We start from the raw sequence: 1,037,616 nt of genomic DNA, 5'->3' as shown, positions 1-1,037,616 counted from the left end.
AGGAAATTATTGCAATAGTGAGGAAAGATATCAGCCCCAACGATGTGGAATCTGTATGGGTAGAGCTGAGAAACACTAAGGGACAAAAAACATTATGGGGGTTGTATATAGAGCCCCAAACTGTAGTGGTGATGTTGGGAATGGCATCAAACAGGAAGTTAGAGACGCATGCAATAAAGGAACCTCTGTAATTATGGAAGACTTTAATATGCATATAGATTGGGCAAATCAAATTAGTAACAATACCGTAGAGGAGGAATTCCTGGATTGTATACGGGATGGTTTTCTGGACCAATACGTTGAGGAACCAATGAGAGAACAGGCCATCCTAGACTGGGCATTGTGTAATGAGAAAGGAATAATTGGCAATTTAATTGTGCGAGGCCCTTTGGGGATGAGTGACCATAATATGATAGAATTCTTCATCAAGATGGAGAGTGACTTGGTTCATTCTGAGAAGAGTGACCTGAATCTTAATAAAGGAAACTATGATGGTATGAGGCACGAGTTGGCTATGATGGATTGGGAAACATTACTTAAAGGGATGACGGTGGATAGGCAATGGCAAACATTCAAAGAGCGCATGGGTGAATTGCAACAATTGTTTATTCCTGTCTGGTGTAAAAATAAAACAGGAAAGGTGGCCAAACCATGACTTACAAGGGAAATTAGCGATAGTATTAGATGCAAGGAAGAGGCATACAAATTGGCCAGAAAAAACAACAGACCTGAGGATTGGGAGCAGTTTAGAATTCAGCAAAGGAGGACCAAGGGATTGATTAAGAAGGGGAAAATAGAGTACAAGAGTAAGCTTGCGGGGAACATAAAAACTGACTGTAAAAGTTTCTATAGGTATATGAAGACAAAAAGATTGGTGAAGACAAATATAGGTCCCTTACAGTCAGAAACAGGGGAATTTATAATTGGGAACAAAGAAATGGCTGACCAACTAAATACATAGAAGTTCTGGTGAAGGGTCATATGGACTCAAAACGTCAACTGTATTCCTCTCCGCAGATGCTGTCAGATCTGCTGAGATTTTCCAGGTATTTTTGTTTTTGTTCTGTTTTTCAACTAAATACATACGTTGGTTCTGTCTTCACAAAGGAGGACACTAATAACAATGTTGGGGAACACAGAGTCCAGTGAGAGGGAGGAACTGAAATAAATCAGTATTAGTAGGGAAATGGTGTTGGGGAAATTGATGGGATTGAAGGCCGATAAATCCCCGGGGCCTGATAATCTAAGGAAGTCGCCCTAAAAATAGTGGATGCATTGGTGGTCATCTTCCAAGATTCTATAGACTCCGGAACAGTTCCTACAGATTGGAGGGTAGCTAATGTAACCCCACTATTTAAAAAGGGAGGCAGAGAGAAAACAGGGAATTATAGACCAGTCAGCCTGACGTTGGTAACGGGGAAAACTCTAGAGTCCATTATAAAAGATTTAATAGCTGAGCACGTGGAAAACAGTGGTAAAAATCGGACGGAGTCAGCATGGATTTATGAAAGGGAAATCATGCTTGACCAATCTACTGGAATTTTTCAAGGATGTAACTAGTAGAGTTGATGAGGGGGAAGGCAGTGGATGTGGTTTATTTGGACTTTCAGAAAGCTTTTGACAAATTCCCACATAAGAGATTGGCGTGTAAAATTAAAGAGCATGGGAATGGGGGTAGTGTATTGAGATGGATAGAAAACTGGTTGGCAGACAGGAAACAAAGAGTAGGAATTAACGGTTCTTTTTCCGAATGGCAGGCAGTGACTAGTGGGGTACCACAGGGATCGGTGCTGGGAGCCCAGTTATTCACAATATATATTAATGATTTAGATGAGGGAATTAAATGTAATATCTCCAAATTTGCAGATGACACAAAGCTGGGTGGGAGGGTGAGCTGTGAGGAGGATACAGAGATGTTTCAGTGTGATTTGGACAAGCTGAGTGAGTGGGCAAATGCATGGCAGATGCAGTATCATGTGGATAAATGTAAGGTTATCCACTTTGATAGCAAAAACAGGAAGGCAGTTTATTATCTGAATAGCTATAAATTGAGAGGGGAATGTGTAACAAGACCTGGGTGTCCTTGTACACCAGTCGCTGAAGGTAAGTGTGCAGGAGCAGCAGGCGGTAAAGAAGGCAAATGGTATGTTGGTTTTCATAGCCACAGGATTCAAATACAGGAACAGGGATGTCTTGCTGCAATTGTACAGGGCCTTGAAGAGACCATACCTGGAATATTGTGTGCAGTTTTGGTCTCCTTATCTGAGGAAGGATGAACTTGCTATAGAGGGAGTGCAGCAAAGGTTTACCCGACTGATTCCTGGGATGGCGGGACTGACATATGAGGACAGATTGAGTCGATTAGGATTATATTCTCTGGAGTTCAGAAGAATGAGGGGGGAATCTCATAGAAACCTATAAAATTCTAACAGGACTAGACAGGTTAGATGCAGGAAGGATGTTCCCGATGATGGGGGAGTCCAGAACCAGGGGTCACAGTCTGAGGATATGGGGTAGACCATTTAGGACTGAGAAGAGGAGAAATGGTGAGCCTGTGGAATTTGTTACCACAGAAAGTAGTTGAGACCAAAACATTGTATGTTTTCAAGAAGGAGTTAGATATAGCTCTTGGGGCGAAAGTGGTCAAAGGGTATGGGGAGAAAGCGGGAGCAGGCTGTTGAGTTGGATGATCAACCATGATCATAATGAATGGTGGAGCAGGCTTGAGAGGCCGAATGGCCTACTCCTGCGCCTAGTTTCTAAGTTTCTATGTTAACAGACTGCTTACTATCTGTCTTCCTTAACAGCCAGCATTTGCCCATCTTGTCTGTAGCCTGAAGCTGTTTGCTGCTTGTCTTAACTCTTAACTCTTTCGGAGTCAACCAAATAAACTAAATTAACAAAATGAGGGACAAAATAAACACAGCCCCTCCATTAGAGAAAGTGAACAACCAGACAAAATTTAAAGGAAACTTACAAACATCAAATCAAAATGTGACTAAAGGGGTCAATAAGGCATTCCAATCCCCGCGGTGCCGGCAGACACCACGTGCTCCCTCTCCAGGGACACCCAGCTGCGAACGTAGCCGTGGAAGAGGGGCAGACAGTTGGGCCGGTTGAACCCCTCGATCGCCCATTGCCTGGACCTGTTATGGCCAACTCGGCCAGGCCCAAGAGCAAGTTTACAAGGGCGTCCTCTTCCCTCCCGGCCCCCCTCCGCACCGGGTGCCCATAGATCAGGAGCGTGGGACTGAAGTGCAAATGAAACATCAATATAAGGTTCTGTAAATAACTGAAAAGGGAGTGCAGCCTACAACACCCTATGCATACGTGGTCCACAGACTCCACAAGACTGCAAAAGAGGCAGGTGTCTTGGGAGTCCATGAACCGACATACAGTTGTATGGGACTGCCGCATGCAACACCCTCCACCCCATGTCCCCGATGGAAAGTGGGAAGACACCCTCATAAAGGACCCCCCACTGGGGATCTCTGCCACCAGACGGCCACAAGGCACATCAGGGCGTGTCCGGGCAGCGGGCAAGGGCAAGAAAGTGAAGGGTGTGCAGCAGCAGCTCGTACAGGAAACCCCTCCGTGCCATGCAAAAGGACACGGAGGGTATTTTCATGAGGCGACTTGAGTTGCAGGGCACCGGCTCCCAAGAGCGGGTTCAGGGCTTGGGGCCAATGTGGAATCCTGTCTGAATAGGGGTACGCTGGGGCGGAAGATCACCACGCTCCTGCGCCACCTCGCAGCCCAGAATGACAGCAGGATCGAGCACGACCGTCCTAAGTTCATGAATGGCATTGGCCGCGAGCTGAACGTCCACCTATGCTTAATGTGCCAACTCCAGTGGGAGTATCCAACCCACTCCTCCACTACCCAGCACGTCCCCGATCCTGGTCACCCAGCAGCCACAGCCCTCCTCTCCGCCAGCCACCAAAAGTGGTGGAGAGGTAGATTCCTGAGCAGTGGCTCTCTGACGATAGCCGCTACTCCTGACGGGGGAGAGCTGCATCACGAGGCGACCATGTTCCAGACTTTGATCAGTCCTGGTAAAAGACGGGCAATGCTGCAAGGAGCCACCGAGGCCTCTCTGCTCTATATACAGGAGCTGCACATCATAATTCAGGCTGTGCACCTGACGGAAGAAATACGTCACCAGGGCACACCCTGGAGGAGGCTCAACGTAAAGGTATCGCTGCAGGGTCTGAAGGCGGAAAGTCGCCACCTGTGTGCGTAGGCACACTAGCGCCTGACCGCCCTCCCTAAGCGGGAGACTCAGAACCTCAGCAGCGACCCTGTGCAATCTTTTGTCCCAGGAGAAGTCGACTAACATTTTCTGGATTTTTGTGACAAAGTCCGGGGGCGGGGTCAAAGTGACCAGCCGATACCACAACAAGGCGGCGATCAGCTGGTTTATGACCAGGACTCGACCCCGGTAAGACCGCACTCGGAGCAGTCCTGTCCTGCACCGCAGGCGAGCGGTGACTTTCGTCTCCAGCTCCTGCCCGTTCACCGGCCAGGATTCCTCAGCAGGGCAGAGATGGACCCCCAGGTATAGGAGGCTGGTCCTGCTCCAGGTGAAAGGCCTGAGCTCCTCGGGTAGGGGATCCATCTGCCGCTGACCGACCAGGAGCCCAGAACACTTGTCCCAGTTGATCCCAGCAGAGGACGCAGCAGAGTAAACCTCCTGGCACTCGCACATCCTCTGCAGGTCAGCCGGGTCACTAAACATAAGGAGCACGTCATCGGCGTAAGCCGAAAGGACCACCCCGATGCCCGGCCCGCGCAGAACCAATCTCGACAACCTCCTCCCTTGTGGGCGCAGGAAAGGCTTCACGCAAATAGAATACAACTGGTCAGACAGGGGGCAGCCCTGACGCACTCCCCTCCCAAGTGAAGGGGTGCCGTCAGGGACCCGTTAACCTTCACTAGCCTCTCTGCGACAGCGTACAGAAGCTGGATCCGGGCGACGAAATGTGTCCTGAACCCGAATGCTCACAGGGTCCCAAATAAATATTTGTGATCCCCCCTGTCGAAAGCCTTCTCTGGTGAAGAGACAGGAAGGCGCTCGACAGACCAGTCCTCTGGGAAAAATGGATAATGTCCCAGACCAGATGGATATTATCGAAGATGGTACAGCACTGGACAGTGTAGGACTGGTCAGGGAGGATCATGTGGTCCAGCACGGTGCCAAGGCGAGAAGACATGGCCCTGACAAAGATCTTATAATCCGTGTTGAGGAGGGAGACCAGGCGCCAGTTTTTAAGGAGGCAGAGATCCCCCTTCTTCGGCAGCAGGGCAATAACTGCCCTGCGCCACGAAAGGGGCATCTCCCCGGTCGCGATACTTTCCCCCAGGACCCCCGCGAAGTCGCTCCCCAGGTCATCCCAGAACTCCCTGAAGAACTCCACGGTCAGCCTGTCTACTCCTGGGGATTTGCCCCTGGAGAAACCATCGAGGGCGCCGGTCATCTCCCCCAGACTTATAGGGGAGTCAAGCTTTCCGGCGCCCCCCGGGCCGACCTGCGGCAGGTCCTCCCACAAAACTCTGCAAGCGTCCTCGCTGGACGGATCCGGAGAGAACAGGGCAGTGTAAGAATGCTTGCTACCTGTCTTGCTTAACAGCCTGCTTGCTGCCTGTCCTGCCTACAGCCTGCTTGCTACCTCTCCAGCCTAACATCCCACTTGCTGCCTGTCTAGCCTAATAACTCACTTGCTGCCTGTTTTAACTACAACCTGCTTGCTCCCAGTCTTACCTACAGCCTGCTTGCTGCCTATCTTACCTAACCGCCTGCTTGCTGGCCAGCTTGAATACTGCCTGCTTGCTGCCGGTCTTGCCAACTGACTCCTTGATGCCCATTTTGCCAACAGGCTGCATGCTGCCTGCCTTGCCTACTGACTCCTTGCTGCCTGCCTTGCCTACAGCCTGCTTGCTGCCTGTTTTGCCCACAAGCTGCTTGCTGCCAGTCTCATCTGCAGGATGAAGCTGCTTGCTGTTTGTCTTGCCAGACTGCTCATTGCCCACTTGCCGACAGACTGCTTGCTGCTCACCTTGCTTAACAGTCTGCTTGCTGCACCTCTTGCCTATAGAATGCTTGTTGTCCCCATTGGCTGCAGCCTGTTTGCTTCCCGTCTTGCCTACAACCTCTTGCTGCCTGCCTTTCCTAACAGCCTGCTTGCCACCTTTCTAGCCTAATAACCCACTTGTTGCCTGTTTAGCCTAATAACCCACTTGCTGCCTGTCTTAAATACAGACTGCTTCCTGCCAACTTGCCAACAGCCTGCTTGTTGCCTGCCTTGACAGACTGCTTTATGCCCACTTGCCTACAGGCTGCTTGCAGCCTGTCTTACCTACAGACTGTTTGGTGCCCGCCTTGAATATAGACTGCTTGCTGCCTGTTTTGCGTACAGCCTGCTTGCTGCCCATCTTGTCTACAGGCTGCATGCTGCATGTCTTTCCTACAGTCTGCTTGCTGCCCATCTTGCCAACAAGCTGCTTGCTGCCCACCTTGCCTACAGAGTGCTTGCTGCCCTCCTTAACTACAGCCTGCTTGCTGCCTGTTTTGCCCACAACCTGCTAGTTGCCTGTCTTGCTTAACAGCCTGCTTGCTGCCTGTCTTGTCTGCGGCCTGAAACTGCTTGCTGCTTGTCTCGCCTATAGCCTACTTGCTGCCTGCCTTTCCCACAATGTTCTTGCTGCCCGCCTTGCTTAACAGTCTGCTTGCTGCCCATCTTGCTTAACAGTCTGGTTGCTGCCTGTCTTGCTTACAGCCGGTCTTGCCTACAGCCTGCTTGCTACCTGTCTTGCCTACAACCTGCTTGCTGCCCATCTTGCCTACAACCTGCTTGCTGCCTGTCTTGCTTACAGACTGCCTGCTGCCTGCCTTGCCTAGAGCCTGCTTGCTGCCTGTCTTGCTTAACAGCCTGCTTGCTCCCTATCTTCTTTGTAGCCTAAATCTGCTTCCTGCCCATCTTGCCTAGAGACTGCTTGCTGCCCGTCATGCTTAACAGTCTGCTTGCTTACAGATCATCTTGCCTACAGCCTTCCGCCTGCCCGCTTGCCTGCAGCATGTTTGCTGTCTGTCTTGATTAAGTCTGCTTGCTGCCCATCTTGCTTAACAGTCTGCTTGCTGTCTGTCTTGCTTACAGCCCATCTTGCCTACAGCCTGCTTGCTGCCTGTCTTGCTTAACAGTCTGCTTGCTGCCTGTCTTGTTTACAGCCCATCTTACTTAACAGTCTGCTTCCTGCCCATCCTGCCTACAGCCTGCTTGCTGCCTGCCTTGCCTGCATCGTGCTTGCGTGCTGTCTTGCTTAACAGTCTGCTTGCTGTCTGTCTTGTCTGCAGCGTGCTTCCCTCCTGTCTTGCTTAACAGTCTGCATGCCGCCTATCATGCTTACAGACTGCATAGTGCCTACCTTGCTAAACAGTCTGCTTGCTGCTCGCCTTGCCTACAGCCTGCTCACTGCTCGCGTTGCCTACAGCTTGCTTGCTGCCCGCCTTGCCTAAAGCCTTCTTTCTGCCCACCTTGCTTATAGGCTGCTTGCTGCTTGTTTTGCCTAACAGCGTGCTTGCTACTTTTCTAGCCTAACATTCCACTTGCTTCCTGTCTAGCCTACAACCTGCTTGCAGCCTGTCTTACCTACAGCCTGCTTGCTGCTTGTCTTACCTACAGACTGCTTGGTGCCCGCCTTGATTACAGACTGCTTGCTGCCCGTCTTACGTACAGCCTGCTCGCTGCCCGTCTTGTCTATAGGCTGCTTGCTGCCCGTCTTGCCTACAGGCTGCATGCTGCCTGCCTTATCTACAGCCTGCTTGCTGCCTGTTTTGCCCACAACCTGCTAGTTGCCTGTCTTGCTTAACAGCCTGCTTGCTAACTGCTTTGCCTAGATCCTGCTTGCTGCCCGTCTTCTCTACAGCCTACTTGCTACCTGTCTTGCTTACATACCGCGTGGTGCCCACCTTGCCTAGAGCCTGCTTGCTTAACAGCCTGCTTGCTTCCTGTCTTGACTGCAGCCTAAAGCTGCTTCCTGCCCATCTTGCCTACAGCTAGCTTGCTGTCTGTCTTGCCCTACTGCCTGCTTGCTGCCTGGCTTGCCCTACAGCCTGCCTGCTGCCTGTCTTGCCCTACAGCCTGCCTGCTGTCTGTCTTGCCCTACAGCCTGCTTGCTGTCTGTCTTGCTTAACATGGATGCCCGTCTTGCCAGCAGGCTGCTCGCTGCCTATCTTAATAGGCTGCTTACTGCCTGTCTTGGCTACAGCCTAGCCTGCATGCTGCCCACGTTGCCTACAGCCTACTTGCTGCCTGTCTTGTCTACAGCCTCTTGCTGCATATCTTGCCAATAGACTGCTTGTTGTCTGCCTTGCCAACAGGCTGCATGCTGCCTGCCTTGCCTGCTTGCTGTCTCTCTTGCCTCCAGCCTGCTTGCTGCTTGGCTTGCCTACAGCCTGCTAGCTGCCCACCTTGTCTATAGCTTGCTTTCTGCCCGCCTCGCCTACAGCTTGCTTGCTGCCTGTTTTAACTATAGCCTGCTTGCTGCCTGCTTTGACTACAACCTGCTGGCTGCCTGTCTTGCTTAATAGCGTGCTTACTGCCCGTCCTGTCTGCAGCCTGAAGCTGCTTGCTGCTGTCTTGCCTATAGCCTGCTTGCTGTCTGTCTTGCTTAACAGTTTGCTTGCTGCCTGCCTTGCCTGCAGCGTGCTTGCTGCCTGTCTTGCTTACCAACCAGCTTGCTGCCCGCCTTGCTTAACAGTCTGCTTGCTGCCCACTTTGCCTACAGCCTGCTTGCGGCCCGTCTTCCCATCAGCCTGCATGCTACCTATCTTGCTAATAGACTGCTTGTTGTCTGCCTTGCCAACAAACTGCTTGATGCCTGTCTTGCCAACAGGCTGCATGCTGCCTGCCTTGCCTACAGCCTGCTTGCTGCCCGTTTTGCTTACAGCCTGCTTGCTGCCTATCTTAATAGGCTGCTTGCTGTCTGTAGCCTGCTTGCTGTCTCTCTTGCCTACAGCCTGCTTGCTGCCTGCCTTGTCTACAGCTTGCTTTCTGCCAGCCTTGCCTACAGCTTGCTTGCTGCCTGTTTTAACTACAGCCTGCATGCTGCCTGCTTTACCCACAACCGGCTGGCTGCCTGTCTTAACAGCCTGCTTACTGCCCGTCCTGTATGCAGCCTGAAGCTGCTTGCTGCTTGTCTTGCCTATAGCCTGCTTGCTGTCTATCTTGCTTAACAGTTTGCTTGCTGCCTGTCTTGCCTACAGCCTGCTTGCTGCCTGTCTTGCTTACCAACCAGCTTGCTGCCCGACTTGCTTAACAGTCTGCTTGCTGCCCACTTTGCCTACAGCCTGCTTTGCCAACAGCCTGCTTGCTGCCCGTCTTCCCATCAGCCTGCATGCTACCTATCTTGCTAATAGACTGCTTGTTGTCTGCCTTGCCAGCAAACTGCTTGATGCCTGTCTTGTCAACAGGCTGCATGCTGCCTGGCTTGCCTACAACCTGCTTGCTGCCTGTTTTGCTTACGGCCTGCTTGCTGCCTGGCTTGCCTACAGCCTGCTTGCTGCCTGGCTTGCCTACAGCCTGCTTGCTGCCTGGTTTGCCTACAGCCTGCTTGCTTCCTGGCTTGCCTACAGCCTGCTTGCTGCCTATCTTGCTTAACATCCTTCTTGATGCCCGTCTTGCCAGCAGGCTGCTCGCTGCCTATCTTAATAGGCTGCTTACTGCCTGTCTTGCCTACAGCCTAGCCTGCTTGCTGCCTACATTGCCTACAGCCTGCCTGCTGCCCGTCTTGTCTACAGCCTGCTTGCTGCCCGTTTTGCTTACAGCCTGCTTGCTGCCTATCTTGCCAATAGACTGCTTGTTGTCTGTCTTGCCAACAGAATGCTTGATGCCTGTCTTGCCAACAGGCTGCATGCTGCCTGCCTTGCCTGCAGCCTGCTTGCTGCTTATCTTAATAGGCTGCTTGCTGCCTGTAGCCTGCTTGCTGCTTGTCTTGCCTACAGACTGCTTGCTGCCTGTTTTAACCACAGCCTGCTTGCTGCCTGCTTTGCCCACAACCTGCTGGCTGCCTGTCTTGCTTAATAGCCTGCTTACTGCCTGTCCTGTCTGCAGCCTGAAGCTGCTTGCTGCTGTCTTGCCTATAGCCTGCTTTCTGTCTGCCTTGCTTAACAGTTTGCTTGCTGCCTGCCTTGCCTGCAGCGTGCTTGCTGCCTGTCTTGCTTACCAACCAGCTTGCTGCCCACCTTGCTTAACAGCCTGCTTGCTGCCCATCTTCCCAACAGCCTGCATGCTACCTATCTTGCTAATAGACTGCTTGTTGTCTGCCTTGCCAACAAACTGTTTGATGCCTGTCTTGCCAACAGGCTGCATGCTGCCTGTCTTGCCCTACAGCCTGATTGCTGCCCATTTTGCTTAAAGCCTGCTTGCTGCCTATCTTACTAGGCTGCTTACTGTCTGTAGCCTGCTTGCTGTCTCTCTTGCCTACAGCCTGCTTGCTGCTTGGTTTGCCTACAGCCTGCTTGCTGCCCGCCTTGTCTATCGCTTGCTTTCTGCCCGCCTTGCCTACAGCTTGCTTGCTGCCTGTTTTAACTACAGCCTGCTTGCTGCCTGCTTTCCCACAACCTGCTGGCTGCCTGTCTTAACAGCCTGCTTACTGCCCGTCCTGTCTGCAGCCTGAAGCTGCTTGCTGCTTGTCTTGCCTCTAGCCTGCTTGCTGTCCGTCTTGCTTAACAGTTTGCTTGCTGCCTGCCTTGCCTGCAGCGTGCTTGCTGCTTGTCTTGCCTACAGCCTGCTTGCTGCCTGCCTAGCCTGCAGCCTGCTTGCTGCCTGCCTTGCTTACCAACCAGCTTGCTGCCCGCCTTGCTTAACAGTCTGCTTGCTGCCTGACTTGCCTACAGCCTGCTTGCTACCTATTTTAACTACAGCCTGCTTGCTACCCGTCCTGTCTGCAGCCTGAAGCTGCTTGCTGCTGTCTTGCCTATAGCCTGCTTGCTGTCTGTCTTGCTTAACAGTTTGCTTGCTGCCTGCCTTGCCTGCAGCGTGCTTGCTGCCTGTCTTGCTGCCTGTCTTACCTACATCCTGCTCCCTGTCTGTCTTATCTATTGGCCGCACGCTGCATGTCTTGCATAACAGCCTGACTGCCTTGTCTACATCCTGCTTGTTGCCTGTCTTGCCTACAACCTGTTTGCTGCCTGACCTGCTTAACAACCTGCTGGCTGCCTGCCATGCTTAACAGTCTACTTGCTGCCCAACCTACCAACAGCCTGACTGCTGCCTGTGTTGTCTACAGCCTGCTTGATGCCCACCTTGCCTACAGACTGCTTGCTGCCCGTCTTGCCTACAGCCTGCTTGCTGCCTGGCTTGCCTACAGCCTGCTTGCTGTCTGTCTTGCTTAACATCCTGCTGGATGCCCGTCTTGCCAGCAGGCTGCTCACTGCCTATCTTAATAGGCTGATTACTGCCTGTCTTGCCTACAGCCTAGCCTGCTTGCTGCCCACGTTGCCTACAGCCTGCTTGCTGCCTGCCTTGCCAGCAGCGTGCTTGCTGGCTGTCTTGCTTAACAGTCTGCTTGCTTCCTGTCTTGCTTACTTACTGCTTGCTATCCATCTTGCTTGACAGTCTGCTTGCTCTCCGTCCTGCCTATAGCTGGCTTGCTGCCCATGTTGCCTACAGCCTGCTTGCTGCGCACCTTGCCTGCAGCGTGCTTACTACCTGTCTTGCTTAACAGTCTGCATGCTGCCTGTCTTGCTTACAAACTGCATAGTGCCCGCCTTGCTAAACAGTCTGCTTGCTGCCCATGTTGCCTACAGCCTGCTTGCTGCCCGTCTTGCTTAACAGTCCGCTTGCTGCCCGTCTCGCCTCCAGTCTGCTTGCTACCCGCCTTGCCTACCCCCTGCTTGCTGCCCGTCTTCTCTACAGGCTACTTGCTACCTGTCTTGCTTACATACCGCGTGGTGCCCACCTTGCCGAGAGCCTGCTTGCTTAACAGCCTGCTTGCTTCCTGTCTTGTCTGCAGCCTAAAGCTGCTTCCTGCCCATCTTGCCTACAGCTAGCTTGCTGTCTGTCTTGCCCTACTGCCTGCTTGCTGCCTGGCTTGCCTACTGCCTGCCTGCTGCCTGGCTTGCCTACAGCCTGCCTGCTGCCTGTCTTGCCCTACAGCCTGCCTGCTGTCTGTCTTGCCCTACAGCCTGCTTGCTGTCTGTCTTGCTTAACATGGATGCCCGTCTTGCCAGCAGGCTGCTCGCTGCCTATCTTAATAGACTGCTTACTGCCTGTCTTGCCTACAGCCTAGCCTGCTTGCTGCCCATGTTGCCTACAGCCTGCTTGCTGCCTGTCTTGTCTACAGCCTCTTGCTGCCTATCTTGCCAATAGACTGCTTGTTGTCTGCCTTGCCAACAGGCTGCATGCTGCCTGCCTTGCCTGCTTGCTGTCTCTCTTGCCTCCAGCCTGCCTGCTAGCTGCTCACCTTGTCTATAGCTTGCTTTCTGCCTGCCTCGCCTACAGCCTGCTTGCTGCCTGTTTTAACTACAGCCTGCTTGCTGCTCACCTTGTCTACAGCTTGTTTTCTGCCCGCCTCGCCTACAGCTTGCTCGCTGCCTGTTTTAACTATAGCCTGCTTGCTGCCTGCTTTGACTACAACCTGCTGGCTGCCTGTCTTGCTTAATAGCTTGCTTACTGCCCGTCCTGTCTGCAGCCTGAAGCTGCTTGCTGCTGTCTTGCCTATAGCCTGCTTGCTGTCTGTCTTGCTTAACAGTTTGCTTGCTGCCTGCCTTGCCTGCAGCGTGCTTGCTGCCTGTCTTGCTTACCAACCAGCTTGCTGCCCGCCTTGCTTAACAGTCTGCTTGCTGCCCACTTTGCCAACAGCCTGCTTGCTGCCCGCTTTGCCAACAGCCTGCTTGCTGCCCATCTTCCCAACAGCCTGCATGCTGCCTATCTTGCTAATAGACTGTTTGTTGTCTGCCTTGCCAACAAACTGCTTGATGCCTGTCTTGCCAACAGGCTGCATGCTGCCTGCCTTGCCTACAGCCTGCTTGCTGCCCATTTTGCTTACAGCCTGCTTGCTGCCTATCTTAATAGGCTGCTTGCTGTCTGTAGCCTGCTTGCTGTCTCTCTTGCCTACAGCCTGCTTGCTGCCCGCCTTGTCTATAGCTTGCTTTCTGCCAGCCTTGCCTACAGCTTGCTTGCTGCCTGTTTTAACTACAGCCTGCATGCTGCCTGCTTTACCCACAACCGGCTGGCTGCCTGTCTTAACAGCCTGCTTACTGCCCGTCCTGTCTGCAGCCTGAAGCTGCTTGCTGCTGTCTTGCCTACAGCCTGCTTGCTGCCGCCTTGCCTACAGCCTGCTTGCTGCCGCCTTGCCTACAGCCTGCTTGCTGCTGTCTTGCCTACAGCCTGCTTGCTGCCACCTTACCTACAGCCTGCTTGTTGCCACCTTACCTACAGCCTGCTTGCTGCCACCTTATCTACAGCCTGCTTGCTGCCACCTTGCCTACAGCCTGCTTGCTGCCTGTCTTGCCAAAAGCCTGCATGCTGCCTGTCTTGCCAAAAGCCTGCTTGCTGCCATCTTACCTACAGCCTGCTTCCTGGCTGTCTTCCCTACAGCTTGCTTAATGCCCATCTTGCCTACAGCCTGCTTGCTGGCTGGTTTGCCTCAAAACCTGCTTGCTGCCTGTCTTGCTCAACAGTCTGCTTGCTGCCTGTCTTAATAGGTTGCTTGCTGCCTGTCTTACCTACAGCCTGCTTTGCCTACTGCCTGTTGCTGTCTGTCTTGCTTAACACCCTGTTTGCTGCCTGTCTTGATTAAGAGCCTCTTTGCTGACTGTTTTACCTACAGCCTGCTTGCTGCCTGTCTCACCTGCAGCCTGCTTGCTACCTGCTGCCTGTCTTGCTGGAAAGTGTGAGGTTATGCACTTGGGGAGGGCCAGCAAGACAAGCGATTACGCTACAAATGGTAGGGCCCCAAAAAGTACTGAAGATCAGAGGGACCTTGGTGTATATATCCACAGATCTCTGAAGGTGGCAGGGCAGGTAGATAAGATAAGAAGGCATATGGGATGCTTGCCTTTATGATCCAAGGCATAGCATACAAGAGCAGGGAGGTTATGCTGGAACTATATAAAACACTTGTTAGGCCACAGCTGGAGTACAGCGTGCAGTCCTGGTCACCCCACTATAGGAAGGATGTGATTGCACTGGAGAGGGTGCAGAGGAAATTTACCAGGATGTTGCCTGGGCTGGAGGGTCTGAACTATAGGAAAGATTAGAGAGGCTGGGGTTGTTTTCCTCGGAACAGCAAGGTTGAGAGGGCACCTGATAGAGGTGTATAAGATTGAGGGGCATAGGGTGGATGGGAAAGCACTTTTTCCATTAGTAGAGGGGTTAATAACCAGGGGGCAAAGATTTAAGCTAAGAGGTAAAAATCTAAGAGGGCAGTTGAGGAGAAATTTTTTCACCCAGAGGGTGCTGGGAGTCTGGAACTCACTACTTGAAAGGGTGGTTGAGTCAGAAACTCTTGTAACATTTAAGAAGTATTTAGATATTCACTTGTGTTGTCATAGCCTCCAGGGCTATGGGCCAGACACTGGAAAATGGGATTAGTGTAATCAGATCTTTGTTGACTGGCAAGGACACGATGGGCCAAATGGCCTCCTTCTGTGCTGTAAATACCTGTGAGGTTTACATTGAAAATGTGAAATTGTTCACTTTGGCAGGGTATTACCTCAAAGGGAAATGGCTGCAGAATTCCGAAGTGCAGAGGGATCTAGGTGTTGGGCTGCAAGTGTAACAAAAAGTTAGTATGCAGCTAGTTTACAGCTAGTAATTAATAAGGCTACTGGAATGCTATCCTTTATCATGAGATGAATTGAACAAGTAAGTATGTTATGCTTCAGTTATGCAGGGCATTGGTGAGACAGCACCTCAATTATTATGTGCAGTTTTAGTCTCCTTATTTAAGGAAGGATGTAAATGCATTGGAGGCAGTTCAAAGGGGGTTTACTTCAAAGGAGTGGGTTGTCTTATGAGGAAAGGTTGGACAGACTGGGCTTGTTTCCACTGGAGTTTAGAAGAGTGAGGGACGATTTGATTGAAGTGTACAAGATCCTGAACGGCCTTGACAAGGGGAATGTTAAAAGGATGTTTCCTCTTGTGGGTGAGTCCAGAACTAGGGGGCACTGTTTTAAAATTAGGGATCACCCTTTTAGGAAAGAGATGAGGGTTGTGCGACTTTGGAACTCTCTGCCTCAGGAGACAGTGGAAGCGGGGTTACTGAATATTTTTAAGGCAGAGGTAGATCGATTCACTTGCCCACAAAGAATCTATGGTTATCAGGGATAGATGAGAATGTAAAATTCACAAACAGAATGTAGAAACACAAACAGATCAGCCATGATCTTATTGAATGGCAGAGCAGGCTCAATGGGCAGAATGGCCTACTTCTGCTCCTATTTCCTATGTTTGTACGCTTGCTGTCTGTCTTGTTTACAGCCTGCTTGCTGCCAGTCCTGCTTTCAGCCTGCTAGCTGCTTGACCTGCAACCTGTCCTGTTTATTCACCCAGTGCTGGGCAAGGCACTCACCATGTGGAAAGCCTGAAAAGGGAATCCTTTCGGGGTAGCTTGCTTGGGGGTAGTCCCTAATTCAAAGGGACTCATTGCCTGATCAAGGGACACAGCATCAGGAGGGCAGAGGGACGAATGAGATCCACCTAACTTGCAGCTGATCCCCCAATGCCATCTTGTGATTCCCCTTTCACTACTCACCTGTAGCAGGCTGACAAGGATGCCCATCACAGTTCAAATTCCATTCCAAATCAATGCCAACTCATGCTCCCACCCACCCTATAGCCCCTCATACCCTCCATGCATCTTAATGCCAAATCAGCCAGTACCTACCATTGGAAGACTTCAGGGGCCATGTGGAGATTAAATGAAATAATGTTCTAAAAATCTAAGAGGACTCTTCCTTTACATACTTGGCAGTGAAAAAAAACTCCAATTCATAAAGCCCATTCAAAGCTTTCTAAATCTCATGGTTACTTTCTTATAAGAACAAACTTCTATTTAAATCCCACATCAAAAACAGCTAATCCTTTAACAAGCTCTTTAAACTGCCAAACAAACTAAATGCAGAACCCCCTGCTGGAATAAATTCACTTTGAAACTCAGCCAAGCTTTCATAATGAAATAATGATAGGTCTGGGGGAAACATTAACAAAGAGCTACATTGAAACTGCAAAAACAGATGCTACACCAGCTGTCCTGTCAATCAGTGCAAACTAGCAGAGTGTTTTTTTAACAACCATTGAGAGGTGCAGCCAGTTTTTTTCTAACAGTTTAAAATGCAGGCCATTTTAAAAAAACTTCAGAACATGACATTTCAACAGACCTCATCTATCCTTCAAGAGCATTTGGTCCAATATTTGGGACTCCCACACTTCAGGTTTAGGCTTTTGCAAGAGCCAAAATGGGGTCTATCTGAACTCAGCACTAACTTCAAATGGCCCTGCTGAGTTTGGGATTCCCTCTTGTGTGAATCACGCCCTGTCCCCTTGTCCTACCGGGAAATAAAAGGGGTTTGCCAGAAATGTGGGTGGGACTTCTGCATCTAAGTCCCATCCACAATTTTAAGAGGTCCACAGAGTTTTCCCCAATTCTGCAAAAATCCAGGCCTCACTACCCACTTTTTTGGAAGCACTCACATTTTGAAAGGAAAAAGAAAGTCCCAACTGCTGACTTTTTTGAAAATTGTTGATTTTTAAAGATTGTTCATGCTTCACGCAAAGACAGCACTGCCCCAGAGGGTTGTGGATGCTCCTTCATTGAATGCATTTAAAATTGGGATTGGCAGATATTTGGTCTCTCAGGGAATCAAGGAATACAGGGAATGGACAGAAAAATGATTATACTGATTGATAGAACAGGCCATGTCATATGTTCCAATCCTGCTCCTATTTCTTATTGTGTTCTTGGGTCCCTTGGTGATCCTGAGCCTCAGGCGGGTGCATTACCTGCAACAGCCACCACCTCACTGCTGGCACTTCCAAGTAATGAAGACCTTCCGGCATCTGATTGACTGGCAGCTCTCAGTAGACTGGGCTTCCATCCCCACAGAAGGCCTGTTGTGTCCCAGTAATTTGCATTTAATGCGGCAGGCCTTAAAGAAGTGATTTGAGACTCTCACCGACTCTCCACCCGCCGGGCAGAGACCCCAATCATCTACATTAAGTTTCGCCCATAATTTTTGTGAAGAGCTCTGATTTATTAGAGATTAAATATTCCCCACATTTATAAATCAGCTTTTAATCTACATTGGTTTATGTTTGAGAAAAATAGCAGTTCATGATTTTTGTACCAAATCACAATTGTTAAGAATTTGTTGATTTATGAGACAGTGGAGTTAGCATGTCTCCAACAACACCTACTCTATTTACATAGTACCTGTAAAGAATAAAGCATTATTTTGGGCTTCACAGGGGCATTATAAAGCAAAATTGGACACCAAACCACTTAAGTTATTCGGACAGGTAACCAAAAGCTTTGACTAGAGGTGACCTTTAAGCAGTATCACAAAGGAGGAAAAGAGAGGCACAGATTCAGAGAGATTTAGAGAGAAAATTAGGGCCCAGGCAGCTGAAGGCACAGCCACAAATGGTGGCCCAATTAAAATTGGGGATACAGGTCCAATGTCCAAAATTCAACATCTTCGGGACTGAGACCATACCTGATTTTGGATTTTCCCGGATTTTGGGTTACTCAAATTCAGATTGGGAGGCAGCCACATTTTCTGTTGTTACATAGTGCAGGACTGAGACCTGATCTAGAATTGTTAAAACACATCTTCGGAGGTTCACTGCTGCACACCAGAGTCTCACACCAACTCCTGTGAACCCTTAGATAAAAACAAAAAACTGTGGATGCTAGAAATCCAAAACAATTCCTTGTCCAGTCCCTTCCCACCTACATCCATGATTCCTTTGACACCTTATGTCACATCAACAATTTCCAGTTCCCTGGCCCCAACCGCTTCCTCTTCACCATGGACGTCCAATCCCTCTACACCTCCATCCCCCACCAGGATGGTCTGAAGGCCCTTAGCATCTTCCTCGAACAGAGGCCCGAACAATCCCCATCCACCACTACTCTCCTCCGTCTGGCTGAACTTGTTCTCACACTGAACAATTTCTCCATTAACTCCTCTCACTTCCTCCAAGTAAAAGGTGTAGCTATGGGTACCCACATGGGCCCCAGCTATCCCTGTCTCTTTATGGGGTATGTAGAACATTCCTTGTTCCAGTCCTACTCCGGCCCACTCCCACAACTCTTACTCTGGTACATCGATGATTACTTCGGTGCTGCTTCATGCTCTCGTCGGGACTTGGAAAAATGTATTAATTTTGCTTCCAATATCCACCCCTCCATCATTTTCACATCGTCCATCTCTGACACTTCCCTTCCCTTCCTTGAGCTCTCTGTCTCAATCTCTGGTGATAGACCGTCCACCAATATCCATTACAAGCCTACCGACTCCCACAGCTACCTCGACTACAGTTCCTCACACCCCGCTTCCTGTAAGGACTCCATCCCATTCTCTCAGTTCCTTCGCCTGCGTCGCATCTGTTCCGATGATGCTACCTTCAAAAACAGTTCCTCTGACATGTCCTCCTTCTTCCTTATCTGAGGTTTTCCACCTAAGTAGTTGACAGGGCCTTCAACTGTGTCCGGCCCATCTCCCACGCATCCGCCCTCATGCCTTCTCCTCTCTCCCAGAAACATGATAGGGTCCCCCTTGTCCTCACTTATCACCCCACCAGCCTCCAAATTCAAAGGATCATCCTCCGCCATTTCCACCATTTCCAGCATGGTCCCACCACCAAACACATCCTCCCTTCACCCTCCCCCTGGTGACTTTCCACAGGGATCATTCCCTCCGTGACACCCTGGTCCACTCCTCCATCACCTCCTACTCCTCAACCCCCTCCTACAGCGCCTCCCCTGCGAATGCAAGATATGCAACACCTGCCCCTTCACTTCCTCTCTCCTCACCGTCCAAGGGCCCAAACACTCCTTTCAAGTGAAGCAGCATTTCACTTGCACTACCCTCAACTTAGTCTACTACATTCATTGCTCCCAATGTGGTTTCCTCTAAATTGGAGAGACCAAACGCAGACTGGGTGCAGAACACCTTCGGTCTGTCCGCAAGAATGACCCAAACCTCCCTGTCGCTTGCCATTTTAACACTCCACCCTGTTCTCTTGCCCACATGTCTGTCCTTGGCTTGCTGCATTGTTCCAGTGAAACCCAACGCAAACTGGAGGAACAGCACCTCATCTTCCGACTAAGCACTGTACAGCCTTCCGGACTGAATATTGAGTTCAACAATTTTAGATCTTGAGCTCCCTCCTCCATCCCCACCCCCTTTCCGTTTCTTCCCCCTCCTTTTTGTTTTTCCAATAATTTATATAGATTTTTCTTTTCCCACCTATTTCCATTATTTTTAAATGTATTCCACCCATCATTTACCTATACCTTTTATGCCCTTTCAGTCTTATTTCATCCCACCCCCACTAGAGCTATCTGTACCTTGCTTGTCCTGCTATCCACTCTTAATTAGCACATTCTTTTAGATACCACCTTCAACACCTCTTTGTTCTTTTTTCTGTGACATCTTTTGGTTATCTCCTCCTATCACTGCTTGCTTGTCCAAACAATCCCACCCCCACCTCTTCTCCACCCCCCACCCCCCCCCACCCCACCCCCCCCCCCCCCCCCCCCCCCCCCCCCCACCACCCCCCCTCCCCCCCAACTTAAACCAGCTTATATTTCACCCCTCTCCTATTTTTACTTAGTTCTGTTGAAGGGTCATGAGGACTCGAAACATCAACTGTACTCTTCTCCGCCGATGCTGCCAGACCTGCTGAGTTTTTCCAGGTATTTCTGTTTCTGTTTTTGTCCTGTGAACCCTTCACTGGGATTTCGTGAAAATAGATACAGGTAGATCCCAATTTTCGTTGGAAGGAATTAATGGGTATGTATTGCAGTTACATCACTCTGACACTAACCACAAACTCCCCTGGGCTGCGGACCCTTATGGAGAGAATCGCTGCCTCAATCACATCAGTGGAACTGGCAGCTTAGCATCTGGAGAATAGGGAGAGCCGGGAGGAGGCAGATCTTAAAGCGCTGCAATGGGCTCAAGTCCTGTATGTGCAAAACCCTCACTGATTCCGTCCACTGGGCTCAGCCCAAGAATGGCCACTTCATTCTTGCCCTTCGTCTGCTCGGGGATTGATGCCCAGATCCCCCAAGAGAATTCAGACAATTCCAGTTCTCAGTGAACTGGATTTTGGATAATGTACCTCTACAAGTCCAGGATTTGAAGAGTGCAGATACCTCGGAAGGATGTGGGCTGGAGGAGAGATAGGGAGGGACGAGGCCACAGAGGAACTTGAAAACAAGGATATGAATTTTAAAATCAAATCATTACTTAACTGGGAAGCAATGTAGGTCAGCAAGCACAAGGGTTAAAGGTGAACATGTTTTGCTGCGAGAAAGGGATAGATGCTCATTACCAGCAAACTAGACTAATGCTGCCTTGAAATAGGAACAGAAAATGCTGGCTATACTCAGCAGATTAGGTAGCATCTGCAGTCACCTAATTAGCTGACAACTCTCAGTGGACGAGACTTCTGCCTCCTGTGGCCTCTAAGTGACACTTTGTTCCATGAGCCTTCCCAAAAAGAGGCAAGTTGACAGGTAAGACCCTCATCGCCACCATTAAATACAGCACTGTGTGTCTCACAACAGCAGCCAGAAACTGGGCAGAAGGTTTAAACAAATTTGGCAGGGGTGGTTGGGGGGGTGGTGGTGTGGGAACCAGGATGTAGCATTAGAAATTAGAAATCAGGTGCACAAAGGAAAGGCAGCATCAGAGTAAGTGGGACCAGACTAAAAGTAAATATAGTGAAAAAGAATATAGTAAATTACTGAAGGAAAATACTGCAGGTGCTGGAAATTTCTACAGATGCTGCCTGACCTGCTGAGTATTTCCAGTATTTTCTGTTTTTATTAAGGTAAGCTTTAATTCAAGATTACAGTGCGTGTTTACAAACACACAAACCACCTTAAATAAGATTGGTGAGCTGCAGGTGCAAGTAGACACATATGGGAATCTGTTGTAGTGACAACGGAAACCTATATTAACAAAGGGGAGGAAAGAAAGGAGGAATAATGGCAATATTGATTAAGTGGGATATTACAGTGCTGGAGCGACAGGATGACCTGGAAGGTTCAAGGACAGAATCCAATTGGTTCGAGTTAAAGAACAGAGGTATCATGACATTGCAGGGTGTAGTCTATAGGCCACCAACAATTGGAAAATGTAAAGTGAAGCAAATTTGCAAGGAAAATACAGAGACATGTAAGAGTTATACAGTGGAGGCAATGGGGGATTTTAATTATCCTAACGTAGACTGAGAGAATAATAATGTAAAGGGCAGAGAGGGAGAAGAGTTTCTGAAGTGTGTTCAGGAGAATTTTCATCATCAGAATGCTTCCAGTCCAATAACAAAGGGGGCATTGCTGGATCTGGTTCTAGAAATGAGGTAGACCAAGTGGATCAAGTGTCAAAAGGGGAATGTTTAAGGAAAAGTGATCAGAGTATAAGACTAGCTATGAAAAAAGGACAAGGAGCAATCTGGAATAAAAGTACCTAATTGGAAGAGAGCCAATGTCAGTAGGTTGAGAATGGACCTATTCCAGGTAAACTGGGAGCAAAGAGTGCGCTGGCTTTAAATTGGAGATGGATTGGTACAGTCAGGTACATTCCACAACAGGGAGAGGAAGGACAAACTATGCCAAAACTATGACCTGGATGACTTGACTCCTTTTTTTAGAGTCAACCAAATAAACTAAATTAACAAAATGAGGGATAAAGTAAACACAACCCCTAAATTAGGGTCAGCTGTAAAACCAAAGACAAAATTTAAAGGAAAGTTACAAACATCAAATCAAAATGTGATTAAGGGAATCGATAAAGCACCCCAGTCCCCACAGTGCTCACCGGACACGGAAGGCCTCAACAGTGCCAGCAGACACCGCGTGCTCCCTTTCCAGGGACACTCGGACGTGAATGTAGCCGCGGAAGAGGGACAAACAGTCGGGTCAGATGACCCCCTCGATCGCCCGCTGCCTGGACCTGTTAATGGCCAACTTGGCCAGGCCCAGGAGCAGGTTCACGAGGAGGTCCTCCTCCTTCCCGACCCCCTTCCGCACCGGGTGTCCATAGATCAGGAGCGTGGGACTGAAGTGCAAACAAAACATTAATAAAAGGTTCTTTAAATAACTGAAAAGGGAGTGCAGCCTACCACACCCTATATAAGCATGGTCCACAGACTCCACAAGACCTCAAAAAGGGCAGGTGTCTTGGAAGTCCATGAACCAACATATCCTACGGTTGTATGGGACTGCTGCATGCAACACCCTCCACCTCAGGTCCCTGATGAACATTTCTGCAGAGGGCCCCCCAATGGGGACCTCCACCGCCGGACGGCCACAAGGCACATCAGGGCGTGTCCGGGCAGCGGGTGAGGGCAAGGAAGTGAAGGGTGTGCAGCCTCAGCAGCGGCCTTTTGTCCCAGGAGAAGTTGATGAGCATTCTCTGGATTTTTGTGACAAAGTCCGGCGGAGGGGTCAAAGTGATCAGCTGGTACCAGAGCATGGTGGCAATCCGCTGGTTTATGACCAGCACTCAACCCCAGTAAGACAGCACTCGGAGCAGTCCTGTCCAGCACCGCAGGCACGTGCCTGGATGACTTAAGGTGAAGCAGAAAAAAAAAGGCTCATGATAAATGTCAGAATGATTATACAATTGAGAGCCAGACTGAATATAAAATGTTCAGAAGGGAAATGAAAAAGAAAATAAGAGAGACAAAGAGGGAGTTTAAGAAGAGACTGATTGCTAATGCAGAAGGGAATCCAAAACTCTTCTTCAGATATATAAGTAGGAAAAGGGGCCAATTATGGATCAAAAATGGGATCTGTGCACAGGGGCAGAGGGCACGGCTGAAGTGCTAAATGAGTACATGGCATTGGTCAGAAGATGATGCTGCAAGGTTCTAACAATAGAGGAGGTGGTTCAGATATTACATGGGCTAAAATTTGACAAAGAAGAGATATTAGAAAGGCCGGAAATACTTGAAGTTGATAAGACACCGGGACAGAGTCAGATGCATTCATGGATACTGAGGGAAGTAAGGGTGAAAATTGTGGAGGCTGTGCCCAAAATCTACCAAACCTTTTTAGATATTGGGTTAGTGCCAAAGAATTGGAGAATTGTAAATATTATTGTGCCCTTGTTCAAAAAGAGTGCCAGGGTAAATCAAGCAATTACAGGCCTGTCAGTTTAACCTCAGTGGTGGGAAAGCTTTCAGAAATAATAATCTGGGATAAAATTAAAAGTCATTTAAATAACTTACATAAATTGGGAAAAGGCAAATAGTGTTTAATCAACTTTATTAAATTTTTCGATGAGGTAACAGAAGGATGGATGAGGATAATGTGGTTGATGTGGTATAGATTTCCAAAAGGCATTTAGTAAAGTGCCACATAATGGGCTTGCCAGCAAAGTTAAACCCCATTGAATAAATGGGACAGTAGCAGTATGGATACGAAGTTGGCTGAGTGACTGGAAACAGAAAGTAGTGGTTAATGGTTGGTTTTTCAGATTGAAGGAAGATATACACTGGGGTTCCCCAGGGTTTGGTACAAGGATTACTGTTTTTCTTGATTTATATTATTGGGTTTGTAACACGGAGTTTCAAAATTTGCAGATAACACAAAATTTGGGAGCATTGTGAACTGTGAGGAGGATAGTGATAGACTTCAAGAGGACAAGTCTGTTCCCTGTCTATTGACTCCAACCCTCTCCCTGACAGTAGTCTGAGATTAAGTCAGTCTGTTCACAATCTTGGTGTCAGATTTGATCCTGAGATGAACAACCAACATCATATTCGTGCTATGACTAATACTGCCTATTTCCACGTCCGTAACATTGCCCAACTTCACCCCTCTCTCAGTTCATCTGCTGCTAAATCCGCATTCATGTGCCGCAGGGATCAATGCTGGGGTCTCAACTATTTACAATCTACATCAGTGATCTGGATGAAGGGACCAAATGTATGGTAGCTAAATTTGGCAGATGGAGTGTAATGTAGGAAAATGTCAACTTGTCCACTTTGCAGGAAGAATGGAAAAGCAGTACACTATTTAAACAGAGAGAGATTGCAGAACTCTGAGGTACAGACAGAACTGGGTATTCTGGTACATGAATCACAAAAAGTTAGTCTGTAGGTGCAGCAAGTGATTTGGAAGGCAAATGGAATGTTGGTATTTATCGCAGGCGGAATGGAATATAAAAGTAGGGAAGTTTTACTGCAGTTGTACAGGGCCTTGGTGAGACTGCATCTGGAGTACCATGTACAGCTTTGGCCTACTTATTTGAAAAAAATATAATTGCATTAGAAGCATTTCAGAGAAGGTCCACTCGACTCATTCCTGGGATGAAAGGCTTATCCAAAAAGAAAGGTTGAACAGGTTAGGCCTACACTCATTGGAGTTTAGAAGAATGAGAGGTGATCTTATTGAAACATATAAGATCCTGAGAAGACTTGATAGGGTGGATACTGAGAGGATGTTTCCACATGTAGGGGAGATGAGAACTAGGGGACACAGTTTAAGACTGACATGAGGAGAATTTTTTTCTCTCAGGGGATTATGAGTGTGTGGAATTCTCCTCCCCAGAGAGCAGTGGAGTGGGTCGTTGAATTTATTCAAAGCAGAATTAGACAGATTTTTGATAGACAAGAACTCAAAGATTACAGTGGGAAGTCAGGGAAGTGGATCTGAGACCACAACCAGATCAGCTATGACTTTACTGAATGGTTGTGCAGGCTCAAAGGGCCAAATGGCCTACTCCTGTGGCTAGGTCCTATGTTTCTAACCTCTAGAATCAATTATTCCAACACACTCCTAGCTGGTCTGACACATTCTACTGTCATAAACTTGAGGTCATCGAAAACTCTGCTGCTCATGACTTAAGTGGTACCAAGTTTAGTTCTAATCTACGTTGGCTTCCAGTCAAGCAATGTCTTGATTTTAAAGTTCTCATCCTTGTTTTCATACCACTCCATGGCTTCACTCCCCCCTCTCTGTAATCCCTTCAAGCCCTACAACCCTCGAAGATGTCTGTACACTTCTAATTCTGGTCTCTTGTGCATCCACAATTTAAATTGCTACACCATTGGTGGCCATGCTTTCAGGTGCCTATGTCCTAAGCTCTTGAATACCCTCCCTAAACCTTTCTGCCTCCCTATCTCACATTCCTTCTTTAAGAGACCTTAAAACCTACCTCTTTGACCAAACCTGACCTCATTACAGCCTTGATTCAAGCATGGGCACAAGAGCTGAATTCCCAAAGTGAAGTGAGAGTTACTGCCCTTGACACCAAGACAGCATTTGACTGATTTTGGCATCAAGGAGCCCTAGCAAAACTGGAGTCAACAGGAATCAGAGGGAAAACTCTCCACTAGTTGGAGTCATACCTAACACAAAGGAAGATGACTGTGATTGTTGGAGGTCCATCATCTCTGTTCCAGCACATCACTGCAGGAGTTCCTCATGGTAGTGTCCTCAGCCCAACCATCTTCAGTTGCTTCATAAATGACCTTTCTTTAATCATAAGGTCAGAAGTGGGGATGCTATATAAATACTGTGGCTACAAGAGCAGGTCAGAGGCTAGGAATCCTGTGGCAAGTAACTCACTCCTGCTTCCCCAAATCCTGTCCACCACCTGCAAGGCACAAGTCAGAGTGTGATGGAAAACTCCCCACTTGCCTGGATGAGTGCAGCTCCCACAACACTCAAGAAGCTGGACACCATCCAGGACAAAGCAGCCCACTTGATGGCACCCCATCCACAAACATTCACTCTCTCCACCACCAATGCACAGTAACAGCAGTGTATACCATCTACAAGATGCACTGCAGCAACTCACCAAGGCTCTTTAGACAGCACCTTCCAAACCCACAACCACTACCTCCTAGAAAGACAAGGGCTGCAGATAGATAGGAACACCACCACCTGGAAGATCCCCTCCAAGCCATTTACCATCCTGACTAGGAAATATATCGTCGTTCCTTCATGTCGTTCGATCAAAATCCTGGAACTCCCTCCATAACAGCACCATGGGTGTACCTACACCACATGGACTGCAGTGGTTCAAGAAGACAGCTCACCACCACCTTCTCAAGGGCAATTAGGGATGGGGAATAAATGCTGGCCTAGCCAGCAAGCCAACATGCCCACATCCCATGAATGAATAAAACAAAACCATTTGTTCATCTGACCTAACCTCGCCTTATGTGGCTCGGTGTCATACTATATTTTATAATTCCCCTGTGAAATGGCTTATGAAGTTTCATTAAAGTTACTTTTGCTGTTGGACATAGGCTGGTAGAATGGGCGGACAGATGATAAGAATGTGGAGAGGCAATATGAAATAAAGGATATAATTCTAAAGAGGTTGCAAGAACTGAGTGACCTGTGCATAAATTCTTGCAGGAAGCAGGGCAGGTTGAGAAATTAGATAAAAAGGCATACGGGATCCTGGGCTCTATGAATATAGGTATAGAGTACAAAAGAAAGGGAGTTATGATGAGCCTTTATAAATCACTAGGTTTGATCTCAGTTGGAGAATTGTGTCCAATTCTGGGCACCGCACTTTAAGGAGGATGTTACAGGAAAGATCGACGAGAATGATTCCAGGGATGAAGGGCTTCATTTGCATGGGTAAATTGGAGCAGCTGTGATTGCTCTTCTTAGAGAAAAGAAGATTGAGAAGAGATTTGAAAGAGGTGTTCAAACTCATGGGGAGTCTAAACAGGGTGCATGGAGAAAATTGTTGCCATAGGCAGAAGGATCGGGAACCAGAGAACACAGGTTTAAGAAGACTGATAGAAGAACCAAAGGCGACATGAAGAAAAATGTCTTTATGCAGCGATTGGTTAGAATGTGGAATGCATTGTCTGAGAGGGCAGTGGAGGCAAACAGAAGATGGATATTTGCAGGACATAGTGTTGAGAATGCAGAATGAAGCTGTGAGTTTGTAGCACATGTACTGAGGTAAGGGAAGGGGTCCGAGTAATATGCAGACACTGTGCTCAGGCATCACAATGGATGTCATTTGAGACACTGACCAGGGCAATATCAGTCTTGTAGGCAGGGATTTGAAGAGCAAGTGGTAGGAGAGCTGAGTATGGAGCTGTGTGCTGACAAAATATTCAGGGCTTTAGAAAATAAAGGAAGGTTAGATGTGGTTGTTGAAGAGGTGACAACAGCTTTGAAGAATTGGGAGTTTGTACATAAGGTGCGAGAGCTGTTGACTACAGAGTTAGACGCTGAGCCAAGTGTAGGCTGTTGTGGCTGAAGTACTTCAATAGGGCCTCTTAATCTGGGCTATCCTGTAGGTATGGAAAGAGCAGGTTGATCTCATGTCTTTGGGATGGGGATCTATCTGTAACATCATCGTACAATGATTCAACCCTGACATCAAACCCAGGCACATCAAAGTGGTTCTGACTTGGACTCTCAGAAACTATTTTTAATGCCCAATTGTACACAAACCCACGCTCTCTCTCAACCCAAAGATGACTTTATGCACATGACAATATAGCATTATCTTCTACTGCTGGTAAACTCATTGCAAATGGTAAAAGATGCCCCTACTCTCTTGATTTCTCCATCGTCAGTCTGGTAAATCATACAATTCAGGTTTTATTAGGCAATGAGGTAATACATTTCAACACTAACCACAACCTGCTAACGGACCCAAAAGGTGAAGTCCCAGGTTTCAATCTTCCATGGAAAATCTGGAGAACCCCCCACTGCTTGAGGATGGGCCAGGGAAGATGTGGCCACCTGCTCCACAAGTGGAATATGAAGAACCGCTCAAATTGTGATAGTTGCCATCCAAGTCAGACCATCGCCCACATACTGAACTCATGCCTTGAGAGATCCATTCCTGATGACATCAAAACCATTCACACTGCCTCAGCTGAAGCTGTTAAATGAATTGTTAACCTCAACATTGAACTGCTTCCCCAGGCATATGAATAAAAAAAAGTTCTAGTAAAAAAATGTGATTTCTTACTAGTGATTTAAACCATTTTCAAAATAATAATTGCTTCATAACTTTTTATAACTTTTGTAACTTGGAACACACATAAAAAAATGGTATCATCATATGTGAGTTTTGATATTCATAGAATGTTTAAAGCTTGTCGACTATCCAGTGAACCCTGATAAAGGAGCCCAATTACACCTCTTGCTACTTCCTCAGCATCAATCACAAATAAAGTCATCAATCATCACTTCCCTATACTGCTTTCCATCTACATCCACCTTCCCCTTCCTAATCTTATTTCCTTCTCTATCTGCCCTGGAACTCAAACACTCAATTTCATTAACAACTGCACTTTCAAAATCCCAACCGTCCAGCCTTTGATCCTCCATTCACCACAACATTTCTGCAGCTACTGATTTACTCAACTATGCCTTCACCTCTACCTTTGATGTCCTAGTCCACATTAAAACAATTACCTTCTCTCAGCCTTCCCCCGATACATCCCTCACCTCCATATCAGATTTGAACTGATGTAGCAGCCATTGTTAACTGCCAGAAACTGGCTGGACCACATAAGGCATAACTGAATCCTGCTCTCAACTGCTATAACAGTTCATTGTTCCAAGATCATCCTTGAATGCAAAGATAGCCCCATCTTTTCTGCAAACCGCTATCTTAAACCCCACTCCCTATCTCCTCACCTCCAACAAGTGTGAGGAGCTCATATAGATTCAGACAATCCAATCAGTTGCCTCTGCTGCCTCCCTCCCTTCCCCTAGCCACTGGGCCAAACCTTCCCTGAAGTTCCATGCTGTCTTAGCCCTGAATTGCACACGTCTCTCCTCATGCCCTCCAATGATTCATTTTACCCATGAGAAAGTAGACGTCTGTGTCTTGGATCTCTCCAGCTCAGAGCTAGAGTGCAAATTGGAGAAACTCTGACACATAGGAGAAGGGGAGAAGTATCTGTACAATTTGCTCCAGATCTTGGTCATATCTCATAGGGTTCAGAAAAGGGTTGAATGGGGTTCAGACCAATAATGTACAGTGCAACTGGAGCGCAGCAAGATAGAGAATGAGGATCGACAGAAGCTGATCCTATTCAATAGGTACAATGTACTTGCCACCTATGAGAATAAAGATAAAGGTTGTCAGAAGAACAGCCAGAATGCTGAACACCATGAAACTCAAAAGAGGAAGCAAGAGGAGGGGAATCCTAACATGGTAGTTTTCAGGGATGCAATAATTACCAGGATGGATAGAATCCATGGTGAGCAGGATCAAGAGTCCTACATGGTATGTTGCCTACCTGGTGCCAGGGCAAGTGACATCTCGAATCAGCTAGAAAGGATATTGGAGAGGAGGAAGATCCCGTCATTGTGATCCACCATTGGGACCAACAACATAAGGAGGAATAGGTAAGAGTTCCTGTCTGGAGAGTACCAGGAACTAAATTAAATAATGGACCTCAAGGGTTATAATCTCTGGATTTCCACCCCCCCCCCCTCCCAAATATGCACAAATTAGTGTGGAGATAAATAGATTAGGGAGGTGAAAATGTGGCTAAAGGAGTGGTGTGGGATTGAGTGGTTCCACTTCACACGCTGACACCAGTTCTGAGGCAGGATACATACTGTTGGGATGGACTTTCCCTGAACTGGACTGGGATCAGGGTCTTTGCGGGAAGGATAAAGAGGGTGGTCATGAGGATTTTAAACAAGTAAATGGGAGTGCAGGGGTTCGGTTCATGTTGAAAAGGAAGAAACGCAAAACAGCTACAAGGCTGACTTTGAGACGATGAGAGAAACCGTCCACTGTAAACTGGGTGACGCTGTGAATGGAAAACTGAAGACCAGTAGGAATTGTTCAAAAATCTAATTTGATACAGGAGCAGCTTAAACTCCCTAAAGGACAAGAATTCTACTTGTCAAAAAAAAACAGCTATGGACAACTAAAGAAGTAAAAGGCAACATAAAACTATATGAAAGAACATATTCAAATGCAAAACAAACCAAGCACAGATCATAGGGAATGGGAAAGATATAAGGAGCAATAAAAGATGCCAAAAGTTAAAAAAGGGAGTATGAAAAGAAAACAAACAAGGGATATCAAATCAACACAAAGCAATTTTACTTGTATTTGGAAATTGAGTGAGCTCAAGAGAGACATGGGCCCTTGAAAACGGAATGGTGATATGCGTAAAAATTAGGAAATGACAGACATGCTGGTTATTGTAAAGACTAACACAGTAATTAGAGGAGGAAGTCAGCATGCCAGAAATCCCAGGGAAAGTAATACTGAATCAGGGATGGGGACTCATCAGGATTAACGTTACCGAAACAACAGGAATGAAGAAATTAATAGCACTGAAGGGTGGCCAATCCCCAGGACCAAATCGCTTCCATCCTCAGATTTTAAAGGAAATAGGTGAGAACATTCTAACAATAATCTTCCAAGATTCTCTTGAGTTGGAAACCCGTTCCTTTGGATTGGAGGAATGCTCATGTTGCTCTGCTATTTAAGAAAGATGAAAGAGGGAAACAAGAGAATGCGAGAATGCTTCTCCTGGAAGCACAGTCTCAGAATAAGGGGTCTGTCATTTAAGGTTGTAATGAAGAGGAATTTCTTCACTCAAAGGGTTGTGGATCTTTGGAATTCTCTACCCTATAGGATTGTGGATGTGGAAATAAAAGCAAAATACTGTAGATGCTGGAAATCTGAAAGGGAAGCAAATCAGCAGAGGCATTAGTGGAGTACAGAAAGTGCAGGGTGGAGCTTAAGAAAGCAATTAGGACAGCAAAGAGGGAATATGAGAAAACTCTGGCTGGTAAAAGTAGGGAAATCCCAAAATATTCTTTAAGTATATCAATGGGAAGAGGATAACCAGGGAAAGAGTAGGGCCCAGTAGGGACCAAGGGGGCAATTTATGGGTGGAGCCAGAGGACATCATCAGAGTGTTGAATGAATACTTCACATCCATCTTCACCCAAGAGAATGAGAATGAAAGTATCAAACTCAGGGAGAGAGACTGTGAGGTTCTTAAGCAAATTGATATAGGGAGTGACAAGGTATTAGAGGTAAAAACAAAAAAACTGCGGATGCTGGAAATCCAAAACAAAAACAGAATTACCTGGAAAAACTCAGCAGGTCTGGCAGCATCGGCGGAGAAGAAAAGAGTTGACGTTTCGTCAACTCTTTTCTTCTCCGCCGATGCTGCCAGACCTGCTGAGTTTTTCCAGGTAATTCTGTTTTTGTTTAGGTATTAGAGGTGTTGGCAGGCTTAAAGGTGGACAAATCTCCAGGTCCGGATGATTTGTGTCCCAGGCTGCTGAGGGAGGCAAGGGAGGAGATCGCAGGGGCTTTGACCTGAATTTTTAAATCCTCTCTGGCCTCGGGGGAGGTGCCAGAGGACTGGGAACAGCTAATGTAGTTCCGCGATTTAAGAAGGGTTGTAGAGATAAGCCAGGGAACTACAGGCCAGTCTCACGTCAGTGGTAGGGAAACTATTGGAGAAAATTCTGAAGGAGAGAATCAATCTCCACTTGGAGAGGCAAGGTTTGATCAGGGATAGTCAGCATGGCTTTGTCAGAGGGAGGTCAAACCTAACAAATTTGATTGAATTTTTTGAGGAGGTGACCAGGTGTGTAGATGAGGGTAGTGCAGTTGATGTAGTTTGTATGGATTTCAGCAAAGCGTTTGACAAGGTCCCACATGGAAGACTTATAAAGAAGGCAAATGCACATGGGATACAGGGTAATTTGATAAGGTGCATTCAAAACTGGCTTAGTTGCAGGAGGCAAAAGGTGATGACAGAAGTTAGTGACTGGAAGCCAGTGTCCAGTGGTGTACCACAGGGATCTGTGCTGGGTCCCCTGTTATTTGTCATTTATATAAACCACATAGATAACTATGTGGGGGGTAGGATTAGTAAGTTTGCGGATGACACAAAGATTGGTCAGGTGGTTAACAGTGAGGTTGAGTGTCTTGGGCTACATCTTAGGAAGATGTAGACGGAATGGTCAAATGGGCAGATAAGTGGCAGATGGAATTTAACCCTGAAAAGTGTGAGGTGATACACTTTGGAAGGAGTAATTTGACAAGGAAGTATTCAATGAACGACATGGCACTAGGAAGTTCTGAGGAACAAAGGGACCTTGGTGTTGTGTCCATAGATCTCTGAAGGCTGAGGGGCACGTTAGTGGGGTGGTGAAAAAGGCATATGGGACACTTGCCTTTATCAATCGAGGCATAGATTACAAAAGTAGGGAGGTCATGTTGGAGTTGTATAGAACCTTGGTGAGGCCACAGCTGGAGTACTGTGTGCAGTTCTGGACACCACATTATAGGAAGTTTGTGATCGCACTGGAGGGGGTGCAGAGGAGATTCACCAGGATGTTGCCTGGGATGAAACATTTATGTTATGAAGAGAGGTTGGATAGACTTGGGTTGTTTTCGTTGGAGCAGAGAAGACTGAGGAGCGACCTGACCAAGGTGTACAAGATTATGAGAGGCATGGACAGGGTGGATAGGGAGCACCTATTCCCCTTAGTTCAAAGGTCAGTCACAAGGGCACATAAGTTCAAGGGGAGGGGCAGGAGGTTTAGGGGGGATGTGAGGAAAAACCTTTTTACCCTGAGGGTGGTGATGGTCTGGAATGCGCTGCCTGGGAGGGTGGTGGAGGCGGGTTGCCTCACATCCTTTAAAAGTTATTTGGATGAACATTTGGCACGTCATAACATTGAAGGCTATGGGCCAAGTGCTGGTAAATGGGATTAGGTATGTAGGTCAGGTGTTTCTCAGGTGTCGGTGCAAACTCGATGGGCCGTAGGGCCTCTTCTGCACTGTATGATTCTGTGATTCTGTGAGTATTCGTGGTACAGAGTCACCAATGCCTTGTATAACTGAAGCATAACATCCTTACTTTTGCCTTCAATTCCTCTCAAAATAAAGGATATCATTCCATTAGCCTTCTTAATTATTTGCTGTACCTGCGTTCTAACTTTTTGTGACTCATGTACCAGAACACCTAGATCCTTCTGCACCTCAGAATTATGCAGTCATTCTCCATTTAAGTAATACTCTGCTTTTTTGTTCTTCCTGCCAAAGTGAACAACTTCACATTTTCCCATAGTAAACTCCATTTGCCAGATCTTTGCCCACTCACTCTTCCTATCTATAATCCATCTGCAACCTCAGGTCCTCTTCATAACATACTTTCCTACCTATCTTTGTGTCATCTGCAAATTTAGCTACCATGTCTGCACTCTCCTCATCTGTCACTGATGGAAATCGTAAAAAGTTGAGGCCCCAGTACATACCCCAGTGGGACTCCACTCATCACATTCTGCCAATCCGAAAAAGACCCATTTATGCATGCTCTCTGCTTTCTGCCAGCCAGTCAATCTTCTATCCATCCTAATAGAGAATACTACTCCTAATATGTTACCCCTACATCATGCGTTTTTATATTCTGTGATAATCTTTGATGTGGCATCTTATCAAATGCCTTCTGGAAATCTAAGTACAGTATGTCTACAGGCTCCCCTTTATCCACTGTGTATGTTACTCTTTCAAAAAACTCTAATAAATTGGTTAAACATGATTTTCCTTTCGCAAAACCATGCTGACAGGAATGATTGCCTTGAGCTCTTCTAATTGCTGTTACCTCCTTTATGATCGATTCTAATAACTTTTCCACATCAGACGTCAAGCTAACTTGGCCTAAATTTTCCTGCCTCCCTCCCTTCTTGAATAAATGGGTTATATTTGCTACTTTCCAAACTGATGGAACCTTTCCAGCATATAGCAAATTTTGGAAAATTAACACCAGCACATTAACTACCTCATTAGCTACCTCTTTTAAGACCCTTGGATGTAGTTCATCAGGACCCAGAGACTTGCCAGCCCACGGCTCTATCAATTTACTCAGAGAATAATGTGTGAAGGTGGAATGGAGATAGAGGATAAATCATAATCCTATTGCATGGCACAACAGGCTCGCAGAGCAGAATGGCCTACTCCTGCTCCTATTTTTTTCATGATTAACAGCCTTCAATGAGGGATTTTATCAAATACCTCTGGAGATTCATACAAATTACACCCATAGACATGTCAAATTCCTTAATCACCTCTTCAAAACACTCAATCAAGCTCGTTAGGTATAACCTGCCCTTTCCAAATGCCTGCTAATGCTCTATGATCAGCTAGCAATTTTCAAGGTATTCAGTCCCCCTACCCTTAATTATAGACTATAACAATTCCCTGACAACTGATATCTGCTTGGTAGTAGAGAACGTATGTATTACTGAAAAAAAGATATGCTAACTAAGCTTTTCATCTTGCACTCATTGGAGCAAGAACAAACATTCTTGTTTAGATCACCAAAACTCAAAGGCAGCAATGATTTATACTGCATGAGAAAAAGCAAGTTGACTCTGATTGGTCTAGGTGCTGTGACGGAGAATGCATTGAGAATATTGTTTCCCCCCACCCACCATGCTATTAATTTCAGAAGACACAATGCCTGGACATGTTCCTTTTGCCTACAAATGATAGGTCTCTGGGTAGCTTCTAGCAAGCATAAGTGAGCCACCTTGCGAGCCTGACTGATGATCTTAAATTAGCTGTTGTCATAATTCTTATCACACTCGGGATTGTTCAGCAAGTGCTGCCTAATCATGGAATCACATCTAACATTAGACGTTATGTTCTGAGTTTTGCAAGCACCAGCTGGTTGAGGTTTTTTAATTCATTCACGAGATGTGGGCATCACAAGCTAGGCCACCATTTATTGCCCATCCCTAATTTCCCATAAGAAGGTGGTAGTGAACTGCTTTCTTGAGCTGCTGCAGTCCACATGGTATAGGTACACCCACAGTGCTGTTAGGAAGAGAGTTTGGAGGGGAACTTGCAGGTGGTGGTGTTCCCATGCATTTGCTGCTCTTGTCCATCCAGATGGTAGAAGTCACGGGTTTGGAAGGTGCTGTCGAGGGAAATGGTCAGTACAGTCCATACTCTGTGACCAGCCAAAAGGACATGCTGTTTGATACGATCCACTGTTGCTGGGATCAGCCTACTTACCTGGAATTAGCACTGAGATTCATATACCACGTTACTCATTTGTGTGGTAGGCAGAATGTATTTCTGGCTTGACAGCAGCATCTTGTTAGTGGAGAATCCCGCTCGTGTTGCTCCTGCATTGGGTAATTTGAGACAAACTGCGCATTTTTCAGGTCCAAAAGTGGCGACCTTAGGCCCATTTATATGTGTGAAACATAGTGAGCGATGATCTGATCAGGGTAGCATTAACCTGCAGAATAGCTTTGATGTGCCTTATCTTGGCATCAAGCTTGCACAGTGAGCCAATGGCTTGGGTCCTATTTACGGGATTGATAAGGCCAATCTTATAGCATGTGAAGCTGTAGGAATCCTGCGACTTTCGGACCTGAGAAGTGCCCACTCTATCTCAAATTAACCTTAGGTATCTAACATAAGTGGTAGCAACATGAGTTACATAGAAAAGTTACAGTGCAGAAAGAGGCCATTCAGCCCATCTTGTCTACACCAGCCAAAAAGAAAAAAGAAACTAGCCGTATTTTCTGTAACGGAGTTAAGACTTCACACTATATTTTTATGAAATACACATATTATATATCATCATGGTTACTTCCCAATTTTTTAAAAACTGGACAAAGACTTTAAAAAAGCTGAAGCCATGTCTGCCTGCAACCCTGACCAAAAGGAACCTCTGGCACATCATCATCCCTGAAGAGATGATAATGATCTCTTGTGGCTGTAGAGATCAAACTCAAAGGGAATTCTACAAGGCCATCTACATTGCAGAAGCCAACAGAGACTATGAGTCTGCTAGGACAAAGGACCCTACAACCTCCTTTCAAACTCTTAATAGTTGAAAAATTAACAATCTGAAGAATTCAGACAAAGGAATAAAGACACTACCACCACCTCACCCACACCGCCCCCCCCTACCTTTAGCTGGGAGAACCAGTTATACTGTTTCACTGTACTGCCAGTCTGCCATTGTCCATCTAGCAAGCCGCAACTCAGAAAAAGGGCTCTGTCCAGGTCTGAATACCTGTCCCCCACATCTACACTGTTTCTACTGGAATTTATGTACCAGCACCTACAAGACTGATTCATCTCTGCCTGCCTATGTCATCATGGAAGTCATCTCTACTGGAAAAGTGAATTTTGCAGCATTAGTTTTCTTCCTGCTGACCTCTGTGAACAAATGCACCATTGGATTTTGATTCTGGGCTTATGTGAAACAATAATTTCTTGCGCTGTGGTCTTTGCCCTGTTAATCTCTCTTTCTCTATCTCTCTTTTATTGGAAGAATGCACCGGGGGTTACTTAGCAACACCCCACTCCTGTGTTTTGAGTGTGTGCAAATGAACTAAGCCCCTGAATTTATCCTTTCTCAAGTTTGCTGTGGAGTTATTTTTAGAGATCAGATCACACCAAAACCAAGGGTTGGGAAATACGCCACCGCTTATAACGAGGGAAATCAAAATCTAAACACCTTTCTGATCCTAAAAGGATGTTGCTGTCAAACCAAAAAGACATTCTGCTTACTACACAAATGAGTAATAGTGTGTGAAACTGTAGGAATCCCAACGTGTATACTGACTAGTGAAGGTAGGCTTCAGAGAAACAGTGGTACAGAACCCATTAGCAGATTTCTCAACTAGCACCCTGCTCCATTTCAAAGATGAATTTGAACATTTTCGTAGATTTCCATGAGAAAAACATTTTCGATGAAATGACCCCAGCCCCCTGCTCCTTGCATATTTCCGACATATAGAGGGACTCATCCTCCTCATGGCTTACTTTCCCATCTAACTTTATATCATCCGCAAACTTGGATGCATTACATTCAGTCCCTCAACTAAGTCATTAATATAGATTATAAATGGCTGAGGCCCAAATACTGACCTTTGTAGTACCCCACTAGTCACAACATACCAAATTGAAAATGACCTGTTTATTCCTACTCTCTGTTCACCAATTTTCAATTCATGTGAATATATTACCCACTGTCTCATGAACTCTAATTTTGTATATTAACCTCTTGTGTGGCACCTTATCAAATGCTTTTTGAAAATCCAAGTACGTGTACTGGCTTCCCCTTAACCACCGCAGAGATTGGTACAATCTCAAAAAAACTTCAAAATTTGTCAAACACTATTTTGCTTTCATAAATCCATGGGGGTCCTCCTTAATCATATTAAGCATTCTCTAAATGCTTTTTTACATGTCCCCAATAGTAGATTCTAGTATTTTCCCTACAATTGGTATCAAGCTGACTGTTCTATGGTTTCCTGTTTTCTTTCTCACTCTTTTCTTGAATAATGGAGTTGCATTTGCTAATTTCCAATCCATGGCGATTGTTTAACATCTATGGGATTCTCAAAGATCCAAAGCATATGCTATCCCTGAAAGTATTAAAACCTTATGATGTAAACCATCAGGTCCAAGGGATCTCAACTTTAAGTCTCATTAATTTCTTCTGCACTATTTCTTTAAAAAGAAAGACAGACTTAGATTTATATCATTTATAGCATTTTTCACGACCACCGGATATTTTAAAGCACTTTATAGCCAATTAAGTGCTTCTTGAATTGTAGTCACTGTTGTAATGTAGGAAACACAGCAGCCAGTTTGCACACAGGAAACTCCACAAACAGCAATATGATAATGAACAGATAATTTATTTTTATGATGCCAACTGAGGGATAAATATTGGCCAGGATACCGAAGATAACTCCCCTGCTCTCCTCAAAATAGTGCCATGGGATCTTTTGCATCCACCTGAGCAGTCAGTTGGGCTTTGGTTTAATGTCTCATCCAAAATATGACACCTCTAATAATGCAATGCTTCCTCAGTGCTGCACTGAAGTGTCAGCCTTGATTTTTGTGCTCAAGCTCTAGAAAGGGACTTCAACTTGTAACATTGTGATTCAGAGGTAAGAGTGGTGCCAACTGCGCCACAGTTGACAGTTTACTGTTCATATCATATCCCTAGGTCCTTGATTCCCCAATATTTCCAGAATGTTTTTGTGCCTTCTACTGTCAAGACAGATACAAAGTATTTGTTTAATGTCTCTGCTATTTCCTTATTCATCATTATTATTTCTCCTGTTTCTACCTGTAGCGAACCCATGTTTACTTACACTAATCGCTTCTGTTTACATATCTATTTATCCATCTATCTTTACAATATGCTTTAATTACTCTTGCTAGTTTACCCTCATATTCAATGAGGAGTGCAGGAGAGGATGTCAGGGGCAGCACCTGGCATACCTAAAATGAGGCGTCAACCTTGGTGAAGCTACAACACAGGATTATATGAATGTCAAACAGCGGAAGCAGCATGCAATAGGCAGAGCCAAAGCAATCCCACAGCCAATAGATGAGATCAAAGTGGAACAAAGATTGTACCACTTTGGCATCTTTCCACTGAGGCGGGTCTGGAAAGCCAGGAAATTTCCCAACTCAAGCTACCTGCTCAGATTGAAAAGACCAAATTCTTGAGGATTTAAAATAAGGCTGGATGATCTCACTGAGCTTGAGCTAGAGAGAGAATCTCTGGGAAAATCCTCAACTTTGAAGGAAATTCTGGGGTTAAAAGTTACCAGACTGGGAAAGGAAAAGAATAGAAATAAACCCTCAAGAGTCAGTAATCACTTTGGACTGGTTCCGGGAGAATTGAATGTCTACTTAAGGGCCAGTGTATAGTCATGGAATAGGATTTAAAAATGGACTGGGTGTTAAAAGTTCTGTAGTTTAAAGTATTAAGTTGCCTACTGAAATACTGCTTTTAGTTTGTTTGCTACAGTAGAAGTATTAAATGTGAAATCTTGTCATGTCACCTTTTCAGCTATGTACTGGAAGTTCAAATTGCTTTTTAAAAGTCATCAATCTCTGCGGGGATCATAACAATACTCCCTGTGCAGCATCTTGGGATGTTTAACTATGTTACTGCCTGGCCCAATTATGTCACAATGTCATCAATAGCAGAACGCATTGTGTGCACAAATGTGCAAGTAATGCCAAGCTGACCTCAGCAAATCCACTGTGCCTCAGGACATTGCCCAGGGTTACATGAACAATGCACATTCAAAAACTTAAATTCTTGCAGTCAACAGTAAAGATGAGAAGGAGAATGAGCTCTGTCTTCTTGCAGGGGTACTGCAAAGGAGGATTGCCCTGTCATTGAACACAGGAGTACTGTCAGGAATCCATGGACAGAGGTGAACAAACAAGACAATACAGTTTACCACATCTGTAGCTCATGGGGTTAGATAAGAAAGAAAGTTTATGAATTCAGGGAAGTTGCCAAGGCAACATTATACACATGGCCCATTTTTACTAAAGGATCATACAATGAAGAACAATAAGAGTTCATTCTCTATTCAGCTTCATTGAGGCAATATGCAAAGCAGTCTGGTAAACTCTGAGCTACTTGAGACACACAAATATCCATAATTGCTGCAGAACCCATTTTGTTAACAGACAAACACGCTTCAAATGTTACACACAAATCTTGCAAGTTAGAGCCATCACATCTTTTGACAATGTCTTCTTCTCAGGCAGTCCCTCGGGGTCGAGGATGATTTGCTTCCACACTGAAAACAAGTTCTCAGGTGACTGAAGAGTCCAATGCGTGACCTACATTCCCTGTCACAGTTGGGGCAGACGGTGGTAGGGGGAATGGGTGGGTGGGGTGCCCGGGTTGCCACGCACTCCTTTCACTGTTGATGCTTAGCTTCAGCTAACCCTTGGTGATGTGACTCAAGGTATTCAGCTCCTTCCTGGATGCTTTCCCTCCAATTCGAGCAGTCTTGGACCAGGGATTCCCGGATGTTGGTGGGGATGTTGTACTTTTTCAAGGAGGCTTTGAGGGTGTCCTTGAAGCATTTCCTCTGCCCTCCTGGGGGTCGCTTGCCGTGTTGGAGCTCTGAGTAGAGCATTTGTTTCAGGAGTCTCGTGTCAGGCTTGCAGACGATGTGGCCCGCCCAGCGGAGCTGATCGAGTGTGGTCAATGCTTCAATGCTGGGGATGTTGGCCTGAGCGAGAACACTGACGTTGGTGTGCCTATCCTGTCAATGGATTTGCAAGATCTTGTGGAGGCAGCGCTGGTGGTACTTCTCCAGAGTTTTGAGGTGCCTGCTGTACATAGTCCACGTCTCTGAGGGGAGAGGAAGGGGGCAGGGTATCACTACTGCGCTGTAGACCATGAGCTTGATGGCAGGTTTTAGGTCCTGGTCTTCAAACACTGTCTTCCTCAGGCTGTGCTAGCACACTGAATGTGATGTTGAACCTCGTCGCTGATGTCTGCCAACCTTGACAACAGTCTTCTAAGGTATGGAAAGTGGTCCACATTGTCCAAGGCCTCATTGTGGATTTTGCTAACTTCGGTTTGGGGAGGGGGGGGGGGGGGGAGGTGGCAGTGCAGTGTGGAGGGGGAAGGTTGGTAGAGGACCTTTGTCTTAAGGATGTTTAGTATAAGGCCCATGCTCTCGTACACCTCAGTCAAGGTGTTGACGATGGCTTGGAGCTCGGCCTTTGAGAGTGCACAGACACAAGGATTGTTTACATACTGTAGTACAACGACAGAGGATGGGACAACCTTGGATCTGGCCTGCAGGAGGTGTCCTGTAGTTTAGCTCCACTCCAGTGGGGAGCTTGCTGAGGGTGAGATGGAACATTGGGACAAGGAAGATCGACAAGAGTGTCGGTGCGATGACACAACCTTGCTTGATCCTGGCCAGAACATGGATTGGGTCTGTGGTGGATCCATTGGTCATGTTCACAGCTTCCATGTCATCATGGCGCAGGCGGAGGATGATGACAAACTTTTGTGGACAGCCGAAACAGATGACAATGGTCTACTATCCTTCGTGGCTGACAGTGTCGAAGACTTTTGCGAAGTCAAAGAAGGTCATGTACAAGGGTTGGTGTTTTTCTCTGCATTTCTCTTGCAGTTGCTGCATGGTGAAGATCATGTCCATTGTGCCCCTTGGTGGATGGAATCCACATCGAGACTCTGGGAGGAGCTCTTCAGCCACAGGGAGAAGGCCATTGAGGAGAATTCTTGCTCTCCTGTGGCCGACAGCACAGCTCCCCTGTGGCCGATAGTTACCACAGTCAGACTTGCCACCTTTCTTGAAGATGGTCACGATTACGGCATCCGAGATCTTCTGACATACCCTCCTCCTTCCAGATAAGGGAGATGAGGCCATGTATTTGCACCAATATTGCTTCTCCACCGTGCTTTAGTGTTTTGGTGGGGATTCCACCTACTCCTGATGCATTGTTGCTCTTAGCTGTCGAATGGCCTTTTCTACCTCGTGCTGGGTTGGGGTTGTGCTGAAATGGTGGCGGGCAGCATGCTGCGGGATGGAGTCAAGGACACTCGTGCTGAAGACAGAGTCTCTGTTAAGAGGATCTTCAAAGTGCTCCTTCCAGCGGACACTGACTACCTCCCTGTCCTTGATGAGCACCTCTCCGTTCTTGGCCAACAGTGGAATGGGGCCTTGGGTGCTTGGGCCATGGGTGATTTTGACTGCGCTAAAGAAACCTCGCATGTCATGGATGTCAGCTCACTGTTGGATCTCCTGCACTTTCTCCACCCACCATCTGTTCTTTAGGTCGCGGGTTTTTTGTTGGATCTCAGCCTGTAGAGCCGCTTGCTTGCTCTCGAGTTGGCTAGGTTCAGAAATGCCTTGTACTTGCAGTTTATCAGCTCCCGGATTTCCTGGTCATTTTCACTGAACCAGTCTTGGTGTTTCCTGGTCAAGTGACCAAGCGTCTCTTCACAAGTGCTGATGATGGAGGCCTTGAGGGCAGACCAGACGCTGTGGACACTCTGCGTCTCTGGGTGACTGGGAGTCGCCAGGTTGGCAGTGTGGTGCTGACTGAATAGGACCCTCTTATCAGGGTCCTTTAGTGCCTCAGTGTTGATTTTCTTGCGGCATTATTTCCAGTGCTGTCGCTGTTTTGGGGCTATGTTGATGTTGATGACAGAGCGAATTAGATGGTGGTCTGTCCAGCAATCGCTGGCTCCTGACATGGCACAGGTGTTACGCATATCCTTGCAGTCCCTCACTCGGACAATGACAGACACACAAATACTGCATGCTCATGGTTTCACACAAGGGCTTGGGGATAATCGGGTCAACTGAAATGCCTTTGTCTGAAAATGGTGTTGGGTCACTTTCCACCCTGTTTACACTGACAATTCAGCCACTGCTGCTTTGGGCATAGCCTGAGAAGACTGGCTAAAGCACCAACTTGAATCTGATGGGAGATTCCCCTGTATTTTCAAATCAGAGCTGTTCAATCACCTCCCTCCCTCAGCTCTGTCCCCATGCAGGAACTAGTTGATTTACTGCCACCCATAACTGGCAATCTGAATCACAGCGCCTGCAGCTCAGCAACTCATTTTTTCAAATTTGTTCTCAGGATGTGGCATCTTTTATTGCCCATCTTAGTTGCCCTTTAGTGAGCAGTGACTGTTTGCCTTCTTGAACTGCTGCAGTCCGTATGCTGAAAGTTTTATTCTTGAGTGGCTGGCAGAGTCATTTCACGGGGCCATTAACCACACTGGTGTGGGACTGAAGTCATGTGCAGGGCAGACATGTTTAGAGTGGCATGTTTCACAGGGGACCAGATGGAATTCTATAATTCAACAGCTTCATGTTTACGTCAATGGAGATCAGTTTCTTACATGCAGGTTTTTCTCAAAGCTGCCATGGTGGAATTTAAATTCAAATCCTCTGGATTACTAACTCTGCAGAAGAACTGCATTCTACCACAATCTGTAACCTCATGGCCAGGCATATCCCTCACTCTACTATTACCATCAAGCTAGGGGACCATTAATGAGGAACGCGGGAGAACATTCCAGAAACAGCACCAGGCATACCAAGAAATGAGGTGTCAACCTGGTGAAGCTACAACACAGGACAACTTGCTTGCCAAACAGTGAAAGCAGCAAGCAATAATCAGACTAAGCGATCCCACAACCAGAAGATCAGATATAAGCTCTGCAGTCCTGCCACATCCATTAACTGGAGGAGAAGATTCCATAAATATTTCCATTCTCAATGATGGGGGGGTGGGATGGCGGGGGCAGCACATCAGTGCAATGTCTGTGGAGGAAGTGTTTCCAACCAATTTCAATCAGAAGTGCCGAGTGGATGATCCATCTCAGCCTCCTCCTGAGGTTCCCAGCATCACAGATGCCAGTCTTCATCCAATTTGATTCACTCCACATGATATCAAGAAATGGCTGAGTGCTCTGCATACAGCAAAGGCTATGGATGTCAACAATATCTCAGCTGTGGTACAGGTAAATTGTTTCAAATGCAGCTATTTGAAAACCAGCAATGTCCAAAAGCCAGATATTTTTTTAAAGTTGCCATGCATGAATTTTAATTATTATTAGTCAAGTAAAATAGCCTAGGCTTGTTGTGCTGGTGCTGCATTGGCACGCCAGCTTTGCAAAGCCATATCTTTCCCCCAGTCTGAGTGGTCTGAACCACCCTTGACCCGACCTGAAAACCAGCAAGATTCGAAATCAGCACAAAGGAAGATGGTTGTGTTGCTGGAGACCCATCATTTCTGTCCCAGGATATCACTGCAGGAATTCCTTAGGGCAGTGTCCTAGGCCCAAACATCTTCATCTGCTCCAAAAAGGTTAGAAATCGGGACATTTGCTGGTGATTGCACAGTGCTTGGTAACATTCACAAGTCCTCAGATGCTGAAGCAGTCTTTTTTTTATTCATTTATGGAACGTGAGTGTCACTGGCTGGACCAGCATTCATTAAGAGTCAACCACATTGCTGCAGGTTTGGAGTCACATGTGGCCAGACCAAGTAAGGACAGCAGATTTTCTTCCCTAAAGGGCATTAGTGAACTCAATGGGGTTTTACAACAATCGACAGTGGTTTCATGGTCATTATTAGACTTTTAAGTCCAGATTTTTTAGTTGAAATTTGAACTCGGGTCTCTGAAGTACTAGTCCAGTGACAATACCACTACACCAGTGTCTTCCCCTTGAAGCAAGACCTGAACAATGTTCCGGCTGCTAAGTGGCAAATATTTGCATCACACAAGTGCCAGGCAATGACCATCTCCCACAAAAGAATTTAAGCATCTCCCCTTGACAATCCATGGGATTATCATAGCTGAATTCCCCACCATCAACATTCTGAAGGTCACCATCTCTTTTCGGCAAAGATCATGGAGCAAAATTTTGCCCATCTTGTTTGTAACTGATTTTCAGCAGCCATGTCTTCTGGCTGAGTAGCATTCTTCTAATGGTTGGACCTGCACCTCCACCCCCACTTGCTCCATGCTACTATTTCTGCTTAGAGCAAAATTGTCCCAGGGGTAATGCGATGACATGATCTCTGGTACTTTGACAGGTTTATGTTGCAATGTTCTCCTCTCCCCTGATTTATCTTAACATACGGGGCAAGAAATTAATTGTTTAAACCTTTTTCTTGAGTGCTACAAGTGCACACGGAACTCCAAAATGGCTTCTGCCGTAGTGAAGACATTAGTGCAGATGGGCATCGTAATGTTGAGGGTATTAGCACTTGTGAAGCGAATGCCTGCTGGAAGAAATCGGAGCAGCCAGATCATGATGCCAATCAGAGTGTGACACTGATGTTGTACCATTTAGGAACTCAATTGTTTGGCTAATACCCTCTCTCAATCTCACAAAGATGAACATGGATTCAGCAGCAAGGAGGATCTTCTAGCAGCATAATTTAATTATTTACAAGTTAATTGCTGGTTGAATTCTTCTGGCTGTTACTTCGATCTGCAAGTGTTTGCTCCTCTTTAGTTGTTTAAAATTGCAAAAGTCTACTTGAAGGTTTTTGCACAAACAGTTGCTTCCAGATGAACACAGAAGCAAGTGTACCCCTTGGAATACAGTATGATCAGGAGAATGCACAGAGATCACAGAGGGCAAGACAAGCTGCTGAAAGGGGAAAGGGAAGAAAGGTTCTCAGCAGGAGGCCTTATCAAACAAGTGTGTTCAAGGAGCAATTCTCCTACGTGACCCTCACTGAGGAGCAACGTATGAGACACCTGCGCTTCATTAAGAACATCTTTACTGCAATTTGCCACCCGCTGCACCATATATCATATTGCCAGAGGCTATAAAGGGTAAAATGGTGATAAACTTTTATGCATCTGGCTCCTTCCAGGCTGGAATTGGAAATATTTCCAATATCTCAGTTTGTAATTCACTGTCAGGTAAGTGAGATCACTGAGACATAATTCAGAGAGAAATAGCTACGTTCCATTCTCTCTTGCCAGGAAAAAGCAGAAGCAAGCATAGAGGTTCACTAGGAATGCAGTCTCTCCATAGTGCAGGGGGCCAATGACTGCGCAAACATCACTTTCTGGGGGCTGCATGTCAAATCTGCCATACAAGAAAGAGATTTAAACAGAGCAGGAACTAAGAGCCAGATCGAGGATGTAAACAGAGCTGGAGGCGATGGACAATAAGAGTTAAATAAAAACATTTCAGTTAACCTCACTAAAGTGACATCATCAAATAAAAAGCAATTGATTGGTAATTAGCTAAGAACATAAGATATAGGAACAAGATGGACCATACAAGAAGTTGAACCTGCTCTGCATTTCGATATGATCATGGCTGACCTGCCTCAACTCCATTTTCCTGCCTGCTCACCACATTCCTTGATGTCCCGAGACACCAAAAATCTGTCCGTCTCAGCCTTAAAGATATTCAATTTTGTAGAATACAATCATTTGGATCTGAAATTCGTGTCTTTAACTTAAGTAAAGGCAATTAAAAGAGTACAAAGAAAGAAATGGCTAAAGTGGAATGGGAAAATAGATTAAACAATAAGACAATAGAGAAGCAGTGACAGACATTTAAGGATATTTCATAACTCTCCTGCTCGTATTTCTTATGATCTTATGAGGAGGAAGAGGAAAGGAGAAGGCAACATGGACCTCCCATTTCGAGAGAACTGCAACCCTAACTCACCCTTCACCAGCCTTCCTTTCTCTCTGTCACTGACCATCACAGCGTTTACTTGGCTACAAAGCAAAAATAAGCAGAAATTATGTTATATTAGTAAGCAAACTTCAGCGAATCAATCTTCTGCATTCTCTGTGCTGTTGCCTATCCTGCTGCTCCTATGCAGTGTTACCCCAGTGGTTGCAGCATGGATGGTGGAAGGCTTCTGACTTTCAGTCAGGCAGACCACAGGTGGCCTCAAGACTAAAGAGTCCTTCAGACTGTACCATATTGGCATGAGGTGTAGCAGACTGGGCTGGCTGGCTGGCAGATATCAGCAAGGGCACTGCTCAAGCGGTAAGATGGAGGACCAATGCTGTCTTCCTGAGAGAGGGCAGCAGATTCATGCTTCGTGAAACCACTGCCATTTCTCTGGGCAGTGCTTCAACAATCCTAGTAATCTGGAGAAATATAATTATATTGCGGTGACACTCTGCAAGCCCCTTGAACATTAATCCACAGCCATGATGCCAACATCCTAAGCTCACAAAGCAGCAAACTAGCACTGCATTAGAATAGTCTGAGCTTCTACTACAGCACTCAGACACTGGGTGTGCTGCAATGGAAGCTGCACAAGTTCCAGTCTCTCCCACAAGGGGAAACATGCTTTCAGCATCCACCCTGTCAAGTCCCTTTGCAGACTCCCTATGTCCTCCTCACAACTTACTTTCCTACCTATCTTTGCGTCATCGGCAAATTTAGCGACTAAACATTTGGTCCCTTTATCCAAGTCATTGATATAGGTTGTAAATAGTTGAGGCACCAGCACCGATCCTTGAGGAACTCTACTGGTAGCAGCTTGGAAAACGACCCATTTACCTTTATTCTCTGCTTCCTGTTAGTCAACCATTCCTCTATCCATGATAATTTGTTACCCTCCCCACCACCCCACCACAACAAGCTCTTATCTTGTGTGGCATCTTGTCAAACAGCTTTTGGAAATCCAGGTACACCACGTCTACAGGTCTTCATCCACATTATTAGAATTCTTTGAAGAAGTAGCAAGTAAATTAGTCAAACATGAAACAAAAACAGAAAATGCTGGAAAAACTCAACAGGTCTGACAGCATCTGTAGAGAGAGAAACAGAGTTGATGTTTCAAGTCTGTATGACCCTTCTTCAGAGCTATAGTCCAACATGATTTCCCTTTCATAAAACCATGTTGACTCTACCTAATTGCATTAAGATTTTAAGTACCCTGCTATAACCTCCTCAATAACAGATTCTAACATTTTCCTTATGACTCCTTCTGTGCCATAAATTTTTCTAAATTTTCTAAATATCTGGAAAGGAGGAATATGCAGAGCTGTGGGGAGCGGGTGGGGGAGAGCCAGTGTGTGAATTGTTCCTTAAAGAGAGCCAGCACAGACATGATGGGCCAAATGGCTGCCTTCTGTGCTGCACTGATTCTATGATACATGTTAAGCAAAGTGGGCAGTAGTTTCCTGCTTTCTGTCTCCCGCCTTTCTTGAATATTGCTATTTTCCAATCTGATGAGACCTAATCAGAATCAAGGGAATTTTAGAAAATTAAAACCAATGCATCTACTACCTCAGCAGCCACTTCTTTTAAGATCCTAGGATGAAGTCCATCAGGTCCTGGTGACTTGTCAGCTTTTAGTTCTAATAGTTTACTCAATGTCCTTTCCCTGGTGATTGTAATTACTTTAAGTGTCTCGCTCCCTTTTATCTCTTGATTTATATATGTCTTCTACAGTGAAGGCAGACACAAAATATCTGTTCAATGCTTCCACCATTTCCTTATTTCCCATTTTACTTCCTAGACACACTCTCTAGAGAATCCACACTAACTTAAATTATTCTTTTCCTTTTTAAATACTTGTATAAACTCTTACTATCTGTTTTTATATTTCCAGCTAGCCTTCCTCATACTCTGATTTCTCCCTCCTTAATTTTTTAGCCATTTTTGCTGATTTTTAAATACTGTCCAATCTTTTAACCTACCACTAATCTTCATGGAATGTGTGCTTTTTCTTTCAATTTGATGCTTCTTTTGACAACCAAAGGATCAAATCCAAGCTCTGCAGTCCTGCCACATCCAGTCGTGAATGGTGGTGGACAATTAAACAACTCACTGGAGGAGGCAGCTCGACAAATATCCCCACCCTCAATGATGGAGGAGCCCAGCATATCTGCACAAAAGGTAAGGCTGAAGCATTTGCTACAATCTTCAACCAAAGTGCCGAGTGGATGATCCATCTCGGGTCCCTCCGGAGGTCCCCAGCATCACAGATGCCAGTTTTCAGCCAATTTGATTCACTCCACGTGATATCAAGAAACAGCTGAAGGCACTGGATACTGCAATAGCTATGGGTCCTGACAGTATTCCAGCAAAAGTACTGAATATTTGTGCTCCGAACTTGCCGTGCCCCTAGCCAAGCTGTTCTAGTACAGCTACAACACTGACATCAACCCGGCTGTGTGGAAAATTGCCCAGGTTATGTCCTGTACACAAAAAGCAGGACAAATTCAACACGGCCAGTTACCGCCCCATCAGTCTACTCTCGATCATCAGTAAAGCGATGGAAAGGGGTCATCAACAATGCTAACAAGTAGCACTTGCTTACCAACAAGCTGCTCACTGGCGCCGAGTTTCGGTTCCGCCTGGACCACTCAGCTCCTGACCTCATTACAGCCTTGGTTCAAACATGGACAAAAGAGCTGAACTCCAGAGGTGAGGTGAGAATGACTGCCCTTGACATCAAGGCAGCATTTGACCGATTGTGCCATCAGGGAGTCCTAACAAAACTGGAGTCAATGGGAATCAGGGAGAAAACGCTCCACTGGTTGGAGTCATACCAAGCACAAAGGAAGATTTTGTGGTTGTTGAAGGTCAATGATCTCAGCTCCAGGACATCGCTGCAGGAGTTCCTCAGGGTAGCATCCTTGGCCAACCATCTTCAGCTGCTTCACCAATGACCATCATTCCATCATAAAGACAGAAGTGGGGGTGTTCACTGATGACTGTCCAATGTTCACCGCCATTCACAACTCCTCAGATACTGAAGCCAGTCCATGTTGAAATGCAGCAAGATCTGGACAATATCCAGGCTTGGGCTGACAAGTGACAAGTAACATTCAAGCTACACAGTGCCAGGCATTGACCATCTCCAACAAGAGGGAATCTAACCATCATACCCCTTGACATTCAATGGCATTACCATCACTGAATTGCCTACTATCAACATCCTGGGGTTTCCATTGATCTGAAACTGAACTGGACTAGCCATATAAACACTATGGCTACAAGAGCAGGTCAGAGGTTAGGAACTTGTGACGAGTAACTCATCTCCTGACTCTCCAACACCTGTTCATCATCTACAAGGCAAAAGTCAGGAGTGTGATGGAATACTTAGCCTGGATGAGTATAACTCCCACAACACTCAAGAAGCTTGACACCATCCAGGACAAAGCAGCCGCCTTGATTGGCACCACATTCACTCCCTCCACCACTGACATACAGTAGCAGCAGTGTGTACCATCTACAAGATGCACTGCAAGAATTCACCAAAGCTTCTTTAGACAGCACCTTCCAAACCCACGACCACTAGCATCTAGAAGGACAAGGGCAGCAGATAAGATGGGAACACCACCACCTGCAAGTTCCCTCCAAGTCACTCACCATTCTGACTTGGAAATATATTGCCGTTCCTTCATTGTTGCTGGGTCAAAATCCTGGAACTCCCTTCCAAACAGCACTGTGGGTGTACCTATACCACATGTACTGCAGTGATTCAAAAGGCAGCTCACCACCATCTTCTCAAGGGCAACTAGAGATGGGCAATAAATGCTCATCCGAGAATGAATTAAAAATAACTTCCTTAGTTAGACACAGATGGTGCATTTGTCTCCGAGAATCTTTCTTTCTCACTGGAATGTATCTGTGTTGAACATTACTAAATATCTCCCTAAATGTCTGCCACTGTATTTCTACTGACCTACCCCTTAACCTATTCTTAAGTAGCTCTGTCTTCATGGTCTTGTATTTTATTTAATTTAAATTTATAACACTAGTCTTAGACCCACTATTCTCTTCCTCAAACTGCATGCAAAATTCAGTCATGTTATGATCATTGCTACCTAAAGGCTCCTCTACAATGTGATCATTCATTAATCCTGGCACATTGCACATTACCAGGTCTAGAGTAGCCTGCTCTCTGGTTGGCTCTAGAATGTGCTGCTCTGTAAAACCCCCAAAACAAGCTTTCTGGTTGGTTTCCCAAGCAGCAATCATTTTTTCATGTATACCCATCAGTATCCTTCAGTTTGCTGCCTTATCTGAGTCCTTTGCAGCAAAATACATGAGCAACCTCCCTCTCTGGTGAGCTGGTACCTGCACTATCCTTGCTGCCTGCCCTAGCAGCAGGCAACTAATGCAAAGTGCCTCACCACATGCAGATTCTGCCACTGTGCTATCCTCTAAATTGTACACACAGTTAGTGGCTGAGTGTGTGAAATCAAGTGATGTTGCGTCTTCATCATCACTGGCTCCTTGTGGTTTCTTCACTATCTCATCTGTTTGCACTTCCTAAGTATCTAAAAGGAGAAAGGCACAAGGATAAGATTGTGCTGCAGGGATGAGGGGTGGAATGCAAGAGAAGCATGTTTACACCATCTGCAGTTTGTAAATTGTAAAGTATGTAGAATGAGGAACAGGTAAGATGTGAGGAAGATTAGGATTAGGATACCATCATTTTCAATGGGTTTCTGTAATCCTTGCCAGCCCCACAACCCAGATATCTGCACTCCTCAAATTCTGGCCTCTTAAGCATCCCTGATTTTAATCACTCCACCATGGATTCAATTGCCTAGGCTCCAAGCTGTGGAATTTCCTCCTTAAACCTCTTTATTTCACTTTCCTCCTTTAAGGCATTTCTTAAAATCTACCTTTTTGAACAAGTTTTTGGTCATCTGTCCTAATATCTCAAGTGACTCAGTGTTGTATTTTGTTCTATACTGCTCTGGTGGTGTCTTGGAAAGTTTTATTAAGTGAAAAACACCACATAAATATAAGTTGTTATAGTTTCAGCCCCACAACTGGCTATGGCTCTGCAATGCCTGTCTCAATGATAGCTTTCACTGTCGTTTACCTGTGGCTTAGGAATTGTAGGCATGCATGTCCCCTTTCAGTTAGTTCTTGCAGACTCCAAGTTGTGCACCATCTTATCCTACAAGAGGCAAGGAAATGTGTCAGTGAGTCTCCCGCAACGTGGCTGTCAATGCTGGCAATGAGTGCAAGCTGTGAGATGTACGTATGAGGCTTACAATAATGCTAAGTGTGTGAGAGTAGGGTGAATCTACCAATGTAAATGTATGAGTCCTGATTGATAGAGATTGTTGATCAATAAATGATTGGGGTGTGGTGAATTGAGCAATGCCTGAGGCTAGTAGTGTAGTTAATGGGGTATGATATTTGAAGATGCATTCTCTAACTTTAACCACTCCTGTGAAGTTATTGAACTTGAGGTACTGCATCCAGGTTCTCAGGGCTTAACTTTCAAGGGCTTTTGAGTGTGTATACATATGTACATATGAATTAAGGGCAGGAGTAAGCCACTCCTGCTCCGCCACTCAATGAAATCACGGCTAATCTGATTGTAACCTCAACTCCACATTCCCACCTACCCCTGATAACTTTTCACCTCCTTGTTAATCAAGAATCTATTTAGCTCTGCTTTAAAAGTATTCAAAGTATCTGCTTCCAATGCCTTTTCAAGAAGAGAGTTTCAAAGACTCTCAGCCCTCAGAAAAAATATGGTCTCATCTCTGTTTTAAATGGGCGACCCTTTATTTTTACATAGAGACCCCTAGTTCTAGATTCACCAACAAGAGGAAACATCCTCTCCACATCCACCCTGTCAAGACCCATCAGGATTTTTTATGTTTCAATTAAGCCGCCTCTTACTCTTCTAAACTCCAATGGAAACAAGCCCAGTCTGCCCAATCTTTCCTCATAAGACAATCCACCCATTCCAGATATTAGTCTGGTAAACCTTCTCAGAACTGCTTCCAATGCATTTACATCCTTTCTTAAATGAGGTGACCAATACTGTACACAGTACCCCAGATGTGGTCTCACCAATGCCCTGTATAACTGAAGCATAACCTCCCTACTTTTGTATTCAATTCTCCTCGTAATACATGATAACATTCTATTAGCTTTCCTCGTTACTTGCCATATTTGCATGTAATTCATGCAATAGGGCACCTAGATCCATCTGCTTCTCAGAGTTCTGCAATCTCTCATCATGTAAATTATATGCTTCTTTTTTTATTTTTTTCTGCCAAAATGGACAATTTCAGAATTTCCCACATTATACTCCATTTGCCAGGTTTTTGCTCACTCACTTAACCTATCAATATCCCTTTGTAGCCTCCTTATGCCTCTTCACATCTTACTTTCCTCTCAATCTTTGTGCCGTCAGCAAATTTAGTAACAATACCTATGGTCCCTTCATCCAAGTCATTTATGTAAATTGTAAAATGTTGAGGCCCCAGCAGTGATCCCTGTGGCATACCAATTGTTACATCCTGCCAACCAGAAAAAGGCCCATTTATGCCTAATAATTCCTGTTAGCTAGCCAGTCTTCTATCCATGCCAGTGTTACCCCCTATACCATGAGCTTCTATTTTCCACAATAACCTTTGATGTGGCACCTTATCAAATGCCTTCTGGAGGACCTCCTTGGGTACAGGTTTTTCTCCTGCTTTCTGCTGTCTCCAGTTCAGCATTCAAAGTCTTGAAGCCTGCTCTCTTGTCAAGGTTTCACAGGACAAAGTCACTTTCTGCACAACTGTCAGAACCTGCTCCAGCCACAATGTACCTCTCATTAATGGCTGCAGGCTAGATTTAAGCAGCGGAGGATAACTTTAGGTGGTGCTAGCCACTCTCAATATTTTCCCCTGTTGATGTGACCAGCTGATTAACAACACAGTTAGTGTTGGCTGGAATAAAAACAGGTTAGAAGAGAAATATACAAAAGGGTTTTCCTCTTTGAATGCCATTACAATTCAAAAAGAGCTGAATTTTGAAGCCAACTCTAATTTTTAGAAAAAGTCAATACCAGTTGCTCATGACTGCAATGTTATAATTTCTAGTATGTATTAAATATATATTATATACACACATAGATGTAAATGTAAAGGAACTTCTATCCCCTTATCAAACATCCTTACTGAGGGGCAAAGTGATGAAGGTTAAAGAAGAGGTGAGCAACAAGTAACAAAGGGAGGATATAGGTATTAAATGGATGATTCAAAGGGGAAGTGTTGTTAAATGGAGTGGGGGCACAGAGGTTGGAGAGATAGGGGTGTGATTGGGGGAAGGGGTTGGGGCGAAGCACAAGTGGTTATTGAATGGATGTCACCAAGGGACACATATTGCCTGCAGCCTCCACCCTAAATGCAGCCCATTGCTGTTGGTGGCTCCTTTCGTCATCTTCCAACCCACCATGTCCCATCTAAAAGAGGGACAGATGAGGACGGAGAGAGGAAGAATTAAGGAGCAAAACGACAAGAAGGTGATAGAGAATAAAGTGTCATCACAAAGGCATTTGTAACACCATGGAACAGCAGGCATGTACTTCAATTTTAAAAATTAGGTGTCAAACCTTAAGCAATTGATTGCTCAGGAGCTCCACATTTTGCAATACACCCACCCAGATATCGGATGATATCCTTTTGCCATTTTCTGGCAGAACTCCTGGGAGCAACAGCACTGACAGGAAGCCAATGATCAGTTGAAGTGTATTTCCCACTGTGATATCAGTGATTCAATGGAAAATCATGGCCATGGCCTTAAGGCCACAGGCCAGATTAGGCACTGAAAATTCACAGTCATATTCAGGATTTGAGATGATTCTCAAGTAATTGAGACCACCTAGAATTGCATAGAGTATACAGCACAAAATGGCTCATTCAGCCTGACCAGTCAGTGCAGTATTTATACTCCATACACGCCTCCTCTTATTCCACTCACCTCATCTCAACTTTTCAGCTATCTTTCCATTCCCTTTTCTCTCATGTACTTTTCTGTTTTTTTTTTTGAAGCACCACTACAGACCGAACTGGCCCTGTCCTAAATGACATAGCTGCTAAACTGGATCTGTGGCAGGTGCTGAGCGAACCAACAAGAGGGAAAAACATACTTGATCTCATCCTCACCAACCTGCCTGGCACAGATGCACCTGTCCATGACAGTATCAGTAGGAGTGACCATCTCACAGTCTTTGTGGAAAGGAAGTCTCGTCTTCATATTGAGGATACCCTCGTGATATGTGGAACTACCACCATGCTAAGTTGGATAGGTTTCAAACAGATCTAGCAACTCAAGACTAGGCATCCATGAGGCGCTGTGGACCAATAGCAGCAGCAGAACTGAACTCAACCACAATCTATAACCTCATGGCCTGGCATATCCCCCACTCTACCATTACCATCAAGCCAGGGGATCAACACTGGTTCAATGAAGAGTGCGGGAGGGCATGCCAGGTGCGGCACCAGGCATAACTAAAAATGAGGTGTCAACCTGGCGAAGACACAACACAGTACTACTTACATGCCAAACAGCAGAAGCAGTATGCAATAGACAAGGCTAAGCGATTCCACAACCAATGGAACAGATTTAAGCACTGCAGTCCTGCCACATCCAGCTGTGAATGGTAGTGGACAATTAAACAACTCACTGGAGGAGGAGGCTCCACAAATATCTCCATCTTCAATTGGAGCCCAGCACATTAGTGCAAAAGATAAGGCTGAAGAATTTGCATAAATCTTCAACCAGGAGTGTTGAGTGGATGATCCAACTCAGCCTCCCCCAGAGGCCCCAGCATCACAGATGCCAGTCTTTAGCCAATTTGACTCAATCCATGTGATGTCAAGAAACGGCTGAAGGCACTGGATACTGCAAAGGCTATGGGCCCTGACAATATTCCAGCAGTAGCACTGAAGACTTGTGCTCCAGAGCTTGCCACACCCCTAGCTAATCTGTTCCAGTACAGCTACAACCCGGATATCTACCCAAGAATGTGGAAAATTGCCCAAGCACATTCTGTGCACAAAAAACAGGACAAATCCAATCCAGCCAATTACCTCCCCATTAGTTTACTCTCGGTCATCAGTAAAGCAATGGAAGGGGTCATCAGCAGTGCTATCAAGTGGCACTTGCTTAGCAATAACCTGCTTACTGATGCTTAGTTTGGGTTCTGCCAGGGCCACTCAACTCCTGACCTCATTACAGCCTTGGTTCAAACATGGACAAAAGAGCTCAACTCCAGTGGTGAGGTGAGAGTAACTGTCCTTGACATCAAGGCAGCATTTGACTGAGTGTGGCATTGAGGAGCACTAGCAAAGTAGGAATCAATGGAATCAGGGGGAAAACACTCCATTGCTTGGAGTCATACCTAGCACAAAGGAAGATGGTTGTGTTCATTGGAGGTCAATCATCTCAGCTCCAGGGCATCACTGCAGGAGTTCCTCAGGGTAGTGTCCTAGGCCCAATCATCTTCAGCTGCTTCATCAATGATCTTCCTTCCAAAATAAGGTCAGAAGTGGGGAGGTCCGCTGATGATTGCACAATGTTCAGCACCATTCGCAACTCATCAGATACTGAAGCAGTCCATGTCCAAATGTAGCAAGACCTGGACAATATTCAGGCTTGGGCTGATAAGTGACAAGTAACGTTCACGTTACACACGTGCCAGTCAATGACCATCTCCAACAAGAGAGAATCTAACCATCGCCCCCTGACATTCAATGACATTACCATCACTGAATCCCCTCACTATCAACATTGTGGGGATCGCCATTAACCAGAAAAGAATTGGGCCAGCCAAATAAATACTGTGGCTACAAGGGCAGGTCAGAGACTAAGAATCCTGTGGTGAGTAACTCGCCTCCTGACTCCTCAAAGCCTGTCCAACATCTACAAGGCACAAGTATGATGGAATATTCTCCACTTGCCTGGATGAGTGTAGCTCCAATAACACTCAAGAAGCCTGACACCATCCAAGAAAAAGCAGACCACTTGATTGGCACCCCTTCCACAAACATTCACTCCCTCCACAACCGACGCATAGTAGCAGAGTGTGTACCAAATACAAGGTGCACTGCAGGAATTCATCAAGGCTCCTTAGACAGCACCTTCCTAACCACAACTACCAACATCTAGGCAGATAGATAGGAACACCACCATCTGGAAGTTTCTCTCCAAGCCACTCACCATCCTGACTAGGAATTATATCACTATTCCTTAACTGTCACTGAGTCAAAATCCTAGAAATCTTAATTGACTTTTCTCCAGCGCTTCTGTGCCCTTTTTAAGGTATGGAGACCACAGCTTTATTATATTCAACCTGAGCAGGATTTTATACCAGTTTAACGTTAATTCAGTACTATTGAATTTTATACTCCTCAAAATGAATCCCAGTGCTCTGTTAACATTTTTAATTGCTTTGCCCAAATATAATTGAGTAATTTGTTCATCGGTATCCCAAGATTCCTTATCCCTTCTGTCTCATGTAGAAGCTGAGGTAACTGAGCGAAGACTTTGAGTTTGATAAGAGGAGGAGTTCATTGAAGGGGTTGGGGGGAAGGTTGTGTTTGTTTCCTTTTTCTACCATTCTCACTCTGTAGGAATTGGTTCTTGCTCTACTACAGGGGAAGGAGCCAGCTGTTTGGTGAGTACCTGGTATGTGGGTAAGTTGTATTCTACCCTTAAGGTTTAAAATGGTACACAAATTGGTGGTAAAGTTAATAAAATATATAAAAAAGCAACATAAATAAGTGATTAATATAATTAAGTAATTATTTAAAACACATTAATGATGGCAGGGCAGGTGATGTATCAAGGCTGCAACATTTGGGAGCTCCTGGGTAACAGAGTCATTGAGCTGGAGGCTGAGCTGCAGACTCTGCGACACATCAGGGAGGGGGAAAGTTACCTGGATGCTTTGTACCAGGAGGCAGTCACACCACTTAGGATAGGGTCTTCTGATTTAGTCAGTGGCCAGGGACAGGAGGGTATGACTGCGAGTGAGGCAGGTATGAGGACCCAGGGGACAGGAGCGTGAACCTCTGCAATCCTCCAACAGGATTGAGGTTCTCTCAGCTTGTTTAGATGAGAGTGGGGGCTGCAGGGCGGATAAGCTAACTGACCAAGGCACCATAGTACAGGAAGCATTTCAAATGAGGGGAGCAAAAAAGGAATGTAGTGGTTGTAGGGATAGTATAATGAGGAGGATTGACACTGTTCTCTGCAGCAAAGAGCTAGAGTCTAGACGGCTTTGTTGCCTGCTTGGTGCCACGGTTCAGGACATCTGCTCAGGGCTGGAGAGGAGCTTGCAGTGGGAGGGGGAGGATCGAATTGTCGTGGTCCATGTTCATTGGAAGAACGAGGAAAGAGGTTCTGTGTAGAGAGGATGAGGAGCAAGGCAATAAATTGAAAAGCAGAATCTCAAAGTTACCTGATCCACATGCAAATTGGGTGCATAAAATTAGGGGGATGAAGACGTGGCTCAAAGAATGATGTGGGAGAATTGGGTTCTGGTTTGCGGGGCACTGGCATCAGTTCTGGGGAAAGTGGGGGGCTGCACCGTTGGGACAGTTCACACCTAAACTGGGCTGGGAAGAGTGCACTCGCAAATTGCATAACTCGGGAAGCAGAGAGCGCTTTAAACTCAATAGTGGGGGCAAGGGATCAAATGTGGTAAGACGTGTTATCTCAAAGAGTAGAGACAAGGTAAGAGAGGAAAATGGTAATATGGGAAATGAGGGTCAGAGAATGGCAGGAAGGGACAGAGAGAAAAAAATCTAAGAATGCACAAAGAATCAAGACTAGATGTCACAAAGATAACAAAAAGACTGCATGTAGCATTCATAACAAAGTAAACAAACTGATAGTGCACATCGAAGTAAATAAATAAATCTGATAGCCATTACGGAACCCTGGATGCAAATGACAAGATTGGATCCTGAATATTGAGGGGTATATGACCTTCAAGAAGAATAGAAACCTAAAGGAGAAGGGGTAGTACTGTTAATCAAGGATGGAATTTGTGCAAGAGTTAGAGATGACCTTGTTTCAGGAGATCGGGATGTAGAATCGGTTTGGGTGGAGGTGAGGAATAGTAGGGGAAAGAAGTTACTAGTGGGAGTGGTCTAAAATAAGGGCAACTATGTGGGCATGAAAGCTGAGCTAGCTGAAGTGAACTGGGATACTAAGTTAGGGGACAGATCAATAGAGAAGCAGCAGCAGACATTTAAGGGGATATTTCAGAATACTCAGAATAAGTATATACCTACTATAAGAAAACATTCTAAAGGGAGGACCCACCATGCTTGGTTAACTAAAGTAGTTAGGGAAAGCAACAAACTTAAAGAAAAAGCATACAACTGCAAAGCTGAGTGCCAGGTCATGATGATTGGTCAGAGTATAAAGAACGGCAGAGAATGACTAAAATAGAGTATGAGAGGAAGCTAGCTAGAAATGTAAAAATGGCTAGCAAGATTTTCTACAGGTCCTTAAAAAGGAAAAGAGTAGGTAAAGTGAGTGTTGGTCCTCTAGAGAGTGAGAATGGGGAGTCAATAGTAGATAATAAGGAAATGGCAGGTGAAACAAACAAATATTTTGCTTCTGTCTTTGCTATAGAGGATACAAAAAAAAATTCCAGTAATAGCTGTAAATCAGGAAGTGGCAGGGAGAGGTGACTTGGTGAAATTATAATCACTAGGGAAGCGGTCCTGAGCAAACTGATGGAGCTCTAGGCTGATAGGTCTCCGGGTCCTGATGGACTTCATCCTAGGGTAGTAGATGCGCTGGTGTTAATTTTCCAAAATTCCCTAGATTCTGGAAAGATTCCATCAGATTGAAAAAGAGCAAATATAACTCCCTATTCAAGAAGGGAGGGAGGCAGAAAACAGGAAACTATAGGCCAGTTAGCTTGACATCTGTCATGGGGAAGGTGTTAAAGGTTATAACTGGGCACATAAAACCTCAAGGTAATCGGGAAGAATCAGCATGGTTTTGTGAAAGGGAAATCATGTTTAACCAATTTATTAGAGTCCTCTAAAGGAGTAACATGTGCTGTGGATAAAGGGGAGCCTGTAGGCATGCTGTACTTGGATTTCCACAAGGCATTTAAGAAGATGCCACATTAAAGGTTCTTGCGGAAAATAAAAGCTCATAGTGTATAGAGTAACAAATCAGCATGGATAGAAAATTGGCTAGCTGGCAGAAAACAAAGAAGTGCGTCTTTTTCTGATTGGCAGGGTATGACCCACAGGGGTCTGTGCTGGGGCCTCAACTTTTTACAATTTACTCCAACAATTTAGATGAAGGGAGCAAAGGCATGGTAGCTAAATTTACAGACGACACAAAGATAATTATGAAAGTATGTTGTGATGAAGACATAAGGAGTTTGCAGGTGGATATAGATAGTCCGTAAATGGGCAAAAGCAGGCAAAAATCTGGCAGGCGGAGTATAATGTGGGAAAATGTGAAGTTGTTCACTTTGGCAGGAAGAATAAAAAAGCAAGAGCTTGAATGGAGAAGACTGCAGAATTCCGAGGTGCAGAGGGATCTAAGTGTTCTCATGCGAGTCACAAAAAGTTAGTATGCAGGTACAGCAGATAATTAAGAAAGCTAATGGAATTAGGAGTCACCCTTATAGGTCAGAGATGAGGAGAATCTTTTTTCTCAGAGGATTGTGCAACTTTGGAACCCTCAGCCTTAGAATGACGATGGAGGTGGGGTCACTGAATATTTTTAAGGCAGAGTTAGCTAGCTTCTTGTTAGGCAAAGGTTATCGGGGTAGATGGGAATGTGAAACTCGAAACACAAACAGATCAGCCATAATCTTTTTGAATGGTGGACCAGGGTCAAGGGGCTGGGCGGCCGACTTCTGCTCCTATTTCGTATCTTCATACATTTATATAAGTATGTTTACTTCCTAAAGTGTGGGTTATGGTTCTATTTTCCTAAAGGATAGGTGATCTTTCTATTTTTCTGAAGTGTGGGTGATTTTTCTATTTTTCCTACCAAACTGTATCACCTCACATTCATCTACGTTAAATTTCATTTGTCACTTAGCCACCTAGTCTGCAAGTTTTCTATTGTCTTCTATTGTGATGTTGCATTCTTTCCCAGTACCAGCTACACTATCATCCCTCCCCGTGAGTCACCCTCCCCCAAGCCCCTCTACCCCCTCAATCTGACCTTACCCCCCCCAATCCAGACCCCACCCTTAGCCCTCCCTTACTATTCCAGCCTCTCTTTCCCTTCAGTTACCCATCAACGCCAGTCCTCCCTTCCCCCTTAGTCAGACCTTCCACCCACCCACACCAACCCAGATCCCTTCTCCCCTCCATTCCCCATCTTGTTCCGAAGGCCAAATCATTAACATAAAGCATGAATAAGAATGGTCCCAGCACTGATTCTTGTGAAAAACCACATTCTCCCTTCCTCCAATATAAATAGCAACTTAGCATTGCAGAATCTGTGCTGAAAATCTTTTTTACTCTATTTTCAGTCCCTCCATGCTCACTATACCATTTTAATATAGATTCCAGTAACTACCCTATCACGTTTAAATGACTACATCATAATTCCCAGGTAACTGAAGTTCCAAACTTTGTGTGAGTTGGGGGCTGAAGATGTATTCCAAAATGAAAGTTGGAGATCCACAACTTATTTTCATCGTCGTTACAGCTACAGCTGTGTCTGTTATCTTGGAAGGAGAATACAAAAAATCCCTAAATCACATTCCCTCACACAAAACTGACTAGTTATTCTAATAACAGTCATCTAGTGCAAGGTGAAGTTAGCATTAGAGTGAGATAGGTTGATGCATTCTATTACATACTATTAGTAGTAGGAGGGAACAAAGGGTGGAATTGTACCAGATATGCAGCAAGTGCAGTATCAGCAGAAAAAAGGGTGTTTTATCCGTCTATGCAATGGCAACTTTTCATGTCGTACCATCACATTCCTGGCGGTTCCGCCTCATTAATTATATATTCGCGGGGAACACAGCATTTTACTGGCAGGGGTGCTCAGATTTGCCCTCCATACTCTGACCTCAGTGCTTCCTCGCTCCAAGCATCATGTTTAAAGTGCACCAGAGCGCAGCCTACTTCATGTCATCAGACCAGGACTGCTCCAGGCAAAGATGGCCCCGAAAGTAAAGAAGGCAGCAGCCCCCAAATTTAGTGATGCCTCTCTGGGGTGCCTGCTGGACACAGTGGGAGGTCACCGCAATTTTCCTCTACCCCTGCTCTGGCCGCAGGTGGTCCACCAGTGTCACCAACCCGGCCTGGGTGGCAGCTGCAGCAGTGGTGAGCGCCACTGAGGAACAGAGGACGTCAGCCATACAGTGCAGGAAGAGGATGAATGATCTCCGTTCTGCCAGGGTACATCAACTACCCCCATCACTCTCAACTCTCATGCTCACAAACCCATCTCACAACTCAAGGGAAATCACTACTAACTCTCACACACACACATACACACTCTTACATCTCCATCAGGTTCATATCCTCTGGAGCTTGCGTCCTCATCCCATCCATATCCACTCACCAGACAAACGGTCAACGCAGTGCCATGCATCCTGCTCACGTTCTAACCATCTGTTTTCATGCAGGAGAAGCTGGCTCACAACAGCACGGAGAGGTCCCAGAGCAGGGGTGGAGTGGCTCACGTTAGGTCCCTCACTCACTTTGAGGAGTGAGCTATCACGCTGACTGCTGAGGGCATGGACCGTGCCTGTGGCGATGGTAAGGTCAGTGGCGAACACCCACGTGAGGATCCTGCACCACATCATCCCCTTCTCAACACAACTGTGAATGATCTCTCTCTTGCTTTTGACTCGGCTACCATGGACTAATTATCTCTACAGGTTTAGCAGCATCTGTTGAGAGAGAAACAGAGTTAACGTTTCGAGTCTGTATGACCCTTCTTCAGAGCTTCTTCTGAAGAGTCATTATTCCACCAAGGTTTAGAGGGAGATTATTGGAGGGCCTTCATCAAGAGCACACAAGTGTAGTCCGTATGAAAAGAGTAGCAAGAAGCTAATTTTGGTATCCAAAGGTAGATAGAGAAATTGAAAAGTTTGATGTAAAGTTGTGGTGTGTCTCAGAATGAGAAACGATCCAAACAAGTTCCTTTCATTCTATAGTCAAACAAAGAAAACCATGGGAATGAGTACCAGTCAATAGCTATAGCAAGTGAATAATTGTTGTGTTTATGCCCGCTACCACAAGTGCCAAAACTATTGAGGTTTTGAGAAACTGGTTTGCAATTTATGGATAGCCAGAAGTGTTGGTGTCAGGTAATGGTTCACAGTTTACATCAGAAGACTTTGAAATATTTGAGTAAAAATGGAGTGGAACACTCTCCAATACCACCATATCGCCCAGCAACAAATAGTGCTGCAGAAAGAAGTATACAGATCATGAAGAGATAATTGCAGAAGTATTTGCTAATCCATCTTCAGCTGCTTCATCAATGACCTTCCTTCCATCATAAGGTCAGAAGTGGTGATGTTCGCTGATTATTGCCAAATGTTCAGCACCATTCACGATTCCTCAGATACTGAAGCAGTCCATGCCCATACTCAGCAAGACCTGGACAATATTCAGCCTTGGGCTGACAAGTAACATTCTCACCACAAGTACTGGGCAATGACTATCTCCAACAAGAGAGGATCTAACCATCACGCCTTGACATTCAATGGCATTACCATCACTGAATCCCCCAGTATCAACATCCTGGGTGTTACCATTGACCAGAAACTAAACTGGACCAGCCATATTAATACTGTGGCCACAAGAGCAGGTCAGAAGTTAGGGATTCCGCAGTGAGTAACTTACCTTCTGACTCCCCAAAGCCTGTACACCATCTATAAGCTGGAACTCATGGAACATTCTCCACTTGCCTGGATGAGTGCACATCCTACAACACTCAAGAAGCTCAACACCATCCAGGCCAAAGCAGTCCACTCCATCCACCACCTTAAACATTCCCTCCCTCTACCACCGATGGACAGTGGCAACAGTGTGTACCATCTATAAGATGCACAGCAGGAATTCACCAAGTCATCTTAGATAGCGCCTTAGATAGCACCTTCAAAACCCATGACCACTACCACCTAGAAGGACAAAGGCAGCAGACACATGGGAACACCACCACCTGGAAGTTCCCTTCCAAGCCACTCACCATCCTGACTTGGAAATATATCGCCATTCCTTCACTGTCGCTGGGTCAAAATCCTGGAACTCCCTCCCTAACAGCACTGTGGGTGTACCTACACCACATGGACTGCAGCGGTTCAAGGTGGCGGCTCACCACCACCTTCTCAAGGGCAATTAGGGATGGTCAATAAATGCCAGTCCAGCCAGCGACATCCACATCCCGTGAAAGAATAAAAAATATAAAAACAAGGCAAAGTACAGATGAGTCATGATACATGAAACATGAGTTCAGTGCTGGTTTGAAGGTCATGGCAAAAAAAAACAATGATATAAGATCAGCTATGTGATTGGAGTTGTTATAAAGAGACTAGGTGCGTTCACATATCAAAGAAGACTGGACAGAGACTCCATCAGTTTCATGTAGATCATTTGTTTGAAAGAGGGAATCTGATAAAGGGAGAGCATGAAAAACCTCCTATAGTCCAATTTCCTCTTCCAGCCCAAAATAAAAGTCAGAAAGTGAAAGTCACAAATAAATTGAAAGTTTGCTGATATTACTGAATCCACCGGTACAGCAAAATGAGTCAGTGGCCGGGATTTTCTGTGCCCACTGGCATCTGGCATGTTTGGTGGCGAGTGGACAATATGGCACAAAGGCCAAAAATTGGTTTCATGACGTCGTCAAACCAGTTTGTGATCGTCCGCTCAGCCTGTCAATGGCGGGCCACATTCCCAGCTATCGGATGTCAGGAACCTCATTGTAATACATCAGCATATCATTAGAAGGCCAGTCCGCCAGACTCATCCCCCTCCCCTGCTGTTTCGTCTGCCCATGTTGGTCGGAAAACATACTGGTGCAGAACACGTTTTGACAAGTGTGACATGCAAAAGTCCAGACTTACTGCCAGGGCCTTGCTCACATCGTGGACATCTGAGAAGCAGAAGATGTTGCACCCAATAGCAATGCGATCCTGGAGGAATGTCCATGGCATGCTGGGTGCATTCTCATGGACCTGGCTCATGGAAGTTGGAGAGTCACTGTTAATGCTCACAACAGATGATGGTCGAGGGAGTGGGAGAGGAAGGTCTAGGATCAGCTGGGAGAGGGAGAGCCGTCTCTTCTGGAGGGAGTCCATGGGGATAAAGGAGTGGAGAGGGGAGGGGGTCTGGGGGAAGGAGGAGTCCAAGGAGCTGAGGGAGTCCAGGGGAGGGTGGGGGTGTGGGGGGGGGGCGGCGGCATGGGAGGGTGGAGTGCAGAAAGTGGAGGAGGAAGGAGTCAGGAAGGGGGGAGGAGTAAGGCTGAAGCAAGAAGTGAGGCTGGAGGAAGGAGTTGGAAGGGGGAAGGACTATGGGTGGCAGAAGAAGTATGGATGTCTGAATGAGTCAGGAATGGCAAGGGACTAAATGGGGTGTGGGCGTAGGGGGGTTTGTGGCTCCAATTGGAGGGTTGGGGGGTTAGGCGGGGCAGCTCCAGTGGGGTTGGGGGTTAAAGAGGTGGTTCCAGGGGGTAGGAATTCCCAAGGAATGAATGGGTCTAGGGGGTTGGGGGGAATGTGCAGTTGAATGTGCAAGGGAGGGATCTGATAAGTCATGGCTGCCTCCTGGGGAGTGAACTGAGGGTGGGCATGGTACGAGGGAATGGTGAGAATGACCAAGGGCAGGGTGATGCGATAGGGTGGGAGGGTGAGGGTTGACGCTAGCGGTAGAGGGACAGCTAGGGTGGTTGGTGGGAACTCAAAGGTAGACATGGACCCTGGGGTGGGAAGGTGGTGGTTGGGGAGGTGAATGTGGATGGGGGTGGGATTTCGGGAAGGAAAGGAATGTGCACATTCCCCAAGACAACACCGAAGGAAAAGGGTTGTGGCTGGTATGTCATGGAGGGCTGATGGAAGGTGATGCTGGGCGTTCAACTATGATGGGGGATAGGAAATGAGTAACTGGAGGAGGCGAAAAGATGGGAGACCATACAAAAAAACCGAGTCCAGATCGTGCTGTCCAAATCAAAAGTGAAACAGCAGTCGTGTTGGGCGAGATCAGGTGCTGGATGAGACTGAGATCAGTGGGTGGGTGGAGATGCAGGTCAGCTCAGATGGACAACTGAAAGCGAACCCCAGCATTGAAAATGCTCAGGACAGTGAGGTGAGTATGATACGTGACGGATCTGCGTGCTTGGGAAAGTGCTTGCACAAGGCTCTGAAATGCTCTGCTATATACTTCCTCCAGAATCACTCGTTGGCCAGCTGCTCCCTCTGTGGTGTCAGAGGACAAGGTTGAGGGGGTCACAAGCAAAGGGGACTCAGAGGGAGAAAATAGCTTCTGAAATTCCTGAGTGGATGACCCAGGAGTGTTCAACTGCTGCTCCTCCTCCTCTTGGGTACCCCAGGGCCCCAGCCTGACTCCTTGAGGGGAAAGAGCACTTGGAGGGACATTGAGGTGCCCCATTTCCCTCTCATGTTGCAACTGCAGGAACTCACCCATGGCTCCTGTGATGCAGTACAGGTCTGCACACACCTCTGTGTTCTGCTGGACCAGGGTCTCCATGAAATCTGCCTCCTCCCCATGGAGACCTTCATACATGCACATGTGGGCAGCACTTCATCAGAGAGCAGGTTGACCCATTTCTCTAACTCGTGTGCCACTTTGCTGAGGGCTTCCAACAGCTCCATGTGATGTTCCCCTGCCTTCTGACCCTCCAGGATGAGTTGCAAGGCCAAACCTAGAGGTTCGTCACCTGACTTGGACCTCACAGATGCCTCTTCCCCAGTGATCCTCCAAGTGCCAGGAAGCTCGCACAAACCTGTCTACTGCTGCTGCAAAAAGACATGTCTGTGCGGTGACTACCAGACTGTGAACCTGAGCCTGCTGTAGATCTAGATCCCACCGAGGTGTGTGTCTGCACTGGTGGAGGGTGTGGGTAAGCGCTGTGATGGGTCTTCCAGGCTGCTTACTTCCAGCTCTTCAATGGAGGACGAGTCCTCTTGGCTGGAGGTGAGGACGTGGGTGGAGCTGAGGGACTGGCTGGCTGAGGGTGTCAGTCGCTTGGCAGAGCTCCCTGTGAGCCAAAGTAGAGATAATTAGTACATGTCAAAAGCAGGAGGGCATTCACAGTTGCATTGAGAGAGGGATGATGTGGTGCAGGGTCCTCACCTGAGTGTTTGCTGCCGACCTCACCAGCACTGCAGGCACGGTCCACATCCTCACCAGTCAGCACGATAGCACACTCCTCAAAGTGAGCGGCCTAATGTGGGCCACTCCACCCCCCTTGGTCTGGGGCCTCTTCCTGCTGATGTGAACAGGCTTCTCCTGGATGGCAGCAGATAGAGAGTGTGTGAGCAGGACATATATAGCACTGCATGGAATGTTTTGTGTGGTGAGCAGAGCTATGGACAGGATGAGGATGAGCGCTCCAGAGGATATGAGCCTGATGGAGATGTGAGGGTGTGTGAGAGTCAGTGGTGTTGCCAATATAAGTGTGAAATCCGTGTGGATGTGTGCTGGGTTTGTGAGTGTGCGAGTTGAAAATCATGAGAAGAATGACTTACCTTGACGGATTGGATGAGACCATTCATCCTGTAGCGGCACCGGGTGGCTGTTCTCTTTTACGGGGCATTGGTGCTGACCACTGCTACCACCGCCTCCCATGCTGGATTAGTGATGTTGCTGTGCAACCTGTGGCCTGAGCAGGGGTAGAGGACATCACGGCGAGCCTCCAAAAGGCACTTGAGGGAGGTGTCATTGAACCTGGGGGCTTCAGTCCTTTTGCCTTTCAGGGCCATGTCTTCCAGCCACATGGGCTAGAAGCACAGAGAGATGTGCACACGGGTGGACTTTAAGTAGGGTGCCCGGCATGATGAAGCAACGAGGTGATGACGAATCAGAGCTCTCCAGCCAGCCATGGAAAGAGCGTGTTTCCCGGGGAGTGCATAATTAATGTGGTGGGTTTGGGATGATACAGCATGAGAAGCTGCCATTGCAGCCAGTGGATAAAATGTCGCCTTCCCCATCCAGTACCACACTTAGTGCAAATCTGGGATGCTTCTGCCCAGGGTCTTTGATCAAGACAAATCAATCAATGCCACAGTCCTAGCCATTAAGTGGAATTAGTATTGAAAGTCAGAGTTCAGGATTGATACAGTTGGAGGTGTTGAGAGAGCAGAGTGAAACTAAAGGAAATGGAAGGAGACAGAAAGAGAAGGAAGCCAGATAGGTTAATTGAAAGTGTGTGGGACGAAGAAAGGAGAAAGCTCTTTTCATTATTTCTCGTCAATTTATGATTTTTAAAAAATCTGTACTGTTGCTAAGAACAAACATTTTTTACATGTAGATTACTCTGCTGATATCAGTCCTATTTGTGTTTTAGTTGTGGTTATAGTACAAACAAGTATGCAGCATAACCTGTTACATTTCAGGTATTGTTGGTATCGACTTAGTCAAATTGTATTCTGGGAAATCATGTTCACATACTATTTTAAATTTGAATATGGGAGTTGTCTTTTTCAGTGGGGCGGGGGTGTGGTATATTGTAAGACTGCCCTCTCTGTTCTGTTGGGAAGATATAAAATAAAGGCAGTTCAGTTACGACAGGCTGCAGTTGGATATGTGCTAACTTTAATTAGTGCAATACACAACACAGCAATCATCCTGATTCTATGTGGCAGCTGTCAAACATTTTCTAGGCTAGAGGAGTAAGAAAGATCTTCATCACTAAATATGGATGGAAGTTTGAAACTGAACAGTGACACCACACACATGGTCAATAAGAGAAAAACTGAGGGGCCAGGGGTGGGGTAAGATCCCGTCTCCTGGAGGGGAGGGGGGGAGGTGAGCTCCTCTCTGTCTCCCTCCTAGGGGTGAGTTCCTGTCTGCCTCTAACTTTAAGGTTCCCATCCCCCTCTCTCCTTGGGGGTAAAGTTGCCTGTCTATCTATCCAGACTCGAAACGTTAACTCTATCTTTCTCTCCACAATGCTGTCAGACCTGCTGAGTTTTTCCAGCGGTTTTGATTTTTGTTTCAGATTTCCAGCACTAATTTGCTTTTATCTATATAGCTTTCTGTCTCCAAACAGGGGTAAGTTCATCTCTCTCCCCAGGAGTAAGAAACACTCTCACTCAAATCCAGGGGTTAGGTCTCCTGTCCCTGGAGGTAAGATGCCCTAACTCCTTTCTCTCTCCCCAGGGGTAAATCCCCTCTTACTCTCACCCTGGGGGTAAATCCCCTCTCCCTCTCCACAGGAGTAAATTCCCACTCTCTCTATACTTGGGGGTAAATACCCCACTTTCTCCCCCTGAGGGTAAGCCCCTCCCTCTCCCTATACTCAGGGGTAAATCCCCGCTTGCTGTCTTGCACCCCAAGCCTAAATCCCCTCTCTCTGGGGGTAAAACTCATCCCCATAGCTCTCTCCCTGGGGATTACACCATCTCTCTCCCCCTGGGGGTGAATCTCCTCACTCTCCATGGGGTAAATTGCCTCCTCACTCACTCTCCCCCTGGGAGATATTGCCCCTCTCTCCCCAGTGGTAAATCCCCAATTTCTCTCTCTCTCTCTCTACCCCCCACCCCCGGGGGTAAATTCCCTCCATCTCTATCACACCTTCTCCCCGCCCCTGGGGTAAATCCCCTCTCTCTCTTCCCGGGGGTAAAACCATCACCTTCTCCGGGGGAAATACTGTCTCCTCCCGTGATAATTCCCTTATCTCTCTCGAGCAGAAGAAAATCCCCTGTCTTTCTTGCACTCTGTCCCATCCCCTAAGGGTAAATCCCTCCTCTCTCTCCCCAGGGTTATATCCTCTCCCTCTCTCTCCCTGGGGCTAAGCCTCTCTCTTTCTCTCTCTCTCGGTCTCTAACATCCCCCCCAACACCGCCCCCCCACCAAGGGTAAATCTCTCTCTCTCTCTCTCGCGCTGTAAATAACCCTCTCTCTCTCGCCCTGGGAGTAAATGACCCCCTCTCTCGCCCCAAGAGTAAATGACCCCCTCTCTCCCCCCGGGTGTAAATGCCCCCCCTTCCCTATCACCAGGGATAAACACCGCCCCCCCTCCCTCTCACTGGGGGCAAACGCCACCCCACCTCATTTCTCTCAGGAGTAAACCCCCTTTCCCAGGGCTAAATCCCATCTCTCAGTAATGCTCAGGGGTAAGTCCCCTCTCTGTCTCTATCGCGCTCTGTCCCACTTCCCGGGGGTAAATCCCCTCTCTCACCCAAAGGGTAAATACCCCACCTTTCTCTCCCCAGGGGTAAATCCACCCCCCCCCCCCACCCCCACCGCCCTCTCTCTCTCTATCTCTACCCAGGGCTAAATCCCCTGTCTCTCTCATCCCTGGAGTAAATCAGACTCTCTCTCTCCCCAGGGGTAAATCCCCCCTATCTCTCTCCGTGGGTAAAACACCCCTCCCTCCCAAGGGGAAAATGCCCCCTCTCACCTGCAGGTAAATGCCCCCTCACCCTGCGGGTAAATGCTCCCTCATTCTGGGGGTAAAAGCCCCCTCTCCCTCACACTGCAGGTAAGTGCCCCCTCTCCCTCACCCTGGGGGTAAATGCCCACTCACCCTAGGGGTTAATGCCCCCTCTCTCTCTCCCTGGGGTAAATGCGCCATCTCTCTCTCTCTGTGGGGTAAATGCTCCCTCTCTCACCCGGAGTCAAATGCCCCCTCTCTCAGCTGGAGGCAAATGCCCCCTCTCTCACTCTCTTTTTCCTGGGGGCAAATGCCGCTCTCTCTCCCCCCCCAAGGGTAAATATCCCCTCCCTCCCACTGTGGAGCAAATGCACCCCCCCCCCCCCTTCCTGGGGGGAAATGCTCCCCTCTATTCCTGGGGTTAAAGGCCCCTGTCCCCCACCCTGGGGTATATGAGCCCCCCTCCCCCCGTCGGTATATGCCCCCCCCTCTACTTGCATGTAAATGACCCCCCTCTAGCCGGGGGTAAATCCACTGTCGCCCTCTCCCGGGGGTAAATACCTTACTCACTCGCTGAGGTAAATCTCCCCAACCTTCCTCTCTCCCAGGGGTAAATCCTCCCTCTCTCTCCAAGGGCTCAATCCCTTCCCTCTCTCTCTCCTTCCCCGGAGGTAAAACTCGTCTCCATCTCATGGGGGTAAATCCCTTATCTCTCTCTCCCTCCCAGAAGTAAATCTCCCCCTCTCTCTTTCCCTGGGCTAAATCCCATCTCACTATCGCTTTGGGGGTAAATCCCCTCCCTTTATCTCTCATGTTCTATCCCACTCCCACCGCCCCAGGGTGAAAACTCCATCCTGGGGGGTGGGGGGGGGTGGTGGGGGGTAAATCGTCCCCCCTCTCTGTCTCTCTCACCCTGGTGGTATGCCCCCCTCTCTCTCTACCTAGGGGTAATGACCACTCTCTCTCTCCCTTGGGGTAATTGCCCCCCTCTCTCTCTCCCCTGGGGGTAAATGCCGTACCCTCTCCCCTCGGGGGAGGGGATGGGGGTTTCTGCCCCCCCATTCTCTCCACCTCCGGAGGTGACTGCCTTGCTCCATCTCCCCACCGAGGGGTGACTGCCTGCCCTCGCTCTCCCCTCACCCACCTTGGGGTTGACTGCCACCCTTCGCTCGCCCCCCCCAGGAGTGACTGCCGCCCTTGCTCGCCCCTCCAGGGGAGACTGCGCTGAGCTCTCTCCCCCATTGGGTGACTGCATCGCTCTCCACTCCCCCCCCCCCACCCACCACAGGGGTAAATGTCCCCCTCTCCACCGGGGGTAAACATCCCCCCCTCTCTTTCCTGCCGCTAGAGGTAAATCCCCCCCGCTTGGTCTCCGGCCCCGGGGGTAAATACCCCACGGTTGCTCTCCGGTCCACGGAGGTAAATCCCAACCGCCTTGCTCTCCCCCCCACCCCCCATTCTCCCGCTCCAGGGGTAAATCTACCCCCTTGCTCTCTCACCCCCCCCAGGGGCAAATCTCTCCCCTCGGGGTAAATCCCTCCACTCCCTCTTCCCAGGTGCAAATGTCTCCACTCTCTCCAGGGTTGAAACTCTCCTCTCCCTCTCCCCCAGGAATAAATCCCTCCTCTCCCTCTCCCACAGTGGTAATTTCCTCCTCCCCCACCACAGGTAAATCCCTCCTCACTCTCCCACCCCCCCAGGGGTAAATCCCTCCTTTCTCTCCCACCCCCCCAGAGGTAAATCCCACCTCTCTCTGCCACTCCAGGGGTAAATCCCTCTTCTCTCCCTCCCCCCAGGGGAAAATCCCTCCTCTCTCCCTCCCCCCAGGGGGAAATCCCTCCTCTCCCCGCCCCCACCAGGGGTAAGTCCCTCCACTCCCTTTCCCCAGGGCTAAATCCCTCTCTCTTCCGCCTCCAGGGATAAATCTGTCCTCTCTCACCTACCCTCCAGGGGTAAATTCCTCCTCTTTCTCCCACCCCCCAGGGGTAAAACCCTCCACTCCCTCTCCCCAGCGGTAAATCCCTCCTCACTCTCCCAGTCCCAGGGGTAAATCCCTCCTCTCTTCCTCCCCCGGGAGAAATCCGTCCTCTCTCTCCCTCCACCCCCAGTGGTAAGTGCCTCCACTCCCTCTCCTCAGAGTTAAATCCCTCTTGTCTCCCCCCCACCAGGGGTAAATCCCTTCCCTCCTTCTCCACGAGGGGTATATCCCTCCTCTCGCTCCCACCCCGCCAGGGGTAAATCCCTCCACTCTCTCACACTCCCCAGAGGTAAATCCCTCCTCTCCCTCCCACCCCCCCAGGGGTAAATGCCTCCACTCTCTCCCACCCCTCAGAGGTAAATCCCTCCTCTCTCTCCCACCCCCCCCAGGGGTAAATTCCTCCTCACTCTCTCCCCCCAGGGGTAAATCACTCCTCTCTCTCCCACCCTCCAGGGTTAAATCCCTCCTCTCTCTCCTGCCCCCAGGGGTAAATCCCTCCTCTCTCTACCCCCCCCAGGGGGAAATCCCTCCTCTCTCCCTCCCCCCAGGGGGAAATTCCTCCTCTCTCCCCCCTCTCCAGGGGTAAATCTCTCCACTCCCTTTCCCCAGGGGTAAATCCCTGCACTCTCCCCACCAGAGGCAAATCCCTCCCCTCCCTCTCCACCAGGGGTAAATCCCTCCTCTCTCTCCCACCCTAGGGGGAAATTTATCCTCTCTCCCTCCCCCCCAGGGGTAAATCCCTCCTTTCTCCTTCCCCCCAGGGTAAATACCCACAGCCTTAGGGTAAATACTCACATCCTTAGGGTAAATCCTCACAGCCTCAGGGTAAATCCTCACATCCTCAGGGTAAATACTCACAACCTTAGCATAAATACCCACAGCCTCAGGGTAAATACTCACATACTCAGGGTAACTACTCACATCCTCAGGGTAAATACTCACAACCTTAGGATAAATACCCACAGCCTCAGGGTAAATATTCACATACTCAGGGTAAATACTCACAGCCTCAGGGTAAATTCTCATAGCCTTAAGGTAAATACTTGTTGCCTCAGGGTAAATACTCACAGCTTTAGGCTAAATACTCACAGCTTTAGGGTAAATACTCACAGCTTTAGGGTAAATAATCACAGCCTCAGGGTAAATACTCACAGCCTCAGGGTAAATAGTCACAGCCTCAGGGTAACTACCCACAGCCTCAGGGTAAATACTCATATCCTCAGGGTAAATACTCACAGTCTTAGGGTAAATACTCACAGTCTCAGGGTAAATACTCACAGCTTTAGGCTAAATACTCACAGCTTCAGGGTAACTACCTACAGCCTCAGGGTAACTACCAACAGCCTCAGGGTAAATACTCATATCCTCAGGGTAAATACTCACAGTCTTAGGATAAATACTCACAGCCTCAGGGTAACTACCCACAGCCTCAGGGTAACTACCCACAGCCTCAGGGTAACTATCCACAGCCTCAGGGTATCGATAGGTTTAATGGTGATAGCTGTAATGTTGATATGTGTAATGTCGAAAGGTGTAACGTCGATAGATGTAATATGATATGTGTATTATCGATAGGTGTAATGTTGATAGGTTTATTGTCGATAGATGTAATATGATAAGTGTATTATTGATAGGTGTAATGTCGATAAGTTTAACGTCAAAAGCTGTAATGTCAATAGGTGTAATGTGAATAGGTGTAATATCGATAGGTGTATTATTGTTGGGTGTCATGTCAATGGGTGTAATGTTGATAGCTCTATTATCGATAGGTGTAACGTTGATAGGTGTAATGTCGGTAGCTGTATTGCCGATATGTGTAATGTCAATAGCGGTAACGTCGATAGGTGTAATATGATAGGTGTAATGTCAAACGGTGCAATGTTGATAGGTGTAATGTCGATTGTCGTAATGTCGATAGGTGCATTATCGATAGGTGTAATGTCGATGGGTGTAATGTTGATAGCTCAATTATCGGTAGGTGTAATGTCAATGAGTGTAATGTTGATTGCTCCATTATTGATAGGTGTAATGTCAAAAGGTGTAATGTCGATAGGTGTAATGTCAATGGGCGTAATTTTGAAAGGTGTAATGTTGATAGGTGTAATGTCGATAGATGTAATGTCGATAGGTGTATTGCCGATATGTATGGTGTCCATAGGTGTAATGTAGATAAGTGTAATGTCAGTAGATCTAATCTCGATAGCTGTATTGTAGTTAGGGGTAATGTCAATAGGTGTAAGGTCGATGATAGGTTTAATGTCGATAGGTGTAATGTTGATAGGTGTATTATCGATAGCTGTATTAGCGATAGGTGTAATGTCAATAGTAATAAAAACAAAAAAACTGCGGATGCTGGAAATCCAAAACAAAAACAAAAACAGAATTACCTGGAAAAACCCAGCAGGTCTGGCAGCATCGGCAGAGAAGAAGAGTTGACGTTTCGAGTCCTCATGACCCTTAGACAGAACTTGAGTTCGAGTCCAAGAAAGAGTTGAAATATAAGCTGGTTTAAGGTGTGTGTGTGGGGGGCGGACAGAGAAAGAGAGAGAGAGGTGGAGTAGGGGTGTGGTTGTAGGGACAAACAAGCAGTGATAGAAGCAGATCATCAAAAGATGTCAACAACAATAGTACAAAAGAACACATAGGTGTTAAAGTTAAAGTTGGTGATATTATCTAAACGAATGCGCTAATTAAGAATGGATGGTAGGGCACTCAAGGTATAGCTTTTTTTTTTGCTTTATAATGGAAATAGGTGGGAAAAGGAAAATCTATATAATTTATTGGAAAAAAAAAGGAAGGGGGAAACAGAAAGGGGGTGGGGATGGGGGAGGGAGCTCACGACCTAAAGTAGTTGAATTCAATATTCAGTCCGGATGGCTGTAAAATGCCTAGTCGGAAGATGAGGTGTTGTTCCTCCAGTTTGCGTTGGGCTTCACTGGAACAATGCAGCAAGCCAAGGACAGACATGTGGGCAAGAGAAAAACAGAATTACCTGGAAAAACCCAGCAGGTCTGGCAGCATCGGCGGAGAAGAAAAGAGTTGACGTTTCGAGTCCTCATGACCCTTCGGCAGAACTTGAGTTCGAGTCCAGGAAAGAGCTGAAATATAAGCTGGTTTAAGGTGTGTGTGTGGGGGGCGGAGAGATAGAGAGACAGAGAGGTGGAGGGGGTTGGTGTGGTTGTAGGGACAAACAAGCAGTGATAGAAGCAGATCATCAAAAGATGTCAACGACAATAGTACAATAGAACACATAGGTGTTAAAGTTAAAGTTGGTGATATTATCTAAACGAATGTGCTAATTAAGAATGGATGGTAGGGCACTCAAGGTAGCGACAGGGAGGTTTGGGTCATTCTTGCGGACAGACCGCAGGTGGGCAAGAGAGCAGGGTGGAGCGTTAAAATGGCAAGCGACAGGGAGGTTTGGGTCATTCTTGCGGACAGACCGCAGGTGTTCTGCAAAGCGGTCACCCAGTTTACGTTTGGTCTCTCCAATGTAGAGGAGACCACATTGGGAGCAACGAATGCAGTAGACTAAGTTGGGGGAAATGCAAGTGAAATGCTTCTTCACTTGAAAGGAGTGTTTGGGTCCTTGGACGGTGAGGAGAGAGGAAGTGAAGGGGCAGGTGTTGCATCTTTTGCGTGTGCATGGGGTGGTGCCATAGGAGGGGGTTGAGGAGTAGGGGGTGATGGAGGAGTGGACCAGGGTGTCCCGGAGGGAGCGATCCCTACGGAATGCCGATAGTGGGGGTGAAGGGAAGATGTGTTTGGTGGTGGCATCATGCTGGAGTTGGTGGAAATGGCGGAGGATGATCCTTTGAATGCGGAGGCTGGTGGGGTGATAAGTGAGGACAAGGGGGACCCTATCATGTTTCTGGGAGGGAGGAGAAGGCGTGAGGGCGGATGTGCGGGAGATGGGCCGGACACGGTTGAGGGCCCTGTCAACGACTGTGGGTGGAAAACCTCGGTTAAGGAAGAAGGAGGACATGTCAGAGGAACTGCTTTTGAAGGTAGTATCATCGGAACAGATGCGACGGTGGCGAAGGAACTGAGAGAATGGGATGGAGTCCTTACAGGAAGTGGGGTGTGAGGAGTTGTAGTCGAGATAGCTGTGGGAGTCGGTGGGTTTGTAATGGATATTGGTGGACAGTCGATCACCAGAGATTGAGACAGAGAGGTCAAGGAAAGGAAGGGAAGTGTCAGAGATGGACCACGTGAAAATGATGGAGGGGTGGAGATTGGAAGCAAAATTAATACATTTTTCCAAGTCCCGACAAGAGCATGAAGCGGCACCGAAGTAATCATCGATGTACCGGAGAAAGAGTTGTGGAAGGGGGCCGGAGTAGGACTGGAACAAGGAATGTTCCACATACCCCATAAAGAGACAGGCATAGCCGGGGCTCATGCGGGTACCCATAGCCACACCTTTTATTTGGAGGAAGTGAGAGGAGTTGAAGGAGAAATTGTTCAGTGTGAGAACAAGTTCAGCCTGACGGAGGAGAGTAGTGGTGGATGGGGATTGTTCGGGCCTCTGTTCGAGGAAGAAGCTAAGGGCCCTCAGACCATCCTGGTGGGGGATGGAGGTGTAGAGGGATTGGACGTCCATGGTGAAGAGGAAGCAGTTGGGGCCAGGGAACTGGAAATTGTTGATGTGACGTAAGGTGTCAGAGGAATCACGGATGTAGGTGGGAAGGGACTGGACAAGGGGAGAGAGAAGGGAGTCAAGATAATGAGCAATGAGTTGTGGGGCAGGAGCAAGCTGAGACGATCGGTCTACTGGGGCAGTTCTGTTTGTGGATTTTGGGTAGGAGATAGAAGCGGGCCCTCCGAGGTTGGGCGACTATCAGGTTGGAAGCTGTGGGAGGGAGATCCCCAGAGGAGATGAGGTCAGTGACAGTCCTGGAAACAATGGCTTGATGTTCAGTGGTGGGGTCATGGTCCAGGGAGAGGTAGGAGGAAGTGTCTGCGAGTTGACCTGGACCATGACCCCACCACTGAACATCAAGCCATTGTTTCCAGGACTGTCACTGACCGATCGTCTCAGCTTGCTCCTGCCCCACAACTCATTGCTCGTTATCTTGACTCCCTTCTCTCTCCCCTTGTCCAGTCCCTTCCCACCTACATCCGTGATTCCTCTGACACCTTACGTCACATCAACAATTTCCAGTTCCCTGGCCCCAACTGCTTCCTCTTCACCATGGACGTCCAATCCCTCTACACCTCCATCCCCCACCAGGATGGTCCGAGGGCCCTTAGCTTCTTCCTCGAACAGAGGCCCGAACAATCCCCATCCACCATTACTCTCCTCCGTCTGGCTGAACTTGTTCTCACGCTGAACAATTTCTCCTTCAACTCCTCTCACTTCCTCCAAATAAAAGGTGTGGCTATGGGTACCCGCATGGGCCCCAGTTATGCCTGTCTCCTTATGGGGTATGTGGAACATTCCTTATTCCAGTCCTACTCCGGCCCCCTTCCACAACTCTTTCTCCGGTACATCGATGATTACTTCGGTGCCGCTTCATGCTCTCGTCGGGACTTGGAAAAATTTATTAATTTTGCTTCCAATCTCCACCCCTCCATCATTTTCACGTGGTCCATCTCTGACACTTCCCTTTCTTTCCTTGACCTCTCTGTCTCAATCTCTGGTGATAGACTGTCCACCAATATCGATTACAAACCCACCGACTCCCACAGCTATCTCGACTACAGCTCCTCACACCCCGCTTCCTGTAAGGACTCCATCCCATTCTCTCAGTTCCTTCGCCTCCGTCGCATCTGTTCCGATGATGCTACCTTCAAAAACAGTTCCCCGGACATGTCCTCCTTCTTCCTTAACCGAGGTTTTCCACCCATGATCGTTGACAGGGCCCTCAACCGTGTCCGGCCCATCTCCCGTGCATCCGCCCTCACGCCTTCTCCTCCCTCACAGAAACATGATAGGGTCCCCCTTGTCCTCACTTATCACCCCACCAGCCTCCGCATTCAAAGGATCATCCTCTGCCATTTCCGCCAACTCCAGCATGATGCCACCACCAAACACATCTTCCCTTCACCCCCACTATCGGCATTCCGTAGGGATCGCTCCCTCCGGGACACCCTGGTCCACTCCTCCATCACCCCCTACTCCTCAACCCCCTCCTATGGCACCACCCCATGCACACGCAAAAGATGCAACACCTGCCCCTTCACTTCCTCTCTCCTCACCGTCCAAGGACCCAAACACTCCTTTCAAGTGAAGCAGCATTCGCTGCATTCGTTGCTCCCAATGTGGTCTCCTCTACATTGGAGAGACCAAACGTAAACTGGGTGACCGCTTTGCAGAACACCTGCGGTCTGTCCGCAAGAATGACCCAAACCTCCCTGTCACTTGCCATTTTAACACTCCACCCTGCTCTCTTGCCCACATGTCTGTCCTTGGCTTGTTGCATTGTTCCAGTGAAGCCCAACGCAAACTGGAGGAACAACACCTCATCTTCCGACTAGGCACTTTACAGCCATCCGGACTGAATATTGAATTCAATTACTTTAGGTCGTGAGCTCCCTCCCCCATCCCCACCCCCTTTCTGTTTCCCCCTTCCTTTTTTTTCCAATAAATTATATAGATTTTCCTTTTCCCACCTATTTCCATTATAAAGGAAAAAAAAAAAATTTTTTAACATCTTTTACGCTCTCCCCACCCCCACTAGAGCTATACCTTGAGTGCCCTACCATCCATTCTTAATTAGCACATTCGTTTAGATAATATCACCAACTTTAACACCTATGTGTTCTTTTGTACTATTGTTGTTGACATCTTTTGATGATCTGCTTCTATCACTGTTTGTTTGTCCCTACAAACACACCCCCACTCACTTCTCTCTCTCTCTCTCTCTGCCCCCCACACACACACCTTAAACCAGCTTATATTTCAACTCTTTCTTGGACTCGAACTCAAGTTCTGTTGAAGGGTCATGAGGACTCGAAACGTCAACTCTCTTCTTCTCCGCCGATGCTGCCAGACCTGCTGAGTTTTTCCAGGTAATTCTGTTTTTGTTTTTGTAATGTCAATAGCTGTAATTTCAACAGCTGTATTATCAATAGCTGTAACGCCATTAGGTGTAATGCCGATAGATGTAATGTCAATAGCTGAATAGTGTTTAAAAAGCCACTGTCTAGGGTGACACACGAAGAATAATCAGTTGGACAAGATATGCAAATACCTACGGATGAATCGCGCAGCAAGAATCAACACAGTTAAGTGAGGAGGGAAACATTCATAAAATATTGAGTTTTAAACATATACAACGTTAGTTCATGTTTCAGAACAGCTAGATGCATTAACAGCTATTTCAAATAATGCTATGTTCATAAAAGATTTTTTTTTCCATTTGCCCAATTTTATTTTGGAACAAATCATACATCATTGTTAACATATGTAGTAACATCATCCCTTTAATGACAATAAGGTTTGCAGAAGCTTCAGCATTGTCACTGATATGAAATATAGCCAGGCTGATGTTTTACTGACTCATTAGGAACCTGTTTAATTTAAAAGTAATTCCAATTTTCTCTTTGGCCAGTCTATTCTGGCTGGGGATCCATGAGTCAGGAGCCAGTTGCAGAAGCGTTCAGGGCTCACTTTCTGTGACTCACTGGTTTTTTATTGTTTTGTATTTTTGATAGCTAATTTTCAAACTAAAATTGATTATTGGTGAATTTTAGGCACACTTCATTGGACATATTGGGAAAAATACCAAAAGATAGGGACTTGTAGGTGAAGTGATTTTCAAAATTATATCAAACACATTTATATTTTAAAAATTCTTATCTGAATAACCAAGTTACACAGAATTGATCAGCTGATAAAATAATGTCACAGCCAGTCTCCAGTCTCAGTAGCATATGCAATAAGTGGGAATGATTTACATTTCAGTTTATCTTTTTATTGATGGGCTTTCTAGTTGGACTGTATGGCTGTTGCTACAATGATGGCTGCGCCTTTCCCGCTGCCATCCTCAGCAATTATAAACGTCACGTCACACTTTGGAGCAAGGTCCTTCACTGTGTCTTGCAAGATTGTGGAAAAACTGAAAGAGAAATGGATTATTTTAAGGTAAATATGAAAAATTTTCTCTGGGAAAGGGAGGTGTGAGGTACATTTGAAACTCTCGTGTGAACTATTTGAATGAAGTCAGGACTAACAACTTTCCGAAACAAAAACAGAATTACCTGGAAAAACTCAGCAGGTCTGGCAGCATCGGCGGAGAAGAAAAGAGTTGACGTTTCGAGAACTGGGAGGGGTGTGGTTGTAGGGACAAGCAAGCAGTGATAGGAGCAGATAATCATAAGGTGTCACAGACAAAGGAACAAAGAGGTGTTGAAGGTGGTCATATTATCTAAACGAATGAGCTAATTAAGAATGGATGGCAGGACACTCAAGGTACAGCTCTAGTGGGGGTCGGGTGGAGAGACTAGCAGGGCATAAAAGATTTAAAAATAATGGAAATAGGTGGGAAAAGAAAAATCTATTTAATTATTGGAAAAAACAAAAGGAAGGGGGAAGAAATGGAAAGGGGGTGAGGGTGGAGGAGGGAGTTCAAGATCTAAAGTCATTAAATTCAATATTCAGTCTGGAAGGCTGTAAAGTGCCTAGTCAGAAGATGAGGTGTTGTTCCTCCAGTTTGCGTTGGGCTTCACTGGAACAATGCAGCAAGCCAAGGACAGACATGTGGGCAAGAGAGCAGGGTGGAGTGTTAAAATGGCAAGCGACAGGGAGGTTTGGGTCATTCTTGCAGACAGACCGCAGGTGTTCTGCAAAGCGGTCACCCAGTTTACGTTTGGTCTCTCCAATGTAGAGGAGACCACATTGGGAGCAACGAATGCAGTAGACTAAGTTGGAGGAAATGCAAGTGAAATGCTGCTTCACTTGAAAGGAGTGTTTGGGCCCTTGGACAGTGAGGAGAGAGGAAGTGAAGGTGCAGGTGTTGCATTTTTTGCGTGGGCATGGGGAGGTGCCATAGGAGGGGGTTGAGGAGTAGGGGGTGATGGAAGAGTGGACCAGGGTGTCCCGGAGGGAACGATCCCTACAGAATGCCGCCGGGAGGGTGAAGGGAAGATATGTTTGGTAGTGGCATCATGCTGGAGTTGGCGGAAATGGCAGAGGATGATCCTTCAAATGCAGAGGCTGGTGAGGTAGTAAGTGAGGACAAGGGGGACCCTATCATGTTTCTGGGAGGGAGGAGAAGGCGTAAGGGCGTATGTGCGGGAGATGGGCCAGACACGGTTGAGAGCCCAACGACCGTGGGTGGAAAACCTCGGTTAAGGAAGAAGGAGGACGTGTCAGAGGAACTGTTTTTGAAGGTAGCATCATCAGAACAGATGCGACGGAAGTGAAGGAACTGAGAGAATGGGATGGAGTCCTTACAGGAAGCGGGGTGTGAGGAGCTGTAGTCAAAGTAGCTGTGGGAGTCGGTGGGTTTGTAATGGATATTGGTGGACAGTCTATCACCAGAAATTGAGACAGAGAGGTCAAGGAAGGGAAGGGAAGTGTCAGAGATGGACCATGTGAAAATGATGGAGGGGTGGAAATTGGAAGCAAAATTAATACATTTTTCCAAGTCCCGACGAGAGCCTGAAGCAGCACCGAAGTAATCATCGATGTACCGGAGAAAGAGTTGTGGGAGGGGGCCGGAGTAGGACTGGAACAAGGAATGTTCCACATACCCTATAAAGAGACAGGCATAGCTGGGGCCCATGTGGGTACCCATAGAACTGTAGGCGTGACATTAGTCATCTCAATTTCTCTGCTACTATCACCCATTGTAACCTGTCTCTCGCTGAACTTAATGCACTCCGTTCTCTCAGGTCCAACCCCAACATTGTTATCAAACCTGCTGACAAGGCTAGTGTTGTTGTTGTCGGGCGCACTGACCTCTACCTCGCGGAGGCTGAGCGTCAACTTGCAGACATTGCGTCCTACCTCTCTTTGGACCATGACCCCACCACTGAACATCAAGCCATTGTTTCCAGGACTGTCACTGACCTCATCTCCTTTGGAAATCTTCCTCCCACAGCTTCCAATCTGATAGTCGCCCAACCTCGGACGGCCCGCTTCTACCTCCTACCCAAAATCCACAAACAAGACTGTGCCGGCAGACCGATCGTGTCAGCCTGTTCTGCCCCACGGAATTATTTTCTCGTTATCTTGACTCCCTTCTCCCTCCCCTTGTCCAGTCTCTTCCCACCTACATCCGTGATTCCTCTGACACCTTACGTCACATCAACAATTTCCAGTTCCCTGGCCTCAACCGCTTCCTCTTCACCATGGACGTCCAATCCCTCTACACCTCCATCCCCCACCAGGATGGTCTGAGGGCCCTTAGCTTCTTCCTCGAACAGAGGCCCGAACAATCCCCATCCACCACTACTCCCCTCCGTCTGGCTGAACTTATTCTCACACTGAACAATTTCTCCTTTAACTCCTCTCACTTCCTCCAAATAAAAGGTGTGGCTATGGGTACCCACATGGGCCCCAGCTATGCCTGTCTCTTTATGGGGTATGTGGAACATTCTTTGTTCCAGTCCTACTCCGGCCCCCTCCCACAACTCTTTCTCCGGTACATCGATAATTACTTCAGTGCTGCTTCATGCTCTCGTCAGGACTTGGAAAAATGTATTAATTTTGCTTCCAATCTCCACCCCTCCATCATTTTCACATGGTCCATCTCTGACACTTCCCTTCCCTTCCTTGACCTCTCTGTCTCAATTTCTGGTGATAGACTGTCCACCAATATCCATTACCAGCCTACCGACTCCCACAGCTACCTCGACTACAGCTCCCCACACCCCACTTCCTGTAAGGACTCCATCTCAATATCTCAGTTCCTTCACCTCTGTTGCATCTGTTCTGATGATGCTACCTTCAAAAACAGTTCCTCTGACACGTCCTCCTTCCTTAACCGAGGTTTTCCACCCATGGTCGTTGACAGGGCCCTCAACCGTGTCCGACCCATCTCCCGCGCAACCGCCCTCACGCCTTCTCCTCCCTCCCAGAAACATGATAGGGTCCCCCTTGTCCTCACTTAACACCCCATCACCTCCGCATTCAAAGGATCATCCTCCGCCATTTCCGCCAACTTCAGCATGATGCCACCACCAAACACATCTTCCCTTCACCCCCCTGTCAGCATTCCGTAGGGATCATTCCCTCCGGGACACCCTGGTCCACTCCTCCATCACCCCCTACTCTCAACCCCCACCTATGGCACCTCCCCATGCTCACGCAAAAGGTGCAACACCTGCCCCTTCACTTCCTTTCTCCTCACCGTCCAAGGGCCCAAACACTCCTTTCAAATGAAGCAGCATTTCACTTGCATTTCCCCCAACTTAGTCTACTGCATTCGTTGCTCCAATGCGGTTTCATCTACATTGGAGAGACCAAATGTAAACTGGGTGACCGCTTTGCAGAACACCTGCGGTCTGTCCGCAAGAAAGACCCAAACCTCCCTGTTGCTTGCCATTTTAACACTCCACCCTGCTCTCTTGCCCACGTCTGTCCTTGGCTTGCTGCATTGTTCCAGCAAAGCCCAACGCAAACTGGAGGAACAACACCTCATCTTCCGACTAGGCACTTTACAGCTTTCCGGACTGAATATTGAATTCAACAACTTTAGATCTTGAACTCCCTCCTCCATCCCCACCCCCTTTTCATTTCTTCCCCCTTCCTTTTGTTTTTTCCAATAATTTATATAGATTTTTCTTTTCCTACCTATTTCCATTATTTTTAAATCTTTTATGCCCTGCTAGTTTTTCCACCCCACCCCCACTAGAGCTGTACCTTGAGTGCTCTGCCATCCATTCTTATTTGGCACATTCATTTAGATAATATCACCACCTTCAACACCTCTTTGTTCCTTTGTCTGTGACATCTTTTGATTATCTGCTCCTATCACTGCTTGTCCCTACAACCACACCCCTCCCCCCACTTCTCTCCCCCCACTTCTCTCCCCGCCCACCCTAAACCAGTTTATATTTCACCCCTCTCCTAATATTCACTCAGTTCTGTTGAAAGGTCACAAGGACTCAAAACGTCAACTCTTTTCTTCTCTGCCGATGCTGCCAGACCTGCTGAGTTTTTCCAGGTAATTCTGTTTTTATTTTGGATTTCCAGCATTCGCAGTTTTTTGTTTTTAACAACTTTCCAAAACTGATACAGTACAGGACAGTGCCAATTCCTGTGTTAAAGTAACGTGTTCTTAAATATTCTATGTTAATGCTACCAGTGTTTTATGCTGTACCAAGCCACATAAAAATCACTGCTAGAATGGACTATTTCTCCATTTAGCTCACTCAGCAATTAAATATTTCTTAATGCAAACAAATAAAATGCCTGTTTTACTCTGATTACAAATCAGCTAATAAAATACCATCTCAAATTTCAACCATTTCAAATTTGTACAAACAAAATGTTGAGTACATCATTATGACTAAACACATATTTTATCTGGCTGCCTGTTTAACAAAACCATCAAGTAACCAGCCCATGTAGACCCCATCTTAATTATAGAATAAATCTCCTCCTATGCTGTCCCATCATAGGGGGAGTACAGAGTGGGTTACAGAGTACAGAGTAAGACTCCTTCGAATAGTGCCCCCCACCTCAGCCTCAGGCGCTTAGTGGCCAGCAGTATACTTGTACCTTTGTGCAGTTTTAAGGCTAGGGACTTCTGGGTGCACTAGTCCTGTTGCTGTAACCTCTTGTCTGTTGTCCCAGGGCTTTCAAAAAAGGGAGAGAAGAGACGAGAAAAGAGTAGAGAGGAATAAAAAGGAAAGAGCAGCACTTGGCAGGAGCCTGTGTGTAGAGTTTTTTAATATGGAGAGGCTGTGGCACCTGCAGCTACCACACATGGAGGCTTGGCAGGGGACACCTTGAAGCTGTAACCCAGGAGATCTGGGACGACAGCTGAGTCAGCTCCTGCTGCAGCCTTTATCCGCCATCCCAGCTGTCGAGAATCAGGAACTCTTCTGCCTGATCCACCACTGAGGACTTAGATTCTTCTGGATTATGTTTGGTCTGGAGCCTCCCTCCAGGCCTGTTTGTCATTGGTGACCCGACCAGGAATGCTAGTCTCCAGACAGCATAGTAGTGGCCCACACAAACCCCTCCACCACAAAGTAACAATCCATAGGCATTTTTAGGATCCCCTCTGCTCACCGCACATGGGAAAGGACTTGAAAAAGTCCTCTAAAAATAATCTGTCTTACCCATTCCTGGTTGGACAACCACATCAAGCAGGATCCCTCTTCTGCAATTGAGAAAACTGAGAATCTCAGAAAAGGTCACAAACAGACTCTTTCCTTTGTAGCTGGAATTTTCACTCCCTCATTGACAGCAGCAAAACTCTGCGCCCCCAAATACAAATCTCCATCATCACGAGGGAACATGCAAATCTCAAGATCAGCATTGCTTCCCTCAGTGAGACGGGGTGGGTGGGGCATTGCTGCCCTCAGTGAGACGGGGTGGGTGGGGCATTGCTGCCCTCAGTGAGACGGGGTGGGTGGGGCATTGCTGCCCTCAGTGAGACGGGGTGGGTGGGGCATTGCTGCCCTCAGTGAGACGGGGTGGGTGGGGCATTGCTGCCCTCAGTGAGACGGGGTGGGTGGGGCATTGCTGCCCTCAGTGAGACGGGGTGGGTGGGGCATTGCTGCCCTCAGTGAGACGGGGTGGGTGGGGCATTGCTGCCCTCAGTGAGACGGGGTGGGTGGGGCATTGCTGCCCTCAGTGAGACGGGGTGGGTGGGGCATTGCTGCCCTCAGTGAGACGGGGTGGGTGGGGCATTGCTGCCCTCAGTGAGACGGGGTGGGTGGGGCATTGCTGCCCTCAGTGAGACGGGGTGTCTTGGGGAAGATTTGTGAAGGAGCTGCGTGATGGTTACTCCAACTATAAAGGCAGGAGTGCACCGGAGAAGTGAGTCCATGGAGTAAGCTTTGCCGTCCTGAACCACCTTGTCTACCAGCTGCTGGGGCAACCGCTGGGGCTAAGCAAATTGTTTATTGTCCTTCAACTTTGCCTCTAACATGGATTTGTATTAACTGCATATGCCAAGTCTCTGGATTCCGAGGACTATGCGGAAATTGATAACACCTTGTGCATTGTCCCAAAAGATGACACACACCTTTCCTACTCCGAGATCTCAGTGTGTTGGATGTGATTACTCAGCCTGGAGAGGGGGAGAACACCTGAACTCCAGTAGCATCTTATTTTTGAGTAACTGTGATGAGAAGGAGCTGCTAATTACCAGCACTGTGTTTCACCAATACGACACATACAAGACCACTTGGCACTATCCCCATTCCCAACTATGGCATCATATAGATTACCTCATTGTCTGTGCCTGAGACTGAAGAGACATCTACAGCACAAGAGCAATGTATGGCACTGGTGACTGCTGGACCGATCACCATCTAGTCAGATCAACCACCCAGTCTCAGCACAGGCAGGCAGGCTGCTTATGGGAGATTCATCACAAACTCCTTCCAGGAAAAGACTATCCATGAAGCCTTCCAGCAAGCCCTCCAGCCCCAGCCTGCCAACCCTCCTGAAGCCGGTGCCTCTGGTGCAGCCGCCTGGAATAGCCTCGAGTATCATCCTTTCAGCCTGGGTTTCAGCAGTCACTGCCACCAGGACTGGTTCAATGACTGTAGCACTGCAGATGTCTTCCACCTATGGCAAAGTGACCCCAGAAACAGTCCCATAAAATCCTCCTGCTGACAATCCAAGGCTTAAACCCAGAGAGTGATCCAAGAAGTCAATAACAATTGATGGCAGTAGAAAGCCAGGGAGATCCAGCTCTATGCCAACAAATATGACTTCAGAATTTTATACCAGGCAACAATCTGTGCCAATCCAGCCCCAAACTAGTCCTGGCTGCTGACAGATCCACCCTGCTCACAGACCGTGACTCCATCAGGACTGGACAAAGAGAGCATTACAAAGCTCTTCTCAACCACAATTCAATGCCCTTTGACACTGTTCTTGAATTCGTACACTAGCACCCAGTGGGCAAGTCTCTCGCCAAACCTCTATCCCTGCACAAAATTCACTGAGCCTTTGCACAAAGCAAAAACAGCAAAGCTGCTGGCCCAAATGGTATCCCAGCTGAGGTGTATATGCACTCAGCTCTGCAGAGCCCATATTTACTTTTCTAGCAAATCTGGCATGAATTGAGGCTCCCAGAACACCTAAGGGATGTCAAAATTCTCTCAATCTTCAAGAAGGGAAACAGGGCTGAATGGGACAATTACCGAGGCATAGCTCTATCCTCTACTGGCAGGTTAGATCTTTGTTAGAGTATAATCAGATCACCTGCTGCCACTTGCAGAAGCATTCTGCCAGAGATTGAATGTGGTTCAAGGCATGATGGATCTGATCTTTACCATTCAGCAGATCCAGGAGAAAAGTTGCAACTGAAAACAAACTCTGTACATAGTCTTCATCGATCTGGGGAAGGACTTTGACTCAGTTAATCAGGAAGTTCTCTGGAAGATCCTGAGCCTCATCAGCTGTCTGTGGAAATACATTGAGGCTGTGTAATTTCTCCATGACTAAATGACAGCCAGCATTCCCTGCAATAGACTGGTGGCTGATGTATTAAGCAAGATGCATACCCACCCTTTTCTCCATCTTCCTAGCAGCCATTCCCAAAGTGGCCAAGGACGCTATCCACCCTAGGTTCCAAACTGAGAACAGCTTCAACAGGAAGCTTTTCAATCTCCTAAAACTGAAAGCAAAGGCCAAAGTCTCACACATGACCGTAACATACCTCTGGTATGGGGATGATTGTGTTATCCTGGTGCACACAGATAAAGGACATACGTGGCATGTTCAAAGAAATGTATCAAGCCCTGGAACTGCACTGAATGTCCATAAGACAAAACAAAAGCAAAAATAAAAATACCTGGAAAAACTCAGCAGGTCTGACAGCATCTGCGGAGAGGAACACAGTTAACGTTTCAAGTCCATATGACTCTTCATCAGAACTAAGGAAAAATAGATGAGAGATTAAATATAAGCTGGTTTGGGGGTGGGGTGGGGGGGTGGGCGGCGGGGTGGGGGTTGGTGGGACAGGTAGAGCTGGATAGAGGGCCAGTGATAGTTGGAGATAACCAAAAGATGTCATAGACAAAAGGACAAAGAGGTGTTGAAGGTGGTGATATTAGCTAAGAAATGTTCTAATAGGTGACATTTAGGGTAGAAAGCAGGACAAGCAAGGTACAGATGGCCCTAGTGGGAGTTGGGTGGGGGGAAGGGATCGAAATAGGCTAAAAGGTAGAGATAAAACATTGGATGGAAATACATTTAAAAATAACGGAAATAGGTGGGAAAAGAAAATTATATATAAATTATTGGAAAAAGGGGGATCGGAAAGGGGGTGGGGAAGGAGGAGAGAGTTCATGATCTAAAGTTGGTTAACTCAATATCCAGTCTGGAAGGCTATAAAGTGCCTAGTCGGAAGATGAGGTGCTGTTCCTCCAGTTTGCGTTGAGTTTCACTGGAATATTGCAGCAGGCCAAGGATGGACATGTGGGCATGAGAGCAGGTGGTGTGTTGAAATGGCAAGCGACAGGGAGGTCTGGGTCATGCTTGCTGACAGACTGAAGGTATTCCGCAAAGCGGTCACCCAGTTTGCGTTTGGTCTCTCCAATGTAGAGCAGACTGCATTGGGAGCAGCGAATGCAGTAGACTAAATTGAGGGAAGTGCAAGTGAAATGCTGCTTCACCTGAAAGGAGTGTTTGGGCCCTTGGATGGTGAGGAGGGGAGAAGTAAAGGGGCAGGTGTTGCACCTTCTGCGGTTGTGTGGGAAGGTGCCGTGGGAGGGGGTTGAGGTGTAGGGGGTGATGGAGGAGTGGACCAGGGTGTCCCGGAGGGAACGATCCCTGCGGAATGCCGATAAGACAAAACTGGGGCTCACACAAAACCTGCCCAGCATCACAGCCTCCATCTGATAGCAGTCACCCTCTTCTACTATCTCAGTAGCCACTTGTCCCAGTCAGCAGCCATAGACTTGGAGATCTTGCACAGGATCCAGTGTGCCAGCTCTTCCTTTGGGTAGCTGCTCAGACAAGCTGATACATTTTGATACATGTGATTTGATACGTTTTGGTAGAGAAACATGGAGAAACAATACAATATAAAGGGTACAATTCTAAAGGGGGTACAGAGACCTGGGTATGTAAGTGCATACATCATTGAAGGTGGCAGGAAAGGTGGAGAGAGCAGTTAATAAAGCAAACAGTGTCCTGGGCTTTATTAATAGGGGCATAGAGTACAAGAGCAAGGAGGTTATGTTGAAGTTGTATGAGACATTATTCAGTCTCAGCTGGAGTACTGCATCCAGTTCTGGATGCCACATTTTAGGAAGAATGTGAAGGCATTGGGGAGCGTGCAGAAAAGATTCACAAGAATGGTTCCAGGGAGGAGAAACTTCAGTTATAAAGATAGATTGGAGAAGTTAGGAATGTTCTCCTGGGAGAGGAGAAGGTTGAGAGGAGATTTGATAGAGGTGTTCAAAAACTATGAGGGGGCTGGACAGAGTAGACAGGGAGAAACTTCCAATAGGTGGAAGGTTTGAAAATGAAAGGGAACAAATTTAAGGTGATTGGTAAATGAAGCAAATGTAATAGGAGGAAAAAAATTCTCACACAGTGAGTGGTTGGGATCTGGAATGCACTGTCATGAAAATGTAATAATTTTCATAATATTATTGTGATTTATTGTAAGGGTAGGTTAATAGTGGGGTTTGGATTAGTTTCTCTGTGTAGATTGAATTAGATTCAGCTAGTCTGGAGCTTTTGATTGATCAAAAGGGAAGCTATGTTTGAAATGCTAAATACATAAACATGGCTGAAGTTTTAGAATGTGAGGTGTGAGGAAGATTTGCATTTTTAGATAAACCAGAGTAGTTTGAATTTTGAAGAGATGATAAGGCGTTACACCTAGCCACAAGAGACTAAGCCAAACAGTGTGTTTATTTTTCCCAAAGTTTACTGATAATATGAGTACAATGAAAGATTTATATTATGAGAAAAGTAAAGTTGCAAAGACATATTGGAACAATGGAATTTACATTAAAAAGGGACAAACATATAAAGGAGATGAGGTTATGTGTAAGAAGAAGGCATTCTACGATCTAACAAGTGTGAAAAGCCTCCAGCCTCTAGGTATCAGGTTGCTGTCTATAGGAGCCGAAGATAAGAAAACTCACTGTGAATATCACTGTCCATGGTACTGTGTGCTTTCCCTGGGTCTGTTTAATCCTATTTTATTTTACTGTTGCTTTAACGGAGGTGTAATTTGGAGTCAGATTAACTAGGTGATTTAGGAGTTATTATAGTAGTAATTTGTAGAGCTATGTATGTGCTTAAAACATTTTCTTCTATTAATAAATGTTTAACTTAGTTTCGTAAAAAACCTCTAAGACTCAGTGGACTTATTACTTCTGAATTCAAGGCACACATCTCACATAAAGACTCAAACTGCAAAATAGTTGTGGCAGCTATTTCAAGTTTCCCTCTGGGATTTGAGCAGCTCAGCATTTACCATCTGCTGTGTCATAACAACTGCCTGAGAGTGTGGTGGAGGCCTGTTCAATCGAGGCTTTCTAGAAGGAATTAGATGATTATTTGAAAAAGAAACATTCTGCAGGGTTAGGGGGAGAAGGAGGAGAACGGCACCAAGTGAATTGTTCATTCAGAGAGCCAGTGTAGACACAATGGGCTGAATAGCCTCCTCCTGCATTATAACAATTCTGTGATTCTGAGTTATCGTTAACCATCACCTGTGGATGGACACAAAGCTCGCAGTCTACAGGGCAGTCTTCCTTCCGACACTCCTCAATGGCTGCGAAACCTTGATGGTGGAATACCGACACCTGAGAAAGCCCCAGACACCCCATCAGCGATGCCCGTGGAAGACCCATGCGTCGCCAGAATGGATTGTTGTACAAACATGATTATCCTCCAGGAAGCAGGCATCCTGAGCATAGAGGCGACCATTCTCATGCAGCAATTCCACTAGACAGGCCAATGCATCAGAATGCCAAGCTCTCACCTTCCGAAGTGTGCTCTCTACTCCCAGCTCATGATGTTTCGAAGATCACAGGGCAGAAACGTTTCGAAGATACCCCGAAAACTTCCTTGAAGAAGACTGGCTTTGATCTCAACAACTGGGAAGAGGGTGCACTGGGCCACCCACGATGGCAAGTCCTGCTTCATTAATGTGTAGCTGGGTGAAGGCTGAAGACATGAGACCAATAAGAAAGCTCAGAAAGATGCACAACCCCTCATCAACCACAGACTGACTAATGACTGACTGCCAATGTGGAATGTGGATTTGGGACTTTTTTAATGCTGCTTCTCTCTTAGTCTTTTACTTTCCCTTTTCAACCTCCTTTCCTTTGCACTGACTTCAGCCCTATCTTTTACAGCTTTTCTCTCTTTCTCTGCCCCTTTCATTTTCTCTGTCTTTCCCTCTCTTTACTCTAGGACTCCATGGCAAGCATCCTCTTAACTCTGAGGGACCACCTGTAAGCAGCAGTCCCCCACAACAAACCTTAAACTCTAGTCTCAAGAAGTATTCCTTCTGTGCTAGGGTCCTCACTATAGAGGATACAAGTAAAATCCTGAAAATAGCTGTAAGTCAGGAAATGGAAGGGGCTCAGGAAAATCACAATCATCAGAGAAGTGGTACTGAGCAAATTGTTGGAGCTGTGGGCTGACAAATCGTTAGGTCCTGATGGACTTCATTCTACGGTCTTAGACGAAGTGGCTAGTGAGATTGTCAATGCATTGGTTTTAATTTTCCAAAACTCCATGGATTTGGAAAAGGATCCATTAATTGGAAAATAGCAAATATAACTCCTTTATTCAAAAAGAAGGGGTAACATATTGGCATAGATAGAAGATTGACTAGCGAACAGGAAACAAAGGACAGCCACAAATGAGTCTTTTTCAGGTTGGTGGGATGTAACAAGTGGTGTGCCACTGGGATCAGTGCTAGGGCCTCAACTTTTTACAAGTTATATAAATGACTTAGATGAAGGGACTGAAAGTATGGTTGCTAAATTTGCTGACGACACAAAGATAGGTAGGAAATTAAGTTGTGAAGAGGATGTAAGGAGGCTACAAAGTGACATAGGTTAAGACAATGGGCAAAGATCTGGCAAGTGGAGTATAATGTGGGCAAAATGGCATTTTGGCAGGAAGAATAAAAAAGAAGCATATTATACAAATGGTGAGAGATTGCAGAGCTCTGAGATTCAGAGGTATCTGGGTGTCCTAGTGCATGAATCGCAAATGGTTAGTATGCAGTATAGCAAGTAAATTAGGAAAGCAAACAGTATGATATTGTTATTGTCAGGGGAATTGAATACAAAAGTAGGGAGGTTATGCTTCAATTATGCCAGGCATTGGTGAGATCACATCTGGAATACTGTGTACAGTGTTGGTCTCCTTATTTAAGGAAAGATGTAAATGCATTAGAAGCAGTTCAGAAAAGGTTTACTAGATTAATAGCAGGAATGGGTGGGTTATCTTATGAGGAAAGGTTGGATAGGTTAGGTTTGTGTCCACTGTATTTTGGAAGAGTAAGAGGCGACTTGACTGAAATCTTTAAGATACCGAGGGGTCTTGACAGAGTGGATGTGGAGAGGATACGAACATACGAACAGGGAGCAGGAGTAGACCATTCAGCCCCTTGATCCTGCTCCACCATTTAATAAGATCATGGCTGATCTGATAATAACCTCAAATACTCCCAATAACTTATCACCCCCTTGCTTACCAAAAATCTATCTACCTCTGCCTTAAAAATATTCAAGGACTCTTCTTCCACCGCTTTTTCAGGAAGAGAGTTCCAAAGATTCACGACCCTCTGAGAGAAAAAAAATTGCCTCATCTCCATTTTAAAGCGGCCCCTTATTTTTAAACCCCTAGTTCTAGATTCTCCCACAAAAGAAAACATCCTCTCCACATCCACCCCGTCAAGACCCCTCATGGTCTTGTGTGTTTCAATCAAATTGCCTCTTACTCTTCTAAACTCCAACAGATATAAGCCCAGCCTGTCCAACCTTTGCTCATAAGACAACCCACCCATTCCTGATATTAGTCTGGCAAACCTTCTCTGAACTGCTTCCAATGCATCCTCCCTTAATTAAGGTAACCAATACTGTACACAGTACTCCAGATGTGGTCTCACTAGTGCCCTGCACAACTGAAGTATAACCTCCCTTCTTTTTGTATTCAATTCCCCTCACAATAAACAATATCATTCTGTTTGCTTTCCTAATTACTTGCTGTATCTGCATATTAGCCTTTTGAGATTCATGCACAATGACACCCAGATCCCTCTGAATCTCAGAGCTCTGCAATGTCTCACCATTTAAATAATAAGCTTCTTTTTTATTCTTCCTGCCAAAATGAACAATTTCACACTTTCTACATTTTACTCCATTTGCCAGATCTTTGCCCACTCACTTAACCTAGACTCCATTTTGTAGCCTCTTTATGTCCTCTTCACAACTTACTTTCCTACCTATCTTTGTGTCATCAGAAATTTGGCAACCATCCCTTCGATCCCTTCATCCAAGTCATGCATATAAATTATAAACAGTTCAGGTCCCAGGACTGATCCCTGTGGCACAGCACTCATTACATCTTGCCAACCAGACAAAGACCCATTTATGCCCACTCTCTGTTCCCTGTTAGCTAGCCAATCTTCTATCCATGCCAATATGTTACCCGCTACATCATGAGCTTTTATTTTCCACAATAACCTTTGATATGGCACTTTATTAAATGCCTTCCAAAAATTTAACTATAGTACATCCACCGGTTCCCCTTTATCCACAGCACATATGACTCCTTCAATGAACTCCAATAAATTGGTTAAACATGATTTCCCTTTCACAAAACCATATTGACTCTGGTTGAATACCTTAAATTTATCCAAGTGCCCTGCTAAAATGTCTTTAATAGTTGTTTCGAACATTTTCCCTATGACAGGTGTTAAGCTAACTGGCCTGTAGTTTCCTGCTTTCAGTCTCTCTCCACCTTTGAATAATTAAGTTACATTTGCTATCTTCCAAACTAATAGGACCTTCCCCGAACCTAAGGAGTTTCAGGAAAGTAAAACCAAAGCATCAACTATCTCACCAGCCACTTCTTTTAAGACCCTAGGATGAAGTCCATCAGGACTGGTCACTTGTCAGCCCGCAGCTCCAACAATTTACTCAGTACCACTTCTCTGGTGACTGTAATTTTTCTGAGTTTCTCCCTTCCTTGCATTTCCTAATTTATAGTTACTTCTGAGATGTTACTTGTATCCTCTATAGTCAAGGCTGATGGAAATATTTGTTCAGTTCCTCTTGTGGGAGAATCTAGAACTAGGGGTCACTGTTTAAAAGTAAGGGTTAGCTCATTTAAGACAGAGATGCGGAGATATGTTTTCTTTCAGAGGGTCGTGAGTCTTTGGAACTCTCTTACTCGCAAGGCAATGGAAACAGAGTCTTTGAACACTTTTAAGGCGGAGCTGTATAGATTCTTGATAAACAAGGGGTGAAAGGTTATCGGGAGTAAGCAGGAATGTGGAGCAGAGGTTACAATCAGATCAGCCATGATTTTATTGAATGGCAGAGCAGGCTCGAGGGACTAAGTGGACTTCTCCTGTTCCTAATTCGTATGTTCATATGTATGTATTTCTCATCAAATCCCTGAAAAAGACTACCAATTTGTGGTTACTTTTGTACTGTAAATCCACAGTTCTGAAAGTTTTATACTCATAGAAGCCAGAAACAACAACAAGAACTTGCTTTAATATAGCATCCTTAAAGTAGTAAAACATCTCAGGGTACTTCAGAGCGGTGTTATTTGAACCATACAAGGATTGATATTAGGATAGGTAATCAAAAACCTGCTGAATGCAATAGGTTTTAAGGAGTGTCTTAAAGTAGAAATGAGAGATAGAGAGTCAGAGAAGTTTAGTGAGGCAATTCCAGAGCTTGGGGCCCAAGTGGCTGAAGGCACAGCCACCAATAGTGGATCGAGCGATTCAAATCCTACAAGTTCTGGCTCTACTCTTTAGACTATCCGACCTAGGCCTAAACCCCCCCAAACAGCAGGGAATAGTTTCTCTCCATCTAACCCATAATATCTTTAAAACTCTCATCAAGTCAAGCCTTAACCTCTGAAATTCCAGAGAACATAACCCTCATAATTTAAGTGTAGGAGTCCACGTATCATTCTGGTAAATCTAGTTTTATGATGTCTCTTATCTCTTTAGTTGTCCATGGCTGTTATTTGGCAATTAGAGCTTTTGTTCCTTAAAGGGTTCAACCTGATTCTGTGTCACATGAACTTTGTTTTGAACATCTCCCAATGTTCTTCTGTTATTCTATCCATTAACAGATTCACCCAGTTTACTGTAAACAATCCTTGCTCATTGCATTCAAGTCAGTGCCTAAACCTAGAACATTCATAGTTATTTTGTGTTTCCCCCGTTCAAACACTGCATTAATATCGGTTGGTATTATGATGACTAATGGATAAATGTTCATGCATCATTAGGTTGTTAACTAAGACATTGGGCTGGGTTTAATGTTTGAGTTGAGGTTCACATCTGCCGGCTGGAAAACCAGTGAGAATCCTGCATCGAACATTTGCGGGAGGCCCAATACAATTTTGTGAGAATTGGGCACTTAACTGGGCAACATAAGGCCTCCCATTGAATTAAGCCCTTTGCAGGATGGAAATTCTGCCCTGGAGAACTGCAGCTCTCTAGCACTGACAGCACCACTGGGAGCAGTGGTCACTGCTGGCAATGCACTGACGCCTTCACTAGGGATGAAGGGAAAATACGAACTTGTTCATTTTGGCAGGAAGAATGGAAAAGCAGCATATTATTTAAATTGAGAGAGATTGCAGAATTCTGAGGTGCAGAGGGATCTGGGTGTCCTGGCACATGAGTGGTTAGGAAGGCAAAATGGAATGTTGTTGTCCATTTCAAGGGGAATGGAATATTAAAGTAAGAAAGTTTTATTACAGCTGTACAGGGCATTGGTGAGGCCAGATCTGGAATACTATGTGCAGTTTTGGTTTCCTTATTTAAAGGATATAATTGCATTAGAAGCAGTTCAGAGAAGGTTAACTTGACTGATTCTTGGGATGAGGGGGCTATCTTATGAGGACAGGTTGAGCCTGTATTCATTGGAGTTTAGAAGAGTGAGAGGTGATCTTATGGAAACATAGATCCTGAGGGGATTTGGCAAGGTGGATGCTGAAAGGGTTTTCCCCCTTATGGAGGAAACTAGAACTAGGGGGAACAGTTTAATAATAAGGGGTCGCCCAGTTAAGATGGAGATGAGGAAAAATCCTTTTCTCTCAGAGGGCTGTTGAATATTTTTAAGACTGAGTTAGATAGATTCTTGATTGACAAGGGAATCAGGGTAAAGTGGGTAGACAGAAAAGTGGAGTTGAGGCCACAATCAGATCAGCCATGATCTTATCAAATGGCGGAGCAGGCTCGAGGGGCCAAATGGCCAACTCAGCTTCTAATTTGTATGCTAGCATTGCTGATGGATCGCTGGAGTGAGGTTAGTGGGGTGGGAAGAAGATACCAGGGAGGGGAGGCACTGGCAAGGGAGGTGGGGAAGGCATTAACAGCAAGAGCAGGGGCTGCCTTCCTGCAGGCCCCCCTTCCCGATGCTGGGCCCATCGATTGGGTACAGAGTGCTGAGTATGAGGTGGGCACAGGCAGGTTTGTTGGACAGTTGTCCCACACAGTGAGTTCCCTTCTGGCCACTGGTCGAATTCCAGCGGCAGTGGGATAAGGGCCAAAAATGGTCCCTAAGTGACTACCTCAGGGTGGCAGTTGGCCTTTGGCTCTGCACTCTTTCCGACCAGAACCTGTTTTGGGGAAGTTTTGAAGGTGGTGGGGTCTCCACTGCGCACCTACCTGCCTGATCAAACAACTCCAAACTCACCACCGGCCCATTAAAATTCTGCCCATTAACTAACTCATTTTCTATTACTCTTTCTCTTAGGCTGTCCCATAGGATTGAGGATGACTGGCTTCCAGATGGCTTCGATGGGCTCGGAGATCGCTGGTTAGTCCAACTCGTGATCTGCAGACTCTGCCATATGTGAGGCAGATGGTGCTTGGAGGGTCGGTTGATGGGTTGTTTGGAGGTTTCTGCATCCTCTCCAAAGCCTCAACTTCACCTCTGCACATTCCTGTTGAAGCCTTTCATTGTGTTCAGTGCATTTCTGAATGTACCTTCTCCATTTTGGTCAGTTTCAACCCAGGGACTCCCATGAGGCAGTGGGATGTTTGCTTTCTTCAGGGATGCTTTGAGGACATCCCTAAAGTGTTTCCACTGCCCTCCTGGGAGTCTCTGGCCACAACTGATTTCTGAGTAGAGCAATTGCTTCAGGAGCCTGGTGTCAGGCATATGAACGACATATCCTGCCCATTGGAGCTGATTTTGAGTGATCAGTGCCTTAATGCTGGGCGAGTTGCCTTGGAAGAGGATGCTGCTCCTGGACCACCTTCCTTGCCACTGGGTTTGGAGAATCTTGTGAAGGCACCACCTTTGGGACTTTCTTTGAGGTGCCTGCTGTGGCTTTTCCAAGTCTGTGAAGCATATAGGAGTGCAGGGATCACTACTGCCAGCAAAGCAGGACCTTAGTTTCAGGTTTGAGGTCCTGCTCTTCTTTTCCTTAGTCAGTTGAAGGCTAAGCTGCCACACTGGAGATGATCATGAATTTCACTGTCTATGTCTGCCTTCATCGAAAGGAGGCTTCCAAGATATGGAAAATAGTCCACACTTTCCAGGAGAGAGAGCTTGGTGAAATTACAATCACTAGGGAAGTGGTACTGAGCAAACTGATGGAGCTCTGGGCTGACAGGTCTCCGGGTCCTGATGGACCTCATCCGAGGGTCTTAAAAGAGGTGGCAAATGTGTCAGTGTTAATTTTCCAAAATTCCTTAGTTTCTGGAAAGGTTCCATCAGACTGGAAAGTAGAAAATATAACCTCTCTATTCAAGAAGGGAGGGAGGCATAAAGCAGGAAACTATGGGTCAGTTCATTTGACATCTGTCGTAGGGAAGGTGTTTGAGTCAATCATTAAAGAGGTTATAGTAGGGCACTTAGAAAAACTCAAGGTAATCAGGAAGAGTCAGCATAGTTTTGTGAAAGGGAAATCATGTTTAATCATTTTATTAGAACCCTTTGAAGGAGTAATGTGTGCTGTAAATAAAGGAGAGCATGTAGATGTGCTGTATTTGGATTTCCAGAAGGCATTTGATACAGTGCCACATCAAAGGTTATTGTAGAAAATAAAAGCTTATAGTGTAGGGGGTAACATATTAGCATGTAAAGAAGATTGGCTGGCTGGCAGAAAACAGAGCGTATGCATAAATGGGTTTTTGTCTGATTGGCAGGATGTGACAAGTGTAGTTCATAAGGGGTCTGTTCTGGGGCCTCAACTTTTTACAATTTACATCAATGACTTAGACGAGGGGAGCGATGGTATGGTAGCTAAATTTGCAGGCGACACGAAGATAGGTAGGAAAATATGTTGTGAAGAAGATGTAATAAGTTTGCAGACGGATATAGATAGGTTGAGTGGGTGGGAAATAATCTGGCAGATGTAGTATAATGTGGGAAAATGTTGGCAGGAAGAATAAAAAAAGAGTATTACTTAAATGGAGAATGACTTCAGAATTCTGAGGTGCAGAGGTTTCTAGTGCATGAGTCACAGGAAGTTAGTATGCAGGTACAGGAAGTAATTAAGAAGGCTAATGGAATGCTATCCTTTATTACGAGAGGAATTGAACATAGATGTAAGGATGTTATGCTTCAGTTATACAAGGCATTTGTGAGGCCTCAAATGCTGTGTGGTCTCCTTATTTAAGGAAGGCAGTAAATGTGTTGGAGGCAGTTCGGAGGTGATTCACTAGATTGATACCTGGAATGAACGGGTTGTCTTATCAGAATAGATTGATCAGGATGGGCTTGTTTCTACTGGAATTTAGAAGAGTGAGGGGTGACTTGATTGAAGTATATAAGATCCTGAATGATCTTGACAAGTTAGATGTCGAAAGGATGTTTCCTCTTGTGGGTGAGTCCAGAACTGGGGAACACTGTTTAAAATTAGTTGCCCTTTTAGGACAGAGATGGGGAGAATTTTTTCCCCTCAGAACATTGTGCGACTTTGGAATTCTCTGCCTCAAAAGGTGGTGGAGGCGGGGTCATTGAGCAGGGCAGAGATAGATTGACTCTCTTGCCTAACAAGAATCTAAGGTGGGTTGAAGGAAATGTGGAATTCGAAACACCTGGCTGATTTCTGGGATGGCATAATTGTCGTATAAGGAAAGATTGGTTCAACTAGTCCTGCATTCACTGCAGTTCAGAAGAATGAGAGGGGATCTCATTGAAACATATAAAACTCTGATGGCTGGACAGACTGGATGTCAGGATGATGGTTCCTCTGGCTGGGGGGTCTAGGACAAGCGGTCAAAGTCTCAGCATACTGGGTAGGCCATTAAGGACTGAGATGAGGAGAAACTTCTTCACTCAGAGGGTGGTGAACCTGTGGAATTCTCAATCACAGGAAGCTGTGAAGGCCAAGTCACTGAATATATTTAAGAAAGAAATAGATAGATTTCTGGACTCTAAAGGCATCAAGGAGTATGGGGAGAGTCCAGGAGTAAGGTGTTGAGATAGAGGATCAGCCATGATCATATTGAATGGCGGAGCAGGCTCGAAGAGCTGAATGGCCTACTCCTGCTCCTAGTTTCTATGTTCATATGAAATGTACAAGGTTCTGATGTACAAGGTAGACCCTGAGATATTGTTTCCCCTGGCTGGGAAATCGAAAACACAGGGGCGCAGTCTCAGGATTAGGAGCTAATCATCTAGGATTGAGATGAGGAGAAATTTCTTCACTCAAAGGGTTGTGAATGTTTGGAATTCTCTATCCTGGAGGGGTGTGGATGCTCAATCGTTGAATAAGTTTAAGGCTGATTTTTGGCACAATCAAGATATATGAGGAACGGACGGGATCGTGGAGTTAAGGCTGGTGAGAAGCTATGATCACATTGGAAGGCAGAACAGTGTCGCATTGCCATTTGGTGTTCCTATTTCCTATATTCTTATGACACTGACCCAGACTGTTTGCAGCTTTGGTGTGATATTTGACCCCAAGATTAGCTTCTGACCACAGGTTTGCACCACCATTAAGACTGCGTATTTTCACCTCCATAACACTGGCCAACTTCAACCTTGCCTCAGCTTATCTGCTGCTGGAACCTTCACTCATGTCTTGATTACCTCTAGACTTGACTATTCCAACATATTCCTGGCCGATCTCCCAATTCTCCCCTCCTTGAGGTCACCCAAAACTCTGCTACCTATGTCCTAACTTGAGCCAAATCCTATTCAGCCATGCTCCTTGACCTATGCTGGCCCATTTTCACACCTTTAAGATTCTCATCTTTCCTTTCAAATCCATCCATGACCTCATCCCTCCCTATTTCTATAATGTCCTCCAAGCCCCCAACCCTCCAAGATATCTGTATTTCTCTAATTCTGGCCTCTTGATCACCCCTGCTTTTAATCACTTCTCCATTGGTGGTTGTGCCTTCAGTTGCCTGGGCCCTAACCTCTGCAATATCCTTTTTAATCCTCAGTGCCTCTCTACCTCACTTTCCTCCTTTAGGACATTACTTTAAACCTACATCTGTGACCAAGCTTTTGATCATCTTCTTTAATATCGCTTTGTGTTGCCTCAGTGTCATATTTTGTTTTATTTATGCCTCTGAAGCACCTTGTATTACACCAGAGGCACTATATAAATACAGTTATTGTTGTTCTGCATCAAATTCACACACTCAGAAGTCCCAATATAAACTCACTGTTTACACTGCATTGTTTATGACCACTCTGTGCTTCAGCTGATACTTTAAACTCTTTTTTTCTGTTCATTTTCTGCTGGTGTGATATTGCATAGCTGCTTAATTTGCAAAGTGTTGCACAAAAGATTTTCCAACACAGTCAGTTGATATTGCAGCTTTGGAACACTTTAAAACACTTACTGTGGGTGAAGCTTGTAGAGTGTTCCATCGACACCGACAGTAATCTCCAGGTGATCCAACCCCCGGTTCTCCCTTATTTTGTCAACAACAGCAGCCATTCCTGCACCGCAGAGCTGGGCTGCTCTCTTGGAAACAACACCACACACCTCCTTAACAATGATACTGTCGTCACAAGTACTGTCCAGGCCAAGGTGATGAAGGATTGCACGGACTTGGAGCAGAGCCAGGCGGTCACTGTGTTCAGATAATATAAAAAAAAGTTATTGGCTGCTTAACAACAATAACTCTGACTTAAAGTGTAATTCATTGACTTTGAAGCACTGAGGATTCGAAAGGTGCTATTTACATCCACCATATCAATGTGCTTAATGAATAAAAATGAACATTGCTACAAAGCATCAAGGAGCATCATATAATTTTTATACTGCTACCTTTTCTTACCTCTCTATCTGGGACAAATATTTGGTTTCAAAAATGTCTTTGGTTGTTAGAGTGTGTGAGACAATGCCTCTGAACAAAAACCCTTGCTTTGTGAAGTTAATCAGTATGGTGCGCACAATCTCACCCAGATACATTCCGCTGATCATTTTCTCATATCTGTTAAATAAGAGAGAGTGTAAGGCAGGACCTTGTCTGGCCAAAATGAAACATTTCAGAATTCAGTACTCTAAACTTAATCTTTGGTAAAGTACTTGGTGAAATTTACCCAGGCTTTTGCCCACAAAACAATGATTATGTAAACATTTATTTTTTGAACGTTTCAATGAGATCACCTCTCATTCTTCTAAACTCCAGAGAGTCTAAGCCCAATTTTCTTAGGCTCTCATCATAGGGTCAACCCCCTCATCCCAGGCACCAATTTAGTGAACATTTGCTGTACCACCTCCAATGCAAGTATATCTTTTCTTAGGTATGGAGAGCAAAACTGCACACAGTATTCCAGGTGTGGTCTTACCAAAGCTCTGTATGATTGTAGCAAGACTTCTTTATTCCTGTACTCCAATCCCCTTGCAATAAAGGCCAACATGCCATGTACCTTCTGAAGTGCAAGTTTAAAATTCAAAAATCCTCCAAATCAACACCTACCACAATCTGTGCATCCTACCCTTATGTTCCCTTTCATGCAGTACTCCGATCTATTGGATTGATTGGGTTTCTCTAAGGGCCTTCCATATTTTCCCACCTCCTCTAACTGAAAAACTGCTTGAAGTGTCCAAGCAGTTTGCCAATGGAATATAAATGATTTGAAAGTTTGACACCTACCACACATGGGTGGTAACTCACTGCCATCCAGATAAAAGCAAAATATTGCAGATGCTGGAAATCTGAAATAAAAACAGAAAATACTGGAAAAATCTCAGCAGGTCTGGCAGCATCTGTGGAGAGAGAAACAGAGTTAATGTTTCGAGTCTGTGGAGTCAGCCAGCCTCTGTGTCAGCCAGCTCTTGTCCAATGGGAGCAGAGCCATATGTGTAATGGGATTCTTCCTCATACAGAGTTACAGGGCTGGAATTTTTGGTCTCCAGTCAGGACCCCAGCATCATAATGGCTTCTGGGTCTTGACCTCACACTGATGTGAAAATATGCAGGCTTTCCAAATTCAAATCACTTTATTGGTCATGAGTCACGTTCGCCTAATTAGCGACAGCAGATACGGGAAGGAGGTAGGATCAAGACGACTTGAAGGGCCAGTGGCAGTAATTGCTGAGGCAGCCATTCATCAATAAAATAGAGGCACAAGCAGAGCAGAGAGCAGTGGGCAGGGTGAGCCCACTCTTCCTGGATGATCCACGGTAGGCCCTGATGGACACAGTGGCAGGGGCATTTTCTTCCCTGCTAGCAGAACAGGAGGCTCCCAAGATACATCAGGAAGGTATGGCTGGAGGTGGCACACAAGATCAGCAGAAGAGGAGTGGTGAGGAGGACCTGGGTGCAGTGCAGGAAATAGTGAGATGCCAAGGTCAACAGACACCAAAGTGCCAGGGAGAGGGGTAGCCTGGCTGCACTTACCTTAGACTGAGAGGGAATGCCTGAGCAGAGGACAGACACAGCCCATGGTTTTCACACTGTTCAAAGAGCAGTCAAGTCACGCCCTGTGACAGAGGCTGCCCCATGGCATTGCAGGAGCAGCAGCCTTTGAGATTTTGCCCCTGACCCACTGGCACGACCACAATGAGAATGACCCCCAGACAGGCATGAGCGAGCAGCCAGCTTCCACCTCACCTCTGTCACAGGGTAAGCACTCTGTAGGAATGGTCAGCTGCAGAGGTCACCAAGTTGGTGAAATCATTTGCTGGGTCACTCAGGTATTTGGCATGTGAGAAGATATTTACTGCAAAACCCTTAAAAAACTTGGAAAGGTTTTGCACTTGGGCTGCCTTGTTATACCAGCAAAACCCAGGGGAATAGGAAGTGGAGGCTGACAGACCAATGGGGTGTGCTGACGGAGATTGTGCCTGGGTCAAAAGTTAGAGCTCTCCTTACCCCAGGCTGAATAGAGGAGGCTCAAAGGGAATTGGCTAAGCAAGGAGAGAGTATGAGAAGAGACCAGCACCTAACATAAAAGGGAATGCCAAAAGTCTTCTACAGGGATAGAAATAGTAAAAGGGTGGTAAGAGAAGGCTTGAGGCTGTTGGGGACCAAAAAAGTGATTAACGCATGGAGGGGAAATGGCAGAGGTATTAAAGAAATACTTTAACAAGGAAGAAAATGCCACTGAAGACATAGCGAAAGGGGGGCAGTTGAGACGCCTGAATGGTTTAAAATTGATAAGGAGGAGTTATCGAATAGACTGGCTGCACTTAAATTTAATTAATGATCAGAACTGAATGAAATGCATCTAACGATACTGAGGGAAGTAAGAGTGGAAATTGCAGACATAATTTTCCAGTCCTCCTTAGACTCAGGGGTGGTGCCAGAGGACTGGAGAATTGCAAATGTTACACACTTGTTCAAAAAGAGGGTGTAATGCCCAGCAACTAGAGGCCAGTCAGTTTAGCCTCAGTGATATATATTAACTTACTTTTGTTTTCCAATATTTAATGAATTGAAGTCCACCAATTTGTCAAAGGTAGTTCTAATGTTATCTAAGCACCCGTTATCACCAAACGCTCCCCACTCAGTGTTGATACACATCCTCTTCTCATTTCCTCTTACTGTTTCAATGTTCTTCATTTCTTCCATATAGCAGAGGTTGGTGCCAGTTCCTGTTTTACAAAAAGTAAACCAAAGAAGAATTTCATAACATGGATTCGAAAAGTTCTCTTTCTTTCCCTTTGCCACATCCCCATCTGCTGAAGATGCTGAATTTAGGATATGGTACTCGAGATCTCAGCAGCTCAAGAGCTTGTTCTCCAGAGTGAGCCTAGACCAATGTTGTTCACAACATTAGTCACTGGGAAACAATGTAATCAGAATCACGCTTGTAACTGAGTCACTGATTTCAATTGGACAATATTAAGAACACAAGAAATAAGAGCAGAAGTGGACCACACAGCCCGTTCGGCCTGCTCTGCCTTGCAATACAATCATGGCTGATCTTCAACTGCAACCTCATTTCCCCACCCACTCCCCAAATCCTTCAATTCCCTGAGAGACCAAAAATCTGTATATCCCAGCCTTAAAGATGGAGCATCCACAACCCTCTGGGGTAGAGAATACAAAGATTCACAACCCATTGAGAGAAGGAATTTCTCCTCATCTCAGACCTAAATAATCAGTCCCTTATCCTGAGACTGTGCCCCCATGTTCAAGCTTCTCCAGCCAAGAAAACAACCTTTCAGTGTCTATGCTGTCAAATCTTAAAACAAAAACTGCAATAAATGTAAGAACCCTTTTACCTCTGCCTGAACTCAAAACATAAAAACAAACAAAACTGTTTAAAAAATTAGAAACTGTCACTTATCACAAACTCATAATAGAAATTAAAATTCTTTGATAAGTTGGAAATTGTTTAAAAATAAAACCTCAAGAAAGCTCACCATAACACTGTGAGCATGCTGCCCAGAGTTACTTGAGCTGGTGACCTCAGAAAGGGGGGATGACCTCAGCACTCTCTCTCCTCACCAGTTCCACTCTTTGAACTCTGTGCCTCACTCTTTGCTCTGGTACAGGAAGTCCCAGCTGCAACAGCAAAAAAACGCAAAGCCACTCTGTTAATCATGGTCAGCGCTGCCCTCCATGGTATCGCTGCTGACTGGAAGATTTGGGCCAATAGTATCATGGCTGATCTTCCACCACAACTCAAAATTCCTACACTATCCCCATATTCCCTTAACATTCCCTTAATTCCCTTAGTATCGAAAAATCTATTGACATCTGTCTCAAAAATACTCAATCACTGAACAACCACAGCTCTCTGAGATAGAGATTTCCAAAGCTTCAAAACCATTCCATGTGAAAAAAATGTCTTCCCCTCTCGGTCCTAAATGTCTGTCCCTTATTCTGAGGCTGTGACCCCGTGTTCTAGATTTCCCATCCAGGGGGACCATTTTATTCAGCATCTACCCTCTCAAGCTCCTTAAACATTTCAATGTTTATTTTAGATCACCTCTCAATCTTCAAAGCTCCAGGGAATATAGGCCTAGTCCACTCAATTTCTCTTCCTAGTGCAATCAACTCATCCTAGGAATCAGCCTAGTGAAATAAAAACAGTGTTTTAAATACTCAGCAGGTCTGGCAGCATTTGTGGAGAGAGAAACAGAGTTAATGTTTCAAGTTGAATATGACTCTCCTTCAGAACATATTGGACTCGAAATATTAACTCTCTTTCTCTCTCCACAGGTGCTGAGTATTTCCAGTACTTTCTGTTTTTATTTCAGGTTTTCAGCATTTGCAGTATTTTGCTTTTATATTAGTTTAGTGAACTTTTCTTGCACTTCCTCCAGGGGAAATCTTCCAAAGGAATCCAAAATTGCACACACCAATTTGTTGCGGCCTCCCCAATACACTGTATAGTTGTGGTAAGACTTCTTTACTCATGTGCTCCGATTGCTTTGCAAAAAAAATGTACCACCCATTTGCCTTCCCAATTGCTTGCTCTACCTGCATGTTAACTTTCTGTAATTCATATACAAGGATGGAAACATTTTCTAGGCTTGCGCCATTTAAAACATATTCAGGTGTGAATTTTCACTCCCAAATCGGGAGCGCACAGTTGGGATAATTCCCAACTCTGCAAACCCATCCAGGAAAAAGTGTCCTAGAAGGTTGGATTTTCAGTCTGGCTGGGGGTGGGGGCTGTGATGAAAATGAAAATTGTGGAACCCCGGAAAGAGGTTAGAGGCAGCCGGGTACAGAAGCGGCCTGTGTGAAAGGCTGGTCTCGGTGTTCCGGCACTATGTCGAGGCTATGAAAATAAACAATCAAACCAAAAACAGCCCTCACTCCTCACCTCCCCATGCCCTATCCATACCAACCCATGCCACATCATACCCCCAACCCACCCTCCCCTCATACCTTCCATACCAACCTGTCTCTCTCTACCTATACCTCATGGCCTTTATAGTCCTAATGTTAAACTCATGCCCCCATCTTTGTGCTTATACCCTCCATGCCAAATCACCCAGTAACCACCATGGTGAGATCTCAGGAGCCATGTTGAGATTCAAGAGAGTTCTTAAATGTCTATCGATTAATTCACTATTTCAAACAAAGAAACACTCTCATTGCTAAAATCCATACAGTACATTTAAATTCGTTTAATCCTTTATGAAAACAAAGGTTAGAGCTAAGGAACAAAAGGAACATTGCTCGGTGTAGTCTGTGGAGCGCCAACTAGTGGGAAGGAGATAGAAGAACAAATCTGCAGGGAAATTGCAGAGAGATGCAAACATTATAGAGTAGTTATAATGGAGGACTTTAATTCCTAAATATAGACTGGGACAGTGGTAGTGTAAAGGGTGGAGATGGGAAATTGTTCCTAGATTGTGTTCAGGAGAAATTTCTACAGCAACATGTGGCCAATCTAACAAGAAAAGATGCACTGTTGGAGCTGGTTCTTGGAAATGAAGTGGGCCAACTAGATCAAGTGTCAGTGGGGGAACACTTAGGAGGCATTGATCATTGTATTGTACGTTTTAGGATGATGATAGAAAAGAATGATAGGCAATCCAAGGTAAGAATAATTAACTGGACGAGAGCTGACTTCAATGGGGCAAGAATAGAGCTGGGCCAGATAGACTGGAATGAAGGATTGACAGGAAAAAACTGTAGCTGAACAATGCGCTACCTTCGAAAGAGAATTGGTTCAGGCACAGTCAAGGCATTTTCCATGGAAAGGGAAAGATAGGGCAAACAAATCCACAGCTCCCTGGAAAAAAGAGATAAAAATTAGGATAAAGAAGAAAAAGTATGCTTATGAGAGGTGGCAGATGGAAAATACAACTGAGAACCAAGAGGTATACAGAAGGTTCAAAGGGGAGGTGAAAAATGCATATTAGAGAAGCAAAGAGGGATTATGAGAAAATACTGGGAGCCAACATAAAGGAGAATCCTAAAGTCTTCTATAGGCATATAAATAGTAAAGGGGTGGTAAAAGGAGGAATAGGGTCAATTAGGGACCTAAAAGGGAATTTATACATGGACAAAGAAGCCTGGCTGAGGTATTAAATGAACACTTTGCATCCATCTTTACCAAGGAGGTAGAAGCTACCTAGGTCATGGTAACAGATGAGGAAACTCTATCACTAGAAGGGTTCAAAATTGATAAGGAAGAAGTGTTGAATAGACTGTCAGTACTTAAAGTTGACAAGGCACTGGGATTGGATGAGATGCATCCAAGGAATTGAAGGAAGTGAGAGTAGAAAGCAACGGCACTGGCCATAATTTCTCAGTCTTCCCTCAACTCAGGGTGGATGCCAGAGGACTGGAGAATTACAAACAAAGTTCAAAAAAGGTTGTAAGGATAAACCCAGGAATTACAGACCTGTCAGTTTAACTTAAATGGTGGGCAAGCTTCTAGAAATAATTATTTGGGATAGAATTAGTAGTCACATGGAAAAATATGGGTTGAAAAGGAAGAGCCAGTATGGATTTCTAAAGGGGAAATCATGTTTAACTAATTTGCTGGAGTTTTTTGAAGAGGTAACAGAAAAGTTTGTTGAGGGTAATGCTGTTGATGTGCTATACAGGGACTTTCAAAAGGCATTTGACACAGTGCCACACAACAAACGTGTGAGAAAAGTTATTGCTCATGGAATAAAAGGGACAGTAGCAATGTGGATACAAAATTGGCTGAAAAATGGGAAGCAGAGAGTAATGGTCAAAGGATATTTTTTGGGATGGATGAAGGTTTGTAGTGCAGTTCCCCAGAGGTCAGTATTGGGACCCTTGCTGTTCCTGATATATATATTAATGAACTAGATCTTGGTGTGTAGGGGACAATTTCAAACTTTGCGCATGATACCGAAGCTTGGGAGTGTTGTAAACTGTGAGGAGGACAGTGTAGAACTTCAAAAGAACACTGACAAGTTCTTGCAGTGGACAGATAGGTGGCAGATGAAGTTCAATGAAGTGGAGAAATGTGAGGTGATGCATTTTGGTAGGAAGAACATAGGCAGACAATATAAAATAAGGGATGAAATTTTGAAGGGGGTGCAGGAGCAGAAAAACCTGGGTGTATATGTCCATAGATCATTGAAGGTGGCAGGACAGGAGGAGAGCAGTTAATAAAACATATAGTATCCTGGGCTTTATTAATAGCAGCATAGAGTACAAGAGCAAGGAGGTTACGCTGAATTTATATCAGACACTCGATAGACCTCAGCTGGAATATTGTATACAGTTCTCGATGCCACAGAAGGATGTGAACACGTTGGAGAGAGTGCAGAAGAGGTTTACAAGAATAGTTCCAGGGATGAGAAACTTCAGTTATGAAGATAGGTTGGAGAGGTTGGGACTGTTCTCCTCAGAGAGAAAGCGGCCAAGAGGAGATTTGATAGAGATGTTCAAAATTATGAGGAGGCTGGACAGAGTAGATAGGGAGAAATGGTTCCTGCTCATAAAAGGATCAAGAACAAGAGGGCATAGATTTAAAGTGATTTGAAAAAGCAGCAAATGTGATGTGATGTTTCACACAACCTGCCTCCACTACACTTCTGGTTTGGAAGACACTGCCTGGAAGTTCAGCGGAGGCAGGTTCAATCGAGGCATTCAAGGGGCCATTAGATGATTATTTGAATAGAAATAATGTGCAAGGGTATGGGGAAAAGGCAGGGCAATGGCACTAGGTCATAATGCTCATTTGGAGAGCCAGTGCAGACACGATGGACTGAATGGCCTCCTGTTTCATTAAAATTCTGTGTTTCTCTTAGATTCTGTAATGTGTGGGTCAAAGAAACTATAAGTAGAGTGTTTCTTAAAAGATAGGAACTTCTACACTCCATCTGGACCATGTGACTTTTCCATTTTGAGGGTTGCCAACGTTTAAGTCCCTCCTTTTTATTGATTTCTATGCTATCCAGTATCACTCCTGCCTCCTCATTCACTGCAACATCCTCTTCTATAGTGAAGACAGATGCAAAGTTCTCATTTAGTAGCTCAGCCAATCCCTCTGCCTCCCCAAGGACCTTTTTGGTCCTTCATTGGTCCCTTCACTTGACTATTGTTTTACTATTTATGTGTTCATGGAAGACTTTACATTCTCTTTTATGTTTATTTCTTTTATCTCTAACCTTTAGCCATCTGTGTATTCATTGACCTGTGAAATATTTCAACTACAGCTTTCCATCCGCGTTGGATTACATAAGATTACATTGGATATGTGGAGGTTACGATCCCAGCTGAGGTTAACAATGGACAAGCCTGATCCCAGCTTGATAGATCCTGACTTTTGTTTGTTTAGATATGTGGAGAGAGGCTACTGAACAGAGTCAGCCAATGGACCTTTAACAAGAACATAAAACATTCATTCAACAAGAAGAGGCGAGCTATATTATAATACGCCTTCACCCACAACTATACCTTTACAGATAGATACAAATTTGTAAGGATAACACAAGTTACAAAAGCTATCTTAGACTCTAGTGTTCATAGTAAGTACACAGTAAGTAAGGTGACCTGTGGTCAAACACACCCGGCTCTGAAAGCAAATGACAGATGTCACCCCAAACAGATACTATGAATCCCTCCTCAAACCTCCCCAGATGCTTGTCACACCATGAGCCGATCCGTCTCATCGCACTGTCTTTCACACAAGGGTTTCCAATCTCCGGTCTCCAAGAACTCACTTTGGAATCTTCTCCCAAACTGACGCTTTCTCTCAGATACCTTCCATAAGGGTTCACCTCTAGAGTTTCAAATTCTCCTCCTGATGTTCCTCTCCCCTGGGTCACCATATGTATTCAAGCTGTCTTCCACACACTCTCTCACTGACTCAGCTGTCAACAGTACCACTGCTTCACATGCCCATAGCAAAGAGTTACAAACCTGCAGTTGCCTCTTTGGATCTTCTTACCTCTTGCAAGCTGTTCTTGCTTTCAATATGCGTTCTGCAGTTTTTGTCCCTTTAAATCTGAAGTTTGGAGCCTTTCCTCTGTCCCTCACTCTTAACTGCACTTAACATGACCTTTTCCAGGTTCCTGTCCTTCCTTTGACTTTCTCCTGTTCCACTTCCCTGGATTTTGGACTGGCTGTCTATCCCCTTTGCTCCAGTCTTTCCTGACAGCTACTTTCAAAACCAATGAACTCAAACATCTTCCACAATCAAACCGCAGTAGGTGCGGATGCGGGCATGTTCTTCATTGGTGGATCTGTTGGAGCCAGATTGTACTGGCTGGTAGGAGCCTGGTAGTGGTATGAGATTAGGCCTTCAGCTCAGTGATGAAGGTGACATTGTGTTTGGTCAAAAGTCCCATGATGGCCCTTGAAAGTGCATCTGCTGTCATCTGATTCTGTCCCTGGACATAGATGATCTCAAAAGGTGAATCTCATGAGGCATGGGTGAAACTGCTGGATCCAAAGAGGCATCTTTGTGATCTCCTTTTTGTTTAACAAGGAGACGAGTGGTTTATGGTCTGTCTCGATTATGACCTTGAGGCAGATGTAATCTGAAAACTTCTCACAGGCCCATGTGACTGCCAGAGCTTCCTTCTTGATGACATTGTACCTGGGTTCCATGTCTGAGTCCTCTAGAAGTGTAGTAGAGGGGTCACCGACTGATATCCAATTGCTCTTGAAAGACAACTGTCCCGAGGCCTGTGGACGAAGCATTAGCAGCTACGATGGTGGGCAAGGCCTGGCAGGGCAGGGCTGGGTCAATATGGACCAGAATGTTGGCAGAGAGCAGTGTTTCCTTCATATGAGTGAACACATGCTCTTGCTGCAAATACCGCGCTTGGTCTTTCTTCAGCAGGTGTCTCAATGGTTCCATAACTTGTGCCAAGTGAGGTAAAAACTTTGCCAGCTGGTTTACCATCCCTAGGAGGCGCTGGAGGTTGGGGATGAAGGAAGGGCGGCGGGAAGTTGTTGATTGCCATGGTTTTGTGTGTGTCTGCTGTGACACCTTTGTGACTGACCATGTGGTAAACTCATGTTTATTGTTCAGCATCAGTCCTGCCTCTTACAGCTGCTCCAAGACTGCTGTGAGCCTTACGTTGTGCCCTTCCACCATGATTCCATGAGCCAAGACATTGCTAGTGGGGCAAATGACTCCCTGAAGACCCTGCAGGATATCTGACATTGTGTATTGAAATATCTCTGGTGCATTATATTCCAAAAGGGCAGGAGGTTGAAGCAAAACCTGCCAAAGCTGGTAATAAATGTAATTAGGAGCCACGAGTCCTCATGTAGGGGGCTGCCAGAAACCGGTGATAGTGCTTAGTTTAGAAAACAGGTTTCCGGACCGGGACCAGCCCCAATCACCATGTTCCATGCAGGTTGCTTGACTGGGGAAATGACTCCCATGTTGACCATGTCAGCCAGCTGTTGCTGTACTTTCTCCATGAGGGGGTGAAGGACCTTTCATAGAGTGGAGAGGTACGCTGGCTTGGTGTCACTCCTGAGTGTGATCCTGTAGGCATTTGCAGGCGGCTCAGTATCATGAAGATCTTTGAAAACTCTTGTCTGTATTTGGAGGCACACACTTGCCAGTTGACTTCAGCAGCCTGAGTCAGATGTTGTGGTTTAATACAGAGAAGTTCTGATTGTGGATCAATTTGTTCTCGTACTGCAGAGTCAACTGTATGGTGCCTTTTACTGGAAGAAGGCATTCTCCTGCTGCATGAAGTGGACTGACTATTGTTTGAAGTTGGAGGTCTTTTAACCATGGTTCCTTGTCTGGCAGGACTATCATGCTGGCTCCTGAATCTAATTTAAAATTTGTTAGGTGAGCATTTACCTGGATATCAGCATTCCAAATGCAGAGCTGCATTCTTTGATCTCACCCCAGAAGCATGGCTGTGTGTCTTCTGGGTTTTCAATCTTGACCTCGTGAATGACCTTTGGGATGTGATTGCAGCGCTGGGGATTTGACTGGCATTGTTTACCAGAGTGTCCCCGCATTGGTCCGTACTCGCAGGATACTGATCTCTCCTGTGACAGTGCTTCACACTGCAGGGCTGGAAGGTCGCTCTGCTGGGCGGCTCAGGAATTGCTTTCCCTGACTTGGATTTTCCCTGTGTCTTTGTGATCTCATCAGCTGGATTGAGGGTTGGTTTCCACCCCATGTTATATTCTCTCCCCTTAGCTCAGACAATCTAACTAGCTGGATTGCCTTGTCTAGGGTAAGATAGCTTCTAGCTTGCAGGTCTGCTGAATGTTTACTGATGTATGTCCCATAAAAATACTTCCTTCCAGGGACTCCGATTGTGTGACTGGTCTGGGCAAGAAGTGGAGCTGGAAGTGTGTAATTGTGGTCCATTTTCACAATTCATAAAAAATGTCAATCCAGCTTTACGAGATTACAGGCTTCCAAGATGGTGTTGCCGTTCACTGCTGAATAATGGATCTTCCCGTGTTTGCTAGTTTTTGACAGGTTGCAATGGCTGTGTGTGTTGGCCAGCTGCTGAGTTCATTCAATCAGCGATAAAGCATTGTAAGTCAAGACGTGTAGGAAAGAGTTGTACACTAGCTGTTTAGGAAGTCAGGTAGTCAAGAGGTACCTGTAGTAGATGAAATTAATTATTAATTTAATTTTTTCCTTTGCTGAACTCAGGAGCCACGTGCTGAGACTGAGTCAGGGATTGGGATTAGCGACACGTTTCTAACTGAATGAATGAAAAGGGGCTGGCTGGCCTGGAATTTGAAAGCTGTTCTCTCCCCCTTGCAGGCTGTGTGAGCTCTGCTTGCTGAAGCTGGACATCCAAGGGAGATTCAATGGAGTCTTTTGCTGGAGTAAATGATCAATCTTTTCACTTCCAGGCTCTTCTCTCTCTCGAGCTTTCTCTTTCTGGTGAATTTTCTTCGTGTCTGCCACTTTAGTTGGGAGTTTGTTTTTAAGTTCAGAATCCATCGAAGATGACCTTTTTCTTAGTTTTTCTGCATTCTTGTGAGGATCAGGGTTTTCGATCTGCCACCATGAAGAATGCTGCCTTGGACACCATGAACTAGGCATCATTGCCTTGAGTATATTAACAGCAAGTCTTTATTAACTACTTGTAACTATAAATAGAAATACAGTAGAGGGTACAGGTATGGAGCTGGCTCCATCCTAGTCTTTACACATCTCGGTCCATCTATAGACTGATCTTGGCATTGGGTCATATGCCTTCTTACATCACTGAGGGCAGTACTGTACTCAGTCCCACATTAACCCTGTATGTACCAGACCCTGCTACGACAACCGCCACAATTTGCTATCATCCAAATATTTAGAAATTATGATTCCAGAGCCGAAATGGTTAATGGAACTGGTGAACAGCAGTAGTTCCAGCAGTAGTTCCAACATGAACACTTGTGGAACACCAACCCCTGCCTGCTGCCACTCCAATCACACATTCCAAGATTCACCCGATCTGTAAACATTCAGATGGAAACCCACCGAATCCCGAAGTCAATCACTCCGTGACTCACCCTGATTGATCACCCCGCAAGCCCCAGGAACCCTGATCACTCACTCTGAACTCTATCAATCATCCCCTTCGAGAACAATTCCCTGAACATTCACTCTGAGACCAGCTCAATTCCCTGATCAATCAGTCACTCACTCTGAGCCATGTTCAATTCCCCGATCACTCACTCTGAGCCATGTTCAATTCCCCGATCACTCACTCTGAGCCATGTTCAATTCCCCGATCACTCACTCTGAGCCATGTTCAATTCCCCGATCACTCACTCTGAGCCATGTTCAATTCCCCGATCACTCACTCTGAGCCATGTTCAATTCCCCGATCACTCACTCTGAGCCATGTTCAATTCCCCGATCACTCACTCTGAGCCATGTTCAATTCCCCGATCACTCACTCTGAGCCATGTTCAATTCCCCGATCACTCACTCTGAGCCATGTTCAATTCCCCGATCACTCACTCTGAGCCATGTTCAATTCCCCGATCACTCACTCTGAGCCATGTTCAATTCCCCGATCACTCACTCTGAGCCATGTTCAATTCCCCGATCACTCACTCTGAGCCATGTTCAATTCCCCGATCACTCACTCTGAGCCATGTTCAATTCCCCGATCACTCACTCTGAGCCATGTTCAATTCCCCGATCACTCACTCTGAGCCATGTTCAATTCCCCGATCACTCACTCTGAGCCATGTTCAATTCCCCGATCACTCACTCTGAGCCATGTTCAATTCCCCGATCACTCACTCTGAGCCATGTTCAATTCCCCGATCACTCACTCTGAGCCATGTTCAATTCCCCGATCACTCACTCTGAGCCATGTTCAATTCCCCGATCACTCACTCTGAGCCATGTTCAATTCCCGATCACTCACTCTGAGCCATGTTCAATTCCCCGATCACTCACTCTGAGCCATGTTCAATTCCCGATCACTCACTCTGAGCCATGTTCAATTCCCCGATCACTCACTCTGAGCCATGTTCAATTCCCCGATCACTCACTCTGAGCCATGTTCAATTCCCCGATCACTCACTATGAGCCATGTTCAATTCCCCGATCACTCACTCTGAGCCATGTTCAATTCCCCGATCACTCACTCTTGAGACCTGTTCAATTCCATAATCCAACCTTCGGAGACCTGTTCAATTCCATAATCCAACCTTCGGAGACCTGTTCAATTCCATAATCCAACCTTCGGAGACCTGTTCAATTCCATAATCCAACCTTCGGAGACCTGTTCAATTCCATAATCCAACCTTCGGAGACCTGTTCAATTCCATAATCCAACCTTCGGAGACATGTTCAATTCCATAATCCAACCTTCGGAGACCTGTTCGATTCCCTGATCACTCACTCTGAGACCTGTTCAATTCCATAATCCAACCTTCGGAGACCTGTTCAATTCCATAATCCAACCTTCGGAGACCTGTTCAATTCCATAATCCAACCTTCGGAGACCTGTTCAATTCCATAATCCAACCTTCGGAGACCTGTTCAATTCCATAATCCAACCTTCGGAGACCTGTTCAATTCCATAATCCAACCTTCGGAGACCTGTTCAATTCCATAATCCAACCTTCGGAGACATGTTCAATTCCATAATCCAACCTTCGGAGACCTGTTCGATTCCCTGATCACTCACTCTGAGAGCTGTTCAATTCCATAATCCAACCTTCGGAGACCTGTTCAATTCCATAATCCAACCTTTGGAGACCTGTTCGATTCCCTGATCACACTGCGAGACCTGTTCGATTCCCTGATCACTCACTGCGAGACCTGTTCGATTCCCTGATCACTCACTGCGAGACCCGTTCGATTCCCTGATCACTCACTGCGAGACCCGTTCGATTCCCTGATCACTCACTCTTGAGACCTGTTCAATTCCCCGATCACTCACTCTTGAGACCTGTTCGATTCCATAATCCAACCTTCGGAGAGCTGTTCGATTCCCTGATCACTCACTCTGAGAGCTGTTCGATTCCCTGATCACTCACTCTGAGAGCTGTTCGATTCCCTGATCACTCACTCTGAGAGCTGTTCGATTCCCTGATCACTCACTCTGAGAGCTGTTCGATTCCCTGATCACTCACTCTGAGAGCTGTTCGATTCCCTGATCACTCACTCTGAGAGCTGTTCGATTCCCTGATCACTCACTCTGAGAGCTGTTCGATTCCCTGATCACTCACTCTGAGAGCTGTTCGATTCCCTGATCACTCACTCTGAGAGCTGTTCGATTCCCTGATCACTCACTCTGAGAGCTGTTCGATTCCCTGATCACTCACTCTGAGAGCTGTTCGATTCCCTGATCACTCACTCTGAGAGCTGTTCGATTCCCTGATCACTCACTCTGAGAGCTGTTCGATTCCCTGATCACTCACTGCGAGAGCTGTTCGATTCCCTGATCACTCACTCTGAGAGCTGTTCGATTCCCTGATCACTCACTGCGAGAGCTGTTCGATTCCCTGATCACTCACTCTGAGAGCTGTTCGATTCCCTGATCACTCACTGCGAGAGCTGTTCGATTCCCTGATCACTCACTGCGAGAGCTGTTCGATTCCCTGATCACTCACTGCGAGAGCTGTTCGATTCCCTGATCACTCACTGCGAGAGCTGTTCGATTCCCTGATCACTCACTGCGAGAGCTGTTCGATTCCCTGATCACTCACTGCGAGAGCTGTTCGATTCCCTGATCACTCACTGCGAGAGCTGTTCGATTCCCTGATCACTCACTGCGAGAGCTGTTCGATTCCCTGATCACTCACTGCGAGAGCTGTTCGATTCCCTGATCACTCACTGCGAGACCTGTTCGATTCCCTGATCACTCACTGCGAGACCTGTTCGATTCCCTGATCACTCACTGCGAGACCTGTTCGATTCCCTGATCACTCACTGCGAGACCTGTTCGATTCCCTGATCACTCACTGCGAGACCTGTTCGATTCCCTGATCACTCACTGCGAGACCTGTTCGATTCCCTGATCACTCACTGCGAGACCTGTTCGATTCCCTGATCACTCACTGCGAGACCTGTTCGATTCCCTGATCACTCACTGCGAGACCTGTTCGATTCCCTGATCACTCACTGCGAGACCTGTTCGATTCCCTGATCACTCACTGCGAGACCTGTTCGATTCCCTGATCACTCACTGCGAGACCTGTTCGATTCCCTGATCACTCACTGCGAGACCTGTTCGATTCCCTGATCACTCACTGCGAGACCTGTTCGATTCCCTGATCACTCACTGCGAGACCTGTTCGATTCCCTGATCACTCACTGCGAGACCTGTTCGATTCCCTGATCACTCACTGCGAGACCTGTTCGATTCCCTGATCACTCACTGCGAGACCTGTTCGATTCCCTGATCACTCACTGCGAGACCTGTTCGATTCCCTGATCACTCACTGCGAGACCTGTTCGATTCCCTGATCACTCACTGCGAGACCTGTTCGATTCCCTGATCACTCACTGCGAGACCTGTTCGATTCCCTGATCACTCACTGCGAGACCTGTTCGATTCCCTGATCACTCACTGCGAGACCTGTTCGATTCCCTGATCACTCACTGCGAGACCTGTTCGATTCCCTGATCACTCACTGCGAGACCTGTTCGATTCCCTGATCACTCACTGCGAGACCTGTTCGATTCCCTGATCACTCACTGCGAGACCTGTTCGATTCCCTGATCACTCACTGCGAGACCTGTTCGATTCCCTGATCACTCACTGCGAGACCTGTTCGATTCCCTGATCACTCACTGCGAGACCTGTTCGATTCCCTGATCACTCACTGCGAGACCTGTTCGATTCCCTGATCACTCACTGCGAGACCTGTTCGATTCCCTGATCACTCACTGCGAGACCTGTTCGATTCCCTGATCACTCACTGCGAGACCTGTTCGATTCCCTGATCACTCACTGCGAGACCTGTTCGATTCCCTGATCACTCACTGCGAGACCTGTTCGATTCCCTGATCACTCACTGCGAGACCTGTTCGATTCCCTGATCACTCACTGCGAGACCTGTTCGATTCCCTGATCACTCACTGCGAGACCTGTTCGATTCCCTGATCACTCACTGCGAGACCTGTTCGATTCCCTGATCACTCACTGCGAGACCTGTTCGATTCCCTGATCACTCACTGCGAGACCTGTTCGATTCCCTGATCACTCACTGCGAGACCTGTTCGATTCCCTGATCACTCACTGCGAGACCTGTTCGATTCCCTGATCACTCACTGCGAGACCTGTTCGATTCCCTGATCACTCACTGCGAGACCTGTTCGATTCCCTGATCACTCACTGCGAGACCTGTTCGATTCCCTGATCACTCACTGCGAGACCTGTTCGATTCCCTGATCACTCACTGCGAGAGCTGTTCGATTCCCTGATCACTCACTGCGAGAGCTGTTCGATTCCCTGATCACTCACTGCGAGAGCTGTTCGATTCCCTGATCACTCACTGCGAGAGCTGTTCGATTCCCTGATCACTCACTGCGAGAGCTGTTCGATTCCCTGATCACTCACTGCGAGAGCTGTTCGATTCCCTGATCACTCACTGCGAGACCTGTTCGATTCCCTGATCACTCACTGCGAGAGCTGTTCGATTCCCTGATCACTCACTGCGAGAGCTGTTCGATTCCCTGATCACTCACTGCGAGAGCTGTTCGATTCCCTGATCACTCACTGCGAGAGCTGTTCGATTCCCTGATCACTCACTGCGAGAGCTGTTCGATTCCCTGATCACTCACTGCGAGAGCTGTTCGATTCCCTGATCACTCACTGCGAGAGCTGTTTCGATTCCCTGATCACTCACTGCGAGAGCTGTTCGATTCCCTGATCACTCACTGCGAGAGCTGTTCGATTCCCTGATCACTCACTGCGAGAGCTGTTCGATTCCCTGATCACTCACTGCGAGAGCTGTTCGATTCCCTGATCACTCACTGCGAGAGCGTTCGATCCCCTGATCACTCACTGCGAGAGCTGTTCGATTCCCTGATCACTCACTGCGAGAGCTGTTCGATTCCCTGATCACTCACTGCGAGAGCTGTTCGATTCCCTGATCACTCACTGCGAGAGCTGTTCGATTCCCTGATCACTCACTGCGAGAGCTGTTCGATTCCCTGATCACTCACTGCGAGAGCTGTTCGATTCCCTGATCACTCACTGCGAGAGCTGTTCGATTCCCTGATCACTCACTGCGAGAGCTGTTCGATTCCCTGATCACTCACTGCGAGAGCTGTTCGATTCCCTGATCACTCACTGCGAGAGCTGTTCGATTCCCTGATCACTCACTGCGAGAGCTGTTCGATTCCCTGATCACTCACTGCGAGAGCTGTTCGATTCCCTGATCACTCACTGCGAGAGCTGTTCGATTCCCTGATCACTCACTGCGAGAGCTGTTCGATTCCCTGATCACTCACTGCGAGAGCTGTTCGATTCCTGATCACTCACTGCGAGAGCTGTTCGATTCCCTGATCACTCACTGCGAGAGCTGTTCGATTCCCTGATCACTCACTGCGAGAGCTGTTCGATTCCCTGATCACTCACTGCGAGAGCTGTTCGATTCCCTGATCACTCACTGCGAGAGCTGTTCGATTCCCTGATCACTCACTGCGAGAGCTGTTCGATTCCCTGATCACTCACTGCGAGAGCTGTTCGATTCCCTGATCACTCACTGCGAGAGCTGTTCGATTCCCTGATCACTCACTGCGAGAGCTGTTCGATTCCCTGATCACTCACTGCGAGAGCTGTTCGATTCCCTGATCACTCACTGCGAGAGCTGTTCGATTCCCTGATCACTCACTGCGAGAGCTGTTCGATTCCCTGATCACTCACTGCGAGAGCTGTTCGATTCCCTGATCACTCACTGCGAGAGCTGTTCGATTCCCTGATCACTCACTGCGAGAGCTGTTCGATTCCCTGATCACTCACTGCGAGAGCTGTTCGATTCCCTGATCACTCACTGCGAGAGCTGTTCGATTCCCTGATCACTCACTGCGAGAGCTGTTCGATTCCCTGATCACTCACTGCGAGAGCTGTTCGATTCCCTGATCACTCACTGCGAGAGCTGTTCGATTCCCTGATCACTCACTGCGAGAGCTGTTCGATTCCCTGATCACTCACTGCGAGAGCTGTTCGATTCCCTGATCACTCACTGCGAGAGCTGTTCGATTCCCTGATCACTCACTGCGAGAGCTGTTCGATTCCCTGATCACTCACTGCGAGAGCTGTTCGATTCCCTGATCACTCACTGCGAGAGCTGTTCGATTCCCTGATCACTCACTGCGAGAGCTGTTCGATTCCCTGATCACTCACTGCGAGAGCTGTTCGATTCCCTGATCACTCACTGCGAGAGCTGTTCGATTCCCTGATCACTCACTGCGAGAGCTGTTCGATTCCCTGATCACTCACTGCGAGAGCTGTTCGATTCCCTGATCACTCACTGCGAGAGCTGTTCGATTCCCTGATCACTCACTGCGAGAGCTGTTCGATTCCCTGATCACTCACTGCGAGAGCTGTTCGATTCCCTGATCACTCACTGCGAGAGCTGTTCGATTCCCTGATCACTCACTGCGAGAGCTGTTCGATTCCCTGATCACTCACTGCGAGAGCTGTTCGATTCCCTGATCACTCACTGCGAGAGCTGTTCGATTCCCTGATCACTCACTGCGAGAGCTGTTCGATTCCCTGATCACTCACTGCGAGAGCTGTTCGATTCCCTGATCACTCACTGCGAGAGCTGTTCGATTCCCTGATCACTCACTGCGAGAGCTGTTCGATTCCCTGATCACTCACTGCGAGAGCTGTTCGATTCCCTGATCACTCACTGCGAGAGCTGTTCGATTCCCTGATCACTCACTGCGAGAGCTGTTCAGATTCCCTGAACACTCACTGCGAGAGCTGTTCGATTCCCTGAACACTCAACTGCGAGTGAGCAGTTCGAATCCCTGGATCACACACTGCGAGAGCTGTTCGATTTCCCCTGAGCACACACTGCGAATAGGCTGTTCGATTCCCGGGGGGTTTTTTTTTTGTTGGTTTGATCACTCACTGCTGCGAGAGCTGTTCGATTCCCTGATCCCTCACTGCGATAGCAGTATACGATTCCCTGATCACTCACTGCGAGAGCTGTCGATTCCTCCCTGATCACTCACTGCGAGAGCTGTCGATTCCCCTGATCACTCACTGCGAGAGTCTGGTTCGAATTCCCTGATCACTCACTGGCGAGAGCTTTACATTCCCAATCACACACTGCGAGAGCGTTCGATTTCCCTGAACACACACTGCGAGAAGCAGATTCGATTCCCAGATCACTCACGGCGAGAGCTGTTTTCGTTTCCTCTGATTCACTCACGCGAAGAGCTGTTCGATTCCCTGATCACTCACTGCGAGAGCTGTTCGATTCCCGAAGCACTCCCTGCGAGAGCTGTTCGATTCCCTGATCACTCACAGCGAGAGCTGATCGATTCCCTGATCACTCACAGCGAGAGCTGTTCGATTCCCTGATCACTCACTGCGAGAGCTGTTCGATTCCCTGATCACTCACTGCGAGAGCTGTTCGATTCCCTGATCACTCACTGCGAGAGCTGTTCGATTCCCTGATCACTCACTGCGAGAGCTGTTCGATTCCCTGATCACTCACTGCGAGAGCTGTTCGATTCCCTGATCACTCACTGCGAGAGCTGTTCGATTCCCTGATCACTCACTGCGAGAGCTGTTCGATTCCCTGATCACTCACTGCGAGAGCTGTTCGATTCCCTGATCACTCACTGCGAGAGCTGTTCGATTCCCTGATCACTCACTGCGAGAGCTGTTCGATTCCCTGATCACTCACTGCGAGAGCTGTTCGATTCCCTGATCACTCACTGCGAGAGCTGTTCGATTCCCTGATCACTCACTGCGAGAGCTGTTCGATTCCCTGATCACTCACTGCGAGAGCTGTTCGATTCCCTGATCACTCACTGCGAGAGCTGTTCGATTCCCTGATCACTCACTGCGAGAGCTGTTCGATTCCCTGATCACTCACTGCGAGAGCTGTTCGATTCCCTGATCACTCACTGCGAGAGCTGTTCGATTCCCTGATCACTCACTGCGAGAGCTGTTCGATTCCCTGATCACTCACTGCGAGAGCTGTTCGATTCCCTGATCACTCACTGCGAGAGCTGTTCGATTCCCTGATCACTCACTGCGAGAGCTGTTCGATTCCCTGATCACTCACTGCGAGAGCTGTTCGATTCCCTGATCACTCACTGCGAGAGCTGTTCGATTCCCTGATCACTCACTTGCGAGAGCTGTTCGATTCCCTGATCACTCACTGCGAGAGCTGTTCGATTCCCTGATCACTCACTGCGAGAGCTGTTCGATTCCTGATCACTCACTGCGAGAGCTGTTCGATTCCCTGATCACTTCACTGCGAGAGCTGTTCGATTCCCTGATCACTCACTGCGAGAGCTGTTCGATTCCCTGATCAGCTCACTGCGAGAGCTGTTCGATTCCCTGATCACTCACTGCGAGAGCTGTTCGATTCCCTGATCACTCACTGCGAGAGCTGTTCGATTCCCTGATCACTCACTGCGAGAGCTGTTCGATTCCCTGATCACTCACTGCGAGAGCTGTTCGATTCCCTGATCACTCACTGCGAGAGCTGTTCGATTCCCTGATCACTCACTGCGAGAGCTGTTCGATTCCCTGATCACTCACTGCGAGAGCTGTTCGATTCCCTGATCACTCACTGCGAGAGCTGTTCGATTCCCTGATCACTCACTGCGAGAGCTGTTCGATTCCCTGATCACTCACTGCGAGAGCTGTTCGATTCCCTGATCACTCACTGCGAGAGCTGTTCGATTCCCTGATCACTCACTGCGAGAGCTGTTCGATTCCCTGATCACTCACTGCGAGAGCTGTTCGATTCCCTGATCACTCACTGCGAGAGCTGTTCGATTCCCTGATCACTCACTGCGAGAGCTGTTCGATTCCCTGATCACTCACTGCGAGAGCTGTTCGATTCCCTGATCACTCACTGCGAGAGCTGTTCGATTCCCTGATCACTCACTGCGAGAGCTGTTCGATTCCCTGATCACTCACTGCGAGAGCTGTTCGATTCCCTGATCACTCACTGCGAGAGCTGTTCGATTCCCTGATCACTCACTGCGAGAGCTGTTCGATTCCCTGATCACTCACTGCGAGAGCTGTTCGATTCCCTGATCACTCACTGCGAGAGCTGTTCGATTCCCTGATCACTCACTGCGAGAGCTGTTCGATTCCCTGATCACTCACTGCGAGAGCTGTTCGATTCCCTGATCACTCACTGCGAGAGCTGTTCGATTCCCTGATCACTCACTGCGAGAGCTGTTCGATTCCCTGATCACTCACTGCGAGAGCTGTTCGATTCCCTGATCACTCACTGCGAGAGCTGTTCGATTCCCTGATCACTCACTGCGAGAGCTGTTCGATTCCCTGATCACTCACTGCGAGAGCTGTTCGATTCCCTGATCACTCACTGCGAGAGCTGTTCGATTCCCTGATCACTCACTGCGAGAGCTGTTCGATTCCCTGATCACTCACTGCGAGAGCTGTTCGATTCCCTGATCACTCACTGCGAGAGCTGTTCGATTCCCTGATCACTCACTGCGAGAGCTGTTCGATTCCCTGATCACTCACTGCGAGAGCTGTTCGATTCCCTGATCACTCACTGCGAGAGCTGTTCGATTCCCTGATCACTCACTGCGAGAGCTGTTCGATTCCCTGATCACTCACTGCGAGAGCTGTTCGATTCCCTGATCACTCACTGCGAGAGCTGTTCGATTCCCTGATCACTCACTGCGAGAGCTGTTCGATTCCCTGATCACTCACTGCGAGAGCTGTTCGATTCCCTGATCACTCACTGCGAGAGCTGTTCGATTCCCTGATCACTCACTGCGAGAGCTGTTCGATTCCCTGATCACTCACTGCGAGAGCTGTTCGATTCCCTGATCACTCACTGCGAGAGCTGTTCGATTCCCTGATCACTCACTGCGAGAGCTGTTCGATTCCCTGATCACTCACTGCGAGAGCTGTTCGATTCCCTGATCACTCACTGCGAGAGCTGTTCGATTCCCTGATCACTCACTGCGAGAGCTGTTCGATTCCCTGATCACTCACTGCGAGAGCTGTTCGATTCCCTGATCACTCACTGCGAGAGCTGTTCGATTCCCTGATCACTCACTGCGAGAGCTGTTCGATTCCCTGATCACTCACTGCGAGAGCTGTTCGATTCCCTGATCACTCACTGCGAGAGCTGTTCGATTCCCTGATCACTCACTGCGAGAGCTGTTCGATTCCCTGATCACTCACTGCGAGAGCTGTTCGATTCCCTGATCACTCACTGCGAGAGCTGTTCGATTCCCTGATCACTCACTGCGAGAGCTGTTCGATTCCCTGATCACTCACTGCGAGAGCTGTTCGATTCCCTGATCACTCACTGCGAGAGCTGTTCGATTCCCTGATCACTCACTGCGAGAGCTGTTCGATTCCCTGATCACTCACTGCGAGAGCTGTTCGATTCCCTGATCACTCACTGCGAGAGCTGTTCGATTCCCTGATCACTCACTGCGAGAGCTGTTCGATTCCCTGATCACTCACTGCGAGAGCTGTTCGATTCCCTGATCACTCACTGCGAGAGCTGTTCGATTCCCTGATCACTCACTGCGAGAGCTGTTCGATTCCCTGATCACTCACTGCGAGAGCTGTTCGATTCCCTGATCACTCACTGCGAGAGCTGTTCGATTCCCTGATCACTCACTGCGAGAGCTGTTCGATTCCCTGATCACTCACTGCGAGAGCTGTTCGATTCCCTGATCACTCACTGCGAGAGCTGTTCGATTCCCTGATCACTCACTGCGAGAGCTGTTCGATTCCCTGATCACTCACTGCGAGAGCTGTTCGATTCCCTGATCACTCACTGCGAGAGCTGTTCGATTCCCTGATCACTCACTGCGAGAGCTGTTCGATTCCCTGATCACTCACTGCGAGAGCTGTTCGATTCCCTGATCACTCACTGCGAGAGCTGTTCGATTCCCTGATCACTCACTGCGAGAGCTGTTCGATTCCCTGATCACTCACTGCGAGAGCTGTTCGATTCCCTGATCACTCACTGCGAGAGCTGTTCGATTCCCTGATCACTCACTGCGAGAGCTGTTCGATTCCCTGATCACTCACTGCGAGAGCTGTTCGATTCCCTGATCACTCACTGCGAGAGCTGTTCGATTCCCTGATCACTCACTGCGAGAGCTGTTCGATTCCCTGATCACTCACTGCGAGAGCTGTTCGATTCCCTGATCACTCACTGCGAGAGCTGTTCGATTCCCTGATCACTCACTGCGAGAGCTGTTCGATTCCCTGATCACTCACTGCGAGAGCTGTTCGATTCCCTGATCACTCACTGCGAGAGCTGTTCGATTCCCTGATCACTCACTGCGAGAGCTGTTCGATTCCCTGATCACTCACTGCGAGAGCTGTTCGATTCCCTGATCACTCACTGCGAGAGCTGTTCGATTCCCTGATCACTCACTGCGAGAGCTGTTCGATTCCCTGATCACTCACTGCGAGAGCTGTTCGATTCCCTGATCACTCACTGCGAGAGCTGTTCGATTCCCTGATCACTCACTGCGAGAGCTGTTCGATTCCCTGATCACTCACTGCGAGAGCTGTTCGATTCCCTGATCACTCACTGCGAGAGCTGTTCGATTCCCTGATCACTCACTGCGAGAGCTGTTCGATTCCCTGATCACTCACTGCGAGAGCTGTTCGATTCCCTGATCACTCACTGCGAGAGCTGTTCGATTCCCTGATCACTCACTGCGAGAGCTGTTCGATTCCCTGATCACTCACTGCGAGAGCTGTTCGATTCCCTGATCACTCACTGCGAGAGCTGTTCGATTCCCTGATCACTCACTTGAGACCTGTTCGATTCCATGATCACTCACTGCGAGAAGCCTGTTCGATTCCCTGATCACTCACTGCTGAGAGCCTGTTTCGATTTCCCTGATCACTCTCGCGAGAGCCTGTTCGATTCCCTGATCACTCACTGCGAGACCTGGTCGATTCCCTGATCACTCACTCTGAGAGCGTGGTCGATTCCCTGATCACTCACTCTGAGAGCTGTTCGATTCCCTGATCACTCACTCTGAAGCGGTTCGATTCCCTGATCACTCACTTCTAGAGCGTTTCGATTCCATGATCACTCACTCTGAGAGCTGTTCGATTCCCTGATCACTCACTCTGAGAGCCGTTCGATTCCCTGATCACTCACTGCGAGACCCGTTCGATTCCCTGATCACTCACTGCGAGACCCGTTCGATTCCCTGATCACTCACTGCGAGACCCGTTCGATTCCCTGATCACTCACTGCGAGACCCGTTCGATTCCCTGATCACTCACTGCGAGAGCTGTTCGATTCCCTGATCACTCACTGCGAGAGCTGTTCGATTCCCTGATCACTCACTGCGAGAGCTGTTCGATTCCCTGATCACTCACTGCGAGAGCTGTTCGATTCCCTGATCACTCACTGCGAGAGCTGTTCGATTCCCTGATCACTCACTGCGAGAGCTGTTCGATTCCCTGATCACTCACTGCGAGAGCTGTTCGATTCCCTGATCACTCACTGCGAGAGCTGTTCGATTCCCTGATCACTCACTCTGAGAGCTGTTCGATTCCCTGATCACTCACTGCGAGAGCTGTTCGATTCCCTGATCACTCACTGCGAGACCTGTTCGATTCCCTGATCACTCACTGCGAGAGCTGTTCGATTCCCTGATCACTCACTGCGAGACCTGTTCGATTCCCTGATCACTCACTGCGAGAGCTGTTCGATTCCCTGATCACTCACTGCGAGAGCTGTTCGATTCCCTGATCACTCACTGCGAGAGCTGTTCGATTCCCTGATCACTCACTGCGAGAGCTGTTCGATTCCCTGATCACTCACTGCGAGAGCTGTTCGATTCCCTGATCACTCACTGCGAGAGCTGTTCGATTCCCTGATCACTCACTGCGAGAGCTGTTCGATTCCCTGATCACTCACTGCGAGAGCTGTTCGATTCCCTGATCACTCACTGCGAGAGCTGTTCGATTCCCTGATCACTCACTGCGAGAGCTGTTCGATTCCCTGATCACTCACTGCGAGAGCTGTTCGATTCCCTGATCACTCACTGCGAGAGCTGTTCGATTCCCTGATCACTCACTGCGAGAGCTGTTCGATTCCCTGATCACTCACTGCGAGAGCTGTTCGATTCCCTGATCACTCACTGCGAGAGCTGTTCGATTCCCTGATCACTCACTGCGAGAGCTGTTCGATTCCCTGATCACTCACTGCGAGAGCTGTTCGATTCCCTGATCACTCACTGCGAGAGCTGTTCGATTCCCTGATCACTCACTGCGAGAGCTGTTCGATTCCCTGATCACTCACTGCGAGAGCTGTTCGATTCCCTGATCACTCACTGCGAGAGCTGTTCGATTCCCTGATCACTCACTGCGAGAGCTGTTCGATTCCCTGATCACTCACTGCGAGAGCTGTTCGATTCCCTGATCACTCACTGCGAGAGCTGTTCGATTCCCTGATCACTCACTGCGAGAGCTGTTCGATTCCCTGATCACTCACTGCGAGAGCTGTTCGATTCCCTGATCACTCACTGCGAGAGCTGTTCGATTCCCTGATCACTCACTGCGAGAGCTGTTCGATTCCCTGATCACTCACTGCGAGAGCTGTTCGATTCCCTGATCACTCACTGCGAGAGCTGTTCGATTCCCCTGATCACTCACTGCTGACCTGTTCGATTCCCTGATCACTCACTGCGAGACCTGTTCGATTCCCTGATCACTCACTGCGAGACCTTTCGATTCCCTGATCACTCACTGCGAGACCTGTTCGATTCCCTGATCACTCACTGCGAGAACCTGTTCGATTCCCTGATCACTCACTGCGAGACCTGTTCGATTCCCTGATCACTCACTGCGAGACCTGTTCGATTCCCTGATCACTCACTGCGAGACCTGTTCGATTCCGATCACTCACTGCGAGACCTGTTCGATTCCCTGATCACTCACTGCGAGACCTGTTCGATTCCCTGATCACTCACTGCGAGACCTGTTCGATTCCCTGATCACTCACTGCGAGAGCTGTTCGATTCCCTGATCACTCACTGCGAGAGCTGTTCGATTCCCTGATCACTCACTGCGAGAGCTGTTCGATTCCCTGATCACTCACTGCGAGAGCTGTTCGATTCCCTGATCACTCACTGCGAGAGCTGTTCGATTCCCTGATCACTCACTGCGAGAGCTGTTCGATTCCCTGATCACTCACTGCGAGAGCTGTTCGATTCCCTGATCACTCACTGCGAGAGCTGTTCGATTCCCTGATCACTCACTGCGAGAGCTGTTCGATTCCCTGATCACTCACTGCGAGAGCTGTTCGATTCCCTGATCACTCACTGCGAGAGCCTGTTCGATTCCCTGATCACTCACTGCGAGAGCTGTTCGATTCCCTGATCACTCACTGCGAGAGCTGTTCGATTCCCTGATCACTCACTGCGAGAGCTGTTCGATTCCCTGATCACTCACTGCGAGAGCTGTTCGATTCCCTGATCACTCACTGCGAGAGCTGTTCGATTCCCTGATCACTCACTGCGAGAGCTGTTCGATTCCCTGATCACTCACTGCGAGAGCTGTTCGATTCCTGATCACTCACTGCGAGAGCTGTTCGATTCCCTGATCACTCACTGCGAGAGCTGTTCGATTCCCTGATCACTCACTGCGAGAGCTGTTCGATTCCCTGATCACTCACTGCGAGAGCTGTTCGATTCCCTGATCACTCACTGCGAGAGCTGTTCGATTCCCTGATCACTCACTGCGAGAGCTGTTCGATTCCCTGATCACTCACTGCGAGAGCTGTTCGATTCCCTGATCACTCACTGCGAGAGCTGTTCGATTCCCTGATCACTCACTGCGAGAGCTGTTCGATTCCCTGATCACTCACTGCGAGAGCTGTTCGATTCCCTGATCACTCACTGCGAGAGCTGTTCGATTCCCTGATCACTCACTGCGAGAGCTGTTCGATTCCCTGATCACTCACTGCGAGAGCTGTTCGATTCCCTGATCACTCACTGCGAGAGCTGTTCGATTCCCTGATCACTCACTGCGAGAGCTGTTCGATTCCCTGATCACTCACTGCGAGAGCTGTTCGATTCCCTGATCACTCACTGCGAGAGCTGTTCGATTCCCTGATCACTCACTGCGAGAGCTGTTCGATTCCCTGATCACTCACTGCGAGAGCTGTTCGATTCCCTGATCACTCACTGCGAGAGCTGTTCGATTCCCTGATCACTCACTGCGAGAGCTGTTCGATTCCCTGATCACTCACTGCGAGAGCTGTTCGATTCCCTGATCACTCACTGCGAGAGCTGTTCGATTCCCTGATCACTCACTGCGAGAGCTGTTCGATTCCCTGATCACTCACTGCGAGAGCTGTTCGATTCCCTGATCACTCACTGCGAGAGCTGTTCGATTCCCTGATCACTCACTGCGAGAGCTGTTCGATTCCCTGATCACTCACTGCGAGAGCTGTTCGATTCCCTGATCACTCACTGCGAGAGCTGTTCGATTCCCTGATCACTCACTGCGAGAGCTGTTCGATTCCCTGATCACTCACTGCGAGAGCTGTTCGATTCCCTGATCACTCACTGCGAGAGCTGTTCGATTCCCTGATCACTCACTGCGAGAGCTGTTCGATTCCCTGATCACTCACTGCGAGAGCTGTTCGATTCCCTGATCACTCACTGCGAGAGCTGTTCGATTCCCTGATCACTCACTGCGAGAGCTGTTCGATTCCCTGATCACTCACTGCGAGAGCTGTTCGATTCCCTGATCACTCACTGCGAGAGCCTGTTCGATTCCCTGATCACTCACTGCGAGAGCTGTTCGATTCCCTGATCACTCACTGCGAGAGCTGTTCGATTCCCTGATCACTCACTGCGAGAGCTGTTCGATTCCCTGATCACTCACTGCGAGAGCTGTTCGATTCCCTGATCACTCACTGCGAGAGCTGTTCGATTCCCTGATCACTCACTGCGAGAGCTGTTCGATTCCCTGATCACTCACTGCGAGAGCTGTTCGATTCCCTGATCACTCACTGCGAGAGCTGTTCGATTCCCTGATCACTCACTGCGAGAGCTGTTCGATTCCCTGATCACTCACTGCGAGAGCTGTTCGATTCCCTGATCACTCACTGCGAGAGCTGTTCGATTCCCTGATCACTCACTGCGAGAGCTGTTCGATTCCCTGATCACTCACTGCGAGAGCTGTTCGATTCCCTGATCACTCACTGCGAGAGCTGTTCGATTCCCTGATCACTCACTGCGAGAGCTGTTCGATTCCCTGATCACTCACTGCGAGAGCTGTTCGATTCCCTGATCACTCACTGCGAGAGCTGTTCGATTCCCTGATCACTCACTGCGAGAGCTGTTCGATTCCCTGATCACTCACTGCGAGAGCTGTTCGATTCCCTGATCACTCACTGCGAGAGCTGTTCGATTCCCTGATCACTCACTGCGAGAGCTGTTCGATTCCCTGATCACTCACTGCGAGAGCTGTTCGATTCCCTGATCACTCACTGCGAGAGCTGTTCGATTCCCTGATCACTCACTGCGAGAGCTGTTCGATTCCCTGATCACTCACTGCGAGAGCTGTTCGATTCCCTGATCACTCACTGCGAGAGCTGTTCGATTCCCTGATCACTCACTGCGAGAGCTGTTCGATTCCCTGATCACTCACTGCGAGAGCTGTTCGATTCCCTGATCACTCACTGCGAGAGCTGTTCGATTCCCTGATCACTCACTGCGAGAGCTGTTCGATTCCCTGATCACTCACTGCGAGAGCTGTTCGATTCCCTGATCACTCACTGCGAGAGCTGTTCGATTCCCTGATCACTCACTGCGAGAGCTGTTCGATTCCCTGATCACTCACTGCGAGAGCTGTTCGATTCCCTGATCACTCACTGCGAGAGCTGTTCGATTCCCTGATCACTCACTGCGAGAGCTGTTCGATTCCCTGATCACTCACTGCGAGAGCTGTTCGATTCCCTGATCACTCACTGCGAGAGCTGTTCGATTCCCTGATCACTCACTGCGAGAGCTGTTCGATTCCCTGATCACTCACTGCGAGAGCTGTTCGATTCCCTGATCACTCACTGCGAGAGCTGTTCGATTCCCTGATCACTCACTGCGAGAGCTGTTCGATTCCCTGATCACTCACTGCGAGAGCTGTTCGATTCCCTGATCACTCACTGCGAGAGCTGTTCGATTCCCTGATCACTCACTGCGAGAGCTGTTCGATTCCCTGATCACTCACTGCGAGAGCTGTTCGATTCCCTGATCACTCACTGCGAGAGCTGTTCGATTCCCTGATCACTCACTGCGAGAGCTGTTCGATTCCCTGATCACTCACTGCGAGAGCTGTTCGATTCCCTGATCACTCACTGCGAGAGCTGTTCGATTCCCTGATCACTCACTGCGAGAGCTGTTCGATTCCCTGATCACTCACTGCGAGAGCTGTTCGATTCCCTGATCACTCACTGCGAGAGCTGTTCGATTCCCTGATCACTCACTGCGAGAGCTGTTCGATTCCCTGATCACTCACTGCGAGAGCTGTTCGATTCCCTGATCACTCACTGCGAGAGCTGTTCGATTCCCTGATCACTCACTGCGAGAGCTGTTCGATTCCCTGATCACTCACTGCGAGAGCTGTTCGATTCCCTGATCACTCACTGCGAGAGCTGTTCGATTCCCTGATCACTCACTGCGAGAGCTGTTCGATTCCCTGATCACTCACTGCGAGAGCTGTTCGATTCCCTGATCACTCACTGCGAGAGCTGTTCGATTCCCTGATCACTCACTGCGAGAGCTGTTCGATTCCCTGATCACTCACTGCGAGAGCTGTTCGATTCCCTGATCACTCACTGCGAGAGCTGTTCGATTCCCTGATCACTCACTGCGAGAGCTGTTCGATTCCCTGATCACTCACTGCGAGAGCTGTTCGATTCCCTGATCACTCACTGCGAGAGCTGTTCGATTCCCTGATCACTCACTGCGAGAGCTGTTCGATTCCCTGATCACTCACTGCGAGAGCTGTTCGATTCCCTGATCACTCACTGCGAGAGCTGTTCGATTCCCTGATCACTCACTGCGAGAGCTGTTCGATTCCCTGATCACTCACTGCGAGAGCTGTTCGATTCCCTGATCACTCACTGCGAGAGCTGTTCGATTCCTGATCACTCACTCGCGAGAGCTGTTCGATTCCCTGATCACTCACTGCGAGAGCTGTTCGATTCCCTGATCACTCACCTGCGAGAGCTGTTCGATTCCCTGATCACTCACTGCGAGAGCTGTTCGAGTTCCCTGATCCACTCACTGCGAGAGCTGTTCGATTCCCTGATCACTCACTGCGAGAGCTGTTCGATTCCCTGATCACTCACTGCGAGAGCTGTTCGATCTCTGATCACTCACTGGCGAGAGCTGTTCGAGTTCCTGATCACTCACTGCGAGAGCTGTTCGATTCCCGATCACTCACTGCGAGAGCTGTTCGATTTCCCTGATCACTCACTGCGAGAGCTGTTCGATTCCCTGATCTACTCACTGCGAGAGCTGTTCGATTCCCTGATCACTCACTGCGAGAGCTTTCGATTCCCTGATCACTCACTGCGAGAGCTGTTCGATTCCCTATCACTCACTGCGAGAGCTGTTCGATTCCCTGATCACTCACTGCGAGAGCTGTTCGATTCCCTGATCACTCACTGCGAGAGCTGTTCGATTCCTGATCACTCACTGGCGAGACCTGTTCGATTCCCCTGATCACTCACTGCGAGACTGTTCGATTCCCTGATCACTCACTGCGAGACCTGTTCGATTCCCTGATCACTCACTGCGAGACCTGTTCGATTCCCTGATCACTCACTGCGAGACCTGTCGATTCCTGATCACTCACTGCGAGACCTGTTCGATCCCTGATCACTCACTGCGAGACCTGTTCGATTCCCTGATCACTCACTGCGAGACCTGTTCGATTCCCTGATCACTCACTGCGAGACCTGTTCGATTCCCTGATCACTCACTGCGAGACCTGTTCGATTCCCTGATCACTCACTGCGAGACCTGTTCGATTCCCTGATCACTCACTGCGAGACCTGTTCGATTCCCTGATCACTCACTGCGAGACCTGTTCGATTCCCTGATCACTCACTGCGAGACCTGTTCGATTCCCTGATCACTCACTGCGAGACCTGTTCGATTCCCTGATCACTCACTGCGAGACCTGTTCGATTCCCTGATCACTCACTGCGAGACCTGTTCGATTCCCTGATCACTCACTGCGAGACCTGTTCGATTCCCTGATCACTCACTGCGAGACCTGTTCGATTCCCTGATCACTCACTGCGAGACCTGTTCGATTCCCTGATCACTCACTGCGAGACCTGTTCGATTCCCTGATCACTCACTGCGAGACCTGTTCGATTCCCTGATCACTCACTGCGAGACCTGTTCGATTCCCTGATCACTCACTGCGAGAGCCTGTTCGATTCCCTGATCACTCACTGCGAGAGCTGTTCGATTCCCTGATCACTCACTGCGAGAGCTGTTCGATTCCCTGATCACTCACTGCGAGAGCTGTTCGATTCCCTGATCACTCACTGCGAGAGCTGTTCGATTCCCTGATCACTCACTGCGAGAGCTGTTCGATTCCCTGATCACTCACTGCGAGAGCTGTTCGATTCCCTGATCACTCACTGCGAGAGCTGTTCGATTCCCTGATCACTCACTGCGAGAGCTGTTCGATTCCCTGATCACTCACTGCGAGAGCTGTTCGATTCCCTGATCACTCACTGCGAGAGCTGTTCGATTCCTGATCACTCACTGCGAGAGCTGTTCGATTCCCTGATCACTCACTGCGAGAGCTGTTCGATTCCCTGATCACTCACTGCGAGAGCTGTTCGATTCCCTGATCACTCACTGCGAGAGCTGTTCGATTCCCTGATCACTCACTGCGAGAGCTGTTCGATTCCCTGATCACTCACTGCGAGAGCTGTTCGATTCCCTGATCACTCACTGCGAGAGCTGTTCGATTCCCTGATCACTCACTGCGAGAGCTGTTCGATTCCCTGATCACTCACTGCGAGAGCTGTTCGATTCCCTGATCACTCACTGCGAGAGCTTGTTCGATTCCCTGATCACTCACTGCGAGAGCTGTTCGATTCCCTGATCACTCACTGCGAGAGCTGTTCGATTCCCTGATCACTCACTGCGAGAGCTGTTCGATTCCCTGATCACTCACTGCGAGAGCTGTTCGATTCCCTGATCACTCACTGCGAGAGCTGTTCGATTCCCTGATCACTCACTGCGAGAGCTGTTCGATTCCCTGATCACTCACTGCGAGAGCTGTTCGATTCCCTGATCACTCACTGCGAGAGCTGTTCGATTCCCTGATCACTCACTGCGAGAGCTGTTCGATTCCCTGATCACTCACTGCGAGAGCTGTTCGATTCCCTGATCACTCACTGCGAGAGCTGTTCGTTTCCCTGATCACTCACTGCGAGAGCTGTTCGATTCCCTGATCACTCACTGCGAGAGCTGTTCGATTCCCTGATCACTCACTGCGAGAGCTGTTCGATTCCCTGATCACTCACTGCGAGAGCTGTTCGATTCCCTGATCACTCACTGCGAGAGCTGTTCGATTCCCTGATCACTCACTGCGAGAGCTGTTCGATTCCCTGATCACTCACTGCGAGAGCTGTTCGATTCCTGATCACTCACTGCGAGAGCTGTTCGATTCCCTGATCACTCACTGCGAGAGCTGTTCGATTCCCTGATCACTCACTGCGAGAGCTGTTCGATTCCCTGATCACTCACTGCGAGAGCTGTTCGATTCCCTGATCACTCACTGCGAGAGCTGTTCGATTCCCTGATCACTCACTGCGAGAGCTGTTCGATTCCCTGATCACTCACTGCGAGAGCTGTTCGATTCCCTGATCACTCACTGCGAGAGCTGTTCGATTCCCTGATCACTCACTGCGAGAGCTGTTCGATTCCCTGATCACTCACTGCGAGAGCTGTTCGATTCCCTGATCACTCACTGCGAGAGCTGTTCGATTCCCTGATCACTCACTGCGAGAGCTGTTCGATTCCCTGATCACTCACTGCGAGAGCTGTTCGATTCCCTGATCACTCACTGCGAGAGCTGTTCGATTCCCTGATCACTCACTGCGAGAGCCTGTTCGATTCCCTGATCACTCACTGCGAGACCTGTTCGATTCCCTGATCACTCACTGCGAGACCTGTTCGATTCCCTGATCACTCACTGCGAGACCTGTTCGATTCCCTGATCACTCACTGCGAGACCTGTTCGATTCCCTGATCACTCACTGCGAGACCTGTTCGATTCCCTGATCACTCACTGCGAGACCTGTTCGATTCCCTGATCACTCACTGCGAGACGCTGTTCGATTCCCTGATCACTCACTGCGAGAGCTGTTCGATTCCCTGATCACTCACTGCGAGAGCCTGTTCGATTCCCTGATCACTCACTGCGAGAGCCTGTTCGATTCCCTGATCACTCACTGCGAGACCTGTTCGATTCCCTGATCACTCACTGCGAGAGCCTGTTCGATTCCCTGATCACTCACTGCGAGAGCTGTTCGATTCCCTGATCACTCACTGCGAGAGCCTGTTCGATTCCCTGATCACTCACTGCGAGACCTGTTCGATTCCCTGATCACTCACTGCGAGACCTGTTCGATTCCCTGATCACTCACTGCGAGAGCCTGTTCGATTCCCTGATCACTCACTGCGAGAGCCTGTTCGATTCCCTGATCACTCACTGCGAGACCTGTTCGATTCCCTGATCACTCACTGCGAGACCTGTTCGATTCCCTGATCACTCACTGCGAGAGCTGTTCGATTCCCTGATCACTCACTGCGAGAGCTGTTCGATTCCCTGATCACTCACTGCGAGAGCTGTTCGATTCCCTGATCACTCACTGCGAGAGCTGTTCGATTCCCTGATCACTCACTGCGAGAGCTGTTCGATTCCCTGATCACTCACTGCGAGAGCTGTTCGATTCCCTGATCACTCACTGCGAGAGCTGTTCGATTCCCTGATCACTCACTGCGAGACTGTTCGATTCCCTGATCACTCACTGCGAGACCTGTTCGATTCCCTGATCACTCACTGCGAGACCTGTTCGATTCCCTGATCACTCACTGCGAGACCTGTTCGATTCCCTGATCACTCACTGCGAGACTGTTCGATTCCCTGATCACTCACTGCGAGACCTGTTCGATTCCCTGATCACTCACTGCGAGACCTGTTCGATTCCCTGATCACTCACTGCGAGACCTGTTCGATTCCCTGATCACTCACTGCGAGACCTGTTCGATTCCCTGATCACTCACTGCGAGACCTGTTCGATTCCCTGATCACTCACTGCGAGACCTGTTCGATTCCCTGATCACTCACTGCGAGACCTGTTCGATTCCCTGATCACTCACTGCGAGACCTGTTCGATTCCCTGATCACTCACTGCGAGTCCTGTTCGATTCCCTGATCACTCACTGCGAGACCTGTTCGATTCCCTGATCACTCACTGCGAGACCTGTTCGATTCCCTGATCACTCACTGCGAGACCTGTTCGATTCCCTGATCACTCACTGCGAGACCTGTTCGATTCCCTGATCACTCACTGCGAGACCTGTTCGATTCCCTGATCACTCACTGCGAGACCTGTTCGATTCCCTGATCACTCACTGCGAGACCTGTTCGATTCCCTGATCACTCACTGCGAGACCTGTTCGATTCCCTGATCACTCACTGCGAGACCTGTTCGATTCCCTGATCACTCACTGCGAGACCTGTTCGATTCCCTGATCACTCACTGCGAGACCTGTTCGATTCCCTGATCACTCACTGCGAGACCTGTTCGATTCCCTGATCACTCACTGCGAGACCTGTTCGATTCCCTGATCACTCACTGCGAGACCTGTTCGATTCCCTGATCACTCACTGCGAGACCTGTTCGATTCCCTGATCACTCACTGCGAGACCTGTTCGATTCCCTGATCACTCACTGCGAGACCTGTTCGATTCCCTGATCACTCACTGCGAGACCTGTTCGATTCCCTGATCACTCACTGCGAGACCTGTTCGATTCCCTGATCACTCACTGCGAGACCTGTTCGATTCCCTGATCACTCACTGCGAGACCTGTTCGATTCCCTGATCACTCACTGCGAGACCTGTTCGATTCCCTGATCACTCACTGCGAGACCTGTTCGATTCCCTGATCACTCACTGCGAGACCTGTTCGATTCCCTGATCACTCACTGCGAGACCTGTTCGATTCCCTGATCACTCACTGCGAGACCTGTTCGATTCCCTGATCACTCACTGCGAGACCTGTTCGATTCCCTGATCACTCACTGCGAGACCTGTTCAATTCCCTGATCACTCACTGCGAGACCTGTTCAATTCCCTGATCACTCACTGCGAGACCTGTTCAATTCCCTGATCACTCACTGCGAGACATGTTCAATTCCCTGATCACTCACTGCGAGACATGTTCAATTCCCTGATCACTCACTGCGAGACATGTTCAATTCCCTGATCACTCACTGCGAGACATGTTCAATTCCCTGATCACTCACTGCGAGACATGTTCAATTCCCTGATCACACGCTGCAAGACTCACCGATCCCCAATTCCCCCCATTTTCCAATCTGACCCCACCAGTGAACATTAGCTCCTTAGGCTGAGGCCTGTGCCGCAGAATCACCATCTCAATAGTTTTGTGAAGAGGACTATAGCAGCTGAAGGTCATGCAGTTGGCAATGCAAGGTTTAATGCGCTGGGATAAGTCCCATACTGGAACAATAACAAAAAGAAGTCAACCAAATCATACCTGCAATCATTCCAATTTCACAGTTAGAGTTCTCGTACGCACAAGACATCATTGCTCCCACTGTGTCATTCAGAATTGCTACGATATCCAAATGCACTTCCTAGAAGCAGCACAGGAAATATCAACAGTTTTAGGAATCACTGCATTTTCAGCTCAGTAACACTAGTGTTCATTATTACTCACTCCATTTCTTTGAATAGCTTCTTTCAGTAGAGCGACAACATCCTCTCCTTCCACACCACTGGCCTTGAAGCCCTTGGTCCAGTTAACGAGAATGCCCTAAAAATCACAATATATTCATTTACCAAAACAACTGTGGATATATAGGAATAAAATAAACTTGTCTGGGTCAAATAAGAATAATGTTGCACCACTTTAGAATACAGGAACGTTATGTTCTGGAGCAGCACCAGAGATCATTAAAAATCCCACCAGACTGGCACTGCTCAGATGTCAAAAAGCCACTTGATTGGTTGTGAGAGGCATCCTTGGTTGCTGAGGAAAGCAAGAGGGCCAAAAATTGAAAAAAGGTCTGGGTACAATCTTCCTTTAATATAGGGGTGATGCCAGTAGACTAGAGGAATCCAAATATTATATCTTGTTCAAAAAGATGGGGAGAGGGTTACACCTCATCAGCCTAATGTTATTATTCAAGCAACAATAACACTGGACAAAACTGTTTGACACTTTTGGAAAAACATGGGCTAAGAAATGAAAGCCAGTGTGAATATTTGTAAAGGTAAATCATGCTTGACTGAGTAGGTTGCGTTTTTAGATGAAAAAATGGAGAGGGTTGATCAGGATATTGAGAGTTGATGATGTCCTTATGGACAACTTTCAAAAGGTGTTTCACAGAGTATCACATAATAGACTTGCTAAGAAAATTAAAGATCATAAAATTAAAGAGGCAGTGATAGTGGCAGTGTTCATATGAAATTGGCTAAGGGGCAGAAAGCAGTCATGATGACTGAAATGTGTAATACATATGATATCCCCCAGGGGTCAGTGTTGGACCATTTCTCTTTCTGATATATGTTAATGTCCAGGACATTGGTTCATGCGGTGAAGATGAGACACAATTCAGGAACGTAATTAAGTGATGAGGATGGTAATAGACTCCAGGAGGACATAGACAGACTGTTGAAATGGACAAATAGATGATAGAAGACATTTAACACAAGAGAATTGTGAAGTCATTGATTTTGGTATTAAGATTGAGAAAAGGGAAGAAACAAAGCAGGAACAGAAAAAGATGAGCATGAACATACACAAACCTTAAAGGTGGCAGGACAAGTTGAGGAGACTTTAAAAAGGGTTTTATATATAGAGGCACACAGTAGAAAAGCAAGGAATTATGCTTAATTTTGTAAAACTTTGATTAGAGTCCATCGGATTTTGTGTTCAATTGTAGACACCTGGGAGGACTTCAAGGCATCGAGAGGTGCAAACGACATTCACTAGGATGGAGGAGGATTTCAGCTATGTTGAGACATTGGAAAATATTCTCCTTATCAGATACGGTTCAAAAGAGATTTGACAGAGGTTCAGCATCATCAATGGTTATGATAGAATAAACGAGGGGAATCTGTTCCCTATGGCAGAAGGATCATTAACCAGAGCTCACAAATTGAAGGTGATCAGCAAGAGAAGCTGCAGGGATATGAGGGAAAAGAAATGATCTGGCACATTTCTCTCGTCTGGAGTGTAGGGCCTGGAACCCTGTGGAAAGAGGTTCAGGAACAACTTTCAAAAGCAAATGGGATAGACAACTTTCACAGTGGGCTGTCCCCTCTTGATCGGACTGCTGAGCAATAACTCCCTAGTACATTACTTGCTAAATTTTAACATGAGTGGTAACAGTTTCCATAGAGAAGATGGCAGGCTGGTATTACTAGCTAGCTAGAGGGTGAAGTAACAAGTATCTGAGCTATGCAGGGGATTGACTGAGGTTACGGGGTGCCCACCCCAGGAATCGGGTTGACAGACAAAGACTCAGCTTACTTGGCTTCTCGGAAGAAGAGATGCTTCCTGAGGCTTAGATTGTAATGGCACTTTGTTGCAGATCTGTGCTCTGCTGAATTTGGTTGTGAAAGTCTCTGCTGCAACTTCTTCCAGGCTGCTACTGGAGAGGTAGTGAGAAAGCAGTAATCTACTGCACATAAACACATAGGCAGGTGGATTGATTACCAAGGCTAGGAGTTATTTCAACTTCCCCTGTGTCGATCCCTGAAAAACCATTGGCCTGTACTAATGGGAAAGGAATCATCAGCCATGTCTCCCATAGATGAACTTAATAGTGAAACCAATGAGAGGCACCTGGAAGAAGTTGCTGCGAAAAAGCATTCACTGAATAGACTTCCTAAATTTTAAAGCAATACAATAAAATGACAAAGCAGTTCAGCTGAAGAAATAGAAATGAATGAAAAGGTAAAATTCAGAAAGGTGTGATTGATTGGGAAACTACATTAAAAGATATGGTGGTAGACCGGAAATGGTTAGCATTTCAAGTTTGGATATCTGATTTGCAATAAATATACATTCCTTTAGGATACTGCTATGGACAGGAGAGACATTCACTGAACTTCCTCTCCCTGTCCATCCATAAGCAGAGGTGTTTTGAATTATTTTTTAAATAGGCTGTGGTGTGTTTTCCCCAAACCCTTAGTTTGTGTGATCCAACCTTATAGGTAATACACAACAAACTTTCATTATGATTAACTCAAAGGGTTAGCTTGTTTCTCTTTCAAACCCATAGGAAAGGGGGATAGAAATAGGGACTTTTTGGAAATATGGATAATAACAATAAAAGAAACACAGAAATAAATATTAGTTCATGTGATTTCCAACATCTGACAAAAGCCAAATTCCAGAGGATGTTTCCTTCATGGTGGAGTTCAGTGCTGATGAGTTCCTGGTTGGAGACAGCAACATGAAAATCCTTGAAACGAATGTTGATATAGCACAATTTATGTGCTTAGATCACTTGGTAGCCAATGATCAGAGACTTTAAAAATCAAACAGGCTTCGAGGAGCTGAGAGATGGTGGCCAACCGCTTTGTCAGCTTGGAGATCTGCTGGTGTTTTTCTGGTTGTTGTTAAATCAGCAGACTGAGCTGTGAGGTTAGAAATATAATATTAAAACACTCTAAAAAGCTAGAAGTGTGGGGTCATGTGACGTGGTCCATTAATGAGTTAATTGTAGCCTTGCAAGCAGTTTCTGTGTTTCTGGCCAAAATCCATTGTTTCCCTTAGGAGTGAAATGGCAGCTGTTAAAACTTCTTCAGGTACAATGACTTTTGATGTCTCTATCTTTGTCATCATCTTGGCTGGGGGAGTTAGCTAGTCTTCAGTGGATCAACTTTGTCACCTGCTATCCATCCTTGAGGGCAAGGGGGGGGATCTGAAAAGGATGTCCATCTGGGAGTGGGAGTGCCTTAGTATGTAGATTTCATGGCTGCTTCCCAGGAACTGTGCATAAATCTGGAATGGTAGAAGCTCTTCCTGTTGATGAAGGCAGCCTGGTCTGTGGGAGTGTTGATGGCCACATGTGTGCGGTTGATGACAGCCTGTGTCTGGAGGAGTTCAGCGATGACCCTGAACCCAAAGGTTCTGTCAGCTTGCCTGCCCCTATTGTTACAAATGTACATATACTGGCCAGCCCTTCTGAAGATGACATTGGTGGCCACCTTGATGTAGCGATGAGTCGCAAACTTGGAGATTCCTCATAAGTGTCCAGTGGATCCCTGGAATAAGTTCAGTGCCATAGTGACCTTCAGTGCCATTGGCAATGGGTGGCCACCATTCCCATGGGGCTCAGCTCTTTCTCCAGCATGGGGCACAGGTGAGTGATATCTCTCTGGGGAGGTACAGTCTTTGATGACACTGCTTTACCGACATCTGGAGGTAGTTGATCCAGAGTCTTTAGATCCCCTGTTGTGAGTAATTTCCTCTCTGTGCAGGAAGCTGTTTGCATGTCCTTCTGCCCTTTCTCCTCCACTCCCTCAAGGCAGGCGTTAATTCTGTCCCTCTGGTTATTGCTGTCCCACTGTCCATTGTTGCAGCTCTCTCCCTCTCTGCTGCGTTTTCTACTGGAAGAGCTGAGAGCTGAGTGAATGAGGTCCAAAGCCTGTGAATTCACTCAGTGTCCAGGGCCTCCTTCCATCCACACAAGTGCCAGCATTGATATTCCACTCTGGCCATGCCCCTGACAGCTCCAGCACCTTTCCTGCTCCCCTCTGTGTCTGCCAGTGCCCACATTGTTCCACCCTCTCTGCCAGAGTTTGCTACGATTCCTGAAGGCTGTCGTCTGTAGCCAGCACCCGCCTGCCACCTGCTCCTTATACCTGGCGAGGTGCTGATTGTAGTGGTTTGTGTGCAGACTGGACAAATCTGAACACTCTTGGAAAATCAAAGTTTGTTGCCATTTCAAATTTTGTGGTGGTGAAACATCATCCTGTCACCATTCGCAATATCTGGACATGGTATAAACCTCTCATTCCGACATCTTCCTCCCCAATTTTGTAGCTCTTTCTGCCTTGCGGCCCATCTCCAAACGGCCAGGAAAATTCAACCTATGTAACTTCATTGCTTCTGCCAGCAAGACAAAGTATTCCAGAAATAATCTGTTGACGACACTTTCTATCATTTTACTAATGATCAAGAGTAGACTGATGGAGCAGTAATTGGCTGGGTTGGATTTGTCCTGCTTTTTGTATACAGGACATCCCTGGGCAATTTCCCACATAGCCGGGTAGATGCCAGTGTTATGGCTGTACTGGAACAGCTTGGTTAGGGACGAGGCAAGTTGTGGAGCATGTTACTAAAACATGGGTTCAAGCTGCTCAAAGCCACACTTGAGACTGATCTTAGAAATTTTGTTTTCACATAAAGTCACCAAAAAGTTGGAATGAGCTGTAAAGTTAGACATCCTGCAACATCCCTCCCCAGAGACTGTGAATGAGGGATGTAGGAATGGCTGAATGGGATTTCTCATCTTTCATGATTTTCTGATGGTCATTCCATAGTTCAATGCTAGATTAATAACACAGCACCATCTCTTTTTTACAACTGCAGGGGATAAATCACCGACAACATTGTATGAACTTACCTGATCCAATTGCTTTTGTACACAGGGAAAAGAAAATGTGAAGCCTAAGGGCAGCCGTGTGCCTCTTATTCCCATATACTCCAGAAAGTCAAGGATGCATTCCACAATATGGTCAAACAGCTGCAATCAAGACATGTCATACATTATGTTACAACTTCATCTTTTTCCCCCCCCCCGCCACCTTTAGTCTTTTCCCCTCCCGTTCAAAGGCAGAGATTTATAGACAACATAGTTCCACAGGTGGCAGTCATCCTTCTGTGTCCTTGCCAACTGCCCAATCTTCTTGTATGACCTTGACATCACGAGCGCATTTGTACAGGGACAAAACCTTTCCATAGAGAATTATCCTGTCTTTACGTGACATTCCCTGGCCCATAGTGTCAGGCAGAGCATTTCTCCTTCTGCCATTGCACTCTGGTCAGTCGTGTCATAATTAGGGCCATCTCAGCTGGGTTAGCTAACTAAATGTGAACAAGCATCTGTGTGCTTTATATAGCTCAATACTACATTACATTGAGGACTCTTTATTCTTTCATGAGAATCTTTGCTAAATACAGTGAAAAGCTAAGGCTCCAGAACAGATTCCTGTCACTAGTCTCATCCAGCTAATGTGAGTACATACCCAATCTCCCCACTCTTTAGCACTATTCTCTAACCAGTTCCCTACCCGTGTCAATACATTGCTCTCAATTCATCATGCTCACTTTTTTCAACTTCATCTTATATGGAATCTTATTGGATGCTGCCTGGAATTGATGCCCCTTGTTTCCCATCAAAAATTCAACTAAGTTCATTAGACATGAGCCACCCTTTCCAAATCCATGCTGACTTTCCTTGATCAGCTCAGATTTGTCCAAGTTCTCATTCGCCCAGGGCGGAATCTTATGTCTTCCCCCATGGCGGGTTCGGTGGTGGAAACGGTGTTTAACCAGATGGGAGGTTGGTGGGTGGGGACTGCCAGCTTCCCAGATTAAGTCCATGGCGTTGCCCCACTGCCACTTGAGGCCCTTCAGTGTGTAATTAATGCACACTTAATGCCTCATCCCATTTGGTAACAACCATTAGTAATGGCCCAGTGGAGGGCAGGGGTGGGTTGCCATGTGTTTGGGGTTGCTTGTGGGTTCCCAAGGGGGCTGTCTTTCAAAGGCACCCAATGCCCTTGCTGCCAACTTCCCTTATCTGCCTCCTCCGTGACCCCCAGCCCATGAGAACCCTCCCTCCTGCCATCACTCACCTTTGACCTGGGATCCAAAGTTACCTGTTCGTCCCAAGCCCACTCCACTCACCATGTCATGTTTGAATCTACTCATATACTGGTGATTATGCAGAGGAACACACTCACCTCTTCACCTGTCCCTTGCATAATTTCCAAAGGAATGGGAAACATTTTGTGGTACATTCGAACGGATCGCCTAACTCCAGCATGCAACACAACAAGCAGGACACGGAGGTTAGTGCCACCCAAATCAACAGCGATGAACTTGCCACTTTCTGGAAGAGAAATTTGCCTTACGTTGTTACTGGCAGACAAAATGCTTTCAAATCAGACATGTGATTCTGAAATGCATGGTCAATGTTATACGTAATTATCCTGCCATTGTTCAGTGTCAAAAGCTTAATTTTAAAAATCCATTTACAGGATGTGGGTGTCACTGGTTGGGCCAGCATTTATTGCCTATCCCTAGTTGCCCTTGAGAAGGTAGTGGTGAGCTGCCTTCTTGAACTGCTGAGGTCCCTGTGGTGTAGGTACACACACAGTGCTGTTAGGGAGGGAGTTCCCGGATTTTGACCCAGCGACAGTGAAGGAACAACGATATATTTCCAAGTCAGGGTTGTTATGATCCTGGCTGATGTTACTACCAGACAACTCAGGTCTCAGGGTGGAACCCGACTTGATAGACCCTGACTTTTATATTTTGTTTAGATATTTGGAGAGTGGCTACTGAACAGAGTCACAGGAGTCAGCTGATGAACTTTAAACAAAAGAATAAAACATTTATTAAACAAGAAAAGATGAACTATATTATAATACTCTTTCACTCCCAACTACACCTTTACAAATATATACAGATTTGTAAGGATAACACAAGTTACAAAAGCTACCTTATACTCTAATGTTCATAGTAAGTACACAGACCATGTAAACCATAGAACCATAGAACACTACAGCACAGAAAACAGGCCATTCGGCCCTTCTAGTCTGTGTTGAAATATTATTCCGCTAATCCCATTGACCTGCACCTTGTCCATAACCCTCCAGACCTCTTCGATCCATGTATCTGTCCAATTTATTCTTAAAACTTAAGAGTGAGCCTGCATTTACCACGTCAGATGGCAGCTCGTTCCACACTCTCACCACTCTCTGAGTGAAGAAGTTCCCCCTAATGTTCCTCCTAAACCTTTCTCCTTTCACCCTAAAGCCATGTCTTCTCGTGTTTACTTCTCCTAATCTAAGTGGAAAGAGCCTACTTGCATTTACTCTGTCTATACCCCTCATTATTTTGTAAACTTCTATCAAATCTCCTCTCATTCTTCTACGCTCCAAGGAATAAAGTCCTAACCTGTTTAATCTTTCCCTGTAACTCAACTCCTTAAGACCTGGCAACGTCCTAGTAAATCTTCTCTGCACTCTCTCAATCTTAAAGATATCCTTCCTGTAGTTAGGCGAACAGAACTGCACACAATACTCCAAAGTTGGCCTCACCAATGTCTTATACAACCTCACCAAAACATCCCAACTCCTATACTCAATACTTTGATTTATGAAGGCCAGTGTGCCAAAAGCTTTCTTTACAACCATGTCTACCTGTGATGCCACTTTCAGGGAATTATGTATCTGAACTCCCAGATCCCTTTGTTCCTCCGCACTCCTCAGTGCCCTACCATTTACTGTGTATGTCCTACCTTGGTTTGTCCTTCAAAAATGCAACACCTCACACTTTTCTGCATTAAATTCCATCTGCCATTTTCTGGCCTATTTTTTCAGTTGGTCCAGATCCCTCTACAAGCTTTGAAAGCCTTCCTCGCTGTCCATAACGCCTCCAATCTTAGTGTCATCAGCAAACTTGCTGATCCAATTTACCACATTATCATCCAAATCATTGATATAGACAACAAACAACAATGGTCCCAGCACAGATCCCTGAGGCACACCACTAGTCACAGACCTCCAGTCTGAGAAGCAATCATCCACTACCACTCTCTGTCTTCTCCCACACAGCCAATTTCGAATCCAGTTTACAACCTCTCCATGGATACCAAGTGTCTGAACCTTCTGAACTAACCTCCCATGTGGGACCTTGTCAAAGGCCTTACTAAAGTCCATGTAGACAATATCCACAGCCTTTCCTTCATCTACTTTCTTGGTAACCTCCTCGAAAAACTCTACAAGGTTCGTCAAACACAACCTACCATGCACAAAGTCATGCTGACTATCCTTAATCAGCCCTTGGCTGTCCAAATAATTGTATATCCGATCTCTCAGAACACCTTCCAATAATTTACCTGCTCCTGAAGTCAGGCTCACTGGCCTGTAATTACCTGGTTTATTTTTGGAGCCTTTTTTAAACAACAGAACAACATGAGCTACCCTCCAATCCGTCGGCATCTCACCCATGGCTAAGGACATTTTAAATATTTCTGCCAGGGCCCTTGCAATTTCTACACTAGTCTCCCTCAAGGTCAACCAATAGGCAACCTGTGGTCAGACACACCGCACTCTGAAACCAAGGGACAGATGACACCTCAACCAGATGCTATGGATCTCTCCTCCACTCCACCAGATGCTTGTCACACTGTGAGCCAACCAGCCACACTGCACTCCATCCTTCACACGAGGGTTTCCAACCTCCACTCCAAGAACTTGCCTTGGAATCTTTTCCCAAACCAAGACTTTCTCTCAGTTACCTTCCCCAAAGGTTCACCTCTAGGGTCTCAAACTCTCCTTCCGATGTTCCTCTCCCTGGATCGCCATGTACATTCAAGCTTTCTTCCACACAGTCTCTCTCTCAGACTCAGCTGTGGCGACAGAACGCCATTTCTTCACATTCCCATAGTAAAGAGCTTAAGACTTTTAGCTGTCTCCTTGGATCTTCTGGCTTCTTGCAAGCCTGTTTTGCTTTAAGTCTGCATCGTGCAGCTTTCTCCCTTTAAGTTTGGAGCCTTCTTCTCTGCCCCTAACTTTCATTTCCACGGGACAGGATCTTCTTCCAAATTCCTGACCTTGTCCTTTAACTTAACTTAAAGGGCTTCTTGGGGCCTTTCTCTTTTCCCTTTCAGACCTGTCCCCTGCCGTTCCCTTTCCCAGTGGACTGCTGACAACTTGGTATCTCCCTTGAGATCCAGAACTCACTTGATATTCACTGTTACTTTAACTTTAGAGCAACTCATCCAATATTCCTCAGCAATCTGCTAGTATATCAGCTAGAGAGAGATAAAACTACTTCCTCCACCTTACAGCATAATCATAAGCTGAACTCAAACTGCTTTCAGTTTCTCTATGTCTGTGTGTGGGCCTCCTGTTGTTAGGCAACAGCCCAGTTTTTTCTACCTTGTGTTTGTTTTAACACCCTTTCAAGAGTCATAAAACCTATTTAAAATGCTGGCATCTTTTAAAGTGAAACTAAAACTCAAATTTCCCCCTTTCTTAACACACCAATACAGAAATACAAATGAAATTTAAACTTAAAAGTATACCCTTAACTAACTCAAATACACATATAACTTAAGTAAAACTATTTCTAGTTCCTAACAGGATGGTAAGCAGCTTTGAGGGAACTTACAGGTGGTGATGTCCCATGTATCTGCTGCCCTTATCCTTCTAGACAGTAGTGGTTGTGGTTTGGAGGGTGCTGTCTACGGGGTCTTGGTGAGTTCCTGCAGTGCATCTTGTAGGTAGTCCACACTGCTGCTACTGTGCATCAGTGGTGGAGGGAGTGAGTGTTTGTGAATGGGATGCCAGTCAAGTGGGCTACTTTGTCCTGGCTGGTGTCAAGCTTCTTGAGTGTTGTTGGAGCTGCACTCATCCAGGCAAGTAAAGAATATTTCTTCACATTCCTGACTTGTGCCTTGTAGCTGGTGGACAGGTTTGGGGAGTCAGGAGGTGAGTTACTTGCCACAGGATTCCTAGCCTCTCAACTGCTCTTGTAGCCACAGTATTTATATGGCTCGTCCAGTTCAGTTTCTAGTCAATGGTAGCCCTCAGGATGTTGATAGTGGGGGATTCAGGGATAATAATGCCATTGAACGTCAATAGGTGATGGATAGATTCTCTCTTTTTCGAGATGGTCATGTGTTTTTGCGAATAATGTACCAACTAAAAACTAAAATTGTAGGGCAGGTGCAGTGTTCTAACAGTGTGATTAGCAGTGCGGCTGGCAGTGTGATGGGCAGTGTGCTGAGAGTGAGATTGGCGGTTTGGTTACAGTGTGATTTGCAGTGTGGTGACAATGTGATTGGCAGTGTGGTGACAGTGAGATTAACAGTTTGATGACTGTGTAATTGGCAGTGTGGTGACAGTGTAATTGGCAGTGTGGTGTCAGTGTGATTGGCAGAGGTGAAAGTGTAATTGGCAGTGTGGTGACAGTGTAATTGGCAGTGTGGTGACAGTGTTATTGGCAGAGGTGAAAGTGTAATTGGCAGTGTGGTGTCAGTGTGATTGGCAGAGGTGAAAGTGTAATTGGAAGTGTGGTGTCAGTGTGATTGGCAGTGTGGTGATAGTGTTATTGGCAGTGAGGTGACAGTGTGATTGTCATTGTGGTGACAGTGAGATTGGCCGGTTGGTGACAGTGTGATTGGCAGTTGGGTGTCAGTGTGGTTGGCAGTGTGGTGAGAGTGAGATTGGCAGTGTGGTGAAAGCCTGAGTGGCAGTGTGGGGACAGTGTAATTGACAGTGTGGCGGCAAGGTGATTGGCAGTGTGGTGACAGTGTGATGACAATGTGATTGGCAGTGTGGTGTTAGTGTAATTAGTGGTGTGGTGACAGTGTGATTGGCAGTGTGGTGACTGTGTGATTGGCAGTGTGGTGACTGTGAGATTGGCAGTGTGATGACAGTCTCATTGGCAGTGTGGTGACTGTGAGACTGGCAGTGTGATGACAGTCTCATTGGCAGTGTGGTGACTGTGAGATTGGCAGTGTGGTGACAGTTTGTTTGGCAGTGTGGCGACAGTGTGATTGGTTGCGTTGTGTCAGTGCAATTCGCAGTGTGGTGACTGTGAAATTGGCAGTGTGGTGACAGTGAGATTGGCAGCGTGGTGACAGTGTGCTTGACAGTGTGGTGACAGTGAGATTGCCAGTTTGGGTACAGTGTAATTGGCAGTGTGGTGACAGTGTGATTGGCAGTGTGCTGACTGTGAGATAGGCTGTGAGGTGACAGTGCGAATGGCAGTGTGGCGACAGTATGGTGAGAGTGAGGTAGGCTGTTTGCTGACAATGTGGTTGGCAATGTGGTGACAGTGTAATTGGATGTGCGGTGGCAGTGTGGGGAAAGTGAGATTGGCAGTTTGATGACAGTGTAATTGGCACTGCGGTGACAGTGTGGTTCGCAGCGTGGTGACAGTGTGATTGGCAGATTGTTGACTGTGTGATTGACAGTTTGGTGACTGTGGTTGGCAGTTGGTGACAGTGTAGCTGGAAGTGTGGTGATAGTGTAATTGGCAGTGTGATGAGAGTGTGATTGGCAGTTTGGTGACGGTGTGACTGGCAGTTTGATGACAGTGTAATTGGCAGTGTGGTGAAAGTCTTATTGGCAGTGTGGGGACAGTGTAATAGCCAGTATGGTGTCAGTGTAATTGGCAGTGTGGTGACTGTGAGGTTGGCAGTGTGGGGACAGTGTGATTGGCAGTGTGGTGTAAGTGTGATTGGCAGTGTGGTGACTGTGTGATTGGCAGTGTGGTGACTGTGAGACTGGCAGTGTGATGACAGTCTCATTGGCAGTGTGGTGACTGTGTGATTGGCAGTGTGGTGACTGTGAGACTGGCAGTGTGATGACAGTCTCATTGGCAGTGTGGTGACTGTGAGATTGGAAGTGTGGTCACTGTGAGATAGGCAGTTTGGTATCAGTGTGATTGGCAGTGTGGTGACAGTGAGATTGGCAGTGTGGTGTCTGTTTGATTGTCAGTTTAGTGATAGTATGGTGACAGTGTGTTTGGCATTGTGGTGAGAGTGAGATTGGCAGTGTGGTGTCAGTTTGATTGGCAATTTGGTGAAAGTGTGGTGACAATGTGTTTGGCAGTGTGGAGAGAGTGAGATTGGCAGTTTGGTGACAGTATGATTGGCAGTGTGGAGACAGTGTGATTTGCAGTGCGGTTACAGCGTTATTGGCAATGGGCTGAGAGTGAGATTGGCAGTTTGGTGATAGTATGATTGGCAGTGTGGTGACTGTGTGATTGGCAGTGTGGTGACTGTGAGATTGGCAGTGTGATGACAGTCTCATTGGCAGTGTGGTGACTGTGAGACTGGCAGTGTGATGACAGTCTCATTGGCAGTGTGGTGACTGTGAGATTGGCAGTGTGGTGACAGTTTGTTTGGCAGTGTGGCGACAGTGTGATTGATTGCGTTGTGTCAGTGCAATTCGCAGTATGGTGACTGTGAAATTGGCAGTGTGGTGACAGTGAGATTGGCAGCGTGGTGACAGTGTGCTTGACAGTGTGGTGACAGTGAGATTGCCAGTTTGGGTACAGTGTAATTGGCAGTGTGGTGACAGTGTGATTGGCAGTGTGCTGACTGTGAGATAGGCTGTGAGGTGACAGTGCGAATGGCAGTGTGGCGACAGTATGGTGAGAGTGAGGTAGGCTGTTTGCTGACAATGTGGTTGGCAATGTGGTGACAGTGTAATTGGATGTGCGGTGGCAGTGTGGGGAAAGTGAGATTGGCAGTTTGATGACAGTGTAATTGGCACTGCGGTGACAGTGTGGTTCGCAGTGTGGTGACAGTGTGATTGGCAGATTGTTGACTGTGTGATTGACAGTTTGGTGACTGTGGTTGGCAGTTGGTGACAGTGTAGCTGGAAGTGTGGTGATAGTGTAATTGGCAGTGTGGTGACAGTGTGATTGGCAGTGTGGTGAGAGTGAGATTGGCAGTTTGGGGACAGTGATTGGCAGTATGGAAACAGTGAGATTGGCTGTGTGGTGACAACGTGATTGGCAGTGTGCAGTTACTCTGATTGGCAGTTTGGTGACAGTGTAATTGGCAGTGTGGTGAAAGTCTTATTGGCAGTGTGGGGACAGTGTAATAGCCAGTATGGTGTCAGTGTAATTGGCAGGGTGGAGACTGTGAGATTGGCAGTGTGGTGGTTGTGAGATTGGCAATGTGGTGACTGTGAGGTTGGCAGTGTGGGGACAGTGTGATTGGCAGTGTGGTGTAAGTGTGATTGGCAGTGTGGTGACTGTGTGATTGCCAGTGTTGTGACTGTGAAACTGGCAGTGTGTTGACAGTGTGATTGACTGCGTGCTGACTGTGAGATAGGCTGTGAGGTGACAGTGCGATTGGCAGTGTGGTGACAGTGTGGAGAAAGTGAGATTGGCAGTTTGGCTACAGTGTGGTGACAGTGTAATTTTCAGTGCAGTGACAGTGTGTGTGGCAGTGTGGTGACAGTATGATTGGCACTGTGCTGTCAGTGTGATTGGCAGTGTGGTCTCAGTATAATTGGCAGTGTGGTTACTGTGAGTTTGGAAGTGATGTTGCTGTGAGTTTGGCAGTGTGGTGACAGTGAGATTGGCAGTTCGGTGTCAGTGTCATTGACAGTGTGGTGACAGTGATATTAGCAGTGTGCTGTCAGTGTGGTTGGCAGTGTGGTGTCAGTGAGATTCGCAGTGTGGTGTCTGTGTGATTGGTAGTGTGCTGAGAGTGAGATTGGCAGTGTGCAGACAGTGAGATTGGCAGTGTGGTGTCACTGTGATTGGCACTTTGGTGAAAGTGTGATTGGCAGTGTGGTGTCAGTGTGCTGGGCAGTGTGGTGTCAGTTAGATTGGCTAATTGGTGTCTGTGTGATTGGCAATGTGGGGACAGTGAGATTGGCAGTTTGGTGAAAGTGTGATTGGCAGTGTGGTGTCAGTGTTATTGGCACTGTGGTGTCAGTGAGTTGGCAGTGTGGTGTCTGTGTGATTGGCAGTGTGATGACAGTGAGATTGGCAGGGTGGTGTCAGTGTTATTGGCAGCGTGGTGTCAGTGAGGTTGGCAGTGTGGTGTCTGTGTGATTGGCAGTGTGCTGACAGTGAGATTGGCAGTGTGGTGTCAGTGTTATTGGCAGTGTGCTGACAGTGAGATTGGCAGGGTGGTGTCAGTGTTATTGGCAGCGTGGTGGCAGTGAGGTTGGCAGTGTGGTGTCTGTGTGATTGCCAGTGTGCTGACAGTGAGATTCGCAGGGTGGTGACAGTGTGATTGGCAGTGTGGTGAGAGTGTGATTAGCTGTGCGGGTAGAGTGAGATTGCCAGTGTGGTTACAGTGAGATTGGTGGTGTGGTGACAGTGAGATTGGCAGTTTTGTGGCAGTGTGATTGGTAGTTTGACGTCAGTAAGATTGGCAGTGTGGTGAGAATGAGATCGGCACTGTGGTGTCGGTCAAATTGGCAGTGTGGTGACGGTGTGTTTGGCAGTGTGGTGAGAATGAGATTGGCTGTTTGGTGACAGTATGATTGGCAGTGTGGAGACAGTGTGATTGGCATTGTGGTGGCAGTGTCACTGGCAATGTGGTGAGAGTGAGATTGGCAGATTGGTGACAGTGTGATTCGCAGTGTGATAAGAGTGAGATTGGCAGTGTGGTGACATGAGATTGGCAGAGTGGTGTCAGTGTGATTGGCATTATGGTGTCAGTGTGGTTACAGTGTGATTGGCAGTTTGGGTACAGTGTGATTGGCAGTGCGGTGCCAGAGTAATTGGCAGTGTGGTCTGAGTATAATTGGCAGGGTGGGGAAAGTGAGTTTGGCAGTGTGGTGATTGTGAGATTGACAGTGTGGTGAGAGTGTGATTGGCTGTGTGGGTACAGTGAGATTGCCAGTGTGGTGTCAGTGTGATTGGCAGTGTGGTGTCAGTGTGGTGACAGTGTGACTGGCAGTATGGTTACAGTGTGATTGGCAGTGCAGTGCCAGTGCAATTGGCAGTATGGTGAGGGTGAAATTGGCAGTGTGGTCTGAGTATAATTGGCAGTGTGGTGAAAGTGTGATTAGCAGTGTGGTGGCAATGTGATTGGCAATGTGGTGACAGTGAGATTGGCAGTTTGGTGACAGTGTGATTTGCAGAGTGGTGTCAGTGTTATTGGCAGTGGTGTCAGTGATGTTGGCAGTGTGGTGTCTGTGTGATTGGCAGTGTGCTGACAGTGAGATTGGCAGTGTGGTGTCAGTGTTATTGGCAGTGTGGTGTCAGTGAGGTTGGCAGTGTGGTGACTGTGTGATTGGCAGTGTGGTGTCAGTGTTATTGGCAGTGTGGTGTCAGTGAGATTGGCAGTGTGGTGTCTGTGTGATTGGCAGTGTGCTGACAGTGAGATTGGCAGTGTGGTGTCAGTGTTATTGGCAGTGTGGTGTCAGTGAGATTGGCAGTGTGGTGACTGTGTGATTGGCAGTGTGCTCACAGTGAGATTGGCAGGGTGGTGACAGTGTGATAGGCAGTGTGGTGTCAGTGTGATTGGCAATTTGGTATCAGTGTGGTCTCAGCATAATTGGCAGTGTGGCGAAAGTGAGTTTGGCTGTGTGGTGACTTTGTGATTGGTAGTGTGGTGACTGTGAGTTTGGAAGCATGGTGACAGTGAGATAGGCAGTTTGGTGTAGCGTGATTGGCAGTGTGGTGCCAGTGTAATTGGCTGTGTGGCGACCTTGTAATTGGCAGTGTGGTCTCAGTATAATTGGCAGTGTGGCGAAAGTCATTTTGGCAGTGTGGTGTCAGTTAGATTGGCAGTTTGGTGTAGTGTGATTGGCAGTGTGCTGATAGTGAGATTGGCAGTGTGGTGTCAGTTAGATTGGCAGTTTGGTGTAGTATGATTGGCAGTGTGCTGATAGTGAGATTGGCATTGTGGTGTCAGTTAGATTGGCAGTTTGGTGAAAGTGTGATTGGCAGTGTGGTGTCAGTGTTATTGGCAGTGTGGTGTCAGTGAGGTTGGCAGTGTGGTGTCTGTGTGATTGGCAGTGTGATGACAGTGAGATTGGCAGGGTGGTGTCAGTGTTATTGGCAGCGTGGTGGCAGTGAGGTTGGCAGTGTGGTGTCTGTGTGATTGCCAGTGTGCTGACAGTGAGATTCGCAGGGTGGTGACAGTGTGATTGGCAGTGTGGTGAGAGTGTGATTAGCTGTGCGGGTAGAGTGAGATTGCCAGTGTGGTTACAGTGAGATTGGTGGTGTGGTGACAGTGAGATTGGCAGTTTTGTGGCAGTGTGATTGGTAGTTTGACGTCAGTAAGATTGGCAGTGTGGTGAGAATGAGATCGGCACTGTGGTGTCGGTCAAATTGGCAGTGTGGTGACGGTGTGTTTGGCAGTGTGGTGAGAATGAGATTGGCTGTTTGGTGACAGTATGATTGGCAGTGTGAAGACAGTGTGATTGGCATTGTGGTGGCAGTGTCACTGGCAATGTGGTGAGAGTGAGATTGGCAGTGTGGTGTCAGTGAGGTTGGCAGTGTGGTGACTGTGTGATTGGCAGTGTGGTGACTGTGTGATTGGCAGTGTGCTCACAGTGAGATTGGCAGGGTGGTGACAGTGTGATAGGCAGCGTGGTGTCAGTGTGATTGGCAATTTGGTATCAGTGTGGTCTCAGCATAATTGGCAGTGTGGCGAAAGTGAGTTTGGCTGTGTGGTGACTTTGTGATTGGTAGTGTGGTGACTGTGAGTTTGGAAGCATGGTGACAGTGAGATAGGCAGTTTGGTGTAGCGTGATTGGCAGTGTGGTGCCAGTGTAATTGGCTGTGTGGTGACCTTGTAATTGGCAGTGTGGTCTCAGTATAATTGGCAGTGTGGCGAAAGTCATTTTGGCAGTGTGGTGACAGTGAGATAGGCAGTTTGGTGTAGTGTGATTGGCAGTGTGCTGATAGTGAGATTGGCATTGTGGTGTCAGTTAGATTGGCTAATTGCTGTCTGTATGATTGGCAATGTGGTGACAGTGAGATTGGCAGTTTGGTGAAAGTGTGATTGGCAGTGTGGTGTCAGTGTTATTGGCAGCGTGGTGGCAGTGAGGTTGGCAGTGTGGTGTCTGTGTGATTGCCAGTGTGCTGACAGTGAGATTCGCAGGGTGGTGACAGTGTGATTGGCAGTGTGGTGAGAGTGTGATTAGCTGTGCGGGTAGAGTGAGATTGCCAGTGTGGTTACAGTGAGATTGGTGGTGTGGTGACAGTGAGATTGGCAGTTTTGTGGCAGTGTGATTGGTAGTTTGACGTCAGTAAGATTGGCAGTGTGGTGAGAATGAGATCGGCACTGTGGTGTCGGTCAAATTGGCAGTGTGGTGACGGTGTGTTTGGCAGTGTGGTGAGAATGAGATTGGCTGTTTGGTGACAGTATGATTGGCAGTGTGGAGACAGTGTGATTGGCATTGTGGTGGCAGTGTCACTGGCAATGTGGTGAGAGTGAGATTGGCAGATTGGTGACAGTGTGATTCGCAGTGTGATAAGAGTGAGATTGGCAGTGTGGTGACATGAGATTGGCAGAGTGGTGTCAGTGTGATTGGCATTATGGTGTCAGTGTGGTTACAGTGTGATTGGCAGTTTGGGTACAGTGTGATTGGCAGTGCGGTGCCAGAGTAATTGGCAGTGTGGTCTGAGTATAATTGGCAGGGTGGGGAAAGTGAGTTTGGCAGTGTGGTGATTGTGAGATTGACAGTGTGGTGAGAGTGTGATTGGCTGTGTGGGTACAGTGAGATTGCCAGTGTGGTGTCAGTGTGATTGGCAGTGTGGTGTCAGTGTGGTGACAGTGTGACTGGCAGTATGGTTACAGTGTGATTGGCAGTGCAGTGCCAGTGCAATTGGCAGTATGGTGAGGGTGAAATTGGCAGTGTGGTCTGAGTATAATTGGCAGTGTGGTGAAAGTGTGATTAGCAGTGTGGTGGCAATGTGATTGGCAATGTGGTGACAGTGAGATTGGCAGTTTGGTGACAGTGTGATTTGCAGAGTGGTGTCAGTGTTATTGGCAGTGGTGTCAGTGATGTTGGCAGTGTGGTGTCTGTGTGATTGGCAGTGTGCTGACAGTGAGATTGGCAGTGTGGTGTCAGTGTTATTGGCAGTGTGGTGTCAGTGAGGTTGGCAGTGTGGTGACTGTGTGATTGGCAGTGTGGTGTCAGTGTTATTGGCAGTGTGGTGTCAGTGAGATTGGCAGTGTGGTGTCTGTGTGATTGGCAGTGTGCTGACAGTGAGATTGGCAGTGTGGTGTCAGTGTTATTGGCAGTGTGGTGTCAGTGAGATTGGCAGTGTGGTGACTGTGTGATTGGCAGTGTGCTCACAGTGAGATTGGCAGGGTGGTGACAGTGTGATAGGCAGTGTGGTGTCAGTGTGATTGGCAATTTGGTATCAGTGTGGTCTCAGCATAATTGGCAGTGTGGCGAAAGTGAGTTTGGCTGTGTGGTGACTTTGTGATTGGTAGTGTGGTGACTGTGAGTTTGGAAGCATGGTGACAGTGAGATAGGCAGTTTGGTGTAGCGTGATTGGCAGTGTGGTGCCAGTGTAATTGGCTGTGTGGCGACCTTGTAATTGGCAGTGTGGTCTCAGTATAATTGGCAGTGTGGCGAAAGTCATTTTGGCAGTGTGGTGTCAGTTAGATTGGCAGTTTGGTGTAGTGTGATTGGCAGTGTGCTGATAGTGAGATTGGCAGTGTGGTGTCAGTTAGATTGGCAGTTTGGTGTAGTATGATTGGCAGTGTGCTGATAGTGAGATTGGCATTGTGGTGTCAGTTAGATTGGCAGTTTGGTGAAAGTGTGATTGGCAGTGTGGTGTCAGTGTTATTGGCAGTGTGGTGTCAGTGAGGTTGGCAGTGTGGTGTCTGTGTGATTGGCAGTGTGATGACAGTGAGATTGGCAGGGTGGTGTCAGTGTTATTGGCAGCGTGGTGGCAGTGAGGTTGGCAGTGTGGTGTCTGTGTGATTGCCAGTGTGCTGACAGTGAGATTCGCAGGGTGGTGACAGTGTGATTGGCAGTGTGGTGAGAGTGTGATTAGCTGTGCGGGTAGAGTGAGATTGCCAGTGTGGTTACAGTGAGATTGGTGGTGTGGTGACAGTGAGATTGGCAGTTTTGTGGCAGTGTGATTGGTAGTTTGACGTCAGTAAGATTGGCAGTGTGGTGAGAATGAGATCGGCACTGTGGTGTCGGTCAAATTGGCAGTGTGGTGACGGTGTGTTTGGCAGTGTGGTGAGAATGAGATTGGCTGTTTGGTGACAGTATGATTGGCAGTGTGAAGACAGTGTGATTGGCATTGTGGTGGCAGTGTCACTGGCAATGTGGTGAGAGTGAGATTGGCAGTGTGGTGTCAGTGAGGTTGGCAGTGTGGTGACTGTGTGATTGGCAGTGTGGTGACTGTGTGATTGGCAGTGTGCTCACAGTGAGATTGGCAGGGTGGTGACAGTGTGATAGGCAGCGTGGTGTCAGTGTGATTGGCAATTTGGTATCAGTGTGGTCTCAGCATAATTGGCAGTGTGGCGAAAGTGAGTTTGGCTGTGTGGTGACTTTGTGATTGGTAGTGTGGTGACTGTGAGTTTGGAAGCATGGTGACAGTGAGATAGGCAGTTTGGTGTAGCGTGATTGGCAGTGTGGTGCCAGTGTAATTGGCTGTGTGGTGACCTTGTAATTGGCAGTGTGGTCTCAGTATAATTGGCAGTGTGGCGAAAGTCATTTTGGCAGTGTGGTGACAGTGAGATAGGCAGTTTGGTGTAGTGTGATTGGCAGTGTGCTGATAGTGAGATTGGCATTGTGGTGTCAGTTAGATTGGCTAATTGCTGTCTGTATGATTGGCAATGTGGTGACAGTGAGATTGGCAGTTTGGTGAAAGTGTGATTGGCAGTGTGGTGTCAGTGTTATTGGCAGCGTGGTGGCAGTGAGGTTGGCAGTGTGGTGTCTGTGTGATTGCCAGTGTGCTGACAGTGAGATTCGCAGGGTGGTGACAGTGTGATTGGCAGTGTGGTGAGAGTGTGATTAGCTGTGCGGGTAGAGTGAGATTGCCAGTGTGGTTACAGTGAGATTGGTGGTGTGGTGACAGTGAGATTGGCAGTTTTGTGGCAGTGTGATTGGTAGTTTGACGTCAGTAAGATTGGCAGTGTGGTGAGAATGAGATCGGCACTGTGGTGTCGGTCAAATTGGCAGTGTGGTGACGGTGTGTTTGGCAGTGTGGTGAGAATGAGATTGGCTGTTTGGTGACAGTATGATTGGCAGTGTGGAGACAGTGTGATTGGCATTGTGGTGGCAGTGTCACTGGCAATGTGGTGAGAGTGAGATTGGCAGATTGGTGACAGTGTGATTCGCAGTGTGATAAGAGTGAGATTGGCAGTGTGGTGACATGAGATTGGCAGAGTGGTGTCAGTGTGATTGGCATTATGGTGTCAGTGTGGTTACAGTGTGATTGGCAGTTTGGGTACAGTGTGATTGGCAGTGCGGTGCCAGAGTAATTGGCAGTGTGGTCTGAGTATAATTGGCAGGGTGGGGAAAGTGAGTTTGGCAGTGTGGTGATTGTGAGATTGACAGTGTGGTGAGAGTGTGATTGGCTGTGTGGGTACAGTGAGATTGCCAGTGTGGTGTCAGTGTGATTGGCAGTGTGGTGTCAGTGTGGTGACAGTGTGACTGGCAGTATGGTTACAGTGTGATTGGCAGTGCAGTGCCAGTGCAATTGGCAGTATGGTGAGGGTGAAATTGGCAGTGTGGTCTGAGTATAATTGGCAGTGTGGTGAAAGTGTGATTAGCAGTGTGGTGGCAATGTGATTGGCAATGTGGTGACAGTGAGATTGGCAGTTTGGTGACAGTGTGATTGGCAGAGTGGTGTCAGTGTTATTGGCAGTGGTGTCAGTGATGTTGGCAGTGTGGTGTCTGTGTGATTGGCAGTGTGCTGACAGTGAGATTGGCAGTGTGCTGACAGTGAGATTGGCAGTGTGGTGTCAGTGTTATTGGCAGTGTGGTGTCAGTGAGGTTGGCAGTGTGGTGACTGTGTGATTGGCAGTGTGCTCACAGTGAGATTGGCAGGGTGGTGACAGTGTGATAGGCAGTGTGGTGTCAGTGTGATTGGCAATTTGGTGAAAGTGTGATTGGCAGGGTGGTGTCAGTGTTATTGGCAGCGTGGTGGCAGTGAGGTTGGCAGTGTGGTGTCTGTGTGATTGGCAGTGTGATGACAGTGAGATTGGCAGGGTGGTGTCAGTGTTATTGGCAGTGTGGTGGCAGTGAGGTTGGCAGTGTGGTGTCTGTGTGATTGCCAGTGTGCTGACAGTGAGATTCGCAGGGTGGTGACAGTGTGATTGGCAGTGTGGTGAGAGTGTGATTAGCTGTGCGGGTAGAGTGAGATTGCCAGTGTGGTTACAGTGAGATTGGTGGTGTGGTGACAGTGAGATTGGCAGTTTTGTGGCAGTGTGATTGGTAGTTTGACGTCAGTAAGATTGGCAGTGTGGTGAGAATGAGATCGGCACTGTGGTGTCGGTCAAATTGGCAGTGTGGTGACGGTGTGTTTGGCAGTGTGGTGAGAATGAGATTGGCTGTTTGGTGACAGTATGATTGGCAGTGTGGAGACAGTGTGATTGGCATTGTGGTGGCAGTGTCACTGGCAATGTGGTGAGAGTGAGATTGGCAGTTTAGTGACAGTGTGATTCGCAGTGTGATAAGAGTGAGACTGGCAGCGTGGTGACATGAGATTGGAAGTGTGGTGTCAGTTTGATTGGCAGTTTGGTGACAGTCTGGTGACAGTGTGTTCCGCAGTGTGGTCTCAGCATAATTGGCAGTGTGGCGAAAGTGAGTTTGGCTGTGTGGTGACTGTGTGATTGGCAGTGTGGTGACTGAGAGTTTGTAAGTGTGGTGACAGTGAGATAGGCTCTTTGCTGTCATGCGATTGGCAGTGCGGTGCCAGTGTAATTGGCAGTGTGGTGAGGGTATGATTGGCCGTGTGGTCTGAGTATAATTGGCAGTGTGGCAAAAGTGAGTTTGGCAGTGTGATGACTGTGAGATTGACAGTGTGGTGAGAGTGTGATTGGCTGTGTGGGTACAGTGAGATTGCCAGTGTGGTGTCAGTGTGGTTACAGTGTGATTGGCAGTTTGGGTACAGGGTGATTGGCAGTGCGGTGCCAGAGTAATTGGCAGTGTGGTCTGAGTATAATTGGCAGGGTGGGGAAAGTGAGTTTGGCAGTGTGGTGACTGTGAGATTGAGAGTGTGGTGAGAGTGTGATTGGCTGTGTGGGTACACCGAGATTGCCAGTGTGGTGTCAGTGTGATTGGCAGTGTGGTGTCAGTGTGGTGACAGTGTGACTGGCAGTATGGTTACAGTGTGATTGGCAATGCAGTGCCAGTGCAATTGGCAGTATGGTGAGGGTGCAATTGGCAGTGTGGTCTGAGTATAATTGGCAGTGTGTTGAAAGTGTGATTAGCAGTGTGGTGGCAATGTGATTGGCAGTGTGGGAACAGTGAGATTAGCAGTGTGGTGGCAATGTGATTGGCAGCGTGGTGAGAGTGTGATTGGCTGTGTGGGTACAGTGAGTATGCCAGTGTGGTGTCAATGTGATTGGCAGTTTGGTGAATGGGAGATTGGCCGTGTGGTGACAGTGTGATTGGCAGTGTGGGGACAGTGTGATTGACAGTGTGGTGAAAGTGTGATTAGCAGTGTGGTGGCAATGTGATTGGCAGCGTGGTGAGATTGTGATTGGCTGTGTGGGTACAGTGAGTATGTCAGTGTGGTGTCAATGTGATTGCCAGTGTGGGGACAGTGAGATTGGCAGTGTGGTGACAGTCAGATTGGCAGTGTGATGACAATGTGATTGGTAGTGTTTTGTCAGTGTGATTGGCAGTGTGGTCCCAGTATAATCGGCAGTGTGGTGACGGTGAGATTGGCAGTGTGGTGTCAGTGTGATTGGCAGTTTGGTGACTGTGAGTTAGGCAGTTTGGTGACAGTGTGATTGGCTGTGTGGTGTCTGTATGATTGGCACTGTAGTGACAGTGTGATTGGCAGTTTGGTGACAGAGTAATGGGCAATGAGGTGTCAGTGTGATTGGCAGTGTGCCAGCATTGAGATTGGCAGTGTGGGTACAGTGTAATTGAGAGTATGGTGACTTTGAAATTGGCCATGTGGGGAGAGTGAAATTGGCTGTTTGATGACTGTGTGATTGGCAGTGTGGTGTCAGTTAGATTGGCAGTTTGGTGTCTGTGTGATTCGCAATGTGGTGTCAGTTTGATTGGCAATGTGGTGACTTTGAGATTGGCAGTGTGGTGACGGTGAGATTGGCAGTGTGGTGTCAGTGTGATTGGCAGTTTGGTGACTGTGAGTTAGGCAGTTTGGTGACAGTGTGATTGGCTGTGTGATGTCTGTATGATTGGCACTGTAGTGACAGTGTGATTGGCAGTTCGGTGCCAGTGTAATTGGCAGTGTGGTGACGGTGTAATTGGCAGTGTGGTCTGAGTATAATTGGCAGTGTGGTGAAAGTGAGCTTGGCAGTGTGGTGACTGTGAGATTGGCAGTGTGGTGAGAGTGTGATTGGTGTGTGAGTACAGTGAGATTGGCAGTGTGGTGTCAGTGTGGTGACAGTGTGATTGGCAGTATGGTTACAGTGTAATTGGCAGTGCAGTGCCAGTGTAATTGGCAGTGTAATGAGGGTGTAATTGGCAGTGTGCTCTGAGTATAATTGGCAGTGTGGCGAAAATGAGTTTGGCAGTGTGGTGACAGTCAGATTGGCAGTGTGATGACAATGTGATTGGTAGTGTTTTGTCAGTGTGATTGGCAGTGTGGTCCCAGTATAATCGGCAGTGTGGTGACGGTGAGATTGGCAGTGTGGTGAAGGTGAGATTGGCAGTTTGGTGACTGTGAGTTAGGCAGTTTGGTGACAGTGTGATTGGCTGTGTGGTGTCTGTATGATTGGCAGTGTGGTGACAGTGTGATTGACAGTGTGGGGACAGTGAAATTGGCAATGTGGCAACAGTGTGATTGGCATTGTGCTGTAGTGTGTTACGCAGTGTGGTGACAATGAGATTGGCAATCTGGTCTCAGTATGATTGGCAGTTTGGCAAAAGTGTAACTGGCAGTGTGCTGTAGTGTGATTGGCAGTGTGGTGGCAGTATGATTGGCACTGTAGTGACAGTGTGATTGGCAGTTTGGTGACAGAGTTATTGGCAATGAGGTGTCAGTGTGATTGGCAGTGTGCCAGCATTGAGATTGGCAGTGTGGGTACAGTGTAATTGAGAGTATGGTGACTTTGAAATTGGCCGTGTGGGGAGAGTGAAATTGGCTGTTTGATGACTGTGTGATTGGCAGTGTGGTGTCAGTTAGATTGGCAGTTTGGTGTCTGTGTGATTCGCAATGTGGTGTCAGTGTGATTGACAATGTGGTAACTTTGAGATTGGCAGTGTGGTGACTGAGAGTTTGGAAGTGTGGTGACAGTGAGATAGGCAGTTTGGTGTCAGTGTAATTGGCAGTGTGGTGACGGTGTAATTGGCAGTGTGGTCTGAGTATAATTGGCAGTGTGGCGAAAGTGAGTTTGGCAGTGTGGTGACAGTGAGATTGGCAGTTTGGTGTCAGTGTAATTGGCAGTTTGGTGTCAGTGAGATTGACAGCATGGTGTCAGTGTGATTGGCAGAGTGGGGACACTGTGATTGGCAGCGTGGGGACAGTGTTGTTGGCAGTGTGGTGTCATTGTGATTCTCAGTGTGGTGTCAGTGTAATTGGTAGTGTATTGACAATGAGATTGGCAGAATGGTAACAGCAATTTGGCAGTGTGGTGAAGGTGAGATTGGCAGATGGTGACAGTGAGATTGGCAGTTTGGTGACAGTGTGATTGGCAGTGTGGTTTCAGGGTCATTGGCAGTGTGGTGACAGTGTAATTGGCAGTGTGATTGGCAGCTAAGTGACAGTGTGATTGGCAGTGTGGTGCCAGTGTCATTTACAGTGTGTTGACGGTGTGATTAGCATTTTGGTGTCAGGGAGATTGACAGCGTGGTGTCAGTGTGATTGGCAATGTAGGAACAGTGTGATTGGCAGTGTGGGGACAGTGAGATTGGTAGTGTGGTGACAGTATGATTGGCAGTGTGGAGACAGTGTGATTGGCAGTGTAGTGGCAGTGTCACTGGCAATGTGGTGAGAGTGAGATTGGCAGTTTAGTGACAGTGTGACTCGCAGTGTGATAAGAGTGAGACTGGCAGCGTGGTGACATGAGATTGGCAGTGTGGTGTCAGTTTGATTGGCAGTTTGGTGACAGTCTGGTGACAGTGTGTTTCGCAGTGTGGTCTCAGCATAATTGGCAGTGTGGCGAAAGTGAGTTTGGCTGTGTGGTGACTGTGTGATTGGCAGTGTGGTGACTGAGAGTTTGTAAGTGTGGTGACAGTGAGATAGGCTCTTTGCTGTCATGCGATTGGCAGTGCGGTGCCAGTGTAATTGGCAGTGTGGTGAGGGTATGATTGGCCGTGTGGTCTGAGTATAATTGGCAGTGTGGCAAAAGTGAGTTTGGCAGTGTGATGACTGTGAGATTGACAGTGTGGTGAGAGTGTGATTGGCTGTGTGGGTACAGTGAGATTGCCAGTGTGGTGTCAGTGTGGTTACAGTGTGATTGGCAGTTTGGGTACAGGGTGATTGGCAGTGCGGTGCCAGAGTAATTGGCAGTGTGGTCTGAGTATAATTGGCAGGGTGGGGAAAGTGAGTTTGGCAGTGTGGTGACTGTGAGATTGACAGTGTGGTGAGAGTGTGATTGGCTGTGTGGGTACAGTGAGTATGCCAGTGTGGTGTCAATGTGATTGGCAGTTTGGTGAATGGGAGATTGGCCGTGTGGTGACACTGTGATTGGCAGTGTGGGGACAGTGAGATTGGCAGTGTGGTGACTGTGTGATTGGCAGTGTGGTGACTTTGAGATTGGCAGTGTGGTGACTGAGAGTTTGGAAGTGTGGTGACAGTGAGATAGGCAGTTCGGTGCCAGTGTAATTGGCAGTGTGGTGATGGTGTAATTGGCAGTGTGGTCTGAGTATAATTGGCAGTGTGGTGAAAGTGAGCTTGGCAGTGTGGTGACTGTGAGATTGGCAGTGTGGTGTCAGTGAGATTGGCAGTGTGGTGAGAGTGTGATTGGTGTGTGAGTACAGTGAGATTGGCAGTGTGGTGTCAGTGTGGTGACAGTGTGATTGGCAGTATGGTTACAGTGTAATTGGCAGTGCAGTGCCAGTGTAATTGGCAGTGTAATGAGGGTGTAATTGGCAGTGTGCTCTGAGTATAATTGGCAGTGTGGCGAAAATGAGTTTGGCAGTGTGGTGACAGTGAGATTGGCAGTGTGGTGTCAGTGTAATTGGCAGTTTGGTGTCAGTGAGATTGACAGCATGGTGTCAGTGAGATTGGCAGTTTGGTGTCAGTGTAATTGGCAGTTTGGTGTCAGTGAGATTGACAGAGTGGGGACACTGTGATTGGCAGTGTGGGGACAGTGAGATTGGCAGTGTGGGGACAGTGTTGTTGGCAGTGTGGTGTCATTGTGATTCTCAGTGTGGTGTCAGTGTAATTGGTAGTGTATTGACAATGAGATTGGCAGAATGGTAACAGCAATTTGGCAGTGTGGTGAAGGTGAGATTGGCAGTTTGGTGACAGTGAGATTGGCAGTTTGGTGATAGTGGGATTGGCAGTGTGGTTTCAGGGTCATTGGCAGTGTGGTGACAGTGTAATTGGCAGTCTGATTGGCAGCTAAGTGACAGTGTGATTGGCAGTGTGGCGACAGTGTCATTTACAGTGTGTTGACGGTGTGATTAGCATTTTGGTGTCAGTGAGATTGACAGCGTGGTGTCAGTGTGATTGGCAATGTAGGAACAGTGTGATTGGCAGTATGGGGACAGTGAGATTGGTAGTGTGGTGACAGTATGATTGGCAGTGTGGCGAAAGTGTGATTGGCAGTGTAGTGACAATGAGATTGGCAGAGTGGTAACAGCAAATTGGCAGTGTGGTAGAGCTGAGATTGGCAATTTGGTGACTGTGAGGTTTGCAGTTTGGTATCAGTGAGATTGACAGCGTGGTGTCAGTGTGATTGGCAGTGTGGGGACAGTGAGATTGGCAATTTGGTGAGAGTATGATTGGCAGTGTGGCGACAGTTTGATTGGCAGTGTGGTGACTGTCTGATCTTCAGTGTGGTGTAATTGTGATTCTCAGTGTGGTTTCAGTGTAATTGGCAGTGTAGTGACAATGAGATTGGCAGAGTGGTAACAGCAAATTGGCAGTGTGGTGAAGGTGAGATTGGCAATTTGGTGACTGTGAGGTTTGCAGTTTGGTATCAGTGTGATTGGCAGTTTGGTGTCTGTGTAATTGGCAGCATGGCGAAAGTGAGTCTGGCAGTGTGGTGACTGTATGATTGGCAGTGTGGTTGCTGTGAGTTTGCAAGTGTGGAGACAGTGAGATTGGGATTGTGGTGTCAGTGTGTTAGGCAGTGTAGTGGCAAGGAGATGGGGAGTTTGGTGTCAGTGTTATTGGCAGGGTAGTGCCAGTGAGATTGAAAGTTTGGTGTCTGTGTGATTGGCAATGTGGTGACAGTGAGATTGGCAGTTTGGTGTCAGTGTGATTGGCAATGTGGTGACTTTGAGATTGGCAGTGTGGTGACTGTGTGATTGGCAGTGTGGTGACTGTGTGATTGGCAGTGTGGTGTCAGTTAGATTGGCAGTTTGGTGTCTGTGTGATTCGCAATGTGGTGTCAGTGTGATTGGCAATGTGGTGACTTTGAGATTGGCAGTGTGGTGACTGAGAGTTTGGAAGTGTGGTGACAGTGAGATAGGCAGTGTGGTGTCAGTGTGATTGGCAGTTCGGTGCCAATGTAATTGGCAGTGTGGTGACGGTGTAATTGGCAGTGTGGTCTGAGTATAATTGGCAGTGTGGTGAAAGTGAGTTTGGCAGTGTGGTGTTAGTGAGATTGGCAGTGTGGTGACAGTGTGATTGGCAGTGTGGTGACAGTGTGATTGGTAGTGTGGTGTCAGTGTGATTGGCAGTGTGGTGACAGTGTGATTGGCAGTGTGGTGTCAGTTTGATTGGCAGTGTGGTGACAGTGTGATTGGCAGTGTGGTGACTGTGAGTTAGGCAGTTTGGTGACAGTGTGATTGGCTGTGTGGTGTCTGTATGATTGGCACTGTAGTGACAGTGTGATTGGCAGTTTGGTGACAGAGTAATGGGCAATGAGGTGTCAGTGTGATTGGCAGTGTGCCAGCATTGAGATTGGCAGTGTGGGTACAGTGTAATTGAGAGTATGGTGATTTTGAAATTGGCCATGTGGGGAGAGTGAAATTGGCTGTTTGATGACTGTGTGATTGGCAGTGTGGTGTCAGTTAGATTGGCAGTTTGGTGTCTGTGTGATTCGCAATGTGGTGTCAGTGTGATTGGCAATGTGGTGACTTTGAGATTGGCAGTGTGGTGACTGAGAGTTTGGAAGTGTGGTGACAGTGAGATAGGCAGTTTGTTGTCAGTGTGATTGGCAGTTCGGTGCCAATGTAATTGGCAGTGTGGTGACGGTGTAATTGGCAGTGTGGTCTGAGTATAATTGGCAGTGTGGTGAAAGTGAGTTTGGCAGTGTGGTGTTAGTGAGATTGGCAGTGTGGTGACAGTGTGATTGGCAGTGTGGTGACAGTGTGATTGGCAGTGTGGTGTCAGTGTGATTGGCAGTGTGGTGACAGTGTGATTGGCAGTGTGGTGACAGTGTGATTGGCAGTGTGGTGTCAGTTAGATTGGCAGTGTGGAGTCTGTGTGATTGGCAATGTGGTGTCAGTGTGATTGGCAGTGAGGTGTCAGTGTGATTGGCAGTGTGGTGACAGTGTGATTGGCAGTGTGGTGTCAGTGTGATTGGCAGTGTGGTGTCAGTTAGATTGGCAGTGTGGTGTCTGTGTGATTGGCAATGTGGTGTCAGTGTGATTGGCAATGTGGTGACAGTGAGATTGGCAGGGTGGTTACAGTGTGATTGGCAGTGTGGTGAGACTGTGATTAGCTGTGTGGCTACAGTGAGATTGCCAGTGTGGTGTCAGTGTTATTGGCAGTGTGGGGACAGTGTGATTGGCAGTGTGGGGACAGTAAGATTGGCAGTGTGGTGTCTGTGTGATTGGCAATGTGGTGTCAGTGTGATTGGCAATGTGGTGACAGTGAGATTGGCAGGGTGGTTACAGTGTGATTGGCAGTGTGGTGAGACTGTGATTAGCTGTGTGGCTACAGTGAGATTGCCAGTGTGGTGTCAGTGTTATTGGCAGTGTGGGGACAGTGTGATTGGCAGTGTGGTGACTCTGTGATTTTCAGTGTGGTGTCATTTTGATTATCAGTGTGGTGTCAATATAATTGGCAGTGTAGTTACAATGAGATTGGCAGCATGGTAACAGCAAATTGGCAGTGTGGTGAAGGTGAGATTGGCAGTATGGTGACTGTGAGGTTTGCAAATTGGTATCAGTGTGATTGGCAGTTTGGACTCAGTATAATTGGCAGTGTGATGAAAGTGAGTTTGGCGGTGTGGTGACTGAAGGATTGGCAGTGTGGTTGCTGTGAGTTTGGCAGTGTGGTGACAGTGAGATTGGCAGTGTGGTGTCAGTGTGATTAGCAGTGTGGTGATAGTGTGATTGGCATTGTGGTGTCAGTGTGATTAGCAGTGTGGGGACAGTGAGATTGGCATTGTGGTGTCAGTGTTATTGGCAGTGTGGTGGCAGTGCGTTTGGCAGTGTGGTGTGAGTGTGATTGGCAGTGTGGGGACAGTGAGATTGGCATTGTGGTGTCAGTGTTATTGGCAGTGTGGTGTGAGTGTGATTGGCAGTGTGGTGACAGTGAGATAGGCAGTTTGGTGTCAGTGTGATTGGCAGTGTGGTGACAGTGAGATAGGCAGTTTGGTGTCAGTGCGTTTGGCAGTGTGGTGTGAGTGTGATTGGCAGTGTGGTGTTAGTGAGATTGGCAGTTTGGTGTCAGTGTGATTGGCAATGTGGTGACTTTGAGATTGGCAGTGTGGTGACTGAGAGTTTGGAAGTGTGGTGACAGTGAGATAGGCAGTTTGGTGTCAGTGTGATTGGCAGTTCGGTGCCAGTGTAATTGGCAGTGTGGTGACGGTGTAATTGGCAGTGTGGTCTGAGTATAATTGGCAGTGTGGCGAAAGTGAGTTTGGCAGTGTGGTGACAGTGAGATTGGCAGTGTGGTGACTGTGAGATTGGCAGTGTGGTGAGAGTGTGATTGGTGTGTGAGTACAGTGAGATTGCCAGTGTGGTGTCAGTGTGATTGGCAGTGTGGTGTCAGGGTGGTGACAGTGTGATTGGCAGTGTTGTTACAGTGTGATTGGCAGTGCAGTGCCAGTGTAATTGGCAGTGTAATGAGGGTGTAATTGGCAGTGTGCTCTGAGTATAATTGACAGTGTGGCGAAAATGAGTTTGGCAGTGTGCTGACAGTGAGATTGGCAGTGTGGTGTCAGTGAGATTGGCAGTTTGGTTTCTGTGTGATTGGCAATTGGGTGTCAGTGTAATTGGCAGTTTGGTGTCAGTGAGATTGACAGCATGGTGTCAGTGTGATTGGCAGAGTGGGGACACTGTGATTGGCAGCGTGGGGACAGTGAGATTGGCAGTGTGGGGACAGTGTGATTGGCAGTGTGGTGTCATTGTGATTTTCAGTGTGGTGTCAGTGTAATTGGTAGTGTATTGACAATGAGATTGGCAGAGTGGTAACAGCAATTTGGCAGTGTGATGAAGGTGAGATTGGCAGTTTGGTGACAGTGAGATTGGCAGTTTGGTGACAGTGTGATTGGCAGTGTGGTGTCAGGGTCATTGGCAGTGTGGTGACATTGTAATTGGCAGTGTGATTGGCAGCTAAGTGACAGTGTGATTGGCAGTGTGGTGCCAGTGTCACTTACAGTGTGTTGACGGTGTGCTTAGCAGTTTGGTGTCAGTGGGATTGACAGCGTGGTGTCAGTGTGATTGGCAATGTAGGAACAGTGTGATTGGCAGTGTGGGGACACTGTGATTGGCAGTGTGGGGACAGTGAGATTGGCAGTGTGGCGACAGTGTGATTGGCAGCGTGGTGACTGTCTGATCTTCAGTGTGGTGTAATTGTGATTCTCAGTGTGGTTTCAGTGTAATTGGCAGTGTAGTGACAATGAGATTGGCAGAGTGGTAACAGCAAATTGGCAGTATGGTGAAGGTGAGATTGGCAATTGGGTGACTGTGAGGTTTGCAGTTTGGTATCAGTGTGATTGGCAGTTTGGTGTCTGCGTAATTGGCAGCGTGGCGAAAGTGAGTTTGGCGGTGTGGTGACTGTATGATTGGCAGTGTGTTTGCTGTGAGTTTGCAAGTGTGGTGACAGTGAGATTGGGATTGTGGTGTCAGTGTGTTAGGCAGTGTGGTGACTCTGAGATTGGCAGTGTGGTGTCTGTGTGCTAGGCAGTGTGGTGAGACTGTGATCAGCTGTGTGGCTATAGTGAGATTGCCAGTGTGGTGTCAGTGTTATTGGCAGTGTGGGGACAGTGAGATTGGCAGTTTGGTGTCAGTGTGATTGGCAGTGTGGTGGCAGTGCGTTTGGCAGTGTGGTGTGAGTGTGATTGGCAGTGTGATTTCAGTGATATTGGCAGTTTGGTGACTGTGTGATTGGCAGTGTGGTGTTAGTGAGATTGGCAGTTTGGTGTCAGTGTGATTGGCAGTGTGGTGACGGTGTAATTGGCAGTGTGGTCTGAGTATAATTGGCAGTGTGGCGAAAGTGAGTTTGGCAGTGTGGTGACTGTGAGATTGGCAGTGTGGTGAGAGTGTGATTGGTGTGTGAGTACAGTGAGATTGCCAGTGTGGTGTCAGTGTGATTGGCAGTGTGGTGTCAGGGTGGTGACAGTGTGATTGGCAGTATGGTTACAGTGTGATTGGCAGTGCAGTGCCAGTGTAATTGGCAGTGTAATGAGGGTGTAATTGGCAGTGTGCTCTGAGTATAATTGACAGTGTGGCGAAAGTGAGTTTGGCAGTGTGCTGACAGTGAGATTGGCAGTGTGGTGTCAGTGAGATTGGCAGTTTGGTTTCTGTGTGATTGGCAATTTGGTGTCAGTGTAATTGGCAGTTTGGTGTCAGTGAGATTGACAGCCTGGTGTCAGTGTGATTGGCAGAGTGGGGACACTGTGATTGGCAGTGTGGGGACAGTGAGATTGGCAACGTGGGGACAGTGTGATTGGCAGTGTGGTGTCATTGTGATTCTCAGTGTGGTGTCAGTGTAATTGGTAGTGTATTGACAATGAGATTGGCAGAGTGGTAACAGCAATTTGGCAGTGTGATGAAGGTGAGATTGGCAGTTTGGTGACAGTGAGATTGGCAGTTTGGTGACAGTGTGATTGGCAGTGTGGTGTCAGGGTCATTGGCAGTGTGGTGACAGTGTAATTGGCAGTGTGATTGGCAGCTAAGTGACAGTGTGATTGGCAGTGTGGTGCCAGTGTCATTTACAGTGTGTTGACGGTGTGCTTAGCAGTTAGATGTCAGTGAGATTGACAGCGTGGTGTCAGTGTGATTGGCAATGTAGGAACAGTGTGATTGGCAGTGTGGGGACAGTGAGATTGGCAATTTGGTGAGAGTATGATTGGCAGTGTGGCGACAGTTTGATTGGCAGCTTGGTGACTGTCTGATCTTCAGTGTGGTGTAATTGTGATTCTCAGTGTGGTTTCAGTGTAATTGGCAGTGTAGTGACAATGAGATTGGCAGAGTGGTAACAGCAAATTGGCAGTGTGGTGAAGGTGAGATTGGCAATTTGGTGACTGTGAGGTTTGCAGTTTGGTATCAGTGTGATTGGCAGTTTGGTGTCAGTGTAATTGGCAGCGTGGCGAAAGTGAGTTTGGCAGTTTGGTGACTTTGAGATTGGCAGTGTGGTTGCTGAGAGTTTGGAAGTGTGGTGACAGTGAGATTGGGATTGTGGTGTCAGTGTTATTGGCAGGGTAGTGCCAGTGAGATTGAAAGTTTGGTGTCTGTGTGATTGGCAGTGTGGTGGCAATGTGAGTGGCAGCGTGGTGAGAGGTTGATTGGCTGTGTGGGTACAGTGAGTATGTCAGTGTGGTGTCAATGTGATTGGAAGTGTGGGGACAGTGTGATTGGCTGTGTGGGCACAGTGAGATTGGCAGTGTGGTGTCAGTGTGATTGGCAGTGTGGTGTCAGTGAGATTGGCAGTGTGATGACAATGTGATTGGTAATCTGCTGTCAGTGTGATTGGCAGTGTGGGGACAGTGAGATTAGCAGTGTTGTGGCAATGTGATTGGCAGCGTGGTGAGAGTGTGATTGGCTGTGTGGGTACAGTGAGATTGGCAGTGTGGTGTCAATGTGATTGGCAGTGTGGTGACTGTGAGATAGGCAGTGTGGTGACAGTGTGATTGGCAGTGTGGGGACAGTGAAATTGGCAATGTGGCAACGGTGTGATTGGCAGTGTGGTGTAGTGTGTTTGGCAGTGTGGTGACAGTGAGATTGGCAGTCTGGTCTTAGTGTGATTGGCAGTTTGGCGAATGTGTGATTGGCAGTGTGCTGTCAGTGTGATTGGCAGTGCCGTGACAGTGTGAATGGCATTTTGGTGACAGTGAGATTGGCTGTGTGGGGACAGTGAGATTGGCAGTACAGTGGCAGTGTGCTTGGCAGTGTGATGTCAGTGAGATTGGCTGTGTGGTGACCGTGAGAACGGCAGTGTAGTGTCAATGAGATTGGCAGTGTGGTGTCAATGAGATTGGTGGTGTGGTGACAGTGAGATTGGCAATGTTGCGAAAGTGAGATCAGCAGTGTGGCGACAGTGTGATTGACAGTGTGGTGTCAGTTTAATTGGCAGTGTGGTGAAAGTGTGATTAGCAGTGTGGTGGCAATGTGATTGGCAGCGTGGTGAGAGTGTGATTGGCTGTGTGGTGTCAGTTTAATTGGCAGTGTGGTGAAAGTATGATTAGCAGTGTGGTGGCAATGTGATTGGCAGCGTGGTGAGAGTGTGATTGGCTGTGTGGCGACAGTGAGATTGGCAGTTTGGTGCCAGTGAGATTGACAGCGTGGTGTCAGTGTGATTGGCAGAGTGGGGACACTGTGATTGGCAGTGTGGGGACAGTGTGATTGACAGTGTGGGGACACTGTGATTGGCAGTGTGGGGACTGTGTGATTGGCAATGTGGCGACCGTGTGATTGGCAGCGTGGTGACTGTGTGATCTTCAGTGTGGTGTCTTTGTGATTCTCAGTGTGGTTTCAGTGTAATTGGCAGTGTAGTGACAATGAGATTGGCAGAGTGGTAACAGCAAATTGACAATGCGGTGAAGGTGAGATTGGCAATTTGGTGACTGTGAGGTTTGCAGTTTGGTATCAGTGTGATTGGCAGTTTGGTGTCAGTGTAATTGGCAGTGTGGCAAAAGTGAGATTGGCAGTGTGGTGTCAGTGTGATTGGCAGTGTGGTGTCAGTGTGATTGGCAGTGTGATGACAATGTAATTGGCAGTGTGCTGTCAGTGTGATTGGCAGTGTGAAAACAGTGAGATTAGCAGTGTGGTGGCAATGTGATTGGCAGCGTGGTGAGAGTGTGATTGGCTGTGTGGGTACAGTGAGTATGTCAGTGTGGTGTCAATGTGAATGGCAGTGTGGGGACAGTGAGATTGGCAGTGTGGTGACAGTGAGATTGGCAGTGTGGTGACAGTGAGAATGGCAGCTTGGTGTCAGTATGATTGGGAGTGTGGTGACAGTGAGATTGGCAGTGTTGTGTCAGTGTGATTGGCAGTGTGGTGTCAGTTTGATTGGCAGTGTGGAGACAGTGAGATTGGCAGTGTTTTCTCTGTGTGATTGGCAGTGTGGCAACTGTGAGTTTGGCAGTGTGGAGACAGTGAGATTGGCAGTGTGGCAATAGCGTGACTGGCAGTGTGGTTTCATCATGATTCTTAGTGTGGTGACAGTGTAATTGGCAGTGATGGTGTCAGTGAGAATGCCAGTGTGGTGACAATGAGATTGGCGGTTTGGTGTCAGTGAGATTGGCAATGCTGTGACAGTGACATTGGCAGTGTGGTGACAGTATGTTTGGCAATGTGGTGTCAGTGTGATTGGCAGTGTGGTGACTGTGAGATTGGCAGTTGGTGACTGTGTGATTGGCAGTGTGTTGACAGCGTGATGGACAGTGTGGTGTCAGTGTAACTGAAAGTGTGGTGACAGTGTAACTGACAGTGTGGTGACTGTGAGATTGGCAGTGTTGTGACAATGTGATTGGTAGTGTGGTGACAATGAGATTGTCTGTGTGGTAACAGTATAATTGGCAGTGTGACAAAGGTAAAATTGGCAGTGTGTTAACAGTGTGATTGGCAGTGTGGTGTCAGTGTGATTGGCAGTGTGGTTTCAGTATGACTGGCAGCTTGGCTAAAGTGCAATTGGCAGTGTGGTGAAAGTGTTATTGGCAGTGTGGGGACAGTGAGATTGGCAATGTGCTGACAGTATGATTGGCAGTGTGGTGATGGTGAGATTGGCAGTGTGGTGACAGTGAGATTGGCAGCTTGGTGTCAGTGTGATTGGCAGTGTAGTCTCAGTGTGATTGGCAGTGTGGTGACAGTTAGATTAGCAGTGTTTTGTCTTTGTAATTGGCAGTGTTTTGTCTGTGTAATTGGCAGTTTGGTGACTGTGAGATCGGCAGTGTGGTGGCAGTGTGGTGACAGTTAGATTGGCAGTGTTTTGTCTGTGTAATTGGCAGTTTGGTGACTGTGAGATCGGCAGTGTGGTGACAGTGTGATTGGCAGTGTGGGGACAGTGAAATTGGCAATGTGGCAACTATGTGATTGGCATTGTGCTGTAGTGTGTTTGGCAGTGTGGTGACAGTGAAATTGGCAATCTGGTCTCAGTATGATTGGCAGTTTGGCAAAAGTGTGATTGGTAGTGTGATGACACTGTGATTGGTAGTGTGCTGTCAGTGTGATTGGCAGTGTGGGGACAGTGAGATTAGCAGAGTGGTGACAGTGTGATTGGCAGCATGGTGAGAGTGTGATTGGCTGTATGGGTAGAGTGAGTATGTCAGTTTGGTGTCAATGTGAATGGCAGTGTGGTAACAGTGTGATTGGCAGTGTGGTGTCAGTGTGATTGGCAGTGTGGTGTCAGTGTGTTTGGCATTGTGGTTTCAGTATGACTGGCTGTTTGGCGAAAGTGCAATTGGCACTGTGGTGAAAGTGTTATTGGCAGTGTGGTGACAGTGTGATGGGCAGTGTGGTGTCAGTTAGATTGGCAGTGTGGTGTCAGTGTAATTGGCAGTGTGGTGAAAGTGTGATTAGCAGTGTGGTGGCAATGTGATTGGCAGTGTGATGAGCGTGTGATTGGCTGTGTGTGTACATTGAGTATGTCAGTGTGGTGTCAGTGTGATTGGCAGTGTGGTGTCTGTTAGATTGGCAGTTTTTTCTCTTTGTGATTGGCAGTTTGGTGATTGTGAGATAGGCAGTGTGGTGACGGTGAGATTGGCAGTGTGGTGTCAGTGTGATTGGCAGTGTGGTGATAGTGTGATTGTCAGTGTGGTGAGAGTAAGATTGGCAGTGTGGTCTCAGTTTGATTAGCAGTGTGACGGGCAGTGTGGTGTCATTAAGATTCTTAGTGTGGTGACAGTGTAATTGGCAGTGATGGTGTTGGTGTGATTGGCAGTGATGGTGTTGGTGTGATTGGCAGTGTGGTGTCAGTGAGGTTGCCAGTGTGGTGACAGTGTGTTTGACAGTGTGGTGTCAGTGTGATTGGCAGTGTGGTGACAATGAGATTGGCTGCGTGGTAACAGTATAATTGGCAGTGTGACATAGGTAAAATTGGCAGTGTGTTAACAGTGTGATTGGCAGTGTGGTGTCAGTGTGATTGGCAGTGTGGTGTCAGTGTGATTGGCTGTGTGGTGTCAGAGTGATTGGCAGTTTGGCGAAAGTGCAATTGGCAGTGTGGTGAAAGTGTTTTTGGCAGTGTGGGGACAGTGACATTGGCAGTGTGGTCTCAGTATGACTGGCAGTTTGGCGAAAGTGCGATTGGCAGTGTGGTGAAAGTGTTATTGGCAGTGTGGGGTCAGTGAGATTGGCGGTGTGGTGACAGCATGATTGGCAGTGTGGTGACAGTGAGATTGGCAGCTTGGTGTCAGTGTGTTTGGAAGTGGTGACAGTGAGATTGGCAGTGTGGTGACAGTGAGATTGGCAGCTTGGTGTCAGTGTGATTGGCAGTGTAGTCTCAGTGTGATTGGCAGTGTGGTGACAGTTAGATTAGCAGTGTTTTGTCTTTGTAATTGGCAGTGTTTTGTCTGTGTAATTGGCAGTTTGGTGACTGTGAGATCGGCAGTGTGGTGGCAGTGTGGTGACAGTTAGATTGGCAGTGTTTTGTCTGTGTAATTGGCAGTTTGGTGACTGTGAGATCGGCAGTGTGGTGACAGTGTGATTGGCAGTGTGGGGACAGTGAAATTGGCAATGTGGCAACTATGTGATTGGCATTGTGCTGTAGTGTGTTTGGCAGTGTGGTGACAGTGAAATTGGCAATCTGGTCTCAGTATGATTGGCAGTTTGGCAAAAGTGTGATTGGTAGTGTGATGACAATGTGATTGGTAGTGTGCTGTCAGTGTGATTGGCAGTGTGGGGACAGTGAGATTAGCAGAGTGGTGACAGTGTGATTGGCAGCATGGTGAGAGTGTGATTGGCTGTATGGGTAGAGTGAGTATGTCAGTTTGGTGTCAATGTGAATGGCAGTGTGGTAACAGTGTGATTGGCAGTGTGGTGTCAGTGTGATTGGCAGTGTGGTGTCAGTGTGTTTGGCATTGTGGTTTCAGTATGACTGGCTGTTTGGCGAAAGTGCAATTGGCACTGTGGTGAAAGTGTTATTGGCAGTGTGGTGACAGTGTGATGGGCAGTGTGGTGTCAGTTAGATTGGCAGTGTGGTGTCAGTGTAATTGGCAGTGTGGTGAAAGTGTGATTAGCAGTGTGGTGGCAATGTGATTGGCAGTGTGATGAGCGTGTGATTGGCTGTGTGTGTACATTGAGTATGTCAGTGTGGTGTCAGTGTGATTGGCAGTGTGGTGTCTGTTAGATTGGCAGTTTTTTCTCTTTGTGATTGGCAGTTTGGTGATTGTGAGATAGGCAGTGTGGTGACGGTGAGATTGGCAGTGTGGTGTCAGTGTGATTGGCAGTGTGGTGATAGTGTGATTGTCAGTGTGGTGAGAGTAAGATTGGCAGTGTGGTCTCAGTTTGATTAGCAGTGTGACGGGCAGTGTGGTGTCATTAAGATTCTTAGTGTGGTGACAGTGTAATTGGCAGTGATGGTGTTGGTGTGATTGGCAGTGATGGTGTTGGTGTGATTGGCAGTGTGGTGTCAGTGAGGTTGCCAGTGTGGTGACAGTGTGTTTGACAGTGTGGTGTCAGTGTGATTGGCAGTGTGGTGACAATGAGATTGGCTGCGTGGTAACAGTATAATTGGCAGTGTGACATAGGTAAAATTGGCAGTGTGTTAACAGTGTGATTGGCAGTGTGGTGTCAGTGTGATTGGCAGTGTGGTGTCAGTGTGATTGGCTGTGTGGTGTCAGAGTGATTGGCAGTTTGGCGAAAGTGCAATTGGCAGTGTGGTGAAAGTGTTTTTGGCAGTGTGGGGACAGTGACATTGGCAGTGTGGTCTCAGTATGACTGGCAGTTTGGCGAAAGTGCGATTGGCAGTGTGGTGAAAGTGTTATTGGCAGTGTGGGGTCAGTGAGATTGGCGGTGTGGTGACAGCATGATTGGCAGTGTGGTGACAGTGAGATTGGCAGCTTGGTGTCAGTGTGTTTGGAAGTGGTGACAGTGAGATTGGCAGTGTGGTGACAGTGAGATTGACAGTGTGGGCACAGTGAGATTGGCAGTGTAGTGTTAGTGTGATTGGCAGTGTGGTGTCAGTTAGATTGGCAGTGTGGAGACAGTGAGATTGGCAGTGTGGCAATAGCGTGACTGGCAGTGTGGTTTCATTATGATTCTTAGTGTGGTGACAGTGTAATTGGTAGTGATGGTGTCAGTGTGATTGGCAGTGTGGTGTCAGTGAGATTGCCAGTGTGGTGACAGTGAGATTGGCAGTTTGGTGTCAATGAGATTGGCAATGTTGTGACAGTGACATTGGCAGTGTGGTGTCAGTGTGATTGGCAGTGTGGTGACTGTCAGATTGGCAGTGTGTTGACAGCGTGATGGACAGTGTGGTGTAATTGAAAGTGTGGTGACAGTGTAACTGACAGTTTGGTGACTGTGAGATTGGCAGTGTTGTGACAATGTGATTGGTAGTGTAGTGACAATGAGATTGGCTGTGTGGTAACAGTATAATTGGCAGTGTGACGAAGGTAAAATTGGCAGTGTGGTAACAGTGTGATTGGCAGTGTGGTGTCAGTGTGTTTGGCAGTGTGGTTTCAGTATGACTGGCAGTTTGGCGAAAGTGCAATTGGCACTGTGGTGAAAGTGTTATTGGCAGTGTGGTGACAGTGTGATTGGCAGTGTGGTGTCAGTGTGAATGGCAGTGTGATGACAGTGTGATTGGCAGTGTGGTGACAGTGAGATTGACAGTGTGGTGTCAGTGTGATTGGCAGTGTGGTGACAGTTAGATTGGCAGTGTTTTGTCTGTGTAATTGGCAGTTTGGTGACTGTGAGATCGGCAGTGTGGTGATAGTGTGATTGGCAGTGTGGGGACAGTGAAATTGGCAATGTGGCAATAGTGTGATTGGCATTGTGCTGTAGTGTGTTTGGCAGTGTGGTGACAGTGAGATTGGCAATCTGGTCTCAGTATGATTGGCAGTTTGGCGAAAGTGTGATTGGCAGTGTGCTGTCAGTGTGATTGGCAGTGCGGTGACAGTGTGAATGGCAGTTTGGTGACAGTGAGATTGGCTGTGTGGGGACAGTGAGATTGGCAGTATGGTGGCAGTGTGTTTGGCAGTGTGATGTCAGTGAGATTGGCTGTGTGGTTACCGTGAGAATGGCAGTGTGGTATCAATGAGATTGGCAGTGTGGTGACAGTGAGATTGCCAATGTTGTGACAGTGAGATCAGCAGTGTGGTGATAGTGAGATTGGCAGTGTGGCGACAGTCTGATTGACTGTGTGGTGTCACTGTAATTGGCAGTGTGGTGAAAGTGTGATTAGCAGTGTGATAGCAATGTGATTGACAGTGTGGTGAGAGTGTGATTGGCTGTGTGGGTACAGTGAGATTGGCAGTGTGGTGTCAGTGTGATTGGCAGTGTGGTGTCAGTGAGATAGGCAGTGTGGTGACAGTGTGATTGGCAGTGTGGGGACAGTGAAATTGGCAATGTGGCAACGGTGTGATTGGCAGTGTGGTGTAGTGTGTTTGGCAGTGTGGTGACAGTGAGATTGGCAGTCTGGTCTCAGTGTGATTGGCAGTTTGGCGAATGTGTGATTGGCAGTGTGCTGTCAGTGTGATTGGCAGTGCGGTGACAGTGTGAATGGCATTTTGGTGACAGTGAGATTGGCTGTGTGAGGACAGTGAGATTGGCAGTACAGTGGCAGTGTGCTTGGCAGTGTGATGTCAGTGAGATTGGCTGTGTGGTGACCGTGAGAACGGCAGTGTAGTGTCAATGAGATTGGCAGTGTAGTGTCAATGAGATTGGCAGTGTGGTTTCAATGTGATTGGCAGAGTGGTGAGAGTGTGATTGGCTGTGTGGCGACAGTGAGATTGGCAGTTTGGTGTCAGTGAGATTGACAGCATGGTGTCAGTGTGATTGGCAGAGTGGGGACTCTGTGATTGGCAGTGTAGGGACAGTGAGATTGGCAGTGTGGGGACACTGTGATTGGCAGTGTGGGGACAGTGAGATTGGCAGTGTGGGGACACTGTGATTGGCAGTGTGGGGACAGTGAGATTGGCAGTGTGGGGACACTGTGATTGGCAGTGTGGGGACTGTGTGATTGGCAATGTGGCGACAGTGTGATTGGCAGCGTGGTGACTGTGTGATCTTCAGTGTGGTGTCTTTGTGATTCTCAGTGTGGTTTCAGTGTAATTGGCAGTGTAGTGACAATGAGATTGGCAGAGTGGTAACAGCAAATTGGCAATGCGGTGAAGGTGAGATTGGCAATTTGGTGACTGTGAGGTTTGCAGTTTGGTATCAGTGTGATTGGCAGTTTGGACTCAGTATAATTGGCAGTGTGGCAAAAGTGAGTTTGGCAGTGTGGTGTCAGTGAGATTGGCAGTGTGGTGACAGTGAGAATGGCAGCTTGGTGTCAGTGTGATTGGGAGTGTGGTGACAGTGAGATTGGCAGTGTTGTGTCAGTGTGATTGGCAGTGTGGTGTCAGTTTGATTGGCAGTGTGGAGACAGTGAGATTGGCAGTGTTTTCTCTGTGTGATTGGCAGTGTGGCAACAGTGAGTTTGGCAGTGTGGAGACAGTGAGATTGGCAGTGTGGCAATAGCGTGACTGGCAGTGTGGTTTCATTATGATTCTTAGTGTGGTGACAGTGTAATTGGCAGTGATGGTGTCAGTGTGATTGGCAGTGTGGTGTCAGTGAGATTGCCAGTGTGGTGACAATGAGAGTGGCAGTTTGGTGTCAGTGAGATTGGCAATGTTGTGACAGTGACATTGGCAGTGAGGTGACAGTGTGTTTGGCAGTGTGGTGTCAGTGTGATTGGCAGTGTGGTGACTGTGAGATTGGCAGTTGGTGACTGTGTGATTGGCAGTGTGTTGCCAGCGTGATGGACAGTGTGGTGTCAGTGTAACTGAAAGTGTGGTGACAGTGTAACTGACAGTGTGGTGACTGTGAGATTGGCAGTGTTGTGACAATGTGATTGGTAGTGTGGTGACAATGAGATTGGCTGTGTGGGAACAGTATAATTGGCAGTGTGACAAAGGTAAAATTGGCAGTGTGGTAACAGTGTGATTGGCAGTGTGGTGTCAGTGTGATTGGCAGTGTGGTTTCAGTATGACTGGCAGTTTGGCGAAAGTGCAATTGGCAGTGTGGTGAAAGTGTTATTGGCAGTGTGGGGACAGTGAGATTGGCGGTGTGGTGACAGTGTGATTGGCAGTGTGAGGACAGTGAGATTGGCAATGTGGTGACAGTGTGATTGGCAGTGTGGTGATGGTGAGATTGGCAGTGTGGTGACAGTGAGATTGGCAGGTTGGTGTCAGTGTGATTGGCAGTGTAGTCTCAGTGTGATTGGCAGTGTGGTGACAGTTAGATTAGCAGTGTTTTGTCTTTGTAATTGGCAGTGTTTTGTCTGTGTAATTGGCAGTTTGGTGACTGTGAGATTGGCAGTGTGGTGACAGTGTGATTGGCAGTGTGGGGACAGTGAAATTGGCAATGTGGCAACAGTGTGATTGGCATTGTGCTGTAGTGTGTTTGGCAGTGTGGTGACAGTGAGATTGGCAATCTGGTCTCAGTATGATTCGCAGTTTGGCGAAAGTCTGATTGGCAGTGTGCTGTCAGTGTGATTGGCAGTGCGGTGACAGTGTGAATGGCAGTTTGGTGACAGTGAGATTGGCTGTGTGGGGACAGTGAGATTGGCAGTATGGTGGCAGTGTGATTGGCAGTGTGATGTTAGTGAGATTGGCTGTGTGGTGACCGTGAGAACGGCAGTTTGGTGTTAATGAGATTGGCAGTGTGGTGACAGTGAGATTGCCAATGTTGTGACAGTGAGATCAGCAGTTTGGTGATAGTGAGATTGGCAGTGTGGCGACAGTCTGATTGACTGTGTGGTGTCACTGTAATTGGCAGTGTGGTGAAAGTGTGATTAGCAGTGTGATAGCAATGTGATTGACAGTGTGGTGAGAGTGTGATTGGCTGTGTGGGTAGAGTGAGATTGGCAGTGTGGTGTCAGTGAGATTGGCAGTGTGATGACAATGTGATTGGTAGTGTGCTGTCAGTGTGATTGGCAGTGTGGGGACAGTGAGATTATCTGTGTGGTGACCGTGTGATTGGCTGTGTGGGTACAGTGAGTATGTCAGTGTGGTGTCAATGTGAATGGCAGTGTGGTGACAGTGTGATTGGAAGCTTGGTGACAGTGTAATTGGCAATGAGGTTTCAGTATGAGTGGCAGTGTGCCAACATTGAGATTGGCAGTGTGGGTACAGTGTAATTGAGAGTATGGTGACTGTGAAATTGGCCGTCTGGGGAGAGTGAAATTGGCTATTTGATGACTGTGTGATTGGCAGTGTGGTGTCAGTTAGATTGGCGGTGTGGTGTCTATGTGATTGGCAGAGTAGTAACTCTGAGATTGGCAGTGTGGTGACAGTGTGATTGATAGTGTGGTGTCAGTGTAATTGGCAGTGTGGTGTCTGTGTGATTGGCAGTGTGGTGACTGAGATTGGCATTGTGATTGACAGTGTGGTGTAATTTATATTGGCAGTGTGGTGTCAAAGAGATTGGAAGTTTGGTGTCTGTGTGATTGGCAATGTGGTGACAGTGAGATTGGCAGTTTGGTGACAGTGTGATTCGCAGTGTGGTGGCAGTGTCATTGGCAGTGTGGTGCGAGTGTAATTGGAAGCGTGGTCTGAGTATATTTGACAGTGTGGCGAAAGTGAGTTTGGCAGTTAGGTGACTGTGGGATTGGCAGTGTGGTGAGAGGGTGATTGGCTGTGTGAGTACAGTGAGATTGCCATTGTGGTGTCAGTGTGATTGGCAGTGTGGTGTCAGTATGGTGACAGTGTGATTGGCAGTATGGTTACAGTGTGATTGGCAGTGCAGTGCCAGTGAAATTGGTCGTGGGATGAGGGTGTAATTGGCAGTGTGCTCTGAGTATAATTGGCAGTGTGGCGATAATGCGTTTGGCAGTGTGGTGTCAGTGAGATTGGCAGTGTGGTGTCAGTGAGATTGGCAGTTTGGTTTCTATGTGATTGGCAATTTGGTGTCAGTATGATTGGCAATGTGGTCTCATTGTAATTGGCAATGTGGCGAAAGTGAGTTTGGTAGTGTGGTGACTGTGTAATTGGCAGTGTGGTTGCTGTGACTTCAGAGGTGTAGTGACAGTGAGATTGGCATTGTGGTGTCAGTGAGATTGGCAGTTTGGTGACAGTGTGTTTGGCAGTGTGGTGAGAGTGAGATTGGCAATTTGGTGACAGTATGATTGAGAGTGTGGTGACAGTATGATTGGCAGTGTGGTGTCTGTGTGATTGGCAATGTGGTGAGAGTGAGATTGGCAGTTTGGTGACAGTATGATTGGCAATGTGGTGACAGTGTGATTGGCAGTGTGGTGGGAGTGTCACTGGCAATATGGTGAGATTGAGATTGGCAGTTTGGTGACAGTGTGATTCGCAGTGTGATAGGAATGAGATTGGCAGCGTGGTGACATGAGATTGGCAGTGTGTGTCAGTTTGATTGGCAGTTTGGTGACAGTCTGGTGACAGTGTGTTTGGCAATGTGGTGAGAGTGAGATTGGCAGTTTGGTGACAGTGTGATTGGCCGTGTGGTGCAGTGTGATTGGCAGTGTGGTGATAGTAACATTGGCAATGTGGTGAGAGGGCTATTGGCAGTGTGGTGACAGTGTATTTGGCAGTGTGATTGGCAGCTAAGTGACAGTGTGATTGGCAGTGTGGTGCCAGTGTCGTTTACAGTGTGTTGACGGTGTGATTAGCTGTTTGGCGTCACTGACAGCGTGGTGACAGTGTGATTGGCAGTGGGGCGACAGTGTGATTGGCAGCGTGGTGACTGTCTGATCTTCAGTGTGTGTCATTGTGATTCTCAGTGTGGTTTCAGTGTAGTTGGCAGTGTAGTGACAATGAGATTGGCTGCGTGGTAACAGTATAATTGGCAGTGTGACGAAGGTAAAATTGGCAGTGTGGTAACAGTGTGATTGGCAGTGTGGTGTCAGAGTGATTGGCAGTGTGGTTTCAGTATGACTGGCAGTTTGGCGAAAGTGCAATTGGCAGTGTGGTGAAAGTGTTATTGGCTGTGTTTTGTCTGTGTAATTGGCAGTTTGGTGACTGTGAGATTGGCAGTGTGGTGACAATGAGATTGGCAGCTTGGTATCAGTGTGATTGGCAGTGTGGTGACAGTGAGATTGGCAGTGTGGTGTCAGTGTGATTGGCAGTGTGGTGTCAGTTAGATTGGCAGTGTTTTGTCTGTGTAATTGGCACTTTGGTGACTGTGAGATTGGCAGTGTGGTGACAGTGTGATTGGCAGTGTGGGGACAGTGAAATTGGAATGTGGTGACAGTGTGATTGGCATTGTGCTGTAGTGTGTTTGGCAGTGTGGTGACAGTGAGATTGGCAGTCTGGTCTCAGTATGATTGGCAGTTTGGCGAAAGTGTGATTGGCAGTGTACTGTCAGTGTGATTGGCAGTGTGGCAATAGCGTGACTGGCAGTGTGGTGTCATTATGATTCTTAGTGTGGTGACAGTGTAATTGGCAGTGATGGTGTCGGTGTGATTGGCAGTGTGGTTTCAGTGAGATTGCCAGTGTGGTGACAGTGAGATTGGCAGTTTGGTGTCAGTGAGATTGGCAATGTTGTGACAGTGACATTGGCAGTGAGGTGACAGTGTGTTTGGCCGTGAGGTGACAGTGTGTTTGGCAGTGTGGTGACTGTGAGATTGGCAGTTGGTGACTGTGAGATTGGCAGTGAGTTGACAGCGTGATGGACAGTGTGGTGTCAGTGTAATTCAAAGTGTGGTGACAGTGTAACTGACAGTGTGGTGACTGTGAGATTGGCAGTGTTGTGACAATGTGATTGGTAGTGTGGTGACAATGAGATTGGCTGCGTGGTAACAGTATAATTGGCAGTGTGACGAAGGTAAAATTGGCAGTGTGGTAACAGTGTGATTGGCAGTGTGGTGTCAGTGTGATTGGCAGTGTGGTCTCAGCATGACTGGCAGTTTGGCGAAAGTGCGATTGGCACTGTGGTGAAAGTGTGATTGGCAGTGTCGTCTCAGCATGACTGGCAGTTTGGCGAAAGTGATATTGGCAGTGTGGTAACAGTGTGATTGGCAGTGTGGTGTCAGTGTGATTGGCAGTGTGGTTTCAGTATGACTGGCAGTTTGGCAAAAGTGCGATTGGCAGTGTGGTGAAAGTGTGATTGGCAGCATGGTGAGAGTGTGATTGGCTGTGTGGGGATAGTGAGATTGGCAGTTTGGTGTCAGTCCGATTGACAGCATGGTGTCAGTGTGATTGCCAGTGTGGGGACAGTGAGATTGGCAGTGTGGGGACAGTGTGATTGGCAATGTGGTGACAGTAAGATCTTCAGTGTGGTGTCATTGTGATTCTCATTGTGGTGTCAGTGTAATTGGCAGTGTATTGACAATGAGATTGGCAGAGCGGTAACAGCAATTTGACAGTGTGGTAAAGGTGAGATTGGCAGTTTGGTGACTGTGAGGTTTGCAGTTTGGTATCTGTGTGATTGGCAGTTTGGTGTCAGTATGATTGGCAGTGTGGTCTCAGTGTAATTGGCAGTGTGTCGAAAGTGAGTTTGGTAGTGTGGTGACTGTGTAATTGGCAGTGTGGTTGCTGTGACTTTAGAGGTGTGGTGACAGTGAGAGTGCAAGTTTGGTGTCTGTGTGATTGGCAGTGTGTTTGGCAGTGTGGTGAGGGTGAGATTGGCAGTTTGATGACAGTGTGATTGGCTGTGTGGAGACAGTGTGATTGGCATTGTGGTGGGAGTGTCACTAGCAATGTGATGAGAGTGAGATTGGCAGTTTGCAGACAGTGTGATTGGCAGTGTGGTGTCAGTTAGACTGGCAGTGTTTTGTCTGGGTAATTGGCAGTTTGGTGACTGTGAGATCGGCAGGGTGGTGACAGTGTGATTGGCAGTGTGGAGACAGTGTGATTGGCATTGTGGTGGGAGTGTCACTGGCAATGTGGTGAGAGTGAGATTGGCAGTTTGGTGACAGTGTGATTGGCATTGTGGTGGGAGTGTCACTGGCAATGTGGAGACAGTGAGATTGGCAGTGTGGCGATAGCGTGACTGGCAGTGTGGTGTCATTATGATTCTTAGTGTGTTGACAGTGTAATTGGCAGTGATGGTGTCGGTGTGAATGGCAGAGTGATGTCAATGAGATTGCCAGTGTGGTGACAGTGAGATTGGCAGTTTGGTGACAATGAGATTGGCAATGATGTGACAGTGACTTTGGCATTGTGGTAACAGTGTGGTTGGCAGTGTGGTGACTATGAGATTGGCGGTTGGCGACTGCGTGATTGGCCGTGTGTTGACAGCGTGATGGACAGTGTGGTGTCAGTGCAATTGAAAGTGTGGTGATAGTGTAACTGACAGTGTGGTGTCTGTGAGATTGGCAGTGTTGTGACAATGTGATTGGTAGTGTGGTGACAATGAGATTGGCTGCATGGTAACAGTATAATTGGCAGTGTGACGAAGGTAAAATTGGCAGTGTGGTGTCAGTGTGATTGTCAGTGTGGTGTCAGTGTGATTGGCAGTGTGGTGTCAGTGTGATTGGCATTGTGATTTCAGTATGACTGGCAGTTTGGCGAGCGTGTGAATGGCAGTGTGGTGAAAGTGTTATTGGCAGTGTGGGGACAGTGAGATTGGCAGTGTGGTGACAGTGCGTTGGCAGTGTGGTGATGGTGAGATTGGCAGTGTGGTGACAGTGTGATTGACTGTGTGGTGTCACTGTAATTGGCAGTGTGGTAAAAGTGTGATTAGCAGTGTGGTGGCATTGTGATTAGCAGCGTGGTGAGAGTGTGATTGGCTGTGTGGGTACAGTGAGATTGGCGGTGTGGTGACAGTGTGATTGGCAGTGTGGTGATGGTGAGATTGGCAGTGTGGTGACAGTTAGATTGGCAGCTTGGTGTCAGTGTGATTGGCAGTGTGGTCTCAGTGTGATTGGCAATCTGGTCTCACTATGATTGGTAGTTTGGCGAAAGTGTGATTGGCAGTGTGCTGTCAGTGTGATTGGCAGTGCGGTGAAAGTGTGAATGGCAGTTTGGTGACAGTGAGATTGGCTGTGTGGGGACAGTGAGATTGGCAGTGTGGTGACAGTGTGATTGGCAGTGTGGTGATGGTGAGATTGGCAGTGTGGTGTCAGTGTGATTGACAGTGTGGTGTCAGTGTGATTGGCAGTGTGGTGACAGTTAGATTGGCAGTGTTTTTTCTGTGTAATTGGCAGTTTGGTGACTGTGAGATCGGCAGTGTGGTGACAGTGTGATTGGCAGTGTGGGGACAGTGAAATTGGCAATGTGGCAACAGTGTGGTTGGCATTGTGCTGTAGTGTGTTTGGCAAGTGTGGTGACAGTGATATTGGCAATCTGGTCTCAGTATGATTGGCAGTTTGCCGAAAGAGTGATTGGCAGTGTGCTGTCAGTGTGATTGGCAGTGTGGTGACCTTGGGAATGACAGTTTGGTGACAGTGAGATTGGCTGTGTGGGGACTGTGAGAACGGCAGTGCGGTGTCAAGGAGATCAGCAGTGTGGTGATACTGAGATTGGCAGTGTGGTGACTTTGAGATTGGCAGTGTGGTGATAGTGTGATTGACTGCGTGGTGTCACTGTAATTGGCAGTGTGGTGAAAGTGTGATTAGCAGTGTGGTGGCAATGTGATTGGCGGCGTGGTGAGAGTGTGATTGGCTGTGTGGGTACAGTGAAATTGGCAGTGTGGTGTCAGTGTGATTGGCAGTGTGGTGTCAGTGAGATTGGCAGTATGATGACAATGTGATCGGTAGTCTGCTATCAGTGTGATTAGCAATGTGGTGACAGTGTGATTGGCAGCATGGTGAGAGTGTGATTGGCTGTGTGGGTACAGTGAGTATGTCCATGTGGTGTCAATGTGAATGGCAGTGTGGGGACAGTGAGATTGGCAGTGTGGTGACAGTGAGTTTGGCAGTGTGATGTCAGTGTGATTGGCAGTGTGGTGAAAGTGTGATTGGCAGTGCGGTGACGGTGCGATTGGCAGTGTGGTGTCAGTTAGATTGGCAGTGTGGTGTCAGTGTAATTGGCAGTGTGGTGAAAGTGTGATTAGCAGTGTGGTGTCAGTGTGATTGGCAGTGTGGTGACAGTGAGATTGGCAGTGTGATGTCAGTGTGATTGGCAATGTGGTGTCAGTTAGATTGGCAGTTTTTTCTCTGTGTGATTGGCAGTTTGGTGACTGTGAGATTGGCAGTGTGGTGACGGTGAGATTGGCAGTGTGGTGTCAGTGTGATTGGCAGTGTGGCGATAGTGAGATTGACAGTGTGGTGACAGTAACATTGGCAGTGTGGTCTCAGTTTGATTGGCAGTGTGGCAACAGTGAGATTGGCAGTGTTGTGGCAATGTGATTGGCAGTGTGGTGATGGTGAGATTGGCAGTGTGGTGACAGTGAGATTGGCAGCTTGGTGTCAGTGTGATTGGCAGTGTGGTGACAGTGAGATTGGCAGTGTGGTGTCAGTGTGATTGGCATTGTGGTGACAGTTAGACTGGCAGTGTTTTGTCTGTGTAATTGGCAGTTTGGTGACTGTGAGATCGGCAGTGTGGTGACAGTGTGATTGGCAGTGTGGGGACAGTGAAATTGGCAATGTGGCAACGGTGTGATTGGCATTTTGCTGTAGTGTGTTTGGCAGTCTGGTGACAGTGAGATTGGCAATGTGGTCTCAGTATGATTGGCAGTTTGGCGAAAGTGTGATTGGCAGTGCGCTGTCAGTGTGATTGGCAGTGTGGGGACAGTGAGATTAGCAGGGTGGTGACAGTGCGATTGGCAGCATGGTGAGAGTGTGATTGGCAGTGTGGGGACAGTGAGATTGGCAATGTTGTGACAGTGAGATCAGCAGAGTGGTGATAGTGAGATTGGCAGTGTGGCGACAGTGTGATTGACTGTGTGATGTCACTGTAATTGGCAGTGTGGTGAAAGCGTGATTAGCAGTGTGGTGGCAATGTGATTGGCAGCATAGTGAGAGTGTGATTGGCTGTGTGGGTACAGTGAGATTGGCAGTGTGGTGTCTGTGTGATTGGCAGTGTGGTGTCAGTGAGATTGGCAGTGTGATGACAATGTGATTGGTAATATGCTATCAGTGTGATTGGCAGTGTGGCGACAGTGAGATTAGCAGTGTGGTGACAGTGTGATTGGCAGCGTGGTGAGAGTGTGATTGGCAGTGTGTGTACATTGAGTATGTCAGTGTGGTGTCAGTGTGATTGGCAGTGTGGTGACAGTGAGATTGGCAGTGTGATGTCAGTGTGATTGGCAGTGTGGTGTCAGTGTGATTGGCAGTGTGGTGTCAGTGTGATTGGCAGTGTGGTGATAGTGAGATTGTCAGTTTGGTGAGAGTAACATTGGCAGTGTGGTCTCAGTTTGATTGGCAGTGTGGCAACAGTGAGATTGGCAGTGTGGCAATAGCGTGACTGGCAGTGTGGTGTCATTATGATTCTTAGTATGGTGACGGTGTAATTGGCAGTGATGATGTCGGTTTGACTGGCAGTGTGGTGTCAGTGAGATTGAATGTGTGGTGACAGTGCAACTAACAGTGTGGTGACTGTGAGATTGGCAGTGTTGTGACAGTGACATTGGCAGTGTGGTGAGAGTGTGTTTGGCAGTGTGGTGTCAGTGTGATTGGCAGTGTGGTTACTGTGAGATTGGCAGTTGGTGACTGTGAGATTGGCAGTGTGTTGACAGTGCGATGGACAGTGTGGCGTCAGTGTAATTGAAAGTGTGGTGACAGTGTAACTGACAGTGTGGTGACTGTGAGATTGGCAGTGTTGTGACAATGTGATTGGTAGTGTGGTGACAATGAGATTGGCTGCGTGGTAACAGTATAATTGGCAGTGTGACGAAGGTAAAATTGGCAGTGTGGTAACAGTGTGATTGGCAGTGTGGTGTCAGTGTGATTGGCAGTGTGGTCTCAGTATGACTGGCAGTTTTGCGAAAGTGCGATTGGCAGTGTGGTGAAAGTGTAATTGGCAGTGTGGTGATGGTGAAATTGGCGGAGTGGTGACAGTGAGATTGGCAGCTTGGTGTCAGTGTGATTGGCAGTGGTGACAGTGAGATTGGCAGTGTGATGTCAGTGTGATTGGCAGTGTGGTGATGGTGAGATTGGCAGTTTGGGGACAGTGAGATTGGCAGTGTGGTGACAGTGTGATTGGCAGTGTGGTGATGGTGAGATTGGCAGTGTGGTGACAAAGAGATTGGCAGTGTGGTGTCAGTGTGATTGGCAGCTTGGTGTCAGTGCGATTGGCAGTGTGGTGTCAGTGTGATTGGCAACATGGTGTCATTTAGATTGGCACTTTGGTGACAGTGAGATCGGCAGTGTTGTTGCAGTGTAATTGGCAGTGTGGGGACAGTGAATTTGGCAATCTGGGTCTCAGTATGATTGGCAGTTTGACGAAAGTGTGATTGCCAGTGTGGTGTCAGTGTGATTGGCAGTGTGCTGTCAGTGTGATTTGCAGTGCGGTGACAGTGTGAATGGCAGTTTGTTGACAGTGAGATTGGCTGTGTGGGGACAGTGTGATTGGCAGTGTGATGTCAGTGAGATTGGCTGTGTGGTGACCGTGAGACTGGCAGTGTGGTGTCAATGAGATTGGCAGTGTGTTGACAGTGAGATTGGCAATGTTGTGACAGTGAGATCAGCAGTGTGGTGATAGTGAGATTGGCAGTGTGCTGACAGTGTAATTGCCAACGTGGTGAATGTGAGATTGACAGTGTGGTGATGGTGTGATTGGCAGTGTGGTGGCAGTGAGATTGGCAGTGTGGCGTCAGTGTAATTGGCAGTGTGGTGACGTGAAATTAGCACTGTGGTGAAAGCGCGATTGGCAGTGTCGTGACAGTGTAATTGACAGTGTCTTGTCACTGGAAATGACAGTGTGGTGTCATTGCGATTGGCAGTGTGGTGAGTGCGTAATTGACAGTGTGGTGAGAGTGTAGTTGACAATGTGGTGATGGTGAGATTGGCAGTGTAGTAACGGTGAGATTGGCAGTGTGGTGATAGTGTGTTGGTCAGTGTGGTGACAGTGTGGTGAGATTGGCAGGGTGGTGACGGTGAGATTGGCAGTGTGTCTCAGTTTGATTGGCAGTGTGGCAACAGTGTGTTTGGCAGTGTGCTGACAGTGTGTTTGGCAGTGTGGTGTCAGTGTGATTGGCAGCGTGGTGACTGTGAGATTGGCAGCTGGTGACTGTGAGATTGGCAGTGAATTGACAGCGTGATGGACAGTGTGGTGTCAGTGTGATTGGCATTGTGGTGACAGTTAGACTGGCAGTGTTTTGTCTGTGTAATTGGCAGTTTGGTGACTGTGAGATCGGCAGTGTGGTGACAGTGTGATTGGCAGTGTGGGGACAGTGAAATTGGCAATGTGGCAACAGTGTGATTGGCATTTTGCTGTAGTGTGTTTGGCAGTCTGGTGACAGTGAGATTGGCAATGTGGTCTCAGTATGATTGGCAGTTTGGCGAAAGTGTGATTGGCAGTGCGCTGTCAGTGTGATTGGCAGTGCGGTGACAGTGAGATTAGCAGGGTGGTGACAGTGCAATTGGCAGCGTGGTGAGAGTGTGATTGGCAGTGTGGGGACAGTGAGATTGGCAATGTTGTGACAGTGAGATCAGCAGAGTGGTGATAGTGAGATTGGTAGTGTGGCGACAGTGTGATTGACTGTGTGATGTCACTGTAATTGGCAGTGTGGTGAAAGCGTGATTAGCAGTGTGGTGGCAATGTGATTGGCAGCGTGGTGAGATTGTGATTGGTTGTGTGGGTACAGTGAGATTGGCAGTGTGGTGTCTGTGTGATTGGCAGTGTGGTGTCAGTGAGATTGGCAGTGTGATGACAATGTGATTGGTAATATGCTATCAGTGTGATTGGCAGTGTGGCGACAGTGAGATTAGCAGTGTGGTGACAGTGTGATTGGCAGCGTGGTGAGAGTGTGATTGGCAGTGTGTGTACACTGAGTATGTCAGTCAGGTGTCAGTGTGATTGGCAGTGTGGTGACAGTGAGATTAGCAGTGTGATGTCAGCGTGATTGGCAATGTGGTGTCAGTTAGTTTGGTAGTTTTTTCTCTGTGTGATTGGCAGTTTGGTGATTGTGAGATAGGCAGTGTGATGACAGTGTGATTGGCAGTGTGGTGACAGTGAGATTGGCAGTGTGGTGTCAGTGTGATTGGCAGTGTGGTGATAGTAAGTTTGTCAGTTTGGTGAGAGTAACATTGGCAGTGTGGTCTCAGTTTGATTGGCAGTGTGGCAACAGTGAGATTGGCAGTGTGGCAATAGCGTGACTGGCAGTGTGGTGTCATTATGATTCTTAGTATGGTGACGGTGTAATTGGCAGTGATGATGTCGGTTTGACTGGCAGTGTGGTGTCAGTGAGATTGAATGTGTGGTGACAGTGCAACTGACAGTGTGGTGACTGTGAGATTGGCAGTGTTGTGACAACGTGATTGGTAGTGTGGTGACAATGAGATTGGCTGTGTGGTAACAGTATAATTGGCAGTGTGATGAAGGTAAAATTGGCAGTGTGGTAACAGTGTGATTGGCAGTGTGGTGTCAGTGTGATTGGCAGTGTGGTCTCAGTATGACTGGCAGTTTTGCGAAAGTGCGATTGGCAGGGTGGTGAAAGTGTAATTGGCAGTGTGGTGATGGTGAAATTGGCGGAGTGGTGACAGTGAGATTGGCAGCTTGGTGTCAGTGTGATTGGCAGTGGTGACAGTGAGATTGGTAGTGTGATGTCAGTGTGATTGGCAGTGTGGTGATGGTGAGATTGGCAGTTTGGGGACAGTGAGATTGGCAGTGTGGTGACAGTGTGATTGGCAGTGTGGTGATGGTGAGATTGGCAGTGTGGTGACAAAGAGATTGGCAGTGTGGTGTCAGTGTGATTGGCAGCTTGGTGTCAGTGCGATTGGCAGTGTCGTGTCAGTGTGATTGGCAACATGGTGTCATTTAGATTGGCACTTTGGTGACAGTGAGATCGGCAGTGTTGTTGCAGTGTAATTGGCAGTGTGGGGACAGTGAATTTGGCAATCAGGGTCTCAGTATGATTGGCAGTTTGACGAAAGTGTGATTGCCAGTGTGGTGTCAGTGTGATTGGCAGTGTGCTGTCAGTGTGATTTGCAGTGCGGTGACAGTGTGAATGGCAGTTTGTTGACAGTGAGATTGGCTGTGTGGGGACAGTGTGATTGGCAGTGTGATGTCAGTGAGATTGGCTGTGTGGTGACCGTGAGACTGGCAGTGTGGTGTCAATGAGATTGGCAGTGTGTTGACAGTGAGATTGGCAATGTTGTGACAGTGAGATCAGCAGTGTGGTGATAGTGAGATTGGCAGTGTGCTGACAGTGTAATTGCCAACGTGGTGAATGTGAGATTGACAGTGTGGTGATGGTGTGATTGGCAGTGTGGTGGCAGTGAGATTGGCAGTGTGGCGTCAGTGTAATTGGCAGTGTGGTGACTTGAAATTAGCACTGTGGTGAAAGCGCGATTGGCAGTGTCGTGACAGTGTAATTGACAGTGTCTTGTCACTGGAAATGACAGTGTGGTGTCATTGCGATTGGCAGTGTGGTGAGTGCGTAATTGACAGTGTGGTGAGAGTGTAGTTGACAATGTGGTGATGGTGAGATTGGCAGTGTAGTAACGGTGAGATTGGCAGTGTGGTGATAGTGAGATTGGCAGTTTAGTGTCAGTGAGATTGGCAATGTTGTGACAGTGACATTGGCAGTGAGGTGACAGTGTGTTTGGCAGTGGTGTCAGTGTGATTGGCAGTGTGCTGACTGTGAGATTGGCAGTTGGTGACTGTGTGATTGGCAGTGTGTTGACAGCGTGATGGACAGTGTGGTGTCAGTGTAATTGAAAGTGTGGTGACAGTGTAACTGACAGTGTGGTGACTGTGAGATTGGCAGTGTTGTGACAATGTGATTGGTAGTGTGGTGACAATGAGATTGGCTGCGTGGTAACAGTATAATTGGCAGTGTGATGAAGGTAAAATTGGCAGTGTGGTAACAGTGTGATTGGCAGTGTGGTGTCAGTGTGATTGGCAGTGTGGTTTCAGTAAGACTGGCAGTTTGGCAAAAGAGCGATTGGCAGTGTGGTGAAAGTGTTATTGGCAGTGTGGGGACAGTGAGATTGGCGGTGTGGTGATGGTGAGATTGGTAGTGTTGTGACAGTGAGATTGGCAGCTTGGTGTCAGTGTGATTGGCAGTGTGGTGACAGTGTGATTGGCAGTGTGGTGTCAGTGTGATTGGCAGTGTGGTGACAGTGAGATTGGCAGTGTTTTGTCTGTGTAATTGGCAGTTTGGTGACTGTGAGATTGGTAGTGTGGTGACAGTGTAATTGGCAGTGATGGTGTCAGTGTGATTGGCAGTGCGGTGTCAGTGAGATTGCCAGTGTGGTGACAGTGAGATTGGCAGTTTAGTGTCAGTGAGATTGGCAATGTTGTGACAGTGACATTGGCAGTGAGGTGACAGTGTGTTTGGCAGTGGTGTCAGTGTGATTTGCAGTGTGCTGACTGTGAGATTGGCAGTTGGTGACTGTGTGATTGGCAGTGTATTGAGAGCGTGATGGACAGTGTGGTGTCAGTGTAATTGAAAGTGTGGTGACAGTGTAACTGACAGTGTGGTGACTGTGAGATTGGCAGTGTTGTGACAATGTGATTGGTAGTGTGGTGACAATGAGATTGGCTGTGTGGTAACAGTATGATTGGCAGTGTGATGAAGGTAAAATTGGCAGTGTGGTAACAGTTTGATTGGCAGTGTGGTGTCAGTGTGATTGGCAGTGTGGTTTCAGTATGACTGGCAGTTTGGCAAAAGAGCGATTGGCAGTGTGGTGAAAGTGTTATTGGCAGTGTGGGAACAGTGAGATTGGCGGTGCAGTGATGGTGAGATTGGTAGTGTTGTGACAGTGAGATTGGCAGCTTGGTGTCAGTGTGATTGGCAGTGTGGTGACAGTGTGATTGGCAGTGTGGTATCAGTGTGATTGGCAGTGTGGTGACAGTGAGATTGGCCGTGTTTTGTCTGTGTAATTGGCACTTTGGTGACTGTGAGATTGGTAGTGTGGTGACAGTGTGATTGGCAGTGTGGGGACAGTGAAATTGGCAATGTGGCAACAGTGTGATTGGCATTTTGCTGTAGTGTGTTTGGCAGTGTGCTGACAGTGAGATTGGCAATCTGGTCTCAGTATGATTGGCAGTTTGGCAAAAGTGTGATTGGCAGTGCGCTGTCAGTGTGATTGGAGTGCGGTGACAATGTGAATGGCAGTTTGGTGACAGTGAGATTGGCTGTGTGGGGACAGTGAGATTGGCAGTATGGTGGCAGTGTGATTGGCAGTGTGATGTTAGTGAGATTGGCTGTGTGGTGAGCTTGAGAATGGCAGTGTGGTGTCAATGAGATTGGCCGTGTGGTGACAGTGAGATTGCCAATGTTGTGACAGTAAGATCAGCAGTGTGGTGATAGTGAGATTGGCAGTGTGGCGACAGTGTGATTGACTGTGTGGTGTCACTGTAATTGGCAGTGTGGTGAAAGTGTGATTAGCAGTGTGGTGGCAATGTGTTTGGCAGCGTGGTGAAAGTGTGATTGGCTGTGTGGTGACCATGAGACTGGCAGTGTGATGTCAGTGAGATTGGCTGTGTGGTGACCGTGAGACTGGCAGTGTGGTGTCAATGAGATTGGCAGTGTGTTGACAGTGAGATTGGCAATGTTGTGACAGTGAGATCAGCAGTGTGGTGAATGTGAGATTGACAGTGTGGTGATGGTGTGATTGGCAGTGTGGTGGCAGTGAGATTGGCAGGGTGGCGTCAGTGTAATTGGCAGTGTGGTGACGTGAAATTAGCACTGTGGTGAAAGTGCGATTGGCAGTGTCGTGACAGTGTAATTGACAGTGTCTTGTCACTGGAAATGACAGTGTGGTGTCACTGCGATTGGCAGCGTGGTGAGTGCATAATTGACAGTGTGGTGAGAGTGTGGTTGACAATGTGGTGATGGTGAGATTGGCAGTGTAGTAACGGTGAGATTGGCAGTGTGGTGATAGTGTGTTGGTCAGTGTGGTGACAGTGTGGTGAGATTGGCAGGGTGGTGACGGTGAGATTGGCAGTGTGGTGTCAATGTGATTGGCAGAGTGGTGATAGTGAGATTGGCAGTGTGGTGAGAGTAAGATTGGCAGTGTGTCTCAGTTTGATTGGCAGTGTGGCAACAGTGTGTTTGGCAGTGTGCTGACAGTGTGATTGGCAGCGTGGTGACTGTGAGATTGGCAGCTGGTGACTGTGAGATTGGCAGTGTGTTGACAGCGCGATGGACAGTGTGGTGTCAGTGTAATTGAAAGTGTGGTGACAGTGTAACTGACAGTGTGGTGACTGTGAGATTGGCAGCTTGGTGTCAGTGTGATTGGCAGTGTGGTGACAGTGAGATTGGTAGTGTGGTGTCAGTGTGATTGGCAGTGTGGTGACTGTTAGATTGGCAGTGTTTTGTCTGTGTAATTGGCACTTTGGTGACTGTGAGATCGGCAGTGTGGTGACAATGTGATTGGCAGTGTTGGGACAGTGAAATTGGCAATGTGGCAACAGTGTGATTGGCATTGTGCTGTAGTGTGTTTGGCAGTGTGGTGACAGTGAGATTGGCAGTCTTGTCGCAGTATGAGTGTCGGTTTGTCGAAAGTGTGATTGGCAGTGTGCTGTCAGAGTGATTGGCAGTGCGGTATCAGTTAGATTGGCAGTGTTTTCTCTCTGTGATTGGCGGTGTGAGAACAGTGAGTTTGGCAGTGTGGGGACAGTGAGATTGGCAGTGTGGCAACAGTGTGATTGGCATTTTGCTGTAGTGTGTTTGGCAGTGTGCTGACAGTGAGATTGGCAATGTGGTCTCAGTATGATTGGCAGTTTGGCGAAAGTGTGATTGGCAGTGCGCTGTCAGTGTGATTGGCATTGCGGTGACAGTGTGAATGGCAGTTTGGTGACAGTGAGATTGACTGTGTGGGGACAGTGTGATTGGCAGTGTGATGTTAGTGAGATTGGCTGTGTGGTGAGCTTGAGAACGGCAGTGTAGTGTCAATGAGATTGGCAGTGTGGTGACAGTGAGATTGCCAATGTTGTGACAGTGAGATCAGCAGTGTGGTGATAGTGTGATTGACTGTGTGGTGTCACTGTAATTGGCAGTGTGGTGAAAGTGTGATTAGCAGTGTGGTGGCAATGTGTTTGGCAGCGTGGTGAGAGTGTGATTGGCTGTGTTGGTACAGTGAGATTGGCAGTGTGGTGTCAGTGTGATTGGCAGTGTGGGGACAGTGAGATTAGCAGGGTGGTGACAGTGTGATTGGCAGCGTGGTGAGAGTGTGATTGGCAGTGTGGGTACAGTGAGTATGTCAGTGTGGTGTCAATGTGATTGGCAGTGTGGGGACTGTGAGATTGTCACTGTGGGGACAGTGAGATTGGCAGTGTGATGAGAGTGTGATTGGCTGTGTGTGTACATTGAGTATGTCAGTGTGGTGTCAATGTGAATGGCAGTGTGGGGACTGTGAGATTGTCACTGTGGGGACAGTGAGATTGGCAGTGTGGTGAGAGTGTGATTGGCTGTGTGTGTACATTGAGTATGTCAGTGTGGTGTCAGTGTGATTGGCAGTGTGGTGACAGTGTGATTGGCAGTGTTGTGTCAGTTAGTTTGGTAGTTTTTTCTCTGTGTGATTGGCAGTGTGGTGACTGTGAGATAGGCAGTGCGATGACGGTGAGATTGGCAGTGTGGTGTCAGTGTGATTGGCAGTGTGATGTCAGTGAGATTGGCAGTGTGGCAATAGCGTGACTGGCAGTGTGGTGTCATTATGATTCTTAGTATGGTGACAGTGTATTTGGCAGTGATGATGTCGGTTTGACTGGCTGTGTGGTGTCAGTGAGATTGAATGTGTGGTGACAGTGCAACTGACAGTGTGGTGACTGTGAGATTGGCAGTGTTGTGACAGTGACATTGGCAGTGTGGTGTCAGTGTGATTGGCAGTGTGGTTACTGTGAGATTGGCAGTTGGTGACTGTGAGATTGGCAGTGTTGTGACAACGTGATTGGTAGTGTGGTGACAATGAGATTGGCTGCGTGATAACAGTATAATTGGCAGTGTGACGAAGGTGAAATTGGCAGTGTGGTAACAGTGTGATTAGCAGTGTGGTGTCAGTGTGATTGGCAGTGTGGTCTCAGTATGACTGGCAGTTTTGCCAAAGTGCGATTGGCAGTGTGGTGATGGTGAAATTGGCGGTGTGGTGACAGTGAGATTGGCAGCTTGGTGTCAGTGTGATTGGCAGTGGTGACAGTGAGATTGGCAGTGTGATGTCAGTGTGATTGGCAGTGTGATGATTGTGAGATTGGCAGTTTGGGACAGTGAGATTGGCAGTGTGGTGACAGTGTGAATGGCAGTGTGGTGATGGCGAGATTGGCAGTGTGGTGACAAAGAGATTGGCAGTGTGGTGTCAGTGTGATTGGCAGCTTGGTGTCAGTGCGATTGGCTGTGTGGTGTCAGTGTGATTGGCAGTGTGGTGACGTGAAATTAGCACTGTGGTGAAAGTGCGATTGGCAGTGTCGTGACAGTGTAATTGACAGTTTCTTGTCACTGGAAATGACAGTGTGGTTTCATTGCGATTGGCAGTGTGGTGAGTGCGTAATTGACAGTGTGGTGAGAGTGTAATTGACAATGTGGTGATGGTGAGATTGGCAGTGTAGTAACGGTGAGATTGGCAGTGTGGTGATAGTGTGTTGGTCAGTGTGGTGACAGTGTGGTGAGATTGGCAGGGTGGTGACGGTGAGATTGGCAGTGTGGTGAGAGTAAGATTGGCAGTGTGTCTCAGTTTGATTGGCAGTGTGGCAACAGTGTGTTTGGCAGTGTGCTGACAGTGTGTTTGGCAGTGTGGTGTCAGTGTGATTGGCAGCGTGGTGACCGTGAGATTGGCAGCTGGTGACTGTGAGATTGGCAGTGTATTGACAGCGCGATGGACAGTGTGGTGTCAGTGTAATTGAAAGCGTGGTGACGGTGTAACTGACAGTGAGGTGACTGTGAGATTGGCAGTGTTGTGGCAATGTGATTGGTAGTTTGGTGACAATGAGATTGGCTGCTTGGTAACAGTATAATTGGCAGTGTGACAAAGGTAAAATTGGCAGTGTGGTAACAGTCTGATTGGCAGTGTGGTGTCAGATTGATTGGCAGTGTGGTTTCAGTGTGACTGGCAGTTTGGCGAAAGTGCGATTGGCAGTGTGGTGAAAGTGTTATTGGCAGTGTGGGGACAGTGAGATTGTTGGTGTGGTGACAGTGTGATTGGCAGTGTGGTGATGGTGAGATTGGCAGTGTGGTGACAGTGAGATTGGCAGCTTGGTGTCAGTGTGATTGGCAGTGTGGTGACAGTGAGATTGGTAGTGTGGTGTCAGTGTGATTGGCAGTGTGGTGACAGTTAGATTGGCAGTGTTTTGTCTGTGTAATTGGCACTTTGGTGACTGTGAGATCGGCAGTGTGGTGACAGTGCGATTGGCAGTGTGGGGACAGTGAAATTGACAATGTGGCAACAGTGTGATTGGCATTGTGCTGTAGTGTGTTTGGCAGTGTGGTGACAGTGAGATTGGTAGTGTGCTGTCAGTGTGATTGGCAGTGCGGTGACAGTGTGATTGGCAGTGTGATGTCAGTTAGATTGGCAGTGTTTTCTCTGTGTGATTGGCAGTGTGGTGTCAGTTAGATTGGCAGTGTTTTCTCTGTGTGATTGGCAGTGTGGCAACAGTGAGTTGGCAGTGTGGAGACAGTGATATTGGCAGTGTGGCAATAGCGTGACTGGCAGTGTGGTGTCATTATGATTCTTAGTGTGGTGACAGTGTAATTGGCAGTGATGGTGTCGGTGTGATTGGCAGTGTGGTGTCAGTGAGATTGCCAGTGTGGTGACAGTGAGATTGGCAGTTTGGTGTCAGTGAGATTGGCAATGTTGTGACAGTGACATTGGCAGTGAGGTGACAGTGTGTTTGGCAGTGGTGTCAGTGTGATTGGCAGTGTGCTGACTGTGAGATTGGCAGTTGGTGACTGTGTGATTGGCAGTGTGTTGAGAGCGTGATGGACACTGTGGTGTCAGTGTAATTGAAAGTGTGGTGACAGTGTAACTGACAGTGTGGTGACTGTGAGATTGGCAGTGTTGTGACAATGTGATTGGTAGTGTGGTGACAATGAGATTGGCCGTGTGGTAACAGTATGATTGGCAGTGTGATGAAGGTAAAATTGGCAGTGTGTTAACAGTGTGATTGGCAGTGTGGTGTCAGTGTGATTGGCAGTGTGGTTTCAGTATGACTGGCAGTTTGGCGAAAGTGCGATTGGCAGTGTGGTGAAAGTGTTATTGGCAGTGTGGGGACAGTGAGATTGGCAGTGTGGTGACAGTGTGATTGGCAGAGTGGTGTCAGTGTGATTGGCAGTGTGGTGACAGTGAGATTGGCAGTGTTTTGTCTGTGTAATTGGCAGTTTGGTGACTGTGAGATTGGTAGTGTGGTGACAGTGTGATTGGCAGTGTTTTGTCTGTGTAATTGGCAGTTTGGTGTCTGAGTAATTGGCAGTGTGGTGACAGTGTGATTGGCAGTGTGGTGACAGTGTGATTGGCAGTGTGGGGACAGTGAAATTGGCAATGTGGCAACAGTGTGATTGGCATTTTGCTGTAGTGTGTTTGGCAGTCTGGTGACAGTGAGATTGGCAATCTGGTCTCAGTATGATTAGCAGTTTGGCGAAAGTATGATTGGCAGTGCGCTTTCAGTGTGATTGGCAGTGCGGTGACAGTGTGAATGGCAGTTTGATGACAGTGAGATTGGCTGTGTGGGGACAGTGAGATTGGCAGTATGCTGGCAGTGTGATTGGCAGTGTGAGGCCAGTGAGATTGGCTGTGTGGTGAGCTTGAGAACGGCAGTGTAGTGTCAATGAGATTGGCAGTGTGGTGACAGTGAGATTGCCAATGTTGTGACAGTGAGATCAGCAGTGTGGCGACAGTGTGATTGACTGTGTGGTGTCACTGTAATTGTCAGTGTGGTGAAAGTGTGATTAGCAGTGTGGTGGCAATGTGATTGACAGTGTGGTGAGAGTGTGATTGGCTGTATGGGTACAGTGAGATTAGCAGGGTGGTGACAGTGTGATTGGCAGCGTGGTGAGAGTGTGATTGGCAGTGTGGGTACAGTGAGTATGTCAGTGTGGTGTCAATGTGAATGGCAGTGTGGGGACTGTGAGATTGTCACTGTGGGGACAGTGAGATTGGCAGTGTGGTGATGGTGTGATTGGCAGTGTGATGTCAGTGTGATTGGCACTTTGGTGAAAGTGTGATTGGCAATGTGGTGTCACTGTGATGGGCAGTGTGGTGTCAGTTAGATTAGCAGTGTGGTGACAGTGTGATTGGCAGCGTGGTGAGAGTGTGATTGGCAGTGTGTGTACATTGAGTATGTCAGTGTGGTGTCAGTGTGATTGGCAGTGTGGGGACAGTGAGATTGGCAGTGTGATGTCAGTGTGATTGGCAATGTGGTGTCAGTTAGTTTGGTAGTTTTTTCTCTGTTTGATTGGCAGTTTGGTGACTGTGAGATAGGCAGTGTGGTGTCAGTGTGATTGGCAGTGTGATGTCAGTGAGATAGGCAGTGTGGTGACAGTGAGATTGGCAGTGTGGTAACAGTATAATTGGCAGTGTAGTGATAGTGAGGTTGTCAGTTTGGTGAGAGTAACATTGGCAGTGTGGTGACAGTGTGATTGGCAGTGTGGTGAGAGTGTGATTGGCTGTGTGTGTACATTGAGTATGTCAGTGTGGTGACAGTGAGATTGGCAGTGTGGTGTCAGTGTGATTGGCAGTGTGGTGATAGTGAGGTTGTCAGTTTGGTGAGAGTAACATTGGCAGTGTGGTGACAGTGTGATTGGCAGTGTGGTTACTGTGAGATTGGCAGTTGGTGACAGTGAGATTGGCAGTGTGTTGACAGCGTGATGGACAGTGTGGTGTCAGTGTAATTGAAAGTGTGGCATCAGTGTAATTGGCAGTGTGGTGAAAGTGCGATTGGTAGTGTCGTGACAGTGTAATTGACAGTGTCTTGTCACTGGAAATGACAGTGTCGTGTCACTGCGATTGGCAGTGTGGTGAGTACGTAATTGACAGTGTGGTGAGAGTGTAATTGACAATGTGGTGATGGTGAGATTGGCAGTGTAGTAACGGTGAGATTGGCAGTGTGGTGATAGTGTGTTGGTCAGTGTGGTGACAGTGTGGTGAGTTTGGCAGGGTGGTCACGGTGAGATTGGCAGTGTGGTGTCAGTGTGATTGGCAGAGTGGTGATAGTGAGATTGGCAGTGTGGTGAGAGTAAGATTGGCAGTGTGTCTCAGTTTGATTGACAATGTGACAACAGTGTGTTTGGCAGTGTGCTGACAGTGTGTTTGGCAGTGTGGTGTCAGTGTGATTGGCAGTGTGGCAACAGTGTGTTTGGCAGTGTGCTGACAGTGTGTTTGGCAGTGTGGTGTCAGTGTGATTGGCATTGTGGCAACAGTGTGTTTGGCAGTGTGTTTGGCAGTGTGGTGTCAGTGTGACTGGCAGCATGGTGACTGTGAGATTGGCAGCTGGTGACTGTGAGATTGGCAGTGAATTGACAGCGTGATGGACAGTGTGGTGTCAGTGTAAGTGAAAGTGTGGTGACTGTGTAACTGACAGTGTGGTGACTGTGAGATTGGCAGTGTTGTGGCAAAGTGATTGGTAATTTGGTGACAATGAGATTGGCTGAGTGTGGTGACAGTGTGACTGGCAGTGTGGTGTCAGAGTGATTGGCAGTGTGGTTTCAGTGTGAGTGGCAGTTTGGTAAAGTGCGATTGGCAGTGTGGTGAAAGTTTTATTGGCAGTGTGGGGACAGTGAGATTGGCGGTGTGGTCACAGTGTGATTGGCAGTGTGGTGATGGTGAGATTGGCAGTGTGGTGACAGTGAGATTGGCAGTATCGTGTCAGTGTCATTGGCAGTGTGGTGACAGTGAGATTGGTAGTGTGGGGACAGTGAGATTGGCGGTGTGGTGACAGTGTGATTGGCAGTGTGGTGATGGTGAGATTGGCAGTGTGGTGAAAGTGAGATTGGCAGCTTGGTGTCAGTGTGATTGGCAGTGTGGGGACAGTGAAATTGGCAATGTGGCAACAGTGTGATTGGCATTGTGGTGGGAGTGTCACTGGCAATGTGGTGAGAGAGAGATTGGCAGTTTGGTGACAGTGTGATTGGCAGTGTGGAGACAGTGTGATTGGCATTGTGGTGGGAGTGTCACTGGCAATGTGGTGAGAGTGAGATTGGCAGTTTGGTGACAGTGTGATTCGCAGTGTGATAGGAGTGAGATTAGCAGCATGGTGACATGAGATTGGCAGTGTGTATCAGTTTGATTGGCAGTTTGGTGACAGTCTGGTGACAGTGTGTTTAGCAATGTGGTGAGAGTGAGATTGGCAGTTTGGTGCAGTGTGATTGGCAGTGTGGTGATAGTGATATTGGCAATGTGGTGAGAGGGATATTGGCAGTGTGGTGACAGTGTAATTGGCAGTGTGATTGGCAGCTAAGTGACAGTGTGATTGGAGTTTGGTGTCAGTGTAATTGGCAGCGTGGCGAAAGTGAGTTTGGCAGTGTGGTGACAGTGAGATTGGGATTGTGGTGTCAGTGTGTTAGGCAGTGTTGTGGCAAGGAAATGGGGTGTGTGGTGTCAGTGTTATTGGCAGGTTAGTGCCAGTGAGATTGAAAGTTTGGTGTCTGTGTGATTGGCAATGTGGTGACAGTGAGATTGGCAGTTTGGTGACAGTGTGATTGGCAGTGTGGTGTCAATGTGATTGGCTGTGTGGGTACAGTGAGTATGTCAGTGTGGTATCAATGTGATTGGCAGTGTGGGGACAGTGAGATTGGCAGTGTGATGTCAGTGTGATTGGCAGTGTGGGGACAGTGAGATTGGCAGTGTGGTGTCAGTGTGATTGGCAGTGTGGTGATAGTGAGATTGTCAGTTTGGTGAGAGTAACATTGGCAGTGTGGTCTCAGTTTGATTGGCAGTGTGGCAACAGTGAGATTGGCAGTGTGGCAATAGCGTGACTGGCAGTGTGGTGTCATTATGATTCTTAGTATGGTGACGGTGTAATTGGCAGTGATGATGTCGGTTTGACTGGCAGTGTGGTGTCAGTGAGATTGAATGTGTGGTGACAGTGTAACTGACAGTGTGGTGACTGTGAGATTGGCAGTGTTGTGACAGTGACATTGGCAGTGTGGTGAGAGTGTCTTTGGCAGTGTGGTGTCAGTGTGATTGGCAGTGTGGTTACTGTGAGATTGGCAGTTGGTGACAGTGAGATTGGCAGTGTGTTGACAGTGTGATGGACAGTGTGGTGTCAGTGTAATTGAAAGTGTGGTGACAGTGTGTTTGGCAGTGTGGTGTCAGTGTGATTGGCAGTGTGGTTACTGTGAGATTGGCAGTTGGTGACTGTGAGATTGGCAGTGTTGTGACAACGTGATTGGTAGTGTGGTGACAATGAGATTGGCTGCGTGGTAACAGTATAATTTACAGTGTGACGAAGGTAAAATTGGCAGTGTGGTAACAGTGTGATTGGCAGTGTGGTGTCAGTGTGATTGGCAGTGTGGTCTCAGTATGACTGGCAGTTTTGCGAAAGTGCGATTGGCAGTGTGGTGATGGTGAAATTGGCAGTGTGGTGACAGTGAGATTGGCAGCTTGGTGTCAGTGTGATTGGCAGTGGTGACAGTGACATTGGCAGCTTGGTGTCAGTGTGATTGGCAGTGGTGACAGTGAGATTGGCAGTGTGATGTCAGTGTGATTGGCAGTGTGGTGATGGTGAGATTGGCAGTTTGGGGACAGTGAGATTGGCAGTGTGGTGATGGTGTGATTGGCAGTGTGGTGATGGTGAGATTGGCAGTGTGGTGACAAAGAGATTGGCAGTGTGGTGTCAGTGTGATTGGCAGCTTGGTGTCAGTGCAATTGGCTGTGTGGTGTCAGTGTGATTGGCAATATGGTGTCATTTAGATTGGGAGTTTGGTGACAGTGATATCGGCAGTGTTGTGACAGTGTAATTGGCAGTGTGGGGACAGTGAAATTGGCAATCTGGGTCTCAGTATGATTGGCAGTTTGACGAAGGTGTGATTGCCAGTGTGGTGTCAGTGTGATTGCCAGTGTGCTGTCAGTGTGATTTGCAGTGCGGTGACAGTGTGAATGGCAGTTTGTTGACAGTGAGATTGGCTGTGTGGGGACAGTGAGATTGGCAGTATGGTGGCAGTGTGATTGGCAGTGTGATGTCAGTGAGATTGGCTGTGTGGTGACCGTGAGACTGGCAGTGTGGTGTCAATGAGATTGGCAGTGTGTTGACAGTGAGATTGGCAATGTTGTGACAGTGAGATCAGCAGTGTGGTGATAGTGAGATTGGCAGTGTGCTGACAGTGTAATTGCCAGTGTGGTGAATGTGAGATTGACAGTGTGGTGATGGTGTGATTGGCAGTGTGGTGGCAGTGAGATTGGCAGTGTGGCGTCAGTGCAATTGGCAGTGTGGTGACATGAAATTAGCACTGTGGTGAAAGTGCGATTGGCAGTGTCGTGACAGTGTAATTGACAGTGTGTTGTCACTGGAAATGACAGTGTGGTGTCATTGCGATTGGCGGTGTGGTGAGTGTGTAATTGACAGGGTGGTGAGAGTGTAATTAACAATGTGGTGACGGTGAGATTGGCAGTGTCGTAACGGTGAGATTGGCAGTGTGGTGATAGTGTATAGGTCAGTGTGGTGACAGTGTGGTGAGATTGGCAGGGTGGTGACGGTGAGATTGGCAGTGTGGTGTCAGTGTGATTGGCAGTGTGGTGATAGTGAGATTGGCAATGTTGTGACAGTGACATTGGCAGTGAGGTGACAGTGTGTTTGGCAGTGGTGTCAGTATGATTGGCAGTGTGCTGACTGTGAGATTGGCAGTTGGTGACTGTGTGATTGGCAGTGTGTTGAGAGCGTTATGGACAGTGTGGTGTCAGTGTAATTGAAAGTGTGGTGACAGTGTAACTGACAGTGTGGTGTCTGTGAGATGTGGCAGTGTGATGAAGGTAAAATTGGCAGTGTGGTAACAGTGTGATTGGCAGTGTGGTGTCAGAGTGATTGGCAGTGTGGTTTCAGTATGACTGGCAGTTTGGCGAAAGTGCGATTGGCAGTGTGGTGAAAGTGTTATTGGCAGTGTGGGGACAGTGAGATTAGCAGGGTGGTGACAGTGCGATTGGCAGCATGGTGAGAGTGTGATTGGCTGTGTGGGTACAGTGAGCATGTCCGTGTGGTGTCAATGTGAATGGCAGTGTGGGGACAGTGAGATTGGCAGTGTGGTGATGGTGAGATTGGCAGTGTGATGTCAGTGTGATTGGCAGTGTGGTGAAAATGTGATTGGCAGTGTGGTGACAGTGAGATTGGCAGTGTGGTGTCAGTGTGACTGGCAGTGTGGTGATAGTGTATTTGTCAGTTTAATGAGAGTAAGATTGTCAGTGTGGTCTCAGTTTGATTGACACTGTGGCAACACTGAGATTGGCAGTGTGGCAATAGCGTGACTGGCAGTGTGGTGTCATTATGATTCTTAGTGTGGTGACAGTGTAATTGGCAGTGATGGTGTCGGTGTGATTGTCAGTGTGGTGTCAGTGAGATTGCCAGTGTGGTGACAGTGAGATTGGCAGTTTGGTGTCAGTGAGATTGGCAATGTTGTGACAGTGACATTGGCAGTGTGGTGAGAGTGTGTTTGGCAGTGTGGTGTCAGTGTGATTGGCAGTGTGGTTACTTTGAGATTGGCAGTTGGTGACTGTGAGATTGGCAGTGTGTTGACAGCGTGATGGACAGTGTGGTGTCAGTGTAATTGAAAGTGTGGTGACAGTGTAACTGACAGTGTGGTGTCAGTGTGATTGGCAGTGTGGTCTCAGTATGACAGGAAGTTTGCCGAATGTGCGATTGGCAGTGTGGTGAAAGTGTGATTGGCAGTGTGGGGACAGTGAGATTGGCGGTGTGTTGACAGTGTGATTGGCAGCGTGGTGAGAGTGTGATTGGCTGTGTGGGTACAGTGAGCATGTCCGTGTGGTGTCAATGTGAATGGCAGTGTGGGGACAGTGAGATTGGCAGTGTGGTGATGGTGAGATTGGCAGTGTGATGTCAGTGTGAATGGCAGTGTGGTGAAAGTGTGATTGGCAGTGTGGTGTCAGTGAGATGGGCAGTGTGGTGTCAGTGAGATTGGCAGTGTGATGTCAGTGTGAATGGCAGTGTGGTGAAAGTGTGATTGGCAGTGTGTTGTCAGTGTGATGGGCAGTGTGGTGTCAGTGAGATTGGCAGTGTGGTGTCAGTGAGATTGGCAGTGTGATGACAATGTGATTGGTAATCTGCTGTCAGTGTGATTGGCAGTGTGGGGACAGTGAGATTAGCAGTGTGGTGGCAATGTGATTGGCAGCGTGGTGAGAGTGTGATTTGCTGTGTGGGTACAGTGAGATTGGCAGTGTGGTGTCAGTGTGATTGGCAGTGTGGTGTCAGTGAGATTGGCTGTGTGGTAACAGTATAATTGGCAGTGTGATGAAGGTAAAATTAGCAGTGTGGTGACAGTGTGATTGGCAGCGTGGTGAGAGTATGATTGGCTGTGTGGGTACAGTGAGCATGTCCGTGTGGTGTCAATGTGATTGGCAGTGTTGTGACAATGTGATTGGTAGTGTGGTGACAATGAGATTGGCTGTGTGGTAACAGTATAATTGGCAGTGTGATGAAGGTAAAATTGGCAGTGTGGTAACAGTGTGATTGGCAGTGTGGTAATAGTGAGATTGGCAGTGTGGTGTCTGTGTAATTGGCAGTTTGGTGACTGTGAGATTGGTAATGTGGTGACTGTGTGATTGGCAGTGTGGGGACAGTGAAATTGGCAATGTGGCAACAGTGTGATTAGCATTTTGCTATAGTGTGTTTGGCAGTGTGGTGACAGTGAGATTGGCAATCTGGTCTCAGTATGATTGGCAGTTTGGCGAAAGTGTGATTGGCAGTGTGCTGTCAGTGTGATTGGCAGTGCGGTGACAGTGTGAATGGCAGTTTGGTGACAGTGAGATTGGCTGTGTGCTGACAGTGAGATTGTCAGTATGGTGGCAGTGTGATTGGCAGTGTGATGTCAGTGAGATTGGCTGTGTGGTGAGCATGAGAACGGCAGTGTAGTGTCAATGAGATTGGCAGTGTGGTGACAGTGAGATTGGCAAACTGGTCTCAGTATGATTGGCAGTTTGGCGAAAGTGTGATTGGCAGTGTGCTGTCAGTATGATTGGCAGTGTGGTGACAGTGTGAATGGCAGTTTGGTGACAGTGAGATTGGCTGTGTGGGGACCGTGAGAATGGCAGTGTGGTGTCAAAGAGATTGGCAGTGTGGTGACAGTGAGATTGGCAATGTTGTGACAGTGAGATCAGTAGTGTGGTGATAGCGAGATTGGCAGTGTGGAGACTCTGAGATTGGCAGTGTGGCGACAGTGTGATTGACTGTGTGGTGTTACTGCAATTGGCAGTGTGGTGAAAGTGTGATTAGCAGTGTGGTGGCAATGTGATTGGCAGCGTGGTGAGAGTGTAATTTGCTGTGTGGGTACAGTGAGATTGGCAGTGTGGTGTCAGTGTGATTGGCAGTGTGGTGTCAGTGAGATTGGCAGTGTGGTGTCAGTGAGATTGGCAGTGTGATGACAATGTGATTGGTAATCTGCTGTCAGTGTGATTGGTAGTGTGGGGACAGTGAGATTAGCAGTGTGGTGACAGTGAGATTGGCAGTGTGGTGTCAGTGTGATTGGCAGTGTGGTGTCAGTGAGATTGGCATTGTGATGACAATGTGATTGGTAGTCTGCTGTCAGTGTGATTGGCAGTGTGGGGACAGTGAGATTAGCAGTGTGGTGACAGTGTGATTGGCAGCGTGGTGAGAGTGTGATTGGCTGTGTGGGTACAGTGAGCATGTCCGGGTGGTGTCAATGTGAATGGCAGTGTGGGGACAGTGAGATTGGCAGTGTGGTGATGGTGAGATAGGCAGTGTGACGTCAGTGTGATTGGCAGTGTGGTGAAAGTGTGATTGGCAGTGTGGTGAAAGTGTGATTGGCAGTGTGGTGTCAGTGTGATGGGCAGTGTGGTGTCAGTTAGATTGGCAGTGTGGTGTCAGTGTAATTGGTAGTGTGGTGAAAGTGTGATTAGCAGTGTTGTGGCAATGTGATTGGCAGTGTGGTGAGAGTGTGATTGGCTGTGTGTGTACATTGAGTATATCAGTGTGGTGTCAGTGAGATTGGCAGTGTGGTGACAGTGAGATTGGCAGTGTGATGTCAGCGTGATTGGCAGTGTGGTGTCAGTTAGATTGGCAGTTTATTCTCTGTGTGATTGGCAGTTTGGTGACTGTGAGATAGGCAGTGTGGTGATGGTGAGATTGGCAGTGTGGTGTCAGTGTGATTGGCAGTGTGGTGATAGTGTAACTGACAGTGTGGTGTCAGTGTGATTGGCAGTGTGGTCTCAGTATGACTGGCAGTTTGGCAAAAGTGCGATTGGCAGTGTGGTGAAAGTGTGATTGGCAGTGTGGGGACAGTGAGATTGGCGGTGTGGTGACAGTGTGATTGGCTGTGTGGTGTCAGTTCAATTGGCAGTGTTTTCTCTGTGTGATTGGCAGAGTGGCAACAGTGAGTTTGGCAGTGTGGAGACAGTGAGATTGGCAGTGTGGCAATAGCATGACTGGCAGTGTGTTGTCATTATGATTCTAAGTATGGTGACAGTGTAATTGGCAGTGATGGTGTCGGTGCGATTGGCAGGGTGGTGTCAGTGATATTGCCAGTGTGGTGACAGTGAGATTGGCAGTTTGGTGTCAATGAGATTGGCAATGTTGTGACAATGACATTGGCAGTGAGGTGACAGTGTGTTTGGCAGTGTGGTGTCAGTGTGATTGGCATTGTGGTGATTGTGAGATTGGCAGGTGGTGACTGTGTGATTGGCAGTGTGTTGACAGCGTGATGGACAGTGTGGTGTCAGTGCAATTGAAAGTGTGGTGACAGTGTAACTGACAGTGTGGTGACTGTGAGATTGGCAGTGTTGTGACAATGTGATTGGTAGTGTGGTGACAATGAGATTGGCTGTGTGGTAACAGTATAATTGGCAGTGTGATGAAGGTAAAATTGGCAGTGTGGTAACAGTGTGATTGGCAGTGTGGTGTCAGTGTGATTGGCAGTGTGGTTTCAGTATGATTGGCAGTTTGGCGAAAGTGTGATTGGCAGTGTGGTGATGGTGAGATTGGCAGTGTGGTGACAGTGAGATTGGTGGTGTGGTGACAGTGTGACTGGTAGTGTGGTGATGGTGAGATTGGCAGTGTGATGATTGTGAGATTGGCAGTGTGGTGTCTGTGTAATTGGCAGTTTGGTGACTGTGAGATTGGTAGTGTGGTGACAGTGTGATTGGCAGTGTGGGCACAGTGAAATTGGCAATGTGGCAACAGTGTGATTAGCATTTTGCTATAGTGTGTTTGGCAGTGTGGTGACAGTGAGATTGGCAATCTGGTCTCAGTGTTATTGGCAGTTTGGCGAAAGTGTGATTGGCAGTGTGCTGTCAGTGTGATTGGCAGTGCAGTGACAGTGTGAATGGCAGTTTGGTGACAGTGAGATTGGCTGTGTGGGGACAGTGAGATTGTCAGTATGGTGGCAGTGTGATTGGCAGTGTGATGTCAGTGAGTTTGGCTGTGTGGTGAGCATGAGAACGGCAGTGTAGTGTCAATGAGATTGGCAGTGTGGTGACAGTGAGATTGGCAATCTGGTCTCAGTATGATTGGCAGTTTGGCGAAAGTGTGTTTGGCAGTGTACTGTCAGTATGATTGGCAGTGCGGTGACAGTGTGAATGGCAGTTTGGTGACAGTGAGATTGGCTGTGTGGGGACCGTGAGAATGGCAGTGTGGTGTCAAAGAGATTGGCAGTGTGGTGACAGTGAGATTGGCAATGTTGTGACAGTGAGATCAGTAGTGTGGTGATAGCGAGATTGGCAGTGTGGAGTCTCTGAGATTGGCAGTGTGGCGACAATGTGATTGACTGTGTGGTGTTACTGCAATTGGCAGTGTGGTGAAAGTGTGATTAGCAGTGTGGTGGCAATGTGATTGGCAGCGTGGTGAGAGTGTGAGTTGCTGTGTGGGTACAGTGAGATTGGCATTGTGATGACAATGTGATTGGTAGTCTGCTGTCAGTGTGATTGGCAGTGTGGGGACAGTGAGATTAGCAGTGTGGTGACAATGTGATTGGCAGCGTGGTGAGAGTGTGATTGGCTGTGTGGGTACAGTGAGAATGTCCGTGTGGTGTCAATGTGATTGGCAGTGTAGGGACAGTGAGATTGGCAGTGTGGTGATGGTGAGATAGGCAGTGTGATGTCAGTGAGATTGGCAGTGTGATGTCAGTGTGATTGGCAGTGTGGTGAAAGTGTGATTGGCAGTGTGGTGTCAGTGTGATGGGCAGTGTGGTGTCAGTTAGATTGGCAGTGTGGTGTCAGTGTAATTGGTAGTGTGGTGAAAGTGTGATTAGCAGTGTTGTGGCAATGTGATTGGCAGTGTGGTGAGAGTGTGATTGGCTGTGTGTGTACATTGAGTATGTCAGTGTGGTGTCAGTGTGATTGGCAGTGTGGTGACAGTGAGATCGGCAGTGTGATGTCAGTGTGATTGGCAGTGTGGTGTCAGTTAGATTGGCAGTTTATTCTCTGTGTGATTGGCAGTTTGGTGACTGTGAGATAGGCAGTGTGGTGATGGTGAGATTGGCAGTGTGGTGTCAGTGTGATTGGCAGTGTGGTGATAGTGAGATTGTCAGTGTGGTGAGAGTAAGATTGGCAGTGTGGTCTCAGTTTGATTGACACTGCGGCATCACTGAGATTGGCAGTGTGGCAATAGCGTGACTGGCAGTGTGGTGTCATTATGATTCTTAGCATTCTGACAGTGTAATTGGCAGTGATGGCGTCGGTGTGATTGTCAGTGTGGTGTCAGTGAGATTGCCAGTGTGGTGACAGTGAGATTGGCAGTTTGGTGTCAGTGAGATTGGCAATGTTGTGACAGTGACATTGGCAGTGTGGTGACAGTGTGTTTGGCAGTGTGGTGTCAGTTTGATTGGCAGTGTGGTTACTTTGAGATTGGCAGTTGGTGACTGTGAGATTGGCAGTGTGTTGACAGCATGATGGACAGTGTGGTGTCAATGTAATTGAAAGTGTGGTGACAGTGTAACTGACAGTGTGGTGACTGTGAGATTGGCAGTGTGGGGACAGTGAGATTGGCGGTGTGGTGACAGTGTGATTGGCTCTGTGGTGATGGTGAGATTGGCAGTGTGGTGAGAGTGAAATTGGCAGCTTGGTGTGTGTGATTGGCAGTAGTGACAGTGAGATTGGCAGTGTTGTGTCAGTGTGATTGGCAGTGTGGTGTCAGTTCAATTGGCAGTGTTTTCTCTGTGTGATTGGCAGAGTGGCAACAGTGAGTTTGGCAGTGTGGAGACAGTGAGATTGGCAGTGTGGCAATAGCATGACTGGCAGTGTGTTGTCATTATGATTCTAAGTATGGTGACAGTGTAATTGGCAGTGATAGTGTCGGTGCGATTGGCAGTGTGGTGTCAGTGATATTGCCAGTGTGGTGACAGTGAGATTGGCAGTTTGGTGTCAATGAGATTGGCAATGTTGTGACAATGACATTGGCAGTGAGGTGACAGTGTGTTTGGCAGTGTGGTGTCAGTGTGATTGGCAGTGTGGTGACTGTGAGATTGGCAGGTGGTGACTGTGTGATTGGCAGTGTGTTGACAGCGTGATGGACAGTGTGGCGTCAGTGCAATTGAAAGTGTGGTGACGGTGTAACTGACAGTGTGGTGACTGTGAGATTGGCAGTGTTGTGACAATGTGATTGGTAGTGTGGTGACAATGAGATTGGCTGTGTGGTAACAGTATAATTGGCAGTGTGATGAAGGGGAAATTGGCAATGTGGTAACAGTGTGATTGGCAGTGTGGTGTCAGTGTGATTGGCAGTGTGTTTTCAGTATGATTGGCAGTTTGGCAAAAGTGTGATTGGCAGTGTGGTGATGGTGAGATTGGCAGTGTGGTGACAGTGAGGTTGGCGTTGTGGTGACAGTGTGACTGGTAGTGTGGTGATGGTGAGATTGGCAGTGTGATGATTGTGAGATTGGCAGTGTGGTGTCTGTGTAATTGGCAGTTTGGTGACTGTGAGATTGGTAGTGTGGTGACAGTGTGATTGGCAGTGTGGGCACAGTGAAATTGGCAATGTGGCAACAGTGTGATTAGCATTTTGATATAGTGTGTATGGCAGTGTGGTGACAGTGAGATTGGCAATCTGGTCTCAGTATGATTGGCAGTTTGGCGAAAGTGTGATTGGCAGTGTGCTGTCAGTGTGATTGGCAGTGCGGTGACAGTGTAAATGGCAGTTTGGTGACAGTGAGATTGGCTGTGTGGGGACAGTGAGATTGTCAGTATGGTGGCAGTGTGATTGGCAGTGTGATGTCAGTGACATTGGCTGTGTGGTGACCATGAGAATGGCAGTGTGGTGACAGTGAGATTGGCAATCTGGTCTCAGTATGATTGGCAGTGTGGCGTAAGTGTGATTGGCAGTGTGCTGTCAGTGTGATTGGCAGTGCAGTGACAGTGTGAATGGCAGTTTGGTGACAGTGAGATTGGCTGTGTGGGGACCGTGAGAATGGCAGTGTGGTGTCAAAGAGATTGGCAGTGTGGTGACAGTGAGATTGGCAATGTTGTGACAGTGAGATCAGTAGTGTGGTGATAGTGAGATTGGCAGTGTGGTGACTCTGAGATTAGCAGTGTAGCGACAGTGTGATTGACTGTGTTGTTACTGCAATTGGCAGTGTGGTGAAAGTGTGATTAGCAGTGTGGTGGCAATGTGATTGGCAGCGTGGTGAGAGTGTGATTTGCTGTGTGGGTACAGTGAGATTGGCAGTGTGGTGTCAGTGAGATTGGCAGTGTGGTGTCAGTGAGATTGGCAGTGTGATGACAATGTGATTGGTAATCTGCTGTCGGTGTGATTGGCAGTGTGGGGACAGTGAGATTAGCAGTGTGGTGGCAATGTGATTGGCAGCGTGGTGAGAGTGTGATTTGCTGTGTGGGTACAGTGAGATTGGCAGTGTGGTGTCAGTGTGATTGGCAGTGTAGTGTCAGTGAGATTGGCAGTGTGATGACAATGTGATTGGTAGTCTGCTGTCAGTGTGATTGGCAGTGTGGGGACAGTGAGATTAGCAGTGTGGTGACAGTGTGATTGGCAGCGTGGTGAGAGTGTGATTGGCTGTGTGGCTACAGTGAGCATGTCCGTGTGGTGTCAATGTGATTGGCAGTGTGGGGACAGTGAGATTGGCAGTGTGGTGAAAGTGTGATTGGCAGTGTGGTGAAAGTGTGATTGGCAGTGTGGTGAAAGTGTGATTGGCAGTGTGGTGTCAGTGTGATGGGCAGTGTGGTGTCAGTTAGATTGGCAGTGTGGTGTCAGTGTAATTGGTAGTGTGGTGAAAGTATGATTAGCAGTGTTGTGGCAATGTGATTGGCAGTGTGGTGAGAGTGTGATTGGCTGTGTGTGTACATTGATTATGTCATGTGGTGTCAGTGTGATTGGCAGTGTGGTGACAGTGAGATTGGCAGTGTGATGTCAGCGTGATTGGCAGTGTGGTGTCAGTTAGATTGGCAGTTTATTCTCTGTGTGATTGGCAGTTTGGTGACTGTGAGATAGGCAGTGTGGTGAGAGTAAGATTGGCAGTGTGGTCTCAGTTTGATTGACACTGTTGCCACACTGAGATTGGCAGTGTGGCAATAGCGTGACTGGCAGTGTGGTGTCATTATGATTCTTAGTGTGGTGACAGTGTAATTGGCAGTGATGGTGTCGGTGTGATTGTCTGTGTGGTGTCAGTGAGATTGCCAGTGTTGGGACAGTGAGATTGGCAGTTTGGTGTCAGTGAGATTGGCAATGTTGTGACAGTGACATTGGCAGTGTGGTGACAGTGTGTTTGGCAGTGTGGTGTCAGTGTGATTGGCAGTGTGCTGACTGTGAGATTGGCAGTTGGTGACTGTGTGATTGGCAGTGTGTTGACAGCGTGATGGACAGTGTGGTGTCAGTGCAATTGAAAGTGTGGTGACAGTGTAACTGACAGTGCGGTGACTGTGTGATTGGCAGTGTGTTGACAGCGTGATGGACAGTGTGGTGTCAGTGTAATTGAAAGTGTGGTGACAGTGTAACTGACAGTGTGCTGATTGTGAGATTGGCAGTGTTGTGACAATGTGATTGGTAGTGTGGTGACAATGAGATTGGCTGCGTGGTAACAGTATAATTGGCAGTGTGATGAAGGTAAAATTGGTAGTGTGGTAACCGTGTGATTGGCAGTGTGGTGTCAAAGTGATTGGCAGTGTGGTTTCAGTATGACTAGCAGTTTGGCGAAAGTGCGATTGGCCGTGTGGTGAATGTGTGATTGGCAGTGTGGGGACAGTGAGATTGGCGGTGTGGTGACAGTGTGATTGGCTGTGTGGTGATGGTGAGATTGGCAGTGTGGTGACAGTGACATTGGCAGCTTGGTGTCAGTGTGATTGGCAGACGTGACAGTGAGATTGGCAGTGAGTTGACAGCGTGATGGACAGTGTGGTGTCAGTGTAATTGAAAGTGTGGTGACAGTATAACTGACAGTGTGGTGATTGTGAGATTGGCAGTGTAGTGACAATGTGATTGGTAGTGTGGTGACAATGAGATTGGCTGTGTGGTAACAGTATAATTGACAGTGTGATGAAGGTAAAATTGGCAGTGTGGTAACAGTGTGATTGGCAGTGTGGTGTCAGTGTGATTGGCAGTGTGGTTTCAGTATGACTGGCAGTTTGGCGAAAGTGCGATTGGCAGTGTGGTGAATGTATTATTGGCAGTGTGGGGACAGTGAGATTGGCGGTGTGGTGACAGTGTGATTGGCAGTGTGGTGATGGTGAGTTTGGCAATGTGGTGACAGTGAGATTGGCAGTGTGGGGACAGTGAGATTGGCGGTGTGGTGATGGTGAGATTGGCAGTGTGGTGAAAGTGAGATTGGCAGCTTGGTGTCAGTGTGATTGGCAGTGTAGTGACTGTGAGATTGGCAATGTAGTGTCTGTGTGATTGGCAGTTTGGTGACTGTGAGATTGGTAGTGTGGTGACAGTGTGATTGGCAGTGTGGGGACAGTGAAATTGGCAATGTGGCAACGGTGTGATTAGTATTGTGCTGTAGTGTGTTTGGCAGTGTGATGACAGTGAGATTGGCAATCTGGTCTCAGTATGATTGGCAGAGTGGCGACAGTGTGATTGGCAGTGTGGTGACAGTGTGAATGGCAGTTTGGTGACAGTGAGATTGGCTGTGTGGGGACAGTGAGATTGGCAGTGTGGTGTCAGTGAGATCAGCAGTGTGGTGATAGTGAGATTGTGTGGTGTCACTTTAATTGGCAGTGTGGTGAAAGTGTGATTAGCAGTGTAGTGGCAAGGTGATTAGTAGTGTGGTGAGAGTGTGATTGGCTGTGTGGGTACAGTGAGATTGGCAGTGTGGTGTCAGTGTGATTGGCAGTGTGCTGTCAGTGTAATTGAAATTGTGGTGCCAGTGTAACTGACAGTGTGGTGTCAGTGTGATTGGCAGTGTGGTCACAGTATGACGGGCAGTTTGACGAAAGTACGATTGGCAGTGTGGTGAAAGTGTGATTGGCAGTGTAGGGACAGTGAGATTGGCGGTGTGGTGACAGTGTGATTGGCTGTGTGGTGATGGTGAGATTGGCAGTGTGGTGACAGTGAAATTGGCAGCTTGGTGTCAGTGTGATTGGCAGTAGTGAGAGTGAGATTGGCAGTGTTGTGACAGTGAGATTGGCAGTGTGGTGTCAGTTCAATTGGCAGTGTTTTCTCTGTGTGATTGGCAGTGTGGCAACAGTGAGTTTGGCAGTGTGGTGACAGTGAGATTGGCAGTGTGGCAATAGCGTGACTGGCAGTGTGTTGTCATTATAATTCTTAGTATGGTGACAGTGTAATTGGCAGTGATAGTGTCGGTGCGATTGGCAGTGTGGTGTCAGTGATATTGCCAGTGTGGTGACAGTGAGATTGGCAGTTTGGTGTCAATGAGATTGGCAATGTTGTGACAATGACATTGGCAGTGAGGTGACAGTGTGTTTGGCAGTGTGGTGTCAGTGTGATTGGCAGTGTGGTGACTGTGAGATTGGCAGTTGGTGACTGTGTTATTGGCAGTGTGTGGACAGCATGATGGACAGTGTGGTGTCAGTGCAATTGAAAGTGTGGTGACAGTAAAACTGACAGTGTGGTGACTGTGAGATTGGCAGAGTTGTGACAATGTGATTGGTAGTGTGGTGACAATGAGATTGGCTGTGTGGTAACAGTATAATTGGCAGTGTGATGAAGGTAAAATTGGCAGTGTGGTAACAGTGTGATTGGCAGTGTGGTGTCAGTGTGATTGGCAGTGTGGTTTCAGTAAGATTGGCAGTTTGGGGACAGTGAGATTGGCGGTGTGGTGACAGTGTGATTGGCAGTGTGGTGATGGTGAGTTTGGCAGTATGGTGACAGTGAGATTGGCAGTGTGGTGACAGTGTGACTGGTAGTGTGGTGATGGTGAGATTGGCAGTGTGGTGAAACTGAGATTGGCAGCTTGGTGTCATTGTGATTGGTAGTGTGGTGACAGTGTGATTGGCAGTGTGGGGACAGTGAAATTGGCAATGTGGCAACAGTGTGATTAGCATTTTGCTCTAGTGTGTTTGGCAGTGTGGTGACAGTGAGATTGGCAAACTGGTCTCATTATGATTGGCAGATTGGCGAAAGTGTGATTGGCAGTGTGCTGTCAGTGTGATTGGCAGTGCGCTGTCAGTGGGATTGGCAGTGTGGTGACAGTGTGAATGTCAGTTTGGTAACAGTGAGATTGGCTGTGTGGGGACAGTGAGATTGGCAGTGTGGTGTCAGTGAGATCAGCAGTGTGGTGATAGAGAGATTGGCAGTGTGGCGACAGTGTGATTGACTGTGTGGTGTCACTGTAATTGGCAGTGTAGTGAAAGTGTCATTAGCACTGTAGTGGCAATGTGATTAGCAGCGTGGTGAGAGTGTGATTGGCTGTGTGGGTACAGTGAGATTGGCAGTGTGGTATCAGTGTGATTGGCAGTGTGCTGTCAGTGTACTTGAAAGTGTGGTGACAGTGTAACTGACAGTGTGGTGTCAGTGTGATTGGCAGTGTGGTCTCAGTATGACTGGCAGTTTGGCAAAAGTGCGATTGGCAGTTTGGTGAAAGTGTGATTGGCTGTGTGGGGACAGTGAGATTGGCGGTGTAGTGACAGTGTGATTGGCTGTGTGGTGATGGTGAGATTGGCAGTGTGGTGACAGTGACATTGGCAGCTTGGTGTCAGTGTGATTGGCAGACGTGACAGTGAGATTGGCAGTGTGTTGACAGCGTGATGGACAGTGTGGTGTCAGTGTAATTGAAAGTGTGGTGACAGTGTAACTGACAGTGTGGTGACTGTGAGATTGGCAGTGTTGTGATAATGTGATTGGTAGTGTGGTGACAATGAGATTGGCTGTGTGGTAACAGTATAATTGGCAGTGTGATGAAGGTAAAATTGGCAATGTGGTAATAGTGTGATTGGCAGTGTGGTGTCAGTGTGATTGGCAGTGTGGTCTCAGTATGACTGGCAGTTTGGCGAAAGTGCGATTGGCAGTGTGGTGAAAGTGTGATTGGCAGTGTGGGGACAGTGAGATTGGCGGTGTGGTGACAGTGTGATTGGCTGTGTGGTGATGGTGAGATTGGCAGTGTGGTGACAGTGAAATTGGCAGCTTGGTGTCAGTGTGATTGGCAGTAGTGACAGTGAGATTGGCAGTGTGGTGACAGTGAGATTGGCAGTGTTGTGTCAGTGTGATTGGCAGTGTGGTGTCATTATGATTCTTAGTATGTGACAGTGTAATTGGCAGTGATAGTGTCGGTGCGATTGGCAGTGTGGTGTCAGTGATATTGCCAGTGTGGTGACAGTGAGATTGGCAGTTTGGTGTCAATGAGATTGGCAATGTTGTGACAATGACATTGGCAGTGAGGTGACAGTGGGTTTGGCAGTGTGGTGTCAGTGTGATTGGCAGTGTGGTGACTGTGAGATTGGCAGTTGGTGACTGTGTGATTGGCAGTGTGTTGACAGCGTGATGGACAGTGTGGTGTCAGTGCAAATGAAAGTGTGGTGACAGTGAAACTGAAAGTGTGGTGACTGTGAGATTGGCAGTGTTGTGACAATGTGATTGGTAGTGTGGTGACAATGAGATTGGCTGTGTGGTAACAGTATATTTGGCAGTGTGATGAAGGTAAAATTGGCAGTGTGGTAACAGTGTGATTGGCAGTGTGGTGTCAGTGTGATTGGCAGTGTGGTTTCAGTATGACTGGCAGTTTGGCGAAAGAGCGATTGGCAGTGTTGTGAAAGTGTTATTGGCAGTGTGGGGACAGTGAGATTGGCGGTGTGGTGACAGTGTGATTGGCAGTGTGGTGATGGTGTGATTGGTAGTGTGGTGATGGTGAGATTGGCAGTGTGGTGACAGTGTGATTGGCAGCGTGGGGACAGTGAAATTGGCAATGTGGCAACAGTGTGATTAGCATTTTGCTATAGTGTGTTTGGCAATGTGGTGACAGTGAGATTGGCAATCTGTTCTCAGTATGATTGGCAGTTTGGCGAAAGTGTGATTCGCAGTGTGCTGTCAGTGTGATTGGCAGTGCGGTGACAGTGTGAATGGCAGTGTGGTGACAGTGAGATTGGCAGTGTGGTGACAGTGTGATTGGTAGTGTGGTGTCAGTGTGATTGGCAGTGTGGTGACAGTGTAATTGGCAGTTTGGTGACTGTGAGATTGGTAGTGTGGTGACAGTGTGATTGGCAGTGTGGGGACAGTGAAATTGGCAATGTGGCAACAGTGTGATGAACATTTTGCTATAGTGTGTTTGGCAGTGTGGTGACAGTGTGATTGGCAGTGCGGTGACAGTGTGAATGGCAGTTTGGTGACAGTGTGATTAGCAGTGTAGTGGCAATGTGATTAGCAGCATGGTGAGAGTTTGATTGGCTGTGTGGGTACAGTGAGATTAGCAGTGTGGTGTCAGTGTGATTGGCAGTGTGGTGTCAGTGAGATTGGCAGTGTGATGACAATGTGATTGGTACTATGCTGTCAGTGTGATTGGCAGTGTGGGGACAGTGAGATTAGCAGTGTGGGGACAGTGTGTTTGGCAACGTGGTGAGAGTGTGATTGGCTGTGTGGGTACAGTGAGTATGTCAGTGTGGTGTCAATGTGAATGGCAGTGTGGGGACAGTGAGATTGGCAGTGTGGTGACAGTGAGATTGGCAGTGTGATGTCAGTGTGATTGGCACTTTGGTGAAAGTGTGATTGGCAATGTGGTGTCAGTGTGATGGGCAGTGTGGTGTCAGTTAGATTGGCAGAGTGGTGTCAGTGTGATTGGCAGTGTGGTGATGGTGAGATTGGCAGTGTGGTGACAGTGAAATTGGCAGCTTGGTGTCAGTGTGATTGGCAATGGTGACAGTGAGATTGGCAGTGTGGTGTCAGTGAGATTGGCAGTGTTGTGTCAGTGTGATTGGCCGTGTGGTGTCAGTTAGATTGGCAGTGTTTTCTCTGTCTGATTGGCGGTGTGAGAACAGTGAGTTTGGCAGTGTGGAGACAGTGAGATTGGCAGTGTGGCAATAGCGTGACTGGCAGTCTGGTGTCATTATGATTCTCAGTGTGGTGATAGTGTAATTGGCAGTGATGGTGTCGGTGTGATTGGCAGTGTGGTGTCAGTGAGATTGCCAGTGTGGTGACAGTGAGATTGGCAGTTTGATGTCAATGAGATTGGCAATGTTGTGACAGTGACAATGGCAGTGAGGTGACAGTGTGTTTGGCAGTGTGGTGTCAGTGTGATTGGCAGTGTGGTGACTGTGAGACTGGCAGTTGGTGACAGTGTGATTGGCAGTGTGGTGATTGTGAGATTGGCAGTTGGTGACTGTGTGATTGGCAGTGTGGTGACAGCGTGATGGACAGTGTGGTGTCAGTGTAATTGAAAGTGTGGTGACAGTGAGATTGGCAGTGTGGTGTCAGTGTGATTGGCAGTGTGGTGACAGTTAGATTGGCAGTGTTTTCTCTGTGTAATTGGCAGTTTGGTGACAGTGTGATTGGCAGTGTGGGGACAGTAAAATTGGCAATGTGGCAACAGTGTGATTGACAGTTTGGTGAAAGTGTGATTGGCAGTGTGCTGTCAGTGTGATTGGCAATGCGGTGACAGTGTGAATGGCAGTGTGGTGACAGTGAGATTGGCTGTGTGGTGACAGTGAGATTGGCAGTATGGTGGCAGTGTGAATGGCAGTGTGATGTCAGTGAGATTGGCTGTGTGGTGACCGTGAGAACCGTAGTGTAGTGTCAATGAGATTGGCAGTGTGGTGACAGTGAGATTGGCAGTGTTGTGACAGTGAGATCAGCAGTGTGGTGATAGTGAGATTGGCAGTGTGTCGACAGTGTAATTGACTGTGTGGTGTCACTGTAATTGTCAGTGTGGTGAAAGTGTGATTAGCAGCGTGGTGAGAGTGTGATTGGCTGTGTGGGTACAGTGAGATTGGCAGTGTGGTGTCAGTGTGATTGGCAGTGTGCTGTCAGTGTAATTGAAAGTGTGGTGAGCGTGTAACTGACAGTGTGGTGTCAGTGTGATTGGAAGTGTGGTCTCAGTATGACTGGCAGTTTGGCGAATGTGCGATTGGCAGTGTGGTGACAGTGTGATTGGCAGTGTGGGGACAGTGAGATTGGTGGTGTGGTGACAGTGTAATTGGCTGTGTGGTGATGGTGAGATTGGCAGTGTGGTGACAGTGAAATTGGCGGCTTGGTGTCAGTGTGATTGGCAGTAGTGACAGTGAGATTGGCAGTGTGGTGACAGTGAGATTGGCAGTGTTGTGTCAGTGTGATTGGCAGTGTGGTGTCATTATGATTCTTAGTATGGTGACAGTGTAATTGGCAGTGATAGTGTCGGTGAGATTGGCAGTGTGGTGTCAGTGATATTGCCAGTGTGGTGACAGTGAGATTGGCAGTTTGGTGTCAATGAGATTGGCAATGTTGTGACAATGACATTGGCAGTGAGGTGACAGTGTGTTTGGCAGTGTGGTGTCAGTGTGATTGGCAGTGTGGTGACTGTGAGATTGGCAGTTGGTGACTGTGTGATTGGCAGTGTGTTGACAGCGTGATGGACAGTGTGGTGTCAGTGCAAATGAAAGTGTGGTGACAGTGTAACTGACAGTGTGGTGACTGTGAGATTGGCAGTGTTGTGACAATGTGATTGGTAGTGTGGTGACAATGAGATTGGCTGTGTGGTAACAGTATATTTGGCAGTGTGATGAAGGTAAAATTGGCAGTGTGTTAACAGTGTGATTGGCAGTGTGGTGTCAGTGTGATTGGCAGTGTGGTTTCAGTATGACTGGCAGTTTGGCGAAAGAGTGATTGGCAGTGTGGTGAAAGTGTTATTGGCAGTGTGGGGACAGTGAGATTGGCGGTGTGGTGACAGTGTGATTGGCAGTGTGGTGATGGTGTGATTGGTAGTGTGGTGACGGTGAGATTGGCGGTGTGGTGACAGTGTGATTGGCAGTGTGGTGATGGTGAGATTGGCAGTGCGGTGACAGTGAGATTGGCAGTGTGGTGACGGTGAGATTGGTGGTGTGGTGACAGTGCGATTGGCAGTGTGGTGATGGTGAGATTGGCAGTGCGGTGACAGTGAGATTGGCAGTGTGGTGTCTGAATAATTGGCAGTTTGGTGACTGTGAGATTGGTAGTGTGGTGACATGTGATTGGCAGTGCGGTGACAGTGTGAATGGCAGTGTGGTGACAGTGAGATTGGCTGTGTGGGGACAGTGAAATTGGCAGTATGGTGGCAGTGTGATTGGCAGTGTGATGTCAGTGAGATTGGCTGTGTGGCCGTGAGAACCGTAGTGTAGTGTCAATGAGATTGGCAGTGTGTCGAAAGTGTAATTGACTGTGTGGTGTCACTGTAATTGTCAGTGTGGTGAAAGTGTGATTAGCAGTGTAGTGGCAATGTGATTAGCAGCGTGGTGAGAGTGTGATTGGCTGTGTGGGTACAGTGACATTGGCAGTGTGGTGTCAGTGTGATTGGCAGTGTGCTGTCAGTGTAATTGAAAGTGTGGTGACCGTGTAACTGACAGTGTGGTGTCAGTGTGATTGGCAGTGTGGTCTCAGTATGACTGGCAGTTTGGCGAAAGTGCGATTGGCAGTGTGGTGAAAGTGTGATTGGCAGTGTGGGGACAGTGAGATTGGTGGTGTGGTGACAGTGTAATTGGCTGTGTGGTGATGGTGAGATTGGCAGTGTGGTGACAGTGAAATTGGCGGCTTGGTGTCAGTGTGATTGGCAGTAGTGACAGTGAGATTGGCAGTGAGGTGACAGTGAGATTGGCAGTGTTGTGTCAGTGTGATTGGCAGTGTGGTGTCATTATGATTCTTAGTATGGTGACAGTGTAATTGGCAGTGATAGTGTCGGTGAGATTGGCAGTGTGGTGTCAGTGATATTGCCAGTGTGGTGACAGTGAGATTGGCAGTTTGGTGTCAATGAGATTGGCAATGTTGTGACAATGACATTGGCAGTGAGGTGACAGTGTGTTTGGCAGTGTGGTGTCAGTGTGATTGGCAGTGTGGTGACTGTGAGATTGGCAGTTGGTGACTGTGTGATTGGCATTGTGTTGACAGCGTGATGGACAGTGTGGTGTCAGTGTAATTGGCAGTGTGGTGTCAGTGTGATTGGCAGTGTGGTGACTGTGAGATTGGCAGTTGGTGACTGTGTGATTGGCATTGTGTTGACAGCGTGATGGACAGTGTGGTGTCAGTGCAAATGAAAGTGTGGTGACAGTGAAACTGAAAGTGTGGTGACTGTGAGATTGGCAGTGTTGTGACAATGTGATTGGTAGTGTGGTGACAATGAGATTGGCTGTGTGGTAACAGTATATTTGGCAGTGTGATGAAGGTAAAATTGGCAGTGTGTTAACAGTGTGATTGGCAGTGTGGTGTCAGTGTGATTGGCAGTGTGGTTTCAGTATGACTGGCAGTTTGGCGAAAGAGTGATTGGCAGTGTGGTGAAAGTGTTATTGGCAGTGTGGGGACAGTGAGATTGGCGGTGTGGTGACAGTGTGATTGGCAGTGTGGTGATGGTGTGATTGGTAGTGTGGTGACGGTGAGATTGGCGGTGTGGTGACAGTGTGATTGGCAGTGTGGTGATGGTGAGATTGGCAGTGCGGTGACAGTGAGATTGGCAGTGTGGTGTCTGAGTAATTGGCAGTTTGGTGACTGTGAGATTGGTAATGTGGTGACATGTGATTGGCAGTGTGGGGACAGTGAAATTGGCAATGTGGCAACAGTGTGATTAGCATTTTGCTATAGTGTGTTTGGCAGTGTGGTGACAGTGAGATTGGCAATCTGGTCTCAGTATGATTGGCAGTTTGGCGAAAGTGTGATTGGCAATGTGCTGTCAGTGTGATTGGCAGTGCGGTGACAGTGTGAATGGCAGTGTGGTGACAGTGAGATTGGCAGTATGGTGGCAGTGTGATTGGCAGTGTGATGTCAGTGAGATTGGCTGTGTGGTGACCGTGAGAACCGTAGTGTAGTGTCAATGAGATTGGCAGTGTGGTGACAGTGAGATTGGCAATGTTGTGACAGTGAGATCAGCAGTGTGGTGATAGTGAGATTGGCAGTGTGTCGACAGTGTGATTGACTGTGTGGTGTCACTGTAATTGTCAGTGTGGTGAAAGTGTGATTAGCAGCGTGGTGAGAGTGTGATTGGCTGTGTGGGTACAGTGAGATTGGCAGTGTGGTGTCAGTGTGATTGGCAGTGTGCTGTCAGTGTAATTGAAAGTGTGGTGACAGTGTAACTGACAGTGTGGTGTCAGTGTGATTAGAAGTGTGGTCTCAGTATGACTGGCAGTTTGGCGAATGTGCGATTGGCAGTGTGGTGAAAGTGTGATTGGCAGTGTGGGGACAGTGAGATTGGTGGTGTGGTGACAGTGTAATTGGCTGTGTGGTGATGGTGAGATTGGCAGTGTGGTGACAGTGAAATTGGCGGCTTGGTGTCAGTGTGATTGGCAGTAGTGACAGTGAGATTGGCAGTGTGGTGACAGTGAGATTGGCAGTGTTGTGTCAGTGTGATTGGCAGTGTGGTGTCATTATGATTCTTAGTATGGTGACAGTGTAATTGGCAGTGATAGTGTCGGTGAGATTGGCAGTGTGGTGTCAGTGATATTGCCAGTGTGGTGACAGTGAGATTGGCAGTTTGGTGTCAATGAGATTGGCAATGTTGTGACAATGACATTGGCAGTGAGGTGACAGTGTGTTTGGCAGTGTGGTGTCAGTGTGATTGGCAGTGTGGTGACTGTGAGATTGGCAGTTGGTGACTGTGTGATTGGCAGTGTGTTGACAGCGTGATGGACAGTGTGGTGTCAGTGCAAATGAAAGTGTGGTGACAGTGAAACTGAAAGTGTGGTGACAGTGAGATTGGCAGTGTTGTGACAATGTGATTGGTAGTGTGGTGACAATGAGATTGGCTGTGTGGTAACAGTATAATTGGCAGTGTGATGAAGGTAAAATTGGCAGTGTGTTAACAGTGTGATTGGCAGTGTGGTGTCAGTGTGATTGGCAGTGTGGTTTCAGTATGACTGGCAGTTTGGCAAAAGAGTGATTGGCAGTGTGGTGAAAGTGTTATTGGCAGTGTGGGGACAGTGAGATTGGCGGTGTGGTGACAGTGTTATTGGCAGTGTGGGGACAGTGAGATTGGCGGTGTGGTGACAGTGTGATTGGCAGTGTGAGGACAGTGAGATTGGCGGTGTGGTGACAGTGTGATTGGCAGTGTGGTGATGGTGTGATTGGTAGTGTGGTGACGGTGAGATTGGCGGTGTGGTGACAGTGCGATTGGCAGTGTGGTGATGGTGAGATTGGCAGTGCGGTGACAGTGAGATTGGCAGTGTGGTGTCTGAGTAATTGGCAGTTTGGTGACTGTGAGATTGGTAGTGTGGTGACATGTGATTGGCAGTGTGGGGACAGTGAAATTGGCAATGTGGCAACAGTGTGATTAGCATTTTGATATAGTGTGTATGGCAGTGTGGTGACAGTGAGATTGGCAATCTGGTCTCAGTATGATTGGCAGTTTGGCGAAAGTGTGATTGGCAATGTGCTGTCAGTGTGATTGGCAGTGCGGTGACAGTGTGAATGGCATTTTGGTGACAGTGAGATTGGCTGTGTGATGACAGCGTGATGGACAGTGTGGTGTCAGTGTAATTGAAAGTGTGGTGACAGTGAGATTGGCAGTGTGGTGACAGTTAGATTGGCAGTGTTTTCTCTGTGTAATTGGCAGTTTGGTGACAGTGTGATTGGCAGTGTGGGGACAGTAAAATTGGCAATGTGGCAACAGTGTGATTGACAGTTTGGCGAAAGTGTGATTGGCAGTGTGCTGTCAGTGTGATTGGCAGTGTTGTGTCAGTGTGATTGGCAGTGTGGTGTCATTATGATTCTTAGTATGGTGACACTGAAATTGGCGGTGTGGGGACAGTGAAATTGGTAGTATGGTGGCAGTGTGATTGGCAGTGTGATGTCAGTGAGATTGGCTGTGTGGTGACCGTGAGAACCGCAGTGTAGTGTCAATGAGATTGGCAATGTTGTGACAGTGAGATCAGCAGTGTGGTGATAGTGAGATTGGCAGTGTGTCGACAGTGTGATTGACTGTGTGGTGTCACTGTAATTGGCAGTGCGGTGAAAGTGTGATTAGCAGTGTAGTGGCAATGTGATTAGCAGCGTGGTGAGAGTGTGATTGGCTGTGTGGGTACAGTGAGATTGGCAGTGTGGTGTCAGTGTGATTGGCAGTGAGCTGTCAGTGTAATTGAAAGTGTGGTGACAGTGTAACTGACAGTGTGGTGTCAGTGTGATTGGAAGTGTGGTCTCAGTATAACTGGCAGATTGTCGAAAGCGCGATTGGCGGTGTGGTGAAAGTGTGATTGGCAGTGTGGGTCAGTGAGATTGGCGGTGTGGTAACAGTGTAATTGGCTGTGTGGTGATGGTGAGATTGGCAGTGTGGTGACAGTGAAATTGGCGGCTTGGTGTCAGTGTGATTGGCAGTAGTGACAGTGAGATTGGCAGTGTGGTGACAGTGAGATTGGCAGTGTTGTGTCAGTGTGATTGGCAGTGCGGTGTCAGTTCAATTGGCAGTGTTTTCTCTGTGTGATTGGCAGTGTGGCAACAGTGAGTTTGGCAGTGTGGAGACAGTGAGATTGGCAGTGTGGCAATAGCGTGACTGGCAGTGTGTTGTCATTATGATTCTTAGTGTGGTGACAGTGTAATTGGCAGTGATAGTGTCGGTGCGATTGGCAGTGTGGTGTCAGTGATATTGCCAGTGTGGTGACTGTGAGATTGGCAGTTGGTGACTGTGTGATTGGCAGTGTGCTGACAGCGTGATGGACAGTGTGGTGTCAGTGCAATTAAAAGTGTGGTGACAGTGTAACTGACAGTGTGGTGACTGTGAGATTGGCAGTGTTGTGACAATGTGATTGGTAGTGTGGTGGCAATGAGATTGGCTGTGTGGTAACAGTATAATTGGCAGTGTGATGAAGGTAAAATTGGCAGTGTGGTAAAAGCGTGATTGGCAGTGTGGTGTCAGTGTGATTGGCATTGTGGTGTCAGTGAGATTGGCAGTGTGGTTTCAGTATGACTGGCAGTTTGGCGAAAGAGCAATTGGCAGTGTGGTGGCAGTGAGATTGGTGGTGTGGTGACAGTGTGATTGGTAGTGTGGTGACAGTGAGATTGGCAGTGTGGTGTCTGTGTAATTGGCAGTTTGGTGACTGTGAGATTGGTAGTGTGGTGACAATGTGATTGGCAGCGTGGTGAGAGTGTGATTGGCTGTGTGGGTACAGTGAGTATGTCAGTGTGGTGACATGTGATTGGCAGTGTGGGGACAGTGAAATTGGCAATGTGGCAGCAGTGTGATTGGCATTGAGCTGTAGTGTGTTTGGCAGTGTGGTGACAGTGAGATTGGCAATCTGGTCTCAGTATGATTGGCAGTTTGGCGAAAGTGTGATTGGCAGTGTGCTGTCAGTGTGATTGGCAGTGCGGTGACAGTGTGAATGGCAGTGTGGTGACAGTGAGATTGGCAGTGTGGTGACAGTGAGATTGGCAGTATGGTGTCTGTGTAATTGGCAGTTTGGTGACAGTGAGTTTGGCAATGTGGCAACAGTGTGATTAATATTTTGCTATAGTGTGTTTGGCAGTGTGGTGACAGTGAGATTGGCAATCTGGTCTCAGTATGATTAGCAGTTTGGCGAAAGTGTGATTGGCAGTGTGCTGTCAGTGTGAATGGCAGTGTGGTGACAGTGTGAATGGCAGTTTGGTGACAGTGAGATTGGCTGTGTGCTGACAGTGTGAATGGCAGTTTGGTGACAGTGAGATTGGCTGTGTGGGGACAGTGTGAATGGCAGTTTGGTGACAGTGAGATTGGCTGTGTGGGGACAGTGATATTGGCAGTATGGTGGCAGTGTGATTGGCAGCGTGATGTCAGTGAGATCGGCTGTGTGGTGTCAGTGTGGTGACAGTTAGATTGGCAAAGTTTTGTCTGTGTAATTGGCAGTTTGGTGACTGTGAGATAGGCAGTGTGCTGACAGTGTGGTGGCAGTGTGATTGGCAGTGTGATCTCAGTGAGATTGGCTGTGTGGTGACCGTGAGAACGGCACTGTGGTGTCAATGAGATTGGCAGTGTGGTGACGGTGAGGGTGGCAATGTTGTGACAGTGAGATCAGCAGTGTGGTGATAGTGAGATTGGACAGTGTGACGACAGTGTGATTGACAGTGTGGTGTCACTGTAATTGGCATTGTGGTGAAAGTGTGATTAGCAGTGTGGTGGCAAAGTGATTGGCAGCATGGTGAGAGTGTTATTGGCTGTGTGGTTACAGTGAGATTGGCAGTGTGGTGTCAGTGTGATTGGCAGTGTGGTGTCAGTGAGATTGGCAGTGTGATGACAATGTGATCGGTAGTGTGCTGTCAGTGTGATTGGCAGTGTGGGGACAGTGAGATTAGCAGTGTGATCACAGTGTGATTGGCAGCGTGGTGAGAGTGTGATTGGCAGTGTGGGTACAGTGAGTACGTCAGTGTGGTATCAATGTGAATGGCAGTGTGGGGACAGTGAGATTGGCTGTGTGGGGATAGTGAGATTAGCTGTGTGGTGACAGTGAGATTGGCAGTGTAGTGTCTGTGTAATTGGCAGTTTGGTGACTGTGTGATTGGCAGTGTGGGGACAGTGAAAATGGCAATGTGGCAGCAGTGTGATTGGCATTTTGCTGTAGTGTGTTTGGCAGTGTGGTGACAGTGAGATTGGCAATCGGGTCTCAGTATGATTGGCAGTTTGGCGAAAATGTGATTGGCAGTGTGCTGTCAGTGTGATTGGCAGTGCGGTGACAGTGTGAATGACAGTGTGGTGACAGTGAGATTGGCTGTGTGGGGACAGTGAGATTGGCAGTGTGCTGTCAGTGTGATTGGCAGTGTGGTGTCAGTGAGATTGGCAGTGTGATCACAGTGTGATTGGCAGCGTGGTGAGAGTGTGATTGGCTGTTTGGGTACAGTGAGTATGTCAGTGTGGTGTCAATGTGAATGGCAGTGTGGGGACTGTGAGATTGGCAGTGTGGTGACAGTGAGATTGGCAGCGTAGTGTCTGTGTAATTGGCAGTTTGGTGACTGTGAGATCGGCAGTGTGGTGAAAGTGTGATTGGCAGTGTGGGGACAGTGAAAATGGCAATGTGGCAGCAGTGTGATTGGCATTTTGCTGTAGTGTGATTGGCAGTGTGCTGTCAGTGTGATTGGCAGTGCGGTGACAGTGTGAATGGCAGTTTGGTGACAGTGAGATTGGCTGTGTGGGGACAGTGAGATTGTCAGGATGGTGGCAGTGTGATTGGCAGTGTGGTGTCAGTGAGATTGGCTGTGTGGTGACAGTGAGGTTGGCAATGTTGTGACAGTGAGATCAGCAGTGCGGTGATGGTGAGATTGGCAGTGTGGCGACAGTTTGATTGATTATGTGGTGTTACTGTAATTGGCAGTGTGGTGAAAGTGTGATTAGCAGTGTGGTGGCAATGTGATTGGCAGTGTGGTGTCAGTGTGATTGGCAGTGTGGTGTCAGTGAGATTGGCAGGGTGATGACAATGTGATTGGTAGTGTGCTGTCACTGTGATTGGCAGTGTGGGGACAGTGAGATTAGCAGTGTGATGACAGTGTGATTGGCAGCGTGATGAGAGTGTGATTGGCTGTGTGGGTACAGTGAGTATGTCAGTGTGGTGTCAATGTGAATGGCAGTGTGGGGACAGTGAGATTGGCTGTGTGGTGACAGTGAGATTGGCAGTGTGATGTCAGTGTGATTGGCACTTTTGTTAAAGTGTGATTGGCAATGTGGTGTCAGTGTGATGGGCAGTGTGGTGTGAGTGTAATTGAAAGTGTGGTGACAGTTTAACTGACATTGTGGTGATCGTGAGATTGGCACTGTGGTGACAGTGAGATTGGCAGTGTAGTGTCAGTGTGATTGGCAATTTGTTGTCACTGCATTTGACAGTGTGGTGTCATTGCAATTGACAGTGTGGTGTCATTGTGATTGACAGTGTGGTGTCATTGTATTTGGCAGTGTGGTGAGAGTGAGATTGGCAATCTGGTCTAAGTATGATTGGCAGTTTGGTGAAAGTGTGATTGGCAGTGTGCTGTCAGAGTGATTGGCAGTGCGGTGACAGTGTGATTGGCAGTGTGATGTCAGCGAGCTTGGCTGTGTGGTGACCATGAGAATGGCAGTGTGGTGTCAGTGAGATTGGCAGTGTAGTGATAGTGAGATTGGCAATGCTGTAACAGTGAGATCGGCAGTGTGGTGATAGTGAGTTTGGCAGTGTGGTGACAGTGTAATTGGCAGTGTGGTGTCAGTTAGATTGGCAGTGTGGTGTCAGTGTAATTGGCAGTGTGGTGAAAGTGTGATTAGCAGTGTGGTGGCAATGTGATTGGCAGTGTGATGTCATCGACCTTGGCTGTGTGGTGACCGTGAGAACGGCAGTGTGGTGTCAGTGAGATTGGCAGTGTGGTGTCAGTGAGATTGGCAGTGTAGTGATAGTGAGATTGGCAATGCTGTAACAGTGAGATCGGCAGTGTGGTGATAGTGAGTTTGGCAGTGTGGTGTCAGTTAGATTGGCAGTGTGGTGTCAGTGTAATTGGCAGTGTGGTGAAAGTGTGATTAGCAGTGTGGTGGCAATGTGATTGGCAGTGTGGTGAGAGTGTGATTGTCTGTGTGTGTACATTGAGTATGTCCGTGTGGCGTCAGTGTGATTGGCAGTGTGGTGACCGCGAGATTTGCATTGTGATGTCAGTGTGATTGGCAGTGTGGTGTCAGTTAGTTTGGCAGTTTTTTCTCTGTGTGATTGGCAGTTTGGTGACTGTGAGATTGGCAGTGTGGTGATAGTGAGATTGTCAGTATGGTGAGAGTAAGATTGACAGTGTGGTCTCAGTTTGATTGGCAGTGTGGCAACAGTGAGATTGGCAGTGTGGCAACAGTGAGATTGGCAGTGTGGCAACAGTGAGATTGGCAGTGTGGCAATAGCGTGACTGGCAGTGTGGTGTCATTATGATTCTTAGTGTGGTGACAGTGTAATTGGCAGTGATGGTGTCGTTGCGATTGGCAGTGTGGTGTCAGTGAGATTGAAAGTGTGGTGAAAGTGTAACTGACAGTGTGGTGACTGTGAGATTGCCAGTGTGGTGACAGTGAGATTGGCAGTTTGGTGTCATTGAGATTGGCAATGTTGTGACAGTGACATTTGCAGTGTGGTGACAGTGTGTTTGGCAGTGTGGTGTCGGTGTAATTGGCAATGTGGTTACTGTGAGATTGGCAGTTGGTGACTGTGTGATTTGCAGTGTGTTGACAGCGTGATGGACAGTGTGGTGTCAGTGTAATTTACAGTGTGGTGACAGTGTAACTGACAGTGTGGTGACTGTGAGATTGGCAGTGTTGTGACAATGTGATTGGTAGTGTGGTGACAATGAGATTGGCTGCGTGGTAACAGTATAATTGGCAGTGTGACGAAGGTAAATTTGGCAGTGTGTTAACAGTGTAATTGGCCGTGTGGTGATGGTGAGATTGGCAGTGTGGTGACAGTGTAATTGGCAGTGTGGGGACATTGAAATTGGCAGTGTGGTGTCAGTGTGTTTGGCAGTGTGGTGACAGTGACATTGACAGTGTGGTGTCAGTGTGATTGGCAGTTTGTGGTCACTGCATTTGACAGTGTGGTGTCATTGCAATTGACAGTGTGGTGTCATTGCATTTGGCAGTGTGGTGAGAGTGAGATTGGCAATCTGGTCTCAGTATGATTGGCAGTTTGGCGAAAGTGTGATTGGCAGTGTGCTGTCAGAGTGATTGGCAGTCTGGTGACAGTGTGATTGGCAGTGTGATGTCAGTGAGCTTGGCTGTGTGGTGACCATGAGAATGGCAGTGTGGTGTCAGTGAGATTGGCAGTGTGGTGATAGTGAGATTGGCAATGCTGTAACAGTGAGATCGGCAGTGTGGTGATAGTGAGTTTGGCAGTGTGATGACAGTGTAATTGGCAGTGTGGTGAATGTGAGATTGACAGTGTGGTGAAGGTGTGATTGGCAGCGTAGCGATATTGACATTAGCACTGTGGTGAAAGTCCAATTGGCAGTGTCATGACAGTGTAATTGACAGTGTGTTGTCACTGCAATTGACAGTGTGGTGTCATTGTGATTGGCAGCGTGGTGAGAGTGTAATTTACAGTGTGGTGACAGTGTAATTGACAGTGTGGTGACGGTGAGATTGGCAGTGTGGTGAGGGTAAGATTGGCAGTGTGGTCTCAGTTTGATTGGCAGTGTGGCAATAGCGTGAGTGGCAGTGTGATGTCATTATGATTCGTAGTGCAGTGACATTGTGATTAGCAGTGTGGTGACAGTGAGATTGGCAGTGATGGTGTCAGTGAGATTGGCAGTTTGGTGTCAGTGAGATTGGCAATGTTGTGACAGTGACATTGGCAGTGTGGTGACAACGTGTTTGGCAGTGTGGTGTCAGTGCAATTGGCAGTGTGGTGACTGTGAGATTGGCAGTGTGGTGACTGTGTGATTGGCAGTGTGGGGACAGTGAGATTAGCAATGTGGTGGCAATATGATTGGCAGCGTGGTGAGAGTGTGATTGGCTGTGTGGGTACAGTCATTATGTCAGTGTGGTATCAATGTGAATGGCAGTGTGGGGACAGTGAGATTGGCAGTGTAGTGTCTGTGTAATTGGCAGTTTGGTGACTGTGTGATTGGCAGTGTGGGGACAGTGAAAATGGCAATGTGGCAGCAGTGTGATTGGCATTTTGCTGTAGTGTGTTTGGCAGTGTGGTGACAGTGAGATTGGCAATTGGGTCTCAGTATGATTGGCAGTTTGGCGAAAATGTGATTGGCAGTGTGGTGACAGTATGAATGGCAGTTTGGTGACAGTGAGATTGGCTGTGTGGGGACAGTGAGATTGGCAGTTTGGTGGCAGTGTGATTGGCAGTGTGGTGTCAGTGAGATTGGCAGTGTGATGACAATGTGATCGGTAGTGTGCTGTCAGTGTGATTGGCGGTGTGGGGACAGTGAGATTAGCAGTGTGATCACAGTGTGATTGGCAACGTGGTGAGAGTGTGATTGGCTGTTTGGGTACAGTGAGTATGTCAGTGTGGTGTCAATGTGAATGGCAGTGTGGGGACAGTGAGATTGGCAGCGTAGTGTCTGTGTAATTGGCAGTTTGGTGACTGTGAGATTGGTAGTGTGGTGACAGTGTGATTGGCAGTGTGGGGACAGTGAAAATGGCAATGTGGCAGCAGTGTGATTGGCATTTTGCTGTAGTGTGTTTGGCAGTGTGGTGACAGTGAGATTGGCAATCTGGTCTCAGTATGATTGGCAGTTTGGCGAAAATGTGATTGGCAGTGTGCTGTCAGTGTGATTGGCAGTGCGGTGACAGTGTGAATGGCAGTTTGGTGACAGTGAGATTGGCTGTGTGGGGACAGTGAGATTGTCAGGATGGTGGCAGTGTGATTGGCAGTGTGGTGTCAGTGAGATTGGCTGTGTGGTGACAGTGAGGTTGGCAATGTTGTGACAGTGAGATCAGCAGTGCGGTGATAGTGAGATTGGCAGTGTGGCGACAGTTTGATTGACTATGTGGTGTTACTGTAATTGGCAGTGTGGTGAAAGTGTGATTAGCAGTGTGGTGGCAATGTGATTGGCAGCGTGGTGAGAGTGTTATTGGCTGTGTGGTTACAGTGAGATTGGCTGTGTGGTGTCAGTGTGATTGGCAGTGTGGTGTCAGTGAGATTGGCAGTGTGATGACAATGTGATTGGTAGTCTGCTGTCACTGTGATTGGCAGTGTGGGGACAGTGAGATTAGCAGTGTGATGACAGTGTGATTGGCAGTGTGATGAGCGTGTGATTGGCTGTGTGGGTACAGTGAGTATGTCAGTGTGGTGTCAATGTGAATGGCAGTGTGGGGACAGTGAGATTGGCTGTGTGGTGACAGTGAGATTGGCAGTGTGATGTCAGTGTGATTGACACTTTTGTTAAAGTGTGATTGGCAATGTGGTGTCAGTGTGATGGGCAGTGCAGTGACAGTGTGAATGGCAGTTTGGTGACAGTGAGATTGGCTGTGTGGGGACAGTGAGATTGTCAGTACGGTGGCAGTGTGATTGGCAGTGTGGTGTCAGTGAGATTGGCTGTGTGGTGACAGTGATGTTGGCAATGTTGTGACAGTGAGATCAGCAGTGCGGTGATGGTGAGATTGGCAGTGTGGCGACAGTGTGATTGACTGTGTGGTGTCAGTGTAATTGGCAGTGTGGTGAAAGTGTGATTATCAGTGTGGTGGCAATGTGATTGGCAGCGTGGGGAGAGTGTTACTGGCTATGTGGTTAAAGTGAGATTGGCAGTGTGGTGTCAGTGTGATTGGCAGTGTGGGGACAGTGAGATTAGCAGTGTGATGACAGTGTGATTGGCAGCGTGATGAGAGTGTGATTGGCTGTGTGGGTACAGTGAGTACGTCAGTGTGGTGTCAATGTGAATGGCAGTGTGGGGACAGTGAGATTGGTTGTGTGGTGACAGTGAGATTGGCAGTGTGATGTCAGTGTGATTGGCACTTTTGTTAAAGTGTGATTGGCAATGTGGTGTCAGTGTGATGGGCAGTGCGGTGTGAGTGTAATTGAAAGTGTGGTGACAGTTTAACTGACATTGTGGTGATAGTGAGATTGGCACTGTGGTGACAGTGAGATTGGCAGTGTAGTGTCAGTGTGATTGGCAATTTGTTGTCACTGCATTTGACAGTGTGGTGTCATTGCAATTGACAGTGTGGTGTCATTGTATTTGGCAGTGTGGTGAGAGTGAGATTGGCAATCTGGTCTCAGTATGATTGGCAGTTTGGCGAAAGTGTGATTGGCAGTGTGCTGTCAGTGTGATTGGCAGTGCGGTGACAGTGTGATTGGCAGTGTGATGTCATCGACCTTGGCTGTGTGGTGACCGTGAGAACGGCAGTGTGGTGTCAGTGAGATTGGCAGTGTGGTGTCAGTGAGATTGGCAGTGTAGTGATAGTGAGATTGGCAATGCTGTAACAGTGAGATCGGCAGTGTGGTGATAGTGAGTTTGGCAGTGTGGTGTCAGTTAGATTGGCAGTGTGGTGTCAGTGTAATTGGCAGTGTGGTGAAAGTGTGATTAGCAGTGTGGTGGCAATGTGATTGGCAGTGTGGTGAGAGTGTGATTGTCTGTGTGTGTACATTGAGTATGTCCGTGTGGCGTCAGTGTGATTGGCAGTGTGGTGACCGCGAGATTTGCATTGTGATGTCAGTGTGATTGGCAGTGTGGTGTCAGTTAGTTTGGCAGTTTTTTCTCTGTGTGATTGGCAGTTTGGTGACTGTGAGATTGGCAGTGTGGTGATAGTGAGATTGTCAGTATGGTGAGAGTAAGATTGACAGTGTGGTCTCAGTTTGATTGGCAGTGTGGCAACAGTGAGATTGGCAGTGTGGCAACAGTGAGATTGGCAGTGTGGCAACAGTGAGATTGGCAGTGTGGCAATAGCGTGACTGGCAGTGTGGTGTCATTATGATTCTTAGTGTGGTGACAGTGTAATTGGCAGTGATGGTGTCGTTGCGATTGGCAGTGTGGTGTCAGTGAGATTGAAAGTGTGGTGAAAGTGTAACTGACAGTGTGGTGACTGTGAGATTGCCAGTGTGGTGACAGTGAGATTGGCAGTTTGGTGTCATTGAGATTGGCAATGTTGTGACAGTGACATTTGCAGTGTGGTGACAGTGTGTTTGGCAGTGTGGTGTCGGTGTGATTTTCAATGTGGTTACTGTGAGATTGGCAGTTGGTGACTGTGTGATTTGCAGTGTGTGGACAGCGTGATGGACAGTGTGTTGTCAGTGTAATTTACAGTGTGGTGACAGTGTAACTGACAGTGTGGTGACTGTGAGATTGGCAGTGTTGTGACAATGTGATTGGTAGTGTGGTGACAATGAGATTGGCTGCGTGGTAACAGTATAATTGGCAGTGTGACGAAGGTAAATTTGGCAGTGTGGTAACAGTGTAATTGGCTGTGTGGTGATGGTGAGATTGGCAGTGTGGTGACAGTGTAATTGGCAGTGTGGGGACATTGAAATTGGCAGTGTGGTGACAGTGAGATTGGCAGCTTGGTGTCAGTGTGTTTGGCAGTGTGGTGACAGTGAGATTGACAGTGTGGTGTCAGTGTGATTGGCAGTTTGTGGTCACTGCATTTGACAGTGTGGTGTCATTGCAATTGACAGTGTGGTGTCATTGCATTTGGCAGTGTGGTGAGAGTGAGATTGGCAATCTGGTCTCAGTATGATTGGCAGTTTGGCGAAAGTGTGATTGGCAGTGTGCTGTCAGAGTGATTGGCAGTCTGGTGACAGTGTGATTGGCAGTGTGATGTCAGTGAGCTTGGCTGTGTGGTGACCGTGAGAATGGCAGTGTGGTGTCAGTGAGATTGGCAGTGTGGTGATAGTGAGATTGGCAATGCTGTAACAGTGAGATCGGCAGTGTGGTGATAGTGAGTTTGGCAGTGTGATGACAGTGTAATTGGCAGTGTGGTGAATGTGAGATTGACAGTGTGGTGAAGGTGTGATTGGCAGCGTAGCGATATTGACATTAGCACTGTGGTGAAAGTCCAATTGGCAGTGTCATGACAGTGTAATTGACAGTGTGTTGTCACTGCAATTGACAGTGTGGTGTCATTGTGATTGACAGTGTGGTGTCATTGTGATTGGCAGCGTGGTGAGAGTGTAATTTACAGTGTGGTGACAGTGTAATTGACAGTGTGGTGACGGTGAGATTGGCAGTGTGGTGAGGGTAAGATTGGCAGTGTGGTCTCAGTTTGATTGGCAGTGTGGCAATAGCGTGACTGGCAGTGTGATGTCATTATGATTCGTAGTGCAGTGACATTGTGATTAGCAGTGTGGTGACAGTGAGATTGGCAGTGATGGTGTCGGTGTGATTGGCAGTGTGGTGACAGTGAGATTGGCAGTGATGGTGTCAGTGAGATTGGCAGTTTGGTGTCAGTGAGATTGGCAATGTTGTGACAGTGACATTGGCAGTGTGGTGACAACGTGTTTGGCAGTGTGGTGTCAGTGCAATTGGCAGTGTGGTGACTGTGAGATTGGCAGTGTGGTGACTGTGTGATTGGCAGTGTGGGGACAGTGAGATTAGCAATGTGGTGGCAATATGATTGGCAGCGTGGTGAGAGTGTGATTGGCTGTGTGGGTACAGTCATTATGTCAGTGTGGTGTCAATGTGATTGGCAGTGTGGGGACAGTGAGATTGGCAGTGTGTTGACAGTGAGATTGGCAGCTTGGTGACAGTGTGATTGGCAGTGTGGTGACAGTGAGTTTGGCAGTGTGGAGACAGTGAGATTGGCAGTGTGGCAATAGCGTGACTGGCAGTGTGGTGTCATTATGATTCGTAGTATGGTGACAGTGTGATTAGCAGTGTGGTGACAGTGAGATTGGCAGTGATGGCGTCAGTGAGATTATCAGTATGGTGACAGCGAAATTGGCAGTGTGATGTCAGTGAGGTTGGCATTGTGGCAATAGCGTGACTGGCAGTGTGGTGTCATTATGATTCAAAGTGTGGTGACAGTGTGATTGGCAGTGTGGTGACAGCGAGATTGGCAGTGATGGTGTCGGTGTGATTGGTAGTGTGATGTCAGTGAGATACCCAGTATGGTGACAGTGAGATTGGCAGTTTGGTGTCAATGAGATTGGCAATGTTGAGACAGTGACATTGGCAGTGTGGTGAGAGAGTGATTGGCAATGTGGTGACACATTGTTGTGTTGTGACAACATGGTTGGTAGTGTGGTGACAATGAGATTGGCTGCGTGGTAACAATATAATTGGCAGTGTGACGAAGGTAAAATTGGTAGTGTGGTAACAGTGTCATTGTCAGTGTGGGGACAGTGAGATTGGTGGTGTGGTGATAGTGTGATTGGCAGTGTGGTGATGGTGAGATTGGCAGTGTGGTGGTGGTGAGATTGGCAGTGTGGTGTCAGCATGATTGGCGGTGTGGTGACAGTGTGATTGGCAGTGTGGTGATGGTGAGATTGGCAGTGTGGTTTCAGCATGATTGGCGGTGTGGTGACAGTGTGATTGGCAGTGTGGTGGTGGTGAGAACGGCAGTGTGGTGTCAGTGAGATTGGCAGTGTGGCAATAGCGTGAGTGGCAGTGTGATGTCATTATGATTCGTAGTGCAGTGACATTGTGATTAGCAGTGTGGTGACAGTGAGATTGGCAGTGATGGCGTCAGTGAGATTGGCAGTGATGGTGTCGGTGTGATTGGTAGTGTGATGTCAGTGAGATTGCCAGTATGGTGACAGTGAGATTGGCAGTTTGGTGTCAGTGAGATTGGCAATGTTGAGACAGTGACAGTGGCAGTGTGGTGTCAGTGAGATTGGCAATGTGGTGAAAGTATGATTGGCAATGTGGGGACAGTGTAATTGGCAGTGTGGTGGCTGTGAGATTAGCAGTGTGGTGGCAATGTGATTGGCAGTGTGGGGACAGTGAGATTGGCAGTGTGGTGGCAATGTGATTGGCAGTGTGGTTTCAGTTAGATTGGCAGTGTTTTCTCTGAGTGATTGGCAGTTTGGTGACTGTGAGATTGGCAGTGTGGTGACGGTGAGATTGGCAGTGTGGTGTCAGTGTGATTGGCAGTGTGGTGACAGTGTGATTGGCAGTGTGGTGATAGTGTGATGGTCAGTGTGGTGAGAGTAAGATTGACAGTGTGGTCTCAGTTTGATTAGCAGTCTGGCAACAGTGAGTTTGGCAGTGTGGAGACAGTGAGATTGGCAGTGTGGCAATAGCGTGACTGGCAGTGTGGTGTCATTATGATTCGTAGTATGGTGACAGTGTGATTAGCAGTGTGGTCACAGTGAGATTGGCAGTGATGGCGTCAGTGAGATTATCAGTATGGTGACAGCGAAATTGGCAGTGTGATGTCAGTGAGGTTGGCATTGTGGCAATAGCGTGACTGGCAGTGTGGTGTCATTATGATTCAAAGTGTGGTGACAGTGTGATTAGCAGTGTGGTGTCAGCGAGATTGGCAGTGATGGTGTCGGTGTGATTGGTAGTGTGATGTCAGTGAGATACCCAGTATGGTGACAGTGAGATTGGCAGTTTGGTGTCAATGAGATTGGCAATGTTGAGACAGTGACATTGGCAGTGTGGTGAGAGTGTGATTGGCAATATGGTAAAAGTATGATTGGCAATGTGGGGACAGTGTAATTGGCAGTGTGCTGACTGTGAGATTGGCAGTTGGTGACTGTGTGATTGGCAGTGTGCTGTCAGTGTGATTGGCAGTGTGGGGACAGTGAGATTAGCAGTGTGGTGGCAATGTGATTGGCAGCAAGGTGAGAGTTTGATTGGCCTTGTGGTGACAGTGAGATTGGCAGTGTGGATACATTGAGTATGTCAGTGTGGTGTCAATGTGATTGGCAGTGATGGTGTCAGTGAGATTACCAGTATGGTGACAGCGGGATTGACAGTGTGATGTCAGTGAGGTTGGCAGTGTGGCAATAGCGTGACTGGCAGTGTGGTGTCATTATGCTTCTTAGTGTGGTGACAGAGTGATTGGCAGTGATGGTGTCGGTGTGACTGGCAGTTTGGTGTCCGTGAGATTGGCAAAGTTGTGACAGTGACATTGGCAGTCTGGTGACAGTGAGATTGGCAGTGTGGTGTCAGTGTGATTGGCAATGTGGGGACAGTGAGATTAGCAATGTGGTGGCAATGTGATTGGCAGAGTGTGGGTACAGTGAGTATGTCAGTGTGGTGTCAATGTGATTGGCAGTGTGGGGACAGTGAGATTGGCAGTGTGTTGACAGTGAGATTGGCAGCTTGGTGACAGTGACATTGGCAGTGTGGTGACAACGTGTTTGGCAGTGTGGTGTCAGTACAATTGGCAGTGTGGTGACTGTGAGAACGGCAGTGTGGTGTCACTGAGATTGGCAGTGTGGTGATAGTGAGATTGGCAATCCTGTAACAGGGAGATCGGCAGTGTGGTGTCAGTGAGATTGGCAGTGTGGTGTCAGAGAGATTGGCAGTGTGGTGATAGTGAGATTGGCAATGCTGTAACAGTGAGATCGGCAGTATGATGATAATGAGTTTGGCAGTGTGGTGACAGTGTAACTGACAGTGAGATTGGCAGTGTTGTGACACTGTGATTGGTAGTGTGGTGACAATGAGATTGGCTGCGTGGTAACAGTATAATTGACAGTGTGATGAAGATAAATTTGGCAGTGTGTTAACAGTGTAATTGGCAGTGTGGTGACATTGAAATTGGCAGTGTGGTAACAGTGAGATTGGAAGCTTGGTCTCAGTGTGATTGGCTGTGTGGGGACAGTGAGATTGGCAGTGCGGTGAGTGTGAATGGCAGTGTGGTGACAGTGAGATTGGTAGTGTGGGGACAGTGAGATTGGCAGTATGGTGGCAGTGTGATTGGCAGTGTGATGTCATTGCGATTGACAGTGTGGTGTCATTGCATTTGGCAGTGTGGTGATAGTGAGATTGGCAATCTGGTCTCAGTATGATTGGCAGTGTGGCGAAAGTGTGATTGGCAGTGGGCTGTCAGTGTGATTGGCAATGCGGTGAAAGTGTGATTGGCAGTGTGATATCAGTGAGCTTGGCTGTGTGGAGACCGTGAGAACGGCAGTGTGGTGTCATTATGATTCGAAGTGTGGTGACAGTGTGATTAGCAGTGTGGTGACAGCGAGATTGGCAGTGATGGTGTCGGTGTGATTGGTAGTGTGATGTCAGTGAGATACCCAGTATGGTGACAGTGAGATTGGCAGTTTGGTGTCAGTGAGATTGGCAATGTTGAGACAGTGACATTGGCAGTGTGGTGACAGTGTGATTGGCAATGTGGTAAAAGTATGATTGGCAATGTGGGGACAGTGTAATTGGCAGTGTGCTGACTGTGAGATTGGCAGTTGGTGACTGTGTGATTGGCAGTGTGCTGTCAGTGTGATTGGCAGTGTGGGGACAGTGAGATTAGCAGTGTGGTGGCAATGTGATTGGCAGCAAGGTGAGAGTTTGATTGGCCTTGTGGTGACAGTGAGATTGGCAGTGTGGATACAGTGAGTATGTCAGTGTGGTGTCAATGTGATTGGCAGTGATGGTGTCAGTGAGATTACCAGTATGGTGACAGCGGGATTGACAGTGTGATGTCAGTGAGGTTGGCAGTGTGGCAATAGCGTGACTGGCAGTGTGGTGTCATTATGCTTCTTAGTGTGGTGACAGAGTGATTGGCAGTGATGGTGTCGGTGTGACTGGCAGTTTGGTGTCCGTGAGATTGGCAAAGTTGTGACAGTGACATTGGCAGTCTGGTGACAGTGAGATTGGCAGTGTGGTGTCAGTGTGATTGGCAATGTGGGGACAGTGAGATTAGCAATGTGGTGGCAATGTGATTGGCAGAGTGTGGGTACAGTGAGTATGTCAGTGTGGTGTCAATGTGATTGGCAGTGTGGTGACATTGAAATTGGCAGTGTGGTGACAGTGAGATTGGCAGCTTGGTGACAGTGACATTGGCAGTGTGGTGACAACGTGTTTGGCAGTGTGGTGTCAGTAGAATTGGCAGTGTGGTGACTGTGAGAACGGCAGTGTGGTGTCACTGAGATTGGCAGTGTGGTGATAGTGAGATTGGCAATCCTGTAACAGGGAGATCGGCAGTGTGGTGTCAGTGAGATTGGCAGTGTGGTGTCAGAGAGATTGGCAGTGTGGTGATAGTGAGATTGGCAATGCTGTAACAGTGAGATCGGCAGTATGATGATAATGAGTTTGGCAGTGTGGTGACAGTGTAACTGACAGTGAGATTGGCAGTGTTGTGACACTGTGATTGGTAGTGTGGTGACAATGAGATTGGCTGCGTGGTAACAGTATAATTGACAGTGTGATGAAGGTAAATTTGGCAGTGTGTTAACAGTGTAATTGGCAGTGTGGTGACATTGAAATTGGCAGTGTGGTGACAGTGAGATTGGAAGCTTGGTCTCAGTGTGATTGGCTGTGTGGGGACAGTGAGATTGGCAGTGCGGTGAGTGTGAATGGCAGTGTGGTGACAGTGAGATTGGTAGTGTGGGGACAGTGAGATTGGCAGTATGGTGGCAGTGTGATTGGCATTGTGATGTCATTGCGATTGACAGTGTGGTGTCATTGCATTTGGCAGTGTGGTGATAGTGAGATTGGCAATCTGGTCTCAGTATGATTGGCAGTGTGGCGAAAGTGTGATTGGCAGTGGGCTGTCAGTGTGATTGGCAATGCGGTGAAAGTGTGATTGGCAGTGTGATATCAGTGAGCTTGGCTGTGTGGAGACCGTGAGAACGGCAGTGTGGTGTCATTATGATTCGAAGTGTGGTGACAGTGTGATTAGCAGTGTGGTGACAGCGAGATTGGCAGTGATGGTGTCGGTGTGATTGGTAGTGTGATGTCAGTGAGATACCCAGTATGGTGACAGTGAGATTGGCAGTTTGGTGTCAATGAGATTGGCAATGTTGAGACAGTGACATTGGCAGTGTGGTGAGAGTGTGATTGGCAATATGGTAAAAGTATGATTGGCAACGTGGGGACAGTGTAATTGGCAGTGTGCTGTCAGTGTGATTGGCAGTTGGTGACTGTGTGATTGGCAGTGTGCTATCAGTGTGATTGGCAGTGTGGGGACAGTGAGATTAGCAGTGTGGTGGCAATGTGATTGGCAGCGTGGTGAGAGGTTGATTGGCTGTGTGGGTACAGTGAGTATGTCAGTGTGGTGTCAATGTGATTGGCAGTGTGGGGACAGTGAGATTGGCAGTGTGGTGACAGTGAGATTGGCAGTGTGGATACAGTGAGTATGTCAGTGTTGTGTCAATGTGATTGGCAGTGTGCTGACTGTGAGATTGGCAGTTGGTGACTGTGAGATTGGCAGTGTGTTGACAGCGTGATCGACAGTGTGGTGTCAGTGTAATTGAAAGTGTGGTGACAGTGTAACTGACAGTGCGGTGACTGTGTGATTGGCAGTGTGGTAATGGTGAGATTGGCAGTGATGGTGATAGTGAGATTGTCAGTGTGGTGAGAGTAAGATTGGCAGTGTGGTCTCAGTTTGATTGGCAGTGTGGCAACAGTGAGTTTGGTCATGTGGAGACATTGAGATTGGCAGTGTGGCAAGAGCGTGACTGGCAGTGTGGTGTCATTATGACTCGTAGTGCGGTGACTGTGTGATTGACAGTGATGGGGTCGGTGTGATTGCCAGGGTGGTGTCAGTATAATTGGCAGTGTGGTGTCAGTGTGATTGGCAGTGTGGTGACTGTGAGATTGGCAGTGTGGTGACTGTGAGATTGGCAGTGTGTTGACAATGTGATGGACAGTGTGGCGTCAGTGTAATTGAAAGTGTGGTGACCGTATAACTGAGAGTGTGGTGACTGTGAGATTGGCAGTGTGTTGACAGCGCGATGGACAGTGTGGCGTCAGTGTAATTGAAAGTGTGGTGACAGTGTAACTGACAGTGTGGTGACTGTGAGATTGGCAGTGTTGTGACAATGTGATTGGTAGTGTGCTGACAATGATATTGGCTGCATGGTAACAGTATAATTGGCAGTGTGACGAAGGTAAAATTGGCAGTGTGGTAACAGTGTGATTGGCAGTGCGGTGTCAGAGTGATTGGCAGTGTGGTCTCAGCATGACTGGCTGTTTGGCGAAAGTGATATTGGCAGTTTGATGAAAGCGTGATTGGCAGTGTGGGGACAGTGAGTTTGGCGGTGTGGAGACTGTGTGATTGGCAGTGTGAGGACATTGAAATTGGCAGTGTGGTGATGGTGAGATTGGCAGTGTGGTGACAGTGAGATTGGCTGCTTGGTGTCAGTTAGATTGGCAGTGTTTTGTCTTTGTGATTGGCAGTTTGGTGACTGTGAGATAGGCAATGTGGTGACAGTGTGATTGGCAGTGTGGGGACAGTGAAATTGGCAGTGTGCTGTAGTGTGTTTGGCAGTGTGTTGATATTGAGATTGGCAATCTGGTCTCAGAATGATTGGCAATTTGGCGAAAGGGTGATTGGCACTGTGGTGAATGTGAGATTGAGAGTGCGGTGACAGTGTGATTGGCAGTGTGGTGACAGTGAGATTGGCAGGGTGGCGTCAGTATAATTGGCTGTGTGGTGACGTGAAATTAGCGCTGTGGTGAAAGTGCGATTGGCAGTGTCGTGACAGTGTAATTGACAATGTGTTGTCACTGCAATTGACAGTGTGATGTAATTGCGATTGACAGTGTTGTGTCATTGCGATTGGCAGTGTGATGAGAGTGTAATTGACAGTGTGGTGACAGTGTAATTGCCAGTGTGGTTACTGTGAGATTGGCAGTTGGTGACAGTGTGATTGGCAGTGTGTTGACAGCGTGATGGACAGTGTGGTGTCAGTGTAATTCAAAGTGTGGTGACAGTGTAACTGATAGTGTGGTGACTGTGAGATTGGCAGTGTTGTGACAATGTGATTGGTAGTGTGGTGACAATGAGATTGGCTGCGTGGTAACAGCAAAATTGGCAGTGTTTCGAAGGTAAAATTGGCAGTGTGTTAACAGTGTGATTGGCAGTGTGGTGTCAGTGTGATTGGCAGTGTAGTGACAGTGTGATTGGCAGTGTGGGGACATTGAAATTGGCAGTGTGGTGATGGTGAGATTGGCAATGTGGTGACAGTGAGATTGGCAGCTTGGTGTCAGTGTGATTGGCAGTGTGGTGATGGTGAGATTGGAAATGTGGTGACAGTGAGATTGGCAGCTTGGTGTCAGTGTGATTGGCAGTGTGGTGACAGTGAGATTGGCAGTGTGGTGTCAGTGTGATTGGCAGTTTGTGGTCACTGCATTTCACAGTGTGGTGTCACTGCGATTGACAGTGTGGTGTCATTACATTTGGCAGTGTGGTGACAGTGAGATTGGCAATCTGGTCTCAGTATGATTGGCAGTTTGGCGAAAGTGTGATTGGCAGTGTGCTGTCAGAGTGATTGGCAGTGCGGTGACAGTGTGATTGGCAGTGTGATGTCAGTGAGCTTGGCTGTGTGGTGACTGTGGGAATGGCAGTGTGGTGTCATTGAGATCGGCAGTGTGGTGATAGTGTAATTGGCAGTGTGGTGACGGTGTGATTGGCAGTGTGGTGATAGTGAGATTATCAATGCTGTAACAGTGAGATCAGCAGTGTGGTGATAGTGAGATTGGCAGTGTGGTGACAGTGTAATTGGCAGTGTGGTGAATGTGAGATTGACAGTGTGGTCATGGTGTGATTGGCAGCATGGTGATATTGACATTAGCACTGTGGTGAAAGTCCGATTGACAGTGTAATTGACAGTGTTGTCACTGCAATTGACAGTGTGGTGTCATTGTGATTGACAGTGTGGTGTCATTGTGATTGGCAGTGTGGTGAGAGTGTAATTTACAGTGTGGTGACAGTGTAATTGGCAGTGTGGTGACGGTGAGATTGGCAGTGTGGTGATGGTGAGATTGGCAGTGTGGTGATAGTGTGATGATCAGTGTGGTGAGGGTAAGATTGGCAGTGTGGTCTCAGTTTGATTGGCAGTGTGGCAATAGCGTGAGTGGCAGTGTGATGTCATTATGATTCGTAGTGCAGTGACATTGTGATTAGCAGTGTGGTGACAGTGAGATTGGCAGTGATGGTGTCAGTGAGATTGGCAGTTTGGTGTCAGTGAGATTGGCAATGTTGGGACAGTGAGATTAGCAATATGGTGGCAATGTGAGTGGCAGCGTGGTGAGAGTGTGATTGGCTGTGTGGGTACAGTGAGTATGTCAGTGTGGTGTTAATGTGATTGGCAGTGTGGGGACAGTGTGATTGGCAGTGTGTTGACAGTGAGATTGGCAGCTTGGTGACAGTGTGATTGGCAGTGTGGTGACAGTGAGATTGGCAGTGATGGTGTCAGTGAGATTGGCAGTTTGGTGTCAGTGAGATTGGCAATGTTGGGACAGTGAGATTAGCAATATGGTGGCAATGTGAGTGGCAGCGTGGTGAGAGTGTGATTGGCTGTGTGGGTACAGTGAGTATGTCAGTGTGGTGTTAATGTGATTGGCAGTGTGGGGACAGTGTGATTGGCAGTGTGTTGACAGTGAGATTGGCAGCTTGGTGACAGTGTGATTGGCAGTGTGGTGACAGTGAGATTGGCAGTGATGGTGTCAGTGAGATTGGCAGTTTGGTGTCAGTGAGATTGGCAATGTTGGGACAGTGAGATTAGCAATATGGTGGCAATGTGAGTGGCAGCGTGGTGAGAGTGTGATTGGCTGTGTGGGGACAGTGAGATTGGCAGTGTGTTGACAGTGAGATTGGCAGCTTGGTGACAGTGACATTGGTAGTGTGGTGACAACGTGTTTGGCAGTGTGGTGTCAGTGCAATTGGCAGTGTTGTGACTGTGAAAATGGCAGTGTGGTGTCAGTGAGATTGGCAGCGTGGTGATAGTGAGATTGGCAATCCTGTAACAGTGAGATCGGCAGTGTGGTGTCAGTGAGATTGGCAGTGTGGTGTCAGTGAGATTGGCAGTGTGGTGATAGTGAGATTGGCAATGCTGTAACAGTGAGATCGGCAGTGTGGTGTCAGTGAGATTGGCAGTGTGGTGTCAGTGAGATTGGCAGTGTGGTGATAGTGAGATTGGCAATGCTGTAACAGTGAGATCGGCAGTGTGGTGACAGTGAGTTTGGCAGTGTGGTGTCAGTGTGATTGGCAGTGTGGTTACTGTGAGATTGGCAGTTGGTGACTGTGAGATTGGCAGTGTGTTGACAGCGTGATGGACAGTGTGGTGTCAGTGTAATTGAAAGTGTGGTGACAGTGTAACTGACAGTGTGGTGATTGTGAGATTGGCAGTGTTATGACAATGCGATTGGTAGTGTGGTGACAATGAGATTGGCTGCGTGGTAACAGTATAATTGGCAGTGTGACGAAGGTAAATTTGGCAGTGTGTTAACAGTGTAATTGGCAGTGTGGTGATGGTGAGATTGGCAGTGTGGTGACAGTGTAATTGGCAGTGTGGGGACATTGAAATTGGCAGTGTGGTGACAGTGAGATTGGCAGCTTGGTGTCAGTGTGATTGGCACTGTGGTGACAGTGAGATTGGCAGTGTGGTGTCAGTGTGATTGGCAGTTTGTGGTCACTGCATTTGACAGTGTGATGTCACTGCGATTGACAGTGTGGTGTCATTGCATTTGGCAGTGTGGTGAGAGTGAGATTGGCAATCTGGTCTCAGTATGATTGGCAGTTTGGTGAAAGTGTGATTGGCAGTGTGCTGTCAGAGTGATTGGCAAGGCGATGTCAGTGTGATTGGCAGTGTGGTGTCAGTGAGATTGGCAGTGTGGTGATAGTGAGATTGGCAATGCTGTAACAGTGAGATCGGCAGTGTGGTGATAGTGAGTTTGGCAGTGTGATGACAGTGTAATTGGCAGTGTGGTGAATGTGAGATTGACAGTGTGGTGATGGTGTGATTGGCAGCGTGGTGATATTGACATTATCACTGTGGTGAAAGACCAATTGGCAGTGCAATGACAGGGTAATTGACAGTGTGTAGTCACTGTAATTGACAGTGTGGTGTCATTGTGATTGACAGTGTGGTGTCATTGTGATTGGCAGTGTGGTGAGAGTGTAATTTACAGTGTGGTGACAGTGTAATTGACAGTGTGGTGACGGTGAGATTGGCAGTGTGGTGATGGTGAGATTGGCAGTGTGGTGATAGTGTGATGGTCAGTGTGGTGAGGGTAAGATTGGCAGTGTGGTCTCAGTTTGATTGGCAGTGTGGCAATAGCGTGAGTGGCAGTGTGATGTCATTATGATTCGTAGTGCAGTGACATTGTGATTAGCAGTGTGGTGACATGAGATTGGCAGTGATGGCGTCAGTGAGATTGGCAGTTTGGTGTCAGTGAGATTAGCAATGTGGTGGCAATGTGATTGGCAGAGTGGGGACAGTGAGATTGGCAGTGTGTTGACAGTGATATTGGCAGTTTGGTGACAGTGATATTGGCAGTGTGGTGACAACGTGTTTGGCAGTGTGGTGTCAGTGCAATTGGCAGTGTGGTGACTGTGAGATTGGCAGTGTGGTGACTGTGTGATTGGCAGTGTGGGGACAGTGAGATTAGCAATGTGGTGGCAATGTGATTGGCAGCGTGGTGAGAGTGTGATTGGCTGTGTGGGTACAGTGAGTGTGTCATTGTGGTGTCAATGTGATTGGCAGTGTGGTGACAGTGAGATTGGCAGTGTGGTGTCAGTGTGACTGGCAGTGTGGTGATAGTGTATTTGTCAGTTTAATGAGAGTAAGATTGACAGTGTGGTCTCAGTTTGTTTGGCAGTGTGGCAACAGTGAGTTTGGCAGTGTGGAGACAGTGAGATTGGCAGTGTGACATTAGCATGACTGGCAGTCTGGTGTCATTATGACTCGTAGTGTGGTGTCAGTGTAATTGGCAGTAATGGTGTCGGTGTGATTTGCAGTTGGTGACTGTGAGATTGGCAGTGTGTTGACAGTGTGATGGACAGTGTGGTGACTGTGAGATTGGCAGTGTTGTGACAACGTGGTTGGTAGTGTGGTGACAATGAGATTGCCTGTGTGGTAACAGTATAGTTGGCAGTGTGACGAAGGTAAAATTGGCAGGGTGGTAACAGTGTGATTGTCAGTGTGGGGACAGTGTGATTGTCAGTGTGGGGACAGTGAGATTGGCGGTGTGGTGACAGTGTGATTGGCAGTGTGGTGATGGTGAGATTGGCAGTGTGGTGTCAGCATGATTGGCAGTGTGGTGACAGTGACATTAGCAGTGTGGTGGTGGTGAGATTGGCAGTGTAGTGTCAGTGAGATTGGCAGTGTGGTGACTGTGAGATAGGCAGTGTGGTGACAGTGTGATTGGCAGTGTGGTGACAGTGTGAATGGCAGTTTGCTGACAGTGAGAATGGCTGTGTGGGGACAGTGAGATTGGCAGTATGGTGGCAGTGTGATTGGCAGTGTGGTGTCAGTGAGATTGACAGTGTGGTGTCATTGCATTTGGCAGTGTGGTGATAGTGAGATTGGCAATCTGGTCTCAGTATGATTGGCAGTGTGGCGAAAGTGTGATTGGCAGTGGGCTGTCAGTGTGATTGGCAGTGCGGTGACAGTGTGATTGGCAGTGTGATATCAGTGAACTTGGCTGTGTGGTGACCGTGAGAACGGCAGTGTGGTGTCAGTGAGATTGGCAGTGTGGTGTCAGTGAGATTAACAGTGTGGTGATGGTGAGATTAGCACTGTGGTGAAAGTCTGATTGGCAGTGTGGTGAGAGTGTAATTGACAGTGTGGTGACAGTGTAATTGACAGTGTGGTGACGGTGAAATTGGCAGTGTGGTCACGGTGAGATTGGCAGTGTGGTCTCAGTTTGATTGGCCGTGTGGCAATAGCATGACTGGCAGTGTGGTGTCATTATGATTCGAAGTGTGGTGACAGTGTGATTAGCAGTGTGGTGTCAGTGAGATTAGCAGTGATGGTGTCGGTGTGATTGGTAGTGTGATGTCAGTGAGATTGCCAGTATGGTGACAGTGAGATTGGCAGTTTGGTGTCAGTGAGATTGGCAATGTTGAGACAGTGACATTGGCAGTGTGGTGTCAGTGAGATTGGCAATGTGGTGAAAGTATGATTGGCAATGTGGGGACAGTGTAATTGGCAGTGTGGTGTCAGTTAGATTGGCAGTGTTTTCTCTGAGTGATTGGCAGTTTGGTGACTGTGAGATAGGCAGTGTGGTGATAGTGTGATTGTCAGTGTGGTGAGAGTAAGATTGACAGTGTGATCTCAGTTTGATTAGCAGTCTGGCAACAATGAGTTTGGCATGTGGAGACAGTGAGATTGGCAGTGTGGCAATAGCGTGACTGGCAGTGTGGTGTCATTATGATTCGTAGTATGGTGACAGTGTGATTAGCAGTGTGGTGACAGTGAGATTGGCAGTGATGGCGTCAGTGAGATTATCAGTATGGTGACAGCGAAATTGGCAGTGTGATGTCAGTGAGGTTGGCATTGTGGCAATAGCGTGACTGGCAGTGTGGTGTCATTATGATTCAAAGTGTGGTGACAGTGTGATTAGCAGTGTGGTGACAGTGAGATTGGCAGTGATTGTGTCGGTGTGATTGGTAGTGTGATGTCAGTGAGATACCCGGTATGGTGACAGTGAGATTGGCAGTTTGGTGTCAGTGAGATTGGCAATGTTGAGACAGTGACATTGGCAGTGTGGTGAGAGTGTGATTGGCAATGTGGTGAAAGTATGATTGGCAATGTGGGGACAGTGTAATTGGCAGTGTGCTGACTGTGAGATTGGCAGTTGGTGACTGTGTGATTGGCAGTGTGCTATCAGTGTGATTGGCAGTGTGGGGACAGTGAGATTAGCAGTGTGGTGGCAATGTGATTGGCAGCATGGTGAGAGTGTGATTGGCCTTGTGGTGACAGTGAGATTGGCAGTGTGGATATAGTGAGTATGTCAGTGTGGTGTCAATGTGATTGGCAGTGATGGTGTCAGTGAGATTACCAGTATGGTGACAGCGGGATTGACAGTGTGATGTCAGTGAGGTTGGCAGTGTGGCAATAGCATGACTGGCAGTGTGGTGTCATTATGCTTCTTAGTGTGGTGACAGAGTGATTGGCAGTGATGGTGTCGGTGTGATTGGCAGTTTGGTGTCCGTGAGATTGGCAATGTTGTGACAGTGACATTGGCAGTCTGGTGACAGTGTGTTTGGCAGTGTGGTGTCAGTGTAATTGACAGTGTGGTGACTGTGAGATTGGCAGTGTGTTGACAGCGTGATGGACAGTGTGGTGTCAGTGTAATTGAAAGTGAGGTGACAGTGTAACTGACAGTGTGGTGACTCTGAGATTTGCAGTGTTGTGACAGTGAGATTGGCAGTGTGACGTCTGTGTGATTGGCAGCTTGGGGACCGTGAGACTGGCAGTGTGGTGACAGTGAGATTGACAGCTTAATGTCAGTGTGATTGGAAGTGTGGTGACAGTGAGATTGGCATGTTGGTGACAGTGAGATTGGCAGTGTGGTGTCAGTGTGACTGGCAGTGTGGTGAAAGTGTGATTGTCAGTAGGATGAGAGTAAAATTGACAGTGTGGTCTCAGTTTGATTGGCAGTGTGGCAACAGTGCGTTTGGCAGTGTGGAGACAGTGAGATTGGCAGTGTGGCAATAGCGTGACCGGCAGTGTGGTGTCATTATGACTCATAATGTGGTGTCTGTGTAATTGGCAGTGATGGTGTCGGTGTGATTGGCAGTTGGTGACTGTGAGATTGGCAGTGTGTTGACAGTGTGATGGACAGTGTGGTGTCACTGTAATTGAAAGCGTGGTGACAGTGTAACTGACAGTGTGGTGACTGTGAGATTGGCAGTGTTGTGACAATGTGATTGGTAGTGTGGTGACAATGAGATTGGCTGTGTGGTAACAGTATAATTGGCAGTGTGATGAAGGTAAAATTGGCAGTGTGGTAACAGTGTGATTGTCAGTGGGGGGATAGTGAGATTGGCAGTGTGGTGACAGTGTGATTGTCAGTGTGCGAACAGTGAGATTGGCAGTGTGGTGACAGTGTGGTGATGGTGAGATTGGCAGTGTGGTGGTAGTGAGATTGGCAGTGTGGTGTCAGCGTGATTGTTAGTGTGGTGACAGTGAGATTAGCAGTGTATTGTCTGTGTGATTGGCAGTTTGGTGACTGTGAGATAGGCAGTGTGGTGACAGTGTGATTGGCAGTGTGGGGACGGTGAGATTGGCAATCTGGTCTCAGTATGATTGGCAGTTTGGCGAAAGTGTGATTGGCAGTGCGGTGAAAGTGTGAATGGCAGTTTGCTGACAGTGAGAATGGCTGTGTGGGGACAGTGAGATTAGCAGTGTGGTGTCAATGAGATTGGCAGTGTGGTGACAGTGAGATTGGCAATGTTGTGACAGTGAGATCAGCAGTGTGGTGATAGTGAGATTGACAGTGTGCTGTCAGTGTAATTGGCAGTGTGGTGAATGTGAGATTCACAGTGTGGTGACGGTGTGATTGGCAGTTTGGTGTCAGTATAATTGACAGTGTGGTGTCTGTGTAATTGGCAGTGTGGTGACTGTGAGATTGGCAGTGTGTTGACCGTGTGATGGACAGTGTGGTGTCAGTGTAATTGAAAGTGTGGTGACAGTGTAACTGACAGTGCGGTGACTGTGTGATTGGCAGTGTGGTAACGGTGAGATTGGCAGTGATGGTGATAGTGTGATTGTCAGTGTGGTGAGAGTAAGATTGGCAGTGTGGTCTCAGTTTGATTGGCAGTGTGGCAACAGTGAGTTTGGTCATGTGGAGACATTGAGATTGGCAGTGTGGCAAGAGCGTGACTGGCAGTGTGGTGTCATTATGACTCGTAGTGCGGTGACTGTGTGATTGGCAGTGATGGGGTCGGTGTGATTGCCAGGGTGGTGTCAGTATAATTGGCAGTGTGGTGTCACTGTAATTGGCAGTGTGCTGACTGTGAGATTGGCAGTGTGGTGACTGTGAGATTTGCAGTGTGTTGACAATGTGATGGACAGTGTGGTGTCAGTGTAATTGAAAGTGTGGTGACCGTATAACTGACAGTGTGGTGACTGTGAGATTGGCAGTGTGTTGACAGCGTGATGGACAGTGTGGTGTCAGTGTAATTGAAAGTGTGGTGACAGTGTAACTGACAGTGTGGTGACTGTGAGATTGGCAGTGTGTTGACAGCGCGATGGACAGTGTGGCGTCAGTGTAATTGAAAGTGTGGTGACAGTGTAACTGACAGTGTGGTGACTGTGAGATTCGCAGTGTTGTGACAATGTGATTGGTAGTGTGGTGACAATGAGATTGGCTGCATGGTAACAGTATAATTGGCAGTGTGACGAAGGTAAAATTGGCAGTGAGGTAACAGTGTGATTGGCAGTGCGGTGTCAGAGTGATTGGCAGTGTGGTCTCAGCATGACTGGCAGTTTGGCGAAAGTGATATTGGCAGTTTGGTGAAAGTGTGATTGGCAGTGTGGGGACAGTGAGATTGGCGGTGTGGTGACAGTGTGATTGGCAGTGTGGTGTCATTATGACTCGTAGTGTGGTGTCAGTGTAATTGGCAGTGATGGTGTCGGTGTGATTTGCAGTTGGTGACTGTGAGATTGGCAGTGTGTTGACAGTGTGATGGACAGTGTTGGGACTGTGAGATTGGCAGTGTTGTGACAACGTGGTTGGTAGTGTGGTGACAATGAGATTGCCTGTGTGGTAACAGTATAGTTGGCAGTGTGACGAAGGTAAAATTGGCAGGGTGGTAACAGTGTGATTGTCAGTGTGGGGACAGTGAGATTGGCGGTGTGGTGACTGTGAGATTGCTGACAGTGAGAATGGCTGTGTGGGGACAGTGAGATTGGCAGTATGGTGGCAGTGTGATTGGCAGTGTGGTGTCATTGCGATTGACAGTGTGGTGTCATTGCATTTGGCAGTGTGGTGATAGTGAGATTGGCAATCTGGTCTCAGTATGATTGGCAGTTTGGCGAAAGTGTGATTGGCAGTGGGCTGTCAGTGTGATTGGCAGTGCGGTGGCAGTGTGATTGGCAGTGTGATATCAGTGAGCTTGGCTGTGTAGTGACCGTGAGAACGGCAGTGTGGTGTCAGTGAGATTGGCAGTGTGGTGTCAGTGAGATTAACATTGTGGTGACGGTGAGATTAGCACTGTGGTGAAAGTCTGATTGGCAGTGTGGTGAGAGTGTAATTGACAGTGTGGTGACAGTGTAATTGACAGTGTGGTGACGGTGAGATTGGCAGTGTGGTCACGGTGAGATTGGCAGTGTGGTCTCAGTTTGATTGGCCGTGTGGCAATAGCATGACTGGCAGTGTGGTGTCATTATGATTCGAAGTGTGGTGACAGTGTGATTAGCAGTGTGGTGTCAGTGAGATTGGCAGTGATGGTGTTGGTGTGATTGGTAATGTGATGTCAGTGAGATTGCCAGTATGGTGACAGTGAGATTGGCAGTTTGGTGTCAGTGAGATTGGCAACGTTGAGACAGTGACATTGGCAGTGTGGTGTCAGTGAGATTGGCAATGTGGTGAAAGTATGATTGGCAATGTGGGGACAGTGTAATTGGCAGTATGGTGACTTTGAGATTAGCAGTGTGGTGGCAATGTGATTGGCAGTGTGGGAAGAGTGAGATTGGCAGTGTGGTGTCATTGTGATTGGCAGTGTGGTGTCAGTTAGATTGGCAGTGTTTTCTCTGAGTGATTGGCAGTTTGGTGACTGTGAGATAGGCAGTGTGGTGACAGTGAGATTGGCAGTGTGGTGTCAGTGTGATTGGCAGTGTGGTGATAGTGTGATTGTCAGTGTGGTGAGAGTAAAATTGACAGTGTGGTCTCAGTTTGATTAGCAGTCTGGCAACAGTGAGTTTGGCAGTGTGGAGACAGTGAGACTGGCAGTGTGGCAATAGCGTGACTGGCAGTCTGGTGTCATTATGATTCGTAGTATGGTGACAGTGTGATTAGCAGTGTGGTGACAGTGAGATTGGCAGTGATGGTGTCAGTGAGATTATCAGTATGGTGACAGCAAAATTGGCAGTGTGATGTCAGTGAGGTTGGCATTGTGGCAATAGCGTGACTGGCAGTGTGGTGTCATTATGATTCAAAGTGTGGTGACAGTGTGATTAGCAGTGTGGCGACAGCGAGATTGGCAGTGATGGTGTCGGTGTGATTGGTAGTGTGATGTCAGTGAGATACCCGGTATGGTGACAGTGACATTGGCAGTTTGGTGTCAATGAGATTGGCAATGTTGAGACAGTGACATAGGCAGTGTGGTGACAGTATGATTGGCAATGTGGTGAAAGTATGATTGGCAATGTGGGGACAGTGTAATTGGCAGTGTGCTGACTGTGAGATTGGCAGTTGGTGACTGTGTGATTGGCAGTGTGCTGTCAGTGTGATTGGCAGTGTGGGGACAGTGAGATTAGCAGTGTGGTGGCAATGTGATTGGCAGCATGGTGAGAGTGTGATTGGCCTTGTGGTGACAGTGAGATTGGCAGTGTGGATACAGTGAGTGTGTCAGTGTGGTGTCAATGTGATTGGCAGTGATGGTGTCAGTGAGTTTACCAGTATGGTGACAGCGGGATTGACAGTGTGGAGACATTGAGATTGGCAGTGTGGCAATAGCGTGATTGGCAGTGTGGTGTCATTATGACTCGTAGTGCGGTGACTGTGCGATTGGCAGTGATGGTGTCGGTGTGATTGCCAGGGTGGTGTCAGTATAATTGGCAGTGTGGTGTCAGTATAATTGGCAGTGTGGTGACTGTGAGATTGGCAGTGATGGCGTCAGTGAGATTATCAGTATGGTGACAGCGAAATTGGCAGTGTGATGTCAGTGAGGTTGGCATTGTGGCAATAGCGTGACTGGCAGTGTGGTGTCATTATGATTCAAAGTGTGGTGACAGTGTGATTAGCAATGTGGTGACAGCGAGATTGGCAGTGATTGTGTCGGTGTGATTGGTAGTGTGATGTCAGTGAGATACCCAGTATGGTGACAGTGAGATTGGCAGTTTGGTGTCAATGAGATTGGCAATGTTGAGACAGTGACATTGGCAGTGTGGTGACAGTGTGATTGGCAATGTGGTGAAAGTATGATTGGCAATGTGGGGACAGTGTAATTGGCAGTGTGCTGACTGTGAGATTGGCAGTTGGTGACTGTGTGATTGGCAGTGTGCTGTCAGTGTGATTGGCAGTGTGGGGACAGTGAGATTAGCAGTGTGGTGGCAATGTGATTGGCAGCATGGTGAGAGTGTGATTGGCCTTGTGGTGACAGTGAGATTGGCAGTGTGGATACAGTGAGTATGTCAGTGTGGTGTCAATGTGATTGGCAGTGATGGTGTCAGTGAGATTACCAGTATGGTGACAGCGGGATTGACAGTGTGATGTCAGTGAGGTTGGCAGTGTGGCAATAGCGTGACTGGCAGTGTGGTGTCATTATGATTCTTAGTGTGGTGACAGAGTGATTGGCAGTGATGGTGTCGGTGTGATTGGCAGTTTGGTGTCCATGAGATTGGCAATGTTGTGACAGTGACATTGGCAGTCTGGTGACAGTGTGTTTGGCAGTGTGGTGTCAGTGTGATTGGCAGTGTGGTCTCAGTATGACTGGCAGGTTGGCGAAAGTGAGATTGGCAGTGTGGTGACAGTGTGATTGGCAGTGTGGGGACATTGAAATTGGCAGTGTGCTGATGGTGAGATTGGCAATGTGGTGACAGTGAGATTGGCAGTGTGGTGACAACGTGTTTGGCAGTGTGGTGTCAGTGCAATTGGCAGTGTGGTGACTGTGAGATTGGCAGTGTGGTGACTGTGTGATTGGCAGTGTCTGGACAGTGAGATTAGCAATGTGGTGGCAATGTGATTGGCAGCGTGGTGAGAGTGTGATTGGCTGTGTGGGTGCAGTGAGATTGGCAGTGTTTTGACAGTGAGATTGGCAGCTTGGTGACAGTGTGATTGGCAGTGTGGTGACAGTGAGATTGGCAGTGTGACGTCTGTGTGATTGGCAGTTTGGTGACTGTGAGATAGGCAGTGTGGTGACAGTAAGATTGGCAGTGTGGTGTCAGTGTGACTGGCAGTGTGGTGATAGTGTGATTGTCAGTGTAATGAAAGTAAGATTGACAGCGTGGTCTCAATTTGCTTGGCAGTGTGGCAACAGTGATTTTGGCAGTGTGACAATAGCATGACTGGCAGTGTGGTGTCATTATGACTCGTACTGTGGTGTCAGTGTAATTGGCAGCGATGGTGTCGATTTGATTGGCAGTTGGTGACTGTGAGATTGGCAGTGTGTTGACAGCGTGATGGACAGTGTGGTGTCAGTGTAATTGAAAGTGTGGTGACAGTGTAACTGACAGTGTGGTGACTGCGAGATTGGCAGTGTTGTGAAAACGTGGTTGGTAGTGTGGTGACAATGAGATTGGCTGCGTGGTAACAGTATAACTGGCAGTGTGACGAAGGTAAAATTGGCAGTGTGGTGTCAGTATGATTGTCAGTGTGGGGACAGTGAGATTGGCGGTGTGGTGACAGTGAGATTGGCAATGTGATGTCAGTGAGATTGGCAGTGTGTTGTCTGTGTGATTGGCAGTTTGGTGACTGTGAGATCAGCAGTGTGGTGACTGTGAGATAGGCAGTGTTGTGACAGTGTGATTGGCAGTGCGGTGACAGTGTGAATGGCAGTTTGCTGACAGTGAGAATGGCTGTGTGGGGACAGTGAGAATGACAGTATGGTGGCAGTGTGATTGGCAGTGTTGTGTTATTGCGATTGACAGTGTGGTGTCATTGCATTTGGCAGTGTGGTGATAGTGAGTTTGGCAATCTGGTCTCAGTATGATTGGCAGTGTGGCGAAGGTGTGATTGGCAGTGGGCTGTCAGTGTGATTGGCAGTGCGGTGACAGTGTGATTGGCAGTGTGATGTCAGTGAGCTTGGCTGTGTGGTGACCGTGAGAACGGCAGTGTGGTGTCAGTGAGATTGGCAGTGTGGTGTCAGTGAGATTGGCAGTGTGGTGATAGTGAGATTGGCAGTGTGGTGAATGCGAGATTAACAGTGTGGTGATGGTGAGATTAGCACTGTGGTGAAAGTCTGATTGGCAGTGTTGTAACAGGGTAATTGACAGTGTCTTGTCACTGCAATTGACAGTGTGGTGTCATTGTGATTGACAGTGTGGTGAGAGTGTAATTGACAGTGTGGTGACAGTGTAATTGACAGTGTGGTGACGGTGAGATTGGCAGTGTGGTCACGGTGAGATTGGCAGTATGGTGATAGTGTGATGGTCAGTGTGGTGAGAGTAAGATTGGCAGTGTGGTCTCAGTTTCATTGGCAGTGTGGCAATAGCATGACTGGCAGTGTGGTGTCATTATGATTCAAAGTGTGGTGACAGTGTGATTAGCAGTGTGGTGACAGTGAGATTAGCAGTGATGGTGTCGGTGTGATTGGTAGTGTGTTGTCAATGAGATTGCCAGTATGGTGACAGTGAGATTGGCAGTTTGGTGTCAGTGAGATTGGCAATGTTGTGACAGTGACATTGGCAGTGTGGTTACAGTGTGATTGGCAATGTGGTGACAGTGAGATTGGCAGTGTGGTGACAATGTGTTTGGCAGTGTGGTTACAGTGTGATTGGCAGTGTGGTTACAGTGAGATTGGCAGTGCGGTGAAAGTCTGATTGGCAAGGTGGAGACATTGTAATTGGCAGTGTGGTGACAATGTGTTTGGCAGTGTGGTACCAGTGTAATTGCCAGTGTGGTTACTGTGAGATTGGCAGTTGGTGACAGTGTGATTGGCAGTGTGTTGACAGCGTGATGGACAATGTGGTGTCAGTGTAATTGAAAGTGTGGTGACAGTGTAACTGACAGTGTGGTGACTGTGAGATTGGCAGTGTTGTGACAATGTGATTGGTAGTGTGGTGACAATGAGATTGGCTGCGTGGTAACAGCAAAATTGGCAGTGTTTCGAAGGTAAAATTGGCAGTGTGTTAACAGTGTGATTGGCAGTGTGGTGTCAGTGTTATTGGCAGTGTGGTCTCAGTATGACTGGCAGGTTGGCGAAAGTGAGATTGGCAGTGTGGGGACAGTGTGATTGGCAGTGTGGGGACAGTGAGATTGGCAGTGTGGTGTCATTGTGATTGGCAGTGTGGTGAGAGTGTAATTTACAGTGTGGTGACAGCGTAATTGACAGTGTGGTGACGGTGCGATTGGCAGTGTGGTGATGGTGAGATTGGCAGTGTGGTGATAGTGTGCTGGTCAGTGTGGTGAGGGTAAGATTGCCAGTGTGGTCTCAGTTTGATTGGCAGTGTGGCAATAGCGTGAGTGGCAGTGTGATGTCATTATGATTCGTAGTGCAGTGACATTGTGATTAGCAGTGTGGTGACAGTGAGATTGGCAGTGATGGTGTCAGTGAGATTGGCAGTTTGGTGTCAGTGAGATTAGCAATGTGGGGACAGTGAGATTAGCAATGTGGTGGCAATGTGATTGGCAGCGTGGTGAGAGTGTGATTGGCAAGGTGGGGACAGTGTAATTGGCAGTGTGGTGACAACGTGTTTGGCAGTGTGGTATCAGTGTAATTGCCAGTGTGGTTACTGTGAGATTGGCAGTTGGTGACAGTGTGATTGGCAGTGTGTTGACAGCGTGATGGACAGTGTGGTGTCAGTGTAATTCAAAGTGTGGTGACAGTGTAACTGATAGTGTGGTGACTGTGAGATTGGCAGTGTTGTGACAATGTGATTGGTAGTGTGGTGACAATGAGATTGGCTGCGTGGTAACAGCAAAATTGGCAATGTTTCGAAGGTAAAATTGGCAGTGTGTTAACAGTGTGATTGGCAGTGTGGTGTCAGTGTGATTGGCAGTGTGGTCTCAGTATGACTGGCAGGTTGGCAAAAGTGAGATTGGCAGTTTGGTGAAAGTGTGATTGGCAGTGTGGGGACAGTGAGATTGGCAGTGTGGTGTCAGTGTGATTGGCAGTGTGGGGACATTGAAATTGGCAGTGTGGTGATGGTGAGATTGGCAATGTGGTGACAGTGAGATTGGCAGCTTGGTGTCAGTGTGATTGGCAGTGTGGTGACAGTGAGATTGGCAGTGTGTTGTCAGTGTGATTGGTGGTGTTTTGTCTGTGTGATTGGCAGTTTGGTGACTGTGAGATAGGCATTGTGCTGACAGTGTGATTGGCAGTGTGGGGACAGTGAAATTGGCAATATGGCAACAGTGTGATTGGCATTGTGCTGTAGTGTGATTGGCAGTGTGGTGTCAGTGTGATTGGCAGTGTGGTCTCAGTATGACTGGCAGGTTGGCAAAAGTGAGATTGGCAGTTTGGTGAAAGTGTGATTGGCAGTGTGGGGACAGTGAGATTGGCAGTGTGGTGACAGTGTGATTGGCAGTGCGGGGACATTGAAATTGGCAGTGTGGTGATGGTGAGATTGGCAATGTGGTGACAGTGAGATTGGCAGCTTGGTGCCAGTGTGATTGGCAGTGTGGTGACAGTGAGATTGGCAGTGTGTTGTCAGTGTGATTGGTAGTGTTTTGTCTGTGTGATTGGCAGTTTGGTGACTGTGAGATAGGCATTGTGCTGACAGTGTGATTGGCAGTGTGGGGACAGTGAAATTGGCAATATGGCAACAGTGTGATTGGCATTGTGCTGTAGTGTGTTTGGCAGTGTGGTGACAGTGAGATTGGCAATCTGGTCTCAGTATGATTGGTAGATTGGCAAAAGTCTGATTGGCAGTGTGCTGTCAGTGTGATTGGCAGTGTGCTGTCAGTGTGATTGGCAGTGCGGTGACAGTGTGCATGGCCGTTTGGTGACAGTGAGATTGGCTGTGTGGGGACAGTGAGATTGGCAGTATGGTGGCAGTGTGATTGGCAATGCTGTAACAATGAGATCGGCAGTGTGGTGATAGTGAGATTGGCAGTGTGTTGTCACTGCAATTGACAGTGTGATGTCACTGTGATTGACAGTGTGGTGTCATTGCATTTGGCAGTGTGGTGAGAGTGAGATTGGCAATCTGGTCTCAGTATGATTGGCAGTTTGGCGAAAGTGTGATTGGCAGTGTGCTGTCAGAGTGATTGGCAGTGCGGTGACAGTGTGATTGGCAGTGTGATGTCAGTGAGCTTGGCTGTGTGGTGACCGTGAGAATGGCAGTGTGGTGTCAGTGAGATTGGCAATGTGGTGATAGTGATATTGACAGTGTGGTGACGGTGTGATTGGCAGCGTGGTGACAGTGACATTAGCACTGTGGTGAAAGTCCGATTGGCAGTGAAATGACAGTGTAATTGACAGTGTGTTGTCATTGTGATTGACAGTGTGGTGTCATTGTGATTGGCAGTGTGGTGAGAGTGTAATTTACAGTGTGGTGACAGCGTAATTGACAGTGTGGTGACGGTGAGATTGGCAGTGTGGTGATAGTGAGATTGGCAGTGTGGTGATAGTGTAATGGTCAGTGTGGTGAGGGTAAGATTGGCAGTGTGGTCTCAGTTTGATTGGCAGTGTGGCAATAGCGTGAGTGGCAGTGTGATGTCATTATGATTCGTAGTGCAGTGACATTGTGATTGTCAGTGTGGTGACAGTGAGATTGGCAGTGATGGTGTCAGTGAGATTGGCAGTTTGGTGTCAGTGAGATTGGCAATGTGGGGACAGTGAGATTAGCAATGTGGTGGCAATGTGATTGGCAGCATGGTGAGAGTGTGATTGGCTGTTTGGGTACAGTGAGTATTTCAGTGTGGTGTCAATGTGAATGGCAGTGTGGGGACAGTGAGATTGGCAGTGTGGTGACAGTGAGATTGGCAGTGTGGTGACAACGTGTGTGGCAGTGTGGTGACAACGTGTTTGGCAGTGTGGGGACAGTGAGATTAGCAATGTGGTGGCAATGTGATTGGCAGTGTGGAGAGAGTGTGATTGGCTGTGTGGGTACAGTGAGTATTTCAGTGTGATGTCAATGTGATTGGCAGTGTGGGGACAGTGAGATTGCAGTGTGTTGACAGTGAGATTGGCAGCTTGGTGACAGTGTGATTGGCAGTTTGGGGACAGTGAGATTGCAGTGTGTTGACAGTGAGATTGGCAGCTTGGTGACAGTGTGATTGGCAGTGTGGTGACAGTGTGATTGGCAGTGTGATGTCTGTGTGATTGGCAGTTTGGTGACTGTGAGATAGACAGAGTGGTGACAGTGAGATTGGCAGTGTAGTGTCGGTGTGATTGGCAGTTGGTGACTGTGAGATTGGCAGTTGGTGACTGTGTGATTGGCAGTGTGTTGACAGCGTGATGGACAGTGTGGTGTCAGTGTAATTGAAAGTGTGGTGACAGTGTAACTGACAGTGTGGTGACTGTGAGATTGGCAGTGTTGTGACAACGTGGTTGGTAGTGTGGTGACAATGAGATTGGCTGCGTGGTAACAGTATAATTGGCAGTGTGACGAAGATAAAATTGGCAGTGTGGTGTCAGTATGATTGTCAGTGTGGGGACAGTGAGACTAGTGGTGTGCTGACAGTGTGATTGGCAGTTTGGTGGTGGTGAGATTGGCAATGTGATGACAATGTGATTGGTAGTGTGGTGTCAGTGTGATTGGCAGTGTGGGGACAGTGAGATTGGCAGTGTGATGTCAGTGAGATTGGCAGTGTATTGTCTGTGTGATTGGCAGTTTGGTGACTGTGAGATCGGCAGTGTGGTGACTGTGAGATAGGCAGTGTGGTGACAGTGTGATTGGGAGTGTGGTGACAGTGTGAATGGCAGTTTGCTGACAGTGAGAATGGCTCTGTGGGGACAGTGAGATTGGCAGTATGGTGGCAGTGTGATTGACAGTGTGGTGTCATTGCGATTGACAGTGTGGTGTCATTGCATTTGGCAGTGTGGTGATAGTGAGATTGGCAATCTGGTCTCAGTATGATTGGCAGTGTGGCGAAAGTGTGATTGGCAGTGTGCTGTCAGTGTGATTGGCAGTGCGGTGACAGTGTGATTGGCAGTGTGATGTCAGTGAGCTTAGCTGTGTGGTGACCGTGAGAACGGCAGTGTGGTGTCAGTAAGATTGGCAGTGTGGTGTCAGTGAGATTGGCAGTGTGGTGACAGTGACATTGGCAGCTTGGTGTCAGTGTGATTGGCAGACGTGACAGTGAGATTGGCAGTGTGTTGACAGCGTGATGGACAGTGTGGTGTCAGTGTAATTGAAAGTGTGGTGACAGTGTAACTGACAGTGTGGTGACTGTGAGATTGGCAGTGTTGTGACAACGTGGTTGGTAGTGTGGTGACAATGAGATTGGCTGCGTGGTAACAGTATAATTGGCAGTGTGACGAAGATAAAATTGGCAGTGTGGTGTCAGTATGATTGTCAGTGTGGGGACAGTGAGACTAGTGGTGTGCTGACAGTGTGATTGGCAGTTTGGTGGTGGTGAGATTGGCAATGTGATGACAATGTGATTGGTAGTGTGGTGTCAGTGTGATTGGCAGTGTGGGGACAGTGAGATTGGCAGTGTGATGTCAGTGAGATTGGCAGTGTATTGTCTGTGTGATTGGCAGTTTGGTGACTGTGAGATCGGCAGTGTGGTGACTGTGAGATAGGCAGTGTGGTGACAGTGTGATTGGGAGTGTGGTGACAGTGTGAATGGCAGTTTGCTGACAGTGAGAATGGCTCTGTGGGGACAGTGAGATTGGCAGTATGGTGGCAGTGTGATTGACAGTGTGGTGTCATTGCGATTGACAGTGTGGTGTCATTGCATTTGGCAGTGTGGTGATAGTGAGATTGGCAATCTGGTCTCAGTATGATTGGCAGTGTGGCGAAAGTGTGATTGGCAGTGTGCTGTCAGTGTGATTGGCAGTGCGGTGACAGTGTGATTGGCAGTGTGATGTCAGTGAGCTTAGCTGTGTGGTGACCGTGAGAACGGCAGTGTGGTGTCAGTAAGATTGGCAGTGTGGTGTCAGTGAGATTGGCAGTGTGGTGATAGTGACATTGGCAATGCTGTAACAGTGAGATTGGCAGTGTGGTGATAGTGTAATTGGCAGTGTGGTGAATGTGAGATTAACAGTGTGGTGACGGTGAGATTAGCACTGTGGTGAAAGTCTGATTGGCAGTGTCGTGAAAATGTAATTGACAGTATCTTGTCACTGCAATTGACAGTGTGGTGTCATTGTGATTGACAGTGTGGTGAGAGTGTAATTGACAGTGTGGTGACAGTGTAATTGACAGTGTGGTGACGGTGAGATTGGCAGTGTGGTGATAGTGTGATGGTCAGTGTGGTGAGAGTAAGATTGGCAGTGTGGTCTCAGTTTGATTGGCAGTGTGGCAATAGCATGACTGGCAGTGTGGTGTCATTATGATTCAAAGTGTGGTGACAGTGTGATTAGCAGTGTGGTGACGGTGAGATTGGCAGTGTGGTGTCAGTGTGATTGGCAGTGTGGTGATAGTGTGATTGTCAGTGTGTTGAGAGTAAGATTGACAGTGTGGTCTCAGTTTGATTGGCATTGTGGCAACGGTGAGTTTGGCAGTGTGGAGACAGTGAGATTGGCAGAGTGGCAATAGCGCGACTGGCAGTGTGGTGTCATTATGATTCGTAGTATGGTGACAGTGTGATTAGCAGTATGGTGACAGTGAGATTGGCAGTGATGGTGCCAGTGAGATTACCAGTATGGTGACAGCGAAATTGGAAGTGTGATGTCAGTGAGGTTGGCATTGTGGCAATAGCGTGACTGGCAGTGTGGTGTCATTATGATTCAAAGTGTGGTGACAGTGTGATTAGCAGCGTGGTGACAGTGACATTGGCAGTGATGGTGTCGGTGTGATTGGTAGTGTGATGTCAGTGAGATACCCAGTATAGTGACAGTGAGATTGGCAGTTTGGTGTTAGTGAGATTGGCAATGTTGAGACAGTGACATTGGCAGTGTGGTGAGAGTGTGATTGGCACTGTGGTGAAAGTATGATTGGCAATGTGGGGACAGTGTAATTGGCAGTGTGCTGACTGTGAGATTGGCAGTTGGTGACTGTGTGACTGGCAGTGTGCGGACAGTGAGATTAGCAGTGTGGTGGCAATGTGATTGGCCGCATGGTGAGAGTGTGACTGGCAGTGTGGTGTCAGTGAGATTACCAGTATAGTGACAGCGAGATTGGTCCTGTGATGTCAGTGAGGTTGGCAGTGTGGCAATAGCGTGACTGGCAGTGTGGTGTCATTATGATTCTTAGTGTGGTGACAGTGTGATTGGCAGTGATGGTGTCGGTGTCATTGGCAATTTGGTGTCAGTGAGATTGCCAGTGTGGTGACAGTGAGATTGGCAGTTCGGTGTCCGTGAGATTGGCAATGTTGTGACAGTGACATTGGCAGTCTGGTGACAGTGTGTTTGGCAGTGTGGTGTCAGTGTAATTGACAGTGTGGTGACTGTGAGATTGGTAGTTTGGTGACAGTGAGATTGGCAGTGTGGTCTCAGTTTGATTGGCAGTTTGGCAAAAGTGAGATTGGCAGTGTGGTGTCAGTGTGAGTGGCACTGTGGTGACAGTGTGAATGGCAGTGTGGTGGCTGTGTGATTGGCAGTGTGGTGATAGTGAGATTGGGAGTGTGGTGACTCTGAGATTAGCAGTGTGGCGACAGTGTAATTGGCATTGTGGTGAAAGTGTGATTAGCAGTGTGGTGGCAATGTGCTTGACAGCGTGGTGAGAGTGTGATTGGCTGTGTGGGTACATAGAGTATGCCAGTGTGGTGTCAATGTGATTAGCAGTGTGGTGACAGTGAGATTGGCAGTGTGATGATAGTGTGATGGTCAGTGTGGTGAGAGTAAGATTGGCAGAGTGGTCTCAGTTTGATTGGCAGTGTGGCAATAGCGTGACTGGCAGTGTGGTGTCATTAAGATTCATGGTGTGGTGACAGTGAGATTGGCAGTGATGGTGTCGGTGTGATTGGTAGTGTGGTGTCAGTGAGATTGCCAGTATGGTGACAGTGAGATTGGCAGTTTGGTGTCAGTGAGTTTGGCAATGTTGTGACAGTGACATTGGCAGTGTGGTGACAGTGTGTTTGGCAGTGTGGTGAAAGTCCGATTGTCAATGTGGTGACAGTGTAATTGGCAGAGTGCTGAAAACGTGTTTGGCAGTGTGGTGTCAATGTAATTGGCAGTGTGGTGACTGTGTGATTGGCAGTGTGGGAACAGTGAGATTGGCAGTGTGGTGACTGTGTGATTGGCAGTGTGGGAACAGTGAGATTGGCAGTGTGGTGACAATGTGATTGGCAGCGTGGTGAGAGTGTGATTGGCTGTGTGGGTACAGTGAGTATGTCAGTGTTGTGTCAATGTGATTGGCAGTGTGGGGACAGTGAGATTGGCAGTGTGGTGACAGTGAGATTGGCAGCATGGTGTCAGTGTGATTGGCAGTGTGGTGAAAGTGTGATTGGCAGTGTGGTGATATGTGATTGTCAGTGTGGTGAGAGTAAGGTTGGCTGTGTTGTCTCAGTTTCATTGGCAGTGTGGCAACAGTGAGTTTGGCAGTGTGGAGACAATGAGATTGGCAGTGTGGTGTCAGTGAGATTGGCAATATTGTGCCAGTGACATTGGCAGTGTGGTGACAGTGAGAATGGCAGTGTGGGGACAGTAAAATTGGCCATGTGGTGACAGTGTGATTGGCAGTGTGGTCTCAGTTTGATTGACAGTTTGGCAAAAGTTAGATTGGCAGTGTGGTGTCAGTGAGAGTGGCACTGTGGTGACAGTGTGATTGGCAGTGTGGGGACAGTAAAATTGACCATGTGGTGACAGTATGATTGGCAGTGTGGTGTCTGTGTGATTGGCAGTGTGGTGATAGTGAGATTGGCAGTGTGGTGACTCTGAGATTAGCAGTGTGGCAATGGTGTAATTGGCATTGTGGTGAAAGTGTGATTAGCAGTGTGGTGACAATGTGATTGACAGCGTGGTGAGAGTGTGATTGGCTGTGTGAGTACATTGAGTATGCCAGTGTGGTGACAGTGAGATTGGCAGTGTGATGACAGTGAGATTGGCAGTGTGATGACAATTTGATTGGTAGTGTGCTGTCAGTGTGATTGGCAGTGTGGTCTCAGTATAATTGCCAGCGTGGTGTCAGTGTGATTGGCAGTGTGGTGACAGTGAGATTGGCAGCTTGGTGTCAGTGTGATTGGCTGTGTGGTGTCAGTTAGATTGGCTTTGTGTTGTCTGTGTGATTGGCAGTTTGGTGACTGTGAGATAGGCAGTGTGGTGAGAGTGTGATTGGCAGTGTGGGGACAGTGTGAGTGACAGTGTGGTGAAAGTGTGATTGGCAGTGTGGTGACAATGTGATTGGCAGCATAGTGAGAGTGTGATTGGCTGTGTGGGGACAGTGAGATTGACAGTGTGGTGGCAGTGTAATTGGCAGTGTGGTGAAAGTGTGATAAGCAGTGTGGTGACAGTGTGATTGGCAGTGTGGTGACTGTGTGATTGGCAGTGTGGTGGCAATGTGATTGGCAGTGTGGTGAAAGTGTGATTAGCAGTGTGGTGGCAATGTGATTGGCAGCGTGGTGAGAGTGTGATTGGCTGTGTGGGTACATTGAGTATGCCAGTGTGGTGTCAATGTGATTGGCAGTGTGATGACAATGTGATTGGTAGTGTGGTGTCAGTGTGATTGGCAGTGTGGTGACAGTGAGATTGGCAGCTTGGTGTCAGTGTGATTGGCAATGTGGTGACAGTGAGATTGGCAGCATGGTGTCAGTTAGATTGGCAGTGTGTTGTCTGTGTGATTGGCAGTTTGGTGACTGTGAGATAGGCAGTGTGGGGGCAGTGTGATTGGCAGTATGGGGACAGTGTGATTGACAGTGTGGTGTCAGTGTAATTGGCAGTGTGGTGAAAGTGTGATTAGCAGTGTGGTGGCAATGTGATTGGCAGCGTGGTGAGATTGTGATTGGCTGTGTGGGTACAGTGAGTATGTCAGTGTGGTGTCAATGTGATTAGCAGTGTGGGGACAGTGAGATTGGCAGTGTGATGACAATGTGATTGGTCGTGTGCTGTCAGTGTGATTGGCAGTGTGGTCTCAGTATAACTGGCAGTGTGTTGTCTGTGTGATTGGCAGTGTGTTGTCAGTTAGATTGACAGTGTGTTGTCTGTGTGAATAGCAGTGTGGTGTCATTTAGATTGGCAGTGTATTGTCTGTGTGATTGGCAGTTTGGTGACTGTGAGATAGGCAGTGTGGTGACAGTGTGATTGGCAGTGTGGTTTCAGTTAGATTGACAGTGTGTTGTCTGTGTGATTGGCAGTTTGGTGACTGTGAGATATGCAGTGTGGTGACAGTGTGATTGGCAGTGTGGTTTCAGTTAGATCGACAGTGTGTTGTCTGTGTGATTGGCAGTGTGGTGACGGTGAGATTGGCAGTGTGGTGACAGTGAAATTAGCAATGTGGCAACAGTGTGATTGGCATTGTGCTATAGTGTGTTTGGCAGTTTGGTGTCAGTGAGATTGGCAATGTTGTGACAGTGACATTGGCAGTGTGGTGCCAGTGTGATTGGCAGTGTGGTGAAAGTCTGATTGGTAATGTGGTGTCAGTGTAATTGGCAGTGTGGTGACTGTGAGATTGGCAATTGGTGACTGTGTGATTGGCAGTCTGTTGACAGCGTGATGGACAGTGTGGTGTCAGTGTAGCTGAAAGTGTGGTGACAGTGAGATTGGCAGTGTTGTGACAGTGTAACTGACTGTGAGATTGGCAGTGTTGTGACAGTGTGATTGGTAGTGTGGTGACAATGAGATTGGCTACGTGGTATCAGTATAATTGGCAGTGTGACGAAGGTAAAATTGGCAGTGTAGTGTCAGTGAGATTGGCAGTGTTGTGACAGTGTGATTGGTAGTGTGGTGACAATGAGATTGGCTACGTGGTATCAGTATAATTGGCAGTGTGACGAAGGTAAAATTGGCAGTGTACTGTCAGTGAGATTGGCAGTGTTGTGACAGTGTGATTGGCAGTGTGGTGTCAGAGTGATTGGCAGTGTGGTAACAGTGTGATTGGCAGTGTGGTCTCAGTTTGACTGGCAGTTGGGTGAAAGTGAGATTAGCAGTGTGGCGAAAGTGTGATTGGCAGTGTGGGGACAGTGAAATTGGCCATGTGATGACAGTGTGATTGGCAGTGTGGTGACAGTGTGATTGGCAGTGTGGTGTCAGTTTGATTGGCAGTGTGGTGTCTGTGTGATTGGCAGTGTGGTGACAGTGTGATTGGCAGCGTGGTGAGAGTGTGATTGGCTGTGTGGGTACATTGAGTATGCCAGTATGGTGTCAATGTGATTGGCAGTGTGGGGACAGTGAGATTGGCAGTGTGATGACAATGTGATTAGTAGTGTGCTGTCAGTGTGATTGGCAGTAACTGGCAGCTTGGTGAGAGTGTGATTGGCAATGTGGTGTCGGTTAGATTGGCAATGTGTTGTCTGTGTGATTGGCAGTTTGGTGACTGTGAGATAGGCAGTGTGGTGATAGTATGATTGTCAGTGTGGTGTCAGTGTGATTGGCAGTGTGGTGATAGTGTGATTGTCAGTGTGGTGAGAGTAAGATTGACAGTGTGGTCTCAGTTTGATTGGCATTGTGGCAACGGTGAGTTTGGCAGTGTGGAGACAGTGAGATTGGCAGTGTGGCAATAGCGCGACTGGCAGTCTGGTGTCATTATGATTCGTAGTATGGTGACAGTGTGATTAGCAGTGTGGTGACAGTGAGATTGGCAGTGATGGTGTCGGTGTGATTGGTAGTGTGATGTCAGTGAGATACCCAGTATAGTGACAGTGAGATTGGCAGTTTGGTGTCAGTGAGATTGGCAATGTTGAGACAGTGACAGTGGCAGTGTGGTGAGAGTGTGATTGGCAATGTGGTGAAAGTATGATTGGCAATGTGGGGACAGTGTAATTGGCAGTGTGATGACTGTGAGATTGGCAGTTGGTGACTGTGTGATTGGCAGTGTGCTGTCAGTGTGATTGGCAGTGTGCGGACAGTGAGATTAGCAGTGTGGTGGCAATGTGATTGGCAGCATGGTGAGAGTGTGATTGGCCTTGTGGTGACAGTGAAATTGGCAGTGTGGGTACAGTGAGTATGTCAGTGTGGTGTCAATGTGATTGGCAGTGATGGTGTCAGTGAGATTACCAGTATGGTGACAGCGAGATTGGTCCTGTGATGTCAGTGAGGTTGGAAGTGTGGCAATAGCGTGACTGGCAGTGTGGTGTCATTATGATTCTTAGTGTGGTGACAGTGTAATTGGCAGTGATGGTGTCGGTGTGATTGGCAATTTGGTGTCAGTGAGATTGCCAGTGTGCTGACAATGAGATTGGCAGTTCGGTGTCCGGGAGATTGGCAATGTTGTGACAGTGACATTGGCAGTCTGGTGACAGTGTGTTTGGCACTGTGGTGTCAGTGTAATTGACAGTGTGGTGACTGTGAGATTGGTAGTTTGGTGACAGTGAGATTGGCTGTGTGGAGACAATGAGATTGGCAGTATGGTGGCAGTGTGAAGTCAGTGAGATCGGCAGTGTGGTTGATAGTGAGATTGGCGGTGTGGTGATGTGAGACTAGCACTGTGGTGAAAGAGTGATTGGCAGTGTCATGACAGTGTAATTGACAGTGTAGTGATAGTGTGATTGTCAGTGTGGTGAGAGTAAGGTTAGCAGTGTGGTCTCAGTTTGATTGGCAGTGTGGCAACTGTGAGTTTGGCAGTGTGGAGACAGTGAGATTGGCAGTTTGGTGTCAGTGAGATTGGCAATGTTGTGACAGTGACATTGGCAGTGTGGTGACAGTGAGAATGGCAGTGTGGGGACAGTAAAATTGGCCATGTGGTGACAGTGTGATTGGCAGTGTGGTGACAGTGTGAATGGCAGTGTGGTCTCAGTTTGATTGGCAGTGTGGTGTCTGTGTGATTGGCAGTGTGGTGATAGTGAGATTGACAGTGTGGCGACAGTGTAATTGGCATTGTGGTGAAAGTGTGATTAGCAGTGTGGTGGCAATGTGATTGGCAGCGTGGTGAGAGTGTGATTGGCTGTGTGGGTACATTGAGTATGCCAGTGTGGTGTCAAAGTGATTAGCAGTGTGGTGACAGTGAGATTGGCAGTGTGATGACAATGTGATTGGTAGTGTGCTGTCAGTGTGATTGGCAGTGTGGTCTCAGTATAATTGGCAGTGTGCTGTCAGTGTTATTGGCAGTGTGGTGACAGTGAGATTGGCAGCTTGGTGTCAGTGTGATTGGCTGTGTGGTGTCAGTTAGATTGGCTTTGTGTTGTCTGTGTGATTGGCAGTTTGGTGACTGTGAGATAGGCAGTGTGGTGACAGTGTGATTGGCAGTGTGGGGACAGTGTGATTGACAGTGTGATGTCAGTGTAATTGGCAGTGTGGTGAAAGTGTGATTGGCAGTGTGGTGGCAATGTGATTGGCAGCATAGTGAGAGTGTGATTGGCTGTGTGGGGACAGTGAGATTGGCAGTGTGGGGACAGTGTGATTGATAGTGTGGTGACAGTGTGAATGGCAGTTTGGTGACAGTGTGATTGGCTGTGTGGTGAAAGTCTGATTGGCAATGTGGTGACAGTGTAATTGGCAGAGTGCTGAAAACGTGTTTGGCAGTGTGGTGTCAGTGTAATTGCCAGTTCGGTGACTGTGATTGGCAGTGTGGGAACAGTGAGATTAGCAGTGTGGTGGCAATGTGATTGGCAGCGTGGTGAGAGTGTGATTGGCTGTGTGGGTACAGTGAGTATGTCAGTGTGGTGTCAATGTGATTGGCAGTGTGGGGACAGTGAGATTGGCAGTGTGGTGACAGTGAGATTGGCAGCATGGTGAGAGTGTGATTGGCTGTGTGGGTACAGTGAGTATGTCAGTGTGGTGTCAATGTGATTGGCAGTGTGGTGACAGTGAGATTGGCAGCATGGTGTCAGTGTGATTGGCAGTGTGGTGAAAGTGTGATTGGCAGTGTGGTAATAGTGTGATTGTCAGTGTGGTGAGAGTAAAGTTGGCAGTGTTATCTCAGTTTCATTGGCAGTGTGGCAACAGTGAGTTTGGCAGTGTGGCAACAGTGAGTTTGGCAGTGTGGAGACAGTGAGTTTGGCAGTGTGGTGACAGTGAGAATGGCAGTGTGGGGACAGTAAAATTGGCCATGTGGTGACAGTGTGATTGGCAGTGTAGTGACAGTGTGATTGGCACTGTGGTGACAGTGAGAATGGCAGTGTGGGGACAGTAAAATTGGCCATGTGGTGACAGTGTGATTGGCAGTGTGGTCTCAGTTTGATTGGCAGTTTGGCAAAAGTTAGATTGGCAGTGTGGTGTCAGTGTGAGTGGCACTGTGGTGACAGTGTGAATGGCAGTGTGGTGACAGTGTGATTGGCAGTGTGGGGACAGTAAAATTGGCCATGTGGTGACAGTATGATTGGCAGTGTGGTCTCAGTTTGATTGGCAGTTTGGCAAAAGTTAGATTGGCAGTGTGGTGTCAGTGTGAGTGGCACTGTGGTGACAGTGTGAATGGCAGTGTGGTGACAGTGTGATTGGCAGTGTGGGGACAGTAAAATTGGCCATGTGGTGTCAGTTAATTGGCAGTGTGGTGGCTGTGTGATTGGCAGTGTGGTGATAGTGAGATTGGCAGTGTGGTGACTCTGAGATTAGCAGTGTGGCGACAGTGTAATTGGCATTGTGGTGAAAGTGTGATTGGCAGTGTGGTGGCAATGTGATTGGCGGTGTGGGTACATTGAGTATGCCAGTGTGGTGACAGTGAGATTGGCAGTGTGATGACAATGTGATTGGTAGTGTGCTGTCAGTGTGATTGGCAGTGTGGCGACAGTGAGATTGGCAGCTTGGTGTCAGTGTGATTGGCTGTGTGGTGTCAGTTAGATTGGCTTTGTGTTGTCTGTGTGATTGGCAGTTTGGTGACTGTGAGATAGGCAGTGTGGTGACAGTGTGATTGGCAGTGTGGGGACAGTGTGATTGACAGTGTGGTGTCAGTGTAATTGGCAGTGTGGTGAAAGTGTGATTGGCAGTGTGGTGGCAATGTGATTGGCAGCGTGGTGAGAGTGTGATTGGCTGTGTGGGGACAGTGAGATTGGCAGTGTGGGGACAGTGTGATTGACAGTGTGGTGGCAGTGTAATTGGCAGTGTGGTGAAAGTGTGATAAGCAGTGTGGTGACAGTGTGATTGGCAGTGTGGTGACTGTGTGATTGGCAGTGGGGTGGCAATGTCATTGGCAGCGTGGTGAGAGTATGATTGGCTGTGTGGGTACATTGAGTATGCCAGTGTGGTGTCAATGTGATTGGCAGTGTGATGACAATGTGATTGGTAGTGTGCTTGCAGTGTGATTGGCAGTGTGATCTCAGTATAATTGGCAGTGTGGTGTCAGTGTGATTAGCAGTGTGGTGACAGTGAGATTGGCAGCTTGATGTCAGTGTGATTGGTAGTGTGGTGTCAGTTAGATTGGCAGTGTGTTGTCTGTGTGATTGGCAGTTTGGTGACTGTGAGATAGGCAGTGTGGGGGCAGTGTGATTGGCAGTATGGGTCAGTGTGATTGACAGTGTTGTGTTAGTTTAATTGGCAGTGTGGTGAAAGTGTGATTAGCAGTGTGGTGGCAATGTGACTGGCAGCGTGGTGAGATTGTGATTGGCTGTGTGGGTACAGTGAGTATGTCAGTGTGGTGTCAATGTGATTGGCAGTGTGGGAACAGTGAGATTAGCAGTGTGGTGGCAATGTGACTGGCAGCATGGTGAGATTGTGATTGGCTGTGTGGGTACAGTGAGTATGTCAGTGTGGTGTCAATGTGATTGGCAGTGTGGGGACAGTGAGATTGGCAGTGTGGTGGCAATGTGATTGGTCGTGTGCTGTCAGTGTGATTGGCAGTGTGGTGACAGTATAATTGGCAGTGTGTTGTCTGTGTGATTGGCATTGTGGTGTCAGTTAGATTGACAGTGTGTTGTCTGTGTGAATAGCAGTGTGGTGTCATTTAGATTGGCAGTGTATTGTCTGTGTGATTGGCAGTTTGGTGACTGTGAGATAGGCAGTGTGGTGACAGTGTGATTGGCAGTGTGGTTTCAGTTAGATTGACAGTGTGTTGTCTGTGTGATTGGCAGTTTGGTGACTGTGAGATAGGCAGTGTGATTGGCAGTGTGGTTTCAGTTAGATCGACAGTGTGTTGTCTGTGTGATTGGCAGTGTGGTGACGGTGAGATTGGCAGTGTGGTGACAGTGAAATTGGCAATGTGGCAACAGTGTGATTGGCATTGTGCTATAGTGTGTTTGGCAGTTTGGTGTCAGTGTAATTGGCAGTGTGGTGACTGTGAGATTGGCAATTGGTGACTGTGTGATTGGCTGTGTGGGTACATTGAGTATGCCAGTGTGGTGTCAATGTGATTGGCAGTGTGCTTGCAGTGTGATTGGCAGTGTGATCTCAGTATAATTGGCAGTGTGGTGTCAGTGTGATTGGCAGTGTGGTGACAGTGAGATTGGCAGCTTGATGTCAGTGTGATTGGTAGTGTGGTGTCAGTTAGATTGGCAGTGTGTTGTCTGTGTGATTGGCAGTTTGGTGACTGTGAGATAGGCAGTGTGGGGGCAGTGTGATTGGCAGTATGGGTCAGTGTGATTGACAGTGTTGTGTCAGTTTAATTGGCAGTGTGGTGAAAGTTTGATTAGCAGTGTGGTGGCAATGTGATTGGCAGCGTGGTGAGATTGTGATTGGCTGTGTGGGTACAGTGAGTATGCCAGTGTGGTTTCAGTGTGATTGGCAGTGTGGGGAGACTGAGGTTGGCAGTGTGATGACAATATGATTGGTCGTGTGCTGTCAGTGTGAAGAGCAGTGTGGTGTCATTTAGATTGGCAGTGTATTGTCTGTGTGATTGGCAGTTTGGTGACTGTGAGATAGGCAGTGTGGTGACAGTGTGATTGGCAGTGTGGTTTCAGTTAGATTGACAGTGTGTTGTCTGTGTGATTGGCAGTTTGGTGACTGTGAGATAGGCAGTGTGATTGGCAGTGTGGTTTCAGTTAGATCGACAGTGTGTTGTCTGTGTGATTGGCAGTGTGGTGACGGTGAGATTGGCAGTGTGGTGACAGTGAAATTGGCAATGTGGCAACAGTGTGATTGGCAGTGTGGTGACTGTGAGATTGGCAATTGGTGACTGTGAGATTGGCAATTGGTGACTGTGTGATTGGCAGTCTGTTGACAGCGTGATGGACAGTGTGGTGTCAGTGTAGCTGAAAGTGTGGTGGCAGTGAGATTGGCAGTGTTGTGACAGTGTTACTGACTGTGAGATTGGCAGTGTTGTGACAATGTGATTGGTAGTGTGGTGACAATGAGATTGGCTGCATGGTAACAGTATAATTGGCAGTGTGATGAAGGTAAAATTGGCAGTGTGGTAACAGTGTGATTGGCAGTTGGTGACAGTGTGATTGGCAGTTGGTGACAGTGTGATTGGCGTTGTGGTGACAGTGAAATTGGCAATGTGGCAACAGTGTGAGTGGCATTGTGCTATAGTGTGTTTGGCAGTTTGGTGTCAGTGACATTGGCAATGTTGTGACAGTGACATTGGCAGTGTGGTGACATTGTGATTGGCAGTGTGGTGACAATGTGATTGGTCGTGTGCTGTCAGTGTGATTGGCAGTGTGGTCTCAGTATAATTGGCACTGTGTTGTCTGTGTGATTGGCAGTGTGGTGTCAGTTAGATTGACAGTGTGTTGTCTGTGTGATTAGCAGTGTGGTGTCAGTTAGATTGGCAGTGTTTTGTCTGTGTGATTTGCAGTTTGGTGACTGAGATAGGCAGTGTGGTGACAGTGTGATTGGCAGTGTGGTGTCAGTTAGATTGACAGTGTGTTGTCTGTGTAATTGGCAGTGTGATGACTGTGAGATTGGCAATTGGTGACTGTGTGATTGGTAATGTTGTGACAATGTGATTGGTAGTGTGGTGACAATGAGATTGGCTGCGTGGTATCAGTATAATTGGCAGTGTGATGGAGGTAAAATTGGCAGTGTGGTCTCAGTTTGACTGGCAGTTGGGCGAAAGTGAGATTGGCAGTGTGGTGACAGAGTGATTGGCAGTGTGGGGACAGTGTGATTGACAGTGTGGTGTCAGTGTAATTGGCAGTGTGGTGAAAGTCTGATTAGCAGTGTGGTGGCAATGTGACTGGCAGCGTGGTGAGATTGTGATTGGCTGTGTGGGTACAGTGAGTATGTCAGTGTGGTGTCAATGTGATTGGCAGTGTGGGAACAGTGAGATTAGCAGTGTGGTGGCAATGTGACTGGCAGCGTGGTGAGATTGTGATTGGCTGTGTGGGTACAGTGAGTATGTCAGTGTGGTGTCAATGTGATTGGCAGTGTGGGGACAGTGAGATTGGCAGTGTGGTGGCAATGTGATTGGTCGTGTGCTGTCAGTGTGATTGGCAGTGTGGTGACAGTATAATTGGCAGTGTGTTGTCTGTGTGATTGGCAGTGTGGTGTCAGTTAGATTGACAGTGTTTTATCTGTGTGATTAGCAGTGTGGTGACAGTGAGATTGGCAGTTTGGTGACAGTGTGATTGGCAGTGTGGTGACCGTGAAATTGGCAATGTGGCAACAGTGTGATTGGCATTGTGCTATAGTGTGTTTGGCAGTTTGGTGTCAGTGAGATTGGCAATGTTGTGACAGTGACATTGGCAGTGTGGTGACAGTGTGATTGGCAGTGTGGTGAAAGTCTGATTGGCAGTGTGGTGACTGTGAGATTGGCAATTGGTGACTGTGTGATTGGCAGTCTGTTGACAGCGTGATGGACAGTGTGTGTCAGTGTAACTGAAAGCATGGCGACAGTGTAACTGACAGTGTGGTGACTGTGAGATCGGCAGTGTTGTGACAGTGTGATTGGTAGTGTGGAGACAATGAGACTGGCTGCGTGGTATCAGTATAATTGGCAGTGTGACGAAGGTAAAATTGGCAGTGTAGTGTCAGTGAGATTGGCAGTGTGGTGTCAGTGTGATTGACAGTGTGGTCTCAGTATGACTGGCAGTTTGGCGAAAGTGAGATTGACAGTGTGGGGAAAGTGTGATTGGCAGTGTGGGGACAGTGAGATTGGCAGTGTGGTGGCAGTGTGAGTGGCAGTGTGGTGACAGTGAGAATGGCCATGTGGTGACAGTGTGCTTGGCAGTGTGGTGACAGTGTAATTGGCAGTGTGGTGACAGTGAGATTGGCAATGTTGTGACAGTGTGATTGGCAGTGTGGTGTCAGTTAGATTGACAGTGTGTTGTCTGTGTGATTGGCATTGTGGTGACGGTGAGATTGACAGTGTGGTGACAGTGTGATTGGCAGTGTGGGGACAGTGAAATTGGCAGTGTGGCAACAGTGTGATTGGCATTGTGCTATAGTGTGTTTGGCAGTTTGGTGTCAGTGAGGTTGGCAATGTTGTGACAGTGACATTGGCAGTGTGGTGCCAGTGTGATTGGCAGTGTGGTGAAAGTCTGATTGGCAATGTGGGGACAGTGTAATTGGCAGTGTGGTGACAACGTGTTTGGCAGTGTGGTGTCAGTGTAATTGGCAGTGTGATGACTGTGAGATTGGCAATTGGTGACTGTGTGATTGGTAGTGTTGTGACAGTGTGATTGGTAGTGTGGTGACAATGAGATTGGCTACATGGTATCAGTATAATTGGCAGTGTGATGGAGGTAAAATTGGCAGTGTGGTCTCAGTTTGACTGGCAGTTGGGCGAAAGTGAGATTGGCAGTGTGGTGACAGAGTGATTGGCAGTGTGGGGACAGTGAAATTGGCCATGTGGTGACAGTGTGATTGGCAGTGTGGGGACAGTGTGATTGACAGTGTGGTGTCAGTGTAATTGGCAGTGTGGTGAAAGTGTGATTAGCAGTGTGGTGGCAATGTGACTGGCAGCGTGGTGAGATTGTGATTGGCTGTGTGGGTACAGTGAGTATGTCAGTGTGGTGTCAATGTGATTGGCAGTGTGGGGACAGTGAGATTGGCAGTGTGATGACAATGTGATTGGTCGTGTGCAGTCAGTGTGATTGGCAGTGTGGTGACAGTATAATTGGCAGGGTGTTGTCTGTGTGATTGGCAGTGTGTTGTCAGTTAGATTGACAGTGTGTTGTCTGTGTGATTGGCAGTGTGGTGTCAGTTAGATTGACAGTGTTTTATCTGTGTGATTGGCAGTGTGGTGACAGTGAGATTGGCAGTTTGGTGACAGTGTGATTGGCAGTGTGGTGACCGTGAAATTGGCAATGTGGCAACAGTGTGATTGGCATTGTGCTATAGTGTGTTTGGCAGTTTGGTGTCAGTGAGATTGGCAATGTTGTGACAGTGACATTGGCAGTGTGGTGACAGTGTGTTTGGCAATGTGGGGACAGTGTAATTGGCAGTGTGGTGACTGTGAGATTGGCAATTGGTGACTGTGTGATTGGCAGTGTGTTGACAGCGTGATGGACAGTGTGTGTCAGTGTAACTGAAAGCATGGTGACAGTGTAACTGACAGTGTGGTGACTGTGAGATCGGCAGTGTTGTGACAGTGTGATTGGTAGTGTGGAGACAATGAGATTGGCTGCGTGGTATCAGTATAATTGGCAGTGTGACGAAGGTAAAATTGGCAGTGTAGTGTCAGTGAGATTGGCAGTGTGGTGTCAGTGTGATTGACAGTGTGGTCTCAGTATGACTGGCAGTTTGGCGAAAGTGAGATTGACAGTGTGGGGAAAGTGTGATTGGCAGTGTGGGGACAGTGAGATTGGCAGTGTGGTGGCAGTGTGAGTGGCAGTGTGGTGACAGTGAGAATGGCCATGTGGTGACAGTGTGCTTGGCAGTGTGGTGACAGTGTGATTGGCAGTGTGGTGACAGTGTGATTGGCAGTGTGGTGACAGTGAGATTGGCAATGTGGTGTCAGTGTAATTGGCAATGTGGTGACAGTGTGATTGGCAGTGTGGTGACAGTGAGATTGGCAGTGTGGTGACAGTGTAATTGGCAGTGTGGTGACAGTGAGATTGGCAATGTGGTGACAGTGTGATTGGCAGTGTGGTGTCAGTTAGATTGACAGTGTGTTGTCTGTGTGATTGGCATTGTGGTGACGGTGAGATTGGCAGTGTGGTGACAGTGTGATTGGCAGTGTGGGGACAGTGAAATTGGCAATGTGGCAACAGTGTGATTGGCATTGTGCTATAGTGTGTTTGGCAGTTTGGTGTCAGTGAGGTTGGCAATGTTGTGACAGTGACATTGGCAGTGTGGTGCCAGTGTGATTGGCAGTGTGGTGAAAGTCTGATTGGCAATGTGGGGACAGTGTAATTGGCAGTGTGGTGACAACGTGTTTGGCAGTGTGGTGTCAGTGTAATTGGCAGTGTGATGACTGTGAGATTGGCAATTGGTGACTGTGTGATTGGTAGTGTGGTGACAATGAGATTGGTAGTGTGGTGACAATGAGATTGGCTACGTGGTAACAGTATAATTGGCAGTGTGATGGAGGTAAAATTGGCAGTGTGGTCTCAGTTTGACTGGCAGTTGGGCGAAAGTGAGATTGGCAGTGTGGTGACAGAGTGATTGGCAGTGTGGGGACAGTGAAATTGGCCATGTGGTGACAGTGTGATTGGCAGTGTGGGGACAGTGTGATTGACAGTGTGGTGTCAGTGTAATTGGCAGTGTGGGGACAGTGAGATTAGCAATGTGGTGGCAATGTGACTGGCAGCGTGGTGAGATTGTGATTGGCTGTGTGGGTACAGTGAGTATGTCAGTGTGGTGTCAATGTGATTGGCAGTGTGGGGACAGTGAGATTGGCAGTGTGATGACAATGTGATTGGTCGTGTGCTGTCAGTGTGATTGGCAGTGTGGTGACAGTATAATTGGCAGTGTGTTGTCTGTGTGATTGGCAGTGTGTTGTCAGTTAGATTGACAGTGTGTTGTCTGTGTGATTGGCAGTGTGGTGTCAGTTAGATTGACAGTGTTTTATCTGTGTGATTGGCAGTGTGGTGACAGTGAGATTGGCAGTTTGGTGACAGTGTGATTGGCAGTGTGGTGACTGTGAAATTGGCAATGTGGCAACAGTGTGAGTGGCATTGTGCTATAGTGTGTTTGGCAGTTTGGTGTCAGTGAGATTGGCAATGTTGTGACAGTGACATTGGCAGTGTGGTGACAGTGTGATTGGCAGTGTGGTGAAAGTCTGATTGGCAGTGTGGTGACTGTGAGATTGGCAATTGGTGACTGTGTGATTGGCAGTGTGCTGACAGCGTGATGGACAGTGTGTGTCAGTGTAACTGAAAGCATGGTGACAGTGTAACTGACAGTGTGGTGACTGTGATATCGGCAGTGTTGTGACAGTGTGATTGGTAGTGTGGAGACAATGAGATTGGCTGCGTGGTATCAGTATAATTGGCAGTGTGACGAAGGTAAAATTGGCAGTGTGGTAACAGTGTGATTGGCAGTGTGGTGTCAGTGTGATTGACAGTGTGGTCTCAGTATGACTGGCAGTTTGGCGAAAGTGAGATTGACAGTGTGGGGAAAGTGTGATTGGCAGTGTGGGGACAGTGAGATTGGCAGTGTGGTGGCAGTGTGAGTGGCAGTGTGGTGACAGTGAGAATGGCCATGTGGTGACAGTGTGCTTGGCAGTGTGGTGACAGTGTAATTGGCAGTGTGGTGACAGTGAGATTGGCAATGTGGTGACAGTGTGATTGGCAGTGTGGTGACAGTGAGATTGGCAATGTGGTGTCAGTGAGATTGGCAGTGTGGTGTCAGTGTGATTGACAGTGTGGTCTCATTATGACCTGCAGTTTGGCGAAAGTGAGATTGACAGTGTGGGGACAGTGAGATTGGCAGTGTGGTGGCAGTGTGAGTGGCAGTGTGGTGACAGTGAGAATGGCCATGTGGTGACAGTGTGATTGACAGTGTGGTGACAGTGTAATTGGCAGTGTGGTGACAGTGAGAATGGCCATGTGGTGAAAGTGTGATTGGCAGTGTGGTGACAGTGAGAATGGCCATGTGGTGACAGTGTGATTGGCAGTGTGGTGACAGTGTGATTGGCAGTGTGGTGACAGTGTAATTGGCAGTGTGGTGACAGTGAGATTGGCAATGTGGTGACAGTGAGATTGACAGGGTGGTGACACTGTAATTGGCAGTGTGGTGAAAGTGTTATCGGTAGCGGGGGGACAGTGTAATTGGCAGTGTGATGACTATGTGATTGGCATTGTGGTGACTGTAAGATAGGCGGTGTGATGACAGTGTGATTGGCAGTGTGTTGACAGCATGATTGGCAGTGTGGCATCAGTTTAATTGGCAGTGTGGTGACTGTGTGATTGGTGGCGTGATGATAGTGTGATTGGCAGTGTGGTGACAGTGTGATGGAAAGTGTGGTGTTAGTGTAATTGCAATTGTGGTGTCATTGCGATTGGCAGTGTGGTCAGAGTACAATTGGCAGTGCAGCGACAGTGTAATTGAAAGTGTGGTGACAGTGTAACTGACAGTGTGGTGACTGTGAGATTGTCAGTGTTGTGACAGTGTGATTGTCAGTGTGCTGTCAGTGTAACTGGCAGTGTGGTGACAATGAGATTGGCTGCATGGTAACATTATAATTGGCAGTGTGATTTAAACAGTAAGTTAGAGGGTATATTTGCATTGCATTGAATAAACCATTCAAAGACTGGGGCTGAAATCTTGCACCGAGCTAAAAGACACCAAGCAATATGTTTATATTACTAATAAAATTGGTACTATGAAAGGGGTTTTATTGTTAGAAGAGGCGGAATTCAAAGAGCCTGGAGATACAATGAGAATTTGCATTCAAAGGGAAGGCTAGGTATGTACAGAAAAAAGCTGTGTGTGTGAGTCAGAGGCATGTGAGTTCTAAACCGCCAGTAAACCCTACAACTATTTGCAAAGGAATCAAATTGCAATGGACTTCATTTTGAATTTTTAAGATAAAATGTGCTTTGCCCGGTGTCTGTTTAAAGTCCATGGGTTATTGTTTCCTTGGTGAGTGTTTACCTGGTAATGATTAATTTGGGATTTGTTTAAAAGTTATCATATTAATCTGTAGACATGTGCATGTGTTAATTCCTTGTTAAGTTAATAAATGTTTAATTTAATTTATCTAAAAAGCCTCTTGGTGGGATTCATTTCTGAATTCAGAGCAATGTCTCAAACATAACCAATTGAAAATATAGGTTATTACAGTTGTTTAAAGTTTCCCTCTGGGATTTTAAATAACATAGCTTTTAACAATTGTTGTGTCATAACAATTGGGGGCTCTTGGTTGGATGATATTTGTAATTCCTTGGTTGGTTTGGAATTGGTGACAAATACGAGAAGCACTTTGAATTCAGGAGTTGGTGAGGATTTTTAGAAGTGGTAAGATTGCAAAATGGCTTTGGCAATTGCAAAGACTTGTCTGTGAGTAGAAGATATAACTCTGATTGTGTTGCAAAAAATAACCAAGAATAAGCTACCAGAGTTGGCAGATAAGTTAAAATTGAGGTTACCTGCAAGGGCTAGGAAATCAGCTATAATTGAAAGCGTAGCACAGCATCTACAGTTGGAAGTGATACCTGACACTAATGAGTCACAGCTGGAGGTAGTGAGACTGCAGTTTGAACTGAAGAAGCTTAAATTTGAACAAGCAAAGGAACGGAAAGAGAAATGATATATAAAAGGGAGCAGGCAGAAAAGTAGGAGAAAGAAAGGAAGCTGAGCTGGAATTTCACAAAAGAGAGAGAAAGAGAATACCTGCTTAAAAGGCTGGAAGTTTAAAAAGAGATCTCGGATTCTGAGGAGAGTTCTGACAACGAAAAAACCTTTAACCTAAAACCCAGTGGGGAAATGTTTAGATTTGTACAAGCTCCTCCAATGTTTGAGGAAAAAGATATTGAAGCATTCTTTATTTCATTTGAGAAGATAGCTAAATAGCTGAAATGGCCACAGGAGTACTAGACACTTTTATTACAGTCTAAGTTGCTGGGTAGAGCGCATGAGCTATATGCTTCACTGTCTGAAGAGGTATCAGTGAATTATGACGTGGTGAAAAAGGACATTTTGAGTACATATGTGTTGGTTCCTGAAGCGTCCAGGCAGAAATTTAGGAATATGAAAAAACAGCCTGGGTAAACTTATATTGAGTTTGAGAGAGTAAAACAAAGTAATTTTGACTAGTGGATGCGGGCATTAAAAATAGAGACAACATATGCAGCTCTTAGGAAAGTAATTCTTTTAAAATAATTTAAAGACTCAATCCCTTCAGTAGTGAGAACTCATGTGGAGGAACAGAGAGTTCAAACTGTAAGACAAGCAGCAGAGATAGCTGATGATTGAGTTAGTTCATAGAGCTAAATTTTTTTCGTCATCCTTTCAACTAGAAAGTGGGAAGGTGAAAGGAAGGTAGGTAGTCAGGGAAGAGAAGGAGTGGCTGGGATTCCCAGGAAGTTTCTTCTCAAAATAAAAAGGAAGATGCTGAGGGTAGGAGTGACTTTAAAAATTGATGTGTTTTCATTTTAATAAAGTGGGGCACACAAATTCAGTGTGTTGGGAATTGCTGGGGAAATCTGTTGGAATTATTGGGGTACAGAAAACTTCCGGAAGTAAAAGTAATGTGGGTTCCGAGGTACAGGCACAGGGAAAACCAATAGTTTATGTACAGGTAAAACAGGGAGAATCAGTGAAAGGTAAAGAAGTGGGAATATGTTCACAATTTACTCAAGAGAATTCTAGGGACCAGGTTGCAGAAATGTTTAAAGACTTGGGCTGGAATTTTCCAGGAATTGCACTAAGTGCAGTAGTGGGTGAGTAAAATGGAGCCCTACCTGCCAAAGAAAATGGCGAGTTTTCACACCGTATCATCCTGAGCCCACCTCGTTATTTATTCACTCCTGTGAAACACACTGTTTCCATGGTGAGTGGGCTCTCATTTGCCCACCTGCCATCACCCAGCTGTTGCATTACGCCGGTCACCATCTTTAAAAGGCAGCCGCCAGCAAAGCGCTCATCGCCACCAGATCACCACCGCTGCCCAGGAGACATGGCCAACAAAGGGAAAAGACTGCAGCCCCCCGCTTCAACGACGGGCCCCTCAGGCGACTGCTGGATGTCATGGAGGCCATCGGGATGTGCTCTACACCCACTCTGGCCGCAGGATCGGTAACAATGTCACCAACCCAGCTTGGGAGGCAGTGGCAGCAGGGGTGAGCGCAAATGCCCTGCTGAAGAGGACAGCCACCCAATGCACTCTTTTCATCACTCTCAGCTCACACACTCACAAACCCATCACACATCCACAGGGCCCTCACTCACTGCCAATGCAAGGGACACCACCACTCACTCTTTCACACACACCATCATTGTCCTCATCCCGTCCATGGGCCCATTCACCACTCACACAGGCCAGGCATACTTATCATCTGGCCCAGCAGACATCCTGATACACGGTCCCCATTTCTATCCATGCAGGACAAACTGGCACACAACAGGAGGGAAAGGTCACAGACAGGTCACAGCCTCAGGATCACAATCTGGTGAGCACATTGCACTGTCTGATAAACGGCAGGTGGAGGCAGAGACTTTCCAGGTCCCCGGCACTCGGAGGACTGCTAGAGGCCAGACCATTGCTGAGTCTGAGACAGATGACGAGCCTCTGGACTTGGTCATGTTTCAGCTGCTGGACCAACAAAGGCAAGCTCGGGAACATCAGGAAGGGATGTCCGCTGCACTCCTCAGATTGCAAGGCATGATGGAGGAGTCCGTCTGTCTTCAGACTGAGGTGATAGTGCTGGCGTTGCAATGCACCGAGGTCAACACTGGCAGGATGGGGGCCGCCTTGGAGACCTTGGTCCAGGACGTCACTCCTGCACTACTGCGCGGGCTTTACTCCATCGCTGATGCCATAGTTGGCCTTCAACAGTGTGTATGCAAGAGGGGTGCTGGCTGCTCGATCTCACTCCAGCTACCTTTCTGCTCACGGAGTCAGCCAGGGACCCTCGGGCACCCATAGGGAGGAGGATCAGTAGATGCACGCTCCGAGGCCATCCACCCAGGTAACCTGGGAGTGACTGGCCCATCCAAATCCCCTCTTCCTGTGACCTCAGCAGTTCCAGCTTCACAGGCCGAGGAGGGTGCCACTGCCATACAGCAGAACCCTGAAAGTAGGCCAGGGCCCTCCAGGTCTCAGCCCTCCAGAGGACACCTGCCAAAGTCATCACAGACAGTATACCACAGTCAGCGGGCTGCCTTCACCTCCGCTGTGCATGTCCAGGGAGCACCAAGACATAGCAGGGTTAGGAAAGTTAAGTAAAAGTAGTTGAACAGCCTGGGCACAGGTGTTGATCACTTGTACATACTGTTCACTATTGTCAACAAACTCCTAACAATAAAAGCAAAAAGCTGCGGATGCTGGAAATCCAAAACAAAAATAAAAATACGTGGAAAAACTCAGTAGGTCTGACAGCATCTGCGGAGAGGAACACACTTAACATTTTGAATCCGCATGACTTTTCAACAGAACTAAGGGAAAATAGAAAATAGGTGAAATATAAGCTGGTTTAAGGTGGGGTGGGACAAGTAGAGCTGGATAGAGGGCCAGTGATAGGAGATAGCCAAAAGATGTCATAGACAACAATGTCCTAACAATGTCTCCCTGCCTATGGCTCCTTGTTCTGATGAGCTGTGTTTGGGTCACTCAGATATGAAATCTTTCTACACAAGATAAAGGCAGGTGTCTCAGTCCAGGGCCTCTTCCCTATGCTCTGTGCAGCCATCAAAGTGATGGCCCATCCTCACACTCCCTGGAAACATTACTGATGTCTGCACCTCGGTGGTACTGGTCATTGCTGCCAGAATGTAATGAGCAGGCGCCACAATGTTCCCTCATACTCTCTGTGTGCTCTCAGCACCTTTAGGGTGGGGCTGGCCCTCATCACACCAGCATCTGCGACCAGTGATGCTGTTCACCAGCTCCTGAAGGGCTGAGGTGCTGAAGGTGGACACAGCATCAGTTGTGTCTAAATTTTCATGGCCACATCTCTATGATATGACCCTGATCATGGAGCACAAGCGAACTGCCCTCAACCAGACAGGAGTTAGACATTCTCAGAGGCTATGTGAAGATCTATGGAGTGTCCTCAACCTATAAGACCATAAGACGTAGGAGCAGAAGTAGGCCATTTGGTCCGTTGAGTCTGCTCCACCATTCAATGAGATCATGGCTGATCTGATAATCTCAACTCCACTTTCCTACCTTTTCCCTTTAACCTTTGATTCCCTTACTGATGAAAAATCTGTCTATCTCAGCCTTGAATATACTTAATGACCCAGTCTCTACAGCCCTCTGCAGTAAAGAATTCCACAGATTGACTACCCTCTGAGAGAAGAAATTCCTCCTCATCTCTGTCTTAAATGGGTGATCCCTTACTCTAAGATTATGCCCTCTGGTCCTAGACCCTTCAACAAGGGGAAACAACCTCTCAGCATCTACCCTGTCAATCCCCCTAAGAATCTTATATGTTTCAATAAGGTCGCCTCTCATTCTTCTAAACTCCAGTGAGTACAGGCCCAACCTACTCAACCTCTCCTCATAAGAAAATCCCTCCATCACCGGGATCAATCTAGTGAACCTTCTCTGGACTGCCTCCAATGCCAATATATCTTTCCTTAGATAAGGGGACTGAAACTGTTCACAGTATTCTAGGTGTGGTCCAACGAGTGCCTTGCATAGTTTTAGCAAGACTTCCCTATTTTTATACTCCATTCCCTTTGAAATTTTGGCCAATATTCCATTTGCCTTCCCTAATAGCTGTTGAATTTGTATGCTAGCTTTTTGGGATTCATGCATGAGGACCCCCAAATTCCTCTGTGCTGCAGCTTTCTTCAGTCTTTCTCCATCTAAGTAATATTCAGCATCTCTATTCTTCCTGCCAATGTGCATAACCTCACATTTTCCCATGTTATATTCCAACTGCCAAGTTTTTGCCCTCTCATTTAACCTGTCTATATCCCTCTGCAGACTCTCTGTGTCATCCTCACTGCTTGCCTACCCACCTATTTTTGTGTCATCCGCAAACTTGGCGATATCCAAGTCATTAATATATATTGTAAATAATTGTGGCCTCAGCACTGATCCCTGTGGCACTCCACTAGTTACAGGTTGCCATCCTGAAAATGCCCCCCTTATCGTAACTCTCTGTCTTCTATTAGTTAGCCCATCCTCTATCCATGTTAATATACTACCACACAACACCATGGGCTCTTATGTTATTAAGCAGCCTTATGTGTGGTACCTTATCGAATGCTTTTTGGAAATCGAAAGATATTACATTTACAGGTTCCCCTTTATCTACCCTGCTTGTTACCTCCTCAAAGAATTCTAATAAATGTGTCAGGCATGATTCCCCCTTCATGAAGCCATGCTGACTCTGCTTGATTATATTATGTATTTCTAAATGCTCTGCTATTACACCTTTTATAATAGACTCTAAAATTTTCCCAATGACAGATGTTAAGGTAACTGGCCTATAGTTACCTGCTTTTTGTCTCCCTCCCTTTTTGAATAATACATTGGCAGTTTTCCAATCTTCTGGAAGTTTTCCAGAATCTAAGGATTCTTGGAAGATTACTACCAGTGCATCCACTATCTCTGTAGCTACTTCCTTTACTATCCTAGGATGCAACCCATCAGGTCCAGGTGACTTATTGGCCTTTAGCCCCATTAGTTAGAATCATAGAGCCATAGAACCATAGAAAGTTTAAGCACAGAAGGAGGCCACTCGGCCCATCTTGTCCATGCCAGCCCGAGGACACCCAGGTGCCCTTTCTAATCCCACCTTCCTGCATCCGGCCCATATCCCTGCAATTTATAGCACTTAAGGTGCAGATCCAGGTACTTGCTAAAAGAGTTTAGAGTTTCTGCCTCTACCACCAACTTTGGCAGCGAATTCCAGACACCAACTACCCTCTGTAAAAAAGTTCTTCTTCATGTCCCCCCTACACCTTCTGCCACTTATTTTGATTCTAGAATTCTCCACCTAGTACTTTTTCTCTAGTGATCTTTATTGTGTTTATTTCCTCTCCCCTTTTTGCCCCATGATTATTTAGTATTTTTGGAATGCTATTAGTGTTTTCTACCATGAAGACTGATGCAAAGTATTTATTCAACTCCTCTGCCAGTTCCTGATTCCCCATTATTATTTCCCCAGCCTCATTCTCTAAAGGGCCTATGTTCACTTTGGCCTCTCTCTTCCATTTTATATATTTAAAGAAGCTCTTACTGTCTGTTTTTACATTACTTGCAAGTTTACCCTCAAAGTTTATTTTCTCCCTCTTTATTTTTTTTTGGTCATCTTCTGTTGGTTTTTAAAACTTTCCCAATTCTTTGTCTTACCATTTATCTTTCCAACATTGTATGTTTTTTCTTTTACTTTGGTACGATCTTTAACTTCCTTGGTTAACCATGGTTGGTTTATCCATTTCCTACAATCTTTCTTCCTCATTGGGATATATCCTTGTTGTGAGTCATGAACTATTTTCTTAAACATCTGCCATTGTCCATCAACCGTCTTTTCTGCTAAACTTCTTTCCCAGTTCACTCCAGCCAATTCTGACCTCATTCCATTATAATTACCCTTATTTAAGTTTAGCACAGTTGTTTCCGAACTAAGTTTCTCACTCTCAGACTGAATGCTAAATTCCACCATGTTATGGTCACTGTTTCCTAGGGGATCTTTTACCCTAAGATCATTTATTAAATCTGCCTCATTACACATTACCAGATCCAAAATAGCTTGATCCCTGGTTGGATTCACAATATATTGTTCTAAGAAACTGTCCCAAATTCACTCTATGAATTCTTGCTCGTGGTTACCTGTGCCAATTTGATTTTCCCAATCTACATGAAGATTGAAGTCACCCATGATTAATGTACTGCCTTATTCAAATGCACTCATTATCTCCTGATTTATTCTCTGTCCTACAGAACAGCTAATGTAAAGGGCCTATAGACTACTCCCATCACTACTTCCCCTTGTTATTTCTTATCTCCACCCATTTGGATTCTACAGCTTCCGATCCAAGATCCTTTCTTGCTATCGTACTTATTCCGTCTCGTACTAACAAAGCTACCCCACCACCCTTTCCTTCCTGCCTGTCCTTTCTAAAACTCACATACCAATGAATATTTAGTTCCCAGCTTTGATCTTCCTGTAAACACGTCTCTGTAATGGTTAACCTCTATTTGTGCTGTTAATTTATTTATTTTGTTCTGAATACTACATGCATTTAAGTAAAGAGCCATTAATTTTGCCTTTTTACCATTTCTTTTCCCCCTTTGACCCTATCTGCTGCTGTTTTTTTAAGTTTATACACCCTGACCCTTCCTGTCACACTCTGGGTATCATTACCTAAATAGCTGTCCTGCAACGCTGCAGGACATTTGCAATGTCCTTTTGTTTTGTAAGCCTACATATCCCCTTTCCAGAACCCTCCCCCACTCCTCCTGTGACCAAGTGACTAGTAGGGCCTCCACTGCATCTCCATGACAAGAGCATTCTGACAGAGGGCATTGGCGCTACCATAAGCCAGACTGGAGTCAAACATTCAGGTTGCGATGTGAGGATCTACGTGGACACCTCACTGCATGTTGTCATCATCCTCCACAAATCTGGCAGCTATGTGGGCCTCCCAAGCTCACCTGCCTTGTCTGGCCAGTGCGGGAGTCTCATCCCCATCATCATCATCACCGAGGACCCCCTCACCCTCATCCCCATTGGCATCCTCCTCATCCGAGGAGTCCTCCAGCTCCTCACCCAATTGCAGCGCCAGGTTGTATAGAGCGCAGTAGATGATGACGATGCGTGACACCGTCTGCCGTCTGTATTGCAGGGCTCCACCAGACTGGTCCAGGCACCGGAACCTCATCTTCAGCAACCTAATGGTCTGCTCCACCAAGTTGCGAGTTGCAGCATGAGCCTCATTATAGCATTGCTCTGCTGCAGTTTGAGGCCGCCGCATGGGTGTCATCAGCCACGGTCTCTGCAGGTAGCCCTTGTCCCCAAGGAGCCGGCCCTGCAGCCTCTGTGGAACCTAGAAGACTGCAGGGATCTGCGAGTGATTCAGGATGTTTGTATCGTGCACACTCCCTGGAAACCGTGCGCATACCTGCAGGATGTGTTTCTGGTGGTTGCATACCAGCTGCACATTCAGTGAGTGGAAGCCCTTGTGGTTGATGAAGTCCACCAAGTGTATCGACGGGGATCTTAGCACCACATGAGTGCAGTCAATCGCACCCTGCACATGTGGGAATGCCGAGATCAGGGTGAATCCAATGGCCCTTGCATCCTGGCTGTCTCGGTCCCGGGCAAAATGCACTAAGTTGTGTGCCATGGAGAAAGTGGCATCCATGACCTCATGGATGCATTTGTGGGTGACGGATTGTGAAATCCCACTGAGGATACCTGTGGAGCCCTGAAAGGAGCCACTGGCATAGAAATTGAGCACCGCAGTCACTTTCACAGCCACTGGCAGTGGATTCCCGCCATGTCCCCTTGGTACCAAATCCTGCAGTAAGTGGCAGATGTGAGCCACCAGGTCCCAGACATGCTCAGTTATCGATGACACTGGTTCTCAGTCATCTGCAGAAATGGCAGACGGTGTCTATAGACCCTGGGTATCGCTAGGCCCCGACCAGACACAGCTCTGTCGCTCCTGGGCAGTGTGTGCAGGAGCCTCTGCTGTCTCTTCTTCATGAGGTTGCTGCTCCTGCTTTTGCACGGCCAGGAGCCTCAGTCGCTCTCTCCTCCATCTTCTACGGTCCCTGTAAGCCATCAGGCATACAGCTAGGTCACCAGGATCCATGATCTTGATATGGTCCTTCTGCAGCGTGAGAGAGAGAGAGTCGTGGTGATCATGACTGTACTTTGCACCTTTCCTGGCCCTGTGTGACCGTCCCTTAATGTTTCCTGGAGAGTGCTGGTCACCCTCGGATAGCCAGAGATGAGTGCGCTGCATGGCTGCCCTGTTAACCTGCGCCATGGTGGACACTGGTCCAAAACGGGATGCTGAGATTGCAAGGGGCTGTGAGCACCTCCAGCAGTGACTATTACATGCCCAGCATTGGCGAGGAGATTGTACAACGTGTGCAGTCCAACTGCTCCACGGTCCAATAAAGTGGTGGCAGACTCGAAGTCTGTGCTGGGGGTCAGGGGGTGATGTAGGGAAGCGCTTGATGGCCCTTTGGTGCCTCCGTGTTGCTTGCATGGGTGGGCAGGAGAGGAGCCCGACCCCAATCATATCACTGTGGCTGCACCTGATCTGTCTGAGTTGCAGAGGCGTGGCCAGTTTATACAGGCGTCCCTAACGTGTGGCCACTTCCCTCGCTTACCCTAATGTCTACTCGAGTGCCTGTGTGCGGGATGGAGCACCAAGGCAGTATTTGACACCCCCTCCTTCCCAAAAGCAATGGTCACCTCCAAGGCTGGCCAGCAGTTGCCCCGGACACCCCCCTACCTTCAGCAGTCACTTCTGGGGCCTGGCATAAGTTGTCCCTGCCCCCAGGCATGCCTGAGGCCTGTAAACAACAGGGGAGCTGTGGAGAAAGCTGCTGCTCACTCACCTCAGTTCCCCCAAAGTGAAGATCGCCAAGTGTACATTGCCTGCGTGCTGTTGCCTGCATGCTTTCCCACCGACATGGACGGACGATATGGTTCCAAAAGCCTGGCAGGATGGCCTTTTAATTATATGCTAATGTATTACAATTGGCTCCCCGTCAACTGATGGCGAGAAATGCAGCCCGCTGTCGACAGGCAGAATGGACGATTGCGACCTGCCTTCACGCCATCATGAAGCGGCTTCCATTATATTTTCTGCACACACCACCTATCACACCCACCGCCGGCAGGCTCAGAAAATTCCACCCATTGTGTGTGAAGGGAAAGTCTTTCCATGTGTACAGGGTGGAGTTTGTAAAGGTGTTAAAATTTTAAGAGACACAGGGCCTAGTCAATCTTTAATGTTATGGGGTAGTGATAGTTGCTGTTCAGAGGGAGTTTTCCAGGAGCAGGTGATACTAAGTGGGGTTCATGGTGATGCTAAACCTAAAGCAAATGGAGACAGGTGAAGTTATTGTTGGAGTAGTGGAAAAATTGCCCATTGAAGGGTTCAATTTATTCTAGGTAATGATGTAGCTGGATCACAAATATGGGTGATGCCTATGGTAGTTGAGCAGCCTGTAGAAATGTTTTCAACAAGGTGTTACAGAGGGAGCATCCTGGATTGTTTCCAGAATGTGTGACAACAGGTACACAGGTTGAAACAAGAAAAACAAGATGGGCAGGCAGTTCAAAGGCAAAAAGAAGGTTTTGAAATCCAATTAGCTGGCACTGTGTTTGATAACATTGTTCAGCAAGAAAGACTACAGGATAATTCAACTGAAGTGTTTAACTCAAGGAGGTTAGTGGTGTTACAGAAAAATGATTTGCAACTAAAGCAGTTTTATCAAAAACCCTATTCAGAAACAGAAGCAAGGTGTATTCCAGAATGTTATTACTTTAAGGGAGATATTTTAATGAGAAAATGGAGGCCGGATCATGTCTCAGCAAATGAAAGCTGGGAGAGAGGTTCATCAGATTGTTATCCCATTAGGGTATGGAAATGAGATTCTGAGGATTGCTCCTAAAATTCCAAATGGGGGGACATTTAGGAATTAGGAAAACACAGGAAAAGATACAGAGGTATTTTTATTAGCCTGGATTGCATAGGGATGTAGTCAAATTCTGTAGACCCTGTCATACATGTCAAGTAATAGGAATGCTACAAGCAGTGATTAAACCGGCGCCTTTAATCCCAACATCAGCATTTGAAGAACCTTTTACTAGTGTCATGATTGATTGTGTAGGACCCCTCTCTAAGACTAAAAGTAAAAATCAGTGCTTACTGACAATAATGGACATGTCTATTTGGTTTCCTGAAGCGCTACCTTTAAGAAATATTACAGCTAAGAAGATTGTGGAGGAGTTAATTAAACCTTTTACAAGATATGGTTTACCTAAGGAAATACAATTAGATCAGGCGTCAAATTTCATTTCACAGCTGTTTAAGGAAGTAATGAACAGTTTGGGGATATAACAGTTTAAGTCAACAGTTTATCATCCGGAGTCACAAGGAGCTTTGGAAAGATGGCATCAAACTTTAAAAACTATGATGAGAGCGTACTGTCAGGGTCATCCACAGGCCTGGGATACAGGAATTCCATTCTTGTTATTTGCTATTAGAGACACTCTTAATGCATTGACCGGATTTAGTCCTTTTGAACTAGTTAATGGTCATGAAGTAAGGGGACCATTGAAATTGATTCATGAGAAATCGGTGGGTCAAATTTCAGAAACTACTCTCCTGGATTACGTATCAAATTTCAGGGAAAGATTGAACAGGCCATGTGAGTTGGCTAGGGAACATTTAAAGATATCACAGCAAGTTATGAAAGTGAAGGCAGATACTTTCTCTCCAGAAACAAAACTGCAAGCTTTAACTTTCTTAAGCTAAAGCCTGCAGTTTTGTTTCTGGAGAGAAGGTACTAGTTCTGTTACCAGTACAATTTATTAAGTGCAAGGTTTAGTGGGCCTTACAGGATTGAAAAGAAATTGAGTGAAATAAGTTACTTAATAAATATTCCAGATAGAAGAAAGGAGCAGAGGGTGTGTCATGTAAATATGCATTAAAAGTACATTGACAGGGAAGAGGCACAAAAAGAGGTGTTAATGATGGTGGATGATGAGAAAGAGGTAGAAGTGCAGGACTCTGAAATTGATTTTCCTCGAATCAAGTTGGATAATGAAGGGGCGCTTGAAAATTTAAATGAAATATTGAGTTACTTTCCAAGTAAGTGACAAAGTGATTTGAAAAAGCTGTTGCAGTCACGCAAATCTATTTGTGGGAATAAATCTAGCTATACACGATGTCTCTATACAGGTTTCATGTCTCTATACAGGTTTCATCTTTAATAAGGTAACATCCTTATAGATTAAATCTGGCAAAGTTAGCACAAGTACAAAAATAAATTGATTTCATGCTTCAAAATGATATCATTGAGTCTAGTTGCAGTAACTGGATAAAAGCAAAATGCTCTGGATGCTGGAAAAGAAGAGTCTGAAGGAGAGTCATACCAACCCGAAACATTAACTCTGTCTTTCTCTCCACAGATGCTGTCAGACCTGCTGAGTTTTTCCAGCAGTTTTTGTTTTTGTTGCAGTAACTGGAGTTCACCTCTTGTGTTGGTACCGAGACCGAATGGAACACGAAGCCTGTGTGTGGACTATCAAAAGGTAAATGCAGAGACAAAAGCGGATTTATATCCTATACCACAGTTGGAAGATTGCATTGAGAAAGTGGGACAATTGAGATTTATCACAAAGATTGACTTGCTAAAAGGATATTGGCAGGTACAATTATTGGAGAGGGCAAAGGAGATATCAGCTTTCGTAACGCCAAATATCGATTTAAAGTTATGCCATTTGGTATGAAGGATGCACCTGCAACATTTCAAAGACGGACAAACAAAGTAATTGCAGAACTAAGCAATTGTGTTGTTTATAGTGATGATGTAATGGTTTTCAGTCCTATGCAAGAGGAGCATTTACAATATCTGGAAGAATTATTTAATCGATTACAAGAAGCTAATTTGGCGATGAACTTGGCTAAAAGTGAATTTGCAAAAGCACAAGTTATGTATCTAGGCCATACTATTGGACATGGTAAGGTGGCTCTGAGAGATGAGAAAGTCAAGGCTATTGTGGATTTCCCAGTGCCTACAACAAAACCAGAAGTCTTGAGATTTCTGGGCATGAGTGGGTTTTTACCTGAAATTTGTACCAAATTTTAGCAGTGTAGTTGCTCCATTGACTGAACAATTAAAAAAGAACAAGAAGTTTCAATGGACACAGAAGTGTCAGAAGTCAATAGATAGTTTGAAAACTGTATTAACTACAACACCAGTTTTGGCAGTACCCAATTATGCCAAGCAATTCAAGTTGGCCGTTGACGCAATTGGTATAAGCAATTGTTGATATAAGCATTGGGGCTGTACAGTTACAAGATGACACTGGAATTGAAAAATCGATTAGGGTATTTTTCACAGAAGTTGAATGTACAACAGAGAAGATATCCAATGATCGAAAAAGAAACTTTGAGTTTGGTGATAGCGTTGCAGTATTTTGAGATTTATGTGGCCAACAATTCATCAGAAACCACTGTTTATACAGACCATAATCCTTCGAAGTTTTGGACAAATTTTGTGACAAAAGGGCAAGACTTTTAAGATGGAGCCTATTGTTACAACCATTTAATCTACGGATTATACATATTGCTGGGAGAGAAGATCTGTTCGCAGATGCATTATCAAGAGTTTGAAGCTTAAAGGAAAATTGGACATTTTAAAAACGTGGGCGCTGAACTAGTGATTTCTGTTGATACCAAGGACTTGTGTATATATATTATGTTAATTTATGCATCTGGTAATGTAATAGTGTAATAAGTATAGGAGATAGTGTGAGATGGGTTCTTAAAATGAAGCCGTCTTTTAGAATTATGAAGGTTCATTTTTTGATAGGGAGGGGGATGTCATGAAAATATTAATGTACATAATGTTATTGGAGATTATTTTAAATTGGGCTTGTAGTAGGGTCTGTGTCTGCGGGTGTGAGTGTGTGTGTTTCAATTGGATTAAAGCCAGCTAGCCTGGGTGCTTTGATGTATCGTGGTTTTGAGATGTCAATGGGTGAACAGTAAGTGAAAAGGTAAGATTGTGGTACCATGGAATTTGTTACACCCATGAGGTGGATTGGTGGGGGTGCTGGGGAGCAGATGCAGTCTTAATCTAATGCCTCATTCAAAAGTCTGCATTTGTAATATTGCAGCACCATCTCGGTACAGCAACAACTTGGTATGGCACCGACTCGGTATGGCTCCATCTCGGTACGGCACCGACTCGGTACAGCACCAACTCGGTACGGCACCACCTCGGTACGGCACCATCTCGGTATGGCACCGACTCGGTACGGCACCATCTCGGTACGGCACCAACTCGGTATGGCACCATCTCAGTATGGTACCGACTCGGTATGGCACCATCTCGGTACGGCACCGACTTGGTACGGCACAGTCTCGGTACGGTGGTAGGGCACCGCCTCATAACTGCACCCTTTCGGTACGGCATTGTCTCGTAACTGCACCCTTTCGATACGGCACTGACTCGGTATGGCACCGCCTCGTAACTGCACCCTTTTGGTACGGCACCATCTCGGTACGGCACCACCTCGTAACTGCACCCTTTTGGTACAGCACTGACTCGGTATGGCACCATCTCGGTACCGCACCAACTCGGTATGGCACCGACTCGGTACGGCACCGACTCGGTACAGCACCATCTCGGTATGGCATCGACTCGGTACGGCACCATCTCGGTACGGCACCGACTCGGTATGGCACTATCTCAGTACAGCACCGACTCGGTACAGCACCGTATCGGTACAGTGGTACGGCACCGCCTTGTAACTGCACCCTTTCGGTACGGCATTGTCTTGTAACTGCACCCTTTCGGCATGGAACCGACGCGGTACAGCACTGTCTCGGTAGAGTGGTACGGCACCATCTCGTAACTGCACCCTTTCGGTACGGCATTGTCTCGTAACTGCACCCTTTCGGTACGGCACCGACTCGGTACGGCACCATCTCAGTACGGCACCGACTCAGTACGGCACCAGCTCGGTATGGCACCATCTCGGTACGACACCGACTCGGTACGGCACCATCTCGGTACGGCACCAACTCGGTACGGCACCGACTCGGTACGGTGGTACGGCACCGCCTCATAACAGCACCCTTTCGGTACGGCATTGTCTCAGTACGGTGATACGGCACCATCTTGTAACGGCACCATCTCGGTACAGCACCAGCTTGGTATGGCACCGTCTTGGTACAACACCATCTCGGTCGCCACCGTCTACGTACAGCACCGTCTCAATGCGGCACCATCTAGGTACAGCACTGCATGGTCAGCCTGTATTATGTACTGAAATTTGTTGAGTGGAGCTTGAAGCCACTCACCCCTGAATCAGGGATGGGATTCCTACCCACTGAGGTAATTGAGGTTACCAAGCTTCCTTAACCGAGGTTTTCCACCCACGGTCGTTGACAGGGCCCTCAACCGTGTCCAGCCCATCTCCCGCGCATCCGCCCTCACGCCTTCTCCTCCCTCCCAGAAACATGATAGGGTCCCCCTTGTCATCACTTATCACCCCACCAGCCTCCGCATTCAAAGGATCATCCTCCGCCATTTCCGCCAACTCCAGCATGATACCACCACCAAACACATCTTCCCTTCACCCCCCTACCAGCATTCCATAGGGATTGCTCCCTCTGGGACACTCTGGTCCACTCCTCCATCACCCCCTACTCCTCAACCCCCTCCTATGGCACCACCCCATGCCCACGCAAAAGATGCAACACCTGCCCCTTCACTTCCTCTCTCCTCACCATCCAAGGGCCCAAACACTCCTTTCAAGTGAAGCAGCATTTCACTTGCATTTCCCCCAACTCAGTCTACTGCATTCGTTGCTCCCAATGTGATCTCCTCGACACTGGAGAGACCAAACGTAAACTGGGCGACCACTTTGCAGAACACCTGCAGTCTGTCCGCAAGAATGACCCAAACCTCCCTGTCGCTTGCCATTTTAACACTCCACCCTGCTCTCTTGCCCACATGTCTGTCCTTGGCTTGCTGCATTGTTCCAGTGAAGCCCAACGCAAACCGGAGGAACAACACCTCATCTTCCGACTAGGCACTTTACAGCCTTCCGGACTGAATATTGAATTCAACAACTTTAGGTCTTGAGCTCCCTCCTCCATCCCCACCCCTTTTCTGTTTCCCCCTTCCTTTTGTTTTTTTTTCCAATAAATTATATAGATTTTTCTTTTCCCACCTATTTGAATTATTTTTAAATATTTTTAAATCTTTTATGCTCTCCCCACCCCCACTAGAGCTATACCTTGAGTGCCCTACCATCCATTCTTAATTAGCACATTCGTTTAGATAATATCACCAACTTTAACACCTATGTGTTCTTTTGTTCTATTGTTGGTGACATCTTTTGATGATCTGCTTCTATCACTGCTTGTTTGTCCTTACAACCACACCAACCCCCTCCACTTCTCTCTCTCTCTCTCTATCTCTCCGCCCCCCCCACACAACTTAAACCAGCTTATATTTCAACTCTTTCTTGGACTCAAACTCAAGTTCTGTTGAAGGGTCATGAGGACTCGAAACATCAACTCTTTTCTTCTCCGCTGATGCTGCCAGACCTGCTGAGATTTTCCAGGTAATTCTGTTTTTGTTTTGGATTTCCAGCATCCGCAGTTTTTTTGTTTTTATTCCTACCCACTGAGTTCAGTTAACATGGAGATCATCAGCACAAATACCTGTACACCTAACTGTGTGGCCACACTGTTTCGTTGTCTTACTCCTGTAGCCCTGGAGGTTAAAATTAGATTTGGTAATTAAAAGTCCTTTGGATTTACCTGTTCCTTTTGGGAATTTATGAACGAAGGTGGGAAGCATTTTTACTGTGGCAGTGCTATGAGTCTCTTTTTTTAGTCCACGTTCCATCTCATATCTCATGTTTTTCATGATGTCCAGCAGTTGATCTCGGCTGAGTTTGAATGGTGCCAGGATCTTGTTGACATATTTACGCTGATGAACTAGCCTCTGGGCTACGGCTGTCACCATGGCTGCACCTTTCCCTGTGCCATGTTCGGATAGAACAAATCGCACTTCACACTCTGGGAGCAGGTTTCGAACCAGCTTGTGAAAGCTTTTTGCATACCTGTCAGAATATCAGAGTGTTATATCCCAATGTTAAACACGGTCTGAGTCTTAAAGTTTTACTCAGGGGTTTGTAATAAAGTACATTTACTTCTCAATAATTCATACATTCCATTCACTCTATGCCCTGGAATTGAGAATAATGTATCTTCAATATCAATTGTACAGTTCTGGTCGCCACATTATAGGAAGGATGTGATTGCACTGGAGGGGGCGCAGAGGAGATTCACCAGGGTGTTGCCTGGGATGAAACATTTAAGTTATGAAGAGAGGTTGGATAGACTTGGGTTGGTTTTGTTGGAGCAGAGAAGGCTGAGAGGCGACCTGATCGAGGTGTACAAGATTATGAGGGGCATGGACAGGGTGGATAGGGAGCAGCTGTTCCCCTTAGTTGAAGGGTCAGTCACGAGGGTACACAAGTTCGATGTGAGGGGTAGGAGGTTTAGGGGGGATGTGAGGAGAAACGTTTTTACCCAGAGGGTGGTGACGGTCTGGAATGCGCTGCCTGGGAGGGTGGTGGAGGCGGGTTGCGTCACATCCTTTAAAAAGTACCTGGATGTGCACTTGGCACATCATAACATTCAAGCCTATGGGCCTAGTGCTGGTAAATGGGATTAGGTAGGTAGGTCAGGTGTTTCTCACGTGTCGGTGCAGACTCGATGGGCCGAAGGGCCTCTATGCACTGTGATTCTATGATCCAAGGCCCTGCAAATCAGGTACAATTCATCTGGGTAAGGAGAGGATGAGAGTTGACTGCATCATCCACACAGGAAAGAAGAACAATTGTTGAGCTACTGAGCATGAGCGAGGGCACATATGTGAGATCGTGAGTAAGGTCACATCTGGGTGATTGTGAGCGGGAGTGTATCTGTGTGAGCGGGTGTGTATCAGTGACAGTGTGAGCAGCGGTGTATCTGTGTGAGCGGGGGTGTACCTGTGATAGTGTGAACAGGGGTGTATCTGTGTGAGTGTGAGCGGGGCTGTATCAGTGAGAGTGTGAGCGGGGGTGTATCTGTGAGGCTGTGAGCGGGGGTCTATCAGTGTGAGTGTGAGCAGGGGCATATCTGTGAGAGTGTGAGCGGGGGTGTATCTGTGTGAGTGTGAGCAGGGGTGTATCTGTGTAAGTGTGAGCGGGGGTATATCTGTGACAGTGAGAGTGGCGGTGTATCTGTGAGGATGTGAGCAGGGGTGTATCTGTGTGAGTGTGAGCGGGGGTGCAACCGTGTGAGAGTGAGCAGGGGCATATCTGTAAGAGTGTGAGCAGGGGTGTATCTGTGAGAGTGCGAGTGGTGGTGTATCGGTGAGGGTGTGAGCAGGGGTGTATCTGTGTGAGTGTGAGCGGGGGTGGATCTGTGTGAGTATGAGCAGGGGCGTATCTGTGAGAGTGTGAGCAGGGGTGTATTTGTGTGTGTGAGCGGGGCTGCAATTGTGAGAGTGTGAGCGGGGGTGTATCTGTGAGGGTGTGAGTGGGGGTGTATCTGTGAGGGTGTGAGCGGGGGTGTATCTGTGAGGGTGTGACCGGGGGCGTATCTGTGTGAGTGTGAGCGGGGGTGTATCTGTGAGGGTGTGAGCGGGGGTGAATCTGTGTGAGTGTGAGCAGGGGTGTATCTGTGAGAGTGTGAGCGGGGGTGTATCTGTGTGTATGAGCGGGGCGGTATTTGTGAGAGTGTGAGCGGGGGTGTATCTGTGTGAGCAGGGGCGGATCTGTGAGACTGTGAGCAGCGGTGTATCTGTGAGGGTGTGAGCGGCGGTGTATCTGTGTGAGTGTGAGCAGTGGTGTACCTGTGAGAGTGTGAGTGGGGGCGTATCTGTGAGAGTGTGAGCAGGGGCATATCTGTGAGACTGTGAACGGGGGCGTATCTGTGAGAGTGTGAGCGGGGGCGTATCTGTGAGAGTGCGAGCAGGGGCATATCTGTGAGAGTGTGAGCGGTGGCGTAACTATGTGAGCGGGGGTGTATTCTGAGAGAGTGATTGGGGATGGCTCTGTGACAGCATGAGTGGGGGAGTATCTGTGAGAGTGTGAGCGGGGGCGTATCTGTGACAGTGTGAGTGGGGGTGTATCTGTGTGAGCGGGGTTGTATATGTGTGAGTGTGAGCAGGGGCGTATCTGTGAGAGTGTGAGTGTGAGGTGTATCTGTGAGAGTGTGAGCAGCGGTGTATCTGTGAGAGTGTGAATGGGAGTGTATCTGTGAGAGTGTGAGCGGGGGTGTATCTGTGAGAGTGTGAGCAGGGGTGTATCTGTGAGAGTGTGAGCGGGGGTGTATCTGTGTGAGCGGGGGTGTATCTGTGTGAGTGTAGGCAGGAGTGTATCTGTGAGAGTGTGAGCAGGGGTGTATCTGTGAGGGTGTGATTGCGGGTGCATCTGTGTGAGCAGGGGCGTATCTGTGAGAGTGTGAGCAGGGGTGTATCTGTGAGAGTGTGAGCAGCGGTGTATCTGTGAGGGTGTGAGCGGGGGTGTATCTGTGTGAGTGTGAGCAGTGGTGTACCTGTGAGAGTGTGAGCGGGGGCGTATCTGTGAGAGTGTGAGCGGTGGTGTATCTGTGAGGGTGTGAGTGGGGGTGTTTCTGTGTGAGTGTGAGCGGGGGTGTATCTGTGAGAGTGTGAGTGGGGGTATATCTGTGAGGGTGTGAGCGGGGGTGGATGTGTCTGAGTGTGAGCAGGGGTGTATCTGTGAGAGTGTGAATGGGAGTGTATCTGTGAGAGTGTGAGCGAGGGTGTATCTGTGAGAGTGTGAGCAGGGGTGTATCTGTGAGAGTGTGAGCGGGGGTGTATCTGTGTGAGTGTGAGCAGGGGTGTATCTGTGAGAGTGTAAGTGGGGGTGTTTCTGTGAGAGTGTGAGCAAGGGTGTACCTGTGAGAGTGTGAGCGGGGGTGTATCTGTGTGAGCGGGGGTGTATCTGCGTGAGTGTGGACAGGGGTGTATCTGTGAGAGTGTGAGCAGGGGTGTATCTGTGAAAGTGTGAGCGGGGACGTATTTCTGTGAGTGTGAGCAGGGGTGTATCTGTGTGAGTGTGACCGGGGGTGTGTCTCTGAGGCTGTGAGAAGGGGTGTATCAGTGAGGGTGTGATTGGGGGTGTATCTGTGTGAGCAGGGGCGTATCTGTGAGAGTGTGAGCAGGGGTGTATCTGTGAGAGTGTGAGCAGGGGTGTATCTGTGAGGGTGTGAGTGGGGGTGTATCTGTGTGAGTGTGAGCAGTGGTGTACCTGTGAGAGTGTGAGCGGGGGCGTATCTGTGAGAGTTTGAGCGGGGGCGTATCTGTGTGAGTGAGAGTGGGGGCGTATCTGTGAGACTGTGAGCGGGGGCGTATCTGTGAGAGTGTGAGCGGGGGTGTATCTGTGAGTGTGTGAGCGGGGATGTATCTGTGTGAGTGTCAGCGGGGCAGTGTATCTGTGTGAGTGTGAGCAGGGGCGTATCTGTGAGAGTGTGAGCAGGGGCGTATCTGTGTGAGTGAGAGTGGGGGCGTATCTGTGAGACTGTGAGCGGGGGCGTATCTGTGAGAGTGTGAGCAGGGGTGTATCTGTGAGTGTGTGAGCGGGGATGTATCTGTGTGAGTGTGAGCGGGGCAGTGTATCTGTGTGAGTGTGAGCAGGGGCGTATCTGTGAGAGTGTGAGCAGGGGCGTATCTATGTGAGTGAGAGTGGGGGCGTATCTGTGAGACTGTGAGCGGGGGCGTATCTGTGAGAGTGTGATCAGGGGTGTATCTGTGAGTGTGTGAGCGGGGATGTATCTGTGTGAGTGTGAGCGGGGGTGTATCTGTGTGAGTGTGAGCAGGGGTGTATCTGTGTAAGTGTGAGCGGGGGTGTATCTGTGACAGTGAGAGTGGCGGTGTATCTGTGAGGATGTGAGCAGGGGTGTATCTGTGTGAGTGTGAGCGGGGGTGCAACCGTGTGAGAGTGAGCAGGGGCATATCTGTAAGAGTGTGAGCAGGGGTGTATCTGTGAGAGTGCGAGTGGTGGTGTATCGGTGAGGGTGTGAGCAGGGGTGTATCTGTGTGAGTGTGAGCGGGGGTGGATCTGTGTGAGTATGAGCAGGGGCGTATCTGTGAGAGTGTGAGCGGGGGTGTATTTGTGTGTGTGAGCGGGGCTGCAATTGTGAGAGTGTGAGCGGGGGTGTATCTGTGAGGGTGTGAGTGGGGGTGTATCTGTGAGGCTGTGAGTGGGGGTGTATCTGTGAGGGTGTGACCGGGGGCGTATCTGTGTGAGTGTGAGCGGGGGTGTATCTGTGAGGGTGTGAGCGGGGGTGAATCTGTGTGAGTGTGAGCAGGGGTGTATCTGTGAGAGTGTGAGCGGGGGTGTATCTGTGTGTATGAGCGGGGCGGTATTTGTGAGAGTGTGAGCGGGGGTGTATCTGTGTGAGCAGGGGCGGATCTGTGAGACTGTGAGCAGCGGTGTATCTGTGAGGGTGTGAGCGGCGGTGTATCTGTGTGAGTGTGAGCAGTGGTGTACCTGTGAGAGTGTGAGTGGGGGCGTATCTGTGAGAGTGTGAGCAGGGGCATATCTGTGAGACTGTGAACGGGGGCGTATCTGTGAGAGTGTGAGCGGGGGCGTATCTGTGAGAGTGCGAGCAGGGGCATATCTGTGAGAGTGTGAGCGGTGGAGTAACTATGTGAGCGGGGGTGTATTCTGAGAGAGTGATTGGGGATGGCTCTGTGACAGCATGAGTGGGGGAGTATCTGTGAGAGTGTGAGCGGGGGCGTATCTGTGACAGTGTGAGTGGGGGTGTATCTGTGTGAGCGGGGTTGTATATGTGTGAGTGTGAGCAGGGGCGTATCTGTGAGAGTGTGAGTGTGAGGTGTATCTGTGAGAGTGTGAGCAGCGGTGTATCTGTGAGAGTGTGAATGGGAGTGTATCTGTGAGAGTGTGAGCGGGGGTGTATCTGTGAGAGTGTGAGCAGGGGTGTATCTGTGAGAGTGTGAGCGGGGGTGTATCTGTGTGAGCGGGGGTGTATCTGTGTGAGTGTAGGCAGGAGTGTATCTGTGAGAGTGTGAGCAGGGGTGTATCTGTGAGGGTGTGATTGCGGGTGCATCTGTGTGAGCAGGGGTGTATCTGTGAGAGTGTGAGCAGGGGTGTATCTGTGAGAGTGTGAGCAGCGGTGTATCTGTGAGGGTGTGAGCGGGGGTGTATCTGTGTGAGTGTGAGCAGTGGTGTACCTGTGAGAGTGTGAGCGGGGGTGTATCTGTGAGAGTGTGAGTGGGGGTATATCTGTGAGGGTGTGAGCGGGGGTGGATGTGTCTGAGTGTGAGCAGGGGTGTATCTGTGAGAGTGTGAATGGGAGTGTATCTGTGAGAGTGTGAGCGAGGGTGTATCTGTGAGAGTGTGAGCAGGGGTGTATCTGTGAGAGTGTGAGCGGGGGTGTATCTGTGTGAGCGGGGGTGTATCTGTGTGAGTGTAGGCAGGAGTGTATCTGTGAGAGTGTGAGCAGGGGTGTATCTGTGAGGGTGTGAGCGGGGGTGTATCTGTGTGAGCGTGAGCAGTGGTGTACCTGTGAGAGTGTGAGCGGGGGCATATCTGTGAGAGTGTGAGCGGTGGTGTATCTGTGAGGGTGTTAGAGGTGGTGTATCTGTGTGAGTGTGAGCAGGGGTGTATCTGTGAGAGTGTGAGTGGGGGTGTATCTGTGAGGGTGTGAGCGGGGGTGTATGTGTCTGAGTGTGAGCAGGGGTGTATCTGTGAGAGTGTGAGCGGGGGTGTATCTGTGAGGGTGTGAGCGGGGGTGTATCTGTGAGAGTGTGTGTGGGGGTGTATCTGTGTGAGCAGGGGCGTATCTGTGAGAGTGCGAGCAGGGGTCTATCTGTCAGAGTGTGTGTGGGGGTGTATCTGTGTGAGCGGGGGTGTATCTGTGTGAGTGGGGGTGTATCTGTGTGAGCGGGGGTGTATCTGTGTGAGTGTATGCAGGGGTGTATCTGTGAGAGTGTGAGCAGGGGCGTATCTGTGAGAGTGCGAGCAGGGGTGTATCTGTGAGAGTGTGAGCAGGGGTGTATCTGCGAGAGTGTGAGCAAGGATGTATCTGTGTGAGTGTGAGCGGGGTTGTATCTGTGACGCTGTGAGCAGGGGTGTATCTGTGAGAGTGTGAGCGGGGGTGTATCTGTGTGAGTGTGAGCAGGGGTGTATCTGTGAGAGTGTAAGGGGGGGTGTTTCTGTGAGAGTGTGAGCAAGGGTGTACCTGTGAGAGTGTGAGCGGGGGTGTATCTGTGTGAGCGGGGGTGTATCTGCGTGAGTGTGGACAGGGGTGTATCTGTGAGAGTGTGAGCAGGGGTGTATCTGTGAAAGTGTGAGCGGGGACGTATTTCTGTGAGTGTGAGCAGGGGTGTATCTGTGTGAGTGTGACCGGGGGTGTATCTCTGAGGCTGTGAGAAGGGGTGTATCTGTGAGGGTGTGATTGGGGGTGTATCTGTGTGAGCAGGGGCGTATCTGTGAGAGTGTGAGCAGGGGTGTATCTGTGAGAGTGTGAGCAGGGGTGTATCTGTGAGGGTGTGAGTGGGGGTGTATCTGTGTGAGTGTGAGCAGTGGTGTACCTGTGAGAGTGTGAGCGGGGGCTTATCTGTGAGAGTTTGAGCGGGGGCGTATCAGTGAGAGTGTGAGCGGGGGTGTAACTGTGTGAGTGTGAGCAGGGGAGTGTATCTGTGTGAGTGTGAGCAGGGGCGTATCTGTGAGAGTGTGAGCGGGAACGTATCTGTGACAGCGTGAGTGGGTGTGTATCTGTGTGAGCAGGGGTGTATCTGTGTGAGTGTGAGCAGGGGTGTATCTGTGAGAGTGTGAGCAGGGGCGTATCTGTGTGAGTGAGAGTGGGGGCGTATCTGTGAGACTGTGAGCGGGGGCGTATCTGTGAGAGTGTGAGCAGGGGTGTATCTGTGAGTGTGTGAGCGGGGATGTATCTGTGTGAGTGTGAGCGGGGCAGTGTATCTGTGTGAGTGTGAGCAGGGGCGTATCTGTGAGAGTGTGCGCAGGGGCGTATCTGTGTGAGTGAGAGTGGGGGCGTATCTGTGAGACTGTGAGCGGGGGCGTATCTGTGAGAGTATGAGCAGGGGTGTATCTGTGAGTGTGTGAGCGGGGATGTATCTGTGTGAGTGTGAGCGGAGCAGTGTATCTGTGTGAGTGTGAGCAGGGGCGTATCTGTGAGAGTGTGAGCAGGGGCGTATCTATGTGAGTGAGAGTGGGGGCGTATCTGTGAGACTGTGAGCGGGGGCGTATCTGTGAGAGTGTGATCAGGGGTGTATCTGTGAGTGTGTGAGCGGGGATGTATCTGCGTGAGTGTGAGTGGGGCAGTGTATCTGTGTGAGTGTGAGCAGGGGCGTATCTGTGAGAGTGTGAGCAGGGACGTATCTGTGACAGTGTGAGTGGGGGTGTATCTGTGTGAGCAGGGGTGTATCTGTGTGAGTGAGAGTGGGGGCGTATCTGTGAGACTGTGAACGGGGGCGGATCAGTGAGAGTGTGAGCGGGGGCGTACCTATGTGAGCGGAGGTGAACTCTGAGAGTGTGATTGGGGATGGCACTGTGAGAGCCTGAGTGGGGGAGTATCTGTGAGAGTGTGAGTGGGGGCGTATCTGTGAGAGTGTGAGCAGGGGTGTATCTGTGAGTGTGTGAGCGGGGGTGTATCTGTGTGAGTGGGGGTGTATCTGTGTGAGCAGGGGTGTATCTGTGAGAGTGTGAGCGGGGGTGTATCTGTGTGAGTGTGAGCAGTGGTGTACCTGTGAGAGTGTGAGCGGGGGCATATCTGTGAGAGTGTGAGCGGTGGTGTATCTGTGAGGGTGTTAGAGGGCGTGTATCTGTGTGAGTGTGAGCAGGGGTGTATCTGTGAGAGTGTGAGTGGGGGTGTATCTGTGAGGGTGTAAGCGGGGGTGTATGTGTCTGAGTGTGAGCAGGGGTGTATCTGTGAGAGTGTGAGCGGGGGTGTATCTGTGAGGGTGTGAGCGGGGGTGTATCTGTGAGAGTGTGTGTGGGGGTGTATCTGTGTGAGCAGGGGCGTATCTGTGAGAGTGCGAGCAGGGGTATATCTGTCAGAGTGTGTGTGGGGGTGTATCTGTGTGAGCGGAGGTGTATCTGTGTGAGTGTGGGCAGGGGTGTATCTGTGAGATTGTGAGCAGGGGTGTATCTGTGATGGTGTGACAGGGGGCGTATCTGTGTGAGCAGGGGCGTATCTGTGAGAGTGCGAGCAGGGGTGTATCTGTGAGAGTGTGAGCAGGGGTGTACCTGCGAGAGTGTGAGCAAGGATGTAGCTGTGTGAGTGTGAGCGGGGGTGTATCTGTGACGCTGTGAGCAGGGGTGTATCTGTGAGAGTGTGAGCGGGGGTGTATCTGTGTGAGTGTGAGCAGGGGTGTATCTGTGAGAGTGTAAGTGGGGGTGTTTCTGTGAGAGTGGGAGCAAGGGTGTACCTGTGAGAGTGTGAGCGGCGGTGTATCTGTGTGAGCGGGGGTGTATCTGCGTGAGTGTGGACAGGGGTGTATCTGTGAGAGTGTGAGCAGGGGTGTATCGGTGAAAGTGTGAGCGGGGACGTATTTCTGTGAGTGTGACCGGGGGTGTATCTCTGAGGCTGTGAGCAGGGGTGTATCTGTGAGGGTGTGATTGGGGGTGTATCTGTGTGAGCAGGGGCGTATCTGTGAGAGTGTGAGCAGTGGCGTACCTGTGAGATTGTGAGCGGGGGCGTATCTGTGAGATTTTGAGCGGGGGCGTATCAGTGAGAGTGTGAGCGGGGGTGTAACTGTGTGAGTGTGAGCAGGGGAGTGTATCTGTGTGAGTGTGAGCAGGGGCATATCTGTGAGAGTGTGAGCGGGAACGTATCTGTGACAGTGTGAGTGGGGGTGTATCTGTGTGAGCAGGGGTGTATCTGTGTGAGTGTGAGCAGGGGTGTATCTGTGAGAGTGTGAGCAGGGGCGTATCTGTGTGAGTGAGAGTGGGGGCGTATCTGTGAGACTGTGAGAGGGGGCGTATCTGTGAGAGTGTGAGCAGGGGTGTATCTGTGAGTGTGTGAGCGGGAATGTATCTGTGTGAGTGTGAGCGGGGGCGTATCTGTGAGACTGTGAGCGGGGGCGTATCTGTGAGAGTGTGAGCAGGGGTGTATCTGTGAGTGTGTGAGCGGGGATGTATCTGTGTGAGTGTGAGCGGGGCAGTGTATCTGTGTGAGTGTGAGCAGGGGCGTATCTGTGAGAGTGTGAGCAGGGACGTATCTGTGACAGTGTGAGTGGGGGTGTGTCTGTGTGAGCAGGGGTGTATCTGTGTGAGTGAGAGTGGGGATGTATCTGTTAGACTGTGAGCGGGGGCGGATCAGTGAGAGTGTGAGCGGGGGCGTACCTATGTGAGCGGAGGTGAACTCTGATAGTGTGATTGGGGATGGCACTGTGAGAGCATGAGTGGGGGAGTATCTGTGAGAGTGTGAGCGGGGGCGTATCTGTGACAGTTTGAGTGGGGGTGTGTCCGTGTGAGCGGGGTTGCATATGTGTGAGTGTGAGCAGGGGTGTATCTGTGAGAGTGTGAGGGGGTCGTATTTCTGTGAGAGTGTGAGCAGGGGTGTATCTGTGAGTGTGTGAGCGGGGATGTATCTGTGTGAGTGTGAGCGGGGGTGTATCTGTGTGAGTGTGAGCAGGGGTGTATCTGTGTAAGTGTGAGCGGGGGTGTATCTGTGACAGTGAGAGTGGCGGTGTATCTGTGAGGATGTGAGCAGGGGTGTATCTGTGTGAGTGTGAGCGGGGGTGCAACCGTGTGAGAGTGAGCAGGGGCATATCTGTAAGAGTGTGAGCAGGGGTGTATCTGTGAGAGTGCGAGTGGTGGTGTATCGGTGAGGGTGTGAGCAGGGGTGTATCTGTGTGAGTGTGAGCGGGGGTGGATCTGTGTGAGTATGAGCAGGGGCGTATCTGTGAGAGTGTGAGCGGGGGTGTATTTGTGTGTGTGAGCGGGGCTGCAATTGTGAGAGTGTGAGCGGGGGTGTATCTGTGAGGGTGTGAGTGGGGGTGTATCTGTGAGGCTGTGAGTGGGGGTGTATCTGTGAGGGTGTGACCGGGGGCGTATCTGTGTGAGTGTGAGCGGGGGTGTATCTGTGAGGGTGTGAGCGGGGGTGAATCTGTGTGAGTGTGAGCAGGGGTGTATCTGTGAGAGTGTGAGCGGGGGTGTATCTGTGTGTATGAGCGGGGCGGTATTTGTGAGAGTGTGAGCGGGGGTGTATCTGTGTGAGCAGGGGCGGATCTGTGAGACTGTGAGCAGCGGTGTATCTGTGAGGGTGTGAGCGGCGGTGTATCTGTGTGAGTGTGAGCAGTGGTGTACCTGTGAGAGTGTGAGCGGGGGCGTATCTGTGAGAGTGCGAGCAGGGGCATATCTGTGAGAGTGTGAGCGGTGGCGTAACTATGTGAGCGGGGGTGTATTCTGAGAGAGTGATTGGGGATGGCTCTGTGACAGCATGAGTGGGGGAGTATCTGTGAGAGTGTGAGCGGGGGCGTATCTGTGACAGTGTGAGTGGGGGTGTATCTGTGTGAGCGGGGTTGTATATGTGTGAGTGTGAGCAGGGGCGTATCTGTGAGAGTGTGAGTGTGAGGTGTATCTGTGAGAGTGTGAGCAGCGGTGTATCTGTGAGAGTGTGAATGGGAGTGTATCTGTGAGAGTGTGAGCGGGGGTGTATCTGTGAGAGTGTGAGCAGGGGTGTATCTGTGAGAGTGTGAGCGGGGGTGTATCTGTGTGAGCGGGGGTGTATCTGTGTGAGTGTAGGCAGGAGTGTATCTGTGAGAGTGTGAGCAGGGGTGTATCTGTGAGGGTGTGATTGCGGGTGCATCTGTGTGAGCAGGGGTTTATCTGTGAGAGTGTGAGCAGGGGTGTATCTGTGAGAGTGTGAGCAGCGGTGTATCTGTGAGGGTGTGAGCGGGGGTGTATCTGTGTGAGTGTGAGCAGTGGTGTACCTGTGAGAGTGTGAGCGGGGGTGTATCTGTGAGAGTGTGAGTGGGGGTATATCTGTGAGGGTGTGAGCGGGGGTGGATGTGTCTGAGTGTGAGCAGGGGTGTATCTGTGAGAGTGTGAATGGGAGTGTATCTGTGAGAGTGTGAGCGAGGGTGTATCTGTGAGAGTGTGAGCAGGGGTGTATCTGTGAGAGTGTGAGCGGGGGTGTATCTGTGTGAGCGGGGGTGTATCTGTGTGAGTGTAGGCAGGGGTGTATCTGTGAGAGTGTGAGCAGGGGTGTATCTGTGAGGGTGTGAGCGGGGGTGTATCTGTGTGAGCGTGAGCAGTGGTGTACCTGTGAGAGTGTGAGCGGGGGCATATCTGTGAGAGTGTGAGCGGTGGTGTATCTGTGAGGGTGTTAGAGGTGGTGTATCTGTGTGAGTGTGAGCGGGGGTGTATCTGTGAGAGTGTGAGTGGGGGTGTATCTGTGAGGGTGTGAGCGGGGGTGTATGTGTCTGAGTGTGAGCAGGGGTGTATCTGTGAGAGTGTGAGCGGGGGTGTATCTGTGAGGGTGTGAGCGGGGGTGTATCTGTGAGAGTGTGTGTGGGGGTGTATCTGTGTGAGCAGGGGCGTATCTGTGAGAGTGCGAGCAGGGGTCTATCTGTCAGAGTGTGTGTGGGGGTGTATCTGTGTGAGCGGGGGTGTATCTGTGTGAGTGGGGGTGTATCTGTGTGAGCGGGGGTGTATCTGTGTGAGTGTAGGCAGGGGTGTATCTGTGAGAGTGTGAGCAGGGGCGTATCTGTGAGAGTGCGAGCAGGGGTGTATCTGTGAGAGTGTGAGCAGGGGTGTATCTGCGAGAGTGTGAGCAAGGATGTATCTGTGTGAGTGTGAGCGGGGTTGTATCTGTGACGCTGTGAGCAGGGGTGTATCTGTGAGAGTGTGAGCGGGGGTGTATCTGTGTGAGTGTGAGCAGGGGTGTATCTGTGAGAGTGTAAGTGGGGGTGTTTCTGTGAGAGTGTGAGCAAGGGTGTACCTGTGAGAGTGTGAGCGGGGGTGTATCTGTGTGAGCGGGGGTGTATCTGCGTGAGTGTGGACAGGGGTGTATCTGTGAGAGTGTGAGCAGGGGTGTATCTGTGAAAGTGTGAGCGGGGACGTATTTCTGTGAGTGTGAGCAGGGGTGTATCTGTGTGAGTGTGACCGGGGGTGTATCTCTGAGGCTGTGAGAAGGGGTGTATCTGTGAGGGTGTGATTGGGGGTGTATCTGTGTGAGCAGGGGCGTATCTGTGAGAGTGTGAGCAGGGGTGTATCTGTGAGAGTGTGAGCAGGGGTGTATCTGTGAGGGTGTGAGTGGGGGTGTATCTGTGTGAGTGTGAGCAGTGGTGTACCTGTGAGAGTGTGAGCGGGGGCTTATCTGTGAGAGTTTGAGCGGGGGCGTATCAGTGAGAGTGTGAGCGGGGGTGTAACTGTGTGAGTGTGAGCAGGGGAGTGTATCTGTGTGAGTGTGAGCAGGGGCGTATCTGTGAGAGTGTGAGCGGGAACGTATCTGTGACAGCGTGAGTGGGTGTGTATCTGTGTGAGCAGGGGTGTATCTGTGTGAGTGTGAGCAGGGGTGTATCTGTGAGAGTGTGAGCAGGGGCGTATCTGTGTGAGTGAGAGTGGGGGCGTATCTGTGAGACTGTGAGCGGGGGCGTATCTGTGAGAGTGTGAGCAGGGGTGTATCTGTGAGTGTGTGAGCGGGGATGTATCTGTGTGAGTGTGAGCGGGGCAGTGTATCTGTGTGAGTGTGAGCAGGGGCGTATCTGTGAGAGTGTGCGCAGGGGCGTATCTGTGTGAGTGAGAGTGGGGGCGTATCTGTGAGACTGTGAGCGGGGGCGTATCTGTGAGAGTATGAGCAGGGGTGTATCTGTGAGTGTGTGAGCGGGGATGTATCTGTGTGAGTGTGAGCGGAGCAGTGTATCTGTGTGAGTGTGAGCAGGGGCGTATCTGTGAGAGTGTGAGCAGGGGCGTATCTATGTGAGTGAGAGTGGGGGCGTATCTGTGAGACTGTGAGCGGGGGCGTATCTGTGAGAGTGTGATCAGGGGTGTATCTGTGAGTGTGTGAGCGGGGATGTATCTGCGTGAGTGTGAGTGGGGCAGTGTATCTGTGTGAGTGTGAGCAGGGGCGTATCTGTGAGAGTGTGAGCAGGGACGTATCTGTGACAGTGTGAGTGGGGGTGTATCTGTGTGAGCAGGGGTGTATCTGTGTGAGTGAGAGTGGGGGCGTATCTGTGAGACTGTGAACGGGGGCGGATCAGTGAGAGTGTGAGCGGGGGCGTACCTATGTGAGCGGAGGTGAACTCTGAGAGTGTGATTGGGGATGGCACTGTGAGAGCCTGAGTGGGGGAGTATCTGTGAGAGTGTGAGCGGGGGCGTATCTGTGAGAGTGTGAGCAGGGGTGTATCTGTGAGTGTGTGAGCGGGGGTGTATCTGTGTGAGTGGGGGTGTATCTGTGTGAGCAGGGGTGTATCTGTGAGAGTGTGAGCGGGGGTGTATCTGTGTGAGTGTGAGCAGTGGTGTACCTGTGAGAGTGTGAGCGGGGGCATATCTGTGAGGGTGTAAGCGGGGGTGTATGTGTCTGAGTGTGAGCAGGGGTGTATCTGTGAGAGTGTGAGCGGGGGTGTATCTGTGAGGGTGTGAGCGGGGGTGTATCTGTGAGAGTGTGTGTGGGGGTGTATCTGTGTGAGCAGGGGCGTATCTGTGAGAGTGCGAGCAGGGGTATATCTGTCAGAGTGTGTGTGGGGGTGTATCTGTGTGAGCGGAGGTGTATCTGTGTGAGTGTGGGCAGGGGTGTATCTGTGAGATTGTGAGCAGGGGTGTATCTGTGATGGTGTGACAGGGGGCGTATCTGTGTGAGCAGGGGCGTATCTGTGAGAGTGCGAGCAGGGGTGTATCTGTGAGAGTGTGAGCAGGGGTGTATCTGCGAGAGTGTGAGCAAGGATGTATCTGTGTGAGTGTGAGCGGGGGTGTATCTGTGACGCTGTGAGCAGGGGTGTATCTGTGAGAGTGTGAGCGGGGGTGTATCTGTGTGAGTGTGAGCAGGGGTGTATCTGTGAGAGTGTAAGTGGGGGTGTTTCTGTGAGAGTGGGAGCAAGGGTGTACCTGTGAGAGTGTGAGCGGCGGTGTATCTGTGTGAGCGGGGGTGTATCTGCGTGAGTGTGGACAGGGGTGTATCTGTGAGAGTGTGAGCAGGGGTGTATCGGTGACAGTGTGAGCGGGGACGTATTTCTGTGAGTGTGAGCGGGGGTGTATCTCTGAGTCTGTGAGCAGGGGTGTATCTGTGAGGGTGTGATTGGGGGTGTATCTGTGTGAGCAGGGGCGTATCTGTGAGAGTGTGAGCAGTGGCGTACCTGTGAGATTGTGAGCGGGGGCGTATCTGTGAGATTTTGAGCGGGGGCGTATCAGTGAGAGTGTGAGCGGGGGTGTAACTGTGTGAGTGTGAGCAGGGGAGTGTATCTGTGTGAGTGTGAGCAGGGGCATATCTGTGAGAGTGTGAGCGGGAACGTATCTGTGACAGTGTGAGTGGGGGTGTATCTGTGTGAGCAGGGGTGTATCTGTGTGAGTGTGAGCAGGGGTGTATCTGTGAGAGTGTGAGCAGGGGCGTATCTGTGTGAGTGAGAGTGGGGGCGTATCTGTGAGACTGTGAGCGGGGGCGTATCTGTGAGAGTGTGAGCAGGGGTGTATCTGTGAGTGTGTGAGCGGGAATGTATCTGTGTGAGTGTGAGCGGGGGCGTATCTGTGAGACTGTGAGCGGGGGCGTATCTGTGAGAGTGTGAGCAGGGGTGTATCTGTGAGTGTGTGAGCGGGGATGTATCTGTGTGAGTGTGAGCGGGGCAGTGTATCTGTGTGAGTGTGAGCAGGGGCGTATCTGTGAGAGTGTGAGCAGGGACGTATCTGTGACAGTGTGAGTGGGGGTGTATCTGTGTGAGCAGGGGTGTATCTGTGTGAGTGAGAGTGGGGATGTATCTGTTAGACTGTGAGCGGGGGCGGATCAGTGAGAGTGTGAGCGGGGGCGTACCTATGTGAGCGGAGGTGAACTCTGATAGTGTGATTGGGGATGGCACTGTGAGAGCATGAGTGGGGGAGTATCTGTGAGAGTGTGAGCGGGGGCGTATCTGTGACAGTTTGAGTGGGGGTGTGTCCGTGTGAGCGGGGTTGCATATGTGTGAGTGTGAGCAGGGGTGTATCTGTGAGAGTGTGAGGGGGTCGTATTTCTGTGAGAGTGTGAGCAGGGGTGTATCTGTGAGAGTGTGAGCAGGGGTGTATCTGTGAGAGTGTGAGCAGGGGTGTATCTGTGAGGGTGTGAGCAGGGGTGTATCTGTGTGAGCAGGGGCGTATCTGTGAGAGTGTGAAAGGGGTGTATCTGAGAGAGTGTGAGCAGGGGGTGTAGCTGTGTGAGTGTGAGCAGTGGTGTACCTGTGAGAGTGTGAGTGGGGGTGTATCTGTGTGAGCAGGGTTGTATCTGTGTGAGTGTGAGCAGGACTGTATCTGTGAGAGTGTGAGCAGGGGCGTATCTGTGTGAGTGAGAGCGGGGGCGTATCTGTGAGAGTGTGAGCGGGGGCGGAGAGGTGAGAGTGTGAGCGGAGTCGTATTTCTGTGAGTGTGAGCAGGGGCGTATCTGTGAGTGTGTGAGCAGGGGCATATCTGGGAGAGTGTGAACGGGGGCGTATCTGTGAGAGTGTGAGCGGGTGCGTATCTGTGAGAGTGTGAGTGGGGGCGTATCAGTGAGAGTGTGAGCAGGCGCGTATCTGTGAGAGTGTGAGCGGTGGCATACCTATGTGAGCGGGGGTGAATTCTGAGAGTGTGATTTGGAATGGCTCTGTGAGAGCATGAGTAGGGGAGTATCTGTGAGAGTGTGAGTGGTGGTGTATCTGTGAGAGTGTGAGTGGGGGTGTATCTGTGTGAGCGGGGTTGTATAGGTGCGAATGTGAGCAGGGGTGTATCTGTGAGAGTGTGAGCAGGAGTGTATCTTTGAGGGTGTAAGCAGGGGTCAATTTCTGTGAGAGTCTGAGCAGGGGTGTATCTGTGAGAGTGTGAGCAGGGGCGAATTTCTGTAAGAGTGAGCAGGGGTGTATCTGTGTGAGTGTGAGCGGGGTGTATCTGTGAGGGCTGTGAACAGGGGTGTATCTGTGAGAGTGTGAACGGGGGTGTATCTGTGTGAGTGTGAGCAGGGCTGTATCTCTGAGAGTGTGAGCAGAGGTGTATCTGTGAGAGTGTGAGCGGGGGTATATCTGTGAGAGTGTGAGCAGGGGTGTATCTGTGAGAGTGTGAGCGGGCGTGTATCTGTGTGAGCCGGGATGTATCTGTGTGAGTATGGAGAGGGGTGTATCTGTGAGAGTGTGAGCAGGGGTGTATCTGTGAGGATGTGATTGGGGGTGTATCTGTGTGAGCATGGGCGTATCTGTGAGAGTGTGAGCAGGGGTGTATCTGTGAGAGTGTGAGCAGCGGTGTATCTGTGAGGGTGGGAGCGGGGGTGTATCTGTGTGAGTGTGAGCAGTGGTCTACCTGTGAGAGTGTGAGCGGGGGCATATCTGTGAGAGTGTTAGCGGGGGCGTTTCTGTGAGATTTGAGCGGGTCCGTATCTGTGAGAGTGTGAGCAGGGGTGTATCTGTCAGCGACTGGGCGGGGGTGTATCTGTGTGATTGTGAGCAGGGGCATATCTGTGAGAGTGTGAGCGGGGGCGTATCTGTGACAGTGTGAGTGGGGGTGTATCAGTGTGAGCAGGGGTGTATCTGTGTGAGCGCGAGCAGGGGTGTATCTATGAGAGTGTGAGCAGGGGTGTATCTGTGAGAGTGTGAGCAGGGGTTTATCGGAGAAAATGTGAGCGGGGGTGCAACTGTGTGAGTGGGGGTGTATCTGTGTGAGCAGGGGTGTATCTGTGAGAGTGTGAGCAGGTGTGTATCTGTGAGAGTGTGAGCAGTGGAGTATCTGTGAGAGTGTGAGCAGGGGTGTATCTGTGAGAGTGTGAGCAGGGGTGTATCTGTGAGAGAGTGAGCAGGTGTGTATCTGTGTGAGTGGGGGTGTATCTGTGTGAGCGGGGGTGTATCTGTGAGAGTGTGAGCGGGGGTGTATCTGTGTGACTGTGAGCGGGGTAGTATCTGTGAGAGTGTGAGCAGGGGTGTATCTGTGTAAGTGTGAGCGGGGGTGTATCTGTGTGACTGTGAGCGGGGGAGTATCTGTGAGAGTGTGAGCAGGGGTGTATCTGTGAGAGTGTGAGCAGTTGTGTATCTGTGAGAGCCTGAGCGGGTGTGTATCTGTGTGAGCGGGGGTGTAACTGTGAGAGTGCGAGCGGGGGCGTATTTCTGTGAGGGTGTGAGCAGGGGTGTATCTGTGAGAGTGTGTGCGGGGACGTATTTCTGTGAGTGTGAGCAGGGGTGTATCTGTGTGAGTGTGAGCAGGGGTGTATCTCTGAGGCTGTGAGCAGGGGTATATCTGTGAGAGTGTGAGCGGGGGTGTATCTGTGTGAGTGTGAGCAGGGGAGTATCTGTGAGAGTGTGAGCGGGGGTGTATCTGTGTGAGCGGGGATGTATCTGTGTGAGTGTGGACAGGGGTGTATCTGTGAGAGAGTGAGCAGGGGCGTATCTGTGAGAGTGTGAGAAAGGGTGTATCTGTGAGAATGTGAGAAGGGGTGTATCTGTGAGGGTGTGAGCGGGGGTGTATCTGTGTGAGTGTGAGCAGTGGTCTATCTGTGAGAGTGTGAGCGGGGGCATATCTGTGAGAGTGTTAGCCGGGGTGTATCTGTGAGAGTATGAGCGGGGGCATATCTGTGAGAGTGTGAGCAGGGGTGTATCTGTGAGAGTGTGAGCTGGGGTTTATCTGCGAGAGTGTGAGCGGGGGTGTATCTGTGTGAGTGGTGCTGTATCTGTGAGAGTGTTAGCAGGGGAGTATCTGTGACAGTGTGAGTGGGGGTGTATCTGTGTGAGCGGGGTTGTATATGTGTGAGTGTGAGCAGGCGTGTATCTGTGAGAGTGTGAGCGGGGGCGTATTTCTGTGAGAGTGTGTGCAGGGATGTATCTGTGAGAGTGTGAGCAGGGGTGTATCTGTGAGAGTGTGAGCGGGGGTGTATCTGTGTGAGTGTGAGCAGGGGCGTATCTGTGAGAGTGTGAGCGGGGACGTATCTGTGACAGTGTGAGTGGAGGTGTATCTGTGTGAGCAGGGGTGTATCTGTGTGAGTGTGAGCAGGGGTGTATCTGTGAGTGTGTGAGCAGGGGCATATCTGGGAGAATGTGAACGGGGGCGTATCTGTGAGAGTGTGAGCGGGTGCGTATCTGTGAGAGTGTGAGTGGGGGCGTATCTGTGAGAGTGTGAGCGGTGGCGTACCTATGTGAGCGGGGGTGACTTCTGAGAGTGTGATTGGGGATGGCTCTGTGAGAGCATGAGTGGGGGAGTATCTGTGAGAGTGTGAGCGGTGGTGTATCTGTGAGAGTGTGAGCGGGGGCGTATCTGTGACAGTGTGAGTGGGGGTCTATCTGTGTGAGCGGGGTTGTATATGTGTGAGTGTGAGCAGGGGTGTATCTGTGAGAGTGTGAGCAGGGGTGTATCTGTGAGAGTGTGAGCAGGGGTGTATCTGTGAGAGTGTGAGCGGGGGTGTATCTCTGTGAGCAGGGATGTATCTGTGTGAGTGTGGACAGGGGTGTATCTGTGAGAGTGTGAGCAGGGGTGTATCTGTGAGGGTGTGAGCGGGGCTGAATCTGTGTGAGTGTGAGCAGTCGTCTACCTGTGAGAGTGTGAGTGGGGGCATATCTGTGAGAGTGTTAGCGGGGGCGTATCTGTGAGAGTTTGAGCGGGGGCGTATCTGTGAGAGTGTGAGCAGGGGTGTATCTGTGAGTGCCTGAGAGGGGGTGTATCTGTGTGATTGTGAGCAGGGGCATATCTGTGAGACTGTGAGCGGGGGCGTATCTGTGACACTGTGAGTGGGGGTGTATCTGTGTGAGCAGGGTTGTATCTGTGTGAGCGTGAGCTGGGGTGTATCTATGAGAGTGTGAGCAGGGGCGTATCTGTGGGAGTGTGAGTGGGGGTGTATCTTTGAGGGTGTGAGCGGGGGTGTATCTGTGTGAGCAGGGGTGTATCTGTGAGAGTGTGAGCAGGGGTGTATCTGGGAGAGTGTGAACAGGGATTTATCGGCCAAAATGTGAGCGGGGGTGTATCTGTGTGAGCGGGGGTGTATCTGTGAGAGGGTGAGCGGGGGTGTATCTGTGAGAGTGTGAGCGGGGGAGTATCTGTGAGAGTGTGATCAGGGATGTATCTGTGAGAGTGTGAGCAGGGGTTTATCTGTGAGAGAGTGAGCAGGGGTGTATCTGAGTGAGTGGGGGTGTATCTGTGTGAGCGGGGGTGTATCTGTGAGAGTGTGAGCGGGGGAGTATCTGTGAGAATGTGAGCAGGGGTGTATCAGCGTGAGTGCGAGCAGGGGTGTATCTGTGTGACTGTGAGCGAGGGAGTATCTGTGAGAGTGTGAGCAGGGGTGTATCTGTGAGAGTGTGAGCAGTTGTGTATCTGTGAGAGTGTGAGCGGGGGTGTATCTGTGTGAGCGGGGCAGTATCTGTGAGAGTGTGAGCGGGGACGTATTACTGTGAGTGTGAGCAGGGGTGTATCTGTGTGAGTGTCAGCGGGGGTGTATCTCTGAGGCTGTGAGCAAGTGTATATCTGTGAGAGTGTGAGCGGGGGTCTATCTGTGTGTGTGTGAGCGGGGGTGTATCTGTGAGAGTGTGAGCGGGGGTGTATCTGTGAGAGTGTGAGCCGGGGTGTATCTGTGAGAGTGTCAGCGGGGGTGATTCGGTGTGAGTGTGAGCAGGGGTGTATCTGTGAGAGTGTGAGCGGGGGTGTATCTGTGAGGGTGTGAGCGGGGTGTACCTATGTGAGTGTGCGCAGGGGTGTATCTGAGAGAGTGTGAGAGGGGGTGTATCTGTGAGGGTGTGAGCGGGGGTGTATGTGTGTGAGTTTGAGCAGGAATGTATCTGTGAGAGTGTGAGCGGGGGTGTATCTGTGTGAGCGGGGATGTACCTGTGAGAGTGTGAGCAGGGGTGTATCTGTGAGGGTCTGATTGGGGGTGTATCTGAGTGAGCAGGGGCGTATCTGTGAGAGTGTGAGCAGGGGTGTATCTGTGAGAGTGTGAGCAAGGGTGTATCTGTGAGGGTGTGAGCGGGGGTGTATCTGTGAGGGTGTGTGTGGAGGTGTATCTGTGTGAGCAGGGGCGTATCCGTGAGAGTGCGAGCAGGGCTATATCTGTCAGAGTGTGTGTGGGGGTGTATCAGTGTGAGCGGGGGTGTATCTATGTGAGTGTGGGCAGGGGTGTATCTGTGAGAGTGTAAGCAGGGGTGTATCTGTGATGGTGTGACAGGCGGCGTATCTGTGTGAGCAGGGGCGTATCTGTGAGAGTGCGAGCAGTGTTGTATCTGTGAGAGTGTGAGCAGGGGTGTATCTGTGAGGCTGTTAGCAGGGGTGTATCTGGGAGAGTGTGAGCAGGGGTGTATCTGTGAGAGTGTGAGCGGGGGTGTATCTGTGAGAGTGTGAGCAGGGGTGTATCTGTGAGAGTGTGAGCGGGGGTGTATCTGTGTGAGTGGGGATGTATCTGTGTGAGTGTGGACAGGGGTGTATCTATGAGAGTGTGAGCAGGGGTGTATCTGTGAGGGTGTGAGCGGGGTGTACCTATGTGAGTGTGCGCAGGGGTGTATCTGAGAGAGTGTGAGAGGGGGTGTATCTGTGAGGGTGTGAGCGGGGGTGTATGTGTGTGAGTTTGAGCAGGAATGTATCTGTGAGAGTGTGAGCGGGGGTGTATCTGTGTGAGCGGGGATGTACCTGTGAGAGTGTGAGCAGGGGTGTATCTGTGAGGGTCTGATTGGGGGTGTATCTGAGTGAGCAGGGGCGTATCTGTGAGAGTGTGAGCAGGGGTGTATCTGTGAGAGTGTGAGCAAGGGTGTATCTGTGAGGGTGTGAGCGGGGGTGTATCTGTGAGGGTGTGTGTGGAGGTGTATCTGTGTGAGCAGGGGCGTATCCGTGAGAGTGCGAGCAGGGCTATATCTGTCAGTGTGTGGGGGTGTATCAGTGTGAGCGGGGGTGTATCTGTGTGAGTGTGGGCAGGGGTGTATCTGTGAGAGTGTAAGCAGGGGTGTATCTGTGATGGTGTGACAGGCGGCGTATCTGTGTGAGCAGGGGCGTATCTGTGAGAGTGCGAGCAGTGTTGTATCTGTGAGAGTGTGAGCAGGGGTGTATCTGTGAGGCTGTTAGCAGGGGTGTATCTGGGAGAGTGTGAGCAGGGGTGTATCTGTGAGAGTGTGAGCGGGGGTGTATCTGTGAGAGTGTGAGCAGGGGTGTATCTGTGAGAGTGTGAGCGGGGGTGTATCTGTGTGAGCGGGGATGTATCTGTGTGAGTGTGGACAGGGGTGTATCTATGAGAGTGTGAGCAGGGGTGTATCTGTGAGGGTGTGATTGGGGGTGTATCTGTGTGAGCAGGGGTGTATCTGTGAGAGTGTGAGTAGGGGTGTATCTGTGAGAGTGTGAGCAGGGGTGTATCTGTGAGGGTGTGAGCGGGGGTGTATCTGTGTGAGTTTGAGCAGTGATCTACCTGTGAGAGTGTGAGCGGGGGCATATCTGTGAGAGTGTTAGCGGGGGCGTATCTGTGAGGGTTTGAGCGGGGTCGTATCTGTGAGAGTGTGAGCAGGGGTGTATCTGTCAGTGTCTGGGCGGGGGTGTATCTGTGTGATTGTGAGCAGGGGCATATCTGTGAGAGTGTGAGCTGGGCGTATCTGTGACAGTGTGAGTGGGGGTGTATCTGTGTGAGCAGGGGTGTATCTGTGTGAGCGCGAGCAGGGGTGTATCTATGAGAGTGTGAGCAGGGGCGTATCTGTGTGAGTGTGAGTGGGGGTGTATCTGTGAGAGTGTGAGCAGGGGTTTATCGGAGAAAATGTGAGCGGGGGTGCATCTGTGTGAGCAGGGGTGTATCTGTGTGAGCAGGGGTGTATCTGTGAGAGTGTGAGCAGGGGTTTATCGGCGAAAATGTGAGCGGTGTGTATCTGTGTGAGTGGAAGTGTATCTGTGTGAGCGGGGGTGTATCTGTGAGAGTGTGAGCGGGGGTGTATCTGTGAGAGTGTGAGCGGTGGAGTATCTGTGAGAGTGTGTGCAGGGGTGTATCTGTGAGAGTGTGAGCAGGGGCGTATCTGTGTGAGTGAGAGTGGGGGCGTATCTGTTAGACTGTGAGCGGGGGCGGATCAGTGAGAGTGTGAGCGGGGGCGTACCTATGTGAGCGGAGGTGAATTCTGAGAGTGTGATTGGGGATGGCACTGTGAGAGCATGAGTGGGGGAGTATCTGTGAGAGTGTGAGCGGTGGTGTATCAGTGAGAGTGTGAGCGGGGGCGTATCAGTGACAGTTTGAGTGGGGGAGTATCTGTGTGAGCGGCGTTGCATATGTGTGAGTGTGAGCAGGGGTGAATCTGTGAGAGTGTGAGCAGGGGTGTATCTGTGAGAGTGTGAGGGGGTCGTATTTCTGTGAGAGTGTGAGCAGGGGTGTATCTGTGAGAGTGAGCAGGGGTGTATCTGTGAGAGTGTGAGCAGGGCTGTATCTGTGAGGGTGTGAGCGGGGGTGTATCTGTGTGAGCAGGGGCGTATCTGTGAGAGTGTGAGAAGGGGTGTATCTGAGAGAGTGTGAGCAGGGGTGTATCTGTGAGGGTGTGAGCGGGGGTGTAGCTATGTGAGTGTGAGCAGTGGTGTACCTGTGAGAGGGTGAGCGGGGGCGTATCTGTGAGAGTTTGAGCGGGGGTGTATCTGTGAGAGTGTGAGCAGGGGCGTATCTGTGAGAGTGTGAGCGGGGACGTATCTGTGACAGTGTGAGTGGGGGTGTATCTGTGTGAGCAGGGGTGTATCTGTGTGAGTGTGAGCAGGACTGTATCTGTGAGAGTGTGAGCAGGGGCGTATCTGTGTGAGTGAGAGCGGGGGCGTATCTGTGAGAGTGTGAGCGGGGACGTATCTGTGACAGTGTGAGTGGGGGTGTATCTGTGTGAGCAGGGGTGTATCTGTGTGAGTGTGAGCAGGACTGTATCTGTGAGAGTGTGTGCAGGGGCGTATCTGTGTGAGTGAGAGCGGGGGCGTATCTGTGAGAGTGTGAGCGGGGGCGGAGAGGTGAGAGTGTGAGCGGGGGCGTATTTCTGTGAGTGTGAGCAAGGGCGTATTTGACAGTGTGTGAGCAGGGGCATATCTGCGAGAGTGTGAGCGGGGGTGTATCTGTGAGAGTGTGAGTGGGGGTGTATATGTGAGCGTGTGAGTGGGGGTGTATCTATATGAGTGTGAGCAGGGGTGTATCTGTGAGAGTGTAAGTGGGGGTGTACCTGTGAGGGTGTGAGCGGGGGTGTATGTGTGTGAGTTTGAGCAGGGGTGTATCTGTGAGAGTGTGAGCGGGCGTCTATCTGTGTGAGCGGGGATGTATCTGTGTGAGTGTCGACAGGGGTGTATCTGTGAGAGAGTGAGCAGGGGTGTATCTGTGAGGGTGTGATTGGGGGTGTAACTGAGTGAGCAGGGGCGTATCTGTGAGAGTGTGGGCAGGGCTGTATCTGTGAGAGTGTGAGCAGGGGTGTATCTGTGATGGTGTGACAGGGGGCGTATCTGTGTGAGCAGGGGCGTATCTATGAGAGTGCGAGCAGGGTTGTATCTGTGAGAGTGTGAGCAGGGCTGTATCTGCGAGAGTGTGAGCAGGGATGTATCTGTGTGAGTGTGAGTGGGGGTGTATCTGTGAGGCTGTTAGCAGGGGTGTGTCTGTGAGAGTGTGAGCGGGGCTGTATCTGTGTGAGTGTGAGCAGGGGTGTATCTGTGAGAGTGTAAGTGGGGGTGTATCTGTGAGAGTGTGAGCAGGGGTGTACCTGTGAGAGTGTGAGCGGGGGTGTATCTGTGTGAGCGGGGGTGTATCTGCGTGAGTGTGGACAGGGGTGTATCTGTGAGAGTGTGAACAGGGGTGTATCTGTGAGGGTGTGACTGGGGGTGTATCAGTGTGAGCAGGGGCGTATCTGTGAGAGTGTGAGCAGGGGTGTATCTGTGAAAGTGTGAGCAGGGGTGTATCTGTGAGGGTGTGAGTGGGGCTGTACCTGTGTGAGTGAGAGCAGTGGTGTACCTGTGAGAGTGTGAGCGGGGGCGTATCTGTGAGAGTTTTTGCGGGGGCGTATCTGTGAGAGTGGGAGCAGGGGTGTATCTGTGAGTGTGTGAGCGGGGATGTATCTGTGTGAGTGTGAGCGGGGGAGTGTATCTGTGTGAGTGTGAGCAGGGGCGTATCTGTGAGAGTGTGAGCGGGGACGTATCTGTGGCAGTGTGAGTGGGGGTGTATCTGTGTGAGCAGGGGTGTATCTGTGAGAGTGTGAGCAGGGGCTTATCTGTGAGAGCATGAGTGGGGGAGTATCTGTGAGAGTGTGAGCGGTGGTGTATCTGTGAGAGTGTGAGCGGGGGCTTATCTGTGACAGTTTGAGTGGGGGAGTATCTGTGTGAGCGGGGTTGCATATGTGTGAGTGTGAGCAGGGGTGAATCTGTGAGAGTGTGAGCAGGGGTGTATCTGTGAGAGTGTGAGGGGGTCGTATTTCTGTGAGAGTGTGAGCAGGGGTGTATCTGTGAGAGTGAGCAGGGGTGTATCTGTGAGAGTGTGAGCAGGGGTGTATCTGTGAGGGTGTGAGCGGGGGTATATCTGTGTGAGCAGGGGCGTATCTGTGAGAGTGTGAGAAGCGGTGTATCTGAGAGAGTGTGAGCAGGGGTGAATCTGTGAGGGTGTGAGCGGGGGTGTATCTGTGTGAGCAGGGGCGTATCTGTGTGAGTGTGAGAAGGGGTGTATCTGAGAGAGTGTGAGCAGGGGTGTATCTGTGAGGGTGTGAGCGGGGGTGTAGCTGTGTGAGTGTGAGCAGTGGTGTACCTGTGAGAGGGTGAGCGGGGGCGTATCTGTGAGAGTTTGAGCAGGGGTGTATCTGTGAGTGTGTGAGCGGGTGTGTATCTGTGTGAGTGTGAGCAGGGGCGTATCCGTGAGAGAGTGAGCCGGGACGTATCTGTGACAGTGTGAGTGGGGGTGTATCTGTGCGAGCAGGGGTGTAACTGTGTGAGTGTGAGCAGGACTGTATCTGTGAGAGTGTGAGCAGGGACGTATCTGTGTGAGTGAGAGCGGGAGCGATCTGTGAGAGTGTGAGCGGGGGCGGAGAGGTGAGAGTGTGAGCGGGGGCGTATTTCTGTGAGTGTGAGCAGGGGCGTATCTGTGAGTGTGTGAGCAGGGGCATATCTGGGAGAGTGTGAACGGGCGCGTATCAGTGAGAGTGTGAGCGGGTGCGTATCTGTGAGAGCGTGAGTGGGGGCGTATCAGTGAGAGTGTGAGCAGGCGCGTATCTGTGAGAGTGTGAGCGGTGGCGTGCCTATGTGACCGGGGGTGAATTCTGAGAGTGTGATTTGGAATGGATCTGTGAGAGCATGAGTGGGGGAGTATCTGTGAGAGTGTGAGCAGTGGTTTATCTGTGTGAGCGGGGTTGTATATGTGTGACTGTGAGCAGGGGTGTATCTGTGAAAGTGTGAGCAGGGGTGTATCTTTGAGAGTGTGAGCAGGGGTGTATTTCTGTGAGAGTGAGCAGGGGTGTATCTGGGTGAGTGTGAGCGGGGTGTATATGTGTGACTGTGAGCAGGGGTGTATCTGTGAAAGTGTGAGCAGGGGTGTATCTGTGAGAGTGTGAGCAGGGGCGAATTTCTGTGAGAGTGAGCAGGGGTGTATCTGGGTGAGTGTGAGCGGGGTGTATCTGTGAGGCTGTGAACAGGGGTGTATCTGTGAGCGTGTGAGCGGGGGTGTATCTGTGTGAGTGTGAGCAGGGGTGTATCTGTGAGAGTGTGAGCAGGGGTGTATCTGTGAGAGTGTGAGCGGGGATGTATCTGTGAGAGTGTGAGCAGGGGTGTATCTGTGAGAGTGTGAGCGGGGGTGTATCTGTGTGAGCAGGGATGTATCTGTGTGAGTGTGGACAGGGGTGTATCTGTGAGAGAGTGAGCAGGGGTGTATCTGTGAGGGTGTGATTGGGGGTGTAACTAAGTGAGCAGGGGCGTATCTGTGAGAGTGTGAGCAGGGGAGTATCTGTGAGTGTGTGAGCAGGGGCGTATCTGTGAGAGTGTGAGCAGGGGTGTATCTGAGAGAGTGTGAGCAGGGATGTATCTGTGAGGGTGTGAGCGGGGTTGTATCTGTGTGAGTGTGAGCAGTGATGTACCTGTGAGAATGTGAGTGGGGGCGTATCTGTGAGAGTTTGAGCGGGTGCGTAACTGTGAGAGTGTGAGCAGGGGTGTATCTGTAAGTGTGTGAGCGGGGGTGTATCTGTGTGAGTGTGAGCGGGGGAGTGTATCTGTGTGAGTGTGAGCAGGGGCGTATCTGTGAGAGTGTGAGCGGGGACGTATCTGTGACAGTGTGAATGGGGGTGTATCTGTGTGAGCAGGGGTGTATCTGTGTGAGTGTGAGCAGGGGTGTATCTGTGAGAGTGTGAGCAGGGGCATATCTGTGTGAGTGAGAGCGGGGGCGTATCTGTGAGAGTGTGAGCGGGGGCGGATCTGTGAGAGTGTGAGCGGGCGCGTATTTCTGTGAGTGTGATCAGGGTCGTATCTGTGAGTGTGTGAGCACGGGCATATCTGGGAGAGTGTGAACGGGGGCGTATCTGTGAGTGTGTGAGCGGGTGCGTATCTGTGAGAGTGTGAGTGGGGGCGTATCTGTGAGAGTGTGAGCGGTGGTGTACCTATGTGAGCGGGGGTGAATTCTGAGAGTGTGATTGGGGATGGCTCTGTGAGAGCATAAGTGACGGAGTATCTGTGAGAGGGTGAGCGGTGGTGTATCTGTGAGAGTGTGAGCGGGGGTGCATCTGTGACAGTGTGAGTGGGGGTGTATCTGTGTGAGCGGGGTTGTATATGTGTGTGTGCGCGCAGGGGTGTATCTGAGAGAGTGTGAGCAGGGGTGTATCCGTGAGAGTGTGAGCGGGTGCGAATTTCTGTGAGTGTGAGCAGTTGTGTATCTGTGAGAGTGTGAGCGGGGGTGTATCTGTGAGAGTGTGAGAAGGGGTGTATCTGAGAGAGTGTGAGCAGGGGTGAATCTGTGAGGGTGTGAGCGGGGGTGTATCTGTGTGAGCAGGGGCGTATCTGTGAGAGTGTGAGAAGGGGTGTATCTGAGAGAGTGTGAGCAGGGGTGTATCTGTGAGGGTGTGAGCGGGGGTGTAGCTGTGTGAGTGTGAGCAGTGGTGTACCTGTGAGAGGGTGAGCGGGGGCGTATCTGTGAGAGTTTGAGCAGGGGTGTATCTGTGAGTGTGTGAGCGGGTGTGTATCTGTGTGAGTGTGAGCAGGGGCGTATCCGTGAGAGAGTGAGCCGGGACGTATCTGTGACCGTGTGAGTGGGGGTGTATCTGTGCGAGCAGGGGTGTAACTGTGTGAGTGTGAGCAGGACTGTATCTGTGAGAGTGTGAGCAGGGACGTATCTGTGTGAGTGAGAGCGGGGGCGATCTGTGAGAGTGTGAGCGGGGGCGGAGAGGTGAGAGTGTGAGCGGGGGCGTATTTCTGTGAGTGTGAGCAGGGGCGTATCTGTGAGTGTGTGAGCAGGGGCATATCTGGGAGAGTGTGAACGGGCGCGTATCAGTGAGAGTGTGAGCGGGTGCGTATCTGTGAGAGCGTGAGTGGGGGCGTATCAGTGAGAGTGTGAGCAGGCGCGTATCTGTGAGAGTGTGAGCGGTGGCGTGCCTATGTGACCGGGGGTGAATTCTGAGAGTGTGATTTGGAATGGATCTGTGAGAGCATGAGTGGGGGAGTATCTGTGAGAGTGTGAGCAGTGGTTTATCTGTGTGAGCGGGGTTGTATATGTGTGACTGTGAGCAGGGGTGTATCTGTGAAAGTGTGAGCAGGGGTGTATCTTTGAGAGTGTGAGCAGGGGTGTATTTCTGTGAGAGTGTGAGCAGGGGTGTATCTGTGAGAGTGTGAGCAGGGGCGAATTTCTGTGAGAGTGAGCAGGGGTGTATCTGGGTGAGTGTGAGCGGGGTGTATCTGTGAGGCTGTGAACAGGGGTGTATCTGTGAGCGTGTGAGCGGGGGTGTATCTGTGTGAGTGTGAGCAGGGGTGTATCTGTGAGAGTGTGAGCAGGGGTGTATCTGTGAGAGTGTGAGCGGGGATGTATCTGTGAGAGTGTGAGCAGGGGTGTATCTGTGAGAGTGTGAGCGGGGGTGTATCTGTGTGAGCAGGGATGTATCTGTGTGAGTGTGGACAGGGGTGTATCTGTGAGAGAGTGAGCAGGGGTGTATCTGTGAGGGTGTGATTGGGGGTGTAACTAAGTGAGCAGGGGCGTATCTGTGAGAGTGTGAGCAGGGGAGTATCTGTGAGTGTGTGAGCAGGGGCGTATCTGTGAGAGTGTGAGCAGGGGTGTATCTGAGAGAGTGTGAGCAGGGATGTATCTGTGAGGGTGTGAGCGGGGTTGTATCTGTGTGAGTGTGAGCAGTGATGTACCTGTGAGAATGTGAGTGGGGGCGTATCTGTGAGAGTGTGAGCAGGGGTGTATCTGTAAGTGTGTGAGCGGGGGTGTATCTGTGTGAGTGTGAGCGGGGGAGTGTATCTGTGTGAGTGTGAGCAGGGGCGTATCTGTGAGAGTGTGAGCGGGGACGTATCTGTGACAGTGTGAATGGGGGTGTATCTGTGTGAGCAGGGGTGTATCTGTGTGAGTGTGAGCAGGGGTGTATCTGTGAGAGTGTGAGCAGGGGCATATCTGTGTGAGTGAGAGCGGGGGCGTATCTGTGAGAGTGTGAGCGGGGGCGGATCTGTGAGAGTGTGAGCGGGCGCGTATTTCTGTGAGTGTGATCAGGGTCGTATCTGTGAGTGTGTGAGCAGGGGCATATCTGGGAGAGTGTGAACGGGGGCGTATCTGTGAGTGTGTGAGCGGGTGCGTATCTGTGAGAGTGTGAGTGGGGGCGTATCTGTGAGAGTGTGAGCGGTGGTGTACCTATGTGAGCGGGGGTGAATTCTGAGAGTGTGATTGGGGATGGCTCTGTGAGAGCATAAGTGACGGAGTATCTGTGAGAGGGTGAGCGGTGGTGTATCTGTGAGAGTGTGAGCGGGGGTGCATCTGTGACAGTGTGAGTGGGGGTGTATCTGTGTGAGCGGGGTTGTATATGTGTGTGTGCGCGCAGGGGTGTATCTGAGAGAGTGTGAGCAGGGGTGTATCCGTGAGAGTGTGAGCGGGTGTGAATTTCTGTGAGTGTGAGCAGTTGTGTATCTGTGAGAGTGTGAGCGGGGGTGTATCTGTGAGAGTGTGAGCAGTTGTGTATCTGTGAGAGTGTGAGCGGGGGTGTATCTGTGTGAGCGGGGGTGTATCTGTGAGAGTGTCTGCGGGGACTTATTTCTGTGAGTGTGAGCAGGGGTGTATCTGTGTGAGTGTCAGCGGGGGTGTATCTCTGAGGCTATGAGCATGGGTATATCTGTGAGAGTGTGAGCGGGGGTGTATCTGTGTGAGTGTGAGCAGGGGTGTATCTGTGAGAGTGTGAGCGGGGGTGTATCTGTGAGAATGTGAGCGGGGGTGTATCTGTGAGAGTGTGAGCTGGGGTGTATCTGTGAGAGTGTGAGCGGGGGTGTATCGGAGTGAGTGTGAGCAGGGGTGTATCTGTGAGAGTGCGAGCAGGGGTGTATCTGTGAGAGTGGGAGCGGGGGCGTATTTCTGTGAGAGTGTGAGCAGGGGTGTATCTGTGAGAGTGTGAGCAGGGGTGTATCTGTGAGGGTGTGAGCGGGGGTGTATCTGTGAGGGTATGAGCGGGGGTGTATCTTTGTGAGCAGGGGCGTATCTGTGAGAGTGTGAGCAGGGGTCTATCTGAGAGAGTGTGAGCAGGGATGTATCTGTGAGGGTGTGAGCGGGGTTGTATCTGTGTGAGTGTGAGCAGTGGTGTACCTGTGAGAATGTGAGCGGGGGCGTATCTGTGAGAGTTTGAGCGGGTGCGTAACTGTGAGAGTGTGAGCAGGGGTGTATCTGTGAGAGTGTGAGCAGGGGCATATCTGTGTGAGTGAGAGCGGGGGCGTATCTGTGAGAGTGTGAGCGGGGGCGGATCTGTGAGAGTGTGAGCGGGCGCGTATTTCTGTGAGTGTGATCAGGGTCGTATCTGTGAGTGTGTGAGCAGGGGCATATCTGGGAGAGTGTGAACGGGGGCGTATCTGTGAGTGTGTGAGCGGGTGCGTATCTGTGAGAGTGTGAGTGGGGGCGTATCTGTGAGAGTGTGAGCGGTGGTGTACCTATGTGAGCGGGGGTGAATTCTGAGAGTGTGATTGGGGATGGCTCTGTGAGAGCATAAGTGACGGAGTATCTGTGAGAGGGTGAGCGGTGGTGTATCTGTGAGAGTGTGAGCGGGGGTGCATCTGTGACAGTGTGAGTGGGGGTGTATCTGTGTGAGCGGGGTTGTATATGTGTGTGTGCGCGCAGGGGTGTATCTGAGAGAGTGTGAGCAGGGGTGTATCCGTGAGAGTGTGAGCGGGTGCGAATTTCTGTGAGTGTGAGCAGTTGTGTATCTGTGAGAGTGTGAGCGGGGGTGTATCTGTGAGAGTGTGAGCAGTTGTGTATCTGTGAGAGTGTGAGCGGGGGTGTATCTGTGTGAGCGGGGGTGTATCTGTGAGAGTGTCTGCGGGGACTTATTTCTGTGAGTGTGAGCAGGGGTGTATCTGTGTGAGTGTCAGCGGGGGTGTATCTCTGAGGCTATGAGCATGGGTATATCTGTGAGAGTGTGAGCGGGGGTGTATCTGTGTGAGTGTGAGCAGGGGTGTATCTGTGAGAGTGTGAGCGGGGGTGTATCTGTGAGAATGTGAGCGGGGGTGTATCTGTGAGAGTGTGAGCTGGGGTGTATCTGTGAGAGTGTGAGCGGGGGTGTATCTGAGTGAGTGTGAGCAGGGGTGTATCTGTGAGAGTGCGAGCAGGGGTGTATCTGTGAGAGTGGGAGCGGGGGCGTATTTCTGTGAGAGTGTGAGCAGGGGTGTATCTGTGAGAGTGTGAGCAGGGGTGTATCTGTGAGGGTGTGAGCGGGGGTGTATCTGTGAGGGTATGAGCGGGGGTGTATCTTTGTGAGCAGGGGCGTATCTGTGAGAGTGTGAGCAGGGGTCTATCTGAGAGAGTGTGAGCAGGGATGTATCTGTGAGGGTGTGAGCGGGGTTGTATCTGTGTGAGTGTGAGCAGTGGTGTACCTGTGAGAATGTGAGCGGGGGCGTATCTGTGAGAGTTTGAGCGGGTGCGTAACTGTGAGAGTGTGAGCAGGGGTGTATCTGTAAGTGCGTGAGCGGGGGTGTATCTGTGTGAGTGTGAGCGGGGGAGTGTATCTGTGTGAGTGTGAGCAGGGGCGTATCTGTGAGAGTGTGAGCGGGGACGTATCTGTGTGAGTGAGAGCGGGGGCGTATCTGTGAGAGTGTGAGCGGGGGCGGATCTGTGAGAGTGTGAGCGGGCGCGTATTTCTGTGAGTGTGAGCAGGGGCGTATCTGTGAGTGTTTGAGCAGGGGCATATCTGGGAGAGTGTGAACGGGGGCGTACCTGTGAGTGTGTGAGCGGGTGCGTATCTGTGAGAGTGTGAGTGGGGGCGTATCTGTGAGAGTGTGAGCGGTGGCGTACCTATGTGAGCGGGGGTGACTTCTGAGAGTGTGATTGGGGATGGCTCTGTGAGAGCCTAAGTGGGGGAGTATCTGTGATAGGGTGAGCGGTGGTGTATCTGTGAGAGTGTGAGCGGGGGCGTATCTGTGACAGTGTGAGTGGGGGTGTATCTGTGTGAGCGGGGTTGTATATGTGTGTGTGCGCGCAGGGGTGTATCTGTGAGAGTGTGAGCAAGGGTGTATCCGTGAGAGTGTGAGCGGGTGAGAATTTCTGTGACTGTGAGCACGGGTGTATCTGTGTGAGTGTGAGCGGGGTGTATCTGTGAGGCCGTGAGCAGGGGTGTATCTGTGAGAGTGTGAGCGGGGGTGTATCTGTGTGAGCAGGGGCGTATCTGTGAGAGTGTGAGCAGGGGTGTATCTGTAAGAGTGTGAGCAGGGGTGGATCTGTGAGACTGTGAGCAGAGGGGTATCTGTGAGTGTGTGAGAGAGGGTGTATCTGTGTGAGCAGGGGCGTATTTCTGAGAGTGTGAGCAGGGGTGTATCTGAGATAGTGTGAGCAGGGGTGTATCTGTGAGGGTGTGAGCGGGGGTGTATCAGTGTGAGTGTGAGTAGTGGTGTACCTGTGAGAAGGTGAGCGGGGGCGTATCTGTGAGAGTTTGAGCGGGAGCGTAACTGTGAGAGTGTGAGCAGGGGTGTATCTATGAGTGTGTGAGCGGGGGTGTATCTGTGTGAGTGTGAGCGGGGGAGTGTATCTGTGTGATTGTGAGCAGGGGCGTATCTGTGAGAGTGTGAGCGGGGACGTATCTGTGACAGTGTGTGTGGGGGTGTATCTGTGTGAGCCAGGGTGTATCTGTGTGAGTGTGAGCAGGGATGTATCTGTGAGAGTGTGAGCAGGGGCGTATCTGTGTGAGTGAGAGCGGGGGCGTATCTGTGAGAGTGTGAGCGGGGGCCTATTTCTGTGAGTGTGAGCAGGGGCGTATCTGAGAGTGTGTGAGCAGGGGCATATCTGGGAGAGTGTGAACGGGGACGTATCTGTGAGAGTGTGAGCGGCTGCGTATCTGTGAGAGTGTGAGTGGGGGCGTATCTGTGAGAGTGTGAGCGGTGGCGTACCTATGTGAGCGGGGGTGACTTCTGAGAGTGTGATTGGGGATGGCTCTGTGAGAGCATGGGTGGGGGAGTATCTGTGAGAGTGTGAGCGGTGGTGTATCTGTGAGAGTGTGAGCGGGGGCGTATCTGTGACAGTGTGAGTGGGGGTGTATCTGTGTGAGCGGGGTTGTATATGTGTGAGTGTGAGCAGGGGTGTATCTGTGAGAGTGTGAGCAGGGGTGTATCTGTGAGAGTGTGAGCAGGGGTGTATCTGTGAGAGTGTGAGTGGGGGCGTATTTCTGTGAGAGTGTGAGCAGGGGTGTATCCGTCAAAGTGTGAGCGAGTGCGAATTTCTGTGAGTGTGAGCAGGGGTGTATCTGTGTGAGTGTGATCGGGGTGTATCTGTGAGGCTGTGAGCAGGGGTGTATCTGTGAGAGTGTGAGCGGGGGTGTATCTGTGTGAGTGTGAGCAGGGGTGTATCTCTGAGAGTGTGAGTGGGGGTGTATCTCTGAGAGTGTGAGCGCGGGGGTATCTGTGTGAGAGTGGACAGGGGTGTATCTGTGAGAGTGTGAGCAGGTGTGTATCTGTGAGGGTGTGATTGGGGGTGTATCTGTGTGAACAGGTGCGTATCTGTGAGGGTGTGAGCAGGGGTCTATCTGTGAGAGTGTGAGCAGGGGTGTATCTGTGAGGGTGTGAGCAGGGCTGTATCTGTGAGAGTGTGAGCAGTGGTCTACCTGTGAGAGTGTGAGCGGGGGCATATCTGTTAGAGTGTTAGCGGGGGCGAATCTGTGAGAGTTTGAGCGGCGGCGTATCTGTGAGTGTGTGAGCGGGTGTGTATTTGTGTGATTGTGAGCAGGGGCGTATCTGTGAGAGTGTGAGCGGGGGCCTATCTGTGACAGTGTGAGTGGGGGTGTATCTGTGTGAGCAGGGGTGTATCTGTGTGAGCGTGAGCAGGGGTGTATCTATGAGAGTGTGAGCAGGGGCGTATCTGTGTGAGTGTGAGTGGGGGTGTATCTGTGAGGGTGTGAGCGGGAGTGTATCTGTGTGAGCAGGGGTGTATCTGTGAGAGTGTGAGCAGGGGTTTATCTATGAGAGTGTGAGCAGGTGTTTATTGGCGAGAATGTGAGCGGGGATGAATCTGTGTGAGTGGGGGTGTATCTGTGTGAGCGGGAGTGTATCTGTGAGAGTGTGAGCGGGGGAGTATCTGTGAGAGTGTGAGCAGGGTGTATCTGTGAGAGAGTGAGTAGGGGTGTATCTGTGTGAGTGGGCGTGTATCTGTGTGAGCGGGGCTGTATCTGTGAGAGTGTGAGCGGGGGAGTATCTGTGAGAGTGTGAGCAGAGGTGTATCTGTGTGAGTGTGAGCGGGAGTGCATCTGTGTGACTGTGAGCGGGAGACTATCTGTGAGAGTGTGAGCAGGGGTGTATCTGTGAGAGTGTGAGCAGGGGTGTATCTGTGAGGGTGTGAGCGGGGGTGTATCTGTGTGAGTGTGAGCAGTGGTCTACCTGTGAGAGTGTGAGTGGGGGCGTATCTGTGAGAGTGGGAGCAGGGGCGTATCTGTGAGATTGTGAGCGGGGGTGTATCTGTGAGAGTGTGAGCAGGGGTGTATCTGTGAGAGTGTGAGTGGGGGGTATCTGCGAGAGTGTGAGCGGGGCTGCATCTGTGTGAGCGGTGCTGTATGTGTGAGAGTGTGAGCGGGGGCGTATTTGTGACAGTGTGAGTGGGGGTGTATCTGTGTGAGCGGGGTTGTATATGTGTGAGTGTGAGCAGGGGTGTATCTGTGAGAGTGTGAGCAGGGGTGTATCTGTGAGAGTGGGAGTGGGGGCGTATTTCTGTGAGAGTGTGAGCAGGGGTGTATCTGTGAGGGTGTGAGCGGGGGTGTATCTGTGTGAGCAGGGGCGTATCTGTGAGAGTGTGAGCAGGGGTGTATCTGAGAGAGTGTGAGCAGGGATGTATCTGTGAGGGTGTGAGCGGGGTTGTATCTGTGTGAGTGTGAGCAGTGGTGTACCTGTGAGAATGTGAGCGGGGGCGTATCTGTGAGAGTTTGAGCGGGTGCGTAACTGTGAGAGTGTGAGCAGGGGTGTATCTGTAAGTGTGTGAGCGGGGGTGTATCTGTGTGAGTGTGAGCGGGGGAGTGTATCTGTGTGAGTGTGAGCAGGGGCGTATCTGTGAGAGTGTGAGCGGGGACGTATCTGTGACAGTGTGAGTGGGGGTGTATCTGTGTGAGCAGGGGTGTATCTGTGTGAGTGTGAGCAGGGGTGTATCTGTGAGAGTGTGAGCAGGGGCATATTTGTGTGAGTGAGAGCGGGGGCGAATCTGTGAGAGTGTGAGCGGGGGCGGATCTGTGAGAGGGTGAGCGGGCGTGTATTTCTGTGAGTGTGAGCAGGGGCGTATCTGGGAGAGTGTGAACGGGGGCGTATCTGTGAGTGTGTGAGCGGGTGCGTATCTGTGAGAGTGTGAGTGGGGGCGTATCTGTGAGAGTGTGAGCGGTGGCGTACCTATGTGAGCGGGGGTGACTTCTGAGAGTGTGATTGGGGATGGCTCTGTGAGAGCATAAGTGGGGGAGTATCTGTGAGAGGGTGAGCGGTGGTGTATCTGTGAGAGTGTGAGCGGGGGCGTATCTGTGACAGTGTGAGTGGGGGTGTATCTGTGTGAGCGGGGTTGTATATGTGTGTGTGCGCGCAGGGGTGTATCTGTGAGAGTGTGAGCAGGGGTGTATCCGTGAGAGTGTGAGCAGGTGCGAATTTCTGTGAGTGTGAGCAGGGGTGTATCTGTGTGAGTGTGAGCGGGGTGTATCTGTGAGGCTGTGAGCAGGGGTGTATCTGTGAGAGTGTGAGCGAGGGTGTATCTGTGTGAGTGTGAGCAGGGGTGAATCTCTGAGAGTGTGAGTGGGGGCGTATCTCTGAGCTTGTGAGCGGGGGGGTATCTTTGAGAGTGTGAGCAGCGGTATATCTGTGAGAGTGTGAGCGCGGGAGTATCTGTGTGAGCGGGGATGTATCTGTGTGAGTGTGGACAGGGGTGTATCAGTCAGAGTGTGAGCAGGGGTGTATCTGTGAGGGTGTGATTGGGGGTGTATCTATGTGAGCAGGGGCGTATCTGTGAGGGTGTGAGCAGGGGTGTATCTGTGAGGGTGTGAGAGGGGGTGTATCTGTGTGAGCAGGGGCTTATCTGTGAGAGTGTGAGCGGGGGAGTATATCTGTGAGAGTGTAAGCAGGGGTGTATCTGTGAGAGTGTGAGCAGGGGTGGATCTGTGAGAGTGTGAGAAGGGGGGTATCTGTGAGAGTGTGAGAGAGGGTGTATCTGTGTGAGCAGGGGCATATTTCTGAGAGTGTGAGCAGGGATGTATCTGTGAGGGTGTGAGTGGGGGTGTATCAGTGTGAGTGTGAGCAGTGGGGTACCTGTGAGAAGGTGAGCGGGGGCGTATCTGTGAGAGTTTGAGCGGGTGCGTAACTGTGAGAGTGTGAGCAGGGGTGTAGCTGCGAGAGTGTGACCGGGAGTGTATCTGTGTGAGCGGTGGCGTATCTGTGAGAGTGTGAGCGGGGGTTTATCTGTGTGAGTTTGAGCAGGGGTGTATCTGTGAGAGTGTGAGCAGGGGTGTATCTGTGAGAGTGTGTGCGGGGGTGTATCTGTGTGAGTGGGGGTGTATCTGTGTGAGCGGGGGTGTATCTGTGAGAGTGTGAGCGGGAGAGTATCTGTGTGAGTGTGAGCAGGGGTGTATCTGTGTGAGCAGGGGCGTATCTGTGAGAGTGCGAGCAGGAGTGTATCTGTGAGAGTGTGAGTGGGGGTGTATCTGTGTGAGTGGGGGTGTATCTGTGTGAGTGTGGGCGGGGGTGCATCTGTGAGAGTGTGAGCAGGGGTGTATCTGTGAGGGTGTGATTGGGGGCATATCTGTGTGAGCAGGGGCGTATCTGTGAGAGTGTGAGCGGGGGCGTATTTGTGAGAGTGTGAGCGGGGGCGAATCTGTGAGAGTGTGAGCAGGGGTGTATCTGTGAGTGTGTGAGCGGGGGTGTATCTGGGTGAGTGTTAGCCGGGGCGTGTGTCTGTGTGAGTGTGAGCAGGGGCGTATCTGTGAGAGTGTGAGCGAGGGCATATCTGTGTGATTATGAGCGGGGGAGTGTATTTGTGTGAGTGTGAGCAGGGGTGTATCTGTGAGAGTGTGATCAGGGGCATATCTGTGAGAGTGTGAACGGGGGCGTATCTGTGAGAGTGTGAGTGGGGGGGGTATCTGTGAGAGTGTGAGTTGGGGCGTATCTGTGAGGGTGTGAGTGGGGGTGTATCTGTGAGAGTGTGAGCAGGGGCGTATCTGTGAGAGTGTGAGCAGGGGCGTATCTGTGAGAGTGTGAGCGGTGGCGTACCTATGTGAGCGGGGGTGTATTCTGAGAGTGTGATTGGGGATGGCTCTGTGAGAGCATGAGTGGGGGAGTGTCTGTGAGACTGTGAGCGGTGGTGTATCTGTGAGAGTGTGAGCGGGGGTGTATCTGAGACAGTGTGAGTGGGGGTGTATCTGTGTGAGCGGGGGTGTATCAGTGTGAGTGTGAGCAGTGGTGTACCTGTGAGAGGGTGAGCAGGGGCGTATCTGTGAGTGTGTCAGCGGGGGTGTATCTGTGTGAGTGTGTGCGGGGGAGTGTATCTGTGAGAGTGTGAGCAGGGGCGTATCTGTGAGAGTGTGAGCGGTGACGTATCTGTGACAGTGTGAGTGGGGGCGTATCTGTGACAGTGTGAGTGGGGGTGTATCTGTGTGAGCAGGTGTGTATCTGTGTGAGCTTGAGTAGGTGTGTATCTATGAGAGTGTGAGCAGGGGCGTATCTGTGTGAGTGTGAGTGAGGGTGTATCTGTGAGGGTGTGAGCGGGGGTGTATCTGTGTGAGCAGGGGTGCATCTGTGAGAGTGAGAGCAGGGGTGTATCTGTGAGAGTGTGAGCAGGGGTTTATCGGCGAAAATGTGAGCAGGGGTGTATCTGTGTGAGTGGAGGTATATTGTGTGAGTGGGTGTGTATCTGTGAGAGTGTGAGTGGGGGCGTATCTGTGAGAGTGTGAGCGGGGGAGTACCTGTGAGAATGTGAGCAGGGGTGTATTTGTGAGAGTGTGAGCAGGGGTGTATCTGTGAGAGTGTGAGCAGGGGTGTATCTGTGTGAGTGGGGGTGTATCTGTGTGAGCGGGGGTGTATCTGTGAGAGTGTGAGCGGGGGAGTATCTGTGAGAGTGTGAGCAGAGGTGTATCTGTGTGAGTGTGAGCGGGGGTGTATCTGTGTGCGCGGGGATGTATCTGTGAGAGTGTGAGCGGGGGCGTATTTCTGTGAGGGTGTTAGCAGGGGTGTATCTGTGAGAGTGTGAGCGGGGGTGTATCTCCGAGGCTGTGAGCAGGGGTGTATCAGTGAAAGTGTGAGCAGGGGTGTATCTGTGAGTGTGTGAGCGGGGTAGTACATGTGAGAATGTGAGCAGGGGTGTATCATGAGAGTGTGAGCAGGGGTGTATCTGTGAGAGTATGAGCAGGGGTGTATCTGTGTGAGTGGGGGTTTATCTGTGTGAGCGGGGGTGTATCTGTGAGAGTGTGAGCGGGGGAGTATCTGTGAGAGTGTGAGCAGGGGTGTATCTGTGAGAGTGTGAGCGGGGGTGTATCTGTGTGAGCGGGGGTGCATCTGTGAGAGTGTGAGCGGGGGTGTATTTCTGTAAGGGTGTTAGCAGGGGTGTATCTGTGAGAGTGTGAGCGGGGACGTATTTCTGTGAGTGTGAGCAGTGGTGTATCTGTGTGAGTGTGAGCGGGGGTGTATATCTGAAGCAGTGAGAAGGGGTGTATCTGTGAGAGTATGAGCGGGGGTGTATCTGTGTGAGTGTGAGCAGGGGTGTATCTGTGAGAGTGTGAGCAGGGGTGTATCTGTGAGAGTGTAAGTGAGGGTGTATCTGTGTGAGTGGGGGTGTATCTGTGTGAGTGTGGGCAGGGGTGTATCTGTGAGAGTGTGAGCAGGGGTGTATCTGTGAGAGTGTGATTGGGGGTGTATCTGTGTGAGCAGGGGCGTATCTGTGAGTGTGCGAGCAGGGGTGTATCTGTGAGAGTGTAAGTGGGGGTGTATCTGTGTGAGCGGGGGTGTATCTGTGTGAGTGTGGGCAGGGGTGTATCTGGGAGAGTGTGAGCAGGGGTGTATCTGTGAGGGTGTGATTGAGGTTGTATCTGTGTCAGCAGGGGCGTATCTGTAAGAGTGTGAGCAGGGGCGTATCTGTGAGAGTGTGAGCAGGGGCGTATCTGTGAGAGTGTGAGCGGTGGCGTACCTATGTGAGCGGGGGTGTATTCTGAGAGTGTAACTGGGGATGGCTCTGTGAGTGCATGAGTGGGGGAGTATCTGTGAGAGTGTGAGCGGTGGTGTATCTGTGAGAGTGTGAGCGGGGCCGTATCTGAGACAATGTGAGTGGGGGTGTATCTGTGTGAGCGGGGGTGTATCTGTGAGATTGCGTGCATGGGTGTATCTGTGAGAGTGTGAGCAGGGGTGAATCTGTGAGAGTGTGAGCAGGGGTGTATCTGCGAGAGTGTGACCGGGAGTGTATCTGTGTGAGCGGTGGCGTATCTGTGAGAGTGTGAGCGGGGGTTTATCTGTGTGAGTTTGAGCAGGGGTGTATCTGTGAGAGTGTGAGCAGGGGTGTATCTGTGAGAGTGTGAGCGGGGGTGTATCTGTGTGAGTGGGGGTGTATCTGTGTGAGCGGGGGTGTATCTGTGAGAGTGTGAGCGGGAGAGTATCTGTGTGAGTGTGAGCAGGGGTGTATCTGTGAGAGTGTGAGCAGGGTTGTATCTGTGAGGGTGTGAGCGGGGGTGTATCTGTGATGGTGTGAGTGAGGGTGTATATGTGTGAGCAGGGGCGTATCTGTGAGAGTGCGAGCAGGAGTGTATCTGTGAGAGTGTGAGTGGGGGTGTATCTGTGTGAGTGGGGGTGTATCTGTGTGAGTGTGGGCGGGGGTGCATCTGTGAGAGTGTGAGCAGGGGTGTATCTGTGAGGGTGTGATTGGGGGCATATCTGTGTGAGCAGGGGCGTATCTGTGAGAGTGTGAGCGGGGGCGTATTTGTGAGAGTGTGAGCGGGGGCGAATCTGTGAGAGTATGAGCAGGGGTGTATCTGTGAGTGTGTGAGCGGGGGTGTATCTGGGTGAGTGTTAGCCGGGGAGTGTGTCTGTGTGAGTGTGAGCAGGGGCGTATCTGTGAGAGTGTGAGCGAGGGCATATCTGTGTGATTATGAGCGGGGGAGTGTATTTGTGTGAGTGTGAGCAGGGGTGTATCTGTGAGAATGTGATCAGGGGCATATCTGTGAGAGTGTGAACGGGGGCGTATCTGTGAGAGTGTGAGCGGGGGGGGTATCTGTGAGAGTGTGAGTTGGGGCGTATCTGTGAGGGTGTGAGTGGGGGTGTATCTGTGAGAGTGTGAGCAGGGGCGTATCTGTGAGAGTGTGAGCAGGGGCGTATCTGTGAGAGTGTGAGCGGTGGCGTACCTATGTGAGCGGGGGTGTATTCTGAGAGTGTGATTGGGGATGGCTCTGTGAGAGCATGAGTGGGGGAGTATCTGTGAGACTGTGAGCGGTGGTGTATCTGTGAGAGTGTGAGCGGGGGTGTATCTGAGACAGTGTGAGTGGGGGTGTATCTGTGTGAGCGGGGGTGTATCTGTGTGAGTGTGAGCAGTGGTGTACCTGTGAGAGGGTGAGCAGGGGCGTATCTGTGAGAGTTTGAGCGGGGGCGTATCTGTGAGAGTGTGAGCAGGGGTGTATCTGTGAGTGTGTCAGCGGGGGTGTATCTGTGTGAGTGTGAGCGGGGGAGTGTATCTGTGTGAGTGTGAGCAGGGGCGTATCTGTGAGAGTGTGAGCGGTGACGTATCTGTGACAGTGTGAGTGGGGGCGTATCTGTGACAGTGTGAGTGGGGGTGTATCTGTGTGAGCAGGTGTGTATCTGTGTGAGTGTGAGTGAGTGTGTATCTGTGAGGGTGTGAGCGGGGGTGTATCTGTGTGAGCAGGGGTGCATCTGTGAGAGTGAGAGCAGGGGTGTATCTGTGAGAGTGTGAGCAGGGGCGTATCTGTGTGAGTGTGAGTGAGTGTGTATCTGTGAGGGTGTGAGTGGGGGTGTATCTGTGTGAGCAGGGGTGCATCTGTGAGAGTGAGAGCAGGGGTGTATCTGTGAGAGTGTGAGCAGGGGTTTATTGGCGAGAATGTGAGCAGGGGTGTATCTGTGTGAGTGGAGGTATATTGTGTGAGCGGGGGTGTATCTGTGAGAATGTGAGCGGGGGAGTACCTGTGAGAGTGTGAGCAGAGGTTTATCTGTGTGAGTGTGAGCGGGGGTGTATCTGTGTGCGCGGGGATGTATCTGTGAGAGTGTGAGTGGGGGCGTATTTCTGTGAGGGTGTTAGCAGGGGTGTATCTGTGAGAGTGTGAGCGGGGGTGTATCTCCGAGGCTGTGAGCAGGGTTGTATCAGTGAAAATGTGAGCAGGGGTGTATCATGAGAGTGTGAGCAGGGGTGTATCTGTGAGAGTATGAGCAGGGGTGTATCTGTGTGAGTGGGGGTTTATCTGTGTGAGCGGGGGTGTATCTGTGAGAGTGTGAGCAGGGGTGTATCTGTGAGAGTGTGAGCGGGGGTGTATCTGTGTGAGCTGGGGTGTATCTGTGAGAGTGTGAGCGGGGGCGTATTTCTGTGAGGGTGTTAGCAGGGGTGTATCTGTGAGAGTGTGAGCGGGGACGTATTTCTGTGAGTGTGAACAGTGGTGTATCTGTGTGAGTGTGAGCGGGGGTGTATCTCTGAAGCAGTGAGAAGGGGTGTATCTGTGAGAGTGTGAGCGGGGGGGTATCTGTGTGAGTGTGAGCAGGGGTGTATCTGTGAGAGTGTGAGCAGGGGTGTATCTGTGAGAGTGTAAGTGAGGGTGTATCTGTGTGAGTGGGGGTGTATCTGGGTGAGTGTGGGCAGGGGTGTATCTGTGAGAGTGTGAGCAGGGGTGTATCTGTGAGAGTGTGATTGGGGGTGTATCTGTGTGAGCAGGGGCGTATCTGTGAGTGTGCGAGCAGGGGTGTATCTGTGTGAGCGGGGGTGTATCTGTGTGAGTATGGGCAGGGGTGTATCTGGGAGAATGTGAGCAGGGGTGTATCTGTGAGGGTGTGATTGAGGTTGTATCTGTGTCAGCAGGGGCGTATCTGTGAGAGTGTGAGCAGGGGTGTATCTTTGAGAGTGTGAGCAGTGGTGTATCTTTGAGGTTGTGAGCGGGGCAGTATCTGTGAGAGTGTGAGCAGGGCTGTATCTGTGAGAGTGTGAGCAGTTGGGTATCTGTGAGAGTGTGAGCGGGGGTGTATCTTTGTGAGCGGGGGCGTATTTCTGTGAGGGTGTTAGCAGGTGTGTATCTGTGAGAGTGTGTGCGGGGACGTATTTCTGTGAGTGTGATCAGAGGTGTATCTGTGAGAGTGTGAGCGGGGGTGTATCTGTGAGGGTGTGAGCGGGGGCGTATCTGTGTGAGCGTGAGGAGGTGTGTATATAGCAGAGTGCGAGCAGGGGCGTATCTGTGTGAGTGTGAGCAGGGGTGTATATGTGAGAGTGTGAGCAGGAGTTAATCGGCGCGAATGTGAGCGGGGGTGTATCTGTGTGAGTGGGGGTGTATCTATGTGAGCGGGGGTGTATCTGTGAGAGTATGAGCGGGGATGTATCTGTGAGAGTGTGAGCAGGGGTGTATCTGTGAGAGTGTGAGCAGGGGTGTATCTGTGTGAGTGGGGGTGTATCTGTGTGAGCGGGGGTGTATCTGAGAGAGTGTGAGCGGGGCAGTATCTGTGAGATTGTGAGCAGGGGTGTATCTGTGTGATTGTGAGCAGGGGAGTATCAATAAGAGTGTGAGCAGTTGTGTATCTGTGAGAGTGTGAGTAGTTGTGTATCTGTGTGAGTGTGAGCGTTGGTGTATCTGTAAGAGTTTGAGCAGGGGCGTATGTGTGACAGTGTGAGTGGGGGTGTATCTGTGTGAGCAGGTGTCTAACTGTGTGAGTGTGAGCAGGGGTGTATCTGTGAGAGTGTGAGCGGGGGTGTATCTGTGTGATCGGGGGTGTATGTGTGAGAGTGTGAGCGGGGGCGTATTTCTGTGAGGGTGTTAGCAGGGGTGTATCTGTGAGAGTGTGGGCAGGGGTGTAGCTGTGAGAGTGTGAGCAGGGGTGTATCTGTGTGATTGTGAGCAGGGGAGTATCAATAAGAGTGTGAGCAGTTGTGTATCTGTGAGAGTGTGAGTAGTTGTGTATCTGTGTGAGTGTGAGCGTTGGTGTATCTGTAAGAGTTTGAGCAGGGGCGTATGTGTGACAGTGTGAGTGGGGGTGTATCTGTGTGAGCAGGTGTCTAACTGTGTGAGTGTGAGCAGGGGTGTATCTGTGAGAGTGTGAGCAGGGGCGTATCTGTGTGAGTGTGAGCGGGAGCGTATCTGTGAGAGAGTGAGCAGGGGCGTTTCTGTGAGTGTGTGAGCAGAGGCATGTTTCTGTGAGTGTGAGCAGGGCCATATCTGTGAGAGTGTGAGCAGGGGCGTATCTGTGAGAGTGTGAGCAGGGGCATATCTGTGAGAGTGTGAACGGGGGCGTATCTGTGAGAGTGTAAGCGGGGGAGTATCTGTGAGAGTGTGAGTTGGGGCGTATCTGTGAGGGTGTGAGTGGGGGTGTATCTGTGAGAGTGTGAGCAGGGGCGTATCTGTGAGAGTGTGAGCAGGGGCGTATCTGTGAGAGTGTGAGCAGTGGCGTACCTATGTGAGCGGGGGTGTATTCTGAGAGTGTGACTGGGGATGGCTCTGTGAGTGCATGAGTGGGGGAGTATCTGTGAGAGTGTGAGCGGTGGTGTATCTGTGAGAGTGTGAGCGGGGGCGTATCTGAGACAGTATGAGTGGGGGTGTATCTGTGTGAGCGGGGGTGTATCTGTGAGATTGCGTGCATGGGTGTATCTGTGAGAGTGTGAGCAGGGGTGAATCTGTGAGAGTGTGAGCAGGGGTGTACCTGCGAGAGTGTGACCGGGAGTGTATCTGTGTGAGGGGTGGCGTATCTGTGAGAGTGTGAGCGGGGGTTTATCTGTGTGAGTGTGAGCAGGGGTGTATCTGTGAGAGTGTGAGCAGGGGTGTATCTGTGATCTGTGAGGGTGTGAGCGGGGGTGTATCTGTGATGGTGTGAGTGGGGGTGTATATGTGTGAGCAGGGGCGTATCTGTGAGAGTGCGAGCAGGAGTGTATCTGTGAGAGTGTGAGTGGGGGTGTATCTGTGTGAGTGGGGGTGTATCTGTGTGAGTGTGGGCGGGGGTGCATCTGTGAGAGTGTGAGCAGGGGTGTATCTGTGAGAGTGTGATTGGGGGCATATCTGTGTGAGCAGGGGCGTATCTGTGAGAGTGTGAGCGGGGGCGTATTTGTGAGAGTGTGAGCGGGGGCGTATCTGTGAGAGTATGAGCAGGGGTGTATCTGTGAGTGTGTGAGCGGGGGTGTATCTGGGTGAGTGTTAGCCGGGGAGTGTGTCTGTGTGAGTGTGAGCAGGGGCGTATCTGTGAGAGTGTGAGCGGGGGCATATCTGTGTGATTGTGAGCGGTGGAGTGTATCTGTGTGAGTGTGAGCAGGGGTGTATCTGTGAGAGTGTGATCAGGGGCATATCTGTGAGAGTGTGAACGGGGGCGTATCTGTGAGAGTGTGAGCGGGGGGGTATCTGTGAGAGTGTGAGTTGGGGCGTATCTGTGAGGGTGTGAGTGGGGGTGTATCTGTGAGAGTGTGAGCAGGGACGTATCTGTGAGAGTGTGAGCAGGGGCGTATCTGTGAGAGTGTGAGCGATGGCGTACCTATGTGAGCGGGGGTGTATTCTGAGAGTGTGATTGGGGATGGCTCTGTGAGAGCATGAGTGGGGGAGTATCTGTGAGACTGTGAGCGGTGGTGTATATGTGAGAGTGTGAGCGGGGGTGTATCTGAGACAGTGTGAGTGGGGGTGTATCTGTGTGAGCGGGGGTGTATCTGTGTGAGTGTGAGCAGTGGAGTACCTGTGAGAGGGTGAGCAGGGGCGTATCTGTGAGAGTTTGAGCGGGGGCGTATCTGTGAGAGTGTGAGCAGGGGTGTATCTGTGAGTGTGTCAGCGGGGGTGTATCTGTGTGAGCGTGAGGAGGTGTGTATATAGCAGAGTGCGAGCAGGGGCGTATCTGTGTGATTGTGACTGGGGGTGTATCTGTGAGGGTGTGAGCGGGGGTGTATAAGTGTGAGCAGGGGTGTATCTGTGAGAGTGTGAGCAGGGGTGTATATGTGAGAGTGTGAGCAGGAGTTAATCGGCGCGAATGTGAGCGGGGGTGTATCTGTGTGAGTGGGGGTGTATCTATGTGAGCGGGGGTGTATCTGTGAGAGTATGAGCGGGGATGTATCTGTGAGAGTGTGAGCAGGGGTGTATCTGTGAGAGTGTGAGCAGGGGTGTATCTGTGTGAGTGGGGGTGTATCTGTGTGAGCGGGGGTGTATCTGAGAGAGTGTGAGCGGGGCAGTATCTGTGAGATTGTGAGCAGGGGTGTATCTGTGTGATTGTGAGCAGGGGAGTATCAATAAGAGTGTGAGCAGTTGTGTATCTGTGAGAGTGTGAGTAGTTGTGTATCTGTGAGAGTGTGAGCGGGGGTGTATCTGTGTGAGCGGGGGTGTATGTGTGAGAGTGTGAGCGGGGGCGTATTTCTGTGAGGGTGTTAGCAGGGGTCTATCTGTGAGAGTGTGAGCGGGGACGTATTTCTGTGAGTGTGAGCAGGGGTGTATCTGTGTGAGTGTGACCGGGGGTGTATCTCTGAGGCTGTGAGCAGGGGTGTATCTGTGAGAGTGTGAGCGGGGGTGTATCTGTGTGAGTGTGAGAAGGGATGTATCTGTGAGAGTGTGAGCGGGGGTGTATCTGTGAGGGTGTGAGTTGGGGTGTATCTGTGTGGGTGTGAGCGGGGGTGTATCTATGTGAGTATGAGCAGGGGTGTATCTGTGAGAGTGTAAGTGGGGGTGTATCTGTGAGTATGTGAGCGGGGGTGTATGTGTGTGAGTGTGAGCAGGGGTGTATCTGTGAGAGTGTTAGCAGGGGTGTATCTGTGAGGTTGTGAGCGGGGGCGTATCTGTGTGAGTGTGAGCGGGGGTGTATCTGTGAGGGTGTGTGCGGTGGTGTATCTGTGAGCAGGGGCGTATCTGTGTGAGTGCGAGCAGGGGTGTATCTGTGAGAGTGTGAGTGGGGGTGTATCTGTGTGAGTGGGGGTGTATCTGTGTGAGTGTGGGCAGGGGTGTATCTGTGAGAGTGTGAGCAGAAGTGTATCTGTGAGGGTGTGATTGGGGGTGTATCTGGGTGAGCAGGGGCGTATCTGTGAGAGTGTGAGCAGGGGTGTATCTGTGAGAGTGTGAGAAGTGGTGTATCTGTGAGGGTGTGAGCTGTGGTGTATCTGTGAGGGTGTGAGCTGTGGTGTATCTGTGAGGGTGTGAGCGGGGGTGTATCTGTGAGAGTGTGAGCAGAGGCGTATCTGTGAGAGTGTGAGCGGGGGCATATATGTGTGAGTGTGAGCGAGGGAGTGTATCTGTGTGAGTGTGAGCGTTGGTGTATCTGTAAGAGTTTGAGCAGGGGCGTATGTGTGACAGTGTGAGTGGGGGTGTATCTGTGTGAGCAGGTGTCTAACTGTGTGAGTGTGAGCAGGGGTGTATCTGTGAGAGTGTGAGCAGGGGCATATCTGTGTGAGTGTGAGCGGGAGCGTATCTGTGAGAGAGTGAGCAGGGGCGTTTCTGTGAGTGTGTGAGCAGAGGCATGTTTCTGTGAGTGTGAGCAGGGCCATATCTGTGAGAGTGTGAGCAGGGGCGTATCTGTGAGAGTGTGAGCAGGGGCATATCTGTGAGAGTGTGAACGGGGGCGTATCTGTGAGAGTGTAAGCGGGGGAGTATCTGTGAGAGTGTGAGTTGGGGCGTATCTGTGAGGGTGTGAGTGGGGGTGTATCTGTGAGAGTGTGAGCAGGGGCGTATCTGTGAGAGTGTGAGCAGGGGCGTATCTGTGAGAGTGTGAGCGGTGGCGTACCTATGTGAGCGGGGGTGTATTCTGAGAGTGTGACTGGGGATGGCTCTGTGAGTGCATGAGTGGGGGAGTATCTGTGAGAGTGTGAGCGGTGGTGTATCTGTGAGAGTGTGAGCGGGGGCGTATCTGAGACAGTATGAGTGGGGGTGTATCTGTGTGAGCGGGGGTGTATCTGTGAGATTGCGTGCATGGGTGTATCTGTGAGAGTGTGAGCAGGGGTGACTCTGTGAGAGTGTGAGCAGGGGTGTACCTGCGAGAGTGTGACCGGGAGTGTATCTGTGTGAGGGGTGGCGTATCTGTGAGAGTGTGAGCGGGGGTTTATCTGTGTGAGTGTGAGCAGGGGTGTATCTGTGAGAGTGTGAGCGGGGGTGTATCTGTGTGAGTGGGGTTGTATCTGTGTGAGCGGGGGTGTATCTGTGAGAGTGTGAGCGGGAGAGTATCTGTGTGAGTGTGAGCAGGGGTGTATCTGTGAGAGTGTGAGCAGGGTTGTATCTGTGAGGGTGTGAGCGGGGGTGTATCTGTGATGGTGTGAGTGGGGGTGTATATGTGTGAGCAGGGGCGTATCTGTGAGAGTGCGAGCAGGAGTGTATCTGTGAGAGTGTGAGTGGGGGTGTATCTGTGTGAGTGGGGGTGTATCTGTGTGAGTGTGGGCGGGGGTGCATCTGTGAGAGTGTGAGCAGGGGTGTATCTGTGAGGGTGTGATTGGGGGCATATCTGTGTGAGCAGGGGCGTATCTGTGAGAGTGTGAGCGGGGGCGTATTTGTGAGAGTGTGAGCGGGGGCGTATCTGTGAGAGTATGAGCAGGGGTGTATCTGTGAGTGTGTGAGCGGGGGTGTATCTGGGTGAGTGTTAGCCGGGGAGTGTGTCTGTGTGAGTGTGAGCAGGGGCGTATCTGTGAGAGTGTGAGCGGGGGCATATCTGTGTGATTGTGAGCGGGGGAGTGTATCTGTGTGAGTGTGAGCAGGGGTGTATCTGTGAGAGTGTGATCAGGGGCATATCTGTGAGAGTGTGAACGGGGGCGTATCTGTGAGAGTGTGAGCGGGGGGGTATCTGTGAGAGTGTGAGTTGGGGCGTATCTGTGAGGGTGTGAGTGGGGGTGTATCTGTGAGAGTGTGAGCAGGGACGTATCTGTGAGAGTGTGAGCAGGGGCGTATCTGTGAGAGTGTGAGCGATGGCGTACCTATGTGAGCGGGGGTGTATTCTGAGAGTGTGATTGGGGATGGCTCTGTGAGAGCATGAGTGGGGGAGTATCTGTGAGACTGTGAGCGGTGGTGTATCTGTGAGAGTGTGAGCGGGGGTGTATCTGAGACAGTGTGAGTGGGGGTGTATCTGTGTGAGCGGGGGTGTATCTGTGTGAGTGTGAGCAGTGGAGTACCTGTGAGAGGGTGAGCAGGGGCGTATCTGTGAGAGTTTGAGCGGGGACGTATCTGTGAGAGTGTGAGCAGGGGTGTATCTGTGAGTGTGTCAGCGGGGGTGTATCTGTGTGACTGTGAGCGGGGGAGTGTATCTGTGTGAGTGTGAGCAGGGGCGTATCTGTGAGAGTGTGAGCGGTGACGTATCTGTGACAGTGTGAGTGGGGGCGTATCTGTGACAGTGTGAGTGGGGGTGTATCTGTGTGAGCAGGTGTGTATCTGTGTGAGCTTGAGCAGGTGTGTATCTATGAGAGAGTGAGCAGGGGCGTATCTGTGTGAGTGTGAGTGAGGGTGTATCTGTGAGGGTGTGAGCGGGGGTGTATCTGTGTGAGCAGGGGTGTATCTGTGAGAGTGAGAGCAGGGGCGTATCAGTGAGAGAGTGAGCAGGGGTTTATCCGCGAGAATGTGAGCAGGGGTGTATCTGTGTGAGTGGAGGTATATTGTGTGAGTGGGTGTGTATCTGTGAGAGTGTGAGCGGGGGCGTATCTGTGAGAGTGTGAGCGGGGGAGTACCTGTGAGAATGTGAGCAGGGGTGTATTTGTGAGAGTGTGAGCAGGGGTGTATCTGTGAGAGTGTGAGCAGGGGTGTATCTGTGTGAGTGTGAGCGGGGGTGTATCTGTGTGCACGGGGATGTATCTGTGAGAGTGTGAGCGGGGGCGTATTTCTGTGAGGGTGTTAGCAGGGGTGTATCAGTGAGAGTGTGAGCGGGGAAGTATTTCTGTGAGTGTGAGCAGAGGTGTATCTGTGTGAGTGTGAGCGGGGGTGTATCTCCGAGGCTGTGAGCAGGGTAAAATCAGTGAAAGTGTGAGCAGGGGTGTATCTGTGAGTGTGTGAGCAGGGTAGTACATGTGAGAATGTGAGCAGGGGTGTATCATGAGGGTGTGAGCAGGGGTGTATCTGTGAGAGTATGAGCAGGGGTGTATCTGTGTGAGTGTGTGTTTATCTGTGTGAGCGGGGGTGTATCTGTGAGAGTGTGAGCGGGGGAGTATCTGTGAGAGTGTGAGCAGGGGTGTATCTGTGAGAGTGTGAGCGGGGGCGTATTTCTGTGAGGGTGTTAGCAGGGGTGTATCTGTGAGAGTGTGAGCGGGGACGTATTTCTGTGAGTGTGAGCAGAGGTGTATCTGTGTGAGTGTGAGCGTGGGTGTATCTCTGAAGCTGTGACAAGGGGTGTATCTGTGAGAGTGTGAGCGGGGGTGTATCTGTGTGAGTGTGAGCAGGGGTGTATCTGTGAGAGAGTGAGCGGGGGTGTATCTGTGAGAGTGTGAGCAGGGGTGTATCTGTGAGAGTGTGAGCCGGGGTGTATCTGTGAGAGTGTGAGCGGGGGTGTATCTGTGTGAGTGTGAGCAGGGGTGCATCTGCGAGAGTGTGAGCGGGGGTGTATCTGTGAGGGTGTGAGTGGGGGTGTATCTGTGAGGGTGTGAGCGGTGGTTTATCTCTGAGGGTGTGAGCAGGGCCATGTCTGTGTGAGTGTGAGCGGGGGCGTATCTGTGAGAGTGTGAGCGGGGGCATATATGTGTGAGTGTGAGCGAGGGAGTGTATCTGTGTGAGTGTGAGCGTTGGTGTATCTGTAAGAGTGTGAGCAGGGGCGTATGTGTGACAGTGTGAGTGGGGTGTATCTGTGTGAGCAGGTGTCTAACTGTGTGATTGTGAGCAGGGGTGTATCTGTGAGAGTGTGAGCAGGGGCGTATCTGTGAGAGTGTGAGCGGGAACGTATCTGTGAGAGAGTGAGCAGGGGCGTTTCTGTGAGTGTGTGAGCAGAGGCATGTTTCTGTGAGTGTGAGCAGGGCCATATCTGTGAGAGTGTGAGCAGGGGCGTATCTGTGAGAGTGTGAGCAGGGGCATATCTGTGAGAGTGTGAACGGGGGCGTATCTGTGAGAGTGTAAGCGGTGGGGTATCTGTGAGAGTGTGAGTTGGGGCGCATCTGTGAGCGTGTGAGTGGGGGTGTATCTGTGAGAGTGTGAGCAGGGGCGTATCTGTGAGAGTGTGAGCGGTGGCGTACCTATGTGAGCGGGGGTGTATTCTGAGAGTGTGACTGGGGATGGCTCTGTGAGTGCATGAGTGGGGGAGTATCTGTGAGAGTGTGAGCGGTGGTGTATCTGTGAGAGTGTGAGCGGGGGCGCATCTGAGACAATGTGAGTGGGGGTGTATCTGTGTGAGCGGGGGTGTATCTGTGAGATTGCGTGCATGGGTGTATCTGTGAGAGTGTGAGCAGGGGTGAATCTGTGAGAGTGTGAGCAGGGGTGTATCTGCGAGAGTGTGACCGGGAGTGTATCTGTGTGAGCGGTGGCGTATCTGTGAGAGTGTGAGCGGGGGTTTATCTGTGTGAGTTTGAGCAGGGGTGTATCTGTGAGAGTGTGAGCAGGGGTGTATCTGTGTGAGTGGGGTTGTATCTGTGTGAGCGGGGGTGTATCTGTGAGAGTGTGAGCGGGAGAGTATCTGTGTGAGTGTGAGCAGGGGTGTATCTGTGAGAGTGTGAGCAGGAGAGTATCTGTGTGAGTGTGAGCAGGGGTGTATCTGTGAGAGTGTGAGCAGGGTTGTATCTGTGAGGGTGTGAGCGGGGGTGTATCTGTGATGGTGTGAGTGGGGGTGTATATGTGTGAGCAGGGGCGTATCTGTGAGAGTGCGAGCAGGAGTGTATCTGTGAGAGTGTGAGTGGGTGTGTATCTGTGTGAGTGGGGGTGTATCTGTGTGAGTGTGGGCGGGGGTGCATCTGTGAGAGTGTGAGCAGGGGTGTATCTGTGAGGGTGTGATTGGGGGCATATCTGTGTGAGCAGGGGCGTATCTGTGAGAGTGTGAGCTGGGGCGTATTTGTGAGAGTGTGAGCGGGGGCGAATCTGTGAGAGTGTGAGCAGGGGTGTATCTGTGAGTGTGTGAGTGGGGGTGTATCTGGGTGAGTGTTAGCCGGGGAGTGTGTCTGTGTGAGTGTGAGCAGGGGCGTATCTGTGAGAGTGTGAGCGGGGGCATATCTGTGTGATTATGAGCGGGGGAGTGTATTTGTGTGAGTGTGAGCAGGGTTGTATCTGTGAGAGTGTGAACGGGGGCGTATCTGTGAGAGTGTGAGCGGGGGGGGGTATCTGTGAGAGTGTGAGTTGGGGCGTATCTGTGAGGGTGTGAGTGGGGGTGTATCTGTGAGAGTGTGAGCAGGGGCGTATCTGTGAGAGTGTGAGCAGGGGCGTATCTGTGAGAGTGTGAGCGGTGGCGTACCTATGTGAGCGGGGGTGTATTCTGAGAGTGTGATTGGGGATGGCTCTGTGAGAGCATGAGTGGGGGAGTATCTGTGAGACTGTGAGCGGTGGTGTATCTGTGAGAGTGTGAGCGGGGGTGTATCTGAGACAGTGTGAGTGGGGGTGTATCTGTGTGAGCGGGGGTGTATCTGTGTGAGTGTGAGCAGTGGTGTACCTGTGAGAGGGTGAGCAGGGGCGTATCTGTGAGAGTTTGAGCGGGGGCCTATCTGTGAGAGTGTGAGCAGGGGTGTATCTGTGAATGTGTCAGGGGGGTGTATCTGTGTGAGTGTGAGCAGGGGCGTATCTGTGAGAGTGTGAGCGGTGACGTATCTGTGACAGTGTGAGTGGGGGCGTATCTGTGACAGTGTGAGTGGGGGTGTATCTGTGTGAGCAGGTGTGTATCTGTGTGAGCTTGAGTAGGTGTGTATCTATGAGAGTGTGAGCAGGGGAGTATCTGTGTGAGTGTGAGTGAGGGTGTATCTGTGAGGGTGTGAGCGGGGGTGTATCTGTGTGAGCAGGGGTGCATCTGTGAGAGTGAGAGCAGGGGTGTATCTGTGAGAGTGTGAGCAGGGGTTTATCAGCGAGAATGTGAGCAGGGGTGTATCTGTGTGAGTGGAGGTATATTGTGTGAGTGGGTGTGTATCTGTGAGAGTGTGAGCGGGGCGTATCTGTGAGAGTGTGAGCGGGGGAGTACCTGTGAGAATGTGAGCAGGGGTGTATTTGTGAGAGTGTGAGCAGGGGTGTATCTGTGAGAGTGTGAGCAGGGGTGCATCTGTGTGAGTGGGGGTGTATCTGTGTGAGCGGGGGTGTATCTGTGAGAGTGTGAGCGGGGGAGTATCTGTGAGAGTGTGAGCAGAGGTGTATCTGTGTGAGTGTGAGCGGGGGTGTATCTGTGTGCGCAGGGATGTATCTGTGAGAGTGTGAGCGGGGGCGTATTTCTGTGAGGGTGTTAGCAGGGGTGTATCTGTGAGAGTGTGAGCGGGGGTGTATCTCCGAGGCTGTGAGCAGGGGTGTATCAGTGAAAGTGTGAGCAGGGGTGTATCTGTGAGTGTGTGAGCGGGGTAGTACATGTGAGAATGTGAGCAGGGGTGTATCAGGAGAGTGTGAGCAGGGGTGTATCTGTGAGAGTATGAGCAGGGATGTATCTGTGTGAGTGGGGGTTTATCTGTGTGAGCGGGGGTGTATCTGTGAGAGTGTGAGCGGGGGAGTATCTGTGAGAGTGTGAGCAGGGGTGTATCTGTGAGAGTGTGAGCGGGGGTGTATCTGTGTGAGCGGGGGTGTATCTGTGAGAGTGTGAGCGGGGGCGTATTTCTGTGAGGGTGTTAGCAGGGGTGTATCTGTGAGAGTGTGAGCGGGGACGTATTTCTGTGAGTGTGAGCAGTGGTGTATCTGTGTGAGTGTGAACGTGGGTTGTATCTCTGAAGCAGTGAGAAGGGGTGTATCTCTGAGAGTGTGAGCGGGGGTGTATTTGTGTGAGTGTGAGCAGGGGTGTATCTGTGAGAGTGTGAGCAGGGGTGTATCTGTGAGAGTGTGAGCGGGGGTGTATCTGTGAGAGTGTGAGCCGGGGTGTATCTGTGAGAGTGTGAGCGGGGGTGTATCTGTGTGAGTGTGAGCAGGGGTGCATCTGTGAGAGTGTGAGCGGGGGTGTATCTGTGAGGGTGTGAGTGGGGGTGTATCTGTGAGGGTGTGAGCGGTGGTTTATCTCTGAGGTTGTGAGCAGGGCCATGTCTGTGTGAGTGTGAGCGGGAGTGTATCTGTGAGGGTGTGAGCGGGGGTGTATCTGTGTGATTGTGAGCGGGGGAGTATCTGTGAGGGTGTGAGCGGGGGTGTATGCTTGTGAGTGTGAGCAGGGGTGTAGCTGTGAGAGCGTGAGCGGTGGTGTATCTGTGAGGGTGTGAGCAGGGGCGTATCTGTGTGAGTGTGAGCGGGGGTGTATCTGTGAGGGTGTGAGCGGGGGTGTATATGTGTGAGTGTGAGCAGGGGCGTATCTGTGAGAATGTGCGCGGAGGTGTATCTGTGAGGGTGTGAGCGGGGGTGTATCTGTGATGGTGTGTGTGGGGGTGTATCTGTGTGAGCAGGGGGGTATCTGTGAGAGTGCGAGCAGGGGTGTATCTGTGAGAGTGTAAGTGAGGGTGTATCTGTGTGAGTGGGGGTGTATCTGTGTGAGTGTGGGCAGGGGTGTATCTGTGAGAGTGTGAGCAGGGGTGTATCTGTGAGAGTGTGATTGGGGGTGTATCTGTGTGAGCAGGGGCGTATCTGTGAGTGTGCGAGCAGGGGTGTATCTGTGAGAGTGTAAGTGGGGGTGAATCTGTGTGAGCGGGGGTGTATCTGTGTGAGTGTGGGCAGGGGTGTATCTGGGAGAGTGTGAGCAGGGGTGTATCTGTGAGGGTGTGATTGAGGTTGTATCTGTGTCAGCAGGGGCGTATCTGTGAGAGTGTGAGCAGGGGTGTATCTGTGAGAGTGTGAGCGGGGGCATATCTGTGTGATTGTGAGCGGGGGAGTGTATCTGTGTGAGTGTGAGCAGGGGTGTATCTGTGAGAGTGTGATCAGGGGCATATCTGTGAGAGTGTGAACGGGGGCATATCTGTGAGAGTGTGAGCGGGGGGGTATAAGTGTGAGCAGGGGTGTATCTGTGAGAGTGTGAGCAGGGGTGTATATGTGAGAGTGTGAGCAGGAGTTAATCGGCGCGAATGTGAGCGGGGGTGTATCTGTGTGAGTGGGGGTGTATCTATGTGAGCGGGGGTGTATCTGTGAGAGTATGAGCGGGGATGTATCTGTGAGAGTGTGAGCAGGGGTGTATCTGTGAGAGTGTGAGCAGGGGTGTATCTGTGTGAGTGGGGGTGTATCTGTGTGAGCGGGGGTGTATCTGAGAGAGTGTGAGCGGGGCAGTATCTGTGAGATTGTGAGCAGGGGTGTATCTGTGTGATTGTGAGCAGGGGAGTATCAATAAGAGTGTGAGCAGTTGTGTATCTGTGAGAGTGTGAGTAGTTGTGTATCTGTGAGAGTGTGAGCGGGGGTGTATCTGTGTGAGCGGGGGTGTATGTGTGAGAGTGTGAGCGGGGGCATATTTCTGTGAGGGTGTTAGCAGGGGTCTATCTGTGAGAGTGTGAGCGGGGACGTATTTCTGTGAGTGTGAGCAGGGGTGTATCTGTGTGAGTGTGACCGGGGGTGTATCTCTGAGGCTGTGAGCAGGGGTGTATCTGTGAGAGTGTGAGCGGGGGTGTATGTGTGTGAGTGTGAGAAGGGATGTATCTGTGAGAGTGTGAGCGGGGGTGTATCTGTGAGGGTGTGAGTTGGGGTGTATCTGTGTGGGTGTGAGCGGGGGTGTATCTATGTGAGTATGAGCAGGGGTGTATCTGTGAGAGTGTAAGTGGGGGTGTATCTGTGAGTATGTGAGCGGGGGTGTATGTGTGTGAGTGTGAGCAGGGGTGTATCTGTGAGAGTGTTAGCAGGGGTGTATCTGTGAGGGTGTGTGCGGGGGTGTATCTGTGAGCAGGGGCGTATCTGTGTGAGTGCGAGCAGGGGTGTATCTGTGAGAGTGTGAGTGGGGGTGTATCTGTGTGAGTGGGGGTGTATCTGTGTGAGTGTGGGCAGGGGTGCATCTGTGAGAGTGTGAGCAGAAGTGTATCTGTGAGGGTGTGATTGGGGGTGTATCTGGGTGAGCAGGGGCGTATCTGTGAGAGTGTGAGCAGGGGTGTATCTGTGAGAGTGTGAGAAGTGGTGTATCTGTGAGGGTGTGAGCTGTGGTGTATCTGTGAGGGTGTGAGCTGTGGTGTATCTGTGAGGGTGTGAGCGGGGGTGTATCTGTGAGAGTGTGAGCAGGGGCGTATCTGTGAGAGTGTGAGCGGGGGCATATATGTGTGAGTGTGAGCGAGGGAGTGTATCTGTGTGAGTGTGAGCGTTGGTGTATCTGTAAGAGTTTGAGCAGGGGCGTATGTGTGACAGTGTGAGTGGGGGTGTATCTGTGTGAGCAGGTGTCTAACTGTGTGAGTGTGAGCAGGGGTGTATCTGTGAGAGTGTGAGCAGGGGCGTATCTGTGTGAGTGTGAGCGGGAACGTATCTGTGAGAGAGTGAGCAGGGGCGTTTCTGTGAGTGTGTGAGCAGAGGCATGTTTCTGTGAGTGTGAGCAGGGCCATATCTGTGAGAGTGTGAGCAGGGGCGTATCTGTGAGAGTGTGAGCAGGGGCATATCTGTGAGAGTGTGAACGGGGGCGTATCTGTGAGAGTGTAAGCGGGGGAGTATCTGTGAGAGTGTGAGTTGGGGCGTATCTGTGAGGGTGTGAGTGGGGGTGTATCTGTGAGAGTGTGAGCAGGGGCGTATCTGTGAGAGTGTGAGCAGGGGCGTATCTGTGAGAGTGTGAGCGGTGGCGTACCTATGTGAGCGGGGGTGTATTCTGAGAGTGTGACTGGGGATGGCTCTGTGAGTGCATGAGTGGGGGAGTATCTGTGAGAGTGTGAGCGGTGGTGTATCTGTGAGAGTGTGAGCGGGGGCGTATCTGAGACAGTATGAGTGGGGGTGTATCTGTGTGAGCGGGGGTGTATCTGTGAGATTGCGTGCATGGGTGTATCTGTGAGAGTGTGAGCAGGGGTGAATCTGTGAGAGTGTGAGCAGGGGTGTACCTGCGAGAGTGTGACCGGGAGTGTATCTGTGTGAGGGGTGGCGTATCTGTGAGAGTGTGAGCGGGGGTTTATCTGTGTGAGTGTGAGCAGGGGTGTATCTGTGAGAGTGTGAGCAGGGGTGTATCTGTGAGAGTGTGAGCGGGGGTGTATCTGTGTGAGTGGGGTTGTATCTGTGTGAGCGGGGGTGTATCTGTGAGAGTGTGAGCGGGAGAGTATCTGTGTGAGTGTGAGCAGGGGTGTATCTGTGAGAGTGTGAGCAGGGTTGTATCTGTGAGGGTGTGAGCGGGGGTGTATCTGTGATGGTGTGAGTGGGGGTGTATATGTGTGAGCAGGGGCGTATCTGTGAGAGTGCGAGCAGGAGTGTATCTGTGAGAGTGTGAGTGGGGGTGTATCTGTGTGAGTGGGGGTGTATCTGTGTGAGTGTGGGCGGGGGTGCATCTGTGAGAGTGTGAGCAGGGGTGTATCTGTGAGGGTGTGATTGGGGGCATATCTGTGTGAGCAGGGGCGTATGTGTGAGAGTGTGAGCGGGGGCGTATTTGTGAGTGTGTGAGCGGGGGCGTATCTGTGAGAGTATGAGCAGGGGTGTATCTGTGAGTGTGTGAGCGGGGGTGTATCTGGGTGAGTGTTAGCCGGGGAGTGTGTCTGTGTGAGTGTGAGCAGGGGCGTATCTGTGAGAGTGTGAGCGGGGGCATATCTGTGTGATTGTGAGCGGGGGAGTGTATCTGTGTGAGTGTGAGCAGGGGTGTATCTGTGAGAGTGTGATCAGGGGCATATCTGTGAGAGTGTGAACGGGGGCGTATCTGTGAGAGTGTGAGCGGGGGGGTATCTGTGAGAGTGTGAGTTGGGGCGTATCTGTGAGGGTGTGAGTGGGGGTGTATCTGTGAGAGTGTGAGCAGGGACGTATCTGTGAGAGTGTGAGCAGGGGCGTATCTGTGAGAGTGTGAGCGATGGCGTACCTATGTGAGCGGGGGTGTATTCAGAGAGTGTGATTGGGGATGGCTCTGTGAGAGCATGAGTGGGGGAGTATCTGTGAGACTGTGAGCGGTGGTGTATCTGTGAGAGTGTGAGCGGGGGTGTATCTGAGACAGTGTGAGTGGGGGTGTATCTGTGTGAGCGGGGGTGTATCTGTGTGAGTGTGAGCAGTGGAGTACCTGTGAGAGGGTGAGCAGGGGCGTATCTGTGAGAGTTTGAGCGGGGGCGTATCTGTGAGAGTGTGAGCAGGGGTGTATCTGTGAGTGTGTCAGCGGGGGTGTATCTGTGTGACTGTGAGCGGGGGAGTGTATCTGTGTGAGTGTGAGCAGGGGCGTATCTGTGAGAGTGTGAGCGGTGACGTATCTGTGACAGTGTGAGTGGGGGCGTATCTGTGACAGTGTGAGTGGGGGTGTATCTGTGTGAGCAGGTGTGTATCTGTGTGAGCTTGAGCAGGTGTGTATCTATGAGAGTGTGAGCAGGGGCGTATCTGTGTGAGTGTGAGTGAGGGTGTATCTGTGAGGGTGTGAGCGGGGGTGTATCTGTGTGAGCAGGGGTGTATCTGTGAGAGTGAGAGCAGGGGCGTATCAGTGAGAGAGTGAGCAGGGGTTTATCGGCGAGAATGTGAGCAGGGGTGTATCTGTGTGAGTGGAGGTATATTGTGTGAGCGGGTGTGTATCTGTGAGAGTGTGAGCGGGGGCGTATCTGTGAGAGTGTGAGCGGGGGGGTACCTGTGAGAATGTGAGCAGGGGTGTATTTGTGAGAGTGTGAGCAGGGGTGTATCTGTGAGAGTGTGAGCAGGGGTGTATCTGTGTGAGTGGGCGTGTATCTGTGAGAGTGTGAGCGGGGGAGTATCTGTGAGAGTGTGAGCAGAGGTGTATCTGTGTGAGTGTGAGCGGGGGTGTATCTGTATGCACGGGGATGTATCTGTGAGAGTGTGAGCGGGGGCGTATTTCTGTGAGGGTGTTAGCAGGGGTGTATCAGTGAGAGGGTGAGCAGGGGCGTATCTGTGAGAGTTTGAGCGGGGGCCTATCTGTGAGAGTGTGAGCAGGGGTGTATCTGTGAGTGTGTCAGGGGGGTGTATCTGTGTGAGTGTGAGCAGGGGCGTATCTGTGAGAGTGTGAGCGATGGCGTACCTATGTGAGCGGGGGTGTATTCTGAGAGTGTGATTGGGGATGGCTCTGTGAGAGCATGAGTGGGGGAGTATCTGTGAGACTGTGAGCGGTGGTGTATCTGTGAGAGTGTGAGCGGGGGTGTATCTGAGACAGTGTGAGTGCGGGTGTATCTGTGTGAGCGGGGGTGTATCTGTGTGAGTGTGAGCAGTGGAGTACCTGTGAGAGGGTGAGCAGGGGCGTATCTGTGAGAGTTTGAGCGGGGGCGTATCTGTGAGAGTGTGAGCAGGGGTGTATCTGTGATTGTGTCAGCGGGGGTGTATCTGTGTGACTGTGAGCGGGGGAGTGTATCTGTGTGAGTGTGAGCAGGGGCGTATCTGTGAGAGTGTGAGCGGTGACGTATCTGTGACAGTGTGAGTGGGGGCGTATCTGTGACAGTGTGAGTGGGGGTGTATCTGTGTGAGCAGGTGTGTATCTGTGTGAGCTTGAGCAGGTGTGTATCTATGAGAGTGTGAGCAGGGGTGTATCTGTGTGAGTGTGAGTGAGGGTGTATCTGTGAGGGTGTGAGCGGGGGTGTATCTGTGTGAGCAGGGGTGTATCTGTGAGAGTGAGAGCAGGGGCTTATCAGTGAGAGAGTGAGCAGGGGTTTATCGGCGAGAATGTGAGCAGGGGTGTATCTGTGTGAGTGGAGGTATATTGTGTGAGCGGGTGTGTATCTGTGAGAGTGTGAGCGGGGGCGTATCTGTGAGAGTGTGAGCGGGGGAGTACCTGTGAGAATGTGAGCAGGGGTGTATTTGTGAGAGTGTGAGCAGGGGTGTATCTGTGAGAGTGTGAGCAGGGGTGTATCTGTGTGAGTGGGGGTGTATCTGTGAGAGTGTGAGCGGGGGAGTATCTGTGAGAGTGTGAGCAGAGGTGTATCTGTGTGAGTGTGAGCGGGGGTGTATCTGTGTGCACGGGGATGTATCTGTGAGAGTGTGAGCGGGGGCGTATTTCTGTGAGGGTGTTAGCAGGGGTGTATCAGTGAGAGTGTGAGCGGGGAAGTATTTCTGTGAGTGTGAGCAGAGGTGTATCTGTGTGAGTGTGAGCGGGGGTGTATCTCCGAGGCTGTGAGCAGGGTAAAATCAGTGAAAGTGTGAGCAGGGGTGTATCTGTGAGTGTGTGAGCAGGGTAGTACATGTGAGAATGTGAGCAGGGGTGTATCATGAGGGTGTGAGCAGGGGTGTATCTGTGAGAGTATGAGCAGGGGTGTATCTGTGTGAGTGTGTGTTTATCTGTGTGAGCGGGGGTGTATCTGTGAGAGTGTGAGCGGGGGAGTATCTGTGAGAGTGTGAGCAGGGGTGTATCTGTGAGAGTGTGAGTGGGGGCGTATTTCTGTGAGGGTGTTAGCAGGGGTGTATCTGTGAGAGTGTGAGCGGGGACGTATTTCTGTGAGTGTGAGCAGAGGTGTATCTGTGTGAGTGTGAGCGTGGGTGTATCTCTGAAGCTGTGAGAAGGGGTGTATCTGTGAGAGTGTGAGCGGGGGTGTATCTGTGTGAGTGTGAGCAGGGGTGTATCTGTGAGAGAGTGAGCGGGGGTGTATCTGTGAGAGTGTGAGCAGGGGTGTATCTGTGAGAGTGTGAGCCGGGGTGTATCTGTGAGAGTGTGAGCGGGGGTGTATCTGTGTGAGTGTGAGCAGGGGTGCATCTGCGAGATTGTGAGCGGGGGTGTATCTGTGAGGGTGTGAGTGGGGGTGTATCTGTGAGGGTGTGAGCGGTGGTTTATCTCTGAGGGTGTGAGCAGGGCCATGTCTGTGTGAGTGTGATCGGGGGCGTATCTGTGAGAGTGTGAGCGGGGGCATATATGTGTGAGTGTGAGCGAGGGAGTGTATCTGTGTGAGTGTGAGCGTTGGTGTATCTGTAAGAGTGTGAGCAGGGGCGTATGTGTGACAGTGTGAGTGGGGTGTATCTGTGTGAGCAGGTGTCTAACTGTGTGAGTGTGAGCAGGGGTGTATCTGTGAGAGTGTGAGCGGGGGTGTATCTGTGTGAGTGTGAGCAGGGGTGCATCTGCGAGAGTGTGAGCGGGGGTGTATCTGTGAGGGTGTGAGTGGGGGTGTATCTGTGAGGGTGTGAGCGGTGGTTTATCTCTGAGGGTGTGAGCAGGGCCATGTCTGTGTGAGTGTGAGCGGGGGCGTATCTGTGAGAGTGTGAGCGGGGGCATATATGTGTGAGTGTGAGCGAGGGAGTGTATCTGTGTGAGTGTGAGCGTTGGTGTATCTGTAAGAGTGTGAGCAGGGGCGTATGTGTGACAGTGTGAGTGGGGTGTATCTGTGTGAGCAGGTGTCTAACTGTGTGAGTGTGAGCAGGGGTGTATCTGTGAGAGTGTGAGCAGGGGCGTATCTGTGTGAGTGTGAGCGGGAACGTATCTGTGAGAGAGTGAGCAGGGGCGTTTCTGTGAGTGTGTGAGCAGAGGCATGTTTCTGTGAGTGTGAGCAGGGCCATATCTGTGAGAGTGTGAGCAGGGGCGTATCTGTGAGAGTGTGAGCAGGGGCATATCTGTGAGAGTGTGAACGGGGGCGTATCTGTGAGAGTGTAAGCGGTGGGGTATCTGTGAGAGTGTGAGTTGGGGCGCATCTGTGAGGGTGTGAGTGGGGGTGTATCTGTGAGAGTGTGAGCAGGGGCGTATCTGTGAGAGTGTGAGCGGTGGCGTACCTATGTGAGCGGGGGTGTATTCTGAGAGTGTGACTGGGGATGGCTCTGTGAGTGCATGAGTGGGGGAGTATCTGTGAGAGTGTGAGCGGGGGCGCATCTGAGACAATGTGAGTGGGGGTGTATCTGTGTGAGCGGGGGTGTATCTGTGAGATTGCGTGCATGGGTGTATCTGTGAGAGTGTGAGCAGGGGTGAATCTGTGAGAGTGTGAGCAGGGGTGTATCTGCGAGACTGTGACCGGGAGTGTATCTGTGTGAGCGGTGGCGTATCTGTGAGAGTGTGAGCGGGGGTTTATCTGTGTGAGTTTGAGCAGGGGTGTATCTGTGAGAGTGTGAGCAGGGGTGTATCTGTGTGAGTGGGGTTGTATCTGTGTGAGTGTGGGCGGGGGTGCATCTGTGAGAGTGTGAGCAGTGGTGTATCTGTGAGGGTGTGATTGGGGGCATATCTGTGTGAGCAGGGGCATATCTGTGAGAGTGTGAGCGGGGGCGTATTTGTGAGAGTGTGAGCGGGGGCGTATCTGTGAGAGTATGAGCAGGGGTGTATCTGTGAGTGTGTGAGCGGGGGTGTATCTGGGTGAGTGTTAGCCGGGGAGTGTGTCTGTGTGAGTGTGAGCAGGGGCGTATCTGTGAGAGTGTGAGCGGGGGCATATCTGTGTGATTGTGAGCGGGGGAGTGTATCTGTGTGAGTGTGAGCAGGGGTGTATCTGTGAGAGTGTGATCAGGGGCATATCTGTGAGAGTGTGAACGGGGGCGTATCTGTGAGAGTGTGAGCGGGGGGGTATCTGTGAGAGTGTGAGTTGGGGCGTATCTGTGAGGGTGTGAGTGGGGGTGTATCTGTGAGAGTGTGAGCAGGGACGTATCTGTGAGAGTGTGAGCAGGGGCGTATCTGTGAGAGTGTGAGCGATGGCGTACCTATGTGAGCGGGGGTGTATTCTGAGAGTGTGATTGGGGATGGCTCTGTGAGAGCATGAGTGGGGGAGTATCTGTGAGACTGTGAGCGGTGGTGTATCTGTGAGAGTGTGAGCGGGGGTGTATCTGAGACACTGTGAGTGCGGGTGTATCTGTGTGAGCGGGGGTGTATCTGTGTGAGTGTGAGCAGTGGAGTACCTGTGAGAGGGTGAGCAGGGGCGTATCTGTGAGAGTTTGAGCGGGGGCGTATCTGTGAGAGTGTGAGCAGGGGTGTATCTGTGAGTGTGTCAGCGGGGGTGTATCTGTGTGACTGTGAGCGGGGGAGTGTATCTGTGTGAGTGTGAGCAGGGGCGTATCTGTGAGAGTGTGAGCGGTGACGTATCTGTGACAGTGTGAGTGGGGGCGTATCTGTGACAGTGTGAGTGGGGGTGTATCTGTGTGAGCAGGTGTGTATCTGTGTGAGCTTGAGCAGGTGTGTATCTATGAGAGTGTGAGCAGGGGCGTATCTGTGTGAGTGTGAGTGAGGGTGTATCTGTGAGGGTGTGAGCGGGGGTGTATCTGTGTGAGCAGGGGTGTATCTGTGAGAGTGAGAGCAGGGGCGTATCAGTGAGAGAGTGAGCAGGGGTTTATCGGCGAGAATGTGAGCAGGGGTGTATCTGTGTGAGTGGAGGTATATTGTGTGAGCGGGTGTGTATCTGTGAGAGTGTGAGCGGGGGCGTATCTGTGAGAGTGTGAGCGGGGGAGTACCTGTGAGAATGTGAGCAGGGGTGTATTTGTGAGAGTGTGAGCAGGGGTGTATCTGTGAGAGTGTGAGCAGGGGTGTATCTGTGTGAGTGTGAGCGGGGGTGTATCTGTGTGCACGGGGATGTATCTGTGAGAGTGTGAGCGGGGGCGTATTTCTGTGAGGGTGTTAGCAGGGGTGTATCAGTGAGAGTGTGAGCAGGGAAGTATTTCTGTGAGTGTGAGCAGAGGTGTATCTGTGTGAGTGTGAGCGGGGGTGTATCTCCGAGGCTGTGAGCAGGGTAAAATCAGTGAAAGTGTGAGCAGGGGTGTATCTGTGAGTGTGTGAGCAGGGTAGTACATGTGAGAATGTGAGCAGGGGTGTATCATGAGGGTGTGAGCAGGGGTGTATCTGTGAGAGTATGAGCAGGGGTGTATCTGTGTGAGTGTGTGTTTATCTGTGTGAGCGGGGGTGTATCTGTGAGAGTGTGAGCGGGGGAGTATCTGTGAGAGTGTGAGCAGGGGTGTATCTGTGAGAGTGTGAGCGGGGGCGTATTTCTGTGAGGGTGTTAGCAGGGGTGTATCTGTGAGAGTGTGAGCGGGGACGTATTTCTGTGAGTGTGAGCAGAGGTGTATCTGTGTGAGTGTGAGCGTGGGTGTATCTCTGAAGCTGTGAGAAGGGGTGTATCTGTGAGAGTGTGAGCGGGGGTGTATCTGTGTGAGTGTGAGCAGGGGTGTATCTGTGAGAGAGTGAGCGGGGGTGTATCTGTGAGAGTGTGAGCAGGGGTGTATCTGTGAGAGTGTGAGCCGGGGTGTATCTGTGAGAGTGTGAGCGGGGGTGTATCTGTGTGAGTGTGAGCAGGGGTGCATCTGCGAGAGTGTGAGCGGGGGTGTATCTGTGAGGGTGTGAGTGGGGGTGTATCTGTGAGGGTGTGAGCGGTGGTTTATCTCTGAGGGTGTGAGCAGGGCCATGTCTGTGTGAGTGTGAGCGGGGGCGTATCTGTGAGAGTGTGAGCGGGGGCATATATGTGTGAGTGTGAGCGAGGGAGTGTATCTGTGTGAGTGTGAGCGTTGGTGTATCTGTAAGAGTGTGAGCAGGGGCGTATGTGTGACAGTGTGAGTGGGGTGTATCTGTGTGAGCAGGTGTCTAACTGTGTGATTGTGAGCAGGGGTGTATCTGTGAGAGTGTGAGCAGGGGCGTATCTGTGTGAGTGTGAGCGGGAACGTATCTGTGAGAGAGTGAGCAGGGGCGTTTCTGTGAGTGTGTGAGCAGAGGCATGTTTCTGTGAGTGTGAGCAGGGCCATATCTGTGAGAGTGTGAGCAGGGGCGTATCTGTGAGAGTGTGAGCAGGGGCATATCTGTGAGAGTGTGAACGGGGGCGTATCTGTGAGAGTGTAAGCGGTGGGGTATCTGTGAGAGTGTGAGTTGGGGCGCATCTGTGAGCGTGTGAGTGGGGGTGTATCTGTGAGAGTGTGAGCAGGGGCGTATCTGTGAGAGTGTGAGCGGTGGCGTGCCTATGTGAGCGGGGGTGTATTCTGAGAGTGTGACTGGGGATGGCTCTGTGAGTGCATGAGTGGGGGAGTATCTGTGAGAGTGTGAGCGGTGGTGTATCTGTGAGAGTGTGAGCGGGGGCGCATCTGAGACAATGTGAGTGGGGGTGTATCTGTGTGAGCGGGGGTGTATCTGTGAGATTGCGTGCATGGGTGTATCTGTGAGAGTGTGAGCAGGGGTGAATCTGTGAGAGTGTGAGCAGGGGTGTATCTGCGAGAGTGTGACCGGGAGTGTATCTGTGTGAGCGGTGGCGTATCTGTGAGAGTGTGAGCGGGGGTTTATCTGTGTGAGTTTGAGCAGGGGTGTATCTGTGAGAGTGTGAGCAGGGGTGTATCTGTGTGAGTGGGGTTGTATCTGTGTGAGCGGGGGTGTATCTGTGAGAGTGTGAGTGGGAGAGTATCTGTGTGAGTGTGAGCAGGGGTGTATCTGTGAGAGTGTGAGCAGGAGAGTATCTGTGTGAGTGTGAGCAGGGGTGTATCTGTGAGAGTGTGAGCAGGGTTGTATCTGTGAGGGTGTGAGCGGGGGTGTATCTGTGATGGTGTGAGTGGGGGTGTATATGTGTGAGCAGGGGCGTATCTGTGAGAGTGCGAGCAGGAGTGTATCTGTGAGAGTGTGAGTGGGTGTGTATCTGTGTGAGTGGGGGTGTATCTGTGTGAGTGTGGGCGGGGGTGCATCTGTGAGAGTGTGAGCAGGGGTGTATCTGTGAGGGTGTGATTGGTGGCATATCTGTGTGAGCAGGGGCGTATCTGTGAGAGTGTGAGCTGGGGCGTATTTGTGAGAGTGTGAGCGGGGGCGAATCTGTGAGAGTGTGAGCAGGGGTGTATCTGTGAGTGTGTGAGTGGGGGTGTATCTGGGTGAGTGTTAGCCGGGGAGTGTGTCTGTGTGAGTGTGAGCAGGGGCGTATCTGTGAGAGTGTGAGCGGGGGCATATCTGTGTGATTATGAGCGGGGGAGTGTATTTGTGTGAGTGTGAGCAGGGGTGTATCTGTGAGAGTGTGAACGGAGGCGTATCTGTGAGAGTGTGAGCGGGGGGGCGTATCTGTGAGAGTGTGAGTTGGGGCGTATCTGTGAGGGTGTGAGTGGGGGTGTATCTGTGAGAGTGTGAGCAGGGGCGTATCTGTGAGAGTGTGAGCAGGGGCGTATCTGTGAGAGTGTGAGCGGTGGCGTACCTATGTGAGCGGGGGTGTATTCTGAGAGTGTGATTGGGGATGGCTCTGTGAGAGCATGAGTGGGGGAGTATCTGTGAGACTGTGAGCGGTGGTGTATCTGTGAGAGTGTGAGCGGGGGTGTATCTGAGACAGTGTGAGTGGGGGTGTATCTGTGTGAGCGGGGGTGTATCTGTGTGCGTGTGAGCAGTGGTGTACCTGTGAGAGGGTGAGCAGGGGCGTATCTGTGAGAGTTTGAGCGGGGGCCTATCTGTGAGAGTGTGAGCAGGGGTGTATCTGTGAGTGTGTCAGCGGGGGTGTATCTGTGTGAGTGTGAGCAGGGGCGTATCTGTGAGAGTGTGAGCGGTGACGTATCTGTGACAGTGTGAGTGGGGGCGTATCTGTGACAGTGTGAGTGGGGGTGTATCTGTGTGAGCAGGTGTATCTGTGTGAGCTTGAGTAGGTGTGTATCTATGAGAGTGTGAGCAGGGGAGTATCTGTGTGAGTGTGAGTGAGGGTGTATCTGTGAGGGTGTGAGCGGGGGTGTATCTGTGTGAGCAGGGGTGCATCTGTGAGAGTGAGAGCAGGGGTGTATCTGTGAGAGTGTGAGCAGGGGTTTATCAGCGAGAATGTGAGCAGGGGTGTATCTGTGTGAGTGGAGGTATATTGTGTGAGTGGGTGTGTATCTGTGAGAGTGTGAGCGGGGCGTATCTGTGAGAGTGTGAGCGGGGGAGTACCTGTGAGAATGTGAGCATGGGTGTATTTGTGAGAGTGTGAGCAGGGGTGTATCTGTGAGAGTGTGAGCAGAGGTGTATCTGTGTGAGTGGGGGTGTATCTGTGTGAGCGGGGGTGTATCTGTGAGAGTGTGAGCGGGGGAGTATCTGTGAGAGTGTGAGCAGGGGCGTATCTGTGAGAGTGTGAGCAGGGGCGTATCTGTGAGAGTGTGAGCGGTGGCGTACCTATGTGAGCGGGGGTGTATTCTGAGAGTGTGATTGGGGATGGCTCTGTGAGAGCATGAGTGGGGGAGTATCTGTGAGACTGTGAGCGGTGGTGTATCTGTGAGAGTGTGAGCGGGGGTGTATCTGAGACAGTGTGAGTGGGGGTGTATCTGTGTGAGCGGGGGTGTATCTGTGTGCGTGTGAGCAGTGGTGTACCTGTGAGAGGGTGAGCAGGGGCGTATCTGTGAGAGTTTGAGCGGGGGCCTATCTGTGAGAGTGTGAGCAGGGGTGTATCTGTGAGTGTGTCAGCGGGGGTGTATCTGTGTGAGTGTGAGCAGGGGCGTATCTGTGAGAGTGTGAGCGGTGACGTATCTGTGACAGTGTGAGTGGGGGCGTATCTGTGACAGTGTGAGTGGGGGTGTATCTGTGTGAGCAGGTGTATCTGTGTGAGCTTGAGTAGGTGTGTATCTATGAGAGTGTGAGCAGGGGAGTATCTGTGTGAGTGTGAGTGAGGGTGTATCTGTGAGGGTGTGAGCGGGGGTGTATCTGTGTGAGCAGGGGTGCATCTGTGAGAGTGAGAGCAGGGGTGTATCTGTGAGAGTGTGAGCAGGGGTTTATCAGCGAGAATGTGAGCAGGGGTGTATCTGTGTGAGTGGAGGTATATTGTGTGAGTGGGTGTGTATCTGTGAGAGTGTGAGCGGGGCGTATCTGTGAGAGTGTGAGCGGGGGAGTACCTGTGAGAATGTGAGCAGGGGTGTATTTGTGAGAGTGTGAGCAGGGGTGTATCTGTGAGAGTGTGAGCAGAGGTGTATCTGTGTGAGTGGGGGTGTATCTGTGTGAGCGGGGGTGTATCTGTGAGAGTGTGAGCGGGGGAGTATCTGTGAGAGTGTGAGCAGAGGTGTATCTGTGTGAGTGTGAGCGGGGGTGTATCTGTGTGCGCGGGGATGTATCTGTGAGAGTGTGAGCGGGGGCGTATTTCTGTGAGGGTGTTAGCAGGGGTGTATCTGTGAGAGTGTGAGCGGGGATGTATCTCCGAGGCTGTGAGCAGGGGTGTATCAGTGAAAGTGTGAGCAGGGGTGTATCTGTGAGTGTGTGAGCGGGGTAGTACATGTGAGAATGTGAGCAGGGGTGTATCATGAGAGTGTGAGCAGGGGTGTATCTGTGAGTGTGTGAGCGGGGTAGTACATGTGAGAATGTGAGCAGGGGTGTATCATGAGAGTGTGAGCAGGGGTGTATCTGTGAGAGTATGAGCAGGGATGTATCTGTGTGAGTGGGGGTTTATCTGTGTGAGCGGGGGTGTATCTGTGAGAGTGTGAGCGGGGGAGTATCTGTGAGAGTGTGAGCAGGGGTGTATCTGTGAGAGTGTGAGCGGGGGTGTATCTGTGTGAGCGGGGGTGTATCTGTGAGAGTGTGAGCGGGGGCGTATTTCTGTGAGGGTGTTAGCAGGGGTGTATCTGTGAGAGTGTGAGCGGGGACGTATTTCTGTGAGTGTGAGCAGTGGTGTATCTGTGTGAGTGTGAACGTGGGTTGTATCTCTGAAGCAGTGAGAAGGGGTGTATCTCTGAGAGTGTGAGCGGGGGTGTATTTGTGTGAGTGTGAGCAGGGGTGTATCTGTGAGAGTGTGAGCAGGGGTGTATCTGTGAGAGTGTGAGCGGGGGTGTATCTGTGAGAGTGTGAGCCGGCGTGTATCTGTGAGAGTGTGAGCGGGGGTGTATCTGTGTGAGTGTGAGCAGGGGTGCATCTGTGAGAGTGTGAGCGGGGGTGTATCTGTGAGGGTGTGAGTGGGGGTGTATCTGTGAGGGTGTGAGCGGTGGTTTATCTCTGAGGTTGTGAGCAGGGCCATGTCTGTGTGAGTGTGAGCGGGAGTGTATCTGTGAGGGTGTGAGCGGGGGTGTATCTGTGTGATTGTGAGCGGGGGAGTATCTGTGAGGGTGTGAGCGGGGGTGTATGCTTGTGAGTGTGAGCAGGGGTGTAGCTGTGAGAGCGTGAGCGGTGGTGTATCTGTGAGGGTGTGAGCAGGGGCGTATCTGTGTGAGTTTGAGCGGGGGTGTATCTGTGAGGGTGTGAGCGGGGGTGTATCTGTGTGAGTGTGAGCAGGGGCGTATCTGTGAGAATGTGCGCGGAGGTGTATCTGTGAGGGTGTGAGCGGGGGTGTATCTGTGATGGTGTGTGTGGGGGTGTATCTGTGTGAGCAGGGGCGTATCTGTGAGAGTGCGAGCAGGGGTGTATCTGTGAGAGTGTAAGTGAGGGTGTATCTGTGTGAGTGGGGGTGTATCTGTGTGAGTGTGGGCAGGGGTGTATCTGTGAGAGTGTGAGCAGGGGTGTATCTGTGAGAGTGTGATTGGGGATGTATCTGTGTGAGCAGGGGCGTATCTGTGAGTGTGCGAGCAGGGGTGTATCTGTGAGAGTGTAAGTGGGGGTGTATCTGTGTGAGCAGGGGTGTATCTGTGTGAGTGTGGGCAGGGGTGTATCTGGGAGAGTGTGAGCAGGGGTGTATCTGTGAGGGTGTGATTGAGGTTGTATCTGTGTCAGCAGGGGCGTATCTGTGAGAGTGTGAGCAGGGGTGTATCTGTGAGAGTGTGAGCAGTGGTGTATCTTTGAGGTTGTGAGCGGGGCAGTATCTGTGAGAGTGTGAGCAGGGCTGTATCTGTGAGAGTGTGAGCAGTTGGGTATCTGTGAGAGTGTGAGCGGGGGTGTATCTGTGTGAGCGTGGGCGTATTTCTGTGAGGGTGTTAGCAGGGGTGTATCTGTGAGAGTGTGTGCGGGGACGTATTTCTGTGAGTGTGAGCAGAGGTGTATCTGTGAGAGTGTGAGCGGGGACGTATTTCTGTGAGTGTGAGCAGAGGTGTATCTGTGTGAGTGTGAGCGTGGGTGTATCTCTGAAGCTGTGAGAAGGGGTGTATCTGTGAGAGTGTGAGCGGGGGTGTATCTGTGTGAGTGTGAGCAGGGGTGTATCTGTGAGAGTGTGAGCCGGGGTGTATCTGTGAGAGTGTGAGCGGGGGTGTATCTGTGTGAGTGTGAGCAGGGGTGCATCTGCGAGAGTGTGAGCGGGGGTGTATCTGTGAGGGTGTGAGTGGGGGTGTATCTGTGAGGGTGTGAGCGGTGGTTTATCTCTGAGGGTGTGAGCAGGCCCATGTCTGTGTGAGTGTGAGCGGGGGCGTATCTGTGAGAGTGTGAGCGGGGGCATATATGTGTGAGTGTGAGCGAGGGAGTGTATCTGTGTGAGTGTGAGCGTTGGTGTATCTGTAAGAGTGTGAGCAGGGGCGTATGTGTGACAGTGTGAGTGGGGGTGTATCTGTGTGAGCAGGTGTCTAACTGTGTGAGTGTGAGCAGGGGTGTATCTGTGAGAGTGTGAGCAGGGGCGTATCTGTGTGAGTGTGAGCGGGAACGTATCTGTGAGAGAGTAAGCAGGGGCGTTTCTGTGAGTGTGTGAGCAGAGGCATGTTTCTGTGAGTGTGAGCAGGGCCATATCTGTGAGAGTGTGAGCAGGGGCGTATCTGTGAGAGTGTGAGCAGGGGCATATCTGTGAGAGTGTGAACGGGGGCGTATCTGTGAGAGTGTAAGCGGGGGGGTATCTGTGAGAGTGTGAGTTGGGGCGCATCTGTGAGGGTGTGAGTGGGGGTGTATCTGTGAGAGTGTGAGCAGGGGCGTATCTGTGAGAGTGTGAGCGGTGGCGTACCTATGTGAGCGGGGGTGTATTCTGAGAGTGTGACTGGGGATGGCTCTGTGAGTGCATGAGTGGGGGAGTATCTGTGAGAGTGTGAGCGGTGGTGTATCTGTGAGAGTGTGAGCGGGGGCGTATCTGAGACAATGTGAGTGGGGGTGTATCTGTGTGAGCGGGGGTGTATCTGTGAGATTGCGTGCATGGGTGTATCTGTGAGAGTGTGAGCAGGGGTGAATCTGTGAGAGTGTGAGCAGGGGTGTATCTGCGAGAGTGTGACCGGGAGTGTATCTGTGTGAGCGGTGGCATATCTGTGAGAGTGTGAGCGGGGGTTTATCTGTGTGAGTTTGAGCAGGGGTGTATCTGTGAGAGTGTGAGCAGGGGTGTATCTGTGAGAGTGTGAGCGGGGGTGTATCTGTGTGAGTGTGAGCGGGAGAGTATCTGTGTGAGTGTGAGCAGGGGTGTATCTGTGAGAGTGTGAGCAGGGTTGTATCTGTGAGGGTGTGAGCGGGGGTGTATCTGTGATGGTGTGAGTGGGGGTGTATATGTGTGAGCAGGGGCGTATCTGTGAGAGTGCGAGCAGGAGTGTATCTGTGAGAGTGTGAGTGGGTGTGTATCTGTGTGAGTGGGGGTGTATCTGTGTGAGTGTGGGCGGGGGTGCATCTGTGAGAGTGTGAGCAGGGGTGTATCTGTGAGGGTGTGATTGGGGGCATATCTGTGTGAGCAGGGGCGTATCTGTGAGAGTGTGAGCTGGGGCGTATTTGTGAGAGTGTGAGCGGGGGCGAATCTGTGAGAGTGTGAGCAGGGGTGTATCTGTGAGTGTGTGAGCGGGGGTGTATCTGGGTGAGTGTTAGCCGGGGAGTGTGTCTGTGTGAGTGTGAGCAGGGGCGTATCTGTGAGAGTGTGAACGGGGGTGTATCTGTGAGAGTGTGAGCGGGGGGGCGTATCTGTGAGAGTGTGAGTTGGGGCGTATCTGTGAGGGTGTGAGTGGGGGTGTATCTGTGAGAGTGTGAGCAGGGGCGTATCTGTGAGAGTGTGAGCAGGGGCGTATCTGTGAGAGTGTGAGCGGTGGCGTACCTATGTGAGCGGGGGTGTATTCTGAGAGTGTGATTGGGGATGGCTCTGTGAGAGCATGAGTGGGGGAGTATCTGTGAGACTGTGAGCGGTGGTGTATCTGTGAGAGTGTGAGCGGGGGTGTATCTGAGACAGTGTGAGTGGGGGTGTATCTGTGTGAGCGGGGGTGTATCTGTGTGAGTGTGAGCAGTGGTGTACCTGTGAGAGGGTGAGCCGGGGCGTATCTGTGAGAGTTTGAGCGGGGGCCTATCTGTGAGAGTGTGAGCAGGGGTGTATCTGTGAGTGTGTCAGCGGGGGTGTATCTGTGTGAGTGTGAGCAGGGGCGTATCTGTGAGAGTGTGAGCTGTGACGTATCTGTGACAGTGTGAGTGGGGGCGTATCTGTGACAGTGTGAGTGGGGGTGTATCTGTGTGAGCAGGTGTGTATCTGTGTGAGCTTGAGTAGGTGTGTATCTATGAGAGTGTGAGCAGGGGAGTATCTGTGTGAGTGTGAGTGAGGGTGTATCTGTGAGGGTGTGAGCGGGGGTGTATCTGTGTGAGCAGGGGTGCATCTGTGAGAGTGAGAGCAGGGGTGTATCTGTGAGAGTGTGAGCAGGGGTTTATCGGCGAAAATGTGAGCAGGGGTGTATCTGTGTGAGTGGAGGTATATTGTGTGAGTGGGTGTGTATCTGTGAGAGTGTGAGCGGGGGCGTATCTGTGAGAGTGTGAGCGGGGGAGTACCTGTGAGAATGTGAGCAGGGGTGTATTTGTGAGATTGTGAGCAGGGGTGTATCTGTGAGAGTGTGAGCAGGGGTGTATCTGTGTGAGTGGGGGTGTATCTGTGTGAGCGGGGGTGTATCTGTGAGAGTGTGAGCGGGGGAGTATCTGTGAGAGTGTGAGCAGAGGTGTATCTGTGTGAGTGTGAGCGGGGGTGTATCTGTGTGCCCGGGGATGTATCTGTGAGAGTGTGAGCGGGGGCGTATTTCTGTGAGGGTGTTAGCAGGGGTGTATCTGTGAGAGTGTGAGCGGGGGTGTATCTCCGAGGCTGTGAGCAGGGATGTATCAGTGAAAGTGTGAGCAGGGGTGTATCTGTGAGTGTGTGAGCGGGGTAGTACATGTGAGAATGTGAGCAGGGGTGTATCAGGAGAGTGTGAGCAGGGGTGTATCTGTGAGAGTATGAGCAGGGATGTATCTGTGTGAGTGGGGCTTTATCTGTGTGAGCGGGGGTGTATCTGTGAGAGTGTGAGCGGGGGAGTATCTGTGAGAGTGTGAGCAGGGGTGTATCTGTGAGACTGTGAGCGGGGGTGTATCTGTGTGAGCGGGGGTGTATCTGTGAGAGTGTGAGCGGGGTCGTATTTCTGTGAGGGTGTTAGCAGGGGTGTATCTGTGAGAGTGTGAGCGGGGACGTATTTCTGTGAGTGTGAGCAGTGGTGTATCTGTGTGAGTGTGAGCGGGGTTGTATCTCTGAAGCAGTGAGAAGGGGTGTATCTGTGAGAGTGTGAGCGGGGGTGTATCTGTGTGAGTGTGAGCAGGGGTGTATCTGTGAGAGTGTGAGCAGGGGTGTATCTGTGAGAGTGTGAGCGGGGCCATGTCTGTGTGAGTGTGAGCGGGAGTGTATCTGTGAGGGTATGAGCGGGGGTGTATCTGTGTGATTGTGAGCGGGAGAGTATCTGTGAGGGTGTGAGCGGGGGTGTATGCTTGTGAGTGTGAGCAGGGGTGTAGCTGTGAGAGCGTGAGCGGTGGTGTATCTGTGAAGGGGGTGAGCAGGGGCGTATCTGTGTGAGTGTGAGCGGGGGTGTATCTGTGAGGGTGTGAGCGGGGGTGTATCTGTGTGAGTGTGAGCAGGGGCGTATCTGTGAGAATGTGAGCGGAGGTGTATCTGTGAGAGTGTGAGCGGGGGTGTATCTGTGAGGGTGTGAGCGGGGGCGTATCTGTGTGAGCGTGAGGAGGTGTGTATATAGCAGAGTGCGAGCAGGGGCCTATCTGTGTGAGTGTGACTGGGGGTGTATCTGTGAGGGTGTGAGCGGGGGTGTATAAGTGTGAGCAGGGGTGTATCTGTGAGAGTGTGAGCAGGGGTGTATATGTGAGAGTGTGAGCAGGAGTTAATCGGCGCGAATGTGAGCGGGGGTGTATCTGTGTGAGTGGGGGTGTATCTATGTGAGCGGGGGTGTATCTGTGAGAGTATGAGCGGGGATGTATCTGTGAGAGTGTGAGCAGGGGTGTATCTGTGAGAGTGTGAGCAGGGGTGTATCTGTGTGAGTGGGGGTGTATCTGTGTGAGCGGGTGTGTATCTGAGAGAGTGTGAGCGGGGCAGTATCTGTGAGATTGTGAGCAGGGGTGTATCTGTGTGATTGTGAGCAGGGGAGTATCAATGAGAGTGTGAGCAGTTGTGTATCTGTGAGAGTGTGAGTAGTTGTGTATCTGTGAGAGTGTGAGCGGGGGTGTATCTGTGTGAGCGGGGGTGTATGTGTGAGAGTGTGAGCGGGGGTGTATCTGTGTGAGCGGGGGTGTATCTGTGAGAGTGTGAGCGGGGTCGTATTTCTGTGAGGGTGTTAGCAGGGGTGTATCTGTGAGAGTGTGAGCGGGGACGTATTTCTGTGAGTGTGAGCAGTGGTGTATCTGTGTGAGTGTGAGCGGGGTTGTATCTCTGAAGCAGTGAGAAGGGGTGTATCTGTGAGATTGTGAGCCGGGGTGTATCTGTGTGAGTGTGAGCAGGGGTGTATCTGTGAGAGTGTGAGCAGGGGTGTATCTGTGAGAGTGTGAGCGGGGCCATGTCTGTGTGAGTGTGAGCGGGAGTGTATCTGTGAGGGTATGAGCGGGGGTGTATCTGTGTGATTGTGAGCGGGAGAGTATCTGTGAGGGTGTGAGCGGGGGTGTATGCTTGTGAGTGTGAGCAGGGGTGTAGCTGTGAGAGCGTGAGCGGTGGTGTATCTGTGAAGGGGGTGAGCAGGGGCGTATCTGTGTGAGTGTGAGCGGGGGTGTATCTGTGAGGGTGTGAGCGGGGGTGTATCTGTGTGAGTGTGAGCAGGGGCGTATCTGTGAGAATGTGAGCGGAGGTGTATCTGTGAGAGTGTGAGCGGGGGTGTATCTGTGAGGGTGTGAGCGGGGGCGTATCTGTGTGAGCGTGAGGAGGTGTGTATATAGCAGAGTGCGAGCAGGGGCCTATCTGTGTGAGTGTGACTGGGGGTGTATCTGTGAGGGTGTGAGCGGGGGTGTATAAGTGTGAGCAGGGGTGTATCTGTGAGAGTGTGAGCAGGGGTGTATATGTGAGAGTGTGAGCAGGAGTTAATCGGCGCGAATGTGAGCGGGTGTGTATCTGTGTGAGTGGGGGTGTATCTATGTGAGCGGGGGTGTATCTGTGAGAGTATGAGCGGGGATGTATCTGTGAGAGTGTGAGCAGGGGTGTATCTGTGAGAGTGTGAGCAGGGGTGTATCTGTGTGAGTGGGGGTGTATCTGTGTGAGCGGGTGTGTATCTGAGAGAGTGTGAGCGGGGCAGTATCTGTGAGATTGTGAGCAGGGGTGTATCTGTGTGATTGTGAGCAGGGGAGTATCAATGAGAGTGTGAGCAGTTGTGTATCTGTGAGAGTGTGAGTAGTTGTGTATCTGTGAGAGTGTGAGCGGGGGTGTATCTGTGTGAGCGGGGGTGTATGTGTGAGAGTGTGAGCGGGGGCGTATTTCTGTGAGGGTGTGAGCAGGGGTCTATCTGTGAGAGTGTGAGCGGGGACGTATTTCTGTGAGTGTGAGCAGGGGTGTATCTGTGTGAGTGTGACCGGGGGTGTATCTCTGAGGCTGTGAGCTGGGGTGTATCTGTGAGAGTGTGAGCGGGGGTGTATCTGTGAGAGTGTGAGGCGGGGTGTATCTGTGAGAGTGTGAGCGGGGGTGTATCTGTGTGAGTGTGAGAAGGGATGTATCTGTGAGAGTGTGAGCGGGGGTGTATCTGTGAGGGTGTGAGTTGGGGTGTATCTGTGTGGGTGTGAGCGGGGGTGTATCTATGTGAGTATGAGCAGGGGTGTATCTGTGAGAGTGTAAGTGGGGGTGTATCTGTGAGTATGTGAGCGGGGGTGTATGTGTGTGAGTGTGAGCAGGGGTGTATCTGTGAGAGTGTTAGCAGGGGTGTATCTGTGAGGTTGTGAGCGGGGGCATATCTGTGTGAGTGTGAGCGGGGGTGTATCTGTGAGGGTGTGTGCGGGGGTGTATCTGTGTGAGTGTGAGCAAAGGTGTATCTGTGAGAGTGTGAGCGGGGGTGTATCTGTGAGGGGGTGAGCGGGGTGTATCTGTGAGCGGGGGCGTATCTGTGTGAGTGCGAGCAGGGGTGTATCTGTGAGAGTGTGAGTGGGGGTGTATCTGTGTGAGTGGGGGTGTATCTGTGTGAGTGTGGGCAGGGGTGTATCTGTGAGAGTGTGAGCAGAAGTGTATCTGTGAGGGTGTGATTGGGGGTGTATCTGGGTGAGCAGGGGCGTATCTGTGAGAGTGTGAGCAGGGGTGTATCTGTGAGAGTGTGAGAAGTGGTGTATCTGTGAGGGTGTGAGCTGTGGTGTATCTGTGAGGGTGTGAGCGGGGGAGTATCTGTGAGAGTGTGAGCAGTGGTGTATCTGTGAGAGTGTGAGCAGTGGTGTATCTGTGAGGGTGTGAGCAGGGGTGTATCTGTGTGAGCAGGGGTGTATCTGTGTGAGCGTGAGGAGGGGTGTATATAGGAGAGTGCGAGCAGGGGCGTATCTGTGTGAGTGTGAGTGGGGGTGTATCTGTGAGGGTGTGAGTGTGGGTGTATCTGTGAGAGTGTGAGCAGGGGTGTATCTGTGAGGGTGTGATTGGGGGTTTATCTGTGTGAGCAGGTGCGTATCTGTGAGATTGTGAGCAGGGGGTATCTGTGAGAGTGTGAGCAGGGGTGTATCTGTGAGGGTGTGAGCGGGGGTGTATCTGAGTGATTGTGAGCAGTGGTCTACCAGTGAGAGTGTGAGCGGGGGCATATCTGTGAGAGTGTTAGCGGGGGCGTATCTGTGAGAGTTTGAGTGGGGGCGTATTTCTGTGAGGGTGTGAGCAGGGGTGTATCAGAGAGAGTGTGAGCAGGGGTTTATCGGCGAGAATGTGAGCAGGGGTGTATCTGGGTGAGCAGGGGCGTATCTGTGAGAGTGTGAGCAGGGGTGTATCTGTGTGAGTGTGACCGGGGGTGCATCTCTGAGGCTGTGAGCAGGGGTTTATCTGTGAGAGTGTGAGCGGGAGTGTATCTGTGAGAGTGTGAGGCGGGGTGTATCTGTGAGAGTGTGAGCGGGGGTGTATCTGTGTGAGTGTGAGAAGGGTTGTATCTATGAGAGTGTGAGCGGGGGTGTATCTGTGAGGGTGTGAGTTGGGGTGTACCTGTGTGAGTGTGAGAAGGGATATATCTGTGAGAGTGTGAGTGGGGGTGTATCTGTGAGTGTGTCAGTGGGGGTGCATCTGTGTGAGTGTGCGCGGGGGAGTGTATCTGTGTGAGTGTGAGCAGGGGCGTATCTGTGAGAGTGTGAGCGGTGATGTATCTGTGACAGTGTGAGTGGGGGCGTATCTGTGACAGTGTGAGTGGGGGTGTATCTGTGTGAGCAGGTGTGTATCTGTGTGAGCTTGAGTAGGTGTGTATCTATGAGAGTGTGAGCAGGGGCGTATCTGTGTGAGTGTGAGTGAGGGTGTATCTGTGAGGGTGTGAGCGGGGGTGTATCTGTGTGAGCAGGGGTGTATCTGTGAGAGTGAGAGCAGGGGTGTATCAGAGAGAGTGTGAGCAGGGGTTTATCGGCGAGAATGTGAGCAGGGGTGTATCTGTGTGAGTGGAGGTATATTGTGTGAGTGGGTGTGTATCTGTGAGAGTGTGAGCGGGGGCGTATCTGTGAGAGTGTGAGCGGGGGAGTACCTGTGAGAATGTGAGCAGGGGTGTATTTGTGAGAGTGTGAGCAGGGGTGTATCTGTGAGAGTGTGAGCAGGGGTGTATCTGTGTGAGTGGGGGTGTATCTGTGTGAGCGGGGGTGTATCTGTGAGAGTGTGAGCGGGGGAGTATCTGTGAGAGTGTGAGCAGAGGTGTATCTGTGTGAGAGTGAGCGGGGGTGTATCTGTGTGCGCGGGGGTGTATCTGTGAGAGTGTGAGCGGGGGCGTATTACTGTGAGGGTGTTAGCAGGGGTGTATCTGTGAGAGTGTGAGCGGGGACGTATTTCTGTGAGTGTGAGCAGAGTTGTATCTGTGTGAGTGTCAGCGGAGGTGTATCTCCGAGGCTGTGAGCAGGGGTGTATCAGTGAAAGTGTGAGCAGGGGTGTATCTGTGAGTGTGTGAGCGGGGTAGTACATGTGAGAATGTGAGCAGGGGTGTATCATGAGAGTGTGAGCAGGGGTGCATCTGTGAGAGTGTGAGCGGGGGTGTATCTGTGAGGGTGTGAGTGGGGGTGTATCTGTGTGAGCGTGGGCGTATTTCTGTGAGGGTGTTAGCAGGGGTGTATCTGTGAGAGTGTGTGCGGGGACGTATTTCTGTGAGTGTGAGCAGAGGTGTATCTGTGAGAGTGTGAGCGGGGGTGTATCTGTGAGGGTGTGAGCGGGGGTGTATCTGTGTGAGTGTGAGCAGGGGCGTATCTGTGAGAATGTGAGCGGAGGTGTATCTGTGAGAGTGTGAGCGGGGGTGTATCTGTGAGGGTGTGAGCGGGGGCGTATCTGTGTGAGCGTGAGGAGGTGTGTATATAGCAGAGTGCGAGCAGGGGCCTATCTGTGTGAGTGTGACTGGGGGTGTATCTGTGAGGGTGTGAGCGGGGGTGTATAAGTGTGAGCAGGGGTGTATCTGTGAGAGTGTGAGCAGGGGTGTATATGTGAGAGTGTGAGCAGGGGTTAATCGGCGCGAATGTGAGCGGGGGTGTATCTGTGTGAGTGGGGGTGTATCTATGTGAGCGGGGGTGTATCTGTGAGAGTATGAGCGGGGATGTATCTGTGAGAGTGTGAGCAGGGGTGTATCTGTGAGAGTGTGAGCAGGGGTGTATCTGTGTGAGTGGGGGTGTATCTGTGTGAGCGGGTGTGTATCTGAGAGAGTGTGAGCGGGGCAGTATCTGTGAGATTGTGAGCAGGGGTGTATCTGTGTGATTGTGAGCAGGGGAGTATCAATGAGAGTGTGAGCAGTTGTGTATCTGTGAGAGTGTGAGTAGTTGTGTATCTGTGAGAGTGTGAGCGGGGGTGTATCTGTGTGAGCGGGGGTGTCTGTGTGAGAGTGTGAGCGGGGGCGTATTTCTGTGAGGGTGTGAGCAGGGGTCTATCTGTGAGAGTGTGAGCGGGGACGTATTTCTGTGAGTGTGAGCAGGGGTGTATCTGTGTGAGTGTGACCGGGGGTGTATCTCTGAGGCTGTGAGCTGGGGTGTATCTGTGAGAGTGTGAGCGGGGGTGTATCTGTGAGAGTGTGAGGCGGGGTGTATCTGTGAGAGTGTGAGCGGGGGTGTATCTGTGTGAGTGTGAGAAGGGATGTATCTGTGAGAGTGTGAGCGGGGGTGTATCTGTGAGGGTGTGAGTTGGGGTGTATCTGTGTGGGTGTGAGCGGGGGTGTATCTATGTGAGTATGAGCAGGGGTGTATCTGTGAGAGTGTAAGTGGGGGTGTATCTGTGAGTATGTGAGCGGGGGTGTATGTGTGTGAGTGTGAGCAGGGGTGTATCTGTGAGAGTGTTAGCAGGGGTGTATCTGTGAGGTTGTGAGCGGGGGCATATCTGTGTGAGTGTGAGCGGGGGTGTATCTGTGAGGGTGTGTGCGGGGGTGTATCTGTGTGAGTGTGAGCAAAGGTGTATCTGTGAGAGTGTGAGCGGGGGTGTATCTGTGAGGGGGTGAGCGGGGTGTATCTGTGAGCGGGGGCGTATCTGTGTGAGTGCGAGCAGGGGTGTATCTGTGAGAGTGTGAGTGGGGGTGTATCTGTGTGAGTGGGGGTGTATCTGTGTGAGTGTGGGCAGGGGTGTATCTGTGAGAGTGTGAGCAGAAGTGTATCTGTGAGGGTGTGATTGGGGGTGTATCTGGGTGAGCAGGGGCGTATCTGTGAGAGTGTGAGCAGGGGTGTATCTGTGAGAGTGTGAGAAGTGGTGTATCTGTGAGGGTGTGAGCTGTGGTGTATCTGTGAGGGTGTGAGCGGGGGAGTATCTGTGAGAGTGTGAGCAGTGGTGTATCTGTGAGAGTGTGAGCAGTGGTGTATCTGTGAGGGTGTGAGCAGGGGTGTATCTGTGTGAGCAGGGGTGTATCTGTGTGAGCTTGAGGAGGGGTGTATATAGGAGAGTGCGAGCAGGGGCGTATCTGTGTGAGTGTGAGTGGGGGTGTATCTGTGAGGGTGTGAGTGTGGGTGTATCTGTGAGAGTGTGAGCAGGGGTGTATCTGTGAGGGTGTGATTGGGGGTTTATCTGTGTGAGCAGGTGCGTATCTGTGAGATTGTGAGCATGGGGTATCTGTGAGAGTGTGAGCAGGGGTGTATCTGTGAGGGTGTGAGCGGGGGTGTATCTGAGTGATTGTGAGCAGTGGTCTACCAGTGAGAGTGTGAGCGGGGGCATATCTGTGAGAGTGTTAGCGGGGGCGTATCTGTGAGAGTTTGAGTGGGGGCGTATTTCTGTGAGGGTGTGAGCAGGGGTGTATCAGAGAGAGTGTGAGCAGGGGTTTATCGGCGAGAATGTGAGCAGGGGTGTATCTGGGTGAGCAGGGGCGTATCTGTGAGAGTGTGAGCAGGGGTGTATCTGTGTGAGTGTGACCGGGGGTGCATCTCTGAGGCTGTGAGCAGGGGTTTATCTGTGAGAGTGTGAGCGGGAGTGTATCTGTGAGAGTGTGAGGCGGGGTGTATCTGTGAGAGTGTGAGCGGGGGTGTATCTGTGTGAGTGTGAGAAGGGGTGTATCTATGAGAGTGTGAGCGGGGGTGTATCTGTGAGGGTGTGAGTTGGGGTGTATCTGTGTGAGTGTGAGAAGGGATATATCTGTGAGAGTGTGAGTGGGGGTGTATCTGTGAGTGTGTCAGTGGGGGTGCATCTGTGTGAGTGTGCGCGGGGGAGTGTATCTGTGTGAGTGTGAGCAGGGGCGTATCTGTGAGAGTGTGAGCGGTGATGTATCTGTGACAGTGTGAGTGGGGGCGTATCTGTGACAGTGTGAGTGGGGGTGTATCTGTGTGAGCAGGTGTGTATCTGTGTGAGCTTGAGTAGGTGTGTATCTATGAGAGCGTGAGCAGGGGCGTATCTGTGTGAGTGTGAGTGGGGGTGTATCTGTGAGGGTGTGAGCGGGGGTGTATCTGTGTGAGCAGGGGTGTATCTGTGAGAGTGAGAGCAGGGGTGTATCAGAGAGAGTGTGAGCAGGGGTTTATCGGCGAGAATGTGAGCAGGGGTGTATCTGTGTGAGTGGAGGTATATTGTGTGAGTGGGTGTGTATCTGTGAGAGTGTGAGCGGGGGCGTATCTGTGAGAGTGTGAGCGGGTGAGTACCTGTGAGAATGTGAGCAGGGGTGTATTTGTGAGAGTGTGAGCAGGGGTGTATCTGTGAGAGTGTGAGCAGGGGTGTATCTGTGTGAGTGGGGGTGTATCTGTGTGAGCGGGGGTGTATCTGTGAGAGTGTGAGCGGGGGAGTATCTGTGAGAGTGTGAGCAGAGGTGTATCTGTGTGAGAGTGAGCGGGGGTGTATCTGTGTGCGCGGGGGTGTATCTGTGAGAGTGTGAGCGGGGGCGTATTACTGTGAGGGTGTTAGCAGGGGTGTATCTGTGAGAGTGTGAGCGGGGACGTATTTCTGTGAGTGTGAGCAGAGTTGTATCTGTGTGAGTGTCAGCGGATGTGTATCTCCGAGGCTGTGAGCAGGGGTGTATCAGTGAAAGTGTGAGCAGGGGTGTATCTGTGAGTGTGTGAGCGGGGTAGTACATGTGAGAATGTGAGCAGGGGTGTATCATGAGAGTGTGAGCAGGGGTGTATCTGTGAGAGTATGAGCAGGGGTGTATCTGTGTGAGTGGGGGTGTATCTGTGTGAGCGGGAGTGTATCTGTGAGAGTGTGAGCGGGGGAGTATCTGTGAGAGTGTGAGCAGGGGTGTATCTGTGAGAGTGTAAGTGGGGGTGTATCTGTGTGAGTGGGGATGTATCTGTGTGAGTGTGGGCAGGGGTGTATCTGTGAGAGTGTGAGCAGTGGTGTATCTGTGAGAGTGTGATTGGGGGTGTATCTGTGTGAGCAGGGGCTTATCTGTGACAGTGTGAGCAGGGCTGTATCTGTGAGAGTGTGAGCAGTGGTGTATCTTTGACGGTGTGAGCGGGGGTGTATCTGTGTGAGTGTGAGCAGTGGTGTACCTGTGAGAGTGTCAGCGGTGGCGTATCTGTGAGACTGTGAGCGGGGGAGTATTTGTGAGAGTGTGAGTGGGGACGTATCTGTGAGAGTGTGAGCAGGGGTGTATCTGTGAGTGTGTGAGCGGGGGTGTATCTGTGTGAGCGGGGGTGTATCTGTGAGAGTGTGAGCGGGGGCGTATTTCTGTGAGGGTGTTAGCAGGGGTGTATCTGTGAGAGTGTGGGCAGGGGTGTATCTGTGAGTGTGTGAGCGGGGGTGTATCTGTGTGAGCGGGGGTGTATCTGTGAGAGTGTGAGCGGGGGCGTATTTCTGTGAGGGTGTTAGCAGGGGTGTATCTGTGAGAGTGTGGGCAGGGGTGTATCTGTGAGAGTGTGAGCAGGGGTGTATCTGTGAGAGTGTGAGTGGAGGTGTATCTGTGAGGGTGTGAGCGGGGGTGTATCTGTGAGGGTGTGAGCGGGGGTGTATGTGTGTGAGTGAGAGCAGGGGGGTATCTGTGAGAGTGTGAGTGGGGGTGTATCTGAGAGGTTGTGAGCGGGGGTGTATGTGTGTGAGTGTGAGGTGTGTATCTGTGAGAGTGTGAGCGGGGGAGTATCTGTGAGGGTGTGAGCAGGGGTGTATCTTTTGAGTGTGAGCGGGGGTGTATCTGTGAGGGAATGAGCAGGGGTGTATCTGTGATGGTGTGAGTGGGGGTGTATCAGTGTGAGCGGGGGGGGTATCTGTGAGAGTGTGAGTGGGGGCGTATCTGTGAGGGTGTGTGTGGGGGTGTATCTGTGAGGGTGTGAGCGGTAGTTTATCTCTGAGGGTGTGAGCAGGGCCATGTCTGTGTGAGTGAGACCGGGGGTGTATCTGTGAGGGTGTGAGCGGGAGTGTATCTGTGTGATTGTGAGCGGGGGAGTATCTGTGAGGGTGTGAGCGGGGGTGTATGCATGTGAGTGTGAGCAGGGGTGTATCTGTGAGAGCGTGAGCGGTGGTGTATCTGTGAGGGTGTGAGCAGGGGCGTATCTGTGTGAGTGTGAGCCGGGGTGTATCTGTGAGGGTGTGAGCGGGGGTGTATCAGTGTGAGTGTGAGCAGGGGCGTATCTGTGAGAGTGTGAGCGGAGGTGTATCTATGAGGGTGTGAGCGGGGGTGTATCTGTGATGGTGTGAGTGGGGGTGTATCTGTGTGAGCAGGGGCGTATCTGTGAGAGTGCGAGCAGGGGTGTATCTGTGAGAGTGTAAGTGAGGGTGTATCTGTGTGAGTGGGGGCGTATCTGTGTGAGTGTGAGCGGGGGAGTATCTGTGAGAGTGTGAGCAGGGGTGTATCTGTGAGAGTGTAAGTGAGGGTGTATCTGTGTGAGTGGGGGTGTATCTGTGTGAGTGTGGGCAGGGGTGTATCTGTAAGAGTGTGAGCAGTGGTGTATCTGTGAGAGTGTGGCTGGGGGTGTATCTGTGTGAGCAGGGGCGTATCTGTGAGAGTGCGAGCAGGGGTGTATCTGTGAGAGTGTAAGTGGGGGTGTATCTGTGTGAGTGGGGGTGTATCTGTGTGAGTGTGGGCAGTGGTGTATCTGGGAGAGTGTGAGCAGGGGTGTATCTGTGAGGGTGTGATTGAGGGTGTATCTGTGTAAGCAGGGGCGTATCTGTGAGAGTGTGAGCAGGGGTGTATCTGTGAGAGTGTGAGCAGTGGTGTATCTTTGAGGGTGTGAGGGGGGGTGTATCTGTGAGGGTGAGAGCGGGGGCGTATCTGTGTGAGGGTGAGCGGGGGTGTATCTGTGAGGGTGTGAGCGGGGGTGTGTCTGTGTGAGTGTGAGCAGGGGAGTATCTGTGAGAGTGTGAGCGGGGGTGTATCTGTGAGGTGGTGAGCGGGGGTGTATCAGTGATGGTGTGAGTGGGGGTGTATCTGTGTGCGCAGGGGCGTATCTGTGAGAGTGCGAGCAGGGGTTTATCTGTGAGAGTGTAAGTGGGGGTGTATCTGTGTGAGTGGGGGTGTATCTGTGTGAGTGTGGGCAGGGGTGTATCTGTGAGAGTGTGAGCAGTGGTGTATCTGTGAGAGTGTGATTGGGGGTGTATCTGTGTGAGCAGGGGCTTATCTGTGACAGTGTGAGCAGGGCTGTATCTGTGAGAGTGTGAGCAGTGGTGTATCTTTGAGGGTGTGAGCGGGGGTGTATCTGTGTGAGTGTGAGCAGTGGTGTACCTGTGAGAGTGTCAGCGGTGGCGTATCTGTGAGACTGTGAGCGGGGGAGTATTTGTGAGAGTGTGAGCGGGGACGTATCTGTGAGAGTGTGAGCAGGGGTGTATCTGTGAGTGTGTGAGCGGGGGTGTATCTGTGTGAGCGGGGGTGTATCTGTGAGAGTGTGAGCGGGGGCGTATTTCTGTGAGGGTGTTAGCAGGGGTGTATCTGTGAGAGTGTGGGCAGGGGTGTATCTGTGAGTGTGTGAGCGGGGGTGTATCTGTGTGAGCGGGGGTATATCTGTGAGAGTGTGAGCGGGGGCGTATTTCTGTGAGGGTGTTAGCAGGGGTGTATCTGTGAGAGTGTGGGCAGGGGTGTATCTGTGAGAGTGTGAGCAGGGGTGTATCTGTGAGAGTGTGAGTGGAGGTGTATCTGTGAGGGTGTGAGCGGGGGTGTATCTGTGAGGGTGTGAGCGGGGGTGTATGTGTGTGAGTGAGAGCAGGGGGGTATCTGTGAGAGTGTGAGTGGGGGTGTATCTGAGAGGTTGTGAGCGGGGGTGTATGTGGGTGAGTGTGAGGTGTGTAGCTGTGAGAGTGTGAGCGGGGGAGTATCTGTGAGAGTGTGAGCGGGGGTGTATCTTTGAGAGTGTGAGCGGGGGTGTATCTTTGAGAGTGTGGGCCGGGGTGTATCTGTGAGAGTGGGAGCGGGGGTGTATCTGTGTGAGTGTGAGCAGGGGTGCATCTGTGAGAGTGTGAGCGGGGGTGTATCAGTGAGGGTGTGAGTGGGGGTGTATCTTTGAGGGTGTGAGCGTTAGTTTATCTCTGAGGGTGTGAGCAGGGCCATGTCTGTGTGAGTGAGAGCGGGGGTGTATCTGTGAGGGTGTGAGCGGGGGTGTATCTGTGTGATTGTGAGCGGGGGAGTATCTGTGAGGGTGTGAGCGGGGGTGTATGCATGTGAGTGTGAGCAGGGGTGTATCTGTGAGAGCGTGAGCGGTGGTGTATCTGTGAGGGTGTGAGCAGGGGCGTATCTGTGTGAGTGTGAGCCGGGGTGTATCTGTGAGGGTGTGAGCGGGGGTGTATCAGTGTGAGTGTGAGCAGGGGCGTATCTGTGATAGTGTGAGCGGAGGTGTATCTATGAGGGTGTGAGCGGGGGTGTATGTGTGATGGTGTGAGTGGGGGTGTATCTGTGTGAGCAGGGGCGTATCTGTGAGAGTGCGAGCAGGGGTGTATCTGTGAGAGTGTAAGTGAGGGTGTATCTGTGTGAGTGGGGGCGTATCTGTGTGAGTGTGAGCGGGGGAGTATCTGTGAGAGTGTGAGCAGGGGTGTATCTGTGAGAGTGTAAGTGAGGGTGTATCTGTGTGAGTGGGGGTGTATCTGTGTGAGTGTGGGCAGGGGTGTATCTGTAAGAGTGTGAGCAGTGGTGTATCTGTGAGAGTGTGGCTGGGGGTGTATCTGTGTGAGCAGGGGCGTATCTGTGAGAGTGCGAGCAGGGGTGTATCTGTGAGAGTGTAAGTGGGGGTGTATCTGTGTGAGTGGGGGTGTATCTGTGTGAGTGTGGGCAGTGGTGTATCTGGGAGAGTGTGAGCAGGGGTGTATCTGTGAGGGTGTGATTGAGGGTGTATCTGTGTAAGCAGGGGTGTATCTGTGAGAGTGTGAGCAGGGGTGTATCTGTGATGGTGTGAGTGGGGGTGTATCAGTGTGAGCGGGGGGGTATCTGTGAGAGTGTGAGTGGGGGCGTATCTGTGAGGGTGTGTGTGGGGGTGTATCTGTGAGGGTGTGAGCGGTAGTTTTTCTCTGAGGGTGTGAGCAGGGCCATGTCTGTGTGAGTGAGAGCGGGGGTGTATCTGTGAGGGTGTGAGCGGGGGTGTATCTGTGTGATTGTGAGCGGGGGAGTATCTGTGAGGGTGTGAGCGGGGGTGTATGCATGTGAGTGTGAGCAGGGGTGTATCTGTGAGAGCGTGAGCGGTGGTGTATCTGTGAGGGTGTGAGCAGGGGCGTATCTGTGTGAGTGTGAGCCGGGGTGTATCTGTGAGGGTGTGAGCGGGGGTGTATCAGTGTGAGTGTGAGCAGGGGCGTATCTGTGAGAGTGTGAGCGGAGGTGTATCTATGAGGGTGTGAGCGGGGGTGTATCTGTGATGGTGTGAGTGGGGGTGTATCTGTGTGAGCAGGGGCGTATCTGTGAGAGTGCGAGCAGGGGTGTATCTGTGAGAGTGTAAGTGAGGGTGTATCTGTGTGAGTGGGGGCGTATCTGTGTGAGTGTGAGCGGGGGAGTATCTGTGAGAGTGTGAGCAGGGGTGTATCTGTGAGAGTGTAAGTGAGGGTGTATCTGTGTGAGTGGGGGTGTATCTGTGTGAGTGTGGGCAGGGGTGTATCTGTAAGAGTGTGAGCAGTGGTGTATCTGTGAGAGTGTGGCTGGGGGTGTATCTGTGTGAGCAGGGGCGTATCTGTGAGAGTGCGAGCAGGGGTGTATCTGTGAGAGTGTAAGTGGGGGTGTATCTGTGTGAGTGGGGGTGTATCTGTGTGAGTGTGGGCAGTGGTGTATCTGGGAGAGTGTGAGCAGGGGTGTATCTGTGAGGGTGTGATTGAGGGTGTATCTGTGTAAGCAGGGGTGTATCTGTGAGAGTGTGAGCAGGGGTGTATCTGTGATGGTGTGAGTGGGGGTGTATCAGTGTGAGCGGGGGGGTATCTGTGAGAGTGTGAGTGGGGGCGTATCTGTGAGGGTGTGTGTGGGGGTGTATCTGTGAGGGTGTGAGCGGTAGTTTTTCTCTGAGGGTGTGAGCAGGGCCATGTCTGTGTGAGTGAGAGCGGGGGTGTATCTGTGAGGGTGTGAGCGGGGGTGTATCTGTGTGATTGTGAGCGGGGGAGTATCTGTGAGGGTGTGAGCGGGGGTGTATGCATGTGAGTGTGAGCAGGGGTGTATCTGTGAGAGCGTGAGCGGTGGTGTATCTGTGAGGGTGTGAGCAGGGGCGTATCTGTGTGAGTGTGAGCCGGGGTGTATCTGTGAGGGTGTGAGCAGGGGTGTATCAGTGTGAGTGTGAGCAGGGGCGTATCTGTGAGAGTGTGAGCGGAGGTGTATCTATGAGGGTGTGAGCGGGGGTGTATCTGTGATGGTGTGAGTGGGGGTGTATCTGTGTGAGCAGGGGCGTATCTGTGAGAGTGCGAGCAGGGGTGTATCTGTGAGAGTGTAAGTGAGGGTGTATCTGTGTGAGCGGGGGCGTATCTGTGTGAGTGTGAGCGGGGGAGTATCTGTGAGAGTGTGAGCAGGGGTGTATCTGTGAGAGTGTAAGTGAGGGTGTATCTGTGTGAGTGGGGGTGTATCTGTGTGAGTGTGGGCAGGGGTGTATCTGTAAGAGTGTGAGCAGTGGTGTATCTGTGAGAGTGTGGCTGGGGGTGTATCTGTGTGAGCAGGGGCGTATCTGTGAGAGTGCGAGCAGGGGTGTATCTGTGAGAGTGTAAGTGGGGGTGTATCTGTGTGAGTGGGGGTGTATCTGTGTGAGTGTGGGCAGTGGTGTATCTGGGAGAGTGTGAGCAGGGGTGTATCTGTGAGGGTGTGATTGAGGGTGTATCTGTGTAAGCAGGGGCGTATCTGTGAGAGTGTGAGCAGGGGTGTATCTGTGAGAGTGTGAGCAGTGGTGTATCTTTGAGGGTGTGAGGGGGGGTGTATCTGTGAGGGTGAGAGCGGGGGCGTATCTGTGTGAGGGTGAGCGGGGGTGTATCTGTGAGGGTGTGAGCGGGGGTGTGTCTGTGTGAGTGTGAGCAGGGGAGTATCTGTGAGAGTGTGAGCGGGGGTGTATCTGTGAGGGGGTGAGCGGGGGTGTATCTGTGATGGTGTGAGTGGGGGTGTATCTGTGTGCGCAGGGGCGTATCTGTGAGAGTGCGAGCAGGGGTTTATCTGTGAGAGTGTAAGTGGGGGTGTATCTGTGTGAGTGGGCGTGTATCTGTGTGAGTGTGGGCAGGGGTGTATCTGTGAGAGTGTGAGCAGTGGTGTATCTGTGAGAGTGTGATTGGGGGTGTATCTGTGTGAGCAGGGGCTTATCTGTGACAGTGTGAGCAGGGCTGTATCTGTGAGAGTGTGAGCAGTGGTGTATCTTTGAGGGTGTGAGCGGGGGTGTATCTGTGTGAGTGTGAGCAGTGGTGTACCTGTGAGAGTGTCAGCGGTGGCGTATCTGTGAGACTGTGAGCGGGGGAGTATTTGTGAGAGTGTGTGCGGGGACGTATCTGTGAGAGTGTGAGCAGGGGTGTATCTGTGAGTGTGTGAGCGGGGGTGTATCTGTGTGAGCGGGGGTGTATCTGTGAGAGTGTGAGCGGGGGCGTATTTCTGTGAGGGTGTTAGCAGGGGTGTATCTGTGAGAGTGTGGGCAGGGGTGTATCTGTGAGTGTGTGAGCGGGGGTGTATCTGTGTGAGCGGGGGTGTATCTGTGAGAGTGTGAGCGGGGGCGTATTTCTGTGAGGGTGTTAGCAGGGGTGTATCTGTGAGAGTGTGGGCAGGGGTGTATCTGTGAGAGTGTGAGCAGGGGTGTATCTGTGAGAGTGTGAGTGGAGGTGTATCTGTGAGGGTGTGAGCGGGGGTGTATCTGTGAGGGTGTGAGCGGGGGTGTATGTGTGTGAGTGAGAGCAGGGGGGTATCTGTGAGAGTGTGAGTGGGGGTGTATCTGAGAGGTTGTGAGCGGGGGTGTATGTGTGTGAGTGTGAGGTGTGTAGCTGTGAGAGTGTGAGCGGGGGAGTATCTGTGAGGGTGTGAGCAGGGGTGTATCTTTTGAGTGTGAGCGGGGGTGTATCTGTGAGGGAATGAGCAGGGGTGTATCTGTGATGGTGTGAGTGGGGGTGTATCAGTGTGAGCGGGGGGGTATCTGTGAGAGTGTGAGTGGGGGCGTATCTGTGAGGGTGTGTGTGGGGGTGTATCTGTGAGGGTGTGAGCGGCGGTGTATCTGTGAGAGTGTGAGCGGGGGTGTATCTGTGTGAGCGGGGGTGTATCTGTGAGAGTGTGAGAGGGGGCGTATTTCTGTGAGGGTGTTAGCAGGGGTGTATCTGTGAAAGTGTGAGCGGGGACGTATTTCTGTGAGTGTGAGCAGAGGTGTATCTGTGTGAGTGTGAGCGGGGGTGTGTCTCTGAGGCTGTGAGAAGGGGTGTATCTCTGAGAGTGTGAGCGGGGGTGTATCTGTGTGAGTGTGAGCAGGGGAGTATCTGTGAGAGTGTGAGCGGGGGTGTATCTGTGAGAGTGTGAGCGGGGGTGTATCTTTGAGAGTGTGGGCCGGGGTGTATCTGTGAGAGTGTGAGCAGGGGAGTATCTGTGTGAGTGTGAGCAGGGGTGCATCTGTGAGAGTGTGAGCGGGGGTGTATCAGTGAGGGTGTGAGTGGGGGTGTATCTGTGAGGGTGTGAGCGGTAGTTTTTCTCTGAGGGTGTGAGCAGGGCCATGTCTGTGTGAGTGAGAGCGGGGGTGTATCTGTGAGGGTGTGAACGGGGGTGTATCTGTGTGATTGTGAGCGGGGGAGTATCTGTGAGGGTGTGAGCGGGGGTGTATGCATGTGAGTGTGAGCAGGGGTGTATCTGTGAGAGCGTGAGCGGTGGTGTATCTGTGAGGGTGTGAGCAGGGGCGTATCTGTGTGAGTGTGAGCCGGGGTGTATCTGTGAGGGTGTGAGCGGGGGTGTATCAGTGTGAGTGTGAGCAGGGGCGTATCTGTGAGAGTGTGAGCGGAGGTGTATCTATGAGGGTGTGAGCGGGGGTGTATCTGTGATGGTGTGAGTGGGGGTGTATCTGTGTGAGCAGGGGCGTATCTGTGAGAGTGCGAGCAGGGGTGTATCTGTGAGAGTGTAAGTGAGGGTGTATCTGTGTGAGTGGGGGCGTATCTGTGTGAGTGTGAGCGGGGGAGTATCTGTGAGAGTGTGAGCAGGGGTGTATATGTGAGAGTGTAAGTGAGGGTGTATCTGTGTGAGTGGGGGTGTATCTGTGTGAGTGTGGGCAGGGGTGTATCTGTAAGAGTGTGAGCAGTGGTGTATCTGTGAGAGTGTGGCTGGGGGTGTATCTGTGTGAGCAGGGGCGTATCTGTGAGAGTGCGAGCAGGGGTGTATCTGTGAGAGTGTAAGTGGGGGTGTATCTGTGTGAATGGGGGTGTATCTGTGTGAGTGTGGGCAGTGGTGTATCTGGGAGAGTGTGAGCAGGGGTGTATCTGTGAGGGTGTGATTGAGGGTGTATCTGTGTAAGCAGGGGCGTATCTGTGAGAGTGTGAGCAGGGGTGTATCTGTGAGAGTGTGAGCAGTGGTGTATCTTTGAGGGTGTGAGGGGGGGTGTATCTGTGAGGGTGAGAGCGGGGGCGTATCTGTGTGAGGGTGAGCGGGGGTGTATCTGTGAGGGTGTGAGCGGGGGTGTGTCTGTGTGAGTGTGAGCAGGGGAGTATCTGTGAGAGTGTGAGCGGGGGTGTATCTGTGAGGGGGTGAGCGGGGGTGTATCTGTGATGGTGTGAGTGGGGGTGTATCTGTGTGCGCAGGGGTGTATCTGTGAGAGTTCGAGCAGGGGTTTATCTGTGAGAGTGTAAGTGGGGGTGTATCTGTGTGAGTGGGGGTGTATCTGTGTGAGTGTGGGCAGGGGTGTATCTGTGAGAGTGTGAGCAGTGGTGTATCTGTGAGAGTGTGATTGGGGGTGTATCTGTGTGAGCAGGGTCTTATCTGTGACAGTGTGAGCAGGGCTGTATCTGTGAGAGTGTGAGCAGTGGTGTATCTTTGACGGTGTGAGCGGGGGTGTATCTGTGTGAGTGTGAGCAGTGGTGTACCTGTGAGAGTGTCAGCGGTGTCGTATCTGTGAGACTGTGAGCGGGGGAGTATTTGTGAGAGTGTGAGCGGGGACGTATCTGTGAGAGTGTGAGCAGGGGTGTATCTGTGAGTGTGTGAGCGGGGGTGTATCTGTGTGAGCGGGGGTGTATCTGTGAGAGTGTGAGCGGGGGCGTATTTCTGTGAGGGTGTTAGCAGGGGTGTATCTGTGAGAGTGTGGGCAGGGGTGTATCTGTGAGTGTGTAAGCGGGGGTGTATCTGTGTGAGCGGGGGTGTATCTGTGAGAGTGTGAGCGGGGGCGTATTTCTGTGAGGGTGTTAGCAGGGGTGTATCTGTGAGAGTGTGGGCAGGGGTGTATCTGTGAGAGTGTGAGCAGGGGTGTATCTGTGAGAGTGTGAGTGGAGGTGTATCTGTGAGGGTGTGAGCGGGGGTGTATCTGTGAGGGTGTGAGCGGGGGTGTATGTGTGTGAGTGAGAGCAGGGGGGTATCTGTGAGAGTGTGAGTGGGGGTGTATCTGAGAGGTTGTGAGCGGGGGTGTATGTGTGTGAGTGTGAGGTGTGTATCTGTGAGAGTGTGAGCGGGGGAGTATCTGTGAGGGTGTGAGCAGGGCTGTATCTTTTGAGTGTGAGCGGGGGTGTATCTGTGAGGGAATGAGCAGGGGTGTATCTGTGATGGTGTGAGTGGGGGTGTATCAGTGTGAGCGGGGGGGTATCTGTGAGAGTGTGAGTGGGGGCGTATCTGTGAGGGTGTGTGTGGGGGTGTATCTGTGAGGGTGTGAGCGGTAGTTTATCTCTGAGGGTGTGAGCAGGGCCATGTCTGTGTGAGTGAGACCGGGGGTGTATCTGTGAGGGTGTGAGCGGGGGTGTATCTGTGTGATTGTGAGCGGGGGAGTATCTGTGAGGGTGTGAGCGGGGGTGTATGCATGTGAGTGTGAGCAGGGGTGTATCTGTGAGAGCGTGAGCGGTGGTGTATCTGTGAGGGTGTGAGCAGGGGCGTATCTGTGTGAGTGCGAGCCGGGGTGTATCTGTGAGGGTGTGAGCGGGGGTGTATCAGTGTGAGTGTGAGCAGGGGCGTATCTGTGAGAGTGTGAGCGGAGGTGTATCTATGAGGGTGTGAGCGGGGGTGTATCTGTGATGGTGTGAGTGGGGGTGTATCTGTGTGAGCAGGGGCGTATCTGTGAGAGTGCGAGCAGGGGTGTATCTGTGAGAGTGTAAGTGAGGGTGTATCTGTGTGAGTGGGGGCGTATCTGTGTGAGTGTGAGCGGGGGAGTATCTGTGAGAGTGTGAGCAGGGGTGTATCTGTGAGAGTGTAAGTGAGGGTGTATCTGTGTGAGTGGGGGTGTATCTGTGTGAGTGTGGGCAGGGGTGTATCTGTAAGAGTGTGAGCAGTGGTGTATCTGTGAGAGTGTGGCTGGGGGTGTATCTGTGTGAGCAGGGGCGTATCTGTGAGAGTGCGAGCAGGGGTGTATCTGTGAGAGTGTAAGTGGGGGTGTATCTGTGTGAATGGGGGTGTATCTGTGTGAGTGTGGGCAGTGGTGTATCTGGGAGAGTGTGAGCAGGGGTGTATCTGTGAGGGTGTGATTGATGGTGTATCTGTGTAAGCAGGGGCGTATCTGTGAGAGTGTGAGCAGGGGTGTATCTGTGAGAGTGTGAGCAGTGGTGTATCTTTGAGGGTGTGAGGGGGGGTGTATCTGTGAGGGTGAGAGCGGGGGCGTATCTGTGTGAGGGTGAGCGGGGGTGTATCTGTGAGGGTGTGAGCGGGGGTGTGTCTGTGTGAGTGTGAGTAGGGGAGTATCTGTGAGAGTGTGAGCGGGGGTGTATCTGTGAGGGGGTGAGCGGGGGTGTATCTGTGATGGTGTGAGTGGGGGTGTATCTGTGTGCGCAGGGGCGTATCTGTGAGAGTGCGAGCAGAGGTTTATCTGTGAGAGTGTAAGTGGGGGTGTATCTGTGTGAGTGGGGGTGTATCTGTGTGAGTGTGGGCAGGGGTGTATCTGTGAGAGTGTGAGCAGTGGTGTATCTGTGAGAGTGTGATTGGGGGTGTATCTGTGTGAGCAGGGGCTTATCTGTGACAGTGTGAGCAGGGCTGTATCTGTGAGAGTGTGAGCAGTGGTGTATCTTTGAGGGTGTGAGCGGGGGTGTATCTGTGTGAGTGTGAGCAGTGGTGTACCTGTGAGAGTGTCAGCGGTGGCGTATCTGTGAGACTGTGAGCGGGGGAGTATTTGTGAGAGTGTGAGCGGGGACGTATCTGTGAGAGTGTGAGCAGGGGTGTATCTGTGAGTGTGTGAGCGGGGGTGTATCTGTGTGAGCGGGGGTGTATCTGTGAGAGTGTGAGCGGGGGCGTATTTCTGTGAGGGTGTTAGCAGGGGTGTATCTGTGAGAGTGTGGGCAGGGGTGTATCTGTGAGTGTGTGAGCGGGGGTGTATCTGTGTGAGCGGGGGTGTATCTGTGAGAGTGTGAGCGGGGGCGTATTTCTGTGAGGGTGTTAGCAGGGGTGTATCTGTGAGAGTGTGGGCAGGGGTGTATCTGTGAGAGTGTGAGCAGGGGTGTATCTGTGAGAGTGTGAGTGGGGGTGTATCTGAGAGGTTGTGAGCGGGGGTGTATGTGTGTGAGTGTGAGGTGTGTATCTGTGAGAGTGTGAGCGGGGGAGTATCTGTGAGGGTGTGAGCAGGGGTGTATCTTTTGAGTGTGAGCGGGGGTGTATCTGTGAGGGAATGAGCAGGGGTGTATCTGTGATGGTGTGAGTGGGGGTGTATCAGTGTGAGCGGGGGGGTATCTGTGAGAGTGTGAGTGGGGGCGTATCTGTGAGGGTGTGTGTGGGGGTGTATCTGTGAGGGTGTGAGCGGTAGTTTATCTCTGAGGGTGTGAGCAGGGCCATGTCTGTGTGAGTGAGACCGGGGGTGTATCTGTGAGGGTGTGAGCGGGAGTGTATCTGTGTGATTGTGAGCGGGGGAGTATCTGTGAGGGTGTGAGCGGGGGTGTATGCATGTGAGTGTGAGCAGGGGTGTATCTGTGAGAGCGTGAGCGGTGGTGTATCTGTGAGGGTGTGAGCAGGGGCGTATCTGTGTGAGTGTGAGCCGGGGTGTATCTGTGAGGGTGTGAGCGGGGGTGTATCAGTGTGAGTGTGAGCAGGGGCGTATCTGTGAGAGTGTGAGCGGAGGTGTATCTATGAGGGTGTGAGCGGGGGTGTATCTGTGATGGTGTGAGTGGGGGTGTATCTGTGTGAGCAGGGGCGTATATGTGAGAGTGCGAGCAGGGGTGTATCTGTGAGAGTGTAAGTGAGGGTGTATCTGTGTGAGTGGGGGCGTATCTGTGTGAGTGTGAGCGGGGGAGTATCTGTGAGAGTGTGAGCAGGGGTGTATCTGTGAGAGTGTAAGTGAGGGTGTATCTGTGTGAGTGGGGGTGTATCTGTGTGAGTGTGGGCAGGGGTGTATCTGTAAGAGTGTGAGCAGTGGTGTATCTGTGAGAGTGTGGCTGGGGGTGTATCTGTGTGAGCAGGGGCGTATCTGTGAGAGTGCGAGCAGGGGTGTATCTGTGAGAGTGTAAGTGGGGGTGTATCTGTGTGAGTGGGGGTGTATCTGTGTGAGTGTGGGCAGTGGTGTATCTGGGAGAGTGTGAGCAGGGGTGTATCTGTGAGGGTGTGATTGAGGGTGTATCTGTGTAAGCAGGGGCGTATCTGTGAGAGTGTGAGCAGGGGTGTATCTGTGAGAGTGTGAGCAGTGGTGTATCTTTGAGGGTGTGAGGGGGGGTGTATCTGTGAGGGTGAGAGCGGGGGCGTATCTGTGTGAGGGTGAGCGGGGGTGTATCTGTGAGGGTGTGAGCGGGGGTGTGTCTGTGTGAGTGTGAGCAGGGGAGTATCTGTGAGAGTGTGAGCGGGGGTGTATCTGTGAGGGGGTGAGCGGGGGTGTATCTGTGATGGTGTGAGTGGGGGTGTATCTGTGTGCGCAGGGGCGTATCTGTGAGAGTGCGAGCAGGGGTTTATCTGTGAGAGTGTAAGTGGGGGTGTATCTGTGTGAGTGGGGGTGTATCTGTGTGAGTGTGGGCAGGGGTGTATCTGTGAGAGTGTGAGCAGTGGTGTATCTGTGAGAGTGTGATTGGGGGTGTATCTGTGTGAGCAGGGGCTTATCTGTGACAGTGTGAGCAGGGCTGTATCTGTGAGAGTGTGAGCAGTGGTGTATCTTTGAGGGTGTGAGCGGGGGTGTATCTGTGTGAGTGTGAGCAGTGGTGTACCTGTGAGAGTGTCAGCGGTGGCGTATCTGTGAGACTGTGAGCGGGGGAGTATTTGTGAGAGTGTGAGCGGGGACGTATCTGTGAGAGTGTGAGCAGGGGTGTATCTGTGAGTGTGTGAGCGGGGGCGTATCTGTGTGAGCGGGGGTGTATCTGTGAGAGTGTGAGCGGGGGCGTATTTCTGTGAGGGTGTTAGCAGGGGTGTATCTGTGAGAGTGTGGGCAGGGATGTATCTGTGAGTGTGTGAGCGGGGGTGTATCTGTGTGAGCGGGGGTGTATCTGTGAGAGTGTGAGCGGGGGCGTATTTCTGTGAGGGTGTTAGCAGGGGTGTATCTGTGAGAGTGTGGGCAGGGGTGTATCTGTGAGAGTGTGAGCAGGGGTGTATCTGTGAGAGTGTGAGTGGAGGTGTATCTGTGAGGGTGTGAGCGGGGGTGTATCTGTGAGGGTGTGAGCGGGGGTGTATGTGTGTGAGTGAGAGCAGGGGGGTATCTGTGAGAGTGTGAGTGGGGGTGTATCTGAGAGGTTGTGAGCGGGGGTGTATGTGTGTGAGTGTGAGGTGTGTATCTGTGAGAGTGTGAGCGGGGGAGTATCTGTGAGGGTGTGAGCAGGGGTGTATCATTTGAGTGTGAGCGGGGGTGTATCTGTGAGGGAATGAGCAGGGGTGTATCTGTGATGGTGTGAGTGGGGGTGTATCAGTGTGAGCGGGGGGGTATCTGTGAGAGTGTGAGTGGGGGCGTATCTGTGAGGGTGTGTGTGGGGGTGTATCTGTGAGGGTGTGAGCGGCGGTGTATCTGTGAGAGTGTGAGCGGGGGTGTATCTGTGTGAGCGGGGGTGTATCTGTGAGAGTGTGAGAGGGGGCGTATTTCTGTGAGGGTGTTAGCAGGGGTGTATCTGTGAAAGTGTGAGCGGGGACGTATTTCTGTGAGTGTGAGCAGAGGTGTATCTGTGTGAGTGTGAGCGGGGGTGTATCTCTGAGGCTGTGAGAAGGGGTGTATCTCTGAGAGTGTGAGCGGGGGTGTATCTGTGTGAGTGTGAGCAGGGGAGTATCTGTGAGAGTGTGAGCGGGGGTGTATCTGTGAGAGTGTGAGCGGGGGTGTATCTTTGAGAGTGTGGGCCGGGGTGTATCTGTGAGAGTGGGAGCGGGGGTGTATCTGTGTGAGTGTGAGCAGGGGTGCATCTGTGAGAGTGTGAGTGGGGGTGTATCAGTGAGGGTGTGAGTGGGGGTGTATCTGTGAGGGTGTGAGCGTTAGTTTATCTCTGAGGGTGTGAGCAGGGCCATGTCTGTGTGAGTGAGAGCGGGGGTGTATCTGTGAGGGTGTGAGCGGGGGTGTATCTGTGTGATTGTGAGCGGGGGAGTATCTGTGAGGGTGTGAGCGGGGGTGTATGCATGTGAGTGTGAGCAGGGGTGTATCTGTGAGAGCGTGAGCGGTGGTGTATCTGTGAGGGTGTGAGCAGGGGCGTATCTGTGTGAGTGTGAGCCGGGGTGTATCTGTGAGGGTGTGAGCGGGGGTGTATCAGTGTGAGTGTGAGCAGGGGCGTATCTGTGAGAGTGTGAGCGGAGGTGTATCTATGAGGGTGTGAGCGGGGGTGTATGTGTGATGGTGTGAGTGGGGGTGTATCTGTGTGAGCAGGGGCGTATCTGTGAGAGTGCGAGCAGGGGTGTATCTGTGAGAGTGTAAGTGAGGGTGTATCTGTGTGAGTGGGGGCGTATCTGTGTGAGTGTGAGCGGGGGAGTATCTGTGAGAGTGTGAGCAGGGGTGTATCTGTGAGAGTGTAAGTGAGGGTGTATCTGTGTGAGTGGGGGTGTATCTGTGTGAGTGTGGGCAGGGGTGTATCTGTAAGAGTGTGAGCAGTGGTGTATCTGTGAGAGTGTGGCTGGGGGTGTATCTGTGTGAGCAGGGGCGTATCTGTGAGAGTGCGAGAAGGGGTGTATCTGTGAGAGTGTAAGTGGGGGTGTATCTGTGTGAGTGGGGGTGTATCTGTGTGAGTGTGGGCAGTGGTGTATCTGGGAGAGTGTGAGCAGGGGTGTATCTGTGAGGGTGTGATTGAGGGTGTATCTGTGTAAGCAGGGGTGTATCTGTGAGAGTGTGAGCAGGGGTGTATCTGTGATGGTGTGAGTGGGGGTGTATCAGTGTGAGCGGGGGGGTATCTGTGAGAGTGTGAGTGGGGGCGTATCTGTGAGGGTGTGTGTGGGGGTGTATCTGTGAGGGTGTGAGCGGTAGTTTATCTCTGAGGGTGTGAGCAGGGCCATGTCTGTGTGAGTGAGAGCGGGGGTGTATCTGTGAGGGTGTGAGCGGGGGTGTATCTGTGTGATTGTGAGCGGGGGAGTATCTGGGAGGGTGTGAGCGGGGGTGTATGCATGTGAGTGTGAGCAGGGGTGTATCTGTGAGAGCGTGAGCGGTGGTGTATCTGTGAGGGTGTGAGCAGGGGCGTATCTGTGTGAGTGTGAGCCGGGGTGTATCTGTGAGGGTGTGAGCGGGGGTGTATCAGTGTGAGTGTGAGCAGGGGCGTATCTGTGAGAGTGTGAGCGGAGGTGTATCTATGAGGGTGTGAGCGGGGGTGTATCTGTGATGGTGTGAGTGGGGGTGTATCTGTGTGAGCAGGGGCGTATCTGTGAGAGTGCGAGCAGGGGTGTATCTGTGAGAGTGTAAGTGAGGGTGTATCTGTGTGAGTGGGGGCGTATCTGTGTGAGTGTGAGCGGGGGAGTATCTGTGAGAGTGTGAGCAGAGGTGTATCTGTGAGAGTGTAAGTGAGGGTGTATCTGTGTGAGTGGGGGTGTATCTGTGTGAGTGTGGGCAGGGGTGTATCTGTAAGAGTGTGAGCAGTGGTGTATCTGTGAGAGTGTGGCTGGGGGTGTATCTGTGTGAGCAGGGGCGTATCTGTGAGAGTGCGAGCAGGTGTGTATCTGTGAGAGTGTAAGTGGGGGTGTATCTGTGTGAGTGGGGGTGTATCTGTGTGAGTGTGGGCAGTGGTGTATCTGGGAGAGTGTGAGCAGGGGTGTATCTGTGAGGGTGTGATTGAGGGTGTATCTGTGTAAGCAGGGGCGTATCTGTGAGAGTGTGAGCAGGGGTGTATCTGTGAGAGTGTGAGCAGTGGTGTATCTTTGAGGGTGTGAGGGGGGGTGTATCTGTGAGGGTGAGAGCGGGGGCGTATCTGTGTGAGGGTGAGTGGGGGTGTATCTGTGAGGGTGTGAGCGGGGGTGTGTCTGTGTGAGTGTGAGCAGGGGAGTATCTGTGAGAGTGTGAGCAGGGGTGTATCTGTGAGGGGGTGAGCGGGGGTGTATCTGTGATGGTGTGAGTGGGGGTGTATCTGTGTGCGCAGGGGCGTATCTGTGAGAGTGCGAGCAGGGGTTTATCTGTGAGAGTGTAAGTGGGGGTGTATCTGTGTGAGTGGGGGTGTATCTGTGTGAGTGTGGGCAGGGGTGTATCTGTGAGAGTGTGAGCAGTGGTGTATCTGTGAGAGTGTGATTGGGGGTGTATCTGTGTGAGCAGGGGCTTATCTGTGACAGTGTGAGCAGGGCTGTATCTGTGAGAGTGTGAGCAGTGGTGTATCTTTGAGGGTGTGAGCGGGGGTGTATCTGTGTGAGTGTGAGCAGTGGTGTACCTGTGAGAGTGTCAGCGGTGGCGTATCTGTGAGACTGTGAGCGGGGGAGTATTTGTGAGAGTGTGAGCGGGGACGTATCTGTGAGAGTGTGAGCAGGGGTGTATCTGTGAGTGTGTGAGCGGGGGTGTATCTGTGTGAGCGGGGGTGTATCTGTGAGAGTGTGAGCGGGGGCGTATTTCTGTGAGGGTGTTAGCAGGGGTGTATCTGTGAGAGTGTGGGCAGGGGTGTATCTGTGAGTGTGTGAGCGGGGGTGTATCTGTGTGAGCGGGGGTGTATCTGTGAGAGTGTGAGCGGGGGCGTATTTCTGTGAGGGTGTTAGCAGGGGTGTATCTGTGAGAGTGTGGGCAGGGGTGTATCTGTGAGAGTGTGAGCAGGGGTGTATCTGTGAGAGTGTGAGTGGAGGTGTATCTGTGAGGGTGTGAGCGGGGGTGTATCTGTGAGGGTGTGAGCGGGGGTGTATGTGTGTGAGTGAGAGCAGGGGGGTATCTGTGAGAGTGTGAGTGGGGGTGTATCTGAGAGGTTGTGAGCGGGGGTGTATGTGTGTGAGTGTGAGGTGTGTAGCTGTGAGAGTGTGAGCGGGGGAGTATCTGTGAGGGTGTGAGCAGGGGTGTATCTTTTGAGTGTGAGCGGGGGTGTATCTGTGAGGGAATGAGCAGGGGTGTATCTGTGATGGTGTGAGTGGGGGTGTATCAGTGTGAGCGGGGGGGTATCTGTGAGAGTGTGAGTGGGGGCGTATCTGTGAGGGTGTGTGTGGGGGTGTATCTGTGAGGGTGTGAGCGGCGGTGTATCTGTGAGAGTGTGAGCGGGGGTGTATCTGTGTGAGCGGGGGTGTATCTGTGAGAGTGTGAGAGGGGGCGTATTTCTGTGAGGGTGTTAGCAGGGGTGTATCTGTGAAAGTGTGAGCGGGGACGTATTTCTGTGAGTGTGAGCAGAGGTGTATCTGTGTGAGTGTGAGCGGGGGTGTGTCTCTGAGGCTGTGAGAAGGGGTGTATCTCTGAGAGTGTGAGCGGGGGTGTATCTGTGTGAGTGTGAGCAGGGGAGTATCTGTGAGAGTGTGAGCGGGGGTGTATCTGTGAGAGTGTGAGCGGGGGTGTATCTTTGAGAGTGTGGGCCGGGGTGTATCTGTGAGAGTGTGAGCAGGGGAGTATCTGTGTGAGTGTGAGCAGGGGTGCATCTGTGAGAGTGTGAGCGGGGGTGTATCAGTGAGGGTGTGAGAGGGGGTGTATCTGTGAGGGTGTGAGCGGTAGTTTTTCTCTGAGGGTGTGAGCAGGGCCATGTCTGTGTGAGTGAGAGCGGGGGTGTATCTGTGAGGGTGTGAACGGGGGTGTATCTGTGTGATTGTGAGCGGGGGAGTATCTGTGAGGGTGTGAGCGGGGGTGTATGCATGTGAGTGTGAGCAGGGGTGTATCTGTGAGAGCGTGAGCGGTGGTGTATCTGTGAGGGTGTGAGCAGGGGCGTATCTGTGTGAGTGTGAGCCGGGGTGTATCTGTGAGGGTGTGAGCGGGGGTGTATCTGTGTGAGTGTGAGCAGGGGCGTATCTGTGAGAGTGTGAGCGGAGGTGTATCTATGAGGGTGTGAGCGGGGGTGTATCTGTGATGGTGTGAGTGGGGGTGTATCTGTGTGAGCAGGGGCGTATCTGTGAGAGTGCGAGCAGGGGTGTATCTGTGAGAGTGTAAGTGAGGGTGTATCTGTGTGAGTGGGGGCGTATCTGTGTGAGTGTGAGCGGGGGAGTATCTGTGAGAGTGTGAGCAGGGGTGTATCTGTGAGAGTGTAAGTGAGGGTGTATCTGTGTGAGTGGGGGTGTATCTGTGTGAGTGTGGGCAGGGGTGTATCTGTAAGAGTGTGAGCAGTGGTGTATCTGTGAGAGTGTGGCTGGGGGTGTATCTGTGTGAGCAGGGGCGTATCTGTGAGAGTGCGAGCAGGGGTGTATCTGTGAGAGTGTAAGTGGGGGTGTATCTGTGTGAGTGGGGGTGTATCTGTGTGAGTGTGGGCAGTGGTGTATCTGGGAGGAGTGTGAGCAGGGGTGTATCTGTGAGGGTGTGATTGAGGGTGTATCTGTGTAAGCAGGGGCGTATCTGTGAGAGTGTGAGCAGGGGTGTATCTGTGAGAGTGTGAGCAGTGGTGTATCTTTGAGGGTGTGAGGGGGGGTGTATCTGTGAGGGTGAGAGCGGGGGCGTATCTGTGTGAGGGTGAGCGGGGGTGTATCTGTGAGGGTGTGAGCGGGGGTGTGTCTGTGTGAGTGTGAGCAGGGGAGTATCTGTGAGAGTGTGAGCGGGGGTGTATCTGTGAGGGGGTGAGCGGGGGTGTATCTGTGATGGTGTGAGTGGGGGTGTATCTGTGTGCGCAGGGGCGTATCTGTGAGAGTGCGAGCAGGGGTTTATCTGTGAGAGTGTAAGTGGGGGTGTATCTGTGTGAGTGGGGGTGTATCTGTGTGAGTGTGGGCAGGGGTGTATCTGTGAGAGTGTGAGCAGTGGTGTATCTGTGAGAGTGTGATTGGGGGTGTATCTGTGTGAGCAGGGGCTTATCTGTGACAGTGTGAGCAGGGCTGTATCTGTGAGAGTGTGAGCAGTGGTGTATCTTTGAGGGTGTGAGCGGGGGTGTATCTGTGTGAGTGTGAGCAGTGGTGTACCTGTGAGAGTGTCAGCGGTGGCGTATCTGTGAGACTGTGAGCGGGGGAGTATTTGTGAGAGTGTGAGCGGGGACGTATCTGTGAGAGTGTGAGCAGGGGTGTATCTGTGAGTGTGTGAGCGGGGGTGTATCTGTGTGAGCGGGGGTGTATCTGTGAGAGTGTGAGCGGGGGCGTATTTCTGTGAGGGTGTTAGCAGGGGTGTATCTGTGAGAGTGTGGGCAGGGGTGTATCTGTGAGTGTGTGAGCGGGGGTGTATCTGTGTGAGCGGGGGTGTATCTGTGAGAGTGTGAGCGGGGGCGTATTTCTGTGAGGGTGTTAGCAGGGGTGTATCTGTGAGAGTGTGGGCAGGGGTGTATCTGTGAGAGTGTGAGCAGGGGTGTATCTGTGAGAGTGTGAGTGGAGGTGTATCTGTGAGGGTGTGAGCGGGGGTGTATCTGTGAGGGTGTGAGCGGGGGTGTATGTGTGTGAGTGAGAGCAGGGGTGTATCTGTGAGAGTGTGAGTGGGGGTGTATCTGAGAGGTTGTGAGCGGGGGTGTATGTGTGTGAGTGTGAGGTGTGTATCTGTGAGAGTGTGAGCGGGGGAGTATCTGTGAGGGTGTGAGCAGGGCTGTATCTTTTGAGTGTGAGCGGGGGTGTATCTGTGAGGGAATGAGCAGGGGTGTATCTGTGATGGTGTGAGTGGGGGTGTATCAGTGTGAGCGGGGGGGTATCTGTGAGAGTGTGAGTGGGGCGTATCTGTGAGGGTGTGTGTGGGGGTGTATCTGTGAGGGTGTGAGCGGTAGTTTATCTCTGAGGGTGTGAGCAGGGCCATGTCTGTGTGAGTGAGACCGGGGGTGTATCTGTGAGGGTGTGAGCGGGGGTGTATCTGTGTGATTGTGAGCGGGGGAGTATCTGTGAGGGTGTGAGCGGGGGTGTATGCATGTGAGTGTGAGCAGGGGTGTATCTGTGAGAGCGTGAGCGGTGGTGTATCTGTGAGGGTGTGAGCAGGGGCGTATCTGTGTGAGTGTGAGCCGGGGTGTATCTGTGAGGGTGTGAGCGGGGGTGTATCAGTGTGAGTGTGAGCAGGGGCGTATCTGTGAGAGTGTGAGCGGAGGTGTATCTATGAGGGTGTGAGCGGGGGTGTATCTGTGATGGTGTGAGTGGGGGTGTATCTGTGTGAGCAGGGGCGTATCTGTGAGAGTGCGAGCAGGGGTGTATCTGTGAGAGTGTAAGTGAGGGTGTATCTGTGTGAGTGGGGGCGTATCTGTGTGAGTGTGAGCGGGGGAGTATCTGTGAGAGTGTGAGCAGGGGTGTATCTGTGAGAGTGTAAGTGAGGGTGTATCTGTGTGAGTGGGGGTGTATCTGTGTGAGTGTGGGCAGGGGTGTATCTGTAAGAGTGTGAGCAGTGGTGTATCTGTGAGAGTGTGGCTGGGGGTGTATCTGTGTGAGCAGGGGCGTATCTGTGAGAGTGCGAGCAGGGGTGTATCTGTGAGAGTGTAAGTGGGGGTGTATCTGTGTGAATGGGGGTGTATCTGTGTGAGTGTGGGCAGTGGTGTATCTGGGAGAGTGTGAGCAGGGGTGTATCTGTGAGGGTGTGATTGATGGTGTATCTGTGTAAGCAGGGGCGTATCTGTGAGAGTGTGAGCAGGGGTGTATCTGTGAGAGTGTGAGCAGTGGTGTATCTTTGAGGGTGTGAGGGGGGGTGTATCTGTGAGGGTGAGAGCGGGGGCGTATCTGTGTGAGGGTGAGCGGGGGTGTATCTGTGAGGGTGTGAGCGGGGGTGTGTCTGTGTGAGTGTGAGTAGGGGAGTATCTGTGAGAGTGTGAGCGGGGGTGTATCTGTGAGGGGGTGAGCGGGGGTGTATCTGTGATGGTGTGAGTGGGGGTGTATCTGTGTGCGCAGGGGCGTATCTGTGAGAGTGCGAGCAGAGGTTTATCTGTGAGAGTGTAAGTGGGGGTGTATCTGTGTGAGTGGGGGTGTATCTGTGTGAGTGTGGGCAGGGGTGTATCTGTGAGAGTGTGAGCAGTGGTGTATCTGTGAGAGTGTGATTGGGGGTGTATCTGTGTGAGCAGGGGCTTATCTGTGACAGTGTGAGCAGGGCTGTATCTGTGAGAGTGTGAGCAGTGGTGTATCTTTGAGGGTGTGAGCGGGGGTGTATCTGTGTGAGTGTGAGCAGTGGTGTACCTGTGAGAGTGTCAGCGGTGGCGTATCTGTGAGACTGTGAGCGGGGGAGTATTTGTGAGAGTGTGAGCGGGGACGTATCTGTGAGAGTGTGAGCAGGGGTGTATCTGTGAGTGTGTGAGCGGGGGTGTATCTGTGTGAGCGGGGGTGTATCTGTGAGAGTGTGAGCGGGGGCGTATTTCTGTGAGGGTGTTAGCAGGGGTGTATCTGTGAGAGTGTGGGCAGGGGTGTATCTGTGAGTGTGTGAGCGGGGGTGTATCTGTGTGAGCGGGGGTGTATCTGTGAGAGTGTGAGCGGGGGCGTATTTCTGTGAGGGTGTTAGCAGGGGTGTATCTGTGAGAGTGTGGGCAGGGGTGTATCTGTGAGAGTGTGAGCAGGGGTGTATCTGTGAGAGTGTGAGTGGAGGTGTATCTGTGAGGATGTGAGCGGGGGTGTATCTGTGAGGGTGTGAGCGGGGGTGTATGTGTGTGAGTGAGAGCAGGGGGGTATCTGTGAGAGTGTGAGTGGGGGTGTATCTGAGAGGTTGTGAGCGGGGGTGTATGTGTGTGAGTGTGAGGTGTGTATCTGTGAGAGTGTGAGCGGGGGAGTATCTGTGAGGGTGTGAGCAGGGGTGTATCATTTGAGTGTGAGCGGGGGTGTATCTGTGAGGGAATGAGCAGGGGTGTATCTGTGATGGTGTGAGTGGGGGTGTATCAGTGTGAGCGGGGGGGTATCTGTGAGAGTGTGAGTGGGGGCGTATCTGTGAGGGTGTGTGTGGGGGTGTATCTGTGAGGGTGTGAGCGGCGGTGTATCTGTGTGAGTGTGAGCAGGGGTGTATCTGTGAGAGTGTAAGTGAGGGTGTATCTGTGTGAGCAGGGGTGTATCTGTGAGAGTGTGAGCAGGGGTGTATCTGTGTGAGTGGGGGTGTATCTGTGTGAGCGGGGGTGTATCTGTGAGAGTGTGAGCGGGGGAGTATCTGTGAGAGTGTGAGCAGAGGTGTATCTGTTTGAGTGTGAGCGGGGGTGTATCTGTGTGCGCGGGGGTGTATCTGTGAGAGTGTGAGCGGGGGCGTATTTCTGTGAGGGTGTTAGCAGGGGTGTATCTGTGAGAGTGTGAGCGGGGACGTATTTCTGTGAGTGTGAGCAGAGGTGCATCTGTGTGAGTGTGAGTGGAGGTGTATCTCCGAGGCTGTGAGCAGGGGTGTATCAGTGAAAGTGTGAGCAGTGGTGTATCTGTGAGTATGTGAGCGGGGTAGTACATGTGAGAATGTGAGCAGGGGTGTATCATGAGAGTGTGAGCAGGGGTGTATCTGTGAGAGTATGAGCAGGGGTGTATCTGTGTGAGTGGGGGTGTATCTGTGTGAGCGGGGGTGTATCTGTGAGAGTGTGAGCAGGGGAGTATCTGTGAGAGTGTGAGCAGGGGTGTATCTGTGAGAGTGTGAGCGGGGGTGTATCTGTGTGAGCGGGGGTGTATCTGTGAGAGTGTGAGCGGGGGCGTATTTCTGTGAGGGTGTTAGCAGGGGTGTATCTGTGAAAGTGTGAGCGGGGACGTATTTCTGTGAGTGTGAGCAGAGGTGTATCTGTGTGAGTGTGAGCGGGGGTGTATCTCTGAGGCTGTGAGAAGGGGTGTATCTCTGAGAGTGTGAGCGGGGGTGTATCTGTGTGAGTGTGAGCAGGGGAGTATCTGTGAGAGTGTGAGCGGGGGTGTATCTGTGAGAGTGTGAGCGGGGGTGTATCTTTGAGAGTGTGGGCCGGGGTGTATCTGTGAGAGTGGGAGCGGGGGTGTATCTGTGTGAGTGTGAGCAGGGGTGCATCTGTGAGAGTGTGAGCGGGGGTGTATCAGTGAGGGTGTGAGTGGGGGTGTATCTGTGAGGGTGTGAGCGGTAGTTTATCTCTGAGGGTGTGAGCAGGGCCATGTCTGTGTGAGTGAGAGCGGGGGTGTATCTGTGAGGGTGTGAGCGGGGGTGTATCTGTGTGATTGTGAGCGGGGGAGTATCTGTGAGGGTGTGAGCGGGGATGTATGCATGTGAGTGTGAGCAAGGGTGTATCTGTGAGAGCGTGAGCGGTGGTGTATCTGTGAGGGTGTGAGCAGGGGCGTATCTGTGTGAGTGTGAGCCGGGGTGTATCTGTGAGGGTGTGAGCGGGGGTGTATCAGTGTGAGTGTGAGCAGGGGCGTATCTGTGAGAGTGTGAGCGGAGGTGTATCTATGAGGGTGTGAGCAGGGGTGTATCTGTGATGGTGTGAGTGGGGGTGTATCTGTGTGAGCAGGGGCGTATCTGTGAGAGTGCGAGCAGGGGTGTATCTGTGAGAGTGTGAGCAGTGGTGTATCTTTGAGGGTGTGAGGGGGGGTGTATCTGTGAGGGTGAGAGCGGGGGCGTATCTGTGTGAGGGTGAGCGGGGGTGTATCTGTGAGGGTGTGAGCGGGGGTGTGTCTGTGTGAGTGTGAGTAGGGGAGTATCTGTGAGAGTGTGAGCGGGGGTGTATCTGTGAGGGGGTGAGCGGGGGTGTATCTGTGATGGTGTGAGTGGGGGTGTATCTGTGTGCGCAGGGGCGTATCTGTGAGAGTGCGAGCAGAGGTTTATCTGTGAGAGTGTAAGTGGGGGTGTATCTGTGTGAGTGGGGGTGTATCTGTGTGAGCGGGGGTGTGTCTGTGAGAGTGTGAGCAGTGGTGTATCTGTGAGAGTGTGATTGGGGGTGTATCTGTGTGAGCAGGGGCTTATCTGTGACAGTGTGAGCAGGGCTGTATCTGTGAGAGTGTGAGCAGTGGTGTATCTTTGAGGGTGTGAGCGGGGGTGTATCTGTGTGAGTGTGAGCAGTGGTGTACCTGTGAGAGTGTCAGCGGTGGCGTATCTGTGAGACTGTGAGCGGGGGAGTATTTGTGAGAGTGTGAGCGGGGACGTATCTGTGAGAGTGTGAGCAGGGGTGTATCTGTGAGTGTGTGAGCGGGGGTGTATCTGTGTGAGCGGGGGTGTATCTGTGAGAGTGTGAGCGGGGGCGTATTTCTGTGAGGGTGTTAGCAGGGGTGTATCTGTGAGAGTGTGGGCAGGGGTGTATCTGTGAGTGTGTGAGCGGGGGTGTATCTGTGTGAGCGGGGGTGTATCTGTGAGAGTGTGAGCGGGGGCGTATTTCTGTGAGGGTGTTAGCAGGGGTGTATCTGTGAGAGTGTGGGCAGGGGTGTATCTGTGAGAGTGTGAGCAGGGGTGTATCTGTGAGAGTGTGAGTGGAGGTGTATCTGTGAGGATGTGAGCGGGGGTGTATCTGTGAGGGTGTGAGCGGGGGTGTATGTGTGTGAGTGAGAGCAGGGGGGTATCTGTGAGAGTGTGAGTGGGGGTGTATCTGAGAGGTTGTGAGCGGGGGTGTATGTGTGTGAGTGTGAGGTGTGTATCTGTGAGAGTGTGAGCGGGGGAGTATCTGTGAGGGTGTGAGCAGGGGTGTATCATTTGAGTGTGAGCGGGGGTGTATCTGTGAGGGAATGAGCAGGGGTGTATCTGTGATGGTGTGAGTGGGGGTGTATCAGTGTGAGCGGGGGGGTATCTGTGAGAGTGTGAGTGGGGGCGTATCTGTGAGGGTGTGTGTGGGGGTGTATCTGTGAGGGTGTGAGCGGCGGTGTATCTGTGTGAGTGTGAGCAGGGGTGTATCTGTGAGAGTGTAAGTGAGGGTGTATCTGTGTGAGCAGGGGTGTATCTGTGAGAGTGTGAGCAGGGGTGTATCTGTGTGAGTGGGGGTGTATCTGTGTGAGCGGGGGTGTATCTGTGAGAGTGTGAGCGGGGGAGTATCTGTGAGAGTGTGAGCAGAGGTGTATCTGTTTGAGTGTGAGCGGGGGTGTATCTGTGTGCGCGGGGGTGTATCTGTGAGAGTGTGAGCGGGGGCGTATTTCTGTGAGGGTGTTAGCAGGGGTGTATCTGTGAGAGTGTGAGCGGGGACGTATTTCTGTGAGTGTGAGCAGAGGTGCATCTGTGTGAGTGTGAGTGGAGGTGTATCTCCGAGGCTGTGAGCAGGGGTGTATCAGTGAAAGTGTGAGCAGTGGTGTATCTGTGAGTATGTGAGCGGGGGTAGTACATGTGAGAATGTGAGCAGGGGTGTATCATGAGAGTGTGAGCAGGGGTGTATCTGTGAGAGTATGAGCAGGGGTGTATCTGTGTGAGTGGGGGTGTATCTGTGTGAGCGGGGGTGTATCTGTGAGAGTGTGAGCAGGGGAGTATCTGTGAGAGTGTGAGCAGGGGTGTATCTGTGAGAGTGTGAGCGGGGGTGTATCTGTGTGAGCGGGGGTGTATCTGTGAGAGTGTGAGCGGGGGCGTATTTCTGTGAGGGTGTTAGCAGGGGTGTATCTGTGAAAGTGTGAGCGGGGACGTATTTCTGTGAGTGTGAGCAGAGGTGTATCTGTGTGAGTGTGAGCGGGGGTGTATCTCTGAGGCTGTGAGAAGGGGTGTATCTCTGAGAGTGTGAGCGGGGGTGTATCTGTGTGAGTGTGAGCAGGGGAGTATCTGTGAGAGTGTGAGCGGGGGTGTATCTGTGAGAGTGTGAGCGGGGGTGTATCTTTGAGAGTGTGGGCCGGGGTGTATCTGTGAGAGTGGGAGCGGGGGTGTATCTGTGTGAGTGTGAGCAGGGGTGCATCTGTGAGAGTGTGAGCGGGGGTGTATCAGTGAGGGTGTGAGTGGGGGTGTATCTGTGAGGGTGTGAGCGGTAGTTTATCTCTGAGGGTGTGAGCAGGGCCATGTCTGTGTGAGTGAGAGCGGGGGTGTATCTGTGAGGGTGTGAGCGGGGGTGTATCTGTGTGATTGTGAGCGGGGGAGTATCTGTGAGGGTGTGAGCGGGGATGTATGCATGTGAGTGTGAGCAAGGGTGTATCTGTGAGAGCGTGAGCGGTGGTGTATCTGTGAGGGTGTGAGCAGGGGCGTATCTGTGTGAGTGTGAGCCGGGGTGTATCTGTGAGGGTGTGAGCGGGGGTGTATCAGTGTGAGTGTGAGCAGGGGCGTATCTGTGAGAGTGTGAGCGGAGGTGTATCTATGAGGGTGTGAGCAGGGGTGTATCTGTGATGGTGTGAGTGGGGGTGTATCTGTGTGAGCAGGGGCGTATCTGTGAGAGTGCGAGCAGGGGTGTATCTGTGAGAGTGTAAGTGAGGGTGTATCTGTGTGAGTGGGGGCGTATCTGTGTGAGTGTGAGCGGGGGAGTATCTGTGAGAGTGTGAGCAGGGGTGTATCTGTGAGAGTGTAAGTGAGGGTGTATCTGTGTGAGTGGGGGTGTATCTGTGTGAGTGTGGGCAGGGGTGTATCTGTAAGAGTGTGAGCAGTGGTGTATCTGTGAGAGTGTGGCTGGGGGTGTATCTGTGTGAGCAGGGGCGTATCTGTGAGAGTGCGAGCAGGGGTGTATCTGTGAGAGTGTAAGTGGGGGTGTATCTGTGTGAATGGGGGTGTATCTGTGTGAGTGTGGGCAGTGGTGTATCTGGGAGAGTGTGAGCAGGGGTGTATCTGTGAGGGTGTGATTGATGGTGTATCTGTGTAAGCAGGGGCGTATCTGTGAGAGTGTGAGCAGGGGTGTATCTGTGAGAGTGTGAGCAGTGGTGTATCTTTGAGGGTGTGAGGGGGGGTGTATCTGTGAGGGTGAGAGCGGGGGCGTATCTGTGTGAGGGTGAGCGGGGGTGTATCTGTGAGGGTGTGAGCGGGGGTGTGTCTGTGTGAGTGTGAGTAGGGGAGTATCTGTGAGAGTGTGAGCGGGGGTGTATCTGTGAGGGGGTGAGCGGGGGTGTATCTGTGATGGTGTGAGTGGGGGTGTATCTGTGTGCGCAGGGGCGTATCTGTGAGAGTGCGAGCAGAGGTTTATCTGTGAGAGTGTAAGTGGGGGTGTATCTGTGTGAGTGGGGGTGTATCTGTGTGAGTGTGGGCAGGGGTGTATCTGTGAGAGTGTGAGCAGTGGTGTATCTGTGAGAGTGTGATTGGGGGTGTATCTGTGTGAGCAGGGGCTTATCTGTGACAGTGTGAGCAGGGCTGTATCTGTGAGAGTGTGAGCAGTGGTGTATCTTTGAGGGTGTGAGCGGGGGTGTATCTGTGTGAGTGTGAGCAGTGGTGTACCTGTGAGAGTGTCAGCGGTGGCGTATCTGTGAGACTGTGAGCGGGGGAGTATTTGTGAGAGTGTGAGCGGGGACGTATCTGTGAGAGTGTGAGCAGGGGTGTATCTGTGAGTGTGTGAGCGGGGGTGTATCTGTGTGAGCGGGGGTGTATCTGTGAGAGTGTGAGCGGGGGCGTATTTCTGTGAGGGTGTTAGCAGGGGTGTATCTGTGAGAGTGTGGGCAGGGGTGTATCTGTGAGTGTGTGAGCGGGGGTGTATCTGTGTGAGCGGGGGTGTATCTGTGAGAGTGTGAGCGGGGGCGTATTTCTGTGAGGGTGTTAGCAGGGGTGTATCTGTGAGAGTGTGGGCAGGGGTGTATCTGTGAGAGTGTGAGCAGGGGTGTATCTGTGAGAGTGTGAGTGGAGGTGTATCTGTGAGGATGTGAGCGGGGGTGTATCTGTGAGGGTGTGAGCGGGGGTGTATGTGTGTGAGTGAGAGCAGGGGGGTATCTGTGAGAGTGTGAGTGGGGGTGTATCTGAGAGGTTGTGAGCGGGGGTGTATGTGTGTGAGTGTGAGGTGTGTATCTGTGAGAGTGTGAGCGGGGGAGTATCTGTGAGGGTGTGAGCAGGGGTGTATCATTTGAGTGTGAGCGGGGGTGTATCTGTGAGGGAATGAGCAGGGGTGTATCTGTGATGGTGTGAGTGGGGGTGTATCAGTGTGAGCGGGGGGGGTATCTGTGAGAGTGTGAGTGGGGGCGTATCTGTGAGGGTGTGTGTGGGGGTGTATCTGTGAGGGTGTGAGCGGCGGTGTATCTGTGTGAGTGTGAGCAGGGGTGTATCTGTGAGAGTGTAAGTGAGGGTGTATCTGTGTGAGCAGGGGTGTATCTGTGAGAGTGTGAGCAGGGGTGTATCTGTGTGAGTGGGGGTGTATCTGTGTGAGCGGGGGTGTATCTGTGAGAGTGTGAGCGGGGGAGTATCTGTGAGAGTGTGAGCAGAGGTGTATCTGTTTGAGTGTGAGCGGGGGTGTATCTGTGTGCGCGGGGGTGTATCTGTGAGAGTGTGAGCGGGGGCGTATTTCTGTGAGGGTGTTAGCAGGGGTGTATCTGTGAGAGTGTGAGCGGGGACGTATTTCTGTGAGTGTGAGCAGAGGTGCATCTGTGTGAGTGTGAGTGGAGGTGTATCTCCGAGGCTGTGAGCAGGGGTGTATCAGTGAAAGTGTGAGCAGTGGTGTATCTGTGAGTATGTGAGCGGGGTAGTACATGTGAGAATGTGAGCAGGGGTGTATCATGAGAGTGTGAGCAGGGGTGTATCTGTGAGAGTATGAGCAGGGGTGTATCTGTGTGAGTGGGGGTGTATCTGTGTGAGCGGGGGTGTATCTGTGAGAGTGTGAGCAGGGGAGTATCTGTGAGAGTGTGAGCAGGGGTGTATCTGTGAGAGTGTGAGCGGGGGTGTATCTGTGTGAGCGGGGGTGTATCTGTGAGAGTGTGAGCGGGGGCGTATTTCTGTGAGGGTGTTAGCAGGGGTGTATCTGTGAAAGTGTGAGCGGGGACGTATTTCTGTGAGTGTGAGCAGAGGTGTATCTGTGTGAGTGTGAGCGGGGGTGTATCTCTGAGGCTGTGAGAAGGGGTGTATCTCTGAGAGTGTGAGCGGGGGTGTATCTGTGTGAGTGTGAGCAGGGGAGTATCTGTGAGAGTGTGAGCGGGGGTGTATCTGTGAGAGTGTGAGCGGGGGTGTATCTTTGAGAGTGTGGGCCGGGGTGTATCTGTGAGAGTGGGAGCGGGGGTGTATCTGTGTGAGTGTGAGCAGGGGTGCATCTGTGAGAGTGTGAGCGGGGGTGTATCAGTGAGGGTGTGAGTGGGGGTGTATCTGTGAGGGTGTGAGCGGTAGTTTATCTCTGAGGGTGTGAGCAGGGCCATGTCTGTGTGAGTGAGAGCGGGGGTGTATCTGTGAGGGTGTGAGCGGGGGTGTATCTGTGTGATTGTGAGCGGGGGAGTATCTGTGAGGGTGTGAGCGGGGATGTATGCATGTGAGTGTGAGCAAGGGTGTATCTGTGAGAGCGTGAGCGGTGGTGTATCTGTGAGGGTGTGAGCAGGGGCGTATCTGTGTGAGTGTGAGCCGGGGTGTATCTGTGAGGGTGTGAGCGGGGGTGTATCAGTGTGAGTGTGAGCAGGGGCGTATCTGTGAGAGTGTGAGCGGAGGTGTATCTATGAGGGTGTGAGCAGGGGGTGTATCTGTGATGGTGTGAGTGGGGGTGTATCTGTGTGAGCAGGGGCGTATCTGTGAGAGTGCGAGCAGGGGTGTATCTGTGAGAGTGTAAGTGAGGGTGTATCTGTGTGAGTGGGGGCGTATCTGTGTGAGTGTGAGCGGGGGAGTATCTGTGAGAGTGTGAGCAGGGGTGTATCTGTGAGAGTGTAAGTGAGGGTGTATCTGTGTGAGTGGGGGTGTATCTGTGTGAGTGTGGGCAGGGGTGTATCTGTAAGAGTGTGAGCAGTGGTGTATCTGTGAGAGTGTGGCTGGGGGTGTATCTGTGTGAGCAGGGGCGTATCTGTGAGAGTGCGAGCAGGGGTGTATCTGTGAGAGTGTAAGTGGGGGTGTATCTGTGTGAGTGGGGGTGTATCTGTGTGAGTGTGGGCAGTGGTGTATCTGGGAGAGTGTGAGCAGGGGTGTATCTGTGAGGGTGTGATTGAGGGTGTATCTGTGTAAGCAGGGGCGTATCTGTGAGAGTGTGAGCAGGGGTGTATCTGTGAGAGTGTGAGCAGTGGTGTATCTTTGAGGGTGTGAGGGGGGGTGTATCTGTGAGGGTGAGAGCGGGGGCGTATCTGTGTGAGGGTGAGCGGGGGTGTATCTGTGAGGGTGTGAGCGGGGGTGTGTCTGTGTGAGTGTGAGCAGGGGAGTATCTGTGAGAGTGTGAGCGGGGGTGTATCTGTGAGGGGGTGAGCGGGGGTGTATCTGTGATGGTGTGAGTGGGGGTGTATCTGTGTGCGCAGGGGCGTATCTGTGAGAGTGCGAGCAGGGGTTTATCTGTGAGAGTGTAAGTGGGGGTGTATCTGTGTGAGTGGGGGTGTATCTGTGTGAGTGTGGGCAGGGGTGTATCTGTGAGAGTGTGAGCAGTGGTGTACCTGTGAGAGTGTCAGCGGTGGCGTATCTGTGAGACTGTGAGCGGGGGAGTATTTGTGAGAGTGTGAGCGGGGACGTATCTGTGAGAGTGTGAGCAGGGGTGTATCTGTGAGTGTGTGAGCGGGGGTGTATCTGTGTGAGCGGGGGTGTATCTGTGAGAGTGTGAGCGGGGGCGTATTTCTGTGAGGGTGTTAGCAGGGGTGTATCTGTGAGAGTGTGGGCAGGGGTGTATCTGTGAGTGTGTGAGCGGGGGTGTATCTGTGTGAGCGGGGGTGTATCTGTGAGAGTGTGAACGGGGGCGTATTTCTGTGAGGGTGTTAGCAGGGGTGTATCTGTGAGAGTGTGGGCAGGGGTGTATCTGTGAGAGTGTGAGCAGGGGTGTATCTGTGAGAGTGTGAGTGGAGGTGTATCTGTGAGGGTGTGAGCGGGGGTGTATCTGTGAGGGTGTGAGCGGGGGTGTATGTGTGTGAGTGAGAGCAGGGGGGTATCTGTGAGAGTGTGAGTGGGGGTGTATCTGAGAGGTTGTGAGCGGGGGTGTATGTGTGTGAGTGTGAGGTGTGTAGCTGTGAGAGTGTGAGCGGGGGAGTATCTGTGAGGGTGTGAGCAGGGGTGTATCTTTTGAGTGTGAGCGGGGGTGTATCTGTGAGGGAATGAGCAGGGGTGTATCTGTGATGGTGTGAGTGGGGGTGTATCAGTGTGAGCGGGGGGGTATCTGTGAGAGTGTGAGTGGGGGCGTATCTGTGAGGGTGTGTGTGGGGGTGTATCTGTGAGGGTGTGAGCGGCGGTGCATCTGTGTGAGTGTGAGCAGGGGTGTATCTGTGAGAGTGTAAGTGAGGGTGTATCTGTGTGAGCAGGGGTGTATCTGTGAGAGTGTGAGCAGGGGTGTATCTGTGAGAGTGTGAGCAGGGGTGTATCTGTGTGAGTGGGGGTGTATCTGTGTGAGCGGGGGTGTATCTGTGAGAGTGTGAGCCGGGGCGTATTTCTGTGAGGGTGTTAGCAGGGGTGTATCTGTGAGAGTGTGAGCGGGGACGTATTTCTGTGAGTGTGAGCAGAGGTGCATCTGTGTGAGTGTGAGCGGAGGTGTATCTCCGAGGCTGTGAGCAGGGGTGTATCAGTGAAAGTGTGAGCAGTGGTGTATCTGTGAGTATGTGAGCGGGGTAGTACATGTGAGAATGTGAGCAGGGGTGTATCATGAGAGTGTGAGCAGGGGTGTATCTGTGAGAGTATGAGCAGGGGTGTATCTGTGTGAGTGGGGGTGTATCTGTGTGAGCGGGGGTGTATCTGTGAGAGTGTGAGCAGGGGAGTATCTGTGAGAGTGTGAGCAGGGGTGTATCTGTGAGAGTGTGAGCGGGGGTGTATCTGTGTGAGCGGGGGTGTATCTGTGAGAGTGTGAGCGGGTCGTATTTCTGTGAGGGTGTTAGCAGGGGTGTATCTGTGAAAGTGTGAGCGGGGACGTATTTCTGTGAGTGTGAGCAGAGGTGTATCTGTGTGAGTGTGAGCGGGGGTGTATCTCTGAGGCTGTGAGAAGGGGTGTATCTCTGAGAGTGTGAGCGGGGGTGTATCTGTGTGAGTGTGAGCAGGGGAGTATCTGTGAGAGTGTGAGGCGGGGTGTATCTGTGAGAATGTGAGCGGGGGTGTATCTGTGTGAGTGTGAGAAGGGATGTATCTGTGAGAGTGTGAGCGGGGGTGTATCTGTGAGGGTGTGAGTTGGGGTGTATCTGTGTGGGTGTGAGCGGGGGTGTATCTATGTGAGTATGAGCAGGGGTGTATCTGTGAGAGTGTAAGTGGGGGTGTGTCTGTGAGTATGTGAGCGGGGGTGTATGTGTGTGAGTGTGAGCAGGGGTGTATCTGTGAGAGTGTTAGCAGGGGTGTATCTGTGAGGTTGTGAGCGGGGGCATATCTGTGTGAGTGTGAGCGGGGGTGTATCTGTGAGGGTGTGTGCGGGGGTCTATCTGTGTGAGTGTGAGCAAAGGTGTATCTGTGAGAGTGTGAGCGGGGGTGTATCTGTGTGAGTGTGAGCAGGGGTGCATCTGTGAGAGTGTGAGCGGGGGTGTATCAGTGAGGGTGTGAGTGGGGGTGTATCTGTGAGGGTGTGAGCGGTAGTTTATCTCTGAGGGTGTGAGCAGGGCCATGTCTGTGTGAGTGAGAGCGGGGGTGTATCTGTGAGGGTGTGAGCGGGGGTGTATCTGTGTGATTGTGAGCGGGGGAGTATCTGTGAGGGTGTGAGCGGGGGATGTATGCATGTGAGTGTGAGCAAGGGTGTATCTGTGAGAGCGTGAGCGGTGGTGTATCTGTGAGGGTGTGAGCAGGGGCGTATCTGTGTGAGTGTGAGCCGGGGTGTATCTGTGAGGGTGTGAGCGGGGGTGTATCAGTGTGAGTGTGAGCAGGGGCGTATCTGTGAGAGTGTGAGCGGAGGTGTATCTATGAGGGTGTGAGCAGGGGTGTATCTGTGATGGTGTGAGTGGGGGTGTATCTGTGTGAGCAGGGGCGTATCTGTGAGAGTGCGAGCAGGGGTGTATCTGTGAGAGTGTAAGTGAGGGTGTATCTGTGTGAGTGGGGGGTATCTGTGTGAGTGTGAGCGGGGGAGTATCTGTGAGAGTGTGAGCAGGGGTGTATCTGTGAGAGTGTAAGTGAGGGTGTATCTGTGTGAGTGGGGGTGTATCTGTGTGAGTGTGGGCAGGGGTGTATCTGTAAGAGTGTGAGCAGTGGTGTATCTGTGAGAGTGTGGCTGGGGTGTATCTGTGTGAGCAGGGGCGTATCTGTGAGAGTGCGAGCAGGGGTGTATCTGTGAGAGTAAGAGCGGGGTGTATCTGTGTGAGTGGGGGTGTATCTGTGTGAGTGTGGCAGTGGTGTATCTGGGAGAGTGTGAGCAGGGGTGTATCTGTGAGGGTGTGATTGAGGGTGTATCTGTGTAAGCAGGGGCGTATCTGTGAGAGTGTGAGCAGGGGTGTATCTGTGAGAGTGTGAGCAGTGGTGTATCTTTGAGGGTGTGAGGGGGTGTGTATCTGTGAGGGTGAGAGCGGGGGCGTATCTGTGTGAGGGTGAGCGGGGGTGTATCTGTGAGGGTGTGAGCGGGGGTGTGTCTGTGTGAGTGTGAGCAGGGGAGTATCTGTGAGAGTGTGAGCGGGGGTGTATCTGTGAGGGGGTGAGCGGGGGTGTATCTGTGATGGTGTGAGTGGGGGTGTATCTGTGTGCGCAGGGGCGTATCTGTGAGAGTGCGAGCAGGGGTTTATCTGTGAGAGTGTAAGTGGGGGTGTATCTGTGTGAGTGGGGGTGTATCTGTGTGAGTGTGGGCAGGGGTGTATCTGTGAGAGTGTGAGCAGTGGTGTATCTGTGAGAGTGTGATTGGGGGTGTATCTGTGTGAGCAGGGGCTTATCTGTGACAGTGTGAGCAGGGCTGTATCTGTGAGAGTGTGAGCAGTGGTGTATCTTTGAGGGTGTGAGCGGGGGTGTATCTGTGTGAGTGTGAGCAGTGGTGTACCTGTGAGAGTGTCAGCGGTGGCGTAGCTGTGAGACTGTGAGCGGGGGAGTATTTGTGAGAGTGTGAGCGGGGACGTATCTGTGAGAGTGTGAGCAGGGGTGTATCTGTGAGTGTGTGAGCGGGGGTGTATCTGTGTGAGCGGGGTGTATCTGTGAGAGTGTGAGCGGGGGCGTATTTCTGTGAGGGTGTTAGCAGGGGTGTATCTGTGAGAGTGTGGGCAGGGGTGTATCTGTGAGTGTGTGAGCGGGGGTGTATCTGTGTGAGCGGGGGTGTATCTGTGAGAGTGTGAGCGGGGGCGTATTTCTGTGAGGGTGTTAGCAGGGGTGTATCTGTGAGAGTGTGGGCAGGGGTGTATCTGTGAGAGTGTGAGCAGGGGTGTATCTGTGAGAGTGTGAGTGGAGGTGTATCTGTGAGGATGTGAGCGGGGGTGTATCTGTGAGGGTGTGAGCGGGGGTGTATGTGTGTGAGTGAGAGCAGGGGGGTATCTGTGAGAGTGTGAGTGGGGGTGTATCTGAGAGGTTGTGAGCGGGGGTGTATGTGTGTGAGTGTGAGGTGTGTATCTGTGAGAGTGTGAGCGGGGGAGTATCTGTGAGGGTGTGAGCAGGGGTGTATCTTTTGAGTATGAGCGGAGGTGTATCTGTGAGGGAATGAGCGGGGGTGTATCTGTGATGGTGTGAGTGGGGGTGTATCAGTGTGAGCGGGGGGGTATCTGTGAGAGTGTGAGTGGGGGCGTATCTGTGAGGGTGTGTGTGGGGGTGTATCTGTGAGGGTGTGAGCGGCGGTGTATCTGTGTGAGTGTGAGCGGGGGTGTATCTGTGAGAGTGTGCGCGGGGGTTTATCTGAGGGTGTGCGGGTGTATCTGTGTGAGCGGGGGTGTATCTGCGAGAGTGTGAGCGGGGGAGTATCTGTGAGAGTGTGAGCAGGGGTGTATCTGTGAGAGTGTGAGCAGTTGTGTTTCTGTGAGAGTGTGAGCGGGGGTGTATCTGTGAGAGTGTGAGCGGGGGCATATTTCTGTGAGGGTGTTAGCAGGGGTGTATCTGTGAGAGTGTGAGCGGGGACGTAGTTCTGTGAGTGTGAGCAGAGGTGTATCTGTGTGAGTGTGAGTGGGGGTGTATCTCCGAGGCTGTGAGCAGCGGTGTATCAGTGAGAGTGTGAGCAGGGGTGTATCTGTGAGTGTGTGAGCGGGGTAGTACATGTGAGAATGTGAGCCGGGGTGTATCATGAGAGTGTGAGCAGGGGTGTATCTGTGAGAGTATGAGCAGGGGTGTATCTGTGAGAGTGTGAGCGGGGGTGTATCTGTGAGAGTGTGAGCGGGGGAGTATCTGTGAGAGTGTGAGCAGGGGTGTATCTGTGAGAGTGTGAGCGGGGGTGTATCTGTGTGAGCGGGGGTGTATCGGTGAGCGTGTGAGCGGGGGCGTATTTCTGTGAGGTTGTTAGCAGGGGTGTATCTGTGAGAGTGTGAGCGGGGACGTATTTCTGTGAGTGTGAGCAGAGGTGTATCTGTGTGAGTGTGAGCGGGTGTGTATCGCTGAGGCTGTGAGAAGGGGTGTATCTGTGAGAGTGTGAGCGGGAGTGTATCTGTGTGAGTGTGAGCAGGGGTGTATCTGTGAGAGTGGGAGCGGGGGTGTATCTGTGAGAGTGTGAGCGGGGGTGTATCTGTGAGATGTGAGCGGGTGTATATCTGTAGAGAGTGTAAGCCGGGGTGTATCTGTGAGAGTGTGAGCGGGGGTGTATCTGTGTGAGTGTGAGCAGTCGTGTATCTGTGAGGGTGTGAGCAGGGGCGTATCTGAGTGAGTGTGAGCGGGGGTGTATCTGTGAGGGTGTGAGCGGGGGTGTATCTGTGTGATTGTGAGCGGGGGAGTATCTATGAGGGTGTGAGCGGGGGTGTATGCGTGTGAGTGTGAGCAGGAGTGTATCTGTGAGAGCGTGAGCGGTGGTGTATCTGTGAGGGTGTGAGCAGGGGCGTATCTGTGTGAGTGTGAGCGGGGGTGTATCTGTGAGGGTGTGAGCGGGGGTGTATCTGTGAGAGTGTAAGTGAGGGTGTATCTGTGTGAGTGGGGGTGTATCTGAGTGAGTGTGGGCAGGGGTGTATCTGTGAGAGTGTGAGCAGGGGTGTATCTGTGAGAGTGTGATTGGGGGTGTATCTGTGTGAGCAGGGGCGTATCTGTGAGAGTGCAAGCAGGGGTGTATCTGTGAGAGTGTAAGTGGGGGTGTATCTGTGTGAGTGGGGGTGTATCTGTGTGAGTGTGGGCAGGGGTGTATCTGTGAGAGTGTGAGCAGGGGTGTATCTGTGAGAGTGTGATTGGGGGTGTATCTGTGTGAGCAGGGGCGTATCTGTGAGAGTGCAAGCAGGGGTGTATCTGTGAGAGTGTAAGTGGGGGTGTATCTGTGTGAGTGGGGGTGTATCTGTGTGAGTGTGGGCAGGGGTGTATCTGGGAGAGTGTGAGCAGGGGTGTATCTGTGAGGGTGTGATTGAGGGTGTATCTGTGTAAGCAGGGGCGTATCTGTGAGAGTGTGAGCAGGGGTGTATCTGTGAGAGTGTGAGCAGTGGTGTATCTTTGAGGGTGTGAGTGGGGGAGTATCTGTGAGAGTGTGAGCAGGGGTGTATCTGTGAGAGTGTGAGCAGTTGTGTATCTGTGAGAGTGTGAGCGGGGGTGTATCTGTGTGAGCGGGGGTGTATTTCTGTGAGGGTGTTAGCAGGGGTGTATCTGTGAGAGTGTGAGCGGGGGTGTATCTGTGAGGGTGTGAGCGGGGGCGTATTTCTGTGAGGGTGTTAGCAGGGGTGTATCTGTGAGAGTGTGTGCGGGGACGTATTTCTGTGAGTGTGAGCAGAGATGTATCTGTGAGAGTGTGGGCCGGGGTGTATCTGTGAGAGTGTGAGCGGGGGTGTATCAGTGAGGGTGTGAGTGGGGGTGTATCTGTGAGGGTGTGAGAGGTGGTTTATCTCTGAGGGTGTGAGCAGGGCCATGTCTGTGTGAGTGAGAGCGGGGGTGTATCTGTGAGGGTGTGAGCGGGGGTGTATCTGTGTGATTGAGAGCGGGGAAGTATCTGTGAGGGTGTGAGCGGGGGTGTATGCATGTGAGTGTGAGCAGGGGTGTATCTGTGAGAGCGTGAGCGGTGGTGTATCTGTGAGGGTGTGAGCAGGGGCGTATCTGTGTGAGTGTGAGCCGGGGTGTATCTGTGAGGGTGTGAGCGGGGGTGTATCAGTGTGAGTGTGAGCAGGGGCGTATCTGTGAGAGTGTGAGCGGAGGTGTATCTGTGAGGGTGTGAGCGGGGGTGTATCTGTGATGGTGTGAGTGGGGGTGTATCTGTGTGAGCAGGGGCGTATCTGTGAGAGTGCGAGCAGGGGTGTATCTGTGAGAGTGTAAGTGAGGGTGTATCTGTGTGAGTGGGGGTGTATCTGTGTGAGTGTGAGCGGGGCAGTATCTGTGAGAGTGTGAGCAGGGGTGTATCTGTGAGAGTGTAAGTGAGGGTGTATCTGTGTGAGTGGGGGTGTATCTGTGTGAGTGTGGGCAGGGGTGTATCTGTAAGAGTGTGAGCAGTGGTGTATCTGTGAGAGTGTGACTGGGGGTGTATCTGTGTGAGCAGGGGCGTATCTGTGAGAGTGCGAGCAGGGGTGTATCTGTGAGAGTGTAAGTGGGGGTGTATCTGTGTGAGTGGGGGTGTATCTGTGTGAGTGTGGGCAGGGGTGTATCTGGGAGAGTGTGAGCAGGGGTGTATCTGTGAGGGTGTGAGTGAGGGTGTATCTGTGTAAGCAGGGGCGTATCTGTGAGAGTGTGAGCAGGGGTGTATCTGTGAGAGTGTGAGCAGTGGTGTATCTTTGAGGGTGTGAGCGGGGGTGTATCTGTGAGGGTGAGAGCGGGGGCGTATCTGTGTGAGGGTGAGCGGGGGTGTATCTGTGAGGGTGTGAGCGGGGGTGTGTCTGTGTGAGTGTGAGCAGGGGAGTATCTGTGAGAGTGTGAGCGGGGGTGTATCTGTGAGGGGGTGAGCGGGGGTGTAACTGTGATGGTGTGAGTGGGGGTGTATCTGTGTGCGCAGGGGCGTATCTGTGAGAGTGCGAGCAGAGGTTTATCTGTGAGAGTGTAAGTGGGGGTGTATCTGTGTGAGTGGGGGTGTATCTGTGTGAGTGTGGGCAGGGGTGTATCTGTGAGACTGTGAGCAGTGGTGTATCTGTGAGAGTGTGAGCAGTGGTGTATCTTTGAGGGTGTGAGCGGGGGTGTATCTGTGTGAGTGCGAGCAGTGGTGTACCTGTGAGAGTGTCAGCGGTGGCGTATCTGTGAGACTGTGAGCGGGGGAGTATTTGTGAGAGTGTGAGCGAGGACGTATCTGTGAGAGTGTGAGCAGGGGTGTATCTGTGAGTGTGTGAGCAGGGGTGTATCTGTGTGAGCGGGGGTGTATCTGTGAGAGTGTGAGCGGGGGCGTATTTCTGTGAGGGTGTTAGCAGGGGTGTATCTGTGAGAGTGTGGGCAGGGGTGTATCTGTGAGAGTGTGAGCAGGGGTGTATCTGTGAGAGTGTGAGTGGAGGTGTATCTGTGAGGATGTTACCGGGGGTGTATCTGTGAGGGTGTGAGCGGGGGTGTATGTGTGTGAGTGAGAGCAGGGGGGTATCTGTGAGAGTGTGAGTGGTGGTGTATCTGAGAGGTTGTGAGCGGGGGTGTATGTGTGTGAGTGTGAGGTGTGTATCTGTGAGAGTGTGAGCGGGGGAGTATCTGTGAGGGTGTGAGCAGGGGTGTATCTTTTGAGTGTGAGCGGGGGTGTATCTGTGAGGGAATGAGCGGGGGTGTATCTGTGATGGTGTGAGTGGGGGTGTATCAGTGTGAGCGGGGGGGTATCTGTGAGAGTGTGAGTGGGGGCGTATCTGTGAGGGTGTGTGTGGGGGTGTATCTGTGAGGGTGTGAGCGGCGGTGTATCTGTGTGAGTGTGAGCAGGGGTGTATCTGTGAGAGTGTGAGCGGGGGTTTATCTGAGGGTGTGGGGGGGTATCTGTGTGAGCGGGGGTGTATCTGCGAGAGTGTGAGCGGGGGAGTATCTGTGAGAGTGTGAGCAGGGGTGTATCTGTGAGAATGTGAGCAGTTGTGTTTCTGTGAGAGTGTGAGCGGGGGTGTATCTGTGTGAGCGGGGGTGTATCTGTGAGAGTGTGAGCGGGGGCGTATTTCTGTGAGGGTGTTAGCAGGGGTGTATCTGTGAGAGTGTGAGCGGGGACGTAGTTCTGTGAGTGTGAGCAGAGGTGTATCTGTGTGAGTGTGAGCGGGGCTGTATCTCCGAGGCTGTGAGCAGCGGTGTATCAGTGAGAGTGTGAGCAGGGGTGTATCTGTGAGTGTGTGAGCGGGTTAGTACATGTGAGAATGTGAGCCGGGGTGTATCATGAGAGTGTGAGCAGGGGTGTATCTGTGAGAGTATGAGCAGGGGTGTATCTGTGAGAGTGTGAGCGGGGGTGTATCTGTGAGAGTGTGAGCGGGGGAGTATCTGTGAGAGTGTGAGCAGGGGTGTATCTGTGAGAGTGTGAGCGGGGGTGTATCTGTGTGAGCGGGGGTGTATCGGTGAGCGTGTGAGCGGGGGCGTATTTCTGTGAGGTTGTTAGCAGGGGTGTATCTGTGAGACTGTGAGCGGGGACGTATTTCTGTGAGTGTGAGCAGAGGTGTATCTGTGTGAGTGTGAGCGGGGATGTATCTCTGAGGCTGTGAGAAGGGGTGTATCTGTGAGAGTGTGAGCGGGGGTGTATCTGTGTGAGTGTGAGCAGGGGTGTATCTGTGAGAGTGTGAGCGGGGGTGTATCTGTGAGAGTGTGAGCGGGGGTATATCTGTAGAGATTGTAAGCCGGGGTGTATCTGTGAGAGTGTGAGCGGGGGTGTATCTGTGTTAGTGTGAGCAGGGGTGCATCTGTGAGAGTGTGAGCGGGGGTGTATCTGTGAGGGTGTGAGTGGGGGTGTATCTGTGACGGTGTGAGCAGTGGTGTATCTGTGAGGGTGTGAGCAGGGGCGTATCTGAGTGAGTGTGAGCGGGAGTGTATCTGTGAGGGTGTGTGCGGGGGTGTATCTGTGTGATTGTGAGCGGGGGAGTATCTGTGAGGGTGTGAGCGGGGGTGTATGCGTGTGAGTGTGAGCAGGAGTGTATCTGTGAGAGCGTGAGCGCTGGTGTATCTGTGAGGGTGTGAGCAGGGGCGTATCTGTGTGAGTGTGAGCGGGGGTGTATCTGTGAGGGTGTGAGCGGGGGTGTATCAGTGTGAGAGTGAGCAGGGGCGTATCTGTGAGAGTGTGAGCGGAGGTGTATCTGTGAGGGTGTGAGCGGGGATGTATCTGTGATGGTGTGAGTGCGGGTGTATCTGTGTGAGCAGGGGCGTATCTGTGAGAGTGCGAGCAGGGGTGTATCTGTGAGAGTGTAAGTGAGGGTGTATCTGTGTGAGTGGGGGTGTATCTGTGTGAGTGTGGGCAGGGGTGTATCTGTGAGAGTGTGAGCAGGGGTGTATCTGTGAGAGTGTGATTGGGGGTGTATCTGTGTGAGCAGGGGCGTATCTGTGAGAGTGCAAGCAGGGGTGTATCTGTGAGGGTGTGATTGAGGGTGTATCTGTGTAAGCAGGGGCGTATCTGTGAGAGTGTGAGCAGGGGTGTATCTGTGAGAGTGTGAGCAGTGGTGTATCTTTGAGGGTGTGAGTGGGGGAGTATCTGTGAGAGAGTGAGCAGGGGTGTATCTGTGAGAGTGTGAGCAGTTGTGTATCTGTGAGAGTGTGAGCGGGGGTGTATCTGTGTGAGCGGGGGTGTAACTGTGAGAGTGTGAGCGGGGGCGTATTTCTGTGAGTGTGAGCAGAGGTGTATCTGTGAGAGTGTGAGCGGGGGTGTATCTGTGAGGGTGTGAGCGGGGGCGTATCTGTGTGAGTGTGAGCGGGGGCGTATTTCTGTGAGGGTGTTAGCAGGGGTGTATCTGTGAGAGTGTGTGCGGGGACGTATTTCTGTGAGTGTGAGCAGAGGTGTATCTGTGAGAGTGTGGGCCGGGGTGTATCTGTGAGAGTGGGAGCGGGGGTGTATCTGTGTGAGTGTGGGCAGGGGTGTATCTGGGAGAGTGTGAGCAGGGGTGTATCTGTGAGGGTGTGATTGAGGGTGTATCTGTGTAAGCAGAGGCGTATCTGTGAGAGTGTGAGCGGGGGTGTATCTGTGAGAGTGTGGGCAGGGGTGCATCTGTGAGAGTGTGAGCGGGGGTGTATCAGTGAGGGTGTGAGTGGGGGTGTATCTGTGAGGGTGTGAGCGGTGGTTTATCTCTGAGGGTGTGAGCAGGGTAATGTCTGTGTGAGTGAGAGCGGGGGTGTATCTGTGTGATTGAGAGCGGGGGAGTATCTGTGAGGGTGTGAGCGGGGGTGTATGCATGTGAGTGTGAGCAGGGGTGTATCTATGAGAGCGTGAGCGGTGGTGTATCTGTGAGGGTGTGAGCAGGGGCGTATCTGTGTGAGTGTGAGCCGGGGTGTATCTGTGAGGGTGTGAGCGGGGGTGTATCAGTGTGAGTGTGAGCAGGGGCGTATCTGTGAGCGTGTGAGCGGAGGTGTATCTGTGAGGGTGTGAGCGGGGGTGTATCTGTGATGGTGTGAGTGCGGGTGTATCTGTGTGAGCAGGGGCGTATCTGTGAGAGTGCGAGCAGGGGTGTATCTCTGAGAGTGTAAGTGAGGGTGTATCTGTGTGAGTGGGGTTGTATCTGTGTGAGTGTGAGCGGGGCAGAATCTGTGAGAGTGTGAGCAGGGGTGTATCTGTGAGAGTGTAAGTGAGGGTGTATCTGTGTGAGTGGGGGTGTATCTGTGTGAGTGTGGGCAGGGGTGTATCTGTAAGAGTGTGAGCAGTGGTGTATCTGTGAGAGTGTGACTGGGGGTGTATCTGTGTGAGCAGGGGCGTATCTGTGAGAGTGCGAGCAGGGGTGTATCTGTGAGAGTGTAAGTGGGGGTGTATCTGTGTGAGTGGGGGTGTACCTGTGTGAGTGTGGGCAGGGGTGTATCTGGGAGAGTGTGAGCAGGGGTGTATCTGTGAGAGTGTGAGCAGTGGTGTATCTTTGAGGGTGTGAGCGGGGGTGTATCTGTGAGGGTGAGAGCGGGGGCGTATCTGTGTGAGGGTGAGCGGGGGTGTATCTGTGAGGGTGTGAGCGGGGGTGTGTCTGTGTGAGTGTGAGCAGGGGAGTATCTGTGCGAGTGTGAGCGGGGGTGTATCTGTGAGGGGGTGAGCGGGGGTGTATCTGTGATGGTGTGAGTGGGGGTGTATCTGTGTGCGCAGGGGCGTATCTGTGAGAGTGCGAGCAGGGGTTTATCTGTGCGAGTGTAAGTGGGGGTGTATCTGTGTGAGTGGGGGTGTATCTGTGTGAGTGTGGGCAGGGGTGTATCTGTGAGAGTGTGAGCAGTGGTGTATCTGTGAGAGTGTGATTGGGGGTGTATCTGTGTGAGCAGGGGCTTATCTGTGACAGTGTGAGCAGGGCTGTATCTGTGAGAGTGTGAGCAGTGGTGTATCTTTGAGGGTGTGAGCGGGGGTGTATCTGTGTGAGTGTGAGCAGTGGTGTACCTGTGAGAGTGTCAGCGGTGGCGTATCTGTGAGACTGTGAGCGGGGGAGTATTTGTGAGAGTGTGAGCGGGGACGTATCTGTGAGAGTGTGAGCAGGGGTGTATCTGTGAGTGTGTGAGCGGGGGTGTATCTGTGTGAGCGGGGGCAGGGGTGTATCTGTGAGAGTGTGAGCAGGGGTGTTTCTGTGAGAGTGTGAGTGGAGGTGTATCTGTGAGGGTGTGAGCGGGGGTGTATCTGTGAGGGTGTGAGCGGGGGTGTATGTGTGTGAGTGAGAGCAGGGGTGTATCTGTGAGAGTGTGAGTGGGGGTGTATCTGAGAGGCTGTGAGCGGGGGTGTATGTGTGTGAGTGTGAGGTGTGTATCTGTGAGAGTGTGAGCGGGGGAGTATCTGTGAGGGTGTGAGCAGGGGTGTATCTTTTGAGTATGAGCGGAGGTGTATCTGTGAGGGAATGAGCGGGGGTGTATCTGTGATGGTGTGAGTGGGGGTGTATCAGTGTGAGCGGGGGGGTATCTGTGAGAGTGTGAGTGGGGGCGTATCTGTGAGGGTGTGTGTGGGGGTGTATCTGTGAGGGTGTGAGCGGCGGTGTATCTGTGTGAGTGTGAGCAGGGGTGTATCTGTGAGAGTGTGAGCGGGGGTTTATCTGAGGGTGTGGGGGTGTATCTGTGTGAGCGGGGGTGTATCTGCGAGAGTGTGAGCGGGGGAGTATCTGTGAGAGTGTGAGCAGGGGTGTATCTGTGAGAGTGTGAGCAGTTGTGTTTCTGTGAGAGTGTGAGCGGGGGTGTATCTGTGTGAGCGGGGGTGTATCTGTGAGAGTGTGAGCGGGGGCATATTTCTGTGAGGGTGTTAGCAGGGGTGTATCTGTGAGAGTGTGAGCGGGGACGTAGTTCTGTGAGTGTGAGCAGAGGTGTATCTGTGTGAGTGTGAGTGGGGGTGTATCTCCGAGGCTGTGAGCAGCGGTGTATCAGTGAGAGTGTGAGCAGGGGTGTATCTGTGAGTGTGTGAGCGGGGTAGTACATGTGAGAATGTGAGCCGGGGTGTATCATGAGAGTGTGAGCAGGGGTGTATCTGTGAGAGTATGAGCAGGGGTGTATCTGTGAGAGTGTGAGCGGGGGTGTATCTGTGAGAGTGTGAGCGGGGGAGTATCTGTGAGAGTGTGAGCAGGGGTGTATCTGTGAGAGTGTGAGCGGGGGTGTATCTGTGTGAGCGGGGGTGTATTGGTGAGCGTGTGAGCGGGGGCGTATTTCTGTGAGGTTGTTAGCAGGGGTGTATCTGTGAGAGTGTGAGCGGGGACGTATTTCTGCAAGTGTGAGCAGAGGTGTATCTGTGTGAGTGTGAGCGGGGGTGTATCTCTGAGGCTGTGAGAAGGGGTGTATCTGTGAGAGTGTGAGCGGGGGTGTATCTGTGTGAGTGTGAGCAGGGGTGTATCTGTGAGAGTGTGAGCGGGGGTGTATCTGTGAGAGTGTGAGCGGGGGTATATCTGTAGAGAGTGTAAGCCGGGGTGTATCTGTGAGAGTGTGAGCGGGGGTGTATCTGTGTGAGTGTGAGCAGTGGTGTATCTGTGAGGGTGTGAGCAGTGGTGTATCTTTGAGGGTGTGAGTGGGGGAGTATCTGTGAGAGTGTGAGCAGGGGTGTATCTGTGAGAGTGTGAGCAGTTGTGTATCTGTGAGAGTGTGAGCGGGGGTGTATCTGTGTGAGCAGGGGTGTATTTCTGTGAGGGTGTTAGCAGGGGTGTATCTGTGAGAGTGTGAGCGGGGGTGTATCTGTGAGGGTGTGAGCGGGGGCGTATCTGTGTGAGTGTGAGCGGGTGCGTATTTCTGTGAGGGTGTTAGCAGGGGTGTATCTGTGAGAGTGTGTGCGGGGACGTATTTCTGTGAGTGTGAGCAGAGGTGTATCTGTGAGAGTGTGGGCCGGGGTGTATCTGTGAGGGTGTGAGCGGTGGTTTATCTCTGAGGGTGTGAGCAGGGCCATGTCTGTGTAAGTGAGAGCGGGGGTGAATCTGTGAGGGTGTGAGCGGGGGTGTATCTGTGTGATTGAGAGCGGGGAAGTATCTGTGAGGGTGTGAGCGGGGGTGTATGCATGTGAGTGTGAGCAGGGGTGTATCTGTGAGAGCATGAGCGGTGGTGTATCTGTGAGGGTGTGAGCAGGGGCGTATCTGTGTGAGTGTGAGCCGGGGTGTATCTGTGAGGGTGTGAGCGGGGGTGTATCAGTGTGAGTGTGAGCAGGGGCGTATCTGTGAGAGTGTGAGCGGAGGTGTATCTGTGAGGGTGTGAGCGGGGGTGTATCTGTGATGGTGTGAGTGGGGGTGTATCTGTGTGAGCAGGGGTGTATCTGTGAGAGTGTAAGTGAGGGTGTATCTGTGTGAGTGGGGGTGTATCTGTGTGAGTGTGAGCGGGGCAGTATCTGTGAGAGTGTGAGCAGGGGTGTATCTGTGAGAGTGTAAGTGAGGGTGTATCTGTGTGAGTGGGGGTGTATCTGTGTGAGTGTGGGCAGGGGTGTATCTGTAAGAGTGTGAGCAGTGGTGTATCTGTGAGAGTGTGACTGGGGGTGTATCTGTGTGAGCAGGGGCGTATCTGTGAGAGTGCGAGCAGGGGTGTATCTGTGAGAGTGTAAGTGGGGGTGTATCTGTGTGAGTGGGGGTGTATCTGTGTGAGTGTGGGCAGGGGTGTACCTGGGAGAGTGTGAGCAGGGGTGTATCTGTGAGGGTGTGATTGAGGGTGTATCTGTGTAAGCAGGGGCGTATCTGTGAGAGTGTGAGCAGGGGTGTATCTGTGAGAGTGTGAGCAGTGGTGTATCTTTGAGGGTGTGAGCGGGGGTGTATCTGTGAGGGTGAGAGCGGGGGCGTATCTGTGTGAGGGTGAGCGGGGGTGTATCTGTGAGGGTGTGAGCGGGGGTGTGTCTGTGTGAGTGTGAGCAGGGGAGTATCTGTGAGAGTGTGAGCGGGGGTGTATCTGTGAGGGGGTGAGCGGGGGTGTAACTGTGATGGTGTGAGTGGGGGTGTATCTGTGTGCGCAGGGGCGTATCTGTGAGAGTGCGAGCAGAGGTTTATCTGTGAGAGTGTAAGTGGGGGTGTATCTGTGTGAGTGGGGGTGTATCTGTGTGAGTGTGGGCAGGGGCGTATCTGTGAGACTGTGAGCAGTGGTGTATCTGTGAGAGTGTGAGCAGTGGTGTATCTTTGAGGGTGTGAGCGGGGGTGTATCTGTGTGAGTGCGAGCAGTGGTGTACCTGTGAGAGTGTCAGCGGTGGCGTATCTGTGAGACTGTGAGCGGGGGAGTATTTGTGAGAGTGTGAGCGGGGACGTATCTGTGAGAGTGTGAGCAGGGGTGTATCTGTGAGTGTGTGAGCGGGGGTGTATCTGTGTGAGCGGGGGTGTATCTGTGAGAGTGTGAGCGGGGGCGTATTTCTGTGAGGATGTTAGCAGGGGTGTATCTGTGAGAGTGTGGGCAGGGGTGTATCTGTGAGAGTGTGAGCAGGGGTGTATCTGTGAGAGTGTGAGTGGAGGTGTATCTGTGAGGATGTGAGCGGGGGTGTATCTGTGAGGGTGTGAGCGGGGGTGTATGTGTGTGAGTGAGAGCAGGGGGGTATCTGTGAGAGTGTGAGTGGGGGTGTATCTGAGAGGTTGTGAGCGGGGGTGTATGTGTGTGAGTGTGAGGTGTGTATCTGTGAGAGTGTGAGCGGGGGAGTATCTGTGAGGGTGTGAGCAGGGGTGTATCTTTTGAGTGTGAGCGGGGGTGTATCTGTGAGGGAATGAGCGGGGGTGTATCTGTGATGGTGTGAGTGGGGGTGTATCAGTGTGAGCGGGGGGGTATCTGTGAGAGTGTGAGTGGGGGCGTATCTGTGAGGGTGTGTGTGGGGGTGTATCTGTGAGGGTGTGAGCGGCGGTGTATCTGTGTGAGTGTGAGCAGGGGTGTATCTGTGAGAGTGTGAGCGGGGGTTTATCTGAGGGTGTGGGGGTGTATCTGTGTGAGCGGGGGTGTATCTGCGAGAGTGTGAGCGGGGGAGTATCTGTGAGAGTGTGAGCAGGGGTGTATCTGTGAGAGTGTGAGCAGTTGTGTTTCTGTGAGAGTGTGAGCGGGGGTGTATCTGTGTGAGCGGGGGTGTATCTGTGAGAGTGTGAGCGGGGGCGTATTTCTGTGAGGGTGTTAGCAGGGGTGTATCTGTGAGAGTGTGAGCGGGGACGTAGTTCTGTGAGTGTGAGCAGAGGTGTATCTGTGTGAGTCTGAGCGGGGGTGTATCTCCGAGGCTGTGAGCAGCGGTGTATCAGTGAGAGTGTGAGCAGGGGTGTATCTGTGAGTGTGTGAGCGGGGTAGTACATGTGAGAATGTGAGCCGGGGTGTATCATGAGAGTGTGAGCAGGGGTGTATCTGTGAGAGTATGAGCAGGGGTGTATCTGTGAGAGTGTGAGCGGGGGTGTATCTGTGAGAGTGTGAGCGGGGGAGTATCTGTGAGAGTGTGAGCAGGGGTGTATCTGTGAGAGTGTGAGCGGGGGTGTATCTGTGTGAGCGGGGGTGTATCGGTGAGCGTGTGAGCGGGGGCGTATTTCTGTGAGGTTGTTAGCAGGGGTGTATCTGTGAGACTGTGAGCGGGGACGTATTTCTGTGAGTGTGAGCAGAGGTGTATCTGTGTGAGTGTGAGCGGGGGTGTATCTCTGAGGCTGTGAGAAGGGGTGTATCTGTGAGAGTGTGAGCGGGGGTGTATCTGTGTGAGTGTGAGCAGGGGTGTATCTGTGAGAGTGTGAGCGGGGGTGTATCTGTGAGAGTGTGAGCGGGGGTATATCTGTAGAGAGAGTAAGCCGGGGTGTATCTGTGAGAGTGTGAGCGGGGGTGTATCTGTGTGAGTGTGAGCAGGGGTGCATCTGTGAGAGTGTGAGCGGGGGTGTATCTGTGAGGGTGTGAGTGGGGGTGTATCTGTGAGGGTGTGAGCGGGGATGTATCTGTGATGGTGTGAGTGCGGGTGTATCTGTGTGAGTGGGGGTGTATCTGTGTGAGTGTGGGCAGGGGTGTATCTGTGAGAGTGTGAGCAGGGGTGTATCTGTGAGAGTGTGATTGGGGGTGTATCTGTGTGAGCAGGGCCGTATCTGTGAGAGTGTGAGCAGGGGTGTATCTGTGAGAGTGTGAGCAGTGGTGTATCTTTGAGGGTGTGAGCGGGGGTGTATCTGTGTAAGCAGGGGCGTATCTGTGAGAGTGTGAGCAGGGGTGTATCTGTGAGAGTGTGAGCAGTGGTGTATCTTTGAGGGTGTGAGTGGGGGAGTATCTGTGAGAGTGTGAGCAGGGGTGTATCTGTGAGAGTGTGAGCAGTTGTGTATCTGTGAGAGTGTGAGCGGGGGTGTATCTGTGTGAGCGGGGGTGTATTTCTGTGAGGGTGTTAGCAGGGGTGTATCTGTGAGAGTGTGTGCGGGAACGTATTTCTGTGAGTGTGAGCAGAGGTGTATCTGTGAGAGTGTGAGCGGGGGTGTATCTGTGAGGGTGTGAGCGGGGGCGTATCTGTGTGAGTGTGAGCGGGGGCGTATTTCTGTGAGGGTGTTAGCAGGGGTGTATCTGTGAGAGTGTGTGCGGGGACGTATTTCTGTGAGTGTGAGCAGAGGTGTATCTGTGAGAGTGTGGGCCGGGGTGTATCTGTGAGAGTGGGAGCGGGGGTGTATCTGTGTGAGTGTGAGCAGGGGTGTATCAGTGAGGGTGTGAGTGGGGGTGTATCTGTGAGGGTGTGAGCGGTGGTTTATCTCTGAGGGTGTGAGCAAGGCCATGTCTGTGTGAGTGAGAGCGGGGGTTTATCTGTGTGATTGAGAGCGGGGGAGTATCTGTGAGGGTGTGAGCGGGGGTGTATGCATGTGAGTGTGAGCAGGGGTGTATCTGTGAGAGCGTGAGCGGTGGTGTATCTGTGAGGGTGTGAGCAGGGGCGTATCTGTGTGAGTGTGAGCCGGGGTGTATCTGTGAGGGTGTGAGCGGGGGTGTATCAGTGTGAGTGTGAGCAGGGGCGTATCTGTGAGAGTGTGAGCGGAGGTGTATCTGTGAGGGTGTGAGCGGGGGTGTATCTGTGATGGTGTGAGTGGGGGTGTATCTGTGTGAGCAGGGGCGTATCTGTGAGAGTGCGAGCAGGGGTGTATCTGTGAGAGTGTAAGTGAGGGTGTATCTGTGTGAGAGGGGGTGTATCTGTGTGAGTGTGAGCGGGGCAGAATCTGTGAGAGTGTGAGCAGGGGTGTATCTGTGAGAGTGTAAGTGAGGGTGTATCTGTGTGAGTGGGGGTGTATCTGTGTGAGTGTGGGCAGGGGTGTATCTGTAAGAGTGTGAGCAGTGGTGTATCTGTGAGAGTGTGACTGGGGGTGTATCTGTGTGAGCAGGGGCGTATCTGTGAGAGTGCGAGCAGGGGTGTATCTGTGAGAGTGTAAGTGGGGGTGTATCTGTGTGAGTTGGGGTGTATCTGTGTGAGTGTGGGCAGGGGTGTATCTGGGAGAGTGTGAGCAGGGGTGTATCTGTGAGAGTGTGAGCAGTGGTGTATCTTTGAGGGTGTGAGCGGGGGTGTATCTGTGAGGGTGAGAGCGGGGGCGTATCTGTGTGAGGGTGAGCGGGGGTGTATCTGTGAGGGTGTGAGCGGGGGTGTGTCTGTGTGAGTGTGAGCAGGGGAGTATCTGTGAGAGTGTGAGCGGGGGTGTATCTGTGAGGGGGTGAGCGGGGGTGTATCTGTGATGGTGTGAGTGGGGGTGTATCTGTGTGCGCAGGGGCGTATCTGTGAGAGTGCGAGCAGGGGTTTATCTGTGCGAGTGTAAGTGGGGGTGTATCTGTGTGAGTGGGGGTGTATCTGTGTGAGTGTGGGCAGGGGTGTATCTATGAGAGTGTGAGCAGTGGTGTATCTGTGAGAGTGTGATTGGGGGTGTATCTGTGTGAGCAGGGGCTTATCTGTGACAGTGTGAGCAGGGCTGTATCTGTGAGAGTGTGAGCAGTGGTTTATCTTTGACGGTGTGAGCGGGGGTGTATCTGTGTGAGTGTGAGCAGTGGTGTACCTGTGAGAGTGTCAGCGGTGGCGTATCTGTGAGACTGTGAGCGGGGGAGTATTTGTGAGAGTGTGAGCGGGGACGTATCTGTGAGAGTGTGAGCAGGGGTGTATCTGTGAGTGTGTGAGCGGGGGTGTATCTGTGTGAGCGGGGGTGTATCTGTGAGAGTGTGAGCGGGGGCGTATTTCTGTGAGGGTGTTAGCAGGGGTGTATCTGTGAGAGTGTGGGCAGGGGTGCATCTGTGAGAGTGTGAGCAGGGGTGTTTCTGTGAGAGTGTGAGTGGAGGTGTATCTGTGAGGGTGTGAGCGGGTGTGTATCTGTGAGGGTGTGAGCGGGGGTGTATGTGTGTGAGTGAGAGCAGGGGGGTATCTGTGAGAGTGTGAGTGGGGGTGTATCTGAGAGGCTGTGAGCGGGGGTGTATGTGTGTGAGTGTGAGGTGTGTATCTGTGAGAGTGTGAGCGGGGGAGTATCTGTGAGGGTGTGAGCAGGGGTGTATCTTTTGAGTATGAGCGGAGGTGTATCTGTGAGGGAATGAGCGGGGGTGTATCTGTGATGGTGTGAGTGGGGGTGTATCAGTGTGAGCGGGGGGGTATCTGTGAGAGTGTGAGTGGGGGCGTATCTGTGAGGGTGTGTGTGGGGGTGTATCTGTGAGGGTGTGAGCGGCGGTGTATCTGTGTGAGTGTGAGCAGGGGTGTATCTGTGAGAGTGTGAGCGGGGTTTTATCTGAGGGTGTGGGGGTGTATCTGTGTGAGCGGGGGTGTATCTGCGAGAGTGTGAGCGGGGGAGTATCTGTGAGAGTGTGAGCAGGGGTGTATCTGTGAGAGTGTGAGCAGTTGTGTTTCTGTGAGAGTGTGAGCGGGGGTGTATCTGTGTGAGCGGGGGTGTATCTGTGAGAGTGTGAGCGGGGGCATATTTCTGTGAGGGTGTTAGCAGGGGTGTATCTGTGAGAGTGTGAGCGGGGACGTAGTTCTGTGAGTGTGAGCAGAGGTGTATCTGTGTGAGTGTGAGTGGGGGTGTATCTCCGAGGCTGTGAGCAGCGGTGTATCAGTGAGAGTGTGAGCAGGGGTGTATCTGTGAGTGTGTGAGCGGGGTAGTACATGTGAGAATGTGAGCCGGGGTGTATCATGAGAGTGTGAGCAGGGGTGTATCTGTGAGAGTGTGAGCGGGGGTGTATCTGTGAGAGTGTGAGCGGGGGAATATCTGTGAGAGTGTGAGCAGCGGTGTATCAGTGAGAGTGTGAGCAGGGGTGTATCTGTGAGTGTGTGAGCGGGGTAGTACATGTGAGAATGTGAGCCGGGGTGTATCATGAGAGTGTGAGCAGGGGTGTATCTGTGAGAGTGTGAGCGGGGGTGTATCTGTGAGAGTGTGAGCGGGGGAGTATCTGTGAGAGTGTGAGCAGGGGTGTATCTGTGAGAGTGTGAGCGGGGGTGTATCTGTGTGAGCGGGGGTGTATCGGTGAGCGTGTGAGCGGGGGCGTATTTCTGTGAGGTTGTTAGCAGGGGTGTATCTGTGAGACTGTGAGCGGGGACGTATTTCTGTGAGTGTGAGCAGAGGTGTATCTGTGTGAGTGTGAGCGGGGGTGTATCTGTGAGAGTGCGAGCAGGGGTGTATCTGTGAGAGTGTAAGTGAGGGTGTATCTGTGTGAGTGGGGGTGTATCTGTGTGAGTGTGGGCAGGGGTGTATCTGTGAGAGTGTGAGCAGGGGTGTATCTGTGAGAGTGTGATTGGGGGTGTATCTGTGTGAGCAGGGTCGTATCTGTGAGAGTGCAAGCAGGGGTGTATCTGTGAGAGTGTAAGTGGGGGTGTATCTGTGTTATTGGGGGTGTATCTGTGTGAGTGTGGGCAGGGGTGTATCTGGGAGAGTGTGAGCAGGGGTGTATCTGTGAGGGTGTGATTGAGGGTGTATCTGTGTAAGCAGGGGCGTATCTGTGAGAGTGTGAGCAGGGGTGTATCTGTGAGAGTGTGAGCAGTGGTGTATCTTTGAGGGTGTGAGTGGGGGAGTATCTGTGAGAGTGTGAGCAGGGGTGTATCTGTGAGAGTGTGAGCAGTTGTGTATCTGTGAGAGTGTGAGCGGGGGTGTATCTGTGTGAGCGGGGGTGTATTTCTGTGAGGGTGTTAGCAGGGGTGTATCTGTGAGAGTGTGAGCGGGGGTGTATCTGTGAGGGTGTGAGCGGGGGCGTATCTGTGTGAGTGTGAGCGGGGGCGTATTTCTGTGAGGGTGTTAGCAGGGGTGTATCTGTGAGAGTGTGTGCGGGGACGTATTTCTGTGAGTGTGAGCAGAGGTGTATCTGTGAGAGTGTGGGCCGGGGTGTATCTGTGAGAGTGTGAGCGGGGGTGTATCAGTGAGGGTGTGAGTGGGGGTGTATCTGTGAGGGTGTGAGCGGTGGTTTATCTCTGAGGGTGTGAGCAGGGCCATGTCTGTGTGAGTGAGAGCGGGGGTGTATCTGTGAGGGAGTGAGCGGGGGTGTATCTGTGTGATTGAGAGCGGGGAAGTATCTGTGAGGGTGTGAGCGGGGGTGTATGCATGTGAGTGTGAGCAGGGGTGTATCTGTGAGAGCGTGAGCGGTGGTGTATCTGTGAGGGTGTGAGCAGGGGCGTATCTGTGTGAGTGTGAGCCGGGGTGTATCTGTGAGGGTGTGAGCGGGGGTGTATCAGTGTGAGTGTGAGCAGGGGCGTATCTGTGAGAGTGTGAGCGGAGGTGTATCTGTGAGGGTGTGAGCGGGGGTGTATCTGTGATGGTGTGAGTGGGGGTGTATCTGTGTGAGCAGGGGCGTATCTGTGAGAGTGCGAGCAGGGGTGTATCTGTGAGAGTGTAAGTGAGGGTGTATCTGTGTGAGTGGGGGTGTATCTGTGTGAGTGTGAGCGGGGCAGTATCTGTGAGAGTGTGAGCAGGGGTGTATCTGTGAGAGTGTAAGTGAGGGTGTATCTGTGTGAGTGGGGGTGTATCTGTGTGAGTGTGGGCAGGGGTGTATCTGTAAGAGTGTGAGCAGTGGTGTATCTTTGAGGGTGTGAGCGGGGGTGTATCTGTGAGGGTGAGAGCGGGGGCGTATCTGTGTGAGGGTGAGCGGGGGTGTATCTGTGAGGGTGTGAGCGGGGGTGTGTCTGTGTGAGTGTGAGCAGGGGAGTATCTGTGAGAGTGTGAGCGGGGGTGTATCTGTGAGGGGGTGAGCGGGGGTGTAACTGTGATGGTGTGAGTGGGGGTGTATCTGTGTGCGCAGGGGCGTATCTGTGAGAGTGCGAGCAGAGGTTTATCTGTGAGAGTGTAAGTGGGGGTGTATCTGTGTGAGTGGGGGTGTATCTGTGTGAGTGTGGGCAGGGGTGTATCTGTGAGACTGTGAGCAGTGGTGTATCTGTGAGAGTGTGAGCAGTGGTGTATCTTTGAGGGTGTGAGCGGGGGTGTATCTGTGTGAGTGCGAGCAGTGGTGTACCTGTGAGAGTGTCAGCGGTGGCGTATCTGTGAGACTGTGAGCGGGGGAGTATTTGTGAGAGTGTGAGCGGGGACGTATCTGTGAGAGTGTGAGCAGGGGTGTATCTGTGAGTGTGTGAGCGGGGGTGTATCTGTGTGAGCGGGGGTGTATCTGTGAGAGTGTGAGCGGGGGCGTATTTCTGTGAGGGTGTTAGCAGGGGTGTATCTGTGAGAGTGTGGGCAGGGATGTATCTGTGAGAGTGTGAGCAGGGGTGTATCTGTGAGAGTGTGAGTGGAGGTGTATCTGTGAGGATGTGAGCGGGGGTGTATCTGTGAGGGTGTGAGCGGGGGTGTATGTGTGTGAGTGAGAGCAGGGGGGTATCTGTGAGAGTGTGAGTGGGGGTGTATCTGAGAGGTTGTGAGCGGGGGTGTATGTGTGTGAGTGTGAGGTGTGTATCTGTGAGAGTGTGAGCGGGGGAGTATCTGTGAGGGTGTGAGCATGGGTGTATCTTTTGAGTGTGAGCGGGGGTGTATCTGTGAGGGAATGAGCGGGGGTGTATCTGTGATGGTGTGAGTGGGGGTGTATCAGTGTGAGCGGGGGTGTATCTGCGAGAGTGTGAGCGGGGGAGTATCTGTGAGAGTGTGAGCAGGGGTGTATCTGTGAGAATGTGAGCAGTTGTGTTTCTGTGAGAGTGTGAGCGGGGGTGTATCTGTGTGAGCGGGGGTGTATCTGTGAGAGTGTGAGCGGGGGCGTATTTCTGTGAGGGTGTTAGCAGGGGTGTATCTGTGAGAGTGTGAGCGGGGACGTAGTTCTGTGAGTGTGAGCAGAGGTGTATCTGTGTGAGTGTGAGCGGGAGTGTATCTCCGAGGCTGTGAGCAGCGGTGTATCAGTGAGAGTGTGAGCAGGGGAGTATCTGTGAGTGTGTGAGCGGGGTAGTACATGTGAGAATGTGAGCCGGGGTGTATCATGAGAGTGTGAGCAGGGGTGTATCTGTGAGAGTATGAGCAGGGGTGTATCTGTGAGAGTGTGAGCGGGGGTGTATCTGTGAGAGTGTGAGCGGGGGAGTATCTGTGAGAGTGTGAGCAGGGGTGTATCTGTGAGAGTGTGAGCAGGAGTGTATCTGTGACAGCGTGAGCGGTGGTGTATCTGTGAGGGTGTGAGCAGGGGCGTATCTGTGTGAGTGTGAGCGGGGGTGTATCTGTGAGGGTGTGAGCGGGGGTGTATCTGTGTGAGAGTGAGCAGGGGCCTATCTGTGAGAGTGTGAGCGGAGGTGTATCTGTGAGGGTGTGAGCGGGGATGTATCTGTGATGGTGTGAGTGCGGGTGTATCTGTGTGAGCAGGGGCGTATCTGTGAGAGTGCGAGCAGGGGTGTATCTGTGAGAGTGTAAGTGAGGGTGTATCTGTGTGAGTGGGGGTGTATCTGTGTGAGTGTGGGCAGGGGTGTCTCTGTGAGAGTGTGAGCAGGGGTGTATCTGTGAGAGTGTGATTGGGGGTGTATCTGTGTGAGCAGGGGCGTATCTGTGAGAGTGCAAGCAGGGGTGTATCTGTGAGAGTGTAAGTGGGGGTGTATCTGTGTTATTGGGGGTGTATCTGTGTGATGTGGGCAGGGGTGTATCTGGGAGAGTGTGAGCAGGGGTGTATCTGTGAGGGTGTGATTGAGGGTGTATCTGTGTAAGCAGGGGCGTATCTGTGAGAGTGTGAGCAGGGGTGTATCTGTGAGAGTGTGAGCAGTGGTGTATCTTTGAGGGTGTGAGTGGGGGAGTATCTGTGAGAGTGTGAGCAGGGGTGTATCTGTGAGAGTGTGAGCAGTTGTGTATCTGTGAGAGTGTGAGCGGGGGTGTATCTGTGTGAGCGGGGGTGTATTTCTGTGAGGGTGTTAGCAGGGGTGTATCTGTGAGAGTGTGAGCGGGGGTGTATCTGTGAGGGTGTGAGCGGGGGCGTATCTGTGTGAGTGTGAGCGGGGGCGTATTTCTGTGAGGGTGTTAGCAGGGGTGTATCTGTGAGAGTGTGTGCGGGGACGTATTTCTGTGAGTGTGAGCAGAGGTGTATCTGTGAGAGTGTGGGCCGGGGTGTATCTGTGAGAGTGTGAGCGGGGGTGTATCAGTGAGGGTGTGAGTGGCGGTGTATCTGTGAGGGTGTGAGCGGTGGTTTATCTCTGAGGGTGTGAGCAGGGCCATGTCTGTGTGAGTGAGAGCGGGGGTGTATCTGTGAGGGTGTGAGCGGGGGTGTATCTGTGTGATTGAGAGCGGGGAAGTATCTGTGAGGGTGTGAGCGGGGGTGTATGCATGTGAGTGTGAGCAGGGGTGTATCTGTGAGAGCGTGAGCGGTGGTGTATCTGTGAGGGTGTGAGCAGGGGCATATCTGTGTGAGTGTGAGCCGGGGTGTATCTGTGAGGGTGTGAGCGGGGGTGTATCAGTGTGAGTGTGAGCAGGGGCGTATCTGTGAGAGTGTGAGCGGAGCTGTATCTGTGAGGGTGTGAGCGGGGGTGTATCTGTGATGGTGTGAGTGGGGGTGTATCTGTGTGAGCAGGGGCGTATCTGTGAGAGTGCGAGCAGGGGTGTATCTGTGAGAGTGTAAGTGAGGGTGTATCTGTGTGAGTGGGGGTGTATCTGTGTGAGTGTGAGCGGGGCAGTATCTGTGAGAGTGTGAGCAGGGGTGTATCTGTGAGAGTGTAAGTGAGGGTGTATCTGTGTGAGTGGGGGTGTATCTGTGTGAGTGTGGGCAGGGGTGTATCTGTAAGAGTGTGAGCAGTGGTGTATCTGTGAGAGTGTGACTGGGGGTGTATCTGTGTGAGCAGGGGCGTATCTGTGAGAGTGCGAGCAGGGGTGTATCTGTGAGAGTGTAAGTGGGGGTGTATCTGTGTGAGTGGGGGTGTATCTGTGTGAGTGTGGGCAGGGGTGTATCTGGGAGAGTGTGAGCAGGGGTGTATCTGTGAGGGTGTGATTGAGGGTGTATCTGTGTAAGCAGGGGCGTATCTGTGAGAGTGTGAGCAGGGGTGTATCTGTGAGAGTGTGAGCAGTGGTGTATCTTTGAGGGTGTGAGCGGGGGTGTATCTGTGAGGGTGAGAGCGGGGGCGTATCTGTGTGAGGGTGAGCGGGGGTGTATCTGTGAGGGTGTGAGCGGGGGTGTGTCTGTGTGATTGTGAGCAGGGGAGTATCTGTGAGAGTGTGAGCGGGGGTGTATCTGTGAGGGGGTGAGCGGGGGTGTAACTGTGATGGTGTGAGTGGGGGTGTATCTGTGTGCGCAGGGGCGTATCTGTGAGAGTGCGAGCAGAGGTTTATCTGTGAGAGCGTAAGTGGGGGTGTATCTGTGTGAGTGGGGGTGTATCTGTGTGAGTGTGGGCAGGGGTGTATCTGTGAGACTGTGAGCAGTGGTGTATCTGTGAGAGTGTGAGCAGTTGTGTATCTTTGAGGGTGTGAGCGAGGGTGTATCTGTGTGAGTGCGAGCAGTGGTGTACCTGTGAGAGTGTCAGCGGTGGAGTATCTGTGAGACTGTGAGCGGGGGAGTATTTGTGAGAGTGTGAGCGGGGACGTATCTGTGAGAGTGTGAGCAGTGGTGTATCTGTGAGAGTGTGATTGGGGGTGTATCTGTGTGAGCAGGGGCTTATCTGTGACAGTGTGAGCAGGGCTGTATCTGTGAGAGTGTGAGCAGTGGTGTATCTTTGAGGGTGTGAGCGGGGGTGTATCTGTGTGAGTGCGAGCAGTGGTGTACCTGTGAGAGTGTCAGCGGTGGCGTATCTGTGAGACTGTGAGCGGGGGAGTATTTGTGAGAGTGTGAGCAGGGGTGTATCTGTGAGTGTGTGAGCGGGGGTGTATCTGTGTGAGTGTGAGGTGTGTATCTGTGAGAGTGTGAGCGGGGGAGTATCTGTGAGGGTGTGAGCAGGGGTGTATCTTTTGAGTGTGAGCGGGGGTGTATCTGTGAGGGAATGAGCGGGGGTGTATCTGTGATGGTGTGAGTGGGGGTGTATCAGTGTGAGCGGGGGGGTATCTGTGAGAGTGTGAGTGGGGGCGTATCTGTGAGGGTGTGTTGGGGGTGTATCTGTGAGGGTGTGAGCGGCGGTTTATCTGTGTGAGTGTGAGCAGGGGTGTATCTGTGAGAGTGTGAGCGGGAGTTTATCTGAGGGTGTGGGGGTGTATCTGTGTGAGCGGGGGTGTATCTGCGAGAGTGTGAGCGGGGGAGTATCTGTGAGAGTGTGAGCAGGGGTGTATCTGTGAGAGTGTGAGCAGTTGTGTTTCTGTGAGAGTGTGAGCGGGGGTGTATCTGTGTGAGCGGGGGCGTATTTCTGCGAGGGTGTTAGCAGGGTTGTATCTGTGAGAGTGTGAGCGGGGACGTAGTTCTGTGAGTGTGAGCAGAGGTGAATCTGTGTGAGTGTGAGCGGGGGTGTATCTCCGAGGCTCTGAGCAGCGGTGTATCAGTGAGAGTGTGAGCAGGGGTGTATCTGTGAGTGGGGTAGTACATGTGAGAATGTGAGCCGGGGTGTATCATGAGAGTGTGAGCAGGGGTGTATCTGTGAGAGTGTGAGCGGGGGAGTATCTGTGAGAGTGTGAGCAGGGGTGTATCTGTGAGAGTGTGAGCGGGGGTGTATCTGTGTGAGCGGGGGTGTATCGGTGAGAGTGTGAGCGGGGGCGTATTTCTGTGAGGGTGTTAGCAGGGGTGTATCTGTGAGAGTGTGAGCGGGGACATATTTCTGTGAGTGTGAGCAGAGGTGTATCAGTGTGAGTGTGAGCGGGGGCGTATTTCTTTGAGGGTGTAAGCAGGGGTGTATCTGTGAGAGTGTGGGCAGGGGTGTATCTGTGAGAGTGTGAGCAGGGGCGTTTCTGTGAGAGTGTGAGTGGAGGTGTATCTGTGAGGGTGTGAGCGGGGGTGTATCGGTGAGGGTGTGAGCGGGGGTGTATGTGTGTGAGTGAGAGCAGGGGGGTATCTGTGAGAGTGTGAGTGGGGGTGTATCTGAGAGGTTGTGAGCGGGGGTGTATGTGTGTGAGTGTGAGGTGTGTATCTGTGAGAGTGTGAGCGGGGGAGTATCTGTGAGGGTGTGAGCAGGGGTGTATCTTTGAGGGTGTGAGCGGGGGTGTATCTGTGTGAGTGTGAGCAGTGGTGTACCTGTGAGAGTGTCAGCGGTGGCGTATCTGTGAGACTGTGAGCGGGGGAGTATTTGTGAGAGTGTGAGCGGGGACGTATCTGTGAGAGTGTGAGCAGGGGTGTATCTGTGAGTGTGTGAGTGGGGGTGTATCTGTGTGAGCGGGGGTGTATCTGTGAGAGTGTGAGCGGGGGCGTATTTCTGTGAGGGTGTTAGCAGGGGTGTATCTGTGAGAGTGTGGGCAGGGGTGTATCTGTGAGAGTGTGAGCAGGGGTGTTTCTGTGAGAGTGTGAGTGGAGGTGTATCTGTGAGGGTGTGAGCGGGGGTGTATCTGTGAGGGTGTGAGCGGGGGTGTATGTGTGTGAGTGAGAGCAGGGGGGTATCTGTGAGAGTGTGAGTGGGGGTGTATCTGAGAGGCTGTGAGCGGGGGTGTATGTGTGTGAGTGTGAGGTGTGTATCTGTGAGAATGTGAGCGGGGGAGTATCTGTGAGGGTGTGAGCAGGGGTGTATCTTTTGAGTGTGAGCGGGGGTGTATCTGTGAGGGAATGAGCGGGGGTGTATCTGTGATGGTGTGAGTGGGGGTGTATCAGTGTGAGCGGAGGGGTATCTGTGAGAGTGTGAGTGGGGGCGTATCTGTAAGGGTGTGTGTGGGGGTGTATCTGTGAGGGTGTGAGCGGCGGTGTATCTGTGTGAGTGTGAGCAGGGGTGTATCTGTGAGAGGGTGAGCGTGGGTTTATCTGAGGGTGTGGGGGTGTATCTGTGTGAGCAGGGGTGTATCTGCGAGAGTGTGAGCGGGGGAGTATCTGTGAGAGTGTGAGCAGGGGTGTATCTGTGAGAGTGTGAGCAGTTGTGTTTCTGTGAGAGTGTGAGCGGGGGTGTATCTGTGTGAGCGGGGGTGTATCTGTGAGAGTGTGAGCTGGGGCGTATTTCTGTGAGGGTGTTAGCAGGGGTGTATCTGTGAGAGTGCGAGCAGGGGTGTATCTGTGAGAGTGTAAGTGAGGGTGTATCTGTGTGAGTGGGGGTGTATCTGTGTGAGTGTGGGCAGGAGTGTATCTGTAAGAGTGTGAGCAGTGGTGTATCTGTGAGATTGTGACTGGGGGTGTATCTGTGTGAGCAGGGGCGTATCTGTGAGAGTGCGAGCAGGGGTGTATCTGTGAGAGTGTAAGTGGGGGTGTATCTGTGTGAGTGGGGGTGTATCTGTGTGAGTGTGGGCAGGGGTGTATCTGGGAGAGTGTGAGCAGGGGTGTATCTGTGAGGGTGTGATTGAGGGTGTATCTGTGTAAGCAGGGGCGTATCTGTGAGAGTGTGAGCAGGGGTGTATCTGTGAGAGTGTGAGCAGTGGTGTATCTTTGAGGGTGTGAGCGGGGGTGTATCTGTGAGGGTGAGAGCGGGGGCGTATCTGTGTGAGGGTGAGCGGGGGTGTATCTGTGAGGGTGTGAGCGGGGGTGTGTCTGTGTGAGTGTGAGCAGGGGAGTATCTGTGAGAGTGTGAGCGGGGGTGTATCTGTGATGGTGTGAGCGGGGGTGTATCTGTGATGGTGTGAGTGGGGGTGTATCTGTGTGCGCAGGGGCGTATCTGTGAGAGTGCGAGCAGGGGTTTATCTGTGAGATGTAAGTGGGGGTGTATCTGTGTGAGTGGGGGTGTATCTGTGTGAGTGTGGGCAGGGGTGTATCTGTGAGAGTGTGAGCAGTGGTGTATCTGTGAGAGTGTGATTGGAGGTGTATCTGATTGAGCAGGGGCTTATCTGTGACAGTGTGAGCAGGGCTGTATCTGTGAGAGTGTGAGCAGTGGTGTATCTTTGAGGGTGTGAGCGGGGGTGTATCTGTGTGAGTGCGAGCAGTGGTGTACCTGTGAGAGTGTCAGCGGTGGCGTATCTGTGAGACTGTGAGCGGGGGAGTATTTGTGAGAGTGTGAGCAGGGGTGTATCTGTGAGTGTGTGAGCGGGGGTGTATCTGTGTGAGCGGGGGTGTATCTGTGAGAGTGTGAGCGGGGGCATATTTCTGTGAGGGTGTTAGCAGGGGTGTATCTGTGAGAGTGTGGGCAGGGGTGTATCTGTGAGAGTGTGAGCAGGGGTGTATCTGTGAGAGTGTGAGTGGAGGTGTATCTGTGAGCGTGTGAGCGGGGGTGTATCTGTGAGGGTGTGAGCGGGGGTGTATGTGTGTGAGTGAGAGCAGGGGGGTATCTGTGAGAGTGTGAGTGGGGGTGTATCTGAAAGGTTGTGAGCGGGGGTGTATGTGTGTGAGTGTGAGGTGTGTATCTGTGAGAGTGTGAGCGGGGGAGTATCTGTGAGGGTGTGAGCAGGGGTGTATCTTTTGAGTGTGAGCGGGGGTGTATCTGTGAGGGAATGAGCGGGGGTGTATCTGTGATGGTGTGAGTGGGGGTGTATCAGTGTGAGCGGGGGGGTATCTGTGAGAGTGTGAGTGGGGGCGTATCTGTGAGGGTGTGTGTGGGGGTGTATCTGTGAGGGTGTGAGCGGCGGTTTATCTGTGTGAGTGTGAGCAGGGGTGTATCTGTGAGAGTGTGAGCGGGGGTTTATATGAGGGTGTGGGGGTGTATCTGTGTGAGCGGGGGTGTATCTGCGAGAGTGTGAGCGGGGGAGTATCTGTGAGAGTGTGAGCAGGGGTGTATCTGTGTGAGCGGGGGTGTATCGGTGAGAGTGTGAGCGGGGGCGTATTTCTGCGAGGGTGTTAGCAGGGTTGTATCTGTGAGAGTGTGAGCGGGGACGTAGTTCTGTGAGTGTGAGCAGAGGTGAATCTGTGTGAGTGTGAGCGGGGGTGTATCTCCGAGTCTCTGAGCAGCGGTGTATCAGTGAGAGTGTGAGCAGGGGTGTATCTGTGAGTGGGGTAGTACATGTGAGAATGTGAGCCGGGGTGTATCATGAGAGTGTGAGCAGGGGTGTATCTGTGAGAGTGTGAGCGGGGGAGTATCTGTGAGAGTGTGAGCAGGGGTGTATCTGTGTGAGTGTGAGCGGGGGTGTATCTGTGTGAGCGGGGGTGTATCGGTGAGAGTGTGAGCGGGGGCGTATTTCTGTGAGGGTGTTAGCAGGCGTGTATCTGTGAGAGTGTGAGCGGGGACATATTTCTGTGAGTGTGAGCAGAGGTGTATCTGTGTGAGTGTGAGCGGGGGCGTATTTCTGTGAGGGTGTTAGCAGGGGTGTATCTGTGAGAGTGTGGGCAGGGGTGTATCTGTGAGAGTGTGAGCAGGGGCGTTTCTGTGAGAGTGTGAGTGGAGGTGTATCTGTGAGGGTGTGAGCGGGGGTGTATCTGTGAGGGTGTGAGCGGGGGTTTATGTGTGTGAGTGAGAGCAGGGGGGTATCTGTGAGAGTGTGAGTGGGGGTGTATCTGAGAGGCTGTGAGCGGGGGTGTATGTGTGTGAGTGTGAGGTGTGTATCTGTGAGAGTGTGAGCGGGGGAGTATCTGTGAGGGTGTGAGCAGGGGTGTATCTTTTGAGTGTGAGCGGGGGTGTATCTGTGAGGGAATGAGCGGGGGTGTATCTGTGATGGTGTGAGTAGGGGTGTATCAGTGTGAGCGGGGGGGTATCTGTGAGAGTGTGAGTGGGGGCGTATCTGTGAGGGTGTGTGTGGGGGTGTATCTGTGAGGGTGTGAGCGGCGGTGTATCTGTGTGAGTGTGAACAGGGGTGTATCTGTGAGAGTGTGAGCGGGGGTTTATCTGAGGGTGTGGGGGTGTATCTGTGTGAGCGGGGGTGTATCTGCAAGAGTGTGAGCGGGGGAGTATCTGTGAGAGTGTGAGCAGGGGTGTATCTGTGAGAGTGTGAGCAGTTGTGTTTCTGTGAGAGTGTGAGCGGGGGTGTATCTGTGTGAGCGGGGGTGTATCTGTGAGAGTGTGAGCGGGGGCGTATTTCTGTGAGGGTGTTAGCAGGGGTGTATCTGTGAGAGTGCGAGCAGGGGTGTATCTGTGAGAGTGTAAGTGAGGGTGTATCTGTGTGAGTGGGGGTGTATCTGTGTGAGTGTGAGCGGGGCAGTATCTGTGAGAGTGTGAGCAGGGGTGTATCTGTGAGAGTGTAAGTGAGGGTGTATCTGTGTGAGTGGGGGTGTATCTGTGTGAGTGTGGGCAGGGGTGTATCTGTAAGAGTGTGAGCAGTGGTGTATCTGTGAGAGTGTGACTGGGGGTGTATCTGTGTGAGCAGGGGCGTATCTGTGAGAGTGCGAGCAGGGGTGTATCTGTGAGAGTGTAAGTGGGGGTGTATCTGTGTGAGTGGGGGTGTATCTGTGTGAGTGTGGGCAGGGGTGTATCTGTGAGAGTGTGAGCAGGGGTGTATCTGTGAGTGTGTGAGCGGGGGTGTATCTGTGTGAGCGGGGGTGTATCTGTGAGAGTGTGAGCGGGGGCGTATTTCTGTGAGGGTGTTAGCAGGGGTGTATCTGTGAGAGTGTGGGCAGGGGTGTATCTGTGAGAGTGTGAGCAGGGGTGTTTCTGTGAGAGTGTGAGTGGAGGTGTATCTGTGAGGGTGTGAGCGGGGGTGTATCTGTGAGGGTGTGAGCAGGGGTGTATGTGTCTGAGTGAGAGCAGGGGGGTATCTGTGAGAGTGTGAGTGGGGGTGTATCTGAGAGGCTGTGAGCGGGGGTGTATGTGTGTGAGTGTGAGGTGTGTATCTGTGAGAATGTGAGCGGGGGAGTATCTGTGAGGGTGTGAGCAGGGGTGTATCTTTTGAGTGTGAGCGGGGGTGTATCTGTGAGGGAATGAGCGGGGGTGTATCTGTGATGGTGTGAGTGGGGGTGTATCAGTGTGAGCGGGGGGGTATCTGTGAGAGTGTGAGTGGGGGCGTATCTGTGAGGGTGTGTGTGGGGGTGTATCTGTGAGGGTGTGAGCGGCGGTGTATCTGTTTGAGTGTGAGCAGGGGTGTATCTGTGAGAGGGTGAGCGGGGGTTTATCTGAGGGTGTGGGGGTGTATCTGTGTGAGCGGGGGTGTATCTGCGAGAGTGTGAGCGGGGGAGTATCTGTGAGAGTGTGAGCAGGGGTGTATCTGTGAGAGTGTGAGCAGTTGTGTTTCTGTGAGAGTGTGAGCGGGGGTGTATCTGTGTGAGCGGGGGTGTATCTGTGAGAGTGTGAGCTGGGGCGTATTTCTGTGAGGGTGTTAGCAGGGGTGTATCTGTGAGAGTGCGAGCAGGGGTGTATCTGTGAGAGTGTAAGTGAGGGTGTATCTGTGTGAGTGGGGGTGTATCTGTGTGAGTGTGAGCGGGGCAGTATCTGTGAGAGTGTGAGCAGGGGTGTATCTGTGAGAGTGTAAGTGAGGCTGTATCTGTGTGAGTGGGGGTGTATCTGTGTGAGTGTGGGCAGGGGTGTATCTGTAAGAGTGTGAGCAGTGGTGTATCTGTGAGAGTGTGACTGGGGGTGTATCTGTGTGAGCAGGGGCGTATCTGTGAGAGTGCGAGCAGGGGTGTATCTGTGAGAGTGTAAGTGGGGGTGTATCTGTGTGAGTGGGGGTGTATCTGTGTGAGTGTGGGCAGGGGTGTATCTGGGAGAGTGTGAGCAGGGGTGTATCTGTGAGGGTGTGATTGAGGGTGTATCTGTGTAAGCAGGGGCGTATCTGTGAGAGTGTGAGCAGGGGTGTATCTGTGAGAGTGTGAGCAGTGGTGTATCTTTGAGGGTGTGAGCGGGGGTGTATCTGTGAGGGTGAGAGCGGGGGCGTATCTGTGTGAGGGTGAGCGGGGGTGTATCTGTGAGGGTGTGAGCGGGGGTGTGTCTGTGTGAGTGTGAGCAGGGGAGTATCTGTGAGAGTGTGAGCGGGGGTGTATCTGTGATGGTGTGAGTGGGGGTGTATCTGTGTGCGCAGGGGCGTATCTGTGAGAGTGCGAGCAGGGGTTTATCTGTGAGATGTAAGTGGGGGTGTATCTGTGTGAGTGGGGGTGTATCTGTGTGAGTGTGGGCAGGGGTGTATCTGTGAGAGTGTGAGCAGTGGTGTATCTGTGAGAGTGTGATTGGGGGTGTATCTGTGTGAGCAGGGGCTTATCTGTGACAGTGTGAGCAGGGCTGTATCTGTGAGAGTGTGAGCAGTGGTGTATCTTTGAGGGTGTGAGCGGGGGTGTATCTGTGAGGGTGAGAGCGGGGGCGTATCTGTGTGAGGGTGAGCAGGGGTGTATCTGTGAGGGTGTGAGCGGGGGTGTGTCTGTGTGAGTGTGAGCAGGGGAGTATCTGTGAGAGTGTGAGCGGGGGTGTATCTGTGAGGGGGTGTGCGGGGGTGTATCTGTGATGGTGTGAGTGGGGGTGTATCTGTGTGCGCAGGGGCGTATCTGTGAGAGTGCGAGCAGGGGTTTATCTGTGAGATGTAAGTGGGGGTGCATCTGTGTGAGTGGGGGTGTATCTGTGTGAGTGTGGGCAGGGGTGTATCTGTGAGAGTGTGAGCAGTGGTGTATCTGTGAGAGTGTGATTGGGGGTGTATCTGTGTGAGCAGGGGCTTATCTGTGACAGTGTGAGCAGGGCTGTATCTGTGAGAGTGTGAGCAGTGGTGTATCTTTGAGGGTGTGAGCGGGGGTCTATCTGTGTGAGTGCGAGCAGTGGTGTACCTGTGAGAGTGTCAGCGGTGGCGTATCTGTGAGACTGTGAGCGGGGGAGTATTTGTGAGAGTGTGAGCAGGGGTGTATCTGTGAGTGTGTGAGCGGGGGTGTATCTGTGTGAGCGGGGGTGTATCTGTGAGAGTGTGAGCGGGGGCGTATTTCTGTGAGGGTGTTAGCAGGGGTGTATCTGTGAGAGTGTGGGCAGGGGTGTATCTGTGAGAGTGTGAGCAGGGGTGTATCTGTGAGAGTGTGAGTGGAGGTGTATCTGTGAGCGTGTGAGTGGGGGTGTATCTGTGAGGGTGTGAGCGGGGGTGTATGTGTGTGAGTGAGAGCAGGGGGGTATCTGTGAGAGTGTGAGTGGGGGTGTATCTGAAAGGTTGTGAGCGGGGGTGTATGTGTGTGAGTGTGAGGTGTGTATCTGTGAGAGTGTGAGCGGGGGAGTATCTGTGAGGGTGTGAGCAGGGGTGTATCTTTTGAGTGTGAGCGGGGGTGTATCTGTGAGGGAATGAGCGGGGGTGTATCTGTGATGGTGTGAGTGGGGGTGTATCAGTGTGAGCGGGGGGGTATCTGTGAGAGTGTGAGTGGGGGCGTATCTGTGAGGGTGTGTGTGGGGGTGTATCTGTGAGGGTGTGAGCGGCGGTTTATCTGTGTGAGTGTGAGCAGGGGTGTATCTGTGAGAGTGTGAGCGGGGGTTTATCTGAGGGTGTGGGGGTGTATCTGTGTGAGCGGGGGTGTATCTGCGAGAGTGTGAGCGGGGGAGTATCTGTGAGAGTGTGAGCAGGGGTGTATCTGTGAGAGTGTGAGCAGTTGTGTTTCTGTGAGAGTGTGAGCGGGGGTGTATCTGTGTGAGCGGGGGTGTATCTGTGAGAGTGTGAGCGGGGGCGTATTTCTGCGAGGGTGTTAGCAGGGTTGTATCTGTGAGAGTGTGAGCGGGGACGTAGTTCTGTGAGTGTGAGCAGAGGTGAATCTGTGTGAGTGTGAGCGGGGGTGTATCTCCGAGGCTCTGAGCAGCGGTGTATCAGTGAGAGTGTGAGCAGGGTGTATCTGTGAGTGGGGTAGTACATGTGAGAATGTGAGCCGGGGTGTATCATGAGAGTGTGAGCAGGGGTGTATCTGTGAGAGTGTGAGCGGGGGAGTATCTGTGAGAGTGTGAGCAGGGGTGTATCTGTGAGAGTGTGAGCGGGGGTGTATCTGTGTGAGCGGGGGTGTATCGGTGAGAGTGTGAGCGGGGGCGTATTTCTGTGAGGGTGTTAGCAGGGGTGTATCTGTGAGAGTGTGAGCGGGGACATATTTCTGTGAGTGTGAGCAGAGGTGTATCTGTGTGAGTGTGAGCAGGGGCGTATTTCTGTGAGGGTGTTAGCAGGGGTGTATCTGTGAGAGTGTGGGCAGGGGTGTATCTGTGAGAGTGTGAGCAGGGGCGTTTCTGTGAGAGTGTGAGTGGAGGTGTATCTGTGAGGGTGTGAGCGGGGGTGTATCTGTGAGGGTGTGAGCGGGGGTGTATGTGTGTGAGTGAGAGCAGGGGGGTATCTGTGAGAGTGTGAGTGGGGGTGTATCTGAGAGGCTGTGAGCGGGGGTGTATGTGTGTGAGTGTGAGGTGTGTATCTGTGAGAGTGTGAGCGGGGGAGTATCTGTGAGGGTGTGAGCAGGGGTGTATCTTTTGAGTGTGAGCGGGGGTGTATCTGTGACGGAATGAGCGGGGGTGTATCTGTGATGGTGTCAGTGGGGGTGTATCAGTGTGAGCGGGGGGGTATCTGTGAGAGTGTGAGTGGGGGCGTATCTGTGAGGGTGTGTGTGGGGGTGTATCTGTGAGGGTGTGAGCGGCGGTGTATCTGTGTGAGTGTGAACAGGGGTGTATCTGTGAGAGTGTGAGCGGGGGTTTATCTGAGGGTGTGGGGGTGTATCTGTGTGAGCGGGGGTGTATCTGCGAGAGTGTGAGCGGGGGAGTATCTGTGAGAGTGTGAGCAGGGGTGTATCTGTGAGAGTGTGAGCAGTTGTGTTTCTGTGAGAGTGTGAGCGGGGGTGTATCTGTGTGAGCGGGGGTGTATCTGTGAGAGTGTGAGCGGGGGCGTATTTCTGTGAGGGTGTTAGCAGGGGTGTATCTGTGAGAGTGCGAGCAGGGGTGTATCTGTGAGAGTGTAAGTGAGGGTGTATCTGTGTGAGTGGGGGTGTATCTGTGTGAGTGTGAGCGGGGCAGTATCTGTGAGAGTGTGAGCAGGGGTGTATCTGTGAGAGTGTAAGTGAGGGTGTATCTGTGTGAGTGGGGGTGTATCTGTGTGAGTGTGGGCAGGGGTGTATCTGTAAGAGTGTGAGCAGTGGTGTATCTGTGAGAGTGTGACTGGGGGTGTATCTGTGTGAGCAGGGGTGTATCTGTGAGGGTGTGATTGAGGGTGTATCTGTGTAAGCAGGGGCGTATCTGTGAGAGTGTGAGCAGGGGTGTATCTGTGAGAGTGTGAGCAGTGGTGTATCTTTGAGGGTGTGAGCGGGGGTGTATCTGTGAGGGTGAGAGCGGGGGCGTATCTGTGTGAGGGTGAGCGGGGATGTATCTGTGAGGGTGTGAGCGGGGGTGTGTCTGTGTGAGTGTGAGCAGGGGAGTATCTGTGAGAGTGTGAGCGGGGGTGTATCTGTGAGGGGGTGAGCGGGGGTGTATCTGTGATGGTGTGAGTGGGGGTGTATCTGTGTGCGCAGAGGCGTATCTGTGAGAGTGCGAGCAGGGGTTTATCTGTGAGAGTGTAAGTGGGGGTGTATCTGTGTGAGTGGGGGTGTATCTGTGTGAGTGTGGGCAGGGGTGTATCTGTGAGAGTGTGAGCAGTGGTGTATCTGTGAGAGTGTGATTGGGGGTGTATCTGTGTGAGCAGGGGCTTATCTGTGACAGTGTGAGCAGGGCTGTATCTGTGAGAGTGTGAGCAGTGGTGTATCTTTGAGGGTGTGAGCGGGGGTGTATCTGTGTGAGTGTGAGCAGTGGTGTACCTGTGAGAGTGTCAGCGGTGGCGTATCTGTGAGACTGTGAGCGGGGGAGTATTTGTGAGAGTGTGAGCGGGGACGTATCTGTGAGAGTGTGAGCAGGGGTGTATCTGTGAGTGTGTGAGCGGGGGTGTATCTGTGTGAGCGGGGGTGTATCTGTGAGAGTGTGAGCGGGGGCGTATTTCTGTGAGGGGGTTAGCAGGGGTGTATCTGTGAGAGTGTGGGCAAGGGTGTATCTGTGAGAGTGTGAGCAGGGGTGTTTCTGTGAGAGTGTGAGTGGAGGTGTATCTGTGAGGGTGTGAGCGGGGGTGTATCTGTGAGGGTGTGAGCGGGGGTGTATGTGTGTGAGTGAGAGCAGGAGGGTATCTGTGAGAGTGTGAGTGGGGGTGTATCTGAGAGGCTGTGAGCGGGGGTGTATGTGTGTGAGTGTGAGGTGTGTATCTGTGAGAATGTGAGCGGGGGAGTATCTGTGAGGGTGTGAGCAGGGGTGTATCTTTTGAGTGTGAGCGGGGGTGTATCTGTGAGGGAATGAGCGGGGGTGTATCTGTGATGGTGTGAGTGGGGGTGTATCAGTGTGAGCGGGGGGTATCTGTGAGAGTGTGAGTGGGGGCGTATCTGTGAGGGTGTGTGTGGGGGTGTATCTGTGAGGGTGTGAGCGGCGGTGTATCTGTGTGAGTGTGAGCAGGGGTGTATCTGTGAGAGGGTGAGCGGGGGTTTATCTGAGGGTGTGGGGGTGTATCTGTGTGAGCGGGGGTGTATCTGCGAGAGTGTGAGCGGGGGAGTATCTGTGAGAGTGTGAGCGGGGGTGTATCTGTGAGAGTGTGAGCTGGGGCGTATTTCTGTGAGGGTGTTAGCAGGGGTGTATCTGTGAGAGTGCGAGCAGGGGTGTATCTGTGAGAGTGTAAGTGAGGGTGTATCTGTGTGAGTGGGGGTGTATCTGTGTGAGTGTGAGCGGGGCAGTATCTGTGAGAGTGTGAGCAGGGGTGTATCTGTGAGAGTGTAAGTGAGGCTGTATCTGTGTGAGTGGGGGTGTATCTGTGTGAGTGTGGGCAGGGGTGTATCTGTAAGAGTGTGAGCAGTGGTGTATCTGTGAGAGTGTGACTGGGGGTGTATCTGTGTGAGCAGGGGCGTATCTGTGAGAGTGCAAGCAGGGGTGTATCTGTGAGAGTGTAAGTGGGGGTGTATCTGTGTGAGTGGGGGTGTATCTGTGTGAGTGTGGGCAGGGGTGTATCTGGGAGAGTGTGAGCAGGGGTGTATCTGTGAGGGTGTGATTGAGGGTGTATCTGTGTAAGCAGGGGCGTATCTGTGAGAGTGTGAGCAGGGGTGTATCTGTGAGAGTGTGAGCAGTGGTGTATCTTTGAGGGTGAGAGCGGGGGCGTATCTGTGTGAGGGTGAGCGGGGGTGTATCTGTGAGGGTGTGAGCGGGGGTGTGTCTGTGTGAGTGTGAGCAGGGGAGTATCTGTGAGAGAGTGAGCGGGGGTGTATCTGTGATGGTGTGAGTGGGGGTGTATCTGTGTGCGCAGGGGCGTATCTGTGAGAGTGCGAGCAGGGGTTTATCTGTGAGATGTAAGTGGGGGTGCATCTGTGTGAGTGGGGGTGTATCTGTGTGAGTGTGGGCAGGGGTGTATCTGTGAGAGTGTGAGCAGTGGTGTATCTGTGAGAGTGTGATTGGGGGTGTATCTGTGTGAGCAGGGGCTTATCTGTGACAGTGTGAGCAGGGCTGTATCTGTGAGAGTGTGAGCAGTGGTGTATCTTTGAGGGTGTGAGCGGGGGTGTATCTGTGTGAGTGCGAGCAGTGGTGTACCTGTGAGAGTGTCAGCGGTGGCATATCTGTGAGACTGTGAGCGGGGGAGTATTTGTGAGAGTGTGAGCAGGGGTGTATCTGTGAGTGTGTGAGCGGGGGTGTATCTGTGTGAGCGGGGGTGTATCTGTGAGAGTGTGAGCGGGGGCGTATTTCTGTGAGGGTGTTAGCAGGGGTGTATCTGTGAGAGTGTGGGCAGGGGTGTATCTGTGAGAGTGTGAGCAGGGGTGTATCTGTGAGAGTGTGAGTGATGTGTATCTGTGAGGGTGTGAGCGGGGGTGTATCTGTGAGGGTGTGAGCGGGGGTGTATGTGTGTGAGTGAGAGCAGGGGGGTATCTTGAGAGTGTGAGTGGGGGTGTATCTGAGAGGTTGTGAGCGGGGGTGTATGTGTGTGAGTGTGAGGTGTGTATCTGTGAGAGTGTGAGCGGGGGAGTATCTGTGAGGGTGTGAGCAGGGGTGTATCTTTTGAGTGTGAGCGGAGGTGTATCTGTGAGGGAATGAGCGGGGGTGTATCTGTGATGGTGTGAGTGGGGGTGTATCAGTGTGAGCGGGGGGGTATCTGTGAGAGTGTGAGTGGGGGCGTATCTGTGAGGGTGTGTGTGGGGGTGTATCTGTGAGGGTGTGAGCGGCGGTGTATCTGTGTGAGTGTGAGCAGGGCTGTATCTGTGAGAGTGTGAGCGGGGGTTTATCTGAGGGTGTGGGGGTGTATCTGTGTGAGCGGGGGTGTATCTGCGAGAGTGTGAGCGGGGGAGTATCTGTGAGAGTGTGAGCAGGGGTGTATCTGTGAGAGTGTGAGCAGTTGTGTTTCTGTGAGAGTGTGAGCGGGGGTGTATCTGTGTGAGCGGGGGTGTATCTGTGAGAGTGTGAGCGGGGGCATATTTCTGCGAGGGTGTTAGCAGGGTTGTATCTGTGAGAGTGTGAGCGGGGACGTAGTTCTGTGAGTGTGAGCAGAGGTGTATCTGTGTGAGTGTGAGCGGGGGTGTATCTCCGAGGCTGTGAGCAGCGGTGTATCAGTGAGAGTGTGAGCAGGGGTGTATCTGTGAGTGGGGTAGTACATGTGAGAATGTGAGCCGGGGTGTATCATGAGAGTGTGAGCAGGGGTGTATCTGTGAGAGTATGAGCAGGGGTGTATCTGTGAGAGTGTGAGCGGGGGTGTATCTGTGAGAGTGTGAGCGGGGGAGTATCTGTGAGAGTGTGAGCAGGGGTGTATCTGTGAGAGTGTGAGCGGGGGTGTATCTGTGTGAGCGGGGGTGTATCGGTGAGCGTGTGAGCGGGGGCGTATTTCTGTGAGGGTGTTAGCAGGGGTGTATCTGTGAGAGTGTGAGCGGGGACGTATTTCTGTGAGTGTGAGCAGAGGTGTATCTGTGTGAGTGTAAGCGGGGGTGTATCTCTGAGGCTGTGAGAAGGGGTGTATCTGTGAGAGTGTGAGCGGGGGTGTATCTGTGTGAGTGTGAGCAGGGGTGTATCTGTGAGAGTGTGAGCGGGGGTGTATCTGTGAGAGTGTGAGCGGGGGTGTATCTGTAGAGAGTGTGAGCCGGGGTGTATCTGTGAGAGTGTGAGCGGGGGTGTATCTGTGAGGGTGTGAGCGGGGGTGTATCTGTGTGAGAGTGAGCAGGGGAGTATCTGTGAGAGTGTGAGCGGAGGTGTATCTGTGAGGGTGTGAGCGGGGATGTATCTGTGATGGTGTGAGTGCGGGTGTATCTGTGTGAGCAGGGGCGTATCTGTGAGAGTGCGAGCAGGGGTGTATCTGTGAGAGTGTAAGTGAGGGTGTATCTGTGTGAGTGGGGGTTTATCTGTGTGAGTGTGGGCAGGGGTGTATCTGTGAGAGTGTGAGCAGGGGTGTATCTGTGAGAGTGTGATTGGGGGTGTATCTGTGTGAGCAGGGGCGTATCTGTGAGAGTGCACGCAGGGGTGTATCTGTGAGAGTGTAAGTGGGGGTGTATCTGTGTGAGCGGGGGTGTATCTGTGAGAGTGTGAGCGGGGGCGTATTTCTGTGAGGGTGTTAGCAGGGGTGTATCTGTGAGAGTGTGGGCAGGGGTGTATCTGTGAGAGTGTGAGCAGGGGTGTATCTGTGAGAGTGTGAGTGATGTGTATCTGTGAGGGTGTGAGCGGGGGTGTATCTGTGAGGGTGTGAGCGGGGGTGTATTTGTGTGAGTGAGAGCAGGGGGGTATCTGTGAGAGTGTGAGTGGGGGTGTATCTGAGAGGTTGTGAGCGGGGGTGTATGTGTGTGAGTGTGAGGTGTGTATCTGTGAGAGTGTGAGCGGGGGAGTATCTGTGAGGGTGTGAGCAGGGGTGTATCTTTTGAGTGTGAGCGGGGGTGTATCTGTGAGGGAATGAGCGGGGGTGTATCTGTGATGGTGTGAGTGGGGGTGTATCAGTGTGAGCGGGGGGGTATCTGTGAGAGTGTGAGTGGGGGCGTATCTGTGAGGGTGTGTGTGGGGGTGTATCTGTGAGGGTGTGAGCGGCGGTGTATCTGTGTGAGTGTGAGCAGGGCTGTATCTGTGAGAGTGTGAGCGGGGGTTTATCTGAGGGTGTGGGGGTGTATCTGTGTGAGCGGGGGTGTATCTGCAAGAGTGTGAGCGGGGGAGTATCTGTGAGAGTGTGAGCAGGGGTGTATCTGTGAGAGTGTGAGCAGTTGTGTTTCTGTGAGAGTGTGAGCGGGGGTGTATCTGTGTGAGCGGGGGTGTATCTGTGAGAGTGTGAGCGGGGGCATATTTCTGCGAGGGTGTTAGCAGGGTTGTATCTGTGAGAGTGTGAGCGGGGACGTAGTTCTGTGAGTGTGAGCAGAGGTGTATCTGTGAGAGTGTGATTGGGGGTGTATCTGTGTGAGCAGGGGCGTATCTGTGAGAGTGCACGCAGGGGTGTATCTGTGAGAGTGTAAGTGGGGGTGTATCTGTGTGAGTGGGGGTGTATCTGTGTGAGTGTGGGCAGGGGTGTATCTGGGAGAGTGTGAGCAGGGGTGTATCTGTGAGGGTGTGATTGAGGTTGTATCTGTGTAAGCAGGGGCGTATCTGTGAGAGTGTGAGCAGGGGTGTATCTGTGAGAGTGTGAGCAGTGGTGTATCTTTGAGGGTATGACTGGGGGAGTATCTGTGAGAGTGTGAGCAGGGGTGTATCTGTGAGAGTGTGAGCAGTTGTGTATCTGTGAGAGTGTAAGCGGGGGTGTATCTGTGTGAGCGGGGGTGTAATTCTGTGAGGGTGTTAGCAGGGGTGTATCTGTGAGAGTGTGTGCAGGGACGTATTTCTGTGAGTGTGAGCAGAGGTGTATCTGTGAGAGTGTGAGCGGGGGTGTATCTGTGAGGGTGTGAGCGGGGGCGTATCTGTGTGAGTGTGAGCGGGGGCGTATTTCTGTGAGGGTGTTAGCAGGGGTGTATCTGTGAGAGTGTGTGCGGGGACGTATTTCTGTGAGTGTGAGCAGAGGTGTATCTGTGAGCGTGTGAGCGGGGGTGTATCTGTGAGGGTGTGAGCGGGGGTGTATCTGTGACAGTGTGAGCAGAGGAGTATTTCTGTGAGTGTGAGCAGGGCCGTATCTGTGAGCGTGTGAGCAGGGGCGTATCTGTGAGAGGGAGAGCTGGGGCATATCTGTGACAGTGTGAGCTGCGGCGCATCTGTGAGAGTGTGAGCTGTGGCGTACCTATGTGAGCGGGGGTGTATTCTGAGAGCGTGTTTGGGGATGGCTCTGTGAGAGCATGTGTGGGGGAGTATCTGTGAGAGTGTGAGCGGTGGTGTATCTGTGAGAGTGTGAGCAGGGGTGTATCTGCGAGAGTGTGAGCGGGGGTGTATCTGTGTGAGCGGGGGTGCATCTGTGAGAGTGTGAGCGGGGGCGTATTTCTGTGAGGATTTTAGCAGGGGTGTATCTGTGAGAGTGTGAGCGGGGACGTATTTCTGTGAGTGTGAGCAGAGGTGTATCATGAGAGTGTGAGCAGGGGTGTATCTGTGAGAGTATGAGCAGGGGTGTATCTGTGTGAGTGGGGGTGTATCTGTTTGAGCGGGGGTGTATCTGTGAGAGTGTGAGCGGGGGAGTATCTGTGAGAGTGTGAGCGGGGGTGTATCTCCGAGGCTATGAGCAGCGGTGTATCAGTGAGAGTGTGAGCAGGGGTGTATCTGTGAGTGTGTGAGCGGGGTAGTACATGTGAGAATGTGAGCAGGGGTGTATCATGAGAGTGTGAGCAGGGGTGTATCTGTGACAGTATGAGCAGGGGTGTATCTGTGTGAGTGGGGTTGTATCTGTTTGAGCGGGGGTGTATCTGTGAGAGTGTGAGCGGGGGAGTATCTGTGAGAGTGTGAGCAGGGGTGTATCTGTGAGAGTGTGAGCGGGGGTGTATCTGTGAGAGTGTGAGCAGGGGTGTATCTGTGAGAGTGTGAGTGGAGGTGTATCTGTGAGGGTGTGAGAGGGGTTGTATGTGTGTGATTGTGAGCAGGGGTGTATCTGTGAGAGTGTGAGTGGGGGTGTATCTGTAAGAGTGTGAGCGGGGAGTATTTGTGAGAGTGCGAGCGGGGGCGTATCTGTGAGAGTGTGAGCAGGGGTGTATCTGTCAGTGTGTGAGCCAGGGTGTATATGTGAGAGTGTGAGCAGGGGTGTATCTGTGTGAGTGTGAGCGGGGGTTTATCTGTGTGAGTGTGAGCAGGGGTGTATCTGTGAGAGTGTGAGCAGGGGTGTATCTGTGAGAGTGTGAGCGGGGGAGTATTTGTGAGAGTGCGAGCGGGGGCGTATCTGTGAGAGTGTGAGCAGGGGTGTATCTGTCAGTGTGTGAGCCGGGTTTTATCTGTGAGAGTGTGAGCAGGGGTGTATCTGTGTGAGTGTGAGTGGGGGTTTATCTGTGTGAGTGTGAGCAGGGGTGTATCTGTGAGAGTGTGAGCGGGGGTTTATCTGTGTGAGTGTGAGCAGGGGTGTATCTGTGAGATTGTGAGCAGGGGTTTATCTGTGAGAGTGTGAGCGGGGGAGTATCTGTGAGAGTGTGAGCGGGGGTGTATCAGTGTGAGCGGGGGTGTATCTGTGAGAGTGTGAGCGGGGGCGTATTTCTGTGAGGGTGTTAGCAGGGGTGTATCTGTGAGAGTGTGAGCGGGGAGGTATTTCTGTGAGTGTGAGCAGAGGTGTATCTGTGTGAGTGTGAGCGGGGGTGTATCTGTGAGAGTGTGAGCGGTGGTGAATCTGTGTGAGTGTTAGCGGGGGCGCATCTGTGAGTGTTTAAGCGGGGGCGTATCTGTGAGGGTGTGAGCAGGAGTGTATCTGTGACAGTGTGAGTGGGGGTGTATCTGTGTAAGCAGGGGTGTATCTGTGTGAGCGTGAGCAGGGGTGTATCTGTGTGATTGTGAGCAGGGGCGTATCTGTGAGAGTGTGAGCAGGGGTGTATCTGTGACAGTGTGAGTGGGTGTGTATCTGTGTAAGCAGTGGTGTATCTGTGTGAGCGTGAGCAGGGGTGTATCTGTGAGAGAGTGAGCAGGGGTGTATCTGTGAGAGTGTGAGCAGAGGCATATCTGTGAGAGTGTGAATGGGGGCGTATCTGTAAGAGTGTGACCGGGGGGGTATCAGTGAGAGTGTGAGTGGGGGCGTATCTGTGAGGGTGTGAGTGGGGGTGTATCTGTAAGAGTGTGAGCAGGGGCATATCTGTGAGAGTGTGAGCAGGGGCGTATCTGTGAGAGTGTGAGCGGTGGCGTACCTATGTGAGCGGGGGTGTATTCAGAGAGTGTGATTGGGGATGGCTCTGTGAGAGCATAAGTGGGGGAGAATCTGTGAGAGTGTGAGCGGTGGTGTATCTGTGAGAGTGTGAGCGGGGGCGTATCTGAGACAGTGTTAGTGGGGGTGGATCTGTGTGAGCGGGGGTGTATCTGTGTGATTGTGAGCAGGGGTGTATCTGTGAGAGTGTAAGTGAGGGTGTATCTGTGTGAGTGGGGGTGTACCTGTGTGAGTGTGGGCAGGGGTGTATCTGTGAGAGTGTGAACAGGGGTGTATCTGTGAGAGTGTGATTGGGGGTGTATCTGTGTGAGCAGGGGCGTATCTGTGAGAGTGCGAGCAGGGGTGTATCTGTGAGAGTGTAAGTGGGGGTGTATCTGTGTGAGTGGGGGTGTATCCGTGTGAGTGTGGGCAGGGGTGTATCTGGGAGAGTGTGAGCAGGGGTGTATCTGTGAGGGTGTGAGCGGGGAGTATTGGTGAGAGTGCGAGCGGGGGCGTATCTGTGAGAGTGTGAGCAGAGGTGTATCTGTCAGTGTGTGAGCCGGCGTGTATCTGTGAGAGTGTGAGCAGGGGTGTATCTGTGAGAGTGTGAGCAGTTGTGTATCTGTGAGAGTGTGAGCGGGGGTGTATCAGTGTGAGCGGGGGTGTATCTGTGAGAGTGTGAGCGGGGGCGTATTTCTGTGAGGGAGTTAGCAGGGGTGTATCTGTGAGAGTGTGAGCGGGGAGGTATTTCTGTGAGTGTGAGCAGAGGTGTATCTGTGTGAGTGTGAGCGGGGGTGTATCTGTGAGAGTGTGAGCAGTGGTGAATCTGTGTGAGTGTTAGCGGGGGCGCATCTGTGAGTGTTTGAGCGGGGGCGTATCTGTGAGGGTGTGAGCAGGAGTGTATCTGTGACAGTGTGAGTGGGGGTGTATCTGTGTAAGCAGGGGTGTATCTGTGTGAGCGTGAGCAGGGGTGTATCTGTGAGAGTGTGAGCAGGGGTGTATCTGTGACAGTGTGAGTGGGTGTGTATCTGTGTAAGCAGGGGTGTATTTCTGTGGGGGTGTTAGCAGGGGTGTATCTGTGAGAGTGTGTGCGGGGACGTATTTCTGTGAGTGTGAGCAGAGGTGTATCTGAGAGTGTGAGCAGTTGTGTATCTGTGAGAGTGTGAGTGGGAGTGTATCTGTGTGAGCGGGGGCGTATTTCTGTGGGGGTGTTAGCAGGGGTGACTGTGACAGTGTGTGCGGGGACGTATTTCTGTGAGTGTGAGCAGAGGTGTATCTGTGAGAGTGTGAGCGGGGGTGTATCTGTGAGGGGGTGAGCGGGCGCATATCTGTGTGAGTGTGAGCGGGGGTGTATCTGTGAGGTTGTGAGCGGGGGTGTATCTGTGAGGGTGAGAGCGGGGGCGTATCTGTGTGAGTGTGAGCGGGGGTGTATCTGTGAGGGTGTGAGCGGGGGTGCATCTGTGTGAGCAGGGGCGTATCTGTGAGTGTGCGAGCAGGGGTGTATCTGTGAGAGTGTGAGTGGGGGTGTATCTGTGTGAGTGGGGGTGTATCTGTGTGAGTGTGGACAGGGGTGTATCTGTGAGAGTGTGAGCAGTGGTGTATCTGTGAGGGTGTGATTGGGGGTGTATCTGTGTGAGCAGGGGCGTATCTGTGAGAGTGTGAGCAGGGCTGTATCAGTGAGACTGTGAGCAGTGGTGTATCTGTGAGGGTGTGAGCGGGGGTGTATCTGTGTGAGTGTGAGCAGGGGTGTATCTGTGAGAGTGTGAGCGGGGGTGTATCTGTGTGTGTGGGGGTGTATCTGTGTGAGCGGGGGTGTATCTGTGAGTGTGTGAGCAGGGGTGTATCTGTGAGAGTGTGGGCAGGGGTGTATCAGTGAGAGTGTGAGCAGGGGAGTATCTGTGAGAGTGTGAGTGGAGGTGTATCTGTGAGAGTGTGAGCGGGGGTGTATGTGTGTGAGTGTGAGCAGGGGCGTATCTGTGAGAGTGTGAGTGGGGGTGTATCTGTGAGAGTGTGAGCGGGGAGTATTTGTGAGAGTGTGAGCGGGGGCGTATCTGTGAGAGTGTGAGCAGGGGTGTATCTGAGTGTGTGAGCCGGGGTGTATCTGTGAGAGTGTGAGCAGGGGTGTATCTGTGAGAGGGTGAGCGGGGGTTTATCTGTGTGAGTGTGAGCAGGGGTGTATCTGTGAGAGTGCGAGCAGGGGTGTATCAGTGAGAGTGTAAGTGGGGGTGTATCTGTGTGAGTGGGGGTGTATCTGTGTGAGTGTGGGCAGGGGTGTATATGTGAGATTGTGAGCAGGGGTGTATCTGTGAGAGTGTGAGCGGGGGAGTATCTGTGAGAGTGTGAGCGGGGGTGTATCTCCGAGGCTATGAGCAGCGGTGTATCAGTGAGAGTGTGAGCAGGGGTGTATCTGTGAGTGTGTGAGCGGGGTAGTACATGTGAGAATGTGAGCAGGGGTGTATCATGAGAGTGTGAGCAGGGGTGTATCTGTGACAGTATGAGCAGGGGTGTATCTGTGTGAGTGGGGTTGTATCTGTTTGAGCGGGGGTGTATCTGTGAGAGTGTGAGCGGGGGAGTATCTGTGAGAGTGTGAGCAGGGGTGTATCTGTGAGAGTGTGAGCGGGGGTGTATCTGTGAGAGTGTGAGCAGGGGTGTATCTGTGAGAGTGTGAGTGGAGGTGTATCTGTGAGGGTGTGAGAGGGGTTGTATGTGTGTGATTGTGAGCAGGGGTGTATCTGTGAGAGTGTGAGTGGGGGTGTATCTGTAAGAGTGTGAGCGGGGAGTATTTGTGAGAGTGCGAGCGGGGGGCGTATCTGTGAGAGTGTGAGCAGGGGTGTATCTGTCAGTGTGTGAGCCAGGGTGTATATGTGAGAGTGTGAGCAGGGGTGTATCTGTGTGAGTGTGAGCGGGGGTTTATCTGTGTGAGTGTGAGCAGGGGTGTATCTGTGAGAGTGTGAGCAGGGGTGTATCTGTGAGAGTGTGAGCGGGGGAGTATTTGTGAGAGTGCGAGCGGGGGCGTATCTGTGAGAGTGTGAGCAGGGGTGTATCTGTCAGTGTGTGAGCCGGGTTTTATCTGTGAGAGTGTGAGCAGGGGTGTATCTGTGTGAGTGTGAGTGGGGGTTTATCTGTGTGAGTGTGAGCAGGGGTGTATCTGTGAGAGTGTGAGCGGGGGTTTATCTGTGTGAGTGTGAGCAGGGGTGTATCTGTGAGATTGTGAGCAGGGGTTTATCTGTGAGAGTGTGAGCGGGGGAGTATCTGTGAGAGTGTGAGCGGGGGTGTATCAGTGTGAGCGGGGGTGTATCTGTGAGAGTGTGAGCGGGGGCGTATTTCTGTGAGGGTGTTAGCAGGGGTGTATCTGTGAGAGTGTGAGCGGGGAGGTATTTCTGTGAGTGTGAGCAGAGGTGTATCTGTGTGAGTGTGAGCGGGGGTGTATCTGTGAGAGTGTGAGCGGTGGTGAATCTGTGTGAGTGTTAGCGGGGGCGCATCTGTGAGTGTTTAAGCGGGGGCGTATCTGTGAGGGTGTGAGCAGGAGTGTATCTGTGACAGTGTGAGTGGGGGTGTATCTGTGTAAGCAGGGGTGTATCTGTGTGAGCGTGAGCAGGGGTGTATCTGTGTGATTGTGAGCAGGGGCGTATCTGTGAGAGTGTGAGCAGGGGTGTATCTGTGACAGTGTGAGTGGGTGTGTATCTGTGTAAGCAGTGGTGTATCTGTGTGAGCGTGAGCAGGGGTGTATCTGTGAGAGAGTGAGCAGGGGTGTATCTGTGAGAGTGTGAGCAGAGGCATATCTGTGAGAGTGTGAATGGGGGCGTATCTGTAAGAGTGTGACCGGGGGGGGTATCAGTGAGAGTGTGAGTGGGGGCGTATCTGTGAGGGTGTGAGTGGGGGTGTATCTGTAAGAGTGTGAGCAGGGGCATATCTGTGAGAGTGTGAGCAGGGGCGTATCTGTGAGAGTGTGAGCGGTGGCGTACCTATGTGAGCGGGGGTGTATTCAGAGAGTGTGATTGGGGATGGCTCTGTGAGAGCATAAGTGGGGGAGAATCTGTGAGAGTGTGAGCGGTGGTGTATCTGTGAGAGTGTGAGCGGGGGCGTATCTGAGACAGTGTTAGTGGGGGTGGATCTGTGTGAGCGGGGGTGTATCTGTGTGATTGTGAGCAGGGGTGTATCTGTGAGAGTGTAAGTGAGGGTGTATCTGTGTGAGTGGGGGTGTACCTGTGTGAGTGTGGGCAGGGGTGTATCTGTGAGAGTGTGAACAGGGGTGTATCTGTGAGAGTGTGATTGGGGGTGTATCTGTGTGAGCAGGGGCGTATCTGTGAGAGTGCGAGCAGGGGTGTATCTGTGAGAGTGTAAGTGGGGGTGTATCTGTGTGAGTGGGGGTGTATCCGTGTGAGTGTGGGCAGGGGTGTATCTGGGAGAGTGTGAGCAGGGGTGTATCTGTGAGGGTGTGAGCGGGGAGTATTGGTGAGAGTGCGAGCGGGGGCGTATCTGTGAGAGTGTGAGCAGAGGTGTATCTGTCAGTGTGTGAGCCGGCGTGTATCTGTGAGAGTGTGAGCAGGGGTGTATCTGTGAGAGTGTGAGCAGTTGTGTATCTGTGAGAGTGTGAGCGGGGGTGTATCAGTGTGAGCGGGGGTGTATCTGTGAGAGTGTGAGCGGGGGCGTATTTCTGTGAGGGAGTTAGCAGGGGTGTATCTGTGAGAGTGTGAGCGGGGAGGTATTTCTGTGAGTGTGAGCAGAGGTGTATCTGTGTGAGTGTGAGCGGGGGTGTATCTGTGAGAGTGTGAGCAGTGGTGAATCTGTGTGAGTGTTAGCGGGGGCGCATCTGTGAGTGTTTGAGCGGGGGCGTATCTGTGAGGGTGTGAGCAGGAGTGTATCTGTGACAGTGTGAGTGGGGGTGTATCTGTGTAAGCAGGGGTGTATCTGTGTGAGCGTGAGCAGGGGTGTATCTGTGAGAGTGTGAGCAGGGGTGTATCTGTGACAGTGTGAGTGGGTGTGTATCTGTGTAAGCAGGGGTGTATTTCTGTGGGGGTGTTAGCAGGGGTGTATCTGTGAGAGTGTGTGCGGGGACGTATTTCTGTGAGTGTGAGCAGAGGTGTATCTGAGAGTGTGAGCAGTTGTGTATCTGTGAGAGTGTGAGTGGGAGTGTATCTGTGTGAGCGGGGGCGTATTTCTGTGGGGGTGTTAGCAGGGGTGACTGTGACAGTGTGTGCGGGGACGTATTTCTGTGAGTGTGAGCAGAGGTGTATCTGTGAGAGTGTGAGCGGGGGTGTATCTGTGAGGGGGTGAGCGGGCGCATATCTGTGTGAGTGTGAGCGGGGGTGTATCTGTGAGGTTGTGAGCGGGGGTGTATCTGTGAGGGTGAGAGCGGGGGCGTATCTGTGTGAGTGTGAGCGGGGGTGTATCTGTGAGGGTGTGAGCGGGGGTGCATCTGTGTGAGCAGGGGCGTATCTGTGAGTGTGCGAGCAGGGGTGTATCTGTGAGAGTGTGAGTGGGGGTGTATCTGTGTGAGTGGGGGTGTATCTGTGTGAGTGTGGACAGGGGTGTATCTGTGAGAGTGTGAGCAGTGGTGTATCTGTGAGGGTGTGATTGGGGGTGTATCTGTGTGAGCAGGGGCGTATCTGTGAGAGTGTGAGCAGGGCTGTATCAGTGAGACTGTGAGCAGTGGTGTATCTGTGAGGGTGTGAGCGGGGGTGTATCTGTGTGAGTGTGAGCAGGGGTGTATCTGTGAGAGTGTGAGCGGGGGTGTATCTGTGTGTGTGGGGGTGTATCTGTGTGAGCGGGGGTGTATCTGTGAGTGTGTGAGCAGGGGTGTATCTGTGAGAGTGTGGGCAGGGGTGTATCAGTGAGAGTGTGAGCAGGGGAGTATCTGTGAGAGTGTGAGTGGAGGTGTATCTGTGAGAGTGTGAGCGGGGGTGTATGTGTGTGAGTGTGAGCAGGGGCGTATCTGTGAGAGTGTGAGTGGGGGTGTATCTGTGAGAGTGTGAGCGGGGAGTATTTGTGAGAGTGTGAGCGGGGGCGTATCTGTGAGAGTGTGAGCAGGGGTGTATCTGAGTGTGTGAGCCGGGGTGTATCTGTGAGAGTGTGAGCAGGGGTGTATCTGTGAGAGGGTGAGCGGGGGTTTATCTGTGTGAGTGTGAGCAGGGGTGTATCTGTGAGAGTGCGAGCAGGGGTGTATCAGTGAGAGTGTAAGTGGGGGTGTATCTGTGTGAGTGGGGGTGTATCTGTGTGAGTGTGGGCAGGGGTGTATATGTGAGATTGTGAGCAGGGGTGTATCTGTGAGAGTGTGATTGGGGGTGTATCTGTGTGAGCAGGGGCTTATGTGTGACAATGTGAGCAGGTGTGTATCTGTGAGAGTGTGAGCAGTGGTGTATCTTTGTGTGTGTGAGCGGGGGTGTATCTGTGTGAGTGTGAGCAGTGGTGTACCTGTGAGAGTGTCAGCGGTGCCGTATCTGTGAGAGTGTGAGCGGGGGAGTATTTGTGAGAGTGTGAGCGGGGGCGTATCTGTGAGTGTGTGAGCGGGGGTGTATCTGTGTGAGTGTGAGCCAGGGAGTGTATCTGTGTGAGTGTGAGCAGGGGAGTGTATCTGTGTGAGTGTGAGCGGTGGTGTATCTGTGAGAGTGTGAGCAGAGGAGTATTTCTGTGAGTGTGAGCAGGGCCGTATCTCTGAGAGTGTGAGCAGGGGCGTATCTGTGAGAGTGTGAGCTGGGGCATATCTGTGAGTCTGTGAGGGTGTGATTGGGGGTGTATCTGTGAGAGTGTGACCACGGGCGTATCTGTGACATTGTGAGCAGGGGCGTATCTGTGAGAGTGTGAGCTGTGGCATACCTATGTGAGCGGGGGTGTATTCTGAGAGCGTGATTGGGGATGGCTCTGTGAGAGCATGTGTGGGGGAGTATCTGTGAGAGTGTGAGCGGTGGTGTATCTGTGAGAGTGTGAGCGGGGGCGTATCTGAGACAGTGTGAGTGGGGGTGAATCTGTGTGATGGTGAGCATGGGTGTATCTGTGTGAGTGTGGGCAGGGGTGTATCTGTGAGAGTGTGAGCGGGGGCGTATTTCTGTGAGGGTGTGAGCAGGGGTGTATCTGTGAGAGTGTGGGCAGGGGTGTATCTGTGAGAGTGAGAGCAGGGGTGTATCTGTGAGAGTGTGAGTGGAGGTGTATCTGTGAGGGTGTTAGCGGGGGTGTATGTGTGTGAGTGTGAGCAGGGGCTTATCTGTGAGAGTGTGAGTGGGGGTGCATCTGTGAGAGTGTGAGCGGGGAGTATTTGTGAGAGTGTGAGCGGGGGCGTATCTGTGAGAGTGTGAGCAGTTGTGTATCTGTGAGAGTGTGAGCGGGGGTGTATCTGTGTGAGCAGGGGTGTATCTTTGTAATTGTGAGCATGGGAGTATCTGTGAGAGTGTGAGCAGGGGTGTATCTGTGAGAGTGTGAGCGGGGGAGTATCTGTGAGAGTGTGAGCAGGGGTGTTTCTGTGAGAGTGTAAGTGAGGGTGTATCTTTGTGAGTGGGGGTGTATCTGTGTGAGTGTGGGCAGGGGTGTATCTGTGAGAGTGTGAACAGGGGTGTATCTGTGAGAGTGTGATTGGGGGTGTATCTGTGTGAGCAGGGGCGTATCTGTGAGAGATCGAGCAGGGGTGTATCTGTGAGAGTGTAAGTGGTGGTGTATCTGTGTGAGTGGGGGTGTATCTGTGTGAGTGTGGGCAGGGGAGTATCTGTGAGAGTGTGAGCAGGCGTGTATCTGTGAGAGTGTGAGTGGAGGTGTATCTGTGAGGGTGTGAGCGGGGGTGTATGTGTGTGAGTGAGAGCAGGGGTGTATCTGTGAGAGTGTGAGTGGGGGTGTATCTGAGAGGGTGTGAGCGGGGGTGTATGTGTGTGAGTGTGAGGTGTGTATCTGTGAGAGTGTGAGCGGGGGAGTATCTGTGAGGGTGTGAGCAGGGGTGTATCTTTTGAGTGTGAGCGGGGGTATATCTGTGAGGGGATGAGCGGGGGTGTATCTGTGATGGTGTGACTGGGGGTGTATCTGTGTGAGCAGGGGTGTATCTGTGAGAATGTAAGTGGTGGTGTATCTGTGTGAGTGGGGGTGTATCTGTGTGAGTGTGGGCAGGGGAGTATCTGTGAGAGTGTGAGCAGGCGTGTATCTGTGAGAGTGTGAGTGGAGGTGTATCTGTGAGGGTGTGAGCGGGTGTGTATGTGTGTGAGTGAGAGCAGGGGCGTATCTGTGAGAGTGTGAGCAGGGGTGTATCAGTGAGACTGTGAGCAGTGGTGTATCTGTGAGGGTGTGAGCGGGGGTGTATCTGTGTGAGTGTGAGCAGGGGTGTATCTGTGAGAGTGTGTGCGGGGGTGTATCTGTGTGTGTGGGGGTGTATCTGTGTGAGCAGGGGTGTATCTGTGAGAGTGTGAGCAGGGGTGTAGCTGTAAGAGTGTGAGCAGTTGTGTAACTGTGAGAGTGTGAGCAGCGGTGTATCTGTGAGTGTGAGCAGGGGTGTATCTGTGAGTGTGTGAGCCGGGGTGTATCTGTGAGAGTGCGAGCAGGGGTGTATCTGTGAGTGTGTGAGCCGGGGTGTATCTTTGGAGTGTGAGCGGGGGTGTATCTGTGAGAGTGTGAGCAGGGGGAGTATATGTGAGAGTGTGAGCAGGGGTGTATCTGTGAGAGTGTGAGCAGTTGTGTATCTGTGAGAGTGTGAGCAGGGGTGTATCTGTGAGAGTGGAGGTGTATCTGTGAGGGTGTGAGCGGGGGTGTATGTTTGTGAGTGAAAGCAGGGGTGTATCTGTGAGAGTGTGAGTGGGGGTGTATCTGAGAGGTTGTGAGCGGGGGTGTATGTGTGTGAGTGTGAGGTGTGTATCTGTGAGAGTGTGAGCGGGGGAGTATCTATGAGGGTGTGAGCAGGGGTGTATCTTTTGAGTGTGAGCAGGGGTGTATCTGTGAGGGGATGAGCGGGGGTGTATCTGTGTGAGTGGGGGTGTATCTGTGTGAGCAGGGGTGTATCTGTGAGAGTGTGAGCGGGGGTGTATCTGTGTGAGCGGGGGTGTATCTGTGAGAGTGTGAGCGGGGGCGTATTTCTGTGAGGGTGAGAGCAGGGGTGTATCTGTGAGAGTGTGGGCAGGGGTGTATCTGTGAGAGTGTGAGCGGGGGCGTATCTGTGAGAGTGTGAGCAGGGGTGTATCTGTGAGTGTGTGAGCAGGGGTGTATCTGTGAGAGTGTGAGCAGAGGTGTATCTGTGAGAGTGTGAGCGGGGGTTTATCTGTGTGAGAGTGAGCAGGGGTGTATCTGTGAGAGTGTGAGCAGGGGTGTATCTATGAGAGTGTGAGCGGGGGTGTATCTGTGTGTGTGGGGGTGTATCTGTGTGAGCGGGGGTGTGTCTGTGAGAGTGTGAGCGGGGGAGTATCTGTGAGAGTGTGAGCAGGGGTGTATCTGTGAGAGTGTGAGCAGTTGTGTATCTGTGAGAGTGTGAGCAGGGGTGTATCTGTGAGAGTGTAAGTGAGGGTGTATCTTTGTGAGTGGGGGTGTATCTGTGTGAGTGTGGGCAGGGGTGTATCTGTGAGAGTGTGAACAGGGGTGTATCTGTGAGAGTGTGATTGGGGGTGTATCTGTGTGAGCAGGGGCGTATCTGTGAGAGAGCGAGCAGGGGTGTATCTGTGAGAGTGTAAGTGGTGGTGTATCTGTGTGAGTGGGGGTGTATCTGTGTGAGTGTGGGCAGGGGAGTATCTGTGAGAGTGTGGGCAGGGGTGTATCTGTGAGAGTGTGAGTGGAGGTGTATCTGTGAGGGTGTGAGCGGGGGTGTATGTGTGTGAGTGAAAGCAGGGGTGTATCTGTGAGAGTGTGAGTGGGGGTGTATCTGAGAGGTTGTGAGCGGGGGTGTATGTGTGTGAGTGTGAGGTGTGTATCTGTGAGAGTGTGAGCGGGGGAGTATCTATGAGGGTGTGAGCAGGGGTGTATCTTTTGAGTGTGAGCAGGGGTGTATCTGTGAGGGGATGAGCGGGGGTGTATCAGCGTGAGTGGGGGTGTATCTGTGTGAGCAGGGGTGTATCTGTGAGAGTGTGAGTGGGGGTGTATCTGTGTGAGTGGGGGTGTATCTGTGTGAGTGTGGGCAGGGGTGTATCTGTGAGAGTGTGAGCGGGGGCGTATTTCTGTGAGGGTGTGAGCAGGGGTGTATCTGTGAGAGTGTGGGCAGGGGTGTATCTGTGAGAGTGAGAGCAGGGGTGTATCTGTGAGAGTGTGAGTGGAGGTGTATCTGTGAGGGTGTTAGCGGGGGTGTATGTGTGTGAGTGTGAGCAGGGGCTTATCTGTGAGAGTGTGAGTGGGGGTGCATCTGTGAGAGTGTGAGCGGGGAGTATTTGTGAGAGTGTGAGCGGGGGCGTATCTGTGAGAGTGTGAGCAGTTGTGTATCTGTGAGAGTGTGAGCGGGGGTGTATCTGTGTGAGCAGGGGTGTATCTTTGTAATTGTGAGCATGGGAGTATCTGTGAGAGTGTGAGCAGGGGTGTATCTGTGAGAGTGTGAGCGGGGGAGTATCTGTGAGAGTGTGAGCAGGGGTGTTTCTGTGAGAGTGTAAGTGAGGGTGTATCTTTGTGAGTGGGGGTGTATCTGTGTGAGTGTGGGCAGGGGTGTATCTGTGAGAGTGTGAACAGGGGTGTATCTGTGAGAGTGTGATTGGGGGTGTATCTGTGTGAGCAGGGGCGTATCTGTGAGAGATCGAGCAGGGGTGTATCTGTGAGAGTGTAAGTGGTGGTGTATCTGTGTGAGTGGGGGTGTATCTGTGTGAGTGTGGGCAGGGGAGTATCTGTGAGAGTGTGAGCAGGCGTGTATCTGTGAGAGTGTGAGTGGAGGTGTATCTGTGAGGGTGTGAGCGGGGGTGTATGTGTGTGAGTGAGAGCAGGGATGTATCTGTGAGAGTGTGAGTGGGGGTGTATCTGAGAGGGTGTGAGCGGGGGTGTATGTGTGTGAGTGTGAGGTGTGTATCTGTGAGAGTGTGAGCGGGGGAGTATCTGTGAGGGTGTGAGCAGGGGTGTATCTTTTGAGTGTGAGCGGGGGTGTATCTGTGAGGGGATGAGCGGGGGTGTATCTGTGATGGTGTGACTGGGGGTGTATCTGTGTGAGCAGGGGTGTATCTGTGAGAATGTAAGTGGTGGTGTATCTGTGTGAGTGGGGGTGTATCTGTGTGAGTGTGGGCAGGGGAGTATCTGTGAGAGTGTGAGCAGGCGTGTATCTGTGAGAGTGTGAGTGGAGGTGTATCTGTGAGGGTGTGAGCGGGGGTGTATGTGTGTGAGTGAGAGCAGGGGCGTATCTGTGAGAGTGTGAGCAGGGGTGTATCAGTGAGACTGTGAGCAGTGGTGTATCTGTGAGGGTGTGAGCGGGGGTGTATCTGTGTGAGTGTGAGCAGGGGTGTATCTGTGAGAGTGTGTGCGGGGGTGTATCTGTGTGTGTGGGGGTGTATCTGTGTGAGCAGGGGTGTATCTGTGAGAGTGTGAGCAGGGGTGTAGCTGTAAGAGTGTGAGCAGTTGTGTAACTGTGAGAGTGTGAGCAGCGGTGTATCTGTGAGTGTGAGCAGCGGTGTATCTGTGAGTGTGTGAGCCGGGGTGTATCTGTGAGAGTGCGAGCAGGGGTGTATCTGTGAGTGTGTGAGCCGGGGTGTATCTTTGGAGTGTGAGCGGGGGTGTATCTGTGAGAGTGTGAGCAGGGGGAGTATATGTGAGAGTGTGAGCAGGGGTGTATCTGTGAGAGTGTGAGCAGTTGTGTATCTGTGAGAGTGTGAGCAGGGGTGTATCTGTGAGAGTGGAGGTGTATCTGTGAGGGTGTGAGCGGGGGTGTATGTTTGTGAGTGAAAGCAGGGGTGTATCTGTGAGAGTGTGAGTGGGGGTGTATCTGAGAGGTTGTGAGCGGGGGTGTATGTGTGTGAGTGTGAGGTGTGTATCTGTGAGAGTGTGAGCGGGGGAGTATCTATGAGGGTGTGAGCAGGGGTGTATCTTTTGAGTGTGAGCAGGGGTGTATCTGTGAGGGGATGAGCGGGGGTGTATCTGTGTGAGTGGGGGTGTATCTGTGTGAGCAGGGGTGTATCTGTGAGAGTGTGAGCGGGGGTGTATCTGTGTGAGCGGGGGTGTATCTGTGAGAGTGTGAGCGGGGGCGTATTTCTGTGAGGGTGAGAGCAGGGGTGTATCTGTGAGAGTGTGGGCAGGGGTGTATCTGTGAGAGTGTGAGCGGGGGGCGTATCTGTGAGAGTGTGAGCAGGGGTGTATCTGTGAGTGTGTGAGCAGGGGTGTATCTGTGAGAGTGTGAGCAGAGGTGTATCTGTGAGAGTGTGAGCGGGGGTTTATCTGTGTGAGAGTGAGCAGGGGTGTATCTGTGAGAGTGTGAGCAGGGGTGTATCTATGAGAGTGTGAGCGGGGGTGTATCTGTGTGTGTGGGGGTGTATCTGTGTGAGCGGGGGTGTGTCTGTGAGAGTGTGAGCGGGGGAGTATCTGTGAGAGTGTGAGCAGGGGTGTATCTGTGAGAGTGTGAGCAGTTGTGTATCTGTGAGTGTGTGAGCCGGGGTGTATCTTTGGAGTGTGAGCGGGGGTGTATCTGTGAGAGTGTGAGCAGGGGGAGTATATGTGAGAGTGTGAGCAGGGGTGTATCTGTGAGAGTGTGAGCAGTTGTGTATCTGTGAGAGTGTGAGCAGGGGTGTATCTGTGAGAGTGGAGGTGTATCTGTGAGGGTGTGAGCGGGGGTGTATGTTTGTGAGTGAAAGCAGGGGTGTATCTGTGAGAGTGTGAGTGGGGGTGTATCTGAGAGGTTGTGAGCGGGGGTGTATGTGTGTGAGTGTGAGGTGTGTATCTGTGAGAGTGTGAGCGGGGGAGTATCTATGAGGGTGTGAGCAGGGGTGTATCTTTTGAGTGTGAGCAGGGGTGTATCTGTGAGGGGATGAGCGGGGGTGTATCTGTGTGAGTGGGGGTGTATCTGTGTGAGCAGGGGTGTATCTGTGAGAGTGTGAGCGGGGGTGTATCTGTGTGAGCGGGGGTGTATCTGTGAGAGTGTGAGCGGGGGCGTATTTCTGTGAGGGTGAGAGCAGGGGTGTATCTGTGAGAGTGTGGGCAGGGGTGTATCTGTGAGAGTGTGAGCGGGGGCGTATCTGTGAGAGTGTGAGCAGGGGTGTATCTGTGAGTGTGTGAGCAGGGGTGTATCTGTGAGAGTGTGAGCAGAGGTGTATCTGTGAGAGTGTGAGCGGGGGTTTATCTGTGTGAGAGTGAGCAGGGGTGTATCTGTGAGAGTGTGAGCAGGGGTGTATCTATGAGAGTGTGAGCGGGGGTGTATCTGTGTGTGTGGGGGTGTATCTGTGTGAGCGGGGGTGTGTCTGTGAGAGTGTGAGCGGGGGAGTATCTGTGAGAGTGTGAGCAGGGGTGTATCTGTGAGAGTGTGAGCAGTTGTGTATCTGTGAGAGTGTGAGCAGGGGTGTATCTGTGAGAGTGTAAGTGAGGGTGTATCTTTGTGAGTGGGGGTGTATCTGTGTGAGTGTGGGCAGGGGTGTATCTGTGAGAGTGTGAACAGGGGTGTATCTGTGAGAGTGTGATTGGGGGTGTATCTGTGTGAGCAGGGGCGTATCTGTGAGAGAGCGAGCAGGGGTGTATCTGTGAGACTGTAAGTGGTGGTGTATCTGTGTGAGTGGGGGTGTATCTGTGTGAGTGTGGGCAGGGGAGTATCTGTGAGAGTGTGGGCAGGGGTGTATCTGTGAGAGTGTGAGTGGAGGTGTATCTGTGAGGGTGTGAGCGGGGGTGTATGTGTGTGAGTGAAAGCAGGGGTGTATCTGTGAGAGTGTGAGTGGGGGTGTATCTGAGAGGTTGTGAGCGGGGGTGTATGTGTGTGAGTGTGAGGTGTGTATCTGTGAGAGTGTGAGCGGGGGAGTATCTATGAGGGTGTGAGCAGGGGTGTATCTTTTGAGTGTGAGCAGGGGTGTATCTGTGAGGGGATGAGCGGGGGTGTATCTGCGTGAGTGGGGGTGTATCTGTGTGAGCAGGGGTGTATCTGTGAGAGTGTGAGTGGGGGTGTATCTGTGTGAGTGGGGGTGTATCTGTGTGAGTGTGGGCAGGGGTGTATCTGTGAGAGTGTGAGCGGGGGCGTATTTCTGTGAGGGTGTGAGCAGGGGTGTATCTGTGAGAGTGTGGGCAGGGGTGTATCTGTGAGAGTGAGAGCAGGGGTGTATCTGTGAGAGTGTGAGTGGAGGTGTATCTGTGAGGGTGTTAGCGGGGGTGTATGTGTGTGAGTGTGAGCAGGGGCTTATCTGTGAGAGTGTGAGTGGGGGTGCATCTGTGAGAGTGTGAGCGGGGAGTATTTGTGAGAGTGTGAGCGGGGGCGTATCTGTGAGAGTGTGAGCAGTTGTGTATCTGTGAGAGTGTGAGCGGGGGTGTATCTGTGTGAGCAGGGGTGTATCTTTGTAATTGTGAGCATGGGAGTATCTGTGAGAGTGTGAGCAGGGGTGTATCTGTGAGAGTGTGAGCGGGGGAGTATCTGTGAGAGTGTGAGCAGGGGTGTTTCTGTGAGAGTGTAAGTGAGGGTGTATCTTTGTGAGTGGGGGTGTATCTGTGTGAGTGTGGGCAGGGGTGTATCTGTGAGAGTGTGAACAGGGGTGTATCTGTGAGAGTGTGATTGGGGGTGTATCTGTGTGAGCAGGGGCGTATCTGTGAGAGATCGAGCAGGGGTGTATCTGTGAGAGTGTAAGTGGTGGTGTATCTGTGTGAGTGGGGGTGTATCTGTGTGAGTGTGGGCAGGGGAGTATCTGTGAGAGTGTGAGCAGGCGTGTATCTGTGAGAGTGTGAGTGGAGGTGTATCTGTGAGGGTGTGAGCGGGGGTGTATGTGTGTGAGTGAGAGCAGGGGTGTATCTGTGAGAGTGTGAGTGGGGGTGTATCTGAGAGGGTGTGAGCGGGGGTGTATGTGTGTGAGTGTGAGGTGTGTATCTGTGAGAGTGTGAGCGGGGGAGTATCTGTGAGGGTGTGAGCAGGGGTGTATCTTTTGAGTGTGAGCGGGGGTGTATCTGTGAGGGGATGAGCGGGGGTGTATCTGTGATGGTGTGACTGGGGGTGTATCTGTGTGAGCAGGGGTGTATCTGTGAGAATGTAAGTGGTGGTGTATCTGTGTGAGTGGGGGTGTATCTGTGTGAGTGTGGGCAGGGGAGTATCTGTGAGAGTGTGAGCAGGCGTGTATCTGTGAGAGTGTGAGTGGAGGTGTATCTGTGAGGGTGTGAGCGGGGGTGTATGTGTGTGAGTGAGAGCAGGGGCGTATCTGTGAGAGTGTGAGCAGGGGTGTATCAGTGAGACTGTGAGCAGTGGTGTATCTGTGAGGGTGTGAGCGGGGGTGTATCTGTGTGAGTGTGAGCAGGGGTGTATCTGTGAGAGTGTGTGCGGGGGTGTATCTGTGTGTGTGGGGGTGTATCTGTGTGAGCAGGGGTGTATCTGTGAGAGTGTGAGCAGGGGTGTAGCTGTAAGAGTGTGAGCAGTTGTGTAACTGTGAGAGTGTGAGCAGCGGTGTATCTGTGAGTGTGAGCAGGGGTGTATCTGTGAGTGTGTGAGCCGGGGTGTATCTGTGTGAGCGGAGGTGTATCTATGAGAGTGTGAGCGGGGGCGTATTTCTGTGAGGGTGTTAGCAGGGGTGTATCTGTGAGAGTGTGGGCAGGGGTGTATCTGTGAGAGTGTGAGCAGGGGTGTATCTGTGAGAGTGTGAGTGGAGGTGTATCTGTGAGGGTGTGAGCGGGGGTGTATGTTTGTGAGTGAAAGCAGGGGTGTATCTGTGAGAGTGTGAGTGGGGGTGTATCTGAGAGGTTGTGAGCGGGGGTGTATGTGTGTGAGTGTGAGGTGTGTATCTGTGAGAGTGTGAGAGGGGGAGTATCTATGAGGGTGTGAGCAGGGGTGTATCTTTTGAGTGTGAGCAGGGGTGTATCTGTGAGGGGATGAGCGGGGGTGTATCTGTGTGAGTGGGGGTGTATCTGTGTGAGCAGGGGTGTATCTGTGAGAGTGTGAGTGGGGGTGTATCTGTGTGAGTGGGGGTGTATCTGTGTGAGTGTGGGCAGGGGTGTATCTGTAAGAGTGTGAGCAGGGGTGTATCTGTGAGGGTGTGATTGGGGGTGTTTCTGTGTGAGCAGGGGTGTATCTGTGAGAGTGTGAGCGGGGGTGTATCTGTGTGTGTGGAGGTGTATCTGTGTGAGCGGGGGTGTATCTGTGAGAGTGTGAGTGGGGGAGTATCTGTGAGAGTGTGAGCAGGGGTGTATCTGTGAGAGTGAAGGCAGTTGTGTATCTGTGAGAGTGTGAGCGGGGGTGTATCTGTGTGAGCGGGGGTGTATCTGTGAGAGTGTGAGCGGGGGCGTATTTCTGTGAGGGTGAGAGCAGGGGTGTATCTGTGAGAGTGTGGGCAGGGGTGTATCTGTGAGAGTGTGAGCGGGGGCGTATCTGTGAGAGTGTGAGCAGGGGTGTATCTGTGAGTGTGTGAGCAGGGGTGTATCTGTGAGAGTGTGAGCAGAGGTGTATCTGTGAGAGTGTGAGCGGGGGTTTATCTGTGTGAGTGTGAGCAGGGGTGTATCTGTGAGAGTGTGAGCAGGGGTGTATCTATGAGAGTGTGAGCGGGGGTGTATCTGTGTGTGTGGGGGTGTATCTGTGTGAGCGGGGGTGTGTCTGTGAGAGTGTGAGCGGGGGAGTATCTGTGAGAGTGTGAGCAGGGGTGTATCTGTGAGAGTGTGAGCAGTTGTGTATCTGTGAGAGTGTGAGCAGGGGTGTATCTGTGAGAGTGTAAGTGAGGGTGTATCTTTGTGAGTGGGGGTGTATCTGTGTGAGTGTGGGCAGGGGTGTATCTGTGAGAGTGTGAACAGGGGTGTATCTGTGAGAGTGTGATTGGGGGTGTATCTGTGTGAGCAGGGGCGTATCTGTGAGAGAGCGAGCAGGGGTGTATCTGTGAGAGTGTAAGTGGTGGTGTATCTGTGTGAGTGGGGGTGTATCTGTGTGAGTGTGGGCAGGGGAGTATCTGTGAGAGTGTGAGCAGGCGTGTATCTGTGAGATTGTGAGTGGAGGTGTATCTGTGAGGGTGTGAGCGGGGGTGTATGTGTGTGAGTGAGAGCAGGGGTGTATCTGTGAGAGTGTGAGTGGGGGTGTATCTGAGAGGGTGTGAGCGGGGGTGTATGTGTGTGAGTGTGAGGTGTGTATCTGTGAGAGTGTGAGCGGGGGTGTATCTTTTGAGTGTGAGCGGGGGTGTATCTGTGTGTGTGGAGGTGTATCTGTGTGAGCAGGGGTGTATCTGTGAGAGTGTGAGCAGGGGTGTAGCTGTAAGAGTGTGAGCAGTTGTGTATCTGTGAGAGTGTGAGCGGGGGTGTATCTGTTTGAGCGGGGGTGTATCTGTGAGAGTGTGAGCGGGGGCGTATTTCTGTGAGGGTGTGAGCAGGGGTGTATCTGTGAGAGTGTGGGCAGGGGTGTATCTGTGAGAGCGTGAGCAGGGGCGTATCTGTGAGAGTGTGAGTGGGGGTATATCTGTGAGAGTGTGAGCGGGGAGTATTTGTGAGAGTGTGAGCAGTTGTGTATCTGTGAGAGTGTGAGCGGGGGTGTATCTGTGTGAGCAGGGGTGTATCTTTGTAATTGTGAGCATGGGTGTATCTGTGAGAGTATGAGCAGGGGTGTATCTGTGAGAGTGTGAGCGGAGGAGTATCTGTGAGAGTGTGAGCAGGGGTGTATCTGTGAGAGTGTGAGCGGGGGAGTATCTGTGAGGGTGTGAGCAGGGATGTATCTTTTGAGTGTGAGCGGGGGTGTATCTGTGAGGGGATGAGCGGGGGTGTATGTGTGATGGTGTGACTGGGGGTGTATCTGTGTGAGCAGGGGTGTATCTGTGAGAATGTGAGTGGGCGTGTATCTGTGTGAGTGGGGGTGTATCTGTGTGAGTGTGGGCACGGGTGTATCTGTGAGAGTGTGAGCAGGGGTGTATCTGTGAGGGTGTGATTGGGGGGGTATCTGTGTGAGCAGGGGCGTATCTGTGAGAGTGTGAGCAGGGGTGTATCAGTGAGACTGTGAGCAGTGGTGTATCTGTGAGGGTGTGAGCGGGGGTGTATCTGTGTGAGTGTGAGCAGGGGTGTATCTGTGAGAGTGTGAGGGGGGGTGTATCTGTGTGTGTGGGGGTGTATCTGTGTGAGCAGGGGTGTATCTGTGAGGATGTGAGCAGGGGTGTAGCTGTGAGAGTGTGAGCAGTTGTGTATCTGTGAGAATGTGAGCGGGGGTGTATCTGTGTGAGCGGGGGTGTATCTGTGAGAGTGTGAGCGGGGGCGTATTTCTGTGAGGGTGTGAGCAGGGGTGTATCTGTGAGAGTGTGGGCAGGGGTGTATCTGTGAGAGTGTGAGCGGGGAGTATTTGTGAGTGTGTGAGCGGGGGCGTATCTGTGAGAGTGTGAGCAGGGGTGTATCTGTGAGTGTGTGAGCAGGGGTGTATCTGTGAGAGTGTGAGCAGGGGTGTATCTGTGAGAGTGTGAGCGGGGGTTTATCTGTGTGAGTGTGAGCAGGGGTGTATCTGTGAGAGTGTGAGCAGGGGTGTATCTGTGAGAGTGTGAGCGGGGGTGTATCTGTGTGTGTGGGGGCGTATCTTTGTGAGCGGGGGTGTATCTGTGAGAGTGTGAGCGGGGGAGTATCTGTGAGAGTGTGAGCAGGGGTGTATCTGTGAGAGTGTGAGCAGTTGTGTATCTGTGAGAGTGTGAGCGGGGGTGTATGTGTGTGAGCGGGGGTGTATCTGTGAGTGTGTGAGCGGGGGCGTATTTCTGTGAGGGTGTTAGCAGGGGTGTATCTGTGAGAGTGTGGGCAGGGGTGTAGCTGTGAGAGTGTGAGCAGGGGTGTATCTGTGAGGGTGTGAGCGGGGGTGTATATGTGTGAGTGTGAGCAGGGGTGTATCTGTGAGAGTGTGACTGGTGGTGTATGTGTGAGAGTGTGAGCGGGGAATATTTGTGAGAGTGTGAGCGGGGGCGTATCTGTGATAGTGTGAGCAGGGGTGTATCTGTGAGTGTGGGAGCCGGGGTGTATCTGTGAGAGTGTGAGCAGGGGTGTATCTGTGAGAGTGTGAGCGGGGGTTTATCTTTGTGAGTGTGAGCAGGGGTGTATCTGTGAGAGTGTGAGCAGGGGTGTATCTGTGAGAGTGTGAGCGGGGGTGTATCTGTGTGTGTGGGGCTGTATCTGTCTGAGAGGGGGTGTATCAGTGAGATTGTGAGCGGGGGAGTATCTGTGAGAGTGTGAGCAGGGGTGTATCTGTGAGAGTGTGAGCAGTTGTGTATCTGTGCGAGTGTGAGCGGGGGTGTATCTGTGTGAGCGGGGGTGTATCTGTGAGAGTGTGAGCGGGGGCGTATGTCTGTGAGGGTTTTAGCAGGGGTGTATCTGTGAGAGTGTGGGCAGGGGTGCAGCTGTGAGAGTGTGAGTGGAGGTGTATCTGTGAGGGTGTGAGCGGGGGTGTATGTGTGTGAGTGTGAGCAGGGGTGTATTTGTGAGAGTGTGAGCGGGGGCGTATCTGTGAGAGTGTGAGCAGTTGTGTATCTGTGAGAGTGTGAGCGGGGTGTATCTGTGTGAGCAGGGGTGTATCTGTGTAATTGTGAGCATGGGTGTATCTGTGAGAGTGTGAGCAGGGGTGTATCTGTGAGAGTGTGAGCGGGGGAGTATCTGTGAGAGTGTGAGCGGGGGAGTATCTGTGAGAGTGTGAGCAGGGGTGTATCTGTGAGAGTGTAAGTGAGGGTGTATCTGTGTGAGTGGGGGTGTATCTGTGTGAATGTGGGCAGGGGTGTATCTGTGAGAGTGTGAACAGGGGTGTATCTGTGAGAGTGTGATTGGGGGTGTATCTGTGTGAGCAGGGGCGTATCTGTGAGAGTGCGAGCAGGGGTGTATCTGTGAGAGTGTAAGTGGTGGTGTATCTGTGTGAGTGGGGGTGTACCTGTGTGAGTGTGGGCAGGGTTTGTATCTGTGAAGTTGTGAGCGGGGGTGTATCTGTGAGGGTGTGAGCGGTGGTGTATCTGTGTGAGTGTGAGCAGGGCTGTATCTGTGAGAGTGTGAGTGGGGGTGTATCTGTGTGAGCAGGGGCGTATCTGTGAGAGTGCGAGCAGGGGTGTATCTGTGAGAGTGTAAGTGGTGGTGTATCTGTGTGAGTGGGGGTGTATCTGTGTGAGTGTGGGCAGGGGTGTATATGTGAGATTGTGAGCAGGGGTGTATCTGTGAGAGTGTGATTGGGGGTGTATCTGTGTGAGCAGGGGCTTATCTGTGACAGTGTGAGCAGGGGTGTATCTGTGAGAGTGTGAGCGGGGGAGTATCTGTGAGAGTGTGAGCAGGGGTGTATCTGTGAGAGTGTGAGCAGTTGTGTATCTGTGAGAGTGTGAGCGGGGGTGTATCTGTGTGAGCGGGGGTGTATCTGTGAGAGTGTGAGCGGGGGCGTATTTCTGTGAGGGTGTTAGCAGGGGTGTATCTGTGAGAGTGTGGGCAGGGGTGTATCTGTGAGAGTGTGAGCAGGGGTGTATCTGTGAGAGTGTGAGTGGAGGTGTATCTGTGAGGGTGTGAGCGGGGGTGTATGTGTGTGAGTGAGAGCAGGGGTGTATCTGTGAGAGTGTGAGTGGGGGTGTATCTGAGAGGTTGTGAGCGGGGGTGTATGTGTGTGAGTGTGAGGTGTGTATCTGTGAGAGTGTGAGCGGGCGAGTATCTGTGAGGGTGTGAGCAGGGGTGTATCTTTAGAGTGTGAGTGGGGGTGTACCTGTGACGGGATGAGCGGGGGTGTATCTGTGATGGTGTGAGTGGGGGTGTATCTGTGTGAGCAGGGGCGTATCTGTGAGAGTGCGAGCTGGGGTGTATCTGAGAGTGTGAGTGGGGGTGTATCTGTGTGAGTAGGGGTGTATCTGTGTGAGTGTGGGCAGGGGTGTATCTGGGAGAGTGTGAGCAGGGGTGTATCTGTGAGGGTGTGATTGAGGGTGTATCTGTGTAAGCAGGGGCGTATCTGTGAGAGTGTGAGCAGGGGTGTATCTGTGAGAGTGTGAGCAGTGGTGTATCTTTGAGGGTGTGAGCGGGGGAGTATCTGTGAGAGTGTGAGCAGTGGTGTATCTGTGAGGGTGTGATTGGGGGTGTATCTGTGTGAGCAGGGGTGTATCTGTGAGAGTGTGAGCAGGGGCGTATCTGTGTGAGTGTGAGCGGGAGCGTATCTGTGAGAGTGTGAGCAGGGGCAATTCTGTGAGTGTGTGAGCAGAGGCGTATTTCTGTGAGTGTGAGCAGGGCCGTATCTGTGAGAGTGTGAGCAGGGGCGTATCTGTGAGACTGTGAGCAGGGGCATATCTGTGAGAGTGTGAACAGGGGCGTATCTGTGAGAGTGTGATCGGGGGGATATCTGTGAGAGTGTGAGTGGGGGAGTATCTGTTAGGGTGTGAGTGGGGGTCTATCTGTGAGAGTGTGAGCATGGGCGTATCTGTGAGAGTGTGAGCAGGGGCGTATCTGTGAGAGTGTGAGCGGTGGCGTACCTATGTGAGCGTGGGTGTATTCTGAGAGTTTGATTGGGGATGGCTCTGTGAGAGCATTAGTTCGGGAGTATCGATGAGAGTTTGAGCGGTGGTGTATCTGTGAGGCTGTGAGCGGGGGTGTATCAGTGTGAGGGTGAGTGGGGGTGTATCTGTGAGGGTGTGAGTGGTGGTGTATCTGTGAGAGTGTGAGCGGGGTCGTATCAGAGACAGTGTGAGCAGTGATGTATCTGTGTGAGTGTGAGCAGGAGCGTATCTGTGAGAGTGTGAGCGGGGGCATATCTGTGTGAGTGTGAGCTGGGGAGTGTATCTGTGTGAGTGTGAGCGGTGGTGTATCTGTGACAGTGTGAGCAGAGGAGTATTTCTGTGAGTGTGAGCAGGGCCGTATCTCTGAGAGTGTGTGCAGGGGCGTACCTGTGAGAGTGTGAGCTGGGGCATATCTGTGAGTCTGTGAGGGTGTGATTGGGGGTGTATCTGTGAGAGTGTGAGCAGGGGCGTATCTGTGACAGTGTGAGCAGGGGCGTATCTGTGAGAGTGTGAGCGGTGGCGTACCTATGTGAGCGGGGGTGTATTCTGAGAGCGTGATTGGGGATGGATCTGTGAGAGCATGTGTGGGGGAGTATCTGTGAGAGTGTGAGCGGTGGTGTATCTGTGAGATTGTGAGCGGGGTCGTATCTGAGACAGTGTGAGTGGGGGTGTATCTGTGAGGGTGTGAGCGGGGGTGTATCTATGTGAGTGTGAGCAGGAGTGTATCTGTGAGAGTGTGAGTGGGGGTGTATCTGTGAGGGTGTGAGTGGGGGTGTATGTGTGTGAGTGTGAGCAGGGGTGTATCTGTGAGAGTGTGAGCGGGGTAGTATCTGTGAGGGTGTGAGCGGGGGCGTATCTGTGTGAGCGTGAGCGGGGGTGTATCTGTGAGGGTGTGAGCGGGGGTGTATCTGTGTGAGTGTGAGCAGGGGTGTATCTGTGAGGGGGTGAGCGGGGGTGTATCTGTGATGGTGTGAGCGGGGGTGAATCTGTGTGAGCAGGGGCGTATCTGTGAGAGTGCGAGCAGGCGTGTATCTGTGAGAGTGTGAGTGGAGGTGTATCTGTGAGGGTGTGAGCGGGGGTGTATGTGTGTAAGTGTGAGCAGGGGTGTATCTGTGAGAGTGTGAGTGGGGGTGTATCTGTGAGGGTGTGAGCGAAGGGTGTATGTGTGTGAGTATGAGGTGTGTATCTGTGAGAGTGTGAGCGGGGGATTATATGTGAGGGTGTGAGCGGGGGTGTATCTTTTGAGTGTGAGCGGGGGTGTATCTGTGAGGGGGTGAGCGGGGGTGAATCTGTGATGGTGTGAGTGGGGGTGTATCTGTGTGAGCAGGGGCGTATCTGTGAGAGTGCGAGCAGGGGTGTATCTGTGAGAGTGTGAGTGGGGGTGTATCTGTGTGAGTGGGGGTGTATCTGTGTGAGTGTGGGCAGGGGTGTATCTGTGAGAGTGTGAGCAGGGGTGTATCTGTGAGGGTGTGATTGGGGGTGTATCTGTGTGAGCAGAGGCATATCTGTGAGAGTGTGAGCAGGGGTGTATCTGTGAGAGTGTGAGCAGTGGTGTATCTGTGAGGGTGTGAGCGGTGGCGTATCTGTGAGAGTGTGAGCGGGGAGTATTTGTGAGAGTGTGAGCGGGGGCTTTTCTGTGAGAGTGTGAGCAGGGGTGTATCTGTGAGTGTGTGAGCCGGGGTGTATCTGTGAGAGTGTGAGCAGGGGTGTATCTGTGAGAGTGTGAGCGGGGGTTTATCTGTGTAAGTGTGAGCAGGGGTGTATCTGTGAGAGTGTGAGCAGGGGTGTATCTGTGAGAGTGTGAGCGGGGGTGTATCTGTGTGTGTGGGGGTGTATCTGTGTGAGCGGGCATGTATCTGTGAGAGTGTGAGCGGGGGAGTATCTGTGAGAGTGTGAGCAGGGGTGTATCTGTGAGAGTGTGAGCAGTTCTGTATCTGTGAGAGTGTGAGCGGGGGTGTATCTGTGTGAGAGGGGGGTTAATCTGTGAGAGTGTGAGCGGGGGTGTATCTGTGTGTGTGGGGGTGTATATGTGTGAGCGGGGGTGTATCTGTGATAGTGTGAGCGGGGGAGTATCTGTGAGAGTGTGAGCAGGGGTGTATCTGTGAGAGTGTGAGCAGTTGTGTATCTGTGAGAGTGTGAACGGGGTGTATCTGTGTGAGCAGGGGTGTATCTGTGAGGGTGTGAGCGGGGGTGTATGTGTGTGAGTGTGAGCAGGGGCGTATCTGTGAGAGTGTGAGTGGGGGTGTATCTGAGAGGGTGTGAGCGGGGGTGTATGTGTGTGAGTGTGAGGTGTGTATCTGTGAGAGTGTGAGCGGGGAAGTATCTGTGAGGGTGTGAGCAGGGGTGTATCTTTTGAGTGTGAGCGGGGGTGTATCTGTGAGGGGATGAGCAGGGGTGTATCTGAGATGGTGTGAGTGGGGGTGTATCTGTGTGAGCAGGGGCGTATCTGTGAGAGTGCGAGCAGGGGTGTATCTGTGAGAGTGTGAGTGGGGGTGTATCTGTGTGAGTGGGGGTGTATCAGTGTGAGTGTGGGCAGGGGTGTATCTGTGAGGGTGTGAGCGGGGGTGTATCTGTGAGAGTGTGAGCAGGGGTGTATCTGTGAGAGTGTGAGCGGGGGAGTATCTGTGAGAGTGTGAGCTGGGGTGTATCTGTGAGAGTGTGAGCGTGGCTGTATCTGTGTGAGTGGGGGTGTATCTGTGTGAGCGGGGGTGTATCTGTGTGAGTGTGAGCAGGGGTGTATCTGTGAGAGTGTGAGCGGGGGTGTATCTGAGTGTGTGGGGGTGTATCTGTGTGAGCGGGGGTGTATCTGTGAGAGTGTGAGCGGGGGAGTATCTGTGAGAGTGTGAGCAGGGGTGTATCTGTGAGAGTGTGAGCGGGGGTGTATCTGTGTGAGCGGGGGTGTATCTGTGAGAGTGTGAGCAGGGGTGTATCGGAGAGTGTGAGCGGGGGAGTATCTGTGAGAGTGTGAGCAGGGGCGTATCTGTGAGAGTGTGAGCGGGGGTGTATCTGTGTGAGTGGGGGTGTATCTGTGTGAGCGGGGGTGTATCTGTGAGAGTGTGAGCGGGGCAGTATCTGTGAGAGTGTGAGCAGGGGTGTATATGCGTGAGTGTGAGCGGGGGTGTATCAGTGAGAGTGTTAGCGGGGGTGTATCTGTGAGAGTGTGAGCAGTGGTGTATCTGTGAGCGTGTGAACAGGGGTGTATCTTTGAGAGTGTGAGCGGGTGTGTATCTGTGTGAGCAGGGGGGTATCTGTGAGAGTATGAGTGGGAGCGTATCTGTGAGGGTGTGTGTGGGGGTGTATCTGTGAGGGTGTGAGCGGGGGTGTATCTGTGTGAGTGTGAGCAGGGGTGTATCTGTGAGAGTGTGAGCGGGGGTGTATCTGAGTGTGTGGGGGTGTATCTATGTGAGCGGGGGTGTATGTGAGAGTGTGAGCGGGGGAGTATCTGTGAGAGTGTGAGCAGGGGCGTATCTGTGAGAGTGTGAGCGGTGGCGTACCTATGTGAGCGGGGGTGTATTCTGAGAGCGTGATTGGGGATGGCTCTGTGAGAGCATGTGTGGGGGAGTATCTGTGAGAGTGTGAGCGGTGGTGTATCTGTGAGATTGTGAGCGGGGTCGTATCTGAGACAGTGTGAGTGGGGGTGTATCTGTGAGGGTGTGAGCGGGGGTGTATCTGTGTGAGCAGGGGCGTATCTGTGAGAGTGCGAGCAGGGGTGTATCTGTGAGAGTGTGAGTGGAGGTGTATCTGTGAGGGTGTGAGCGGGGGTGTATGTGTGTAAGTGTGAGCAGGGGTGTATCTGTGAGAGTGTGAGTGGGGGTGTATCTGTGAGGGTGTGAGCGGGGGTGTATGTGTGTGAGTATGAGGTGTGTATCTGTGAGAGTGTGAGCGGGGGATTATATGTGAGGGTGTGAGCGGGGGTGTATCTTTTGAGTGTGAGCGGGGGTGTATCTGTGAGGGGGTGAGCGGGGGTGAATCTGTGATGGTGTGAGTGGGGGTGTATCTGTGTGAGCAGGGGCGTATCTGTGAGAGTGCGAGCAGGGGTGTATCTGTGAGAGTGTGAGTGGGGGTGTATCTGTGTGAGTGGGGGTGTATCTGTGTGAGTGTGGGCAGGGGTGTATCTGTGAGAGTGTGAGCAGGGGTGTATCTGTGAGGGTGTGATTGGGGGTGTATCTGTGTGAGCAGAGGCATATCTGTGAGAGTGTGAGCAGGGGTGTATCTGTGAGAGTGTGAGCAGTGGTGTATCTGTGAGGGTGTGAGCGGTGGCGTATCTGTGAGAGTGTGAGCGGGGAGTATTTGTGAGAGTGTGAGCGGGGGCTTTTCTGTGAGAGTGTGAGCAGGGGTGTATCTGTGAGTGTGTGAGCCGGGGTGTATCTGTGAGAGTGTGAGCAGGGGTGTATCTGTGAGAGTGTGAGCGGGGGTTTATCTGTGTAAGTGTGAGCAGGGGTGTATCTGTGAGAGTGTGAGCAGGGGTGTATCTGTGAGAGTGTGAGCGGGGGTGTATCTGTGTGTGTGGGGGTGTATCTGTGTGAGCGGGCATGTATCTGTGAGAGTGTGAGCGGGGGAGTATCTGTGAGAGTGTGAGCAGGGGTGTATCTGTGAGAGTGTGAGCAGTTCTGTATCTGTGAGAGTGTGAGCGGGGGTGTATCTGTGTGAGAGGGGGGTGTGTATGTGTGAGCGGGGCTGTATCTGTGATAGTGTGAGCGGGGGAGTATCTGTGAGAGTGTGAGCAGGGGTGTATCTGTGAGAGTGTCAGCAGTTGTGTATCTGTGAGAGTGTGAACGGGGTGTATCTGTGTGAGCAGGGGTGTATCTGTGAGGGTGTGAGCGGGGGTGTATGTGTGTGAGTGTGAGCAGGGGTGTATCTGTGAGAGTGTGAGTGGGGGTGTATCTGAGAGGGTGTGAACGGGGGTGTATGTGTGTGAGTGTGAGGTGTGTATCTGTGAGAGTGTGAGCGGGGAAGTATCTGTGAGGGTGTGAGCAGGGGTGTATCTTTTGAGTGTGAGCGGGGGTGTATCTGTGAGGGGATGAGCAGGGGTGTATCTGTGATGGTGTGATTGGGGGTGTATCTGTGTGAGCAGGGGCGTATCTGTGAGAGTGCGAGCAGGGGTGTATCTGTGAGAGTGTGAGTGGGGGTGTATCTGAGTGAGCGGGGGTGTATCTGTGAGAGTGTGAGCAGGGGTCTATCTGTGAGAGTGTGAGCGGGGGAGTATCTGTGAGAGTGTGAGCTGGGGTGTATCTGTGAGAGTGTGAGCGTGGCTGTATCTGTGTGAGTGGGGGTGTATCTGTGTGAGCGGGGGTGTATCTGTGTGAGTGTGAGCAGGGGTGTATCTGTGAGAGTGTGAGCGGGGGTGTATCTGAGTGTGTGGGGGTGTATCTGTGTGAGCGGGGGTGTATCTGTGAGAGTGTGAGCGGGGGAGTATCTGTGAGAGTGTGAGCAGGGGTGTATCTGTGAGAGTGTGAGCGGGGGTGTATCTGTGTGAGCGGAGGTGTATCTGTGAGAGTGTGAGCAGGGGTGTATCGGAGAGTGTGAGCGGGGGAGTATCTGTGAGAGTGTGAGCAGGGGCGTATCTGTGAGAGTGTGAGCGGGGGTGTATCTGTGTGAGTGGGGGTGTATCTGTGTGAGCGGGGGTGTATCTGTGAGAGGGTGAGCGGGGCAGTATCTGTGAGAGTGTGAGCAGGGGTGTATATGTGTGAGTGTGAGCGGGGGTGTATCTGTGAGAGTGTGAGCGGGGGTGTATCTGTGAGAGTGTGAGCAGTGGTGTATCTGTGAGCGTGTGAGCGGGGGAGTATCTGTGAGAGTGTGAGCAGGGGTGTATCTGTGTGAGCGGGGGTGTATCTGTGTGAGCGGGGGTGTATCTGTGAGAGTGTGAGCAGGGGTGTATCTGTGAGAGTGTGAGCGGGGGAGTATCTGTGAGAGTGTGAGCAGGGGCGTATCTGTGAGAGTGTGAGCCGGGGTGTATCTGTGTGAGTGGGGGTGTATCTGTGTGAGCGGGGGTGTATCTGTGAGAGTGTGAGCGGGGCAGTATCTGTGAGAGTGTGAGCAGGGGTGTATATGTGTGAGTGTGAGCGGGGGTGTATCAGTGAGAGTGTGAGCGGGGGTGTATCTGTGAGAGTGTGAGCAGTGGTGTATCTGTGAGCGTGTGAACAGGGGTGTATCTTTGAGAGTGTGAGCGGGTGTGTATCTGTGTGAGCAGGGGGGTATCTGTGAGAGTATGAGTGGGAGCGTATCTGTGAGGGTGTGTGTGGGGGTGTATCTGTGAGGGTGTGAGCGGGGGTGTATCTGTGAGAGTGTGAGCGGGGGAGTATCTGTGAGGGTGTGAGCGGGGGCGTATCTGTGTGAGCGTGAGCGGGGGTGTATCTGTGAGGGTGTGAGAGGGGGTGTATCTGTGTGAGTGTGAGCAGGGGTGTATCTGTGAGGGGGTGAGCGGGGGTGTATCTGTGATGGTGTGAGCGGGGGTGAATCTGTGTGAGCAGGGGCGTATCTGTGAGAGTGCGAGCAGGGGTGTATCTGTGAGAGTGTGAGTGGAGGTGTATCTGTGAGGGTATGAGCGGGGGTGTATGTGTGTGAGTGTGAGCAGGGGTGTATCTGTGAGAGTGTGAGTGGGGGTGTATCTGTGAGGGTGTGTGCGGGGGTGTATGAGTGTGAGTGTGAGGTGTGTATCTGTGAGAGTGTGAGCGGGGGATTATATGTGAGGGTGTGAGCGGGGGTGTATCTTTTGAGTGTGAGCGGGGGTGTATCTGTGAGGGGGTGAGCGGGGGTGAATCTGTGATGGTGTGAGTGAGGGTGTATCTGTGTGAGCAGGGGCGTATCTGTGAGTGTGCGAGCAGGTGTGTATCTGTGAGAGTGTGAGTGGGGGTGTATCTGTGTGAGTGTGAGCCGGGGTGTATCTGTGAGAGTGTGAGCAGGGGTGTATCTGTGAGAGTGTGAGCGGGGGTTTATCTGTGTAAGTGTGAGCAGGGGTGTATCTGTGAGAGTGTGAGCAGGGGTGTATCTGTGAGAGTGTGAGCGGGGGTGTATCTGTGTGTGTGGGGGTGTATCTGTGTGAGCGGGCGTGTATCTGTGAGAGTGAGAGCGGGGGAGTATCTGTGAGAGTGTGAGCAGGGGTGTATCTGTGAGAGTGTGAGCAGTTCTGTATCTGTGAGAGTGTGAGCGGGGGTGTATCTGTGTGAGAGGGGGGTTAATCTGTGAGAGTGTGAGCGGGGGTGTATCTGTGTGTGTGGGGGTGTATATGTGTGAGCGGGGGTGTATCTGTGATAGTGTGAGCGGGGGAGTATCTGTGAGAGTGTGAGCAGGTGTGTATCTGTGAGAGTGTGAGCAGTTGTGTATCTGTGAGAGTGCGAGCAGGGGTGTATCTGTGAGAGTGTGAGCGGGGGCGTATTTCTGTGAGGGTGTTAGCAGGGGTGTATCTGTGAGAGTGTGGGCAGGGGTGTATCGGTGAGAGTGTGAGCAGGGGTGTATCTGTGAGAGTGTGAGTGGAGGTGTATCTGTGAGGGTGTGAGCGGGGGTGTATGTGTGTGAGTGTGAGCAGGGGCGTATCTGTGAGAGTGTGAGTGGGGGTGTATCTGAGAGGGTGTGAGCGGGGGTGTATGTGTGTGAGTGTGAGGTGTGTATCTGTGAGAGTGTGAGCGGGGAAGTATCTGTGAGGGTGTGAGTAGGGGTGTATCTTTTGAGTGTGAGCGGGGGTGTATCTGTGAGGGGATGAGCAGGGGAGTATCTGTGATGGTGTGAGTGGGGGTGTATCAGTGAGAGTGTGAGCAGTGGTGTATCTGTGAGCGTGTGAGCGGGGGAGTATCTGTGAGAGTGTGAGCAGTGGTGTATCTGTGTGAGCGGGGGTGTATCTGTGTGAGCGGGGGTGTATCTGTGAGAGTGTGAGCAGGGGTGTATCTGTGAGAGTGTGAGCGGGGGAGTATCTGTGAGAGTGTGAGCAGGGGCGTATCTGTGAGAGTGTGAGCGGGGGTGTATCTGTGTGAGTGGGGGTGTATCTGTGTGAGCGGGGGTGTATCTGTGAGAGTGTGAGTGGAGGTGTATCTGTGAGGGTGTGAGCGGGGGTGTATGTGTGTGAGTGTGAGCAGGGGCGTATCTGTGAGAGTGTGAGTGGGGGTGTATCTGAGAGGGTGTGAGCGGGGGTGTGTGTGTGTGAGTGTGAGGTGTGTATCTGTGAGAGTGTGAGCGGGGAAGTATCTGTGAGGGTGTGAGCAGGGGTGTATCTTTTGAGTGTGAGCGGGGGTGTATCTGTGAGGGGATGAGCAGTGGTGTATCTGTGTGAGCGGGGGTGTATCTGTGAGAGTGTGAGCGGGGGTGTATCTGTGAGAGTGTGAGCAGTGGTGTATCTGTGAGCGTGTGAGCGGGGGAGTATCTGTGAGAGTGTGAGCAGTGGTGTATCTGTGTGAGCGGGGGTGTATCTGTGTGAGCGGGGGTGTATCTGTGAGAGTGTGAGCAGGGGTGTATCTGTGAGAGTGTGAGCGGGGGAGTATCTGTGAGAGTGTGAGCAGGGGCGTATCTGTGAGAGTGTGAGCGGGGGTGTATCTGTGTGAGTGGGGGTGTATCTGTGTGAGCGGGGGTGTATCTGTGAGAGTGTGAGCGGGGCAGTATCTGTGAGAGTGTGAGCAGGGGTGTATATGTGTGAGTGTGAGCGGGGGTGTATCAGTGAGAGTGTGAGCGGGGGTGTATCTGTGAGAGTGTGAGCAGTGGTGTATCTGTGAGCATGTGAACAGGGTTGTATCTTTGAGAGTGTGAGCGGGTGTGTATCTGTGTGAGCAGGGGGGTATCTGTGAGAGTATGAGTGGGAGCGTATCTGTGAGGGTGTGTGTGGGGGTGTATCTGTGAGGGTGTGAGCGGGGGTGTATCTGTGTGAGTGTGAGCAGGGGTGTATCTGTGAGAGTGTGAGCGGGGGTGTATCTGAGTGTGTGGGGGTGTATCTATGTGAGCAGGGGCGTATCTGTGAGAGTGTGAGCGGTGGTGTACCTATGTGAGCGGGGGTGTATTCTGAGAGCGTGATTGGGGATGGCTCTGTGAGAGCATGTGTAGGGGAGTATCTGTGAGAGTGTGAGCGGTGGTGTATCTGTGAGAGTGTGAGCGGGGGTTTATCTGTGTGTGCGGGGGTGTATCTGTGAGAGTGTGAGCAGGGGTGTACCTGCGAGAGTGTGAGCAGGGGTGTATCTGTGTGAGTGGGGGTGTATCTGTGTGATTGTGAGCAGGGGCGTATCTGTGAGAGTGTGAGCAGGGGTGTATCTGTGAGAGTGTGAGCAGGGGTGTATCTGAGAGAGTGTGAGCGTGGGGGTGTCTCTGTGTGAGAGGAGGGGTATCTGTGTGAGCGGGGGTGTATCTGTGTGAGTGTGAGCGGTGGAGTATCTGTGAGAGTATGAGCAGGGGTGTATCTGTGAGAGTGTGAACGGGGGTGTATCTGTGTGAGTGGGGGTGTATCCGTGTGAGCAGGGGTTTATCTGTGCGAGTGTGAGCGGGGGTGTCTCGGTGTGAGTGTGAGCGGGTTAGTATCTGTGAGAGTTTGAGCAGGGTTGTATCTGCGAGTGTGTGAGCAGGGGTGTATCTGTGAGAGTGTGAGCGGGGGTGTAACTGTGTGAGCGGGGGTGTATCTGTGAGAGTGTGAGCCGGGGCGTATCTGGAAGTGTGAGCGGAGGCGTATGTATGTCAGTATGAGTGGGGGCGTATCTGTGAGACTGTGAGCGGGGGTGTATCTGTGTGAATGTGAGCCGGGAAGTGTATCTGTGTGAGTGTGAGCAGGGGCGTATCTGTGAGAGTGTGAGCGGGGGCGTATCAGTGATAGTGTGAGTGGGGGTGTATCTGTGCGAGCAGGTGTGTATCTGTGTGAGTGTGAGCAGGGGTGTATCTGTGAGAGTGTGAGCAGGGGCATATCTGTGTGAGTGTGAGCGGGAGCGTATCTGTGAGAGTGTGAGCAGGGGCATTTCTGTGAGTGTGTGAGCAGAGGCGTATTTCTGTGAGTGTGAGCAGGGCCGTATCTGTGAGACTGTGAGCAGGGGCGTATCTGTGAGAGTGTGAGCAGGGGCATATCTGTGAGAGTGTGAACGGGGGCGTATCTGTGAGAGTGTGATCGGGGGGGTTTCTGTGAGAGTGCGAGTGGGGGCGCATCTGTGAGGGTGTGAGTGGGGGTGTATCTGTGAAAGTGTGAGCAGGGGCGTATCTGTGAGAGTGTGAGCACGGGTGTATCTGTGAGAGTGTGAGCAGGGGTGTATCTGTGAGAGGGTGAGGAGGGGTGTATCTGCGAGAGTGTGAGTGGGGGTGTATCTGTGAGTGTGCGAGCGGGGGTGTATCTGTGAGAGTGTGAGCAGGGGCGTATCTGTGAGTGTGTGAGCAGGGGCATATCTGTGAGATTGTGAATGGGGGCCTATCTGTGAGAGTGTGATCGGGGGGGTTTCTGTGAGAGTGTGAGTGGGGGCGCATCTGTGAGTGTGTGAGTGGGGGTGTATCTGTGAGAGTGTGAGCATGGGCGTATCTGTGAGTGTGTGAGCGGTGCGTACCTATGTGAGCGGGGGTGTATTCTGTGAGTGTGATTGGGGATGGCTCTGTGAGAGCATGAGTGGGGGAGTATCTGTGAGAGTTTGAGCGGGGGTGTATCTGTGAGGGTGTAAGCGGGGGTGTATCTGTGTGAGTGTGAGTGGGGGTATATCTGTGAGGGTGTGAGCGGGGGCGTATCTGTGAGAGTGTGAGCAGGGGTGTAACTGTGAGAGTGTGAGGAGGGGTGTATCTGCGAGAGAGTGAGTGGGGGTGTATCTGTGTGAGCGGGAGTGTATCTGTGAAAGTGTGAGCGGATGTTTATCTGTGTGAGTGTGAGCAGGGGTGTACCTGTGAGAGTGTGAGCAGGGGTGTATCTGTGAGAGTGTGAACGGGGGTTTATCTGTGTGAGTGGGGGTGTATCTGTGTTAGCGGGGGTGTATCTGTGAGAGTGTGAGCGGGGGAGTATCTGAGAGAGTGTGAGCAGGGGTGTATCTGGGTGAGTGTGAGCGGGGGTGTATCTGTGAGTGTGTGAGCGGGGAGTATCTGTAAGAGTGTGAGCAGTGGTGTATCTGTGAGAGTGTGAGCAGGGGTATATCTGTGAGAGTGTGAGCGGGGGTTTATCTGTGTGTGCGGGGGTGTATCTGTGAGAGTGTGAGCAGGGGTGTACCTGTGAGAGTGTGAGCTGGGGTGTATCTGCGAGAGTGTTAGCAGGGGTGTATCTGTGTGAGTGGGGGTGTATCTGTGTGATTGTGAGCAGGGGCGTATCTGTGAGAGTGTGAGCAGGGGTGTATCTGTGAGAGTGTGAGCAGGGGTGTATCTGCGAGAGTGTGAGCGGGGGTGTATCTGTGAGAGTGTGAGTAGGGGCATTTCTGTGAGTGTGTGAGCAGAGGCGTATTTCTGTGAGTGTGAGCAGGGCCGTATCTGTGAGAGTGTGAGCAGGGGCGTATCTGTGAGAGTGTGAGCAGGGGCATATCTGTGAGAGTGTGAACGGGGGCGTATCTGTGAGACTGTGATCGGGGGGGTTTCTGTGAGAGTGCGAGTGGGGGCGCATCTGTGAGGGTGTGAGTGGGGGTGTATCTGTGAAAGTGTGAGCAGGGGCGTATCTGTGAGAGTGTGAGCACGGGTGTATCTGTGAGAGTGTGAGCAGGGGTGTATCTGTGAGAGTGTGAGGAGGGGTGTATCTGCGAGAGTGTGAGTGGGGGTGTATCTGTGTGAGCGGGAGTGTATCAGTGAAAGTGTGAGCGGGGGTTTATCTGTGTGAGTGTGAGCAGGGGTGTACCTGTGAGAGTGTGAGCAGGGGTGTATCTGTGAGAGTGTGAGCGGGGGTTTATCTGTGTGAGTGGGGGTGTATCTGTGTGAGCGGGGCTGTATCTGTGAGAGTGTGAGCGGGGGAGTATCTGTGAGAGTGTGAGCAGGGGTGTATCTGGGTGAGTCTGAGCGGGGGTGTATCTGTGAGTGTGTGAGCGGGGAGTATCTGTAAGACTGTGAGCAGTGGTGTATCTGTGAGAGTGTGAGCAGGGGTGTATCTGTGAGAGTGTGAGCGGGGGTTTATCTGTGTGTGCGGGGGTGTATCTCTAAGAGTGTGAGCAGGGGTGTACCTGTGAGAGTGTGAGCTGGGGTGTATCTGCGAGAGTGATAGCAGGGGTGTATCTGTGTGAGTGGGGGTGTATCTGTGTGATTGTGAGCGGGGGCGTATCTGTGAGAGTGTGAGCAGGGGTGTATCTGTGAGAGTGTGAGCGGGGGTGTATCTCTGTGAGAGGAGGGGTATCTGTGTGAGCGGGGGTGTATCTGTGTGAGTGTGAGCGGGGGAGTATCTGTGAGAGTATGAGCAGGGGTGTATCTGTGAGAGTGTGAACGGGGGTGTATCTGTGTGAGTGGGGGTGTATCCGTGTGAGCGGGGGTGTATCTGTGAGAGTGTGAGCGGGTGAGTATCTGTGAGAGTGTGAGCAGGGGTTTATCTGTGCGAGTGTGAGCGGGGGTGTCTCGGTGTGAGTGTGAGCGGGGGAGTATCTGTGAGAGTTTGAGCAGGGTTGTATCTGCGAGTGTGTGAGCAGGGGTGTATCTGTGAGAGTGTGAGCGGGGGTGTATATGTGAGGGTGTGAGTGGGGGTGTATCTGTGAAGGTGTGAGCGGGGGTGTATCTGTGTGAGTGTGAGCGGGGGTGTATCTGTGAGAGTGTGAGCGGGGGCGTATCTGTGAGTGTCAGCGGAGGCGTATGTATGTCAGTATGAGTGGGGGCGTATCTGTGAGGCTGTGAGCGGGGGTGTATCTGTGTGAATGTGAGCCGGGAAGTGTATCTGTGTGAGTGTGAGCAGGGGCGTATCTGTGAGAGTGTGAGCGGGGGTGTATCTGTGAGAGTGTGAGCGGGGGTGTATCTGTGTGAGCGGGGGTGTATCTGTGAGAGTGTGAGCAGGGGTGTACCTGTGAGAGTGTGAGCTGGGGTGTATCTGTGTGAGTAGGGGTGTATCTGTGTCATTGTGAGCAGGGGTGTATCTGTGAGAGTGTGAGCAGGGGTGTATCTGTGAGGGTGTGAGCGGGGGCGTATCTGTGAGAGTGTGAGCAGGGGTGTAACTGTGAGAGTGTGAGGAGGGGTGTATCTGCGAGAGAGTGAGTGAGGGTGTATCTGTGTGAGCGGGAGTGTATCTGTGAAAGTGTGAGCGGATGTTTATCTGTGTGAGTGTGAGCAGGGGTGTACCTGTGAGAGTGTGAGCAGGGGTGTATCTGTGAAAGTGTGAGCGGGGGTTTATCTGTGTGAGTGGGGGTGTATCTGTGTTAGCGGGGGTGTATCTGTGAGAGTGTGAGCGGGGGAGTATCTGAGAGAGTGTGAGCAGGGGTGTATCTGGGTGAGTGTGAGCGGGGGTGTATCTGTGAGTGTGTGAGCGGGGAGTATCTGTAAGAGTGTGAGCAGTGGTGTATCTGTGAGAGTGTGAGCAGGGGTATATCTGTGAGAGTGTGAGCGGGGGTTTATCTGTGTGTGCGGGGGTGTATCTGTGAGAGTGTGAGCAGGGGTGTACCTGTGAGAGTGTGAGCTGGGGTGTATCTGCGAGAGTGTGAGCAGGGGTGTATCTGTGTGAGTGGGGGTGTATCTGTGTGATTGTGAGCAGGGGCGTATCTGTGAGAGTGTGAGCAGGGGTGTATCTGTGAGAGTGTGAGCAGGGGTGTATCTGCGAGAGTGTGAGCGGGGGTGTATCTGTGAGAGTGTGAGTAGGGGCATTTCTGTGAGTGTGTGAGCAGAGGCGTATTTCTGTGAGTGTGAGCAGGGCCGTATCTGTGAGAGTGTGAGCAGGGGCGTATCTGTGAGAGTGTGAGCAGGGGCATATCTGTGAGAGTGTGAACGGGGGCGTATCTGTGAGACTGTAATCGGGGGGGTTTCTGTGAGAGTGCGAGTGGGGGCGCATCTGTGAGGGTGTGAGTGGGGGTGTATCTGTGAAAGTGTGAGCAGGGGCGTATCTGTGAGAGTGTGAGCACGGGTGTATCTGTGAGAGTGTGAGCAGGGGTGTATCTGTGAGAGTGTGAGGAGGGGTGTATCTGCGAGAGTGTGAGTGGGGGTGTATCTGTGTGAGCGGGAGTGTATCAGTGAAAGTGTGAGCGGGGGTTTATCTGTGTGAGTGTGAGCAGGGGTGTACCTGTGAGAGTGTGAGCAGGGGTGTATCTGTGAGAGTGTGAGCGGGGGTTTATCTGTGTGAGTGGGGGTGTATCTGTGTGAGCGGGGCTGTATCTGTGAGAGTGTGAGCGGGGGAGTATCTGTGAGAGTGTGAGCAGGGGTGTATCTGGGTGAGTCTGAGCGGGGGTGTATCTGTGAGTGTGTGAGCGGGGAGTATCTGTAAGACTGTGAGCAGTGGTGTATTTGTGGGAGTGTGAGCAGGGGTGTATCTGTGAGAGTGTGAGCGGGGGTTTATCTGTGTGTGCGGGGGTGTATCTCTAAGAGTGTGAGCAGGGGTGTACCTGTGAGAGTGTGAGCTGGGGTGTATCTGCGAGAGTGATAGCAGGGGTGTATCTGTGTGAGTGGGGGTGTATCTGTGTGATTGTGAGCGGGGGCGTATCTGTGAGAGTGTGAGCAGGGGTGTATCTGTGAGAGTGTGAGCGGGGGTGTATCTCTGTGAGAGGAGGGGTATCTGTGTGAGCGGGGGTGTATCTGTGTGAGTGTGAGCGGGGGAGTATCTGTGAGAGTATGAGCAGGGGTGTATCTGTGTGAGCAGGGGTGTATCTGTGTGAGTGTGAGCGGGGGAGTATCTGTGAGAGTATGAGCGGGGGTGTATCTGTGAGAGTGTGAGCGGGTGAGTATCTGTGAGAGTGTGAGCAGGGGTTTATCTGTGCGAGTGTGAGCGGGGGTGTCTCGGTGTGAGTGTGAGCGGGGGAGTATCTGTGAGAGTTTGAGCAGGGTTGTATCTGCGAGTGTGTGAGCAGGGGTGTATCTGTGAGAGTGTGAGCGGGGGTGTAACTGTGTGAGCGGGGGTGTATCTGTGAGAGTGTGAGCGGGGGCGTATCTGTGAGTGTCAGCGGAGGCGTATGTATGTCAGTATGAGTGGGGGCGTATCTGTGAGGCTGTGAGCGGGGGTGTATCTGTGTGAATGTGAGCCGGGAAGTGTATCTGTGTGAGTGTGAGCAGGGGCGTATCTGTGAGAGTGTGAGCGGGGGTGTATCTGTGAGAGTGTGAGCGGGGGTGTATCTGTGTGAGCGGGGGTGTATCTGTGAGAGTGTGAGCAGGGGTGTACCTGTGAGAGTGTGAGCTGGGGTGTATCTGTGTGAGTAGGGGTGTATCTGTGTCATTGTGAGCAGGGGTGTATCTGTGAGAGTGTGAGCAGGGGAGTATCTGGGAGAGTGTGAGCAGGGGTGTATCTGCGAGAGTGTGAGCGGGGGTGTATCTGTGTGAGCGGGGGTGTATCTGTGAGAGTGTGAGTGGGGGTGTATCTGTGTGAGTGTGAGCGGGGGAGTATCTGTGAGAGTATGAGCAGGGGTGTATCTGTGAGAGTGTGAACGGGGGTGTATCTGTGTGAGTGGGGGTGTATCCGTGTGAGCGGGGGTGTATCTGTGAGAGTGTGAGTGGGTGAGTATCTGTGAGAGTGTGAGCAGGGGTTTATCTGTGTGAGTGTGAGCGGGGGTGTCTCGGTGTGAGTGTGAGCGGGGGAGTATCTGTGAGAGTTTGAGCAGAGTTGTATCTGCGAGAGTGTGAGCAGGGGTGTATCTGTGAGAGTGTGAGCGGGGGTGTAACTGTGTGAGCAGGGGTGTATCTGTGAGAGTGTGAACGGGGGCGTATCTGTGAGTGTGAGCGGAGGCGTATGTATGTCAGTATGAGCGGGGGCGTATCTGTGAGAGTGTGAGCAGGGGCGTATCTGTGAGAGTGTGAGCACGGGTGTATCTGTGAGAGTGTGAGCAGGGGTGTATCTGTGAGAGGGTGAGGAGGGGTGTATCAGTGAGTGTGCGAGCGGGGGTGTATCTGTGAGAGTGTGAGCAGGGGCGTATCTGTGAGTGTGTGAGCAGGGTCATATCTGTGAGATTGTGAATGGGGGCGTATCTGTGAGAGTGTGATCGGGGGGGTTTCTGTGAGAGTGTGAGTGGTGGCGCATCTGTGAGTGTGTGAGTGGGGGTGTATCTGTGAGAGTGTGAGCATGGGCGTATCTGTGAGAGTGTGAGCAGGGGCGTATCTGTGAGAGTGTGAGCGGTGCGTACCTATGTGAGCGGAGGTGTATTCTGAGAGTGTGATTGGGGATGGCTCTGTGAGAGCATGAGTGGGGGAGTATCTGTGAGAGTTTGAGCGGGGGTGTATCTGTGAGGGTGTAAGCGGGGGTGTATCTGTGTGAGTGTGAGTGGGGGTATATCTGTGAGGGTGTGAGCGGGGGCGTATGTGTGAGAGTGTGAGCAGGGGTGTATCTGTGAGAGTGTGAGGAGGGGTGTATCTGTGAGAGTGTGAGTGGTGGCGCATCTGTGAGTGTGTGAGTGGGGGTGTATCTGTGAGAGTGTGAGCATGGGCGTATCTGTGAGAGTATGAGCAGGGGTGTATCTGTGAGAGTGTGAGCGGGGGTTTATCTGTGTGAGTGGGGGTGTATCTGTGTGAGCGGGGGTGTATATGTGAGAGTGTGAGCGGGGGAGTATCTGTGAGAGTGTGAGCAGGTGTGTATCTGGGTGAGTGTGAGCGGGGGTGTATCTGTGTGTGTGTGAGTGGGGAGTATCTGTAAGAGTGTGAGCAGTGGTATATCTGTGGGAGTGTGAGCAGGGGTGTATCTGTGAGAGTGTGAGCGGGGGTGTATCTGTGTGAGCGGGGGTGTATCTGTGAGAGTGTGAGCAGGGGTGTACCTGTGAGAGTGTGAGCTGGGGTGTATCTGCGAGAGTGTGAGCAGGGGTGTATCTGTGTGAGTGGGGGTGTATCTGTGTGATTGTGAGCAGGGGCGTATCTGTGGGAGTGTGAGCAGGGGTGTATCTGTGAGAGTGTGAGCAGGGGCGTATCTGTGAGAGTGTGAGCAGGGGCGTATCTGTGAGAGTGTGAGCGGAGGCGTATTTCTGTGAGTGTGAGCAGAGGCGTATCTGTGAGAGTGTGAGCAGGGGCATATCTGAGAGACCGTGAACGGGGGCTTATCTGTGAGAGTGTGAGCGGGGGCGTACCTGTGAGAGTGTGAGTGGGGGCGTATCTGTGAGAGTGTGAGCAGGGGCATATCTGTGAGAGTGTGAGCGGTGGCGTACCTGTGTGAGTGGGGGTGTATTCTGAGAGTGTGATTGGGGATGGTTCTGTGAGAGCATGAGTGGGGGAGATTCTGTGAGAATGTGAGTGGTGGTGTATCTGTGAGAGTGTGAGCGGGGGTGTATCTGTGTGAGTGTGAGCCGGGGAGTGTATCTGTGTGAGTGTGAGCAGGGGTGTATCTGTGAGAGTGTGAGCAGGGGCATATCTGTGTGAGTCTGAGTGGGAGCGTATCTGTGAGAGTGTGAGCAGGGGCGTATCTGTGAGTGTGTGAGCAGGGGCATATCTGTGAGAGTGTGAATGGGGGCGTATCTGTGAGAGTGTTAGCAGGGGCATATCTGTGAGAGTGTGAACGGGGGCGTATCTGTGAGCGTGTGAGCAGGGGGGTATTTGTGAGAGTGTGAGTGGGGGCGTACCTGTGAGGGTGTGAGTGGGGGTGTATCTGTGAGAGTGTGAGCTGGGGCGTATCTGTGAGAGTGTGAGCAGGGGCGTACCTGTGAGAGTGTGAGCGGTGGCGTACCTATGTGAGCGGGGGTGTATTCTGAGAGTGTGATTGTGGATGGCTCTGTAAGAGCATGAGTGTGGGAGTACATGTGAGAGTGTGAGCAGGGGTGTATCTGTGTGAGTGGGGGTGTATCTGTGTGATTGTGAGCAGGGGCGTATCTGTGAGAGTGTGAGCAGGGGTGTATCTGGGAGAGTGTGAGCAGGGGCGTATCTGCGAGAGCGTGAGCGGGGGTGTATCTGTGTGAGTGGGGGTGTATCTGTGTGAGCGGGGGTGTATCTGTGAGATTGTGAGCGGGGGTGTATCTGTGTGAGTGTGAGCGGGGGAGTATCTGTGAGTGTATGAGCAGGGGTGTATCTGTGAGAGTGTGACCGGGGGTGTATCTGTGTGAGTGGGGGTGTATCCGTGTGAGCGGGGGTGTATCTGTGAGAGTGTGAGCGGGTGAGTATCTGTGAGAGTGTGAGCAGGGGTTTATCTGTGCGAGTGTGAGCGGGGGTGTCTCGGTGTGAGTGTGAGCGGGGGAGTATCTGTGAGAGTTTGAGCAGGGTTGTATCTGCGAGAGTGTGAGCAGGGGTGTATCTGTGAGAGTGTGAGCGGGGGTGTAACTGTGTGAGCGGGGGTGTATCTGTGAGAGTGTGAGCGGGGGTGTATCTGTGAGTGTGAGCGGAGGCGTATGTATGTCAGTATGAGTGGGGGCGTATCTGTGAGAGTGTGAGCAGGGGTGTATCTGTGAGAGTGTGAGCGGGGGCGTATCTGTGAGAGTGTGAGCAGGGGCGTATCTGTGAGAGTGTGAGCGGGGGCGTATCTGTAAGAGTGTGAGCGGTGATGTATCCGTGAGAGTGTGAGCAGGGGCGTATCTGTGAGAGTGTGAGCACGGGTGTATCTGTGAGAGTGTGAGTGGGGGTTTATCTGTGAGACTCTGAGCAGGGGCGTATCTGTGAGAGTGAGAGCACGGGTGTATCTGTGAGAGTGTGAGCGGGGGCGTATCTAGGAGAGTGTGAGCGGGGGCGTATCTGTGAGAGTGTGAGCGGGGGCGTATCTGTGAGAGTGTGAGCGGGGGCATATCTGTGAGAGTGTGAGCAGGGGCGTATCTGTGAGAGTATGAGCGGGGGTGTATCTGTGAGAGTGTGAGCGGTGGCGTATCTGTGAGAGAGTGAGCGGGGGTGTATCTGTGTGAGTGTGAGCAGTGGTGTACCTGTGAGAGTGTGAGCAGTGGCGTATCTGTGAGAGTGTGAGCGGGGGCGTATCTGTGAGAGTGTGAGCGGGGGCGTATCTGTGAGAGTGTGAGCGGGGGCGCATCTGTGAGAGTGTGAGCAGGGGTGTATCTGTGAGTGTGTGAGCGGGGGAGTGTATCTGTGTGAGTGTGAGTGGTGGTGTATCTGTGAGAGTGTGAGCGGGGGCCTATCTGTGACAGTGTGAGTGGGAATGTATCTGTGTGAGCAGGTGTGTATCTGTGTGAGTGTGAGCTGGGGTGTATCTGTGAGAGTGTGAGCAGGGGCGTATCTGTGAGTGTGTGAGCAGGGGCGTATCTGTGAGAGTGTGAGCGGAGGCGTATTTCTGTGAGTGTGAGCAGAGGCGTATCTGTGAGAGTGTGAGCAGGGGCATATCTGAGAGACCGTGAACGGGGGCTTATCTGTGAGAGTGTGAGCGGGGGCGTACCTGTGAGAGTGTGAGTGGGGGTGTATCTGTGAGAGTGTGAGCAGGGGCATATCTGTGAGAGTGTGAGCGGTGGCGTACCTGTGTGAGTGGGGGTGTATTCTGAGAGTGTGATTGGGGATGGTTCTGTGAGAGCATGAGTGGGGGAGATTCTGTGAGAATGTGAGTGGTGGTGTATCTGTGAGAGTGTGAGCGGGGTAGTATCTGTGTGAGCGGGGGCGTATCTGTGAGAGTGTGAGCGGGGGTGTATCTGTGTGAGTGTGAGCCGGGGAGTGTATCTGTGTGAGTGTGAGCAGGGGTGTATCTGTGAGAGTGTGAGCAGGGGCATATCTGTGTGAGTCTGAGTGGGAGCGTATCTGTGAGAGTGTGAGCAGGGGCGTATCTGTGAGTGTGTGAGCAGGGGCATATCTGTGAGAGTGTGAATGGGGGCGTATCTGTGAGAGTGTTAGCAGGGGCATATCTGTGAGAGTGTGAACGGGGGCGTATCTGTGAGCGTGTGAGCGGGGGGGTATTTGTGAGAGTGTGAGTGGGGGCGTACCTGTGAGGGTGTGAGTGGGGGTGTATCTGTGAGAGTGTGAGCTGGGGCGTATCTGTGAGAGTGTGAGCAGGGGCGTATCTGTGAGAGTGTGAGCGGTGGCGTACCTATGTGAGCGGGGGTGTATTCTGAGAGTGTGATTGTGGATGGCTCTGTAAGAGCATGAGTGTGGGAGTACATGTGAGAGTGTGAGCGGTGGTGTATCTGTGAGAGTGTGAGCGGGGGCGTATCTGAGACAGTTTGAGTGGGGGTGTATCTGTGTGAGCGGGGGTGTATCTGTGTGATTGTGAGCATGGGCATATCTGTGAGAGTGTCAGCAGGGGTGTATCTGTGAGAGTGTGAGCAGGGGTGTATCTGTGAGAGTGTGAGCGGGGGTGTATCTGTGTGAGTGGGGGTGTATGTGTGTGAGCGGGGGTGTATTTGTGAGAGTGTGAGCAGGGGTGTTTCTGTGAGAGAGTGAGCAGGGGTGTATCTGTGAGAGTGTGAGTGGGGGCGTATCTGTGAGAGTGTGAGCAGGGGCGTGTCTGTGAGAGTGTGAGCGGTGGCGCACCAATGTGAGCGGGGGTGTATTCTGAGAGTGTGATTGGGGATGGTTCTGTGAGAGCATGAGTGGGGGTTTATCTGTGAGAGTGTGAGCGGGGGTGTATCTGTGAGAGTGTGAGCTGGGGTGTATCTGCGAGTGTGTGAGCAGGGGTGTATCTGTGTGAGTGGGGGTGTATCTGTGTGATTGTGAGCAGGGGCGTATCTGTGAGAGTGTGAGCAGGGGTGTATCTGGGAGAGTGTGAGCAGGGGCGTATCTGCGAGAGCGTGAGCGGGGGTGTATCTGTGTGAGTGGGGGTGTATCTGTGTGAGCGGGGGTGTATCTGTGAGATTGTGAGCGGGGGTGTATCTGTGTGAGTGTGAGCGGGGGAGTATCTGTGAGTGTATGAGCAGGGGTGTATCTGTGAGAGTGTGAACGGGGGTGTATCTGTGTGAGTGGGGGTGTATCCGTGTGAGCGGGGGTGTATCTGTGAGAGTGTGAGCGGGTGAGTATCTGTGAGAGTGTGAGCAGGGGTTTATCTGTGCGAGTGTGAGCGGGGGTGTCTCGGTGTGAGTGTGAGCGGGGGAGTATCTGTGAGAGTTTGAGCAGGGTTGTATCTGCGAGAGTGTGAGCAGGGGTGTATCTGTGAGAGTGTGAGCGGGGGTGTAACTGTGTGAGCGGGGGGTGTATCTGTGAGAGTGTGAGCGGGGGTGTATCTGTGAGTGTGAGCGAAGGCGTATGTATGTCAGTATGAGTGGGGGCGTATCTGTGAGAGTGTGAGCAGGGGTGTATCTGTGAGAGTGTGAGCGGGGGCGTATCTGTGAGAGTGTGAGCAGGGGCGTATCTGTGACAGTGTGAGTGGGGGCGTATCTGTAAGAGAGTGTGAGCGGTGGTGTATCTGTGAGAGTGTGAGCGGGGCGTATCTGTGAGAGTGTGAGCACGGGTGTATCTGTGAGAGTGTGAGTGGGGGTTTATCTGTGAGACTCTGAGCAGGGGCGTATCTGTGAGAGTGAGAGGGGGTGTATCTGTGAGGGTGTGAGTGGGGGTTTATCTGTGAGAGTGTGAGCGGGGGTGTATCTGTGAGAGTGTGAGCTGGGTGTATCTGCGAGTGTGTGAGCAGGGTGTATCTGTGTGAGTGGGGGTGTATCTGTGTGATTGTGAGCAGGGGCGTATCTGTGAGAGTGTGAGCAGGGGTGTATCTGGGAGAGTGTGAGCAGGGGCGTATCTGCGAGAGCGTGAGCGGGGGTGTATCTGTGTGAGTGGGGGTGTATCTGTGTGAGCGGGGGTGTATCTGTGAGATTGTGAGCGGGGGTGTATCTGTGTGAGTGTGAGCGGGGGAGTATCTGTGAGTGTATGAGCAGGGGTGTATCTGTGAGAGTGTGAACGGGGGTGTATCTGTGTGAGTGGGGGTGTATCCGTGTGAGCGGGGGTGTATCTGTGAGAGTGTGAGCGGGGGAGTATCTGTGAGAGTGTGAGCAGGGGTTTATCTGTGCGAGTGTGAGCGGGGGTGTCTCGGTGTGAGTGTGAGCGGGGGAGTATCTGTGAGAGTTTGAGCAGGGTTGTATCTGCGAGAGTGTGAGCAGGGGTGTATCTGTGAGAGTGTGAGCGGGGGTGTAACTGTGTGAGCGGGGGTGTATCTGTGAGAGTGTGAGCGGGGGTGTATCTGTGAGTGTGAGCGAAGGCGTATGTATGTCAGTATGAGTGGGGGCGTATCTGTGAGAGTGTGAGCAGGGGTGTATCTGTGAGAGTGTGAGCGGGGGCGTATCTGTGAGAGTGTGAGCAGGGGCGTATCTGTGACAGTGTGAGTGGGGGCGTATCTGTAAGAGTGTGAGCGGTGATGTATCCGTGAGAGTGTGAGCAGGGGCGTATCTGTGAGAGTGTGAGCACGGGTGTATCTGTGAGAGTGTGAGTGGGGGTTTATCTGTGAGACTCTGAGCAGGGGCGTATCTGTGAGAGTGAGAGCACGGGTGTATCTGTGAGAGTGTGAGCGGGGGCGTATCTGTGAGAGTGTGAGCGGGGGCGTATCTGTGAGAGTGTGAGCAGGGGCGTATCTGTGGGAGTATGAGCGGGGGTGTATCTGTGAGAGTGTGAGCGGTGGCGTATCTGTGAGAGAGTGAGCGGGGGTGTATCTGTGTGAGTGTGAGCAGTGGTGTACCTGTGAGAGTGTGAGCAGTGGCGTATCTGTTAGAGTGTGAGCGGGGACGTATCTGTGAGAGTGTGAGCGGGGGCGCATCTGTGAGAGTGTGAGCAGGGGTGTATGTGTGAGTGTGTGAGCGGGGGAGTGTATCTGTGTGAGTGTGAGTGGTGGTGTATCTGTGAGAGTGTGAGCGGGGGCCTATCTGTGACAGTGTGAGTGGGAGTATATCTGTGTGAGCAGGTGTGTATCTGTGTGAGTGTGCGCTGGGGTGTATCTGTGAGAGTGTGAGCAGGGGCGTATCTGTGAGAGTGTGAGCAGGGGCGTATCTGTGAGAGTGTGAGCAGAGGCGTATTTCTGTGAGTGTGAGCAGAGGCGTATCTGTGAGAGTGTGAGCAGGGTCATATCTGTGAGAGTGTGAACGGGGGCTTATCTGTGAGAGTGTGAGCTGGGGCGTACCTGTGAGAGTGAGTGGGGGCGTATCTGTGAGAGTGTGAGCAGGGGTTTATCTGTGCGAGTGTGAGCGGGGGTGTCTCGGTGTGAGTGTGAGCGGGTGAGTATCTGTGAGAGTTTGAGCAGAGTTGTATCTGCGAGAGTGTGAGCAGGGGTGTATCTGTGAGAGTGTGAGCGGGAGCGTATCTGTAAGAGTGTGAGCGGTGGTGTATCCGTGAGAGTGTGAGCAGGGGCGCATCTGTGAGAGTGTGAGCACGGGTGTATCTGTGAGAGTGTGAGCGGGGGTTTATCTGTGAGAGTGTGAGCAGGGGCGTATCTCTGAGAGTGAGAGCACGGGTGTATCTGTGAGAGTGTGAGCGGGGGCGTATCTGTGAGAGTGTGAGCGGGGGCGTATCTGTGAGAGTGTGAGCGGGGGCGTATCTGTGAGAGTTTGAGCGGGGGCATATCTGTGAGAGTGTGAGCAGGGGCGTATCTGTGAGAGTGTGAGCGGGGGTGTATCTGTGAGAATGTGAGCGGTGGCGTATCTGTGAGAGAGTGAGGGGGGGTGTATCTGTGTGAGTGTGAGCAGTGGTGGACCTGTGAGAGTGTGAGCAGTGGCGTATCTGTGAGAGTGTGAGCGGGGGCGTATCTGTGAGAGTGTGAGCGGGGGAATGTGTCTGTGTGTGTGTGAGTGGTGGTGTATCTGTGAGAGTGTGAGCGGGGGCCTATCTGTGACAGTGTGAGTGGGAATGTATCTGTGTGAGCAGGTGTGTATCTGTGTGAGTGTGAGCTGGGGTGTATCTGTGAGAGTGTGAGCAGGGGCGTATCTGTGAGAGTGTGAGCAGGGGCGTATCTGTGAGAGTGTGAGCGGAGGCGTATTTCTGTGAGTGTGAGCAGAGGCGTATCTGTGAGAGTGTGAGCAGGGGCATATCTGTGAGACCGTGAACGGGGGCTTATCTGTGAGAGTGTGAGCGGGGGCGTACCTGTGAGAGTGTGAGTGGGGGCGTATCTGTGAGAGTGTGAGCAGGGGCATATCTGTGAGAGTGTGAGCGGTGGCGTACCTGTGTGAGTGGGGGTGTATTCTGAGAGTGTGATTGGGGATGGTTCTGTGAGAGCATGAGTGGGGGAGATTCTGTGAGAATGTGAGTGGTGGTGTATCTGTGAGAGTGTGAGCGGGGGTGTATCTGTGTGAGCGGGGGCATATCTGTGAGAGTGTGAGCAGGGGTGTATCTGTGAGTGTGTGAGCGGGGGTGTATCTGTGTGAGTGTGAGCCGGGGAGTGTATCTGTGTGAGTGTGAGCAGAGGTGTATCTGTGAGCGTGTGAGCAGGGGCATATCTGTGTGAGTGTGAGTGGGAGCGTATCTGTGAGAGTGTGAGCAGGGGCGTATCTGTGAGTGTGTGAGCAGGGGCATATCTGTGAGAGTGTGAATGGGGGCGTATCTGTGAGAGTGTTAGCAGGGGCATATCTGTGAGAGTGTGAACGGGGGCGTATCTGTGAGCGTGTGAGCGGGGGGGTATTTGTGAGAGTGTGAGTGGGGGCGTACCTGTGAGGGTGTGAGTGGGGGTGTATCTGTGAGAGTGTGAGCTGGGGCGTATCTGTGAGAGTGTGAGCAGGAGCGTATCTGTGAGAGTGTGAGCGGTGGCGTACCTATGTGAGCGGGGGTGTATTCTGAGAGTGTGATTGTGGATGGCTCTGTAGGAGCATGAGTGTGGGAGTACATGTGAGAGTGTGAGCGGTGGTGTATCTGTGAGAGTGTGAGCGGGGGCGTATCTGAGACAGTTTGAGTGGGGGTGTATCTGTGTGAGCGGGGGTGTATCTGTGTGATTGTGAGCATGGGCATATCTGTGAGAGTGTCAGCAGGGGTGTATCTGTGAGAGTGTGAGCAGGGGTGTCTCTGTGAGAGTGTGAGCGGGGGTGTATCTGTGTGAGTGGGGGTGTATGTGTGTGAGCGGGGGTGTATTTGTGAGAGTGTGAGCCGGGGTGTTTCTGTGTGAGTGTGAACGGGGGTTTATCTGTGTGAGTGTGAGCGGTGGAGTATCTGTGAGAGAGTGAGCAGGGGTGTATCTGTGAGAGTGTGAGTGGGGGCGTATCTGTGAGAGTGTGAGCAGGGGCGTGTCTGTGAGAGTGTGAGCGGTGGCGCACCAATGTGAGCGGGGGTGTATTCTGAGAGTGTGATTGGGGATGGTTCTGTGAGAGCATGAGTGGGGCTTTATCTGTGAGAGTGTGAGCGGGGGTGTATCTGTGACAGTGTAAGTGGGGGTGTATCTGTGTGATCGGGTGTGTAATTGTGTGATTGTGAGCAGGGGCGTATCTGTGAGAGTGTGAGCAGGGTTCTATCTGCAAAAATGTGAGCGGGGGTGTATCTGTGTGAGTGGGGGTGTATCTGAGTGAATGGGGCTGTATCAGTGAGAGTGTGAGCGGAGGTGTATCTGTGTGAGTGTGAGCGGGGGAATATCTGTGAGAGTGTCAGCAGGGGTGTATCTGTGAGAGTGTGAGCAGGGGTGTATCTGTGTGAGTGGGGGTGTATGTGTGTGAGCAGGGGTGTATCTGTGAGAGTGTGAGCAGGTGTGTATCTGTGTGAGTGTGAGCGGGGGTGTATCTGTGTGAGTGTGAGTGGTGGAGTATCTGTGAGAGTGTGAGCAGGGGTGTATCTGTGAGAGTGTGAGCAGGGGTGTATCTGTGAGAGTGTGAGCGGGGGTGTATCTATGTGAGCGGGGGTGTATCTGTGAGAGTGTGAGCGGGGGCGCATCTGTGAGTGTGAGCGGAGGCGTATGTATGTCAGTATGAGTGGGTGCGTATCTGTGAGAGTGTGAGCGGGGGTGTATCTGTGAGAGTGTGAGCAGGGGCGTATCTGTGAGAGTGTGAGCAGGTGCGTATCTGTGAGAGTGTGAGCGGGGGCGTATCTGTGAGAATGTGAGCGGGGGCGTATCTGTGAGAGTGTGAGCAGGGGCGTATCTGTGAGAGTGTGAGCGGGGGCGTATCTGTGATAGTGTGAGCGGGGGCGTATCTGTGAGAGAGTGAGCAGGAGCGGATTTGTGAGAGTGTGAGCGGGGGTGTATCTGTGAGAGAGTGAGCGGGGGCGTATCTGTGAGACTGTGAGCAGGGGCATATCTGTGAGAGTGTGAGCAGTGGCGTATCTGTGAGAATGTGAGCGGTGGCGTACCTATGTGAGTGGGGGTGTATTCTGAGAGTGTGATTGGGGGGGCTCTGTGAGAGCATGAGCAGGGGAGTATCTGTGAGAGTGTGAGCGGGGGTGTATCTGTAACAGTGTGAGTGGGGGAGTATCTGTGTGAGTGTGAGCGGGGGTGTATCTGTGACAGTGTGAGTGGGGGAGTATCTGTGAGAGTGTGAGCAGGGGCATGTCTGTGAGAGTGTGAGCGGTGGGGTACCTATGTGAGCGGGGGTGTATCTGTGACAGTGTAAGTGGGGGTGTATCTGTGTGATCGGGGGTGTAATTGTGTAATTGTGAGCAGGGGCGTATCTGTGAGAGTGAGAGCAGGGGTGTATCTGTGAGAGAGTGAGCAGGGTTCTATCTGCGAGAGTGTGAGCGGGGGTGTATCTGTGTGAGTGGGGGTGTATCTGAGTGAGCGGGGGTATATCAGTGAGAGTGTGAGCGGAGGTGTATCTGTGTGAGTGTGAGCGGGGGAGTATCTGTGAGAGTGTCAGCAGGGGTGTATCTGTGACAGTGTGAGCAGGGGTGTATCTGTGAGAGTGTGAGCGGGGGTGTATCTGTGTGAGTGGGGGTGTATGTGTGTGAGCGGGGGTGTATCTGTGAGAGTGTGAGCAGGCGTGTATCTGTGTGATTGTGAGCGGAGCTGTATCTGTGTGAGTGTGAGTGGTAGAGTATCTGTGAGAGTGTGAGCAGGGGTGTATCTGTGAGAGTGTGAGCAGGGGTGTATCTGTGAGAGTGTGAGCGGGGGTGTATCTAAGTGAGCGGGGGTGTATCTGTGAGAGTGTGAGCGGGGGCGTATCCGTGAGTGTGAGCGGAGGCGTATGTATGTCAGTATGAGTGGGTGCGTATCTGTGAGAGTGTGAGCAGGGGCGTATCTGTGACAGTGTGAGCAGCAGTGTATCTGTGAGAGCGTGAGCGGGGGCGTATCTGTGAGAGTGTGAGCGGGGACGTATCTGTGAGAGTGTGAGCGGGGGCGTATCTGTGAGAGTGTGAGCAGGTGCGTATCTGTGAGAGTGTGAGCGGGGGTTTATCTGTGAGTGTGAGCAGGAGCGTGTCTGTGAGAGCATGAGCGGGGTCATATCTATGTAAGTGTGAGTGGGGATGCATCTCTGAGAGTGTGTGCGGGAGTGTATCTGTGACAGTGTGAGCAGGTGCGTATCTGTGACAGTGTGAGCGAATGTGTGTGAGTGTGAGCGGTGCCACATCTGTGAGTGCACGCATGGGGATGTATCTTTGAGAGCGTGAGCTGGGGCGTATCTATGTGATTGTGAGCGGGGGTGTATCTGTGTGAGCGGGGCAGTATTTGCGTGAGTGTGAATGGGGGGGCGTATCTGTGTGTGTGTGAGCAGGGGTGTAACTGTTAGAGTGTGTGCCGGGGGCGCATCTGTGACAGTGTGAGCAGCGGTGTATCCGTGTGAGTGTGTGCGGGGGTACCTGCAACAGTGTGAGCGGGGGCGTATGTGTGTGGGTGTGAGCAGGGACAGATCTGAGAGAGTGTGAGTGGGGGCATATCAATGTGAGTGGGAGCAGGGGTGCATTTGTGAGAGTGAGAGCGGGGGTGTATCTGTGAGAGTGTGAGTGGGAGTGTATCTGTCTGAGTGCGAGAGTGGGCGCTTATGTGAGAGCACGAGCGGGGGTGTATCTGTCTGAGTGTGAGCGGGGGTGTATCTGTGAGAGCGTGAGCGGAGGCGTATTACTGTGAGTGCGAGCAGGGGTGTATCTGTGAGAGAGTGAGTGGGAGCGTATATCTGAGAGTAGGAGCAGGGGTGTATCTGTGAGGCTGTGAGCAGGGGTGTATCTGTGAGTGTGTGAGCGGGGGTGTATCTGTGTGAGTGTGAGCAGGGGTGTATCTGAGAGACTGTGAGCGGGGGTGTATCTGTGAGAGTGTGAGCGGGGGTGTATCTGTGAGAGTGTGAGCGGGGGTGTATCTGTGAGGGTGTGAGCGGGGCTGTATCTGTGTGAGTGTGACTGGGGGTGTATCTGTGAGAGTGTGAGCGGGGGTGTATCTGTGTGAGTGTGTGCGGGGGGTATCTGCAACAGTGTGAGCGGGGGCATATGTGTGTGGGTGTGAGCAGGGACAGATCTGAGAGAGTGTGAGTGGGGGCATATCAATGTGAGTGGGGGCATATCAATGTGAGTGTGAGCGGGGGTGCATTTGTGAGAGTGTGAGCGGGGGTGTATCTGTGAGGGTGTGAGCGGGGGTGTATCTGTGTGAGTGTGACTGGGGGTGTATCTGTGAGAGTGTGAGCGGGGGTGTATCTGTGTGAGTGTGAGCCGGGGTGTATCTGTGAGAGTGTGAGCGGAGGTGTATCTGTGAGGGTGTGTGCCGGGCTGTATCTGTGAGGGAGTGAGTGGGGGTGTATCTGTGTGAGCAGGAGCGTATCTGTGAGAGTGTCAGCGGGGGAGTATCTGTGAGACTGTGAGCAGGGGTGTATCTGTGAGAGTGTGAGCAAGGGTGTATCTGTGAGAGTGTGAGCAGCGGTGTATCTGTGTGAGTGTGAGAGGGGAAAAGTATCTGTGTGAGTGTGAGAGGGGAAAAGTATCTGTGTGAGTGTGAGCAGGGGCGTATCTGTGAGAGAGTGAGCAGGGGCGTTTCTGTGTGAATGTGAGCGGGGGTGTATCTGTGAGAATGTGAGCAGGGGCGTAATTGTGACAGTGTGAGCGGGGGTGAATTTGTGTGAGTGTGAGCGGTGCCACATCTGTGAGTGCGTGCATGGGGGTGTATCTTTGAGAGCGTGAGCTGGGGCGTATCTATGTGAGTGTGAGTGGGGGTGTATCTGTGTGAGCGGGGCAGTATTTGCGTGAGTGTGAGTGGCGGGCCGTATCTGTGTGTGTGTGAGCAGGGGTGTACCTGTGAGAGTGTGAGCGCGGGGCGCATCTGTGACAGTGTGAGCAGCGGTGTATCTGTGTGAGTGTGTGCGGGGGGTATCTGCAACAGTGTGAGCGGGGGTGTATCTGTGTGAGCGGGGTAGTATTTGCGTGAGTGTGAGCGGGTGCTACGTATCTGTGAGAGTGAGTGGGGGCGTATCTGTGAGAGCGTGAGTGGGTGTGTATCTGTGTGAGTGTGAGCAGTGGCATAGCTGTGAGAGTGTGACCGTGGGAGTATCTGTGTGAGTGTGAGAGGGGGTGTATCTGTGTGAGTGTGAGCGGGGATGCATCTATGTGAGTGTGAGCGGGTGTGTATCTGTGAGTGTGAGCAGGTGCGTGTCTGTGACAGCATGAGCGGGGTCATACCTATGTAAGTGAGAGTGGGGATGCATCTCTGAGAGTGTGTGCGGGAGTGTATCTGTGACAGTGTGAGCAGGGGCGTATCTGTGACAGTGTGAGCGAATGTGTGTGAGTGTGAGCGGTGCCACATCTGTGAGCGCATGCATGTGGATGTATCTTTGAGAGCGTGAGCTGGGGCGTATCTATGTGAGTGTGAGTGGGGGTGTATCTGTGTGAGCGGGGCAGTATTTGCGTGAGTGTGAGTGGCGGGCCGTATCTGTGTGTGTCTGAGCAGGGGTGTACCTGTGAGAGTGTGAGCGCGGGGCGCATCTGTGACAGTGTGAGCAGCGGTGTATCTGTGTGAGTGTGTGCGGGGGGTATCTGCAACAGTGTGAGCGGGGGCATATGTGTGTGGGTGTGAGCAGGGACAGATCTGAGAGAGTGTGAGTGGGGGCATATCAATGTGAGTGGGGGCATATCGATATGAGTGTGAGCGGGGGTGCATTTGTGAGAGTGTGAGCGGGGGTGTATCTGTGAGAGTGTGAGTGGGGGTGTATCTGTCTGAGTGTGAGCGGGGGCGCATATGTGAGAGCACGAGCGGGGGTGTATCTGTGAGAGTGTGAGGAGGGGTGTATCGATGAGAGTGTGAGCTGGGGCGTATTTCTGTGAGTGCGAGCAGGGGTGTATCTGTGAGAGTGTGAGCGGGGGCGTATTTCTGTGAGTATGAGCAGGGGTGTATCTGTGAGGCTGTGAGCAGGGGTGTATCTGTGAGAGTGTGAGCGGGGGTGTATCTGTGTGAGTGTGAGCAGGGGTGTATCTGTGAGAGTTTGAGTAGGGGTGTATCTGTGTGAGTGTGAGCAGGGGTGTATCTGTGAGTGTGTGAGCGGGGGTGTATCAGTGAGAGTGTGAGCGGGGGTGTATCTGTGTGAGTGTGAGCAGGGTTGTATCTGTGAGAGTGTGAGCGGGGGTGTATCTGTGAGGGTGTGAGCGGGGCTGTATCTGTGTGAGTATGAGTGGGGGTGTATCTGTGAGGGTGTGAGCGGGGGAGTATCTCTGTGAGTGTGAGCAGGGGTGTATCTGTGAGAGTGTGAGCAGGGGTGTATATGTGAGGGTGTGAGCGGGGGTGTATCTGTGAGGGAGTGAGTGGGGGTGTATCTATGTGAGTGTGATCAGGGTTGTATCTGTAAGAGTGTGAGCGGGGGTGTATCTGTGAGGGTGTGAGCGGGGGTGTATCTGTGTGAGTGTGAGTGGGGTTGTATCTGTGAGGGTGTGAGCGGGGGTGTATCTGTGTGAGTGTGAGCAGGGGCGTATCTGTGAGAGAGTGAGCGGGGGCGTTTCTGTGTGAGTGTGAGCGGTGGGGTATCAGTGAGAATGTGAGCGGGGGTGTAATTGTGACAGTGTGGGCGGGGGTGAATTTGTGTGAGTGTGAGCGGTGCCACATCTGTGAGTGCGTGCATGGGGGTGTATCTTTGAGAGCGTGAGCTGAGGCGTATCTATGTGAGTGTGAGCGGGGGAGTATCTGTGTGAGCGGGGGAGTATTTGCGTGAGTGTGAGCGGGGGGGGGTTTATCTGTGAGAGTGTGAGTGGGTCCGTATCTGTGAGAGCGTGAGTGGGAGTGTATCTGTGTGAGTGTGAGCGGTGGCATAGCTGTGAGAGTGTGACCGTGAGAGTATCTGTGTGAGTGTGAGTGGGGGTGTATCTGTGTGAGTGTGAGTGGGGATGCATCTATGTGAGTGTGTGCGGGTGTGTATCTGTGAGTGTGAGCAGGTGCGTGTCTGTGACAGCATGAGCGGGGTCATATCTATGTAAGTGTGAGTGGGGATGCATCTCTGAGATTGTGTGCGGGAGTGTAACTGTGACAGTGTGAGCAGGGGCGTATCTGTGACAGTGTGAGCGAATGTGTGTGAGTGTGAGCGGTGCCACATCTGTGAGTGCATGCATGTGGATGTATCTTTGAGAGCGTGAGCTGGGGCGTATCTATGTGAGTGTGAGCGGGGGTGTATCTGTGTGAACGGGGGAGTATTTGCATGAGTGTGAGCGGGGGTGTATCTGTGAGAGTGTGAGCGGGGGTGTATATGTGAGGGTGTGAGTGGGGGTGTATCTGTGAAGGTGTGAGCGGGGGTGTATCTGTGTGAGTGTGAGCCGGGGTGTATCTGTGAGAGTGTGAGCGGGGGCGTATTTCTGTGAGTGCGAGCAGGGGTGTATCTGTGAGAGTGTGAGCGGGGGCGTATTTCTGTGAGTATGAGCATGGGTGAATCGGTGTGAGTGTGAGTGGGGGTGTATTTGTGAGGCTATGAGCAGGGAGTATCTGTGAGAGTGTGAGCGGGGGTGTATCTGGGTGAGTGTGAGCAGGGGTGTATCTGAGAGAGTGTGAGAGGGGGTGTATCTTTGAGAGTGTGAGCGGGGGTGTATCTGTGAGAGTGTGAGCAGGGTGTATCTGTGTGAGTGTGATCAGGGGTGTATCTGTGAGAGTGTGAGCGGGGGTTTATCTGTGAGGGTGTGAGCGGGCGTGTATCTGTGTGAGTGTGAGCAGGGGTGTATCTGTGAGAATGTGAGCGGGGGTGTACCTGCGAGGGTGTGAGCTGGGGTGTATCTGTGTGAGTGTGAGCAGGGGTGTATCTGTGTGAGTGTGAGCAGGGTTGTATCTGTGAGAGTGTGAGCGGGGGTGTATCTGTGAGGGTGTGAGCGGGGAGTATCTGTGAGAGTGTGGGTGGGGGGGAGTATCTGTGTGAGTGTGAGCGGGGGAGTATCTGTGTGAGCGGGGGTGTATCTGTGTGAGCGGGGGTGTATCTGTGAGAGTGTGAGCAGGGGCGTATCTGTGAGAGTGTGGGCGGGGGGTTACCTGTGAGAGTGTGAGCGGGGGAGCATATCTGTTTGAGTGTGAGCGGTTGTATAGCTGTGAGAGTGTGACCGTGGGAGTATCTGTGTGAGTGTGAGTGGGGGTGTATCTGTGTGAGTGTGAGTGGGGACGCATCTATGTGAGCGTGAGCGGTTGTGTATCTGTGAATGTGAGCGGGTGCGTGTCTGTGAGAGCATGAGTGGGGTCATATCTATGTAAGTGTGAGTGGGGATGCATATCTGAGAGTGTGTGCGGGAGTGTATCTGTGACAGTGTGAGCAGGGGCGTATCTGTGACAGTGTGAGCGAATGTGTGTGAGTGTGAGCGGTGCCACATCTGTGAGTGCATGCATGGGGATGTATCTTTGAGAGCGTGAGCTGGGGCGTATCTATGTGAGTGTGAGTGGGGATGTATCTGTGTGAGCGGGGCAGTATTTGCATGAGTGTGAGTGGGGGGGCCGTATCTGTGTGTGTGTGAGCAGGGGTGTACCTGTGACAGTGTGAGCGGGGGGCGCATCTGTGACAGTGTGAGCAGCGGTGTATCTGTGTGAGTGTGTGCGGGGGGGTAACTGCAACAGTGTGAGCGGGGGCGTATGTGTGTGGGTGTGAGCAGGGACAGATCTGAGAGAGTGTGAGTGGGGGCATATCAATGTGAATGGGGGCATATCAATGTGAGTGTGAGCGGGGGTGCATTTGTGAGAGTGTGAGCGGGGGTGTATCTGTGAGAGTGTGAGTGGGGGTGTATCTGTCTGAGTGTGAGCGGGGGCGCATATGTGAGAGCACGAGCGGGGGTGTATCTGAGTGAGTGTGAGCGGGGGTGTATCTGTGAGAGTGTGAGCGGGGGTGTATCTGTGAGAGTGTGAGCAGGGGTGTATCTGTGTGAGTGTGAGCGGGGGTGTATCTGTGAGGGTGTGAGCAGGGGTGTATCTGTGAGGGTGTGAGCGGGGGTGTATCTTTGAGGGTGTGAGTGGGGGTGTATCTGTGTGAGCAGGGGCGTATCTGTGAGAGTGTGAGCAGGGGTGTATCTGTGAGAGTGTGAGCAGGGGTGTATCTGTGTGAGTGTGAGTGGGGGTGTATCTGTGAGGGTGTGAGCGGGGGTGTAATCGTGTGAGTGTGAGCCGGGGTGTATCTGTGAGAGTGTGAGCGGGGGTGTATCTGTGAGGGTGTGAGTGAGGGTGTAGCTGTGAGGGTGTGAGCGGGGGTGTATCTGTGTGAGTGTGAGCCAGGGTGTATCTGTGAGAGTGTGAGCGGGGGTGTATCTGTGAGGGAGTGAGTGGGGGTGTATCTGTGTGAGCAGGAGCGTATCTGTGAGAGTGTCAGCGGGGGCGTATCTGTGAGAGTGTGAGCAGGGGTGTATCTGTGAGAGTGTGAGCAGGGGTGTATCTGTGAGAGTGTGAGCGAGGCTGTATCTGTGAGAGTGTGTGCAATGGTGTACCTGTGTGAGTGTGAGCGGGGAAATGTATCTTGTGAGTGTTAGCAGGGGTGTATCTGTGAGAGAGTGAGCGGGGGCATTTCTGTGTGAGTGTGAGCGGGGGTGTATCTGTGAGAATGTGAGCGGCGGCGTAATTGTGACAGTGTGAGCGGGGGTGAAATTGTGTGAGTGTGAGCGGTGCCACATCTGTGAGTGCGTGCATAGGGGTGTATCTTTGAGAGCGTGAGCTGGGGCAAATCTATGTGAGTATGAGGGAGGTGTATCTTTGTGAGCAGGGGAGTATTTGCGTGAGTGTGAGCAGGGGGAGCGTATCTGTGAGAGTGTGAGCAGGGGTGTATCTGTGAGAGTGTGAGCGGGGGTGTATCTGTGTGAGCGGGGGGTGTATCTGTGTGAGCGGGGGTGTACTGTGAGAGTGTGAGCGGGGGCGTATCTGTGAGAGTGTGAGTGGGGGCGTATCTGTGAGAGTGTGAGCGGGGGCGTATGTATGTCAGTATGAGTGGGGGAGTATGTGTGAGAGCATGATCAGGGCCATATCTGTGAGAGTGTGAGCGGGGGCGTATCTGTGAGAGTGTGAGCAGGGGCATATCTGTGAGAGTGTGAGCGGTGGCGTACCTATGTGAGCGGGGGTGTATTCTGAGAGTGTGATTGGGGATGGCTCTGTGAGACCATGAGAGGGGGAGTATCTGTGAGAGTGTGAGCAGGCGTTTATCTCTGTGAGTGTGAGCGGGGGTGTATCTGTGTGAGTGTGAGCGGGGGCATATCTATATGAGTGTGGGTGGGGGGGAGTATCTGTGTGAGTGTGAGCGGGGGAGTATCTGTGTGAGTGTGGGCTGGGGGGGTATCTGTGAGAGTGTGAGCGGGGGAGTATCTGTGAGAGTGTGAGCGGGGGTGTTTCTGTGAGAGTGTGAGCGGGGCCGTATCTGTGAGAGTGTGAGCGGGGGTGTTTCTGTGAGAGTGTGAGCGGGGGTGAATTTTTGTGAGTGTGAGCGGTGCCACATATGTGAGTGCTTGCATGGGGGTGTATCTTTCAGAGCGTGAGCTGGGGCGTATCTATGTGAGTGTAGGTGGGGGTGTATCTGTGTGAGCGGGGGATTATTTGCGTGAGTGTGAGCAGGGGGGCGTATCTGTGAGTGTGTGAGTGGGGGTGTATCTGTGAGGGTGTGATCGGTGGTGTATCTCTGTGAGTGTGAGCAGGGGTGTATCTGTGAGAGTGTGAGCAGGGGTGTATCTGTGAGAGTGTGAGCAGGGGTGTATCTGTGAGAGTGTAAGCGGGGGCGTATCTGTGAAAGTGTGAGCAGTGGTGTATCTGTGAGAGTGTGAGCAGGGGTGTATCTGTGAGAGTGTGAGCGGGTGTGTATCTGTGTGTGTGTGAGTGGGAAAGTGTATCGTGTGAGTGTGAGCAGGGGCGTATCTGTGAGAGTGTGAGCGGGGGTGTATCTGTGAGAGTGTGAGCGGGGGCGTATCTGTGACAGTGTGAGTGAGGGTGTATTTGTGTGAGTGTGAGCAGGGTTGTATCTGTGAGAGTGTGAGCAGGGGTGTATCTGTGAGAGTGTGAGCAGGGGTGTATCTGTGAGAGTGTGAGCAGGGGTGTATCTGTGAGAGTGTGAGCAGGGGTGTATCTGTGAGAGTGTGAGTGGGGGTGTATCTTTGAGAGTGTGAGCGGGGGTGTATCTGTGTGAGCGGGGGTGTATCTGTGAGAGTGTGAGCGGGGGCGTATCTGTGAGAGTGTGAGTGGGGGCGTATCTGTGAGAGTGTGAGCAGGGGCGTATCTGTGAGAGTGTGAGTGGGGGCGTATGTATGTCAGTATGAGTGGGGGAGTATCTGTGAGAGTGTGAGCGGTGGCGTACCTATGTGAGCGGGGGTGTATTCTGAGAGTGTGATTGGGGATGGCTCTGTGAGAGCATGAGCGGGGGAGTATCTGTGAGAGTGTGAGCGGCGGTGTATCTGGGAGGGTGTGAGCGGGGGTGTATCTGTGAGGGAGTGAGTGGGGGAGTATCTGTGTGAGCAGGAGCATATCTGTGAGAGTGTCAAAGGGGGCGTATCTGTGAGAGTGTGAGCAGGGGTGTATCTGTGAGAGTGTGAGCAGGGGTGTATCTGTGATAGTGTGAGCGAGGGTGTATCTGTGAGAGTGTGAGCAGGGGTGTATCTGTGTGAGTGTGAGCGGGGAAATGTATCTGTGTGAGTGTGAGCAGAGGCGTATCTGTGAGAGAGTGAGCGGGGGCATTTCTGTGTGAGTGTGAGCAGCGGTGTATCTGTGAGAATGTGAGCGGGGGCGTAATTGTGACAGTGTGAGCGGGGGTGAATTTGTGTGAGTGTGAGCGGTGCCACATCTGTGAGTGCGTGCATAGGGGTGTATGTTTGAGAGCGTGAGCTGGGGCGTGTCTATGTGAGTATGAGGGGGGTGTATCTGTGTGAGCGGGGGAGTATTTGCATGAGTGTGAGCGGGGGGAGCGTATCTGTGAGAGTGTGAGTGGGGGCGTATCTGTGAGAGCGTGAGTGGGAGTGTATCTGTGTGAGTGTGAGAGGTGGCATAGCTGTGACAGTGTGACCGTGGGAGTATCTGTGTGAGTGGGGGTGTATCTGTGTGAGTGTGAGCGGGGACGCATCTATGTGAGTGTGAGCGGGTGTTTATCTGTGAGTGTGAGCGGGTGCGTGTCTGTGAGAGCATGAGCGGGGTCATATCTATGTAAGTGTGAGTGGGGATGCATCTCTGAGAGTGTGTGCGGGAGTGTATCTGTGACAGTGTGAGCAGGGGCATATCTGTGACAGTGTGAGCGAATGTGTGTGAGTGTGAGCGGTGCCACATCTGTGAGTGCATGCATGGGGATGTATCTTTGAGAGCGTGAGCTGGGACGTATCTATTTGATTGTGAGTGGGGATGTATCTGTGTGAGCGGGGCAGTATTTGCGTGAGTGTGAGTGGGGGGGCGTTTCTGTGTGTGTGTGAGCAGGGGTGTACCTGTGAGAGTGTGAGCGGGGGGCGTATCTGTGACAGTGTGAGCAGCGGTATATCTGTGTGAGTGTGTGCGGGGCTATCTGCAACAGTGTGAGCGGGGGCTTATGTGTGTGGGTGTGAGCAGGGACAGATCTGAGAGAGTGTGAGTGGGGGCATATCAATTTGAGTGGTGGCATATCAATGTGAGTGTGAGCGGGGGTGCATTTGTGAGAGTGTGAGCAGGGGCGTATCTGTGAGAGAGTGAGCGGGGGCATTTCTGTGTGAGTGTGAGCAGTGGTGTATCTGTGAGAATGTGAGCGGGGGCGTAATTGTGACAGTGTGAGCGGGGGTGAATTTGTGTGAGTGTGAGCGGTGCCACATCTGTGAGTGCGTGCATAGGGGTGTATCTTTGAGAGCGTGAGCTGGGGCGTGTCTATGTGAGTATGAGGGGGGTGTATCTGTGTGAGCGGGGGAGTATTTGCATGAGTGTGAGCAGGGGGAGCGTATCTGTGAGAGTGTGAGTGGGGGCGTATCTGTGAGAGCGTGAGTGGGAGTGTATCTGTGTGAGTGTGAGCGGTGGCATAGCTGTGAGAGTGTGACCGTGGGAGTATCTGTGTGAGTGGGGGTGTATCTGTGTGAGTGTGAGCGGGGACGCATCTATGTGAGTTTGAGCGGGTGTTTATCTGTGAGTGTGAGCGGGTGCGTGTCTGTGAGAGCATGAGCGGGGTCATATCTATGTAAGTGTGAGTGGGGATGCATCTCTGAGAGTGTGTGCGGGAGTGTATCTGTGACAGTGTGAGCAGGGGCGTATCTGTGACAGTGTGAGCGAATGTGTGTGAGTGTGAGCGGTGCCACATCTGTGAGTGCATGCATGGGGATGTATCTTTGAGACCCTGAGCTGGGACGTATCTATGTGATTGTGACTGGGGGTGTATCTGTGTGAGCGGGGCAGTATTTGCGTGAGTGTGAGTGGGGGGGCGTTTCTGTGTGTGTGTGAGCAGGGGTGTACCTGTGAGAGTGTGAGCGGGGGGCGTATCTGTGACAGTGTGAGCAGCGGTGTATCTGTGTGAGTGTGTGCGGGGCTATCTGCAACAGTGTGAGCGGGGGCTTATGTGTGTGGGTGTGAGCAGGGACAGATCTGAGAGAGTGTGAGTGGGGGCATATCAATGTGAGTGGTGGCATATCAATGTGAGTGTGAGCGGGGGTGCATTTGTGAGAGTGTGAGCAGGGGTGTATCTGTCAGAGTGTGAGTGGGAGTGTATCTGTCTGAGTGTGAGCAGAGGTACATATGTGAGAGCACGAGCGGGGTTGTATCTGTGTGAGTGTGAGCGGGGGTGTATCTGTGAGAGTGTGAGTGGGAGCGTATTTCTGTGAGTATGAGCAGGGGTGCATCTGTGAGGATGTGAGCAGGGGTGTATCTGTGAGAGTGTGAGCGGGGGTGTATCTGAGAGAGTGTGAGCAGGGGTGTATCTGTGAGAGTGTGAGCGGGGGGTATCTGTGTGAGTGTGAGCAGGGTTGAATCTGAGAGAGTGTGAGCGGGGGTGTATCTGTGAGGGTGTGACGGGGGTGTATCTGTGTGAGTGTGAGTGGGGGTGTATCTGTGAGGGTGTGAGCGGGAGTGTATCTGTGAGAGTGTGAGCGGGGGTGTATCTGAGAGAGTGTGAGCAGGGGTGTATCTGTGAGAGTGTGAGCGGGGGGATATCTGTGTGAGTGTGAGCAGGGATGTATCTGTGAGAGTGTGAGCGGGGGAGTATCTCTGTGAGTGTGAGCAGGGGTGTATCTGTGAGATTGTGAGCGGGGGTGTATCTGTGAGGGTGTGAGCGGGGGTGTATCTGTGAGGGAGTGAGTGGGGGTTTATCTGTGTGAGTGTGAGCAGGGGTGTATCTGTGAGAGTGTGAGCAGGGGTGTATCTGTGAGAGTGTGAGCAGGGGTGTATCTGTGAGAGTGTGAGTGGGGGTGTATCTGTGTGAGCGGGGTTGTATCTGTGTGAGCGGGGGTGTATCTGTGAGAGTGTGAGTGGGGGCGTATCTGTGAGAGTGTGAGCGGGGGCGTAGCTGTGAGTGTGAGCAGGGGTGTATCTGTGAGTGTGAGCGGGGGTGTATCTGTGAGTGTGAGCAGGTGCGTGTCTGTGAGAGCATGAGCGGGGTCATATCTATGTAAGTGAGAGTGGGGATGCATCTCTGAGTGTGTGCGGGAGTGTATCTGTGACAGTCTGAGCAGGGGCGTATCTGTGACAGTGTGAGCAAATGTGTGTGAGTGTGAGCGGTGCCTCATCTGTGAGTGCATGCATGGGGATGTATCTTTGAGAGCGTGAGCTGGGCCGTATCTATGTGAGTTTGAGTGGGGTTGTATCTGTGTGAGAGGGGCAGTATTTGCGTGAGTGTGAGTGGGGGGCCGTATCTGTGTGTGTGTGAGCAGGGGTGTACCTGTGAAAGTGTGAGCGGGGGGGCGCATCTGTGACAGTGTGAGCAGCGGTGTATCTGTGTGAGTGTGAGCGGGGTTGTATCTGTGAGAGTGTGAGTAGGGGCGTACTTCTGTGAGTGTGAGCGGGGGTGTATCTGTGAGTGTGTGAGCGGGGATGTATCTGTGAGAGTGTGAGCAGGGGTGTATCTGTGTGAGTGTGAGCAGGGTTGTATCTGTGAGAGTGTGAGCGGGGGTGTATCTGTGAGAGTGTGAGCGGGGGTGTATCTGTGTGAGTGTGAGCGGGGGTGTATCTGTGAGGGTGTGAGCAGGGGTGTATCTGTGTGAGTGTGAGCAGGGGTGTATCTGTGAGAATGTGAGCGGGGGTGTATCTGGGAGGGTGTGAGCGGGGGTGTATCTGTGAGGGAGTGAGTGGGGGTGTACCTGTGTGAGCAGGAGCGTATCTGTGAGAGTGTCAGCGGGGGCGTATCTGTGAGAGTGTGAGCAGGGGTGTATCTGTGAGAGTGTGAGCAGGGGTGTATCTGTGAGAGTGTGAGCGAGAGTGTATCTGTGAGAGTGTGAGCAGGGGTGTATCTGTGTGAGTGTGAGAGGGGAAGTGTATCTCTGTGAGTGTGAGCAGGGGCGTATCTGTGAGAGAGTGAGCGGGGGCGTTTCTGTGTGAGTGTGAGCGGGTGTGTATCTGTGAGAATGTGAGCGGGGGCGTAATTGTGACAGTGTGAGCGGGGGTGAATTTGTGTGAGTGTGAGTGGTGCCACATCTGTGAGTGCGTGCATGGGGGTGTATCTTTGAGAGCGTGAGCTGGGGCATATCTATGTGAGTGTGAGCGGGGGTGTATCTGTGTGAGCGGGGTAGCATTTGCGTGAGTGTGAGCGGGGGGCGCGTATCTGTGAGAGTGTGAGTGGGAGCGTATTTCTGTGAGTGAGAGCAGGGGTGTATCTGTGAGATTGTGAGTGGGAGCGTATTTCTCTGAGTATGAGCAGAGGTATATCTGTGAGGCTGTGAGCAGGTGTGTATCTGTGAGAGTGTGAGAGGGGGTGTATCTGTGTGAGTGTGAGCAGGGGTGTATCTGAGAGAGTGTGAGCGGGGGTGTATCTGTGAGTGTGTGAGCGGGGGTGTATCAGTGAGAGGGTGAGTGGGGGTGTATCTATGTGAGTGTGAGCAGGGTTGTATCTGTGAGAGTGTGAGCGGGGGTGTATCTGTGAGGGTGTGAGCGGGGGAGTATCTCTGTGAGTGTGAGCAGGGGTGTATCTGTGAGATTGTGAGCGGGGGTGTATCTGTGAGGGTGTGAGCGGGGGTGTATCTGTGAGGGAGTGAGTGGGGGTTTATCTGTGTGAGTGTGAGCAGGGGTGTATCTGTGAGAGTGTGAGCAGGGGTGTATCTGTGAGAGTGTGAGCAGGGGTGTATCTGTGAGAGTGTGAGTGGGGGTGTATCTGTGTGAGCGGGGTTGTATCTGTGTGAGCGGGGGTGTATCTGTGAGAGTGTGAGTGGGGGCGTATCTGTGAGAGTGTGAGCGGGAGCGTAGCTGTGAGTGTGAGCAGGGGTGTATCTGTGAGAGTGTGAGCGGGGGTGTATCTGTGTGAGCGGGGTTGTATCTGTGTGAGCAGGGGTGTATCTGTGAGTGTGAGCGGGGGTGTATCTGTGAGTGTGAGCAGGTGCGTGTCTGTGAGAGCATGAGCGGGGTCATATCTATGTAAGTGAGAGTAGGGATGCATCTCTGAGTGTGTGCGGGAGTGTATCTGTGACAGTCTGAGCAGGGGCGTATCTGTGACAGTGTGAGCAAATGTGTGTGAGTGTGAGCGGTGCCTCATCTGTGAGTGCATGCATGGGGATGTATCTTTGAGAGCGTGAGCTGGGCCGTATCTATGTGAGTTTGAGTGGGGTTGTATCTGTGTGAGAGGGGCAGTATTTGCGTGAGTGTGAGTCGGGGGCCGTATCTGTGTGTGTGTGAGCAGGGGTGTACCTGTGAAAGTGTGAGCGGGGGGGCGCATCTGTGACAGTGTGAGCAGCTGTGTATCTGTGTGAGTGTGAGCGGGGGTGTATCTATGAGAGTGTGAGCAGGGGCGTACTTCTGTGAGTGTGAGCGGGGGTGTATCTGTGAGTGTGTGAGCGGGGATGTATCTGTGTGAGTGTGAGCGGGGGTGTATCTGTGTGAGTGTGAGCAGGGTTGTATCTGTGAGAGTGTGAGCGGGGGTGTATCTGTGAGAGTGTGAGCGGGGGTGTATCTGTGTGAGTGTGAGCGGGGGTGTATCTGTGAGGGTGTGAGCAGGGGTGTATCTGTGTGAGTGTGAGCAGGGGTGTATCTGTGAGAATGTGAGCGGGGGTGTATCTGGGAGGGTGTGAGCGGGGGTGTATCTGTGAGGGAGTGAGTGGGGGTGTACCTGTGTGAGCAGGAGCGTATCTGTGAGAGTGTCAGCGGGGGCGTATCTGTGAGAGTGTGAGCAGGGTTGTATCTGTGAGAGTGTGAGCAGGGGTGTATCTGTGAGAGTGTGAGCGAGAGTGTATCTGTGAGAGTGTGAGCAGGGGTGTATCTGTGTGAGTGTGAGAGGGGAAGTGTATCTCTGTGAGTGTGAGCAGGGGCGTATCTGTGAGAGAGTGAGCGGGGGCGTTTCTGTGTGAGTGAGCGGGGTGTATCTGTGAGAATGTGAGCGGGGGCGTAATTGTGACAGTGTGAGCGGGGGTGAATTTGTGTGAGTGTGAGTGGTGCCACATCTGTGAGTGCGTGCATGGGGGTGTATCTTTGAGAGCGTGAGCTGGGGCATATCTATGTGAGTGTGAGCGGGGGTGTATCTGTGTGAGCGGGGGAGCATTTGCGTGAGTGTGAGCGGGGGGCGCGTATCTGTGAGAGTGTGAGTGAGAGCGTATTTCTGTGAGTGCGAGCGGGGGTGTATCTGTGAGATTGTGAGTGGGAGCGTATTTCTCTGAGTATGAGCAGAGGTATATCTGTGAGGCTGTGAGCAGGTGTGTATCTGTGAGAGTGTGAGAGGGGGTGTATCTGTGTGAGTGTGAGCAGGGGTGTATCTGAGAGAGTGTGAGCGGGGGTGTATCTGTGAGTGTGTGAGCGGGGGTGTATCAGTGAGAGTGTGAGTGGGGGTGTATCTGTGTGAGTGTGAGCAGGGTTGTATCTGTGAGAGTGTGAGCGGGGGTGTATCTGTGAGGGTGTGAGCAGGGGAGTATCTCTGTGAGTGTGAGCAGGGGTGTATCTGTGAGATTGTGAGCGGGGGTGTATCTGTGAGGGTGTGAGCGGGGGTGTATCTGTGAGGGAGTGAGTGGGGGTTTATCTGTGTGAGTGTGAGCAGGGTTGTATCTGTGAGAGTGTGAGCGGGGGTGTATCTGTGAGGGTGTGAGCGGGGGTGTATCTGTGTGAGTGTGAGTGGGGGAGTATCTGTGAAGGTGTGAGCGGGGGTGTATCTGTGTGAGTGTGAGCCGGGGTGTATATGTGAGAGTGTGAGCGGGGGCGTATTTCTGTCAGTGCGAGCAGGGGTGTATCTGTGAGAGTGTGAGCGGGGGCGTATTTCTGTGAGTATGAGCATGGGTGTATCTGTGTGAGTGTGAGTGGGGGTGTATCTGTGAGGCTGTGAGCAGGGAGTATCTGTGAGAGTGTGAGCGGGGGTGTATCTGTGAGAGTGTGAGCAGGGGTGTATCTGTGACAGTGTGAGCGAATGTGTGTGAGTGTGAGCGGTGCCACATCTGTGAGTGCACGCATGGGGATGTATCTTTGAGAGCGTGAGCTGGGGCGTATCTATGTGAGTGTGAGTGGGGGTGTATCTGTGTGAGCGGGGCAGTATTTGTGTGAGTGTGAGTGGGGGGGCGTATCTGTGTGTGTGTGAGCAGGGGTGTACCTGTGAGAGTGTGAGCGGGGGGCGTATCTGTGACAGTTTGAGCACCGGTGTATCTGTGTGAGTGTGTGCGGGGGGTATCTGCAACAGTGTGAGCGGGAGCGTATGTGTGTGGGTGTGAGCAGGGACAGATCTGAGAGAGTGTGAGTGGAGGCATATCAATGTGAGTGGGGGCATATCAATGTGAGTGTGAGCGGGGGTGCATTTGTGAGAGTGTGAGCGGGGGTGTATCTGTGAGAGTGTGAGTGGGAGTGTATCTGTCTGAGTGTGAGCGGGGGCGCATATGTGAGAGCACGAGCGGGGGTGTATCTGAGTGAGTGTGAGCGGGGGTGTATCTGTGAGAGTGTGAGCGGGGACGTATTTCTGTGAGTGCGAGCAGGGGTGTATCAGTGTGAGTGTGAGTGGGGGTGTATCTGTGAGGCTGTGAGCAGGGGTCTAACAGTGAGAGTGTGAGCGGGGGTGTATCTGTGAGAGTGTAAGCAGGGGTGTATCTGTGTGAGTGTGAGCAGTAGTGTATCTGTGAGAGTGTGAGCGGGGGTGTCTCTGTGAGGGTGTGAGTGGGGGTGTATCTGTATGAGTGTGAGCAGGGGTGTATCTGTGAGAATGTGAGCAGGGTGTACCTGTGAGGGTGTGAGCAGGGGTGTATCTGTGTGAGTGTGTGCAGGGGTGTATCTGTGAGGGTGTGAGTGGGGGTGTATCTGTGAGGGTGTGAGTGGGGGTGTATCTGTGAGCGTGTGAGTGGGGGTGTATCTGTGTGAGCAGGGGCATATCTGTGAGAGTGTGAGGCAGGGGTGAATCTGTGAGAGTGTGAGTGTGAGTGTATCTGTGTGAGCGGGGGTGTATCTGTGTGAGTGTGAGCAGGGGTGAATCTGTGAGAGTGTGAGCGGGGGTGTATCTGTGAGGGAGTGAGTGGAGGTGTATCTGTGTGAGTAGGGGCGTATCTGTGAGAGTGTGAGCAGGGGTGTATCTGTGAGAGTGTGAGCAGGGGTGTATCCGTGAGAGTGTCAGCGGGTCCGTATCTGTGAGAGTGTGAGCAGGGGTGTATCTATGAGATTGTCAGCATGCGGTGTATCTGTGAGAGTGTGAGCAGGGGTGTATCTGTGAGAGTGTGAGCAGGGGTGTATCTGTGAGAGTGTGAGCAGGGGTGTATCTGTGAGAGTGTGAGTGGGGGTGTATCTGTGTGAGCGGGGGTGTACCTGTGTGAGCGGGGGTGTCTCTGTGAGAGTGTGAGTGGGGGCGTATCTGTGAGAGTGTGAGCGGGGGCGTAGCTGTGAGAGTGTGAGCAGGGGTGTATCTGTGAGAGTGTGAGCGGGGGTGTATCTGTGTGAGCGGGGGTGTATCTGTGTGAGCGGGGGTGTATCTGTGAGAGTTTGAGAGGGGGCGTATCTGTGAGAGTGTGAGCGGGGGCGTATCTGTGAGAGTGTGAGCGGGGGCGTATGTATGTCAGTATGAGTGGGGGAGTATCTGTGAGAGTATGAGCAGGGGCATATCTGTGAGAGTGTGAGCGGGGGCGTATCTGTGAGAGTGTGAGCGGGGGCGTATCTGTGAGAGTGTGAGCGGGGGTGTATCTGTGAGAGTGTGAACAGGGGCGTATCTGTGAGAGTGTGAGCAGGGGCGTATCTGTGAGAGTGTGAGCGGGGGTGTATCTGTGAGAGTGTGAGCAGGGGCGTATCTGTGAGAGTGAGAGAGGTGGCATACCTATGTGAGCAGGGGTGTATTCTGAGTGTGTGATTGGGGATGGCTCTGTGAGAGCATGAGAGGGGGAGTATCTGTGAGAGTGTGAGCGGGCGTGTATCTCTGTGAGTGTGAGCGGGGGTGTATCTGTGTGAGTGTGAGTGGGGGCATATCTATGTGATTGTGGGCGGGGGGGAGTATCTGTGTGAGTGTGAGCGGGGGAGTATCTGTGTGAGTGTGGGCGGGGGGGGTATCTGTGAGAGTGTGAGCGGGGGTGTTTCTGTGAGAGTGTGAGCGGGGTTGTATCTGTGAGAGTGTGAGCGGGGGTGAATTTGTGTGTGTGAGCGGTGCCACATCTGTGAGTGCGTGCGTGGGGGTGTATCTTTGAGAGCGTGAGGTGGGGCGTATCTATGTGAGTGTAAGTGGGGGTGTATCTGTGTGAGCGGGGGATTATTTGCGTGAGTGTGAGCAGGGGGGCGTATCTGTGAGAGTGTGAGTGGGGGTGTATCTGTGAGAGTGTGAGTGAGAGTGTATCTGTGTGATTGTGAGTGGGAGCATATCTGTTTGAGTGTGAGCGGTGGTATAGCTGTGAGAGTGCGACCGTGGGAGTATCTGTGTGAGTGTGAGTGGGGGTGTATCTGTGTGAGTGTGAGCGGGGACGCATCTATGTGAGTGTGAGCGGTTGTGTATCTGTGAATGTGAGCGGGTGCGTGTCTGTGAGAGCATGAGTGGGGTCATATCTATGTAAGTGTGAGTGGGGATGCATATCTGAGAGTGTGTGCGGGAGTGTATCTGGGACAGTGTGAGCAGGGGCGTATCTGTGACAGTGTGAGCGAATGTGTGTGAGTGTGAGCGGTGCCACATCTGTGAGTGCATGCATGGGGATGTATCTTTGAGAGCGTGAGCTGGGGCGTATCTATGTGAGTGTGAGTGGGGGTGTATCTGTGTGAGCGGGGCAGTATTTGCGTGAGTGTGAGTGGGGGACCGTATCTGTGTGTGCGTGAGCAGGGGTGTACCTGTGACAGTGTGAGCAGCGGTGTATCTGTGTGAGTGTGTGCGGGGGGTATCTGCAACAGTGTGAGCGGGGGCGTATGTGTGTGGGTGTGAGCAGGGACAGATCTGAGAGAGTGTGAGTGGGGGCATATCAATGTGAGTGGTGGCATATCAATGTGAGTGTGAGCGGGGGTGCATTTGTGAGAGTGTGGGCAGGGGTGTATCTGTGAGAGTGTGAGTGGGGGTGTATCTGTCTGAGTGTGAGCGGGGGCGCATATGTGAGAGCACGAGCGGGGGTGTATCTGTGAGGTTGCGAGCAGGGGGTGTATCTGTGTGAGTTTGAGCCGGGGTGTAACTGTGTGAGTGTAAGTGGGGCTGTATCTGTGTGAGTATGAGTGGGGGTGTATCTGTGTGAGTGTGAGTGGGTTTTTTTGTGTGATTGTGTGCGGGGACGTATCTGTGAGAGTGTGAGCGGGGGTGTATCTGTGAGAGTGTCAGCAGGGTGCATTTGTGTGAGCGTGAGCGGGGGCATATCTGTGAGACTGTGAGTGGGGGTGTATCTGTGAGTGTGTGAGCAAGGGCGTATCTATGTGAGTGTGAGCAGGGATGTATCTGTGTGAGCGTGAACAGTGGTGTATCTGTGTGTGTGAGCGGGGGCATATCTATGAGAGTGTGAGCGGGGATGTATCTGTGACAGTGTGAGTGGGGGTGTATCTGTGAGTGCATGAGCAGGTGCGTATCTATGTGAGTGTGAGCAGGGGTGTATCTGTGTGAGTGTGAGCAGTGGTGTATCTGTGTGAGTGGGCGGGGGCATATCTGTGCGACTGTGAGCGGAGATGTATCTGTGAGAGCGTGAGCGGTCTGGCATTGATGTAAGTGTGGGTGGCGCTGTATCAGTCAGAGTGTGAGTGGGTTGCATTTGTGTGTGTGTGAGCGAGGGCATATCTATGTGAGTGTGAGTGGGGGTGTGTCTGTGTGAGTGGGGATGTATCTGTGAAAGCGTGAGTAGCAGCGTATCTATGTGAGTGTGAGCGGGGCATAACTATGTGAGTGTGAGCGGGGGTGTATCTGTGAGTGCGAGCAGGGGTTTATTTGTGTGATTGTGTGCGGTGTTGTATCTATGAGAGTGTGAGCGGGGACATATCTACGTGAGTGTGGGCTGGTGCACATATGTGTGAGTGGTGATGGGGGCATATCTGTGAGAGTTTGTGCAGAAGTGTATTTGTGTGAGCCTGAGCAGGGGCATATCTGTGAGAGTATGAGCGGGGGCATATCTATGTGAGTGTGAGCGGGTGTGTGTCTGTGTGAGTGGGAATGTATCTGTGAGAGCGTGAGTAGCGGCGTATCTGTGAGTGTGTGAGTGGTGGTGTATCTGTGTGAGTGAGTGGGGGTGGATCTGTGTGAGTGGGGGTGTGTCTGTGAGAGTGTGAATGGGGGTTTATTTGTGTGATTGTGCATGGGAGTGTATCTCTGAGAGTGTCAGCGGGATACATTTGTGTGAGTGTGAGCGGGGGTGTATCTGTATGACTGAGTGGGGGTGTATCTGTGAGAGCATGAGTGGGGGTGTATCTGTTAGAGCGTGAGTTGGGGTGTATCTATGCGAGTATTAGTGGGGGTGCATCTGTGTGAGTGTGAGCGGCGGTGTATCTGTGTGTGTGTGGGCAGGGGCGTGACTGTGAGAGTGTGAGTGGGTGTGTATCTGTGAGAGTGTGAGCAGGGGTGTATCTGTGTGAGTGTGAGCAGGGGTGTATCTGTGAGAGCGTGAGCGAGGGGGGCATTGATGTGAGTGTGAGCAGGGTTGTATCAGTCAGAGTGTGAGCGGGGTGCATTTGAGTGAGTACGAGAGGGGGCGTATCTGTGTGAGTGTGAGCAGGAGTGGATCTGTGTAAGTGGGGGTGTGTTTGTGAGAGTGTGAGCGGGGGTTTATTTGTGTGAATGTTTGTGGGGGTACATCTGTGTGATTGTGAGCAGGAGTGGAACTGTGTAAGTGGGGGTGTGTTTGTGAGAGTGTGAGTGGGGGTTTATTTGTGTGAATGTTTGTGGTGGTACATCAGTGAGAGTGTCAGCGGCGGCATGTCGGTGAGACTGTGAGTGCGTGTGTATCTGTGAGAGCGTGAGTGTGGGTGTATCTGTGAGAGTGTTAGCGGGGGTGTATTTGTGAGAGTATGAGCGGGGGAGTATCTGTGAGGTTGTGAGCACGGGGTGTAACTGTGCGAGTGTGAGCAGGGGTGGATCTGTGTGAGCGGGTGTGTGTCTGTGAGAATGTGAGGGGAAGTTTTTTTGTGTGATTGTGTGCAGGAACGTATCTGTGTGTGTGAGCGGGGGTGTATCTGTGAGAGTGTGAGCGGATGTGTATCTGTGAGAGTGTGAGTGGGGGTGTATCTGTGAGTGTGTGAGCAGGGCTATATCTGTGTGAGTGTGAGCGGGCGTGTATCTGTGTGAGTGTGAGCAGTGGTGTATCTGAATGAGTGGGCGGGGGCATATCTGTGAGAGTGTGAGCGGGGATGTATCTGTGAGAGCGTGAGCAGTCTGGCATTGATGTGATTGTGAGTGGCAGTGTATCAGTCAAAGTGTGAGTGTGTTGCATTTGTGTGTGTGTGAGCGAGGGCATATTTATGTGAGTGTGAGTGGGGGTGTGTCTGTGTGAGTGGGGATGTATCCTTGCGAGTGTGAGTGGGGGTGTGTCTGTGTGAGTGTGAGCGGGGGTTTATATGTGTGATTGTGTGTGGGGATATATCTATGTGAGTGTGGGCTGGTGCGCATATGCGTGAGTGGTGGCAGGGGCATATCTGTGAGAGTGTTGGTGGGGTTGTATCTATGAGAGTGTGAGCAGTGGTGGCTCTGTAAGAGTGTGAGCGGGGGAGTATCGGTGTGAGTATGAGCGGGAGCGTAACTGTGAGAGTTTGAGCTGGAGTGCATCTGAATAAGACTTAGCGGGAGTATATCTGTATGAGTGTGAGAGGAAGCATATCTATGTGAGTGTGAGTGGTGGCATATCTATGTGAGTGTGAGCGGGGGTGTGTCTGTGTGAGTGGGAATGTATCTGTGAGAGCGTGAGCAGCGGCGTATCTGTGTGAGTGTGAGTGGGGGCGTATCTGTGTGAGTGTGAGCGGAGGTGTATCTGTGAGACTGTGAGTGGGGGTGTATTTGTGTGAGTGTGAGCGGGGGCGTATCTATGTGAGTGTTAACAGGGGTGTATCTGTGTGAGTGTGAGTGGGTGTGTATCTGTGTGTGTGTGGGCAGGGACGTGACTGTGAGAGCGTGAGCGGGGGTGTACCTGTGAGAGTGTGAGCAGGGGTGCATCTATGTGAGAGTGGGCGGGGGTGTATCTGTGTGAGTGTGAGCAGGAATGTATCTGTGAGAGTGTGAGCAGGGGTGTATCTGTGTGAGTGTGAGTGAGGGGGGCATTGATGAGAGTGTGAGTGGGGTTGTATCAGTCAGATAGTGAGCGGGGTGCATTTGTGTGAGTGTGAGCAGGAGCATATCTATGTGAGTGTGAGCAGGAGTGGATCTGTGTAAGTGGGGGTGTGACTGTGAGAGTGTGAGTGGGGGTTTATTTGTGTGATTGTGTGTGGGGGTACATATGTGTGAGTGTGATTGGGGGCATATCTGTGACATTGAGAGCAGGAGTGTATATGTGTGAGACTGTGAGCGGGAGTGTATCTGTGAGTGTGTGAGTGGGAGCGTATCTATGTGAGTGAGAGCAGGGGTGTATCTGTGAGTGTGAGCACAGGTGTATCTGTGAGAGTGTGAGCAGGAGCGTATCTATGTGAGTGGGGGTGTCTGTGTGAGAGGGGGCGTATCTGTGTGAGTGTGAGCGGCAGCGTAAGTGTGAAAGTGTGGGGTGTATCTGTGTGAGTGTTAGCGGGCGTGTATCTGTGTGAGTGTGAGCAAGATTGTAACTATAAGTGTGTGAGCGGGGGAGTATCTGTGAGGATGTGAGCGGTGGTGTATCTGTGTGAGTTTGAGCGGGGGTGTATCTGTGTGAGCGTGAGCATGTGTGTATCTATGTGAGTGTGAAAGGGGGTGTATCTGTGTGTGTGTGGGCAGGGACGTACCTGTGAGAGTGTGAGCGGGGGCGTATCTGTGTGTGTCTGGGCAGGGACGTACCTGTGAGAGTGTGAGCGGGGGCGTATATGTGAGGGTGTGAGCAGTGGCGTATCTGTGAAAGTGAGCTGGGGTGTATCTGTGAGAGTGTGAGTGGCGTGTATATGTGTGAGAGTGAGCGGGGATGTATCAGTGTGAGTGTGGGCTGGGGTATATCTGTGAGAGTGTGAGCGGGGTGTATCTGTGTGAGTGTGAGCGGGGGCATATCTGTGACAGTGTGAGCGGGGGTGTATCAGTCAGAGAGTGACCGGGGTGCATTTGTGTGAGTGTGAGCGGGGGTGTATCTGTGTGAGTGTGAGCGGGGGTGTATCTGTGTGAGTGTGAGCGGCGGTGTATCTGTGAGAGTGTGAGCGGGGGCGTATGTGTGTGAGAGTGAGTGGCGGTGTATCTGTGTGAGAGTGAGCAGGGGTGTATCTGTGAGATTGTGAGTGGGTGTGTATCTGTGTGAGTGTTAGCGGGCGTGTATCTGTGTGAGTGTGAGTGGCGGTGTATCTGTGTGTGTGTGGGCAGGGGCGTGACTGCGAGAGTATGAGCAGGATTGTATCTGTGTGAATGTGAGCGGGTGAGTATATCTGTGAGTGTGAGCGGCAGTGTATCTGTGTATGTGTGGGCGGGGGCTTATCTGTGAGAGTGTGAGCGGGGGTGTATCTGTGAGAGTGTGAGTGGGGGTGTATCTGTGTGAGTGTGAGTGGGGGTGTATCTGTGTGAGTGTGAGTGGGGGAGTGTATCTGTGTGACTGTGAGCGGGGGTGTATCTGTGTGAGTGTGAGCGGGGGAGTGTATCTGTGTGAGTGTGACTGGCGGTGTATCTGTGTGTGTGGGTGGGGGCTTATCTGTGAGAGTGTGAGCGGGGGCGTATCTGTGAGAGTGAGTGGAGGTGTATCTGTGTGAGAGTGATCAGGGGTGTATCTGTGAGATTGTGAGTGGGGATGTATCTGTGTGAGTGTTAGCGGGCGTGTATCTTTGTGAGTGTGAGCGAGAGTGTAACTATAAGTGTGTGAGCAGGGGAGTGGCGGTGTATCTGCGTGTGTGTGGGCAGGGGCGTGACTGTGAGAGTGTGAGCAGGTGTGTATCTGTGAGAGTGTGAGTGGGGGTGTATCTGTGTGTGTGTGGGCGGGTGCTTATCTGTGAGAGTGTGAGCGGGGGCGTATCTGTGAGATTGTGAGTGGGCATGTATCTGTGTGAGTGTTAGCAGAGGTGTCTGTGTGAGTGTGATTGCTGTGTATCTGCGTGTGTGTGGGCAGGGGCATGACTGTGTGAGTGTGAGCGGGGGTGTATCTGTGAAAGTGTGAGCGGGGGTGTATCTGTGTGAGTGTGAGCGGGGGTGTATCTGTGAGATTGTGAGCGAGGGCGTATCTGTGAGGGTGAGTGGCGGTGTATCTGTGTGAGAGTGAGCAGGGGTGTATCTGTGAGATTGTGAGTGGGCGTGTATCTGTGTGAGTGTGAGTGGCGGTGTATCTGTGTGAGTGTGAGCAGGGGTGTATCTGTGAGATTGTGAGTGGGGGTGTATCTGTGTGAGTGTTAGCGGGCGTGTATCTGTGTGAGTGTGAGTGGCGGTGTATCTGTGTGTGCGGGCAGGGGCATGACAGCGAGAGTATGAGCAGGAGTGTATCTGTGAGAGTGTGAGCGGGGGTGTATCTGTGTGAGTGTGAGCGGCGGTGTATCTGTGTGTGTGGGCGGGGGCGTGCCTGTGAGAATGTGAACGGGGATGTATCTGTGAGAGTGTGAGCGGGGGCGTATCTGTGTGAGTGTGAGCGGCGGTGTATCTGTGTGTGTGTGAGCGGGGGTGTATCTGTGTGAGTGTGAGCGGCGGTGTATCTGTGAGCGGTGGTGTATCTGTGTGTGTGTGGGCAGGGGCGTGACTGTGAGTGTGTGAGCGGGGATGTATCTGTAAGAGCGTGAGTGAGGGGGGCATTGATGAGAGTGTGAGTGGGGTGTATCAGTCAGGGAGTGACCGGGGTGCATTTGTGTGAGTGGCGGTGTATCTGTTTGAGTGTGAGTGGCAGTGTATCTGTGTATGTGCGGGCAGGGGCGTGACTGTGAGAGTGTGAGCAGGAGTGTATCTGTGAGAGTGTGAGCGGAGGTGTATCTGTGTGAGTGTGAGTGGCGGTGTATCTGTGTGTGTGGGTGGGGATGTATCTGTGAGAGCGTGAGTGAGGGGGCATTGATGAGAGTGTGAGCGGGGGTGTATCAGTCAGAGCGTGACTGGGGTGCATCTATGTGAGTGTGAGAGGGGTTGTATCTGTGTGAGTGTGAGCGGTGGTGTATCTATGTGTGAGCGGGCGGGGGCATATCTGTGAGTGTGTGGCTGGGGGCGTATCTGTGAGGGCGAGTGGCAGTGTATCTGTGAGAGTGTGAGCAGGGCTGATTTTGTGAGAGCGGGGGTTATTGATGTGAATTGGGGGGTATCTGTCAGAGTGTGAGTGGGGTGCATTTGTGTGAGTGTGAGCGGGGGTGTATCTGTCTGAGAGTGAGCGGGGGGTGTATCTGAAAGAGTGTGAGCGGGAGTGTATCTATGAGAGCGAGAGTGAGGGGGGCATTGATGTGAGTGTGAGTGGGGGTGTATCAGTCAGAGAGTGAGTGGAGTGCATTTGTGTGAGTGTGAGTGGGGGCGTATCTCTGTGGGTGTGAGTGGGAGTGGATCTGTATGAGTGGGGGTGTGTCTGTGAGAGTGTCAGTGGGGTGCATTTGTGTGAGCGTGAGCGGGGGAATATGTGTGAGACTGTGAATGGGGGTGTAACTGTCATGAGTGAGCAGGGGCGTATCTGTGAGAGCGTGAACGCGGGTGTATCTGTGTGAGTGTGAGCAGGGGTGTAGCAGTGTGGGTGTGAGTGTGAACAGTGGTGTACCTCTGTGTGTGTGGGCAGAGGTGTGTCTGTAAGAGTGTGTGAGGGGGCATTTGTGAGGGTGTGAGCAGTGGCATGTCTGTGAGAGTGTGAGCGCGGGCGTATCTGTGAGAGTGTGAGCAGGGGCATATCCATGTAAGTGTGAGCGGGTGTGTATCTGTGGGAGCGTGAATGGGGGCGTATCTGTGAGAGCATGAGAAGGGACGTATCTATGAGAGTGTGAGCGGGGGTGTATCTATGAGAGTGTAAGCGGGGGTGTATCTGTGAGAGTGTGAGCAGGGGTGGCTCTGTGAGAGTGTGAGTGGGGGCGTATCTATGTGAGTGTGAGTAGTTCTGCATCTGTGTGAGTGTGAGCGGGGGCGTGCCTGTGAGAGCATGAGCGGGGTCGTATCGGTGTGAGTGTGAGCAGGGGTGTATCTGTGAGAGCATGAGCAGGGGCATATCTATGTGAGTGTGTGCGAGGACGTATCTGTGAGAGCGTGAGTGAGGCATATCTATGTGAGTGGGGGTGTCTGTGTGAGCGGGGGTGCATCTCTGTGAGTGTGAGTGGGAGCGTAACTGTGAGAGTTTGAGCTGGGGTGTATCTGTATAAGACTGAGCGGGAGTGTATCTATGTGAGTGTGAGTGGGGACATATCTATGTGAGTGTGAGCGAGGGGGTGTCTCTGTGAGAGTTTGTGCGGAGGTATATTTGTGTGAGCCTGAGCAGAGGCATATCTGTGAGAGTGTGAGCGGGGTCGTATCTATGTGAGTGTGAGCGGGGGTGTGTCTGTGAGAGCGTGAGTGGGGGCTTATCCGTGAGAGTGTGAGCGGGGGTGTATTTGTGTGAGTGGGGGTGGATATGTGAGAGCATGAGCGGGGGTGTTTCTGTGTGAGTGTGAGCGGGAGCGTAACTGTGTGAGTGTGAGCGGGGGTGTATCTATGAGTGTGTGTGTGGGGGTTTATCTGTGAGAGAGGGAATGGGGACGTATGTACGTGAGTGTGAGCGTGGTTGTATCTGTGAGAGTGTGTGCGGCGGTGTATCTGTGAGAGTGTGTGCGGCAGTGTATCTGTGAGTGTGTGTTCAGAGGTGTATCTGCGACTGTGTGTGCGGGGGTGTATCTGTGAGAGAGGGAACGGGGACGTATCAACATGAGTGTGAGCGTGGGTGTGTCTGTGAGAGTGTGAGCAGGGGTGCATCTATGTGAGAGTGGGCGGGGGTGTATCTGTGTGAGTGTGAGCAGGGGTGTATCTGTGGGAACGTGAGCAGGGACGTATCTATGTCAGTGTGAGAGGGGGTGTATCTGTGTGAGTGTGAGCAGCGGTGTATCTATGTGTGTTTGGGCGGGGGCGTATCTGTGAGAGTGTGATCGCTGCGTATCTGTGAGAGTGAGTGACAGTGTATCTGTGTGAGAATGAGCAGGGGTGTATCTGTGAGAGCGTGACCGAGGGGGGCATTGATGAGAGTGTGAGTGGGGTTGTATCAGTCAGAGAGTGAGCGGGGTGCATTTGTGTGAGTGTGAGCAGGAGCATGTCTATGTGAGTGTGAGCAGGATGGATCTGTGTAAGTGGAGGTGTGACTGTGAGGGTTTGAGTGGGGGTTTATTTGTGTGATTGTGTGTGGGGGTACATCTGTGAGAGTGTGAGCAGGGGCATATCTGTGACAGTGAGAGCAGGAGTGTATATGTGTGAGTGTGAGTGGCGGTGTATCTGTGTGTGTAGGCGGGGGCTTATCTGTGAGAGTGTGAGCAGGAGCGTATCTGTGAGAGTGAGTGGCGGTGTGTCTATGTGACAGTGAGCAGGGGTGTATCTGTGAGAGTGTGTGTGGGGGTGTATATGTGAGAGTGTTAGTGGGTGTGTATCTGTGTGAGTATGAGCGGGGGTGTATCTGCGAGAGTGTGAGCTGGGGTGTATCTGTGAGTGTGTGAGCGGGAGCGTATCTATGTGAGTGTGAGCGGGGGTGTATCTGTGAGTGTGAGCACGGGTGTATCTGTGAGAGTGTGAGCAGGAGCGTATCTATGTGAGTGGGGGTGTCTGTGTGAGAGTGTGAGCAGGGCCATATCTGTGAGACTGAGTGGGGGTGTATCTGTGAGAGCATGAGCAGGGACGTATCTATGAGAGTGTGAGCATGGGTGTATCTATGAGAGTGTGAGCGGGGGCATATCTATATGAGTGGGGGTGTCTGTGTGAGAGTGTGAGAGGGGGCGTATCTGTGTGAGTGTGAGCGGGAGCGTAAATGTGAGAGTTGAGCTGGGGTGTATCTGTATAAGTCTGAGCGGGAGTGTATCTGTGCGAGTGTGAGCGGGTGAGTGTATCTGTGTGAGTGTGAGCGGGAGTGTATCTGTGTGTGTGTGGACAGGGGCTTACCTGTGAGAGTGTGAGCAGGGGCGTATCTGTGAGAGTGAGTGGTGGTGTATCTGTGTGAGAGTGAGCATGGGTGTATCTGTGTGGGTGTGAGCAGGAATGTATCTGTGAGTGTGTGGGCGGGGGCGTATCTGTGAGAGTGAGTGGCGGTGTATCTGTGTGAGACTGAGCAGGGGTGTATCTGTGAGATTGTGAGTGGGGGTGTATCTGTGTGAGTGTGAGTGGCGGTGTATCTGTGTGTGTGTGTGGGCAGGGGCGTATCTGTGAGAGTGTGAGCAGGGGCGTATCTGTGAGAGTGAGTGGCAGTGTGTCTATGTGAGAGTGAACAGGGGTGTATCTGTGAGAGTGTGTGTGGGGGTGTATATGTGAGAGTGTTAGTGGGGGTGTATCTGTGTGAGTATGAGCGGGGGTGAATCTGCGAGAGTGTGAGCGGGGGTGTACCTGTGAGTGTGTGAGCGGGAGCGTATCTTTGTGAGTGTGAGCCGGGGTGTATCTGTGAGTGTGAGCACGGGTGTATCTGTGAGAGTGTGAGCAGGAGCGTATCTATGTGAGTGGGGGTGTCTGTGTGAGAGTGTGAGCGGGTCCATTTCTGTGAGACTGAGTGGGGTTGTATCGGTGAGAGCATGAGCAGGGACATATCTATGAGAGTGTGAGCGTGGGTGTATCTATGAGAGTGTGAGCGGGGGCATATCTATGTGAGTGGGGGTGTCTGTGTGAGAGTGTGAGAGGGGGCGTATCTGTGTGAGTGTGAGCGGGTGAGTGTATCTGTGTGAGTGTGAGCGGGGGCTTATCTGTGAGAGTGTAAGCGGGGGTGTATCTGTGAGAGTGAGTGGCGGTGTATCTGTGTGAGAGTGAGCAGGGGTGTATCTGTGAGATTGTGAGTGGGGGTGTATCTGTGTGAGTGTGAGTGGCGGTGTATCTGTGTGTGTGTGGGCAGGGGCGTAACTGTGAGAGTGTGAGCAGGAGTGTATCTGTGAGAGTGTGAGCGGGGGTGTATCTGTGTGAGTGTGAGTGGCAGTGTATCTGTGTGTGTGTGGGCGGGGGCTTATCTGTGAGAGTGTGAGCGGGGGCATATCTGTGAGAGTGAGTGGCGGTGTATCTGTGTGAGAGTGAGCAGGGGTGCATCTGTGAGATTATGAGTGGGGGTGTATCTGTGTGAGTGTTAGCGGAGGTGTATCTGTGTGAGTGGTGGTGTATCTGTGTGTGTGTGGGCAGAGGCGTGACTGCGAGAGTATGAGCAGGAGTGTATCTGTGAGAGTGTGAGCAGGGGTGTATCTGTGTGAGTGTGAGCAGGGGTGTACCTGTGTGAGTGTGAGCGTGGGTCTATCTGTGTGTGTGTGGGCAGGGGCGTTACTGCGAGTGTATGAGCAGGAGTGTATCTGTGAGAGTGTGAGCGGTGGTGTATCTGTGTGAGTGTGAGCGGGGGTGTATCTGTGTGAGTGTGGGCGGCGGTGTATCTGTGTGAATGTGGGCAGGGGCATATCTGTGTGAGTGTGAGCGGGTGTGTATCTGTGAGAGTGTGAGCGGGGGTGTATCTGTGAGTGTGTGTGTGGAGGTATATCTGCGAGTGTGTTTGCGGGTGTGTATCTGTGAGAAAGGGAGCATGGACATATCAACGTGAGTGTGAGCGTGGGTGTATCTGTGAGAGTGTGAGCAGGGGTGCATCTGTGAGTGTGTATGCAGAGGTGTATCTGCGACTGTGTGTGCGGGGGTGTATCTGTGAGAGAGGGAGCGGGGACGTATCAACATGAGTGTAAGCGTGGGTGTGTCTGTGAGAGTGTGAGCGAGGGTGTATTTGTGAGAGTATGAGCGGGGCAGCATCTGTGAGGTTGTGAGCAGGGGTGTATCTGTGAGAGTTTGAGTAGGGGTGGATCTGTGTGAGTGGGGGTCTGTCTGTGAGAGTGTGAGTGGGGGTTTATTTGTGTGATTGTGTGCGGGGGTGTATCTGTGAGAGTGTCAGCGGGGTGCATTCGTGTGAGTGTGAGTGTGAGCAGGGGCATATATGTGAGACTGAGTGGGGGTGTATGTGTGGGAGCGTGAGCAGGAGAGTATCTATATGAATGTGAGTGTGGGTGTATCTGTGAGCGTGTGAGCAGTGGCGTATCTGTGAGAGTGAGAGTGGCAGTGTATCTGTGAGAGTGTGAGTGAGGGTGTATCTGTGAGAGTGTGAGCGGGGGCATATCTGTGAGAGTGAGAGTGGCGGTGTATCTGTGAGAGTGTGAGCGGGGATCATCAGTGCGCATGTGAGCGGGGGTGTATCTGTGCGAGTGTGAGCGGGGGTGTATCTGTGTGCATGGTGGTGTGTCTCTGAGAGTGTGAACGGGGATTTATTTGTGTGATGGTGTGCGGGGTTGTATCTGTGTGAGTGTGAGCTGGGGCGTATCTATGTGAGTGTGTGCGGGGGTGTATCTGTGTGAGTGTGAGCGGGGCTTATCTATGTGAATGTGTGCGGGAGCGTATCTGTGTGAGTGTGAGCAGGGGTGTATCTATGTGAGTGTAAGCGGGTGTGTATCTGTGTGAATGTGGGTGTATCTGTGAGAGCATGAGCAGGGGCATATCTATGTGAGTGTGAGTGGGGGCGTGTCTGCGAGAGTGTGACCAGGGGCGTATCTGTGAGTGCGTGAGCGGCGGTGTATCTGTGTGAGTGTGGGCAGGGGTGCATCTGTGTGAATGGGGGTGTGTCTGTGAGAGTGTGAGTGGGGGTTTATTTGTGTGATTGTGTGCGGGGATGTATCTGTGAGAATGTCAGCGGGGTGCATTTGTGTGAGTATGAGTGTGAGCGGCAGCATATCTGTGAGACTGTGAGTGGGGTGTATGTGTGAGAGCGTGAGCAGGGACATATCTATGTGAGTGTGAGTGAGGGTGTATCTGTGAGGGTGTGAGCGGGGGCGTATCTGTGAGAGTGAGAGTGGCGGTGTATCTGTGAGAGTGTGAGCGGCATCACATCTATGCGCGTGTGAGCGGGGGTGTATCTGTGCGAGAGTGAGCGGGGGTGTATCTGCATGCATGGTTGTGTGTCTCTGAGAGTGTGAGCGGGGATTTATTTGTGTGATTATGTGCGGGGGTGTATCTGTGTGAGTGTGAGCTGGGGCGTATCTATGTGAGTGTGTGCGGGGGTGTATCTGTGAGAGTGTGAGTGGGGCCGTATCTATGTGAGTGTGAGTGGGGCGTATCTGTGTGAGTGTAAGTGGGTGTGTATCTGTGTGAATGTGGGTGTATATGTGAGAGCATGAGCAGGGGCGTATCTATGTGAGCGTGAGTGGGGGTGTATCTGTGTGAATGGGGCTGTATCTGTAAGAGCCTGAGCAGGGGCGTATCTACGTGAGTGTGAGTGGGGGCGTATCTGTGTGAATGTGGGTGTATATGTGAGAGCATGAGCAGGGGCATTTCTATGTGAGTGTCTGCGGGGCCCTATCTGTGCGAGTGTGAGCAGGGGCGAAAATGTGAGCGCCAGAGCGGGGGTGTATCTGTGAGAGCATGAGCAGCAGTGTATCTGTGTGAGTGTGAGCAGGGGCATATCTACGTGAGTGTGAGCGGGGGCGTATCTGTGTTAATGTGAGCGGGGGCCTGTCTATGTGAGTGTGAGCAGGGGTGTATCAATGTGAGTGTGAGCGAGGGCATATCAAAGTGAATGTGCACGGGGGCGTAACTGTGAGCGTGAGAGGGGGTGTATCTATGTGAATGGGAGTGTATCTGTGAGAGCATGAGCAGGGGCGTATCTATGTGAGTGTGTGCGGGGGCGTATCTGTGTGAGAGTGAGCAGGGGCGTATCTGTGTGAATGTGGGTGTATCTGTGAGAGCATGAACAGGGGCATATCTATGTGAGTGTGAGCGGGGGTGTATCTATGTGAATGGGGCTGTATCTGTAAGAGCCTGAGCAGGAGTGTATCTATGTGAGTGTGTGCAGGGGCGTATCTGTGTAAGTGTGAGCAGGGGCGAATCAGTGAGCGCCTGCGCGGGGGTGTATCTGTGAGAGCGTGAGTGGCAGTGTATCAGTGTGAGTGTGAGCAGGGGCATATCTATGTGAGTGTGAGTGGGGGCATATCTATGCGAGTGTGAGCGGGGGTGTGTGCGCGTGAGTGGGGGTGTATCTGTGTGAATGGGGGTGTATCTGTGAGAGCATGAACAAGCGCGTATCTGTGTGAGTGTGAGCGGGGGCCTGTCTATGTGAGTGTGAGCAGGGGTGTATCAATGTGAGTGTGAGCGGGGGCATATCAATGTGAATGTGCGCGGGGTCGTAACTGTGAGAGCGTGAGAGGGGGCATATCTATGTGAGTGTGAGCGGGGGTGTATCTGTGTTAATGTGAGTGTATCTATGAGAGCATGAGCAGAGGTGTATCTATGTGAGTGTGAGCGGGAGCATATCTGTGGGAGCGTGAGCAGGGGCATATCTATTTGAGTGTGAGCGGGGGGGTGTGCATGTGAGTGGGGGTGTATCTGTGTGAATATGGGTGTATCTGTGAGAGCATGAGCAGGGACGAATCTATGTGAGTGTGAGCGGGGGCGTATCAATGTGAATGTGCGGGGGGTCGTAACTGTGAGAGCGTTAGTGGGGGCATATCTATGTATGAGCGGGGGTGTATCTGTGTGAATGGGGGTGTATCTGTGAGAGCATGAGCAGAGGTATATCAATGTGAGTGTGAGCGGGGGCGTATCTGTGTGAGTTTGTGTCTATCTGTGAGAGCATGAACAGGGGCATATCTTTGTGAGTGTGAGTGGGGGTGTATCTGTGTGAATGCGGCTGTATCTGTGAGAGCCTGAGAAGGGGTGTATCTATGTGAGTGTGTGCGGGGGCGTATCTGTGTGAGTGTGAGCAGGGGCATATCTATGTGAGTGTGAGCGGGGGGGTGTGCATGTGAGTGGGGGTGTATCTGTGTGAATATGGGTGTATATGTGAGAGCATTAGCATGGGCGAATCTATGTGAGTGTGAGCGGGGGAGTATCAATGTGAATGTGCGAGGAGTCGTAACAGTGAGAGCGTTAGTGGGGGCGTATCTATGTATGAGCGGGGGTGTTTCTGTGTGAATGGGGATGTATCTGTGAGAGCACGAGCAGGGGCGTATCTATGTGAGTGTGTGTGGGGGTCTATCTGTGTGAGTGTGAGTGGGGGCGTATCTATGAGAGTGTGAGCGGGGGCATATGTGTGTGCTTGTGTGCGGGGCTGTATCTGTGAAATTATGTACTGGGGTGAATTTGTGTATGAGCGGGGAAGCAACTGTGAGTGTGAGCGGGAGCATATCTATGTGAGTGTGAGCGGCAGTGTATCTGTGTGAATGTGGGTGTATCTGTGAGAGCATGAGCAGGGACATATCTATGTGAGCGTGCATGGGGGTGTATCTGTGTGAATGAGGGTGTATCTGTGAGAGTGTGAGCAGGTGCATATCTGTGTGAGTGTGAGCGGGGGCGTATCAATGTGAATGTGCGCGGGGGTGTATCTGTGTGAATGGGGGTGTATCTAGGTGAGTGTGTGCAGGGGCGTATCTGTGTGAGTGTGGGTGTATCTGTGAGAGCATGAGCAGAGGCGTATTTATGTGAGTGTGTGCGGGGGTGTATCTGTATAAATGTGGGTGTATCTATGTGAGTGTGTGCAGGGGCATATCTATGTGAGTGTGATCAGGGGTGCATCTGTGTGAATGTGAGTGTATCTGTGAGAGCATGAGCAGGGGCATATCTATGTGAGTGTGTGCGGGGGCATATCTGTGTGAGTGTGAGCATTGGCATATCAGTGAGCGCGTGAGCAGGGGTGTATCTGTGAGACCGTGAGTGGCGGTGTATCTGTGTGAGTGTGAGCAGTGGTGTATCTACGTGAGTGTGAGCAGCGATGTATCTGTGTGAGTGTGAGTGGGGGCATATCTGTGAGGCTGAGTGGGGGTGTATGTGTGGGAGCGTGAGCAGGAGCGTATCTATGTGAATGTGAGTGTGGGTGTATCTGTGAGCGTGTGAGCAGTGGCGTATCTGTGAGAGTGAGAGTGGCAGTGTATCTGTGAGAGTGTGAGTGAGGGTGTATCTGTGAGAGTGTGAGCGGGGGCATATCTGTGAGAGTGAGAGTGGCGGTGTATCTGTGAGAGTGTGAGCGGGGATCATCAGTGCGCATGTGAGCGGGGGTGTATCTGTGCGAGTGTGAGCGGGGGTGTATCTGTGTGCATGGTGGTGTGTCTCTGAGAGTGTGAACGGGGATTTATTTGTGTGATGGTGTGCGGGGTTGTATCTGTGTGAGTGTGAGCGGGGGCTTATCTATGTGAATGTGTGCGGGAGCGTATCTGTGTGAGTGTGAGCATTGGCATATCAGTGAGCGCGTGAGCAGGGGTGTATCTGTGAGACCGTGAGTGGCGGTGTATCTGTGTGAGTGTGAGCAGTGGTGTATCTACGTGAGTGTGAGCAGGGCTGTATCTGTGTGAGTGTGAGTGGGGGCATATCTGTGAGATTGTGAGCGTATGTGTGTGCGTGTGAGCGGGAGCATATCTATGTGAGTGTGAGCGGCAGTGTATCTGTGTGAATGGGGGTGTGTCTGCGAGAGCATGAGCTAGGGCGTATCTATACGAGTGTGTGCGGGGGTGTATCTGTGTGAGTGTGAGAGGGGGCGTATCTACATGAGCATGTGCAGAGGTGTATCTGTGTGAATGTGGATGTATCTGAGAGCATGAGCAGGGGCGTATCTATGTGAGTGTGTGCAGGGGCGTATTTGTGAGTGCGTGAGTGAGTGTGTATCTGTGAGAATGTGAGCGGGTCGGATCTGTCTGACTGAGTGGGGGCGTATGTGTGTGCTTGTGTGCAGGGGTGTATCTGTGAGAGTGTGAACGGGGGTGAATTTGTGTGAGTGTGAACAGGGAAGTGTCTGTGAGAGTGTGAGAGGGAGCATATCTATGTGAGTGTGAGTGGGGCTGTATCTGTGTGAATGGGAGTATATCTGTGAGAGTGTGAGCTGGGGAGCATCTATGTGAGTGTGTGCGGGGGCATACCTGTCTGTGTGTGAGTGGGGGCATATCTGTGTGAATGTGGGTGTATCTGTGAGAGCATGAGCAGAGGCGTATCTATGTGAGTGTGTGCGGGGGCAAATTTATGAGTGCGTGAGTGGGTGTGTATCTGTGAGAGTGTGAGCGGGGGCGGATCTATATGACTGTGAGCGGGGGCGTTTATGTGTGCTTGTGTGCGGGGGTGTATCTGTGAGAGTGTGAACGGGGGTGAATTTGTGTGAGTATAAGCGGTGAAGTATCTGTGGGAGTCTGAGTGGGAGCTTATCTATGTGAGTGTGAGCGGGGGCTTATCTGTGTGAATGGGGGTGTATCTGTGAGAGCATGAACAGGGGTGTATCTTTGTGAGTGTGAGCAGGGATGTATCTGTGTGGGTGTGAGCAGGGGCGTATCTATGTGAGTGTGCGGCAGCGTATCTGTGTGAGTGTAACCAGGGGCATATCTGTGAGAGCGTGACCAGCGGTGTACCTGTGAAAGTGTGAGCCGGGAAGTATCTATGTGAGTGTGAGTGTGCGTGTATCTGTGAGAGTGTGAATGGGGGTTAATTTGTGTGAGCGGGGAAGTATCTGTGAGAGTGTGAACGGGAGCTTATCTATGTGAATGTGAGCAGGGGTGTATCTGTGTGAATGGGGGTTTATCTGTGAGACCATGAGCTGGGGCATATCTATATGAGTGTGAGCAGGGGTGTATCTATATGAGTGTGAGCAGGGGCGTATCTATGTGAGTGTGAGCGGGGTCGTACCTGTGTGAGTGTGAGCCAGTCGTATCTATGTGAGTGTACGCGGGGGCGTATCTATGTGAGTGTAAGCGGGGGCGTATCTATGTGAGTGTGAGCGGGGGCTTATCTTTATGAGTGTGAGCAGCGGCGTATCTATATGAGTGTGAGCTGGGGTGTATCTATATGAGTGTGAGCTGGTCGTATCTATGTGAGTGTAAGCGGGGGCATATCTATGTGAGTGTGAGCGGGGGCTTATCTTTATGAGTGTGAGCAGCGGCGTATCTATATGAGTGTGAGCAGGGGCGTATCTATATGTGTGTGAGCAGGGGCATATCTGTGTGAGTGTGAGCGGGGTCGTATCTGTGTGAGTGTGAGCGGAGGCTTATCTTTATGAGTGTGAGCAGGGGCGTATCTATATGAGTGCGAGAAGGGGCGTATCTCTGTGAGTGTGAGCAGGGGCGTATCTGTGTGAGTGTGAGCCAGTCATATCTATGTGAGTGTGAGTGGGGGCGTATCTTGTGAGTGCGTGCCGGCGTGTATCTGTGAGCGTGTTAGTGGGGGCGTATCTGTGAGAGCATGAGCGGTGGCGTATCTATGTGAGCATGAGTGGAGGTGTATCTGTGAGAGCATGAGCAGGGGCGTATTTGTGTGAGTGTGAGCAGCGGCGTATCTGTGTGAGTGAGAGGGGGCGTATCTGTGTGAGTGTGAGCGGGTCGTATCTATGTGAGTGTAAGCGGGGGCTTTTCTTTATGAGTGTGAGCAGGGGCATATCTCTGTGAGTGTGAGCAGGGGCATATCTCTGTGAGTGTGAGCAGGGGCGTATCTGTGTGAGTGTGAGCTGGTCAAATCTATGTGAGTGTGAGCAGGGCGTATCTATGTGAGTGTGAGGGGGGGTGTATCTTGTGAGTGTGTGCGGGCGTGTATCTGTGAGCGTGTTAATGGGGGCGTATCTGTGAGACCATGAGCGGTGGCATATCTATGTGAGTATGAGTGGGGGTGTATCTGTGAGAGCATGAGCGGGGGCGTATCTGTGTGAGTGTGAGAGGGGGCATATCTGCGTGAGTGTGAACTGGTACATATCTGTGTGAGTGTGAGCGGGGGCGTCTCTATGTGATTGTGAGCAGGGGCGTATCTGTGTGAGTGTGAGCAGGAAAGTATCTGTGTGAGTGTGAGCAGGGGGTTATCTGTGAGAGAGTGAGCAGTGGCATATCTATGTGAGTATGAGCGGGGTCGTATCTATGTGAGCGTGATCAGGGGTATATCTATGTGAGTGTGAGCGGGCATGCATCTGTGTGAGTGTGAGCAGGGGCGTATCTGTAAGAGCATGAGCGGTAGCGTATCTATGTGAGTGTGAGAGGGGGCATAACTGTGTGAGTGTGAGCGGGGGCATATCTGTGTGAATGTGGGTGTATCTGTGAGAGCATGAGCAGGGGCATATCTATGTGAGTGTGTGCGGGGGGGCGTACCTACATGAGTGAGAGAGGGGCATATCTATGTAAGTGTGTGCGAGGGCGTATCTGTGTGAAAGTGGGTGTACCTGTGAGAGCATGAGCAGGGGCGTATCTGTGTGTGAGCGGGGGTGTATCTGTGTGAGTATAAATGGGAGCATATCTGTGAGAGTGTGTGCGGGGTTGTATCTGTGAGAGTGTGTGCGGGGTTGTATCTGTGAGAGTGTGTGCGGGGTTGTATCTGTGAGAGTGTGTGTGCGGGTGTATTTGTAAGAGTGGGAGCGGGGACGTATCTACATGAATGGGAGCGTGGGTGTGTCTGTGAAAGTGTGAACGGGGGTGAATTTGTGTATGAGCGGGGAAGTATCTGTGAGACTGTGAGCGGGAGCATATCTGTGTGAGTGGGGGTATATCTGTGTGAATGAGGTTATATCTGCGAGAGCATGAGCTGGGGTGTATCTATGTGCGTGTGTGCGGGGATGTATCTGTGAGAGTGTGAGCGGGGGTGTATCTGTGAGAGTGTGAGCAGGGGCGTATCTGTGTGAGTGTGAGCCGGTGCGTATCTGTGAGTGCATGAGCGGGGATGTATGTGTGTGAGCATGAGCTGGGGTATATCTGTGAGAGGGTGAGTGAGGGCGTATCCTTGTGAGTGTGAGCGGATGAGTATCTGAAGAGTGTCAGTGGGGGCTTAACTGTGAGAGTGTGAGCGGGTGCGTATTTGTGTGAGTGGTGGCAGGGCAATATCTGTGAGAGTGTGAGCATGGGTGTATCTGTGAGAGTGTGAGCAGAGGTGTATATGTGAGAGTGTGAGTGGGGGTATATCTATGAGAGTGTAAGCAGGGGTGTATCTATGGGAGTTTGAGCAGGCGTGCATCTTTGTGAGTGTGAGCGGGGTGAATTTGTGAGAGTGTGAGCGGGGGCATATCTGTCTGAGTGTGAGCAGGGGCGTATCTATGTGAGTGTGAGCGGGTGCACATATGCGTGAGTGCTGGCAGGGGCATATCTGTGAGAGTGTGAGCACGGGTGTATCTGTGAGAGCGTGAGAGGGGGTGTATCCATGTGGGTATAAGCAGGTGTGTATCTTTGTGATTGTGAGTGGGGTATATCTGTGAGAGCGTGAGTGGGGGCGTATCTATGTGAGTGTGAGTGGGGGCGTGTCTGTGAGAGCATGAGCGGTGGAGTAAATGTATGTGTGAGCGGTGGTGTATCCGTGAGAGTGTGAGAGGGGGTGTATCCATGTGGGTATAAGCAGGTGTGTATCTTTGTGAGTGTGAGTGGGGGTGTATCTGTGACAGCGTGAGTGGGGGCGTATCTATGTGAGTGTGAGCAGGGGTGTATCTGTGAGGTTGTGAGCGGGGGTGTGACTGTGCGAGTGTGAGCGGGTGTGTATATGTGAGAGTGTGAGCAGGGGTGGCTCTGTGAGAGTGTGAGCGGGGGCATATCTGTGAGGTTGTGAGCGGGGGTGTGACTGTGCGAGTGTGAGCGGGTGTGTATATGTGAAAGTGTGAGCAGGGGTGGCTCTGTGAGAGTGTGAGCGGCGGATCGAGTTCTGTCGAAGGGTCATGAGGACTCGAAACGTCAACTCTTTTCTTCTCCGCCGATGCTGCCAGACCTGCTGAGTTTTTCCAGGTAATTCTGTTTTTGTTTTGGAGTATATGTGTGTGTGTGTGAGCAGTGGTGTATCCATGTGAGGGTGAGCAGCTGTGTATCTTTGTGAGTGTGAGTGGGGGTGTATCTGTGAGAGTGTGAACAGCAGCATATCTATGTGAGTGTGAGCAGGGGCGTATTTGTGTGAGTGTGAGCAGGGGTGTATCTGTGTGAGTGTGAGCGGGGGCATATCTGTAAGTGTGAGCGGCAGTGTATATGTGAGAGTGTGAGCAGGGGTGTATATGTGAGAGTGTGAGTGGGGGTGTATCTATGAGTGTGTGAGCAGGGGTGGCTCTGTGAGAGTGTGAGCGGGGCCGTATCTGTGAGTGCGTGAGTGGGGGTGTATCTGTGTGAGTGTGAGCGGGGGTGTATCTGTGTGAGTGTGAGCAGGGGTTTATCTGTGAGAGCATGAGCAGGGTTGTATCCATGTGAGTGTGAGTGGGGGTGTATCTGTGAGAGCGTGAGTGGGGGCGTATCTATGTGATGTGAGCGGGGTCGTGTCTGTGAGAGCATGAGTGGCGGAGTATCTGTGTGTGTGTGTGAGCGGGGGTGTATCTGTGAGAGCGTGAGCGGGTATGTATGTGTGAGAGTGTGAGCAGAGGCATATCTATGTGAGTGTGAGCGGGGCCGTATCTGTTTGAGTGTGAGCAGGGGTGTATCTGTGTGTGTGTGAGCAGGGGTGTATCTATGTGAGTGTGTGCGGGGTGTATCTGTCAGAGTGTGAGCAGGGGCGTATGTGTGAGCGTGTAAGCAGGGGTGTATCTGTGAGAGTGTGAGCGGGGGTGTATTTGTGAGAGTTGGAGTCTATCTTTGAGAGTGTGAGTGGGTGTGTATCTGTGAGTGTGTGAGTGGGGATGTATCTATGTAAGTGTGAGTGGGGGTGTATCTGTGTGAGTGGGGATGAACCTGTAAGAGCATGAGCAGTGGCGTATCTATGTGAGTGTGAGTGGGGGCGTATCTGTGTGAGTGTGAGCAGGGGTGCATCTGTGCGAGTGAGAGCAGGGGTGGCTCTGTTGAGAGTTTGAGCCAGGCTTATCTGTGAGAGTGTGAGCGGGGGCATATCTATATGAGTGTGAGTGGGGGTGTATCTGTGTGAGTTTGAGCGGGGGTATATCTATGTGAGTGTGAGCTGGGGTGTATCTGTGTGAGTGGGACTGTATCTGTGAGAGTGTGAGCGGGTGTGTATCTGTGTGGATTTCAGTGGGGTTGTATCTGTTTGAATGTGAGTGGGGGCATATCTGTGTAATTTTGGGCGGGGGTGTATCTGTGTGAGTGTGAGCAGGGGTGTATCTGTGTGAGTTTGAGCAGGTATGTATCTGTGAGAGTGTGAGCGGGGGTGTATCTGTGAGAGTGTGAGCGGGGGTGTATCTGTGAGGGTTTCAGCGGGGTTGTATCTGTTTGAATGTGAGTGGGGGCGTATCTGTGTGACTTTGGGCGGGGTGTATCTGTGTGAGTGTGAGCAGGGGTGTATCTGTGTGAGCTTGAGCAGGTGTGTATCTGTGTGAGTGTGAGTGGGGGTATATCTGTGTGAGTTTAAATGGGGTGTATCTGTGTGAGTGGGGGTGTATCTGTGTGAGCGGGGGTGTATCTGTGAGTGTGTGAACGGGGGTGTATCTGTGAGAGCGTGAGCGGGTATGTATGTGTGAGAGTGTGAGCAGAGGCATATCTATGTGAGTGTGAGCGGGGCCGTATCTGTTTGAGTGTGAGCAGGGGTGTATCTGTCAGAGTGTGAGCAGGGGCGTATGTGTGAGCGTGTAAGCAGGGGTGTATCTGTGAGAGTGTGAGCGGGGGTGTATTTGTGAGAGTTGGAGTCTATCTTTGAGAGTGTGAGTGGGTGTGTATCTGTGAGTGTGTGAGTGGGGATGTATCTATGTAAGTGTGAGTGGGGGTGTATCTGTGTGAGTGGGGATGAATCTGTAAGAGCATGAGCAGTGGCGTATCTATGTGAGTGTGAGTGGGGGCGTATCTGTGTGAGTGTGAGCAGGGGTGCATCTGTGCGAGTGAGAGCAGGGGTGGCTCTGTTGAGAGTATGAGCCGGGCTTATCTGTGAGAGTGTGAGCGGGGGCATATCTATATGAGTGTGAGTGGGGGTGTATCTGTGTGAGTTTGAGCGGGTGTGTATCTGTGTGGATTTCAGTGGGGTTGTATCTGTTTGAATGTGAGTGGGGGCATATCTGTGTAATTTTGGGCGGGGGTGTATCTGTGTGAGTGTGAGCAGGGGTGTATCTGTGTGAGTTTGAGCAGGTGTGTATCTGTGTGAGTGTGAGCAGGGGTGTATCTGTGTGAGTGTGAGCGGGGGTGTATCTGTGAGGGTTTGAGCAGGTGTGTATCTGTGTGAGTGTGAGGGGGGGGTGTATCTGTGAGAGTGTGAGCGGGGGTGTATCTGTGAGAGTGTGAGCGGGGGTGTATCTGTGAGGGTTTCAGCGGGGTTGTATCTGTTTGAATGTGTGGGGGCGTATCTGTGTGACTTTGGGCGGGGTGTATCTGTGTGAGTGTGAGCAGGGGTGTATCTGTGTGAGCTTGAGCAGGTGTGTATCTGTGTGAGTGTGAGCGGGGGTGTATCTGTGTGAGTTTAAATGGGGTGTATCTGTGTGAGTGGGGGTGTATCTGTGAGGGTGTGAGCGGGGGTGCATTTGTCTGAGTGTGAGCAGGGCTGTCATTTATATTTGGCTGTTGAACATTAAACATGTTTCTTTCTTTGAAAGCTTATTTTGGCTGTGTTTGCTCTGGTAGATTGGGAAAATACTCAATGATTTGACGATGGACAGTGGCTAGTACTTAAAAAATACTACACAGTCTGCAATTGCTCCAATGCATAACCACCCAAAGGGAATGAAAAGTAAATCAACCGCAGTAAATTAAAGAAGTTAAAGATTGCATTACATTAAAGGAAATGATTTATAACGATGCCAGAAAACATGGTAAACCTGAGGTTTGGAAGCAATTTGGAACCCAGCAAAGGAAGTCCAAGAAAGTGATTAATCAAGGGAAAAGAGGAAATGAATGCAAACTAGTGAGGAACATAAAAGCAGACTGTAAAAGCCTCTTTAGGTATGTGAAAACGATAAGATTAGCAAGGACAAATGTGGGCCCATTACAGGTGGAGACAGGGGAATTTATAATGGAAAACAAGGAAATGGCAGAGGAACTAAACAATTACTTTGCGCCTGTCTTCACAGAAGAGGATACAGAAAATCTCCCAGAAATACTAGGCAACCAAGGGATTTGTGACACTGTGGAACTGGAAGAAATTAGCATTAGTAAAGACGTAGTACTAGAAAATTTAACTGGATTGGGTTGATAAATCCCCAGGACCAGATGAGCTACATCCCAGAGTGTTGAAGGAGGTGGCTATAGATTTAGAGGATGTATTGGTGGTTATCTTTCAAAATTCTATAGATTCTAGAAAGGCTCCTGCAGTTATATAGAGCCTTGGTGAGACCGCACCTGGATTATTGTGCACGGTTTTAGTCCCTTATCTAAGGAAGGATACACTTGCCATGAAAAAAGTGCAACGGAGAGTCACCAGGTTTATCCCCGGGATGATGAAATTGTCCTAGGAGGAGAGATTGGGGTGACTGGGTCTGTATTCCCTCGAATTTCGAAGAATGAGGGTTGAAACTTACATTGAAACTTACAAAATTCTTACAGGGTGGACGTAGATAAGATGTTTCCCCTGGCTGGTGAGTCTAGAACCAGGGTCACAGTTTCAGAATAAGGGGCAGGGCATTTAAGGAGGAATTTCTTCACTCAGAGGGTGGTGAATCTTCGGAATTCTCTACCCAAGCGGGCTGTGGAAACTCAATTACTGAACATATTCAAGGCAGAAATCAATAGATTTCTGGAGACTAATGACATCAAGGGAAAATGGTGTTGAGGTAAATGATCAGCCACGATCAAATTGAACAGGCTTGATAGGCTGAATGGCCTACATCCTATAAAAACTTTTTACTTGCCTGGTCCAGATAAATAATATACTCAGAAGTTCAAATACTTTTTTTAAATATGCAGTTTTCAGTCAGTGGTTAGGTGAAGAAGGAATAGGAGGCATGCCTGTCATCTCTCTCCTGTCTGTGATACTATGAAGGTTTTGGATATCTAATTCCTGATGGTTACTTACTGCCCACTGTTTCTGTACAGTGTCCCAGTTATCCCCACTGTTGTGCGGAGTCGCTTCATTTTCTTATTGTCCTTGATATGTTGTAGAATAACAGCCAGAGTGGCTGCACAAAGATTGGCTGAACGAAATGAAACAACCTTGCAGATTTGTTTGAAAGCGATTCCGTCTTCTTCTGAAGCCTCAAGTTCCAGATTCTTCAGTACCTCCATTGCACTTTGCAGACCTGTGCTATAACTGAGGAATGACACAGAAATAACAGCACATTACTGCTACAGCCAGTGCTTTGCTCAACATCTCCATCCCTTGTCTAATGCCACAGTAAAAGTGAAAGTGCTGATGGTGGGGCCTGACAGTAACCTAGGACAGACAATCCATTCTACAAACTACAACTCTGGTTGGTGTGATATTTATTCCTATTACAAATCACACTTTCAACTGTTAGGTTGCAAGATTTATTTCATAGGCAGGTACAGTGATTAATCATAGAGCACAAGGAACCATAGGCATCTCTGTCCACTAGAGAGAGACATTTGGTTATGTGGCTTGAGGGGGAGCAATCCACATCAAGCATGGGGCAGGCCTCCATAAACAACCACAGGCTGGGACAGGGGTTCAACTTGTACTCTTGGTGTCATTCTGCATCATTCTCCAGCTTACAAAGGACCCACTGGATTGTGTGCCATCTGATTGATGCACTGCAGATTGTCCACAAGTGTTCTGGGGCAGCACCCTCCACAGCGGTTACCTCATGCAGATAGAAGGATAAGGCTCACAGAGGCATATCACTGGCAGTGCTTGCTGGTGCCCTCAATGCCTCACCCATGTTCCCCCCCACCGTCGTCACTCCCAGACAGCATCTGAGCTGTGTGTGTGGAAGGGTCAGGGACCCACAGTGACCTGTCCACCTGTAGACTGGATGGGATGCAGTGGGGCTATGAGGCATTACCTTATCACGTTGCTTAGCTCTTTTCTGCATGTGCCCTTGTCAATGAGGCCCATGTCCCCTGAACCATTCAGTGAGATGAGTGTGAGCAGTTGAGGGTTCACTTGCCCTGGCAGAGTGGGTGAGGTCATTTATCCCCTTCTAGCATTGCAGGGCTGTCCTCTGCTCGAGGCCCTGGGCACTGACTGTGCCATGCTGGTTGCTCTGCTCAGCCTCCACGCCCATCCTCTTGGATTCCACTTTGTCCAGCTGGACAGTCACTAGGTTTGGGTGCCGGAGCTCCCTCTCCCCTACGGGCATCTCATCCCTGAAGGTTGGGTCAGTTGATATCCGGTTGCCTTTTAAATATGGCACCTGTCTATGATGGTAAGCGGATGGCATGCAGCCTTCCCCACCGCACAATACATAGGGTAGGAGGTGAGGGCGGCGGGAGGTGAGGGACTGCATGGTTAATCAGGCCAGGGTGCAGTGCTCATTCCCAGCAGGGTCCGAGGCAGGGAGCGCTCCGTCACCTGGGATGGAAAGTTCCGCCATAAGGCATTCTGCACTCCCGCCAAGGTGTGCCTCACTTCGCCCCCCCTCACCTCCCGCCTCCCTCACCTCCCAGAGTCCCTCACCTCCCGACACCCTCACCTCCCCGTCTCCCTCACCTCCATGTCTCCCTCACCTCCAGCCTCCCTCAACTCCCCGCCTCCCTCACCTCCCCGCCTCCCTCACCTCCCCGAGTCCCTCACCTCCCGACTCCCTCACCTCCCCGCATCCCTCACCTCCCCGTCTCCCTCACCTCCCCGAGTCCCTCACCTCCCGCCTCCCTCACCTCCCGACTCCCTCACCTCCCCGTCTCCCTCACCTCCCGGCTCCCTCACCTCCCCGCCTCCCTCACCTCCCCGTCTCCCTCACCTCCCCGACTCCCTCACCTCCCGCCTCCCTCACCTCCCCGTCTCCCTCACCTCCCGCGTCCCTCACCTCCACGTCTCCCTCACCTCCCCGACTCCCTCACCTGCTGCCTCCCTCACCTGCTGCCTCCCTCACCTCCCCGACTCCCTCACCTCCCGCCTCCCTCACCTCCCCGTCTCCCTCACCTCCCGCCTCCCTCACCTCCCCGTCTCCCTCACCTCCCGCCTCCCTCACCTCCCCGCCTCCCTCACCTGCTGCCTCCCTCACCTCCCGTCACCCTCACCTCCCGCCTCCCTCACCTGCCGCCTCCCTCACGTCCCCGCCTCCTTCACCTCCCCGCCTCCCTCACCTCCCCACCTCCCTCACCTCCCCGCCTCCCTCACCTCCCCGCCTCCCTCACCTCCCCGTCTCCCTCACCTCCGGCCTCCTTCACCTCCCGTCACCCTCACCTCCCCGTCTCCCTCACCTCCCTCCTCCCTCACCTCCCGACTCCCTCACCTCCCGACTCCCTCACATCCCCGCCTCCCTCACCTGCCGCCTCCATCACCTCCCCGTCTCCCTCACCTCCCGTCTCCCTCACCTCCCTCCTCCCTCACCTCCCGACTCCCTCACCTCCCGACTCCCTCACATCCCCGCCTCCCTCACCTGCCGCCTCCATCACCTCCCCATCTCCCTCACCTCCCGCCTCCATCACCTCCCGCCTCCCTCACCTTCCGCCTCCATCACCTCCCCGCCAACCTCACCTCCCCGCCTCCCTCACCTCCCGCCTCCCTCACCTCCCAGAGTCCCTCACCTCCCGACTCCCTCACCTCCCCGTCACCCTCACCTCCATGTCTCCCTCACCTCCAGCCTCCCTCAACTCCCCGCCTCCCTCACCTCCCCGCCTCCCTCAACTCCCCGCCACCCTCACCTCTCCGAGTCCCTCACCTCCCTCCTCCCTCACCTCCCCGTCTCCCTCACCTCCCCGAGTCCCTCACCTCCCGCCTCCCTCACCTCCTGCCTCCCTCACCTCCCCGAGTCCCTCACCTCCCGCCTCCCTCACCTCCCGTCACCTCACCTCTCGCCTCCCTCACCTCCCCGCCAATCTCACCTCCCGCCTCCCTCACCTCCCGCCTCCCTCACCTCTCAGAGTCCCTCACCTCCCCGTCTCCCTCACCTCCCGCCTCCCTCACCTCCACGTCTCCCTCACCTCCCGCCTCCCTCACCTCCCCGAGTCCCTCACCTCCCGACTCCCTCACCTCCCCGTCTCCCTCACCTCCATGTCTCCCTCACCTCCAGCCTCCCTCAACTCCCCGCCTCCCTCACCTCCCCGCCACCCTCACCTCCCCGAGTCCCTCACCTCCCGACTCCCTCACCTCCCCGTCTCCCTCACCTCCCCGAGTCCCTCACCTCCCTCCTCCCTCACCTCCTGCCTCCCTCACCTCCCCGAGTCCCTCACCTCCCGACTCCCTCACCTCCCCGTCTCCCTCACCTCCATGTCTCCCTCACCTCCAGCCTCCCTCAACTCCCCGCCTCCCTCACCTCCCCGCCACCCTCACCTCCCCGAGTCCCTCACCTCCCGACTCCCTCACCTCCCCGTCTCCCTCACCTCCCCGAGTCCCTCACCGCCCGCCTCCCTCACCTCCTGCCTCCCTCACCTCCCCGAGTCCCTCACCTCCCGCCTCCCTCACCTCCCGTCTCCCTCACCTCTCGCCTCCCTCACCTCCCCGCCAATCTCACCTCCCGCCTCCCTCACCTCCCCGCCTCCCTCACCTCCCGCCTCCCTCACCTCTCAGAGTCCCTCACCTCCCCGTCTCCCTCACCTCCCGCCTCCCTCACCTCCACGTCTCCCTCACCTCCCGCCTCCCTCACCTCCCGCCTCCCTCACCTTCCGCCTCCCTCACCTCCCCGCCTCCTTCACCTCCCATCTCCCTCACCTCCCGCCTCCCTCACCTCCCCGTCTCCCTCACCTCCTGCCTCCCTCACCTCCACGTCTCCCTCACCTCCCCGTCTCCCTCACCTCCCACCTCCCTCACCTCCCGCCTCCCTCACCTCCCGCCTCCCTCACCTCCCCGTCTCCCTCACCTCCCGACTCCCTCACCTCCCCGTCTCCCTCACCTCCCCGAGTCCCTCACCTCCCTCCTCCCTCACCTCCTGCCTCCCTCACCTCCCCGAGTCCCTCACCTCCCGACTCCCTCACCTCCCCGTCTCCCTCACCTCCATGTCTCCCTCACCTCCAGCCTCCCTCAACTCCCCCCCTCCCTCACCTCCCCGCCACCCTCACCTCCCCGAGTCCCTCACCTCCCGACTCCCTCACCTCCCCGTCTCCCTCACCTCCCCGAGTCCCTCAGCGCCCGCCTCCCTCACCTCCTGCCTCCCTCACCTCCCCGAGTCCCTCACCTCCCGCCTCCCTCACCTCCCGTCTCCCTCACCTCTCGCCTCCCTCACCTCCCCGCCAATCTCACCTCCCTCCTCCCTCACCTCCCGCCTCCCTCACCTCTCAGAGTCCCTCACCTCCCCGTCTCCCTCACCTCCCGCCGCCCTCACCTCCACGTCTCCCTCACCTCCCGCCTCCCTCACCTCCCGCCTCCCTCACCTTCCGCCTCCCTCACCTCCCCGCCTCCTTCACCTCCCATCTCCCTCACCTCCCGCCTCCCTCACCTCCCCGTCTCCCTCACCTCCCCGAGTCCCTCAGCGCCCGCCTCCCTCACCTCCTGCCTCCCTCACCTCCCCGAGTCCCTCACCTCCCGCCTCCCTCACCTCCCGTCTCCCTCACCTCTCGCCTCCCTCACCTCCCCGCCAATCTCACCTCCCGCCTCCCTCACCTCCCCGCCTCCCTCACCTCCCGCCTCCCTCACCTCTCAGAGTCCCTCACCTCCCCGTCTCCCTCACCTCCCGCCTCCCTCACCTCCACGTCTCCCTCACCTCCCGCCTCCCTCACCTCCCGCCTCCCTCACCTTCCGCCTCCCTCACCTCCCCGCCTCCTTCACCTCCCATCTCCCTCACCTCCCGCCTCCCTCACCTCCCCGTCTCCCTCACCTCCTGCCTCCCTCACCTCCACGTCTCCCTCACCTCCCCGTCTCCCTCACCTCCCACCTCCCTCACCTCCCGCCTCCCTCACCTCCCGCCTCCCTCACCTCCCCGTCTCCCTCACCTCCCGACTCCCTCACCTCCCCGTCTCCCTCACCTCCCCGAGTCCCTCACCTCCCTCCTCCCTCACCTCCTGCCTCCCTCACCTCCCCGAGTCCCTCACCTCCCGACTCCCTCACCTCCCCGTCTCCCTCACCTCCATGTCTCCCTCACCTCCAGCCTCCCTCAACTCCCCCCCTCCCTCACCTCCCCGCCACCCTCACCTCCCCGAGTCCCTCACCTCCCGACTCCCTCACCTCCCCGTCTCCCTCACCTCCCCGAGTCCCTCAGCGCCCGCCTCCCTCACCTCCTGCCTCCCTCACCTCCCCGAGTCCCTCACCTCCCGCCTCCCTCACCTCCCGTCTCCCTCACCTCTCGCCTCCCTCACCTCCCCGCCAATCTCACCTCCCTCCTCCCTCACCTCCCGCCTCCCTCACCTCTCAGAGTCCCTCACCTCCCCGTCTCCCTCACCTCCCGCCTCCCTCACCTCCACGTCTCCCTCACCTCCCGCCTCCCTCACCTCCCGCCTCCCTCACCTTCCGCCTCCCTCACCTCCCCGCCTCCTTCACCTCCCATCTCCCTCACCTCCCGCCTCCCTCACCTCCCCGTCTCCCTCACCTCCCCGAGTCCCTCAGCGCCCGCCTCCCTCACCTCCTGCCTCCCTCACCTCCCCGAGTCCCTCACCTCCCGCCTCCCTCACCTCCCGTCTCCCTCACCTCTCGCCTCCCTCACCTCCCCGCCAATCTCACCTCCCTCCTCCCTCACCTCCCGCCTCCCTCACCTCTCAGAGTCCCTCACCTCCCGCCTCCCTCACCTCCACGTCTCCCTCACCTCCCGCCTCCCTCACCTCCCCGTCTCCCTCACCTCCCACCTCCCTCACCTCCCGCCTCCCTCACCTCCCCGTCTCCCTCACCTCCTGCCTCCCTCACCTCCCCGACTTCCTCACCTCCCCGTCTTCCCTCACCTCCCACCTGTCTCATCTCCCCGTCTCCCTCACCTCCCCGAGTCCCTCACCATCCCGAGTCCCTCACCTCCCGTCTCCCTCACCTCCCGTCTCCTTCACCTCCTGCCGCCCTCATCTCCCGTCTCCCTCACCACGTCTCCCTCACCTCCCGTCTCCCTCACCTCCCGTCTCCCTCACCTCCGCGTCCACCTCACCTCCGGCCTCCCTCACCTCCCCGTCTCCCTCACCTCCCCCTCTCCCTCACCTCCCGCCTCCCTCACCTCCCATCTCCCACACCTCCCCGTCTCCCTCACCTCCCCGTCTCCCTCACCTCCCGCCTCCCTCACCTCCCATCTCCCTCACATCCCCGTCTCCCTCACCTCCCGCCTCCCTCACCTCCCATCTCCCTCACCTCCCCGTCTCCCTCACCTCCCCGTCTCCCTCACCTCCCGCCTCCCTCACCTCCCATCTCCCTCACCTCCCCGTCTCCCTCATCTCCCCGTCTCCTTCACCTCCTGCCTCCCTTACCTGACCGACTCCCTCACCTACCCGCCTCCCTCACCTCCCCGAGTCCCTCACCTCCCGACTCCCTCACCTCCCCGTCTCCCTCACCTCCCCGAGTCCCTCACCTCCCGCCTCCCTCACCTCCTGCCTCCCTCACCTCCACATCTCCCTCACCTCCCCGCCTCCTTCACCTCCCCGAGTCCCTCACCTCCCCGTCTCCCTCACCTCCCGCCTCCCTCACCTCCCCGAGTCCCTCACCTCCCGCCTCCCTCACTTCCCCACCCCTCTCAACTCCCCGCCTCCCTCACCTCCCGTCACCCTCACCTCCCGCTTCCTTCACCTCCCCGTCTCCCTCACCTCCCCGTCTCCCTCACCTCCCCGCCTCCCTCACCTCCCGCCTCCCTCACCTCCCATCTCCCTCACCTCCCCGTCTCCCTCACCTCCCCGCCTCCCTCCCCTCCCCGTCTCCCTCACCTCCCGCCTCCCTCACCTCCCGGCCCCCTCACCTCCCGCCTCACTCACCTCCCCGCCTGCCTCACCTCCCGCCTCCCTCACCTGCCGCCTCCCTCACCTCCCGCCTCCCTCACCTCCCGCCTCCTTCACCTCCCGCCACCCTCACCTTCCACCTCCTTCACCTCCCGGCTCCCTCACCTCCCGCCTCCCTCACTTCCCTCACCTCCCGTCTCCCTCAACTCCAACCACCCTCACTTCCCACCTCCCTCACCTCCCCGTCTCCCTCACCTCCCGCCAACAAAACCTCCCGCCTCCCTCACCTCCCACCTTCCCATCTCCCTCACCTCCCCACCTCCCTCACCTCCCGGCCTCCCTCATCTGCTGCTTCCCTCACCTCCCCGACTCCCTCATCTCCCTCTCCCCTCACCTCCAGCCTCCCTCACCTCCCACCTCACTCACCTCCCGCCTCCCTCACCTCCCGCCTCCCTCACTCATGCCTCCCTCACCTACCGCCTGCCTCACCTCCCGCCTGCCTCACCTCCAGCCTCGCTCACCTACTGTCTCCCTCACCTCACCCATCCCTCACCACCCACCTCCCTCACATCCCCGCCTCCCTCCACTCTCCATCTCCCTCACCTTCCACCTCGCTCAGCTGCCGCCTCCCTCACTTCCCGCCTCCATCACCTCCCCGCATCCCTCACCTCCCGCCTCCCTCACCTCCCCGTCTCCCTCACCTCCATGTCTCCCTCACCTCCAGCCTCCCTCAACTCCCCACCTCCCTCACCTCCCCGCCTCCCTCAACTCCCCGCCACCCTCACCTCTCCGAGTCCCTCACCTCCCTCCTCCCTCACCTCCCCGTCTCCCTCACCTCCCCGAGTCCCTCACCTCCCGCCTCCCTCACCTCCTGCCTCCCTCACCTCCCCGAGTCCCTCACCTCCCGCCTCCCTCACCTCCCGTCACCTCACCTCTCGCCTCCCTCAACTCCCCGCCAATCTCACCTCCCGCCTCCCTCACCTCCCGCCTCCCTCACCTCCCGCCTCCCTCACCTCTCAGAGTCCCTCACCTCCCCGTCTCCCTCACCTCCCGCCTCCCTCACCTCCACGTCTCCCTCACCTCCCGCCTCCCTCACCTCCCCGAGTCCCTCACCTCCCGACTCCCTCACCTCCCCGTCTCCCTCACCTCCATGTCTCCCTCACCTCCAGCCTCCCTCAACTCCCCGCCTCCCTCACCTCCCCGCCACCCTCACCACCCCGAGTCCCTCACCTCCCGACTCCCTCACCTCCCCGTCTCCCTCACCTCCCCGAGTCCATCACCTCCCTCCTCCCTCACCTCCTGCCTCCCTCACCTCCCCGAGTCCCTCACCTCCCGACTCCCTCACCTCCCCGTCTCCCTCACCTCCATGTCTCCCTCACCTCCAGCCTCCCTCAACTCCCCGCCTCCCTCACCTCCCCGAGTCCCTCACCTCCCGCCTCCCTCACCTCCCGACTCCCTCACCTCCCCGCCTCCCTCACCTCCCCGAGTCCCTCACCTCCCGCCTCCCTCACCTCCCGCCTCCCTCACCTCCCGCCTCCCTCACCTCTCAGAGTCCCTCACCTCCCCGTCTCCCTCACCTCCCGCCTCCCTCACCTCCACGTCTCCCTCACCTCCCGCCTCCCTCACCTCCCCGAGTCCCTCACCTCCCGACTCCCTCACCTCCCCGTCTCCCTCACCTCCATGTCTCCCTCACCTCCAGCCTCCCTCAACTCCCCGCCTCCCTCACCTCCCCGCCACCCTCACCTCCCCGAGTCCCTCACCTCCCGACTCCCTCACCTCCCCGTCTCCCTCACCTCCCCGAGTCCCTCACCTCCCTCCTCCCTCACCTCCTGCCTCCCTCACCTCCCCGAGTCCCTCACCTCCCGACTCGCTCACCTCCCCGTCTCCCTCACCTCCATGTCTCCCTCACCTCCAGCCTCCCTCAACTCCCCGCCTCCCTCACCTCCCCTCCACCCTCACCTCCCCGAGTCCCTCACCTCCCGACTCCCTCGCCTCCCCGTCTCCCTCACCTCCCCGAGTCCCTCACCTCCCGCCTCCCTCACCTCCTGCCTCCCTCACCTCCCCGAGTCCCTCACCTCCCGCCTCCCTCACCTCCCGTCTCCCTCACCTCTCGCCTCCCTCACCTCCCCGCCAATCTCACCTCCCGCCTCCCTCACCTCCCCGCCTCCCTCACCTCCCACCTCCCTCACCTCTCAGAGTCCCTCACCTCCCCGTCTCCCTCACCTCCCGCCTCCCTCACCTCCACGTCTCCCTCACCTCCCGCCTCCCTCACCTCCCGCCTCCCTCACCTTCCGCCTCCCTCACCTCCCCGCCTCCTTCACCTCCCATCTCCCTCACCTCCCGCCTCCCTCACCTCCCCGTCTCCCTCAACTCCTGCCTCCCTCACCTCCACGTCTCCCTCACCTCCCCGTCTCCCTCACCTCCCACCTCCCTCACCTCCCCGTCTCCCTCACCTCCTGCCTCCCTCACCTCCCCGACTCCCTCACCTCCCCGTCTTCCCTCACCTCCCACCTGTCTCATCTCCCCGTCTCCCTCACCTCCCCGAGTCCCTCACCTTCCCGAGTCCCTCACCTCCCGTCTCCCTTACCTCCCGTCTCCTTCACCTCCTGCCGCCCTCATCTCCCGTCTCCCTCACCACGTCTCCCTCACCTCCCGTCTCCCTCACCTCCCGTCTCCCTCACCTCCGCGTCCACCTCACCTCCCGCCTCACTCACCTCCCGTCTCCCTCACCTCCCGCCTCCCTCACCTACCACCTCTCTCACCTCCCCCTCTCCCTCACCTCCCGCCTCCCTCACCTCCGGCCTCCCTCACCTCCCCGTCTCCCTCACCTCCCCCTCTCCCTCACCTCCCGCCTCCCTCACCTCCCATCTCCCACACCTCCCCGTCTCCCTCACCTCCCGCCTCCCTCACCTCCCATCTCCCTCACCTCCCCGTCTCCCTCACCTCCCGCCTCCCTCACCTCCCATCTCCCTCACCTCCCCGTCTCCCTCACCTCCCCGTCTCCCTCACCTCCCGCCTCCCTCACCTCCCATCTCCCTCACCTCCCCGTCTCCCTCATCTCCCCGTCTCCTTCACCTCCTGCCTCCCTCACCTGACCGACTCCCTCACCTACCCGCCTCCCTCAACTCACCGACTCCCTCACCTCCCCGCCTCCCTCACCTCCCCGCCTCCTTCACCTCCCCGAGTCCCTCACCTCCCGACTCCCTCACCTCCCCGTCTCCCTCACCTCCCCGAGTCCCTCACCTCCCGCCTCCCTCACCTCCTGCCTCCCTCACCTCCACATCTCCCTCACCTCCCCGCCTCCTTCACCTCCCCGAGTCCCTCACCTCCCCGTCTCCCTCACCTCCCGCCTCCCTCACCTCCCCGAGTCCCTCACCTCCCGCCTCCCTCACTTCCCCACCCCTCTCAACTCCCCGCCTCCCTCACCTCCCGTCACCCTCACCTCCCGCTTCCTTCACCTCCCCGTCTCCCTCACCTCCCCGTCTCCCTCACCTCCCCGCCTCCCTCACCTCCCGCCTCCCTCACCTCCCGTCTCCCTCACCTCCCCGTCTCCCTCACCTCCCCGCCTCCCTCCCTCCCCGTCTCCCTCACCTCCCGCCTCCCTCACCTCCCGGCCCCCTCACCTCCCGCCTCACTCACCTCCCCGCCTGCCTCACCTCCCGCCTCCCTCACCTGCCGCCTCCCTCACCTCCCGCCTCCCTCACCTCCCGCCTCCTTCACCTCCCGCCTCCCTCACCTTCCACCTTCTTCACCTCCCGTCTCCCTCACCTCCCGCCTCCCTCACTTCCCTCACCTCCCGTCTCCCTCAACTCCAACCACCCTCACTTCCCACCTCCCTCACCTCCCCGTCTCCCTCACCTCCCGCCAACAAAACCTCCCGCCTCCCTCACCTCCCACCTTCCCATCTCCCTCACCTCCCCACCTCCCTCACCTCCCGGCCTCCCTCATCTGCTGCTTCCCTCACCTCCCGCCTCCCTCACCTTCCCGCCTCCTTCACCTCCCGTCTCCCTCACCTCCCGCCTTCCTCACCTCCCCATCTCCCTCTACTCCCCGTCTCCCTCTCCTCCCCATCTCCCTCACCTCCCCACCTCCCTCACCTCTGGCCTCCTTCACCTCCCGCCTCCTTCACCTCCCGGTCGCCCTCACCTCCCCGCCTCCCTCACCTCCCGCCTCCCTCACCTCACGCCTCCCTCACCTCCCACCTCCCCGTTGCCCTCACCTCCTGCCTCCCTCACCTACCTGCCTCCCTCACCTCCCGCCTCCCTCACCTCCGGCCTCCTTCACCTCCCGCCTCCTTCACCTCCCGCCTCCTTCACCTCCCGGTCGCCCTCACCTCCCCGCCTCCCTCACCTCCCGCCTCCCTCACCTCACGCCTCCCTCACCTCCAACCTCCCCGTCGCCCTCACCTCCCGTCTCCCTCACCTCCCCACCTCTCTCACCTCGCCGACTCCCTCATCTCCTGCTTCCCTCACCTCTTGCCTCCCTCACCTCCCCGCCTCCCTCTCCTCCCCGTCTCTCTCACCTCCCGCCTCCCTCACCTCCGGCCTCACTCACCTCCCCGCCTCCCTCACCTCCCGCCTCCCTCACCTCACGCCTCCCTCACCTCCAACCTCCCCGTTGCCCTCACCTCCCGTCTCCCTCACCTCCCCACCTCTCTCACCTCGCCGACTCCCTCATCTCCTGCTTCCCTCACCTCTTGCCTCCCTCACCTCCCCGCCTCCCTCTCCTCCCCGTCTCTCTCACCTCCCGCCTCCCTCACCTCCGGCCTCACTCACCTCCCGCCTCCCTCACCTCCCCGTCTCCCTCACCTCCCCACCTCCCTCACCTCCCTGTCTCCCTCACCTCCCGCCTCCCTCACCTCCCGCCTCTCTCACCTCCCGCCTCCTTCAACTCCCACCTCCCCGTTGCCCTCACCTCCCCGCCTCCCTCACCTCCCCATCTCCCTCACCTCCCGTCGCCCTCACCTCCCCACCTTTCTCACCTCGCCGACTCCTTCATCTCCTGCTTCCCTCACCTCTCGCCTCCCTCACCTCCCCGCCTCCCTCTCCTCCCCGCCTCCCTCACCTCCCTCACCTCCGGCCTCCCTCACCTCCCGCCTCCCTCACCTCCCCGTCTCCCTCACCTCCCCGCCTCCCTCACCTCCCTGTCTCCCTCACCTCCCGCCTCCCTCACATTCCGTCTCCCTCACCTCCCTGTCTCCCTCACCTCCCTGTCTCCCTCACCTCCCGCCTCCCTCACCTCCCGCCTCACTCACCTCCCCGTCTCCCTCACCACCCGCCTCCCTCACCTCCCCGACTCCCTCACCTCCCGCCTCACTCACCTCGCTGTCTCCCTCACCTCCCGCCTCCCTCACATCCCCGCCTCCCTCACCTCCCGTCTCCCTCACCTCCCGTCTCCCTCACCTCCCCGTCTCCCTCACCTCCCGTCACCCTCACCTCCCCGTCGCCCTCATCTCCCGCCTCACTCACCTCCCCGTCTCCCTCACCTCCCGTCTCCCTCACCTCCCCGTCTCCCTCACCTCCCATCTCCCTCACCTCCCGCCTCCCTCACCTCCCCGACTCCCTCACCTCCCGCCTCACTCACCTCGCTGTCTCCCTCACCTCCCGCCTCCCTCACATCCCCGCCTCCCTCACCTCCCGTCTCCCTCACCTCCCCGACTCCCTCACCTCCCGCCTCAATCACCTCGCTGTCTCCCTCACCTCCCGCCTCCCTCACATCCCCGCCTCCCTCACCTCCCGTCTCCCTCACCTCCCCGCCTCACTCACCTCCCCGTCTCCCTCACCTCCCGTCTCCCTCACCTCCCCGTCTCACTCACCTCCCATCTCCCTCACCTCCCCGTCTCCCTCACCTCCCGCCTCACTCACCTCCCCGTCTCCCTCACCTCCCGTCTCCCTCACCTCCCTGTCTCCCTCACCTCCCGTCTCCCTCACCTCCCGCCTCACTCACCTCCCCGTCTCCCTCACCTCCCGCCTCACTCACCTCCCATCTCCCTCACCTACCGCCTCACTCACCTCCCTGTCTCCCTCACCTCCCGCCTCCCTCATTTCCCCGTCTCCCTCACCTCCCGCCTCCTTCACCTCCCGCCTCCTTCAACTCCCGGTCGCCCTCACCTCCCTGCCTCCCTCACCTCCCCGCCTCCCTCACCTCCCGCCTCCCTCACCTCCCGCCTCCCTCACCTCCCACCTCCCCGTTGCCCTCACCTCCCCGCCTCCCTCACCTCCCCGACTCCCTCACCTCACGCGTCACTCACCTCCCGCCTCCCTCACCTCCCGCCTCCCTCACCTCCCGCCTCCCTCACCTCCCGCCTCGGTCACCTCCCGTCTCCCTCACCTCCCGTCTCCCTCACCTCCCGCCTCCCTCACCTCCCGCCTCCCTCACCTCCCACCTCCCTCACCTCCCGTCTCCCTCACCTCCCATCTCCCTCACCTCCCCGCCTCCCTCACCTCCCGCCTCCCTCACCTCCCACCTCACTCACCTCCCAGCCTCCTTCACCTCCCGTCTCACTCACTTCCCGCCTCCCTCACCTCCCCGTTGCCCTCACCTCCCCACCTCCCTCACCTCCCCGACTCCCTCACCTCACGCCTCACTCACCTCCCGCCTCCCTCACCTCCCGCCTCCCTCACCTCCCGCCTCCCTCACATCCCAGCCTCCCTCACCTCCCGTCGCCTTCACCTCCCGTCGCCTTCACCTCCCCGCCTCCCTCACTTCCCCGTCTACCTCACCCCCTGCCTCCCTCACCTCACGTCTCCCTCATCTCCTGCCTCACTCACCTCACGCCTCTCTCAACTCCCACCTCACTCACCTCACGCCTCCCTCACCTCCCGCCTCCCTCACTTCCTGCCTACCTCACCTCCCCGTCTCCCTCACCTCCCGTCGCCCTCACCTCCCGTCACCCTCACCTCCCCGCCTCCCTCACTTCCCCGTCTACCTCACCCCCTGCCTCCCTCACCTCACGTCTCCCTCATCTCCTGCCTCACTCACCTCAAGCCTCTCTCAACTCCCACCTCACTCACCTCACGTCTCCCTCACCTCCTGCCTCCCTCACCTCCCGCCTTCCTCACCTCCCGACCTCCCTCACCTCCCGCCTCCCTCAGCTCCCGCCTCCCTCACTTTCCGCCTCCCTCACTTTCTCGCCTCTCTCACCACCCCGGCTCCCTCACCTTCCACCTCGCTCACCTCTCGCCTCCCTCACCTCCCCGACTCCGTCATCTCCCGCCTCCCTCAATTCCCGCCTCCCTCTCCTCCCCATCTCCCTCACCTCCCCACCTCCCTCACCTCCGGCCTCCCTCACCTCCCGCCTCTCTCACCTCCCGCCTCCCCCACCTCCCCATCTCCCTCAACTCCCGCCTCACTCACATCCCGTCTCCCTCACCTCCCGCCTCCCTCACCTCCCCGTCTCCCTCACGTCCCGTCTCCCTCACCTCCCGCCTCCCTCACCTCCCGCCTCCCTCACCTCCCGTCTCCTCACCTCCCGCCTCCCTCACCTCCCGTCTCCCTCACCTCCCGCCTCCCTCACATCCCGTCTCCCTCACCTCCTGCCTCCCTCACCTCCCCGTCTCCCTCACGTCCCGTCTCCCTCACCTCCACGCCTCCCTCACCTCCCCGACTCCATCATCTCCCACTTCCCTCACCTCACGCCTCCCTCACTTCCCGCCTCCCTCACATCCCCGCCTCCCTCACCTCCCGTCTCCCTCACCTCCCCGCCTCACTCACCTCCCCGTCTCCCTCACCTCCTGTCTCCCTCACCTCCCGCCTCACTCACCTCCCCGTCTCCCTCACCTCCCGTCTCCCTCACCTCCCCGTCTCCCTCACCTCCCATCTCCCTCACCTCCCGCCTCACTCACCTCCCCGTCTCCCTCACCTCCCGCCTCACTCACCTCCCATCTCCCTCACCTACCGCCTCACTCACCTCCCTGTCTCCCTCACCTCCCGCCTCCCTCATTTCCCCGTCTCCCTCACCTCCCGCCTCCTTCACCTCCCGCCTCCTTCAACTCCCGGTCGCCCTCACCTCCCTGCCTCCCTCACCTCCCCGCCTCCCTCACCTCCCGCCTCCCTCACCTCCCGCCTCCCTCACCTCCCACCTCCCCGTTGCCCTCACCTCCCCGCCTCCCTCACCTCCCCGACTCCCTCACCTCCCGCCTCGGTCACCTCCCGTCTCCTCACCTCCCGCCTTCCTCTCCTCCCGCCTCCCTTACCTCCCGCCTCGGTCACCTCCCGTCTCCTCACCTCCCGCCTTCCTCACCTCCCCCCTCCCTCACCTCCCGTCTCCCTCACCTCCCGCCTCCCTCACCTCCCGCCTCCCTCACCTCCCGCCTCCCTCACCTCCCTCCTCGCTCACCTCCCGTCTCCCTCACCTCCCATCTCCCTCACCTCCCTGCCTCCCTCACCTCCCGCCTCCCTCACCTACCACCTCCCTCACCTCCCAGCCTCCTTCACCTCCCGTCTCACTCACCTCCCGCCTCCCTCACTTCCCGCCTCCCTCACCTCACGCCTCCCTCACCTCCCACCTCCCTCACCTCCCAGCCTTCTTCACCTCCCGCCTTCCTCACATCCCACCTCCCTCACATCCCAGCCTCTCTCACCTCCCGTCGCCTTCACCTCCCGTCACCCTCACCTCCCCGCCTCCCTCACTTCCCCGTCTACCTCACCCCCTGCCTCCCTCACCTCACATCTCCCTCATCTCCTGCCTCACTCACCTCACGCCTCTCTCAACTCCCACCTCACTCACCTCATGCCTCCCTCACCTCCCACCTCCCTCACCTCCTGCCTACCTCACCTCCCCGTCTCCCTCACCTCCCGTCGCCCTCACCTCCCGTCGCCCTCACCTCCCCGCCTCCCTCACTTCCCCGTCTACCTCAACCCCTGCCTCCCTCACCTCACGTCTCCCTCATCTCCTGCCTCACTCACCTCACGCCTCTCTCAACTCCCACCTCACTCACCTCCCTGTCTCCCTCACCTCCCGCCTCCCTCACATTCCGTCTCCCTCACCTCCCTGTCTCCCTCACCTCCCTGTCTCCCTCACCTCCCGCCTCCCTCACCTCCCGCCTCACTCACCTCCCCGTCTCCCTCACCTCCCGCCTCCCTCACCTCCCCGACTCCCTCACCTCCCGCCTCACTCACCTTGCTGTCTCCCTCACCTCCCGCCTCCCTCACCTCCCCGACTCCCTCACCTCCCGCCTCACTCACCTCGCTGTCTCCCTCACCTCCCACCTCCCTCACACGCCCGTCTCCCTCACCTCCCGTCTCCCTCACCTCCCCGCCTCCCTCACCTCCCCGTCTCCCTCACCTCCCCGACTCCCTCACCTCCCGCCTCAATCACCTCGCTGTCTCCCTCACCTCCCGCCTCCCTCACATCCCCGCCTCCCTCACCTCCCGTCTCCCTCACCTCCCCGCCTCACTCACCTCCCCGTCTCCCTCACCTCCCGTCTCCCTCACCTCCCCGTCTCCCTCACCTCCCATCTCCCTCACCTCCCCGTCTCCCTCACCTCACGCCTCACTCACCTCCCCGTCTCCCTCACCTCCCGTCTCCCTCACCTCCCCGTCTCCCTCACCTCCCGTCTCCCTCACCTCCCGCCTCACTCACCTCCCCATCTCCCTCACCTCCCGCCTCACTCACCTCCCATCTCCCTCACCTACCGCCTGACTCACCTCCCTGTCTCCCTCACCTCCCGCCTCCCTCATTTCCCCGTCTCCCTCACCTCCCGCCTCCTGCACCTCCCGCCTCCTTCAACTCCCGGTCGCCCTCACCTCCCTGCCTCCCTCACCTCCCCGCCTCCCTCACCTCCCGCCTCCCTCACCTCCCGCCTCCCTCACCTCCCACCTCCCCGTTGCCCTCACCTCCCCGCCTCCCTCACCTCCCCGACTCCCTCACCTCACGCCTCACTCACCTCCCGCCTCCCTCACCTCCCGCCTCCCTCACCTCCCGCCTCCCTCACCTCCCGCCTCGGTCACCTCCCATCTCCTCACCTCCCGCCTCCCTCACCTCCCGCCTCCCTCACCTCCCGTCTCCCTCACCTCCCGCCTCCCTCACCTCCCGCCTCCCTCACCTCCCTCCTCGCTCACCTCCCGCCTCCCTCACCTCCCACCTCCCCGTTGCCCTCACCTCCCCGCCTCCCTCACCTCCCCGACTCCCTCACCTCACGCGTCACTCACCTCCCGCCTCCCTCACCTCCCGCCTCCCTCATCTCCCGCCTCCCTCACCTCCCGCCTCGGTCACCTCCCGTCTCCTCACCTCCCGCCTCCCTCACCTCCCGTCTCCCTCACCTCCCGCCTCCCTCACCTCCCGCCTCCCTCACCTCCCACCTCCCTCACCTCCCGTCTCCCTCACCTCCCATCTCCCTCACCTCCCCGCCTCCCTCACCTCCCGCCTCCCTCACCTCCCACCTCACTCACCTCCCTGCCTCCTTCACCTCCCGTCTCACTCACTTCCCGCCTCCCTCACCTCCCCGTTGCCCTCACCTCCCCACCTCCCTCACCTCCCCGACTCCCTCACCTCACGCCTCACTCACCTCCCGCCTCCCTCACCTCCCGCCTCCCTCACCTCCCGCCTCCCTCACATCCCAGCCTCCCTCACCTCCCGTCGCCTTCACCTCCCGTCGCCTTCACCTCCCCGCCTCCCTCACTTCCCCGTCTACCTCACCCCCTGCCTCCCTCACCTCACGTCTCCCTCATCTCCTGCCTCACTCACCTCACGCCTCTCTCAACTCCCACCTCACTCACCTCACGGCTCCCTCACCTCCCGCCTCCCTCACTTCCTGCCTACCTCACCTCCCCGTCTCCCTCACCTCCCGTCGCCCTCACCTCCCGTCACCCTCACCTCCCCGCCTCCCTCACTTCCCCGTCTACCTCACCCCCTGCCTCCCTCACCTCACGTCTCCCTCATCTCCTGCCTCACTCACCTCAAGCCTCTCTCAACTCCCACCTCACTCACCTCACGTCTCCCTCACCTCCTGCCTCCCTCACCTCCCGCCTTCCTCACCTCCCGACCTCCCTCACCTCCCGCCTCCCTCAGCTCCCGCCTCCCTCACTTTCCGCCTCCCTCACTTTCTCGCCTCTCTCACCACCCCGGCTCCCTCACCTTCCACCTCGCTCACCTCTCGCCTCCCTCACCTCCCCGACTCCGTCATCTCCCGCCTCCCTCACTTCCCGCCTCCCTCTCCTCCCCATCTCCCTCACCTCCGGCCTCCCTCACCTCCCGCCTCTCTCACCTCCCGCCTCCCCCACCTCCCCATCTCCCTCAACTCCCGCCTCACTCACATCCCGTCTCCCTCACCTCCCGCCTCCCTCACCTCCCCGTCTCCCTCACGTCCCGTCTCCCTCACCTCCCGCCTCCCTCACCTCCCGCCTCCCTCACCTCCCGTCTCCTCACCTCCCGCCTCCCTCACCTCCCGTCTCCCTCACCTCCCGCCTCCCTCACATCCCGTCTCCCTCACCTCCTGCCTCCCTCACCTCCCCGTCTCCCTCACGTCCCGTCTCCCTCACCTCCACGCCTCCCTCACCTCCCCGACTCCATCATCTCCCACTTCCCTCACCTCACGCCTCCCTCACTTCCCGCCTCCCTCACATCCCCGCCTCCCTCACCTCCCGTCTCCCTCACCTCCCCGCCTCACTCACCTCCCCGTCTCCCTCACCTCCTGTCTCCCTCACCTCCCGCCTCACTCACCTCCCCGTCTCCCTCACCTCCCGTCTCCCTCACCTCCCCGTCTCCCTCACCTCCCATCTCCCTCACCTCCCGCCTCACTCACCTCCCCGTCTCCCTCACCTCCCGCCTCACTCACCTCCCATCTCCCTCACCTACCGCCTCACTCACCTCCCTGTCTCCCTCACCTCCCGCCTCCCTCATTTCCCCGTCTCCCTCACCTCCCGCCTCCTTCACCTCCCGCCTCCTTCAACTCCCGGTCGCCCTCACCTCCCTGCCTCCCTCACCTCCCCGCCTCCCTCACCTCCCGCCTCCCTCACCTCCCACCTCCCCGTTGCCCTCACCTCCCCGCCTCCCTCACCTCCCGTCGCCCTCACCTCCCGTCGCCCTCACCTCCCCGCCTCCCTCACTTCCCCGTCTACCTCAACCCCTGCCTCCCTCACCTCACGTCTCCCTCATCTCCTGCCTCACTCACCTCACGCCTCTCTCAACTCCCACCTCACTCACCTCCCTGTCTCCCTCACCTCCCGCCTCCCTCACATTCCGTCTCCCTCACCTCCCTGTCTCCCTCACCTCCCTGTCTCCCTCACCTCCCGCCTCCCTCACCTCCCGCCTCACTCACCTCCCCGTCTCCCTCACCTCCCGCCTCCCTCACCTCCCCGACTCCCTCACCTCCCGCCTCACTCACCTTGCTGTCTCCCTCACCTCCCGCCTCCCTCACCTCCCCGACTCCCTCACCTCCCGCCTCACTCACCTCGCTGTCTCCCTCACCTCCCGCCTCCCTCACATCCCCGTCTCCCTCACCTCCCGTCTCCCTCACCTCCCCGACTCCCTCACCTCCCGCCTCAATCACCTCGCTGTCTCCCTCACCTCCCGCCTCCCTCACATCCCCGCCTCCCTCACCTCCCGTCTCCCTCACCTCCCCGCCTCACTCACCTCCCCGTCTCCCTCACCTCCCGTCTCCCTCACCTCCCCGTCTCCCTCACCTCCCATCTCCCTCACCTCCCCGTCTCCCTCACCTCACGCCTCACTCACCTCCCCGTCTCCCTCACCTCCCGTCTCCCTCACCTCCCCGTCTCCCTCACCTCCCGTCTCCCTCACCTCCCGCCTCACTCACCTCCCCATCTCCCTCACCTCCCGCCTCACTCACCTCCCATCTCCCTCACCTACCGCCTGACTCACCTCCCTGTCTCCCTCACCTCCCGCCTCCCTCATTTCCCCGTCTCCCTCACCTCCCGCCTCCTGCACCTCCCGCCTCCTTCAACTCCCGGTCGCCCTCACCTCCCTGCCTCCCTCACCTCCCCGCCTCCCTCACCTCCCGCCTCCCTCACCTCCCGCCTCCCTCACCTCCCACCTCCCCGTTGCCCTCACCTCCCCGCCTCCCTCACCTCCCCGACTCCCTCACCTCACGCCTCACTCACCTCCCGCCTCCCTCACCTCCCGCCTCCCTCACCTCCCGCCTCCCTCACCTCCCGCCTCGGTCACCTCCCGTCTCCTCACCTCCCGCCTCCCTCACCTCCCGCCTCCCTCACCTCCCGTCTCCCTCACCTCCCGCCTCCCTCACCTCCCGCCTCCCTCACCTCCCTCCTCGCTCACCTCCCGCCTCCCTCACCTCCCATCTCCCTCACCTCCCGCCTCCCTCACATCCCGTCTCCCTCACCTCCCGCCTCCCTCACCTCCCCGTCTCCCTCTCGTCCCGTCTCCCTCACCTCCCCGCCTCCCTCACCTCCCCAATTCCGTCATCTCCCACTTCCCTCACCTCACGCCTCCCTCACTTCCCGCCTCCCTCATCTCCCGCCTCCCTCACTTCCCGCCTCCCTCATCTCCCGACTCCCTCACTTCCCGCCTCCCTCACCTCCCCACCTCCCACCTCCCTCACCTCCCGCCTCCCTCACCTCCCGCATCCCTCACCTCCCGTCTCCCTCACCTCCCGCCTCCCTCACCTCCCGCCTCCCTCACCTCCCTCCTCGCTCACCTCCCGTCTCCCTCACCTCCCATCTCCCTCACCTCCCCGCCTCCCTCACCTCCCGCCTCCCTCACCTACCACCTCCCTCACCTCCCAGCCTCCTTCACCTCCCGTCTCACTCACCTCCCGCCTCCCTCACTTCCCCGCCTCCCTCACTTCCCCGTCTACCTCACCTCCTGCCGCCCTCACCTCACACCTCCCGCCTCCCTCTCTTCCCCGTCGCCCTCACCCCACGCATCCCTCACCTCCCGACCTCCCTCACTTTCTGCCTCACTCACCTCACGTCTCCCCCATTTCTTGCCTCACTCACCTCACGCCTCCCTCACCTCCCGCCTCCCTCACCTCCTGCCTACCTCACCTCCCTGTCTCCCTCACCTCCCGTTGCCCTCACCTCCCCGCCTCCTTCACCTCCCTCACCTCCCCGTCTCCCTCACCTCCCGATCTCCCTCACCTCCCGACCTCCCTCACCTCCCGCCTCCCTCACCTCCCGCCTCCCTCACTTTCCGCCTCCCTCACTTCCCCGCCTCTCTCACCACCCCGGCTCCCTCACCTTCCACCTCGCTCACCTCTCGCCTCCCTCACCTCCCCGACTCCGTCATCTCCCGCCTCCCTCACCTCCCGTCTCCCTCACCTCCCCGCCTCCCTCACCTCCCCGTCTCCCTCACCTCCCCGACTCCCTCACCTCCCGCCTCAATCACCTCGCTGTCTCCCTCACCTCCCGCCTCCCTCACATCCCCGCCTCCCTCACCTCCCGTCTCCCTCACCTCCCCGCCTCACTCACCTCCCCGTCTCCCTCACCTCCCGTCTCCCTCACCTCCCCGTCTCCCTCACCTCCCATCTCCCTCACCTCCCCGTCTCCCTCACCTCACGCCTCACTCACCTCCCCGTCTCCCTCACCTCCCGTCTCCCTCACCTCCCCGTCTCCCTCACCTCCCGTCTCCCTCACCTCCCGCCTCACTCACCTCCCCATCTCCCTCACCTCCCGCCTCACTCACCTCCCATCTCCCTCACCTACCGCCTGACTCACCTCCCTGTCTCCCTCACCTCCCGCCTCCCTCATTTCCCCGTCTCCCTCACCTCCCGCCTCCTGCACCTCCCGCCTCCTTCAACTCCCGGTCGCCCTCACCTCCCTGCCTCCCTCACCTCCCCGCCTCCCTCACCTCCCGCCTCCCTCACCTCTCGCCTCCCTCACCTCCCACCTCCCCGTTGCCCTCACCTCCCCGCCTCCCTCACCTCCCCGACTCCCTCACCTCACGCCTCACTCACCTCCCGCCTCCCTCACCTCCCGCCTCCCTCACCTCCCGCCTCCCTCACCTCCCGCCTCGGTCACCTCCCGTCTCCTCACCTCCCGCCTCCCTCACCTCCCGCCTCCCTCACCTCCCGTCTCCCTCACCTCCCGCCTCCCTCACCTCCCGCCTCCCTCACCTCCCTCCTCGCTCACCTCCCGCCTCCCTCACCTCCCATCTCCCTCACCTCCCGCCTCCCTCACATCCCGTCTCCCTCACCTCCCGCCTCCCTCACCTCCCCGTCTCCCTCTCGTCCCGTCTCCCTCACCTCCCCGCCTCCCTCACCTCCCCAATTCCGTCATCTCCCACTTCCCTCACCTCACGCCTCCCTCACTTCCCGCCTCCCTCATCTCCCGCCTCCCTCACTTCCCGCCTCCCTCATCTCCCGACTCCCTCACTTCCCGCCTCCCTCACCTCCCCACCTCCCACCTCCCTCACCTCCCGCCTCCCTCACCTCCCGCCTCCCTCACCTCCCGTCTCCCTCACCTCCCGCCTCCCTCACCTCCCGCCTCCCTCACCTCCCTCCTCGCTCACCTCCCGTCTCCCTCACCTCCCATCTCCCTCACCTCCCCGCCTCCCTCACCTCCCGCCTCCCTCACCTACCACCTCCCTCACCTCCCAGCCTCCTTCACCTCCCGTCTCACTCACCTCCCGCCTCCCTCACTTCCCCGCCTCCCTCACTTCCCCGTCTACCTCACCTCCTGCCGCCCTCACCTCACACCTCCCGCCTCCCTCTCTTCCCCGTCGCCCTCACCCCACGCATCCCTCACCTCCCGACCTCCCTCACTTTCTGCCTCACTCACCTCACGTCTCCCCCATTTCTTGCCTCACTCACCTCACGCCTCCCTCACCTCCCGCCTCCCTCACCTCCTGCCTACCTCACCTCCTTGTCTCCCTCACCTCCCGTTGCCCTCACCTCCCCGCCTCCTTCACCTCCCTCACCTCCCCGTCTCCCTCACCTCCCGATCTCCCTCACCTCCCGACCTCCCTCACCTCCCGCCTCCCTCACCTCCCGCCTCCCTCACTTTCCGCCTCCCTCACTTCCCCGCCTCTCTCACCACCCCGGCTCCCTCACCTTCCACCTCGCTCACCTCTCGCCTCCCTCACCTCCCCGACTCCGTCATCTCCCGCCTCCCTCACCTCCCGTCTCCCTCACCTCCCCGCCTCCCTCACCTCCCCGTCTCCCTCACCTCCCGCCTCCCTCACCTCCCCGTCTCCCTCACCTCCCCGTCTCCCTCACCTCCCTGACTCCCTCACCTCCCGCCTCCCTCACCTCACCGACTCACTCACCTCCCTGTCTCCCTCACCTCCCGCCTCCCTTACCTCCCCAACTCCCTCACCTCCCGCCTCACTCACCTCCCTGTCTCCCTCACCTCCCGCCTCCCTCACATCCCCGCCTCCCTCACCTCCCGCCTCACTCACCTCCCTGTCTCCCTCACCTCCCGTCTCCCTCACCTCCCGCCTCCCTCACCTCCCGCCTCGGTCACCTCCCGCCTCCCTCACCTCCCAGCCTCCTTCACCTCCCGTCTCCCTCACCTCCCGCCTCCCTCACTTTCCGCCTCCCTCACCTCCCTGCCTCCCTCACCTCCCCGACTCCATCATCTCCCACTTCCCTCACCTCCCGCCTCCCTCACTTCCCGCCTCCCTCACCTCCCCACCTCCCTCACCTCACGCCTCCCTCACCTCACGCCTCCCTCATCTCCCGCCTCCCTCACCACCCGCCTCCCTCACCTCCCCACCTCCCGCCTCCCCCACCTCCCACCTCCCTCACCTCCCTCCTCCCTCACCTCCCGTCTCCCTCACCTCCCGCCTCCCTCACCTCCCTCCTCGCTCACCTCCCGTCTCCCTCACCTCCCATCTCCCTCACCTCCCCGCCTCCCTCACCTCCCGCCTCCCTCACCTACCACCTCCCTCACCTCCCAGCCTCCTTCACCTCCCGTCTCACTCACCTCCCGCCTCCCTCACTTCCCCGCCTCCCTCACCTCCCCATCTCCCTCACCTCCCGTCGCCCTCACCTCCCCGCCTCCCTCACTTCCCCGTCTACCTCACCTCCTGCCTCCCTCACCTCACATCTCCCTCATCTCCTGCCTCACTCACCTTACGCCTCTCTCAACTCCCACCTCACGCCTCCCTCACCTCCCGCCTCCCTCACCTCCTGCCTACTTCACCTCCCCATCTCCCTCACCTCCCGTTGCCCTCACCTCCCCGCCTCCTTCACCTCCCTCACCTCCCCGTCTCCCTCACCTCCCGCCTCCCTCACCTCCCGCCTCCCTCACCTCCCGACCTCCCTCACCTCCCGCCTCCCTCACCTCTCGCCTCCCTCACTTTCCGCCTCCCTCACTTCCCCGCCTCTCTCACCACCCCGGCTCCCTCACCTTCCACCTCGCTCACCTCTCGCCTCCCTCACCTCCCCGACTCCGTCATCTCCTGCTTCCCTCACCTCCCACCTCCCTCACTTCCCGCCTCCCTCACCTCCCCGCCTCCCTCACCTCCCGCCTCCCTCACCTCCCGCCTCCCTCACCTCCCTGCCTCCCTCACCTCCCCGCCTCCCTCACCTCCCGCCTCCCTCACCTCCTGCCGCCCTCACCTCACACCTCCCGCCTCCCTCTCTTCCCCGTCGCCCTCAGCCCACGCATCCCTCACCTCCCGACCTCCCTCACTTTCTGCCTCCCTCACCTCCCCGCCACTCTCACCTCCCCGGCTCCCTCACCTTCCACCTCGCTCACCTCCCACCTCCCTCACCTCCCGCCTCCACCACCTCCCGTCGCCCTCACCTCCCCGTCGCCCTCACCCCTGTCACCCTCACCACCCCACCTCCCTCAACCCCCGGCTCCCTCACCTCCCGCCTCCCTTACCTCCCGCCTCCCTCACCTCCCGACCTCCCTCACCTCCCGTCTCCCTCACTTCCCCGTCTCCCTCAGCTCCCGCCACCCTCACCTCCCCGTCTTCCTCACCTCCCCCCTCCCTCACCTTCCGCCTCCCTCACCTCTCCATTGCCCTCTCCTCCCCGTTTCCCTCATCTCCCGCCTCCCTCACCTCCCCGTCTCCCTCACTGCCCGGCCTCCAGTAAGGTGCGATTTTGAATACTGTTCAGTACCAGCTACTGTTTGGTCTCTAGCTCTTACTTCTCTATAGCAACAAGATCACTGATGTTAATGGCTCCTTTGGTGAGAAGTTTGGATGAAGTCTTCCCTTTGAATAACATGCCGATTCGAACTATTCTGACCAGGATAATCCTCACTAGTTCTCCTACATACATTGCAGAAATCATTTTCTCAAACCTGAAAAACCATGAGGAAAAGTAGCTTTAATCTGGTTTCACAGAATAAACTCACTGAGCATTTTGTCTCTTCCTCATTTAGGTTCTTTATTTTGTCTGGCACATAGCCCAACAGGTGCCAGTGAGTCAACGGGTGGCAATTGACCAACCTTATCTTTGTTTCACCATTAGTGAACCAAGGCAATGAACATTGGTTGTTCAAACATAGGGAGAGAGGAAAACAAAAACAGAATTACCTGGAAAAACTCAGCAGGTCTGGCAGCATCGGCGGAGAAGAAAAGAGTTGACGTTTCGAGTCCTCATGACCCTTCGACAGAACTGTTCTGTGCCGGAGGATTGGAGGGCTGCTAATGCTGTACCTTTGTTTAAAAAGGGAGAGTGGATAGTTCTGTCGAAGGGTCATGAGGACTCGAAACGTCAACTCTTTTCTTCTCCGCCGATGCTGCCAGACCTGCTGAGTTTTTCCAGGTAATTCTGTTTTTGTTTTGGATTTCCAGCATCCGCAGTTTTTTTGTTTTTATTATTATAGGGAGAGAGGAAGTACTAAAGGGATTAGCATCCCTGAAAAAGAATAAATCACCAGGGTCAGATGAAATGAACCCCGGGTTGTTAAAAGAAGCCAGGGAGGAATAGCGGAGGATCTGACCATCAATTTCTAATCCGCACTGGATACAGGTGAGGTGCCGGAGGATTGGAGGGCTGCTAATGCTGTACCTTTGTTTAAAAAGGGAGTGAGGATAGACCGAATACTTACAGGCCAGTCTGTCTGACCTGGGTAATGGGAAAATTATTAGAATCAGTTCAAAGACAGGATAAACTGTCACTTAGAAAGGCACAGATTAATCAAGGGAAGTCAGCATGGATTTGTGAAGAAATAATCGTGTCTGGCTAAATTGATTGAATTTTTTAAGGAGGTAACAAGGAGGATTGATGAGGGTAGTGTAGTTAATGTGGTCTACATGGATTTTAGCAAGGCTTTTAACAGGGTCCCACATGGCAGACTGGTTAAAAAAATAAAAGCTCATGGGATTCAGGGAAATGTATCAAGTTGGATACAAAATTGGATCAGTGGCAGGAAACAAAGGGTAATTGTTGATGGGTGTTTTTGCAGTTGGAAAGCTGTTTCCCATGGAGTTCCGCAGAGTTCAGTACTAGATTCCCTGCTTTTTGTGGTGTATATATTAATGATTTGGATGTAAATGTAGGAAGGATGATCACGAAATTTGCAGGCAACACAAATATTGGCCGCGTGGTAAATAGTGAGAAGGATAGCTTTACACTGAAGGAAGGTGTCAATGGACTATCATTATTTAGTGAAAGCCAATCTCCAAAGCCAAGACACCTCCTCTTCATTAACTAAGTTTAAGGTGACTAGCCTGCCACTTAGTCTGTAGAGGGGATACTCCTCAGTAATATGCAGCATTGTTTCTGTCTCTCCACAAGCGCACAAGTGGTTTATACTGAGGCCCCAGCAGTGGAGTTCGGCTGCACAGGGACTCTGACTTGCCCTGAATCTGTTTAGCAAGGACCGTCCCACTGTGGTAGATCAAAGCCTGCCATTCAACAGGTTCCATTCAATTCTCTGCTCCTCTCACCCATTCTAATCTCTCTCTCTCTGAACTTACTGCACTCCATTCTCTCAGGTCCAACCCTGACATTGTCATCAAACCCGCTGACAAGGGTGGTGCTGTTGTTGTCTGGCGCACTGACCTCTACCTCGTGGAAGCTGAGCGTCAACTCGCAGACACTTCCTCCTACCTGTCTCTGGACCATGACCCCACCACTGAACATCAAGCCATTGTTTCCAGGACTGTCACTGACCTCATCTCCTCTGGGGATCTTCCTCCCACAGCTTCCAACCTGATAGTCGACCAACCTCGGATGGCCCGCTTCTACCTCCTACCCAAAATCCACAAACAGAACTGCCCCGGTAGACCAATCATGTCAGCTTGCTCCTGCCCCATGGAACTTATTTCTTGTTATCTTGACTCCCTTCTCTCTCCCCTTGTCCAGTCCCTTCCCACCTACATCTGTGATTCCTCTGACACCTTACGTCACATCAATAATTTCCAGTTCCCTGGCCCCAACCGCTTCCTCTTCACCATGGACGTCCAATCCCTCTACACCTCCATCCCCCACCAGGATGGTCTGAGGGCCCTTAGCTTCTTCCTCGAACAGAGGCCCGAACAATCCCCATCCACCACTACTCTCCTCCGTCTGGCTGAACTTGTTCTCACACTGAACAATTTCTCCTTCAACTCCTCTCACTTCCTCCAAATAAAAGGTGTGGCTATGGGTACCCGCATGGGCCCCAGCTATGCTTGTCTCTTTATGGGGTATGTGGAACATTCCCTGTTCCAGTCCTACTCCGGCCCCCTTCCACAACTCTTTCTTCGGTACATCGCTGATTACTTCGGTGCTGCTTCATGCTCTCGTCGGGACTTGGAAAAATTTATTAATTTTGCTTCCAATCTCCACCCCTCCATCATTTTCACATGGTCCATCTCTGACACTTCCCTTCCCTTCCTTGACCTCTCTGTCTCAATCTCTGGTGATAGACTGTCCACCAATATCCATTACAAACCCACCGACTCCCACAGCTATCTCGACTACAGCTCCTCACACCCCGCTTCCTGTAAGGACTCCATCCCATTCTCACAGTTCCTTCGCCTCCGTCGCATCTGTTCCGATGATGCTACCTTCAAAAACAGTTCCTCTGACATGTCCTCCTTCTTCCTTAATCGAGGTTTTCCACCCACGGTCGTTGACAGGGCCCTCAACCGTGTCCGGCCCATCTCCCACGCATCCGCCCTCACGCCTTCTCCTCCCTCCCAGAAACATGATAGGGTCCCCCTTGTCCTCACTTATCACCCCACCAGCCTCCGCATTCAAAGGATCATCCTCCGCCATTTCCGCCAACTCCAGCATGATGCCACCACCAAACACATCTTCCCTTCACCCCCCCTATCGGCATTCCGTAGGGATCGCTCCCTCCGGGACACCCTGGTCCAATCCTCCATCACCCCCTACTCCTCAACCCCCTCCTATGGCACCACCCCATGCCCACACAAAAGATGCAACACCTGCCCCTTCACTTCCTCTCTCCTCACCGTCCAAGGGCCCAAACACTCCTTTCAAGTGAAGCAGCATTTCACTTGCATTTCCCCCAACTTAGTCTACTGTATTCATTGCTCCCAATGTGGTCTCCTCTACATTGGAGAGACCAAACGTAAACTGGGCGACCGCTTTGCAGAACACCTGCGGTCTGTCCACAAGAATGACCCAAACCTCCCTGTCGCTTGCCATTTTAACACTCCACCCTGCTCTCTTGCCCACATGTCTGTCCTTGGCTTGCTGCATTGTTCCAGTGAAGCCCAACGCAAACTGGAGGAACAACACCTCATCTTCCGACTAGGCACTTTACAGCCTTCCAGACTGAATATTGAATTCAACAACTTTAGGTCTTGAGCTCCCTCCTCCATCCCCACCCCCTTTCTGTTTCCCCCTTCCTTTTGTTTTTTTTCCAATAAATTATATAGATTTTTCTTTTCCCACCTATTTCCATTATTTTTAAATATTTTTAAATCTTTTATGCTCTCCCCACCACAACTAGAGCTATACCTTGAGTGCCCTACCATCCATTCTTAATTAGCACATTCGTTTAGATATTATCACCAATTTAACACCAATGTGTTCTTTTGTTCTGTTGTTTGTGACATCTTTTGATGATCTGCTTCTATCACTGCTTGTTTGTCCCTACAACCACACCAACCCCCTCCACTTCTCTCTCTCTCTCTCTCCGCACTACCCCCCCACACACCTTAAACCAGCTTATATTTCAACTCTTTCTTGGACTCGAACTCAAGTTCTGTCGAAGGGTCATGAGGACTCAAAACATCAACTCTTTTCTTCTCCGCCGATGCTGCCAGACCTGCTGAGTTTTTCCAGGTAATTCTGTTTTTGTTTTGAATTTCCAGCATCCGCAGTTTTTTTGTTTTTAATTCAACAGGTGGGGTTTGTCACAAGGAAGTTATTAGTGACTTTCTTGGTCCAAAGAATGTCTGCTGGTAGACCTTGCTCAGGGAGATTACCCCATATGGGGCACCGAGATGGAAGGTGGGCAGCAGGTGGATTGAGTATATCATTGTGGAATGGTAAGTGAGGTGCAGCGTGGATTGTTTCAACCAGTTTGTGCGTTGTCGTCAGTCAGCGGATGTGTGGGGGAGTGATGTTGGTGAGGGCAGGAAGCCAGAGGAGTGGTGTTGAGCAGAGAGTTCCAGTTATGATGCACATTGTTGCACTTAATTGAATGCCAACAAGATATGGGCACGTTGACCTGTGTCAGACAAGAGAACATACTCTGCTGCGGAGAATGATAGGGCAAGTGCTGAGGTCTGGAGTGTTGTGGCAGCAATTCCGCCCACGTAGATCCAACAAGTTTGGTTAATAAGTTGCTTCTGGTTTTGACCTTTGCTGCTGTTTTCTTCAGATATTCCCGGAAGGACAGAGTCCTATCTAGAGTCATCCACAAGTATGTTGGGTTAGGGTCATGTTTTAGTGTCTGATCATCCATTTAAATATGTGATTCTTTTCTGGCACTGGCATTATGGAATTGGAATACACTGGATATCGTTTTAGAGGAATTCAACGTAAGTCGCCATGTGCTGCAGTGGCCCATCAACTTTGTAACATCTTCGTTGAGGATCTGATCCAGCGCGCAGAAGGATGGGGCTTGGGTGGCACAACAGATATCATCAGCATAGATGAATTTACAGATGTGGTTGTTGGCAGGTCATTTGTATATATGTTGATCAATGTTGGGGCTAGCACTGTGGTAGTCCATTGGCCAATCTTCTCTATGCACTTTGCCCTTGTTCAAGATGAATTTTAAATTGTCTGTTGTGAATGAGTGCTTCAACAGCTGTCCTGACCCAGCTTGGAAAACTCTGGACAGTTTTCGGAGCTGACCAGCATGCCACACATCATAGGCAGCTGTGAGCTCCAGCAGCACCACACCTGTCTTCATTTTCAATGCAGGTGGTGAGTGCCAGAACTTGACCATATGTGCTATGCCCTTTACAGAAACCAGCTTGGTCGACATTAAGGATGGTCTCCACTTCTGGAGATGTACATTGCAGGACGAGATGCTCAAAGATCTTTAAGCACACAGAAGGTAATGAAATCGGTCAATAGCTGGCTGCCAGTGTGGGATCTTTTCCTGGTTTTGGTATGGCAATGATTTTTGCCAAACACCACACCTTTGGGAGTGAGATTGAACTGATGATTCTTGTGTAGAACTGAGTCAGCAGAGGGGCTGAGTTGTTTAAGGAATTCTGGTGCAGCGTTGTCAAATCCCGCTGCTTTGCCGTGTTTCATGTTCCTTAATGCTGTCTCCAGTTCTGCGATCTTGAAGAGATCAGGACTGCCATGTTCTGCATGTTGCTGGTGTTGTTTATTCAGTTTGTTACAGATAGATGTGTTTTGTTTTCTTATCCAATGGTGCCCTCGCTACATTGATAAGATGGTGAGCAACTTACTTTGGGATGCCTGGTTGTGATCTAATACAGGTGATTTTTGGGCTGGTCAAGTGGGCAAGAAAATGGCAAATGGAATTCAACCTGGAGAAGTGTGAGGTGATGCATTTGGAGAGATTAAACGAGGCAAAGAAAAACACAATAAATGGGAAGATACTGAGAGGTTCAGAGGAAGTGAGGGACCTTGGAGTGAAGGTCCACAGATCCATGAAAATAGCAGGACAGGTTGATAAGGTGGTTAAGAAGGCATATGGAATCCTTTTCTTTATTAGCCAAGGTATAGAATTTAAGAGCAGGGAGTTTATGCTGGAACGCTATAAATCATTAGTTCAGCCACAACTTGAGTACTGTGTGCAGTTCTGGTCACCTCATTATAGAAAGGATGTAATTGCATTGCAGAGGGAACTTTACGAGGATGATGCCAGGACTGGAAAATTGCAGCGATGAGGAAAGATTGGATAGGCTGGAGTTGTTCGCCTTGGAACAGAGGAAGCTGAGGGGAGATTTGATTAAGATGTACAAAATTGTGAGGGGGCCGGATAGAGTGGATGAGAAGGGCCTATTCACCTTAGCAGAGAGGTCAGTAGCTAGGGGGCATAGATTTAAAGTGATTGATAGAAACATTAGAGGGGAGATGAGGAAACTTTTTTCACCCAGAGGGTAGTAGGGATCTGGCACTCACTGCCTGAAAGGGTGGTAGAGGCAGAAACCCTCAACTCATTTAAAAGGTATCTGGATATGCACCTCAAATGCATAACCTGCAGAGCTACGGACCAAATGCTGGAAACTGGGATTAAGCAGCTGGCACAGACACAATGGGCAGAGTGGTCTCTTTCTATGCCACAAACCTTCTATGGTTCTATGAAACAGGGCTTCATAGTCAAGCATGGGCCTGTTTGGGCCTAATCTGCACACACATTCTATCTAAATACAGTCACTGGATAGAGTCAGGAGACAAAACATAGGTTCATTTCCCTCTTCCTAGTTCCATAGCTTTATAGTGACTACTGCTCATCCACTGGAGGTCAACATGCTCAGCACAGGACAGGGATTAAAGCCGGAATCTTTAGGAAATTGTTATGTTCTTTCTGTCAGGTCGCTTTGCGCACGAACACGGTTGTATGCCTACCTACTGGAGGGTGAGTTGGCAAACAATAAAGTGCACATGCAGAGATCAATGTAAGATGAAGCACATGCTGCTTATTTACACAAGTAACAGAGCACTAACACAATATGTGCTTCTCCAACAGACCCTATTCTAAATTACTGATTAACAATGTAGCCCATGCTACTCAGCCATTGGGTAATACAGTCATGTGGTCAAGCTGCTCTTAAAGGTGTATTGCACCTCAGATTACCACAGAAATGTTAGAGGTCAGGAAACGGTCATGTCAAATGAAGACTGAGTCACAGGAAGGTTCAATGTCGACTTACAACTGTTTCCCTGGGTTGATGGAGCCAGCATCTACTTCCTTATCAAACACAGTCCGGATGTCGTCCATAGAGCCATCATCCCCAAATGCTCCCCATTCTGTGTTGATGCACATCCTTCCTTCATCGCCCTCCACCATGTTGATGTGTCTCAGCTCCTCCATGTAACAGGCATTGGTACCAGTACCTGTGGAAGACAGATTGCTGCTTCAACACCTCGATTTCATGTATGAAGGGAAATGTTTAAAAACTGAAAAGTGATTACAAACTCCTTATTACCAATAACAACACCAACTTCACAGAGCGGGTCGTCAAATCCACAGGTCATCATGGTTCCCACGGTATCATTCACTAAAGCCAACACATCCACTTCATACTCCTAATAAAACAACACATCTTCATCACTGTGATAAAACTGGGTGGCATTCCACTTCCTAAAGAACTTTCATTAGAAGAAGATAGGAAATAGGAGCAGGGTTTGTGATATTTTGTTTATGTTAGTGCTGGGAGTGCAAAGCTCTGCACCTTGTCTATTTGCTGTCCCGTCAAACCCTCCCAGGTCAGGTACAACACGGGGTTAGATATGGAGTAAAGCTTCCTCTACACCGTCCCTATCGAACACTCCCAAGACAGGTACAGCACGGGGTTAGATACAGATTAAAGCTCAGTGTACACTGTCCCTATGATATTTTTCATCCCTAGCCACAAGTTCATAAAATCATAAGAAATAGCAGCAGGAGTGGGCCATTCGGCCCCTCGAGCCTCTCTGTCACTCAAGAAGATCATGGCTGACCTGATTGTGACCCTACCTTCACTTTCCTGCTGGAGGTCCATATCCTTTGACTTTTTCATCGATCAAAAACCCACACACTCATCTCAAGTCCCATAGTCCACACTGGAACCTACTCCACACCCTACAAACTGGTAACAACCCCACCTCTCTATGATGCACCTCCTTGTTGACGACAAATATCACCAACCACAACCTGCTAACTGACCCAAATGGTGAAGTCCCAAGTTTCAACCCTCCATGGAAAATCTGGAGAACCCCCCACTGCTTGAGGATGGGCCAGGGAAGATGTGGCCACAAATGGAATATTAGGAACAGCTCAAATTGTGATAGTGGCCATCCAAGTCAGACCATTGCCCACATACTGAACTCATGCCCTGAGAGATCCATTCCTGGTGACATCACAACCATTCACTCTGCCTCAGCTGAAGCTGTTGAATAAATTGTTAACCTTGACTTTGAACAGCTTCCCCAGGTATATGAATAAAAAAAATGTCAAAATCTATCTAACTCAGCCTTTAATATATTCAATGATCCAGCCTCCACGACTCTCCAGGGGAGAGAATTTCAAACATTACAACACTCAGAGAAGAAATTCCTCCTCATCTCTGTCTTAAATGGGCAACCCCTAGTTCTAGATTCCCCAATGAGGGGAAACATCTTCTCAGTATCTACCCCCCTCAGAATCTTAAATGTTTTGATAAGACTATCTCTTAATCCTCTAAACTCCAATGAGTATAGGCCAAACCTGCTCAACCTTTCCTCATCCCAAGTATTGGCCAATTGAATCTTCTCTGAACTGCTTCCAATGCAAGTACATTCTTCTTTAAGTAAAAAAGATCAAAACTGTCCACAGCACTCCAGGCACAGACTCACCAATCCCCTGTACAGTTGTACGGTTTTAGCAAGACTTCCCGACTTTATACTCCATTCCCCTTGTAATAAAGGCCAACATTGCATTTGTCTTCCTAATTCCTTGCTGTGCCATCATGCTAGCTTTTTTGTGATTCATGTACAAGGACACCCAGATTCCTCCGTAACACCGTATTCTGCAGTCTCTCTTCATTTAAATAATATTCTAATTTCTGATCCTTATTGCCACCTTCATCCAAGTCATTAATATAGACTAAAAATAGTTGAGGCCCCAACACTGATCCATTACTTACAGTTTGCCAACCTGAAAATGACCCATTTATCCTGAGTCACTATTTCCCGTTAGGTAGTCTATCCTCTATCTAACTCTAAAGTGTTACCCCCAACACCATGAGCTCCTATGCATAACCTTTTATGTGGTACCTTATTGAATGCCCTTTGAAAATCCAAATACACTACACCTCCTGGTTCCCCTTTATTTGCCCTCAACAAGGCTTGTTACATCTTCAAAGAACTCGCATAAATTTGTTAAACATGATTTCCTTTTCACAAAACATATTTGACGCTAATATAATACATAAATAATATGTAAAATATTCCCATTATAATGTTTGATGCTGCCTGATTGTATTATGATTTTCTAAGTGTCCTACACTTGGGCAGGGGGTGGGTTGTGCACTGGGGGGATGAACAATTGGGGGATGGGCAGCGGGTTTGGTTGGGCAGTTGAGGGGAATGGGCAGTTGGGGTTGAGTGGAATGGGCAGTGGGGGGGGTAATGGGCAATGGGGTGTGTTGGGCAGTGGGGTGTGTTGGACAGTGAGAGTTAATGGGCAGTGGGGGTTAATGGGCAGAGGGGGTTAATGGAAAGTGGGGGGCATTGGGCAGTTAGAGGGAAATGGACAGTGGGGTTTGCTGGGCAGTGGAGGATAATGGGAATTGGGGGGTAACGGCCAGTGGGGATAATGGGCAGTGGGGGATAATGGGAATTGGGGAGGTAATGGCCAGTGGGGATAATGGGCAATGGGGGGTAATGGCCAGTGGGGGGTAATGGGCATTGGAAAGTGATAGCCAGTGGGGTTAACAGCCAGTGGGGGGTAATGGGCAGTGAGGGGTAATGGGCAGTGAGGGGTAATGGGCAGTGAGGGGTAATGGGCAGTGGGAGGTAATGGGCACCGGGGAATGGGCAGTGGGGGCTAATGGGTAGTGGGAGGTAATGGGCACAGGGGAATGGGCAGTGGGGAGTAATGGGCAGTGGGGGTTAATGGGCAGTAGGGGGTAATGGGCAGTGGGGGGTAATGGGCACAGGGGAATGGGCAGAGGGGGGTAATGGGCAGTGGGGAATAATGGGCAGTGGGCGTAATGGGCAGTGGGCGTAATGGGCAGTGGGAGGGTTGTACACCGATAGTTGGAGAATCTTTCTAACTCCTGCTGCTCAGCCTTATTGTTTTCGTTGGTTCTGTTGTCAGTGGCCAGAATCTCCGTGAAAGTTTCATTTTAGCTCAGGTCACTTTTCTGTCACTTGCTCTGATTTTACCCTTTGTCCACTGGTGGAGATAAAACTGGTTCCTCAAGAATGACACAACTTATTCATGAACTGAGCCTGAATATCAAAATAATATAAGAACATGTTACGCCTGCTGTCTAAACCCAGACCACACGGCTCATCAGCAGATAGATTTCAAAAAGATAAAACAGATTTAAATCTGAGATAGACTCACCTCTTGTTTTGCAATTGCTTTGCGTAACAAGCTGATGACATCTTCTCCTTGTACTCCATTGACAGAGAATCCTTTAGTCCAGGAAATGAGAGTACCCTGAATTGGAAGACCATCAAATATGAGGTACGATCATGTGGAATATAAAAGATTCCAGTCACTCTCTCATTCTGTCTGCTTTCAATGAATAGTGGCTACTCTCCTTGTCCTTCATCTAAACTTTCCCAAAATGACAGTCAGATCACCTGTGACTATTCTGTAAAACAATCATTCACTGTGTCAGTACTGAATATTCCCAAGTTAGACAGAGCATGCTATCTGGTAACACTCCTGTGAAACACCTTGGGATCTTTTATTGTTTACCAGGCTCAATAAGTGCAGGTTGGTGTTTAAAGGGTCAGAAGTCCTTCCAAGCTATGCCAAGCCAGCAAAACTTTCAGGACAGCACTGAAACTCTATTTCCCAATTCAGAAATTGACCGGCACTGGGGGCTACACTATTCATTTTTTAGGCGGGGGGGGGGTGGGAGTCTACTTCATTTTGTTTTATTCATTCATAGGATGTGGGTTTCACTGGCTGGGCCAGCATTTATTGCCCATCTCTAACTGCCCTTGAGAAAGTGGTGGTGAGCTGCCTTCTTGAACCGCTGCAGTCCATGTGGTATAGGTACATCCACAGTGCTGTTAGGAAGGGAATTCCAGGATTTTGACCCAGCAACTGTGAAGGAATGGTGATATATTTCCAAGTCAGGATGGTGAGTGGCTTGGAGGGGAACTTCCAGGTGGTGGTGTTCCCATCTATCTGCTGCCCTTGTCCTTCTAGGTGGTAAAAATTGCGGGTTTAGAGATGCTGACGAAGGAGCTTTGGTGAGTTGCTACAGTGCATCTCATAGATGGTACACACTGCAGCCACTGTGTGCTGATGGTGGAGGGAGTGAATGTTGAAGATGGTGGATGGGTTGTTGATCAGGCGGGTTGCTTTGTCCTGGATGGTGTCAAGCTTCTTGAGTGTTGTGAGGGCTGTACTCATCCAAACAAGTGGAGAGTATTCCATCACACTCCTGACTTGTGTAGATGGTGGAAAGGCTTTGGGGAGTCAGGAGGTGAGTTACTCGCCACAGAATTCCTAACCTTCTAATCATCATGCAATCAAGCAGTTTCAACATGGTTTTGTAAAAGGGGAATCATGTTTGACTAATTTATTAGAGTTCTTTGAGGAAGTAATAAGCAAGGTCGATAAAGGGGAACCTGTAGATGTGGTGTACTTGGATTTCCAAAGGGCATTTGACAAGATACCGCATCAAAGGTTACTCCAGAAAATAAGAGCTCATGGTATAAAGGGTAACATATTAGCATGGACAGAAGATTGGCTGGCTGACAGGAAGCAGAGAGTCTGGATAAATGGATCATTTTCGAATTGGCAAGTTTTAACTAGTTGGGCGCCACAGGGATCAGTGCTGGGGCCTCAAGTATTTACAATTTATATAAATGACTTAGATGAAGGGACCTAAGGCATGGTTGCTAAGTTTACTGATGACACGCAGATAGGTAGGAAAATAAGTTGTGAGGAGGACATAAGGAGTCTGCAAAGGACTAGGTTAAGTAAGTGGGCAAAAATTTGGTAGATGAATTAAAATGTGGGAAAATGCAACTTGTCCAGGTGGCAGGAGGAATAGAAAAGCAGCATATTATTTAAATGGAGAGAGATTGCAGAACTCTGAGGTACAGAGGGATCTGGGTGTCCTGGCACATGAATCGGGGAAAGTTAGTATGCAGGTACAGCAAGTGATTAGGAAGGCGAATAGAATATTGTTTATTGCAAAGGGGAATGGAGTATAAAAGCAGGGATGTTTTACTGCAGCTGTTGGTGTAACCACATGTGAAATACTGTGTACAGTTTTAGTCTCCTTATTTGAGGAAGGAAATAATTGCATTAGAAGCCGTTCAGAGAAAGTTTACTCGGCTGATTCCTGGGATGAGGGGTTTGTCTTATGAGGAAGGGTTGAACAGGTTGGGCCTAGAACATTGGAGTTTAGAAGAGTGAGAGATAATCTTATTGAAACATGTAAAATCCTGAGGGGAATTAACAGGGTAGATGTGGGATGTTTCCCCTTGTGGGAGAGAGTAGAACTAGGGGACACAGTTTAAAAATAAGGCTTTAAAGAGTTTAAAAATAAGACTGAGATGAGGAGTTTTTTTTCTCTCAGTGGATTGTTAACCTTTGGAATTCTCCCCCCCAGAAAGCAATGGAGGCTGGGTCGTTAAATATATTCACGGCTGAGTTCAACAGACTTTTGATTGACAAGGGAGTCAAGGGTGGAAGACAGGAAAGTGGAGTTGAGATCAAATCAGATCAGCCATGATCTTGTTGAATGGTGGACTAGGCTTGAAAAGCCAAATGGTCCTGCTTCTAATTCTCCTGTGTTCTTGCGTTCTAGCCTCTGACCTGCTCTAATAGCCACAGTATTTATATGGCTCGTCCAGTTCAGTTTCTGGTCAATGGTTACCCCCAGGATGTTGATAGTGGGGAATTCAGTGATGGTAATGCCATTGAACATCAAGGGGAGGTGCCTGTATTCTCTCTGGTTGGAGATGGCCATTGCCTGCCATCTGTGCGAATATTACTTGCCACTTGTCAGCCCAAGTCTGACTATGGTCCAGGTCTTGCTGCATTTAGACATGGACTCCTTCAGTATCTGAGGAGGCATGAATGCTGCTGAACATTGTGCAATCATCAACAAACATCCCCACTTTTAAGCTTTTGTTGTAGAGTAAGTTATCACTGAAGCAGCTGACGATGGTTGGGCCAAGGACACTACCCTGAGGAACTCCTGCAAGGACGTCCTGGAGCTGAGATGATTGACCTCCATCAACCACAACCATCTTCCTTTGTGCTTGGTATGACTCCAACCAGTGGAGAGTTTTCCCCCTGATTCTTATTGACTCCAGTTTTGCTAGGGCTCCTTGATGCCACACTTGATCAAATGTTGCCTTGATGTCAAGGTCCGTCACTCTCATCTCACCTCGGGAGTTCAGCTCTTTTGTCCATGTTTGAACCAAGGCTGTAATGAGGTCAGGAGCTGAGTGACCCTGGCGGAACCCAAACTGAGCGTCAGTGAGCAGGTTATTGCTGATTAAGCGCTGCTTGATTCACTGTCAGTGATACATTCCATCACTTTGTTGATGATCAACAGTAGCCTGACGGGGCGGTAATTGGCTGGATCAGATTTTTCCTGCTTTTTGTAGTCAGGACAGGCCAGGACAGGATGTACCTGGGCAATTTTCCACGTTGTTGGGTAGATGCCAATGCTATTTATCACTGGTGGGGGGAGGGGTTATACATGCATTGCTGGGACCTGGATACGAATGCAGCCCAAACCGTGGAAGTCCTTCTCTCTGCTGCCTGAAAAGTTCCCACATGAGGTGAAGTGGAGTAGCTTCAGTCCAGGTTCTTGAGATAATCTGCAGCACAAACTAGCCCAAGTTTGGGATGGCTTACAAGTATCACTGAGCTAGGCCTGAGGATGGTGGCTAACTAACAAAGACAAAAATAGCACACTGACATAATCAAGTGTCAAGTTGTGGGTTGACCTTGATATTAAGGAGACATTGTGTGGAATCATCCCAGATTTGCACTAAGTGTGGTACTGGGTGGGGAAAACGACATTTTATCCGCTGGCTGCAATGGCAGGTTTTCATGCCGTATCATCCCAAACCCACCACATTAATTATGCACTCCCCGGGAAACACGCTGTTTCCATGGCGGGTGAGCTGTCATTCGCCCAGCACGCCATCACCTCACCATTTCACCACGCTGGGCATCAATCGCACATCTTTCAGTGCTTCCAGCCCACAACTGCTGCAAAGAAGACATGGCCCTGAAAGGCAAAAAGACTGCAGCCCCTCGATTCAGTGATGTGTCCCTCGAGTGCTTTTTGGACACAATGTAGGCTCATCTGATGTCCTCCACCTCCGCTCTGGCCTCAGGATGGGCAGTAACTTCACTAATGCAGCTTGGGAGGCAGTGGCAGTGGTGGTCAGCGACAATGCCCTGCAAAGGAGGACAGCCACCCAATGCTGAAAGAGGACGAATGATCTCCTTTCCGCCAGGGTAAGTCACTCTTCTCATCACTCTCAACTCTCACACTCACAAACCCATCACACATCCACAGGGATCTCACTCACTGTCAGTTCAAGGGACACCACCATTCACTCTCTCACACTCACCTTCATTGTCCTCAGCCCAACAATGGGACCACTCACCACCTACACATGCCAGGCATACTTATCATCTGGCCCGGCAGGCATCCTGCCTACACTCTCTCCATCTCTCTTCATGCAGGACAAGCTGGCACACAACAACAGGGAGAGGTCGCAGACTGGTGGAGGAATGCCTGAAATCAATGTCCGCACGGACTTTGAAAACAGAGCCATTTAGCTGGCCGGTGACGATCTGGACCATTCTGTGCTGACGGTGAGGTCACAGGCCACTGCCATGCAATAATTATCAACCCTTGCTTTTGTAGGTACATCTGCCAAATAGCCAAGAGAGTCCATGACCCAGGGCCTCCAATCAAGCTCCAAAAACATCTTCTGAAGGGGAATCTGGGGGCACCCTCCCTGAAGTCCCATCACAACGCTCACCCACACCCTCCACCAGCGCAGAGACACACACCTCGGTATGATAAAGTTTTAGAGTAGCCTCGGGATCACAATCTGGTGAGCACATCACGCCTTCTGATCCACAGCAGGTGGAGGCAGAGACTTCCCAGGTCCCCGGCACTCGGAGAATGTTGCTGAGTCCGAGTCAGATGACGAGCCTCTGGACTCGGTCATGTCACAGTTGCTGCAGCTGCAAATGGCAAGCTCGGGAACATCAGGAAGGGATGTCTGCTGCATTCCTCAGATTACAAGGCACGATGGAGGAATCCATCCATTTTCAGGCTGAGGTGATAGCGCCGGCATTGTAACACACAGAGGTCAATACTGGTAGGATGACGGCCGCCATGGAGACCTTGGTCAAGACGTAACTCCTGCACTGCCATGCGGGCTGAACTCCATCGCTGATGCCTTCAAAAGTGTGTACGTGAGAAGGGTGAGGGACAGCTCCACCTCTCTCCAGCTACCCCTTCTCAAGGAGTCAGCCAGGGGCCCTCGGGCATCCAGAGGGAGGAGGATCAGCAGGTGCACGCTCCGGGGCCATCCACCCACGCTACGGGTCCCACCAAGTCTTGGCCCTCCAGAGGACACCCGCCAAAGTCATCACAGACAGGGCGTAGCAGTCAGCTGGCTGCCTCCAACTCTGCTGTGGATGTCGGGGAGCACCAAGGCAGGGTTAGGAAGGTCGAGAAGATGTAACTCTTTTGAGTCAACCAAGTAAACTAAATTAGCAAAATTGGGGACAAATTAAAAAGCAGCCCCTTAAAGGGAAACTGCTAAACAAAGACAAAATTTAAAGGAAACTTGCCAACATTAAACCAAAATGTGATTAAGAGGGTCAATAAGGCACCCCAGTCCTCGTGGTGCCCACCGAGCATGGAAGGCCTCGACAGTGCCGGCAGACACCATGTGCTCATTCTCCAGGGACACCCGGTCACAAACATAGCCACAGAAAAGGGGCAAACAGTTGGGTTGGACGATCTCCTCGATCATCCACTGGCTGGACCAGCTAATGGTCAACTTGGCCAGGCCCAAGAGCAGGTTCACGAGGAGGTCCCCTCCCTCCCGGCCCCCCTCCGCCCTGGGTGCCCATAGATCAGGAGCGTGGGGCTGAAGTGCAAACAAAATATCAATATAACGTTCTGTAAATAACTGAAAAGGGAGTGCAGCCTACAACACCCTATGCATACGTGGTCCACAGACTCCACAAGACCACAAAAAATGCAGGCATCTTGGGAGTCCGTGAACCGACACATCCTATGGTTGTATGGGACTGCCGCATGCAACACCCTCCACCCCAGGTCCCCGATGGAAAGGGCCCCCCACTGGGGACCTCTGCTGCCAGGGCGTGTCCAGGTGGCAGGAGAGGGCGAGGAAGTGAAGGGTGTGCAGCAGCAATCCATACAGGAAAACCCTCCGCGCCGTGCTAAAAGACATGGAGGGCATTTCCATGAGGTGACTCAGGTTGTGGGGCACTGGCTCCTGAAGGAGTGTTCAGGGCTTGGGGCCAATGTGGAATTCCGTCCGAATAGGGGTACACTCAGATGGAAGACCATTGCACACGTGTACCACCTCCAGGCCTAGAATGACTTCGGGGCGGAGCACGACCATCTTAAGGTCATGAATGGCATTGGCCGCGAGCTGAACGTCCACCGACGTGCAAGGTGCCAACTCCAGTGGGAGTATCCAGCCCACTCCTCCACTACCCAGCCCGTCCCCGATCCTGGTCACCCCGGCAGCCACAGCCCTCCTCTCCGCCAGCCACCGAAAGTGGTGGAGAGGTGGATTCCTGAGCAGCGGCTCTCTGATGATAGCCGCTACTCCTGGTGTCGGAGAGCTGCATCACGAGGCGACCATGTTCCAGACTTTGATCAGTCCTGGTAAAAGACGGGCAACGCCTGCAAGGAGCCACCGAGGCCCCTCTACTCTATAAACAGGAGCTGCACATCATAATTCAGGCTGTGCACCTAGTGGACGAAATATGTCACCAGGGCACACCATCTTGGAGGGGGCTCAACGTAAAGGTATCGCTGCAGGGTCTGAAGGCGGAAAGTCGCCACCTGTGTGCGTAGGCACACTAGCGCCTGACCGCCCTCCCTAAGCGGGAGACTCAGAACCTCAGCAGCGACCCAGTGCAATCTTTTGTCCCAGGAGAAGTTGACTAACATTCTCTGGATTTTTGTGACAAAGTCCGGCGGGGGGGGGGCGGTCAAAGTGACTAGCCGATACCACAACATGGCAGCGATCAGCTGTTTTATGACCAGAACTCGAGCCCGTTAAGACAACACTCAGAGCAGTCCTGTTCATTGCCGCATGATGGCTTTGGTCTCCAGCTCCTGCCAGTTTGCCGGCCAGGATTCCTCAGCAGGGCAGAGATGGACCCCCAGGTATAGGAGGCTGGTCCTGCTCCAGGTGAAAGGCCTGAGCTCCTCGGGTAGGGGATCCATCTACCACGGACCGACCAGGAGTCCAGGACACTTATCCCAGTTGATCCTGGCAGAAGACACGGCAGAGTAGACCTCCTGGCACACGCACATCCTCAGCAGGTCAGCCGGGTCACTAAACATAAGGAGCACGTCATCGGCGTAAGCCGAAAGGACCACCCCGATACCAGGCCCGCACAGAACCAATCTCGACAACCTCCTCCCTTGTGGGCGCAGGAAAGGCTTCACGCAAATAGAATAGAACTGGTCAGACAGGGGGCAGCCCTGACGCACTCGCCTCCCAAGTGAAGGGGCACCGTCAGGGACCCGTTAACCTTAATTAGCCTCTCTGCGACAGCGTACAGAAGCTGGATCCGGACGACGAAATGTGCCCCGAACCCGAATGCTCACAGGGTCCCGAATAAATATTTGTGATCCGCCCTGTCGAACGCCTTCTCCTGGTGAAGAGACAGGAAGGCGCTCGACAGACCAGTCCTCTGGGAAAAATGGATAATGTCCCAGACCAGATGGATATTATCGAAGATGGTACAGCACTGGACAGTGTAGGACTGGTCAGGGAGGATCATGTGGTCCAGCACGGTGCCAAGGCGAGAAGACATGGCCCTGACAAAGATCTTATAATCCGTGCTGAGGAGGGAGACCGGGCGCCAGTTTTTAAGGAGGCAGAGATCCCCCTTCTTCGGCAGCAGGGCAATAACCGAAAGGGGCATCTCCCAGGTTACGATATTCTCCCCCAGGACCCCCACATAGTTGTGCACCAGGACGTCCCAGAACACCCTGAAGAACTCCATGGTCAGCCTGTCTAGTCCCGGGGATTTGCCCCTGGAGGGACTGTCGAGGGCGCCGGTCAGCTCCCCCATACTTATAGGGGAGTCGAGCTTTCCAGCGCCATCCGGGCCAACCTGCGGCAGGTCCTCCCACAAAACCCTGCAAGCGTCCTCGCTGGACGGATTTCAAGAGAACAGGGCAGTGTAATAATCTCGGGCGATGGCCCTGATTCCCTCCAGATGCAAAACAAGGGATCTGTCATTGGCCAGCAGCGTAAGGAGCTGCTGACGGACCCTATGCCCACATCCCACCAAGGAGGGGAAGCTTCCCCACTTCCTTCTCCAGCCGGCACAGAAACGACGGAACGAGTCCAGGATCTGCTCGTCCTCCAGCAGCAGGTTGTTAAAGTGCCAGTATATGGACCCTATCCGAGCGCAGAACAGAATGAGTTCCACCCACACCAGACGGTGGTCCGAGCGCGGCACTTGCTGCACAGAAGCCGGCGGAATGCAGGACACGTACGCCTTGGAAACGTAAAGACGGTTGAGTCTGGACACTCCGACTACAGGTAACACAAAGGTGAAAACGCTGGAGTCGGGATGGAGATGTCGCCAGACGTCCACCAAGTCGAAGGACCCGACCACGTCCTGCAACTTGCTCACAACAAGCGAGTGGTGCTGGGCACCGTGACGGTCCCGGGCCTCGAGGGTACAGTTAAAATCCCCCCCCGAGGACGATGCACTCACCCGCGTTGATGGAGCCCAGATGAGTGGACACTTCCTCAAAGAAGCTCGCTTGCTGCTACTCGACCAGGGGATGGTACACATTCACAAAGTGAAGCGCCGCCCCCCCCAGGCGCACAGTAAGGTGCAGCAACCGGCCTGGCACTGGCTCCTTGACCTCCAAGATCTCCGACTGAAAATGCGGGGCCAACAAGATAGCCACCCCGCCAGAATTGGGGGCTGGGTGACTCATGTAGACCCCCCCTCGCCACTCCAGGAGCCACGTGGCTTTGTCTCCCGGAACGGTATGGGTTTCCTGCAGGAAGCACACCGCATACTTCCCGTCCCGGAGAACCGAGAAGTTCTGGAACCTGCGCCTGTGTGTCCCTGCTGCCGTGGATGTTGAGGCTGGCTATGGTGGTCTTCATTGTCAGAAGTATGTGCTACCATCACCATGCCTAGTGTAAGAAGGAGGGGACCATTTTAATTGCTCCTCTCCTTCAGGTGCCCAGTGAGAAACGTGTGGACCCTCCTCTTAGTGCTCCAGTCTAGCCCAGGGACCTTGATGGCCTCGCGGGTGGACCAGAACACAAGAGGAAAAGAATGTCACCGGTCCAGGGCTGACTGGACCCTGTCTCAGTGACTGCAATTACTGGCTAAAAGATCCTGGAGCTCCTGTAAAGGGATGAGGGGAGAATTAGTGGGGGTCACCAGGGAATCCACTGCCTCACCCAACAATGACTCGAAGCGGTCCCCGGTGCTCTCCACCGAAACCCTGCCCCTCCTCCAGGATGTCTCATCCAGCTTCCAGCCCCTCCCCCGTATTGAGTTCAGAGGCTGGTTTGGAGATGCCAGTCGACTCCACCTCCACCTTGATCCCATCCCCAGGGTCAAGGGCAGAGGGTCCTCTCTGATCTCCTCGTGGGGATATGGGCCAAAGGTCAGTGACGATTCAGATCCCCGCTCCCCCCCAGGCACTGGGTCACCCAGCAAGTCCAGAAAAAACTACAGACTCAGGACGGAGACGGCCGGCACTGAAGGTTGGGAGGGAACGGGGAGGCCCTCCTTGCCACCGCCACCCGATGACCCAGTGGTTGGGACCATGAAGGGACTACCACAGTGCCCTGGTGGGCCAGATGGCATCTCGGGTACAAGGTGGGTTGGGGTGGGGCACCACTGCAAGGGTGTTACCCTCACCGACCCCAAGGGGCCCTGCTCAGGGGGCTGCAGCAAGGGGTGGGGGATTTGGGCTCCCCCCAGAGGGCAGAGCGAGGACTTGCGGGATGGAGACGCCACCACCTTTTAACTGGGGGAGGAGACACATCCGACCTCAGGAGTCACGAGGTCCTCCTCCTCCAAGGGGGTGTCTGTTCGGGGGTAGACTACGGGCTGGGGAGGCCTCCATCTGCAAGGCCTCTGCCGCTTCGTCCAGCCCTTCCAGATGCTCCATCCTCTGGAGTTTGGGCTGGTCAACCCTCTCTAATAGGACCGCAGGCTCGGGATCGTATGCCCCACCCCCACCAGACCCGAGAACCTGTGCAGGGATGACACTGGGCCCAGTACATGGTGCTGAGGAGTACACGGTTTCGGGAGCACGCGCGGACAAGTCGCCAGGGCTGGATGATGTTTTTACCCCCAAGCTGCTGTTCCTGGGTGTCTGGGGATCAGAGTGGGTTTGGGGGGCATCTATGGGGCTGCCCCTGGATTGCGGGTCTTCCTCTGCGCCTTCTTGCAGCACGGGGTCTCTCCCCCTGGCCTCGCCAGCAGCCGAGATGGCAGTTGCTGCCGGCGGTACCTGCCCTTGCTGGGAGCTGTGACAGGGGGAGGAGCAGCAGGGGGAGGGGCGGCGGTACCAGCCATGGCCACCTGGATGGTGCTGGCGGCCTAGGAGATGGGGCAGTTCTTACGGACATGCCTCACCTCCTTACAGGCATGGCACCGCACACCCTCTGCAGTCCAGAAGACCCTATAGGCAGCCCCCTCACATTCCACATTAAAGGCCCCCTCCACACACTCCTCCCAGACCAGGCGGACAAATACCTGGCACCGGAAGGAGTACACACGGCGGAGGGCCGCGTCATTGAGGCCAAGAGGGATCGGCGCAGCCCCTGACCTCCCCCAGTTGATGGAGGGTTATAGTCAACTAGGGCTCGTAATTGGCCTGATTTAGGGCAGGAAAAGTTCAAACGGGTGGGGAGCAGCAGGCTGGAACGGTGAGTAGAATTTAAAATTTTAACCCCCTCGTCACACTGCTGATGGAGCTGGGTCTAAAATCACAGGCCTTACTGGAGGCTGGACACTGTATCAAACCCATACTGACACTGGAGCCAGGGTGTGGGGGATAGCATTCAATTTTCTAACATTACTCCTTTTAACAAGAGCCATTCTTAAAAACAATGAAGTCTTTCCAAATTCATTTGCTGCCAGGACTTTACAGTTAATTAGTGCTGCGAAGGTTAACATTCCTTCATCCTGCTATAGGTCTGACCCCATGACCCAGAGGTCAGCTCCAGTCCAGAGGTTCCAGAGGTCAGAGGAACTCAATCTCTCTTGGATTTCATCTTGGGATGTCTGAATTACTAAAACATAACAATCAATGGGAAAAAAGGAGCAATTTTGAGAGTTTAGGTACAACAAATAAAAGCAAAGTATGAGTGGAATCTTTTGCAGTATACATGATGAACACAATCTGGACAATGGAGCTGGCTGCCCATGTTAATCATGGACAGTGTCGGGGATAAAGAGAATTTTGGGATCACTCAACGTGAGGCACCTGATACATTCGGAAACTGGATTCAATGGATAGGAATCAGCAACAGGAGGCAGGCTTATTTGCCCATTATTGCACCATCAGTGTAGCACTGAGAACAACTGGCAGTCACAGATTAGGCTGATAGCACAGGGTTCAGTTAGCTGTACAGTGAACAACAAGCTAAACCTCTCTCCTCACCGCTCACTCTCACCTCATCCAGTTTGCTTTGTCTGCAAGGAAAGGAAAAAGTGAAGCCAAGTGGAAGCTTTTTATTCTTTAGTTCCTCTTTCTTAATGAAATCTCCCAGGCATTCAGCAACGTAGTCAAAAAACTGCAAGACAGACAGGGAAAGAAATGGTAATGAGTGGTGTGGATTTCTCAGTCTTTGTCTAATGTAGTTACAAGCTTTAAATAAATGGAGTTACCTGTTGGCTGTTGCCAAATTTCAGATCCTCAGACATGGGATAGACCTGGCTGGTCGTGCGCACCACCTGCCGCCCATCTTCTGACACTTTGACCCTTAACACACGGAATACCGAGCCTCCTATGTCCAGCGCCAAAAACTCTCCCTTTTCTGACACAAAACGTAAAGTTGGCAGTCTGACATTCAGCAAAGAACGGAGAATGACAAGCTTATCATAATTTATATTAGTAATAAAAACTTACAGGAGAAATTAATGGGACTAAAAACCAACAAATCTCCTGGACCAAATCTTCTACATTCAGCGGTTTTACAAGAGGTGACTGCCACCTACTGGCTGGATTGGTAATTGACCATTTCCACTCCCTCCAGCATGATGTCATCACAGCCTCCCCTGGTGACTCGCACACCCCCTGTCTACCCGACTACCCCCAACAACCCCCTGACCACCAGTCCACCCCTCATCCACCCCCTTGTAGAAACATGGTCTGGGAGGCTTCTTAGTCAAACAAAAGGAACTTCTTGTTCTCTCAGTTCCAACCCTGACATTGTCATCAAATCTCCGCATCCAAAAGATCATCCTCCGCCATTTCCGCCAACTCCAGCATGATGCCACCACCAAACGCGTCTTCCCTTCAACCCCCCTGGTGGCATTTCGCAGGGTTCATTCCCTCTGGGACTCCCTGATCCACTCCTCCATCACCACCTACACCTCAACCGCCTCCCACAGCGCCTTCCCATGCAACTGCAGAAGGTGCAACACCTGCCCATTTACTTCCCCCCTCCTCACCGTCCAAGGGCCCTAACACTCCTTTCAAGTGAAACAGCATTTCACTTGCACTTCCCTCAATTTAGTCTGCAGCATTTGCTGCTCCCAATGCGGTTTCCTCTACATTGGAGAGCCCAAATGCAGACTGGGTGACTGCTTTGCAGAACACCTTCGGTTTGTCCACAAGTATGACCCAGACCTCCCTGTCGTTTGCCATTTCAACACTCCACCTTGCTCTCATGCCCACATGTCCGTCCTTGGTCTGCTGCAATGTTCCAGTGAAGCCCAACGCAAACTGGAGGAACAGCACCTCATCTTCCGACTAGGCACTTTACAGCCTTCCAGACTGAATATTGAGTTCAACAACTTTAGATCATGAATTCTCTCCTCCATCCCCACCTCCTTTTTGTTTCTTCCCCCTTCCTTTTGTTTTTTCCAATAAATTATATAGATTTTTCTTTTCCCACCTATTTCCATTATTTTTAAATATTTTTAAATCTTTTATGCTCCCTCCACCCCCACTAGAGCTATACCTTGAGTGCCCTACCATCCATTCTTAATTAGCACATTCGTTTAGATAATATCACCAACTTCAACACCTATGTGTTCTTTTGTTCTGTTGTCTGTGACATCTTTTGATGATCTGCTTCTATCACTGCTTGTTTGTCCCTACAACCACACCCCCCCCCTCCACTTCTCTCCCCCCACCCAAACCCACCCCCCTCCCCACACACCTTAAACCAGCTTATATTTCACCCCCTCCCCCCATTCACACATACCCTCCCCTCCCCCCATTCGCACACTCCCTCCCCTTCCCATTCACAAACTCCCACCCCTGCCCTCCCCCTATTCACATGCAACCTCCTCTCCCCCATTCACATGCACTCTCCCCTTCCCCATTCACACACAACCTCCCCTCCCCCATTCACACACACTCTCCCCTTGCTCCATTCACAAACGCCCTCCCCTCCCCTCTCCTGCCTCATTTCAAAAACACCCTCCCCTCCCCTCATTCACACACACCTTCCCCTCCCCCCTTTTCACACACACCCTTCCCTCCCCCATTCACACACACCCTCCCCTCTCCCATTCACACACACCCACCCCTCCCCCATTCACACACACCCTCCCGTTCCCCATTCACACACACCCACCCCTCCCCCATTCACACACCCTCCCCCCTCATCCCATTCACACACACCTGCAACCCCCCCAATTCACACACACCCTCCCCTCCTCCATTCACACACACTCTCCCCTCCCCATTCACACACACTCTCCCCTTCCCCATTCACACACACCCTCCCCTCTCCCATTCACACACACCCTCCCCTCCCCCAAATCACACACACCCTCCCCTCCACACATTCACACACACTCTCCCCTCCCCATTCACACACACTCTCCCCTCCCCATTCACACACACTCTCCCCTTCCCCATTCACACACACCCTCCCCTCCCCCAAATCACACACACCCTTCCCTCCACACATTCACACACCCTCCCCTTCCCCCATTCACACACACTCTCCCCTTCTGACAGTCACACACACACCCTCCCCTCCACCCAGTAACACACACCCTCCCCTTCCCCCATTCACACACACTCTCCTCTTCCCCCAGTCACACACACACTCCCCAATTCACACACAGCCTCCCCTTCCCCCATTCACACACACTTTCCCCTTCCGACAGTCACACACACACCCTCCCCTCCACCCAGTAACACACACCCTCCCCTCCCCCCACTCACACACACCCTCCTCTTCCCCCAGTCACACATACACTCCCCTCCCCTTCCCCCATTCACACACACTTTCCCCTTCCGACAGTCACACACACACCCTCCCCTCCACCCAGTAACACACACCCTCCCCTCCCCCCACTCACACACACCCTCCCAACTCCCCATTCACACATACACTCCCCTCCCCTCCCCCCATTCATACACGCCCTCCCCCATTCACACACACACTCCCCTCCCCCATTCACACACACACGCCCCTCCCCCATTCATACACACACTCCCCTCCCCCATGCACACACCCACTCCCCTCCCTCATTCAGACACCCTTCCCTTCACCTCATTCACATTCACACACACCCTTCACCCCTCCCCTCATTCACAATCATCCTCCACCCCTCGCCCATTAACACATTCCCTCCCATCCCCCATTCACACACATCCTCCCCCATTCACACACACCCTCCCCCATTCACATACACCCTCCCCCATTCACACACACCCTCCCCCATTCACATACACCCTCCCCCATTCACACACACCCTCCCCTCTCCCATTCACACACACCCACCCCTCCCCCATTCACACACACCCTCCCGTTCCCCCATTCACACACACCCACCCCTCCCCCATTCACACACCCTCCCCCCTCATCCCATTCACACACACCTGCAACCCCCCCAATTCACACACACCCTCCCCTCCTCCATTCACACACACTCTCCCCTCCCCATTCACACACACTCTCCCCTTCCCCATTCACACACACCCTCCCCTCTCCCATTCACACACACCCTCCCCTCCCCCAAATCACACACACCCTCCCCTCCACACATTCACACACACTCTCCCCTCCCCATTCACACACACTCTCCCCTCCCCATTCACACACACTCTCCCCTTCCCCATTCACACACACCCTCCCCTCCCCCAAATCACACACACCCTTCCCTCCACACATTCACACACCCTCCCCTTCCCCCATTCACACACACTCTCCCCTTCTGACAGTCACACACACACCCTCCCCTCCACCCAGTAACACACACCCTCCCCTTCCCCCATTCACACACACTCTCCTCTTCCCCCAGTCACACACACACTCCCCAATTCACACACAGCCTCCCCTTCCCCCATTCACACACACTTTCCCCTTCCGACAGTCACACACACACCCTCCCCTCCACCCAGTAACACACACCCTCCCCTCCCCCCACTCACACACACCCTCCTCTTCCCCCAGTCACACATACACTCCCCTCCCCTTCCCCCATTCACACACACTTTCCCCTTCCGACAGTCACACACACACCCTCCCCTCCACCCAGTAACACACACCCTCCCCTCCCCCCACTCACACACACCCTCCCAACTCCCCATTCACACATACACTCCCCTCCCCTCCCCCCATTCATACACGCCCTCCCCCATTCACACACACACTCCCCTCCCCCATTCACACACACACGCCCCTCCCCCATTCATACACACACTCCCCTCCCCCATGCACACACCCACTCCCCTCCCTCATTCAGACACCCTTCCCTTCACCTCATTCACATTCACACACACCCTTCACCCCTCCCCTCATTCACAATCATCCTCCACCCCTCGCCCATTAACACATTCCCTCCCATCCCCTATTCACACACATCCTCCCCCATTCACACACACCCTCCCCCATTCACATACACCCTCCCCCATTCACACACACCCTCCCCCATTCACATACACCCTCCCCCATTCACACACACCCTCCCCCATTCATACACACCAACTCCTCCCCTCCCCAATTCACACACATCCTCCCCCATTCACACACATCCTCCCCCATTCACACACACCCTCCCCCATTCATACACACCAACCCCTCCCCTCCCCTATTCACACACACCTTCCCCTCCCCAATTCACTCACACCCTCCCCCATTCACACACACCCTCCCCCATTCATACACACCAACTCCTCCCCTCCCCAATTCACTCACACCCTCCCCCATTCACACATACCCTCCCCTCCCCCCATTCGCACACTCCGTCCCCTCCCCATTCACAACTCCCACCCCTGCCCTCCCCCCATTCACACGTACCCTCCTCTCCCCCATTCACATGCACCCTCCCCTTCCCCCATTCACACACAACCTCCCCTCCCCCATTCACACATACCCTCCCCTCCCCCATTCACACACACTCTCCCCTTGCTCCATTCACAAACGCCCTCCCCTCCCCTCTCCTCCCTCATTTCAAAAACACCCTCCCCTCCCCTCATTCACACACACCCTCCCCTCCCCATTCACACACACCCTCCCCTCCCCCATTCACACACACCCTCCCCTCTCCCATTCACACACACCCTCCCCTCCCCCAAATCACACACACCCTCCCCTCCACACATTCACACACCCTCCCCTTCCCCCATTCACACACACTCTCCCCTCCCTCATTCACACACACCCTCCCCTCCCCCAAATCACACACACCCTCCCCTCCACACATTCACACACCCTCCCCTTCCCCCATTCACACACACTCTCCCCTTCCGACAGTCACACACACACCCTCCCCTCCACCCAGTAACACACACCCTCCCCTTCCCCCATTCACACACACCCTCCTCTTCCCCCAGTCACACACACACTCCCCAATTCACACACACCCTCCCCTTCCCCCATTCACACACACTTTCCCCTTCCGACAGTCACACACACACCCTCCCCTCCACCCAGTAACACACACCCTCCCCTCCCCCATTCACACACACCCTCCCAACTCCCCATTCACACACACACTCCCCTCCCCTCCCCCCATTCATACACGTCCTCCCCCCATTCACACACACACTCCCCTCCCCCATTCACACACACACTCCCCTCCCCCATTCACACACACACTCCCCTGCCCCATTCGTACACACACTCCCCTCCCCCATTCACACACCCACTCCCTTCCCTCATTCACACACCCTTCCCTTCACCTCATTCACATTCACACACACCCTTCACCCCTCCCCACATTCACAATCATCCTCCACCCCTCGCCCATTAACACACTCCCTCCCATCCCCCATTCACACACATCCTCCCCCATTCACACACATCCTCCCCCATTCAAATACACCCTCCCCCATTCACACACAACAACTCCTCCCCTCCCCAATTCACACACATCCTCCCCCATTCACACACATCCTCCCCCATTCACACACACCCTCCCCCATTCATACACACCAACCCCTCCCCTCCCCTATTCACACACACCTTCCCCTCCCAAATTCACCCACACCCTCCCCCATTCACACAAACCCTCCCCTCCCCCCATTCGCACACTCCCTCCCCTCCCCATTCACAACTCCCACCCCTGCCCTCCCCCCATTCACACGCACCCTCCTCTCCCCCATTCACATGCACCCTCCCATTCCTCCATTCACACATAACCTCCCCTCCCCATTCACAAATACCCTCCCCTCCCCCATTCACACATACCCTCCCCTTCCTCTATTCACATACGCCCTCCCCTCCCCTCCCTCATTTCAAAAACACCCTCCCCTCCCCCCATTCACACACACCCTCCCCTCACCATTCACAAACACCCTCACCCCCAACATTCGCATACATCCTCCCTGCCCCCCAATCACACATACCCTCCCCTCCCCCATTCACAAATACCCTCCCCTCCCCCATTCACACATACCTTCCCTTTCCTCCATTCACATACGCCCTCCCCTCCCCTCCCTCATTTCAAAAACACCCTCCCCTCCCCCCATTCACACACACCCTCTCCTCACCATTCACAAACACCCTCACCCCCAACATTCGCATACATCCTCCCTGCCCCCCAATCACACATACCCTCCCCTCCCCCATTCACAAATACCCTCCCCTCCCCCATTCACACATACCTTCCCCTTCCTCCATTCACATACACCCTCCCCTCCCCTCCCTCATTTCAAAAACACCCTCCCCTCCCCCAATTCACTCACACCCTCCCCCATTCACACATAACCTCCCCTCCCCCCATTCGCACACTCCCTCCCCTCCCCATTCACAACTCCCACACCTGCCCTCCCCCCATTCACATACACCCTCCCCTCCCCATTCACAAACACCCTCAACCCCAACATTCGCACACATCCTCCCTGCCCCCCAATCACACAGATTCTCCCTTTCCCCCAATTCACACACACCCTCCCCTCGCCTCCCCTCCCCTATTCACACACACACTACCCTCCCCCCTTTTGCACACACCCTCCCCCCATCCCCCATTCACGGACACCCTCCCCCATTCACATACACCCTCCCCTCCCACATTTAGACAGACCCTCCCCTCCTCTCTCCTCAACCCATTCACACACACCCTCCCCACCACCCATTGACACACACCGTCCGATCTCCCCATTCACAAACACCCTCCCATTCGCCCATTCACACACACCTTCCCCCCTCCCCCCATTCGCGCACACCCTCTCCCCCCTCCCCACATTCGCACACACCCTCCTGCATTCACACACATCCTCCCCTCCCCATCTCCCCTCCGGTCCCCTCCCCCCATTCACACACCCCCTCCCGTTTCCCCATTCACACACACCCTCAACTCCCCCCATTCACACACACCTTCCCCTCCCCCATGAAGATGACTGAGCTGAGGATTATACCCTGAGGAACTCCTGCAGTGATGTCCTGGAGCTGAGATGACAGACCACCAACAACCACAACTATCTTCCTTTGAGCTAGGTATGACTTCAACCAGTGGAGAGTTTCCCCTCGATTCCCATTGACTCCAGTTTTGCCCGGGCTCCTTGATGTCTCACTCATAACAACACCCTCTCAGAGGGTAGTGAATCTGTGGAATTCTTTACCGCAGAGGGCTGTAGAGGCTGGGTCATTAAGTTTTTCAAGGCTGAGATAGACAGATATTTAATCAGTAAGGGAATCAAGAGTTATGGGGAAAAGGCAGGAAAATGGAGTTAAGGATTATCAAATTAACCATGATCTCATTGAATGGTGGGGCAGACTCGATGGGCCGAATGGCCTATTTCTGCTCCTACGTCTTATGGTCTAGTCAGTCTGTCCTGCTCAAGGGACAGGATGTGCCCAAGGATGGTGATGGTGGTGTCTGGGACATTATCTGTAAGGTATGATTCCGTGAGGATGATTATGTCAGGCTGTTGCTTAACTAGTCTGGGAGATAACACTCCCAATTTTGGCACAAGCCCCCAGATGTGAGTGAGGAGGACTATATAGAGCGAACAGGGTTGGGTGTGCCTTTGTCATTCCCAGTGCCTAGGTCAATGCTGGTGCTCTGTCCACTTCTATTCTTATTGAACTTGTCTTGGTTTGAGGCAACTGAGCAGCTTGCTAGGTTATTTCAGAGGACAGTTCAGAGTCAATCACATTGCTGTGGGTCTGGAGTCACATGTAGGCCAGACCAGGTAAGGACGGCAGATTTCCTTCCCTAAAGGACACTAGTGAACCAGATGGGTTTTTACAACAATCGAGATTATCATTTTACTTTTTCTCAGGAGTAATTAGGAATGGACAACAAATGTTCACCTTCCTAGCGATGCTCACACTGCAAGAACAAATACAAAATATCCAGATTTATTCATTGAATTTAAATGCTGTCTGCTGTGAAGGTGGGATTTGAGTTCTGGTCTCCAGAGCATTATCCTCCAGTAATGGTCCCACTATACTATAACTGCACCATATACCATATAGAGATGCCACCAGGAGGCCAATGGACAGTGATCGAGTGAGCCTACCATAAGCACCTCGGTGCTACTCTCCGAGCAGGACCAGGGCTACTGATGGAAGCTGAGAGCTCTCAGATCTGTGAGAGTGATTCTACAAACCCGGTGGAATAGGGGCTGGGAGTGGGCAGAGTGCCTGTTTTATTTAAAACACTTGTGAGCAGGGCAGTTTCATTCTGCAATACCTGTCCCATCAGGAGTTGATCGTACAAATGTAGGTAGCATCTTCAAAGTGGAAGTGACGGGGGAGACCAATCCCTTTTGCATCTCAGCTTTGAACCGAACCATGATGTCTTGTACCTGCTCGTCATTGAGCTGCATGTTGTAAAGGAAGCGATTTACCTGTGAGACCAAGAAAGGTAAGTTTAAAATACAGAAAGAGAGAGAAAAAAACTACAGAAAGAGAGAGAACAACTACAGATAGATCAAGATGGAATCTACAGAGAGAGAAAGAAAAAGATAGAAACTACAGACAGAGAGAGAGCAAGTACAGAGAGAGAAATAGAAGCTAGAGAGAAAGAGAGATCGAAACTACACACAGGGGGTGATAATGACTGAAGACAGAGATACAAACTACATATAGTGAAGATAGATAGTAACTATAGAGAGAGGGATAGAACAAACACACAAGGCAAGAACACAAGAATTTGGAGCAGGAGGAGGCCATTCGGCCCCTCAAGCCTGCTCCACCATTTGATAAGACGATGGCTGATCTGATTGTGGCCTCAACTCCACTTTCCTGACATCTCCCAATAACCCTTGCCCTTATATCAATCAAAAATCTGTCTAATTCAGCCTTGAATATATTCAATGACCCAGCCTCCACTGCTCTCTGGGAGATAGAATTCCACAGACTAACGACCCTCAGAGAGAAAAATTCTCATCTCCATCTTCATTGGGAGACCTCTTCTTTTTAAACCATGTCCCTTAGTTGTCATATCTCCCACAAGGGGAAACATCCTCTTAGTATCCACTCTGGCAAGTCCTCTCAGGATCTTTTATGTTTCAATAAGATCACCTCTCATTCTTCTAACGGATACAGGCCCGACCTGTCTGACCGTTCCTCATAAGAAAACCTCTTCATCCCAGGAATCAGTTGAGAGAACCTTCTTTGAATTGCTTCTAGTGTAATTATATTTTTTCTTAAATTAGGTGACCAAAGCTGTACATAGTACTTCAGATGCAGTCTCACTAAGACCCTGTACAGCTGTAACAACGCATCCCCACCTTTATACTTGAATCCCCTTGCAATAAACACCAACATTCCATTCTACCCGCCATTTCTTGGGTAGTATCCAGGTAAGTACTGTGAAAATGTCCAAAGTCTCCGACTCTAGCTCAGAGCCAGAGACATTTGCAGAGAGTCTCACAGGGCAGGGGAATTGCACATCGGAAGTTTAAACTTCCTGGGCAATTCCCAAATAGGCCTGCATGTCAGGACTTGCATAGGGTCCCAATTCACATCTTCAGTCATATGTCCGATTTCCAAAAATCCAGAGACTGAATGATTTGGCCTTTTACCTCTTTTGACAACCTACTTTCCGAATAATCTTTATGTCATTAGCAAATTTAGCAACCATACATTCAGGCCCTTCATCTGGATCATTGATATAGATTGTAAATAGTTGAGGCCCCAAAACTGATCCCTGTGGCACTCCACTACTTATAGCTGGCCAATCTGAAAATTACCCATTTATCCTACTCTGTTTCCCGTTAGCTAACCAATACTCAATTCATATTAATATGTCACCCCCTACACCATGAGCTCTTATTTTGTCTAGCAACCTCTGATGTAGCACCTTATCCAATGCCTTTTGGAAATCCAAGTACACCACATCTACGGTTCTCCTTTATCCCCATTGCTTATTAATTCCTCAAAGAACTCTAATAAATTTGTCAAACACAATTTCCCTTTCACTAAACCATGTTGACTCTACCTGATTCTCTAAATATCCTGCTACTACCTTATTATTGATTCTTGCATTTTTTCAATGACAGATGTGAGGTTAACTGGCCTATAATTTCCTCCTTTCTGTCTCCCTCCTTTCTTGAAAGAGGTGTCACATTTGTGGTTTTCCAATCCTCTGGAACTTTTCCAGAATTTAGAGAATTTTGGAAGATTATAACCAATGCACCCACTATCTCTGCAGCTACTTCTTTTAAAATCTTAGGATGCAGGCCATCTGGTCCAGGGGATTTGTCATCCTAGTAATAGTGATTGTTTTAAGTTCCTCCCTCCCTTTGACCTTTTGATTTACAAATATTTCTGGAATGTTATTTGTGTCACAATATATCTGTTCAACACTTCCGTCATTTCCTTATTTCCCATTATTAATTCCCCAGATTCACTCTCTAGAGGACCCACACTCACTTTCGTTACTCTTTTCCTCTTTAAATACTTGTAGAAACTCTTTACTGTTTTCATATTTTCAGCTAGCTTTTTCTGATATTCCATTCCTCCCTATTTATCATCCTTTGCTGTTTTCTAAAATCTGTCCAAACTTCTGACCTACTAATAATCTTTGCAGTATCATCACATATTATTATACATGTTTTCTTTCAATTTAATACCATTCTTAACTTCCTAATTTAGCCACAGATGGTACATCAGTCTCATCGAGTCTTACTTTCTCACTGGAGTTATGAAATATCTCCATAAATGTCTGCCACTGCTTCTCTACTGTCCTAACTTATAACCTATTTACCCAGTTCAATTTGACGAAGTCTGTCTTCATACCCTTATAATTGCCTTTATTTAAGCTTAAGACACGATGCTGAGATCCACAATTTACAACACCAAACTGAATGTGAAATTGCATCATGTCATGATCACTGTTGCTGAGTGGTTGCTTTACTTTTAGGTTGTTAATTAATATATTTCATTCCACCTTAGCAAGTTTAAAATAGCCTTCTCCCTGGTTGGTGCTAGAACATACTGCTCTAAGAAATTGTCCCGAGTACACTCTATGCAGTCAACCTCCAGGCTACCTTTGACAATCTGATTTCTCCAATCTATACAAAGATTAAAATCAGCCATGGTTGTTGTAGTATCTTTCTTACAAAACCCCGGTTATTTCTTCCTATATGCTCTGTCCTATAGTGCAGCAACTGTTGAGGGCAGGAGTAGACCACACAGCCCATCGAGCATGCTCTACCATTCAGTATGATCATGGCTGATCTTGGGCTTCAATTACTCCTCAATTCCTTAATTCCCTGAGAGAACAAAAATCTGTCTATCCCACCCTTAAATGTCTTCAACAATGGAGCATCCACAACCCTCTGGGGTAGGCAATTCCAAACATTCACAACCCTTTGAGTGAAGTAATTTCTCTTCATCTCAGTCCTATATGATCGGCCCCTTATCCGGAGGCTGTTTCGTGTTTTAGATTCTCTGACCAACGGAAACAAGCTCTCAGCATCCACCCTATCAAACCCTTTCAGAATCTTTTACATTTCAATGAAATCGCCTCTCATTCTTCTAAACTCCAGAGAATATAGGCCCAATTTACTCTCAATGACAACCCCCTCATCCCAGGAACCAATTTAGTGAATCTTCACTGTACTGCCTCCATTGCAAGTACATCCTTTCTTAAATGTGGAGACTAAAACTGCACATAGTAGTCGAGGTGCGTCTCACCAAAATCCTGTACAACTGTAACAAGACTTCTTTATTCTTGTGTTCCAATCCCCTTGCAATAAAGGCCAACATACTATTTGTCTTCCTAAGTGCTTGCTGTACCTGCATGCTAACTTTCTGCATTTTTGTACAAATACTCCCAAGTTTCTTTGAACATTAACACTTTTCAAGTTTCACGTCTTTTAAAAAATGTTCTGCTTTTTATTCTTAGGACCAAAGTGAATAACTTCACTCTTCCCCACATTATAATCCATCTATCATCTTGTTGCCCGCTCACCTAACCTGCCTGTGTCTCTTTGCAGCCTCTCTGTGTCATCCCCACAGCTTAGCTTCCCACCTAGCTTTGTATCCTCAGCAAACTTAGATACATTCCTCTCTGCCTCTTTATCGAAGTCATTGGGCAGGATTTTGCCCTCGCTGGGTGGATAGGTTGAGTAGGTCTGGGAGCGGCCGCGAATCCAACTGCTCCTGACTACGGTTTTATGCTGACGGGCCAATTAAGGCCTGTCCAGAGCGAAACGCAGCTCATCACTGGCGGGGAAAGGCCAAGTGGGGGAGGAAGCCTGTCAGCACCAGATCCAATGGCGACCTGGTGGCTGGTTTTAAAAGGCCCTTAGAAAGGCTGCCAGAGAAGGACGCCTGTCCGCCTTTGTGAAGATGGACTCCAGTGCAGCAGCAAATGTCAGGTGGGAGGGCAGGTTGGGTGGGGACTCTGCCCCCCACTTTTCTAACGAGTGCCTCACTGTCCTCCTGGAGGAGGTAAATGCCGGAGGGGCATCTTTGTCCCCAGGGATGGGAGGATGAGGCCACTGCACCTCACCAAGAGGGCATGGGAGGAGTTGGCAGCAATGGTGAGCAGCCTTGATGTGGTACAGCAACCATGGGTGCAGTACCAGAAGCAGTTCAATGACCTGCTGCACTCAGGAAGGGTGAGTGCTGTGTTTGCAGATGACACAACGATTGGCTGAGTAGTGGATAGTGTAGAGTTTAGCCATTATCTCCAAAACGATATAGATGGGTTGGTGGAGTGGGCAGTAAAGTGGCAGATGGATTTTAACATAGAGGAGTGTGAGGTCATACATTTAGGGAGGTCAAACAGTTACAGAGATTACACAATAAATGGGAATATACTAAGAGGGGTAGATTAAGTGAGAGATCTTGGCGTACAAGTACACAGGTCCCTGAAGGCAGCAGTTCAAGTAGACAAGGTTGTAAAGAAGGCATATGGAATGCTCTCCTTCACTGGCACAGCTATAGAATATAAAAGTAAGGATATAATATTGGAATTGTATAAAACACTGGTGAGGCCACAACTGGAGGATTGTGTGCAGTTCTGGTCACCACATTACAGGAAGGACTTAATAGCTCTAGAGAGAGTGCAGAGGAGGTTTACAAGAATGTTGCCAGGGTTAGAAAAGAGTAGCTACAAGGAGAGATTGGATACATTGGGGTTATTTTCCTTAAATCAAAGAAGGCTGAGAGGTGACTTGATTGAGGTGTACAAAATTAAAAGGGGATTAGATAGAGTGGACAGGATAAAATTGTTTCCCTTGGTGAAGAATTCTAGAACCAGGGGACATAGATTCAAGATAAGAGGCAGAAGGTGTAGGGGGGATATGAGGAAGATCTTTTTTACGCAGAGGGTAGAGGGTGTCTGGAATTCGTTGCCCAAGTTGGTGGTAGAGGCAGAAACTTTAAACTCTTTTAAAAAGTACCTGGATCTGCACCTTAAGTGCTGTAAGCTACAGGGCTATGGGCTGGGTGCAGGAAGGTGGGATTAGAAAGGGCAACTGGGTGTCCTTGGGCTGGCATGGACAAGATGGGCCGAATAGTCTCCTTCTGTGCTGTAACTTTTCTATGGTTCTATGGTTCTATGGCATGGATCAGCGTGCAGAAGTGTTAAGTTATGGCCGCCCCCCCTCTCCCCAGTGAAATTCAGGGGTGCTAGAATCTGAGAGCCTCTGAAGAAAGGTCATACGAAATGTTAACTCTGTTTCTTTCTCCACAGATGCTGTCAGGCCTGACAGGTGCTTTTATGTTCATTTATGTTTACTTTATGCAGACTGGTCTGGGAATGAAGACCAGGAAAATTTATATAAATATGTAAGACCAGCTGGAGTACTGTGTGCAGTTCTGGTCACCACATTATAGGAAGGATGTGATTGCACTGGAGGCGGTGCAGAGGAGATTCACCAGGATGTTCCCTGGGATGAAACATTTAAGGTATGAAGAGAGGTTGGATAGACTTGGGTTGTTTTCGTTGGAGCAGAGAAGACTGAGCGGTGACCTGATCAAGGTGTACAAGATTATGAGGGGCATGGACAGGGTGGATAGAAAGCAGCTGTTCCCCTTAGTTGAAGGGTCAGTCACGTGGGGACACATGTTCAAGGTGAGGGGCTGGAGGTTTAGGGGGGATGTGAGGAAAAGCTTTTTCAACCAGAGAGTGGTGACGGTCTGGAATGCACTGCCTGGGAGGGTGGGCGGGTTGCCTCACATCCTTTAAAAAGTACCTGGATGATAACTTGGCACGTCATAACATTCAAGGCTATGGGCCAATTGCTGGTAAATGGGATTAGGTAGGTAGGTCAGGTGTTTCTCACGTGTCAGTGCAGACCCGATGGGCCGATGGTCCTCTTCTGCACTGTGAGATTCTGTGATTCTGTGTGAAATAGTTTGGAATTGTCAAAATGAGATAAATTTCGCTTTTGTCATCATGCCCTGAGTATGCTTCACCCTTTTATTTTATTGGTGCAGGGTACACCAGTATGTAATGCTGGATGTAAGAGGCTCTGAAGTTTATTGCACAGGCACTGAGTGTTCTTTGTGTTCAAATGAAAGGGTCCTTTCAGACACGGAGGCAGCAGGTCTGGCACGTGATTGAAGCTGATCTTTGGTTGCCTAGCTGAAGGAGCGTTGGATCAAGGTGTCCCTGCCTCCCTGGGGGTTACCAAGGTCTGCCTCCATGCCCTCAGTGCTCTCCTCACTGTGCTCCTCTTCAGATTCACTACTGGATTCATCATCTGTGGCCTGTGGAGCTGCATCAAGATCCTCTTCCTCCAGTGGGTTCCCCCTTGCCAATGCCAGATTGTGGAGAGCGCAGCATGCAACCACTATTTGTGACACCCGCTATGGGGGCTGTCGTAGTGCTTCACCTGAACGGTCCAGGCATCAGAAGCACATCTTGAGTAGAGCAATGGTTCTTTCTACCATTGCCCTTCTGAGCCCATGGCTCCTGTTATAATGCTGCTCGGCCTCTGTTCTTGGATGGCAGAGAGGTGTCATGAGTCACTTTCTGAGGGGATAGCCCTTGTCACCCAGCAGCCATCCATCCAGTTGGGCTGGAGCCCTGAAGAGCCCCGGCACCTGGGAGTGTCTCAGGATGTAAGTGTCATGGGAGCTGCCTGGGTACCTGGCACAAACTTGTAGAATCTGCATCCTGTGGTCACACACTATCTGCACATTCATGGAATGGAAGCCCTTCCTGTTAACGAAGGCACCGGGCTCACCTGCTGGTGCCTTGATGGCCACATGTGTACAGTCTATTGACCCTGGACGCGGGGGAATCCAGCAATCACTGCAAAGCCTCTGGCTCCCTCAGCCTGGCTGGCCTCATCCGTGAATAAGGTTCAGGACCTGCCTGAGCAGAGCTTCTGTCACCAGCTTGATGCAACTGTGGACAGCTGATTGGGAGACTCCACAGAGATCCCCCATCGAGCCTGGAAAGAGCTGGAGGCATAGAAGTTGAGGGCCACTGTGACCTTCAGAGCCACTGGCATGAGGTGGCCACACAAACAGCCGGAACTGATCTCAGGGCCAATCATCTGGCAAATGGAAGTCACTGTCTCCTTGAGAGATGGAGCCTCCTCCGGCATTGCACCTCAGACATATTGAGGTAGCTGCATCAGCGCCTGTAAATCCTGGCAGCAGGAAAGTGGTGGCTTCTGTGGTCCCTTCCGCCTTGGACATCCTGCTGGCCCAGCGCCCCTTGTGCCTGCGCCTCTTGTCCCACAGGTCCCTCCCCTGCAAGCTGCATTGGGACACCTCCTCTCCCTCTTGCCCCGCTCTTTCTCCTCAGAGGAGGTGCCTCCAGCGGAGACTATAATCCCCATTAGCAGAGTAAGGGAAGACTGTCTGATACCTGTCAAGGCCACACAGTCTGAATCCTCCGGGGGCCTGGCAGACAGCACTGAGTCCTGAAATGAACCCTGAAAATGCTAAGAATGAAGCCCTGAACAGAGATGAAGCTGCCAAGTACCAATAAGTAACCAACTGCAAACTATCTCCAAAACTCCTCACTATTCACACTGGCAATGCTGCTTTTTATCCTGCCCGTGGATGAGGTTTGTGAAAATGTCAGCTGGCCGATATTGAAACTGCAGAAAGTCATAGATATAAACTAGATTCCGAGATGGAAACTGCAGAAAGGTATTGATATAAACTAGAATTCGAGATATAACCTGCAGAAATATATAGATATAATCTACAGTCAGAGATATAAACTGCAAAAGTACATAGGTATAAACTAGAGTCTGAGATAGAAACTGCAGAAAGATGTGGATATATACTAGAGACCAAGGTAAAAGCTGCAGTAAGATATAGATATAAAATAGAGTCTGAGAGAGAAGCTGCAGCAAGATGTAGGTATAAATTGGGGTCTGAGATGGAAGAAAGTTGAAGATATATACAAGAGTCAGAGATAGAAACAGCAGAAAGATATAGATATGAACTAATGTCTGAGATCGGCTCTGCAGAAAGAAGTAGATATAGGCTAGATTCCGTGATTGAAAGTGCAGAAAGATATAGATATAAACTAGAGTCAGAGACAGAATCTGCAGAGGGATATAGATATAAACTAGAGTCAGAGACAGAAACTGCAGAAAGATATAGTTATAAATTCATGTCCGATATAGAAACGGCAGAATGATATAGATATAATCTAGAGTTAGAGACAGAAACTGCAGAAAAATATAGTTATAAATTCGTGTCCAATATAGAAACGGCAGAATGATATAGATATAAACTAGAGTCAGAGACAGAAACTGCAGAATGATATAGATATAAATTCGTGTCCGATATAGAAACTGAAGAAAGATATGGTTATAAATTCGTGTCTGATATAGAAACAGCAGAATGATATAGATATAAACTAAAGTCAGAGACAGAAACTGCAGAATGATATAGATATAAATTTGTGTCCGATACAGAAACTGAAGAAAGATATGGTTATAAATTTGTGTCTGATATAGAAACTACATAATGATATAGATATAAACTAGAGTCAGAGACAGAAACTGCAGAATGATATAGATATAAACTAGAGTTAGAGACAGAAACTGAAGAAAGATATGGTTATAAATTCGTGTCCGATATAGAAACTGCAGAATGATATAGATATAAACTAGAGTCAGAGTCAGAAACTGCAGAATAATATAGATATAAACTAGAATCCGAGGTAGAAACTGAAGAAAGATACAGATATAAACTAGACTCAGAGATGGAAACAGCAGAAAAATGTAAATATACTCTAGATTCCAAGATATGGATATAAGCTCGAGTCGAAATAGGACCTGCAGGAAGATGCAGATGTAAACTAGTGTTCGAGATAGAAACTGCAGAATGATCTAGATATAAACTAGAGTCTGAAATAGAAACTGTAGAATGATATAGATATAAACTAAAGTCCAAGATAGAAACTGCAGAACGATGTAGATATAAACTTGAGTCTGAGATAGAAACTTCAGAGAGATATAGATATAAACAAGAGTCTGGGGTATAAACTGCATAATGATATAGATATAGATATAGAGTCCAAGGTATAAAGCGCAGAAAGACATAAAGCCATAGATATAAACTATAGTCAGTGAGATAGAACCTGTAAAGAGAGAGGGACTCAACAAGCAGAATCTTCAGCCGCTGGTGATGGTGAGCTTGGAGTGGGATGGGCACTTAGTTAGGCAGCATGGTGACGTAGCTAAGCACTTCCACATTCTCACCTCCACCACAATTCATTTCTGGGAGGAAAAGTCGGAGTTCAACCTTCCCACCCCATCACCTATTGAGTCAAATTCAGAACCACTTCAGGGTCTCAGCTCACTGCTGGGATTAAGCCAGCTGGAAGTGAGCCCGTCGCAATGGCAACAGCTACACTGCTGGCAGCTTGTTACCTCAGGGGTTGGGTAATCCTTCCAACAAGGAACTCAGTGACATTGGGCAGGGGGGTGCCTCTGAGAGCCACCTCCTGCCCCCTCTCCCCATGACCCATTGGACAGTGACTTACTGGACTGGACTCAAATGAATTAATGGAAATACCTTTTTTTTTAAGTAACTTAAAATTTGTAACTTCTTTCCCTTTCTTTCTCTGCCTTTCTACTGTGTATGTTCGAGTGTGAACGTGTGTCGTGATCCGCCCCTCAGCTGTTGAATGAGTTAATAAATCCTAGATTTGTTTCACCTTAAAGAATTGGCTGTGGGGTTATTATTAACATTGAACCTCCTAAACCAGGGTTTGGGAAACTCACCGCAGCCCATTTCAACAAGGGAAAGGATACTAAGGGAAGCAAGTTAGAAATTAAAACCATCGCTGTCACGGGCAGAAGAGGGGATCAGTAATAACAATTCAATTCACCTTATCCTCATGTCCGTAACAACAGAGAGAAAAAAACAAGTTGATGAAAACTTCAGAGGAGAGGTAAGTGCAAAGCAAGGCAGTGGGCCGAATTTTCCAGACCCCACCCCCACACTATGGCGGGTTTAGTGGCGGGCAGGGGGGACAATGCAGAGGGAGCTGATGAATTGGTCTCTCCAGCGGGAATATGCGCTCCCACCCTTCATAGCGGGTCACCATTCCCGCCAGAGACTGGAGTAAAACCGTTTTGCATCCCGTTAATGGCATGCAGATGAAGGCATGACTGAAATTATCCCCCGCTGTCCAATTCTCTGCACCACCGCCCGATATATCAGGAAACACCCGCCTGTAAAATTAATTATGCTGGGACTGTGCGATACGGCACCAATTCTCAGTGGCTCCAAGATGCAAACATTCCCTGCCCCCATGCCTGCCATGGAACTTTCCGCCCCTAGAAATTACAGAGATAGAGACCGCAAGCGATATAGAGAAACTACAGACCGAGTGGTAGCAATTAAGGACAGAGAAATAGAAACTGCGGACAGAGAAATAGAAACTGCAGACAGAGGAATGGAAACTACAGACAAAGATAGAAAATACAGAAATGGAAATGCACATTTGTTACGATCTGGTTAGGGATTAGTAACTTGTTTAAAATAGACAAAGTTTAAAATCTCAGTTACCCATTATGAGAATAAAACCACAAGATTCCATGATTTTAAACAAAAAACTACTTTACTATACAAAGTCTGAAAAGTAAAGCAACCTACATTCTAACATTCATAACTAACATTAGGTAAATATGACTTAACAGGCAAATGTGGTCGAAGACATCACACTGCACATTAAATGGTAGATGCAATCAAGACAGATCCCACAGATTTCTCAGCAACCTACCCAAATATCAGTGACCACTGTGAGTCACAAAATCCCATTAAAACTCTGTCGCCCTCATGGGGGACTTCAACTCTTTACTTCTGAAGACCTAGCCTCTGAATTTCCTCAAGCGCCACTTCATCTTGGACTGCTTCAATGACCGCTCACTTCCTGATAGTTCAATCTCTTCTCCTGAGACTTCCCCTGAGTTCCATGGGATTCACAAGACTGCACTCCCACCTCTAATTACCAGAACCCTTCCAACTCTTTTGCAGGCTGCTGGCCTCTCTAAATTGGCACTGCCCCTTTGTTTCTCTGAACTCCAATCCCCTTGCTGTACTGAGCTATAAATGGCTCCCAGGGCTTCTGTGAGCCCTAATTGTCTTCAGCACAGAACCATCAACCTTCCATCACCTTCCCAGCTTCCCAGGGGTTCTCATGAGCCATAACTGTCCCAAACAGCTCGCAGGCTTCTCTGTGAGCTGCAAAGCACATGAGGTCCATACTGCAACTCTTAGCTGCACTGAAAGGCTCCCAGGGTTTTTCTGAACCTGAAGCCAGCTACCAGCAACATCTTTTCAGTATGGAGCCACTTCTGCTGCAGAACACTCAGACAAATTGAAACCAGAGAACATTCTTCAGCTCCACCCATCTTCATGACAACGTAGTCTTTCACGGTTCACTGAAAGCTTTTAAACTAATTTAGCTCCAACTCTCTCAAAACATCTCTCTGGACTGCAATTCTTTGCAAGCAATGTAGGTATCACGTCTCCAACTCTCCAGCTAAGTAAGCCCACCTGTTGGTTCATGGCTCTTTTCTTTCTAGCTAGTTTCTATCTCCCCAACTGTGGTTTGTTGCTCTCTTTGGAGTTTCTATGCATCTGACTGTAGTCTTTCACTCACTCTTTAGTTTCTCTCACTCTCACTATATTTCAAACACACTCTGCGTAGTTAACCTCTTAAGTCAACATGGCTTCAACTTTTTCAGCGTAATAGACTCCAAGCTGTTTTAGTTGCATTTATCCTATTTTCTACAGTTAAACTTTAATCTTCCCAGGGCTAAACATTATCTCTAAAATATCAACACGAACTAGATATTCATCACAAATTACTGATAGACATGTGTAAAACACTGGGAGGTAGAAACTACAGACAGAGAGCAAAACTATAGTCAGAGAGATGAACAATACATAGAGAGAAACTATGCAGAGAGTGATTGAAATTTAGTAAGAGTGAGAGAAACTAGAGATTGAGTGAAAGACTACAATCTGATGCATAGAAACTCCAAAAGAGAGCAACAAACCACAGTTGGAGAGATAGAAACTGCAGACAGTGAGATGCAAGCTACAGGCAGAGAGATTGAATCGACAATAGGAGATAGAAATTACGGACAGGAATAGTAACTACAGAGAGAGCGAAATAAATGACAAGTTGATAGAAACTAAAGGAAAATAGTAAATGCAAACCAAGACATAAAAACTAGAGAGAGGTAGAGACCACAGACAATAGAGAGAAACTACAGACTGGGTGATGGAAACTACAGATGGTGAAATAGAAACTACAAAGAGTTAGAAACTACAGATCGAGAGGTAGAAAATATACAGCCGTGGAGATGCAGATGACTGATAGGTAGAAATTACAAAGCGATAGAAAATACATGGAAACAAAAACTACAGTCAGAGAAGTTACAATGAGAGAGGAACTACAGTCAGATGGATAGAAACTACAAAGAGAAACCAACTACAGCCAGGTAAAAACTACAGTGAGAGAGACAAACTACAGATATTGATTGAACCTACAATGAGAGAAAAACTAGTCAGAGAGATAGAAACTATAAAGAGAGAGATAGAAACGATGGTCAGAGATAGAAATTACAGAGAGGGAGGAAAACAACAGTCAGAGTGATAGAAAGTTCAGAGGGAGAGAGAAACTACAGTCAAATGGATAGAAAGTTCAGAGGGAAAGAGAAACTACAGTCGTTGGGATAGAGAGTTCAGAGGGAGAGAGAAACTACAGTCATTGGGATAGAGAGTTCAGAGGGAGAGAGAAACTACCGTCAGAAGGATAGAAACTGCAAAGAGAATGATTGAAACTACAATCAAAGGGATAGATCACACAGAGGGAGTGAGTGAGATTACAGTCAGAAATAGGGAAAGGGAGATATTAAAACAGAGAGATAGAAAGTACATAGAAAAACTTTAGTTGGAGAGATTGGAACTACAGACCAAGAGATAGAAACTACAGAGAGGTAGCACAACAGTGAGCCAGGAATCCTCTCCTGGCAATCTCATGCCTCAGGTCCGTCCAACTATGACCTGTCCCCTTGGTGATCTCTTCTCTGCAGCTTCTCCCCTTCCCGCCTCCCTCCTCCCACCTGTCCCACTGTCCTGCAATGTCTCTCTCCTGTCCAGTACCAGACTTCTGCCTTCTCCTGCAGGTATTTGCTCCCAACAACTGGGAAGCCTCTGTCAAGTGGGAACAAGTAAAACATTTTGAGCAAGGTTTGTGTCATTAAATTGGATAGAGATTCTGCCTTCCCATTATTCCCAAGCCCCTAGCCCCCACCTCCTGCCTCCTGCCAACCCTCACTCCCCCTCCCAAGACCCACTCCAGTTATTCATCAATATCAGGGCCCTGGGGTTTACATGTTTACAATCCATTCAGGGATGGGATTGATAGAGCAGTGAAGGTGTTCATTTGGCCCATCGAGTCTGTGACAGCTCCTTTGAAAAGCACTCCTGCCCTTTCTCCATATTGCTGCATTCGTTTCTCCATCAAGTAACCATTCAGTTCCTTTTCGAAGGCTGCCATTGGATCTGTTTTCACCATCCCATCAAGCAGTGCATTCCAAATGCAACCCCCCACACCCCCACTCCCCTCACCGGATAAAAATGGTTTTCTCTAATGTCACAAAAATAGAGCCCTGGAAATCTGAAATCAAAAGAGAAAATTCTTGAAACGCTCATATAGGTTTTTCGGGGTTTTGAGCCCCTGGTTGTCATGGTAATGGAGAGGCCACAGAGTTCAGCTGTGAACTCTGGTTTTTTCTGTCACATGAACCTAATCAGGAGGGAATCTTTGATCTGACTAATTCCTCCCTATGATTACTTGTAGCTCATGCGGAAAATGTAATTAATTTAATTAAGTTAATCATATAACATTCTGCCTAATCATCGTTCTTCGATTTTCTCTTATCTCAAGGCAGCTACATCCTGTTGCTCCATATTTCACAGCAGCTACACTGTTAGTTTACACAACAGCCTCAAAGTTTAGATTTCAGATGCAGTAAACATCTTTTCCAAAGCTTGACATTATTTCCCATGATCCTTCTATCTTGGCATCAATCTATCCTGCACACTGTCCCTGAGGTTTCCCACTCTACAGAACTACCAAGAGGGATTTCTAACAACATTAAATGTTAATAACGTTATTAATAAAATTATGAATGAATTATGAATAAAGATAACGTTTCAGGTGATGAAAGGTAATTGACCTAAAACATTAACTCTGTTTCTCTCTCCACAGATGCTGCCAGAGCTGCTGAGTATTTCCAGCATTTTCTGTTTTGACTCCCTATAGTGGCACATCTGCTTCTTTTGTTACTCATTTGTGTCCTCTTGTTAATGATTTTTTAAATTCATTCATGGGATGTGAGTATTGTTGGGCCAGCATTTATTGCCCATCCCTAATTGCCCTTGAGAAGGTGGTGGTGAGCTGCCTTCTTGAACTGCTGCAGTCCATGTGGTGCAGGTTCATCCACAGTGCTGTTAGGAAGGGAGTTCCAAGATTTTGACCCAGCCACATTGAAGGAACGGTGATGTCGTTTGAAGTCGGGATGGTGATTGGCTTGGAAGGGAACTTCCAGGTGATGGCATTCCCATGTGTCTGCTGCTCTTGTCCTTCCAGGTAGTAGAGATGGCGGATTTAGAAGGTGCTGTCTAAGGAGCCGTAGCGAATTTCTGCAGTGTATCTTGTAGATGGTATACACTGCTGCTACTGTGTGTTGGTGGTGGAGGGAGTGAATGTTTGTTGATGTGGTGCCAATCAAGCGGGCTGCTTTGTCCAGGATGTTGTTGAGCTTCTTGAGTGTTGTGGGAGCTGCACTTGTCCAGGCAAGTGGAGAGCATTCCATCACACTCCTGACTTGTGTATTCAGGAAGAGGAACCTGACACCATGACAGAGTGCTATATCTGAGTCCAGTCTACACTTTGTGGCTGATTCACAATGCTTTCAGAAGCACCCAGTGTCTCCACCTCCTCAGGGTAACTCAACAATAAACAAACCTTTCCTGTGCCACCCCGTATCCCCAGAACGAAGCCAACAAGCCTGGCTCTTCACTTCTCCCTCTTACCTTTCGCATCTGATTATCATGCAGTTTTGTGAAATAAAAAGCTAGAAGGTGTACTGCGAACATTTTGTAATTGTTTCAGAGTCTTCAGTTCTGAGGAAGAAAAAAAAAAATGCTGTCAGAATGTCAATCCATTTCATCCATGCAATTTCATAGGAATTTCTGATAGGTCAGTTACTGAGATTCACAGCCCCAGTAAACTGCTGCTTTGAAGACTAACCCTGGTTAATTAGTCCTGGCTAACTAGTCCTGTTCTCTTCACTCATCCATGAAAACCACCAACCTCAACTGAAGAGATGCACTGCACAAAATGTAACTCTTGTTCAAAGTGAGACAAACTGGGGGAAGAGCGAGAGATTTGAATCAAACATGGTGGTGGGGGAATAATGTCAGAGGCTGTGGGGAGTAGGCGGAGTTATATTTTGCGGGGAATGGGGCAGTCAGAGGTTGAGAAGGAGTCAAAGGTTGAGGGGGAGTAAAGGATCGTAGGGGAGTCAGAGATTAATGGGGAGTTAGATGTTGAGGGGTGTGAGAGGTTGAGGGGTGTGAGAGGTTGAGGGGTGTCAGAGGTTGAGGGGTGTCAGAGGTTGAGGGGTGTCAGAGATTGAGGGGTGTCAGGGATTGAGGAGGAGTAAGAGGTTGAGGGGGAGTCAGAGGTTGAGAAGGAGTCAAAGGTTGATGGGGAGTCAGAGATTGAGGGAGAGTTAGATGTTGAGGGGCATCGGGCTGAGAAGGAGTTGGAGGTTGAGGTGGAATTAGAGGTTGAGGAGGCGTTGGTGGTCACGGTTTTGGGTAAGGTCAGAGTTTGGGGGAGTCAGAGGTAGTGGGGCATGAGGAGATTTGGAGATTGCTGAGTTGGTGGGGGGGGTGGTCTGGCAGTTTGGCCTGGTTTACTGGGTGGCTTTCTGGGCCTGATGGAAATATTCCTGTAGCTCCTGGTGCACAGCAATGTTGTAAATGCTCTTAACTCATAGATCCAGCCCTCCAGCCTCCCATGACTCACCGCCAATTCAAAGATTCTTGGATTTCTCTTTACCTTCTAAATCTTTGTTTTGCCTATTTTCCTTCCAACCTTACCCCTTTAATGTTCATTCCTCTTATCATGCAATGGCTGACTCTAATTCTGGTCACCTCTATGCCCCTCAATAGGGGAAATAAATCTTCTTTCTGGAGATCTTGCCTCACACAACCATAACTAACCATAAATATGGGACTTGCACAAAAGTGGAGTTGAGGCCATATTCAGATCAGCTATGACCTTATTGAATGGCACAGCAGACTTGAGGGGCTGAATGGCCTACTCCTGCTCTTATGATCTCATGATCAACCAATTCCCTCCCTTCTACTCCTCTCCACTCTCAGTCCTTCTTTCTCTATTCATACCCTTTGCCTCATTGCCTCCTTTATCCATGTATGTGAGGCTATGAGTGCAGTGTGAAGGCGGGTCTTCGTCTCCACAAGGACTGCGTACTCCTACCGATACTGTCATGGACAGATGCATCTGTGACAGGTAGATGGGTGAAGATGAGGTCAAGTAAGTTTTTCCTTGTTGCTGATTCCCTCACTACCTGCCACAGACCTGGTCTAGCAGCTATTTCATTTAGGACTTGGCCAGCTCGGTCAGTAGTGGGGCTACTGAGCCAATTGTGTGATGGGCATTGAAGTCCACCAACTGGTGCCCTTGCCACCCTCAGTACTTCTTCCAAGTGACGTTCAACATGGAGGATTCATCAGCTGAGGGAGGGCAGTACATGATAATCATCAGGAGGTTTCCTTGCCCATGTTTGACCTGATGACATGAGACTTCATGGGGTCCGGAGTCGATGTTGAGGACTCCCAGGGCAACTCCCTCACGACTGTATACCAATGTGCCGCCACCTCTGCTGGGTCTGTCCAGGGTCCTTATGAGTCGTTCCACCGATGTCATCTGCTGTGACTGGCAACCCATCTACTTGTGAAAAGAAAGAGACACCTTCCCTGTTAGGCTCTACCTCTGATTGACACAGAGCGTGAGAGAAGCAAATGCCTCTCTTCACTACTTTCGGACACATGAGAAATCACAGCACCTACTTTGTATGGACAGGCATCACATTATAGCTGAATCTCTTTGGACACATCGTAATGTACAAGCATCATACCCTCTACCAAATGATTTTTATACATCTGAATGCTTAGTGGCACTCCTTCATCCAATTCTACAGGACAACCTTCCTCAAGAGTTCATTCAATGTAATAAAGTTATAATATTTATATTATAAATAAATTTGATATGAATGTACCATAGTAATTCACTAAGCCCAACAATGATCTGAGCTCAGCGGTATTGAGGGTGTGGCACATTTTTTATTGCCTGAAGCTTACTTGGTATGATGTGACCCATCTTTGTCTACCCTGTGACCGGTTTTGAAATATTTCATGTTTGTGTGCCTTCACCTGAACTCACTGCTTTTCCAAACAGTGGAGCCCCTTATCCAGCCTGTCATCATGGGTCTACCTGTTTGAAGCTGAAATAAGTATGTCAATCAAATGGCAAAAATTCAAATTTTTTTGCAAAATGTGGATCAAAATTCCTTGGAAAGCTCCAGAGGCTGAAGAAACACCGAAAGGCATCAAACTGAGATGGGGTCATGTGTGTATTAATAGCCAAATATGATCTAAACTCATCGTCTAGCTCAAGTTGCTGATAGGCATTTGTCAGGTATAACTTTGAAAAAATCTGATCCCATGACAACATGGTAAAGTATCGATGAATTACATTCCAGTGCCTGATTTACGGTTACCTTGAATTGGCCAATAATCTTACACTACCACCATGCTAAATGGGATAGATTTCAAACACATCTAGCATCTCTAGACTGGGTGTCCTTGAGGCGCTGTGGGTCACCAGCAGCAGCAGAATTTTACTCGAACACAATCTGTAACCTCATGGCCCAGCATATCCCCCACTCTACCATTACCATCAAGCCAGAGGATCAACCCTGATTCAATGAAGAGTGCAGGAGGGCATTCCAGGAGCAGCACCAGGCATACCTAAAAATGAGGTGTCAACCTGGTAAAGCTACAATTCAGGACTACTTGCGTGCCAAACAGCATAAGCAGCAAGTGATAGGCAGAGCTAAGCGATCCCACAACCAACAGATCAGATCTAAGTTCTGCATTCCTGCTACATCCAGTCATGAAAGGCGGAGGACAATTAAACAACTCACTGGAGGAGGAGGCTCCACAAATATCCCCATCCTCAATGATGGAGGAGCCCAGCACTTCAGTGCAAAAGATAAGGCTGAAGCACTTGTTACAATCTTCAGCCAGAAGTGCCAAGTGGATGATCCATCTCAATCTCCTCCGGAGGTCCCCAGCATCACAGCTGCCAGTCTTCAGCCAATTCGATTCACTCCACGTGATATCAAGAAACAGCTGAAGGCACTGGATAGTGCAAAGGCTGTGGGTCCTGACAATATTCCAGCAATAGTACTGAAGGCTTGTGCTCCAGAACTTACCGCGCCCCCAAACAAGCTGTTCCAGTACAGCTACAACACTGTCATCTACCTGGCTATGTGGAAAATTGCCCAGGTATGTCCTGCACACAACAAGCAGGACAATCCAAACCGGCCAAATATCGCCCCATCAGTCTACTTTCGATCATCAGTAAAGTAATGGAAGGGGTCATCAACAGTGCTATCAAGCAGCACTTGCTAGCAATAACCTGCTCACTGATGCCCAATTTGGGTTCTGCCAGGGCCACTCAGCCCCGACCTCATTATAGCCTTGGTTCTAACATGGACAAAAGAGCCGAATTCCAGAGGTGAGGTGAGAGTGACTGCCCTTGACATCAAGACAGCATTTGACTGAGTGTGGCATCATGAATGGGCAAAAACTTGGCAGATGGAGTTTAATGTAGGAAAGTGTGAAGTCATGCGCTTTGATAGGAAAAATCAAAAGACAGGCTATTATTTAAAGAGTGACTCCAAAAAAGTGCAGCACAGAAGGATTTGGGTGTTCTTGTGCATGAAACACAAAAAGTTAGCATGCAGGGGCAGCAAGAAATTAGGAAGGCAAATGGAATTTTGGCCTGTATTGCTAGGAGGTTGGAGCTTAAAAATAGGGAAGTCTTGTTACAACTGTACAGGCTGTCGGTGAGGCCGCACCTGGAGCGCTGTGTACAGCTTTGGTCCCTGTATTTAAGAAAGGATATACTGGCATTGGATGCAGTTCAAAAGAGATTCACTAGGCTGATTCCTGAGATGAAGGGGTTGACTTATCAAGATCGGCTAAACAGGTTAGGCCTTTATTCATTAGAGTTTAGAAGAATGAGGGGTGATCTTATTGAAATGAACAAGATTCTGAGGGGGCTTGACAGGGTCAATGTTGAGAAGATATTTCCACTAGTGGGGGAATCTTGAACTAGGAGACATAATTACAGAATAAGGGGACACTCATTTAAAACTAAGATGCGAAGGAATTTCTTCTCTCAGAGGGTAGCGAATGTCTGGAATTCTCCATCCCAGAGAGCTGTGGAGGCTAGATCACTGAAAGTATTTAAAGAGGAGGTGGATAGATCTTTGAAATATCGGGGAGTTAAGGGCTATGAGGAGCTGGCACGAAAAAGGAGTTGAGGCCTGGGGCAGATCAGCCTGATCTCATTGAACGGCGGGGCAGGCTTGAGGGGCCGAATGACCTACTTCTGCTCCTATTTCTTATGTTCTTATATTTATTGGATCTTCATCCAACTCTACTTAGACCACAATGTCCTACAAATTTCCACTGGACATCCTTGTGTTTCTAATCAGATGTGTCTCAACCAGCCCCTCATTGTGCTGCACCTGTTCATCAACCATTCCCTTCAGCTAGTGTTTTCTCCATTAACCTTCCTGCAACAGGCCTTGGCAAGACAACCTTTCTTCTGGCAGCTGTAGCATGCTGCCTTCACAAGTGGACAATTCAGTGCATAATGTTAGTCTAAGTGCCAATAACAGGATTTTGTAGCACTCCTGCTTATACCAACTGCCCATGTTGGGGCCTTCTGCATACTCATCTGCAGCTTATAGAGGAAATCACGCTTAATGAACCTGTTGGAGTTTTTCTAATGATGTTACTAACAGAATTGATAAAGGAGAGTCGGTGGATGAAGTATACTTGGATTTTCAGAAGGTTTGTGATAAAGTCCCCCACAGGAGGTTGATTAGCAAAATAAAAGCACAAGGGACAGGAGGCAATATACTGGCATAGAATAAGGATAGGCTAACAGGCAGAAAACAGAGAGAAGGAATAAACAGGTCATTCTCACATTGACAGGTTGTGACTAGTGGGGTACCACAAGGATCAGTACTTGGGCCCCAGCTGTTCACAATCTATATCAATGATTTGGATGTGGGGACCAAATGTAATATTTCCAAGTTTGCAGATGATACAAAGTTAGGCAGGGATGTGTGTTGAGGAAGATGCAAAGCGGTTTCAAGAGGATTTGGGCAGACTTAGTGAATGGGCAAGAACATGGCAGACGGAATATAATGTGGAAAAATGAGAGATTACCCACTTTGGTAGCAGGAACAGATGTGCAGGGTATTTCTGAAATGGTGAGAGATTAGAAAGTGGAGATGTACAAAGGGACCTGGGTGTCTTGTCCATAAGTCACTGGAAGCTAAGATGCAGCTGCAGCAGGCAATTAGGAAGGCTAATGGAATGTTAGCCTTTATCACAAGAGGATTTGAGTACAGGAGTAGTGAAGTCTTGCTTCAATTGTATAGAAGCTTGGTTAGACCGCACCTGGAGTACCGCGTGCAGTTTTGGTCCCCTTACCTGAGGAAAGATATTATTGCCATAGAGGGAGTGCAGTGAAGGTTCACCAGACTTGTTCTGGGGATGGCAGGACTGTCCTATGAAGAGAGATTGAGGAAGCTAGGCCTGTTTTCTCTACAAATCTGTCTCATCGGCGTGTCTTTTGGCTTCGTTAGGGCGAACAAACTCTTGAGTGTCTCATACACTTCTCACCCTTTTCCTTTCCCCACAGCCTGGTTGACAGTTGGATTATCAAAGTTCTTAAAGAATATTGTTCACAGTGAAACACATCACCAGGCGCCCTATCTATGCCCCTGTGGCAAAACTCCCATGATGCCTGATAATTCATGTTGATGGAGCCATCTCGAATACCAGTCTATCACCCGTAAAGCAACACACCTTACCCTTCAGGCTAGATTTTGAAGCCTTTCCTCAGCAGAAGAACACTTAAGTTCTTCAGCTGGTTAGCTGAGGACTTCTCCAAAGAAAATTTCTTTTTTAGCAAGGGAATCTGCAATCGTACTCTTATCACCAGACTGTAATTTTTTAAAATTATTCATTCACAGGATATGGGCTTCGCTGGCTAGGCCAGCATTTATTGCCCACCCCTAATTGCCCTTGAGAAGGTGGTGGTGAGCTGCCTTCTTGAACCGCTGCAGTCTTTGTGGTGTAGGTACACCCACAGTGCTGTTAGGGAGGGAGTTCCAGGATTTTGACCCAACAATGTGAAGGAACGGTGATATATTTCCAAGTCAGGATGATGAGTGAGTTGGAGGGGAGCTTCCAGGTGGTGGTGTTCCCATCTATCTGCCACCCTTGTCTTTCTAGATGGTAGTGGTCATGGATTTAGAAGGTGCTGTTGAAGGAGCCTTGGTGAATTGCCGCAGTGCATCTTGTAGATGGTACACACTGCTGCTACTGTGTGTCGGTGGTGGGGGGAATGAATGTTTGTGGAATAAATCATTCCTCTGGACAGCATGGTGGATTGGTACAAAGGCAAACTAGTTGGATTTGGTTTAGCTTATTTAAATAAATACACAAGTGGTATAATGGGGCATTACCGCCCCATCAGTCTACTTTTGATCATCAGTAAAGTAATGGAAGGGGTCATCAACAGTGCTATCAAGCTGCACTTGCTTAGCAATAACCTGCTCACTGACATTCTGTTTGGGTTCCACCAGGGTCACTCAGCTCCTGACCTCATTACAGCCTTGGTTCAAACATGGACAAAAGAGCTGAACTCCTGAGGTGAGGTGAGAGTGACTGCCCTTGACATCAAGGAGCCCTAGCAAAACTGGAGTCAATGGGAATCAGGGGGGAACTCCACTGGTTGGAGTCATACCAAGCACAAAGGAAGATGGTTGTGGATGTCGGAGGTTAATCATCTTAGCACCAAGACATCACTGCAGGAGTTCCTCAGAGTAGTGTCCTCGGCCCAACTGCCTTCAGCTGATTCATCAATGACCTGCCCTCCATCATAAGATGAGAAGTGGGGATGTTTGCTGATGATTGCACAATGTTCAGCACCATTCATGACTCTATGGATACTGAAGCAGTCCATGTACAAATGCAGCAAAGGCTGGACAATGTCCAGGCATGGGCTGACAAGTGGCAAGTAACATTCGCGCCATACAAGTACCAGGCAATGACAATTTCTAACAAGAGAGAATCCACCTATTGCCCCTTGACATTCAATGGCATTACCAGCACTGAATTCCCCACTATCAACATCCTGGGGGTTACCATTGACCATAAACTGAACTGGACCAGCCATACAGTGGCTACAAGAGCAGGTCATAGACTGGGAATTCTGCAGTGAGTAACTCACATCCTGGCTCCCCAAAGCCTGTCCACCATCAAATAGGTGCAAGTCAGGAGTGTGATGGAATACTCCCCACTTGCCTGGCTGAGTGCAGCTCTAACAACACTTCAGACCTTTGACATCATCCAGAACAAAGCAACCCGCTTGATTGGCACCCCATCCACAAACATTCACTCCATCCACCACCGATGCACAGTAGCAGCAACGTGTACCATCTACAAGATGCACTGCAGGAATTCACCAAGGCTCCTTCAACAGCACCTTCCAAACCCACGACCACTACTATCTAGAAAGACAAGAGCAGCAGACACATGGGAACACCGCCACCTGGAAGTTCCCCTCCAAGTCACTCACCATCTTGACTTGGAAATATATCACCATTCCTTCACTATCATTGGGTTAAAATCCTGGAACCCCTCCCTAACAGTGCTGTGGGTGGACGCAGAAGTTCAAGAAGGCAGCTCACCACCACCTTCTCAAGGGGCAATTAGGGATTGGCAATAAATGCTGGCCCAGCCAGTGAAGCCCACATCCCATGAATGAATAAATAAAAAGGAGAGGGGTAGGGAAGAGAGACAAGGTGACACAGAATCACAGAAATGTTCTGGTGGGGAAGGAGGCCATTTGGCCCATTTAACACACTGCCCAGTATGAGGAACCTATCACAAGGTTTTATCTCCAGCACCAGTTAAGGGTTGTTTTGCCATTCAGCCTCCAGCCAGTTCATCTACTGTCAAAGAAAGCCTGAGAATATTCACCTAAATTTACAATCCAGGTTTTTCAAAATATGGCAAGTGCTAGAAATCCTCCATTTAAGGTTCAAGCTACTTTGTTACCTTACAAGTTTAATTGAGGAATTAACACTGTTCTTACCATCTGTAATAACTGTATGTGAGCAACAGCAGGGCAGGTATTAATCAGAAGAATACCGTGATGAGCAGATAGACTCCAGCCTGGAACTGTCCATTGTGTTTATCCCTCATTGACCTTTCCCCCCTGACTCCCAGGGCCAGAAGCAGCTTGTGAGTCACTCAGCCATTATGATGTGACAATTGTGGTCACATTCAATGAGTTCAATTCAATGACTGGGTTTCAGGCCAGAAATGGGTCTCCTCATTAAAATTCCCTCCACAGAAATGGGTCTCCTCATTAAAATCCTCTCCAAAGAATGACTCGCAAAGATTAGCCATGGGAAGAATTTAAACTCATTGCTTTTGTTGGTACACTCCCCACCTCTCCAGTGGGGTCCCATGAGATCATTCTATAGGTTCTGACTGTCCTCTCCTTTCCCCTGCTGAGAAGGCTGTTCTCCATATGGCAGGCCCTTGAGCATCGGCTGCAACTGTTTGACTATGTAAAACAAAACCTGATCCTAGCCACCTTGTGTTCCCTCTTGTGCTCTGAAGAAGAGTCATACGGATTCGAAACATTAACTCTGTTTCTCTCTCCACAGATGCTGCCAGACCTGCTGAGCTTTTCCACATTTTCTGTTTTTATTTGTGTCCCCTCTTTCTAGTTGAGGTCACAGTGGTGATCCATAACATGGCAGCAGGATGTCATTGCTATAACGGAGAGCTGGCTAAAGGAGGGACAAAACTGGCAGCTAAATATCCCTGGTTATAGAGTCTTCAGACACGATAGAGTAGGAGATAAAAAAGGAGGGGGGTAGCACTAATGGTTAAAGAATCAATTCCAGTTGTGAGAAGGAATGATATACTAAATGGGTCAATGAACGAGGCTTTATGGATTCAGGTTAGAAATAAAAAAGGGGTAGTCACACTACTGGGAGTATACTACAGACCCCCAACTAGTGAAAGGGAGATAGAAGAACAAATATGTGGGCAAATTTCTGCTTGTAAGAACAAGAGGGCAATAATAGTAGGTGACTTCAACTATCCTAATATCAACTGGGATTCAAACAATATATGGGGCACTGAGGGAGAAAAATTCATGCAGTGTGTCCAGGAAAATTTTTTCAACCAATTAGTGACAAACTCAATGAGAGGAGATGCAATTCTAGAACTAGTCTTAGGGAAGAAAGAAGGGCAAGTGGGTGAAGTGACAGTTGGCGACCATATCAGGGACAGTGATCACAATTCAGTTAGATTTAGCATTACCATGGTAAAGGACAGATATAAGGCAGGAGTAAAAGTCTTGAACTGGGGGAAGGCAAATTTTGCAGAAATGAGAAGGGACTTGGCTGAGGTAGACTGGACAGCACTGCTGGAGAATAAAACAGTGGGAAGCACTAAAAAGCGAGATCCTGATTGTACAAAGTAGACATGTCCCCTACAAAAATAAGAGTGGTATGCCAAATCTAGACCCCGCTGGTTGTCTAGAGGAATATAGGGGAGAATCACAGAATCACAGTGCAAAAGAGACCCTTCGGCCCGTCGAGTCTGCACCGACACGTGAGAAACACCTGACCTACCTAATCCCATTTACCAGCACTTGGCCCATAGCCTTGAATGTTATGATGTGCCAATTGCTCACCCAGGTACTTTTTAAAGGATGTGAGGCAGCCCGCCTCCACCACCCTCCCAGGCAGCGCATTCCAGACCGTCACCAACCTCTGGGTAAAAACGTTTTTCCTCACATCCCCCCTAAACCTCCTGCTCCTCACCTTGAACTTATGCCCCCTTGTGGCTGACCCTTCAACTAAAGGGAACAGCGGCTCCCTATCCACCCTGTCCATGTCCCTCATAATCTTGTACACCTCAATCAGGTCGCCCCTCAGTCTTCTCTGCTCCAACGAAAACAATCCAAGTCTATCCAACCTCTCTTCATAACTTAAATGTTTCATCGCAGGCAACATCCTGGTGAATCTCCTCTGCACCCACTCCAGTGCAATCACATCTTTCCTTTAATGTGGCGACCAGAATTGCACACAGTACTCCAGCTGTGGCCTCACCAAGGTTCTATACAACTCCAACATGACCTCCCTACTTTTGTAATATATGCCTCAATTAATAAAGGCAAGTGTCCCATATGCCTTTTTCACCACCCCACTAACATGCCCCTCTGCCTTCAGGATCAAACAGAAAAAGAAAGCATACGATAGGCAGAAAAAACGAAGCACTCCTAGATGAATATAGGAAGTGCAGGGATGAAGTAAAAAAGGAAATAAGGAAATCAAAGAGAGGGAAAAAAATATATATATATATAAAAACAAAAAACTGCGGATGCTGGAAATCCAAAACAAAAACAGAATTATCTGGAAAAACTCAGCAGGTCTGGCAGCATCGGCGGAGAAGAGCAAAGTTGACGTTTCGAGTCCTCATGACCCTTCAACAGAACTGAGTAAAATTAGGAGATGGGTGAAATATAAGCTGGTTTAAGGTGGGGGGTGGGGGCGGAGGGGGGGGGTGGTGGGGCTGCGGTGGAGAGAAGTGGGAGGTGGGAGGTGGTTGTAGGGACAAGCAAGCAGTGATAGGAGCAGATAATCAAAAGATGTCACAGACAAAAGAACAAAGAGGTGTTGAAGGTTGTGATATTAAATGAATGTGCTAATTAAGAATGGATTGCAGGACACACAAGGTACAGCTCTAGTGGGGGTGGGGTGAAATGAGACTAACAGGGCATAAGAGGTATAGATTTAGAAATAATGGAAATAGGTGGGAAAAGGAAAATCTATTGGAAAAAACAAAAGGGAGGGGGACGAAATGGAAAGGGGGTGGGGATGGAGGAGGGAGTTCAAGATCAAAAGTTGTTGAATTCAATATTCAGTCCAGAAGGCTGTAAAGTGCCTAGTCGGAAGATGAGGTGCTGTTCCTCCAGTTTGCATTGGGCTTCACTGGAACAATGCAGCAAGCCAAGGACAGACATGTGGGCAAGATAGCAGGGTGAAGTGTTAAAATGGTAAGCGACAGGGAGGTTTGGGTCATTCTTGCGGACATCAAAGAGAGGGCATGAAAAATGATTAGCAAGTAAAGTTAAAGATAACTCAAAGATATTTTACCAATACATTAATGCTAAAAGGTTAGTTAAGGAAAAGTGGGACCTATCAGAGATGAAAATGGAAACTTGTATGTAGATGCAGAGACTGTGGGAAGGGTTTTGAATGAATATTTTGTCTCTGTGTTTACAAAGGAAAGGGAGGATGTATATATAGCAGTCCAGGAGGAACCTTGTGAGATATTGGACGGGATAGTCATAGAGAGGAAGTACTCGAAGGGTTGAAATCCTTGAAAGTTGATAAGTCACCAGGGCCAGATGGATTGTTTCTGAAGCTGCTGAAGGAAGTCAGGGATGAGATAGCAGATGCTCTGAGGATGATTTTCCAATCTTCACTAGACACAGGGGAGGTACCAGAGGACTGGAGAAATGCAAACCTTGTTCCATTGTTTAAAAAAGGATCAAAGGAAATACCAAACAATTATAGGCTAGTTAGTCTTACACTGGTGGTGAGCAAATTAGTAGAATCAATCCTGAGAGATAGGATTAACTGTCATGTGGAAAGGCATGGACTAGTCAGGGATAGTCAGCATGGATTTGTTAAAGGAAGGTCTTGCCTCACAAATTTGACTGAATTCTTCAAGGAAGTGACAAGAAGGGTTGATGAAGGTAGTGTAGTGGATGTTGTGTACATGGATTTTAGCAAGGCATTTGACAAGGTCCCACATGGCAGATTTGTCAGGAAAGTAAAAGCCCATGGGATTCAGAGTAATGTGGCAAACTGGATAAAAGGTTGGTTTTGTAACAGGAAACAAAGGGTAATGGTCAATGGATGCCCTTGCGAATAGAAAGTTGTCTCAAGTGGTGTTCCACAGGGCTCGGTGTTGGAACCCTTACTGCTTGTGTTATATAATAATGATTTGGACGTGAACGTGGGGGCACGATTGGGAAATTTGCAGATGACACAAAGATGGGCTGAGTAGTGGATAGTGTAGAGGTTAGCCATAATCTCCAAAATGATATAGATGGGTTGGTGGAGTGGGCGGTAAAGTGGCAGATGGATTTTAACATAGAGAAATGTGAGGTCATACATTTAGGGAGGTCAAACAGTTACAGGGATTACACAATAAATGGGAATATGCTAAGAGGGGTTGATGAAGTGAAAGATCTTGGCATACAAGTACACAGGCAACAGTTCAAGTAGACAAGGTTGTAAAGAAGACATATGGAATGCTTTCCTTCATTGGCAGAGGTATAGAATATAATTGGAATTGTATAAAACACTGGTGAGGCCACAACTGGAGTATTGTGTGCATTTCTGGTCACTACATTACAGGAAGGACATAATAGCTCTGGAGAGAGTGCAGAGGAGGTTTACAAGAATGTTGCCAGGGTTAGAAAAGTGTAGCTACGAGGAGAGATTGGTAGGTTGGGGGTTATTCTCCTTAGAACAAAGAAGGCTGAGAGGTGACTTGATTGAGGTGCCTAAATTATGAGGGGAATAGATAGAGTGGACAGGATAAAATTGTTTCCCTTGGTGGAGAATTCTAGAACCAGGGGACATGGATTCAAGATAAAAGGCAGAAGGTATAGGGGGGGGACGTGAGGAAGAACTTTTTTATGCAGAGGGTAGTGGGCGTCTGGAATTCGCTGCCCAGGTTGGTGGTAGAGGTGGAAACTTTAAACTCTTTTAAAAAGTACCTGGATCTGCATATTAAGTGCTGTAAGCTGCAGGGCTATGAGCCGAGTGCAGGAAGGTGGGATTAGAAAGGGCTCCTGGGTGTCCCTGGGCTGGCATGGACAAGATGGACCGAAAGGCCTCCTTCTGTGCTGTAACTTTTCTATGGTTCTATCCTGGCAGACTCGTGTGAATGTGTTCAGTAACTGACCTCCATGGTTTCTACAAAAAAAATCAAAGTTAGGATCTACTAAGCCACGTTTCATTCTGGGATCTGACTTGTCCAGTATAAGCTGAGGTCATAACAATACTTAACTGTGTATAGCTTGGTATAAGAAATAAGCCAGCCAGGTTCCAGAAGTTAATTGTATTGCTAAAACTCAGGCAAAGATGCAGAAATTATTAAAAGATTTAAAATGGAGAAATACGATAACTACCCGCTAATGCAAGAACAACACACACACAACACTTGTCTCCCACACATGGAAAAAAGAAATAGCACTCTGCAGACGATCAGATCTTAAAACTTGGCCAAGTAAAAATAAAAGTCAAAAAATAAATTATTCATAGATTGTCCAGATACTTGATTACAGCTGAGGGGTCACTTTCCACAGTAGCTGCTGTGTTTTTTTATTCTTTCGTGGAACGTGGGCGCTACAGGCACAGCCAGCATTTGTTTCCCATCACTAATTACCATTCAACTGAGTGCCCTACTAGGCCATTTCAGAGTGCAGATAACAGTCAACCACATTGCTGTAAGTCTGGAGTCACACATAGACCAGACTAGGTAAAGGCAACAGATTTCCTTCCCTAAAGCACATTAGCAAACCAGATGGATTTTTGCAACAATCGATGATAGTTGTCATGGTCACCATTACTGAGACTAGCTTTCAATTCCAGATTTTATTAACTTAAATTCCATCACCTGCTGTGGTGGGATTTGAACCCGTGACTCTGAGCATTAGCCTGGGTTTCTGGGTTCAACCCATTTGGCCCATCATGTCTGCACCTGCTCTCCGAATGAGCAATTAATCTAGCCAAGTCCCTATTGTGGAATGTGAAAAGTCATGGACTCATCATATGCCCTAGACGAACACATTTGCAGGAAGTGTCACTGGCTGCAGAAGCTTGAGCTCTGAGTTTCAGAACTCGAGCGGTGGCTGGAGTTGCTGTGGTGCATCCATGAGCCAGAGAACTACGTGGATAGCATGTTTAGGGAGGTGGTAACACCGTAGGTTAGGAGCGTACAGGCAGAGGGAGAATGGGTGACCATGAGAACCAGCCAGATAGTGCTGCAGTCCCCTAGTCTATTGTGCTTGCAAATGGGTTTTCCATTTTGGGCACTGGTGAGAACAATGATTTCTCAGGAGTGCAGCCAGTGCCAAGTCAGTTGTACCACGAATGGCTCAGCTGCACAGGAGGGGAGGAAGAAGAGAGGGAAGAGCAGTACTGATAGGGAGTTCGGTAGTCAGGGGAACAAACAGGTGTTTCTGCGGCAGTTAAAGTGACTCCAGGATGGTGTGTTGTCTCCCTGGTGCCAAGGCCAAGGATTTCACGGAGTGGCTGCAGGACATTCTTCTGGGGGAAGGTAAATAGCCAGAGGTTGCGGTCCACATTTGCACTAATGACATGGGCGAGAAGAGGGATGTGGCCCCAAAATCAAATTTCAGGGAGTTACGTAATAAATTAAAAAGCAGGACCTCAAGAGCAGTAATCTCAGGATTACTCTCAGTGCCACGTGCTGGTGAGCATAGGAATAGGGCTCATAGAATCATCGATGTTTACAGCACAGAAGGTCACTATTCGGCCCATCGTGTCTATGCCAGCTAACAAAGATCTGACTACACTAATCCAATTTTCCAGTGCTTGGCCCATAGCCCTAGAGGCTATGACAACGCAATTGAATATCTAAATACTTCTTAAATGTTATGAGAGTTTCTGACTCTACCACCCTTTCAGGCAGTGAGTTCCAGACTCCTATCACCCTCTGGGTGAAAACATTTCTCCTCAACTCCCCACTTAGCCTTCCACCTCTTACCTAAATCTATGGCCACTGATTATTGACCTCGCTACTAATGGAAAAAATGCCTTCATATCCACCCTATCTATGCCCCTCATAATCTTATACACCTCTAACAGGGATAGGTCCCTCTCAACCTTCGCTGCTCCAAGGAAAACAACCCCAGCCTATCCAATCCTTCCTCATAGCTCAAACCTCCAGCCCAGGCAGCATCCTGGTAAATCTCCTCTGTATCCTCTCCAGTGCAATCACATCCTCCCTATAATGCGGTGACCAGAACTGCAGTTGTGGCTTAAACAGTGTTTTATACAGTTCCAGCATAACCTCCCCGCTTTAGTATTCTATGCCTCGGCTAATAAAGGCGAGTATCCCATATGCCTTCTTAACTATCTTATCTACCTCCCCGGCTATCTTCAGGGATCTGTGGATATGTGCACCAAAGTCCCTCTGATTTTTAGTATTTTCCAGGGTCTTACCATTCATAGTATAATCCCTTGCCTTGTTAGCCCTCCGCAAGTGCATTACCTCACACTTTTCCAGGTTGAATTCCATTTGCCACTGCTCTGCCCACCTGCCCAGTCCATTGATATCCTCCTGCAGTTTACGGCTATCCTCCTCACTACTTACCACCCTACTAATTTTCGTGTCATCCACGAACTTCGTGATCACACCCCTTACATTTAAGTCCAAATCATTTATGTACACCACAAACAGCAACGGCCCCAGCAACAAGTCCTGAGGAACCCCACTGGAAACAGACTTCCAGTCACAGAAACATCCCTCTACCATCACCCTCTGCTTCCTGTCTCTCAGCCAATTTTGGATTCAATGTGCCACTTTGCCTTGCATTCCATTGGCTCTTACTTTCTTGATCAGTCTGCCATTAGGGACCTTATCAAAAGCCTTGCTAAAGTCCATGCAGACTACATTAAATACATTACCCTCATCAACACTCCTGGTTACCTCCTCAAAAAAATTGATCAAATTTGTCAAACATGACCTTGCCTTAACAAATCCATGCCAACTATCCCTATTAATCCGTGTCTCTCCAAGCGCAGATATATTCTGTCCCTCAGAATTCTTTCTAGTAACTTCCCCACCACCGAGGTTAGGCTGACTGGCCTGTATTTTCCTGGTCTATCCCTTCCTCCCTTTTTTAATAATGGGAGGACATTAGCAATCCTCCAGTTCTCTGGAGGATTGAGCGATTGAACATGTGGCCAGAGAATTGGTGTAGGAGGGAGAGCATCAGGAGGTTGGAGAAGCGCGTAGCATGGGTAATACAGTAAACATGAGTGACTTCAATCTGCATATACACTGGGTAAATCTAATGAGCATGAACACTGTGGAAGATGAGTTTCTGGAGTGTGTTAGGGATGGTTTTCTAGAACAGTATGTTAAGGAACCAACTAGAAAACAGACTATTTTAGAACTAGTATTATGTAGCAAGTAAGGGCTAATTTTATTTTTATTCATTCATTGGATGTGGGCTTCACTGTCTGAGAGAACATTTATACCTCACCCCTATTTGCCCTTGAGAAGGTGGTGGTGAGCCGCCTTCTTGAACTTCTGCCATGTCCATGTGGTGTAGGTGCATCCACAGTGCTGTTAGGAAGGCAGTTCCAGGATTTTAACCCAGCAACAGTGAAGGAACAACGATATATTTCCAAGTCAGGATGGTGTGTGACTTGAAGGGGAACTTCCAGGTGGTGGCGTTCCTAGCTATCTGCTTCCATTGTCCTTCTAGATAGTAGTGGTCATGGGTCTGGAAGGTATCGTTGAAGGAACCTTGGTGAATTCCTGTAGTGAATCTTGTAGATAGTACACACTGCTGCTACTGTGCATCGGTGGTAGGGGGAGTGAATAGAAACATAGAAACATAGAAACATTCATTTAGATCATGGCTGATCATCCAACTCAACAGCCTGCTCCCGCTTTCTCCCCATGTCCTTTGATCCCTTTCGCCCCAAGAGCTATATCTAACGCCTTCTTGAAAGCATACAATGTTTTGGTCTCAACTACTTTCTGTGGTAACGAATTCCACAGGCTCACCACCCTCTGGGTGAAGAAATTTCTCCTCATCTCAGTCCTGAATGGTCTACCCCATATCCTCAGATTGTGACCCCTGATTCTGAACACCTCCACTATCGGGAACATCCTTCCTGCACCTACCCTGCCTAGTCCTTTTAGAGTTTCATAGGTTTCTATGAGATCCCCCCTCATTCTTCTGAACTCCAGCGAATATAATCCTAATTGACTCAATCTCTCCTCATATGTCAGTCCCGCTATCCCAGGAATCAGTCGGGTAAACCTTTGCTGCACTCCCTCTATAGCAAGTACATCCTTCCTCAGAGTGCACGCAATATTCCAGGTGTGGTCTCATCAATTGCAGCAAGACATCCTTATTCCTGTACTTGAATTTTCTGGCTATGAATGCCAACATACTGTTTGCCTTCTTTACTACATGCTGCACCTGCATGCTTACCTTCAGCGACTGGTGTACAAGGACACCCAGGTCTTGTTGCACATTCCCCTCTCTCAATTTATAGCCATTCAGATAATAATCTGCCTTCCTGTTTTTGCTACCAAAATGGATAACCTCACATTTATCCGCATTATACTGCATCTGCCATACATTTGCCCGCTCACTCAGCTTGTCCAAATCACACTGAAGCATCTCTGCATCCTCCTCACTGCTCACCCTCCCACCCAGCTTTGTGTCATCTGCAAATTTAGAGATATTACATTTAATTCCCTCATCTAAATCATTAATATATATTGTGAATAACTGGGGTCCCAGCACCGATCCCCACTAGTCACTGCCTGCCATTCGGGAAAAGATCTGTTTATTCCTACTCTTTGTTTCCTGTCTGACAACCAGTTTTCTATCCATCTCAATACACTGCCCCCAATCTCATGCGCTTTAATTTTACACGCCAATCTCTTATATAGGACTTTGTAGAAAGCCTTCTGAAAGTCTATTAACTCTACTAGTTACATACTCAAAAAATTCCAGTAGATTTGTCAAGCATGATTTCCCTTTCATAAATCCATGCTGACTCTGTCCGACTCTGCCACTGTTTTCCACGTGCTCACCTATTAAATCTTTTATAATGGACTCTAGTAGGTTCCCCACTACCGAAGTCAGGCTGACTGGTCTATAATTCCCTGTTTTCTCTCTGCCTCCCTTTTTAAATTATGGGGTTACATTAGCTCCCCTCCAATCTGTAGGAACTGTTCCAGAGTCTATAGAATCTTGGAAGATGACCACCAATGCATCCACTATTTCTAGGGCCACTTCCATAAGTACTCTGGGATGTAGATTATCAGGCCCCGGGGATATAAACTATGTGTTCTCCAACATTTCTGGTATTTTATTAGTGTCCTCCTTTGTGAAGACAGAACCAAAGTATGTATTTCGTTGGTCAGCCATTTCTTTGTTCCCCATTATAAATTCATCTGTTTCTCACTGTAAGGGACCTATATTTGTCTTCACCAATCTTTTTCTCTTCACATACTTATAGAAACTTTTACAGTCAGTTTTTATGTTCCCTGCAAGCTTACTCTCGTACTCTATTTTCCCCTTCTTAATCAATCCCTTGGTCTTCCTTTGCTGAATTCTAAACTGCTCCCAATCCTCAGGTTTGTTGTTTTTTCTGGCCAATTTGTATGCCTCTTCCTTGCATCTAATACTATCTTTAATTTCCCTTGTAAGCCATGGTTTGGCCATCTTTCCTGTTTTACTTTTGCGCCAGACAGGAATAAACTGTTCCAGTTCACCCATGCGCTCTTTGAATGTTTGCCATTGCCTATCCACCTTTAAGTAACGTTTCCCAATCCATCATAGCCAACTTGCGCTCATACCATCGTAGTTTTCTTTATTAGGATTCAGGACTCAAGTCTCAGAATCAACTACATCACTCTCCATCTTGTTGAAGAATTCTATCATATTGTGGTCGCTCATCCCCAAGGGGCCTCGTACGACTAGATTACCAATTATTCCTTTCTCATTACACAATGCCCAGTTGAGGATGTTCTCTCTCATCGACACCAACACCCATCTAGGACTCTCCACCCCTGCCTGTTACTCCATCCCTACCCCATCTTCCAATCCCAGCCCCAGCCTGTACCCCCTGACCTTCCCCTCTCCGACGCTGAAAGTTCAGTGCTCAGCAAAGGACTTAGTTTCTTACCCTTATGCCCTTATCTCAATTAATTTCTGGCTCGGCACAATGCTGAACTCTTCTTTCGCCGCCTTCGTCTCTGTGCTCACTTCTTTGGGCAGGAGTCTTCTCCCCATTCAACGGATCCTTTTACCCACATCCAATATTCTCCCTCCACCTGGACCCCTCCCTTTGGATTCTTACCTTCTCTTGATCTTTTCATTGAGAACTGTCAACATGACATTAGTCGTCTCAATTTCTCTTCTCCTCTCACCCATTCTAATCTGTCTCTCTGAACTTACTGCATTCCGTTCCCTCAGGTCCAACCCTAACATTGTCATCAAACCCGCTGACAAGGGTGGTGCTGTTGTTGTCTGGTGCACTGACCTCTACCTCGCGAGACTGAGCGTCAACTCGCAGACACTTCCTCCTACCTCTCCCTGCACCATGACCCCACCACTGAACATCAAGCCATTGTTTCCAGGACTGTCACTGACCTCATCTCCTCTGGGAATCTTCCTCCCACAGCTTCCAACCTGATAGTCACCCAACCTCGGACGGCCCGCTTCTACCTCCTACCCAAAATCCACAAACAGGACCGTCCCGGCAGACCGATCATGTCAGCCTGTTTCTGCCCCACGGAACTCATTTCTTGCTATCTTGACTCCCTTCTCTCTCCCCTTGTCCAGTCCCTTCCCACCTACATCCGTGATTCCTCTGACACCTTACGTCATATCAACAATTTCCAGTTCCCTGGCCCCAACTGCCTCCTCTTCACCATGGACGTCCAATCCCTCTACACCTATAACCCCCACCGGGATGGTCTGAGGGCTTTCAGCTTCTTCCTCGAACAGAGGCCCGAACAATCCCCATCCACCACTGCTCTCCTCCGTCTGGCTGAACTTGTTCTCGCACTGAACAATTTCTCCTTTAACTTCTCTCACTTCCTCCAAATAAAAGGTGTGGCTATGGATACCCGCATGGGCCCCAGCTATGCCTGTCTCTTTATGAGGTATGTGGAACATTCCTTGTTCCAGTCCTACTCCGGCCACCTCCCACAACTCTTTCTCCGGTACCTCAATGATTACTTCAGTGCTGCTTCATGCTCTCGTTGGGACCTGGAAAAATGTATTAATTTTGTTTCCAATCTCCACCCCTCCATCATTTTCACATGGTGCATCTCTGACACTTCCCTTCCCTTCCTTGACCTCTCTGTCTCAATTTCTGGTGAAGGCATGAGGGCGGATGCGCGGGAGATGGGCCGGACACGGTTGAGGGCCCTGTCAACTACCGTGGGTGGAAAACCTCAGTTAAGGAAGAAAGAGGACATGTCAGAGAAACTGTTTTTGAAGGTAGCATCATCAGAACAGATGCGAAGGAACTGAGAGAATGGGATGGAGTCTTTACAGGAAGCGGGATGTGAGGAGCTGTAGTCGACTGTCCACCAATATCCATTACAAGCCTACCGACTCACACAGCTACCTGGACTACAGCTCCTCACATCCCGCTTCCCGTAAAGGACTCCATCCCATTCTCTCAGTTCCTTCACATCTGTTCTGATGATGCTACCTTCAAAAACAGTTCCTCTGACATGTCCTCCTTCTTCCTTAACCGAGGTTTTCCACCCACGGTCGTTGACAGGGCCCCCAACTGTGCCCGGCCCATCTCCTGCGCATCTGCCCTCACGCCTTCTCCTCCCTCCCAGAAACAAGATAGGGTCCCCCTTGTCCTCACTTATCACCCCACCAGCCTCTGCATTCAAAGGATCATCCTCCGCCCTTTCCGCCAACTCCAGCATGACGCCACCACCAAACACATCTTCCCTTCATCCCCCCCCACCCCCGGCGGCATTCCGTAGGGATCGTTCCCTCCGTGACACCCTGGTCCACTCCTCCATCACCCCCTACTCCTCAACCCCCACCTACGGCACCTTCCCATGCAAACGCAAAATATGCAACACCTGCCCCTTCACTTCCTCTCTCCTCATTGTCCAAGGGCCCAAACACTCCTTTCAAGTGAAGCAGCATTTCACTTGCATTTCCCCCAACTTAGTCTACTGCATTCGTTGCTCCCAATGCGGTTTCCTCTACATTAGAGAGACCAAACGCAGACTGGATGACCTTCGGTCTGTCTGCAAGCATTGCCCAGACCTCCCTGTCACTTGCCATTTTAACACTCCACCCTGCTTTCTTGTCCACATGTCTGTCCTTGGCTTGCTGCATTGTTCCAGTGAAGCTCAACATAAACTGGAGGAATAGCACCTCATCTTCCGACTAGGCACTTTACAGACTTTCGGACTGAATATTGCGTTCAACAACTTTTGATCTTGAACTCTCTCCTCCATCCCCACCCCCTTTCCGTTTATCCCCCCTCCCTTTTGTTTTTTCCAATAATTTACATAGATTTTTCTTTTCCCACCTATTTCCATTATTTCTAAATGTATCCCACCCATCGTTTATTTAACCCCACCCCCCACTAGAGCTACCTTGCTTGTCCTGCTCTCCACTCTTAATTAGCACATTCTTTTAGATAATATCACCACCTTCAACACCTCTTTGTTCTTTTGTCTGTGACATCTTTTGGTTATCTCCTCCTATCACTGCTTGCTCATCCCAACAACACTCCCCTTCTTCCCCACCGCCCCTCCCCCCAACTTAAACCAGCTCATATTTCACCCCTTTCCTATTTCTACTTAGTTCTGTTGAAGGGTCATGAGGACTCGAAACGTCAACTTGGCCTTTCTCCGCCGATGCTGCCAGACCTGCTGAGTTTTTCCAGGTATTTGTGTTTTTGTTGAGGATGTTCTCTCATTGGTTCCTCAATGCATTGGTCCAGAAAATCATCCCATATACACTCCAGGAATTCCTCCTCTACGGTCTTGTTACTAATTTGATTTGCCCAATCTATATGCATATTAAAGTCACCCATAATTACAGATGTTCCTTTATTACATGTGTCTCTAATTTCCTGTTTAATGCCATTCCCAACATCACCACTACAGTTTGGGGGTCTATATACAACCCCCACTAATGTTTTTTGCCCCTTACTGTTTCTCAGCTCTACCCATACAGATTCCACATCGTTGGGGCTGATATCTTTCCTCACTATTGCGTCAATTTCCTCTTTAACCAGCAATGCATCTCCACCGCCCTTTCCTTTTTGTCTGTCCTTCCGAAATACTGAATACCCCTGGATGTTCAGTTCCCATCCCTGGTCACCCTGCAGCCATATCTCCGTAATCCCGACTATATCATACCTGTTTACATCTATTTGCGCTGTCAATTCATCCACTTTATTGCGAATGCTCCTTGTGTTAAGGCACAAAGCCTTAAGGCTTGTCTTTTTAACATTACTTGTCCCATTCCCACTATTTTTCACTGAGGTCCTGTTTGATTCTTGCCCTTGATTTCTCTGTCTATCACTTTTCTTATTCCCCTTTCTGTCTTTTGTTCTTGTCTTTGATTCCCCTTCCTCTGACTCTTTGCATAGGTTCCCATCCCCCTGCCATTTTAGTTTAAACCCTCCCCAACCACTCTAGCAAATGTCCCTGGGACATCAGTCCCAGTCCTGCTCAGGTGTAACCCATCCAGTTTGTACTGGTCTCACCTCCCCCAGAACCGGTCCCATTGTCCCAGGAATCTGAAACCCTCCCCTTCACACCATCTCTTCAGCCATGTATTCATCCAATATATCCTGCTATTTCTACTCTGACTGGCATGTGACACTGGTAATAATCCTGAGATCACTACCTTTGAGGTCCTACTTTTCAACATATTTCCTAACTCCCTATATTCTGCTTTTAGGACCTCATCCCTTTTTTTACCTATGTTGTTTGTAACAATGTGTACCACGACCACTGGCTGTTCACCGTCCCCCTTCAGAATGTCCTCTAGCCGCTCTGAGACACCCTTGACCCTAGCACCAGGGAGGCCACATACCATGCTGGAGTCTTGTTTGCGGCCACAGAAACGCCTATCCATTCCCATTACCATTGAATCCCCTAAAATTATTGCATTCCCACACTTTTTACTCCTCGCCTGTGCAGCAGAGCCAACCGCGGTGCAATGAACTTGGCTGTTGCTGCTTTCTCCTGAGAGGCCATTCCCCTCAACAGTATCCAAAGCGGTATATCTGTTTTGCAGAGGAATAGCCACAGGAGATTCCTGCGCTGCCTGCCTAGTCCTCTTGCGTTGCGTGGTGGTCACCCATTTCTTTCCTGCCTGTGGACTTTTAGCCTGCTGTGTGACCACGTCTCTATACGTGCTATCCACGATACTCCTCGTGGATGCTCCACAGTGTCCCCAGCTGCCGCTCCTGCTCAAAATCCCGGGCTTTCAGGAGCTGCAGCTGGAGGCACTACCTGCACACATGATGGCCCTGGGCACTGGAAATGTTTCTGGCTTCCCACATAGAGCGGGAGGAGCACACCACGGCTTTGAGCTCTCCTGCCATGACTTACCCCTTTAAATTAAAACCTACCTTTTGGAAGATACTTAATATCAATTACTCTCGGGCCCTTCTTGCCTGCTCCTCATTGTTACAGAATATAGCCCCTACAAATGATGAACCACAAAATAAGACCTTAAAAACAATAAGCAATAAAAGTAGTAAATGCTTACCCGGCTGTACTCACGGTACTCAAAGGATCACCTTGTTCCCTCCTCAACGAACTCCCTCAGTCACCCCTGCTCTCCCAGCTTCTCTTCAACTCCCGACTCCTCTCGCGCTTTTCTTCAATTCCCGACTCCTCTCACACGTCTCTTCAACTCCCAACTCCTCTCGCATGTCTCTTCAACTCCCGACACCTCTCGCACTTCTTTTCAACTCTCGACTCATCTCATGCTTGTCTTCAACTCCCGGCTCCTCTCGCGCTCCTTTTCAATTCCCAACTCCTCTGGATGTAGTGCCAATCAAGTGGGCTACTTTGTCCTGGATGATGTCAAGCTTCTTAAGTGTTGTGGGAGCTGCACTCATCCAGGCAAGAGGGGAGTATTCCATCACACTCCTGACTTGTGCCTTTTAGTTGGTGGACAGGCTTTGGGGAGTCAGGAGGTGAGTTACTCATCACATGGTTCTTAGCCTCTGACCTGCTTTTGTAGCCATAGTATCTATATGGCTAGTCCAGTTAAGTTTCTGGTCAATGGTAACCCCCAGGATGTTGATAGTGGGGGATTCAATGATGGTAATGCAATTGAAAATCAAGGGGCGATGGTTGGATTCTCTCTTGTTGGAAATGGTCATTGCCTGGCACTTGTGTGGTGTGAATGTTACTTGTTACTTGTCACTTTTCAGTCCAAGCCTGGATATTGTCCAGATTTTGCTGCATTTGGACATGGACTGCTTCAGTATCTGAAGAGTTGCGAATGATGCTGAACATGATGCAATCATCAGTGAACATCCCCACTTCTCACCTTATGATGGAGGGAAGGTCATTGCTGAAGCAGGTAAAGATGGTTGGGCCGAGGACATTACCCTGAGGAACTCCTGCAGTGATGTCCTGGAACTGAGATTATTGACCTCAACAACCAACAACCATTTTCCTTTGTGTAAGGTATGATTCCAACCAGTGGAGAGTTTCCCCCCTGATTCCCATTGACTCGTTTTGCTAGAGCTCCTTGATGCCACACTCAGTCAAGTGTGGCCTTGATGTCAAGGGCAGTCACTCGCACCTCACCTCGTGAGTTCAGTTCTTTTCTCCATGTTTGAATCAAGGCTGTAATGAGGTCAGGAGCTGAGTGACCCTGGAGGAACACAAAGTGGGCATTGGTGAACAGGCTATTGCTAAGCAAGTGCCGCATGATAGCACTGTTGATGACCCCTTCCATTACTTTACTGATGAAGAGAGTAGACTGATGGGGCAGTAATTTGCTGGGTTGGATTTGTCCTGCTTTTTAAGTACAGGACATACCTGGGCAATTTTCCACCGGGTAGATGCCAATGTTGTATCTGTATTGGAACAGCTTGGCTAGGGGCGTGGCAAGTTTTTGAACACAAGTCTTCAGTACTATTGCCGGAATATTGTCAGGGCCCATAGCCTTTGCAGTATCCAGTGCCTTCAGCCATTTCTTGATATCACGTGGAGCGAATTGAATTGGCTGAAGACTGGCATCTGTGATGCTGGGGAGCTCAGGAAGAGGTTGAGATGGATCATCCACTTGGCACTTCTGGCTGAAGGTTATACCAAATGCTTCAGCCTTATCTTTTGCACTGCTGTGCTGGGCTTCTCCATCATTGACGATGGGGATATTTGTGGAGTCTCCTCCTCCAGTGAGTTGTTTAATTGTCCACCACCATTCAAGTCTGGATGTGGCAGGACTGCAGAGCTTAGATCTGATCTGTTGGTTATGGGATCGCTTAGCTCTGTCTATCACTTGCTGCTTATGCAAGTATTTCTGTGCTATATTTGCACCCAGTTGACACCTCATTTTTAGGTTTGCCTGGTGCTGTTCCTGGCCCTCCTGCACTCTTTACTGAACCAGGTTTGATCCCCTGGCTTGATGGTAACGGTAGAGTAGGGGATACGCCAGGCCATGTGGTTACAGATTGTGTTCGAATACAATTCTGATACTGCTGATGGCCCACAGGGCCTCATGGATACCCAGTCTTGAGTTGCTAGATCTGTTCGAAATCTATCCCATTTAGCATGATGGTACAGCCACACAACACGATGGAGGGTATCCTCAATGTGAAGACGGGGCTTCGTCTCCACAATGACTGTGCGGTGGTCATTCCTACCAACAGATGCATCTGTGGCAGGTAGATTAGTGAGAATGAGGTCAAGTATGTTTTTCCATCTTGTTGGTTCCCTCACCACCTGCCACTTACCCAGTCTAGCAGCTATGTCATTTAGGACTCGACCAGCTCGGTCAGTAGTTGTGATACTGAGCCACTCTTGATGATGGACATTGAAGTCCCCCACCCAGAGTACATTCTGCGCCCTTGCCACCCTCAGTGCTTCCTCCAAGTGGTGTTCAACATGGAGGAGCACTGATTCATCAGCTAAGGGAGGGGGGGTATGTGGTAATCAGCAAGAGGTTTCCTTGCCCATGTTTGACCTGATGCCATGAGACTTCCTGGGGTTTGGAGTCAGTATTCAGGGCTCCCAGGGCAACTCCTTCCTGACTGTATACCACTGTGCTGCCACCTCTACCAGTGGGACAGGACATACCCAGGGGTGGTGCCTGGGAGGATGACTATGTTGCTTGACTAGTCTGTGAGACAGCTCTCCCAATTTTGGCACTAGCCCCCAGATGTTAGTCAGGGAAGGACTTTGCAGGATCGACCGGGCTGAGTTTGCTGTTGTCGTTTCTGGTGCCTAGGTCGATGCCAGGCAGTCCATCCGGTTTCATTCCCTTTTTTGTGACTTTGTAGTGGTTTGTTAAGACTGAGTGGCTTGCTAGGCCATTTCAGAGGGCATTTAAGAGTCAACCACATTGCTGTGGGGTCTGGAGTCTACATATCTGGAGCCAGACCAGGTAAGGACGACAGATTTCCCTAAAGGGCAATAGTGAACCAGATGGGTTTTTACAACAATCGACAATGGTTTCATGGTCATCATCAGACTTTTAATTCCAGGTTTTTTATTGAATTCATCGCCTCCCCTTAATTAAGAAGCTTGTTGTGCAAGCACATTTAGGAATGAGTGACCATAATATGATTGAATTTTACATTATGTTTGAAGGTGAGGTAGTTCAATCTGAAGCCCGGGTATTAAATTTGAACAAAGGAAAATATGAAGGTTTGAGGGGCAAATTAGCTGGGAAAATACATTAAAAGGTATGATGGTACACAGGCAATGGATAGTCTTTAAAGAATTATTACATAATTTACAGCAATTATACGTTCTTTCAAGGCACAAAAACCCAAAAAGTAAAGTCAGTCAACCGTGGCTAACAAAGGAAGTTAAGGATCATATAAGGTTAAATAAAAAGCCCTATAAAGTTGCCAGAAATAGTGGTAAACCTGAGAATTGGGAGGATTTTAGAATATAGCAAAGGAGGATCAAGAAACTGATAAAGGAAGAATAGAGTATGAATGTAAACTAGCAAAAAACATAAAAACGTACTGTAAAAGCTTCTGTAGGCATGTTTTTACAAAGGAAACGTTTGGCTAGGACAAATGTGGGTCCATTACAGACAGAATCAGGAGGATTTATAATGGGGAATAGAGAAATGGCACAGAAGCTAAATGATTACTTTGTGTGTCTTTTCACTGAGGAAGGTACAAGAAACCTCCCAGATTTAGAAATCAAAGGGACTAGGCAGAATGAGGAGTTGAAGGAAATTAGTATAATTAAGAAGGTTGTATTGGAGAAATTAATGGGACTGGAGGCTGATAAGTCCCGGGGTCTGATATTCTGCATCCCAGAGTGTTGAGAGAGGTGGCTCTGGAGATAGTGGATGCATTGGTGATCATCTTCCAAAATTCTACAGATTCTGAATGGTTCCTGCAGACTGGGGATTAGAAATTGTCACCTCACTGTTTAAGAAGTGAGGGAGAGAGAAAAACAGGATAGTACAAAACTGTTAGCTTACATCGGCAGTAGGTAAAATGCTAGCATCTATTCTAAAGGATGTGATAAAAGGATATTTAGATAACAATGATCTGATTGGGCACAGTCAGCATGGATTTATGAATGGGAAATCATGTTCCCATTGGAATTTTTTGAGGATGTTACTAACAGAATTGATAAAGGAGAGTTGGTGGACATAGTATATTTCGATTTTCAGAAGGTTTTTAATAAAGTCCCACACAGGAGGTTGGTTAGCAAAATTAAAGCACATAGGGTAGGTGGTAATATACTGGCTTGGATTAAGGATAGGCTAACAGGCAGAAAGCAGAAAGAAGGAATAAACAGGTCATTCTCACATTGACAGGTTGTGACTAGTGGGGTACCACAAGGATCAGTACTTGCGCCCCAGCTGTTCACAACATATATCAATGATTTGGATGTGGGGACCAAATGTAACATTTCCAAGTTTACAGATGAAACAGAGCTAGGTGGGAATGTGTCATAAGGAAGAAGCAAAGCGGTTTCAAGAGGATTTGGGCAGACTTAGGCATGCAAGAACATGGCAGATGGAATATAGTATGGAAAAATGAGAGATTACCCACTTTTGTAGGAGGAACAGATGTGCAGAGTATTTCCTGAATGGTAAGAGATTAGAAAGTGGAGATGCACAAAGGGACCTGGGTGTCTTGTCCATAAGTCACTGGAAGCTAAGATGCAGCTGCAGCAGGCAATTAGGAAGGCTAATGGAATGTTAGCCTTTATCACAAGAGGATTTGAGTACAGGAGTAGTGAAGTCTTGCTTCAATTGTATAGAAGCTTGGTTAGACTGCATCTGGAGTGCTGTGTGCAGTTTTCGCCCCCTTACTTCAGAAGGGATATTATTGCCATAGAGGGAGTGCAGTGAAGGTTCACCAGACTTGTTCCCAGGACTGTCCTGTGAAGCTGGGTCTGCTTTCTCTAGAGTTTCGAAGAATGAGAGGTGATCTCATTGAAACGTATAAAATACTTAACGGAATAGACAGGGTAGATGCAGGTAAGATGTTTCCCCTGGTTGGGGAATCTAGTACCAGGGGCCACAATTTCAAAATAAGGAGGAAGCCTCTTAGGACCAAGATGAGGAGAATTTTTTTCACTCAGGGGGTTGTGAAATTTTGGAATTCTCTACCCTAGAGGACTGTGGAAGCTCAGTCATTGAGTATGTTTAAAGCAGAGATTGACAGGTTTCTAAATACCAATGACATAAAGGGATATGAGAATAGTGTGGGAAAAAGGCATGGAAGTGGATGATCAGTCATGATTGTATTGAATGGTGGAACAGGCTCGATGGGCTGAATGGCTTACTCCTGCTCCTATGTTCTTGTGAAGAAGAAATATCAGATGGATAATACAATTGAGAACCAGGCTGAATGTAAAAGGTTCAGAGAGAAATTGAAAAAGCAAATAAAAGAAGGAAAAAGGGAGTATGAAAAAAGACTGGCAACCAACATAAATGGGAGTCCCAAAGTCTTCCTTGGGCAAAAAATAGAAGTGTGGTAAAAGGAGGAGTGTGGCTGATTAGGGACCAAAAAGGGGATTTACACATGGAGGCAGGGGACATGGGTAAGGGATTAAATGACTTATTACTTAAATGACTTATGACTTAAATGATTAAACTTTGCATCTGTCTTTGCTAAAGGAGATGCTGCTGCCCAGACCATGGTGAAAGAGGAGGAAATTAATACAATGGACTGATTTAAAATTGATAAGATGGTGGTATTGGACAGTCTGCCTGTACTTCATGTTGATAAGACATAAAGACTGGATGAAATGTATCCAAGGATACTAAGGGAAGTGAAAATGGAAATTGTGGAGGCACTGGCCATAATTTTCCAGACTTCCTTTGACACGGGGGTGATGCCAGATCAGAAGAGAATTGCAAATCTTACACCCTCATTCAAAAAAGGGTGTAAAAAAGTAAAGTTTAATATGGAGAAATGTAAAGTGATCCATTTTGGGAGGAAGAACGTGGAGAGACAATATAATTCTGTTTTTGTATAAAATAAAGGGTACAGTTCTAAAGGAGCAGAGGGACCTGGGTGTATATATGCATATCATTGAAGATGGCAGGACAGGTTGAGACAGCAGTTAGTAAAGCATACAGTATTCTAGGCTTTATTAACAGGGGGATAGAGTACAAGAGCAAGGGGATTATGTTGCACTTGTATAAGACACTAGTTCAGCAGCAGCTGGAGTATTGCGTACAGTTCTCCAGTTCTGGGCACCACACTTTAGGGTATTGCCATGTTCTCTTGTCATTTAAAAGAAATGGAAAACTATTACCAATCACTGTAACAAATCTTATTATAAAAATCACAAAGAGAGTTATTGGACTAACAACCTTTTCTTGCCTCAGTAACCACAAAAGATACCCACCAACAGGGGGATTTGAAAATTGCGGGTGGTAGATCACCAGTGCCTATATCCCAGCCAGTGTATGTTGCCCGTGATGCTGCTTTTCCTTTGCCTGCCCCCTAACATCAGCTGAGGCCCAAGGGTAAAACACACATTGCAGGTCTGCCAAGGCTGCTATACAGGCACAGTGAAAGAAGAGTGAAGGGCTTAAGTTACAACACAAAGTAACAGCAAGTTTAAATGCTCTAATTTGCTTATCTTTACATCCTTTTTAAATGGCAGTCTAATGTTCAACTGAATGCAACCTGACAAACTCTCAATAAACAATGGCTAATCTCAGACTGTGGTCTATCCTTGAGAAAGTGATGGTGGTAGGTAACTTTCTATTAATTGTTCATAACTGGGTGATTGCGAGACTCCTGGGTGCAGTTCAGACATGGTAGGGGTGGACAGCTTCTTTACCTGAAGGACATTGCTAAATCAGTTGGCTTTTACAGTCTCACCATTTGCCAGAGTGTGGTGAGAACAGCCAGACTTTGGTTTGCTATTTCAGCATGATAAACCATCAGGTCACTGAGATCGAGCTAATGACAAGTAAGGCAATCACAATCACAGAATCACAGTGAAGAAGAGGCCCTTCGGGCCGTTAAGTCTGCACCGACACGTAAGAAACACCTGACCTACCTACCTAATCCCATTTACCAGCACTTGGCCCATAGCCTTGAATGTTATGATGTGCCAAGTGCTCATCCAGGTACTTTTTAAAGGATGTGAGGCAACCCGCCTCCACCACCCTCCCAGGCAGTGCATTCCAGACCGTCACCACCCCTCTGGGTAAAAACGTTTTTCCTCACATCCCTCCCTAAACCTCCTGCCCCTCACCTTGAACTTATGCCCCCTTGTGACTGACCCTTCAACTAAGGGGAACAGCTACTCCCTATCCACCCTGTCCATGCCCCTCATAATCTTGTACACCTCGATCAGGCACCCCCCATCAGTCTTCTCAACTCCAAAGAAAATAACCCAAGTCTATCCAACCTCTCTTCATAACTTAAATGTTTCATCCCAGGCAACATCCTGGTGAATCTCCTCTGCACCCCCCTCCAGTGCAATCACATCCTTCCTATAATGTGGCAACCAGAACTGCACACAGTACTCCAGCTGTGGCCTCACCAAGGTTCTATACAACTCCAACATGACCTCCATACTTTTGTAATCTATGCCTCAACTGATAAAGGCAAGTGTCCCATGTGCCTTTTTCAGAGCTCTATGGACACAAACGCCAAGGTCCCTTTCTTCCTCAGAACTTCCTAGTGCCACGCCGTTCATTGAATACTTCCCTGTCAAATTACTCCTTCCAGAGCGTATCGCCTCACACTTTTCAGGATTAAATTCCACCTGCCACTTATCTGCCCATTTGACCATCCCGTCTATATCTTCCTGTAGCCCAAGACACTCAACCTCACTGTTAACCACCCGGCCAATCTTTGTGTCATCCGCAAACTTACTAATCCTACCCCCCACATAGTCATCTATGTCCTTTATATAAATGACAAGTAATAGGGGATCGAACACAGATCCCTGTGGTATGCCACTGGACACTGGCTTCCAGTCACTAAAGCATCCTTCTGTCATCACCCTCTGCTTCCTATAACTAAGGCAATTTTGAATCCACCTTACTAAATTACCATGTACATTTGCCTTCTTTATAAGTCTCCTATATGGGACCTTGTCAATGGCTTTGCTGAAATCCATATAAACGACATCAACTGCACTACCCTCATCTACACACCTGGACACCTCCTCAAAAAATTCAATCAAATTTGTTAGGCATGACCTCCCTCTGACAAAGCCATGCTGACTATCCCTGACTATCCCTTGGAGCTTACCTCTCCAAGTGGAGATAGATATTCAGAACTTTCTCCAATAGTTTCCCTACCATTGACGTGAGACTCACTGGCCTGTACTTCCCTGGCTTATTTCTACAACCCTTCTTAAATAGCGGAATGGCTGTTCTCAAGTCCTCTGGCACCTCCCCCATAGCCAGAGAGGATTTAAAAATTCGGGTCAGAGCCCCTGCGATCTCCTCCCTCGCCTCCCTCTGGGACATAAATAATCCAGACCTGGAGAATTGTCCACCTTTAAGCCTGCCAACACCTCCAATACCTTGTCACTCCCGATATCAATTTACTTGAGAACCTCACGGTCTCTCTCCCCGAGCTCGATACTTTCATCCTCATTCTCTTGGGTGAAGATGGACGTGAAGTATTCATTCAACACTCTAGCGATGTCCTCTGGCTCCACCCATAAAATGCCCCCTTGGTCCCTTATGGGCCATACTCTTTCCCTGTTTATCCTCTTCCCATTGATACACTTCTCGGATATCTTGGGATTTTCCCTATTTTTACCAGCAAGAGCTTTCTCATATCCACTCTTTGCTCTTCTAATTACTTTCTTAAGCTCCACCCTGCACTGTCTGTACTCTACTACTGCCTCTGCTGATTTGCTTCCCTTGTACCTGCTAAAAGCCTCTCTTTTCCTTCCAATGTACAGACTTAGACACCCAGATAATAAACACGTACTGGATGATAAAGAAACTTTGTGTGATAGAGAATTGTTGAATACAGATGAGATCTACAGTACAGCACCATTCACCACAACATTTCTGCTGTTACTGATTTACTCAACATATCCTCACCTCCTAATCCCCAATAAGAACATAAGAAATAGGAGCAGGGGTAGACCACACATCCCATCCAGTCTGCTCCACCATTCCATACGATCATGACTGATCTTGGGCTTCAACTGCATTTTTCCACCCGCTCCTCATACTCCTTAATTCTCTGAGACGCCAAAAATCTATCTACCCCAGCCTTAAATGTATTCAATGATGGAGCATCCACAACCCTCTGGGGTAGAGAATTGCAAAGATTGACAACCTTTTAAATGAAGTAATTTTTGCTCATCTCAGCCCTGTTATCGGAGGAGTAGGCAGGAATGTAGGGTTGAGGCCATGTTCAGATCAACCATGATCTTATTTAATAGCGGAGCAGGCTTGAGAGGCTGGGTGGCCCACTCCTGCTTCTAATTCTTATGTTTGTATAACCTCACACTTCCCCACACTGAACTAAATCTGCCATAGTTCTGCTCATTCAGTTAATCTGCTTTTGCACCCACCAAAACCTCAGGCAAATGTGAAGCACCTTGGGGTGTTTTAATAAATTAAATGCACAAAGTGCAAGTTCTGGTGCATTCACCATTAGGGCCAGAGCATTCTTGGTTTACTTTGCCTCCAATCTCTTCAGTAGCCTCTCCCACCAAAAATGTACCCACTACCCTGATAACATCCTCCAATTTAGCTGCTTCCATTCCTGTGAAGAAGCCCTGCCTGCTTACCATTTCCTAACATTTGAATCTGTATCTCCTCATCCTTAAGCTTGTGTTGATATTGAACAGTTTATCTAATTTTTGAAACTATAAAGTACTATAAACTATAAGGTGACAGTCCCTCTTTCTTAATTTCCTGTGTAAACACCCCAGCTACCTTTAGAAATGCTTCATAATTGAAGTGCTCAACAACCATTGCTGATTTTCCTGCCCTTTGTATTAGGACACCGTTCCTGTGGAACACTGGCCAGATGGTCCATTGATTGAAATAAATGAATGTAGGGGTTGGGATGGGTTAATTTCTGTGAGGCCAGCCCTGGATTTAGAGGCTAAAAACCTGGATTCAGGAAATAGCAAATGTGACAATGAATCCACGGATTGACGTCAGCAAAATAAATGCATGGAGTTGAGCAAATATCAACTCGCAGCATGACCATCTGCAGCTCAAACCTTCATTCATGTTTTTCTTTAAACTGCCACTTGACTATCCTAACTGTCCTGACCAACCTCCCAACTTCCACTCTCCATTAATATGAGCTCATCCAAAACTTCCCTATTTTAACTCACACTAGTTCCCAACTCACAAATCACCCCTATGCTCGCTGACCTACAATGGCTCCTGATGCAGCAACATCTCCAATTTAAAATTCTCATCCTTACTTTCAAATCTCTCCATGGCCTCATCCTTATCTTTATTAGCTCCTGCATCATCACAACCTTCCAAGATATCTGCATTCCTCCACTTCTGGCTTCTTGTCAGTCATGAAGGCACACAGGAGGCCATCTGGCCCATCAAATCCATGCCAGCTGCTGTGGAGCAATCCAGTCAATCCCATTCCTCTGTTCTATCCCTGAAAATGTATTTCCCTCAAGTGAGAATTCAACTTTCTTTTTGAAATTATTCATTGTCTCTGCTACAGCCACCCTCGTACACAGCGAGTTCCCGGTCATTACCACTTGCTCCGTAAATTTTCTTCCTCACCTCATCCCTGCATCTCTTGTCCAAAAGGTTAAATTTGTTTTCCCTTGTCCTTGTAACATCAGCTAATGGGAACAGCTTTTCTTTGTTTACCTTATCCAAACTATCATAATCTTGCACACCTCTATCAAATCTCTCCTTAACCTGCTTTACTCCCAGAAAAACCCCAGTATCGTCAGCCTAACCTTGTAGCTCTGGAACCATTCTGGTAAATCTCCTGTGCTCCCTCAAGGAACCTCACATCCTTCTGAAAGTGTGACCAGAAGTAGGCACAATACTCTAGTTGTGGCCTAACCAGAGCTTTATCAAGTTCATCATAACTTCCCTAATTTTGTACTCAATATTTCTATGTATGAAGCCCAAGATCAGTATGCTATGCTAATTATGCCACTTTCAAAGATCGATGCGCATGAACCGCCAGGTCCCTCTGTCCCTGCACACTCTTTAGAACAGTGCTATTAAGTCCACGTTGCCTCTGCCTATCCCTTCTGCCCAAATCTACCACCTCACACTACTCTGTACTAAATTTCATCTGCCAATTGTCTGCCCATTCTGCTAGCAATCCTGTTGCAGTTGCTTGGTATCATCCGCAGTTTGCCATACCTCCACATTTGATATCATTGGCAGATTTTGAAATTTTATTCTGTATTCCCATATCCAAGTCATGTATATATATATCAAAAAAAGCACTGACCCTTGGGGAACCACAGTCTATCATCCTCCAGTCTGAAAAATAACCATTTACCATGACTCAGTTTTCTGTCCTTAAGCAAATTTATTTTTATCCAATTTGACACTGACCTTATTCCGCGAGCCACAATTTTGTTAATCAGCCTTTTATGTGGTGCGATTTCTTAAAATCCATTGAGACCACATGCATTCCCTTCATCAACCTTCTCTGTTACTTCATCAAAAAATTCAATTAGACAAACAAGGTTTACCTTTTATAAATATGTGTTGGCTCTCCTTAATTAACCTAAACCTTTTTAGGTGCCTGTTAATCTTTTCCCTCGTTATTATTTCTAAAATCTTACCCATAACTGATGTTAAACTGACTGGCCTGTAGTTACTGGGACCGTCCTTACACCCTTTCGTGAATAAGGGTGTCACATTTGCACCTCCCCTGTATCTAGGGAAGATTGGAACATTACGGCAAGCCCTTCCGCTATCTCCACCCCCACAACCTTTAGTGACCTGGGATGTATGCCACCTGGACCATCCATCCTAAACACAGCCAGCCTTTCAAGTACTTCCACAACACTAGATCCAGCAATGCTTTCTCCCACATGGCTATTTGTGCTTGTAGCTCACCAACATTATTGTGTTCACGTCCATGCATTCTAAACCTCTTTTTGCATTCCTTGTAGTTCTTAATTCATTCCCATCTAATAAGGCACCATTTCCTTCTCTAATACTATCCAACACTCTCGCTTTATACAGCTTATCCTTTTAGACTTTTATATACTAGTTCCCACCCTCTGCCAATTTAGTTTAAAACCTCTGCTGAACCTCCTCACGAGAGCATGGGTCCCAGTCTTGTTTAGGTGCAGTCTTTGTAAGCGCATCCTGTCCCAGAAATGGTCTCAATGACCCAAAAATCTGAGGCCCTCTCTTATGCACTGTGCCTCAAGCCACGCATTGATTCTTCCTATTTCTACTCGTGATAGCACGTGGCACTGGGAGTAATCTAGAGGTTACTATCTTTGACGTCCTACTTTTTAACTTCTTCCTCAGCTTCTGAAAATTTGGCCGTAGGACCTCAATACCTGCCCTCACTGTCATGGGTATCAAATGTACCACAGCTTCTCAACCTCTCCCTTCCTCCTACAGAATATTTTTCATCCTCTGTAAAGTCCTTTACCCTGGCACCAGGGAGGCATGTGGGGCTCATGATAACGTGTACAGGAATGTCTGTCTGTCTCCCTAACTAAGGAATCTCCTGTAATTGCATTTCTGCTCTTTGCTGCCGTCTTGTGTGCAGCCCCTTCCCATTAGTGCTATGGTCAGAACCACACACCTTCAGGGTATTGTCACTCCCTGCAGTCTCCAATGTAGAATACCAGTTTGGGAGTGGAACACACCCCAAAAGACTCCTGCACTTTCTTCCTCTTCCTGATGGCCACCTATCTACTATTCTGACCTCTTACTGCCTGTGGGTGATGACCTGCTCAAATGCACAATCCAGGAAACTCTCATCCTCCCTGATGCTCCACAGTGACTCCGGCTGCCCCTCAAGGTTGGAAATCCAGAGCTTGAGCTGGAGCAGCTGGTGACACTTCCCCAACATTTGGTCATCTGAGACACATGAAACATCCTGACGTGGCCACATGGCACAGGAATTGCAAGCAACATGTCTCAGCTGCATGTCATGATTTCCCAACTTCAGAATCTAGTTCATACCTTGTTTAAACAATTCATTCTAATTAATGCTTCTAGAGCTCAGCTCTCGAATCTCTCTAATTGCACCTTGTTTTTTCCTTAAATACCAGAACAGCACCTCCTCCCTCACTGCACAAAATGCCCTCAACTCCTCAAATTCACCATGTTTCTGCATTCCCCACTTCCTTCGCTTCACCATTGCTGGCCATGCCTTCAGCTGACAAGGGCCTAAGCAATAGAATTGCCTGATTAAGCCTCTCCACACCTTTCTTCTCCTTTAAAGTGCTCTTTAATTAAAGGCACTATATAAATGCAAGATGTTCTTAACCCAGTATGGTCTGCTGGGAACCCTGGTACTTGACTGAGCTACTGTGAGTTACAGAGTGGCTTCTGACACCAACATTCCAAGATTAAAAAAACTAGGGAGGCTCTAGTATAGAAAATATACCTTTACTTTGATTTCTGTTTTGTTAGTAGTCAAAGATATCAAACAAACTGAAAAACCTGGCACTCTGCACTCAGTCCAATCACTTCTTTATTGTTTAAACTGGAAAAAAAATTTTCAGAGTTGAATAAATATGGTGAATTTATTTCTTCTTCTTCTTTCTCAATCCTTTGGAAGTAATTTTACTCAGATCTTGAGCAGCAGAATCTCCTGGAGCTTGGAGACCATGTACCTGGCTTGCTGACCACTCCTCTTGAAGCTGCTGCAGTAATTCAGCTGTGAGGTGTCCTTGCTGAACCAGCCTTGTACTCAAAGAGTCGCCAGCTCTCTCAGGCACATCTGCTTTACCAACCACCACTCTGTAGCCTAAAGCCTTTGACCCGCGAATTTGCCTTGATCCGCTGTCGGCCCGATCCTTGGTAATCGTGCCTTCCATATTTATCCTGCCATTTGTCCATATCCCTCTATAAACAGAAGCATCATCAGGTCCTGTGGTGGTTGCCGTGGAGGCAGAATCCGATGCACGGATCAGGCGGGTGATATTCGTCACTCCAATCTGAATGATGCTGTCCAGTTCACTTTGAATATCTCGCACAAGATTCACATCTGGGAACATGTCCATGAACCGGTAACTGAGACAAATAACAGGGAACAAGAGTTTAGAACCAATCGAGAGCTGGGATGGGAACCAATCCAATTCAAGGAGGGGAACAATTATAGTTGTGAGGAGGGATGAGGTGGCAGAAGGATCTTCAAATTAGGTCATATGAACTGAGGAACAAAAAACAAGAGCAATCGCACCACCAGGAATGTACTATAGGCTCCCAAATAGTCAGAGGGCAACAGAAGAGCAAATATGTAGGCAAATCTCCAAGAAGTGCAAAAACGGGGTTACCCTAATATTAACTGGGATAGAATTAGCTTGAAAGGCACAGAGGGATCTGAATTCTTAAAATTCATTCAGGAGAACACTTTAGCCAGTACGCAGCAAGCTCAACAAGCAAGGGTGGCTCTAGGCTTAGTTTGAGAGAATGAAGCTGGCAGGGGAATGGGGTATCCGTTGGGAAGCACTTTAGTGGAGGTAATCATAATTCAGTTTGATTTAGGGCAGTTATGGAAAAGGGTAAAGATAAACCAGGAATAAAGTTCTCATTTGGTAAAAAAATAATTTTACCAAGAAGTGATTTAGCTGAAGTGAATCGGAATCAGTGCCAGATCGGTGGAAATCATTTAAGGAAGGAATATGTGAGTTCAGAGCAAATGCGTTCCCTTAAAACAAAAGGATGAGAGGAATATATCCAGAGCCCCTGCTTGTGAAGGGGGTTAAAGGAGAGGACAAAGAACAAAGGGAAGCTTATGACATACTGAGAGGCTGAACATTGCAGAAAACCAAGAGTATTTAAAGTTTAGGGATAAAATGAAAAAGGAAGCAGGGAAGCAAAGAGAGCATGAACAAATATTGGCAAACAAAATTAAGGAAAACCCAAAGATTTTTTTCATAAATACATAAGGAGCACAAGGATAACTAAAGAAAGAATCGGGCCTATTAAGGACCATAAGGGTAACCTGTGTATGGAGTGGGGGATGTGGGTGTGGCACTTATTGAATTTCACAAAAGAGAGGTTCAATACAGAGATTGCAAACAGGGAGGTGGAGTGGGAAAGATTAGATGAAATTAACATAGTGAAAGAGGAAGTATTAAGGGGTTAAACATCAAAGTGGATAAATCACTAGGCCTGCACAAAACATATCCTAGGCTGTGAAGGGAAAGAAGTGGAGAAACATCAGAGATCCTGTCCATCATTTTCCAATCCTTTCTGGCTACAGGCTTGGTACCAGTGGACAAGGGAACAGGTAATGCTGTACCATTGCTTAAAAGGGAGAAAGAGATAGACTAAATAATTACAGAACAGGTCAGTCAGCCTGACCTCAGTGGTAGCAAAATTATTGGAAAAAGATCCGAGGACTGGATAAATGTTCATTTAGAAAGGCACGATTAATCAAAGACAATCAGCATGGATTTTTTTTTTAAGAGAAGGATGTGCCTGACTAACTTGATTGAATTTTATGAGGTAGTAATGAGGAGGGTCAATGGGTGTAGTGCCTGTACTAAACCAGCCTGTGCTTGCAAAAGTACTGTTAGATGTGATTCCGCAATTGGGCAGCACTTGACGAACAATCCTGAGTGTGCTAACAGTCAAACTAACAACTAATTTAATATAATCAGTCGAGCCATAACATGACTCATTTACGTTTGCTAGAAGTAACAATCATACACAAGGACTGATTCTCTGCATATTAAAGGAATATGTTCAAGCCTTGCGCCTTTTTTGAATTATCCAAAAGCTTGGGGAGCCTATAGTTCCCTGTTGCTTTTTCCAGGGCAATGCCTCGGCCAATCAGAGTTGACTTGCCAACCAATCAGCACTTCTTTTCTCCTTAAGTATAAATTGTTGTGATCGTTTGAAATTTGGTACTCGTGTTTGTCCTGATGAGTGCAAGGCAAGAAGCTTCGACAACGTCTCTATTTTCGAAATATTCAAGTTCTGAACTAACGGCAGATGTAATGTACTTGGATTTCAAAAAGCCATGCGATAATGTTCCACACAAAAAGTTACTGCACAAGATAATGACTCATGGAGTTGGGGGTGATATATTAGCATGGATAGAGGATTGGTTAATGGACAGGAAGTAGAGAGCGGGAATAAATGGGGCATTTTGAAGTTGGCAGGCTGTGACTATTATTGTGCCACAAGGATCAGTGTTGGGGCCCCAGCCATTTACAATCTATCTTAATGACTTAGACGAAGAAACTCAGAGTAACGACAAAGAGACTCAGAGTAAAAACAAAATGCTGCGGATGCTGGAAATCAGAGAAAAGTCATATGGATTTGAAATATTAACTCTGTTTTTCTCTCCACAGATGCTGTTAGACCTGCTGAGTCTTTCCACAATTTTCTGTTTTTGTTTCAGACTCAGAGTATTGTATCTAAGTTTGCTGGTGATAAAGCTGGGTCGGAATGCAAGATCTGAAAAGGGCAAAAAGATATATAGGTTGAGCGAGTGGGCAACAAGAAGGCAGGTGGTACAGGGGAAGTTCGAGATTATTCACTTTGCAAAATATTTTTTAAAAGGCCGGGAAGCTTGTGGATGTTAATTATCAGAGAGACTTGGGCATACTCATGCAAGGAACACAGAAGGTTAGCATGGAGGTAGAGCAAGCAAATGGCATGCTGGCCTTTATTGCAAAGGGATTGGAAAACAGGAAAAAGCAATCTTGCTACAATTGTATAGGACTCTGGTGAGCCCTCATGTAGAATACTGGGTGAGGTGAGGTGAGGCCCTTAACCTCAAAACAGCATTTGATCGAGTATGGCATCAAGGATCCCAGCAAAATTGGAGTCAATGGGAATCAGGGGAAAACTCTCTGCTAGTTGGAGTCATACCTAGCAAAAGGAAGATGACTGCAGCTGTTGGAGGCCCATCAGCTTAGCTCCAGGACATCACTGCAGGAGTTCCTCAGGGTAGTGTCCTAGGCCCAAACATCTTCAGCTGCTTCATCAATGACCTTCCCTCCATCATAAGGTCAGAAGTGGGGATGTTCACTGATGATTGAACAATGTTCTGCACCATTCCTGACTCCTCAGATACTGAAACAGTCCATGTCCAATTGCAGCAAGACCGGGACAATTTCCAGGCTTGGGCTGACAAGTGGCAAGTAACATTTGCGCTACTCAAGTGCCAGGCAATGACCATCTTCAACAAGAGAGCATCTAACCATCATCCCTCGACATTCAATGGCATTATCATTGCTGAAATCCCCACTATCAACATCCTGGGGGTTACCATTGACCAGGGACTGAACTGGACAAGCCATATAAATACTGTGGCTACAAGGGCAGTTCACAGGTTGGGAATTCTGCAGCAAGTAACTGACCTCCTGACTCCCCAAAGCCTGACCACCATCTACAAGGCACAAATCAGGATTGGGATGATCTCCACTTGCCTGGATGAGTACAGCTCCCACGACACTCAAGAAGCTTGACACCACTCAGGATAAAGCTGCCCACTTGATTGGCATCCCACCGACCATTTTAAACACTCACTCCCTCCACCACTGATGCACAGTGGCAGCAGGGTGTACCATCTACAAGATACACTGCAGTAACAGACCAAGGTTCCTTCAACAGCACCTTCCAAATCCACAAACTCTACCACCTACAAGGACAAGGGCGGCAGATGCATGGGAACATCAACACTTGTAAGTTCCCCTCCAAGCCACACATCATCCTGACTTGGAACTATATCGCTATTCTTTCAGTGTCACTGGGTCAAAATCCTGGAACTCCCTTCCTAACAGCACTGTGGGTATACATATACCACATGGACTGCAGTGATTCAAGAAGGCAGCTCACCACCACCTTTCAAGGGCAATTAGGGATGGTCAATAAATGCTGGCCTAGCCAGTGACACCCACATCCTGTACTGCCAACCTTCTGGACTTAACAATGAGTTCAACAACTTCAGACCATGAACTCTGTCCTCCATTTTGATATATAATTTTGTTTCCCAACCCCCTGCCCCCACAGGGCCAGTCTGTAGCTTGTTCTTAGTTTTGCTTTCAGAGAGTGCTGACCCTTGTTCTGCTATTCATTGTTATCTGACCATAACGCCACTATTAGCACCTTCTTTAGTTTTTAACACCCTTTGTCGTGTCCAAGATATCTTGATCAAATCTCTCCTTGAGCTCCCACCTTTCCCTGACCATCTATTTTGATCTACCTGCTCTCTTCAATTGTATAAAACCCATCATATTTCTACCTCTCTTCAGCTCTGAAGAATAGTCATATGGACTTGAAACGTTAACTCTGTTTCTCTCTCCATAGATGTTGCCAGGCCTGCGCAGTTTTTCCAGCATTTTCTGTTTTTAATTTCAGGTTTCTAGCATCTGCATTATCTTGCTTTTATTTATGAGGGTCTATGCCTGCACTGGAGGAATCTTAGGAATGAGGAGGATTGAATTGGTTAGGATTCATTTATTTGGAAGAGAGGAGGCTCACAGCAGACCTAGATAAAGTGTATAAAATTATGAGGGTTCCAGATAGAAGGGATAAGAAGGCCCCATTTTAATAAGGTCTCTAACCATAAGGCACAGATTTAGGAGAAGAGGCAGGGCATTTAGAGAGGATTCTAGGGGAAATTTATTCACCTATAGGGCAGAGAGGGTCTGGAAATGGCTTGTGATCACAGTCCCGAGTGGCTGGCTATTCAACAACGGATGGCATTGCTGATCTGTTGTTATTTTGACATTTGCAGATGTGAGTTTGTTGGGTGAAAGGATGGTAGAGGCAGAAATGTTCATGACATTTAAAAAGTACCTGGATATGCTCTTGAAGTTCCGTAAACTTCAAGACCATGGACCAAGAGTTGGGAAAGTGAGACCAGGCTGGATGGCTCCTTGTCAGCTGGTGCTGACATGATAGACCGAATGGCCTCATTCTGTGTTCACAATCCAGACCGGGGATCAGGGCCAATCCAGGCCGGGGATAAGGGCCAATCCAGGCCGGGGATCAGGGCCAATCCAGGCCGAGGATCAGGGCCAATCCAGACCAGAACCAATCTCAAGAATACATTGCAAATGGTTTCACTAGAACAAACCAGCTTTACCAAGCTACTACAATGTGTCAAAGTTGCCAGTTTGAAGGACATGCCAAAACTACAGATGCAAGCTCCTTAACTTACCTTAGCCACAGGTATAGATCCAATACATCATGTACAGCCTCCAAGTGTACAAGGTCTTTGATGTTTTTTGGTGGTGTCAGTGGCCAGTTAATGTGACGACATAGCCACTCGAATGTCAGTGGCTCATTCCTGCTGAATTGTCTGGCAAACTGGAGAATTCAAACAGACAAATCTTTTTCAAACAAAGTTTAAAAAAACCAAAATCACATCTGCAAATGTCAAAATAATAACGTCAACAATGTATTGTGCCACCCATTGTTGAAAAGCCAATTGCTCCAGACTGTCTGGGGTCACAAGACTTATTTACACTCTGTCTGACTGTCTGGGGCCACAAGTCATTTGGGTGACTGCAGCAAAGTCCGAATTGCTGATTTTATTTATTTAGACAACCAAATTGGTTTGCTTTTCTTCAATCTACTTTATGGTAATTGCTTATATAGTCATGGCAGACACAAAGCAATCATATCTTCCAGTCCTAATGCAACTGATATATACAATAAACAACTGGGAAAGGTATGTGTACAGTATTATCATATGGGCACAGCAGTTCATGGTGCCTGATTTGCTATAACTGCTATGGTTTGTTTGTAACCCCATCCTCTGATGTTTCCCTTTTCCTTTCTGATGCCTTTGTTCGACATTCATCACCTACACAGAATTTCAAGCCATTCTTAAGAAGCGTAATGGACTCAATATAGATTTTTTTAAATATATAATTAACTCGTCAAGAACAGTACAATTAACACATACAGATTTCATTCTAGAAATACAGTCTTAAAATGCTGGGTCCTTCTGAGCTGCAGCTGGAAATTAACCAGGCAGACAGACGAATCGTTGACCCTGGTTCTGCATTGATTACCCCAAGCCTGTGTTTTAATTAATAATTAGTGCTTGTGTGCTTCAAGGAAAATGGTTGACCTTAGCAGAATATTGTGAATCACGAGGTATAAACTTCCTGTTCTTATAAAACAGTGTAAATAAGACTTGAACTCAACAGAAGGGGAAATGGGGCAATGTTTAATGGGTAACCAACACTAGTTTAAATACCAGCAAAAACTGGCCCCCCATTAAGCCCAAGGCCAGGTTTTTGAAAGAGGCTGTGGCCTTCTAATTAATGACAGTCCTCAAAGGCACAGAAACCACCTTTCAAATTTTAATCAGCTTAATAGAAAATATGTAATTGATGTTTTCTATCAGAATTTTTCTAAGTCTTCATCTGATTGGGTAAGTAGACAAAAAATGATGGAAAATATCTGAAATTGTGCTTTGAACAAAGTGACTGGTTTATCTTTTCCTGTCTTTCCTGGTGTTTCCAAACTGGTCATTCAGGGTTGGTTGTTTTTATAAATCTTGACTGGTCTCTCTCTGTTAGTTTGATAGTCCTTCTTCCCACTTCCAATTTGTATATTCCCTAATTCATCCATAATTTGTTGCTGCTTTACTTTAGTCAATCAACAAACTGATGTGTGCAGGCAGACTGCTTCTTGAACTAATTTGGTACATTTAAATAATACAATTGTTCTGCTTCACAGAGCTCTTCAACAGTCTGTGGGGTTATTAGTCATTCTGAAGGGAATCTCCTAGTCTAATGTGAGCAGATTAAAGCCAATAGACTGATCGAGACCAATTACTGGCACTTTCAGTGTGGTGTAAGAACGGCACTGCTACTGGATCCACTTAGAGGTTCCACTTCAGGGAAATGCTGTTCAGAGTTCCAGAAAAATACAAGCAGCCTCACTAGTAGCACTCAGGTCTCTGATTCAGAAGGTTGTGAGTTCAGTACAGTAATGGCTGAGAGTGTGCTGCAATGTTAGAGGTGCTGTCTTCTGGATGATACATCAAACTGAGGTTCTTCTTGCATTCTCAGGCAGATGTAAAAGATCCTGCTGCAATAATTGAAGAATAGCAGAGGAGTTCTCTCTGATATCTGGCCAATATTTATCCCAATCAATATCACTGAATCATCTCATGATCACATTGCTGTTTGTAGGGGCTTGTCATGCACAAACTGGTTGTTGTGTTTCCCACAGTACAACAGCATCTGCATTTCAGAAATGAACTCCACTAGCAGTAAAGCACTTTGGGATATCCTGAAGTCAGGAAAGGTGTTATATATAAATTCAAGTTCTTTCGTTAACACAGTAATGGTTAAGGTACAGAGGGCCTGACAACACCATCGGGAGTCTGACCCCACTCAAGGAAAGGATTGTGAGTAACATACCTTTAGAAAGGAGGTGCAGACAAAGGGATGCTTCCTGTTGATTGGTGCGGTGCAGAAGATGTATCGCACACGGAGGTTCAGCGGGATATGCTGAATCATGTCAGCCAGGAACTTGAAATCATCAATATTGCAAACAAAATATAGTCCGTCTACCTGCGAAAGGCTCACAAATATATCCTACAAATCAGAGGAAAGCCCGGAAAAATAAAGAAATATTAGGTTAATTTCAAATCTGTACAGAAGCAGCCAGTAAATAAATTGTTTTTTTGAAGAGATTTCACAAGAGGCAGATCTCAATGCAGCTCCAAGTGAAACACTTACAATCAGGTTCGACAAGGTGGCATCAGGCAGCTGGTAAGCAAACATCTCAATCTGGTCCGCTGTGGGGTGCAATCCCGCTGTCTTAAAAAGTTCAGAGGTTAACAAATAAATAATTTTCCCAAATTCTCCCCGTTTTAGCAGCTATCAATAGTCACAGCTTCTCAAGGCAGGTGTTATGAGCTTGTTTGCTGGGCACCTGGCACCCCTCCCCCAGACACACTGTTAAGGGCCATTCTCTCTCATGAACCAAGGCAGCAAGTAGTCAATACCCAACCAAAACCTGTCCTCACACAACCCTCTTTGAGATTGGCCTGTGAAACTGGAATCAACTACGATCAGAAAATAGCAGCACACATAAATACTTTAAAGAAGATGCACAATTCTACTCTTCTCACTCTATAAAGCTGCAATACGTTCAGACTTGGCATTTTACTGAACTTCTCTACTTTGAAATGTGAAATATCAGTAATGGGAACTGAAGGAAATTGTGTGCACTCCAGGCTCTCTCTATTAATACTGAATTTGGAAGCATAATGATTGGACTCAAGGGATAGCAAGAAAGTGAGAAAGGCTGCTCCAATCTTCCTTCCAGGCTCCTCTTTTCTGTTAAAACCCTCCCTGGTGGTCTCTATCTATCAACATGATACTGCAACACAAGAGAGGAGCAGGAGTAGACCACACAACCCTTCACGCCTGGTCCACCATTCAGTATGTTCATGGCCAACTTGCACTTCAACTCCATTTTACGACCTGCTTCCCACATCGCTCGATTCCTTAAGAGACCAAAAATCTGTCCGTACCAGCCTTAAATGTATTCAACGGTGGAGAATCTACAACCCTCTGGGGTAGAGAATTCAAGATTCACAATCCTTTGAGTGAAGTGATTTCTCCTCATCTCAGTCCTAAATGACCAACCCCTTACCCTGAGATTGTGCCTCCATGTTTTAGATTCCCCAACTAGCGGAAACAATCGCTCAGCGTCTACCTTGTCAAGCCCGAGAATCTTGAATGTTTCAATGAGATCACCTTATTCTTCTAAACTCCAGAGAATATAAGCCCAATTTACTCAGCCTTTCATCATAGGACAACCTCCTCAAGGGGCCATTTTAGTGAACCTTCGCTGTACCGTCTCCAATGGAAGTATATCCTTTCTTGAATGTGGAAATCAAAACTGCACACTGTATTCCAGATGTAGTCTCACCAAAACTCTGTACAATTGCAGCAAAATTGTAGCAACTCAGTTGAGAAGAATGAGAGGGGATCTCATTGAAACGTCTAAAATTCTGACAGGAATGGACAGACTGGATGCCGGGATGATGTTTCTTTTGGCTGAGGGGTCTAGAACAAGGGGTCACAGTCTCAGGATAAGGGGTAGGCTATTTAGGACTGAGTTGAGGAGAAGCAACTTCACTCAGAGGGTGGTGAACCTGTGGAATTCTCTGCCACAGACGGCTGTGGAGGCCAAGTCACTGAATATATTTAAGAAGGAAATAGATTTCTGGACTCTAAAGGCTTCAAGGGTTATGGGGAGAGAGAGGGAGTATGGTGTTGAGATAGAGGATCAGCCATGATCATACTGAATGGCGCAGCAGGCTCGAAGGACCGAATGACCTACTCCTTCTTCTATTTTCTATGTTTAGATAGGCAGGAAAGCATGTTGTGAAGAGGGCACAAGGAGGATGCAGACGCATATAGGTAAGTTGAGCGAGTTGGCAAAAATCTGGCAGATGGGAGTATAATGTGGGAAAATGCGATTTGTTCACTTTGGCAGGAAGAATAAAAAAGCAGAGTATTACTTAAATGGGGGACGACTGCAGAATTCCGAGACGCAGAGGGATCTAGGTGCTGTAGTGCACAAGTAGCAAAAAGTTGGTATGCAGATACAGCACGTAACCAAGGCAGCTAATGGAATGCTATTCTTTATTACAAGAGGAATTCAATATAAAAGTAAGGATGTTATGCTTCAGTTACACAGGGCACTGGTGAGACCACATCTCAAATACTGTGTGCAGTTTTGGTCTCCTTATTTACGGAAGGATGTAAATGCACTGAAGGCAGTTCAGAGGAGGTTTACTAGATTGATGCCTGGACTGAGTGGGTTGTCTTATGAGGAAAGTTGAGTCAGAATGGACTTGTTTCCACTGGAGTTTAGAAAAGTGAGGGATGACTTAATTGAAGTATACAAGATTCTGAATGGTCTTGACAAGGTGGATGTGGAAAGGATGTATCCTCTTGTGGGTGAGTCCAGAACTAGGGGCACAAATTAGGGGTCACCCTTTTAGGATAGAGATGAGGAGAATTTTTTTCTGTCAGAGGGTTGTGTGACTTTGGAACTCTGCCTCAGAAGGCGTTGGAGGCGAGATCATTGAATATTTTTAAGACAGAGGTAGTTTGATTTCCAAATCAAAGGTTATTGGGGATAGATGGGAATGTGGAATTCGAAACACAAACAAATCAGCCATGATCTTATTGAATGGTGGAGCAGGCTAGAGGTGTCGAATGGCCTACTTCTGCTCATATTTTATATGTTCGTATGCTCTGGGGGCCCAGGTTCAAATTCCACCACAGCAGGTGGTGTAAATTGAATTCAATAAAAATCTGGAATTAAAAGTCTAATGATGATCATGAAACCATTGTTGATTATCATAAAAACCCATGTGGTTCACTAATGTCCTTTAGGGAAGGAAATCTGCCAACATTTCCTGGTCTGGCCTCTATGTGACTCTAGACCCACAGCAATGCGGTTGTCTTAACTGCCCTCTGAAATGGCCTAGCAAGCCACTCAGTTGTGTCAAACTGCTACGAAGTCTATAAGGAATGAAAGTGAACGAACCACTCAGCATCGATTTAGGCACCGGAAATGACAAGGGCAAATTAACTTCCTCCTTACAGCACTGTGGGTGTACCTAACACCACATGGACTGCAGCGGTTCAAGAAAACAGCTCACCACCACTTTCACAAGGGGAGTTAGGGATGGACAATAAATGCTGTCCTAGCCAGTGTATTGCCAGCCTATCCTGTATTGCCAGCCTATATAGATTCTAGCACTTGTAAATAAAGCCACACTTGAGTCCAACCAATAATTTTAAATTGGTTATTGGTATATTTCTTAGCACAATTAGGATATCTCTGCTTCTAAGGGACCAACATTTAATTCAGCTATTCTTTATTTTCATATGCTTGCAAAAGCTCTTACAACCTGTTTTTATATTCCTGGCTACTTTACTCTCATATTCTATTCTTTCCCTTTTTATTACATTTTTGGTGGCCTTCTGTTGGTTTCTAAAACACTCCCAATCCTCAGACTGGCTGATTATTTGCAACATTATAAACCCCTTCTTTTAATTGAATAATATCCTTAACTTCCAGAGTGAGCCCCAGATGGGTCTTTCTTGCTTTTTTTTATGGAATGCATTTTTGTCAAATATTTTGAATTGTTTTTTAAATGTTTCCTACTGTTTATTCATCACCTTTAAGTCTATTAACCCAATCGACCTTAGTCAATTCTCCCCTCATGCCTATGTAATTTACTTTTTATAAGTTTAAGACTCTTGTTTGTGATTGGAGTATGTCACTATCAAACATAATATGGAAATCTACTGTATTACAATCACTATTTCCCAGTGGATCTTTCTCTCTGCCCCATTACACAATACTGGATCTAAAATAGCTTCTTCCCTAGTCAGTTCCACAAGTTATTCACATCACAGAATCACAGTGCACAAGAGGCCCTTCGGCCCATCGAGTCTGCACCAACACGTGAGAAACACCTGACCTACCTACCTAATCCCACTTACCAGCACTTGGCCAATAGCCTTGAATGTTATGACGTGCCAAGTGCTCATCCAGGTACTTTTTAAAGGATGTGAGGCAACCCGCCTCCACCACCCTCCCAGGCAGTGCATTCCAGACCGTCACAACCCTCTGGGTAAAAAAGTTTTTCCTCACATCCCCTCTAAACCTCCTGCCGCTCACCTTGAACTCCGTATTCAAAGGATCATCCTCCGCCATTTCCGCCAACTCCAGCATGATGCACCACCAAACTCATCTTCCCTTCACCACCCATGGCGGCATTCCGCAGGGATCATTCCCTCCGGGACACCCTGGTCCATTCCTCCATCACCACCTACACCTCAACCCCCTCCTACGGCACCTTCCCATGCAACCGCAGAAGGTGCAATACCTGCCCCTTTACTTCTCCTCTCCTCACCATCCAAACACTCTTTTTAAGTGAAGCAGCATTTCACTTGCACTTCCCTCAATTTAGTCTACTGCATTCGCTGCTCCCAATGCGGTTTCTCTACAATGGAGAGACCAAACGCAGACTGGGTGACTGCTTTGCAGAACACTTTCGGTCTGTCCGCAAGCATGACCCAGACCTCCCTGTCGCTTGCCATTTCAACACTCCACCATGCTCTCATGCCCACATGTCCGTCCTTGGCCTGCTGAATTGTTCCAGTGAAGCTCAATGCAAACTGGAGGAACAGCACCTCATCTTCCAACTAGGCACTTTACAGCCTTCCGGACTGAATACTGAGTTCAACAATTTTAGAACATGAACTGTCTCCTCCATCCCCACCCCCTTTCTGATTCCCTCCTTTTGGTCCCAATAATTTATATAGATTTTTCTTTTCCCACCTATTTTCATTATTTTTAAATGTATTTCCATCCATTGTTTTATCTCTACCTTTTAGCCTTTTTCGATTCTTTCACCCCACCCCACCCCCACCAGGGCTAGCTGTACCTTGCTTGGACCTGCTTTCTACCCTTAATTAGCACATTCCTTAGATAATATCACCACCGTCAACACCTCTTTGTCCTTTTGTCTGTGACATCTTTTGGTTATCTCCACCTATCACTGGCCCTCTATCCAGCTCTACTTGTCCCACTCCTCCTTAAACCAGCTTATATTTCACCTCTCTTCTATTTTTACTTAGTTCTGTTGAAGAGTCATTCAGACTCGAAATGTTAACTGTGTTCCTCTCCACAGATGCTGCCAGACCTGCTGAGTTTTTCCAGGTATTTTTGTTTTTGTTTTGGATTTCCAGCATCCGCAGTTTTTTGCTTTTATTTCTTATTAAACTGTACCATGTTGTGGTTGCTATTGCTAAAATGCTCGCCCACCATCACCTCAGCCACCCGTCCGGCTTCATTCCCCAGAATTAGGTCCAGCAATGAACCTAATTGGACCCTCTACATATTGACCAAAAAAGTTCTCCTGTACACATTTCAAGAAATCCACTCCAACCAAGCCCTTAACACTATGTCTATCCCAATTAATGTTAGGAAAGTTGAAATCATCTCATATATAATTACCCTATTGTCATTGTTTTTACACACCTCCACAAATTGTGCACATATTTGCTCCTCAATTTCCCGCTGACTATCTGGGGGTCTATAATAAACACCTAATAATGTGTTTGCCCCTTTTTTATTCCTAAGTTCTACCCACAAAGCTTCATTCGATGCCCCCTCCAAGATATCATCTCTCCTTACTGCAGTAACTGACTCCTTTACTCATAATGCAATGCCTCCTCCTCTTTTACCCCCTCCCATCTTGCCTGAAGATTCTATATTCCGGAATGTTGAGCTGCCAATCCTGCCCTTCCCTCAACCACAGCTCTGTGATGGATGGCTACTATATCACAATTCCACGTGTCAATTCTCACCCTTAACTCATCCATTCCACCTATAATACTCCTGGCATTAGAGGCCATCCAGCCTAGCCTTACTCCCTTGAAGCTTATTGCAGCTGTACTCCCTCTGACTTGATTGTTTTACTATATTATGATGTGTCCCTATTCTGCTAACATTCTGTGTCCCCTCCCCCTGCCGAATTAGTTTAAACTCCTCCCAACAGCACTAGCAAACCCGCCTGCAAGGATGTTAGTCCCACTCTGGTTCAGATGTAGACCGTCCCATTTGTACAGGTCCCACCTTCCCCAGAAATGGTCCCAGTGATCCAGCAATCTAAACCCCTCCCTCCTGCACCAACTCTTAAGCCACGTATTCATCTGCGCTATTCTTCTATTTCTGAGCTTGCTAGTAAATGGCACTGGCAGTAATCCAGAGATTACAACTGGAGAGGTCTTGCTTTTTAGTCCACTGCCTAACTCCCTGAATTCTTGATGCAAGACCTCATCCCTCTTTCTACCTATGTCATTGGTACCAACATGTACCATGACCACTGCCTTATCACCCTCTCCCTTCAGGATGCCCTGCAGCCATTCAGTGACATCCTGGACCCTGGCACCAGGGAGGCAACATACCATCCTGGAGTCACTTTGACGGCCACAGGAGCGCCTATCTGTTCCCCAGACTATAGAATCCCCTATTACTATTCCTCTTCCTCCCCTCCTATTCAGACAGGCTGCTTGTGGTGCCAGAAGCTTGGCTCTGTCTGCACTCCCTGGAGGAACCAGCGCCCTTATCAGCCTCCAAAATGGAATACCGATTTGCGAGCAGAAACCTTGCCTGTTTCTCTTGGACTACCTGGTGGTCACCCATTCCCTTCCTTCCTCAAGTCCCACCAGGAAATTGTCACAAAAGCATTCTTGACCATCCATGTTAATTTGATTGTCTGACGTTATAAGAACATTTAAGTCCCCCACAATTACTATGTTGCCTTTGTTATAAGCTGTAATAATTGCATTTTTAATGCTCTGCCAACGGTATAGATACTGTTATGGGGCCTAAAAACAACTCCCACCATCATTTTCTGATTCTTGATATTCCTAATTTCCACTCATGCTAATCTATTTCATGATCCCTTGAGCCCATGTCCTTCCTCACCAATGTCCTAATGTCATCCTTTAGTATCAGGGCTTCCCCTCTTCCTTTGCTATTGTCTGTCTGTCTTTCAGGAATATTGTATACCCTGGAATACCAATTTTCCAACCTTGGTCACTTTGCAACCATGTCTCTGTAATGATTAAATCTAAAGCACATACCTCTATTTGTGCCTATAGTTCATCAATCCTATTGCAGATGCTTCGCACATTCAGATAAAGAGCCTTTAATTTCATTTTTTTGCTACTATTCTCTACACAGTGCACCAGCGAATGCGGTCCATTATTAAACTCTCTTGTCCCTTCCTGTACCACTCTGCTTGTCTTTACCCACATCCCTACACTGTTCTGTTGCCTTTCATCTTTGGATTTCTAAATTTCCCATCAATTAATATTTCCAAGCTTGCTGATGACACAAAACTAGGTGGGAATGTGATGAGGATGCAAAGAGGTTTCATGGGGATTGAGACAATACTAAGTGAATTGGCAAGAACATAGCAGATGGAATTTAATGTGGAAAAATGTGAAGTCATCCACTCTGAAGGCAGAAGATTTCTTAAATTGTGAGAAATTGGAAAGTGCTGATGTCCAAAGGGACTTGGGGGTCCTTGTTCATGAGTCACTGAAAGCTAACATGCAGGTGCAGCAAGGAATTAGGAAGGCAAATGGTTTGTTAGCCTTTATTGCAAGAGGGTTTGAGTACAGGAGTAAAGATGTCTTGCTACAATTGCATTGACCTCCTTATTGGTCTCCTTATTTAAGAAAAGATGTAAATGCATTAGAAGCAGTTCAGGGGCTTACAAGACTAATGCCAGGAATGGGTGGATTGTCCTATGAGGAAAGGTTGGACAGGTTAGGCTTGTATCCACTGGAGTTTAGAAGAGTAAGAGGCGACCTGATTAAAACCTTTAAGGTCCTGAGGGGTCTTGACAGGGTGGACGTGGAGAGTGTGTTTCCCCTTGTGGGAGAATCTAGAACTTGGGGTCACTGTTTAAAAATTAGGGGTTGCCCATTTAAGAAAGAGATGAGGAGAATTATTTTTCTCTCAGAGGATAGTGAATCCCTGGAACTCTCTTCCTCAAATGGCAGCGAAATCAAAGTCTTTGAATATTTTTAAGGCAGAGGCAGATAGATTCTTGATAAACAAGAGGGTGAAAGGTTATCAGAGGTAGGTGAGAGGTTACAAATCAGATCAGCCATGGTCTTATTGAATGGCGAAGCAGGCTCGAGGGGCCAATTGACTTACTCCTGCTCCTAATGCACATGAGCTTGTGTGAGGTTGCACCTGGAGTATTGTGTACAGCTTTGGTCTCTTTTCCTTACCATGGAGGGACTGCAGCAAAGGTTCACCAGTTCACCAGACTGATTCCTGAGATGGCAGGATTGTCCTAGGAGAAATTGAGGAGTTGGGCCTATATTCTTGACAGAGTAAATCCAAGGATTGCGGGGGGTGGGGGGGGTGTGTGCAAGAGAGAGAGAGAGAGAGAGAGAGAGAGAGAGAGGGGTGAGGGGTGTGATCTAGAATCAATCAGAATAAGAGTTAGGCTATTTAGGCTATTTAGGGGCTAGATGAGGAGCAATTTCTTCATTCCGTGGGTGGTGAATCTTTGGAATTCGCTACACCACAGTGCTGCGGAGGCTCAGTCACTGAAAGTGTTCATGACAGAGATCGATAGATTTCTAGATATTAAAGACATCAAGGAATGTGGGAACAGTGTAGGAAAATGGCTTCACCGTGTCTTCCAGGCTCTGCTTCCACCCACACTCTTGTGCTAAAATCATTGCATAACTTCTCTCATTCAAAGGCCTCCCAATGTTACAGAACTCCTTAGTTCTTCCTTCCTCCTGTAATCCAAAGCCATTTATAAGACTCAATGACACCTGTCTACTTCCTTGTCTCTCCTCTATTCAACTGTGGTATCCTGCACAGCAGGCCTTGGCCCCTCATGCTGCTTTCTAAGTAATGATCACCTCGATGGGTTCGACAGTCCTGCTCAAGATTTCTTGGAGCACTGGAAGGTCGTCACGATGCATTGTAGTAACTTCCCCTTCCTTAAAGGCTGAGCTGAACCTGCCAGCTCTCCCGGCAATCTGCAGGGCCTGTGAAGTGGTTATCCTGTCCATCTCCTTCTCTCCCTTCTCATTTATACTTGGTTTCACCAGAGAATTGAAAATGATGCGTTTTATGCTCCTGAATAAAAGAGAGAAGATTATTGGATGGAAAAATAAGCCTTGAACTTCAATTGTCCCTCCCTGCCCAGTGATCCACAGTGAGAGGCAGCTTCACAGTCCAGGGTCCCTCCGGTAGGGACAACAATGAGCATAAATAAACAGGTAAAGTTCCTGCTCCTTATTAAACTGTGCATGTTTATCTCAGGTATTGGATTCAGTCCAACAGTCTACAGAGGTTCACTCAAAATGAATGATCCAGTAAGGTGGGTTTTGATCAGTATTTATCTTAAGGAGAGGAACAACCAGGAAAATAACCCATGAATTGTACCTCAGCATGAGCCACTGGGCAGAGGGGAAAGAACAGCAATAAGGTCTCTGGTATACTCACAGATTCAAACCCATCCCAATGGCATCAGTAGCGACCATGATCTTACAGGGATCCTCAGTATCATTGAATTTCTTTGCTTGAGCCAGCTTTGTTCCTAAGATCAAGCACACAGATGCCTTCAATAAATCAGACCATGCTACTGAGGACACTGAATGTAACTACTCAACCACCAGCAGCCTGTATCGCCCGGCTGTTGCATGTGTCTCAAGGGTTGTGTTTGTGGTCTGGTGATAGAGCTGTGATTCAGTACCACCTCCACACATTTTGAAGCTTCTCCGAGGAAAGGAAGCCAAGAAAATGCGACTCTGAGGCAGAATTATTGCAGCGTCTACACATGGAAGCACTTCACACAAGTGGAACGATAAACCCTTGTATGCTTTGCCAGTGGCTTCTACTTGGAAGCTGCCCAGTATCTTGGTGGAAATCACAGGTTTAGTGTGGGGGGAATGGGTGATCCAGATCCAAGTCCCTTCACTCTGGGTCAGGATGCTGCACTGTTATAGAGGCTGGCTTTTCACCCACAAGTTGGTTGGGATTATGCCCAGCACAGAGACTTCATGAGCAATGCTGCCCAAATCAAACAGTATGCAGAGGCCTGGGAAAGGGAGAAGTAGCAACACATTGCTGGAGATACAAGATGAAGAGCCTTATCATGCAGCCCACATCTGGATATGCTTTCCCTCAGTAACAGGTGTTTGCAGACTGGAATCTGGCTCTAGGTTAGAAAGAAGCTTAAACCGGGCAACAATAGCAAGAGAAAGTAGCAACACTACAATTCCCAACACTGACAATCCCTCACCATCACCACAGACACACACAAAAATTGCTTGGTAATACAGAACTTGAATATCACTGAAAAGAGAGAAATGTTGCTGAAGCTTTTTGTATTGCACTCATCAGGACAAACCCAAGAATACAAAATTTCAAACAATCTCAACAATTTATAACAAAAACAGAATTACCTGGAAAAACTCAGCAGTTCTGGCAGCATCGGCGGAGAAGAAGAGTTGACGTTTCGAGTCCTCATGACCCTTCAACAGAACTAGGTGAATCCAAGGAAGGGGTGAAATATAAGCTGGTTTAAGGAGTGTGGTTTGGGGGAGGGGGGTGGGAGAAGAGAAGTGGAAGGGGGTGGTGTGGTTGTAGGGACAAGCAAGCGGTGATAGAAGCAGATCATCAAAAGATGTCACAGACAACAGAACAAAAGAACACATAGGTGTTAAAGTTGGTGATATTATCTAAACGAATGTGCTAATTAAGAATGGATGGTAGGGCACTCAAGGTATAGCTCTAGTGGGGGTGGGGGGAGCATAAAAGATTTAAAAATATTTAAAAATAATGGAAATAGGTGGGAAAAGAAAAATCTATATAATTTATTGGAAAAAACAAAAGGAAGGGGGAAGAAACAGAAAGGGGATGGGGATGGAGGAGGGAGTTCAAGACCCAAAGTTGTTGAATTCAATATTCAGTCCGGAAGGCTGTAAAGTGCCTAGGCAGAAGATGAGGTGTTGTTCCTCCAGTTTGCGTTGGGCTTCACTGGAACAATGCAGCAAGCCAAGGACAGACATGTGGGCAAAAGAGCAGGGTGGAGTGTTAAAATGACAAGCGACAGGGAGGTTTGGGTCATTCTTGCGGACAGACCGCAGGTGTTCTGCAAAGCGGTCACCTAGTTTACGTTTGGTCTCTCCAATGTAGAGGAGACCACATTGGGAGCAACGAATGCAGTAGACTAAGTTGGGGGAAATGCAAGTGAAATGCTGCTTCACTTGAAAGGAGTGTTTGGGCCCTTGGACGGTGAGGAGAGAGGAAGTGAAGGGGCAGGTGTTACATCTTTTGCATGGACATGTGGTGGTGCCATAGGTGGGGGTTGAGGAGTAGGGGGTGATGGAGCAGCGGACCAGGGTGTCCTGGAGGGAACGATCCCTATGGAATGCCGATAGGGGGGGTGAAGGGAAGATGTGTTTGGTGGTGGCATCATGCTGGAGTTGGCGGGAAGGGCGGAGGATGATCCTTTGAATGCAGAGGCTGGTGGCGTGATAAGTGAGGACAAGGGGGACCCTATGTTTCTGGGAGGGAGGAGAAGGCGTGAGGGCGGATGCACGGGAGATGGGCCGGACACGGTTGAGGGCCCTGTCTACCATCGTGGGTGGAAAACCTCGGTTAAGGAAGAAGGAGGACATGTCAGAGGAACTGTTTTTGAAGGTAGCATCATCAGAACAGATGCGACGGAGACAAAGGAACTGAGAGAATGGGATGGAGTCCTTACAGGAAGCAAGGTGTGAGGAGCTGTAGTCGAGGTAGCTGTGGGAGTCGGTAGGCTTGTAATGGATATTGGTGGACAGTCTATCACCAGAGATTGAGACAGAAACGTCAAGGAAGGGAAGGGAAGTGTCAGAGATGGACCACATGAAAATGATGGAGGGGTGGAGATTGGAAGCAAAATTAATAAATTTTTCCAAGTCCCGACGAGAGCATAAAGCAGCACCGAAGTAATCATCGATGTACCGGAGAAAGAGTTGTGGGAGGGGACCGGAGTAGGACTGGAACAAGGGATGTTCCACATACCCCATAAAGAGACAGGCATAGCTGGGGCCCATGCGGGTACCCATAGCCACACCTTTTATTTGCAGGATGTGAGAGGAGTTGAAGGAGAAATTGTTCAGTGTGAGAACAAGTTCAGCCAGACGGAGGAGAGTAGTGGTGGATGGGGATTGTTCAGGCCTCTGTTCGAGGAAGAAGCTAAGGGCCCTCAGACCATCCTGGTGGGGGATGGAGGTGTAGAGGGATTGGACGTCCATGGTGAAGAGGAAGCGGTTGGGGCCAGGGAACTGGAAATTGTTGATGTGACGTAAGGTGTCAGAGGAATCACAGATGTAGGTGGGAAGGGACTGGACAAAGGGAGAGAGAAGGGAGTCAAGATAACGAGAAATGAGTTCTCTGGGGCAGGAGCAAGCTGACACGATCGGTCTACCGGGATAGTTCTGTTTGTGGATTTTGGGTAAGGAGGTAGAAGCGGGCCGTCCGAGGTCGGGCGACTATCAGGTTGGAAGCTGTGGGAGGAAGATCCCACTCAACAATTTATACTTTAGGAGAAAAGGTTGCTGACTGGTTGACAAGTTGACTCTGATAGGCTGTGGCATTGCCATCAAGTACACTAATAGCTACACTAACAACCATAACATGGCTCATTTATGCTTACTAGAGGGGATATATATTCATAGGCGGACACTGTTCTCTGGAAAGAAGAATATGATCAAGCCTTGCACCCTTTTTTGAAATACCAGGGAATGTGAGGAGCCTATAGTTCCCTGCTGCTTTCTCCTTGGACTTGCCAACCAATCAGCGTCACTGACCACCCTCTCTGCCTGTCTTAGCTTGTTCTCCCATTGAACAATTCCTCTTTTAACTCATCTTTTTCTAAATAAAAGGTGTTATGATGGGTCCAAGCTATGCCTTTCTTTTTGTAGGATACTTAGAACATTCCTTAATCCAGTCCTACTTGGGCCCCCGCCCTCAATTCTTTTTCCGATACATTGATGACTGTATTGGTGCCATGTCCTGAATTGGAAAACTTCATCAACTTTTGTTTCCAATTTCCACCCATCTCTCAGTTTCACATGGTCCATCTCCGACTCTTTCCTTCCTTTCCTTGACTTCACTGTCTCCATTTTTGGCGATATGCTATCATCTAACATTCACTGACTCTCACAGCTACCTGAACTACACTTCCTCACACCCTACACCTGTAAGGACTCCATTCCATTCTCCTAGTTCCATCTGCTCCAAAGACGCAATCTTCCACACCAGTACTTCTGAGATGCCTTCTTTTTAACTCAACCAAGGATTTCGCCCCCCCCGCCATTGTGATTGACCAGGCCCTCTACCATGTCTGCCACATTTCCTGCATGTCTGCTCTCATCCTTTCCCTTCCCCTTCCTCCCAGAACCATGTTAAGGTTCCCTCGTTGTCACCTTCTGCTTTCATCCCTCCCAGAACAATGGCAGGGTTCCCTTGTCGTCACCTTCGATCCCACCAGCCTCCGAATTCAGCTGATCATTATCCACCATTTCCACTGCCTCAGGAATGATTCCACCATCAATCCACATCTTCAAGCCCCCTTTCAGCATCGTGAAGGGACAGTTCCCATTGTGACAGCCTGGTTCACTCCTCAGTCACCCCCCTTCCCACTGCACCTTTCTATACAAGGACAGGAGATGTAAGACCTGCCCTATTACCCCCCGTTCCCTCACCACCCAAGGCCCTAAACACTCCTTCCAGGTGAAGCAAAGGTTTACATGTGCTTCTTTCAATTTTGTATTCGCTGCTCAGAATGTGGTCTCCTCTACACTGGGGAGATCAAATCCAGATTGAGTGACTGCTTTGCAGCACGCCCCTGTTCAGTCCACAAGCATGACCCTGACTTTCCAGTTGCCTGTCTTGCTCTCACGCTGACATCTCTGTCCTTGGTCTGTTGTACTGTTCTAGTGAAGTTCATGCAAACTCAAGGAACAGTGCCTCATTTTTTGATTAGGCATTTCACAGCCTTCTGGACTCAACATTGAGTTCAACAACTTCAGACCGTAATCTCCAACCCCATTTTGTTTCCTTTACTTTGCTTATTTCGGTTTTTCTCTGATTTTTTGCTTTCGGTCAGCAGCTGCTCTAGGCTCATCTTTTGTTTTTTTTCTTGTCCCATCACCATTCCCTTTGGCCCTGAAAGACTAACTCTTCTGTCATTCAATCCCTCCTGTCTTCCACTCTATCACGGACCTGCCTTCTGACCTTCTATTAGATTTCCAACTTTTTCCAACTCTGATAAAAGTTGATCAATCTGGAAAATTAACTCCGTCTCTCTCTACAGGCCTGCTGAGTATATCCAGCATTTTCTGTTTTTATTTCCAAGTGTTAAACCATTTAAAGGCTGTGGGTTTAAGTACTTTGAGCTGTGTTGCACTGAGGGAGGTGGCAATTAGTGTGACTTCTGGTGCTGGCATTATCATTTGTGACAAAAATGATCGCACTGGAGGTAAGAAATTATGACAAAGGAAGTGCTACAGTAACGTGCAAGACTACAGACCGGGTGCTGGAAGGTGGGATTAGAAGGGGCAGCTAGTTTACTTTCAGCCAGCACAGCCTAACTTTTCTATGGTTAATTGGTCATAATGCAGATGGTGTTAGCGGCTAGGAGAGAAAGAAAGCAATTCCACAGCATCCGTTATGAAATATAAACAAGCACTGCATCACACATACTTCCTATAACATTGTATCAATCTTAAGTAAACTAATTTCACTACATCTTTATGATCTGACTTAGTTTTGACTCTCTCCTACTCTAGCTGGCTGTGGATAGATAAGTTAAAACAACTAACAAGTGAATACCTGCAAATCAAGTGGACATGTAGAAGCAATGACTCTTACAAATTACATTTCCATCCTCTTGCAATTGTCTCTCTCTCTGATGCAAGGCACTTTTTAAAATGTTGTGAGCTTCAGTTCTCTCCATGAACCCATCAGTGTCAGTCATGACTCAGTGGGCAGCCCCTCACCTCTTAAGTTTGTAGGCTGAGAATTCAGGCCCAATTTCAGGACTTACGCATCGAAGTCCAGGCTGACACTCCAGTGTAGTACTGAAGGAGGGCTGTCTTGCAGTCAAGATATTAAACCAAGTCTGCTCTCAGGTGAACATAAAAGATCCCATGACACCACATTATCCCCATGTCCTGAGCAATTTTTAACCTTCCTCTGCTATCACTAGGATTTTTGTCACATTGTTGTTTGTGGGACCTTCTGTGCAGATTGGTTGCCGCACTTCTATATTACAAGATTGACACAATACTTCATTAGCTGTAAAGCACTTTGGGATGGATGCTATATGAATATAATTTCAATTCCGTCCTCTCTTTACCGCACCTCCCAGCCCACTGTCCCCCGTCATGTCCTTCCCCACTAATTGACTCACACATGAGAAAATTGCCTTTGTGCACTTTCACCTGTGATCTGAGAGCCTGCTTCTGTACATGACTAATGGCACTAAGTGCTTTCAAGAAGAACTCAAAGCAAGTATGAAAAACAGTCCAAGCACTGAGTCCTACAGAGTCACACATTATGGCCACCAATCCCTTCCCCTCTGACTATTTCTCATCCCCAACAAACTGCCCCCACTCTTTCCCCTCCAACCTAACTCCCACTCTAATGCTTCAGCCCCAGATTACCTTTGCATGAACTTGCAGATCTCAACAAACCTCATCCTCTACACTCCACTCCCCATATTCCCACCCCAATACAGAGAGCCCAGGAACAGCCCATTTATTTCCACATCCCAAACAGCATTCGGCTTCCTCCACACTCTGCCAAAGACACTCTAGTCTTTGCAATCCAAAGTGATCCTCTCAGCATTACTGAACCACATCACCCTGAGCCCCTCCAGTTAGCAATGCTTGCTTGCTACCTGGAACATTCTTTCCCACCATCTTCCTATGGATTCTGGACTTTAAAGAAAAGTATTAAAAAATCATTAGTTAAATAAACACATGAGAACCAAAGCCAATGCTTTTATCAATGAAAATATGATGTAAGATGAAACCGAGAGGATTGACAATGTTTCCAGAACACCAGGTGATATAGAATCCATTTCAATTCAATGACTGTAAATCAGAGTGTCTGAAAAATTGTACATTACACAGAATAAAAGTGTGTTCTGGCTCTCCATCAGTATCACAGGGTATTACGTTACAGCTTTGGTGTATTGTAAATACCATAGCACACGTGTAACATTTAAGCTACACTTCATTTACGTTCAACAAACTTGTTCCATCCCACCTGATTGGATTGTTTTTGTGACACATCTGACACCACCCCTGAAGAGCTGTTTATGTTCCACTCGAGCCTCTTCCCATCTTTTCTTCTGGAGATCTATCACCATGGCCATCTTTACCCTTTCTCCCTCATATGCTTGTCTAGATCCTTCCCCACAAGAGGAAAGATTCTTTCTGTATCTACTCTATCAAATTTGTCATAATTTTACAGACCTTGATTAGTTCGCCCCTCAGCTTTCTTTTCAAGAGAAAAGCCTTTCAATCCCTCCCTGACATTTACTCTCACATTTCTGGTATCATCTTCGTAAATTTTCTCTGCACCCTCTTTGGTGCCTCCACGTCCTTTGCATAACATGGTGATCAGAATTACACGCAATGCCCTTGTGTGATTTGATATAGGTTTAGCATAACTGCCCTAAAAATAAAAACTAGTGCTTGGTTTGCTTTTTTTTAAAATGACCTTACTAACCTGTGCCGCAACTTTGTGATTATTTTTTCCTTCACCCCACCTAGACTTGCATCTTCCAAGTATTAAATGACCTCCTTATTCTTCCTATCAAAATGTCCTATCTCACATTTATGCGTGTTGAACTTTATTTGTCAATTGTTTGCCCACTCTGCAAGCTTGCCCTCCTGTAATTTGTTGCAATCCTCCTTAGTACTGACTATTCCTTCCAATCTGGTTCGCCCACAGCAGGGGAAAGTTTCACCTTTTTCATCCTCGTTTAGTTCTTTAAAATAACAAAAAATGAGCTGAATTTTGAAAGCAAATAAAAGATTTGTCACCTGGGTTTTATTGATTGTTACACGCTCAACTCTTTCAGCGCTGACAGCATGGGTGAAAGACAGGTACAAACAGAAAGAAAGGTGCAACATTTTCTGAAATGTCGTGTGCCTTCATTTTAATAATAAATCTCTTGTTGCACTGCTCCAGTCTGAAATGCTGTGGTCTCTTCCACATCGAGAAAGTGCTTTGAGCCCAAGTCAGTTTAACATGCTTGACTACCTCAAACAACCCTATTCTGAGTAAAAATCCAGGGATACTCGAGATTGTTTAAATGCAGGATGTACTGAAGTTTCAAAGCATTCCCAACTAAAGGTCAATTCATGAGCAATATTTGCTCAACCAGTACCTTGGTATCAACAAGTTTTCCCGATTTCTGCCAGTCTTTGAACAGAGGCTTAATTAAAACCAAGTCTGATCCTATTTTTCCGAGATTTTTACTGCTGCAATGGAGATTGAGCTTAACAACCCTGCCATTATTTTCCAAAAACTATGAGTGAGTGATGTTTATACATGTTATACATAATCCTTGACCAATATATTGAATTTCTACACCTTCCCATTTCTCATTCTGAGAGTACACAGTAAGATTCCCAAGATGGTAGCAAATGTCTTGTTTTTCACACGAAAGAGGAAAGGGGAGCGGAGCAGCACTTGGGACAATTCAGCTTTGTAAACTCTGGCAGCTGTGCCAGATGTTTTGAAGGGAGGGCCTGGACTTTTGGGGAAGAGTAGGGACGAGAGTTTGGGGAGAGGGGTTAGGCCCCATGAGTATTTTTCCTAACTTGTTTATGGGATGTGGGTGTCACTGGTTAGGCCAGCATTTATTGACCATCCTTAACTGCCCTTGAGAAAGTGGTGGTGAGCTGCCTTATTGAACCAATGCAGTCCATGTGGTGTAGATACACCCACAGTGCTGTTAGGAAGGGAGTTCCAGGATTTTTGACCTAACGACAGTGAAGGAAAGACAAGTCAGTGTGGTAAAAATTTACTTGGAGGGGAACTTGCAGGCAGTGATGTTCCCATTTGTCTGCTGCCCTTGTCCTTTTTGGGGGTAGAGGTCACGAGTTTGAAAGGTGCTGTCTAAGGAGCGTCGGTGAGTTCCTGCAGTGCATCTTGTAGATGGTATACACTGCTGCTACTGTGAATGTTTGTGGATGGGATGCCAATCAAGCGAGCTGCTTTGTCCTGGACACTGTTGAGCTTCTTGAGTGTTGTTGGAGCTGCATTCATCCAGGCAAGTGGGAAGTATTCCATCACACTCCTGACTTGTGCCTTGTAGATGATAGACAGGTTTGGGGAGTCAGGAGGTGAGTTACTCACCGCAGGATTCCAAGCCTCTGACCTGCTCTTATAGCCACAGTATTTATATGGCCGGTCCAGTTCAGTTTCTGGTCAATGGTAACACCCAGGATATTGGCAATGGGAATGTCAATGAACATCAAGGGGTGATGGTTAGATTCTCTCTTGTTAGAGGTGGTCATTGCCTGGCACTTGTATGACGTTTCTTGCCACTTGTCAGCCCAAGCCTAGATATTGTCCAGGGTTTGCTGCATTTGGACACGGACTGCTTCAGTATCCGAGGGTTCGAGGCTGGTACTGAACATTGCATTATCAGCGAACGTCCCCACTTCTGACCTTATGATGGAGGGAAAGTCATTGATAATAACAGTTTAAGATGGTTGAGCCTGGGAGACTATCCTGAGGAACTCCTGCAGCGATGTTCTGGGACTGAGATAAGGTTTCTATGAGATACCCCCTCATTCTTCTGAACTCCAGCGAAAAAATCCTAATCAACTCAATCTCTCCTCATATGTCAGACCCGCCATCCCAGGAATCAGTTGGGTAAAACTTTGCTGCACTCCCTCTATAGCAAGTACATTCTTCCTCAGATAAGGAAACCAAAACAGCACACAATATTCCAGGTGCGGTCTCACCAAGGCCCTTATAATTGCAGCAAGACATCCCTGTTCTTGTACTCGAATCATCTGGCTATGAAGGCCAACATACTACTTGCCTTCTTTACTACATGCTGCACCTGGACGCTTACCTTCAGCGATTGGTGTACAAGGACACCCAGATCTTGTTGCACATTCCCCTCTCTCAATTTTTAGCCATTCAGGTAATAATCTGCCTTCCTGTTTTTGCTACCAAAATGGATAACCTCACATTTATCCACATTATACTGCATCTGCCATGCATTTGCCCACTCAGTCAGCTGGTCCAAATCACACTGAAGCATCTCTGCATCCTCCTCACCGCTCACCCTCCCACCCAGCTTTGTGTCATCTGCAAATTTAGAGATATTACATTTAATTCCCTCATTTAAATCATGAATAACTTGGGTCCCAGCACTGATTCCTGCGGTACCCCACTAGTCACCGCCTGCCATTTGGAAAAAGACCTGTTTATTCCTACTCTTTGTTTCCTGTCTGCCAAGCAGTTTTCTATCCATCTCAATACACTGCCCCCAATCCCATGCACTTTAATTTTACATGCCAATCTCTTTTGTGGGACCTTGTGGAAAGCCTTCTGAAAGTCCAAATAAACCACATCCACTGGCTCCCCCTCATCAACTCCACTAGTTACATCCTCGAAAAATTCCAGTAGATTTGTCAAGCATGATTTCCCTTTCATAAATCCACGCTGGCTCTGTCCGATTCTGCCACAGCTTTCCACATGATCAACTGTTAAATCTTTTATAATGGACTCGAGAATTTTCTCCAGTACCGACGTCAGGCTGACTGGTCTATAATTCCCTGTTTTCTCTCTGCCTCCCTTTTTAAATAGTGGGGTTACATCAGCTACCCTCCAATCTGTAGAAACTGTTCCAGAGCCTATAGAATCTCGGAAGATGACCACCAATGCATCCACTATTTTTAGGGCCACTTCCTTAGATTATCAGGCCCCGGGGATTTATCGGCCTTCAATCCCATCAATTTCCCCAACACCATTTCCCTGCTAATACTGATTTCTTTCAGTTCCTCCCTCTCACTAAACCCTGTGTTCCCCAACATTTCTGGTATGTTATTAGTGTCCTCCTTTGTGAAGACAGAACCAAAGTATGTATTTAGTTGGTCAGCCATTTCTTTGTTTCCCATTGTAAATTCACCTGTTTCTGACTGTTAGGGACCTACATTTGTCTTCACCAATATTTTTCTCTTCACATACCTATAGAAACTTTAACAGTCAGTTTTTACGTTCCCTGCAAGCTTATTCTCGTACTTTATTTTTCCCTTCTTAATCAATTCCTTGGTCCTCCTTTGCTGAATTCTAAACTGCTCCCAATCCTCAGGTCTGTTGTTTTTTCTGGCCAATTTGTATGCGTCTTCCTTGCATCTAATACTATCGCTAATTTCCCTTGTAAGCCATGGTTTGGCCACCTTTCCTGTTTTGCTTTTGCGCCAGACAGGAATATACATTTGTTGTAGTTCACCCATGCGCTCTTTGAATGTTTGCCATTGCCTATCCACCGTCATCCCTTTGAGGAACGTTTCGCAATCCATCATACCCAACTCGCTCCTCATACCATCATAGTTTCCTTTATTAAGATTCAGGACCCAAGTCTCAGAATTAACTACGTCACTCTCCATCTTGATGAAGAATTCTATCATATTATGGTCGCTCATCCCCAAGGGGCCTCGCACAGCCAGATTGCCAATTATTCCTTTCTCATTACACAATACCCAGTCGAGGATGGCCTGTTCTCTCATTGGTTCCTCAATGTATTGGTCCAGAAAAACATCCCGTATACACTCCAGGAATTCCTCCTCTACGATATTGTTACTAATTTGATTTGCCCAAACTATATGCATATTAAAGTCACCCATAATTACAGATGTTCCTTTATTACACGTGTCTTGTCTCTAATTTCCTGTTAATGCCATTCCCAACATCACCACTACAGTTTGGGGATCTATATACAACCCCTACAAATGTTTTTTGCCCCTTACTGTTTCTCAGCTCTACCCATACAGATTCCACATCTTTGGAGCTAATATCTTTCCTCACCATTATGTTAATTTCCTCTTTAATCAGCAATGCAACTCCATCATCTTTTCCTTTTTGTCTGTCCTTGCTAAATACTGAATACCCCTGGATGTTCAGTTCCCATCCCTGGTCACCCTGCAGCTATGTCTCCGTAATCCCGACTATATCATACCTGTTTACATCTATTTGCGCGGTCAATTCATCCACTTCATTGCGAATGCTCCTCGCTTTAAGGCACAAAGCCTTAAGGCTTGTCTTTTTAACATTACTTGTCCCATTCCCACTATTTTTCACTAAGGCCGTTTGATTCTTGCCCTTGATTTCTCTTTCAATTTTCTTATTCTGCTTTCTGTCTTTTGTTCTTGTCTTTGATTCCCCTTCCTCTGACTCCTTGCATAGGTTCCCATCCCCCTGCCATTTTCGTTTAAACCCTCCCCAACTACTCTAGCAAACGTTCACCCGAGGACATCAGTCCCGGTCCTGCCCAGATGTAACCCATCCAGTTTGTACTGGTCCCACCTCACCCAGAACCGGTCCCAATGTCCCAGGAATCTGAAACCCTTCCCTTCACACCATCTCTTCAGCCATGTATTCATCTGATATATCCTGCTATTTCTACGCTGACTGGCACATGGCACTAGTAGTAATCCTGAGATTGCTACCTTTGACGTCCTACCTTTCAACTTACTTCCTAACTCCCAATATTCTGCTTTTAGGACTTCATCCCTTTTTTTACCTATGTCGCCTGTACCAATGTGTACCACGACCACTGGCTGTTCACCCTCCCCCTTCAGAATGTCCTCTAGCCGCTCTGAGGCTCCCTTGACCTAGCACCAGGGAGGCAACATACCACCCTGGAGTCTCGTTTGCGGCCACAGAAATGCCTATCTATTCCCATTACAACTGAATCCTCTATAACTATTGCATTCCCATACTTTTTACTCCTCCCCTGTGCAGCAGAGCCAACCGCGGTGCAACGAATTTGGCTTTTGCTACTTTCTCCTGAGAGGCCATTCCCCTCAACAGTATCCAAAGCGGTATAATTGTTTTGCAGGGGAATAGCCACAGGAGATTCCTGCACTGCCTGCCTAGTCCTCTTGCTTTGCCTGGTGGTCACCCATTTCTTTCCTGCCTGTGGACTCTTAGCCTGCGGTGTGACCACCTCTCTATACATGCTATCCACGATACTCTCTGCCTCGCGGATGCTCCACAGTGTCCCCAGCCACTGCTCCAGCTCTGAAACCCAGGCTTCCAGGAGCTGCAGCTGGAAACACTTCCTGCACACATGATGGCCCCGGGCACTGGAAACGTTCCCAGCTTCCCACATGGAGCAGGAGGAGCACACCACGGCTTTGAGCTTCTCCTGCCATGACTTAGCACTTTAAATTGAATTAAACCTTTTGGAAGATACTTAATATCAAATCATATCAATTACTCTAGGGCCTTTCTTGCCTGCTCCTCATTGCTACAGAATATAGCCCCTACAAATGATGAACCACAAAATAAGACCTTAAAACTATAAGCAATAAAAGTAGTAAATGCTTACCTGGCCGTATTCATGGGACTCAAAGGATCACCTCGTTCCCTCCTCACCGAACTCCCTCAGTCACCCCTGCTCTCTCAGTTCCTCTTCAACTCCCCTCCCCCCGACCCTGCGCTCCTTTTCAACTCCCGGCTCCTCTTCAACCCTCGGCTCCTCTCGTGCTCCTCTTCAACTCTTGGCTCCTCTCGTGCTCCTCTTCAACTCCCGGCTCCTCTTCAACTCCCCTCCCCCCCCCACCCCACGCTCCTCTTCAACTCCCGGCTCCTCTCGCGCTCCTCTTCAACTCTCGCGCTCTTCAACTCCCGGCTCCTCTCGCGCTCCTCTTCAACTCCCGGCTCCTCTCGCGCTCCTCTTCAACTCCCGGCTCCTCTCGCGCTCCTCTTCAACTCCCGGCTCCTCTCGCGCTCCTCTTCAACTCCCGGCGCCTCTCGCGCTCCTCTTCAACTCCCGGCTCCTCTCGCGCTCCTCTTCAACTCCCGGCTCCTCTCGCGCTCCTCTTCAACTCCCGGCTCCTCTCGCGCTCCTCTTCAACTCCCGGCTCCTCTCGCGCTCCTCTTCAACTCCCGGCTCCTCTCGCGCTCCTCTTCAACTCCCGGCTCCTCTCGCGCTCCTCTTCAACTCCCGGCTCCTCTCGCGCTCCTCTTCAACTCTCGGCTCCTCTCGTGCCCCTTTTCAACTCCCGGCTCCTCTCGCGCCCCTTTGCAACTCCCGGCTCCTCTCGCGCCCCTTTGCAACTCCTGGCTCCTCTCGCGCCCCTTTGCAACTCTCGGCTCCTCTCGCGCCCCTTTGCAACTCTCGGCTCCTCTCGCACTCCTTTTCAACTCTCGGCTCCTCTCGCACTCCTTTTCAACTCTCGGCTCCTCTCGCACTCCTTTTCAACTCTCGGCTCCTCTAGGTACTGCTGACTGCCTGTCCCAGAGTCCTTCTCTCGGTCATTCGGCCCCACAAGCCTGCTCCACCATTCAGTAAGATCATGGCTGATCTGATTGTGGCCTTAGCTCCAACATTCCACCTTCCCCCAATAACTTTTGACTCCCATGTTAGTCAAGAATCTACCCCTGCCTTAAAAATATTCACTGACCCGGCCTCCACCACTCTCTGGGGAAGAGAGTTCCAAAGACTCATGACTCTCAGAAAAAAATTTCTTCGACTCTCCACCTTAAATGGGGGACCCCTTATTGTTGAACTGTGTCCCCTAGTTCTAGTCTCTGCCAAATGAGGAAACATCCTTTTAGCATCCGCCCTGTCAAGTCCCTCAGGGTCTTAAATATTTCAATAAGATCACCTTCTCAATCTTCTAAACTCCAATGGATACAGGCCCAACCTATCCAAACTTCTCTCATAAGATAACCCCACCATCCCAAGTATTAGGCGAGTGAACATTCTCTGAACTGTTGCTAAAGCACTTATATATTTAAATAAGGATACCAAAACTATACACAATACTCTATATGTAGTCTCACCAACGCCCTGTACAACTGCGCAAAACATCCCAAATTTTTGGCCATCTTGGTCCATAGTGGTGCTACCAAGTGGCTCTTGGTGATGGACATTGAAGTGGTCAACCCGAGTACATTCTGCTGCCTTCACCTCAGTGTTTCTTCCAAGTGGCGTTTAACATGAAGGAGGACTGAATCATTAGCTGAGGGAGACAGTAAGTGTAACCAGCAGGAGGTTTCCTTACCCATGTTTGACCTGATACTTCATAGGGTCCAGAGTCAATGTTGAGGACTCCCATGGCAACTCCCTCCCAACTATATACCGCTGTGTTGCCATCTCTCAGTGGGATAGGACATACCCACAGACGGTGGTGGTGGCATGTGGGACATTGTCTGTAAGGTATGATTCCGTGAGTAAGGCCATGTCAGGCTGTTGCTCAACTAGACTAGCTCTCTCAATTTTGGCACAAGTCTCCAGGTGTTCTTGAGGGCTTTGCAGCATTGACAGGTGACAGGGCTGGGTTGGCTGTTGTCATTTTTGGTGCCTAGGTCAATGCTGGGGTGGTCTGACAGGTTTCATTTCTTTTTGAATTTGCAGCAGTTTAATACAACTGAGTAGCTTTCTGGGCTATTTAAGAGGGTTAATTAGAGTCAGCCACACATGACTGTGGGTCTGGGTTTAGATGTAGGGCAGGCCAGGTAAGGACGACTAAATTCCTTTCCTAAAGGGCATTAGTGAACCAGATGGGTTCTTACAACAATCGACAATGGTTTCATGGTCATCATTGGACTAGCTTAGAGTTTGGGGGTGGTTGTGGGGTGGGGGGGCCAGGAGTTCTGGAGTCTTCAGGTGAGTGGAAGGGCTCGGAGTTCAGGTAGGGACGGTGTTGGGGGATGGGAGGAAGGGCCCTGAGCTTGGTTTTGGGAGGGGGGGAGGTAGGGTGAGAAGAGCCTAGAGGAGTTTGAAGGGGGTGGGGTAAGAGGAGAGCACAGAGTTTCGAGGCGGGAGGAAACGGCCCAGAGTTTGGGAGGGAAGGGCCCAGAGTTTGGAGGGGGTTTTGGGGAAAGGTCTAGAGTTTGGAGGTGTTTGTTGTGGGGGAGAAAGGCTCAAAGCTTGGGTGGGGTGGGGAGGGGCTTTGGGGGGCAGGGGCAGGGGCAGAGGAAGGATCCAGAATTTGGTAGCAAACATCATCTTGCCCTGACCCCTCTCCTCCCTCTATTCAGCTCTAAGCAACAAAGATATTCCTATATTCTAACTGCCAACAAACCGTTAAGCTGACCAAATGGTCATGCTACAACCTAGGATCTGGGTGCACTGCACAATTGAAAAAATATCAAAACCGAGCCCAGGTTTTCAAGAGTGACCAAGGCCATTAAAATATAACTTCAATGTGGTATTAACAAGTACAAAAACTGTGGTTAAATTCTTGATGAGACTGCAAAACATGTGATTTAAAACATAGAGGTTTCTGTTATGAAAAAATAAGAAAATTCAGAAAATAGATCTGCTTCACTGTTGTGAAATCACTGAAATATATGTTCTTACTATAAAAGAGCAATTTTGTTGTGTGCGACAAGGCCATACTCCATCAGGTGCATGTCAAAGATCTGTTGACATGATTCAAAGAATGGGAGTTTGCTAAGTGGAAATTAATTGTTGTATTTCTATAACACTTCAAAAATGGCTATAAGGTAGTTACACACGTCCGGAGGTCTTGAAAGATGCTATAGAAATGCAACAGCTATTGTAGGTACTTATGAATTTTTAATGAAGTATCATCTACCAATGTAATTTATATTAGATATATTAAACGCTTGGCATATTGTGTGCATATAATAACTTACATAAACACACAAAAATTTATGCGCATATAGTATCCCATCACCTTTGCTGCTCATGGTACAGAGACAATACGCTAGTGATAAAGAGCGAAGCTAATACTTTGTAAGATATAATGGATTGTTTTACCTACAAATCAGTGACTACACTTCAAAATGATTCACTGGCCATAAAGTTGATCATGCTGAGGATACAGAGGAAATTCATCAGGGCGGTAACAGAGATGAGGGGCTTCAGTTACGTCGCAAGACTGGAGAACCTGGCTTGTTCTCCTTAAAACAGGGAAAGTTAAGAGGAGATTAAAATCATTTACAGTTTTGAAATAGTAAATAAAGAGAAACTATTCCAAGTATGACTATATTTGAGCTGGAAGCAGTACAGTAAGATAAATTTGTAATTTCTTTAAAATGCCTGTGGAATCTGTAATTGTTTTTAAGAATGTTTGATAAGTACTTAAAGAGTTTGCATCAATTGTATAGGGATCAATTGTAATTTTCTTGATTAAGATGAAATCCTGGTCCATGTGACCTGGAAGCAGTACTAACAGGAAGGAAGTTATGAAAGAAGACGTGCAACAGACAAAGGAGGGCTGCCAATATAAAGGGGACAGCTGGACAGTGAAGGCAACCAGATGCACAGATGCAAACATAAGGAGAAAGCAGACAAAGACAGGAAGAAGAAGCAAATCACTCTCAGGAAGAGGTCAGTTTTTAGTTAGGTAGAAAAGGAGACAGGAATTCTTGCAGGCAATGTGCAAGCTGGCTAAAAAGGTCTAAAACCTGAAAAGCTGTGCAAGCAGCTCACAGGAGCGAAAGAGTTGAGTATTTTCCCAGAACTGGCCAAACTGTGAACTGGGTTGTTATTGATTGGTTGAAAAGGAACTCTGGAAAGCTGTACCATCAGGACTATCGTGACCCAAAGGAGAGAGAGTGCACAGAAGTGTGCCTTGCTGGTGATAACTGTACCCATGAAACTCGGAAGTGAAAGCTGTTATCGGATAGGACTCCTGACTTACGTTGTGTGATGTGGGTGCCTGTGCAAGGTGCATCTTTGTTAAATTTCACTTTAAGTGGTCAATACAAGTTTTTATCTGAAGTATCATTTGCCTGCTAATTCATGTTAAATTAACATGAATCAGAATTAACGTAGAAGTTACAAAAAGTGAAATCTGCTTGGTAATTCCGTCATCTGGGCATTGTTTGGTAAACTTGGTTATTTTGGTTTACGGTTCCCCAAGGGGTTCACAACAAGTGGCAGTAGGGCTGGTAACTGGAGAACACAGATGTAAGGTCATTACCAAAAGAACCAGGGGTGAAAAGGAAATTTTTTTCTTAAACAGTGATTTTTGATCTGGAATGAAAACTGTGGCGGAAATGGATTCAACAGTAACATTTAAAAGAGAATTGGATAAATACTTGAAGGGAAAAGATTTACAGGGCCGTCAGGAAAGAGAATTATTGGTGCTACCAAAAAGGGCCAGCACAGGCTGATGCAGGCTGTCATTCATAGCATATAAACAAACTATAACATAATAACATTACAAAGAGTTGAGAGGTTGTTTACCAGGTGGGAGACTGCCATATATCACTGCACATTCCAGTCCACGAGCCTCAATTTGACGACTCAGTGAATAGATATCGGTTTTACTGAAGCACACAATACAGTCACCAGGACGCAGATTGTCCAGAGACTCCAGGGCCGAGTCCAGAACAGTCATGGGAGTTAGCCGCTTGTAACTTTCAATCTGCTCAACAGAAAACATTGGTTAGCTGAAAAAGATGTCTTTTAGAGAAATAAGTTACCCTGCAACAAGCTACACAGTGTAGATAAACCCGTTGAACACCAGTAAAATAAAAACCCAAACACTCCAAATCTACAACAGGAAAGATGTACTTTGTTGCGAAGCTGCTCACAGTGATAAGGATGAGAGAATTATACCCTGTAAATGACCATGTAAATGACATTCTGATACAGTGAAGCTGCAACATATTTCAGGCTATTTGGTTAGGGGACCAGTGTAAGAGTGTGGAAGACATTCCAGACTACAGCAGTAGAGAGTGGCATTTATACTGATCGCGCAGTTTGAACAGCTTGGAATTGTCATTGCGTCTTCTCACAAAGATGATCTGAGCAGAGATGATGCTGGGAAGGGTGACAGTCCAGTTGTGGTGGCAGTACCCGGACAAAACAAGGTCAGAGTTAAAGCCAACTTATTTCTACCTCCAACAGTTGAAGGAACAAAGAGACAGAGAGAGAGAGAGAGAAAGAGAGAGAGTAAAAGAAAGAGGGGGCAGAGGAGAGAGAAAAACTGGTTTGGAGGAAGAAGTCAGTTGATGGGTAAGTTGAAATAGTTATTCAATATGAATCAAGTTTTAAAATGTTATCTATAGATTATTTTGAACCTGTGTGGTCAGTTAATTGAAGGAAAAAGATGGAGTAAAAGATTTTTTGATAAAACCTTTTAAGTAATTTTATTCTATAGCACATTTTAAATATTTTTTTGATTTGGTAGATTTTACTTAGTGCCCTTAATAAATGCTATAGTACTAAGATTAAAAAATCTGAATGAATCAGATGAAAGTGCCAGTCCAGACAGTGTGGCTGCCAAACAATGCACAATGCTGGACTTTCCTAAGACATTTGTTAACATCCTGAGTTAAGGATGTTGATGGACACAACTTTCATAAGAACAGAGAGAAACCTATGAATTACTGAAAGCTTAGGCAAGTTGGTTATTGTTAATCCATCAGATATATAACTCTCTACAAAGTTATGAAATGTATACCCACTTACAGGGAATAGGCCCCACCACTTTGGTGTTAAAAAATTAATGGATTCAAAGCCCAAGCTATAACTAACACAAGTTTTTAAAAAATATTTGTTCCAGGGCAGTGGGCATTGCTGGCAAGGCCAAAATGTGTTCCCTATTCCTAACTGCCCTAAAGAAGGTGGTGGTGAGCTGCTTTCTTAAATCGCTGCAATGCATGTGGTCTAGGTATACCCACAATGCTGTTAAAGGAGCTATTAAAAGTGAGTTGTAGGAAGTAGATTATTGACCCAGCAACAGTGAAAGAAAGGCAAAACAGTTCTAAGTCAGGATGATAAGTGACTTGGAGGGGTGGTGGTATTCCCATGCATCTGCTCCCTTGTCCTTTAGTGGTAGAGGTTGCGGGTTTGGAAAGTGTTGTTGAAGGAGCCTTGGCAGGCTGCTGTGGTGCACCTTGAAGATGGTATGTACTGCAGATGGCTGAGGGAGTAAATGTTTAAGCTGGTAGATGCTGCTCAAAGGGATTGCTTTGTCCTGGATGGTGTCAAGCTTCTTGGAGCTGCACTCATCCAGGCAAGTGGAGAGTATTCCATCACACTCCTGACTTGTGCCTTGTAGATAATGGACCGACTTGGGAGAGTCAGTTGAGTTAATTGCTAAACTATTCCCAACCTCTGACCTGTTCTTGTAGTCACAGTATTTATATGGCTAGTCCAGTTCAATTTCTGGTCAATGGTAACTCCCAAGCTGTTAACAGAGGTGGGAAATTCAACAATGAGAATCCCATTGAAGGTCAAAGAGAGATGGTTAGATTCTCACTTGTTGGTGGTCATTGCCTGGCACTTGTGTTGCATGAATGTTACTTTCCACTTATCACTTAAGCCTGAATGTTGCCCAGGTCTGCCTGCATGCGGGCACTGACTGCTTCAGTGCCTTAAGAGTCACAAATGATGCTGAACATTTTGCAATGATCGGCAAAATCCCACTTCTGACCTTATGATAGAGGGAAGGTCATTGATGAAGCAGCTGAAGATGATTGGGCCTAGGACCTGAGGAACTCCTGCAGAAATGACCTGGAGCTGAGGTGACTGACCTCCAACAACTACAACCATCTTCCTTTGTGCTAGTTATGACTCCAACCAGTGGAGAGTTCCCCACACTCTCCCCAATTCCCATTGACTCCAGTTTTGCTAGGGCTCCTTGATGCCACACTCAGTCAAATGCTGCCTTGGTGTCGAGGGCAGTCACTCTCACCTTACCTCAGGAGTTCAGCTCTTTTGTCCATGTTTAGACCAAAGCTGTAATGAGGTCAGGAGCTGAATGGCCCTGGCAGAACCCAAACTGAGCATTGATGAGCAGGTTATTGGTGAGTGCTTCTTGATAGCACAGTGAATGACACCTTCCATCACTTTACTGTTGATGGAGAGTAGACTGATGGCGCACTAAATGGCAAGTTTGGATTTGTCCTGCTTTTTGTGTACAGTACATATCTGGGCAATTCACCACATAGCCAGGTCGATGCCAGGTTGTAGGTATACTGGAACAGCTTGGCTAGGGGCTCGGCAAGTTCTGGAGCACAAGTTTTCAGCACTACTTTCAGTCCTACTCAGGCCCCCTCCCACAACTCTTTCCCCGGTACATCGATGACTGCTTCGGTGCCGCTTCATGATCTCTTCTGGATCTGGAAAAATTTATTAATTTTGCTTCCAATTTCCAGCGCTCCATCATTTTCACATGGTCCATCACTGACACTTCCCTTCCCTTCCTTGACCCCTCAATCTCAATTTCTGGTGATAGACTGTCCAACAATATTCATTACAAGCTTACCGACTCCCACAGCTACCTCGACTACAGCTCCTCACACCCCGCTTCCTGTAAGGACTCCATCCCATTCTCTCAGGTCCTTTGCCTCCGTTCTGATGATACTACTTTCCAAAACAGTTCCTGACATGTTTTCCTCCTTCCATAACCGAGGTTTTCCACCCATGGTGGTTGACAGGGCCCTCAACTGTGACCGGCCCATCTCCCGCGCATCCGCCCTCACACCTTCCTCTCCCTCCCAGAAACATGATAGGGTCCCCCTTGTCCTTACTTATCACCCCACCAGCCTCCGCGTTCAAAGGATCATCCTCTGCCATTTCTGCCAACTCCAGCATGATGTCACCACCGAAGACATCTTCCCTTCACCCCCACCAGCACCCCGCCACCCCCCTGCAGCTTTCCACAGGGATCGTTTGCACCGGGACATCCTGGTCCACTCCTCCATCACCCCCTGCACCTCAACCCCCTCCCACGGCACCTTCCCATGCAACCGAAGGTGCAACACCTGCCCCTTTACTTCCCCCCTCCTCACCATCCAAGGGCCCAAACACTCCTTTCAAGTGAAGCAGCATTTCACTTGCACTTCCCTCAATTTAGTCTACTGCATTCGCTGCTCCCAATGCAGTTTCCTCTACGTTGGACAGACCAAACGCAGACTAGGTGACCGCTTTGCGGAACACCTTCGGTCTGTTCGCAAGCATGACCCAGACCTCCCTGTCGCTTGCCATTTCAATGCACCATCTTGCTCTCATGCTCACATGTCCATCCTTGGCTGCTGCAATGTTCCAGTGAAGCTCAATGCAAATTGGAGGAACAGCAACTCATCTTCCAACGAGGCACTTTACAACCTTCCAGACTTAATATTGAGTTCAACAATTTCAGATCATGAACTCTCTCCTCCATTCCCACCCCCTTTCTGATCCCCCCTTTTCCAATTTACAATTTTTTTTACAAATATATTTTTCCCTATTTTTAAATTTATTTTGATCTATTGTTTTATCTCCACCTTTTAGCTCATTTTGATCCCTTCCTCCCACCCCCACTAGGGCCATCTGCCACTTGCTCGTCCTGCTTTCTACCCTTAATGACCCCATTAGCACATCCTTTAGATAATATCACCACCATCAACACCCCTTTGTCCTTTTGTCTATGACATCTTTGGCAGTCTCTTCCTGGCCTCCACCTATCACTGGCCCCCTATTGAGCTCTGCCTGTCCCACCCACCCCCTTCTACCAGCTTATATTTCATCTCATTTCTATATGTCTTAGTTCTGATGAAGAGTCATACGGACTCAAAATGTCAACTGTATCCCTCTCTGCAGATGCTGTCAGACTGCTGAGTTTTTCCAGGTATTTTTGTTTTTGTTCCAGATTTCCAGCACCCCAGTATTTTGCTTTTATCTTCAGCACTATTATCGAAATATTGTCAGGGCCCATAGCCTTTGCACTATCCAGTGTCTTTAATTTCTTGATATCACCTGAAGCAAATTGAATTGACTGATGACTGGCATCTGTGATGTTGGGGACCTCTGGAGTGGATCATCCACTCGGCACTTCTGGCTGAAGATTGTTGCAAGTGCTTCAGCCTTCTCTTCTGCACTGATATGCTGGGCTTCCCCATCGAGGACGGGGATATCTGTGGAGCCTCCTTTTCCAGTGAGTTGTTTAATTGTCCACCACCATTCACGACTGGATGTGGCAGGACTGCAGTGTTTAGATTGGACTCATTGGTTGTGGGAACTGTAGCTCTGTCTATCGCATGCTGCTTCCACTGTTTGGCACGCAAGCGGCCCTGCGTTGTAGCTTCAGCAGGTTGTTAGGTATGCCTGGTGCTGCTCCTGGCATGCCCTCTTGCATTCTTTATTGAACAAGCTGCTGGCAGTAAATGTGTATGAAAGTAGTGGTACACATTTCAACCAATGGACCAGCACTCAAACTTAATGCTTCCAACAGTCAGACTTTTTTTTGTCCAACTTTTTTAAAACAAGCCCATCTTTCCTCTATGGTCCTGACTCCTCCTTGCCCCAGACTTTGGCCACACACCTCAACTTCCTCTCCTGTGTCATACATCAGCTCCATCACCAGGTTAACAGCTGCAGCTTCTCCACAGATATGGATTTCTTCTGCACAAAGTCCTGCAATGAAATTACGGTTACATTAAAACAATACATCAAACACTCCCAGGACAGGTACAGCACTGAAACAGATTGGCTAGGGACACAGCAAGTTTTGGAGCACAAGCCTTCAGTACTATTGTTGGAATGTTGTTAGGGCCCATAGCCTTTGCAGTATCCAGTGCCTTTACTTTCTTGATATCACGTGAAGCGAATCAAAATGGCTGAAGGTTGGCATCTGTGATGTTGAGGACCTCTGGTGGAGGCCGAGATGAATCACCCACTCGGCACTTCTGGTTAAAGATTGCTGCAAATGCTTCAGCCTTATCTTTTGCACTGATGTGCTGGCCCCCTCCATCATTGAGGACAGGGATATTTATGCAGCCACCTCCTCCAGTGAGTTGTTTAATTGTCCACCACCATTCGGGGTGGAGGAGGCAATGGCATAGTGGTATTGTCACTGGGCTAGCAATCCAAAGATCCAGGTTAATACTCTGGGGAACCGGGCAGATGGTGGATCTTGAATTCAATTTCAATAAATATCTAGAATTACAAGTCTAATGATGACCATGAAACCACTGCTGATTGTCGTAAAAATCCATCTAGTTAGGGAAGGAAATCTCCCATCCTCTCCTGATCTGGCCTATACGTGACTCCAGAACAACAGCAATGTGTGTTGGCTCTTAAAACTGCCCCTCTGAACAAGGGCAATTAGGGATGGGCAATAAATGCTAGCCATCGACGCCCACATCCCACGAGCAAATAAAAATAAAATATACAGAGTAAAGCTTTCTGTACATTGTCCTCGTTAAACACTCCCAGGGCAGGTACAGCATGGGGTTAAACACAGAGTAAAGTTCCATAAGACCATAAGACATTGGAGCAGAAATTAGGCCATTCGGCCCATCGAGCCTACTCCGCCATTCACTCATAAGTTTCTCAACCCCATTCTCCTGCCTTCTCCCCGTAACCTTTGATCCCCTTACCAATCAAGAACCTATCTATCTCAGTCTTAAATACGCTCAATGACTTGGCCTCCACAGCCTTCTGTAGCAATGAATTCCATAGATTCACCACTCTCTGGCTAAAGAAGTTTCTCCTCATCTCTGTTCTAAAAGGTCTTCCCTTTACTCTGAAGCTGTGCCCTCGGGTCCTAGTCTCTCCTACTAATGGAAACATCTTCCCCACGTCCACTCTATCCAGGCCTTTCAGTATTCTGTAAGTTTCAATCAGATCCACCCTCATCCTTCTAAACTCCATCGAGTATAGACCCAGAGTCCTCAAACGTTCCTCATATGTTAAGCCTTTTATTCCTGGGATCACTCTCGTGAACCTCCTCTGGACCCTCTCCGGGGCCAGTACATCCTTCCTGAGATACGGGGCCCAAAATTGCTCACAATATTCTAAATGTGGTCTGACCAAGTCCCTCTACACTGCTCCCATAAAACACTCCGAGGGGAAGGTACAGCACGGGGATAGATACACAGTAAAGGTCCCTCTACACTATCTCTAATACTCCTGATTCAGATCCTGTATCAAATGGCATCATCTAAGCCACTATCACCCAGATGTCATTCAGAGATTGACAGCTTTGTGAAGTAAATACAGGTGAAGTCTTATCCAGATTATTAAGGTAGCCTGATGTAGGAGTACAAACAAATATGCTTACCCAACAGTGCCCTGGTCCAGGCCCAGCCTCTAGAAGGATCTCTAATCATCTGGATTTCATCAATTACAGCAATTTCATCTGCAAAACATTGTGCACAGTGTGAACTCCCACACCAGGAACTGACTGGGCCCCCACACCCAGCCACTCTCACTGGCAACCCCTCACCCTGCTCTCTGTTCTCCTGTTCAATCACAAGGTCTGTCATGGGGGTGCATTCATGAGTTCAGAGCTTCCACTGCTCCCACCATACATAGCTTGAGGTCTGTGAGAAAGAATCAGTGGATGAAATAGTAGCCAGCTTTTCACTATGACCATTAGATGTGGCAGTAGTGCAGACAAGTAGCATGAGCAGTATAATTCACTGTTTTAAGCTATGTGAATGTATGGCCATAACCTGGACAGAGCCCCCACTGATTGATTATTGCCTCTCTGCAATCCAATCATTGCAGACACTGGGATTTGTCTCACAGCCCAGCTCCCAGCAAATCCCATCCAAAGGCTCAGTCATCAGTGACTGTGAGATGAGTGTCTGCTCTCAGCATGGTGTGTGAGCACACACAAGGGAACATGTGTGCTGCCAGCCACCTCGATTTCCTGTGCTTCCAAAACCCAAAGCCATAAGCCAGCTTTAAGCACTGGAACTATTTAATCTAGTAACTTGAATGATGAAAATCCACCAATAATAAACAAGTTGTTTGGTGCAAATTCCTCAAATTCGTTTAAAAACTTTTTGCCTCTCTCCAATATCCAGGGGTCAAAATAAACTATAATAAGCAGAGTAAAGGTCCCTCTACACTGCCCCCATAAAGTCCCATGTTTCATAAGAGAAAATGTGTCTATAAAACTGTCCCCTGCTCATAGCAGTAACTCAAAGATCCCAGACTTTGTAAAAGCCTGGGGAAAGAGGCGATACTGAGTTACATGTGACTATACTGGAACGTATGCAGTGTGGAAAATCTCCAACCATGGAACAGGAAAACACACCAAAGCTGGAACTGGTCTATTCCTCATGGTGGGGGAAGAGAGAGAAAAGATGCACAGAGAGGAGGCGGAGGGGGGAAGCAAGGGATGCAGCACGGAGCGGGGGTTGGGAGGGAAGGGGGGCAGGGAGGATGAAAGAGAGATACACAGAGAAGAGGAGAGAGATTGATGAGGATAAAAAAATGTAAAGAATTGCAAGATTGGGAGTAAGAAAATATCTGAGAATGAGAAATACTAGAAGAATTAACTAACATATGAATTTCAAGTAAGAAAGGGAAATAAATGCTAAGAAATAGGTTCAGGGCAATCCATACTGACAACAAGAGGTAAAATGCAATTAGAGGCAGAGTTGTAATGTCTTGAGTGTTTGGAAATGCCAATTATTTTTTCCTGTTCATCAAATAACTAAAGGGAAAGGACAGAGCCACTGCAACCTTACAAAGTTTGAGAACTGTAACAGCATAGAGCAAGTTCATAGTGAAAGGCTGGCTACTATTTCATCCACTGATTCTTTCTCACGGACCTCATTCTCATCCCTGAAAATGCGATCAGAATCAGAACACTCCAGAATCACAAGGGCTACCCAATCTAATCCCACTCACCCCTCACTGCCTTTCATATCCCACCCAGTATAATCCCACCCACGCCTCACAGCCTTCAATATCCCACCCAGTCTAATCCCACTCACCCCTCACTCCCTCACCTTTAATATCCCACTGTGTAATTCTATCCACCCCTCACAGCCTTTAATATCCCATCCAGTTTGACCCCTTCCACCCTCACTCCACATTACCTTTAATATCCCACCGAGTGTAATCCCGTCCACCCCTCACAGCCTTTAATATCCCATCCAGTCTATTCCCACTCAGCCCTCAGTCTTTAATATCCCACACAGTCAATTCACAACCACCCCTCACTCCCTCAGCCTTTAACATCCCACCTAGTCTAATCCCACTCACCCCTCACTGCCTTTAATAACCCACCCTGTCTAATCCCACCCACCCCTACAGTCTTTAATATCCCACCCAGTCTAATCCCATCCATCCCTCAACCCCCCATTACCTTCAATATCCCACCCAGTCTAATTGCACCAAACAATGGTGCCTGACCTGCTGCGTTTTTCCAGCATTTTGTTTTTATTTCAGATTTCCAGCATTTGCAGTATTTTGCTTTTATTTCAGTAGTGAGGAAGTTCTATTTTGTAGTTGAGCATGCAAATTCTCTACTGTCCTGAACAATATTAGCCCTCAATATACAGTACTAAAACAGGTTATCTGGTCATTATCACATTGCTGTTGGTGGGATCTTGCTGTGCACAAATTGGCTGCTGTATTTCCTATATTATAGCAGTTCACCTTTCAACTGTAACGCACTTTGGGACATGGTGGGGTGTAAAAGGCACTACATAAATGTAAACGAGAGAGATCAGGATGAGGTGTGTACCTACACGGTGTTGTTACACTGCACATTTCGATGGTACAAGCAACATGAGCTGACTGCCTCCCGCCTGGATCAACAAAGGTTCGTTCTTCCCCAGTCACCAAGTCGCATGACACTCCCTTCAAATAAACAAAGCACAAAGTTGTTCAATAACCTTATAGAGTTTTGTTGCAGTTCTAAAACAATGGGTAGTTCTACTCTCCATAACCTGATATAATCATGTGAATGTTAACTACTCAGAAAGGGCAAAAAGTGCAAAATGTGCAAATTTAAATTGGAACTTGACTATTCATATCACAATATCCAGTTTCTCCAGAGTCCACTACCTTCCAATTCTCTGCCCATCATTGCTAAAGATTGTTGGCTCGTGCCAGCATGAGCCAGTAGTAGTGCTTTAGTGTATCCTCTTCCTCTTGGTGAAACTCCTGCTGCCACAAGTGCTGTGCTAGGCATCCAAGCATCTACGTAACCAGTCCCACCCTGGACAACTTTCATTATAGCAAGTACTGGAAAGTTTAATTTCAGGATCAAGAACAAATATAAACATAGCACATATAAAGTAGCCCTGTAATAGAATCCTCCACATACTGACTAATGCCTGTCTTCAAATTACTGAAAGGTATGGAATGAAGTTGACTTAAACAAGTTGTTTAACTGAGACAACTGGTGCAGTTGGAGGACACAAACAGAAAACTCACTAGCCTTAAGTAAGGTTAGAAATTAGAAGAGTCCAAATATGCAGTGGGGAGAACAACCAACAGAGGGAGCTGACCAGTATCTGCCATGAAGGCAATTAACAGTGAAGTCAGAAGAGGAAGTTAATGCCCCTAATGTAGCAGAAATCACAACAGAATAATCACGACATGAGCTACATCCTTGCTAGCAATATAAAGTGCACCTGTATTCTGTCCCTATTTTAAATTCAGTCATATTTTTATGTAATATTTTTATATGCTATATGGTTAAACAGCAAAACTTTGGGCAACTTGGAAGCAGAGAGGTAGAGTTGATTGCAGCAGGAGTTTCACTAAGGGGTAGAGGATGCATTAAAGTACTACTACTGGCAGGAGATTGTACTTACAGTGTGACACATTTATATTGGTATTTTTCCATGATAAATGTGGACGTAGGAACATAGAATGGAAAAAAGCTGCCAGAGATACACTCTCCAGTAAGGGGTCACAAGATAGCGATCAGGAAAAGGCTCCTGTGCCTAGACAAATGGCTCAGCAATACATGGCATATTAGCTGTTGAAGGTGATTAGTGTTAAAAGTTTAACCATTCTTAAATGCAATCCGTTTAGAATCTTATCGACTCCAGTTGTACAGATTGTCAGCAAACAGTTTCAATGTAGGATTCTTCAGACATACTGACAGCATCATTGCTCTTTTGATAGATCTCGTGTGCAAGCAGCTTCAAAGGACCACAATAGACTCCGGACTTGGCTGCCAAGAAGCTCTGGATGGCATGGTGTGTCTTTCCACTGTTTGTTGGCCCAGCATGAAAGACGATTTTTCTCTGAATCGCTCTGGCCTCAGGGTACCTGCAGCAAATACATTTTACTGTTAGTGACACTGAGCCCCACACAGCCGGGAATGTGTGTCGTTAGCCAAAATAGTGGAAGCACACTGTAATCTTATCACTACAAATGTACTTCAATATATAAGCTCTCTATGGTGGTAATAATAGTCAGAGGGGCTAAAACCAATCAATCGCTGGGGAATTGGGGTATGTTTTATTTCAATAAGCAATTAGGGAAAACAGTTAAGTTCAGTACAGTGGAAGTGAGGAACAGTTGGATCCATGATGTGTAGTAGCTGTGATGTCAGGGAGTTCTTGATCACCACCTGTGTAGTTCTGATGATGAGTACACACCCCGGAGGTGTGTCTCCTGCGGTCAGTGAGAATGAGGAAATTGTTGTCAGGAGCCAAAAAAGGTAGAATTTGCATTTATATAGTGACCTGCGGAAGCTCAGGATGACCTAAAGAGATTTACAGCCAATGAGGTATTTCTGAAAGTGTAGGAAACATGACAGCCATTTGTGCACAGCAAGATGCCACAAGCAGCAAGGTGATATTGATCATAATCTGTTTTTGTGTTATTGGTTGAAGAATAAATATTGATTAGGACACTAGGAATAAATCCACTATTCTTTGAGCATGTCAAGGGATCTTTTACAGCCACTGAGAAGGCAGACAGAGGGCCTCAAATTAACGTCCAGGTTCTGGTTCCAGGTCAGCTCCAATGGAAGGAAAACAAGAAAAGCACAAGTTATGAGGGCATTCAGTAGAGCCCATACTTCCACCACACTGTGTTACAATTACACCACTCCTCCTTGTGGCTTCTCCTCACTTGGCTGATGCTCTGTAACTACAAAGCTGAAAAAAAATCTTTTTATTAAAAAGCTTCCATCTCACTGAGGAGGATTCATGCCAATCCACATCCAACAACCTGCTCTGAAAACTGCACATTTTTCAACCATAGCAGCTGAGACAATCCACAACATTCCAAAGCACTCAGCAGCATTCTAAAAAGTCAAGTTGCCCCATCTCCCAATGTTAACGGATCCTTTCAAAGACTCCAGGATTCAAATCCACATCTCTGCTAAAAACGAATCAATTCTTCCCTGTACACCCCTCTGTGTACCAAATTTCACTGAAACCCATCCATTAGTTTTTAAGATATATTGTTTACAAAGACTAACAAGCAAAAACATTATTTATACCCACCTTCAGTGGCAGAGTAACAAGAGAGGGGAAATCCAGTCAGTCATCATATTCCATGGTGTCTTCCCTAACTTTTCAATTACACCATTCAGTAAGGTCACCAACCAGTGGGAAAGATGTAGAGGAAAAAATTTGTAAGGAAATTAGAAAGGTGGAAGAGTTACAATTATCTGAATATAGACTGGGATAGTAGTAGAGTAAAGGGCAATGGTGGGCGGGGGCAAGAGTTCCTAGAATGCATTCAGCATTTTGCGTAGCAGCATATTTCCAGTCCAATGAGAAATAAGGCACTGCGAAATCTGGTTCTTGGGAATGAGGCAGGCCAATGAAGATCAAGGGTCAGTAGGAGAACATTTAAGGTACATTGATCATTGTATCATAAGGTTTAGGTTGGCTATGAAAAAGGACAAAGAACAATCCAGAGTAAGAATAATTAACCAGGGGAAAGCCAACTTCAATGGGGTAAGAATGGATCTGGGCTGCATATATTGTAATCAAAGATTGTCAGGAAGAACAGTAGCTGAACAATGCCTTCAAAGAAGAGATAGTACAGGCATTGTCAAGTGTATTCCCTCAAAGGGGAAAGGGGCAAACAAATCCAGAACTCCCTGGATGACAAAAGAGACAGATATGAAGATGAAAAGGGAAAAGTGTGCTTACATCAGATGTCAGGTGGATAATACAATGAAGAACTTGGCTGAAAGTAGAAGCTTCAGAGGGAAAGTGAAAAAGCAAATAAGGGCAGCTAAGAAAGAGTATGAAAAGAGACCGGCAGCTAACATGAAAGGGAATCCCAGTCTTCCATAGGCATAATAATAGTAAAATGTGGTACAAGGAGGGGTATGGCTGATTAGGGAACAAAAAAGGGATTTACGCATGGAGGCAGAGGGCATGGCTGGGGTTTTAAATATATATTTTGCATCTACATACAAAGTTACGAATTAGGAGCAGGAGTAGGCCACTTGGGCTTTGAGCCTGCTCCTCCATTCAATAAGATCATGAGTGATTTAATTATAACCTCAACTCCACATTCCCACCTACCCCCGATAACCTTTCACCCCCTTGCTTATCAAGAATCTACCTAGCTCTGCCTTAACAATATTCAAAGCCTCTGTTTTCACTGCCTTTTGAGGAACAGAGTTCCAAAGACTCACAAACCTTCAGAGAAAAAAATCTCCTAATCTCTGTCCTAAATAGGCAACCCCTTGTTTTTAAACAGTGGCCCTTTGTACTAGATTCTCCCACAAGGGGAAACATTCTTTCCACATCCACCCTGTCAAGACCCCTCAGGGCGTTTCAGTCAGATCGCCTCTTACTCTTCTAAACTCCAGCGGATACAAGCCTAGCCTGTTCAACATTTCCTCATGAAACAACCCACCCAATCCAGGTATTAGTTTAGTAAAAGCAAAATAATGCTGATGTTGGCAATCTGAAATAAAAACAGAAAATGCCAGAAAAACTCAGCTCTGAAAAGAAAAAAAGGACTTGAAACGTTAACTCTGTTTCTCTCTCCACAGATGCTGCCAGACCTGAGTTTTTCCAGCATTTTATGTTTTTGTTATATATTAGTTTTGTAAACCTTCTCTGAACTGCTTTCAAAGCATTTACATCCTTCCTTAAAAAAAGAGACCAATACTGTACACAGTACTCCAGATGTGGTCCCACCAGTGCCCTGCATAACTGAAGCGTGACCTCCCTACTTTTGCATTCAATTCCCCTCTCAATGAATGATAACATTCTATCAGCTTTCCTAATTACTTTCTGTACCTGCACTCTAGCCTTTTGTGATTCATACACTAGGACACCCAGATCCATCTGCTTCTCGAGGCTCTGCAATCTCTCACCATTTAGATAATATGCTCCTTTTTTATTTTTCCTGCCAAAATGGACAATTTCACAATTTCCCCTAGTTCCTTCATTTCCCAGATCTTTGACCACTCACTTAACTTATATATATTTCTTTGTAGTCTCCTTCTGTCCTCTTCACATCTTACTGTGGTGGCCTAGACAAATAGGAATCCACTTAGTACTAAAAGGGTTAATGGAGAAATTGATTTAAATGCCTAGGCCTAAGAGAAAACTACTGCAACCTTGAAGAACAATACCATCTTATCTGACCACTGTTGTAGGATGACATGCCATGTTGTTCTTTCTCAGGCCGAAAGTAATCAAAGTTGTGATAACCAAGTGCGTAGGCACCGCACCTGTTGTGGTGAGAATGGAAATTGACTAAAGCATGGTCAGTTAACGTATGCAAATAAGTGGACTGATGTGCAAAATTTACTGATTGGCTGTAAAATGCTTTTAAGCAAATGTTTATGTATTCTGCTGGGAGACAGTACAATAACTCTCGCTGTATTGTTCTCCCTTGTGCACAAGTAATAAATGGGGTTTCTACATACGAAATGATGTCTTGATGTGATTAATCTCCGACATTACTATCCTACTTATTTTTGCGTCATCAGCAAAGTTAGCAACCATACTTTCGGTCCCTTCAACTGAGTCATTTATATAAAATTATAAAAAGTTGAGGCCCCAGCATTGATCCCTGTGGCACACCGCTCATTACATCTTGCCAACCAGAAAAAGACCCATTTATACCTACCCTCTGTTTCCTGTTAGCTAGCCAATTTTCTACCCATGCCAATAAGTTACCCTCTACACCATGAGGTTTTAATTTCCGCAATAACTTTAGATATGGTAACTTAACAAATGTCTTCTAGAAAACAAAATATAGTACATCCACTGGTTCCCCTTTATCCAGAGCACATATTACTTCCTCAAAGAACTCTGAAAATTGGATTTAATAAATTGGTTAGACATGATTTCCTTTTACAAAACCATGTTGACTCTGCCAATTACCCTAATTTTCTCCAAGTGCCCTGCTATAACATCTTTAATAATAGCTTCTAACATTTTCCCTATGACAGATGTTAAGTTAATCTGTCTTTACTAAGGAAGAAAATGCTAACCAGGACACAGTGAAAGAGGAGGTAATTAATACATTAGAAGGATTATAAATTGATAAGGAAGTGGCATTAGATTAGCTGTCTATACTTAAAAGTTGACAAGGCACCAAGGCTGGATGAATGCATACAAGGATACTGAAGAAAGTGACAGTGGAAATTGCAGAGACACTGGCCATAATTTTCCAGTCTTCATTAGACTCAGTGCTGGTGCCAGGGTACTGGAGAATTGCAAATGTTACAGTCTTGTTGAGACAAATTTGGGTTAATTAAGGAAAGCCAGAATTGATTTGTTAAGGAAAAAATGTGCTTAACTAACTTGGAGTTTTTTGAAGAGGTAACAGAGGGTTGACAAGGTCAATGCTGTTGATGTGGTGTACATGGACTTTCAAAAGGCATTTGATACAGTGCCACACAACAGATTATGAACAAAATTGTATATCGTGGAATAGAAGAGACAGTAGAAACTTGACACAAAATTGGCTGAGTGACAGGAAAGAGGTTAACGGATGTTTTTGGGCTGCAGGAAAGTTTGTCATGGAGTTTCCCAGGGATCAATGTTGGGATCCTTGCTCTTCCTGATGTATATTAATGGCCTAGACATTGGTGTACAAGGCACAATTTCAAAATTTACAGATGATATAGCACGTGGAAACATTGTGAACTGTGTGGAAGACATAGACAAGATGGTGGAATGGGTGATCAGAAGGACAAAGACAAGATGGTGGAATGGGTGGGCAGAAGGACATAGGCAAGATGGTGGAATGGGTGGGCTGAAGGACATAGGCAAGATGGTGGAATGGGTGGGCTGAAGGACATAGACAAGATGGTGGAATGGATGGACAGGGAGGACATAGACAAGTTGGTGGAATGGGTGGACAAGAGGACATAAACAAAATGGTGGAATGTTTGGACAAATGGAATATGAAGTTCAATGCTGCGAAATATGAAATGATTTATTTTGATAGGAGAAACATGAAGAGGGAATATAAAATAAAGGATACAACTCTAAAGGGAGTGCAGGAACAGAGGGGCCTAGGTGTAAATATACATAAGTCACTGAGGGTGTCAGGACAGGTTGAGAGACTGGTTAAAGTATACAGTATCCTAGGCTTTATTAATAGAGGCATAAAGTACAAAAGCAAGGAGATTATGTCGAACTTGTATAACTCACTAGTTCTGCCTCAGCTGGAGAATTGCGTCCAATTCTGGGTGCTGCACTCCAGATAAGACATGAATGCAATGTAGAGAGTGCAGAAAAGATTCATGAAAATGGTTCCAGGGATGAAGAACTTCAGTTATGAAGATAGATCTGAGAAGTTGGGACGGTTTTCCTTGGAGGAGACGACTGAGCGGTCCCTTCAATACTGCTATATTCTTATAGAGAATATGCAAAACTGCATGGTACATACCAGGTTGCTGCACACCCTCACAGCTTAGACGGAACACGGCTACTGACTTTATTGAACAGAAGCCTGAGTTAACACCGGTTATACTTCCAAAAGCAAGGGTTTGTGAGGGGGGATGAAATATTGGAGACAAAGACTGATGTCAGGGGCACAATCTACAGAACCTTACCAGTTGGCTGGTAACCTTAGATCACTAATTTTGCGCAGATCCTCCATACAGTCCAACATTGGGAACACTTGTTTGGCATGTCTCAGGAAATAAGGAAAGAGATCATCAATGTGACCTGTGAACAAAATTTCACCAAATTAAATAAGTTTGTGCAAAAGAAACATTGCCTTTCCCCAAAATCAGTCCAAACAGCAGGGCATGAAGCCAATCCCAAGTATGTTAATCAGGGTCTGCAGCGCAGAGTGAAGAACAGCAGAAATCCTTTTTTTATTCTATTTCTGTATAAATCAAAATTTGAAAGTTTGAGCTGCTGGGTTTCAGTTTCCAGGTTACTTACAGCTTCAGGTCAGCACACGTTCCTGAGCCCAAGTGAGCTCTGCGAGGGCACCAGATATACACCCTTTTCACAAGTCTCACTCCCATAGGTGGGGAGGGGAGAGCTGGAACAGTTGGGAGTGGGTAGAGGAGGAAGAAAATGAAGGCAGCTGGAATAGCATGTCTCTGGGGTGGGTTACGTGGGGATGAGAGTTTTAACTATAATAAACACAATGCACCAATTGTAAAGCCTGATATAATGAGGGCAGAAAGTAATGTATTAAGCCAACAAGTTTTTTTTTAATTCATTCATGCGATAAGGTCTTTGCTGGCTGGGCCAGCATTTATTGCCCAAACCTACTCATCCTTGAGGTGGTGGTGGTGAGCTGCCTTTTTGAACCGCTGCAGTCCCTGTGGTGTAGGTACAGCCAAAGTTAGGAAGGGAGTTCCAGGATTTTGATTCAGCGAGTGAAGGAACTGCGAAATATTTCCAAGTCAGGATTGTGAGTGACTTGGAGGGAAATATCTAGGTGGTGGTGTTCCCATCTATCTGCTGCCCTTGTCCTTCTAGATGAGCATGGTCATGGGTTGTAAGATGCTGTCTAAGGAGCCTTGGTGAATTCTTCCAGTGCATCTTGTAGATGGTACACACTGTTGCTACTGTGCATCGGTGGTGGAGAGAATGAATGCTTGTGGATGTGGTGCCAATCAAGCAGGTTGCTTTGTCCCGGATGCTGTTGAGTTCCTTGAGTGTTGTTGGAGCTGCATTCATCCAGCCAAGTGGAGAGTATTCCATCACACTCCTGACTTGTGCCTTGAAGATGGTGGACAGACTTTGGGCAGTCAGGAGGTGAATTACTAGTTGCAGGATTCCTAGCCTCTGGCCTGCTCTTGTAGCTACAGTATTTATATGGCTAGTCCAGTTCATTTTCTGGTCAATGGTAACCCTCAGGATGTTGGTAGTGGGGGATTCAGTAATGGTAATGCCATTGAATGTCAAGGGGCGATGGTTGGATTCTCTCTTGTTGGAGATGGTCATGACCTGGGACTTGTATGGCATGAATGCTACTTGCCACAACTCAGCCCAAGCTTGGATATTGTCCGGGTCTTGCTGCATTTGGACATGGACTGCTTCATTATTTGAGGAGTCGTGAATGGTGCTGAACACGAGGAGGCGATGGCGTAGTGGTACTGTCACTGGACTAGTAATCCAGAGACCCAGGGTAATGCTCTAGGGACCCGGGTTTGAATCCCACCAGGGCAGATGGTGGAATTTGAATACAATAAAAATCTGGAATTAAAAGGCTAATGATGACCATGAAACCATTGTTGATTGTAGTGAAAACCCATCTAGTTCACTAATACCCTTTAGGGAATGAAATCTGCTGTCCTTACCTGGTCTGGCCCTACATGTGACTCTTAAATGCTCTCTGAACTAGGGCAACTAGGGATGGGTAATAAATGCTGGCCTTATGACCTTATGATGGAAAGCAGTTCATTGATGAAGCAGCTGAAGATGGTTGGGCCCAGGACACTACCCTGAGCGACTCCTGCAGTGATGTCCTGGAGCTGAGATGACTGACCTCCAACAACCAGAACCATCTTCTTTTGTACTAGGTATGAATCCAACCAATGGAGAGTTTTCCCCCGATTCACATTGTCTCTTGAAACTCTACTCGGTCAAATACGGCCTGATGTCAAGGGCAGTCACACTCACCTCACCTCGGAAGTTCAGCTCTTTTGTCCATGTTTGAAGCAAGGCTGTAATGAGGTCAGGAGCTGAGTGGCCCTGGCAGAACCCAAACTGGGCGTCAGTGAGCAGGTTATTGCTAAGCAAGCATCACCTGAAAGCTCTGTTGATGACCCCTTCCATTACTTTACTGATGATCAAGAGTAGACTGATGGGGTGGGAATTGGCAGGGTTGGATTTGTCCTGCTTTTTGTGTATAGGACATAGCTGGGCAATTTTCCACATACCGGGTAGATCCAGTGTTGTAGCAGTACTGCAACAGCTTGGCTAGGGACACGGCAAGTTCTGGAGCACAAGTCTTCAGTACTATTGCTGGAATATTGTCAGGATCCACAGCCTTTGCAGTATCCAGTGCCTTTAGCTGTTTCTTGATATCACGTGGAGTGAATCGAATTGGCTGAAGACTGGCATCTGTGATGCTGGGGGCCTTTGGAGGAGGCCGAGATGGATCATCCACTCAGCACCTCTGGCTGAAGACTGTACCAAATGCTTCAGCCTTATCTTTTGCACTGATATGCTGGGTTCCTCCATCACTGAGGATGAGGATATTTGTGGAGCCTCCTCCTCCAATTAGTTGTTTAATTGTCCACCGCCATTCATGACTGGATGTGGCAGGACTGCAGAGCTTAGATCTGATCCTTTGGATGTGGGATCACTTAGCTTTGCCTATCACTTGCTGTTTATGCTGTTTGGCACACAAGTCTTCTTGTGTTATAGCTTCACCAGATTGACAACTCAACTTTAGGTATGCCTGGTGTTGCTCCTGGCGTGTCCTTCTGAACTCTTTGTTGAACTAGGGTTGATCCCCTAGCTTGATGGTAATGGTAGAGTGGAGGATATGCTGGGCCATGAGGTTTCAGATTGTGTTCGAGTACAATTCTGCTGCTGCTGATGGCCCACAGCGCCTCATGGATGCCCAGCCTTGAGTTGCTAGATGTGTTCGAAATCTATCCCATTTAGCCTGGTGATAGTGCCACACAATATGGTGGAGGGTATCCTCAATGTGAAGGCGAGACTTTGTCTCCACAATGACTGTGTGGTGGTCACTCCTACCCATACTGTCATGGACAGATGCATCTGCGACAGACAGGTTGATGAGGATGAGGTCAAGTATGTTCCCTCGCTGTCTGCCACAGACCCAGTCGAGCAGCTAGGTCCTTTAGTACTCACTCAGCTCGGTTAGTGGTGGTGCTACTAAGTCACTCTTGATGATGGACATGGAAGTCCATCGCCCAGAGTACATTCTGTACCCTTGCCACCCTCCAAGTGGTGTTCAACATGGAGCAGCACTGATTCATCAGCTGAGGAAAGGCAGTACGTGGTAATCAGGAGGCTTCCTTGCCCATGTTTGATCTGATGCCATGAGACTTCATGGGTCCAGAGTAGATGTTGAGGACTCTCAGGGTAACTCCCTACCAACTGTATACTACTGTGCCACCACCTCTGCATGGTCTGTCCTGCCGGTGGGACAGGACAAACCCAGGGATGGTGATGGTGGTGTCTGGACATATCTGTAAGGTGTGATTCTATGAGGATGACTATGTCAGGCTGTTGCTTGACTAGTCTGTGAGACAGCTCTCCCAATTTTGGCACTAGCCCCCAGATGTTAGAAAGGAGGACTTTGAAGGTCGACAGGGCTGAGATTGTCATTGTCGTTTCCGGTGCCTAGGTCGATGCCGGGTGGTCTGTCTGGTTTCACAAGTGTACACAATTACTTGCACTGTGGCAAGAAACCTATACAAGTCACGTACTGAGAACGCACACAGTTACTACAATACGTACCTGCACCACAGCATATATCATTGAGGATGATGTGCAAATCCACATTCAGGGATTCAACTTCCATCACATACTTTCGAAAACTAATGAAGGCCTGGTGGAAAAGGCGAGCTGTAGAAAACACAAAGGGATTACAGAAAATTGTGCAAAACCCACCTTCAACTAAAGACTTCATCGTTTCCCCTTCTCAATCACATGAGTTAGAGTTATGCTGTGCCCCTTCAAACAACCCTCTCACCCTCCTGAGCAGGACACAAGGCAGGGTTTTGTCCTTTTATACGTAGGCCTCCATTCTCTCTCATACACCATAGGTCAGCGCAGTGGATAGAAGGCAGAGTCCAGATTCCACCAGATTCCAAACCCAGTTCTGCCATAAATATGCTCCAAGCAGGTATATGGCCCTGTGCCAACTGAGCAGATCTGCATGAGACAAGAGCTTAGGGGTAAGTAATGTTTTGCATAGGTCCCAAAAAAAGGGTCATTGGCCAGCACTGCTTGATCATTCAGGAGCCACCTTGCTGTACACAATCCCTTTGTGTAAAAGGAGAGATTTTAAAAACCAAATCGAACACCGCATTGTGAAGGGAGAGACAACTGACCATCGCACAGTGAACAGAGAACTGACCACTGCACCGTCATCAGAGAGAACTGACAACTGCACCGTCAACAGAGAGAGAGAGCTGACCACCGCAACGTGAACAGAGAGAGAGCTGACCACCGCAACGTGAACAGAGAGAACTGACCACCGCAACGTGAACAGAGAGAGAACTGACCACCGCACCATCAACGGAGAGAGGACTGACCACCGCACCGTGACGAGACAGAGAGAGAACTGACCACTGCACTGTGAACAGACACTGTACAATGCGTGTTAATGGGGTGAATAATAAAATAATGGTTGAGTTTGTATTTACGCTTCAAAATCCTGCAGCAAAGCGCAAACGATTAAATGGAGCAATGCAGACGATCACTTACCATCCAGCCCATTCTCACTGCCCAGTCTCTGCATCTCCTTCCTTTTGTAGAACTTGTTCAATGTTCTGAGAGCCTCAGCTGCAAACAATGAAAAGGTCAGAAGATATCAGGTCAGGGAGTGTGCTTCCCCACGGCACCAAATTCCACTTATGGGGCTTGAGACAACTGCTGGGAGCAATTTCCAAATCCACAGATCTGTGGTCATCACTGCGCCCATTCCTCTAATTTCCCTCTCTCCCTCCCCCCCATTCCCCGCTACCACCCCATTCCCCCCCTCTCCCGCCACCCCTCCAATCCCCAATCCCCCTACTCCCTCCCCCCATCTCCCATTCACCCCACTCTCCTGATTCGTACCCCTCTCCCGTCTCCCTCTCCCCTCCCTGTTCTCCCCTCTCATCTCCCATCCCCTCCCCCTATTCCCCCTCCCCTCCCTATTCCCCACTCTTCCATCTCCCTATTCCCCTCTTCCACCTTTCTATTCCCCCCTCGTCTCCCACCCCTTCCCCCTATTCCCCCATTCTCCCTCTCGTCTCCCACCCCCTCTCCCCATTCCCCCTCCTGTCTCCCTCTTCCTCCCCATTCCCCCCTCTCCAGCCTCCCCCACCCCTTCCCCATCCCCCCTCTTCCCCATCTCCCATTCCCCCCTCTCCCCCACTGACTCCCTCCTCCTCCCCATTCCCCCTCTCCAGTCTCCTTGCCCCACATTCCGCCCCCCCCCCCAACATTCGCCCTCTCTTCACCCGCGCCCCCCACCCCCACCCCCACCCCTCTGTTACTCACTCCTATTCAGCTCCTTGCTCAGTTCTGCTCCCACATTTCCCCCGGGCCCCGGGATCACTCTGGGCGCTAACGGTACAAACAGGGATGTGTCGAGTGGTTTCGAACCGATCTTGCTGCCGTTGGAGCGGGAAGGATTGAGAAGGCGGCCGGCGGCTCGGAGCGGGCATGGGCCTGGGCCTGGGCCTGGGCCTAGGCCCATGATCCTAAGGCCGCGGTTCAACCACATGGGGAGTGGCCCGGTGTGGACTCCCTGGGCTGGCTCTCAGAGCGGCAGCAGCAGCGGCACGCACCAAACCCGAGACCAGGCGGCACTTTGAAACCGGGGCCGCGACAAAAAAAAACAGGCACGCAGGGCAGCTTAACTGCCAAAGGACCCCAGGGCCTGTGGTTACCATGGAGACGGCAAAATTCCCCTTCCCAGAATTCCCTGACCCCAAATCCCCACACTCCCAAAAAACGAAACCCCCAAATCCCAATTCCCCCACCCCCCAAAAAATCCTAACCCCAAATCCGTACTCTTCCAAAAAACCCAAACCAAACCTCCAAATCCCAATTCTCCCAACCCCCCCAAAAAATCCTAACCCCAAATCCCCACTCTCCCAAAAACCCCAAACCAAATTCCCAAAAGACCCAAACCAAACCTCAAAATCCCCATATCCCCAAATCCACACACTTCCAAAAAAAACCAAACCCCCAAATCCCCTCTCTCAAAAAACCAAACCCCCAAATCCCCACTCTCCCAAAAACCCAAATCAAATCCCACACTCCCAAAAAAACCCAAACCAAACCCCAAAATCCCGACCCCCAAATCCCCACTCCCAAAAAACCCAAACCAAATCCCCCCCAAAAACCCTAACCCCCAAATCCCACTCAAAGAAATTCAAACCAACCTCCCTCAAATCCCAATTCCCCCAACAAACTCTAACCCCCCAAATCCCTACACTCCCAAAAAAAACAAACCAAATCCTCAAATCCTAAGTCCCCCAAAACCCACATTCCCAAAAATCACAAAACCCAACCCCCACAAAAACCAATAAATCCCAAATCCCCTAAAACCCCAAATCATCAAGACCTAACCACCCCTCAAAAACCCCAATGTCCTTGAAACAAACCCCCAAATTTCAACCCCCTGAAAAATACCCTAATCCCCAAAAAAACAAACCTCGAAACCCCAAATCACCAAAAAAACCCAAATCTCCCCAAAAACCACAAAATATACCCCCAAATCCAACCCCCCCAAAACCCAAATCCCAGCCCCAGTACAAACTCCAAAAACCCAACCCCCTTCAAAAAATCCCACCCCCAAAACAAACACCAAACTCTGAAAAAACCCAAATCCCAAAAACAACCCCTTCAAAAAAACCACAAATGCCACAAAACCACAAAATCCCAAGCCCCTCAAAAAGACCCTAATCCCTCATAACCCAACCGTCCAAAAAACCAAAATCCCTCAAAACAATCCCCAAAATTCCACCCCCCCCAAAAAGAACCTAACCCCCAAAATAACCAAAAATCCCAAAACACGCAAACCCCTCAAAAAACCACAAACAAAGGAGTTAGGAGCAGAAGTAGGCCATTCACCCCCTCGAGCCTGCTCCACCATTCAATAAGATCATGGATGATCTGACTGTGGCCTCAGCTCCACTTTCCTCAATAGCCCCATAACCTTTGACTCCCTTGTCAATTAAGAATCCATCTAACTCAGTGTAGTAACCTTTGATGTGGCACCTTGTCAAATGTCTCCGGAAATCTGAGTACACCACATCCACAGGTTCCCCTTTACACACGTTGCTTGCTAGTTCCTCAAAGAACTCTTATAAATTAGTCAAACACAATTTATCTATCACAAAACCATGTTGACTCTGCTTAATTGTACTGAGATTTTCTAAGTGTCCCACTATAATAACCGCCTCAATAATAGATTCCAGCCTTTTCCCAATGACAGAAGTTAGGCTAACTGGCTTGTAGTTTCCTGCTTTCTGTCTCCCTCCTCTCTCAAATAGAGGTGTTACATTTGCTATTCTCCATTTGGGAAGTCCAAAAAACCACAAGAAACCCCAACTCCCCGATCAAACACCCCCCAAAGATCAATGCCCCCCTTACCTCAACCCCTGACCCCAATCAATCCCCACCCCCACCCACCCTCCATTTAGCATAAAGCACAAATAAACATTATATATACCGTCCCAGAGCTGAGCGAGGGGAAATCATTCAGGCAGGACTTCCAAGAACTTCCTACAGTTACATCACCTCCAATATCTCATTGAGCAGTCTATGTTAGACATTGGAATTTTTTGGATCTGTGGCACATTTGTTCAACATGTTGTCACTCCAACACTGCACATGTCATCAATTCAGTTTAACCAAGGAGAAAATCATCCAAAGCTTCCTGCTACTGGTTTTTTTATCTAAGTGACATCCACTGGAAACCAACAGGAATGTTAGGAAAATGATTTATCAGCAATGCCCTCCACGGCCAAATGTCCTGCTGAGAATCACCATCTAGGCTAATGCAGAGTGAGCAGTGGTACCTGCTGGTACCTGACTGCCCCAGTCAAAGCCAGTGACATCAGTCACAGGGTATATTGTAGAGAGACGTAAAAGGTTTGAATTCAAGTGTAATTGGATACACTGGCAAAGACTTTATTGAATATAGAGGAGATACACTTTTTTTGGATGGTATAATACATCTGAAATAACAGTACTTAAAATATTTCCATTTATTCTTGATATCAGACACAGACATGCAGGAAAATATTTGGCATTAACTGGCTTTAAACTGTTCTCAGGCACTTTACAGGAAAACATTGGGAGACAGGAAACTTTACTCCTACACTGTACCTGCACTGACAGTAACTGCATCGCAGCACAGGTCAGAATACAGGCCCCAGCACAGTGCTTACTCCTTGGGAAATGAGGTGAGGGGAGGGACGGGAGATGGGGGGGGGCAAAGGGATGCAGGGAGATAGGAGATAATGACTGGGCCCTGGGCATTGTTTAACCTCAATGCTGCGTCTGCAATGCAGAGAGACGTTATAGTACTTGTGTTGCTACCTGGAGCACTGCTGGGAGTTGGAACATGCCACTTGTTTACACCAAGCAAAAACAAAAATTATTAGTGGAAACAGGACCATCACCAAACTTCAACATGTAACAAGCTGGAAATATACAAACAATAAACATACTCTTAACATCCCTTCTCATCAAGCATTAGCGTGTATGTTTGAAATGGAGGAAGTGAAATCTGTTCTGAGCTAATCTGTACACAGTAATTCCCAGGTTTAAATAAATTCACCTCCATGCACAAGTACATACAGAACCATCAAACCAACATCTTGCTCAGTGTAGATTTTTAGTGCATAAGTTGAAACAAAATGTACAGTATAAAAAGCTAGCTTTAGAGTTCCAGTGTTTGAGAAACCGTTAGTGACCTGCAGAAAGTTTAATATCACAAAGAAACTGTGGGATCGTGCACAGCGACCATGTCTGTGGCAACTCTTAAAGGGACCGTCATCTTGCTCACTCTTTCTTCATATTTCAGGCTGCTGAGCGGAGGCCTGTGGCTCTGGTGATTCCAGACGCTGATGGAAATTGGTTCGTTTCCTCAACTTCTCTGGAGCTTTTCTCCACAGTACAATCTCCTGTCAGGGAATTAAAACAGGCAGTTGAATGGCCTGATCCAGGATTTCACTGCTGATTTTCTCTTGCTAGATTATAGCCAGCTGGTAACATTGCACAATCATCCATCCACCCACCCAACCAGCCACCATGGACCCAGGCAAAATGACAAACTATTGAATCACAGGCAATACAGTCCAAGGCCAATATTTATCCCTCAATATCACAAATAGATTATCTCTTCTTCTTCATTTCCAGTTTGTGGGAGTTTTCTGTGCACATATTAGCTGATGTGTTTCCTACATTACAACAGTGATTGCCCTTCAAGAGTACTTAATTGGCTGTAAAGTGCTTTGAGACATCCTGAGGTTATAAAAGGTACTATATAAATGCAAGTCTTCCTTCTTACTGACAGGGCCTCAAGTTTCAGAGGATGCGGTTATGTGTGTGCGGGTGTGGAATGGCCACAGGAGGGTGCTATTCACAGATTGCTCATATCAGAGGATCCTGAGAAAAGCTGTGTAAGAAACAGTGGCTCTAAATACAATTCCCCAAAATTCAGTAGAAAGCCAAATTCTACCAGAGGATTGGAGATGGAAGATATGACTCCCCTCGACAAGCCAGTTAGTTTTGACAGTTGCTGGAGAACTACTGGAATTTATAATACAAGATAACACTTGGAGAAACAGGCTATAAAGGTCAGTCAGCAGAGATTTCTAAGAAACAGGTAACTTGGGCAACCTGATAAATTACATCTCTCCAAAGAATTCTGCTTGAATTTTCAAAAAGAATTTCATTAAGTATAAAAGATATTTGGTAAAGATAATGGTACAGTGTATACCATCGCAAATGTGTACTGTGGCAACTCAACAAGGCTTCTTCAGCAGCAACTCTCAAACTTGTGATCTTCACGAACTACAGGGTTCAGGGAACACCATCACTTCCAAGTTCCCCTCCAAGCCACACACCATCCTGACTTGGAACCATACCACCAGATCAAAATCCCGGAACTCCCTTCCTAACAGCACTGTGGGTGTACGCACACATGAACTGCAATGGTTCAAGGCAGTGGCTCACCACTATCTTCTTAATGGCACTTGGGATGGCAATAAATGCTGGCCTTGCCAGTGATCCCCACATCCCAAAAATAAATGTAAAAAAGGGGTTGTGGCCACTTAGGCAGTAAATGAAGGGTGGAATGTGTTAGTGAACGGTGGTAGAGTGCTGGGGTGGAATTGGTATATAAGTGATTGGGGCTTGGAAATTGAGGAACTGAGGAAACAATAGCAAAGAGTTTGCTGATAGAGGTATGGCAAGGATTAGGCTAGACCACAGAATGGTGGGGGGGGCGGGGGGCGGAGGTGTACTGAAAGAGATATACTCTTTCATAAGGTGGGCAGATGGAGTTTAATGCAGAAAAATGCAAACAGCTCCATCTTGGAATAAAGAAAGGGAAAATTTTAAATGGAGTGATTGGACCTTGTGCAAGATACAGTAATGGTGGCAGAACTAGAGGCAAGAATTCAAAACCCAACATGACAATTTATGAAATTTGGTTTATTACAGTGCGGAATCAGATCAAGTGGCCAAGAAAATCTCAGCTGATTAACTAATGTCTTTCCAGGAAGGGAGTCTGTCTTCTCCCCCCGCTGCTCCTCAACTATGTAACTGGGCTAAATCCACAGTGTACTACTCTGCTGGTCTATTGATGTGCTGGTTGACCATCGCATCCTCACATAAAATGCAGACAACACACATAAATACAGGGCTGGGGATTGAACTCAATCTATTTGTACATATGGGCTCCCCAGTCACACAGTGACTTATCCAAATAAGGGGGCTGGCCTATTGACATACCTGTTGTTTGAAATACCGTCTATCCTCTTCATCGACTAGAACCAGGTTTAAGAAATAACGCACAGAGAATTTCTTGTTGACATCCCTCATTGTTGGGGTTAGATCATATCCTGCCAGGAACAGTCTAATTGGAATGGATTCACCTTCAAACAGAAAGAAGTTTACTTTTGAATGAACAAGCTGGCTTTAGACAGTTCTGCTGGTGATCTTTCCATCTCCCCCAAAGGCACTGCTTGCTGGAGTACAATTCCACGTAAAATAGCCTGTGCTTCCTCAAAAGCAGTGGATCTTCACACACAGCCTAGACCATAGGGCAGTAAACAGACATATGCTGCTCCACAGGTACTCCCAGTGGCTGCATTCTGATTAGAAGAGTCTAAGTGTTACATATTAGAAAAATTGCTTATGGATTCAGTAACCAATGACTGAAGGGAGTTATCAATCATTTCAGAATCAAAAAAAGATGGGGTGGGGGAGGTACTGTCACTTCCATTCCTCACCATTACACAGCAAAGCAACAATCCAGAAAGAATGCTGTTCAGTTTAGAGAGTTGCAAATCAAGTCCACAAATTTATTAAGTATGTAACACAAGTCTACCTTAACTAAAATCCTGGTGAGCTAAAGAAATCCACAAACCAGGCACAGCCTGACCAGAGAACTACATAGTTTCAGCATGGTTCACATAGAAATTGAACATAACCCAGCTTCTCATTCACAACTAATTCCACCCCACACTGTTTGTGCATTGAGAGCAATAAATCAATGAACAGCCTTGGGCCCTTCACCTGTTCTACCTCAGCTACTTCCAACATGTAGCACTTTGCAGGAATCAGCTCAGCACAATAGCCTCACTGAGAATTCTTTATAAGGCATTGCTAAATCTACTCTGTGATAGCAAAGACCTTCCCTCTTGTTCTTTTTCCTCCCTCTCCCATTTCATCCACACAAGAGCTATTACATTTCCCAGTTCTAATGAAAGGTCATCGACCTGAAACATTCACTCTGTTTCTCTCTCCACAGATGCTGCCTGACCTGAGTACTTCCAACATTTTCTACTTAACTATCTGATTGGCTTTGACTCATCCCATTAATGGGAAATTCATCTGCCTCTTTCAGACAATCAAAAACTCCCTCAGTGATCAAGACATCACCAAATCTCCACTCCCCCCCCCTCCTCCACCACCACCACCCCGGTCTGGGTCTGAACTGGTCAGTCTGTCTGAATTCAGTAATTTTTCTGAAGTGTATCTTTGGGAAATAAATAAGGGAGTACTTAGAGTGGGGGATAAAATCTTTATTCAGAGCATTTATTCACCAATGCAAAAATCAGCCATTCCCAATTAAGTTCCACTTTGCCTAAGTAGTAACTGAAGGCCTCCATGTTGGACCAGTCATCCCTGTGGAAGATCCAATAGCACTATTCAAAACTCGTGTCCAAGTCTCCTAGCAACACATCTTCCCCCATTCCCCCCAGCCAATAAACTAGCCATCCACTTTGCAACCTGGGATCTAGCCATGTGCAAAATTGCTGTCACATTTACCCATTCAACAGTTACAAAACTTCTAGTAATTCATTACATGTGAAGTGTTAGTTACTGCTCTGGCCTACTGCCATCCAAGTTATTGTGTGAAGCATGGCAAGAAGATAAGGCAGTATATAAACGCAGGTATAAGTTTTTCCTCTTCTGTCTCTCATTTTAAACAAGCTAAGTGACATCCACAGTCAATGTACTGCAATATACAGCTGGTCCTAGCAGGTAATAAATTCCTTAAAATTTTTAAATTATGTAGGGTTAAGCTTAAAAAAAGATTGATGGTGTGAGCTAGAAGTCTCCATGTGAATCAGTCCATGCAGCCAGTTCCTTACTTCTGGTGGCAGCAGTGAGGAAACAAACTCAGCTATGGCCAACAGGTTGGTCATAAGGTATGGCCAACATATTTTAGCAGAAAGATTAGACTTTATGCTATATGCTTACCACATCACTTCACCTTCACCAATGACGGGCATATACCCACCAACACATCAGCCTGCTCTTTCCAAAACCAGCCTGAAACTATACAGCTATATGGTTCCACAGCTCACTGAAATCCTGAGACACAGCATCCATCCTGTGAGGAACAGCAGGAAGTTTACAGGATGAGGACAAGACCAAGAATTAGAAACACATCCACTGATCAGGAAAGAAAGCTTCTGTACCAAACATCAGCCTGTACAATTCAAAGTTCACCCAAAAATCAGCACAATGACTTTTATCCATCAGTCAGTACTCTTCAGAACTCTGAATAACGCCAATAATGTAACTAATTGGTTTGTGAAAGTAGTTCCTATATTTGGAATAACTAGTTATAAGATACATTTATGTAACTTTAACATAGAAAAACATCCTAAAGGCACTTGACAGAGGCAAAAGGGGAGTAAAATGGATGTCAAGCTTAGGAGGGACAGTTTAATGAGTTCCACCTTTGTGTGCTTTGCTCAGTCCTTTTTGAAACACTTCTAATAATACTGACCTACTCCATTTTTTCAGATGCTGATCAACCTGGATTCAGTGCAACAATTTATGTTAAGGTTTCTAGCAGTTTCAGGTATTTTTGGCTGAGACAATTATAGTACAGTTTTACACCTCACCTTTGACAGGAGCTCCATCCATTATTTCATACTTGGCAATCGTTTCTGTCTCTGTGGTTGTACTGGGCCCTAATTTTTAAAAAAAATGACAGTAATCAGACAGCCTGGTCTCAGACAACAGTGAGCATGGAATCCAGCAGCAAGTTAACATTGATCTCCTTACCAATACCAGTGATCTCTTTTTTAATCAGCTGAAGTTCCATATGCTGGATTTTGATTCTCACCAACAGGAAGTAGATCTTACCGACAATTACATCCTTCAAGTGATATCTATTAAAGAACCAAAAGCGTAACCAATATAGAATGCAAGTCTTAAGGCTGGAATGGGCAGTTTTATATACAGAAAGACATCACACACACAAACCAGCACTTAACCAGTTAAGAGCAATGAAGTGTAGGAAGCACCAATTTCTGCTGATCTGCAGTACTCTATTTCTTCTGGGTAATTTCATTTATTGTAAACCCAAATGATAGTCTAATAATATTGGATGTTCTGCCTTTTGAGGTGAACAGGAGTGTGTGACAGGCAGCTGGCTGGCACATACAGGCAATTGTTAATGTGGCAACACACTAGTCCCATTCATAAGCACATACAAGATCACAAGTTTCAGATTATAGACATCTACCTTTTACAATGAACACAAATGAATTGTAAGCAGTGTTTAAAAACAAAAAGCTGCGGATGCTGGAAATCCAAAACAAAAACAGAATTACCTGGAAAAACTCAGCAGGTCTGGCAGCATCAGCGGAGAAGAACAAAGTTGATGTTTCAAGTCCTCATGACCCTTCCACAGAACAGTTCTACAGGCAAAGTTGCAAGGTGCTAACCAAAAGATTAGGGAATATAACACAGATCTGCATTCATAGGAGAATACCTGCTTAAGGAAACTACTCAGCTGCTCGTATGAGAACAGGGGCTGGGAAATTGCAAACTGTCACTTATAATGTCCATTCTGGAATATGCTGTGTTCTGAGAATGGGGAAGTCCTCCCAGATTAAGTTTTTAGGTATTGGTAAACCAAGTTAATAAGGAATAGCTCACACACTGAACCAAAATGTAACTTTTGATGAAGGAAAGATCAAAGGACGATATTGTTCAGGAATTTAAAAATTAAAAAAAGATATAGCAAGGAACAGAAGCATTGCAAAAGTCACAGACCTTGAGCAACACCAGCATGGGCAAAAGAATAGAATTCCAGAGGTGAGGTGAGAGTGACTACCCTTGAATCAAGGCAACGTTTGACCTAGTGTGGCATCAGGAATTCTAGCAAAATTGAAGGTAATGGAAATCAGGATGAAAAATCTCCACTAGTTGGAGTCTTAGGAAGATTGTGGTTGTTAGAGGCCAATCATTTTAATCCCAGGACATCGCTGCAGGAGTTCTTCAGGGTAGTGTCCCAGGTCCAACCATCCTCAGCTGCTTCATCAAAGACCTTCCCTCCATCATAAGGTCAGAAAGTAGGGATGTTCACTGATGACTGATTATATTGTTCAGTACCATCTGCAACTCATCAGATACTGAAGCAATCAGTGTCCATATGCAGCAAGACCTTGACAACATTCAGGTTTGGGCTGGTAAGTGGCAAGTAGCATTTGCACAACACAAGTGCCAGGCAATAACCATCTCCAACAAGAGAGAATTTACCCATCTCTCCATTACATTCAATGGCATTACTATCACAGAATCTCCCTCCATCAACATTGTGGAGTTTACGTTGACCAGAAACTTGAGGGTCCAGCCATATAAATACTGTGGCTACTGAGGTCAGAGGCAAGGAATTCTGCAGAGAGTAACTGACCTCCTGACTCCCCAAAGCCTGTTCAACACCTACACGGCATAAGTGAAGAATGTGATTGAATAGACAGGAGAGTGGCGTAGTGGTAATGTCACTGGACTAGTAATCCAGAGGCCAGACTAATGCTCCGGGAACACATGTTTAAATCCCACCACAGCAGCTGGTGGAATTTAAATTCAATTAATAAAATCTGGAATAGAAAGCTAGTCTCAGTAATGGTGATCATGAAACTATCATTGATTGTTGTAAAACCCATCTGGTTCACTAATGTCCTTTAGAGAAGGAAATCTGCCATCCAGTCTGGCCTACATGTGACTCTAGACCCACAGCTTAGTTTGACTCTTAACTGTTCTCTAAAATGGCTTAGAAAGCCACTCTGCTCCAGTTGGGGCCTAGGCAGAGTTTTATAAAGGTTCAGCCAAACTGCCCCACTTTTGTACATAACGTTTCTATTTATGCAGCCCAAGATCCCATATGCTTTCCTAATCACACACTCAATATCTCTTGCCACCTTCAAAGATCGATGCACATGCATCCCCAGGTCCCTCTGTCATGCACACTCTCTAGAACTGTGACATTAAGTCTATATGGCATCTCCTTATCCCTTTTGCCAAAGTGCATCACCTCACACTTCTCCATATTAAATTCCATCTGTGACTTATCTGCCCATTCCATTGGCCTATGTGTTACATTCGAATGGTACCATCCTCATCTGTTTGCCACTCCTTAAAGTTGTGTATCATTGGAATACAGAGTAGAATTTCAAAATTTGCCAATGTCTAAGTCATATAGCAACTTTAAAAAAAATGCACTGGTCCTAGCACTGACCCCTAGGGGACACCACTGTCTATCATCCTCCAGTTTGAAAAATAACCATTTACCACAACGCATTTGCTGTCCTTAATTTTTTATCCAAGTTGACATTGACCCTCCTATTCCATGAGCCTCAATTTTGTAAACCAAATGTGGCTCTTTGTCAAACGCTTTCTTAAAATCCACAAAGAAAAAATCCACCTCATTCCCTTCACTGTTACTTCATCAAAACATTCAATTAGTCAGCATGAACTGTCTTTTACAAATCTGTGCTCTCCTTAATTAACTCAAACCTCTCTAAGTGCTTGTTGATTTTTTCCCTGATTAGTGTTTCCAAATCCTTTATCACCACTGATAATAAATTAAGTGGCCTATAGTTGCTAGGACTGTCCTTATACCCTTTCTTGAATAAAGGGGAAAAATGGGCCAGAAAATGGCAGATGGAATTTAATGCGGAATAGTGTGAGGTGTTACATTTTGGAAAGTCAAACCAAGGTAGGACATACACAATAAATGGTAGGGCACTGAGGAGTGCAGAGGAACAAAGGGATCTGGGAGTTCAGATACATAGTTCCCTGAAAGTGGCGTCACATGTAGACAGGGTTGTAAAGAAAGCTTTTGGCACACTGGCCTTCATAAATCAAAGTATTGAGTATAGGAGTTGGGATGTTATGGTGAGGTTGTATAAGACATTGGTGAGGCCAACTTTGGAGTATCGTGTGCAGTTCTGGTCGCCTAACTACAGGAAGGATATCAGTAAGATTGAGAGAGTGCAGAGGAGATTTACTAGGATGTTGCCGGGTCTTAAGAAGTTGAGTTACAGGGAAAGATTAAACAGGTTAGGACTTTATTCCTTGGAGCATAGGTGAATGAGGGGAGATATGATAGAAGTTTACAAAATTATGAGGAGTATAGACAGAGTAAATGCGAGTAGGCTCTTTCCACTTAGATTAGGAGAAATAACCACGAGAGGACATGGCTTTAGGGTGAAAGGGGAAAAGTTTAGGGGGAACATTAGGGGGGAACTTCTTCACTCAGAGAGTGGTGAGTGTGGGGAACGAGCTACCATCTGACGTGGTAAATGCGGGCTCACTCTTAAGTTCTAAGAATAAATTAGATAGATACATGAATGGGAGAGGTCTGGAGGGTTATGGACTAGGTGCAGGTCAATGTATTTCGACACAGACTAGAAGGGCCGAATGGCCTGTTTTCTGTGCTGTAGTATTCTATGGTTCTATTTGCCATTCCCCAATCCTCTGGCACCTCCCCCATATCTAGGGGTAGTAATCTGGGATGTAAACCATTGGCACCAGGTATCTTATTAACCCCAAGCATTTCCAGCCTTTCCAGTACCACCTTCCTCTCAGTTTTCATCCTATATATTGCTTCTACGATCTCCGCTTCAACCGATATTTTATCAGCATCCTTCTACTGTGTAAACACTGGTACAAAGTACTCATTCAATATTCTAGCCTTGCCCTGTACCTCTAAGCATATATCACCCTCTTTGCCCTTAATAGGACTAACTCCACCTCTTATTACCTGCTTATTATTTACACACTGGTAGAAGATTTTTTGATTCCCTTTTATGTTAACAGTTATTCTATTTTCATATTCTCTCCTCGCCAATCTAGTTTTCACCTTCACCCTCCCTCTCACCTATTGTATTTAACTTGAAGAATTCACCTGACATGCATCATACACCTTTTTTTTGTTTCATCCTATTCTCTATATCCCTTGTCATCCAAGGAACTGTGGTTTCAGTTCTCATACCTTTCGCCTTTATTGGAATGTACCAAGCTTGTACCTGAAAAATCTCTTGCTTTAAGATCACCCATTGTTCCGTTACAGTTTTTCCTGTCAGCCCTTGGTTCCATTTTACCGTAGTTAGATCCCATTGAAAATAATACTCCAACACTCAAGAAGCTTGACATCATCTAAGACAAAGCAGCCGCTTGATTGACAACCCATCCACCACTAAACTTAAACATTCACTCCCTCCACCACCGATGCAGTGACAGCAGTGGGTACCATCTAGAAGATGCACTGCAACAACTCACCAAGGCTCCTTCGACAGCACCTTCCAAACCTGCAACCTCTACCATCTAGAAGGACAAAGGCAGCAGATGCATGAGAACACCACCAGCTGCAAGTTTACCTCCCAGTCACACATCATCCTGACTTGGAAATATATCGCCATTACCTCACTCTCACAGGATCAAAATCCTGGAATTTCCTTCCTAACAGCACTGTGGATGTAACTACACATGAACTGGAATGGTTCAAGAGGGCAGCTTATATTTCACCCCTCTCCTATTTTTACTTAGTTCTGTTGAAGGGTCATGAGGACTCGAAACGTCAACTTTGTTCTTCTCCGCCGATGCTGCCAGACCTGCTGAGTTTTTCCAGGTATTTCTATTTTTGTTTTGGATTTCCAGCATCGGCAGTTTTTTGTTTTTATCTCTCAGTTTACCCACAGGATGGACATGTATAATAGACCCGAGTGAAGGAAATTCAGCAGCACATTATTCAGGATCTGTTTATTGATAGTGATAAAGTTTCCATCAATAAATATTTGCTGCGGAGTAATTTGGAGATCATACTCCCGGGAGCAAAAATGGGAGCGCAAGAAGGGGAAATACTGAGAGCAGAGCCAAGAGTTAAAAGAGCGTGAGAAGGGGGCGAGACAGAGATAAATTCAGTAAATGGTAGTATTCATAGGAATTAATCTACATTAAGATAAAAATTACAATAAATTAATAAATACTGTAGGAAATGCTTTATATAAAGTTTAAGGTATGTCAGTGCAGTTCAGCCATGTGGAATGTTCATCTTGCGGGATGTGGGAAGTTGTGCAGGCACAAAGTGTCCTCAGCGACGACATCTGCAGGAAATGTCACCAGCTGCAGGAACTTGAGTGGCGGCTGGAGTCACTGTGGTGCATCCACAAGGCTGAGGATTATGTGGATAGCAGGTTTAGAGAGGTGGTCACATCGCAGCAAAGAAGTACACAGGCAGAGAGGGAATAGGTGACCACCAGAGTATCTAAGAGAAACAAGCAGGTAGTGCAGGAATCCCCTGAGGCTGAGGCTATCTCACTTTCTAACCACTTTTCCATTTTGGATACTGGTGAGCGAGATGGCTCCTTAGAGGGCCGTAGCAAGAGCCAACTTTGTGGCACCACAGGTGTGTCAGCTGCACAGGAGAGGAAGAGTGGAAGTGCTATAGGAGTTGGGAATTCCATAGTTATGGAAATAGACAGGCGTTTCTGCAGCCATAGACGAGACTCCAGGATGGTATGTTGCCTCCCTGGTGCCAGGGTCAAGGATGTCACAGAGTAGCTGCAGGACATTCTTTTGGGGGAGGGTGAACAGCCAGAGGTCATGTTCCACATTGGGACCAATGACATAAGTAGGATGAACATACGAACAAGGAACAGGAGTAGGCCATTCGGCCCCTCGAGCCTGCTCCACCATTTAAAATCATGGCTGATCTGATAGTAACCTGAAATCTGCATTCCACCTATCCCAATTACCCATCACCCCATTGCTTACCAAGAATCTATCCACCTCTGCCTTAAAAATATTCAAAGACTCTGCTTCCACCACCTTTCAGGAAGAGAGTTGCAAAGACTCATCACCCTCAGTGAAAATATTTCACCTCATCTCGGTTTTAAATGGGCAACCCCTTAATTTTAAATTGTGTCCCTAATTCTATAAACTTCCACAAGGTCCTCTCCACATCCACCCCTCAGGATCTTATATGTTTCAATCAAGTCGCCTCTTACTCTTCTAAACTCCAGCAGATACAAGCCTAGCCTGTCCAACCTTTCCTCATAAGACAACCCACTCATTCCAGGTGTTAGTCTTGTAAACTTTCTCTGAACTGCTTCCAGTACATTTACATCATTCCATAAATAAGGTGAGCAATATTGTACATAATACTCCACAGGTGTCACTAATGCCTGGTACAACTGAAGCACAACCTCCATAATTGTGTATTCAATTCCCCTTGTAATACATGATGACAGTCTGTTAGCTTTCTGTCATGAAAACATAATAATTCTCATAATATTATTGTGATTTATTGTAAAAGTGAGTTAATAGTGGGGTTTGGATAGTGTGTACATGTGTGCTTGCGCCCGTGAGATTTAACTGAATTGGAGACAGCTGGTCTGGAGGTTTTGATTCAGCAAAAAGAAGCTAGGTTTGAAATGCTAAATACGTAAACATGGCTGAAGTTTTAAAGTTTGAGCTGTGAGGAAAATTTGCTTTTATAGATAAATTAGGGGAGTCTGAATTTCAAAGAGATGGTAAGGTGTTACACCTAGCCAGAGGAAGCTAGGCTAAACATCGTGTTTATTTTTCCCAAAGGTAACTGATAATATAAATCTTTTCATAGTGTTCATATTATGAGAAAGGTAAAGTTCCAAAGACATATTGGAACAATGGATTTTACATTAAAAAGGGAGAAACATAGGCTGTGTGTCAGAGAGGAAGGAATTCTAAGATCTAACAAGTGTGGAAAGCCTCCAGCATTTGTGCATCAAGTTGCTGTCTACAGGAACCGAAGCTGAGAAAAACTCACTTTGAATTTTCCTATCCAGGGTATTGTGTTGCTTTGCCTGGGTCTGTTTAAATCTATTTGTTTTTTCACTGTTACCTAGCGGGGGTGTAACTGGAAGCCAGATTAATTAGGGGTTTTCGGAGCTATTATAGTAGTAATTTGTAGACCTATGTAAGTGCTTTAATCTCTTATTTTGTTAATAAATGTTTAATTCATTTTTCTAAAAAACCTCTGAAGTCATGGTAGTCTTAATACTTCTGAATTCAAAGCACATATCTAGAAATAAAATACAAATTAGAAAACATTTGTGACCGCGTGATCAAGTTCCCTCCTGGATTTGATCCACCTTGCACACATCATCTGCCACATCATAACACTTTCCTAATTACTTGCTGTACTTGTATACTAGCCTTTTGTGATTCATGCACTAGGACATCCAGATCCATCTGCACCTCAGAGCTCTGCAATCTCTCTCTCCATTTAGATAATATGCTTCTCTTTTATTCTTCTCTCAAAATGGACAATTTCACATTTTCCCATATTATCCTCCATCTGCCAGATCTTTGCCCACTCACTTAACCTATCTATATCTGTTTGTAGCCTATCCCAGTCTAGGGATGAGGTCCTGAAAGCATATTTTAAGGAGGTTAATAAGATTGGTGAACTGCAAGCACAGGTTAACAAATGGAATTATGATATTATTGCTCCAACAGAGGCCTGGCTCAAAGAATGGCAGGACTGGACGTTAAATATTCCTGGGTACAAGGTGTTTAGGAAAGAAAGAAAAGCAGGGCGGGGGGTGGGGGGTGTTGGGGAAATGACAATATTGATTAAAGATGGCATTACTGGAGAGAAAGGATCAAGGACAGAATTTCTCTGGCTGGTAAGGAATGGTAAGAGTGGAACAGTGATTGGTGTAGCATATAGACCACCAACTAGTGGAAGAGATGTGGAGAAACAAAGTTGCAAAGAAGTTACTGAGAGGTGCAAGAATTATAGAGTAATGATAATAGGGAACTTCAATTATCCAAATATAGACTGGTGTAAGAATAATACAAAAGGACAAGAGGGGTGAGAGTTCCTGGAATGTGTTCAAGATGATTTTCTACGAGAGGACATGCAGTTTTGGACGTGGTTATGGATAATGAGTTGGCCCAAGTGGATCCGATATCAGTGGGAGAGCCTCTCGGGGACAGTGACCATTGTATCATAAGTTTTAGGTTAATCATGGAAAAGGACACAGAACAATCCAGAGCAGGGATAATTAATTGGGGATGGGATGGGATGAGAATGCATCTGGGTAGAGTGAGTTAGTATCAAATGTCAACAGAAAAGACAGTGGCTGAACAATAGGTCACCTTCAAAGAAAAAGTATTGCAGGCAATGTGAAGGTATATTCCCTTGAAGGGGAAATAAATCCAAAGCACTCTGGATGATGAGAGAGATAGAGGTGAAGATGAAAAGGAATAAGTGCACATACGACAGATATCAGGTAGAAAATATAATGGAGAATCAGGCTGAATATAGAAGGACCAGAGGGGAAGTGAAGGAACTAATAAGTAAAGCAAGAAGACAGCATGAAAAGATACTGGCAGCAGACATAAAAGGGAATCCCAAGGTCTTCTATCAGGATGTAAATAATAAAAGGGGGGTAAGAACATTAGAACATAAATAAGAACAGGAGCAGAGCATTCAGCCCCTCCAGCCTGCTCCATCATTCAATAAGATCAGGGTTGATCTTCTTGTGTTTCGATTTCCACATTCCCATCTAACCCCGGTAACCTTTGATTCCCTTGCCTAACAAGAATCTATCTACCTCTGCCTTAAAAATATTCAATGACCCCACCTCAACCATCTTCTGAGGCAGAGTGTTCCAAAGTTGCACAACCCTCAGAAAAATATTCGCCTCATCTCTGTCCTAAAAGGGCAACCCCTAATTTTAAAACAGTGCCCCCTAGTTCTGGACTCACCCACAAGAGAAACATCCTTTTGACGTCCAGCTTGTCAAGGCCGTTCAGGATCTTGTACACATCAATCAAATCACCCTTCACTCTTCTAACCTCCAGTGGAAACAAGCCCAGCCTGTCCAACCTTTCCTCATAAGACAACCCACTCAATCTAGAAAACCTCCTTTGACCCGCCTCCAATGCATTTACATCCTTCCTTAAATAAGGAGACCAAAATTGCACACAGTATTCGAGGTGCACCTTTATAACCAAAGCATAACATCCTTCAATCCCTCTCAAAATAAAGGATATCATTCCATTAGCCTTCTTAATTATTTGCTGTACCTGCAATACTAACTTTTTGCGACTCATGTATTAGAACACCTAGATCCCTCTGCACCTCAGAATTATGCAGCTGTTCTCCATTTAAGTAACACTCTGCATTTTTGTTCTTCCTGCCAAAGTGAACAACTTCACATTTTCCCACATTAAACTCCATTTGCTAGACCTTTGCCCACTCACTCAACCTATCTATATCCATCTGCAACCTCCTAAAGTCCTCTTCACAACATACTTTCCTACCTATTTTTGTGTCATCTGCAAATTTAGCTACCATGTCTTCACTCCCCTCATCTAAGTCATGGATGTAAATTGTAAAAAGTTGAGGTCCCAGTACAGACCCCTGTGGGACTCCACTCATCACATCCTGCCAATCAGAAAAAGGCCCATTTATGCATACTCTCTGCTATCTGCCCAGCCAGCCAAACTTCTATCCATGCTAATATGTTACCCACTACACCATGCGCTTTTATTTTCCATAATAATCTTTGATATGCACCTTATCAAATGCCTTCTGGAAATCCAAGTACAGTATGTCTACAGGCTCCCCTTTATCTACTGTGCATGTTACTCCTTCAAAAAAAGGCCAATAAATTGGTTAAACATGATTTTTCCTTCACAAAACCAAGCTGACTCTTCCTGAACGCCTTGAGCTCTTCTAAGTGCCCAGCTATAATCTCTTTAAAGATTGATTCTAATAACTTCTTCACGACAGACATCAAGCTAACTGGCCTACTTTCCTGTTTTCTGTCTCCCTCCCTTCTTGAATAGAGGAGTCATATTTGCCACTTTCCAATCTAATGGGAAAAAAAGAGAAGGGCTGATTAGGGAGAAAAATTAGGAGGCTGGAGAAATAGAAGAGGTGTTGAACAAGTACTTTGCATCTGTCTTTACAAAGGATGAACTTGTTCCCCAGGCCGAGGTGCGAGAGGAGGTAACTGGTACACTAGAATTTACAATCGAGAAGGTGGTGGTGTTGGAAAAGGCTATCTTTACTTAAAATAGATAAGGTACCAGGACCGGATGAGATGCATCAGTGGGTACTGAGGGAGGGGAGAGTGGAAATTGCAGAGGCACTAGCGATAATCTTCCAGTCTTCCTTAGACACAGGAGTGTCTAAGAGGACTGGAGAACTACGAACGTTACATCCTTATTCAAAATGGGATGCAAGGATAAAGCTGGCAACTACAGGCCAGTCAATATGGCCTCAGTGGCAAGGATACCTCTGGAAACTATGGTACATGCTAAAATCAATAATCACTTAGACAAGTGCAGGATAATTAAGGAAAGCCAGCATGGATTCTCAAGGTAAAATCATGTTTAACTAACTCGGAGTATTTTGAGGGGGTAACAGAGAAGGTTGATAAAGGAAACGCTGTTGATGTGGTGTATATGGATTTTCAAAAGGCATTTGATGCAGAAAAGTGAGGTGATTTGTTTTGGCAGGAAAGATATGGTGAGACAGTATAAAATAAAGAGAGAGCCTCTAAAGGAGATGCAGGAACAGAGGGACCTTGGTGTATACGTACATATGTCATGGAACATGACAGGGCACGTTGAGAGATCAGTTAATAAAGCAGATAGTTTCTTAGATTTTATTAATAGGGGCATTGAGTACAAGAGTAAGGAGGTCAGTTGAACTTGTATAAGACACTAATTAGGACTCATCTGGAGTACTGCGTCCAGTTCTGGGCACCATACTTGAGGGAGGATGTGAAGGCATTGGAGTACAGCGGAGATTCATGAGAATGATTCCAGGGATAAAGAACTGTAGCCACGAGGATAGATTGGAAAGATTCAGACTGTTTTCCTTGGAGAAAAGATGGCTGAGAGGAGACTTGATAGAGGTATTCAAGATCCTGAGGGGTATGGGCAGGGTAAATAGTGAGAGACTGTTCCCACTCAAGAGAACATTAAGAACTAGAGAGCACAGATTCAAAATAATGGACAAAAGTAGTAGAAATTATGTGAAGATTTTTTTTTCATCCAGAGGGTGGTTGAAGTCTGGAACAAACTTCCTGAGACGGTGGCGGAGGCTGATTCGATCAAGGTATTCAAAAGGTAATTGGATTGCTACCTGAAAATAGAATGTGCAAGGTTACGGGGATAAAGCAGGGGAGTGGGATTAGGTAGAATGCTCTATCAGAGAGCCAGCGCAGACTCAATGGGCAGAATGGCCTCCTTCTGCACTGTAAAGATAATGTGATAAATATTAACAGTGCTGCTTGATTAATTATGCTGCAAGAACAGGAAGACAAGCTCAAGTACTCCTCCCTGGTAGCTGGAGGAAGTTCATTATAGAGAAATGCAAGGACTTTGGGCTGGGGACAGCATAAACTTAAAACTACTGCTGCTTCGCACACAATGTCTCTGATTGAAAGCCCATTTTGCTGCCAAACCTAATGTTGTACACTTGCCAGCCTTGATTGGATAAGGTTTGTCTGTCTGTAGGCTGATCCAAAGATCAAGCCCCTTCAGGCAAGCGTAAAATATCCCATGGCACTATTTTAAAAGCCTGAGAAGTTCTCCCCAATGTCAAGTGTGAAGACAGCTATTGTTCAATTCCTCTTGTCCTACTCCCAAGGCGAGTGAGAGAAAAGAGACAAGAAAAGCTGCATTCTCCATCGGCTAAACAAGTCAAACTACCCTGCCTGACAAGGAAAAAAGACTTGCATTTATGTAGCACCTTTCACAACCACTAGGCTTCTGAAAGCACTTTACAGCCAATGAAGTACTTTTGCAGTATAATCACTGTTGTAATTAGGAAAGGTGGCAGCCAAATTGCACTCAGCAAATTCCCACAAACAGCAATGTGATAATGACCAGATAATTGGTTTTAGTGATGTTGATTGAGGGATAAATGCTGGAAAAGGACATAACTTCCCTGCTCTTCTTCAAAACAGTGCAATGGGATCTTTTGTGCCCACCTGTGGGGGCAGAGTGTCAGCCTAGATTTTTGTACTCAAGCTCTGGAGTGGGACATGAACTCTCAACTTGACTCAGAGGCAAGAGTGCTACCAACTGAGCCATGGCTGACACTCCTGATAAGGAAAGCAAGAAATAAAGAATCAAATCAAACAGCTGTCTTGTATAAGTGTTCCAGAGCTGCAATGACTCACTTTGACTTGTTATATTCAAACTCTATGTGTAAGCAGTCTTCAATTCCCACTTCCATTTTGATGGAGTTGTTGACATCTGGATAAGTAGCAAGCTGGTGCACAATCAGGTCATATTCCTTCACCAGATCACTCAAGCTCCGCACTATTGTCACTTTCAGGAAATATCTGAAGGGAAAACAATGCAATAAATGAGATCACTGATTTACGAGTAAAGAGGAATGCCAGAAGTCTTCTCAAAATAAAGCTGAAAGCCCCAGAATCTCATTAATAAACAGGATGGGACTTTCCAGATATCATATAATCAGCAGCACCAGTTATAAACACTGAAAAAAAGCAATGCTAAAACTCCTAACAGCTGAAATCTCAAAGCACTTCAAATTCCCCACTCCTGCTGCTAAATGTATGAGCTCAGTCCAATATTAGGACCACTGACAGTGGTCCCATACTTCATCCAGGTGCCCACCTTCACAAGTGAGCTTCAACATTAAGTGCTGTATGGGCATTTGATAGAGGAGAGCATTAGGATCAACTCTTTCTTTAATGCATGTATTTGTAGGGGTAGGGGTCAGTGGATTGAGAGAAACCGGTGATCATTTCCCAACCGTAACCTAGGAGAGTCGAACTGGTGTCCAAGCTGCTGCTCTGGTGAAGATGAATCAACCAACCAAGAATCAAACAAAGACCACTTCTCTGTTTGGTTCATTGTAAACTGTGCGGTTTAACTACTTACTAGGCCACCTATGAAACACCTTTAAAGACTTTAATCTCTGCAAATAAACCTGGTAAATCAAATTTAGGAGTAAAGAGTGCCAAGTGTTATACTGGGTTAAAGATGACAGGATTGCATCTCTTTTTTTATTATTTGTTCATGGTGTGTGGGCGTCATCGGCTGGGTCAGTATTTATTACCCATCCTCAATTGCCCTTGAGAATGGGGTGGCTTGCTGAGCCTTTCAGACGTCATTTAAGAGTCAACCACATTTCTATAACACCTTTTGTGACCCTAGGATATCCCAAACAGCTTGATAGCCAATCAAGTATTTTTGAAATATAGTCACTGCTATAATGTGGGAATGGCAGGAGTCAATTTGCACACAGAAAGGTTCCACAAACAGCAATGAGATAAGTGACCAGATCATTTGTTTTGGAGAAGTTTGTTGTGGACATTAGAGAGAACTCATCTGGCTCTCCTTGGAATAGTGCCATCGCACCTTTCACACCTGCCTGATGGGGCAGGCAATGTCTCTGTTTAATGTCTCATCTAAAAGTCATCACTCCCAACAATGTAGCAATCCCTCAGTACTGTGTTGAAGTGTGAAGGTAGATTTTGATGCTCAAGCCTTGAACCCACAACCTTCTGATTCAGATGTGAGTGTTACCCACTGAGCTATAGCTGACTAGGGATAGCATGCAACGAAGGTAACTTTCATCGTCACAGACATTCTCCTGGAAATCCCTGCCTAATGGCATTTTGGAAACAGGATCAACACATGGATTACAGCAATGAAGGAGGAGCCTCACCACTGTCTCGGTCTATCTAAGACTGGACAATAAATTCAGCCTCGCTAGCATCATGAGAAAGTAAACAAGAGGAGGACTGGCTGTCAAGGATTTGTGTGAAGTGAGCCTGGGCCAGAGACAGAGGAGCATTTAAAAAAGCAAATGGAGAGGAGGAGACTTCCCAACCGGAACATTAGTATAAGTTAATTTTAAAAAGAGCACAGAGAGCGGGGAGAGCTCATTTTTAAAAAAGGGCAGAGAGAGCAGGGAGTTCATGCGAGACCAGTGGCAGGGAGACATCACGAATCACAAGCAGTTGATTGGTTAGTAGGATTGAGTATTTCTATAAAGTAAAAGTAAGGTCTTTATTTGTGTGTTCAGGTCTCTAGTCTTTTTTCTTAAAAATAGCTTGTTCAGTATGAGATTGATACTGGTGTAAAAAAAATTACAATAAAATGTAAAGAGCAGGGATACTAGAGTAATGAATTAATAAATTAAATAAAATATGATAGTGATGGCAGGACAGGGTGATGTGTTGCTGTTGCAGCATGTGGGCACTGCTGGACACCAAGATGTACTGTTTTTTTATTCATTCATGGGATGTGAGCGTCGCTGGCTAGGTCAGCATTTATTGCCTATCCCTAACTGCCCTTGTTCAAAGGACATTTTTTTTTTTAAAAGAGTCAATCACATTGCTGTGGGTCTGATGTCACATGTAGGCCAGACCAGGTAAGGATGGCAGATTTCCATCCCTAAAGGACGTTAGTGAACCAGATGGGTTTTTACAACAATCGACAGCGGTTTCATGGTCATCATTAGTTCCAGATTTTTTATTGAATTCAAATTCCACCATCTGGCATTTGAACCCAGGTCCCCAGAGCATTACCCTGGATCTCTGGATTACCAGTCCAGTGACAAAGCACCCGCCCACCTGCACCCCCACCACCACCACACCCCCCCACCACCCCCACCCCCCCACCCAACCCCACCCCCCCCACACACCCACCCCACCCCCCCCACCCCCCCCCAAGTGTTTGCATCTCGAGGTACTTCAGATATCTCCTCAGGGCTGGAGAGGAACTTGGAGTGGGAGGGAAGAGATCCGGTTTTTGTCATCTACGTAGGTACCAATGACATTGATAGGACTAGAAAGGAGATTCTACTGAAAGAATTTGAACAGTTAGGAGCTAAATTAAAAAACAGAACCTCCAAGATAATAATCTTGAGATTACTACCTGAGCCATGGACAAACTGGCATAGGGTAAATAAAGTCAAGGAGTTAAATACATGGCTGAAAGATTGGTGTGAGAGGAATGGGTTTCAGTTCATGGGGCATTGGCACCAGTATTGGGTTAGAAGGGAGATGTTACTTATACTAATTTCCTTCAACTCCTCATTCTCCCTAGCTCCTTGGATCTCTAAATCTGGGAGATTTCTTGCATCTTCCTCAGTGAAAAGAGGCACAAAATTATCATTTAGCTTCTCTGCCATTTCTCTATTCCCCATTATAAATTCTCCTGACTCTGCATATAAAGGACCTACATTTGTCTTAGTCAAACGCTTCCTTTGTACATATCTACAGAAGTTTTAAACAGTCCATTTTAATGTTTTTTGCTAGATTGTATTCATATTCTATTCTCCCTTTCTTTATCAGTTTCTTGGTCCTCCTTTGTTGTGTTCAAAAAACCTCCCAATCCTCAGGTTACTACAACTTCTGGCAACTTTACAAGTCTTTTCTTTTAATCTTATACAACCCTTAACTTTCTTTGTCAGCCACGGTTGACTGACTATCTTGACTACCTTGAAGGGATGTACAGGTGCTATAAGCTATATAATAGTTCTTTGAAGATTATCCATTGCCTATGTACAGACATACCTTTTAACATATTTTACCAATCCACCTCAGCCAATTTGTCCCTCATGCCTTCATAATTTCCTTAATTCAACTTTAACACCGGTTCAGGGTGGGCTACTTCACTTTCAAACATAATGTAAAATTCTATCATATTGTAGTCACTTATCCCTAAAGGATCTTTTACAACAAGATTATTAATTAGCCCTTTTTCATTACATAATACTAGATCTAAAATATCCTGTCCTCTAGTCGGCTCCTCAACATACTGCTCTAGAAAATCATCCCTAACACACTCCAAAAACTCATCTTCCAAAGCATTAGCTTTCGATTGGTATATGAAGATTTAAGTCACCCATGATTACTGTATTGTCCATGCTACATGCTTCTCTCATTTCCTGATTAATACCATGCCCCACACTACCACTACTGTTTTGTGGCCTACAAACAACTCCAACCAATGTCAGCTGCCCTTTGCTGTTTCTTAGCTCTGCGCCAACAGATTCCACACATTGAGAGTGACTGGGTCCTGCAGCGGGAGTTCAGGAAGTTAGGCAGAAAGTTAAAAAACAGGACCTGTAGGATTGTAATCTCAGAATTACTCCCTGTGCCAAGTGCCAGTGAGGCTAGAAATAGGAAGATAATGCAGCTAAACACGTGGTTGAACAGATGGTGTAGGAGGGAGGGTTTCCGATATCTGGATCATTGACATCTCTTCCGGGGCAGGTGCGACCTGTACAAGGATAGGTTGCATCTAAACTGGAGGGGCACCAATATCCTTACTGCGAGGTTTGCTACTATTACTCGGGAGGGTTTAACCTAGTCTGGCAGGGGGGTGGGAGCCAGAGCAATAGGTCAGCAGGTGAAATAAATGACTAGGAACTAGTGAATATGGCCAGTAGGACTAAGAGGAAGAGTAGGCAGGGAGAAATTACTGAACACAGTGTGACTGGGGGTCTGAAATGCATTTGTTTCAATGCGAGAAGTATAACAGGCTTAGAGCTTGGATTAGTACTTGGGACTATGATGTTATTGCTATTACAGAGACTTGGTTGAAGGATGGACAGGATTGGCAGATAAACATTCCAGGATTTAGATGTTTCAGGCAGGATAGAGAGGGATGTAGAAGAGGTGGGGGAGTTGCACTGCTGGTTAAGGAGAACATCACAGCTGTACGACAGGAGGACACCCCGAAGGGCTCATGCAGCGACGCTACATGGGTAGATCTCCAGAATAGGAAAGGTGCAGTCACAATGTTTGGGGTTTACTATAGGCCTCCCAATTGCCGGCGGGAAATTGAGTAACAGTTATGTAGGCAGATTTTGGAAAGAGGTAAAAGCAATACGGTTGTAGTGGTGGGTGATTTTAACTTTCCCTATATTGACTGGGAGTCACTTAGTGCTAGGGGTTTGGATGGTGTAGAATTTGTAAGGTGCATCCAGGAGGGCTTCCTGAGACAATATGTAGATAGTCCAACTAGGAAAGGGGCAATACTGGACCTGGTATTAGGGAATGAACCCGGCCAGGTGGTTGAAGTTTCAGTAGGGGAGCATTTCAGGAAAAATGACCATAATTCAGTAAGTTTCAAGGTACTGGTGGATAAGGATAACAAAAGTCCTCAGGTTAAGGTGTTTAATTGGGGGAAGGCTAATTATAACAATATTAGGCAGGAACCGAGGAATCTAGACTGGAGGCGGATGTTTGAGGGCAAATCAACAACTGACATGTGGGGGGCTTTTAAACGTCAGTTGATAATTCAGGACCGGCATGTTCCTGCTAGGATGAAGGATAAATATGGCAAGTTTCAGGAACCTTGGATAACGAAGGATATTGTGAGATTAGTCAAAAAGAAAAGGGCAGCATTCTTAAGGGCTAGAAGGCTGGGAACAGATCAAGCCCATGGAGAATATAAAGAAAATAGGAAGAAACTTAAGCAAGGAGTCAGGAGGGCTAAAAGGGAAAGTCATTGGCAACCAGGATTAAGGAAAATCCCAAGACCTTTTATACATATGTAAAAAGCAAGAGGGTAGCCAGGGAAAGGGTAGGCCCACTCAGGGACAGAGGTGGGAATGTGTGTGTGGAGCCAGAAGAAATGGGAGAGATATTAAATGAGTACTTCTCATCAGTATTCACCAAAGGACTTAGTGGTCAATTTGTCTAGGGAAGATAGCCTGGATCATGTTGAGATCAAAAAAGAGGTGTTAAGCGTCTTGAAGAATACTAAGGTGGATAAGTCCCCAGGGCCGGATGGGATCTACCCCAGAGTACTGAGGGAGGCAAGGGAGGAGATTGCTGGGACTTTGACAGAAATCTTTGTATCCTTACTGGCTACGGGCGAGGTCCCAGAGGACTGGAGAATGGCCAATATTGTTCCATTATTTAAGAAGGGTAGCAGGGATAATCCAGGAAATTACAGGCCAGTGAGCCTCACATCAGTGGTACGGAAATTGTTGGAGAAGATACTTCGTGAGAGGATTTACTACCATTTGGAAGTATTAGTGAGAGCAGAGGATGCCAGACCTGCTGAGTTTTTCCAGGTATTTTAGTTTTTGTGTTAGTGAGAGGCAGCACGGTTTTGTGAAGTGGAGGTCGTGTCTCACTAACTTAATCGAGTTTTTCGAGGAAGTGACAAAGATGATCGACGATGTTATCTACGTGGATTTCAGTAAGGCCTTTGACAAGGTCCCTCATGGCTGACTGGTACAGAAGGTAAAGTCGCACGGGATCAGAGGAGAGCTAGCAAGATGGATACAGAATTGGCTTGGTCATAGAAGACAGAGGGTAGCAGTGGAAGGGTGCTTTTCTGAATGGAGACCGGTGACTAGTGGTGTTCCGCAGGGATCAGTGCTGGGACCTTTGCTGTTTGTAGTATACATAAATGATTTGGAGGAAAATATAACTGGGCTAATTAGTAAGTTTGCAGACGACACTAAGGTTGGAGGAGTTGCAGATAATGAAGAGGATTGTCAAAGGATACAATGGGATATAGAGCTGTTGGAGACTTGGGCGGAGAAATGGCAGATGGAGTTTAATCCGGACAAATGCGAGGTAATGCATTTTGGAAGGTCTTAGGAATTATACAGTAAGTGGCAGAACCCTTAAGTGCATCAACGGGCAGAGGGATCTGGGTCCACAGGTCATTGAAAGTGGCAACGCAGGTGGATAAGGTAGTCAGGAAGGCATATGGCATGCTTGCCTTCATCGGCAGGGGTACTGAGTATAAAAGCTGGGAAGTCATGCTGCAGCTGTATAGAACCGTGGTTAGGCCACACTTGGAATATTGCGTGCAATTCTGGTCGCCACATTACCAGAAGAATATGGAGGCATTGGAGATGGTGCAGAGGAGGTTTACCAGGATGCTGCCTGGTCTGGAGGTTATTAGCTATGCGGAGAGGTTGGAGAATCTCGGATTGTTCTCACTAGAGTGACGGAGATTGAGGGGCGACTTGATAGAAGTTTACAAAATTATGAGTAGCATGGACAGAGTAGATGGTCAGAAGCTTTTTCCCAGGGTGGAAGAGTCAATTACTAGGGGACATAGATTTAAGGTGAGAGGAGGAAACTATTCACATGTGCGGGGCAAGTTTTTTTATGCAAAGCGTAGTGAGTGTCTGGAATTCGCTGCCAGAGGAGGTGGTGGAAGCAGGTACGATAGTGGTGTTTAAGAGGCAGCTTGACAAATGCATGAATAGGATGGGAATAGAGGGATACGGACCCTGGAAGTGCAAAATGTTTTATTTTGATAGGCAATATGATTGGCGCAGCCTTGGAGGGCTGAAGGGCCTGTTCCTGTGCTGTACTTTTCTTTGTTCTTCCGATTGGAGAGCCTCCCTTACTAATGCACTGATCGGATCCCTTATTAGTGCAACTCCACCTCCTTTTCCTTTTTGTCTGTCCTTCCTAAATGTCGAGTATCCTTGAACATTCAGTTCCCAATCTTGGTCATCATGTAGCCATGTTTCCGTAATGGCGATTATATCATACCCATTTATCTCTATTTGTGCCTTGAGATCATCATTGGGTTTTTGTACCTTGAAGGAAGGTATAGGTGCTATAAGCTATGTAATAGTTCTTTCAAGACTATTCATTGACTATGTACAGTCACACCTTTTAATGTATTTTTCCAATGACATCATTCCACAAACAAAGCATACTCAATGCTCTGCTTTGTTTCTCCTGCCTTCTAGTCTCACTACTACTTTCTGTTGCCAACACTGCAAAATACCTGTTGCATTTGATGCTGCATTAATCCCATTCAGAAAGACAGGAAGGGTTTGTAAACCCTTGAAGGTGCTGTCATCTCCCATCTTTCTCAGAATTCCCATGTTTGCATCTCTCCAACTAGGTTTCCATCTGTCATTGCACCAAAATGTTTCATCTAAAAGTCACAAATGACATCATATGCAACTTTGACAATGGGAAACATTCCCTCCTCATCCTTCTTGGCCTGCCTCCAGCCTGACATGGTTGACCCCACACCATCCCCCTCCAACAGCTCTCCACGGTCATCCAGCTGGGCAGCAACTGCTCTCACATAGTTCCATTCTTATCTGTCAAACCATAGCCAGAGAATCACTTGCAACGGTTTCTCTTCCAATACCTCGTGTCCCCCAAGGATCTATCCTTGACCCCTACATGCTGCCCCTCAGCGACATTATCTGAAATCAGTGTTATCTATAATGACAAGACCCAGTTCAACATCACCACCATCTCTCTCAAACCTTCAATTATTTCTAAGTTGTGACACAGCTAGTCCAACATCCAGTACTGGTTGGAGTAGAAATTTTCCATAAACTAATTGGGAGATGGTGGCGTAGTGGTAATGTCACTGGACCAGTAATCCAGAGACCCAGGCTAATGTTCTGGGGACATGGGTTCAAGTCCCACCAAGACAGCTGGTGGAATTTGAATTCATTTTAAAATTTTGAATTGAAAAGCTAGTTTCATTAAACCATTGTTGATTGCTGTAAAAACTGGTTCATTAATGTCCTTTCGGGAAGGAAATCTGCCGTTCTTATCTGGTCTGGTCTACATGTGAGTCTACACTCACAGCAATGTGGTTGACCGTTAACTGCCCTCTGAAATGGTTTGGCACGTGACTCAGTTGAAGGGGAATTAGGGATGGGCAACAAATGCTGGCCTTGGCAGTGATGCCCATGACCCAATAAAGAAAAAAATATTGGGAAGACTGAAGTCACTGTCTTCAGTCCTGGATACAAGCACAGTTCCTTAGCTACTGGCTCAATCCCTCTCCTTTGCAAGTGTCTTAGGCTGAACCTGATTATTTGCAAATAAAAACAAAATTCTGCCAATCCTAGAAATCTGAACTAAAAACAGAAAATGCTGGAAAAATTCAGCAGGTCTGGCAGCATCTGTGGAGAGAGAAACAGAGTTAACGTTTCAAGACCATATTACTCTTTCCTATTCAAATTCCACCCTTGTCCCCAGACTATTTGCAAACATGGTATCTGACCATATCTGACCTGGAGATGAAATTTCGACCATATGTAAACATCGTCACTAGGCGCATCTATTTGCACCAACATAACATAGCCCAATTCTCCCTGGGCTTAGCTCATTTGCTACTGAAACAAATGCATTTGGTTCCCTCTAGACGTGACTATTCCAACTCGCTCCTGGCCTCCCACATTCTACGCTCCTTAAAACTTGAGGTTATCCAAAATTCTGCTGCCCATGTATTTGCCCGCCCAATCATCCATCATCTCTGTGCTTGCTGACCTACACGGGCTCCCGATTAAACAATGCTTCATAAAATGGTTACAGCACAGGAGGTCATTCTGCCCATCATGTCTGAACTGGCTCTTTGCAAGGGCAACTGAATTGTAAAATTCTCATCCTCGTTTTTAAATCCTTCCTTGGCCTCAGCCCTCCCTATCTCTGTAATCTCCTCTAGCCAAGAGCCCTCTGAAATATCTATCCTCTGTCAATTCTCATCTCTTAAGCTGCCCTGCTTTTAATCACTCCACCACTCTACTGTGCCCTCTGTTGCTGAGGTCCAAGATCTGCAATTCTCTTACAAAACCTCTCCCTCTCTCTTCCCTCCTTTCGGATACTTTGACCAAACTTTAGGTCATGTCCACTAATATTTCCTTATGAGGCTCAATGTTAAAATTTGTTTGAAGAAGTTTCTGAAAAGTGCCTCGGGACATTATACTGCAATACAGGCAATGTGTAAACACAGGCCATTGCATTGGGGGGGCAAGAGTAAATTAGTCTACAGAGGGCAGTTTTTTGGTGGTTAGACTGACAGAAAATGAACAGTGCAGATGTTAAAGATGGGTAATATGCTCGGATGCTCATCACCTCAATGAGGTGAAGATCATTTACCCAGATATTGAACAGCCCAATTATACATTGCAATTCACACTTTTACACCAAACATGAATATCAAGCACTTGTAAATCTCTCTCAAGCTGCCATACATGGATTTAAGAGGGTTTGATGAAAAGGGCACATCACTTCAACTCTATCCAGCCAACTGTGCAACCTCCCCTTGCATATCCCCAGCCTCACGGTGAATCACCTCCAGGGAAAGGGAAAACCGTCCACTGTAGCAATGAATTTCACAAGGTTCCATTCCAGCTCTGTGATGGTAGCTGATCTTAAGCCAGCCACTGGCACGATGGGAATCAGTGAACAAGGGAGGTTGGAGGGAGACAGGACAGAAGGAAATTAGAACAACATTTGTCAGTGTTCCTACTGATCATCATCCAGTGCTGAGCTGGAACTAGGCAAGGGGAGGATGAGGCTCAGCTCTGATGCCTCCTCAAGAGATCAGTTAGTCTCATCCTGCAAAGCTCACTGTGTAGGTTGTTCCTCACAGAATGGTCAATGGAATCCAGAGAATTGTGTAGGATGGGGCGATGGGGGGCGGGGGGGGGGGGGGGGGGGGGGGGGGGGGGCGTCGCAGGAGTGGTGGTGCTGAAAAGAATATGTGCAAAGGACTCAAATCAAAAATAATTAAGCTGTGCTGAAAATAATTACCTCAGTCTGACATTGGCCCCTATATACGATTCATATGGCTTTTCCACCTGCATGAATTCAAACTCATAGGTTCTGCTCTGTGTCAATTCTCCAGGCAAGGCCAGCTCCTTCACCAGGTTCACAAACTCATGTGTGTTACTCTTATCACTAAACAGTTCTGGAACATAGAAGGAATAGAGTAAAGTGAAAGGCAGGTGTGCATTTTTACAGTGTCTGGTCAACCCCTTCTCTTTCCCCAAGCCTGTGCTAGCAGATAATGCATGTTCAGCAATAAGCGTGTCAGTACGCAAAAAGCCAATCTCACTAACAGCAGCAACCATCTGGCATTAAAGCTGCTTCCCAGGTCACTGAAATGTATATTTATATTTTGTAAAAAAATGAGCTCCAGGGTCGCAAGAGCTTGGAATCAAAAGGAGTTAAATCAAACAAACTGGAATTTAATATTGAAGATATCATGACAATTCAAGTAAAGGGTTATCAATGTTTTAGGTTTTGGTATTACGCCAAAGCAATTCTTGACTCCTGATGGCTATATAACACCACATTTACCTAGATTTAACAGTATATAGGTCACACTTTAACGCACATAAACATCTCCCAAGAATTTTTCCAATGTTGAGATGTCCAATGTTGAAATGGTCATCACCATTTTGTGCCATGTTTCCAGGTGACTGCCTCAATATGTGACTCTCTATTGTTCAGTGAACAGCTGCCAAGCCCCCAGTCCCACCGACTCCCGGCCGCTCCCTGGTCATAGCAGATGGAAACGGTGACTCTCCAGAATGATCAGTGACTTCAGCCTCACCAGGTAACAGGAGGAAAATAAAATCTTTCCAGCTCATCAACTCAATGCAAGTCAGACAAGTTATTTGGAAGTATTTTGTACCTGTTCTGTTAGGAAATACAAATAGTTTAAGTAAGTTATGTGTTCATTTGTATGTGTTAAGAATAAGGTACATCTTTAAGTTTAAGTTTAATTTATATTGTTTTGCTACTTGTGGGTTAAAAGGTGAAATCTGGGATCTAGTTTTAATTTTGAATGGAGACAGCAAGCTCTGTTGGTATATCTGCATTTCTAATGAGATTTTTATGACTCTTGGAGAGTTAAGGCAAACAAAAGTAGAAAAACTGCTGTTGCCTAGCTTTTTTTTTAAAAAAGCAGTTTGAGTTCAGTTGGAAGCAGCTGCCAGAGATACTAGACAGCAGAGGAACAGATAGCAAGCCCCAAACTGAAGTTGAAGTCAGGATTCCAGTGAAACTGGATATTGGGAGCGGGAGCTGCAGAGAGAGTTAATTTCCCAAAAGAACTGAAAGGTCCCAAAACCAAGGAGTGAGACAGAAAGGAAAGGTCTCAAAGGGACAGTCTAGTCAATGGAAAGGACAGGAATCTGGAAAAGGCCCTGTTCTGTGGAAGTTAAAGGTGCCGAGAGGAAGGCTCCAAGCTTCCGGTTTAAGGAGAAGAAAGCTGCAGGAAGCAGATTTAAAGCAACAAGCCAGAAGGTGTGTAACTCTTTACTATGAGTATTTGAAAAAGAAAGTGCATGGAGAGTTTGAAACCCTGGAGATGAATCCTTGCAGAAGGTGCCTGAGAGAGTTGTTTGGGAGAAGATTCCAATGTGAGTTCTTGGAGAGTGGAGATTGGAAACCCTCGTGTGAAAGACAGATTTCAGTGAGACCAGTTGGCTCACGATGTGACAAGAGTCTGGGGGAGTTGATGAGAGATCCATAGCATCTGGTTGGGATGCAATCTGTCACTTGGTTTTAGAGTGCGGTGTGTCTGACCACAGGTCGCCAATAGGTTTACATGGACTGCGTACTTACTGTGAACATTAAGAATATAAGGAAGTTTTTGTAACTTGTGTTATCCTTACAAATCTGTATATACCTGTAAAGGTATAGTTAGGGGTGAAGGTGTATTGTAATATAGTTCATCTTTTCTTGTTTAATAAATGTTTTATTCTTTTGTTTAAAGTTCATCAGCTGACTCACGTGACTCTGTTCAGTAGCCACTCTCTACGTATCTAAACAAAAAGTAAAAGTTAGGATCTATTAAGCCAGGTTCCACCCTGAGATCGGGCTTGTCCAGTCGTAACAGCAGCCAGGATCATAACAGTTCACATTTGCCCTCTGGCTCTGCTGCTGTTTTCCAATGGCCCTCCTACCTCTCAGCTTGTACCAGTTTTCACCACTTCCCTCCATCTCGTCTCAAGGTGCAATTTAAAAAGTAAGCTTGCAGCCCCCAAACCCCCATCCCCCACTTCATTCCCAACCTTTCCGCCCAGCTCCTCCATACTTTCAATTCACGTGAACAGCCCTATTCCCCGTCTCCATTGCCTCACTATACTCACTCAGATATACCATCGACCTTGGCACCTGTGGGATGAGGGGGTGGTTAAAAAAAAGGACAATTTAAAAAGACTATCATCCCGGTTCTAACTGTCGTCCAGTGACTCCCACCGAAGAGGTGAGTACAGATAGCAGCAAAAACGGGACCAATCTCTGCACTTACAGCCCTCCCAGCTGAAAAGCCTGCCATTCTCAGTCGAGGTTCTGGATGACTGGGTCCAGAGACTCTATCCCAGCACAAGTCAGTACTCGGTGAGGTGGTTTGGGGGACAGAGTTTAAACTGGAAATAATTCTCATCACTGGGCAGTGTGGTCGAAGCCAGGTCAAGAGCCAGTTAATCCAATAGAGTTCAGGTGAAACTGGTGCCTAACTCACATTCTAAAAGCATTCACTCTGACCAGCAAGTAGCTCAGCTCTGCTGGCCCTTCTGCATACTCCAATGTCTTAATGAATAAATACCTTTAATAAAATGCAACAACTTCAGATTGTAGCTCCCCACCAAATGTGACACAGCCCAACATTTGTATCCCCTGCTGCTCTGCTCGCTCCACCTTCGCCCCTGCCATGTACTCACTTCCTTTGCTTCCCCACCACTCCCCTCCTCACACCTCCTGCACCTTTTACCTTTCACCACTCTCCTTTGCTCCCCCTGTTGCTCCCCTCACTTCCCTGCCACTCTCCTCTCCATGCGTTGTGGATGGTTCTGAACACTCTACAATCATTCATGAACATCCTCACTTCTGATCTTATGATAGAAAGGAGGTCATTGATGAAGCAGCTGAAGATGGTTGGGCCTAGAACATTACTCCCGAGGAACTCCTGCAGCAACATCCCAGGACTGAGATGACTGACCTCCGATAACCACAACCATCACTCTTTGTCCTCTGTATGAATCCAACCAGTGGAGGGTTTTCCCCGATGTCCTTTGGCTTCAGTTTTGCTAGGGCTCTTTGATGCCACATTTGGTCAAATGCTGCCTTGATGTCAAAGGCAGTCACTCTCGTCTCACATAGAGTTCAGTTATTTTGTCCGTGTTTGAACCAAGGCTGAAATGAGGTCTGGAGCTGAGTGGCTCTGGCGAAAACCAAACTGAACATTAGTGAGCAGGTTATTGATGAGTAAGTGCCACTTGATAGCACTGTTGATGGCCCCTTTCATCACTTTACTGATGATCGAGTGTAGATTGATGGGGTAGTAATTGGCCGGATTGGATTTGTCCTTTTTGTGGTCAGGTCACATCTGGGCAATTTTCAACATTGTTGGGTAGATGCCAATCTTGTAACTGTACTGGAACAGCTTGGCTTGGACAGAGGGAAATTGTTTCCACTGGTAGAAGAGACGAGAACCAGAGGACATGAATTTATGGAACTGGCAAAAGAACCAGAGGCAACATGAGAAAAGTATTTTTATGCAGTGAGTGGTTAAGATCAAATGCACAGCCTGAAAGTGAGGCAGATTTAATCATGGCATTCAGGAGAGAATTGGATAATTATCTGAAGGGAAAAAAAATTGCTTGGCTATGAAGAAAGGAAGGGGGGTATGACCAGCTGACTTGTTCATGCAGAGGGTGGCATGGACACGATGGGCCAAATGGCTCCGACTGTGCTGTAACCATCCCATGACTCAATTGCCAACAAGAAAAGATGTAACCATGGCCCCTTGACATTCAATGGCATTACCATCACTGAATCCCCCCTAACAACATCCTGGGGTTACCATTAACTGAATTGGACTAGCCATATAAATGCGGTGGCTACCAAAACAGATCAGAGGCTGGGATTTCTGTGGAGGGTAACTCACCTCCTGACTCCCCAAAGCCTGCCCACCATCCACAAGGCACAAGTCATGAGTGTGATGGAATAATCTCCACTTGCCTGGATGAGTGCAGCTCCAACAACACTCAAGAAGCTTGACACCATCCAGGACATGGCTTGATTGGCACCACATCAACCACCTTAAACATTCGCTCCCTCCATCACCAACTGACAATAGCTGCAGTGTGTATCATCTACAAGTAGCACTGCAGCCACTCACCAAGATTCCTTAGACAGCACCTTCCAAATCCACAACCTTTACCACCTAGAAGGACAAGGGCAGCAGACACATAGGAGCACTACCACCTGGAAATTCCCCTCCAAGCCACTCACCACCCTGACTTGGAAATATATCATTGTTCCTTCACTGTCGCTGGGTCAAAATCCTGGAACTCCCTCCCTAACAGCACTGTGGGTGCACCTACACCACACAGAATGCAGCAATTCTGAAGGTAGCTCGCCACCACCTCCTCCAGGGCAATCAGGGAAGGGGAACAAATGTTGGCCTAGCCATTGTGATGCCTTACTCATGGGTCTGTTCTGGTTCAACAGGAGGACGACGCACTGTTGCTGGGTCTGTACTTGTTAAGTGCAGCTGCTGCAGGTAGTTTCTTTCTTAACTCCAGGTAAAACTATCTGACAATGTGGTGGTGAGTAACGAGACCACAGACACATCTACATCACACTGTCAGCACACTGACCTCTCTGTAATCACCATTCTCCAGTGAAACCCAACCGCAGGAAATATAAGTTTGGGTAAGGACAGGTCAACAACTTACCAATCTGTCCAACAAATTCAATTCGAATTCCTTTGTGCTCCAAACGCTTGCCCGGTTGTTTAAAGGTAAGGTTTACCTGGCAAAAAATTTAAAAATGTGAAAAATATTTTTTTTAAAAATCACTATTCCATTTTTCTAAATTTACTTTATTTTACTCCCCTCTGCTCTCTTGCTCCATTACTCCACTTATTACTTAGACAATGCAGGATATTCCAAGGGAGAAATATTCAGTCACAGGCCATGATCCACATCGGTACCAACGAGAGGTAGAAAGAAGGATGAGATCCTGCAGGCCAGGCAGATCTTAGGGAGCCAGGAAAGAAAATAAGCAGGACATCAAAGGTAATAATCTCCAGAAATACTCCCAGTGCGGCATGATAATGAGCACAGAAATAGGAGGCCAGAGCATACGAATGTGTGGCTGAAGAGATGGTACAGGAGGGAATGTTTTAGATTCCTGGGGCATTGGAACTAGTTCTTGGGGTGTACAAGCCAGTCGGGCCTACCTCAACAGTGCCAGAGCAATCACTCTGGCAGAGTGATTTGACAGTGCCACTGGAGAGGGTTTAAATTAGCTTGGCAGGAGGGATCGAAAGCTGATGTTGCTTCAAGGCAGAGAAGCAAAGCTGAAAGTGGAAGGTAGAAAATTAGTAAGCAAGTACAAAAGGTAGAGAAAACTAGGCTAGAAAATAGACAAAGGAGTTGTTCAGTGATTAGTGGTATATATTTCAATATAAGGAGTCTATTGAATAAGGCACAGATGGTCACTTGGAAGTACAATATCATAGCTATTGCTGAAATATAGCTTAAAGGGCAGGAATGGCAGTTCAGCATTCCTGGTTACAGGATTTTCACACTGCTGGGGATGAGTTATAGCCCCCTACGCAGTAAGGTGGTGGCATAAGGGCAAATATGTAGGCAAATTTCTGAGAAATGCTGAAACAATAGGGCTTTGCTAGTAGGCTAATATTAACGGGGATAAAACCAGTGTAAAAGGTATAGAGAGCATAGGATTCTTAAAATGCGTTCAGGAGAACCTTCTTGGCCTATATACAAAAAGCTCATCAAAAGAAGGGGTGGTTTGGGACTTAGTTCGAGCAAAGCTAACTGTGTAGTTGGAAGGGGTATCAGTGGGAGACCATTTTTGTGATAGTGATTATAATTCAGTTCGATTTACAGTGGTCATGGAAAAGGCATTACCAAAAGCATTATTGGGAAAAGGCCAGTTTCACTAAACTGACAAAAGTGGATTGGAAACAGCTACTTGAAGGTAAATCAATGTCACAGCAGTGGGAGACATTCAAGGAGGGAACAGTAAGGGTTCAGCAAAGGATATGGAAGGAAAGAATAGGATAAACTAAAGACAACGAAGTAACCTAGATGTACAGGCAGATGATGTAGACAAATCAGATGTAACAGTTGAATAAAGGCAACTACAGAGGCATGAGGGAGGAACTGGCCAGAATTGACAGGGAGATGAGCCTAGCAGGAAAGACAGTGGAACAGCAATGGCAGGAGTTTCTGGGAGTAATTTGGGAGACACAGCAAAAATTCATCCCTAGGAAGAAGAAGCATACTAAAGGGAGGACGAAGCAACCATGGCTGACAAGGGAAGTCAGGGACAGCATAAAAGCTAAAGAGAAAGCATACAATGCGGCGAAGAGCAGTGGTAAACCAGGGGATTGGGAAGCCTACAAAGAACAACAGAGGACAACTAAAAAAGAAATAAGGAGGAAGATTAAATATGAGGGTAAACTAGCCAGTAATATAAAAGAAGATTGCAAGAATTTTTTTAGATATATAAAAGGGTAAGAGAGAGGCAAAAGTGGACACTGGGCTGCTGGAAAATGACACTGGAGAAGTAGTAGTGGGGAACAAAGAAATGGCGGAGCAACTGAATATGTACTTTGCGTCGGTTTTCACAGTGGAAGACACAAGTTCAAGAGAGTCGGGGGGCAGAGGTGAGTATGGTGGCCATTACCAAGGAGAAGGTGCTAGGAAAACTGAAAGGTCTGAAGGTGGATAAATCACCTGGACCAGATGGATTACACCCGGGTTCTGAAGGAGGTAGCTGAAGAGATAGTGGAGGCGTTAGTGGTGATCTTTCAGGAATCACTGGAGTCAGTGAGGGTCCCAGAGGACTGGAAAATCGCTAATGTTTAAGAAGGGAGGCAAAAGACAGGAAATTACAGGCTGATTAGCCTGACCTCAGTCATTGGTAAGATTTTAGAGTCCATTATTAAGAATGAGATTTCAGAATACTTGGAAGTGCATGGTAAAAATCGGGCAAAGTCAGCATGGTTTCATCAAGGGGAGGTTCATGCCTGACAAATCTGTTAGAATGCTTTGAAGAGGTAACAAGTAGGTTAGACAAAGGAGAGCCAATGGATGTTATCTACTTGGACTTCCAGAAGGCCTTTGACAAGGTGCCGCACAGGACGCTGCTCAGTAAGATAAGAGCACATGGTGTTAGAGGCAAGGTACTAGCATGGATAAAAGATTGGCTGTCTGGGAGGAGGCAGAGAGTGGGGATAAGGGGGTCCTTCTCAGGATGGACCGGTGACTAGTGGAGTTCCGCAGGGGTCAGTATTGGGACCATAACTTTTCACTTAATACATTAATGATCTAGATGAAGGAACTGAGGGCATCCTGGCTAAGTTTGCAGATGATACAAAGATAGGTGGAGGGACAAGTAGTATTGAGGAGGCGGGGAGGCTGCAGAAGGATTTGGATAGGTTAGGAGAATGGGCAAAGAAGTGGCAGATGGAATACAACGTGGGGAAGTGTGAGGTCATGCACTTTGGTAGGAAGAATAGAGGCATAGACTATTTTCTAAATGGGGAGAGAATTCAGAAATCTGGAGTGCAAAGGGACTTGGGAGTCCTAGTCCAGGAATCTCTTAAGGTAAACTTGCAGGTTGAGTCAGTAGTTAGGAAGGCAAATGCAATGTTGGCATTTATTTCGAGAGGACTAGAATATAAAAACAGGGATATGCTGCTGAGGCTTTATAAAGCTCTGGTCAGACCACATTTAGAATATTGGGAGCAATTTTGGGCCCCGTATCTCAGGAAGGATGTGCTGGCCCTGGAGAGGGTCCAGAGGAGGTTCACGAGAATGATCCCAGGAATGAAAGTCTTAACATATGAGGAACGTTTGAGGACTCTGGGTCTATACTCGATGGAGTTTAGAAGGATGAGGGGGGATCTGATTGAAACTTACAGAATACTGAAAGGCCTGGATAGAGTGGACATGGGGAATATGTTTCCATTAGTAGGAGAGACTAGGACCTGAGGGCACAGCCTCAGAATAAAGGGAAGACCTTTTAGAACAGAGATGAGGAGAAATTTCTTTAGCCAGAGAGTGGTGAATCTATGGAATTCATTACCACTGAAGGCTGTGGAAGCCAGGTCATTGAGTGTATTTAAGACTGAGATAGATAGGTTCTTGATTGGTAAGGGGATCAAAGGCTACGGGGAGAAGGCGGGAGAATGGGGTTGAGAAACTTATCAGCCGTGACTGAATGGCGGACCAGACTCAATGGGCCGAATGGCCTAATTTCTGCTCCTATGTCTTATGGTCTTATGTGCTAAATGAAAATTTTGTTTGATTTCATAACAGGACAAAGCTGTGGTCTGTGTCTTTAGTTAACCATTGGATCCTGGGCTTGTTTCCACTTGTTACACAGTGGTCGTTTTGAATGGAATTGCTGCCCTCCTTTGTCAGTGGCTGAGCAATTATGCTGAATGAGCGTGGAAAAACAGGCCCCAGATGGTTCAGTGTTTTTCCACTTCCAGATATGGATAGACATCACTCTGATTTTGATTCCGATTTACCTCATTGTCTTTACATAGTGGATGTCTCAGGTTATCCAAACAGACTTCTGCACTTTCAGGAAGGGGAAGTGGAGCCTGTGCAATGTTCTAATTGGGATGAGGCCAATGTTACTGTGAGATGTGATCAGGTGATGAGCTGTTTGACTGAAAGTTCTGCTTCCTGAAGTTGAGCCCATGGGCATGCTAATGAACTTACACAGGATGATCAACCAAAACAAGACACAATCTCAAGGTGGGATGAGGCAAAGATCAGACAGCTTAGGGACAGAATGAGGGAATGAATGGTCAATGGGATAGAGTGATAGAGGGATAGAAAGATTACACTATGGCAAGTGCTGCACTGACAGAAGTACTGTCTTTGCGATGGAACATTAGAGTGAGTCTGTTCACTCAGGTGGATGTCAAGGATCCCATGGTACTATTTTGAAGAGGAGCAGGGGAGCTATCTCTGATGTCCTGGCCAATATGTATCCCTCCCACAACACCTCTAAAAAACAGATAATGTGATCGTTATCATATTGTTTCTCGTGGGCTCCTATTGTGCATAAATTGGCTACCAAATTTACATTACAACAGTGGCTACACTTCAAGAGTACTTCACTGGCTGTAAACTGCTTTGAACCTGCTGAGACTGCAGGTTCTAACTAAATGCAAGTTCTCTCTTTTAGAATTACAGGGACACAGGCACATAGGGCTGCAGGAGGTTCTAGAAATAGGCATCCAACTTAATCGGACTGGAAATCAGAAACTCTGATCATCCATTGTACTTCACACAGCATTACACTCTTATTATAAAACATCCTCTAATTCATAAAGCAAAACGAAGTATGAATATGAAAAGGAATGTTTTCACTTGGTTCTCAGAATCTGAGTACCACTGGCAAGACAGTGTTCATTGCCTCAAGAAATAGGAGCAGACCACACAGCCCATCAATCCTGCTCTGCCATTCAATACAGTCATGGCTAATCCTGGGCTTTAACTCATTTTTCTACCTGCTTAATTCCCTGAGAACAGGGAAATCTGTCTATCCCAACCTTAAATGTATTCAACGATGGAGCATCCACAACCCTCAGGAGTAGAAAATTCCAAACATTCACAATCCTTTGAGTGAAGTAATTGCTCCTCACCTCAATCCTAGATGAGTGACCCCTTATCCTGAGACTGTGCCCCAGTGCTCTAGATTCTTCGACCTGTGGAAGTATTCTCTCAGCGTCCACCCTATCAAGCCCGTTCAGAATACTGTATGTTTCAGCAGGGTCACCTCCCATTCTACTGAACCCCAGAGAATAAGCCCAATTTACTCAGCCATTTTACCTGCTGATGCCAGGCACCAATTTAGTGAACCTTCAATGTACCGCCTGCAATGCAAGTAAATCCTTTCTTAAATGTGGAGACCAAAACTGTATTCCGGATGTGGTCTCACCAAGACTTCATTATTCTTGTACTCGAATCCCTTTGCTCATTCCCAGAAGACACTGTTCAGGTACCTTCTTTAACCACAGGGGTGCTTGCAGTCTAGATGCTTCCAGTGTGTTAGACAGAGATTTCCAGGATTCTCATCTGGTGATGAAAGAGGAATGACAATCTGGCAGGATTGTGCTCCTGATAGTTAGCAGTTAATGTGATTCCGTCATCAACACTGTGCTTTCCTTCCAGGAATTTCCTGCATATGTAAAGCAGGTTCGCAGCAGTAACATGCTCCTGAAGGATTTACCATCGCTGGGAAGGTGGGAAATTCATTGTTTAAGGCACCACAGCCATTTAAAGGGAACTGCTTGCTTAGGCAAAGCAGCAAACAGCAGAGGCCAAGACAACTGATAGCCTCAGACGGACATTAAACTCACTGGGCTTTGTTCTGAACACAATCTTTACTTTAATAATAAAAACAAAAAAAAAAAACAAAAAAACAAAAAAAAAAACCAGGGATGCTGCAAATCCAAAACAAAAACAGAATTACCTGGAAAAACTCAGCAGGTCTGGCAGCATCGGCGGAGAAGAAGAGTTGACATTTCGAGTCCTCATGACCCTTCGACAGAACTTGAGTGAATCCAAGAAAGGGGTGAAATATAAGCTGGTTTAAGGTGTGTTGGGGGGAGAGAAGTGGAGGGGGTTGGTGTGGTTGTAGGGACAAGCAAGCGGTGATAGAAGCAGATCATCAAAAGATGTCACAGACAAGAGAACAAAAGAACACATAGGTGTTAAAGTTGGTGATATTATCTAAACGAATGTGCTAATTAAGAATGGATGGAAGGGCACTCAAGGTATAGCTCTAGTGGGGGTGGGGGGAGCATAAAAGATTTAAAAATATTTTAAAATAATGGAAATAGGTGGGAAAAGAAAAATCTATATAATTTATTGGAAAAAACAAAAGGAAGCGGGAAACAGAAAGGGGGTGGGGATGGAGGAGGGAGCTCAAGACCTAAAGTTGTTGAATTCAATATTCAGTCCGGAAGGCTGTAAAGTGCCTAGCCAGAAGATGAGGTGTTGTTCCTCAAACTGGGCACTTTACAGCCTTCCAGACTGAATATTGAATTCAACAACTTTAGGTCTTGAGCTCCCTTCTCCATCCCCACCCCCTTTCTGTTTCCCGCTTCCTTTTGTTTTTTCCAATAAATTATATAGATTTTTCTTTTCCCACCTATAAATATTTTTAAATCTTTTATGCTCCCCCACCCCCACTAGAGCTATACCTTGAGTGCCCTACCATCCATTCCTAATTAGCACATTCGTTTAGATAACATCACCAACTTTAACACCTATGTGTTCTTTTGTTCTGTTGTCTGTGACATCTTTTGATGATCTGCTTCTATCACTGCTTGTTTGTCCCTACAACCACACCAACCCCCTCCACTTCTCTCCCCCCACCCAAACCACACCCCCCACACACACCTTAAACCAGCTTATATTTCACCCCTTTCTTGGATTCACTCAAGTTCTATCGAAGGGTCATGAGGACTCGAAACGTCAACTCTTTTCTTCTCTGCCGATGCTGCCAGACCTGCTGAGTTTTTCCAGGTAATTACAATCTTTACTTTCTTCAATCTACTGGTAAAATTTCCAAAATCAACAAGATTAAAGGTAGCTAATGTATCCCAATTTCCTTGTTTTTTTCTTTTAATTTTTTAACTTTTAATTTTCTTTTTTCTTTTTGATTTCAATCTCATTCACTTGTCCTTTACTGACTCTTTGTTCCCTCTATCTGTTTCATTGTTATTACTTCTTTGGTGTAGAAAGGAAGCAAAATATTCATTTGGGAATTAGACCAAATCCATATTGTCACTTGCCAACTGATCCATTTTAAAACCAAACTAACATCATCAATTTTTCTAGAGAATTGTTGGATAGTCTGATTCACTGATTGGCTCAGAGCACTGGCCAGTATAGTGATCTCTAGGTGGTGAGAATAGACAATACCCACATAAACAATGCCAATTCAGTTCTGTTGAAGGGTAATGAGGGCTCAAAACGTCAACTTTGTTCTTCTCTGCCAATGCTGCCAGACCTGCTGAGTTTTTCCAGGTAATTCTGTTTTTGTGTTGTAAACAATGCCAATCCCTTTCTGCATCCTCAGTTCTCACTGTACTTCAGCATTATTCATAAACTGTCCCAAACAATACTGAGAGTGAACACCATTGTTGCCCAGACAGTAAAGACTCAGGACAAGACCCACCACCACCACCATCTCAGAGTAATGAGAGGTGGGTAGTAAATGCAGAATCACCCACATACTGAGAAAACATACAAACAATGAGGAAAAGATGGTGATCATTTTCCAATAGTAATTTTGTGTTTTCGGATGCTTCTTTCCAGTTAATCTCCATGTAAAGAGCTCAGCGTTTGAATCCCTCAAATCCTGCTTTTTTAAAAGAGGGTGGGTGAAAGAAATGACTAGGACAAATGTACTCATTAGTAAATCCTTACCTTCCCTGTTACAGATTCACCATCATAAAACAGAAAATGTTTCTCTATTTTGCCATCTTCACTTTTAATCTCTGCTGTTTTCCTGGTGTCTGCATCATTAAGAACGATATTGATGTCACACACTGGAGTAAACAAACCGCCTAAGAAACTCTGGAGAAGATAGGAAAGACAAAAAAAACTTTTACCACAATCTACAAGTCCATAGTTGCACAAAGAATCCATCCATATACTCCCACCACCCCAAATGCATCGAGTTTTGTTTTATTCATTTGTAGGATGTGTGCTGCTGGCAACATCAGCATCATGCCAACCCCAAGTTGCCCTCGAGAAGATGGGTGAGCGTTCTTCATGAACCGCTGCAGCACATGTGGATTACATTTTTTCTGGTGGATGCTGTCAGACTTGCTGAGTTTTTCCAAGTATTTTTATTTTTGTATAGAATAATACCCACCTTACAATCTGAAAAAGATATTTATGTGACTCCATTTGTCTCCAATCTTTTTCAAGATGAGGCCAGATACAAATTATGAAGTTGTTTTATTGAAAGCAAGAGGCACAGAAAACAATAAATCTGATTGAATCAAGTCCAATAAGTAGAATTAGTTTTTACATAATAGTACAAAATTAATGAACACACCACACCTCCCTGCATCAGTCACATTTTAACAGAAGGGCCTGTGTCAGTCAACCCATTGTTATCTGGGAGCTCTCATCATAATTAGTGCAAGAGGTTCATTGTTGACGAAGTTTAACAAATTGATTCACAATTCTTGGGTAAACAACTTCAAAAGGCTAACTTATTATTTAAAGCTTATCTGTGTTCAGATTCTGTATATGGATACACTTTATAGCACAACCCTTATATGCAACTTTGCCCCTCTCCAAATCATTTGTAGAAAACTGTGGAAGAAGATTCCAAAATGTAACAAAGCATCTGCAGGAATTACATAAGACTACATCGGATATGCGGCACAGAAACTGTCAAACTAGTCCATGCCAGTGTTTTTACTCTACTTCAGCCTCCTCCCATTTTTCCTCATCCAAATCTACCATCATAACTGTCTATTTGCTTTTCTCCCACATGCTTGTCAAATACTTTCTCAAAAGGGAGTCCCAAAGTTTTCACAGTCAATCCCATAAAGTAGGCAAAATACAAAGAACCACAGATAAACAGATGAATCTCAAATTAACTTTTTGATGACATTTTTGTGGGATGAATGTGGGATGAATGAGAGTCCTCCCTGCTCTTCAAATAACATCATACAATCTTTCACATTCAGAACCTTGATTAGTAACTCACCCTAGAGGCAGCACCTGACAATGCAACATTCCCACAGGTTTGTATTAATGTAATTTAGACTCATGCATCTTGTTCATAAGACATAGGAGCAGAAGTAGTCCATTTGGCCCATCGAGTCTGCTCCACCATTCAATGAGATCATGGCTGATCTGATAATCTCAACTCCACTTTCCTGCCTTTTCCCCATAACCCTTGATTCCCTTACTGATTAAAAATCTGTCTATCTCAGCCTTGAATATACTTAACAACCCAGCCACTACAGCCCTCTGCCGTAAAGAATTCCACAGATTGACTACCCTCAGAGAAGAAATCCTCCTCATCGCTGTCTTAAATGGGTGACCCCTTACTCTGAGATTTTGCCCTCTGGTCCTAGACTTTCCCACAAGGGGAAACAACCTCTCAGCATCTACCCTGTCAAGCCCCCTAAGAATCTTATATGTTTCAATAAGGTCGCCTCTCATTCTTCTAAACTCCAATGAGTATAGGCCCAACCTACTCAACCTCTCCTCATAATAAAAGACCTCCATACCCAGGATAAACCTAGTTAACCTTCTCTGGACTGCCTCCAATGCCAGTATATCTTTAGTTAGTTAAAGGGGACCAAAACAATTTACAGTATTCTGAGTGTGGTCTAACTAGTGCCTTGTATAGTTTTAGCAAGACTTCTTATTTTTATACTCCGTTCCCTCTGAAATAAAGGCCAGCATTCCATTTGCCTTCCCTATTAGCTGTTGAATTTGTATGTTAGCTTTTTGGGATTCATGCATGAGGACCCTCAAATCCGTCTGTGCTGCAGCTTTCTTCAGTCTTTCTCCATTTAAGTAACATTCGGCTCCTTTATTCTTTCTGCCAAAGTGCATAACCTCACATGTTCCCACATTATATTCCATCTGCCAACTACTCACTTAACCTGTCTATATCCCTCTGCAGACTCTGTGTCATCCTCACCAGTTGCTTTCCCACCTATTTTTGTGTCATCCGCAAACTTGACGATAGTACATTCACTTCCTTCATCCAAATCATTAATATGTATTGTAAATAATTGTGGCCCCAGCACTGATCCCTGTGGCACTCCACTAGTTACAGTAGGTTGCCCTCCTGAAAATGCCCCCGTATCCCAACTCTGTTTTCTATTAATTTGCAATGAGAACGGAAGTAACTGGTTCAGCTTGGTTCAATGGCAATAATCTTGCGTTCGACTTAAAACCCTGCATTTTATTTAACTATAAACTCACAGTTCCTATGTGGATTAAATTGAGGAAATGCTCATGTAAATTCCTTGTGAATATAGGCTCATGGCATAAACCAGCAATCAACATATTGTGCATTTAACATCATAAAATTCCCCAAGACACTTCATAGTAACCTAACCCAACAAAAATCAACAGAGTCAAAGGTAGAAACAACATCTGGATAGTTGACTACTTAGTTAGGAGTGTGATGGAACACTTTCCACTTGTCTGGATGAGTGCAGCTCCAACAACACTCAAGAGGTTTGACACTATCGAGGACAAAGCATCCTGCTTGATTGGCTCCCCATTCAGCACATTAAACATACACTCCCTCCAATACCAACGCATTCTTGGCATTAGTGTGTACCATCAATGTGATGCACTGCACAAACTCACCAAGACTCCTTCGACAGCACTTTCCAAACCCACGACCACCTAGAAGTACGGGGCAGCAGATACATGGGAACACCACCACCTGGAAGTTCCCCTCCAAGCCACTCATCATCTTGACTTGGAAATATTTTGCCATTCCTTCGCTGTCGCTGGGTCAATATCCTGGGACTCCCTAATAGCACTGTGGGTGTGCCTACGCCACATGGACTGCAGCGGTTCAAGAAGGCAGCTCACCACCACCTTCTCAAGGGCAATTAGGGATTGGTACTAAATGCTGGTCTAGCCACTGACACCCATATCTTGTCAAAGGATAAAAAAAATTCCCAACCCACTTCACAGGAGCATTATAAAACTAAATATGACGTGGAGTAGATACTTGGTCAAAGAGGTAGTATTTAAGGAGCAAAGGACGAAAGATGAAGAGACACAGAGAAGTTAAAGCAGGTGCTTATTGCCTCAGCAGTTGAAGACATGGCTGCTAATGGTTCAGCAATTCAAATCAGGGACACAAGAGGCCAGAAATAACAGAGCATGCATATCTTGGAGGGTTGGCTGGAGGAAATTACATAGGTAGATAGGGTCGAGGTCACAGATGGATTTAAAAACAAGATAATTTTAAGATGAGGAGAAATTTCTTCACTCAAGAGGGTTGTGAATCTTTGGAATTCTCTACCCCAGAGGGCTGTGGAAGCTCAATTATTGAGTATGTTCAAAACAGAAATCAATAGATTTCTGAATACTAATGACATCAGGGGATATGGGGATAGTGGGAAAAATGGCAGAGAGGTAGATGATCAGCCACGATTAGTTTGAATGGCAGAGCAGGCTCAATGGACCAAATGGCCTACTCCTGTTCCTATATTCTAAACTTCTGAGAATCATGAACACTTGACCTCAGAGTTTTCTGTTTAAAAATCCTGATTTCTCAGCGAGTTTTCCTGTCCCTGTTTTATCTCTGGTGCTCACAAGGGTAGGGTCTATGTCAGAAAACCCTAGTATCTTCTCAGGACTAGGAAGCTCCCAACATAATGGGTGCAAAGTGTTTAATGATTACCAAGACAGGCTAATGGGATTGCTTACATTTTCCATCTTGGGAGAAAGTCTTGCACCATCTGGCCCATTCGTATTTTAACCATCTCTTGTGTGTGCCTTTTCATGAAACATGTATACAGTGCTTTAAAAACTTCACCCTTTAGTTGCAACTGCTTAAATCCGACATAGAAATGCTCAAAAATCCAAAAACCACAGCATGTTCTCAGATTCAAATATTTATCTCATTTTCCCTTATCACAGGTCTCTGCCTCAACCACTCCCTATAACAAAGCATTTCACATTCTAAAGGCTCTCTGTGAAGAGACATTTCTAACCTTCACTTCAGTCATCATTCAAAACCCAAAGGAAATCTGTCCCTATTCAACTATCAAAATCATTCAACATTTTAAAAATCTCTTAAGTCTCCTCTTGGCCTTCTCAATTCCAGTGGAAATAATCCCAGTATCTCAATCCCCTCCTTTTAACAGTAGTATCCGATTTTGGTTATCATCCAAGTGAATCTATGCCTTCCAATCTGTGGCTTTAATTGCCTATTCTATATTGGAGTGTCCAAACTGCTCACACACTAACTGTGGCTGAATTTCACACAAGTTGATCATTATCTCTTTACTCTTGTGCTCTGCCTCTATTAGTAAAATGCAAAATACTGTTTGCCTTTACATATTCCCATAGTTAGGTTCTGGGTGGCAAGACCAGCACTTATTGCACAGCCAGAGCTGCTGAGAAGTAGTGGTGAGCCACCACTTTGAACCCTGCAGCCCCTGTAGCGAAGGTGCTCCCACAATACTGTTAGGTAGAAAGTTACAGTTTGTTGACCCAGTGACGCTAGAACAACAGCAACACATGTCCAAGCCTGGATGGTCTCTGACAGAGGTCATGACATTCCCATGGCATCAGCTGAGGTGAGGGAGAGGGAGGTACTGTTGCGGTAACCTTAGTAAGTTGCTGCAGTGTACCCTGGAGATTGTACATATAGTGACGGTGGGAGTCCGTATCGGCTCCAGTAACAGTGGCATTCTTACTCAAGAAGATACTGTAAAAGGGCTGGATGGTTTGGAGTTTGTCAAATGTGTTCAGGAAAGTTTTCTAAATCTATATATTGAGGTACCAATGAGAGAGGATGCAATACCTGATCTCCTATTAGGGCGCCAGACAGGTCAGGTGACAGAAGTATGTGTAGGCGAACATTTTGGGTCCAGTGACCACAATGTCATTAGTTTTAAGTTAATTATGGATAAGGATAGGTCTGGTCCTCGAGCTGAGATTCTAAATTGGAGAAAGGCCAATTTTGTGGAAATGAGAAAGGATCTAGGAAGAGTGGATTGGCATAAGTTGTTTTCTGGCAAGGATGTGTTCAGTAAGTGGAAGGCATTCAAAGGTGAAATTCTGAGAGTGCAGAGTTTGCATGTTTCTGTCAGGATTAAAGGCAAAGTTAACAGGCATAGGGAACCTTGGTTTTCAAGGGATATTGGCAATCTGGTTAAGAAGAGAGAGGTGTATAGCAGGTATAGGCAACAAGGAGCAAATGAGGTACTTGTAGAGTATAGAAAATGTAAGAAAATACTAAAGAAGGAAATCAGGAAGGCAAAAAGAAGACATGAGGTTGCTTTGGCAGATAATGTGAAGGTAAACCCGAAGGGTTTCTACAAGTATATTAAGAGTAAAAGGATAGTAAGGGGCACAATTCTATATGTGAAGATTAGAATGGTTGTCTAAGTGTGGAGCCTCATGAGATGGGGGAGATCTTAAAACAGTTTTTTTGCATCAGTATTTACTCAGGAAACTGGCATAGTGTATCAGGAAAGGAAACAAGCAGTAGTGTCATGGAACATATAGAAATTAAAGAGGAGGAGGTGGTTGTTGCCTTACAGCGAATAAAGGTAGATAAATCCCCCGGGCCTGACATGATATTCCCTTGGACCTTGAGGGAGACTAGTGTAGAAATTGCAGGGGCCCTGGCAGAAATATTTAAAATCCTTAACCACGGGTGAGGTGCTGGAGGATTGGAGGGTAGCTCATGTTGTTCCGTTGTTTAAAAAAGGCTCCAAAAGTAAACCACGTAATTACAGGCCCGTGAGCCTGACGTCAGTAGTAGGTAAATTATTGGAAGGCGTTCTGAGAGATCGGATATAGAATTATTTGGACAGCCAAGGGCTGATTAAGGATAGTCAGCATGGCTCTGTGCATGGTAGGTTGTGTTTAACGAACCTTGTAGAGTTTTTCGAGGAAGTTACCAAGAAAGTAGATGAAGGAAAGGCTGTGGATGTTGTCTACATGGACTTTAGTAAGGCCTTTGACAAGGTCCCACATGGGAATTTAGTTCAGAAGGTTCAGACACTTGGTATCCATGGAGAGGTTGTAAACTGGATTCGAAATTGGCTGTGTGGGAGAAGACAGAGAGTGGTAGTGGATGATTGCTTCTCAGACTGGAGGCCTGTGACTAGTGGTGTGCCTCAGGGATCTGTGCTGAGACCATTGTTGTTTGTTGTCTATATCAATGATCTGGATGATAATGTGGTAAATTGGATCAGCAAGTTTGCTGATGACACTAAGATTGGACAGCGAGGAAGGCTTTCAAAGCTTGCAGAGGGATCTGGACCAACTGGAAAAATGGGCCAGAAAATGGCAGATGGAATTTAATGCAGAAAAGTGTGAGGTGTTGCATTTTTGAAGGACAAATCAAGGTAGGACATACACAGTAAATGGTAGGGCACTGAGGAGTGCGGAGGAACAAAGGGATCTGGGAGTTCAGATACATAATTCCCTGAAAGTGGCGTCACAGGAAGACAGGGTTGTAAAGAAAGATTTTGGCATACTGGCCTTCATAAATCAAAGTATTGAGTATAGGAGTTGGGATGTTATGGTGAGGTTGTATAAGACATTGGTGAGGCCAACTTTGGAGTATTGTGTGCAGTTCTGGTCACCTAACTACAGGAAGGATATCAGTAAGATTGAGAGAGTGCAGAGAAGATTTACTAGGATGTTGTCGGGTCTTAAGGAGTTGAGTTACAGGGAAAGATTAAACAGGTTAGGACTTTATTCCTTGAAGCGTAGAAGAATGAGGGGAGATTTGACAGAAGTTTACAAAATTATGAGGGGTATAGACAGAGTAAATGCGAGTAGGCTCTTTCCACTTAGATTAGGAGAGATAAACATGAGAGGACATGGCTTTAGGGTGAAAGGGGAAAGGTTTAGGGGGAACATTAGGGGGAACTTCTTCACTCAGAGTGGTGGGAGTGTGGAACAAGCTACCATCTGACGTAGTAAATGTGGGCTCACTCTTAAGTTTTAAGAATAAATTGGATAGATACATGGATGAGAGAGGTCTGGAGGGTTATGAACTGGGTACAGGTCAATGGGACTAACGGAATAATATTTCGGCACAGACTAGCAGGGCCGAATGGCCTGTTTTTCTGTGCTGTAGTGTTCTATGGTTCTATCATCACATGGCACTTAAATAGGATTTACAGCACAGAAACAGGCCATTCATCCCGATCAGTCCATACCAGGTGTTTATGCTCCAATTGAGCCTCCTCTAATCTCCTCTAAATCTGTCATCTTAACCCTCTATTCCTTCCTCCCTCATATGCTTATCTATCTTCCCCTTAAATACATCTAGACCATTTACTTTAAGCAGCCTCTGTGGTAGCAAGTTCCACATTTTCACCATTCTCTGGGTGAAGAAATGGTGACTATCTGATATTGAGGGCCTCTAGTTATGTCTTTACCCACAAGAGGAAACATTCGCTCCATGTTCTTTTAAATTTGTTCATAGGATGTGGGCATCACTGGCTAGGCCAGCATTTATTGCCCATACCTAATTGCCCTTGAGAAAGTGGTGGTGAGCTGCCTTCTTGAACAGCTGCAGTCCCTGTGGTATAGGTACACCCACAGTGTGGTTAGGAAGGGAGTTTCAGGATTTTGAACCAATGACAGTGAAGGAATGGCGATATAATTCCAAATCAGGATGATGAGTGACTTGTAGCGGAACTTCCAGGTGGTGGTGTTCCCATCTATCTGCTGCCCTTGTTCTTCTAGATGGTAGAGGTCATGGGTTTGTAAGGTGCGGTCGGAAGAGCGTTGCTGAGTTTCTGCAGTGCATCTTGTAGATAATACACACTGCTACTGTGCGTTGGAGGTGGAGGGAGTGAATGTTTGTGAATGTGGTGCCAATCAAGCAGGCTGCTTTGTCCTAGATGTTGTTGAGCTCGTCGAGTTTTGGAGCTGCACTCATCCAAGCAAGTGGTGAGTAGTCCATTGCACTCCTGACTTGTGTCTTGTAGGTGGTGGACAGCCTTTGGGGAGTCAGGAGCTGAGTTACTCACTACAGAATTCACAGCCTCTGACCTACTGTTGTAGCCACAGTATTTATATGGCTAGTCCAATTCAGTTTCTGGTCAATGGTAACCCCCAGGATGTTGGTAGCTGGTTGATTCAATGATGTTAATGCCGTTGACCATCAGGGGACGATGGTTAGATTCTCTCTTGTTGGAGATGGCCATTGCCTGACACTTGTGTGGTATGAATGTTACTTGCCACTTGTCAGCCCAAGCCTGGATAATGTCAAGGTCTTGCTGCATTTGGACATGGAGTGCTTCAGTGGCTGAGGAGTCGCGAATGGTGCTGAACATAGTGCAATCATCAGTGAACATCCCCATTTCTGACCTTATGATGGCGGGAACGCCATTAATGAAGCAGGTGAAGATGGTTGGGCCGAGGACACTACCCTGAGGAACTCCTGCAGTGATGTCCTGGGACTGAGATGATTGACCTCAAACAACCACAACCATCTTCTAGATGGTAGAGGTCATGGGTTGTAAGGTACTGTTGGAAGAGCATTGGTGAGTTTCTGCAGTGCACCTTGTAGATAGTACACATTGCTACTGTGCGTTGGAGTTGGAAGGAGTGAATGTTTTTGGATGTGGTGGGCCCAAACACTCATTTCAAGTGAAACAGCATTTTACTTGCATTTCCCTCAACTTAATCTACTGCATCCGTTGCTCCCAATGCGGTTTCCTCTACATTGGAGAGACCAAACGCAGACTGGGTGACCACTTTGCAGAATACCTTCGTTCTGTCCGCAAGCATTACCCAGACCTCCCTGTCACTTGCCATTTCAATACTCCACCCTGGACTCATGCCCACATGTCTGTCCTTGGCTTGCTGCATTGTTCCAGTGAAGCTCAACGCAAACTGGAGGAACAGCACCTCATCTTCCGACTCGACACTTTACAGCCTTTCGGACTGAATATTGAGTTCGACAATTTTAGATCATGAACTCTCTCCTCCATCCCCTTTCTGATTTTTCCCCCTCCTTTTTGTTTTTTCCAATAATTTATATAATCCCATCTATTTCCATTATTTTTAAATGTATTTCCATCCATGGTTTTATCTCTACCTTTTAGCCTATTTCAATTCCTTCACCCCACCCCACCCCCACTAGGGCTATCTGTACCTTGCTTGATCTGCTTTCTACCCTTAATTAGCACATTCCTTTAGATAATATCACCACCTTCAACACCTCTTTGTCCTTTTGTCTGTGACATCTTTTGGTTATCTCCACCTATCACTGGCCCTCTATCCAGCTCTCTTGTCCCAAACCCCACTTAAACCAGCTTATATTTCACCTCTTTTCTATTTTTCCTTAGTTCTGTTGAAGAGTCATGCGGACTCGAAACGTTAACTGTGCTCCCTTCCACAGATGCTGTCAGACCTGCTGAGTTTTTCCAGGTATTTTTGTTTTTGTTGACAACTATCTTCCGTTGTGCTAGGTATTGAGTCTAATCAGTGGAGAGTTTTCTCCGATTCCCATTAATTCCAGTTTTGCTCAGGCTCCTTGATGTCACACTCGGTCAAATGCTGCCTTGATGTCAAGGGCAATCATGGAATTCAATCCGGAAAGGTGTGAGGTAAGGCATTAGGAGATGGCAAACAAAGCAAGGGAACACTCAATAAATGAGAAGCTATTGAGAGGGTTTGGGAAGTAAGACAGCTTGGGGTGCATGTCCACAGGTCCATGAAGGTGGCAGGACAGCTGGACAAGGTGGTCAAGAAAGCATATGGAAAGTTTTCCTTTAATGGGCAGGGTACTGAATACAAAAGCAGGGATGTAATGATGAAACTGTATAAAACCTTGATTAGGCCACAGCTGGGATTGTGTACACAATTCTGGTCTCCACATTACAGGAAGGACATAATTGCTCTAGAGACAGTGCAGAGGAGATTTACAAGATTGTTGCCAGGGCTTGCAAATTGCAGCTATGAGGAGAGGCTATGGTTGTTTTCCTTAGAACAGAGGAAGCTAAGGGGTGACCTAATTGAGATGTTCAAAATTATGAGGTGCCTAGATAAGGTAGACAGGAAAGACTTGTTTCCCCTAGCTGAGGGGTCAATTACCAGGGGGTGTAGATTTAAGGGGATTGGTAGAAGCATTAGCAGGGAAGGGTGGTGGGTGTCTGGAATTCACTGCCTAAGTTGGTAGCTGAGGCTGAAACACTCAACTCATTTAAAAAGGTACCTGGACCTGCATCTGAAGTGCTGTAACCTGCAAGGCTACAGACCAGGGGCTGGAAAGTGGGTTAAAATAGTTTCTTTTTTCCCTTTTGCTAGTGCAGACACGATGGGCTGAATGGCCTCTTTCTGCACTGTAATCTTTCCATGGTTCTAGTGTTGTAGCTCTCCTGGAACAGTTTGGCTACGGGTGCGGCTAGTCCTGGAGCACAAATCTTCAGTACCCTTGCTGGAATGTTGTCAGGGCCCATAGCCTTTGTGCCACTTAGTGAATTTGCATGGATGAAATCCATCTGATCCAGGGTTTCATTATCTCTAAGCTTGGCTAGTTTATCAAATATCTATGTTCCTTCTATCTTAAATGGTTGTTGTATCTTTTTGATCTTTTCCTCTAATGTCATGCGTGCCCTGTTTGTTTCCCTGGTAAATACTGAAGCAAAGTAATTATACACTATTTCTGCCTGGAAGTTTATGGTATGTATCCCTTAGTGGCTTGATCCCTATCCTGATATTTCTGTGTCAGTGGAATACATTCCTGGATAATTTAACCTTGTAGATCTTCAGCCTTCCGATTTTTTCCAAATTTCTTTCCTAGCCTTTTCATATTCCCATTTGTCATGTTCTCCTTTGTTGTCTATTAATTTAGTGTACGGCTTTAATTTCAAATTTTCCCTGATTTATTTATTTGCCCTTGGTGCATCACTACTGGCTTGTTTGTACAATATAAATGGAGCATTCCTCCACTATGAGTTTTAAGACATGGACTATCATCCTGAGATTGACTTACTATTTTTGTAAAGGCAATCCCAAGCTACAGCTTCCTCCCTGTACCAGGTGCCTCTCGAGGGCAGACAACCTCTGCCATATGTCAAGTGTCTTAGTCCTTTCCAGCTCTTCTGCCACTGTTGTTCTGGGTCTTGTCATCAATACAACCTCACCCTCTTCCCTGTTCTACTGTACCAATTCATTTCAAAACCCATCCCCATATCTTTCACTATTCTCTACGATATGGCCATCAATACAGCACTAAAGAAAAGTTCATAGCTTCAGTCCGATCCAACCGAGGCATCACCTGCCAAACCTACAGCATCTCCTGCTGCCACTCAGCCACACACTGGACATACTTGGCACTTGGTTATTCTATTGGACTATAAAGCTATTTCACTAATCATTTGAATGTAAGTTCAAATGCTAGTATTGCTTTTTGAGAATTTGAATTCTGCTTAAGAATCTGGAACTAAAAAGCTGGAATCAATGAAACCACTGAATTGCATACAATGCAAACTGGTTCACTGACACCCCTGTAGGGAAGGAGATGTGCCATGTGTACCCAGTCTGGTGTATATGTGACTCCAAGCCCATATCATTGTGGTTGACATTTACTTGTTCTCTCTATTGGTGTAGCAAGTGGTTCAACTGCATCAAGACAATTTGCAGCAGTTCAAGGCCTGGGCACATGGGATATACAATAGATGCCAGCAACACACAGAAAAGATGATTGTTTTTTTTTAAAAATTGCCCAGCCTGGTCAACATCCTCATCCATACCATACATCCTCTCAGCTGTCCCAATCCAGACCAGCTCCCAGGATTTCTGTTGGTTTATAGTTATCCTTTGTCACAATCCTCAGCCCAATCTCTATACAATCTCTCAGCAATATGAATAACACAAGATTATTCTTCATGGTCACACACTGGGCGCTAAGATTCAGGATAACATCCACCGACAGAGAGAAGACACTCTCCCCAACCCACTCCAATCAGGATCATCAGGAAGAGAGAGAACGAAGTCCAGGTTCGCGCCGGGATTGGGATTGGGACCGGGATTCACACTGGGATTGGGACTCGCACCAGGACCGGGATTCACACCGGGACTGGGACTCGGACAGGGTTAGGGACGAGGAGTCGCACCGGGACCGGGATTGGGAACCGCACCGGGATTTGCACTGGGACAGGGATTGGGAACCGCACCGGGATTTGCACTGGGACAGGGATTGGGAACCGCACCGGGACCGGGATTGGGAACCGCACCGGGATTTGCACTGGGACAGGGATTGGGAACCGCACCGGGACCGGGAACCGCACTAGGACTCGCCCCCAATCTGGGTGTGAGCCGGAGGAGCGGACTCCCCCCGACTCTCTCTCTCTCTCTCTCTCTGTATTTATTTCTCTCTCACACTCACCATTTCTCCGTCTCTCTCTTCACTCGGCCTCTGGTACTCACGTGACCTAATTAAAGGGACAGGCTCTGTCACATGACTGGCTCTTAAAGGGACGGAGCACCATTAACCCGACCCTTCGGAGAGAGGCTGACCTCCAGGCGGCTCTTCCGTTGCTTTTTAAAACCATCGACTGACTTCAGTAATTTGTGAGGTTGGAATCCCAAACTCTTCTTTCGGTTTTTAAATAGAGAAAGGGCGGTAGGGGGAGGTGCTGCTGATTAGGGGATTTAACATAGAGGCAGGGGCATAGCTGAGGTATTGAAGCTGACTTGACCAAGGAAAAACATGCTGCACAAATCATGGTGAAAGGCCAGGGAGTTGAGAAACACCAATAGCTAAAAATTAATCAAGAGGGGCGATTAGATAGCTGGATGTAAAGCTGAGAAGTCACCAGGTTCAGCTGAAATGCATCCAAGGATGGTGAGTGAAGTTATCTGTGGAGATTGGCCTTAATTTTCCAATCCTCCTTAGATACAGAACTGGAGAATCGCCAAAGTAACACCTTGTTCAAGAAAGGGTATATGGCAGAAACACTGAACAAATATTTTGTATCTGTCAGTAGATGACACAAATTGAAGAGCAGAAGTAGAGGGTAGCCTAGGTGTTAAAAAGAATGAGGGAATTAATATTGGCAGAGAAAAAGTATTGGAGAAATTCAGAGACTAAAATATGACAAATCCCCAGGACCTGGCTTAAGATCCTTGACTTCTAAAAGAGATAGCTGCAGAGTTAGTAGACACTGTGGCTATGATTTTCTAAAATACACTTCATCAGGAACAGTCTTGGAAGGTAGCAAATGTGACACCGCTAATCAAGAAAGGAGGGAGCCAAAAAGCAGGGGCCTGTAGGCGAGTTAGCCTGACATCAGTCATATGAACATACAAATTAGGAGCAGAATGAGGCCACTAAGCCCTTTGAGCCTGCTCCGCCATTCAATAAGATCATGGCTGATTTAAATGTAACCTCAACCCCACATTCCTGCTTACCCTGATAACATTTCACCCCCTTATTAATCAAGAATCCATCTAGCTCTGCCTTAAAAAGATCATAAGAAATAGGAGCAGAAATTAGGCCAATCGGCCCATCGAGTCAGCTCACCATTCAATCATGGCTGATAAGTTTCTCAACCCCATTCTCCCGCCTTCTCCCCGTAGCCTTTGATCCCCTTACCAATCAAGAACCTATCTATCTCAGTCTTAAATACACTCAGTGATCTGGCCTCCACAGCCTTCTGTGGCAATAAATTCCATAGATTCACCACTCTCTGGCTAAAGAAGTTCTCCTCATCTCTGTTCTAAAAGGTCTTCCCTTTACTCTGAGGCTGTGCCCTCGGGTTCTAGTCTCTCCTACTAATGGAAACATATTCCCCATGTCCACTCTATCCAGGCCTTTCAGTATTCTGTAAGTTTCAATCAGATCCCCACTCATCCTTCTAAACTCCATCGAGTATAGACCCAGAGTCCTCAAACGTTCCTCATATGTTAAGACTTTCATTCCTGGGATCATTCTCGTGAACCTCCTCTGGACCCTCTCCAGGGCCAGTACATCCTTCCTGAGATACGGGGCCCAAAATTGCTCCCAATATTCTAAATGTGGTCTGCCCAGAGCCTTATAAAGCCTCAGCAGCACACCCCTGCTTTTATATTCTAGTCCTCTTGAAATAAATGCCAACATTGCATTTGCCTTCCTAACTACCGACTCAACCTGCAAGTTAACCTTAAGAGAATCCTGGACTAGGACTTCAAGTCCCTTTGCACTCCAGATTTCTGAATTCTCTCCCCATTTAGAAAATAGTCCAAGCCTATATTCTTCCTACCAAAGTGCATGACCTCACACTTCCCCACGTTGAATTCCATCTGCCACTTCTTTGCCCATTCTCCTAACCTATCCAAATCCTTCTGCAGCCTCCCCGCCTCCTCAAAAAGATTCAAAGACTCTGCTTCCACTGCCTTTTGAGGAAGAGAGTTCCAAAGACTCAACCCTCTGAGAGAAAAAAATTTCTCCTCATCTCTGTCTTAAATGAGTGATCCTTTATTTTTAAACAGTGACACCAAGTTCTAGATTCTCCCACAAGAGGAAACATCCTCTCCACATCCACCCTGTCAAGACACCTCAGGATTTGAAAGGTTGCAATTAAGTCGCCTCATACTCTTCTAAATTCCAGCAAGCCTAACTAATCCAGCCTTTCCTCATAAAACAACCTGCCCATTCCTGGTATTAGTCTAGTAAACCTTCTCTGAACTGCTCCTAATGCATTTACATCTTTCTTTAAAAAAGGAGCGCTGGACATAATACTCCATATGTGGTCTTACCAATTCCCTGTAGAACTGATGCATAGCCTCCCTACTTGTGCATTCAACTCCCCTCTCAATGAATGTTAACATTCTATTAGCTTTCCTAGTTACCTGCTGTACCTGCATATCAACCTTTTGTGATTCATGTACTAGGACACCCAGATCCCTCTAAATCTCAGAGCTCTGCAATCTCTCACTGTTTAGATAATATACTTCTTTTTTATTCTTTCTGCCAAAACGAACAATTTCACATTTGCCCACTTTATACCCCATTTGCCAGATCCTTGCCCACTCACTTAACATATCTATGTCACTTTGTACATCCTCTTCATAATTTACTTTCCTACCTATCTTTGTGTCATCAGCAAATTTAGCAACCATTCCTTCAGTCCCTTCATCCAATTCACTTATATAAATTGTAAAAATGTTGAGGCCCCAGCACTGATCCCCGTGGTACACTACTCGTTACATCCTGCCAAGCAGAAAAAGACCCAGTTTTGCCAATTCTCTGTTCCCTGTTAGCTAACTAATCTCCTATCCATGCCAATATCTTACAGCCTACACCATGAGCTTTTACTTTCCGCAATAACCTTTGATGTGGCACTTTATCAAATGCCTTCTGCAAATCTAAGTACAGTATATCCACCAGTTCCTTTTTATCCACAGCACATCTGACTCCTTCAAAGAACTCCAATAAACTGGTTGAAAATGATTTCCCTTTCACAATACCATGTTGACTCTGCCTGATTGCCTTGAATTTTTTTAAATGCCCTGCTATAACATCTTTAATAATAGCTTCTAACATTTTCCCTGTGACAGATGTTAGACTAAGTTAGACTAGTTTGCTGCTTTTTGTCTCCCTCCCCTTTTTGAATAAAGAAGTTACATTTGCTGTTTTCCAATCTAATGGAACCTCCCCCAAATCTTGGGAATTTTGGAAAATTAAAACCAATGCATCAACTATCTCACTAGCCACTTCTTTCAAGACCTTAGGGTGAAGTCCACCCGGACCTGGGGGTTTGTCAGTCCGCAGCCCCGACAATTTGCTAAAAACCACTTCCCTGGTAATTGTAATTTTCCTGAGTTCCTCCCTCCCTTCCATTTCCTGATTTACAGCTATTTCTGGGATGTCACTTGTGTCCTCTATAGTGAAGATGGACGCAAAATACCTGTTCAATTCATCCGCCATCTCCTACTTTCCATTATCAATTCCCCAGACGCACTCTCTATAGGACCAACACTAACTTTGTTAATTCTTTTCTTATTTAAATATCTGTAGAAACTATTCCTATCCGTCTTTATATTACTAGCTAGCTTTTGCTCATAATTTAATTTTTCCCTCCTTATTAATCTTTTTGCCATCCTTTGCTGTTCTTTATATTCTTTCCAATCTTCTGACCTGCCACCCGTCTTTGCACAATTATGTGCTTTTTCTTCAAGTTTGATGCTGATTTTAACCTTTTTAGTTAACCATGAATGGTGTGTCCGTTCCCTGGACTTTTTCTTACTCATTGGACTGTATCTATCCTGTGTATTCTGAAATATCTCTTTAAATGTCTGCCACTGAACTTCTATTGACACAACCCTTAACATTTATTAACTCTGCTTTCATGCCTTCATAATTGCCCTTATTTAAGTTTAAAATACAAATTTTGGATGCACTCATTTCTCCCTCAAAATGAACGTAAAATTCAATCACATTATGATCGCTGCTACTATGAGGCTATCAATTACTCCTATCTCATTGCTTAATACTAGGACTAGTACAGCCAGCTCTCTGGTTGACTCCAGAACATGCTGTTCTAAGAAACTATCCCAAAAATATTCTACGAACTCTTTACCAATGTTACCTTTGCCCACTTGATTTTACCAGTCTAAATGGGAATTAGAATCCCCCACGATTATTGCTGTATCTTTCTGGCAAGCTCCCATTATCTCTTCTCTTATACTCTATCCTACTGTGTAGTTACAATTAAGGGGCCTGTACACCACTCCCAGAAGTGACTTCTTGTGTTTATCATTCCTCATCTCAACCCAAACCACTTCTACATCCTGGTTTCCTGAACTTAGGTCATCCCTCTCTATTGAGCTAATATCATTATTATTTAACAGAGCTACCCTCCTCCTTTTCCTAGCTTCCTGTCCATTCTAAATGTCACTTACCCCTCAGTATTCAGGTCCCACTCTATGTCATCCTGTAACATGTCTTTGTACTGGCTATCAGATCGTACTTATTTATTTCTACTTGCGCTATCAGTTCATCTGTTTTGTTTCGAATGCCACGTGCGTTTAGATAAAGAGTCTTTGGTTTTGTCCTTTTATTATTTTTGTAGTGTCTAGCCTTAGCTGCTGATGTACTCTTAGATTTGTACTCTCTGTCCTTTCCTGTCACTGTCTGTTTATCATTTCCCTTATTAATACCTTTCTCTCTTGCCTTGTCTCCACTCTTTGGTTTACTACATCTTCCCAAATTTGATCCCTTGACCCCAATATTCAGTTTAAAACCCTCTTTACCTCCCTAGTTGGGTAGCTGTCAAGGACATCAGCCCCAGCACAGTTCAGGTGTACACCATCCCAACAGTACATGTCCCATTTTTCCTACTAATGGTGCCAATGTGCCAATGTCCCATGAACAGAACCCACTTCTCCCACACTAGTCTTTGAGCCACACATCCATTTCTCTAATCTTATTTGTCCTTAGCCAATTTGCATGTGGCTGAGGTAATAATCCAGAAATAATTACCTTTGAAGTTCTGCTTCTTACTTTGATGTCTAGCTCCTCATTCTGACTATGCAGAGCCTCCTTCCTCATCCTACCTATGTCATTGGTACCTACATGGACCACGACCATTAGATGCTCCCCCTCCCACCCCAAGTTCCTCTCCAGCCCTGAGCAGATGTCCTGAACCCTGGCACCAGGTAGGCAACAAAGCTGTCTGGACTCTCACTCTTTGCTGCAGAGAACAGTATCAATCCCCCTTATTATACTGTCCCTACTACCACTACATTTGTTTTTGCTCCCTACATTTAGCTGGCTTCCTGCACCACGGTGCCATGGTCAGTTTGCACATCCACCCTGCAGCCCCCACTTTTATCCAAACAAGCTGAGAGAACCTCATACCTGTTGGACAATTGCAGAGGTTCACACTCCTGCCCTCTGGGTCCCCTTACTTGGCTTAATTGCAGTCACACCCATCGGTCCCTAGCCACTGACCAAATCAGAAGACCCTATCCTAAGTGGCGTAACTGCTTCCTGATACAAACCATCCAGGTAACTTTCCGCCTCCCTGGTGTGTCGCAGAGTCTGCAGCTCAGCCTCCAGCTCAATGACTCTGAGCCGAAGTTCCTCAAGCTGCAAACAAATGTGTTTGCCCTGGATCACAATGTTATCCAGGAGCCCCCACATGCTGCAACCATGACACATCACCTGCCCTGCCACCCATAATGTGTTTTAAATAATAACTTAATTATATTAATCACTTATTTATGTCGCTTTCTTATATATTTTATTAATTTTTCCACCAAATTATGTACTATTCTAAACCTTAGGGACAGAATAGAACCTGCCAATTTACCAGATACTTGCCAAACAGGTAGCTCCTTTCCCTGTAGTAGAGCAAGAACCAATTTCTATGGGGTGAGAAAGATAGAAAGAGGAAACGAAGAACTCCTTCCCTCCACCTTCACCAAACTCCACTCTCACCAAACTCCATGTCTTCACCCAGTCAGTTGGCTTCACTCTGTTTGCCATTCGGGAAAGTGCTGGAATCTATTATTAAGGAAACAGTAACAATGCACTTAGAAAAGCATAGTATAACTAGAACAAGTCTACACGGTTTAACAAACAGGAATACCCTGTTTGACACTTATTAGAGTTTTTTGAGGATGTAACTAGGAGGTACTTAAAGAGGAGCCAGGAGATATATCTGGACTTCCAAAAGACTTTCAGTAAGGTGTCACACAGAAGGTTAATAGGCCTTTAAAATAAGGGCTGATGGAGTTGGGGGTAATACATTAGCATGGATAGAGGATTGATTAAGAGACAGAAAGCAAAAAGTAAGCATGAATGGGACATTTTCAAGTTAGCAGGCAGTGAATAGTGAAGGCCGCAACAATCAGTGCTGTCGTCTCAATTTCTCTGCTCCTCTCACCCATTCTAATCTGTCTCTCTCTGAAATTACTGCACTCCGTTCTCTCAGGTCCAACCCCAACATTGTCATCAAACTTGCTGAAAAGGGTGGTGCTGTTGTTGTCTGGCGCACTGACCTCTACCTCGTGGAGACTGAGCGTCAACTCGCAGACACTTCCTCTACCTCTCCCTGGACCATGACCCCACCACTGAACATCAAGCCATTGTTTCCAGGACTGTAACTGACCTCATCTCCTCTGGAGATCTTCCTCCCACAGCTTCCAACCTGATAGTCTCCCAACCTCGGACGGCCCGCTTCTACCTCCTACCCAAAATCCACAAACAGAACTGTCCCGGCAGATCAATCGTGTCAGCCTGTTCCTGCCCCACGGAACTCATTTCTCATTCACCTTGTCCAGTCCCTTCCCACCTACATCCGTGATTCCTCTGAGACCTTACGTCACATCAACAATTTCCAATTCCCTGGCCCCAACCACTTCCTCTTCACCATGGACGTCCAATCCCTCTACACCTCCATCCCCCACCAAGATGGTCTGAGGGCCCTTAGCTTCTCCTCTGTCTGGCTGAACTTGTTCTCACAATGAACAATTTCTCCTTTAACTCCTCTCACTTCCTCCAATTAAAAGGTGTGGCTATGGGTACCCACATGGGCCCCAGCTATGCCTGTCTCTTTACGGGATATGTGGAACATTCCTTGTTCCAGTCCTACTCCAGCCCCCTCCCACAACAACTTTTCTCCGGTCTTCCTTGAACAGAGGCCCAAACAATCCCCATTCACCACTACTCATGCTCTTGTCGGGACCTGGAAAAATGTATTAATTTTGCTTCCAATCTCCACTCCTCCATCATTTTCACATGGTCCATCTCTGACACTTCCCTTCCCTTCCTTGACCTCTCTGTCTCAATTTCTGGTGATAGACTGTCCACCAATACAAGCCTACTGACTCCCACAGCTACCTCGACTACAGCTCCTCACACCCCGCTTCCTGTAAGGACTCCATCCCATTCTCTCAGTTCCTTCGCCTCCGTCGTATCTGTTCTGATGATACTACCTTCAAAAACAGTTCCTCTAACATGTCCTCCTTCTTCCTTAACCGAGGTTTTCCACCCACGGTCGTTGACAGGGCCCTCAACCGTGTCCGGCCCATCTCCCACACATCTGCCCTCACGCCTTCTCCTCCCTCCCAGAAACATGATAGGGTCCCCCTTGTCCTCACTTATCACCCCACCAGCCTCCACATTCAAAGAATCATCCTCCGCCATTTCCACCAACTGCAGCATGATGCCACCACCAAACACATCTTCCCTTCACCCCCCCAGCGGCATTCCATAGGGATCGTTCCCTCCGGGACACCCTGGTCCACTGCTCCATCATCCCCTACTCCTCAACCCCCTCCTATGGCACCTCCCCATGCCCACGTAAAAGATGCAACACCTGCCCCTTTACTTCCTCTCTCCTCACCGTCCAAGGGCCCAAACACTCCTTTCAAGTGAAGCAGCATTTCACTTGCATTTCCCCTAACTTAATCTACTGCATTCATTGCTCCAATGCGGTCTCCTCTACTTTGGAGAGACCAAACATAAACTGGGCGACTGCTTTGCAGAACACCTGCAGTCTGTCCGCAAGAAAGACCCAAACCTCCCTGTCGTTTGCCATTTTAACACTCCACCCTGCTCTCTTGCCCACATGTCTGTCCTTGGCTTGCTGCATTGTTCCAGTGAAGCCCAACGCAAACTGGAGGAACAGCACCTCATCTTCTGACTAGGCACTTTACAGCCTTCCAGACTGAATATTGACTTTAGATCTTGAGCTCCCTCCTCCATCCCCACTCCCTTTCCATTTCTTCCCCCTTCCTTTTGTTTCTTCCAATAATTTATATAGATTTTTCTTTTCCCACCTATTTCCATTATTTTTAAATCTATATCTTTTATGCCCTGCTAGTCTTTCCACCCCACCGCCCCCCCCCCCCACTAGAGCTGTACCTTGAGTGTCCTGCCATCCATTCTTAATTAGCAGATTCATTTAGATAATATCATCACCTTCAACACCTCTTTGTTCTTCTGTTTGTGACATATTTTGATTATCTGCTCCTATCACTGCTTGCTGGTCCCGACAACCACACCCCTCCCCCCAACTTCTCTCCAACCACCCCCCCCCCCCCCGCACCCACAACCTTAAAGCAGCTTATATTTCACCCCTCTCCTAATATTCACTCAGTTCTGTTGAAGGGTCATGAGGACTCGAAACGTCAACTCTTTTCTTCCCCGCCGATGCTGCCAGACCTGCTGAGTATTTCCCGTTTTTGTTTTGGATTTCCAGCATCCGCAGTTTTTGGTTTTCATCATTAGTGCTGGCCCCTCCGTTATTAACAATCTAGATTAATGACTTAGGTGAAAAGACAGAGTGGAGTGTATCTAAGTTTGCTGATAATACCAAACTAGGTAGGAAGGTAAGCTGTGAGGAGGACACAGAGGCTGCAAAGAGATATAGACAGGTTAAGTGAGGGGGCAACAAGATGGCAGATGGAGTATAAAGTGGGAAAGTGTGAAGTTATTCACTTCGGTCATAAGAATAAAGAAGCAGAAATTATTGAAGGGTGTGAAACTTGTAAATATTGATGTTCAGAGAGGCTTTGTTGTGATCGAGTTTCTTAGGCAGTTTGTTTACTCTAGTGTGTGACATCAATATCATTCTTAATGATGCAGACACCAGGAAAACAGCAGAGATTAAAAGTGCAGATGGCAAAATAGAGAAACATTTTCTGTTTTAAGATGGTGAATCTGTAACAGGGAAGGTAAGGATTTACTATTGAGTGCATTTGTCCTGTCATTTCTTCCACCCACCCTCTTTTGAAAAGGCAGGATTTGAGGGATTCAAATGCTGAGCTCTTTACATGGAGATTAACTGGAAAGAAGCATCTGAAAACACAAAATTACTCTTGGAAAATGGTCACCATCTTTTCCTCATTGTTTGTATGTTTTCTCAGTATGTGGGTGATTCTGCATTTACTACCCACCCCTCATTACTCTGAGATGGTGGTGGGTCTTGTCCTGAGCCTTTACCATCTGGGCAGCAATGGTGTTCTCTCTCAGTATTGTTTGGGGCACTTTGTGAATAATGCTGAAGTGCAGTGAGAACTGAGGATGCAGAAAGGGATTGGCATTGTTTATATGGGTATTGACAATTCTCACCACCTAGAGATCACTATACTGGCCAGTGCTCTGAGCCAATCAGTGAATCAGAAGGAATTGATGATGCTAGGTGTAGATGTTAATGTTATTAATGATGTAACAGTGACACCAGTAGTCATATGACTGAGAGGCTCCAAGAGAGCTAAAGGCAGGACAAACTGTCTCCTGAATACCATCTGCTTGCCCTGAGGCCTTTGTAAATAGCTCTTAATAAATAGTTTGAAGTTAAACCACACTGACTATCTCAAGTGTGTCATAGGGCAGCAAAGCCTCATCAAGGTTTGATAAGACTAGAAAATGGTAATAGTGAAGCCTCACTAACGCTCAGCAACAACATTGAAACATGGTGGCAGTGCTGGAGCCACACTCTTGCAAACTATCGCCACATATCGGCAACTCATGAATGATGACTGGTGAATGAAGAAAATTGACTTTGCAGTGAAAAAGCTCAGACCCAAAAAGTACAGCGGTGAGGGGACAGTGAGAGACACATAGTGTTGATGGCCACAAAACAGCCAGTACCCTTTCCACAACCTTCCCAATACACAGACAGTGATGGGAGCTCTGGAATAGCCAGCTCGAAAGGTCTCAAATGGCTTTCGGTTTACAAGGGAATTTTCAGGAGCATCAGGTCTATACATTTTTATATTCTGTGGGAGCCATAGCTGATGATGTCCTCACACATCAAGGCATTGAGAAAGGCTCGGCATCATGCGACAAAGTTATAGAGGCCTTTGAGAAATATTTCAGCTCCAAAAAGAATTTGGTTACAGAAAGAGAAGAATTCAATTGGAGAACAAAAGGCCAGGGGAGTCTATTGATTCCTTCATTAATGATTTATATCATTTGGCAAGTACCTATGGTTACAGAGCCTTAAAACACAATTTGATCAGAGACTACCTTGTAGTCGACATCCTCAATGACACACTATCCAATTTGCTACAGTCCAAAGAGGATCTAACCCTAGAGAAGGGCAAACAGATCTCCAGACAGATTGTATGCAACACCAAAATAGGGATGTAATTTGGGGTGATGTCAAGGCTTGGAGGTGGGGCGGGGAGGGGGGGTGGCAGTGAGGTCAATCCAGCACATTCGGTCCAAGATCGGGAGTCCCACCCACCAAAAAGCCCACGAGAAAGCCTGCCGAGCCATTGAAACCCTTCCATCTACGTTCAAATGTTCCATATGGGGCATGAACAGCCACCACTGCCGTTAAGACTGCCCAGCAGGGGGAGCTGAATGCTTTCTCTGTGACAGGACTGGTCATTTTAAAGAGTTTTGCAAATCAAAAACAGCATTCAAGGGAAGAAAGCTAGAACATTTCCCAGCCATTTGGAGGTCTAAGAGATAGGATATATACCTTTCCAACTTGATGATTTCCTAGGAGAGATCAAAGAAGCAGAAAAACATTTCTAGTCTGTGAAGTTGGAAGTTCAAGGCTGCAGAATGGAGTTTAAACGTGACACTGGATCAGGAGTCTCTGTCTTATTGGACAGATTGGACTGGCTTCCAAGGGGGCTTAAAGAAATCAAAATCCAACCATATGATTTAAAGCTGCAAGGGCCTGGAGGCAATGCTCTCCAGGTGAAGGGGCAGGTCACCACCAGCCTTTGCCATAAAGAAAAAAAAATTATGAAACCCTCTCTATTTTGCAGAACCAGCCAATTTCTCTGCTCAGCTGGTCAGCGAGTTTAAGACTTGGTTTTATCCACAAGGTTGATGAGGTCTCAATACAGGAAAGTGAGGTGACATTCAAGGAGGAATTTCCAAAGATATTTGAAGCACCAGCAGACTTCCATTCATCAGTAGCATGTGAAGTTCATTCATTGTGTCGTGAGTCGCTCTTTGTTGTAGAAACACCATCCAGTAGCCCACAGAAAGAGATTGCAGATCTCTTGCCTCTTTTCACAGACAGGCTAGAAGGCACGGAAATCAAAGTCATTGAAAAAGACAGTGACCATCTACCAGAGGAGTTTCCAGACCTTGGCTGGCTCTTTCCTGACAAAGTTCATATGAAGGAGAGCATTGCAAAAACAGGTGATGTGTTGGAAGATGAGGTCCTATATCTCGTCACACTCTTTGATTCAATTGCAGTGCAGATGAAATCCCTGTTGTCTTTTTTGAGGATCCATAGCTATTTGGTGAAGAAGGTGCTGAAGAGCTGAATTTGTCCATTTGCCTCACTGAACCAACCAATGAGATACATTGTAAATTGCTGGCTGACCACAGTCAGCCACCCAAGGAGTAAGAAATGCTTGATTACAAGTTGGATCAAATTACTAAAGCAAATATCGAGTCTACTAGTTTGTACGACAGTAAGTTGCAGCCCACACTTGGAGCAGAATTTCTAGTGCACCTGTGGTGGGTTTAATGGTGGGTGGTGAAGGAGGGGGTGGCAACGATGCTATGGGAGTTTAAAAGTTAGTTTCTGCTGGTGTAAAATGATGGGTCACCATTCCCGCCAGAAACCGGAGTGAAACCGTTTTGCATCCCGTTATTGAGATGCAGATGAAGGCATGACTGGAATTATCCCCCGCTGTCCAATTCTCTGCACCACCAGTGGGATTTCACACCGGTTCAGAACACGTCCAGACTAATGTAATGTGGACATGTTGGAACTCACCTGGAGAAGGCTGGGGAGTCTGCGGAGATCGATATGGAGGCCTCAAGTGACCGGCCCATGGAGCACCAAGTGCAGCAGTGGGTGTGTGGAGCATCAACCACTTGGATCTTGTCACTGCAGGAGATTCCAGCAGGTGGATCTTTTCACTACAGGAGGTTCCAGGAGGTGGATCTTGTCACTGCAGGAGATTCCAGCAGGTGGATCTTCTCACTGCAGGAAGGAGCCCTAGAGGGGGACAGGGGAGGTTTGGGGTAGGAGGGAAAAGAGATAGATACTGCAGGGGTCAAGGAATGGGTGACCTGGTATGGAGTGGGAGGGTGGGAAGGGCTGTGGTGGAGTGTGGGCTTGAGGGGCCGTGTGTGCAGGTCTGAATGGGAAGTGGGGTATGTGCAGGTTTTAACAGGAATGGGGAGGGATGTGCGTTTATGAACAGGCATGGGGGGAAGAGGGAAGGGAGTTCAGAGAGAGGGTTCCATGGTGTCAACCGATGAATCCTTGAGAGGCATACTGAGGAAAGTGTCGGTAGGAAGGAATGGTGAGGGTTAAAGGGGGCAGTGGTAGTTGGTAGGGTGGGAGGGTGAGTGTTCAGTGATGTAGGTGAAGGGGTGCTGAGGGTTGTCGGAGGGGATACGGAAGTAAATGCGGATTCTGGATAGGCAGGATGTGGGTGGGCGCATGTCCATTGACATCCATTGTAATGGAAGTGGGCTTCTCAGGAAGGTAGGGAATGTGGACATTCACCTGTACGGGCCAGATGGTGATGAGGTGGGTTGAAGGATACATGTGGGAAGGTTAAATATTATACCTGGATGGGAGGTGGGGGTGGGGGGGTGGTAAATGGTTATGGGGGGAAGGTATGGGACACAGGGGAAGGGGTAAAGGTATTTGATTGCACATCGAAGGTAACACAAGCCATGGCTGCTTGCAACTAAGTAGAGCCTTGTGGTGGAGATCTCAAGATACTGCATGGGAGTTGGGTCATCGGGGGTGGGTGGAGTTACAGGTCATCTCAGCTGGATAACTGAAGGGGAACCCCAGCATGTAGTACTTACAATATTAGGGCCTTGGGGCTGATGAGCGTGTGAAGGGCAAAGGCTCAGTGTGCACGGGAGACTTCTTGCACGTGGCTCGCAAGGGCCCTGGCAAAGACCTTTGTCTCCCTGCACATGTGTGATTCTGGGGACACAGCCCCAGCCTGGGGTGTCCTTCTGAAGATCAGAGTGGGGGAGGGGGCCACATGAAACACAAGTAAACCACATCAGACCTGATTGAAGTGCAAGTGTGCTCTAATTACAAAAGTGCCACAACATTAACAATCATACTGCACCCCGTGTAACTACATGTGAAATCAAAACTTCTTAATCTTCCTCCAGGTGCTGCCCCCCGACATCTGCAGCAGGGGTGGAGACAGCCTGCTGACCGGTTTATCCTCTTGTCTCCGATGACCTTGGTGACCGTCTTTTGGAAGCTCGAGGCCGGGAGAGCCCTAGCTAATTTTGGCTGTCCTGCTGTGGGCCAGCTGCTCCTTCTGCAGTCACAGAAGACGAGGCTGAAGGGGTGACAGACAAGGGGGGATTCTGAAATGCTGGACACCCTCAGAGAATCCTGAGTGGCGGTCCTGGGGCATCCAACAGCCGCTCCTCCTTTCTTTGGGTGCCTAAGGGTCTCTCCCGACTCCTTGAGGGAAAGGGCAACTGGAGGGAGGTCAAGGTCCCCCAACCCCTCTCGCGTAGCCACTGGCTATAGTGATGGAGTGCAGGCCTGTGTGAATCTCTAGCAGAATCTGGGAGTTCAGCTGGACCAGGTTCTCCATGGCGTCCGCCATCCTCCCCATAGAGACCTCGATGCCGCACATGTCGACACTTCATCAGCTGGTGGGCAGACAGATTCCTCCATTTCACATGCCACTCTGTTGAGGGCATCTGACACCTCTACCTGATTTTCCCCCACCTCTCACAGCTTCCCCAGAATCTCGTGCAAGGCCCATCCCAGAGGCTGGTAATCCGACCTGGACATCGCAGATTCCTCTTCCCCAGCAGTCCTCGCCTTCCACGTACTGTGCCTCAGATACTCAGTCATGCCCATAGTGAGGAATCACAAACCTTTGGCTGTCTTCTTGGATCTTCTTGTTGTTCGCCAGCCTATTTTTCTTTAAGTCTGTATCCTGTAGCTTTCTCCCTTTAAGCTTGGAGCTTTCCTCTGCTCCTCACTCTTAACTGCATTTAATAAGACCTTTTCCAGATTCCTGTTCTTTTCCTTTCACTAGAAGGTCTTCTTGGAACTTTCTTTTTTTTTCTACTCCCTGGTTTCTAGGACCTTCTCCTGTTCTGATGGAAAAGCTGCTTTCTGCAGTTCCCTCTCCTGTCCAGCTCCTCCTGGCTCCTGTTTCAATTGAACTGAACCTACTTTTCTCTGTCTCTGTGGGTCCCTCTCTCTGGACCCCTGTTGCGAGTCAACAGCAGTTTTTTTTTAACCTTGTGTTTTTTTTTAACTTCCCTTCAAGAGTCATAAAACCTCTTTAGAATGCAGGCACCTTTTAAAGTGAAACAAAAATCTCAAGCTCCCCCCCTTCTTAACACACCAATACAGAAACATAGATTAAACTTAAACTTAAAGCTAAAACTCATTCCTAACACCCACAAATACAAATATAATCAACTTAAAAACTATCTCTAGTTCCTAACACCTCTTTCCTTGAAAGAAAGAAAGCTTCAGAACAGTGAAGGTTTCTTCACAATGGCCTTACATCCATCACACACAAACTTAACATCATAAATATCTAACAAAATAGCTTATTACATATCAGACAAATAAACTTTTCATCTCTATTCACAACTATATGTGTTCTATTGTACAATTACACAAATGTACCTAAACAAAGCCAATAAATGCAACAAGATTAGCAGAATTTATATATTATAGCATTATCATAACTCAACTCATATGTTTCTTTTTCATCTTATTCCCACTCTTCAACTCAGCAAAGAATGTTTCATTTAAGCCCACAGCCTAATCATCCTTTTCTTTAACTATAGGCATAATTCCATCCTCAAGCTCATTTTCCGAACTCAAATGTGGTAAGTTCTCGTTTCGATTTAGCACAGCCAAAAAGGCATTTTTGTGAGTTAACATCTCATTTCTTCTCTAGTCAAAATCTCTTTTAGCCGTTTCAAGCATGTTGCTAAGATGCTTTTTATGTTCACGCAAAAGGGTTTCATTCTCCTGCTTGGTTTGACCTTTGAACTTTTTATGATATTGTTGTTTCTTCCAATCCCATTTTGAACACGTATTTTCCACTTCTTTTTGAGCAATGTCAATCACTTACTTCCTCTGGAGTTTCACAGCTCGTTTTAGCCCTTCAATTCTTATACATAATCCACAAACTATATCAGGTTTCGAGTGGTCTTTTGCAAACTGTCCACTTGCCTGGATTCCAGCTGTTGTATTTTGTGTATTAGCACCAGCAAGCACTTGTAAAACAGTGTCTCTGGTCATTGACCTGGAAGAGTCATTTTTGCACTTTCAGTCCTTTTTGTTGACGATTCTTACATTCCAATTCTGCAGGCGCTTTACTTGTTTCTGTCCTGCACATTACTGAAGTTGATATATCAACAATATTTGGATCAACAAATACTTGGATCAGTTCTTTTGCTCTACTGGACCACAATTCAGCAAAAAATTTTTATCCACAGGAACAACTTTGGAACTGTGACATTCCAAACCACACATCTTCTCTTTCATTTTCTCCAGATTTAATCGAGATTCAAGAACCTCATTACTCTTCTCCTAAAGAAATTTTAACAGTTCATTCATTTTGGTTTTTAGTTCTGCATTTAATCAATTATCCTGATTCGTCAACAATTCCTTTTGTTGTTCAGGGCATTTTCTCTGATATTTCATACATTACTGATGCTTGAAGCTCATCAAGTTTTAACTGAAGTTCGACCTTTGTTAAATTTGCTTCTACAAGTTTAGCATTTAGACACTTCAAGTCCTCAGTCATGTGTTCTACTTTCTGTGACTGATTCTCAAAATTGATTTTACGAATTCCCGTTTTTCATTAGCAAACTCCTCTTTTACGCAGGAAAGTTCGTTTTCTACATTAATCAGGTTTTCCTTCAATTGCTTGTTATCGGCAATAAGTGTTTCATTTTTGGCCACAGTAATTTTCTGAAGTTTATTAAGATCAGTATGATCAACCTCCTGCTGCAATACAGTTATCGGCACTTTACTGTCTCCACTAGTCATATCATTACCCAGAATAAAATCTAGCCCTTCAATAGGTGACCTAGGAATAATTCCCACTGTAACAATTCCATTTATAAAGTGACTTTGTAAGTTAATTTTACACGAAGAAACAGGTTAATAAATTCCATTAATACCCCTTATTAATACCTTTTCTTTCATAAAACTATCCGGAATGCAAATTGAATCATCAGCCATCACTGATTGTTCTGCCACAGTATCTCTCAAAATTTTGATCTGTTTATTTATTTTGTTTGCAGAGTAAGGGAACATCTCTCCCTTCGAGACAAACATCCAGAATCTCGAATAGCCTGACTTCCTTTACCAGTAATCAAAGAAGAATTCTCTGGACTATCCTGAACCATATCCCCCTTTCCTGTAAGTTCTGAGGGAACAAGTTTCACCTGTACTACTGCTACAGATTTAACAACCATTTCCTTTTCTGATCCAACCTTTCCTGAGGATTCCTTAGGCATTCCTACAATGGCAATAGGCTCTCTCATTTAGTTTCCAGCAATCTGCCCAAACATGTCCCATGGAAACACTTAGGCCTTTGAATGTAACTGCCACCCTCAGCACCTTTCTGGTCTGAGGAGGAATTTCCTGGCAATTCCCAGCTGTCCCTTCACTTCCCTGGCTACTGGCCTTCCTTTTACCTTCCCAGCTTCTATCTTTCTTGGGTTTATGGAGATGACAGAAAAAGTGTTTGGATCTATGTACCAGTTCATAATTGTCAGCCATCTCTGAAGCCTATCTAGCCGTTTTTACCCTCTGGTCTTCAACATGGATTCTAACTAGAGGAGGAAGTGAATCTTTAAATTCTTCCAGGACAAGTATTTCCTAAGAGCTTCATAGGTCATGTCTACCTTTAATGCCCATATCCAGCAGTCAAAATTACTTTGCTTTACTCTCTCATACGTCTGCCCAGACTATTCCCTTATGTTCTGAAATTTCTGCCTGTATACCTCAGGGACCAACTCATATGCACTAAGAATAACATTTTTTACTGAATCATAATCCCCAGAAACCTCTTCTGACAACAATACCTCATGAGCTCTACTTACCAACCTAAGCTGTAAAAGCAATATCCAGATTTTTTTGGCCACTTCATTTGCATAGCTACCTTTTCAAATGAAATAAAGAACGCCTTTACATCCCTTTCCTCAAACTTTGGAAGAGCTTGCACAATTTTAAATATCTCCACACTGAGCTCTGGTTTGGCAGTTGTTTCATCCCAATAATACTTTCCCTAGAGGCAAGGCCAGCTTTTTGTTTTCATTCCAGCAGTCTATGCCGGTAGTCCCTTTCTCCCCTTTTTCTCACTCTCTCGCCTTATCTCGCTCTTGCCTTTCTGCTTGCTCCCTTTGAAATGCTCTCTCTTTTCCATTTTTCTCTTATTCCCGTGCCTTTTCCTTTATCCGAAATTCTAATTCCAACTTCTTCTGTTCTGGCTGAAACTGTGCCCATGTAAGCTTGTCTATTTATGATCCTACAGCTTCCTCTGGTTCTTTCACTTCAATTTTCAACTTTCTGGCCACTAATCTTCGAAGCTCTGCTTTCTTCGCTCTAGCTCTAACTTCTAGCTGTAACCCTTCCACCACAGTCACCAACCGAGCGATGGTTAATATCATTAATGAATCATAATTTAACTCAGGCTGTTTCAAAAATTCACTTTCATCAAAGGTAGCCATTTTAAATTCCAACTCGCAGAATATGCCTCACAGCAACTCCAATTCCTATGACCAGTACTCCTGTACCGCCATTTACTCGTTTTTTTAAGGATTCACAGATCCCACCAATGTTCAAGGCTTTCTAATCCAACAAGAGACTCCACTTTACATGATAATCCCAATGAGCTCCGGCTTTGTTTTGATCCCAGCTGATGTTACTACTGAACAAGTCATATCTCAGGGTGGGACCCAACTTGATAGACCCTAGCTTTTATTTTTTATTTAGAAATGCGGAGGGCAGCAACTGAACAGAGTTACAGGAGTCAGCTGATGAGGTTTTAACAAAATAATAAAACATTTATTAAATAAGAAAAGATGAACTACATTACAATACACCTTTGCCCAAAACTATACCTTTACAGATATATACAGATTTGTAAGGATAGCACAAGTTACAAAAGCTATCTTATACTCTGATGTGCGCAGTAAATACACAGTCCATGTATCCAATAGGCAAAATGTGGTCAGGCACTCCACAACCTGAAGCCAAGTGTCAGGTGCCACCCTTTTTCCCAGAATTGCACTAAGTGCGGTAGCAGGCGGGTAAAATGGAGTCCAACTCGCCGGTGAAAATGGCAGGTTTTCATGCCGTATTGTCTCGAGCCTGCCTCATTATTTATTCATTCATGTGAAACACCCCACTATTGCATCACGCTGGCTGCCATCTTTAAAAGGCAGCAGCCAGCAGAGCGCTGATCGCCACCAGCTCACTTCCGCTGCCCGGGAAACACGGCCAGCAAAGGAAATAAGAGTGCAGCCCCCACTTCAACAACCGGTCCCTCGAGCGACTGCTGGATGCTGTGGATGCTTGCCAGGATGTGCTCTACCCCCGCTCTGGCCGCAGGATGGGCAGCAAAGTCACCAACCCAACTTGGGAGACAGTGGCAGCGGGGGTCAGCGCGAATGCTCTGCTGAGGAGGACAGCCACCCAATGCCACAAAAGGATGAATGATCTCCTCCATTCCACCAGGGTAAGTCACTCTTTTATCATTCCCAACTCACACACTCACAAACCCATCAGACATCCACAGGGCCCTCACTCACTGCCAGTGTAAGGACACCACCATTCACTCTTTCACACACACCATCATTGTCCTCATCCTGCCCATGAGACCACTCGTCACCCACACAGGCCAGGCATACTTATCATCTGGCTCGGCAGGCATCCTGGTACACTCTCCTCATCTCTATCCGTGCAGGACAAACTGGCACACAACAGGAGGGAAAGGTCACAGACAGTGGAGGGATGCTGGAAATCAAAGCTCTGACAGATTTCGAAAATAGAGCCATCCAGCTGGCCGGCAATGACCGGGACCAGTCCAGTGTTGATGGTGAGGTCGGCACTGCTCTGTCAAATGGTCCAGCAGTGCAACATCCATCAGACAACCATGCTGTGAGCGATGTGTCCTCTTTCACAGGTCACTGCCATGCACTAATTATCAACCCTTGTTTCCACAGGTACATCTGGGAAATAGCCAACAGAGTCCATGACCCAGGGCCTCCAATCAAGCTCTGAAGAAACCTCTGAAGAGGAATCTGAAGGCACCTTCCCTGAATTCCTGTCATAGCGCTCACTTGCACCCACCACCAGCGCAGAGACACACACCTTGGTGTGACCTAGCTTTAGAGTAGCCTTGGGACCACAATCTGGTGAGCACATCACACTTTCTGATCCACAGAAGGTGGAGGCAGGGACTTCCCAGGTCCCTGGCACTTGGAGGACTGCTGAAGGCTAGAACGTTGCTGAGTCTGAGTCAGATGACGAGCCGCTGGACTCGGTCATGTCACAGTTGCTGGAGCTGCAAATGCAAGCTTGGGAACATCAGGAAGGGATGTCCGCTGTACTGCTCAGATTGCAAGGCACGATGGGGGAGTCCGTCCGTCTTCAGGCTGAGATGGCAGCCGCCATGGAGATCTTGGTCCAGCACGTCACTCCTGCACAAATCCACGGGCCTAAATCCATTGCTGATGCCATAGTTGGCCTTCAACAGTGTATACGCGAGAGGGGTGCTGGGCAGCTCGATCTCACTCCAGCTACCTCTTCCACTCACAGAGTTAGTCAGGGGCCCTTAGGCACCCATAGGGAGGAGGATTAGCAGGTGCATGCTCTAAGGTCATCCACCCAGGTAACCTGAGGGTGACCGGCCCATCCGAATCCTATCTTCCTGTGACCTCCACAGATCCAGCTTCACAGGCCAAGGAGGGTGCTACTGCCACATGGCAGGACCCCAAAAGTAGGCCGGGGCCCTCCAAGTCTCGGCCCTCCAGAGGACACCTGCCAAGGTCATCATAGACAGTCACAGTCAGGGTGTCATAGTCAGCAGGCTGCCTCCACCTCCACTGCACATGTCCAGGGAGCATCAAGACATAGCGGCAGGGTTAAGAAAGTTTGTTAAATGTAGTTGCACATCCTGGGCACAGTGTTGATCACTTGTATGTACTGTTCACTATTGTCAATAAACTCCTAAGAATGTCTCCCTGCCAATGGCTCCTTGTTCTGATGAACAGTGTTCTTGTCACTCAGATGTGAAACCTTTCTGCACAAGATAAAGGCAGGTGTCTCAGTCCAGGGCCTCTTCCTTGTGCTCTGTGCAGCCTTCAGACCACAGTGATGGTCCAGCCTCACACTCCCAGGAAACGTTACTGATGCCTGCACCTCAGCGGTGCTGGTCATTGCTGCCAGAATGTAGTGGGCTGGCACCACAGAGTTCTCTCATACTCTCTGTGTGCTCCTTTAAAGTGGCACTGGCCCTTATCACACCAGCATCTGTGACCAGTGATGCTGTTCACCAGCTCCTGAAGGGCTAAGGTGCTGAAGGCGGACAGAGCATCAGATGCACCTGACGTTTCTTGGCTGCGTCTCTGAGATGGCCCTGATCACAGACCGCAAGCGAGCTGCCCTCAGCCAAACAGGAATCAGACATTCTCAGAGGCTATGTGAAGATCTATGGAGTATCCTCACTGCATGTCATCATCATCATCATCCTCCACAAATCTGGCAGCTATGATGGCCTTCCAAGTTTGCCTGCCTCGTTTAGCCAGTGCGAGAGCCTCATTCCCTTCATCATCACCACCAAGGATCCCCTCACCCTCTGGTGTCCTCTTCATTCGAGGGGACCTCCAGCTCCTCCATCTCCTCATCAGCCACTCTTCACCCCATTGCAGCACCAGGTTGTAAAGGGTGCAGCAGACGATGACAATGATGTGCAACACCCTCTGCGGACTGTATTGCAGGCTCCACCAGACCGGTCCAGCCACTCAAACCTCATCTTCAGCATCCTGATAACTTGCTCCACCAAGTTGCAAGTTGGAGCATGAGCCTCATTATAGCCTCTATGGGTAGCCCTTGTCCCTGAGGAGCCATCCCTGCAGCCTCTGTGGACCCTGGAAGACAGCAGAGATCTGCGAGCGACTCAGGATGTAGCTACCTTGCACACCTCCTGGAAACCGTGCACGTACCTGCATGATGTGTTTCTGGTGGTACATACCAGCTGTATGTTCGGTGAGTGGAAGCCCTTGTGGTTGATGAAGTCTACCGAGTGTAGCGATGGAGACCTGATCACCACATGAGTGCAGTCAATCACCTGTGGGAATCCCGAGATCAGGGTGAATCCAATGACCCTTGCATCCTGGCTGTCCCAGTCCCAGGCGAAATGCAAAAAGTTGTGTGCAATGGAGAAGATGGCATCCGTGACCTCATGGATGCATTTGTGGGTGGCAGATTGTGAAATCCCATTGAGGTCACCTATGGAGACCAGAAGGGAGCCACTGACATAGAAATTGAGCGCCGCGATCACTTTCACAGACACTGGCAGTGGATGCCCTCCATGTCTCCTTGGTGCCAAGTCCTGCAGTAGGTGGCAGATGTGAACCACCAGATCACTAGACATGCGCAGTCGTTGCGACATGGCACAGGAATGGCAGGTGGTGTCTATAGACCCTGGGTATCGCTAGGCACCGACCATCCACAGCTCACTGTTGCTCCTGGACATTGTGTGCAGGAGCCCCAGCTGCCCCTTATTCATGAGGTTGCTACTCCAGCCAGGTGCCTCAGTCGCTCTCTCCTGCATCTTCTACGGTCCCTGTAAGCCATCAGGCAAACAGCTAGGTCACCAGGATCCATGACCCTGACATGGTCCTTCTGCAGCATGAGAGAGAGTCGTGGTGATCATGACTGTACTTAGCACCTTTCCTGGCCCTGTGTGACCGCACCATAATGCTTCCCGGAACGTGCTGGTCACCCCTCGGATGGCCAGAGATGAGTGCGCTGCATGGCTGCCCTGTTAACCTGCGATATGGGGGACATTGATTCAAACCAGGATGCTGAGATTGCAAGGGGCTGTGAGTGCCTCCAGCAGTGACTGCTACATGGCCAGCGTTTGCAAGGAGATTGTACAACGTGTGCATTCCAACTGCTCCGTGGCCCAATAAAGTGGTGGCAGACCCGAAGTTTGTGCCAGGGGCTTGGGTCATGGGGGGGGGGGGTGTGGGTGGGGGGGGGGTGGAGGGGGAGCGGTGGAGGTAAGGTATGGAACACTTGGTGGCTCTTTGGTGCCTCTGCATTGCTTGCATGGGCGGGCAGGCTAGGAGCCTAACCCCAATCATATCACTGTGGCTGTGCCTGATCTGTCTCAGGTGCAGAGGCGTAGCCAGTTTATACAGGCATCCCTAATACATGGCCACTTCCCTCGCTTATCCTGCCCCCCACCTCGATTGCCTGCGATGCAGCGCCAGGGCAGCACTTGACCCCCCCACCCCCACCCCCAACCAACCGGATGTCTTCGAGGCTGGCCAGTACTTGCCTCCAGACACCCACCTCCCCCCCAGCAGTTGGTTCCGAGGCTGGCCAGAATTGCCCCCACCCCCTGGCACCCCTCAGGCCTGTAAACAATGGGCGCGCTATGTTGAAAGCTGCTGCTCACTCACCTCAGTTCCCCCAAAGTGAAGGTTGCCAAGTGCACGTTGCCTGCTTGCAGTTGTGAAACACATCAGCGTGCTTTCTCGCCGATGTGGATGGACGATACAGTGGGGTTCCAAGAGGCTGGCAGGATGGCCTTTTAATTGTATGCTATTGTATTACAATTAGCTCCCTGCCAACCAATGGCAGGAAACGCGAACCGGCCATTGGAGGGCTGAGCGGACGATCGCAACCTGCCTTCACACTGTCGTGAGGTGGGTCATGCCATATATTCCGTGCAGACCACCTATCACACCCACCGCCAGCGGGCTCGGAAAATTCCACCCTATGATTCTAACTGTGAGTGATGTATTTACACTGATTCTTCTGTGTGTGATGGCTGTCTTTACATTGATTGTTCTGACTGTCATAGATCTATTTACCCTGATTGTCCTGAGATTAATAGTTTCATTTACACTGATTGTTCTGACTGTGATAGATGCATTTACAAGATTGTTCTGACTGTGATGGTTGTATTTACACTAATTGTTCTGTGTTTGATAATCTTTTAAATGAAAACCAAATCAACAAAATTGGGATAAATCAGGCACAGCCCCTAATTCAGGTCAGCTGCAAAACCAAGAACAAAGTTTAAAGGAAACTTACAAACTTTAAATTAAAATGTGATTAAAGGGGTCAACAAAACACCCCAGTCCCCGCGGTGCCCACCGAGCACGGAAGGCCTCGAGAGTGCCAGCAGACACCGCGTGCTCCTTCTCCAGGGACATCCGGCAGCGAACGTAGCCGCGGAAGAGGGACAAACAATCGGGCGGGACTCCCCTGTCGATCGCCCGCTGCCTGGACCTGTTAATGGCCAACTTGGCCAGGCCCAGGAGCAGGTTCACGAGGAGGTCCTCCTCCTTCCCGACCCCCTTCCGCACCGGGTGCCCATAGATCAGGAGCGTGGGGCTGAAGTGCAAACAAAACATCAATAAAAGGTTTTTCAAATAACTAAAAAGGGAGTGCAGCCTACGACACCCTATGTATACATGGTCCACGGACTCCACAAGACCGCAAAAAGGGCACGTGTCCTGAGAGTCCGTGAACCAATGCATCCTCTTATTATAAGGGACTGCTGCATGCAACACCCTCCAACCCAGGTCCCCGATAGAAAGGGGGAGGACACCTCCGTAGAGGGCCTCCCATCGGGGGCCTCCGCCGCCGGACGGCAACAAGGCACGCCAGGGCGTGTCCGGTCGACGGACAAGGGCGAGAAAATGGAAGGTGTGCAGCAGCAGTCCATACAAAAAGCTTCTCTTTGCCGTGCCAAAAGGCACAGAGGGCATGTCCCCGAGGCGGCTCATATTGCGGGGCACCAGCACCCGAGGGAGGGTTCAGGGCTTGGGGCCAATGTGGAATTCCATCCGAACAGGGGAACGCTCAGACGGAAGACCACCGCGCACCTGGGCCGCCTCAAGACCCAAAATAACGTCGGGTCCGAGCACGACCGTTCTCAGGTCTTGGATCTGTGTTTGATGTTGCAGTTGTACTGATTATTCTGTCTGTGCTAATTGTATTTGCACTGATTCCTCTGACTATGATCATTGTATTTGCAATGATTGTTCTGGTGTGATAGTTGTATTTACATGGATTGTTCTGTTTATGATAGATGTAGATCCACTAGTTGTTCTGTGCGTGATATTTGTATATACGCAAATGGTTTGGACTGCAATGTTTGTATTTACACCGATTGTTGTATGTGTGATGGTTATATTTACATTGATAGCTCTGTGTGTGATAGATGCATTTACACTGATTGTTCTGTGTGTGAGTTGCATTTACCCTGACTCTCCTGACTGTAATGGTTGTATTTACACTGATAGGTCTGTCTGTGATGCTTGTATTTACACTTATTGTTCTGACTGTGAGCTATGTACTTACACTAATTGTTCTGTGTGTGATGGTTGTATTTATACTACAACCATCACATGCAGAACATCAATGGAAGTACAACTATCAATGTGATGTTTGTATTTACACTGTTCTGACTGTGACCATTGTATTTACAATGATTGCTCTGTGTTTGATGGTTATATGTACACTGAATGTTGTGCTTGTGATAATTACGCTAACGTTTCTGCCTGTGATTGCTTTTATTTACAATTGTTGTTCTGTGTGTGATAGGTGTTTTTGCATGAATTGTTCTGTTTATGATAGTTGTATTTATGCTAGTTGTTCTATGTTTGATAGTTGTATATAGGCTCAAGGTTGGGACTACGATGGTTGTATTTATACTGATTGTTGTGTTTGTGATGGTTGTACTTATAGTGATCATTCTGTGTGATAGTTGTGTTTACACTGATTGCCCAGACTGCGATGGTTGTATTTACACTGATTGTTCTGACTGTGTCTGATGTATGTACACTGATTGTCCTGACTGAGATGGCTGTATTTACACTGATGTTCTGACTGTGATAGTTGCCTTTGCACTGATTGTTCTGTGTGTGATGGTTTTATGTACACTGATTATTCTGTTTGTGATGATACCATTTACACTACTTCCTGTCTGTGATAGTTGTATTTACATTTATTGTTCTGTGTGTGATAGTTGTAGTTACAAGGATTGTCCTGTTTATGATAGTTGTATTTCCTTTATTTGTTCTGTGTTTGATAGTTGTATTTATACTGATTGTTCTTATTGTGATAGTGATATTTACACTAGTTGCTCTGACTGAGATAGCTGTATTTCCACTAATTGTCTTGACTGTTATGGTTGTATTTGCACTGACTGTCTGACTGTGATGGTTGTATTTACACTGATTGTTCTGCTTGTGATGGTTGTATTTACACTGATTGTTCTGTGTGTGATAGTTGTATTTACATCGATTTTTCTGTGTGTGATTGTTGTATTTACGCTAGTTCTTCTGTGTGTGATAGTTGTATTTACGCTCAAGGTTTGGACTACAATTGTTGCCTTTAAAATTATTGTTATATATGTGATAGTTCTATTTACACTGATTTTTCTGTGTATGATAGTTGTATTTACAGTGATTGTTCTGATTGTGATAGTTATCTTTATACTACTTGTTCTGACCATGATAGCTGTATTTCCACTGATGTTATGTGTGTGATGTTGTAGTCACACTGATTATTCTGACTGTGCTAGTTGTATTTACACTGATTGTTCTGTGTGCAATGATTGTATTTATACTGATTGTTCTGACTGTGATAGGTAGATCTACACTGACTGTTCTGACTGTGAGAGTTATATTTACACTGATTCTTATGTGTGTGTTGGTTGTACTTACACTGTTGTATTTACTTTGTTTTGTGTGTGATAGTTGCAGTTACATTGATTGTTTTGTATTTGATTGTTGTATTTACACTGATTGCTCAGACTGTGGTAGTTTCTTTTACTGATTGTTCTGTGTGTATTGCTTGTAGTTACACTTAGTGCTATTTACAGTGATTGCCCTGACTGTGATAGCTGTATTTACACTGATTGTTCTGGGTGTGATTGTTATGGTTACACTGATTGTTCTGTATGTGATAGTTGTATTTACACTGATTGTTCTGACTGTTGTTGTATTTACACTGTTTCTTCTAACTGTGATAGTTATGTTTACAGTGGTTGTTCTGAGTGCGTTAATTGTATTTACATTGATTATTCTGTGTGTGATGGTTGTATTTACTCTGATGGTTCTGACTGTGACGGATATATTTACTCATTGTTCTGACTGATAGGGTTGCATTTACACTGATCGTTCTAACTGTGATAATTCTATTTACACTGATTGTTCTTTGTGTGTGATAATTATATTTATGCTGATTGTCTTGACTGTGATAGTTGTATTTACACTGGATGTTCTGACTGTGATGGTTGTATTTACATTGATTGTTCTGACTGTGACTGATGTATTTGCACTGATACTTGTGACGGAGATAGTTGTATTTATACTGCTTGATCTGATTGTGATAGTTGTATTTACATGGATTCTTTGGTGTGTTTTGATAGTTTTACTTTAGAGTGTGAATACATTCTGTTTCTGATGGTCGTATTAACAGTAATTGTTCTGTGTGAGACATGTATTTACGCTGATTGTTCTGACTGTGGTAGTTATATTTACACCAATTGTTCTGATGTGAAAGTTGTATTTCCACCGATTGTGTTGACAGTGATGGATGTATTTGCACTGATTCTTCTGGCAGTAATGATTGTATCTACATTGATTGTTCTGTGTGTGATGGTTGTAATTACATTGATTGTTCTTTGTGTGTTATAGTTGTATTTACACTGTTTTTGTGTGTGATTGATGTATTTACACTGATTGTTTGTGTGATAGTTGTATTTACACTGATTGTTCTGACTGTGATAGTTTTATTTTCACTGATTGTTCCATGTGCATTGTTGCATTTACACTGATTGTTCTGACTGTGATGGATGTATTTATACTGATTGTTCTGCTGTGATGGTTGTACTTACACTGATTGTGTTGACTGTGATGGTTGTATTTAAACATTGTTCTGGCCACAATATTTTCATTTACCCTGATTGTTCTGCGAGTGATGGTTTATTTACACAGCTAGTTCACTGTTTGATGGTTGTATTTAAATTGATTGCCCTGCGTGTGATTGTTGTATTTACACTGATTGTTTTCTGTACGATAGTTGTGTTTGCACTGATTGTTTTGATCATGATAATTGTATTTACACTGATTGTTCTGACCATGATAGTTGTATTTACACTGATTGTTCTGACTGTGATAGTTGTATTTCCACTGATTGTTCTGATTGTGATATTTGTATTTACACTGATTGTTTTTACTGATAGTTTCATTAACACCGATTGTTCGGAATGTGATGGTTGGATTTACACTGATTGTTCTGACTGTGTCAGTTATAATTTCACTGATCTCTCTGACTGTAATAGTTGTATTTACACTGATTGTTTTGACTGTGGTAGTTGTATTTACTGCTGAAAAAGAAGCACATCTAATCTAGTTGTCTCGCACTCATCAGGACACTCGCAAGAATACCAATATAAGTGGGGAAACAGCAATTTATACTGTATGAGAAGAAAATGCTGATTGGTTGCCATGTGGCATAGAAGTGTTGCCATGGAGAATTCACAACTGATGGTGATTGATGGTTAACTACCAATCATTGTTTGAAATTTAAACCAGGCAGCTTGACCCTGATTGGTCAAGGCATTGCCCTGAGGAATGTGTCAGTGAATGACTGTCACTTATTTTATTTAGCTGGAACTGGCACAACATATTATAAGGAACATATCTTTTTATTTCTATTGGACTGTTGTAAAGAACATATATTTTTAGTTTTTGTTTGTCTGTGGTAAAATTACAATGGCTGCAGTTTGAAAGACATGTCCACTGGAACAGGATAAGATATATATAGAATAGTGCAGTGTTGGAACAGAGTGTGCCATGAAAGACAGGATGATGCTGGAAAGGAGTCCTGGACCAAGGGAGCTGCCTGGCAATAACGTTTTGATTGGTTCCTGTCTAGGTGACCAGGTTATGTGTGAGAGCAGAGCAGAAAGCTCCTGGCCTGCAAAGAGAAAACATCTAAAGTCTATTTTCCTGATATCTCTATAATCTACTCTCTCTCTCTCTGAGGAAACCCCTGTCAAGAGGCAAAGGGGAAAATCACTGTTAGAGACATTGAAAAGCAAGCTCTCAACCAGTGAACTAAATACTGAAAGTGCTGGAAGACCACCTCATGTCATCAACAGGGACTGAAAGGAATTTGAAAGACATCAATCAAATCAAGCCATCGAATCCTGTACTCCAGAATTGTTGTTATTGAACTGTTTTATCCCACCCTTAAAATCCATGTCTTGTGTATTTTGTGCCTTGTGGGGGTGTGTGTCTAGGGATTTAAGAAGTGGAGTTTCAGTTGTAGTGTTAGAAGTTAGCAGTTCATAATTATGAAGTTTACGAACCTTGTGCTTGTATTCTGTTAACCTAAATTAAACAGTTAGGTAGAATTGGGGCAATCTGGTGGTTTGGTCAAACTTTTCACATTTGTCACGGCTCGCATAACAGTGGGGCTTGATATTACAGTGCACTATCCCCAGTGAGTCGTAACGTTATGTACACATTCGTTCTGTCTGCAAAGAACAGGGCCCTGTATATTAATATATGTAGGTTCCAGTATACATAAATATGCCACACTGTGAGCCCAACTGACTATCTTAAATTGGTTGTCAGTGTAATTCTTAGCATATTGAGGATTATTTAGCAAATGTTGTCCAATTGTGGAATCACACCTAATGTTGGACACTGTGTTTGAGTTTTGCAAGTACGGGCTGGTTGGGTACCCGGCCCATTGCAAACAGCGGCTGCGACATGCTGTTGGATACAATCCGCCAGTCTTTGGGATGTACGGCCTACATACCTAGCATCACACTGGCACTGAAATTCATATGCCTCATTCATTACTTGTATGATAGGCAGACCATCTTTTTGGCTTGATGGCAACATCCTGTTAGTGGTGAATACCACTCCTGTTGCAAAGTGTCAGCATGAAACAGCTAGCTTCACCTGTTGCTCAAATTTTTGAGATATCTTGCACTTCCAGGGTAATCTGAGGTAAACTGGGCACTTTTCAGGACCCATTCATGAGTCTGCCTGATATACAGTGTGAAATGATCTGATCAGGGTAGCCATTATCCTGCAGGATGTCTTTGATATGCCCTATTTCAGCATCAAGCTTGCATGGTGAACAAATGGCTTGGGCCCTACTTATAGGGTTGCTGTCAAGACCAACCTTATAGCATGTGGAATTGTAAGAATCCCAAAGCATATACTGTGCAGTGAAGGTAGGCTTGTGGTAGACCGAGGTAGAGCCTTCAATCATAATGTAAACATCTTAGGCAGCAACGCAGAATGTTTGGTATTTAAAATTTCAATTCCTTAACTGAGAGTTTACCTGGACTGGATGCAGTGTCCTTTTTAAATTCACCACTTAACTTATTATTCCCCAATTGATTTTAATAATTGAGAGTTTTTTTAATACACTTGGCAAATTTACCTACATCTGATTTGTTATCAACCGTAGACAATTTCTGAATGAAATAATCTTCTCATTCGTCCGTTTTCAGGGGACATTTAATTTGATTTGGATCACCCATTAATCTCCTGGCTAACCGATTTTATTAGTTTTAAAAAGCTTTTGGATTTCTTTGTATATCTATGTCTTTTAAGCGTATCTCGTCCAAGCCCCTATACTCTTAAAGGACAGTTTCTTATTGTTATAATCAACTTTCTCTGATCATTTACTATTTACTTTCCTCGCTTTTAATCCAGAAGAAATATCCTTATCTAAGATTTGTCCAATCATTATTCTAAATTTTTTCCCTTTCAACGCCTCCTTTTTTTATCCTTGTCAATTATAATTTGGATGCTGTAATGTGGTTGAACATGAATGACAGGTTAATTGAGAAGGATTAAAAAGGGCATTGAAAGAGAACAATTGAGAATAATCATTGAAAGTAGTTGGTTCAAGTGGTGTTAATTACTGAGAAGGAATTTAAACTACCGAATGACTCATCAGAGGGTCTAGAAAAGAGATAGGCTTTTTAAATCGCACAATCAGTAAAAGGTGCATGAGGAAACAGGTGACTACGCCAGAGTGAGATAGAGATGGAGATTGAGTAAGTAGTAAATAAAGCTCACATGGGAACGTGGTGCACGGCGAAAAAAGATGTGGTATACATAGGAATTATTCTAAGTTAATTAAGTGAGTAATTAAATTGAGTTAATTAAATAACGTAAGTAACAATGGCAAGACAGGTGTATAGTTGCAGCTGTGGAATGTGGGAAAATTTGGAGGCCAAGGCAATCCATGACAAACACATCTGCAGAAAGTGTGAACAGCTAGAGGAATTCCAGATTAGGTTTATTAACCTTGATGCCAGGGTTCAGGATGTCTCTTCAGAGCTGGAGATGAACTTGCAGTGGGAGGGGGAGGATCTAGTTGTCATGGTCCCTGTAGGTAACAAAATCATAGGCATGACAAGGAAGGATGTTCTGCATCGTCAGTATGAGAAGTTAGGTACCCAATTAATAAGCAGAACCTCTCTGGATTGTTACCTGAGCCACATGCAAATTGGCATTGGACAAATAAGATTAGAAAGGTGAATGCGTGGCGCAAACACTGGTGTGGGAGAATTTGATTTCAGTTCATGGGGTACTGGCATCAATACTGGTGAAATGGGAGCTGTACCATTGGGACAGCCTAGACCTGAACCATGTTGGGACGAGTATTCTTGCGAATCGCATAACTAGGGAAGTAGAGAGGACTTTAAACTAAATGAGGGGGGTGAGGGATCAAGCTTGGGTAGAGGTAGCAAATCAAGGGGTAGTTTCAAGGCAGGAGAGCAAAATAGTAATATGGGAAATGAGGGTCATAGAACAGCAGAAAGGGGCAGAGAGATAAAACCTAAGAATGCACCCATAGTCAAGACTAGATGTTACAAAGATAACAAAAAGGGAAAACTAAAGGCTCTGTATCTGAATGCACGCAGCACTCATAACAAAGTAAATGAATTGATAGTGCACATTGAAGTAAACAAATATAATCTGATAGCCATTACAGAGACATGGCTGCAGGATGACAAGGATTGGGCCCTGAATATTGAGGGGTATGTGACATTCAAGATTAGGAAGCTAGGTGAAGGTGGAGGGGTAGCACTGTTGTGTTGGCATTGGTGCAATAGCTAGAGATGACCTTTCAGGTCATGGCATAGTGGTATTGTCATTGTATTAGTAATCCAGAGACCCACTGTAATGCTCTGGGGACCCGATTTCAAACCCCACTATGGCAGGATGGGGAAATTTGAATTTAAAATCTGGAATTAAAAGTCTAATGATGACAATGTTGATTGTTGTAAAAACCCAGCTGGTTCAGTAATGTCCTTTAGGGAAGGGAATCTGCTACCCTTACCTGGTTTGGCCTACATGTGACTCCAGACCCATAACAATGTGGTTGACTCTTAGGCCAGGATTTTACAGTTGGCATGAGGGGGAGGGCCAGACACGCATGCGTGTAAAATGACGCGCGATGATGTCGGGCGTGCATCCCGATGTCACCACACGCCATCGCGATATTTAGGAAGGCGGACAGGCTATGAGTACGGAGGCGTGCCCACCATTAATTAATGGGCCAGTTAAGGCCCTTGAGGCAGCAATTGATTTCCATTTTCCGCAGCCCATGCGATTTTCAGTGTGTTGCACGGGCCCAATGGGCAGGCGGGCAGGCCACATTTTCAAAACCCTCATCCGTGGGCGGGATAAGAGGGGTGAGTGGACTCGATAATGCGAGTTGTTAGAACTTTAGTTTTTTATTTACTGCTACTCGTTTGTGTAAACAGGACAACTTCATTTTGCTTCAGAGCTGCTTTTACAGAAATATCAGGATTCAGTTCAGGACTCCGGAGGAGTCATAACACTTGGGGCCTTCCAGGTATCAGATAGCCTTCCTTTACCCTGGGAGTGGAGACTGTGGTCTCAGCTGGAGGCACCTCCTCTGAGGAGGAGGAGACAGCCAGAAGGGGGAGGAGGCCAGGTGTCCCTTTTCAGCCTCCAGGAGAGCAACCTTTGGGACGACAGACAGAGGCACAAGGAGCACAGGGCCAACAGGAAGTCCAAGGTGGAAGGGGCTGCAGAAGACACCACTATCCTGCTGCCAGGGTTTACAGTTGGCGATACAGCTACTTCAATACGTCTGAGGTGCAATGCCGAAGGAGGCTCCGTCTTTCAAGAGAAACAGTGACCTCCATCTGTCAGATGATTGGCCCTGAGATCAACCCCGACTGTGTGGGGTTCGGACACCCCATGCCAGTGGCGCTGAAGGTCACAGTGGCCCTCAACTTCTATGCCTCCAGCGGTCGGAGGGTGATCTTTGTGGAGCTTCTCAATCAGCTATCCACAGTTGTGTCAAGCTGGTGACAGACACTCTTTTCAGGTAGGTATTGACTTTCATGCACTGCTGCATGGATGAGGCCAGCCAGGCTGAGCGAGCCAGAGGCTTTGCAGCAATTGCTGGGTTCCCCTGCATCCTGGGTCAATAGACTGTACACATGTGGCCATCAAGGCGCCAGCGGGTCAGCCGGGTGCCTTCATCAAAAGGAAGGGCTTCCACTCCATGAACGTGCAGATAGTGTGTGATCACAGGATGCTGATTCTACAAGTCTGTGCAAGGTACCCACGCAGCTCCCATGACGCCCACATCTCAGACACTCCCAGGTGCCGAGACTCTTCAGTCTTCCAGCCTGGCTGGATAAATGGCTGCTGGGTGACAAGGGCTATCCCTTCAAAAAGTGTCTCATGATGCCTCTCCACCATCCAAGAACAGAGGCCGAGCAACGCTACAATAGGAGCCATGCCTCTGCAAGGGCCGTGGTGGAGAGAACCATCGGTCTTCTCAAGATGTGCTTCTGTTGCCTGGACTGCTCATGGGGTGCACTCCAGTACCCCCCAGATCGTGTGTCCATAATAGTGGTTGCACGCTGCACTCTCCACAATCTGGCACTGGAAAGGGGAGGCATAGTGGAAGAAGAAGATGTTGACCCAGCTGCTCAAGCAACAGACGATGAGTCCAATAGTGAGTTGGAGGATGAGCACGTTCAGGAGAATGCTGAGGAATATACGCTGACCTGGGCAACCTCCAGGGAGGCAGGGACAACCGGAGGCTTTGGTCCAACACTCCTTCAGCGAGCCTACCAAAGATGAACCACTACCACATGCCAGGGCTGCAGTCTCCATAATCGATACCTGACAGGGACATTTGCTTGGTGAACAGCATGTGCTATGTGCCATTTCAATAAAGTTCAATGACAAATAATTCACTTATTACATCATGGGTTACCCTTCACCTGCAGAACTAATGAAGCATCCAGAGGCTTGTTGAGAACAAACACATTTACTGCTTTGGAGCCTGGCACACAGAAATCAAATTAAATGGAAAGATGTTCAACATCACACCAACTTATAAAGAACTTAAAAGTGGGGCAAATGAATAACACCAGTGATAAGCCCACATTGTGCCTAAGGTGCTTTACATATGTATTTGTGGGTGCTACGTCAAGGTGTTCCCCCCTCGCTGGCATTGACATTTGAGATAGCCTCCTCACTCTGTTGTCTTGTTGGCCTTGATGACCTTGGCGAGTGTCCTCTGGCCTTTGGAGCCTGTACTGGCCCCGCCTGGAGGGAGTGGCTAGTGGCATGGCTGGCATCCCCCAGTTGCCGCATCCTCTTTGGATTCCATGGTCACTGGCAGAGGCGGAGAAGCTGCTGCAATCATCCAGGGTGTCCTGAGAGGAGTCCGCAGAGAAAACAGGCAGCTCTTGCGCCAACATCAGGTCACTTTGGACCTGCCTGATGGGATACTGGGTGCCTAATCCATCTCCCACACTGACACTGACCAGCTGAGGTCATTCCCATTGTGAGGGTTTGCAGGTCCGAGCGCATCCCCAGGAACCCTTGATTCAGCTCCTGAAGGAGCCTCTCCATGAGAAACATCACTCCCTCCATGGAGGAAGCAGTGCACTCGGCCATGAGGGTCATTTCATTGCTCATGCTCCACATGGACTCCTCCATCACAGACCATGGAATGCATTCCCTCATGTATCTCTGCCAGATCCTCCCACACACTATGCTGGACATCCCCGCTGCCTCAGGGATGACTCCAAAGGTTCATCATCAGCCACCGACTGAGCATGTTCCTGGCTCCCAGCAGTCTTCCAACTGCTGGTGCCATGGGTACTCTCTGCCTCCTCCTGCACCTCAAGTGAGTGTGATGTGCCCTCACCGCTATGCACCAAGATACTAGCTGATGATCTTATTCCCACTGAGGTGCTGGTATCTGTGCTGGTGCCTGCCTGGCTGAGAGGGTGTGACGCTGGTGTGTTCAGATCATCCGTGCCCTCAAGGGTGAGTGGTGGTCACTCAGTCTCCTGAGACTAAGGGTGTTCTGGTGAGCCTGAAAGGAAGAACAAGGACATGTGATTAGTTGAAGTCATTACACTGTTACTGTGCAAGCTTGGCACCCGGATCAAGGTGCCCTCATCTTTTATTATCAATGGGGATTCCATGTTGGAGGCTGAAATCAATATACAGACAACAGTGGAATCTTTGCACTGACAGGCATTCTGACCTCAGTGCACTGCATTCTTACCTCTCTGTGGTACCCCAACCTCACCGCAGCCGGTTGCTCTGGGTGCATGGTGCCTCTCCAGCTCCTGTGCCTCCTGCTTATATCTGGTAAGGATTGGAAGGTGGGGCTGCCCCCTGCCAGTCCACAGCTTCTCTGTATTATTGTGTGTTGTCTTCTCCTGAAAGGAGAGAGAAGTATTGATTAATCTACCCTGTATCTGCATTGCCCTTGCAGCTTTGCCACCTCCACCTGAGGAAAACTTTGCAGGGCTCAGCCGATTTGTGACCCTGGAGCTGCAAAACACTAATTCCAAGCAGCCAGGGCTCACCCCCTTGCCCAGAAACTGCCTCCATGACATTTGCCACTCACACTCTAAGAACTCTGAGGTCCAGGGCAGGGGGTCCCACCTAACTGCTGTGCTAAGTGACCCCTGCCAACACGGTACTCAACCTTCCCAATCACAGGAGGCCATTAAATTGCTTGTGGCACTGCTCCCATGTGTGCCTCACCATATCATGGGAGCTGACCTGTGTGCCACCTCCTCTCAGGCATGTTTGATGAGGCGGGGGGGCCTCCTCCTCCCGTCCCTTGGGACAAGGATATGCCAGCGTGCTGCCACCTCCCCCAGGACGTCTGCAAGACACTTGTAGGAAAGCCTCAGGGCTGACTGCCCCGCCGACCTGCCTTCCCTCCTGCCCTGTTCTCCGATGGTGTTCTGCATCGTTGCTGATCTGCAATGTCAATGGCAGCCTTAGCACAGCTGCCTGTGCCATTTTTCAATAGGCCGCCAGGTCACCCTTGGACCTGGTGGACATTTGGTTTGCACCCCCATCCACCCTTTCCCACTGATCTCGGGAGACAAGCATTACACTGGGCGGGCCTTACTTGGCCCACCCGCATAAAATAGCGGTGTGCACATGATCGCAGGTGGCGGTCCGGTTCCCGAACGCCCCCTCCTGCCCCTGCCCTCCTCCTGCCAAGCATGCCCAATGCAGGAAAAACTCTGGCCTTAATTGTGATGGAAATGAACTGCAAATGGAAATGGCCTAGCAAGCCACATAGTTGTACCAAAACTGCTAAAAAGTCAAGAAGGAATGAAACTGGATGGACCACGCGGCATCAACCCAGGCACCAGAAATGACAATGGCAATCTCAGCCCTGTCAACCCTGCAAAGTTCTCCTTGCTAACATGTGGCGGCTAGTTCCAAAATTGGGAGAGTTATCTCACAGGCTAGTCAAGCAATAGCCTGATATAGTCATCCTCACAGAATCATACTGTACAGATAATGTCCCAGACACTGTCATCACCATTCCTGGGTATGTCCTGTCCCACTGGCAGAGGTGATGGCACAGTGGTATACAGTTGGGAGGGAGTTGCCCTGGGGGTCCTCAACATTGATCCAGACCCCATGGTCTCATGGTATCAGGTCAAATATGGGCAGGGAAACCCCCTGTTGATGACCACGTACTGCACCTTGCACCTCCCCCACCACCCGCCCCACAGCTGATGAATGAGTGGTCCTCCATGTTTAACACTACTTGGAGGAAGAACTGGCAAGAGCGCAGAATGTACTCTGGATGGGGGACTTCAATGTCCCAAAAGTGGCTCGGTAGCACCACCGCAGACCGAGCTGGCCAAGTCCTAAGGAACATAGAGATAAAAACAAAAAACTGCGGATGCTGGAAATCTAAAACAAAAACAGAATTACCTGGAAAAACTCAGCAGGTCTGGCAGCATCGGTGGGGAAGAAAAGAGTTGACGTTTCGAGTCCTCAGGACCCTTCAACAGAACCAGTTCTGTTGAAGGGTCATGAGGACTCGAAACGTCAACTCTTTTCTTCCCTGCCGATGCTGCCAGACATGCTGAGTTTTTCCAGGTAATTCGGTTTTTGTTTTGTTTCCTAAGGAACATGGTTGTTAGACTGGGTCTGCAGCAGGTTGTGAGGGAACTAACAAAAGGAAAAAACATACTTGACCTCATCCTCACCAACCTACCTGCCGCAGATGCATCTGTCCATGACAGTATTAGTAGGAGTGACCACCGCACAGTCCTTGTGGAGACAAAGTGCCATCTTCACATTGAGGATACCCTCCATCGTGTTGTGTCGCACTACCACCATGCTAAATGAAATAGATTTTGAACAGATCTAGCAACTGAAGACTGGACATCCATGAGGCGCTGTGGGCCATCAGCATCAGCAGAATTGTACTCAAACACAATCTATAACCTCATGGCCTGGCATATCCCCCAATCCAACCATAACCATCAAGCCAGGGGATCAAGCCTGGTTCAATGAAGAGTGCAGGAGGGCATGCCAGGAGCAGCACCAGGAATACTTACAAGTGAGGTGTCAACCAGGTGAAGCTATAACACAGGACTACTTGTGTACCAAAACAGCATAAGCAGCAAGTGATGGACAGAGCTAAGTGATCCCAACCAATGGATCAGATCTAAGCTCTGCAGTCCTGCCAGATCCAGTTGTGAATGGTGGTGGGCAATTAAACAACGCACTGGAGGAGGAGGCTCCACAAATATCCCCATCCTCAATGATGGAGGAGCACAGCAGATCAGTGCAAAAGATAAGACTGAAGCATTTGGTACAGTCTTCAGCCAGAATTGCAGAGTGAATGATCCATCTCGGCCTCCTCCAGAGGTCCTCAACATCACAGATGCCAGTCTTCAGCCAATTCGATTCACCCCACGTGAAATCAAGAAAGGGCTGAAGGCACTGGATACTGCAAAGGCTATGGGTCCTGACAATATTCCAGCAATAATATTGAAGATTTGTGCTCCAGAACTTACTGCGCCCCTAGCCAAGCTGTTCCAGTACAGTTACAACACTGGCATCTACCCAGCTATGTGGAAAATTGCCTAGGTATGTCTTGCATACAAAAAGCAGGACAAGTCCAACTTGGCCAATTACTGCTCCATCAGTCTACTCTCGATCATCAGTAGAGTGATGGAAGGGGTCATCAACAGTGCTATCAAGCAGCACTTGCTTAGCAATAACCTGCTCACTGATGCCCAGTTTGGGTTCTGCCAGGGTCACTGAGCTCCTGACCTCATTATAGCCTTGGTCCAAACCGGACAAAAGAGCTGAACTCCAGGGATGAGGTGAGAGCGATTGCACTTGATAGCAAGGCAGCATTTGACTGTGTGTGGCATCAAGGAGCCCTAGCAAAACTGGAGTCAATGGGAATCAGGGGGAAAACTCTCTGCTGGTTGGAATCCTACCCAGCACAAAGGAAGATGGTTGTGGTTGTTAGAGGTCAGTCATCCCAGTCCCAGGACATCACTGCAGGAGTTCCTCAGGGTAGTGCCCTCGACCCAACCATCTTCAGCTGCTTCATCAATGACCTTCCTTCCATCATAAGGTCAGAAGTGGGAATATTCACTGATGATTGCACAATGTTCAATACAATTCGCAACTCTTCAGATACTGAAGCAGTCCATGTTCAAATGCAGCAACATTCAGGCCTTGGGCTGGTAGGTGGCAAATTGTGTTCTCACAAGTGTCAGGCAATGACCATCTCCAACAAAAGAGAATCTAACCATTGCCCCTTGATGTTCAATGGCATTAACATCACTGAATCCCCCACTATCAACATCCTGGGGGTTACCATTGACCAGAAATTGAACTAAACTAGCCATATAAATACTGTGGCTACAAGAGCAGGTCAGAGGCTGGGAATTCTGTGGAGGGCAACTCACCTCCTGACTCCCCAAAGCCTGTCCACCATCTACAAAGCACAAGTCAGGAGTGTGATGGAATACTCCCCACTTGTCTGGATGGGTGCAGCTCCCATAACACTCAAGAAGCTCGACACCATCCAGGACAAAGCAACCCGCTTGATTGGCATCCCATCCATGAACATTCACTCCCTCCACCACCGACGCACAGTGGCAGCAGTGTGTACCAGCTACAAGATGCACTGAAGAACTCACCAAGGCTCCTTCAATGGCACCTTCCAAACCCACAACCGCTACCATCTAGAAGGATGAGGGCAGCAGACTCATGGGAAAATCACCACCTGGAAATTCCGCTCCAAGTCACTCACCATCCTGACTTGGAAATATATCGCAGTTCCTTCACTGTCGCTAGGTAAAAATCCTGGTACTCCCTTCCTAACAGCAATATGGATATACCTACACTACATGGACTTCAGCGGTTCAAGAAGGCAGCTCACCATCACTTCTCAAGAGCAACTAGGGATCGACAATAAATGCTAGCCCAGCCAGCAATGCCCACATCCCATGAACGAATAAAAAATTGATGTGGAGGCAAATTTTGTAGCTCTTAAGCTATAAAGAGGTCTCAGGTGGGGGTGTCACTCATCGCAGTTTACTTTATCCAAGATTATTTTTTAACTGGGTCATGGGATGTGGGCTTCGTTGGCTGGGCCAGCATTTATTGCCCATCCCTAATTGCCCTTGAGAAGGTGGTGGTGAGCTATCTTCTTGAACTGCTGCAATCCATATGGTGTAGGTACACCCACAGTTAGTGCTTGTGATTCATTAGGCCAGAGTACATGATGGTGTAATAATACACAGAAGCATAATTCATGGTACCCCAGTGAAGGTCAGCACCTTCAGGGCAAAAAGTAAGGCACTGTATCCCAATAAGGCAGAAACTTAGCTAGGAGCACTCAGACCAATTGTGTTTAATAAAACTGGTGAAGCGCCTCTGTTAAAACAAGAAAGAAAGATTTGCATTTCTATTGTGCCTTTCATAACTTCAGGATGTCTCAAAGTGCTTTACAGCCAATGAAGTATTTTTGTTATTTATTCTTTCATGGGATGTGGGCATCACTGGCAAGGCCAGCATTTGTTGGTCAATCCTAATTGCCCTCAAACTGAATGGCCTCTTTGGCCATTTCTGACGAAAGTTAAGAGTCAACCATATTGCTGTGAGTCTGGAGTCACATGTAGGTCAGCCCAGGTATGAATAGTATATGAAATATGAATATTATTTTCAAGTTACAAAGAGTTAAAAGCCTGTGTTACAAAGAGCAGGAAATATAACAAGTTGTGCTCCTGATTGTAAATTTAAAGAGGGTCACGCTGAGAGGGTCAGGGTTACATTCAAACTTCCAGACAAATTATTTCTGGGGAGATGCTGCTTGAACTGATAGTCAAAAGGTGTTGTCAGTGATGGACTCCTGCCTGTTCTAGATTATCTTTTCACTGTGGCCTGAAAGTGTTGAACCAGGAGCTTTCAGGGACAACCATATTTATGGCTATTTCTTAGCATCGTGGTTGACCCTGAAATGAGCTTCCGATCACACATCCTCTTTATCTTGAGGACGGCCCCTACTTCCACCTCTGTAACGTTACCTATCTCTGTACCTTGCTCAACTCAGCTGCTGGTGTAACTCTCATTCATATCTTTCTTACCTCAAAAACCAACTATTCCAACACACTCCTGGCTGCTCCCCCATGTTCCATCCTCTAATCTTGAGGTCACCAAGAACTCTGCTGCCCGTGCCCTTACTGATGGAGTCACAGTCCCATTTCTCTGATCACTGACCTTCATCGACTTCCAGTCAAACAATGCCTCAATTTTAAAATTCTCATCCTTGTTTTCAAAATCACTCCTTGACCTCACCCTCTCCCTATCTCTGTAATCTCCTCCAGTCCTACAAACCTCTGACACATCTGCATTCATCTCACACTGGCCTTTTGATCAGCCTCGCTTTTAAAGGCTCCACCATTGGCGCTCATGCCTTCAGGTTGCCTGGGGCCCTAAACTCTGAAATTCCCTCCCTAAATTTCTCAACCTCTCTCTCCTCCTCTCAAATGCTCCTTAAAACCGGCATCTTTGATTCAGCTTCTGCTGATATATAATAATACCTCCTTGTGTGACTTGGTATAATACTCAGGCGAAGCACCGTGGGATGTTTTACTGTGTTAAAGGAGTTATGAACAAAGTAATAGAACATAGAAACAGGCCATTGATGTAAATTCTTCTCATCAGCCTTCCTCCATTTTCTGATTGGGCTAGGAGCAAACAGGGGATTGATTGGAAGGATTGGGGGTGCTGGTTGGGGGGGGGGGGGTGCGGGTTGCATCTGTGGTGGTGAAAGGAGGCCAGTACGATGAAAGCTGGCCCCATATGAATTCCTAGTGTTGGCCAGCTCTTCAAAAATTCAGTCAGGTTCCACAGGTATGAACTCCCCTTTCCAAATCCACAGTGGCACTCATTCCACTCACTCATGCCCCCACAGTACAGGGTAATTATATAACCCCCCCCACCCCCACAGTCCGGGGTAATTATAACCCCTCCCCCACAGTCCAGGGTAATTATAACCCTCCCCCCACAGTCTGGGGTCACTATAACCCCTCCCCCACAGTCCAGGGTAATTATAAACACTCCCCCACAGTCTGGAGTAATTATAAACACTCCCCCATGGTTCTTCTTCAGCAGTCCCTCAGGACCGAGGATGACTTTCTTCCATTCCGGAGTTGTGGGTCCTGAGGTGACCATGAAACCCAATGCTGGATCTGCACACTCTGCTGCAGGTGGTGCAGGTAGTGTTTGATGAAGCAGGTCGTGGGATGCTTGGATTTTGCTCCGCTCCTTCAACTGTTTGCACTTAGCCTCCACTTGGGCCTGTCGGAGACGTTTGAAATGTTGGCACCTTTGCAGATGCTTCTTCTCCAGTTTGGGCAGGGCTCAAGCAAGAAATTCCCACAAAGTAGCTTCATTCTGGCGAGAAGCTTCATGGAGATGGGATGGAGTGTTGCAGCAAGGAAGATGGAAAAGAGCATTGGTGCAATGACACAGCTTTGCTTTTCTCCTTTTTGCACTCACATTGGCTGTGGCAGATCCATTGACAAGGATCACAGCTTGCATGTCATCATGCAGGAGGTGAAAGATGGTGACGAATTTCTGTGGACAGCCAAATTTGAGGAGGACGCTTCAAAATCCCTCCTGGTTGATCTAGTCAATGACCTTTGTGAGGGTCAGTCCTTGACATGAGTGCCTTTGACCACATTCCACAGCATGCTACCTGCCACCAGTTAAGCACAACCCTAACCTGACATGAAAAGGCCATTTGACAGCTACAAACCATCAAGGCACAGACAAAATCCCCATTGAAATACCAAAATATGTTGGAGAAGCACTCTTGACACAAAGACATGACCTCATCTCCCTCATCTGGAAGGAGGACAGCATGCCAGGGGGTCTCCGAGGTGCTGTAATTGTGACCATCTTCAAAAAAGGAGACCAGACCAACTGTGGTAACAATATAGGGGTATCTTGTATAAGACACTAGTTAGGCCTCATCTGGAGTACTGTGTCCATTCTGGGCGCCATACTTGAGGAAGGATGTGAAGACACTGGAGAGAGTACAGAGGGAATTCACAAGAATGATTCCCGGGATGAAGAACTGTAGCTATGAGGATAGATTGGAAAGGTTGGGACTGTTTTCCTTGGAGAAAAGAAGGCTGAGAGGAGACTTGATAGAGGTATTCAAGATCCTGATGGGTATGGGCAGGGTAAATAGTGAGAGACTGTTCCCACTCAAGGGGGCATCAAGAACTAAAGGGCACAGATTCAAAATAATGGGCAAAATGAATAAAAGTGATACGAGGAAAAATCTTTTCACCCAGAGGGTGGTAGGAGTCTGGAACAAACTTCCTAAAAGGGTGGTAGAGACAGGTTCAATCGAGGTATTTGAAAGGGAATTGGATTGCTACCTGAAAAGAGAGAATGTACAAGGCTACAGAGATAATGCAGGGGAGTGGGACTAGGTAGAATGTTCTTTCAGAGAGCCAGTGCAGACTCAATGGGCCGAATGGGCTCCTTTTGCACTGCAAAGATTCTGTGATACTGTGCTCTCTGCTGTTTGCTACAGGGGAGGTTATTGCAAAAGCCCTTCTCAATCGCCTTCTCCCACAGTTAAAAAGCTCCTACCAGGGACACAATATGAATTCTGTCCATCTAGAGACATGACTGTCACAGCACAACAAGCCCAAGAGAAATGCAAGAGCAGCAGCAACCTCTGTTCATGGCCTTCCTTGACCTCACAGTCTTTCGACAGTCCAGTGTAACTCTAACCCCCCCCCCCCCCAACACAGGGGAACTCTAACCCCCCGCCACAGGGTAACTGTAACACCCCACCCCCAGGGTAACTCTAAGCACCACCCCCGCCGCCCCCCCCCCCCCCGTCCACAGGGTACTGTAACCCCCGAAGATAACTGAAACACCCCCCCCCCCCCCACCAGGGTAACACTAACCCCCCCCCAGGGTAAATCTAACCGCCCCCCCCCCCACAGGGTAACTGTAACCCCTGAAGGTAACAGTAACCCCCCATCTCCCCAGGGTAACTCTAACCACCCCCCCAATAGGGTAACTCTAACCCCCAAAGGTAACTGTAACCCCCCCCCCAGGGTAACTGTAACCCCCCCAGGGTAAATCTAACCACCCCCCCCCCCCCCCACACACACAGGGTAACTGTAACCTCCTGCCCCCACAGGGTAACTGTAACCCCCCCCCCCCAGGGTAACGCTGTACCCCCCCCCCCCAGGTAACCATAACCACCCCCCCACAGGTAACTGCAACACCGCCCCCCCCCCCACCCCCTGGCAACTGTAACCTCCTCCACAGGGTAACTGTATCCCCCCCCAAACCAGGGTAAGTTTACTCCCCGCCCCTCCCGCTGTGACCAGAAGGATGAATCCGCTGATATTTCCGTCCCCAGTCCTGACGCATCCTGTTCATTGAAGTTCCCACTAGCTCTTCCTGATGTCAGGAACAGGACGGGAACAGACCCCCTGTCTTATTGAAAAGCGGGAGAACGTGTGGAGAGAGACGAGGAGTTAACGTTTCTGATCTGTCTCTCTCCACAGATGCTGAGCACTTGCAGCATTTTCTGTTTTGATTTCCCATGTGCAGCGTGCGCAGTGTGTGCCTCCTGCTTGTTGTTGGTTTCTCACTACCTGAGACAATGGAACAAAGTCAGCTGTGTCTTCAGTGGAACAGGTTTGAAACGTGAAAGGTGAAAGAAGCTGGAGGTGATGGGAAACTGAGGTAGAAACTGCTGGAAATACTTAGTGTATGTCACCATGTGTCTGTGTGTGGGAGGAGGAGGGGGAAGTGGGGGGTGTGCAAGGTGGTTCAACCTCATCACAACATTCATTTCACCACACTTGTCAGATTCTCCCCTGGGTCAGGAGCAGAGTTTGGCGATCTGGATCAGCATCTCAGGCTGTCAAATGTGGAAAGCACTAAAGCACTGACAATAACTTCCCCATTTAGTTTGCACATTAGAAATGTACAAATAATCACATTCAAACTCTGAAAACCCAACATAGAAAATATAATTTTCTGGAAATATTTATTAATTTTGCTTCCAATTTCCACCGCTCCATCATTTTCACATGGTTCATCTCTGACACTTCCCTTCCCTTCCTTGACCTCTCTGTCTCAATTTCTGGTGATAGACTGTCCACCAATATTCATTACAAGCCTACCGACTCCCACAGCTACCTTGACTACAGCTCCTCACACCCCGCTTCCTGTAAGGACTGCATCCCATTCTCTCAGTTCCTTTGCCTCCGTCACATCTGTTCTGATGATGCCAGTTTCAAAAACATTTCCCCTGACATGTCTTCCTTCTTCCTTAACTGAGGTTTTCCACCCATGGTGGTTGACAGGTCCCTCAACCATGTCCGGCCCATCTCCTGCATATCCACCCACACACCTTCCTCTCACTCCCAGAACCATGATAGGGTCCCCCTTGTCCTCACTTATCACCCCACTAGCCTCCGCATTCAAAGGATCATCCTCTGCCAACTCCAGCATGATGCCACCACCAAACACATCTTCCCTTCACCCTCCTAGATGGCATTCCACAGGAATCATTCCCTCCAGGACACTCTGGTCCACTCCTCCATCACCCCCTACTCCTCAACCCCCTACCATGGCACCTTCCCATGCAACCGAAGAAGGTGCAAAACCTGCCCCTTTACTTCCCCCCTCCTCACCATCCAAGGGCCCTTTCAAGTGAAGCAGCATTTCACTTGCACTTCCCTCAATTTAGTCTACTGCATTTGCTGCTCCCAATGTGGTTTCCTCTACATTGGAGAGACCAAACGCAGACTGGGTGACCGCTTTGCAGAACACCTTTGGTCTGTCTGCAAGCATGACCCAGACCTCCCTGTCGCTTGCCATTTCAACACTCCACCATGCTCTCATGCCCACATGTCCGTCCTTGGCCTGTTGCATTGTTCCAGTGAAGCTCAACGCAAACTGGAGGAACAGCACCTCATCTTCTGACTAGGCACTTTACAGCCTTCTGGACTGAATATTGAGTTCAACAATTTCAGATCATGAACTCTCTCCTCCATCCCCATCCCCTTTCCGATCCCCATTTTTTCCAATAATTTATATATATTTTTCTTTTCCCACCTATTTCCATTATTTTTATGTGTATTTTCATCCATTGTTTTATCTCTACCTTTTAGTCTATTTCCATCCCTTCCCTTCACCCCACCCCACCCCCACTAGGGCTATCTGTACCTTGCTCGCCCTGCTTTCTATCCTTAATTAGCAACTTCCTTAGATAATATCATCACCTTCAACACCTCTTTGTCCGTTTGTCTATGACATCTTTTGGTTATCGCCACCTATCACTGGCCCTCTATCCAGCTGTACCTGCCCACCAACACCCCCCCCCCCCCGCCCCCCCTTAAACCAGCTTACGTTTCACCTCTTTTCTATTTTTACTTATTTCTGTTGAAGAGTCATATGGACTCGAAACATTTACTGTGTCCCTCTCCGCAGATGCTGCCAGACCTGCTGACTTTTTCCAGGTATTTTTATTTTTGTTATAGAAAATATATCAACTGGAAACTGCTGCAAAGCGGTGAGGAGGAAGAATTTACCAGCCGCGGGTTAGTCTCAAACAACTGAAGGTCGCTCGGTTTGAGATTTGGACACACAAATGCCCCATTTGGTTTGTAATCATTTGTACATTCCCAGTATTCGGTACAATTATAGTTTGGAGTGCTTTGCGACACTAGAGATATTATTAGCATTTGTTATTTTAATACAGCTCACATCAAAAAGACTTGCGGCAATTTTCCGAGGAAAGTTTAATATTTTTGTCCAAATAAATTCAAGATGCCAGAACCGTGAGAAATGAGGCGGCATTTCCATTCTTCACTTCTCACTCAGCTTTTCCATATCTGTCACTTTTTTTTATTTGCGGGTTTTCGAATGGAACGAGATAGCTGAGAGTGTCATCATCTCCCGATATCCACTCGCCTTCCATTCCTAGTCGTCCGTCTCCAGATACACCCTGGTCTTCAGAAGCTGCCCGCGTGTACTCGGGCTCCAGCTCGGCTGAGCCCAGCTCCTCATTGGGAGGCAGCAGCCGGCTTGCAACTCCTCCAGCCGCTTCCCTCAGCCTGAAAGATAACTGCAAGTGTGACTGGCTGCCACTCAACAACTCCCAGAAACTCAGCTTGCACAAACAATCAAGGCGGTATACAAGTTAATGAGATGTTTTTTTAAACGATCAATGAGAGACGATTGTCAAACAAACAGGACGAGAATTCCCCACTTGCTGATTACCCCGCAGGGATGTATAGGTGCCGCTCTGGGCTGGGAGGTAAAGGTGTGAACAGCTCATTCTTCTGAAACAGAAACAAAAATAGCTGGAAAAACTCAGCAATTTGTATTGTGTTCCTCTCCGCAGATGCTGTCAGACCTGCTGAGTTTTTCCAGTTATTTTTGTTTTTGTTTCAGATTTCCAGCATCCGCAGTATTTTATTTTCATCCCTCATTCTTCTGACTAGTTCAGCCAATCAAAAAAAAAATCTGCCACAATAACTGGAGAACATCTCTCAAATTTCTTCCCAAAATCTCAGGTTCTCCTGCAAGACTTCCCAAGTGATGTTATCCTGCAATGAATAACCCCAATCCCACCCCCTCCTCACCCTCAGCGCAGGTTACTTGGGACTTACCGGCGTGGGTCTTCACTGGCCGGGCTTGGTCCAGACTTCCGAATGGTTCGCTCTCTTGAAGCCGGGGCACCTGGCGTCAGTGAACAGGAGAAAACAAACAGTTAGCTCAGGGGAAGATGACCATGAGCTCCACCACACAGAATGGGCTCACCTGTGAGCTAAAGTCAGCCCAAGTTCATGGAGGTCCCAAACTATTCAATCCATAACCTCTACTTCAAGAATTACATTACAAAGTGAAGCCAAAACAAACTGTTTACAAAGACTAATGAAACTCTTACACTATCAATTCCAGTCAAAGTCCCCCCAGGGACAGGACAATCACCGCTACAAGTCGTTTGCCTGAGATGAATATGTGGAACCGTCTATCGTCCTCAAGTCTCCCACCCCCTCGCCCCCCCACCCCCCACCCCGCTATATATATTCTGCTAAAATTTTTCTTAACTTGATATATATTCAGGACCTAGACCTTCGTGTACAGGACACAATTTCAAAATTTGCAGATGACACAAAACTTGGAAGTGTTGTGTACAGTGAGGAGGATAGTGTAGAATTTCAAAAGAACATAGCCAGGGTGGGGATTGGTGGATAAGTGGCAGATGAAATTCAATGCAGAGAAGTGTGAGGTGATACATTTTGGTAGGAAGAACATGGAGAAAGAATATAAAATAAGGGTACAACTCTAAAGGGGGTGCAGGAGCAGAGGGACCTGGGTGTATATGTGCATAGATCATTGAAGGTGGCAGGACAGGTGGAGAGACCAGTTAATAAAGCATATAGCATCCTGGGCTTTATTAACGGGCATAGAGTACAAGAGCAGGGAGATTATGCTGAATTTATTTAAGACACTGGTTAGACCTCAAGTGGCACCACAATTTAAAAAGATGCAAAAGTATTGGGTAGAGAGCAGGAAAGATTCACGGGAATTGATTGTAGGTTTGAAAACTCCAGTTAGGAAGAAAAATTGGAAAAGTTAGGACTGTTCTCCTTGAAGAGAAGGCTGGGGGGGAGATTTGATAAAGGCATTTAAAATCATGAGGGGTCTGGACAGAGCAGATAGGGAGAGATTGGTTCTTGATCCTTCCACTAGTAGGAACAGAGGGCACAGATGTAGTGTAACTGGCAAAAGAAACAATGGTGATGAGGAGAAACTTTTTCAGGCAGTGAGTGGTTAGGATCTGGAATGCGCTGCCAATGTGTGGAGGAGACAGGGGCAATCGAGTGGTTAGGATCTGGAACGCGCTGCCTGAGAGTGTGGAGGAGACAGAGTCAATGGAGGCATTCAAAAGGACCCGAAGACAGAAGGGTTCTGGGGAAAAGACGGGGAGTAAACCTCGGTCACTTGTACTTGCAGAGGGCCAGCACAGACATGATGGGCCGAATGACCTCCTTCTGCACTGATTCTGCGATTTTGTCACTCGACCTCATCCCAGCAGATTTGTGGAGCTGGACTGTATTTGAACTGCTCTCCAGATTGGAAACTTTGTGCCGCACTTGACCAGAAGTGACAGTCTAGTAGACAGTCCGCAATCGGCCGGCAGCCTGTCCGCGCTCTTCTCGGAAGCTTACTCACTCACTCAGTCCCACTGATGGTGAAACTTCCATCCACGCAATGTCAATTTCACAACCACCCTAGCATCAATTTCAGGTTCCGGTCCGGCGGGTCCCAGCCTAGCTCTCTTTAAATTTAAAATACTTCTTAATTCTCCCAAATTGAAGCATCTCCCCTCGATGAGCGATGATTCAAAGACAAATTCTTTGAAAAAACTAATTTATCAACAACGGAACCGGGAACTAATTGCTAATGTCATCACTGCATTATCCTATTCCTATTAAAAAAAACTAAATTCACACAAAAAACATAATCCTTACCCTGCACGGAAAAGGTTACCGATAGGATCAAACACAGGGACAACATCCACTGCTTTCCACAGACTGGCCTGGAATTCATCGCCGTACTAGATATTGGAGCACACTAGACAACAGCGAGTTAGTAGCTCGCCCTAAGCGGAGATGTGAGATTTGGAGCTCGAGGTTCAAGTGTATAAAGTCACTGAAAACGCCAACCTCTTGCCTGCGTCAGAACGGCAGAGGAAATGAGAGCACGCAATGGAAACAGAGTCAAACTGGACTTCTAGGTATTCCCCTCCACTCTGAATTATCAAAGTAAACAACAGGAGTCCAATCCCATTGTACGGAATTAAAAAAGAATGTTTCCCCTCTCACGTCAGAGTGACAATAGACGATTGAGTTGAGCTGCAGAATAAATGATGGGAGCTCTGAGCTGCCCGAGTGTAAGAGGAAATTAAGCTGCTATTGGAATTGGTAATTCGTACATCATATCATTCGAAATAACAAGGCTTGATTCTAAATCCTGATCACCAGTACAAAGCTGCCAGGCATACTTAAAAACAAAATAAATTCTAATTTTACCATAAGGAGCACTCAGTTTGATTAGCGTTAGATAGGAGATTGTTAGATCCAGACCCCAGGCTTGGAACTCATTCACACAAACTTAACCTGGCGCATTCACACCTTTACACAACAAAAACAGAAAAATCTGGAAAAACTCAGCAGGTCTGGCAGCATCGGCGAAGAAGAACAAAGTTGACGTTTTGAGTCCTCATGACCCTTCAACAGAACTAAGTAAAAATAGGAGAGGAGTGAAATATAAGCTGGGACACACTGACATGGTCACTTACACACAGGCATGGGGCAGTTCGGGGGCTGGGGAGCACTATACTGGGTGGGTGGGCTGCATATCAAGAAAGCTGGGACCAATATCCTTGTATGTCGTTAAACTAGTTTAAGTGCCACTGATAAAGCACGAGAGCAGGGATAGGTAGAATGTGCAGAGAGACAAACAGCATTCAGAATAAAAATTAGTTCAGAAATCGAGGGAAATGCAAGACAGACTGAGTTGATTTCAGGTGCGTGTGTGTGATTGCCCAGAGTGAGGTAACTCTTTCGAGCACAAACACGTTTCTATCTGTTCCTATTCAGATGAAGTTACGTTCTTTCATAGTTTGCCATTGTGAGATTTTAACTCTTGATCTTGGGGTTACAAACCCAGTACCATAACCACTTGGCTATTTAGGCCAAGCCCTGCCCAGAGTGAGGTAAGTTAAAGTTGGCAAGCTACGGTTACAAGTAGCACATAGCACAATACTATACTGGTGATAATGGAGACCTGACTCAAACTCGGGGAGGTATGAGTGCTTAGTATTCGTGACTAAAAGGCCATCAACAAAGAAAGGGAAGGGAAAGGAGGGGGCAGTACTGATCAAATATACTATTACAGACCTGGGAGGAAATGATGCAGCTGAAAATTAAAGGACAGAATCTATTAGGGAACAATCTAATATCGCTGCTATATACTCAAGAGCTATCAAATACTGGGGAGGGGATGGAGGAGCAAATTTGCAGGCAAATTGCAGAAAGTTGCAGAACTTCAGTATAATGGTAATGAGGGATGTCAAGTATCTTAACATTGACTGGGAGAGTAACAGTGTAAGGAGCAGAGGAGGAGGAATTCCTGAAATGTGTGCGAGAACTTTCCTGATCAAATGTGTTTCCAACTCTTTGAAGAAGGAAGGACCATAAGACGTAGGAACGGGAGTAGGCCATTCGGCCCATCGAGTCTGCTCCGCCATTCAATGAGATTATGGCATCTGATAATCCTCAACTCCACTTTCCTGCCTTTTCCCCATAACCCTTGATTCCCTTAGTGATTAAAAATCTGTCTATCTCAGCCTTGAATATACTTAACGATCAAGCCTCTACAATCCTCTGCAGTGAAAAATTCCACAGATTGACTACCCTTTGAGAGAAGAAATCCCTCCTCACCTCTGTCTTAAATGGGCAACCTCTGGCTCTCGCTCTAGACTGGATCTAAACTCTCTCACAAGGGGAAACAACCTCTCAATATCTATCCTGTCAAGCCCCCTAAGGATCTTATATGTTTCAATAAGGTTGCCTTTCATTCTTCTAAACTCCAATGAGTACAGGCTTAACTTACTCAACCTCTCCTCATAAGAAAATCCCTCCATACCCGGGATCAACCTAGTGAACCTTCTCTGGGCTGCCTCCAATGCCAGTATATCTTCCCTTAAATCTTCCCAAAACTGTTCACAGTATTCTAGATGTGGTCTAACTAGTGCCTTGTATAGTTTTAGCAAAGCCTCCCTATTATTATACTCCATTTCCTTTGAAATAAAGGCTTAAGGAAGGAGTACCACATCTAGTTCTGGGGAATGTTGTGAGACAAGTTGAGCATGTTTCAATGGATGAGCATTTAGATAACTGATCATAATAATATCATTTGGTTTAGAGTAATCATGGAAAAGAATATTTAATATTAAATGTGAAAATAGTCAACTGGAGGAGAGCTGATTTAGGCGAGTTGGAAAGGGATCTGGCTGGGTGAATTGGAATTAATGATTAGTGTATAAAAAAATTCAACAATGGGACATCTTGAAAGAGGAGATAGCTCTGGTACACATTCCCATGGAGTTATGGAGAGAGTTAAACTGTCTGAGACACTAAATGAATCCAGAGTTTGCACTCCCCTGGTGACTTAAATATATAAATTAAAGTGAAATATGGGGGAAAAGAAGGGCTATGATAATTTCAGAGTTCATAATGTGGTTGAGGATCAAGTAGAATGCAACAAATACAACTGAGAAATGAGGAGCAGAGAGGATACATCAGAATGGATTAGCAAGTAACATACAAGTCTTTTGTAAAAATATAGACAGAATGGTTCCAGGGGTGGAGGATCTTAGTTACAAGTTTAGGTTGGAGAAGCTGGGGTTGTTCTTCATGGAGCAAAGGAGATTGAGGGGAGATTTGATAGAGGTGGACATGATTATGGCAGGTTTGGATAAGGTAGACAAAGAAAAACTTTGATAGTACAAGGATTAGGGGGACACAAATTTATAGTTTTGGGCAAGAGATGCAAGGGAATGTGAGGAAGAACCTTTTTACACAGCTGGGTAGTGGAAGCAGAGATGATGAATGATTTCAAAAGGAAATTGGATGGACGCTTAAGGGAAATTAATGTGCAGAGCTATAGGGATCGAGCATATTATACATGGCATAATTTCAGAGTTTGCAGCTAATACCAAACTCAGACATGTAGTAAACAGTGAGGATGGTGATAGGCTTCAGGAGGACATAGGCAGATGGGGAAATGGACAGACATACCACAGATAAAATTTAATACAGAGAAGTGTGAAGTGACTAATTTTGGAAAGAAGAATAAGGAGAAGCAATATAAAATAAATAGTACGATTTTCAAGGGGGTAAAGGACAGAATGAGGTGTATGTACAGTAATCCTGAAGGATGGTGGTAACCACGTGTCTCTCTCTTTCATCCTGCAGGAGGAGTGCATCAAGGTCATGGAGCCTGGTGAACTAGCTGTATGCCTGATGGTCTACAGAGCACGAAGACAACACAGGAGAGAGCGACTGAGGCTCCTGGCTGTGCAAAGGAAGGAGCAGCAACCTCAGGGAGAAGAGGTGGCTGGGGCTCCCACACACACTGCCCAAGAGCCACAGCGAGCCATTGGCTGGCACCTGGTGACACCCAGGGTTTATAGAAGCTGCTTTTCATTCCTGTAGATGACTGAGAACCTGAGTTGCCAAAGATTGCGCATGTTGAGGGAATTGGTTGCTCACATCTGCCACTTACTGCAGGATTTATGGAGGGCATCCACTGCCAGTGTCTGTGAAAGTGACAGCAGCGCTCAATTTCTATGCCAGTGGCTCCTTTCAGGGCTCCACAGTGTCCTCTGTGGGATTTCACAATCTGCCACTCACAAGTGCTTGCATGAGGTCACGGATGTCATCTTTGTGAGGGCACACAACTTTGCTCATTTTCCCGGAACCAGGACTCCAGGGTGTAAGAGTGATTGGATTCACCCAGATCCCACAGGTGCGATCGGCTGCACTCATGTGGCGCTCAGATCTCCATCACAACACATGGTGGACTTCAACCACAAGGGCTCCCATTCGCTGCATGTGCAGCTGGTATGCGAACACCAGAAATGCATCCTGCAGGTGTGCACACAGTTTCCAGGGAGTGTGCAAGATGCATATATCCTCAGTTGTTCACAGATCCCTGGATTCTTCCAGGGTCCACAGAGCTGCAGGGATGGCTCCTTGGGGACAAGGGCTACACGCAGAGGACGTGGCTGATGACACCTGTGCAGTGGCCTCAGTCTGCAGCAGAGCGATGCTATAATGAGGCTCATGCTGCAACTTGCAACTTGGTGGAGCAGACCATCGGGATGCTTAAGATGAGGTTCCGGTGCCTGGACCAGTCTGGTGGAGCCCTGCAATGTTGACGGCAGAGTGTCTCACACATCATCATCATCTGCTGCACTCTTTATAACCTGGCACTCCAACGGAGTGAGGAGCTGGCTGAGGAAGAGATGGCAGAGCTGGAGTTCTCCTCCGATGAGGAAGACACTGACGGGGAAGAGGCTGAGGAGGTCATCGTAAGTGATGATGATGAGAATAAGGCTCGGGCACTGGCTAGCCGAGGCAGGTGTGCTTGGGAGGCCCTCATAACTGCCAGATTTGTGGTGGATGAAGACAACATGCAGTGAAGTGTCCCCATAGAACCTCACATCGCTGTTGTGAACTTTTGACTCCAGTCTGGCTTATGGTAGCACGAATATCTTCTGTGAGAATGCTCCTGTCATGGAGATGTAGTGGAGGCCCTAATAGTTGCTCAATTGCAGGAGGATGATGATGACATGCAGTGAGGACACTCCATAGATCTTCAGATAGCCTCTGAGAATGTCTGATTCCTGTCTGGCTGAGGGTAACTCGCTTGCGCTCCATGATCAGGGCCATATCATAGAGACACAGCCATGAAACTTTAAAAGCTGATGCTGTGTCCGCCTTCAGCACCTCAGCCCTTCAGGAGCTGGTGAACAGCATCACTGGTCCCAGACGCTGGTGTGACGAGGGCCAGCCCCACCTTAAAGGTGCTGAGAGCACACAGAGAGAATGAGAGAACTCTGTGGTGCTGGCCCACTACATTCTGGCAGCAATGACCAGCAGCACCGAGGTGCAGGCATCAGTAATGTTTCCTGGGAGTGTGAAGCTGGAAGATCACTTTGGTCTGAAGACTGCACTGAGCACAGGGAAGAGGCCCTGGACTGAGACACCTGCCTTTTATCTTGTGCAAAAAGGTTTCACATTTGAGTAACAAGAACACTGCTCATCAGAACAAGGAGCCACAGGCAGGGAGACATTGTTAGGAGTTTGTTGATAATAGTGAATAATACGTATAAGTGATCAAACCTGTATCTAGGCTGTGCAATTTCTTCTTCTTCACTTTCCTAACCCTGTCATTACATCTTGTTGCACCTCGGACATCCACAGCAGAGGTGAAGGCAGCCTGTTGACTGTGACGTACTGTCTGTGATGACCTTGGCAGGTGTCCTCTGGAGGGCCGAGACTTGGAGGGCCCCGGCCTGCTTTCAGAGTTCTGCTGTGTGGCAGTGGCACCTTCCTCGGCCTGTGAAGCTGGAGCTGCTGAGGTCACAGGAAAAGGGGATTCGGATGGGCTGAACACTGAGTCACCTGGATGGATGGGCTCAAAGTGTGCACCTGCGGATCCCCCTCCCGACGTGTGCCTGAGGGCTCGAGGCCAACTCCTTAAGAAGCTGGAGTAGCTGAAGTGAGATCGAGCTGCCTGGCACCCCTCTCGCGTACACATTGTTGGAGGCCAACTATGGTATCATTGATGGAGGTAAGCCCACGCAGCAGTGCAGGAGCAAGGTCCTCAACCAAGGTCTCCATGGCAGCCCCCATCCTGCCAGTGTAGACCTCGGTGTGTTACAATGCCAGTGCTATCACCTCAGTCTGAAGGTGGACGGATTCCTCCATCGTGCCTTACAATCTGTGGAGTGCAGCGGACATCCCTTCCTGATATACCCAAGCTTGCCTTTGCAGCTCCAGCAACTGTAACACGACTGAGCCCAGAGGCTCATCTTCTGACTCGGACTCAGCAACATTCTGTCCTCCAGCAGTCCTCTGAGTGCCGGGGACCTGGGAAGTTCCTGCCTCCGCCTACTGTGGATCAGAAAATGTGATGTGCTCGCCAGATTGTGATCTCGAGGCTACTCTAAATCACAGAATCACAGAATCACAGTGCAGAAGAGGCCCTTTGGCCCATCGAGTTTGCACCGACATGTGAGAAACACCTGACCTACCTACCTAATCCCATTTACCAGCACTTGGCCCATAGCCTTCAATGTTATGATGTGCCAAGTGCTCATCCAGGTACTTTTTAAAGGATGTGACTCAATCCGCCTTCACCACCCTCCCAGGCAGTGCATTCCAGACCGTCACCACCCTCTGGGTAAAAAGGTTTTTCCTCACATCCCCCCTAAACCTCTTGCCCCTCACCTTGAACTTATGCCCACTTGTGACTGACCCTTCAACTAAGGGGAACAGCTGTTCCCTATCCACCCTGTCCATGCCCCTCATAATCTTGTACACCCCGATCAGGTCGCCCCTCAGTCTTCTCTGCTCTAATGAAAACAACCCAAGTCTATCCAACCTCTCTTCATAACTTAAATGTTTCATCCCAGGCAACATCCTGGGTAATCTCCTCTGCACCCCCCTCCAGTACAATTACATCCTTCCTATAATGTGGTGACCAGAACTGCACACAGTAGCCTCACTGTGGCCTCACCAAGGTTCTATACAACTCCAACATGACCTCCCTATTTTTGCAATCTATGCCTCGATTGATAAAGGCAAGTGTCCCATATGCCTTTTTCACCACCCCACTGATATGCCCCTCAGCCTTCAGAGATCTATGGATACACACGCCAAGGGCCCTTTGTTCCTCAGAACTTCCTGGTGCCATGCCGTTCATTGAATACTTCCTTGTCAAATTACTCCTTCCGAACTGTATCACCTCACACTTTTCAGGGTTAAATTCCACCTGCCACTTATCTGTCCATTTGACCATCCCGTTTATATCTTCCTGTAGCCCAAGACAATCCACCTCACTGTTAACCACCCGGCCAATCTTTGTGTCATCCGCAAACTTACTAATCCTACCCCCCACATAGTCATCTATGTCTTTTATATAAATGACAAATAATAGGGGACCCAGCAGATCCCTGTGGTACGCCACTGGACACTGGCTTCCAGTCACTAAAGCATCCTTCTGTCATCATCCTCTGCCTCCTACAACTAAGCCAATTTTGAATCCACCTTATCAAATTACCCTGTATCCCATGTGTATTTGCCTTCTTTATAAGTCTCTTACGTGGGACCTTGTCAAAGGCTTTGCTGAAATCCATTTCAACTACATCAACTGCACTACCCTCATCTACATACCTGGTCACCTCCTCAAAAAATTCAATCAAATTTGTTAGGCATGACCTCCCTCTGACAAAGCCATGCTGACTATCCCTGATCAAACCTTGCCTCTCCAAGTGAAGATAAATACCCTCCTTCAGAACTTTCTCCAATAGTTTTCCTACCACTGATGTGAGACTCACTGGCCTGTAGTTCCCTGGCTTATCTGTACAACCCTTCTAAAATAGCAGAACCACATTAGCTGTTCTCCAGTCCTCCCCTTTGGCCAGACAGGAATTAAAAATTCAGGTCAAAGCCCCTGCGATCTCCTTCCTTGCCTCACTCAGCAGTCTGGGACACAAATCATCCAGCCCTGGAGATTTCTCCATTTTTAAGCCTGCCAACACCTCCAATACCTTGTCACTCCTGACATCAATTTGCTTAAGAACCTCGCATCTCTCTCCCTGAGTTCGATACCTTCATCCTCATTCTCTTGGGTGAAGATGGACGTGAAGTATTCATTCAACACTCCAGCGGTGTCCTCTGGCTCCACCCATAGATTGCCCCCTTGGTCCCTTATGGGCCCTACTCTTTCCCTGGTTATCCTCTTCCCATTGATACACTTATAGGATATCTTGGGATTTTCCCTACTTTTACCAGCCAGAGCTTTCTCATATCCCGTCTTTGCTCTCCCAATTGCTTTCTTAAACTCCACCCTGCACTGTCTGTACTCCACTAATGCCTCTGCTGATTTGCTTCCCTTGTACTTGCTAAAAGCCTCTCTTTTCCTTCTCATCACAATCTGAATATCGCTGGTCATCCATGGTTCCCTGGGCTTTTTACTCCTTCCTATCACCCTAGAGGGAACATGTTGAGCCTCTACCCTCCCCATTTCCTTTTTGAACACCCCCCACTGTTCCTCTGTAGATTTCCCCACAAGTAACTGTTCCCAGCCTACCTTGGCCAGATCCTGCCTTATTTTACTAAAATCCAAAACATTTTTTTGCAACTTGTCGATTTCTTTGTCCATAACAAACTTAAACTGCATCATGTTGTGGTCGCTATCGTTAAAATGCTCACCCACCACCACCTCAGCCACCTGTCTGGCTTCATTCCCCAGAATTAGGCCCAGCAATGCACCGTCCCTTGTTTGACCCTCTACATATTGATCTAAAAAGTTCTCCTGTACACATTTCAAGAAATCCACTCCATCCAAGCCCTTAAGACTATGTCTATCCCAATTAATGTTGGGAAAGTTGAAATCACCAAATATAATTACCCTATTGTTGTTGTTTTTACACACCTCTACAAATTGTGCACGCATTTGCTCCTCAATTTCCCGCTGACTATCTGGGCATCTATAATAAACAACTAATAATGTGGTTACCCCTTTTTTATTCCTAAGCTCTACCCACAAAGCTTCATTTGATGCGCCCTCCAAGATATCATCTCTCCTTACTACAGTAACTGAATCCTTAACTAATAATGCAAAAACTCCTCCTCTTTTACCCCCTCCCCTGACGCACCTGAAGATTCTTTCTCGGGCTTGTGTTGGTGTTTAATACCAGGCTTGTGTTGGGGTTTAATACCTGGCTTGTGTTGGGGTTTAGTATCCTGCTGGTGTTGTATATTAATACCCTGCTTGTGTTGGTGTTTAATACCGGCCTTGTGTTGGTGTTTAATACCGGGCTTGTGTTGGTGTTTAATACCAGGCTTGTGTTGGCGTTTAGTATCCTGCTGGTGTTGTATATTAATACCCTGCTTGTGTTGGTGTTTAATACCGGGCTTGTGTTGGTGTTTAATACCCGGCTTGTGTTGGGGTTTAATACCTGGCTTGTGTTGGGGTTTAGTATCCTGCTGGTGTTGTATATTAATACCCTGCTTGTGTTGGTGTTTAATACCCGGCTTGTGTTGGTATTTAATACCGGGCTTGTGTTGGGGTTTAGTATCCTGCTGGTGTTGTATATTAATACCCTGCTTGTGTTGGTGTTTAATACCGGGCTTGTGTTGGTGTTTAATACCCGGCTTGTGTTGGTGTTTAATACTCGTCTTGTATCAGAGTTTAATAGCTGGCTTGTATTGGATTTTAATCCCCGGCTTGTGTTGGAGTTTAATTACTGGTTTGTATTGGGGTTTAATAGCCGGCTAGTGTTGGATATTAATACCCTCATTGTGTTAGATATTAATACTGGGCTTGTGTTGGTGTTTAATACTGGGCTTGTGTTGGTGTTTAATACCGGGCTTGTGTTGGTGTTTAATACCAGGCTTGTGTTGGAGTTTAATACCCGGCTTGTGTTGGGGTTTAATACCCGGCTTGTGTTGGTATTTAATACCTGGCTTGTGTTGGGGTTTAATACCTAGCTTGTGGTAGGGTTTAGTATCCTGCTGGTGTTGTATATTAACACCCGGCTTGTGTTGGGGTTTAGGACTCAGCTTGTGTTGGTACTTAATGCCCAGCTTGTGTTGACCTTTCATACCTGGCTTGTGTTGGTGTTTATTACATGGCATGTGTTGGGGTTTAATACCCAAATTACCTTGGTGTTTAATACCCGGCTTGTGTTGGAGGTTCAGACCTGGCTTGTGTTGGGGCTTAAGACTAGGCTTGTATTGTGTTGGGAAGGGTCATGAGGACTCGAAACGTCAACTCTTTTCTTCTCCGCCGATGCTGCCAGACTTGCTGAGTTTTTCCAGGTAATTCTGTTTTTGTCTTGTGTTGGGTTTAATACCTGACTTCTGTTGGGGTTTAATATGCATTTTGTGTTGGTGCTTAATACCCAGCTGGTATTGGATATTAATACCCAGCTTGTATGGATGTTTAATACCCGGCTTGTGTTGGATATTAATACCCGGCTGGTGTTGGAGTTTTAATCCCGGCTTGTTTATGGAGTTTCATGCCGGGCTTGAGTTGGGCTTTTATACACGGATGGTGTTGGGGTTTAATACCTGGCTTGTGTTGGGGTTTAATATCCAGCTTGTGTTGGGGTTTAATACCCGGCTTGTGTTGGATATTAATACCCAGCTTGAGTTGAGGTTTAATACCCAGCTTGTGTTGGGGTTTAATACCTGGCTTGTGTCGGGGTTTTTCTGGTCGCCACATTATAGGAAGGATGTGATTGCACTGGAGGGGGTGCAGAGGAGATTCACCAGGGTGTTGCCTGGGATGAAACATTTAAGTTATGAAGAGAGGTTGGATAGACTTGGGTTGTTTTCATTGGAGCAGAGAAGACTGAGGGGCGAACTGATCGGGGTGTACAAGATTATGAGGGGCATGGACAGGGTGGATAGGGAGCAGCTGTTCCCCTTAGTTGAAGGGTCAGTCACAAGGGGGCATAAGTTCAAGGTGAGGGGCAGGAGGTTTAGGGGGATGTGAGGAAAAACTTTTTTACCCAGAGGGTGGTGACGGTCTGGAATGTGCTGCCTGGGAGGGTGGTGGAGGCGGGCTGCCTCACATCCTTTAAAAAGTACCTGGATGAGCACTTGGCACGTCATAACATTGAAGGCTATGGGCCAAGTGCTGGTAAATGGGATTAGGTAGGTATGTCGGGTGTTTCTCACGTGTCGGTGCAGACTCAAAGGGCCGAAGGGTCTCTTCTGCACTGTGTTAATACCCAGCTTGTGTTGGGTTTAATACTCGGCTTGTGTTGGGGTTTAATATGAGGCTTGTGTTGGAGTTAATACCTGGGTTGTGTTGGGGTTTAGTAAGGGGCTTGTGTGGTGTTTAATACCCTGCTGGTGTAGTATATTAATACTCGGCTTGTATTGGTTGTTAATACCCAGCTTGTGTTGTAGTTTAATACCTGGCTTGTGTTGAAGTATAAGCCTCGAATTGTGTTGGGATTTAATACCCGGCTTGTGTTGGAATTTAATACCCAGGATGTGTTGGTATTTAATGCCCGGCTTGTGTTGGAGTTTAATTCCTGGCTTGTGTTTGATTTAACACCCAGCTTGTGTTGGAGATTCATACCCGGCTTGTGTTGGTGCTTAAGACTAGGCTTGTGTTAGTGTTTAACACCCGACCTGGGTTGGACTTTAATATCCGGCTTGTGTTGGAGTTTAATATTCGGTTTGTGTTGGGGTTTAATACCCGCCTTGTGTTGGGGTTTAATACCTGCCTTGTGTTGGGGTTTAATACCCACCTTGTGTTGGTGTTTAATACCTGTGTTGTGTTCGGGTTTAATACCCGTTTTGTGTTGATGTTTAATACCTGCATTGTGTTGGCGTTTAATACCCGTGTTGTGTTGGCGTTTAAAACTGGCTTGTTCTCTTTTTGTACCCCCCCTCACCAAATCCCCGCTATTCTTTGAGGAGCCAAATTTAAGTGAGTTTAACACCTGCCATGTGTCATGGCTTAATAATTGTCTTGTATCGGAGTTTAATACTTGGCTTGTGTTGGATTTTAATATTCGGATTGTGTTGGAGTTTAATCCCTGGCTTGTGTTGGATTCTAATATTTGGATTGTGTCAGAGTTTAATCCCTGGCTTGTGTTGGATTTTAATATTCGAATTGTGTTGGAGTTTAATCCCCAGTTTGTGTTAGATTTTAATATTCGGATTCTGTCAGAGTTTAATCCCCGGCACTCTTGCACTTTTTGTCGGAGGTCCTCAACCAGCTGCTCAGATAGATGTTAAAGCCCCATAACATTGTTCCCCATGTCCTAGCAACATTCTCCTCCCAAACCAAATCACCAAAGCAAAATCAAACTGTTGAGATCTAACAGCTTCAACATGGGCAGCCTTCAGCAGCTGCACCATTATACTCAACCACATTCTGTAACTCCACAGCCCGGCATATCCCCCATTCTACCATTACCGTCAAGCCAGGGGATCAACCCTGGTTCAATGAAGAGTGCAGGAGGGCATGCCAGGAGCAGCACCAGGCATACCTAAAAATGAGGTGTCAGCCTGGTGAAGCTGTAACACAGGACTACTTGTGTGCCAAACAGCATAAGCAGCAAGTGATAGACAGAGCTAAGAGATCCCACAAACAACGGATCAGATCTAAGCTCTGCTGTCCTGCCACATGCAGTTTTGAATGACGGTCGACAATTAAACAGCTTACTGAAGAAGGAGGTTCCATAAACATACACATCCACAATGATGATGGAGCCCAGCACCTCAGTGCAAAAGATAAGGCTGAAGCATTTACAGCCATCGTCAGCCAGAAGTGCTGATCCATCTCGACCTCCTCTGGAAAATGCACTCCACGTGACATCAAGAAACAGCTGAAGGCACTGGATAATGCAAAGGCTACGGGCCCTGACAATATTCCAGCAATAGGACTGAAGACTTGTGCTCCAGAACTAGCCGTGCCCTTAGCCAGTCTGTTCCAGTACAGCTACAACACTGGCACCTACCTGGCTATGTGGAAAATTGCCCAGCCATGTCCTGTACATAATCAGCAGGAGAAATCCAACCCGGCCAACCAGTCTACTCTCAATCATTTGTAAAGTAATGGAAGGTGTCATCAACAGTGCTATCAAGTGGCACTTACTCAGCAGGAACCTGCTCACTGACTCTCAGTTTGGCTTCTGCCAGGGCCACTCAACTCCCTAACTCGTTACAGCCCTGGGCCAAATGTGGACATAAGAGCTATTTCAAGAGGCCTGGTGAGAGTTACTGTCCTTGACATCAAAGCAGCATTTGACTGAGTGTGCATCATGGACCCCTAGCAAAACTGGAGTAAATGAGAATCAGGGGAGGCAGAACACAATGGTATTGTCACTGGACTAGTGCTGCAGACTCCCAGGGTGATGCTCTGGGGACCCTGGTTCAATCCCACCATGGCAGATGGTGAAATTTGAATTCATTAAAAAACCTGGAATTAAAAGTCTGATGATGACCATGAAACCATTGCTGGTTGTTGTAAAAGACCTTCTGGTTCACAAACGTCCTTTGGGGAAGGAAATCTCCTTAGCTGGTCTGGCCTATATGTGATTCCAGACCCACAGCAATGTGGTTAACTCTTAAATGGCCTAGCAAGCCACTCAGTTCAAGGGGCAATTGGGATGGGCAATAAATGCTGGCCCAGTCAGCGACACCCACATCCCATGTAATATTTTTTTAAAATACTGACTCCCATAGATTTGTTGACTACACTTCCTCGCACCCTGCTTCTTCTAAGGACTCTGTTCCATTCTCCCTGTTTTCTCTCTCTCTGTCACATCTGTTCTGATCATGCATCCTTCCATATTAGTATTTCTGATCTGTCTTTCTTTTTTCCCAACCTAGAACTTGACAATGTCTGTCGTATTGCCCAAACTTCTGTTCTCATCTTTTCCCTCCTTCCCCGAACCACGTTAGAGTTCCCCTTGTCCTCACCTACTAACCCACGAGCCTCTACATTTAAAGATCATCCTATGTTATTCCTGCCACCTCAAGCATGGTGGCACTACCAGACACATTTTCCCCTCCCCTCCCAGTATTCCAAAAGTACTGTCCGCTCCTCAGTCAACCTCAACACCCTCTTCCCTTCCCAAGGCACTTTCCAATGAAAGCACAGGAGATGTAATTCTTGCCCATTCGCCTCCTATCTCCTCACCGTCCAAGGCTCCAAACACTCCTTTAAAATGAAACAGTGATTTATGTGTATTTTTTTTCAATTTAGTTTACTGTATTCGCTGTTTATGTGGTCAGCTTTACACAGGGGAGACCAGATGGAGATTGGGTGATTACTTTGCAGAACATCTCCATTCAGTCCACAAAAATGGCCCTGAGTTTCAGGTCACCTGTCATTTTAACTCATTCTCTGCCCACTCACACTCCGACCTTTCTATCCTTAGCCCCCTACACTGTTCCAATGCAGTTCATCAGAAGTCTGAGAAATAGCACCTCATCTTTCAATTTGGTTCTTAGCCTTCTGGGCTAGGCATTGAATTCAACAATTTCAAATAATCAACATTGCTCCCAGTTTTTTCAAAGAGAAGGTTCTGGCAATGATTCTGCACTTGCCATTTACACCGCCTTGAGAACGACCTTTTTTTTCTTTACTTGTCCCTTTACCACCCCCTTTTGCATTGCATCGCCATCACTTTCATTGTTTAATCTCTCCTGTGTCCCACTCTTTCACATATATTGCTTTTTGTTCTTTCCCCTTCTCTCACCTTTCAATGCTCTGTACTTGATGACAACCATTTCCAGTTTCGACGCAAAGACACTGACTTTTTTGGGTGCAATACCCAATAACATTCCACACCAAACCACCTTAACACACAAATATACAAACTTACAAAATCGGAGCAGAAGTAGGCCATTCGGCCCCTCAAGCCTTCTCCACCATTCAATCATGGCTGATCTGTTTGTGTTTTGATATCCACATTCCCATCTAACGCCAATAACCTTTGATTCTCTTGCCCACCAAGAATCTATCTCCCTCTGCCTTAAAAATATTCAATGACCCCGCCTCCACCACCTGAGGCAGAGAGTTCCAAAGTTGCACAACCCTTAGAAAGAAAAAAATTCTCCTCATCTCTGTCCAAAAAGGGTGACCCCTAATTTTAAAACAGTGCCCCCTAGTTCTGGATTTGCCCACAAGAGGAAACATCCTTTTGACGTCCACCTTGTCAAGGCCGTTCAGGATCTTGTACACTTCAATCAAATCACCCTTCACTCTTCTAAACTCCACTGGAAACAAGCCCAGCCTGCCCAACCTTTCCTCATAAGACAACCCACTCATTCCAGGTATCAATCTGGTAAACCTCCTTTGAACCGCTTCCACACATTTACATCCTTCTTTAAATATGGAGACCAAGGGCGGAATTTTCTGTGCCTGCTGGCGTCAGGCGTCATGGCGGACGTGAGCGGACAATATGGTGGGAAGGCCAAAAATTGATTTCACGATGTTGTGAAACCAGTTTGCAATCAGCTGCTCCACCCGTCAATGGTGTTTCCCACCACCACACATCAGGAACTTCATTGTAATACATCTGCATGGCATTATGAGCCAAGCTTGCTGGAATCAACCCCCGCACTAGATCACATGAGCATGCTGGTGTGATTGCATACCGAAATGTTTCACAACTGTACATAAGCGATGTGCACCTGGTGAACTGCACTTCACTCAGGACTTTGAGGTTTGATTGCCTACTGTGCTTCGGGCAGCACTCATGGTCATCAGCACCAGGCTTCACAGGCAGCACCACATCACTTTTAGGGGGACTCACAAGCAGGTCTCTACCTACCAGACTAACCATAAGGCAGGGGTGGCTTTTCAATGGCTGCAGGGTGAGGGCTGTACTTGGGAAGGAGGGTATCCCAGGGTGTGTGTGGGGGCACATGTTGATCTGTGCAAGTGGCCACATGATGATGAGGGCTGGGGTGGCAGTCTCCAGCAGAGATGAAGACGTGAGGTTGTGTGTGAGAGAGTGAGTGGTGATGTCCCTTGAGCTGGCAGTGAGTGAGATGCCAGTGAATGTGTGATGGCCTTGTGAGTGTGAGTTTAGAGTGGTGAGATGGTTGACTTACCCTGGCAGCATGGATGAGATCATTCATCCTCTTTCCACACTGGATAGCCAACCTCCTCTGTGCAGCATTGGCACTGATCAGCACTGCCATTGTCTACCAAGTCAGAGTGGTGAGACAGATGGGCCCCCTGAGGCAGAGCGGGGGTATAGGATATCGCGGCATGCTCCAACGGTGTCCAGAAGGCATCTCAGGGATGCATCACTGAATCGGGGCTGCAGGCATTTTGCCTTTGGGGGCCATGTCTTCTGTGTAGTAGTCCTGGGCTGGAAGCATTGGGAGGTGTGCGCGCGGCTGCACTTTAAATCTGGTGTCCGATGTGAGGAAGCGGCGAGGTGATGGCAAGGCGGGCAAATCAGAGGCCGACCGCCATGGCAATGGTGTGTTTTCCGGGAATGTATGATTAACAAGGTGGGATTGAAAAACCGCCATTGCGGCTGGTAATATATCGTCCTATTTCCTCCCGCTACTGCACATAGTGCAAATCTGGGATGATTCTGCCTCAAAACTGCACACAATATTTGAGCTGTAGTCTGACCAATGTTTCTACAACTGATCAGCTTTCTAGGTCAGTTCAAAGAGCAATATGTGGGACTAGAGTCATGTGTAGACCAGACCAGGAAAATTCTGGCAGGTTCCCTTCTCTGAAGGGCATTGGTTAACCAGTTGTTTTGACAACATCCAGCACCTTTCATGGTCATTTTCCTGGTGCCTGAGTTATTGAATTCATATTCCATACTTGTCCAGATGTCATTTGAATTTCTGACCCCTGCGTAAAGTGTAAACCAGAATCAGCCATTGGTTAAGCCCTTGTTCCTTGTTAAGAGCATTGTGTCCAGTTCTGGACACCCTTATTATAAGAAAGGAGGCAAAGTCAGTGAAGATTCACTGGACTGAGACCAAGGGCAGGATCTTCTGGTTGGCAAGCGGGGATGGGGCCCGCTCGCCAACACGTAAAAAGGTGCGGGATGATGTCGGGTGGAACTCCTGATGTCACCCCGCGTCATTTCCATTTTCAGGTCAGCGGGGGCTCAGTCAAATCAGCTGTGTGCCCGCCGACCTGTCAATGGCCTATTTAAAAACTAATTAATGTAATTAATGGACCTGACCGTCCAACCTTAAGGTTGGCAGGCAGGCCGGGAGCCCTTGCGGGCTTTGGAAAAAGCATGAAACCTCATCCACAGATGGGATGAGGTTTCATGAGGGTCTTTAAATTTTTATCAAATCTTTCAATAGAAGTTGTGGACATGTCCCAGCTTATGTGACAATGTCTCATGATGGGACATGTCAGGGAAATTTTGTTATCATTTCTATTAAAAATTTTAATTCCGAGCCGATCTGCCTGAAGCAGCAATTAGCCTCAGGGAGATTTGTACGTGCGCGAAAGAGCATATTCCCAGCTGAGGGAATCTCCCCCGCCCACGCAGGGAGCACATAGTGGACATCACGCTGGTGGGCCTTAATTGGCCCGCCCACGTAAAATAGTGGCGTGCCCCCGATCAGGGGTGCCAATTGGAAGCACGCCTGCCCACACCCACTCCCGCAACCCCCCACCCCCATCCCCTCCCAACGGGGGGGGTACATTTTTCCCCAGGAATGAGTCGCTGAAGTTATGTAGAAAAGATTGAAGCTTTGGGACTGTTCTCACTGGAGCAGAGGAGATTAAAGCTGAAATGATGAAAGCTTTGAAAATGAGGAATCGTTTAAAGGATGTGTAGTGAAAATTAATTCAACTGTATTGAGTAACGAGGAGGCACAGACTAAGGATCTTCACTGGAAGAATGAAGGGAAATTAGAGGAAAGGGTTTGACACAGGGTTACTCAAACAGGGAATGTGTCATTGAAGCAGAGACTGGAACATTCTTTAAAAATGAAATTGGATAAGGATTTGAAAAGGATATAAAAGGATCCAGAGTAAGGGCAGGGAAATGAGATTAGAGTAAACAGCTTAGTTAAAGAGCTAGGGATTGTCCTGCAATCTCCAAGAATTAGAGGCCAGGGTGGGAGTAGCTGAAGACAGAACAATCTGAAAATTAGTGGCTGAAGACAGAAAGGTCTGAAAATCTTTTGCGACAATTCCCCCGTTGGGGAGGAGTGCAGGAGCTGGCCGGGGTGGGCATGCCCCTGTTCGGAGGTGCACTGCCATTTTACTTGGGCAAGCCAATTAAGGCCCGCTCAGCGTGACGTCTGTCAGGAAGCGCTATGTGCTCCCTGTGCAGGTGGGGGGGGATTCCCCAATGCATGCTCATGAAAGAGCTCACTCATCTCCCTGAGGCTAAGTGCTCCTCAGGGAGATCGACACCAATTTTAAAAATGGTAAAAATAAAATTTCACTTACATGTCCCCTCATGTGACACTGTCCCATGAGTTGGGACATGTCCATCACTTTCAAGCAAACATTTATTAAAATTTTAAAAACCATCATGAAACCTCATCCCACCCTGGGCAGGTCCATTAAGTATCTCAATTAATGTTTAAATGGCCCCAATAGGCTGTTGACAGGCAGGCGCACAGCTGATTTGGCTGATTTAAATGGAGTGGGGTGACGTCAGGAGTTCCATCCGACTTCATCCCGTTTCATTTGACGTGTCGGAGAATGGGCCCTGTCCACCGCTCGCCGACCTAAAGATCCTGGCCAAGGAATTATGTATTTATGGCACTTTTTATGATCTATAATTAATGCAAATGCTTCTAGGCCGCTTCAGATTGGTGGAATTATTACACTTCAAGTGGTTTGAAACATTAGTTTTCCCTTTGTTTACCTTCTATTACCATTGATACCGTGCATTTGTATCAAATCACCAAAGTGATCTCAGCATTCAATACAGTTAATGCATGTAATACAGGATGAAGTCCACACTAACAGCAGAACATGGCCTTGCTGGATTATGTACATGTGAAGTGTAATAAAGGACTCCACCAGTACTTTGCAAACTATTTTCCAATGTGACCCCATTTCAATTCACCAGCACCTTCTCGAGGGCAATTAGGGAAGGGCAACAAATGCTGGTATCCCATGAATGAATATATAGAGTCATAGAGTCATGGAGGTCTACAGCACAGAAAAAGGCCCTTCAGCCCATCGAGTCTGCACCGGTCAAACAAGTACCTAACTATTCTAATCCCATTTTCCAGCACTAGGCCCATAGCCTTGTATGCCATGGCATCGCAAGTGCACATCCAAATACTTCTTAAATGTTATGAGGGTTTCTGCCTCTACCACCCTTTCAGGCAGTGAGTTCCAGATTCCCACCACCCTCTGGCTGAAAAAATTCTTCCTCATCCCCTCTAAACCTCCTACCCTTTACCTTAAATCTATGACCCCTGGTCATTGATCCCTCCACCAAGGGGAAAAACTCCCTCCTGTCTACCCTATCTATGCCCCTCATAATCTTATACACCTCAATCATGTCTCCCCTCAATATCCTCTTCTCCAGAGAAAATAATCCCAGTCTATCCAATCTCTCCTCATAACTAAAACTCTCCAGCCCAGGCAATATTCTGGTAAATCTCCTTTGCACTATCTCTAGTACAATCACATCCTTCCTATAATGCGGATTCCAGAACTGCACTCAATACTCTAGCTGTGGCCTAACCAACGTTTTATACAGTTCCAGCATAACATCCCTGCTCTTATATTCTATGCCTCGGCTAATAAAGGCAAGTACCCCATAGACCATCTTAACCACCTTAGGTCCTGCTACCTTAAGGGACTGGTGGACATGCACACCAAGATGCCCCTGATCCTCGGTACTTCCCAGGGCCCTATTCCTGTGCCTTGTTTGTCCTGCCCAAATGCATCACCATTTGCCACTGATCAGCCCATCTGACCAGCCCATCTATATCCTCCTGTAATCTAAGGCTATACTCCTCACTATTTACCACCCCACCAATTTTTGTGTCATCCGCAAACCTACTGATCAACCCTCCTACATTCAAGTCTAAATTGTTTATATATACCATGAACAGCAAGGGACCCAACAGCAATCCCTGTGGAATCTTACTGGACACAGGTATCCAGTCACAAAAATACCCCTCAGCCATCACCCTCTGCTTCCTGCCACTCAGCCAATTCTGGATCCAATTTGTCAAATTGCCTTGGATTCCATGGGCTATTACCTTCGTTTTCAGTCTCCCATGCGGGACCTTATCAAAAGCCTTGCTGAAGTCCAAGTAGACTATGTCAAATGCATTGCCCTTATCTACACACCTGGTCACCTCTTCGAAAAATTCAATCAAATTGGTCAGACCATGACCTCCCCTTAACAAAACCATGCTGACTGTCCTTGATTAATCCCTGCTTCTCCAAGTGTAGATTAATTCTGTCCTTCGGAATTGCTTCCAATAGTTTCCCCACCACTGAAGTTAGACTGACTGGCCTGTAGTTCCCTGGTTTATCCCTTTCTCCCTTCTTGAATAACGGTACCACATTGGCTGTCCTCCAGTCCTCTGGCACCTCTCCTGTGGCCAGAGATGTATTGAAAATTATTGCCAGCGCCCCTGCTATCTCCTCCCTTGCCTCACTCAACAGCCTGGGATACATTTCATCCGGACCTGGAGATTTATCTACTTATAAGCCTGCCAGACCACTTAGAATCTCCTCCTTTCTATGCTAATTTCTTTAATTATATCACAGTCCTTCTGCCTGATTTCCATACCCATGTCGTCCCTCTCATTTGTGAACACCGACACAAAGTATTAATTTAGAACCCTGCCTACTTCTTCCGGCTCCACACACAAATTACCATTATGGTTCTTAATGGGCCCTACTCTTTCCCTAGTTATCCTCTTACTCTTAATGTACTTGTCTTGTCTGCAGCCTGAAGCTGCTTGCTGCCTGTCTTCCCTGCAGCCTGCGTGGTGCCTGTCTTGCTTAACAGCGTGCTTTCTGCCGGTCTTGCTTAATAGCCTGCTTGCTGCCTGTCTTGCCTACAGCCTGCTTGCTGCCAGTTTTGTTTGCAACATGGAGCTACTTCCTACCTGTCTTGTCTACAACCTGCTTGCTGCCTGTCGTGGCTGCGTCCTGAAGCTGCTTGCTGCCTGCCTTGCTTAACATCCTGCTCACTGCCTGGATTGCCTACACCCTGCTTTCTGACTGTCTTACCTACAACCTGCTTGCTGCACGTCTTACCTACAGCCTGCTTGCTGCTTGTCTTCCCTGCAGCCTGCTTGCTGCATGTCTTACCTACAGTCTGCTTGTTCCCTGTCTAGCTTAACAGGCTGCTTGCTGTCTGTCTTGCCTACAGCCTGCTTGCTGCCCATCTTACCTACTGCCTAACTGCTGACTGTCTTGCTAAACAGCCAGCTTTTGCCCATGTTTGAAACATTAGTTTCCCCTTTGTTTATCTTCTATTACCATCGATACTGTGCATTTGTATCAAATCACCAAAGTGATCTCAACATTCAATACAGTTAATGCATTTAATACAGGATGAAGTCCAGACTAACAGCAGAACATGGCCTTGCTGGATTATGTACGTGAATTGTAATAAAGGACTCCAACCGTACTTTGCAAACTATTTTCCAATGTGACCCCATTTCAACTCACCACACCTTCTCGAGGGCAATTAGGGAAGGACAACAAATGCTGGCCTAGCCAGTGATGCCCATATCCCATGAATGAATATATATAAAAAAACTTTTGAAAATGACATGACTCCAGACACCAGCATAAACAAAGCAGCAATAAAGTAGCATAATGTCATTAAACATGTTATTATCAAGATTCACATATAGATCAACATACAATCATAAAAATATGAAAATTCTGAAGTACTTTGTAAAAATGTTATCATTTAATGTATTCATGTATGTTTGAGCCAAACTCTCCATATTCTATTGTGACAGAAGACACAGTGAAGCCCCTCCCCCAACACATTGTAATCAGCTCCTCTCCCGACCACAATCACCCCTCTTCCCAAACTGTCTCCCCCCACTCACACTCCTGAGTCCCCTGCCATTCAACCCCATCCACTTTACCCTTCCCTTCCTCCTCACCATTCCCTCATTCCCTCCACTTTCTCCACCCCATCCCATATAGATTTCTGCATTTCAGTGGGACTCATCTCCACCTCACTGTCAGTGGGTGGCTGCAGCTCTCCTCAGCTGGCGCCACTTGGATCTGCACTTCCGGGGAAGAGGATAGGAGCTCAGTTCCTTGAGGCTCAGAGCCTGGCAGGTAGTGGTGCACTGCCTCTTCCATCACTGGACACTTGGGTAAATGCCAGGGTGCCGAGTAGGCTGAACCAGAGGCAGTTCAAAATGGTGACTGCTGCCAAGGGCGGGATGTGACTGAGACCCACAACCAACTGGACTCAAACCAAGTGGCAGGCTGCAGTTGGCTCAGGGTCGAGTCGATCCATCTTGGATTGGACAAGAAGATCCAGCTGTCCTGCACCAGTGGCAGTGACTCCCTCAGTGGAGGGTGCAGCAGGAGGATGCAGATGCAGCAACTCTGCAGGCTGCACATGGCAGTAATAGCTGCTGGGGGAATGGCCTCTACATCTCCCTATCACAGGAAGCGAGTCAGATTGGCAGCGGAATAAAGAGAGAGGGCCAGGTGGAGGTCAGATAAAAAATGAAAAGGGTGGAATTCTGTGATCATATATTTGGAATTCCGCCAAACAGCGAGAATTTCTCATCTCTGTGGAGACTAATCTGTCACCAAAAAGAGAAAAAGCATCAGAACTGTAAGAAAATTGTGCGTGTTTTATATTTCATTGAACACTTTCTTTTGTCCAAAGGCTGCTTGACCAATTGAGCAGCTGGAGACAGGAGTTCATGGAATAAAATGTCAAAGAATGTGACAAATGCAGACTGACAACTCTGCCTTCTGTGCTGTAGGATTTGAACATGCTGGGAATATTTGATAAGTATATTTTTATATTATAAATTTAGAATCATAAACCTTCTGCCCCCGGAAATAGGAATGTGACTGCCATCACAGATTATCTCTTACTGAGAATAGGCTATTGTTTGGGAAGATAAGCTTTTCTCAGGATGTGGTCCCTCAGTATTATGGGATGTTGCTGTCGTTGTCACCCACTCAGTTTCAGTTATCAACCTGTCACATGAAACTGCTCTAGATTCTGGGTTTATTCTCTGAACACATACAGTAATTTGTATTCCAACAGCCTAAGCATCAGGCCTGATATGTGCCTCTCTCCTGTCTTAACACTGTCTATGCCTGCCAGTGGAATGGGGTACGTCCTTGGACCACAGATATCCCTGAAGAGCAGAAAAACAGGTTTTGGGTGAGTGCAAAAACATTTTCTTCCAGCCCTGTTTCTTGTTCTCTGAATTGTCTCAAAGATTAATCTTTAATTTCTGGAGACCATAGGATAATCTTTAGATCTTTAACTGAATTGTCTATTCTAATTCTATTTCCCTGCCTTTGCTCTGGATCCTTTTATATTCTCCCTTTTCAAATCCTCTGGAACCAATGCAGGAACAGACTATTTTAGATCTGGTAATGTGTAATGTTGGAGATCTTGTGGTACAATGGGTAGGGTCTTTGCCTCGGAGTTAGAAGCTCCAGGTTCAAGTCCCTCAACAGGACTCGAAGATCACGGAAGGTGAGTTCATAATGTGACCTTGGTCCAGGGGAGCCCCAGGAAGGCCCAGAAGCTGAGGAGGTCAGATCCATCCCACAGAGGTGACTGGTGCGATCAAGGGCCTACCAAAGACGCCACTACTTTTTAGAGATGAGCGGGAGACAGTGCTGTGCAAGTTTACATTTGTCAAGAGTTGGTCACTCCTACCTGCCACATTCTGTGGGAGGATCTGATGCCGCATAGAGTGGGAGTTCATGCCCTGCCAGTGCCCCTGAAGGTCACCACCACACTCAATTTTTTTTGCAGGTGGCTCATTCCAGGGATCCACAGGGGACCAAGGTGGCATCTCTCAGTCCTCAACACATAAATGTATCAAGGAGATGGCAATTGCGCAGAATGTACTCAATGTCCACCACCAAGAGTAGCTTGGTAGCACTGCTACTAACCGAACTGGCCGAGTCCTAAAGGACATAGCTGCTAGACTGGGTCTGGTGGTGAGGGAACCAACAAGAGGGAAACACATACTCGACCTCATCCTGCCTGCTGTAGTTGCATCTATCCATGACAGTATCGGTAAGAGTGACCACTGCACAGTCTTTGTGTTGTAGACAATGTCCCACCTTCACAATGAGGATATCCTCTATCATGTTGTGTGGCACTACCACATTGCTGAATGGAACAGCAACTTGAAACTGAGCATCCATGAGGAACTGTGGGCCATCAGCAGCAGCAGAATTGTACTCAAATACAATCTGTAACCTCATAGCCCAGCATATCCCCCAGTCTACCAATACCATCAAGCCAGGGGATCAACCCTGATTCAATGAAGAGTGCAGGAGGACATGCCAAGAGCAGCACCAGGCATACCTAAAAATGAGGTGTCAATCTGGTGAAGCTATAACACAGGACTACATGTGTGCCAAACAGCATAAGCAGCAAGTGATAGACAGGGATAAGCAATCTAAGCTGTGCAGTCCTGCCATTTCCAATCGTGAACGGTGGCAGACAATTAAACAATTCACTGGAGGAGGAGGACCCACAAATATCCCCTTCCTCAATGATGGAGGAGCCCAGGTCATCAGTGCAAAAGATAAGGCTGAAGCATTTGCTACAATCTTCAGCCGGAAGTGCCGAGTGGATGGTCCATCTCGGCCTCCTCTGGAAGTCCCCAGCATCACAGATGCCAGTCTTCAGCCAATTTGATTCACTCCACGTGATATCAAGAAATGGCTGAAGGCACTGGATACTGCAAAGGCTATGGGCCCTGACAATATTCCGGCAATAGTACTGAAGACTTGTGCTCCAGAACTTGCCGCGCCCCTAGCCAAGCTGTTCTAGTACAGCTACAACACTGGCACCAACCTGGCTATGTGGAAAATTTCCCAGGTAAATCCTGTATTCAAAAAGCAGGATAAATCCAACCCAGCCAATTACCACCATCATCAATAAAGTAATGGAAGGGGTCATCAACAGTTCTATCAAGTGGGATTTTCTTAGCAATAGCCTGCTCACTGATACCCAGTTTGGTTTCTGCCATGGTCACTAAGCTCCTGTCTCATTAAACACTTGGTTCAAACATGGACAAAAGAGCTGAACTCCCGAGGTGAGGTGAGAGTGACTGCCCTTTTGTCATCAAGGCAGCATTTGACTAAATGTGGCATCAAGGAGCCCCAGCAAAACTGGAGTCAATGGGAATCAGGGGGAAAACTCTCTACTGGTTGGAGTCATGCTCAGCACAAAGGAAGATGGTTGTGGTTGTTGGAGGTCAGTCATCCCAGTCCCAGGACATCACTGCAGCAGTTCCTCAGGGTAATGTCCTGGGCCCAACCAGCTTCAGCTGCTTCATCAACGGCCTTCCTTCCATTCAAGGTCAGAAGTGGGGATGTTTGTTGTTGATTGCACCATGTTCAGCACCATTCCTGACTCCTCGGATACTGAAGCAGTCCATGTTAAAATGCAGCAAGACCTAGGCAATGTCCAGGCTTGGGCTGACAAGTGGCAAGTAACGTTCGTGGCACACAAGTGCCAGGCAATGACTATCTCCAACAAGAGAGAATCTAATCATCGCACCTTGATGTTCAATAGCATTACATTGCTGAATCTCCCACTATCAATATCCTGGGGGTTATCATTGACCAGAAACTGAACTGGACTAGCCATATAAATACGAGCAGCTTAGAGGCTAGGAATCGTGTGATAAGTAACCCACCTCCTGACACCCCAAAGCCTGTCCATCATCTACAAGGCACAAGTCAGGAGTGTGATGGAATACTCTCCACTTGCCTGGATGAGCGCAGCTCCCACAATACTCAAGAAGCTTGACACCATCCAGGACAAAGCAGCCTGCTTGATTGGCACCACATCCACAAACGTTCACTCCCTCCACCACCAACGTATAGCAGCAGCGTGTACCATCCAGAAGATGGCTGCAGGAATTCACCAAGGCTCCTTAAACAGCACCTTCCAAACCCACGACCAACTACCATCTAGAAAGACAGGGGCAGCAGATAGATGTGAACATCACCTCCTGGGAGTTCCCCTCCAAACCACTCATCATCCTGGCTTGGAAATACATCTCCGTTCATTCACTGTCGCTGGGTCAAAATCCTGGAATTCCCTCCCTAACAGCACCTACCCCACATGGAGTGCAGCAGTTCAAGAAGACAGCTCACCACCACCTTCTCAAGGGCATTTGCTTGATCAAAATCCTGGAACTCCCTCTCTAACAGCACTGTGGGTGTACCTACACCACATGGACTGCAGCAGTTCAAGAAGGCAGCTCACCACCACCTTCTCAGGGGCAACTAGGGATGGACAATAAATGCTGACCCAGCCAGCGAAGCCCACATACTGCAATATGAATTTTAAAAAAAGGTGACAGATGCCCTCTAAAATAAAGCTCATCATTATGTAAAGTTCACACTCGATGAAGCTAGCCAGAATGCTAGATTTCTGGGTTTCACTGCACTCTCTGGCTTCCTTAGAATGCAATCTCTATGGGCTTGAGAGCTCCACGGAAGCAGCCCCTGATGTTCATTAACAGGAAAGGGTTTCACTTCCTGAACATTCAACAGGCATTCAACCATCAGAAGCACATCATGCATGTTTGTGCCAGGTACCCTGGGAGTTCCTGTGACTCCTACATCCTCAGTCACTCTCAGGTGCCATGGATGTTTGAAGGGCTGCAGCGCTTACAGGGCTGGCTGCTTGGTGTTAAGGGTTACCCATCGAAAAGATGGCACATGACAACTGCGAGTCATCTTCAAAATGCCTTGGAGGAGAGATACAACACCGCACACAATTGTACACGATCCATTGTCAGGTAGACCATTGGCATCTTGAAGATACATTTCTGATGTTTGGACTGCTCAGGTGGACTTTGCACAAAGGGTGACCCCACAACTGTGATCTGTTGTGTCCTGAACAACCTGGAACTTCAAAGGAGAGATACTTTGCCAGAGGGAGACGCTAAGGAGGCTGACAACTCCTCGGATGATGAAGACCGGAAGGGTCGGGACCTGAAGAGAGCGATGAGGGTCACCTTCCACATGATGATGCCCTTGAGGTTGCATGGCATGGAAGACGTGCCCGTGACAGCCACAGGGTTCCAGCAGGAATAAGGTCCAGGCAAAGGGAACTGAGTACAAATCTCCTGTCCCTTAGTGCCATGCCAGTGCCCGGAAAGGCCTTTACAAGCAGTTACATCGAGAGCAAGGCTGGCATGCGGCCTCTGACCTGCAACCCTCTTGTCTCACCAGACCCGACTATTTGGAAAGGTCGGCAGCCAAAGCTACATGTAGCCTCTCTGGGAAATGGAAGGCATCTCTCCAGCATAAACCCTACACCTGGACTTGATGCAGTTATGGCCACCTGACTGAGACACTTCTTGTGGTGAGAGAGGTACGTACATGGCTGGAGAGACCATCATGGCTGCAGGTCTTGTGCTTTGGTGCAAACAATGATGGCAGCTCACTGCCGATGTGACACCATTACTGGTAACCCTCCAAAGCACACATAACTCCATGCTGTGTTTTGAGGAATAAAAGTTCCACACTCAAGGTGCAGACACTTTCAGGAAGGAGCTGGACATATCTCCCTGACATTACACAAAGAGCAAATAAGTAACAATGAGCCCACTAAACATCATATAAACCCAAGGCTTGCAAAGGCAGCCGTTCATGGAGTGGGAGCTTGGGTGACCCTCACAAGAGGACACTTAGAAGCATATGCACAATGCATTCAAATGATGAGACAATTGTCATGAGCAGGAAATGTATTTACAAAGACGCATTGTACATACAGTGAGTGAACACCCTATGATGAGATCAATGTTTCTTAACTCTTCTGCTGTGCCTGGGTGCATCCCCAACATCCGCAGCAAAGGTGAAGGCAGCCTGCTGTCTGCAACCACCTCGGTCTGTAGAGCTGGAGCTGATGGGATCACAGGCAGAAGGGTTTGGGATCAACCAGACATTTGCTGAATCACCTGGGTGGATGGCTGCTGGTCGTCCTCCCTGTGGGTGCCTGAGGACCTCTGCCTGACTCCTTGAGGAGAGGCGGCATTGGGAGTGAAGGTGGCGTGCCCCACCCCACTTTTACCTAGCCATCGATGGATCCCACCAATGCCGATAGTGATGGAGTGAAGGTCCGAGCACAAATCTAGCAGAAGCAGCTGGACCAAGGTCTCCAAGGTGGCTGCCAGCCTTGCTATGGAGATCTTGAGGCGCTCGCATGTCAGAGCCATGACATCAGACAGGATGTGGATAGACTCCCCCGTCCTTTGCTCTAGTCTGTTGACTGTCTCTCGCAACTCTGCCAGATGTTTCGCCGCCTGTCTTTACACCTCCAGCATGTGTGACACGGCCATTTCCAGAGACTCATTATCTGCCTCAGACTCATTGGGTGCCTATTCTCCAGCAGTCCTCTGTGTGCCAAAGACCTGGGCTGTCCCTGCCCTCTAACTGCTGTGGAGACATGTCAGTGAGGTGTTCTTGAGAATGTGACCCAGAGCCTAATCTAGATCTGTGACCCACCGGGGTGGGTGTCTTTCATTGGTGAAGGGTGCAGGCGAACGCAGTGACGGGTCTTCTTCAAATAGATCCTCATCATCCTCCTTTGGGGTGGCCTAAGGCTGGGGCTTATGTTGCCTGTGCTGGTCTGTCTGGACCTGTTGCTGCCTATAAGAGAGAGAAGATAGATTTATTTTATGAGCAGGCGGAATAGAACATAGCACGTCACTCACTTTGAATGTCAGGGTGTGATAAATTCATGGAGGGCTCATCTGTACAGGCTTGCTGGGAGAGGCCGCTCTCACCTTTCCCACAGGAGCAATGTCTGTCCTCCTCTGCCAACTCGCTGGCATCCTCCTGGAGAGATCCTGGCCATGGCTCCTTCAGTCTGGGATCTCTCCCCCTTTCTGTGGGAAAGCTTGGCCTGCATGAAGACAAATGGATGGAATGTGATGAGAAGGGATGAAGTAGAGTTTAGGAAGCACGCATACCTGCTGTGTATGCCGAGTCCTCTCCAGTAAGGACTGAAGATGCTGTTTATTCAGGGTGATCAGTGAGATGCTGGAATAGGCTTTCAATGCTGATATCTCCCCCACTAACATTGTGTGAGATCCTTGAGCTGTGTGACACTTTGGGCAGATCTGCCCTGACCCGTTGGTGGCAGGTGTCATGACGGGCATGAATGGACAATATGGCTAAAAGGCCAAAAATCGGTTTCATGCCATTGTGAAACCAATTTGTGATCGTCTGCTTCACCTGTCAATGGTGGGCTGTGTTTCTTGTCACCACACATTGGGAACCTGATTTCAATACTTTAGCTTTTTATTATAAGCCCTGCTTGCCGGAATCATTTCCCCACATCAAATTTACCGCCCACGCTGGTGTGACTTCAGAACAGTGTGATTCATGACTGCCTTTAGAAGGTGTCACTTGCCGAGCTGAACTTCCAGGGGAACTTGGAGGTGAGTGCACACAACCTTGTGCAGTGGTCATGAGTGTTGCTCACAGGGATATCGAGGAGGAGGCGCTGCACATTCGCAGGGGGCACAGGCAAATCGTTTTTTCCCAGCTGGCTTTCAATGTGGTTCTGGGGCAAGGGCTCCAGTGCGGGTGAGGCTTGGGATGGGGTAAGGCAGCACAGACTGACGGGAGTGCACAAGCACATACTGGGGGTGGGGGGGTGGGGGCCAGTGGGAGGGCTGTGAGGGAAGCGGCCATGCACTTGGACTTTGTCAAAAGTGAGCATTCTTCACAGCAGTTTCATTGACATGCCTGGAGTCGGGCCTCTGATACTTTTCTGCCCACTCAAGCAACGCAAAAGCATGAAAGTGCCACCAAATGCTCCAGAACCTTTCACCCCTTGGGTACAAACTTCAAATTAATGAGCGTTTCAGGGGGCAGCAGAACAAAGGGGCGACTGGGCAAGTTGTAGAATCCCCTTGCTGAAGGTGGCCATGGCACAGTCACTGGTGGAGATGCTCACAGCCCCTTGCAATGTCTTTATTAAGGTTTGGCCCAGAATCCATCATGGTTCAAGCTAACAGTGCAGCCTTACAGTGCGGGTTAGGAGAATGCCTTTGCCTGAGCTGAGAGCACAGCATGCAGTCCAATGGGCAAAGCTGCTGCCAATCGGTCAGATGGAGTGGGGCGGAGGTGGGTGGGGTTTCAGACAGCTAATGAGCGCAAGATACACTGACCATCCAATTGGTTGTCAGTACTCTCCTGCATGCAGGAAGGGGCCTTCAGACTTAACCAAGAGAGGTTCTTGGTACACCTATGCTAACCAAAGCATCTCTCTCTTTCATCCTGCAGGAGGAAATCAGGATCATGGATAAAAACAAAATACTGTGGATGCTGGAAAATCTCAGCAGGTCTGGCAGCATCTATGGAGAGAGAAACAGAGTTAATGTTTTGAGCCTATATGACTCTTCTTCACCAGGATAATGGAACTGGCTGATTTAGTGTTATGCCTCATGATTTACAGGGAGCAGAGATTGTGGCGGAGGTGCCTGGTCCGGCAAAGGAGGGAGCACCACCCTCAAGATGAGGGGGGGACAGGGCTTGCTGCACACATAGCTGAAGATCCACAGGAGCCATCGCTTGTTGGCACCTCGCCAGACCCAGGGCCTATAGACGGTGCCTGTCATTCCTGCAGATGAATGAGAACCAGTGTTGCTGAAGACTGTGCATGTCTAGGGAACTGGTTGGTTACATATGCCACCTGCTACATTTTGGTGCCATAGGGACATGGAGGGCATCTATTGCCAGTGGCCATGAAAGTGACCATGGTGCTCAATTTTTACACCAGTGACTCCTTCCAGGGATCCACAGGTGACCTGCGTGGGATCTCACAAGCCTCCATACACAAGTGTATTCAGGAGATCACGGACACCATCTTCATGAAGGTATAGAACTTGGTGCATTTCAGCCGGGATCAGGAAATCCAGGAAGCAAGAGCGCTGGGATTTGCCCAGATTACTGGTTTTCCACAGATGCATGGTGCCATTGACTGAACTCACATGGTATTAGATCTCTGTGGCAACAAGCAGTCAACTACATCAACATCAAGGACTTCCATTCGCTGAACGTTCAGCTGGTCTGCAACTACCACAAACGCTTCCTATAAGTCTGCGACATATCCCCAGGGTGTACACGACTCCTACATTCTCAGCAGGTCTCAGATCCCTGGTATCTTCCAGAGTCCACAGAAGCTGCAGGGATAGCTCCTTGGGGACAAGGGCTACCCACAGAGGCCATGGCTGATGACATTGTGTGGTGGTCTCAGACTGCAGCAGAACAATCCAGACTTTGGTGGAGCAAATGAGAGGCATTTTGAAAATGAGGTTCAAGTGCCCTGACAGGTCCAGTGAAGCACTGCAGTATAGCCTCCAGAGGGTGTTGCGCATCATTGGCTCTTGCTGCTCCCTTTACAACCTGGCACTGCAACGGGGAGAGGAGCTGGCGGACGAGGATATGGAAGAGCTGCACATCTCCTCCGGTGAGGAAGATGTTGAAGGGGATCATGGTGATGAGGTCCTCGAAGGTGAGGATGCTGGCAATGAGGTCATCACACCAGGAAGATGAGGCAGGTGTGCTTGGGAGGCCCTAATAGCTGCAAGATTTGTGGGGGATGATGACGAGATGCAGTGAGGACAGTTCTGACATCCTCACCTTGCATCTATGGACATTTGATTCCTGTGTGGCCGATGGCAGCTCACACACTCTCAGTGCTCAGGTTCATGTCATGGAGATGTAGTGGAGGCCCTAATAGTCACTAAATTCCAGGAGGAAGATGACAACAAGCAGTGAGGACATTCCATAGATCTTCACATAGCCTCTGAGAATGTCAGACTCCTGTCTGGCTGAGGGCAGCTCGCTTGTGTTCTGTAATCAGGGTCATATCGTGGAGGTGTAGCCATGAAACTTTACAAGCATCTGATCCTTTGGTCCCCTTCATCATCTGGCCCTTCAGGAGCACAGCATCACCGGTCACAGATGCTGAAGAGATGGGGGAGGGGCAGCCCCACCTTAAAGGTGCTGAGAACACACAGACAGAACAACAAACTCTGTGATGCTGCCCACAACATTTTGGCAGCAATTACAAGCACCATCGAGGTGCAGGCATCAGTAATGTATCCAGTGAGTGTGAGGTCGGACTATCACTTTGGTCTGAATGTTACACACGGCACAGGGAAGAGGCCCTGGACTGAGACACCTGCCCTTATCCTGTGCAGGAACCAAGGTTTTACATCTGAGTGACACGAACATTGCTCATCATAACAAGGCGCCATAGGCAAGGAGACATTTTTAGGAGTTTATTTACAATAGTGAACATAATGTACAAGTGATTAACACCTGTGCCCAGGCTGTGCAACTACATCTTCTTAACCTTCCTAACCCTGCCACTACATTTTGGTGCCCCCCGACATCCACACTGAAGGTGAAGGCAGCCTGCTGACTGCTATGCCCTGTCTGTGAATGGTTTTGGTGGGCGTCGTCTGTAGGGCCGAGACCTGGAGGTCCTTGGCCTGCTTTGGGTGCCCTGCTGTGGGCCAGGTGCACCCTCCTCGGCCTGTGGAGCTGGAGCTGCGGGGTTCACAGGATGAGAGGATTTGGTTCAGCCAAACATACCTGAAGTCACCTGAGTGGATGGCCCCAGGGTGTCAAGCTGCTGGTCCTCCTCCCTATGGGTGCCCAAGGGCCCCGGGTTGACTCTTTGAGGAGAAGGGGAAGCTGGAGTGTGATCAAGCTATCCCGCACCGCTCTCGCATTGACACTGCTGGAGGCCAACTATGGCATCAGCGATAGCCCATGCAGCAGTGCAGGAGTGATGTCCTGGACCAAGGTCTCCATGGCAGCTGCCATCCTGTCAGTGTAGACCTCAGTGCGTTACAATGCCGGCGCTATCATCTCAGCCTAAAGGTGGACAGACTCCTCCATCGTGCCTTGCAATCTGAGGGGTGCAGCGGCCATCCCTTCCTGATGTTCCCGTGATTGTCTTTCCAGTTCTGCCAGCTTTTGTTTTTTTTTATTCACGGGATGTGGGCTTCGCTGGCTGGGCCAGCATTTATTGTCCATCCCAAATTGCCCTTGAAAAGGTGGTGGTGAGCTGCCTTCTTGAACTGCTGAGGTCCCTGTGGTGTAGGTACACCCACAGTGCTGTTAGGGAGGGAGTTCCAGGATTTTGATCCAGCGAGAGTGAAGGAACAGTGATATATTTCCAAGTCAGGTGAGTGACTTGGAGGGGAATTCCCAGGTGGTGGTGTTCCCATTTATCTGCTGCCCTTGTCCCTCTAGATGGTAGTGGTCGTGGGTTTGGAAGGTGCTGTTGAATGAACCTTGGTGAATTCCTGCAGTGCATCTTGTAGATGGTACACACTGCTACTGTGCATCAGTGGTGGAGGGAGTGAATGTTTGTGGATGGGGTACCATTCAAGTGGGCTGCTTTGTCCTGGACAGTGTCAAGCTTCTCGAGTGTTGTGGGACCTGCATTCATCCAGGCAAGTGGAGAGTATTCCATCACACACCTGACTTGTGCCTTGTGGACAGGCTTTGTGGAGTCAGGGGGTGGGTTACTCATTGCACAATTCCTAGCCTCTGACCTGCTCTTGTACCAACAGTATTTATATGGCTGGTCCAGTTTAGTTTCTGGTCAATGATAACCCCCAGGATGTTGATAGTGGGAGATTCAGTGATGGTAATGCCATTGAACATCAGTGGCAAAGTGCCTCAAAAAATACTTCAAATAAAGAAAAGTATGATGATCAAATGATATACATACTGCTAGTACATGAGCCCATTTATCAATACATGGCAGTGTTGCAGCAATTGGCTTCTACATGTAAATCTGGCACACTGACCAAGGAATTACTTTGTGACCAATTAACTGAAAAGACTTCAATTCCACCAATTTGGGAACATCTCCTCATGGAGGATAATGATTTAACCTTGGAAAAAGCAGTCCAAATCAAATCAAAAGAAAATTATGTAGAAATTCAACCTCGGATTCCAAATTGTAGACATGGCTTTCCCAACCAGGTTAAGTGCAAGAGTTATGGACAAAGAGGCCTCAGCAGTCTCATCAACATGTGCCCCCAAAAAACCATGCCTAAATTGTCCAGTTTGAGGAAAAAAAGTGGAACTATCTCATAAAGATGTATGTGCAGGTTGTCGAAGAAGAGGACTTCATTGCTTCAACACATGGAGGAGCCTCTTCCTGAAGATGAGGTACAGCATGTGTAAACCATCACGAACAGTAAAGCACTGGGTCATTTTAAGAATTGCTCAGTTGAGATGGCAGGAATTTTCTGATCACTTCTCATTGATATTGATGCAAAACTATGTATTCTGACTGACAAACTCTACCATCAATATTTGTGGCAATTTTCACTCGCTCCTGCAATAGACGCTCTTCAAGCTTACAATGCCTCAATTACTCCAGTTTTTGGAACAATCACAGTTCCAGTACGCTTATCATAAAGATGCTTTATGCCAAACAAAGGTTTTTCATCCATCAGCTAGAAACATGAATTGAGAAACCAAAGTTTTTAAAAAGACAGAATAAAAGTGACTTGAACTCATAGCCAAGATGGCCACCTAATTTGCATTACTGTGTATTCCACATTCCAATCCCCATTGAGCTGGAGACACCATGTCTGGAGAAACCCACCAAAGACAATGACTCCCCTGGGTAATGTGAAGGATTCACATCTCCTGCTCATTAACAAGGTAACAATGGCAATCACCTGAGGTATTCAACTGTTGGAGATGGATGATTAAAGGCTAATTTTTCTTTGACAATGAGACTCTGGTTTAAGATAGCTTTACAGACATGAGCTAATCAAGTTACAATTCGAGTGTATGATCATGTTTGAATTAGTAGCAGTTGGAGAGTGTGGTCACATGCTTTTTCTGCAGCACTGAACAGGCAGCTGGAAGCTAAGAGAGATCGCTCCTGCCTTTCTCGTTCCACATAATTTTCAGGCTTTGGGCCCTGCCTGCTAATGTTGATTCTCTCTCCATGTGCAGCAGACAGAAATTTTAAAGAAGGAACCCAACTCCACACCTGTATCTCCAGAAGAACAAATTCATCCATCTGCAGTTTTAAACCTTCTCAATGCTGTAAGCAGAAACCATTGGATTCAGCCTGAAGCCAGCCAAGTCATCAAACTATGGATTGTATACTTTTTTTATGAACTCTAGTTTGGCCAACCTATCCTTCCCCACTCTGTAATTTGTATTTTGTTTGTTGTGGACCTTGAATGTGTGAGTGAATGTTGATGTGTATTTTATTATTTTATTTAGATCAGTTTAAGTATATCTTATCCTTTTATGATCACTGCGTGTAAATAGTTAAGTACTTGCTGAATTAAATAATAACATAGCAATATAGGAAATAGAACTAGGAATCGGCCATTCAGCCCCTCAAGCCTATTCTCCCATCCACCACATCACGGATGATCTACCTCAAAGTCATTTTCCTGCACAATCTTTGGTGTCTTTACTATCTAGAAATCTATCCGTCTCTGTCTTGAACTATGGCTGAGCCTCCATGAGAGTAGAGAATTCCAGAGATTTCCCACCCTCTGAATGAAGAAATCCCTCCTCACCTTGGGTCCCCTCCCCCTGGGCCCACTCCCCCTGGGTCCCCTCTTCCTGGGTCCACTCCCCCTGGGTCCCCTTCCCCTGGACCCCCAATCCCTGGGCTCGCTCCCTCGGGTCCCCTCTCCCTGAGTCCCCTCTCCCTGGGTCCTCTCCCCCATTCTAGGACTCCCCATGTTCTGGTGCCATACTGGGTCCCATGATCCTTGTTTTTGCAACATTTTTCCCAGTTGTCACACTGCTGTCAGGATAACTGAGCCCTTTAACCAAAATAAAACCAATCGGAAACCGAACATGCACCGAACCCATGGCCTGCTGGGGCTGAAGTCCTCGGCCTCCATCCGAACCAAGTAATTTCCGACTTCTTAACCAGTAAGAACACATCCCACTGAGCTGCACAGTGTGATGGCTTCTGTTCTCAGCCACTCCTCTCTGCTGATTTTCTGGTCTTGGAGGAGGTGGGGGATGTCTTCACACTTAGCGCTGCTTGTAGCTGAGGTGCACTCCGCAGTCATGGGGTGGCCTGTGGGGATATCTCCAGCAACTGCTACACCTGCATCATTGCAATATGCCGCTGTTACATGGCCCTGTTACACAGAGGCTTCCACTGCCAGACTAGCCGAGGAAGCTGAGGATGATGAAGGAACCCCTTCAGGAGTGGAAACCTCATTCTCCTCTGTGACAACCTTAGCTCTTAATGGGCACTCGGGGGAGTGCCAGCTGAGCACAACTGCCATCCCATCCAAATGTTCTCTTTGTCAACATTGTCGCTGTTCACCCATGCTATATAGAGTAGAATCTATCCTGTATATATGAGTGTGCAGATGTGGCCCTCCATGCTGCTGCATATGGCTCTCCATGAGGTTGACCACTCTCTCATTGGCAGAGTTTGTGTGCTCATAGCCTGAGCCATGATGGCGCTGGATGGGATGCTGCATTCGCAGCCCATGACCCTACACTACCTTAGGGAGCTCTGACATGTGGGCATATACCTCCTGTTGGTAGTTCTAGGTACAGCCTCCTTTCATGTGACATCTGAGGTCCTGCCCAGCTGCGTATAAATGTGTATGTGCTTGCTCCTCCTAGGGGTCTGCTCACAGGTGCCTCTGCCACTGACACCTCCTAATGTATACTCACAGCATGATCATCACCTATGTAACCCTATCTATCTGCATGTGCATGAGGACCTATCGAGATGACAGTATCTGTGCTGGTGGATGATGCTTCTTCAAGAGCTTCTTCCTGCTCTGCAGAGAGAGGGAATAGGTGCTCCAGATTGGATCTCTGTAGCTGAGGGAGACACAAGAAGGGATGATGAAAGCTAGAATTGGAGATTATAAATCTGCAATACTAAGACTACCCAATGTTTCTCAATGTGTGACACACTATTGGATAGGGTGAAGTGCTCTGCAATCTCTTAATGACCACATTGCCCTCTGTAATCATCAGGTCCACCAACGGTTCCTGTTTTCCACGGCCCAACTGCCTCTATTTCCACTATTCTGGCACCAACACTTTGCTGTCTGCTCCAGTTGAGAACAGGACACCTCCTGTCTGGGCCCACTCCCAGGTGCAAACATTATGCACCTGTTTCTCCTGCCAGGACAGGTGGGAGTGTGATAAGGCACTGCTGTTCTTTGGTCAATGTCATCTGCTCCCATTCATTAGGAGCTGCATGTTTCAGCGCTGACAGCTCCTCAGTTGAGGATTCAGTATGAGCCTTGGGTAGACACTCCTTGTTCAGCAGAAGCATGTACCTTGAGACCCTTAGCTGGTGTATCTGCTGGAGGGTGGAGGCCCTGTGACCTGTCCCGATGGTTGGTGGTTCCACTCAACCTTGCCAGAATCTATGAGGTTATTGAACCATTTATGGCACTGAATTCAGGCTTTTCTCATCTCGCTTCTGCAGTGCCAGCATTCTACTTTTAGTGTTATAGCAGGCAGATGGTAAATGCTAAACTGCCCAAATCCCAGAGGGTAACTTGAAGCAGCTGCCACAGCTATTTGCAATTTGTACTTATTTCAAGATGTGGGCTTTGAATTCAGTAAAATGAAGACCACCAAGTCTTATAGATTTCTTAAAAAAACTAAATAAAATTTTATTAAATTTATAAAAATGATTTTAAGCACTTACATAGGTTTACAAATTACTACTATGATAACTCCTAGCTCCCCTGATTAATCTAACTCCCAGTTACACCTCCGTTAAGACAACAGTAAAAACACATATATTTTAAAAGACCCAGGCAAAGTAACATAATACCTTGAACAGTCAAATTCAAAGTGAGTTTTTTTAAATTCAGTTTCTTTAGACAGAAGCTTGAGGTTTAGATGCTGGAGGCTTTTCACATTTGTTAGATCTTAGAATGCCTTCCCTTGCACCCACCCTTCTCTCCTTTATACATATCTTCCCCTTTGAATGCAAATTCCCATTGTTTCACTGTGCCTTTGGACTTTACTTCTCTAATAATAAAAATCTATCATACAAGGTAATTTGTGTGTCTGCTTACTTGTGATATGAGGATGTGTGGTGTTGCTTTCTAATGATTGATTTCCTTCAGGGCTCATGTCCCAGAAGACGTAACCGATACATCTTAAGTGTTCTGGAGAGTTCAAAATGCCTATATGTAACAAAATACCATATTCTATTACTACATGTCCATAAGAAATAAAAGTCACAAAAGCTACATAACTACAACACTATTAGAGAAACGTTTAGTAAAACCACAAAAATGCACAAAATGTGTTGTATACTTTGAAGGAAAGTAACTATTTCTCTTTAGGGCACTTCAAGTTTTAAAAAAAGGAACACAATTTAAGACACAGAACTGTAGTTAGACCTAAAGCTATTTTACTTCACGCAACAGGCTTTTAAGAGGAATATAGTACAGGTGTCAAACTTCGTCCTTAAGCCTCATCTCTACAGCATTTCTGCAGCATTTGCTTTCACAATTAAACTGCAAGGAAATTAGCATGTATCCTCGAATCAAGCCTTAAAAGGTAACAGTGAGCCTTTTTCAGCAGTGTCCTGTAGTAAAACCATAAAATATAACCCTGCTTTGACCTAAGTCAAAAGCTAGGGGCACAGACAGGCGCTTCTGTCTCCCTGTGCCAGGGTCTGGGATGTCACGGAGCGGCTGCAGGACATTCAGGGGAGGGAAGGTAAGCAGCCAGTGGTCGTGGTACACATCGCTACCAACGACATAGGTAAACTAAGGGATGAGGACCTGCAAGCTCAGTACAGGGAGTTAGGAGATAAATTAAAATGCAGGACCTCAAATGTAGTAATCTCAGGATTATTCCCAGTTCCACATGCTAGCGAGAGCAGGAATAAGAGGATAGACCAAATGAACGCATGGCTGGAGAGATGGTGTAGCCGGGAGGGATTCAGATTCTTCAGGCACTGGTACTAGTTCTGGGGAAGGTGGGACCTATACAAACCGGACAGGCTGCACCCAGGCAGAGCTGGGACCAATATCCTTGCTAGTTCTATTGAGGAGTATTTAAACTAGTGTGGCAGGGGGATGGGATCCCAGGAGTAGGATCAGATAGGGGTCAGATTCAGATCAGAAAATTGGAGGTAGAACATTAGCTAGGGACGTTGTGATAGACATGGAGATCCAGGCGAAGCAAAGTTTAAAAGTCTAGCGAGGGAAATTGACAGGGTTAAACTGTTTATACTTCAATACAAGGAGTATTACAAACAAGGTAGATGAGTTAAGGGCACAGGTAGACACATGGCAGCAGGATATCATTGCTTTAACGGAGAGCTGGCTAAAGGAGGGACAAAACTGGCAGCTAAATATCCCTGGTTATAGAGTCTTCAGACACGATAGAGTAAGAGATAAAAAAAGGAGGGGGGTAGCACTAATGGTTAAAGAATCAATTCCAGTTGTGAGAAGGGATGATATACTAAATGGGTCAACAAATGAGGCTTTATGGATTGAGCTTAGAAATAAAAAATGGCAGTCACACTACTGGGAGTATACTACAGACCCCCAAATAGTGAAAGGGAGATAGAAGAACAAATATGTAGGCAAATTTCTGCTTGTAAGAACAAGAGGGCAATAATAGTAGGTGACTTCAACTATCCTAATATCAACTGGGATTCAAACAATATAAGGGGCACTGAGGGAGAAAAATTCATGCAGTGTCCAGGAAAATTTTTTCAACCAATTAGTGACAAACCTAATGAGAAGAGATGCAATTCTAGACCGAGTCTTGGGGAACAAAGAAGGGCAAGTGGGTGAAGTGATCACAACTCAGTTAGATTTAGCATTGCAATGGTAAAGGACAGAGATAAGGCAGGAGTAAAAGTCTTGAACTGGGGGAAGGCAAATTTTGCAGAAATGAGAAGGGACTTGGCTGAGGTGGACTGGGACAGCACTGCTGGAGGATAAAACCGTGGGAAGCACAAAAAAGCGAGATCCTAATTGTACAAAGTAGACACGTCCCCTACAAAAATAAGAGTGGTACTGCTAAATCTGACCTCCCTGGTTGTCTAGAGGAATACCTGGGAAGATCAAACAGAAAAAGAAAGCACACAATGGGCACAAAGAACTATCTGCAGATAGCCTAGATGAATATAGGAAGTGCAGGACGAAGTAAATAAGGAAATCAAAGAGACGGCATGAAAAAAGATTAGCAAGTAAGGTTAAAGATAACCCAAAGATGTTTTACCAATACATTAATGCTAAAAGGTTAGTTAAGGAAAAGTGGGACCTATCAGAGATGAAGATGGAAACTTGTGTGTAGATGCAGAGGATGTGGGAAGGGTTTTGAATGAATGTTTTGTCTCTGTGTTTACAAAGGAAAGGGAGGATGTGGATAAAGTAGTCCAGGAGGAACACTGCGAGATATTGGACGGGATAATCATAAAGAGAGAGGAAGTTACTCAAAAGGTTGAAATCCTTGAAAGTTGATAAGTCACCAGGGCCAGATGGATTGTTTCCGGGGCTGCTGAAGGAAGTCAGGGAGGAGATAGCAGATGCTCTGAGGATGATTTTCCAATCTTCACTAGATACAGGGGAGGTACCAGAGGACTGGTGAAATGCAAACGTAGTTCCATTGTTTAAAAAGGGATCAAAGGAAATGCCAAACAATTATAGGCCAGTTAGTCTTACATCAGTGGTGAGCAAATTAGTAGAATCAATCCTGAGAGATAGGATTAACTATCATGTGGAAAGGCATGGACTAGTCAGGGATGGTCAGCATGGATTTGTTAAAGGAAGGTCTTGTCTCACAAGTTTGATTGAATTCTTTGAGGAAGTGACATGAAGGGTTGATGAAGGTAGTGCAGTGGGTGTTGTGTACATGGATTTTAACAAGGCATTTGATAAGGTCCCACATAGCAGATATATCAGGAAAGTAAAAGCCCATGGGATTCAGGGTAATGTGGCAAACTGGATGAAAGGTTGGCTTTGTAACAGGAAACAAAGGTAATGGTCGATGGATGCCCTTGCGAATGGAAAGTTGTCTCAAGTGGTGTTCCACAGGGCTCGGTGTTGGAACCCTTACTGTTTGTGTTATATATTAACAATTTGGACATGAACATGGGGGGCACGATTAGGAATTTTGCAGATGACACAAAGATTGGCCGAGTAGTGGATAGTATAGAAGATAGCATAATCTCCAAAATGACATAAATGGGTTGGTGGAGTGGGCGGTAAAGTAGCAGATGGATTTTAACATAGAGAAGTGTGAGGTCGTACATTTAGGGAGGTCAAACAGTTACAAAATACATGGGAATATACTAAGAGGGGTAGATGAGGTGAGAGATCTTGGCATATAAGTACACAGGTCCCTGAAGGCAGCAGTTCAAGTAGACAAGGTTGTAAAGAAGACATACGGAATGCTCTCCTTCATTGGCACAGGTATAGAATATAAAAGTAAGGATATAATGTTGGAATTGTGTAAAACACTGGTGAGGCCACAACTGGAGGATTGTGTGCAGTTCTGGTCACTGCATTACAGGAAGAACGTAAAAGCTCTGGAGAGAGTGCAGAGGAGGTTTACAAGAATGTTGCCAGGGTTAGAAAAGTGTAGCTACGAGGAGAGATTGGATAGGTTGGGGTTATTTTCCTTAGAACAAAGAAGGCTGAGAGGTGACTTGATTGAGGTGTACAAAATTATGAGGGGAATAGATAGAATGGACAGGATACAATTGTTTCCCTTGATGGAAAATTCTAGAACCAGGGGACATAGATTCAAGATAAGTGGCAGAAGGCGTAGGGGGGACATGAGGAAGAACTTTTTTATGCAGTGGGTAGTGGGCGTCTGGAATTTGCTGCCCAAGTCGGTGGTCAAGGCAAAAACTTTAAACTCTTTTCAAAAGTTCCTGGATCTGCACCTAAAGTGCTATAAGCTGCAGGGCTATGGGCTGGGTGCAGGAAGGTGGGATTAGAAAGGGCACCTAGGTGTCCTCGGGCTGGCATGGACAAGATGGGCCAAACGGCCTCCTTCTGTGCTGTAACTTTTTTATGGTTACCAGTAATCTTTGGGAAAAATAAACACACTGTTTCTTAACTTCTCCTGGCTAGGTGAAACATTTCATCCCCTCGTTTGAATTCAAGCTAGCCTGGTTTATATAAAAATGCAAATGTTCCCTTTACACCTCACATTCTAAAACTTCCCCTATGTTTACTTACTTACACACACACACACACACACACACACCCATAGACATAAACCCCACCATTATTCTGCTTTTCAATAACCTCCAATAACATTATGAAATTTATTATATCTCCCTCACATTAACTGGAAGTCTCCTCCTGCCACTGTCTGGGAAGAGGACCTCCTCTCCCTCACACCCTTGAATATTATATCCAGGTCAGCAGTGATGAAGTGAGGGGCAGCCCTGGCCCGGGTACCAAGGCCTCCAGCTCTCCTGTGGTATCTCTCTCTCTGATGCTGTGGCACAATCAGCATTTCTCTCCTTCAACCTCAGTGATGGCTGCCACGGGGAGTCTAAATTGTGACTTTAATGAGTTTCCCACGAGTGATCGGTTCAGGGCTTGGAAACAATCCCTCTCTGGTGGGAATGTCGCGCCATCTCCCTGACTCTCATTGGGGAAGGGTAGGTTCCTGACATCCCTCCGGAATCTGTCCCTCTTTGTTGGCGCGTACAGACAGTAAGTATTATCTGGTGATTCTCCAGGGGGGAATCACTTCCAAATTCAACACTGTCTTCAACTAATATCTGTACAAAGTCTACTGGGGCTAACTGAATAGTGGTGGGTCTGAGCTGATACATCCCCGAGCTAACTAGAGAACCCTGAAGCTTCAGCTTGTAATTTTGGAGACGAGCAGGCTATGTGATTGCAATCTAGGCCAGGGTGACTGTCAGCATGTCTGTCGCACTGCTGTGGTTGATGTGGAGGCCTCTAGTTGCAAGCAGAATTATCAGGCGCTGACAGGGCTTTGACCAAACACTTGCTGAGTTTTTTGAATATTTCCTGTACACTGTCACACAGTGTTGAAACCATGTATGTATGCGTGATGGTATTTGGCCAAATAATTAATATCCAATGTCAACTGCTCCAAGACAGCTACAAATTCACAGATCATTTAGGCTCCTACATTACTAAAATGTGGCTCAGCATGTTTCAAGGGCTATCTATGCCAAGCTCACAACATGCAACATGCCCAGAGAAAGGCCAGAGCTGCAGCAATACCCCCAAGAACCAACAGCAACAATAACATGTGATGCCACATCCATGTTAATCCCACATCAGAGTCTTGGTCATGAGAGGACCCGCAGCTTGGACACATCTTGAACAGTCTGCCTCAAGACCGGTCAAAATAAAGGACATCATTGGCTGCAAGTGTTTTAGGATGTGCTGAAGTCATGCAAAAATAAAAACAACTTACACTAATGTAGCACCTTTACATAATAAATCATCCCAAAGAGCTTCATAGAAGCATTATAGAACAAAACACAACACTGATCCATGGAAGGAGATATTAGGTCAGATAATCAAAAACTTGGTACAATGGGTTGGTTTTAAGCAATTCCTTAAAGGAGGAAAGTGGGGAAGAGAGGCTGAGAGGTTTAGGGACGGAGCTGCAGAGCTTAGGGCCCAGGCAGCTGAAGACCTTGGTCAGATAAGTAGCCTGGTAATGTAGCAACAGCAGAGGAGTTGAGAGAGGTGGTGATGAGGTGGAGCTGGGTGTTGTCAGTGTACGTCTGAAAACTAACATAGTGTGTTGTGTTTTATGCCTTGGAAATATGCAGAGATGACACACTAGCGTCTATGTGCGCAGGAGTTTTATTCAACACTTTAAAATGTCCACTCCCCCATGCTTCTGGCTGGTTTCCTGTAGTTTAGTTTCGATTTCTCAGTCACCACCAAGCTTGACTAATCACACACAGTGCAGTGAAGAGTCAACACACGCACACAATCAAATATAGAACCATTGAACACTATGGGGGGAATCGCCCCAGATTTGCATTAAGTACGGTAGCATGCAGGAAAAAGGATGTTTTACATGCCGACAGCAATAGTGGCTTTTCGCGCCTTATCGTCCCATTCCTGGTATGTCCCGCCTCATTAATAACGTATTCCCAAGAAACACGCTGGGGCAACCTCTGATTCGCCCATCCTACTGTCACCTCAGGCCTTCAGTAATCAGGATGTACAGAGCTGGCTCTCTGTAAGGCATCAGAAGCTCCTGCAAAGTCATGTCTGCCAAAAGGAGGAAATATGCTGCCCTCAAATTTAGTGAATCCTCCTTTAAGTGTTTACTGGAGGCACTGGACGCCCACCACAAAGGCCTCTACTCCTGCTCCGGGGGGAGAACAGCAAGCAAGATCACCAATCCAGCTTGAAAGGCGATGGCAGCGTGGATCAGTGCCAGTGCCCTGCAAAAGGGGCAGCCACCCAGTGCTGAAATAGATTGAATGGTCTCCTCCATTCTGCCAGGATAAGTCACTCTTCTCATCCCTCGCAACTCACATACTCACAAACTCATCACACATCCACAGGGATTTCACTCATTGCTTGTTCAATAGACATCATCATTCACTTTCTCACACACATCTTCATCTGCCCTGCGGATCATGTCCTTATCCTGTCCATGGCACCACACATGTCCAGCATCCCTATCATCTGGCCTGGCAGCCGTCCTGCTTACACTATCTCCATCTATATTCAAGCACACAACAGGGAAAGGTCGCAGACTGGTGGAGGAAATCAAGGTCTGCACAGATGTTGAAAATAGAAACATCCAGCTGAGCAGCGAGGATCTGGACCACTCCTGGGCTGACGGTGAGGTCAGCGGTGCTCAACCAAGTGAGGATCCAGCAGTGCAACACCCATCAGACAACCATGCTGTGAGTGAGCTCCCCTGTTCCAGTCCCCTGCCATGTACTAATTATATCTCCTTGCTTTTGGAGGCACATCTAGGAAGCAGCCGAGGGGATCCATGAGCTAAGCCCTCAACTCCAGCCTCAAAGACATCTCGGAAGAAGAATCTGATGACACTTTCATTGAAGACCTGTCACAGTGCTCACCCGCACCCTCCACCAGTGCAGTGATACACACCTCAGTGGGACCTAGCTTTAGAGTAGTCTCGGGGTCACAACCATAAGACCATAAGACGTGGAAGCAGAAGTAGGCCATTCAGTCCATCGAGTCTGCTCTGCCATTCAATGAGATCATGGCTGATTTGATAATCCTCAACACCACTTTCCTATCTTTTCCCCATAACCTTTGATTCCCTTACTGATTAAAAATCTGTCTATTTCAGCCTTGAATATACATAATGACCCAACCACTACAGGCTTCTGCGGTAAAGAATCCCACAGATTTACTACCCTCTGAGAGAAGAAATTCCTCCTCATCTCTGTTTTAAATGGGCACCCCCTTACTCTGAGAATATGACCTCTGGTCCTAGACTCTCCCACAAGGAGAAACAACTTCTCAGCATCTACTCTGTCAAGCCCCCTAAGAATCTTATATGTTTCAATAAGGTCACCTCTCATTCTTCTAAACTCCAGTGAGTACAGGCCCAACCTACTCAACCTCTCCTCAAGAAAATCCGTCCATCTCTGGGATCAACCTAGTGAACCTTCTCTGAACTGCTTCCAATGCCAGTATATCTTTCCTTAGATAAGGGAACTGAAACTGTTCATAGTATTCTAGGTGTGGTCTAACTGGTGCCTTGTATAGTTTTAGCAAGACTTCCCTGTTTTTATACTCCATTGCCTTTGAAAGAAAGGCCAACATTCCATGTGCCTTCCCTATTACCTGTTGAACTTGTATGCTAGCTTTTTGGGATTCATGCACAAGGACTCCCAAATCCCTCTGTGCTGCAGCCTCCTGCAGTCTTCCTCCATTTAAATAATATTCAGCTCCTCTATTCTTCCTGCCAAAGTGCATAACCTCACATTTTCCCATATTATATTCTATCTGCCAAGCTTCTGCTCACTCACTTAAACTGTCTATATCCCTCTGTAGACTCTTTGTGTCACCCCCACCACTTGACTTCCCACCTGTTTTTGTGTCATCCGCAAACTTGGTGATAGTACATTCACTTCCCTCACCCAAGTCATCAATATTTATTGTAAATAATTGAGGCCCCAGCACAGATCCCTGTAACACTCCTCTAGTTACAAGTTTCCATCCCAAAAATGACCCCCTTATTCCAACTCTCTGGCTTCTATTAGTTAGCCAATCCTCTATCCATGCTGATATACTACCCCCAACACCATGGGCTCTTACCTTATTAAGTAGCCCTATGTGCAGTACTTTAGCGAACACCTTTTGGAAATCTAAATATATTACATCTACTGATTCCCCTTTATCTACCCTGTTTGTTACCTCCTCAAGGAATTCTAATAAATTTGTCAGGCATGATTCCCCCTTCATGAAGCCATGCTGACTCTGTTTGATTATATTAGGCATTTCTAAATGCTCTGCTATTTCATCCTTATAATAGACTCCAACATTTTCCCAACGACAGATATTAAGCTAACTGGCCTATAGTTACCTGTTTTTTGTCTCCCTCTCTTTTTGAATAAGGGTGTTACATTGGCAGTTTTCCAATCCCCTGGGACTTTTCCTGAATCTAAGGATCCTTGGAAGATTACTATCAGTGCATCCACTATCTCTGTAGCTACTTCCTTTAATATCCCAGGATACAACACATCAGGTCCGGGGACTTGTTGGCCTTTAGCCCCATTAGTTTCCCTGGTACTTTTTCTCTAGTGATAGTTATTGTATTGATTTCTTCCCAGCACTTTTGCCCCTTGATTATTTAGGTTTTTGGAAAGCTATCAGTATATTCTACTGTGAAGACTGAAGCAAAGTATTTATTCAACTCCTCTGCCATTTCCTGGTTCTCTATTATTATTTCCCCAGCCTCATTCTCTAAGGGGCCTATGTTCACTTTGGCCTCTCTCTTCCTTTTTGTATATTTAAAGAAGCTCTCACTGTCCATTTTTATATTACTTGCTTGTTTATGCTCAAAGTTTATTTTCTCCCTCTTTATTATTTTTGGTTATCTTTTGTTGGTTTTTAAAGCTTTCCCAATCCTCTGGCTTACCACTAATCTTTACCACATTGTATGCTTTTTCTTTCAATTTGATACTATCCTTAACTTCCTTGGTTAGCCATGGTTGGTGTATCTCCTTCCTTGAACCCTTCTTCCTCACTGGGATATATTTTTGTTGAGAGTCATGAACTATTGTCTGCCACTGTTCATCAACCATCTTTTCTGCTAAACTCCTTTCCCAGTCCACTTCACTCAACTCTGCCCTCATTCCATTGTAATTACCCTTATTTAAGTTTAGCACAGTTGTTTCAGACCCAAGTTTCTCTCTCTCAAACTGAATGCTAAATTCTACCATATTATGGTCACTGTTTCCTAGGGGATCTTTTACTCTGAGATCATTTATTAAACTTGCCTCATTACACATTACCAGATCCAAAATAGTCTGATCCCTGGTTGGATTCACAACACATTTTTCTGTGAAATTGTCCAGAATACGCTCTATGAATTCTTGCTTGTGTCTGCCTCTGCCAATTTGATTTTGCCAATCTACATGAAGATTAAAGTCACCCATGATTAATGTGCTGCTTTTTTTACGTGCCCTCGCTATCTCCTGATTTATTCTCTGTCCTACAGTATAGCCACTCTAAGGGGGCCTATAGACCACTCCCACCAGTGTCTTATTCCCCTTGTTATTTCTGACCTCCACCCATATGGATTCTAAATCTTCTGATCCAAGATCCTTTCTTGTTATCATTCTTATTCCACCCCATACTAACAAAGCTACCCCACCACCCTTTCCTTTCTGCCTGTCCTTTCAAAAAGTCACATACCCCTGAATATTTAGTTCCCAGCTTTGATCCCCTTGAAGCCATGTTTCCATAATGGCTATAAGATCACACCCATTAGCTTCTGTTTGTGCTGTTAATTTATTTATTTTGTTCTGAATACTAAATGCATTTAAGTAAAGAGGCATTAATTTTGCCTCGTTACCATTTTCCCCCCTTTGACCCTATTTGCTGCTGTTTTTTTAGGTTTGTACGCTCTGTCCCTTTCTGTCACATTCTGGGTATCTTTACCTAAATAGCTGCCCTGCTGCAAGACTGCCATGTCCTTTTACTTTATAAGCTTATATATCCCATTTCCAAAAGCTTACCCCCCCCCCACCTTCCCCCACTATTTAGCTTGAAGCCCTCTCTACAGCCCTAGTTATTCGGTTCACCAGGACACTGGTCCCAGCACAGTTCAGGTGAAGCCTGTCCCACCGGAACAGCTCCCTTCCACCCCAGTACTGGTGCCAGCGCCTCATGAACTGAAACCCATTCCTCCCACACCAATCTCTGAGTCACGCATTTAACTCTTTGACTTTATTTACCCTATGCCAGTTTGCCCGTGGCTCAGGTAGAAATCCCAAGATTATTACCTTGGAGGTTCTGCTTTTTAATTTAGCTCCTAACTGTTCAAATTCTCTCAGCAGAACTTCCTTTCTAGTCCTATCAATGTTATTGGTACCAACATGGACGACAACAACTGGATCCCTCCCCTCCCACTCCAAGTTCCTCTCCAGCCCTGAGGAGATGTCCTTAACCCTGGCACGGGACAGGCAACACAGCCTTCGGGACTCATGCTCACGGCTGCAGAGAATAGTATCTGTCCCCCTAATTATACTGTTCCCTACCACTACTACATTCCCATTTCCTCCCCCCACTTGAATCCCTTTACCGTGCCATGGTCAGTTCACTCATCCTCCCTGCAGCCCCCGCTCTCATCCACACAGCTTGCAAGAACATTGTAATTGTTGGACAGTTGCAGGAGCCGAGGCTCCTGGTCCCCAAACCTGCTTCCCCTGCAGCCACACCCTCCTGTCCCTGATCACAGGCCAAATTTGAATGACCTAATCTGAAGGGTGTCACCTCCTCCTGGAACAAAGTGTCCAGGTGAACTTTCCCCCTCCCTGATGTGGCGCAATATCTGCAGCTCGGACTCCAGCTGCTTAACTTGGATCCGAAGTTCCTCGAGCTGCAAACACTCAGTACAGATGTGTTTGCCCTGGATCACCTTGGTGTCCAGAAGTTCCCACATGCTGCAGCAGCAACACTTCACACTTCCTGCCATCGCTATTGTATTTTATTCAATTTATTAATTAATTACTCTAGTATCTCCACTCTTTACACTTTATTATAATTATTTTTATATATACCAGTATCGATCTTATACTTAACAAGATTTCTTTAAGGAAAAGAGAGAAAAAAAGACTAGAATACTAACCACAAACTAAAGACCTTACTTTACTTTAAAGGCTAGAAATACTCACCAATTCTACTCATCAATCAGCTGCTTTCCACACTCTTTTCCCTCTTGCGCTCTTTAATGCTCTCACATTCTTCTCTCTCACTGTTAAAGGCCCCTCTCCTCTCACACTCTCTGGCTGTAAATGTCCACCTTGTTTCTCTCACTCTCACTGTAAATGACCACGCTGTTTCTCTCACACACTCTGGCTGTAAATGATCATGCTGTTTCTCTCACTCTCACTGTAAATGACCACGCTGTTTCTCTCACACACTCTGGCTGTAAATGATCATGCTGTTTCTCTCACACTCTCTTGCTATAAATGACCACGCTGTTTCTCTCACACTCTCTTGCTGTAAACAACCACTCTGTTTCTCTCACTCTCTTTCACTGTTATAGGCCCTGCTCTTCTCACACTCGCTTCCTGTAAATGACCACGTTGTTTCTCTCACACTTGCTCTCTGCAAATGACCCTATTGTTTGTCTGACACTCGCTCTCTGCAAATGACCCTATTGTTTGTCTGACACTCGCTCTCTGTAAATGACCCTATTGTTTGTCTGACACTCGCTCTCTGTAAATGACCCTATTGTTTGTCTGACACTCGCTCTCTGTAAATGACCCTATTGTTTGTCTGACACTCGCTCTCTGTAAATGACCCTATTGTTTGTCTGACACTCGCTCTCTGTAAATGACCCTATTGTTTGTCTGACACTCGCTCTCTGTAAATGACCCTATTGTTTGTCTGACACTCGCTCTCTGTAAATGACCCTATTGTTTGTCTGACACTCGCTCTCTGTAAATGACCCTATTGTTTGTCTGACACTCGCTCTCTGTAAATGACCCTATTGTTTGTCTGACACTCGCTTCCTGTAAATGACCCTATTGTTTGTCTGACACTCGCTCTCTGTAAATGACCCTATTGTTTGTCTGACACTCGCTCTCTGTAAATGACCCTATTGTTTGTCTGACACTCGCTCTCTGTAAATGACCCTATTGTTTGTCTGACACTCGCTCTCTGTAAATGACCCTATTGTTTGTCTGACACTCGCTCTCTGTAAATGACCCTATTGTTTGTCTGACACTCGCTCTCTGCAAATGACCCTATTGTTTGTCTGACACTCGCTCTCTGTAAATGACCCTATTGTTTGTCTGACACTCGCTCTCTGTAAATGACCCTATTGTTTGTCTGACACTCGCTCTCTGTAAATGACCCTATTGTTTGTCTGACACTCGCTCTCTGTAAATGACCCTATTGTTTGTCTGACACTCGCTCTCTGTAAATGACCCTATTGTTTGTCTGACACTCGCTCTCTGTAAATGACCCTATTGTTTGTCTGACACTCGCTCTCTGTAAATGACCCTATTGTTTGTCTGACACTCGCTCTCTGTAAATGACCCTATTGTTTGTCTGACACTCGCTCTCTGTAAATGGCCCTATTGTTTGTCTGACACTCGCTCTCTGTAAATGACCCTATTGTTTGTCTGACACTCGCTCTCTGTAAATGACCCTATTGTTTGTCTGACACTCGCTCTCTGCAAATGACCCTATTGTTTGTCTGACACTCGCTCTCTGCAAATGACCCTATTGTTTGTCTGACACTCGCTCTCTGCAAATGACCCTATTGTTTGTCTGACACTCGCTCTCTGCAAATGACCCTATTGTTTGTCTGACACTCGCTCTCTGCAAATGACCCTATTGTTTGTCTGACACTCGCTCTCTGTAAATGACCCTATTGTTTGTCTGACACTCGCTCTCTGTAAATGACCCTATTGTTTGTCTCACACTCGCTCTCTGTAAATGACCATGCCATTTCTCTCAGTGAGCAACTTGCACTGTTTGATTCACAGCAGGCGGAGGCAGGGAATTCCCAGGTATCTGGCACTTGGAGGACTGCTGAAGGCCAGAAATCTGCTGAGTTTGAGACAGTTGAAGAACCTCTGAACTTGGTCATGTCACAGTTGCTGGAGCTGCAAAGGCAAGCTCGGGAACATCAGGAAGGGATGTCTGCTGCACTCCTCAGATTGCAAGGCACAATGGAGGAGTCCATCTGTCTTCACTCTGAGGTGATAGCACTGACGTTGCAACGCACCAAGGTCAACACTGGGAGGGTGGCGGCCGCCATAGAGACCTTGGTCCAGGACAGCGGTCCTGCACTGTTGCATGGGCTGAACTCCATAATTGGCCCCCAACAGTGTCAACACGAGAGGGTTGTGGGGAAGCTCAATATCACTCCAGCTACCTCTTCTCCTCAAGGAGTCAGTCAGGGACCAACGGGCATCCAAAGGGAAGTGCACACTCCATGGCCATCCACCCAGGTGACTCTGGGAGTGACTGGCCCATCTGTCTCTCCTCTTCCTGTGACCTCAGCAGCTCCACCTCCATGGGCCAAGGAGGATACCACTGCCACACCGCAGGCCCCCAAAAGCAGGCCGATGGCCTCAGGTCTCGGACCTCCAGAGGATGCCTGTCAAGGTCATCACAGACAGGACATAGCAGTCAGCAGGCTGCCTCCACCTCTGCTGTGGATGTTAGGGGATCACCGGAGTTAGGAAGGTTAAGAAAATATAGTTTCACCACGTGGGCACAGACGTTAATCTATTGTACTCAATGTTGACTATTGTAAATAAACTCCCAACAATGTCACCCTGTCTATGGCTCCTTGTTATGATGAGCAGTGTTCATGCTAGTCTGAAGCAAAAGCTTGGCTCCTGCACAAGATAAACACAGGTGTCTCAGTCCAGGGCCTCTTCCTTGTGCAGTGTGTAATCTTCCCAGCACACTGATGGTGCAGCTTCACTGTCACTGGACACATCAGTCATGCCTGCATCTCTCTGGGCCTTGTCATTGCTGCCAGGATGTCCTGGGCCGGTGGCACAGAGTTCTGCCATTCTCCCTGTGTGCTCCCAGTACCTTTGAGATGCGGTGGGCCCCCATCTCATCAGCATCTGTGATCGATGACATTGTGCTCCTAAAGGGTTCAAATCATGAAGGATGCCCTAGGATCAGGAGAAGTTAAAGTTTCCCTGCTGCATCTCCATGATATGACCCTGTTCACAGAGCGCAAGCGAACTGCCCTCGGCCAGACAGGATTCAGACATTCACATAACCTATGTGAGGATCTATGGAGTGTCCCCATGTCATCATCATCCTCCTGGGACGTAGGGTCTATGGGCATCCGCTGTGTCTCCATGACAGGAGACTTATCACAGAGAGTATGTGCGTTGCCATAAGCCAGACTGGAGTCAAATGTTCACAGATGCAACGTGATGATCTATGGTGTCTCCTCATTGCTTGGGATCATCATTCTCCAGGAGTATAGCAGCTATGAGGGCCTCCTGAGATGCACTCATCTGCCTCATTTGGCCACTGTAACGGCCTCATTGCCATCACCCTCACCTTTGAGGACTTCCTCACCCTCATTCCTATAGACACCCTCCTCATCAGAGGAGACGTGGTGCTCCTCTGTCTCCTCCTCAGCCAGCTCCTCTCCCCGTTGCAGTGCCAGGTTGTAAAGGGTGCAGATGATGATGATACATGACACCCTCTGTAGACTGTATTGCAGGGCTCCACCAGATCAGTCCAGGCACCAGAACTGCATTTTCAGCATCCCGATGGTCTGCTCCACCAAGTTGCGAGTTGCAGCATGAGCCTCATTATAGCATCGCTCTGCTGCAGTCTGAGGCCGCCGCATGGGTGTCATCAGCCACAGTCTCTGCGGGTAGCCCTTGTTCCCAAGGAGCCATCCCTGCAGCTTCTGTGGACCCTGGAAGACATCAGGGATCTGAGGCCGACTGAGAACGTAGGAGTCGTGGGCACTTCTTTAAAATTGTGCGCACACCTGCAGGATGTGTTTGTGGTGGTCACACACCAGCTGCATGTTCAGAGAGTGGAAGACCTTGCGGTTGATGTATTTGACCACTTGTTGCGATGGAGATCTGAGCGCCACATGAGTGCAGTCAATCGCACCCTGCACCTGTGGAAATCCCGAGATCAGGGCAAATCCCAGCGCTCTTGCATCCTGGCTAGCCTGATCCTGGGTGAAATGCACAAAGTTGTGTGCCCTTGAGAAGGTGGCATCCAAGACCTCATGGATCCACTTGTGGGTGGAGGCTTGTGAGATCTCGCAAAGGTCACCCGTGGAGCCCTGAAAGAAGCCATTGGCGTAGGAATTGAGCACCGCGGTCACTTTCATGGCCACTGGCAGTGGATGCCCTCCATGTCCCCATGGCACCAAATCCTGCAGTACCTGGCAGATGTGACCAGTTCCCTAAACAACACTGGTTCTCGTTCATCTGCAGGGATGACAAGCGGCTCCTCAACCTTGAAGTCCAATGGATGACCCTCATGAGTGCTGCACCACATTACCGTGCACTCACCTCCAAGTTCCCTCGAGGTTCAGCCTGCCAGGTTTTCTAAGTGCTGTTGTGAATCACATTGGTGTGCCTGGATGACCCAACGTGGAGGGATTAATCCAGCGAGCAGGGCTTATAATTAGATGCAAACGTATTGAAATGACATTCCCGACATGTGGCGACAGGAAACGCAGCCCGCCATCGACGGGTGGAGTGGACGATCACAAAGTGGTTTCACAATGGCGTAAAACTAATTCCCGCCATATTGTCCGCTCACATCTGCCATGACGCCCAATGCCAGTGGGGGTGGAAAATTCTGGCCTACATTACAAAGCTAAAAAACCTATTTTAAATTAAACCTTCCAAAACAACAAACATATGTACATTGAGTCATTTCTTTGAGAAAACAGACAATATGAACTCTTAGTACAGAAATAGCCTCTGAGATATGCAGGTCTCTGATGACTACAGTGAGATTTAGGAATTTTGAGGTTGTGCTTCTGTGTGATCAGCTTGACAAGGGGGATGACCAACAACACAGTTGATCATTGGAAAAGGGAATGTATTTTCATAATCACTGTCCTTGAAATATCCTAGTCTGCTCACTATCAAGTGTCCTGCATTCCACTTTCTGTTGTTATTCAATAGATAAACAATAGTATCAAGCAACTGCTCAATCCAAAATAAAAACTGAAAGTGCTGGAAACCCTCAACAGGTCTTACAGCACCTGTGGAGAAAGAAACAGAGTTAATGTCTTGAGGCCAATATTACTCTTCTTTGGAACTCGATCTGTTTGGTCCTGATAGAGATGATAGTCACAATTTGGCTGTTTGATGCAAATCTAATCTTCAACTTCAAATCATGGTTCCATCATGCTTGTTCATTTGTCAAAGTATGCTTTTGCTTCACCTTTGCGCTTTCTCCCTGACATTCTCATTGGATAGTGGTGACAGCTTATGACTGGTCAGTGGCATGTGGAAGTTATGACCTGTCATATGTTCGGCCGATATCTTTCTGGTTAAAGTGTGGAGAGGATCAATATGTGTGCAGTTGGAAATGAATGGATTGTTCATTTTCCTCTCTGACAGACTGTCCTTTATCACTCTGAATTGTTCACGCCACCATTCGATTGCAATGTCGGATATTGATGAATTTCGTAACCTGCTGGGAACTCCGTGAACTGACTGGAAACAAACTGTGTACCATTCTCTCTAGTGATAATCTCCAACAAACCCCATTTTGCAAACAACGTGTCTGGAATGTCAATGACTGAAGTGGTGGTTATGGAATTTGTTGAGGCGATTTCTGGCCACTTACAAGTTAGATCATGAACAACAAACAGAAAATATTAATTCCAAGAGGCTGCTTGTACTCCAAAAATATCAACTTGGAGTTGTTGCCATGGTTTGTTGGCCTTGGGGTTGGTTGTAAAAGTGCAGGATATGGTTTACTAGATTTCTCACTGTATGAGCTCTGCAGTTTCTCATGAACTCCTCTATGCAGCAATCTAATGCTAGCCACCGGACAGCTTGATGGGATTGTTATTTAATCTTAACAACGCCCAGATGTCCTTCATGGGCAAGATGTAATCCATGTTGCTGTAGCACTTTCGGGTTAACCACTCGGATTCTGTGTGCAATACAGTTGTCATTAAACAATGTGAGTTCATTGCGTAGTCTGCACTACAGGACTAGTTCTTCCTCTATTTCACAAGGCCACTCAGTTTTGAGGTACTGGCTTACTTTCTGCAGTACACTGTCTGTTGCTGATTCTGCCTTCAATTCCTCTCATTTAACAGGATTCACATCACATATGAAATCACCATGATCTTCATTGTCATGTCACTTTGCTATCTGCACTGGTAGTGTGGCTAATCATAATCGACCTCGAAGTTGTAATGAGGAAGATGACCTGCTCATCTGAGGAGGCGTAAAGGCCAATAACCTGATCCTGATGTAGCTAACGATGTAGTCAGTGCAGAGAGTAACCTGTCTACTGTAGAGAAACATGTGTCTATGTTCACAATCGTATGTGCAGGCTAGTGCTTCCTGCTCTCCTGTGAATATTTACATTCTGTTAACGACAACAGGCATAATGCATAAGCGATTGGTCATTCATTTCCTTCAATGGGCTGTGAGAGTACAGCTCCTATCACATCGTTAACACACGTTGTGACATACGTTTCTGTATGTGAGTTGAAATGCATGAGGGCTGGCGGAGATGTTATCTTTACCTTTAACGTGTCAGACACTGTTTGCCATGCAATTGACCATTTCCACTGTGCATCTTTGAACAGTAGCTTCCGAAGTGGCTCTGCAATCTCTGCATACTTGTGATAAAAGTTGTACTAATGAACAATGCCAACTCTTTCATATTAGATAGGGTTGGAAGTGCATGAGTGGGTTTGATGCTGTTGTGTGTAGGCTTTACTCAAGCTGCTGTCACTCTGTACCCTAGGAATGCCGTGAATGTGCATTTGTCCTTGTTGAGTGTCAAATTGTGTTGTGCAAGTCGAGTGAGCACTGCTGATTACCACTGATCATGTTCTGCTTTGTCCCTTCCATGGACAATGACATCATCAAGTAGGGTGAGCATTCCCTCAATGCCTGACAAGGCTGAAGAAACAATCTCCTGGAATGTGCTAGGTACTGAGCTTAATCCATAGGGAGCATTCTGCGGCACCGAAACACACATTTGTATGTGACAAAAGCTGTAAGATATCGGCTTTATTTCTTGAGTGGTATTTGGAGATAGCTCCATCTCATGTTGAGCCTCATCAGGAATGTGAAATGATGTCGATGATTCTTGGATCGTAGGAAATGGATCCTTGTCTGGAATGTTAGCTTTGTTCACACCTTAAAGGTCGATACATAGTCCATGTTCACAAATTTTGTATTGTACAATGACTAGGTTCAATATCTCATGGCGATGAATTGATTTGCTCACTGATACCATTTGTTTCAGCTCCTGTCACACTTCAGCAGAGATTGCGAACAGTAACCTTCTCAAATTTTGAGACACAGGCAGCATTGACATGTTAACACGAGCAGCATAATGGCACCCAGTTCCCCAGTCTGGTAAATAAGGAAGGACACTGGCATGTGTAGTCTGCATCATCCACCATGTTAAAGTTTGCTCCGGTGGGCTCTGGAAGTTTGAAGCCAAGCCCGTCAGGAAAGATTACCCCATGAAGCTTCTGCCTTTGACTATGTAAAACTGAACCTGTTTAAGGTGATGTTTTTATAGTGCACTGGAACTGTGATTGTTCCCGAAACTGGAATAAAACAGTCATCGTAAACTTGAAGAGTGTCTGTCGCGGAAGTGAGAGATCATAGTAAAATATACTGATGGAAGGGTTGTCACTCAATTATAGACACTTTCACCCCAACATTGATGACAAGTGACACTGAGATGCCTGTAATCTCAACTGACCATTCCTTAAAATTACCTGGTACTTTACATGTTATACACATGCTGTACAAAGAAAATTGGATTGACACTGGAAGGAAATGGACCTACAGAGCTATGGGGATTGAGCAGGGAAGTGGGACTGACTGGATTACTACATGGGGAGCTGGCGGGGACTTGATGGGTCAAATTGCATCCTTCCATGTGGTAAACAACTCTATGACTGAAGTTTTTCACCCTGGGACCATTCTCATTACTTTTTTCTGTACTCTCTCTAATGACTTCACATCCTTTCTAATATGTGGTGCCCAGAACTGGACACAATACTCCTGTTGAGGTTGAACCATGGTTTTATCATTTTTAACATAACTTTCTTGCTTTTGTACTCTATGTCCCTACTTATAAAGCTGAGAATCCCATATGCCTTATTAACCACTTTCTCAACCTATCTTGCCACCTTCAATGACATCCCCCCAAGCACATATATCCCCAGTTCCTCTGCTCCTGCATCTCCTTTAGAAGTTTACCTTTTATTTTATATGGTCTCATTCTTCCTACTAAACTGTATCACTTCACATTTCTCTGCATTATATTTCTTGTACCATATGTCTGCTCATTCAACCAGACTGTATATGTCTTCTTGAAGTCTATCACTGTCCTCCTCACAGTGCACATGACTTCCAAGTTTTGTGACATGTGTAAATTTTGAAATTGTGCCCTGTACACCCAAGTCTAGGTCATTAACATGGATCAGGAAAAGCAGTAATCTTAATATTGACTCCCAAGGAAGTCCACTTAAATCTTCCTTCAGTCTGAAAAGCAGATGTTCACCACTACCCTCTCTTTCCTGTTACTCAGCCAACATTATCCATGTTGCCACTGTTCTAATTATTCTAAAGGGTGTAACTTTAATCCAATTTTAATCCAATTATGTGGCACTTTATATAATGCCTTTTGGAAATCTTTGTACATCAGCAGCATTACAGACATCAAAATGCTGTTACTTCATCAAAATACTCAATCAAGCTGTTTAAACGTGATTTGCCTTTAAAAAATTTGTGCTAACTTTCCTTAATTAATTTGTCCAAATGACTGTGAATTTTGTCCTTAATTATCCTTTCTAAAAGCTTCCCCACCACTCAGGTTAAACTGACCGGCCTATGGTTGCTGGGATTATTTTTAAACCCTTTTCTATACAAGGGTGTATCATTGGCAATTCTCTAGTCCCCTGGCACCAACACTGAGTCTAAGGAGGATTGGAAAATTATGGCCAGTGCTTCTGCAATTCTGCTCTCATTTCCCTCAATATCCTTGGATGCATCTCATCTGGCCCTGGTGACTAATTGGCCGGAATCTTCCAGTGTCCCCTGCGGTGGGCTCCCCTGTGGTGGGGCCTGTGAGCCATTGAAATTTCCATTCACATCGGCAGGACTGGAAGATCCCATCAGCTTGAGGGGCTGGAAAATGCTGACCATTAACTTTAAATACAGACAGCCTATGAAATATCTCTTCTTTGTCCAATGTCACAACTACCTCCTCTTTTGCTATGGCTTTGATAGCCTCTTCCTCTTTGATAAATTTGGTAAACTTTCTATACCCCAGAGGTGTGGCCTAGTAGCCCAGAGGCATGAGTTTGAAGCCCACCATGGCAGATGAGGAATTTAAATTCAATTAATTAAATAAAAATATGTGAAAAAAGCTATAATTATTCTGAAACTATTGAATTGTCTTAAAAATCCATTTGATTCATTAATGCCCCTTTAGTGAAGTAAATCTGCCATCCTTATCTGGTGGGGCCTATATATAACAATAAAATGTGCTTGACTCTTAATTGTCTGCTGAAATGGCCTAGCTAGCTATTCATTTGTATCAAACTGCTACAGAAAAGTTGAATAAAAACCAGATGGATCATCTGGCATTGACCTAATCAACGGAAATGACAAGGGCAAACTCCACCTAGTCGACCTGACATAGTCCTCCAATGAACATTTGTGGATTGTGTCAAAATTTGGAAGAACTATCCCATAGACTAGTCAAACAACAGCTTGAAATAGTCATACTCGCCAAATCAGACATTACAGACAACGACCCAGACACCATCATCACCATCCCTGGGTATGTCTGTCCCACCAACAGGACATACCCACCTGAGGGGGCTTCACAGTATCTGAATGCACAGAGCATTCGCAATAAGGTAGTTGAATTAACAACAGAAATAGATATAAACAGATACGAACAATATGATTATGGTTATGGAGACATGACTGCAGGGTGACCAGGCTGGGATCTGAATATCCAAGGGTACTCAATATTTAGGAAAGACAGGCAAAAGGAAAATGAGGTGGCATGGTGTTGTTAGTTGAGTATGAAATCAATGCAATAGTGAGAGAGGATATTGGCTCAGAAAATCTAGATGTAGAATCAGTCTGGGTGGAGCTAAGAAGCAACAAGGGGCTGAAAACATTAGTGGGAACTGTCTATAGCCTCAAAACAGTAGTGGTAAGATAGAAGACGGTATTAAACAGGAAATTAGAGTTGCATGTAACAAGGGTGCTACAGTAATCATGGGTGACTTTAATCTACATGTAGACTGGGCAAACCAAATTAGCAATAATACTGTGGTGGATATATTCCTGGAGTGTGTAGAGATGGTCTTTTTCACACTAGTGCGTCGAGGAACCCACCAAGGAACAGGCTACCCTAGACTTGGTTTTGTGCGATGAGAAGGGGTTAATTAATAATCTTGTTGTGTGGGGTCCTTTAGGGAACAGTGACTATAACATGATAGAATTCTTCCTTATGTTGGAAAATGAAGTAGTCCAATCCAAAACTAAGGTCCTAAATCTAAACAAAGGAAACTATGAAGATATGAGGCATGAGTTGGCTAAGATAGATTGGAGAACTTAATTAAAAGGCATGACAGTGGATAGACAATAGCTAATATTTAAGGAGTGAATGTTCGCATTGCAATAGTTATACATTCCTTCCCTGCACAAAAACACAACAGGAAATGTGGCCCAGCCATGGCTTATAAAAGAACTTAAGGATAGATCCAAAAAGGAGTCATATAAAGTTGCTAGAAAAAGTAGCAAGCCTGAGGATTGAGATCAGTTTAGAACTCAGCAAAAGAGGACCAAGAGATTGATTGAGGGGAAAATAGAATATGAGAGTAAACTTGCAAGGAACATAAAAGCAGACTGTAAAAGCTTCTATAAGTATGTAAGAAGAGAAAGATTGATGAAGACAATGTAGGTCCCCTACAGTCTGAAATGGGAGAATTTGGAATCAAGTATAAGGAACTGGCAGATCAATTAAACAACGACTTTAGTTCTGTCTTTGTGTTTTCACGGAGGAAGACACAAATAACTTCCCAGAAAGGATAGGGAATCAAGGGTCTAGTGAGAAGGGGGAATTGAAGTAAATTAGTATTACTAAAAAAACAGTGCTGGAGAAATTAATGGGACAACAGCCAATAAATCCCCAGGGCCTGATAATCTACATCCCAGGATACTAAAGGTGGTGTCCATGGAAATAGTGGATGCGTTGGTTGTCATCTTCCAAAATCCTGTAGATTCTAGAACAGCCCCAGTAGATTGGAGAGTAGCAAATGTAACCCCACTATTTAAAAAAGGAGGGAAAAAACAGGGAATTACAGATCGGTTAGCCTAACATCAGTAGTAGGGAAAATGCTAGAGTCTATTATAAAGGATGTGAGAACAGGACATTTAGAAAATATCAATGGAATTAGACAATGTCAACATGGGATTTATGAAAGGGAAATCACATTTGACAAACCTACTGGAGTTTTTTTGAGGACACAACTAGCAGAATAGATAAGGGAGAACCAGTGGATGTGGTGTATTTGGATTTTCAGAAAGCTTTTGATAAAGTCCCACATCAGAGGTTAGTGTGCAAAATTACAGCACATGGGATTGAGGTAATATACTGGCTTGGATTGAGAATTGGTTAGCAGAGTAGGAATAAATGGGTTTTTTTCAGAGTGGCAGGTGGTGTGTAGTGGGGTACCGCAGGGATCAGTGCTTGGACCCCAGCTATTCTCAAAATAAATCAATGATTTGGATGAGGGAACCAAATGTAATATTTCTAAGTTTGCTGATGACATGAAACTTGGTGGGAATGTGAGTGGTGAGGAGGATGTTAAGAGGCTTCAAGGTGCTTTAAACAGGTTGAGTGAGTGGGCAAATACATGGCAGTTGCAGTATAACATGGATAAGTGTGAAGTTATCCACTTCTGTAGGAAAAACAGAATGGTAGAGTATTATTTAAATGGTGATAGATTGGGAAATGTTGATGTACAAAGGGACCTGGGTGCCCTTGTACACCAATCACTGAAAGCAAGCATGCAGGTGCGGCAAGCAGTTAAGAAGGCAAATGTTATGTTGGCGTTCATTGCGAGAGGATTTGAGTACAGGAGCAGGGATCTCTTACTGCAGCTGTACAGGGCCTTGGTGAGACCACACCTGAAATATTGTGTGCAGTTTTGGTCTTCTTACCTAAGAAAGGATATACCTGCCATAAAGGGAGTGCAGTGGAGGTTCACCAGACTGATTCCTGGGACGGCAGGATTGTCGTATGAGGAAAGATTGGGCCGACTAGGCCTGTATTCACTAGAGTTTAGAAGAATGAGAGGGGATCTCATTGGAACGTATAAAACTCTGACAGGGCTGGATAGACTGGATCCAGGGATGATGTTTCCTCTGTCTGGGGGGATCTAGAACAAGGGGTCACAGTCTCAGGGGTGGACCATTTAGGGCTGAGATGAGGAGAAACTTCTTCACTCAGGGGTTGGTGAACCTGTGGATTTCTCTATCACAGGAAACTATGGAGACCAAGTCACTGATTATTTTTGAGAAGGAAATAGATAGATTTCTGGACTCTAAAGGCATCAATGGGTATGGGGAGAGAGCGGTTGAGATAGAGGATCAGCCATGATCATATTGAATGGTGGAGCAGGCTCGAAGGCCGAAATACCTCACTCCTGCTCCTATTTTCTGTGTTACAGTTAGAAGGGAGTTGCCCTGTGAATCCTCAATGTTGAAGTCTCATGGCACCAGGTCGGACATGAGCAAGGAAACCTCGCTACCTGCCCTCATCAGCTGCTCCATGTTCAACACCAATTCAAAGAAGGACTAAGTGTGGCAAGGTTGCAGAACCTACACTGCAGTGGGGGACTTCAATGCCCATCACCAAGAGTGGCTCTGGAAAACCACTACTGATCAAGCTGGCTGAGTCCTGAAGGGCATATCAGTCAGACTGGGCCTGCAGCAGGGGGTGAGGGAACTGTCTCGATCAGAAAACAGGAAGGAAAATATATATGGCTAAGCCAATCTGGCTACTTTATAAAATTATTATTTTTGTTTTAAAAATGGGCGAGGCTTTATCCTGACTAGCTATGACTCAAACCAGAGGAATTTCTAAAGGACAAAAGGGACCCTGACTCCTCTATGAAACACCTCAAGATTCCAGACCTAGGAAAATACATCCTTTGTCCAAAACCCAGGAGAAGAAGTGGGAGGTACATCACATGACCTCCCCCGAGCTGCTAGAACCTGTAATATTGCCCTGTGGAACTGAACCCAGGCAATCTACCATTTTACCACCCAGCAGTGGACAGCAGAAATAGTTCTGTCCAGGTAAATTGCCTGGCTCTCATCCATGCTATGAACTAATGGAACATTGGAACTTCTGTATCTGTGCCTTCAAGACTAATTCACCTCTACATACCATCTCCCATCTTGGAAGTCAGTCACCCTGCAGCAGTTTCAGCCTGCTACCCTCTGAAGCAATACATCACTGGGTTTCTCATTCTGAACTCACGTGAAACCATAATTCTTATTTTTATTTTTATCATGGTCTTGCTGTGTACCCTTTCTTTCCCTTCTCGCGCCTGTTTTGTATGAATTCAAACAGCGGCGGATGTTGCAAAACCCTTTTCCTGAGTTTTGTATGTGTAAAAATAAAGCAATCCTTTTATTTTACCTTATCTTGAGTTTGTTTGGGGCTGTTAATTAGACGATTGGATCACTCCAAACTGAAGTGTTGGGGAAAACATATCACCACTTACAAAGGGGAAAATCAAAAATCAAAAACACCTTTCTGTTTACTGACATGTAGTGAGAGGAGAAATCAGGATTGGTAAATTAATTCCCCTCCTGTCCGTAACAGAACCAACAAGAATGGAAAACCTATTTGGACTGCCACAGATTCATCTGTCCATGACAGTGTTGGTAGGAGTGACCACCACACAGTCCTTGTGGAGACAACATTTTTTTTCACACTGACTATACATACCCTCCATCATGATCTGTGGCACTACCACTGTGTTAAATGGGATAGATTAAGAATTGATCTAGCAGCTCAAAACTGGGCATCCGTAAGGTGCTGTGGGCCATCAGCAGCAGCAGAATTGCATTCCACCACAATCTATAACCTCATGGCCCAGCATATTCCCCACTCTACCATTACCATCAAGCCAGGGGATCAACCCTGGTTCAATGAAGAGTGCAGGAGGGCATGCTAGGAGCTACACCAGGCATACCTAATAATGAAGTGTCAACTTGGTGAAGCTATAACACAGGACTACATGTGTGCCAAACAGCATAAGCAGCAAGTGATAGACAGGGCTAAGCAATTCCACAAACAACGGATCAGATCTGAGCTCTGCATCCCTGCCACATCCAGTCTTGAACAGTGGTGGACAATTAAACAGCTCACTGCTGGAGGAGGCTCCACAAATATCCCCATCCTCAATAATGGGGAAGCCCAGTGCAAAGATAAGGCTGAAGCATTTGCAGCTACCTTCAGTCAGAAGTGTCAAGTGGATGATCCATCTCAGCCACTTCTGGAGGTCCCCAGCATCACAGATGCCAGTCTTCAGCCAATTTGATTCACTCCACATGATATCAAGAAAAGGCTGAAGGCACTGGATACTGAAAAGGCTATGGGCCCTGACAATATTCCAGCAATAGTACTGAAGACATGTGCCCCTAGCCAAGCTGTTCAAGTACAGCTAAATATTCCTATATCCAAAAGCTTGGATAACGTGTGATGAGGTAAATACCACTTCTGGAACTGGACCCGGACTTGACCAATGTGTCAAGGACAAAGGGAGAGGAGAGCAAAGGAAACAAAACAGGCAAATAAAATATTGAATTCAAGACAAGACTGAAGGGTTGGCGAGCTACATCAGGATGTGGCTAAATGTTCTTTCTATTCTTATCTGAATCAGGAAGCTGAACAAACGATATCAATCTTTCACTGTGTTCATGTGGGTAACAGTGAGAAGGAAATATTCTCATGCAGAATTGTTCAGTGTTTGCAACCTCTGAATATTTTGTTACACTTCACGCTACATTTGCAGGGACTGTGTACTTTGATACAGTGTACCCTACAGTTATAGAGATGGTGTACTGTGTTACACCGTACCCTACAGTTATAGGGACTGTACTGTGCTACACAGCACCCTGAAGGTAGAGGGTCAAGTGTACTGTGCTACACTGTACCCTACAGTTAGAGGGCCTGTGAATTGTGCTGTACCATACCCTACAGTTATAGGGACCATGTACTGTGCTACACTACACCCTACAGTTATAGGGACTGTGTATGTGCTACACTGCACCCTACAGTTATGGGGACTGTGTACTGTGCTACACTACACCCTGCGGTTATAGGGGCAGTGTACTGTGCTAAACCATACCCTACACTTATTAAAGGTGCAACTGTCTGCAATTTTTTGTGGCCCGTCTAACCTTATGGTCGGTGAAAGGGCGAATCAGCCAGGCGGGCTTTTCATTTTTGATGAAACATCATCCAAGGGCGGGATGAAATCTCCGTTAGGAAATAAAATAAAAATTTAGGAGGTATGCTTTCAGATGCTTTATTGTGCTGCATGGACAATTTTTGCAATTTTTTGTGCTTTCTTTTATTATTTGGAGGTCTCCAGCTCCCTAAGGCAGCCGTCAGGGAGCTATCTCAAAGTGTGCACCAACGCCTATGGTGACATCACTGCCCACCCTCTTCCCACCCGCACCCTGGCAGCACTGAGTTTTTCAGCATGTGTTTCACGCTGGCTGGCCATTAATTGGCCAACATGGAATCGCAGTCCAGGCCCGATCGCGATCGTGTGCTTGATGAGGGAAACATTCAGGCCATAGGGTTTGATACTGGTACTGAAGCAGTCCATGTCCAAATGCAGCAAAACCGGGACAATATCCAGTCTTGGGCTCACAAGTGACAAGTAACATTCACTCCATACAAGTGCCAGGCAATGACCATCTCCAACAAGAGAGAATCTAACCATCAGCCCTTGGCATTCAATGACATTGCCATCACTGAATCACCCAATATCAACATCCTGGGGGTTATCATTGACCAGAAACTAAACTGGACTAGCCATATAAATACTGTGGCTACAGGAGCAGGTCAGAGGCTAGGAATTGTGCGATGAGCTAGTCACCTTCTGACTCCCCAAAGACTGTCCATCATCAACAAGGCACAAGTCAGGAGTGTGATGGAATACCCCCCACTTGCCTGGATAAGTGCAGCTCCCACAACACTCAAGAAGCTTGACGCCATCCAGGACAAAACAGCCCGCTTGATTTGCACCACATCCACAAACACTCACTCCCTCCACCACCGACGCATAGTGGCAGCAGCATGTATCATCTACAAGATGCACTTCAGGAACTCACCAAGCCTGCAAGGACTCCAAGCTTTCAAACCAACAACCACGACCATCTAAAAGAACAAGGGCAGCAGATAGATGGGAACTCCACCACCTGGAAGTTCCCCTCAAAGTCACTCGCAATCCTGACTTGGAAATATATCGCCGTTCCTTAAATGTCACTCCCTAACAGCACTGTGGGTGTACCTACATCACATGGACTGCAGCGGTTCAAGAAGGCAGCTCACCACCTTCTCAAGGGCAATTAAGGATGGGCAATAAATGGTCTCGCCAGTGACACCCACTCCATAGTATTTTTATGGTTAGTCCAGATCTGGTCAATGGTAACCCCCAGGATGTTGATATGAATGAAATAAACTATACCCTACAGTTACAGCGACCCTGTACTGTGCTACACTATACCTTAGCTATAGGGACTGTGAAGTGTACTACACTGTAAACCCACAGTTAAAGAGAATAAAAACAGAAAATGCTGGAAAAACCCAGCAGGTCTGACCGCATTTGTGGAGAGAGAAACAAGAGTTAACGTTTTGAGTCTGTATAACCTTTCTTCAGAGCTCTGTTTCATAGGCCACTACCATGCACTAATTATCTCCCCTTGCTTCCACAGGCACATCTGGGAAACAGCTGAGGGAGTCCACAACCCAGGGCCTCCAATCAAGCCCTGAAGAAATCTCTGAAGAGGAATCTGAAGGCACCTTCATTGAAGAACCATCACAGTGCTCACCCACACCCTCCACCAGCGCAGAGACCCACACCTCGGTGGGACCTGGCTTTAGTGTAGCCTCGGGATCACAATCTAGTGAGCTCATCGCACAGTCTGATCCATAGCAGGTGGAGGCAGGGAGTTCCCAAGTCTGTGGCACTCGGAGGACTGCTGAAGGCCAGAAATCCCCTGAGTCTGAGTCAGATGACGAGCTTCTGGATTCGGTCATGTCACAGTTACTGGAGCTGCAAAGGCAAGCTCGGGAACATCAGGAAGGGATGCCCGCTGCACTCCTCAGATTGCAAAGCACAATGGAGAAGTTCAGCTTCAGGCTGAGGTGATAGCACCAGCATGCCAATGCACCAAGGTCAACACTGGGAGGATGGCAGCCACCATGGAGACCTCGGTCCAGGATGTCACTCCAACACTGCCGTGCGGGCTGAACTCCATTGCTGACACCATAGTTGGGCCCCAATAGTGTCAACACGAGATGGGTGCAGGGCAGCTCAATCTCATGCCGGCTACCCCTTCCATTCACGGAGTCAGGGGCCCTTGGGTACCCATAGGGAGGAGGATCAGCAGGTGCACACCCTGGGGCCATCCACACAGGTGACCCCGGGAGTGACTGGCCCATCTGAATTCCCTCTTCCTGTTACCCCAATAAGTCCATCTTCACAGACTGAGGAGGGTGACACTGCCACACAGGAAATCCCCAAAAATAGGCCGAGGCCCTCTGGGTCTTAGCCCTACACAGGACCCACGCTGAGATCATCACAGACAGGGCGCTGCAGCCAGTAGGCTGCCTCCACCTCTGCTGTGGATTTCGGGGAGCACCAAGACTCCCAGGACACCTGCAGGGTTAGGAAGGTTAAGAAGATGTAACTCTTTTGGAGCTAAAACAATTAAACTAAATTAACAAAATAAGGGATAAATCAAGCACAGCCCCTAAGTCAGATCAGCTGTAAAACCAAGGACAAAGTTTAAAGGAAACTTACAAACATTAAACCAAAATGTGATAAAAGGGGTCAATAAAACACGCCAGTCCCCGCGGTGCTCACCGGGCACGGAAGGCCTTGAGAGTGCCGACAGACACCGCGTGCTCCCTCTCTGGGGACACCCGGCTGCGAACTTAGCCGCAGAAGAGGAACAAACAATCGGGCAGGACTCCCCCCTCGATCGCTCACTGCCTGGACCTGTTAATGGCCAACTTGGCCAGGCCCAGGAGCAGGTTCACAAGGAGGTCCTCCTCCTTCCCAGCCCCCTTCCGCATCGGGTGTCCGTAGATCAGGAGCGTGGGACTGAAGTGCAAACAAAACATCAATAAAAGGTTTTTTAAATAACTAAAAAGGGAGTGCAGCCTACCACACCCTATATACGCATGGTCCACGGACTCCACAAGACCACAAAAAGGGCAGGTGTCCTGGGAGTCCGTGAACCTATGCATCCTACGATTATAAGGGACTGCTGCATGCAACACCCTCCAACTCAGGTCCCCGATAGAAAGTGGGAGGACACATCCGTAGAGGGCCTCCCATCGGGGGCCTCCACCGCCGGACGGCAACAAGGCACGCCAGGGTGTGTCCAGGAGGCGGACAAGGGCAAGAAAATGGAAGGCGTGCAGCAGCAGTCCGTACAGAAAGCTCCTCCGCGCGGTGCCAAATGGCACAGAGGGCATGTCCCCAAGGCGGCTCATATTGCAGGGCACCGGCACCTGAGGGAGGGTTCGGGGCTTGGGGCCAATGTGGAATTCTGTCCGAACAGGGGAATGTTCAGCAGGAAGACCACCGCGCACCTGGGCCTCCTCAAGACCTAAAATAACATTGGGTCTGAGCATGACCGTCCTTAGGTCTTGGATGGCATCGGCTGCAAGCTGGACACTCACTGACGCGCCAACTCCTGTGGGAGTATCCAGCCCAGTCCTCCGCCACCCAGCACGTCCCCGGTCCTGGTCACCCCGGCAGCCACAGCCCTCCTCTCTGCCAGCCACTGAAAAGGACGGAGGGGCGGATTCTTGAGCAGCGGCTCTCTGACGATAGCCGCTACTCCTGACGGGGGAGAGCTGCGTCACGAGGCGACCATGTTCCAGACTTTGATCAGGTCCTGATAAAAGACGGGCAACGCCTGCAAGGAGCCACCGAGGCCCCTCAGGTCTATAAACAGGAGCTGCACGTCATAATTCAGGCTGTGCACCTGGCGGAAGAAACACCTCATCAGGACCCCCCGCAATCGCCACTCCAGGAGCCATGTAGCTTTGTCTCCTGGAACGGTATAGGTTTCCTGCAGGAAGGACACCACATACTTCCCGTCCCGGAGAGCCGAGAAGTTCTGGAACCTGCGCTGTGCGACCCTGCTGCCGTGGATTTTGAGGCTGGCTATAGCTGTCTTCATTGTCAAATGTACATAGAACCATCACCTTAATAAAAGAAGGAGAGGACTTTTAATCCTTCCTCTCCTACAGGAGCCCAGCGAGAAACGTTTGGACCCTCCGCCAAGCGTTCCTGTCCAACTCGGGACCCTTGAGAGCCTCGCGAGTGGACCAGAACACCAGCGGATAAGAATGCCACCGGTCCAAGACCAACTGGACCCTGTCTCAGCGACCGCGGTGACTCACTAGAAAGTCCTGAAGTTCCCTTGGGGGGATGAGGGGAGAGTCAGTGGAGGGCACCAGGGGATCCATCACCTCGCTTGAGAATGACTCAACGTTGTCCCCAGTGCTCACCACCGACACCCCGTCCTCCTCCAGGTCATCGCCTCCAGCTTCCAACCCCTCCCCCACATTGAGTACGGGGGCTGGTCCGGAGCTGCCAGTCGGCTCCACCTCCACCTCAATCCCACCCCCAGGATCAAGGTCAGAGGGGTCCTCCCTGGTCTCCTCTAAAGATTTCGGGTCAGAGGGCGACGGCTCTTCGGATGCCCGCTCTCCTCCCGGCACTGGGTCGTCTGGGGAGCTCAGGATAAGCTCCTGACCTAAAACTAGGACGCCCGGTGCTAAGGTTTGGGAGGGAGCAGGAAGGCCTTCCTTCTCACTGCCACCCAATGACCCAGTCAATTTTTTTTAAATTTGGGGAAGCTGCAGTCCCCTGACGAGCCAGAAGATACCTTGGGGGTATTTAGTGTTTCTAAGTTGGGCACTCCCTCAAGGGAGGTGCCCTCTGACCCCCGAGGGGCCCTGCTCAGGGGACTGCAGCAGGTCTATGGGGGGAACAGTGGGTGTGGGGGTAGGGGTTTGTGTTTCTCCCAGAGAGCAGGGCGAGGTTTTGTTAGATGGCGACGCCACCACCTCTTCATCAGGGGAGGGGACACACCCAACCTCTTCAGCTTGGGCGTCGCCCTCTTCCTCCTCTGAGGGGTGACGTCTCTTCCGGGGTAGGCTGGGGGCTAGGGAGACCTCCATCTCTGAGGCCCCCTCCACCTTGTCCAGCCTTCCCTGATGCCCCACCCTCTGGGGTTTGGGTTTTTCCACTGGCTCAGGGTCATGAGTCTCGCGCTCGACAGCCCTGGGAACGCATGCAGGGACGCCGCCAGGCCCAGCACATGGCACGTCAGCACCTATGGGCCTGGGAGCACACATGGTCACGACGCCGGGGCCGGATGTTGATATTTCCCCCGAACCGGTGTTTGCAGGGCTTTGGGGGGGTTTGGGATGTTCAGGGCGTTTCCAGGGCCGCCTCCGTGTTGCGGGCCTTCCTCTGCACCTTCTTACGGCACAGGGGCTCTCCTCCTGCCTCACCGGCAGAGGCTGCCAGCGATGCCTCTCCTTGCGGGGAGGGAGATGGAGTGGTGGCGGGGGGAGAAGGGGCGGTGCCAGCCGCCGTCGCTTGGGTTGGACTGGTGGCCTTGGAGGCGGGGCAGTTCTTCCTCACATGCCCTGCCTCCTTACAAGCATGGCACCGCACGCCCTCCGCGGTCCAGAAAACCCGGTAGGCAGTCCCCTCATAATTAATGGAAAAGGCCCCCTCCAGGCACTCCTCCCGGGCCAAGCGGATGAATACTTGGTGCCGGAAGGCGTACACATGGAGGAGGGCCGAGTCTTTGAGGCCGAGTGGGATCGGCACAATCCCCGACCTGACCTCCCCCAGTTTATTAAGGTGGGGGAGGAGGAGCTCACTGGACACAAAGGGTGGGACGTTTGAGATAATAATCCTCTGGGCGGTGGCCTCAAGGGGATCCACCACCAGAAAGGTCCCGCCAACAGTGAGTCCTTTTTGCAGGGCCAGGTGCACCGCCCGCTCGGACCTTAGGAAAAAGATGGCCTTTCCATACATCTTCGAGGCTGCGACTATGGCCAACAGGCCGACGACACCAGCCATAGCCTTTACCCAGGCCTCGATTGTCATGTCGGGGTGAGCGTAGCTCTTTACCCCTAGGGCCCTCGTAAGGAGGCGGAAAGGTGACAGGGCAGCGGGAGCAGCAGGAGCCGCAGAAGCAGCCACCCCCGCGTAGATCTTTTTGGGAGGCCCTGCCACCGATGACAAACCCGCCTCCACATTTGCCCTCGAGGGCCCGGCCACAGGAGATGGTGAAATGGCCTTTGGGCCCGAACCACACCCACCCAGAGAAGGATTGGCCTTTACTTTTTTTTTGTTTTTTTTAATATATATATACACATTATATATATCTTTTAATATATAAAGTTCCTCCCTGGGGAGGGGTGGGGGGAAAAAGGTTGAAATAACTTCCCCCTTTTATGCAGGAGAGGAGAGGAGGGAGATGAGTAGAGGACAGGGAGGCACAGGAGGGAAAGGGGAAAGTCCAGGTGGGTGTCTCTGGTAATTAGGATGGATGGTGGGTGGGGGCTTAATTATCTTCCGGCAGGGGGAGGCGATGTCTTCACCAGCTAATGCTGGCCACTGGGAAAGGGCTGGGTGGGGGAGGGGTATCAGCAAGATATTCTAACACACACACACCCATTCTCTTCCCTCAGTCCCTGGGCAGTCTTCTGGCCTCCCCCTACAAAACACAGTCTTTAAAAGCCGCCACCAAAACAAAACAGAAGCTCCAGACACCCACGTAGGATGTGATAGTTCTTAATCCTGGCTTCCTAGACTTGCTATCCTGTAGCAGCAGCAGCTGTTCTTTCTCTCCCTCTCTCGCTCCTTTGGCCCAACAGGTGCAGCAGCAGCAACAGCACACAGCAGCAACACTCAGGTGTAGAAGCAGCAACCCCCAAGAGCAGCAGCAGTGGCAACACCCAAGAGCAGGAGTAGCAGCAACAGCAACACCAAGGAGCAGCAACACCAACACACCTTCTCTCCTCAGTGTCTAGACTCTTTACAGTTAAACCAATTAAACTAAATTAACAAACTAAAGGATGAATCAAGCACAGCCCCTAATTCAGATCAGCTGTAGGGACTAAGTTTAAAGGAAACTTACAAACTTTAAACCAAAATGTGATAAAAGGGGTCAATAAAACACCCCAGTCCCCACGGTGCCCACTGAGCACAGAAGGCCTCGAGAGTGCCGGCAGACACCGCGTGCTCCCTCTCTGGGGACACCTGGCCGCGAACGTAGCCGCAGAAGAGGAACAAACATTCGGGCGGGACTCCCCTCTCGATCACCCACTGCCTGGACCTGTTAATGGCCAACTTGGCCAGGCCCAGGAGCAGGTTCACAAGGAGGTCCTCCTACTTCCCTGAACCCCTTCTGCATCGGGTGTCCATATTTCAGGAGCGTGGGACTGAAGTGCAAACAAAACATCAATAAAAGGTTTTTCAAATAACTAAAAAGGGAGTGCAGCCTACCACACCCTATATAAGCATGGTCCACGGACTCCACAAGACCACAAAAAGGGCAGGTGTCCTGGGAGTCCGGGAACCTATGCATCCTACGATTATAGGGGACTGCTGCATGCAACACCCTCCAACCCAGGTCCCCGATAGAAAGTGGGAGGACACCTCTGTAGAGGGCCTCCCATCGGGGGCCTCCGCCACCGGACGGCAACAAGGCACGCCAGGGTGTGTCCAGGAGGCGGACAAGGGCGAGAAAATGGAAGGCGTGCAGCAGTAGTCCGTACAGAAAGCTCCTCCGCGCGGTGCCAAATGGCACAGTGGGCATGTCCCCGAGGCGGCTCATATTGCAGGGCACCAGCACCTGAGGGAGGGTTCGGGGCTTGGGGCCAATGTGGAATTCTGTCCGAACAGGGGAACGTTCAGCAGGAAGACCACCGCGCACCTGGGCCTCCTCAAGACGTAAAATTACATCGGGTCCGAGCACGACCGTCCTTAGGTCTTGGATGGCATCAGCTGTGACCTGGACACTCACAGACGCGCAACACGCCAACTCCTGCGGGAGCATCCAGCCCAGTCCTCCGCCACCCAGCACGTCCCCGATCCTGGTCACCCAGCAGCCACAGCCCTCCTCTCTGCCAGCCACTGAAAAGGACGGAGGGGCGGATTCCTGAGCAGCGGCTCTCTGACGATAGCCGCTACTCCTGACGGGGGAGAGCTGCGTCACGAGGCGACCATGTTCCAGACTTTGATCAGCTCCTGGTAAAAGACGGGCAACGCCTGCAAGGAGCCACCAAGGCCCCTCAGGTCTACAAACAGGAGCTGCACGTCATAATTCAAGCCGTGCACCTGACGGAAGAAATACGTCGTCAGTGCACACCATCTCGGAGGAGGCTCAACGTAAAGGTATCGCTGCAGGGCTGGAAGGCGGAAAGTCGCCACCTGTGTGCGTAGGCACACTAGCGCCTGACCACCCTCCCTAAGCGGGAGACTCAGAACCTCAGCAGGGACCCTGTGCAATCTTTTGTCCCAGGAGAAGTCGACTAACATTTTCTGGATTTTTGTGACAAAGTCCGGGGGAGGGTTCAAAGTGACCAGCCGATACCACAACATGGCGGCGATCAGCTGGTTTATGACCAGGACTCGATCCCGATAAGACTGCACTCGGAGCAGTCCTGTCCTGCGCCGCAGGCGAGCGGTGACTTTCGTCTCCAGTTCCTGCCAGTTTGCCGGCCAGGATTCCTCAGCAGGGCAGAGATGGACCTCCAGGTATAGGTGGCTGGTCCTGCTCCAGGTGAAAGGCCTGATCTCCTTGGGTAGGAGATCCATTTGCCACTGACTGACCAGGAGTCCAGAACATTTATCCCAGCTGATCCTGGCAGAAGAAGTGGCAGAGTAGACCTCCTGGCACTCGCGCATCCTCCGCAGGTCAGCCGGGTCACTAAACATAAGGAGCACGTCATTGGCGTAAGCCGAAAGGACCACTCCGATACCAGGCCTGTGCAGAGCCAATCCCGACAACCTCCTCCGCAAGAAGCGCAGGAAAGGCTCCACGCAGAGAGAATACAACTGGCCAGACAGGGGGCAGCCCTGACCTACCCCTCTCCCAAAGCAAAGGGGCGCCGTCAGGGACCCGTTAACCTTCACTAGACACTCCGCGGCGGTGTACAGAAGTTGGATCCAGGCGACAAAATGCGTCCCGAACCCGAACGCTCGCAGAGTTCGGAGTAAATATTCGTGATCCACCCTGTCGAACGCCTTCTCCTGATCAAGAGACAGGAAGGCGCTCGACAGACCAGCCCTCTGGGGATGGTGGATGATGTCCCGGACCAGATGGATGTTGTCATAAATGGTTCGGTCCGGGACGGTGTAGGACTGGTCAGGGTGGATCATGTGATCCAGCACGGTGCCGAGCCGAGAAGACATGGCTCGGGCAAATATTTTATAGTCCGTGCTGAAGAGGGAGACCGGGCGCCAGTTTTTAAGAAGGCGGAGGTCCCCCTTCTTCGGCAGCAGGGCAATCACGGCTCTGCGCCACGAAAGGGGCATCTCCCCCGTAGCTCTCCCCCAGGACCCCCACGATGTCGTTCCCCAGGACGTCCCAGAATGCCCTGAAGCACTCCACGGTCAGCCTGTCTACCCCTGGGGATTTGCCCCTGGAGAAACCGTCGAGTGCGCCGGTCAGCTCCCCCAGATTTATAGGGGAGTCAAGCTTTCCAGCGCCCCCCGGGCCGACCTGCGGCAGGTCCTCCCACAAAATTCTACAAGCATCCTCGCTGGACGGATCCGGAGAGAACAGAGCAGTGTAGTAATCTCGGGCGATGGCCCTGATGCCTTCCGTGTCCGAGACAAGGGATCCGTTGTCGGCCAGCAGTGTAAAGAGCTGCTGACGGACCCCGTGCCTTTTTTCCAGCGAGTAGAAGAAGGGGGAGCCACAGGGGAGCGCAGAACAAAGTGAGCTCCGCCCACAGCAGACGGTGGTCCGTAAAGACGGTCAAGTCTGGACGCTCCAACTCCAGGTGACACGAAAGTGAAAACGCTGGAGTCAGGATGGAGATGTCGCCAGACGTCCACCAATTCGAAGGACCTGACCAGGTCCCGTAACTTACTCACACCGAGCGAGTGGTGCTGGGCACCGTGACGGTCCCGGGCCTCGAGGGTACAGTTAAAATCCCCCCCGAGGATGATGCACTTACCCGCGTCGATGGAGCCCAGATGAGTGGACACTTCCTCAAAGAAGCTCGCTTGCTGCTGCTCGACCAGGGGAGCATACACATTCACAAAGTGAAGCACTGCACCCCCCAGGCGCACAGTAAGGTGCAGCAACCGGCCTGGCACCGGCTCCTTGACCCCCAAGATCTCCGACTGAAAATGCGGGGCCAACAAGATAGCCACCCCACCAGAATTGGGGGTTGGGTGACTCATGTAGACCCCCCCTCGCCACTCCAGGAGCCACGTGGCTTTGTCTCCCGGAACGGTATGGGTTTCCTGCAGGAAGCACACCGCATACTTCCCGTCCCGGAGAACCGAGAAGTTCTGGAACCTGCGCTGTGCATCCCTGCCACCGGTGACAAAACCACCTCCACATTTGCCCTCGAGCGCCCGGCCACAGGCGATGGCAAACTGGCCTTTGGGGTGTCTCTGGTTATTAGGATGGATGGTGGGTGGGGGTTTAATGATCTTCCGGCAGGGGGAGGCGATGTCTTCACCAGCTAACGCTGGCCACTGGGATAGGGCTGGGTGGGGGAGGGGTGGCAGAAAGATGGTTTTAAACCACACACACACCTCCCCTCTTTTTCTTCCCGAAACCCTCCGGCAGTCTTCTGGCCTCCCCCTACAAAACACAGTCTTTAATTGCCCCCACCTTAACAAAAAATAGACAGTCCAGACACCCACCTAGGATGTTTTTATTCACAGTCCTGGCCTCCAGGCCTTCCTGTCCTGTAGCAGCAAACAGCAGCAATTCTTCCTCTCCCTCTCTCTCCTTCAGCTCCACAGGTGAAAGCATGAGCAGCACCAGGAGCAGAAGCAGCAACACCCAGGAGCAACACCAACACACCTTCTCTCCTCAGTGTCTCAGTTGAAACTGAAGCAACAATGATCCCAACGAGCTCGTTAAGATGTAACTCTTTTGGAGCTAAAACAATTAAACTATATTAACAAAATAAGGGATAAATCAAGCACAGCCCCTAAGTCAGGTCAGCTGTAAAACCAAGGACAAAGTTTAAAGGAAACATACAAACTTTAAACCAAAATGTGATTAAGGGGGTCAATAAAACACCCCAGCCCCGCGGTGCCCACCGAGCATGGAAGGCCTCGAGAGTGCCGGCACACACCGCGTGCTCCCTCTCCAAGGATACCTGGCCGTGAACGTAGCCATGGAAGAGGGACAAACAATCGGGCAGGACTCCCCCATCGATCGCCCGCTGCCTGGACCTGTTAATGGCCAACTTGACCAGCCCCAGGAGCAGGTTCACGAGGAGGTCCTCATCCTTCCCGACCCCCTTCCGCACCAGGTGTCCGTAGATCAGGAGCGTGGGGCTGAAGTGCAAACAAAACATTAATAAAAGGTTTTTAAATAACTAAAAAGGGAGTGCAGCCAACTCGCCCCAGACACAGGGCAGTCCTTGCACACACCCCGCCAACTCACCCCAGATACAGGGCAGCCTGTGCCCTCATCTGAATGCGTGGCACCTCAACCCTGAAGATTCCACTCGAAGTGCAGCCCGCCAAGTGCTCACTTTATATCTGCTGTGCTGAAACACGTCAGGATGATTTCAGATGAGCCACCATGGGGGGCTGATTCTGGCAGGCTCGGGGTATAATGATATACAGATGTATTACAGTGAGGCTCCTGATCTTCAGTGGTAGGAGACGTGGCCCACCATTGACATCGTAAAACCGATCTTTGCCCTTCTCACCATATTGTCCGCTCAGGCTTCCAAACACACTCAATGTCAGTGGGCACAGAAAATTCCATCCATAGAGTCCGTGCACTGAGCTACACTACACCCGAGGTTATAGGGCCTGTGTACTGAACTACACTGCACCCTGCGGTTATAGGGTCTGTGTACTGAACTACACTGCACCCTGCGGTTATAGGGTCTGTGTACTGAACTACACTGCACCCTGCGGTTATAGGGTCTGTGTAAATGCTACACCGCACCCTGCGGTTATAGAGTCTGTGTAAATGCTACACCGCACCCTGCAGTTATAGAGTCTGTGTAAATGCTACACCGCACCCTGCAGTTATAGAGTCTGTGTAAATGCTACACCGCACCCTGCGGTTATAGGGTCTGTGTAAATGCTACACCGCACCCTGCGGTTATAGGGTCTGTGTAAATGCTACACCGCACCCTGCGGTTATAGGGTCTGTGTAAATGCTGCACTGCACCCTGCGGTTATAGGGTCTGTGTAAATGCTGCACTGCACCCTGCGGTTATAGGGTCTGTGTAAATGCTACACCGCACCCTGTGGTTATAGGGTCTGTGTAAATGCTGCACTGCACCCTGCGGTTATAGGGTCTGTGTAAATGCTGCACCGCACCCTGCGGTTATAGGGTCTGTGTAAATGCTACACCGCACCCTGCGGTTATAGGGTCTGTGTAAATGCTGCACTGCACCCTGCGGTTATAGGGTCTGTGTAAATGCTGCACTGCACCCTGCGGTTATAGGGTCTGTGTAAATGCTGCACCGCACCCTGCGGTTATAGCGTCTGTGTAAATGCTGCACTGCACCCTGCGGTTATAGGGTCTGTGTAAATGCTACACCGCACCCTGCGGTTATAGGGTCTGTGTAAATGCTGCACTGCACCCTGCGGTTATAGGGTCTGTGTAAATGCTGCACTGCACCCTGCGGTTATAGGGTCTGTGTAAATGCTGCACTGCACCCTGCGGTTAAAGGGTCTGTGTAAATGCTACACCGCACCCTGCGGTTATAGGGTCTGTGTAAATGCTGCACTGCACCCTGAGGTTATTGGGTGGAATTTGCCAAGCCCGCTGGCAGCAGGTGTGATAGGTGGTCTGCGTGGAAAATATTGCGCAACCTGCTTCACGATGGCATGAAGGGAGGTCACAATCGTCTGCTCAGCCCATCGATGGTGGGCCGCGTTTCCCACCATCAGTTGGCAAGGAACTAATTGTAATACATTAGCATACAATTAAAAGGCCATCCCACCAGGCTCTTGCAGCTCCGCTGTATCATCCATCCACATCAGCGGGAATGCACAATGATGTGTTTCACAACAGCACGCAGGCAATGTGCACTTGGCGACCTTCACTTTGGGGAAACTGAGGTGAGTGAGCAGCAGCTTTCTCCACAGCTCGCCCATTGTTTACAGGTCTCAGAGACACTGGGGCAACCGATGCCTGGCCTCAGAGGCGACTGCTGTGAGGGGGTGGTGTCTGGGGGCAAGTGCTGGTCAGCCTCAGAGGCGACTGCTGAGGGGTTGGTGGGGGGGCCAAGTGCTGCTCTGGTGCTGCAACTCACGCACAGGCAATTGAGGTGGGGGGCAGGATAAGCGAGGGAAGTGACCATGTATTAGGGATGCCTGTATAAACTGGCCACGCCTCTGCACCTGAGACAGATCAGGCACAGCCACAGTGATATGATTGGGGTTAGGCTCCTAGCCTGCCCACCCATGCAAGCAATGCAGAGGCACGAAAGAGCCACCAAGCACTCCATACCTTACCCCCCACCCCCCCTCACATACTGCCCTTCGGCACAAACTTCGGGTCTGCCACCACTTTATTGGACTGCGGAGCAGTTGGACTGCACACGTTGTACAATCTCCTCGCCAATGCTGGTCATTTAGCAGTCACTGCTGGAGGTGCTCACAGCCCCTTGCAATCTCAGCATCCTGGTTTGGACCAGTGTCCCCCATGTCGCAGGTTAACAGGGCAGCCATGCAGTGTACTCATCTCTGGCTATCTGAGGGGTGACCAGCACTCTCCAGGAAACATTAAGGGGTGGTCACACAGGGCCAGGAAAGGTGCTTAGTACAGTCATGATCACCACGTCCCTCTCTCTTTCATGCTGCAGGAGGATCATGGATCCTGGTGACCTAGCTTTATGCCTGATGGCCCACAGAGAGCATGGAAGACGGAGGAGAGAGTGACTGAGGCTCCTGGCCGCGCAAAAGCTGTAGCAGCAACATCATGAAGAAGGGGCAGCCGGGGCTCCTGCACACACTGCCCAGGAGCAACAGCGAGCCATGGCTGGTCGGTGCCTAGTGACACCCAGGTCTATAGACACCACCTGCCATTTCTGCGGATGACTGAGATCCAGTGTCTCTGATGACTGCGCATGTCTAGGGACCTGGTGGCTCACATCTGCCACCTACTGCAGGACTTGGCACCAAGGGGACATGGAGGGCATCCACTGCCAGTGGCTGTGAAAGTGACTGCTGTGCTCAATTTCTATGCCAGTGGCTCCTTTCAGGGCTCCACAGGTATCCTCAGTGGGATTTCACAATCCACCACTCACAAATGCATCCATGAGGTCATGGATGCCACTTTCTCCATGGCACACAACTTTGTGCATTTTGCCTGGGACCGAGACAGCCAGTACGCAGGGGCCATTGGATTTGCCCTGATCTCGGCATTCCCACAGGTGCAGGGTGCGATTGACTGCACTCATGTAGTGCTAAGATCCCCATCGATACACTTGGTGGATTTCATCAACCACAAGGGCTTCCACTCACTGAATGTGCAGCTGGTATGCAGCCACCAGAAACGCATCCTGCAGGTATGTGCACGGTTTCCAGGGAGTGTGCACGACGCCTACACTCGGAGTCACTTGCAGATCCCTGCAGTCTTCCAGGTTCCACAGAAGCTGCAGGGCCGGCTCCTTGGGGACAAGGGCTACCTGCAGAGGCCGTGGCTGATGACACCTGTGTGGCGGCCTCAGTCTGCAGCAGAGCAACGCTATAATGAGGTTCATGCTGCAACTCGCAACTTGGTGGAGCAGACCATCAGGATGTTGAAGATACGGTTCTGGTGCCTGGGCCGGTCTGGTGGAGCCCTGCAATACAGACGGCAGAGGGTGTCACACATCATCATCACTTGCTGGGCCCTTTACAACCTGGCATTGCAACAGGATGAGGAGCTGGAGGTCTCCTCCGATGAGGAGGATGCCAACGGGAATGAGGGTGAGGGGGTCCTCGGTGGTGATGATGATGGGGATGAGGCCCTCGCACTGGCTAAATGAGGCAGGCGCACTCAGGAGGCTCTCATAGCTGCCAGATTTGTGGTGGATGATGACGACATGCAGTGAGGTGTTCCCGTAGATCCTCACATCGCAGTTGTGAATGTTTGAGTCCAGTCTGGCTTATGGCAGGGCCTATACCCTCTGTGAGAATGCTCCTGTCATGGAGATGTAGTGGAGGCCCTAATAGTCCCTCGATTGCAGGAGGATGATGATGACATGCAGTGAGGACACTCCATAGATCTTCACATACCCTCTGAGAATGTCTGACTCCTGTCTGGCTGAGGGCAGCTCATTTGCGCTCTGTGATCAGGGCCATCTCAGAGATGCAGCCATGAAACTTTAGACATATCTGATGCTGTGTCCACCTTCAGTACATCAGCCCTTCAGGAGCTGGTGAACAGCATCACTGGTCGCAGATGCTGGTATGATGAGGGCCAGCCCCACCTTAAAGGTGCTGAGAGCACACAGACAGTATGAGGGAACTCTGTGGTGCCTGCCCACTACATTCTGGCAGCAATGACCAGCACCATTGAGGTGCAGGCATCAGTAATGTTTCCAGGGAGTGTGAGGATGGGCCATCACTTTGGCCTGAAGACTGCACTGAGCACAGGGAAGAGACACCTGCGTTTTATTTTGTGCAGAAAGGTTTCACATCTGAGTAACAAGAACACTGCTCATCAGAACAAGGAGCCACAGGCAGGGAGACATTCTTAGGAGTTTGTTGACAATAGTGAACAAGTGATCTACACCCATGGCCAGGCTGTGCAACGGATTTAACCTAACTTTCCTAACCCTGCTGTTACATCTTGGTGCTCCCTGGACATGCACAGCGGAGGTGGAGGCAGCCCACTGACTGTGACGTACTGTCTGTGATGACCTTGGCGGGCGTGCTCTGGAGGGCTGAGACCTGGAGAGCCCTGGCCTACTTTCAGGGTTCTGCTGTGTGGCAGTGGCACCCTCCTCGGCCTGTGAAGCTGGAGCTGCTGAGGTCACAGGAAGAGGGGATTTGGATGGGCCAGTCACTCCCAGGTTACCTGGGTGGATGGCCTCAGAGCATGCACCTACTGATCCTCCTCCCTATGGGTGCCTGAGGGCCCCTGGCTGACTCCGTGAGTGGAAGGGTTTCTGGAGTGAGATCGAGCTGCCCAGCACCCTTCTCGCATACACATTGTTGGAGGCCAACTATGGCATCAGGGATGGAGTTAAGCCTGAGCAGCAGTGCCGGAGTGACGCCCTGGACCAAGGTTTCCTTGGCGGCCGCCATCCCACCAGTGTTGACCTCGGTGTGTTGCAATACCGGCGCTATCACCCCAGAATGAAGACGGACAGACTCCTCCATCGTGCCTTGCAATCTGAGGAGTGCAGCGGACATCCCTTCCTGATGTTACATAGAAACATAGAAATTAGGTGCAGGAGTAGGCCATTAGGCCCTTCGAGCCTGCTCCACCATTCATTATGATCATTGCTGATCATCCAACTCAATAGCCTGCTCCCGCTTTCTCCCCATACTGTTTGACCCCTTTCACCCCAAGAGCAATATCTAACTCCTTCTTGAGAACATACAATGTTTTGGCTTCAACTACTTTCTGTGGTAGCAAATTCCAAAGGCTCACCACTCTCTGGGTGAAGAAGTTTCTCCTCATCTCAGTCCTAAATGGTCTATCCCGTATCCTCAGCCTGTGACCCCTGGTTATGGGCTCCCCACTATCGGGAACATCATTCCTCCATCTGCCCTGTCTAATCCTGTTAGAATTTTGTAGATTTCTATGAGATCCCCCCTTATTCTTCTGAACTCCAGCGAATATAATCCTAAACGACTCAATCCCTCCTCATATGTCAGTCCCACCATCCCAGGAATCAGTCTGGTAAACCTTTGCTGCACTCCCTCAATAGCAAGAACATCCTTCCTCATTTAAGGGCACCAGTACTGCACACAATATTCCAAGTGTGGTCTCACCAAGGCCCTGTACAATTGCAGAAAGACATCCCTGTGCCTGTACTCGAATCCTCTGGCTATGAAGGCCAACATACCATTCGCCTTCTTTACCGCCTGCTGCACCTGCATGCTTACCTTCAGCGACTGGTGTACAAGGACACCCAGGTCTCGTTGCGCATTGCCCTCTCTCAATTTATAGCCATTCAGATAATAACCTGCCTTCCTGTTTTTGATACCAATGTGGATAACGTCACATTTATCCACATTATACTGCATCTGCCATGCATTTGCCCACTCACTCAGCTTGTCCAAATCACCCAGAAGCATCTCTGCATCCTCCTCACAGCTCACCTTCCAAACAAGCTTTGTGTCATCTGCAAATTTGGAGATATTACATTTAGCTCCAGCATCTAAATAATCAATAAAAATTGTGAATAGCTGGGGTCCCAGCACTGATTCCTGCAGTACCCCACTAGTCACTGCCTGCTATTTGGAAAAAGATCCATTTATTCCTACTCTTTGTTTCCTGTCTGACAACCAGGGTTTTCTATCCATCTCAATACACTACCCCCAATCCCATGGTTTAATTTTACACGCTGATCTCTTATGTGGGACTTTGTCAAAAGCCTTTTGAAAGTCCAAATAAACCACATCCACTGGCTCCCCCTCATCCACTCTACTAATTACATTCTCGAAAAATTCCAGTAGATTTGTCAAGCATGATTTCCCTTTCGTAAATCCATGCTGACTCTGTCCGATTCTGCCACTGTTTTCTAAGTGCTCAGCTATTAAATTTTTTTTAATGGACTCTAGAACTTTCCCTACTACCGACGTCAGGCTGACTGATCTATAATTCCCTGTTATCTCTCTACCTCCCTTTTTAAATAGTGGGGTTACATTAGCTACCCTCCAATCTGTAGGAACTGTTCCAGAGTCTATAGAATCTCGGAAGATGACCACCAATGCATCCATTATTTCTGGGGCCACTTTCATAAGTACTCTGGGATGTAGATTATCAGGCCCCGGGGATTTATTGGCCTTTAATCCCATCAATTTCCCCAACACCATTTCTGTACTAATACTGATTTCTTTCAGTTCCTCCTTCTCACTAAATCCTGTGTTCCCCAACATTTCTAGTATGTTATTAGTGTCCTCCTTTGTGAAGACAGAGCCAAAGTATGTATTTAGTTGGCCAGCCATTTCTTGGTTCCCCATTATAAATTCCCCTGTTTCAGACTGTAAGGGACCTACATTTGTCTTTACCAATCTTTTTCTTGTTCCCTAGCTTGCCTTTGCAGCTTCAGCAACTGTGACATGACTGAGCCCAGAGGCTTGTCATCTGACTCGGACTCAGCAACGTTCTGGCCTCCAAAAATCCTCCAAGTGCCGGGGACCTGGGAAGTCCCTGACTCCACCTGCTATAGATCAGAAAGTGAGCGATGTGCTCACCAGATTCTGATCCGAGGCTATTCTAAAGCTAGGCCCTGCCAAGGTGTATGTCTCTGCGCTGGTGGAGTGTGTGGGTGAGCTTCAGGGAGGGTGCCTTCAGATTCCTCTTCAGGGGTTTCTTCGGGGCTTGACCGGAGGCTCTGGGTCATGGACTCTCTTGGCTATTTGGCAGATGTGCCTGTGGAAACAAGGGTTGATAATTAGTGCATGGCAGTGGCCTGTGAAAGAGGACACATCACTCACAGCATGGTTATGTGATGGATGTTGCACTGCTAGATCCTCACTTGGTAGAGCAGCACCGACCTCACCATCAACACTGGACTGGTCCCGGTCATTGCCGGCCAGCTGGATGGCTCTATTTTCGAAATCTTTCAGAGCTTTGATTTCCAGCATCCCTCCTGCTGTCTGCTACCTTTTCCTCCTATTGTGTGCCAGTTTGTCCTGCACGGATAGAAATGGGGAGAGTATACCAGGATGCCTGCCGAGCCAGATGATAAGTATCCCTGGCCTGTGTGGGTGACGAATTGGCTCATGGGCAGGATGAGGACAATGATGGTGTGTGTGAAAGAGTAAATGGTGGTGTCCTTACACTGGCAGTGAGTGAGGGCCCTGTGGATGTCTGATGGGTTTGTGAGTGTGTGAGTTGGGAGTGATGATAAGAGTGACTTACCTTGGCGGAATGGAGGAGATCATTCATCCTTTTGTGGCATTGGGTGGCTGTTCTCCTCAGCAGAGCATTCGCGCTGACCCCCACTGCCATCACCTCCCAATCCAGGTTGGTGACATTGCTGCCCATTCTGCGGCCAGAGCCGGGGTGGAGCACATCCCGGCAGGTCTCCACGGCATCCAGCAGTCACTCATGGGACCCATCATGGAAGCAGGGGGCTGCACTCTTTTTGTCTTCACAGGCCAAGAGCACTTTGAGCCCTTTGCTGGCAGCTGCCTTTTGAACATGATGGCCGGCGTGATGCAACAGTGGGATGATGGCGAGTGGGCAAATGACAGCGTGTTCACCATGGGAATGGCATGTTTCATGGGAGTGAATAAATAATGAGGTAGGTTCAGGAAAATATGGCGTGAAAATTCACCATTTTACCCACCCGCTCCTACAGTTAGTGTCTGTGTACTGTGCAACGCTGCACCCTGCAGTCATAGGGTTTGTGTACTGTACAACACTGCACCCTGCAGTTATAGTGTCTGTGTACTGTGCTACATTGCACCCTGCAGCTATACTGACTGTGTACTGTACTACATTACGTCCTGCAGTTACAGTGTCAGTGTACTGTGCTACACAGCACCCTGCAGTTATAGTGTCTGGGTACTGCACTACCCTGCACCCTGAAGTTATAGTGTCTGTCTACTGTACTACACTGCATCCTGCAGTTATAGAGTCTGGGTACTGTACTACACTGCACCGTGCAGTTATAGCATCTGTGCCCTGTACTACGATGCCCCCTGCAGTCATAGCATCTGTGCCCTGTACTCCGATGCCCCCTGCAGTCATAGCATCTGTGCACTGTACTATGCTGCACCCTGCAGTTATAGTGTCTGTGCACTCCACTACACTGCATCCTGCAGTTATAGTGTCTGTGTACTGTACTACAGTGCACCCTGCAGTTATACTGTCTGTCTACTGTACTACACTGCATCCTGCAGTTATAGAGTCTGGGTACTGTACTACATTGCACCATGCATGTTCTGTTTCTGTGTACTGTACTACACTGCACCCTGCAGTTATAATATCTGTCTACTGTACTACACTGCATCCTGCAGTTATATTGTCTGTGTACTGTACTACACGGCATCCTGCATTTACTGTTTCAGTGTACTGTACTACACTGCACCGTGCATGTTCTGTTTCTGTGTACTGTACACACTGCACCCTGCAGTTATACTGTCTGTCTACCGTACTACACTGCACTGCAATTATAATGTCTAGATAAAAACAAAAAAACTGCGGATGCTGGAAATCCAAAACAAAAACAGAATTACCTGGAAAAACTCAGCAGGTCTGGCAGCATTGGCGGAGAAGAAAAGAGTTGACGTTTCGAGTCCTCATGACTTGGGTCATGAGGACTCAAAACGTCAACTCTTTTCTTCTCCGCCAATGCTGCCAGACTTGCTGAGTTTTTCCAGGTAATTCTGTTTTTGTTATAATGTCTACACTGTACTACACTGCACACTGCAGTTATAATGTCTGTGTACTGTACTACAAAGCACCCTGCAGTTATAGTGTCTGTGTAATGTATTATGCTGCACCCTGCAGTTACAGTGTCTGTGTACTGCACTCAGCTGCACCCTGCAGTCATAGCATCTGAGCTGTGTACTGCACTGCAACGTGCATTTACTGTTTCTGTGTACTGTACTATGCTGCATCCTGCAGTTTTTGTGTCTGTGTATTGTACTACACTTCACCCTGCAGTTATAGTTATCTAGTATCTGTGTACAGCACAACGCTGCACCCTACTACTCAGGACCCTGTGGGCATAGTGTCTGTGTACTGTACTATGCTGCACCCTGCAGTTGTAGTGTCTGTGCACTGTACTACACTGCAACCTGCAGTTTTAAGCGTCTGTGTACTGTACTACACTGCACCCTACAGTAATAGTGTCTGTGCACTGCAATCCGGTGTTCCCTGCAATCATAGCATCTGTGCCCTGTACTACGATGCCCCCTGCAGTCATAGCATCTGTGCACCGTACTATGCTGCTCCCTGCAGTTATAGTGTCTGTGCACTCCACTACACTGCACCCTGCAGTTTTAGTATCTGTGCACTGTACTGCACTGCACCCTGCAGTTATAGTGTCTGTGTACTAATCTATGCTGCGCCCTGCACTTTTAGTGTCTGTATACTGTACTACACTGCAACCTGCAGTTATAATGTCTGTACACTGTTCTACACTGCACCCTGCAGTTATAATGTATGTGTACTGTACTACTCAGCACCCTGCAGTTATGGTGTCTGTGTAATGTACTATGCTGCACCCTGCAGTTATAGTGTCTGTGCACTGTACTACACTGCACCCTGCAGTTTTAGAGTCTGTGTACTGTACTATACTGTACCTTACAGTTATAGTGTCTGTGCACTGTTCGACACTGCACCCTGCATTTTATGTTTCTGTGTACTGGACTACGCTGTACCCTGCAGTCATAGTGACTGTGTACTGTAATACACTGAACCCTGCAATTGTAGTGTCTGTGTACTGTACTAGTCTGCACATTGCAGTCATAACGTCAGTGTACTGCACTACGCTGCACCCTGCAGTTATAGTGTCTGTGCACTTTACTACAATACACTCTACAGTTAAAATGTCTGTGTACTATACTACAATGCACCCTGCAGTTATAGTGCCTGTGTACTGCATTCCGCTGCACCTTCAGGTATAATTTCTGTGTACTGTACTTCACTGCACCCTGCAGTTATACTATCTGTGTATTGCACTCAGCTGCATGCTGCAGTTATATTGTCTGTGCACTTTACGATACTGCACTCTGCAGTTAGAGTGTCTGTGTACTGTACTACACTGCACCCTGCAGTTATAGTGCCTGTGTACTGCATTCTACTGCACCTACAGGTATGATTTCTGTGTACTGTACTTCACTGCACCCTGCAATTCTCGTGTCTGTGTACTGCACTGAGCTGCACCCTGCAGTCATAGCATCCAGGCAGTGTACTACACTGCATCCTGCAGTTTTAGTGTCTGTGTACTGCGCTACACTTCACCCTGAAGTTATAGTGTCTGTGTACTGCACAATGCTGCACCCTGCAGTTACAGTTTCTTTGTGCTGTACTACACTGCACAGCGCAGTTATAGTCTTTCTGTACTATACTACACTGCACCCTGCAGTCATAGCGTCTGTGCACTGTACTGCAGTTTTTGTGTCTGTGTACTTCACTACAATGCACCGTGCATTTAATGTTTCTGAGTACTGTACTACATTGCATCCTACAGTTATATTGTCTGTGCACTGTTCTACACTGCACCCTGCATTTATTGTTTCTGGGTACTGTACTACTCTGTACCCTGCAGGCATAGTGCCTGTGTACTGTAAGATGCGGCACCCTGCAGTTATAGTGTCTGTACACTATACTACACTGCACCCTGCAGTTTTAGAGTCTCTGTACTGTACTACACTGCACCCAACAGTAATAGTGTCTGTGTATTGCACTCCACTGCTCCCTGCAGTCATAGTATCTGTGCACTGTACTATGATGCACCTGCAGTTTTAGAGTCTGTGTACTGCACTTTGCTGCAACCTGCCATTATAGTGTCTGTGTACTATACTACGCTGCAGTCTGCAGTTATACTGTTTGTGGACTGTACTACTCTGCACCCTGCAGGTATAGTGTCTGTGTACTGCACTCCACTGCTTCCTGGAGGCATAGCGTCTGCGCACTGTACTACAATGCACCCTGCAGTTTTAGTGTCTGTGTACTGTACTACGCTGCACCCTGCAGTTATAGTGTCTGTGTACTGTACTACACTGCACCCTGCAGGTATATTGTCTGTTTAATGTACTATGCTACACCCTGCAGTTATATTTTCTGTGTACTGTACCACACTGCACCCAGCAGTTATAGTGCCTGTGTACTGTAATACATTGTCCCCTGCAGTTATAGTGTCTGTGTACTGTACTGCACCCTGCAGTTATAGTATCTGTGTACTGTACAACGCTGCACCATGCAGTTACTTTTTCTGTGTACTCTACTACACTGAACCCTGCAGGCATAGTGTCTGTGTAATGTACTACACTGCACCCTGCATTTTTAGAGTCTGTGTACTGTACTACACTGCACCTTACATTTATAGGGTCTGTGCACTGTTCTACACTGCACGCTGCAGTTGTTGTGTCTGTGTACTGTACTAGTCTGCACCCTGCAGTCATAGCGCCTGTGTACTGTACTACACTGCACCATGCAGTTATAGTGTCTGTGCACTTTACTACAGTGCACCCTGCAGTTATAGTGTCTGTGTACTATACTACAATGCACCCTGCAGTTATAGTGCCTGTGTACTGCATTCCGCTGCACCTACAGGTATAATTTCTGTGTACTCTACTTCACTGCACCCTGCAGTTATACTGTCTGTTATTGCACTCAGCTGCACCCTGCAGTCATAGCATCTAGGCAGTGTACTACATTACAACCTGCATTTACTGTTTCTGTGTACTGTACATCACTGCATCCTGCAGTTTTAGTGTCTGTGTACTGTACTACACTTCACCCTGAAGTTATAGAGTCTGTGTACTGCACAATGCTGCATCCTGCAGTTACACTGCAGGGTGCAGCCTAGTACAGTACACAGACACTACAACTGTAGGGTTCAGTGCATTACAGTACACAGAAACAGTAAATGCACGATGCAGTGTTGTGCAGTACACAAACACGATTACTGCAGGGTGCAGTGTAGTACAGTACACAGAAACTGCAACTTCAGTGTGCAGCGTTGTGCAGTGCTGTGCTACACTGCACACTACAGTTATAGTCTCTGTGTACTGTACTACACTGCACCCTGCAGTCATAGCGTCTGTGCACTGTACTACAATGCGCCCTGCTGTTTCTGTGTCTGTGTACTGCACTACAATGCACCGGCATTTAATCTTTCTGAGTACTGTACTACACTGCATCCTACAATTATATTGTCTGTGCACTGTTCTACACTGCACCCTGCATTTACTGTTTCTGTGTAATGTACTACTCTGGACCCTGTAGGCATAGTGTCTGTGTACTGTACTACACTGCACCCTGCAGTTTTAGAGTCTGTGTACTGTACTATACTGCACCTTGCAGTTGTAGTGTCTGTGCACTGTACTACACTGCACCCTGCAGTTTTAGAGTCTGTGTACTGTACTATACTGCACCTTACATTTATAGGGTCTGTACACTGATCTACACTGCATCCTGCAGTTATACTGTCTGTGCACTTTACTATACTGCACCCTGCAGTTATAGTGTCTGTGGACGGTACTACACTGCACCCTGCAGTTATACTGCCTGTGTAAGGCATTCCGCTGCACCTACAGGTATAATTCCTGAGTACTGTACTTCACTGCACCCTGCAGTTATAGTGTCTGTGTATTGCACTCAGCTGCACCCTGCAGTCATATCATCCAGGCAGTGTACTACACTGCAACATGCATTTACTGTTTCTGTGTACTGTACGACACTGCATCCTGCAGTTATAGTGTCTGTGTACTGTACTACTCTGCACACTGAACGTATAGCGTCTGTGTACTCCACTACACTATACCCTGCAGTCATAGTATCTGTGCACTGTACTACACTGCACCAGGCATTTATTGTTTCTGTGTACTGCACTACACTGCATCCTGCAGTTATAGTGTCTGTGTACTGTACTACACTGCACCTTGCAGTTATACTGTCTGTTTACTATACTGTGCTGCACCCTGCACTTATAGTGTCTTTATACTGTACTACACTGCACCCTGCAGTTATAATGTCTATGTACTGTACTACAGAGCACCCTGCAGTTATAGTGTCTGTGTAATGTACTATGCTGCACTCTGCAGTTATAGTGTCTGTGCACTGTACTACACTGCACCCTGCCTTTAATGTTTCTGTGTACTGTACTACACTGCATCCTGCAGTTATAGTGTCTGTGTATTGCACTCAGCTGCATCCTGCAGTCATAGCATCTGAGCTGTGTACTACACTGCAACATGCATTTACTGTTTCTGTATACTGTACTATACTGCACCCTGCAGTTATAGTGTCTGTGTACTGCACTACACTGAACCCTGCATTTACTGTTTCGGTGTGCTGCACTTCACTGCACCCTTCAGTTATAGTGTCTGTCTACTGTACTACACTTCATACTGCAGTTATAGAGTGTGTGTACTGTACTACACTGCACCCTGCATTTAAGTTTTCTGTGTACTGGACTACTCTGCACCCTGCAGTTATAGAGTCTGTACTGTACAATGCTGCACCCTGCAGTTATATTGTCTGTTCACTGTGCTACACTGCACGCACCAGTTATATTGTCTGTATATTGCACTCAGCTGCACCCTGCTGTCATAGCATCTGAGCACTGTACTACACTGCAACATGCATTTACTGTTTCTGTGTACTGTACTATACTGCATCCTGAAGTTTTCATGTCTGTGTATTGTACTACACTTCATCCTGCAGTTATAATTATCTATTATCTGTGTACTGCACAACGCTGCAGCCTGCAGTTGTTATGTCTGTGTACTGTACTACTCTGCACCGTGCAGTTAGATTATCTGTGTACTGCACAACACTGCACCATGCATTTACTGTTTCTGTGCACTGTAATGCACTGCATCCTGCAGATATGGTGTCTGTGTACTGCAAAACACTGCACCGTGCATTTACTGGTTCTGTGTACTGTAATACACTGAAACCTGCAGTTATAGTGTCTGTGTACTTTACTATACTGCACCCTGCAGTTATAGTATCTGTTCACTGTGCTACACTGCATGCAGCAGTTATAGTGTATTGCACTCAGATGCTCCCTGCAGTCATAGCATCTGAGCAGCGTACTACACTGCAACGTACATTTACTGTATCTGTATACTGTACTACACTGCAGCCTGCAGTTTTCGTGTCTGTGTATTGTACTACACTTCACCTTGCAGTTATAGTTTTCTAGTGTCTGTGTACTACACAACACTGCACACTGAAGTTGCAGTTTCTGTGTACTGTACTACACTGCACCCTGCAGTAATCGTGTCTGTGTACTGCACAACACTGCACCGTGCATTTACTGTTTCTGTGTACTGTAATACACTGAACCCTGCAGTTGTAGTGTCTGTGTACTGTACTAGGCTGCACCTTGCAGTCATAGCGCCTGTGTACTGTACTACACTGCACCATGCAGTTATAGTGTCTGTGCACTTTACTACAGTGCACTCTGCAGTTATAGTGTCTGTGTACAATACTACAATGCACCCTGCAGTTATAGTGCCTGTGTACTGCATTCCGCTGCACCTACAGGTATAATTTCTGTGTACTCTACTTCACTGCACCCTGCAGTTATACTGTCTGTGTATTGCACTCAGCTGCACACTGCAGTCATAGCATCTAGGCAGTGTACTACATTGCAACCTGCATTTACTGTTTCTCTGTACAGTACATCACTGCATCCTGCAGTTTTAGTATCTGTGTACTGTGCTACACTTCACCCTGAAGTTATAGAGTCTGTGTACTGCACAATGCTGCATCCTGCAGTTACACTGCAGGGTGCAGCCTAGTACAGTACACAGACACTACAACTGTAGGGTTCAGTGTATTACAGTACACAGAAACAGTAAATGCACGATGCAGTGTTGTGCAGTACACAGACACGATTACTGCAGGTTGCAGTGTAGTACAGTACACAGAAACTGCAACTTCAGTGTGCAGCATTGTGCAGTGCTGTGCTACACTGCACCCTACAGTTATAGTCTCTGTGTACTGTACTACACTGCACCCTGCAGTCATAGCGTCTGTGCACTGTACTACAATGCGCCCTGCTGTTTCTGTGTCTGTGTATGCACCGGCATTTAATCTTTCTGAGTACTGTACTACACTGCATCCTACAATTATATTGTCTGTGCACTGTTCTACACTGCACCCTGCATTTACTGTTTCTGTGTAATGTACTACTCTGGACCCTGTAGGCATAGTGTCTGTGTACTGTAATATGCTGCACCCTGCAGTTGTAGTGTCTGTGCATGGTACTACACTGCACCCTACAGTAATAGTGTCTGTGCACTGCAATCCGCTGCTCCCTGCAATCATAGCATCTGTGCCCTGTACTACAATGCCCCCTGCAGTCATAGCGTCTGTGCACTGTACTACGCTGCACCCTGCAGTTATAGTGTCTGTGCACTCCACTACACTGCACCCTGCAGTTTTGGTGTCTGTGCACTCCACTACACTGAACTCTGCAGATATAGTGTCTGTAATATACTATGCTGCACCCTGCACTTTTAGTGTCTATATACTGTACTACACTGCACCCTGCAGTTGTTATGACTGTGTACTGTACTACTCTGCACCGTGCAGTTAGATTATCTGTGTACTGCACAACACTGCACCATGCATTTACTGTTTCTGTGCACTGTAATGCACTGCATCCTGCAGATATAGTGTCTGTGTACTGCAAAACACTGCACCGTGCATTTACTGGTTCTGTGTACTGTAATACACTGAAACCTGCAGTTATAGTGTCTGTGTACTTTACTATACTGCACCCTGCAGTTATAGTATCTGTTCACTGTGCTACACTGCATGCAGCAGTTATAGTGTATTGCACTCAGATGCTCCCTGCAGTCATAGCATCTGAGCAGCGTACTACACTGCAACGTACATTTACTGTATCTGTATACTGTACTACACTGCAGCCTGCAGTTTTCGTGTCTGTGTATTGTACTACACTTCACCTTGCAGTTATAGTTTTCTAGTGTCTGTGTACTACACAACACTGCACACTGAAGTTGCAGTTTCTGTGTACTGTACTACACTGCACCCTGCAGTAATCGTGTCTGTGTACTGCACAACACTGCACCGTGCATTTACTGTTTCTGTGTACTGTAATACACTGAACCCTGCAGTTGTAGTGTCTGTGTACTGTACTAGGCTGCACCTTGCAGTCATAGCGCCTGTGTACTGTACTACACTGCACCATGCAGTTATAGTGTCTGTGCACTTTACTACAGTGCACTCTGCAGTTATAGTGTCTGTGTACAATACTACAATGCACCCTGCAGTTATAGTGCCTGTGTACTGCATTCCGCTGCACCTACAGGTATAATTTCTGTGTACTCTACTTCACTGCACCCTGCAGTTATACTGTCTGTGTATTGCACTCAGCTGCACCCTGTAGTCATAGCATCTAGGCAGTGTACTACATTGCAACCTGCATTTACTGTTTCTGTGTACTGTACATCACTACATCCTGCAGTTTTAGTATCTGTGTACTGTACTACACTTCACCCTGAAGTTATAGTATCTGTGTACTGCACAATGCTGCATCCTGCAGTTACACTGCAGGGTGCTGCCTAGTACAACTGTAGGGTTCAGTGTATTACAGTACACAGAAACAGTAAATGCACGATGCAGTGTTGTGCAGTACACAGACACGATTACTGCAGGGTGCAGTGTAGTACAGTACACAGAAACTGCAACTTCAGTGTGCAGCGTTGTGCAGTGCTGTGCTACACTGCACACTACAGTTATAGTCTCTGTGTACTGTACTACACTGCACCCTGCAGTCATAGCGTCTGTGCACTGTACTACGATGCGCCCTGCTGTTTCTGTGTCTGTGTATGCACCGGCATTTAATCTTTCTGAGTACTGTACTACACTGCATCCTACAATTATATTGTCAGTGCACTGTTCTACACTGCACCCTGCATTTACTGTTTCTGTGTAATGTACTACTCTGGACCCTGTAGGCATAGTGTCTGTGTACTGTAATATGCTGCACCCTGCAGTTGTAGTGTCTGTGCATGGTACTACACTGCACCCTACAGTAATAGTGTCTGTGCACTGCAATCCGCTGCTCCCTGCAATCATAGCATCTGTGCCCTGTACTACGATGCCCCCTGCAGTCATAGTGTCTGTGCACTGTACTACGCTGCACCCTGCAGTTATAGTGTCTGTGCACTCCACTACACTGCACCCTGCAGTTTTGGTGTCTGTGCACTCCACTACACTGAACTCTGCAGTTATAGTGTCTGTAATATACTATGCTGTGCCCTGCACTTTTAGTGTCTATATACTGTACTACACTGCACTCTGCAGTTATAATGTCTGTACACTGTTCTACACTGCACCCTGCAGTTAAAATGTATGTGTACTATAAAACGCAGCACCCTGCAGTTATAGTGTCTGTGTACTGCACTACACTGTACCCTGCAGTCATAGCATTTAGGCAGTGTACTACACTGCAACATACATTTACTGTTTCTGTGTAGTTTACTACACTGCATCCTGCAGTTTTAGTGTCTGTGTACTGTACTACACTTCACCCTGAAGTTATAGTGTCTGTGTACTGCACAACGCTGCACCCTGCAGTTACAGTTTCTGTCTGCTGTACTACACTGCACCATGCGGTTGTAGTCTCTGTGTACTGTACTACAATGCACCCTACAGTCATAGCTTCTGTGCACTGTACTACGATGCGCCCTGCAGGATTTTTTGTCTGTGTACTGCACTACAATGCACCGTGCATTTAATCTTTCTGAGTACAGTACTACTTGGCAACCTACAGTTATAGTGTCTGTGCACTGTTCTACACTGCACCCTGCATTTAATGTTTCTGTATAATGTACTACACTGCACCCAGCAGTTATAGTGTCTGTGTACTGTACTGCACTGCACACTGCAGTTATAGTGTCAGTGTACAGTACTACACTACATTATGCAGTTATACTGTCTGTATACTGTACTACACTGCACCTTGCAGTTATAATGTCTGTGTACTGTACAACTCTGCATGCTGCAGTTATAGTGTCTGTGTACTGAATTCTGCGCCACCTACAGGTATAATTTCTGTCTACTGTACTTTACTGCACCCTGCAGTTATAGTGTCTATGTACTGTACTACACCGCGGTTATAGGGTCTGTATACTGTAGTGCCCTGTACCCTGCAGTTATAGTGTCTGTGTGCTGTGCTACACTGCACGCAGTAGTTTTAGTGTCTGTGTATTGCACTCAGCAACACTCTGCAGTCATAGCATCTGAGCAGTGTACCACACTGCAACGTGCATTTACTGTTTCTGTGTACTCTACTATGCTGCATCCTGCTGTTTTCGTGTATGTGTACTGTACTACACTTCACCCTGCAGTTATAGTGTCTGTGTACTGCACAACACTGCACCCTGCCATTACAGTTTCTGTGTACTGCACTACACTGTACCCAGCAGTTATAGTGTCTGTGTACTGCACAATGGTGCACCATGCAGTTATAGTTTCTGTGTACTGTACTACACTGCACCCTGCAGTTATACTGTCTGTGTACTGTACTACACTGCACCCTGCAGTTATAATGTCTGTACACTGTACTACACTGCAGCCTCTAGTTATAGTGCCTGTGTACTGTACTACTCTACACTCTGCACTTATATAGCCTGTGTACTGTACTACACTGCACCCTGCAGTTATAGTGCCTATGTACTGTACTATGCTGCACCCTGCAGTTATAGTGTCTGTGTTCTGCACTACAATGCACCCTGCAGTTATAGTGTCTGTGTAATGTCCTAAACTGCACTCAGCAGTTATAGTGTCTGCGTAGTGTACTATATTGCACCCTGCTTGTATAGTGTCTATGTATTGCACTTCACTACCCTGCAGTTATAGTATCTCTGAACTATACTATACTGCACCCTGTTGTTATAATGTCTATGTACTGTAATTCACTGCACCCTGCAGTTATAGTGTCTGTGTATTGCACTGCTCCAAACCCCGCAGTTATCATATCTGTGTACTGTACTGTACAATGCTGCACCCTGCAGTTATAGTGTCTGTGTACTGTACAACGATACACTGTACTACACTGCAGTTATAGGTTCTGTATACTGTACTGCACTGTACCCTGCAGTTATAGTGTCTGTGTGCTGTGCTACACTTTACTCAGTAGTTTTAGTGTCTGTGTATTGCACTCAGCAACACTCTGCAGTCATTGCATCTGAGCAGTGTACCACACTGCAACGTGCGTTTACTGTTTGTGTATTCTACTATGCTGCATCTTGCTGTTTTCGTGTATGTGTACTGTACTACACTTCACGCTGCAGTTATAGTGTCCTTGTACTGCACTACACTGCACCCTGCCATTACAGTTTCTGTGTACTGTACTACACTGCAGCACACCGTTATAGTCTCTATGTACTGTATTACACTGCACCATTCATTTACTATTTCTTTATACTGTACTACACTGCACCCTGAAGTTATAGTGTCTGTATACTGTACAATGCTGTACTCCGCAGTTATAGTGTCTGTGTACTGTACTACACTGCACCCAGCATTTATAGTGTCTGTGTACTGTACTACATCGCACCCTGCAGTTATAATGTCTGTACACTGTACTACACTGCACCCTCCAGTTATAGTGTCTGTGTACTGTACTACACTGCACTCTGCACTTATATAGTCTGTGTGCTGTACAATGCTGCACCCTGCAGTTATATTGTCTGTGTACTGTACTCCGCTGCACCCCGCAGTTATAGTGTCAGTGCACTGTACTACACTGCACTGTGGAGTTATAGGGTCTGTGTACTGTACAACACTGCACCCTGCATTTACTATTTCTGTGTACTGTATTACACTGCACCCTGAAATTATAGTGTCTGTGTACTCTACAATGCTGCACTCTGCAGTTATAGTGTCTGTCTATTGTACTACACTGCACCCAGCAAATATAGTGTCTTAGTACTGTACTACCCTGCACCCAACACTGTACTCTGCAGTTATAGGGTCTGTGTACTATACTGCACTGTACCCTTCAGTTATAGTGTCTGTGTCCTGCACTACACTGCACCCTGCAGTTATCGTGTCTGTGCTATGCTACACGGCACTCTGCAGTTATACAGTCTGTGTACTGTACAACGATACACCCTGCAGTCATAGTATCTGAGCAGAGCAACATGTATTTACTGTTTCTTTGTAAGTACTACACTGCATCCTGCATTTATGGTGTCTGTGTAGTGCACTAAACTGCACCCTGCAGTTATAGTGTCTGTGTAATGTACTATGCTGCATGTGCAGTTATAGTCTCTGTGTTCTGTACTACACTGCACCCTGCAGTTATAGTGTCTGTGTAATGTCCTACACTGCACCCTGCAGTTATAGTATCTGTGTGCTGTACAATGCTGCACCCTCCAGTTATACTGTCTGTGTACTGTACTCCGCTGCACCCTGCAGTTATAGTGTCAGTGCACTGTACTACACTGCACTGTGCAGTTATAGGGTCTGTGTACTGTACAACATTGCACCTTGCATTTACCATTTCTGTGTACTGTATTACACTGCACCCTGAAGTTATAGTGTCTGTATACTGTAAAATGCTGCACTCTGCAGTTATCATGTCTGTGTACTGTACTGTACAATGCTGCACCCTGCAGTTATGGTGTCTGTGTACTGTATTACACTGCACCCTGAAGTTATAATGTCTGTATACTGTACAATGCTGCACTCTGCAGTTATCATGTCTGTGTACTGTGCTACACTGCACTTCGCAGTTATGGTGTCTGTGTACTCTACAATGCTGCACTCTGCAGTTATAGTGTCTGTGTACTGTACTACACTGCACCCAGCAGATATAGTGTATGTGTGGTATACCATGCTGCACCCTGCAGTTATAGTGTCAGTGTACTGTACTCCGCTGCACCATGCAGTTATAGTGCCAGTGCACTGTACTACACTGTACTCTGCAGTTATAGGGTCTGTGTACTATACTGCACGGTACCCTTCATTTATAGTGTCTGTGTCTTGCACTACACTGCACCCTGCAGTTATCGTGGCTGTGCTATGCTACACTGCACTCTGTAGTTATACAATCTGTGTGCTGTACAATGATACACCCTGCAGTTATAGTGTCTGAGCAGAGCAACGTGTATTTACTGTTTCTTTGTAAGTACTACACTGCATCCTGCATTTATAGTGTCTATGTAGTGCACTAAACTGCACCCTGCAGTTATAGTGCCTGTGTAATGTACTATGTTGCACGCTCAGTTATAGTCTCTGTGTTCTGTACTACACTGCATCCTGCAGTTATAGTGTCTGTGTAATGTCCTACACTGCACCCTGCAGTTATATTGTCTGTGTACTGTACTCCGCTGCACCCTGCAGTTATAGTGTCTGTGTAATGTCCTACACTGCACCCTGCAGTTATAGTGTCTGTGTGCTGTACAATGCTGCACCCTGCAGTTATATTGTCTGTGTACTGTACTCTGCTGCACCCTGCAGTTATAGTGTCAGTGCACTGTACTACACTGCACTGTGCAGTTATATTGTCTGTGTACTGTACAACACTGCACACTGCATTTACTATTTCTGCGTACTGTATTACACTGCACCCTGAAGTTATTGTGTCTGTATACTGTACAATGCTGCACTCTGCAGTTATCATGTCTGTGTACTGTACTGTACAATGCGGCACCCTGCAGTTATAGTGTCTGTGTACTGTACAACGATACACTGTACTACACTGCAGTTATAGGTTCTGTATACTGTACTGCACTGTACCCTGCAGTTATAGTGTCTGTGTGCTGTGCTACACTTTACTCAGTAGTTTTAGTGTCTGTGTATTGCACTCAGCAACACTCTGCAAACATTGCATCTGAGCAGTGTACCACACTGCAACATGCGTTTACTGTTTGTGTATTCTACTATGCTACATCTTGCTGTTTTCGTGTATGTGTACTGTACTACACTTCACGCTGCAGTTATAGTGTCCTTGTACTGCACTACACTGCACCCTGGCATTACAGTTTCTGTGTACTGTACTACACTGCAGCACACCGTTATAGACTCTATGTACTGTATTACACTGCACCAAGCATTTACTATTTCTTTATACTGTACTACACTGCACCCTGAAGTTATAGTGTCTGTATACTGTACAATGCTGTATTCCGCAGTTATAGTGTCTGTGTACTGTACTACACTGCACCCAGCATTTATAGTGTCTGTGTACTGTACTACATCGCACCCTGCAGTTATAATGTCTGTACACTGTACTACACTGCACCCTCCAGTTATAGTGTCTGTGTACTGTACTACTCGGCACTCTGCACTTATATAGTCTGTGTGCTGTACAATGCTGCACCCTGCAGTTCTATTGTCTGTGTACTGTACTCCGCTGCACCCTGCAGTTATAGTGTCAGTGCACTGTACTACACTGCACTGTGCAGTTATAGGGTCTGTGTACTGTACAACACTGCACCCTGCATTTACTATTTCTGTGTACTGTATTACACTGCACCCTGAAGTTATAGTGTCTGTGTACTCTACAATGCTGCACTCTGCAGTTATAGTGTCTGTCTACTGTACTACACTGCACCCAGCAGATATAGTGTTAGTACTGTACTACTCTGCACCCAGCACTGTACTCTGCAGTTATAGGATCTGTGTACTATACTGCACTGTACCCTTCAGTTATAGTGTCTGTGTCCTGAACTACACTGCACCCTGCAGTTATCGTGTCTGTGCTATGCTATACGGCACTCTGCAGTTATACAGTCTGTGTACTGTACAACGATACACCCTGCAGTCATAGTATCTGAGCAGAGCAACCTGTATTTACTGTTTCTTTGTAAGTACTACACTGCATTTATGGTGTCTGTGTAGTGCACTAAACTGCACCCTGCAGTTATAGTGCCTGTGTAATGTACTATGCTGCACGTGCAGTTATAGTCTCTGTGTTCTGTACTACACTGCACCCTGCAGTTATAGTGTCTGTGTAATGTCCTACACTGCACCCTGCAGTTATAGTGTCTGTGTGCTGTACAATGCTGCACCCTGCAGTTATAGTGTCTGTACACTGTACTACAAAGCACCCTCCAGTTATAGTGTCTGTGTACTGTACTACTCGGCACTCTGCACTTATATAGTCTGTGTGCTGTACAATGCTGCACCCTGCAGTTATATTGTCTGTGTACTGTACTCCGCTGCACCCTGCAGTTATAGTGTCAGTGCACTGTACTACACTGCACTGTGCAGTTATAGGGTCTGTGTACTGTACAACACTGCACCCTGCATTTACTATTTCTGTGTACTGTATTACACTGCACCCTGAAATTATAGTGTCTGTGTACTCTACAGTGCTGCATTCTGCAGTTATAGTGTCTGTCTATTGTACTACACTGCACCCAGCAAATATAGTGTCTTAGTACTGTACTACCCTGCACCCAACACTGTACTCTGCAGTTATAGGGTCTGTGTACTATACTGCACTGTACCCTTCAGTTATAGTGTCTGTGTCCTGCACTACGCTGCACCCTGCAGTTATCGTGTCTGTGCTATGCTACACGGCACTCTGCAGTTATACAGTCTGTGTACTGTACAACGATACACCCTGCAGTCATAGTATCTGAGCAGAGCAACCTGTATTTACTGTTTCTTTGTAAGTACTACACTGCATTTATGGTGTCTGTGTAGTGCACTAAACTGCACCCTGCAGTTATAGTGCCTGTGTAATGTACTATGCTGCACGTGCAGTTATAGTCTCTGTGTTCTGTACTACACTGCACCCTGCAGTTATAGTATCTGTGTAATGTCCTACACTGCACCCTGCAGTTATAGTGTCTGTGTGCGGTACAATGCTGCACCCTGCAGTTATAGTGTCTGTACACTGTACTACAAAGCACCCTCCAGTTATAGTTTCTGTGTACTGTACTACTCGGCACTCTGCACTTATATAGTCTGTGTGCTGTACAATGCTGCACCCTGCAGTTATATTGTCTGTGTACTGTACTCCGCTGCACCCTGCAGTTATAGTGTCAGTGCACTGTACTACACTGCACTGTGCAGTTATAGGGTCTGTGTACTGTACAACACTGCACCCTGCAGTTATAGTGTCTGTGTGCTGTACAATGCTGCACCCTGCAGTTATACTGTCTGTGTACTGTACTACACTGCACCCCACCGTTATAGTCTCTGTGTACTGTATTACACTGCACCATGCATTTACTATTTCTTTATACTGTACTACACTGCACCCTGAAGTTATAGTGTCTGTATACTGTACAATGCTGTACTCCGCAGTTATAGTGTCTGTACACTGTACTACAATGCACCCTCCAGTTATAGTGTCTGTGTACTGTACTACACTGCACTCTGCACTTATATAGTCTGTGTGCTGTACAATGCTGCACCCTGCAGTTATATTGTCTGTGTACTGTACTCCGCTGCACCCTGCAGTTATAGTGTCAGTGCACTGTACTACACTGCACTGTGCAATTATAGGGTCTGTGTACTGTACAACACTGCACCCTGCATTTACTATTTCTGTGTACTGTATTACACTGCACCCTGAAATTATAGTGTCTGTGTACTCTACAATGCTGCACTCTGCAGTTATATTGTCTGTCTATTGTACTACACTGCACCCAGCAAATATAGTGTCTTAGTACTGTACTACCCTGCACCCAGCACTGTACTCTGCAGTTATAGGGTCTGTGTACTATACTGCACTGTACCCTTCAGTTATAGTGTCTGTGTCCTGCACTACACTGCACCCTGCAGTTATCGTGTCTGTGCTATGCTATACGGCACTCTGCAGTCTGTGTACTGTACAACGATACACCCTGCAGTCATAGTATCTGAGCAGAGCAACATGTATTTACTGTTTCTTTGTAAGTACTACACTGCATCCTGCATTTATGGTGTCTGTGTAGTGCACTAAACTGCACCCTGCAGTTATAGTGTCTGTGTAATGTCCTACACTGCACCCTGCAGTTATAGTAGCTGTGTGCTGTACAATGCTGCACCCTCCAGTTATACTGTCTGTGTACTGTACTACACTGCACTGTGCAGTTATAGGGTCTGTGTACTGTACTCCGCTGCACCCTGCAGTTATAGTGTCAGTGCACTGTACTACACTGCACTGTGCAGTTATAGGGTCTGTGTACTGTACAACATTGCACCTTGCATTTACTATTTCTGCGTACTGTATTACACTGCACCCTGAAGTTATAGTGTCTATATGCTGTACAATGCTGCAATCCGCAGTTATCATGTCTGTGTACTGTACTGTACAATGCTGCACCCTGCAGTTATGGTGTCTGTGTACTGTATTACACTGCACCCTGAAGTTATAATGTCTGTATACTGTACAATGCTGCACTCTGCAGTTATCATGTCTGTGTACTGTGCTACACTGCACTCCGCAGTTATGGTGTCTGTGTACTCTACAATGCTGCACTCTGCAGTTATAGTGTCTGTGTACTGTACTACACTGCACCCAGCAGATATAGTGTATGTGTGGTATACCATGCAGCACCCTGCAGTGATAGTGTCAGTGCACTGTACTACACTGTACTCTGCAGTTATAGGGTCTGTGTACTATACTGCACTGTACCCTTCAGTTATAGTGTCTGTGTCCTGCACTACACTGCACCCTGCAGTTATCGTGGCTGTTCTATGCTACACTGCACTCTGCAGTTATACAATCTGTGTACTGTACAATGATACACCCTGCAGTTATAGTATCTGAGCAGAGCAACGTGTATTTACTGTTTCTTTGTAAGTACTACACTGCATCCTGCATTTATAGTGTCTGTGTAGTGCACTAAACTGCACCCTGCAGTTATAGTGCCTGTGTAATGTACTATGTTGCACGCTCAGTTATAGTCTCTGTGTTCTGTACTACACTGCATCCTGCAGTTATAGTGTCTGTGTAATGTCCTACACTGCACCCTGCAGTTATATTGTCTGTGTACTGTACTCCGCTGCACCCTGCAGTTATAGTGTCTGTGTAATGTCCTACACTGCACCCTGCAGTTATAGTGTCTGTGTGCTGTACAATGCTGCACCCTGCAGTTATATTGTCTGTGTACTGTACTCTGCTGCACCCTGCAGTTATAGTGTCAGTGCACTGTACTACATTGCACTGTGCAGTTATATTGTCTGTGTACTGTACAACACTGCACCCTGCATTTACTATTTCTGCGTACTGTATTACACTGCACCCTGAAGTTATTGTGTCTGTATACTGTACAATGCTGCACTCTGCAGTTATCATGTCTGTGTACTGTACTGTACAATGCTGCACCCTGCAGTTATAGTGTCTGTGTACTGTACAACGATACACTGTACTACACTGCAGTTATAGGTTCTGTATACTGTACTGCACTGTACCCTGCAGTTATAGTGTCTGTGTGCTGTGCTACACTTTACTCAGTAGTTTTAGTGTCTGTGTATTGCACTCAGCAACACTCTGCAGTCATTGCATCTGAGCAGTGTACCACACTGCAACATGCATTTAATGTTTGTGTATTCTACTATGCTGCATCTTGCTGTTTTCGTGTATGTGTACTGTACTACACTTCACGCTGCAGTTATAGTGTCCTTGTACTGCACTACACTGCACCCTGGCATTACAGTTTCTGTGTACTGTACTACACTGCACCCCACCGTTATAGTTTCTATGTACTGTATTACACTGCACCAAGCATTTACTATTTCTTTATACTGTACTACACTGCACCCTGAAGTTATAGTGTCTGTATACTGTACAATGCTGTATTCCGCAGTTATAGTGTCTGTGTACTGTACTACACTGCACCCAGCATTTATAGTGTCTGTGTACTGTACTACACTGCACCCAGCATTTATAGTGTCTGTGTACTGTACTACTCGGCACTCTGCACTTATATAGTCTGTGTGCTGTACAATGCTGCACCCTGCAGTTATATTGTCTGTGTACTGTACTCCGCTGCACCCTGCAGTTATAGTGTCAGTGCACTGTACTACACTGCACTGTGCAGTTATAGGGTCTGTGTACTGTACAACACTGCACCCTGCATTTACTATTTCTGTGTACTGTATTACACTGCACCCTGAAGCTATAGTGTCTGTGTACTCTACAATGCTGCGCTCTGCAGTTATAGTGTCTGTCTACTGTACTACACTGCACCCAGCAGATATAGTGTCTTAGTACTGTACTACTCTGCACCCAGCACTGTACTCTGCAGTTATAGGGTCTGTGTACTATACTGCACTGTACCCTTCAGTTATAGTGTCTGTGTCCTGCACTACACTGCACCCTGCAGTTATCGTGTTTGTGCTATGCTACACGGCACTCTGCAGTTATACAGTCTGCGTACTGTACAACGATACACCCTGCAGTCATAGTATCTGAGCAGAGCAACCTGTATTTACTGTTTCTTTGTAAGTACTACACTGCATTTATGGTGTCTGTGTAGTGCACTAAACTGCACCCTGCTGTTATAGTGCCTGTGTAATGTACTATGCTGCACGTGCAGTTATAGTCTCTGTGTTCTGTACTACACTGCACCCTGCAGTTATAGTGTCTGTGTAATGTCCTACACTGCACCCTGCAGTTATAGTGTCTGTGTGCTGTACAATGCTGCACCCTGCAGTTATAGTGTCTGTACACTGTACTACAAAGCACCCTCCAGTTATAGTGTCTGTGTAATGTACTGCTCGACACTCTGCACTTATATAGTCTGTGTGCTGTACAATGCTGCACCCTGCAGTTATATTGTCTGTGTACTGTACTCCGCTGCGCCCTGCAGTTATAGTGTCAGTGCACTGTACTACACTGCACTGTGCAGTTATAGGGTCTGTGTACTGTACAACACTGCACCCTGCATTTACTATTTCTGTGTACTGTATTACACTGCACCCTGAAATTATAGTGTCTGTGTACTCTACAATGCTGCACTCTGCAGTTATAGTGTCTGTCTACTGTACTACACTGCACCCAGCAAATATAGTGTCTTAGTACTGTACTACTCTGCACCCAGCACTGTACTCTGCAGTTATAGGGTCTGTGTACTATACTGCACTGTACCCTGCAGTTATCGTGTCTGTGCTATGCTACACGGCACTCTGCAGTTATACAGTCTGTGTACTGTACAACGATACACCCTGCAGTCATAGTATCTGAGCAAAGCAACATGTATTTACTGTTTCTTTGCAAGTACTACACTGCATTTACGGTGTCTGTGTAGTGCACTAAACTGCACCCTGCACTTATAGTGCCTGTGTAATGTACTGTGCTGCATGTGCAGTTATAGTCTCTGTGTTCTGTACTACACTGCACCCTGCAGTTATAGTGTCTGTGTAATGTCCTACACTGCACCCTGCAGTTATAGTATCTGTGTGCTGTACAATGTTGCACCCTGCAGTTATACTGTCTGTGTACTGTACTACACTGCACCCCACCGTTATAGTCTCTGTGTACTGTATTACACTGCACCATGCATTTACTATTTCTTTATACTGTACTACACTGCACCCTGAAGTTATAGTGTCTGTATACTGTACAATGCTGTACTCCGCAGTTATAGTGTCTGTACACTGTACTACAATGCACCCTCCAGTTATAGTGTCTGTGTACTGTACTACACTGCACTCTGCACTTATATAGTCTGTGTGCTGTACAATGCTGCACCCTGCAGTTATATTGTCTGTGTACTGTACTCCGCTGCACCCTGCAGTTATAGTGTCAGTGCACTGTACTACACTGCACTGTGCAGTTATAGGGTCTGTGTACTGTACAACACTGCACCCTGCATTTACTATTTCTGTGTACTGTATTACACTGCACCCTGAAATTATTGTGTCTCTGTACTCTACAATGCTGCACTCTGCAGTTATAGTGTCTGTCTATTGTACTACACTGCACCCAGCAAATATAGTGTCTTAGTACTGTACTACCCTGCACCCAACACTGTACTCTGCAGTTATAGGGTCTGTGTACTATACTGCACTGTACCCTTCAGTTATAGTGTCTGTGTCATGCACTACACTGCACCCTGCAGTTATCGTGGCTGTGCTATGCTACACTGCACTCTGCAGTTATACAATCTGTGTACTGTACAATGATACACCCTGCAGTTATAGTATCTGAGCAGAGCAACGTGTATTTACTGTTTCTTTGTAAGTACTACACTGCATCCTGCATTTATAGTGTCTGTGTAGTGCACTAAACTGCACCCTGCAGTTATAGTGCCTGTGTAATGTACTATGTTGCACGCTCAGTTATAGTCTCTGTGTTCTGTACTACACTGCACCCTGCAGTTATATTGTCTGTGTACTGTACTCCGCTGCACCCTGCAGTTATAGTGTCTGTGTAATGTCCTACACTGCACCCTGTAGTTATAGTGTCTGTATGCTGTACAATGCTGCACCCTGCAGTTATATTGTCTGTGTACTGTACTCTTGCTGCACCCTGCAGTTATAGTGTCAGTGCACTGTACTACACTGCACTGTGCAGTTATATTGTCTGTGTACTGTACAACACTGCACCCTGCATTTACTATTTCTGCGTACTGTATTACACTGCACCCTGAAGTTATTGTTTCTGTATACTGTACAATGCTGCACTCTGCAGTTATCATGTCTGTGTACTGTACTGTACAATGCGGCACCCTGCAGTTATAGTGTCTGTGTACTGTACAACGATACACTGTACTACACTGCAGTTATAGGTTCTGTATACTGTACTGCACTGTACCCTGCAGTTATAGTGTCTGTGTGCTGTGCTACACTTTACTCCATAGTTTTAGTGTCTGTGTATTGCACTCAGCAACACTCTGCAGTCATTGCATCTGAGCAGTGTACCACACTGCAACATGCGTTTACTGTTTGTGTATTCTACTATGCTGCATCTTGCTGTTTTCGTGTATGTGTACTGTACTACACTTCACGCTGCAGTTATAGTGTCCTTGTACTGCACTACACTGCACCCTGGCATTACAGTTTCTGTGTACTGTACTACACTGCACCCCACCGTTATAGTCTCTATGTACTGTATTACACTGCACCAAGCATTTACTATTTCTTTATACTGTACTACACTGCACCCTGAAGTTATAGTGTCTGTATACTGTACAATGCTGTACTCCGCAGTTATAGTGTCTGTGTACTGTACTACACTGCACCTTGCAGTTATACTGTCAGTGTACTGTACTCCGCTGCACTCTGCCGTTATAAACTCAGTGCACTGTACTACACTGTACCCTGCAGTTATAGTGTCTGTGTACTCTACTGCACTGTACCCTTCAGTTCTAGTGTCTGTGTCCTGCACTACACTGCACTCTGCAGTTATAGAGTCTGTGTACTGTACAACAATACACCCTGCAGTCATAGTTTCTGAGCAGTGCAACGTGCATTTATTGTTCCTTTGTATGTACTACACTGCATCCTGCAGCTTTATTATCTGTGTACTGTACTACATTTCACCCTGAAGTTATAGTGTCTGTGTACTGCACAGTACACTGCAGTTATAGTGTCTGTGTGCTGTACAACACTGCAGCCTGCACTTATAGTATCTGTGTGCTGTGCTGCACTGCACTCAGTAGTTATAATGTCTGTCTATTGCACTCAGCTTCACCCTGCAGTCATAGCCTCTGAGCAGTGTACCACACTGCAACGTGCATTTACTGTTTCTGTATACTCTACTACGCTGCATGCTGCTGTTTTCGTGTATGTGTACTGTACTACACTTCACTCTGCAGTTATAGTGTCTGTGTACTGCATAACACTGCACCCTGCCATTACAGTTTCTGTGTACTGCACTACACTGTACCCAGCAGTTATAGTGTCTGTGTACTTCACAATGGTGCACCATGCAGTTACAGTTTCTGTGTACTGTACTACACTGCACCCTGCAGTTATACTGTCTGTGTACTGTGCTACACTGCACTCTGCAGTTATAGTGTCTGTATACTCTACAACGCTCCACTCTGCAGTTATAGTGTCTTTGTACTGCACTACACTGCACCCTGCAGTTATAGTGTCTGTGTAATGTACTATACTGCATGCTGTAGTTATAGTGCCTGTCTACTATACTACATTGCAGCCTGCAGTTATAGTGTCTGTGTACTGCACTACACTGCACCCTGCAGTTATAGTGTCTGTGTGCTGTACAACGCTGCACCCTGATGTTATATTGTCTGTGTACTGTGCTACACTGCACTCAGCACTTGTAATGTCTGTGTACAGTACTATGCTGCATCCTGCATGTATAGTGTTTATGTACTGCACTTTACTGCACCCTGCAGTTATAGTGTCTGTGAACGGTACTATACTGCACCCTGTTGTTATAGTGTCTATGTCCTGTACTTCACTGCACCCTGCAGTTATAGTGACTATGTACTGTTCTTCACTGCACCCTGCAGTTATAGTGTCTGTGTATTGTACTACGCTGCACCCAGCAGATATAGTGTCTGTGTACTGTACTACGCTACACTCTGCAGTTATAGTGTCTGTGAACTCTACTATAGTGCACCCTGCAGTTCGAGTGTCTGTGTACTGTACTATACTGCACCCTGCAGTTAAGGTGTGTCTGTACTGTACTTCACTGCACCCTGCAATTGTAGTGTCTATGTACTGTACTCTACTGCACCCACCCTGAAGTTTCTGTTTCTGTGTACTGTACTACTGCACTGTGCAGTTATAGGGTCTGTGTACCATACGATACTGCACCCTGCAGTTATAGGATCTGTGTACTGTGCTGCATTGCACCATGCACTTACAGTTTCTGTGTATTGTACCATACTGCACTGTGCAGCTATAGTGTCTGAGTATTGTACTGCACTGCAACCTGCAGTTATAGGGTCTTTGTCCTGTGTTACACTCCACACTAAATTATAGATGTTCTGTATTGTTCTATACTGCACCTTTCATCTATAGGATCTCTATAGGTTCTGTGTACTTTGTTGCATTGCACCCCGCTGTTTTAAGGTCTGTGTACTGTGATACACTGCACCCTACAGTTATAGGTCCTATGTACTGTGCTACGCCATACCCTACAATTCTAGAGCCTGTGTAGTGTGCTACACGATATGCTACAGCTATGCTGTCTATGTACAGTGTTACAATGACCCCTACAGTTTTCAGTTCTATGTTCTGTGATACACTGCACCCTATGGTCATACAGTCTATATACTGTGCTACACTGCACCCTACAGTTATACGGTCTGTGCACTGTGCTACGCCATATCCTACATTTACAGAGACTGTACTGTGGGAGTAACTCACATCCTGACTCCCCAAAGCCTGTCCACCATCTCCAAGGCACAATTCAGGAGTGTGATGAAATATTTCCCACTTGCCTGGATGAGTGCAGCTCCAACAACACTCAAGAAGCTCAACAACATCCAAGACAAAACAGCCCGTTTGATTGGCACCACATCCACAAACATTCACTCCCCCCACCACCGACGCACAGTAGCAGCAGTACGTACCATCTACAAGATGCACTGCAAGAACTCACCAAGGTTCCTTTGACAGCACCATCTGAATTCATGACCACTACTAGCTAGAAGGATAAGGGCAGCAGAAACAAGGGAACACTACCACCTGGACATTCCCCTCCAAGCCATTCACCATCCTGACTTGGAAATATATCACTGTTTCTTCACTGTCGCTGAGTCAAAACCCTGGAACTCCCTCCTTAACAGCACTGTGGGTATACATACACCACATGGACTGCAGTGATTCAAGAAGGCAGCTCACCACCACCTTCTCAAGGGCAATTAGGGATGGGCAATAAATGCTGGTCCAGATGCCCACACCCCGTGAATGAATAAGAAAAAAGAGAGCATGTCCTGGAGACAGAGGATGTCCTAAAGGGGTCAAGGACAGAGTCTATTTGGTTCAAGTTAAAGAACAGTAGTATCAGTACAGTGCAGGGTGTAGTCTTTTGGCCACCAACATTAGGAAATATAAAGTGGAGCAAATTTGCAAATAAATTACAGAGACATGTAAGAATTATAGAGTCGTGATAATGGGGGACTTTAATTATCCTAACGTAGACTGAGAGAATAATAGTGTAAAGGGCAGAGAGGGAGAAGAGTTTCTGAAGTGTGTTCAGGAGAATTTTCTTCATCAGTATGCTTCCAGTCCAATAACAAAGTGGGCATTGCTGGATCTGGTTCTAGAAATGAGGTAGACCAAGTAGATCTAGTGTCAAAAGGGGAATGTTTAAGGAAACGTGATCACAGTGTCATAAGGTTTAGATTACCTTTGGAAAAGGATAAGGAACAATCAAAAATATTCAATAGAAGAGAGCCAATTTCGGTGGGTTGAGAACAGAACTGTCCCAGATAAATTGAGATCAAAGATTAGCTGGCAAAAACTGTAAAACAACAATGGGCTGCTCTTGAAGTGGAAATGGTGCAATCAAGGTTCATTCCCATGAGGGTAAAAGGTAGGGCAAACAAATCGAGTGCTCCCCAGATGATGAAAGAGAGAGAGTAAAATGAAGCAGAGTACCCTTGATAGATATCAGGATGTTAATACAAATGAGAACCAGACAATGTAAAAAGTTCATAGAGAAAATGAAAAAGGAAATAAGAGAGGTAAAGAGAGAGTGGAAGAAGAGATTGGTAGCTAACGTGAAGGAAATCCAAAAGTCTCTATAGACATATAAATAGTTGTCTATCCCTCGATTCAAGGATGATGTCTGCTCCCATTCTGGAGATTACAGCACAAAATCAAGGCTAATATTCCAATGCAGTACTGTTTCGAGGCTTCAAGAGGACTTGGACAGGCTGAGTGAATGGGCTAGAACATGGCAGATGGAATATAATGTGAATAAGTGTGAAGTTATTCACTTTGGTAGAAAAAAACAAGAAGGCAGAGTATTTCTTAAATGGTGAGAGGTTGGGAAGTGTGGGTGTCCAAAGGGACCCGGGTGTCCTTTTCATTAGTCACTAAAAGCTAGCACACAGGTGCAGCAAGCAATTAGGAAGTTGAATGGTATGTTGTCCTTCATTGAGAGGGGAATTGAGTACAGGAGCAAAGATGTCTTGCTGCAGTTACATAGAGCCTTGGAGAGACTGCACCTGGATTACTGTGCACAGTTTTAGTCCCTTATCTAAAGGAAGGATACACTTGCCATAGAAGGAGTGCAACAGAGGGTCACCAGGCTTATCTCTGGGATGGTGGGATTGTCCTTTGAGGAGAGATTGGGGAGACTGGGTCTGTATTCCCTAGAGTTTCGAAGAATGAGGAATGAAACTTACATTGAAACTTACAAAATTCTTACAGGGCGTGACAAGGTGGACGTAGATGAAATATTTCCCCTGGCTGGTGAGTCCAGAACCAGGGGACATAATCTCAGGATGAGGGGTAGGCCATTGAAGACTGAGAAGAGGAGGAATTTCTTCACTTAGAGGGTGGTGAACTCTTTGGAATTCTCTACCCAAGAGGGCTGTGGAAACTCAATCATTGAGCATTTTCAAGACAGAAATCGATAGAGTCACAAAGGGAGATAGTGCAGGAAAGTGGAATTTTTTTTATGGTCCAACATTTTTATTACTTCAAACCAAATTATAGGATTCACTCATGTTTACATAGGCTTCCAAGGAGATCCATGCAGGATTTTGGCACCTGGCCTGAAATGTAGTGGTGGAGTTCGGTCCTTCCTGGCCTCTCACGAACGATTTGTTACCACTTTGCTGTGGATGATACAACTGACACAGTAATGCAATTTCACGTACAGCTTGGGCAACACATATGCATCAAAGACACTACTGGTCTCTGAAATATCTCGACCTGCAGCAGCCTCCATAATGTTGCAGATGACAAACTTCTTAATGGCTTTGTCTTTGGGGATGCAGTGGGCACAGTTTGTGCACCTAATGGGCTGGACGTGTCCACGGCCTTTCTTGGCACATCTGTTATTCCTTCACTTCTTAGTTATCTTCAGCACGAGTCGCAATGAGCAAGGAAAGTGGAATTGGGATATATGATCAGCCATGATCAAATTGAATGATGGAGCAGACTCGACAGACTGAATGGCCTACTCCTGTTCCTAAGTTCCTATGTTATCCAGGGTTGCAAGTTTCTGCCAGGGGTCTTCATGTGACTGAACAGTCTTTGAGCACATGGGGCAGGACGCCCCACAAGGTAGTGGGATCTGGAATATAGGACTTACTTCTTTTTCTTCCCTTCTCTGCCTTCACTCCGCCTCATTATTAAGATGTTGGGACTCAAGGTGTGATGGAGCTTGATGGACAAGTTGTTGCCTTTTAAACAACTGTTAGCAAGCTCCTCCCATCATTAATGTCAATGCCACTGGATTTCAAGGAGAGCGTCAGAGTGTCTTTGAAGTGTTTTCTTTGTCCCCTCATGGAACGCTGGCCATTTGAGAGTTGAGAAAACAGAACCTGGCAGGGGAGGTGTTTTTTTGGACACATAGTGCCCAGCCCATCAAAGTTAATTTAGCAGGACTTTTGTCTGAATGATTGTGGAACTGACTTCAAGAAGGAAACTAGGATTTGTTCGATGGTCCTCTCATTGAACCTGGAGGACATGGTGGAGACATTACTGATGGAATTCCTCTAATGCTCTCATGTGTCACTGAAACGCAGTTCAGGTCTCACTGCAGTATATGAGTGTGGTGCCGATAACTGCTCTGTGCAAAAGGCCTTTTTTTGACTTGCGGAGGTCTTTGTTGTCATTTGCTGCCAGCTGCAGAAGGCTGAACAGGTACAGTTGATCAGGTATTAAATCTCCTCGTCAATGGTGACCTTTTGAGAAAGCTGGCTGCCTAAGGTATGGGTAGCTTTCGACACATTCCAAAGTCTCCCCTGACCACCCCCATTCCCAATCAATGTTGAAGGTTTGTTTAGGCAACATTCAAAGATCGGCCCAAGTTTCTTGTATGCCGAATTCAAAAGATCAAGAGTGGTTTGCAAATCTGATGGAATAGGCAACCTTTTTATATTCTTTCTCAGGACATGGGCATCACTGGCTAGGCCGGTAGTTTTATTGCCCATCTCTAATTGCCCTTGAGAGGGTGATGAAGTTTCTTGGACATCCAAATCTTTGGGTCACCATCCACAGAGCCTCGCAATTTACTAAGCCAAATGTTTTGGTCATGTTGATAAATACAATGAAGAGTTCCTGGTGGTGTTCTCAACATTTTTCTTGGATTTGCCTGGTAACAAATGTGGAGGCCAACCAGGGCAAAGGCCATGGCACTGTGGGTGGTCCAGCTGCTCAGCGGGGGAGGAAGAAGTGAGAAAAGGTAATAGTGCTAAGGGATTCGTTAGTGAGGGGAGTAGACGGGCGCTTCTGCGGCTGTAGACGTGACTCCAGGATGGGTGTGTTGCATCCTGGGTGCCAAGGTCAAGGATGTTATAGAATGTTACATCCTCTCTAAACCTCCTGCCGCTTACCTTAAATCAAAACCTCCTGGTTATGGATCCCTCCACCAAGGGGAAAGGTTCCCTCCTGTCTACCCTATCTATGCCCCTCATAATTTTATACACCTCAATCATGTCCCCCCTCAATCTCCTCTGCTCCAGGGAAAATAACCCCAGTCTATCCAATCTCTCTTCATAACTAAAACTCTCCAGCCCAGGCAACATCCTCTGTTCAGAGATCTGCACTCTCTCTAGTGCAATCACATCCTTCCTATAATGTGGATTCCAGATCTGCACGCAATACTCTAGCTGTGGCCTAACCAGCATTTTATACAGTTCCAGCATAACCTCCCTGCTCTTATATTCTATGCCTTGGCTAATAAAGGCAAGTATCCCACATGCCATCTTAACAAACTTATCCCGCTACCTTGAGGGACTGGTGGACATGCACACCAAGGTCCCTCTGATCCTCGGCATTTCCCAGGGTCCTACCATTCATCATGTATTCCAGTGCCTTCTTTGTCCTGCCCAAGTGCATCATCTCACACTTATCTGGATTAAATTCCATTTGCCACTGATCAACCCATCTGACCAGCCGGTCTATATCCTCCTGTAATCCAAGGCTATACTCCTCACTATTTACCACTCCACCAATTTTCGTGGAGTATAAAAAATGCAGGGAGGAACTTAAAAAGGAAATTAGGAAAGCTAGGAGAGTGCATGAGAAAGCATTGATGGATAGAAGAAAGGAAAACGCAGAGGGTTTTTAAAAAATATATAAAGAGCAAGAGAATAACTAGGGAAAGAGTAGGACCAATTAGGGATCATAGAAATAATGTGTATGTGGACATGGAAGATGTGGGTACTGTCCTCAATGAATACTTTACGTCGGTCTTCACAATGGAAAAGGATGACGTGGGTATAGGGATCAGGGTGGAGGACTGTGAAATATTAGAGGAAATTAACAAAGAGAGAGAAGAGGTACTAGTGGGCTCAGCAGCCTTAAAAGTGGATAAATCTGCAGGCCTGGATGAGATGCATCCAAGACTGTTGAGGGAGGCAAGGGAAGAGATATCAGGGGCCCTGGTAGTAATTTTCAAATCCTCTGGCCACAGGTGAGGTGCCAGAGGACTGGAGGGCTGCTAACGTTGTCCCATTATTAAAAAAGGGAGGAAGTGATAGACCAGGAAATTACAGGCCAGTCTGTCCAACCTTGATGGTGGGGAAGTTACTAGAAAGAATTCTGAAGGACAGAATACATCTGCACCTGGAGAGACAGATTAATCAGGGATAGTCAGCATGGATTTGTTAAGGGAAGGTTGTGTTTGACAAATTTGATCGAATTTTTTGAGGAGGTAACCAGGAGTGTTGTTGAGGGTAATGCATTTGATGTGGTCTACATGCACTTTAGCAAGGCTTTTGATAAGGTCCCTCATGGCAGACTGGTCAAGAAAGTAAAAGCCCATGTGATCCAAGGCAAAGTGTATGTTGGATCCAAAATTGGTTGAGACGCAGAAAGCAGAGGGTGATGGTAGAAAATGTTCCTATGACTGGAAGTCTGTATCCAGTGGGGTTCTGCAGGGCTTGGTGTTGGGGCCATTGCTGTTTGTGGTGTACAGAAATGATTTGGACTGAAACGTAAGGGGTATGACCGAGAACTTCGCGGATGACACAAAAATTTCTAGGGTGGTAACTAGTAAGGAGCATAGCCATAAACTGCAGGAAGGTATCAATGGACTGGTCAGGTGGGCAGAGCAGTGGCAAATAGAATTCAACCCAGAAAAGTGTGAGGTAATGCACTTGCGGAGGGCTAACAAGGCAAGAGATTATACTATGAATGGTAAGACCCTGGAAAGTACTAAAAATCAGAGGGACCTTAGTATGCATATCCACAGATCTCTGAAAGTAGCAGGGTTGGTAGATAAGGTGGTTAAGAAGGTATATGGGATACTTGCCTTTATTAGCCAAGGCATAGAATACAAGAGCAGGGAGGTTATGCTGGAGCTGTATAAAACACTGGTTAGGCCACAACTGGAGTACAGCGTGCAGTCCTGGTCACCCCACTATAGGAAGGATGTGATTGCACTGGAGAGGGTGCAGAGGAGATTTACCAGGATGTTGCCTGGGCTGGAGGGTCTGAGCTATAGGAAAGATTAGAGAGGCTGGGGTTGTTTTCCTCAGAACAGCAAGGTTGAGCGGGCATCTGATAGAGGTGTATAAGATTGAGGGGCATAGATAGGGTGGATGGGAAAGCACTTTTTCCATTAGTAGAGGGTCAATAACCAGGGGGCATAGATTTATGATAAGGAGTAGAAGGCTAAAAGGGCAGATGAGAAATTTTTTCACCCAGAGGGTGAGGAGTTGTTCGAAGTGTTCTTTCCAGTGTTGAAGGATGGCATTGTTACCCTTAAGAAGAGAAACACCATCCTGTAAACGAAGGGGATTTTGTTCATTTGACCTCAGTCGTTCGGTGGCCCTGGTGGCTTCAAAAAAGTTTCACATGTCATGATGATCAGCATATTGTTTGATCTCTTGGGCTTTTTCTACTCTCACCAAATGTCCTTTATCTTCATATCTGTCTTTGGGCATCAGCCTTGAGCTGTTGGAATGCTGCCTTCTTCACTTGCAATCTTGGGTTGTTCTGTCAGGCAGTCAAGGCCAATTATTTTTGTTCCAGGAGGTCACATATTTGAGCATCATTTTCTTCAAACCAGTCCTGGTGATGATGATGCTTGAACCCAATGGTCTGAGCACAGGAATCTGGTTTATTAGATCCCATTGCTCTGGAGTTGAGCTAGGTGTGTGAGCATTTTCCAGATTGGTTGTGAGCCACACATGGAATTCCTCTCTTCGACCAGGCTGCTTTAGGGCTGAGATATTGACCTTCCTCCTATTGGAATTTTGGGCCTTGTAATGCCGCGGTGCTGTGTGAATGTTCATCACCAAGCAAACAATTCGATGATCTGTCTAGCAGGCATCAGTCCCCTGCATGGATCGAATGATACAGACATCACTTAGCTCTGTTACGACCATGTTAGAAAGGGCGAACTGGCTCCCTTCTATTCAACCTCTTTGGTTTGTCACAACAAAGGCTTAAGTTTCTTTTTCACATGGATATGCCTTTTCCAAATCAGGATGTATTTAACTATTTAGGCTGTGAGCAATAAGGAGCCAATCAAACAAGATTTTCATGAGTCAAAGAAAGATCAAATTTATTAACCACCAAACTTGAGAAAAATCATAAAAATGCGATGTCAAGCATTCAACCCTCATGCAACCAATAGGGCCCACACACGCACATATGTCAGAAATAAGGAGAGCTAGGATCCAATAGAAAAAGCGAAGAGAATATATGGTTGTGTCCTTTGAGTGTCCTTACGGCACAGATTTTAAACATTGCGGCTGATTTAAGTTCGCTGGTTTCTTGGATGCGGTCAGATGTAGAAGGTGGTGCAATTATTACGAGATCTTGGTTCACTAGTAGGTTTCTGGTAGAGTTGCCTTCTCGAACTGGGTGACACACTTCTTCTAAAAGAGAGAGAGGGCGAGATTGCAGCTCTCAGCCTGTTTCCTCTGCTGAAGACTTTCTTGACTCCACCTGTTTCACTTGCAATCTCTCTCAAATGGCTGGGCAGCATTGCCTCAAAATGCTTCACCCATTGTGTATTTCCAAGAAGTTTTGGTTGGGTCTGTCTGTGGCAAACATTGTTTCAAAATTCAGTACTTTGTATTTTTAATGTCTCTACCTTAGGCATTTAAGAGTTTTCGATGGGTGTCTGGATTATAGGAAATGGCTCTCTCTTCACACTCCTCTGAGGGTGATTTGTTTATTTCTCACTTTCACTTTGGAATGTGGCCTTGCATTTTTAATCAGTTTGCTCTGTCTCAGCTTAAATTGTAAAATTTCCAGTTAGTTGAAAGTTGAAAAATCATATTTTCAAAAAAAAAGGGGGCACAGCCTCATAACAGGTCTTTGACACAAACAATGACTTAATCCAGGAGGTCAGTATTTTGATCTAGGATGCCTCCACGTGTCTTATTATTTGTCCTTCCAAAGGAAGAGAGCATTAGTTATAATGATGCCAAAATTAGCACATTTTGATAGCAGGAGAACGCCATTTGCATTGATTTTTCGTGCCTCATTTCCCTAATGGTTCCTCTCCAGACATCGGAGTCACAACCAACCCTGGCATTAAAGCCCCTAGAAGGATGTTCTTTTCTTCTTTTCAGATGGCAATGAGGGCTTCACAAGGTCAGAATAGAACTTTTCCTCAACATCTTCATCAGTTCCAAGGGTCGTGGCATTAGTGCTGATGACGATACATATTGATTACAGTTGAAATGTCATGAGTTTTTCATTTAAACAGTTGGGGAGTTCTGGTAGAGCACCCAGTATCCTCTTCTGAGTGGCAAAACCAACTCCGTGGATACAAGGGTCACTGTCAGCTTTACCTTTCCAGCAGAAGGTGTATCCACCTGCTTGTTCCTTCAGCTGCCTATCCCCAAAAAGGCAGGTCTGACTGAGGGTGGCAATGTCAATTTGGGGTCTTGATAGCTCACGTGATACGACTGCAGATCTTCTTTCCGGACAGTCACTCTTGAGATTATCCATGAATGTTCGAACATTCCAAGTTGCAAAATTTAGAGTTTTCTTTCTTTGACCATGAAGATGGTGACCCCACAGGGTGCAGTTCCTCAGCCAGGACAAAGTGGCACAGCCCATTTTTAGAGCACCTTTTCTAGCCCCCACCCCTTATGGGTTGAGCAGAGGGTATCCTGAAGAGGACTGCTCAGTTACACTACATTTTTGATATGTATAAATGATTTGGATCTTGGAATACCAAGTAGAATTTCAAAATTTGCCAATGATGCTAAACTGGGAGGAATGCGAAACAGTGAGGATAATAAGAACCTACTGCATCCGGACATAGACAGGCGAGCAGAATGGAGAGACAAGTGACAGATGGAAATTAATGGAGAGAAGTGTGATGTTTTGCTCTCAGTTCCCTAGTAGAGGAAATACTTGCCCTGTAGCTGCCCTAACAAATTATTTAATAATTTTCAATATCTGAGCTCAGCTAGAGTTTAATTGAGAACAATGTACAGTAAGTATCACAAGATAATAAAGAACAGTAGGAAACCTGGCTTATTCCCCTCTCCCTGCACCAAGGGCACGGACTTATTCCCCTCTCCCTGCACCAAGGGCACGGACTTATTCCCCTCTCCCTGCACCAAGGGCACGGACTTATTCCCCTCTCCTCGCACCAAGGGCACGGACTTATTCCCCTCTCCTCGCACCAAGGGCACGGACTTATTCCCCTCTCCTCGCACCAAGGGAACTGAGGCCAATTGTAGCCCCCAAATTAAATCAGCCAATCCACAACTGAGTGAGTTTTAAACTTGGAATGTGCTAATCTCTCTAGTATAGCATTGCAGCACAGTGTACATTTACTTGAAGCCTTCTCTCAGTTGGAGACTGGTTGGTCACATTCACAAACACAGGCTGGCTGGGCTGGGGGTAGTTGGGGTCTCATCTGAGGGTGGGGCTGAAGTACATTGTTGAAGATAGATTAAAGGAAGTTTCAATCTGTATTTCAGTCTGTGCCAGCAGTGTAATTACTAGAATCTCTCAGCCTTAGTATCGCTCATCCTATGGAAGTAAACATGCACCCCAAAAAACAGCTCAGGGCATACAATATAAATTACACCAATGTGAAGGTATGAGTGCATGGCACGGTGTGATAGCAGTCGAAATGCTGCAAATGGTTTGGGGGAAAGTTAGAAGTGTGAATTCTCCATTTAGCTCCACATTGTTACAAAGTGCAAAACTTGCATTGTTTATTGTGAACTTCCTGCAGTTTGTGTTTCACTTTGTCAATCTAAAATGCTGGGTTTAGTTTCATCGTAACTGAAACCAGGTAACCACATCCTATTTGCCCTTCTCTCCTCTTTTCCCCCTTCCATTCCCATTACCTTTCTTCTCATCTCCCCTCGTCCCCCTTCCCTTCCTCTCCTCTCCCCTCCACCTTGACTCCCCAAAGCCAGTCCACCATCTACAAGGCACAAGTCAGGAGTGTGATGGAATATTCTCCACTTAACGATAAGTGCCGCCCCCACAACACTCAAGAAGCTCAACACCATCCAAGACAAAGCAGCCCGCTTTGTCAGCACCCCACTCACCACCTTAAACATTCACTCCCTCCACCACTGATGCACAGTGGCAACAGTGTGTACCATCTACAAGATGCACTTTAGCAACTCAACCAAGACTCATTTGACAGCACCTCCCAAATCCATAAGCTCTACCAACTAGAAGGACAAGGGCAGCAGATAGATAGGAACACCACCTATTTGGAAGTTCCCCTCAAGTCACTCACCATCCTGACTTGGAAATATATAACGCCGTTCCTTCATTGTCGCTGGGTCAAAATCCTGGAACTCCCTTCCTAACAGTGCTGTGGGTGTACCGACACCACATGGACTGCAGCGGTTCAAGAAGGCAGCTCACCATCACCTTCTCAAGGGCAACTAGGGATGGGCAATAAATGCTGGCCTAGCCTGTGACGCTCATATCCTGACAATGAATGATGAGTCTGGTCAGCCATTTACTGCAGGGGAGATTGTGTGTAGGGCACTGAAGGCTTATAGTCCTGATATTTGTTTCCACTGCTTGTGAGAAGGGGGCAATTTTGCTAAACCTGCCCCCATGTACCAATGTAGGACTTCAAAAGATGTGGCTTAGAAATGGATGTGTTTCTCCCACAGCACGTGATAGAGACACAGACATATATAAAAAACAGGTTCAGATCACAGGATCAGTGTGGATGAAGGAGGACATTTAACCCACGTTAATACATCCAATTGGAGAGATCCCTACATTCCTTATTGTAACATCCAACATCCAATGTAACATCTTCATTGGCTGATGAAGACTGAAGGTAGATGCAGAAAAGCTGGTTCTATTGAGCTGCTCATTCTCCTGCCCTGATAATTTGGTCTCTCTATTTAACAGTCCTTGTTACATTGCACCCACACATTCAACCTGCATTCAAGAACATTCAAATATTCAGACAGCAACAGCTGACAGTGGTGATTCAGCAGCTCCTATGAAACCACACTGAAACCACAATGGCAAATGCGACTTGTTAAAGGGGAAACATAATAAGCTTTTTCCATTCATTCATATCCAGCAGATAAGTCGTTTCTATAAGATTTACTGACTGTGCTAATCCTATAAGAGGTCTTGGTAAAACTGTTAAGAGGGGCTGCTCCTCCTGTCGGGAGACCTGAGATGGTCATTGATGATGCGATCTGAAGACTTGACCCTGTGAGAGCTTGCCTGCTGACTTCTGCTTTTAGACTGCTGCCGGGCAGTTTATCATAAATTGCAGTCACCTTGACAGACTTACAGTGCGTGGGTGGTGAAGGAGCATCGCTGAGAGTGGGCAACAGTATCACCCCCATAGCAGCACATCCCCATTCCCATAGCAACACATAGCAGCGGGTACTATTTCTCTCGGAAAACTTAGCACTCCCACAGCAACACTTACCATTCCCATAGCAGCTGTTATGGACAGGAGAGGGATGGGCAAACTGCACTGATTTCTTCTCACCACCTGTCCGTAAGGGGAAGGTGTTCTGACCTATTTTTAAAGTATGCAGTGGCATGTTTTCCCAAACAGTTGGTTTGTGTGATCCATTTTACTAATAAGCCGCAGCAAACTTGGGTTATGTTAAATCAGAAAATTAGTTTATTTCACATTCAAAAACCAGGGAGGAGTGTTTGCAACTTTCCACTCCACTCCCACTACACACACACAAACACACACACACTCACACACAGTAAATTGGGGAGTGGGTGGATAGATAGCTTTACAACAATAGACATTAACAGTGCAAGGACCTCGGAGCTGAATATTAGCTGACGTGACTTCCAGAGTCCCGAGTCCGAGTCCAATGAGGAATTCTTTCACGCGAGGGTTTGAGTTCAGCTGCTGGAAGACACGAATTGTCTGCTTTGCCGTTGGTGTGGATACCGTTGATGAAGTGGATACACAGGGGCTAGTCAGTTCTGCAGGCGATGATAGGAAATCTTCCAGCAGAGACAGGCTTGGAGGAGCTAAGAGATGGTAACCAACTGCTTGATTAGACAGGTGGCTGGAGTCCTTTCCTGTTCATGTTAAAATAGCAGTCTAAGGATTTCTCATTTCTCAAAGGTATTTAGAGATTTCAAAATGGTCACTTGGGCCTTGTGACTTTTTTCCACCAAAATGACATCAAAAGGGGTGTTTATCCAGTGTCTGGAACTGGTTTTGATTTTTGGACTGATCATGTCCCAGTCATTAGATGTTGAAAGAGCTATCAGCCAAAATGAGGGTCTGGTATTGGGAAGCCTAGGCAGGCCCACTGACTGGGCTAGCAAGGTAAGCTTATCAGATGCAAACAATGTTTCTTTGCTTCCCTTCTGAAATGGGCCTGGACAGTCCCAGGTGTGACAAGAGTTGGTTAGCACCTCTGCAGGCATAACGAGTTTTGATCTTCAAGCCTCCTGGATTTCATGATGATAAGGGGTTCGTACAATGAGTTGTGAGATACCACTGGATGAAAAAAAATACTGTTTTTCCTGTAAGTCCAGGGGGTAGCTCCCAGACAAAGAGGTGAATTCTTCATCATGTGACTTGTAGCAGCCAATTTTTTGGTTCAGCAGAAAGTCAATTTGCAAAAATGGCAAAAGAATAAAGCACACGATAACACTTAATGTTCCCACATAAACATGTATAACTCCCAAAATCGATTTGATGATGGATAATGAAACTGAATTAGTAAACGGCATACAGCATGAGAAAATGTATCCAATATTGATGATAATGTAATCAAGTACAACACTGTGCTTGAAAGGAACAAATGAAAAAGTTAATAAGGAATGAATGTTCAGGCATCCGTTCTCAATCCTGGTCTCGCTGTGCTCTCATTGCTGCTCTCACTGTGATCTCATTGTTCCACTCATTGTGATCTCATTGTTCCTCTCACTGTGATCTCATTGTTCCTCTCACTGTGATCTCATTGTTTCTCTCACTATGATCTCATTGTTCCTCTCACTGTGATCTCATTGTTCCTCTCACTGTGATCTCATTGTTGCTCTCGCTGTGTTCTCATTGCTGCTCTCGTCGTGTTCGCATTGCTGTTCTCGCTGATTTCTCACTGCCTCTCTCGCCGTGTTCACATTGCTGCTCCTGCTGTGCTCTCATTCCTGCCCTAGCTATGTTCTCATTGCTGTTCTCGCTGTGTTCTCATTGCTGCTCTCGCTGTGTTCTCATTGCTGCTCTCGCTGTGTTCTCATTGTTGCTCTCGTTGTGTTCTCATTGCTGCTCTCGCTGTGTTCACATTGCTGCTCTCGCTGTGTTCTCATTGCTGCTCTCGCTGTGTTCTCATTGCTGCTCTCACTGTGTTCTCATTGCAGCTCTAGCTGTGTTCTCATTGCTGCTCTCGCTGTGTTCACATTGCTGCTCTCGCTGTGTTCTCATTGTTGCTCTCGCTGTGTTCTCATTGCTGCTCTCGCTGTGTTCTCATTGCGGCTCTCACTGTGTTCTCATTGCTGTTCTCGCTGTGTTCTCATTGCTGTTCTCGCTGTGTTCTCATTGCGGCTCTCACTGTGTTCTCATTGCTGTTCTCGCTGTGTTCTCATTGCTGTTCTCGCTGTGTTCTCATTGCTGCTCTCGCTGTGCTCTCATTGCGGCTCTCGCTGTGTTCTCATTGCTGCTCTCGCCGTGTTCTCATTGCTGCTCTCGCCGTGTTCTCATTGCGGCTCTCGCTGTGTTCACATTCCTGCTCTGGCTGCGTTCTCATTGCTGCTCTCGCCGTGGTCTCGTTGCTGCTCTCGCTGTGTTCTCATTGCTGCTCTTGCTGTGTTCTCATTGCTGCTCTCGCTGTGTTCACATTGCTGCTCTCGCCATGTTCTCATTGCTGCTCTCGCTGTGTTCTCATTGCTGCTCTTGCTGTGTTCACATTGCTGCTCTCGCTGTGTTCTCATTGCTGTTCTCGTGTTCTCATTGCTGTTGTCGTTGTGTTCTCATTGCTGTTCTCGCTGTGTTCTCATTGCTGCTCTCGCTGTGTTCTCATTGCTGCTCTCGCTGTGTTCTCATTGTTGTTCTCGATATGCTCTCATTGTTGCTCTCGCTGTGTTCTTATTGCTGCCCTCACTGTGTTCTCATTGCTACTCTCACCGTGTTCTCATTGCTGCTCTCGCTGTGTTCTCATTGCTGTTCTCGCTGTGTTCTCATTGCTGTTCTCGGTATGCTCTCATTGTTGCTCTCGCTGTGCTCTCATTGTTGCTCCCACTGTGTTCTCATTGCTGTTCTCACTGTGTTCTCATTGCTGCTCTCGCTGTGTTCTCATTGCTGTTCTCGCTGTGTTCTCATTGCTGCTCTCGCTGTGTTCTCATTGCTGCTCTCACTGTGTTCTCATTGCTGCTCTCACTGTGTTCTCATTGCTGCTCTCACTGTGTTCATATTGCTGTTCTCCTGTGTTCTCATCGCTGTTCTCGCTGTGTTCTCATTGCTGCTCTCGCTGTGTTCACATTGCTGCTCTCACTGTGTTCTCTTTGCTGCTCTCGCTGTGTTCACATTGCTGCTCTCGCTGTGTTCTCATTGCTGTTCTCGCTGTGTTCTCATTGCTGCTCTCGCTGTGTTCACATTGCTGCTCTCACTGTGTTCTCATTGCTGCTCTCACTGTGTTCATATTGCTGTTCTCCTGTGTTCTCATCGCTGTTCTCGCTGTGTTCTCATTGCTGCTCTCGCTGTGTTCACATTGCTGCTCTCACTGTGTTCTCTTTGCTGCTCTCACTGTGTTCTCTTTGCTGCTCTCGCCGTGTTCTCATTGCTGCCCTCGCTGTGTTCTCATTGCAACCCTCGGCCTGTTCTCATTGCTGCTCTTACTCTGTTCTCTTTGCTGCTCTCGCTGTATTCCCATTGCTGCCCTCGCTGTGGTCTCATTGCTACTCTTGCTGTGTTCTCATTGCTGCCCTCGCCGTGGTCTCATTGCTACTCTTGCTGTATTCTCATTGCTGCTCTCGCTGTGTTCTCATTGCTGCTCTCGCTGTGTTCTCATTGCTGCATTCGCTCTTTTCTCATTGCTGCCCTCGCTGTGTTCTCATTGCTGCTCACGCTGTGTCCTCATTGCTTTTCTCAATGTTTCGTGTGGATTCTGGGTATGGAATCAGCAGTTTTACAATATTCTCATACTTTCCTTATGTATTAAACCTTCGGAGCGTGGCACTGACGATTTGACCTCTCTAAGTCTTAAGATCCCATCACTTGTGGTGTGTATGGTGCTGTTGGAAACATGTAGAGGACTGTGTTGTGTTGTGTTGTATGGTAATGATTCCCATGCATAGCTCAATCTTTTTTCCTCTCAATTATTTCAGGACAATATCCCAGAGGTAAGCCTGTCTTTCAATCTATCTCTTGTAGCACAACCTCCTGTCTAGAGTGAAGCTTTCCCACGTGAGATGAGTGTGACTGCCCTTGACATCAAGGCTGCATTTGACCGAGTGTGGCATCAAGGAGCCCTAGCAAAACTGGAGTCAATGGGAATCAGCTGTAAAGCTCTCCGCTTGTTGGAGTCATACCTAGTACAAAGGAAGATGGTTGTGGTTGTTGGAGGTTAGCCATCTCAGTTCCTGGACATCACTGCAGGAATTCCTCAGGGTAGTGCCTGAGGCCCAACCATCTTCAGCTGCTTCATCAATGACCTTCCTTCCATCACAAGATCAGAAGTGGGGATGTTCACTGGTAATTGCACAATGTTCAGCACCATTCGAGCCTCTTCAGATACTGAAGCAGTCCATGTGCAAATGCAGCAAGACCTGGACAATATCCAGGCTCGGGCTAACAAGTGGCAATAACATTCATGCCAAACAAGTGCCAGGCACTCCATGGCATCTCCAACAAGAGAGAATCTAACCATCATCCCTTGAAGTTCAATGGCATTACCATCGCTGAATCCCCCACTATCAAATTCCTGGGAGTTACCATTAACCAGAAACTGAACTGGACTAGCCATATAAATACTGTGGCTACAATAGCAGGTCAGAGGCTCAGAATCCTGTCATGAGTAACTTGCCACCTGACTCACCAAATCCTGTCCACCATCTACAAAGCACAATTCAAAAGTGTGTTAGAATATTGGCTACTTGCCTGGATGACTGCAGCTCCCACAACACTCAAAAAGCTTGACACCATCCAGGACAAAGCAGCCCACTTGATTGGCACCACATCCACAAACACTCACTCCCTTCACCACCGACACACAGTAGCAGCAGTGTATACCATCTACAAGATGGGCTGCAGGAATTCACCAAGGCTCCTTAGATAGCACCTTCCAAACTCACGACCACCACCACCTAGAAGGACAAGGGCAGCAGATAGATGGGAACACCACCAACTGGAAGTTCCTCTCCAAGGCACTCATCATCCTGACTTGGAAATATATCACCATTCCTTCACTGTCACTGGGTCAAAATCCTGGAACTCCCTCCCTAACAGTGCTGTGGATGTACCTACCCCTCATGGACTGCAGCGGTTCAAGAAGGCAGCTCACCACCACCTTCTCAAGGGCAATTAGGGATGGGCAATAAATGTTGGTCCAGCCAGTGAAGCCCACATCCCATGAGTGAATTAAACAATTTTTTTTTCTTTCATCCGTGAATTCACTTTAAAGATTCTTTTTTTAACCAGATAATAAATGATCTTCTTTAAAGGTGGCAGCAGCTGGATGGCTTCCCTGCCCCACCCTGCACTGCACTCTGTGCAGGTGGTGAACATGTGCAAGGAGGGAGGGACTCACATCACAAGGTACAGCATGGCCCAAAGCAGGTTGCAGTTTTATTCCAAATCTCATCTCCACAGTCCTGGCCACAGTTTGCTGGGATTTGGTAATTTAGGTGTATTTGTACTAAGATGACTGTCAGTTTAGATGTGAAGCAAGGTTGGAATATTGCACTGGTTAGGCTCCTGCCCCTGGAATTGCTATTGTACAAAGCTCTTCATGAAGAGTGTTGAATACTAACATTTATCTCATCAGCCCCAGTGGCCAGGCTTGAGTTTATCAACACCCGCCACCATTAAGCAGGTGGGCACTGGCCACCATGGAGCCTGAATTCACTGTTTTTACAAAGTAGAATCTATAAGTATGAACAGGAAATTGAACAGCCCACACTGCAACTCACGAAGGATGATCACAGGATTATGCAACAGTTCTAAACCAATTTAGAGGAACTGCTGATGTACTGTCCCTGCCAGGTTTCTTCCCTCTGCATTCCTTCCCTTTCCTCCCATCTCACTCCTCCCTTCCTCCACACTCCACTCTCCTCCCCTCCATTCCTTCCTTCTCCACCCTCTAACTCCTCCACTCCCCTCTCCTTTCTTCCCATTCCATTCCTTCCCACTCCTCCCCTCTCTGTTCCTCTCCTTCTCTGTCATTCCTCCATCCCCTCCCCTTCACTCCTCCCCCCAATCACTTTCTCCTCCAATCCTCCCTTTCTGTCTCCTCCTGATACCATTCCTCTATTTTCTCACCACCCATTTCCACTCCTGTCTCCTCTCCTTTCTCCCTACCCTACCTTCTCTCTTCTTCCCTTCTTGTTTCTTCCCTCTTTCCTTATTTAGTTTCAATTCAGTGGAAAAACTATTGATACTGAGAATCTGCAACCCCATACCAGATTTCAGAAGAGCAAACTTTACTCAAATGGCAGATAATTGGCTAACCCTACTGAGTGGCAATACCAATGAGAGCATTTAAGAGTGTCATGGCCGTGAAGTTATATCATAGGTTTTAAGGCCAGCTATTCTAAAGGTACATTTTTTCCCCCAAACCTTTAAATTAAGTTTAAAAGCTCTTTTCAAAATGGAGGTATGACCAGACATCTTAGCACCTTTCATTGTTTGTACAGACTTTGTCAGACTCTATTATCCCCAGAACTGATCACATAGTCATTAAAATTCAAGACTCCTCCAGGGCTTTCCACTGAATCTTTTAAAGGTGTGAAGACTCCTTAGAATCAGAGAGAACAGGAGACAGGAAGAGACTTAGAGGACCTCATAATTAACTTATTTACCTGGGGGAACAATGGCTCATTTGAAATTCTGCTTTCGTTGTGATAAAGACAGGCTGAGAACAGATATTTTGGTAAAACAAAAACACAATTACCTGGAAAAACTCAGCAGGTCTGGCAGCATCGGCAGAGAAGAAAAGAGTTGACGTTTCAAGTCCTTATGACCCTTCCACAGAACTGAGCGAATATAAGGAGAGGGGTGAAATATAAGCTGGTTTAAGGTCAGCGGGGGAGGGGGGGGCGTGGAGAAGTTGGGGGGGTGGTGTGGTTGTAGGGACAAGCAAGCAGTGATAGGAGCAGATAATCAAAAGATGTCACAGACAAAAGAACAAAAGAACACAGAGGTGTTGAAGGTAATGATATTATCTAAACAAATGTGCTAATTAAGAATGGATGGTAGGGCACTCAAGGTACAGCTCTAGTGGGGGTGAGGTGGAAAGACTAGCAGGGCATAAGAGATTTAAAAATAATGGAAATAGGTGGGAAAAGAGAAATCCATATAAATTATTGGAAAAAACAAAAGGAAGGGGTAAGAAACAGAAAGGGGGTGGGGATGGAGGAGGGAGTTCAAGATCTAAAGTTGTTGAATTCAATATTCAGTCCAGAAGGCTGTAAAGTGTCTAGTCAGAAGATGAGGTGCTGTTCCTCCAGTTTGCGTTGGGCTTCACTGGAACAATGCAGCAAGCCAAGGACAGACATGTGGGCAAGAGAGCAGGGTGGAGTGTTAAAATGGCAAGCGATTGGGAGGTTTGGGTCATTCTTGCGGACAGACCGCAGGTGTTCTGCAAAGCGGTCGCCCAGTTTACATTTGGTCTCTCCAATGTAGAGGACATATTTTGGTATGCAGAACACCCATGAAGAAATGCGAGAGACATAATCAGAGAGGCTCCGTGGCCAAGGGAGAATAAAGAGAAAGGCATCAAGATATCAACTGTTGTCCTGCTGAAGTGAATCTAGGCAACCTTAAAGTGTCATAACTGTAGAACTATTGAGGAACAAGAAACTTCTTTCTTTCTCAATTCCTGCTTGATCTGCTGAGTCCACCTGAAAAAGGCAAATGCTGACTAATGGACTACAGAAACCATTGCAGCTGCTGGACACAACTCTTCAACTTCAAGCCTTCAGTCCAGACCACCAACACTTCAACTGCAAGCTACAGGACTGCAACGACATCTTAAAGGACTGAACTGAATTTTATCATCAGTGTTTTTTAATGCTTATCTTCATTTAATCTTTGTATGTATTTAGTTAGCTTTACTACTTTTACCTAAGTAACTTACAGAACTGTTTTTGTAATAAAGTACCTTTTCTGGTTTAAGATTATAGCTTTGCCACTGCTTAATTTTAATCACTTGAAAATTAACAGGGGGCTACGCACATACACACACTTACACATACACACACAATCTTAGGCCACAAACCACTTTGAGGAAATGCTTTTTACATGGTCATGATAAAGGTCAAGCCAAGAAAAATTGTAGAAGACGAATATGTACCCAAAGTTAACATGATATAAAAAGCCAAGGTGACTGGCTGATCAGAACAAAGTTAAGATGTAAGCAAAAACATTTATATAACTTCAAAGCATTTAACACTCAACTCAGCAGAGTTGAGCATAAGGAACAACTAAAGGAAGATCAGCTGAAAGGCTAATGGGAAAGAGGACTATTGTCAACTGCGGAAGGAATGGGGAAAGTTTTTTGCAATTCTGTGAGGGCCCAGGCTGTGTTAGTCCATTGAAGGGTGTTCAAGGCAAGTTACAAAGGGCTCATAGCACATGGCAGAAATATTAGATGCATACTTTGTATTTGTCTTCACTCTTGAAATTTATGTTTAATAATTAGAATTGATTTTCATCATAAAACTTGCAATATTAAATTAGATGAACATATTGTTTGGATAGAATGAAGAGCCTGCAAATAGGTAGAGCAGATAGGCCAGAAGCTGAACATCCGAGGATCCTCAGGAATGTGAGATACCGTGTGAGCCCCTTACCCACATTTTTAATAGCTCACAATAATCTGTGACAGTTCCAGTTGACTGGAAGGAAGATAATGTATTCCCCATTTATAAAAAAAACAAAGCAAGACTGATCAGGTAACTATGGGCCCATTAGTTTGATATCAGTAATAGGAAATACACCAGGAAATCATAGAGATGCAATATATGACTGCTTGGATAGACAGGGATATCCACCATGATTTCACAGAAGGTCCAAATTCGATTGTATGTTTTCAGCAACTCACCAAGATGGTAGCTGAAGAAAACCCAATAGACATTGGGTGGGATCATTCCAGGTTTGCATTAAGTGTGGTAGCAGTAGCAGCTTCTCACGCTGTATCATCCCAAACCCGCTGCATTAATTATGCATCCCCGTGGTAACATGCCATTTTGATGGTAGCGGGCCGTGATTCGCCTGCCACACTGTCACCTCGCCACTTCATCACGCCAGGTACTGCATTTAAAATATAGCAGCTCACACACCTCTCAGTGCTTCCAGCCCAAGACTGCTGCAAATTAGGTATGACCCCGAAAGAGAAGAAGACTGTAGCATCCTGATTCAGTGACGCATCCCTCGAGCACCATTTGGATGCTGTGGAAGCCCGCCACAATGTCCTCGACCTGCACTCTGGCCGCAGGAGGGGCAGCTATATTACCACTCTGCCATGGAAGGCAATGGCAGTGGTGATCAGTGCATTGAAGAAGTTGGCCATCCAATGCAGATGGAAGATGAATGATCTCATCCGTGTTGCCAGGGTAAGGCAACCATCTCATCACTCTAAACTCACACTCACAAGCCCATCACACATTCACTGGCATCTCACTCACTGGCAGCTCAAGGGACATCACCACTCTCACACACGCCCTCACATCTCTATCTCCTCTGGAGACTGCCTCCTCAGCCCTCACCATCTTGAGGCCACTTGCACAGATCAACTTGTGCCCCATGCACACCCTGGGATACCCTCCTTCCCCAGTACAGCCCTTGCCCTGCAGCCTCTTCCCTTGCCTGAGGCCACTTCTCCCCCTTTCCCCAAGCATGCACTAGGTCTGCACCAGACTTACAGCTGGTCTGCTAGTAGAGACCTGCCTGTAAGCCCCCCTAAAATTGCTGTGGTGCTGCCTGCGAAGTCTGGCGCTGATGACTGCGAGTGTTGCCAGAAGCAAGGTAGGTAAACACACCTCGAAGCCCCGAGCAGAGTGCAGCTCACCAAGTGCATGTCACTTATGTGCAGTTGTGAAATACATCGGTGTGAGTGGGCAGACGATCCAGCATGGGGGGTTGAGTCCTGCGGGCTGGCCTTATCAATGTATGCAGATGTATTACATTAAGGTTCCTGATGTCCAATGGTGGGAAATATAGCCCACCCCCGATGCGCTGAGCAGGCAATTACAATCTGGTTTCACAATGCTGTGAAACCGATTTTTGGCCCTCTCACCGCATAGTCTGCTCATGCTGCCGGGCATGCCTGATGCCAGCAGGCATGGAAAATTCCACCCAATACTTCCAAAAGCTGTCAATAAGGCATCACACAAAAGGTTTCTTTATAAGATTAAAGCGCCTGGTATTAATGGTAACAGAACGAGTCGGAACGGGGACTGGCTGGCAGGACTTAGGCAGAAAGTAGTTATTGTTCCATGCGGTATGTAAAACTGCTGCTGCCCTAAAGCCTTCATTTACTTACACATCCACAAACTAACAGATCCTCCATGATTGCTTCTACTCCTGGTAGGTCATTGACTATCTTATTCTGTTTGTGTTGCTATGCTTCTGGAGCAGTAGAAATGTCAAATGGCACGCATATATCTGTACTCCCAAACGATGTCCAAAATATAATCAGAAAACTGATGCTTGCATCCAACCTCACTTGCTGGTAACTATCCTTAGCATCTGGGGTAGTAAAGACCTATGCCTTGGTGAGCTGAGGCTGAATTTCTTCAATGGTTGACATGGGTAATGGTATCTCTTCAATGCTTGATTGAGGTCATTTGAATCTGTACACACTTTCAGCTTTCCAGGTTATCTCAGTGTTACCATGCTTCTATATAGGCTGCAGGAGTTGCATTTTCTTGATTATTCCCATCTTTTCAAGTTCATCTGTCTTGTCTTTCAGGCTGGACTTGAGGGCAGCTGGCACTCTGGCACATATTGAGTTGGCCTCACACTCATCTGTATATGCTTGTGTAAAAGTCAATCTTGTGTAAAAATCAACCCCATGAGTTTTGGACTAAAATTATATAATTTTTCATTTACCTTGTGTAAAAGTCAACACTAGTTTTTTTAGAGATTGAACCACGTTATGATTATTAACTACCCACTGATTATTACTATAGTTCATTAATTTAAAAGCACGCAAAGGAACCTTTAGATTTTCCCTCCACCAATTATGGCAGCAATCTCCCACCCAATTAACAAGACTAATGTGTACCCACACGATCTATCACCATGCCCTTGAGAAAGATCTACAGTTCAATTTAAAATGAAGAAAAATGTGGTAGAATGTATTAACAAGCATTGGCAAAATGGTCATATTATCATCTGCGGAACCATTGGACTCTACACCCCCATAAAAGTGAAGAAAAATGGTGTTTCAGAATTTAAGGTCAGTACCAATAGTACCTGAGGTCCAAGAAAAGGTACGATTTAGTACTCCATCAGAAAACCAAACATTCACCGGTGTTTGCCACTTGAACTCAAAATTCACTGTTTTGTCATCCACCATAAAGGGAAGAATGTATATTGATTGGTCTGCACTGGAAATATGGATGAAGCACTGAAGAAATTTGACATGCCAGAAAACAAGAACTACCAAGATTGGTTAAAAAAGCCCATCCTTGTAAATTTGACTGGCCATGAGAAGATGCAGTTGACAGTGGTTCCATCTTGCATGATGGATGAGACAAAATTAAAGTCGATGGTAATAGTCAGCCACAAATCTCTCCCCAAAGAGAAATTTCAGAAAGGTGGTGTTGTCTTTGTGCATGAAAAAGGCTGGATGAATGAAGGCAGTTGCAAGAAATTGATCAAAGAAGTGTGAAATTTGTGACCAGGAGGGCTAAGTAAAGAAAAATGCATGCTCATCTGGGTCATGTTCAAATCCCAGCTTGTCAGCAATGTAGTCCATGATGTGAGGTCAACCAACACCAATGTAGCAGTTATTCCTGGTGGTCTTACGAGTGTTGTTCAGCCCTTGGATGTGTGTATAAGTAAATCTCTCAAGGACAGTATCTGAATGATGCGCAACAATTGAATGTGGAAGGCAAAAATACATTCACTAACAGAAATATACAAGCACCCTCACTAACGACATTGTGCCAATGGGTCACAGGTACATGGAAAGAACTTAATCCCAATATTGTCAAAAATCATTTCTATATGTGGGATATTGAATACATGTGATGGTACTGAGGATGATTACTTGCACAGTGATGATGCCAAAGTTACCAGTAGTATCAATGATGATGAATTATTTGGTGGTTCAGATGGTGATCAGTGATTTTGAAGGATTTCAATGTGAAGTGCTGTAGTTAATTTGTTACGGTACATACTTATATTGCATTGGATGAAGTGTATATAGTTTGCAATGTTATTAAACAGATGTTAGAGAAGTAATATAAATTCTTTAGTGCTGTTGGTTTTTACTTTATTCCATTGCAAGAGTCATTCTCGAACTCAGATCAAGCACGTGTCCATTCCTGAAAAACATTATCCATCTAAAAATCAACCCCTGACTTTTGGCCTAAAAGATTGGTCTTAAAAATCCAACTTTTACACAAGTATTCATGATATTCGCTAGGAAGACATTCAAAGCTTGTGAAAACATCTTTGCAATTTGTCAGAATCTGTTCAGTAGTCAATGGCTTGATGTCATGTGAAACACTGCAAATCTCTTCTGGTATGTGGATCCCTGGAACAGATTGCCATCTCCTGTGGTGGACACCAATTCACTGAAATTCACTTTAAGTGAGAACTGGCCTATTCCTGTTTGGGGAGGACATCATCTCTTACAAAAAGTAGGTACTTCAAGAAATTCAGAGCCAGTGATCTTCTGGGCTAGTTTTAATCAAATGCATGGGTCAGGTGAAATTTCCCAGACTATTTTTTTCCCCCCAAATTATCTTGGAATGTTAATCGTGTTATTTTTTTTGCCTCTCCCAGGAAATAGCATAGTTTTGGAGTTTATTTATTGTGATAAATAAGAGATCACAATTTTGTGGGCAAGTTAATGGGCTAGAGGATCTTTACCTTTGCATCATTGCTCATATATTCTCTTTGCTTTACTGTTCCCCTGCTCTCCCTTCTCTCAGCTCTCTCTACTCTTTCTTGCTCCTCTCCTTTTGTCCCTTGCCTCCATTTTCTCCTTTTCCTCTCATCTTTGCTATTCTCGTCTCCCGCTCAAAGGGACAATTGGGAGTCAGTTAGCTAGATGCCTAGAGTGTGGTGCAGAATGATGTGGGTTCAATCCCTATACCAGCTGTGGTAGTTCATGGAGGGCTGCCTCCCTGCCTTGCCCCATGTTTCATGAGTGGTGGTGCCCCTCAATCCTTATAACCACTTGTCACTCTCTAAGAGAGAGATCCCTACGGAGACTGCTGCGCTATGTCTAATTGCCATCCTTCCTAAAATATGGTGTCCAGGATTAAATGCAATACTTGTCCTGAGGCATAACCAGTGTTTTATAATGTGTTAGGCACTTTGGTAGAAAAAACAGAAAGGCAGAGTATTTCTTAAATGGTGAGAGGTTGGGAAGTGTTGATGTCCAAAGGGACATGGGTGTCCTGTTCATGAGTCACTAGAAGCTAGCACACAGGTGCAGCAAGCAATCAGAAGCCAAATGGTCTGTTGACCTTCATTGCAAGGGGATTTGAGTACAAAAGTAAGAATGTCTTGGTCTATAAAGCCTTGGTGAAAATGCATCTGGAGTGTTGTGTGCAGTTTTGGTCTCCTTATCTAAGGAAGGATATACTTGCCATAGAGGGAGCGTAACAGAGCTAGTGACCAGGCTAATGCCAATGACATCTTTGTCAATCTCTCCTGAGCTCCCACCTATCCCTGACCTTCTACTTTGCGCCACTCCCTCTCTTCAACAGTATAAAACCCATCACATTTCTACTTCTTTTCAGCTCTGAAGAAATCATACAGACTCGAAACATTAATTCTGTTTCTCGCTCCACAGATGCTGCCAGACCTGCTGAGTTTTTCCAGCATTTTGTGTTTTTAGGCTGGATTATCTTGTGAGGAGAGATAGAGGAAGCAGGGCCTATATTCTCTAGTTTCGAAGAATGAGAGGTGATCTCGTTGAAGCCTGCAAAATTCTTACAGGACATGACAAGGTAGATGTGGATAGAATGTTTCCCCTGACTGGTGAGCCTCAGTCTTAAATGGCATGTCCCTTATTCTGAGATGAGGAGGAATTTCTTCACTCAGAGGGTGGTGAATCTTTGGAATTCTCCACCCCAAAGGGCTGTGGAAGCTCAATCATTGAGCATGTTCAAGGCAGAAATTGATGGTTTTCTGGATACTAATGACATCAAGGAATATGGGGAAAATGGAAAAATGGCATTGAGGTAGATGACCAACCATGGTCTGTTTGAATGGCAGAGCAGGCTCGATAGGCTGAATGGCCTACTCCTGCTCCCATGTTCCTATGACTATTTCCTGGGGCATGGTTCTGTAGGCTCAGGAAGCTCCACCCAACAGTGACATTACATTACAGCAGAGCCCTACTCAGCCACTGACCCCAAGGTCCGCACACCCACATACTCCAGCAAGGACTTCAGGTTAGCTGTCGAGACCAGGAACATTTTCTGATTGCTCTCCTGTCTAACCTAGGATACTGAGGATAATTGCAGCACCCCATCTACACAATCAGCAAACATAGCATGGAAATGAAATTGGGACCACAAATTACATCAACCCTAATGCAATAGGTCAGATTGAGCTCCACAGGATGTTGAGGCAATTGGGCCGTAATATCAGTACGATTGTGGCTGGTATGGGGAACTACAAGTATGAAGAAAGACTTGAACTGTAGCCGTTTTTATTTGAATAACAGAAAACAAGTGTATAAAATGATGAAAGGGTGGGAGAGAGCAGATAGAAAGAGATCGTTTCCAGCGAATGAGCATTTAAAACAAGGTGACAGTTATAGGATCATATGTGAGAGATTTCAAACAGGGAACAGAGAAATCTTATTACAGATTGAGACATATGGAATGGTCAATTGGAGTGAGTGATGAAAGCAGAGACCATGTCAACATTTAAGAACAGTTTAGAGAGGTGGTTAAAGGAAAGACAGATGGGGGATTATGGGAACAGGGCAGGACATGGAATTAGGATACTGTTTGTGCAGAGGACAAACCTCAACACGCAGTCCATTCTGGGCACTGCACCTGAGGAAATATACTGATCTTAGAGGCATTGCAGTGCAGATTTAGCAGAATAATACCAGGATTAAAGCATTAAATTATGAGGACAGATTGCTTAGAGTAGGGTTGCAATCCCTTCAATATATAAGATTAAGAGGTGATATAATTCTGATATGGTTATGACTATTCAGCTGAGGAAACTGTGACTTTCCCGCAATGTGAAATTTCAGTGTAACCATTTGCAATATCCTGCTTTTAACGTTCTTCAATTGACTTTGGCTTCCTGAACAAGACTTGTATCACCATTTACACAAGATAAGATCATGTGGTTGTACAATTCCTCATTCAATAGAGCCAGCTCCTCACTCACAGATAAACCAGGGTAGCAATGTTTTACTGAGAATGTTTTTGACAAAGTCTTTGTTACTGTATGAAAGGGAGAGGGTTGGAGGGGAGAGTTAGGAGGTGGGAAGGGTCCAGGGGTCGAAGGGGAAAGGATTGAGAGTGAGAGAGTGGTTGAGGGGCTCATGAGGAAGAAAAGAGCTGTTAGGGAGGGATTCAAAGAATTGATAGGGTAGTTAGAGAGAAACAAGGGAGCATAATCTTAAAAATTAAATCTAGGCCATTCAGCAATGATGTCAAGGAGCACTTCTTCACACAAAGGAGAGCGAAATCTGGAGATTTTCACTTTAAGGCTGGGTGGCCAATTGACAATTTCAAACTAAGATTGATAGATGTTTGTTAAGGGTACTAATAATGTTACTGGCTGCTAGATGGTGTTGATAAAGATCAGCAATGATCTCACTAAATGGTTCAACAGTTGCAAGGAGATGAATGTTCCTACATTGCTAACATTGTCTGATGTGGGATTGCTTGACAAATTAATGTAGCAACTCTTGTACTTAACAGCATTTGGACAAAGTGTGGCTACAGCTCTTTCGCCTCTCTAACTCGGTCAAAGTCCACCCTGTCCACGTGCTCTCGGTCAAAGTCCACCTTGTCCATGTGCTCTCAGTCAAAGTCCACCCTGTCCATGTGCTCTCAGTCAAAGTCCACCCTGTCCATGTGCTCTCGGTCAAAGTCCACCCTGTCCATGTGCTCTCAGTCAAAGTCCACCCTGTCCATGTGCTTTCGGTCAAAGTCCACCTTGTCCACACGCTCCTGGTCAAAAGTCCACCCTGTCGACGTGCTTTCAGTCAAAGTCCACCTTGTCCACGTGCTCTCGGTCAAAGTCCACCTTGTCCACACCACGCTCCTGGTCAAAAGTCCACCCTGTCGATGTGCTTTCAGTCAAAGTCCACCCTGTCCACGCGCTCCTGGTCAAAGTCCACTTTGTCCACGCGCTCCTGGTCAAAGTCCACCCTGTCCATGTGCTTTCGGTCAAAGTCCACCTTGTCCACGTGCTCCTGTTCAAAGTCCACCTAGTCCACGCGCTCCTGTTCAAAGTCCACCTAGTCCACGCGCTCCTGGTCAAAGTCCACCTAGTCCACGCGCTCCTGGTCAAAGTCCACCTAGTCCACGCGCTCCTGGTCAAAGTTCACCTAGTCCACGCGCTCCTGGTCAAAGTCCACCTAGTCCACGCGCTCCTGGTCAAAGTCCACCTTGTCCACGTGCTTTCAGTCAAAGTCCACCCTGTCCACGTGTTCTCGGTCAAAGTCCACCCTGTCCACGTGTTCTCAGTCAAAGTCCACCCTGTCCACGTGCTCTCAGTCAAAAGTCCAACCCGTCCACGTGCTCTCCGTCAAAAGTCCAACCCGTCCACGTGCTCTCAGTCAAAAGTCCAACCCGTCCACGTGCTCTCAGTCAAAAGTCCAACCCGTCCACGTGCTCTCGGTCAAAAGTCCAACCCGTCCACGCGCTCCTGGTCAAAGTCCACCCTGTCCACGTGCTTTCAGTCAAAGTCCACCCTGTCCACGTGCTCTCGGTCAAAAGTCCAACCTGTCCACGTGCTTTCGGTCAAAGTCCGCCTTGTCCACGCGCTCCTGGTCAAAGTCCACCTTGTCCACGCGCTCCTGGTCAAAGTCCACCTTGATCAGTTCTCCTGATTCTCACTGTACACCTGGGTGTCCATTCCCTTTTGCTGTCTTCTCCCCTGTGTTTTAAAGAAGCACTATCAATACAAACTGCTGCCTTTGGTGGCAGTGTGCGCCCTGGGACAGATGGGAGTGAAATAGAATCTGGACTCCAGGTTTTCTGAGGTCAACGTAATTCATTCCCTCCTCCCTCCAGTGTTTCCACTAAAGGTGACAAGTTTTACACATTTTCTCCATTCGTAGCCCGGACACTGGTCAAGAATTTCTTCAACCAGTGTAACTTTGGCACAAGTGCAATGGAAACCTTAAGGTGAAAGCAAAACACTGCAGGTGCTGGAAATCTGAAATAAAAACAAAAAATGCTGGAAAAACTCAGCAGGTCTGGCAGCATCTGTGGAGAGAGAAAGAGTTAACAGCTGTGAAGAGTCACACGGTCTCGAAATGTTAACTCCGTTTCTTTCACCCTATTCACCCAGGTACATTGTTCCCCCACATAAAAGGTTTGTGTGTTTAAATGGGGTTACCACTGCTCTACGTCCATCATCCAACTATGTCTGTGTCGACCCAGCTTTCTGGTGCCCTCCTCTTTCCCTTCCAGAGAGATCTCTGTGGCTTCTCAGCCCTCATCAAATGGCCGAAATACTGGCATTTTGTTTTCTAGGTGTCACAGAATCACAAAGTGCAGAAGAGGCCCTTCGGCCCATCGAATCTGCACTGAAACGTAAGAAACACCTGACCTACCTACCTATCCCATTTACCAGCACTTGGCCCATATCCTTGAATGTTATGACATGTCAAGTGCTCATCCAGGTACTTTTTAAAGGATGTCAGGCAACCCGCCTCCACCACCCTCCCAGGCAGCACATTCCAGACCGTCACCTCTGGGTAAAAAACGTTTTTCCTCACATCCCCCCTGAACGTCCTGCTCCTCACATCGAACTTGTGTACCCTCGTGACTGACCCTTCAACTAAGGGGAACAGCTGCTCCCTATCCACCCTGTCCATGCCCCTCAATCTTGTACATCTTGATCAGGTCGCCCTAGTCTTCTCTGCTCCAATGAAAACAACCCAAGTCTATCCAACCTCTCTTCATAAACTTAAATGTTCCACTTTTTAAAAAGAGTTCTTTTTATGCTTGCAATTTCAAACAACTCTTTATTTTTGTCTTATGGTCTGCACATTGAATTTTAAGCATAAGTCAGGTGAGATGGTGAGTGAGAGAGTTTAAAGGGTTAATTTCTTTCAAAGGTCTAGTTTTTTTCTTTAATTTAGCAAATAAGTAAAAATTACTACATAAGTTAAAATTTATTCCAGCTTAAACCAGGGGCATACAAGTTTTCTAAGAGCAGCAGTAGCTACTTAATTAGCTAGCTAGGTCAAACTGGTTTCTTAGAAGATTGAATCAGTTGCTTTTCAGGGAGCATAAAAATAGGCCTCAGCGCTGCCTTGTCTACAATGAGAGTAAAGTAGGAGTTTAGTGAGAGGGAGTTTGGGGAAGAGGGGCAGGACATGCTCCTTTCATTTCTGTCTTCAGTAGCTGGTTCTTACTTTGGTACAGGGTGAAAAGCTGATTGCTGAGCAACTGGCAAGTTAATCTATTCTATTTTACTTATTCTAAATGTAATAAATTGTTTTAAGTTATGGTAAGAAGCTAAGCTGCATTCTATTCCTAAGGTTTAAAAAGAATACCAATTGGTGGTAAGGTTAATAAAGTAGATAAAAAAGAAAATAAATAAGTGAATAATATAATTAAGTAATTAATTAAAACACATTAAGGATGGCAGGTCAGGTGATGGTGTCAAGGCTGCAGCATATGGGAGCTCCTGGATGCCAATGTGATGCAGGGTAAACACGTCTGCATAAGTGTTTGTGGCTCAAGGAACTTCGACTCCATAGAGCTGGAGGCTGAGCTGTAGACCCTGCGACACATCAGGAGGGGGTGTTACCAGGATACTTTGTACCAGGAGGTGGTGACAAACCCTTAGGATAGGGTCTTCTGATTTGGTCAGCGGTCAGGGACAGGAGGATGAGAGAAGTTTGGCACCAAATTAAGATGCAGAACGTCAAAGGTCATAATCTCTGGATTATTACCTGAGCCACATGCAAATTGGCATTGGACAAATCAGATTAGGGAAATGAATGTGTGGCTCAAAGCCTGGTAAGGGAGGAATGGGTTCTGCTTCATGGGACACTGGGTACTGGGGAAAGTGGGACCTGTACTGTTGGGACAGTTTACACCTGACCCATGCTGGGGCCAGTGTTCTTGTGAGCCACATAACTAGAGAGGGTTTTAAACTAAGTAAGGGGCAAGGGTACAAATCTGGGAAATGTCATAAATCAGAGTAGAGACAAGGCAAAAGAAAAAGGTATCATTACGGGAAATGAAAAATAGACCGTGACAGGAAGTGATAGAGAATACAAATCCAACAGTAAATCAACAGATGAGACAAGGTTATAAAAATAAAAGGATAAAACTAAAGGCTCTGTATCTGAATGCTCGAAGTATTTGAAACAAAACAGATGAACTGGGAGCGCACATAGAAATAAATAAGTATGATTTGATAGTCATTACAGAGACATGGCTAGGGACCTGAATATTAAAGGATATGTGACATTTAGGAAGGACAGGAAGTGAGGAAAAGGTGGAAGGGTGGCTGATTAGTTAATGATGGTATTTGCACAATAGAGAGGGATGCCCAAGTTCAGGTAACCAGGATGTGGAAACAGTTTGGGTAGAGATGAGAAATGATAAAGGCATGGAGTCACTTGTGGGAGTCATGTACAAGCCCCCTAATAGTAACTACATGGTAGAATGGAGCATAAAAAGAAATAAAGGGAGCTGTCAGAAAGGCACATAATAATCATGGGGGTTTTAATCTACATATAGACTGGAAAAGTCAGATGGGCAAAGATAGCCTAGATGAGTTCATAGAATGTTTCCATAAATTACTCCTTCATGCCTATACTCCCTCAGCAGAACCTCTTTCTTAATCCTATCTATGTCTTTGGTATCCATTTTCACCACAACAACTGGATCTTTCCTCTCCCAATCCACCTTCTCAAGGCAACTAGGGATGGGCAATAAATGCTGGCCCAGCCAGTGAAGCCCACATTCCATGAATGAATCAATTAAAAAAATGTTCCTCCCCAGCCATCTTTAACCATGGCTTCAGGCTGGCACACAGCCTTCAGGACTCTAGCCCTCCATAAGAGTTAGGAGCAGAAGTAGTCCATTCGGTCCATTGAGTCTGCTCCACCATTCAATGAGATCATGGCTGATGCTCAACTCCACTTTCCTGCCTTTTCCCCATAACCCTTGATTCCCTGACTGATTAAAAATCTGTCTATCTAAGACTTGAATATACTTAACATCCCAGCCTCTACAGTCCTCTGAGGTAAAGAATTCCACAGATTGACTACCCACTGAGAGAAGAAATTCCTCATCTTGGTATTAAATGGGTGGCTATATGCCCTCTGGTCCTAGACTCTCCCACAAGGGAAAACAACCTCTCAGCATCCGCCCTGTCACGCCCCCTAAGAATCTTATATGTTTCAATAAAGTCTTCTAAACTCCAATGAGTACAGGCCCAACCTACTCAACCTCTCCTCATAAGAAAATCCCTCCATACCCGGCATCAGCCTAGTGAACCTTCTCTGGACTGCCTCCAATGCCAGTATATCTTTTCCTTAGATAAGGGGACCAAAACTGTTCACAGTATTCTAGATTTGGTCTAACCGGTGCCTTGTATAGTTTTAGCAAGACTGCCTTATTTTTATACTCCATTCCCTTTGAAATAAAGGCCAACATTCCATTTGCCTTCCTATTACCAGCTGAACTTGTATGCTTTTTGTGATTCATGCAAAAGGACTCCCAAACCCCTCTGTGCTGCAGCTTTCTGTAGTCTTTCTTCATTTAAATGATATCCAGCTCTACTATTCTTCCTGCCAAAGTGCATAACCTCACATTTTCCAACATTATATTCCATCTGCCAAGTTTTTGCCCACTCACTCAACATGTATATATCCCTCTATAGACTCTTTGTGTCATCCTCATCGCTTGCCTTCCCACCTATTCTTGTGTCATTCGCAAACTTGGCGATAGTACATTCACTTCCCTCATCCAAGTCATTAATATATATTGTAAATAATTGTGACCTCAGCACTGATCCTTGTGGCACTCCACTAGTTACAGGTTGCCATCCTGAAAATGCCCCCCTTATCCCAACTCTCTCTCTTCTATTAGTTAGCCGATCCTCTATCTATGCTAATATACTACCCGCAACATCATGGGCTCTTACCTTAATAAGTAGCCTTATGTGCGGTACCTAATCTTTTAGAAATCCAAATATATTACATCTACTGGTTCCCCTTTATCTATCCTGGTTGTTGCCCTCTCAAATAATTCTAATAAATGTGTCAGGCATGATTCCCCCTTCATGAAGCCATGCTGACTCTGCTTGATTATATTATGTATTTCTAAATGCTCTATTATACCCTTAATAATAGACTAACATTTTCCCAATGACAGATGCTAAGCTGGTTGATAGTTGCCTGTTTTTTGTCTCCCTCCCTTTTTGAATAAGGGCCATTAACATCGGCCGTTCTCCAGTCCTCTGGGACTTTTCCAGAATCTAAGGATTCTTGGAAGATTACTGCCTGTGCACCCACTGTCTCTGCATCTACTTCCTTTAATATCCCAGGATGTAGCCCATCAGGTCCAGGGGACTTATCTTCCTTTAGCCCCATTGGTTTCTCTAGTGAAAGTCATTGTATTTTTTTCCTTCCCCACGACCACCACCCCCCCTACCTTTTGCCCCTTGATTATTTAGTATTTTTGGAATTAGTGTCTTCTACTGTGAAGACTGATGCAAAGTACTTATTCAATTCCTCTGCCATTTCCTGGTTCCCCATTATTATTTCCCCAACCTCATTCTCTAAGGGGCCAATGTTCACTTTGGCCTCTCTTCCTTTTTATGTCTTTAAAGAAGCTTTTACTGTCCATTTTTATATTACTTGCTACTTTACGCAAAGTTTATTTTCTCCCTCTTTATTATTTTTGGTCATCTTTTGTTGGTTTTTAAAACTTTCCCAATCCTCTGGCTTACCACTAATCTTTGCCTCATTATATGTTTTTTCTTTCAATTTGATACTGTCCTTAACTTCCTTGGTTAACCATGGTTGGTTTATCCCTTTCCTAGAATCCGTCTTCCTCACTGGGATATATCTTTGTTGTGAGTCAAGAACTATTTTCTTAAATGTCTGCCATTGTTCATCAACCGTCTTTTCTGCTAAACTCCATTCCCAGTCCACTCCAGCCAACTCTACCCTCATTCCATTGTAATTACCCTTATTTAAGTTTAGCACAGTTGTTTCTGACCCAAGTTTCTCACTCTCAAACTGAATGCTAAATTCTACCATGTTATAGTCACTGTTCCCAAGAGGATCTTTCACTCTGAAATCATTTGTTAAACCTGCCTCATTACACGTTACCAAATCCAAAAGTCTGATCCCTGGTTGGATCCACAACATATTGCTCTAAGAAACTGCCCCGAATACACTATGAATTCTTGCTCATGTCTACCTGTGCCAATTTGATTTTCCCAATCTACATGAAGATTAAAGTCACCCATGATTAATGTACAGCCTTTTTTACATGCCCTCATTATGTCCTGATTATTCTCTGTCCTACAGTATAGCTACTGTCAAGGGATCTATAAACTACTCCCATCAATGTCTTCTTCCCCTTGTTCTTACTTCCAGCCTTATGGATTCTACATCTTCTGATCCAAGATCCTTTCTTGCTATTGTACTTATTTCATCTCATACTAACAAAGCTACCCCCACTTCCTGCCTGTCCTTTTGAAAAATCACATACCCCTAAATATTTATTATTGCATAATCAAACATTTGAAGCAATGAGGAGGAAGGGATTCTGGCTAGTTTCTTTGCAGACGAGCTGATTTTGAGGTTTTGGAATTGAAGTTTGAGGATCGTGAAGGAATGATGAAAAATCAACCCAGGCAAATTGATTTGTACAGTAGAGATAGAGAGGAGTTACAAATTAGGGGTTTGTGGAGTGAGTCTTAAAAGTAGGTCTTGACATGCCAATGGGTAGGGGAAGAGATTGAGAAACCTAGAGCATTCCTAAGAAATATTTTCAAACCAGGTTTAGTTGAGCTTGGGAAGCAAGAGGAGCTTGATCTTCCAAGGATAATTGGAGCAGGTGTGAGTTCAGTGTCACAGTGATGGCTGCTTCAAACACTCTATGTGGTGGGGGTGGCGGTGCTGGGAAAGCTGTACACAAAATAAATGTGTTGGATGAGTTTTCTAGAAATTCAGCTTTGACTCAGTCAAATCTTGCCTCTGGTCAGCAAATTGTGGGTTCAAGTTTCAATTCAGAGACTTCAACACAAAAATCTAACCTGACATTCTAGTGCAGTACAGAAAATGCTGCACTGACAGAGAAGCATTAAACTGAGGCTGCATCCAGTTTGTATCACAACACTGGGGTGGGAGGGGAGAGCACTTCCTGCATATGCGCAGATGCAGCATCAGTGCTTGTGACCTCACTGACAGCAAGCTTCCAGTCAGTTGCCTGCATTAAATGAATAAAAACAGAAAATAAAGCCCAACAAATTCTGATTGTGCTGAGGCTGTGAAAGGTATGGTAATGGTAGTATAGTGATATTGTTACTGCATATGAATTCAAATCATATCGTGGCAGCTGGTGGGATTTAAATTTAATTCATAAATCTGGAATAAAAAGATAATCTCAGTAATGGTGACCGTAAGAATATTGGATTGTCTTAAAAACCCATCTGGTTCACTAATGCCCTTTAGGGAAGGAAATCTGCCCTCTTTACCCAGTTCGGCCTACATGTGATTCCAGGCCCACCCACAGTTATGCCAATCAACCACCAAACAGAATCATACCTTATAGCCAACGTCCCAGACACCACCATCACCATCCCTGGGTATGTCCAGTCCCACAGGCACTAGAGAGGGAGTTGCCCGGGGAGTCTTGAAGGCTGACTCTGGACCTCAATAATTCTCATGGCGTCAGGTCAAATATGGGGAAGGAAACCTCCTGATTACCACCTACCACCACCCCCCAACTCAGCTGATGAATCGGTACTTCTCCATGTTGAACAACAATTGGGAGAAGCACTGAGGGTGGCAAAAGCCACTGTACTCTGGGTGGGGGCTTCAATGTCCATCACCAAGAGTGGTTTAGTAGCACCACTAATGACTGACCCTTGAAGGATGTATCTGCCAAATTGGGCCTGCAGCAGGTGGCGAGGGAGCTAACCAGAGGGTAAGACCAACTTGATCTCAACCTCACCAATCTATCTCTCTCAGATGCATCTGTCCATGACAATGTCAGTAAGAGTGACTAGCTCAGTCCTTGTGGAGATGAAGTTCCATAATCACACATTGTGTGAGATATCACAACCACTGTGTTAAATATGGTAGATTTAAACCAGAACTAGCAGCTCCAAACTGGACAGCTATGAGGCCATCAGCAACAGAATTGCATTCAACCACAATCTGTAACCTCATGGCCCAGTATATCATCCAATCTGCTATTACCATAAATTCAGGGGACCAACCCTGTTGCAATCGGGAATGTAGGAGCAGAGCCAGACATACCTAAAGATTTGCCTGAATAAGCTACAGCATGTTAAACAGGGGAACAACATGCAATAGACAGAGCTAGGCATTGACACAAACAGATGATGCAGTCCTGCCATATCCAGTCATGAATGGTGATGCAGTCATACCTAACACAAGGGAAGATGGTTGTTTGAGGCCCAGGATATCACTGCACGAGTTGCTCAGAAGTTTCCTATGCAAGGCCATCTTCAGCTGCTTCATTAATGACCTTCGCTTCAACATATGGTCAGAAGTGGGGAATGCTCACTGATGACTGCACAGTGATCAGTACCACTAGGAACTCAGAGGACGCTGAAGCAGTCTGTCTCCATACGCAGCAGGACCTGAACAACATTCTGGCTTGGGCTGATAATTAGCAAGTAACATTTGCACTAAACAACTGCCAGACAATGACCATCTCCAAAAAGAGAGAATCTAACCATCGCTCCTTGACATTCAATGGAATTAGCATAGCTGAATCCCCCACTATCAATATTGTAAGGGTTACCATTGACCAGAAACTGAACTGTATCAGCCATATATATGCTGTGGTTACAGGAGCAGGTCAGAGACTGGGAATTCTGCAGTGAGTAACTCTCCTCCTGACTCCCCAAAGCCTGTCCACCATCTACAAGGCACAAGTCAGGAGTGTGATGGAATACTCCCCACTTGTCTGGGTGAGTGCAGCTCCCACAACACTCAAGAAGCTCGACACCATCCAGGACAAAGCAGCCTGCTTTGTCAGCACCCCACTCACCACCTTAAACATTCATTCCCTCCACCACCGATGCACAGTGGCAGCAGTGTGTACCATGTACAAGATGCACTGCAGCAACTCACCAAGGCTTTTGTCAGCACCTTCCAAACCCGTGACATCTGCCACCCATGAGGACAAGAGCATCAGACACATGGGAACACCAACACCTGGAAGTTCCCCTCCAAGCCACTCACTATCCTGACTTGGAAATATATCGCCATCCCTTCACTGTCGCTGGGTCAAAATCCTGGAACTCCATTCCTAACAACACTGTGGGTGTACCTACACCACATGGACTGCAGCGGTTCAATTAGGTGGCTCAGCATCCCCTTCCCAAGGGCAATCAGGATGGGCAATAAATACTGCCTTGCCAGGGATGCCCACATCCCCGAAAGAATAAAATATAAATGGAAGCCTTTCTTCTATTTACATTTGAAGAGACAAAGCACAATGGCAACTTCACTGAGTGTGTCAGGTATGTTTATTACACAGGGAAGTACAGCCAGTGGGATAAGTTAATGAAGCAGATTTCTGAAGCAGTTTAGTCATTGCCCTTAGGAAAACGCCACTAATTTAGCCCTTAGTTTCTCCATTCTTGCTGGCAGTAGGGTGGTCATCTCTGCACAGAGCTCCAGCTCGGGCTCCATCACCCTGGCAGCCTGGGGCTGCCTTTCACAGTAATCTACCACAAAGCGGTAACAGTCCACCGACTGCTGCAGGTTACCCAGCTGTATCTTCGGATCAGAAGTGATCATCTTACCATACAACCAACCAATTCGAAACTTGCAAACCAGTGCAGGTCGCAAAACATCAGCTTCCAGCATCTCCGGAAATTTCTTTTCCGAATTCTTCAGTGAGTCAAGGAAGAGGTTGTAGTAAGTAATGGCTGATTGAGCAAGGTGGTTTATTTTCTTGATGTTGTGACTATCTAGCTCATCTAGTCGGTTGGCAATAGAAACCTTTAACTCCATCATTTCATAGTATGTATCTGCTATCTCAAACTGAAGCTGTCGGCAAACCAAGAGGTAATACTGCGGGTTTAACTCTTTGTAGACCATCTCCAGCATGTCTATGCGCCGTTTGTGCATCTTACAGCGTCTCTCCTGGTCCTCTTCAAAAAATGCCAGGGCCTTGAATAACGCACTGTGATCCTGAACGACCTCAATGTGGTCTGTCACATGGTCATCAAGCTGAAAGAATTCCTTGGCCTCTTGCACGTAGTTCTGTCCAACCAAGAACACCTCGCGGGCTTTGGCAAAGTCTGCAGGGTAAGTGCAGCTCACCTTCTCCTCAACAGACTGGATCAGATCGAATGTTTCACTGGATCCAAACAGCACAGCACTTTTTCTCCCCTGCTCCTTCTCCTCCTCTTCTTTTCTCAATTGGATTTTCAGTTCTTCCTGCCGATCCCAATCCAGTTCACCAACATCGTCCTGTAGGAAAATATGACAGCTACAATAAATAAAGTGTCCCCCTGGAGTTGCTGTGACACACTTGCACTTTCACCATCAACATCTAACACAGTCAGACGTATATGATACAACAGTGGCCAAACTACATGGTCTACTAAACCCCAGAGACCAGGAACAACCCTCATCTGATGGCCAAGGGCTGAGTTCAGCACAATGGTATGCTGTCTGAAGATGGCAGGGTGGACGGCTCTACAGCAGTCAGACAGCCACCAAAGGCAATGAGCTTGGAGCTTGATGAATATACAGGTTTCAAACAGGGGACTCAAGAGTTGATTCACTGGGGTGGGGGCAGTTCAGAGGCTAATCCAGATATGTGCTGGGTTAGCTGGTCTCCGTTGAGGGACTGAACGTAAGAATGGCCACTTGGGGACCTGAATGTAACTGGGACCTGTGGTGCTATCTGCCAGGAAAACTGAGCACCTTTGAACAAAGGAGCTAGCCTGAACCACAGCCCCACCTACTGGTGCCCAGACATATCAGAAGATAGAGGGGAAGGGCAGACACTGGTATGCCTCACTGCCCAGATCTTCCCCTATTCTGTCGTAATTTTGTGTACAATCAAGGGGATTTTTCCCCTCTCGCACTCTGTTTTTCACCTTGTTGAAGTTCAAGGCACAGTCTCTTGTGAGATTTCAAGTGTTTCTGTGTAAGAGTGAAAGACAAAGATTCAGCTACCAAGCTAATTCATTGCAGATACCTCGAGCAGCTTGCGGGAGTCTTGCAGCAGATTGAGACAATACTTTATCCAACACCGGGCTATTTCTGCCTTTTTCTGCTGGAGCTGGTCACGACGGTCCCTCTCCTCTTCACCTGTGGGCACACAAATGACTCACTGAGTCTTTCTTATTGACCCCGTCCTGCGAGTCACAATATGAGGCAAACACTGGAGTAAGTAATCTCATGGGGCTGAATGTTTTAGAACAATTTGAGTTAAAAAAGCATCAGGGTCTACAAGTAGCTCACTTCATTCTGTAAATCTGGGCAATGCTTCAGTGCAAATGCATCATTTTTGCAGTGAAAGTGGGACGGGTATATAGCTCTAGGATTGGGCACAGCTACCTGCTCCAGGACAGGTGAACAGCCGCCTCGCTCTGGGATTGGGCACAGCTACCCGCTCCAGGACAGGTGAACAGCCACCTCGCTCTGGGATTGGGCACAGCTACCCGCTCCAGGACAGGTGAACAGCCACCTCGCTCTGGGATTGGGCACAGCTACCCACTCCAGGACAGGTGAACAGCCACCTCACTCTGGGATTGGTATAGCTACTAAACCTAGTTTGGGTTCAGGGCTGAGACAGCTGAACTTGGCCCAGAACAGGGGTTTAGGTTCAGGCCCAGACAGCTAGACTTGGCCCAGGACAGGGGTCTGGGTTCAGGGCCCAGGCAGCTGGACTCGGCCCAGGACAGGGGGCTGGGTTCAGGGCCCAGGCAGCTGGACTCGGCCCAGGACAGGGTCTGGGTTCAGGGCCCGGGTTCAGGGCCCAGGCACCTGGACTCGGCCCAGGACAGGGGTCTGGGTTCAGGGCCCAGGCAGCTGGACTCATCCCAGGACAGGGGGCTGGGTTCAGGGCCCAGGCAGCTGGACTCGGCCCAGGACAGGGTCTGGGTTCAGGGCCCAGGCACCTGGACCCGGCCCAGGAGAGGGGTCTGGGTTCAGGACCCAGGCAGCTGGGTTCAGCCCATGGACTTGGGCACGATCACTGATGTCTGTGCCCTTTGGAAGTAAGTGCAGGATCAGCCAGGCCTTGCACTCCTGTCATTTCCCACCACCAGCACCCCTCAACCCATTCAGTGGAGACTTTACATTCACAGATAGTGTTGGCCACTGTTACAATGCCCTTCATGATTGAATAGCCTGGCTACACACAGTTGGGAGCCTGCAGATGCTGTTCTAACATGAGGCAGCATCTGGTATATGTGCTCCAGGACAAATCAGACAGTCTAGCATCCAGCCACATGTAAAACAGCTGCTTCACGAGAGCATTCAGACTGAACACAGAACACAGCTGCAAAAATACTTCTATACACTTTCAAACTCATACACATTCTGCCAAGGTAGGAAAGTATGTTGTGAAGAGGACATGAGATTGCAGATGGATATAGATAGGTTGAGTGAGTGGGCAAAGATCTGGCAAATGGAGTTTAATGTAGAAAAATGTGATGCTGTTCACTTTGGCAGGAAGAACGAAGAAGCAGAGTGTTACTTAAATGGAGAACGGCTGCATAATTCTGAGGTGCAGAGGGATCTAGGTGTTCTAGGACGAGTCACAAAAACTTAGTATGCAGGTATAGGAAGTATTTAAGAAGGCTAATGGAATGCTTTCCTTTACTACGAGAGGAATTGAACATAAAAGTAAGGATATATAAAGTAAGGATATATAAAAGGAGGTTATGCTTCAGTTATGACGGGTATTGGTGAGACCTCACCTCGAATACTGTGTGCAATTTTAGTCTCCTTATTTAAGGAAGGATATAAATGCATTGGAGGTGGTTCAGAGGAGGTTTACTAAATTGATGCCTGGAATGAGTGGGTTGTCTTATGAGGAACAGTTGGACAGGCTGGGCTTGTTTCCATTGGAGTTCAGAAGAGTGAGGGGTGATTTGATTGAAGTGTACAAGATCCTGAATGGTCTTGACAAGGTGGACATGCGGGTCCTCTTGCGGGTCAGTCCAGAACTAGGGGGCACTGTTTTAAAATTAGGGGTCACCCTTTTAGGTCAGAGATGAGGAGAATTTTTTTCTTTCAGTGTATTGTGTGACCTTTGGAACTCTCTGCCTCAGGTGGTGGAGGTGGGGTCATTGAATATTTTAAGGCAGAGGGAGATAGATTCTTGGTGGGCAAGGGAATCAAAGGTTATCAGGGTTAGATGGGAATGTGGATATCGAAATACAAGATGATCAGCCACGAACCTATTGAATGGTAGAGCAGGCTTAAGGGGCCGAATAGTCTACTCCTGTTCCTATTTCTTATGTTCTTATCTAAGATACAGAAACCACTACTAGATAATGTAACTTACTTTCCTCTGTAGGAGATTCAGAGGATGGCCCTCCCACCTGGTTGAAGATCACACTGGAAGCAGCGAGACACAAACGACCTTCCATGTAACTCTGCTGCTCAAGAGAAAACAGTCATCCTGTAAGTACAACCTGAGCTTTAAACTGTTCACTGCAGCCTGCAGCCCATGCTGTGAATCACAGCACCCTGGGCTAACAGGATGCAGTCTACAGTGTAGCCTGCATTATAACCTATCATCTGTGTGCTGCACGGTGGCCAGTTGCCCTGTGCTATGCCCCACAGACCACATTCTCCTGATATGATGCACTCCTGTCCCCCGGGGACCTGTCTCACACCCAAAAGCCCCGAGCCTTCCTTCCTCCCCCTGGGCCTTGCCCCACTGCTTGCGCCCTGCCTACTGCCCCCACTCCACTTCCCTTCAATCCTTTGCTCTCCTGCTGTGTTAACTCAGCACCTACAGATCCTCTGGGTCCTGATCAAAATGGCCTCCTTCCAGTGTGAGCTTTGTCTGTCCAGTAGCATCAATGTCCTGTTAGTTCCTCCGCCTCCACGACGCCCATCAGGAGTCATGGCACAGCTATCAGGTGCTCAGGGACATTGCCTAGTGTCAGTTTAGCTCTGGACAGTGAGGGCTTTCCCTGCCTGATCCTAGGCTGGTTCATTCAGAACAGGCCAAGGGTTAACCCTGTGGCCACTCAATGATACCTTTAAACCAGGAATGCAAATGTTAACAGAACCTATCATCATCTGTCACCCACCGTTCCTTATGTCTTAACCGCCACTAACCCCTCACAGACTCACCCGATCCCACCCCACTCTGTCCCGTCTTCACATGTTCCTTCCTCATTGAAGCATCTTTTTGAGTTCTTTCTGCAGGAATTCCCTATCTCAAGTCTTAGGGGGCAACATTCCACAGGGGATGGAATACCACATGCAGTGGTCACTACAAGTGACTGTGAATTCACGTTTCAAATCAACTCTTAAATCTCCATGTCAAACCCACACCACCTTGCACTGCTTCTGGGATCCAGGGAGACACATTAACAATCCATGCGGAGGGTTGCTGTCCAGAGACAGTACAGGCAGACTTACCTTAGTGATATAATACTGTGACAAGGTGGCAGCATTGATGGCCCACTCCACGGGGTTATAATTGGTGAACTGCAGCTGGCGTTGCAGGGTAGTGTGGCAGTACCAGGCAGCCTTCTCATTCATATCCAAGTGTTTGTAGACTTGTGCCAGGTAATACAAAGTGTGAGTGTAAACTTTCTCAAACCTGCACAATCCAAACAAAACATAGTGACATTCCTAGAAATGGCCGGGCAACACATAACGGTAAAACTGGAATCAATGGGAATCATGGGGAAAACTCTCTGCTGGTTGGAGTCATACCCAGCACAAAGGATGATGGTTGCGGTTGTTGGAGGTCATTCATCTCAGTTCCAGGACATCACTGCAGGAGTTCCTAAGGGCAGTGTCCTCAGCCCAACCATCTGCAGCTGCTTCATCATAAGGTCAGAAGTGGGGATGGTCGCTGATGATTGCACAACGTTCAGCACCATTCACAACTCCTCAGATACTGAAGCAGTCTGTGTCCAAATGCAGCAAGACCTAAACAACAGAAAATGCTATCTGATAATAGCTGCTACTCCTGACAGCAGAGAGCTGTGTCGTGAGGCGACCATGTTCCAGACTTTGATCAGGTCCTGGTAAAAGACGGGCAACGCCTGCAAGGAGCCACGAAGGCCCCTCAGGTCTATAAACAGGAGCTGCACGTCATAATTCAGGCCATGCACCTGACGGAAGAAATACGTCACCAGTGCACACCATCTCGGAGGAGGCTCAACGTAAAGGTATCGCTGCAGGGTCTGAAGGCGGAAAGTCGCCACCTGTGTGCGTAGGCACACTAGAGCCTGACCACCCTCCCTAAGCGGGAGACTCAGAACCTCAGCAGTGACCCAGTGCAGCCTTTTGTCCCAGAAGAAGTCGATAAGCATTCTCTGGATTTTTGTGACAAAGTCCGGGGGAGGGGTCAAAGTGACCAGCTGGTACCACAGCATGGTGGCAATCAGCTGGTTTATGACCAGCACTCAGAGCAGTCCTGTCCAGTGCAGCAAACGAGTGGTGACTTTGGTCTCCAGCTCCTACCAGTTCGCCGGCCAGGATTCCTCAGCAGGGCCGAGGTGGACCTCCAGGTAGAGGAGGCTGGTGCTGCTCCAGGTGAAAGGCCTGAGCTCCTCGGGTAGGGGATCCATCTGCCACTGACCGATCAGGAGCCCAGAACATTTGACCCAGTTGATCATGGCAGAGGATGCGGCAGACTAGACCTCCTGTCACTCATCCTCCGTAGGTCAGCCGGGTTAGTGAACATGGGGAGCACGTCATCGGTGTAAGCCGAGAGGACCACCTTGATGCCCGGCCTGCGCAGAACCAATCCCAACCTCCTCCACAAAAGGCGCAGGAAGGCTCCACGCAGGTAGAATACAATTGGCCAGACAGGGGCAGCCCTGACGCACCCCCCTCCCAAAGTGAAGGGAAGTCAGGGACCCATTAACCTTAACTAGACTCTCTGCATACAGAAGTCGGATCTGGGCAACAAAATGTGTCCCGAACCCGAATGCTTGCAGGGTCCCGAATAAATATTTGTGATCCACCCTGTCGAACGCCTTCTCCTGATCAAGAGACAGGAAGGCACTGGACATTCCAGTCACCTGCGAGAAGTGGATGACATCCCGGACCAGATGGATGTTATCGAAGATGGTGTGGCACTGGACGTTGTAGGACTGGTCAGGGTGGATTATGTGGTCCAGCACGGTGCCAAGGTGAGGAGACATGGCCTTGGCAAAGATCTTGTAATCCGTGCTGAGGAGGGAGACCAGGTGCCACTTCTTAAAGTGGCGGAGATCCACCTTCTTCGGCAGCAGGGCAATAACTGCCCTGTGCCACGAAAGGGGCATCTCCCTGGTCGCGATACTTTCCCCCAGGAACCCCGCGAAGTCGCTCCCCAGGACGTCCTAGAACGCCCTGAAGAACTCCACAGTCAGCCTGTCCAGCCCTGGGGACTTGCCCTTGGAGAGGCTGTCGAGGGCACCGGTCAGCTCCTCCAGGCTTATTGGAGCATCAAGCTTTCCAGTGCCCTCTGGGGCGACCTGCGGCAGGTCCTTTAACAAAATTTTGCAAACATCCTTGCTGGATTGATCCAGAGAAAACAGAAGAGTAATAGGCTATGGGTGAACACTGATGCCCTCTGGATCCGAGATGCGATCTGTCATCAGCCAGCAGCATAATGAGCTGCTGACGGACCCTGTGCCTTTTATCCAGCGAATAGAAGGGGGAGCCACAGTCCAGGTCCTGGGGGAACTGGATCCGTGACCTCATGTACGAGCCGCGAGACCCGACGAGTTGCAAGTCCTGCAGTGCGCCCTTCTCGTCGTACACCGACCGCAGGGCCGGGTCCGCGTCAGGCTGATGGAGACGTGCCTCCAGGTCGAGCACCTCCTTCTCCAACTCCTTGACCCTGGATATCCGCCTCTTTGTTGACCCCTTCGCGTACTCCTGACAGAAAACTCGGATGTGAGTCTTGCCCATGTCCCACCATAGCCTCAAGGAGAAGCCTCCCTGCTTCCTTCTCCAGCTGGCACAGAAACGACAGAACGAGTCCAGGATCTGCTCGTCCTCCAGCAGCAGGTTGTTAAAGTGACAGTATATGGACCCCGTCCGAGCGCAGAACAGAATGACTTCCACCCACACCAGACGGTGGTCCAAGCATGGCACTTGCTGCACTGAAGCCGGCGGAACGCAGCACACGAATGTCTTAGAAACGTAAAGGCAGCTGAGTCTGGACGGTCTGACTCCAAGCAACACAAAAGTAAAGACGCTGGAGTCAGGATGGAGATGATGCCAGACGTCCACCAAGTTGAAGGACCCAACTAGGTCCCTTAACTTCCCCACCCCCAGCGAGTGGCATGAGGCACAGAGTTAGCCACCCCGCACGAACTGGAGGATGGGTGACTCATGTAGACACCACCTTGCCATTCTAGGAGCCATGTAATTTTGTCTCCCAGAACTGTGTATGTTTCCTGCAGGAAGCACACCGCATACTTTCTGTTCCTGAGGATTGAGGAGTTCTGGGCACTGTGCTTCCCTGCTGCCATTGGTGTTGAGGCTGGCTATGGTTATCTTCATTATCAGAAGTGTTTTTGCCCATCACCATCACTTAGTAAAGTGTGGGAAGAGAGGACGTCCAATGTTTCCCCTCCTTCAGGAGCCCAGCGAGATGTGTGGAACTGCTTGGCGTTTGGGTCCAGCCCTGGGGCTTTTAGGGCCATGCAGATGTACCTGGACACTAACAGAAAAGGATGCCATCTGTCCAGAGCTGACAACTCTTTCGACGACTGAAATTGCTCGCCAAAAAATCCTGGAGCTCCCTTACAGGGATGAGGGGACAATCGGAGGGGGTGGGGGCAGGGGGGCACCAGGGTTTCCACCACCTCACCCGATACCGGCTCATCCCAGTGCTCACCACTGAAGCCCCATCCTCCTCTGGATTATCACCTCCGACTACTACCCCCTCGATCACATTGAGTATGGGGGCTGTTTCAAAGCCGCCAGTCAGCTCTACCTGTGCCTCGTTCCCACCCCCAGAATGAATGGCAAGGGGGTCCTCTCTGGTCTCCTCTAGCTGCATTTGGGGACCTGCCCCACTCCCGGGGCCAGGTCGCTTGGAATCATGGGAAACAGCTAGGAGGGATGCTTATCTGGGGGCTCACCTCAGCCCTTTTTGCTTTTTTTTTGGCCTTCATGCCTTGCAGACGGTTGCTCTCCTCACCCCCAACTACGGTGGTCTCTTTCGCAGGGGAGGAAGGAGGGGGGAGCACCAGCTGTGGCCACCTCAGTGGTGCCAGTGGCTTTGGAGGTGGGGTAATGCTTTCACAAGTGCTCCACATCCTTATACAGGTGACACCGTGGGCCATCCACGGACCAGAAGACCTTCCATCAGGCTGAGCTGTGAATCATCCCTCCAGCATCTCCTCCTGGGCTAGGTCAACAAATCTGGCGCCGGAAGGTGTAAATATGGTGCAGGTTTGGCTCCCTGAGGGTGAGCAGGACCAGCACCACCCCGGACCTGACCTCTCCAAGGAGTTGTAAATGGGGGAGGAGTAGCACACCGGGGATGAAGGGTCAGAAGTTGGACAACAGCAGTGGCCTCCAATAGGGGTCCATTGCCAAATACATCTCACCCATGAAGAGCCCCTTGGTCATGGCCAGTTACACCATCCGCTCGAGCCTCAGGAAGAATGCCACCTTCCCATACACGTGAAGCTGCGACTATGGCTGAGGGGCTGACAACACTAGCCACAGCTTTGACACATGCCTCTATTGTCATCTTGGGGTGGATGTAGCTCTCCACCCCAAAGCAGAATGGTGACAGAGCCACAGAATCAACTGCTGATGGTGTTGCCTCCATGGGGGCTTTAGAAGCCCCCGGCACTGGCGATGGTGTTCCTGACATGCAGTATGAGCTACAACCACCCCAAGCTCCTTTCTTTTGTTTTGCTATAAGGGCAAAGAAAATCTTCAAGCTCAATTTCCCTGCGGTAGGCAAGTCCACCTGACATCCTGATCCCAAGTCTTTCTTCAAAACCCTGAGCTACTAGTCTAGCTTTAGCCTTGCAGGTGCTGTCGGGAAGCACCTTTTCTGTACAGATCCACCTGTGAGGTAAGGCTGGCTGTCCCCTGTCTGGTATTTTGGTGTATACCCCAAATTTCTTCCAGCTCTTTTTGTTTGGCTTCCTTTATCAACTTGTCTTCTAATTTGTTAATTGCCACTAAAATTTCTTGATCATAAGGGCTTCTACTCCTAGTCACGCTCCCAGATTGTTCTTTGTCCTTGTTCTTGTCAAACTACAACCTCTACTCGCCCTCTCTCTTTCTGGACTCTGGCTACAAGATCTCTACGATCAAAGTTCCTTTCGCAAATCCATAATCTTTTCCCAGGGCTGCGATCACTTCCCAGTCCACTTTCAGAACGCACACTGCGTTTTCTGGCCTTCCACATCGTTACCTCATTTTGTCAGTTAGGAATTTAGCTGGTGCTCCCAGTCCAATTCTTATCCTTTTTTCCATTATCTTGTCTACAATTACCTTTTCTCTTTACTACATTGTATTTGCAAGTGGCTTTTCCTGCTCTCCCTATAATGGTAATATTCCCTCCACACACTGGTCCCTACTGGCATATAAATTAATCTAGTGCCTATCTTGGTTGGGTGTCCTTTGGGATAAATAGCCTTATCCTGCAGTTCAGTATCACTTTGTTCACATTCATTCAACTTTTTATCTGCCATAAGCTGCTCCTCTTAACTGTCCAACATGTGTATGTGAAGTGCATGCTGCCTCTTCACTTTGTTACCTGTTCAGGTCTGTAAATGTATAATCAGTGCCAATTAGCCTCAAGGAATGTACCCTAACAGTTTGATTGCCATGTTGTAAATTTACTGTCTTTCTTTCACTGCCTATAACCTTACCAGGTCCTTTCCTTTATTTCTGCCTTTCTCTTTAGTATTATACTATGTCCCTGGATTAAACTATATTTCTGACGGCCTTATGCAGTACCTTAAGACTCGCCAAATTTTCTCCAAAACCTCAGTCTTGATAAATGCCCTTCTCCCTGCATGCAGGGTATTCAAATGCTCATTAAAAAACTGAGCTAACTGTAGTCCCTTCCAAGGCCAGATGATGATCCCACGTCACTAAAGGTATTTTTGGATTTTTCCCATAAACTAATTGACAGAGGCTGTAGTCCCCAACCATTTAAAGTGAATTCTTCGCATTGACTGCCCACGCCAGGGCAGATGTCACCTTACAGCTCGATTGGTCAGCTAAGACTTTGTGAAGCATCTCATCAATTACTGTGTGATTTCTTTCACAAGCCCCATTACTAAAGGAACTTTCTGCTGCTGTATTTATTACTACGATGTTCACATTTTGACACATACCTTTAAACTCATCGTTGGCAGATTCCCCCCCGACTTTGTCAGTTAGGAATTTAGCCAGTGCTCCCAGTCCAGTTCTTATCCTTTTTTCCCATTATCTTGTCTACAATTACCTTTTTTCTTTACTATATATTACTGTTAACAGACTGAATCTAGTTGCCATGTCTATGAAATGCAACAGAAAAATGTTTATTGTCCTTATCCCTTTCCTTCAAGTCTCTTGCTAGTGGGAGACTGACTAAGAGCCGTGATGGTGTCCTCCTACATTTTCTACATAGATCGCTTTTCTCACTGATTTCTTCTACAAGTTTAGTATATCATCATCCATTATCCCGCATCCTTCAGTAGGATTTTTAACTAATGACCAGATGGATAAGCAAACTCCCAATGTAATTTGCAAATAATTTGCCTTTTTTCCTTTAAACTCCTAATCCCTGATGTCATCAACACTTCTTTAATATGGTGATTAAAAATGTTAGATCTTGTTGAGGGGATACAATAACATCCTGATTGTGTAAACTGTAAATCTACAGATTTCAAAAAACCTGCCTTATTGTGCTCCACAGCTAACTTCATTAGAGCCTTTTTCATAGACAGCTTACTCAACAGCAAGGGTATTTCACCAGTGCTACATCTGTGCTGATAAATTGGTTTACCCCAGCTACGTTACATGGAATTACCACTCTTTTAAGTGATTTTAACGTGTTATCCTTCCCAAACTTACGTAGAACTTTCATAATCCTTAACCTTACTTCAGTCTTTCCTATTTAGAGAATCCAGGTGGCTCTTTAATCAATCCACTCAACACACTGACGTACATCCATTGTCTAATACAGCACAACTGAATGAGTCCAAAACCAGAGCACCCATTACCAGACTAAAGCTTCTGGTAACCAGTACAATTCCTTCTGACCGATAGTATCATCAGCTTCCCCTCCCAATCCTTCCTTGTCATGAGCCTTTTCAAAAACCCTGTTATCCCGTTCCGTTATCATCACAATGATATTTCGAGTCACATCTGAAGCATCTGTTTATTATTCCTTGGTTCTTCCTGGGGTTCATTCTCCTGCCTTAGTTGCCCAATTCCTGTTGTCTGTTAGAGCTACCAAAAGGGTCTCTATCCACATTTTTTTTGTTGGTAGAAGGGTTTTAAGAGGCTTCAAGGCAATTAAGACAAGTTGAGTGAGTGGACAAATACATGGCAGATGCAGTATAACGTGGATAAATGTGAAGTAACTGCCATTAAACAGTAACAATGTAACTAATAACACACTGATACTGGACACCACACTTTTTAGGGAAGATGTGAAGGCATTAAAAAGCAGAAAAGATTCATGAGAATGGTTCCGGAGATGAGGAACTTTTGTTACATAGAAAGATTTGAGAAGCTAGGACTGTTTTCCTTAGAGAAAGAAGGTTGAGAGGACAATTGAAAGAAGTGTTTAAAATCATGAGGAGCCTGGACTGAGATGAGGAGAAATTTCTTCACCCAGAGAGTGGTGAGCCTGTGGAATTGGTTACCACAGAAAGTAGCTGAGACCAAAACATTGTCTGCTTTCAAGGAGGAGTTAAATATAGCTCTTGGGGCGAAAGGGATCAAAGGGTATGGGGAGAAAGCGGGAGCAGGCTATTGAGTTGGATGATCAGCCATGATCATAATGAATGGCCAAGCAGGCTTGAAGGGCTGAATAGCCTACTCCTGCTCCTAGTTTCTGTGTTTCTAGTACAGAGGGAGAAACTGTTTCCATTGGTGGAAGGATTGAGAACCGGAGAGCACAGATTGAAGGTAACTGGCAAAAGAAACAATGATGACATGGAGAAACCCTTTTCATGCAGCAAGTGGTTTCAGATCTGGAATGCACTCCCTGAGAGTATGGTGGAGGTAGATTTGAGGCTTTTAGGGGGGAATTGGATTATTATTTGAAAAAAGATGAACGTGCAGGGCCACAGGGAGAAGGCAGGGGAGTAGCACTGGGTGAGTTGCTCCTTCAGAGAGCCAGCACAGACACGACAGGCCCAATGGCCTCCTTCTGCATGCTGTAACCATTCTGTGATTCATTTTCATCAGTGATTTATAAAATTCTAACATGATCTCTTTGCTTTTATATTCTATTTCTCTGCTTATTAACCCAGGTAACCCTTATGCTTTTTAACCGCCTTCTCAACTTGTTCTGCCACCTTTAAAGTCCCTTCTTAACACACTGAAATTCATTCTTTCCCATTTGAGCATTTTAACCATTGATATTTTAAAATTTATGTTGAAAATATTTTATGAATTATGTTATGGTCACTGTTGGCCAAAAGTTAGAGTAATTAAAGTCCTTTAATATTAATATTCTATTTTTTATTTACATGCCGTTGAAATTTGCCACCAGATTTGCTTCACCTCCTCACAGCTTAGAATTCTATACAAAGAAATTCCCAACAATGGAACAGCTCCCCCAACTGTTCTTCAACTCGAGCCAGATAGATTCAGTCCTAGAACCAGCCGGTAAATTCTTTCTACTTAGAGCTGTAACATCCTTATTCAACACTGCCATCACCAACCCACACCCCATCCTTTTTTCTCCTTCATCGTTCTGGAATGCATGACAATCAGGAATACTGAGAACCCATTCCTAGTCTCCTTTGAGTCATTTCTGTTCATGCAACCACATTGTAATCCCCTGTAGCAATTTGTGACTGCAACCTTATAGCTACGCTATGGATATACCAGAAATGTAATACCTCCAACGTCACTTGTTCTATTTTCCTCAATCTGATCCCTGCAATTTTTGAGACAGTTTTAAGTTTATTGTTGTTTATATCTGTCCTCTGATCTCACTGCTGCTCCTTTCTGCCATCTTCTGCTTTCCTTCCACCTGCCAAATTAAGTTAACCTGTTCCCCAACAGTTAATCTCTCAGCAAGCACATTATCATTTTTGTTAATAGCTTCTTTTAAATGGAATCTTATTAAATGTCTTCGAAAAGTCCATGCAAATAACATCTATAGATATTCCCTTATTTACCATGAGTTGTAGTTAGTTAATTTCCCAAAACATTCAATAAGATTTCTTCAAAGATAAAACTGAACTGGGACACAAAGTTGCAAGATAATTTCAGCAACAGAATTCCGAGCTCTCAGGAGTCTCCAGGCCATCTCAGTTATTTACAGAAAAAATCCAAGTTTGATTCCTGACGAGTGTGAGTTTGAAACCACCCTACCTTTTTTGTCTCTCTTGCTCAGTCAGCCTTTCTTCTTCGGCCAGGAAATGCTCATGGGTATCGAATGGAGGAGTCCCAATCTAAACAATAAATAACATACTGGTTTTACGCAGCTACTGCATTTTATACACATACTGTCTTCTTTTTGCAAATACTGCTCAGTGCTCCTGTCCTTACTCAGTTGTCCCTCCTCTCCTAAAGCCATCAATTCTTCAGCTGCAGTTTCACAGCAGCCCACCCAAAGGTCCAATGCTTCAAGTTGGCCCAGGCAGTGGCAGCTTATAAGACCAAAGACAGCAATACAACCAGACTCAATCTTGTGCCCACAGGTATATCACACAAAATATCTAAATAAGACTCAGTAGCACCCACCCTGGCTGATATTCCTCTCGCTCAACAGTCACTGCTGATAATGCTGTCGTCCAATCACTTTCAATGTTACATTTAATTCCTTTAATAAAAATTGAGATAGTGATAATGCAGCTGAAGGCAAGTGACAGGATGGGGAGCACATCCAGGCTTGGGCTGACAAGTGGCAAGTAACATTCACGTCACACAAATGCCAGGCAATGATCATCTCCAACAAGAGAGAATCTAACCATAACCCTTGACATTCAATGGCATTACCACCACTAAATCGCCTAATATCAACATCCTAAGGGTAGCTATTGACCGAAACTAACTGAAATTAAATCGATAGCAAGAAATGATGTAGGGTCAGATGATGTAGAATCTGTGTGGGTAGAGTTGAGGAACCGCAAAGGTAAAAAAACCATAATGGGAGCTATGTACAGGCCTCCGAACAGTAGTCAGGATGTGGGGCACAAGATATACCAGGAGATAGAAAAGGCGTGTAAGAAAGGCAAGGTTACAGTGATCATGAGGGGTTTCAATATGCAGGTAGACTGGGAAAATCAGGTTGGTAGTGGATCCCAAGAAAAGGAATTTGTGGAATGTCTACGAGATGGCTTTTTGGAGCAGCTTGTGGTGGAGCACACTAGGAAGAAGGCAATTCTAGATTTAGTGATGTGTAATGAGGCAGATTTGATAAGGGAGCTTAAGGTGAAGGAACCTTTAGGAGGAAGTGACCATAATATGATAGAATTTACCCTGCAATTTGAGAGGAAAAAGCTGGAATCAGATGTCACGGTATTACAGTTGAATAAAGGCAACGACAGAGGCATGAGGGAGGAGCTGGCCAGAATTGACTGGGAGATGAACCTAGCAGGAAAGACAGTGGAATAGCAATGGCAGGAGTTTCTGGGAGTACTCTGGGAGACACAGCAAAAATTGATCCCTAGGAAGAAGAAGCAAACTAAAGGGAGGATGAGGCAACCATGGCTGACAAGGGAAGTCAGGGACAGCATAAAAGCTAAAGAGAAAGCATACAATGCGACGAAGAACAGTGGCAAGCCAGGGGATTGGGAAGCCTACAAAGACCAACAAAGGACAACTAAAAAATAAGGACAGAGAAGATTAAATATGAGGGTAAACTAGCCAGTAATATAAAAGAAGATTGCAAGATTTTTTTTTAAGATACATAAAGGGTAATAGAGAGGCAAAAGTGGACATTGGGCTGCTGGAAAAGTAGTGGTGGGGAACAAAGAAATGGTGGAGGAACTGAATAGGTACTTTGCATCAGTCTTCACAGTGGAACACATGAGTAACATCCCCAAAGTTCAAGCAAGTTGGGGGGCAGAGGTGGGTATGGTGGCCTTTACCAAGGAGAAGGTGCTAGGAAAACTGCAAGGTCTGAAGGTGGATAAATCACCTGGACCAGATGGATTACACCCCAGAGTTCTGAAGGAGATAGCTGAAGAGATAGTGGAGGTGTTAGTGGTGATCTTTCAGGAATCACTGGAGTCAGGGAGGGTCCCAGAGGACTGGAAAATCGCTAATGTAACTCCCGTTTAAGAAGGGAGTGAGGCAAAAAACGGGAAATTACAGGCCGATTAGCCTGACCTAGGTCATTGGTAAGATTTTAGAGTCCATTATTAAGGATGAGATTTCAGAATACTTGGAAGTGCATGGTAAAATAGGGCAAAGTCAGCATGGTCTCATCAAGGGGAGGTTCATGCCTGACAAATCTGTTAGAATTCTTTGAGGAGGTAACGAGTAGGTTAGACAAAGGAGAGCCAATGGATGTTATCTACTTGGACTTCCAGAAGGCCTTTGACAAGGTGTCACACAGGAGGCTGCTCAGTAAGATAAGAGCCCATGGTGTTAGAGGCAAGGTACTATCATGGATAGGAGATTGCTGGCTGTCTGGCAGGAGGCAGAGAGTGGGGATAAGGGGATCCTTCTCAGGATGGCAGCCAGTGACTAGTGGAGTTCCGCAGGGGTCAGTGTTGGGACCATAACTTTTCACTTTATACGTTAATGATCTAGATGAAGGAACTGAGGGCATCCTGGCTAATTTTGCAGATGATACAAAGATAGGTGGAGGGACAGATAGTATTGAGGAGGCGGGGAGGCTGCAGAAGGATTTGGACAGGTGAGGCGAATGGGCAAAGAAGTGGCAGATGGAATACAGCGTGGGGAAGTGTGAGGTCATGCACTTTGGTAGGGAGAATAGAGGCATAGACTATTTTCTAAATGGAGAGAGAATTCAGAAATCTGGAGTGCAAAGGAACTTGGGAGTCCAAGTCCAGGATTCTCTTAAGGTTAACTTGCAGGTTGAGTCGGTAGTTAGGAAGACAAATGCAATGTTGACATTTATTTTGAGAGAACTAGAATATAAAAGCAGGGATGTGCTGCTGAGGCTTTATAAGGCTCTGATCAGACCACATTTAGAATATTGAGAGCAATTTTGGGCCCCGTATTTCAGGAAGGATGTACTAGCCCTGGAGAGGGTCCAGAGGAGGTTCACGAGAACGATCCCAGGAATGAAAGGCTTAACATATGAGGAACGTTTGAGGACTCTGGGTCTATACTCGATGGAGTTTAGAAGGATGATGGGAGATCTGATTGAAACTTACAGAATACTGAAAGGCCTGGATAGAGTGGACGTGGGGAAGATGTTTCCAATAGTAGGAGAGACAAGGACCTGAGGGCACAGCTTCAGAGTAAAGGGAAGACCTTTTAGAACAGAGATGAGGAGAAACTTTAGCCAGAGAGTGGTGAATCTATGGAATTCATTGCCACAGAAGGCTGTGGAGGCCAGGTCATTGAGTGTATTTAAGGCCGAGATAGATAGGTTCTTGATTGGTAAGGGGATCAAAGGTTACGAGGAGAAGGCAGGGGAATGGGGTTGAGAAACTTATCAGCCATGATTGAATGGCGGAGCAGACTCGATGGGCCGAATGGCCTAATTTCTGCTCCTATGTCTTATGAAACTGAACTGGACCAGCCATATAAATACTGTGGCTACAAGAACAGGTCAGAGGCTGGGAATTCTGCGACAAGCAACTCACACCCTGACTCCCCAAAGCCTGTCCACCATCTACGAGGCACAAGTCAGGAGTGAGATGGAATACTCTCCGCTTGCCTGTTATGAGTGCCGCTCCCACAACAGATGGCTTCAAACCGTCCAGGACAAAGCAGCCCGCTTGATGAGCACCACATCCACAAACATTCACTCCCTCCATCACCGATGCACAGTGGCAGCAGTGTGTACCATTCACAAGATGCACTGCAGGAATTTACCAAGGCTCCTTCCCATTTCTGACCTTATGATGGAAAGAAGGTCATTGATGAAGCATTGATGATGGTTGGGCCGAGGACACTACCCTGAGAGACTCCTGCAGTGATGTCCTGGAGCTGAGATGATTGACCTCCAACAACCACAAGCATTTTCCTTTGTGCTAGGTATGACTCCAACCAGCGGAGAGTTTTCCCTGATTCCCACTGACTCCAGTTTTGCTAGGGCACTTTGATGCCACACTTGGTCAAATACAGCCTTGATGTCAAGGGCAGGCACTCTCACCTCACTTCGGGAGTTCAGCTCTTGTCATGTTTGAACCAAGACTGTAATGAGGTCAGGATCTGAGAGTGCCCTGGTGGAACCCAAACTGGGTGTCAGTGAGCAAGTTCATCGTACATTGTTCCTTCACTGTTGTTGGGTCAAAATGCTGGAAATCTCTCGTTAACAGCACTGTGGGTGTACCTACACCACCTGGACTGCAGCAGTTCAAGAAGGCAGCTCACCACCACCTTCTTATCACCACCCTGTCCAATTGACACATCCCACTCACTGGTTAGCTCTGTCCTGCCCGCCCCGACACGGCTAGTCACCGCCCTACCCAATCGGCACACTCCGGTCACTGGTTATCACTGCCCTGCCCCATTAACACACCCCAGTCACTGGTTATCACCGTCCTCCACAATTCAGATACCACAGTCACTGGTTATCACCGCCTTTCCCAATTCACACACCACCATCCCTGGTTATCACCAACCGGCCCAATCGACACACCCCAATCCCTGGTTATTACTGCCATGCCGAATTCACACACCACTGTTACTGGTTATCACCATGCTGCCCAATTTAGATATCCTAGTCACTGGTTATCACTGCCCTACCCAATGACACATCGCAGTCCCTGGTTACCACCGCCCCACTTAATGGACACAACCTTCTCCCTGGTTATCACCGTCCTGCCCAATTCACACACCTCAGTCCCTGGTTATCACCGCACAGCCGAATCGACACATCCAACTCGCTGGTTATCACCGCCCGGTCCAATACACACACCCCAGTCACTGGTTATCACCGCCATGCCGAATTCACGCACCACAGTTACTAGAGATCACCGCCCTGCCCAATTCACACACCACAGTCATTGGTTATCACCGCGCTGCCCAATTTAGACACCCCAGTCCCTGCTTAACACCACCCTGCATAACGGACACGACCCAGTCCCTGGTTGTCACCGCCATGCCAAATTCACACACAACTGATACTGGTTATCACTGCGCTGCCCAATTTAGACACCACAGTCCCTGGTTATCACCACCGTCCCTGGTTATCACCACCCTGCCCAATGACAAACCCCAGTCCCTGGTTATCATCGCCATGCCCAATTCACACATCACTGTTACTGGTTATCACCGCGCTGCCCAATTTACACACCACAGTCCCTGGTTATCACCGCCCTGCCCAATTGACACACCGAAGTCCCTGGTTATCACTGCGCTGTCTAACGGACACGACCCAGTCCCTGGTTATCACCGCCCTGCCAAATCGACACTCCCAAGTCGCTGGTTATCACTGCCCTGCTGAATCGTCGCATGCCAATCCTGGGTGGTCAGTGCCCTGCCCAATCGACAAACCCCAGTCACTGGTTTTCACCGCACTACCCAATCAACACATCCCAGTCCCTGGTTATCACCATCCTGCCCAATTCACACACCCCAGTCACTTGTTATCACAGCCCTGCCCAATCGACCCACCCCAGTCCCTGGTTATAACCACCCTGCCTAGTTCAGACACCACTGTCACTGGTTATCACAGCCCTCCCCAATCAACACACCCCAGTCCCTGGTTATCAACTCCCTGCCCAATCGGCACACCCTGGTCACTGGCTGTCAGCACGCTGCACAACTCAGACACCGCAGTCACTGGGTATCACCGCCCTGCCCAAACAACACGTCCCAGTACCTGGTTATCACCGCCCTGCCAATCGACACAACCCAATCACTGGTTATTACCACCCTGCCCAATCGACAGACCTGTCACTGGTTATCACCAAAACAAAAACTGAATTACCTGGAAAAACTCAGCAGGTCTGGCAGCATCGGTGGAGAAAAGAGTTGACGTTTCGAGTCCTCATGACCCTTCGACAGAACTTGAGTTCGAGTCCAAGAAAGAGTTGAAATATAAGCTGGTTTAAGGTGTGTGTGTGTGTTTGGGGTGGGGGGGGCGGAGAGAGAGAGAAGTGGAGGGGGGGTGTGGTTGTAGGGACAAACAAGCAGTGATAGAAGCAGATCATCAAAAGATGTCAACAACAATAGTACAAAAGAACACATAGGTGTTAAAGTTAAAGTTGGTGATATTATCTAAACGAATTTATTCCAATTAAGAATGGATGGTAGGGCACTCAAGGTATAGCTCTAGTGGGGGTGGGGAGAGCATAAAAGATTTTAAGATATTTAAAAATAATGGAAATAGGTAGGAAAAGAAAAATCTATATAATTTATTGGAAAAAAAAGGAAGGGGGAAATAGAAAGGGGGTGGGGATGGGGGAGGGAGCTCACGACCTAAAGTTGTTGAATTCAATATTCAGCCCGGAAGGCTGTAAAGTGCCTAGTCGGAAGATGAGGTGTTGTTCCTCCAGTTTGCGTTGGGCTTCACTGGAACAATGCAGCAAGCCAAGGACAGACATGTGGGCAAGAGAGCAGGGTGGAGTGTTAAAATGGCAAGCGACAGGGAAGTTTGGGTCATTCTTGCGAAAAGACTGCAGGTGTTCTGCAAAGCGGTCGCCCAGTTTACGTTTGGTGTCTCCAATGTAGAGGAGACCACATTGGGAGCAAGGAATGCAGTAGACTAAGTTGGGGGAAATGCAAGTGAAATGCTGCTTCACTTGAAAGGAGTGTTTGGGCCCTTGGATGGTGAGGAGAGAGGAAGTGAAGGGGCAGGTGTTGCATCTTTTGCATGGGCATGGGGTGGTGCCATAGGAAGGGGTTGAGGAGTAGGGGGTGATGGAGGAGTGGACCAGGGTGTCCCGAAGGGAGCGATCCCTACGGAATGCCGATAGGGGGGGTGAAGGGAAGATTTGTTTGGTGGTGGCATCATGCTGGAGTTGGCGGAAATGGCGGAGGATGATCCTTTGAATGCGGAGGCTGGTGGGGTGATAAGTGAGGACAAGGGGGACCCTATCATGTTTCTGGGAGGGAGGAGAAGGCGTGAGGGCGGATGCGCGGGAGAAGGGCCGGACACGGTTGAGGGCCCTGTCAACGACCGTGGGTGGAAAACCTCGGTTAAGGAAGAAGGAGGACATGTCAGAGGAACTGTTTTTGAAGGTGGCATCATCGGAACAGATGCGATGGAGGCGAAGGAACTGAGAGAATGGGATGGAGTCCTTACAGGAAGCGGGGTGTGAGGAGCTGTAGTCGAGGTAGCTGTGGGAATTGGTGGGTTTGTAATGGAGATTGGTGGACAGTCTATCACCAGAGATTGAGACAGAGAGGTCAAGGAAGGGAAGGGAAGTGTCAGAGATGGACCACGTGAAAATGGTGGAGGGGTGGAGATTGGAAGCAAAATTAATAAATTTTTCCAAGTCCCGACGAGAGCATGAAGCGGCACCGAAGTAATCATCGATGTACCGGAGAAAGAGTTGTGGAAGGGGGCCGGAGTAGGACTGGAACAAGGAATGTTCCACATACCCCATAGAGAGACAGGCATAGCTGGGGCCCATGTGGGTACCCATAGCCACACCTTTTATTTGGAGGAAGTGAGAGGAGTTGAAGGAGAAATTGTTCAGCGTGAGAACAAGTTCAGCCAGACGGAGGAGAGTAGTGGTAGATGGGGATTGTTCGGGCCTCTGTTCGAGGAAGAAGCTAAGGGCCCTCAGACCATCCTGGTGGGGGATGGAGGTGTAGAGGGATTGGACGTCCATGGTGAAGAGGAAGCGGTTGGGGCCAGGGAACTGGAAATTGTTGATGTGACGTAAGGTGTCAGAGGAATCACGGATGTAGGTGGGAAGGGACTGGACAAGGGGAGAGAGAAGGGAGTCAAGATAACGAGAAATGAGTTCTGTGGGGCAGGAGCAAGCTGAGACGATTGGTCTACCGGGGCAATTCCGTTTGTGGATTTTGGGTAGGAGATAGAAGCGGGCCGTCCGAGGTTGGGCGACTATCAGGTTGGAAGCTGTGGGAGGAAGATCCCCAGAGGAGATGAGGTCAGTGACAGTCCTGGAAACAATGGCTTGATGTTCAGTGGTGGGGTCATGATCCAGGGAGAGGTAGGAGGAAGTGTCTGCAAGTTGACGCTCAGCCTCCGCGAGGTAGAGGTCAGTGCACCAGACAACAACAGCACCACCCTTGTCAGCGGGTTTGATGACAATGTCAGGGTTGGACCTGAGAGAATGGAGTGCAGTAAGTTCAAAGAGAGACAGGTTAGAATGGGTGAGAGGAGCAGAGAAATTGAGACGACTAATGTCGCGCCGACAGTTCTCAATGAAAAGATAAAGAGAAGGTAAGAATCCAGATTCCACCTCTGCCCGTCCCTCCGTCCCCACTCCATCTTCCAATCCCAGCCCCAGCCGTGTATTCACTATACCCCCTAACCTTCTCCTCTCCGATACTGAACGTTCAGTGCTCAGCAAAGGACTTAGTTTCATACCCTTACGCCCTCACCTCAATGAATTTCGGGCTCGGCATGATGCTGAACTCTTCTTCCGCCGTCTTCGTCTCCGGGCTCACTTCTTTGGGCAGGAGTCCTCTCCCAGTTCAACGGATCCTTTTACCCATCTCCAATATTCTCCCTCCACCTGGACCCCTCCCTCTGGATTCTTACCTTCTCGATCTTTTCATTGAGAACTGTAGGCGCGACATTAGTCGTCTCAATTTCTCTGCTCCTCTCACCCATTCTAACCTGTCTCTCTCTGAACTTACTGCACTCCATTCTCTCAGGTCCAACCATGACATTGTCATCAAACCCGCTGACAAGGGTGGTGCTGTTGTTGTCTGGCGCACTGACCTCTACCTCGCAGAGGCTGAGCGTCAACTTGCAGACACTTCCTCCTACCTCTCCCTGGACCATGACCCCACCACTGAACATCAAGCCATTGTTTCCAGGACTGTCACTGACCTCATCTCCTCTGGGGATCTTCCTCCCACAGCTTCCAACCTGATAGTCGCCCAACCTCGGACGGCCCGCTTCTATCTCCTACCCAAAATCCACAAACAGAACTGCCCCGGTAGACCAATCGTCTCAGCTTGCTCCTGCCCCACAGAACTCATTTCTCGTTATCTTGACTCCCTTCTCTGTCCCCTTGTCCAGTCCCTTCCCACCTACATCCATGATTCCTCTGACACCTTACGTCATCAACAATTTCCAGTTCCCTGGCCCCAACCGCTTCCTCTTCACCATGGACGTCCAATCCCTCTACACCTCCATCCCCCACCAGGATGGTCTGAGGGCCCTTAGCTTCTTCCTCGAACAGAGGCCTGAACAATCCCCATCCACCACTACTCTCCTCCGTCTGGCTGAACTTGTTCTCATGCTGAACAATTTCTCCTTCAACTCCTCTCACTTCCTCCAAATAAAAGGTATGGCTATGGGTACCTGCATGTGCCCCAGCTATGCCTGTCTCTTTATGGGGTATGTGGAACATTCCTTGTTCCAGTCCTACTCCAGCCCCCTTCCACAACTCTTTCTCCGGTACATCGATGATTACTTCGGTGCCGCTTCATGCTCTCGTCGGGACTTGGAAAAATTTATTAATTTTGCTTCCAATCTCCACCCCTCCACCATTTTCACGTGGTCCATCTCTGACACTTCCCTTCCCTTCCTTGACCTCTCTGTCTCAATCTCTGGTGATAGACTGTCCACCAATCTCCATTACAAACCCACCGATTCCCACAGCTACCTCGACTACAGCTCCTCACACCCCGCTTCCTGTAAGGACTCCATCCCATTCTCTCAGTTCCTTCGCCTCCATCGCATCTGTTCCGATGATGCCACCTTCAAAAACAGTTCCCCAGACATGTCCTCCTTCTTCCTTAACCGAGGTTTTCCACCCACGGTCGTTGACAGGGCCCTCAACCGTGTCCGGCCCATCTCCCGCGCATCCGCCCTCACGCCTTCTCCTCCCTCCCAGAAACATGATAGGGTCCCCCTTGTCCTCACTTATCACCCCACCAGCCTCCGCATTCAAAGGATCATCCGCCGCCATTTCCACCAACTCCAGCATGATGCCACCAAACACATCTTCCCTTCACCACCCCTATCAGCATTCCGTAGGGATCGCTCCCTCCGGGACACCCTGGTCCACTCCTCCATCAACCCCTACTCCTCAACCCCTTCCTATGGCACCACCCCATGCCCACGCAAAAGATGCAACACCTGCCCCTTCACTTCCTCTCTCCTCACCGTCCAAGGGCCCAAACACTCCTTTCAAGTGAAGCAGCATTTCACTTGCATTTCCCCCAACTTAGTCTACTGCATTCCTTGCTCCCAATGTGGTCTCCTCTACATTGGAGACACCAAACGTAAACTGGGCGACCGCTTTGCAGAACACCTGCGGTCTGTCCGCAAGAATGACCCAAACCTCCCTGTCGCTTGCCATTTTAACACTCCACCCTGCTCTCTTGCCCACATGTCTGTCCTTGGCTTGCTGCATTGTTCCAGTGAAGCCCAACGCAAACTGGAGGAACAACACCTCATCTTCCGACTAGGCACTTTACAGCCTTCCGGACTGAATATTGAATTCAACAACTTTAGGTCGTGAGCTCCCTCCCCCATCCCCACCCCCTTTCTGTTTCCCCCTTCCTTTTTTTCCAATAAATTATATAGATTTTTCTTTTCCCACCTATTTCCATTATTTTTAAATATCTTAAAATCTTTTATGCTCTCCCCACCCCCACTAGAGCTATACCTTGAGTGCCCTACCATCCATTCTTAATTAGCACATTCGTTTAGATAATATCATCAACTTTAACACCTATGTGTTCTTTTGTTCTATTGTTGTTGACATCTTTTGATGATCTGCTTCTATCACTGCTTGTTTGTCCCTACAACCACACACCCCCTCCACTTCTCTCTCTCTCTCCACTCTCCCCCCACCCCACCTTAAACCAGCTTATATTTCAACTCTTTCTTGGACTCGAACTCAAGTTCTGTCGAAGGGTCATGAGGACTCGAAACGTCAACTCTTTTCTTCTCCGCCGATGCTGCCAGACCTGCTGAGTTTTTCCAGGTAATTCTGTTTTTGTTTTGGATTTCCAGCATCCGCAGTTTTTTTGTTTTTATCACTGGTTATCACCACCCTGCCAAACCGGCACAACCCAGTCCCTGGTTATCAACGCCATGCAAATTCACACACCACAGTTACTGGTTATCACCGCCCTGCCCAATCAACACACACCAGTCCCTGGTTATCACCGCACTGCCCAATTGACACACCCCAGTAACCTGGTTTTCACCGCACCGCCTAATTCACAGACCACAGTTACTGGTTATCACCACGCTGCCCAATTCACACACCACAGTCACTGGTTATCACTGCGCTGCCCAATTTAGACACCCCAGTCTCTGCTTAGCACCGCCTTGCATAACGGACACGACCCAGTCACTGGTTTTCACCACCCTGTCCAATCCACACACCCCAGCCCCTGGTTATCACTGCCCTATTCAATCAACACACCCCAGTCATCGGTTATCACTGTCCTGCCCAATTTACAGACCCAATCCCTGGTTATTAAAGCCCTCCAAAATCGACACACCACAGTCCCTGGCTAACACCGCCTGCCAAACTGACACACCCCAGTCCCTGGGTATCATCGCCCTGCATAACAGGAATACCCCCAGTCCCTGGTTATCACCGCTCTGCCCAATCAACACTCCCGAGTCCCTGGTTTTCACTGTCCTGCTGAATCGACACACGTCAATCCTGGGTGATCACTGCCCTGCCTAATTGACACACCGCAGTCCCTGGTTATCACCATGCTGACAACTGACACGCCCAAGTCACTGGTTATCCCTGCCCTGCATAACGAACACGACAGTCTCTGGTTATCACCGCTTTGCCCCAGTCACTGGTTATCATCGCCCCGCTTAATGGACACAACCCAGTCCCTGATTATCACCGCCCTTCCAAATCAACAGACCCCAGTCCCTGGTTATCACCGCCCTCCCCAATCAACATACCCCAGTCCCAGGTTATCGCCGCGGTGCCCAATTCAGATACCACGGTCCCTGGTTATCACCGCCCTGCCCAATCGACACACCCCAGTCCCTGGTTATCACCGCCCTGCCCAATCGACATACCCCAGTCCCTGGTTATCACCGCCCTGCCCAATCGACATACCCCAGTCCCTGGTTATCACCGCCCTGCCCAATCGACACATCCCAGTCCCTGGTTATCACCACCCTGCCCAATCGACACATCCCAGTCCCTGGTTATCACCGCCCTGCCCAATCGACACACCCCAGTCCCTGGTTATTACTGCTCTGCCCAGTCGACACACCTCAGTCCCTGGTTATTACTGCACTGCTCAAGCGACACACCCCAGTCCCTGGTTATTACTGCTCTGCCCAACCAACACACCCCAGTCCCTCATCATCACTGTCCTGCCCAATCAACACACCACAGTCGCTGGTTATCACTGACCTGCCCAATTGGCATGCCTGAGTCACTAGTTACCACGATTAATTTGCTGTTCAATGAAGACTACTTTACCTCCTTAGTATACTGGTTGTAAAGTGATTCTGCATCTTCCAGATAGGTTTGAGCTTTTTCCATTTCTTCCAATCCTGCCCACAGGATGCCCAGCTGATTCTGTATTAAAAAGAGAAAACCTGGTGCTACTTTCTGTATCTTTACTGGGGAGATTGAAAATGTAATGTGATGGTGGATGGTGGTTGGGTGTTGTTCGGAGTTATGTTAAGTGCCATTGCAACTATCCTGCTTCATTCCAAACCTGCCAGCATCAGTCCTCTCCTCAAAAAGCCAACCTGGACTCCACTCCCCTTCCAAACTATGACCCATCTAACCTTCCCTTCTTCTCCAAAGCTCGTGAACCTGCTGTCACCTCCCAAATCCGTTCCAATCTTTCCCACAATTTCATGTTTGAATCTCTCCAATCAGGTTCCCTCCACTATTACAGTACAGAAATGGCTCTTATCAGAGTCTCTAATGACATCCTGTGTGACTGTGACAAAGGAAAGCATTCCCTCTTTGTTCTTCTCGACCTGGCTGCAGCCTTTGACATGATTGACCCCACACCATCCTCCTCCAACACCTCTCCACTGATGTCCAGCTGGGTGGGACTGCTCTCACCTGCTTCCATTCTTATCTATCTAATCATAGCCAGAGAATCACTTGCAATGGCTTCTCTTCCTGCTACTGCACTGTTACCTCTGGGGACCCCACCACCCACACCAAGGATATGTTCTTGACCCCTCCTATTTTGCAATTCGATGCTGGCCCCTCAGTGACATTATCTGAAAACAGTATTAGATTTCACATCTACACTGATGACACCCACCTCTACCTCAACCACCACCTCTCAACTCCTCCACTGTTGCTAAATTCTCAGACAGCTAATCCGACATCCAGTAATGGACAAGCAAGAATTTCCTCCAGTTGGGAAGAGTGAAGCCCATTGTTTTTGGTCCTTGCTCCAAATTCAGTTCCCTAACTACTGAACTCATCCTTCTCTCTGGCAACAGCCTGAGGTTAAAGCAGACTGCACACAACTTCAGCCCATCGAGGGGCAGGGTCAGGGCCAAGGCCAGGAGCATAGGCTGAGCATGAGGCCAGAGCCAGGGTCGAGAGCCAGAGCTTGTTGAATGACAGGCTTTGAATAGACAAGAATCAATAAACAGAAACCAGCAAATGCTAGAAATCCTCAGCAGGTCTGGCAGAGTCTGTGGAGAGAGAAATAGAGTCTGTGGGTCTTTCATCAGAATGGGAAAAATTGGAAAAGTAACAGGTTTTGATCAAGTGCTGGGAGCAGGACAGGAGAAAGGTCTGTGACAGGAAGTGTTGCAGGATCAGGGGGCACTGCAGGGATGGGGGGGCGGTATTGCAGGGTCAGGAGGAGAGTGCTGGGGATGGGGGGGGTGGTACTGCAGGGACAGGGGGTGGTTGCTGTAGGGAGGGGGGGGGGGTGGGTGGGTGCTGGGGGGAGGTTTACTGTAAGGACGGGAGGGTGTACTGCAGGGACAGTGGGGGGGTGCTGGGGACGGGAGGTACTGCAGGGTCAGCGGGTGGGTGCTGGGGACGGGGTACTGCAGGGTCAGCGGGTGGGTGCTGGGGATGCGGGGGGGTACTGCAGGGTCAGCGGGTGGGTGCTGGGGATGCGGGGTGGTACTGCAGGGTCAGTGGGTGGGTGCTGGTGACGGGGGGGGGGGGGTACTGCAGAGTCAGCAGGTGGGTCCAGCCGGGGGTACTGCAGGGTCTGCGGGTGGGTCCTGGGAGGGGGGTATTGCAGGGTCAGCAGGTGGGTCCTGGGGATTGGGGTGGGGGGGGTGGGTGGGAGGGGAAAGGTACTGCAGCATCAGAGGGCGGGTGCTGGGGACGGGGGGTACTGCAGGGTCAGAGAGTGGGTGCTGGGGACGGGGGGTTGGGTGGGTGCTGGGGATGGGGACGGAGGAGAGGTACTGTAGGGTCAGCGGGTGGGTGCTGGGGACAGGGGAGGGTAGGGTACTGCAGGGTCAGCGGGTGGGTGCTGGGGACATGAGGGGGTGGGTGCTGGGGATGGGAGTACTGCAGGGTCAGCGGGTGGGTGCTGGGGACGGGGTGGGGGGGTACTGCAGGGTGAGCGGGTGGGTGCTGGGGACGGGGTGGGGTACTGCAGGGTCAGCGGGTGGGTGCTGGGGACGGGGTGGGGTACTGCAGGGTCAGCGGGTGGGTGCTGGGGACATGAGGGGGTGGGTGCTGGGGACGGTGTGGGGTACTGCAGGGTCAGCGGGTGGGTGCTGGGGACAGGGGAGGGTAGGGTACTGCAGGGTGAGCGGGTGGGTGCTGGGGACGGGGTGGGGTACTGCAGGGTCAGCGGGTGGGTGCTGGGGACGGGGTGGGGTACTGCAGGGTCAGCGGGTGGGTGCTGGGGACATGAGGGGGTGGGTGCTGGGGACGGGGTGGGGTACTGCAGGGTCAGCGGGTGGGTGCTGGGCTGAGCTCCCGCTAGCTGCTGCAGAGGTTTGCAGCTTCAGTGCTGCTGGTTTTGGGCTGGTCAGCTGGTTGCCGGGAGACCGGCTCCTTACCACGGCCTGCATAAAGACGGAGACAGCCTCGGGGCTGAGTTTGCAGGTTTCCAGGATCTGTACACACTTGGCCAGGTGTTCCTCCCCGGCAGACAGCTCCTCAGTCTCCGTGTGGTTCAGGCCGAGCTGCAGCTCCAGCACCGCCGCTTTCTGCAGCCACTCGCAATCCTGGGCCCGCTCATCCTCCAACTCCCCGGCCTGGGCCCGCTGGCCCAGCACAGCCTTCAGCTCCTTCAGGAGCTCCCGGGCCGCGTACTTGGAGCGGTACGGCTCGGACTCCGGGTCCTGTTTGGATTCCACCTCCGACAGGTTCAAGGCCCGTGAATATTTCAGCTCCAGCTCCCGGTCGACTGCCTGTCCCGCCATCTTCACCCGCAGTGACAAGACAGCGCCACCTGTGGCGGGGAGGAGGCAGTGCAGGATCTGGGACAGCGCCACTAGGCGGCTGGAAAGAGGCAGTGCAGGATCAGGGACAAGCGTCACACTGACATCCTCCTTAACCCTTTGTCACTCCTGAAAAACCGATCTTTTCAACTAAGCTTCCGCTCATCTGTCCTAATATCTCCTTTAAGGGCTTAGTGATAATGTGTTTATAACGCTTTTTGTGCGCCTTGCCAAGTTTTGTTACATTAAAGTTGCTATATAAATTGTTGTTGGTGTTATCTGTGCATTTTAAACACTCATGTGACCAATTTCATGGCTTTACCACTTTGCAATTAAATGAACGTGCAGGACCCCGGAAGTAGCAGCTTCTTGTAATGCAATTGTCACAGCCCTGGTCTGGCTCATTCTCACCCAACACCTGCAACTGTCCCAAATCTCAAATTGTCTCATTTTGGTATTCAATGAGGCAGCTTCTGATGTACCAGTCACCTTAGTAGTCCAGAAAACACTGTTACTTACTAGCCCCCTGTATGCCTCCAGGCAGCTGGCAGTATCATTCAAACAAATGTTAAACGAAGGTCCTGGTCAGACTCATCTTGATAAAGGAATTGTAATGGATTGGGTGAAAATTGAGGGGAAAAATGTACTGGAAAGGCTGACCTTGCTTAGGAGTGGATAAATCATCTGGTCAAGGCGGCTTGCATCCCAAATTGCTAAAGGAACTGGTGGTGGAGACAGTGAAAGGCCATTCAGTTTAACATCAATGGTGGGTAAGGTTTTAAGCAACAATAATTAAGAAAAAAATTAGCAGGCACTTGGTTAGGATTGAGTTATTTAAGGAGAGCCAGCATGGATTTATAAAAGTTCAATTGTGCTTAAGCAATCTAACTGGATGAGGGGAATGCAAAGGATGTTGTCTATATTGATTTTAAGAAAGTACTTCACAAAATGCTACAGGAAAGGCTAGTTAACAAAAGTGGTTCATGGAATAAACAGGTCAGTATCAACTTGGATAAAAAAAAATTGGCTTAAGGACAAAAACAGTGAGTCTTGGTAAATGGTTATTTTTCGAACTTGAGGATGGTAGTGGTGCTGGGACCATGATTTGGATATTGGAAGAGAGCAAAATTTCAATATTTGCCAATGATACCAAACTTAGTGTGGCAAACTGAGGTAACCAATCAACTGTAACAGGACATAGGTTAGAAGAATGGACAGACAAATGGCAGATGAAATTGATTAGAGAAGCAGAGTTGACACCTTTCTTATCTCCTACCAAAATGTAATAACAATGGCAGAGTTCTAAAGAGTGCGCAAGGAGAGGGGAACTTGGGGGTTCATGTGCATCAATTTTCTGAAGGCAGGGCATATTGAAAAAGTGATTAATAAAACATAAGAGACATTGGGTTTCATGAAGAGGTATGGAGTATAAAAGCAAAGTTATGCTGAACCTTAATAAATCTCTGATCAGGCCAGAAGTGGAGTACTGTGTCCAGTTCTGGTCACCATACTCAGGAAGGATGCTAGGGTCCTTGAGAAGGTACAGAATAGATGTACAGAATGGCTCCAGAGATGGTTCCAAGGATAGATTGGGAAAGCTGGGGCTGTTTTTCTTGGAACAAAGGAGATTGAGGGAAGATTTGATAGAGGTGCACAACCTTAGGCCAGATTCTGGTAAAGGAGACAAAGCTGTTCCCAAAGGCTGACAGTACAAGGACTAGGGGACACAGATTTAAGATTTTGGCAAGAGATGCAGGGGGCTAAGGAAGAACATTTTCTACACAGCAAGTGGTAATGACTTGAAATTCGCTGCCTACAAATGTGGTGGAAGCAGAAAAAAATGAATGATTTCAAAAGGAAACTGGATGGGCACTTGAGGTAAATAAACTTGCAGGGCCAAGGGGATAGAATGAGGGAGTGGGACTGACTAGATTGCTCTATAGACAGCCAGCATGGACTCAATGGGCTGATTGGCCTCCTGGTGTAATGACACTATATCATGCCCACTTCTAGTCTGACCCAACATGAACACTTATACTTTCTGATCACAGAGACAAGTGAAACATTCAAGCACTAGAGGCTGTGTAGGAAGAGCCACAAGGTTAATTCGCACAATTGGAGAAATGAGGATGGATTGGAGAAACCTGTAATTTTCAGCCTGAAAAGACAGTGTCAGGTCAGGAGACTGGAACAAGTAAGGAAAGAGAGTAAGACAAGTAAAAGGCAAATCTGATATGAAAAGGTCACTACATGGAATGGACTCCTCAGAAGAATAATGGAGGCATCTTTTAAAAATAATGAGGCCTTACAGTATATTGACGATAAAAGACGATTGGCTAAACACCTTCCTCAAACAATTTTTTTGTCATCCTGTGAAACCGAGAACATGCTTTGGTTAGGAAACTTCCAATATCACATTGCAACTGAAAGATGATATGTTTCACAAGTTCAGCAAACAACAGCTTTCTTCTATTTATCCAAACTCAACACCAAAGGGTTACAACCCGAGAGGAAAGTGATTGAATTGGAATGCCAATGCTCAAGGCTTTCACACTGAGCTGAACGCTGCCAACTTTCAAAGAGACAGGAGGGCTGATAAATACACCATTCAACAGAGGGCAGCCACACACACCACAATTATCTCCACAAGACTCTGAATTAGCTGATCTGAGTCAGGGAGTGACCTTAGCAAGATTGAGGGGGAAACCATGCAGGGCTCATGTTCCAAATCACTCTCACAACCACAGCTGCTGAGAACGTGGCTATACAACCATCTGGCAAGTTGAGGACCAAGTCCAGTTGTGGTGTCCCTTGATAGAACGCTCTGCTCATTCACTCCTGGACCCATGCATCAAGCACGCAAGAGCTAGATTATTGGAGAATTGTACCTGAACAAGACTTAGTGGCTCCTTCCTAATGTCTGCACTGGAGAAGGTATATGGCTAGTGTTTCTGCTGATTAACAAATATTCACAGCCTCAAAAGTTAAAGGAACACTTTTTAATTTTTCTGCAACATCCAAGTAAATGATCCCTTGATTCCAGCACCTAGCTGTTATCCAACAAATTCCAGCCAGTGTCCTGTGCATTTAAAATAACGCAGGAATACACAAGTCTGACACGCACAGCCCAGTGCAGCCTTTAAATCAGTAAGTGGGGCAGTCAGATGAGTTATATAAAAGTGCGAGGTCTGGCATGCGCCTGTTCACGCCCAACTACCAGACGAATGCTCTATTGAAATTTCTCTTCATGCCTCTGCCGCTCTGACCCCTGTTGAATCCTCCTCCTCTGTTGAAGGAATGCTTCCTGAATTTGGACCCTCCATCTCGTCTATCCTCCTCCAGTTCTGGTAACTTAGTTGCGACAGTGAGCTGCCAGCGACGACTGTCCTGCCAGCTTGCCTGTGAAAGACACCACAACCCTGTTAATATACAGCAAGTTCACTCAGAATATGGAGGATACCCTGCTTGGGACAGAGGTCAGGAATACTGGGAAACCCCAACTCATACCAGATACCAGGAAAACCCAACGCACACTGGATACTTGGACTATCTTCAATGGGAGAGTTACAGAACTGGAAGGATTGGCTTCAATGAGAGAGTTAAGGTATGAGAGAAATGAGTTTTGACCGGCTGAATGGCCTTATCCTATTATGTTGTAAGACACATTGGTTTTTACAATAAATAGTCTTTGATTAAATGATAACTGTGTCAGCAAAAAGCTGACATGTTGTCAAGAATTAACAGGTTTCCATACAGAAAGGTGAACATACCTTCAAGACTTCCAGAGAATCTTCGGGAATATCGAAACACACACCCTAAACAAGGAGATACATAAAGAGTTAGTCCATGCCAGCACACTGAGGAAGTGGGGCACTTATGTAAGATCACAGTTTAGGTTTGGCTTCTTCTGCCAGGAATGCCCCATTCCAAAAAAATCTCAGATCCCAGTAAGTTTTTCCATTGAACTTGCACCTGAAATTAATATTACACCATTTTGTTTTTTAATGGCTGAGTTTTATTTGAAAGGTTGAACATACAACACAAATGCCCACAGGGAAAGAAAACCATCCAAATCACAGCATTGGTAATACAAGGGCAGAAAGGGCAAATACCACTGGGATCTGATTGATAAATCTTTGAGATACACTGACAGGGAGCTCAGTGTGTGCAGTTGCCATCCTAGAAAGGTCCCGTTTGAGCCCTAGTGTGGGAAGCATGCTAAAATCATCAGCAATAAGCAGTCATCTGGGCAGTGTACTGGGCCCATGTCCGAGATCCACCTTAAAGAGCGCTCCACCACAACAAGGCCAAGACGCCATTTTTTATTTGCCAACCACAATACCAACTCCTAGCTTTCTTCTTTCCTCAAGAAATATGCAAAATGTCAGATTCTGCTTGACACCACAAACACAGCATTGTGTAACCATCCTGTGCACTGCTTACAAGTATCTGACATTTGCAGACTGTGAAAGTGAGCACCATGGAACTGCACAAAGGGTAAACCCCTGTTCTTGTTAACACCGCCCACCATTAAACCTACGTGTTCTCATTTAGGGATTATCCACCAATGCCACACTTGAAACAAACCTTTCCAAACCTCCAAGCCCCCGAAATTAAAACAGGACAGATTGTTTAGGTACTAGAAATGAGAGCTGAACTGAGCTGCATGGTCCTTTTTCCAGGGATCATAGACTGCATACAGCTCTGGCTTATAGCTACAGACTTGTCTGATTTGAAGGCTTTAAATGCTGCAGCACATTACCTGCACATTGCCAACATACCATTTTACCCTTTAGGAATCTCATCCTCTTCACTTTGCTTTCCACTGTCTCGCCCAGCTGTTCCTTCAGCCCTCGCCATGCATAGCCGATACTGTGCATCTCCATTGAACAAGCCAACACCATTGTTGTATACCCCTGAGACAGAACGTGTGTGTTAATCTCCAAGTTAATTAAGGCAAATAAACAGATCCACATTTACCTAATAAGAGCAATCAATCATTTTTGGTTAGAACATGTTAGATCTGAAAGAAATAGCTTTGGCATGCTCATGAACTGCACAGGAAATTTTATTCAAGATAGTTCCTCATTTTGGATTTGCAAAAGGCCTTTGATAAGGTCTCATGACTAAGGTCAGAGCACATAGAATCACGGGGCAGGTAGCAGAATGGATAGCAAACTGGCTAAAACTAATCCAGAAACTGGGGTTAAAGGATGGGAAGTGGTGTTTTACAAGGATTGGTACTGAGACCACTGTTGTTCATCATTTACAAAAATGATTTGGACTCAGGAATCAGAAGTGTGGACGAGACCAACATCGGGTTAGGGGTAGAGTTAATATTGAAGAAAACCATTACAAAATACAAGACATTAACAAATTTACAGAATGGATATGAAATGACAAATGAATTTTAATATAGGTTAAGTATGAGGAGGTGGTTTCAATAGGAGGAATAAGGAGCCATATACAATTTGCTAGGGGGTTGGAATCTAAAAATAGGGAAGCCCTATTACAACTGTACAGGGTATTGGTGAGGCCGCACCTGGAATACTATGTACAGTATCGATCCCCGTATTTAAGAAAGGCTAGACTGGCATTGCAGGCTGTTCAAAAGAGATTTACTGGGCTGATTCTGGGATGAAGACATTGACTTATCAAGAAGAGCTAAACAGGTTAGGCCTTTATTCATTAGAGTTTAGAAGAATGAGGGGTGATCTTATTGAAACATACAAGATTCTGAGGGGGCTTGACAGGGTCGATGTTGAGAAGATGTTTCCATTAGTGGGGGAATCTCAAACTAGGAGACATAATTACAGAATAAGGGAACACTCATTTAAAACTGAGATGCGAAGGAATTTCTTCTCTCAGAGGGTAGTGAATGTCTGGAATTCTCCATCCCAGAGAGCTGTGGAGGCTAGATCACTGAAAGTATTTAAAGAGGAGGTAGGTAGGTTTTTGAAATATCGGGGAATTGAGGGCTATGAGGAGCTGGCACGAAAGAGGAGTGGGACAGATCAGCCATGATCTTACTGAGTGGCGAGGCCAGCTTGAGGAGCCAAACGACCCACTCCTGCTCCTATTTCTTATGTTCTTATGGTGACTAAATGTCTAAGTGGGGTATAGAAGCAGAGGGATCTGACACACAGTCAGTAACGACGCAAGTTACTAAGGACAGAAAAAATAAAAAACATGGTGTTGGGGTTCATTTCCAGAGGGACAGAAATCAAAAGCTAAATACTGCGGATGCTGGAGATCTGAAATAAAAACCAAATGCTGAAAAACTCAGCAGGTCTGATAGCATCTGTGCAGAGAGAAACAGAATTAACGTTTTGAGTCCAATATGACTTCTTCAGAACTGAACTTGAAACATTAACTCTGTCAGAGTGGTTAGAATGTGGAACTCACTACCACAAGGAATAGTGGAGAAGAATCTCATTGATGTATTTTAGTATAAGCACATGAGGGAGAAAAGAAAGATATACTGATAGGGCAAGATGAAACAAAATGGCAGCGGGGTTGACATTGAGAACAAACAGCAGCATGGATCAGCTGGGCCAGGTGTTGTATAATTTTCTGTTTCAAAGTCCATGAGTTAACCTCCCAATACAGCAAGTAGCCTTAATGAGCCAGGGGCAGCCAGAGGTGGTCCTCCTACCTCTGCAGGGTCATAGCTAGAGTGGTATGGTTTGCAATTGATACAGGGCAATGGCGAGAGAGCAGGGATTAGTTTACAGGGGAGCAGTGGGATTAATATATGTGGGGGGGGGGGGGGGAGGGGTGGCAATGGGATTGGTTTGGGACTGATACAGGGAGCAGTGGGATTGGTTTGGGACTGATACAGGGCTATGTGGAGACAGCAGTGCAGTTCAATTGGTTTTAGATCACTGTGGCAAAAGGCTGGCACAGATACAATGGGATGAATGGTTCAGTGGGTGTGCTGTAAACTCTATGGCAGTGTCTCTGTTGCAGCATGCCTGGCAGGTGGTGGTGGCAGGCTGGAGTCCACACTTATCCAGCAGGGTCTCTCGCAGTACAAACTTTAAAGTATAGGTTGTCAATAGGTTAGAGTCTGTAATATCCTGCGAGATTGTGCACGTGAAGGACAGGGCAAGAGACTGGATCTTGATTACCACCAGGATTCAGTTCCCCAGTGCTGGCAGCTCTCCAGTACCCTGAAAACTGCCCACTCGTTTGTTCAGTGAGGATTGAGACTCTTCACCAGTGGACAGATCAAAACTGAGATATATATTTGGGTGAGGGACAGGAGTTGAAATCTGGTTCATATTCTTCTTTCCCAGTCTTGTGGTGGGGTGGGGGTAGTGATCAGACACTCTCAGTGCAGCCTGCTATATCCGATGTAATACTGCATCACTAATGAAACTGCTCCCCATGCCCTGAAGGGGCTCTGTGCCACAATGAGGAATGAGCTTCATTTGGATGCAGCCATGCTTACCGCATCTGAGTTAAGGAGGGAGCGCTGTTCAATGCTCTTTGCCCCCGAGATATGTGCCAATGCAGCAGCTAAAGCCTCCAGTGCTCCTCGCTGCTCAATCAGGTTTTCTGCAGCCGGACGGAATCGTTCGATTGCTGCTGCCGGAATGGAATCCAAAGATCTTTTAAACACGAATGCAAAAATGATTAGCTGGTGATATTGACTGATTCTCCCACCAGCTTTATCACTCATTTACTTGTCAATATTTCTCATACTAACCTAATCTCTACCCCACCCAATCTCCATGCCCCCACCACCCACTTAAAACCCAACTCCCCAAAAATGGTGAATTATTTTTTGTTCATTTATTTTTTCATGACATTTGGGCATTGCTGGCTAGATCAGCATTTATTGTCCATCCCCAACTGCCCTTGAGAAGGTGGTGGTGAGCTACCTTCTTGAACCACTGCAGTCCATGTGGTGCAGGTACAGGTGGTTAGGGAGGGAGTTCCAGGACTTTGACCCAGTGACAGTGAAGGAAGAGTGATATATTTCCAAGTCAGGATGGTGAGTGGCTTGGAGGGGAACTTCCAGGTGGTGGTATTCCCATTTCTCTGCTGCCCTTGTCCTTCTAAGGGGTCGTGGGTTTAGAAGGTGCTGTTGAAGGAGCCTTGTGGAGAGCATTACATCACACCCCTAACTTGTGCCTTGTAGATGGAGGAGAGGCTTTGGGGAATCAGGAGCCAAGTTACTCTCCACAGAATTCCCAGCCTCTGACCTGCTCTTGCAGCCACGGTACCATAGAAAAGTTATGGCACAGAAAGAGGCCAGTTCAGTTTAGTTTCTGGTCAATGGTAAACCCCCCCCCACCCCAGGATGGTGATGGTGGGGGATTCAGTGACGGTAATGCCATTGAATGTCAAAGGGTGATGGTTAGATTCTCTCTTGTTGGAGATGGTCATTTCCTGGGGAACTTGTGTGGCACAAGTGTTACCTGCCGCTTATCAGCCCAAGCCTGAAGACTGTCCAACACTTGCTGCAAATTGACATGTTTCAGTTTCTGAGGAGTCGTGAAAGATGAGCACTGTGCAATCATCAGCGAACATCCCCACTGCTGACATTATGACAGAGGGAAAGTATTTTGGTGTGGCTCAATGGGAAACTATGATCACTTGGTATACCAAGTGTAGTGTACCTTTAAAAATAATACATGTTAGGAGATCACATGGTCTGTAGTAACCAATAGGAGAGTAGCGCGGGCTACCACAGCAGACAGTGCAGAGATGGAGTTGGAGTTGAAAGCACACATGTAGTTGCTGCTGAGTATATTGTAAATAAACTTAAAGTTTCCACCCAAGAAGTGTCTGTGGATCAACTCTATCATTGATAGTATAACTCAGCCACCCTACAACACTAAGCATGAATAGTCAACACCTACTGGTTATTCAGCTTGGCTGCCAACACGGATTCTGTCAAGCAGGGAAAGCCAACACAGATCACGGATTCTGAAAACCTACTTAAACAATGAGTGCCTAGCTGTAGCCTTGCCTTGCACTAATCACATTTTAAGCAATACTTTGGTTACCCTCCTTGCCAGGCTACACACCTCTTTCCACCCTTACGACTGCCATGTTCAGCCTCCCAGCATTAGGACCCATTTATCCTCATCAGATCCCATTGATTCCCTCATTTCAAATACTGAACCCAAATCCTTGCCCAACTCAAGCTCTGGCCCCCTTTGGAACCACCCCCTCTCACTGCCCATGTTAAGCTTCAGATCATTACAAAGGCAGGCAATGGCAGCCAGGATTCAGGAGCCCTGCAGGTATTAAGCTGAAATCCCATGTTACCGGATGGCATCCTTGTAGGAAGCTTCAACGATGTCGGTGGCCGTCGGAACTCCAACACGTTTGAATGTCAAACCCTTCAAGGACAAAGCACAAAATGGAATTATGTAAAAAAGCAACAAATCTCAAATGCTACAGTTTCCCTTCTGAATTAGATTAGTTTTTGCAAGAAATTTTTATCCACCTTGCTTACTTCAGAGAAGAGAAATGAAAGTCAATCTTGTTTGCTGCGAATATTGAAAAATATCACAGCAGAAATGATGCCGGTAAAGGGGAAGTAGAGAAACTGTGGATTAGACACTTGCCTCTCAGCTCTGACATCCAGGCTCAACTCCAGGCCAGCTCCATCAGGGAGGAATTCAATCTGCTGCCCATGACCCTGCACTGAACAAGTGGGTCATCTCAATCCAGCTCTTGGATGTCTGTAGTACAGAACTGCCTTGATTCACACACCAAAGCTGCAATCTGATTCAGAGAGGAAACAGGATGGCTGGTGATGGAAAGCAGGCAGAGTACAGGAAGACAGACTCTGTATCCAAGTTCTGCTGCATCTGATCCCACAGTTCACAACAATGAAATATCAACTTGCAGCTTGAAGGTTGCTCACCAAGACTCATGAACAACTCTACATATGTATATATAGGGGGGCAGATGTTTAGGGAAAACATCATATATCAGGTAACAAACATAATATTCAACTAAAACAACAATGTTGATGCATTACTTCACTATGACAAAAAAGGTCTTTGGTAAACTCACTATGCCAACCAGTCAGTAGCTGAGCTGTATAATCAGGAACGTGCCATGTCTAATGCCCCTCAGTCAACTGGACACACTCAGGGCAGAGGTGCCCCTGGGTTACCCAGTCATCCTTCCTGGAAAGTGCAACCTGGGTGTTAGATGAGAATGGGAGTAGGGAGGTTGGTATTGGCATTTGGGTGAGGCAATGAAGGAGAAGTAGCAGGCAGGGCACTGAACCTCTGAGTGATAAACACCTGAGAGGAGAGAGCGATGTTCAATTACTAAACTTTGAGTGGGGGAGCGTTCAGCAAGCATCTGGCTTTAATCAGGAACAGAAATGGCTGGAACATGCACAAAATCAGACAAGTTCTCATAGTTGAAATCAATATTATTGCTTCTGTTCGCTGCTGGTTAAGGGCAACTTTACATTCGCTGGGACAAAGCTTTCATTATCATCACTTATCTAAAGCGCACTGTACAACACACTTCACATTAAAATGTACTTACAGCTTGCTGTTCCACAAATCTCAGATGGTCCTCCTCCTTACGCTGATAAAAACAGATGCAGACCCCTGTGCGCCCAGCTCTACCTGTACGACCAGACCGATGAATATAGGAATCCACATCCTAAATCAGTGATTAATCAAATTAGAACACAGAAAAACTTCTTCCAAGAACTTAATTGTAGCAAATCACCTCAAACCCCAAGTTGCAAAGCACATCAACCAACAAAACGTTTAACAATTTATTTGGGGGAATATTGGTGGGGTGCCTAAGCAACCCTCTCACCATTCAACTCACTACAAAGTCTGGAGCTTGTCACAAAAGATCTTGAACATTAAGCTCCAAGTTTAGGTCAATTACCACATATACTTGAGTAACGGTCGATCTCATGTATAAGCTATCGACTTAGGCCAAAAAATCCAAACTCTTTCTACTTACCACCCACTCACCACTGAAGTCAAAATTGCCCTGGTGCAAATCTACTCACATCATTAAAGGAAGCTGCGCACCCCCCCCGACCCCCACTGTGGTCGACAGGGCCCTGAACTGAATCCGACCCGTTTCCCACTCTTCCGCTCTCACTTCTTTCCTTCCCTCTCAAGGGTTCCTCTTGTCCTCACTTTCCACCCCACCAGCCCCCTATTCAAAGTTTCACCCTTGGCCATTTCTGCCAACTCCTGCATGATGCCACCGCCAATCACGTCTTCCCCTCACCCTTGGTCAGCATTCCAAAGGGAATGTCCCCTCTGTGACACCCTGGTCCATTCCTCCATCAACCCCAATTCCTCACCCCCCCTTCCCATACAATTGCAGGTGGTGTAATGCATGCTCCTTTACCTCCCCAGGCCCCAAACACTCCTTCCAGGTGAAGCAATTCACTTGCACTTCTTTCAATTTGGTCTACTGTATTCGCTGCTCACAATGCAGTCTCCTCTACATTGGGGAGACTAAACAAAGCAAAACCGCTTTGACAAACATCTTCGCTCTGTGCACAAGCATGACCCAGACCTTCCTGGTGCGTGCCATTTCAACACACCACCCTGCTCTCACATCCACATGTCTGTCATTGCCTGCTGCAATGTTCCAGTGAAGCCCAATGCAAACTGGAGGAACAGCACCTCATTTTCCCATCAGGCACTTTACAGCCTTCTGGACTCATACTGGGGAGGCAGTGGCATAGTGGTATTTTCACCAGACTAATAATCCAGGAGCTCAGGGTAACGCTGTGAGGACCTAGGTTCGCATCCCATCATAGTGCAATTTGGATTCAATAAAAACATCTGGAATTACAAGTCTAATGATGTCCATGGAACCATTGTTGATTGTTGTAAAAACCCATCTGGTTCACTAATGTCCTTTAGGGAAGGAAACCTGTCATCCTTACCTGGTTTGGCCTACATGTGACTCCAGACCCATAGCAATGTGGTTGACTCTTAAATGCCCTCTGAAATGGCCTAGCTACTCAGTTCTCAAGGGCAATTAAGGATGGAAAATAAGTGCTGGCCCAGCCAGCGACACCTCCATCCCATGAATGAATAAAGAAAACATTGAGTTCAACAACTTCAGACCATGAACTCTATCCTCTATTTTTGACTTTTTTTCTCCCTAAGCGTCAGTCTGTATCTTGTTCTCAATGTTTTGCTTTCAGACAGTGCTGACCCGTTTTCTGCTACTAACACATTCTGCTATTTTGTTTTCAGACAAAGCTGATCCTTATTCGGCTATTAACACCTACTCAGGACCAAAGCTTTAGTATTTAATACTATCATTTACCCTCCTTTTGTCTTGTGTTCCATGACATCATTTAACCGCTCCTGCCCTCTAACCTATCCCTGACCACCTGCCCCTTCCCCCTTTTCAACAGCATAAAAGCCATCACATTTCTACCTCTCTGCAGTTCTGAAGAGTCATACTGGACCGAAACGTTAACTCGGTTTCTCTCTCCACAGATGCTACCAGACCTGATTTCCAACATTTTGTGTTTTTAATTCAGATTTCCAGCATCCACAATATTTTGTTTTTTTACCAAACTTAAAATTGTTGAGATTGCAGAGCAGACAAATAATTGTGCAGCAGCGAGAGAATTCAAGATATCGGAGAAGAACGTTAAAGATTGACAGAAGCTCTCTACAGATGCCTAAGATTAAATGTGTAAGCCTAGCATGTGGCTGCGCTTGGAAATTATATTGCAGAGTACATCAATGAAAATCGCTGAAGTGGATACTCAGTTTCTTGCAGAGCTATCCAAATCTTCACTCTGAAACAAGAAAATTAGCCATTGCAAGACAGCCCTGGGTGGTGTACCAGGTTTATGAAGAAAAACGATTTGGTACAACAGCAGAAAGCCAAGATTTAACAGCACCTCCCATCAGAATTTGATGATAGGCTTATTGCATTTCATTGGTTTGTAATCAAACATCGACAAAAGAATGGGTACAGATGGGCCTGTATTGGGAACATGGATGAGACTCCCATGAATTTTAACATGACAGCCAGTCAAATGGTTAGCAAAGTTGGAGGGAAAACAGTGTTAGTGACGACAACTGGCCATGAAAAGGGCAGATTCACCGTTGTGCTGCTGTGTATGTCTGACGGGACAATGCTTAAGCCACCGGTGATATTCGAGTGAAAAACCCTCCCAAAATAGTAATTCCCAAAAAAACCAGTTGTCCACATTCGCGATAAAGGATTCATGGATGAAGATGGCTTGAAATATGGCTGAGGAAAGTTTGAACCAGGAGGAAGTCTTCTCACATGGGACATGTTTAGATCACTCCTTGTCAATGATGCTGTTGAAATCAGATTGCAAAACAGTGATATTGCAGTGATTCCCAGGGGTCTAACCAGCCTTGCTCATCCACTGGATGCCTCTCTAAACAAGCCCTTCAAGGATTGCGTGAGAAAAAAGTGGAATGGCTGGTGATCAGGTGAGAGAAGACATTCACCAACGAAGGTAGCACACGGACCCCAATGTGACAACCCTATAAATGGTTGTTTAGGCCTGGGATGAAATCAGAATGGAGATTCTCGACAATTCATTTAAGAAACATGGGATATCCAATGCACTTGATGGCACAGATGATGATTACTTGGGGAATGACATGGCCGAAGACAATGTAATTGCTGATGAAGATGATGTTGATGATCCACATGATGCTGCCATTCAAAAAGCAGACTGGGACATGTTATTTGATTCTGAAGACGAGGAGGGTGATTTTTATAGATTTTAATATATGCTCAGTACATGCTCTGCTGATTAGTATTCTTTTCTGTGCTGTGAAAAAGCTGATTGAAATTGTATAAATTTGCATATATGGCTTTGTTTTTGATGAATTTGATAAATTTAACATATACAAATTAACACCCGTTATCATGGAAGTTATTATTTTATAAATAAAAATTCAAAAACATAAATACTTCTTGACTCCTATTGGGGGCCGGGTTGGTGGGAACACTCTCCAACTTGGCAACTCTGCGATAGCGAGACAACAGGAGAGGGTAGATTTCAACCCCTTGAAAATATTTCTCACATAAAAGTCAACCCCCTACTTTTTGGCTAAAAATTTAGCCTCAGAAGTTCGATTTTTACACAATGCTTGGACAAACTAATACCGTTTAAACAATGTTTGTAGAAATCAGTAGGAGAATTCACAAACCAATTTAGAAGTGAGTGGTCCACAGGATTTGGGTCAAATTTCTGGAGCTCTCTCCCTAACAGCACTGTGGGTGTACCTACACCACAGGGACTACAGCAGTTGAAGAAGGCAGCTCACCATCACCCTCTCAACAGTAATTAGGGATGGGCAATAAACGCTAGCCTAGCCAGCAATGCCCACATCCCGTTAATTAAAAAAATTCCACCTGACTAACTTACCTTTGGTGGGCAGCCCTGTATTACCAGGTCTACTTCTGGAATGTCCAAGCCACGGGCGGCCACATTGGTGGCAACCAGCACCTCGAAGGAGCCATCCCGGAATCCCTTCAGTGTGATCTCTCTCTGTTTCTGTGGAATGTCCCCGTGTAAGCACTGAGCATCCTGCAGAAAGTACCACAAACTTAGTTAAGTGAAATGAAGGTGTGGAGTAACCCAACAAAATGTTATTTCAATGATTTGGATGCTGGGATTAAATGTAATATTTCTAAGTTTGCTGACGACACAAAACTAGGTAGAAGTGTGAGTTGTGAAGAGGGCGCAAAGATGCTTCAAGGAGATTAGGAGAGGCTAGGTGAGTGGGCAAAAATTTGGCAGATGGAATACAATGTGGAGAAATATCAGGTTGGAAAAACAGAAATAGAGTATTTCTTAAATGTGAGAGGCTGGAAAGTATTGAACTTCAAAGGGACTTGGGTATCTTGCTCATGAGTCACTGAAAGCCAACACGCAGGTACAGTTGGCAATTAGGAAGGCAAATGGTATGTTGACCTTTATTACAAGAAGATTTGAGTATAGGAGTAAAGAGGTCTTACTACAATTATACAGAGCCTTGGTGAGGCCATACCTGGAGTATGGTGTCCAGTTTTGGTCTCCTTACCCAAGACAAAATATAATTGCCATAGAAGGAGTGCAACAAAGGTGTACTAAACTAATTCCTGGGATGGAGGGATTGTCCTCTGAGGAACGATTAAATAGCCTTGGCCTTTATTCTCTGGGGTTTAGAAGAATGAGAGGTGATCTCATTCAAATATACAAAATTCTGACAACGCTCAACAGGATCGACGTTTGAAGGACGTTTCTCCTGGCTGGGGGGTTCTAGAACCAAAGACACAGTCTCAGAATAAGGGGCAGGCCATTCAGGATTGAGATGAGGAAGATTTTTTTCACTCAGAGGGTGGTGAATCTTTGGAATTCTCTGCCCCAGGGGGACATGCAGACTGATGTTGAGAGTGTTCAAGGCTAAGATTGATAGATTTCTACATATTAAAAATATCAAGGAATACGGGGATAGTGCAGGAAAATAGTGTTGACGTAGATCAGCCATGATCTCATTGAATGGTGGAGTAGGCTTGAAGGGCTGAATAGCCTACTCCTGCTCCTATTTCTTACGTTCTTAAAAGCAGTGTTATCACAGGCACCCTGGGGGAAAGTTGATTACATGATTAACTGTGTGAACACCCAGCAATGGTGGGTACAGATCTGTCACTGTATTATACTGGGGTACAGTACCAGTAAGAACAGATCTATTGCTATATAACATGGTATAAGATTGGGAGAGAGCTCAGTCAAGCTCAGAGAGGATGCAGTACCTGTTTTATTGAGGTGTTCATCACCAACTCATTTACTTCCTTCTTTGTTTCGCAGAAGATGATAGTTCGCCCATGACTGCCGCTGTATACCTGGATGACATCACCGATGACTGCCGCTCGCTGTGTCCAATGGCATTCTATGGCCAAATGCTGGCAGAAAGAGAAAATAAAATGAGTTTAAGAACTTTGGCTACGGTTTCAACTCCTCAATTCAGACCTGAACCCAAGAATGTGAACAGATATTGAAGCCAGTGACCAAAGACCTAATTCAGTAAACGCAACAACTGACCAACCCTGGTATGGTGTGTAGGGTTTTCAGTAAAACTAATTACAGGCCTGTACAAGTTTCATACTGTATATTAGAGCAAAACAGCAAGTGTGTCCAAACAATGTGGGAAATGTCTGCAAAAGGCAGGCTGAGCTGTGACACCATGGTTAAAAACAGGGATCAAAAAACAAGTGTACTGCATAACACTGAAGCACAATGGACTTGGGTATGCTTACTAGAGTGACCTGGTACAAATCAGCTAAACGACACTTGGACAGTACTATTGTAAACACTGCCAGTCTAAGGAATGGGTATTTTCATGCAGCACCAGAGAGAGCAGAGGGGAAAGGGCTAAAGTCTGATCATATTTTTTTCTTTGGTGGCACTTTATTACATGATACTTAACATTCCACTTACAACTAATTTCCACCAATTGCTTTTCATTCCATAAATCAAGCATATAGATCTTCAGTCAATGCAACAACTGCCCAGCCCTGGAAAACTGGACAAACCCTGGACTGGGCTTATCCGAATTCCCAAATTCCTAGGCTACCATTCTCTTGCAGTTTTAAATTTGCCGATCCAAATCCCAGACCCTCCAATTGCACTAACCATAGTAAATGCTGGCCAGGGTTTTTCTAGTAATCCCGTGCCCTTCAGTATTCCCTTCCCTGGGCAATACGCACTCAATGTGGCAGGAACACAAATCTAAAAAAGGCTTTTGCACACAACAATCACCCAGAGGCAACAAACTGAAATCCAGTTTGTTTAATACTCTCCTTCAGGTTGAGTTTGATGCTTTTGAGTGAGAGATATTAGGCAGAGTAATGGGTTTGGCTCCTCAGTGTCAGCATTAAATACACCTGGGCCAGGTATAACAATTTCTGAACTGCGTTCAGGATTTTCTAGATCAGTATGTTTCTAGCCTAACAGGAAGCTAGTTATTGATGGATCTGGTTCTGGGGAATGAAGTGGATCAAGAGGGGAACATTTAGGCAACAGTAATCGTAGTTTAAGGTTTAAGTTGCCGGTGGAAAAGGACAATGACCAATCCAGAATAAAAATGAATGATGGAGCAGACTCAAGGGGCCAAATGGTCTACTTCTCCTATTTCGTATGTTCGTGTGGACGGGATGCTGATTAAGCTGGCTGCTTTGCCCTGGATGGTGGCACGCTTCTAGAGTCTTGTTGGAGTCGTACTGTTCCAGGTAAGTGAAACTCCTGAGTTATGCCTTGTAGATGGTGGACAAGCTTTGGGAATCAGGTCAGAGTTACTCACCCAGACTCCCGTAAAGGCTCTCCGTGTAGCAATCCAGTCAGCCCCACTCCCCAGTTCGATCCCTGTAGCCCTGCAGGGTTTATTTCCTTCAAGGGCCAATCCAATTTCCTTTTGAAATCATTGATTGCTTCTGCTTCCACTATCCCCATGGACAGCGAGTTCCAGGTCATTACCACTTGATGAGTAAAAAGGTTCTTCCTCACATACCCCTGCATCTCTTGCCCAAAACTTTAAATCTGTGTTTCCACCATTAAATCTCCCTTTCATCTCCTTTGCTCCAAGGAGAATGACCCCATCTGCCACTTACCTACCCATTCTGCTAGCCTATATCATGGTGCAGCCAATTCTTATCATCCTCACTATTTGCCACTTCTCCAAGTTTGGTATAATCAGCAAATTTTGAAATTCTACTCTGTATTCCAAGATCCAAATCATTTATTGCAAAAAAAAAGTTATCCTTGGAGAAAACCACTGACGACCATCCCCCTAGTCTGAAAAATAATCGTTCAGCACATTTCGATGTTCTCTGTCCTAAAGCCAACTTTTTATCCAATTGGACACTGACCTTGCTATTCCAGGAGCCTCAATTTTGTTAACCAGCCTTTTATGTGGCAATTTATCAAAGGTTTTCTTAAAATCCATATAGACAACAGCCACCATATACCCTTCATCAGCCTTCCTTGTTACTTCATCAAAAATTCAACATTAGCATAGTCTGAAGCAGAAACTGCCTTTTACAAATCCATACTGGCTCTCCTTAATTACATCAAACCTCTAAGTGCCGATGAATTCTTTTCCCCCCCAATTCTTGTTTCTAAAATCTTGTACGGTATTTATATGGCTGGTCCTTTCCAATCCATGGTAACCCCCAGGATGTTGATGTTGGGGAATTCAGTGATGGTAATGCTACTGAATGTCAAGGAGGAGGATTGGATTCCCATTGGCTCCAGTTTTGCTCTGGCTCCTTGATGCCACACTTGCTAAATGCTACCTTGATGTCAAGGGCAGTCACTCTCACCTCACCTCTTGAATTCAGCTGTTTTGTCCATGTTTGAACAAGGCTGTAAAGAGGCCAGGAGCTGAGTGGCCCTGGCAGAAACCAAACTGAGCGTCAATGAGCAGGTTACTGCTGTTCAAGTGCTGCTTGATAACACTGTTGATGACACTTTCCATCACTTTACTAATTATATCATTTTGCTGATGATCAAGGCTGGGCTGATGGAGCAGTAATTGGCTGGATAGGATTTGCCCTGCTTTTTGTGGATAGGACACATCTGGGCAATTTTCCACATAATAGCTGTACTGGAACCATTTGGCTACAGGTGCGGTTAGTTCTGGGGCACAAGTTTCCAGTACTATTGCCTATCTATATTAATGCCCTAGAGCTTGGTGTATAGGGACGATTTCAAAGTTTGCATCTGAGGCAATACTTGAGTATTGTGAACTGTGATGAGGATAGTGTTAAACTTGAAGAGGACATTGACAGGCTGGTGGAATGGGCATATGAGATTGAATGCAGAGAAGTGTGAAGTGATACATTTTGGTAGGAAGAATAACAAAAGGCAATATAAAAGATACAATTCTAAAGAAGATGCAGGAAGAGAGAGACCTGGGGGTACATGTGCATAAACTAATGAAGGTGGTGCAGCAGGTTGAGGAAGTGATTGCCACTCCCCCACCCTCTCCCCACATCCCTGCATATTCCTCCTTTTCTGATATTTAGAAAACTTAGAAAAATTTAGGGCAAAGGAGGCCACTCCACCCATCATGTTCACGCCAGCAGAAAAATGAGCCACCCAGCCTAATCCCATTTTCAAGCACTTGGCCCGTAGCCTTTGGTTACAGGACTTCAGATGCATATCCAGACACCTTTTAAATGAGTTGAGGGTTTCTGAAGGAAGCATTTTCCTATGAAGCATTTTAGCTACATTGTCATGTTCAACTATAATCTTCTAAATCCCTTAAAGGTCTAATGCAGTCTCTTCCAGCTCCCAACAGAGGTGAAAAAACTATTTCATTGCAACACCTGTCTAAAGTCTTTTTTTTTCATTCATTCATTCATGAGATGTGGGTGTGGCTAGCTAGGCCAGCATTTATTACCCATCCCTAAGTGCCCTTGCTTAGAGGGCATTTAAGAGTCAACCACATTGCTGTGGGTCTGGAGTCACATGTAGGCCAGACCAAGTAAGGACGGCAAATTTCCTTCCCTAAAGGACATTAGTGAACCAGATTTTTACAACAATCGACAATGGTTTCATGGTCATCATTAGACTTCTTAATTCCAGACTTTTATTGAATTTAAATTCCACTATCTGCTCTGGTGGGATTTGAACCTGCGTCCCCAGTGCATTACCCTGGGTCTCTGGGTTATTAGTCTAGCGACAATACTACTACGCCATCACCTCCCCATCTTAAAGACTTTTTCGCATTTAGTTTTCTTCAGTTGTTGCCTTATTATACCCATCCCTACTCTTTCACTCAATAATTAGCTTTATACTTAGAAAAATACTCATTTTAAATACTTTTCTTACAATGCTCCTGGTGCAGCCATTTAGGTTTACTTTTGCAACCTTTCTAACAAGTGACCCAGACATTGATTTGAATGCTGCCGAAAAGCATTCCCCAGTTGATTATTCCAAATCTATCGACATCAGTGAACTGAGTTTCAGTTGAAACTCATTTCCCCCATGTTCAAACTTACCTCAACAGTTGTAGCTGCCCTCTGAGTCCGTTTTCCGATGAGATCAACCTGTTTGTGCTGTACTTTCATGTACTTCTTTGCAACTTGGTAAACCCAGGGAGGGCAGGTTGCAGAGAAGAGGAGTGTTTGAGGATTGTCTTTGGAATCTTATTGCGGGGAAAAAACAGAAATTACATTTCATCAAAATCAAATGAAAATCACAAGTGAGGCATCATTGAGTTATAGAAGGATCACAAGCAGCAGGGTTCACACCTGATGCCCGACCCATTAATGAACCTCCTGTGTCATTTGCCAAGTTAGACGTAGGATCATCAGGCAGGATGCAAGAATCAACAAAGATGATGGCACAAGGATTTCAAAAGTTTATCTAATGAACTGATGGTCATGTTAACACAAAGTCCTATAAGAGAAGCGTGTGCATAAAACAACAAAAGACCCTGACGAGCAGCACGTTTCCCCATCTTACATAATATGAGCAATAGGAACAGAAGTAGGCCATTCAGCCCTTCAAGCCCGAGCCACCATTCTATTAGATCATGGCTCATCATCTACTTCGACACCATTTTCCTGCACTATCCCCATATCCCTTGATGTTTTCAAAACGTAGAAATCCATCAATCTCTGCCTTGAATATACTCAACAACTGAGCTTTCACAGCCCTCTGGGCCAGAGAATTCCAAAGATTCACCACCCTGTGTGTGAAGAAATTCCTCCTCATATCAGTCCTAAATGGCCTGCCCCTTATTTTGAGACTGTGTCCCTTGGTTCTAGACCTTACCACCCACCCCCAACAAAGCCAGGAGAAACATCCTTCCTACATCTATCCTGTCGAGCGTTGTCAGAATTTTATATGTTTGAATGCGATCACCTCTCATTCTTCTAAACTCGAGAATAAAGGCCCAGGCTATTTAATCCTTCCTCAGAGGACAATCCCTCCCTCCTAGGAATTAATTTAGTGAACATTCGTTGCACTCCCTCTGTGGCAAGTATATCTTTCTTTAGGTAAGGAGACCAAAATTGTACACAATATTCCAGGTGCAGTCTCACCAAGGCTGTATATAATTGCAGTAAGACATCTTTATTCTTATTGAAACTAGGAGGCGTAGGCCATTCAGCCCTTCGAGCCTGCTCCGCCATTCATTATGATGGCTGATCATCCAACTCAATAGCCTGTTCCCGCTTTCTCCCCATACCCTTTGATCCCTTTCGCCCCAAGAGCTATATCTAACTCCTTCTTGAAAGCATACAATGTTTTGGTCTCAACTACTTTCTGTGGTAACCAATTCCACAGGCTCACCACTCTCTGGGTGAAGAAATTTCTCCTCATCTCAGTCCTAAATGGTCTACCCCATATCCTCAGACTGACTCCTGGTTCTGGATTCCCCCACCATCAGGAACATCGTTCCTGCATCTACCCTGTCTAGTCCTGTTAGAATTTTAAAGGTTTCTATGAGACCCCCCTCATTCTTCTGAACTCCAGCGAATATAATCCTAATCGACTCAATCTCTCCTCATAAGTCAGTCCCGCCATCCCATTCAATTGCTCCAGTCTTTCTAGAAACCGTAATTATTATTGACTTAAGTCTTCTAGGATTTCTCCCATATTGAAAACTTCATTGAAGGTGAGTCACTTTGTCTATTCCAAAGTCTTCTAAACTTTTAATTTGTTCAATTACTATTTCATCTGGGCCTTTGGCTTTATTGTTTTTCATCTCAGTTATTGCTGTTCTTACTTCATCTTTCATGATCTTTGGGCCATCCATATTTTTCTTAATTGTTAGCTGGCTGTTGTCCTCAAATAAGTCTTGTAACTATTCAGTTCATCTTGCAAGCACTTGGGGAAATTATCATGGAAAGGGACCATGTTTCCGTTTTATACATCCGCCAGATGTACACTCAACTTTCCCTCATGTCTTTATGCACTGTTCCCAAGTCTGTGCTTTTACCGTTTTCTATTCCTTCACATTTTTTGTTCATCTGCTTTCCCTCCTCTTCAACACATTGTTTAAGCTTTTTACTCAATTCCTGATAATTCTGATAATCTATTTGCTTTAGCTTCTTTCTTATCCTCCATCAGGTCCAATATTTCATCTGTCATTCATTTTTGTTTCTTTCTCTTTTAATTGGGAGTGGTGATTTTTAATAATTCTAACGCTGATGTTTTGAACCTCATCCATGCCATTTTCTACTTCTTGTCTTGAGTGAACCAAAGCTCTTCTGGTCAGCCTCCCCCCTTGGTTCCTCCATAAACTTCATCTTATCCAAATTCTGTTGTCTGTATCCAACCAAGTCCCTCTCTACCTCCATAATCTCTTCCATCCCGACAACTTTCCAAAATCTCTGCACTCCTCCAATTCTTTCACATCCCCAATTTCTTTGTCCCAGCTATCTGGGATTCCTTCCCTAAACCTGTCCTCTGACAGACCGGTCCTAATATTTCTTTAAGTAGCTCAGTACCAAACTTTCTCAGTTAATCACTCCTATGAAGTGCCTTGGACAGTTTGTAGGTATTAAAGATGCTATCTGAATGCAATTTATTGGTCTACACTGCTCCAGAGCAGGTTGGCAACACAAAACTCTGTCCCAACAAGGTGCTATGGTACAGGCTCAGATTGTTTCGGAAGTAAACTCTAACAACCAAATAACAGAAGCTAAAAACAGAGGAAAGGAAAAGAAAAACCCACCTTTTTTGTATGCAACTTTCAGAATATCCTCCACCTGCTCCGCAAAGCCCATGTCCAGCATCTGATCCACTTCGTCCAGGACCACGTGCTTCAGTTTAGACAGGTCAATTTTCATGTTCTGGAGATGGTCCCTGATCCTCCCGGGTGTCCCCACCAGAATATCAATGCCATTACGAATGCTGTCCACTAAAAGACAATTCAACAGTAACTCCCTCTGTGCATCCCATCTGAACCAAGCACATTTCTCATATAACCAGGGTTAGTCATGAAATAACGCCCATTACTTCACCAGGAATCAAACGATTAACTACCTTAAAAAGACTTTCTAATAGCATTGTGGATGTACCTACGCCAGATGAGCTGCAGTGGTTCAAGAAAGTGGCCCTCTATCACCTTCTCAAGGGCAATTAGAGATGAGCAACAAATGCTGGCCTTGCCAGCGACACTCATCAAATGAAAGAATGAAAAAAAGAAACAAGTTGGCACACAACAAAATGGCCGTTCACCGCCAGTACTGAGTTGAATTCGAGCCCTGGCTGATGACACAGTATTCCCTGTCTATTTGTTCTAAGGAATCAATGTCGGCACTAGAATAGGTGCACCTTCCCAGAGCACCAGTTTGGGGCCAATCTTGGCAGTCTCCTGGCTGAGGGGCGATGATACCTTTTCCCTAAATTAAGTCTCCCACCTAGCCATACCTTCCATCACTTGTCCCATGAAGACCACTGTGGTGCTGGTTTGACTCTGCTCACTAAACCACAATTTAAATTCTCTCCTTACTCCTCGGGCATACTACTCTCCTTTCGAGCATCTCACTCTGTTCTATCCCTCTTGCCGCTCATTCAGAATTCCTAGTTTCTACCACCCTTCCAAGTACAATAAAAATTTTACCAATGAGCTATCTTCATCGTTTTTCTCCCTCAGGCTCTGGAATGTATAACACATCTCGATGGTTCCAACCTACAGCTAAACTCATCATGTTCTCACTTCTGAGTTCACTGCCCTCTGATCCTCACTTAATCTTACCCTCTGTGTAAATTCCCCAACTCCTATTTAGGGCCACCAACTTGACCTTGTCATTTCACACGCCCTCACTATTCTTATTGTATCAATCACACGTAAGGCAATCACTGATCATTTTCATGTATTACTCTCTGCCCACAACCCCAATTTCTTCTGTATCTGACCTTGAAAAAAATTCTCCCCAAATTGAAATGGGGCTAAGACCTCACTCTGGCTGTGACCTTCGAACAATTAAGATTTAACCTGGTAGTATCGAAGAAATCTGCATCTCGTTATCTCTGAAGGGGTGCTAACAAGCCCTGAGGGCTGCAGAGACCAAATTCAAAGGGAATCAGAGGTCATTTACATTTTTTCATAAAGCAAACCTGGCCAACCAGAGTCTGACAGTCTGCTAGGACAAACAGCCCTGCAACCTTCCTTTCAAGTTTTTAATGGTTATAGCATTAACAATCTCAGGAACCCAGAGAAAGGGATATACACCCTTTGTCAAAACCCAAGTGGAGAGGTGAGAGTCATGTGACATGGCCCCCTTGCTGGCAAAACTAGTTATACTATCTTGTTGTATTGCAAATCAGTCTGCCATCTTCCATCTATTGAGCAGCACCACAGAAGAAGGGCTCTGTCCAGGTTTGAATGCCTGGACACCATCTACACTGTTTCTACTTTGTACCATCACCTATACCATCATCTCGTCATGGGAGTCATCTCTACTGGAAAAGTGAAATATCCAGCATCAATTTTCAACCTACAGACCTCTGTGAAGGAATATAACATTGGACTTTTGATTCTTGACTCACGTGAAACAATAATTGTTTGCTCTGTGTTCTTTGTCCTGTGAATCTTCTCTTTCTATCCTTCCCTTATGCTATGAATACACTGGGGACTACATGGTGACCACATTTTGAGTACGTGCGAGTAAACTAACCCTCCGAGTTTACCCGATCGCAAATTTGCTGTGGATCACACCAAAATACGCCACCAGTGTGAAGTAAATCAAAATACCTTTCTGTTTACGGACAGGTGGTGAAGGAAGAAATCAGGGCTCTTTAAATCAAATACCCACACTGTCCATAACACAAAATTCATTTACAACTGCACTTTCAAAACCCCACCACTTAGCCTTTGGCCCTCCTTGAATTAACACTATTTATCGAATTACGACTATAATTTTTTAAATTATTTGTTCATGGGATGCAGGGGTCACTGGCTAAGCCATCATTTATTGCCTATCCCTAATTGCCCTTGAGAAGGTGGTGGTAAGCTGCCTTCTTGAACTGCCGCAGTCCATGTGGTGTAGGTACATCCACAGTGCTGTTAGGGAGGGATTTTCAGGATTTTGACCCAGCAACTGTGAAGGAACGGAGATATAATTACAAGTCAGGGCCGTGTGTGACTTGGAGGGGGACTTGCAGGTGGTAGTGTTTCCATGTGTCTGCTGCCCTTGCCCTTCTAGATGGTAGAGGTCACAAGTTTGGAATTTGATTGAATTCAACATAGTGCTTGAAATGAGACACACAAAACTACTAGGAGTCTGCATTTAAGTAATTTGATAAAGGTGATATTGTCATTGAACATAAGGGAATGACAGACATGTTCAATAATTAAGTAAGTGTCAGTATTCACAATAGAGGATGAAGACAACATGCCAGAGATCCCAAAGAAACAAATATTGAATTAGGGACAAGGATTAACCACTAGGTTTAACATTACCAAAATAATGGGAATGAAGAAATTAATAGCACTAAGAGTGACAAATCCCCAGGGCCAGATAGGTCCATCCCACGACTTTAAAGGAAGCAGATGAGAACATTGCAGGTGTCCAAAGTCCCCTCCATTCAAGAACTGTTCCTTTAGATTGGAAGACTGAGCCCATCACTCTTATATTTAAGATGAGAGAGGTGTAAAGAATATATATTTTTATTTCTGTTGGACTGTGGATTAAAATTACAATGGCTGCAGTTTGAAAGACACATATATACAATATTGCTGTCCTGGAACAGAGTGTACCATGAAAGACAGGATGGTGCCAAGGAGGAGTCCAGTCTAACCGGGAACTGCCTGGCAACAACATTTTTAATTGGCTCCTGACCAGGTGACTAGGTTTGAGAGGGAGCAGTGTAGCAGAAAAGCTCCTAGCCTGAAAAGAGAAAAGACCTCGAACCTCTTTCTCCTGTGTGCATAAGACCCCAGTAGTTCTACAATAGCTAGCTGTTTTTTCCCCTCTTCCCCAAATCTCTATAACCTTTCTCTCTGAAAAACCCCGTCAAGAGGAAAAGGGGAAAATCACTATTAGAGACATTGAAAGCAATTGCTCAACCAGGGAACTAAATACTGAAAGTGCTGGAAGAGCACCTCGTTCATAAACAAAAGGACTGAAAGGAATTTGGAAGACATCGATCAAAATCAACCCATCGACTCCTGCACTCTGGAATTGATGCTATTGAATTGTTTTATTCCACCCTTAAAATCCATGTTTTCGTGTGTCTTGTATGTGTGTGTATAGGGATTTAAGGAGGGGTAGGGTTTAAGTGAGAGCTAGAAATTAGCAGTTCATATTTCTTTCTTTTGCCACTGGCTAAAGACAATTTGTTCAATAAACAGTTATTTATTTATTAAGGTTACAAACCTGCTGCTCGTATTGTTAACCTAAATTGAACAATTAGGTGGTTTGATCAGACTTTTCACATTTGTCATGGCTCAGGGAGTAGTGGGGCGTAATACTGCAGTACACTATCCCCAGTGAGTCGTGACAGAGGGAAATCAAGGAACCATAGCCAGATAGCATCTGCTGTTGGGAATTTTCTAGTCTGCAAATTAAGGATAGTGTGACTGAACACCTTAAAAATTTTCGCTGATCCAGATGGCATGAACTTGTAAAAGGCAGATCATGCCTGACAAACCTGATTGAATTTTTTGAAGAGTTGACTGTAGTGGGTAGGGGAATATCGATGGGTATTATTTATATGGGCTTTCAGAAGGTATTTGATAAAGTCCCTCATAAGAAACTTAGCTAAAATTGAAGCTCATGGAACTCAAGGCAAATTATTGACATGGCTTGAAAATTGGTTGAGCCACAGAGGGTTCCATTGGCAAACTTCCCTTCAAGGATCTCTGTTCAGCATATTTATTCACAACTTAGGTGATGGGATAGAAAGCCACAAGTCTAAGTTTTCTGATGATACAAGAACAGGCAGTATTGTAGGTGAAATCATAACATTTAACAAAGACTTAAGTGAATGGGCAAAAGCTGCAGCAAATGGATCAGAATGTAGAAAAATGTGAGGTCATCCACTTTGGAGCGAAAAGGGATAAAGCAGGATACTTTCTAACTGGTAAACAGAAGAAACAGTGGATGTTCAAAGAGACTTATTAAATTCCAGCCTTTATATCTAGAAGCCTAGAATCCAAGGGGGTAGAGGTCATACTTCAGCTGTACAAAGGCCTGGCTAGACCACACCTGGAGTTACTGTGAAGAGTTCTGGGTAGCAGATCTTAGGAAAGATGTTTGGGCCTTGGAGTAAGTACAACAACTCCAAAGGTTAAATTACAAGGAAAGATTACACAAACTAAGGTTGTATTTCCTAGAATTTAGAAGATAAGGGGTGATTTGATTAAAGTTTTGAAGGTCTCAACAGAAACAGCTCAACTAAATAGAGACACACTATTTGGACTGGTTGGGGACTCTATAACTGGGGGATAGTCTAAAAATTAGTGCTTGGCCTCTTAGGCATAAAATTAGGGAAAACATTTACATACAAGGAGTGGCAAAAGTTTGAAATTCTCTTCTATAAATAGCAACTGATGCAAAATCAATTCTTAATTTTAAATTTAAGATTGATAAGATTTTTGTTGACTAAAACCATTAAGGAATGCAGGCACGGTGGTAAATATCTGGAGTGAGGTCAGAGATCAGCTATGATCTCACTCAATGGTGTTACAGGCTCGGGGGGCTAAATGGTCCACTCTGCTCCTATCTCTGCCTTTCTTTCTTCCTTTAAGATGATCCTTAAGGCCTACCTTCGATTGTCTATACCAAAATGTCCTTATGTGGGTCAATGTCAAATTTTAATCCCCAATTAGGGTTTTGCAATAAATGCTGGCCTAGCCAGCGATGCCCACATCCCATTAACAAATAAAAGAAATGCTTCTGTGAAGCAACTTGGGCCATTTTGCTACGTTAAATGTACAATACAAGTATAAATTGTTATTATATCTCAATTTCTTCACGAGATGGCTTTGCAGAAGAGATGCTGGTGTCAGTTTGTACCCCCAACCCCTCAGAGAAGAAAGATAGCAGATTAGATAGCAGAAGCAAATCATTGTCAATACTTTTGAATTCCGAACACTTACTCTGTCCAACATATGCTGTTCCACCATAAAAACAAGAGACAGAGAGCTTCTTGGTTATATCCTTGATATCCTTCGCCACTTGAATTGCCAGTTCCCTTGTTGGAGTAAGCACAAGAACCTGGTAGGGAAAATGGAGAGAGAATGTAGAAAACTGTTAGGTAAGACTCTATAGGGGGCTGTAACTAGACCAGTAATTGAGAAGTTTAGATTAATCTAGAGAATTGAATCCCACAATGGCAGTTTAAGAATTTGACCAGTTTAAAAAAAAGGGAAAAAAATATAAAGTTGGTACCAATAAAACTGACTATCGATCTGCAAGATCGTCAGTAAAACCCATCTGGCTCAGGGAAGGAACCCCATCCCCCCACGCCTCCCGATCAACATCCTTATCCAGTCAGACCTGCGAGAGGTTCCAGCCCCACTCTAGCATGACAAACTTGGACTATTAATGCCAGCCATGGCCACATCTTCAGAATGAGCTAAACATTGAGTCTCTGCCTGTAACCTGGGAGGGGCCTGCTGTAATGGGGCATAATGAACAGACATAGGCAGGCCTCTCAAACTTCAGCCCAGGTGGTTAGTCTTCACACAATAGCCCATTCAGAGATGTCAGAGAAGGGGTGAAAATCAGGCCATTTTTTTGCTTCACCATCCTACCGCAAGTCTAAAGTCCCCATTACCAGCCTCCACTGATGACCCTTTGAAGTATCTTACTTGCTTCAATGTGAAAATTAGAAATCCTTGTTATAATAATACAAAGGACAGAGGAACAGAAGAAGGCCATTCAGCCCATCGAGCCTGCTCCACCATTCAATACGATCATGGCTGATGATTAATTTCAAATCCCCCCCCCACACTATCCCATATCCCTTTGTCAATCTCTGTTTAAACATGCTCAATGACTGAGCTTCCACAGCCCAATAGGGTAGAGAATTCCAAAGATTCACAACACTGAGTAAAAAAAATTTCTCCTCATCTTTGTCCAGAGTGGCTTCCCCCTTATTTCTAGACTCCCCAACCAGGGGAAACATCTTACCTGCGCCTACCCTGTCTGTCCCTTTAAGTATTTTGTACGTTTCATTGAGCTCACCTCTCATTCTTCAAAACTCTAGAGAACACACACCCAGCTTCCCCAATCTCTCTTCACAGGACAGTTCCACCATTCCCAGAAGTCTGGTGAACCATCACTGCACTCCCTCTATGGCAATAATATCCCTTCTAAAGTAAGAGGGCGAAAACTGCACACAGTACTCCAGGTGCAGTCTAACCAAGCTTCTATACAATTGAAGCAAGACTTCACTACTCCTGTACTCAAATCCTCTTGTGATAAAGGCTAACATTCCATCATCCTTCCTAATTGCCTGCTGCAGCTGCATCTTAGCTTCCAGTGACTTATGGACAAGACACCCAGGTCCCTTTGTACATCTCCACTTTCTAATCTCTTACCATTCAGGAAATACTCTGCACATCTGTTCCTCCTACCAAAGTGGGTAATCTCTCATTTTTCAACGTTATATTCCATCTGCCATGTTCTTGCCCATTCACTAAGTCTGTCCAAATCCTCTTGAAACCGCTTTGCATCTTCCTCAACACACATCCCTGCCTAGCTTTGTGTCATCTGCAAACTTGGAAATGTTACATTTGATCCCCACATCCAAATCATTGATATATGTTCTGAACAGCTGGGGTCCAAGTACTGATCCCTGTGGTACCCCACGAGGCACAGCCCATCAATGTGAGAATGACCTGTTTATTCCTTCTCTCTGCCTGTTAGCCTATCCTTAATCCATGCCAGTATATTACCTCCTACCCCATGTGCTTTAATTTTGATAATCAACCTCCTGTGGGGGACTTTATTAAAAACCTTCTGAAAATCGAAATATACTATGTCCACCAACTCTCCTTTATCAATTCTGTTAGTAACATCCTCAAAAAATTCCAATGGGAACATGATTTCCCATTCATAAATCCATGCTCACTGTGCCCAATCAGATCATTATCTAAATATCCTTTTATCACATCCTTTAGAATAGATGCTAGCATTTTCCCTACAACCGATGTAAGTTAACAGTTTTGTACTATCCTGTTTTTCTCTCTCCCTCCCTTCTTAAACAGTGAGGTAACAATTGCTAATCCCCAGTCTGCATTAACCATTCCAGGATCTGTAGAATTTTGGAAGATGATCACCAATGCATCCACTATCTCCAGAGCTACCTCTCTCAACACTCGGACGTGGAATATCAGACCCCGGGACTTATCAGCCTCCAGCCCCATTAATTTCACCAATACAACCTTCTTACTTATACTAATTTCCTTCAATTCCTCATTCTGCCTAGTCCCTTTGATTTCTAAATCTGGGAAATTTCTTGCACCTGATTCAGTGAAAAGAGACACAAAGTAGTCATTTAGCTTCTCTACCATTTCTCCACTATCTATTATAAATTCTCCTGACTCTGCATGTAATGGTTGTCTTAGCCAAATGTTTCTACATACCTGTAGAAGCTTTTACAGTTTATGTTTTTTGCTAGTTTACATTCATACTCTATTCTTTCTTTATCAGTTTCTTTATCCTCCTTTGCTATATTCTAAAATCCTCCCAATTCTCAGGTTTACTACTATTTCTGGCAACTTTATAGGCTTTTTCATTTAACCTTATATGATCCTTACTTTCCTTTGTTAGCCACGGTTGACTGGCTTTTCTTTTCAGGTTCAGCTCTTTTGCCCATGTTTGAACCAAGGCTGTAAGGAGGTCAGGAGCTGAGAGGCCCTGGCAGAATGCAAACTGAGCGTCAGTGAGCAGGTTATTGCTAAGCAAGTGATGCTTGATAGCACTTTTGATAACCTCTTCCATTACTTTACTGATGATCGAGAGTAGACTGATGGGGCAGCAATTGGCTGGGTTGGATTTGTCCTGCTTTTTGCATACAGGACATACCTGGGCAATTTTCCACACAGCCGGGTAGAGGCCAGTGTTGTAGCTGTACTGGAACAGCTTAGCTAGGGGCACAACTAGTTCTAGAGCACAAGTCTTCACCACTATTGCTGGAATGTTGTCAGGGCCCATAGCCCTTGCAGTATCCAATGCCTTCAGCCCTTTCTTGATATTACAGGGAGTGAACTGAATTGGCTGAAGACTGGCATCTGTGATGTTGGGGACCTCCGGAGGAGGCTGGGATGGATCATCCACTCAGCACTTCTGGCTGAAGATTGTAGCTAATACTTCAGCCTTATTTTTTGCACTAATTTGTTGGGTTCCCCCATCATTGAGGATGGGGATATTTGTGGAGCCTTCTCCTCCAGTGAGTTGTTTAATTGTCCAACACCGTTCACGACTGCATGTGGCAGGACTGTAAAGCTTAGATTTGATCCATTGGTCATGAGGTCGCTTAGCCCTGTCTATCACTTGCTGCTTATGCTGTTTGGCACACAAGTAGTCCTGTGGTATAGCTTCACCAGGTCACTTCATTTCTAGGTATGCCTGGTGGTGCTCCTGGCATGCCCTCCTGCACTGGTCATTGAACCAGGCTTGATGGTAATGGTAGAGTGGGGGATATGCCAGGCCATGAGGTTACAGATTGTGTTCGAGTACAACTCTCCTGCTGATGGCCCACAGCGCCTCATGGATGCCTAGTCTCGAGTTGCTAGATATGTTCGAAATCTATCCCATTTAACACGGTGATTGTGCCACACAACACGATGGAGGGAACCCTCAATGTGAAGGCGGGACTTCGTCTCCACAATGACTGTGCGCTGGTCACTCCTACCAATACTGTCCTGGACAGATGCACCTGCGACAGGTAGGTTGGTGGAGATGAGTTCAAGTATGTTTTTCGCTCTCGTTGGTTCCCTCACCACCTGCCACAGACCCAGTCTAGCAGCTATGTCATTTAGGACTCGACCAGCTCGGTCAGTAGTGGTGCTACCGAGCCACTCTTGCTGATGGGTATTGAAGTCCCCCACTCAGAATACATTCTGTGTCCTTGCCACCCTCAGTGCTTCCTCCAAGTGGTGTTCAGCATGGAGGAGTACTGATTCATCAGCTGAGGGAGGGCATTATGTTGTAATCAGCATGGGGTTTCCTTGCCCATGTTTGACCTGATGCCATGAGACTTCATGGGGTCCAGAGTCAATGTTGTGGACGCCCAGGGCAACTTGCTCCCTACTGTATATCACTGTGCCGCCACCTCTGGTGGGTCTGACCTGCCGGGTAAGGGATGGTGAAGGTTGTATCCGAGACGTTATCTGTAAGGTATGATTCCCTGCGGATGGCTATGTCAGGCTTTTGCTTGACTAGTCTGTGAGACAACTCTCCCAATTTTGGCACTAGCCCCCGGATGTTAGTAAGGAGGACTTGGCAGGGCTGAGATTGCTGCTGTCGTTTTCGGTGCCTAGGTTGATGCCGGGTGGTCCGTACGGTTTCATTCCTTTTTTTTTGTGGCTTGTTAGGCCATTTCAGAGGGCATTTAAGAGTCAACCACATTGCGTGGGTCTCGAGTACGTGTAGGCCAGGTCAGGTAAGGATGACAGATTTCTTTCCCTGAATGATATTAGTGAACCAGATGGGTTTTTACAATAATCAACAATGGTTTCATGGTCATCATTAAACTTTTAATTCCAGAATTTTATTGAATTCAAATTCCACCATATGCTGTGGCGGGTTTGAACCCGAGTCCCCAGAGAATTACCCTGGGTGTCTGGATTACTAGTCCAGTGACAATACCACTACGCCCCCTAATTACTATCCCTGAGGTCCTGTTTTTTAATTTCCTTCCTAACTCCCTAAATTCTGCTTTCAAGGCCTCATCCCTCTTCCCACCTGTGTCATTGGTACCATTGTGGACCAAGACCTCTGACTATTCACCTTCCCCCAGAAGAATGTCCTGCAGCCGCTCCGTGATATCCTTGACCCTGGCACCAGGGAGGCAACACACCATCCTGGAGTCACTAACTGCTGCAGAAACACTCGTCTGTTCCCCTGACTACCGAACCCCCTATCAGTATTGCTCTTCCCCTCTTCTTCCTCCCCTCCTGTGCAGCTGAGGCATTCATGGTGCAACTGACTTGACTCTGGCTGCACTCCCGATAATCATTGTCCTCACCAGTGCCCAAAATGGAAAACCCATTTGCAAGCAAAATAGACTAGGGGACTCCAGCGCTACCTGGCTGGTTCTCATGGTCACCCATTCCCCCTCTGCCTGTACGCTCCTAACCTACGGTGTGACCACTTCCCTAAACATGCCTTCCACTTAGTTCTCTGGCTCATGGATGCACCACAGCAAATCCAGCCGCCGCTCGAGTTCTGAAACTCAGAGCTCAAGCTTCTGCAGCCAGTGATACTTCCAGCACATGTGTTCGTCTAGGGCATATGATGAGTCCATGACTTCCCACATGCCACAGAATGTACATTCCACTCGGCCAAGCTGACTTGCCATACTGAAACTTTAAAAACTATTTATTACTAGTAGAATAACTTATCAGTTACTCACCAAGTAGCTTCTTCCGCTATGCCTAAGTAAGAGCCAACTACTGGAGACTGAAAAAGGTAGGAAAAAAATAGGAGCACCTCCCTCACCAGACTCCTAGCTTGACATTCTGTGCACTCAAAGCAGCACTGAATGCAGACATGAGGCGGGGGAAAAAAAGAGAAATCAAACAAGTAAGTTCACAGCCTAGACACATGATAAATGGCCACAAGAATCAGCAACCTCGGAGAGTGGGACAGAAACTTCACTCTCTAAACTTGAACCTGATGAGCCTCTATCCTAGTGCTCACTATGTGCTTAGTAGGAGAACTCCATCTCTGTACAAAAGAAAGCAGCTATAGCTGCCTTTCAATCTCAAGGTCCTCCGGCAGTCTGACTGGAGGTCAATTACCTTGGGAGGTCGATTCCTACTCCGATCAGCAGCCTCTGACTGCAACTTTTCCACCAGTGGGATGGCAAAGGAGAAGGTTTTGCCAGTGCCAGTCCTAGCCTGTGCCACGCAGTCATTCCCGTCATAGATGTAGTTGAACGTCTGTGCTTGTATTGGAAACAAGTAGGTCACCCCTCGGCCTACAGAGCAGTAATCAGAGAAATGCAGGATTAGAAAGAACAATTTGGCAACACTCGCACTTCAAAATCGGCAAAGCACACCAGAAGTAACCCATTCTGAGCCAACGGGTTTCATTATTTACCTTGGTTGGTGATTGAAGCTTGGCTCATTGCAGACTGCAGCCTTTCGAAACAAAGTCCGCTTCCCCAAAAGGCATGTTGGCAAAGTGTACTTTGTATACAGCAGAAACCAGCTAGCTGTGAAACTGCCTGTACTGTGGGAAGCTGTGTATCTCCCTCGAGACTCACTCACTCGCTCTGGGGCTCTGTGTTAAATCTCCTGGGATTCACATTTTGTCTCTTGGAGGACTTTAAGACCCAGGCTAGTTCATCCTTGCTGCTGTTGCTCCAAGGAATTTTGGATCGTATGGAGCAGCTGTTGCCTCATTGGTGGACAGAAACATTAGGAATAGGAGGTCACTCAGCCTCTCAAATCTGGGGGAGACCATTCTATTAGATCATGGTTGATTTGGATTCTAACTCCATTACATGAAGCACTTGCTTTATGTCTCTCACTAAACAGAAAAACAGAAATCTGCTGATCTCAGGTTTTGAAATGTTTTATTTATCCCCAGCCTTCTGGGGCTGGGAGGGTTGCGGAGGGTGGGGTGGGGTGGGGGGTGGCGGGGGGTGGTCAGTGGCGGCAATTTCCATAATCCTGTGTGTGTAAAAGTGCTCCCCCACATGAACCTGAATGCCTGAGCTCTAATTCCAACATTGATCCCTTATACCCTTACTGCTCTGGATTCCTCTGCCTGAGGAATAAGCTTCTAGCAACACTCCAGGTAAGGAGCTTGGACACACCAAACTAGGATAACAAAACTTTCCAAGGAATACAGTTACAGAACAGGACTGTAAAAAAATATTTAAAGTGAAATGAACTGCTATTAAAAATGAGTAAGAGTCTGTATAAGCAATGCACACTGGGTCTGGAATAAAACAAGGGAATTGGAGGCAATAATACTGTGGAGAACCAGCTATAGTCAGGATTACTGAGACATGGCTATAGACAAATCAGAACTGGGAATTAAAACATTACAGGGTGTAAGATATTTAAAAATAAAAGTGGGAAAAGGGGAAGTGAAATAGTTGTACTTAGGAAAAATCTAATGGCAGCAGAAAAGGAGGCACAGCTATCAGCAAGACAGAAAAAGAACCTGCATTGGAGAGATAAAAGATAATCTGGGATCATTCACACTAGCAGTCTGCTAAATAGTGGGAGGGAGGTGAACTAAATGGTACAAATGCATCAGGGCTGTGCGAACAAAGGCTTGTGGATGTATACACACAAATCTTTGAAGATGGCAGGACAAGTGGAGAATTCTGTTAAAAGGGCATACACAGCATCCTACGGTTAGGAATAGAAACTTGGGTATATAAACACAACGAAGGTTAGGCCCCAGGTGTGTTGTGCCAATTCTCGATACCACACTTTAGGAAGGATATGAAAGCCTAGAAAAGGTGAAAAGGTTTATTACAGTGACACCAGGTGCTGTTTCAGTTTGCTAGAGCCAACCAGACTGTTCAAAGGGAACAGAGAAAGGAGTCTCTGGGGAATCTGTGCCAACAAGATTGTTGGAAACCCCGCTAAGCAGGGGTGTGTTTTTTAGGTGTCAACCATATCCAGGAACCTCAGATAGAACACAGCTGCTGTGTTCGAACAACTCAAGGGCCAATCCATTGAGTGGGAAATGAGAGATCCTACACACCAGAGGCCAAGTTGGAAACACTGCAAGACTGCACAAGTTGCCGCATTTGTGCAGGTGATACAAGTACTTACTTTTCATTCAATCATGGAACGTGGATGTCACTCACTAGGCCAGTATTTATTGCCCATCCCTAATTACCCTTGAGAAGGCGGTGGTGAGCTGCCTTTTTGAACCACTACAGTGCATGAGGTGTAGGTGCGACAGTGTTGTTAGGGAAGGAATTCCAGGATTTTGACCCAGCAACAGCAAAGGAACAGCAATGTGTTTACAAGTCAGGCTGGTGAATGGCTTGGAGGGAAACTTCCAGATGGTGGTGTTCCCATGTGTCTGCTGCCCTTGTCCTTCAAGATGAAAATGGTCATGGGTTTGGAAGGCGCTGTCTAACAAGCCTTGGTGAGTTGCTGCAGTGCATCTTGTAGATGGTACACACTGCTGTTACTGTGCATCCTGGTGAAGGGAGTGAATGTTTATGGATGTGGTGCCAATCAAACAGGCTTTGTCCTGGATGGTGTCAAGCTTCTTGAGTGCTGTTGGAGCTGCACTCATCCAGACATGTGGAGTATTCCATCACTCTCTTGGCTTGTGACTTGTAGATGGTGGACAGGCCTTGGGGAGTCAGGGGGTGAGTTGCTTGCCATAGCATTCCTGGCCTCTGACCTGTGCTTGTAGCTAAAGTACTGATACGGCTGATCAATGGTAACACCCCCCAGGATGTTGACAGTAGGAGATTCAGCAATGGTCATGCCACTGAATGTCATGGGGCAATGGTTAGATTCTCTCTTATTGGAGATGGTCATTGCCTGGCACGAATGTTACTTGTTGCTTGTCAGCCAAGTCTGGATATTGCCCAGGTCTTGATGCGTTTGGACATGGACTGCTTCAGGATCTGAGGAGTTGTGAATGGTGCTGAACATTGTGCAATCACCAGTGAACATCCCCACTTCTGACCTTATGATGAAAGGTCATTGATGAAGCAGCTGAAGATGGTTGGGCCTAAGGACACTACCCTGAGGAACTCCTGCAGTGACAGAGTCATACAGCACAGAAACAGGCCCTTCTGCCCATCGTACCCATGTCAACCATCAAGAACCTATCTATTCTAATCCCATTTTCCAGCACATGGCCCTGTGTGCTCTGGCATTTCAAGTGCTCATCTAAATACTTCTTAAATGTTGTGAGGGTTCCTGCCTCTCCCTGAGGCAGTGTTGCAGCTTCCAACCATCCTCTGGGTGAAAAATTTATTCCTCAGATACCCCCTAAACCTCTTGTCCCTTACCTTAAAATCTATGCCCCCTGATTATGGACATCTTTGCTAAGGTGAAAAGCTTCTCCCTATCTACGCCCCTCAGTTTTGCATACCTCTATCATGTCTTCCCTTAGATTCTCTGCTCTAAGGAAAACAACACAAGCCTATCCAGTCTCTCTTCATAGCTGAAACGCTCCAGCCCAGACAGCACCCTGGTGAACCTCCTCTACACCCTCTCCAGTACAATCATATCCTTCCTATAGTGTGGGACCAGAACTAATCACAGTACTCCAGCTGTGGCCTAACTAACGTTTTATACAGCTCCATCATAACCTCTCTGCTCTTAAATTCTATGCCACAGCTAATAAAGGCAAGTATTCCTTTTTAACCACCTTATCGACCTGTGCTGATGTCCTGGAACTGACCTCCAACAACAAGCAAACTTCCCTAGTGCTAGGTATGACTCCAACCAGTGAAGAGTATTCCCTCTGATTCCCATTGACTCCAGCTTTGCTAGGGCCCCTTGAATCCACACTCAGTCAAATGCTGCCTTGATGTCAAGGGCAGTCACTCTCACCTGACCTCTGGAATTCAGCTCTTTTGTCCACATTAGAACCAAGGCTGTAATGACGTCGGGGCTGAGTGGTCCTGGCAGAAACCAAACTGAACATCAGTGAGCAGGTTATTGCTAAGCAAGTGCCGCTTGATAGCACTGTTGATGACCCCTTCCATTACTTTACTGATGAAGAGTAGATTGATGGGGTGGTAATTGCCTGGGTTGGATTTGTTTTGTTTTTTGTGCACAGGACATATTTGGGCAATTTTCCACAGAGCCGGGTAGATGCCAGTTGTTGTAACTGTACTGGAACAACTTGGCTAGGGGCACGGCAAGTTCTGGAGCACAAGTTTTCAGTGCTATTGCTGGAATATTGTCAGGGCCCATAGCCTTTGCAGTATCCAGTGCCTTCAGCCTTTTCTTCAGAGGAGGCTGACATGGATCATCCACTCGGCACTTCTGGCTGAAGATTGTAGCAAATGCTTCAGCCTTATCTTTGCACTGAGGATGGGGATATTTGTGGAGCTTCCTCCTCCAATGAGTTGTCTTAGTTGTCCACCACCATTCACAGCTGGATATGGCAGGACTGCAGGGCTTAGATCTGATCCGCTGGTTGAGGGGTCGCTTAGCCCTGTCTATCACTTGCTGCTTATGATGTTTGGCACATAAGTGGCCTCCTGTTATAGCTTTACCAGATTGTCACCTCATTTTCAGGTATGCCTGGTGCTGCTCCTGGCATGCCCTCCTGCACTCTTCACTGAACCAGGGTTGATCCCCTGGCTTGGTGGTAATGTTAGAGTGGGGAATATGCTGGTTACAGATTGTGTTCGAGTACAATTCAGCTGCTGCTGATGGCCCACAGTGCCTCATAGATGCCCAGTCTCGAGTTGCTAGATCTGATCGAAATCTATCCCATTTAACACGGTGATTGTGCCACACAACACGATAAACGGTATCCTCAATGTGAAGATGGGACTTCCGAAAGTACTGTGCGGTTGTCACTCCTACCAATACTGTCAAGGGCAGACACATGTGCAACAGGCAGATTGGTGAGGATGAGGTCACGCATGTTTCTCTCTCTTGTTGGTTCCCTCGCCACCTGCCACAGACCCAGTCTAGCAGCTATGTCCTTTTGAGCTCAGCCAATAGTGCTGCTACCGAACCACTCTTGGTGATGGACATTCAAGGCCCCCACCCAGAGTACAGTGGCTTCTCCCAGTCTGAAAATTGAAATACCCAATCATAGCCACATTGCCCCAACGACAACCTCCTGTCACCCAACCCCCCCACCCAACCACATCCTCTTGTCACACCGCCCCTGACCCAATCACATCCTCCTGACACACCGCCTTCCCCCACACAATCACATCCTCCTGTCACCCCCCCACCACCACATCCTCCTGTCACCACCCCACCCAACCACATCCTCTTGTCACACCGCACCCCCCCTCGCCCACCCACATCCTCCTGTCACACCGCCCCCCCCACATCCTCCTGTCACACCGCCCCCCACCGACCCACATCCTCCTGTCACCCCCCAACCACCACATCCTCCTGTCACCCCCCCCACCCACATCCTCCTGTCACCCCCCCCACCCACATCCTCCTGTCACCCCCCCCACCCACATCCTCCTGTCACCCCCCCCACCCACATCCTCCTGTCACACCTCCCCCCCGCCCACCCACATCCTCCTGTCACACCGCCCTCCCCCCCACCCACATCCTCCTGTCACACCACCCCCCCCGCCCAAACACATCCTCCTGTCACACCGCCCCCCCCCGCCCAAACACATCCTCCTGTCACACCGCCCCCCCCCGCCCAAACACATCCTCCTGTCACACCGCCCGCCCAACCACATCCTCCTGTCACACCGCCCCCCCGCCCAACCACATCCTCCTGTCACACCGCCACCCCCCCCCGCCCAACCACATCCTCCTGTCACCCCCCTGCCCATCCACATCCTCCTGTCACACCGCCCCCCCCCGCCCACCCACATCCTCCTGTCACCCCCCCTGCCCACCCACATCCTCCTGTCACACCGCTCCCCCCCACCCAACTACGCCCACTGCCACCGCCCCCCACCCAACTCCGCCCCCCCGCCGCACCGCCCCCCCACCCAACTGCACCCCCCCGCCGCACCGCCCCCCACCCAACTGCACCCCCCCGCCGCACTGCCCCCCCCACCCAACTGCACCCCCCACCACAACCCCCCCCCCACCCAAGTACACCCCCAACACAGCGCCCCCCTCACCCAACTACACCCCGCGCCGCACCGCCCCACCCACCCAACTACACCCCCCCACCACACCGCACCCCCCCATCCAACTACACCCCGCGCCGCACTGCCCCCCCCCCACCCAACTACACCCCCCGCCTCGCCGCCCCCCCCACCCACCCCCAACTACACCCCCTGCCACTTTGCCAGGTCACAATAACTGCTCCACATTTATAAATCTAGACACTACAACTGTAATGTCCCTTCCAGGTTCAGAAATAGCAGGAATTGGCAACAGACTATCCACCGGCCCAGTGGGTAAAGGCAATGTCTGGTGCAGCACCAATCCAACCTGAGCAAAAAGGCCCTGTTCAATCCCCAGTCTACGCTCTTCACTGATCCCAGCCACGCTGACACACAGAAGTTGCCAGGGCTGCTGATCATCAGCGAACCTTGATACCTGACAAAGGTAGTGCTGGGCTCAGTCCCCACACTCCAGACACTGTCGGATTCTGGACCCTGAGAATCCGATGCCAGTGAGTTAACAACTCACTGGGAAGGAGCGAAGGCCAAGTTTCAAATGCCCAACAAGATTTCAGGTTCTGAGTCTGCAACACCAGCACCAAGGAAGGGATTTCAAATAGCAGAAACCGTTGGAAATGGAGACAGTAACATGGCAGAAAATAAAGACTGAACAGCTTGAAATAAATAAATGGCCATCATGGGTGACTGTGGAATTCAAAGTCTTTTCTAGAAGATGCTCCCAGCAGTCAGGGAGGTCACAAACAGCATCAATCTCCAAAGGAAGAAAATACAAACAGTAAACACACACATACCCTTCAGCAGATCAATCATCTCTTGAGAAATCTTGAAGTTCGAGAAAGCCCCTTCTTTCTGCTCTGGAGGTAGCTCCTATAAAGCAAGATTAAAAGTACTGGAAGGATTTCACCATTGTTGTTTAAAACATATTCTATATTCTTTATCTTAACACACAAACATCCATTCTGGAAAGATCAAACAGAAACCAGGACAGTTTGAACAAAGTCATTTTCCTCACACCCAGGTCCATTCTCTGACACCACTCTCCCTATCCCGGGTACACTGGCACAATCAGGGCGAGATGCCATAGAAAACACTTCCAGCTCACCTGGAATACACAAAATGGTCCTAGCTCACCGATAACTGATGCTAACAGGAAATAAGTGCTAGGAAGACAAATGGATAAGAGAGCAACACATGCTGCTCAAAACCAGTCTCCCACCAAATGCACGAGTCACAGAATTGTTAGAGTGCGGAAGGAGGCCATTCAGCCCATCATGTCCACACCGGCTCGCCAAACGAGCAATGATTTTGTGCCATTCTCTTGCTTCTCCCCATAACCCTGCATATTCTTCCTTTTCAGATAACAGTCTAATTCCCTCTTGAATGCTTCAACTGAATCTGCCTGCACCACGCCCTCTGACAATGCATTCCAAGTCCTATACACTTGCTGCGTGCAAACACCTTTTCTCATATCACTTTTGCTTCTTTTGTCAATGATTTCAATTCTCTGCCCTCTCATTCTCAATCCTTTCACAAGTCAGAACAGTTTTTCCCTATTTACTCTGTTCAGGCCCCTCATGATTTTGAATACAATCTCCTCTCAGCCTTTTTTTCTGCAAGGAAAACAGTTCCAACTTCTCCAATCTATCCACCTAACTGAAGTTTCTCATCCCTAGAACCATTCTCATGAATCTTTTCTGCACTCTCTCCAATGCCTTCACATCTTTCCTAAAGTATGGTGCTCAGAACTGGATGCAGTACTCCATCTGAGACTGAACTAGAGTCTTACACAAGTTCAACATAACCTCCTTGCTTTCGTACTCCAAACCCTATTAATAAAGCCCAGGATACTGTTTGCTTTATTAACCTCACACTCAACCTGTCCTGCCAGCTTCAATGACTTATGCCCATATACACCCGGGACTCTGCTCTTGCACTCCCTTTATATTGTACCCTTTATATTGTCTCTCCATGTTCTTCTTAGCAAAGTCAATCACTTCATACTTCTCCGCATTGAACTTCATCTGCTACTCTTCATCTGTGGCCTACTCCACCAACTTGTCTATGTCCTTTTGAAGTTCTACACTAACCTCCTTATAGTGGGCAACCATTTTGGATTTAGGTTGGATATAGTGACCATAGTACAGTTAGATTTAGCATAGTTATCGAAAAGAACAAAGAGGAGTAAAAGTTCTAAACTGGGGAAAGACAACTTTTACAAAGCTGAGAGGTGATCTGGCCCTGGTGGGCTGGTGACAGCAACTTGAAGGAAATCAGTGACAGACCAATGGGAGGTATTGAAAAGCAAGATTCTACAGGCACAATGTAGACATGTCCCCACAAAGAAAAAGGGTGGTACTGCCAAATCTAGAGCCCCCTGGTTATTTAGAAATGTAGAGGGTAAGATAAAGCAGAAAAAGAAAGCTTATGATGGCACAAAAAACTTAATACATTAGAAAGCCTAGTACAGAAAATATAAGGGTGAAGTAAAAAGGATCAGGAAAGCAAAGAGAGGATATGAAAAAATATTGGCAGGTAAAACCAAGGAAAACCCAAAGATGTTTTACCAGTACATTAAGAGGAAAATAACTAGGGAAAGGGTAGGGCCTATCGGGGATGTACATGGTAACATATGCGTTGATGCTGAAGATGTGGGCAGAATTCTCAATGAGTACTTGGTCTCTGTCTTCACTAAGGAGAGGGATGATGCAAGCATTCTAGTTAAACAGGAGAAGTGTGAAACATTAGAGACAATAAGCGTATTGAGAGAGAAAGAGTACTGGAGGGACTGACATTCTTGAAGGTGGATAAATCACCAGGACCGAATAGCCAGGGAGGGAATAGTGGATGCTCTGAGGATCATTTTTCAATCCTCACTAGATATAGGTGAGGTACCACAGGATTGGAGGTCTGCAAACATTATACCATCATTTAAAAAGGATGCGAGGGATAGATCAGAAAATTATAGGCCAGTCAGTCTGACTTCAGTGGTGGGCAAATTATCATAATCAATTCTGAGACAGGATGAATTGTCACTTAGAAAGGGACAAATTAATCAGGGATAGTCAGCATGGTTTTGTTAGGGGAAAGTTATGTCTTACCAACCTAATTACATTTTTTGAGGAAGTAACAAGGAGGATTGATGAGAGTAGTGCAGTGGATGTTGTCGACATGGATTTTAGTAAGGCATTTGAAAAGGTCCTACATTGCAGTCTGGTCAGGAAAGTGAGATCTCATGGGATACAGGGGAATGTGGCAAGTGGGATCCAAAATTGGCTCAGCGACAGGAAACAAAAGGGTAATGGTCGATGGATGTTTTTGAGGATGGAAAACGGTTTCCAGTGCTGTTCCACAGGGCTCAGTATTGGAACCCTTGCTGTTTGCTGTACATATTAATGATTTAGACTTAAGTGTGGGAGGCATGACCGGGAAATTTGCAAATGACACAAAAACTGGCTGTTCAGTTGACAGTGAAGAGGATAGCTGTCGACTCCAGAATGATATCAATGGTTTGGTTGAGTGGGCGGAGAAGTGGCAAATAGAATTCAGTCTGGAAAGGTGGGGTAATGCATTTGGGAAGGCAAACAAAGCAAGGGAATATTCAATAAACAGGAAGTTATTGAGCAGGATTGAGGAAGTGAGACACCTTGGAGTGCATGTCCACAAGTCCTTGAAGGTGGCAGGACGGGTGGATGAGATGGTAAAGAAAGCATATAGAATGCTTTCCTTTATTTGAAAAAGTATATAGAATACCAAAGCAGGGATGTAATGATGGAACAAAAACAGAATTACCTGGAAAAACTCAGCAGGTCTGGCAGCATCGGCGGAGAAGAAAAGAGTTGACGTTTCGAGTCCTCATGACCCTTCGACAGAACTTGCGTTCGAGTCCAAGAAAGAGTTGAAATATAAGCTGGTTTAAGGTGTGTGTGTGGGGGGCGGAGAGATAGAGAGACCATTTTTTATTTATGTAATGATGGAACTGTATAAAGCACTGGTTAGGCCACAGCTGGAATTTTGTGTACAGTTCTGGTCACCACATTACAGGAAGGACATAATTGTTCTGGAGAGAGAGTACAGAGGAGATTTACAAGAATGTTGCCAGGGATTGCAAATTGCGGCTGTGAGGAGAGATTGGGTAAACCAGTGTGGCTTAGCGGGGAGGTCAATTACCAGCAGGCAGATTTAAGGGGTTTGGTCGAAGGATTAGAGGGGACATGAGGAAAAACCTTTCCGCCCAGAGGGTGGTAGGTGTCTGGTATTCATTGCCCAAGGTTGGTGGTTAATGCAGAAACTCTCAACTCATTTAAAAAGTACTTGGATCTGCACCTGAAGTGCTGTAACCTGCACAGCTGCAGACCGGGTGCTGGAAGGTGGGATGAGAACAGGCAGCTACTTTACTTTTCAGCCAGTGCAGACACATGGGCTTAATGGCCTCTTCCTGTGTCGTAACTTTTCAATGGTTCCGGTTCCCAATAACCAAGCTTCGGATAATCAGGTTTGATTGCGTATGAAATGTTAACTGAGATTCTCACCTCTTCTATTTCACCCTCTGAATACTGACTGGAATCATCACTCGACCGTGGAGTGATCTCAGCTTTTGACTCTTTTATCAATCCGTTTCTTTCTGCCTTTTTCCTTTTTCTTTCAGCCTTTTCGTCACAATCCTCGGCCTTGTGTTTTTTTGATTTTGGAGGCTTCACTTCACTTTCATCAGCCGAATATTCTTCTAATTTGCCATTTTCCCGGTGCTTTGGCTTTTTGTCAGAGATCTCGTTTTTTTCTGAGTGTTTCCTCTTCTCTCGGTCTCTCTGTAATTAAACAGTGAAATGCAGTAGCAGCCCCAGGACTCTCACACTTGCCCCCCGGCCCCTCGGCCCCAATAAAACCGAGCTCACTCCCGGGAACAGGGCATCTTCCCCGGCTTCAGCACTGCCCTGAAGTCGAGGCTTTAGCCCTCACCCAGGGCCCGATTCCGCCCTCACCTTGCTTTTTTTGTGCGCCTTCTTGCTCACGGACTCTGGTTCCATTGTGGGTTCCGGGTCCTCAGGATCACAGCTGAGTCGAGCCGGCATTTCTCGAACAGCGAGCGGGACACGCGGCTACCAGAGACCGGACCGCGGCCGGAAAGAGGGGGCGGTAGCTGCGCACAACCTCCAGGGACAGCGCCGCTCCGGCTTACTCCGGAACTGCAGCCCATGCCGGCTAATTCCTCCAGGGACAGCGCCGCTCTAGCTCACTCCGGTACTGCAGGTCTCCACCGGCTAATTCCTCCAGGGAATCATCGGCAAACTTTGAAATTGTTCCCTGCACACCAAGGTCTAGATCATTAATATATCGCAGGAAAAGCAAGGGTCCCAATACTGATCCCTGGGGAACTCCACTATAAACATTCCTCCAACCCAAAAAACATCCATTAACCATTAAGATAAAAGCAAAATACTGCGGATGCTGGAAATCTGAAACAAAAATTTCTGGAAATACTCAGCAGGTCTGACAGCATCTGTAGAGAGGAAGACAGA

At 49.1% G+C, this 1,037,616-nt stretch overlaps 5 protein-coding genes across 7 annotated transcripts; all 5 read right to left on the bottom strand.

Moving 5' to 3' along the window:
• Positions 1-79,709: 79,709 nt before the first annotated feature.
• LOC121289822 (hexokinase-1-like) lies at positions 79,710-600,235 on the bottom strand. Its single transcript, XM_041209697.1, has 17 exons — positions 600,082-600,235; positions 591,643-591,791; positions 591,429-591,548; positions 579,877-579,972; positions 576,773-576,872; positions 576,497-576,680; positions 569,374-569,529; positions 544,478-544,711; positions 297,222-297,526; positions 144,384-144,532; positions 143,042-143,161; positions 138,118-138,213; positions 137,935-138,034; positions 103,985-104,168; positions 101,404-101,559; positions 100,963-101,196; positions 79,710-79,899 (listed from the first exon to the last, which is right to left on the bottom strand). Exons 1-17 carry the CDS (start codon positions 600,215-600,217, stop codon positions 79,770-79,772), a joined length of 2,649 nt encoding a protein of 882 aa, XP_041065631.1. The 5' UTR covers positions 600,218-600,235; the 3' UTR covers positions 79,710-79,769.
• Positions 600,236-652,900: 52,665 nt separating this feature from the next.
• On the bottom strand, positions 652,901-710,871 carry supv3l1 (SUV3-like helicase). Of its 2 annotated transcripts, XM_041210459.1 has the most exons (15): positions 710,536-710,871; positions 709,756-709,833; positions 708,784-708,891; positions 704,937-705,051; positions 699,040-699,208; positions 697,672-697,783; positions 695,244-695,321; positions 693,504-693,595; positions 688,436-688,616; positions 670,462-670,555; positions 669,873-670,092; positions 661,113-661,193; positions 660,792-660,968; positions 658,571-658,719; positions 652,901-653,460 (listed from the first exon to the last, which is right to left on the bottom strand). In XM_041210459.1, exons 1-15 carry the CDS (start codon positions 710,759-710,761, stop codon positions 652,971-652,973), a joined length of 2,370 nt encoding a protein of 789 aa, XP_041066393.1. In that variant the 5' UTR covers positions 710,762-710,871; the 3' UTR covers positions 652,901-652,970. The 2 variants fall into 2 exon arrangements, with proteins under 2 accessions (XP_041066393.1, XP_041066394.1); XM_041210460.1 differs by lacking the exons at positions 704,937-705,051; positions 708,784-708,891; positions 709,756-709,833; positions 710,536-710,871 and having other exon boundaries at positions 699,036-699,183.
• Positions 710,872-713,140: 2,269 nt separating this feature from the next.
• On the bottom strand, positions 713,141-767,006 carry vps26a (VPS26, retromer complex component A). Its single transcript, XM_041210474.1, has 9 exons — positions 766,941-767,006; positions 754,271-754,420; positions 746,516-746,591; positions 741,576-741,732; positions 731,220-731,384; positions 718,804-718,910; positions 718,641-718,709; positions 716,011-716,153; positions 713,141-714,176 (listed from the first exon to the last, which is right to left on the bottom strand). The coding sequence occupies exons 1-9, from the start codon at positions 766,941-766,943 to the stop codon at positions 714,066-714,068; spliced, it is 981 nt and encodes a 326-aa protein (XP_041066408.1). The 5' UTR covers positions 766,944-767,006; the 3' UTR covers positions 713,141-714,065.
• A 195,680-nt stretch (positions 767,007-962,686) lies between these two features.
• Positions 962,687-992,175, bottom strand: LOC121290209 (kinesin family binding protein). 2 transcript variants are annotated; one of them, XM_041210495.1, is made up of 7 exons: positions 991,780-992,175; positions 989,249-989,347; positions 976,908-976,987; positions 967,803-967,986; positions 966,712-966,805; positions 964,393-964,505; positions 962,687-963,656 (listed from the first exon to the last, which is right to left on the bottom strand). In XM_041210495.1, exons 1-7 carry the CDS (start codon positions 992,143-992,145, stop codon positions 962,778-962,780), a joined length of 1,815 nt encoding a protein of 604 aa, XP_041066429.1. In that variant the 5' UTR covers positions 992,146-992,175; the 3' UTR covers positions 962,687-962,777. The 2 variants fall into 2 exon arrangements, with proteins under 2 accessions (XP_041066429.1, XP_041066430.1); XM_041210496.1 differs by lacking the exon at positions 989,249-989,347.
• Positions 992,176-995,147: 2,972 nt separating this feature from the next.
• On the bottom strand, positions 995,148-1,037,240 carry ddx21 (DEAD (Asp-Glu-Ala-Asp) box helicase 21). Its single transcript, XM_041210163.1, has 15 exons — positions 1,037,080-1,037,240; positions 1,036,630-1,036,905; positions 1,032,892-1,032,967; positions 1,026,111-1,026,289; positions 1,020,237-1,020,354; positions 1,014,864-1,015,049; positions 1,012,180-1,012,325; positions 1,007,932-1,008,081; positions 1,006,562-1,006,723; positions 1,002,691-1,002,810; positions 1,001,446-1,001,519; positions 999,617-999,776; positions 996,945-997,079; positions 995,934-995,978; positions 995,148-995,562 (listed from the first exon to the last, which is right to left on the bottom strand). Exons 1-15 carry the CDS (start codon positions 1,037,167-1,037,169, stop codon positions 995,377-995,379), a joined length of 2,103 nt encoding a protein of 700 aa, XP_041066097.1. The 5' UTR covers positions 1,037,170-1,037,240; the 3' UTR covers positions 995,148-995,376.
• Between the last annotated feature and the right edge of the window lie 376 nt (positions 1,037,241-1,037,616).

The sequence above is a fragment of the Carcharodon carcharias genome, chromosome 17 (genome assembly GCF_017639515.1).
Source record: "Carcharodon carcharias isolate sCarCar2 chromosome 17, sCarCar2.pri, whole genome shotgun sequence".
Classification (NCBI taxonomy): domain Eukaryota; kingdom Metazoa; phylum Chordata; class Chondrichthyes; order Lamniformes; family Lamnidae; genus Carcharodon; species Carcharodon carcharias.
This window is presented reverse-complemented; position numbering and strand designations above follow the sequence as displayed.

What these genes read in the sequence shown, in the direction of transcription:
- ddx21 (XM_041210163.1), bottom strand. Translation starts at nt 1,037,169, where the DNA reads ATGCCGGCTCGACTCAGCTGTGATCCTGAGGACCCGGAACCCACAATG. An exon ending in AACAGCATATGTTGGACAGA is followed by an intron (nt 1,015,050 to 1,020,236) that starts GTAAGTGTTCGG and finishes ATTGTCTTTTAG; the next exon opens with TGGACAGCATTCGTAATGGC. An exon ending in GAAAGTTGCATACAAAAAAG is followed by an intron (nt 1,012,326 to 1,014,863) that starts GTGGGTTTTTCT and finishes CCCCGCAATAAG; the next exon opens with ATTCCAAAGACAATCCTCAA.
- LOC121290209 (XM_041210495.1), bottom strand. Translation starts at nt 992,145, where the DNA reads ATGGCGGGACAGGCAGTCGACCGGGAGCTGGAGCTGAAATATTCACGG. An exon ending in TGAATCTCCTACAGAGGAAA is followed by an intron (nt 964,506 to 966,711) that starts GTAAGTTACATT and finishes GTGTGCCCACAG; the next exon opens with GTGAAGAGGAGAGGGACCGT. An exon ending in ACTCCCGCAAGCTGCTCGAG is followed by an intron (nt 963,657 to 964,392) that starts GTATCTGCAATG and finishes ATTTTCCTACAG; the next exon opens with GACGATGTTGGTGAACTGGA.
- supv3l1 (XM_041210459.1), bottom strand. Translation starts at nt 710,761, where the DNA reads ATGTGGTTGAACCGCGGCCTTAGGATCATGGGCCTAGGCCCAGGCCCA. An exon ending in ACACAGGAGAGGAAGTTGAG is followed by an intron (nt 688,617 to 693,503) that starts GTGTGTGGCCAA and finishes TCTGTTGAGCAG; the next exon opens with ATTGAAAGTTACAAGCGGCT. An exon ending in GGACTGTCGAACCCATCGAG is followed by an intron (nt 661,194 to 669,872) that starts GTGATCATTACT and finishes GAACTTTTTAAG; the next exon opens with ACAGCGGGATTGCACCCCAC.
- vps26a (XM_041210474.1), bottom strand. An exon ending in TGAATTTGTTGGACAGATTG is followed by an intron (nt 741,733 to 746,515) that starts GTAAGTTGTTGA and finishes TCTATGTTCCAG; the next exon opens with AACTGTTTAGTGATAAGAGT. An exon ending in GACGGTATTTCAAACAACAG is followed by an intron (nt 714,177 to 716,010) that starts GTATGTCAATAG and finishes ATTCCCTGACAG; the next exon opens with GAGATTGTACTGTGGAGAAA.
- LOC121289822 (XM_041209697.1), bottom strand. Translation starts at nt 600,217, where the DNA reads ATGCAGCTCAATGACGAGCAGGTACAAGACATCATGGTTCGGTTCAAA. An exon ending in TGAAGTTGGTGTTGTTATTG is followed by an intron (nt 576,681 to 576,772) that starts GTAATAAGGAGT and finishes TGTCTTCCACAG; the next exon opens with GTACTGGTACCAATGCCTGT. An exon ending in TACAAAAGCAATTGGATCAG is followed by an intron (nt 138,214 to 143,041) that starts GTAAGTTCATAC and finishes TGTGATTTTTAG; the next exon opens with GGCATTCTCGTTAACTGGAC.